General features: G+C 43.1%; 1 protein-coding gene and 2 pseudogenes across 1 annotated transcript; 2 read left to right on the top strand and 1 right to left on the bottom strand.

Moving 5' to 3' along the window:
* Positions 1-304,732: 304,732 nt before the first annotated feature.
* On the bottom strand, positions 304,733-1,087,553 carry LOC126474705 (phospholipid phosphatase 1-like). The gene is made up of 7 exons (XM_050102182.1): positions 1,087,236-1,087,553; positions 615,290-615,404; positions 335,260-335,414; positions 315,150-315,382; positions 311,880-312,000; positions 308,564-308,740; positions 304,733-305,665 (listed from the first exon to the last, which is right to left on the bottom strand). The coding sequence occupies exons 1-7, from the start codon at positions 1,087,551-1,087,553 to the stop codon at positions 305,459-305,461; spliced, it is 1,326 nt and encodes a 441-aa protein (XP_049958139.1). The 3' UTR covers positions 304,733-305,458.
* LOC126476192 (5S ribosomal RNA) lies at positions 410,570-410,687 on the top strand (annotated as a pseudogene).
* A 14,696-nt stretch (positions 1,087,554-1,102,249) lies between the features above and the next one.
* Positions 1,102,250-1,102,367, top strand: LOC126476087 (5S ribosomal RNA; annotated as a pseudogene).
* The last annotated feature ends 51,066 nt before the right edge of the window (positions 1,102,368-1,153,433 follow it).

Genomic DNA, 1,153,433 nt, shown 5'->3' with positions numbered 1-1,153,433 from the left:
AGTTCTACGGCTACGAGGCACATTATTCAGTGCACGATGAAAGTGGATGCGGTGTGGCGATTCTCACCAGGGAAGGAATAGGACTGGAGGATGTCCTGTCTCTCCCTTCGGCACGTGGCATAGCGATCACTGTCGACGGCGTTCGTTTCATCAATTTATACGCGCCATCTGGCTCCACGAAACGAAGAGAACGGGCGACCTTTTACACCGAAGAGATAGCACCGTTGTTCGCTGGACGCTATGACAACTATATAGTGGGCGGCGACTTTAATTGTGTCGTCGACAAAAAGGACCAAGTACCTCATTATGTGCCATGCATGGAACTGCGTGCGTTGATTACCGAAATGGCGCTTCTGGATACCTGGGAACTGCAGCATGGCGACAGACCGGGTTATACGTTTGTCACGGGACACTCGGCGAATAGACTTGATAGAGTGTACGTGACAAGAGCTCTACGGACGATGATACTGGATGCCGAAATCTGGCCAGCGGCTTTTACGGATCGTATGGCGTACGTCTGTACGATTTCACCAACGCGTCAGAAGATATGGTGGAGTAAGGGTCACTGGAAAATGAATTGTGCACTTTTACGTGACACTGAATGTCGCCGGTCGATAGAGGCGGCCTGGGAGACCTGCGTTCGCCGCCAACGAGCATTCACCTCGGTTCTCCAGTGGTGGATCAAATGCGCAAAACCAACGTTACGGAGAACGTTGATACGATACGGGCAGGACACATCGCAGTGGAACCGCACGATGGCTGATTTTTATTTTACAGCCCTGAGGGAGCTGATGACCCAACAACCATCGCCGGAAAGGCACACGGCCATGCGTAGGATAAAAGCCAAGTTATTACAGCTGACGAGACTAAGACTGGAAGCTATAATGGTCCGGGCGAGATTGGCGGAGACAGTTGCTGCCGAAACCCCCTCCATGCACCACGTAGTACGTGAACGCCAACGACGACGCAGGACATTGATCAGGGAACTCATCTCTGAAACTGGCCAGCAAGTTGTGAACCAGCGTGATATCCCGTATGTGTTTACTGACTATTTCCGCCAGTTATATGGACCTTTGCAAGTGAATCACGAGACACTACATGACGTCATCTCGGAAATGCCAGATAGAGGACCACCACTGGATGCAGAGACTTTCATCACAGCGATAACAGAGGACGAGCTGACGGATGCAATTGCCAGGGGGGCTCCGAACAAGTCCCCAGGACAGGACGGCTTCCCAATTGAATTTTACCGCGCCTTTGCATACCTCATGGGACGGACCTGGATTCTGATGTACAACGAACTCCTGTTACCGCAGACTGAGATACCTGCCGAATTCACGGAGGGTATCATCATCCCAATACCCAAACCACGCGGTGGCAGAAGGCCAGGAGATTATAAACCACTCACTCTCTTGAACTGCGACTATAAGATTTTCGTGCGCATCCTTTGGGCTCGCCTGCGGTCTTCAATTTCTGATAGACTCCTCATAGATCAAACTTGCCTCGGTGGTAAGAGTAACGTACATACGGCGCTCGGTGACTACCGAGATATCATCGCATTAGCAGCGGCATGCCGAGTGCGTGGGGCACTCGTCGCTATTGACTTCGATCATGCGTTCGACAGAGTGGATCACACCTTTTTGCATGCGGTGATGGGCAGATTGGGAATCCCTCAGGCCTTCATTCTAGTGATCATGCGACTGTTACACGGCGTGCGATCAAAGGTCGCGGTGAATAGGCGGGGCATTGACTACATTGTTATTTCAAGGTCAGTTCGTCAAGGTTGCCCCCTTTCGATATTTTTGTATGCAATGGCTGTGGAACCCTGTCTATATGGTCTCCGAAGACCTTTTATTGCCGCGCTTATGCTGACGATGTGATGCTGGTGGCACGGACAGGCGAAGAAGTACGTACGGCGTTGGCATGGATACAGCGATACGGGATGGCAGCTTAATCTACAGAAATCACGCTGCATGAATGTTGGACGAGGGTTACAACCGGGGGAGGAAGGCCCGCTCATGTTAGTTAAGACCATAAAATGTCTAGGTATTACGTTCCACACGGATGTGCAGCGGACAGCAGCGGATAACTACCGACGCATATTGGAGCTGATGCGGACAATGGTGCTGTTACAGAAATTAAGAGCGTTGGATATGATTCAGAGGGTGACCTATGTTAACGTATACCTAGCACCGAGACTCACTCACGTAGCGCATGTCCTGCCTTTAACACGCACAATGGCATCACGGATACAAGCAACTTTCGGAACCTACGTGGGTGTGGGACACCTGTTTAAGATCCAATACACAACGCTTACGCTACCACCTGGAGAGGGTGGACTTCGGGTAGTGAACGTATATGAAAAGGCACGGGCGTTTTTCGTCAGTACGATTTTCCGACAGTGGCGCGGTCAATTTCGCAATATCTCGGGTGCGTTGGCCGATGTACTAGCGCCCACTTCAATGCTGCCCCCAGTCAGTGTGGGCCATATTGCACTGAAGCTGTCACATTCAGGTTTTTTTTTTTTTTTTTTTTTTTTTTTTTTTTTTTTTTTTTTTTTTTTTTTTTTTTTTTTGAGCTTAGCTATGTCATAGATTCCTTCCCAACAACACGACTACCGACGACGCGAGATGTATACCAACTCTTACAGCGCCGGTGCCCCAGGAATACCCTGGAAAAGAAGTACCCAGACAAGAACTGGCGACAGATATGGCGGGTTATACGGAACGTTTACCTCCCAATGTCGGTACGCTCAACATGGTATGTGGTGGTAAATAGGAAGTTCACAACGAATCAACGGCGGCACGCGATTCATTTGGCAGACACTCCACTATGTTTAGGCTGCGCAACAGTGGACACTGATGAACATCGTTTAGCATGTAGTGGGACGGCTCCAGTGTGGCACTTGGCACAACAGATATTGGCGTTCCTGTTACGCTCCGCCCCCCACACAATTTCATCAGACACACTATTTTTCCCCCAAGAATCTTATTTTCCGGTCCAAAAAAACAATGCAGTGACATGGGTACGGGGAATGGTGGTGGGCTACGTGTATAACGAATCGGAAAAGGACAAAATTGATTTTTGGCATTTTCTCCTGGATGGACACACGAAGCTGCAACAGCATAAGAAATATGGGCAAGACTTCGCTAATTACTTGCGACTTACATTTACCGACCCGCCGGCCAGATGGGGTGTGACGGGTGAGAGATGAGATAGACGAAGAAGCCGAGATAGACATCGATCACACTTACGGACCCTTAGTTAATTTCGAGAAGACAACCCAGTCTTACACCAACGTCTGGAGAACGAGTCGATAGATGGCTCTCTTGCTCTATCGAACGTCGGGTCGTGAGCAGGTGTCGCCCCCGACACGAATTTCATTTCATTGCTACAGGAGCATGTTTCTTTTGTATTTGTACTATCCGCAATGTCTTCATGTTTTTCATTTGGGCATTTTCAGTTTTATTCATTTCCCTAATAAATTAATTTTCTAATTAGCCACTATTTGTCAACATATGGACATTGTAGACACTATTTATGCGGTAGTACAACAAAATGTATGTCAGCAAAGGTGGTAAGCCTGACATTGAAAAAAAATAATAGATGGATAAAAAAAAGACGGTAGAGCACTTGCCCGCGAAAGGCAAAGGTCCTGGGAAAAAAAAATGGTAAGTATCGTGCACCATACGTGAGAAGTCGCGAGTTCGTATACATTTACTGCTAAAGTTTTTAAAACTGAATTCTGCTGTCTGCTTAAGTTACCAATCTAATGGAACTTTGAACATAATTCCCTTCACTTCTCAACCCGAAATTGTCGCATGTGGAAAAAGGGCTAACTTCTGTGACATTTTGTTCTTTTCAGGTTTAATAGACAGCCAGGCAGCAGATGCATCTCGAAACTTTTGTATTATCAATAAACTGCATGTGCATCGTCAGACTGCTATAGAAAAAAAAAGAATGAAAGAAAAAAAGGAGAAAATAAAAAAGCGGTAGCACACGTTATTTCTGTATATGATGTCTGAGGATCGAGACCAGCTGCAGTAAAACATTTTTATAGCCTCTTCTCTCTGAATGGTGAAGACGTGATTTAATGGTAACGCAGATTCAATCTATTTCACTTTCTGACACACCGATAATTTTATCCAGTAAGCATTTTGCGGCAGATTTCTCGCAGACTGTCCTCCTCTGGACGCTGTATGCGGTAAAGCTCCGGCATCTACTTGCTGGCTACCGTCAGCGGCCGTGGCGACAGCAGTGGAGCTGCACTCCCCCGTTCTTTATCGAAAGCGCCTGCTGCCGCTCATCGCTTTTGATAATTTAAAACGCTTTATTATTATTAAATGTTGCTCCACAGAAAATTTCTACGATTTCCACTCACGCTCGAAAGCAACGGAGATTACTGTATTACATTAATCGGCAAGAGCTGAGTATGGCCCGAAATAAATTTTATAGACTGGGACGAAATTAAACCAACACACTACATTCGATGAACTTATAAATGCTTCATACCTCGCTTCTTTTTCTTCCAAACTCAATTATTTGTGCAACTTTTGTCCAATATTCGTATGTTTTCGTCAAGGCAGAGTGAGCGTCTGTGGTGCAAAGTGTATTACAGTTTCTGTTTCATTCCTTGTGGTAAGTCTATGCGATAAACTGTGTCACTTACCTTGCAATGCACGCTCTGTAGCAGTGCTGGAATACTGCATATTTCGAGTTCGATGTATGGATTCATGAAGTTTTTTAACGTTGATCGGAAGTGATAGTTAAGGTCATCAGATTTAAACCAGAAAAAATTATCGTTTTTGATGTTTCAGAGAATGGAAAGGAATTGCTAACGCCGGTGTCAGAACAACTCTACAGCTAAAAGCTATTGCAAAAATTTAGAGGAGAGGAAGTACATTAATCGACTTGTTCACTTCATAAACAACCTCCTGACATGTTAGACCTATATGACGAACGAAGCTCAAATTCGCATCGTTTCCGAAACTAGTTTACAGTGAAGCACCTTGGCATTTGCAAAATAGACATCCGTGATATTAACATAATTTACTAAGTAGAAATTGCACGAAGATTTGTGTGTAAAGGCATTCCTCAGATTTCGTGTAAGGAATTTTTACTAGCAGTTTGCAACTCCATTAATTAAAATGGAATATTAAAAAGTCATGTTCAGCGGCTTTCTCCGAGATTGGAACTGCCATCTCATATAGCACTATCACCGCAACGCATACGGGAACCACTGGGCTAACGACACACTCGCGGCAACACGCGGACTAAAGTCTTTGCGATATTGCCTGAGCCTCAAAGCTCAACATTAAACACACAAAAGAGTGTTACTTATGTGAAGAACGCTGTTGTTGGAGTCCAGAAATTAAATATCCTTTCTAAGTGTCTCATCTTACAATGGGTTATATAGTATGGGTCTTCGATGTGAAAAACGAACGCCATGTGAATTTAGCGAGGTAATATCGGGCTACACCCGGAAGTAAATGCACTATCAAAGTGTTGACAAATATTTGCTACGACGCTGCCTATTCTCAGGTCTCTTACGAGGCAGCTCTTCAGCGAAATGCTTGTCGTGATTGTCCGGCACGGTTCTTCAGAGGGAAGACGTGCGCGCACGTTTGGCTTTTATGCGGCGTTCTCTGATGCATGTCGTAACATTCAGTACTCCCACCTTTCATAGCCACTCTTCATGTGCATCGATACCAAATAGGGATGCGAAAACTCTTGCGAGTGAGAAAATAACAATAATAATAGTAATAAGATCGAGCAAATAATGAGTGAAGTTTATTGCAATGCAGAACTAGAATGGCTGCGAAAATAAAAATCTATAAAAATAGGTTGATCGTTGAGTTGGCACAATGCAAATATCTTCTTAGCATTTTATTACTGAATTTAGTTCTGGATGTTTGCAGAGAAAATGGAAAATTCGGTACTTCTCGCTAGAGTAATATAATGTGAACCAGCAACTACGCTTTCCCTAGAACACGACTCAAGCACGTTCCCAAGTAGCTACCAAGGCATTGCTGGATTCAGACCCTGACATTGCTCTGATGATGGTCAATGCAGATAGTTCCGATTATGAAATAAAAAACTTATTGCAGGTTAGTTCCTAGGATCGTAATATTACATTTGCGATTTAGATGGCACATGAACTTGACGACTATCCAGATTACTCGTCAATGTAAAAAGACAAAATTATGGGAATTGAGCATTGTTCCACGGCACCAATGCTGAAAGAGAGTGAATGACCACATTCGTGCCCAACACTTTCAAAAGGTTTGCCAAGTACCAAAGGCAGTAGCAATATGAAGAAAGCATTGGACAGATCAAAAAGGCCTCACTGCTATCCACAGCCTGTTTCTTTCAGCCCTAGTGGTGCTGCGCTGCCAGACGCCAACCCGATAGCACATTACACCATTGAATTCTACGAATGCATTGTGTACTTATACTGATCAGCTTCAGTGAAATTTGTTATAGACCAATAGAATATCAGGTGTTATTATGGATAATAGTCCAACATATCGGCCGGCCGGTGTTGCCGAGCGGTTATAGGCGCTACAGTCTGGAACCGCGCGACCGCTACGGTCGCAGGTTCGAACCCTGCCTCGGGCATGGATGTGTGTGATGTCCTTAGGTTAGTTAGGTTTAAGTAGTTCTAAGTTCTAGGGGACTGATGACCTCAGATGTTAAGTCCCATAGTGCTCAGAGCCAGCCAATATTCCCACGTCTGTGACTCGTATCGTGGTTAAAGCCCATTTATTACCACTGTTCATGCTTGCCGACTACTACCAACATCATCAAATAACAGCAGGAAATGAGAGAAATACTTTCGGAGTATACACCTTGATATTTGAATTAATTTTCGGATGTAGCAGATTTCTTTTTCAATAAAGCTATTGTTTCTATTTCCAGGCAACATTTCATATCCTTCTTACTTCTGCTGCAGAAGTTATTTTGCTGTCCACATGGGAAACCATGCCTACGACTACCATCGTCTCATTTCCTCTGATTAGCCTTACTTAATTTTACTACTGCTCATTACCCTTTTATTGAAGGCTATACACCAAGGAAAGAGAAATAACATCTACATGTAATGTTTACCGCGACGCAATCAAGAAGTTGTGCTTATAAAAGCACTAAGAACAGCTGAACGAACCTTTCAATTTGCAGCACACTCCAGACCGAATGAAAGTAAATAATATTAAGAGGAGAAAGTTGACCATAACGAGGGTGAGGAGGGTTTGATGTAGTGCCGTGAAGTTAGACCAGTTTCCGTCGCATTTAGTTCCTGATAGACCAAAATGTGATCTTGACACAAAAGCATCAGTGTAATCATATGGGAGCTATTTCCAACGTGTAATTGATAGAATACCTGGTCACGTTAGGTAGCGTTTCGCTTGTGGCCATCACTAATTTTAATTTCAGTTCCGTTCCTTGATGACGCACTGAAATGTTTTCGAACTTTTCTCATTGATTCCTACCTTAGAGATTTCCTAAAGCGTTACATCGTGTGTTAGTCACACCGTAAAGTTAGACAACCATAAAGCTCTGACTTGATGCAGAGCATCAAATCATTTGAGCATCGATACGAAAATACAAAATACCACTTCTGAAGAAGGGCCTGCTGGCAGCAAGTCCTGGAATACAACACTGTGGGCAGTAACAATGCCCATGTTTTATGTCACAAGATGCACAAGTGATTTATGCTTTTCGAAAAACTCGTTTCATGAATGCTTTCGAGTCTGGTAACGTATGGGAAGGGTGATTTGTGATGATAAAAAGTTGGGTAACACAGATTTCACTAGTTTCGGTGGATTTGAGAATGGGAGTCAGTTTTTGGGTAGTCGAGTAATGTGATGATGGTCAAGACCGACTGCTATTTCTACATCACAGAGGCTGCCGCAGCTTTCCTGTTTCGTCAACACAAACACCACGTGAGTGGGCACACTGCTCTTCACGTCACATGCTGCGAGGGACCGTGTCAAGTATGGAGTACCGGCAAGAACAGTTAGACGCTGGTGGAAACAATACCAGCAAAGGGGCTATAACGGGTGGAAAAGAGGAAGTGGCCAAGGGACCATGCTCAATTCCATTAATATTGTCTTTTTATATTGACGAGTAATGTGGATAGTCTTCACATCGCAAATTTAATATTACGATCCTAGGAACTAACCTGCAATAGGTTTGGTATTTCATAATCGGAACTATCGACATTAACCATCATCAGAGCAATGTCAGGGAACAGAATTCAGCAATGCCTTGGTAGCTACTTGGGGACCCGCCTCAGTCGTGGTCTAAGGAAAGCGTAGTTGCTGGTTCACATTATATTACTCTAGCGAGAATTACCGAATTTTCCTTTTTCTCTGAAACATCCAGAACTAAATTCGGTAATAAAATGCTAAGAAGATATTTGCATTGTGCCAACTCAACGATCAACCTATTTTTATAGATTTTTATTTTCACAGCCATTCTCGTTCTGCATTGCAATAAACTTTACTCATTATTTGCTTGTTCTTATTACTATTATTATTGTCATTCTCTCACTCGCAAGAGTTTTCACATCCCTATTTGGTATCGATGCACATGAAGAGTGGCTATGAAAGATGGGAATACTGAATGTTACGTTATGCAGAATACACTCCTTTACTTCGGCACCTCGTGATCAACGCTACAGGAGAAGTGAGATACATAAAGTTCACAATGGGAGGACAGATACGCTGGCACAACTCTGCAACTACTCCTGTTGATTTAACACAGTGTTGCCAGATAAACTGGTGCTGCGGGATCGAAAATGTAGTACGGACTTTGCCACAGTAGCAGAGAGCTGCTAATTTCAGACCATGACCGTTGATCACACTTGGGTCAGCTGCTGGTTAGAGCGTTGCAACTGTAAATGGAAGATTTTGTTTGATAGTTTTGTGCTGATGCTGTCTGAATAAATTATGCCAATGTATAAAAAACGGTTTAGTTTTTAGACCTAACCCTCGAGGGTGAGGGAAGGGGGAGGCAGAGTGGTCTGCTTCATGAATTCCAAGCAAAAAAACACAAAAAAACAACCAGGAAGGGTTCAAATGACTACTTTCTTGCAGAGACATGCATTTGGAATCTACTGATCGTTTAGGGGCCAAACAAGAGGGTAACATTATGGAAACAATGATCAGGCTACTTAGTATATAAGAGAGCATACAGATTTCAAGGAGGATACCTATGAAGACGCAGACTTCCTCGTTATCCATATGTGCGGCATATCTTTCGTGTTAACGAAAGTAATATCCCGCTTTACCTCTTCTTAAATCTCAGATGAAAAGAATACCATGAGGAATCGAATATTCGTTGACTATGTCTCTTTCTGCTTCCATCCCTACCAACATATTTCTTCATTCTCGTGGTAATCGTGATATTCTACATGTATGCTGCAAAAGATTGCCCGTGAACACATTCGAGATCGAGGTGCAAAGCGTTTGATATCTTACATTATATTCAAATCAAATAAGTTTCCGATGTATTTTTACTTCGTCTGTAGTTTGAGATAATTACGAAACGTTACGGAAAATTATTTTACATGCTTTATGCTGAATGAGAAACACTCAATCATCCGCTTTGATTTCAAAAATGGTCCAAATGGCTCTGAGCACTATGGGACTTATCTTAGATCATCAGTCTCCTAGAACTTAGAACTACTTAAACCTAACTAACCTAAGGACATCACACAAATCCATGCCCGAGGCAGGATTCGAACCTGCGACCGTAGCAGTCCCGCGGTTCCGGACTGCAGCGCCTAGAACCGCACGTCCACCTCGGCCGGCGATTTGATTTCCTACACTGAAATGATATAATGTCGGTTGTCAACAGCCTTCTCCCACGCCCGTAGCTGAAACTTGTATCATTATGGATTTATGATAATTGAATGCCTCAAATGTATACATAGCCCACAAGGCGACTTCAGAAACTATTAGGAGAGAACACCGCATAAAAACCAAACGTGCGCGCGCCTCTCCCCTCTGAAGAACCGTATCAGACAATCACGACAAGCATTTCGCTGGAGAGCTGCCTCGCAAGAGAACTGAGATTAGGCAGCGTCGTAGCAAATATTTGTCAACATTGTGATAGTGCATTTACTTCCGGATGAAGCCCGGTATTACCTCGCTAAATTCACTTGGCATTCGTTTTTCACATTGAAGACTCATACGAGATCATCCACTGTAAGATGAGACACTTAGAAAGGATATTTAATTTCTGGACTCCAAGAACGGCGTTCTTCACATAAGTAACACCTATAGCGTTTTGAGGCTCAGGCAACATCGCAATGACTATAGTCCGCCTGCTACGGGCAGTGTGTCGTTAGCTCAGTCGTTCCCTTATGCGTTGCGGTGATAGTGCTATATGAGATGGTGTTTCAATCTCGGTGAAAGCCGCTGAATACAACCTTTTTATATTCCAATTTAATTAATGGAGTTGCTAGTAAAAATTCCTTATACGAAATCTGAGGAATTCCTTTACACACAAATCTTCGTGCAATTTCGAATTAGTAAATTATGTTAATATCACGGATGTCTACTTTGCAAATTCCAAGATGCTTCACTGTAAACTAGTTACGATACGAATTTGAGCTTCGTTTGTCGTATAGGTCTAACATATCAGGAGGTTGTTTATGAAGTGAACATGTTGATTAATATACTTCCTCTCCTCTAAATTTTTGCAATAGCTTTTAACTGTAGAGTTTTTCTGACACCGGCGTTAGCAGTTCTTTTCCGTTCTCTGAAACCTCAAAAACGATAACTTTTTCTGGTTTAAATCTTATGACCTTAACTATCACTTTCGTCCGAGTCTATAAAATTAATTTCAGGCCATACTCAGCTCTTGCCGATTAATGCAATACAGTAATCTCCGTTGCTTTCGAGCGACAATGGAAAGCGTAGAAATTGTCTGTGGAGCAACATTTAATAATAAAGCGTTTTAAATTGTCAAAAGCGATGAGCGGTAGCAGGCGCTTTCGATAAAGAACGAGGGAGTGCAGCGCCATTGCTGTCGCCATGGCCGCTGCCAGTAGCCAGCAAGTAGATGCCGGAGCTTTACCGCATACATCGTCCAGAGGAGGACAGTCTGCGAGAAATCTGCCGCAAAATGCTTACTGGATAAAATTATCGGTGTGTCAGAAAGTGAAATAGATTGAATCTGCGTTACCATTAAATCACGTCTTCACCATTCAGAGAGAAGAGGCAATAAAAATGTTTTACTGTAGCTGGTCTCGATCCTCAGACATCATATACGGAAATAACGTGTGCTACCGCTAGACCAAGGGCGTAAACAGACTACGTTTTCTCTAACATCGGACAAGACTTCCTCCAGGAAGTGCCGCAGTCTACAGTGTTGCCAGATTGTGCAGAAAGCTGGACTTAGAGAATTAGCGAGTTGGTCAGTTTATTTGTCCCACGTCGCGATCGGCGCGGACTTAGCCTCTGAAGCGGCCGGTCGCCGGTCGAGTTTTATGTCAAAGAGTGTACTTCCAGTACACTGATGAGCAAGAACACTACAGTCATCTGCTTAATAGACTGTTGGTCTATCTTTGGGAAGAAACACAGCAGTGTTCTTGTGTAGCATAGATTGCACAAGTCCTTGATAGGTTTCCAAAGATATGTAACACCAGATATCTACACACATGCCACGTAGATCATGTAGAGGATGGTTGTAATTATACTTTGCTACTTCTTTAGGTCTCCATGAAAAACGAGTGATAGTGAGACAATGAAAGTTTGTGTAAACATCTGCAAGGGCCTGCAGAAGAGAAATAACGAATTAACCATTAAAAGAAACATATGTTTATTTCCACATGAGAAGCTAACGTTTGTCAATTGCGCACGGTGTTTACATTCCAGGTAACAAACATGTGTCAACGTGTACGACTATATGCATCCACGACAGCCCGGAACCTCATAAGAGATACCATTTCACGACTGTTCGCAGCGTTTTTCAAAAGGTAAACGATGGAGTGCTCACCTGTTGTGACGCAGCTCGTGCACTGCTCGAAGATCGTGGTTTGCATCCTACATTGTCAATCATGTCAACAGTAACGGCTTCGACAACCTGTGGCAAAATGGGCCGTCGGTCTCTCCCAGAAGCAATTCCCAGATCACCAGTTAATTCGAACTTCAGAATCATGTTTTTCAAACCCGGCGCAGAAAGAGGACCTCTCCGTATTCCTTTAAGGGGACATTGTACGTGAAATTCGTTGAAATTTGACATTTTCGGTTTTCTACTCCATAATGTACTTTGGACTTTCCTGAACATTTTGTTGTATAACACATTAAAATCAGACAATTGTGAGACCTTCAAATAATATTCTGAATGTCGACGTGTGACTGTCAAATTTCGCGGCTACGCATATACTGCCACAGTTGAGCAGTGATACCTTGGGAACTACACAGTCTAGAAGGCTGTGAATTGCTTTTTTTTGAGCCTATTGCTACGACTCAGAAGTTGTCATTACGAATAAACCGAAAAACCAAGCTTGGTAACACAACACTGTCTGATGGAAAGACAACCAAATCTGCTGGAAGACTAACGGACAAAGTAATTGATTAATTACAGGAATATTATGGGAAGGCCATTAGCGATAACTGTGACAGTTTAGAGAAGATGAAAAGAGCTGTGTGGAGCAGTTTCTTTGATCGAATATCAACCGATGAAAAGTCATGTCATGCTTTGTGTCCACCTACACCAAACACTTGGTGTAAATATAAGCGAGCTGAATTTTCTGACATCCTGCATGAATTTACACATAAAAATTCGTTTCCTTTGGCAGTAATGATGGCAATCAAAGCTATTTACAGAGATTTGGCAAATCCTGAGCTACTAAAGAGCTGTTTACATGGAAAGATCCAGAATGTGAATCAGTCCTTCATTAATGTTGTGTGGTGCCGTGTGCCTAAAGATGTATTTGTTGGCCTTATGACTCTAAAGTTAGCAGTTTCTGATGCTCTAATAACTTTTAATGGTGGTAACTATGAAAGACTTAAGTTATTGATAAGATTTGGGCAGAACACAGCTAAAGGACTGCGGGAACTGCATGACCTTCGTGTATGTGAAGCAGAGTTAGCTGCTCAGCAAATGACGAAAGAAGCAAGAAAGAAAAGGAGGAGGCAAGCACTGTGCTGTTGTGACACTGAAGAAGACACAGACTGTGGGTCAGGGCAATTCTAGTGCATAAAAGACGCAGAAATGTAAGTCTGTATAAGAATTTGTAATAAAAAAGTTTTAAGCCTCAATATCTCTAAACTACATTTTTTTGCAATAAATGACCCGTTTTCTAAGAAAGTACTGATGATAGAGACATGAAACTTTCCAAGCGTGCCAAGTGTGAGATTCACCACGTATGGAACTAGAATAATTGAAATATCCTGAGTTGTTTTGTTTTTATGTTCATTTATTTACAAAATTCTATCAAAAAATTGAGCGTTTGAAAAAAAAGGATAACATGCCCCACAATACAATTTTAGTAATAATTCTAGTTCAGTGTATCTAGAAAGGTGCACTCAATAATTGTTGAAAATTGTAAGTTGGTGTCTTAAAAAGTTTCCAAGATAATGGGTCACAAAATTCGGTAATTTAATATTGGCGGCATAGGACATACAGTGTCCCAGACCCGCCAGGGTAGCCGAGAGCGCTAACGCGCTGCTTCCTGGACTCGGGTAGGCGCGCCGGCCCCGGATCGAATCCACCTGGTGGATTAACGACGACGGTCGGTGTGCTGGCCATCCCGGATGTGGTTTTTAGGCGGTTTTCCACATTCTACTATGTGAATACCGAGCTGGTCCCCACGTCCTGCCTCAGTTACACGACTCGCAGACATTTGACAGGCGTTCACACTATTTCATGATTTACACTAGACGCAGACAGCTGGGGTACATTAATTCCGTCCCGTGGGGTATGGGGCGGCGGCAGGAATGGCATCCAGCCACCCCTTAAAATTAACCATGCCAAATCCGTACTTAACCCTTCCGACGCTGCGCACAATGCGGGATAAAGGCAGCAGCGAAAGAAAGAAAGAAAGAAAGGACATACAGTGCCTCCTTAATACAGGGCCAGCCACGGTGTGCCAGACTTCACGTGTGCAACGTGTTCGGGCTTCGTGCAGGCCGAGGCCCAGTCTGTCACTTGGCTTCGCTCGGTCCTTCTCGGAAGTGCCCGGAACAGCGGGCCATTTTATGTAGCATTGTAGTGCGGCATTTTGCGGTCGGCACAGCTCTCTGGAGTTCGGCAGAATCGTGGTGTCAGCGCTGTTTACCCTTCGGTATTTGTTCGTGGTATGAAGGACGTCACAGGTCCAGTGGCTGTTTCCACAAAAACAGGCGGTCTAGCGATCTATCGTCACAATCGTTTAAAATGGACAAGAGTGAGAGTAGGGAGGGATGAGAATTCTCAACTCGAGTAACAGACAAATAGTGTTATTTGCTATGAAACGACATTATCGTATCACGCAGAAAGAATTTAAAGTTTTATATGACGATAAAAGAGCAAAAAATAACAACGATCGAAAGACAGGATTCATTGTTCTGTACATCGGGCAGCACTCTGTGCTAAATTTCCAGGCATGGAGCACTTAAAGAAATTGGTGGTACGAGTAGTAAAATATCTGAAGTCGCACTCGTAATTCCATTTTCAGTTGCAACAATTTTCAGTGGAAATGAACGAAGAGTATGGAGACTTCATATATTACTACAAAATGTGTTGATTAAGCCAGGGGTATGCCTAGAACTATTTTCCCATTTAAATCGCGCTGTTGTTGAATTCAGACTTCCCATTTTAAGTGCACTTGGCTGCACACTGCCCACAGTAAAACATTGCAAGATAACTACTTTCCGATTTGATGGGGATGCGTTTAAAAAGAAAATCGCGTTGTAGGAGGGACACATTCTGACGAAGACAATCCGGTTCCCTAAGCTCACTGACATTAAAGAAGGCGTGAGGTTTGAAGAATTCATTGTGGCCTTGCAAGAATTACAAAGATAGTTTTATAAATGTTTCGAGGACACTGTAGATCTTATATCTGTTTTCGAGTTGTTTTTGAGATCGTTTGTCATTTCAGCCGGAAGTGTCGCTTTCCAAGTCCAAATGTAAATGACTGACCTGCAAGGTAATACCGGTTTTAATTAGAAATCTTTTTACGTTAAAAGTGTCCAGGACGCCTATATTGCTCTTCTCGGGTAGATTTTCCTAGTCTCCATAATGAGGTTGCAAAAGTGCTACAATATTTCGATCGACATATTTGTGTGAAAAACCTTTTTTTCAGTTGTGAACTAAATAAGTCTCAATTAAGTGGCAACTTGAATGTGAAACCTGTGACATCGTCTGCGTCTGTCCGTAGTTTGCACCAGATAAAAATTATGTCTTCAGCGCGAAAAAAAATAACTAATTAGTACTGAAAACTTGTTTTGCTTGTGATGTTGTTGAGAAATGTGAAATATAAAACCAAGTCACATGCAATAGTCCATACTTCCGCTTAAATTCGGTGCTTTCGCTGTTTTCCGCTCTTCCTCCTCCTCGTGCTCAGATAGCAGGGCGCGGCGGTGGGCCGGCCGCAGTGGTCGAGCGGTTCTAGGCGCTTCAGTTGGAACCGTGCGACGGCTACAGATGTTAAGTGCTCAGAGCCATGACACTAGCGTGGCGGTGGGGAAATTTGAAGCGATGGTGAACACTTTGGCACTCAGACCTGGACTGAACCCATAAGCCAAAATCTTGGCCACCTCTGCTTTAATGCATCGATGCTTGCGAACAGCAGCACCAGCACTGTTATTGTTGTGTTGGTAAAAATGGCTTTACGAATAATGCCCTCCTAACCTATTCCACAGCCATTAGACTGTCTGCAACTGTAATGCACGCTCATGCTTGTGTTTCAACCCTCTGTCGTTGTACCTGACCGTCGCCTAATGGCAAGTCATGACACTAACACTGCCAACAATGCAAATCCTGCAGGACACCATCTGAATATCATTGTTGTAAAGTTTGGGACCTGTACGGTAAATGATTTTCCGTCGACACTGGCTCAAGTAGCAAAAGTTCAGTTATAGCTGCTCTGTAATTTACGTACTTGTGGTTCATGGGAGCAGAGCTGGCTTGCGATAGCATTCTAGATGTGTTCCATTGGCCAGCAGCTGTGGCCGAGTGGTTCTAGGCGCTTCAGTCCGGAACTGCGCTGTGCTACGGTCGCAGGTTCGAATCCTGCCTCGGGCATGGATGAGTGTGATGTCCTTAGGTTAGTTAGGTTTAAATAGTTCTAAGTCCAGGTGATTTATGACCTCAGATGTTAAGTCCCATTGTGCTCAGAGCCTTTTGAACCATTTATGTTCCATTGGTTTCAGATCTGTCGACTCTGGTGGTCAAGACATCTCGTGAGTTCACTGTTATGTCCTTCAATGCACTGTAGCATAATGCTGGTCTTGAACACGTACAGTTACCCTGCTAGAAGATGCCATCGCCATTGCCTGAATGGATGCAGATGGCCAGCATAGAGGTGTAAACACAGTGTTAAACGGTTTAATTGCAATGTACGTGGTTTCAAACGCTTTTATAACGGACAACATATATTCACGCTGGTGTGTAGAATATATTAGACTGGCGATATACCACCAGACTTTCTGAAAAACATCATCCACACAATTCCGAAGACTGCAAGAGGCGACATGTGCGAGAATTATGGCACAATCAGCTTAACAGTTCTTGCTTCCACGTTGCTGACACGGATAATATAGAGAAGAATGGAAAAGAAAACTGAAACTCTGTTAGATACTAGCGATTTGGCTTTAGAAAAGGTAAGGACATCAGAGAGGCAGTTCTGACGTCGCGGTTGATAATGGAAGTAAGACTGAAGAAAAGTCAAAACACGCTCGTAGGATCAGCCAAGCTGGAAAATCGTTAGGCAGCGTAAAATGGTGAAAGATATTAGAAATTATGAGAAAAATAGGAGTAGGTTATAGGAAAGGACAGATAACGTACATTCTGTACAAGAACGAAGAGAGAACAATAAGAGATGAAGACCAAGAATGAAGCGCTCCGATTACAAAGAGTTTAAGACAGGGATGTAGTCCTTCGCCTCTATTCTTCAATATATATATTGAAGAAGTAAAAGAAAGGTTCAAGAGTAAAAGAAAGGTTCAAGAGTGGAATTAAAATTCAGGGTGAAAGAATAACAGGGATAAGTTTCGCTTAAGAATTGCTATCCTCAGTGAAAGTGAAGAAGAATTACAGTGAAACTTCCTGGCAGATTAAAACTGTGTACCGGACCGAGTCTCGAACTCGAGATCGAGTCTCGGTCCGGCACACAGTTTTAATCTGCCAGAAAGTTTCATATCAGCGCACACTCCGCTGCACAGTGAAAATCTCATTCTGAAGAATTACAGTATCTATTGAACGGAATGAACAGTGTATTGAGTACAAAATATGGACTAAAAGTAAACAGAAGAATGACGAAAGTGATGAGAAGTATCAGAAATGTGAACAACAAGAAACTTAAGATCATAATTACTGATCACGAAATAGATGAGTTTATGGAGTTCTCCTACCTCAGCAGCAAAATAACCCATGACGGACAGAGCAAGGTTGGCTCTGAGCACTATGGGACTTAACTACTGTGGTCATCAGTCCCCTAGAACTTAGAACTACTTAAACCTAACTAACCTAAGGACATCACACACATCCATGCCCGAGGCAGGATTCGAACCTGCGACCGTAGTGGTCACGCGGTTCCAGACTGTAGCGCCTATAACCGCACGGCCACTCCGGCCGGCTGACAGAGCAAGGAGAACATAAAAAGCAGACTAGTACCGGTATTCCTGCATTCCTGACGAAGAGAAGCCTACTTGTATCAAACATAGTTCTTAATATGAGCGAAAATTTCTGAGAATGTGTGTTTGGAGCACAGCATTGAACAGCATTGAAACGTGGACTGCGGGAAAAGCGTAACAGATGATGATCGAAGCATCTGAAATGTTGTGCTACAGAATAATGTTGAAAATACGGTGGACAGATAAGGTAATAAATGAGGAGGTTATCCGAAGAATAATCGAGGAAAGGAATTTTGGAAAACACTGAGAAGAAGAAGCGACAGGATGATAGCTCATCTGTTAAGACTTCGTGGTATAACTTTCACGGTGCTAGAGGGAACTGCAGAGGACCAAAACTAGACGAAGACAGAGATTTGGATACGTCCAGCAAATAACTGAAGTAGGTTGGAAGTGCTACTCCGAGATGAAATGATTGGCATTCGTGGCGAGCTGCATCGACCAGTCAGGAGACTAATGACTAAAAATAAAGTAACAGATTTTATTTTTGTTGCTTAAATTGCTGCAGCTCGCAAGAGTAACAAAACATCCCTAAACGCAGAAACACTCGTTAGAGGAAGTTCAATAGCTATCAGGTGCAGGATGTAGGACGTTCGATCCAATAATGCGCTCAGTTACCTCGTTGTACAGTTATCTAAATCTGCTGATGAGTCTGCAGCCATCATAGTTACCAAACTATCTGCAATGATGTGACATCGTGACAGTGTATGGAATCAGTACGAGACACCAGCTGCGGATGGAAAACCAACAGGCAGATGTAAAGATTACGACAATATCAATCATTATGCACTCGTATCTCAACTGCGCTATCGTTTTAATCAATTTCAGGTATGTCCACATCTGTTAAACGTATTGTTTCGTCACAACTCTCGACAAGAAACAAACACTCGTAAATAGAACCTGAAAGGAGCAGTGTCGAGCTTATGAATTATACAGCGGCAAGTCCGTCGTGGTCTGAAGATGCATCTAAGTTGCTGACAGATCGCTGACCAAACCATGGTTTGGCTTTCCATCTATAACTGTCACACATGAAGACGTTGATGAAAATATTGCTAAAGAATTGTAGTGAAGAGTTTCATTGTTAGAATCTAAATACTGATGGGATGCCTTCCAGAAGGTACGACCTGATTATGATCCACTTACTCGTGATATGTTTGGAAGAGGCCCTCGACAACATGTGAGGTACCTGTTCTGCAGAAAATCCAGAAGTTATATTAACATGCTTTAATAGTGGATAGCTGCGCTCATGTTGCGTGCCCAATACTGTTAACTTCATGAAACCAATCTGGATCCAGTAATTTACCAGAGTATTTGTCCTTAAGAACAATAGAGCCATGTCCTCAATGCAATATTGGAATTAAAGAGAAATAAGAAACGTCATCTGTCACACTCACACTTCAGTCTCTGATGCTATGGGGTGCTGTAGCAATATGTTAGAACAGATTTTTTAAGTAATGGTACCTTTAGTCAAAGCAATTGTTTGTCCCAGTGTGCAACTGAGCCCGGCCGTGAAGGCCACCGTCCAACAGGATGAGACTTGACAGAAACTGGAAGAGGCTATAACACGAACAGAAGCAGACAATACCGTTCTGTTGGAAATATCTAAGCTTTTTACTATGTTTCGACTAACGTAGAGGCTATGCTGCAAAGAAAAAAAATATTTTCAGTAGAAGACTAGTAATTTATAAAAACTGGCTTGAAAATTTGAAATAGTTTACGTGCAAAACGATCTACGCAGTAGAAAACCTTTCGGTTCACGTTACGAGGGAGAAGCTGTTACAGCGAATCAGGGAAGTAAGTCAATGGACTATGTAGCAACAATAAGTAATTTGCTTCAGCTTGATTCCTAAATTATTGCGACAAATCTAGCGGACTTTCAGCTGGTGTTGCTTTCTTTTCGAAAAATTGTCTCTGTGTCGCTGATAATAACCTGTGCCCAGCCTACGGGTAGCGAGACCTGTGCCCTCTGGCATCCAGGATTTTAAAATCACCAGCGTCAGTTATCAGTTGCGGCATAATGCAGCTCCTCCGCTGATGGTCGAATTCACTAAAAAAAAAAAAAATACAATTCAGTCCGAACAGATACGAAGACCCTCCAGAAAATAGCTTTCTTTAGTCGGATCACACTCTACTGAATTGTCGGCTGTATACTGTGAACTGTGTCATGAACTTTGTGAACTTATTTGAAATATCAAGGGATCTCTCTGTTTATACTCTGAGGCAAATGACCGAGCGAGGTGGCGCAGTGGTTAGCACACTGGACTCGCATTCGGGAGGACGACGGTTCAATCCCGTCTCCAGCCATCCTGATTTAGGTTTTCCGTGATTTCCCTAAATCGCTTCAGGCAAACGCCGGGATGGTTCCTTTGAAAGGGCACGGCCGATTTCCTTCCCAATCCTTCCCTAACACGAGCATGTGCTCCGTCTCTAATGACCTCGTTGTCGACGGGACGTTAAACACTAACCACCACCACCACCATCTGAGGCAATGCTGTTATCCATGGTTTGCTGAAGCTATCTCTTCGATGCCATTTACATACATTTTTGGATTTACAATACTTACTTCACATAATAACTGTAAATGCTGAACTGAAATATATAAGGGGCAGTCAAACGAAAAAGACAGACGGAAAAAAAGTAAGCAAACTATATCATTTCCAAATTAATCGCCGTAACTAGTAATACAGTAGCCCACTGCGAGATAAGATGGTCATTGGCTCAGTTGAAAAATTTTTTCGGTTGCCTGCGGAATCACGATTGTACCCACCGTGCACTTCTTCCTCCGAAGCAAATCGACGGTCACATGTGTCTCTCTTCAGAGCTTCAAGAGTGCGGAAATCGCACGGGGAAAGATCTGGACTGTATGGAGGATGTATAATGGCTTCCCAGTGTAACTTATGCAACGTTCTCGAAACGACCTTAGCAATTTTTCCTCAAAACCCAAAAACACAGAAACTGGTGAAGTTGTCGCAGGGGTCTGGAGCGAAGTCTACGCTTCTGACTCATCCCAAAGGTTTCCATGGGCTTCAGGTCGGGACTCTGAGTAGGCTAGTCTAGTTCAGGAATGTTATTCTCGACAAATCACTGCCTAGCAGACGCTCCGAGCTGACATGCTGATACAAAGTCATCGTTTTCCAACTGTTCTCTAGCGTACACAGTACTCAATGCTGTAAAATATATTCGTATCCTTCGTATTTAGCGTTTTCTAAAGCACTATAATGACACAATAACTTAACTACGAGAAACACCCCCGTACCATAACGTCTCCTCTTCGGTACTCCACTGTTGCCACCATATATGGTGACAGGTGACGTTCTCCAGGCAGTCACCAAACCCACAGCCTTCCATCGGATTGTCGCAGGGTATAGCGTGATTCGTGACTCCAAATCACTGGTTTCCAATCATACAGCGTCCAGTGACGTTCCTCTTTGCACCGCCTCAAGCGCTGATTACAGAAACAGTGCCTTATAAACAGCTGCTCGAACAATCTTTTTAACTTCCTACGCTCAGTCACTGTGCAAACCGAATCACTGGTAGCACTTTGGATCTCACGAGTGATTCCTTCGGTTGATTTCAGGCGATTTTTCAAAAGCACCGTTCGGAATACTCGACATTGCCTGTCCGTCAGAACATGAGGTCTGCTTGGTTTCGGTTTAGCCTCTTCGCAATGAGATGACCAGCAGCTGACGTGGCCAGATATAGAAGGAGCGAATTGTCCCTGATACATTTGTTGCTGAGGTAACATCCAACGCTTAGTCCACGTTCGAAGCCACTGAGCCCTTCTGACCGATATATTTTGCTGTTGCAGCTTCTCTGCTGACAATACTCCCCGCCTACTTTTGTACTGGGGACTCCATCTTTCGTGACGCCCAGTGGTCAATTCAGCGTTACAAAGGGGTGTCCGGACACTTTCGATCGGGTAGTATGGCAGTATGCCATAGTACGGCGGATTGTAGCACTCACGGAACAGATGTTTATTTGCAGCCAGTGACAGGAAAATGAACAACAACTTGTGCATACACCAGAGAAACTGTGCATGATATCTACAACGACTTCCGCATTTAGGCAGCAAAAGATCTCGCAGGAAAAACCCAGAAAATTCTGATCCTACGCAATATCGCATTCCTGTTCGGCAGCTTCCATCTACCCACAGGTGAACAACTGTGAACATTCTAAGCAACCCACTCAAAAGTAAAGCTTTGTCAATCACCACAGAGATGAAGATACATAACACCATCATCTGCCCAGTAATACTGTAAGGTAACGGAAAGGTGGATGCTTACCAAGAAAGAGAAAAACTTAAAGTTTTCGAAATAAAAGTGATGAGAAAAATATAGGGACCCCTGTAGGAGAATGACATCTGAACGTTTCGAAAGCTCACTGAAATTTATCAGTTAGTGAAGCAATACACTATCGTTCAGCAATTAATAAGTAGGGGACTGCAATGGGCTAGGCATGCGGCTAGAATGCAAACCAACAGAATTCTTAATAAGGCATTTCAGGGCACTCTCCAGCTACAAGACAACTGGGCCGACCTCGCACACTGTGGAAAGGTGACGTAAAGAAGCACGTCGCAGCATTAGGAATCCCCGAATGTAGGAGAGAAACAGCGAGAGAGAGAACAAGATGGAAGCGGATCGCTGATGCAGCGCGTGGTCTATAGGGCTTGTGATCGCTGAAAAGAGAGAAAGTATGTAACATTAGCGAGCGAGATAAGAATTGGTCAGTCTCCTATGTTAGCAGAGACACAATCTTTCACCCGCCACAGCCAACGTCAAAACTTCCTCCCCGAGAAACTTTGACGCTCCGTTCGATTCTGTTCCGTTCCGTTGACAGTCTGTGTGAAGGCTATCCTCTGAAATGCATTGCGGGATGTTTTGATAGTCCGTTATTTTGTGTTTGAAACGACCCACATATGGTAAAGTGTAATGTACCCCCTCCACGCACTTTATAATACTTAATATAAATGTAGGTGCGAGCGCAAGTGAATGGGAAGGTAAAGAAGAAGAAGGTGAAATGATGGGTGAAAGAAATGCATAAGGAGAGAGGGTAATGGACACGGGGAGTAGAAAGTAATAGAGTGAGGAAAAACAGAACAGGTAGTGGAAGAGAAGCACGCGTATGCTTGCTGAGGATCAAAGTCCACAAGTGGAATATGCATTTCGGCCATCTGAGGAGCGGAGTGTGCTGACGGGTGTAATTTTAATGCCCGTTTGCCGAGTCTCTTTGTTCCTCATGCGAGTCTGAGAGCGGACTCTACAGAAAAATTCACTCCTGTAAGGTGGCTTGGGACACGCTTCCGTGGCCGTCTCAAGCAAAAACACGTGTGTAATGTTTAGGTCACACAAACGCTAAGGACACGTTCTCTGCGTCCCTTATATTGTCGTCATACAGTTACACTGAGTAAGAGTAGTATGGTTTCAAACTTTAACATTGAGTCACACAAGTGTGAAACCTGCCTATGTGCAAACCTGTAAATCTGGCCACCTACTTATCACTTCAGATAATCCATCTCTTATCTCCTACCAAACTTTTTCATTTCACTTGTGATCCCTCCAGTTCTAAGAACCGCTTTGCTTATTGACCTGTTGTTTCCATCTGAAGCTGGTGGAGTAGTAAACCAGCATTTTATTTTCCAGTGCTGGGAAACACTCAAATTCTTGTAATATGGTTAAATGCTAAGAAAACGGATTGTAGCGTTTTCAGTACAGGAGACTATTTGGAGCCACCGACGGCCAAAACTAACAGTAACTTGTGCATATACCAGAGGAACTGTAAATGATATCTACAACAACCTCCGCATTAGGTATTAAAAGATCTCGCTGGAGAAACCCGGAAAATTCTAATCCTATGTAAAATCGTATTCCTATTGGGCAGCTTCCATTCATTCACTGGTGAACAAGTGTGGCGATGAATTGAAGCCTTCGATAGATAAATTTTAAAATATCGCAATAAGATAGTACAACTATACCACCGTTTGACTACCGCACAGAGTCTCACTGACAATATCAAAAAGAAATTTGAAACCGGCCGCTACCTTATAAAGATACCATATTGTGCCTATGATTGTAATGCCCTTGAAAGCATTGTGAAGTTTCGCCGATGAATGAATATTAACGTGAGCCGACTGCTTTTGGTGAAATATGCGGTAGTGATCAAACTTTCAAGCCCCAACAGTATATTAAAAGGGTATTTAACATAAGTTAAATCAAGTAATACTGCAAATGAAATCTTCGACTGTTCTACTACAACCTATCAGTGTTAATCACTCGTTATAAAAGTGACACGTGCAATGCTGATATAATTGTGACCTTCATTTTCTAACATCTAATGGATGAAAAATGATTCCTGAAAGCAAAGTCTAGAAGTATTGTCCTGAAGACAACTACTACTTGCTCTCATTTTCGTTGCTCGAAAATTACGTATAGACTGTGGAAATATGTTCCTGCTGAGGGCAGTTCAAGAAATATTTCAAATATGTTTCATGTGAACGTAATGCTTCTTTGAACAAACTTGTGGGAATGAACATCAAAGGTCACAGTATTTAAAAGTGACTTCGTGAGGAAAAAAATTCAGTAGAGTTGAATTTAAATTCAGTTATTATTCAGAAAGCAAACACAAAAACATTCATGACTAATACACACAAATAAAAACAGATCATGTGTCTGTATAATATCCCACATTTACGAAAGGAAGGAAAGTAATCCCATATTCATAATGATATCCATAATATTCTCTAATGACTGTGAAAGTAATGTGGTAAACGACTGGTATGCTCGGGTGATCCCTGGTTTTCTAAGAAAGACGCGAATAGAGCAAAGAGCTAACATTTCTCACATGAAAAACAACTGCAAAGCGCCTCCTGAAAAAGAACCTGAAAAATCACATTAACATATAATTACGACAGAGCAATGAGAGCAAGCAACCATCTCACCAATAATCCTTGACGATGTATCTTCGTAATCCCTACTATAGTATCACAAGACAAATGGCTCTACTATACAAGTCACAGATCGAAGTGGAAATCAAGATTGCTTTGTCTGCCCGCCCACGCAACCCTAGCGAACTCAAACGTCCACGCCAAACAATATGATTAGTCAGCGCAACTCAATGTTCAAACTACTCGGTAGAGACACGCTTTGCACCACCCAACCAAACATTAAGCTACTGTTAGCAGACGGAATAATATTGACTATAGAGCCTTTGAGTCACTCAAGAGCTTAGCAACTAGCATACTAAAGTCGTTTATAGCAGACGGCTTGCAATTTGAGACAATTTAAAGTGAGGAAGGCATGAATCTCCGAAAGAATTTTGCATAGTAAATCAGAATAACACAGGCACTGCAATATCTTCTTTATACGCAGACACCGGGTAAGAGACTTTCAAGTAAAATGTACGGGAATGTACATAATGGATGCACGAGTACAGGTTATATACGCATGGTTGACGAACAGGGAAGCTTAGGTCTGGCCGCGAGTCATGCACGGATAGCAAAATAGTAAGGCGACCGCCGCGCGGAGTGGTCGCAAGGTTTGAGGCGCATGTCACGGATTTCGCGGCCCCTCTAGCTGGAGGTTCGAGTCCTCTCTTCGGCACGGGTGTGTGTGCGTGTGTGTGCTAGTAGCATAAGTTACTTTAAGTATGGTTCAAACGGCTCTAAGCAATATGTGGCTTAACATCTGAGGTCATCAGTCCCCTAGACTTAGAACTACTTAAACCTAACTAACCTAAGGACTTCACACACATCCATGTCCGAGGCAGGATTCAAACCTGATACCATAGCAGCCGCGTGGTTCAGGACTGAAGCGCCTAGAACCGCTCGGCCGCTGCGGCCGGCTTACTTTAAGTAGTGTGTAAGTTCTACATCTACATCTACATTGATACTCCGCAAGCCACCCAACGGTGTGTGGCGGAGGGCACTTTACATGCCACAAGTTTAGGAACCGGTGACCTCAGCAGTTTGGTCCCTTAGGAATTCACACACATTTGAACAATTTTAAGGCGACCACTTCCGATAAGCTGGAAATCTGGGATCGAGTCCAGGTTAGGCACAAATTTACGTTGTCGTCATTTCATTCTACACCTGATGGTTGTCCATATTCGCAACTGTGAATACATTTAATGTACACCAATAATAAGCGCAGCTCACATTTTTCACACGCAAGTAGTGACGGAGGTGAAGAGATGAATTCGGTAATCTTAAATTTCAGAATGGCTCTGTACATCGTACTACACTTTCGACTGATATTAAACTGGCCTCCACACAGAATTTCGTCGTAAAGACAAAAAAAGAAAGACTCGCCACAGAGATATAATCCGAATGGAACGGAAATCAGTAGACGTGATGTACAAGCACAGACAGTCAAATAACATCAGTTTCACGGAAACTGAATGATTTATTCAAGAGAAAAGGCTTCATAAACCGAGCAAGCGAATACCGCGTTGGTCAGCCTCTCGCCCTTACGTAAATCGTTACTGGGCTCGTCATTGATGATAGAGTTGTTGGACGCTCTCCAGAGGAATATCGTGCCAAATTCTGTCCAATTAGCACGTTAGACCGTCAAAATCCCGATCTGCTCGAAGAGTCTAGTCCGTAGTGCTAGCCGGCCGTGGTGGCCGAGCGGTTCTAGGCGCTACAGTCCGGAACTCGCGACTGCTAAGGTCGCAGGTTCGAATCCTGCCTCGGGCATGGATGTGTGTGATGTTCTTAGGTTAGTTAGGTTTAAGTAGTTCCAAGTTCTAGGGGACTGACGACCTCAGATGATAAGTCCCATAGTGCTCAGAGCCATTTGAACCATTTTGAACCATAATGCTCCAAACGTTCTCAACTGGGAAGAGATCGGGCGACCTCGTTGGTCAAGGTACCGTTTTGTAAGCACGGAGACAAGCAGTAGAAACGGTCGCAGCGTGAGGGCGTACATTATCTTGCTGAAATATACCCCGAGGATGGCTTGCAGTAAAGGGGAACAAAACGTGGCGTAGAATATCGCCGACGTACCGCTGTGCCGTAAGTGTGCCGCCAGGGCTCCTGTTATGAAAAGAAATGTCACGCCGGACCATCCCAACTGGTTGTCGAGCAGTATGGAGGGCGACAGTCAGGTTGGTATACCACCATTATCCGGGGCGTCCCCATTCACGTCTTCGGCATGGAATCTCATTGATTGGAGTAGAAATATCTTCGGTGATGAGTCGCTCTACGAAATGGTCCCCGATGACCAGCGAAAACGTGTCTGGAGACGCCCCATACAGCGGTGGGTTATCAATCTGATAGTCGCTCGCCATACAGCCCGCAACCGGCAGTGATGGTCTGAGGTGCCATTTCTTTTCCTCTTGTTGTTGCCCTTCATGACACCCCTTCATGGGCTTACATTTCAGCGAGATAGTGCCCGCCCGCAGGGGGCGGAGCTTTCTACTGCTCGTTTTCGCGCTTGTCAAACCCTACCTACATTGGCCCGTGAGATCGGCGGATGTCTCTCCAGTTGAGAACGTTTCTAGCATTGTGAGCAAGGCCCTCCAACCAACTCGGAATTATGACGTTCTAACGGGCCAATGAGGACGCCCAACAACACTGTCAATCAGTGTCACGCCGACTAAATGTTTGCATTAGGGCCAGACGTTGATCAATGCGTTATTGACTTGCTCAGTTTGTGAAGCTCTTTCTCTTGAATAAATCATCGAATATTTTTGAAACTATAATCATTTGTTTGTCTCTACGGGTAGATCACATCTACCGATTTCCGTCCCAGTCTGGTGATTCCTTCGTGGCGTCGTGCATTTTATTTTTATTTTTTATTTTTTTTGTATTAGAGTGTATACAATGGACATTTGTAACTTTTTGCTGACAGTAGGTGGTATGTTCTCGTGGGTGGTGAATAATCATGAGAAGATGAGAGAAAGAAGGAGAGGAGATTAGGATAAAGCCTTATAGACGAAGAGGTCTTTTGAATCGGAAAAACACGCTACCATAGAGCTGATGCGAAAAGCAACCAGTCTGACGTTAGTGTTAATGGATTTAGTGACACCACGAAAAATGTAACTCCAGAGCGCTGCACAGAGATTCGAGTGTCGGTTCTTCCGAGTGCGAGTCCAATGCCGAAACCAATACGTCAGCTCGCGCTGTATATCCTCATACGTCCTCTCTTAACCTCTATGTAAATTAGCGTTTGGTTTGACACGAGGAGATGCCCTGCAATGTTGATTTCTCATAGCGTGGTTTTGTACGTGTGAATTTCGTTATTGTGTAGCAGTAGCGAAGTCGAAAACGACTTATGCAAAATGTCCACTTAGGTGCCATAATGAACTGCAGCTCGCCTTAAAAAGATACAAGATATGTGCGTAAGTAGGAGGAAAAACACAGTAGCTTTTAATCACAGCATCAGTTCTCTTAATAGAAGAAGTACACGTGTTACAACAAAGTGGGTCGCGTTTCGTCACGTCTGGTGAGCGAGAAAGTGTTATCAAGGTGCGCGAGAAACTCCTGTGGCACACTGTGTAATATAGTCAGGGCGGATCACAAAGACGTTTACTGCTAAAAATCCGAGAGCGTACGGTCAAAGAAGAGTATGTTGATAGATATGTTGCTTCTTCCCACGTACTTCTCACGAAATGACAAGGACGAGAAAACAAAGAAATTAGAATCCGTACGGAGGCTTACCGTAACTTTTGTGAATGCAACAGAGGAGCTGAATTGCACTGGTGTGAGAGTACCCTTCGCCACACATCGTGAGGTGCCTCGTGGTTTTTGAATGTAGTAGAAGAGTTAGATCGTTTCACAACGATATAAAGGGGGATGATCGTTTCACAACAATATAAAGGGGGATGAACTTATAAACTAATTTGTAATCAGTATAAACTGACGGCACCTGTCTGTTCCGACGAATTGTTGCATAGCTTCAAAGAAGGTCGTTTATAAGATACTTCTGTCACGTAGTTCTGAGAGCTGCTCGAATGTTTTCGGGTCCCGATCGGTTCTAATTGCAGCAGAATAACGAAATAATTCAGATGCGTGCTACTGGATTTCTAATGAGTAGTTTCAGCGGAAGCCAAAATGGAGCTGCTCAGATATCTTTCAGGAAATCTCTAAAAGAGAAACAACATTTTTAGCGAAACTTGCGGGTAAATTTATAGGACCTATATTTGAGACAAACTTTAGACAGATACTGTTGCCTACACAGTGTATTCCGTAGAAAATAAGGGAAGACAAAATATAGTTCCTACTACAGACAATCTTCCTTTTTTTCTAAGCTGAATTCGCGAATGGAACATAAACAGAGTGTTCGGAAATCACCGTTACAAACTTCTAGGACTTGTAGAGGGGAGTGAGTACATAATGTCTGAAATAGGAACCCATGTCCGGAAACGTACCATTTCCGTATTACGACGGTTTCAGTTCAGATGTTTAACTCATCCACTTCTGCTTGAACAGTTGAGTTAGGCGTGACCCAGTAAAATTATTAGGTAATATCTCGAAAGGAAACGTAACGAAACATCCATTTATGACTTAAGCACATCCGTTTGTGTTAACACTTAACATTACGTGTTTACATTATTGTAAAACAAAATAGAATCCAGCATACTGTTGGACCAGAACAGTACTGATGCATGACAACAGCGGCTCGATATGGCGACCACTAACTTTGTTACAGACACTGTGGAAGTACCTACGAAGCAAGTTCTGCTAAATACATTCCATCCCACCTGGTGTGTCTTCGGTTTCTAGTGCAGTGGCCAGAACTCGTGCCAACGGATATTGCTCTGTCTCTACAAGAGTCATGTAAATTATACTTTGTGTACGACTCCACAAAAGTAGTGGTCGTCATCCTGTCTACCCTATGGCATACCAGGACACACGACTTTGAGACTTTTTTCTTTCCCTCAGCAGATGTGGACGCGTTACACATCTGAGCTGAAACCGACGTAGAACGGAAACGGTACGTTCCGAACATGAGTTTCTATTCAAAATACTAGCCGTAGAAATTTGTAACGTGAATTCCTGAGCACCCGGCATAGGGAAGTGAGAGTGTTGTGAAATCCATTTTCCAAGCAAAGTGCAGGAGCTTACGGAATATTCAAGCACAAAGAAGATAATGTATGAAAAGGTGGGACAGACTGTAGCCTTCTTAGGAACAGGAATCGGTTGGTCGTATAAAATGCCATATGAGTAAAGCGTCACTGCAGGTTCTGACAGGAATTTCGCTGACTTCAGCATACCTGAAATTGATGACATCAGCATCAACTTCTCCCAGAATGAAATTATTGCTGGAGTTCCCTGCCGCGCGGGATTAGCCGAGCGGTCTGGGGCGCTGCAGTCATGGACTGTGCGGCTGGTCCCGGCGGAGGTTCGAGTCCTCTCTCGGGCTTGGGTGTGTGTGTTTGTCCTTAGGATAGTTTAGGTTATGTACTGTGTAAGCTTAGGGACTGATGACCTTAGCAGTTAAGTTCCATAAGATTTCACACACATCTGAACATTTTTTGAAGTTCCCTCCCCTGTAACAATGAAATTACTACTGGAATTCCCTCCACGGGCTCCAGTGCACCAGTGGTATGCTAGCTCGGCCCCTCCACCGTTAGAGCAGTTTTAATTTTTATAGTTCCATTACGTGATCGCCATCACTTACGATCTGTAAGGTCGTCCTGTATGAAGCGCCACCAGCAGCAGAAGCGATCGGCCAAGCAGAAGCAGTCTGACGATAAATATTTGTCCATTCTTTTTTTTAATAACAATATGGTTATTATTAGCAAAAACCCACCAATGTGCTTGCGCACGTCACAGCACTCTAGCACGGAGCTAACGTTATACTGCTTCCATAGAGAACTATTACATGTGTATTTTACAGACACGCTGACCTGCTGTAATAAATTAATAACGTGTATACTTAGGTGGTTGTTGTTCTTGTTAAGCCGGCCGGAGTGGCCGAGCGGTTATAGGCGCTACAGTCTGGAACCGCGCGACCGCTACGGTCGCAGGTTCGAATCCTGCCTCGGGCATGGATGTGTGTGATGTCCTTAGGTTAGTTAGGTTTAAGTAGTTCTAAGTTCTAGGGGTCTGATGACCTCAGCAGTTAAGTCCCATAGTGCTCATTAGGTTTAAGTAGTTCTAAGTTCTAGGGGACTGATGACCTCAGCAGTTAAGTCCCATAGTGCTCAGAGCCATTTGAACCATTTTGTCCTTGTTATAGACGGTGACATACAAGTTTCTGAGGACATCTGCCCGACCTGTCGGACCTGTTGTCATTCTCTACGTCGTAGCACAGCCACATCAGCAACAGTCTGCAGCCCAAAGAGCCTCTACTCCAGTATTGACAGAACTGCTGGATCAGGACGCGAAGGCCTGAGCCGCAGCAGCTGCCTTCTATGTCGAGTTTATTTGCACCACCAAGCAATCGGGAGGAATATAGCATGATAGTGAGAGGATATTACTATAACTACATTAAACGTATTAGCAATTGCTAATAACGAAACCATTAGCTGTAGAACAGAAAGACGAGAACGTAAATTTGTGCCGGATCGGGACTCTAACCCCGATTTCCCGCTTACTGCGAGCGGTTGCCTTACCATTTGGCTATCCGTACACGACTCACGGCTTGACCAAAACTTCACGTGTCGTCAACCATGCGTCTGCATCCTGTACTCTTATATTCATTATGTATATTCTCGCACAGAGGAGATATTTTACTTGAAAGTCGCTTGCCCCGCGGATAAATGCGATATTGCAGTGCCTGCATTATAGTAAATTACGATGCATTTTCCTTTAGACATGCATGCATATCCAAAGGAACTTTGCATAGTAATCAGAAAAACACGGGCACTGCAATATCATATTACTGTGTCTGTTGTCGGGCGCATTTCCTCTGATGTTTCGGCAGGTATTTGCAATTTCTTATTTTCAGTGTGCAGCTGAAGTGAGCCCAAACAATTATTGCTCATTGCGTATTTCATCCAACGCGCCTTGCGTCGACCTAACGTGTCGGTTTATTTCCCGTTACAAAGCAAATGATTTTTAAACCGGAATTTTATACTCCCTTTCGAAGAGCGGCCCTAAATTTGTGAAGCGCAATATTAGTTTTATCGATATGAATTAACAGGACAGTAAAACACGAAGAATAACCAATACTCCAGCCACGACTCAAAAGTACGCTGCTGCAGGGCGGCAGCAGTAGGCGTGGGCCAGCACTGTGCTGCCGCTGCTGGAGTATTGGTTATTCTTCGTGTTTTACTGTCCTGTTAATTCATATCGATAAAACTAATATTGCGCTACACAAATTTAGGGCCGCTCTTCGAAAGGGAGTATAAAATTCTGGTTTAAAAATCATTTGCTTTGTAACGGGAAATAAACCGACACGTTAGGTCGACGCAAGGCGCGTTGGATGAAATACGCAATGAACAGTATCTGCAGCTGCACATGAAAAAAAAAATAAGAAATTGCAAATATCTGCACGAACACCAGAGAAAATACGCCTGACGACTCTCAGGAGAGACAGCCGTTAAATATATGTATGCTGTTGTTGTTGTTGTGGTCTTCAGTCCTGAGACTGGTTTGATGCAGCTCTCCATGCTACTCTATCCTACGCAAGCTTCTTCATCTCCCAGTCCCTACTGCAACCTACATCCTTCTGAATCTGCTTAGTGCATTCATTTCTTGGTCTCCCTCTACGATTTTTACCCTCCACGCTGCCCTCCAATACTAAATTGGTTATCCCTCGATGTCTCAGAACATGGCCTACCAACCGATCCCTTCTTCTAGTCAAGTTGTGCCACAACCTCCTCTTCTCGCCAATTCTATTCAATACCTCCTCATTAGTTATGTGATCTACCCATCTAATCTTCAGCATTCTTCTGTAGCACCACATTTCGAAAGCTTCTATTCTCTTCTTGTCCAAACTATTTATCGTCCATGTTTCACTTCCATACATGGCTACACTCCATACAAATACTTTCAGAAACGACTTTCTGGCACTTAAATCAATACTCGATGTTAACAAATTTTTCTTCTTCAGAAACGCTTTCCTTGCCATTGCCAGTCTACATTGTATATCCTCTCTACTTCGACCATCATCAGTTATTTTGCTCCCCAAATAGCAAAACTCTTTTACTACTTTAAGTGTCTCATTTCCTAATCTAATTCCCTCAACATCACCCGACTTAATTCGACTACATTCCATGATCCTCGTTTTGCTTTTGTTGATGTTCATCTTATACCCTCCTTTCAGGACACTCTCCATTCCGTTCAGCTGCTCTTCTAAGTACTTTGCTGTCTCTTACAGAATTATAATGTCATCGGCGAACCTCAAAGTTTTTATTTCTTCTCCATGGATTTTAATACCTACTCCGAACATTTCTTTTGTTTCCTTTATTGCTTGCTCAATATACAGATTGAATAACATCGGGGGGAGGCTACAACCCTGCCTCACTCCCTTCCCAACCACTGCTTCCCTTTCATACCCCTCGACTCTTATAACTGCCATCTGCTTTCTGCACAAATTGTTAATAGCCTTTCGCTCCCTGTATTTTACCCGTGCCACCTTCAGAATTTGAAAGAGAGTATTCCAATCAACATTGTCAAAAGCTTTCTCTAAGTCTACAAATGCTAGAAACGTAGGTTTGCCTTTCCTTAATCTTTCTTCTAAGGTAAGCCGTAGGGTCAGTATTTCCTCACATGTTCCAATATTTCTGCGGAATCCAAGCTGATCTTCCCCAAGGTCGGCTTATATCAGTTTTTCCATTCGACTACGAATAATTCGCGTTAGTATTTTGCAGCGGTGACTTATTAAACTGATAGTTCGGTAATTTTCACATCTGTCAACACCTGCTTTCTTTGGGATTGGAATTATTATATTCTTCTTGAAGTCTGAGGGTATTTCGCCTGTCTCATACATCTTGTCTCATATATGTATATATTTCTTAAATATTCCTTTTTTTTATTTTTCAAGCCTATGAATCAATAAGAGATCACGCACGCACGCGCGCACACACACACACACACACACACACACACACACACACACACTTCGCGCAACTGCGGCGTAACACCAGCGTTATGCCGGCTTAAGCACCACATTTACACTACACATATACAGGACATAAATCATACGAATATGACGGTAAGATTCTTTGACAGTATAAAATAGTGACCTCATAGCATTGTCTGCAAAGTGTTAGTTAGATGGTGCCAAGTCTGGAAATTTATAAAACTGGCAGCATGACAAACCTGGAAATTGGTAAAAATTTGGTGGGACACATTAAAATGCATATGTAACAGCAAAAAATAAAAAAAGAAAGGAAATTGAGCACTTTATGCTGATATATGTCTATCTGTCTACTGCGTAAATGCATCAATTCTTGTAAAGAAAGACGCACGCAATGTAAATAATTAACTGCCTGACGTTAAATGTAGATCTTCGCTCAAGCAGCACCCGATCAAGAGCTAATTAGTCACAATGTATCCTGCACTCAAAAGTGTCCGAGTTATTTATCAGTCATGAGCTGTTGCTCTCAGCCAGTGGCGATTTGTTCTCAGTTCTAGGTCTGTGCTCTGTGGTGGGAGGATTAGGGCGTGTGTATTGAGATCGAAACCTGTATTCCGAGGAAACGCGTCTTGCGTTGTCTTCCGTGCGCATCTAAGTTTAATATTTGACTGAATTTTCACTTCTGCAGGTCTCAGTCTGTCTCTATACACGTGCGTTTCTACCGTGTCCGTGACTGCTGGAAGTATTGACTATACTACTTGTCGAGATGTTGAACTTACGAATTTACGTTCATAGGAAAGGTAGCACCACTGAAATAACATCACTTATGGTATTGTACTAATATAAAGTTTCTTTGTCGTTATTGCCGGAGTCAGAATAGTTTATTAAAGCTGTATGCAGACAGAACATAGTTAATAATAATAATGATAATAATAATAATAATAATAATAATAGATAAATGCAGACTTTGCAGACAACAACAAATAGAAACAGTAGATCACATCACAAGCGGATGTACAATACTAGCAAATACAGAATACACCAGAAGGCATGACAATGTAGCAAAAATAATACATCAACAACCTACCATACAACATAAACTAATAAAACAACACGTTCCCACATACAAGTATGCAGCACAAAATGTACTGGAGAATGATGAATACAAATTATACTGGAACAGAACCATTATAACAGATAAAGCAACACCACATAACAAACCTGACATCATACTCACCAATAAAAAGAAGAAATTAACACAACAAATCGAAATATCCATACCCAATACAACAAATATACAGAAGAAATCAGGTGAAAAAATTGAAAAATACATTCTACTGGCTGAGGAAGTCAAGGACATGTGGCGTCAAGATAAAGTTGACATTATACGAATTATACTATCAACTACAGGAGTCATACCACACAATATCCACCAGTACATCAACGCAATACAGCTACATCCAAACGTATATATACAACTACAGAAATCTGTAATTATTGATACATGTTCAATTACCCGAAAGTTCCTAAATGCAATGTAACATATACCGTACTGTTAAAAGGAAGTCACGCTTGATCAAGATCCGCGTCACTTTCCATTTTTAACCAGACATAACGTCTGAGATAGGAAAGAGATAATAATAATTATTCGTTGGATGATTTATCTGTAGCCTGTAGCCAAACTGCAGAGCATAGCTTACCTTGCCAGCAGTCTCCTAAGCGCATTTTACCATCCGAACAAGCTGCATCATCAACGCCTGCACTTTCTCCATAAACATTCTTAAAAGCTACAGCGCTTCCTTCAAATTGGGACGTATTTTCACACTATTGGCGAACTTCAGAATCCAAAGTAACAGCGAAGACTTACCCCTTTCCTGAAACACACAGAGTGAACCCAAATGCTGACAATTTTCGTAGTTTGTTCTGAGTATTTTTATATTAGTGATCTGTGGTCTCCACTGGCTTATTACAGAGTAATTTGCATTTCGTTTTATTTCTCACCTACGTTTATTTTTGTGTCTCTATTACACTGATATATCTGCTCAACAGCGCAAATGTCGATTGTATGCACAATGTGTCTTGTCTGTGTCTTTATTCACAAACACAATATGATCTGTGTGTACAGTCATGTGTAAATGTGGTTGAATTGGAAAGATTTCCTCATTTGGATTGTATGACTATTGTCAAGCGCAACCAGCAGTAAAAAGTAACGTAATACACGAAAAAGTAAGTGCAAAAAAGTGGTATAATTAGCAACCTGGTGTTAAGATAATACGATTTGGGGCACTGCCTCTGTTATAAAGAAAGACAAACTTCTACTACCCGCCAAAAAGTCCATGCATTGCCTGTAAGCACGACCACCGCCCAGCTTTTGCATCCTCACGCAATAAAGCGATACCTACAGCAAAAAAATGTTCCGTGTGTCTACTGGGTGATTCGTCCTGTGGATTCTGCACTACCCCGGATGACCATTGTTGGTGAATGTGGCGGCGACATAGGGAAAATCTAATGACTTATCGATTATGTCCCATAAATGTTCTCTGGGAGGCATGAAGGACGATCATGGTGGCTAAATCATTCACTCGAATTGTCCAGAATGTTCTTCAACCCAGTCGTGAACAATTGTGACATTATGGTCCAGTGAGACGATTTACTGTCACCCATAAAAATTCCATCGTTATCTGGGAACATGAAGTCCACGAATGGCTGCAAATGGTCTCCACATACCCGAGCATCATCATTACCAGTCAATGATCAATTCAGTTGGACCAGAAGACGCAGTCCATTCCATGTAAACACAGGCCACGCCATCATAGAGCCACCACCAGCTTGCACAGTGTCTTTTTGACGACTTGGGTCCATGGCTTCGTGAGATGTGCGCCACACTCGAACCCTATCATCAGCTCTAGCCAACTGAAATTGGAACTCACCTGACCAGACCACAGTTTCGCAGTCGTCTAGGGTCCAATCGCTATGGGCACTGAAAGGTGGCTACACTGAGCCACAGCGCCAGAGAGTTTTGTTTCGCCGCCTCCACTGGCAGTGATTATTGAGAAGTAGCGGAGTGGAGTGCTTGTTGAGAACTCGTGGTAGTAGGGAGTGCTTGCTGAGATGTCGTAGTGAAGAGTGCTTGTCGAGATGTGGCAGTAGGGAGTTCTTGTTGAGATGTGGTAGTAGCGAGTCGGTGTGGAGATATTGTAATGTTTAGAGTGCTTTTCATCAATATAAATGAAGGTAACAAATTACTTTTCTTTTTTTTCTCATTATCTCAATGTTTTAAATAATGCGTCATTACAGATTCAGTCAACAAAGCATCTGGTTTGTGTTCTTGTATTAGAGTATAATTCTGGTTTTCTTGCGCAATTATAGTATTTCTAATTTTTTTTTATCACGTCAGTATAAATGGTATTTGAAACTTCTTGTCTTGTTGAAGAAGAACTGTGCCAGATGTGTACGTTAAGTCATACTTCCACACACAGAACAGTTATATTTGTGCTTTGGTTTCGTAGGTTTTATAGTTGCTGGGGACTTAATTAATTAATTGTGTTAACGAAAATTTTCATTTCATTCTTTGTTGTTGTTCTATGCAGTCAGATTGCGTATAATACTAGTCAGGGCCAACCGTTTACGAGACAGCGTAGCCGAACAGACAGCTACTAAATCAAAAAAAAAAATTAAAATTATTTGCATTATATTTAATTAAGGCCCCATGCACGTGGCGACCCTGCCAGGATCGTCCCCAGGAATTCCTCTGATTGTAAAAATAGTAGACAGTAGTATTGTTGTAGTAATTTGTTGTTTAGTAATTGTAGTCAATATTGCATGTGTAGATTTGGTAATTGTCATTCTTCTAATGGTATTTCAGAATTTAATTTTATTGTCTTGTATACGTGTTTGACAATTTAGGGCAATTATTTCAATTGTTCGATTAATCGTGTTTGAGGGAACATTTCGTGTAAATGGTATTGTTGGAGATAAAGAGTCATTGTGTGTAATTTTCGTACAGTGACGAGTTTTGTATGTTTTGTAAATGATTACGCGATCGATGAAAAAGGCCAAAATGATGGATAGTCAGAATGACGAAATTGTTGACATGGCGAACTCGCCAACACAGGAGAACAGTGTGATGAATAATGAAGTGGAAAACAATGTAATAAGTCGGGGAAATAGTCCGGAACCATTTCAAAATTTTTCTCAATCAGAAAATTCACAGAATACGAGATTAACGATAGAAGATTCTGGAATAGTATCGAACACAGATAGCTTTACAGCTATGACGAAGGAAACTGGTTTTGCGGGAAATGTTAGGGGCGAAAAGAATTTCGAACAAGTTAATATGGAGCAGCTGATGAGTGCAATATTAAATTTGGGATCACAGTTACAATCTGAATTAAAAACATATAGGGAAACAATGGAAACACGGTTAGACTCACTGGGATCACAAATTGGAACAATTAAAACAGAGATGAAAGCAATGACAACACGGTTAGACTCACGAATAGGGACATGTTTCAAAAACATGAAAGATGAATCAGACAAAGAAATTAGAGAAGAAGTACAACCGATTTTGAATTCTCACAATAATAGATTAATTGCAGTAGAGATTAGACAAGAGGAAGAGGACCGAGAACAGGAAGAAAAAGATCGCGTGATAGTACAAAAATTTTCAGAGTTAAATTTGCAATGTGCACACGATAAGGAAGAAATACTTGAGAGAATCGAGGAGTCCATATCAAATGAAAGATTAAATAACCTAACACAGCAATATGAACAGTTAACTACCAAATGTGTCAATACTGAAACCCGAGTCGCGACACTTACGGAAGACGTAAATAAACAGAAAGAACAAATAGGTGATTTATGTGCGGCTATTAAAGCCCTCAGGGGATTCACTACTCTAAGTGAATATGTGCCGTAGCGTGCATAGGGCCCCGAGCTGTAGTGGTGCTATTTCCCTTTTAGTTTTCGGCACCGCTGCCTACTCTTTTACTATTCTTTGCATCTGTCAAAACAACTCTTCGACTATCAATCTATCTAGAGAGTAAGTAAACAATAACCGGATATGACTATTTTACCCAAAAGTGATTTCGGAAATTACCGTTTGGACTTTCTGTATCTTCAGTAGCATTCATTTGTAGTTTAAACGAAATTTTACCTGTTTATCTTCGTAACAATATTACTTCATATGTTGACGATATTCTTATTGCTAAACGTTCTTGGAGTGAGCACAACAAAATTTTGGATTCATTATTACGTATCTTTGCAAGAGTTGGCATTACAGTGAACTTGGAAAAATCTGAATTTGGTCGTTCTCAGGTGAAATTTCTCGGTCACATTATTTCTACGGAAGGTATTCTTCCTGATCCAGAAAAACTTGACGCTATTCGTAATTATGCTGTTCCTACCACAAAACGTGATGTTCGTAGTTTCCTTGGTGTCTGTAATTTTCTTAGACGCTTTGTTAAATTGGACGATTTGGCCACACCTCGTTTATGTGAACTATCTGGAAAGAACTCTAATTGGTGTTGGGATGAGGAAGCTCAATCAGAATTTGAACAACTTCATGATGCTTTAGTTGCTGCTCCACTTCTTTCACATCCGGATTTATCTAAAGATTTTTGTTTGGCGACGGACTCATCATACAAAGGCCTAGGCGCACATTTATTTCAAGAGATAGAAGAAAACGGCGTTGTAGTACAGAAAACTATTGCATTTGGAAGTCGTGTTCTCTCTAAATCAGAAAAGAATTATTCGATTACGGAACTTGAAGCCTTGGCTGTTGTTTGGGCTTTCACAAAATTTCGCACATTTTTGTATGGCAGACACACTAAGGTTTACACCGATCATCGAGCTCTGGAATTTCTTATGTCGACAAAATTAACTCATGGAAGATTGTCACGATGGGCGCTGTATCTACAGGAATTTGATTTTAGTATTGTTTACATACAGGGTTCTTCAAATATTGTTGCTGATGCTTTATCACGTGCACCTATGGGTTTGAAACAAAGTGCTGAAGAGGACTGCAAGGAAAACAATTATTGTTTGATGTATATTCAAGGTGTTGCGTTTGAGAACTTTATTTCGTCTTCGCTCCAGGACATCGCTAAGGAGCAAAATAAGGATCCAATCTGGAAGGACATTAAGGAGAAGTGGAGAAGAAAGGAAAGCGTAGCGATTAGACAGCATTATTTAGTTCGCAATGACATTCTTTTTAAACGAAAATCGGTCGACAACTCTGTTTGGTTAGTTTGTATTCCTGATGAGTGGGTTAATAAGCTGATTTGGTATACGCATTTCAGTTATGCACACTTTGGTCCCAGAAAATGCTTTCATAAATTACGGGAAAATTGCTACTTCAGTAATATGGAAAAACGTATTCGATCTGTTCTGGCCAAATGCAAATTATGTCAAAAGGCTAAGCCGCCAACAATTTCTCACAGAGCACCATTGTTTCCTGTCATTCCAGCGAAATTAAAGGACATGGATGCAGTCGATTTGTTCGGTCCAGTGGTTCGTTCTACTAATGGTTTTGCGTACATTTTCGTAGCAGTGGAATTGACATCAAAATATGTGTGTTTTACACCGTTACGCAAAGCAACAGATCGTTCAGTATCTAATGCTTTCATTAACCATTTTCTTAAAGAAGTTGGTCATGTTGATAAGGTTATATCAGATAATGGATCACAGTTTCGTTCTAAAATTTGGCTTCGTACTCTACAGCGTCGTAAAATTAAACCAATTTTCATTTCACTTTTTCACCCTCTATCTAACGCTTCAGAGAGATGGATCAAGGAAATCAATAAATTGTGTCGTCTTTATTGTCATCAGAATCACAGAACGTGGGATCAGTATCTTCATATTTTTCAAAACATTCTGAATGAACTTCCCAATGACTCAACTTCTTTACCGCCAATACTGATATTAAAAAACAAAGCACTGACAAATCGCATATCTGAAATCATTCCTTTTCCGCCTTCACCGAAACTGCGGCATTCTGAAGTTGTCAACCTGGCTCTACAAAAAATTGCATCTGCGGCTGCTAGAAGAGAGAAATCAGCTAAACTTCCTGGTCGTCTAAAAATCTTGTCAGTTGGTCAGAAGGTGTTAATTAAGTCCCACCGTTTGTCTCACAAAGGAAAAGGCTTGTGTCGCAAATTTTTTCTGCTTTATAACGGTCCAAATGGAATTCGCAAAATTATTCATGATAACACTGTTGAAGTAGAAACTCTTAAATCACGACGCTCTAAGGGAATATATCATATATCAAACGTTAAAATTTTTGTGGAATGACATACTTTCGAGAAACCAACAGTTATACGTAAACATGCAGAGAATACAAGGATACCGTGCTGTGTTTTGGCGGCGGCATATACTCAAAGCAACAGTCAAGTCTGCGCGCCGCACAAGGCAGTCGTTGACCGCAAACAATTGCTTCCTACGTCACGCGCCTACAGCTGATCGAGCGCTCAGTGTGAATGCACTGACAGCCGTAAACAAATACACAGTCTAATTTCTCCGACTAAATTCAGTATAAAGCTATAGTGACTTGATGAATTATGTTATTATTTTTCAGGATACGGTTGTATAAAATATTTAAGAACTTCAGGTAAATTCTGTGTGTCTCCGACGTTAAGAGGACTTGCTATCGAGAAAATTTCAGAAAGAACGTAATTTCCAAGAAGAAACTAATAAACTAAAAAGGTAACTATTAATTGAGTTTATTTTTTCAGGTAACATATTTCCACTTAGGGACGTACTTTAGACGTAATTTGCTGCTCGCAATTACGTGATTCATACTTTGTGCTAATTTCATGTTCTATGAATTTACTTGTGAAGCGACGTGCTTGCGTACAATTGCTGATTTTTGTCAATGTTTTATTAATGAACAGGGTTGTTATTTGTATATATTATGCATCGCTTGGCTGCACTGCTTTTTCACTGATGTCATATTTTTTAATTATGTGCCTGCTGTGCTTATTTATTTAAATTATAATTGTCACCTGATTAATTGTGCTGACTGTGATTATGTATGTATGTTACACTTTGTGATTTATCTGCTTGCGCCTTCATGTTTACTTATTAAGATGACATATGAACATTTATTTGCTTATGCTGATATGATGCTAATGACCTGTTTAGTACGTAAGATATATGTTTGCTGCTATGCGTATGGATTGCATATTTATACATTTCTGTTTGTTGTCATAACTACTCTTTAATTTGGTATATAGAAATGCTGATATACTGTGTACAAACATAAGAGTTTAGGTCACACTATGGTATTAATTATAGATTGTTCGCTTGGCAGAGCCTCGTTGTAAGAATTGTGCTGCATCCACTTGTTGACATTCTGTTCTCTACTGGTATATTTACTCGCTATTGCATGTTTTGCTTACGCTCAGTGCCTTATATTTTTAAGATAAGACAATGAACTGCTATAATTCGACGTAAACGACATTAGTACAAGAAACTTCATAGAAGTCACATGAGCTGGAGGATTTATGGAAGCTGTATAAATTTATGCTAATAGGAAGGAAGCTAACGACATGACATACCAAAACTAGGTTTAGACCATTGACAGTTATTACACTGCATTTGTCGTGAGCAATTGAAATAGGAAGTGACACTTGACACAAGAAATACTCCACATGTTTGCTTCTGTTTGCATTAATTCTTGAAGTGGTGTACACACTGTGAAATATTATGATCATTCACACACCGTAATCGTACTTAATTACTGAGAGTTATTCGAACTAAGTCTGTTAGAGGTCATGTATGCATTTCTTTTATTTAATGATGGACAAGGTAACCAAAATCCATCTTATAATTTATAATGAGTAGAAGATTTGGGTCAGATGGATTACACAGAGGTTGTGTGTTGACAGTGTGTCTTCGGATTGTATGGGATGATGAGGTTTGCATTAGGATTTTATCTGTACTTGTTCGAGGAGACTGACTAGAGGAAAGAGTTGTTATGGAAGTGAAATGATATTGGCGATAAGGTTTATATGTGTCGACGTATTGAAGAGGTATTATTGAGGTATTGAGATTATATGAAGTTGATGATTATTGGAGTTTTTGTGGACAAGAGGTAAGGTAAATGATATTGATGATAAGATTTATATGTATCGACGTAAGAGGTATTATTGAAGTATTGAGATTATGTGATGCTGATGTTTATTGGAGTTTTGGTGGATAAGAGGTAAAGTAAGTGAGGTGCATATTTTTTTTGTTGGTCTATATGGAACAAGGAGGATGAAGATAGCAGACTAGAACACTCAAGTAGAAGGAAGATTGTCTACACACACTTTGTTAAATCAATAAGCAGTACATATTTTTTTTTTTTTTTTTTTTTTTTTTTTTTTTGGAGAGAGGAAGTAATTGCATATCTCAGCTCACTGACAGTTGTTCAGCAACTGTACATTTTGATCTGGCTTGGCAAACATTGGTCTTGACATGATGACTATGACGTTGACTTAACTATTATTGACTGTTATACATTGCTGGCACTACTACTTGATACACCTGATGAACATCAAATTTTGACAGAATTGCATTTACACAGTTAACACTATTCAATTACACAGTAGCACTAATGTGGACGAAAGATGAGTGAGTGTGTTTTGTGTGTTTTCCTTTCCTAATCCCAAATAATTGATCCCAACCTATCTCCTAGATATTATCTTACTTGTTTGTTGTGGCTTGCACTGACACCCATAAACATTATAGGTTTACTGATATTTGAGTATTTGTAATAGTTAATATGACAATTATCTGATATCATTTGTGTGTTTATTAGAATTTGTATGTTTAGTGTAAGAGCATTGAGAATAATTTTCTAAAAGCATTTGTATGTGCATTCAAACTATTGTTCATGCCTGAACTGTCTGATTAGTGATGGTGAATATTATGAACTGTTACCTGCACTTGTTGAACATTGCTGGGTGCCACTGATGGACAGCTTGTACTGAAATGATGTCACTTGTTGGTGTCTGCACCTGCTCCACATTACTGGGTGCCACTGATGGACTGTTTTTTACTGAAATAATGTGACTTGTTGCTGTGTGTACCTGCTCAACATTACTGGGTGTCACTGATAGACTGCTTGTATTGAAATAATGTCACTTGTTGGTGTCTGCACCTGCTCAACATTACTGGGTGCCACTGATGGACTGCTTCTACTGAAATGATGTCACTTGTTGGTGTCTGCACCTGTTCAACAATGATGGGTGCCACTAATGGAACTGTTTCTGCTGAGTGATGTCACTTGTTGCTGTCTGAACCTGTTCAACATTACTGGGTGCCACTGATGAACTGTTTCTACTGAAATAATGTCACTTGTTGCTGTCTGCACCTGCTCAACATTGCTGGGTGCCACTGATGGACTGCTTGTACTGAAATAATGTCACTTGTTGGTTTCTGCACCTGTTCAACATTGCTGGGTGCCACTGATGGACTGCTTCTACTGTAATGATGTTGCTTCTTGCTGTCTGCACCTGTTCAACATTACTGGGTGCCACTGATGGAACTGCTTTTATTAAAATGATGTCACTTGCTGGTGTTTGCACCTGTTGACCATTGCTGGGTGCTGCTGCTGGAACTATCAACTATTTGTTTTTTTTTTAATAATTAAAAGTATTTTATGTGAACATTTGTATAAACTGATTTTTTGTGTATTGTGTAAACTATTATGTAAAGTCACATGTATGAAAGAATTTGTATTGCTTATTGTATTTCATATATTAGGTTATTGAAAGGTCAGTGCAAAGCCAAAATTTTATCTAATTATGTGATATTTACGTATTAATATTATCTCTTATTTTTATCTGTATTTTTTTTTGACGAATTTGGTGGTATTTTCACCACCAATGCTGGCAAAAATACCATCAAATTCTAGCCCATGGAGGAAGGGCATATGAAAGGTGGCTACACTGAGCCACAGCGCCAGAGAGTTTTGTTTCGCCGCCTCCACTGGCAGTGATTATTGAGAAGTAGCGGAGTGGAGTGCTTGTTGAGAACTCGTGGTAGTAGGGAGTGCTTGCTGAGATGTCGTAGTGAAGAGTGCTTGTCGAGATGTGGCAGTAGGGAGTTCTTGTTGAGATGTGGTAGTAGCGAGTCGGTGTGGAGATATTGTAATGTTTAGAGTGCTTTTCATCAATATAAATGAAGGTAACAAACTACTTTTCTTTTTTTCTCATTATCTCAATGTTTTAAATAATGCGTCATTACAGGTTCAGTCAACAAAGCATCTGGCTTGTGTTCTTGTATTAGAGTATAATTCTGGTTTTCTTGCGCAATTATAGTATTTCTAATTTTTTTTTATCACGTCAGTACAAATGGTATTTGAAACTTCTTGTCTTGTTGAAGAAGAACCGTGCCAGATGGGTACGTTGAGTCATACTTCCACACACAGAACAGTTATATTTGTGCTTTGGTTTCGTAGGTTTTATAGTTGCTGGGGACTTAATTAATTAATTGTGTTAACGAAAATTTTCATTTCATTCTTTGTTGTTGTTCTATGCAGTCAGATTGCGTAATAATACTAGTCAGGGCCAACCGTTTACGAGACAGCGTAGCCGAACAGACAGCTACTAAATAAAAAAAAAAATTAAAACTATTTGCATTATATTTAATTAAGCCCCCATGCAGCACAAGCGTAAGAGAGGTACTGAAGCGATGTCGTGCTGTTAGCAAAGTCACTCGCATCGGTCGTCTGCTGCCATAGCCCACTATCGCCAGATTTCGCCGCTCTGTCCTAACGGATACGTTTGTCCACATTGATGTCAGCAGTTACTTCACGCATTATTGCTTGTCTGTCAGTATTTACAACTCTACGCAAAGGCTGCTGCTCTAGGTCATTAGAGGAAGGCCGTCGGCCATGGAGTTGTCCGTGGTGAGAGGTAATGCCTGAAATTTGGTATTCTCGACACACTCTTGACACTGTGGATTTCGGAATATTCAATTCCCTAAGGATTTTCGAAACAGAATGTCCCATGCGCCTAACCCCAACTATCACTTCGCATTCAGAGTCTGTTAATTCACGTCGTGCCGCCATAACCACGTCGAAAACTTTTCACATGAATTACGTGAGTACAATTGATAGCTTGTAACGATGACACGGACCACTTTAAACGGCAATCGATGCTAACGTTAAACCTCCGCCAGGAAATTTTGAGAAAGTTGTGACCGTGAGATAACCTAATGGGAACAGAACAATCAGACTTGAATTCGTTTCCGAAACACTCCAGCAGAGTGTAACTAACAGTAAACAGGTGGGTCAGGGACCGACAAACAAATGGCCAATGAAATAGCAAACAGTAACATATGCCTCTCAACAACACGTACTCTAAATGAACTAGATGCAGCAGTTTATAGAACTAATCACCAACACACATGAAACTAATAGCAATACTAAACAGAGAAGAGCATGAAATGATTCTGACTTAATTAAGGGTGTCTATTAATGATCACACTCTATAATCTCATTGATTACTACAGCGTCTCTACGCCTGCGCATTAACCAACTGCAATAGTATAGACAACACAGTAAATATTTCTTTTTTAAGCTCAGTTTGAAGCAATTAAACAGAATTCAAATCTAACTACATTGGCTCTCAAGGAGACTTTGCTTTGCTTCATTAACTAACTAGCCTAGTACATGAGGGCCCTTAAACTTTTATGGTTTGAAAAATCATGTTCATTAACAAAACTACACAAGTATGTATGAGAAATGATAAGCATTCTCATCAATAATTATTAATTAAGTAAAACACAACAAACTGTAACTCTTTAAATAACAAATACGCTTCGATAAGCAGTCTTTTAACCTACTCAAAATATGGTTGGCTGTGCAAATGCCAACACAACATTAAATTCAAGTTCAAACACTTTCTCATGAAATGAACACTGATAGTACTTTGTAATTGTGATAGAAGTGCATAAATGCAACAGTTAATAATCTTTTTCACTTCAAATCAACATTATTGTTCTTTTAACCAACAACTTCACTATTTTCAGGCACATTTTCAAGTAAAGCAAATTATTTAAGAAATGACTGCAGGTTCATTTAAAAATGCATTGGAAGTGGAGTATTTCTCAAACTATAAAACTGAACTTTAAACATTAGAACTCCACACATTAGAAAGCAATCAGAACTATTTTTACCGCTGCCGAATAAGTCTTTCCATAATAAATAAGGACACTCGGAATTAAATTCGCTAGGATAGGATTCCTGTCCAGGTTTGTGATTTGGGATAATCACGGATATAAGATAGAGTTTTTAGCAACATCATGATTATCATTAAAATCAACCAAATTTCACAAATACCTGGTCCATTTACAGACTGCCAAATATAAACAATTTAGTGGAAGGCTGATGGCACTGGTGGCGTAATCTGCAGTGGCTGTTCACATGGCGGCGATGCAGTCATGGTAGTACTGTTGGTCTCGCCCTGTTACAGATCTTCTTGGCGTCGGAATTACATTTTTACAGGGCCAAATACCATGCCATGATAATAGTATCATCAATTGCAGCATCCAAGGCCCATTCATACTGCTATTAAGCTCCCCTGGCCTCAAAACTTCAAGAATATGAGCCGTGATGATCCGCTACTGCTAGCGAGATGTTTACCACAGCACTGCTCAGCCCAGACTCCTTACCCATCTTAAAGGACGAGCTGCCACTCGCGCGCCAACCACACCTTTTCCACTCAGCCAGGCTACCTCCGTAGCTGCAGGGCTTCCCCAAATCTTTTACATTCAATCCTACGTTCCCTAACTATGGACCAATTTATTTACAGTACATTATGTAACAATCATTCCAGTAGTTATTTAAATCCACAAGCACAGTTTACAAAGTTCACACAACTGAAACATGAATACACAGCCAAAGAATTTCTATGACAGATACAACACTCTACATAAGCAACACTACAAATTGACATAGAAATATCGATACAGACACAAAATACGTCGAACATAGGTGCTAAAGCTCTGCCAATGTACTGCCCTTTTATACATTGTGTGCGCGATACTATCGCTATCTGTATATGAGCATATCACTATCACATGACTTTGTCATCTCAGTGTACATCCACTGTCTACGAATTACAATATGTTTGCGAGCGATCTGTCATGACAAGTATTTTGATGTATCGAGAGTACGAAAACACAGATAACTTCTTTTATTTATTGAGATTTCCTCAAGGAACTTATAAAGGCACATTTGCATGCCGAGCGTGAGTTTCTGCGGAAACGCGAAATACTAATTAAATAAATAATCAGTGACAAATAAATAAAGCCTATGGCACACAACTGCAGCGCTGTGTCGCTGATAAAACAAAAGCACAATTACGTTACTCTTATGTTTGATTAAGAAAGAGAGAGCTCTGGTTGAAGTGGTGCGAGAAGCACGTATTTTATTTTATTGTCTGGCACACCGCCATATTTCATGTTATAGAAGAATACTGCGAGTTGCAACCACACTAGGCACTCGATTCTGTAAAGAATTTATATTTATAAAAGTAAGTAGGATTATGAACTGTAGGCTTATTCATTGAATATATCTGATTTAACTAACTGTGTAACTTTTTTATGTTTAGTAGACAATCACCTCTGTACGACGTATTGGCATGGGTGGCAAATTATTGTAATATTGAGATTTAGATTATGAGTCCGCACCTACCGCAGCAGTCTTTGGAAACGATTTAATTACGAAGTCCGATTATTCAGTTTTATTTCACGGTCAACTACGAGTAACATTGCCTTTACGAAAAAGCCATTGTCAAGCGTCTGATACCGAATAATTAAACGTTCACGTTCCAGATAAGCAAATGCAATTGCAATCACAATCACCATCATACAGATAGAATAATCAATATCAAAATAACAATATATATTTTTATTTATTTATTTTATTTATTTTATATTGGCGACTGCGTGTCGGACTTGTTATTTTGTCATTTGATACATTGTTCTCTTTGTTTCATGTAAAAAATCAACTTTCTGGACCTGGACGTCAATGTATGAGAGATAACAAAATCTGAAGATATTTTCCAATTCTGAAATTTTGCGGGAAGACGCAATGAAACTTCCAGCAAAATAAGGTAAGACGCAGCATCTTTGCATTAGCAGGCTTGACCAGACGTATAATTCAGTGTATTAGCTTTTCAGTAAATTCTCTAGTGTTTCTTTTCCGCATAACAGTTTCAGTGATAAATTTCATTCTCAGTACTTTTCCCTAAACAATAACGTATGCAACAATACCAATACACGAGTGTACAATATGGCCGACTTCTGTACGATATCATGTAACATAGCCAGCAGCCATTACCAATAATCTCAAATTCAGTTTATATTTTTAAATTAACAGACAGCCATTGTTGCTACGAGCGATTCATGCTCAACTACATTTTATTTTAAAATCAGTGTCAAAAATTTTCTTGAAACATATATCACGTGTGGCATGGTTATAACTAGAAAACAATACGCAAAAATGGAACAGCAAGGACGTACTATTCAGACGCAATCCGACTCGGACGTGAGACAAGTGTTAGAAAATGACTTTACGACAGCAACCGGTAGTGACGATTCATCAAACATTGACGCAAGTGTTGACGAAAATTTTGACAATAGGCCGTCCACTACAAAAATTTCAAAATCTCAATCAGAGCCCATGTTAATGCATGACGTCACGTCTAATGACGCGGCGGGGGCAGAGACCTTGCAAACGGTAAACATTGCCGACATGTTACAAATGCTAGTGAAACAAAACGCAGAAAATATGGCAACCATAAGGAAACAGAACGCCGAAAACATGGCAACCTTAAAGGCACAATTAGAGACACAAAATGAACAGTTAAAAACACAAAATGACGAAATCAAATCTGATCTCATAACAATCAAGATAGGTAATGACACTTTGTGTAAACGTGTGGAACTTATAGACGCCACACTGACCAAACAGATGACCGAACTCAGTACTAAATTTTCCCAGCTTAATACGAGACAAGAAAAGACTACAACTGACGTAGCACTTTTACAGACACAAGTAAAAAACCTTAATGTCACGTGTGAAGTTCTTACTGAACAAATTCAAACATATCCTTCAGTACATGACAACCTTGAAAAACGAATTACTGACGTACAGAATAAATTTGACAATGTTGAACAACACCTGACTGACATCTTACAATCAGATGCCACAGCTCATTTTCAAAATATTAATAAAGAATTTCATGATTGGGTTGAGAACAAAGACAAACATTTTGATAGATGCTTACGGGAAAATTTACCAACAATTGTGCACGACTCCGTAGCGCAATACATTACTAATAACAAACAGCTGATCAGTGACGCAGTACAATCCGTCGCTGCACCCATGAGACAATTCACCGATCAACTACAGTCTGAATGTAACGAAAATATCAGTCAAAATGTACAGTTCAGAAACCAATATACATTCGAGTATGATACACACATTCCGCACACGACAAATACACAAGAACAAAACACACCACGACTACAACACATACCACGATGTGGAAACACAAACACAAGCTATTATCATGGTAAACCACAGCAACATTATCGTAATTACTCGCCAGCTGAACATACCAGTAATTACAGTGGAATAAATCCATATCACAATGCGAAGGAAGATGAAAGCTTAATGAAACACAGGCAATTTCAGATTTTTGTCCCAGAAAAACGAACCATTCATCCGGTGATTTTTCTTAAATCTTTTAGTAACGCATTTCCACGCACTTGGAGTGACCGGAAAAAGATTTCATATATTGTCGGTTACATCCAAGGCGATGCAGCTGTCTGGGCATACAGTCAAGCTGACGTATGTACCACGTACAGTGAGTTTGAGCGTGCTTTTCTGAACAAATTCTGGTCGCAATCCGTCCAGGAGCGACTCAGAAGACAAATTTTAGAACCTGAAACTTTTAACAGTAAAAATGGTAACTTACGCAGATATTTTGAAAAATACTTGAACATGGGACATTTTTTAGACGAACCAGTCGCAACGCGTGATATACTCCGTGCGTTGAAGGCCAAATTGCCTTTCAACATTAAAGAAAAACTCCTACATATCCCGGATGACGATTCAGATTATTTTTTAACAGCTTTAGATTCGGTTGACATGTTACTTGAAGATCAGCGCTTCGCGCGGCAAAACAGCAGCCACAATGTTTACACTAGTGGTATGCAAAACATGCAGGCTTGCCAACTCAATTCTGGCGCGCCCACAGTTGGATACGCGGTACAGCAAAAACAGCAAACTCACATGCCGTCTCAGTACGGAAATCAAAATCAACACGCGTATTCCAATACAAACAATAGTTACAACAGTAATAACATTTCATGCGGCAATCCATACAAGAGGCACCGCGGTAATAACTACAACGGTAACAACGGATACAAAGGTAATAACAAAAACACAAACAGAAATAGAAATAATAATAACTACGAGCCAAGACAGCATCAAGGTTGGACTCGTAACGATCAGTACTTTTATTCAAACTCTGCTTTACCACAGCAGCCACCAGGTCAAAATTGGAGCATACCTTACGACCGACAGGTAAGTTATAATGCGCAACAGCAACAACAACCGCAAAAGTTTGGAGATCATAATAGGCAATATCCGAATGTGAATATAATAGAAATGACACCTGATGCACAACCTCAATCTGTGTCAGTACCTAGTACAAATGCTAATCCAACAAACTAGAAACAGTCACTACTTTGCCCCAGGTCGTGGCTGAAGAATTCTTGGGGGGCGACTTCAATGTTAATCAGTTATTTGACACCACACTTGAACAACAGAATAATGATATGCCGAGTAATTCTAAACAAAAACTACCTGTTTTATTTATAAGATACAACCACAATAACAATATATCAGATGAACTTTTACAAGACAGTACACAATGTCGTTTAAACACAAATGAAATTGTTTTAGCATCTACTACTGGTGTAGTAGGTGGGATTCCAACTACTATTATCCTAGATACAGGTGCAGCTGTGAGCGTTTTGTCTTTTAATTTCTATAAAAAGATGTGTGAATTGGAACCTGTGCCTGAGTTTCCTGCCCAAAACTGTAAAATAACTACTGCACTAGGTAATAAGTCATGTAGGGTTACGAAGCAAGTTTTTGTAAACGTTAAAATAGGTAATGGAACCGTACAATGGCCATTCCTGGTTGTACAAAACCTTGTGACAAATTGCATATTAGGAATAGATATTATGAGCGAGAAGGACTGCATTATAGACTTCTCCAAAGGTAAATGTATTTTAAATGATAAAGGCAGTGTAATTATTATTGATTTGGACAGGAGAACTCTAAAGCATGACAAACACTGTACAGGGTACAAGGTTCAGTTAGTACTTGACAAAGACATTCAAGACATGCAAACACACTCATCTGACACAGAGATAATGGACTTGAAAACATTGCTTGATCATAAGATAAGTGAAGCTACAGCTCTCAGTGTACATGAATGTATAAAACTACCGGAAGTGTTATCCAAATATTTACAAGTTTTTACCAAACGATTAGGTGTTATCAACAAGTATGTGTACAAGATTGAAGTTAAGCCTCACAAGATCTTCTACCATAAGACATATAACGTACCGTTATCTCAACGGCCTGCTGTGTGGCAAGAATTAAAACAAATGTTAGACTGGAAGGTCATCTCACCTTATTGTAGTCCTCTACTTGTTGTCAAAAAATCAAATGGAAGCATTAGGTTAGTGTTAGACGCACGAGCTATTAATGAAATAATTTTACCGGTTCACACAAAACCTGAAAATTTAGAAGAGCAATTACAGAAATTTCTAGATGCAAAATATTTTTCCACAATAGATCTCGCTAATTCGTTTTGGCAGGTGGGTATCACTCCTGATTCTCGGAAATATACTGCATTTATGTTCGGGGGGCGAACCTATCAGTTTTGTGTTCTACCCTTCGGACTGAATGTCAGCTCTGGGGTATTCATTACAGCCCTGGATACCGTGCTTGGCGACGATTTAGTTGAGACAGTCACACACTATGTAGATGATATACTGATAGCCACACAATCTTGGAATGAACACGTTGACACTCTTCAAAGAATTTTAGAAAAATTTGCACAAGCTGGAGTCACAGCCAACCTAAGAAAATCAAAATTTGGTTGCAGTGAGATAAAGTATTTAGGACATATCATTAATTCACAGGGCATACGTCCGGATCCCAGTAAATTAGATGCTATCAGAAACTTTCCTAGCCCTCGAACTAAAAAGCAGTTAAAACCATTCCTTGGGCTATGTTCATTTTTCAGACGTTTTTTGCCACAACCACTTTTGAACAGTAAACATCTGCTAAATCTACTCAGAAAGAATCAAGTTTGGATCTGGTCGGAACAGTGCCAGAATGACTTTAATACAATTAAACATGCTTTAGTGAATGCTAACATATTGAGCCATCCAGATTTCAATTTAGATTTTTGTATGACTTGTGACGCTTCACGTACTGGCTTGGGCTGTTGCTTATTTCAAGTTGTAAAGAATAAAGAGGAGGAACAGATAAGAATTATTGGGTTTGCGAGTCGCACTCTAACTGAATGTGAGCGTACATACTCCACTGCTGAGTTAGAAACACTTTCCATAGTATGGGCATTCAAGAAATTCAATTATTATTTATTTGGAAAACATACGGTAATTTACACCGATCACCAGGCCCTGACATTTTTGTTAACTTGTAAACTTGTACATCCTAGACTATCACGATGGGCAGTTACACTTCAGAACTACTCTTTTGAAATTAAGTACATAAGAGGTAAGGACAACACCATTGCAGACACATTGTCTAGACTTCCACAAGGTATGAATGATACCAACAGTGACTTAGAAAACATAAATGACTACAGGATTCTCTTAATGCAAGACAAGCAGTATCACCAATATTATACTGATATGTGCAGAAACATGGCTAAATTACAAAAATCTGATCCTCACTGGTATAAGATAATAACATTACTGGTAGAAAAACACAATCATCCTTTGACTAGGTATTACAAGTTACACAATGATGTGTTATTTTATCGCCGACATCCAAATGCTACTAACTGGTGTGTATGCATTCCCAAAGAGTCTGAACGTAATCTAATTTGGCACACACACTTAGTTTGGGGTCATTATGGGACGAAAAAGTGTTTGGCAAAGCTCAGCACATACTGTTATTTTAGCAATATGAGAAGAAAAATTTACAGGGAACTAAAAACATGTGTCATATGTCAAAAATCAAAACCTCAGAATTTATCCACAAAAACAGATTTACATTCTATTTTACCTAGTAAACCCCTGGAAATTCTGTGTACTGACATCAGTGGACCGCATCCAGCAAGCTCTGGAGGCGTCAAATATATCTTAGCTTTTTACGATATATTTTCTAAACATGTAAAACTTTATGCTTTAAAATGCGCCACTGCAAATGCTATAATACGAAGATTCTCAAGTGATTACCTGACGCACGTGGGAAAACCTAAAGCAATTCTATCAGATAATGCAGCATACTACTCTGGGTACAAATGGAGAAATTTCTTGAAGGACAGTAACATCAAAAGTATATTTATTTCGAGGTTTAGTCCACAATGTAACGCGACTGAGAGACTTTTCCGAGAATTAAATCGATTCATGAGGACCTATATTTCATCAAAACATACTAATTGGGTGTCCTACCTAAGTCTTTTCGAAGACGTACACAATAACTTAAATATTTACGATACGAATTACACACCTAACGAGATCATGTTCAATTGCAAACAGAACGATCAGTGGACAGAACCATTACCTAAGTTGTCAGACAAGGAAATCACACCTGAACAGAAAATAAAAGAAGTATTGACTACATTGACACATCACGCACAAATACGAAACAAACATCACAGAAACATAATAAAATGAAAACAAAAATTCGAGGTAGGAATGCTTGTACTACTTCGTACTCATCATAAATCTGTAGCACTCAAACGACGCAACGCTAAGTGGCGTCTGCTATATGAAGGACCTTATATAATTGTTAACATACCGCATGCTGGTGCGTATCTGTTACAACATCCTAGAACTAACAAAATTATTGGGCTATACGCACACCGAGATCTTAGAGCATTTCATGCTGAATAATGTCAAGGTCATACCCATCAAAATATTGCTAAGCAACTCGAAAAACTCTGTTGTTACAACACAGATAATAAGTAGTATAGAAATTTTCATTTCAGCAGTTCCAGTGACGCAGTTGAAGACAGAAGAACTCTTCTTTCAGCGCGCGCCTCCACCTGAAAGACGGAATATTAAAGTAAAATTTATGATTACGTAGCAGTGGATGACATATTAATTTTTCACGGAACATTTGTTACTGAAGGTACCACTGACTTGGTGTGACACCTGACGAACTGACAGACGTCATCTGTGAAGCGATCTTTTACTTTGAGAAATAGATTAGACACACATCTCTCTACACGAAAAGCATCTATCAGTAGTCAAGGCCACACAGACACTCTACACACACGCACAAAACGCGAGGAATCGGACATTTTCTCTCTCTTACTATTTTGAATATTTATTGAGTAGTGAAAACGCCTGGTCTTGCCTACTGATGTAATGAATGTTGTGTCTAACCTATCTTAATTTCAGATGACATCACAAAAAACATCGATAATATCCCAGCAAAACCGCTAAAGAGGATGTAAATATCTGCAATTCATGTAATCAAATATGACACAATGTAATAACCTATAGCGATGTAATGATGATGTAAACATGTTTATGTGCAACTATATTATGTTTGTGCTAAGAAAATATGTGACGTGTGTATGTATAATTACTTATTTTTTTAAACTGATGTATAGTGCAACTGTTACTATGTAAAAAATTTGAACAAAACGAGTGCCAAAAAGACATTGCATAGTGAACCACTGTTCACGGACATTAACGAACATTACTAACTCTGCAACTACGCGGAAACCTATGTGAAAGAAACTGTTAATGCCATTCATTATGCAGTGTATCAATGTAAACGCGATGAACGATTTCCTTGATTAATAACTACGAACATTTAGGTGAGCTATATTCAGCAAAAAAAAAAAAAAAACAACTGAAAATGTGAAGTGCATAATTCGTGCATCGTCTAGTGACATTACTACAGTACCTAAGTTCAAGATGTTAACTGGATTAAATGGACACAAAGTGCCTGTCCAGAAAACAACACGACGGGTGGAAGAATTTTGGTTGGAACTTCAGGGAATGAAATGTTCTCGAAATGTGACGGACACTCTTACCTGGACTGTCCAAGGATCGATGCCAGCTATGTGCCGTCCGAGGTTCTGCAGCCAAGCTTCCACGGAATGTAAAAAACGAACTGCACGTGGACCAATTACTCGACGGGTCACGTCTGATCTGTAATAAGCAATGCTTTTAGTCACAACGAACTGCATCACTATGACTATAATGGAAATGAGAAATGGACACGCTTATGTATTAATCACGTTGTTATACAACGATGTTACTGTGATCAAAAAACTTTACCACGACGATACTAACCTGTAAAAAATTATTGTGCAGCGGATGAATATGAACTGTAATAACGACACGATGTGTATAGGTCAACGCACCTGAAAAATACGGACATTTTTCTTTGAAGTATTTCAAAACAATACTATGTAACTAAGAACATTCAACAACCTAAGTTGTATTGTGTTATAACAAATATTGTAAATTTAAAACTAAGTTACCTGTCATAGAATGTAGTCTTCATATGTAATCTTGGTTGAATATTTTCTTTGTGCAACGACTGAAAAACGCGCGCACACGAACAATATGAACTGCAATACTGTGCCGCGTGATCTAACTGTACGATATAATGGCAGTCCCGCAGTTACACAGACGCTTCTGCGCATGCGCGCACTCTATCTGCCAACATAAGAACTTTTACGGCGCACCCGCGTCATTCAAATTTTGTATATAATGTATATAATGTGTAATGTAAGTCATGTAAATAGTTGTAGATAACTTAGATTTTCTTGTGCCTTTAGGTGAATTGCTCGCCTGCAGGTGTGTCCTTTCGCCTCGCAATTCAGGGGGCAATATAAAGGCACATTTGCATGCCGAGCGTGAGTTTCCGCGGAAACGCGAAATACTAATTAAATAAATAATCAGTGACAAATAAATAAAGCCTATGGCACACAACTGCAGCGCTGTGTCGCTGATAAAACAAAAGCACAATTACGTTACTCTTATGTTTGATTAAGACAGAGAGAGCTCTGGTTGAAGTGGTGCGAGAAGCACGTATTTTATTTTATTGTCTGGCACACCGCCATATTTCATGTTATAGAAGAATACTGCGAGTTGCAACCACACTAGGCACTCGATTCTGTAAAGAATTTATATTTATAAAAGTAAGTAGGATTATGAACTGTAGGCTTATTCATTGAATATATCTGATTTAACTAACTGTGTAACTTTTTTATGTTTAGTAGACAATCACCTCTGTACGATGTATTGGCATGGCTGGCAAATTATTGTAATATTGAGATTTAGATTATGAGTCCGCACCTACCGCAGCAGTCTTTGGAAACGATTTAATTACGAAGTCCGATTATTCAGTTTTATTTCACGGTCAACTACGAGTAACATTGCCTTTACGAAAAAGCCATTGTCAAGCGTCTGATACCGAATAATTAAACGTCCACGTTCCAGATAAGCAAATGCAATTGCAATCACAATCACCATCATACAGATAGAATAATTAACATATTTAAAAAATAACAACAATATTTAGTGGAAGGCTGATGGCACTGGTGGCGTAATCTGCAGTGGCTGTTCACATGGCGGCGATGCAGTCATGGTAGTACTGTTGGTCTCGCCCTGGTACAGATCTTCTTGGCGTCGGAATTACATTTTTACAGGACCAAATACCATGCCATGATAATAGTATCATCAATTGCAGCATCCAAGGCCCATTCATACTGCTATTAAGCTCCCCTGGCCTCAAAACTTCAAGAATATGAGCCGTGATGATCCGCTACTGCTAGCGAGATGTTAACCACAGCACTGCTCGGCCCAGACTCCTTACCCATCTTAAAGGACGAGCTGCCACTCGCGCGCCAACCACACCTTTTCCACTCAGCCAGGCTACCTCCGTAGCTGCAGGGCTTCCCCAAATCTTTTACATTCAATCCTACGTTCTCTAACTATGGACCAATTTATTTACAGTACATTATGTAACAATCATTCCAGTAGTTATTTAAATCCACAAGCACAGTTTACAAAGTTCACACAACTGAAACATGAATACACAGCCAAAGAATTTCTATGACAGATACAACACTCTACATAAGCAACACTACAAATTGACATAGAAATATCGATACAGACACAAAATACGTCGAACATAGGTGTTAAAGCTCTGCCAATGTACTGCCCTTTTATACATTGTGTGCGCGATACTATCGCTATCTGTATATGAGCATATCACTATCACATGACTTTGTCATCTCAGTGTACATCCACTGTCTACGAATTACAATATGTTTGCGAGCGATCTGTCATGACAAGTATTTTGATGTATCGAGAGTACGAAAACACAGATAACTTCTTTTATTTATTGAGATTTCCTCAAGGAACTGGACAGTCGATTCGATTTTTCGCGAAATAGGACTTAATGAAGTTAGAATTATCTAGAGTGATTTACGGTTGTCTAGAAAGAAGAGATCATGTACATAGTTATTTAAAAAGAAAATTATTTCACTTGCCAAAGTAGGATTTCGTCATAAAGAACAAAAAAAGGGCACGTTCACTCTCCAGTCTGTATGATCACAGTTATGAAATTGTCCTTTCGTAGGCTAACCCCGCAGAACTTTCTAATAGATGTTGTACAGGAGAAATTTGGCTGCCAGTCTGTGGAAGTGATACACATTTCGTCATTCAGTGCTGAATTTCGGATTCGTCGAGTCTCTTCGAAGACTGCTTCGTAATGCTCTAAGTCATTATGTTACGCATGTGAGAGCATTGCTTTTATCCCGTGTGAAATTATTAAATTTGTTTAGCTTTTTTATTCACTTGGCGCACCACGGGCACTGAAAATTGCATTGCTCGCTATTGTTCGTATGAAGCGCTGGATGTGCTGACGGCGCGGGGCATTCACTATTGTTCAACAATTTTCAATTACTGTTGATTCATATCTGACAGTGCACGACACACACACACACACACACACACACACACACACAAGAGGAATAATGCATCCAGGAAAATTACTGTATTTGCGCTACTAAAGGGTTATTGTAGATGCCTGTAGCGTATGAACTGTATGAAACGTTATATTATATCAAACAAACCTAACATAACTTTATACGTAAAAGAAGTTCAGTAGAGAACAAGCATCGTCTCAGCGCACGCACATTTCATTTTTTTCTTCGTTGGGTGCATTTGGCCGATGTAGCTGAGCGTACTGACATAAGAAACAGGAGTTAGCTGTTGCTCTGCTACTATTTCTCGGTAATCGGGTAAGAAACGTTTTTCATAGCATCAGAAGTAACTTACACACCTCGTAATTTAAATAGTTTTAACCAAACAATCACTGCAGTTTAATTTATTGCATTACATTCTAAGTGTACATGGTATTGCTCCGTTGTGGACATGCTAGCAGCTGTCTGTCTGTCTCTCTATCTTGTGGTAGAATCTAATGACACATTTGTAAACTAGTAAACTGTCGGACGAGAGTGCTAAGCGCTGCATTGATTTCTTCAGAAGTGCCCGTAACCGGATAACGACAGTACAAGGGAGCAAAAGCATTTGAAGTAATGGGAATATGAGCATACAATCCTATTCGGTAGAGGACTTTTCTCTATTTCCTGTAGCGACAACAGACGAAACTGCGATTCAGATTATCGAGTATGACAGCACGACTAGAGATAGTAAAGCAGCAGAGGAAACTTGTACAGAAATCGTAGGGCTCAGTACTGCAGGCAATCAAATGTACACACTCGTTTCTGACATTTTTTTCTCTGCTACAACTGTCGTCAGTTGGCAAAAGGGAGCAGAAAACCCAAAAATCGGAAATCCTCTTCGTATCACTTGTGAAAGCAGAAGCAGAAGAGTAAGGAAATCGGGAGTGAGAGAAAGAAAAGAATATTTTAGAGTAGAAAAACCTCATTCTGCAAAAACGAAAACGCTCGTAGCTTCTCAGACAAACTGCAAAGCATTTGCCCAGGGCGCGGATGTAATTTTGATGGTGACTGGATACAGATTGATGTTGTTGTGGTCTTCAGTCCTGAGACTAGTTTGATGCAGCTCTCCATGCTACCCTATCCTGTGAAAAATTTCTTCATCTCCCAATACCTACTGCAACCTACATCCTTCTGAATCTGCTTAGTGTATTCATCTCTTGGTCTCCCTCTACGATTTTTACCCTCCACGCTGCCCTCCAATACTAAATTTGTGATCCCTTGATGCCTCAGAACATGTCCTACCAACCGATCCCTTCTTCTCGTCAAGTTGTGCCACAAACTCCTCTTCTCGCCAATTCTATTCAATACCTCCTCGTTAGTTATGTGATCTACCCATCTAATCTTCAGCATTCTTCTGTAGCACCACATTTCGAAAGCTTCTATTCTCTTCCTGTCCAAACCATTTATCGTCCATGTTTCACTTCCATACATGGCTACACTCCGTACAAATACTTTCAGAAACGACTCCCTGGCACTTAAATCTATACTCGATGTTAACAAATTTCTCTTCTTCAGAAACGCTTTCCTTGCCATTGTCAGTCTACATTTTATATCCTCTCTACTTCGACCATCATCAGTTATTTTGCTCCTCAAATAGCAAAACTCTTTTACTACTTTAAGTGTCTCATTTCCTAACCTAATTCCCTCAGCATCACCCGACTTAATTCGACTACATTCCATTATCCTTGTTTTGCTTTTGTTGATGTTCATCTTATATCCTCCTTTCAAGACACTCTCAATTCCGTTCAACTGCTCTTCCAAGTCCTTTGCTGTCTCTGACAGAATTACAATGTCATCGGCGAACCTCAAAGTTTTTATTTCTTCTCCATGGATTTTAACACCTACTCCGAATTTTTCTTTTGTTTCCTTTACTGCTTGCTCAATATACAGATTGAATAACATCGGGGAGAGGCTACAACCCTGTCTCACTCCCTTCCCAACCACTGCTTCCCTTTCATGCCCCTCGACTCTTATAACTGCCATCTGGTTTCTGTACAAATTGTAAATAGACTTTCGCTCCCTGCATTTTACCCTTGTCACCTTTAGAATTTGGAAGAGAGTATTCCAGTCAACATTGTCAAAAGCTTTCTCTAAGTCTACAAATGCTAGAAACGTAGGTTTGCCTTTCCTTAATCTTTCTTCTAAGATAAGTCGTAGGGTCAGTATTGCCTCACGTGTTCCAATATTTCTACGGAATCCAAACTGATCTTCCCCGAGGTCCGCTTCTACCAGTTTTTCCATTCGTCTGTAAAGAATTCGTGTTAATATTTTGCAGCGGTGACTTATTAAACTGATAGTTCGGTAAATTTCACATCTGTCAACACCTGCTTTCTTTGGGATTGGAATTATTATATTCTTCTTGAAGTCTGAGGGTATTTCGCCTGTCTCATACATCTTGCTCACCAGATGGTAGAGTTTTGTCAGGACTGGCTCTCCCAAGGCCGTCAGTAGTTCTAATGGAATGTTGTCTACTCCCGGTGCCTTATTTCGGCTCAGGTCTTTCAATGCTCTGTCAAACTCTTCACGCAGTATCGCATCTCCCATTTCATCTTCATTTACATTCTCTTCCATTTCTATAATATTGTCCTCAAGTACTTCGCCCTTGTATAGACCCTCTATATACTCCTTCCACCTTTCTGCTTTCCCTTCTTTGGTTAGAACTGGTTTTCTATCTGAGCTCTTGATATTCATACAAGTGGTTCTCTTTTCTCCAAAGGTCTCTTTAATTTTCCTGTAGGCAGTATCTATCTTACCCCTAGTGAGATAAGCCTCTACATCCTTACATTTGTCCTCTAGCCATTCCTGCTTAGTCATTTTGCACTTCCTGTCGATCTCATTTTTGAGACGTTTGTATTCCTTTTTGCCTGCTTCATTTACTGCATTTTTATATTTTCTCCTTTCATCAATTAAATTCAATATCTCTCCTGTTACCCAAGGATTTCTACTAGCCCTCGTCTATTTACCTACATGATCCTCTGCTGCCTTCACTACTTCATCCCTCAGAGCTACCCATTCTTCTTCTACTGTACTTCTTTCCCCCACTAGTGTCAATTGTTCCCTTATGCTCTCCCTGAAACTCTGTACAACCTCTGGTTTAGTCAGCTTATCCAGGTCCCATCTCCTTAAATTCCCACCTTTTTGCAGTTTCTTCAATTTTAATCCGCAGTTCATAACCAATAGATTGTGGTCAGAGTCCACATCTGCCCCTGGAAATGTCTTACAATTTAAAACCTGGTTCCTAAATCTCTGTCTTACCATTACATAATCTATCTGATACCTTTTAGTATCTCCGGGATTCTTCCATGTATACAACCTTCTTTTATGATTCTTGAACCAAGTGTTAGCTATGATTAAGTTATGCTCTGTGCAAAATTCTACCGGACGGCTTCCTCTTTCATTTCTTAGCCCCAATCCATATTCACCTACTATGTTTCCTTCTCTCCCTTTTCCTACACTCGAATTCCAGTCACCCATGACTACTAAATTTTCGTCTCCCTTCACTATCTCAATAATTTTTTTTATCTCATCATACATTTCATCAATTTCATCATCTGCAGAGCTAGTTGGCATATAAACTTGTACTACTGTAGTAGGCGTGGGCTTCGTGTCTATCTTGACCACAATAATGCGTTCACTATGTTGCTTGTAGTAGCTTACCCGCACGCCTATTTTTTTATTCATTATTATACCTACTCCTGCATTACCTCTATTCGATTTTGTATTTATAACCCTGTATTCACCTGACCAAAAGTCTTGTTCCGCCTGCCACCGTACTTCACTAATTCCCACTATATCTAACTTTAACCTATCCATTTCCCTTTTTAAATTTTCTAACCTACCTGCCCGATTAAGGGATCTGACACTCCACGCTCCGATCCGTAGAACGCCAGTTTTCTTTCTCCTGATAACAACGTCCTCTTGAGTAGTCCCAGCCCGGAGATCCGAATGGGGGACTATTTTACCTCCGGAATATTTTACCCACGAGGATGCCATCATCATTTAACCATACAGTAAAGCTGCATGCCCTCGGGAAAAATTACCACTGTCGTTTCCCCTTGCTTTCAGCCGTTCGCAGTACCAGCACAGCAAGGTCGTTTTGGTTATTGTTACAAAGCCAGATCAGTCAATCATCCAGACTGTTGCCCTTGCAACTACTGAAAAGGCTGCTGCCCCTCTTCAGGAACCACACGTTTGTGTGGCCTCTCAACAGATACCCCTCCGTTGTGGTTGCACCTAAGGTACGGCCATCTGTATCGCTGAGGCACGCAAGCCTCCCCACCAATGGCAAGGTCCATGGTTCATGGGGGAGAACAGCGTGATAAGTGTTTACAATACCGGCATATGGACTCTACCGATTGTGTAGAAGTAGGACGTTACCTCTGTGACCACTGCTGAAGAATTTCACTTGCGAACTCGTGCCTCACTGAACGCAGTTGATGCTTTTGTACTCTCACTTTCTTTGCATTTGTCTTAAGAGTAAATATACATATCTTTTTGCAATTGGTAATATCTATAAGCGTAAATGAGAGATAGGTGTATCAATAGACACTTTACGATAAAATATTAAACAGTTATCCGGATGTTGGCCTTAAATGTGTACACTTCACCGAACCTCCTTTTTATGTGTTTTTAAGGAAAGCCCGTTTTGGATTTTGTAAGTTCCGTTTATTTAAAAAAGACTCATTCTTTTGATGGTGATATGCATTTACACTTCTGTATTATACTTGTGGGTAGGGAGATTGGGGATCTTCGTGACAAACTTTAAGGATCGTTACTTTACGAATATGAGATAATTTCTTTTTTAAGGAACATTCTTTTTAAGTCTTCGCTTACGAGAAATGCACATACACTACCCTCCATAAGTTTGGAAACACCTTGTAATTATAGACAATGGCAAGGAATTACAGTATAAAAATGCATTTTGTTGTTTTCCAAATGTTTATTAAGCTCAGATAATACACGGTAAGATGCAACAATTAAATTTTCGATTCCTCAAAATAGCCACCCTTTGCTTTGATCACTACTTTGCACACTCTCGGCATGCGCTGCGTCAGTTTTGCCAAGGTTTCAGTTGGAATTAATCTCCATTTTTGCTGCAGGGCCTCCCACAATTGTGATCCACTCATGATTTCCCATTTTTGGATGCTCCTGTCCAATTCATCCCATAGCAGCTCGAATGGGTTACAATCAGGAGACTGGGGCAGCCATTCCATGTTTTTCAATATTTTACGAACCTCTAGAGACTTCACATAGTTCTGACACAAGCGAGACGTATGTTTCGGGTCGTTGTCTTGCTGCAAGACACACCCTTTCCCAATCAGATCCAAACCAGATGTCTTAGCATGTCACTGGAGAATGGCATAATAATCCTTTTGGTTCATTTTTCCATCTATTTTCGCCAAATCTCCGGCTTTATTCCCTCCAAAAGATCCCCATACCATCACAGAACCCTCTTCATGCTTTACAGTTCGAATTACGCACTGAATATTCAGAAGTGCATGGGGTAAACGGCGTACAAATTGACGGCGTTTACTTCCAAACCTTTCGAACTTGGATTCATCAGTGAATAATACTCTTTCCCAATCCCCCGCTGCCCAATGATGGTGTGTCTTAGCCCACTGAAGCCTTTTCTTCTTGTTAACAGGGCGCATCAGTGGTTTCCTTGTTGCTACATAACCTAGGAGGTTGTTGTCTGCCAGGTGTCGTCTCACTGTTGATTCACTCACCGGTGTATCACTTGTTGCGTTTAATTCAGCAGTCAATTCACGGACAGTTTTTAAGCTGTTACGTTTACTGGTCACTACCAAATACTTTTCCTGGCGTTCTGATACGTATTTTCTTGGGTGCTCCTGAGTGAGGACGATCTCCGTTTCACGATGCCGGTGTATGGTTTTGACAATTCCGCTGGTGGAAATCATCAGTTTCTTTGCTATTTGTCGGACACTATTGCATTCTTAGTGCAAAGTGATTCATAAGGAATCTGGCACTTTGGGGCCATTTTCAATTACAATTTATGCAAACGCAACTACAAGTGAACAGGAATGTAAACAACGCACCTATACATAGCCATGCGGTCTACTCGCCCAACCTGGCGTGTTTAGTAGAAATGCTTTGACAGGTAACGTCGGTTTACATAAAACGGAGCAATACTAGTATGTTCCAATATGTATGTATATGTACAATAATTAAGTGTGCAATACTGTAGTGTCATTATTAACCGTTATTTGAGCTTGCTATTCCGTATTCTAACCAATAACTCACATAATCACTTCCATCTTGCTCCGTTGTCATACGCAGTATGGTGTTTCCAAACTTATGGAGGGCAGTGTACGTCATACGTAATATTCTGATATTCAATAAATGTACGTAAAAGGTGCTCAGTCAGTCTGTCCTGCGTTTCATGCATGTCTTGACCGTCCTAGTGCGTTAAGTATGGTGGAAAAATCTTTTTCTCTAGTAACGCACCATTAATTCGGAAGTCAGCTCAGACAGGATAGCAATTGAGTAATGTACTTTAGGTTATCCTCATTGTGGCGGTTGGTTTGAACTTCTTTACTATGAAGTGGTCCTTTTGTATGTGTATGCCCTTGCCTTCACCTGACGTTTGACATGGCTTACCCAAGCAGTTGTTAGGGAAACTTCAGTTTAACGTAGAGTCCGAACCGTGGTACAACTCGACACTGTTCGCATTAACAAATCATTGTCGGAGGTGAAACAAACGGCAATTGACAATAAAAAGGAAAAAAGAAAAGAAAAACAAGTAAAAGAAAAGAAAAGAAAAGAAAACAAAACAAAACAAATCCGAGGACCGAAACCTGTACCTGTAAATATGTAATTTTAGAGAACATTTCTCGCGGGAAAAAACAGCGGTCTGGTTAAAGTACTTTAAAAACAGATTAAAAACAGTGTCGAATGCAATAAAATATTTCTCTCCTGTCGGAGAGGGGCCATCTTCAGGCCATTTACACCACGGTGGTAGGCAGTGACCGGTGCAAGTGCTGCGACTCCTCGGACGTCCTGCTCTGTTCGCCATCGCTGCCTACCATCATGACATAAATGGTCTGCAGATGGTCACATTCTGACCGAAACCGGTAACCATTGCAAATAAATGTTTATTGCAAACATGGCGAGGGGTTCTACTGCTTGTTTTCGTGCTTGTCAAACCGATCCTTGGCAGCAAGGTCGCTGAATTTCTCTACAGTTGAGAACTTGTAGAGCTTTATTGGTAGGGCCCTCCAGTCAACTCGGGATTTTGACGATCTAACGCGCCTGTTGGGCAGAATTTGGCACGCTATCACTACAACTCTGTCAATGTGCCAAACCTAATGCTTCAAATGGCTCTGGGCACTATGGGACTTAACTTCTAAGGTCATCGGTCCCCTAGAACTTAGAACTATTTAAACCTAACTAAGGACATCACACACATCCATACCCGAGGCAGGATTCGAACCTGCGACCGTAGCGGTCGCGCGGTTCCAGTCTGTAGCGGCTAGAACCGCGCGACAAGCCTAATAAGCGTTTTTATAACAGCCAGAGGCGGACCAACGCGTTATTACCTTGCTCAATTTGTGTAGCTGTTTCTCTCTCTCTCTCTCTCTCTCGCTCTCTCTCTTTCTTTTTTTATTGATTTAACCTTAATGATTTCCTTTGTCTTAGAGCGTACATTACGAGGGTATCACTGCGCACCAAGAATGACACATTGTGAAAAGAGAGCAGATGCAATTCTGTTGCGATATGCATAACAGAGATAGTGAAATGGCGAGGAAACTGGAAATGTGCTCGAAAGTTGAAGTACGCGGGACAGTACGATTCTTGGAGCAAGACAATTAAATTTCATACATATTCACCCTGAAATTATGGCATTACTTGGACCAAATGCCATGTCGCGTCCATCTATAGCGGAATGGTGCAAAAAAATTGACCAAAGCCGTGCAAACGTTGGTAATGCTGATCGGGAAGGAAGGTCGTTGACATCAAGCACGGACGATAATTTTCAAGTAATCGGGGAACTGATTCTTACGTACCGGAGATGTTCCAACATTGATGACGTTCGCACAGTGAGTCTCGAATGGCTCTGTGACCTTGCAATGGATTTCTGTTGTCGAGGAACTGAATGATTTGTAGAAAATTCCGACCGTTATTTACAGAGACTTGATGACTATGTTGGTAAACTGTGTCATTTATATGACTTACTTCAAAGACTGCTGCAGCTTTCAATAGAAGTTGCTGTGCATGCTATAATAATGTGAAGAATATAAAGTCCCCCGTACTGACGCAAGTAAATGAATTTCGCTGCTTGACAAGTACAGTAGGGCACGAAAGTCCTGAATCACCTCCCTTTTTTTGTCATGATGTGTATTTATACTCCATATGCGTTTTCTTTCTTTTCCGATAACCGACCAAGTACCTACAGTATGGAAGAAGTTGTTCTGACAAGTACATGGACTCATGAACATACCCACACCGGGAAAACCATAAGAGATGTTCAACGGTATTTTGCGACACGTTATCATAAAGAAGCACCATCAAATCAAAAGTGACGGCGGTGAAAATAAAAACTCTTCAGAAGCGGATCCATTATAGATGGAAAGACCATCAACACGACAACAAACATATGCAGCAGTGACGGATTCCGCGACCAGACCTCCTGAACTTGGAATTCCAAAACCGAAAATGCTGAAACACAGGAAAAAAAGATCTGAAATTAAAATCTTTTAGGCCGACATTTCTAAAAAAATTGAGTGATGAGGACATTCGGCGAATGAATGAAGCTTGCTGAAGATTATTCGATGTGTCTGTGACGTTCCTACAGCTGAGAAAAGTTTTCTTCTGAGAAGAATATGCAGTGTATCGATATGTTGGAATAGTGGGTTTTTTCTGGAGCAACAAAAACCCTCGTTATTATGAAGAGTAAGAGAATAATCGTCCACATGTTATGATCTGGGCTACAACGTCCAGTAGGCACCTCATAAGACCGTATTTCTTTGACGATGCATTGAATCAACATTCTTACTTGCAAATGTTGTGTGAGTTTTTCACTCCAGGGCTCCAGAAACTGAACGTTCTTGGTGATATCTGGCTTCAGTAATGTGGAGCATCTGTCCACTGTGCTCTCCGTGTTCGAGGATTCTTGGATTAAGTGCTACCCCAGAGGTGGATAGGGAGAGGATCACTGCACCTGCCAGCGCCGATAGAGTGGCCTCCGATGAGTCTAGATCTGACATCAAGCGACAATCCTCTAATTAAGCAGCATGTCGTGAAACAACGATACCGGACAACTAACGAAGTGAGGGAAGCTGTTGGGAAGACATTCAAGGACATCACACTGTTTATGCTTCGGAAAACTTCACACAGGACCTGGCGACGTATCATTTTGTGCGGCGAAAATGATGGTGCCCATAGTGATCACTAAACAAGCTGCAGCGTAAAGTATCAACATTTGTTACACATATGCTGTGACATGTTCGTAATAAACACGCATCATGGCCAAAAAAGAGGGGGAAGGGGGAGGGGGGTTGACAGGCCTTCTGGACCACGCGCAATAACAGGACAATAGAAATACAGTAGATATTAAAAGAAGAACTGCGAAACCAAATAAACTTTCCAAAAGAGGTAATGGAAACAAATAAATTCATCAAGATGCTTGTTTGGAGAATTTTCAGCTATGATTGTGGAGGAAACAGAAAGAGAAAAAAAATTAAAAACGATATACATGTGGATATGGGGAACAGCTCGGGCTGAAAGAAAAACGAACCGAAAAATACTACAAGGAATTAAAGAGAAAAGAGCTTCAATTACCATGATGTAGAGAATAGATGCAAAATGTACTGAACACCTAAGTCGATTTCACAGGGTTATAAAGGAAACATCTTAGAAGGTAAAATCCTGAGCAAAAAACCAAGTAGTTGGCCCAGAACGTCTGCATTTACGAAATGTTATCAGTGGAATTATCTAGAGGAATTCTAACCGCCGGCCAGGGTGGCCGAGCGGTTCTAGGCGCTACAGTCTGGAACCACGCGACCGCTACGGTCGCAGGTTCGAGTCCTGCCTCGGGCATGGATGTATGTGATGTCCTTAGGTTAGTTAGGTTTAAGTAGTTCTAAGTTCTAGGGGAGTTATGACCTCAGATGTTAAGTCCCATAGTGCTCAGAGCCATTTGAACCATTTTTGAATTCTAACCAATTAGTAAAACCTGGGAGAGACAGAAGGATGACAATATCAAAAAGGCATTGCTCACTGATGATGATGATGATGGTGATGATGATGGACAGATCAATGCTATACAGAAATTATAGAAAGAAAATTTTTCTTAGATTTAAAGAACAGCTACTTTGATGTGCATGATTCGCTCCGTGCAGGAAGGAGATCAGGCTCGGATGATGACCTTCTTAAGACTTTAATCCATAACAGTGGAAATCAGTGAGGACGAGAAGTATCAGATGTGATGTAAATGTGAGCGCTGCACGATATTTGCAATCCATGGACGAGGTGTGTGCGCCTCTTCCGTCGCCATGAAAATTACAGATGCACAAGGAATGTTAAAAGAACAAAAAGTACTTATTTAATCAGCAAAGTACCGTAGTGACATTTCTGGCTGCTGTAATTGCGGCTTGTCCTGCTGTATATTCAACGCGATGCTCGGCAGTGCAAAAACGAGAGAGGTCGCGGTGAGGACACGCATCGGCGAATAGTTCTGAGCAGAAAGGGTAACGCCTTCGTATGAAAGCTGCACGAGGTACTTTGCATTCAGAAGCGAAGGCCTGACTTTTAGCAGAAGGCGCGCACTTGCAGAAGAAGGTTACAATGCAGTTTGCAAGTTCTCTATAATGCAGGTCCTCCACGAAAGTTTCATTGTGTTTGCCATCTTCCGACCTGAATGTTTAATTCGGAATAGCTTCTTCGTCCAAGGAAAGATGTGAGAGAGATGTTGTAGCGAGGAACTGTCTGGAAAAAAGAGAGCTGCTGAATAGTATGCCGGCGGCTTTCGATGAAACTAAGACGAAATGTTCATTAAAAAAAAGTAAAATAGAACTCGTCCAGTTCAAAAGAAATGAAACCTCTAACAAGAGCGTTCTGTGGTAGTAACAGGTATGAATTATTCATCTTGTACCAGAAAATACTTATTCAAAGATGAAAGCAGAGGAGGATACACTATTTACATGGACTGTTAAGGCAGGGTAATGTACGTTGTAACTTCATTGCCCAAGAAAAACAGCTGTTTATATTTAATTTAGTTTGGTTTAATTTAATTAATAAAATTCCGTTGGACCACGTGATTCAAAGCTACTTCGTCATGAAACGTGTAATTATATAATTCATAGGAAATTGATAATAAAATTTAAGAACCGAAACGATGACTTAGATACTTCTATAATACTATATAAGACAAATGGTAGTTCCATGTCGTTGCCAAAAATCTCAAAAAGTTCTTAAGCGATTTACTTCAGATGCTTATTTAATACTCATTTTAATACTCGTAAACGTTCAGACGCGTATAGGTTAAATATTTTAATATATACAGTACATAGCTGTACACAGAATATAAAGCGGAAAATTTGTTAGCAAAAATCCTGAAAAGTGGTTGTCCAATTTACTTCCAGTTTTTACGCGATGCTCTAACAAATATTCACACTTACAAGGATATATATTTTTAAGCAACAATTTGCAGTTTTTCTATTAAAGATAACTGTGAGGGAAAAAAGTGCTGCACTGTGAAAATGAGCAATTTCGTTAACCTCTTCACAGTCATTTTTAACTGCGATAGCAGGACATTTAAACCATTAGACAAATTTACATTAAGAATGAAGAAAATGGACGTGCACCTTCCACACGGAGCACTTTCATATCTCACCACTGACTTCTAGTATCAGCCGCACGCAATTGACGTCAACAAGTGTATGGGCCTGAAGATAACGTTGTTACAACGTTGAAACTGGTTGCCAAAATAAAATCGACACCTTAAATACAGCTGGAGGAATTTCTTCATTTTTAATAGAAACGTATATCAGCTGACGTCCCACTGTCCTCCATTTCAACTATGGGTGTACGAACATAGACATATGGTTTCTCTCAAATATACTCTTTTTACTTGTATTTACTTTTTTTAAAAAGAGTTGTATACATAACAACGTGCAATTTTGTTTTCTTCCTCGCATTTGGTCTTAAAAGAAAACAGGAAATAGCTTCTATGGCTTATTGGCTTATGATTGGAATACAACTACGTAATGTGAATCAACTGAAACATTTTAATTCTACCCATTCGCGGATTACAACTATAGAAAATACTGTCACTGAAGCTCCTATCCTCACAGATCCAGCAGCTCCACAGATCTCTCGTACCTCGCATACCAACGATACCAATCACTTTCCCATTCATTTTATGCGAATTCAACTACTTATCAAGGAATCGTTTGTAGTAACAGTAAACAAGGATTAATGTCATAAAGATGGTGGAATAGGTGATGAAGAGAAATGTGGAGAGAAAATGGACATTAGAGAAGTGGGGAGGAGAAGGTGGGCAGAGAGAATAGGTGGAGGAAATGGCGAAAATAGGGAGAGGATGTAATGGATATAGAGAGGGGGAAGGGGGAGGCGATGGACAGAGAGACGGGTGAGGAGATGGACAGAGAAACGCGACAGAAGGAGGTTAGGACGTATATCCAATCCACAGACACATTTAGAAATCACGAAGCATTGCCGGGTACGGTAGTTTTGTATAAAAGCAACGTGAGATTCAGCGCTCGTGATCGCACTTGTAATAGAATGTTTTTACAATTCCTGTTACAATTTTCAATGAGTGGTAGAAGGGACTTTCGACAAGGAAACCACGTCCCGAAACGTACCGTTTGGATGTAAAATCAATTTGATCATTTGGTAACTCTCAAATATCCCTCATAACAGAACGCACGCAGCGGAAGCAATGATCTCTGACCAGTGTGCTGTACAGGAGGAAATGGCATGGGCAATGTTTCGAGTACTTGTCGTTGGGTTCCCTTCTACGTAATGGTGGACGTACTCTTCAAAGCCTAGAGTGCGGCGCCTCCGTGGAGCAGCAAAGCCAACCCTCCTAGTTGCGAACCTACTAATTTCTAGCAACCGTTGTTGTGGTCCGACGAAAACTGTAGGTGATGGACTGAGGCCATACGGAAAAATTCTCGCTACGTGCATTGTGCAGATCCACCATTACGTACCATACCGTGTAGTGCTAGATTTTAGAGGAATCCGATCTTCTAAGTTTCTTTACATCCAAACGGTCGTTTTTCGATCATCAAAAAATTTTGTCTTGTAAGTTCCCTTTGCAATCCCCAGATGCTGATAATAATAATTGTAAAACACCCTGCACAACGCAATTGCCTTTGTAATGACCAGGAATATTTTTTATTCAATCATTTCTTCTTTAGCGTTTCGACCACTGGTCATCTTCTAAGGACTGTTCAACAACAATGACAAAGTTTCAGGGAACAGTGATACAGGTAAGTCATGTTAACATTCGCAAATTCTAACAAACCGTGAACCCGAATCGATGCAAAGTACCTCGTCGCAATTACCGATACCGACTATACGCACAAATTGAAACAACATCAAGAAAGCGTGTTTGTACGCCAGAAAACACTGTTGAAACTTGACTGCAGAAATGAGTGTGACATAAAAATAAATGGTAAACATTGAGTACTTCCTTGATATACACACTTACCATACAGTTCAAACGTTTACGTCATACGTCACAACCAATCAGTTATGCAATATACATTAATATAAAACAATAAAAAACTAATACAACAGCTATAATGCTCTACAACTTCAAGTCCATAGACCTTTTTTGTCATTTCATGAGTTCTGTAAGGCAGAGTTTTTTTTTTTTTTTACACTATGGGACTTAACATCTGAGGTCATCAGTCCCCTAGAACTTAGAACTACTTAAGCCTAACTAACCTAAGGACAGCACATACATACATCCCCGAGGCAGGATTCAAACCTGCGACCGTAGCGGTCGCGCGGTTCCAGACTGAAGCACCTAGAACTGCTTGGCCACATCGGCCGGCCAAGGCAGAGTTACATTGGTGATTACGTAACAGGCTAAACACGAGAAGACTGTTTGATATCCCTGGCTTTGCACCATCATTTCAATTATAATAAAACTAAAACCACTGCATACTACAGAACTACACTACTGGCCATTAAAATTGCTACACCAAGAAGAAATGCAGATGATAAACGGGTATTCATTGGACAAATATATTATATTAGAACTGACATGTGATTACATTTTCACGCAATTTGGGTGCACAGATCCTGAGAAATCAGTACCTAGAAGAACCACCTCTGGCCGCAATAACAGCCTTGATTCCATATTCAGCTAACAGTCATTGGATGTCGACCAACGCGAGCAGAAATGTCGCTATACGATAAACCGCAATCGCGATAGGCTACGATCCGACCTTTATCAAAGTCGGAAACGTGATGGTATGCATTTCTCCTCCTTATACGAGGCTTGACAAAAACGTTTCACCAGGCAACGTCGGTCAACTGCTGTTTGTGTATGAGAAATGGGTTGGAAACTTTCCTGATCTCAGCACGTTGTAGGTGTCGCCACCGGTGCCAACCTTGTGTGAATGCTCTGAAACGCTAGTCATTTACATATCACAGCGTCTTCTTCCTGTCGGTTAAATTCCGCGTCTGTAGTACGTCATCTTCGTGGTGTAGCAATTTTAATGGCCAGTAGTGTAGTCACGGACCGTGCGTTAACACAGAATAAAATACAGCGAAACCACTAATATACCAACTATGATCCTAGGCAGCTTAAGGCTGTAAATCCGACGTGTTGTCGCATGAATTGTATAACGGAAGAACCTCACTCACAATTTCACTATCATAACACGATCAGGTGGATTGATCTCATAATTGCTTTCGTACAATAGTACCAGTCCGAAGCAGTTGCAAATTGTGAGAGCTGTGTCTGAAGATACGATAAATTAACAAATGAGAGATCATAGAAATCTTACTATATTCCACACACATTACTCTATTTGCTAAATAATTTACATTAGAGTACGCATCATTCACAATTACACTTATCTGCAAATGGAACCTGTTTTGTATCACCAACCACGTTTAGGTGCTGATCATTGATATCATTTTGTTTTAAAGCAAAGGATCCAGAACAGCATTTTAGTCTCATCCGGACACACCATATTTGTTTGTCATTAATTTGTAGCCTATACGCTCTTTAGCAGTTTACTATGGCATAGGCAAAGGTCCAGTAGCACCGAACGCGCACCAGGATTTGTGGACCGTGCCTATGAAAGCGTGTGCCGCAGTTCTCTCAAATGTCCATAAATATTCAAGTATATGATAATGAGCCTACGTTCTTGCATTTGTGAGTGTTTGGGTAATAAGTCACATTATTGCATGTTGCATAGCTCATGTTTACTCATTGCTGTTATACCTCATTGTGATGGAGATTACATTAAAGTATTCTTCAGTGTCTGTATTGTTGCGAGTTGGCAACGTGTGTGAAAAGAAATAAGGAAAAGTAGAGGTCTGTGTCCCGTCGACATTGAAGTCATTAGTGACGCTAACATTGTACATGACGGACAAATATCAGGTGTAAGGGAGGACAGATTATGAATAAAAAAAACATTTTTTGTTACGGACCTAGTCTTTCCAACCTGACGTTTACGAATTACGCGAGCGGTAAAAAGGCACATTGGCCGCGGTACACAAGGCACTGTAGCTACCTTTTAGTTATTCTGCTTCTAAAACCTTTCAGTGCTATGTACTAGTAACTGTTTACCTGTGAGATCTACACTTGCGATGGGCTACAAATTTTCGCGCTCACTGGCATACCACGGCAGTGGAGGAGACACTCGTCGCATCAGTCAACACCAATTCCTAACACAAGACATCCAAAACACAGCACGGTTATAGAGGCCTACGAGGAACAGTGCTCTTCACCCTAAGCATGTTAGTCATGTAAGACGTAATGAGAGTTGGCAATGGTGCATTGATATTCATACATTCCGAACGCATTGTCGATATATCGGCAATACTGATAAATTTTCCAATTTCTCATCACCTTCGTCATCATCATCATCTTCTTCTTCTTCTTCTTCTTCTTCTTCTTCTTCTTCGGTACCACAGCCTTAGATGTGCCTTGCCCCTTCACGTACCTCCATAGATTTTCGTTTGTCTGTTTTTTTTCTTTCAACTTCGGATCTCCTTCTTGGTGAGGTCAGCAAATTCATTGTCCAGTCAATACATTGTTGATCTTGGTCGGCGCTTCTTTTTGGCCGGAATACAATCTTCTTTCATTAATCTTTTGGGCATCCTGTCATTTCCATCCTCTTCATACAACTTAAGCAGCGCATTCTCTGAGGTTTAATAAATTTTATTACATCTTTTCCTCGTACAGGCTGTTGTATTTAATGAGTGTATCTTACACTTCAGCCCTCTGTCCCTCTCACAGGCCCATGAATTTTTGGCACGTTTTTTCTTTTCTCTTTTTATATCCGCCTCTGCCATCGTTCACAAGCCTGATCCACATGTAATAACTGGTCGTATATGGGAATAGTATACTCTTAACCTCGTTGTTCCTACAATCAGAGAATTCTTCGTTATCTATAAGTTGGTGTAATGGGCTCTAATTCCTACTTGAATTTTTCTCTAATGTATTTTCTCGTATTACTGTCTGTAGTTAGGAAGCAAATTCCTAATACACCGGTCTTCAATAATTCTGTTTTCGGCATACATTTATTGGATGCTGATCATAACAAGTCACTTGTGTTTCAGAAATCCTACCAAATAAACTCAACAAAACAAAGTCCATGAATTATTACGGATATTGCATTGATAGATACTACCTCAGGTCATTTATATCGTAATTACTTAATTTTAATTAATTCTTCTTCAGTTATTGGCAGTCTGTGGTTTATAGAGGGTGGTCGGAAACACACAAAAATTTTCTAAGGGTGTTGCAGGGGAGGTTGTGATGACAAAGAATTGTTATCTTTTTGTCTAAATGCAGCCCACTGAGTCCCTAATTGCCTGAAGCCAGTTGTCAGTCTCCCTCCATCTACTTCGCATGTAAATTACAGTCGGTGAGGTACGTTTGAATCACTGGCTTACAGCTGGTAACGTGTCGTATTGCATCATTGATTCATTTGTGAGTGCTGTGTAAAATGCCAGGATAGCTTAGTTCAACATCCACATCAACAGAGTCACACATCCCGGCATCGCAACAGCATGAGTTAGTGCGGAGAAATTCAGAATTTAACCCAGGACTTTGGCGAAGAGTCTGGCGACGGAGAAATGTAGACGTCCACCGCCACCCGTCCTCCTATGGCCTGCCAAATACTAGTGCTGAACATTTTAGCATCACCAGTGTAAGAAACGTCTACATCCAGGATGAGCCCCAGCTCGAAAGCGTGTATTATTGCCGTCGCCTATGGTGGCGCCTACATTTAAAACTTTTAATTACAAACGAATCTAATCCAGACGGAACTGAAAAGTTCTCTGCTCACTTCATATTGTTAACATTTTGACAAATTCAATTTTGTCAAATTTTGAGGGACCTCAGAGATTTTAGTGCCATTTGTCGTTGGATTCACCCGTATTTTTCTGCATGTTCTCCTCTTTCATCAGTCATTGATTAATTCCAAGTTTTACTTATTTCTTTTGATATGGCATGCAGCTGGCGAAAAGGTTTGTATGGAGCCCACAGTCTTGGACCAAAAGACTTCCTACGCAAACATGTAGGCTTTCATTTCGCTCACGCCGCGAAATTTAAAAAACGAAATAAAAATCATGAAATTCTGTAATAGCTCGTAACGCGTTCAAACATGTAACGTGTCGATTCAACTCTGGGACTTGCTCTTTAAGGAATTTGTTCCGTGGGAACGGTGCGAAATATGTTGAGGCTACCACCTCTAGCTAACATATTTCAGTGATTAACATTGCAAGACCACAAGATAATCTAAGTGCGAGGTAAGCCATTGCAGATGTGAAATGCTGGTACATTAATAACCGGTGTAGCCGCCAGAAAGCTGAATGCAAGCATGCAAACGTGTATGCATTGTGTTGTACATGTGCCGGATTTAGTTTGTGGGATGGAGTTCCACGCTTGTTGAACATGCTCGGTCAATACAGGGACGATTAATGCTGTATGTCGATGACGCTGGAGTTGTCCTCCGATGATGTCCAATATGTGCTCTGTTGGAGACGGATCTGGTAATCGAGCAGGTCCAGGCAAAATGTAGACACTGTGGAGAGCATGTTGGGTTGGTTTAAAAGAGGGGGTTTGGGGCGGGAGGGGGGGGGGGGGAGGGTACCAAACTCGAGGTCATCCGTCCTTGTTCCCAGTAAAATAATTACTCAAGGGAAAGAAAAAAAGTAGATGTTCAGTGCAATAACAGGAGTAGGAAGAACCAGAAGAACAACAGAAAGACAACTAACACTACTACGGACAAAAAAGGAAAAGAAAACACAGAGGGAAGCTGGAAAGAGGTAGAAGGCGTAAAGACAAGAGAGCAGATGACCGTGCCTGGTCGACCACGAGAATAAAAATGGAAAGCCAGCCACTCTGTGACACATTAAAACCTCCACCCTAAAAGCATTAGAGTGGAAAACACAAAGAGACAAAGGAGATGCGCTAAAACTTATATAGAATTATAAAACCCACCGTCACGTATAAAACATAAAACTAAATTAGCCGATGAGGCGTAGTCAGCTAAAATTAATGGCAACGAGTCCGGTAACTGAAGAATCCTTCGTAGGGCAGCCAAACAAGGAGAGCTCACCAAGACATGGACCTCTGTCAGCCGGGCGCCGCACCGACACTGAGGTGGGTCATCACGGTGCAGGAGGTAGCTTTGTGTCTCCCATGCGTGGCAAAGCGGAACCGGAAGAGAACCACAAAGTCTCTGCGAGGGGCCCGCATGGAGAACTGCCACACATTCGTAGTCTCCTTAATGGTACGCAGTTTGTTTTGCTTGCTGAGGTTATGCCACTGCCCAAAGTTCAAAAATGGTTCAAATTGCTCTGAGCACTATGGGACTTAACTCCTGAGGTCATCAGTCCCTAGAACTTAGAACTATTTAAACCTAACTAACCTAAGGACATCACAAACATCCATGCCCGAGGCAGGTTTCGAACCTGGGACCGTAGAGGTCGCGCGGTTCCAGACTGTAGCGCCTAGAATCGCCACTGCCCAAAGCCGCAAAACCTTGCGGCGTAGTACTAAACGCAGGTCAGTTGCAGAGAAGCCGATCTCCATAAGCAGTTTTCGCGTACCCTGTTTGGCCAGCCTGTCGGCAAGTTCGTTGTTTGGGATTCCGACGTGACCTGGAATCCAGACAAACACCACTGAACGACTGGACCGTTCCAGGGCATAGATGGACTCTTGGATGGTCGCTACTAAAGGATTACAAGGGTAGCACTGGTCGATAGCTAGTAGGCTGCTCAAGGAATCAGTACACAGAAGAAGCGACTTCCCAGGGCATGAACGGATGTGCTCAGGAGCGGACCAGCTCGGCAGTGAAAACACTGCAGCCAGCGGGCAAGAAATGCTGTTCAATAAGTCCTCCATGGACATACGTGAAGCCGACGTCAGCATCAGCCATCGAGCCATCGGTATAAACCACTTCGTGGCCTCGGTACATCCCAAGAATCGAGAGGAAGTGGCAGCGGAGAGCCACGGGGTTAAGTAAGTCCTTAGGTCCATGAGAAAGGTCCAGGCGAAGCCGCGGCCTACGTGTACACCACGGAGGTGTACATGAATAGACCTCAAATATAGGTGGTAAAGGCAAGGACTCGAGTTCGCAAAGAAGGGATCGGACACGAACTGCAATTGGATGCCCAGACTTGGTCCGATGCGGTAGATGAACCGCCGTGGGTGAGAAAAGGAGACGGTGATTCGGATGCGCGGGAGAACTACGAACGTGGGCAACTTAACTGGCCAGCAGCTGTGCACGCCTAACCTGCAATGGAGGGACTCCATCCTCCACAAGCACGCTCGTCACTGAACTCGTCCTAAAACCTCCTGTCGCCAAGCGAACGCCACAGTGGTGCACTGCGTCGAGTAAATGCAATGCTGAGGGCGCCGCCGAACCATAAACCAGCCTCCCGTAGTCAAGGCGGGATTCAACAAGAGCTTTGTAGAGCTGCAGCAGTGTAGAGAGATCTGCACCCCAGTTGGTGTTGCTCAGGCAGCAGAGGGCACTGAGGTGCTCCCAGCACTTCCGCTTAAGCTGACGAAGGTGAGCACTACAGTGAGTGGATCGTCATTAAGGTAAAGTTCTGATTCCGGATGAACGGTACGACGCCGATAGAAGTGCATAACACACGAGGTTGTCGCCGAAAACTGGAAGCTGTGGGCTAGAGCCCATACCTGCGCCTTTTGGATGGCTCCTTGTAGGCGCCGCTCAACAACACCATTACTGGTGAAGCAGTACGAAATGCAGAAGTCATCTGCATAAAGAGAAGGTGAGACGGACGGCTCTACAGCTGCTGCTAGATCGTTAATAGCCACTAAGAATAGAGATACACTCAATATAGAGGAGAACCCATTCTCCTGGATATGGGGGAAACTAAGGGAGGCACCAACTTGGACACGGAAACTACGAACCGACAGGAAATTTTGGATAAAAACCGGGAGCGGGCCTCGGAGACCACACTCGTATAATGTGGCAAGGATATGATGTCGCCAGGTCGTGTCATACGCTTTTCGTAAATCAAAAAAGACGACAATCAGGTGTTGGAGTCTGGAAAAGGCTGTTCGGATGGCAGACTCGAGGGACACAAGATTATCGGTGGTAGAGCGACCCTGGCGGAAGCCGCCCGGACATGGAGCCAGTAGGCCACGTGACTCCAGGACCCAACCCAACTGCCGACGCACCATGCATTCCACAAGCTTACAAAGAACGTTAGTAAGACTGATGGGCCGATAGCTATCCACATCAAGTGGGTTTTTACCGGGTTTGAGCACCGGAATGACGGTGCTGCGATGGAAAGACGCCATCGCACCAAATCCGGTTGAATATGACGAGGAGCCGTCGCTTGTAGTCAGATGAGAGATGTTTAATCATCTGACTGTGGATCCGAGCTGGCCCAGGAGCTGTGTCAGGGCAGTGTGCAAGGGCACTGAGGAGCTCCCACTCTGTAAATGGGGCGTTATAGGATTCACTGTGGCATGTAGTGAACGAGAAAACTTTCCCTTAGAGCCGTTTGAGAGTGCGAAAGGCTGGGGGGGGGGGGGGGGGTAATTCTCCAACGCAGAGACTCAAGCATAGTGCTTAGCAAAATGCTCGGCAATCGCGTTTGCGTCGGCAGATAACACGCCATTTACGTTAACACTGCGAACGCCTGTTGGGGTCTAGTATCCGAAAACACGTTTGGTCTTTGCCCAGACTTCGGACGATGACGTTTGGCACCCAATGTTAGAGACATATCTCTCCCCAACACTCCTGATTCTGTCGTTTGATAAGTTGGCGGACGCGGACATGGAGCCCTTTAAAGGCTATGAGGTGCTTCAGGGAAGGGTGCCGCTTATGCCGCTGTAGAGCTCGCCGACGTTCCTTTATTGCTTCAGCCACTGCCAGCGACCACTAAGGAACTACCTTTCGCCGTGGGCAACCTAAAGAGCGAGAGATCGTGTTTTCTGCCACAGAAACGATTGTTGTAGTCACCTGCTCAAGCATCACATCGATGTTACCGTGTGAGGGAGCAGAGGTGGAAGTTTCCCAGTCCGCCTTGTTCAAAGCCTGTCTGAGCAAGCGACCGTGGGCCTGACGCTGGGGCAGTGACAGGAAGGTGGAGAAGTGGTCACTACTACACAGGTCGTCATGTGCTCTCCAGTGGATAAATGGGAGAAGTCCTGGGCTGAAAATTGATAAATCAGTGGCCGAGTAACTATCATGAGCCACACTGAAATGTGTGACGGCCCCAATAAATAAGAGGCAGAGGTCGAACTGAGACAGTAAAGTTTCAACATCTCTGCCTCGGTCAGTAAGCACGGTGCCATCCTACAAGGGGTTATGGGCGTTAAAATCTCCAAAAAGTACGAAAGGTTTAGGGAGCTGATCAATCAGTGCAGTTAATACATTCAGCAATTTCTAGACTACTGCAGATACTATCTAAAACTTAGAGAAGATGTTTTCTTAAGATATTTTGCATTTATTGCGTATGTGTCTCACTTATCATCAGCGATGTACGGGACAAAGTGTGTACTGCGTGGACCACGTAAGGAACCTATAACCTCCACCGCCTTAACGCAACAAATTGGAAAAAGTAGTTACTGGTAATTTATATAATCAGTATTAGAGTCTTACAAAATTGTGGTAATAGTAATGATCTTTGAAAATAATTCAGTTTCGTGACTAAAACGGAACCTAGTAGTTTAGTTAATACCCTCTAAGAAAATTTCGTTTTTCCTCTCAGGTGGTAATCAATTTCGTTTTTCCCCTCAGGTGCTAATTACCCCCAGGCTGGGAACCGCTATAGACTCTTCGTTTTTTCGGAAGATACAATATTACAAGAACCATTACCACTACATGTTGAGACATTTCTTGGAATCACAACTTCAGCAAGAAGGGTTTGTTGACTATTGTGTTCCAGCAGTTGGAGCAAGCCCCCATTTTGTTGTAGAAATGGAGTGCCTAAAACGAAGATTCGCCAACAGGCGATAGGCAAAGTTTCAGAAAGAATGTGGCCATCGCGTTTGCTTGAATTTGATACTCTCGGATTTCTGCGCTTGGGAGCACATGGAGGCAACGGCGTATATAACAATGCTAAGGGACCTCCAGGATCCAGGAACTCGAGTCCGAGATACAGCGTCGCTGTTTCAGAAGGTATGTTTCAGAATGTGCGATTGGGTAAATGCTTCGAAATGGACGGGGGCAATGTTGAAGTGCGATCAAAGTTGTACTTAAATTGAGAGTAAACATACGTGCACATTATGCAACTGAATCAATTTTTTTTAAAATGGATCGAGACTTTATATCCACTCTGCCTTATTCTTAACTGTAGACAAGACTGAAACAAACAAATAGGGTCAAAATCGTAGATTGCCAGCTGCTTTTGTTTGGATTCTCGGTTTATAAATACACTCCTGGAAATGGAAAAAAGAACACATTGACACCGGTGTGTCAGACCCACCATACTTGCTCCGGACACTGCGAGAGGGCTGTACAAGCAATGATCACACGCACGGCACAGCGGACACACCAGGAACCGCGGTGTTGGCCGTCGAATGGCGCTAGCTGCGCAGCATTTGTGCACCGCCGCCGTCAGTGTCAGCCAGTTTGCCGTGGCATACGGAGCTCCATCGCAGTCTTTAACACTGGTAGCATGCCGCGACAGCGTGGACGTGAACCGTATGTGCAGTTGACGGACTTTGAGCGAGGGCGTATAGTGGGCATGCGGGAGGCCGGGTGGACGTACCGCCGAATTGCTCAACACGTGGGGCATGAGGTCTCCACAGTACATCGATGTTGTCGCCAGTGGTCGGCGGAAGGTGCACGTGCCCGTCGACCTGGGACCGGACCGCAGCGACGCACGGATGCACGCCAAGACCGTAGGATCCTACGCAGTGCCGTAGGGGACCGCACCGCCACTTCCCAGCAAATTAGGGACACTGTTGCTTCTGGGGTATCGGCGAGGACCAGTTGCAACGGCCCCCATGAAGCTGGGCTACGGTCCCGCACACCGTTAGGCCGTCTTCCACTCACGCCCCAACATCGTGCAGTCCGCCTCCAGTGGTGTCGCGACAGGCGTGAATGGAGGGACGAATGGAGACGTGTCGTCTTCAGCGATGAGAGTCGCTTCTGCCTTGGTGCCAATGATGGTCGTATGCGTGTTTGGCGCCGTGCAGGTGAGCGCCACAATCAGGACTGCATACGACCGAGGCACACAGGGCCAACACCCGGCATCATGGTGTGGGGAGCGATCTCCTATACTGGCCGTTCACCACTGGTGATCGTCGAGGGGACACTGAATAGTGCACGGTACATCCAAACCGTCATCGAACCCATCGTTCTACCATTCCTAGACCGGCAAGGGAACTTGCTGTTCCAACAGGACAATGCACGTCCGCATGTATCCCGTACCACCCAACGTGCTCTAGAAGGTGTAAGTCAACTACCCTGGCCAGCAAGATCTCCGGATCTGTCCCCCATTGAGCATGTTTGGGACTGGATGAAGCGTCGTCTCACGCGGTCTGCACGTCCAGCACGAACGCTGGTCCAACTGAGGCGCCAGGTGGAAATGGCATGGCAAGCCGTTCCACAGGACTACATCCAGCATCTCTACGATCGTCTCCATGGGAGAATAGCAGCCTGCATTGCTGCGAAAGGTGGATATACACTGTACTAGTGCCGACATTGTGCATGCTCTGTTGCCTGTGTCTATGTGCCTGTGGTTCTGTCAGTGTGATCATGTGATGTATCTGACCCCAGGAATGTGTCAATAAAGTTTCCCCTTCCTGGGACAATGAATTCACGGTGTTCTTATTTCAATTTCCAGGAGTGTATATGAAGTCAGTTTGTACGAGTAATACAATACGTCTGACATATGAAACTGATAACTAACTTTTTCACATTAAATATAAAACTTATAAAATTCTGATGCATGCCATTCATCAGCTTTGGTGAAGGTAAATGTTGTTTCTCACATCCATACCCTCTTGCAGTCTATGTTGATGAAGTAATTAATGTTACAGTATGACTATAATAATTAATTCAGTATTTATTTGTAACGCACTCTTTTAATTGCATTCGACTGCTTGTAACGATGTAATTAGGCACCATACATTTCCTGGAATAGTAAAATCACTCTGATCTTTAATGTAATCAAAACGATGCAGTACGCTCGATGCAAATTATCACGCATGAAGTGCAATGGATACGTTTTACGACGAGGTTCCCTACAAGGCCTATGATGTCACTATGAACAATATACCTTTCTGCCTTCGGGTAACTGTTGGTAAAACTTGGCGTGTACACAAAAATGACAACTGAGCGTATATCGCATCCTACATTCACTAAGCTATATCCACTGGACACAACTGTGCAGTGTGTGTGATACTTTCTTTTAAAGAAGTGCGAGTAGGACTCGGCTCTAAGCATTCAATAAAAATTTAATTTTATATATATATATATATATATATATATATATATATATATATATATATAGTTCATCCGTATGTTCTGATGAGTTAGTTTGCGAGAATCGAAATATGTGACGTAACACGCGGTATCTTTTGATTGCATTGACTTAGAAGATTTATTTTTTACACCACAAAGAGAAAGTAGACCTTGCGTATTAGACATACATCACAACTTGATACCCCTGCCCGTTACTGAGAAAAAGCGGTCTTAACAGACGGACGGGCAACAAAGTGATCCTTTAAGGGTTCCGTTTTTATCGACTGAGATACTGAACCATATAAAACATAAAATTGCCATACAAATTTACACCAACTGTGAACTAAGTTGTAGGCAGTTGTAATTTAACCGAAATATTACATAAATTTAGGTTATGACACGTCCCAGTCTGTGGCAGTGTGCCAGTTATCGACCTTGTACATGCAATAGATCTATCCTGCATTAAAGTCCGCACTTAAATGGAATTTTTATAGCAATATGGTTCTTGATTCGTGGAAATAAGTAATTTCACTGTGTAAGAAAGCACTGACATCACTTATGTAGAGTGCTCAAGGATGCAAGCTGACGAAATTTCAGTCATCTTTTTGATGTTATCGCTCATTTGAATTTAAGTGCTAGTTAGGAAAAATTGGTGAGACATACCGCCTTAGATAAGATACCTTTGATTAGTTTTGTTTTACCCATACATGTTTCAGCACTTTCTGTGTGATATCTTCAGCGTCTTTTATTTGTTATTCTTTCTGAAAGCTGTTATTTAATATTTTGTAGAGGCTATATTAATTTCGCCTTGAATCTGTTTACATATACAAAGGAACGATAGTTAGCGGCTAAATATTACTTGTACAAGTATTAAATGTTGTGCATTTATGCTACGATGAAAATCAAGCCTAGGATACTAATTTTTTTAAAAGGTAGTTTACGTTCAATTACATACTTCACATTAAACTATCAGTTATTAATGTTACTAGTTTTATATACACATCAAAAAAAGTTTTGCATCACCCCGATTCCCAGAACTTCTGAAGTTAGACGTTGACTGTGGTTATTGTATCGCAGACACAGTCTCTCTGACTCTTCAAGATGTCACTAAACCCGCCCAAATATGTAAACAACCATGCATGAGCAGGGTCTATTAGACGGAGGGGGTCAGACAGCCGATCGGTTCCAAACACTTCATCAGGAAGGAAGCACACAGTTCGTTTTGTCTGTAGGTCAACCATGCCTACACGGTCAGTATCGCGGTTCGATCACATCCGCATTGTTACTTTGTGCCAGGAAGGGGTTTCAACAAGGGAAGTGTCCAGGCGTCCCGGATTGAACCAAAGCGATGTTGTTCGAACATGGAGGAGATACGGAGAGACAGGAACTGTCGATGACATGCCTCGCTCAGGCCGCTCAAGGGCTACAACTGCAGTGGATGACCGCTACCTACGGATTAAGGCTCGGAGGAACCCTGACAGCAACGCCACAATGTTGAATAACGCTTTTCGTGCAAGCACAGGACGTCGTGTTACCATTCAAACTATGCGCAATAGGCTGCATGATGTGCAACTTCACTCCCGACGTCCATGGCGAGGTCCATCTTTGCAACCACGACACCATGCAGCGCGGTACAGATGGGCCCAACAATATGCCGAATGGACCACTCAGGATTGGCATCACGTTCTCTTCACCGATGAGTGTCGCATATGCCTTCTACCAGACAATCATGGGAGACGTGTTTGGAGGCAACCCGATAGGGCTGAACGCCTTAGAAACACTGTTCAGCGAGTGCAGCAAGGTTGAGGTTCCCTGCTGTTTTGGGGTGGCATTATGTTGGGCCTACGTACGCCGCTGGAGGTCATGGAAGGTGTCGTGACGGCTGTACGATACGTGAATGCCGTCCTCCGACCGATAATGCAACCATATCGGCAGCATTTTGGCGAGGCATTCGTCTTCATGGACGACAATTGGCGCCCCCATCGTGCAGATCTTGTGAACGACTTCCTTTAGGATAACGGCATCGCTCGACTAGAGTGGCCAGTATGCTCTCCAGACATGAACCCTATCCAACATGTCTGGGATGGATTCAAAAGGACTGTCTAAGGACGACGTGACCACCAACCACTCTGAGGGATTTACGCCGAATCGCCGTTGAGGAGTGGGACAATCTGGACCAACAGCGCCTTGATGAACTTGTGGATAGTATGCCACGACGAATAAAGGCTATTCATCAATGCAAGAAGACGTGCTGCTGGGTATTAGAGGTACCGGCATTTAAAGCAATCTGGACCACCACCTCTGAAGGTCTTGCTGTATGGTGATACAACATGCAACGTGTGGTTTTCATGAGAAATAAAAATGGTGGAAATGATATTTATGTTGATCTCTATTCCATTTTTCTGTACAGGTTCCGGAACTCTCGGAACCGAGGTGATGCAAAACTTTTTTTGATGTGTGTATTTACGACGCATAGCTTGCCAGCCCTATACAGCAATATTTTTCTGTTTTTCTGTTTGTCGTCCATATAAGAGTGAAAATCGCTTTTTTTTTCCCTCTTAACTTTGTGACGACCGATCCAAAGAACGATGAAGGTACCACCACCGACCCTATTGGGTATAGGAGGCTGGAAGAAACAGAAACCTTTGTTAATCACAAAACAATAGTATGCCCTTATAACATAATAACTGTCCTAAAAGGAACCTCGCTTCCGTCCTACCACACAGCACAAAGTAGCAAAAAAGATAAAGTAGAGCCGCCTCCTGCACCTTTCAACATTTCAAAAAATTAAAAGAAACATTCCATTGCTTGCTTTGCAACTGTTAGTTCTTCCTGGGTCGCACACTCGTGTAGTTTTCCTTAGATGATCGCTATACTTGGTCAGTTCTACAAGTGACAGCACCGCCACTCATCTTTGTGCACCCGGCACACCCTAACTTCCTAGCGGGACCGCAAAAACCTTTCCTAGGAAATTTGCATACCAGCCCTTGTACTTTCGTAGGCGTAACAGTTCTGTATGTCCGTCTTGCAAGTATTGCCAGTAATCCAGTACTTTCATATGTTTATCTCTATATATGCAATGGACCGGCATTCCTGTGATTCACGCCACTGCGTACGTCTTATGACAAGGAAAATAAGTATCCTCTGGAAAAAATACAATGTCTGAGGAGATTACTGTACATACAGAGAGCCACACGAACTCTGCTCTTCCTTGCCAGAGTCCAGACAGCCAACGCCTCGCCGCAGACGAACCGGTGGTCGTCCGTAACCACTATGCCGCATTGTTGACACATGGACAAGTACTCCAAAATATGTATTCCGTACTTTTGTCATTCGTTGGGTATTTCCGGTCCACTACAATGTACGATGTTGACCTGACTGTTGTAGGCAGGTGAGGATGGCGTAACGTGCGCCGCACCACTTGCCAATTAACGGCAGGATGTTTCCATTCCACCTTGTTCCGGGCGATCTGTCGAAGCAGAGATAGTAAACGTCCTTCGACGTCGGCTGTCAGGACGTCGATAACGCTCCCGAACGTAATTATGTTCAATGACGGACGAGCGCATGTACGTTAACGGGGGCGATATGTAGCCGACGACCAGCCTGAGTGGCCGGGCGGTTCTAGGCGCTACAGTCTGGAACCGCGCGACCGCTACGGTCGAAGGTTCGAATTCTGCCTCGGGCATGGATGTGTGTAATGTCCTTAGGTTAGTTAGGTTTAAGTAGTTTTAAGTTCTAGGTGACTGATGACCTCAGAAGTTAAGTCCCATAGTGCTCAGAGCCATTTGAACCATATCCGACACTGACCAGGGAAAGATGCGATGTTGGTACTAGTTCTTCGATGACAGTCCCCGTAATGGAGTGATTCCTGTTGTGCCATCATTTTTGCGTAGTATTAGTATACATGGCACGCACTTTCTTGTGGGCGTTGGCAAAACCAACCCTCCATTTTGGCGCTGGGAGGGTAAGTGTGTAGTACTGTACGTTAAAGATCTGTCCGAAGCTTACATAGTACCCAAAAATTGCCAGAATGATGAAATGTCTCTGTGAAGTCGTTTCATAAGACGCTTGTCGAATTCGGTACAACCTAATCATTTTACTACCTGATTTTAGCTCAATTCATGAACTCTTCCAGAAAGACTGAGTACTCAAATGAAGCCTATTGATTATATTAAATATTATATGTGTGTTTTAATGTGGGTTTCGGTTTTGTTTTGTGGGAATCGCTGAATTGCTCATCGTCTGCTTCTCGTTCAAAGGAGAGTACAGGATGACCAACTTAGGTTTCCAATACCTGAACAGAGAGGTTTACCCATCTTAGTCGAGGGCTGTGTCGAAGACACCTCTGGTAGCTTCCGCTGCACGAGGAGCTAGGTAATCTGGAAAGAGAAAGGGGCACTCTTCGGTGAACGCTTGGTGAGTACGGATCGTAGCTCTAAACGGCGGTTTCAGGTGATAGGAATCAGGTTGAGTTAGGACTTCGTTATGTTTAACCGGTGAAATACTTAAGAACTTTAGCTTATCTGAAGCGTGTGAAGCAAGTTATTTTTTTTAATGATTTTTACTCTTATATTTTATGGAAATTGCTTTTGTCTTTGTGTGTCGATTTTGTGCCACGTGTTTGGTAATCAATTACCCTTCTGGTTCACCACGGCACCGCAATAGGCTTTATTTTAACAGTTTGCTTGTTTAATGAGCTACAATTTCTGCAAGAATATCTGTTCTTTCGTGCGCTTTCTACAAAGCAGCACAACAGTTTGAGTCAGAATGCACCACGTGCTGTAGTTCGGCCGTTTGCAAGCAGCAGACGCAGTTAGCATGTTAAATAATTATCGCACAGCCTTGTGTATTGGTTAAACCTCTGTCCAGAATAGAGCATGCGTAGAATCGTAATGCAAATCTCACTTAGATATTTTTATGGTACTAATGCAAACGAGATGATAGTATAATTGTCTCTCACCCCCGTCTTCTGTGTTTCTTCTAGCTGTAGTTAAATTGTGCTCTGTTTCATTCTCACGTAATTCTTACTTAAATATTTCGAGACAGGCACCAGTTATATGTAGTTAGGATGTGCAACCAAATATTTAGTTACAATAAATAATTTACGTGAAAGATAAATTCATTGGTGTCAATCTTACCCCCTTACTCTGATTTCATTCCTGAATTAATCATGTTGCTTCATGCACGACATGGAGTGCTATTTGTCTGGCTGCTTAAAGAAATTTGCGTACTTGTAATTAAATTATTAAAGTAATTAAACTAATAATTTTCCAGCTCCGTTTTTTCTAAATGCTTAGAAAGGGCTTGGGCTGGTGGCGACCCTGAATTTCTATCATTATTTGTGTGAGAGAAGCAGCTAGAAATGAGAGATAACGTATATGGCTCGATGAGCAACGTCGTAAACATAGTAATACGTTACAATCCTCATAGCCATCTTGCGCGTGATGGAGAGGTGTGTCAGGTGACACATCATGGAAGCGAGATAAAGGCTGATGAGTGACGCTGCAGCATATCCATCGACCGTTGGTGGTTTAGTCGTACAGACGTGCGAACTCTGAGCAACAACCGTCGGTAGTTGTCTGAAGCCTTTCCTGCGGTCTTCTTACGAAAGGTGATGCCCAAACATCGGAGAGTTTGCACCACAGGTAAAGCTCCTTCCGTTCCTAGTTCTAGTCCACGCCCCACATGCAAGAATCGTGATTTTCGGAAGTTGACCTCGCTGCCAGCTGCCATCCCATACCTCTGTAGCCAGTCCAGTACTGAGCGAGTCTCCCCCTCATTCCGGACGAGGAACACAACGACATCTGCGTGTGCTCTACATTTCAATGACAGATGCTCCAGAGAGAACCCAGTAAGTCGACGGCAGAGGCCAGCGAGGCACGGTTCGAAGGCGGTTGCATGTAGAAGGATCGACAAGGGGCAACCCTGTCTGACACGTCTTCAGATCTTAAAATACTCTGCTCTCCCCCCGCTGACCGAGCGAGGTGGCGCAGTGGTTAGCACACTGGACTCGCATTCGGAAGGACGACGGTTCAATCCCGCGTCCGGCCATCCTGATTTAGGTTTTCCGTGATTTCCCTAAATCGCTCCAGGCAAATGCCGGGATGATTCCTCTGAAAGGGCACGGCCGACTTCCTTCCCTGTCCTTCCCTAATCCGATGAGACCGATGACCTCGCTGTTTGGTCTCTTTCCCCAAACTCAACCAACCATCTCCCTCCGCTGATCACTATCGCTGATCTGCCGCATTGCAACAGCCGCAACACTGCAGCGCTCAGCAGTGGCGAGACACCCACCCTGTACACATGATCCACCAGATCAAAGGCATGATCAAAATCTATAGCAACCAATCCCCCCCGGAGGCGGCGTGCTGCCGCGAGGGTGACGACGTCACTATAGTCTCCCAAGGCAGTGTGGATATTACTGATGCCGACAAGACACGTTAGATCGGCATGTAGACTACTGGCCATTAAAATGCTACACCACGAAGATGACGTGCTACAGACGCGAAATTTAACCCACAGGAAGAAGATGCTGTGATATGCAAATGATTAGCTTTTCAGAGCTATCACGGTTGGCGCCGGTGGCGACACCTACAACGTGCTAACATCACGAAAGTTTCCAAGCCATTTCTCATATAAAAACAGCAGTTGACCGGCGTTGCCCAGTGAAACGTTGTTGTGATGCCTCGTGTAAGGACAAGAAATGCGTACCATCGTGTTTCCGACTTTGATAAAGGTCGGATTGTAACCTATCGCGATTGCGGTTTATCGTATCGAGACACTGCTGCTCGCGTTGGTCGAGATCCAATGACTGTTAGCAGAATATAGAATCGGTGGATTCCGGAGGGTAATACGGAACACCGTGCTGGACCCCAACGGCCTCGTGTCACTAGCAGTCGAGACGACAGACATCTTATCTGCATGGCTGTAACAGATAGTGTAGCCTCGTCTCGATCCCTGAGTCAATAGATGGGGACGTTTGCAAGACAACAACCATCTGCACGAACAGTTCGACGACGTTTGCAGCAGCATGGCCTATCAGCTCGGAGACCATGGCAGCAGTTACCCTTGACGCTGCATCACAGACAGGAGCGCCTGCGATGATGTGCTCAACAACGAACCTGGGTGCACGAATGGCAAAACGTCATTTTTTCGGATGAATACAGGTTCTGTTTACAGCATCATGACGGTCGCATCCGTGTTTGGCGTCATCGTGGTGAACGCACATTGGAAGCGTGTATTCGTCATCGCCATACTGGCGTATCACCGGGCGTGATGGTATGGGGTGCCGTTGGTTACACGTCTCGGTCACTTCTTGTTCGCATTGACGGCACTTTGAACAGTGGACGTTACATTTCAGTTGTGTTACGACCCGTGGCTCTACCCTTCATTCGATCCCTGCGAAACCCTACATTTTAGCAGGATAATGCACGACCGCATGTTGCAGGTTCTGTACGGGCCTTTCTGGATACAGAAAATGTTCGACTGCTGTCCTAGCCAGCACATACTCCAGATCTCTCACCAATTGAAAACGTATGGTCAATGGTGGCCGAGCAACTGGCTCGTCACAATACGCCAGTCGCTACTCTTGATGAACTGTGGTATCGTGCTGAAGTTGCATGGGCAGCTGTACCTGTACACGCTATCCAAGCTCTGTTTGACTCAATGCCCATGCGTATCAAGGCCGTTATTACGGCCAGAGTTGGTTCTTCTGGGTACTGATTCTCAGGAACTATGCACCCAAATTGCGTGAAAACGTAATCATATGTCAGTTCTAGTAAAATATATTTGTCCAACGAATACCCGTTTATCGTCCGTATTTCTCCTTGGTGTAGCACTTTTAATGGCCAGTAGTGTATTCGATCAGCCAACGAGGTTTTGCTACGACTGCCCAGTATGCGCGTAAAGATCTTGTAGTCACTATTAAGGAAGGTTAAGGGCGATGATCACATGGTCGTTTGCCGCGACGTGACTTGAGTTGCGGGATCACAAGCCCTTCTGTGAATTCAAAGAGAACAGGGACTTCTTGCTGCTTCAAATGGTTCAAATGGCTCTGAGCACTATGGGACTTAACTTCTAAGGTCATCAGTCCCCTTGAGAGGCACCCACATGCCTAGCTCATACTGTGGCATCAAGCAGTCAGGCCTGCAAGATGAGTGGTCTGCCAAGCAAGTGGATTCATTCTTATTTATCGAGTAACATGAACTCTAGTACTCACACTTAAGTTACAAGTTATCCTCCTATATGATTAATACGCAACGGAAACACGCATCTGACTATCAGTAATTTACAGAACTCTGACTGTACACTACGCACTGGCAATACCACATTTTCTTTCTTTTTTTTTTTTATTTAACGGCTTTTGTCAACACGTGGCCACCGCACTGAATATGAATGGCGCACACATTATAAATTCGGGACATTATGACAACATACAATTCGAAGGAAAAGTCCATCAATCTTTTTCTTTTCACTATCTTATTTATTCCGATAAGTTCTCTAACCTAAACACACAAATTCTATAACCTACAACAATAACATATGAGAAATTCCGCCCAGTGGGCATGGCTTTACATTGGTGAATCTCTATATTATGCTCTCGTAATTATTTAACGCTACAGTGCACTTTCTGGATAGGATGGTGGATCTTTTATTATTTCTCACACTTCGACTCTCACAATCATCATCACGAAACTATCCTCCAGACCGAGCAGTACAGAAGGAACAAGTATAACCCACTAATCTTTTGAAACTACCTTGCTACTCTCCCATGCAAACCACACATACCCAAATTACATGACATACACCACACTACGACATGAAATACAAAACACTAAATAGTCACAACATTATCACTTTCAGCTTTCCCACTTCAATTAGTATTTATCCCAGTTTCACACGACACTGCCCCACTTTGTAATTCTACTTTCCTACTATGAACTCTGGAGATATTTGCACGTCTTCCTGTGCGATGCAAGCCAAGTGGCGTTGCTGGATAGACGGCCGACTCACCTTGCTTCTCTCTCAGAGTTTGAATCTAGCGTCACACGGAATCATATCACGCAAAGTAATATTAAGAACATATTCATCACACACGCGAGTCCTCAACTGATACCATGGACGAGTACTTCTCTTTATCCTTTGTCTCATACACAGATTGGGACTCACACAGTACTCACCACGTGGAAGTACTCTTCTCTAATTTCAAGTCCTGCACACGCCATTTCTTAAATATTTCAACTTATGGTACACACGCTATTTCTTAAATATTTCAACTTATTGTACACATGCTAGTAATTCAGCTTAACTTAAGCACACGGAAGTATTTCAACTAATTGCTACACGTGGTTTCATTGTGACCGTTGGTCACTTCTGAAGATTACTACAATCCCATTAATATTACCTGCCTGACATTTAATTCTCCCCACAAAAGTTCCTGAAATAGAGAAATTATTATTTCAAACTACTCTTAAATATTCTACATGCATACCATGTCTCCACTCTTTTGTTATTACGGAGCACAACTAAAACAGGTCTTAACAGCACAAGATCCAGCGGCAGAGTGCTGAAACATGGCCGTTCTTTAGGTTCTCTCACACCTCTGTCGAGGTGGGGGAAGACCATGCTACCGTATTGGTCAGCCACATTTCAGGCGCTCAAAGCTCAGGTAAATTTCATGTCTTTGGTCCCACCAAAGGTGGCCAAAGGATCATCTCAAAGATGATCATATACTCACATTCACCATCTGCGGTTAGCAGACGACCATACATTCATTCATTTCACAGATCTCACCAAACTGGATGTAGGGATTTATTTTGTGGGAGTGCACATGTGATCAATTAAATAAATAAATTGTCATTCTTTCCCTCACTGGTAACCGGCTTCGCTGTATTAATTGAAATAGAGTTAGTTTTACAAAAAAAAATGTGTTGTTCTGACAAAAATAATGAAGTATGTTGTACCTATTTTCAATGTCGGGCAGTACTGTACCCTTTCACCCTAGAACTTAGAAGTACTTAAACCTAACTAACCTAAGGACATCACACATGTCCACGCCCGAGGCAGGATTCGAACCTGCGACCGTAGCGGTCGCACGGTTCCAGACTGTAGCGCCTTTAACCGCTTGGCCACCCCGGCCGGCCTTCTTGCTGCAAGAACTCATTAAACATGATAACCACATCGGTGTCGTGATGGTCACAAAACCACGGTGAATCAATGACGGCCTGGGGACTTGTTGGAGGCACCTCGTGTAATCACTTCCTCCAGCTCCTCGCACGTAATTTCAGCTAACATTCCGGTTCTCCGTTCGCACGCGTCGCATCTGTGGAATGGTCCAGGACGGTCCCCAGCTCCCTCTGGGCCTCCCCATCACTCGCATGGAATCTGCTAAAATGATCCGTAAAACCCTGTGCTATGTCCCTTTGTCTTTAAAATCAACGCCCATAGCCGCTGAATTCTTCTTCTACTTTCCTGTATCACATACCGGATAGAGGAAAATTCGTTGGAAATTTCGACATTTTTGGTAAGAGGGGACCTAACTGCTGAGGTTATCGGTCCCTAAGCTTACGCACTACTTAATCTAAGGTAAACTAATTTACGATAAGTACAACACACTCACCCATGCCTGAGGGAGGACTCGAACCTCCGACGGGGGGGAGCCTCGCGGACCGTGACAAGGCGCCCAAGACCGCGCGGCTATCCCACTCGGCGAAATTTCGTTGCGTAGGCAGTCCGGCGACCTCGCGCGTATCATCGTACCCGCCATCCTTAGCGTCGCAAGTTGTATCGGCTTCGCCTTGACTCGGTGGACGGCTGTCTGACGTTCTGGCGTAGGTGGCTGGGCGAACAGTCCCCGCAGGACCGTAAAGTAAAAGTCAGAGGTCGTGCACTGCCCTCGAGAAACCTCCTTCGCATATCCTATTAACGTCCTCCGTAAAGCTGGCTTCGCGTATTCGATCCACCACTGTAGGACAGAACCATAAGAGTTTATTCGACGGAGGCAGCCATGCCACGCGTCCTCCACAATGCATCCGCATTCTGCATCACGCACGTGAGATGGCAGAATTTTGAGAGCGGACGTTCTGGACGTGTGTCCATCAGAGAGAGTAAATTTGTAAGACTGGATGTCATGGACTGATATATATATTATGAGTTTTGAACACTATTAAGGTAAATACATTGTTAGTTCTCTATCAAAATCTTTCATTTGCTAAGTGTGCCTATCAGTATTTAGTGCCTTCAGTAGTTAGAATCTTTTATTTAGCTGGCAGTATTGGCGCTCGCTGTATTGCAGTAGTTCGAGTAACGAAGATTTTTGTGAGGTAAGTGATTCATGAAAGGTATAGGTTATTGTTAGTAAGGGCCATTCTTTTGTAGGAAGTTTTGAAAGTCAGATAGCGTTGCGCTAAAAATATTGTGTGTCAGTTTAGTGTTGATCAGAATAAGTAAAGAGAGTAATGTCTGAGTACGTTCAGTTTTACTCAATGGCTCGTGAAAAATGTATATCCCGGTTCGTTCCGATACTTCAGATCCCATGTATGGACTAATTTCATCTCGTTGACCAGCTACCGAAGTTCTTGGCTAGGAGGATAGTTAGGTTATTGGTCCTTCTTGTCGAGCACACAATTAAAATCTCCGCCGAGTATGTAAGCATCTTATCGTCCCTGGAACAACGGCGTAACTTCACGGACATAAAAATCTGCGCGTTCCGTTCTCTTATCAGAGCAATACTCCACTTAGTCTGCACATGTCCCTTCCTTGAGCAGTATCGCAGTGCCAACGTCTGTCTCGTCACACGGGGAACATTAAATATCATAACCGCAAGTCCAAGGGGGAAGCAAACGAACTTCCTGTAACAGCGCTATGTCTATGTCTGCAACCCTTAACATGTCACTGAGTGAGCATCTTGATTTTTACAGGAGTCCCTACCCTATTCGATAAACTTTTTGCATGGCTGTCAACGTAGATAGTGCACCTTACGGTCGCTAATACTTCCTTATGTAGGCTGCTTTCTTTCTACCGCGTACACTCTTCCGGTCTTACGCCAGGAGAGTCTGTGGTTACAGCTCCTCCAGCATCATCTGTTCCCCACTGGGGTAGGTCTTGTGGCCAGTCCTCCAGAGTTCCATCGCTTTCGAGCGTTGCAGGCGCCATAGCCTCCCCAGTATCCTGTTGCCGTCGATCGAACGCCTCCGTGTCTCTGGAGCATCGTCATGGGGAGGTCGTGTCGCCATCCCGCTGGTCACCCCTGCATCCACGCTAGGCAGTTCTTATGTATCCATAATCGTCTCCTCTGCACCCGCAAATACCTCAACATTGCCTGCTGGATCTGGCTGCCGAGCGGCTCTAGGCGCTACAGTCTGGAACCGCGCGACCGCTACGGTCGCAGGTTCGAATCCTGCCTCGGGCATGGATGTGCGTGATGTCCTTAGGTCAGCTAGGTTTAATTAGCTCCAAGTTCTAGGGGACTGATGACCTCAGATGTTAAGTCCCATAGTGCTCGGAGCCATTTGAGCCATGTTTTTGGATCTGGCTGGTCGTTCTCCATCGTGAGGCGGTGCTTCTTCCGGAGCTTTGTTGATCGCTGTTTTCGTTGCCGAGCATCGGAATCAGAGGTCATTATGTTGTTTCAATGTTCGTAGCGGACTAAGGGATCGTGCGCCGTCGAATTATCAACGTCCTTAAGTGCCGTATCCGAAGGGGCTGCAAGCGGTACCGGAGAAGGGTGTCCTGTGACTACTGTATGTGGTCTAGTGTCACATCATCCTTCCATGGTTCGCCTCTCTCTGTACGTTCCGGTACGTTTCTATCCCGCGTCCTACGTCAGGGCGTAATGCCGTGAGTTAGGTTATTGGGAACATCGCTGGATGCGGTATGACCGGTGGACCCCATGGCAGTTGTAACAACCTTCTTTGATTACACTCAGAACGTACGTGTAGTACGTTCCCACACCCAGAGCATGTTCGTGGTTGTCCGTCATACATTACACTCGCCATACTACCAGCGATGTACAGGTATTGTGGAGCATTTTTCGTAGTTCGATCCGTATTTGTCTGACGCCATGTACGTTTTTAAACTAGCACACGGAATAGAACCGTTTCATAAGGACGCAAAGCGTCAGTCAGCAGTTCTACTGGAACTTCGAATGGAAGCTCAAAGACGCGGATCGTTCATGGTCCCATGTCGGCGTGTTCAACTATAACCACTCCAGCAATCCCGTCCGAACGACAGAAACGAAGTCCTTGTCAGCGTTAGTAACAGTTCGTCACTTGCCGCTTCATTAATGAGCTTGACGTAGATAATGCTGCTGATTATGCATAAGTGTATTCCCACTACAACGTCAGATTCGATTTTAACATCGTCCTTCGGTCGAACATATTCGTTAAGAAAACTAAATTTCAGTGTCGACCTGCCCAACGAGAAGGCCATGATTCGTTCAATGTACTACCGCGGCACACCGCTACACTCTGGGCGTAAACTCCTCTAGCGCCGACGTGCGTCAAGGACGTAAACACCGTCCGGGTCGCTGCGCCTCTGAATGCTGACTGAGTGACCTACCCAAGCACGATTCACGACTCGTCCTCATAGCTTCTTTTTTGCTTCCGTCAGAACCAGTTGGAAGGTAGGCGACGAAATAATGGCGCTGCATTATTCTTTACCACTTTAGTGTTGTTATGGAGCCTGTTATTGTACGTAAGGCGTGTGAACAGTGTCAAATGCTGAGTGATCACTGAAGGACACAGAGACACTAACGTATTCGGAACTCGTACGACAGCGTTACCAGCAGCTGACGGAGTTCGAAAGGGGACTCAATGTAGGTTTCCATTTGGCCGGCTAGTCGAATCGTGCAATATCCAAATTTGTGGGACATTCAGATGCTACAGCGGCCCAATGTCAGACTGCACGGGAACCAAGAACATCGCAACCCTTTCACATCTACACTTTCCATCCGAGAACAAGTAATGGACTCCCAGCAACAATGTGGCATCCGGCATTCTGCACCGTTGCTTAGAGTTTAGAAGCAGCCAGACTAGGGAACTGCTGTCCATGCGTCGATTACCATTACTACTAGACCCCTTAGGAACATGGCTGCCAAGGAGGGGAAGGAATCCAGTGCGCACGCCGTGTGCATATCGGGAGGAGTCATTCCGGATGTGGAAAAGTTGCTACCGGATGACATTAAGAGTACAGGGTGCAGCCAACTACAGGTGGTGGCTCATGTCGGTACCAATGACGTGTGTCGCTTTGGGTAGGAGGAGATTCTCTCTGGTTTCGGGCGGCTGGCGGAAATGGTAAAGACTGCCAATCTTGCTTGCGAGATTAAGGCGGAGCTCACCATCTGCAACATCGTTGACAGATCCGACTGTGGTCCTTTGGTGCAGAGCCAAGTGCAGGGTCTGAATAAGAGCTTCAGGCGGTTCTGTGACCATGTTGGCTGCAGATTCCTTGAATTGTGCCGTCGGGTGGTGGGTTTCCGGGTGCCGCTAAATAGATCTGGGGTTCACTACACACAGGAAGCGGCTACACGGGTAGCGGGGGCTGTGTGGAAGGGACTGGGTGGTTTTTTTAGGTTAGAGGGTCTCAGGAAACCACAGAAAGGGCGTCCGTCTAAAAGGGGGCAGGTAAAACACAGTAAGGTAGTTATAGAAACGATCGGTATTGTAGTTGTAAATTTTCGTAGCTGTGTTGGGAAAGAACCAGAGCTCCAAGTCCTAATAGAAAGCACTGAAGCTCAAATAGTAATAGGTAAGGAAAGCTGGCTAAAGCCGGAAATAAGTTCAGCCGAAATTTTTTTGAACAACCTAACAGTGTTCTGAAAGGATAGATTAAACACAGTTGGTGGTTGTGTATTTATTGCTGTCAGAAGTAATTTACCTTGTAGTGAAATTGAAGTAGATAGTTCCTGCGGAATAGTATGTGTAGAGGTTATACTTGATAATCGGACTAAACTATTAATTGGATCGTTTTACCGACCCCTCCTCCTCCCCCCCTCCCCCGACTCAGAAGATATAGTTGTTGAACAGTTCAAAGAAAACCTGAGTCTCATTTCAAATAGGTTCCCCACTGATACAATTATAGTCGGTGGTGTCTTCAATCTACCCTCGATATGCTGGAAAAAGTATGCGTTTAAAGCCAGAGGCAGGCATAAAACGTCATCCGAAATTGTACTGAATGCTTTCTCTGAAAATTATTTTGAACAATTAGTTCATGAGCCCACTCGAAGCGTCAATGGTTGCGAAAGCATATTTGACCTCTTAGCAACAAATAATCCTGGACTAATAGGGAGTATCATACGGTTACAGGGATTAGCGACCACAAGGCAGTTGCTTCTAGGCTGAATACCGTAACACCGACAACCATCAAAGAGAAACGTAGAGTACATCTATTTAAAAAAAGCTGAAAACATGCTCTTAACGCCTTTTTAACAGACCGTCTCCACTCCTTCCGATGTGATCATGTAACCGTAGGAAAGATGTGGAATGCTTTCAGAGAGGTAGTATCGACGGCAATTAAGAGATATATACCACAAAAATTAGTAAGTGATGGTACTGATCCCCCATGGTACACAAAACGGGTCAGATCGCTGTTACAGAAGCAGCGAAAAAAGAATGTCAAATTTAAAAGAAGGCAAAATCCCGAACATTGGCAAAGTTTTGCAGAAGTTCGAAATATAGCGCATACTTCAATGCGAGATGCTTTTAATAATTTCCACAACGAAACTCTGTCTCGTAATCTGGCAGAAAACGCAAAGAGATTCTGGTCATACATAAAGCACATCAGTGGCAAGGCGCAATCACTACCTTAACTGCGCGATAACAACGGTGAAGCCACTGATGACAGTGCCACTAAAGCAGAGTTATTAAACACAGTTTCTCGAAACTTCTTCACCAAAGAAGACGAAGTAAATATTCCTAAATTCTAATAAATAACAACTGCCAAGACGAGAAACATAGGAGTAGATACCCTCTGTGTACCAAATCAGCTTAAGTCACTTAATAAAGGCAAGGCCTCCGGTCTAGATTGTGTACCAGTCAGGTTCCTTTCAGAGTATGCTGATGCAATAGCTCTATTTCGCAGTTATATACAACCGCCCGCTCACAGAAGGTTTCGTACCTACAGACTGGAAAATTGCGCAAGTCACACCAATGCCCGAAAAGGGAAGTAGGAGTAATCCGTTGAATTACAGGCCTATATACTATGGTCGATTTGCAGTATGGTTTTGGAACATATACTGTGTTCGAATATTAAGAATTACCCCCAAAAAAAAATGATTTATTGACACATAGTCAGCAAGGATTCAGAAAACATCGTTCCCGTGAAACACAACTAGCTCTTTATATTCGTGAAGTAATGAGTGCTATCGACAGGGGATGTCAAATTGATTCCATATTTCCAGAAGGCTTTAGACACCGTTTCTCACAAGCGTCTTCTAACCAAACTGCGTGCCTATGGAATATCGCCTCAGTTGTGCGACTGGATTTGTGATTTCCTGTCAGAAAGGTCACAGTTCGTAGTAGAAGACGGAAAGTCATCGATTAAAACAAAAGTAATATACGGCGTTCCCCAAAGAACTATTATATGTCCTCTATTGTTCCTGATCTGTATTAACGACATAGGAAAAAATCTGAGTAGGCCTATTAGGTTGTTTGCAGTTGATGCTGTCATTTACCATCTTGTAAAGCCATCAGATGACCAAAACGAATTGCAAAATGATTTAGATTAGATATCTGTATGGTGCGAAAAGTGGTAGTTGGCCCAAAATAAAGAAAAGTGTGAAGATATTGATATGAGTACTAAAAGAAATCCGCTAAATTTCGATTACGCGATAAGTCACACAAATCTTAAGGCCGTAAATTCAACTAAATACTTAGGAATTACAATCACAAATAACCTAAATTGGAACGATAACATAGATAATGTTGTGGGTAGAGCAAACCAAAGACTGCGATTCATCGGCAGAACACTCAGAAGGTGCAACAGGTCTACTAAAGAGACTGCTTACACTACGCTTGTCCGCCCTATTCTGGTGTATTGCTGTGCGATGTGGGATCCGCATCAGGTGGGACTGACGGATGACATCGAAAAAGTTCAAAGAAGGGTGGCTCGGTTTGCATTATCGCGAAATAGGGGAGATAGTGCCACAGACGTGATACGTTAATTGAAGTGACAACCATGAAAACAAAGGCGTTTTTCGTTGCGGCGGGATCTTCTCATGAAATTTCGATCACCAGTTTTCTCCTCCGATTGCGAAAACATTCTCTTGGCATCCACCTACGTAGGGAGAAATAATCATCATAATAAAATATGAGAAATCAGGGCTCGCACAGAAAAATTTAAGTGCTCGTTTTTCCCGCGCGTCGTTCGAGAGTGGGACGGTAGAGACACTGCTTGAAGGCGCTTCATTGAACCCTCTGCCAGGCACGTCATTATGAATAGCACAGTAATAACGTAGCTGTAGACGTAGAACAGAAACTACTGCGGTAGGACTAGTGCGTTAACTAGTGGCCATGGACTGCTGATGAATGACGTCGCATTGTGTTCAGCGATGAATCGAGGTTCCGCACTACCCCAGATGATCATCGTCGGCGGATAGGGTGGCGATCTGAGGAAAGATCCCAGTCTTCCAACGTTCCGGAGAGGCACAGACGTATTACTACAGGCGTCATGGTTTGGTGAGCCGTCGGGAACGACTTCAGGTGCCCGCTAGTAGTGATTGAGAGAACTCTTCCGCCACAAGGGTACGCTACGGACACCCTGCGTCCTCATGTGTTACCTCTCATGCGACCGTATCGTGGTACCTATTTTCCACGGGACAGTGCTCGTTCACACCTGGCACATATCTCTACCAACCGACTTGGTGGTGTTGTGTTATCCCCGTTGCCAGCAAATAAATTGGTTCAAATGGCTTTGAGCACTATGGGACTTAACATCTGTGGTCATCAGTCCCCTAGAACTTAGAACTACTTAAACCTAACTAACCTAAGGACATCACACACGTCCATGCCCGAGGCAAGTTTCGAACCTGCGACCGTAGCGGTCACGCGGTTCCAGACTGAAGCGCCTAGAACCGCACGGCCACCCCGGCCGGCGTTGCCAGCAAGATCCCCATATCTGTCCCTGATAGAACATGTGTGGAATCACCTAGTATATCAACTCCTTCCCAGTGGCAGTATCCAGGATACCAAGATCCATGTACAACAGTTGGGGCCACCTTGCCTCGGGAGAGGATAAAACGGCTTACGACTGCCTTTCCGACCAAATCAGGGCAGGAACCCTGGCCAGTCAGACTGTGCCATATGTGGGGGCTCATACTGTCAACTTCTTTGTTAATTTGACTCAATTTAGTAATCACTGAAATATCCTCACATACCTTCTCAACCAGTGAAGTTTCGTTTCATTCCCTCCTCCCTTGTGGGTGCTTCACTTCTTTTATCGCGCAGTGTACATTGCCTCCAACGTCAAGGGTCCCGTACCTATGGTACGGAACAGGTTTTGTCGGCGAGTGCCTTGCAAATATGGAATGTCATACGTCACAGTTATGTAGACCATTTAACGTGGCTGTTTCAGATGGGAGGTAAGGTGTTTCCCCCTAGGGTTGCTTTGGATACCGGTAGTGGTCGGGCCTGCAATCAACTCGATTAGGCACTGACGCCTTCAGCAAGCAGTTACTAAAGCCATTACCGAATGCGTTTTCACCTCCATTTGACTTTATGTTGTGCGTTGCTAGCTGTTTTCCTGTTTTGAAATGAATCAAGGGGGGATTTGTAGGTCCATGTCACAGTTCGGGTACGACTCAACACCCCACGGAGGATTTGAGATCGCTATCACTGTGTGTCAGTTTTGCTTTCGCAGGAGCAGAAATCGCAGGCTGCCAGCTTGTACCCTACAACGCCGCATCTCCCCGCTGCGGTGAAAGTTATTGTTCGTTTACGCTCACGGCCGACTGCCACGTTAAAGTGTCCACATTAATAGTCAGCTCCCATTCAAAAGAATCAATTTCGCACATACGACTCATAGTTATGTTAATTTGCATTTGGTACCTGGAAGGAACTTGGATGAAAGCTTTAGGAGATAAACAGAAGAGATTGACATAAAAGTTTTCTGAGTATGATATAATATAAAGAAACCCATACTGGAGAAGCCAACGTTTCGGCCACTCTTACAGTGGCCTTCTTCTGGGTATACAGTAGATCCAGAAGGAGGCCACTGTAAGCGTGGCCGAAACGTTGGCTTCTCCAATAAACATTTTTTTTTTTTCGTTAACGTAATGACGCGGTACGATACTCTGAAAACTTTTGTGTCAGCTGATTCTATGCAGTTGTATTAGGATTTTGCTTGTTTACGAATAACAGTACTGCTCCGATGTCGCTATTATTTTTCATATGGAAAGAAAGAATAGCCGGCGCTGAGTTTCTGTTTTAATAAATTATGATGTGGCGGCAATGCATAATGGCTTCCTAGTACACCAACGTGAAATAGTCACGAAAAACTTTGAATTTGAATCTATGAAAAGGCAAACTAATAGCATATGTTGAAAAATTTTTATAGACGAAATTCTGCAGTTTTAATTTTTTAGTGATGATGATGATGAGGTCCCATACTCAGAGGAGAGTAGGGGACGATGCGGGAGACCCGCACCGCTGACTAGGCAAGGTCCTAGCGGAGGTGGTTTGCCATGGCTTTCTCCGACGGTAATGGGGATGAATGATGATGATGATGATGATGAAGACGACAACAACAACAACACCCAGTCATCTCGAGGCAGGGATAATCCCTTACCGCGCCGGGGACCGAACCAGTGACCCCGTGCGCGGGAAGCGAGAACGCTACCGCAAGACCACGAGCTGCGGTCCAATTTTTTAGTGTCGTCTTTTTAATCTTTGTGCCTCCTTAGCGGAAGTAAAATATTAATCGCACACGAATCACCCCACGTCAGCTGTAGTAATGGTATAGTTTCTTATAGTGGTAACTTTGAAATAAGGGTAATAGCTTGGAGATCTATTTAGACAGGATAAATGGCTCAGAATGATACATAAAAATCTGATCTACAGGTGAAAATTTCACGAGACTTGTATTCATTGTATACACTGAGTGCCAGCACACAACCACATTCACTTAGCACTTAAAGCATACTTATGTGGCCACGCCCTACTATAATATAATAACTTTTTATTACAGTGTGTATCAATACTTTTCAACACATTAAGCGCCTCTTACTAGTATGATATCCATAGTTAGACCTTTTTGAATTGACTTCTATTCCATTTTTGTATTTCTATTTTTGCATCTGTAGAAGCAATAATTATTGATCATTATAAACGCGAAAAATAACATACATTCTCAGTTTGATGTTGGCAGCACGTGCAGCAGGGGCACGCCTGTAGCTGTGTAAGTTTGTCTGATACTCAGTAATTTAGTTTAGTTCCTGTTTCACACTCATTTCCGCAAGGAAGTGTATTAAACCTGTGTATTTTATTTGATGACCGGTGTTTACTAACTTAACTAAGTTTTTATGCCTTAACTTTAGTGCATATCTTTGTGAGGCGACCACCACGAGAAGAGCCAAGTCCATTTAAATCTCGTATTAGTACACAGCGCATAGTTTAAATTGGTGCTTTAGAGATAGCATATTTATTTCCTGCTGTAGCTTTGTGCAAGCAGATTTTCTAGCAAGAAGTAACCGTTGATACACTCTTTTCCAGCAGAGATATTTATGTTGTAAGAGCTAGAGGATCTTGCTATCTTAGACTGTAGTGAGAACGCTGCACAGCAGATCTTTGTTTGTTTATCCTCGTTTATATTTTACGTATATTCCAACGCCAGTAGCGCCACAGTTGGATAATATTCTGTTTTGCGAGACTCTTTTTGTATTTCCTCAGTTAGTTCTCAAGGCTTTATTTGTATTTTTGAGATCTTATTCAGTTTTTCTTTGCACAGCACGATACTTCTAGGGACTGTGCTTGTGAGCGCAGACAAGGAGAATCGGCTTCTGTTCGTAAACAGCTTAAGGCCGGGTTGGCCATGGTCGACAGGATTCTGGCTGCTGCTCAAAGCTGTGGCAACATCAGGGCGCTGCACACGAGTCCTTCGACACCCTTTGTGCTATTGGAACTCCCTGATGATCAGGTTAACATCGCATATTTCTATACACAGCATCTGACACTCTTTCACTCGAGAGGGAGTAGAAGACGGTGGTGGGTTCCCTTGTCGCTGGGTAAAAGCAGAAAGAGAGTGGGGGTCTCATGGCTGGCTCTTTACGCCTTAGCAACAGTTTTAAGGTGTCACAGAGTGTTTAAAATACTTATGAGCCAACACGAGACATCTCTCCTGTGGGGCCAGCGGCCGATTTCCCTGCGCAGTCCGTACAAATGCAGAGAGCGGGTTAGTTGAGTAATGGAGCCCCTCAGTGAAACAGCATGCATGGCAGTAAATAATACCAGTGTACACTCTTTACGTTTGCGGGGTGGGGAGGGGGGAGAGGGGGGTGCCTCGTCTGTGACGTGGGGGTTGCCCTGCCGATGGCTATCGAGAGCACTGGTGCAAATGACTGCAAATAGTGGCACATGTAGGCACGAATCACGCCTGCCGCTTGGGTTCTAAGTCCATCCTCGGCTCCTTTCGGGGGATGAGCGATTTGTTGAAGGTAACTAGCATCACACGTCGGGTGCAGGATGACAATCTGTAGCACCAGGCTCAGGTTCGCGCTCACCTTGACCTCAGCTCGCTCCCAAAGGAGGTTACCCCCGGTTCGGTATACCACTCCCGTTTTGTCGAACTTCGTTCGAAGTTCATTAATATGACCTTCATTTATGCAGATGGCTCTAAGACCAATGATGGGGTCGGGTGCTCTTTTATTGTCGGGGCACAAAGTTTCAAATACCGGCTCCATGGCCATTATTCGGTCTTCACAGCTGAGGTCTTTGCTCTCTACCAGGCTGTTCTTTACATCTGCCGCCACCGACATTCTGCTTATGTCATCTGCTCAGATTCCCTGAGCGCCATCCAGAGCCTCAGTGATCCGTATCCGGTTCACCCTTTCGTGCACCGGATCCAACGCTCTCTTCAGCAGCTGGTGGACGACGGTTTCCGGTTAGCTTTATGTGGGTTCCTGGCCATGTCGGTATCCCTGGGAAAGAAACTGCAGATGCCGCGGCCAAGGCTGCGGTCCTCCAGCCTCGGACAGCTTCTTGTTGTGTCCCTTCATCAAATTGTTGCAGGGTCATTTGTCGGCGCATTTTATCGCTGTGGCATGCCGATTGGGCTGCACTTAAGGACAACAAGCTTCGGGCCTTGAAACCTCTTCCCGCGGCTTGCACGTCCTCCTCACGCCCCTCTCGGCGGGAGGAGGTAGTTTTGGCCCGGTTACGAATTGGACACTGCCGGTTCAGCCATCGCCATCTGCTGACGGGTGCGCCGGCGCCGTTCTGCTCACGTGGGCAATTGCTGACGGTCCGCCACATTTTAACGTCCTGTCCGGATTTTACTACACTGCGTCTTGATCTTGCCCTGCCATGTACTCTGGATGCCATTTTAGCGGATGACCCAGGAGCAGCTGCTCGCGTTCTTCGTTTTATCAACTTGACCAACCTGTCTAAGGACATTTGATTATGCTGTTTTTTTAATCCTATGCCTGTCGATCTTTTATCGTGTTTTCCCTTTTAGTTGCTATTTTAAACTTGTGCCTCGCGGTGCATTCCTAACTTAGTCTGGGCGCTAATGACCGATGAAGTTGTGCGCCCTAAAAGCACAAAAAAAACCTAGGATATATCAGTCATAGTCCTCTGATTTGGAGCAGAGTTGAAAGTGTGAACCAGGGACTCAGACGACTCTCTGACTGTATCTGACGCGAATTTATCAACCTTTGCACCCGTATGGAGAATTGTAGGGTACCCCTTAATAGTTCCTTCGTGCATTACGCGCGGGAAGCGGCTACTAGAGTGGCAGACTGCGTGTGGCGTGCACATGGTGGTTAACATGACATCAGTAAACTGCAGTAGTTTTCAAGGACAAATCTGAGATTTCGTATCGTTTATTTAGATTATAATGTCCATCGAAATGATAGGTTAGTCGCTAGTAGTGGCGGCATGGTTCAAATTGCTCTGAGAACTATGGGACTTAATATCTGAGGTCATCAGTCCCCTAGACTTAGAACTACTTAAACCTAACTAACCTAAGGACATCACACACATCCATGCCCGAGGCAGGATTCGAACCTGCGACCGTAGCGGTCGCGCGGTTCCAGTTCGTAGCGCCTAGAACCGCTCGGCCATCCCGGCCGGCTAAACTTACTTGTTGATCGAGATTTGTGAAATATTTTGCTTTGCAAGGTCACAAAAATCATTTCCAGGAATGTACTTTACCTTTAGTCTACCAGGCCGTACCATAAAGTATAAACGGAAAATATTATCTAATATTCGTATTTCACAAAGCAAAAATACGGATTTTTACATCACTGCCAAGACACTAGGATCGTTATTGTCATTGCCTGCTTCGATACTGTACCATGGACAATACACGAACTGTATTCTGCTGTTCTGTGATGTGCAGTACACTATGCTCAGTCCAGACAAATTCCCACTGTGTGGACCAAGTCTACCATTACAATATTCTACCCGTATCCGTATTATCAGTGAGAAATACAATTAGTTTATTTTACGTTAATAATTTCGACATACTGTAAGAACTTATTAATGCATTCGGTTTGATTTTTGTGTAAAAGAAGACTAACAACTTTTTCACGTTACAAGTCAGTTCCATACATCAAAATGCACAATTTCGTAATACACCTCTCTGGGCGAGCAGTAGCGGAGACAATATGACAGTATAGAGACAGAGTCGCAGACAAATTTCCATTGGGAGCGCATCATTATAACTGTAGCCAGCACGGGAACTATACAATGCAGTACCAGTGTGAGATTTTTGTATTGGAAGAGGGACGCGCTTTATTTTAAGCCATATAATGCTAAACTATTGGTAATACAATTTCTCGCTGTTTGGCAGACGTAATTACAGTTGAAATGTTTATATGAACACATGGTTTGTGGACAATGACATTGCCAACAATTACAGTTTCAACGATAACGGAAGTGCTGTTAATGCATGACAACCAAACTGATGAGCAAGAGTACCATTCAGGAGAACCGCCTTGTGTAGAGTAGAGTTCTGTATATACAGGGAAAGTATGACCTTTTCCCGACGCTTGCGTCGTCTGCAGTATGCAACAGTTTGAAGTTGGGTCATGTTACGCTTTCGGCCATATTGGTCCCTTCCGTTAAAAGTATGTCTTCGGAGCGTTATGGATTTTCAGAAGTTTCCACTAAAATGATACCACTCAGTGCTGTGCTTTCGGCTACACTTTTCGAAGCAGGCCGCGGTGCTTACGTCAGAGCACGTGACACTGCAGGTCTTAACGAGTGCCAGCAGCAGTCTCCGGCGGGGAGCGAGTGAGTTTAATAACTCTTGACTGTGCGTTAAATGCAAGCAACCTCTCGGCAGCACGCAACAAACTTACGACCTTCAGCCTTTTTTTCAGTTGCATGTTGATTTACCGCGGGCCCTGCACGGAGCAAAGCGACTAGTGTGACGTCACAAGTTCGTCTGGGGCCCGTATTTCTCGTGAGCCCCAGGCGAGTTGATGGCTGCTCACGGATGGCCGTAGCCCATGCGGCAACTTTGGAAAAGCTTGCTTTGTAAGACTCCTGCTGAAGGGAGAGACACACAAGGTATTTTTTATGTGTTACAGTAAGTCATCTTACGATTTAAGAGTCGTTGACAAGTAAATTATCTAAAACAGAATCGCAGAGTTTTAACTTGAGCAAATTTGTGATAAAAGTCGCTGCTTAGTGATGTGACGCTAATTGTTTCATTTTGTTTAGTGTTTAATACTGAATTCTTGAATTCTAGTGAATGTTTTTCTCATTTGCTTCCTATCGTGTAGTACGTCGTTATAGCGAATATATAAAAGATATGGAAATGTATGTGGAATATTAGTGTCATTCCCCTTAACGCTTGACAGTTAACAGTAGCTAACAGCTGTTTCTATGGTAGACTACACAATTTCAAAAGCAAATACTAGGTAAAACCAAGTTTATTATAAATTTTTGCACAAAGTTGAAAGCCTAAATATAGTGAGCTGTACTTTTGTATCAATTACACTGTATTGCATATAGCCATGAGTGTGCTGTTTGCCGTCAGGCAAACATTGCTTCATGTTTGGGTAATACATCTGCATGAAGAATATCGTTCATTGCCCATCCATTACCCCTAAGACATTTCCGTTTTGCGCAATACTCTACTTCACTAAAAATTCATTGGCAAACTCAGCATTACTATATACATAGTGTTGTGACTTGGCGAGACAGCCAAGCCACTATGAGGTAGCCGAAAGGCACGCGTTTAAGCTCACGCAGGCTGGCGTGAGGTCTGAAACAGTTAAAGGAGTTGAGTCTAGTAAAAAAAGTACGTAGCTTCTGGAATACTTAACTTTAATCCATAATTGGTGAACATCGGTCTGACGGTACATGCATCACAAGATAAATAGCAAATGATAATGGCACCTTGCTAGGTCGTAGCAAATGACGTAGCTGAAAGCTATGCTAACTATCGTCTCGGCAAATGAGAGCGTAATTTGTCAGTGAACCATCGCTAGCAAAGTCGGCTGTACAACTGGGGCGAGTGCTAGGAAGTCTCTCTAGACCTGCCGTGTGGCGGCGCTCGGTCTGCAATCACAGATAGTGGCGACACGCGTGTCCGACGTATACTACCGGACCGCGGCCGATTTAAAGGCTACCACCTAGCAAGTGTGGTGTCTGGCGGTGACACCACACATAGTATATTATATACTGTGATTATGCCATCGTAATAAACGAGGGCTTTGAAAGCAGTGTAATGAGAAACCTTTCAGGAGAAAAACTATTGATTTGATCTCTTAAATAAACCTTGTCGCTGGATGAGCATGGTTTTCCTACTAATAAATTGTTAGTTTTAGCTAATTTACATTTTCTCTTATTTTGGCAACATAACTGCCTCAGAATTCCGGTGTTTGTCGAGCAGCTTTGATTTTTCCTTAGGAAATCGATGTTTTCTGACCTAAGATTCGTTACCTCTTGCTGCTGTTGTACGTCAGGACTCGAGATGACCAAGTTAAAGTTACTTACGATAAAACTAGGTATTTGAACTCGCTGCTGTACCAGGAACTTCAAAGTCTATCGCTGACGCTGTTAATAAATGGCAGCAGTACAAAAATTGGGGTTTATCCTGGTCACAGAGCAGATTTTTCGACACGTTTCGCTTACATTTCTTTGTTGCTGGGGATTCTACAAATTTTGGAAATTTGTGGTAAGGTCTTATGGTACCAAACTGCATAGATCATCGGTGCCTAAGCTTACACACTATTTAATCAGATTTAAACTAACTTACGGCACACACACACTCATGCCCGAGGCAGGACTCGACCCTCCAAAGGGGGAAGCCGCGCGGACCGTGACAAGACGCCTTAGACGGCTCCGCTACCCTGCGTGGAGGGATTTTAGACGTTGAGTTTGAAGTTAGCACTCTGGCTTTGCAAGTCATGACGTAGGAATACTCGCTTCTTGTACAGAAACACGGTGAAATACACTGTAGCAATCAGTGTATGAGCAACAGCGCGAAGGGCTTAAATGGGCGACACCAGCATGCTGGTCATTCTTTCCCGATACATGCATAATGACGGTAGAAGTATAAATGTGTTAAGAGAGTAATGATACAACTATGGCGAGACTGTAAGGGTATAATAGTGGTAATGGCGTGAAGGTAGAAAAGTGGTATAAGTGTAGAGGTATAAATGTGGTAAAGGTATAAAAGTGTAAATGTATAAACCTGGTAAAAGAGTGAAGGCACGAGCATGTTAAGAAGTAAAAGTATAAAGGTGGTAAAGACGTAAAGGTATAAACGAGGTAAAGGTGTAAAGATAATATAGAGTACATACACAACCCCATACCCCTGTGCTCCGTATATCACATAGCACAGAGATTGGCATGTGTGCAGGAATACCGTCTTTTGATTCTGAAAGAATGACAAAAAAATTCGCGTAGACTGATGTGTCACAATACACAATGTAACATGCCGCGTCGTAGTATGAATCGATCACAAACCACCGAACGTGATGCATTCTGTTTACTAACAAGGCACTTTCTAGGCATGTCTGATAAGTATTTTCGTATGAAAAATGTATATACGGGATTAAATAGAGGCCGGTAGTATGTTTCCCATTGTGTCTCTCTATGTGAACGATGCACGAACTTACTGCCTGCCATGTTCATCTGTGTGACCACCAACAGCACCCTGTTGACGACCTAAACTTCATAAAAGATATCAGCATTTCATAGATCCCAAATTGTGTCAGAATACTTTGAAGAAGACTTGAAGGACAAGCTTGGTCACCCTCCAGGAACACCTGACTTGACTCCCACTGAGCACATTGGAACGCCACCAAGATGTGAGGACTTTCTAACCAGCTCCAAGAAGCCTAAGCCAGTTATGTGTAGCGACTGGACGTTCTTGGATCAGAATGGCTCCCGACACATTCCATGTCTCATTGACCCGATGCCACAACTCATCTATTGTCAGCCCGAAGAACGGGGCTACACTGTACTAGATGTCTCTCTCTCAACTGCAGATTCAGTACAGATATAAAGTAAGAGAGTCAATCACGCCTTAATGAGAAAGGTGCCAGATTCTGTGGCTGCAGCGCCTATATTGCCCCAAATATCAAATGAACTTGTTTCTTATCTGATAACCACTTCCAGGCAGGAAGACGTTTGTTAGATTTTTATTTTGTTACACTGCGATTCGCAGACTAATAACAAGAAATTTTTGGCATAATCACAAGATCTGTTTGTAGTGTGCTTCTGAGAGAAGGGATGGACGGGGGGTGGGGTTGACAGTGACAGTGAAGGAAGCTCAAGTCTCTCTGGACAATGTCGCCAAGGCAGGCATGCTAACCAATCATTACATTATGCCTGAAAGGAAGGACATGTGCTCACCGCGCATTTTTGGAAGTTACGACAGTAATACTACACTGTAGGAGACAGCCTAAGAACACTGACAAGATCAACAACGCATCAGAAGATGTAGCTTCCACATACCATAGAAACTAAGCATTACTTAAGAACTGAATGCTTTTTGGCAGTGGTTTGTTTCTTTCAGCACGGGCATTACACAACAGCATATGAAGACACTGAACCGGCCGGTGTGGCCGAGCGGTTCTAGGCGCTTCAGTCTGGAACCGAGCGACCACTACGGTCGCAGGTTCGAATCCTGTTTCGGGCACGGATGTGTGTGATGTCCTTAGGTTAGTTAGATTTAAGTAGTTCTAAGTTCTAGGGGACTGATGGCCTCAAATGTTAAGTTCCATAGTGCTCAGAGCCATTTGAAACATTTGAAGACACTGATAAACAATTCAGTGGATGAGATGAAGAATTCGAGTCGGCTTGCCAGATTTAGGATCACGCTCCAAGACCTATATGGGATATGACAACCGACTAGAGCACTTCGATGCATTGCCTGATGTGACACATCAAAATATGCCTGAAGGTCACTCAAGACTGATTCTGAGCACAGTAAACAAGGAAGGATCATTGCTGGAACACGCCTGGCTCAGCCCACGGGACGCAGCCATTCCATTGTCGCCAGTAGAGTCAGTTTGACCTTCTCCAGGGCAGAGTATGGACATCATGCCACACCTAACCCCTGTTAAAGAACAATCGAAACCTAGGAATGACATGCACTAAGGCGATTACAGGAATATTCTGTCTCTCTCAAAAGAATAATTAATACTCAAGAGACATAATAAATACAATGGACCCGCCAGGTTACCCGAGAGCGCTAATGCGCTGCTTCCTGGACTGGGGTAGACGCGCCGGCCCCGGATCGAATCCGCCCGGCGGATTAACGACGAGGGCCGGTGTGCAGGCCAGCCTGGATGTGGTTTTTAGGTAGTTTTCCACATCCCCCTTGGTGAATACCGGGCTGATCTTCAAGTCCCGCCTCAGTTACATGACTCGCAGACATTTGAAACACTTTCGCAGTATTTCATGGTTTACTCTAGATGCAGACAGCTGGGGTACACTGATTCCGTCCCAGGGGGTACGGGATGGCGGCAGGAAGGGCATCTGGCCACCCCTTCCCATTAACCTTGCCAAATCCGAATGTGACCACGCCGACCCTGCGAAAACTGCAAAAGAAGAAGAAGACTCAATGAATACAATGGGCACATTATTGTTTTCTCTTGAACTTTTGTCTTCGGTAGAAAGAAGTTAGCTGTTTGAGAATGAGTTCCACAAATGGTAACTGTAAACGATGGTCAAACGCTATATCAGTTTAGATGAAGTAAAAGTAATTATCAATATAGTTTAATTAAATCCTGCATTTGGCTCACACACAATACTTTTATCTAGTATTGGTTGCAAAAGTTATACTCACGTATAAATTTTTATAATTAATACAAATGACCTTCTCATGTTAGATTGTAAAATTAATCGACTGGCACATAACTTAACTTTTAGAAAGGTGATGATAGCAACAATACCTTTGCAGCAAGTGTACGCGAATGCAGAAGAAATAAGTTTGTAGTTTAGGGTCCCAATGAGAGAATTTTTTAGCGATCCATCAACAGCGTGGAAAAAGATGAGACAAGGAATTGGCTGGAGCCTCTCTAATACACTATCCCGTCATTCGTTTGATGTGACTCCAACTTCACACGAAAAGGCAAGTGAGCGTGATTGGACGTATATTTCAATCCCACTGCTTGAAAATTAAAATCTGCTGTCTTAGCCACTACTCCATCACGCTTAGTATAGCTACTTGAGCTGGCCTGATCACTGTTAATTATTTGTGCTAATGCGGGAAACGAAGAAGAAGAAGGAACTATGAAGAACACAGTCTACAAACATATACCACGAGAAGAGCAGATGAAACTGTAAAGTCTGCCAGAGATTTAGAGTCGAACGTTTTGTAGAGAAACCTCATGGAAATGGCTTCGAGCGAAGATTGGAGGAATTTATCGACTTGCTGCTAGGGCTTTAGCCGGTTTAGACCGTACAAATGTGCTATCCAGATAATCTGCTAACTTAAATGCGCAGTGCTGAAAGAAAAGCTGTTACTTAAATATTGGAAATCCTTATTCCAAATGCACCGTAAAATCTTTCTGATACCTCCATCGTGTAATTCTGTCAACGAGTCCGTATAAACATTAGTAGTGATGTAATGCGTTCGGAGGCGTATCCCTTTTTCGTCGATTCATATGCGGACGGAATAGAAGAGGTAGCCGTTAATATGCCTCTTTTTGGTCTGTACAGCGAACTACACACACACACACACACACACACACACACACACACACACACACACACATACAAACAAACAAACGTCTCCCGCTACGTTTTTCGCCTATATTTGAAGGCTACTGTAGTAGGGATTTTGATAGGGTTTTCACTAATAGACAAACTTATTCACGAGGAAGGTTTGCGTATGTAGCTTATTACCACTACGCCAAACAAGTCGTTCGGGCGCAGGTACTTCGTTAGTGCTACCTGTGCGATGCACGCCGCTTCGCTGGTATACGTATAAAGATTACACAGCACTGAGAGGCATAGTACTGCTTTTGTAAATGCACAGAAATGGTAGAAAATTTAAACTTATTGGAAAACCTTGATTTGCTTATCAGACAATGGAAACTCCATGTAGAAATATCAAAAGTGTAGGAAAAGACAGGTTGCTACTTACCTTAAAGACGACACGCTGAGTTGCAGACAGGCACAATTAAAAGATACTTACATAAATGTCAGTTCCGGCCCAAGATGCTGGATTTGGAGGTCATGTGTGTATGATGTGTGCTTGCTTGTGTGTATAAATGCTCTGTGTCTCTCTTACTGATGAAGGCTGTGGCCAAAAGCTGTATGTAAGTGTCTTTTAATTGTGCCTGTCTGCAAATTAACGCGTCTTCTTTACGGTAAGTAACAATCTGTCTTTCCCTACATTTTTGATTTGCTTATTTTGGTGATGGTGTTGTTTACTCATACGAAAGTGCAACTTCAAATATTTCCTACAGTTACATCACTCCGAACGAGCAGGAATAGATTTAAAACTCAGTTTACGCTGTTGGACGCGTTGTTTACAGTGAGAACAATTCAAATCATCGTAATTAAAGACCTGTCCGAAGCTTAGTTGGACAAAGAATATGTTTTCTACTGTTTCCAGCTTATGGGAAATGTCCGGGATATTGTCTGAAGCGAATGTCAAAAACAGTGAAAAATCAACTTTTCCCTGAATGCAAGATTATTGAGCTAACACCCACATCACCTTGTTCAATTTATTTGCAGTGTTGTAAATGAAGAGCAATCAGTTTGGTGATTTAAAAGAAACACGTATAAAAACAGTCAGCTGAAAAAGTAACACCTGTAGCTAAACTCCAGAGGAAAATTACATCCAATGGAACGCAGCCACTGCTATCCCATTACAAACACACCAAAAAGTTGGACAATCTTGTGGGGAAACACAAGACAAGCAAGTATACGGAATACTCTCTTAAAGAACTCCCAACCAACTCTGGTATGACTGACTGCTGATTGCCAACAGTATTATTTAGTCAGGTTGTACGTTCCATGGATCATAACCGAGACAACTGATCATGTTGTGGAACGTGCCACTAGGTTTACGAATAAAATAAACTTTCTCTGTGGAAACATGGCATTTATATAACTGTGTTTTTTTAGCTGTCAACAAAACTTGCTAAAAGTAAACAAATCATACGCATATTGTCTATTAACAAATTCATCTACGGAAAAAAATGTGTTGCCATAAAGAAATGGTTTCAATTTGTTTTTTAACTGTTCAGTATCTGCCACCACCTTCAATTCACAAGAAGGTGATGAAGTAGTTTCATAGCAGCATATTTTGCTCCTTTTGCTCTGCATATGTAAGCTTGAGTTCTGGATAGTGGCGGCTGTTTTTGTTGCTATTGTTGTACCTGTGGATGGTAATATTATTCTCAAACGGTGCCTGGTTCTTCACTACAAACTTCCGTAAGAGAGTAGATGTATTCTAAAGATGTAGTTATTATCCCTAATCTTTTTAAAATGTTATCCGCATGAAGTTAGGTGACGGACACAAGGTGGTGTGCTAGTAGTGCCTTTCTGTGCAGTGAATACTTCGTGCGTAAGTGGGGAACTGACCCACTAAATTATTCCATTTTACATAAATGAATGAAAGCATACAAATTAAACTAATTTTCTAATACTTCTATCCAAAATCATCAATTACACTTACAGAATATGCTGCTAAACGCGAGCTTTTGAGAAGATCTACAATATGTCATATCCAAGTCAAGTTTGATCAGTATGCACATCCAGCAATTCTGAATAATAAGTTACATTTTCTTTCACTCATGCTGTTCTTGTCGAGTACTGCGAGACAGCTTTGCATTAATCTAATAATTTACCCTCTAAATTCTCATTCCAATGCTGTTAATCTACATCAGAAAATACTCTTGCTACCTGGAAAAGACCTCAAAATCGAATTAAATTCAGTCAGCAAAAGACATTTAATACGTTTCAGTCTGCAACAATCCTAGTACTCTATTTCTAGATACAGAAGTGTCGAATGGACTGTCAGTCATTACCTCAGAAAGTGAAAACCCTGTACATACAATAAACAGCGTTGGCTACGGATTTTCCCTCTCCCTCCTATAGTGAGGAAGCAATCTATGTCTTTGTTGCTTCGTGGAAACCAATAGACGTTTCCTGGATCATTTTTATTACGGAATTATTTTATTAACTTCAACAAGTACTATAATGAAATTTTTCACAAAACTTTATCAGTAACGTGCTTGTAGTATTTCCAAACCTATATTCATGTTGTCTGATTTCAATTACGTTGCTCATAGCGCACACTTCTTGGAAGCGAATGGGCTAATTGGACTGAAGGAAATCAAAAGGCGCTGAATAATTAGCATACACTGGACTAACAAATCGGTTTCATTAAGTTCCGAAGACGACAGGTCTTTCATGAGAGATTAGTTTATCATTAAAAAATGAGAGAGAGAGAAGGAGGGAGGGAGGAGATAAAGGAAAAGCAGAAGCTTTCAACACGCGGAATTGTTGAAGTCGCTAAGAACAGTACACTTTATAATATTTCTGGCTTTGCAGCTATTATATTCAGGTACAAGAAGCTCTTCTTAGAGCAGTTGAGAAGGCAGCAGTGGCAAGATGACGTAATGTTGTGTGAGGTATCGATGACAGATGGCTTTTTCGGTACGGGTATCGTGACAAAGACCGCCAAAATTGTGGTCCTAAACTCCACGATTGGCTGCTGTATTCGGAAGTTGCGTGCCAAAATGATAATTTTCTTCATTAATGTTAGAAAAACGAAACAGCTTATTTACTAGCAATTCATATTAACGCGCCTCTCAATACAGTGCTATTATCCCATTATTTCACAAGAATTAATAACTAGCAGAATAGTAAACAAAAAGGCAGACGAAGCACTTCGGTGATTTTCGGATCGCCCCCAACTTGAATGGCGGGCGAAGTTGTTCGGCTGTAAGATCAGAGTTAGTTCGGCAGTCTCGGAGGACGGACATGTTGTCTGCCCCGGTGTCAGTTAAGACTTAATGTGCAATGTCTGGTTTGTGAATATAACTGGCTCGGCAGTCTCGGAGGACAAATTTGTTGTCTACCGCGGTAGGCATCAGGTTGAGACTTTGTTAGCAATGTATGGTCATATGGACATGTAGTTGAGAACAGTGTGATAGTAATTACGGAAATACGCAGTTCATTGTTGTTACAGGATGCAAATTATTTGTGACTCTAAAGTGGCATGTAGTTGTGCAGTTTCTCGTGTTCTGCCAATAAAAAGCTAGTGGCGTCGCACTAAAACAAACTAATTGGGAATTTAATTATTCACATAATATCAGTTCCGCGCTCAGAGTTTCTTGCAGCTTCAAGATAAACGGATTCACGACCTATGTGATGTTTTCTGCGCAGGGGACAACAACTGTAGAAGACTGCAGGTTGGTGAAGATTTATTAGAACTCAGGCATTCCACTCAAGGGGGTGGAAGCAAATAGGCACTTCGCGTGTACTGCAATCTTAGTAGAAATGAGATCAGTGACACGTCATCTGTGGTGACACAGAGGAGGTATGAAGGAGAGAAATTTGCGAGAGAAAGAGCTGATAATACGCGCGCATATATCACACTCCCACTCCCTCCGTTACTGTCTTTTTCAGCTTGCCGTAACATGCACAGTAACGAAAAAGAAAATCGCAACACCAAGAAGGAATTGTGCGACATAAACTAAAGCTGGTAGGCCTGTTTCTACGTCTGAAAGATAACGTCTGTTCAGATTTAGCGCCAGTCCCATAAGATTGGCGCTAGCAGCGTCGCTATGAGGCTATAAATCGGGTTTGCTTTAACTACCCGCAGTAACAGTCGTGAGCGTTAGTTACCTTTGGGATTGGACGTGGTAGTCTGAAGTTAGTCAAGAAGGACTTCAAGGTGACCAGCACATCTCTGAGTTTGAACGAGGACGTGTAATAGGGCTATTTTTTTATTTTTTTAGAGAAGTTGGATGTTCTTCATCTACACCTACGTCTACATCTACGTGATTTCTCTGCAACTCACAATAAAGTGCCTGGCAGAGGGTTCCTTCTGCGATAATTCAGAAAGGCTTAGCTGGAATGTAGCCACTGTACACGACTGCTGGCAGTGGTGATCACAAGAATGTACGGTCGCAAGAAGGCCGGACACCGGCACTTCCGAGAGGGAAGACCATCATGTACGATGTATGTCTCTGGCACATCGTACTGCACCTGCAGCAGTAATTTGAGCAGCAGTTGGCACTACAAGGACACAACGAACAATACAAACCGATTACTTCATGGACAGCTGCGAGACAGACGACCTGTAGCGCGCATTCCACTGACCCTAAACCACCACCATTTCCGACTTCAGTGTCAAGCGAGAGCTCATTGGAGAACAGGATGGACGTGTATTGTGTTTTCTATTAATTCTGGTTCTGTCTCGTTGCCAGCGATGGCCGTGCGTTGGTTAGGAGGAGGCCGGTTGAGGGCCTGCAACCAACGTGTCTGTGTACTATACATACTGGACCTACACCTGGAGTTATAGTGTCGGATGTGAATTCGTAAGACAGCAGGACACTTCCGTGATTATCCCACGCACCCTGACTGAAAATTTGTCAGTCAGTCTGGTGATTCAACCGGTTATGCTGCCATTCATAAATAGAAATCCAGGGGGTGTTTTCCAACAGGATAACGCTCTCCCACATACCGCTGTTTTAACCCAACAAGCTACAGACTGTCGACCTGTTGCCTTGCCCCACTCGATGACCAGATGTATCTTCAGTCGAAGATATATGGGTCATCATCGGACGACTGTTTCATCGTCATCTACAACCAGCATTAACCGTCCCCGTATTGACCGACCAAGTGCAACAGGTATGGAACCTCGTCGCACAAACAGACAGCCGGCATGTGTACAACACAATGCATCTAGATTCGCACGCTTACATTCAACATTCTGTCGGTTACTCCAGTTATTACTGTACCAGCATTTCACATTTCCAGTGGCTTATCTCGCGCTTGCATTAACCTGTGATCTTGCAATGTTAATCACTTTAGTAGATTACGTACACAAATGTATTCCCAAAATTGCATTACTCTACATTAATTATTTTTTGAAGCTGTGATATGTCTCTTCGTCAGTGTAAATAGTTCAGGATTCGTTCAGGTCAGTGTGACCAGTCATAGGTGGTTCCATTAGCTGTCAGAAATGTGCCAACAACAGAAGTGCCACTGATGACAATGGAGAATGCAATTACCACAACTTTGAACTCCAAGTATCGGTCACGCTTTCTTATAAGCAATTACGAGCGCCTGCTGAGAATTTTGTTACAAATTGGCCACATTTTGCAAATGAAAGAGCCTACAAATTCATCAGAGGTGTTGACTGTCTGTTAACTATGTAGATATGGACTCCGTCTTCAGGCCACGAGTGGCCTACTGGGACCATCCGACCGCCGTGTCATCCTCGATGGACGATGCGGATAGGAGGGGCGTAGGCTTAGCACACCGCTCCCCTGGTCGCAAGATGGTATTCTTGACCGAAGCCGCTACTATTCGGTCGAGTAGCTCCTCAATTGGCATTACGAGGCTGAGTACACCCCGAAAAATGGCAACAGCGCATGGCGGCCTGGATGGTCATCCATCCAAGTGCCGACCACGCCCGACAGCACTTAACTTCGGTGATCTCACGGGAACCAGTATATCCACTGCGGCAAGGCCGTTGCCATGTATATATTGGTATAATGTTATTAATAGCGAACAGTAAGCGAAGTTTAATATTAAAACGAGGGAGACCGACTTCGGAAGCTCTGGCTGAAAGCCCATCCATGATTGGCCATACAGAATCACGTTGTCCTCCGTCAAGTATGAGGGTACATTCTCGCAGGGATAGTCCTTTTCTTCGGTGATTGAAAACGTCTGGTATAAGAACAAGACTAGTAGTGTTACAGGTTCTAGGTACTGCATTTAGCTTACAAGACAGAAGTTGTTGGTAGTGTTCTTGGCGTTAACGGCAACAAGTCAGACAAGCAAAATATTAATTTGTAATGTTAATGCTTGTGTAAGATCGCCACTGGCATACACGCAGAACAAGAAAATGTTGATTTGTAAAGCTAATGGCTATAATTCTTTTCTGACTGAAGCCATTAGTTTTGTATGATAGCACATGAATAACAAATCTAAATCTTCTGGAAAAATACCACTCGTATTGTTGTTGTTGTTGTTGTTGTTGCTATTACTTTTGTTTCTATCTTCAATCAGAGCGCTGCTATGACGCAACTCTTCACGCGTATCTGTCCTGTGCAAGCCTCTTCATCTCAGCGTAACTACTGAAACCTACACCCATTTGTATGTCTTAATGTATCCAAGCCTCGGTTTCCTTCTGTTATTATTGCGCTCTACACCTCACTTCATTAACAAATTTTCGATTCCTTTATGCCTGAGGGTCTTTCCTAACCATCAGTTATTTCTTTTAGTTAAGTTGTTCTACGAGGGCTGTCCAGAAAGTAAGTTACGATCGGTCGCGAAATGGAAATGACTATGAAAATCCGATAAAGCTTTGCAAAGATGTGTTGGGCAGTGTCTCTAGTATGACTCTAGGTAGAATTATGTCGCTCTTTTCATTCCTGAGCTCTTAGTGAGCGCGTAAAGATGTTATAGAAAATAGTGTCTCCCGCCAAGTACGAGGGCCTGGTGAGAATTTTCCCCTGAAGCTATGCAACCAACATTACATAACGGTCGTGCGGTTTCTTCTTCAAGACAATTCTCAGCCTCATTCTGCAGGGGCAATGAAGATGTTCCTGCATCGTTTCAATTAGAAATGTTTGGTTACCCACAATACAGCCCGTTATTGTCTCCCACTGAGTTTCATCTCTGCTCAAACGAACCGCTGGCTATGAAGACAACATTTTGGCACAGACAACGAGCTTTAGGCCAGCGTAGAGAATTGGCGGAAAGCACTGGCGGCTGCCTTCTATGATGAGGGTATTGGAAAGTTGGTACAACGCTACGACGAATGTCTGAGTCAGAACGGCGACTACGTAGAGAAGTAGCTGAAAGGTGTAGCTAACTGCTACAAATGAAACATTTCTGATTTTCACTGTGATTTTCATTTCGCGATCAATCGTAACTTACTTTATGGACAGCCCTCGTATAAATTTCTTTGTTGTCGTATTTCGTTCAGTGCCTCTTTATTAGTTATCTGATCTACCAGTCTATCAATCAGATTCTGTAGCACCACATTTCACTGCCGCTGTCAGGCTACACCAGTAGTGTTGGGTTGTTGGTGTAGTGTATAGCATTTTGGGTTTGCATGCAGGAGGTCAAGGGTTCGATTCTGTGGCGAGGTTTATTTGTTTTTTATTTGCTAAATGTAGTCTGCGTAGTACGGTATCTGGCATCTTAATGGCCATACAGCGATTACAATAGGTCTTCTACAAAACATTTGCAGTTACATACTACAAACGCACAAATGTTAAGTACAATCGTTTTCATTGGTCATCATTTAAAGAAGTTTTTTGCACGTCGTTGACGCGTATTGTTTCGCGCCACAGCGTCTACTAGATTCCAAATCTGTTTTCTGTGTCCCCTCCCCCAATGGTACCATCGATTGATACCAACTATTATTCTAGCCACGTTCAGGTCCATTACATTTCGTTAGGGCCTTAGGTCAGCAGTAGGGCTAGTAAGGCCCTTTGCAAATAATTTCGAAGGAACCATTGGGGGGGGGGGGGGGAGGGAGGGGTATACAGAAAACAGGTTTGCAATCTAATAGATGAGGTGGCGCGAAACAATACTCGTCCAATATACGCAAAAGGCTTCTTTAAAAGAAGACAAATGAAAACGATTGTACTTACATTTCTGTGTTTGTAGTATGTAAGTGCAAATGTTTTGTAGATGACCCACTGTAATCGCTGTATGGCGACTGAGATGCCACATTTCGTACCACGCAGACTACTTTCAGAAAAAAAAAAGCTTCGATCCAGAATCGAACAAAAAAAAAGCCTCGATCCAGAATCGAACCCTCATCCTCCTGCATGTTAACCCAAAATACCATCCACTGCACCATCAGCACAGCACTGCACCATCAGCACAGCACTGCACTATCTTCATGGAAAGGCAGTTACCGTATATGCGATTACAGCGTTGCCAGATTTGCAATCTTTAACGCCCATTTAAGGTCCGAAATACGCACAGGATGAAATTTTTGTGAGAGACATTTTTTTTATTGCCAGTACGTGACGACTCACGCTGCTAAGTCCGAGTGCGCGAATTTCTCTTCACCCTGTATGTTAAATTTCAACTCCCATAAACGGGTGGCAAGCCATGGGCTCCATTCTGCAACAGCTGGGGCAGGAGCAGCAGGAGGAGTAGTTCTCGTTAAAAAACCTTGGATACCTGGTGCGAATCACAGCACCTTGTACGGACCCCCAGCCAGAGAAACAATGAAAACCTCCAACGGAAGCTATGGCGGAAAACGAGTCTCTTGGAATGCCACGGTTGCCGGTCGAGTCATCCTCTACCTTGGGGCTAATAAAGAGAGAAGCTGCTGCACTGTAGCTAATGGGTTTGGTTTTCCAAAGGCTAAAGGAAGAAAACCTTGATTAGAGCTCACACGTCGTCCAGCAGAAGTTGGACGTAGGGCTGACTGTCAGCTCCGTAAAATAACATCTGTTGCCAAACTTCAGCAAAGCAAAGTCGGATTAATTAATGAATATGGGGTTGGCACAGAAATGATTGACGGTAACTGACAAATGAGTCGGGGCAGAAAAAAGGAAACCTACAGCCTAAGTCGGATTTATACCGGGTGATTCAAAAAGAAAAAACAGATTTCAGTTGTTTATTGCAGACGAACTTGAAAAGAAAGAAGCACGTTGCGCTTGTTACTGGATAGAAGAAGCTTCAAAGTTTTGACAGAGCTCCGCGATAGTTTGCTTGTAACAACATCACAAGAGAAATTATTCTGTGTGTTGTAATTTGAGGGAATCCAGTACACTCTTCAAGTGCAACGTGCGTACCGCCGTCGATTCAGCTAGAAGCCGCCTCTGTACAACCAGATTTATGACTGTCATACAGAATTCTTGGAAGTTAGTCGCGTATGCAGAGTGAACAGCACTGGTCGACCATGTACGTCTCATGTAAATATCGAGCCTAACCTAGGTGCGTTCACTCGAGGCCCTCGGAAGTCCATAAGACGAACTGACCAGGAACAGTTGCCAGAGTTTATAAAAAGCACAAATGAAGTGTTGCCGGCCGCTGTGGCCGAGCGGTTCTAGGCGTTTCAGTCTGGAACTGCGCTGCTCCTACGGTCGCAGGTTCGAATCCTGTCTCGGGCATGGATGCGTGTGATGTCCTTAGGTTAATTAGGTTTAAGTAGTTCTAAGTCTAGGGGACTGATGACCTCAGATGTTAAGTCCCATAACGCTCAGAGCCATTTGAACCATTTGAACAAATAAAGTTTATGGTTAATGGTAGAGTACGAATTTCGTGGGACTTTCCTAAATGTTTGAAAACACACAGTAAATTACGATAAACACAAGTCTTGATACAATTAACGAAAGATTATGCGAGAACGACAGAAACACTACAGTGTAGAACTTCGAATCGCACATGTCTGGAACACACAGTCTCCCACAAAAGAGAATTCTGTTTATACAAGTATTTAAAGGTGCGAAATCCACAGGTTTTTTACTTACTTGAATTTGTAACTTTCTGCACTAGGGTCAGTTTACCACAGTCAAAATCGCTAAAATTATTGGGCACCAACAAATCACGTATTCAGCATGGGGTGACTAACAATGCACGTCAGTGAGTTTTATGTGATCATTCCACTTCAGTTCGGTCTACATGGCTACTGTTTCCAGTGATATGTCACCAATGATACAACTGAACAGGAATGGATAACTTCTCCCATTTATAAGCGAAACGTTATGTCTTTGCGTTCAGTGCCAACTGCCAGTCCATGAACCAGTCATCGATCCCTTTCTACTCACTAGTCATCTCGTGTTGCAACCCACCTACAGACAACCGAGTCAGTCAACCATATCGACAACATCATTTAAATTACAATGGCCCGCAGCTCGTGGTCGTGCGGTAGCGTTCTCGCTTCCCACGCCAGGGTTCCCAGGTTCGATTCCCGGCGGGGTCAGGGATTTTCTCTGCCTCGTGATGGCTGGGTGTTGTGTGATGTCCTTAGGTTAGTTAGGTTTAAGTAGTTCTAAGTTCTAGGGGAATGATGACCATAGATGTTAAGTCCCATAGTGCTCAGAGCCATTTTTTTAAATTACAATGTAAACAGCAGCGGCAATATAACAATCGCTTACGGTACCCAGAAAATAGTTTTACATTTGTCGATTTCGTCGCTTTAAAAATATTTACTTGACCCAGCTACACTCTCATCATGTTGTTGTTGTCGTCATCATCGTCGTCGTCTTCGTCTTCTTCTTCCTCTTGTTCAGGGCGAAGATTGGTTTAGTTCAGCTCTTGATATTTGTACAATCTTCATCTCTGCACAACTACTGCAACATATATCCATTTGAAAACCTACTTTTTTTAAGCATACCACCCGCAGATGAAATAGGAAAAGGAGGATATTGGTACGCATGAGACAGCATGTGTACCTAATATGTTCCAAATCGCCGTGGATAAAAAGGGATTTTCCGGTGTCCATATCTAAGTTGTCCTCATTATCAATTCATCATCATCATCAGTGGAAGGGAACGGGAAACCACCACTGCAATCAATTCCCTAGATGCTCATGCGATGGACCTCTCTGACGAGGCTTCCCCCATGACAATATCTGCCGTAAGGCAGAACACAAAAGAACATATCTAAGGTTCTATTGGTGATATAAAGGTGCTATAGATAGCCCTTGGGCTAAGTACGATTTGGAAATCTAACAGATGGACCTTCTTAATGTCAATATCTCACAGTATGGGTCAAAGTGCGAATATTTCACACTTCCTCTTTCTTAGGCAAATGGTGTAAATCGGTCGGCCTTTTTTTTTTTTGTAGGCTTGATGTGACTTATGAACGCCCCATTAGTTCATGGGCGGTTCCTCGGAAAACCACAAGGAAAGAGTTTTTCTAACAATATTTTCGCCCTCGCCAGATGACCAAAACCAAGCCGAAGATTCCAAGACGGCTATCCATAGTAAATGGCTACAATTTTTACGATATATTCCTAAGATCTTGATCTCGAACAACCTTTAAAATTTTCTTGATATCTTTACCCATTTTCAAGATACGAAGGTTCAAAGTTCTACACATAAAATCCGGTATGAGCTGGACTCTAACTAATAAATAATCGCAGCAAATTGCTCAAATTTTAACGGTGTATTCTCTAAGCATTTATCTAGAACAGCCATCTTCCAGTTACCCAAATTCTTTATTCTTGTTTTTGGGGTACGAAAATCCAGCCTCGGATTCCGAGTCAGCTATACACAGCAAATGGCTGTAATTTTTTTCGATGTATTCCTAAGATACCTATCTTTAACAACTTTTAAAAATTTCATCATATTTTTATCCTTTCCGAGTTACAGACGTTCAAACTTACCCCACCTCTACACGTAAAATCCGGTCTGAGGCGAAAATGTAGCACGATCAGATATGCTGTAAAGTGTCTCCGTTATCATGTTAAAACTCCATGTTGTAATACAGAAGCACTTTATTTATTTATTTATTTATTTATTTTTGTGCGTAAAATCCGATCCGAGATGTAAAATTAGTTTTGTGTTGTTTCAATTTAACATAAATGAATTATCTACTATTTACTGATAAATACATTTCTTTCCATATGAGTTACATGTACTGCTGCAACAGGCAAAAGAAGGGTTCAAAATGGTTCAAATGGCTCTAAGTACTATGGGACTTAACATATGAAGTCATCAGTCCCCTACACTTAGAACTACTTAAACCTAACTAACGTAAGGACATTACAAACATCCATGCCAGAGGCAGGATTCGAACCTGCGACCGTAGCAGCAGCGCGGTTCCTGACTGAAATGTCTAGAGCCGCTCGTCCACAGCGGCCGGCGAAAAGAAAGGAACCAGCGGAAAAGTACTCCAACCTTAGCACAGAAAATTCGAATATGTTCCTGTTTATTTAAAACACTCTGACTAAAAAGTGGGGTATCAGCTGTTTCATTTAAAAAATTTCAGCTACTTTAAAAAATTTCCCAAAAATTTTTGATACGTGAACATATTCGAGCTATTTTTGTGCTGACAGAGAAGAGAGTGGCAGTGGCTAAGAGACAAAAATTGGAAAAAGCTTGAAGATACGTAGTAGACAGTGGTTGTGTTACAGAAAGAGAGAATGAGACAGTCGCAGTATGAGAGAAAGGGAGGGACACAGTGGTAGTGGAACATAGTCGACCGTGACTGAACAGTACTAAGATAAAAGTGAAGGAGATAGTGCCAGGGGGAGGAATAAAGAGAAAGAGAAAGTGGAAGTGGGTGAGAGCCAGTGATAATGAGAGACAGAGTATATGAGAATGACAGTGAGGAAGAGAGAGCTAGTGACAACGAGGAGAGAAAGCAGCAGTATGAGATATTGTCAATAGGAGATATTAACAGTAGGAGAGAGCAAGATGGAGACAGTAACAGTGAGAGAAGAATTAGTAGCAGGACAGGACGAAGTGTACTGTCGCTGTGAGACAGGAGACAATGACAGAGAGACACAAGGAGACAATAACTATGAGTTAGGCTGAATGAGCGAATGAGGATGGGCAAGTCGGGTTGGATGGATATGAGCGACTTACAGCGAGGGACTAGAGGGTGTGAGCGAGTTGCAGTTAGCAGAGGCTGTGGGAATTTGAGATGAGTTGCATGTTAAAAAAAGCTCGAATATGTTCGCTTACCATTTTTTTCTGGAAAATTAAACATGCTGAGGACGGTAGAATGACGGCAGCTGGTACCCCACTTTTCAGTCAGACTCTCAAATAAACGGACATATTCGCATGTTTTGTGCTCCGATAGAAGCAATTTTCCGCTGGTTATTCTAACACAGCATTTTCCCTTCGGCATCCACCAGGTATTGAGATAACCGATCGCGGAATAGAAAAGCAACTACAATCGTTTAGTAATAGAATGACGCCAAGACCAGATGAGGTTTCTATAAGATTCTACAGAGATTGTGCTAAAGAACTTGCTCCCCTTCTAGAAGTAGTCTATCGTAAATCGCTTGAGCGACGAAGGGTACCAAGCGATTGGAAGAAAGCGGACGCCATACCCGCTTTTAAGAAGAGCCGCAGGACAGATGCACACAGTTATAGACCTCTTTCGTCAACATCAATCTGTTGTAGGATTATGGAACATGTTTTATACACAGGAATTATGACGTTATTGGAAAAGGAAAACTTCGTCTCTAAAAATCAAGATGGATTCCGCATACAGAGATCCCATGAAACCCAGCTCGCTCTGTTCCTCCATGAGATCCATGGAGGAGCAGGAGATTAGTGTTTAACGTCCCGTCGACAAAGATGGAGCACAAGCTCGGATTAGGGAAGGATAGGGAAGGAAATAAGCTGTGCCCTTTCGAAGGAACCACCCCAGCATTTTCCTGAAGCGATTTAGGGAAATCACGGAAAACCTAAATCAGGAAGGCCGGACGCGGGGTTGAACCGTCGTCCTCCCGAATGCGAGTCCAGTGTGCTAACCACTGCGCCACTTTGCTCTGTGATGAGATCCACATCTCCGTAGACAATGGAGTTCATGTTGATGCCGTGTTCCTTGACTTCAGGAACGCATTTGACACCGACCTGCACTGCCGTTTGGAAATGGAAATGAAGTCCCATGCTTCTTGACAAAGCGTACGGGAACGATGCGGGAGACCCGCACCGCCGTACTAGGCAAGGTCCTAATGGAGGTGGTTTGCCGTTGCCTTCCTCCGACCGTAATGGGAATGAATGGTGATGATGAAGACGACACAACCAGACAAAATGGTTAAAATGGCTCTGAGCACTATGGGACTTAACTTCTGAGGTCATCAGTCCCCTAGAACTTAGAACTACTTAAACCTATCTAACCTAAGGACATCACACACGTCCGTGCCCGAGGCAGGATTCGAACCTGCGACCGTAGAGGTCGCGCGGTTCCAGACTGTAGCGCCTAGGACCGCTCGGCCACTTCGGCCGGCACAGACAGACAGAATTCAACAAGTCGCTCTTAACAGAACCAAGTCGACAGATGTAAAGGAAGTGGGAGAGGACCGTTACTGTTTACGATATCTATAAAAGGCCTAATAGAAAGCGTCGAATGTTCTTTAAGGCTGCTCGCAGATAACGTCCTTGCCTGTAACAAATTAGCGAAGCTAGAACGTATTATCGCTTTGCAGAATGACCCCCAGAAAATTGATGAATGGTGCAGGTTCTGGCAGTTGAGTCAGAACGTAAATAAATGTAACATATCAAAAAAATGTAACACATTGCGCATACATAGGAAAAGAAATTCACTACCTTCAAGCTATACTGTTGATGACAAACCGCTGGAGTCAGTATCTGCCATAAAACATCTAGGAATAGCTATCCAGAGTGACCTCAAGTGGAATGACCACATAAAACAAAGAGCGGTAAAAGCAGATGCCAGACTCAGATTCATAGGAAGAGTCTTAAGGAAATTGCAACTCACCCACGAAGGAGGTGACTTATAAGGCGCTCGTTCGACCAGTTCTTGAGCATTGTTCATCTGTCTGGGATCCCTACTAGATAGGACTGATAGAGGAGATAGAGAAGACCCAACGAAGAGTCGCCAGATTCGTCAGGGGATCGTTTAGTCTGTACGAGAGCGTTACGCAGACGTTCAACAAAATTCATTGGCAGATTTTACAAGAGAGGCGATGTGTACCACGGAGAGATTTACTATTGAAATTTCGAGAGAGCATTTCTGGGAATAGTCGGACTACATATTACTTCCCCCCGCATACGTCCCGCGTAAAGATCTTGAGGAGAAAATTCAAGAAATTAGAGCCAATAGAGAGGCTTACCGACAATTATTATTACCGTGCGCTATTTGCGAGTGGAAAAGGGTAGGAGGGCTCAGTTGGTGGTACAAAAAGTACGCTCCGCCACACACCACTAGGTGGCTTGCTGAGTATGATGTAGAGGCAGATAGATGTAGATACTGTTGCAGCTAATTACTGATGGAAAATGGCTCAAATGGCTCTGAGCACTATGGAACCTAACTGCTGAGGTCATCAGTCCCCTAGAACTTAGAACTACTTAAACCTAACTAACCTAAGGACATCACACACGTCCATGCCCGAGGCAGGATTCGAACCTGCGACCGTAGCGGTCGCTCGGCTCCAGACTGTAGCGCCTAGAACAGCACGGCCACTCCGGCCGGCAGTAATATAAGGCTTCAGATATATTTTGTGTTTTATATCCCTACCCACTGTATATCTTTCATATGCTGTAGATATCTCATATGTTGTGTATCTTTGCAAAAAAAAAAAAAAAAAAAAAAAATTACAAGCTAATAGGTAACCGTAAGTTAAAAAATATTGCGTAAAGACTGTACATCATGGTTTTCGCACTTCTATTCACTGCACAGTTCAAGCTGCCAACCACAAAAATAATGACAGGCATTACAGCAAGATATCTTGGTTTGTCGACTAAAATCTAACGTTGCAATAAACTGGTGCTTATCTTACTTGAACAGAACTGTGGCTATGTCTTACCGCGACACCGCTAAAATGCGCTCAATATCGACAGCCCTTCATTATATATTATTCTAACACAGATCCAAAATCATTTATGTTCTTCCATGTGTGCATTGCCCTATCTAGCCACTACGGTAGAATGTACAGTCCGCATGTGCATAAAGCTTTGCCAGCGCCCGAAATTTACGTATCAGATAAGTAAAGATCCCACTACCAGGCCACTGGATACCTACACAACGCAAATAATTAGTACCATTTAAAGCTGACCGATGTTTCACTGTTACTGCCTGACACATTGTACTATTACAATGACACTAAATAAATAATACGCAACGAAAATAACAAATGCACACGAATAATTACCACATTTGTTTGCTGAGAACGAACAGGCACTTTTTAAACAATGTGTTGACCAAGAAAGAGCATGGTCAACATTTTTAAGCAAGAATAGTGATTTATGTTTTTCTTGGTTTATTGCGCACGTCGCGATCAAACGATATTTGTGACTCGACTGAGGTAACTGTAAGTTACCTTCACGTATTAATAAACTGGCAACAGAGGCCCAAATTAGCTGATCGTGTTAATCAGCACAGGCTAATTAAAGGAAAAATGGACATCATCCATTTCATAAAGGCAGTGAATCCCAGATCTGTATACTAATTACCACGATTACCAAAAAGTACTGTTGCACTTTTACGAAGTATTTGCAGAAGGATATAGAAAGCTACAGAAAACATGCTAAGCTCTCCAACATTTGCGTTACAGGTAATATCATACTTTAGAGATTAAAATGTCAAAAAGTTGACTTAATTTCCCTATTTTCACCGCTACTGTCTTATTGTATCATATTCTGTGATAAGTCGCCACTGAAAACAAAATTGTTTTTTGTACAGAAGCGTATAACAAGGATAACATACGGAGTCCATTGAAGAACCTCTTCTAAACAGGTGGGCGTTGTGACAACAGCCTCACAATACGTTGAAATTTGTTTCAGCAACCAGCTCAGTTTGAAAACAGTAAAATTCACAAATGTAACATAAATCGGAGAGATAACTTGGGCTACCCTTCACTCAGCCGCAGTATAGCACGAAAAGAAATGAAGTATTCAACCATAAAAATCTTTGACCATCTTACCAGTGATATAAGACATTTAATCCACATTCATATTAATATTATGAATGCGAAAGTAACTCTGTCTGTTACTTTTCTCGACTAAACCACTGAACCGATCTGGGTGAAATTCGGTATGTAATTAGTTTGAACGCAAAGGGAGCGCATAAGATACTTTAGAAAGTATGTATTGATTTAAAGAATATAACGCGAAATAATTACTCTTTGAAAAAGCTAATTATTCTTTGACTTCCGAACTATAGCATATTTGTGAATATGCCTTTATTGTTTGATATGTTCTTCATAGTACGATTCGACGTAATGAATGCAATGCTTATACTGTCATCAACGTGTTTAGACTGTACTTTCACAGTAATATCAGTCACAAGTCCGTCGTATTTTAGCCGCAGAGAATCGTGCGCCTCTTATAGCTTGCGAGACGTTTGGAGACTCACAACAATCACGTCCTTTAAATTCTGTACGACAAACAGAGAGACTTCGTGCTTGTACACGTAGAACGTGGGAGGCTTTTAGTGAGGCTGCATTTGATTATGATATTCAAGGTCAGTCGCGGGTAGCAGGCAGAAGCATGAGGACGGCTGACGTTATTCCAAGTTCATTTCATTTTACTAATATGCGAATGCAGGTTCTGGTAACAGCTAGTAGGAAATAAAATTAACTTCAAATAGAAGTAAGCATGTTTCTAGGTAGTTCACTGATAAAGTTTACTAAAGTTGTATAATTTTAGAACATACTCGTTTCACATCCTGGCTGGAGATGGCAATTATGACCGACGGACTTTATTCCACGTTGTAAAATTAGTGCTACACCGAACTACGAATTATTCATTTTATTTTTTCAGCAGTTAAATGCTATTTATTAATTTTAGCAAGTGCATATTTTGCTTTAATACCGTCACCATCACTAATCGTAGCAAAACTACTGATAAACATCAACAGCTCGTGTCGTTTGGTTAGCGTTGCTGACCCTTGATCACAGAGTTCCAGATTTAGATCCCCAGGAGGGTCGGATTTTCTCCTCTGGGGACTGGATGCTTCTGCCATTCTTGTCATTTTATCATTATCGACGCGCAAGTCGTCTAAATAGCGGTAAATAAAATGACTTGCACCAAGCGACCGAACATCCTGAATGCGATCTCCTGGCCAATAAAGCCATGTACGTTTTTCATTTCATTTTACTAATATGCGAGCGCAGCTGCTGTTAACAGCTAGTAGGAAATAAAATTAACTTCAAATAGAAGTAAGCATGACCCTGTGTAGTTCACTGATAAAGTTTACTAAAGTTGTATAATTTTGACCGACGAACCATGCAAATAACTAAACTGAACTGACTTGCAATGTAGCCTACACAAATCCTAGTGGTTTTGATAGGAGAATATAAACCCGAAAAGAAAAAAAAAAATCACAATTTTTATAGCTGAAGTCCGTTACTCACGTTCGGCCAGAAGAATGATGATAGTGCGGAGTGTGGGCGGTTGCGGACGCTGTGTTGCGCTGCAGAACAGTGGCGGCCCGTCAGAGCCGTTGCCTCGCGACGGCGGCTGTGGGCCGGAGCGCGTGCTGCGCGGCGCGGCGTGGCCACGTGGTCGGCTGCTGCGGCTGGCGACGCAGGCGCTGGCGTCCCGGCGCGGACTGAGCTCGCGCCCGTGGCTGCGGCGGCACGGCCTGCGTCGGCACCACGTGACGTCACGACGCGACTCGCCACGACGCCGCGTTACGCTACGCTAGTGGCCGCTGCCCATCCATCACTCAGACGCAGTTCGTTCTCCTTTGTAGTGCGGAGATGGCCAGCTACTGAAGGCGATCATCCCCCTAACATATCTCGAGTCCAACGAGGAGAGCACGGCAAGTGCCATTACTCGATTTCCCAGAAACTTTGCTCGGCAGAAGAGGAGCCAACACAATCAAATAAGTGTCTCCTCGTATCCGCAGATATTAGATCGTTTCTGAGAAAACATCGTAATTTAGATGCCTTTTAGCCAAAAGAAGATTATTACATGGATATTTCTTATGAAGTTAGGGGATACAAGAGGGTTATATCAACTGTAAAATCGCAACTTGATTTCCAAAGAAGTATCATACATTTACTATACGTATACACTGAAGAAACTGGTACATCTGCCTAATATCGCGGTCTAGTGAAGCAGGGGATACAACCCGTCGGCTTTGACCAATGACGTCATACATTAGTCATAGATAGTAATGTCTTCAGTTCGAGGCATAGATAATAAAACAGTTCCGTGTTCCGGATAAGCGCTATCATTGTACATTAAAATAATTGAATGTGAATCTAAAAGGGATCGCTTGGTATTCCTTAAATTATTCATCGTGTGATTTAATTAAATTAATTGGTTGTTTCTTATTCAAACGGTACTTAATTTTATTCGTAATGATATTGAGGTAATTTGGAGTATTAGTTTGTTATTGTAGAACAATTTTTACTGTCTTATTTTCGTTTGTAGGAATGGATTTGTCTGTTGCAATGAATCTTGACGGCTTAAGACAAGTATGTGCGAAGACATGTTGACCACAATTTGTTTCTTGCAAATGTGTGGTCTTATTGCTGAATACGTCCGATGTCGTGAGTGTGGCGTACATATGCGCCTCACCAGTGTATCTCGTCGCCGTACTCACGACTTATTCGTATGGCGCTGCAGCAAAGATCGGTTGTGGCGGTCCATTAGACGAGGGAGCAAAGATCGGTTGTGGCGGTCCATAAGACGAGGGACGTGGTTCGAAAACTCTAAGCTCGAAATTGCTACTGGCCCCTATATATATGAAGTACAGTTTTTCTCTCTTGCATTCCTTTGTTTCTGAACATTCTTCTCAGCTCTTTCATCTTTGTAATACATGCTCTCCGGCCAATTCTGACGTCATTGGTCAAAGCCGACGGGTTGTATCCCCTGCTAAACTACACTCTAATATCGTGTAGGGCCCCCGCGAGCACGCAGAAATGCCGCAACACGACGTGGCATCAACTCGACTAATGTCTGAAGTGGTGCTGAAGCAAATTGACACCATGAATCCTGCAGGGCTGTCCATAAATCTGTGTTGTAGTAGTCTTCAGTCCAGAGACTGGTTTCATGAAGCTCTCCATGCTACTCTATCCTGTGCAAGCTTCTTCATCTCTCAGTAACTACTGCAACCTACATCCTTCTGAATCTGCTTAGTGTATTCATCTCTTGGTCTCCCCCTACGATTTTTACCCTCCACGCTGCCCTCCAATACTAAATTGGTGATCCCTCGATGTCTCAGAACATGTCCTACCAACCGATCCCTTCTTCTAGTCAAGTTGTGCCACAAGCTCCTCTTCTCCCCAATTCTATTCAATACCTCATTAGTTATGTGATCTACCCATCTAATCTTCAGCATGCTTCTGTATCACCACATTTCGAAAGCTTCTATTCTATTCTTGTCTAAACTATTTATCGTCCATGTTTCACTTCCATACATGGCTACACTCCATACAAATACTTTCAGAAACGACTTCCTGACACTTTAATCTATACTCGATGTTAACAAATTTCTCTTCTTTAGAAACGCTTTCCTTGCCATTGCCAGTCTACATTTTATATCCTCTCTACTTCGACCATCATCAGTTATTTTGCTCCCCAAACAGCAAAACTCCTTTACTACTTTAAGTGTCTCATTTTCTAATCTAATTCCTTCAGCATCACCCGATTTAATTCGACTACATTCCATTATCCTCGTTTTGCTTTTCTTGACGTTCATCTTATATCCTCCTTTCATGACACTGTTCATTCCGTTCAACTGCTGTTCCAGGTCCTTTGCTGTCTCTGACAGAATCTGTAAGAATACGAAAGAGTGGATATCTCTTCTGAACAGCACGTTGCAAGGCATCCCAGGTATGCTCAACAGTGTTCATGTCTGGGGAGTTTGGTGGCCAGCAGAAGAGTTTAACTCAGAAGAGAGTTCCTCGAGCCATTCTGTTGCAATTCGGGACTTGTGGGGTGTCGCATTGTCCTGTTGGAATTTCCCAACTCTCTCGGAATGCACAATGGACATGAATGGATGCGGGTGATTAGACAGGATGCTTATGTACGTGTCACCTGTCAGAGTCGTATCTAGACGTACCAGGAGTCCCATATCACTCCAACTGCACACGACCCACATCATTACAGAGCCATCCAACAGCTTGAACAGTCCCTTGCTGACATACAGGGTCCATGGATTCATGAGGTTGTCTCCTCATCCGTACGCGTCCATCCTTTCGATACAATTTGAAACGAGACTAGTCCGACCAGGCAACATGTTTCCAGTCATCAGCAGTCCTGAGCCGGTGTTGATGGGCCCAGGCGAGACGTAAAGCTTTGTGTCGTCCAGTCATCAAGGATACACGAGTGGGCCTTCGCCTGCGAAAGGCCATATCGATTACGTTTCGTTGAGTTGCTCGCACGCGGACACTTGTTGATGGCCCAGCATCGAAATGAGCAGCATTTTGCGGAAGGGTTGCACTTTTGTCACGTTGAACGATTCTCTTCAGTCGTCGTCGGTCCCGTTCTTGCAGGATCTTTTTCCGGCCGCAGAGATATCGGAGAACTGATCTTTTACCGGATTCCTGATATTCACGGTCGTACGGAAAAATCCCCATTCATCGGTACCTCGGAGATGCTGTGTCCCATCGCTCATGCGCCGACTGTAACTGCGCGTTCAAACTCATTTAAATCTTGATAACCTGCCATTGTACAAGCAATGACCAGTCTAACAACTGCGCCGGAGACTTGGCTTAAATAGGCGTTGCCGATCGTAGAGCCGTATTCTACCTCTTTTCATATCTCTGTATTTGAATACGCATGCCTGTACCAGTGTCTTTGACGCTTCAGTGCATTCACTGTAAAATTACAACTGGGTTTCAACATGAGTATGATACATTTACTATATTATACATGTGTATACGAAATTTTCAGAGGTTACAATCTTCTTAAGTTCTCATATTTCATTCTAGTATTCGTTTTCATATTTTACTCTTATGACTACTCTTCAGGAAGATTTGGTGCATTATTTTGCATGGTACTGATCGTAAAAACATTCTAAACATGGGAATTCCGAACCCCAGGAGCATCGAGCGAAGGCAGCTTTGCCACAGTGACTTTTCTTCGTATGAATCTCAGCCGAGGAAGGAACTTCGTCTCCATTGCTGAAAATTTCACTCGTTCGCCATTACTTCGCGGCAAACCTCTCACAACGGCTCTTTTTACCGAAAACCGGAGATTGCAGTTGATTATGAATCAAGATGCACTACAGGAATTTCACTGAAAACACTTTCAAATAATTTTTTCATTCATTTATTGATTTTATGTTTTAAATTTGTTCCCCAGATATAAAACTAGTCGGTGAATAATGACAACATTATTTCAATATACACTGAAAAACATTCGTGTAGTAACCTTTTATGGACATGGGTAGATAAATGAGAAACAGAAATAAAAGTAATAATGGGACTTCGAACACGGGGCGCAGAAGTGTGGAGCTGGGACGCCAGCAGCTGTGTCGCCACTGCGACTGAACAGGTTACCCGCTAAAGACATATAGAATACCTCGAAAATTCTGACTGTCGTTTTCTCAGAAGCTGACGACTATCTAACGATAAGCCGAGACACGTGTTCGCTTATTTTGGCTTTTCTCCCACTAAGCGAAATTTCTGGAAAATAGGGTTATGGCTCTCGGCGTGTTCTCCCTGTAAGGCCCACAGCACACACAAATGATGGCGGGGCGCGAACCTGTGGCTGTGTCTTCGCCAGAGCCGTATCGAGACGGTGGCGAGCTACATGGGGTGGACGAAAATATGGAAACACGAAAAGACCCATCATGCCTAATACAGTGCAGCAGAAACTGTTGGCATTCAAAACCGTTTCCAGTCGTCTCGGAATGGATAAATACAGGCCTGTATGGTTTTTAAAGAAATGTAGTATCATAATTCTTGCAAAATAACAGCAAGTTGAGGTAAGGATGGTGGAAGCGAGTACCAGTCTGGCACCATTCTCTCCAAAGTGGACCACAAAGGCTCAATACTATTGAGATCTGGTGACTGTCGTGGCCAGAAGAGACGTGAATATAAATCTTTGTGCTCACAAAACGCGGCCTGCGAGGTGTGTGAAGTGTGTCCATGTCGCCTTGGAACTTCGCATCACGATTGGGGAACAACCATTGCACCTGATCAGCCGAGATGATCACATAATCGTTGGGAGTATCGCCACCTTGCTGAGTAACCATGGGGCCCATGCAGTACCACGATATGGCAGCCTAAATCATCACCGAGCCCCCGCCATGTTTTATTCTTGAAACGTAGACATGGCCAGAAGCTGGAAACAGTCTGAAACAATACTCATCCGACCAAATGGCTGACTTTCTTCCATTACTCCACAGCGCAGGTTTTATTGCTTCGACACGACGATTTCTTGCCACTGGCGTTTACATCACTGATGAACATTTCTGGACCTCCAGCTCGCCGTGCGCCGTGTAATTCCCTGCCTATGGTGCTACCTTCGTGTTGTTTTGTGGCTAACTGTGCTTACGAATGCAACATTCAGTTGTTCAGTGACGTTTGCAGCTGTCTTACACTTACTTTCCGTCACAATCCTATTCAGTGACCGTCTGTCATGATCACTCAGCACACACTTCCGCCCGCGTTGTTACTTCGCAGATGATTTTTGTCCGCTTTCTCTGAATGTAGTATAAATTTACGATATGGTGTCTCCTGGAACACCATACACTTGGGCTCCTTTGTTTAGAGAGCACCCACCATACGAGCACCATAGCTATGACATAATGCATTCACCATACGAGCACCAACAACTTGCTAACGTTCGAATTCACATAGCTATGGCATAATGCATTCACAACTACACGGAACACTGTTCCGACCACAACTACACGGAATACTGTTCCGAACACGGCTGACACTTGCAACATATTGAGCACGTTCCACAGCGGCCGTTCATGTTAAAATACAACAGCACAAGGTGCAGACTTGGCTAGTATCTGTATTTATGTTCAAGCATGCATTTCTCGCGGTGTTTCCGTACTTTTGTCCAATCCCTGTAGGCCCTCGCGTCTCACCGAGCAGCGAAGTGACAGAGGGGAAGGGCCAAACAAGACCGAAATAAAAAGAGTGACTGTTAACTAGGTGAGGTGTTTGAGTTCTCCTATCCCTCGTGTTCCTACCAATGACTACAACCGAACAGAGGTTAAGGAGGGTCCTTCGCATCCATTTCACGTATTCGTAATTAAGTTATTGTCGAATAACTCTTTACCTCTGTCTACCTGTACGCAGTGGCAGCAGTACTCAAGTAAACAAAATGAGACTTTTGTTATCCAATTATTACCTGCGTTTTTTATATACCAGTATTTTCTTTTATCCTGAACCTGTGATTAAACCCAGAATTGTGTGATATGAATGTGAATACTCGCGGGTGGCGGACATTGGTTGCCTGTTAGTACAGTTTCCCCAACTTGGGGATGTAAGCAGAAAAGCAGAGATGTTCACTGCGTCGATAGGACAGGTTATTTCGTCAAGGATGTACAGTTAAGTTGGCTAGAGTGCGTGCTTCTCTGGTCAGTTGCCCTCTCCACAAGTTTCACTGACCCCACTAGCCACGAGCTGTTCACCGACATTCTTCTCTCACGGCGCGACGAGGTAAAAAAAGTACTGGAATGTTTTATAAGTGAGTTACTGTTTTGTTTAACAATTTCACGTTCGGTTTTTAGACATTAGTCGGGAACTTAGCAGTCATTTCAGATGCAGCCTCAGGTCTGCGTGAATAACAGTAACTTTTTCGCAATGCACTTTGTGTATAGGCTGAACTGCTAAGACATATCTTTGCTTAAAGTGTCATAAAGTAAATCCACTGTCAATGCATCAAGTAAACTCTAGGTGCGTTTTTGCGCTCAATGCAGTACTGAATTCCATAATTTTTCGCAATTTATGGAACTTTGAAACTTGTGCCTTTCTTCAGTCTCATATTTACGAGGGCAGTTCAATAAGTAATGCAACACATTTTTTTCTGAAACAGGGGTTGTTTTATTCAGCATTGAAATACACCAGGTTATTCCCCAATCTTTTAGCTACACAACACTATTTTTCAACGTAATCTCCATTCAGTGCTACGGCCTTACGCCACCTTGAAATAAGGGCCTGTATGCCTGCACGGTACCATTCCACTGGTCGATGTCGGAGCCAGCGTCGTACTGCATCGATAACTTCTTCATCATCCGCGTAGTGCCTCCCACGGATTGCGTCCTTCATTGGGCCAAAGATATGGAAATCCGACGGTGCGAGATCGGGGCTGTAGGGTGCATGAGGAAGAACAGTCCACTGAAGTTTTGTGAGCTCCTCTCGGGTGCGAAGACTTGTGTGAGGTCTTACGTTGTCATGAAGAAGGAGAAGCTCGTTCAGATTTTTGTGCCTACGAACACGCTGAAGTCGTTTCTTCAATTTCTGAATAGTAGTACAATACACTTCAGAGTTGATCGTTTGACCATGGGGAAGGACATCGAACAGAATAACCCCTTCAGCGTCCCAGAAGACTGTAACCATGACTTTACCGGCTGAGGGTATGGCTTTAAACTTTTTCTTGGTAGGGGAGTGGGTGTGGCGCCAATCCATTGATTGCCGTTTTGTTTCAGGTTCGAAGTGATGAACCCATGTTTCATCGCCTGTAACAATCTTTGACAAGAAATTGTCACCCTCAGCCACATGACGAGCAAGCAATTCCGCACAGATGGTTCGCCTTTGCTCTTTATGGTGCTCGGTTAGACAACGAGGGACCCAGCGGGAACAAACCTTCGAATATCCCAACTGGTGAACAATTGTGACAGCACTACCAACAGAGATGTCAAGTTGAGCACTGAGTTGTTTTTGGTGATTCGTCGATCATCTCGAACGAGTGTGTTCGCACGCTCCGCCATTGCAGGAGTCACAGCTGTGCACGGCCGGCCCGCACGCGGGAGATCAGACAGTCTTGCTTGACCTTGCGGCGATGATGACACACGCTTTGGCCAACGACTCACCATGCTTTTGTCCACTGCCAGATCACCGTAGACATTCTGCAAGCGCCTATGAATATCTGAGATGCCCTGGTTTTCCGCCAAAAGAAACTCGATCACTGCCCGTTGTTTGCAACGCACATCCGTTACAGACGCCATTCTAACAGCTCCGTACAGCGCTGCCACCTGTCGGAAGTCAATGAAACTATACGAGACGAAGCGGGAATGTTTGAAAATATTCCACAAGAACTAATGTCTAAAAACCGAACGTGAAATTGTTAAACAAAACAGTAACTCAATTATAAAACATTCCAGTACTTTTTTTCAACCAAAATTGGCCGAGAAAAAAAAATGTGTTGCATTACTTATTGAACTGCCCTCGTACATGAGTAGTACTAAAGATCGTGTCTTGTGTTCTTAGATCAGTAATAATTTCTTCTGTCTTTCGCGGCTGTCCACTAAACACGTGTATGTCCCATTTAAACTAATTTGGAGAAACAGACCGTCTTCCCCCCCCCCCCCCCCCCCCCCTCCGTTATCGCATCTACATCAGCGTGTTTCTTAGGTTGCCTCCACATTCATATCTCATTGGTGAACAAACAAAACTCAATTTTTCAAGCCGAATGTGTACTTATAAGTGGACAACTTTTGTTCATTTACTTTACTTTACAAATTAATTTAATTTTTCGCGGTTTCGCATCCGTCCAGGATCGAAACTCCACCTCACTGACGAGTACGCAGTATAGTTTTGCAGCTTTTGTCACTAGTGGGGGATATCGTTTGCTACCTTCATTTATGTAATGAACTAAATTAGTATGTGTGCCCCATATATTATCATGTGCGTAAACCAAAATTTTTAAATGCCATACGGTACTATAAGCATTCAATTCAAAGAGGATGTAACGTCTGTGTATTTAAATATATTTGCTTTTTTTGTATCACGCGTGGGAACCATTCTAGCTGTCTAAATGTATGTGTTCCCTGTTTGGTTAGATCAGTTTATATTTCTTAATACATCTGTGTGTAAATTTCAAGAAACTTAAGTTCTGATTCACGAATGTTGCCCAGATCCTTATTCAAAACATTAACATAATGCGTTATTATTTCCTCAAAGTCAAAACGTTATACACACTTTCCCCATTGTTTGACTGTAATGGACATTCAAGTCGTTAGCAGTTGCTAAAATCTTCAAGTAACAGGCATCATTCCCAATAGGTATCCTTAGCGTTTTAGTTGTCTAATCCAGGCAGGCTACATTATTCCAATTTAAGACACAAGCAGACATAACGTTTCACATGTACCATATTCCCAGGATCATTTTTCAGAGTTTACACCTATCAAGTAATGTTTCAACGTTTATCGTTCACTGTGGGCCGAGAGTCCCCCATATCTGAATCACACAACTGCAACCTGCACAGCTCGCTCATTTTCAGCAATGGAGTGCAGGATACGACCAACAGAGACAAAAGAACAACTAAAACAGCAACAAGTTCTACGACCCTTCTCAGAGAAACTGAGTATCAATTTGTGTGCCTTTTAGGGATGTGGTATGACGTATTAATGAAACTGGACTCTACAAAAATGTTTGCGATTCTTTATACGTTTAAAAGAGTTTAGCTGCAAAAACGGTCAGAAAAATGAAGAGCTTGGCTGGAGATATAGCCAGGCAGGTGGCACACATGGTCAGTACCGAGAAACTGCTTGAGCTGGAGTACTTCAAAGCATTTTATAGAATAATAAGTTAAATGGAAAACAACTGTGACATATATCACTCCATGTCGTCTGGTTAATTTCCTATCAGGAAATGCCTTAAGTGGAAGTTCTGTATCTTGAATAATTTCGGTGTCCAGTATAGCAGACATATTGACACAGAGACACAGCACAGATAGTTAACGAAAGGGATGCTCTCATGTTACAGGTGACAGATTTAATTAAGAGCATGACACGACTTCCCGTATGGATATTTTGAAGTTTCTTCGCAGTGTGTGCTAAGATATGCTATCCAAACATCTAAAAAGATATGAGAATGTTTATGACAATGCCAGTGACAACAACATCTTTCGAACGCAGTTTCAGCCATTAAACATGACAAAAAGCTACTGACAATTGAGTATACATGAAAGCACAATGTGGAATTAGGTTATCTTTTCTATAAAATACGACACAGCTGCTAAACTTGTAAACTTGACATCAATGGCATAATCAACGAGTTTGCTTCGCACAAAGCAAGGAAATCCAAGCTAAAATTATAAAAAAACTATAATCCCTGGAAAGGAACAATTTATCGGTTCTTAATTACAGGTCTTTTTCTTTTATTTCTAGTTAATAATTTTATGGACTTTTAACAACCTGTGAATAGCGAACAAAAATGTTTTTTATTATATATTAAAAGCAATGTAAAGTAATTAGTGTAAATAATAATATTTAGATTTTGTTTTATTTTCATTCTTTTAGAAACCTTATCCAATTTATAATTTATTTACAACAATGATACATTTAATTTCCTGCGTGCAATCAAAATAGTTCCTTTAGGTAATGATTTTCATTTCTGTTAAACCTACTCAAAATAATGAATTTTGCAACATTTGCAGAGGGAGAGGGAGGGGCACAGCAACCGCAGTTCTGCCAGGGGTGCAGGATCACCTAAGAACGGCTCTGGCCGTGGCGGCGACGTGGTGCTGCTTCGGGCAACCGCCGTGTTAACAAGTGGAACGACGCACGCAGAGATGGCGGGTCCACAGCACGTCCTTTCGTCCTCTGCGCCTCTAGTGGTGATTCGAATCAATGCGTGGCGGAGACGTCCAAGTGATGAGCTACTATTTCCATTCTTTGGTCAAATGCTGAACCGCAAGATTTGACGGATAATGACACTAAACCTCATGATAGCTACCACTTGAGAGAGTTTGTAAGTTTCAGACCTAGCTGAAGGCATAAAACAAGAATCATTTCTTATCACAAAGATTTTACTTCAGTGCTTGGCATCACTGAAGAACCTAAACCATCATCTGAATCATCGTTACTAATAAAATTTTATACATGTGAGTCTTAAATTAATGCAATAGCTATTGTGAAATGAAATGAGAGGTCATTTGAGGAAGTATGGGGAGAGACAATCTTTAATAAATCTTGGTGATTACATTTGTGGCATTACCGTGTTGAGGTGTTGTGAATGTTCTGTTACAAATCGGCAAAATGCCGTGAAGCACCTATGTACCTAGAATAATAAGACAAACTATCGATGGATTGCAACACAAGTGTGCATTACCTGTTATAGTGCTTACTTTTCATGTTATCATATTAAATACGCATTGTGCTCACTATCGTCCTCTTAAAAACCTGCTGTTGAGTATTCTTCACACGTTTGTAGGCAGAACCCGTGAGACTAAATTCATTACACGTATCCAAAGCGAGTGCGCCTCATCTGTCACGGAACAGAAATGAACCTTACACGTTACACTTGGTAATGGAATTGATTATGTTGTATTGAGGCGCTCTGGTTGCAGAACTTGTCCAAAATACTGCTACATAATGCTCGTCTATGGATTGCGTGGCAATATTCACCTTCTCCTCTACCCACCAGGTTAGCCGAGAGCGCTAATGCGCTGATTCCTGCACTTAAGTAGGCGCGCAGCCCGCCGCCCAGCATACTAACGACGAGGATGGATGTGGTTTTTAGGCGGTTTTCCCCGTCCCACTAGGTGAATAACGGGCTGGTACCCGCTCGCAGACATTTGAAACATGTTCGCACTATTTCATGGATTACACATTGGACGCAGGAGGCTGGGGTATACTGATTCCGTCCCGGAGGAGGGAGGGGCGGGGAGGTGTACGAGGTGGTGGGTGGCGGCAGGAAGGGCACCCGGCCACCACTTCAATTAACCACGCCAAATCCGATCCTAACCGTGCCGACCCTGCGGAAACTGCTGCAGGATAAGGCATAAGCGAAAGAAGAAGAAAAAGAAGATTCCATATCTCCTCTATCACAAACATATTATCATCTGCAAATACTAACAACACAGTTCAAAAAAAAAATCCCTAATACACTCCTGGAAATTGAAATAAGAACACCGTGAATTCATTGTCCCAGGAAGGGGAAACTTTATTGACACATTCCTGGGGTCAGATACATCACATGATCACACTGACAGAACCACAGGCACATAGACACAGGCAACAGAGCATGCACAATGTCGGCACTAGTACAGTGTATATCCACCTTTCGCAGCAATGCAGGCTGCTATTCTCCCATGGAGACGATCGTAGAGATGCTGGATGTAGTCCTGTGGAACGGCTTGCCATGCCATTTCCACCTGGCGCCTCAGTTGGACCAGCGTTCGTGCTGGACGTGCAGACCGCGTGAGACGACGCTTCATCCAGTCCCAAACATGCTCAACGGGGGATAGATCCGGAGATCTTGCTGGCCAGGGTAGTTGACTTACACCTTCTAGAGCACGTTGGGTGGCACGGGATACATGCGGACGTGCATTGTCCTGTTGGAACAGCAAGTTCCCTTGCCGGTCTAGGAATGGTAGAACGATGGGTTCGATGACGGTGTGGATGTACCGTGCACTATTCAGTGTCCCCTCGACGATCACCAGTGGTGTACGGCCAGTGTAGGAGATCGCTCCCCACACCATGATGCCGGGTGTTGGCCCTGTGTGCCTCGGTCGTATGCAGTCCTGATTGTGGCGCTCACCTGCACGGCGCCAAACACGCATACGACCATCATTGGCACCAAGGCAGAAGCGACTCTCATCGCTGAAGACGACACGTCTCCATTCGTCCCTCCATTCACGCCTGTCGCGACACCACTGGAGGCGGGCTGCACGATGTTGGGGCGTGAGCAGAAGACGGCCTAACGGTGTGCGGGACCGTAGCCCAGCTTCATGGAGACGGTTGCGAATGGTCCTCGCCGATACCCCAGGAGCAACAGTGTCCCTAATTTGCTGGGAAGTGGCGGTGCGGTCCCCTATGGCACTGCGTAGGATCCTACGGTCTTGGCGTGCATCCGTGCGTCGCTGCGGTCCGGTCCCAGGTCGACGGGCACGTGCACCTTCCGCCGACCACTGGCGACAACATCGATGTACTGTGGAGACCTCACGCCCCACGTGTTGAGCAATTCGGCGGTACGTCCACCCGGCCTCCCGCATGCCCACTATACGCCCTCGCTCAAAGTCCGTCAACTGCACATACGGTTCACGACCACGCTGTCGCGGCATGCTACCAGTGTTAAAGACTGCGATGGAGCTCCGTATGCCACGGCAAACTGGCTGACACTGACGGCGGCGGTGCACAAATGCTGCGCAGCTAGCGCCATTCGACGGCCAACACCGCGGTTCCTGGTGTGTCCGCTGTGCCGTGCGTGTGATCATTGCTTGTACAGCCCTCTCGCAGTGTCCGGAGCAAGTATGGTGGGTCTGACACACCGGTGTCAATGTGTTCTTTTTTCCATTTCCAGGAGTGTATATAGGCGCTAATACATGGCTGCTATACTTTTTATGTGTTTACTGTCCAATCCATCATGACAGTTAGGCAGGTTACACAGTCCATAGAAATTGCTGGATATTTTATCTCGTTTGGCGGCAGTCGTTGCTTTTCTCTGCATTATGTCCTTCAGTTTGTCTAACACAACACAGAAACACTTTTCAGGCATCCTGTAAATATTCTGGAAATTGTCGGAATACCTATTTAGTATGCTATGTTTATTCTCCTTTTCCATCTATAATGGAAGCATCTAATGTGTCTTTCACTGGTGAACATGTACGAGTTGCAAACTATCGAGGCTTCATTTTGAGGGTGTGGTCTAAAGGGCATGTTTGCCAGTATTCTGTAGCACGACCGTTTCAATTCGCCTGCCAGCGCCACGCCAATCTGCTTTGCCCAGTACGTCCTGTCCGAGCCACGTCTCCCCCCCCCCCCCGCCCCACCAACACCACCCCCCTCTCCCCACCACACCTCACAGACATGGACGCCACGCCGTTTCCATGTGTCCTGCGCCTCGGGGCCCTCCGCACACGGAGTAACGCAAGTGAAACTCACTGATGGCGTGAGCTGACTACTGGTGGCTTGTGAATCACTTCCTACGTAGCAGTTGAACAGAACTCCACAGGCGGCACAATTGTAGACTGACTCACGAGTACATCGTTCACTTTGCGTTGCCAGCCAGTTTCCAGCAACGTGGGGTACACCTTTGTCAAGCGGTGTGGGTTGCCTCATCTTCTCGAACACAGCTCCAGATGATATTATTTTGACAACAAACAAACAGGTTTTCAGCAGTAGCTTTGTACAGTATTCTTTGCTGTTGCAGGAGTGGTTTGGCATAGAAAGCATAGTGTGCAGTGGAAAAAGAAGTTCAAAAGTAAGGCACGAGGTATACTGCACGTATACGGTATCGACGCTGTCGTAGTCGACCGCACATGGCTCACCGCACGCATCGTCGTGGAAAACGCAGGGCTTGATTTCGGCCGGAGCGGCCGGAGCGGCTGGAGCGGTCTTCCGTACCTCCCAGGGAAATTTTTGTGAATTCACTCGAACAAGTCGGCCTGGAGACTTTAAGTAGTACGCGCGTATTAAATCTCCACTGCGGCCGCACAAATGAGCGTGACAATGATTCATGTATTACAGAGCGTGCGTGTTCAGATGTGTTGCTGATTTGTAGTAATGAATACGAACTTAGAACAGCCCAATTGTAATGCAACTCAGTGAGTTGCATCTAATTCCGTGTCCCCATGTCACATCGCTTTTTTTCTCGTAGCTGTTCTGGAAGTCGGAATTGTACGCAACCATCTAGGAATATCTTCTTCGTCAATAATCGCTAAATACTTTTTTATTCAATACTGGACCATAAGCGTCCGCAGAAATTTCTCCAGAGAGGAACGGGAAAAGGGTCTAAAATTGCCATTTTTATATAAATTACTTGATCGGTTCTGAGATGTGTCACGCCACAAAAAGCAAATTTTGTAGATGACACAAAATTTTGCTATATTCCAGAGAATTTATGGTTATGTACCCAATATTTATATCTGGAACAGGTAGATTTCTTTGATACGTAAAAGGTAAGAATGACTCACGATTATTTTCAAATTAAACCTTTTTGTATTATTAAAGTAATTATTGGTGTGACACATTTTTCAGGTTGACGATCTAAAATTAAATCTTTCTACGATTACATTTCACATTTTTCCAACGAAACGATCAAGAGACTGGAAAATAAAGCAGCAAAAATTTTTGAGAAGATATTTTTATTCACACACCAGTAATGTTTATTGATACTGGATATCAAAAGTCTGAAGTAGGAAATAATCAGAAATGAGAATATTGTTCGTTACAGACAAGAGAAGCAGTCATGAAGAGTCTTTGGCTAATTTCCCTCTAAAGTGATAATGCAGAAAACAGATTGTAATATATAGCGGAGTGGAAACGGTGTGCACATGGCATTCTGTGGAACCAAACAAAGCTCCGAGAAGCACTGTATTTAGTTGTGGCAGATTATGTTAAGAAGAGTGTGACGGGGGATTTGATACCACAACAGTTCAGAGTTCAAAAACACTCCGTAGCCAACTTGGCAACCTTACTTCGAAGAAAGTGGTAAAGGAAATCGGCACAGCACGCAAGAGCAGATTTTTTTCCCCCTTCTTTTGATCGGCTAACAACGGCGTGCTCTTTGTTATAGAAAGTAGAGCGACTTACAAACGAATGAAACCAGTGCACCACAAACGAATGAAACCAGTGCACCACAATCGAATGGCTGGTGTTCAATTTTCTAGAGAAAATAGCACTGTCCCACTGCGATCACCCACGTAATGCTACAACTGGGTAAATGAGCGTTTTTATGGAATCACGGGAATTACTTCTAGAAGTGAATGAGAAATCTGTAATGAATAAAAACTCTGCACTCCAGATTCTGGTAGGTGGCGGGGGAGCTCAAATGCCCCCTTGCTCCCTCCTCCTCACATTGCGGAAGCATATGCACTGGACACACGTTCGCCGAGCAGTAACACTGCAACTGTCTGAGTGCTGCGGCTGGCAGCTGTTGCCGGCCGCGGTGGCCGTGCAGTTCTGGCGCTGCAGTCCGGAACCGCGGGACTGCTACGGTCGCAGGTTCGAATCCTGCCTCGGGCATGGGTGTGTGTGATGTCCTTAGGTTAGTTAGGTTTAAGTAGTTCTAAGTTCTAGGGGACTTATGACCTAAGATGTTGAGTTCCATAGTGCTCAGAGCCATTTGAACCATTTCTTTTGGCAGCTGTTGAAAACATGATGCAGTACTCACGGTAACAACCAGCTTATGCCGGTATGTGACACTGCTACAGGGACAAGCAGTAGTACCTACCGTTTATATGAAATCTTGTAGTTTTTTCGTTTTGATTAGAAGAAATTATGTTTCAGAAACGTCAATTTCGGAACAGTATTTTGTAAAAAATTATTTCTCACTGCATATTTTATCACAAGGTTTCATTAATCGAAAACTGTGATTTTTTACAGATAGTGGATGAGGGAGGTGAGGGGAAGGTTGTATGATTGAATAGGTGTGCTGCAGAGAATTTTGAGAATTAAGGACTGAGTCATTAAATGCACAGCGCAACACAATTAAAGGATTTCTTTTCGAAACCCCTTAATTGCCTCCCATTGAGGAGGGTTAGGCAACACCTTCGACACCCCTTGGATGGGGTCTACCTGTCTTTAAATGCTAGAGCAGCAAAGCTGAATGTGTGTCTAAGTTTTCCGGCAGGTACATTTTTCCAGCCGATCCTTCGATGTTCTATCCAAGCACACATTAATGTTGCAACCCCCCTCCCTCCCTCCTTACATCCTCCAGTGATCACGCCTCAGGACAGCGCCGAACAGAAGGACTGAAAAAGTATAAACACTCTTTGATGCTTCGGATCATGTTCAGATTTCGTCGAATAGTTTTGAAAGGTCCCTAGCGTCTCGGCCCTGTAAACCGGAGAAAAATTGTGGTCGCACAACACTCCAAAGACGTCAGATCACATACAATGGGGCTGCAGCCTCAGGATGTCCTTACAGTAGGGTTGAAACGCCCAGTTGTGAGAGCAGTGTCAGATGCTGTCGAGAACGTCGACCTGCTGCACATCGCGCTGCGAACTTGCCGTATGCGACTGCGGTGCCTTTGCACAATTCGGCTGTACCGCACTGCATACAGCCTTCTGGTGGCTGTCTAGCCACAAGCTGGCTGCTAGAAAACACTCCACGTCCGTGGCCAGTAAACATAAGCATATTTACCGACCGACTTACGGAAAGCACCGCACAACACCGTGGCGCCAGTATCGCTCCAGGCGGCGCCACAACCACGGACCTAATTCCTACGCTGGTCACGTGCCGCCTGGAAACTTTTCGTGTATGCTTCCGCTAGGTCTGTGCTTAACCAGCCGCCCGGCACATAGCCAGCCAGTCGTTTCGCGAATTCCACAACGGTCGTTATGCGAGAAGCTAAACGAGCACCATCACTATTAGGAGTGAAGGACTTCGCTAGCTGCCCGTTCCCGAGTCGTCTCGACGACGCCCCCGGGTGGTCGGTGCCTCTCACCGCCCAGAGTCCTGCGAGTGTGGCTCCTTACATTCCGCGAACTGCTACATCGTCATCATACGGTGGTCGCTCTCACCACGACCTTGTTGAGCGCCGAATGCCGTACTTCCTTACAGTGCTCCGCTGTCACCGGAATTTTTTTTTTCTTTTCTTAACATCGGAGGTCGTTAGTCCCTTACAACTTAGAACTACGTAAACCTTGCTAACCTAAGGACATCACACACAGCCATGCGCGAGGCAGGTATCGAACCTACGACCGTAGCGGTCGCGCGTTTCCAAACTGAAGCGCCTAGAACTGCTCGGCCATATCAGCCGGCTCACCGGATGTCGTCATCGCTTACTAGCGATCACTGCGTCGTGGGACTTAGCTCGTACGAACGCTGTGAGACAATCCTACCTCAGTGATCGACTCAAGTTTCTGACTGAACCTTCTTACTGGTGGACACAGTGGACCATTTTCTCGTTGTTTAGAAGCGACGCTTTATTTCTTCTCATCAGAAAGTATTTTTTTTTATTTCCTATCACTCCCATGTTTACTGACTTGAACAGTTGTTCATCGTTGTTTGTGGCACAGCAGTAAGTGTTGTCCCCTGGTGGTCTCAGACATAAAAGGACTATCATATTTTACCGCGAAATGTGTGGAGAAGAATCTCCCCAAGGGAAAAGTTAGTTCGCTGACGCCCTTTATGCCACCCGTCGATTCTGAGCAGCGGTGTGTCTGAAACGTACTTCTCGGCCACCCATAAAAAAAAAGGAAACAGCGTGAGTTCAAGATTGAATGTGATAATTCCGCCATCCGTCGCAAAGGGGTCAAGGAAGGGGTGAAATGCATGTAAGAGGAGCGGGTGACAAACTTCTCGTCGTCTGATACGCTTATAATGGTGCTGGGCAGAACGGTGAGGGTAGTGTAATTTGGTGCAAATGTGGCATTAACCCATCTTACATTTTTATTTTTTTTTTCCGCGTGTTGCTGTTTGAAGCGTTTCTGAGGCCGAGTGTGACTTTCCAGGACGCCGCGTCTTCCCATTCCCACCATTTCTGAGGAACTCTGCAGTTACCTTAGAGCCAGATTTCAAACTGCTTCGGAATGGGAGACAGTTGCAGGGCTTCAAAAAAGTGATCCTTTAATTCTGTTGGGCAGTGTAGCCCACCAGCGCGCTGGTGCCACTCTTGCGCTCTCCAGAGTTTGGTGTCTCCCAATGGGTGCAGCCAAATATACTACCACACGACCCCGTCATCGTTTCGAGTCACTACAAGCAAATGAAACTCCCCACGCATCTTTCTAAGTCGCCATACATAAGTCTCCGGCCCAGATATCGGAAAACTTACTGTGAGACGATAGATCTCTAGCTAGCTTGACCTGCTAATCTGATAATAGCCAGCACATGATTGAAAACTGGACTCCAGCCAGTGATCGACAGTGCTATCAAACAAAGAATTTGGAAATCACGTCCGAAGATAACAAAGTTATCTATTTATCTTATTCAATTGTAAACACTGTAAATAGTATAAATAAAAATGATTATGTTTAACATATGTTGAAGCGTCTGTGCCATCACGTTCACCTCCAGATATATCACTGAACATCAGTGTCTCATTTCTAAACTGCTTGGCCGGAACGCAATTCTTCAACAACCATACAACTTCCCCCGCCCGTATAAAAAAAAACATAACTTTCAATTTTTTGAAAACTCAAGATAAAACTCACAATGAGAACTTTTTTAAAACATACTCTTCTGAAATCGAGGTTCGTGAAATAGTTTCCTAAGAAAGCAATGAAACCACAAGAAGTAAAATAAAAAAATCCCTGTACCAGTGTCCCTTTCCTCCCTAGTTCTGCTCGGTAAATTCGACAGTAGTTGGTCTTCATGACATGTTTTCAACTGCAACATCCAAACGTTGCATTTTAGCTATCACTTTTCAGTGTCCTCAAATGTTTTGGTATCTTATCCTGTTATTTCTACATGTCTGTCAGCTGCATTTTAGCCGCTTGGTGAACGTGTGTCCAGTGCATCGGTATCTCCGGGGTGGGGTGGGGTGGCAAGATATGGAACCTTGGAACACGCTATTTATTCATTACACAATTATCTCATTTTTAGTGATGATTTTCAGCTACTCTGAATAATAATAATGAATTAGGGGTACGTCTGCGTTCTTGCAAGTACACAAACTGGTGTTTTTATTTAACACCCAAACATGTTTCACCACAGTTGCATCCTCAGTTGGTTTTTATTTTTCTGAAATAAATACATACTTGCAGAATACCTTTAGTTTAAGAAATATGTTACATTGGACCTTGTTATTTGAATTACATGCAGGCATCACCTTTTATTTTAGTGTGTGTACGTACGTGCTGACGATTACTGTTTAAGATTTGGAGATCTGTTTCTATGCCACTGTAGGGGTGGTTGTTTTTAATGAGGCGCTCTTCACAAATGTGGAACGTGTTCTATTACTTTTCAGTGTCCTCAAATGTTTTGGTATCTTATTCTGTTTTTTCTACATGTCTGTCCGCTGCATTTTAGCCGCTTGGTGAACGTGTGTCCAGTGCATAGGCATCTCTGGGGTTTGCTGGTATATACCTGCTTTGTTGAATTTATCTGTGGTGGTGTTAGGTGTTTTTAATCTATTCTGCAGTGTATTGTTTGTTTCATACACCAAATATATATCTAGTTTTCTCATAACGCTTCCAATTTTATGTGTTACTTTGTTATGAAATCTCTTAGTGTGCTACGTTTTCTTGTGTTTTCTGTTGTGTGGTTGTTCTTGGTGTGTTGCTTTGATACTGTAGTATAAAAGTGTGACTTATATTTTCATTTTATGGTTTGGTTTGTCGATAATATTTGTTTTTGAACCATTTTGTGTGCCAGTCTATCTGATTTTTTGGATTTGTATGAAACTGTCTGTGTCGATTGGAATTCTGTTCAGCCTGTGTAGGAAGTGTCAGAGGCTGACCTGCTTAGGGACTGCCGGGTGGTTTGCCCTGTTGTGAATAAATATACTGGTTGAAGTCAATGTTCTGGATATTGAGAACCAGTGTTCCTGTTTTTTGTTTCCTATTATTACGGGTAAGGCGTTCTAGGGTGAAGCGTATTTTTGGGTGAGCAGTATTAAAGTCGCTGCGTAACTGTAATATCTGGTCACGTGTTTCTTCTATAAAGCAGATTATTTCTCAAACATAGGGGTACCAATATGTTGCTTTTTACTATTCTGATTTTATTATTTCCTCAGAGATTTTGTTTTCGAGGTGAATAAGGAGGAAGCTGGCCAGGAGACCCCATGGGTATTCCATCCTGATGAATGTAGAATTCATATTTAAATCTGAAATAATTTTGTCTTGTGATTACTTTACAAATAGTTAACACCTTTTGTCTGTGTCTGTGCAATAATGTTTATCTGTCCTAACTGTCTTTCTGTTTTTTGTCTTTAGGTGATATGTGGGAGTATAAAGATGTTATCTTGAGTTAGAGTATTGGGTATGCAAATATTTTTGATTTTGTTGATTAGGTCGTGGGTGTTTCCTGAGTTTCTTTTGTTTTTCTAAGTGTTATGTGTCTGGCTAACTGATATACTGGTGTGTTTGTAAAATCTATCACAGGTCTAATCGGAATATTGGTCTTCTAAATCTTTGGTAAACTTCTGCGTAAAGGCGCCTAGAGGTTCCTTTGAGTTGTTCTTTTTATTTGATTTTGTGAGTGTGTAGTTATGCTTTTCAGAAATTTTTGTAAGTCTCTTTGGAATCTTTAGGTCGGGTCACTTTTTAGTTTCGTTATTTGGTTCTCTGTTATGAAATTTAGTGTTTCCTCGGCATAGTCACTTTCATACAGAAGTTCTTCACACTTATAATAGACAATCACATTAAACAATCTGCAATACTTCATGACATTACTGAGCAAGTGAAATCGCATGGAGAAACAAAAACAGAAAAGAAGCTCAAGAAACAAGATTAGAAACTAAAGGAACTGTTGGACACAAACCCACACATAAGAACAGACATTAGTACGTAAAACATACCTTCCATGAAAGAGTTGCTAATTCCAACGTTCTCAACTTGAAGAAGAAGTAGAAGAAGTACTCCAAAACGCACCCAAACACAATCTAAACACACGTCTTACGAAGAAAAATAGACAGCATCATAACAGAAAGTGAATATCTAATAAAACTGGACGAAAGGAAAGTTATATGAAATTTCAGTGCATTCAAACATCTTCCTTAAATCACCTCAAAGCAATATCCTTAAAAAATAATAAAACCACAACAGTACAACATATGATTTTACCGTTGTGTTGATCAGATAATCTGCTGGTTAGATGAAACACATGACTGGACACTAGAGTTACAGAGACAATGATACTGCTCACCCAAAAATATACTTCACCATTGAAACTGAAATAGACCAAAAAATTTATTTCCTAGACATCAAAATAGAAAACAAAATCCACAAACACAGTTTCTCAATATACAGAAAACTTACATTAACCACCACAGTTAATCACAATATGGCAAAGCATCCAGCAACCCACAAGCAGGCCAGCATCAGATACCTCTTACAAAGACTGAACAGAATTCCAATGGGTAAAAATAGCTACACAGAGGAAGTAAACATAATCACACATATTACCACAGAAAACGGTTACAGAATAAACGCTGTTCACAAACTAAACCATAAAATAGAAACAACTGCCACCAGACAATCACACAACATTATTAAAACACTATACACCAGCAACCACCACACAACGCAAAACACACGAGGCACACAAGATGAAGAAACCAGTAAACAAGAGAATACGGCACACTCTGACATTCGACAACACAATAACGTAGAAAATAGAAAACATTAGGAGAAAACAAGGTACACATGTGGTATATAAAACAAATAACACACTGCAATGAAGACTGCACTCAAAAAAAAAAAGAGAGAGAGGAAGACGCACCACGAAGGAAACATCCGAATGGAACGGCAATTTGTATATGTGATGTGCGTGTACAGACAAGCAAAAGATTGCAATACCAGAAAAAATGGTTGATTTACTCAGGGGACAAAGCTTCACAGTTTGAGCAAGTCAGTAGCACGTTGGTCCACCTTTCGCTCTTAAGCAAGCAGCTTTCCGGCTTGGCATTGATTGATAGAGTTGTTCGATGTCCTCCTGAGGGATATCGTGCCAAACTGTGTCCAATTGGCACGTAAGACAGTCAATATCCCGAACTGGTTGGCGGCCTCTGTCCATAATATTGCAAAGGTTCTCAATTGGGCCTGGATCCGACGACCTTGCTGGTCAGTGTAGGATTTGGTAAGCACAAAGACAAGCTGTAGAGATTCCTGCCCTGTGCGGATGTGCGTTATCTTGGTTAAACGTTAGCCCAGAATGGCATCCCACGAAGACCACCGAAACGGGTCGTAGAATATCGTCGACACAATGCTGTGCTGTAAGGGTGCCGTGGATGACAAGCAAAGCGGTCATGCTACGAGAAAGAAATGGTAACACAGACCATCACTCCTAGTTGGCGGGCCGTATGGTGGGTTACAGTCAGACTGGTATTCTACATGTCTTCGCTGGCCATCGAGGCTCATCTAGAAGCGTGACTCATTATTGGAAGCAATTCTACTCCAGTCGATGAGATCTCAGACCGAATAGATGTCCTTAGACGCCCGGGACAACAGTGGTATACAAGCCTGACCGACTGTCGGTCCCGCAACCAGGAGTGATAGCCAACAAGCCATTTCTTTTCATAACGGGACCCCTTTCGTTACAAACCGTAGAGCTCCTATAGCACAGCGGTTCGTGTACGATATTATACGACCCGTTTTTTGCCTTCATGGCAAGTCATCTTCAGCTAACATTACAGCAAAAAAATGGTTCAAATGGCTCTGAGCACTATCGGACTTAACATCTGAGGTCATCAGTCCCCTAGAACTTAGAACTACTTAAACCTATCTAACCTAAGGACATCACACACATCCATGCCCGAGGCAGGATTCGAACCTGCGACCGTAGGAGCAGCGCGTTTCCAGACTGAAGCGCCTAGAACCGCTCGGCCACAACGGCCGGCTAACATTTCAGCAAGATATGGCCGCCTGCACATGATGAGATTTTCTACTGCTTGTCTCTGTGCTTGCCAACCCCAACATACGCCAGTAAAATCGCCGAATCTCTTCCCAGCTGAGAACATTTGAAGCATTAGGGACAAGCCCCCCTACCATTTCGAGATTTTAATGATCTAATACGCTAGTTGGACCAAGAGTGCAAAAATACCCAACACCACCACAGATAAATTCAACAAAACAGCCATTTACCAGAAAACCTGCAAAGACTGTGATTCATTGTGCATCGGATAGACATGTAGAAATTTCAGGGTAAGATCTCAGGAACATTTAAGAGAACTAAAAAGTGACAACACGCATCCCTCATTTACAGACATCATTAAAAACAACGATCACCCCAGTGGCATAGAAATAGACCCCCAAACCCTATAGCACAGAAATTCACACACACAAATGGTTTCAAATGGCTCTGAGCACTATGGGACTTAACATCTGAGATCATCAGTCCCCTAGACCAGAGCTACTTAAACCTAACTAACCTAAGAACATCACACACGTCCATGCCCGAGGCAGGATTCGAACCTGCGACCGTAGGAGCAGCGCGGTTCCGGACTGAAGCGCCTAGAACCGCTCGGTCACAACGGCCGGCCGGCTCACACACACACACACACACACACACACACACACACACACACACACGCGCGCGCGCGCGCGCGCGCGAGTTTCTATTCATCACCGAATCCTCTCACACTCCTAGAAGTAATTCCTTTGATTCTGAAAAACCTCCCATTTACCCAGTGGTAGCATTATGTGGGTGATCCTAGTGAGATAAAGCTATGGCTGTTACCATCCTCTCTTTATAAAATGTAACAGCAGACATTCGATTAAGCAGCACTGGGTTCATTCAAATGTAAGTCGCTCTATGTTCCATCACAGTAAGCAAGCTGTTGTTCGCGGATCAAAAGGCGGCGGGAAAAAATTCTGCTCGTGTGTGGCGTCCCAACTTTCTCTATTACCTTCTTCGAAGCGTTATGGTTCTTAAGTTGGCTACGAGGCGTTTCTGAACTGTTGGGGAATCAAATTTTCTGTCGTAGTCTTCCTAACATAATCAACAGTAGCTAAATACAGCGCTTCCTGGAGCATTGTTTGGTTTCACAGAATCATTTGTGCATACGATGTGCACACCGCTATGCATTAAAATTTGTTCTCTGTCAATATTATGAGAAGGATAGGTCTGAATTAGACACACACACACACACGCACACACGCACACACACACACACACACACACACACACACACACACACACACACACACACGTTATGTCTAGCTGCCATGGCCAAAATGCCAGACACAGTGATACACTGTATATATGAGGACGGGTGCAGGGGCGCGCAAGCGCGTGCTCGTTCGTTGTCTAACTCTGAAGAAAGCTTACCTTTTAAGCAGTCTCTTTGTTCCGCCTGTCTGCGGCTCAGCATCTCCGCCATAGGGTGAGTAGCGCCCTATCCTTTTCATAATACCGTCATTAAGCCATCCTGGATTTTCCATTGTTTTAAATTTTCTCTCTGCACTATCACTTTCGAGGAAAAGTAGTCAGAGGCTCTTTATGAGTGGTTATGTTTGTTAGTGACAAACAGTAGTCACTTCTGATTATTTCCTACTTCGTACTTGTCACATTCAATATCCACACACATTACTGATGAATGAATAAAAGCATCTCTTCATAATATTTTGCTGCTGTATGTTCTAGTTTCATCGTAGTTTCGTTGAATATACGTCAAATACAATCCTAAAGGGACATAATTTTAGATCGACAACTTAAGAAATGTCGCATTCATAATTATTTCAATAATACAAAAAGGTTTACGTTGAAGGTCATCATGAGTCATGTTTAACTTTTAGATTAGATTAGATTAGATTTACTTTCATTCCAATTGATCCGTAGTGAGGAGGTCCTCCAGGATGTGGAACATGTCAGAAAAACAACAATACATGACAAATATTTAAACTAAAACAAATAAGCTAATGTACCATTCCACAGGTCCCAAGTGGAATGATCGTCATTTTTTAATGAACACTAAGAGTCATTTTACAAATACTATTGCACTGAATTTAAAATAAAAAAGTTTTTTATTTATTTATAAGGTAAGAAACATGTAATACAACTACTGTAATACTTATTTACAATGAACACATTACTGCACTGAAATGGTGCAGAAGTTAGATTATACTTACACACACACACACACACACACACACACACACACACACACAAATTTTCAGTGAACACATTACTGCACTGATATTGTGCAGAAGATATGTTGTACTTATATACAAATCAGTTGGTTTTCCTCAGAAATTCATCAATGGAGTAGAAGGAGTTGGCCACCAATAAATCATTTAGGCTTCTCTTAAACTGAATTTCATTGGTTGTTAAGCTTTTTATGGCTGCTGGCAAGTTATTGAAAATGTGTGTTCCTGAATAATGCACACCTTTTTGTACAAGACTAAGTGACTTTAAATCCTTGTGAAGATTATTCTTATTTCTAGTATTGATTCCATGAATTGAGATATTGGTTTGAAAAAGTGATATATTTTTAATGACAAATTTCATTAAGGAATAAATATATTGGGAAGCTGTAGTTAGTATCCCTAGTTCCCTAAACAGGCTTCTGCAGGATGTTCTTGAGTTCACACCACATATAATTCTTACTGCACGTTTTTGTGCCCGGAAAACTTTAGCTTGGCTTGATGAATTACCCCAGAAAATAATCCCATATGACATTATGGAATGAAAGTAAGCATAGTATGCCAGCTTTTTCATTTTTATATCCCCTATGTCTGACAAAATTCGCATTGCAAACAGAGATTTGTTAAGACGCTTCAGCAGTTCTGTGGTGTGCTCCTCCCAGTTGAATTTATTATCAAGCTGTAATCCCAAGAATTTAACACCGTCCACTTCTTCTATCTTCTTGTCATCATATGTTAGACATATACTCTTGGGACACCCCTTACAAAGCACAAATATAACTATTGAGTGGATAAGCATCAATTCTCTGGGATATAGAAAATTAGCTTGTGTCAACTACAAAATATGGTTCTTGTGGCATGACGCATTTCAAAAGTGACCGAGTGATTTATACCAAAAATTGCAATTTCAGAGTCATGCCCGCTCCTTCTCTGGTAACATTTCTGCGGACGCCTATGGTTCAGTATTAAATAATAATTGATTTAGCGATGAATGAAGATGAAGATATTCCTAGCCCGTTGGGGTTGAGTACAATTCCAACTTTCCGAAAAGTATGAAAGAAAAAAAAAGGAACACTATGTGACATGGGACACGGAGTTAGACATTTAATAAATACTTTAAATGTCATTTACCATCTACTCACTGAGTTGTATCAGAACTGAATAGATATAAGTTAATAACCATTACTACAAGTAAGCAACACATTTGAACACAAACGTCGCTGTGATACGTCAGCAATTGTTAGTTCACTGCAGCCGGCGCAGCCGCATATTTTACGAGTAGTTAAGTTGCGTCTTAATACATGCGTACTATTTAAATGTTCGGAACCAACTTGTTCCAGTGAGTTCTCGAAAATTTCCCTGGGAGATGCCGGAACGCTGTTCGGCCGAAATTAAGCCCTGCTGTAAATCGATTGTTTAATAACAAAGCTACTTCAGTGGAAACAAATATATAAGAAAAAGTGTGCTTTACCTGGAGAATTATTTCGTGTGACTCGTAACGCTAATGTCGCTTTGTAAAATTACATTATGGTGTACAAACGAATGGCGGAAAGCGACAGAGAAGTCACAGATCTCCGATAACTGTAAACACAATGGTGCTGCCATACAAATGATTCTGCAAAAAGCAATGAATTTCGAATCTGTCTATCTGCAGCTCCTTGCTTGCTACAAACAGCCTGCAGTTTATGTTTCTCTGGCTGTACGGATGAACCCAGAATTTTCTTCATTTTCTCATTCATGTGTAATAATTATAAAACTACCATATCTTTCTTTGAGCTTGAATCTGCACTCTACTTCTGAAGTGTAACATAAAAATGCTCAGGTGCAACAAACAATACTCCTCCTCCATGTTGGTAAAATTAACCGCATTTTTCCATTTCAGAGTTGCGCCGTATTCGCAACTGCGTTGCCAGCCAGTCAGCAACCGGGCACGATCTATATCGCCATTCCGTTCCGTGTGTAGCGTTTCTTGAATTTAATGGGTTTGAAATGATTTGGTTTAATGAACAACTGTCCCAACCCCCAGTCCTGAGCGCTTCACAGACATAGTTCAGGCATAGATAGACGGTCCATTAAACAGGGGCCTAACACACAAAATTCCCGATAATGTATAATGGATAATTAATTGAAAATCATTTAGTGATCAAAATGTTATCTGACTCCACAGAACGTACAATTTCTACCATTATAAAGCTGAAAAGTCAAAGAGTAAATAGCTCAGTCTCAGAACACTAAACGCTCCTTCTTAGCACATTTCAGGTGTCAAATGAAGGTTAATTCGTAATAAATTCAAACTAAGTCCATCTCACAGTCATACACATACTGTCAACTTGCAAAATTCAAACATCAGATTGCTGAACAAGCAATCTGAACTGTATTCTGAAAAATATTTGTACGCTTAATGCGTCTTTTAGCTCCCTAGACATTTTTTTAGCTAGATTCAGTTAACAACACCAATCAGATACTCTGGCCTTGCGCATCCGATAGCCTTAAGTCAGTCAGATACGGATATATTAATAAGACTGACGTGAAACTTCCTGGCAGATTAAAACTGTGTGTCGGACCGAGACTCGAACTCGGGACCTTTGCCTTTCGCGGGCAAGTGCTCTACCAACTGAGCTACTCAAGCACGACTCACGCCCCGTCCTCACAGCTTTACTTCTGCCAGTACCTCGTCTCCTACCTTCCAAACTTTACATAAGCTCTCCTGCGAAACTTGCAGAACTAGCACTCCTCACAGAAAGGATATTGCGGAGACATGGCTTAGCCACAGCCTGGGGGATGTTTCCAGAATGAGATTTTCACTCTGCAGCGGAGTGTGCGCTGATATGAAACTTTCTGGCAGATTAAAACTGTGTGCCGGACCGAGACTCGAACTTGGGACCTTTGCCTTTCGCGGGCAAGTGCTCTACCAACTGAGCTACCCAAGCACGTCTCACGCCCCGTCCTCACAGCTTTACTTCTGCCAGTACCTCGTCTCCTACCTTCCAAAGGTCCCGAGTTCGAGTCTCGGTCCGGCACACAGTTTTAATATGCCAGGAAGTTTCATATCAGCGCACACTCCGCTGCAGAGTGAAAATCTCATTCTGAAAGACTGACGTGTTACAATGTTTTTCAAGTCTTCATTAATCAGCAATGGCCTCTGGAAGATCTTTGCCTGTAGGATCATTGTCAGGTTGCCGTCACCGCTCACGCTATCTACGAGCAGGTACTACGTTCACTGGCGATTCGAATTACTATAAACTTACAAGACTGAACACTATACGATACAGACAAACTCTGCAGACAATGAAGACATATTACACATTATTCTTTGAATGAATAACTTGTCTTGCGGCTGGTGCTTAGGCACATAGGTTATATTTAGGTACGCATAAAACCATTGCGAGGCGCGGCCAGAGGAGTGTTCTACTCAGAATCTCGGGGGCTTTCGGCACGACCTTGACTGAGGCACTGTGTGTGTGGTACTGGGAGTTTTCCCTGCAGATACTACAATTCGTCACAGAGCAGCTGTCTACTGGCTGAAGAGGGAAGACGCGACGAAATAAGAGAAATAACTGGACAAGACGTAACCGACAAAAGGAAATTAAACAAGTGGACAATTGGTACAAGGCCGACAGAATGGGACACAAGGGAAGACGAGCCTACTCTTTCTTCCCCAGTATTCGAGAGCGAATGAATCTGAAGTATACAAATCCAACATGCGGCGTGGTGCACTCTCTCACGGGCCACAGTCCTTATCCTGTGCATCTCCCCAGGTTTGGCCTAAAACATACTCACATTTGCACCTGTGACGAGAATGGCACACCTGAACACATAGTACTCTCAGGGAACCAGGTCGTAGGACAGTTAATACCCAGACAAGATGAATGGAACTTTACAAACATCGCAGACGAAGTATCGCGAGCCCTACAAGCGGCATACAAACACGAGAGACCATTCACTAGAACAAGACCTGCTCCACATCTGACAGATCAGCAACACATAGTAAATGACGCAGATACAAACACTGAACCGGATGCTATATCACACACAGGAAGTGAAGACGAGATAAACATGGTAAAAGTAAGTTAAGGTTCTCCAACACTGTCTGAAAATGTATCTCTCTATGTAGTTGGTTGTTATACCATTTCATAGCATGTAACAGTATCTGAATAGGTGACATTTCTTCTTCTTTCACATCAGTTCTGACTGGCTCGAAGTTTTAGTGAGCCCTTGCATCTGATACAGCTGACTATGACATTTTAAGCCAACTCCTAATCTCCACTGTTACCTTAAGTTTGGAATCTAATTAATCAATATATATGTCAAAACGACATATGTAACAGATGTAACCGTACACTTAGGAGGTATAAAAGGAAGAACTGTCACATCATATCTAAGTCAAATTGCCATTTCATTGTAATTTAAAATACGTCCACAACCTATTATGTATCTCATTTATCATCATTATCTAAGTTAGCAACACGTGTAAACAAAATTGTGTATATACATTTCTACTTCTTAGATATTTTTTATCCTTTTGTAAAATCATAAAAAATCTACTAGTAATGAAATCGAATCTTTATGACATAACATGTGAAACCTACTAAATAAGAACAAACAGCAGGTCTTTACTTGAGAAATAAATAAACGAAAAGAAATAAATTATTCGAATTACTGCACGGCGGCCCTTAATTTACCATAATAGTTTTATGAAACAAATTAATAGGATTATCTCCCACTTGTAGCTCTAATTCCATCGCTCATCAAATGGTTTTCCATCATCGCTCTACTCTTATCGCTTAAAGTCGTATGGCATGAGTGGCTGGGAGGCCCCGAAGGGCAGTTCAGCCGCCTGATTGCGAAGACACAAAGGACTTATAGACATCGGCTGCGAGAGAACATTGATTTAAATCTAAGGAAAAGCTGAAAATTTGTGCAGGACCGGGATCCGAACCCGGGTCTCATGTCCGAAAGAACAGGCGAGAACGGGCAGTGATCTCTTCAATGTGAATGCACACCAGACTCGAAGTCTTAGTGCAATCGGCGGAATGACACGAGTAATGAGGATAATGAGCCAGTGGCACTACGTTAGTAGTGTGCGGATAAGTTGAGAATTTGGGTCTGACAGGAGGCGTGCTAGGATGTTCTGTGCAGTTGCGATGCTCGCTGTGTCCAGATAATTTAGGGGTCAAAGGGTCTGCCTAATAAGCGGGAGACCCGCGTTCGAATCCTGGTCCAACACAAATATCAGCTTTCCCCACTGATATACAACAGTGCCCACTCGCAGCCAATGTCTGTAATTGCTTTATGTCTTAATTCAGAGTGGCTGCTGGATCAATATGGTGTCTGCTCTTTCGGACATGGCCAAATGGACAGACACCACATTTATAACGAATTGTAAAGGTTTTCCCTATTCTTCGCGCCTGCAGGCACCTTTCCTTATCGAAGTATGTGAGCTGTGTGCGTAAATGTAGCTGTTAAGTGTTTGTGACTGTGGTTGTGTATGTATGGCTCAAATGGCTCTAAGCTCTATGGGACTTAACATCTGAGGTCATCAGTCCCCTAGACGTAGAACTACTTAAACCTAACGATATCACACACATCCATGCCCGAAGCAGGATTCGAACCTGCGATCGTAGCAGGAGCGCGGTTCAGGACTGAAGCGCCTAGAACCGCTCGGCCACATCGGCCGGTGTATATGTGTAGTGTAGTGTCCTGTTCGTGTTGGAAATGTGAGAGGAGGGAGAGGGTGAAACCCGATGCCGGCACACAGCCTTCTGCTCTCGAAAAGCACCAAGAGGACGCTGAGCTTAATGTCCCCATCCGGCGGACGTACCACCCTAACTTGCTCCCACTTCGCGAGACATTGCGGAGAGGTTTGAAATTTAATCCAGGGCATTGGCGCACGGACTGATAAGAAAATTTACCCCGTTACGTCCCCTCCCCTTGCCGGCCAAATACTGGCACTAAAAACTACATCTCTCCACCTGGATTCGAACCGGCTTATTTCCGAATAGAGCGGCACCGCACAGGCGTGCATCAACGAACTTGGCTGCTGACACAGGTAGACTTGTCATGTTAAAGGGCAAATAAAAAGGTGCAAGTGCGGTCGATATAGTCAGACTGTCCCACGTTCCTCATTTAGAGTCGTTCCGTTTGCGGACGGTCTCGCTTCCTTTCACTTTGCCGCCGGCCAGATGCATATCTTTCTAGTTGTATCTGCTCAAGCCAGTAAACACCGATTCTTCAAATAACCAAACAACCACGCATAAATCAGCTTCAAAAGTCTGATTACGAATGACTTAAAGCATTAAATAGTTGCTTTAAGAGTATAAGCGAGATAAAGTTTAGAAAAAGCTTGAAATTATGCTTAAGGTTTGTTAGAAGTCTGTAAGTGCTCTCATTACGAAACATTGGATGAATATAAAGAGTGTAAATTGAGCGGCATTTTACGCAAAATCTTTTTTTTTCACACAGCTGAATGTTTACGACGTCATATTTCCTAAACTATGTGTCGTACAATGATATGATTTTGTTGGCACATTCTGTGATGTTTGTAGAGACTGTATGCAGACTGGAATGAGATTTTCACTCTGCAGCGCAGTGTGCGCTGATGTGAAACTTCCTGGCAGATTAAAACTGTGTGCCGGACCGAGACTCAAGCACTTGCCCGCGAAAGGCAAAGGTCCCGAGGCGAGTCTCAGGCCGGCACACAGTTTCAGTCTGCCAGGAAGTTTTGTATGCAGACTGTGTTGCGATTAGTCAATAGTAAAGAAATAATAAACTGAAACGTCATGGGTGATGTTGAACTTTCACTGCGTGCCATTTCAAGCAAAAGCTTGTTTTTCATGCACCTAAATGTTCATGACGTCATGTCTCCTAAACTATGAGTCGTACAGCGATACCATTTTTCATATACGTTCAGCGATATATGTAGGTATAGTGTATTACGAACAGAGTTATTAGTAAAGAAGTAATAATTTAAAATATGTCTGATGCTGCCATTTTACAGCATGAACACCGGAAATGTGGTTAGCGATAACTTGTTTCGTTCATCTTTTATGGGTAGTGTTACCGAGAAGAAGTTTCATAAAGGTTTGAAATTATGTATAAAGTTTGTGAAAGCCGCTAAGTGCTCTTGTTCTCAGATTATGAATGAATTAATTCCAGGTATCTCCATGCCATCAGTTACGTTGGCTTGAGACAAACACACAGTTTCTATCTGTAATCCCTGTCCTATTAGGTTAAACTCTGAACATAAGATTATACCTCTTCATGAGTAGGTTTTGAAACCAGTTAAAAGTTTTAAATTTGGTCAGTAACTGCATGTCGTTAGATAGGCAACCTCCAAATGGATTGTGTACCGTGCTGCAGGTTCCGGGGTAGTCATTTCAAAGGAAACTCCACATCGCAGCCCCCTCACGCTTATTGGTAAGATAGCCCAGTGGATAACCCATCAAAATCTGCAGACAAATCAAGCATGAAAACAGGAAAAAGATGTATTGAGCCGAAAAAGAATCAAAATAGAAACAATGAACGGTCCAAGAATCGAGCGGAATCGAAGGACAACGGCGTCGTGGTGAAGTGGTCACCGTGTTGGACTGCCACGTGAACGAGCCATGTTCAAAATCCCTTATGTAAATTATTTTCATTTATTTATTTTCTCACAACATTATGAACTGTCAGTCCCGTCATTGAAATGTTTTTTCTTTTTTTGTAGTCTTGCCAGTTGTCATACTATACATTGGTTATAGAATATGAGTCATGTGGTAAGAATACGTTACCGTCGCAAGTAAATGTGATGAATAGTGAGAGCACGTGAGATATCACATAGACCTGTCACAGAAATGAAAATAACAGATAAACAGCTGTGAACTATGTTACAACAAAGGAATTGAAGAGTCAAGACTTCAAAAACGGAACGCAACTTCAGAAACGTTAGAAAGAAACATATGTTTCGACAGATCACAGAGAAACTTTGTGATTGTGAAACTGTTGCGCTCATTTTTTGCAGCTTATGTGACAAACTATTATGCTTTTTCCATTTTCTTGGAAGTGATCACATTCACATTCATACGAACGCCTATAGTGGGCACGGAGGCATATCTCACCCACTCACCAGTCGCACAAGTTAGGTGCATCGATAGGAGATTCCTATCACGTGACACACGTACAGTCACTAATGCCGTGTATGACATGCCAGACGTATTTTTCAGCGGAGGATTCGGTTAAATTTTCGTCTTGTAATCAAACGTTTGCGGTTCCCACTCGAAAGCCACTTCGTCTCGGCTGCTAAGAGAGTAATTGTGCAGAATCAACTTTCACTATAGATCCCTTCCTTACACCTCGCTTATGCAAACAGACGTTATACCACTACACAGATACAAATTTGAATGCAGCGGGAAAAGAAGGAAATAAAAAAATAATCGGTATGAGGGAGCTTTGAACACGGCTCGCCCGGTTGGCAGTCAAACTCTGTAACCGCTTTTTTATCTCATTTCGTTTGTTATTGCTCGTTCCATTTGTTCGCAGCGCCCGCCTCATGACACCTGCTTAATTTCGTTGTGATCCGTTCACTCAGTTTTTTTTTTTAATTACCGAGGGCAGCTAACAAACGGAGTGTGCACTGATACCAAACTTCCTGGCAGATTAAAACTGTGTGCTGGACCGAGACTCGAACTCAGGAAGTCAACCTTGACATCGTTACTCTCAGACGCTCCTTCATGTTGCACTCCTGTGCTTCGACCGTTCACTGCTCCTATTTTGGTTTTTTTCGCAGTTCAGTACACCTTCTTCCTGTTTTCGTACTTCATCTGTGTTCAGTTTTTTCACCGGCTGTCCACTGGGCCCTCTTCCCACAAAAGCTGAGATGGGTGGGGCGGGGTGGGGTGGGGAGGAAGAGGGGGGCGGTGCGATGGAGAGTTTCCTTGTTAGCATTGTAGATGGCTCGTATTTCACGTGCCTGAGCTCTTGTAGCAGTATTCAGTGCGAAGACAACTTCGATGCAGCTCTCCACGATAATCTATATTGTGCAAATCTTTTCATGTCAGCGTTACCACTGCACCCTTTAAACCTACTTACTGCATTCAAACCTTGCTCTCCCTTTACAATTCCCGTTCCCCCGCCCCCCCCCCCCCCCCCTACACACACACTTACCACCATTATCATGTTAATTACTTCTTGATGCTTGCATATGTGTTTTGTCAAAGTATCTCTTCTTTTAATCAAGTCCTGCCACAAACGTCACAAACTCCTGTACTGCCTGATTTGATTCAGTAACTCATCATTGGTTATTCTATCTTCCCATCTTATCTTTAACATTCTTCTGAATGATTTCAAAAACTTCTGTGCTCTTCTTCTCTGTTCTGTTTATCGTACAGAGAGGATAAATACACGTAAGCAAGTTAATCACGATGTGGACTTGATTTTTTATGGTTAACAACATCGTTGAAGAAACAATATGGAAGTACGAACAGCTCCTGGCTTTTCATCTTAAAGCACGCGAGGAGGACAGATATATCCTCGATCTTTATTCTTGTATTTACTTTCTTTAATGAAAGTAATTAATCATTGATTCAGGTAAGGAGTACAATTAAGCTGAAGTTTCTCTTTTTTTCCTGGCCAATTTTCTCCAATGAACCGTCATTTTTGTTCAGCTCGAAGCGGCCTTTTGCTTTATGAAAACCAAGTTATTTCCGCAGCTTGTTAGTGCTGCAGTCCATGTGGGTGTCGGCAACTTTTCTTGTACCGGAAGCTCATTCTTACAGATGGCTGACAGTGACCAAATCTACCTTAACTCTCTGTCAGGAAGCTCTCATCAGTGTCGCGTATGAGATTTCGTACTGCCTGGATATACAATGGGATGACAAGTCATCGCACAGCGATATGCACATTTACAGGTGGCGGTAGTATCGCGAGCACAATGTATAAAAGGCATTGCATTAGCGAAGCTGTCATTTGTACCTAGGTGATTCATGTGTAAGGATGTATGGCGTGATTATAGCCGCATGACGGGAATTAACACACTTTTAATATCGAATAGTAGTTGGAGCTAGACGCATGGGGCATTCCATTCCATTTCGGAAATCATTCGAGAATTCAATATTTCAAAATCCACAATGTCAAAAGTGTCCCCAGAATACCAGGTCTCAGGCATTACCTCTCACCACGGACACGGCCTTCACTTAACGACGGAGAGCAGCGGCGTTTGTGTAGAATTGTCGGTGCTAACAGACAACCGACATTGCGTGAAATAACAACAGTCATCAATGCAGGAAGTATGAGAACGTATCCGTTCAGCTAGTCCCGCGAAATTTGGCGTTAATGGACTATGGTAGCAAATGAAGCTAACAGCACATCGCCTGCAGAGGATCTCCTGAGCTCATGACTATATCAGTTGTACCTTAAACGACTGGAAAACTGTGTCCGGGTCAGGTGAGTCCCGATAAGTTGGTACGAGATGATGGTAGAGTTCGAGTGTTGCGCAGACCCGACGTAGCCATGGACACAAGTTGTCAACAAATCACTGTGCTACTTGGAGATCATTTTCAACTATTCATGGACTTCATGTTCCCAAACAACGATGGAATTTTTATGGATGACAACGCGCCTTGTCATCGGGATACAGTTCTTCGCTATTAGTCAGAAGAACATTCTGGTCAATTCGAGCAAATCATTTGACCATGCCGATCGCCCGAAATGGGACGTAATCGAGAGTTCAACTCGTGCACAAAATCTGCACTGGCAACACTTCCGCTGTTACCGACGGTTATAGAGACAGCGTGGTTGAACAATTCTGCAGGGGGATTCCAACGACTTGTTGAGTCCATGCCACGTCGATTTGCTGCACTGCGCCGGTCAAAAGGAGGTGCGAGTCGATAGTAGGAGGTACCGCTGACTTTTGTTAACTCACTGCATTCTTTACGGTGAGAGAAGAACCCTCACAGTTGATGTGAGCTTCGCGCGACTCGTACATAATAACCTCACCCGCACTCGCATAAATGGTACATTAGAGGAGGGGGTAAGGGTTTTGGTGGGGATTGTGTTTTGAACGGCCGCTGCGCGCACGGGATGTGCAATTCAATAGCAGAAGCCTATTGTACAAATACATATCCCACATAACTTGTGCGTTACAGCCATTGAATCTGCATATGATCATGTTAACAGGTTATATTAGTATGACTAATAATTCGACAAATACAGATGTTCAAAGCCAATTATTTCTCACTACAATAACGGAAAGCAAACAGTTTGATAAAAAGAAACAACCAAAGAAATACAAACCAGACCACGCCCAGCCGGATGGAAATCATCCAATACAAAGAAGGGATGAAAATGTAGCGTAGTGGACAACGTTGCTCATTACGACACGGATAGTGTAAAATAAACAACATGTTCCACATGGAAATTGTCGCCGGCCGGGGTGGCCGAGCGGTTCTAGGCGCTTCAGTCTGGAACCGCGCAACCGCTACGGTCGCAGGTTCGAATCTTGCCTCGGGCATGGATGTGTGTGATGTCCTTAGGTTAGTTAGGTTTAAGTAGTTTTAGGGGACTGATGACCTCAGAAGTTAAGTCCCATAGTGCTCAGAGCCATTTTATTTGGAAATTGTCTGTCCCACAACAACATGTTGGTCAATATCGCCTAAATATAATTTTTTTTCTCCTTCTCCTCGATCTTTCCTGAAGTAATAAGCACTTCGGAAGTAATTATAGCTATTTTCTACTTCCACCTTAGTTTTCTTTATTGTGCGATTGCAACAGTTGGCATTGCTCGCAAACTTCTCAAACACATTTTAATAAGATTTGTTTGTTTCTCCTTTGTGTCTTCCAACATTAATTTAATGGTACAGCGTGTAATCTCACACGCCTGATTTCGAAGAATTTTCCTTGTACTTGCAGAATTCTCCAGATACGTAGGTCAGCAGGCGACAGTGAATTGAGATGCACTCGCCCAGCGCTCAGGACGAGAATATACGCTGATCAGACAGAAAATTATGACCACCTAGCTAATAGCTGGTATGTCCGCCTTTGGCACGGATAACAGCGGGGAAGCGTAGTGGCATGGAAGCAATGAGGCCTTGGTAGGTCGCTGGAGGGAGTTGGCGCCCCACCTGCACATTCAAGTCACCTAAATTCCGTAAATTCTGAGGAGGGTGGAGATGATCTCAGATGCCACGTTCAATCACATCCCAGATGTGTTCGATCTGGTTCAGATCTGGTGACCTGGGGGGAGGGGGGGGGGGGTGAGGGTCAGCATATCAATTGGAACTCCCTACTGTGTTTCTCCAACCACCCCTTCACACTCCTAGACTTGTGACATGGTGCATTATCTTATTGGAAAATGCCACTGCCACCGGGAAACACGATCGTCATGAAGGGGTGTACGTGGTCCGCAACCAGTTTGTGCTACTCCTTGGTCGTTGTAGTACCTAGCACGAGCTCCACTGGACCCATCGATTCCCATGTGAATGTTCCCCAGAGTGTAATGGAGCAGCTCCCAGCTTGTCTCCGTCTCGTAATACAGGTGTCAAGGAGCTGTTCCCCTGGAAGACGACGCATTCGCCCCTTCCCATCGGCATGATGAAGAAGGTATTGGGATTCATCAGACCATGCAACGTTCTGCCTCTGTGTCAGTGGTCACATGCTCATTTCGTTCGTAGTTGCCGATATCGTGATGTTAACATTGGCACTTACGTAGGTTGTCGGCTGCGGAGGCCCATCGTTATGAGTGGTCGGTGCACTGTGTGTTCATACACAACTGTACTCTGCCCAGCATTAAAGTCTGGTGTTACTTCCGCCACAGTTCGCCGCCTGTCCTGTTTTATCAGTCTGCCCAGCCTACGACGTTCGACATCCGTAATGAGGGATGGCCGCCCAACCCCACTACGTCTGGACGTGATTGCACCTCGGTTTCGCCACGTATTCAAGACACTCACCACAGCAGTCCTCGAACACCCGACAAGTCGTGCAGTTTCCGAAACGCTCGTGCCAAGACTCGGCGCCATAACAATCTGCCCTCGGTCAGACTCAGATAGAGGCGCGTCTTCCCCATTCTACGCACGGACAGCACGCTCACTAATATTACATGCAACGTGCGTGTTTGACTAGCAGTCATTCCCTTCCAGGTGCCGCTGCTATCGCCTGGACGAGTTTATACCGACAGTAGGTCGGTGGCCATAATGTTCTGGCTGATCGGTTTACGTTTCTCTACACAGACCAATTGTTTTTGATCGAGCCATACTGACAGTAGCCTTTTGAAACCTCTACTTGAAACCTGGGAACAGTGGCAGAACAGTTGGCTACTATCCAGTCCACAAAATGACCAACAGGAACGGAGAGCTCCTTATAGGTCTTTGTGACAAATATGACATGGTCCTCAAGTCAAATGCTTTCAAGCATCTACCTAGCAAGTCCAAGACCGGGAAGAGCACAAATCCCTTGTTATGTAATTTGTAGATGCAACATGTGGCTACAGACAAGAGGTACCACAGGAAGATGCAGAATGTCAGGGTACTGAGAGGAGCAAACCTAGACTCTGACCAATACCTCTCCCTGCAAAGATCAACCTACAACCACTGACAAGATCACCTAACATTACAAAGAGCTCTAACACACCAAAATTAAACATCCTACAACTGAATGATGAGTCCACGCTAAGGAAAACACACAAAAGACAAGGGTGGCCCAGATTGCAAAAAGCTCTGCCAGACACCTCACAAGAAACCATCCTTGCCTCTTCCAACAAAAGCGAGCATCTTTGGTGGACCATAGAATGAAAGCAGGCTCTGAAGGAAATGCGTAGAGTATGAGTGAAGTGGATCCAGAGTAAGAATTACCACAGCTACGAGGCCTTTTTAACATAAAGAAAAATGAATACTATCTGCAGTACCAAGAGAAACTACACAGCATCCTTCATACAACAGGCATAGGAGGACTTCAAGGAGAACAACTCACAAGACCTCTATAGGGTAATCAAGATGCAGACCATGCTGTATATAGGCCCCATTCTGCGGCTTCGGAGACCTAACGGGAAGCTTCAATTACACAATAAATACTGCACTATTACCCTTGAAAGCTAGTTCCAAAAGCTCCTCAATTCAGAGAAATGTAAAGAGAGACTTACCTTCCATTATTGTAGGAATCCAGACTTTATAACAACAAGCAGACTGGGGAGAAATAGAGGAGATAATCAAGAGCCTAAAGAACAAGGCCTCTGGAGATGATAGCATAGAGCTCATCGACTCGCTTCTGATGAGTCTGTCGGTTGCCATAGGTGGTCGTCCGAGCTCATTCTTCTATGGACTTCAGTTGGAGGCATGTTTCCTGCGGTTAGACACTCGATTATAGCACACTGTTTCTCACGCACCGACGTAAGTTACGTTACAACTACCATATTGCACGTTACAATTCGAAGCCCTCTAGCTGCAGAGCGTTGTAACTCGCGTCAGCGAAACTTAGAAGTAGACAGATTAATATGCAAGGCATGTAATACTTCAACCGATATTGAGAGCAGCATAAACAATTCGGAGGATATTACTTTCCAGCACGCGCTCGTGAACGGAGGACTTGGCGATAGATATCAGCTCTGCCAAGCTGGAGAGAATCTACGAAACCTGCAACAGCACTTACATCCCCAAATACATTTGCAAGAACTATAAACTGAAACATTACAACTCAGTAGTAAGGCTCTCCATATTATACACCTCTGAATGTCTTAATGAACAGGGAGGGTCCACTCAGGAAACTAGAACTAAAAGAACGGAAAATTCTAAGGCTAATGTTGGGGTCAATAAGAGAAGACGATACCACCTATATAATCAGACCCAACAGTGAGCTGTACCATCTCCAAGAAGACATAATCACATGTATGAGGAAAAGGTGACCAGCCTTCTGCAGACATTTGAACCATATGAACCCCTACAGACTCACGAACAGGTTCTTCACCACAACAGATAGAAGGAAACACTCCAAGAATAAATGGATCACCACAGTTAAATCAAACCTGGAGCAACATGAAATTTCACGATGAACCTCAAAGGACTAGTCCAAATTCCAACAAATTACTCTAAAGGGGTTTTCCCAGTATCCTTTACCAGCAAAAAGAACACACGAACTAGCAGACTAAAGTGTACAGGGAAGAAGCTCCCTCACAACGAGATAATGAAAACTTCCATGGTAAGAAAAAACCCGTGTAAAGAGTCAAAACGGGCGCCGTGGTCCTGATAAGACCCAAATGAAAAGACAAAGAAGACTGCTGCTGAACAATGATCCGTGACAGAAAGGCAAAATGAAACGCAAGAGAGACAAATGTTTTGTTTAATGGCTTAAATGGACAACAAGTAACAGGTAATACATATGGAAGGCCAAGCTATGAATGACAAATTAACTGATCGGTTCAAATGGCTCTAAGCACTATGAAACTTAACATCTGAGGCCATCAGTCCATTAGACTTAGAACTACTTAAACCTAACTAACCGCCGGCCGGAGTGGCCGAGCGGTTAAAGGCGCTACAGTCTGGAACCGCACGACCGCTACAGTCGCAGGTTCGAATCCTGCCTCGGGCATGGATGTGTGTGATGTCCTTAGGTTAGTTAGGTTTAAGTAGTTCTAAGTTCTAGGGGACTTATGACCACAGCAGTTGAGTCCCATAGTGCTCAGAGCCATTTTTTTGAACCTAACTAACCTAAGGACATAACACACATCCATGCCTGAGGCAGGATTCAAACCTGCGACCGTAGCAGCAGTGCGGGTCCAGACTGAAGCGCCTAGAACCGCTTGGTCGCAGCGGCCGGCAACTGATCGGTAATAATGTAATTTGCATAGAAATTTTATGATTGTATAAGAAGGATATAAATGTATATACAGGGTGGTCCATTGATAGTGACCGGGCCAAATGTCTCACGAAATAAACATCAAACGAAAAAACTACAAAGAACGAAACTCGTCTAGCTTGAAGGGGGAAACCAGATGGGGCTATGGTTGGGCCGCTAGATGGCGCTGCCGTAGGTCAAACGGATATCAACTGCGTTTTTTTTTTTTTTTTAATAGGAACCCCCATTTTTATTACATATTCGTATAGTACGTAAAGAAATATGAATGTTTCAGTTGGTCCACTTTTTTCGCTTTGTAATAGAGGCGATGTAATTGTCACAAACGTATAAGTACGTGGTGTCACGTAACATTCCGCCAGTGCGGACGGTATTTGCCTCGTGACACATTACCCGTGTTAAAATGGACCGTTTACCAATTGCGGAAAAGGTCGATATCGTGTTGATGTATGGCTATTCTGATCAAAATGCCCAACGGGCGTGTGCTATGTATGCTGCTCGGTATCATGGATGACATCATCCAAGTGTCCGGACCGTTCACCGTATAGTTACGTTATTTAAGGAAACAGGAAGTGTTCAGCCACTTGTGAAACGTCAACCACGGCCTGCAACAAATGATGATGCCCAAGTAGGTGTTTTAGCTGCTGTCGCGGCTAATCCGCACATCAGTAGCAGACAAATTGCGCGAGAATCGGGAATCTCAAAAACGTCGTGTTGAGAATGCTACATCAACATCGATTGCACCCGTACCATACTTCTATGCACCAGGAATTGCATGGCGACGACTTTTAACGTCGTGTACAGTTCTGCCACTGGGAACAAGAGAAATACAGGGACGATGACAGATTTTTTGCACGCGTTCTATTTAGCGACGAAGTGCCATTCACCAACAGCGGTAACGTAAACCGGCATAATATGCACTATTGGACAACGGAAAAAAAATGGCTCTGAGCACTATGGGACTTAACATCTATGGTCATCAGTCCCCTAGAACATAGAACTACTTAAACGTAACTAACCTAAGGACATCACACAACACCCAGTCATCACGAGGCAGAGAAAATCCCTGACCCCGACGGGAATCGAACCCAAGAACCTGGGCGCGGGAGGCGAGAACGCTACCGCACGACCACGAGCTGTGGACGGCAACGGAAAATCCACGATGGCTGCGACAAGTGGAACATCATCGACCTTGGCGGGTTAATGTATGGTGCGGCATTGTGGGAGGAAAGATAAATAGCCCCCATTTTATCGATGGCAATCTAAATGGTGCAATGTATGCTGATTTCCTACGTATTGTCCTAGCGATGTTACTACAAGATGTTTCACTGCATGACAGGATGGCGATGTACTTCCAACATGATGGATGTCCGGCACATACCTCGCGTGCGGTTGAAGCGGTATTGAATAGCATATTTCATGACAGGTGGATTGGTCGTCGAAGCACCATACCATGGCCCGCACGTTCACCGGATGCGACGTCCCCGGATTTCTTTCTGTGGGGAAAGTTGAAGGATATTTGCTATCGCGATCCACCGACAACGCCTGCGCATTGTCAATGCATGTGCGAACATTACGGAAGGCGAACTACTCGCTCTTGAGAGTAATGTCGCTACACGTATTGCCAAATGCATTACGGTTGACGGACATCATTTTGAACATTTATTGCATTAATGTGGTATTTACAGGTAATCACACTGTAACAGCATGCGTTCTCAGAAATGATAAGTTCAGAAAGGTACATGTATCACATTGGAACAACCGAAATAAAATGTTCAAACGTACCTACGTTCTGTATTTTAATTTAAAAAACCTACCCGTTACCAACTGTTCGTCTAAAATTGTAAGCAATGTTTGTGACTATTACAGCGCCATCTATCACAAAGCGAATAAAGTGGTCCAACTAAAACATTAATATTTCTTTACGTACTACACGAATATGTAAAAAAAAATGGGGGTTCCTATTTTAAAAAACGCAGTTGATATCTGTTTGACCTATGGTAGGCCATCTAGCGGAGCAACCATAGCGCCATCTGGTTTCCCCCTTCAAGCTAAACAAGTTTCGTTTTTTGTCGTTTTTTCGTTTGACCCTTATTTCGTGAGATATTTGGCCCGGTCACGATTAATGGACCACCCAGTATATCAGGGACACAGATGGCAAAAGTAACCTTTGGGCCACAGTTTAGTTACTGCAGTACGGAATGTAGATGTAGATTCTATTCTTGTGTGGACCATTAGCGTCCGGGTCGTAGCTGGCCACTAGGGTGTAGTAGGTACTATCATTATATAATTGGGGCTATGAGGTGCTGTGGAATAGCACTCTTGACCTGGTGATATTTTAAATGCTACGAATGGTAAAGGTTTATAAACTGCATCATACAGATCCAATTCCACGTACAATTGTGGAATTTTATGCCGCACTGGGTAACTCATAAGTTATCCGGTATGATGTCGCCTTCTGGTCTTATAAGCAGTTGATTAACATTATATGAAGAATGAATTGCTTAACTTGAATCGACGTGCAGTTGGATTAACAATAGATAAACCCAATAAGCTGAGATAAGACTTAGGGAATGAATTGGTCATGTATCTACCCATGCTATACGTACGTACATATAATGTTTATGGGTCTTACTCCACCCACCAAATCTACACCGTCGTCCGTTCCACCTCTGGACAGAAATCTAAATGTTGCTATCTAGTGTCAATTATACTAACATAATCAGTTTCATATGTGATAATTTAATATTAAATGGACAGTTCTCGCATTTCCGTTTGTGTCGGAAAGTAACCGATTTTGTGACATTTTACCAGTTCCTAACCAGTAGCGAATTATTTAGTTTCGCCTATGTGCTTTGGTAGTTTAGTTTTTTAATCCCTGCGTATTAACAAATCTTATTCATCAAAGTTCCTGCATTTTAGTCTACAGTACGGAAGTCGTTTGCATGTCTGTGCAATGTAGTTGTCGAATGTCTTTAGTATGGGTGGGGACTGTGATTGCTGCGTGGGGATGCGAGCGGTGTTGGTGACACTCTACTCTCAGCTCCAGGTTGTGTTGTCTTCGCTTATACAACTTGAGAATTTAGTGGATGGACATCTCTGTTATGGCCCGCTGTTGGGATCCAATAGACGTCCAACACAACTCACGAGTCCACTGATCGGTCTGCACCACTGGTTAGCCCAGTTACTGCTCGCGTTAACGTTGACCCCTCACCAGTGGTTGAATGGGAGGTCACTAAGGGGCGTGGCAGGCTGCGAAATATTTCTCAGGGGCCCAACGTAACGCCTTCCCGGTTAGTCTGACAAACAGGTTCTAGGTGCTATCTGTGTCTGACAATGTCCCTCAACCAAATGCAACCGTTTGTCCTGTTTCAGAGGAAACCTCTCAACGTCCAACATCCTGACTTAGGGTGGGATGGAGCTCCAATGTTAGGCGCATTATGGGGCCACTTAGGGACAAGGTTGCCAAGGAGGGGAAGAAAGCTAATGTGCACTCCTTGTGCATACCTGGTAGGATCATTCCGGAGACGGAAAAGCACAGGATGCAGCCAACTGCTAGTGGTGGCTCATATCGGTACCACTGATGTGTGTCGCTTTTATCGGAAGAGATTCTCTCTGGTTTCGAGCGGCTATCAGAAGTGGTAAAGACTGCCACTCTCGCTTGCGAGATAAAAGAGAGCTCATCAGTTGCAGCAGAGTCGATAGGACGTATTGCGAACCTCTGGCACAGAGACTAGTGGAGAGCGTGAATCAGAAGCTCAGGTGATTCCGCGATCGTGTAGGCTGCAGATTCCTCGACTTGCGCCATAGGGTGATAGGATTTCGGGTTCCGTTAAATGGTCCGCTACACACAAGAGGCGTCTACACGGGTAGCGGGGGCTGTGTGGCGTGGATTGGGCAAGTTTTTAAATGAGAAGGGTTTCAGTTTCAACACGAGAAGAACGTAGATCTAGTAACCAACGGTGTGACAGTTGTAACTTGTCGTAGCTGTGATAGGAAAATACGAGAGCTCCAAGCGCTAATAGAGAGCACTGATGCTCAAATAGTTATAGGCACTGAAAGATAGCTAAAGCTAGTGACTAATTCAGCTGAAATTTTTGTGAAGGACCTAACGGTGTTGAGAAAGAATAAGCTAAATACAGTTAGCGGTGGTGGGTTTGTTACTGTTAGAAGTAGTTTCTCGTGTAGCGAAATTGAAGTAGTCCCTGTGACTTACTAGGGGTAGAGGTCATTCTTGGCAACCGGAACAAAATAACAATTGGATCCTTTTACCTACCTCTCAACTCAGATGATACAATTGCTGAAAGATTCAAAGAAAACTTCAGCCTAATTCAAACACATACCTGACTCACACAGTTACAATTGTGTTGACTTCTATTTATCCTCTGAATATTGGCGGAAATACGTTTAAATCCGGAATTGTGCTAAACCCATTCTTTGAAAATTATTTGGAGCAATTAGTTCATGAGCCCATTTGAATAGTAAACTGTTGTGAAAACACACTTTACCTCTTAGCAACAAAGAGTCCTAAGCTAGTAAAGAGTATTAAAACGTATAAAGGGATTAAAGAACACAGAGTTGTCGTAGTGTGATTGAATACCGTAACTCCTAAATCCATCAAAAAAAGAAAAATATATCAAAAGAGCAGATAAAAATTCACTTGACGCCTTCCTGAGAGACAATCTCCATTCCTTCCAAATTAACAATTAAGTGTAGACCAGATGTGGCTTGAATTCAAAGAAACAGTATCGACAGTAACTGAGATATTTATGCCAAATAAAATAAAAAAAGACGGAGCTGATCCCCCATGGTACATAAAGCAGGTCAAAAGATCGTAGCAAAAACAACGAAAGAAGTATGCCAAATTTAAGTGAACGAGAAACCCCCTAGATTGGCGATGTTTTACAGAAGTTCTGAATTTAGCGCGGACTTAAATGCAAGATGCTTATAATAGTTTCCACAATAACACTTTATCTTGAAACCTGGCAGAAAATCCAAAGACAGTCCGGTCGTATGTAAATTATGCTGGCAGCAAGACACAATCAATGCCTTCTCTGTGCGATTGCAATGGAAATACTATGGATGGCAGTGCTGCTAAAGCAGAGTTACTAAACACAGCCTTCAGCAATTCCTTCGCCAAAGAAGACGAAGTAAATATTTCAGAATGCGTGTCAAGAACAGCTGCCTACATGTGTAATTTAGAAGTAGATATTCTCGGAGTAGTAAAACAACTTAAATCACTTACTAAAAGCAAGTCCTCCAGTCAAGATTGTACGATAATCCGGTACCCTTCAGAGTATGCTGATGCAATAGGTCCATACTTAACAATCACATACAACAGCTCGCTCGACGAAAGACCCGTACCCAAAGACTGGAAATTTGCACATATCACACCAATATTCAAGAAAGGCAATAGGACTAATCCACTAAATTACAAGCCCATATCATTAACTTCGATATGCAGCAGGATTTTGGAACGTATATTGTGTTCGAACATTATGAATTACCTCTAAGATAACGTTTTATTGACACATAGTCAACACGGATTTAGAGTACATCGTTCTTGTGAAACACAACTAGCTCTTTGCTGACACGAAGTGTTGAGTGCTACTGACAAATGATTTCGAACTGATTCCGTATTTCTATATTTCCAGAAGGCTACTGACACCGTACCTCACAAGCGGTTTGTAATCAAATTTTGTGTTTATGGACTATAGCATCAGTTATGCGACTGGATTCCTGATTTCCTGTCAGAGAGGCCACAGTTCGTAGTAATAGACGGAAAGTCATCAAATAAATCAGAAGTGATTTCTGGCGTTTCCCAGAGTAGTGTTATAGGCCCTCTGTTATTCCTTGTCTACATGAACAATTTAGGAGACAAACTGACCAGACATCTTAGGTTGTTTGCAGAAGAGGCTGTCGTTTGTCGTCTAGTAGAGTCATCGGAAGATCAAAAAAATTGCAAGACGATTTATGTAAAATAGCTGTATGGTGTGAAAATTGGCAATTGACCCTAAATAGTGCAAAGTGTGAGGTCATCCACATGATTGCTAAAAGGAATCCGTTCAGCTTCAGTTACACGATAAATCAACCTATTCTATAGGCCGTAAAGTCAACTAAATACCTAGGAATTACAGTTACGAACAACTTAAATTGGAAAGAACACACAGAAAATGTTGTGGGGAATGCGAACCAAAAACTGCATTTTATTGGTAGAATACTTAGAAAATGCAACAGATGTGCTAGAGAGACTGCCTACACTACGTTTATCCGTCATCCCTAGGAGTACTGCTGCGCGGTGCGGGATCCTTACCAGATAGGATTGACGCAAGAGATCGAGAAAGTTCAAAGAAAGGCAGCACGTTTTGCATTATCGAGAAATAGGGGAGAGCGTGTCACGGACATGATACAGGATTTTGCATGGACATCATTAAAAGAAAGGCGATTCTCTTTGAGGCGGAATCTTCTAACGAAATTTCAATCACCAACTTTTTCCTCCGAATGCGAAAATATTTTGCTGACGTCAACCCACATAAGGAGAAACGATCGTCATAATAAAATACGGGAAATCAGAGCTCTCACAGGAAGATACAGGTGTTTGTTTTTTCCATGTGCTGTTCGAGAGTGGAATACCAGAGAATTATTGTGAAGGTGGTTCGATGAATGCCCTGCCAGGCACTTAAGTGTGATTTGCGGAGTAACCACGTAGATGTAGCTGTAGGTGTGGTACACGAAGTAGTGCGTTAGTGCGAAGTAACTTGTCGCTAGATGATGATGATGCTTAACCTGGCTAACAGAACGCAATACCTGTAACGTAATGTTTCTTCAAACTGGAACAAATAAAGCATGATCAGAAAGAATTAATTGTTCCTCGTCGATGTAAAAGGTAATATTACGTATAAAATAAGTGAATTTATATCCATGCCAGTTACACATATGTAGAGGCATGATTTTTAGACACTAATGATAAACGCGGCAGAAGATATTTTGAGGCGATTTTTCGATGTTTTTAAGAATAATATGTTTCCAGTTAAGAAAATAATGATCTTATTTCTGCAAATTAAAGCAATAGGGCAGCTTTAAAGCGAAATTTACTTATTTCGTAATAAACGTGATATTACGCCGACATTTGTGGAGAACAACGAAGTGAAGCTTTGTTCGAAGGTTACATGTATGAAGAGAAAGGGAAGGGGGAACAAATATTCCTCAACAGGACAGAAATAACTCTTGTTTTCACCGAGTGAGGTTCAAAAATGGCTCTGAGGTCATCAGTCCCGTAGAACTTAGAACTACTTAAACCTAACTAACCTAAGGACATCACACACATCCATGCCCGAGGCAGGATTCGAACCTGCGACCGTAGCAGTCGCGCGGTTCCGGACTGCGCGCCTAGAACCGCTATCCGAGCGAGGTGATGCAGTGGTTAGCACACTGGACTCGCAATCGGGAGGACGACGGTTCAATCCCCAGTGGCGCCTTGCGCATCGAGCGAGCAGGTCGTAGTTAACTTCCGCCTTTGTCGCAGCGCCGCTTGTGTCGAAGCTACTCAGTCTTGTTGGTTTATCGGCCGGAGTCACATCGTAGTTGCGTAGCGGCGTTTGTTGTCGTTTTTCTCTTGGCAGCGGTGTTTTCTGCCCGCGCCATGGTGTCTGGCGAGTCTCCTAAGTCTGTTCCTCGTCGAGGTACTGTTCGTTTCAGTTTTGGCAAGAGTACGCGTCGTGTTCCACCCGGCTCTTTAGAAGTTCACGATTGGCTGGCTGATGTTATCCGTGTTACGCCTGATCAGGTAGATACTGCTTACTTTGATTCTGATTTGTATGTGTTCTTTGTGAACTTTTATGATGCCGTTCGGGTCGAACGGCTTCTCTCTCGGGTTGGTTCTAAAGTGTTGTTTCACATCGAGATGGTTCCGTCAGTCAAGTCCTCCTTGAAAATGCGGCAATCGAGTATACTCAGGTTAGAGTTTATAACCTTCCTCCTCAAGTGGACTATTCATTTCTTAAAACAAGCGTTGCTTCCGTTTCGAGTAATACGACATGTCCGATGGGAACGCTGGTTAGCACAACATCGCTTGCAGTGTTATAATTGTATCCGGACTATGGACGTTTCCGTTAAAAAGAATATTCCTTCCCACGTAACTGTTTGTGGTTATCGGATTCATGTTACGTATGCAGGGCAAGAGGGAACATGTTTTCTCTGTAACGAAAGCGGTCATCTCAGATCCGATCGTCCGCGCCGTACTACTGTTCTGACGTCGTCTTATCAAAAACGTCTTCCTTTAACATTGTAAGTAGGCTGTTTATGTCTTCTCTATGTAAGTAGGCTGTTTATGTTTTCTCTATGTAAGTAGGCTGTTTATGTTTTCTCTATGTAAGTAGGCTGTTTATGTTTTCTTATTGGCAACGTTACGTAGCGCTCAATATAAAAAAATCACTGGCTGTGCTGTGTGCAGTCTGTGGCTAGTTTGCATTGTTGTCTGCCATTGTAGTGTTGGGCAGCGGCAGCTGGATGTGAACAGCGCGTAGCGTTGCGCAGTTGGAGGTGAGCCGCCAGCAGTGGTGGATGTGGGGAGAGAGATGGCGGAGTTTTGTAATTTTTCATGAACTGCTTTATTTATATATGATGATATCAAGGTAAATACATTGTTTGTTCTCTATTAATATCTTTCATTTGCTAACTATCCCTATCAGTAGTTAGTGCCTTCAGTAGTTTGAATCTTTTATTTAGCTGGCAGTAGTGGCGCTCGCTGTATTGCAGTAGCTTGAGCAGCGAAGATTTTTGTGAGGTAAGTGATTTGTGAAAGGTATAGTTTAATGTTAGTAAGGGCCATTCTTTTGTAAGGAATTTTGAAAGTCAGATTGCGTTGCGCTAACAAAATATTGTGTGTCAGGTTAAGCACAGTCTATGTATAATTGTTCAAAGGGGACGTTTCAACATTAGCAACATAGTGTCTTCGTAGTCTACTGACAGTCAATCTCCAGCATTAAGCGATGTTGGCGCAACATTACCCCCTACTACTCGAGAATTTCCACCGTTACCGGCGCGTCCCAGTGCGGCCTCTGTCCATGTGAGGACGACGGCTCCAGCAGCGCAATCAAACGCCGGCGGACGGAGGCCGATACAGATTTCGAGAGCGCCCCTCTCCAGTCTCGTTCTTCTGATACAGCGTTGACAGAGGGTGCACCTTCTGGCGATAATGAGTTAACCGGTCGGGGTGCCCGAGCGGTTCTAGGCGCTATAGTCGGGAAGCGCTTGACCGCTACGGTCACAGGTTCGAATCCTGTATCGGGCATGGATATGTGTGATGTCCTTAGGTTAGTTAGGTTTAGGTAGTTCTAAGTTCTAGGGGACTGATGACCTCAGAAGTTAAGTCCCGTAGTGCTCAGAGTCATTTGAACCATTTTGCTCAGAGCCATTTTTGGTAATGAGTTGGCTACTGGCGTTAATTGTGATTCCAGTGTTACCAGAGATGATGTAGCTGCTTCTGTTGATGGTGAAATGTGTGTTTTATCTGCGTCCCCCACTTCACCTGAAGACGCGACGGTTCCCGTGAGTTCAGATGTTCCCGCAGAGACGTTGCCTGCTGGCCAGTCTTTACAGTGTCCCAGTGAAATACCAACCCTCCTCCACTCTGAGACGGTGGGGCAACGGGATTCTACGGGTTCTCTTCCTGATGATCAGGTGATGCAATCCGAGGCCGGCACTTCATTACCTGTGTCTTCTGTACCTGATGCTGCTGTAAGTCGTTTTGAGTTCAAATGGTTCAAATGGCTCTGAGCACTATGGGACTTAACATCTGAGGTCATCAGTCCCCTAGAACTTAGAACTACTTAAACCTAACTAACCTAAGGACACCACACACATGCATGCCCGAGGCAGGATTCGAACCTGCGGCCATAGCGGTCGCGCGGTTCCAGACTGAAGCGCCTAGAACCGCTCGGCCACTGCGGCAGGCCCGTTTTGAGTTGTGCTCCCCAATTTCCGATGAGTGCAGTGGAGATGGCTCCTCTATCAAATCGGAGCTTGACGTGCTCCCAACCCTTCCACGTCAAGAATGTATGTTTTCACGGAGTGGTGTGAAACAGCGTTTTTAACCTGCACGTGCAATGGCGCGTCGTAAAAACAAAAACGAGGATTCCTCGGCTTCCGGTGGGGGAGGATTAGAATAATACCATCTTTCCACCGCCTCCGGACGTTGAGGAGAGAAGGGCGGGATGAGTGCTTTTTCCTTGGTGTTCTTTCATTGACCTTACATGTGCTAGCGGATGCACGCATATACATTTCTCACCCTCAATGTTAATAGGATATGTTCCCAATTACGGCTTGCTACGTTACGCCAGTTTATGGATACTCTATGTTTTTCAATGTCGCGCCTTAAAATTCTACCGGTATGGCTTTGCTTATCGAGATGGAATCCCGCTGATAGAAACGCTAGATGATGGTCGCGGTATAGGCTGTAGTTTTTATGACACCTTAATTCTTCTTTACGCTCCATCTGAATCCAGTCGTTCATCCGACCGCACGCAGTTTTATAAGGAAGAAGTTGTTTCTTTACTCCGACGGAACACACGCCAGGCTCTGTTGGGGGCCGATTTTAACTGCGTCTTACGTCGTGTAGATCAGACCCCCAATTATACATATCGTCGTGAACTCAATGATATAGTGACGTCTTTGCCTCTCCGAGATGCTTTGGTTTGCAGATCCTACATTGCTGCGGTTTACGTTTTTTTCAGCTACTCCAAGTAGCCGACTGGACCGCTTTTATTTATCTGCCGCCATAAGTAGTCAGCTTCTATCGATTGATGTAATTCCTGCCAGTTTCACTGATCACTGTGCTGTTTCAGTGACTTTTAACCACATCCCGCAGTGGGTCAATCTTTCGCGCCCCTTATGGAAGCTAAAAAACTTACATCTCACGGACCCCTCTCTGGAAGGCATCATCGCAGACCTATGACGGCGGACAATCCAGTCCCTGGTGCGTTATCCCTTAATTTTAGAATGGTGTGTTACCTTTGCTAAACCTCGGATTCGAAATACACTCAAGCATTTTAGCGCTGAAAAAGCGGCCGCAATAAGACGAACTAGGGAATTTTATTATGCCGTCCTTCGCGATCATCACGATAATGTTCGTGATGCCCCTTGAGAGTCGTAGACGTCCACCGTGTGAAGGCAAAACTTCTACAACTCAAACGTAGGCAAATGAATTATGTTCGATTGCGTTACAAGCCTCGTTCAATCGTACAGGATGAGTTGGCCTCTCTCTATCATCTTCTTCGGCTTCACAAGTAATCTCAAAGGACGTGTCTTACTACCATTCGTTCTCTAAATGGGCGTGAGTGATCCTCCCAATCTGATATCATGCGTGAACTTTACCAGTACTTTTCCTAACTTTATACTGAAGTGGATTCAGTCGATCCACCGTCTCTTGATTTTACCTCCCTCCTTGATAGTGTTGTTACGCCAGCTCTCCACGAAGAGTTTTTCTCTGTATTCCATCGCAATGATATACGTGATATCGTGGCTCGTTCTCCCTCCCACAAATCGCCTGGCTTCGATGGCCTTCCCAAAGAATTTTATATTCGATTTTGTCCCCTGATAGGAGATACTATAACTTCTATGATGAATGAAGTATTCCACGGAGGCCTTCTCCCGCCCAGCTTTAAGGTTGCTAAAATTGTCCTAATCCTCAAAAAACAGGGACGTTTGTGTGTGGATCGGGTCCACCCGATAACCCTCTTCAATCATGATTATAAAATAGTGGTGCGAGTGGTAAATAGCAGACTATCGGTCTTGTTGGCTACCATCATCGCAAGCCATCAAAGTTGTCTTCCGGGTCGTACTCTCCTGACTCCTGTTGCTGAATGTCGTGATCTCATTTCGATTGCTTCCATCATTCCCGTGCCAAGCGCTTTGCTTTTCATTAATTTTCACCAAGCGTTCGGCCGCGTTAATCGTGGATTTCTTATGCGAGTGACTGTTGCTTTTAACGATGCTGCACGACGGCTGTTTAGCTCTCTAATTACAGGTATTCGGGCGTCCATTGACGTAAATGGCCGTCTTACTTCCCCCATCGCGGTGAGTCAGGGAGTCCTTCAAGGGAGTCCATTATCTATGTCACTCTACGTTCTGTTTCTGGAACCCTTATTGCGGTCTATAGCTGCTCGTTTGGGTGGCTGGTCGCTGTTGGGAGAAAGGTTTACCGTTCGTGCATATGCTGATGACGGTATGGTTCTTCTCCGTACCCATGATGATATACCACTGCTGAAGGAAGTTTTGGATGCTTTTTGTCGTCTTACGGAAGCGCGGGTTAGTGACCAGAAATGTCGCTCACTCAGTTTGCGAGGATTTTGACGCTGTTGAAATTCCATGGGCTTTGAAGGTCACCCGACGTCAATCATTAGTTGTTATCATTGACAGTTGTCCGCTAAAGATCCCTACGATCAACTGGGAGTCTGTCAAGGATATGATTCACTGAGCAATCATCGAACACGAGCGTCGCTCTCTCTCAGTTCTTCATAAGGTCCGGGCCATGGAAACATATGTGCTAAGTAAGGCTTATTTTATTGCACAAATCTTTCCACTTCCTGCGATGATGTACCGCAAGCTGCAAAGTTTAACTGGCAGGCTTATCTGGCGCAACTCTATTTTTGGCGTGTGTTATGGGGTAACGGAGCGCTCCCGTCTGCTGGGAGGTTTGGGCCTCCCTGACACACGTGTTAAGGCTTCTGCCTTATTCATCCGTCGCACCGTTTTAACATGTCTACGCGCCCTCCAGTCACTTACAGCTCGCCTTCATGACTGTATACGACCGGCGAGTTTAACACTTCCAGTAGATAGTGGTAGCATTAGTTATAAACTAAGGCACGTTAAGGAATTTTTTCTTGAAGTCAGTTATCTAGGAGTAAATATCCTTTCCCAAACGAGTCTCTCCCTAAAAATTCTGTTATGCCGCTGGCCAGTTCCTCACAGTATTCCTTCTGTGGAATCCCTGTCACCAGAAACGAATTGGAAGATTGTTTGGTCTAATGTTAGCCTCCCGATTTTCCCGATGGAAGTGGCGTCCTCGTGGTACCAAGTTGTTCATGATATTGTACCTACCAACGTGCGACTTTTTCGTATTTTCCTCAGTGTGACGTATCGCTGCAATCGTTGCCATGAAACTGATACATTATATCATCGGCTGATCTCCTGCAGTCATGGTCATTGGAGATGGCTTCGCTGACAACTGGCTTTTCTTCTCAGGACGTCGGAGGCGGCTATCTCGGGGGAGATTCTCTTGCATCCCGATTCAACCTTCTTTCTCCAATCGAAGAACACTGCCATCATCCGACTTGTTGGACATTATGTCCACTACGTGATGGTGAGTGGATATGACGCAGATCCGAGTGATTTTTCCCAATATATGGCCACAGCCCATTGGACGTGGCTCAGGATGCCATGTTATCGAGAGATTTTTTCTAATATGCTGCGTCTTGCTTTTCATCGACAAGGAGTTGGATGAGTTGAAATCCCCCCCCCCTTTTTTTGTGTGGGCGCTCTTGTTTGGATTTAAACGTTACTCGATGTAAAAGTGATGGAGGACAAAAGGTGTGTGCACGTTAAAATTAACGCCATATTCCTTTATATATGTTTTTCTGATTTAACCCTTTTGTTTTTGTTGAAATGACTTCATTTGTTTTATTTTTAATTGATTAAAAGGTATAGAAAAGAAAAAAACGGCGTAATGGAATGTGAATCAAATGCCAGCTCATGATTTGTTGGTTCAAATCACTCTAGCGTCGTTTTTTTTCCTCGTTCAATTAAAAAAAGTGGCTAACGAAAAAAAAAAATGCCGCGTCCGGCCATCCTGATTTAGGCTTTCCGTGATTTCCCTAAATCGCTTCAGGCAAATTCCGGGATGGTTACTTTGAAAGGGCACAGCCGACTTCCTTCCCCATCCTCCCCGAATCCGATGAGACCGATGACATCGCATTGCAGTTTGGTCTCCTCCCCCGAATCAATCCAATCCCTCTTATTTTCATAATTTCAGAAAATCTCTTTAGGGTATAACGCCAAAGAGTGAAAGGTTAAGGATGGCCGGGGACAATAAGTAACTCGGCACAAATATTGCTGACTAAATCCGGGCTTCTTACGAAACGAAATGTTTGTAATCTTGTTCACAGGATGGCTGAAAATCCCAGCTCAGTCTGTCTTCTCATGCTACAGTGCTAATATTCTTGGAAATCTCTAATGACGTCTTACACACTTAGAAACTAACCTCTCGTCTGACGAAGACAGTCGTAAGACGCAGTGGCAATTTCTCCAGATATGTTGACGACGATATTTTGAATTATCGCTATACTGAGTGACTGAAACGCAGTTCAGGTACCTGTGAACATAAGAATACATTAGAATTCGTTTTCTACACACGAACTTTGCGGTACTGTATGGCTACTTGCGTATTAATTACACTGTTAATATTTTCACAATTGTTTCTTTAATACAAAATTAAAGCCAGCGGAAGAACAAATTTAAAACATACTTACTAATGACAGTTTTCTTGAGAAGAAATTTTCTGTGTCGACAAGTGTAATTTTTTCATAACGTGATAAATCGCAGAAATCGCAGGAGTCACAGAAATCGCAAAAATCACAGGAGTCACAGAAATCACAGAAGTCGCAGAAGTCACAGCAGTCGCAGCAGTCTTATTGGTAGAATGGATTCGTTAACTGCGATTCTTAACTGCGACAAATCACAGTTAAGAATGACAGATACTGAAAAGTAGCATTCATAGAAATCACTGATGTCGGAAAAACGCAGTTTGGCCCATCACTAGTCAGTACTATGTGGGAGCTATAAGTCGGCGCGCGGGCTCCTTAGTTCTGATCGGGAGCAGTCGGCAACAGTTGGGAAACTTCTGCCGTAGTGACTATCAGATGTTCGTTGCCAATTGTGCAGCGTACCACTAGCCGTTTTTCTCTGCAATGTCGTCTACTTTGTAGCTGAGCTCTAATATTACAGCTTCCAATATGACAGTTGTGGTTAATACCCCACATGTCTACAGATTTTTGCAATGTTACCACAGCAGAACTCATCTGTATAAGTGTAATGAAATGAAAACAATATTATTGAGTCATATGAATGCCCCACTTTTGTTCTGAGACAGTTCAAGACTCTGGAGAAAAATTTTACGCCTGATATTCTACATGGCAACTGCACACACAACAACTTTTTGTGCTATTTTTTCGAAAAAAGTGATGATGCTATTGCTAGCGCATTGCAGGGATACCTTCTACTCCAGTTCAAAAAAGGAAGCCGATTATCAGAAGCCCGTGGCAGCTCAAAACATACGTTTCTGTTGCCTGTACTGCATACTTACAGTACATGAAGGCGGAGTTAGTTTCCCTTCGCATCCCACCTCCTTCGCAGCATAACCTATCCGCAACCCCTGCTCACCAAATGCCATGTTACATTTCGCGAGTAGTAGCGAAGATGGATCGTTCGACAAGTGTTACCATGCGCATCAGAGCTAAACAGTTTGCGAGTGAAAGTTTATAGGTTTCGGTAAGCAATATTTGAAAATTTTATAATGTTCGTATCGAGTGGGATAAAAAAAGGTGCTGTCTCAAAACATTGCTTTAAAAGTAATTATCATTTAGAACATAAATTAAGCATTTCCACATCGAAAAGGCAGCAAAAACAGATTTGTCGTTAGGTAAACAAAAGAAAGCTAGAACTGAAAAGACAGAATTTATTCATGAAACAAGGACATATTACTCAAAGCCAACATCCCACTGTAGAAGGTAGACGACCTTGCAGTCCGGGAATGGCTTCAAATGCAAATACCACGTATGTACTGTCGATCAATAAAACGTCACTGATAGTAAAACTATGATTTTCAATACCTCTTTCTGATATTTCTATTTCTTTATTCTATTGGATAGGGTCTGGAGACCTTCCCACAGCCAAACAACTAAGGGAACAATACATACCACGTTATGCAAACGAAATACTAGCAAGAATAAAAGTCCTTAGCAGGGAAATCGGACTTGCCTCGAATCTGCGACGATGCTATTGACTCTTCAGGCCGCTGTGTGTTCGCAGTCTTGATCAAGACTCAAGATCCAGTATCTCAACAAGAAATATGTTTGGTAGAATGTGCGTTTCTAGATGCTGGGAACAGCAGAACGTATTCTCAAACATGCTTTTCAAATAATCCTGAGAATGTAAACTATTTAGTAACTGATTCTGACCTGTATGTCTTAATACGTTGTTAACTATAGAAGGGAATTACGGGACAACATTTGATCCACATTACTTGCTGACCTCATAAATTCAGCTTGTTCGGTGATGTCTTGCAAAGGAATCTGAAAGAGCTTAACGCCATTGTGTTATAAACGAACAACTGTTTTCGTATGTCAATGAAAATGAAACACTCGTTCAGTTCATATCCAAAAGGAAACTTCCCAGATGTTTCAACTTCATTGTATCCCGAGCTTATGTTGAATAGTTGAGGAAGTTGCTTCAAGCCACCTGCTACATATATACAAATTCAGATATCCTCCACTCATTTTCCAAAGAATTGTTATTACAATTGTGTTCCCGTGTCAAACTGGTTGGCAGAAATGGAAGATGCCAGATTTTGCAACATGGTAAAATCCCAAGCAGCATTTTTTTTTTAAATTGTAAGTTTATTGCAGACTTCGTTTTGGAATTATCTGTATTTGGTTTCAAAAATAACAGAACTGGAGAATAGGATGCATGTAATTGCTTCTAGTCATGTTGGCGACATTTGAGATTATAGAGGGATTTAGTGACTCGTTCAAAAGAGATGCGGTTGTGCTCTTGCAAAATGTTAGTATTTTAAATGTAAACAAAATTGAAAAGCAGATGTTCCCAAGTGACGTTAACATGTTGTTTGGAATTCTGGACGATTTATTTCGTCTATCTAATGTAATTCAATGAAACTATACCAACATTTCGGTAATACGTGAATAAACACAAAAATTATCTTCTTTAAACTGTTAAAGTAGTATGGGTCCAAAAGAAGTGAAAATTACTTGTTCGACTCATCATTCAAGAAACATACAGTGGTTGATTACTTACCGTACCAAACAGAAAATTATTTTAACTGTGTTGATTGAAGAGTATTGTAGAGAACTGAAAATAGTATGAGACTGATGATTTTCGGCAATCTGACAGTTCGGTCAGAGTTTATTCCAGAGATAGTCTTTATGACTGACAATGTTCATTGAAGTTAATATTATAACCAGGACAGTTGAAAGTGCTTTTGCTTAAGATAGGAGTTTTTGGACGTTCAAATGTGCTAACTGCTTATCAAAAAATTTAAAAAATTTAGTGGCTTACATCTTGGGTAACAGAAATCTGAACACGGTCAGGACAAATTAATGAAAATTGATCTTCTACTATTTTTATACGTCGGAACCAGCTGCTGTAGCTTCGCATCAACAGATTACCCCTTCGCATCTTAACCAGCGACCAAGAAAGACCTGGGTGAGTGTTTTTCTTTCCACTTGCGAGTTGTCACTCGGGAACCTATAGCACTGGTACCACATACATCTGCGTATTTCAAGTGGTACCTCCTGTAGGAGACTTAGTATCACTTCGGTAAGAAACTGTGATCTTTAACCCGTTAAGATCTCTTCAGTGAAGTAAGGACCAGTCACACAGTGGAATGTCAACGTTTAGTAAGAGATTTTTGGAGACTGTCACTGAAGTTCAATTTTCCTCAGCCAACACAGATTCTCAGCGGCCCAATAACGCATATTTCTTACATTCGGCTTTCCATGATTTGTAAAGGTTCCCTTATCGATAAAGAGAAGTCATTGAAAAAAGAACCTACTGTTTTGATGTCGCCTCAGAACCGACTGACAGAATGGCGAGCGTTTTCTGCAACGCCCCTTGTTAATCTGCGCCACACGAAACGGATGGAAGCTGTTTTCACGCAAACAGCGATCAACGCTGGGCTGACGTATTCCAGAGACACTTGCAGACTCCCTGGAGCTAATATGTGGTTTAGGAACAACAGTTGCCAGAACATTAACTTGTTTCGCTCTGCTCGCTACAGACTTGCTCCTTACCCCCTGCATGGAATTCCACTTCCCTTCCAATAACAATTTTTTTGCACATTTATTGAATTGTCATTCTCGTTGAACACGGTCTTACGGAATACCATTTCGCGTGCAGCTCAACTTTTCCTTCATGGAGTTCCTTCTGCGTACTCCACAAAGAAGTAGCGTACCTAGATTGTCTAGGTTTGTGAAAGACATTTATTTTTTAGAACTAATCAACACTCGACACACGTGAATGGCGCAGACATTTCCTCTGTGTCTTTTTATATCGGTATCGCGGTGGTGCAACACTGTTTCCTCGTTATCTCATGTGACGTATTTTCCTACTAAATGAAGTCATGAACTTCCGCATTAGACAGCAACCGGTTTCATGTTCAAAACAGATTAATTTTAAGCTCTAAACCTGTCGTTATTCCCAAACTAGTAAATGATGTTGAAGAATGAAAAGGCTTTGAATTCTCAATATGAGTAGCAGAAATCATTATAAGGGGTAGTTAAAATGTTCAAATGTTTGTGAATTCCTAAGGGACCAAACTGCTAAGGTCATCGGTCCCTAGACTAATTAAACTAACTTAAACTAACTAATGGTAAGAGCAATACAACACCCATGCCCAAGGAAGGGCTCTAACCTCCGGCGGGAGGGGCCGCGCAATATGTGACATGGTGCCCTCGATCGCGCGGCCACTCCGCCCGGCTAAGGGGCAGTCAACCGGAAACGAGAGACATGGAAAAAAGTGAGTAAATGTTTATTATTTCAAAGGTAATCGCCATAACTGTTAATACATTTATCCCACTGTGAGGTAAAGGTGGTCAATACCTTCGTGGAAAAATGTTGCGGTTGCCTACGAAACCATGATTGTACCCAGGCATGCACCTCTTCGTCCGATGCATATCGGATGGAGTATGTGTAAGGACTTCCCAGCGAAGTTTCTGTAGCGTACTCCAAACAACCTTGGCAACGTGCTAGGCGGGTATTACTCTGCAACGGAATGATGCTGTCCGTCAATATTCCTGGGTGTTAGGACTACGTCTTAGAAGTTTCGCTAGGAAGCCCTTACATATCCTCAATACAGTTTCGATCTCTCGCCGTTATGGTTTCCATATATTTGAAGTCCTGAAGAAAGACATTTATGTCCGTCGATTTGTTTCGGACGATGAGATGTTTGACTGGGTACAATCATGGTTTCGTAGCTAACAGCAAACATTTTTCCACGAAGACATTGACTGTCTTTCTCACAATGTGGTAAATGTATTGACAGCTACGACAACTGCTTTTGAAATAATAAACAATATGCCTACTTTTTTCAGTCTGTCTCGTTTTCATTTCACTGCCCCTTATATACACTGAAGCGCCAAAGAAACTGGTAAAGGCATGCTTAATCAAATACAGAGATATGCAAACAGGCAGAATGCGGCGCCTCGGTCGACAACGCCTGTTTAAGACAAGTGTTTGGCGTAGTTGTTAGATCGCTTGCTGCTGCTACAATGGCAGGTTATCAAGATTTAAGAGTGTTTGAACGTGGTGTTACAGTCGATGCACGAGCAATGGGATACAGCATCTCCGAGGTAGCGATGAAGTGGGGATTTTGCAGTACGACCCTTTCAAAAGTGTATTGTGAATAACAGGAATCCGGGGAAACATCATATCTCCGACGTCTTTGCGGCCGGAAAAAGATCTTGCAAGAACGGGACCAACTACGACTGAAGAGAATCTTCAACCTGCCAGAAGTGCAATAATTCCGCAAATTGCTGCGGATTTCAATGCTGGGCCCTCAGTGAATGTTAGCGTGCGAACCATTCAACGAAACATCACCGATATGGGCTTTCAGAGCCGAAGGCCCACTCGTGTACTCTTGATGACTGCACGACACAAAGTTTTACACCTCGTCTGGGCCCGTCAATACCGACATTGTACTGTTGATGACCGGAAACATGTTGCCTGGTCAGACGAGTCTCGTTTCAAATTGTTTCGAGCGGATGGACGTGTACAAGGTATGGAGTCGACCTCATGAATACATGGACACTGCATGTCAGCAGGTGACTGTTCAAGCAGGTAGAGGCTCTTGTAATGATGTGGAGAGTGTGCAGTTGGAGTGATATGGGACCCCTGATACGTCTAGATACGACTCTGATAGGTGGCGTGTACGTAAGCATCCTGTTAGATCACCTGCATTCATTCATATCCATTGCGCATCCCGACGACTTGGACAACTCCAGCAGGACAATGCGACACCCCACACGTCCAGAATTGCTACAGATTGGCTCCAGAAACACTCTTTTGAGTTTAAACATTTCCGCTGGCCAACAAACTCCCCAGACATGAACATTATTGAGCATATCTGGGATGCCTCGCAACGTGCTGTTCAGAAGAGATCTCCACCCCCTCGTATTCTTAAGGATTTATGCAGGATTCATGGTGTCAGTTCTCTCCAGCACTACTTCAGACACTAGGCCAGTCCATGCCACGTCGTGTTGCAGACTTCCGCGTGCTCGCAGGAGTCCTACACGGTATTAGGCAGGTATACCAGGTTCTTTGGCTCTTCAGTGTAGTTCTTACTGAATAACATCTATGGTATTAACATACTTACGAAAACAGATATCTTTCTCAGGATTCATTCGGGTCAAAATATAACTACGATATCCTGAATGGTTCAGGAAATGTCTGATGTGAACACTAAGCTGAATCGTCGTCTGTCAAACTTCACCAGTCTCTAGTTGTAAAGCGCAAGGAATTGTTTAATCCAAATTCGTAACGGATGTCTTAAAATGTATTACGAACTGTACAAATTCTCATATGCGTTTTGTGAAAAAATATCGATGTTTGGCAACTTTAAGTTCACAGTTATTGAACAGTAACTGCTCCTTGTCGTTCCTTGCACAGTTGGAAAATGTGGGCCAGAAGCAAGCGATACGGTATGCGACGTATATGCGAATGGATGATGGCAGTTGCAGAGGAAGAGACTCGCAGTCTGGCGAGCGTGTTATCTGCGAAGTGCATTAGCGAGGCGGCAGCAGCACGGCCACCACTGGGGCGGCATTAGAAGCGGGACACACTCCGCCCTGTGAGTAAGCCCGGAGCGACAGTCCACCAACACGTCCTGCTCGTCGAGGCGGGATTCCGGCCCGCGCATAAGATAGCGGGCTTTAACTGCAAAAGCGGCGGGACAACGGAAACGGGAAACCAGGCCGGGGGTGGGGGGTGGGAGGTGGGAGTGGTGGCGGTGGGGGGGGGGGGGGGGGGAAGAGAAGAAGCCACTGCTCTCTACTTGCTGGACGATGTGTGCCAGACGCTGCATAGCTGCAGTTCCCCCATTCTCAAAGCAACGGATGCGGAAGACTTTGCATACTTCAAAAGACGCAAACATTCGTGGAGGCCTGATAATGCACTACCTCAGGGATCAGTTTGGTGTCTTGGTTATTCAAGCCATCACTATCTAAACAGTTATTCCCAAAACACGAAAATTAATAAAGCTGAAACAAAAATTTTTGTTATGAATAGACAGAACGCCTTGCTCAAAGCTCACTTAACAATGAGTGACTGGAGACAGTAATTCCTTCGACCCTAGAGAGTAAAAGTACATCATGTGGAAGATCAAGGAATGATATTACAACCCGAATCTACCAGACAAAGCCTGCTTTTAACAAGTGACGAAACCTTTACACGTCTAACTGCATAGAGAAAAACACTGATATAAAGAAGACTCAACACCGAGACGGTGTTGCGCGATATGCACGAAAGTTGTTAGGTGTGTTTCTACATCTGAAAGTTGATGTCAATCAAAATTTCGTGCCAGTCGCATAAAAGTGGCGCTACCAGCGTCACTATGAGGATGTAAATCAGGTTTACTTTAAATACACGCTGTAATTGTCTTGAGCGATAGCAACCTTTCAGATTAGACGTGTTTACTTGATGCTAGAATGCCATAAGGTGGCAAAGGCAACATTAACATCACCTCACCGAGTTTGAACGAGCTGGTGTAATAGAGCTACCAGAAGCTGGATGTCGCTTCTGCGATACTGCAGGAAGACTTGGCAGAAATGTAGCTGCTGTACTTGACTGCCGGCAGCAAAGGCTGCGAGGATATACGGACGAAGGAAGACGGGCTGGATGGCCACATGGCCCTACTGACAGGAAAGGCCGTCGTGATCAGCATATGGCTTTGGCAAGAAGATGGGCTCTGGATGGCCACATGGCACTAATGAGAGGGAAGACCGTCGTGTTCAGGATACGGCTCTCACAAGAAGACCGGCTCTGGATTGACACATGGCACTACTGAGAGAAAAAATCGTCATGTTCAGCGTATGGCTCTTGAAAGAAGACAGGCTCTGGGTTGCCACATGGCACTACTGAGAGGAAAGATCGTCGTTTTTGGCGTATGGCTCTTGCAAGAAGACGGTCTCTGGATGGCCAAATGGCACTACTGAGAGGAAAGACCATCATGTTCGGCGTATAGCTCTCGCAGGAAGACCGGCTCTGGATGGCCACATGGCACGACTGAGAGGAAAGACTGCCATGTTGGGAGTATGGCTCTTGCAAGAAGACGGGCTCTGGATGGCCACATGGCACTACTGACAGGAAAGACCATCATGTTCAGTGTATGGCTCTCACAAGAAGAACGGCTCTGCATGGCCGCATGGCATGACTGAGAGGAAAGACCGTAGAGTTGGGAGTATGGCTCTTGCAAGAATGGCTCCATGGCACTACTGATATGAAAGAGTGTTGTGTTTGGCGCATGGTTCTCGCAAGAAGACGGGCTCTTGATCGCCACATGTCACTACTGAGAGGAAAGACCCTCATGTTCGGCGTATGGCTCTCTCAAGAAGATTTGCTCTGGATGGCCATATGGCACTACGGAGAGAAAAGACCGTCGTGTTCGGCGTATGGCTCTCGTGCTTCGTAGTGCATTTGCAGCAGCAATTCGAGCAGCAGTTCACACTACAGTGACACACCTAAAACAAACCGGTTCCTTCATAGAGACCTCCGAGCCAGAGGCTCTGTAGCGTGCATTCCATTACCCCAAACCACCGCCATTTGTGACTCAGTGGTGTCAAGCGATAGCTTACAGGCGGGAACGATGTAGGTCTGTTGTGTCTTCTGATGCAAGATGGTTGTGCCTCGGCCCCAGTGATGGTCGTATGTTGATTGGAAGGAGGCCAGTTGAGGGCCCACAACCAGCTTGTCTGCGTGTTTAACACTCTGGACCTATACCTAGGGTTATGGCATCAGGAGAGATTTCGTATGACTGCAGGAGCACTCTCTTTATCACGCCACGCACCCTGAGAGAAAATTTGTACAACAGTCTGGTGATTCGACCTGTTCTGCTGCCATTCACGATTAGTATTCCAAGGGGTGTTTTCCAACAAAATAACGCTCGCCCACATACCGCTGTTGTAACGCAACATGCTCTACATAGGGTCGAGATGTTGCCTTGGCCGGCTTGATCACCAGGTCTGTCTCCAGTCGAGCCTATATGGGACATCATCGGACGTCAACTTCAGTGTCAACGACAACCATTGTTAACCGTCCCTCAACTGACCGACCTAATGCAACTGACTTGAAACTCCACCCCACAAACTGACGTCTGGCATCTGTACGACAGATTGTATGCAAATTTTCATGCTTGCGCTCACTATTCTGGCGGTTACATCGGTTATGAGTGTACCAGAATGTCACATTTTCAATGACTTACTTCGTGCTTATATTAACCTGTGATCTTGCAACGTTAATCACTTAAATATCTTACCTAGACAAATGTATTCCTGAAATTTCGTTTCTGTACATTAATTATTTTTTGCTACTGCGATTTTTTTCCATTAGTGTATCTCAGGAAAGATCCCACAAAGACGTTTGTTTGGAGTGTGCTGCTAAGTCACGTCCTCCATAAACAGCCCTTTTCAATCCATCCCAGGCATGTTCGATAGGGTTCATGTCTGGAGAGCATGCTGGCCACTCTAGTTGGGCGATGTCGTTATCCTGAATGAAGTCATTCACAAGATGTGCATTACGGGAGCGAGAATTGTCGTCCATGAAGACGAATGCCTTGCCAATATGTTACCGATATGGTTGCACTATCAGTCGATGGGTGACATTCACATACCGTAGAGCCGTTACGGCACCTTCCATGATCACCAGCGGCGTACGTCGGCCCCACGCAATGTCACCCCATAACAGCAGGGAACCTTCACCTTGCAGCATTCGCTGGACAGTGTGTTTATGGCGTCCAGCTTGACCGCGTTGCCTCCAATTGTCTGGCTGAAGGCATATGCGACACTCATCAGTGAAAAGAACGTGATTCCAATACTGAGCGGTGCATTTGGCGTGTTGTTGGGCCCATCTGTACCACGCTGCATGGCATCGTGGTTGCAAAAATGGATCTCGCCAGGGACGTCGGGAGTGAAGTTGCGCATCATGCAGCCTATTGCGCACAGTTTGAGTCGTAACACGACGTCCTGTGACTGCACGAAAAGCATTATTCAACGTGGTGGCGTTGCTGTCAGGGTTCCTCCGAGCCATAATCCGTAGGTAGCGGTCAACCACTACAGTAGTACCCGTTGGGCGGCCTGAGCGAGGCACGTCACGGTTCCTGTCTCATGTATCTCCTCCATGTCCGAACAACATCGCTTTGGTTCACTCTGAGTCGCCTGGCCACTTCGCATGTTGAGAGGCCTTCCTGGCACAAAATGACAATGCGGACGTGATCGAACCGCGGTATTGACCGTCTAGGCATGTTTGAACTACAGAAAACATGAGCCGTGCATCATCTTCCTGCTGGAATGACTGGAACTGACCCCCTCCGTCTAATAGTCGCTGGTTATGCATAGTTGTTTACATCTTTGGGCGGGTTTAGTATCTCTGAACAGACAAAGGGACCGTGTCTGCGATACAATATCCACATTCACATCTATGTTCAGCAGATCTGGGAACGGGGGTGATGCAGACTTTTTTTAATGTCTGTATTTAAACAAATGATTTTCTATCCTGTGTTCACTGTTATTGTCCTATGTGTACGTACAAATGGTTCGGTACACTTCCTTTTCCATGTTCCGCCTCTTGCAGGCAATGGAAGCCTCCTATTCCACAAGTGATAAATAGTGGACATGAGTTTCTGCTACGGTTTAACAAAAGGAAGTCACCTCGAGCCCATGTTCTCAGTTTTAAAGATATCCACGTCACAGAGTACCATGTTGTTAGTCATTGGCCCTTTTTTCCAGCGTCTTAGAGACACACGTTCTCTATTACACCAAAAAATTAAACATTAGAAGTCCTCGATCGGTCCACATGCCTAAGGTGAAGGAGTGTTATTATATTTAGTTGATGGAAAAGTGCAGTACAACGCAACTCGAACCACAAGACCGACTGCAAACTATTTAATGCTCAGACTGATACTTTCGTAGGATACCGCGATACAGAAAAGTTTCGCCGAACAACAATGCAACGACTAAGCTGATATCCACAACCAAAGGTCTTTCATCCTTCATATAAATAAATGTTAACATCGCACAAAGTATGCGTTTCCAAACCATGTTTATTTGATATATTTTTCTTGTCAGGGTGAGTACTACCCCCTATTAAAGTAATCTACACTTTTAACACCTTGTATAGGCGACCTTGTTTATTGTTGTTAACGATATATTATACACATATTTTTATGTGATTGTATATAGTACATTACATACGTTACAACTTGAATTAATTATATCTGAATGGGTTGCTATTTATTGAAACTTCATTCGTCATGGAAACTTCATCTTAACTATTTAATTATTGTAATCTTTGTACAAGCAGATCATTCCCTGAGGGGGAATACTATTATTTTTCGAACGTGTTCTTCAACAGTAGTACACACTTGAATATTTTAATAAAAGACTGCTCCTATCTGTTGTTAATTCAGGAAGGAGTTGTGAAGAAATTTTGAACTAGTCCAGCCATTAAGCAATGTTGTGAGGGACCAATATTGTCTACTCACAATTATTTTATTTTATTTCATGTTAACAAGCTATGGTTTTCCCTCCCTGCTCACATGACTTACATTTGATACGCAAGTATTCTCTATTTTCTTTCATGAACTTTGTATTCGAGTCGGCTAAACAATAAGATACATTATGGTGGCGCCTGTATCGGAAAAAAATTGTAACTACACGAAACACCTCAGAGGGCTGAGTGTAACCACTGGCCAACAGATGGTAGTATGTTTATACTAATGTAACCTAGTCAAACAACGAAGACTTTAAAAACAATAAACTGTGATAAAAGAATAATACTCCTTTGGTGGATATATATCTGTGACGTAAAAAAAGGACTTCATATAAAATAATGGAAAAATTGCTGGCTTTGCTGTTTGTTTATACAAGAGAAAGCATTGAAGTAAAACATTTTTGCCTTATATTTGCTTCTATCATTTAATGTTATCTAAGGAAATGTTGGTATTTGATTATATTAATTGTGTTTTGGTAGCGACAAACATAAAAGGCGCAGCTGAACGGCATTTTTTTTAATTCAAGCATCCTTCTGCTACATAACGTTTCTTATACTATCTGCGAGTCAAACGTAGTAAGCTGAGTTGAATTTACGTTTCTGCAGTTTATTGCAGACATAATTTGAATAGAGATAAAAATTAAGTAAGATAACTGAAAATTTTATCAGAACAATGCACAGCCTTTTTATTTTCATCGGCTTTACTAACTTAAAGATAAAAGAAACGAGCCTTAGACCATATTGATGTTAGAAGAATACGCAGTAATAGAAAAAAGATAATTCTATTAGCAACACGTTTCAGTTCGTGTAGCTACATAAAGGCAGTCACAGAAACGTAAATGGAGCTGATATTCAGTATACATTTTTATTGTACTATCACACATATGACCGTCTGACCAGGATTCGGGGTTCAAAAACAAAACAGAAGACTTCTGTATTGCAGAATTATTAAATTTTTTACTGCCAGTGAACGACAGTAGATGACAAGTTCTATAATACTAAATCGGCACTGCCATTTTCTAGTGTTCAAAAAGGGATTCACAAACACTGGCAACAACGGCAGGACTTGCAGTCTTAAGATATCTATTTTTTATATTAACATTGCTAGAAATAAAAATTTCCACTGAGTTTGCTCACTAGTAATAGCTTAGGTACAGACTGAAGCTGTAGGTAACAGGTATAAAAGTCATACATAGTGGATGATACTTCCCTTATTTATGTTTTGCTATTTTTGTGATTGGCTTTAGAGGATTGAAGAGTGGATAGAATGTTGTACTGTGCGTTGGTTATATGAAACAATGGACAGTAGAATTGGATTTGTCTTGTATCCTAGAAGTGTGTTTAGTAGACGAAGGAGGGTACTGGTTTACTTATATTTTGTGTGGTTTACTGGTGTATTAATTTTGCAGATTTGTCAAAGTGGCTGAGGAGGAGGCTGCGTAAACACTTTTGACTAGATTTATAGCCAATCAACATAAAGAGAAACACGAGGAAACAGAAATTAGAAATAAGGATAGCAAAGACTTAAACCAGTTCGAAAGTTTCTTGGTAGAGGAATGCATCATTCACATTCGCTTGATTGGACGATACTAGTCTTACCGTTCCTATTAGTGTTTATTGCAAAACCGTCTAATGGTGTTTACATGTAAATGGCACGTTAGATGGATACACCGTATTCGGCGAATATTTACTATTTGGACGATATACGAGAGAGAATTGTCAGAGCATATGCTTCGATAATTTCTGATGTATAAGGAATACCAGTCAATCCATTATTAGAAGATTGCAGTACTGCATTGATACCAATGGTCATCACTTCAAACACCTTCTGTAAATGGACGTTCATGCCACCTCTTTGACCTTCGTTGACCTTCAAAGACCTCACACATCATTGGATTCGTCTCAATAGACGCCATCAGAATATAAATACCAAACGATACCATCCCATTTTCAAAAAAAAAAAAAAAAAAAAGTTCACCTTCATATCTCTGAAGCCAACCCACCTAGCAACAAAAAACCAACGTTATATTATGGCCCCCGTTGTCCGATGCAACATTTGTCCCACAAATTTTTCAGCTCCTATCATACTTTCGGAGATATTCTTGGTGGCAATAGTTAGTTACTCACCCTGTGTATGTTTCGTCTCTTGTGCAAGGCATCATCAATTGTCTATAGAGATATTTTGAGATGAAATCCGTAATGATTAGTAGCAGCTCATTTAAATTTCCTAATTACTGATCACAAGGTTGGTTTTTTACGCTTACGTGCATTTTATGTTAGCCTCGTCTATCTATGTGTTCTTCTGTGCGTACTAGTTGCAAATAGTGTTTCCAATTGATATGCCACATTTAAAAAGCTCATTCCATTGAGGTGACAAAAGTCATGGGATAGCGATATGCACATGTATAGATGGCGACAGTATCGCTTGCACGAGGTATCATTGGGCAGTGCATTGGCGAAGCTGTCATTCGTACTCAGGTGATACATGTGAAAAGTTTTCCGACGTCATTATGGTCGCACGACGGAATTAACAGACTTTTAGTGCGAAGTGGTAGCTGGAACTAGACGCGTGGGACATTTCATTTCGGAAATAGTTAGGGAATTCAGTATTCCGAAATCCACCGCGTCAAAGTGTGCCGAGAATACCAAATTTCAGGCATTACCTCTCACCCCGGACAACGCAGTGGCCAACGGCATTCACTTAATCTCCAAGAGCAGCGGCGTTCGGTAGAGTTGTTACTTCTAAGAAACTTCAGCATTGCATGAAATCACCGCAGAAATCAATGTGGGACCCACTACGAACGTATCCGTTCAGGCAGTGCGGTGAAATTAGGTGTTAATGGGCTATGGCAGCAGACGACCGACGCGACTGCCTTTGCTAACAGCACACCATCGCCCGCAGCGCCTGTCCTGGGCTCATGACCGTATTGGTTGGACACTAGACAAATGAAAAACCGAAGGCTGATTAGGTGAGTCCCAATTTCAGTTGGGGAGAGCTGATGGTAGGGTTCGAGTGTGACGCAGACCTCACGAAGGCACGGACCCAGGTTGTCAGCAAGACATTTTGCAAGCTGGTGGTGGCTCCTTAATGGTGTAGACTGTGTTTACGTGGAATGGACTGGGTCCAACTGAACTGATCATTGAAAATGGTTATGCTCGGCTAGTTGGAGGTCATTTACAGCCATTTTTGTAGATGACCATGTGCCATGTCATCATGCCGCAACTGTTAGCGATTAGTTTGAAGAACATTCTGGACAATTCGAGCGAGTGATTTAGCCACCCAAACCACCCCACGTGATTCGCATTGAACATTTATGGGACATAATCTGGGGACCAGTTCGTGTACAAAATTCTGCACTGCCAACACATTTGTAATTGTGGGAGGTTGCAGAGACGGCATAGTTCAATACTTCTGCAGGGAACTTCCAACGACTTGTTAAGTCCACGGTATGTCGAGTTGCAGTACTGCGTCGGGCAGAAGGTGGTCTGACACGATATTAAGAGCTGTCCAATGACTGTTTTCACCTCAGTGTACAATCCAGCACACTGCCGATCGCCTTGCTCGCATACTGTAGGGGTAACTGAGAAATCATGGGTGTTACGTTATAGGTTATGTGCAGTGAAATTTTTAAAGACATGTACTTCGTGCGTCTGGTACATATAGAAGAACACATGGCAATATGATAAGACAGAAAAATGAATGTAAGTGTAAAAAATGCAGCCGTATATTTACAAATAGTAAGACAATTTAAATGAGCTGCCAGAAATCGCTATAGATCTTCTATCAAAATATCATGCTTAAATAAATTTCTTTATATTGTTCACCACTGATGATGCCTAGCAGTAAGAGGCGAAAGCCGGCCGCGGTGGCCGAGCGGTTCTAGGCGCTTCAGTCCGGAACCGCACGACTGCTACGGTAGCAGGTTCGGATCCTGCCTCGGGCGTGGATTGTGTGATGTCCTTAGGTTAGTTAGGTTTAAGTAGTTTTAAGTTCTAGGGGACTGATGACCTCAGATGTTAAGTCCCATAGTGCTCAGAGCCAAAGTAACAGGCAACATATTTTTGCTAGCCACAATTATATTATATTTAGTTGCAAAAGACGGAATTTTCCTTGAACTGTTTAGTAACGAACCGGGCTTCTCATGGCATCGTATTTGCGTGCCTCACCAACTACCTAATTACAATTCGAACTACACTACAGTCCAAACAGTTTTTACTCTAAGACACAATCGAAGTAACATAAATATTCCCAGGTCATTAGAGGCAGAAGACAAGCTGGGAATGGAAAAAGCTGGAGACGAAAATCAGTCTTGTCCGTTCCATTAAAATTACCCCAACATTCGTCTTGAGCCTTTAGAGCGTTTTAAAAGTCTGTGATGAAACAGGTACTTGAATACCGCTTTTCTATTGTGCCACTTCACTCGCTTGATGTTGATTATGAATGTAGCGGTATGCCTAGAGTATCATGTTGCACAGCAAAAAATGCTGTCACTCAGTATCGACTTCTCTTGTACGTCACATTGCCAGCTAGCTGTCATATAGGCAAACACAATCACTTAATAGATAACACCTTATATGTCATGCGCCTATAAATTTTGAGAATTATTTCGTGATACGGCAACCTGCGATATTTGAATCTAAGGGTTGATGTATGTTCGTACGTATAGATGACACTGAATACACCAGCACTAAAGGCGGCGAATATGGTAGTGAAAGCGTTTGGGGAGGTATCATCTACGGATCCGAGACTATTCACTGATGAATGCAAACTGATGACCACCTGCTTAATACCGTGTTGGGCCACATTTGGAAAGCAGTGCAGCATCCATTCAGCGTGGCATGCGTTCGACAAGTTCTTGGTAGGTTTCCAGATGTATCTGGCACTAGTCACGCAATTCCCCTAAATTACGGGCGTATGGTTTGTGAGAGCGGAGCATTGCAGGTGTGTTCCATTAGGTTCAGGTCATGCGAATTTGGTGGCCAAGGTGTCAACTTGAGTTCACTTCAGCCCTCCTCAAACCACTGCAGCACGATTCTGGCCTTGTGACGAAGATAGTTACCCTGCTGTAAAATGTCGGGATCAAGTATGAAGTATGAAAGGATGGAGGTAGTTAGCAGTAAGGTTCACGTAGTGCACACCCGCCGTGGTGCCTTCGGTTGCTACCACACGTCCCACGGAAGTACAGATGAGAGTGCCCCATAGCATAATAATGCCCCCATCGACCTTCGTCCTTGGGACGGTACATGTTTCTAGGAGCCGTTCGCCTGGATGCCTGTGTGTCCAGACACCACCATCGACCTGGTGTAAGAAACGTGATCCACCCGACAGGGCGACACATTTCGATTGATCCACCGGCCGATCTCTATGATCATTAGCCAACGGCAATCGCAACTGACGATATCGTTGGGTCAACTTGAGAACGCGTAGCAATCGTCTGTTGAGGAGCTCCATTTTCATCAACGTTAGCAGCAAAAGAACTGCTGAGCCCGATGAAACACGGACTGTCTGTTAAGCTACGGAGCGTGGCTTATATCTTCGTTTTCACAGTGATACGAAACTGTGCTCTACTTGTCAGACGTGACTATTGACATAGTTCCTCTTGCGTTGGTGACCTCTGTTTTAGGCCTCTCGAATGGCTAGCTGTCTCGCTCCGCCTGGCGCGTAGGCAGACCCGCGCAACCAGCGTTGCTAGAGGGAAGGCTAGCTTGCAGTGGAGTTATGACCAAGTGATTCACGTTCAAAACACTTAAGCTAAGTTTATATGCATGAATTTACTCCATCGTTCCACTAACTTTCTATAACTCTTCCTTAGATCGTTCTTTAACGTGTCTGTATCTATGCATCCTTTAGATTCTTTTCATTATATCACGTTACTTTGGCAGACTTTTCTGTCTCTCCTTGTTTCATACGCTTATTTGTACGGTGACTCGATCGAAATACAAGGTATTCATTTAGTAGGAGATCGACGCTTCCTTTCCTCTACGTGTGACTTGCGTCAGTTCTTAAACTTTACGATCTACAGCGACGCAATGCCTATCAAAGGGCTCGTCCACCCACTTTCACAATAATTCTCTATTATTCCAGTCTCGTACATCGCGTGGAAAAAACGAACACGTATATCTTTCGGTGCGATCTCTGATTTTGCTTTATTTTATTATGTTGATCGATTCTCCCTATGTAGGTCGACGTCAACAAAATATTTTCGGGTTCGGAGGAGAAAGTTGGTGGTTGAAATTTCGTGAGAAGATTTCGCCGCAAAGAAAAACGCCATTGTTTTAGTTATGTCCACTCCGAATCCTGTATCATTTCGGTGACACTCTCTCCCCTATTTCACGATAATACAAAAAATGCTGCCCTTCTCTGAACTCTCTCGATGTACTCCGCCAATCCTATCTGATACGGATCTCACACCGCGCAGCAGTATTCTAAAAGAGGATGGACAAGCGTAGTGTAGACAGTCTCTTTAGTAGATCTGTTGCATTTTCTAAGTATCCTGGCAATAAAACGCAGTCTTTGGTTAGCCTTCCCCAGAACATTTTCTATGTGTTCCGTCCAAGTGAAGATCTTCGTAATTGTAATTCCTAGGTATTTAGTTGAATTTACGGCCTTTAGATTTGACTGATTTATCGTGTAACCGAAGTTTAACGGATTTCTTTTAGCACTCATGTGGATGACCTCACAGTATTCGTTATTTACGATCAATTGCCAATTTTCGCACCATACAGGATCTTTTCTAAATCGTTTTGCAATTTGTTTTCATCTTCTGATGATTTTACTAGTCGATAAACGATAAACGACAGTATCATCTGCGAACAACCTAAGACGGCTGCTCATTTCGTCTCTTAAATCGTTTATATAAATGTTGAATAGCAAAGGTCCTATAACACTACCTATGGGAACGCCAGAAATCACTTCTGTTTTATTCAATAACTTTGCGTCTGTTACTACGAAGTGTGACCTATGAAGTCACATAACTGACACGATACTACATAAGCACGCAATTTCACTACAAGCCGCATGTGGTCGTACAGTGTCAAAAGCCTTCTGGATATCTAGAAATACGGAATCAATTTGAAATCCATTGTCAGTAGCACTCAACACTTCGTGTGAGTAAAGAGCTAGTTGTGTTTCACAAGAACGATATTTTCTAACACCGTGTTGACTGTGTGTCAATAGACCGTTTTCTTCGAGGTAATTCACAATGTTCGAACACAATATACATTCCAAAATCCTGCTGCTTATCAATGTTAACGAATGGGCCTGCAATTTAGTGGATTACTCATACAACCTTTCTTGAATATTGGTGTGAACTGTGCAATTTTCCAGTTTTTGGATACGGATCTTTCGTCGAGCGAACGGTGTTATATGATTGTTAAGAATGGAGCTATTTCATTAGCATACTCTGAAAGGATCCTAAATTGTATACAGTCTGGACCGAAAGACTTGCTCTTGCTTTTGTTAAGTGATTTAAGTTGCGTCACTATCCCAAAGATATCTACTTCTACGTTACTCATGTTAACAGCTATTCTTGATTCGAATTCTGGAGTAATTACTTCGTCTTCTTTGATGAAGGAATTTCGGAAGGCCGTGTTCAGTATCTATGTTTTGTCAGCATTGTCGTCGATGGTATTTCCATTGCTATCGCGCAGAGAAGGCACTGATTGTGTCTTGCCGCTAACATACTTCACATACGACCAGAATCTTTTTGGATTTTCTGGCAGGTTTTGAAACAAAGTTTCGCTGTGGAAACTATTACAAGTATCTCGCAATGAATTCCGCGCTAAATTTCGAGCTTCTGTAAAACATCACCAGTCTTGTAGACTTTGCGTCTTTTTAAATTTGGCATGTCTTTTTCGTTATTTCTGCAACAGTATTCTGACCCATTGTGTGTACCAAGGAGGATCTGCTCCGCCGTTTGTTAATTTATTTGGTATAAATTTCTCAATTGCTGCCGATACTGTTTCTTTGAACTCAAGCCACATCTTGTCCACACTTACATTGCTAATGTGAAAGGAGTGGAGATAATCTCTCAGGAAGGCGTCAAGTGAATTTTTATCTATTTTTTAATAGGTGTATTTTCCGTTTATTTTTAGAGGATTTGGGGGTTAAAATATTCAATCTCGCTACGGCAACCCTGTGTTCACTAATCCTTGTACTCGTTTTGATGCTCGTTATTAGCTCCGGATTACATATTTGTTGCCAAGAGGTCAAGTTGTTTTCACAACCATTTACTATTCGCGTGGGCTCATGAACTAATTACACCAAATAATTTTCGGAGTATGCGTTTAGCTTAATTTTGGATAATGTTTTATGCGTACCTCCGGAATTAAACATGTATTTTCGCCAAATATCGAGTGTTAATTAAAGTTACCACCAACTATAATTGTATGATTCGGGTATATGTTTGAAGTGAAACAAGTTTTCTTTGAACCTTTCAGCAGTTGTACCATCTGAAGTGGGAAGTCGGTAAAAGGATCCAATCATTATTTTATTCTGGTTGCCAAGAATGGCCTCTGCCCATACTAACTCACAGGAACTTTCTACTCAGTTTTACAACAAGATAAACTACTTCCAACAGCAGCAAAAACGCCACCGCCAACTCTGTTTACCCTATCCTTTCGGAACACCGTTAGGTTCTTATCTCCAGCTTTAGCCAGTTTTAAGTGCCTATAACGATTTTAGCATCAGTGGTTTCTATTGGCGCTTGGAGCTCTGGTACTTTCTCAACACAGCTACGACAATTTGCAACTGTTAAACCGATGGTACCCACGTTCAAAGGAAAGAATAGATTTCAGTTCTTTATTACAGACTAACAACAAGACACAGAAATACATTATGCATCTCACCGGTCAGGGGAAGGTTCATAACTTTGACACAGTAGCGCTGTTGTTTGTTTGTAGCAACGTGGCAACTGCATCACAAGAGAAATCATTAGTCTGTTGAAATTCGCGCGAAGTCAACCCGTTGTTAAAGTGCAACGTGCATTCCGCCGTCGATTCAACAAGAAGCTGCCTCTGCACGAGCACATTTATGACTGACATACAAAGTTCTTCGAAGATGGTTGCATATGAGTATCCGAGATGCGTTCACATGGAACCCTTAGAAGTTCACAAGACGAACAGTAAATGAACTTCAACTTCCTTAAACAACGGCACGACGTATTCTGAAAAGGAGCTGGTATATGAAGCCCTACAAGTTGCAGTTATTGTAGCAGTTTGCGTCCAGGCGATCATAGTAATTCATAGCATTTCAGTTCTCCAGGGTATGACAGAAGACACTTTTTCCGAACAATTCGTCTTTTCGAAAGAATCGACGTTTCATCTATCGGGTAAAGTATACCCCCATTATGTAAAAATTTGGGAGTCACAAAATCCTGGTGTCGTCGTCAAACATGAAAGAGACTCACCGAAACTCAATGTTTTTGCGCCGTTTATGCTCACAAAGTTATGGACTTTTCTTTTTTTGCGGATAAAACTAAGACAGGAATGTCATACCTCGAAACGCTACAAAATTGGTTCTTTCCTCAACTTCAAAAAGATTATAATGAATTCATTTTTATGCGCGTTAGCGCCCCGCCTCATCTTCAGCTTGAGGTCTTGCGTAATCTTAACAACACCATCCCACAACGTTGGACTGGAAGAGGTAGACAACAGGATCTTGTTCATTGCTTTCGGCCTCCCAGGTCACCTCGCCATTTTTTTTTTTTTTCGTGGGGCTACATAAAAGACAGAGTCTTTGTCCCATTTATAGCAGCTACTCTTCAAGAGCCGAGGAATCGAATTGTTGAAACTATCGATTCAATAAAGAGGGGCCTATTCATTCGTGAATGGAATGAAATGACTACTGTTTCGATGTTTCTCGAGCAACGCATGCTGCCCATGTTGAGTGTATGTTATAGTGTCTGTCGAACACGAAACATTGGACCTCCCTCTACCCAGTGACATGCGCTATGTGTTTCTATCTATCATAGTTTGTCTGGTGGTACACAGCTACTGCTTGAGTTTGTCTAGGAGGAAGAGGAATAGGCCCAAATAAGAGCTGAACCTCATTCATGGCCTAAGTATTTATTTAACTTTTGTGATTAAAGGATCAATCAAACCCATTAAGAAAAATTTCTTGTACGTTTTCAACTATTAATTTGAAAAACACGTTAAAGACAACAACAACAACTAATCTCAAGAGAATTTCATAAATATATACTTCCCCAACATGTGCTGGAGTATTTACTTTGCACTCAAGTAAAATACACTCCTGGAAATTGAAATAAGAACACCGTGAATTCATTGTCCCAGGAAGGGGAAACTTTATTGACACATTCCTGGGGTCAGATACATCACATGATCACACTGACAGAACCACAGGCACATAGACACAGGCAACAGAGCATGCACAATGTCGGCACTAGTACAGTGTATATCCACCTTTCGCAGCAATGCAGGCTGCTATTCTCCCATGGAGACGATCGTAGAGATGCTGGATGTAGTCCTGTGGAACGGCTTGCCATGCCATTTCCACCTGGCGCCTCAGTTGGACCTGCGTTCGTGCTGGACGTGCAGACCGCGTGAGACGACGCTTCATCCAGTCCCAAACATGCTCAATGGGGGACAGATCCGGAGATCTTGCTGGCCAGGGTAGTTGACTTACACCTTCTAGAGCACGTTGGGTGGCACGGGATACATGCGGATGTGCATTGTCCTGTTGGAACAGCAAGTTCCCTTGCCGGTCTAGGAATGGTAGAAAGATGGGTTCGATGACGGTTTGGATGTACCGTGCGCTATTCAGTGTCCCCTCGACGATCACCAGTGGTGTACGGCCAGTGTAGGAGATCGCTCCCCACACCATGATGCCGGGTGTTGGCCCTGTGTGCTTCGGTCGTATGCAGTCCTGATTGTGGCGCTCACCTGCACGGCGCCAAACACGCATACGACCATCATTGGCACCAAGGCAGAAGCGACTCTCATCGCTGAAGACGACACGTCTCCATTCGTCCCTCCATTCACGCCTGTCGCGACACCACTGGAGGCGGGCTGCACGATGTTGGGGCGTGAGCGGAAGACGGCCCAACGGTGTGCGGGACCGTAGCCCAGCTTCATGGAGACGGTTGCGAATGGTCCTCGCCGATACCCCAGGAGCAACAGTGTCCCTAATTTGCTGGGAAGTGGCGGTGCGGTCCCCTACGGCACTGCGTAGGACCCTACGGTCTTGGCGTGCATCCGTGCGTCGCTGCGGTCCGGTCCCAGGTCGACGGGCACGTGCACCTTCCGCCGACCACTGGCGACAACATCGATGTACTGTGGAGACCTCACGCCCCACGTGTTGAGCAATTCGGCGGTACGTCCACCCGGCCTCCCGCATGCCCACTATACGCCCTCGCTCAAAGTCCGTCAACTGCACATACGGTTCACGTCCACGCTGTCGCGGCATGCTACCAGTGTTAAAGACTGCGATGGAGCTCCGTATGCCACGGCAAACAGGCTGACACTGACGGCGGCGGTGCACAAATGGTGCGCAGCTAGCGCCATTCGACGGCCAACACCGCGGTTCCTGGTGTGTCCGCTGTGCAGTGCGTGTGATCATTGCTTGTACAGCCCTCTCGCAGTGTCCGGAGCAAGTATGGTGTGTCTGACACACCGGTGTCAATGTGTTCTTTTTTCCATTTCCAGGAGTGTATTAATACATGGTCACATTACCCCACATTACACTGTTAAAAACACAGGAAACGCAAAATTTTGTATATTGTTATGGAAATACCTATGTTCAAAGACAACAAATAAGCTTTGCACTTAACTATCACAGTTATGGAAGCCGATATTTTTAACAACGCACGTCGCAGAAGCATGAAAATTTGTTGCAGTTCTTTGAGAGTTAATTGCTTGTCACTAAGCTTCAGTTCCTATAATCAGATATCATGTAATTATTAGGGCACCAGAAATGTTTAGTATAAGCTTATGCGACATACGAACGATGCAAAAATTTAATGCAGTATCTACGCTTCAGCACGACATCTATAACAAGGATAATTTGTGTGGCAGGAAATTTAACAGTTTCCCTACTCGTATTTTTTGACAGGCAGTTTACTGATGTACAGTTTGCTTGGTATCACTGAATCTTCCACAACACCGCTCACCAAAGAAATGAAAACTTACTAAAACAATGATCTTAAAATTTTACTAAAACAATTATCTTAAAATTTATATCCAGTTCCCCAAAAATGACACACACACACATTTCAAAAATACATAATTAAAAAAAAGTAAAGAACAAGACAGGTACAACATTACGTCAAGCACATCAGGATCCAACCGACTGCACCCAGGTACTTACTCAACGAAGGTCAGTTAGGGACAACTCCCGAATAATCGAGACAACTCTGTGCATGGCACTAGTAGCTGCTAGTACTACCTGGCAAGAAAAAGGATCTTTAAGTTCAACAAACAATGAAATCGTAAATTATATTTAATCTCTCAGTCATGAAACCAAACACAATATGGCTAAGAGCGTAATTACACACTCACAAACCAATAAAGGGGCAGAAACCATTAATAGCAAAAACCAATCGTGCCTTATTACTGAACACACACCAAAATCTCAACAAAGAGATAAGGAGATTTGCCCGTCAACCGCAATCCAGTTTGTAAACAACGCCCGATGGCGCAACTGTAGCAAGGGGCTGCTACGCGGGACTGAAACTCAGCAAGATTTGAATGGATGCGCACGGTTGGCAAACGAACTTCGGTTGAGTTAGCAGACAGTACCTTAAATACCAAGCAATTGGCACGAATCCTTTTCTCCCAGAATTAACAAATTAGCTAGCATGCATGAAAGCTATTTGCAGCAATAAATGAGGTAACTTAAACCAAAGGGCACGAAGCTATCATATACAAGAAGGTAAAAACACAGTATATCTTAATCACGGAAAGTCCCAAATTCACTGGTGGTACAATAAGCAGTCGGTACAAACACGTGCAGGCCTCTTGAACTAGCATTCAACGTACCCACGACCGGGGCTATAGCAAACAGGAAGACTGAGTCACTATTTTTAGAGCTCTAATAGCCGTGAAGGCGAATACGGCGCATAAGCAGATGGCGACACACTAGGGGACACAATAACAAGGAACACTTTGCGAGCCTCAAGCTGTCCTCAAGCTCACTCAACAGAAGTAAGGTACCTCACTATAGTTCTAAGACGCCACAATTCCATCTTAACCAAGGCGCCACAACGACGGACTTCAGCTGTAGGAATAACTTCGGTCACCTCGTGTCCTCCAGAGCCGCCAGGATCAAAACTTATTCTCGGTCACATCGTCCCAGGGGGAATAATGAAGTCCAGTTGTCCGATAGAGAAATCGAACGAAATCTTTTCCTTCTTCTGAACAGCCTTATACATTGCAGAAAGCTGAAACGTCATAGGTATATTCGTTACTCGATGCATTCGCGGACTGTGCTGAAAAAAATCATGGTTCCAGGTGAAAATATGCCTCTGTAACCAGTCAGAATGTGAAATTATCTGTTTTGAAATCAGTATGCTGTTTTCCGGTTGGCGACGCGTTTTGATTTCTTTTGTGAAGTGACTGTTTGTATAAAGGGTTAAGAAGTTTGAAGTTTTTCGTATGAAACGCAATGGAAGGATAGTGTGCTGCTGGTAAAGTTGTTTTATCAAAACGGGGGCTTTAACGGCGCTGCATTGCGGGAATTCGCTGCTGCGAAGAGACCCCATATCAATAAACGAGCTAAAGAATATGATCAAGAGATCTAAAGAAACAGGAGAAATAGGTGGTCCAACAGGGAGAGAGAGGTGGCCCATTCCCATGGCAGTTGAAGATGCCGTAGCTACAATATAGCGGACCGAGTAAAAGATCCTCAAATTCTGCAGCCAGTGCTCGAGCTGTATCACGGCAATTGTTTCCCCCCTGTTCAACAGTTCAAAAGCTTTTATGTAGCAGTTTACACTGGTATCCCTACAAGATTCAGAATGTGCACCATATGAAACCCCAGAATAGGCTATAATGCTGTGACTTTGCTCTTCGTTTTTTTATACACTTGGAAATGGATGACATGTGACCGGAAAATAACTTAATAAATCACTGTTTCATAATTTTCTCGCAGTTTCATCTGCGCAGCATCTCGGCCAGGTGGTGGTGGTGGTTAGTGTTTAACGTCCCGTCGACAACGAGGTCATTAGAGACGGAGCTCATGCTCGGGTTAGGGAAGGATTGGGAAGGAAATCGGCCGTGCCCTTTCAAAGGAACCATCCCGGCATTTGCCTGAAGCGATTTAGGGAAATCACGGAAAACCTAAATCAGGATGGCTGGAGACGGGATTGAACCGTAGTCCTTCCGAATGCGAGTCCAGTGAGCTAACCACTGCGCCATCTCGCTCGGTTCGGCCAGGTGGGATTGTGTATAATCCGCTGTGTTTTGGCAAAAGATTCAAATTTTAACACATCAACAAGAAAAATGTGCAAGTTTTACTCAAAATCTGTGACACTTCACTGAAAGCGGTGAGTGGTTAACAAGCCAGGCGAAAATAAATCGCTGCATTTTCGGCTGGAATTCTTTTCGGATACGGTACTAGCCGAAGCAGAGATGACAGATCCTTCTCAATGCCCAACATGAAGGTGCGGGCGTGGAGGGGCCACTTAATATTTACAAGAAGTGTGAGAGTAGGCTTCAGTTTAGAACAGCATTTCTCCTCCAGCGCTGGACATCTCCCCTACAGCATCTGCCCGCAGCCCCCACCACTACCACTCTCCCCAAACGTGCCCTGACGTCCGCGCATCTACCGCCAACGGTATCCTGTGACATGGCCAGCGTATTTGACATAAATAATTCTTACTTACCCTGTCTACATACATTAAATTTTCATAAACATTAATTACTGACAAAATTTATTAACACATTTGTTTGCAAAAAATGGTTATAAACTTGAGAAATCAAGTAGCGAAAAAATAGGCGAAGCACTGGGTTGTAGAATCTTGGAGTTGAGAGCAAATTTAGTAGTGCATGGTAGCAGCGTATGCGACTATGTCTTGTGCATGGGTGTGAACTTTTGTGGGCAATCGCAGAACCCAGCGGGCGGCGAGGTATGTCGCGCAAAAAATGTAGTGCGAGATGCTGAGGACTGTTCCATGACAGATTTTTACACTTTCCACTATCGCCTTGACGCTGATACGGTCTTCTTCGAGCACTAGGTCCTTCACTTCTCTTGAGAAATCTGGTTCTTCACAGACATTCGGTTGCCACTTCGTCATTCGGACTTGCGTGACCACTCTGTAAGCGTTTACGCCACCTAGCCATTGTGTTACATGATGGTGCATTGTTATCGTACTCTTCCACCAACTAAGTATGAACTGTTGCAACGTTGTACCCCTTGAAATCCAGAAAACGAATTATCGCACGATACATCACATTATAAAAGAGCTACACCAGACTCCAACCTCGCTGTCTCCCACGGATTGGGGCTGGCTACGTTAACGTAATGGCAGGTAGCACTTGTGCAAAGATGTGGTGGTTACATGAAGAAATGTTTCCTTTATTTAAAAACATGCGGTTGGAATTTTCTATGGAAACTGAACTCAGCAACTGCTTTGGTAAATGGTTCGACAAACGGTTAACTTCTGCCCTTGTCCACTTCTAAAAAATAAAATAAAACATCTTGCTGTTGCTGACGCTCAGTGGAAATCTTGAAATTTCACTGGGGCGGTGTTAGAAATCTCGGCAAAACTTGGCTAGACATTTAACGGCGGTCAGAATTCATTACCGCCATCGGTGGATGACTTAGAGCTTTTGCAAATCCAGAGAGAGGTTAGAATTTTAGTAAGGACACTATTCCTTCTGCCTCCAAGACCGATGGTCTTGCTGCAGCCTCTTGGGCCACACACACAAAGATGCTAACTTCCACACTGTTCACCGCCACACACGGACGGCGCACACAAAGTCACGAGTACTGGAATTTATTTTGTGCGATTCGAGCAGCAATGATTTTCCGTGGTATAATTTAAGGGGCGCGGTTTTTCTTAACTTTGCGGAGTTAGTCGTTGCGGTAATTGATGACCGCAGTTAGTTCTGTGATTTGCAAGATGTACGTAGCATCTTTGAACGGTGTTATCTCTTTCGAGTTCACTTTTCATTAGTGCTTTCTGATATACTTTTCGCTTGAACATTGGCTATATTCATTACGCGGTCCCAAAATTAAAATTGGTACCAAGATCGGAACTAAATGTTATTGTTTCTTTAACTTCGTATTTATTGTCATCTGGTTGAAGCTTTTTCCAGTGAAACGCACATTAAGGGAAATAAATAGCATTTTTTATAAGTGTGCATTTTCGTTCGATAGTTAGATGCCTCTCTTAACTAATCTGAGGTGTCGTGTGGTGGTTGATCTGTGTATTTCATGCATGACTATTAACTTTTAAAGGTGGACTTACCGCTGTTAAATTCATATTTACTAAGACGTTGTCCATGCTGCAACTTGTTTTATTACCTTTTAAAAGTAAATTCGCATGACTGCATAGCGAGCAACACTCCGTTTGCCGATCACGAGCACTTTAATTGTTCCATCTCAGTGGTATGCACAACCACAACCCCACTACACTATCTCGCATGGGGATTACGAGATACTCGTTACTTCTACATTGAGTTCTATGACGATTTCTTCTTGTCGCCTTCCACAGTCATGAGTCAGTAGCCTGTGTCACAAAATATACAGGGAGTTTGTAAATTCCCGTTACAGACTTCTACTACTTATAGAGAGGAGTGAGTGCATAATATTTTGAAAACGAACCCAAGCCTGGAAACGTCATCCAACGACGGTACAGAACGTCAAAGTGGTGGGTGCCAGCACTTGTAAATGTATGTATATACAGGATGACTGCGTGATGACGTTACAAACTTTCAAAGGTGATGGAAAAGGAGCTGATGTTTACTAGACATTTTTCCTTCTTTGGTCCATACTACCACCTCTGAAATTTCCTACCCTACCATCTTAGCAACAACAGTATCAGTAAATGTATTCCACTGTCAGAGGTATCAGAACGATTTTAGCTGTAACTTTCGACTCGTTCGTTTCTGTTACAGGGACCTTACCTCAAACTGATACACTTGTCCTTCGCCATCACCATAGAAAGATTGTAGTATCATCACGGAATCACCCTATAATATACAGGGTGGTTTGAATTTTCCATTACAAACTTCTAGGACACGTAGAGGGTAGTGAGTACATAACATTTTGAATAGGAACCCATGTCCGGAAACGTATCGTTTCCGTTCTACGACAGTTTCAATGCAGATGATTATCTCATCCACACCCATGTGAGGAATGTACTTAGGCGTTACCCAGTGCAATTGTTGCAATCCATTTCAAAAGAATACTGACTCGTTCCGTTATTACTTACGCATTTGCACTACAACTTATACCTTATGGTTTACATTAGTCGACAACAAGAAGAACTCAGCATCTACGGCACCAGCCGCAACGTACCGATGCATTACAACAGCGGCTCGATGTGGCGACCACCAACGTTGTTACACACATTGTACCTCCGAAGCATGCCCTGGTACACTCCCTCCATCCCACCTGGTGTCTCTTCAATGTCTCGTGCAGTGGTCAGAACTCGTGCCAGCAGATCTTCCTCTGTCTCTACAGGTGTCTCATGAATTAGGCTCTTCATACGACCCCACAAGAAGTCCATAGGGATTAAATCCGGCGCTCGTGGCGGCCACGAGGTTGGACCACCACGGCTTATCCATCTTTCACCATACCGTCTGTTGAGATGTCTCCTGACAGCCAGTGAAAAGTGAGGTGGTGCTCCATCGTGCTGAAACCACATTTCCTGACGGACATTCAATGGCACAGCTTCCAAGAACGGAACCATTACGTGTCGTATGAAGACTAAGTATGGGGGACTCGTGAGCTTTGATGGAAGGAGGTATGATCCAATCGCATGACCGTCCAGAATACCTGCCCACACGTTAATTCCAAACCTGTCTTGAAATCCCTGAACATGCGTGGCATGAGGGTTTTCGTCCGCGCAGACATGGCTACTTCGAGCTTTCAGAACACAATCCCTTGTGAACCTACATTCATCTGTGAAGAGAACTCGACGTGGAAACAGGGGCACGTCGATGCAACGGTGCAGGAATCATGTGCAGAAGCGACGCGTTGTGGAATGTCTGCTGGACCGATAGCGTGTACTCTTTGTAAGTGGCACGGATGTAATTGTTGCTCATGCAGGACGGCCGGCCGGTGTGGCCGAACGGTTCTAGGCGCTTCAGTCTGGATCCTCGCGACCGCTACGGACGCAGGTTCGAATCCTGCCTCAGTCATGGATGTGTGTGATGTCCTTAGTTAGGTTTAAGTATTTCTAAGTTCTAGGGGACTGATGACCTCAGATGTTAAGTCCCATAGTGCTCAGGGCCATTTGAACCATGCAGGACGTCCAAGGCGGTACTGTGACTAACAGCCATTGCACGCGTAATTTGTTAGCGAACTCGTTGACGGGCCATCTTCAATGCGACGCAGTACACCTTCGTCAAATTCGGGAGTGCGGCGTCGCCGTGGAGCACCACAGTCCTGCCTCCTCACGGTGAAGGTACCCGTTCCTCGTAGCCGTTGTGAAACTTGGGCAGCCCGCATCTCGTGGTCGTGCGGTAGCGTTCTCGCTTTCCACGCCCGGGTTCCCGGGTTCGATTCCCGGCGGAGTCAGAGATTTTCTCTGCCTCGTGATGGCTGGGTGTTGTGTGCTGTCCTTAGGTTAGTTAGGTTTAAGTAGTTCTAAGTTCTAGGGGACTTATGACCACAGCAGTTGAGTCCCATAGTGCTCAGAGCCATTTGAACCATTTTTTTGTAACTTGGGCAAACAGTTTGTGCGATGGAGTGTGACGGTGTGGGAAACGTTCGTGATACAGCCGACTAGCAGCTCTTCCGTTACCTCCAGCTTCGCCATACGCAATGAGAATGTCTGTGTATTCCGCAAACGTGTACTGCACCACGTCTCCTCTATCCGTGATGCACAGGTACTGACTCGGTCTCACAGCAAAGCGGATAATAAGTGACATCTGGGGTTCGTTTGACGTAGTACACGTCATCGTGTCTACCCCGTCGCATACCAGGACAGGGAACTCTGAGACGTTTCTCTTGCCCTAAGCAGACGTTGACGAGGTACACATCTGAATTGAAACTTTCGTAGAATACAATTCCGGACATGGGTTCCTATTCAAAATGTTCTGTATTCACTACCCTCTACATGTCCTAGAAGCTTGTAACGGGAATTTCCGACCACCCTGTATAAATACGTTTATAGGGGCTGGCTCCTATACTCTGACGCTCCGCAGCATCGTTCGATGGCGCTTCTACACTTAGGTTGTTATTTAAAATATAATATACTCACTCTCCTCTGAAAGCACTGGAAGCTTGCAACAGGAATTTTCGAACCCCCTGTATTTCGCGTTTGTATCGATTGCATACAAAAGTGGCTCGATTCGTCCTTCAAACTTCACGTTAGCCATAGTGGCTCTTGACAAACCAAAAAGGTTCATAACCTGAAAATTTTCCAGCATGTTTCAAACACACGTGGAGACCGTTTTGCCCAGCCCTCATAAAGAAAGTGTACGTAGTTATTCGATTAATAATAATTCCAGCAGAAGGAAAATGACAAATCTGATAACCGCAGTCGCGGGTCGATTACATAAATACACACTGAGACAAAAAAAGAGGCCTCATGACAGAATTATTCGAACGGAACGGAAATCGATAGATGTGATGTACATGTACAGACAAACAAATGATAACAATCTCAGAAAAAATGGATGATTTATCCAAGAGAAACAGTTTCAGAAATCGAGCAAAACAATAATGCGTTGATCCACCTCTGGCCCTTATACAAGCAGTTATTCCGCTTGGCATTGGTTGATAGAATTGTTGGATGTCCTGTTCGATGAGATTTCGGGATTGCAGCCGGATCACAGTGACTTCTTGCCACGATATTTCGGCTGGCAATCGTCCAGCCATCTTCAGGTGAGTGTCCGTCACTGGACACTGTAAGTTCCCGGAGTCAACTTTATAGTAAAAAATTGGCGAGAAAACGCATGTGCATTGGTCTCCGTCACAGGAGCGTCCTCTATCTATTGTTGGATGTCCTCCTGAGAGACATTGTGCCAGATTCTGTCCAAGTATCGCGTTAGATGGTCAAAAACCCGAGATGGTTGGAGGGTCCTGCCCAGAATGCTACAAATGTTCTCAGTTGGGGAGAGACCCGGCGGCCTTGCTGGCAAAGGCAGGGCTTAGCAAGCACGAAGACAAGCAGTCGAAACTCTCGCCGTGTGTGGGCGAGCATTATCTTGCTGTAAACACTCAGAATGGCTTACCAGGAAGACCAACAAAACGGGGCGTAGAATATCGTCGACGTGACGCTGTGCTGCAGGGGAGCTGCGGATGAGAACCAAACGGGTCCTAATGTGAAAGGAAATAGCAGACCAGGCAATCGCTGCTGGTTGTGGCCGTATGGCGGGCGACAGTTAGGTTGGTAGTACCCCACTGTTGTCCGGGCCTTTTCCAGACAAGTTTTCGGCCTGGAATCTCATTGACCGGAGTAGAATTGTCTTCAGTGATGAGTCCCGCCTCGAACTGAGACCCGATGACCAACGGAGACGTGTCTGGAGACGTTCCAGACACCTGTGGAACACGAACCTGACTGTCACCCGCTATACATAAAGCACACACACCCGTCATACATAAAGCACACCACTGGCAAGACGCAATCAATACTTTCACTGCGCGATAACAACGGTGAAGTCATTGATGACAGAGCCACTAAAGCAGAGTTATTAAACACGGTTTTCAGAAAGAAACCAAAGAAGACGAAGTAAATATTCCCGAATTCCAATCAAGAACAACTGCCAAAATGAGAAACATAGAAGTATATATCCTCGGTGTAACAAAGCAGCTTAAATCACTTAATAAAGGCAAGGCCTCCGGTCCAGATTGTATACCAGTCAGGTTCCTCTCAGAGTATGCTGATAAAATACGTAGCTCCATATTTAGCAGTTATATACAACCACTTGCTCTCAGAAAGATCCGTACCTAAAGACTGGAAAATTGCTCAAGGTACACCAATACACGAACAGAGAAGTAGGAGTAATCCGCTGAATTATAGCCTATATCACTAACGTCGATTTGCAGTAGGGTTTTGGAACATATACTGTATTCGAACATTATGAAGTGCCTCGAAGAAAACGATTTATTCACACATAGTCAGCACGGATTCAGAAAATATAGTTCTTGTGAAACACAACTAGCTCTTTATAGTTATGAAGTAATAAGTGATATCGACAAGGGATGTCAAATTGATTCCATATTTTTAGATTTCCAGAAGGCTTTCGACACTGTTCCTCACAAGCGTCTTCTAACTAAACTTTGTGCCTACGGAATATCGCCTCAGTTGCGCCACTGGATTAGTTATTTCCTGTGAGAAAGGTCACAGTACGTACTAATAGACGGAAAGTCATCGAGTAAAACAGAAGTAATATCCGGCGATCCCCAAGGAAGTGTTATAGGCCCTCTATTGTTCCTTATCTATATTAACGACATAGGCGACAATCTTAGTAGCCGTCTTAGATTGTTTGCAGATGATACTGTCATTTATCGTCTTGTAAAGTCATCATATGATCAAAACGACTTGCAAAATGATTTAGAGAAGATATCTGTATAGTACGAATGTATGGTATGAATAAAGAAAAGTGTCAAGTTGTTCACATGAGTACTAAAAGAAATAGTACTAAAAGAAATCAGCTAAATTTCGATTACGCGATAAGTCACACAAATCTGAAAGCTGTAAATTCAGCTAAATACATAGGGATTACAATTACAAACAACCTAAATTGGAACGATAACATAGATAATGTTGTGGGTAGAGCAAACCAAAGACTGCGATTCATTGGCAGAACACTTACAACGTGCAACAGGTCTACTAAGGAGACTGCTTACGCCACGCTTGTCCGCCCTATTCTGGAGTATTGCTGTGCGGTGTGGGATCCGCAGCAGGTGGGACTGACGGATGACATAGAAAAAGTACAAAGAAGGGCAGCTCGTTTCGTATTATCGCGAAATAGGGGAGATAGTGTCACAGACATGATACGTGGAGTGGCGATCATTAGAACAAAGGCTTTTTTCGTGCAACGGGATCTTCTCACGAAATTTCAATCGCCAGCTTTTTCCTCCGATTGCGAAAACATTGCGTTGGCACCCACCTACATAGGAAGAAATGATCATCACGGTAAACTAAGAGAAATCAGGGCTCGCACAGAAAAATTTAAGTGCTCGTTTTTCCCGCGTGCCGTTCGAGAGTGGAACGGTAGAGAGACAGCTTGAAGGTCGCTCACTGAACCCTCTGCCACGCACTTTATTGTGAATAGCAGAGTAATCATATAGATGGAGATGCGTGCCAGCCAGGAGCGATGGTCGGGCGTGCCATTTCATAGCAGGACCCCTGTGGTTGTTATCCGGGGCACCCTTACGGCACAGCAGTACGTCGTCGATATTCTACGCCCCACTTTGTTGACCTTAATAGCAAGTCATCCTGAGCTTACGTTGCAGGAAGGTAATGCCCTCACAAACACGGCGAGAGAATCTGCTGCTTGTCTCCATGCTTGCTAAACCCTCCAATTGCCAGGAAGGTCGCCGGATCTCTTCCCAGTTGGAAACGTTTCAGCAGTCTCTTTCAACCATCTCGGGATTTTGAAGATCTAAGGCGCCCTTTGGACATAATGTGCCACATTATCGCTCAGCAGCACAATCATCAGTCAATGCCGAGCTGAGACACTGCTTGCATAAGGGCGAGATGTGGACCAAAGCGTCATTGACTTCTTCGATTTGTGAACTTTTTCCTCTTGACTAAATCATCCAGTTTTTCTGAAATTGCCGGCCGGTGTGGCCGTGCGGTTCTAGGCTCTTCAATCTGGAACCGCGTAACCGCTACGGTCGCAGGTTCGAATTCTGTCTCGGGCATGGATGTGTGTGATGTCCTTAGGTTAGTTACGTTTAAGTAGTTTTAAGTTCTAGGGGACTGATGACCAAAGATGTTAAGTCCCATAGTGCTCAGAGCCATTTGAACCATTTTTCTGAAATTGTAATAATTTGTTTGCAACGATTTCCGTCACTTTCGGGTAATTCCTTCGTGGTGTGTCTTTTTTATTCTTTGTCTTAGAGTGTATTTAAAAAGTCACAAAATTTCATGTGAAAATTTCTAGTAAAATATCAATTTTTGTTACTACTCTAGACGCGCTGATGTTTTGTAGACATACAGGACAATCGGATAGTGAAGTAATTTTAATGTCCGCCAGTTACACTGTATAAAAAAGTCACAAGATGGCGTATATCGTTAAAGAAAGAAGCAGTTGCATTCTCGTTGGCTTTGCAGTCATGCTGCCGCGCAGTGAGACCTTTTCCGCAGCGGTTGGCGACTGGCGCGCAGCGCCAATGAGTCCCCTCCACCCCCACCCCCACTACACCTAAATAGCCGTAGGAGTGCTCAGCGCAGGCTGTCCAGTAAACCTGGTTGCAGCAACTACATTTTACTGATTTAGACACTTTACTGTGTCTCCACCATGGCAACTTGGTTTGTTCTGCTAGCTGGCTGCACGTCACACACTGATGCTGCTTGGGTAATAATTGCCATGCCTGCCGCACTTTGCGTTCGAATCTCGTATCTTTCATGGTCAATAAGATCTCGCATCTTAGTCTCAAGGTGGTTCCCCACGTTTTAGTACTTAGGACTCTCTAGCGCTGGACGAACACTTACTTCACCATTGATAAGTTTTATCTTGTAATTTCCATGGAAGACTGACAATGCAACGAGTAATCCGGTATAGTAAATTGGTGTAGATCCATGCTGTAAAGCCTATCTTGCATTCTGTTGTGTTTTACACTGAAGCGACAAAGAAACTGGTATAGCCATGCGTATTCAAATACAGGGATATGTAAACAGGCAGAATATGGCGCTGCAGTCCGCAAAGCCTATATAAGACGACAAGTGTCTGGCGAAGTTGTTAGTTCGGTTACTGCTGCTACAATAGCAGGCTATCAAAATTTAATGGAGTCTAAACATAGTGTTATAATCGGCGCTCGAGCGATAAGAGACAGCATCTCGAGGTAGCGATAAAGTGGAGATTTTTCCATGCGACATTTCACGAGTGTACCGTGAATGTTGTATACATGGAAGAACCCTGGAGATACTAAAAGGTATCAGATAGATTATATAATGATAAGACAGAGATTTAGGATCCAGGTTTTAAATTGTAAGACATTTCCAGGGGCTGATGTGGACTCTGACCACAGTCTATTGGTTATGAACTGTAGATTAAAATTGAAGAAACTGCAAAAAGGTGGGAATTTAAGGAGATGGGACTTGGATAAACTGAAAGAACCAGAGGTTGTACAGAGTTTCAGGGAGAGCATAAGGGAACAAATGGCAGGAATGGGGGAAAGAAATACAGTAGAAGAAGAATGGGTAGCTTTGAGGGATGAAGTAGTGAAGGCAGCAGAGGATCATGTAGGTAAAAAGACGAGGGCTAGTAGAAATCCTTGGATAACAGAAGAAATATTGAATTTAATTGATGAAAGGAGAAAATATAAAAATGCAGTAAATGAAGCAGGCAAAAAAGGAATACAAACGTCTCAAAAATGAGATCGACAGGAAGTGCAAAATGGCTAAGCAGGGATGGCTAGAGGATAAATATAAGGATGTAGAGGCTTATCTCACTAGGGGTAAGATAGATACTGCCTACAGGAAAATTAAAGAGACCTTTGGAGAAAAGAGAACCACTTGTATGAATATCAAGAGCTCAGATGGAAACCCAGTTCTAAGCAAAGAAGGGAAAGCAGAAAGGTGGAAGGAGTATATAGAGGGTCTATACAAGGACGATGTACTTGAGGACAATATTATGGAAATGGAAGAGGATGTAGATGAAGATGAAATGGGAGGTATGATACTGCGTGAAGAGTTTGACAGAGCACTGAAATGTCCATTATAATTATCCGGGCTGTTATGCCGTGGTCGGTTGACGAATTCTGTGTCGATTCCCAACGTTTCGTCTCCGACTGCGGGAGACATCTTCAAGGGGGTCCGTAGCTCAATGGAAGGTCCAACACACCCACTGGCTCGCCACTGACTGCCGCTAAATCCCGTGTCCGCGCGCTCCCACGCCGCGGCGTGACGTCACGTGATTTGAAAACGTCAGTGCAATTGGCCGCTGTCCGTCGCCGTCGATCGCCGTTGCCATCACCCAGTAGTGGGCGGGTGATACACATCTTCTTTAACACCGGCATCCATATGCCGTTTAATTTCACACCCTCCTCCTTACGGTTGAAATTATTCGGGTGTTTAGCGATTTCGATTGCCTCCCTGTAGAGCCTTTCGTAATATCCGCTTGTGGCCGCTAGTACTTGCGTCTCCTCGAAACGAATATTGTGGTTCCCTGGCTGGAAAGCATACTCCGCAACAGCTGATCGTTCCGTTTCTCCTCTTCTGCAATTTCCCTTATGCTCTTCCAAACGTTTAGAAACAGTTCTTTTAGTGGTACCCACATAAACATCACCACAGCTGCATGGGATCCTATACACTCCAGCTTTTTCCAGTGGTTTGCGAGCGTCCTTGGCAGGCTTGAGGTATTCCTGTATCTTCGTCGTGGGCTTGTAAATTACGGTAATATTCCGCTTCGTCAAGATCCTCCCTATTCTTTCCGTTACATTCTTAACAAACGGCAGGAAAACCTTAGATTTTGCAGTAGCCTGTACGTCAGTATGATTTCTGCGTGGGTGCCTCAACGCACGTTTTATTTCGGCGGACGAATATCCGTTCTTCATTAGTGCATTGTGGAGATGTTCCATCTCAGCGTCGAGCAACTCAGGTTCACAAATATTTCTAGCTCTGTCCGCTAACGTCTTGATAACACCCCGCTTCTGTTGTGGGTAGTGGTTCGAAACCCGGTGCAAATAACGGTCCGTGTGCGTGGGTTTGCGGTATACTGAGTGGCCCAAACTACCATTTTCGTTTCTAAAAACAAGCACATCGAGGAAATGTAACTTGCCGACTACCTCCTACTCCATTGTAAACTGAATTCTCGAGTTTATACTGTTCAGATGGTCGTGGAACCGGCTTAGTTCCTCCCTACCATGTCTCCACAGCACAAACGTGTCATCTGCGTATCGGAACCATACATTTGGTTTTTTGCTGGCAGTAGCTAAAGCCTGTTCTTCGAATTTCTCCATAAAGAAGTTTGCAATTACGGGACTTAGGGGGCTTCCCATAGCCACGCCATCCGTTTGCTCATAAAACTGTTCATTCCACTTGAAGTATGTGGTCGTCAAACAACACTTAAAGAGTTCTGAAATATCAGCAGAAAAAATTCGATCCAGCTGTCCCAATACATCATTAAGTGGAACCATGGTAAACAGCGATACCACATCGAAGCTGACCAATATGTCCTCCGGCTGGACCACTATGCCATTCAATCTGCTGATGAAATGTGCCGAATTCTTTATATAAGAGTCCCAACGGCCCACATGTGGTTTTAGCAGCGTAGTCAAAAACTTGGCTAACGAGTAGGTGGGCGAACCAATGGCACTTAGTATCGGTCTTAACGGCACATTTTCTTTATGAATTTTGGGCAATCCATAAAGCCTCGGTGGTAGCGCAACCGAATTGCAGAGACCTTTCTGTACACTCTCTTCAATGGAGGACTTTTTTATTAACCGTGACACAGTTCTGAGAACGCTGTTAGTGGGGTCCTTATTCAGCTTCCTATATGCTTGCGGATCCAGTAGATCAGTAATTTTACTCCGATAGTCGGCCACATCCATAACCACCGTTGCGCTTCCTTTGTCAGCTGGGAGAACCAAAATACTATCGTCGTCATTCAGGAGTTTTAAAGCTCTTCTAACACCGACAGTTATATTACTTTTCGGCGGTTTCGCATTGGCTAATATTCTTACTGTTTCTATACGGATTTCTTCAGCTGTTACAGAATCCACACTGCGAATTACCGCTTCTACACTGGCTATAATTTCTTCCGTGGGCACAAAACGCGGACTAACAGCAAAATTTCCTCCCTTGGCAAGCACAGATGTCTCATCGTCAGATAACGAACGTTTGGACAAATTGATAACGGTCCAGGAAACGTCTAGATGCCGAACAGTCTGATTAGGTAGCAAATTATCAAACTTCTTCTTCTGTCTACTAGACGTTGTCAACATACGCTTCCCCATGGTATCATGCTGTAGTCTATCAATTTTATCCCAGTCACCGCCACACAGTTTATAACCGATCGTAATATGGAGAGACATTAACTTACAGTTTGTGCTTGCCAAGTCCCGTCGGGTCTGCTGAATGCGCTCTCGTAGTAAGGCCTCCTCAGTCCGTTTGAAAATGCGTTGTGCCTTCCCCGAATAGAACAGTCGCTTTATCTTCTGCACTCTCTTCTTCTGGAGTCCTTCCAGGCGTCGCACTTCTCTTGACATCTCCTCCCCGTAGAGGCGTCTGATACTAAAATGTAGACTTTCACGGCCGGAAATGTCATGTCCATTATAATTACCCGGGCTGTTATGCCGTGGTCGGTTGACGAATTCTGTGTCGATTACCAACGTGGACACGGACCGTTATTTGCACCGGGTTTCGAACCACCACCCACAACAGAAGCGGGGTGTTATCAAGACGTTAGCGGACAGAACTAGAAATATTTGTGAACCTGAGTTGCTCGACGCTGAGATGGAACATCTCCACAATGCACTAATGAAGAACGGATATTCGTCCGCCGAAATAAAACGTGCGTTGAGGCACCCACGCAGAAATCATACTGACGTACAGGCTACTGCAAAATCTAAGGTTTTCCTGCCGTTTGTTAAGAATGTAACGGAAAGAATAGGGAGGATCTTGACGAAGCGGAATATTACCGTAATTTACAAGCCCACGACGAAGATACAGGAATACCTCAAGCCTGCCAAGGACGCTCGCAAACCACTGGAAAAAGCTGGAGTGTATAGGATCCCATGCAGCTGTGGTGATGTTTATGTGGGTACCACTAAAAGAACTGTTTCTAAACGTTTGGAAGAGCATAAGGGAAATTGCAGAAGAGGAGAAACGGAACGATCAGCTGTTGCGGAGTATGCTTTCCAGCCGGGGAACCACAATATTCGTTTCGAGGAGACGCAAGTACTAGCGGCCACAAGCGGATATTACGAAAGGCTCTACAGGGAGGCAATCGAAATCGCTAAACACCCGAATAATTTCAACCGTAAGGAGGAGGGTGTGAAATTAAACGGCATATGGATGCCGGTGTTAAAGAAGATGTGTACCACCCGCCCACTACTGGGTGATGGCAACGGCGATCGACGGCGACGGACAGCGGCCAATTGCATTGACGTTTTCAAATCACGTGACGTCACGCCGCGGCGTGGGAGCGCGCGGACACGGGATTTAGCGGCAGTCAGTAGCGAGCCAGTGGGTGTGTTGGACCTTCCATTGAGCTACGGACCCCCTTGAAGATGTCTCCCGCAGTCGGAGACGAAACGTTGGGAATCGACACAGAATTCGTCAACCGACCACGGCATAACAGCCCGGATAATTATAATGGACATGATATTTCCGGCCGTGAAAGTCTACATTTTAGTATTAGAGCATTGAAAGACCTGAGTCGAAACAAGGCCCCGGGGGTAGATAACATTCCATTAGAACTACAGACGGCCTTGGGAGAGCCAGTCCTGACAAAACTCTACCATCTGGTGAGCAAGATGTATGAGACAGGGTAAATACCCTCAGACTTCAAGAAGAGTATAATAATCCCAATCCCAAAGAAAGCAGGTGTTGACAGATGTGAAAATTACCGAACTATCAGTTTAATAAGTCACGGCTGCAAAATACTAACGCGAATTCTTTACAGACGAATGGAAAAACTAGTAGAAGCCGACCTTGGGGAAGATCTGTTTGGATTCCGTAGAAATATTGGAACACATGAGGCAATACTGACCCTACGACTTATCTTAGAAGCTAGATTAAGGAAAGGCAAACCCACGTTTCTAGCATTTGTAGACTTAGAGAAAGCTTTTGACAATGTTGACTGGAATACTCTCTTTCAAATTCTGAAGGTGGCAGGGGTAAAATATAGGGAGCGAAAGGCTATTTGCAATTTGTATAGAAACCAAATGGCAGTTATAAGAGTTGAGGGGCATGAAAGGGAAGCAGTGGTTGGGGAGGGAGTGAGACAGGGTTGTAGCCTCTCCTCGATGTTATTCAATCTGCATATTGAGCAAGCAGTGAAGGAAACAAATCAAAAATTCGGAGTAGGTATTAAAATCCATGGAGAAGAAATAAAAACTTTGAGGTTCGCCGATGACATTGTAATTCTGTCAGAGACAGCAAAGGACTTGGAAGAGCAGTTGAACGGAATGGATGGTGTCTTGAAGGGAGGATATAAGATGAACATCAACAAAAGCAAAACGAGGATAATGGAATGTAGTCGAATTAAGTCGGGTGATGTTGAGGTAATTAGACTAGGAAATGAGACACTTAAAGTAGTAAAGGAGTTTTGCTATTTGGGGAGCAAAATAACTGATGATGGTCGAAGTAGAGAGGATATAAAATGTAGATTGGCAATGGGAAGGAAAGCGTTTCTGAAGAAGAGAAATTTGTTAACATCGAGTATTGATTTAAGTGTTAGGAAGTCGTTTCTGAAAGTATTTGTATGGAAGTGAAACATGGACGATAAATAGTTTGGACAAGAAGAGAATAGAAGCTTTCGAAATGTGGTGCTACAGAAGAATGCTGAAGTTTTGTTGGGTAGATGACGAATACACGCTTCCAATGTGTGTTCAGCGCGATGTCGCCAAACACGGATGCGACCATCATGATGATATAAACAGAACCCGGATTCGTCCGAAAAAATGACGTTTTGCCATTCGTGCACCCAGGTTCGTCGTTGAGTGCACTATCGCAGGCGCTCCTGTCTCTGATGCAGCGTCAAGGGTAACCGCAGCAATGGCCTCCGAGCTGATAGTCTATGCTGCTGAAAACGTCGTCGAACTGTTCGTGCAGATGGTTTTTGTCATGCAAAAGTCCCCATCTGTTGACTCAGGGATCGAGACGTGGCTGCACGATCCGTTACAGTCATGCGGATAAGATGCCTGTCATCTCGATTGCTAGTGATATGAGGCCGTTGTGATCCAGCACGGCGTTCCGTATTACCCTCCTGAACCCACCGATTCCATATTCTGCTAACAGTCATTGGATCTCGACCAACGCGAGCAGCAATGTCGCGATACGATAAACCGCAATCGCGATAGGCTACAATCCAACGTTTATCAATGTCGGAAACGTGATGGTACGCATTTGTCCTCCTTACACGAGGCATCACAACAACGTTTCACCAGGCAACGCTGGTCAACTGCTGTTTGTGTATGAGAAATCGGTTGGAAACTTTCCTCATGTCACCACGTTGTAGGTGTCGCCACCGGCCCCAACCTTGTGTGAATGCTCTGAAAAGCTAATCATTTGCATATCACAGCATCTTCTTCCTGGTGGTTAAATTTCGCGTCTGTAGCACGTCATCTTCGTGGTGTAACAATTTTAATGGCCAGTAGTGTAATATGGGTCTTACTACACTACTGTTTGGAAAAGGTGAAACACCAAGAGCGAGGTATGTGATTACAGTGAAATTTATTCCACTGATTAGGGACCTGACACTACACAAATGTTTAGAATTACGCACCTGTACAAGCACTTTGACTGTGAAGATTCAGTACGGAGTAGCGCCACCACGTGCTGCAATCATAGTCGTTAAACGTCGTGGCATGGAATCAAAGAGAGCTGGTATATACTGCTGGGGAATACTTTGCCACGCGATCTGTAGGCGCGTCTACAAAGCATCAACTGTGGCTACAGGAGGACCTGAACGAACAAGTTGCCAAGTAACCGTGGCCAAGATATGCTCGACGGGAAACATGTGGGTCGAGCAGGCAAGCCAGGATGTAGTTGTATTCGTCGTTCTTCGAAGAAGGCTTGCACAGTCCCCACCATATACGGCTGGGTGTTGCCCTCTTGAAATACGGCGTGTGCAACGGCCTGTAAGAGGGTGTAATCCCCCCCCCCCTCCTTCCTAATTTCAATTATTGTCTACAGTAAGCATAGCCTCTTATGAAAAATTTGAGAGGAGCGAAGATTGCAATAAACTTTCTAGTTTACTTAGCTTTTCGTGTAGAATTGGCTCCAGTTCTTCTTGTCTAGGGGTCTGATTCTTGAAGTTGAAATTCTCACATTTTTGTTGTTACGTTAATATATTTTGTCAGATTTTAGTATATCATAAAATCTTTTGATTTTTCACATTAACAAAGCTGAAATTATATTGATCGCTCAAAATACAAAAATACGTCCTATCACATCAGAGGCATGCTTGCGTATTGAACCAGGGAGCTAGAAACGACGGAGAGGCTTCGTCCTGCCGTAGCCCTCAGTGGTCCTGAACCCCAAAACAGGCTACAGCAGTTCACCCACCTCACCGCTGCTCCACGCCGAACCCAGGGTTATTGTGCCGTTTGGCCCCTAGTGGACCCCCACCGGGAACGTCTCATACCAGACGAGAGTAACCCCAGTGTTTGCATGGTAGAGTAATTAAGGTGAACGCGTACGTGGAGACAGTGTTTGCGCAGCAATCGCCGACATAGTGTAACTGAGGAGGAATATGGGGAACCAGCCCGCATTCGCCGAGGCAGATGGAAAATCGCCTTAAAAACCATCCACAGGCTGGCCGGCGCACCAGACCTCGACACTAATCCGCCGGGCTTCCCGCTCGGGAAGCAGTGCGTTAGACCGCACGGCTATCCGGGTGGGCGAGGAATGCTTCCTACTACTTCACTCAGCGGAAATAACAATATTCCAGAGTGTTTACAATTTTTCTTGACAAATGAATTTCTATTAGTTTCATAAATGAATCCAGAAATAAACATAATGAACAGTACTAGATTGTGTAATTTGTAAGCGTGCCAAATAATTCGTAATTTCAAATATTTCTAAAAAAAAATAACTTAAACTGTACATCCAGAGCTAGTACTTTATTTATTTATTGTTCAGCTAATTCAATCTATACAAGATGTAGCCTCTTTAAGTTATTAAATACATTTTAAGAGGTTTTTCCATGCATCTCTGTCCGCTGCTGTCTTCTGCCAGTTGAAACCCGCACCTTTCCTGACTTCCTTATCGCAGCGATCAAATGGTCTCCCTGGTAGTCTTCGTTTTTCTCTGGGACTCCACTCTAAAACTGATTTTGTATTTTCCATCCTTCGTTCTTGCAGTATGTCCTGCCCACTGCCATTTTAGAGTCTTAACCCGTTCTATAATATCTTTTACCCCTGTTGCTGCTCGAATGTCTTCACTTTTCTGTCGATCTTTCTTAGTGAGACCTAACATTGACCTTCCCATAGCTCTCTGAGCAGTTCTAAGTTTCCTTTTGAAAAATGCATTTAAAGTCCAAGTTTCACACCCATACGTTAAAACCGGTAGGGCACACTTATCAAAAACTTATCAAAAACTTATCGATTGTAAAATCGAAAATAAAGTAATTCCTTTTCATAAATTTTAGCTTGAAATATAACGTATTGTGGATAAAATTATATGAAAGTTTTCAGAAAAGCAGCTGAGATAATAATGACCTGTCCAAAATTCGAAAAATAATACTGGTGTCGACAACTACTGTTGAGGAAAAGTATTGCTAGAGGAGGATGTCCCGTTACAAGGAGCAGTTCCTGGGGCTGTAAATTCTCCTCGATGTCGTGGTAGCTGTTCAAATAGCATTTAAGACGTAGGAGGAGAGATCGTGTGTTATAGGCAATGGCACCTCAAACCATCGCACTTGGCGTTCGTCTGCTACGCCACTCAACAATAGTGTGCCCGAGTACGTTCACTACAGCGGCATTGAACGTGTATTCGGCCAACGCTGGAGGACAAGTTGAAGTGAGACTCGCCCGGAAACACAACGTTTAGCCACTCAGCGCGGCAGTGTTGGCGTCACGTGCCAGTTGCAGAGTTGCAGCCTGCGGCGTTGCTGGATTCTGGTCAATGGCAGCCGACGCAATGGCAAGCGTGCCACCAGTCTAGCCTGCAGAAGACGGCGTCGAACCATCGACGCAGACATGTCCACACCCGTTACAGTGCTCCAACGTCATGCCAACACTGGGGGCGAAGCTGTTCTGCCCGTTACGGCCAAGCGGACAAGATAGTAGTCATCTCGCGCCGTGGTCGCATTGTGTCATCCAGTACCCTGTCGGCGTTGCGTATGGCTCTCTTCTCTTCACTGGTTACACATGCGGCTCACTGTTGAAGCAGCTTGCTCTGTTCGAGCCGCAATGTCATGGAACAACAGACTCGCCTCCCGGAGACCAGTCATTCTGCCCCATTCAACCGCACTCACACGCCGATATTCCACCCTGTGATGTCTGCGAGCGGCGAGTTATAGCGGCAGTAGGTTACACATTTCCACTTCATGTGACGGCTTCGCACTGACTAAGCGTTGCGTAACACTGACGTGTCCGGCCACACAAAAGAGGGCGCTGCTGGGCCTACGTGCAGGACACCTATGTGCCATTTAAATTATTTGTTGCAGTTACGCTGCTCTACACGTCCTCTTATCGTGGCGTATCGCAAACCACCGCTTCTGAGTGTTTCACTTTTTGCGAACAGTAGTGTACTCATAGCGGAATCTGAACCACTATTTAGCTTGGATTCCTTCGTACAATGTGTTGCTGAAGGAGGATGAAATATATCAAGAGATACGAGGGGACTTCAAAAAGTAAATTACACATTGTCATGACAGCCCAGGTAGCTTTTATTAACTGCTGCACTGCACTTCAAAGCGACACAGATACGTGACACTATTTTCAGCATACTCGCTAAGTTTTTTGAATAAAACAGTCTACTGCCACTGAATCTCGGTTTGCAAGTTCCAAGTTTTGATCTGATGATGGCAGTAGCCAAAATGGAATAAGAAATAAAGTAATACCGGTTGTAATGGATATAAGTGCAGATATTTTTATAAGTGGTGCCTTAACATGTACAAACATCAGCGTGTTGGAGTTTTTTCTCTATGTCGAACAGTCTTCCCAAACAAAAAAAATGGTTCAAATGGCTCTGAGCACTATGGGACTTAATATCTGAGGTCATCAGTCCCCTAGACTTAGAACTACTTAAACCTAACTAACCTAGAGACATCACACACATCCATGCCCGAGGCAGGATTGTAACCTGCGACCGTAGCGGTCGCGCGGTTCCAGACTGAAGCGCCTAGAACCACTCGGCCACACCGGCCGGCTTCCCACAAACAGATCACAAACTTTACGACCTGATGTTTTCCTGCATAGTCGTATCTGCGCCTCTACATGGACTATGTCTGTCAGTATAGAGTAACAGTTTTATGTGCAAGTGTCCACACTTCAACATCTGACCTACTGGCTAAGGAAAAATAAACATTAATGGCTTGCTATTGCCACTTGTACTTGCAAGTACTAACCAACCTAAAAACGTACGACTTCTAGTAGCTATAGTTATTAGTCTGTAGATGACGTAAATACTGATGTAATGTTCAGTACACCATGCTCAATGACCAGCAGAAATATCTGCAATTATACCTGTTACACCCTGTATGCCGGCCGTTGTGGCCGAGCGGTTCTAGGCGCTTCTGTCCGGAACCACGTGGCTGCTACGGTCGTAGGTTCGAATCCTGCCTCGGCCATGGATGTGTGTGATGTCCTTAGGTTAGTTAGGTTTAAGTAGTTCTAAGTCTAGGGGACTGATGACCTCAGATGTTAAGTCCCATAGTGCTCAGAGCCATTTGAACCATTTGAGCATCCTGTATATTAGTCGAGTTATACGGTTTCACTCACAAAATATTCACAGTGATCGCAGACTTCTACATGAAATGTACACTGAAGGACCAAAGAAACTGATATACCTGCCTAATATCGTGTAGGGCCCCCGAGCACGCAGAAGTGCCGCAACCCGCCCTGGCATGGACTCGAATAATTTCTGAAGTAGTGCTGGAAGGAACTGACACAATGAATCCTGCAGGACTACCCATAAATCCGTATGAGTACAGGGGGGGGGGGGGGGGGGGGGGGTTGGAGATCTCTTCTAAACAGCACGTTGCAAGGCATCCAGGATATGCTCAATAATTTTCGTGTGTGGGGAGTTTGGTGGCCAGCGGAAGTGTTTGAACTCAGAAGAGTGTTCCTGGAGCCACTCTGTAGCAATTCTGGACGTGTGGGCTATTGCATTGTCCTGCTGGAATTGCCCAAGTCTGTCGGAAGGCACAATGGACATGAGTGGATGCATGTGATCAGACAGGATGCATACCTACATGACACCTACCAGAGCCGTATCTAGACGTATCAGGGGTCCCGTATCGCCCCAATTGCACACGCTCCACACCATTACAGAGTCTCCACCAGCTTCAACAGTCCGCTGCTGACATGCAGAGTCCATGGACTCATGAGGTTGTCTCCATACCCGTACACGTCCATCCGCTGGATACAATTTGAAACGAGGCTCGTCCGACCAGGCAACATGTTTCCAGTCGTCAACAGTTCAATGCCGGTGCTTACGGGCCCAGGCGAGGCGCAAAGCTTTGTTTCGTGCAGTCATCAAGGGTACACGAGTGGGCCTTCGGCTCCAAAGGCTCATATAGATGATGTTTCGTTGAATGGTTCGCACCCTGACACGTGTTGATGGTCCAGCATTGAAATCTGCAGCACTTTGCGGAAGGGTTGCACTTCAGTCACGCTGAACGATTCTCTTTGGCTGTCGTTGGTCCCATTCTTGCAGGATGTTTTTCCAGCCGCACCGATGTCGGAGATTTGATGTTTTACCGGATTCCTGATATTCACGGTTGTTGTTGTTGTGGTCTTCAGTCCTGAGACTGGTTTGATGCAGCTCTCCATGCTACTCTATCCTGTGCAAGCTTCTTCATCTTCCAGTACCTACTGCAACCTACACCCTTCTCAATCTGCTTGGTGTATTCATCTCTTGGTCTCCCTCTCCCGGCGTGATGGTATGGGGTGCCGTTGGTTACACGACTCGGTCACCTCTTGTTCCCATTGACGGCACTTTGAACAGTGGACGTTACATTTCAGATGTGTTACGACCCGTGGCTCTACCCTTCATTCGATCCCTGCGAAACCCTACATTTCAGCAGGATAATGCACGACCGCATGTTTCAGGTCCTGTACGGGCCTTTCTGGATACAGAAAATATTCGACTGCTGCCCTGGCCAGCACATTCTCCAGATCTCTCACCAGTTGAAAACGTCTGGTCAATGGTGGCCGAACAACTGGCTAGTCACAATACGCCAGTTACAACTCTTGGTGAACTGTGGTATCGTGTTGAAGCTGCATGGGCAGCTGTACCTGTACGCGCCATCCAAGCTCTGTTTGACTCAATGACCAGGAGTATCAAGGCCGTTATTACAGGCAGAGGTGGTTGTTCTGGGTACTGATTTCTCAGGATCTATGCACGCAAATTGCGTGAAAAAGTAATCACATGTCAGTTCTAGTATAATATATTTTTCGAATTAATACCCGTTTATCATCTGCATTTCTTCTTGGTGTGGCTATTTTAATGGCCAGTAAAGTATAACAGAGTGAGCCAGTCATAACATCACCTTCAGATAAGGACACAGTACCTCCGACATGAGCATGGCTAGTAAAGGACCGCGACAGTCTCGCGGCTGATTACTGCTTTACTTTGCATAGGAACGATGTGCTGCAGCGAAACGCGGCGTGGGAGCAGGATGGCGCCAGGGGCGTCAGACACGATGTCCGCCGTGTAAGGCAGAGCGTGCGCCGCCTCGCAGATTCTAATAAAGGCTGACAGCTGTGAGGCTCCTCAGGAGCCGCCCGGGGCGCTGTCGCTGGGCGGACCGTGCAGATTAAAACGATAAACAAGGCGTGCCCAGGTGCAGGCGCCGCCCGCGCTAATCTCGTGCCGTGAGGCCGACACCTCGCTATGGTGGGTGCTCATCCCGCCTACAGAAACCTCTCCTCACCGGCCAGATCGAGAACGACGAGACCCCAGCCAGCGTCCTAGCATTCCAGCCGGACTGCAATATCTGGTCTTCCCCGGCCGTCTTTTACGTTTAGGGTAGGAGTATCTGCGACCACACTGAGGAGGCCCTAGGTGTAGAACAGCGCTGCTCACGAAGCGGTTGTTCCGGAGACGGAGGTAAGTGCGATTTCAGTTGTAGTCTCCGACGGCAGCAGCAAGTGAAAGGACTTAGCGTTGGAGTGAGGCGTTTGGAAATTCTTCAGTGAACTTGCTTATAAATACAGAGGGGTCCAAAAAAATGTATCCACTGTTTAAAAGTCCATAACTTGCAAGCTAATTGACGGAGTTGTCTCATTTTTGGTGAAAGTGTAGCTTAAAGTCCAACTTAAAGATATCACTGGAGGTGTTCGAAATGGTCACGATTAACATCCACACGCAAACGATGCCGCCGAACTGCAGCGCGAACTACTGACTGCAACATGTTCAGTTGGATATTTGCACATGAATGTACGATGGATTCTCGAAGTTCGTCCAATGTGCGTGGCTGTTGTCGATAAACGATGTCCTTTAGTGTTCCCCACAGGTAAAAGTCCAGAGGAGTTAGGTCTGGGGAACCTGGTGGATACTCCACAGCACCTCTTCGGCTTCAAATTTGTCTCGAATGCGATGAATCGTCAAACGTGTCTCTGTTTGATACTCATTTCGCCATTGCCGTTGAACCTCATTAATGTTTTCGTACTTAAAATACCACTTCAAAACTGACTTCCTTTCATAGAATGTAAGCCTTGCGCCAGCCATGTTTACTCGAGTAACTAGGTGCAACTAAGAATAAAACACTGACTATCTGGGGACTGTCATCTGACAAAACAAAACAACACAATACAACGCATGTGTGGCGATTGCCGGAACTACGAACTATTACACTGCCAAAGCTGAGATAACTCCGTGAATCAGTTTGCCAGTTATGGACTTTTAAACAATGGATACATTTTTTGAACCCCTCTGTATATTCCGAGATATTCATTTGCATGCAAATATCCTCTGCTGTAGATGAACTTCAACAATGAACAGAATAATCGTTAAGTTCAGTACATCCGTTTCTTTCATTCCCCCTTGAAACATTAGTTCAGAATGCTATACTAGAGCACTATACTGCTCAAAAGAATTAGGGGAATATGACTTTGGGCGTCTGTCGTGCTCCACTGAGCAATTCACAAATTAAGCTCACAACAAAATGTAATTACATCTGCCATCGTTTGCACAAAAGAACTGAAATGTGCGATAGGTGTCGGAAACGAAGTGGAAACAGTCATTCATTCCATCGTCCTAGATGCTTTTCATTGGACTTTGAGAGCTTCAGTGACCTCCGTGAACGTTTATCACTGCCTGACAGCTACAGAGGTCACCCTATGGTATCCGTTGCCAATTTTCTTGGAGAGTCTGTGTTGGAACAGGACGACGAACGCGTCTATCAAGCATGTCCCACTTACGCACGATGGGTGTATGGGTGTTATGTAGGGACTCGCCGGCCAGAGTGGCAAAGCGGTTCTAGGAGCTACAGTTTGGAACCGCGCGACCGCTACGGTCGCAGGTTCGAATCCTGCCTCGGGCATGGAGGTGCGTGATGTCTTTAGGTTAGTTAGGTTTAAGTAGTTCTAGGACTGATGACCTCAGCAGTTCAGTCCCATAGTACTCAGAGCCATTTGACCCATTTTTTTTTCATTTTTGTAGGGACTCACTGCCGGCCATTCCATTGTCCAGGCTTCGAACGATATCCCCGTCGCATAGGCCCTGGCTTTGGATGGAATTCGGTGCCACCACCATATGCAGCCACCACACGGTCCAACAGGACCTGGTCGATGTACTGCCTGGCGGTAAGGCGACCATGGACAGCGTCAATATCGTTATGGCCGTCAACACTGAAGCCTCCTCACAACAAGATCTTGGAATTCTGTCGGCTTCCTGGAGAACATTTGGTAGATACCGCTCACCACGAGTCTCTACACACGAACACGGCCGTCATCATGCCTCAGAGAATGTCTGGCGTCGTCTGTGGACAAAACATTCCGCCAGTGGCGAAGTTCCCAGTTGACGTCGGAATGGCAGAACTGAAGGCGAGATTCAAGATGTTGTTGTGTGAAGCGGAGTCCTCGAACAGGAGTCTGGGTTATAAGACCCTTTCACGTAACCTGTTCCTTACAGTCAGATCGCACACAGCGTCTCCAGTGGCCCTAGTGAGATCGTCTTGCAGCGCTCTGGCGGTACCCGTACGACACCACAACACAGAGAGGGCCAAATATAGGTGTGGCTGCAATGCGTCGGCGATCTCGTCCAACTCGATTTGTGTGCTGATCTGTCTTTCTGTAGCGTGTCCGCAGTCTAGGGATGACAGTTGAAGAGACATTATCATCTGCATCAACACGGCTGAAATTCCATCCTTTTTGGATCAAACAGACCGCCCTTGCAAACTGCACTGCATTAAGATATCACATTGATATGCTTGGTTGAATACAACGTCCACGAATGACAACCGCCATCTGTGTACCACTCTAGAAAACACTGGGACAGCGGTACTCACTTCCTTCTGAGCGGTCACCTGTTTCTGTAATGCGTAACGGAGACAATAGATGGTAAATGATTTTAGTTGTTGCCTTCATTGAAAGCGAAAATCTCAAGCGATATGATAATACGTGATGTGAGGAAAGTAAGTGGGAAGAAAATCTTTCATCAATCATTGAGTGAAAATCTGTTACATATTCTCGTCGACTAAGAGCTTCCAAGCCGCTACTCATCTTCGAGCTCCAGGAAAAGAATTTCGTGGATAACAGATGCGATCGAGGTGGGGGCACAGAACACTGTCTGCCCGCAGCTTACCCATAACTATTTTCTAGGTCTGTTAAAACATTTCTTCCATAACAAATTTCTTCACAAATGCTGTGTACTTCTGGAGAACCTTCCCTAGAGCTCCGTATCTTCCATTCATATTCTCTGTTACTCATTTGCTGTACTTTTTCCAAATCAAACTATGATATTTCACAGTATTACCCCTAGCTATTTACATCACACTCCAGATTTTTACCTCTTATCTTGTATCTACAGCTGCACTCTTCAGACCATCGTGAAGTGCACGGCAGAGAGTACATATCATTGTACCAATTATTAGGGTTTTTTCTCATTCCATTCAAATGTGGAGCACAGAAAGAATGCTCATATAAATGACTCCCTGTGTGCTTTTATTACGCTAATCATGTCCTCACAATCAGTATGGGAGTGAGATGTATGGGGTTGAGTCATCATGTAAAGCCAGTTCTTGAAACTTTGTGAGTATGATTTATTGAGCTAGTTTATGTCTATCTTCAAGTGTCTGCCAGTTCAGTTTCCTCATCATCTCTGTGACACTCTCCCATGGACCACACACACTTGTGATCATTTGTGCTGCCCTTCTCTGTATACATTCAATGTCCCCTGTTAATCCTATTTGGTAAGCGTCCACAGATTTGGGCAAAATTCTAGCGTGGGTTACGCTGTTTCGTATACAGTGTCCTTTGTACACTAACTGTATTTTCCTAGCATTCTATCAATAAACCAAAGTCTGCTACTTGCTTTGTACATGACTTACTCTATGTGATCATTCCATTTCAGTTCTCTATAAGTATTCCACCGAGGTACTTGTATGAGTTGTCCAATTCCAACTATGACTCATGGACATTATATCGCAGGAAACTACTTTTTTTCATTTTGTGAAGTGTACAGTTTTACATTTCTGAATGTTTAAAGCAAGTTGCCAATCTGTGCACAACTTCAAAATCCTGTCAAGACTTGAGTGAATATTCATGCAGTACTTCATTACAGATAAATGTATTGTTTCCAAAAAGTCTGAGGCCCATAATGTCATTAATACTGAACATGATCAGCAAGGGTCTCAACATATTTCTCTTGGGCATCCCAAACTTACATCTACATCTACCAATGACTCTTCATCCAAAATAACTTGCTGCATCCTCCCTACCAAAAATCCTCAGTCCAGTCACAAATTTCACTTGATATCCTATATGATAGTACTTTTGATAATAAGTGTAGTTGTGGTATTGAGTCAGATGCTTCCCAATACCAAGAAATACTGCATCTACCCGACTGCCTTGATCCAAAGCTTTCAGTGTGATGTATGAGAAAAAAGGCAAGTTGGTTTTCACATGACCAATGTTTAGGAATCCATGCTGGCTGGCATTGAGGAGATCATCCTACTCATGATATCTCGTTATATTTGAGTTCAGGATATGTTTTAAGAGTCTACAACAAATCAATACTAATTATTGTAAATGGGTGTGATGTGTTTTCTTCCACCAAATGGGCATGTTTTCTGATATCTATGACAGATTGTAGTTAAAAAAATTGTTTAACTCAGCTGCAAATTCAATATATAATCTAATAGAGATTCCATGGGCCCTGGAGCTTTGTTCAGTTTTAATTATTTCAGACATTTCCCAACACCACTGACACAAACACACATTTCATTCATCTTTCAGTGGTGTGAGGGATAACTGGGGCAAATGTCCTGGATTTTCCTTTGTAAAGGAACATTTGAAAGTGCAGTTAATCATTTCTGCTTTTGCTTTCTACACTCAGTTTCAGTTCCTGTATCATCCATGAGTGACTGGATTCTAACTTTGGTGTCATTAACAGTCTTTACATATGACCACAATTTCTTTGATTTTTGTGAAAGATCATTTTACAGCTTCCTGCTACAGTAATCATTGAGGGTTTCATGCATTTCTCTCTGGACAGCTTAATGTGTTTCACTCAGCATCTCTCTATCTATAGCCCTGCTGCAATTATGAGAGCAATTGACTGAAGTGCACTGTGCAGTGTGGTGCAAGGTGATATCTTTACCTTGCTGGTGGCTTTTGTCTTCTGTGTTTGTAATGTGCTTATGTTACCAGTGCCCCTTTCAAAATATATTTTCTGAATAAATTATGGTTATATATTACAGTATACCATTTCATCATTTGAAGTTATGGTAACACCACAAAAGGGCTCCTACATTGGTGACTTGTAGATTATTTCATGCAGAATATTTACAAACAGAGTCAACAGTTTAATCATCATATACAGTGGATACTCCTCTGAAGACACTTTCTACTGCATCAGAAACCAACAATACTTTGCTCTGTACTCCAACCAACACAAGTCCAAACACATATGTGCAATCACATTCTCACTCAAATTCAGCTGATCAAGATGTTTCTTCTTCGGCAAGCTTGCTAATGTGAAAATCCCACCATTCTGGTCAACAAGCTGTAAACTGAGGTTTCTTCACCTACAAGCAATTTTTCACAAACACTAAGTGCAGAGTGATTTTTTTTTGTTCTTTTTTTTTTGTTTTGTTTTTAGGGCGCAAAACTGCTATGGTCATTAGCGCCCGGTCCGTGACTTAGGAAACAGTAAAAAACCGAAATTGAAAACCAGCAGCAATGGGAACGAAAGTCATAAAATTGGAGAAACTAAAAGCAGAAGGAAGGCTTAAAAATCCACTACAGAAAGGGATTGGTTGTCCCCAAAAAAAGCTTCAAATGACTGACGTCATTTCACTGGCACTAATAAACTTGAGAACACGGTCGGCTGAGCGCGTGTCATCTGCTAAAATCGACGATATATCAGGCGATAGCTGTAGACGGGAGCGTAACAGATTAAAATAGGGGCACTCAATTAAAAGGTGTCTTACCGTCCACAGCTGAGAGCAGTGGGGACAGAGTGGGGGAGGATCGCTGCTTAAAAGATGTCGATGGCTAAAAAGACACTGCCCTATCCGGAGTCTAGTTAAAATTACCTCCTCCCGACGACGCGTTCGGGAGGAAGAGGTCCAAGCACAAGGAAGAGCTTTCACGTCCCGCAATTTATTATGGGTAAGTGTCGACCAATGCGTGTGCCATAAATGAACAACACGTCGACATAAAACGCTCCGTAGATCGGCGAAGGGAATCGATTGAATAGCTGGCCGAGGAAGAGAGACTGCAGCCTTGGCTGCAATATCGGCCGCCTCATTTCCACAGATACCAACGTGTCCCGGGAGCCAGAGGAACGCCACGGAGACGCCCCCCAGGTGGAGCAAGTGCAGACAGTCCTGAATCCGGTGGACCAGAGGGTGCACAGGATAAAGAGCTTGGAGACTGAGGAGAGAGCTGAGAGAATCTCAGTAGATAACGTACTGTATCCGCTGGAGAACAGCGTAAAGCTCCGCAGTATAAACCGAGCACTGGTCGGGAAGCCGAAAGTGATTTGGGGTGTCGCCAACAATATAGGCACTCCCTACACCTAACGATGTTTTCGAGCCGTCGGTGTAAATAAATGTGGCGTCCGTCATTTGTGCACATAGAGCAGCAAATGCCCGACGATAAACAAGTGAAGGGGTACCATCCTTGGGAAATCGACAAAGGTCACGGAGCAGGCAGATCCGGGGACGGAGCCAAGGCGGTGCTGTACCCCAAGTTGTCAAGAAGGTTTTAGGAAATCGGAAGGAAAGAGAATGGAGCAGTTGACGGAAGCGGACTCCCGGTGGTAGTAGGGAGGAGGGGCGGCCTGCATACCCGACATCAAAGGAGGCGTCGAAAAAAAGGTTATGGGCTGGATTAGCAGGCATGGAAGACTGATGGCTAGCATAACGACTCAGAAGGACTGCTCGCCGATTGGACAGCGGAGGTTCAGCAGTCTCAGCATAAAGGCTTTCCACAGGGCTGGTGTAAAAAGCTCCAGACACTAAACGTAATCCACGGTGGTGGATAGAGTCGAGACGCCGAAGAATAGACGGCCGAGCAGAGGAGTAGACTATGCTTCCATAGTCCAATTTCGAACGCACTTAGGCGCGATAGAGGCGGAGAAGGACCACTCGGTCCGCCCCCCAGGAGGTACCATTCAGGACACGGAGGGTGTTAAGGGATCGCAGACAGTGAGCCGAAAGATAGGAAACGTGGGAGGACCAGCACAGTTTTCTGTCAAACATAAGACCCAAGAATTTAGCGACGTTAGAAAACGGAAGGTTGACAGGACCTAGATGTAAGGAGGGCGGAAGAAACTCCTTACGTCGCCAAAAATTAACACAAACGGTCTTACTGGGAGAAAAACGGAAGCCGGTTTCGATGCTCCAAGAGTGGAGGCGATTGAGACATCCTTGAAGACGTCGTTCAAGAAGGCTGGTTCGTTGAGAGCTGTAGTAGATCGCAAAATCGTCCACAAAGAGGGAGCCCGAGACATCAGGAAGGAGACAATCCATAATTGGATTGATGGCAATGGCAAACAGTACAACACTCAGCACGGAGCCCTGGGGTACCCCGTTTTCTTGGGAGAAAGTACGGGAGAGAGTAGTGTTCACCCGCACCCTAAATGTGCGCTCTGCCATAAATTCGCGAAGAAAAAGGGGCAGCCGACCTCGAAAGCCCCAAGAGAACAGTGTGCGGAGGATGCCTGTAATCCAACAGGTATCGTATGCTCTCTCCAGATCAAAAAATATTGCTTCTGTTTGGCGTTTCCGGAGAAAATTGTTCATGATATAAGTGAAGAGAGCAACAAGATGGTCAACTGCAGAACGATGCTTTCGGAATCCGCATCGCGCAGGTGTTAAAAGACTGCGGGATTCCAGCCACCACGCTAAACGGTAATTCACCATACGCTCCAAAACCTTACAGACACTACTCGTGAGAGAAATGGGGCGATAGCTAGAGGGGAGATGTTTGTCCTTTCCAGGTTTCGGAACAGGAACGACGATAGCTTCCCGCCATCGTCTGGGAAAAGTACTGTCGGTCCAAATTCGATTGTAAAATCGAAGGAGGTAACGCAGACTATGGGTTGATAAATGCAGCAACATTTGGACGTGGATACCATCCGGTCCTGGGGCGGAGGAGCGAGAAGAAGAGAGTGCATGTTGGAGTTTCCGCATGGAGAAAACAGTATTGTAGCTTTCGCGATTTTGAGAGGAGAAAACAAGAGGTCGCACTTCCGCTGCACGTTTCTTCGGGAGAAACGCTGGCAGGTAATTTGAAGAGCTCGAAATCTCAGCAAAGTGCTGACCCAACGAGTTAGAAATTGCGACGGGGTCCACTAATGTGTCATGCGCGACAGTGAGCCCAGAGACTGGGGAGAAACTAGGCGCGCCTGAGAACCGTCGAAGCCGACTCCAAACTTCCGAGGAGGGAGTGAAGGTGTTAAATGAGCTAATAAAGAATTTCCAGCTTGCCTTCTTCCTATCGCGGATGACACGCGCTCGGAACTGCTTATAGCGGATACAGTTGGCCAAAGTAGGATGGTGGCGGAAAACGCGGAGAGCACGTCGCCGCTCACGTATTGCATCACGGCATGCCTCGTTCCACCAAGGAACTGGGGGGCGCCGGGGCAATTCGGAGGTGTGTGGTATTGAATGTTCCGCAGCTGTAAGAATAACGTCGGTAATATGTGTGACCTCATCGTCGACGCTGGGAAAGTGACGGTCATCGAATGTCGATAGAGACGAAAAAAGTGTCCAATCAGCTTGGGCAAACTTCCAGTGTCGCGGGCGCATGTAGGGCAGTTGAGGCTGCAGTCTAAGGACACATGGAAAGTGGTCACTCGAGTGTGTATCATCAAGGGCGAACCATTCGAAGCGCCGAGCTAGCGGAACAGTACCGACCGCAATTTGTCGTGGAGGCAGACAAAAATGTAGGGACCCCAGTGTTGAGGCAAACTAGATCTGCTTGGTGGAAGACGTCTAGCAATAGTGAACCACGTGGACAAGGATGTGGAGATCTCCAAAGCGGGTGGTGGGCATTGAAGTCCCCAACCAGCAAATATGGGGGTGGAAGCTGACCAAGAAGATGAAGGAGATCAGCTCGTGCCACTGGTGTGGACGATGGAATGTATACAGTACAAAGAGAGAACGTGTATCCTGAAAGGGAAAGACGGATGGCGACAGCTTGGAAGGAAGTGTTTAAATGGATTGGGTGATAATGGAGAGTTTCATGGAGAAGAATCATGAGTCCTCCATGTGCAGGAGTGCCTACAACAGAGGGGAGATCATATTGGACGGACTGGAAATGAGGGAGAACAAAGCAGTCATGGGGACGCAGCTTTGTTTCCTGAAGACAGAAGATGACCGGCGAGTAGGATCGTAAGAGGATCGACAATTCATCCCGATTGGCTCGAATACCGCGGATATTTCAGTGGATAATGGACATAGGGTGAACAGAAAATGGAGGAATGTGACCAAGGTCGCTGTCAACTCAACGACTGCTCAGAGCTTGCGACCGACAGCATGGAATGGCATTCAGCCGAAGGCAAAAGATCCTGATCCATAGGTTGGTCAGGAGCAGCTCCTGCCACCAGCGATCGGCCGGTTGATCGGCCGCCAGCAGTGCGCCTCGGCAACACAGAAGACGGCCAAGGGCGATTTCCGCCAGGTGGTGCTGTAGATGGGACACGCCTTGGCGGAGAAGGAGAGGAACTGGGTTTCTTTGTAGCCTTCTTGGAAGTATGATGTTTAGAGGAAGGAGGAACCGATGGTTGGGAAGTTGCGGTACGTAAAAACTCTTCACGAGTATGCTCTGTTTTCGAAGTCTTGGTGTCTGACTTTTGGGCTCGAGATTTAGCAGAACTTGACGAAGGGTGAGCCAGAGAGTGGGCAGGCGAAAGTGGTGATGTGGAACAGGCGATCTTTGCGCTGGCCGATCTGACGACCATGGCACTAAAGGTGAGGTCGCAAGTCTGCGTGGCCGCCTCCTTTGTTTGGCCAAGGAGAAGCAAGGACAGTGCTGTATTTTCCTGTCTGAGGCACGGTGGGCTGTCGACTGGAGAATAATTTTCGAGCAGCAAAGGTCGACACCTTTTCCTTTACTCTAATTTCCTGGATGAGCTTTTCGTCCTTAAAACCGGGACAATCTCGAGAGGAAGCAGCGTGGTCCCCCATACAGTTGATGCAGCGAGGGGATGGAGGTGGACAAGTACCCTCATGGGCATCCTTGCCACACGTAACACATTTGGCCGGATTGGAACAGGACTGGCTGGTGTGATTGAACCGCTGACACCGATAGCAACGCGTAGGGTTTGGGACGTAAGGGCGAACGGAAATTATCTCATAGCCTGCTTTGATTTTCGATGGGAGTTGAACTTTGTCAAATGTCAAGAAGACAGTGCGGGTTGGAATGATGTTCGTGTCAACCCTTTTCATAACCCTATGAACAGCCGTTACGCCCTGGTCAGACAGGTAGTGCTGAATTTCTTCGTCAGACAATCCATCGAGGGAGCGTGTATAAACGATTCCACGCGAAGAATTTAAAGTACGGTGCGGTTCCACCCGGACAGGGAAGGTGTGTAGTAGTGAGGTATCCAGCAATTTTTGTGCCTGGAGGGCACTGACTGTTTCTAACAACAGGGTGCCATTCCGTAATCTGGAACAAGACTTTACAGGACCTGCAATTGCGTCGACACCTTTCTGAATAATGAAAGGGTTGACCGTGGAGAAGTCGTGACCTTCGTCAGACCAAGAAACAACAAGGAACTGTGGCAACGATGGAAGAACTGTCTGTGGCTGAGACTCCGTGAACTTACGCTTGTGAGCAGACATAGTGGAAGGTGAGGAAATCATTGCGGAAGAATCCCCCATGATTACCGGCGTCTCCGATGGCGCGCTCCTCCCTTGTAGGGGCCCTCTCTGAGGGCACTCCCGCCTCAGGTGATTGTTCACACCTCAGGTCACACCTCCCGACAAACGGACGGAGGGACCAATCGGCACTTTCGGAAGGCATCAGCTCAGGTAATCACCCCTCCCTGGGCCTGGCCATCACCAGGGGGTACGTACGTGTCCTACCTGTCTACCCAGGGCGGGGAATTACGCGTTACCCCGTCACCAGCTACGCATGGAAGTGCGTGGGTCGGCCTTCAGACACACACAGGGAGGAAAAAAGAGAAAGGGAAAGGAAAGAAGAGGGGTCTCAATCGCCGCAGCGGAGAAAAGGGCAAAGAGAAGAGGGAAGGAAAAGAGAAGGACAGAGGAAGGACGAAGACTTGCAAGTATAGAAAGCAAGGAATTTGTAACAGTTTCAAGCGTCCGTCTCCGGACGTAGGCACAAACCATACTCCCAGAGGGGGAGAAAGGGAAGGAAAGAGCCAGGGGTGAGGGGGGGGGGGGGCGAAGATGGGGGACGGGGAAGGATGCGGAAAGGGAGGGTATGCAGCCCGGAAAGGAAGGAGGGCCACATTAGCTCGGGGTCCCATGCTCGCTACGCACGTGTCCACAAAAGAGTTGTGGACCCCCTGGGGGGGCATAGTGATTTTGACAGATAAGTGCAAGAAAACATTGAGGATGTGCTAAATGACTAGTCACACACTTCTATGAAACACACATTGATTGAACTTTATTTGTTGCCTCAGCGTGAATGTTTGAAAAACTTCGTGCAACCGAAACCTTCTTAAGATTTAAGGGAACTGCACTTGTTTGCACATAAAGATCTCCTAAAGGAAACTGCATTACATCTCACATGGGTTAACAAACTCCCAACCAAATTATGCCCCGTGTTGGTGGCAGATACTAATCTACCTTTGGTAAAACTTGCAAAGGAGGCTGACATTATGGCTAGCTACTAAGAAGATGATTTCAGTGATGAGGTTTCTCCATTTTCTGGGTGTGACTAGCTTTGAACCACGCATGCCACCTCAGCCAGTGCTACCAATGCCAGTTCATACGACTTCTCACCTAGGTCTGCACCTGCCAAAAAAATCTCTTGTGTATAGAGAACTGAACTCTAATGACAATACAAATGCTGCACAAAAGATGCTACTTGATATTGGATCAACAAAAAGTTTTGACAGAAAGCTACAGAACATGCAGTACCACACAATGTTGCTAGTGGGAACTTCAATAAGAACACAGACATTCACCATGTACAGTGCTTCAACGCTGCAGTAGCAGCTCAGACAGTGCAACAGGTTGTTAGTTAAAGACAGAAACACAGGATGCAATGTTTTAGTTGACTAAGGATCTGAGATTAGCGTTTTTTCATGGCATCTGTGATCTGAGCTGATATCAGCTACTTACCATTCCTTGACAGCAGCAAACAATGCACACATCAATTCCTATGGTGCATGAGAGATCTCATTACACCTTTTTGCTGATTTGCCAGAGGCTGTACCACTTGCAGACATCATGGCTGTACTCATTGTCAAGCTGCTTGTCAGCATCTGGTTTCCTCATCATGGAATTTCTCTTATAACCACCATGGGCTGCAGGCAACAGTTTGAGGGTTCTCTGTTCAATGAGCTATGTAACCTTTGTGGTAGTCATCACATTTATACCACAAGCTATCACATGGCCAGTAACAGTAGGATGGAGTTCATGCACCGCTCCCTGAAATCTATTCTCATGTGGCACAAAGATGCTTGGATCAATTAATTGCTGTGAGCTCAGCTAGGGCTATGGACGGCCATAAAGGATGATTTGTCTTTATCATGAATGCAACTGGTATTTGGCAAACAGCTGTGTGTTCCCGGTGACTCTACCATGTTAACACTCCATACAACTCAGCCATCTTGTGACCACACAGGATCTTCAGCCACATAACCGACAACACCACAGACAATGTCATCCTTTCATTTTCAAAGAATTGAAAACAGATTGGTTGTGTAATGACACTCTACATCTGCCTCTTACTCCTCCATATTCCACCCACCCCCACAAGTGACATCAAAAGGAACAAATGTCTTCATCATCTGCAAAGGCAGCATGTACAAAATGTATCCATTGAGTGACTTAACGTCTGCTTTCCTTGACAGTTTGACAATTCTCTGGGTTGGCACGAGCATGACACCAACAAGCAGCAGTTATGCTCCTCTTCACTCTAAATCCTGCAATACCTGGGTGGGATCTGTCATACTTTCTGCTCTCCTGCCCCCTCTCCCCCCCTTCCCCCCCAATACTCCTCCTGTAATGACTTGCACAGGCAGACTGATCACATGCAAGCACCCGGATGTTCCCAGAATGCCAGGATATCATGCAGACAGACAGTGTCAGGACACTGTCACTTAGCTGAATGAAATTCCTGTAAAAATTTCTACATTCTCTGTTGGTTGCCCCCTTTCTTCTTTCCTTGACTGATTCTGAAATGGGCCAGTGATGTACCTGCTCCAGCAGCCTGCCAAGGGGATGTGTTTGTCACCATCCCAAAGTCATCAGTGAGGACAGAAGAAAGTTGAGGCACAACGTACAACTTTCCAAGGGCTGGTGGGTGGGGAGGGGTGCAAAGTGATATCTTCAAATTTCTTGTGTTTTGTGTCTTTATGTTTTTATTATGCTTATGATACTGGTGTCTCTTTCAAAGTGTATTTTCTGAATAAATTATGGCTACGTTTATCATGGTTGTGAAAGGGAAGGATTGATTAAGAAATGAGTGAGACAGGTTTGTAGCCTATCCCCAATGTTACTCAATCTGTGCATTAAGCAAGCAAGAAAAAAAGCACAGAAAAATGTGGAGTAATAATTTAAGTTCAGGGACAAGAAATGAAAACTTTGAGGTTTGCTGATGACATTGTAATTCTGTCAAAGACAGCAAGGAATGTGGAACAGCAGTTGAATGGTATCGATAGTGTCTTGAAAGGAAGATATGAGATGAATTCAGCAAAAGGAAAACAAGGATAATGGAATGTAGTCGAATTAAATCAGGTGGTGCTTAGGGATAGATCTGTGCATTAGGAAGTTTATGTGGAGTCTGGAATGGAAGTGAAACGTTATCATAAACAGTTCGGACAAGAAGAGAATAGAAGCTTTAGAAATATGATGTTACAGAAGAATGCTGAAGATTTGATGGGTAGATCTTGCAACTAATGTGGAGATACTTGATAGAATTGGGGAGAAAAGAAATTTATGGCAGCACCTAAGTAGAAGAAGGGATCAGTTGGTAGCACACATTCTGAGACCTCAATGGATCACCAGTTTAGTGTTGGAGGGAATTATGGGGGTAAAAATTGTAGAGGGAGACCAATAGACGAATACAGTAAGCAGATTCAGTAGAATGTAGGTTGCAATAGTTATTCAGAGACGAAGAGGCTTGCACAGGATTGAACAGCATGGAGAGCTGCATCAAATCAGTCTATGGACTGAAGACCACAGCAACAACAATGAAAATTGAAATCAGAATGTTTGTTTTATTAGCTTTGCAAGCCAGACACTATCAGAATGTGAACATGCTTACTCAGCTACAGAACTGGAAACATTAGCAATAGTCTGGGCATTTAAAAAGTTTAATTATTACATTTGTGCAAAAAGAATTAAAGTTTACTGCAATCATCAAGTGTTAATCTTTGTGCAAAAAGAATTAAAGTTTACTGTAATCATCAAGTGTTAATCTTACTGTTGTCTTGCAAATTACTTCACCCACTCTTAGTGCACTGTTTCCACAAGAATACTGTTATATTTCCAGTAAGGTAACATTTTGGCCAATGCATTATTATGATTACCACAGGGAGTACCAGAATACACAGAACTTAATGAGAAATCTAATGATCACAGTGTCACTCTCATGAAAGTTAACAATTGCAGACAATGCTACCTAGATATATGCAAAAACATGGCAGAACTATGGAATGCTAAGCCGCTCTGCTACAAGGTTAAAACTTTGCTTGCACTAAATCTATCAGATAAGATAAAACAGCAGTAAACATCACAAAGTAAGTTCTGTTTTACAGGCATGATCCAAGATTTGATGTGTGCTGTGATTGTGTACCAACTTCATGCTAGAATACATTAATCTGGAATACCCTTAATTTGTGGAGCCACTATGGTGCATCCATGTGCACTAAGATCACCCTATACAGCTACTTTCTGAACATGAGGAGACGTATCCTGCTACTCTTGAAAATATGCCAAGTATATCAAAAAGTTAAACTCACAAACAAGTGTTGTCATACAGAACTACACCCATAAAAACATCAAAACTGCTGGAAACCATAATTGCTGTTGCAGGCAACGCCATCAAATAGAGATAGGGTTAAATATGTGAGCACAGTGTACGATGTTTTTGTCAAGTATGTTAAGTTACATGCTACACAGTCCACTGCAGGAGGATTCATCATTAAAAGAATAATAAACAGTTACATTCCAACAGTTGCCAAACCTACTACTCTGCTATCAGATAATACTACAAACCTTACATGCCACAAATGGAAAACATTTTTACATAAAAATAACATTAAACAAATACTTATATGACACCTTCATCTACAAGGAAATCTGACCAGATGTATTTTTTTGAGAATTCAGTCAGTTCATTAGAACTTATGCATATGGTAATCAATCCAATAGGGTAGAATATTTAGGTCTCTGAGCAGGGTTGAATGATTTGCCACTACACAACACACAAATTACACCAGCAGAACTTATAAGTAGTATGAAGGAGAGCAATGAATGGATTGATCCTCTTCCTCAAATATGCAGAGACTCATGTTGATGGTAGAAAAGATGAGAAGAGCTCTAATTTCACTTACTGAACAAGCACCTCCAAGGAAGAATTATATTATAACAGAATATTACAATGACAACAGAAGTACCAGGTATGAAAACATATTTTGCTGAAAACTCACCCAGTGTCATCACTTATATGAGAGAAAAACTGCAAACAGCTGTTATACACAGGTCCATATAAGATTGTGATTATTATGCATGCAGGGAGTTATCTTCTGTCACACCCCATAATCAAACAGATTAAGGGGTTGTATGTCAATCACAATCTGAAGAAATACTTTCACATGTAAAAAGGAATTTATCTTTATTGAATTAATGTTTAGTACTTAGTTCAACTATTAGTTATGAGTGAATTTGGATTAACGAGTGCCGATGGTAAAAGAATTGATGATATTTGAGAAAAGATTTGTATCAACTAAGAAAACACTTAAGATGTTTTTGCGAGCAGTAGTTAAATGTTCTAGGAGAAAGTTTATGGTAGTGAAGGGTAAATGAACAAAACTCCTACTGCTAGACTAAACACATAGAGTGCACTATTTGCTAGGCATTGCTCTGCCTGGAGTATTAAACATATTAGAAGATGTATGTAAGTAGTAGTTGTAGGCTGATTTGACCAGACACACTGTAGTGTTACATTACATATGCTACTTGATTAGTACACAGTATTTTTGACAATGAGAAAGTGTGAATGAAACACTCTCGGTTTTCCAGCCACATCAATTTGATTTTATTCATGTATGCCGTCGTGAAAGACTCCAAGGACACAATGAGAAAGTGTTCCAGACACTGAGTACATCCTATTTCATTTTTTGTTACCACAAGTAGTTGTAATAAATCATTTAGATATATTACTGTCTAAGACTTTGTAAATATTAGTCTTAAGTAAAGCAAGCAAGCAAGTCTTGTATGAGTGCAATTTCCTGGCTTCTTGCAATTTTGAACATTCCTCAGCTTTGAGCCTCAATTTTCTTTGGACTTTCATTACCCTATCCATGTCCCATGCATTAACTTGACCTGACACTCTATGTGATGGTTAGACTTGTCACTCTACAACTATACAATGTTAGTCTAACCTGTCAATAATGTGTTCCTAATATGAAGTAAGCACACATGCTGGTCAGGTCTGAATCATAACTGATATGAGAAAATGATAGAGAGTTTCCTTCATTGCAGTGTATGGCAATAATTTTTACACCATAAGATGGGATAAATGTCTTGTAAATATGTTAACAAGGAATATTATGTTAAAGGCACTTGGATTCTGTGGGGAAGGAAATGGTGTAGACTATCATTTTTCTTTTAGTGTTCAACCCTGAGGTTGGTTTGCAGCAGAGCGCCATTCCTCTCTTCTCTCTGCCTTCCTCTTCATTTCCATGTATGTGTTACATCCAACATCATTCATGATCTGTTGCATGTATGATATCCTTTGTCGCCCCCACTGATTCCTTCCCTCAATAGCTCCTTCTGCTATTGTTCCAATGATGTTGTTGTGTCATAAGATGTGCCCTACAAGTTTTTCTCTTCTTGTTTGGATGTGCCTCCTCAGAGATCTGGTTTCCTGTACTCTTCTAAGAACCTCTTCATTTGTTACTTTGTCTCTCCAGCTGATCTTCATCATCCTTCTATAATACCACATCTCCAGGGCCTCTAGCTGTCTTCTCTCTTCTCTTCCAATTGTCCGAGTTTCACATCCGTATGGGGCCACACTCCAAACGAAACCTTTCATGATACGTTTCCTTATTTTCAGACTGATGTTGTTGGTGGTGAGTAAGTTCCTTCTCCGATTAAATGCAATTTTGGCCTTTTGTATTCTGCTCGTAATTTCTTTCCGGTTTCTACCATCCCTTGTGATTTTGCTTCCCAGGTAAGTAAATTCTTCTATCACTTCCAACTCCTCTCTTCCAATTCTCATTCTCAGAGGTTCATATTCTGCTCCTGTACTGCATCATCACTTAAGTCTTTTTCTTGTTTATTCTCATTCCATACTGATTACACAGAATTTTTTCCATTGTTCTGAGGACTTCCTCTAAATCTTCTTTTGCCTCCGTCACTATAGCGATATCATCTGCATAATGTAGCATGTCTTTTTTGCCCATTAATTTTGATCCCCACCTCAGTAGTTTCTCGAACTTGGTCTACAGCTTCCTGGATGTAAGCATTGAATATAAGAGGAGAGAGAGCACATCATTGTCTTACCCCTTTTCTAATATTTGCTTCTTGTTCCTGGTGACAGTTCCCAATCACTTCCACCTCGTTCTTATAGAAACTGAGTATCACACGGATGTCTTTGCACTTTATTCCACTTTTCCTCAGCACTCTGAACATCTCTTGCCAGATAACGTTATCAAATGCCTTTTCCAAGTCTACAAAAGCAATATAAGTTGGTTTATTTTTCTGTAATTGCTTTTTGATAACAAGTCTCAGTGCCAGAATCGCCTTTCTTGTTCCCAATCCCCTTCTGAAACCAAACTGATCTTCACTCAGCATATCCTCCACCTTCTCTTCAATTATCTTCAGAGCTATTTTTATGAGAATTTTTTATGCATGTGATATTAGGCTTAGAGTTCAGTACTGTTCACATTTTGTAGCTGCTGCCTTCTATGGTATAGGAACAATGATACATTTCTGGAACTCTGTCGGTATCTCTCCTGCATTATTGATGGAACTAATAAGTTTAAGCAGCATCATTTTCGTGCTGCCATCAGCATTCTTTATTAGTTCTGCAGATATGTCATCAATACCCATTGCTTTGTTGTCCCGTAGTTCTTTTAGAGCTCTGTCAAATTCTTCTTGCGGAATGTCATCTCCCTTGTCATCTTCGTCTACTTGCTCTTCTCTTCCTATTACTTCCTCCGAAAGAGGTGCTCTGGCATACAACTCCTCTGTGTATTCTTTCCATCCCTTCATCCTGTCTTCACCAAACATCATAGCTCAATAATATCTGCTGTAATCCATTTCCTCTTATTTTCGGGTTCAGTTCTTCCATCTATCTTTTTGCTACTTTGTATATACGAGATTTAATTTGATCCCAGTCTTCATTTACTCCATCATGTTGAAAATTTTTAGCTAGGTTGTCTGTTTCACGAGCATAGTGCTTTGCCAGTCCCTCAGTTTTCAGTTTTTCTAGTTCACATTTAAGTTTTACTGGCTTCTTCTTCAAACACTTGAATCTCAGTGAACTTTTCATCAGGACCAGGTTATGATCACTGCCTATGTCTGCAGATGGATAACTCCTGCAATCTTTTATCTGGTTCCTAAAAAGGGCTTTCACTGGGATGTAATCAATCTGTTGTCTCCTCAGGTTTCCAGGGGCCTTCCATGTGTATCTTCTTCATTTGTGATGTTGGAAAAGTGTGTTTGCAACAACTAATTGGTGCCTCGAGCAGAACTCAATTAGTCAATCTCCTCTTTCATTTCTTCTTCCAAGTCCATATTTGTCAACAAATCCTTCCTCCGGTTCTTCACCCACAATCACGTTCCAGTCCTCCATGGCAATCAGGTTTTCAACTCCCTTAACATTTCTCATTGCATTACTTATTTCTTCATATATTTCATCAATGACTGCATCTTCTTCTTTGGGTGTTGGCATGTATATTTGTATTATCACAGTGTCCTTTGGTTTAGTTTCAAGTTTGACTAGTATTATTCGAGAGCTATATTGCACATATCCCTTGACACATGAGCCATAGTTTTTCCTCAAAATTATTCCAACTCCTTCCATTCCTGGTCTATCTTTGTCAGTTCCAGTGTGAATGACTCTGTATTCTCCAGACCAGAAATCACCTGGTTGGGGCCATCTCATCTCCTATATGCCTAGGATATTGATTTCCAGTCGTTCCATTTCAAGTTTTACGTTTTCTAGCTTCCTACACTGAAGCAGTGTTCTCACATTCCTAGTGGCTATGTTAAAATTGGGATTCTTTTCCTTCACATTGTCTGTATATTTTGCAGTCCCCACCCGGAGATCCGACTGGGGGCTATTTTATCTCCGGAAAATTTTACAGAAGATACTAACTTGGTTTACTGCTGATACTTGGAATAACCACAGTTCTTTAATGTGGTAGTTTCCTGTTGCCTTCCACATCCTATGCTGTTGACCATCAGCTGGTTCTTCCACCTTTGGAAATGATTTCTCTTTTCCAGGGCAAAAGGGTGCCCTGTCCAACAAATGCTGTTGTGATGACCGGTCATCCCTCTGTCCCTTTCTATGCTAGCCATCACATGAAGTGACGTTGCCCACTATCTACCTCGTGGAGGTGTAGATCAGGAGTTTCCCTTCATCGGGTCTAGACTATAAATTGTTAAAACATTGGACTATGATGTTATGAGCTCAGTTTCTAGGAAACAAGATTCTTATGACTGTAAATAAGTGACATGATAAGACAGTGATGAACACTACAAAGGTAATGGTGGCATGGTCAAAGCATGTTGCAGTGGACTTCAAAATAAACCAAAAGATTGCCAGCACATGCTTGTAATGGGATGTGATACTCGCCAGTGACACACTCATCAATGGGTCATCTGCTGCTGGTGTGATACAAATTTATGACAGTGCTAACCAGTGTGAAATGTGACTTCTGCTTGCTAGGTACACAGAGACTCACACTGAAGGATCCACTGTTATGACGTGAAGGAGTTGGCAACCCCAAATGTGCCTGACCATTGCTGAGCATAGTGCTCACCTGTAATGTCACTGTGGACGTTTGGTGCACCAACATTGTTAATTGGGAAATCATGTTTTGAAAACTAAAAGGACTTGCTGACAGAGACACTAAAGATGTGCATGTTATACACATCAAATAAAGTAATGACTATAGTTCAAGCACTCATTCATCATGAGCTTTAGTAACTGTATTTGTATTTTGTATATTTATTGGTCCTGTGAATCATACACTGTATAGGGGTACATAATGATATAGGACAAGTCAAATGTTATGTAAACAAAAGTGACACTTCAAAAATGAGGAATATAAAAGAATCTTCTTGAAATCCCCTCCCCCCACCTCCTCCCCCCCCCCCTCCCCCAAATAAAAGCTAAATTCATTCCATGTACCAATTAATGTTATTATTGTGTTTGACATAAGGAAAAAAAACTGTTTTTTGTAAGCTAATGAAATATTCCGTCAATGTAATTTGTGTAAGTTTTCCCCTGCATAGTATTCATCCAGTTGTACGAGCGTCTCATGTGATCCAACTACATAATGCTATATAAGGCAGAAATGAGAGACAAGAAACTCTGGATAAAATATCATGCCCATTCTTCAATGATGAAATCTCTTGCCCAAAATCTAATCATTCAACTGAGTCCAGTCTCAAATGACAACACCAACTCAAACAAATCCCCAGCCTGTCACATCTGATCATATTGCTACAGCCTTCAACATTCAATCACAGCACAACCAACATGAACTGTTCCACCTCAATTCTGTAAACAATAAATGAAATTTGTACTGTGTAACCTCTGTAACCACTGATGTAATGATACAACATTTATAAGAACATTAAAAATTAATTAACTTTACTTAAATCACAATTTGTTTCAAAAAGTGTAATTCTCCAAACATTACTTGTTTAAACTATCTGGAGCATACTGAATTCAAGTCATTAAAGCAAATGCTAGGCACACGATGTGTTACAGATGGAAACATTAAAGCAGGGGTGTGCAACATTTTAGCTTATCTGGGCTATGGAAGAAAACGAGTGTTTCTGGACCACACATAATACACTTTACACTAACAATACCCACTGAGAAAATAAAATTATCATAGCTTTACATAAACTTTATTGGGGCTGCATGTGGGCTGTGAGCTGTGGGCTGTGGGTTGGAAACCTCTGCACTAAACTATTTGTAATGACTGTCTTCAGAGCAATTATTCACCAAAACTGTTGTATTATTTATAACAGTTGTTTTGGACTTTTCAAATTAATGCAAGAACCAAGTACAATATAGTGTAACTTCTGTGTAATGAAATGTGATAGTGAACTGCTATTATGACCTATGTGTACCATGTTATGTGAAAGTAAACCTAAAAAATTATAACTTAATGGTTGCCCCAATATTGTTACCAATAATATCACCACTATTTGAGGGGGCAATGTAAGTAAGTTTATGGTCAGTTTAAGGATGGTCGTTGTAACATAGATGGGAAGATGAAAGAATGTACGAAAAAAGACAGTGTTATCATTCCAGGTGGGGCGAATGATGTCACAAGGAAATTTGAGGATTTCAAATGTGCCCTAACTGATTCTCTTCAAAAGACAGTCCACACAAAAGTAATCTTGTGCACAATTCCATACAGATATGATGTGCAAAAATTGAACAACAGAATCTATGCTACAAAGAAATTTTCAATGAGCACTGCGAAAAATTATGAGCATGTAATGGTAATGGATGTCAATTCATTTCTCAGCGGAAGTGGTTATACAAAGCATGGACTTCACTTACAAATGGAAGGCAAAGAGAAATTATGTAGACATTTACAGCTAGTAATAAGAGACCAGTGTGCAAATACCAGCTCTGATGCACATATAGTATGAAAACCTTTCAATAAAGATGTAAGTGAAAACACAATAAAAATCGACAACAAAAATGGACTTACAACTCAACAGTGATGAAAGAAAAATGAGGAGCCACAAGAAAAAACCATACAATGCCATCATCACTCAAAGAAGATGCAGCAAAATAAAACTATCAAAGACCAAACCAGGGTGTGATACCAGCAACAGCACCTCGTCCAAAAATAGCAACTCAACTAAGTTCCACAACCAAAGAAGTTCAAGATACAACAACAAGAAATGTGCAACTTCATTCTGAATCAGCATTGTTGAAGGCTGTGACAAGATCTTCACACGACAACGCAGACCTCCAGCCAACAATCAGGATTTTCTGTGGGCAGGAACAACAACAGCTCCCAGATAGCAGCTCACCAAAATACAACAGATGCAGAAAGCAAACTCCATAAACATGCATTAGAGTAGAACTTGGTGAGTAGTGGCCCAAAACTTTATCTACAGTCTAAAGTGCATAAAAAAGCCATCTGTCCCCAAAGAAAACAGACACTAGTACCTCTTAAAATATTACACCATAATGTGCAGTCAATGTTCAATAAATTATTAGAAATAGATCTATTCCTGAAAACTAATTTACAATTAGATATTCTCTGTAATTCTGAGCATTGGCTAACAAAAGATAAAATTGAAAAGAAGCGCTGGTTGGAGAATATAATCTAGCTAGTTTCTCTTGTCAAAATGAAAGTGAAGGAAGTAGTAAAGCTATATATGTTAAAAGGAATGTGAAGTACAAACTTCTCACAAAGCATATTAATATGCTGATAGAAAAAGATTTTGAATTTTCTTTAATTGAGCTTGACAGACTTTGATGTACTAATACTGAATGTGTATAGATCTCCCACTGGAAATATCCAGACATTCAGTCACTTGCTTGAAGCGCTACTAAATAAACTTTATGCACTCAATAAAATATTGCTAATATGTGGAGATTTTAATATCAACTTCCTTAAACCTGGAAAAAAAAGATGAATTGCTAAATATTACTAATTCATTCCATCTATCCCCAACTGTTGGTACCCCAACCAGAATCACTGAAAACTCGAAATCATGTCTCAACCAGATCTTTATAAACATAGGAAAAGATAGACTGCTATTCACCCTAAAGAAGACATGCCAAGTTGCAGACAGGCTTGATTAAAAGACACACGCACATAGCTTTTGGCCACAGCTTCATCAGTAAAGACACACACACACACATACACACACGCACACACACACACACACACACACACACACACACACACACACACACACACACACACACACACACACAAGCAAGCACACCTTATGCACACATGACTACTAACTTCGGCCCGAGATACTGGTGTTGATGTCATATGTGCGTGAAGTGTGCTTTCTAGTGAGTGTGTGTGAATGTTGCATGTGTGTGTGTGTGTCTTTCGTTACTGACAAAGGCCATGGCTGAAAGCTATGTGTGAAAGTCTTTTAATCATGCCTGTCTGCAACTTGATGTTCTTCTTTATGGTAAGTAGCAATTTGTCTTTTCCTACATTGTTGATATTCATACCTGGAGTTTCCATTGTTCATATTTATAAATGTAGAATTCAACTGAAATCATTAATACAGGTTATAGTAACCATGAAGCCCAGATGCTAGCAGTGAATTTAAACTGCTAAAAGCAATGTCCTAAAAAAACTATAGTGCAAAGGCAGGTTATTGATGAAAACATAACACTTTTAATTATCTTCTAAGGACTGAGAAATGGTCAAAGATATATGAAGCAAATGATGTTAATATCAAGTTTAATTCCTTTCATAAAACATTTCTTCACTGTTTCAATAGTGCATTTCCATTAAAGTCAAGGAGAATTGGAAATGGAAGCACAAATTAATAGATAACAAAAGGGATAAAAATCTCTAGCCAAAAAAGCACTACCTGAAGAACTAGATGAAACACAATGATGTTGATGACAAGTTTAGAACATATTGTAAGTCTCACTGTACTTTTTACAAAAAAAGTAATTCAGCAAGCAAAAAAGGTATATAATGATAAATTAATAGCAGAATCTAAAAATAAAATAAAAGGCACTTGGAAAGTTCTGAAAAATGAAACCAACAATGAGTACCATGCTACAAACAAAACTTTGGAACTGAATCTAAATGATGAGTTGACACCAGAACCAGAAAAAATTGTAAATGTTTTTAATGACTATTTCAGTACAGTAGCTGACAATCTAATAAAGAAGAAATGCTACAGAGTCCACACTTAACACCCAGTGCATGTGGAAACCAGAAAAGCATCAATGTTTCTCCACAAAACCTCAAACACTAAAGTGCTCACAGTCATAAAAAGAGTAAAAAATAACTACTCCAGTGGCAGTGGCAACTTACCAAACTTTATTGTAAAGAATTGTGGGAAATACATTGTAGAACCATTAACATTTATAATTAATGCATCTTTTAGTAATGAACTTTTCCCTGAGCACCTAAATGTGGCTGAAGTTACCCCACTCTACACAAAGGGACCAGAAAATGATGTAGCCAATTACAGGCCAGAAGCACAACTCAGCACATTTTCAAAAATATTTGAGAAATTGTTTTACACCAGATTAGAAAATTTTATTAACAGATTCTCTTTAATATTGGAGCACTAGCATGCATTTAGAAAGCTAAAAGAATAAGCACAGCAGTGCATGGATATCTCAACACAACTTTAAAATCATTAGCTAATAAAGAAATCAATTATGGTATTTTTTGAGATTTGTCTAAAGCTTTTGATGTTATTGATCACACCATACTTTGTAGAAAGTTAGCTAATAAGGGTGTGAGAGGAACTCCAAACTAGAATCATATCTGTCAAGTAGAGTGCAAAAAGTTGAAATGAAACTTGAAAAAAAGAATACTAATGTTCATCAGTATACTGTGCACTCCTCTGAGAAAATGCATTAGATATGGTGCACTATAAGGCCGACCCTGGGACCCATACTTTTTCTGCTGTTTATTAGTGAAACAAACATGAAGCTTACTTCAGGGTATACTGCACTATTTGCAGATGACACAAGTATTCTGGTAACAGGCACAGACAAAGCTGAGCATTATCAAAAGATTAAACCACTTGTTCATCACTAAGTGAATGGTTCAATGACAATATTCTCATCATGAATGTGCAAAAAAAACCTGCATAAGTTTCAGGCTCTCATCTCAGAAACAAGAAATCTCTGACTTGCTCCTAAACAACCAAGAACTCTCCAGTATGATCTCCATTAAGTTTCTTGATATATGGCTTGAAGAAAATCTTAAATGGAACACTTATGTCAACTATATCTCAAACAAACTGTTAACTGTGTGATATTCTAAGATTACTCAGCAAACCAGTCACAAAATTAGTCCCTACACAAGCAAATATATTGTTCTTACTTTCACTCCATATTACAATAAGGGATCGTATTCTGGGGGAACTCACTTTGCAGCAGAAATATCTTTAAAATGCAAAAAAAGGCAATACATGTAATATGCAATCTGAAATATAATGAATCAGGCAGGCAACACTTGTTTACATTTATAGTATTATAATCATTTGTTAAAACCTACCTATTAAGCAAAGACAGCCCATTAACATTAAATGAACACATTCACAGCTATAAAAGAAGACAGCAGTCTGTCCTACATTCGATTCAGTCCATAAAAACTTGTTTTCAAAAAATTCTCCTACATGTTGGGATACAGATGTATAATAGCTTACCAAGTTAAAGAAAATACAAAAATACCAAAAGTTTTCACATACAAATTTAAAAAAATTCTTTTGGAGCAAAACGTTTACACAGTAAGTGGTTTTTTTGAAGATGGTAATAAATGTTAACTTATTTCATAATAATTGGTCACTTAAGCCTGGTTACAGTGCATGTTTCCTTCAAATATGAACAAGCAATATTAAACAAACTTTCATGACACAATTGAAACTGTAAATATATAATTGTAAAACTTACTTGTAAAAATGTATTCTGACCTTTTCAGTATCATACGTGCAAATTGTACACTATTAAGATTATTTGGAACAATAAAACAAAAGACAATACAATTTCAGTGTGAAAGTGAACCTAAGTTGATGCTACCAAATTAAAGCAGAAATCACTGATGTGAATTATGCCATTCCTTTGTAAATAAGAGAGGCATGATTCATCTTCTATCCTTTGTCACTTCCTTTCTGGTTCTCACTTTTTCAGATGCTTACCATGTAAGCTGGTGCTGCTGCTCGCAATGTGTTTTCAGTTGCCTGAGACTGTGTGTGTTGCATTTCTGCTAGCATTAATGATATGAAATATCAAGCCTTGGTGCAGGGATCCCTTCTTTTCTGGATTTTTGTAAGTAACATTAAATACTGCTCCCCAAATCCAAAAGAAATTTTATATGCTGACCTGCAAGCATATTGATTTTGACCAGTTAGAAATGTTGTGAGACTTAATAACAAATAAAACAGTTCAGTATGTCAATGAAAGCTACTTCAGTGTCACAACCAAAAAACAGCAGTAACAGATTTAATTCCAAAAGACAAAATTTGAAATACAGCTGTATATTGGAACTGGTATTGCACTAAAGATACTATGTAAAACTACTGGGAAAAACAGTACAAAATACACTTCTATGGGATATGACTGTCACTCTGGCAAGCAAACTGGCTGAAAATACAGAGCGAGTTGAAAAGGACTTTACAAGTTTGGGGTGATATAGAAATTTCTTGAGACATCTAGCAGAAATGGTAGATGTGTCATTTTGTAGCAAACAATATTTTGGCTTGATGTGACTATCCTTTGTAATGTGGCAAACATCCCAACAATGATTAATTTCTTCCCATGTTTATTGCAGCAGATCAGGCATAACTTGGTGCAACTGTCAATGTAGATTTGATTTTTCAGGTTGACTAAATTGTTTGGTAGGGGGGGGGGGGGGGGGGGAGGGGGAAGAGAGATGGCTATGCAGTTGGCCTTTCATGGTTGGTCTACTGACCTGGGAAGCAATTATTGAGGAAACCTCGAACTTCTGTGAGGAAATGAGGTGGTACACCATCTTTCTGTTAGTGAACCATTTCATGTTAGTCATCTTCATTGATCTGGGAATTAAAAAGTTTTCAAGCATAACCAAAACCCACAGTGAGCAAGCTCCACACTAGTGAACGAAGTCATTTTATTTGTGCACTATGTTGGCACTCCTGGTAGAAGAATGGAATACTGATGCACTACTTGAATCAAACTTGAGGTTGTTTCCTACAAAATGGCACTTCTACAAATTCTGTAAGTTTCTATATCATTCCAAAGTTGTAAAGTCTTTTTGACTCTCATTTGCAATAAATATATTTAACAAATACTGTGATCATACCCATGTACAAAGGACTGCTTATCACACACTGAGAGGGTGGGGGGGGGGGGGGGGGTGGAGGTGATTAGAGTTGAATGTCCTGTTTATAAAGCAAGGTTATTACAGATGGAGCAGAAACTCAGATTACAGAATTATGCGGAAGGAAATTGGGCATGCCCTTTTCAAAGGAGTGATTTAGGGAAATCATGGAGAACCTAAATCTGGATGGCCAGTCAGGGATTTGAATACAATTTACTGATGCCATCCAATATAAATTATGGAACAGCAGTATGTGTTGCTGCAACATAAGCAAACCTTTACAATCTTTTAAAGTTAGAGGAAAAGGGTAAAAGATAAAATTAAAACTCATGCTGCAATTTATTCTATAAAGCAGGTATATTAACCATTATAAAAATGTATATTTTTATTTGATTATGCTGGCTCATACACATAAACAAATTGTAAGCCCTGTCCTTGACAAACACAACACTAGAAACAAAGATCAATTTCATCTTATAAGCCACAGAACTGCATTGTAATTTTAAGAAAAAGAAAGAAACCTTTCCGTGTGCAGGGCTGAGATTTCCCAATGCATTTCCAAGTTCCCACACCTCTCCCCACTCCAAAATTTAAAACCAGACTAAAAAGAATACTAAATGGCAACTCATACTACTCACTAGATGAGTATCTCAGCTATACACAGAATAAAAAAGTTATGTAGGCTTCATGGATGTATTCCAGTATTACTGAATGCAGGGTGTCTGTAATTGAAATTCTAGTTTCAAAATGCTGTAGATAGAAAGCCACTGCTCATAATGACGTCAAATTTGAACAGCACATTATTTGCACAAGGGAAAAGGTCATGGAACAAAAGTTATTGAATGAAAGTTTTTACCAATAGATGGTGCTGTAAACATCGAAACATGAAAGGGGTTGGCTATAGATGACAGATGAATTGCAATATGATGCCTGTGGCTCATGTTGCACATTACACCATCTGTACTGTTCAGTTTGTGTGACTGCACAAACTTGGCAGTCAACAGTTTTGGCATTGCTTGTTAGGTAAGCCCCTCCACCACAGCAAGGTTGTACCAACTTGTATGGGAAAAATCAGTTTTTAATTGTCTTGAAGCCAAAAACTGCATAAAAAACAAAATGACATCAGTTTCAAATCATCATACGACTGGCATAGGATATGACCAATACAGTGTCCACTATTTTCTGCCTCAAGTTTAAACTGAGAAATAGCATGTTCCATAACAGACTGTAATGTCTTGGGGGTCACATTCTACATCTACATCTACATTGATACTCCGCAAGCCACCCAACGGTGTGTGGCGGAGGGCACTTTACGAGCCACTGTCATTACCTCCCTTTCCTGTTCCAGTCGCGTATTTTTTTTTTTTTTTTTTTTTGGTAGGGTTTAAGGGCGCTCAACTGCTGAGGTCATTAGCGCCCAGTCACTGGTGTTAGAGCACAAGGAACCTGCTAAAACTCAAGGGGATGGGGGGACATCAAAAGGACCTGACAAAGATGCAGATGAAATAAGTAAAAAGGTTAAATGTCTTTGGTCAAGCCAGTTAAAGTTATAAAACGCAGAAGACGAGCAGCTGCTCGAGCGTCATCAGCTAAAACATCCGGTAAGGTAGATGGCAGGGACAGGACAACACGAAATTGACTAAAACGGGGACACGACAATAAAACATGGCGCACCGTTAATGCCTGACCACAAGGGCACTGCGGGGCTGGGTCACCAGAGAGCAGGTAGCGGTGGCTAAACCGGCAATGCCCAATCCGCAACCTGGTCAGAAGGACCTCCTCGCGCCGAGATGGGCGGGAGGAAGTTGTCCAAGCAGTTGGGAGCGGTTTTACTGCCTGGAGCTTGTTTCCTTGGAGGGATGACCAAGCATCCCACCACAAGGACACAAGCCTCTTACATACATCCCCACAAACGTCCGATGACGGGACACAATGGGAGGCTGGCCGAGGCTGGAGGACTGCAGCCTTGGCTGCAGCATCCGCAGCCTCATTCCCAGGCACTCCTACATGTCCGGGGACCCACAGAAAGCTGACAGAACCGCCATTATCAGCGAAAGAATGGAGGGACTGCTGTATTCGTTGAATCAAGGGATGGACCGGATAGGGAGCCCCAAGGCTCTGAAGAGCACTGAGTGAGTCAGTGCAGAGTACATACGATGAATGGCGGTGGCGGCGGGCATACTGAATGGCCTGATGGAGAGCAAAAAGCTCGGCCGTAAAGCTGGAACATTGGTCAAGGAGCCGGTATTTAAACGTGGCGGTCCCGACGACAAAGGCACAGCCGACACCATCGTCAGTTTTGGAGCCATCGGTGTAAATAAAGGTGTGACCAGCAAGTCGAGCACGAAGTTCCACAAACCGTGAGCAATACACTGCAGCCGGAGTACCCTCCTTCGGGAGTGAGCTGAGGTCGAGATAAATACGAACCGGAGCCTGGAGCCAAGGTGGTGTCGGGCTCTCACCCTCTCTGAAGGTGGTAGGGAGGGCAAAATCCAATTGTCGAAGCAGGCGACGGAAGCGGACTCCGGGGGGCAGCAGGGCAGACACATACAACCCGTACTGACGGTCGAGAGAATCGGCGAAGAAGGACTTGTAAGAGGGGTGTTCGGGCATAGACAACAGCCGGCAGGCATACCGACACAGCAGTATGTCGCGCCGGTAGGTCAATGGTAACTCGGCAGCTTCAGCGTAAAGACTCTCGACAGGACTAGTGTAGAAGGCTCCGGTCGCAAGACGTATCCCCCGATGGTGGATGGAGTTGAGCCGGCGTAAGAGGGATGGCCGAGCGGACGAGTAGACGAAGCTCCCATAATCCAGCTTCGATCGGACTATGGACCGATACAAGCGAAGCAGGACAGTGTGATCCGCTCCCCAAGATGAACCGCTAAGAACTCTGAGGACATTAAGGGAACGTGTACAACGGGCCGCCAAATAAGAGACATGTGGAGACCAACACAGTTTCCGGTCCAACGTGAGCCCTAGAAACTTAGTTGTGTCCACGAATGGGAGAACAACGGGACCGAGATGTAAGGATGGCGGAAGGAACGCTTTATATCGCCAAAAGTTGATACAAACCGTCTTCTCTTCAGAGAACCGGAAGCCATTTGCCACGCTCCATGAGTAGAGGCTGTCTAGACAACGCTGGAGGCAGCGCTCCAGGAGGCATGTTCTCTGGGCACTGCAGTAGATCGCGAAGTCATCGACAAAGAGAGAGCCTGAGACATTAGGTGGAATGCAATCCATAATTGGATTGATCGCGATGGCAAAAAGGGCTACGCTCAAGACGGAGCCCTGAGGCACTCCGTTCTCCTGGAGGAAGACGTCGGACAATACGGAACCCACACGTACCCTAAACTTTCGATCCGTTAAAAAGGAATCAATAAAAAGGGGCAGACGACCGCGTAGGCCCCACTTGTGCATAGTGCGGAGGATACCTCCTCTCCAACAGGTATCATAAGCCTTCTCCAAGTCGAAGAACACGGCTACCGTTTGGCGCCTTCGCAAAAAGTTGTTCATGATGAATGTCGACAAGGTCACAAGGTGGTCAACAGCGGAGCGGCGGCGACGAAAGCCGCATTGGACATTAGTAAGTAGTCGTCGAGATTCAAGAATCCAAACTAACCGAGCATTAACCATGCGCTCCATCACCTTACAGACACAGCTTGTAAGAGAAATGGGGCGGTAACTAGAAGGAAGGTGTCTATCCTTCCCGGGTTTGGGTATAGGAACAACAACGGCGTCACGCCAACGCATGGGGACCTGACCTTCGGTCCAGACGCGATTGTAGGTACGAAGGAGGAAGCTTTTGCCCGCCGGAGAAAGGTGTGCCAGCATCTGAACGTGAATGGCATCTGGCCCCGGAGCAGAGGACCGGGACAGTGCAAGCGCACGTTCGAGTTCCCGCATAGTAAAGGGGGCATTGTAAGTCTCCAGATTCAGAGAGTGGAAGGAAGGTCGCCGAGCCTCGTCTGCCTCTTTCCTGGGAAGGAAGGCAGGATGGTAATGGGCGGAGCTTGAAACCTCCGCGAAAAAGCGGCCAAAGGCGTTGGAGACAGCCACAGGATCAACAAGGACCTCATTACCTGAGGTCAGGCCAGGTACTGAGGAGTGGGCCTTAATGCCCGACAGCCGGCGCAGGCTACCCCAAACAACGGAAGAGGGAGTAAAACTGGTAAAGGAGCTCGTGAAAGAGGCCCAGCAAGCTTTTTTGCTGTCTTTGATGACTCTACGGCATTGCGCTCGGAGTCGTTTGTATTCAATACAATTCGCCAACGTAGGATGGCGGCGAAAGGTGCGTAAAGCACGTCGTCGAGCACGGATAGCGTCCCTACAAGCCTCGTTCCACCAGGGGACGGAAACGCGACGTGAAGAAGAAGTAGTACGAGGTATGGAACGTTCGGCAGCATTGATAATAACAGCCGTGAGGTATTCGACCTGACTGTCACAACTGGAAAAATCGCGGTCCGGAAAGGTCGCCAGGGAGGAGTAAAGTCCCCAGTCAGCTTGCAGTATGTTCCAGCGCGAAGGACGTGGGGATGGGGTGTGGTGCAGGAGACGAACGACACAGGGGAAGTGGTCGCTCGAATAGGTGTCAGAAAAGACATACCACTCGAACCGACGGGCAAGAGTGGTAGAACAGATCGAGAGGTCCAAGTGGGAGTAGGTATGAGTAGAGTCCGAGAGGAAAGTCGGGGCGCCGGTATTGAGGCAGACAAGATTGAGATGGTTGAAGACATCCGCCAAGAGTGAGCCTCTTTGACAGGATGCAGGAGAGCCCCAAAGGGGATGATGGGCATTGAAGTCGCCAAACAATAAGAACGGCGGGGGAAGCTGATCGATCAGGTGCATCATGTCAGCCCGACTAACAGCAGATGACGGTGGAGTGTAGACGGTACAAACTGAAAAAGTAAAAGCAGAAAGAGTAATGCGGATAGCTATGCTTGGAGTGGGGTGGTCAATGGGATGGGATGGTAATAGACATCGTCCCGAACGAGCAACATGACCCCACCATGAGCTGGGATACCGTCCACAGGGGCGAGGTCATACCGCTCCGAGGTATAGTGGGAAAAGGCAATACGGTCAGTCGGGCGCAACTTGGTTTCCTGGAGACCAAGGACGAGCGGACAGTGCAGGCGGAGGAGCAGTTGTAATTCCTCCTGATTAGATCGAATACCTCTTATGTTCCAATGAAACAACGCCATTGCTAGTCAAAAAGTTGGGGGAACGAGACGGGGAAGAGCTGGTCACCTCGATGGCCGCGGAGGGCCAGGTTGCGAGGCAACAACGCTACAACTGACGGCAGGCGGATCCGGTTCCATCGACTCGTCGCCAGCTGCGGCCGCTGTCCCTGATTGTGTAGGAGGGGCCGCATCATTTGCCGACAAAAGGCCGGCGGAACGCCTGGCAGCAGAGCGTCCCGGCGAAACTGAGGACGGCCGGGAGCAGCGACTCACGGATGAAGTGTCAGATGAAACGCGCCGGGGTGGAGAGGGGGATAGAGATTTCTTCTTGGAGGCCTTCTTGGAAGGCCGAGGAGGCACAGGGATGGTGGGCTGGACCCGAAGAAGATCCTCACACGCGGGGTCCGTTTTGGAACGCCGGACCTCGGAAGCTGGGGTCCGGAACGTTTCCCCGATGGACGCCTGAGAAGAGGATCGCTTCTCAGGTGGCGTGGGGGGAGGAGGAGGAGGAAGGGTGGCCCCTGGGGCAGGGGGGATGGGGGCCGCGGGGGAGGAGGAGTTGGAAGGGAGGGATTTGGGAGGCGGAGGCAGAGCCCCCTGACGGGCAGAGGAGGCGGAGGGGGGACAGGATAGAGGTGAGGATACAGCGGAAGGAGTGGACACAACTGAGGCAAACGAAGTGGCCAGTGACACGGGATGAAGGCGGTCATACTTCTTCCTGGCCTCAGAATAAGAGAGCCGATCCAAAGTTTTGATTTCTTGTATCTTTTTCTCCTTCTGATAGGCGGGGCAGTCTGGGGACCTAGGCGAGTGGACGCCAGGACAATTAGGGCACCGAGGTGGTGGGGTGCAAGTATGTTCCTCACGAAGAGGACGTCCACAGTCGCCACAAAGGGGCTCAGCCTCACACCGGGACGACATGTGCCCAAAGCGCAAACACCTAAAACAGCGCATAGGAGGCGGGACGTAAGGTCGCACGTCGCACCGGTAGCACATCACCTTTACCTTCTCTGGGAGAACGTCCCCCTTGAAGGCGAGGATAAAGGCCCCGGTGTCGATGCGACGGTCTTTGGGGCCGCGCTGGACTCGCCGGACGAAATGCACGCCGCGGCGCTCCAGGTTGGCCCTGAGCTCCTCATCAGATTGTAGCAGGAGGTCACGATGAAAAATAACCCCCTGCGTCCTATTTAGTGCCAGATGTGGGACAATGGAGACTGGGATGTCCCCTAGGCGGTCGCACGCCTGGAGTGCCGCCGATTGTGTGGCAGAGGTGGTCTTGATAAGAACGGACCCTGATCGCATCTTGCTGAGAGCCTCGATTTCCCCGAAGACGTCCTCAATGTGTTGAACAAAGAACATGGGCTTGGAGGTGGCGAACGTCCCCCCATCTGTTCGAGAACAGACCAAATAGCGGGGGAAGTACTTCGCCCCAAGCCGGCGGGCCTGTCCCTCCTCCCATGGAGTGGCCACGGGGGAAAGGGCAGGAGAACCAGAACTAGAAACGGTACCTTTTCTTTTGGAAGACTCGGCCGCAGAGCGACCTGATACGTGTTGACGTTTCATGTGCGAAACGTCCGCCCCGATACCACCCACTCCAACCAGGGGCTCTCCCCACGGGCGCCACCCAGCCGCAGCAAGGGCCACCTGGCAGGATGACCATTGCCGGGAGTCCTGATGCCCCAAGGAGACGGGCATCTACTCCTTGGCCAACGTGGGGAGGGTGCAGCTCAGGTATCGGCAGTACGATCCCTGTGTTGTCAGGGGGCTACAACCTAGAGGGTACATGACGACCCCACCACAACGGGCTGGCTACCGTGCTGGATTTCTGGTGCCATGGAAAGTCCATCATGATCGCTGGTGCAGATGGAGATGCACTATGGGCGTAACTTGTACAACCCATCAGGCGTTTAGGCCCAATTTGAGGAATAATGGGTATGGTGACAACGCCGGTGCAATGCTGAGTGCCAAGGTCTTAGTGCACTTAGGACCAGTGGTACACCATGTAAGGTGTCCTTCCCCAAAAGGCTCGTACTTCTGTAGAATTTTGAAAAATGGAGGTCAAACCCCAAGGGGGACCATCACATTAAGGCCAAAACATTTGAGACTCCTTTTAGTCGCCTCTTATGACAGGCAGGAATACCGCGGGCCTATTCTTGCCCCCGAACCCGCAGGGGGAGCAGTCGCGTATGGTTCGCGGGAAGAACGACTGTCTGAAAGCCTCCGTGCGCGCTCTAATCTCTCTAATTTTACATTCGTGATCTCCTCGGGAGGTATAAGTAGGGGGAAGCAATATATTCGATACCTCATCCAGAAACGCACCCTGTCGAAACCTGGCGAGCAAGCTACACTGCGATGCAGAGCGCCTCTCTTGCAGAGTCTGCCACTTGAGTTTATTAAACATCTCCGTAACGCTATCACAGTTACCAAATAACCCAGTGATGAAACGCGCCGCTCTTCTTTGGATCTTCTCTATCTCCTCCGTCAACCCGACCTGGTACGGATCCCACACTGATGAGCAATACTCAAGTATAGGTCGAACGAGTGTTTTGTAAGCCACCTCCTTTGTTGATGGACTACATTTTCTAAGGACTCTCCCAATGAATCTCAACCTGGTACCCGCCTTACCAACAATTAATTTTATATGATCATTCCACTTCAAATCGTTCCGTACGCATACTCCCAGATATTTTACAGAAGTAACTGCTACCAGTGTTTGTTCCGCTATCATATAATCATACAATAAAGGATCCTTCTTTCTATGTATTCGCAATTCCTTACATTTGTCTATGTTGAGGGTCAGTTGCCACTCCCTGCACCAAGTGCCTATCCGCTGCATATCTTCCTGTATTTCGCTACAATTTTCTAATGCAGCAACTTCTCTGTATACTACAGCATCATCCGCGAAAAGCCGCATGGAACTTCCGACACTATCTACTAAGTCATTTATATATATTGTGAAAAGCAATGGTCCCATAACACTCCCCTGTGGCACGCCAGAGGTTACTTTAACATCTGTAGACGTCTCTCCATTGATAACAACATGCTGTGTTCTGTTTGCTAAAAACTCTTCAATCCAGCCACACAGCTGGTCTGATATTCCGTAGGCTCTTACTTTGTTTATCAGGCGACAGTGCGGAACTGCATCGAACGCCTTCCGGAAGTCAAGAAAAATAGCATCTACCTGGGAGCCTGTATCTAATATTTTCTGGGTCTCATGAACAAATAAGGCGAGTTGGGTCTCACACGATCGCTGTTTCCGGAATCCATGTTGATTCCTACATAGTAGATTCTGGGTTTCCAGAAATGACATGATAAGCGAGCAAAAAACATGTTCTAAAATTCTACAAGAGATCGACGTAAGAGATATAGGTCTATAGTTTTGCGCATCTGCTCGACGACCCTTCTTGAAGACTGGGACTATCTGTGCTCTTTTCCAATCATTTGGAACCCTCCGTTCCTCTAGAGACTTGCAGTACACGGCTGTTAGAAGGGGGGCAAGTTCTTTCGCGTACTCTGTGTAGAATCGAATTGGTATCCCGTCAGGTCCAGTTGACTTTCCTCTATTGAGTGATTCCAGATGCTTTTCTATTCCTTGGACACTTATTTCGATGTCAGCCATTTTTTCGTTTGTGCGAGGATTTAGAGAAGGAACTCCAGTGCGGTCTTCCTCTGTGAAACAGCTTTGGAAAAAGGTGTTTAGTATTTCAGCTTTACGCGTGTCATCCTCTGTTTCCATGCCATCATCATCCCGTAGTGTCTGGATATGCTGTTTCGAGCCTCTTACTGATTTAACGTAAGACCAGAACTTCCTAGGATTTTCTGTCAAGTCGATACATAGAATTTTACTTTCGAATTCACTGAACGCTTCACTGATAGCCCTCCTTACGCTAACTTTGACATAGTTTAGCTTCTGTTTGTCTGAGAGGTTTTGGCTGCGTTTAAACTTGGAGTGAAGCTCTCTTTGCTTTCGCAGTAGTTTCCTAACTTTGTTGTTGTACCACGGTGGGTTTTTCCCGTCCCTCACAGTTTTACTCGGCATGTACCTGTCTAAAACGCATTTTACGATTGCCTTGAACTTTTTCCATAAACACTCAACATTGTCAGTGTCGGAACAGAAATTTTCGTTTTGATCTGTTAGGTAGTCTGAAATCTGCCTGCTATTACTCTTGCTAAACAGATAAAACTTCCTCCCTTTTTTTATATTCCTATTAACTTCCATATTCATGGATGCTGCAACGGCCTTATGATCACTGATTCCCTGTTCTGCACTTAAAGAGTCGAAAAGTTCGGGTCTGTTTGTTATCAGTAGGTCCAAGATGTTATCTCCACGAGTCGGTTCTCTGTTTAATTGCTCGAGGTAATTTTCGGATAGTGCACTCAGTATAATGTCACTCAATGCTCTGTCCCTACCACCTGTCCTAAACATCTGAGTGTCCCAGTCTATATCTGGTAAATTGAAATCTCCACCTAAGACTATAACATGCTGAGAAAATTTATGTGAAATGTATTCCAAATTTTCTCTCAGTTGTTCTGCCACTAATGCTGCTGAGTCGGGAGGTCGGTAAAAGGAGCCAATTATTAACCTAGTTCGGTTGTTTAGTGTAACCTCCACCCATAATAATTCACAGGAACTATCCACTTCTACTTCACTACAGGATAAACTACTACTAACAGCGACGAACACTCCACCACTGGTTGCATGCAATCTATCCTTTCTAAACACCGTCTGTACCTTTGTAAAAATTTCGGCAGAGTTTATCTCTGGCTTAAGCCAGCTTTCTGTACCTATAATGATTTCAGCTTCGGTGCTTTCTATCAGCGCTTGAAGTTCTGGTACTTTATCAACGCAGCTTCGACAGTTGACAATTACAATACCGATTGCTACTTGGTGCAGCATGTGTTGCACAATTAGTGCCTTCAGTTCAGCTATATATTTAATTGGAGTAGTGGAAAGTGCATCTTTTAGATAACCCACAGCCAGAAGTCATGCAGATTAAGTTCAGGTGATCTGCACAGTCAAGCTGTAGAGAACTGATGGCTGATAATTCTAGCATTGCCAAAAAGCCTTCAAAGCAGCTGCTACAATGGCTATCTAATGTGTGGAGGAGCTCCATCTTCCACAAAAATAATCCTACCCACACATCCATAGCATTGATATGCAAAAAGACTCTCGTAGCATTTACTAGGGGTGGTACAGGTAACAGATCTCACAGGACTCATCTCCTTGATGAAATATGGCCCTATGATAAATTATGCTGTCAACCCACATTTTTTGTTACCCATTTCTGCAATCCTATGCTCCATGGTCATTCACTGTCCACTTCCACGTGAGCAAGAAATTCCAGAGTCAACATTTGTCTTACTGGTAGGTCAGCAGGAGGCAATTCCTGAAAATGGATGATTTCATTTGGGTGGAAGTTCAGGACATTTCACAGGATTTTATGCACTATGTCCACAGACATGTCCAATGTTCATACAGTTCGCCATGAACTGCATGTTTGCACTTCATTGTCCGATGCTTATTGCAATGTTGTGGCCATATCTTTGGCAGACATTAGATCAACAGCTTTCCTGCCCCTGCTACTTACCTTTCTAAATTTTGTAATCTTTTCTCCAAACACATATTAACATCAGAACAATACCTTTATTCATACCTTTGAGTTTCAGTAGCTTCTGGAGGACTACTGGCATGCAGTCACCATTCTTGTAAAAGCCCCAGAGCTGTGTGCCATGAATCTGTTATTAGTGTGCATATTCTGATACTAACAGTGCCACTTGTTGGTCAGTTTCCCCCCCCCCCCCCCTCCCTCCCTCATGACACTTCTCCTGTGCCAGTAACACACTGTTTAAATTTGAGATCATTCTGAGCAGTGATTCTCTTTCTACAGTGTTCTGAAATTGGAACTTAAATTATGGATACTTTGTATAAGAACTCAGCATTCAGTTAGTCACTTCTTAAATAAACAATCTAAAATAAGTCTTACTTACTAAGATGAAGTGTTTTCTACCTTCCAATCAAGCCTTGCCTATAAGAAAATTATTTGTAAACCTATCTTTTCATATCAGAGTTTGTTATAAAATGTATGTAAAAGAATTATGAACTGATGAATTCAGGAGAATAACTATTATTATTATTATTATTATTATTATTATTATTGATACTTTACATGTCCATATATTTACTGATTGGGAAGAAACAATGGCATAGTAAACATTGCTGTGAATTATTTTTCTTTTTTTTCCAGGGAGTTTGTCGCTAAGCTGCAAACCCATGTGAAATGAGCCCTTTTTGCACGGTGCAGTATTGGTGTGAGTTATGTGAAAGTTTATGTTCAGTTTTGTTTTGCCCTTGGCAACATCACAGTCTTTTGCAGCCTTTTTTTTTCTTTGCCATTTAGATTAGATTAGATTAGATTAGATTAATACTAGTTCCATGGATCATGAATACGATATTTCGTAATGATGTGGAACGAGTCGAATTTTCTAATACATGACATAATTAGGTTAATTTAACAACATACTTAAGTTAATATAACAACTTTATTTTTTTGTGTTTTTTTGTGTTTTTTGTTTTTCTTTTTTTTTCTTTTTTAAATTTTTTTTCTTAATTTATATCTAAAAATTCCTTTATGGAGTAGAAGGAGTTGTCATTCAGAAATTCTTTTAATTTCTTCTTAAATACTTGTTGGTTATCTGTCAGACTTTTGATACTATTTGGTAAGTGACCAAAGACTTTAGTGGCAGTACAATTCACCCCTTTCTGTGCCAAAGTTAGATTTAATCTTGAATAGTGAAGATCATCCTTTCTCCTAGTATTGTAGTTATACACACTGCTATTACTTTTGAATTGGGTTTGGTTGTTAATAACAAATTTCATAAGAGAGTATATATACTGAGAAGCTACTGTGAATATCCCTAGATCGTTAAATAAATGTCTGCAGGATGATCTTGGGTGGACTCCAGCTATTATTCTGATTACATGCTTTTGTACAATAAATACTTTATTCCTCAGTGACGAATTCCCCCAAAATATGATGCCATATGAAAGCAATGAGTGAAAATAGGCGTAGTAAGCTAATTTACTAAGATGTTTATCACCAAAATTTGCAATGACCCTTATTGCATAAGTAGCTGAACTCAAACGTTTCAGCAGATCATCAATGTGTTTCTTCCAATTTAATCTCTCATCAATGGACACACCTAAAAATTTGGAATATTCTACCTTAGCTATATGCTTCTGATTAAGGTCTATATTTATTAATGGCGTCATACCATTCACTGTACAGAACTGTATGTACTGTGTCTTATCAAAATTCAGTGAGAATCCGTTTACAAGGAACCACTTAGTAATTTTCTGAAAGACAATATTGACAATTTCATCAGTTAATTCTTGTTTGTCAGGTGTGATTACTATACTTGTATCATCAGCAAAGAGAACTAACTTTGCCTCTTCATGAATATAGAATGGCAAGTCATTAATATATAATAAGAACAACAAAGGACCCAAGACTGACCCTTGTGGAACCCCATGCTTGATAGTTCCCCAGTTTGAGGAATGTGCTGATCTTTGCATGTTACGAGAACTACTTATTTCAACTTTCTGCACTCTTCCAGTTAGGTACGAATTAAACCATTTGTGCACTGTCCCACTCATGCCACAATACTTGAGCTTGTCTAGCAGAATTTTCATGATTTACACGATCAAAAGCCTTTGAGAGATCACAAAAAATCCCAATGGGTGGTGTTCGGTTATTCAGATCATTCAAAATTTGACTGGTGAAAGCATTATATTTTTCTGTTGAAAAACCTTTCTGGAAACCAAACTGACATTTTGTTGGTACTTCATTTTTGCAGATATGTGAAGCTACTCTTGAATACATTTACTTGAAAGAATAGAAATGTTTCTCTAACATAAAAGTGTGAAAGTAGGGTTGCATTGTTCCCTTATTTTTCTTCCATTTACTACTGTAATGACTTCTTGTACATTGTAATAATACTAAGTGATACTGGAGAGTTTCTTTGGAATATAAAACCATAAATTATTTGGTAATAAATACAAGCCTAGTAGCATTGATAATTGTTCCCACATTAGTGCTAAATTTCAGAGATCTTAAGAGATACCTCTACAAAGTTAATTCATTTTAGGTCTCCTTGCAGTCACATATCTACACATATTTTTATTGCTCATTCTTAATTGAAACAACAGCAGGTTAGCAGGTTTATGTGAATCCTTATTTTGATGAGTGCAAAAATTTGTTTTGGCAGTCTTATTGTTTTTTTTATGATTTACTGGTTCTCATATGCCCAACTACTGACTGACAATGTGAAAAAGTTTACAAATTGCTCAAACTCCTCATCATTTTCAGTATTAAGTAGAGCTGTTGTATCACCAGCAAATGGTATAATTTTCTGACAAGAGAATCCACATTTAGTATCATATTATTCATACACTACTTGCCATTAAAACTGCAAAACCAGGAAGTATAGCAATTAATGAAATCTTACTTATTGTAGCTAAACAGTATACTAGCAAGAATACACGATTAAATTTCTAGGAAAATTGGGGATGTACAGATTGCAGCAACAATAACTCTGACCCAGTTGGACAATGAGTGGAACTGAGCTTGGATGACAGACAGATATGAGTACTTCATTCCCTAATGCTTTAGCTCTGCACCAGAGTTCATTAATTGTAGTTGCTGGTGAGTGGTGGTGTACTAGTCTCTCAACCCATGACCAGAAGTTTTCAGTGGATGAGAGATCTGGAGAGTGTGAAGTATGTCAGATCAACATACACGAAATGTCGCCCTGTGATACCCTTTTGAAAAACGATGTCACAGAGAGCTCTAATATAGGGCACAGCAACTGGCCTTAACACATCAAAAACATAATGGCTGCTCTCCAAATCACTAATCACATGAATCAGAGATGAGCATTTTGTGCACTCAATCACATCCCATACCATCATTCTTGATCCTGGGCCCATACGATGATGATATATACAGTCTAGAAATATGGGGTTGTCCTCAGTGTCTTGATCCACAGACCTGTCTATCATGATGGTGCATGCAGATCTGGGACTTCTCTGAAAAGAAGATGTTGTGCCACTCCTGTGACTAATGATGTCATTGGATGTCTCTTGCTGCTGCCACATCAAAGAAAGCCACAACAATGATCACCATGCTGACAATTTACACTGATTTATATGTTGTCACACTAACTGAAAAGAAGCCCATTTTCTGTGTCAAGATACATGATTTTGGTGTACAATCCTGTACAGCCAAGTAAACTGTGTCTCTGTCCTCTCAGACACTAGTCATGTGTGTCTATAGAGATCCTGCATAGTGTTGAATATAGCCTTCCTGAACCCATCAGTTTCATATTCATATGAGCAATCCTACCATCAATATAGTGGAATGATGAGTTGCAGTCTTGATAGTCCACACTACTGATCGTGAACATTCAAATGATATTTCTGAATGAGAAAGCTGCTGCATAATCATTCCTTAAATACAGAATATAGACAGCAGTCTTCCACCTCCTGTGTGCAGTTTCGCGGAAATGATAATAATCTGCATGTAGCATACCCCATGCCAATTTGAATTTTTTTTACACTTCCTTCATGGTGTTTCACTTTTAATGGCCACCAGCGTATACAGCAGGAATGGAAGGTGTCTCATAACTGATCCCTAGTAGCACCTCGTTTTTGGCTAGACCCTCACTTGATAATGTTTCAGTGCTTACTTTGATCAGTGTAACTCACCAATATCAATTTTTTCTGATTACTAAAGAATGAATTCATCCACATATTGGAGAGGATCAATATACCATAAGTGTAATCAAAATGGATTCTTTGGGTTTTGTGTAGTTTTTGGTTGAATGACAGTTGAACAAACACGTAAGTTGAGATAGGTCCAGAGATGATGAACTAGTAACACTCTCCTAAGGAGTTATTTTTTTAATGGCACTGAAGTTGTAGTAACTATGTCTGACCTTGCAATTAAATGTTTCGGCAGTTCCAGTGGCAGTGGGTGTAATTCTAATATGCCACACACAGTTGGAACATTTTTGTAGCATTAAGGATATAAATGTGATGTGTATATCACAGCATTGGCTAACAAGAAACCAAGACGATAGTTTCATCCCTCAAGGATATGGCGTAGTGGAGGTAATGTGTAGAAAACAAAGAAAAAAGTGGTTGTGCTGTAATTTACATCAAGAGTAGTTTAAAATTTTAGTTCTTTAATACTGGTTGAAGAAAACATAATTGTTACCCAATATAGGTCTCCAAATGCTGGTATAAATGTATTTTTCATTCAGTTTGAATTATCAGTTATGAAACAGTTTAAGTTTAAAACAAACATTGTTGTCTGTGAGGATTTTAATATTGAAATGGAAGATCCAGAGCAACATGATTTCAGAATGTTTTGTAATATATTAAGATCTTTAAATTTGCATTGCCCAGACAAGTGTCCTACATGTAATAATGCATGTCTAGATAATATTATTGTTAATTTACATAGAGAAGAATATGTGATCAGCCTGCCCAGAGGTGATTTTCCAGATTATAATCCATTGCTTTCGTCATTTTATCATAAGCAACCACCTTATTCCAATGAATTTATTGTGGGATGAGTAACAGACCACAGAGATTTATTGACAAGCGAAAGAACACAAATTGGTACTTAGTACACAAGAGTAAAATAGGAAAAGCTGGAAATGAAAATTATTTTCATAATTTTTTAAAATATGGAGACATATAGCATTCTTCTTCCCTTATCTATAAAAGTTAGCTCTATAGGTAAATATAAAAATAACAAAGTTAACTGGTGTATAAAGAATGGGCATAAGTTAGATAAAAAACATTATCTACTGCACTGAATATACAGGGTGGTCGGAAATAGCCTGAAAAGCTAGGGGAGATACTGCTGGGAGGTAGTTGTTAAGAAAAAATTAAAAATCTATACGTTGCACCATTTCTGAGTTATTTAGCACTGAAGTTCGCCAGTCAGGTCATTGAGCATGCAAATACAAGCTGCTCGCCAGAGACAGTGTTGCTAAATTTGTTCTTCATTCGGCTTCCTCAGACCAAACAAATGTAGCTTTTGCTCTACTAGCAATTTTACCACTTCCAAAAATTGCACTTTTTTAACTGGTAATAAGCTTTTGCACAAATGGTAACTCACGGCCCCACATATGTCTGTGCATTATCCTATTTTAGCACATGCAAGTGCGTGAATTTGCATGCATAGTGACCAGATTGTCTAATTTCAATCATAAATAATTTGGAAATAGTGCAACATACCAAATTTTTTCTTAACAATTATTTCTCAGCACAACCTCCCCTGCAACATCCTTACATGCTTTTCAGACTCTTTCTAACTATCCTGCACAAAACTGAGGATAATTGAGGGACTGAGCAGAGGAATGTGGTTTGCAGTGCTTACCTTAGAAGTAAAAAGCTGTCTATCAGTTTTCATCTTTCATTGAATGGAATGTGCAGATCTCCATTTAATATATGCGGATTCTGCTTGTGATATGTGTTATCATCATCTGGCCACCAACTGCACAGAAGTGAGCAGTGAGTAACTGCATGTGCACAACTAACAATGCACAAGTGTGATTAATGCCTTTAGCAGTTTCAGTTCTTCTACCACTTGTTTCAGGATCATCATCAGAATCCTGAGAAATCAGCAGTTGTTAAGAACAGCCTCAGAAACAAACAAATTTCTACATACAGGGATTCTGTTATTAAAGAGTGGGTAGAAATAAGAACATATGAGGACGACTTCAACTGGGACAATGTACATAATCTTAATGGTGCATGGAACCAAGCTCTAAATGCTGAGAACCAGCAGAGAAATTTGTCACAATGTTTACACTCCCATGTAAGTGGTGGTGCCACTACTGCAGGTGTTGATGCTATGTGTGGGAACATGACATAATTGCCAACCAATCAAAAGCCATCCTGACCTGTATAAGACCACTACAGCAGCAGCCATGCTGCAAGTTTCTCCTGACAAAGACAAGAGTGGTAATCATCAAAAGCACAAAGTTTGACTCTCTATTAACACGGCAATAAATTAGAGGACATTTTATACAAGAGTGTTGTCACAAAAAAACTTTGTTCTTATAATTTGCCCTATTGGAACATTCACTCCTCCATACACTGAGGTGATAAAAGTCATGAGGTGGCAATATTCACATATACAGATGGTGGTAGTATCGTAAGCACAAGGTAAAAAAGGCCAATGCATTGGTGGAGCTGTCACTTGTACTCACATGATTCAGGTGAAAGGTTTTCGATGTGATTATGGCTGCATTACAGAAATTAACAGACTTTGAGCACAGAAGGGTAGTTGGCACTAGATGCATGGGACATTCCATTTTGGAACCTGTAAAGAAATTCAATTTTCCGAAATCCACAGTGTCAAGAGTGCACCAAGAATACCAAATTACAGGCATTACTTTTCACCACGGACAATGTAGTGGCCAATGGCCTTCACTTCATGACCAGGAGCAGCAGCATTTGCATAGAGTTGTCACTGCTAACTGAGAAGCAGCACTGTGTGAAATAACCTCAGAAATCAATGCGGAAAGTATGACAAATGTATCTGTTAATAAAATATGGCTAAATTCAGTGTTAATGGGCTGTAGCAGCAGATGAATGATGTGGGTGCCTTTGCTAACAGCATAACATGCCTGTAGCACCTCTCCTGGACTCGTGACCAAATCAGTTGGACCCTAGATGACTGGAAAACTATGACCTGGCCATATGAGTCCCACTTTCAGTTGGTAAGTTCACATGTGGCACAGACCCCATGAAGTCATGAACACAAATTGTCAACAAGGCATTGTGTTCCATAATGGTGTGTACTGTCCTCTGGTCAAACTGAACTGATCATTCAGTAGAAATGATAATGTTGGTTATGTTTGACTACTCGGAGATCATTTGCAGCCATTCATGGACTTCATGTTCCCAAACAACAATGAAACCTTCATGGATGACAATGTGCTATGTCACTGGGCCACTATTGTTCACAATATGTTTGAAGAACATTGTGACAATAAAAGAGAATGGTTGGCCACCCACATCACCCACATTAAACCCACCGAACATTTATGGGACATAATAGAAATATCAGTTTGTTTGCAAAATCCTCCACTGGTCCAGCAGATGTGAATATTCAGAGAGTTTTAAAGTGAAAATAATAAATATCAGTTATTAGCGATACCTGTATCATGAGAGAACAGTAGAACTAAACTTAAAGAGCTCAAAATATAAATTATACCCAGGTGTGAGTATGAAATAATTCTCTCTCTCATGTTAAAATGCACAGGTCAGTTAAACAGATCATCATAAATACAACTATGGCCTAAAGATAATTATAGCTTCAATAATAAAAGATTAAACTGATAGGGACCCAATAAATGCATGGAGTGTATTTTACAACAGACATTTTTAAAAGAATATTAAAGAGTTCTCATCTCTGGATGCTGATATGGCGTGAAACAATACTTACAGCCAAACTTTTAGATTTAAGTAGGAATCACACATAGTCTCTCTCATTAAAACCTATTTATTTATAACTATTTAAGTCCCATGCACCCTCACACCACCACCTACTCCAGTCCTGTAACCCGGAAGGTGTACACGATCAAAGGCAGAGCCACATGTGAAAGCACCCACGTGATTTACCAACTGACCTGCCTACACTGTGAAGCTTTCTATGTGGGAATGACCAGCAACAAACTGTCCATTTGCATGAATGGACACAGGCAGACAGTGTTTGTTGGTAGTGAGGATCACCCTGTGGCTAAACATGCCTTGGTGCACGGCCAGCACATCTTGGCACAGTGTTACACCATCCGGGTTAGCTGGATACTTCCCACTAACACCAACCTGTCAGAACTCCGGAGATGGGAACTTGCCCTTCAGCATATCCTCTCTTCTCATTACCCACCAGGCCTCAACCTCTGCTAATCTCAAGTTGCCGCCGCTCATACCTCACCTGTCATTCAACAACATCTTTGCCTCTGTACTTCCACCTCGACTGACATCTCTGCCCAAACTCTTTGCCTTTACAAATGTCTGCTTGTGTCTGTGTACGTGCGGATGGATATGTGTGTGTGTGCGCGCGCGAGTGTATACCTGTCCTTTTTTCCGCTCCCGTGATTGGAATGACTCCTTACCCTCTCCCTTAAAACCCACATCCTTTCGTCTTTCCCTCTTTCTTGATGAAGCAACCGTTGGTTGCAAAAGCTTGAATTTTGTATGTATGTTTGTGTTTTGTTTGTGTGTCTATCAACATGCCAGCGCTTTAGTTTGGTAAGTTACATCATCTTTGTTTTTAGATATATTTTTCCCACGTGGAATGTTTCCGTCTATTATATTCATAACTATTTAAGTAACTTAGACATGGAACAGACCAAAATTTACCTATTTGTATTTAAACCTGTACTTTTGTATTTGTAGCTGATACATTAAGTGTACAAATACTTACAATGTAAACTGTTGAAGGACACTCGAATAAATCAGTATTCACAGTGGTTTCTTAACTAATGATTCTCACCTGTATATGTCCAAGAACTGTGGACACACATTTACTACGTAGTGCAGCTTGCTTCTCTGCAGTTATAGACTGCTGTAAATTTTGCCTAGTAAGAAATAATATCTATTTCTTGCAGCTGACTACTGCCACATTTATTATTATATTGCAACTTATATTTCAGGATATTATTGCAAACTTACTCGTCCGAATTATCTGTGAAAGGTTGTATGACAACTGTTTGACAACATGCTAATTTCCTCAGGTGTTCATCTGTGTTCCAGGCAGTATATTAATATTTCATGGATTTCTTTCCACAGTATATTGTAACAATATGCAAAAAGTCCATTTATAGAATATTAAATTAATTTACATTTAAATGTAGCTGCTTCCTAACGATTTACAGGTGGGTTCACATAACTAACTAATTCATTCATTCATTCCTGTAAATCTCATCATGAAGGAGAACCTTCAGGAGATGTAGAACAAGTTAAGTTATATATTAACAGACAGAACTGACCACTGAAAGCTACTTCTGTAAAATATAGCAATAAAAAGTTATGAATAACACTAATCTACTCATACCAATAACTACAGGAATTGTTTCTAAATTACGTTATATACATTTATCTTTTCACAAAATACTATTGAAAAAATTTAGAGGAAAAACCTGCTTTGAAATGAAGATAGTGCCCCCCTCTTCCATTCCTTAACTAGTAAGAGTTAGTTATTTGCATTTAATTGTGGCTTTTCACTTTGACATGGAACAAGTTAGTTTATAGCTATAGTGCACTTTCTCAGCGAAAAATATGACAACATTCTGAGCAAATATCATACAAAGCCGTTATGAAACTTTACACAGATCACTATCAGCTGTCCATATGCAACCAAAGTCAAGTTATGTTCAATACAAACATAAAAGATTTGCAGAATTCACATCCCTGAGTCCAAATATTCTGATAAACTATAGAGAGAGTGGTCAATGAAGTATTCTTTTACAATGATTTTCAAAATCTGGGAATTCTCAATGTCCTGCCTGATGTCTATGGACAATCTGTTGTAGACTTTTTGTGAAAAGTATAAAACTGTATTCTCAACCATAGATAGGAATCCATAGCCAAAAATCATTTTCCCTAGTGTTATGTTTATGAATTGCACACTTCAGTGATGACTGGCTATTAAATTCCATTAATTCTTCCTAACAGCATCTCAAAAAAGGGCAAAAGTAGAGCACTGAAAGCAGACCTATTAAACTAACAACAGACAGGCATTGCATATTCTACCAACAAACATATTATTTGTACTTTTTTTAATGTTTTTGAAGGCACCAATCTTTGTACATTCTCAGTTATTTGTCGAATGTATTCCAATCTCTGTCTTCCACTACAGCTTTTACCCTCTACAGTTCCCTCTACTACAGTGGAAGTTACTTCTCAGTATCTTAACACATGCCCTGTCATTCTGTCTCTGTGTCTTGTCAACGCTTTCCATATGTTCTTTTTTGCCAAATTCTGTGCAGAACCTCCTCATTCTTTATCTTATCAGTTCACCTAGTTTTCAACATTCTTCTGTTTTGTTTTGTTTTGTTTTAGGGCACAAAAACAATTAGGGTCATACACGCCCATGTCAGAAGACAAAAAGAGGAATTAAAAATGACTACAGATTAATCCCAATCAACAGAAGAGAAGACAGGTAAAAACAGGGATGTGGATAAAGGACTATAAAATATGCCATAGAGAAATGGAGGTCCTGAACTAAAGATTAAATATCCTTCATCAAATTACTATGATGCATAAAAAGTAAAACACGGTCAACAGCCTGCGTGTCGTTCACTAAAACAGCTGGTAACTCAGATGGCAAACACAAATGAGAACATACGTGATTAAACAAAAAGGGCATTCCATCAGAAAATTGTGAATCATCAAAGGTTGAGGACAATGAGCACAAATTGGTGGGGGAGTACCACTTAACAAATGGTGATGGCTTAAGAGACAGTGCCCGACATCCAACCTCACTAAAATGATCTCCTCATAGTGAGAGGGTCAAGAGGAGGTTGTCCAAGCTGCTCGGAAAGGCTTAGTAGCCCATAGTTTGTTCCCATGGTGGGAGAACCAGTGGTGATGCCAAAGTAACACCACCTGCTGACAGATGGCAACACAGAGATCATAGGAGGGAATGTAAGAACTAGTAGGCTGAGGTACGAGGATTGCAGCCTCATCAGCAGCCTCATTTCCTGTCAGACCAACATGACCAGGAACCCACATAAACATCACAGTGGCTCCATCAAGAGTGACCAAGTGACAGCATTCCTGGACCCGTTGCACTAAAGGATGGATGGTGTACAGCACACAGAGGCTTTGAAGGACACTGAGAGAGTCAGAGCAGATGGTGCAATTGAAAAGCTTGTGTCATCAAGTGTACTGTCTGGCCTGATATAGTGTGAAGAGCTCTGCTGTAAATACTAAGCAGTAATGAAGGCACACCCGACACCTCAATGTACACAAAAGTACTATTGCGAAGTTCCGTGAGAAGGTTGTGAAACTGAAGGTGATAGAGTGAGGCTGGAGTAGTGCCTTAAGAAGTGAGTGAAGGGCAAGGTGAACATGGGCTGCTGCACAAAGCCAAGGTGATGAAGGGTTCACACCCATTGGGAAAGTGGTAGGTAGTGTGAAGTTAAGCTGCCGGAGCAAGAGCTGAAAGCGAACTCCAGGAGGTAACAGAGAAAAGGGATGTGCCCCATACTGGTGATCAAAGGAGTCATCAAAGAAGGAGACATAGGATGGGAGTCCATGAATGGCAGACAAATGGCATGCATATCTGTTGAGGAGAAAGTCACAGCAGTAGGACAGAGGTAGTTCGGCAGCTTCCGCACACAGACTCTCAACCAGTCTAGTGTAAAAGGTGCCAGTGGCCCAACAGAAGGCTTGTATTGAGATGTCATAAGAGGGATTGGTGTGCAGGTGCATAAATGAAACACACATAGTCTAGTTTTGAACGGATAAGGAACCAGTACAAATGGAGGAGGATGGTTTGATCTGCTTCCCAGGAAGTACCACTGAGGACATGTAGGACACTGAGGGACCACATATAGTGGGCTGCCACGTAAGACATATGGAAGGACCAAGAGAGTTTCCTACTGAACATGAGCCCCAGAAATTTTGTAGTTTCAGTGAACAGAAGGGCAACAGGCCCAAGATGTAAAGACAGTGGAAGAATCCAATTACACCACCAGAAATTCAAACAAACAGTTTTTTCAGTGGAAACTCAAAAGCCATTGTCAATGCTTCATAAGTAAAGATGACTGAGAAATTGCTAAAGACACTGCTCATTGAGAAAGGTCTGTGGAGAACTACAATAGATGGCAAAATTGTCAATGAAAAGGGAACCGGAGATGCCAGGCAGGAGACAGGCCATTATAGGGTTAATGGCAACGACAGCAAAGAGGAAGACACTCAGGATGGAACCCTTAGGTGCGCTGTTTTCCTGTATGAAGGTGCCTGAAAAGGCGAAATCCACACATTCCTTGAAAACTTGATCTTTTAAAAACGCAGATGGATGCGGCCATGGAAGCCCCAGTTGTAGAGAGTATGGAGGATACCAGCCCTCCAGCAGATGCTGTAGACTTCTCCAAATCGAAAAATATGGCCATAATCTGGGATTTCCACAGAAAACTATTCATGACAAGATGGTCAACTGCAAAACGGTGTGCTCAAAATCCACACTGTGTAATGGTTAGCAAATAATTAGACTTGAGCCACCATACCAGCTGGGTATTGTGACATTTGCCTGCTTTATTATCTCATTGCTAGTCCTCGATGATGTACATCATTGCTATACTGGCTGAAAAATGGGGGTATGGAAGTTTAACACTAACTACTGTAAATGATGTAGCCGACAGTTCCATAGTTGTGTTTAACAGTTCTTTACTTTCACTCTTCACAACCCCCCAATATTACACAATTAATATGGCCAGTTCACTATTGGTTAACCTTTAATAAACCTCATTCATAGTTTTCAGGCAAACATCAGCCTACTGCTGCAATAGTTTACTGTTGATTATCTGTGAGCAGTAAAACCCTAACCACACAGTTCTTGTAGAATAATATGGTACATATTGAACAAACACTGACATTGTTTTAACACATGGCCTATTTGTCTTACACTTATTTCACAGTTAAGTTGATGCATTGTTGTTGTTCTAACTAACATATGTTTCGCGTCTGAAACTTGGCCTTGGACTGACTGCCTCAGTACCAAAAATCAAGAGTTAAGCTGAATTATTTGTTTCAATGATGAAATTAACAGATATAGTTACACAAACAATACTTTTGACAAACCTGGTAATTACTTTGGAATTAATTAAGGGCTGGCTTTTCTAACATATATTTGAATAGAGCCAAATAAGTACTTTAAGAATAGTAGTGGTTGTTCCTCCAAATGTTTATAATTAGTACAGAATTTATATTTGTTTGTAAGTCAACAACAGAAATTAAGTTACAAAACGATTACTGATTTCGCCCTATAACAAAAGATATTAACTAAGAATAGTCAATATAAATCAGGAAATTAATTACATACACAAAACTCAGCACAAAATTAGATCTGATGCTATATTCTTTAAAACTGAGGGCCATCATTTTTCTTTCATGAAAATGCAGATTATACTTATGTATGTTATTGGTAATTACTAAAAAAATGAATTTAAGGAGTCAGATGGCAAAACAGGAAGTAAAAAGATCCCAGCTCACTTTGTCACAGCATGAATCACACATCCCATCACCTTGTGAACTTGGCTTGTGAGAGAAATGGGGTAGCAGCTAGAATGAAAGTATTTGTCCTTACCAGGCTTAGACATAGTTTAACAGTGGCATTACACCAGCTTCTGAGAAATGTCCCCTCTGCCCAGATGCAGTTGTACGTATGAAGGAGAAAGTGCTTGCCCACAAGAGAAAGGTGCTGCAACATGTGAATGTGAACATCATCTGATCCTGAGGCAGAGAACTGAGATGAAGTGAGAGCATATCTAGCTCCCTCATAGTAAAGATGGCATTGTAGAATTCACTACTCTGAGAAAATAAGGGTATTGCCCAAACCTCCTCTGCTCATTTCCATTAGAGGAAGGCGGGGTGATAGTGATAGGAGCTCGAAATCTCCACAAAATGGTGGCCCAAGATGTTGTAGATAGCAATAGGATCCACTATGACACTATCTGCTACTGTCAGGCTGGAAATTGGGATATGAACCTTGGATATGAACCTTGATTCCAGAGAGCCACCAGAGGTGGGCCCACATGACAAAGAGAGAGTGGAACTGGTAAAATAACTAGTAAATGAAATCCAGCTAGATTTCTTGCTATCCCAAAGAATACATGACACTGTACATATAACTGTTTATAATGAATGTGAAAGGCATCACGGCACACCTCAGTCCACCAACAGACTGGGACACGGTATGGGAAAAAAGAAGTGTGAGGAATGGAATGTTCTGCAGTGGTAAGGATAATGTTTGTAGGATATTCTACCTGGTGATAGCAACTGGTGAAATGTTGTTCGTCAAAGGTTGCCAGAGAGGAGTATAGCCTTCAGTCAGCCTTAGGAAACTGCCATCGAGGGGGAGATGGGGTGGGGGAGGGGTAAGGACACATAGGTGGGGTAGGAGCCAGCAATCGGATGGCGCATGGGAAAAGTTTGCTCAAGTATGTGTCAGAGAGAATGGACCACTCAAGATGTTGGGCAGTGCAGAAGGAGAGGTCCAAATGGGAGTAGGTCAGAGTGAAGTCTGAAAGCCACATTCTTCTATAGCATCACATCACAAGTGCTTTGATTCCCATCTATTCCAGTTTTCCCACCAAATGCACATTCTCAGAAATTTCTTCCTCAAATTAAGGCATAGGTTTTCTTGCTTCACCTGTCATTGGTGATTTTGTTACCAAAGTAGCAGAATTCCTTAAGTTCATCTACTTTGTGACCACGAATTTTTATGTTAAGTTTCTCGTGATATTCATTATTTTCAATCCCTAGCCTGTACTCCTTAAATTGTTCATGCCATTCAGCAGGTCCTGCAATTATTCTTCCTCGCCTTCACTGGGGTTAGCAATGTCATCAGCAAATCTTATCATTGATATCCTTTCATCCTGAATTTTAGTCCCACTCTTGAGCCTGTCTTACATTTCTGTAACTGCTCCTTTAGTGTACAGACAGAACAGATAGACTGCATCTCTGTCTTGCGCCATTTTTTTTATCTGAACACTTCATTCTAGTTCTTACACTCTTGTTGTTTTCTTTTGATTCTAGTATACATATAATATTGGGCATCTCTTCCTATACCTTACTCCTATTTTCTCAGAATTTAAAACATCTTGCACCATTTTAAACTGTCAAACACTTTTTGTAGGTTGACAAATACTACAGTTGTGCCTCAAATTTTCATAAGTCGTGCTTCCATAATCTAGTGGAACCTCACAACTGCTTCTATTGTGCCTTTACCTTTCTGAAAGGAAGCAGATAGTCATCTAACTTATCTCTGTTTTTTCCCATTCTTCTGTATAATATTCTTGTCAGCAAGTTCTGTGAAAAAGACATTAAGCTCATTGTGTGATAGTAATCACACTTATCTGCCTTGCTATCTTCAGGACTATGTGGATAATATTTTTTTGAAAGTCTGATGGTATGTCACTAGACTCATACATTCTACACACGAATTTCAATAGATGTTTGGTTGCCAGATCCCCCAATGATTTTAGAAATTTTTAAGGCATATTATCTGTAATTTTCACCTTATTTTATCACAAGTCTTCCAAAGGCCTTTTAAGTTCTGGCTAATAATGAATTCCCTACGTCCTCCATGTCAACTCCCATTTCTTCTTCTATCATGTCATCAGAAAAGTTGTCACCTTCATAGAGGTCTTCAAGTATTCTTTTCATCCGTCTGCTCTCTCCCACCTGTGTTTAACAGTGGAATCCCCATCACGTTCTTAACATTGACACCCTCAGAGGTTGTTTCAATGTTCCTGTAGCCGGAGTCCTCCTGATGACCTTCGTTTTTCAATTTCTTTGCATTTTTCCTGCAGCCATTTCACATTGGCTTCCCTTCACTTCTTATTTCATCCATTCCTAAGTGATTTATACTGCTGTACTCCTGCCTTTCTTCAAATCTTTTTGTACTTCTTTTATCAACCAACAGAAGTATTTCTGCTACCGAATTTTTATTAGTAGTTACCGTCCTTGTACCTATGCTTGTCTGCCAAGTTTATGAGACTGCCCTTCTCAGAGATATCCATTTCACATCAACTGAACTGCTTACTGTACTATTCATTATTGCAGTATCTACAGCCTCAAGAACTTCAAACATATCTCATCATTCATCAGTATCTCAGTAGCACACTTCTCTCCACACTGATTCTTCTGGAGGATTTTCTTAAACTTCAGTCTCCTCTTCATCATTAGTAAACTGTGATCTGAGTAAATAACTGCTCCTGGGTATGCCTTACAATACAATATTAGATTTTGGAATCTCTGTATAGCTTTGGTGTAATACACTTGGAGTATTTCTGTATCTCCAGATCTTTTCCGAATATACCACCGCCTCTTGTGATTTCTGAACAAAGTATTCACTATTGCTAACTGAAAGTTATTGCAGAACTCAGTTGCTCTTCCTTACTTCTAATCCCTACTACCACACCCATATTATCCCATAACTCTGACTTCTATTTCTTCCACTACTACTGTGTTCCAGTTCTCTATGACTGTTAAATTATCATCTCCCTCTATTTATTTCAAACAATATCCCACATGGGCAAGAATAATATCTTCAGTACATCACAGTTTGGATCTCAAAAGAGTTGCTCAGCTATGATTGCTACATTTTGTAAAATAAAAAGAAGCAGTGTTGATTCATTATTTGTCTATAACAATATTTTAAGACTAAAAGCTGTATAATGTCACACACAAAATTACATAGCCATTCCATATATTTAATGGGGAGCACAAAATATTAATGGTGTGGAATTACACATCTAAAGAACACAAAAAGTACATATTTATCAACTTTGAGGATTAGTCAATTAGACTCAGACCAAGTCTAATTGTTTTTCTTTGAACTTTCGGCATTCTGAACAGTACATGCCTTCATAGTTCAACATCATCTGGATTCTACCTTTAATAAATATGTTGAACATCTATTTGTATCACACCAGTTATTTTTCACAAATCGAAAAATTTGCTCCACAAAGGCACTGACGTCATGGCTACTGAATAAATATCCTATCATCTTGTAAATATTTGGTACACCTTGCTCAGGAACTGAAGAAAAGAATTTAAATCATTTTTCATCGTAATCAGTAGGAGAACAGATTATATGCATTTATTTGCATGTTGCATATGCATTTACATATTTGGCTCCTTTTCACTGATCTTTGCATTTTTTAACTAAAAACTAGTGACAATATATATTTTTTCTCTATGTTTATAATATTTTAACAATTTAGATGGGCAGTCTCTAGTTGATCTAGTTTTGACATCTCACGGATTGACTGCGACCTGCAAATGCGTGCTAGTCCCGAGCCCCGGTTAATCCCCTCCACTTTATACCATTCGCATCAGCAACAGTTAACCTGCACAAACTTTCAGTCGCATGTCCATTGTTTCAGTTTAGCTTTCTGTTTTCTTGTACACAGTTGAACATGTTTACAACATGTAGTGTATAATGTGTTGCGCACCATGCCACCCAAAAAAAGAAATGTTGTTTCATGGATAGCTGACAATCCTGGAAAATTTACATACGACAGAATATTTTTATATTGTCGAGTTTGTAAGAAAAACGTTTCAGGGAAAAAAAAAGTTTTAAATAGACCGGCATGTCAAGACAAGTCTTCATATCCCAGGAATGCAGAAGAAAGGATCATGATAACAACTTCTGTCAACAGCAAGTTGCAGTAACAAGGATTTGTCCAAAGGTAACCAGAAAAAGTCGGTTTAACCCGGCCAGAGGTTGCGCTCCTCATGCTAATGGGCGCGGTCGCACCCGGTCCCACAGACCTGAGAGTCATTTTAGCTGTTTAATGTTGTATATTTAGCTGACCTAAGTCATGTCATATGTTTACCATCGTACTAGAATACAATAAAATGAAACTTAATATAATAATATGTATAATACATGTATTTACAAATTATATTTATAAAGAAATGTCATAGGAAATATATGCTAATAAACAATGTTTATAAATGAGAAACAAATTTTAATAGTATGCTTTACATTTGAACAATCTTTACTTATTATTTCATACATTGGTATTTTGTTTTCATATCAATATTACTCGAACAAATGTAACATCTTTTCCTGCCTTGGTTCGATCTCTTAGAACTGGTTCCACTCGATGGTTGTTGATACAATATTGCAAGTAAGTTGTCAATCGATGATCTCAGTTGCCTGCGAAGATTTTGCATGTACTTCCTCCGTTTCACCTGCTCAGCAACAAGACCAAAAACAAGTTCTTTCAAAAAGGTACGCCTTTTTTCAGAAGATTATATTTTTGCAAACTTACACTACCATTGCATTAATTCCACTAACATTCACTGGCCTTTTGGCAACTGTTTCACTTTAAATCACAGTATCATGATGCATACTATATAAGAGGATAACTTTTTTTTTTTTTTTTTTTTTTTTTGCCTGATATGCAATAAGAGTTTTTGTGTCATCAATCAAGAATTGGGTGCAATACAAATTTTGTTTATTTGCAATTCCAGGCGGCAATTCTTTTTTATTTTTTCTTACCGTCCCAACCATTGTCAACCTATTATTCAACAATTTTTCAGCCAGTGAAAAGCTACTGAACCAGTTGTCCAGAGTAATATTTCTGCCGATATTGTGCATAGGCTTCGTCAGACACATCACCACATCATATGGAGACATGCCAGTCGAGAAGGGTCCAGGCGGTTGTTTTCCAGAATAAATTTCCAAACTGAGGGTATAAAAGGTCCATGCACCGGTAAGACCAAAAATCTTTACGTCGTACCTGGTGGGTTTTGAAGGTATATATTGCTTGAAAGGGCACTTTCTTCTGAAGGCCTCAAGCCTTTTGTCAGTTGCAGCTTATTCCCCAATAGTATAGCACTTTTGGAAATTACCAGCTACTCGTTCAAAAAGTTCTCTAATTGGAGTTAGTTTATCACCTTTTTCTCTCTTTTTACAAGTCCGTTTATCATCAAATCATAAATTTTGTAATAAAAATCTAAACCTCTGCACGCTCATCACTGCTCTGGTAAACTCCTCACCGGTTGTATCATTAGCCCATATTTCCTCAAGGTTTGTACGATTCAGTTTTTTCAAACGAAGCATATATATTACACCCACTAATTATTTCAGATGCTGCTCCCTATATGATCAAAGCAGGAAAAGCCCTCCAAGTATTTTATCCCAATTTAATTTCTGTGACATGCATTTCTCATGGAGTACATTTCCTTGATGAGGAAGTATGTTCCATGTTTGTGAATGTAAATAAACTGATTTGATCCATAAAGAAAGTGTTTCTAAAAGCTCCTGCTCGCATCATGACCTACAAAGAAAAACTACCAAATGTGCCTTTACATCCTGAACCAGTGATAATTCATTGGGTTATGTGGGTCAAAACTGTGTTGTTTTATAAATTGAGGTCATTAGAGGGGTAGTAAATTACTTCAATAGTGCAGAGGCTTTGGCAGTTTGCCAGTGTAAGGAAGCTTTTCGTGATTCTGGCATTAAAAAAGACATTGCAGTGATTAGTACTCATTTTTCCGAAAGACCTGCAAGTATTACAGCTTGAAACTCAAGGTTTGGCATTGAATGAAACTATTCGGGTAATGAATAAAATTATTTTAGTGAACTCCTCATTAGCGGAGGTTTTCCCAAGAAAACTTAAAGAAAAGTTTGAAAACAGTTTAAACAATAACTCAGGCTTTGAACCCTTGTGCCAAATTGATTGTTTTATTAATGGTATGGGTGAACTTTTACCAGAAACAGTAAGTGCCAACATAGCACACAAATTCAAATATTGCCCAGTTACCTTCTCTGCTTGTAAAAATTTTTTGAGTAATCGAAGACACAATCTTCCTACCGAACATTCGAAACAGTACTTGGGTGTTTATGTTTACAATAGTAGAAAAATGTAAAATAAATTGTAAAGGATGCTTTGGTCCAATAGTATTAACTAAAAGTTAATGCTGTTCAAAAAAGTTCATGATTGCGTGTTGCTTTTTAAATAAAATATTCGGAGTTTTTGAGGGTGCCCCTCTGCATACAATGTATCTCAAAGTTGGTCCTGTACATATTGATTGTTTCACTGCAACTCACTCGCATTGCATCCACTTGTTATCAACAACAATAGCAAAAAAGGAACAATTCTTGAAACATGGCATGCATCCCCAATTTGCAAATAATCCCAGAAAGGCCACCTTCCTAACCTCTACGACAAAGTATTCACAAAATGATATCAGTGTTCTAAATGTACTGATTTTTCGTGTGGCCTGCACTCTTCCTCATGACTGATATGCACAGGCTCGACTTTGAGATACAATGCATGCAGTAACTACCATGTTTTTTTTATTGTTTGATTGTGCATATTTCAAAACTTTTCGTGCATTTTAAGCATTTTTCGTGCATATTTACATGCATGTTTTAAGATTTTTATGATGGATATAATCTGGTCTCTAGTAATCAATGTCTTTGTTAACACTGCTGCTAATGTAATCTTCATAACAGCGTCTGTATAAATATTTTCACTTTTATAAAATAATTCTACAGCCTTTTCAAAATCCTGGCACTCAATCCCTTTCTGCAGAGAAAATCTTACAAGGGATGTATAGAGGCTGTCACCTGTCATATCTTACCTTTTCTGCAGATACTGAAGCATACTGTTATAAAAGCTCTCAGGGTCTTCAGTTACCTTCTTCTCTTTCATTCTACCTTCTTCTAGTCCATTCAGGGATTCTTTTGCTCTGCTGCCAAAGAAGTTGTCTTTCCTTCTTTGCTTGATTTTAGAACTGAGAAGTCTCATTTGTTTGTATGTCTCAAGTATACTTAAGATCATACCTTTCTAGCAAAATTCAAATGGCTCTGAGCACTATGGGACTTAACATCTGAGGTCATCAGTCCCCTAGAACTTAGATCTACTTAAACCTAACTAACCTAAGGACATCACACACATCCATGCCCAAGGCAGGATTCGAACCTGTGACCGTAGACCTTTCTAGCACTTGTAATAGTATTGGGTTTCGGATGCTGTGTATATAAAATATTTGTCATAAAAGGGAAGAACAGCCATCGAGCTGTAGTTGGTAAAACGTTATGCAACACAACAAATGTTAGGAAAAGAAATATTTTTGCAATGTGCGTCCGAACAAAGATGCGAGTCCAACATTAACTGCATCAAATAAACACTATGACCTGCCGAGCGTAGATACGCAAATAATTGCTGCAGCGCTCGATCCTAATAAGATACTAAACAAATGAACTATAAAAAATTTTGTCTTTTGTTATGAATAGTTCTAGAGACTTGGTTACCTTTTACTGTTTCGATACTGATGTGTTAAGAAGTGCAGTAAAGCATCACAACAAGTTTTATATAGTATTTGTGTACCAGCAAAAAAAAAAATTTCGAACGAATGCTTTGATTAACAGTGTGATACTATGAAATATTCATGCGAATGCAAGGACAATTAATTTTGAGCAAATATTGGACATACAAGAAAGGACATTGTCATAGCATGGAATGTGCATAAGAAGTGCATAATGTAAGTTTTATATTCCATGGTTATTTGTTCATGCTTAGTGGTATGGATTATTTCAGCATATACTGATGTGTTATAATGAAATCCCTTCTTCTATTCTTTTCTATGAGTAAGCTCAGTTTTTTTCTGTTGCATGCAAACTATGTTACACGGCAGCTCTTTACAGTGGTATCTTGGTTGTTTTTGGGAGGCTACTAACATATTCAATTGCAGATTTGATAACCATTACCATAGCCCACTTTCCTTCATCCATTTCCCTTTCAATATTCAGTTAGGTCCCTTAGGCATTTGTATCGAAAAATCATATTGCATGAAGGCCATCCGGGTTAAATGTGAGGTTCAAACCACCTTCGCATAATCAAACACTATTCCTCCTGGACACCATCAAGAACCAATGCAATGCAGTTTACAAAATCTGCGCTCTCCCTCTCTCCCTCTCTCCCTCTCTCTCTCTCTCTCTCTCTCTCTCTCTCTCTCTCTCTCTCTCTCTCTCTCTCTCCAACCTGCACCAAACTTGGTAAATAAATTATCATGACTGCAAGATCTAGTATAATTACTATCGTGATACGACATTACATACAACTTATAAAAATATATTAAAAAAAAAAAATTACACACACACACACACACACACACACACACACACACACTACTTCCTCTGGGTTATCTTCCATGAAAACATTAGATAGTAATTTTGGACATTCGGGAACACACGAAAAGTAAATTTTAAATGCTTCCCAGTTCTGAAATGGTCTAGAAATGGCTATTTCTGTCCATCCGAAATTTATGGACTCAAAGAATGTGTTTCTCTTCTTCTGACTGAGACAGAAATGATTATATATCTCTGGCACTATGTTTTCAACATTAATCTGTCAATTGTAAACTTAATTATGTTACATACATCATTAGAACAATTGAGCGTTCACTAAGCTAGGGTTGTTATTTCTTAGCAACTAATACATGGAATGCCTTTCTCCAGTGTTCCCATTGGCACTGACAGTGCAGTACTATGACACATAATTCCCACGCAAATTGTGTTTTTCCACATTCTCCAGTACCACATCAATAACTATCATAGATGTTTTCTCAGCACATTCAGTAAAATCTAGAAGTTTATTCTGCACTCCCTTTCAAATAGCAAAGTATCGGACACAAAATATGAACATTTTTTGCTTCCTGTATTTTGATGTATCAGTTGCCAACGAAAAACAATGTTACAGTCTTTTCTGGATACCTTAAAATAGACACCAAGCCATTAACACATTTAGAAGCAAGAACATTCTTCACAATCATTTCCATGTTAGTGTGTCCACGTGAATTTTCGGAAGCAATTGCAGGACCACTAAAAATATGGGACAAGTTTTTTCAGCAGTCCACACTTTAATAACTTAGATCATATTTCATTGCACGATACACTAAACCAAGTTCACACATAGTGCTTTTATTGAACTCTTCTTTCCTGTCTAAGTTAACAAAACAGCTCAGTAGTTTATTTGATTGTCCAGAATTACCCTTTACCTTAAGTTGACATCCTTTTTATTGTGAATGTTGGCTCAGATCAGTCAATCCACGATTCAAAATACTAATACACTTCCTAAGCACAGAACAAAATATTTGGCTCTTGTCTGGCTCTGGGTTAACCCAAGAAAATGTATCTTCCCATTACTTGAGATATATTTGGTTATGTTTGCCTTGAGATCTAAACTTCTTTGTGGAGAAGTCTTTGATAGATCTTCTTGGCCCTCAAATATTTTTAACTTGAACCTAAGTTTCTAGCAAAGACTGACAGACTAAGAACATACTCCGAACCATGCTTGAATCATACTTGAGCTGCTGGAGAAAGTAATCAAATTACTGTCATTGGTTGTTGCTTTGGTTTGGAAGCTCACTCATTGCCAACATTCATGAAATTCAACATAACCATAGAAACTGCAACAAAGTCATTTTGGAAGAAGGTAAGTTTGAAGATTATTTTTATTCCATAACTAAAATTTGTAGTAGACTTAAATATGAAATAGAGAATTATTCACCCTGAGTAAAAAATATATGATGGAAGAAAATTTGGGTGCAAAAATGGAAGAATACATGATGGAAGAATACAAGAGTGGCTGATCAGAATCAGATCATCATTGATAACATTAAGACAAATACTGAAGACTGTGAAGCAGAAGTTCTGCAAACAGCAGTCACTGATCATAATGGGTTGTTGTTTTGCATGTACAAAAACAGGAGTTCAAAAATATAAATGCATCAAGACAAGAGAGAAGTCAAGGTTATAAATCTAGAAAACATGAGCACTTTTAAAATAACACAGAGGAAAGAAGACTGGATAGAAGCACTTCAAGAACACAATACAAATGAGAAGTGTGACGCATTTCTTAACACACTAATGCATTATTTTCATGCAGTCTTCTTCAGAATTACCTGTCAAGAAAAGCATGTTCACAGTAGGTAATGGATTACTAAAGAAATAATTGAACTCAGGATTAGAGTGAGAGGTCTCGAACATGGAACATGGAGAGACAAACTGTATCAGAATAAGTACAGGCAGTCAATAAGAGAACCAAAAGTAAGTTCAATGAAAAGAGCCATAGCAAATTCAAATCATAAAAGTAAAACAGCATGGAACATAATCACCACTGACAAATTAAGTCAATGAGAAGTGAGAACAATATAGCTTCAGATGGGACAGAAATTGCTAGTATGCTCAACAACAGTTGCTGTGCAAAATTTAAAAGGAGATGAAATCATCACAGGTCAAAGCATGCAAGAACACTTGGGAACCAACCCACTTGATGATTCTGGAACCAGTAACAACAAAAACACAACTCACAAAAGTAATTCAGAAAATAAAGTGAAAGAAGCCTGCAGAAGGTGATAAAATATGAAATTATTTAATGAAGCATATGAATGAAGAAATAACTGAACCACTTTTGGATATACCAGACTGCTCATCCAGATGAAGATTATTTCCATAAAAATTAAAAAGTAAATGTAGTAGTACCAATATATACAAAAGCCAACAAACATGACCTGAATAACTACAGACTAGCATCTTTAATCTATGGGTTCTCAAAAATATTAGATATGTTCATATACAGTAGGATGACCACATTCCTACAGAAACATAAAGCTGTATGTGACAACAGAATCTGGATGCAGATGTGAAATCAGGGATATTAAGTACCGTACACCGAACAGATCTGTACTTGGCCAGTTTGTGTTCACCCTACTTGTAAACAAATTCAAAGCCAGCGAGACAGATTAAAAAATGTATACCAATGACATGATAGCGAATGTAGAAGAAAACCTGTAAACATTGGAAAGAGGGGTGGTTGTGTCATTAAATAATGCAGCACAACGGTTCGTACAGAATGACTCAACCACGGATCTAAAAAAGACAATGTTCATGGCATTCACAAATAGAGAAAATAAAGCTCGTACAGATATATTCATAGCTGAAACAAAATCGAAAGAAAGTATCTCTATGAAATTTTTGGGATCTACAGTCAAAAATAATCTCCAATGGAGACAACATATAGACAATATCTCTCGCAAATTAAGCACCATAATATTTAGTATGGAACAGCTTGGCATTATGCTAGTAAGCAACTCCTATGTACAGTGTAACATTCCCTATTTGAAGCATACTTACAGTATAGAATTACTGTTTATGGAAACTCCAGTAGAAATAATATAAAAAGAATTTTTGTATAAGAAATAAGGCTATTAGAACAATTTTGAATAGAAACAAACAAACTCATCCAGAACTGCCTGCTGTAATCTGCAAATATTGTCTTTCCCATCCATGCACATATACAAATCAATACTTTCATTAATCACAGGGAATACATTCCAAGAAAAAGTGCAGACGTTCATTCATACACAAGAAAGGCTATCTGAGACATATTCCTCACAGATTGAGAACTGCTCAAAAAGGTCCTCGACACCCAAATGCCCAACTGGTAAAGCATCTTCCTAAGAGGCTATAGGACAGTGAGTGAAAGGACACTCCAGAAATGACATTCCAGTAACTTCCAAATGATTAGTTACAGAATTTTTGTAGTGTAGAGGAGTATATGCATAAAGAATGAGGAATGCTGTTATTATTTATCTTTAGGTATGTATGTATGTATGTCCTGTAACCAACTGAAAATATTAAAGTATGTGCATGTAAATAGTTCCTTGTTTTATACTGTAATATGACAATAAATTACGTTGACCTGTCCTATATTACAAGTACACATACTGTACACACGTTCAACTGAGAATTCCATTTACCTATTCACTCATCAAATTTTACAAGCATTAAATAAAAAACAGTACCAGCTGGTGCTTTCTCTGACCTATATGAGGCATTTGTAAACGACAATACCTTTTTAGATAAACTGAGATTTTGTGCAGTTAAACAATGGAAAGTCCAGGGTGGAATATCAACAATATTAAGAAAAGGATAGCCTGCTTCACACCATAGAGATGATACACTTTCTGCAGTCATGTATGCATGAGGTGTGCTTGCGAGTGTGAATGTGCGTGTGTGTTTACTTTTCTTTTTTGAAGGCTTTGACCAAAAGATAAATGTGAGTTGTAGTTGTGCCTGTCTCCAACTCAATATGTCATCTTTAAGGTCAGTTGCAATTTATCCTTTTCTCAATATTGTTTTATGGAATTGCTGATATAGCCAATCAATGGATAAAGTCATATCTAACTAAAAGAATGCAGAAAGTTATACTTAGTAATTAAACCAATGTAATCAGGAGAGATTCTTAGAATAAACTAAGAAAATTTAACGTAAAAATCTGGACCTTCAAATCTACCGAGTTTTGTTACATCTTCATCAGTTAATGTCTTTGATAAAGTTAATATCTTTGCTTCAAATGTTATCTTCTTCCTTGGGAACATTGGACAGGAAGTTGTGTGGAGGCAAGCCATGTATGTGTTGTGCTAAAAAGTAGACAATGAAGCTGGAACTAATAGCTTACGGAAAGTGAATGAATGTTTGATTTTGTTATTCTGATGTTTGAAGAGTTAAAAGAAAGATATTTTTCTGATTTGATAGTGTTACATCAGATTTTCATAAACCTAGCATCAGTGGGTGTTCTTTGTACAAAGAAGACCAGCAGCATTATCATACCTTTATAATAAGACAATGAAGCCAACTTCAAGACAATCTGCTAAATATTTAGTAAAATGAATATACCCTTCAATGCAAATCCATCCAGGATAATGACAAATGTCCATTCCATGGACAAGTCATTGTGTAACCAGTACTGAATCAGTAACTGCTTCCACAAAGCTCAACTTTATGTCCACTATTGTTCCTCAGATATGTAACAGGCATTCTGTCTAATATACAAGAAGTAGAATTAGTTCTTTTTCCAGATGACGTTAGTATTATAATCAATCCAAACATACATACAGCAACAGAAAAATAGTAAACAATGCTCTTGAAGTATTAACCAATGGTTTTCTGTGAATGATCTCACTCTCAAATTCAAAATGACAACATATTCATTTCTGCACATCTAGAGATAGTGCACCAATAATAAGTGCAGCAAATGGTAAGGACATAATAAATAGGGTGGCAACATTTTTAGGTGTCCATATTAATGAGAATTTGAACCAGAAAAAGCACATTTTAGAAGTTCTAAAATAACTTGGTTCATCACATCTGCACTTAGAACCATTGTAAGTCTTTGGAAGATACAAATCGTGACGTTGACATATTTTCATTCAGCAATGTCACAAAGAATAATGCTCTTGTGTAACTCATCAGAAAGTCTTCATTGCTCAAAAATATACTGTAAGAATAATGTGCAACTGTCACCAACAACCTTATTGTAGACATTTGTTTAAAGATTTAGGCATATTGACTACTGCTTCACAGTATATTTATTCCCTCATTACAGTTGTCCCTTTGGAACTGCAGTTGATCATTTACAACCATGATGTACACAAAAATAATACCAGAAGAGAAAAGTACATTCATTACTTCATATTATGATTGTTTTTAGCACTAAACAATTGCACAATGCAGCAACCAAAATTTTTGGTCAGTTACCCAGTGATACAAAATGTCTGACAGAAAGTAAAATTTCAAAACAAATTGAAGAAGTGTCTTCTTGACAACTTCCATTATTTCATAGAAAAATCTTTATTTTTTTTAATCTGTAAAAGGTAATAAAATAATTTGTTCTGCATCATTGTAATTTATCATACGAATGACCCATTGAACATGAAACTAACAAATATACTGAATTATCCACTCAATACCCTCATACATTTCCTTTCTCTCTTCATTTTCTGTTTGTGAAATTGGCATGTATAATTGAACTACTGTTGTTAGCTTTTGCTTGCTGTCAGTGTTCACAGTAGCTCACTTTCTGCTCTACCTTCCTACCCACAACGAATCCTACGCCCATTGTACCATTTTTGTTACTGTTGCTATTGCTAGTACCCTACATTCATCTGATCAGAAATCCCTGTCTTTCTATTTGACTTCACTGATTCCAACTATAGCTAGACTGAGCCTTTCCATTTCCTTTTTCAGATGTTCTTTTTCCCTACCACGTTCAAACTTCTAACGTTCCACACTTGTAGCAGGTTATCCTTTCATTGGTTATTCAATCTGCGTCTCGTAGTTTCTCCCCCTTACTAGTCCCCTCTCAAAGACCTGAATGGAGGACCAATCCAGAATCTTTTGCCACTGGAGAAATCACTGTGGCACTTTCAATTACTGGCCACATGTCATGTGGTTATACACTATGTGGCTTTAATGAAGCCATTTCCATTGGTTTCTGTATCTGCGTGCCATTGATCTGAGTCAATTCATCCGCCTCTTACAGGCAGTTTCCCACTCCAAGGACACGAGGTTGACTTGAAATTCTGTCTATTCTTCCACTCTCTTTGACAAGGCCATTGACTTTTTCAAAATTTAAGCAATGGACAGGTTTAAACCCAGGCCCCAGTAAGTTTTGATTACTAGTCAAAGATGCAATTCCTGCACTATATTATCCAATTAGCATCACCAAATCATGTATTAGAGAGATCAGAGTGCCTTTAAAAGACAATGGATTTCTGTAGAAACTGAGAAAAAAGTCGCTTCATCTTGATAAGTCAGGGGCCTAAGTCAACCATGCCTAGGTGTAGTAAGTAAAATTAATTTTCCATGTACCTACAATTTCATTATAAAATGCACATGTATGTGACACTTACAATAAAATAATCAGAAACTGAGCGGAAGAGGTTAACTGACCTAAATTCTTAGGAGGATAAATGAAATATGTCTGCAGTAAATAAATTCTATAGAATTTACATTACATATATAATAATCACTATTTACTGTATTCTGTATTATTATTATTATTATTATTACTTGTAAATATAACACTTCATCTTGTCGATTGAAGAAGTAATCAGTTCACAGTGTTTTGTATTTTATTGTAGCAAGAAATGGTCTGTGGTAAATTCTTCACAGGCTTATTATTCAGAAAGATTTACATTATTCACAATAAAGAACATATGTCAGTCTCAAAATATATTAGTGTTATGGAATGTACTATAAATCACATTCTTGATGCTTGAAGAGTTACAGCTTTTTTTAGCACTGTCCCACCAGAAGAATTTACAAAAAATATTTACAAAGCTCTTTAGTTAACAGTAACTTTCAAGTTTTTCTGTAAAACTAGGCATTAATATTTTTTGCAATATCTCATATGCGGTATTTTGCATATATTAGCTGATACAAAATCACAAGAACAAGGCACAGTATCTACATAGTATACGTGACAGTACACTTTATCTTGTAGATATTAATACCTTAATCTGAGGCACTTTTTAGATTCCACTTAAGCTTCTTCATATGCATAACTGTCAAATAGGAATCCTGTTATACTTATACTGAAACACTATCATTCTCTCACATTTCCTTAGAAATTGTGCTGCTGGTAGTGGAGTTATGGATTCACTGAAAGTAAAATTACATACAGTTCATCAAGAAATGATATCCACTATCACTCAACACTATCACACCAATCTTTTCAGAAATTTCAACTCTTACAATATCAATGTTCACACTTACACTCGTCATCCAAAAAATAATTCCCACTGTATTGCGACATTTGGCCTTCTTTGTACACTTCAAGAAAATACCTAAAGAACACTGTTAGCAAAGTTGTCCACAATTATCTTCAGCTAAGAGCTGCTTCTCTTAATTCCCTCTCTTCAGGTGTCAGAGCAGCAGAGTAACTTGATGTGGATGACAGAAGTCTTCGCACTGACTGGTGCCTATTGTTTGAAATATGTCCATTTTCTCGTACTACATTGTCCAGTTTGCTTGCTTTTGTGTAGGTCGTGGTAATCTTCTTGGTTGATGAAAACTGGTCTGATGTTTTTACCTGTGAAGTTAATGTACTACTTTAATATAATGTAAAATTTCATAGTGATAAATTAGACAAGGAAAAGATTAAAATTTATATTTTGAGGAAGTAGTCATTGAAATTCTGTGTCTACACTGGCACATCAAGAGAAGAACTCTCAAATATTTGAAACAACTCAAAATATTTGTTACTACAAATATCTAACTGTAAATAACGATCTGTAGACTATCATTATTGGTAGTAAGTTACTTATGAAGATCCCTTCTTGCCTATTACACTTACAAAGATATCAGATTGGGCTTTCACATAATTAACAGGACAACCTCTACTTTGTATAACTTTGCATGTAAATACTCATATAATTCGTAATAGCTGCCAGTATCATAGAACTCTCATTAAGCTGTTAATATCTGTGAATGGTTTTTTTATATCTTTTGATTTGGAAAATTTAAATGAAACATGTTATAATATAAATGTGAGGAAGTTGATGACTCTTGGACTTTTGGTGTAGGAATACAATAAGTGAGTACAACAGCTGACCTCTCAACTTCTGATAATGATGCTGTAAAGACAAACATTTGTTTAATCAAGAGACCGATACTACACAACACAGAATTAAGGACATAGTCATTCACAATCATGTCACTTTGTAAAATATTTAGGGGTCATACTACAGTGTGATAACTGGGACAATCCTGTCAAATCACTATTAGGGGAATCAAATAGAAAAATCAGATTACTGCAGCTGGAAGGCACTGTTCTCATGAAACCTCACTATACATTCACCATCCTCCCAAGAAGTTCCCAGAAATGTTTTATTCCTGGCATATAAGCAATGCCAGTGCAGAAACGATGGTGGCAGCTTGAACTAAAACTGTAAGCATGAGATGTGCACTGGACCAGCCAGTTATGAAAAGGCAGTGTTGTGTGTTGGACTTGTGGTCACATTGTGTCAATGTTGTAGTGTAACAGAGTAACATCTGTATATCAAGAGTTGAAAATGTTTTCCAGACTCTTTTGAGGAAGAGAAAAGTGTGTGTGGAGTTCGTCCCATACAACGTGACCGCCAAACAAAAATGATGTGTGCACCTGCTGCAACTTGATTGTAATGCAAAACAGAAAACATCATCATGTCTGTTGATACCTTGTGTTATCAACACAAAACTATCACAAAACAAAAAGGTGCAGAAATTCATGTGAGGCGTCACAACTTTGATGACATAACCAACGTTCATGCCAATGTGATGCACAAGATGAACAAAATTCCAAAGAATGATTTTTCTGATGGCAGCTTCACATGGTTTTATGAATGTTCTGTACATTGTACTCAAAGAGGGGGGCAGGTGGGGAGAGGGAGAGTGGGAGGGGTGGGGCGATGTGTGAGTACCTCAGTCACCTGAAGCATTAAAGCCATCATCTTAACTTTTTTCATTAATCCTGTCTCAAAGCATTTTGTACTGATGGTGTACATACTTTGCTAGCCATGGTACAGTGCACTGTGGGGGGAGGGGGGGGGGGAGAAATTGTACCAGTATTATCTGTTTTCATTACTATTCCATTCATATTGTTGCAGAAGCAGCTCAGTAGCGCAGTCACTGTGCTGTAGTGGTTATGATACTAGACTGTTGCATGGAGGGTCATGAGTTCAAAACTTACCTGAACTGTAAAATTTTAATTTCTATTTTCGGTACGAGTACATTCTAGAAGTATCCACAAATGTCAAGAATCATTGTACTGGAATGTTCTGTAACTGTATATATACCATATGTGTTCTGGCCGGAGGCAGTTCACTCCGTGCTCTTGTATGTGCAAATGCTGAATAAACCTTTTTTAAGTGACATTAGTGTTCGTCATTCATCTAATTACACCTTCTTCTACCTGACAATATATTGTGGGAGGAAAAAGTAATGTCTTTATGCCTCTTTTCATGCTCTGTTTTTTCTTATGTTATTCTCATCATACCTACACAAGATATACAATAGTGGCAGCATACTGTTCATTGTCTTCTTCAGATACAGATTCTGTAAATTTTCCTAACAGGGATTCACATCAACTACATTATCATCAACTACATTATCATCAACTACATTACCATCAACTACATTACCATCAACTATATCATCAAATATTTCTGTTACACTTTTATGTGTCAAACCAGTGTGTAATGATCCTAGCAACCCATTCCTGGATTTGTTTGATATCTTGTCATGCCCCATTAATAAGGGCTCCAAACAATGGAACAAACTCTGTAACTCGTTGCACTGAGATATTTGGGTAAATATAGAGAACCAGTATTCGAGGAAGACTATGCAAATATTCAGCTATCCCCATCATTGCATAGGGATGCTGAGAAGAAGATAAGAGACATAAAGGTTTTGACAGAGAAATAAGGTCCGTCAGTTTTCCCCATTCTCAATACACGACTAGCATAGGACAAAAAATCACATATATCGGTACAAAGTTCCCTGTCATACTCTGTACAGTGGCCTACAGAGTATAATTTTAGCTTTAGATGTAGATGTAGGTTTTCACAATTCAGTACTTGAGGTGAAAGGAAGGAAGGAAGGAAGAAAGGAAATGTAAAATCTAGCAACTAACATTCTAACATTCACTTGATGATCTTAAGAGTAATCTAGATCGCTCGTTCATCAGCTGTGCTTCAAGAAATTGTTTTCATACTTATATGTTTATTTATAAAAATCTAATTATATTTTACATGTGACATTAAACATAAAAAATTTGTGTGGTGAAAAACTTGGAGCACACTTCAATGCTGATCATCTCCGTTTTGCAGCTGAGTGCCTATGAAGCACTGCACTATTTTAAATAGATTTTAACAGTTCATTACATTAGATACTACTTTACTGCAAATTACGTAAAACTTTCAGTGACAAACGATGCACAATAAGTACTTACAGTAAATACTGCTAGGCCAAAACCCAACACAAAACCACCCAGCACATCCCACCAGTGGTGCCTGTGGTCTGTTATGCGGGTGAGGGAGCACAGGAGAGCCCATGTGAGACACAGACACTGCAGCCAGGGCACCAGCAGGTACGTGATATCTCCTGGCACACGGCACTGCACGAACCACTGTTGGCCGTCATGAAGAATGTCCATAAGTATTACGTTGCATTCTGATCAGTTTTACACATAACTAATAGTGATATAGTCTACGATCTATAACTTCTTCTACATGTATCAAACAATGGAAAATCCAGGATGGAATGTAACAACATTAGAGAAGGAAAGTTGCTACTCACCATATAGCAGAGATGCTGAGTCATGATAGGCACAACAAAAAGATTCACACAATTATAGCTTTTGGCCATTAAGGCCTTTGTCAGCATGGGAGATTTGTTTTTGTGCCTTCTTTCCAGTCTCCCACCGCCTTCCAAAGTCCCACAGTCTGGCCACAGAAGAGCATTCCCCTCATAACTCAGTACCATCCAGGAATGGAGCAATTGAACTACATTCTCCGCTAGAGTTTCAATTACCTCTCGTCGTGCCCTGAAATGGGAAATGTCCTCCCATCTAGATCCTAGACCGGTCCCATACATCCTCCCACCACCACCTACTCCAGTCCAGTCACTGACATCACCTATCCCATCAAAGGCAGGGCTACCTGTGAAACCAGTAATATGGTCTATAAGCTCAGCTGCAACCACTGTGCTGCATTCTATGTAGGCATGACAACCAACAAGCTGCCTGTCCACATGAATGGCTATCGACAAACTGTGGCCAAGAAACAAGTGGACCACCCTGTTGCTGAACACGCTGCCGAACATGATATCCTTCATTTTAATGACTGCTTCACAGCCTGTGCCATGTGGATCCTTCCCACCAACACCAGCTTTTCTGAATTGCGCAGGTGGGAATTTTCCCTGCAAGACATCCTATGTTCCCATAACCCTCCTGGTCTGAAGCTTCATTAGTCATTGTCCTCATCCATCCAGCCGTCTCCCTGTTCCCATTCCAGCATCACACAGCTGTCATTTCACCACCACACCCATTCTTTTAATTTCTTTTTACTTCTCTCCTTTCTGCTACTTACCCCTCCACCTCCCCACCTTCTCTCCTGCCCTCCGTTTAAATTGCAGCACTTCACTGTCCATCACCCCCACCATACTATCCCTCCCTCTCCCCACCCCTGCCTCCTCCTTACCCCCACCCAGTTGTCACCCCCACATGCACAGGTGCTGCTGCCCGCAGTGTGGTGGTTTCTGTTGTCTGAGACTGTAGATGTGTGTGGAAGTTGCATTTTGGTTTTGTGTGTGTGTGTGTGTGTGTGTGTGTGTGTGTGTGTGTGTGTGTGTGTGTGTGTGTGTGCGTGTGTGTGTGAGAGAGAGAGAGAGAGAGAGAGAGAGAGAGAGAGAGAGAGAGAGAGAGAGAGAATTGCTGACAAAGGCCTTAAAGGCCAAAAGCTACAATTGTGTGACTCTTTGTTGCATCTATCACGACTCAGCATCTCCGCTATATGGTGAGTGGCAACTTTCCTTCTCTAATATTATTTTGTCTACGTATACATGCATACTCTGCAAATCACTGTGAAGCATGGTATCATTATTAAGTTTTGTTCCTGCTCCAATTCCATTTGGAGAACAGGAAGAATAGCTGCTTAAATAACTCTGTGCATGCCATAACTAGTCTAATTTTGTCTCCATAGGCAATACAGGAGTCATGAATAGAAGCATGAAGAATATCTCTAGGTTCTCCACTTAATACTGGCTCTTGCAGCTTTGTAAGTAGGCTTTTGGGGGATAACTAATTCAGGCTTCCAACATTTCTGTGATGCTTGAATCAAACAAACTTGTGACCATTAGTGCCACCATTCTTTGCTTTAGTCCATTTTAGTATGCATCTCGCAGATTTTAGTAGTATCCTGGGCTGTGTTCCATGATTGTTTCTTAAGAAATCACCTTTGTAGACTAACTACATTTTCCCAGTATCTGCCACTTGTCTTACCTAAACTGAGCCTATATTACATTCCATTTAATATTCCTAGAAACTGTTGCACTAAGGTATTTATATGAGTTGGCTGATTCCAGTTGTGAATCACTGGCATTTTAGTTATAGGATACTACTATTCTCTATTTTGTGACATACTTGTGAATCAAGTGGCTGGTCTTTGCAATATTTTAACACTTTCAAAGATCTGACTGAATATGTCTGCAACTTTTTTTACACAGTCCTTGATTATACATAAATGAATCATCTGCAAAATATCTGAGGTTACCATTAATATCAGCTGCAAGCTCATTAATATACAAGACCAACAGCAAGTCTCCCAGCATACTTCCCTGGCAGACACCTGAAATTACTTCTACTTCTGCCAATGATCGCCCATCCAAGATAACTTTCCTCATCCAATATACCAAGAAATATTTGGAAGTCAAAAATACTGCATCCATCCAAGAAATAAACAACATGTGGTTTGCATAATCAGTATCTACATAGCTATACTCCTTAACTAGACGTTTTACACTCAAACTGGGCAGAAGCGTCAATGAAAGACCTATCAGTCTGTCAATGTATTTAAGTGAATGTGACAATGTTCTGATGAACACCTAAGTATCAATAGCACGTGAAATGTTATTCCAGATGCATTATCATAATAGTATGAGAAGATGTAGATGAAAAACTGATTTTGGAAGTTTTAGTAATTGATCCCACATTAATCCTTCAGCTAAAAGTTATTGGCTAGCTGAAAGGAGGTGGGGGCATGGGGTGTCTGTCTTAATGATCCAACTACAGGAGCATCATGTAAATTATGTATGAAAATTTACAACAAGAGAGAAGATTTGCTGCTAGATAAGGAAAGTGGAGAATTATAGATACCAAAGTTCTTCACCACCAATACCACCACCACATTGCATCTATACTCTTAGTTCTTTTCACCTTTTTGCCACATTAGTTAGGCAGTATAGTTAAAACTACATGAAAATTCTACCACACGAGAATAATGAAGACAGCCCCTTTAGCGTTAGAGTGAGCATACAGATTTCCTACAACCCACCTGAAAGATTTGGTTAACATAAACTTGGAACAATATCATATTTTACTCCAGTATGACACATTTCTAAAGTGGCTATCATGAAAAAGAAACTCAATATTGATTCATTGTTTCTAGTTCACAGAATATCTGTTTTGTCTTGTACAGCCATCTGAATGTCCCAGGTGCAATTATTAATTTCAGCAAGGTATTTTAATGACATTTATTGTGACAACTCACCATTGTAAAAACTGATGCAAACACTGATAATGAAGCATGACCTGAGGGGAAGGATTTTGTTGAGTCTCGTACATACCAGTTCCCAACATCCTTATTGGTACATGTGAAATTATTCACATATCTGAAACGAAAAGACAAGTGTTGCACACATTTAAGAGCTCTCACTCATTTTAAGAATGATGCAGCACCTAACTGCAACAATAAATGACTCAGTTACAGATTTACTTAGGCATGAAAAAATACAATAAAACTAGTAAAGAAAAGTAAAACAAGGAAAAACTGAACTGGGGATGAATAATGCTGTTGTGTTTTAATAGGAATCTACTGTTCATTTCTCAGGTTTTCTCAGCAATGATAAATGTTTACATCAGTGTATGAAGGTGCACTGCAAAGTAATACCTCCAATTTTTTAATGTGAAAAACCTTAAACCTTTTTAAACAAAACAAACTTTATTAACATTCAACATCTTTATTCTTCATGTCTACATATTTATTTCTCAACATAGTCACCGAGGTGACAAACATTTCTCTCAACAAGAGACCAGTTTGTTGAATGTTTGATTTCCCTAGGGTTTTCTTTACTTCTGGAAACAGATGAAAATTGAATGCGACCAACTTGGGACGGTATGGAGGATGATCAATGTCAGTGAATCCGACACATCTGATTGTTGCAAATGTCGCAGTGCTCATGTGTGGTCTGGAATTGTCATACTGAGAGAGAAGGTGCTCCATGTGTGTATGAATTCTTCAAATTCTGAACTCCTGCTGTTTCTCATAAACCACTGTAATTCATTCCACACTGCCATGTTACAGACTACAATTTGTAGCCATCTAGCTGCAGATGGCTGCAAATATGTGGATCTGAAGAATAAAGATCTCAAATTTCAGAATTTTTTTTATTGGAAGCATTACTTTCCAGCACACCATCGTGTGAGTGGCTGCGATGTTTGGATCCTTACATGTTTCAACACTACTTTAGTTCATGGCAGTGGTTCAAGCACATTTTATTGGAGTATGATCTATTTTTCACTTTCCTCGTAAAACGTAATATACACAGAAATAATCTGAAAAAACTATTACCATAATACATCATACAAGAATGCAAAATGAATGTGAAAAATTTATCTTTTTTCCACATGTTTCAAAATAGTGGGATGAAAAATGAGATCACCTATAGGAAATAAAGCTTGAAAGGTATAGAAAATAGTTTTAGAAAAACACTCTTACATTATTGTTGAATATTTATACATCTGCTAATAACATAGAATAAACAAATAAAACTAAACAACATAAGATCCAAGAAAAAAGGATATGTCCTAGATTTTACACATCAGCACCACCAAAGCACTCCTACAAGAACAATTTACTAATTAATAAACATATATTTCTGTTACAATGTCTGAGCCAATAAATATTCCTTTTTAATAATGTTTTTAAGAGATTATGTAACATTACACCGTATTCTGATTTTTTATCATTCTTTATACCTACTTACAGTATTTTAAAATTGCAACTGAAACAATAATATGCCAGCAGGGGCAGAATTAACATTAATGATTTCAAAACATTCCTCTTTAATTTTGAAAAATGCACTAACATCCTGCCAACAGTGTATGTAAAGCTGTCTGCAATATTTGCTGTCTGAAATTATCTTCCCAAGAATCCTTCATTTCAAAACACTTGAAACTCTTGTTTCAAATGAGAGAAACTGTCATATCCTTGAGTATCAAGCAGATGGATACCAGATAAAGGTGTGCCTTCAGCCAAAATCTCCAAAGGAAACATGGTCAACAACACCACATTGTCCTTCAAAGAAAGATGTCATTGCTTATTTCATTGCTTACAATGAATACATAATGACATTGGTTTAGAGGATCAAAGATTAGTTAATGATGAATGTCACAGCAGTAATTTATATACCCTCAAGTTATCCATGACATCAGGAAAAACAACCAAAAGTTTCACATGATTTTCCCACCATACCAATGGCATCTGTCACACTGCATGTGAAACAACTAATCACTAGATAGAGGGAAACATCAAATTAATGTCTCATTTACCACATTCATCTGAATCATCATCTACAGACTTCTTTTTGTTCCCTTATGTCAAACAAAATGCATGGACTGTGCTTCTGATCACCCCAAGTAGCAGCTGAATCTCTCTAAAACAGTGTTTTTAAGATGTCAACACCAGAGTGGAACATTTTTTCCAGAATTGATTCAAATGCACGCAAAAGTATATAAAAGATATGTTGGATATTTTTAAAAACAATAAAACAATTTAAACTGAAAAATATTGTTTTTGCATAATTGTTAGGATGGTAAAATATGGGTGTGTAGATTTTTCGTGCCTCATAAGTTGTGTGTGACCAAACATTTTACAGTTAAAATCACAATTAATTGACAACATTCAGTACTGTGGCAAAGCCTACATGGCTGGGATACTTCAAGACGACAGTTCTGCCGAAATGCTTTGCACCAATTTTGCTGGTTACTACACTGACAGAAATGGAAAGCATTTATCATGAAGCACCATGCTCACCTTTGTGGAGATGTTCATCACATGATAGGTATTAAATGATCAAAGTTTCATTCCACTCTTAACTGATGCCCATTGTCAACATCAGCATGACGTCTTTCTTCTCTGGCAAGAATAGACTTTAGTGCTCATTGTGACACAGAAGCTAACAGCCTCCAAATGCCATCTTAAGGAATTTCTTGCCACGGCTAACACACACGATGTGTCAGTTCACGAAGACTGATGGCTGGAGGTGTGTTTTAAAGTATACATTCTCCTATTGCATCCCACATGGGTTTCATGGGTGATGCAGATGACCAGGTACAGCATTTCAGGGTCCATACATGCCTTCTGGCATTTGTAGTGTGAAATGAATTGCAAAGTCTTGTATTATCCTATTGGAATATGTCACTGGTACCCCAGAAAAAAAAAGTTGAGTCCATATTGTCACCACTCCTCCTAGTCACGGTACAACAGCTAACTGTAGGTGCGATCTGTCAAAAAGATGGTGATAAGCTCCACTTGCACTTGTTTTGGTTAGTTACTGTATACTTATCATTCTTCATATGTAGGAATGACTTTTTCCTGTACTGAAATGAGGCTTGTATAAGAATGAAATTTTAAACAACATATCCCACAGGAACAGCAATCCTGGAGTTTGGAAATGTTTGATCAAGGTGTCTGTGGTGTAAAATTTTCCATTTACATTTCCGTGGTTGTAATTTTAAAATAATGTGTGTTGTGACTCACCCGTCACAGTTTGGTGGCTGCGTGGGCCGGCAGGTGTCTAGGAAGTGCGGCCTGGGCTCCCCCACAAGCACCTTGCCCACCTCGGTGGTGAGGAAGACGATGGCGAGCCCCAGCAGGAAGTCGCGGTACCAGCGCGACGCCTCCCACAGGCCCTGCATGCAGCACTGCTTCTTCGTCTTGGGCACGTCATACTCGTTTAGGAATGCCACGCACAGCGTCTCCACCACCCAGATCTGGTCCAAAACAAACCAACAAGATGAAAGTTCTGTTAGACAGACCACTATCCGCTATCCGGCATTTGGTGTCTATATAGCAAGGTATGCATCAATGCGGTGTCTAGTAAATATGCAATTATACTGTTACTGCAACTCTGAGACGAATGTGTCTCAGGTAATTTTATAAAATAAGGCAACACCATCTTTGAGTGATTAAGGGACCTGCTTCTATTAAAGGAAATGTAAAGTCATTACATAAAGTATATTTCAGATAAGGTTTTTGCGTCCTTAAGTTACCCAATAGTACGGAAAAAGTATGTTTATTTAGATGGATAGATGTAAGAAACCCTACACTTTCTGTGGATGTTCGAACATAGTTTGTTTAGTTATCTTCCAGGGAGTTACTGCAATAAGTTACAGTTTTTTAAACAGAATATTATGTTGTTCTATCAGGTAGCTGTTGTATTGTGTACAAATGAATTCAAAACATTTATATAAATTTAATTTGGGCCTCTAGAAACGTTCGGAGTTTTTGAGATGGGTGCTACATGCTGTACATATTTGGCTGTGTTCGGATGGTGCTCTTGCGTCGGAATGTTCATTTTAAGGAAGATGTCCAAAGAAGTGTCCATTTTCCTGAATGCGCAGCTTGATGTGCCATCTTAATGACCTGGTGGCGAGATGTAAATTTAGTGACATCATGGAGCGGTAAGCTTCCTCTACACGCTGTTTGAAAGAACGTTCAGTTATGTTAGACTGTGCAACGTATCTTTACAGTTCCGTATACAAGGCAGGTCGGAATACACGAACAGACGATGTTCGGTCAGCCATGGGCACTGACGGGAATAAACAAGACAAACACATCCACCGAGTACTATGACATGTTGCTGATGCTCAGCGAATGCCTACGCGACAATATAGCAGCCTAGGCTTATACCGTGAACAGGCGCGGCTTGTAATTAGAGGCTCTGGGGCGAAGCCACCCCAAAATTTATAATAAAATAAATATCTCTGTAACGTATTAAGGATTGTAAGTAATCAGAACGCATTTCGCATATTCCCATACGGATGTAAAGAACATCGGTTAACGTTTTTGGAACTGCTGATATGTGATATCAAGTGATGTTTTTCGAACAGGTAGCAGCTAGTCATAATGCCACAGCATGCTGCGCCTTGAAATGCCGCTTAGCTCTATGTAGCATAGGTATGGGGGCGTGTCGGAGGCTATGGTGTTTCGGCGTAAAGCTATCCTACCAATCTGCGCACAATTTTCAAGTTCCACTGCTTACATCAAAAGATAATGAACAGAGCCGCTGAAACTTTGCTAACGAATCTTTGTCTCTGTATTATGCTTTCATGCGTCATTAATCGACGTTTAGTATTATTATTTTGATAGTGTTTTAGACAGCTTTTTTGGCTATTCTAATTCTAACCACCGTTGGAATAAGTTTGCAGATGTCTCGCCAGAATGCAATAGAGTACAGTACCATATCACCAACTCTCACTCCCTCTCTCCACCCCTCTCTTTGTTTCTCTCTCTCATATTTATTTATTTATTTATTTCTACAATGGTTTACATCAGTTTACAGCTTGAACATTTAGCTATTTTTCGACATAATCACCACTTCTGTCGATTCATTTTTGTAGACGCTGAGGCAGTTTTTGCATGCCCATGTCATACCAGCTCACCGCCATGCTGTTCGTCGTCGGAGCTGAATTGCTTTCCGGCCAAACGTTCTTTTAACCTAGGGAACAGATGATAGTCACTGGGCGCCAAGTCAGGACTATGGAGTGGGTGGGTGATTATGTTCCACTGGAACTGTTGCAGGAGAGCAACGATTTGCCCAGCGATGTGTGGGCGAGCGTTGTCAATGGAGAATGCGTACGCCCTTGCTCAGCATTCCTCTTCTCCGGTACTGAATTGCCCGTTTGATTTTTTTCAGAGTCTCACAGTACCGGTCAGCGTTAATTGTGGTCCCAGTGGGCATGAAGTCTGCCAACAATACCCCTTTCCGACCCCAAAAAACGGTTGTCATGACTTTACCGGCAGACTGTGTTTGTTTGAATATACGCGGCTTTGGCGAAGAAAGATGCCGCCACTGGCGTGATTGTTGCTTGGTCTCAGGTGTAAAGTGGTATGCACAGGTTAAGAAATGCGCGGGAAGCATCAACTCGTTGCCGCATGTGGTCCTCAGTCAGCATACATGGCACCCATCTTGCGTACACCTTCCGGTAGTTCAGTGTTTCCGTTAAAATTCTGAGAGCGGTGCTTCGGGAAACTTCAGGAACCAACATGCAGTGATCATCCAGGTGATCCGCTGATCTTCACGCATGCTTTGCTCAACCTTCAACACTGTCTCCTCAGAAATTGACGGTCTCCCGCTCCTTTGTTCGTCGTGAATTTCGGTCCGACCAGCTGCAAACTCTCTACACCACTTGCGAACATTTTTGACATCCATGCACGACTCACCATACACTTCCGTCAATTGGCGATGGAGTTCAATCGGCGCAGTGCCCTTTGTGTTCAAAAACCGAATAACTGCGCGCAATTCGCACTTGGCGGTAACATCCAGCACTCTTCGTAACAGTATGACCAACTGCCACACAAACAGAACTCTGTACTTATATAAAAAAAAAAAAAAAAAAAAAAAAAAATAGGAGACCTTACTTTTGGGATTATCCTCGCATATATAGCGAGAGTTTCACGAATGATTAGAGGAAAAAGCGCGCGAAATATACCTCATGTGCCAAATATGTCCCGTTACTGTAGTTTCCTTGCTTGCTGACTGCGGGTAAAGTGCGTTATTGGATCAAATGGCTCTGAGCACTATGGGACTTGACAGCTATGGTCATCAGTCCCCTAGAACTTAGAACTACTTAAACCTAACTAACCTAAGGACATCACACAACACCCAGTCATCACGAGGCAGAGAAAATCCCTGACCCCGCCGGGAATCGAACCCGGGAACCCGGGCGTGGGAAGCGAGAACGCTACCGCACGACCACGAGCTGCGGACAAAGTGCGTTATTAGCAAGTTTCTTTTTGTGAGTGTATTATACATGAGTTTAGAGAGTTTTACTTTCTTGTGAGTAACAGCAGCATACGACGAGTACGAAAGTAGTACAATATAAATTCAGTGTGCAGTACATCAGAAAAAGTTTGGGACATGCCGTTAGGATGAATGTGAAGGAACTTGAGGCGCCCAGACCCACCAGTGTAAACCCAAGCAACAGTTATACACTCAATTTTAACCGAGCAATGTACAATCCAGCTAAATAGTTGTGTGCGCTTCGTCACTTAAAGTGCATATTTCTGTAATACACAATTATAAATACGACAAATACGATGTGCAAATTATCACGGCGGTCAGCCAATCATAGGACAACATCCGTGACGTCAAGGAAACACCACTGCTTCGTCACGTGAACTCATAAACGCCGCGGTTTGGGCGCACTAAACACTAAACATCTGAGGTTTAGGAATAAAAATACCAAAAATATAAAGCACACAGCGAAGTTACCATACACTGCATTAAAGATCTCCGTAAAATGTGTCATTTATTACAGAGCGGTCTAAGGCGCTGCAGTCATGGACTGTGCGGCTGGTCCCGGCGGAAGTTCGAGTCCTTCCTCGGGCATGGGTGCGTGTGTTTAGGATAATTTAGTTTAAGTAGTGTGTAAGCTTAGGGACTGATGACCTTAGCAGTTAAGTCCCATAAGATTTCACACACATTTGAACATTTTTGTCCTTTATTACGGTTTGTTGTGGTAAACCGTCGGGAAATGTGACGCTGGAGGATCAATAAGCTACTTGTAGATTGTGTCTTGGAGTTAGCTTTTGATGTCGCTTACTGATTGACTATAAAACGGATAGAAGATACCATATGTTTGGCCAGAGTGTGATATAGCCGCCGCCCCCCCCCCCCCCCTTCTGAAATCTTGGTTGTTGTAACAGATTGATCTGTAGCGTGGCTCAAGGTCTAGATCAGTTCCGATCGATAAATGTCTTAGCCTTCCCCAGTATGGAAGTGCTTTCAGGAAAATGGGCACTCATTTGAATACCTCATTTAAATGAAAATTCAGTCACCACGACATCCAGCTGAACACAGACAATATGTACAGCAACCTGCACTCACTCCTAATTTTCTAAGTAAAACTGACAGAACTTATGTTTGAACTGATCTGTATACAGTTGGTTTAAATACACTCCTGGAAATTGAAATAAGAACACCGTGAATTCATTGTCCCAGGAAGGGGAAACTTTATTGACACATTCCTGGGGTCAGATACATCACATGATCACACTGACAGAACCACAGGCACATAGACACAGGCAACAGAGCATGCACAATGTCGGCACTAGTACAGTGTATATCCACCTTTCGCAGCAATGCAGGCTGCTATTCTCCCATGGAGACGATCGTAGAGATGCTGGATGTAGTCCTGTGGAACGGCTTGCCATGCCTTTTCCACCTGGCGCCTCAGTTGGACCAGCGTTCGTGCTGGACGTGCAGACCGCGTGAGACGACGCTTCATCCAGTCCCAAACATGCTCAATGGGGGACAGATCCGGAGATCTTGCTGGCCAGGATAGTTGACTTACACCTTCTAGAGCACGTTGGCTGGCACGGGATACATGCGGACGTGCATTGTCCTGTTGGAACAGCAAGTTCCCTTGCCGGTCTAGGAATGGTAGAATGATGGGTTCGACGACGGTTTGGATGTACCGTGCACTATTCAGTGTCCCCTCGACGATCACCAGTGGTGTACGGCCAGTGTAGGAGATCGCTCCCCACACCATGATGCCGGGTGTTGGCCCTGTGTGCCTCGGTCGTATGCAGTCCTGATTGTGGCGCTCACCTGCACGGCGCCAAACACGCATACGACCATCATTGGCACCAAGGCAGAAGCGACTCTCATCGCTGAAGACGACACGTCTCCATTCGTCCCTCCATTCACGCCTGTCGCGACACCACTGGAGGCGGGCTGCACGATGTTGGGGCGTGAGCGGAAGACGGCCTAACGGTGTGCGGGACCGTAGCCCAGCTTCATGGAGACGGTTGCGAATGGTCCTCGCCGATACCCCAGAAGCAACAGTGTCCCTAATTTGCTGGGAAGTGGCGGTGCGGTCCCCTACGACACTGCGTAGGATCCTACGGTCTTGGCGTGCATCCGTGCGTCGCTGCGGTCCGGTCCCAGGTCGACGGGCACGTGCACCTTCCGCCGACCACTGGCGACAACATCGATGTACTGTGGAGACCTCACGCCCCACGTGTTGAGCAATTCGGCGGTACGTCCACCCGGCCTCCCGCATGCCCACTATACGCCCTCGCTCAAAGTCCGTCAACTGCACATACGGTTCACGTCCACGCTGTCGCGGCATGCTACCAGTGTTAAAGACTGCGATGGAGCTCCGTATGCCACGGCAAACTGGCTGACACTGACGGCGGCGGTGCACAAATGCTGCGCAGCTAGCGCCATTCGACGGCCAACACCGCGGTTCCTGGTGTGTCCGCTGTGCCGTGCGTGTGATCATTGCTTGTACAGCCCTCTCGCAGTGTCCGGAGCAAGTATGGTGGGTCTGACACACCGGTGTCAATGTGTTCTTTTTTCCATTTCCAGGAGTGTACATCAGCTATATCATAGAAAAAAAATACGCCGTATTTTTGAAAAATTCCAAGTCGTCGCTGTAATTCTGGAAAAGTAAATACCTGAACTATGGACATAAATCCGCAAGAAGAGTAGCATTTCTTATGTATTATTTTGAAAGTTACAGACAAAAACGTAAAATATGCCGTATAGATTTCGGGAGTTTCTTCCAACAGTAGTCGGGTGCAATTTCTATGGTGTTTCGGTAGATATGTGCAATTTCATTTTGAGTCGCGATCCTACAAAGTCACTACATAAACCAGTCTCTTATTACTGCCGCTCGGCGTCTGCTCCACAGTATGGCTATATAAGCACATCAAGAATAAATGGCCTTGATTGGATTGCACATAAACTATCATTAAAATTACATATACTGTACACTGTGTTTATGCGGCGTCGTGTGTCCGCGCAACATTCAAAGAGCTCATAATTACATCACACAAAATGAGATAAAAAAATAATATTCTGCCATTATCCAGTAACATACAGTATGTAATGCTTAGAGCCCTTACACTAACTGATTACGTTACGGGTCTAACCACTTTGAGTTGTTCATTCTGACTATTTCGGTCGAATGACACGAAAATGTGAGAGATACAAGGTCTTAGCAACAATTCCCGTTCGACTCAAAAATCGATAGCCCTTCAACATTTGAAATTTATGCTCCACACAACTTCGCATACGTTCGTGAAAGATCGGGTGACTTTGCAATCCCCGTTTATTACCAAAAACCCAGATATTTTGATATCACTGACTCATGGTGGCACCTTAATAAATTAATTAAGATCCTTTCCCTAAGAAATTCATCAAGCTTCCGAGATATCCAGTGAAGTCACGACCGGAATGCAGATGATCCTGACGTACAATACAGATTACATGGCTGTTGCAATGAATATGAGCTACGAAAAACGAATAAAAAAAAACTTCAATTCCACGGAAACTAATTCAGTTTATTGGACTCAATTTGATCTCGCTAAGTCCGTTTCTCCCATTAAATAGCATCCCCAGCTAGGTAATGACTCCACGAGCTGATACAGGCCTCTTCGTGCTAATCACACGGCGCTTACTAAGCCATACGCTTGCTCAAGTTTTCTGAAACGGAAAGAGTTCATCATTCAACAGCCGTGACCAGGAAACGCACCTACATATTTTTATAAATTTTCCGTACTGGAAGAATATTTTGTGAATCACAGTATATCGTCCTTGTCCAAACATCGAAATCAAACTTCGAGCTCCAAGCATCTCAACGAAATTGTTTAAAAGATTCAGGCCTTTCAGTCAGCATCAAGAGCAGAGTGTAGGTATTTTCATACGTCATTTCCTGCTCCCGTTAATAGGACTTGAGATGTAACTGATTCAACAAGGAAATAATAAATTGTTAGACACAGAGTTACACAGACCCCGGCAGGTGCGAGATAGAAAACATTGTTTTTCTGATGTATTGTGTGTCATCAACAATATTATAATAATATAGATCGATTGTTTAGAAACGCATATGGTTAAAGTGGACATCAATTGTGCAGAGCAAATATGTTGTATGCCTATCTAAAACACGATACAAATTATTGAAAAAAAAAAACAAGGGAAATTGTTAAAAGTCCAGTACGAATCTAAATACATGCAAAAGTAATGTAAAGCGCGACAGTATCTCAGGTCTGTCTATATTGGTCATTGTCTTCGCCACTGGCTGTCTGTTTACAGTTGTCAGATTTGACTAAATTATTTTTGTCTTAATGGCAAGAATTGTAATTAAAATGAATATTGTACTACATCTATTTTGGAACTTCTCTATCGAGCTGGTACATAAAATCACACAACCTTTTTTTTTTTTTTTTTTCCTTAAGCCCTCGGGACTGGGGTCTTCTGGACCAGGTAACCCTTTCGTTCTATCAATAACCTGTGTGTGAAATCTTATGGTACTTAACTGCTAAGGTCATCAGTCCCTAAGCTTCACTACTTAACGTAAATTATCCTAAGGACAAACACACACACCCATGCCCGAGGGAGGACTCTAACCTCCGCCGGGAACAGCCGCACAGTAAATGACTGCAGCGCCTTAGACCGCAATAACCTGTATTTAATGTTTATTGCTTCGTCTTACGTTCCGTGTGATCCTTGAAAATTCAGTTGACTTTCTTTAGACAAAACGTTATTTGGTGCAAATAAAATTAATAATTTTCTTCATTAATTTTGTAATCCTACTCGTCCAATGCATTACAGGGGTCTTTCAGACCCCTTGGTAAACATGCCATCTTTCTAATGGTTTACTTTTCTTTTGTCTCAATGGCAAGCTATGTTGGCAAGATTACTTATAACAGTTAACACTTCGCCACTGTTACAGTCATTATTGAATATTCAGAAGTACTGTGGACGCTGCAGTCGAGTATTCTTTTGATAGTAAGTGTTTATCGTTACGCTAAAGTTGTTTCGTTGAGCATAGGTTCAGCTTCATAAACAAAATAATTTTGCAAGGTAGGCTACGTTCATTATTTACTTACAGCTTGAATTCCATACTATCTGTTAGAAGTAAAAGCTCATCGTCTGAAGTCACAGCAAGTGATAAAAATTTTGAATCAACGATTTTTGAATGGCTTGAAGATGAAGCTCTCTTTGATAAAGAAGATGACAGTAGTCCAGTGACTGTCTCCAGGAGAATAAATGTGTCTTCTAGGGCTCCTAGTAAGAAAGTAGTGAAAAATCAAATAAAAAATTACAGAAATGCTGATTTCTTTATCGCACATGAAGGAACTAAGTGGAGCAAAACAGCACAACTGTTCCTTTATTTGAAGAACTACTGCAGGACAAGACAACAGCAGTGAGAACTTTGACTCAGACAGACAGGAAATTTCACCACAAATGAAAGCTTCCAAGTCGAGGGAAGTTGTATCATCAGTTGGTTTCAAAGACAATTTATGTGCCCAAAAAGAACGAAAGTGTCATACTGTTAAGTTCTTTGTACCACACTGCGACAGGAGATGGAGGACATAAAAAGAAACCAGTGTTCATTTTATTCTCTAACAAAATTAAATAAGGAGTTGTTCCTCTTGACCAGACGGCACGTAGATACACATACAGTAAGACAGTCAAGGAGACAGCCATTCGTCATATGGACAAACATTATGGATGTAGCAGCCATAAATGCCCTGTGTCAAATTTCACAGGAACGCCCCAATTACCAGGAAAGAAGATCCGACAAAAGAAGAATTTTACTCAAGAAATTAGGGCATGAAATAATATATTATCATATGGAGTCCAGAGTTAACAACCGACGCCTTCAGACGAATGTTCTACAAGCCATGGCACGTTGTGGAGTTACTCGCTAACGGCCTAATATTGTGGAAACTGGAAGATCACCAAAAACCAAAAAGATGTTTCATGTGCCCACATCGACAAGACAGACAAAATGGTCAAATATGCAGTAAATGCTGCACAAACATTAGCAAAGAACATAACGTAATTATTTGCAAAGAGTGTCTCTTTCAATGAACAGAGATCTTCTGGTACTCCCAGTAAAATTAAAAGAAATTAAAAAGCAATTTATGACAACGCTTGTATACTAAAATAAAGGTGACACTAACGTAACAGATATTATGTCATCATTCTGTTATCGTGTGACCGAATTTTAACGAATTCCTTTTAGCACTCATGTGGATGACCTCACACTTTTCGTTATTTAGGGTCAACTGCCAATTTTCGCACCATTCAGATATTTTTTCTAAATCGTTTTGCAATTTGTTTTGATCTTCTGATGACTTTATTAGTCGATAAACGACACCGTCATCTGCAAACAACCTAAGACGGCTGCTCAGATTGTCTCCCAAATCGTTTACGTAGATAAGGAACAGCAAAGGGCCTATAACACTACCTTGGGGAACGCCAGAAATCACTTCTGTTTTACTCGATGAACCATATCCCATTATTTATTATGTGCACGGGACCGCCATCAATCGCCGTGATTTCCGTGTAATTTATTGCCTTTGAATAAAAGTGTCATTTCCGTTCGTCTCACTGCCTACTTCTTTCACTTGCCTTCTGGACTATACCGTAGCCGTTCTTTCTATGTGTGGCCCAAGTTTCATCGAGCTGTGTTACTTTGCAGCGACATATCATGCGAAAGTTACTTTCGTCCATAAGTTCTTCATACCAGCGTATTGTATACCCCGTATATGAATTCCGCATTTGCATACTCGTGGGACAACTCTCAGCTTGGCGCCACAAGCGGCCACTTATCTTGATTGAGCTTTAAACCCGTCCTGCCTATATGACAGATGCTGTAGACGACAACCTCAAGCCCACTATCGCACTACATTACTTTGTCCCCCCTGTACCTAACAGGCACACAAAATTCCTTTCTCAAAAGCAATGCTGGCAACGACAAACAAATCGACAGTTTTCGTTTCCGTAGGGCGTAGTATGAAGCACATAGTGAGGACGATTTGTTATGGCTGACTCAGGTTGCATATCTTCAAAAACAGAATTGCAAATATCTACGAAGCAGCAGAGGAAATTCGCCTTATGGCTTAGCAGTACACGCCAGGTTTGTTATAAAAGTTCTGTACAAGTCCTTACTGATATTACTGTATGTTGCAAGTGTAATGTGTTGAAAAACAATAATACAAGCATGGAGTGTTTAAAGGGGAATATTCTTACGATTTAGATTGCTAACATGAATTAAAGGAAGAATACTCCTCTCATAAGCGCGACGGGCATATAATAGGAATTTCTATGTAGTGAGCATTCAGAGGAGCAAAACGGAATTTTATGTTGCTACCATACACTTCCTCCAAAGTCACGGTATAAAATTTGGCCGCATACGCCGAGCAGAAATTGAATTCGTTACATCGCTTGTAAGGACATATTCCGTTCAGAAGTATCATGGAATTTGTACGCGCAGCTGATACGCATCGTAACAGTCTGCATTCAGTATCTGGAATCGACTGCTTTTCAAGCTTTAAAGAAAAAAGGCACGGATATTTCGAGGGTTTGCACTAAATGTCATAGCTTACATTATACGTTTTTTGTTACACAAAAGAAGGGATAGGCTCCGTTATTTTTTATAATCTGTGCTGCACTTTATCGTACTACCGAGTCTTTGCTTTAATAAATTAATGCTGCAGAGGCGTTGGGAGTTCTCTTCCTGTGACGCCAAAGTGAAACTGACTCGGAAGTCTTCGAATTTGGACGAAAAACAATATCTTTACGTTTAGTTTAACCTTAACAAAACCAAAATATTAATCACACAATCATTTCTTCACGCCATATGTATTAATAACACAGTTTACTATTGTAAACTTTTTTTAAGCAAAGATAGTGGTGGTTGTTCTGAAGCAATGTCAAGCTGTCATACATAAACCGTATCAGCAGGAGACGATTGCTCGAAATGTTTGTACTATCAACAGATTGACTGACAGCACAGTACTGAATTTATCAAAAACTTGTGTCATAAATATGTACATGACCATGTAGTCGCATAAAGAAGCCCTACGGTATTAACTCTTTACTACATCGTATCGCGATGTCTTTCAACACACAAAGTGCTTCTTACTGCTACGATAACCGTAACTGGATATTTTTAGTACTCATCTTTGTAAAGTAACTTTTCGTTCTCTTACCTCTTTCGATTTACATCCGTAGCAGCAACAATTACCATTGCTGAAATGAAATGAAATGTCGTACGGCTAGGACCTCCCGCCGGGTAGACCGGTCGTCTTTTGAGCTGACGCCACTTCGGTGACTTGTGCATCGATGGGGATGAGATGATGATGGGGAACGACACAACACCCAGTCCCTGAGCGGAGAAACTCTCCAACCCAGCCGGGAATCGAACCCGGATCCCTTGGCATGACAGTCCGTCACACTGACCACTCAGCTGTCGGGGCGGACACCACTGCTGTTATACACTTAATTCCAGGTTGACGTTTGCGAAACGCACACAACGCTGTGCTCACTCCGTAGACATAAGCTTATTATATATTGAGTATTAAATATTACTTAGATATTAAGTATTATACTCGCTACGGTACATTACACTGTTCCACAGAAAATATGGGTACAATGTAATCAAGCGATAGTTCGCAATTCCAGCCCGCAACGGGTCGTCACAAACTGTAGAACATACGTAACAATCATCCATGTAGCCTGGGTCAAGTTAATCCGTGGAACAGCAACCCATAACGAAGTCCAGTAAACAGTCGTGACTCCAAAGTACTGTGTAAGCAAGGTAAATAACGGGCGGTTATAACTAAAGTGCAGAAAATCACAGAGGTCCAATGTGGGCTGTAATTATCTTACGGCAGCGAAACTTCGTGGGCATTGTAATGCGTCAATGAGGATCCGATTTACGTTGGGAAAAAATTAGCTCCAATTTTGGCCACCAGGAGCAAAACTGGCGCTGGGAATGCTAGAAAGACGAACAGAAATGTTTCCATGTGTAACGGATTAGTAACAGGAGAATAGAAGGTTAAACAAGTGAGAAAGGCATAAAACGTTATCAACAGTTGCTCGCAGCGTTCCGGTGGAATCTGGTCCCTGTATTCTATCTTTCAGAACAGGTAGAGACCGAACGTGTCACTGGTAAACTCGTTCTGTTAGATGTTCCCGAAGGTCAAAAGTCACATAGATTCAAATCAGATGATCCTGCATGCCATGCATCTGGAAGACGTCGGCAGGTATCACAATCGTGGAAGGTTGCATTCAAAAAATCTTTCACTGGGCGAGCGACATCAGGTTTTGCCCCATCTTGCATGAAAACAGTGGTTTCCTCACAGTTGCGTTCTTCCAGAGCAGGAATCATGTGCTGTACAAGGTGGTGTCGATAACGTGCAGACGTCATGGTACACTTGACAGGCCCTCTGGGTTTATTCTCTTCAAAGACGAACTAACCAAGATTAAAGATGCTTCTGAATCAACACCGCACATTCACATACGGCGAGTGCATTGGCACTTCGTGCAGAACACGCGGTTTGACAGTACCACAAATTCGGCAGTTCTGTATATTCACTGCACCCTGTAGTGTAAAATGTGCCGCGTCACTCCTTAGAGTATTATTTGGCGGCCACATGTAATCTAACTTCGATCCGTGCCAGAAACCGAAGCGGAAATTCAGAACATGGCTGCGCATCATAAGGTCTCAGTTGCTGCACCGTCTGGATCTTGTAATATAGACAGAAAAACTTTGTGCTGTTGACCATGGGATGGACAATTCTCAAGACATTGCAAGACCACTAGCACTAGCTGGGACGCAAGCGGAATGGTCAGTTACAGCAATGGCAACCTCGTCAGTAACTTCCACTGGGATAAGACACCTTCCTCTTCCAGGTGCCACACCTACTTCCCTCATTTTGTCGAATTTTATCACCACCATTTTTAAACGATTTAATGATCGCCCCTCTCTTCAGACCTCTCAGTCGGCGATACTCACTCAATGCTGCACTTTAATCGTTCCTGTTCACATAAAACAGTTTCACCAACAGCGCACCGTCTTTCTGCTTGATAGGCATACTGTTCATTCACGTTATTGTTTGTCAAATGACAGCGTGGATGTCATACAGTCATACGAACAGTGTATAGCGCCATATTTGCAAAATGGTTCAAATGGCTCTGAGCACTATGCGACTTAACTTCTGAGGTCATCAATCGCCTAGAACTTAGAACTAATTAAACCTAACTAAACTAAGGACATCACACACATCCATGCCCGAGGCAGGATTCGAGCCTGCGACCGTAGCGGTCGCTCGGCTCCAAACTGTAGCGCCTAGAAACGCACGGCCACTCCGGCCGGCGCGCCATATTTCCACCTGGTGGCCAAAATTGGAACTAATTTCAAATGTTCAGACGTGTGTGTGAATTCCTAAGGGACCAAACTGCTGAGGTCATCGGTCCCTAGACTTACACACTACTTAAACTACCTGAGGCTAAGAACGACACACACAGACACACAGACACACACACACACACACACACACACACACACACACACACGAGGGAGGACTAATCTCCGGCGGAGGGCCGCGGAATCCGTGACATGGCGCCTCAAACCACGCGGCCACTCCGCGCAGCGAACTAATGTTTTCCAGCCTAAATCGGTTCCGCTTTGACATCTGCAAACCTACCAAGTTTGGCTGCATCTTATAATTACAGTCTACACTGCACCTCTGTGAGTAGCCGCACATTAATGATAACCACGCGGTACTTTAGCACAGCATGATGCGATGTGTCTTGCACCGGCCCGGTGTCACGGTTTGATCTCCAGCTCGGCGTCAGCGGCGAGGCCCAGTGGCTATAGAGTCAATGCGGACGTGCTGAAAGTGCGGTGTCGTGGCTGGTGGGAGGCACCGAGACCATGCAGTTTGTTTACAAAAGTGTACCGATTTTGAGTGAAAAGCTAAATACCGTGGACTACCGAATAGCAGCTGCATGTTTCAAAATCCCAAACTTTGACTAGCTGTGTGCTAGCACCATTAAAACTTTGGCGTTGACTGCGTGTACAGCTGTGAACAGCACACACAAGTAATAGGAAGCTTCTAGCACTTCGAGATTTTTTTTTTTTTACTTTATTTAATCTATGGTCTTTTATTGAACGAGCCAGTGCGAAACGATATTTGTGTTTCCGTTGACTACATGAAGCGAATTTCGAGTAGCAATCCCTGTTGCTAACTACTGCGCGAAAGCCCACATAATTTGAAATTCTCGTTATTTCGTATACGATTAAAAAATGGTTATTGCTCCGAGGTGATTATTAGGACGCGTCAGCTTTGAGTAATGTGAGGATCAGACTATGTGACACGGGACAGATCGGCTGAAATCGTTTCTTCAAGCTACATGCTGAAGTTAATAATGAATGTTCCTTCATATAACAAAAAAACCAATTATCGAAGTGCACAGATAATATTCTGAACCAAAACGCTACACTACTCTTAGATGAAATATGGAATAATGTTTATGCTGAGGTTAACGAATACACATTGCGACATATCAGTTTCATTTAGCGAATATTTCGATGATTAAGTACAAATGACAAAATTTTCCTACAGCGTGCGAACACATTGATTCTACCCTGTATTCACACATGTTGACAACTACTGTACTACATACCTTAATTTCAATACATGCACTCAACATACACTCCTGGAAATGGAAAAAAGAACACATTGACACCGGTGTGTCAGACCCACCATACTTGCTCCGGACACTGCGAGAGGGCTGTACAAGCAATGATCACACGCACGGCACAGCGGACACACCAGGAACCATGGTGTTGGCCGTCGAATGGCGCTAGCTGCGCAGCATTTGTGCACCGCCGCCGTCAGTGTCAGCCAGTTTGCCGTGGCATACGGAGCTCCATCGCAGTCTTTAACACTGGTAGCATGCCGCGACAGCGTGGACGTGAACCGTATGTGCAGTTGACAGACTTTGAGCGAGGGCATATAGTGGGCATGCGGGAGGCCGGGTGGACGTACCGCCGAATTGCTCAACACGTGGGGCGTGAGGTCTCCACAGTACATCGATGTTGTCGCCAGTGGTCGGCGGAAGGTGCACGTGCCCGTCGACCTGGGACCGGACCGCAGCGACGCACGGATGCACGCCAAGACCGTAGGATCCTACGCAGTGCCGTAGGGGACCGCACCGCCACTTCCCAGCAAATTAGGGACACTGTTGCTCCTGGGGTATCGGCGAGGACCATTCGCAACCGTCTCCATGAAGCTGGACTACGGTCCCGCACACCGTTAGGCCGTCTTCCGCTCACGCCCCAACATCGTGCAGCCCGCCTCCAGTGGTGTCGCGACAGGCGTGAATGGAGGGACGAATGGAGACGTGTCGTCTTCAGCGATGAGAGTCGCTTCTGCCTTGGTGCCAATGATGGTCGTATGCGTGTTTGGCGCCGTGCAGGTGAGCGCCACAATCAGGACTGCATACGACCGAGGCACACAGGGCCAACACCCGGCATCATGGTGTGGGGAGCGATCTCCTACACTGGCCGTATACCACTGGTGATCGTCGAGGGGACACTGAATAGTGCACGGTACATCCAAACCGTCATCGAACCCATCGTTCTACCATTCCTAGACCGGCAAAGGAACTTGCTGTTCCAACAGGACAATGCACGTCTGCATGTATCCCGTGCCACCCAACGTGCTCTAGAAGGTGTAAGTCAGCTACCCTGGCCAGCAAGATCTCCGGATCTGTCCCCCATTGAGCATGTTTGGGACTGGATGAAGCGTCGTCTCACGCGGTCTGCACGTCCACCACGAACGCTGGTCCAACTGAGGCGCCAGGTGGAAATGGCATGGCAAGCCGTTCCACAGGACTACATCCAGCATCTCTACGATCGTCTCCATGGGAGAATAGCAGCCTGCATTGCTGCGAAAGGTGGATATACACTGTACTAGTGCCGACATTGTGCATGCTCTGTTGCCTGTGTCTATGTGCCTGTGGTTCTGTCAGTGTGATCATGTGATGTATCTGACCCCAGGAATGTGTCAATAAAGTTTCCCCTTCCTGGGACAATGAATTCACGGTGTTCTAATTTCAATTTCCAGGAGTGTATAAATGGGTTATACAAGTAATTAAACTTTCGCTACCTGAGAGGGCTCCCATGAAAACGTGTGATCGTAGGACACAAACTTTGCGAAAACATGTATAAGGACATACGGAGGAGAGAGAACGAACAGCCCACAGGAAGAACCACATTTTAATTTCCACATGAGAGTAACATGTGTTAATTGTGTACCATGTTTACGTTCCAGGCTCACTCAGTGTACTCACGACAGCCTGGAATCGCATTTCACAACTGTTCGCAGCACTTTTCCGACGGTGGACTATGGAATGTTCAGCTACTGTAGCACGACTCGTACCCTGCTTCAAGATCGCAGATCGCGTCCAGCATTCTCAGCCACGTGAAAGGGGGCTGTCCTATTTACCATGACGATTTTCAGGGTGTTTCGGGCATAAATGCGAATGAAGCTGTGAATTTGATAAACGTACTCAATCTCTGTAATATCGATATAATCAAATTAGTTGTAAGACTGTGTTTGAGACCACAGATGTTCGTCAGAGTAAATCAGATAATATGTTTTGAGGAAAGTTATTGAGCAAATAAGATTATGTTAGTGGAAGAATGTGAAAACCAGCCTTTAAGGTAGTCCATTTACAACATTACGTGTGGTTGAAGTTTGCTGCAGAAATTTTACAGTGCAGCATATCGTCCTGTCTTATACTTGAAACAAGTGTCAAGGAAGGTAATTGTACACAGGACTTATCAATAAATATTTTTGCCAACTTTATGAAAAGGTGTATTGTCGTCTTGGGTTAATTAAGCATAGTTAAACTTGGAATCTTTCTTCTCATTTATCAGTTGTTAAAATCAGTTCTCTATTTTCATTTCCTTTCAAGATTGTTTGCACACTCGCATTGCACATCGTGAGTTATTCAAATTGGTAAGATGCCTTCTTGCATTGCACAGCGCAAGTGCGGCAAATGAAATTTGATTTTTAGCAGTCACATGTTATTCGTAACAGCGACAAGTTGCAGAGCAGACGAGCGTTCCGTGCGCACAGGTAGGCCAATAAGTTGAATTATCGTCAAAGTTGACGTCCACCTTTCTCTGCCTCGTGATGACTGGGTGTTGTGTGCTGTCCTTAGGTTAGTTAGGTTTAAGTAGTTTTAAGTTCTAGGGGACTGATGACCATAGATGTTAAGTCCCATAGTGCTCAGAGCCATTTGAACCATTTTTTTGACGTCCACCGTAATGCCCAGTGATTGTACTCTGACAATGTGTTTGTGAAAATAATACACCAGATCAGTTCACTTCAGAAGCGTAATACCACTCAGACTTCAGTCAAGTGCTATCTTGTGAATTTTCAAGCAATTCTATCGGAAGTTAGATGCATTAATTTTTATGTTCATTGGCTCTGTAATTACAATAACAGTTCATATACAGTGATTGTTTGCAAGACTAAGGATAAAGATTAGCTATATCCAGGTTCAACATTTTGTTTAGTAGTCAGATGGCACATGTAAATTTCATTGAAAACGGATTGCTTTCTCGCAGGCAAATTGTTTGATGTACAGGTTATTATGGATTTCAAGTCTTGCTGTATTTACTGCCTCACATACACAGTTAGACCGCAATAGACCGGTGACGCTGTATTGTAACATATCACCCCGGACTACAAGTCCAATTAAAAACAAAATGCTGTATTGTAACATATCACCCCGGACTACAAGTCCATTTAAACAAAAAAAAAAAAAAAAAAAAAAAATGCTGTATTGTAACATATCACCCCGGACTACAAGTCCATTAAAAAATTAAAAATAAAAACAACAAATTTGAAGTTCTAATAAGCTTTACGTGGACAAGTTGACTAAAGTACTATCTGAAAGCATAAGAATCTTCCATGTAGCATGAGTGACATCAATAATTTGTGGCGCAATTTTCAGTCGGTGTCTCCCAGGAGCAATTCCCAAATCGCCATTAATTCGAACTTATTAATCATGTTCTTCAACCTCGGTACGGAAAGAGAACCTCTCCGTATTCTTTTAACGCGTCGATATTCGCGAAGGGCAGCACCACTTTTGCTGTTTTTTATAACACAGCTTGACGAGTAAAGCCCTACTCACCTGTCCCAGAGACCCATATCGACTGTCGGCAGTTACAATGTGATTCAATCCTACGTCGTCGTACTAGTACCGGCGCCTAACGGCTAGTCACGACACTAACTGCAGCGCCGAGTCTAAACATCATTCCTGTTGTGTACCCATATGGTAAATAGTTTTCCGTTTGCAAAGGCTGAATTAGCGAAAGTTTAATTGTAACTACCCTGTATAAAACTATAATTACTCACAACCATGGCCAGGTTCCACGTTCGAGACTCGTTTGATCATATTGTTTTAATTTAACGGGAAGCTCCAGAACAGCTCACACTCATTATGTATCCTCTAACTTGTGGTCTAACGTTCCATACTCAGATTTCCATCTGTTAATTTACAATAGTACTTAAACTACAACATCACTCGTAATCGCTGCAATCTTTGTGAAGTCGAGAATTTATATTCGTCCACCTCTTAATTTTCTATTATTCATTGGATTACACATAACGTACTGGATCACTGATTTATCTGCGCTTATTGATTCTCCACCGTTGAAAAACTACTTTCGTATTACCCTCATCTCTTCCCAGCATTTGGCTTCAGCTACGTCTTGCCAGTTACAATTTTCTATTTTTTCCCTTGAGCTTTCCAATGAACCTTTACTTGTAATGTCCTTTTGTCTTATGTTCATCGAAGTTTCCCCACCGTGGTTCTACTTTTACTTCTTTCGAGTCCGTTTTATTGTCTGCTCCACGTGCCATAACCTGTGTCTGGACCATGATTGTCGCAGGAATAAAATAGTTTATTTTAAAATCACTTGTTGACATTTATTTTGCGACTCATAACCCTCCACTGACATTGCAATAGGACCCTCCCGCTGCTCTTATAATTTAGCCTCCCATTCCACAATATCTAAGTTCTCGGTATCAGTTCTGGAAGAGTTTCAATACTTTTCCTTGTTCTGTAACCCGCTATTCTTCAGTTATTCCTTCTCTCATCACTTCGTTTATTTTGTTTTTTCCATTCCCCATTCTTCTGTGACTCTTCCTTTTATTTCACACTACAGTGCTTCTGAATTCTGTATGTGTAATAGTAACAGACGATAGTAACTGTCAAGACACATTCTTATCATAAATTAATTGTACCTTAAAATTCTGTTCGACATTCTCTCCCGGTTTGATTCGGGTTTGGCCGTCGCAAGGTTTATCATCTAGCGCGAACCACTTGACAGCCATTTAAATAGGCGACAACAAAAATGTGGATTTATTGTTCTCGGTTCATCATGTACAGTACAGTATAGTATAGCATAGTATAGGTCATGCCTTCTTCCTTTACATCTTTAGTTTTAATTCGTACTTTATCTATGGATGACTGCTATTCAGTTCTCTTTTGCAAGTTTTGCAAGAGGTATCAGGGTTATTCCTCCATAGCTCTGCGTATTCTTTCTCGCCAGTTTTCTGAGTAAGTTTCCTGCATCTCTGAGCAATTTTAAGTATTCTACTCTGTAAGCAATACATAGATGATCCAATTTCTGATTATTTCTGTGCGTTGCGGTTGTACCACCTACAGTCCAACCATTGTCCATAATGCAACTCCTACGGGCCATTAAGACAAGTAATAAACAAAAAATTGCGTTAATACGTCAGTGAAGCTACTTACAAAGATGAGAGGCAAGAAGAATGTTCCCAGAAGAAGTGTGGTAATGCCTATGGTGTCGCCCCTGAACTTGAACGAAATTTTTGGGTCACCACAGTAATACCCTGTCTTCGCACTGGGAATAACTCCAGACTCTATCAAGGCGAGAAGAACAGCAACTGAAACAGACGAAGGAGGAATATAAAGATCAACAGGAGAAATCTCAATTAATAAAACAAGTTGAATTACATATCAAAGTACTGTGTAAGCGTGCACGTGAAACAGAATTTTGTCAATTACAAAAAATGCATATGCATTACCTCATTAGACATCACCGGATACCAAAGCGTTGGTTAAGGCTATTAAAGTTTACGTTAGCAATCCTTAGATTATATAAAGTAAAAGACTATTTACAGGTCGATAATTTTCAGTACAGAGCACTTTAATAGCAATAAAATTCAGTTGTGTAGAGTCTCAACGAGGGAGTGTCAGGTATAGGATAGGGGTTATGTTAAAATCTGTGGCCCCTTAAAACTGTTTGGATTAGCCATATTTCATGTCGGACAAACACGCCGCTTCTAAAATGCCCATACCCAATAAATGTAGTTTATATACCGCCTCGCACAAATGTGAAGTACCCCATACGCATACATGGTCGGACGTCAATGTAACTTCGTACACGTACACACCGTCGACGGGGATATAAACGATTACAGATGCAATTCTCTGTGATAGAACAGCCCCTAGGGTACACCGTGTTCAGTGGTGTTACCAGGCCTGGTAAGGTATACAGGATTTGGGGGGGGGGGGGGGAGAACAGTACCATATGGTGAATGATTACTGTGTAGGACAAGGAGATGCTGCATGCTCTTCTGAGACAGCATTATCAACACCTGGCAGGATTTGAAACGGGCGTCATTGTGGGTTTTCAATTTACCGTCTGCTCGAATCGTGCCATGCGCATATTTCTAGGACATTCGGATGTGACTGTGGCCCGATGTTGGACTGTATGGAAACTTAAGGTCATGCATATTCGTTGTCCAGGTTCCGGCTTACCACATTGGCCCATCACAAAACAGGATGGTTGTACTGTGCACAAAGCACACAGCAACCTCCTCCTATGTGCGCCTGCTATCCGTGAACAAGTAATGGGCTACCTGCAACATTCTGTATCATATTGCATCATTGTTCAGACACTAACTGCAGCCGGACTAGTGAATTACCTCCCATTCGTAGGATGCCGTTAATATCACAACACAGAAGGCTGTTGTTGGAGTGGTGCCTTGGCTGGGAAGCATCTACTGCTGATAAATGGCGTCGCGCTGTGTTCAGTGATGAATCGCGGTTCTGCACTACCCCGTATGTTCATCAATGGTATGGTGGAGACCCGGTGAGAAGTCTCATTCTTGCAATGTTTCAGAGGTGTGCTCCGATGTTACTTCTGACGTCATAGTGTGGGGAGCCATTGCGTATGACTTCATCTCATGTCTGGTAGTGATCGAAGGAACCCTTATGGTACAGTGGTACGTCACAGACATCCTCATCCTCATGTAATACTTCGCATATAACAGTATGGTACTACCATTTTTCGACAGGACAATGCTCCTGTAACATGGCACGTGTCCCTATGAACTGTCTGCGTGATGTTGAGATACTCCCGTGACTAGCAAGATTTACATACACTACTGGTCATTAAAATTAGCTACACCAAGAAGAAATGCAGATGATGAACGTGTATTCATTGGACAAATATATTATACTAGAAATGACATGTGATTACATTTTCACGCAATCTGGGTGCATAGATCCTGAGAAATCAGTACCCAGAACAACCACCTCGGGCCGTAATAACAGCCTTGAACGCCTGGTCATTGAGTCAAAAAGAGCTTGGATGGCGTGTACAGGTACAGCTGCCCATGCAGCTTCAACACGACACACAGTTCACAAAGAGTAGTGACTGGCGTATTGTGACGAGCCAGTTGCTCGGTCACCATTGACCAGACGTTTTCAATTGGTGAGAGATCTGGAGAAGGTGCTGGCCAGGGCAGCAGTCGAACATTTTCTGTATCCAGAAAGGCCTGTACAGGATTATCCTGCTGAAATGTACAGTTTCGCAGGGATCGAATGAAGGGTAGAGCCACGGGTCGCAACACATCTGAAATGTAACGTCCATTGTTCAAAGTGCCTTCAATGTGAACAAGAGGTGATCAAGACGTGTAACCAATGGCACCCCATACCATCACGCCGGGTGATACGCCAGTATGGCGATGACGAATACACGCTTCCAATGTGGGCTCACCGCGATGTCGCCAAACACGGATGAGACCATCATGATGCCGTAAACAGAACCTGGATTCATCCGAAAAAATGACGTTTTGCCGTTCGTGCACCCAGGTTCGTCGTTGAGTACACCATCGCAGGCGCTCCTGTCTGTGATATAGCGTCAAGGGTAACCGCAGCCATGGTCTCCAAGCTGATAGCCCATGCTGCTGCAAACGTCGTCGAACTGTTCGTGCAGATGGTTGTTGTCATGCAAATGTCCCCATCTGTTGACTCAGGGATCGAGACGTGGCTGCACGATCCGTTACAGTCAAGCGGATAAGATGCCTGTCATCTCGACTGCTAGTGATATGAGGCCGTTGGTATCCAGCACGGCGTTCTGTATTACCCTCTTGAACCCACTGATTCCACATTCTGCTAACAGTCATTGGATCTCGACCAACGCGAGCAGCAATGTCGCGATACGATAAAGCGCAATCGCGATAGGCTACAATCCGACCTTTAACAAAGTCTGAAACGTGATGGTACGCATTTCTCCTCCTTACACGAGGTATCACAACAACGTTTCACCAGGCAACGCCGGTCAACTGTTGTTTGTGTATGAGAAATCGGTTGGAAATTTTCCTCATGTCAGCACGTTGTAGGTGTCGCCACCGGCGCCAACCTTGTGTGAATGCTCTCAAAAGCCAATCATTTGCATATCACAGCATCGTCTTCCTGTCGGTTAAATTTCGCGTCTGTAGCACGTCATCTTCGTGGTGCAGCAATTTTAGTGGCCAGTAGTGTATCTGTTCCCAGACCAGCTCGGGCGTCAAACCAAACGGGGTAGCGCAGTGGCTACCAAACTGGACTAGCATTCGAGAGGACGACGATCCAAATCCGCGTCTGGCTGATATGTTTTCCGTGATTTCTCTAAATCGCTTAAGGCAAATGCCTTCGAAAGGGCACGACCGCTTTCCTTCTCCATTCTTCCGTAACCACAGCTCCGTCTCTAACGACCTCTTTGTCGACGGCACATCAGTCTCCTCCTCGGGCGTCAGCTCTGTCCCAGTGCCCGTATCCGGGATATCAAGGGCCAGTTGCAACAGCTATAGGCCACTTTTCCTCAGGAGAGGATACAACGGCTTTATGACACCATTCCCAACCGAATCAGAGCATGCATCCGGACCAGTATGTTGCAACATCATACTGATAAGTGGGTTCATATACCCAAGTTCTTTCAAACTGTAGCTCGACTTTGTAATCAGTGAAATAACATCACATATCTTCTCAGCTCGTGAAGTTTCATTTCGTTTCCTTCTCCCCTTCCGTGTGTTTTTCTTTCTTTGTCAGGGAGTGAAAATGGACCCTCTGGGGTTTGGGACTGATTTACTCTGAAGTGTGAAGTGAGAGCCCCACTTGAACGAAACTGAGCAAGACAAGGTAATTACAGATGGAGCTCGAGCTCCACAAAATGCGGCAGTGAACTTTTCATAATGTATATTTCGACTTTTGCCTAAAGTGATATAGGGAAACCTGAACCAGGGCTTGCTCTCAATCCTCTAATTCCTCCACGCCGACCAAGTGACCAGTTCATTGTAAAGGAGAAAAATTTGCACTTCAGCTAGACAGACAACATTGTCGCGACCCACAGAAAGACTTCACGTCTCTAAGCATTCTGAAATGCCTGAACTTTGTTTCACGAGACGTGGAACGTAAACTTCTGCAGTCATTCGCTCTGCCACACCCCCACTATTAGAGATGTTACTGAAAATATCGTCCGTTTGCATTAATGTACAACTGACATCTGCGAACTGATAACTGTTTATCACGCTCAAAACAACCAGGCGCTTCACGAATAATGGCTGCGGCTTCAGCCAAATGGGCAATCAGCTCTTCTGGGATGTATCAGCGTCTTGTACACCAAACGCTTCATTCCCCAGCCCCCCCCCCCCACCCCCCTCCCCCCAAAAAAATGGAATCCATAGGTGCACAGCAGCTTCTCTAAAACAACATTCATTACCTAGAGCTTGACCACCGTGTCTGACATCGCTAGCATTAAAACCTTCATGGACCCCAAGCAGAGAAACGGAGCACCTGTGCCTTTTGCCACATAACAAAGTGTTTCTTTTTGCCTTATCTAAATACTTCGAAATCGTTTATGCGTAGTGTTTTTGGAATTATATATTTAATACATTACGCTAAATGAATTCTCTAGTAATTGCACGCTTTGTCGCATACCCAGTAGACCCGCTGATCCCTTCTTCTTGACATTAAGGTGAACAGCCGGCCGGTGTGGCCGAGGGGTTCGACGCGCTTCAGTCTGGAACCGCGTGACCGCTACGGGCGCAGGTTCAAATCCTGCCTCGGGCATAGATGTGTGTGATGGTTCAAATGGCTCTGAGCACTATGGGACTTAACTTATGAGGTCATCAGTCCCCTAGAACTTAGAACTACTTAAACCTAACTAACCTAAGGACATCACACACATCCATGCCCGAGGCAGGATTCGAACCTGCGACCGTAGCGGTCGCGCGGTTTCAGACTGTAGCGCCTAGAACCGTTCGGCCACCCCGGCCGGCTGTGTGTGATGTCTTTAGGTTAGTTAGGCTTAAGTAGTTCTAAGTTCTAGGGGACTGATGACCTCAGATATTAAGCCCTATAGTGCTCAGACACATTTGAACCATTAAGGTGAACAGATGATCTCACATCGCAATGATTTTTTAAATAACCTAGAGATTCTGCATGTAGAAGCTGCATATTCGACAATGAACACGTTCTCTAGCTCTGTCACATTATGTAAGGCAGTAACTTAGAAGGTCGCTTCACCACAAGAAGCCGGGGCCCCCCCATCGACAATCTGTATCACTCTGCTAGTACGTGGCATTCGCTGAGTCTGAGCGCTTCATAAATAAAGTTTAACGTTCGCTCAGCATTATCATCACATAAATCCTTTTCAACGTCTAGTTTATTTGAGTTAAGCAATTATCACTGCCTAAGTACAAAACGTGGAATCAAGATTCCATAATTATTCGAAGGACAGAGCTTTTGAAGTAAAACTGGCAGTAGTTATAGCGCTTTATCGGCCATCACATTTCGTGTGAATATGTGCGCAGTAAAAACAGTGCACGTAGTACAGGTAGACTAAACTGTTACAAAGTTCTAATTACAGCGAGATAATAGGTTGAAAAAACCTGTGAACTACTTAATCGGTTCCACGTAAGCCACTACGTATGCCGGAACCAACACATTAGTGCATTACTATAGCAACTTTTTAACTGTTTTTGTAGCTAAAAGACCTGATGTAGGACAACAAACGAAGGTGGAGAAATTTTCTCCACAATATATTCCACTCTTGCATCAACAGACAGTTCACATATAAAAACAGAACCACGTTCAAACAACTTACGGGAAGGTAGACAGGTGAAGTCTTCGGCAACCGCCAATATTTCGACGGGTGTTCACACTGTTAACACGCACGTTATCAGGTGAGTGATGAAAATAACGAGGTGGCACGTAAGTCGATGGCCTACCAACATAATTTGTCGTATTCTGCGAAAATTTATTGTAAGATTTGTTTTTCGACCACCATCTTATATCAGTGCTCTTTTAGGGTCTTCGGAAGAGGAACTTTATTTGCGTACCTAACTCCTTGCAGTCGTGGCATGCCATACGTTGGTCAGACCATTAAGACCGTCGAGGACCAATGCATTAAGCATAAGCATCACAGGCGCATACGCCAGTCGAGCAAATCTGCTATTGCAGAACATTGCCTTGGCACCGGTCATCGTATGGAATATAGCACGGAGATTCAGACACAAATTTTCCAAAATATGTCCCGTTTGCACAATACACGAAATGGTGCCAATACAACAGAATAAGATACGACAACATAACAATAGATCCATATCTATAAGGTAACACAGGCGAAAATATCTGTCAATGATTTTCTACAACCTCTCTGACCAAAGTATATAATAGAGTCAATACAATATTGGAAAATTTTTCGTCATCCTAGGTTTTCGAGAGTGGATAGCTAACAGTTAATCATCTGTCCACCAGCATGTAATATAAGCGGCGAGCAAATTTTTTTGAATGGGAAGAGAAACGGAAACGATTGTGGGTGATATATCGTGGATATTATACTACAATGCGAGGACGTTACAGAGCTACAGAAATCATTTCAGGATGGACGAGCAAACATTTCGCTTTGAGCCAATGAAAGAGCCCATCATAACTGCAAAGGAGATACCCATTTAAGAAATACTAGGAGGGTAAAAATCGTAGAGCGAGACCAAGAGATGAATACACTAAGCAGATTCAGAAGGATGTAGGTTGCAGTAGGTATTGGGAGATGAAGAAGCTTGCGCAGGATAGAGTAGCGTGGAGAGCTGCATCAAACCAGTCTCAGGACTGAAGACCATAACAACAACAACATTTCTGCTAAAGACCGTCTCACTGTTACGGTAAGACTTTAAGCGATAGATGAAATTTTATTTCAAATAAAAGCACAGCCTACGCAGAAAAAGACTTCTTTCAAGAATTTTACACCGTCTATAAACCTATCCATAAAAGAAACTCTTGTTATTTGTCACATATAGATGCATTCAGCCATTTCAGTTATTCCTAACTTCGCGGACCAGTACCTGCTTAAACGCCGCTGATCGATGCAGCTAGTTTCTTATATGCTTTTAACCGTTTGTAGCGGCTTTCTTATCCGCATTGTTTGGATAATGCAGCGTTTCATTCTCTCCATATTGCTAAATGGTCAGGGATGTAACAATCTGTGGCGATGTGAAATGGGACGATCACATAGAATCAGTTATGGGTATAGCAAGTGGGCTGGCTTCGGTTCACACTACGGATACTGGGAAAGTACAGTCTAGAAAGGAGATTGCATGCAAAATATTAGTGCGATCCACCAGGTGTGTGAAATCCATATCAAACAGGAGTATTAGGAAAGGGCAGCACGAACGGTCACAGTTTTGCTTAACCCTCGGGAGAGCGTCATCGTTTTAGGCAATCATTTTTCCAGCGCTCCATAGGTGAATGGAATGGAATAAAGTCCTAATAAATGGTACCAGTGGAGGGAAACCTCTGTGATGTACTTCATAGTGTTTGCAGAGAACATAGACGAACTAACACACAGTACTACGGAAAGCTTCCTCTGCCACGCAGTTCACAATGGTCTGCAGAGTACGGTAAATCTTGATGTCGTTCTAGAAACAGAAGCAAAAGTAGTAGTATTTCATCTGCTCTTAGAAGCACCATATATGTAATGGCTACTTTTTAGAGACAAGATAGGACCATGCTCCAACTTCATCAAATATTTTTATAACAACAATATCTTTTACGAAAGTACCCATCTAATACTGTCAGATATTTACAAAAGGGCTTTTATAAAAGTGATGTTAATATGTTCCAGCGTAATACGCGACTAAGCTGGACGGAGGTCTGCCAGTAGTAGCTTGCGCGGCGGTGCTTGGCGGGCCAGTGTTAATTGCTTCAGTGGGAGTGGAATACCCTCCAAGACAGAAGACCCTGACCGTGCGGAGACAGACTGCGAGACGGAGTTCTGGAGGCTGTCTGTCGCAGTGACAGTGACACGAATTGCATTATTGCACGTTGATGCATGTACCAGTATTAGTGGAGGGAATTTTTAATATTTCATCTAAGAAAGTGTGTCGGGTGCTATGCTCGTACATTGTGCTCCTATGTTTCCCGCGATTGGTGGACTACGAGATCTAACACGCAAATAAAGCGTTTTCGGATCCATGTCCCTATAAGATATCTTCCTCTTTACGTGAAGACTCAGTACTAAAACTCTCGAGGTGCCTTTTTGCTACGCCGTGTATATTTGAAGCCTATGTTCGTTTCCCATACGGCAGTTACTACAGCTAATAATATTTTGTTTAAAAATTATTGTGCCTAGTTTGTTGAAAGATTAGCTGTCTGTTCGATGTAATATTATAAGTCGTTGACTAGCCAACTTACCAAAGCTAAAATAAAACTAGAGAACTCCGTCCTGAACGTACGTGCCTGCGTGTGTAGTGCCAACAGTAAAATTCGGAGGCAGTGATGTTATGGTGTGGTCGTCTTTTCATGGAGTGAGCTTGCACCCCTTGTTGTTTTGGGTGGCACTATCACAGCACAGGCCTACATTGATGTTTTAAGCACCTTCTTGCTTCCCACTGTTGAAGAGCAATTCGGGGATGGCGCTTGCATCTTTCAACACGATCGAGTACCTGTTCATAATCCACGGCCTGTGGCGGAGTGGTTACACAATAACATCCCTGTAATGGACTGCCTGCACAGAGCCCTGACCTGAATCCTATAGAACACTTTTGGGATGTTTTGAACACCGTGCCAGGCCTCACCGACCGACATCGATAGCTCTCCTCAGTACAGCACTCCGTGAAGAATGGACTGCCATTCCCCAAGAAACCTTCCAGCACCTGATTGAACGTATACCTGCAAGAGTGGAAGCTGTCATCAAGGCTAATGGTGGGCCAACACTATACTGAATTCCAGCATTACCGATGGAGGACGCCGCGAACTTTGAAGTCATTTTCAGCCAGGTGTCCGAATACTTTCGATCACATAGTGTACCTCCGAATACTTCACCAGATAATTAACTACAATGTTATCGCAAACTCGCAGCAAATCTGTAAGAGACCATGAACCGACAAGTGTTGAATGTCTGAGACTGGAGGTCTCATCGTGTCTCATACGGGCCGTGAACCGAGCAGTGAAGTCAGTAAGTAAAGATGTTACCAGACCGAAGGTTAGTTTGAATACTGCAGTGCTTTAGGTTCATGGTCCTATAGAAGGTGTCATGCCCTTCCTTCCTCCGAGCCAGTTTTAGGGGAACCTACAGTTTAACATGAACTCCGAATTATGGTGTAACTCGCCATTTGACACATTGAGACATCATTAGCCGAGGGGAAAGAAGCGAGAGCTGTCAAAAAGTCCTAGGATCGACTGCCGATCTATATGCAGACTGGCCACATAGCAATGCATACGATGTAGAAACAATATAACAACAAAAGAATTGCTTAAAAAGCTATTTGAGTTCCAAATACCTTGTGGTCTCCTACACACAACGAGGGAAAGCACCTCGTCAGCGTAAGTATACCTGCGACTCGAGCTATCTTTTCATGACTTTTTGTCAGGGCGTTGTAAGTACAGGGTGATCGAAAAGTCAGTATAAATTTGAAAACTGAATAAATCACGGAATAATGTATATATAGAGGTACAAATTGACACACATGCTTGGAATGACATGGGGTTTTATTAGAACCAAAAAAAAATACAAAAGTTCGAAAAATGTCCGACAGATGGCGCTTCATCTGATCAGAATAGCAATAATTAGCATAACAAAGTAAGACAAAGCCAAGATTATGTTCTTTACAGGAAATGCTCAATATGTCCACCATCATTCCTCAACAATAGCTGTAGTCGTGGAATAATGTTGTGAACAGCACTGTAAAGCATGTCCGGAGTTATGGTGAGGCATTGGCGTCGGATGTTGTCTTTCAGCATCCCTAGAGATGTCGATCGATCACGATACACTTGCGACCTCAGGTAACCCCTAAGTCAATAATCGCACGGACTGAGGTCTGGGGACCTGGGAGGTCAAGCATGAAGAAAGTGGTGGCTGAGCACACGATCACCACCAAACGACGCGCGCAAGAGATCTTTCACTCGTCTAGCAATATGGGGTGGTCCCAATAAAACCCCATGTCATTCCAAGCATGTATGTCAATTTTTACCTCTCTATCTACATTATTCCATGGTTTATTAAGTTTTCAAATTTATACTGAGTTTTTGATCACCCGGTATATTAATGGCCTCGTGGATAACGTTTGAAGTCCGATGAGGCTCTTTGCAGATAAACTTTGTATGTAAAACAGCTTCAACGTTAGTGAATTGTAGCGAAATGCAGGAAGACTTGCAGAGGTCAATGTTTGGTGCGTGGATTGGCAGTTGACCCTAGAAGAGTAATCAATATACAGACGAGGGGGGATGGGGAGCAGGGGGGAGGGGAGCTGCGGGGTACTGCTGTAAATGTAGAACATCAGTACTGTAGATGGGCATTCCTTGGCAAATTTGTGAGAGCTTCTGATTACTTCGTTTCTAATTCATTAGCCCAGTGCATCAAATGCCAGCCGTGGTGTAATGCTTATCCACTTGTACGTGTACCACTTTAGAGACTGAGAGGTTAATAATTCAGACGTGAGTGGAACAAGCCGCAGCCGTACTGCTTGCTTCAGTCTGGGAACCATCCAACAGGCGCTTATCTTAACAGGACTCCGGTTGGTCACATATCCTGATAACGCGGTCGCGATATGCCCATCAAAAAGGTGTCGTACCTCATGCGGCAGACACAGTGTACTACAGCAGAGATAACGTGTCTGTCAAGGTCTCCTGTTTTTATCTCAAGGCTATCGCGCACCAACAAATTACATATGAAAAGTGTCCTTTTGTGATGAGGGAACGATCACAGTGTAAATACAGAATACAATAATAACAGAAAGACAAGAAAACTAAATTCCTCAGGCATGAAAATCACAATTCATCCCAATATTACAATAGAGACTCCTTACAGAACAAAAGGGGCGAAGGAATATATTGGTAAAAGAGTTTACAGACAACTACCAATATTATGTCACAGTTATGTAGCATGTCAGAATCAAATAGACTGAATTATGCGTCTAAACTCTACTATAATATATGACTAATAATTACAAATCCATGTCTGGAGTATCGACACTCATGAAAGGAAAGCTGAGGAATTATGATCTGCCTGTTCCATTTGAATTTTATATTATACTACAAAAGACCCAATTTCTCAATATTTACAAGATGATAAAAAACGAAAACAAAGTCATGCAATATATGGCTTTGGAACAATTTACTTACTCTAGGGCCAGCGGAAACCAGTTTTCTGGAGAATTCTCCATATTTACAGATAAAAGCGTTGTTATAACATAGGCACTGAAGTTTGATTAAACAATTCCTGCAGCAAGGATATTGATGCTTATAAGACCCAGTCTGTGGCGAAAGCTTTTAAGCCAGCCACAAACTCGAACAAAGAGAAGAACTTCTATTACAAGAATAGTTGAGAAGCTTATAGAATAAAATTTTCTTCCATTATGGCGTATGTTTTTAAGGGTAAATTAAAACGAAGGAAAATCTAACTTGCGTAGCTCACAGAGATTTCACTTCTATCATTATGGATTTTGACAGTCAAGCTAACACATAGGACCACCTGGCCGCAACGTTAACACTGTATTCCAGAAAGATATAAACGAATTCCAATACGCCACATCAAAAGAAAGTCTGCCATAATCACACACACCAGTGATGGAAAACACAAATTTTAGCACAAATGCAGACCTTAAGGCACTGCACACTTAAAAGATCTTTGAACGCTGCGCCGAACAACAACAAAGCAGTTTACGAATACACTGCTGACATAAATCATGGGATGCCACCATGCATTTATTAGACAGAAAAATCATGGGTCGCACAACATTGTTGGCTGGGAGACTGATCACTTTTGTTTTGCCGTGTATGTGCGTGAGTGTATCTGGTTAGAGGGGAACAATGTTAAGATTCATTCTGGGTGGGTGGTGTTAAAAGCTCGGGTCCTGCAGAGGCAGAATGCCAAGAATAAAATAAAAAATAATCTACATGCAAAGTATGTTTGATCCTGAGGTATCATAATATCCTGAAGTAAGTGTTATCTCGTTACTTTACAGCGTCACTAGCCATGTTTTCTTGCGACAAAGAATAACACAGAACATACGTGTCCTTATTGATAGGAATATTCATGGCTCGCTAGGAAAGACTTATCTGTCACTACGATTTCTTAATCACTGTTTCGTCGATTATGCAACAGGTGACGAAAATGCGCTTACAGATCAAAAGCAGGTCTGTGCAATATCGATCACGTTACCGGCAGGAAAATTGAAATTTGAATCAGTAAATATGATTAACGACGCACGATAATTTAGACTTTTCTGTAAAGTAGAAAATAAATCAGGAGATAACATTTTCTTCTATCAACGCCAACAACAGTAACGCCACAAGCACTCATGTTGCATACAGGATACCGTTACAGTTGAGGCATTTAACACGTAGGCCGCGCATGTGACGTCAGCCAGAAAGGCTTCCTTACGGCAGGCTGTTAGCAGTTAGCCACACGATTAGATAATGACGAGAAGGAAGCGGGGTTAGGGTTTAATGTCACATAGCCCACAAAATCCTGACTTCGAGCTCCGACTGGACGAGAATGAACAAGGGAATCAACAGTGGGCTTCCAAATTGAACGATATTAGCTTTTTCATTATACGGACGACACTGAATTATTATTATTATTTCTTTCTTGTCTCAGACGTTATGTCTGGTTAAAAATGGAAGGTGAAGCGGACCTTGATCAAGCGTCACTTCCTTTTAACTGTATGGTATATGTTACATTGCATTTAAGAACTTTCGGGTAATTGAACAAGTGTCAATAATTACAGACTTCTGTAGTTGTATATATAAGTTTGGATGTAGCTGTATTGCATTGATGTACTGGTGGATATTGTGTGGTATGACTCCTGTAGTTGATAGAATAATTGGTATGATGTCAACTTTATCCTGATGCCACATGTCTTTGACTTCCTCAGCCAGTTGGATGTATTTTTCAATTTTTTCTCCTGTTTTCTTTTGTATATTTGTTGTATTGGGTATGGATATTTCGATTAGCTGTGTTAATTTCTTCTTTTTTATTGGTGAGTATGATGTCAGGTTTGTTATGTGGTGTTGTTTTATCTGTTATAATGGTTCTGTTCCAGTATAATTTGTATTCATCGTTCTCCAGTACATTTTGTGGTGCATACTTGTATGTGGGAACATATTGTTTTATAAGTTTATGTTGTAAGGCAACATGTTGATGTATTATATTTGCTACATTGTCATGTCTTCTGGGGTATTCTGTATTTGCTAGTATTGTACATCCGCTTATGATGTGATCTACTGTTTCTATTTGTTGTTTGCAAAGTCTGCATTTATCTGTTGTGGTATTGGGATCTTTAATAATATGCTTGCTGTAATATCTGGTGTTTATTGTTTGATCCTGTATTGCAATCATGAATCCTTCCGTCTCACTGTATATATTGCCTTTTCTTAGCCATGTGTTGGATGCGTCTTGATCGATGTGTGGCTGTGTTAGATGATACGGGTGTTTGCCATGTAGTGTTTTCTTTTTCCAATTTACTTTCTTCGTATCTGTAGATGTTATGTGATCTAAAGTGTTGTAGAAGTGGTTATGAAATTGCAGTGGTGTAGCCGACGTATTTATATGAGTGACTGCGTTGTGTATTTTGCTAGTTTCTGCTCGTTCTATAAAGAATTTTCTTAAATTGTCTACCTGTCCATAATGTAGGTTTTTTATGTCGATAAATCCCCTTCCTCCTTCCTTTCTGCTTAATGTGAATCTTTCAGTTGCTGAATGTATGTGATGTATTCTATATTTGTGGCATTGTGATCATGTAAGGGTATTGAGTGCTTCTAGGTCTGTGTTACTCCATTTCACTACTCCAAATGGGTAGGTCAATATTGGTATAGCATAGGTATTTATAGCTTTTGTCTTGTTTCTTGCTGTCAATTCTGTTTTCAGTATTTTTGTTAGTCTTTGTCTATATTTTTCTTTTAGTTCTCCTTTAATATTTGTATTATCTATTCCTATTTTTTGTCTGTATCCTAGATATTTATAGGCATCTGTTTTTTCCATCGCTTCTATGCAGTCGCTGTGGTTATCCAATATGTAATCTTCTTGTTTAGTGTGTTTTCCCTAGACTATGCTATTTTTCTTACATTTGTCTGTTCCAAAAGCCATATTTATATCGTTGCTGAATACTTCTGTTATCTTTAGTAATTGGTTGAGTTGTTGATTTGTTGCTGCCAGTAGTTTTAGATCATCCATGTATAGCAGATGTGTGATTTTGTGTGGGTATGTTCCAGTAATATTGTATCCATAATCTGTATTATTAGCATGTTGGATAGTGGGTTCAGAGCAAGGCAGAACCAGAAAGGACTTAATGAGTCTCCTTGGTATATTCCACGCTTAATCTGTATTGGCTGTGATGTGATATTATTTGAATTTGTTTGGATATTAAGTGTGGTTTTCCAATTTTTCATTACTATGTTTAGGAACTGTGTCAATTTAGGATCTACTTTGTATATTTCCAATATTTGTAGTAACCATGAGTGGGGTACACTATCAAAAGCTTTTTGGTAATCAATGTATGCGTAGTGTAGCGACCTTTGTTTAGTTTTAGCTTGATATGTCACCTCTGCATCTATTATCAGTTGCTCTTTACATCCTCGTGCTCCTTTGCAACACCCTTTTTGTTCTTCATTTATAATTTTGTTCTGTGTTGTATGTGTCATTAATTTCTGTGTAATGACTGAAGTTAATATTTTGTATAATGTTGGTAGGCATGTTATGGGGCGATATTTAGCTGGGTTTGCTGTGTCTGCTTGATCTTTAGTTTTCAGATAAGTTATTCCATGTGTAAGTGTATCAGGGAATGTGTATGGGTCTGCAATGTAACTGTTAAATAATTTAGTTAGATGTGAATGTGTTGAGGTGAATTTCTTTAGCCAGAAATTTGCTATTTCATCTTTTCCAGGGGCTTTCCAATTGTGAGTAGAATTAATTGCTTGGGTGACTTCATATTGCAAAATTATCACTATTGCTTGGGTGACTTCATATTGTAAAATTATCACTTCAGGCATTTGTGGTATCATCTTCTATGTATCTGTTTCTGCTTGTATCCACCGTGCATGCCTGTTATGTTGTACCAGGTTTGACCATATGTTGCTCCAGAAGTGTTCCATGTCTGTTATGTTCGGTGGATTGTCTATTTTAATGTGTGTGTTATCTATTGTCTGGTAAAATTGCTTTTGGTTTGCGTTGAATGTTTGGTTTTGTTTCCTTCTATTTTCACTTTTTTTGTATCTTCTAAGTCGTTTGGCCAATGCTTGTAATTTCTGCTTCTTTTCATCTAATTGCTCTATCACTTCTTGTTGTGAGATTTTACCTAACCTTTTTCGTTTTTTTTCTGACATTTCATTTCTTATAAATTGTGTTAGCTGTCCGATGTCTTTTCTCAGTTTTTCTATTCTGATCTGTAGCCTGTGTTGCCATGCTGGTTTTGTGGGTTTCTTCTGTGTGTTGGTTGGTTCTGATCTCTGCCTAGTGTGTATATTTAGTGTAGTGAGTGCTCCGATATAAACCAGTAGTTGTAACTCTTACATAGTTGTGTTTTCATTTATTTTGTTGTGTATGATTGTGTTGATAGTTTTTATTGTTGTTTCGACTTATGGGTTATTTGGCGGTCTTTGCAAGAATGGTCTAACGTCTGTATTTGTGTCTTTGTATTCTATATATGTCAGCTGAAATGTGTGTCACTTCGTGTTCTACTTGTGCTCGTTCTGGTGGCTGTCTTAAGATTTCGTTTTCCTCTGACTGTTTAATTGATGCGTGTTGTTCTTTGTTTGTTTGCTCTGGGATGTTTGAGTCCATTACTGTGTTTTCTTCTTCTAATTGCACATTATTTTGTTCCAGTATTTGTTGTACTTGTTGTTTGATGTTTTCTAATTCTGACTGGGGTATCTTGTTATTTTTAATTATTACACGGATCTGATCAGCTAGTCGTTGTTCTGTTAAAAATTTTAATTCTGGGTATCTGGTAATAAATGTTGCGTATACTTTTGATCTGTATCCAGTTGTGTTGGTTCCTAGGTTTGTTGCTTGGTAATAACAGAACATGAGGTGTCGATTAACTTCATCTGACCATCTCATCCTCTGTCTTTGTTTTCTTTCTAGGGTGGTTGCAGGACACTTCTATTTGGATTTGAATCATTTTCCAGTTGGCTAGCAGTGTCGTTACCATTGTGGGCGGGCATAGGGTTCAAGCGTCGTCCCCGACCATGACGGCGCTTGTCCGAGGCTTCTTTAGTTCTGTTCTGAACCAACTAATCACACTAAAAGGGGGGTTAGCCCTATTAGTGGTTTGTTCTTTTCGTCACCTTTTACGACTGGCAGAACATACCGGAGGCCTATTCTTTTCCCGGGCCTTTATTATTATTATTATTATTATTATTATTATTATTATTTCTGAAGGAACGGACACTATTGACGATCTATTATGTACGAAATTACTTCGAAATTAATTCCTTGACTGTGAAGTCGTTGACATCAGCGTACTAGTTCTGATCTACTACCCAACAGTGACATATGGGAATTTGGGCCGGACCAGGATTCGAACCCGGATTTACGGCTAATTGCGAGGTCTCTCTTTAACCACTTTGGCTTTCCGTCCACGCTCCCCAGACCATCCCAAACCTCCACACATCACACTGTCTACATTCTGATATCGTAGTCCACTACATAGCACTATGTAGCAACATTACTTGGATTCCTGGAACAGTGAGAATGAGACAATGGAATCTAAGTAATGTTGGGAGCACTAAATGATTACAGCGGACCACAATACAAGGATTCACCTGCCCTTACCGATATGTTTTATGCAACCCACAACGCCTTTAAACATCACTTATCAAATTTTCATATTTTCTCACTCACTCACTACATGCAAGCTATTAGTTCTACACAAAAAAAATTAACTGGACATTTTTGTACGAAATTTAGTTACTTTTTGTACTGTGATACGTTTTCGCTGGAGGCGTCGGTTTCAGAGTTACTGATGAAAAACGCATGTGAGGGTCACTTTTCTACGTTAACAGTTCGTAAACTACGGCCTCTAGCAAAATGTATCCCAGTAAAAAATTTAAGTGCATTAAATCTCCTACAAAAAGGTCATGGTTTTTTCTGTAGGACTAATAGTTTACGCGTAGTGAGCGAGGGAGTATGAAAATCTCGTGCTTGGTATTTGAAGGCGTTGTGGGCTGCATAAAACCCATTGGTAGGGGTAGCTGACTCACTCTGTGTGTCTTAACATACACAGGGTGCGGCGCTTAAATCTGGACAAATTTCAATTTGAATTTCGCACCATATCTTAGTTCCGCCGGAGGTCGCAATCGGCTTTCTTGAAAGCCATAGGCATCTAGTAAACAGTCAGAACCTCAAAATGGCCGAGACGTTACGGACGAATGCGGAGTACAACTGAGAACCGCGATTATCGAAAGTCTTCGCGCTGGGCGTTCGCCCTCTGAAATAATTCGATTCTTTGGGTACCCGAGATCACCTGTTTACGATATTGTGGCCAATAATAATGCTTCGGAGAAGTCTGAGGAAGGTTCCGCTAAACCGGCGAAAAAAGCTCATTCGAGGAGACGCATCGCATGTCACGAACTGCGGCAGTTGTCGAAAAGACTCAGGCGCTGATTTCGCAGGACCTAGGGCAATCGCTAAGGAAACTGTAGTCAGTATTGAATGTTAACGAGCGAAAAATGAGTCTGATGGCAGAGGAGGCCCTCATACCAGCCATTTAGTCCAAAACCGTCTCTCGGATAACGTAGGCGTGTTCTGGTCAAAGGAATTTAATATCGCATCTCTACGCACCGCTATCGAAACAGTATTCGTGAATATGGACAGCGCTGTTTTAAAGAGTTTGAGTTGGTCATTGCGGATGCAGTGGGTTACATCTAGCAACGTTACGCTTGAAAGATACCATTATTTACATGTAAAAAGATCTTCATTTTCATTAGTATTTTTTTAACAAATCTGCTTTTTTTAAAAGTTCCATTTGTTCGGATTTAAGAGCCGCATCTTGTATCAGCGGTGTAATGCCACATGACTGGATGGTACCAGTTTTACACCATCTACTACGTTCCAAAGCACTTGGTGTCCTCTTTTAAGCGAATGACTGGTATTTTGCCTGGTGAGTTACAAGAAACAAGGAATCAAGATTGAGATTAAACGTCCCATAGGCAACTAAATCCTTAAAGACTGAGCACTAGCTCCGACTGGATGAGGATGAACCAATAAATCTATAGTGGCCTTCCCAAAAGATTGGATATTCACCTTATCAGAAACGTCTGGATGGCTGGGTATTATCATAACCGCTCCTCTCGAACTGATTTCTGGCGCTCCTACCCGTTCAGATAACACAGGAACAAAAACAAATGTATCTTGTTGTGGTAGGGAATTATGACAGTTGAAATGGCTGTGATCCATGTGGCAACAACGGAATCATCGGCTTAAAGTAGGAAAGATATTCGCTTGTGAGCGCAGGTGAGATTCCACAGAACAAAAACACAACCAATGGAATACTACTACGTCGTAATACACGTAAAACACTTTTAAAAATTCGAACTGTGACAATTCAGCGAGAAATCTCTTAAATCACACTAACGATTCACAACAATGAGTGCTCATATACTCGCATATTTTAAATAAACCCTATATAGTTTTCAGGATGTGGAAAATAATTGCATTAACGAAGGGACGTTCTACAAAGTAAGGAGTAGCATGTCTTCAGAAGCCTAACGCTTCAGTTTCTCGTCACGTAAACACTAGGATTTAAAGTAATTTATCAGCTGCAATAGGTCACGGTTCTGGTTAAATCTAAGTACGTATATTAATCACGACTTTCGCTCCCTGAACCAGAGACATTCATCAATTCTACGTTGTACGCTTTCTGCGAGTACACACTGTAGTACCTTGCACCACAGTATGCGAAGTTCGCGAAAGAAAAAATTTAATTACCGACGTTCTTCACTATCGCCGTATTGGAACAGACATTTGGGTCCCTGTTACCATCCCGAACGAATTTTCTGTTTTCTGTGGCAAACAAAGCATAATTGAGTATTAGGCGCGAAATACTTGCGAACATATTCATGTCGAAACAAATCTATAGCATACCACCCGTTCATTAACAGACTAATAAAGTATCGTGATATGTATTCACATTTGCCATTGTGGACAACCACCAGCTATATTGGAATGACAATGAAAATTTGTGCTGGGCAGGGACTCGAACCCAGATTTCCCGCTAATCGCGAGCGGTAGCCTTACCATTAGGTATCCGAGTACGAATCACGGCCAGACCCAAATTTCCATACGTCGTCAACCATGTGTCTACAATCTGCACTCGTACATTCATTAACTACATTCCCTTACAGGCGAGTCATTTTACTTGAAAGTCGCATGCCCAATGACGGCGGATAAATACGATATTTCAGTGCCTGTTTTCTTCACAAGTACGATGCAAAGTTCTTTCGGACATGCGTGCAATGAGTGTGGATCGGATTCCAGTAGTTTTAGCAAATGACTACAGCCGCCAGACGATCTATCACCAAGGTATCAAAAGCGCCATTCATTCAGGTAATGCACAATTCAACAGTGTCAATGGAGTGTTCGATAATCAACTAACATGCAACTATGAAACTTCCTGGCAGATTAAAACTGTGTGCCCGACCGAGACTCGAACTCGGGACCTTTGCCTTTCGCGGGCAAGTGCTCTACCAACTGAGCTACCGAAGCACGACTCACGCCCGGCACTCACAGCTTTACTTCTGCCAGTACCTCGTCTCCTACCTTCCAAACTTTACAGAAGCTCTCCTGCGAACCTTGCAGAACTAGCACTCCTGAAAGAAAGGATATTGCGGAGACATGGCTTAGCCACAGCCTGGGGGATGTTTCCAGAATGAGACTTTCACTCTGCAGCGGAGTGTGCGCTGATATGAAACTTCCTGGCAGATTAAAACTGTGTGCCCGACCGAGACTCGAACTCGGGACCTTTGCCTTTCGCGGGCAAGTGCTCTACCAACTGAGCTACCGAAGCACGACTCACGCCCGGTAGTTCTGCAAGGTTCGCAGGAGAGCTTCTGTAAAGTTTGGAAGGTAGGAGACGAGGTACTGGCAGAAGTAAAGCTGTGAGTACCGGGCGTGAGTCGTGCTTCGGTAGCTCAGTTGGTAGAGCACTTGCCCGCGAAAGGCAAAGGTCCCGAGTTCGAGTCTCGGTCGGGCACACAGTTTTAATCTGCCAGGAAGTTTCATATCAGCGCACACTCCGCTGCAGAGTGAAATTCTCATTCTGGGAACATGCAACTACACTGAGGCATCGTTCATAAAAATAAATTGCAAGGATATACAGATAACATCACTTACCTAATGTAACCCTAAAGTTAAACTTTAGACTCGTGTAACTATCTTTCTTACAATCATTAAAATAGAAACAACCTTTAACTGTTGCAACGATCATTAAGTTTACAGAGGGTGCAATTATTTAAGTGATTGGTGGAAGGCGTATCAGTCCACGAGATCTAAAGCCTTTCTTGTAACACGGAAGAGAAGATTCCACACGGTTAGCGCTTTACGCTCAGAGATGAATATTGGATATTCTTTAAAATAAAACCGAGAACACAGGATTTCTGTCGAATTAAAGTGGTGATATTACATCCGGTTATCAGCCGTGCCGCAACTCCACATTGATGCGAAGTGCAGTATCTGAAGATGAGCAGTAAAACTGTTGAAACGCTGTTTCTCAGATGATAACCAGAAACGATTTGATCAGAACATTAAATTATTTTCTAAACGGAAGTAGTCTATAAGAAAAAGTAAATGATTAACATAACGCAGACAGTTTTTAGCGCTGAGAACCTGGCGTTAAGAACCCGTGCTCCAGCTCTTCTACAACTCTGGGTTAAAGATAGACGGCCTCCCTCAGCATCTCACGTTGCCATTTTTTTGGGGCATCGTCGCTCCGTGCATAGCGGGATTCAGTTATAGTCAGAGAGAAGACTTTTATACCAGAATTTTCGTGACATTGGGGTAGGATGTGTTTGCGTTCCATTGTTAGTGAGCAGACATTGTGATAACGTAGGCAACTCTGTTCAATCTCTAATCTGTCTGCCGCGCCATATGGCAAGATTGTTCCGTCTTATGGGTAAATTAAATTCCGCACCCCTTTTCGACGCTTCGAACACCGTCTGAAGCAGAAGGGGTCCAACACGCGGCCTAAAGCAAGTATCAATGCGGCACACGAGCTGAAGGAAAAAAATAAAAATAAATAAATAAAATAAATCGCCCGTGCAACTTGAGCCAGCAGTCTCGTTCTTATAACCAGCCAGACCGACCTGTTATCTTACCGTTACTTCAGTTGCAACTGAGAAATTAAAGAGTTAGAGACGTATAATGAAATTAATTTATGCAAACATAAAGAAATTATGTGTTATTTCTGTTCGATTGTGATAAAGAACCTTTTCATCGTAGGTGTGACCATTACAAGTCAGCAGAAGTCAGACTTTTCTTGCTCACAGATTATTATTAGTGATAAGTACACCATGTGCAGCCCTAAAATACTCGTGTTCTTCCAGTGTGGCCCAGGTAAGCTGACTCTGTTGGGCACCTTGGTCTAAAGCTAAGACAGAGTAAGAGAACTAGCACAATTAGGTCAAATAAGAGTAAGAATAGACGTTGTTGTTCCAGCGAAGGTTAAGTATGAGTCGGCGTTTCAAACTAATATCTACAATATAAGAGCAACGTAATGTTGAAAGGAAATTAAAAATATAGTGTATTCATTTTCACTAACGCTGTACGCGCAGTTTTTGTCATTTACGGCCGGCCGGAATGGCCGTGCGGTTCTAGGCGCTGCACTCTGGAGCCGAGCGACCGCTACGATCGCAGGTTCGAATCCTGCCTCGGGCATGGATGTGTGTGTGCAGTCGTTAGGTTTAATTAGTTCTAAGTTCTAGGCGACTGATGACCTCAGAAGTTAAGTCGCATAGTGCTCAGAGCCATTTTGTCATTTACGTGACAACATATGGAGGAACAACTGTAAAAGGCTATTTTGATTTCTGATTACAAACTCTTTATCCTGTTCTCACGAAGCAGTTGGCGGTCTGTCGAAAACAACTAGTAACCGACAATTTTCAACGAAATAAGTGTGATGAAAGATGTCACTCACTGTTTAGAAGTTGTATTTATCGAAATAAAAGACGGAAACTGAAAGGAAAATCGATAAAACGGTTCTTTCATTTGTTATAGAAGAGATGCAACAGTAACTCTCCTTGTGAAGCTCTAACAAATTAATTCTTCATTCACGAAAGACACCCAAGCACTGACTAGTGACAAACCGAAAGAACATAAAGACAATAACTTTGTTGTCGAAACATTTCTTCCGTCTTTTAAGATCTACATCTATATGGATACTCTGCAAATCACATTTAAGTATATATATATATATAAAAATTCAACCAACACTGAAGACTTATGACTAGCTCAGGGACAAAAAATTTAAGCTCATCTGCAATGACTTGTGGAAACGAAAGGAGAACCTACAACACTATTGGGAGAGTGATAGTAAGGTTGGTTCGTCTTAAATATAAATCCATCATTCATTCAGTTCATTGAGCGTGTATAGTTTGCGTAAATTATTAGACGCCACTTTCGTTCGCCGACAGTCTTTGAACCGAAGACGAGGACGTTAGACACTAGAAAAGGCTTAACAGGGAACTAGGTGTCTCCTTTTCAAAGGAGCTATGCCGGTAATCGTCACCGTGGACTAAGGGAAACTACGGAAAACCTAAATCTGCGTCGGCACGGGGATTTGAATTGCCCTCTTCTCGACTGCTCACACAGTGTCTTCTCTTCACCACTGCGCCATCTCACTCGGCAAACATTTTTTTCAATTCTAACGAAATATCTGCCATGCTGCTGTGGACTCATTTTGCGTAACGCGCAGTATCATGGAGGGGGGGGGGGCGGGGGGAGGAGGAAGGGAGGGGGTACTTCATGCCCACACTAAAAAAACTGAAAAAATATAAAATCTATTAACTGTTGTTAAAAAAAATTCTTTTTAAAAACGTACAGATATGTCAGAAGTGTCCTGAAAATGAAAATAATCAACACCCAATAACGTGTACTACCAATGGGTGGTCACTTTACACCCACTAAGAAACTTTAAAAATGAAAATTTTGTCAGTTGTTGTTGACTGTCACTCACAACATACTTTTTGAAGAGATATTGATATGTATTAAGGTCCTGAACCTGATATTCACTGGAGAAACTTACATTTAAACTTTTGGGATCTGGTAGAAGACTTTATTAAAGACAGTGCTTTTTTCAGAATTTTAAAATATAAGGTAACTTACTAGATTACAATATTTTCAAAAGTTGGGCACATAATACAACCCCCGCCCCAGGTATTGCGAGGGGTGAGTATTATGGCAGTATTATGCAACGATTAATTTCTTTTTGTCGGTGTTCCTCGCAAGACGATGAATAGCTGTAGTACTCACTATCAATTCGCCGACTGGAATATGGCAATTCCCGTCGTAAGAGTACACAGTCGAGTTAACTTTCTGGTACTCTTGCAGTTTTACTATTTTTTTTATTTTTTAGCATATGCGGATCTATTGCCTATTCGCCGATAGCGAATCATTCCTATTACGAGCAATGAATTCAAAAACTAATTACACAAAAGCTTCGAGAAAAAAGTACAGCTGCATTACAGTGAACGGCCGCGGAATATACTTTCAAGCAACTTCTTTGTAAACCCAACACCTTCGAGCAGACTTTTCTGCATATTATGACAAATCAAAAAAAAGACAATCAATACCAATCCAGGTTTGACACACCGAAAGCAGTACGCGAGAAGTGATATTAGGAGTAGTCTGCGAAATCAAGCCACAAACGCACAAACCTGTGCTAAAGAATGTACAGCAAATTAAAGCAGCCAAAAAGAGTTATGTAATAACAGTGGTGATAACGCCAACTATCTTCCACCGCTGTATCAGATAATGACAGTGTCACGCAGATAGCATAATATCTACAGCATTTGTTCCAAATGCATTAAGTTCGTCATCAATCATCATCTATTTGTAAATAAACTCTTTCAAAGTACAGAATAAAGCAACACTACAGTCCGAAAGTGCAAGACAAGCGTGGGCCGTACATTTGGTTGGTTGATTGATTGATTTGGGGGAGGGGAGCGAAACAGCGAGGTCATCCATCCCATCGGATTCCTTTCAAAGGAACCATCCCGGCATTTGTCTGAAGTGATTTAGAGAATCACGGAAAATATAAATCATGATGGCCAGACGCGGGATAGAAAAGTCGTCTTCCCGAATGCGAGTCCAGTGTGCTAGGCATTGCGCCACCTCGCTCGGTGGATTGCAGTCAATTAACTTACGAAATTGGGTTTTTATGTTTGAATGTGTGGTCTCAATTTCAATGTGGTACCAACTCTACCACCGAGCGAGATGGCGCAGTGGTTAGCACATTGGACTCGCATTCGGGAGGACGACGGTTTTCCGTGATTTCCCTAAATAGTTCCAGGCAAACGCCGGGATGGTTCCTTTGAAGGGGCACGACCGACTTCCTTCCCCGTCCTTCCCTAATCCGATAGGACCGATGACCTCGCTGTCTGGTCTCCGCCCCCAAACAACCCAACCCAACTGCGTTCCACCATAAGGGTACACGTTCCACAGTTACTTTATATTACGTGTCGTTCAGCGAAGCTTTGAAACCTATAGCCGCGAAATCTCGGAGGTACAGGCTCGTAAACGACTGTGTACATACAGGAAACTCCGACACATATGTTTGACGTTCGTGATTCCGCAGTCTTCGCAGAGTAAGCGTCAGGCGCTCCTGACCTTGGCAATATCTAAACAGTTTATGTTTTCCAAACACTAACAGGCGACTGCGGGGCTCGTGTGTTCCTTATACATGGGAGTCTCCTGGGAACCTGCCTCCGTCGCAGGGACAACAGTCGTATTGTGTAGTTATTTGCTTTTCAGGAAACCACCACTTGCAGCCACAGAATTACAGAAAAGCTCAGGTTACCTACATTCGTTCTTCGAAAGAATTACGAATATGGAACTTATCATGACCGTTGGCTGAGAAATATTGCGTCCTCCGCACGTTGAATTACAGGGGTTGGACAAAAATATGACAATCATGTGAAAAGTGCATGCTTGAACGTAAATGCAGATGTTTATAGAATGAGATTTTCACTCTGCAGCGAAGTGTGCGCTGATATGAAACTTCCTGGGAGATTAAAACTGTGTGCCGGACCGAGACTCGAACTCGGGACCGTTGCCTTTCGCGGGAAAGTGCTCTGCCAACTGAGCTACCCAAGCACGACTCACCGCGAAAGGCAAAGGTCACGAGTTCGAGTCTCGGTCCGGCACACAGTTTTAATCTGCCATGAAGTTTCATAAATGCAGATGCTAGCCAAGCTTATTAGTGGCGCTGTTGTAATATGCTCATGAACGGCACCTGCGCAATGTCATCGATACGTTTCACGTGTCAGTCGTGGTCGGAACAGCGTTCTGTGTTGTAAGTGCATTATGTCGTAGTAAAGCGAATTCGTACGGGGGCAAATTGTTGAGGCTCGTATGGTGGTGCTTCCGTGACAAGAGAGTAGAAGTGTTTGGTGTTTCAAGAGGCATCGTATGGAAGATTTATATCACATACAAGGAAAGCGGAAAACATCATCGACAAAGTCACAACGTGGACGAAAGCGTGTGTTAAGTGATCGTAACAGACGGCCGTTGTGGAGGATTGTGGCGATAAATAAGGGAATGGCATCTGCATAAGTCACTGCGCAACTGAATGTAGCTGAAATGGCTCTAAGTACTATGGGACTTGACATCTGAAGCCATCAGTACCCTAGACTTAGAACTACTTAAACCTAACTAATCTAAGGACATCACACACATTCATGCCCGGGGCAGGATTCGAACCTGAAACCGTAGCAGCAGCGCGATTCCAGACTGACGCGCCTAGAACCGCTCGGCCACAGCGGCCGGCTTTGAATGTAGCATTGGCGAAACCTGTCGGAGCCAAAACAACACGAAGAGAGCTCTCTATAAGCACGGAGCTGCAATTTCAAAACCACTCATCAGTGATGCATATCCCCATAGCAGAAAAAACGCGGGCCCGAAGCTATAGAACGTGGAATATCGAGCAATGGAAGGATGTCTTTTGGTCGCTTGAGTTATTACCTACTGTTTCCAGCTTCTGGCCAAGTCTGTCTCGAAAGAGGGAAACAAGGCGGGGGCTCTGTGATGATATTGGCAGCCATATCGTGGTATTCCATGGGTATTCTGCGACGTCGCATTACTGCGAAGGATTGTGTGACCATTTTGGATGATCAGATCCGTCCCATAGCTCAGTGTTTGTTCCTCAATGGTGATGCTGTGTTCCAAGACGACAGAGCCCCTGTTCAGACAGCTCGCATCGTCTAGTACTGGTATTGCGAATACTAGGATGAATTTTCCTGTCTCCACCAGCCAGCAGATCTCTATACTGTTGAGCCTTTGTGGGCTAGTCTGGAGAGAAGGGTGTGTGATTGCTCTCCACCTCCACCACCGTTACACGATCTTGGTACTACTTTGCAGATAGAATGGTATATGATTCCCTTGAAAACCTTACAGGGGCTGTATTTACCCTTCCCAAGAGGAATGGAAACTCGCTTCAATGCCAACATGTTTTTTGCACCTTATTAGGTATGGTAATGTTGACTGGAATACTCTTTAAAATTCTGTAGGCTATTTACAATTTGAACAGAAACCAGATGGCAGTTATAAGAGTCGAGGGGCATGAAAGGGAAGCAGTGGTTGGGAAGGGAGTGAGACAGGGCTGTAGCCTCTCCCCGATGCTATTTAATCTGTATATTTAACAAGCAGTTAAGGGAAAAAAAAAGAAAAATTTGGAGTAGGAATTAATATCCATGGAGAAGAAATAAAAACTTTGAGGTTTGCCGATGACATTGTAAAAATGTCAGAGACAGCAAAGGATTTGGAAGAGCAGTTGAACGGAATGGACAGTGTCTTGAAAGGAGGATATGAGATGAACATCAACAAAAACAAAACGAGGATAATGGAATGTAGTCGAATTAAGTCGGGTGATGCTGAGGGAATCAGATTAGGAAATGATACACGTAAAGTAGTAGAGGAGTTTTGCCATTTGGGGATAAAATAACTGATGATGGTCGAAGTAGAGAGGATATAAAATGTAGACTGGCAATGGCAAGGAAAGTGTTTCTGAAGAAGAGAAATTTGTTAACATCGAGTATAGATTTAAGTGTCAGGAGGTCTTTTCTGAAAGTACTTGCATGGAGTGTAGCTACTATGGCAGTGAAACATGGACGACAAACAGTTTAGACAAGAAGAGAATGGAGGCTTTCGAAATGTGGCGCTACGGAAGAATGCTGAAGATTAGATGGATAGATCACTTAACTAGTGAGGAGGTACTGAATATAATTGAGTAGAAGGGGAATTTGTGGCACAATTTGACTAGAAGAAGGGATCGGTTGGTAGGAAATGTTCTGAGGCCTCAAGGAATCACCAGTTTCGTACTGGAGGTTAGCGTGGAGGGTAAAAATCGTAGAGAATAAAGAAGAGATGAATACACTAAGCAGATTTAGAAGGATGTAGGTTGCAGTAGGTACTTGGAGATGAAGTTTGCATAGGATAGAGTAGCATGGGGTGCTGCATCAAAAAAGTCTCTGGACTGAAGACCACCACCACCACCACCAACAGGTATGGTAATGAGTTGTATTTTTGGTGTTTCCATATTTTTGTCAACCCCCAACACATGAACGATAAGTAATGCTTAAAATCAATATTGGCGCTGCTTGCGTTTGAAGATGCTCCCTCAGTACTTCAAGTGTACATATGTATAATCAGGCACGTCGAATTATGCCTTCAATATAAATCTGAGCCAAGTCATAAAAAAACAGTAATTTTTATAGCGAACTAACTATAAGACAGAGCATTTCTTCGAGAGGTGGAAGAATTAGCTTCTTAAATAAAAACTCAAGATGGGAGAGGACATTGACGATACTGCTACGACTCGTCCACTTAGGCAGTCATAGAATATCCAGCAAAGGATGAGAGAAAACGATGTTCAGGGTACAAAAAGTGTCATTTGGAGTAAAATTGCAGTTTTAATGTACTGTATTTGTCATTCACAATACATCTTTTGAATCCTTTTTCCATGTTGTAGACAGGTGTTTGAAAGGGAGTGTCTGCTGTTCACGGAGTTTTTCTGGACGCGGAGCTTTCGTTCCCGACTGCCTCCGGTTGAACACAATACATGTGATCTTCAAAAGCGCCTACTTCGTAAGACAGGTATCTATAGTTTCCTCGTTAGTCTGATGTACCTGCAGACAAAAAAATACCGGAAATTTTTATGTGTGCATATATTTCTGGGGTATTATAAGAGCGCGGAAGTATTCAAATCGCTTGTCATCTTTTGAACGTATGGATCCAGAATGTCCAAATCCATTATGCTCAGATCTGTGTAAACTAGATCGATATTTTGTAGAACATGTTACATTTTGTTCTCCAAGAGAATGAAACTGCCAAACTGGTGGTGAGGTCTGTTGCTCATGATTGAAATTAAACTAACAGGAATAGTTGGTTTTGGCTTGGAAAGAAGAAAAAATAAACTAGCAAAGCAAACAAAGAAACATATTTTAACTCCTCCCAAATAATGAAAGATTTACCTGAGCGAGCAGTTATATTAATAAAGAGAACAATATTTTCCTCTTCTCCGCTCTTGGAAAAACTGCCACACGTGTTTGTAATCATGCAGTACTCTGTGTTACTTCAAGACATAACAAGATAAATACGTCCTCTCTGGAAGAGTATTGTGCTCCTTCTACGTCACTATAGAATCTGAAATTCAACTTAAACTGTATAAAACCTCTTCCGCTGTATTTCGTCACAGACCGTCGCCTCCTTTTCCGCGTGGCCTCCTACAGTAGTTCTGCATGCAACCGGAGTTAAGAAACTGTGACTTACTCGACCATTAACCGCATCCGGTGACCAGCTCTAGGCCAGAACAAACAACACGGCCTACCTGGATAACAATGCTTTTGTTTTTTCTTCCTTAGTATTCCTAGACCCTAAAGCGGAAGATAATTACCCTTAGATGCGACGAGGAGGATTAAGCTTATTAGTTTCATGTTCGGCAGACTTCTGCGTACAGAATAGATTGAAATTTTTTTCTTTAAAATGCTGTAAATTGACATACAATTTTATCGTCATGACGAGTAAAGGGCACTCTAAAAATTAATTACGTTAGCAACTATTAAAACTGTGTGCACTGCCTCCGCCAGTTCCTTCCGATTCCATCTCCAGCTGCCCTAAATACAGATTTGACATGCAACCTTCACTCATTTCAGATATAAAACTGACAGCAGTAAAACTGTGAAAACGTTTGTGTTACAATAAATTGGAAAATTCCTCTAAATTGACTTCGTTCATACATACCGATAATTTCGATGATTCTTATAATTTTGTGATAATTATGTTAATTTGTCCACTAATGACCTGTCCAAATTAATAGTGTATTTTACGTTGCTGAAAAATGGCACGCACTGTGCCACGGCTACATAAATGCAAGATGTCTCCACAGAGCAAATTTTACGCTGTTTTTGGTTCGCGAACTTGAGTGTTTTATGTTTCACGCATGTCATAGTTTTTTGTAGGCCGAATGAGGCAAATGATGATGTCAGCACTGTAAAGAACTGTGCTTCCGAGGGAAACAGAGCCAACCGTCCAATCAGGATAAATTTGCAAATAGGATAGTAAGTAGAAACATTTACAGACAAAACTCTCTTCTCTCAAGAAAGAGTTACGGAAGAATTGAGACTCCGTGGAATAAGGTAGCTCTGAGTGACTGCAAAGGACCATTGTCCTTTCATCCTACACATCTCATGGGCCAGGTAGTTAACACGTGAAAATATTAAAACATAGCTTGAAAATTCCGGAAAAATACAATAGTGTCATTCTAGACATGTTTCCACAAGTGCTGCAAATATTTTCGTTAGTAGAAATCATGTTTTAAGACACTGCTATATTTTTGTCACAAAATTGTTTTGAAAAGGTAATTTCTTTAAAAGTTTCGATTTTGTACGGCGTCTTCCAAACACATTGCTTTTTTTCTAATAAATCTAGATGAGAGCACTAACATAAGTAAACAAACTTATAGGTAAGTTGCTTCTGCTCGTGGTGGTGTAGGAGGAGGAAGAGCGATTTGCGCCTCCTTAAGCCTTCCTTTTTTTACAGTAGAAATTAGAATACCATATGTATCTCGCTAGACATCCAAGACACGAAAGGGTGAAAGGAGAGAGTGCGGTGTTGCAAAAAATACGTTATCACACTTAGCAAGGCAGTGTGAGAAGCTCTCCCTCGCCGGAAGCTACCGATTTCCGTAACGAGCCAAAACGGTAGCTTCCTAATGCAAAATCCGTTTATAATTTGCTTGTATGGACCCGGGTACTTACCAATAAGCAGTTTCTTCCGCGTCTTCATTCTAAGCGTCGCACACGCATACGCCCGGCCGCTGCCGTCCTCGGCGCTAACTGTCAAGAACGAAGCGACAGCTGAAAGCGGAAGGAGGACGCTGATTGGTCTACCCGTCTGACGTCACATCACATGACTCGCGTCTCTCTCCGGCCATGAGTCACGTCGGGAAGAGTTGGAGGTAGGTTACGATTCGCCAGTCTGCCACAGCTGTTGCTTGTGTGCGGACGCTCGGACGTGGTACAATCTCATTTCGATAAGTAGTTGCCCACATACATCAACCATTTCTTTATATCCGCTGCTCCGTTGTTCTCATAATGTGCAAACAAATGTGTACGCCATCAGTAAAATAGGTTGTTTGAAGTATTTTACTAGTACTTTAAATGTGGTCTGTGAATACAGCGATTCACAGGTAATGGGGAAAATATGAAACACTTTTTTCGTTTCCAGAACGAGATTTTCACTCTGCAGCGGAGTGTGCGCTGAAATGAAATTTCCTGGCAGATTAAAACTGTGTCCCCGACCGAGACTCGAACTCGGGACCTTTGCCTTTCGCGGGCAAGTGCTGTACTATCTGAGCTACCGAAGCACGACTCACGCCCGGTACTCACAGCTTTACGTCTGCCAGTATCTCGTCTCCTACCTTCCACGAAAGGCAAAGGTCCCGAGTTCGAGTCTCGGTCGGGCACACAGTTTTAATCTGCCAGGAAGTTTTACGTTATTTATTATGTTGTCATCGAGAGTAAAACATATGATGCTGGCAACAGTTCATTATTTTCACTAGATTTTAAAACCTAAATATTGTCGAACACGTGTTTGGTTCATATACAATATGGCTTTAAGAAATAAAATCACCGTTAATGGAGTTTTGACTAAGTGCGGCTCCAATTTTGCACATTCTTATCAAATGATCCACTCTAAAATGTGTGAGATAAAGCTCTAGAAGTGTTTAAGACATAACTCTTCTTTCTTAACATACTAACAAGGGAACCCTCCATACTGTAAATCACGGATTTTGATGCGCTTCAAATATGCTGTAGAGGCACTTACCCTGAGTACCTGGCTATCCGGTTTTTTAGCAACGGGCCTTGGTTTTTGAGAAAATTGATTTTGAAGTCCATTGCGCGCTTTGTATACCCGTAACATTACATATATTCCGAGCAAGTCAGCGTAGCGCAGCGGTCAAGGTTCACGGCTACCGTGTTCGAATCCTGCTCGCGGAGTAGATTTGCAGCGTACGGCAATTGTGATTTCGCCCTTTGATTCTTCGTTCAACTCCTCTACTTGTGGATCTTCTTCTGGCTGCACTACTGTAGAAACACTTCGTTCTTCCATTTCACAGAATTTTTCTAACACATTGCACTAGAGACGCTTTGCGAACAACTGACGCTGTAGTTAGATGCGAAGGTAAAGGAATGCAACTCGCATCCTCACTGGCCGCAACTAGGAGCTGGGGTTCCCGTTAACGGCTAACGATTCACGGGAGAGGGGACGATTATGGGCGGAGATCGATTTCAGGTAATACAAGAACCGACCGTTGTACGAACATCTGGAACTCCAACTGCGATCCACTAAAGGGAATAATATTTGCAAAAATTAATAAATGAAAATATCTTTATAATTTCGCACACCTTACACTGTTTGTTGATATTCTTTGAAATAAAACTGAAAAATTCGCCACCGTCATTCCGTGAGCCGGAGCGAGTTGGTTTGGGTATTAACCCGGAACACTGGCGCATAGGTTTTTGTCCAGGGATTCTAAGTCTACTACTTTTTCCAATCAGAACAGCAGAGTTTCTTCGACTGCCAAGATTTGGGCCTGCTGCTCCTGGTTCGAACGCCTCCGCAATAGCGAGCGTCAGTGATCTCTTCTTAGGAGAAGAGTCTTAAAATTGATGACTGGAACAAAATAAATAACTCAGTGGCTCTTACTGGCAACTCATCGCGACATTGCCTGCCGAACTATACTCGGGCTTTGCGTCATCAGCGGCACAATGGCTTTAGGTAAACAGCAGCAGTGTTTTCCCAGGGATTAGATCCTTCTGTGTTTGCAAGGCGCGTCGTGCCCACTGAAGAGGTAGCGCCGAGAGAAAACACTTGTCATTGTCCTCCCGCTCGAGTCTGGTTTGTCGCTAACCATCTGTTCTCTAAAAGCACAATGGACGTGGCACGTACAACCATATTCGCAGGTTCAGCTCTAGCATAGGCGTATTATTACTTTTTTTCATTTGAAAGAAAAAGTACCGCCACTTGTCGTACAAGCCTATTGAAAGTGAAGAAATACCGGGCAAGGATACTGCACGAAAGCGACTATAGCAGTATATACGTAAGAGAACACCACCAAAGGATGGAGGCAGTCTAAAGTGAAGCATGCAGCATTGTGGCGTGATCTTTGGCAGTTTCCTACGTCGTGATTGCAACGGTGGGACGTCGTCAATATTGGCTACATTTGAATCTAATATATAAAAATGGAGAAGTATGAGTTAAATAACCCTCTAGAATTAATAACGCAGAATTTTAAAAAATGTCACTAGCTTTGTAAGTGGTACAACTTACGTTGTGGTGCAAGGGGTGCGTTTGTTTCTGAAAGCTGCATCAAGTGAAATCGCCTACCTAACTATGATGTTTCTCCACTTGTTCACCGAAGCGAGACGGCATCCACGTCGGGCATTGCCACTGAATGCACGCAACCCTCCTCCTTAGTGGGGATCTTCCTTGTATGCTGCACTGTAAGAAACTTCCGAGCATGATGTATTTTGTAATAAGGGCGATAAGAACTTGTTTACTGACTGCTCATTTTTTTCCGATATAGAGGCTTTTAAATTCCACGTTCACTCAATCTCTCGCCCAGTCGTTAAGCCGTCCTCAAATGCGTCGTGGGAGCGCTCTATAATCGTGGGCCATGTAATCAGCAGTCGCCTATTCCTACTGCCATTATTGCCAGTAGATGAATCCTGATGATGCCGCTGCTTCCTTAGTCAAGCAGCTCCTCATAAGCATCACGAGGCTTAGTGGCCCACGTTCAGGACTTGCCTAATCCCCCCGCTGCCCCCCCCCCCCCCCATTCACACACTCACACACACACACACACACACACACACACACACACACACACACACACACACACACAAAAGAGAAGCACACCCTGAGGCACCGGGAATCGAACCCTGCTTCTGCACCATAGTCAGCGTCTCTTACCATTGGGCAGGATCCAGGAAGAATTGTAATGTTTTTCCACCGTTTTAAGAGCGCTTTGCATCCACCGACGCCTCCAAAATACTCTTCAGCATTTTTGGCAAGGATATTAGATTATTGCTAATATAGTTATCGCAAAATTAGAGAAACTAGTACAGAAATTTCACCTTTAAGTAAAACAGTGCTCACTGTTTTTCCTTTCACACAACTATTTCATACGTATCCATATCCCGAAACAAAATCTGTTTGTGTCGTGCTCCAGATACATTCAGATGCCGTTTGAGTGATACTTAGTGATCTTAGGTAGGACGCTTTGGAAGAAAGGAGGACGTTTTTCTCTCTAAAAACCAAAATCATCAGCCTGTTGCATGATGTCAGCACCACGTTGGAAAAATTTCTCTTGTAACTACCTTCAAAAAACAAATTTACGTTTTGGGATACTGTAATCAAATTTTACTTCATAAATTTTCGACGATAGCATAATTGCTCTTTTTTGATCTCAGTGTCACACGCAGTATATGAACAAAAGAGAATGGCCAGCTCCTTTTCCTCATTTTATAGTTACGACCATGAACTGTGGAGACCAAGCGACGCACACAAATACTTGTGTTTCAGATTTTCAGTATTATTAAGGTTGAAGCCATACAGATTAGGCAATATAGCCGTTTTAAGTAACATTCTGCGGTTAGCGTTAAGCCACTGTTCAAAACCTTCTTACGCAATTATTTATCAATTGGCGGAACAACAAAAATATGGGACATTCTTAAGAGCGTTTCACACTATTATCCCTCCCGTCAACAGCGAGACGGAACATAAGCTCGGATTAGGAAGGATGGGGAAGTAAATCGAACGTATCCTTTGAAAGGAACCATCCCAGTATTTACCTGAAACGATTTAGGAAAATCAGAAAACCTAAATCAGGATTGTCGGACGCAGGTTTGAACCGTCGTCCTCCCGAATGCGAGTCCAGCGTGCTGACCGCTGCGCCACCAAGCTCGGTTAACTCACGTACTTCGGCATTCTAACATGAAATGTTGTGGTAGTAATACAACCACAACTTTACGAATGGAAACGTTCACAGCAGAGGAGTTCTATGATCATTATGCAAGAGTGCAGCATATTCTGATCCCGCAAATACTCATCCTCTGAAATGTTCATCATCAAATTTTTCCTCAGCAAATGGGACCACTCCCCAACGACAGCACCCACGAAAACACTTGACAAAGTTCCCCTCGTCAGCCCGAACTCTTCCGCCCGACTATCCTTTGCGAAAACCTGTCCCTGTCCCTTTATCCACGACCAGCCTTCGACGTAGCCTTGAATGGAAGGATTGCATCCTCACTCTCCATTTACTACCTCGCTTTATGCCTTTTCAGTTTTCGCCACTAGGGTTGCATTGATGATGATGATGATGATGACGACAGAGATTAAATACAGGTGGCAGCACCTGGCCTACTCCTCTGTAATAGCACCAACGGAAGGGGTTGCCAGTACCTATTTAGGGATACTGACACTGAAAACAAGAATATGTGCAAGAATCTAATTTCAGGTAAACTTCAACCTTCACTGAGTAAATATGGTGTACTTTTCCGTAGTGCCAGCCGAGTTAACCAAACAGCATAAACACGCAGCTTGTCAAGCTTTCAGCTTGTCAAGTAATGCCGTGCTGTAATAGTTTCTCCTTTTTCTCTAGCACCGTCTGGTGAACTTTAAGCAATGTTATCGTCAGCGGTTGCAGTTTGTGGCCAACCGAATGTTCGTCGTCACCCAATTTGATATGACCGCACCGCTTAAACTATACTGCCCAAAATTTCACAGTAGAAAATGATGGTAGGAAGTCCCCGTGCACGGCGTTTAACTCGCGTCAAATTTGCGCAGGCGTATTGCCTTTCAAAAACAAAACTAATGGCAGCTCGATACTCGATTCTGCCCATTTTCATGAAAACACTCATCGATTCACTAAAACGACTCTCAAACAACAACTGTGCGTCCAAAATGTATGAAATTGATGAATGTCTTGCTAAGCATGCGCAAACAAATTCCTTAACTTTTGTTGACATATGCTGCTATCTCTGTTGAGCAGAGGTGGGCAACCCGCCGGCCACATGCGGACCATTGTAAGCTTCAATAAGGCGCAAGAAGAGAGCATCTATCACAATAAAAAAAGTTCATAAAATGCCGTTTATGTATAGTTATGATAAACTGAATATTTTCAGCTTGAAACTCCCGCCACACTGCTCTTCTCCCATTGGTCCATCCCGTCTTTTTTTTCCTTTTGCTGCGGTTATTATTAGTGTCAAGTACAATATTTGTGGCCCAAAAATGGTCATCTTCCAACGTGGCCCAGGCAGACTACACTCGTTTTGTTATGAGTCATATCGGAAGGCCATCGAAGCGGGTAGGGCCTCTCGCAATCAACTGAAAAATAAGCTGCGATGAGACACATAAAGTAGTAAAGGAGTTTTGCTATTTGGGGAGCAAAATAACTGACGATGGTCGAAGTAAAGGGGATATAAAATGTAGTCTGGCAATGGCAAGGAAAGCGCTTCTGAAGAAGAGAAATTTGTTAACATAGAGTATAGATTAAAGTGTCAGGAAGTCGTTTCTGGAAGTATTTGTATGGAGTGTAGCCATGTATGGAAACGAAACATGGATGATAAATAGTTTGGACAAGAAGAGAATAGAATCTTTCGAAATGTGGTGCTAGAGAAGAATGCTGAAAATTAGATGGGTAGATCACATAACTAATGAGGAGGTATTGAATACAAGTGGGGAGAAGAGGAGTTTGTGGCACATCTTGACTAGAAGAAGGTATCGGTTGGTAGGACATGTTCTGAGGCATCAAGGTATCACAAATTGAGCGTTGGAGGGCAGCGTGGAGGGTAAAAATCGTAGAGGCAGACCAAGAGATGAATACACTAAGCAGATTGGGAAGAATGTAGGTTGCAGTACGTATTGGGAGATGAAGAAGCTTGCACAGGATAGAGTAGCATGGAGAGCTGCATCAAACCAGTCTCAGGACTGAAGACCACAACAACAACAAATGTAGCTTATAATTTCTTGAATTTTTGGAACTTAGTTTCCATGCAGCTTTACTCTGTATAAGTTAGCTGTGAAATTTAGAAATTGGCATATGAAGAAATTTAAACGTTTCTAATAAACGTGTTGGAGGGGGTTGAGTCATGGCCTTCATGAAGCCGCCGTTGAATCCGCTCATGTTGCGCATCCGATTGTAAGTCAATGCTTTGCTCGACGTTTACTACAGTTTATTTTGTAATAATTCTGTTATGAATGTTCACTGTATGGGGCAGCAGACGGCAAGCAGAAATTTGCGAAAAAGGAAGACCAGTAAACGAGAACCATTCGGTGATCTCTTCGTTATTTAGCTGTTGCACAGCCATCTATCGGCTGCTCGCCGAAACTGAATCGTGTTGCTCAAGGCTGCCGCCAGATGACTCGACTGCATGGGGACGCCTCCAGCGTGTAGACGAAAGAGCGTCTGTTTTCGTAGCTCTCCGTATATTGTATCCCATTCAGTGTTAATGCTGAATAAATAAACCACATTTCTAACAAATTAAAACTGCTAGATTGTTTGGCTTTGCAGCCAATAGTATCGGACATTTCCGGGAACGCTGTCGATAGTTAAAATTTTACGCTTACATACTGACAATATATTCGTTTACACTATTACCCAGCGAGGGGCAGCTGTCCACCACCGTTCCACCCCATTAAAAAAAACATCTTCGCAAATCTAACTCTCATCCTGCCCAGAGAGACTCATCAATTCAGCAGGGCGGGTTCGAGAGCATATTTCCAAACAAGCGACTAATAATTTGGCGACGCTCCCCTTCTTTTCCTTCGTACGTTATCACCCGCATAAATTTACACTACTATGTTACGTACTGTACACAATCTTGCACTTGGCCAGGGGCGCCCTACACATTGACATGGAGCCTCTCTGAACTTCGTGCTCCAAGCTGCTACTACCAATTGTTGTACACCAGCTATAGAAATCTTACAGCTGTAACAGCTCTGGTACACCTTTCAGCTTGTCGCCCCAAGTGGCGGTTGGTGTCGCTTGGGCCTCAAACGGTCTCCATCAGTTTGAAGAAAGGCATCATATGAAATGAACGTTGCATAATAGAGGAAAGTATCTAGAGTCATTTGTAGTGAAATCTCAAAATTATTTTTCAGTCGCTGCGAGGCGACTTTTGCCGCCATGCCCACCCCCTTCCCCCTTCTACTACATATGTCCTGGGTATATGCTTTTTCAACACAACAATTTAAATGATTCCCTATCCAAAATACGCGTTTCACTTTCATAAGTAATCTATACTGTGTTATCAGATATCGGAAATCTGTTTATGATAACACAGAAGTAAAAGTTTTTTTACGGGAGGCTACGTTGTTGCAAATTCTCCTTTTAATGTTTTGTTTCTGCCGTAGTACTGTTGTGGACACACCTATCTCTTAAGCTCCGCACTCGCTCACGTGATAGTTCTCGTCTTGTAGGGAATAGTATAAGGGGTAATCAAATGAAAAAAAGCAAGTGAACTGTTTATTACTTCAAAAGTAATCGCCATGACTATTAATACATTTGTCCCTCTGTGAGACAAGACGGCCAATGCCTTCATGGGAAAATGATTGCGGTTGCCTACAGAATCATGACTGTATGCAGGAGTGTACTACTTCGTCCGAAACCAATCGACGGCCACGAATGATTTAATGTAGCGTATGAAGACATTTAGCCTGTTGTTCAGATTAGTGCGATGTTGCCGAAACTTTTACTTACGGTGCTTGTTTTGCGTTCAAATGTTTGCTATATTGTTCTCAGTTTCCTCGTTCAAATTTCCAGTATTCGTTGTAAAATTAACTTTAATTTTTCCTATTGTCTTCGTTTCCTTCTAAATTAGGACTCCGAATTGCGTTTCTGTGTGATATAATGTCATGCTATCGCTAATACGGGATGACTAAGCGTATCTGAAGTAACTTCCCATGTCCCATACACACGTTTCACTGGCGCGACTAGAAAACGGTTAAGTCGAAATTTCGATACTGCGCCGTAATTCCATAGTTCAGTTGTAATTTTAAAAAATATTTTGTCGATGTTTAATTAATATCTGAATTGTTTTACTACAAACAGAACCCGCGACAAATAAATTTCATAATTTGTCAATTTCCAACGTCCCCATCAAACACACTTTTCCAATTGTAGCTGCGTTATTTTCATATTTGTAGTAAGTAGCATCTGGTGCTGAGATAACATTCTCGTTTAATTTCCTTACCGAAAGTGAAAACAAATGAAAAATCTAAATCAAATTAGTATCAGCAGCAGTTGGAAAAGGAATTGTGAAGACATATGTAAAAATTTTATATTGGTGAGGGTGAAAGAATTTTGAGAAAAATTTTTATCACCTTCAGTGTCCAAACAAACGAACGTGAGAATTAATTTAACAAAACATAAGGAAATAAATTAAATATACGTATATTAGTTGTTCTGTAAGTTTCACTGAAAGATATTCTGTGGTATTTGCCAAAACAACCGCGATGTTCTCGACTCATCACGGTTAAAATAACTTTTTCTGTACATTTGGATTTAAAAATGTTGGTTTCATTACATGTTTTACTGATATTTGATCATTTAGTGCATTAGACCACTACGTCTATTTGTTGTTTCTGTTCGAGTATTTTATTAACTTATTATGGAGTGCATACTTTAAAAATGTATATTTATGAACTAAAAGTACTAAAAGATGATTACTGCATAAAAACAGTAGCAATTATACCTCGCTGTACGTTAAACTGTAGGTTCTCCTACAACTGATTAAGCCTTTTCATGGGTAGGAGAAAGGAGAGGGACGCTTTTCATCAGGATTATGCCTAACAAAAGAACTGGTGCTCGAAACAACCTTCGGATTGAGAATAGCTGGATCTTTTCACGTAGAAATTATTTAACTTTCAATAATGCCCTCTTTCCTAGTAAACTGACTAATACTGTAAAAATAATCCGTGGATAATTACACTACCACTGCTACTAATACTACTACTACTGCTAATTCAAACGAAACTGTAATCAATAACATAACAAAAATAGAATCTTCCGCTCCTGTTCATATGGATTACAGTGTGAATTTGAAGTTATCAGGGATCTAACCTTTCCAGAAACCAGTCTGCGGTTCTAAGGATCAAAGGACTTAAAGGGAGGCAGTAGTTTAGAAGGGAGTGAGACATGTTTGTAACCTATCTCTCTATGTTATTCTGTCTCTGAAGCTAAGGAGAAATTTGGGAAGGGAAGGAAAGTCCAGGTAGAAGAAACAAAAACTTTCATATTCGCCGATGACAGTTATTCTGTCAGAGACGGAAACAGTTGGAGGATCATTTGAATGGCATGTACAGTGTCTGGAAAAAGAGATCGTAAGGCGAACACCAATAAAAGTAAAGCAAACAAATGTAATACAGTGTAGTGTAATTAAATTGGGCGATATTGAGGGAATGAAGACTAGGAAATGTGGCACACAAATTAGTCGACAAGTTTTGCTGCCTGGGGAAAAAACAACGACGGAAGTAAAAACTCAGACTACCGATATCCAGATATGCTTACTTGAAAATGAAATACGTTAACATCTGTTATAAATTTAATTGTTAGGAAGTCATTCTGAGGGTATTTTTCTGCAGTGTAGCGTTTTATGGAAAAGACACGTGGACTCTGAACAGTAAACATAAGAAGAGAATAGAAGTATTGGTGGTGTGTGTGTGTGTGTGTGTGTGTGTGTGTGTGTGTGTGAGAGAGAGAGAGAGAGAGAGAGAGAGAGAGAGAGAGAGGGGGTGGGTAGGGGCGGGGAGGGGAGGAGTGGGGTGACAAAAACTGCAGAGGGGGACCAATGCTTGACATGACTAAGTAGTTTCAAATGTTCGCAGGGTGCAGTAGTTGTACAGATGTGAGAAGACTCGCACAAAATAGAGCAGCGTGGAGCGCTCCATCAAACCTGTCTTCATCAATACTCGTGCAAGCATTGCGACACATCACAGTGTTAAGGTGCATTTACACGAACAATATTTTACGTCGATATTTGTTCGAAATAGCGTTGCCGTCAGCACTGATATAATGTGGCAGCAACACACACCAATTTTGCGCCTTGGCCGGACAATATTGCTGATGTTGCAGACTGCCGAAGGTTATTGCAGACATATTACCGAGGGGTTGCCAGTATTGACCACCAAGGTTGGAGAATATTTCGTACTAAAGGGCACTATGTAACTCAGTCCTCGTCTGTAAGTGGTTCCCTGTCGCTTTCACCTTTGTTTTCTGCTTCTCTCATCGACAGCGCTGCACTGACGAGAAGATCTTACAGTTTCGGGAATTCAGTTCAGGATGAGACGTCGCAGGTTAGCAGTAAACCTCAAAGATGTCCTCCCATAAAAGTTGAAAGCGCACTAGCCAGAAGATTGTACAGAAAAATGGCTCTAACTTCCGCACAGCGAAATGGCAGCGTCTGTAGCTGATTCGTTTGACATGTCGGCGATCCAAGTTCTGTCCTATCTTCGGATATCTTCTCATTTTTTTAAGTATTTCAAAAAATCATAACAACCTGCAAGTAATGTTAATGACCTAAAATGTTATCAGTTACATCATAAACAAAATTAACATAAAATGTGAATTACAGTTTACGGTGCATCATCAACCATCAGTGTCACTTTTTAATGAAATGCTCCGGTATGCGTGGTGTGCTTCCAGATTTCTGATGAAATACATTTTTACAAGAATGTTAATGGAGTATATTTTCCAATAGATCTCTAAAAAAAATGTCGTTCATGTAAACAATAGTCCTCCATAAACTGGGCAAGATGTCAAAATATTCTTTTTTGGTTTCGATGTTTCTACGATAATTATCATTCTGGCACTAGTCTGTAAAATACGAAATTGACAAAAAACGGCGATATTGTAAACTTTTCATATAAATAACACTCTACCTGAAATTTTGTTACAGTGGTTATTAAAGCTTTGATTTACCTCCATTAAAAATGCAGTTGAAATTAGTCTACTTTTTAAAAAGAAAATATTAATTGGAATTCTCTTTTTGATATTAATTAGTTGTAACAGTCATTTCATAAGTAAAATTCTTTATGATTTAATTTCGCTTTTGTTCGGAAGTTTGCATTCGTAAATTTGGCAATCTGTTTTGTTAGCTGATTCTTATTGTGAATCTATTGTGTCTAGCAGTGGCGAAGTGGACAAACGACAGAACTTTGAATTTTATAAATGCAATTCATGAACGGCCATAGCTGTGGGGCGTCGAAATTAATGTATACAAAGATCGCATTCTGAAAAATAACGTTTGGCAAGTCGTTGCTGATGAGCTCTGAATCACGACTGAGTCTGTTGTGAGGTTTATCACGTGTGCTTCCGTGTACTGATGAACAGAAAGAAAATATAAGAAACTGTATGCTCGTTTCAAACTTACCTTAATGAAATCCTTCAGCCCTACTACCCAAGCGTCGCATACTTCCGGTACCAAGAGGCTCATTGATGAGTAGTGCACTTTAAAGATGTATGTTAGAGTTCTGTACGACCCACCGGTAACTAAAAACTGAAGAGTGATCCCCAATCGGGTTGTTATTGGTATATTCGTACGCTCTCTCAGATTTATATTGGTTTTAGCAATTATCGGACCAATTGCTTGTACGAGATATTCGATATCGTGTCTGGACATCATGGTAAAATACCGGAAGAAGGTATGTAGCCAGCATCACTTCACGAGTTAAATTTTCTGAAACATTCCGCTTACTTAAAAAAGAATGCATCCACAAAGTAGAGTTCTCCTTTTTTTTCTAGCTTTATTCCTTGTGTGCTGTAAAAGCAGTAGAATCGCATGCACTGCTATTAGTTCGCGTCCGTCCATTTTGCGGCAGTAGTGTGCCCCCGCGTAAGCGCTTCTGGCCCTGAAATGTACTGCCACAAACATTGCCGGGAAATAGCGGCCGGTACTGTTGCGGTGCATGTGGCCGCAATTCGTGTGGCCCCAATATTGTTGGACAACATTGTCGGGATATACTGTCGGCAATGTGACATTTTTATGTCCCCTGTAAACGTAACTTTAGAAACTGTTGCGACTGAATGAAGCGCAAGTGCCCACTATTGTGTGCCAGAGCTCGGCTGGTTATCGCGTTGACGCTGCAGGGCGTTGAGCGGTGGGCGTGAGAGGCACGCGAGGGTTTCCCACGGTGCCGCGAATTGGCAAACCGTGGCCCGGAGGGGGCCGCGACAGCCGGGAAGCGCCATTACCACCGCCTGCATTCAAGGGCGCTCCAGGGCCATCCAGCCGCCACGTGCCACACAGACAGTGCTGGCCGCACCTCGATCGTGACCAGCCTCTGCAACAATAACCACCACAAGTTTTAGGTCGTTAGCCTCTCAATCTGCTCGAAAGATGAAAGGCTGGTCCTTTTTTCCGTTCCTAAGTCGATAAAAATCAAACCCTCATAGGGTCACTTTTCTGCCTACCTGTATGTCTGTATGTCTGTCCAACTGTCGAGACCCCTTTTTCTCAAGAATGGGTAGAGATATCAATTTGAAATTTATGTCAAAGACGGTCCCTTGTCGGTGTACACAATTTAACATTCTAAGCCTATACAGTCAAAAGTTACGGCCATGTATGTCACATAGTTTGATTCCCACGAACTCACTAATCAAAATTTGTAGATAAACTATCTATATACATATCGAGCCTGGTGGTCTATCACTTAAGCGCGTGCCTGGAAACCGAGAGCGTGCGGAATTTAATCTCGGTCGGACCACAGATGTTTGTCTTAACCTAGTCCTCACCCCTCAAAGATGTGAGGGGTAGCCAGAACAATAGGTGGTTCGGATTTCACGTTAAACTACAGGTCCCCATTCTCTGTATGGTTGCTAGTCGTGTGACTAGGGCCTCCCGTCGGGTAGACCGTTCGCCGGGCCGGCCGCGGTGGTCTCGCGGTTCTGGGCGCGCAGTCCGGAACCGCGCGACTGCTACGGTCGCAGGTTCGAATCCTGCCTCGGGCATGGATGTGTGTGATGTCCTTAGGTTAGTTAGGTTTAAGTAGTTCTAAGTTCTAGGGGACTGATGACCACAGCTGTTAAGTCCCATAGTGCTCAGAGCCATTTGAACCGTTCGCCGGGTGCAAGTCTTTCGATTTGACACCACTTCGGCAACTTGCGCGTCGATGGGGATGAAATAATGATGATTAGGACAACACAACACCCAGTCTTTGAGCGGAGAAAATCTCCGACCCAGCCGGGAATCGAACCCGGGCCCTTAGAATTGACATTCTGTCGCGATAACCATTCAGCTACCGTGGGCGGACCTTCAGATGTTGAACTGAGGTAGGTTAGGGACAAGCAAGTCGCCGAAGTGGCGTCCAATACAAAGACTTGCACCAGACCGTTGAACCACACGAAATTATTGTTCTTATCTACATACATAATTAAGTTTGTACGGAAGCCTTAGAGCGCAAGATCCATTCGCACTCGCCCCTATTTTTTTTAACTGTCATTCTCCCACTCGATGTCGACAGGACATTAAAGAATCCATTTCAGGATTTGCCCGACGTTGTTTAGGGAAACCGCAGGCAACTCAGTCTTTTGAAATGTAAGTCCAGTGCATGCGAACTGTTGAGCATCCTCTTTCTCCTCTCTCAGCCTTTTTTTTTTGTCCGTGGGGGAGGCAGGGGGAGGGGGGGAAGGGGGACCAGGCGACTGACAGTTCATTTAATTAAAATTCCTATCCAACCACGTAAATTTAGTTTCTGTCGTAAGCCGAATTCCTGGATGTTTCTCTCGACTTTTGTTCCTATAGTCCTCTTCAAATGTGAGGTTCCTGTCTTTAATTACCTCACTGTTTAAGAATGCTATACTGTACCCTTCCTTCCTTTTTACAGCAAGCAAAATTTCAATGCAGCAGTGAACACCAAACTAGCACTATTTCTACAGTGCATTACATGCCAACAAGAAAACGCCCAACCTCATTACGGTCACAGTGACCATCTCTTTTTACAGTTTACGAGGAAACTATTTGTTGATTTATTCTACCTGTCTGAAAGGTAGGTCGCCAAGTGGGGGTGCATGGTCCCATGTGCCGACTGCATTAATTCCATCCCGTCACCTGTAGAGGATTATATTTCAGTTAATAGTAGCATCGTAAAATTCGGATTTCATCGTGCTAGTCATACCTCAATCGATTAATTATACCATGCATGTCCTCCTAGCCCATAAAATTGTCAACGGCGTGGCAATGTTTTGTCCACCACGGCATACAGGCTGAGGTGCTTCACATTTTCACTTCTAATAACTTCTGGCTCAGATACGCTTGTAATCTCTTTTCTCCTAGACCAGGGGCTCAAAAACAAAAGCAAACGCGATTTTGCAATTTCATCTATCATTGAGGTACAGGCGTTACATCAAAATAAAATGAATTGTACAATTTTCTGCACCAGACCACCGAATCTGTATAATGGTATATATTGATATAGCTTTTTCGTTGATCTGAAAAACTATGGAGTGAAAATACTTTTAATATCTGCTATTTGAATGGCACGCTTTCCAGAAATTTGCTCTATTGCACCTCTCAATCGATACTGATGTAAATATTACGTGTCGCTTGCCCTGCGGCCGCTTCGGTTTGCGTGAACAGTGCCGTAAACTCCAAGGCGGCGTAACATCAGCCGGAGACAACAGCATAGAAATGCACATATCTAATGTCTTCTTCTTGTCAGACTTACAGAAAAGCTGTGTCACTGAATTTGTCTCCCAAAAATCTGCTATTCTAGCCCAAGATATATCACAGTTGTAATTTTTTTAAAAGTTGAAGCCTGTTTCTCTATGTTCCATGATGGACATAAATAACACTGACAATGAGCAGACAGGCCATTCCATCAGAACCACCTGATGATGGCGGAAAGGTTATTCGCCGAAATATCGTGGGTCTTCAACGATCGCATCCGGCTGGACACCCGAGAGCCTTGGAAACAACACATACGCCGGGAAAGCCTCCCATCACCTACTGTTTCTCGATAATCAAGTTGCAAAGTTCATGAGCCCCTGGTTACTACTCATCCCGATGAAACAAGTTACAAATACATTTAACGAAACGAAAGTTATTTGAAGTAAAGATCTTAGCACAGCACAGCGGGTGCACAGTCTGATGAGGCAGGGATGCTGGTCAACTCGGCCGCTTGGCAGGTGTGCCGTGGGAGCGCCAGGCTGCGCCGCGGTCCTAATTGCTCTATCTCGGTCACGCCCGCCCGCCGCAGCTTGCCCTAATGCCCTCTGTTCCTGGACGTCCCTGCAGCGCTTACCACTGCCCATCTATGCTCAAGCGCGTGTTAATGGCAGTAGTCTCAATGTTTCCATGTAGCGTACTAGTGATTTTCCTCACTGTTGAGAGCCAGTGAAGCCTTACGTAACTAATCGTGTGCGCCTAGCGCGATAGCGACGCATTTTCGAACTTGTATAAGTGCGTGCCAAGTGGTCAGCGCAGTCGTCGCACGTGAGAACAAGAACTGTGTGAACTCAGTAAAAGCATTCACGAGATACACTTGTTGTGGCAATTACTCCCAAGCGAAGCAAAGCGAAACAAAATGTCAACAGAGGAAGTGAACTGCCCATTGCGTGAATAAGTTTTAGATCCAAACTGGTATTCTTAAACGAGCTTTCAGCTAAGGATACAGAATAAGCATGACGACGTTAGAGGTCGTACGGAAAGTAGGGTGCGGGGGAGCATGTTTTGTATCTCCACGCCGAACGGTGCAGATTTTAATACCTGTATGGCTCAAATACAAGGACATTACTTGAACTGAAGTGTAATGTTCGCCTACCAAATAAGTTGTCAACTAAAGTATTCAAACATTTTCATTAACTTTTCTGCATGTTTTCCTAAGAGAAAGAAAGGGAAAGAGAAGCAGAAGGATGGTGATTAGGATCGATGAGGTAACGGCGACGTAACACATCTAGAATTCCCTCAGAACTCGTTTCTAAACGTGATCAACCTTTTTGTAAATACATCCATTTATGGTGGCAGTACACAACAGTGCCAGCCAGCCACGGCAGCCTAGTGTTACCGAGCTGAGAAAGTCTTTAAAAAGTAGCCAGTAGGATCACTCACCCTTCTTCACTTTTGTCTGTATTCTAGAGCAGGAAATTCCTAAGTGTCTTCGCATACCTTTGTACTGGACTACATATTGTGCTACCACGAGCACTTGATTTTATAGGAGTACCATTTGCAAAATAAGACAAGAATGTCTAGAAGCTGAGAGACGACTATTACCAAAGAAAAGAAAGTTAATTCGAGTTAACAAAACAGATACAGTTAACGCGAAGAAGCGGTGTTACTCGGTCTTCGAGATAGTAATAATAGTAGTTTGAAATATCGTAAGGAAAGCCCTAATAACACAGAAGATGTCTGCTATCGATGGAGTGCTTTTACGCTTTGAAGATGAAAAGATGTTATTAGTGCTACGGAAACAGTCGACGAAGTTGTTAAAAAATGTTAAGACTTTTTATATTGAGTGTTACCTTGTATATCGCTGTCAGATTAGTTCATCAGTTTCAGGCGTCAATCCCCTGTTTCTTATATGCATATTCTCTCCTCCTCTGCAAAAGGAGAGTGAAGACGGATTTCAATGTTCCACCTACACCTCTCTTTTTCACGTGCAGTAATTTCTTGTAGCATACAGCCCATATCTCACTCCAGAGCAAAACCCTAGACAGCGTTGCTCTCATTGCCAGGTACATACACGTTTGACCAACCTGCTGCGTGTAGATTTGTTTGCTTAAGCGAATCACTTGATATATGTTTCGTACGTCTTACTGTAAGGAATAATACGATGCTACTCTGTGCTATTTAAAGGTGTCCCGCCATATTACCAAGTAGGCGTATCTGCGTATCCAGACTTGACACAAAATGTGTCAGTTCACTTCGTTAGTCCTGTCATTCACAGTGACAATTCGTAAGAACCTTTTTTTAGTTTCTCATGATTGTGCAATATTGATAAGTTATGAAACGAAATGTGATACTCAACCATAAATGTGTATGAACCTTTTACATGAACAATAATTCACTCCTCAAAGTCTACAGGGTGTTCAGTGATTGCATCAGGCAGACTTTTTCTTATACCGGTGCGCAGACGAACAGCAGTTTCCTGCTCTCGTAGCGAACACTGTGGGTACGTCAGACACTATATTGTAATTTTTCTAGGTATGTGATAGGTAACACCAAGAGGACGCTGTAATATACGAACAATGGGACAGCCACCTGCTTTCTTTGAATGTTTTTCACTTCCTTCTTCGTCTTGTCAGAACACATGGTAGCCATTCCATAATGCTGGAGAGGTTTCACGTTGACTGCTCAAATTCATTTAATTATTTTTTTCGTGATTCTTTTGAGAACATCCTGTGTATAGCCATTTTCGCTAATGAGGTGTAGTTTCTACCTGGACACGTTTGCAGTCAGAATATTCGTCTGACTGAGCTGACAACCTTCACCAGTGAATTATACTGCATCTGCATCGATCAGAAAATTGCTAACGATGTATCATAAATCGGCAGCTCTTTATTGGACCATTTTTATTCAATGACCCCATCAACGGGGGATACTACCTCAATCAATTTCTAGAAAATTTCGTGACCTAACTCAAGGACCACATGAGAGTCAACAAACAGAATTGTCCAAACGACTGATGTTTATTCCACTTTTAGACCTATTATTTGCTGATACTGGTAGATATGGTATATCTCCGGATCTTATCCTGTTGGATTTATACCAATGTAGTTCACTATAGAAACAAGTATACGAAACTTTTTGTGTGGTTTTTGGCCACTCAGCCATATAGTGTTTTTGTAATCTCTGACACCTTTTATTCTGTACTTATCACACAAATTATATTTTCATTTCATTAGTTTAATCATCTTATATGAACTTTGAGACGGACATATCTTTTCAATTATATTCTAAATTTATACGCAGGACGTACACAGTACTGGCACATTGATGACAAACTTATGCACGACGCAGAACTCGAAACAGTGCCCTCCAATTGGCGAGGGAGTGCAACTATTCCGAAACCACGTATCTTAGCTATTCCAATGCAGACACAGACACCCACTACTCAGAAAATAACAAACAGAAAATGTTCGGCGTTGTTAAGGGTCGTGCACAGACACCCCTTAAGAACGCAATTTAGAGCAAAGTGCACTGCCTTACGTACCATTTCAATTTTTTTTTACATGTCACACTTCTGGCGTTCATTTACACTGACATACGCTAGGACAATCTGGGTTAATGCAGCTCCAACACATGTGCGTTGCCTGCTTGTCATACAGAACGCAGTTCTACGAATCATAAGTAATGCCTCACGATACACATGCACTGCGGACATACACAATCAATTACTCTTCGACAGCAACGGAATTCACAACGTGACTGTACACGAACTCGAGACACTAACAACTCCTTCATCCACAACTTTGGAACTACAACCATAACCAAAGGTGAGGCCCAAAAATACTTATCGTTCGGGATTTTTAATCACATATGGCAAGCTTAAACTAGGCGCACAGACCACGCATTGTCGCCGAGCCACTGTATTATGGCAAAAATGCCTGGCGCTGCCACTGTAGGTCTTATAACCCACAAACTGACAACAACAAGAAGCCGAACATGCATTACCCACCCGACATCCTACAATGAGGGGCAATTGTTATGATCAAATTGACCTCTTTGATGGCGACTTTGGCATGTTATAGATACGCTGACGCCGGAGATGACCCATAAGACAAACACTACCGGAAAGAAATTAGTACTCCTGGAAATATGACGTCGATTTCGATGACGGCATAAGCCACCTGGGGGATGCTAGATGTACTGATAATGGTCTCAGCGTCGTTCCCCAACAGATAGTGTAGTGGCACAGCTACAATACTGGCCATTAAAATTGCTACACCACGAAGATGACGTGATACAGACGCGAAATTTAACCGACAGGAAGAAGATGCTGTGATATGCAAATGATCACCTGTTCAGAGCATTCACACAAGATTGGCGCCGGTGTCGACACCTACAACTTGCTGACATCAGGAAAGTTTCCAACCAATTTCTCATACACAAACAGCAGTTGACCGGCGTTGCCTGGTGAAACGTCATTGTGATGCCTCGTGTAAGGAGGAGAAATGCGTATCATGACGTTTTCGAGTTTGATAAAGGTTTGATGTAGCCTATCGTGATTGCGGTTTGTCGTATTGCGACATTGCTGTTCGCGTTGGTCGAGATCCAATGACTATTAGCAGAATATGGAATCTGTGGCTTCAGGAAGGTAATACGGAACGCCGTGCTGGATCCCAACGGCCTCGTATCACTAGCAGTCGAGATGACAGGCATCTTATCCGCATGGCTGTAACGGATCGTGCAACCACGTCTCGATCCCTGAGTCAACAGATGGGGACGTTTGCAAGACAACAACCATCTGCACGAACAGTTCGACGACGTTTGCAGCAGCATGGACTATCAGCTCGGAGACCATGGCTGCGGTTACCCTTGACGCTGCATCACAGACAGGAGCGCCTGCGATGGTGTACTCAACGACGAACCTGGGTGCACGAATGGCAAAACGTCATTTTTTCGGATAAATCCAGGTTCTGTTTACAGCATCATGATGGTCGCATCCGTGTTTGCCGACATGGCGGTGAACGCACATTGGAAGCGTGTTTTCGTCATCGCCATACTGGCGTGTCACCCGGCGTGGTGGTGTGGGGTGTCATTGGTTACACGTCTCGGTCACCTCTTGTTCGAATTGACGGCACTTTGAAAAGTGGACGTTACATTTCAGATGTGTTACGACCCGTGGCTCTACCCTTCATTCGATCCCTGCGAAACCCTGCATTTCAGCAGGATAATGCACGACGGCATGTTGCAGGTCCTGTACGGGCTATAAAGGCACATTTGCATGCCGAGCGTGAGTTTCCTCGGAAACGCGAGATATTAATTAAATAAATAATCAGTGACAAATAAATAAAGCCTATGGCACACAACTGCAGCGCTGTGTCGCTGATAAAACAAAAGCACAATTACGTTACTCGTATGTTGGATTAAAAAAAGGAGAGCTCTGGTTGAAGTGGTGCGAGAAGCACGTATTTTAGTTTATTGTCTGGCACACCGCCATATTTCATGTTATAGAAGAATACTGCGAGTTGCAACCACACTAGGCACTCGATTCTGTAAAGAATTATATTTATAAAAGTAAGTAGAATTGTCAACTGTAGGCTTATTCATTGAATATATCTGATTTAACTAACTGTGTAATTTTTTTGTTTAGTAGACAATCACCTCTGTACGACGTTTTGGCATGGCTGACAAATTATTGTAATATTGAGATTTAGTTTATGAGTCCGCACCTACCGCAGCAGTCTTTGGAAACGATTTAATTACGAAGTCCGATTATTTCAGTTTTATTTCACGGTCAACTACGAGTAACATTGCCTTTACGAAAAAGCCATTGTCAAGCGTCTGATACCGAATAATTAAAACCTGACGACTCATAGGAGAGACAATCATACAGATAAAATAATTAATATTTTATTTTATTTAATTTATTTTTATTAATTTTATAGGGCCTTTCTGGATACAGAAAATGTTCGAGTGCTGTCCTGGCCAGCACATTCTCCAGATCTCTCACCAATTCAAAATGTCTCGTCAATGGTGGCCGAGCAACTGGCTCGTCACTATACACCAGTCACTACTCTTTTGAACTGTGGTATCGTGTTGAAACTTCATGGGCAGCTGTACCTGTACACGCCACCCAAGCTCTGTCTGACTCAATGCCCAGGCGTATCATGGCCGTTATTACGATCAGAGGTGGTTGTTCTGGGTACCGATTTCTCAGGATCTATGCACCCAAATTGCGTGAAAATGTAATCACATGTCAGTTCTAGTATAATATATTCGTCCAATGAATACCCGTTTATCATCTGCATTTCTTCTTAGTGTAGCAATTTTAATGGTCAGTACTGTATCAGTGTGTCACCTGTGTCAACCTGTTAATAGGGAATGCTCACAGCCGGAAAGCTCAGTGTGGTGCAAACGTGTAAATCGAGCGGGCAACCATGCCACAGAGATGCACTCTGCTACCTGCAGCTAACTGAGCGAATCCGAAGCGGGTCAAATTGTGCCCTTCCGAGTGGCGGGATGGTTCCTTCGGAGAACTGCTTCACAAATTGGACGTGCTGCGTCAGTTGTGTAACGATGCTGCTCTCAGTGGTCACTTGAACATTCTGACAACCGTAGGTTGTGGACGTACTCGCAGCACAGACGCCTGCCAGGATGGTCATTATTGTAAGAGCAACAGTGGCAGTGAACTGCTGACTTCTAAAAGGACGCTCTAATTTTTTTCCGGCAACGTAGTTGGTGCCCAGCAACAATGATAACCTGGCCACTGTGAGCATTTCCTCAGCCGGCCGAAGTGGCCGTGCGGTTAAAGGCGCTGCAGTCTGGAACCGCAAGACCGCTACGGTCGCAGGTTCGAATCCTGCCTCGGGCATGGGTGTTTGTGATGTCCTTAGGTTAGTTAGGTTTAACTAGTTCTAAGTTCTAGGGGACTAATGACCTCAGCAGTTGAGTCCCATAGTGCTCAGAGCCATTTGAACCATTTTTTTAGCATTTCCTCATCACCATGCATGAACTATCGCTGCTAGAAGCATAAATACGCCCGTAGCCGTACTACCCGTCCAGACTTTCTACACGGTGCCTGCCATCACGCTTTCCTGATCTTCCTTTCACCGACATATACCTGCTATTCTGCAATCATTTTTCTATGTTCTAGATGAGGCAGTATTAGTGGGTGATCGCACCCAGACGTACGGACATCACACTCGCGCCTCTCATGACTCCTCGATAGAAATACTAACCCTTTTGCAAAGGTGACTGTAGAACTTTTTGTGATGGCCGCCATGCAAGTGCGTACGCGCACGAACACCATTAAATAATAATTACAATTCACGCTGTACATGGACGCTTATAAAATTGGGGCAGGGAGGAACGGAGGGTTCTACTAACTTTTTTAGACAATCTTTCCATTTTCATTAATGACATTTCCCTTTTCTTCTCAATCTGGAGATTTGTTAGCAACATACCTCGTCCCCCTTTCTCAGCTCTCTTCTGCAGTCTCTTCAGTTCGCATTACATTTGTACTTGACTGGCGTACGGAAGCCTTGGCCTCCCTCGTGCGTTCTGTCCCGGAATTTTTTCTTCCACCATCTGCTCTGCGATAGGACAATGTCTGTACATGTGCCCACCGCTCCCAGCGGGTGAGACACTGGAATCACCTTCTGAGAAGTGGGGTTCAATGCCCAATCAGTCCACCCAGGTTTAGATTTTCCGTGGTTCCACTTCCACATGCTTAATTTTATCCAGGCTTGTCCATTAGGCAAAAATTTTTCTTCTTTGCTCCAACGGTCTCTCCTACCTTGACAGCCCCCCTCCGCCCCTCCTTCCCCCCCCCCCCCGACCACACACCGGCAATATGACCTGTTTTATAGAACGCTCCTGTACTCTTCATTCAGTCTCTCCAAGGGTCTTTACTATCTTTCTCCAACACCAAGCATCAAATGCTTGCAAACGTTTTTGTTCTGCTCCCTCTTCTACTCATATAGCTGAACCAGAGAGGTCAACTTTTCAAACTAAACTATTGAAACAATAGTTTCCTGTTGTTTAACGTAATACTGTTTAACGTTGGTAGTTTCTTCCTCTCACTGAATACTGTTTCAGCGTGTGCAATTCTCAATTCTCGATTTAATTAACTAGCAGTTTCTAGGATGCTCTTTTATTCTGCCACGTAGATACATAAACCTGGTGACTATTTTCATGTTTTCCCCGCCCAGATTTAAGTTTGTTGAACTGACACTTTGCTACCATGGTTTCAATTTTGTACTTGTTTATTACGTATTATGTGTTTCTGAAATGGAACACATTTTCCCTATGTATTATTACTCCCACAAAATAAAGACTTTTACATTAACCCTCCTCCCCTCCATGACCTACACAAGTTATGAAAGAGTAAAGTGAAATGTGGATGACAAATGGTCAGGTTAAGCTGCGGAGAATACTGAAGATTAAATGGATACATCGGATAACTAACGTTGTCGTGAATCGAATTATGGAGAAAAGAAATTTAAAGAGCAACTTGGCTAAGACAAGTGGTCTTTTGATACGACATTGATTTTTTCCTCTTTTTTTGTTTTCGAATCGTGTCCATTCAGTCAACTCAGTAATGATGGACGATAAGATAACGTATTGGAGGCGACTTTCTTGTCAGTTACGACGGTACGAGTGTAAGAACAACACAACGCCCAGTCCAGGAGCAGAGAAAATCTCCGACCCGGACGAGAGTCGAACCTGGGTCTCCATGGTTAGCATCTATCACGCTGACAGAGCATCTAACGAGGCAAATGAGGGCATTTTGAGACATTATAGAATTGTCAATACGGTAACTAAAGAAAGTGTGGTGGTGGGGGGATGAGAGGGAACTGAGGAATTGTAGAGCGAGACCAAGACTTGCATACAATAAACAGGCTCAAACGGATGTAGGGTGAAGCAGTTAGGCAGAGATTCAGACGACTGCAGAAGATAGACGAGCATGAAAATTGCATCAAACAAATATTCAAGCTGACGACGACGACGACGACGACGACGACGACGACGACCACCACCACCAACAACAACAACAACAACAACAACACCGCCACCGCAGCAATAACAACACAATAGTAGCAGCAGCGGCTCAGTTTACTCCATCTTCATCTTAAATGTTGAGCACGAAGGGAGAAAGGCTGTTCACATCTACACTGATAATAAAATAGAACAAACTGAAAGCTACACATGTTTAAGGAACAATTATACATGGGGAAAACAATAATACGCTTAGATTCGCAGACAACGTGAGACAATTAGCAGAATCCAAACACTGCCTTCAAAAGGCCAATGAAGCACTACATCTACGTGATTACTCTGCTATTCACAATAAAGTGCCTGGCAGAGGGTTTAATGAACCACCTTCAAGCTGTCTCTCTACCGCTCCACTCTCGAACTGCGCGCGGGAAAAACGAGCACTTACATTTTTGTGTGCGAGCCCTGATTTCTCTTATTTTATCGTGATGATCATTTCTCCCTACGTAGATGGGTGCCAACCGAATGTCTTAATGATTGCCACCCCAATTCACGTATCATGTCTGTGGCACTACCTCCCATATTTCGCGATAGTACAAAACGAACTGCCCTTCTTCGAACTTTTTCGATGTCATCCATCAGTCCCACCTGATGCGGATCCCACACCGCACACCAATACTTCAGAATCGGGCGAACAAGCGTGGTATAAGCAGTCTCTTTGGTAGTCCTGTTGCACCCTCTAAGTTTTCAGCCAATGAATCGCAGTCTTTGGTTTGCTCTACCCACAACATTATCTATGTGATCGTTCCAATTTAGGTTATTTGTAATTGTAATCCGTAAGTATTTAGTTGAATTTACAGCCTCCAGATTTGTGTGACTTGTCGCGTAATCGAAATTTAGCTGATTTCTTTTAGTACTCATGTGAATAGCTTCACACTTTTCCTTATTCGGGGTCAATTGTCACTTTTCGCACCATACAGATATCTTATCTAAATCATTTTTCAAGTCGTTTTGATCATCTGATGACTTTACACGACGATAAATGACTGCGTCATCTGCAAACAATCTAAGACGGCTACTCAGATTGTCTCCTATGTCGTTAATATAGATCAGGAACAATAGAAGGCCTATAACACTTCCTTGGGGAACACCGGATATTACTTCTGTTTTACTCGATTACTTTTCGTCTACTACTACGAACTGTGACCTTTCTGATAGGAAATCACGAATCCAGTCGCACAACTGAGGCGATACTCCGTAGGCACGCAGTTTGGTTAGAAGACGCTTGTGAGGAACGGTGTCGAAAGCCTTCTGGAAATCTAAAAATATGGAATCAATTTGACATTCCCTATCGATAGCACTTATTACTTCATGAGTATAAAGAGCTAGTTGTGTTTCACAAGAACGATATTTTCTGAAACCGTGCTGACTATAAAATGGGGCAGGTGCTTGACTCGCCTGGAGGGGAGGCTGTTCGTAAGAGACTGGCCATCAAATAAGGAGAAAAAGAAGTGCATTGGGAGTCCATGGGCTCACGTTACCCAAGGTCGAGGAGGCCGGCTGACCACTAGCGGCTATCTTAATTGCCGGCGCTTTAACTGAAAGGCGTTGCCGACCGTAAATTTGTGGAGGAGCCTTTGTCCGGATGGGGCCGCCTCAGTCGTAACAAACTTGCCGGCCCAACTAGGGGCAGTAAATCCCGCGCTCCAGCCCACAGGGCATTCCCTCACGGCGCTAGGCCAGCAGGCATGCGGCCTGCCCGAATACTAATGCACGGCGGCCGGCGTAACATGCCGTGCTGTACTCACAGTTCAGAGCACGCTACCAGGACAACGCCACAATAGGAAGATTGGTACCCATTGGACGCCCTGTGTAGCCGAGCGGTTCTAAGCGCTTCAGTCTGGAACCGCGCGACCGGTACGGTCGCAGGTTCGAATCCTGCCTCGGGCATGGATGTGTGTGATATCCTTAGGTTAGTTAGGTTTAAGCAGTTCTAAGTTCTAGGGGACTGATGACCATAGATGTTAAGTCCCATAGTGCTCAGAGCCATTTGAACCATTTGATACCCATTGCAATAGAGCTTGTCACAGAGGACACGCTTAGAAGGCAGTGGACAATTCAAACTTAAGAACTTGGTAGCAGATAAAAATGTGTACCGGACCGATATTCGAACCCAGGTCCTTGCTTGCCTTTCGCGGGCTATGTCATTACCAACTGAGCTATTCTGCCTAACTTCCTAATTTCGCAGAACAGCCGTAGTTAACAACGTTTATAATCTCCCCCCTCCTTCCTAATTTCAGCTGTCATCCACAATATGCAAAACCTTTTATGAAAAATTTGAGTCGAGCGAAGGTTACAAACTTTCTGGCTTACTTAACTTTTCGTCTAGAGTTGGCTCCAGTTCTTCTTGTCTAGGGGTCTGATTCTTGAAGCTCAAATTATCACATTTTAGGCCCTCATTGTTGAATTCACCAAAATAAATTTGAAGTTTGTTGTCGCAGAACTTTTGTTGTTACGTTAATATATTTTGTCACATTTTAGTATATCATAGACTTGAATTTTCACGTTAACAAAGCCGAAATTACATTGTTCGCCCAAAGTACAAAAATATGTCCGATCGCATCATAGGCATGGTTACCACTCCTTCATTCTGCGGTAATAACAGTATTCCAAAGGGTTTACAAATTCTTGACAAATGAATTTCTATTAATTTCGATTATTTCATAAATGAATCCAGAAATAAACATAGTAAACAGTACTAGATTGCGTAATTAATAACAAATTTTAAGTGTACCAAATAATTCGTAGTTTCAAAAGTTTCTTTAAAAAAAATCATTTTAACAGTACATTCAAAGATAGTACTTACCGATCGTAGCATCGAAAATAAAGGAATTCCTTTTCATAAATTTTAGCTTGAAGTATAACACATCATGTACAAAATTATACGAAAGTTTTCAGGAAAGCAACTGAGATAGTATTAACCTGCCCAAAATTCGAAAAATAATACTAGTACCGACAACTACTGTTGAAGAAAAGTAACATTATAGGACGATGTCCCTTTACACGTTATAGCCCACGGTTTATGGACATAGTGCCATGCCGTTGACCTATTCTGCGCAGGATATTGTGGCCGATGCGCAATGACCAATTTTCGTCCGTAGCACTGGGCGAGTTCATTCGCTTTTTCGGAAAGGGAGGCCGACATTACCTTCTCTCGGCCGGTCGGCTTCTCTCTGGAATGACGCAATCGAGACGCACGCCCTGTAGTGTTTCTCAAACGATTTTAAAGAAACTGCTCGGTAAAAAAATTCATTTTTGCATTACTAATAGCTTTATATGTTAACTTCATGCTGACGTACCCATCATTTCGTTAATCGTCATAGTTATTGTGATATTTGGGTTTAGTAAGACACTGCACGAAATTTGAAAAAGTTTGCAAAGAAAAATAAGGGTCACTATAATTTTGCATTTGGTACATATTACATAAACGCGCTGCAGCATATGAAATTTAGCCAACATATTGAATTTTTCTTTGGAATTGGATACAGATCTCTATCTGTCACCAATCTCGAATAAATTGGTCTGATGTAGCAAACTCATCTGCGATAGCGCGCGCCAACGACAAAGCCAGAATGAAATATCCACAGCATTACTCATATTTCATAAATGGTTTGAGATATCGATATGAGATTTTGGCAAATGACAGCATGCAAAGAGGACAGCATTTTGCCTTATGGTTATTATGCAAAACTTCATTATGTACGGTGTTATTCTACTAACTACAAACGTTTTTGTTGAAAGAATAAAATTTTTAAGGGCCACCGACAACTGGTTAAACGAGAATTACTTTGCGTTTTGTAACAGCGTAAGTGAATACATATGGTTAGTTTTGTATCGAGGATGTACTGTTTCATTAGCTATTGACCTTACTTTCCTTCAGTTCCTTAAACTTAACAAGTCATTTTTTTAGAATTCTCCCACAACTGCGTCTGCACGACATATTAGTGGAGTGACATTGTGTAAATTCCGCTGAGTTTTGGCGAAAGGAGCAAATTTTAACATGGCAGAAAGGGAAATGTACGTTTTACTCAAAATTCGCCACTCGTGTCGCTTTTCTGAAATTTGCAAATGGTTAACAAACCAGGCGAATATAAATCGCTGCTTTTGTTGTACATTCAGCGGAATTCTTTCTAGACTTAACTGTAGCAGGGGTGACAGGCCTTATTGAATGGTCACCATGCAAGTGTGGGCGTGGAGAGGCTCCATTTAATATTTACAAAAACATGTAAGTGCGACCTTCAGTTTAGAAAGGCAATTCCCCTCCAGCTCTCGGTATTTCCCCTACTGCTCCCGCCGGCAACTCCTACCACTTTCGCTCTCCCCAAGGCGTGCCCTGCCGTTTGCGCATCTACCGGCCACATTACTCTGCGCGCACTCTACTACCGTGACGTCACACGCACGGGTTGCCTACTTGGGGGGCCAGGCTGCGGCGGTTGCTTTGTCAGCGCGTGCACTCACTCTCGCAACATACAGTGGTTGGACAAAAATATGGAAACACTGTACGAAATACATGCTTGAATATAAATGCAGATGCTAGCCTCGCCTGAATTTTGCACTGTCGTATCTGACCATAAATGGCACCTGTGCAATGTCCTCAGTACACTGCAAGTGTCAGTCGTTCTGTGTAGTTGTGAGGGCATTATGTCGGAACTAAGTGACTTCGAACATAAGCGAATTGTTGGTCCTCGCACAGTGGGTGCTTCCGTAACCAAGGGAATCGAAGTATTTGGTGTTTCAAGAGGTACGGTATTGAATGTAAACCGCAAACAGGGAAAGCGAAAAAACATTATCCGCTAGGTCACGATGCCGACGGAAGTGTGTGTTGAGTCAACGTGAAAACTGGCTTTTAACAGGACTGTTACGAGAAATGAAGATACGACGGTTGGAAAAGTCACTGAAGAACTTTATGTTGCGCTAAGGGAGCTCCAGAAGGTGGAAATTGCCGGGCGAGCTGGATCTCCAGAACCACTCATCAGTGATGCAAATTAACGTAAAAAGGGAAACGTGGCGCCGAAGCCATAAAACCTAGACTATGGAGCGATGGAAGAAAGTCATTTGGTCGGATGAGTCTTGTTTCACAGTGTTTCCATTTCTGGCCGAATTTACGTTCCAAGAGTGAAACATGGCGGTGGTTTGGCGATGATTCGGGCACCGTATCTTAATGTTCCATGGGTCTCACGGTTATTCTGCAAGGTCGCATTACTGCCAAGGATTATTCGATCATTTTGGATGATCAGGTTCATCCCATAGAACAAGCTCTATTCTCCAATGGTGATAGTATGTTCCAATTAGGGCCGTTAATAAAATATCGAGATACTGATATTTACCCTATATATTGATATGGCAATATCGAGTGCCAGTATTTTTATTTATATATTTTATTTTTTTCGGAATTTTCGGTAAATATTTGAAACTGTTCTTTTGAAATTGCAGAAGAACGTAATTGTACTTGCACTGTATGAACGAGTTACTTCTTTTTGAGCTTTCGTCACGTCCAGTCTTTCTCTTTGACTGTGTGAAGTCAGTATAGGTGGCACAAATTAGTAGTCCGATTGCACAGGGGGAGGGGGAAATGCTGACGTAATCGGCGCACGGCGCCACCAACAGAAACTGCAACATTTAACTTCACCACGCAATTTGGACGCTACGACTGCTACGTCGTTGGCGTTTGCAAAAATGAAAACACCGGGAAGTCGACGTGAAGGATTCCAAACAAACCCCGTATGTGACAAAATGGACCTAGCGGACACCTTTTATTGTGTCATTTAAATGCAGTTACCACTGTGTCTGGGCCCGGTAGTTGAGTGGTCACCGTGACAGAATGTCAATCCTAAGGGCCCGGGTTCGATTCCCGGCTGGGTAGGAGATTTTCTCCGCTCAGGGACTGGGGGTTGTGCTGTCTAAATCATCATCATTTCATCACCATCGACATGCAAGTCGCTGAAGTGGCGTCAAATCGAAAGTCTCTCCTGAAAAAACCTTACAAGCTTTTCAGTCTGTTCCTGACCACCTTGCACATTACTATCTGAATCGTTCACCCCGTCAGCCGATCACAGTTTCAGGATGGAACCCATTGCCTTCAGGGGCAACAAAGATTCGATTTTCAATATTTCATTTGATTACTGACTTAAAAAAATTAAAATTTTATCATTCTACTCAAGTAGTAAAGTTAGAAACTAGGTGTGCCTTGAGTAATAGTAAACTCACTGCGCGTAAATTACCCAAACTACATTCAGACAGTGATTAAGAATGAGGGCACTTAGCGACTTGCAACAAATTTTACACATAGTGCCAAACCTTTCTGAAATTTTTTCTCGCTGATACCCCAGCAAAATAATGAAAGGAAAAAGTTTACCACTTACTATATTTTCGCAGTTTCTGCAGGATCAGACATGACTCTCTAATTTATTACTTCTTTGTTACTAGCTCTATTCGGAACAAATGTTGTTAATACAATCTACATATAGCACTGAATGCAATTGCGAAATTATATTATTGTATGACTTGTAGTTCAGGAGATATGACGTAATAAACTTTGAGATGTGAGAAAAAAATGGATGTTGGAAGACATTTTATGCATGATAGTTCGATGCCTCAAAGAACTAGGGATGGAGACAATACTGGTCGAAAGATATTTGATTAATCGTAACAATGTACGCACGGAAATCCTATGACGAGTAATACGGAGTTGCGGATACCGCGCTAAGACACGTATGAAGCTGTACTGCAACAACTGAAGCCTATACTACAAAATAACCGATTTAATCTATAATGAAGCATGTATGTGGCAGTTGCAGGTGTATGGTTCACGAGATCCAACTCATTTTCCAGCGTAATCTGATGAAGACACAAATGAATTAATGACATTAGCTGCTAATGGGCACTGATTTAAATCAATGGGGTAAGTTGAAAATTTGTGCCGGACGAGGATTCGTACCCGGGTCTCCTAGTATGCGGATGCGGTGACCACTGCGCCATACGGACACAGTCGTCATCGCAACTGCACCGAGTAGCATAGCACACCTCCTGTCAGACCCCAACTCTCAACTTATCCACACGCTACAGATGTAGTGCTCCTTACCAATTATCCTAATTACTCGCGGTATGTCACCGATTATCTTAACAGTTAGAGCCTGGTGTGCATCTGCACTGAAATGATAAATTGGTCGTCCTCACCTTACATATACCATGGAATAAAGGTGTGAGGAAAACTATTTAGGAAATGTAAGTATTTCTTGAACGGTGCAGATTTAATTGGTCATCCTGAAAGAAAATAATGTTCAACATCATTGTACTAGGAATATGTCTTCCTTCCTTGCCCCATTTGACAACTCTTTCCATCCTTACCGCAGTTTGGTTCTTTAAAATGCTATACGAAACAGCAACAGAAACATCAAAAACAGGACTAGAGAATGGTTATGTAATTCTCATTAGTTGTAGTAGTAGTAGTAGTAGTAGTAGAAGAAGAAGGTTCAGAAATAATGCATTCCATGTTCAGATTCATCAGACTCCGCCGTTTACCGTCATTCGACGTAACAGCGCGACGGAGGAGGGCTACGGCAATTCGCAACAGTCTGTATCTTTTGTCTTGACGGTCAGCATTCCTTTCGTCGCCGATAAACAACTTCGCAGAACATTTGTTTTGGTCTGAAGACAGCAGACCTTAAACACAAACATTGCTAGTGTTTGTATGCTGAAATATAAGCAAACTAACATACGTCAGCTCACTTTTTGCACACGCTTCTGACGAGCAAGTGACGTAACAAATTCAAAGCTAAATACAGGAGACGCTGTACTTGAGTTCAAGTGGCTGAGTTCGAGCATACACAAAGACAAATCGCTGGTCCCTTATGGCCTTCATACATAAACTTCGCAAAGCAGCTGTTACAGGATTCTACGTACCTTTGTGCGTGCTCTGATGGAGCAAATATTCACCAGAAAAAAAACACATATGCCACATCTATATTACTAAACGGTTAAAACGATCAGCAAGAACCCAGTTGCAGGTAACCTCTCTAATGGCTTCCAGGAGCATCTGTACTTCATATAATTATTGGCCGAATTTAAAAGTTTGTGTGCGTGTGCGTGTGTGTGTGTGTGTGTGTGTGTGTGCGTGAGGCAGCGCAACTCAGAGCCCGCAAACTACACTGGTTTTTTTAATGCAGTATTTGAGAATGAAAGCACTTAGTGATATCCTGAAAAATTATGTGTGAGATGGATTCTATAAAGAATCGGCTGGAGGATTCTTTAAAGAATCGGCTCGAGGGATCACTGGTGTATGACTCACTTAATAAACTATCGAAGTTAACCAACACTACCGCGAGCTGCAGTGAATGAAAGTGTCTTCCTAAAGGTGTCCGCACAGAACTGCTATGTTTCATTAACAGGTCTTACGATCTGCCGGATTGTTTCCATCAAAGCTTAATATCCTGTGGTAGTGGAAGATTTACAAGAAATGTCTAAAATGTTTAATGCATGTTATCCAACAAGAAAACAGCAGATACTAAGAAAATACCTTATTCCCCTTCAATCACCAAGTTTCTCCTCCGAATGCGAAAATATCTTGTTGACGCCGACCTACATAGTGAGTAACGATCATCATAATAAAGTAAGAGAAATCAGAGCTCGCACGGAAAGATATACACTCCTGGAAATTGAAATAAGAACTCCGTGAATTCATTGTCCCAGGAAGGGGAAACTTTATTGACACATTCCTGGGGTCAGATACATCACATGATCACACTGACAGAACCACAGGATAATAGACACAGGCAACAGAGCATGCACAATGTCAGCACTAGTACAGTGTATATCCACCTTTCGCAGCAATGCAGGCTGCTATTCTCCCATGGAGACGATCGTAGAGATGCTGGATGTAGTCCTGTGGAGCGGCTTGCCATGCCATGCCATTTCCACCTGGCGCCTCAGTTGGACCAGCGTACGTGCTGGACGTGCAGACCGCGTGAGACGACGCTTCATCCAGTCCCAAACATGCTCAATGGGGGACTGATCCGGAGATCTTGCTGGCCAGGGTAGTTGACTTACACCTTCTAGAGCACGTTGGGTGGCACGGGATACATGCGGACGTGCATTGTCCTGTTGGAACAGCAAGTTCCCTTGCCGGTCTAGGAATGGTAGAACGATGGGTTCGATGACGGTTTGGATGTACCGTGCACTATTCAGTGTCCCCTCGACGATCACCAGTGGTGTACGGCCAGTGTAGGAGATCGCTCCCCACACCATGATGCCGGGTGTTGCCCCTGTGTGCCTCGGTCGTATGCAGTCCTGATTGTGGCGCTCACCTGCACGGCGCCAAACACGCATACGACCATCATTGGCACCAAGGCAGAAGCGACTCTCATCGCTGAAGACGACACGTCTCCATTCGTCCCTCCATTCACGCCTGTCGCGACACCACTGGAGGCGGGCTGCACGATGTTGGGGCGTGAGCGGAAGACGGCCTAACGGTGTGCGGAACCGTAGCCCAGCTTCATGGAGACGGTTGCGAATGGTCCTCGCCGATACCCCAGGGGCAACAGTGTCCCTAATTTGCTGGGAAGTGGCGGTGCGGTCCCCTACGGCACTGCGTAGGATCCTACGGTCTTGGCGTGCATCCGTGCGTCGCTGCGGTCCGGTCCCAGGTCGATGGGCACGTGCACCTTCCGCCGACCACTGGCGACAACATCGATGTACTGTGGAGACCTCGCGCCCCACGTGTTGAGCAATTCGGCTGTACGTCCACCCGGCCTCCCGCATGCCCACTATACGCCCTCGCTCAAAGTCCGTCAACTGCACATACGGTTCACGTCCACGCTGTCGCGGCATGCTACCAGTGTTAAAGACTGCGATGGAGCTCCGTATGCCACGGCAAACTGGCTGACACTGACGGCGGCGGTGCACAAATGCTGCGCAGCTAGCGCCATTCGACGGCCAACACCGCGGTTCCTGGTGTGTCCGCTGTGCCGTGCGTGTGATCATTGCTTGTACAGCCCTCTCGCAGTGTCCGGAGCAAGTATGGTGGGTCTGACACACCGGTGTCAATGTGTTCTTTTTTCCATTTCCAGGAGTGTAGATGTTCGTTTTTTTTGCACGCGCTATTCGGTAGTGGAATTACAGAATTAATGTGTAGGTGGTCTGCCACGCACTTAAGTGTGATTCGTAGAGTAGCCATGTAGATGTAGATGTTGAAAGTAATTTCTATTGCTCGTATTCACGACACAATTTAGCAACTGTACAAGTCATTATTTGGGGGGTAAAGAAAAGGACTGATGTCACACGCATTTGGACGCTTACCGAAATGCGCGTCAGGTAACGGTGCACTGCTGCGATCGTAAAGTTTGTCGACTGTATTCTCTGTGCAACTGGTAGCTCCAGGCCTTATCATCCGCCATGATAAATATGAAATGTAACATAAATGTGTCACATGTCCCACTGAACTCTTCGGCATTGTCTTCTGCGTTGTCTTCAGATTGAAATTCAATTTGTATTACTCAAATAGGGAACAAATCTTACGCTTGCTCAGATTTTGGTGAATGAAGGCCATAACATGGCCCTCATTCGTCCGACGTCAATCTCTGAGACATACACTGATTTTTTTGGCAGGCTCTGTGACATTTGTTCCTTCTCGTGGTGGTGATGACCAGGTAATTGGTTTATTACCAAAGGCTTCCTTTTCGTCCTCAATACGTTTTAACCAAACTTAAATTCATTTTATATTAATGGGTTTTCTTCCATACACTTTTACCGACATAATATTTGCTTTGTTGGTTTTTATCACAATTTAAATTAAATTTTACATTTATTCGTTACCTGATTGCGATATGGTAGGAGTCTTCAGCCTTATGATGTCTGGCTGGTCGCAATAGACAAATACACTCCAGCTTGATTTGTTCGATATTTCTCTCCGTGTGTAGGTCAACACAGGCAGGCTATCAGACAAGAGACAGTTGCTCCTATTACTTATGTTACAAAATTATGGGGACCTGATGGTAGTGCATTGCTTTGCTGGATTATACGTCAGCTTCTGAATTGAAAGAAGAATATGACCTTGGATCATATAACTTACTGTTGGGGACATGTGTTATTAGTCGCATTCTAGATCAAGAATGATATGCGATGCACATCATGTCGTCATGTCTGTGATTCTTTCAGCCCGATGCTCCAAAATGTGCGCAGATACTTCAACAGCACAGTTCGCATGTACCCGTTCTTGTAATTTAAGACAAGCGAGAATTTTTCGAAAAATGTAATTTCTCTTCAACACGGATTCTATTGGAGGTATTCCTGCGTTTAATGTAAACTGAGGCGCCCACAGTTCATGTTCATCTCCACACCATATTAAAGCTTTACGAAAGGCTAAAAATGGGGTTGATGGCATCGGGCATCGCGATTGCCGTTCATCCACTTGCTATCACTATACTATCTTGGCGGAATCATCAGTACTGCCCCAGACAGCTTAAGTGTTTTCGGTGAGTAAAGTTTTTGTCCCTTGCCCTCGTTAAGAGCGTTGTACAGGGTTTGTCTGATGGTGGAACTAAACTTCTAGGCCTATTTCTCTGACAAGGTAGCTTCCCTTAGCCAAAATACACCCTGTTTCAGAGCGCCGGAAACTCGTACCGCGCAGGGTTACGCCATTCGCCTTCGAGGACATGGAAGTAAGATTTGCTGCCTGACCCGGCAGTGGCATTTTTCATCGTTTTTGTGTCCTAATGGCAGGAAGAGAAATGTAGATTGCAGGAAAAATTTAATATATTTAATGTGAATGAAGAAATAGTGTAGTATAAGAACAAATGGAAAGAGCATTCAAGAAAACTGCAACAAACCTGAACACCAGACTCACTTCTGAAGTATAAACCAAAACCGAGGTGAAGGCCGTTCGGTCAGCCGACGGAAAGATGTCCATGACAAAAATGACCAACGTGAAGTTTCAGGTGCTAAAGTAAAAAACTTCCTTCTGCACTGCATACCAACAAGAAAACACGATAACACCAGGACCCAAAAATGATCCGAAAACGAACTAAATTTTGTGATGCTAGTCTTCCACATGCGTCAATAATTGAATTTGCACGGCAAACGATATCGCATCTCATAGTACTTCAGAATCTTCCGCAAATAACTAGCAGTGAACCATGGATTTCAGTCGAAACAATCCAGCAGATAATAACTCATACATACATACATACATACATACATACACGGATTTACTCAATTTCGAGGTGAAGGTTTTACTTACATTTATTCCAAATTCAGCGATTCGTCTTTCAATGGCAACGATTTAGTGATACGTGTTTAAAAGTTTCATCATTTCGTAGCATCACTATTTGTCATAGTTACAAGGTATCAGATTCTTGTATTCCTTACAGTTTCTTTCTGTTTCTTTCAACTTTTACACTAAATTGTGAACTGTGTGTTAAGAGAGATACCTGAAGAACAGTCTACAACTAAAATACCTATAACAAGGACGAAACCGGAGTTGCATAACATTGACTTCCATTATACTCTCACGTTCATGGTTTCTCTGGTTTTCCCTTGGAAGATTCCATTCTCAGTCAGAATATTGGCCAACGTAAAGCTGGTCTACATAGTTGTATTCTCAATCTGCCGAGCCACGGACAGCTGGAGATCATCGACTGCTCCATATGGAGCATCGTTAGTAGCAGAGGCAACACTGCTATTACGTTTCTGAAACGGGCGCACAATCGTTTCTTCCGTTACATACGGATCACATGTGAGAGACAGGTGGTTCAAATTTGCTAAGTGAAAGAAATTCAGCAATGTGTGCGGGGTTTTCGTTTTGTAATTAGCTCATGGCACTTCTCCTAGCTTCTTAGTAAGTGGAAATGTAGGCCCCTCTAAGCGGTGTTGATTGAAGCGAAGATGAAAACTTGATACTGTAATGATCAGTTATGTTATCCAGTGACATCATCTATCGCGGTTTGACAACACAATTTCACATTTAAGAATGTAAAGGATACAACTGTTAATATTTTATTGATACTCGTATTTTGCGTATCTTAAATGGCCATCAGGAACTGACTAAATGAACATCTTTGACACTATTCAATTTTCTCCAGAAGATGGCCTTTTTAGGTAAACGATATTCGAAAAATAATTGCTAGTAGAACATTCTGCATCTACAATCACAATGCTTAGGAAATATTTTCTGCAACAAACTTCTATACACAATCCGTCCAGCGATTGTGTTAATGTAGATTGTAGAGTAAAGTTTACAGAGCCTAATTTTTTTTAATTACTAAGCTCCGTTTCAATTGTTTTGTACATAAGTGCCGGCAGTTTTCTACTGCAAAGGCATAAATTTTGTGTTACACTGTAATATTTAATACTACTCCTACATCCAGTGTGGATGGAATTCGTATGAAATATAGCTACGCGTTAGCTGCAAATTCTATTTACATATCCTCGTTTATTAATCAACCTAATGTTCACACACACGTTCCTATTTTAATTGACTCAAATCATTTCTCTTTGGTTTTTTCGCTCATAAGAAAGTGTCATTTACTTTGGAGTTTCTTCCATGCTTTTAAAAAACGTGGCCACGTTAATGAAGTAAAACAAAATTGTCGCACGAAGATGATGATGCTACCCTTTGAAATATGTCATCTAAATAATTGTTTACTTAGCTGGTTTGTATATTCTCATTAGATACGTACGTTTTTATTTCTTATAATTTCCTTTAGTACTGTGTGATTTACATTTGACTTACATACTTTATTGGGACATGATTCTGTTTTGGTTTTCTCAGCTTGGATCTTTCCTCTGCGTTAAGTTCCAAGGATACTCAGTTATTTATCGTAGTGAGTATATTATTCTCTTTGACCAATAGCATCGCGAGCTGCAGGAAGAAGTAGAATTGCATCTCTGGACGAAACAATAGCTTTTGTGCGCAGATCGTTCGAGCGCAGTCGATCGCCTGAGTTCGTAGCAGTTGTGAGCGGGTGTTACAATGTGTACAGGTCCGATATTATTCTTGCTGTTACATGACTGAGAACAGATTTCATGATTGAGAATTAGGATAGTAAGTTAATGGCCCAATACAGGATCACGACGGCTGTGACCACAAGTTTATTTAAACGTTATACCATAATAATTGTGCAAATCTTACATTTATACAAAACATATATTTGATTGCCTGTTGTAAATTCTAATCTCATTAATGTAGTTTGCCTTCGCTGTCTGGCTATCTTTAGTTATAATAGATTCCCAGTCTCGAAAAGTGAAGTGCTTGTTGGCAGACCTTACATGGGTCAATAAATTAAAAACTGTCACACTCAGTTGGAGAGAAACTTGGGTTCAACGAAAAAGGTGAATAGAGAACAAACTTAAGAAGTAAATAATCCTAATAAACATAGATCCGGAAATCAATGGTTTCCCCGATATGATGTATTACGGTTCAAAAAAAGGTTCAAATGGCTATGAGCACTATGGTACTTGACTTCTGAGGTCATCAGTCGCCTAGAACTTAGAACTACTTAAACCTAACTAAACTAAGAACATTACACACATCGATGCCCGAGGCAGGATTCGAACCTGTGACCGTACCAGCAGAACGGTTCCGGACTGAAGCGCCTAGAACCGCTAGACCACAGCGGCCGGTTCTACTTGTTCGTTTTGATTCTACCTATAACGGTCCAACACCTTGTATACACCGGGAGGACTTGATGTAACATTGATCTCTTTCCGCTTTTTAGTTATCGGCCTCCCGATCCACTTGTTAACATTTCGTCTGCGTACAGTACGAATTGTCACGAATATGCGATGTCGCCCGCGAATAAGTCGGAGTTAGTTGCAAGCTAGACACAACAGTCTGCACGCCAGCCTACGGGACGCGACCATCTTTGACCGGCGCTGCGAAACGCGCACAGCGGGTGAAGGGGTTGCATTGTTGCACCGTGGGAAACGGACAGTGCTTGACGTGATTTGGTAACGCAGCGGGGACAGCGCGGCACGCATGACGTGTCCCATTTTTGTATCTGCGCTGTACTGTATTTATAGTAACGAGCTTACCACTGGCTGGGGGAGGTGGCATTGTGGTGGCCACAGCTGCCGCCGTGGGGCATCAGGAGCTCCCTACGTGGGCCCGGCGAGCACATTGTAGGCCTCAGCACGCACGCACACACAACCCCCCCCCCCCCCACCCCTCCCTAACACCACGTCATCACCCTCCTGTAGCCGAAGGACGTGCCACTCGATAAAACAGGACACGATCTCTCTGTCGGTGAAAAAAAAAAAGGATACCCCGACATGGGGGAAACAATGGAGCACACCCCTCAGCGGTTCCGTATTTATGTGCCTCGATTTGGAAAAACAATGGCGCGTTTTTAGGAGATGCCAGGCGTTGCTCACTTCCTCTTTGAGTGTCCTTAGCGACTCCGGACGACGCGGGACGACTGTACGTTTGAATGTATTTTCTAGCTCGCTCTTAGTTCTAATGGTTGGCGAAGCTACTGACACCAAAGTTACAGGTTCTATTCCCAGTGGCATACTCTAATTTTTCATGCAAAGAAACGTCTGGAAGTGTGTCCACCCAGTCTCTTGAGTCTAAAAGAAGCTGTTAGATTAAGTAAGTAGCGAAGTATGCACACAAACTGCGGAATTAACTTCGAATAGAAAGGCTCGCACCCGGCTCTAAGCCACAAGATGTTGGGCTTCTTTCTATCTTTCTAACTAATTTATTCCTTACAGAGCTCGAGAAAAATCAAGTTCTCGTCTTAACAGCACCACCCGATATCAGACTGAAAAAAAGACAGCCTTCTGACTGCTTTGAAGCGACCCACTACGAATTCCTCTTCTGTGCCAACCTTTTCGAGTAGCAATTGCAACCTACCTCCTAAATTATTTGCTGAATGTATTCCAATCTATGTCTTGCTCTGTAGGGTTTATCCTCTACAGTTCCATCTAGTAACATGTGATTTATTTCCTGATGTTAAAGAGTGAGATTAAAATGCAAGGTGAAAGGATATAAATGATAACATTGCAGTGAAAGTGAGAAAGATTTACAGCATGTGTTGAATGGGACGAACAGTTAGTTTAATGAGTACAGAATATGGATTGAGGGTCAATCGAAGAAAGACGAAAGTAATCAGATGCAGCAGAAAGGATAACAGTGAGAAATGTAACATCAGAATAGGTGATCACTAAGTAATCCATGAAGGACGGAGCAAGGAGGACATCAAACGCGGACTAGTATTGGCGAAAAGGGCATTCCTGGCCAAGAGAAGTCTACTAGTATTAAACGTAGGCCTTAATTTGAGGAAGACATTTCTTGAGAATGTAATTTTGGAAGCCAGATGTTCTACCATCCTGTCCCTTCTTCCTAGTTTCCTCGCCGATTCTACGGAGAACCTCATCATTCCTTACCTTATCGGTTCACCTAATTTTCAACATTCTTCTGTAACACCATATCTCAACTGCTTCTGTTCTTTTCTGTTTCGATTGTCCCACAGTCCATATTTCACTGCCAAGTAATGCTGTCTTCCAAAATTACATTATCAGATTTTTTTCCTCAAATTAAGACCTATGTTTGATAGTAGTAGACTTTCCTTGGCAAGGAATGCCCCTTTTGTCAGTGCTAGTCTTCTCTTGATGTCCATTTTGCTCTGTCCATCATCGATTATTTTGCTGCTTAGGTAGCAGAATTCCCAACTATTTCTACTTCATGATCACCAATTCCGATTTCAAATTCCTCACTGTTCTCATTCCTGCTACTTCTGGCTACTTTCGTCTTTCTTCGATTTACTCTCAATCCATATTCTGTACTCATTAGACTCTTCAGTCCATGTAACACTTCCTGTAATTCTTTTTCACTTTCACTGAAGTGGCAATGTTATCAGCGAATGTTATCATTTATATCCCACTCTGTAACCTATTTATTTACGTCTTTGCTTCTCCGTTATACAGACTGATACACGTGTAGATAGCTATCCGCCAAATCCGAAAGGAGAAAAGTCAACACTGATAATAGGCACACACTTCATGAGCATGAACCTATTGCTCAACGTCTTCGCTGCAGGAAAGCTTTATTTCAAGTACTGCTCCCCTAATGAACTCAAACGCAGAAGAGAGGCTGCAATGCTGGCAGGATAGAACTGAACGTGGTCGAATACCACCAAAAGATGAGCTACTCTCTTGAAAGCAGCCTGATCACTTAGAGGGCTTCGTTTGAGAATTGGCCGAAGTAAACCTGCCATTCTAAAATAGGGACTCTGCGATAACCTAGTTGCGTTCTTTGCATGTAGTACTAAGCAGACTCTAGGCGCTACAGTCTGGAACCGCGCGACCGCAGCGGTCGCAGGTTCGAATCCTGCCTCGGGCATGGATGTGTGTCATGTCGTTAGGTTTAAGTAGTTCTAAGTCTAGGGGACTGATGACCTCAGATGTTAAGTCCCATAGTGCTCAGAGCCATTTGAACCATTTGAACTAAACAGACGATGTGCCACTTCGTCGCTACACTTCATTTAAATGTCATACAGTGGTTGTCATACACACGCTAAGAAGTAGTAGCTCCCGCCGATACCAAAATGTATACGCTTTCGAAGTTTCTAATAGCAGTAAATTTGCATCAGCTATCCCGGCCTTCGTTACTATCGCTTCAAGGAAGCCATTCTGAGAATCTAGCGCCACCTAGGTTGTTCGTTTGGCTTGAATGAATTATCAGGTCATCACTCATTTGCACAATCACCACTGCCATCAACAAGTAGAGCTGACGGGTATGGCGTTCCAGTGGTGACAAGCATGAGCGGAGGCACGGTTCCGTCTGTGAAAGCCTCTGGGCTGAGTATGCAGTACAAGCTTGCCAGCCCTTTACACCTCACTGTTCTGAAATGCCGTATAGCATTATTGGCTTCCATCGGTCGCGTAGTGCACGTCTCTTTATTTGACGCCATTTTGGCGATGTGGACGTCGATGGCGATGATGAAGGCAACACAACATCCAGTCCTCGAGCGGATAAAATCTCCGATCCGGCCGGGAATCGAACCCAGACCCCCTGAATGGCAGTCAGGCGCGCTGACCTCACAGCTAAGGAGGCGGACGTTTTCTGTTTTCTACGAAGCCTTGGGTGAAACAATTTTCTTCCTCCAAAGCGGCATGCAAATGTGCAAGCCTGGAGAGAGACGAAGCCAACTCCACCCAGCCGGTTCGAGTTACGCGTAGGCTGCGTAGTTCATTGCGCCAGCGCAGGAGCGGCGAGGGCATTGCCATCCGGTCCAGGCCGGACGTCACATCCGCTCAGATGTCACTTTCCTTATCTGTCGCCGGTCGATTGCTGACGTTTCATCTGCACCGTGCTGAACGGGCTGCGGAGACAGGTTCTCTCGCGACGTTTGTGCGCCGAGGCACTTCCCACTTCGCTGTATTTGCTTCTAATCGGTCACGTTTCGACGGCCGACTCGCAAGTGTCACGGACCAATTTACCTGAGAACGTAGTCTTTCATGAAGGCACTGTTACATAAAACATTCACGGACTTCTTGCAGCCTCAGTTCAGGGCAAAATTTCAAGCTTTCGACGATTACCTCCATCGTCTTCGGCAGGAGCAACTGGCTGTCAAAACTGCTGCTGTGGTAACCTTATATAGCCCATATATGGCTTCTGATTGGTCAAAACTAAAGTTTTGTCCCAGGTTCCTACATACTGGGATTCCACTTCAACCGTGACAGCGGATATAACCTGCAAGCGAGCTCTAGATGCAGAGAAGAGACAGACACTCGTAGCATTGTTTACACTACTATGGAAGCGGTGGCGCCACTAGCACAGACGTTGACACCATCTGCGACAGCATTACGTAATTACCGACCAATCAGAAGCGATATATGACTGTGAGGCCCCCACAGTAGCAGTTTTGACAGTCAGTTGCTCATGACACAGGCGATGTAGGCAATCGTCAAAGGCTTCAGTTTTTACCCTGTATCGACGCGGGAAGAAGTCCCGGAATGTTTTGTACACCAGTTTACCTCATTTCACTTTACTGAACTCTGCTAACTTAAAACGCTCTTCTGTAAAATATAATGTAACAGCAGAAATAAATAGTATGCGTATCAAACATTTAGAGATGGTTCCGGGCACATTATGATTTTTCGCAGAGGCTGCCTTTTCAGCAAGGGACGAAATCCATGAGAAGATCGTCTCCATGGTCTATTGATTAGTGTTATTAGACAGTAATGAGGAGGTCCCAGGTTAGATTCCTGATAGTTATCTCAAATTTTTCTATGGACCACACAGCCTTCGGAGGCCAAACAGGGAAATGATTGGATGAATAAGCACCGGTACTGAGACACCGGCCGCCTATGCGGACTTAAATCGAAAGATTTGCAACGGGCTTTATATACCCGAAGAGACACTAACTAATTTCAGGGTCTGAGAAGAAACGATCTGATATATAGCGCGTCCGGAAACAATCTGAAAACCTTGTAAGGGTGACTTAAGATCGGTCGTGCTCGGAAAGGACTTCAGAAAAAATTCTGATACTTTGCGCCATTTCCGAGTTGATTAGCGTCGAAGGTAGCCAATCAGGCCGTTGCACGCGCAAATTCAAGCGGCTCGTCAGAGACGGTGTCACCAAACGTGCTCTTCATTTTGTTTCCTGAAATCAAACAAGTGAGCGATACAAAAATTTGACATGGGACGGTAGTAAAAATCGAACTCGAGCCAAAGTCTGGGTAGTTTCGTGGGCTATCATACATGTTATGAGAACAACTGGCACTAACTGCATCAGGCGGGCCGCGTGAATTTGTGCGCCCAACGGCCTGATGGGCTAACTTAAGTACTAATTAGCTCGGAAACGGTACAACGTACCAAATTTTTTCTTAACAATTATTTATCAGCACAATCTATGCTGCAATGCCCTTAAGAGCTTTTCAGACTGTTTCTGACCGCACTGTATATTGCTGTAGTTCTATGAGATGTCGACATTTAGTTGGACTATAAGAACACTACCTGTCTTTACCACATTCTATTGTGGTCAAGACAAATAGTGTTATTAGAATACATGTCTGGTACTGTGTGTGAGGACTTATCCTCGTTCCGTATTCCTTGGAAAGGACGATGATATACAGGAAGTTAGTTTGTCCATCATAAACGACGTTTTTTTTCTAAAGGCCGCTGCTGTATCAATAAAGACGTATATAATAAAGTTTTTGCACCAATTGTTTTTCTTTTTCCTCCAGGCGCAGAGAATTATTTGCTTTCACTTGTGCTGTAGGAAATAATTCTTGAATACAATGTCTGTGTGTTATTCTGCTTCTGTATCTCTGCACTCTTCTTTTTACTTTCTCGCTTCGTTCCGAAACGCGAAAAATATCAGCATCTAATTTCGAAAATATTACGTTGCTCTCAACGATTGTATGTAATTTGTCGTTTGGCGGATGAGCTCTTGGGGTGGAAAGGATGTGGAAAGGGACGCGGCAAGTCCGTTTCAAGCCAACAAGCGAGTGGCCGGGTAACCGAGATCCAGACAGCGTGGTGTCCAGACATGCGTGCTACTACTGCTGCCGGCTGCGTAGCGGCGCGGCCGGAGGTGTGCGCGGCACGCCCACACCTTGCTTCCGGTCACAAGCGGTCGTCGCTAGGCGGCGCGCCATCCACAGTCCGCACTCCATCTCGATTATTCTGTCAACTACTGTTAACTATTCTAGAAGGAAATATTCTTTGCATTCACTGTCTGCTAATTCCCGTCGATAAAACTTGTAGCTTTAAGTTTTTCAGTGTTATTTTCACCTTCTTATTGGTCAACTGGGATAACTACCAATTCCAGATGATCAGATTACTGTGTGTTTCACTTTTGTCCATTACTTCGTGCTCTCCCTATGTTCTCTTCTATTTTCTTATGTCCATGTTGTTCCTTTCGGCCTTGCCGCAGTGGTAACACCGGTTCCCGTCAGATCACCGAAGTTAAGCGCTGCCGGACTGGGCTAGCACTTGGATGGGTGACCATCCGGTCTGCCGAGCGCTGTTAGCAAACGGGGTGCACTCAGCCCTTGTGAGGCAAACTGGGGAGCTACTGTTTGAGTAGTAGTGGCTCCGGTGTCGTAAACTGACATACGGCCGGGAGAGCGGTGTGCTGACCACATGCCCTTCCATACCCGTATTCGGTGACGCCTGTGGGCTGAGGGTGACACGGCGGCCGATCGGTACCGTTGGGCCTTCCAAGTCGTGTTCGGATGGAGTTTAGTTTATGTTGTTCCTTAATTCTTAATTTCTGTTTTTAAAGCCTTCTAAATTTAGTATTTAATTTTCCCGATTCTTTGATATTGTTTCTCTCTAGTTCTTTTCTTACTTCTCCAGTCCACGCTATTGTTGACTTCCTTTTTTCAGAAATACAGTGATGTTTGTTTCGTTAGACTGTTCTCATTTACTCGGCAGAGGTGCCCAAAGAGGATTATTTCTCTTACTTTCTGGCCGGCTGGTGAGACCGAGCGGTTCTAAGCACTTCCGTCTGGACCCACGCGACCGCTATGGTCGCAGGTTCGAATCCTGCCTCGGGCATGGATGTGTGTCATGTCGTTAGGTTTAAGTAGTTCTAAGTTCTAGGGGACTCATGACCTCAGATGTTAAGTCCCATGGTCCTCAGAGCCAATTGAACCATTTTGTTACCTTCTGCATATTTTAGCAGTATTTCTCACTCTCCAACCACCTGTAGCTTGTGTTACATCCATTATTTTTGTAAAAATCCTTCTATCAAGGGTTTCTATGCTGTCCTACGTAACTTTTTCTTAAGTATGCTTTGGGCATCATGCATTTAGTCAGAGATCAACAAGGAGTCAAAATCCAATAATTCAGGGAGTTACATTTTATTGTGCATGTATAGGATACAGCACATAAAATATAAGCCTACCCAGATTATGACATATTCTGATGAATCTGATATATTTGCAGTGTATACACGAGAATGACACTTCAAAACCCTCACAAATTCCCGAACGGGACTCTTAAACCGCGAAACACTACACCTTGATGACGGAGGCAAGCAAAGCGCCAAGTTCACTGTATCATTCATACAATGTTCCGGAGTAAGAATGGCACTAACTCGTCACAGAGCGTAATAATAACAACTTATATTGCTTCGTCTACTTCTTCTTCTTATGCTTGAGGCTGATGAATCTCATTTCTTCTTCACGAATTGTTCAACCATTTCGTTAGTCTTCCTAATGTAAAATATATAAGCTAATGTTAATTTGGGAAGCCATATGTTGTTTCTAATCTGTTACTAACATTTAATGTCAAAGTAGTACGTTTTAAATCCTTTCGGAGTCACCCACCGTTTCTCGTATGACATTCGCAAACATTATCACGTGTTGCGGTAGCCAAACATTGTTTTTTCCTTTTCTCATGTGCTCAGTTCTTTTCAGAAATTGCGTTTCAGCAATTTGTATTTCAGGCATCCCAAGATGTAGAAACCAATTTTTATAAAATTTTATTCTTATTCTTATTTCCCCGTCAGGTCTTACATTTTAGTGAGTCATGGGTGATCCCGAAAAAAAAAATTTCAAACTGAAAATGTACATTTGTTTTACAAATATTGTAATAACAATGGGAACAAACTTTGACATGGACACCTTATGTAAAATTACAGAATTCGGTTTAAATATATGTGATTAGTTTATGTCGAACTTGGTCGTACCAACAGCTTCCACTATACTTTAACATCGGGTATGTTTCAAGGAATCGTAATAGGACCGCCATCGTTTTCTGAAAACAGAAAATATCAAAATATGGTGTCAGCAGCGCTATCAGATTGTTCGCTGAGGATGGTATTGTCTATAGGAAGATTTCGTCTTTCGACGATCGTAACAAAATGCAGAACAACTTTGACAGAATTTCCACTTGGTGCAATGAATGGTGGCTCTATTTAAATGTGGATAAACACAATATAATGCCAAGGAGAAAGAGGGAAGCAGGCACATCTGATTTAAGGGTAAGTAGTTTCCATGCAGTAATACTACGAAAGGACACTAAACGGAAAGAACAAGTGAAATCAATGGTGAAAGGATGAGTGACAGATTGTTTTTTTTTTTTTTTCCTCTCTCCTTCTAGTGTTCTTGGAGTGAGCGGTGCGGCTGTAAAGGAAACGCGGGTAAGACTAGCCAAATTACTTCTAGAATGCCTACTCCAGTGTTCCAATTCCTTATCAATCAAGAAAAACAGGCATCGAACGACTTCAGAGACGCGTTGCTGGGATTGTAACACATCGGTTTCGCAGATCCAGAAGTTAACAGTAATGTTCGGGAAGCTTCAATGGAATTTTTTGGAGGAATAACGACTTTGTTCCCGGGAAGTCCTGCTGGGCAAATTCAGACCACTGGTTTTAGGGGGAGACTGCCTGCATCGTGCATCTCCTATAGACATCACGAGGAAAATATGAGAGATAGAAGAAAGTACACAGGCACAAAAAGTTATTTTTCTCTTGCTCCATGAGCGAATAGAATAGGACAGAAAATCTCTCTAATGCTGGTACGAAGTACTCTTCATCAAACATAGTGTGCGTTGTATTACATGTTGAGACAAATGGTACTGCTAACACCATTCTATGCGACCTTGTCGAGGCCTGAGAAATCGTGGAATTCGATACGCAGGTGACCGTCTCGAGTGACGGTAAGGGCGGTGTGGGACAGAGAGGGGCTGGAGGTGGGGGTGGGATGAAGGGCAAAGGAGGAGAATGCAGGCTGAAAAAAATCCATCTCCTGCTAGGGCGCGGCGGTGGTGCACAGTTTCTGTTCACCAAATTGTCATATGTTCTGGGTAGAATCGAAATTCTCTCGTGGGATGTGCATGCGATATTTTTCAGACAGTCCGCTGGACTGTGATCTCACATAACGGCATGAACGAACGCCGCAGTATAATGTGCAGTCAGCACTGTGACACTTCTATACTATGCAAGAACACTGAACGTAACAAAGAACACTGCACTCTTAACTAATCTAAGGTAACCGGTCGTGTCTAAGACCAAGACTGCACTGCAGTTACGTGGTTGAACGAGCAGACGCATATCTCGCTTCTTCCAGTATAGTACAACATCGATCACATATGTGAGCATCTTAAATAACCACTTGTTTGATTAACATCGCCTTTTCAATTACCACGTCATTTAGTTAGTTAACCTATAATACCGCGATTCTTTAAAAAATCGAAATCTCGCGTATAAAACAGCTTCAAAATCTGATTACTATACTAATGAGTTAATGTGCTAACTGCCGGGTGGCTATCATTAAAGTACAGTGTGGGCTGTAATTATCGTACGGCAGCGAAACTTGGTATATACGCTAATGCGTTAATGTGGAACAGACTTACGCTGGACAAAATTAGTTTCAGTTTTGGCCATCAGGTGCAAATTTAGCGAAGTGAATTTAAGAAAGATGTATACAAATGTTTCCGTATGTAATGGGTTAAGAATGGGACGTAGGTAGAGAAAGTAAAACTAGCAAGAAAGGCATAGTGTTAAGTTCATTAGTAACAGCTGTTTCCACAGCTTGTTCAATATGAGCATAGGAGGCGTCGACGAGATGCTGCATCCGCAAAACAGCGTGATCAGCAGTTGCTCGCAGCACTTCCTGTGGATCTCTACGCTTGCATGACCTGTCGCAGTCAGCAAGACATCCGCTACTGCTCTTACTACCCGACCTAACTATCGCCCCTTGGCGCTTGGCTTGCCACTTTTTTCCCCTCTGCCCTTCAAACCGCTACCTTTCGTTCGACTTTCGACCCAATCTATCTCCAGATGAGCGTGTGTTAAGGGTTAACCTTAACCAGACGTACGCAAACATCGCAGTACCCACAACCTGCGACACCTCACTTTAGTGAAAACTAACCCTTTATGCAGAGATGGCAGTAGACCTTTTGAGTTGGCCATCATGCCGGTGTCGGCGTGGAGAGGCTCCACCTCTTGACGAAAAAAAATGTTAACTCTCAGCTACGTGTTCCTGTTTATAGCCTTCAGACAGGGTAGAGATCGAACGTGTCCCTGGTAAACGCGTTATTTGAAGTATCCCAGAGCCAAAAATCACGGTTTCCGATCAGGTGATCTCCCAGGCCATGCATCTGGAAAACATCTGGAGAAAAAACATTCATGGATTGTTGCATTAAGCAGATCTCTCACTGGGTGAGCGACATTGCATAAAAACGGTGGTTTCCACACTGTTGCGTTCTTACACATGATGTACAAGGAGGTTACGATAACGTGCAGACGTCACGATACCCCCTACAGGCCGTCTGGTTGCATTTTCTTCAAAGAAGAACGGACTGAGAATAAAGGTGCTTGTAAACCCAACCCACACAGTCACATACGGAGAGTGCAGTGGCTCTTCGTGCGCAACACACGCTTTAGCAGTGCCCCAAATTCGGCAGTTTTGTATATTCACTGCGCCCTGTAGTGTAATATGTGCTGCGTCACTCCACAGAACATAGCCAGGCCACATGTCATTAACTTCGATCCGTGCCAGAATTCGTAGGGAAAATTCAGAACGTTGCTGTAGACCTTGAGGTTTCGGCTGCTGCAAAACAGATCGTAAGACTTTCCCTAATGTTGAACATGAGACGTGACAGTTCTCGTGGCACTGCACGAGCACTAGCACTACTAGGGTGACGTACTGCATGATCAGTTACAGCAACAGCAACCTCGCCAATAGCTTCCAACGGGATGGGATGCGTTCCTCATCTAGGTGCCACCACCCAAGCTCAGTATGTTTTCGGAAGTCACTATTATTATTTTCTTTAAAGTATTTAATGACATCAGGCCTCTCCTCAGACTTTTCAGCCGGCGATACTCTCTCAGAGCAGCACTGTATTTGCTGCCATTCACAACAAACAATTTCACTAACAGCACAGTCTATTTCCTCGATAGCCATACTGTTCACTCACGTTATGGATTGCACAGTGTATGAATTGACAATATTTACGTATAAAATCACTGGTGGTAGTAATTCCTCGTGAATGTCTGCCGTGAAGAGTAAGTAAAGGTGTTCTCGACCTGAATACAGCAGTGCTTTATTAGGTATCGTCCTGTTGGACAGAGTATGCTCTTGCTTTACTCTCGTCTTTTAACTGCCTACCTCTCACCAATTATAGGAACTCCTAACCACGAGATAACTTGGAACTTTTCACTTACACAAATCATACCCAGAAGTGAAAGGAACAGTGAGTTACATAAAAACGTCATAGTACTGACCGGGGAATGAACTCGGAACCTGCGAATTTGTAGTCTTAACGATTATTGATTGACCACTAAGCTGTATAGGTCCGAATCTAAATTAGATGAATGTGTGGTGTTTGTATAACAGTGTGACATCAACGTGTTTGTATAACAGTGTGACATCAACGCGGTCAGAACAATGTGTACAGCGCTTGATTTGCACCCGCGGCAACTGGAACTATTTTTTTCCCCAACATAAATCGGTTCCGCATTAACGCATTAGTGTATCTACGAAGTTTCACAGCGTAAGATAATTACAGCCTACAAAGGTCTTCCGTGAGTAGCTACTCTTTAATCATAACCACAGACTACTGGACGTTAAGCACACATGAGAGAAAAAGTTTAGAAAAGGTCTGAAACTACGCTTTCCGTTTGTTGGGAGTCGCTAAGTGCTCTCATTATGAAACACTGGATGAATATGGTCTGAGTAATCAGCACTCCATTTTAAGCAAAAGCTAGTTTCTCAGTCAGCTCAATGTTTACGACATCATCTTTCTTACCTATCTGTCGTAGAATGATAATTTTGCAGGTATAGTCAGTGATATATGGAGATACTGTCTGCAAACAGTGTTGCGAATAGAGTCGGTAGCAAAGAAATAATAAATTAAAACGTCATACCTGATGCGCCATCCGGGAGACAGTGTTACCGCAACTGCACGGACTATCTCTGCTCGCCTCACGGCCGACCCACACTCCCATCGTGCACCACCTGTCTGCAGCCCCTGTCCATTTCCCCCATATTCGCTCTTCTGAGATTCCTACGGGAGGTCGGACGTATCTGTTCATCCGCACTGAAGAAGGTGGATTCATTGCCCAGTTACGCGTATCAGATTATAGAAATGTGTGGTGTCTGTTCTTTCCGACATGGCGCAATGGTTATCGCACCTCTCTAGTAAGCTGGAGATCCCAGTTTCGAATCCCGGTCCGGTACATATTTTCACTAGTCGCCCCCGATTCTGCGTAATGTCCCAATGCAGCTGACAACAGTGACCCCTTCCCCCTTTTCCCTTTTCCCTTTCCCTTTCCCCTTTCCCTTCCTTTTTCATTATTGCCCTTAATGGCAGACATTCACGAGGAATTACTACCACCATTCATTTCGTAAGTAAATATTGTCAATTCATACACCGTGCTAGGAGATGTGCCGTTCCCATGAAGCGTAACGCTACACGTGCCGGTCAGCATCTAGCCGTACCACGTATAGGCAGTTTTAGGCACAGGGCTAGCTAATTTGAAATGCTGTAAGCAGCAGAAAGCAACTAAGTTTAGAGACGCTACTGCTATCACAGACTGAGGACGTAGGGCCTAAGTAGAATGAAAAAATGAGATTGGCGCAGGATAGACAGAAGAAAGGTCAAGAATGGAACTACGAAACGTAGTACACAAGAATACTGTGATTCTACTACTCTTTAACATTATCAACAGTTACTCAGAATTCACATTCTCCCTACTTGTGCCCGGTATACGAGACGACGCTTTCTGCACTCAGCTTGTTGCTTTGTTCTTTCCAGGCCACTCCATTATAAAGCAACTCCTGTCTTAGAGTGAGAAGCTCTCACAGCGCTAGGTGCATTCTGCCGTTGTAGACAGCGCTAGAGCGTAGCTAATTGCCTTCACGGGTTCAGTGGCATTTCCGGGATGCGGGCAGCGTCCTTTCACGTTCTCAGTTGCTGCACACAACAAGGCGATATCTCCATTAAAACTTGAGTAATTGGTTTACATACAACAGTAAGGTGCTTCACTGCAAGAAAACGAAATGAACTTCGTAAACAGTAGGCCTACTCAGCCAATGGACGGACACATGGACCCATAGTTCATCGCAGCAACGCTAGGGGGTCCCAAGCATGTGACAGTTTTAGACCACAACCGTTACATACTTAATTTTACGACTCCAAGTTCACTTTTATCATTTAAATAACTTATTTGTAAACACAATGCCAGGTATGTAAAATAGAAGTCATTCTTGGAAATGAGTACTGTCATAAGAAGTTTTAAGTCATTGTTTTTAACGGTTTCATGTAGTATGTACGGAAAAAGCCGTGACTATCCTGTCACCTGGCTGCTGAAACACAGGAAGAGTTAAGCGAAAAGCAAAGGAAGTTTAAAGATTCACGCCTTGTAAATGATCAAGTCGTTAGAAACGGGAACAAGCTCAGAATGGACATGAATGAGAGAAAAAAATGACAGTTTTCTTTCAAGAGTTTGTCCCAGCAACCGCCTTTGTTGGTTTTGGGAAGTCAGTGTCTTAACAACTGCTCATATTGTTTAAAATATACAGCATTCGAGGTACGATATGTAACTAAGCGCATCAAACTTAATTTTGAAGTTCAGTAAATTTTTTCAAGACTTGGGAACAGCAGTGATTGTTTCTGAAGACTTTTATTTATTTTTGTTTTTAATTAAAATGGTGGTCACAATCTCGCTAGTCGAAGAGTAAGTTCTGTTTTCTGTCATCCGACTTATACGTACGGGATAACTAATATTTGAACCGAAGCATAAAATTATGAAAGCCATTTCCGTTTTCAATGAGTCGATAAATAGACCTCGTCGAGGCATCAGATATACTAGAATCTTCCCTGTTCTATCAGAGAGACGAGGAGCCTCCATATAGTTCTTAAGCAGAAAAAAATAAAGCAAGCGGTTATATTCGCGAAGTACTCTATATTGTTATTTACCAAAGACCAGAAGGAAATTACATACCTGGAACTGTAATGTAAATATGCTCTAACTGCCTACGAATACGTCAAATGTCAACTGGTGTTTTATTCGGTAAGCTCTGAAACACGGCGACAGACTCTTTTTTTATTATTTTTTTTATTTATTTTTTTATTTTTTTATTTTTTTTTTTACTACTTGGTGGTTCATGGTGTGGGTTCCTGTAGTCATGTCCTAGTTCATGAACCACGGGCAACGTATGAGTGGACAAGTAAGTGGCCCCGACAGTCGGGATACCAGTTACTTTGGAATAAGGCTGGACATCTCGGACATATTCTGAGTCGTGGTCACCTTTGTGCTCATGCGGCAAAGACTACCAAATCCACCGGTTAGTCCCTCAACCGTTAGGGGTAAAACTCAATGGGACTCGGGGCAAGTAAGGCTAGCAACCTGCTTCCCTGGTACTTTAAATATGATGCTGGCAACAATCAGAGCAAAATGCCTCGGACCTTTGGAGGTGACGGAGTCCCACCTCTAACTGACAAACCAGGAACTCCTAAGATACGACTTGGCAAACAAATGGTAATGAGATGGGCAGCTATTAATATCAATGGGGGCTACTCTGGGAAGAAGGTAGAGCTGGTAGAGGCTGCAAGTAAGATGGGGCTGGACGTTTTAGCTGTTAGTGACATTCGGGTAAGGGGCGAGAAAGAAGAGGAAGTGGGAGAATACAAGGTCTACCTGTCAGGAGTCAAAGCAGGAATAGCACAATCGGGTGTAGGGCTTTACATCAGGAAAGAAATGGAACCCAGCATAGTTGCAATAAGGTATGTAAACGAACGACTGATGTGGATAGATTTGACAGTGTCTAGCAAGAAAATTAGGACTGTGTCAGTATATTCGTATTGTGAAGGGACAGATGAAGATAAGATGGATAGTTTTTATGAGGCACTCAGTGATGTAGTTGTTAGAGTAAAGGACAAGGACAGTGTTCTGCTCATGGGTGATTTTAATGCCAGGATTGGAAATCGAACAGAAGGGTATGAAAAGGTTATGGGTAAATTTGGAGAGGATATGGAGGCCAACAGGAACGGGAAACAACTCTTTGATTTCTGTGCCAGTATGGGCTTAGTAATCACAAACTCCTTTTTTAAACATAAGAACATTCACCGGTATACTTGGGAAGGCAGGGGAACCAGATCTGTCATTGACTATATAATAACAGATCAGGAACTCAGGAAGGCTGTGAGGGACACACGTGTATTCAGGGGATTCTTTGATGACACTGATCATTATTTAATCTGCAGTGAAATTGGGATTGTGAGGCCGAAAGTGCAGGTCAGGTCAGGTCCATATGTAGGAGGATAACAGTGGAGAAACTTCAGGATAAAGAAATCAGGCACGAGTACATAACAGCGATCTCAGAAAGGTACCAGTTAGTTGAATGTAGTCAATTACAGTCATTGGAAAAGGAATGGACAAGGTACAGGGACACAGTACTAGAAGTGGCTAAAGAATGTCTTGGAACAGTAGAGTGTAAAAGTAGGATGAAGCAAACAGCTTGGTGGAATGACACAGTCAAGGCAGCCTGTAAAAGGAAGAAGAAGGCGTATCAAAAATGGCTACACACTAGAACTCAGGTAGACAGAGAAAGTTATGTTGAAGAAAGAAACAAAGCCAAACAGATAATTGCAGCATCCAAGAAGAAATCTTGGGAAGACTTTGGAAACAGGTTGGAGACTATGGGTCAAGCTGCTGGAAAACCATTCTGAAGTGTAATTAGCAGTCTTCGAAAGGGAGGTAAGAAGGAAATGACAAGTATTTTGGACAGGTCAGGAAAACTGCTGGTGAATCCTGTGGATGCCTAGGGCAGATGGAGGGAATATTTTGAAGAGTTGCTCAATGTAGGTGAAAATACGATCAGTAATGTTTCACATTTCGAGGTAGAATTGGATAGGAATGATGATGGAAGTAGGATCACATTTGAGGAAGTGGAGAAAATGGTCAATAGATTGCAGTGCAATAAAGCAGCTGGGGTGGATGAAATTAAGTCGGAACTCATCAAATACAGTGGAATGTCAGGTCTTAAATGGCTACACATGAAAATTGAAATGGCCTGGGAGACGGGACAGGTTCCATCAGACTGGACAAAAGCAGTAATCACACCAATCTTTAAACACGGAAACAGAAAACATTGTAAAAACTACAGAGGCATCTCTTTAATCAGCGTTGTGGGTAAAATCTTCTCAGGTATTGTTGAAAGGAAAGTGCGAGTATTAGTTGAGGACCAATTGGATGAAAATCAGTGTGGGTTTAGGCCTCTTAGAGGTTGTCAGGACCAGATCTTTAGCTTACGGAAAATACTGGAGAAGTGTTATGAGTGGAACAGGGAATTGTATCTATGCTTTATAGATCTAGAAAAGGCATATGACCGGGTTCCTAGGAGGAAGTTATTGTCTGTTCTACGAGATTATGGAATAGGAGGCAAACTTTTGCAAGCAATTAAAGGTCTTTACATGGATAGTCACGCAGCAGTTAGAGTTGACGGTAAATCGAGTTCATGGTTCAGAGTAGTTTCAGGAGTAAGACAAGGCTGCAACCTGTCTCCACTGTTGTTCATATTATTTATGGATCGTATGTTGAAAACAATAGACTGGCTGGGTGAGATTAAGATATGTGAACACAAAATAAGCAGTCTTGCATATGCGGATGACTTAGTTGTGATGGGAGATTCGATTGAAAGTTTGCAAAGTAATATTTCAGAGCTAGATCAGAAATGTAAGGACTATGGTATGAAGATTAGCATCTCCAAAACGAAAGTAATGTCAGTGGGAAAGAAATATAAACGGATTGAGTGCCAAATAGGAGGAACAAAGTTAGAACAGGTGGACGGTTTCAAGTACTTAGGATGCATATTCTCACAGGATGGCAACATAGTGAAAGAACCGGAAGCGAGGTGTAGCAAAGCTAATGCAGTGAGCGCTCAGCTACGATCTACTCTCTTCTGCAAGAAGGAAGTCAGTACCAAGACTAAGTTATCTGTGCACCGTTCAATCTTTCGACCAACTTTGTTGTATGGGAGCGAAAGCTGGGTGGATTCAGGATACCTTATCAATAAGGTTGAGGGTACGGATATGAAAGTAGCTAGGATGACTGCAGGTACTAGTAGATGGGAACAATGGCAGGAGGGTGTCCACAATGAGGAAATCAAAGAAAAACTTGGAATGAACTCTATAGATGTAGCAGTCAGGGCGAACAGGCTTAGATGGTGGGGTCATGTTACACGCATGGGGGAAGCAAGGTTACCCAAGAGACTCATGGGTTCAGCAGTAGGGGTAGGAGGAGTCGGGGCAGACCAAGGAGAAGGTACCTGGATTCGGTTAAGAATGATTTTGAAGTAATAGGTTTAACATCGGAAGAGGCACTAATGTTAGCCCTGAATAGGGGATCATGGAGGAATTTTATAAGGGGGCTATGCTCAAGACTGAACGCTGAAAGACATAATCAGTCTTAAATGATGATGATGATGACTACTTTCTTGGGTGGTCTTGTGCGGCCACTAACTGGCGCTGTAATTCATCGCAGGTACGGTGAGTTGTGTTGGGAACAGTGTGCTAAGGCGATTTCTATTGTGGCGTCATTAGATTATGGCTTCCTCTTCATGAAATAAACCGTTGTTGGGTTGAAAGCTAAACCGGCTAGTTACGAATCATTACCGTAGAGAACAGCAAGCTTATATGCTCCAGCATCCTTGTTTCGACAAAAATAAACAAACCAGTATTTGTAACGCCACCTCCCTGAAATTTCACAATCTGAACATTCCACTCTCATCTGCGACATCTCGTCATTCCACATACGGCTTTCTTACATTGTGTTGGTGTCTGCCAGAATAGTAATTCGTAAACGAGGACAAATAATAATGAGAGAGATGGCGGTGTCATATTTGAATGTAATTCCCATGGTCATTCTGAGTCATCACGTTCTGTCGGTTCCTTAGTCATTCTAGTGCAGAGCCACCGACGATTATATAATGCATCACACATGATGTCAACATTTATCGTGGTAAAAGAGTGCACAGCTAAAGATTATGTAAATGTTCAAATGTGTGTTAATTCCTAAGGGACCAAACCGCTGAGGTGGTCGGTCTCTTAGACTTACACACTGCTTAAACTAACTTAAGCTAAGAACAATACACGCACCCATGCCCGAGGGAGGACTCGAACCTCCGGCGGAAGGGGCCGCGTAATCCGTGACATGGCGCCTCTAACCACGGGCCACTCGGCGCGGCGATTTTGTAGATCTGACATGCTTTAGCGGTACTCAAGTACTGGTAGAGGAAGTATTTTTAAGCAATATCTTTGGTAGAGACAATGCAGTTTGTCAGTCAATGAATTTAAGCTAATCATTTGCTTTATCCACCACTCAATTGATATGATCGTGTTACACCATTCGTCACTGTGACATACTTGGGTGGGGGAGAACTACTCGTCTAGAACGTAATTACGGATTAATGTATTCCCACTGCGTGCAGTTCCCAACATTAGAGAGAGAGAGAGAGAGAGAGAGAGAGAGAGAGAGAGAGAGAACTACGCCTATTCCTTTAGCTTCTTTTTGCTTTTCAGATCATACATCGGCAATCTATCTTCTGATTTGTGAAAAGCCTTTAGTTGGAATTAATATCTTCCAAGTTATTTATATGAGATTCTCAGGTTTGTGAACTTGCCATCGTGTGTCGCTGACAACTGTCTGATAAAATGAGCTCTACGATTTAAAAATCGTAACGTTTAAGCGTCTCAACATTTCTCTGTGTAGGTTATAGTGAAGTAGTAAGGCGCAAACGATCGATGTCTTCCTTCACACTTAATGGCTGTTGCACGTCAGATTACGTACACTGTTGTACGTGAGTGACTGGCCTGTTTGTAGTGTACAGTTCTATTTGTACATTTCAGAACTTACACATTGATTGAATCGTGTATTTTATGTTATAATTTTGGATCTGGGTTGGCATGACAAATTCTTTGTAAATCTGTCTAAGCTCTTTGAAAGTATTGGTTTTATTGCTATATGTAAAACTTCTAATAGCCGATTATGGGGTAAGAATATTTTTTCTCGATTTTCACCATTTATGTCAGTAACATTCGGTACTGGCTTTTCTTTAAGAAGCTTGACAATGGATGCATGTCTTACACGTACTTTGCCTCTTTGTTGTAAAGATAGAGGATAAAATAACACTTTAAATGGAACTTTATGGAATTTATAGTTTAGTTTTTCGTACGGCCTTCAGAAGATGATCTCAACTGTATCTGCCTGTCTTCGTGCGAAAACATTTTGTTGTAAAAGCTGTGACAACTCAACCAATTTGGCGCGTTTGTATAATGGACCGATGCGAGAATCTGTCAAATTAGCGAAAAAATATAAAGGAGCGGATATCATAGGAAGCTTCGGTGGGAAACAATGGGATAAAATACATCTGTCAACAACTGTTCCCTTGAAGACAGATATAGGTGTCGTTTATTTGTTAAATTTAAAATTAGCCCTTGGACACTCACTCTCCTCCCCTTTCCCCCTTTCTCTCTCTCTCTCTCTCTCTCTCTCTCTCTCTCTCTCTCTCTCTCTCTCTCTCTCTCACACACACACACACACACACACACACACACACACACACACACACACACACACATCCGAGGCTTCGTCTACAGCAACGCTCCGAAGTCATAAGCCAGTTATGATAGATGATAGACTTCCATGCACCATTAAGTTTGCAGCCGCTGTTCCGCTTGAAGTTATTGATAAACGACAGTGCGCCTATAACCTCAGTTGTGAATAAAAGCAACAGGGAAATCTGTTACGTTGTTTCGCTTTAAACATGGGCGGCGACACCACTAGCGTCCCTCCATGGCAAACATCACTTACGACCTCTGGTAGCATCATGGGCCAATTATTCATTCAAAAAGTGTCCCCCTCCCCAACATTTTTGCACTCCTTCTCACGCTCTCTATGCGTATCCCACTTCGTCACACGGATCCCAATCACTTCGATAGTGCTACACATACAATTCAGTAGAAGCGCAAAACCCCATTCACCCCTGCCCTCAAATCTCTCCACTCTGGGCTGCTGTAATGCCAGTATCAAAGACATCTTCCCTATCGCCCACTTCCATACCGCCATACCATATTCGAAGGGAAAACAGACTCCCTCTCTCCAAATAAGAACTCCGTGCTGACATCTACCCGTCCTGCCAGATACAGCCCTGCCCCTACGCCCTACCTAAGATCTAGGTTCTGATGCCTCATCCACTTTCGTGACCACCATAACGCCAACGTCACTCCTCCGTGTTCCAGCTTCCACCTATGGGTCAAACACTTCTCTCCATCTCATCCCACTCCCAAATATAACAATCCATCCATGAGCCCTTCATTCTGTCCTGCTCTGTCCCTTGCCTTACAGTACTTACTTCTGGAATTCCTGTGAGCAATATCTTCATCTACATCACCGATATGTGCTTTTACAGCAAAACTATAAGCAAACCTATTTTATCGTAATTTAATCTTACTACTGATTACTTCTCAATACTATTAAAGAGCATTTACTTTCTCCCCTTCCCCATTATTGAGTAGGGGATGCGAGTAATTAACAAGTCACAGCAGTCAGTTGCTGTGAACGAAAATGATGATGAAGCTATCATCCGAAGCTCAAGTTTTTACTCTAATCTGATGGGGCAGGAACACTGAGGTCGTTTTAGCCAAAGACGTCGCCACAAGAACCTTCTTTCCGAGCAACGATCCTATTGCAATTCCAGTTATGAACGACTGACGTTACTTCCGTGAAAGTCCGTGGGCGGTTGCTTCACTGGAATACGTGCCGAATGCGGTACCACTTTTCGCGCGGCGCGTTTAGTCGCGGAATGTTGGGCTTTTAAACGAGGCTGTCCCGTTAGTTGATGGACGCACCCCGCACAGTAGCGCCTGCACAGTGGGGCGGCTCGGCGATCAAAAGGCGTCGTTAAAGGTGGAATGGGGCGTGGGGGCGGCGGACCCACCGCCACAAAGGAGCCACGGCGGCGCACACCTGCGCGCCATTCAGGCCGCCTGCTTTTGAGGTCTCCTGGCGTTGCGCGTAAAGCGGAGGGGCACTCCCACGCACCGAGGGACTGCGTAGGAAACGTGGAGCAGGGGACGCGCAGGTGGCCCTCTGGGTCCAACGTGCGACCCAGCCGCGCTCTTCGCTGTCGCAGGCGCACCAGCCAGTGAGCATACATTCTTGTATGGTCCGCGCAGGATACGGTAGCCGACGCGCAGTGACCAGTTTTCGTCCACTGCGCTGCACGAGTTCATTCGTTTGTTCGAAAGGGGAGGCCGATTAGTGTTCTCCAACGTTCGGCCGGTCAGCGATGACAGAATCGAGGCGCACGCACTGCAATCTTTCTCCAACGATTTTACAGAGACTATTTGGAAAAAAAATTTCATTTTTGCTTTACTTGTAACTTTATATGTCAGTTTCATGATGATGTGCCCATCATTTCGTTAATGACCATAGTTATTGTGATATTTACGTGGAAATAAGGCACTGCGCGAAATTCGGAAAAGTTTGCAATGAAAAATAGAGGTCGGTATGATTTTGCGTTCGGTACATATTACATGTGTTGTTGCGTATGAAATTTAGCGAACATATTGAATTTTTCATTAGACTCGGGTGGAGGTATCTGTCACCAAACTCTAGAAAACTAATCAGACGTAGCACATCCATTTGCGATTGCGCCGCGCCAGCGATAAGGCCATTGTGAAATATCCACATTCCTCATATTTCTTAAACGGTTACAGATATCGAAATTAGATTTTGGCAAATGATAGCACACAAGAGGAGAGTATTTTGCCATATCGTTACTATGTAAAATTTCATAATCTACCGTGTTATTCCACTAACTACAGACTTTTTCGATGAAAGAATGTAAGTTTTAAGGGCCGTCGATAGGTGGTGAAATGAGAAATGCTACAAATTTTGGAACAACGTAAATGAAGACATTACACGTTTTTTGCACCGAGGATGTGCTTCCTCATGAACTATTGACCTTACTTTTCCTCAGTTCCTCACTTAATAAACTTACTAAGACAGTGTTTCAGAATTCTCTCGCAGTTCTGTCTGCACAACATATTACTCAGGTGAGACTGTGTAAACTCCACTGTGTTTTGGCAAAAGAAGCAAATTTTAACCTGGCACCTAGAGAAATGTGTAGGTTTTACTCAAAATTCGCCACTCATGACGCTTCTCTGAAAGATACAAATGGCCAGGCCAGGTGAAAATAAATCGCTGCATTTTCGGCGGAACTCGTTTTAGATACTACCCAAATCAGAGGTGACAGTAGATATTTCTGAATGATCAGCATACAAGTGTGGGTGTGGAGGGGACCCACTTAATGTTTACAAAGAAAGTGAGCCAGGCTCGCCGTTTCCCCTACTACGCCTGCCCGTAACCAAACCACTACTGCTCTCCTTGCCGGCCGGAGTGGCCGAGCGGTTCTAGGCGCTACAGTCTGGAACCGCGCGACCGCCACGTCGCAGGTTCGAATCATGCCCCGGGCATGGATGTGTGTGATGTCCTTAGGTTAGTTAGGTTTAAGTAGTTCTAAGTTCTAGGGGACTGATGACCTCAGAAGTTAAGTCCCATAGTGCTCAGAGCCATTTGAACCATTTTTGAACTGCTCTCCTCACGCGTGCTCTGCCGTCAAAGCATCTACCGGCCACGGCATCCTGCGCGGACTATAAAAGGGGTCCCAATCATCTCGAAAATATAAAGTTACGGAATTAATACTTTGTTTGTTTTCCTCGAATAACAAGACAGATACTGAGCTTAACTGACGAGAGAAGAAAATATCTTCATATTTATACCAAGGATCTTCGGACTGACAATCATACAAGCCTCACAGAAATCATAGTAAATCACTTTCAAAGCTCATTTCGATTTCACAAAAAAGCAATTGGCTCTTACTGAATTACAAAGATATGTGAAATTTGGCAAATATTACTAAGTAATGTTGCTGAAAATCATTCGTTCTCTCGTATTGACATCCGGTTTATGTATGGTCCGTAGCTATTTTTTCGAACAATGCCAATCTAGCGGCGTACGAGCTTGGCGAAATTTTGCGTTCAGAGGAGACAGACACAATAGTTCAAGTCTCCACTTGTGGAAGGTTCGGGGCGAGAGCCCCATTACCACCACCTACGCAAAAATACCTTTGACATCTTCATTGAAGGTTTACGCTAATTAGCCTGTTTCTATGCCCACTGTTTCTCTGGTCTCTCAGGGTCCCACTTGGCACCAGCTCGATATGTCGATATTTTCAAAAGGAAGCGACGTTAAATATATGGTAATCCTCCAGCGTTCCTACAGTCCCTTACTTTATTCAGCACACTACACTCTTAGTTCCGTCTACACTAACGGAAAATAATCGCAACAACCAAAAATAATGAATATAGGCTAATTAAACTTTGGAAATATATTTGTCTAGATAACGTATTTAAGTGACTGACGTTTCAAGATCACAGGTTTATGTAAGCGCCAGATAAGCCATTGCAAATGTAAAATGCTGGTAAATTACATTAATAATCAGTGTAGCCCGATGGTTAAAAAATGGTTCAAATGGCTCTGAGCACTATGGGACATCACTTCTGAGGTCACCAGTCCCCTAGAACTTAGAACTGCTTAAACCTAACTAACCTAAGGACATCACAGACATCCATGCCCGAGGCAGGATTCGAACCTGCGACCGTAGCGGTCGCACATTTCAAGTCTGAAGCGCCTAGAACCGCTCGGCCACGCAGGCCGGCTCCCGATGGTTACTCTGCAAGCTCGCATTACTGCCAAGGATTACGTGACGATTTTGGCTGATCAGTTTCATTCGATGGAACAATGTCTCTTCCCCGGTGGTGATGCTGTGTTCCTAGACGACTGAGCCCCTAGCCACAAAACTAGCATCATCCAGGACTGGTTTTGTGAGCACGAGGATGGACATCGCATCTCACCTGGTCGCCAATCAGCAGATCTCAATAGTACTGATCTTCGTGGTTTACTTTGGAGAGTAGGGTGCGTGGTCGCTATCCACCTCCACCATCGTTACCTGAACTTGCCATTATTTTGCAGAAAGAATGGCGCAAGATTCCCTTTAAAACCATACAGGACTCTACTTATCCATTCCGAGACGTCTGGAAGCCGTTTTAAATGCCAACGGTTTACCTACAGCACATTAGGGAAGGTAATGTGCTGTGTTTTTGTAGTTTCCGCATGTTTGTACACGTCCTATATATTAATTATACGTTTTCCTTCTATTGCTCTAAAGAATCATTTCAGTAGACTCCATCATAAACGCTTTCCTCTTCGCATATGTCCATGTTTCGTTTCAACACAGCAGGATCGGAATCAATATTCTGTTGTGAAATTTGGTTCTTATTCGTTTGTCCCGCAGGGCTTTTTGTAGTGTACTATACATCTATCTTATTCAACTAGGTTTTTTCCCTAATGAAGTCATTATCTCTACTGAAATTGAAATACATCCTAAATATTTGTAATGTGGCACTTTTTTATTTATTTATTTACACATCAAGTTCCGTAGGACCAAATTGAGGAGCAAATCTCCAAGGTCATGGAACGTGTCAGTACATGAACTTACAACATAAAAGTAACAACAGATAAAAATAAATGTTGATGAACCTCAAAAAAGTCAGACCATAAGTTTAAGTAAACGCTATCAGCAATACAATAAGAATCAGCTTAATTTTTCAAGGAACTCCTCGACATAATAGAAGGAGTGACCCATGAGGAAACTCTTCGATTTCGATTTGAAAGCGCATGGATTACTGCTAAGATTTTTGAATTCGAGTGGCAGCTTACCGAAAATGGATGCAGCAGTATGCTGCACACCTTTTTGCACAAGAGTTAAGGAAGTCCGATCCAAATGCAGGTTTGATTACTGCCAAGTATTAACCGAGTGAAAGCTGCTTATTCTTGGGAATAAACTAATATTTTTAACATGAAACGACAATAAGGAATATACGTATTGAGAGGCCAATGTCAAAATACCCAGACTCGTGAACAGAGGTCGACAAGAGGTTCGTGAACTCACACCACTTATTGCCCGAACCGCCCGTTTCTGAGCCAAAAATATCCTTGTAGAATGGGAAGAGTTGCCCCAAAATATAATACCATACGACATAAGTGAATGAAAATAAGCAAAGTAGACTTATTTACGTGTCGAAGTATCACTCACTTTTGATACCTCGAATAGTAAAAATGACAGTATTAAGTCTCTGAACAAGATCCTGAATGTGGGCTTTCCACGACATCTTACTACCTGTATGTATCTGAACACCTAGAAATTTGAACTGTTCAGTTTCACGAATCATATGCCCGTTCTGAGAGATTAAAACGTCAGGTTTTGTTGAATTGTGTGTTAAAAATTGTAAAATCTGAGTCTTACTGTGATTTAACGTTAGTTTATTTTCTACAAGCCATGAACTGAGGTCATGTACTGCCCTATTTGTTGCACAGCCGGCCGTTGTGGCCGAGCGGTTCTAGGCGCTTCAGTCTGGAACCGCGCGACCGTTACGGTCGCAGGTTCGAATCCTGCCTCGGACATGGATGTGTGTGATGTCCTTAGGTTAGTTAGGTTTTAGTAGTTCTAAGTTCTAGGGGACCGATGACCTCAGATGTTAAATCCCATAGTGCTCAGAGCCATTTGAACCATTTTGAATGTTGCACACAACATCCGTTACTACCAAGCTAGTGTCATCAGCAAACAGAAATATTTTAGAGTTACCCATAATACTAGAGTGCATATCATTTATATAAATAAGCCATGGTTGTTGGTTGTTTTTGGGGAAGGAGACCAGACAGCGAGGTCATCGGTCTCATCGGATTAGGGAAGGACGGGGAAGGAAGTCGGCCATGCCCTTTGAAAGGAACCATCCCGGCATTTGCCTGGAGCGATTTAGGGAAATCATGGAAAACCTAAATCAGGATGGCCGGACGCGGGATTGAACCGTCGTCCTCCCGAATGCGAGTCCATATAAATAAGCATACGGTCTTCCAACAAACCAGTATTTTTCTTAGTATAGCCGTAACCATTGGCGGTCAGTAACTGATAAATAAAAAATATTCGTACGCCGTGAACATCAATTTTTTTGATCACCTTGTCATCTATTAGGAATGTCCCAATTTCGAAGAGAAAAAGCTTGGTTCAACTGGATTACGGGAACGCGGACATCTACTAATCTATAGGCTTGTTCGACAAAGATACATCAGGGAGAGGCTGGCCTAATTAACTCGGGTTAAGTGATTTATAGCGTGTAGAACTAAAATGATCAGTCAGATCAGAGTTTGAAACTTCGTGTAACCTGATATGAATCCGCGCACGTTATGTGGATTAGTGGGAGAGGAGAAGCGGGGTGGAAAAGGGAGGGAAGGGCAACGGAGTGGAGTTGTGTGCGTGCACGTAGGTCGTGAGCGAACGGAACATTGGAATACTGAAAGAGCCGCAGACAACTTGTGTCGCGCGTGACGGACGCGCTATGCTAACAGCCTCCAAAGACTAATGGTGACGCCCCTGCAGCAGCGGCAGTCAGAGGAGACAACGGCGGTAATTGGGCTTGATTTGTGCCGGGGTTGCCGCTTGTGGGACATTAAGCGGCGCCTGCGGGGCGTAGCCAGAGACTGCTGCTGGCGCGACAATCACTTTCCCTGGCGTGGCGGCGCACACAGCCGTAGAATCCTGTACGCTTGGACGTACAGCTATGCCAAACGCATCATGCTCTTTGTTTCACTAAATATCACAACTTCGTGAAGACTTAACGGTAGTTACTTTCGATGTCTCATCACAACACCTATTTTTTTGTCGTCAGTCTCCTGACTGGTTTGATGCGGCCCGCCATCAATTCCTCTCCTTTCCCAACCTTTTCATTTCAGAGTACTACTAGCAACCTACGCCCTCAGTTATTTGATGAACGTATTCAAATCTCTGTATTCCTCTACAGTTTTTACCCTCTGCAGTTTTTACGTTATTCACTAATGTCTTACAAAATGTCCTATCATCCTGTTCCTTGTTGCTGTCAGTGTTTTTCATATATTCCTTTCCTCGCCGATTCTGCGCAGAACCTATTCATTCCTTACCTTATCAGGCCACGCAATTTTCAAAATTATTCTGTAGCACCATGTCCCTAATGCTTCGTTTCTCTTCTGTCCTGATTTTCCCACAGTCCACGTTTCACTAACACACAATGCTGTGCTCCAAATGTACATTCCTCTAGCAACAGTTTATAATTCAGTATGGTTTGTATACACATGTTCTGCTTTAAGCTTATCTGCATTGTAATGCTTATATGGGATTACTGATAACAGTAAATAAAATAATACATGCGCCACAATGTATTATTATTATTATTATTATTATTATTATCATCATTATTATTAGTAGTAGTTTTGGATAATTAATCCTCTGCCTTTTGGCAAAATATCATATCATGAACAGCAGCAATCGTTCTACATTAACTGTTGTGTAAAGGCCCTCATCTAGACTTTACAAACCATTACGGTCTCCTGCTACATTGTTCTTCCTTATTTTTCTAATACCATCCGTCCAACTTCCATTAGATCTGAGTTTCGAACCTTTTTTCTATCTTTCTTCTATCATCTAGAGAAGCAAGTTGGAGGGAATCAAAGAGCAAAGAGGGATAGGCGAGAAACATGATGAGCAAGTGGAGGGGGAGAAAGCAGATGAGCAAGGTTGGACGTTAAATCACAGGAGAAAGGGGAGGGAGAAATCGCAGGATCGTGTGTGTGTGTGTGTGTGTGTGTGTGTGTGTGTGTGTGCGCGTGAAATTCTAAGGGACCAAACTGCTGAGGTCATTAATCCCTAGACTTACACACTTCTTAAACTAACTTACGCTAAGTTACACTAAATACAGCACACTCACCCATGCCTGAGGGAAGACTCGAACCTCCGGAGGACGGGGCCGCGCAATACATGACAGGGCGCCTCAAACCTCGCGGCCTGGAGCATGTGGGGGGGGGGGGGGGGGGGATGGGGAGAGGATAGAAACCAGAGGTGCAGGTGGCTGGGGTGTAGAAACTGCATTAGTAATTGAGGGGGTAGGGGAAGAAACCATTGAAGCAAATGATGGGGGAAAAACCACTGAATCTAGTGGTGGGGGGCAAGAAACTATTGAAGCAAATGGTGGGGGAAGAAACCACGGAAGAAAGCACTGGAGCAAATGTGGAGGAGAGGAGAAACCACAAGAGCAAATGTGGAGGAGAGGAGAAACCACAAGAGCAAATGTGGAGGAGAGAAGAAACCACTGGAGCAAGTGGAGGGGAGAAGAAACCACTGGAGCAAGTGGAGGGGAGAAAAAACCACTGGAGCAAGTGGAGGGGAGAAAAAACCACTGGAGCAAGTGGTAAGGAGAGAAGAAACCATTGGAGCAAGTGGTAAGGGGAGAAGAAACCACTGGAGGAAGTGGTAAGGGGAGAAGAAACCATTTGAGCACGTAGTGAGGGGAAGAACTGGAGCTAGTGGCGGGGGGGAAAAACCGCTGTAACAAGTGGTGGGAGAAAGAAATCACTGAAGCAAGTAGAGTGGAGAACAAAACCACTGGAGCAAATGGAGGGAAGAAGAAACCACTGGAACAAGTGGAGGGGAGAAAGCACCAGAGGGGCAAGTAGAGGAGGAGTGACCAATGAGCAAAAGTAGAGAAACCACAAGGACAAGAGCAGAGAAACCAGAGCACTAAAGGGCAGGGAGAAGAAACCCGAGAAGCAAGTGGCGTGGGAAAAGAAACCGCAGGAGCAATAGGTGGCTGGCAGAGCGCGGAAACAAAGAAGTGCAGAGGAAGAATGATTAGAATTTATTCTCCAGGATCAAGCCAAAAGCTAAGTGTGTTTAGGTTCGAAAATGTAATCTGCTGTGATTTTGTTGAATGCAAGCTCACAATGTTAAATTGAAGTGATTTAGGGTAACCATAGGATACAAACTAGAGAGGAGGATGTTAAGTTGAGCCCTTTTCCTCCGAGAACGAGACTCACGTTATCCACTTTACCACATAAATAGGTTAATGCTATGGACGAGCTTTCTGGCGTCTCATGACACTTGATGGCATCTTACAAATATGCTTCCTCACATATCTTTAAAATGCTATCTTCCATTGATAACACCAAATAACTAACATGTTTAACAACAGAAAATCACACTCCTTTTTGCCGGCCGATGTGGCCGAGCGGTTCTAGGCACTACAGTCTGGAACCGCGCGACCGCTACGGTCGCAGGTTCGAATCCTGCCTCGGGCATGGATGTGTGTGATGTCCTTAGGTTAGTTAGGTTTAAGTAGTTCTAAGTTCTAGAGGACTGGTGACCTCAGAAGTTAAGTCCCATAGTGCTCAGAGCCATTTGAACTAACACTCCTTTTTCGGACAACTAGTAGCATCGGCACTACAAGAGGAGGTTGCCGGAGTCACATAGATGGAAAGCAACTGCAGTGCGTGCCGAGGAACAGAGTCTGGAGCAGGTGGTGCTAAGCACTGTAAATACCTTCCCAGTCTGACAGCACGGAGAGAGTTTTATGGCTCGCTTCCTTTTATTGTTCTCACCAGCCGTTGAGAAAACGGCCGTTCACAGGGTTACGAGTCTGCCCTCCGTTTTATATCTCTGTCTACGCTCAAACTGACAATGAGGATTTCGAATGTCTGTAGTGTTATCCGGTAGACGCGTTAGAACCCGCGCTATTATGCGAGGTTCATGGCCCATGAAACCTTCTACATACATTCCTATTGTGTTCTTTTACTTTGGTCCCAGCTATATTTCCCTAAAACTGGCCACAGCAGAAAATTATATTTCTTGCACTCCTCTCATAATACATGCATTTTAAGTAGGCTAACAGACAGATGGATGACAAATACTTCTCATGACTTACAACCATTTTATGGTACTATAGCGTCAAGTGTTTTTAAAAATAACAGACCTCAGAAAAGATGCTTTCGTAGTGAAAGTGATATTAGTTTAGTTCATTAGTCATTCATCGTTGTGTTTTCTGTGGAAAACTGTATACTGCTCAAAGTAAGTTGGCGACCATACAAGTTAACCCTTCATCTGGCTCTAGAAGACGTTAAGAAAGTCCCAAACAAATACTGCAATACATCTCACGTAGGAGATGTGTAACCGTGGAACAGCTAACACCTCCAGGTGTCAGACACTCAGATCGGTCCCAAACGTTGTATGTCGATAGAGAATCAACCAAAGCTCCGATTTAGTTCGTATTATGAGCTGTCGTTCAGCAGAGTGGGCGCAAACTTTAATTAAAAATAACACCAGAACTATAGAGCACATCAAAAGCATAAGTGTGAGCAACCAACACATGTTGCTTCCGTAGGAAAGTTGATAGTGCCTTCGATCCTCCTACCAAGACTCCCGAGTTCAAACCCCAATGATGACAATCTTTAACTGTATTATGCGTGGAAGTTTTATATGGGACAACGTGTTTCTGACATGTAAACGGCTGTTTGGAGTTTACAGCTATGTTCTCTTGGCAGTCTGCTTTTGCTCAGTTTCTTTGAAAGGAGTAAACCTATAGAGTATATCTGCAGTTTGACAGAATATACAGTCAGAAAAGAAAAATAAAGAGATAATTGCATCACACGTGCGGAAGTAATAGTAATAATAATAATTAATAATAAACAAAATAATAAGATCAATAATAAGTACATAACGTTCAACTAACGAAGCGAAAGCAGACTGCCAAAAGAACATTGCTACAAACTCCGTGAAACCCTTTTACAAGTCAGGAAAATGTTATCCCCTATAACAATTTCATGCGTTAACAGTTAAAACAAATAGTCACTGGTAGGATTTAAATGCGGCACGTTTGGTACGACGACCTAACGTGCTACCATTTAACCCACGCGAGATCTACTGTTCTGCCACTCACAGATACCCATCTCCTGTGCTCCGTGGCTCTGGTGATACTTTTAATTGCCGTTTACTTTATCCACATATAACGTTTGGTACTGATCTGAGTGTCTGACATCTGGAGGTGTGTGTGGCAGTATGGCAAGGCTACTACACTCCTGGAAATGGAAAGAAGAACACATTGACACCGGTGTGTCAGACCCACCATACTTGCTCCGGACACTGCAAGAGGGCTGTACAAGCAATGATCACACGCACGGCACAGCGGACACACCAGAAACCGCGGTGTTGGCCGTCGAATGGCGCTAGCTGCGCAGCATTTGTGCACCGCCGCCGTCAGTGTCAGCCAGTTTGCCGTGGCATACGGAGCTGCATCGCAGTCTTTAACACTGGTAGCATGCCGCGACAGCGTGGACGTGAACCGTATGTGCAATTGACGGACTTTGAGCGAGGGCGTATAGTGGGCATGCGGGAGGCCGGGTGGACGTACCGCCGAATTGCTCAACACGTGGGGCGTGAGGTCTCCACAGTACATCGATGTTGTCGCCAGTGGTCGGCGGAAGGTGCACGTGCCCGTCGACCTGGGACCGGACCGCAGCGACGCACGGATGCACGCCAAGACCGTAGCATCCTACGCAGTGCCGTAGGGAACCGCACCGCCACTTCCCAGCATATTAGGGACACTGTTGCTCCCGGAGTATCGGCGAGGACCATTCGCAACCGTCTCCATGAAGCTGGACTACGGTCCCGCACACCGTTAGGCCGTCTTCCGCTCACGCCCCAACATCGTGCAGCCCGCCTCCAGTGGTGTCGCGACAGGCGTGAATGGAGGGACGAATGGAGACGTGTCGTCTTCAGCGATGAGAGTCGCTTCTGCCTTGGTGCCAATGATGGTCGTATGCGTGTTTGGCGCCGTGCAGGTGAGCGCCACAATCAGGACTGCATACGACCGAGGCACACAGGGCCAACACCCGGCATCATGGTGTGGGGAGCGATCTCCTGCACTGGCCGTACACCACTGGTGATCGTCGAGGGGACACTGAATAGTGCACGGTACATCCAAACCGTCATCGAACCCATCGTTCTACCATTCCTAGACCGGCAAGGGAACTTGCTGTTCCAACAGGACAATGCACGTCCGCATGTATCCCGTGCCACCCAACGTGCTCTAGAAGGTGTACGTCAACTACCCTGGCCAGCAAGATCTCCGGATCTGTCCCCCATTGAGCATGTTTGGGACTGGATGAAGTGTCGTCTCACGCGGTCTGCACGTCCAGCACGAACGCTGGTCCAACTGAGGCGCCAGGTGGAAATGGCATGGCAAGCTGTTCCACAGGACTACATCCAGCAGCTCTACGATCGTCTCCATGGGAGAATAGTAGCCTGCATTGCTGCGAAAGGTGGATATACACTGTACTAGTGCCGACATTGTGCATGCTCTGTTGCCTGTGTCTATGTGCCTGTGGTTCTGTCAGTGTGATCATGTGATGTATCTGACCCCAGGAATGTGTCAATAAAGTTTCCCCTTCCTGGGACAATGAATTCACGGTGTTCTTATTTCAATTTCCAGGAGTGTACATTGGCGATAACGCTGTGTGGCTCGTGATCAAGTCAAGTAGGCAACAGAGCATCAAATTAGCCAACAACAGACGAATGAGGATATTGAGCCGCTTGTGGAAGAGCGATACGACTTCCTGGCTGCCATACAGTGGGTCTCTCGAGAACATGCCGGGTATGCTCAATACAACTTAAGCCCTCCGAAAACGCATGGCTCTGACATCTGGTAGGTTTCACCTCTGCACTGTAGCAGGTCACGTACTAGCTTTTGAGGGGACAGGCATCTTCAATGGACAGCAATGAACGACCAGTGACACCGCCTTATGGCAGAACAAATCGATGAGGACATCTTCTCCATCCAGTAGAGTCAGAAAATGATTTTAGAAGATACGGAAATGCTTTTGTCAGATGCTGTTTATTCTTGTTCACGTTGCAACGTCCCGTCTAGTTAAATCCGGGCTCACCAGACCGTGCGATTTTTGTCGCTTGACTTAACAGCACATGCGTATGTTTCGTTTAAACAGAACCGTGAGTCGCCCAACAGTTCCTTTACATAGTGCTAACGTCATTTATATAACGTCATTTATATAATTTAAAACATGTTTTAGGAGTTGCTGTAACTCTACTCTTCAATGAAACAGAAAGATGTCCAATTTAATTTCATTAAATTACGCAGAAGGTATTAATATGTATTGAAAGCCCTTTGTTTCTGTTTGTATTCCGAAGTAGCATGTATAAGATAGCTGGTGCCCTTGTGTGATATTATAGCGAACGTCGTCCGTGAGAACTAATAACCACTGTAGCGCTACGTCTCAAATACTGGAATACTAACTTGGGACCATATTTCTGCACGATAACGCTCCAACACTTATTGGACAAAGTGTTGAAACTTTCCTCGCTATGCATAAGAGCTGTGTCATCCCTGGCTAGGTTCCTGGACTGAGAAGTTGTCGACGAGAAATACACTGAAACGCCACAGAAACTGGTACAGGCATGCGTAATCAAATACAGAGATACGTAAACAGGCAGAATACGGCGCTGCGGTCGGCAACGCCTATATAAGACAACAAGTGTCTGACGCAGTTCTTAGATGGGTTACTGCTGCAAAAAAGGAGGTTATCAAAATTTAAATGAGTTTGAACGTGGTGTTACAGTCGGCGCACGAACGATGGGACACCGCATCTCCGAGGTAGCGATGAAGTGGGGATTTTCCACGTACGATCATTTCACGAGTGTACCCTGAATATCAGGAATCCGGTAAAACAAATTCTCCGCTGCGAGTAGAAAAAGATCGTCCAAGAACGACGACTGAAGAGAATCGTTAAACGTGACAGAAGTGCAACCCTTTCACAAATTGCTACAGATTTCCATGATGGCCATCAACAGGTGTCAACGTGCGAACCATTCAACGAAACAACATGGATATGGCTTTTGGAGCCGAAAGCCCACTCCTGTACCCTTGATGACTGCATGACACAAAGCTTTACCCCTCGCCTGGTCCCATCAACACCGACATTGGACTGTTGACGACTGGAAACATGTTGCCTGGTCAGACAAGTCTCGTATCAAATTGAGGTTCAAATGGCTCTGAGCACTATGGGACTTAACATCTGAGGTCATCAGTCTCCTAGAACTTAGAACTACTAAAACCTAACTAAACTAAGGACATCACACACATCCATGCCCGAGGCAGGATTCGAACCTGCGACCGTAGCAGTCGCACGGTTCCAGACTAAAGTCCCTAGAACCGCTCGGCCACTGCGGCTGGCCGTATCAAATTGTATAGAGCGGATGGACGTGTACGGGTATGGAGACAACTTCATGAACCCATGAGCCCTGCATATTAGCAGGGGACTGCTCAATCTAGTGGAGCTCTGTAATGGTGTGGGGTGTGTGCAGTTGGAGTGATATGGGACCTCTGAAACCCGCATCCATTCATGTCCATTGTGCATTGCGACGAACTTGGGCAATTCCAGCAGCACAATGCGAGACCCCACACGTCCAGAATTGCTACAGAGTGGCTCCAGGAACACTCTTCTGAGTTTAAATACTACCGCTGGTGACCAAAGCCCACAGACAAGAACATTATTGAGCATATCTGGGATGACTTGCAGCGTGCTGTTCAAAAGAGATCTCCATCCTCTCGTACTCTTACGGATTTATGGACAGCCCCGCAGGATTCATGGTGTCAGTTCCCTCCAGCATTACTTCAGACATTAGTGAGTCCATGCCACGTCGTTTTGCGGCACTTCTGCGTGCTCGCGGGGGCTCTACTCGATATTAGGCAGGTGTGCCAGCTCCTTTGGCTCTTCAGTGTATAAAATAACATCTTCAAATGGGCTGCGTACTTGGTTCAAAATAATGTGGCCAGATAAGCTTCGGAAACATCAAACTCATCTTCAAATTTAAACTGAATAAAAACCGCTGTCATCCATCCGAAGCTCGATTCGAAAAGAAGACGTAGAGTTTAACGCGAAGCGCGGTCGTAGAGTGAAACTTCCTTTCTGACGTACATCATTATTTGGGATGTAGGATACTAATTAAGTTCCAGAGAAAAACATAGGTCCATCTGGAGATCAAATCACGTATCTTGAACATTTTTTTCCTGTCTTAACCCTATAGACGCGTTTCACTTTCATTGACAAAGCATCACTGGTGATTCTGTGAGTATTGCATACATTATAAAGCTTTTCCTTTTTTTTATTCTTATATGTTATGAACTGTTTTTGCTTAGGAATGTGGTACGTAAGTAAACTGTACACTACACTGATTAGCAAAAGCTATTCTCTAAAGCGAGTGAAAATGAGGAAACATTGTTATGTACTGTAATGTGTGCCATACGATGCTTTGGCAATAAAAGCGAAATGCGAGTGATGTAACACTCTGGAAAAAAAAAAAAAAAATATGTAACAGCTGCTGTGGAACATGTCCACACAAACAAACGTATTATAAACCTTTAAATTTGTGAAATGAAACGTCGCCACAGACGCACAAACTTTTTAAAAAGGTATGTGGAAGCCTAGAGTAGCTACACAAAGTGCGTGCTTCGTTGCAGTACTGTAGCATTAGCATCACAGTTGTCAGCTAAGCCGTCCTCTCACAGGACGTAGAAATGCACGTGGACGTCATAGCGCATAATTATTCGATCATCTACACTGCGGAGCGTGAACTCAAGAATCTGGCACGGCAAATTTTTGCCTCGTGGAGAGGGAGCCGCCATATTGTATGGCGCTAAGCATCGTGTTTGGTGGGCTTGCTTTCTCATAGAGTACGTTGTACGAATGCAAGCTGTTTCAGAGCATCAGTAAATTGAGGATCTTTCGAGAACGCCTCGTTTTAGCTACGATTTATTATAGTAAAATGATAGCAAGCTACATATCGGTAGGGAAAGATTTTCTGTAGTTGATGTTTTCAATGTTATAACTTGTGTGCTACGAAAGTATACCGTCCTAATCATACGTTCCGATGATCTATTAAAAGCACTTCTCTTTGATACAGTTTGCATATTAAATATCAAATAATGACATGACATTTGTAGATATAATCTTTACGTAGTGTATGTATGCCGTATACGGAGCCCAAGATACGAAGTCAGGGCTGTGACGTAGTTGACAGCGTCGTGAGTTGTGTGCAGTTTACGGAGTGATAGCGTGACAGTGTCTACCTATGTTCAAAATTTTTTTCATATTTTGTTTTCTAAAAGATTCTGGGTCTTTCTTATTCATTTAATAGAAGAATTATCTCGAATTCGACGTTATTTATTAGAAACAATGTATTTGCCGCCATGTTGATGGAATTGCCAAAGACTGGAATGTTTCCCTAGTGGTTAGAAATCTTAACGTGACTGGTACTCTATATCAGAAAATAAAACAGACTGCGTACTGGAAGTTTTTGCTATTATGAAACTTCCTGTACAATGTATATATACCTATCACTGGGTTTATGGACTGGCTCATGTTTGCATCTTGCTAGTGAAAATCTATTTCAGTAATGGTGAGCAGCTTCTATTCGAAAGACATTACGAAACGAATCTCAATCTTGGATTCTACGTGATTAAGTGCGTTATTTGAGAATGATGTTTGTCAATGCAACATCGAGAATAAGGATGTTATGCTTGCGGAAACTGACATTAGACACTATACTTTAACTATATTCAACTTAAAACCGAAATTTTTTTGAGAATTCAATTAACTTAACGAATGTCTTCTACTAGTATATACCTCAGATCGTTATATAGCATTACGTAGTGTTCCACTACCAGCAATTCAATCGCTGTTCATGACATGACACCGACGAGTCCATAGTCTTCTTCGCGATTTTATTTGCTTTTGTATGTCCATCCTTTTGACAGGAGGTCTTTGGGACGATGGCTGTTTACTATTGTGAGAAAAAGAAACACCTACAGCCGTCCTTACGATTTTATTTATTTTGTTTGGTGTCAATTGGCAGTTGAGGGTTATAGTGCTGACGCCGAAGTTCTCAGTCTGCGTAACCAGCTATGCTGGCCACTGATGCGATATATGTATATAGGGATAGTGTCAACTCCTTCCGCATCAACTACAACCCGAAGATGGCGCATTGGAGGACCGAAACTAGTAACAACAAAATAAAATCACAAGGACGGCTGTAGTGTTTCATTTTCTCACAGTTGTTTTTTTTTTTTTTTTGCTGATCCTCGACAATCGTGAACAGAGCTAACACAGCTGTTGTAACCGCGTCCTTTTTGGTTTTTTGGTAAGGAAACTGTGTGGTTTTCGTATAAAATAAAACAGACAACGGCCGCTGGTGAGTGCAAATCACGTCAAGCAGCTCGTCCCATGTGTCGTCGGCGCCGTCTCTCGAGAGGTCGGATGTCCTGTCCGCATCAGTGTCAACTTTAGCTGCCTCGTCGCATGGGAGGACAGCTTTACGCATCACCACTAGACAATTACGGCACAACCTCAACGCTTGTTAGATAGTTCCCCACGAAGGAACTTTTTGTCTAATAACAGATAGGTTGACCAGATGCAATTGTTTAAAAAGGACAAACAGCTTCAAAAAGGAGGACAAAGGAAGAAAAAAGAGGACACATCAAACGGGTCAACTGCAGATGAGGATACCACCCGTCAGCTTTGTACAAGTCACGTGACTGCCGGGAATTACCGGTAAAACTAGTAGTTGATTGTTACTGATGGTCAGGTGGTGGTTAACTGAGCAATATAAAACAAATTAAAAACATTGATTGTGGTGACAGTGTGGCGTCAATTGTTTTGTTATGTCAACAACACGGAATTGTTTACAAAGCGAAAAACCATTCACCTCCATTCATTCAACGCACCGCTACCAACATCTACAATTCAAGCAGCAGCTGACGACATGTAAACTGCACTTTAACCTCCTGAATACAAATAAATTGAATGACTATGAAACAATGAAATGAAACCATGACAGTTAATCTGTCGAGTTATTTCTTACCTTTATTGGCCACTCACTAAGACGTACGTTCCAGCTCCACATATCTTACATTCTGCTTCAAATTCATTTCCCCTTTCTTGAAAGCTGGATATTTGCAGGAAAGGACATCAGAAAATATTTTACGTGACTCACTCGATTAAAAATTAACTCACAAATCACACGTGCACTACAGGAAGCCAAGCCAATACAAAGCGAAGATACGAAACGAAAATTTTAAATAATCGATATTTGCATTCGCTTATAGATCGATCAAAGATAACATCGACGATCCCGGTGCCACCTACTAACCTTCGTGCGTGTTTATCACGAAGACTGTGCCAATAGTTAAAGTATTTAAGAAAAGAGCAATAGAACGGGACGAATTGTAAATGTAACTGTATTACGCTCTGCTTTGCGAAAAAGCCGGACACTGTAAAAATCCGCCCGGACCCCGGACAAAGAGCTAAAAGGAGGACATGTCCGGATTAATCCGGACTTCTGGTCACCCTAATAACAGATAACTTGCGGTAGGAACGCGGAGTGATACATGGGTGTTGCGAATCCCGAAGTCCGCGGTGCCGCAAACGACAGGGCGGCCATTGACGCGACGCGGGCGGGCTGCAGGCGCCATTCATAAGCGGCGCGGCTTACGGGTGCGTGTGGCATGGGGCACGCGGCCGCAAAAACAGACGGTGCTGACGTCACGGGCGAGTCAACAGCGGCCGCCAGCACACAGCGGCGCGGAGCAGATGCTCGCTGACCGCGACCGCGAACCGGCGCACGCCCGGCGGAAGCAGCGCGGAAGCCAGCGGACGACTGATATAGTTGCGTCTGTCGAAAGGTCACCAGCCGCAGTTACGGACCGAGTGCACCCAGCAGAAATATGCAGGGTTCCTGTGTAAATAATGAGGAGGGAGCGGCCGCTATCACAGCCTGATGCCGTACTCAGGAGGGACGGATCTCTCACCGTGAAACACGGCAAACGTTGTATTCATTGTGGTTGTTGCACGCTCAGAAACGAGCTGGTACATCACAAGGAACTTGCTCCTCAACGTGATCTGCGTCCGCAGTGTTCTCCGGCGGTACTTGACGGGCGGCTGTCGGGGTCGAAAAGTTGCTAGCCGAACAAATAAAGAATGACAGAAATTTCATAATACCAATTTATTCTTCAATAAAATGCCCGCGTACACCAATACACTTGCGGGCATGCTCAGATAACTTCTGCAAACCATTCAAATAAAAGGTCTACGATTTAGAGTCCAACAAAGCGTTCACAACGTCAATCACTGCATCATCATTGTCAATTCGGCGTCCTTTAAAGTCTTTTTTTTTAGGTTTGGGGAAAGAAAAAAGTCTGGTGGAGCCAAATCTGGCGGACGACGTAACAATTCGAACCCGCAGTGACGCAGTTTCTAGTGTTGCGGGGTCTTTGTGCGCCGGTGCGCTGTCCTGATGCAAAAGAACTCCCCGCGCCTTTTTTTAATCTCTTCTCTCAAAAGGCGCAGAGGGTGCAGTAGTATGATGTTTTGATAGTTACGCCCATTTGCAAGTAATCTATCATAATTACCCCTTCTGTATCCCAGAAGACCGATGCCGTCATCTTACCAGCTGATTTTTGCACCGGGAATTGTCTTGGGGTAGAGGATGAAGGATGTTTCCGTTGTTATGACTATTGTTTTGCCTCAGGATCAAAGTGGTGAACCCACGTTTCGTACTTTGTCAAATACCTTGCAGGAAAGCCGTCTTCATCCGCTTCAAATTGGCGGACGATTTCTTCAGAGCATTGCACACGCTCCCGTCTCTGATCTGCATTCAAGTCTTTCGAGACCAACCGAGATGAAACGTTCCGCATTCCCAAGATATCCACAAAATTGTCATGAGCTCGCCCATGAGAGATTCCAAATGTGGTTTCAAAGTGCTGCAACGTTGTTCGACAATTCTGCAAAATCGTATCGTGAACTGCAGTCACTGTATCATCAGTGGCAACGGAGACAGGCTTTTCCCTCCTTGACGCATCTTCCACACTCCTTCTTCCACGTTTGAAGTCGGACACCCAGTTTTTCACTGCTGCATAAGACGGAGCACTGCCCTTAAGTGTATTCCGCATGTGGTCCGCAATTTCCCTGGGCGCCATTCCCTTCAAATGAAGTTATTCAATCACAGCACGGTTCTTGATTCTCTCGATATTCGCCATTTTGCTTATACTACGGTATAAAACGCATCCTCGAGGCAAAACTAACGAAGCCGGAGCCGTGAAATTTGACTTTCATACCCGCAAAGGGTCACCATAAAAGTAGTTTCAAATGGTTCAATGGCTCTAAGCACTATGCGACTTAACATCAGAGGTCATCAGCCCCCTATAAAAGTAGGTGGTGGTGTTTGTGCGGGGCATTACGGTAACTATCTCGGGCTAGAAACTTTTCAACCGCCGCTCGTGTATTTGACTTTCACAAATACGCGAGAAAGTGCCTCAGCTCGGCAATGGGTTTTCTTAATGCCAGTGGTATCTGTTCAGTTGGACATGTTCGACAGAACACACGACACTCGCGATGAAGCAGCTGGGACATGTACATGAATATTTTGAGGTGAAAGGAATCGATAGGAAATGGGACGGGAAAGAGATACGAAGGGAATAATGACTTCCACAATGCGGCAATGCGAGGGCGAAGGCTGAAAATTTGTATGGGACCGGAACGCTAACCCAGATGCTCCGCTTCTCTAGAACGGTTGCTTTAACAACCTCGGCCCTCCTGACACACTTTCCGTCAAACCCAAATTCCCAACTTCTCGCTTGCGACACCTTCTCGAAGGAGTTCGGACGTTGGTTGTGCATCCGCACTGAAACAAACAGCCGTCGCTCCGATGTAATTATAGACGTGAGGGGTGTTGGGAATTCTGATCTGATGTCAGGATGGACATGCGCTTAGGGCAACCAAACTACAGAAGCGGAGCAGCCGGGTTCGATTCCCGACCCAGCATAAATTTTCAGCTCTCGCCATTGCATTGCCGCAATGTCCTGGGCATCTCGAAGTCATTATTTCCTTCCTTCCTCTTTGCCCTCTCTTTTGCTCTCCATTCCTTCCACCTTAAAATGTTCACGAATGTGTCTACTGTTGTAACTGTTTCAACACTTTACAAGTACTGTTCCTCTTTCACTGCGTCTATTAAAAGGCAAATTTGCTTCCGCGTCCAAGTGCTAGCCTGTTGTTCGTCTGTAGTAAACGCTGCACTGAAATACTAAGGAATCAAACTGCTTCCAATCACAACAGTGATTTATGTTTCTAAACAATGTATTTCGAGCCCTCGGGGCTCATCTTCAGATGCCTGGTCAATTTACATCGTTTTTGAATTTAGTAGGTTACTGCTGGTCTATTTCCAGTCGTGGTTACACAGTTTTCAAGCTTTGTATGAGTAGACATCTTTACATGCGTACTTACTGAATGCCCGGGGAACGCCCGGGTATGTATTTATTCTAATCTTGTATTAGTCCATCTCCTCCTTCTCCCCCTCTCTTTCCATTTCCTTCGCCCCCTGAATGTCGATCTCCTCCACCACATCTCTATCCACCACCTCCACCCCGCCTCCCACGCACTTTTTGTCCATCTCCTCCTCCCCTCTTTCTATCCACCACCTCTTTCCATTGCCGGCAGCGGTGGCCGAGCGGTTCTAAGCGCTTCAATCCCGAACTGCGCGACTGCTACGGTCGCAGGATCGAATCCTGCCTCAAGCATGGATGTGTGTGATGTCCTTAGGTTAGTTAGGTTTAAGTAGTTCTAAGTTCTAGGGGACTGATGATCTCAGAAGTTAAGTCCCATAGTGCTCAGAGCCATTTGAACCTCTTTCCATTTCTGTCTCCAAGTTACCACTCTCATCCCAAGAGGAGACTGTTGGTTCTTAACCCTCCTTTCCAGATCGTAACTAATATATGCACCAAATTTGGTTGAAATTATTTCCGGAGTTTAAAACCAACTTTCTGCCCGAGGCTTTGCCCATGTGTGCATATGTAAACTGCATTTCACATATTATATTTAACATATTTCACACGTACCTCTTGCGAATTTCGCCCTGGAGTTTCATTTTCTCGCAGTTCAATGTTTATGACGTCATATCCCCTGAACTATGTGCTGTAGAGTAATGTAATTTTGCACGTACATCCAGTGGTATATGTGGTTACTGTTTGCGAAATGTGTTGCCAACAGAGTTAGTAGTAAATAAGTAATAAATTAAAACGCCAAACGTGATGCCGTATTTTTCACGTATCTCAGTGTTTGACGTCATCTCTCCTGAATTATGTGTCGAGAATGATATATTTTTGTAGGTACATTCAGCGACATACGTGGATACTGTCTTCGAAATGTGTCGTGAATTGAGCAAGTAGTAAAGAAATAATAAATTAAAACGTCCACGCTTCATGCGGCAGTTTTACTGCATGAACATCGAAAACGCAGTAACCGATAAACTCTTTTCCTTTCATCATTTTGTGGAGGTTGTCAAAGAGAAAAGGTTTTAAATTATATGTTTAGTTTTTTGCAAGCCACTAAGTGCTCTTATTCTCAAATACTGGTTGCCAAATTTGTGAGTATTCCAGCGTCATGGGCAACATTGCTTTTTCAACCCCACCCTCACTCCTTTGATGGGCAGGTGGTTCTTACGACACAGCGATTCTTTCCAGACAGTACGTGATATGCGTAACGAGTTTGGCAGAAATTGGACCAGTGGTTTAGCAGGAAATGTGGGACATACATACATACATATATAAATTTTCATAATATGTATGGATACACATTTTACGTATCGCCGCAAATTTGTAATCAACATCCAACTCAGTCACAAGACTAGGAGAGGAAAACACACTATTCACAGCAACAGCCAACAGCAAAGGCTGTCACAAAATTTCGTTCAACCTAAACACCTGCGTCTCATCATGAGCTTGTAGCAGCTTGGGAACTAGTTAATGGTATGAAAAATAAATTTTATGAAACATTCAAAAACAGTGACTAGCTGCGTATTATACCCAAATAAATCGCCAATATAAATCACAGTTGGAGTTCGCCATCCACAGTGGATATAGTTAATTGACTTTATTATTTTAACAACCATCACCACCACTACTTGCACGACCGCATCATTGCAATCCGAGAGAGAGGTGTTGAAGTGCACAGCAGACATACATAAAGGCCAACTGGCTCCGTGGAATGCGCAACGTGGGGCTCTGTCTGCCTGGCAGCGGCAGGGGAAAGATGGGATCACTGGAAAGTGGTCACTGTCACAAAGATCATCATGGAGTGACCAATGTAGGAAAGCCACGAGAGCAGGGGACGAGATCGTGACATCGATAGCAGAAGAGGTGCTGTGAGTGGCACTGAACTGGATAGGGGAATCGTCGCTGAGGAGGCACAAGTCAAAGGCTGTAATAAGTTGGTCAATTAGAAGACTCCTACCCATCGAAGTGGCACTCACCCACAAGGGGTTGTGGGTATTGAAGTCGCTGAGGAGGACGTAAAGAGGCGGGAGTTTATCTACGAAGGTAGGCAGTTCAACGTAAGGAAGTGGCCTACTTAAAGGGAGATACACATTGCTAATGGTGACTGCTGCTGGTACCGCTATTGCTTCCAGGTTGATATGAATGGGGGTCCAATCAATAATGGCATTTGTGAAACCAAGGTTCAGACCCCTCTAGATGGTGTCACAGAATGCCTGATAACCACGAAACATTGGAGAGAGGTCATCACGGAAGTGTGTTTCACTGGATTAGAGTGTAGCGAGAGTCCAAATTAGTCAAAGAAGCCAATGGAAGGTCATGTCATCGGTCAGTGGTTGTCATCGACAAAAATGGCGTGACATCCATAAAAAAGAAGTCAGACGCAGGTTGTGAGGGAGGAGATAGCACTTCTGGGACCACAGTAGGTGCGTTGTCGTGGGACTTACGTTTCTTCTTCTCTTTTGGAGGAAGCAGAGAGCAGAGCACAGAGGTAGAAAAGGCATCTGCAATATCCGGGACTGAAAGAGAGCGAGCAGCCTTGGGGCATAACAGATGGGGTGTCTTGTGTCCAAGTTGTGATAGTAGGCTTCTGGCTTGAGAAACGACGGGGGGGGGGGGGGGGGGGGAGAGAGAGAGAGAGAGAGAGAGAGAGAGAGAGAGAGAGAGAGAGAGAGAGAGAGAGGTCCCAGGGGGGAGCCCCACCATCGGTGGATGCCGAAGAACGGGGGGCACCTCCTCGGTCGTGGAAGGGGTGTGGCATCTGGAGGAGAAGGCACGGGAGCTGCAGAGGAGGGGGAGGGAGATGAGGCTGGTGTAAGGAGGAAGAGGGGGAAGGATGTAACAGAGGCAAAAGTTGAAGAAAGTGACACTGGGTGGAGTCTGTCACATTTTTGGGAGCCTCAGCATAAAATACGCGATCCAGGGACTTGTACTCTTGGATCTTCTTATCTTTCTTGTAGGCTGGGCAGTCTGGCGAGCATGGAGAGTGGCGGTTATAACAATTTATACACACAGATGGTGGAACACAGCGGCTTCCCTTATGAAGTGGAGTCTGCAGTCATCACACAGATGGTCCACCATATAATGGGAAGACATATGCCCAAAACACAAACACTGGAAACACCTCATGGGTGGTGGGATGTACAGCTTCACATCGTATTGGTAACACATGACCTTGACCTTCTCTGGGAGGGTATCTCCCTCGAAAATCAGATTAAGGGCGCCAGTGTTGGTGCGACTGTCTTTATGACCGTTCTGCACATGTCAAACAGAGTGAACGCCGCGTCGCTAGAAATTATTCCAGAGTTCCTTATCAGTTTGCAGGATGAGGTCCCAATGAAAAGTCACTCCGTGGAGCATATTCAGTGACTGGTGATAGGTAATAGACACCGGGACGTCGTCAAGACGATCACAACCACGAAGAGCTGCAAATTGGGTAGCAGAAGAAGCTTTGATCAACAAGAGTCCGACTGCATCTTGCCAAGAGACTCCACTTCCCAAAACATGTCCTTAAAATTCTCCACAAAAAACAATGGCTTTGTGGCATTGAATGGGTTCCCAGGTACCGGGGAAAGTGTTTCATCCCAAGAAGGTGAGTCTGGGTCTCCTCCCAGGGTGTAGCCAGGGAAGGGAAGGTTGCAGGATCATATGAAGTAGCGTTCAATGACCATTTACCACTTGGAAAAAAGGCCTTTGGGAAAAGGCCAGATTTTTGCTGCTTGATACGCTTCATGTGCCAAGCATCCACCCTGACACAACCCACTCTGATCAGGGGTCCTCTCAATGAGCGCCACCTCGCCACAGCAAGGGCCATCTGGCATGGTGGTCATTGCTGGGAGTTCCGATGCTCCACGATAAACAACCACTCCTTGGCATACATGGGGAGGCAACGGCTCAAGTGTCAGCAGTGCGATTCCTGTGTTGTCAGGGGACTGAGCTGTATGGGTACATAACAGCCCCACCACATCGACTGGTTATATGTGCTGGAAACCTAGCGGGACAGAGGGGGGCTATGGTGGGGAAGGAAGGTGGGAGAGGAATCTATGCCGTAGACACTGGGAAGGAAGTTCTTCCCCAAATGGCCGGCCGAGGTGGCCAAGCGGTTCTAGGCGCTACAGTCTGGAATCGCGCCACCGCTACGGTCGCAGGTTCGAATCCTGCCTCGGGCATGGATGTGTGATGTCCTTAGGTTAGTTAGGTTTAATTAGTTCTAAGTTCTAGGGGACTGATGACCTCAGAAGTTAAGTCCCATAGTGCTCAGAGCCATTTTTTTCCCCAAATGACTAAAACTGAAATCAGAAAATTTTGAAGTGGAGGTCAAACCCTAAGGGGGGACCAAAACGCCATAAAAGATGAAAGACCAGGCGAGATGAATTGTAAGGAATACAGGGAACCAGGTAGATAGTCAGATCGACATAAATCAGAACACCAAGAAAGAGGAAGGTGGGGAAACGGGGAAGAAGCGATGATGGGGAGGAAGTGAGGGACACGGTGAAGGAAATAGAGTCAGGGAAGGAAGAATGGGCTGCAATAGCTCGGGGCCCTGTGTGTGCCATGTATGAACTCCCACAAGAACCGTGAGCCCCTTCATGTGCCACACAGTTGACAGTGTACGTGCGTGGTTCGAAGGGTACCAGGATGAGTTTACCATATTCCCATGGTCACCAAACTTATCTGACTGAAGCCCAGTCGAAAGTACTGGGACCACCTGGATTGGACAGTTCGCACAATGGACCCTCAACCGAGAAATTTAGCGCAGCTGGCCAAACGTTGGAGTTGACACAGTTCTACATCCCTTTCTTTACGTATCGCAGTGATCTGTACTGCCAAGGATGGTTTTTCAGGCTTTTGACAGGTGGTCACATTGATGTGACTGAAAAGTGTATAAATGACGATGGTTTGGGTTATTAGTTTCCTTGGGCAGTAAGACTTAATGCTCATGAAATATGCATTTAGTGAAGTGAATGCGCTCAGTCAGGAATTCCACCTCTGCAGTTACGCAGACGAACTCGTGGCACCAAGTGCGTCAAGAGAACTGGCGAGACAACTATATCAACGAGTAATGAAATGGGCGTGAGTGGGCTGCAAGACCTTGCGTCTGGTGAGAGCAACATTTAAACGGCCAGTGGCTCTGCTTGCTCGCCCTCGGTTGCAGCCCTGAGTCATGCGCTGCTCTCCCAAGAAGGCGTCGCCGTGTGACACCTCCGCGCCCGTGTTTAGAGGCGGCAGTCTGCGCCCGCACACCCCAGCTGCACTCCGAAGCTGCAAGACCAGCCCGCAGTAATCCCGTCGGACGGCGTGGGATGCTCGGGCCAGCAGGCAACAGCGTCGGTAGGTTCTCCAGCAATCGCGGATCTTTCTTGCATACACTGATGAATATACGTTGCACACATAGCGCCTTAGTAATTATTTCCCTCAACTTTGGGCGTACCGCAAGGGATTATTTTAGGCCCATTACTTTTAACATAGTACAGACGGACCCCGTCACACGCGGATTCGTTACCCTGTTTTCACATATGCACGATTTTAGTGTTAAGTACAGAGCTGCCATTTGTTTACAGTACGCGAAAGCACTAATGCATTAGCGCAACTCAACGCCCATCTTCTATCGTGATCGTCGTGACGTGAATCGTCAGTTCTGATCAGTGGAGCTGTGAAGCTGCAGTTGACAGGTCTGTATTTAAAATATCGTATACAAGGAAGGAATCTGTGCCTGTCTAGGGAAAGACGCGTGTACAAAAGTCTCACTCATTAGAAACGAAGCTAGAACATCTGGATTGCTAGGTGAAAGGCGAGCGTATTGTTGACATTCATCCGGCTTTGAAATCCATTGTGAGAACTATTCGTAGCAATGCGGAATCATTTCGGAAACCGGCTCAATCTTCAACTGGTGTAAGAGTGCCTAGAGTGGCCAGATCTCGCCTGGAAGCGATAGGAAGACTGGAAAAAATGCTAAGCCGTTTGGCAAAGAACCACAACCAACAGCACGTGCCTCTATCTGGAGCTGCTATTCAATTTACAGCCAAGAGCTTTCACGCAAATTTAACGAAGGAAGAGGAAAATCCAGCACCGCTTTCGATCAAATCTGGTTGGTTTGCTCGGTTCAAGCAGCGGTTTGGCTTTCACAACTTTAAACTGACATGAGAGCCAGCTGCAGCAGAAAAGTTGTCACCGAGGATTTTAAAAAGATGTTTAATGAAACTGACAGAAAAAGGCTATATTGCGTAGCAGGTTTTCGACTTTGATGAAACAAACTTATTCGGAAACGAATGACTAGACGCAAGTTCATTTCTACTGAAGAAAAAACACCATCTGGCTTTAAGTACCAAGGACTAACACACTCTTCTTTTCGGAGGAAATATTGCAAGGGGTTATAAATTAAAGCCCCTTATTATCTACAACACAAAATCCTAGGACACTAAAGGGTTTCAACAGGAGCAGCCTTGGATGGAGTAAAAAAGGTTGGATGACTTCTACTATTTTCAGTGACTATTTTGTTATGGAACTGAATAGAGAACTGAAAGCCTACTGTAAGAAAGAAAAAATTCCCAGCCACACAACTTTCATTACTGATTCAAGTCAAAACACTGAAGTCCGTTTCCGCCACCGAACACTACATCTATACTGCCACCCATGGATTTGGGAGTTATTTCTACATTTAAGGTATTATCTGCATAAAACTTTCTCAAATCTCATAGAAGAAAGTGGAAATTACCGTCAAGAGTTTTTGGCGACTGTTTAAATTAATGTAGCGAGTGGTGATATTAAAGACGCTTGGACTGATATCACTCCAAAATGCGTGAATGGTGTGGAGGAGTCTGTGACCCGGTGCTGAAACAGACGAAGATGAAGTGATGTCACCACTGCAACGAGAGAAACTGCGGACATGGCACGGCATGCTGCATTCACTGACGTCTACGAAGAGAATGTCTGTGGCCCTCTAAACTCTCCTTCTGAGAATCTGAGCAAAGAAAATTTGCATGCAACGAAATGCGTTAAGGAAACTGAATTGCTTACAGGACCATCAGATTCTTTCGATGTAGATGGTCCAGAGGCAATTCAGGTTGTAGATGGATTGAATGATTTGGTTTTCGCTCATTACTGTATGAATCAGCTTCATATTTTTAAGTGTATTACTTTTGCATTAAAATGGATTTCAGAAAGGCGATAATGGTTATTTTTGGTAAAAGTACTAAGAACCTCTGCTACTGTAAACTCAATATGTAAATAAATGAGCCTACCGGTGTGGCCGTGCGGTTCTAGGCGCGTCAGTCTGTAACTGCGTGACCGCTACGGTCGCAGGTTCGAATCCTGCCTCGGGCATGGATGTGTGTGATGTCCTTAGGTTAGTTAGGTTTAAGTAGTTCTAAGTTCTAGGGGCCTGATGACCACAGATGTTGAGTCCCATGGTGCTCAGAGCCATTTTGTAAATAAATGAGAACATAACCCCATATTTTACATATAAAATTACTCTCAATTTACGCGAATTCGGTATGCGTGGTGGTTCCACGGACGTGACTATCGCGTATAACGAGGTTTACCTGTATATAAATTACCTACTGGATGACGTCGTAGTTCAATGAAGCTTTCCGCAGAGGATGCTGTTGTACACAGAGGAGTCGTAACGCTAGCAAATTGTAGTAAAATGCAAGAAGATAGTCGACTCTTGGTGCAGGGATTGGCAAATGACCCTCAAAATAAACAAGTTTGAAGGATTACGCATAAATAGGGGAAATATCTATTAGTATATGATTACACGAGTATAGTAGAACCACTGGAAGTATTCAAATTCATAAAATATCTACTAGAATGCGTCTGGAACTTTTTAAAGTCTAATGAGTATATAAACTAATTGCAGGTAAGGCAGAAGCCAGACATAGTCACTGGAAGTATCCTCAGAAAACGTAGTCCACCCGGAAAGGTGATACGTTGCAATAACCTCGTTCGACCAGTGCTTGAATATTAATCGTCGTGAATACTTGGGGTGAAAGGAATGAAAAGAAAATGGCGTGGGAAAGAGATAGGAAGGAAAGAATGACTTCGAGCCACACGGAGCATTGCGACAATGCAGCGGCGAGAGTTGAAGATTTGTATCAGACCGGGACTCTAACCCGAACGCTGCGCTTTTCTAGAAAGGTTGTAAGGGGTTCACCACCCTGCTGGAGCAAATGTAATCTCGATGTATTGCTCACTTGCTAGGACAACAATTCACAGGCGCTGCCTGAGACATAAAATATCTTTGCCCCTGTTAAAAGAGAGCTGCAATAAAGTCGCAGGTCAGAGCACACTCTGCCACAGTTGCAATCGCTCACTGCTACAGTGTAGTTGTAATCTGTCGCTGGTATAGCGCAGTTTATAGTTAGCAGTTGTTAATGTCACAGTGCAAAACAAATTGTAAAATTTTATCATATGGAATTGAATAATAATTGAGATCAGCCGCAGAGCTAAATGATACCATGGAATGAGATGACGATCAACAAATGAATAATTGTTAATATAATGAAAAATTAACAGTGTAATTAAGTCAACCATCTATTTTATTATTTTTATTGGCATGCGCATAGGTAAGTCACTTGCCTCAGATGTTAATAAGAATTTGTTTCAATCTTTTCTTTTGTGATTCGTCAGCATCAGTTGACCCAGATTTGTAATATATTAAATTTTCCCGTGTAATGGATTGTAGATCTTTATCGATAACGTAAAAAAATTTCAGAATATAATTGTTTCTACCAGGCAACTATAAAAGTATAATTTCCTCTTAAGTCATTGTCAGTCCCGAACTAGTCATTTATCTAAATTAAAAATATTCCAGAATTTTTGTCAGATCATAGTCATGTGCTCCTTAGTAATCAGACGACCAGCTGTCAGCTGTGTCACTAAGAAAAGTCAGTTTTCTAGTAATTCAGATCTCAGACAAATGTTATCCAGTATCAGTAGATAGGCCAGCATTGCACTAAGCTGCGCCATTAACGAGCAGATATTTAGACAGCGTTATCCGGCGACACCATCACGAGGTAAGAATTTTTCAGTTTGTTTCTCACGAACAGATTCAGATTGATTTCACAGGGCAATGGCGTAGCGCTGTTTATGTCAAAATTTATCAGGTTTTCAGGAGTTAAGATTTATCAGTTTTCGTACGTCAGAATTTAATTATCCAAATTTTTTTTTTCTGTTCGGAAAGGTTACACATTGCTATTTTTTTTTTATTTATACTGGAAGGTTACAGGGTTGCCTTAACCGCTTCGACCATCCGGACACGCTTACCGTAAGACCCAAATTCCCAACTTACCGCTCGCCGCACCGCAAAGACCCCCGCCCATTAACCCTCTACTCGCAGGTTTTTGATTCCCGTAGGAGTTCGGCCGTTGGCTGTCACTCTTTCGTCAAACAGCCGTTGTGCCCACAGAATTGTAGATGTGAGTGGTATCTGTTCTGTCACAGTCTAGTATCCGTACCATACAGAGTTGACAGAGGAAACAGGTAAGACCCAAATAAGAGCAGCGCGTTTCGGTACAGGATCATTTCGTAAGTGCGAAAGCGTTACGAAGATGCTCAGGTAACTGCAGTGGCAGATGCTACAAGAGAGGCGTTCTGTACCAGGCGTGCTTTACTGTTTATGTTCCGAGAGCGTATGTTGCTGAAAAAGTTAACCAACATATTGCTTCCTACTGCGTACATCTCGCTAAAAGACCATGAGAGTAAAATTATAGAGACTGTAGCTCACAGGAAGGCTTAGCAGCAATCGTTCTTCCCGCGAACCACTCGCGACTGGAACGGAAAAAGGGAGGGAGTCATGGTGATACACAAATTACCCTCTTGCAGAATACAGATGTAGGAGCAGACAGTGTTATCGCTGTCTACGCCAAGGATGAAGCTAGTGAAATACTATCAGGTTTTGTTAAGCGGCGAGTTTGTTGTAAGCGCTTTACACGACCTCAAGCGTCGCTTAGCATTGGCTTCAGAAATGTGTGGCTCATGAGGAGCTCCTCGATCATTGTACCCCATTATTTTTTTAACTCCCTACACACAGACACTGTGTTAGCAGGACTGGTGGTTGCACTTTGGAACTCACGAATGATTTCTTCCAGTGGTTTCGTGCGACTCTTACAACCACCTTCTGCAGTGCTCGATGGTATCTGTGCTTCAGTACAGGAGATCAGCCTGGTCTTGTTTTAACGGTGCTGGTTCCTTCGCGTTTCCACCTCACAGTAACATCTCCAGCAGTCGATTTAGGTAGCTTTAGAATGACTGAAATCTCCCTGATGACCATGTCTCTCGGATGCCACCCAATAACTAGTTCACGTTCGAAGTCACTGAGCTCTTCTAGCCGACCAATTCTCCTCCTACTGCTTCTCTATTGAAAACTCAATACTCCTTGTCTCCTATTATACCACTGAGTCAACCTCTAGTGACGTGTAGCGGACAATTCCGCTTTGCATAGTGGTGGCCAGATACTTTCGATCCGACAGTATATCAAACTAACTCTGGAAAAAGTGAGAGTTCTTAGTAATTATGATGCCGTTGTGTTAGTGTAAAATAAAGGTGGAGATATTTTTACATAACGGATGTAAAACGTTCGTCTAAGAATGGGTTGACGAATTTGTGGGTCCATAACAGAATGTGGGAGCCGCTTTCTCAGCGAATAAGTGGTGGAACCTGTGAACTGGGATTCAAGACGTGTAATGACGATTTGAGAAAAAGTACAGTCAATGAAGGTAGCTTTTTACCAGTCGTGGTATCTTTGTACCACGTACCACTTACCACTTTTGTTTCAAATGGCTGCTGCTCCACCTACTTGCATTATTTTGTACTAAAAGTAACAGTTTTATTATGTCTGTAATTTCTAGTTGGTGTTTCAGTTGTCGTTATAACTTCCTACAAGTTCTTAGGCTTGTGATTATCCTTTAATTGGGTTGGCTCAGGAGAGTGTTTCTGTCGACAGGGATTTAAGTTTAACAATGCCAGGTCGAAACAAATATTTTGACATTCCGAAGTATATCTGCAGCACTGAATTAACACTTTTTTTACTACTTCTTAACACCTGATTTCTTTTTTAAGGCCTAGTCCAAAGTTATCCTGAATGAAAGCCTAATTTTGTACCAGCATTAAAACTGAAATTTTAGTCTAATGGCCGGCCGGAGTGGCCGAGCGGTTAAAGGCGCTACAGTCTGGAACCGCACGACCGCTACGGTCGCAGGTTCGAATCCTGCCTCGGGCATGGATGTGTGTGATGTCCTTAGGTTAGTTAGGTTTAAGTAGTTCTAAGTTCTAGGGGACTGATGACCTCAGAAGTTAAGTCCCATAGTGCTCAGAGGCATTTGAACCATTTGAATTTAGTCTAATGGAGCATAGTTAGTATACTTTTTCAGTTTCCGAAGCATTCAGTAACTACAGATGTAAAATGTTACGACGGTTGTTAGGAAAGTGAGGTCCGATGGGATACGAACCCACAATGTGGGAGTGTGTTAATTCCGTCGATAGTGTCCCGTCGCTCTTTTCAGTTCTGAGCGCACAGAGAGTACGTAAAGGTGCTCAGAACAATAGTGTCTCCTGCCAAGTATAAGGGCCTGGTGTGAGATTTCGCCTGATGTTATGCAGTCCACATAATATAACTGTCATACGTTTCATTTTGCTTGACAATTCTCGGCCGCACTCTGAAGGGACATTGAAGATGTTCCTGCAGCGTTTTCGATGTGAAGTGTTTGATCACCCACAACAGAGCCCGTAACTAGCTCAGAGTTTCATCTCTGCTCACATGAACAACGTTCTGCCACAGACAATGAGTTGTAGATCAGCGTAGAGAACTGGCAGGAAGCACAGGCGGCTTTCTTATATGACGAGGGTATTGGAAAGTTGGTGCAGCGCTACGAAAAACGTCTAAATCGGAGCGGCGACTATGTACAGAAGTAGCTGGAATGTGTAGCTAACTGTTGCAAATAAAACATTTTTGATTTTCACACTGGTTTCCATTTTGCGACCGATCGGACCTTACATGCCGAACAGATCACGTACAATGTCTGTTGCGGTGTGCAACCTATCTCGTGTCCAGTATTTTCAGAAAATACTGAAAAGTGGTACAGCGACTGAACGTTATTGGGTAACGGTCTTGGGCCGTCGAGTTGAAGCAGAGTCGACCGATATCGGCCCGCGACAAAATGGTCTTGAATCACGACGAAGCATCTTTCAGTCATTTGGCATTGCATTGGCAATAATGCTCCACATGTGCTTTAGAACAGTTCAGAAATCAGCTTTGGCCATTTTGTAGTATTACCTACCTTCAGAAAAATGTGCAAAAACAAACAACAAATTTACACCGAACAGAATGGAGTTTACGCAGAGATGGAATTATTTTCCTGAGAAAATAATCTGCTGTCGGACGCGAACAGTTTTGTTAAGATTAATGATTATTTTGCGAAAGTTTTAATACTGGAAAAAATTACTATGTTTTTACCATACAGTACTGATAGCCACAGTTCCGTCCTCAGTCTCACACTTTCATCGTTATTATGTTATTTGTCTGTGGTACCGGCCATTGTCTGACTGCCAGACCTTGGAGCCGCTATTTCTCATTCAGTCAGCTCCTTAGCTGGCTGAGTGCACTACGTTACAGTGCTCCCACCGGGGAAGAATCCCTAGCACTACCGGGAATTAAAATCCGGGTCCTCTGCATAGCAGCCAGACACACCGACCACTCAGCTACGAAAGCGGACTTAACGACGATGTTAGCAAACTCTTAAATCCACTGCCTTGCAATGCCTGAGTTTGTTACTTGTAGTAGCGAATCGCTTGTGGTAACAAGATCTTTGCACCACTTTCTACTTCTCCCTGTTTTTACACTACAAAAGAGCTCGCTCCCTATTCATTATGACCTCAATAGACCCAAGTAAAAGAAATGGCCCGACTAGGATCAAAATCTGTATAATCAGGTGGAGAAAGAAAGCAATGTGTAGCTTTAAGCAGAAGAACGCCTGTCGTTAGAGCGGTCAGGTGGTCGTCGGGAGAAGTAAACTATGGAGTAAAAACAAATTTGAAGTCATTTCTCCCAAGGAGATGAAATTATAAAACTAGAATTACACACGTGAACGTACAAACGAAAAAAACGAAATATGCAAAGAAAGCATTGCCGAAGAGATAATTATCATCCATTTTTCTTCGTCAACCTTTCTCCATCCATTGCTGGACAAAGAGTTCATTTTTTTAAACTATGGCCATATTCCTCACACTGATATACAGTAATTTTTTCGTGTAGAGAAGACATTTAAGGTATTAAGAAGGGACAACTCTGAATTCGTCCGAACAGGAGTGAAATTCTCCATGAAGTTTACAGCACTGCTTACTTGCGTCCCTCGTATTCGACTTTTTATTTCCACTGCTGTATTTCAATCTATCTAGTGGAAACGGAAGTCACGTATATAATACGTTGTGCAATCGTGCAAGATACAGTCCTGAGGCTGGACGCCTGATAAACGCAACTATTCGAGCGCGGTATATTTCCCGGCGTAGATCATGAAGGGATAGTTCCGGAAATCGATTCGCACTTTGCTGCATCCATCAACGCGTTTCCAAGTCGAACGCTCGTTCGTCACGCCCGAGGATACGACTTCACCTTGCAGAGTGGCCATTCGTTACGGACGATTTTACAAGCGGAATTCCTCACTCGTTTCGTGGACGCAGAAAAGAGTTATCCTTGTTTTTTATGGCAGACAGAACTGCGCTACAAGCTCCAGCTCGACTTAAACACCCCGTGATTACGGTCATCGGAGGACTTCGCTAACAGAAGGAAGGGAGATTAGAGTCCATAATGGGGTCACTAGAGATAGAGCAAAATCCTGAATGGCGAAAGATGGGGAAGGAAATCGGCAATGCTCACTGAAAGGAACCACCATCCAGGCATTCGCATCACGCGATTTACCGAATTCACTGAAAACTATATCTGGATGTGCACTGTGGGTGGAGGGGGTAGGATGGGGGCGGGGTAGAGGGCAGGAGGGATTTGAACCGCCATCCTTCCGAATAAAACTTAGGTGTCTTCTCACTGCGACATACCGCGTGGATTATGATAACGTATTGCGGGAGGTATAATAAATTCGAAACGAGAGAGAGAGAGAGAAAGAGAGAGAGAGAGAGAGAGAGAGAGAGAGAGAGAGAGAGAGAGAGAAAGAGAGAGAGAGAGAGAGGAATACAAGAAAAGACAGAAGAAAATTAAGTCACAGCTGCTACATGCGCGACTCACTAATTTTAGAAATATCGGATGTCACTCAGTAACGGTATTGCAAGACGCTATCTTATGAGAATTGCTAAAAGAAATGGCCATTGGCTATTTTTGTGTTTGTCTATCTGACCAGTTTCCTGAAACCATGATTTTACGCACAAATTTCTCACGTTACAATTCAGTTAAATGACAACTAGTATAGCTATTACACAGACCTGCTCGTATAGCTTACAGCGAGCCGAACGACACCTGGATCGAATCCGTATGCTGGATGAACGATCGTATGTTGTCCGTCCAGAAAGTTCTGGGACATATTTGATTCCTGGCGTACAAGGAATGTCGGCGCAGTAACTACGGTAGCTGCTTGAACTAACAACTGTAAGCAAAAGAGGTGCATTCGACTAGTCAGTTGTGAGCAGTTAGTGTTTAGTGGACGAGCGACCTGGTAGTCATCGTCGTGTAACAAATCGCAGTGGAGCAATATCTCTGCGTTAATTGATCAAGACATTCTCCAGAACGTTTTGGAGAAGGGAAAGGTGTGTGTGGTTCGTATCCCACATCATGGCTCCTACACAAAAACAATGAAGCGTGGACGCTTGCCGCGACGTGATTGAAATACAACATACCTACCATTCTCTTCTGGAAAAAATCACGGGTAATTAGATCTGGACTTCGTGTTAGCAATACGAACATATCACAAAACGACGAAGTGCAGAAATTCACATCAAGGGTCAACGCTATGACGATGTAACCGACATTCAAACCAGTGTGACGCATGAGTTGAACAACATACCAAGAAAAACTTTTTTGAGTGGGGAGATTATGTAGAACACATGAAGCCTTAAAACCACCATCTTAACTTTTCTCTATTTTTATTATTCCAGCCTCTTAAATTTTTGTACTGACGGGGTAGATCTGGACAAGGACATCGACCAATCCGAGTGTGGTTTTTAGAGTTTCCAGCAATAGCCTACGCAAATGGCAGGCTGATCTCCAATCTCTCCCCCAGGAAATACGACACACAAACTGTTCTGTACCTGATTGTATTTTAACGAGGCTGAGGCAGCTCACAGATGACGCATATGACTTTCTTCCGTAGATTAAATGACAATTGTGGTGGTACAAACGGAATCCAGCCACAAGGATAAAAATGAGTTAATTGCCTAGTCATAAAATACACCGACGGAAAACATCACAAAACCAAATAATAATTAATGTAGCGTAATGAAATTTCGGAAACACGTTCCTCTAGGTAGCACATTTAAGTGATTAATGCTGAAAGACCACTAGTTAATATAAGCGAGAGATAAGCCATTGCAAATGTGAAATGAAGGCACTCTTCCATTAATAACCGGTGTAACCACCAGAATGTTAAATTCGGTGAATGCAGCGACGGTTAATGCTGGTCGTGGTTGAAGCTGCAGTTATCGTCCGATGATGTCCCATATGTGCTCGATTCGAGACAGATCTCGTGATCGAGCATGTCAAGGCAACATGTGGACACTCCTCAAGGCAACATGTCGACACTCCGTAGAGCGTGTTGGGTTATAACAGCAGTATGTAGGCAAGCATGTTGCAAAACATCTCCTGGAATGCCTTTCACGAATGGTAGCGGCAACACCGTTCGAATCACCAGATTGACGTACATATTTGCAGTCAGAGTGCGTGGGATAGCAATGACAGTTCTCCACATACCAAATCGCACTCGAGACCATAACTTCAGGTGTAGGTCCAGTGTGTGTAGCACGCAGGTAGGCTGTTGCAGGCCCTCAACTGACCTCCTCGTAACCAACATGGCCATTACTGGCTCCGAGGCAGAACCAGCTTTAACCAGGAAACAGCATACCTACACCCTGCCTCCGATGGGCTCAAGCTTGACACCGGAAATAGCAGTGGTTTGATGTCAGTGGAATGTATGCTACAGGGCGTCTGGCTCTGAGCTGCCCTTGAAGTAACCGATATGTAACAGTTCGTTGTGTCACTCTGGTGCCAAATGTTGCTCAGATTGCTGCTGCAGTTACAGTACGGTGTGCCAGTTCCATACGCAGAACAACATGGTCTTCCCTCTCGGTAATGCCTCGTGGCTGTCCGGAGCCTGGTCTTCTTGCGACCGTATATTCTCATGACCAACACTGCCAGACATCATGTACGGTGGCTACATGCCTGCCGGGTTTGTATGCAGTATCGCTGAAGGAACATCCAGCTTCACGTCACCATATTACACGCCCTCGTTCGAACTCAGTAAGCTGTTGATAATGACATCTTTGTCGCCTTCAAGGCATTCTTGAGTAACATGAAATCACGAAGTCCAATCTCAAAGGTAGCTAAAGCTCACGACCGTTACAGCGTGTATTTAAAGCAAACCTGATTTACATCCTACAAGCGCCACTTGTGTAACTGGTGCGAAATTAGACGTCATCTTTCCGATGTAGAGCCACGCTTACCAACTTTCGTTTATGTCGCACAACAACTCCTTGGTGTAGCGACTTTTTTCCAAATGGTTCAAATGGCTCTGGGCACTATGGGACTTAACATCTGAGGTCATCAGTCCCCTAGAACTTAGAACTACTTAAACCGAACTAACCTAAGGACATCACACACATCCATGCCCGAGGCAGGATTCGAACCTGCGACCGTAGCAGTCGCGCGATTCCGGACTGAAGATTTTTTTTCCGTTAGTGTAAAAGGTATCCCGTGACAAGAAAGACGGGTGACTGTTACCATAAATAGTAATAGAAATTTTAGGAAATAATATAATAAAAACGGGGAAAAGTAAATAATCAAGACTGGGGAGTCAACAAAAAAAAGAGAGAGAAATGTGAGGAGACCGTTACTTTAGAGGCTATGGTATACAGGAAGAGCTGGGAGGCAGTGGAGAGTAAAGGACGTTTGAGTGTCAAGGAGAAGTGTTATTGTCGTTTCAGCAAACAAATGAATAGCCGTCTTCTGAAGCAAAATTTATCAGTCAATTCTATGCTAAAGTAATAGATTATTCCACAGTAGAGTTCCCGCTAAGGAAAAGGATTTACCAGAAGTTGCCAGGTCATGGAGTGGAACGAAAATAGGTTTGCTCTGATGACAACGATTATCTCTCCTATCTTGTTCAGATATTAATGCCAAGGAGAGATTGCACCCCCTGATCACGTGGAAAAGCAGTGTGTACGGAAATGTATGTTATTATCCGCACACAATCGGTGTAATTGTGTATAAAATGGCGAAATATGATAGGAAAGCACGAAACGTCATATACCTATCTTAAACAGGCGTTCATTAGCAGTTCCAGGTTCTATGACGTGTCCTGAGTAGGTCTTTTCAGGACGACATTTTAATCAGTAATTAAAAGTAAAAGTTGTACATTTTTCAAGTGAGAACGAAAAGGGGCTCTCATATTTTTGAGCTGTGTGGAGAAATGATAACATGTTAAAAGTTGTAATTTCGTTCAACCCAGTTTCGGTTTTCATACAACGTCAATTTTTACATCTACGTAAATACTCCGAATGTCACCACACAGTGCTTAGCGTAGGGTACTATGAACCACAGCTGGTCATCCCCTTTCTGTTCCACCCGCAAATGGAATGAGGGGAAAATGAAGCTCCCCTGCTATGTTCCTATGCGATATGAACCTTTGAGGCATTATACTATTTCTGCAGCCATATCACAGCTGTTATTACTGTAAACTTCAATCTATTCCTCTTGTTTTCCTCGTCTGTATCCCGCATCTTCACGGTCGGCATGTTAATTATTGGATATGGTAATGTTAGCGGTAAAGGGTGGCGGGGCGTCTTTCCTGCTGCCACCCCTTCCTTCAGGGACAGAATTTGCGTACGCCATCTGCCTGCGACTAGCGTTAACCCCTGTGAAAGTTTGCGAACGTTTTCTAAATGGTTGATAATCACGTAACTGATACATGACGTGGGCAATAGCCCTGTATTCACCTAGTCGGATGTGGAAAACCGCCTGAAAACCACGTACAGGCTGGCCGGCATACCGGCCCTCGTTAATCGAGAAGAGAAAGGCGTTTTCCCGGATCCCGGGTCCGCAGCTCGTGGTCGTGCGGTAGCGTTCTCGCTTCCCACGCCCGGGTTCCCGGGTTCGATTCCCGGCGGGGTCAGGGATTTTCTCTGCCTCGTGATGACTGGGTGTTGTGTGATGTCCTTAGGTTAGTTAGGTTTAAGTAGTTCTAAGTTCTAGGGGACTGATGACCATAGATGTTAAGTCCCACAGTGCTCAGAGCCATTTGAACCATTTTTGAACCGGATCCCGGAAGCGGCGTGCTAACGCGCGCCGCCATCCGGACGAGTACTGTAATCTACGTCAATAGTTCCTTGAATATAAGCTAAGGAAGAGAAATTTAAGGCTGAGACCTACATATGGGAGATATTCCCAAAATATCGGTCGAAAGTGCGTCAAATTGCCGGACAGAACTGAATGTGGTTTTCGATGGTATCGAGAAAGACCAGTTGTAAAAATGCAATCATTGAAAGACTTTAAATTATTGGTAATGTCTATGATCTGCAGTTTTTCGAAAAATGTAATAAGGACGTGACCGAGATTTGTTGCTGGACTATGTAGCTAACTGCAGAAACCGTACGAACAGTCTGGAATGAGAGTGTCTATATCAATATGAAATACGATCCTTTTGTGCTGGGTAAGCGAGAACGGTGGACTTAAGACACAAAGGAGCGGCAGCGCGTCGCTTTGCTGTGATATGTTTGTTGTGGAGGGAGCGGCAGCGGAGATGGCGCGGAACCCTGACCTAAGCCTTGGCAGCGCTGACGCAACGGGACGATGCCCCCGCGCCGTGCCACCAATGCGCTGATTGGCTGATTTAGGGCGGCCTGTCCCGTACACACGCGGCTGTGCGACAGCTGGACTTCAGATGTCGTCCATTGCCGAGAGCTCCTGAAGCTAAGCCAGCCTGCGGAAGGTCACTCAGTCCGCGTCTCCAGGCCAGTCCGTTTGTCGTTCGGAGAGGCTTCTCTCTTTCCGTAACAGGTCCAGGCAACCGTTTAGTCAACAACGTGTCTTCCAAGTACAACTAACGAATCGTTTCAGCTCTCTAGGTTGTATCAAATTCACGTGTCTTCCCCTTTGTGGACATAGGTAGTTGCGTGGAACCAGTAGTTCTGTGTCTCTCAGAATGCGTGTCGAAGTTAAGCTGTTTTGTAGTGACAGAAGAGCCCTAGTTTGCGTAGACGGAAATGTAGGGAGAAGAGCCCAGGTGTTTCGGAGCAGAGGAAGGAAGGAAGGAAGGAAGGAAGGAAGATAAGGATCATTAGGGACTGAGCGCAAGCTCATATTGGCCCACCATGCTGAAAGAAATCGTCCCTGTCTTTTCCAAAGAAAGAGTTCCGGTATTGTCATGATTTACGGAACCCACAACTTAAATGCGGTTGGTTAGACTGGGGTTCTACAGAACTAGTCTTCCTGACAATGTGATAAAGAAATGGTTTGCACGAGCTCCTAATCTCGTCTGTCGTTTTTGAACGATGCGAGATTAGGGTTTAGTGCCCCGTCCACGACGTAGTCATTAGAGACAGATCACCACTTGGATACAGCGGGAAAGTAAATCAGATTGTCCTTCTGAAACAGGCATCTTAGCATTCGAGTTAACTTGTTCAGAGTAACCAGGAAAACCAAAACTGGAATGGACGACTAATGATTCGAACACCACTCCTTTCGAATGCGAGTCCTGAGAGTTGATCATTGAGTACCCTTGCTCGTTTTCTTCCGTTGTATGATTTTCCCCGTACGCAAATGGAAGACATGACATTTCATTTCATTTATTACTTATCTTTTGATTAAAATATTTCCGGCGAAATACAGCACAGAGAAATTTCCTCTTATTCACTAACCTGAAATGAGATATCTGCTTGCTACTGAGATCAAATGGACAAAATTTTGAAAATGCTCGCCAGCAGTAGACGGAAATTGTCGTCTTTTCAAATTCCATATCAAATGACATTTTCACTTCCATCAAAGGTAGCATGTGAAATAGTAAACTTCTACAGTAAACGAGATTATAAAATTTCGATATACGTATTTCCATTTACCTCGAGAAGTTACACCTTACATTTAAGCTTCATTCTCTCCCTTCTCCCTCGTGGTCAATAACTGCACAAACAGGACACAAACTCCACACGTCGTCATCACAATCATCCACACTCAACAGATAGACTAAGACAACGGACGATATGCGCGAAAAACAACTTTCCAACAAAGCAACTGGATCTACATCTACGTATATATGCCATAAACCACATTACAGTGTGTGGCAGAGGGTATTTCATGCACTGTTGTGACATCTCCTCTTTCTGTCCTAACAGCGAAAACCAAAATACTGGCTGTTTTCCAAATTTTGACAGTAAACCAAGCTGTGATGCAGGACTGGAGTTGGATGATCACCTCTGTGACGCTTTCACATTTCTCTTGTTTTGATGTTCTCTATTTTCTCTATCAGTTTTATGTAATAAGGGCCCCAGGCAATGAGCAATGCTGTAGTATCGGTCGAATGGCAGTTCTGTAAACTACCTACTCCATGGATTGCCTTCACTTGCTGAGGATTCTTTCAATGAATATCAGTCTGGCTTATGCCTTTCCTACGATTAACTTTACGTGATCATTCCGCTTTAAATCGCTATGTCTGCATTCTGTCAGATACTTTGTGTATGCGACTGTTTCCTGTGACTGTTCCCCAACACATTTATCAAATAATAACGGGTTTCCGTCTATTTATGCGCAGTATGTTACGTTTGTTTATGCTGAGGGTGAATTGCCAATAGCTGCACCAAATGTCCATTCCCTGCAGGTCTTCCTGCACTGCACTAAAGTCTTTCAGCATTGCGACTTGTGTTCGTACAACAGCATCATATGTGAACAGCCTCATGCACTTTCTGTCGATGTTCACTAGGCCGTTTATATACACTCTAAGAAAATCAAGACATGTACCAGGAAGGATTTATTCAAATTGGTGACAAACATTCGACCGATACTACAGCATTGCTCATTGCCTGGGGCCCTTATTACATAAAATTGATAGAGAAAATAGAGAACATCAAAACAAGAGAAATGTGAAAGCGTCACAGAGGTGATCATCCAACTCCAGTCTTGCATCACAGCTTGGTTTACTGTCAAAATTTGGAAAACAGCCAGTATTTTGGTTTTCATACAGGTACCAAAGGAAAAAATGCAAAATTGTAAACTTTAGCTTCCGATGAATGAATGTGTGACGCTGCAGTGCAATACAACCGCGGCTGGCAAGGATAGTAAACAGGGGACATGTTGATACCAGGGCATAAAGTCTCTGCGAATTTCATTCTGCGTACTCAGTTGGACAGTAACTGTGCTTCTCAGACAGTCTTGTGAGCATTAAACGCAAATGTCAGCATTTGAGAGGGGACATGTAGTTGGGCTCAAAGAAGCTGGTTGGAATAATCGGCGAATCGTTGGACATTTGAATAGGAGCGATACCATTACTCAACGATGTTGAAATTAATGGGTATACCATGGCGAAACACAGCATCAAGAAAGAAGAGGTCGACTTAGAGAGACAACAGAATATGAGGACCGAACAATTGTCAGAGAGGCATTCGGAGCCCTGGATTCATCGTCATCATCGATCCGACGTGCATCTGGTGCTTCAGTGACCACAAGGTCCATTAATAGATTCAAAGAAATGGGACTGAGCTCGCGGCGCCCCTTGTGCCGACTGCCATTGGCCTCTGCACACCAACAAGCCCGTTTGTAGGGGTGGCGGGAACATTCGCAGTGGAATCTCACTGACTCGAGCAGAATTATTGTCTTCAGTGAAGAATCTGGCTTCGAACTGAGCCCCGATGACCACTGAAGACGTGTCTGGATACGCCCTGGGGAGTGGTGGGACATCTACTAGACTGTGGTCCACCATACGACCCGACAACCAAGAGCGATGGTCTTGAGTGCCATTTCATCTCACAGCAGTACCACTTCGGTTATCATTCGTGGCATACTTACAGGGGTATGTCCACAATATTCTACGCCTCATTTTGTTACCCTTAATAACAAGCCATCTTGGGTTTACATTTCAGCAAGATAACGAGAGTTTATATTGCTTGTCTTCGTGCTTGCCAGACTCTACCTTGGCCAGCAAGCTCGCTTGGCCAGGTCCTCCAACCATCTCGGGACTTCGACAATCTAAAGCGCCAGTTGGAGAGAATATGGAACGGTATCCCTCAGAGGACATCCAGCAATGCTATCAAACAATGCCAAGCCAAATAACGCTTGCATAATGGCCAGGTGTGGACCAACGCGTTATTGACTTGCTCAATTTGCGAAGCTCTTAATCTTAAATAAATCATCCAATTTTTTTTGAAATTGTAACATTTGTTTGTCTATAAATGTACATCGAATGTACCGATTTCTATTTTATTCGAGTAATTCCTCAGTGGTGCGTCTTCTTTTGACTTGGAGGGTGTATTCTGGTCAATGAAGGACCTTTAAAATTCCCTTGTAGGTAAGCCCAAAGATGCTTTTATGTTAGGAGATATCTCTACGTTAAGAACCTACTAACTAGGATCTTCCGCGGAATGTCATATGACTAATTTTAACGGTAGAAGGCAAACTTCGTCGTAAAACAAGGGCTGTTTCAGAGAAACAGTCAGCCATGTGGGAAAGAAGATATATGAACGGGTTTTTCCAGGCAGACGCAGTGAGTCAGCACCCGTAAACAACCAGCTGTCACTCGCCAGATAGTGTAAGCCGTTGGACTTTCGAGTGGCACTTGTGAGCATGAGCATGTTTCGCTTATATCTTGTTATTGCGCCGCTTCCGTCGCAGGCTAGGAGATAAAATGTGCGCACTTAAGACAATGAGTTCAAAAGCGTGGCACCGTTATCGGTAAAGTTTCCGACAGCTCACTGCCCTCCTGAAGCTGCGCATTGTTGAGGTTCGTCTGCCCTTTCCATCGGCAATTTCGAATAAAAATATTTTGAGGGCACCGTCATTGTAAAGCACTAGCGACTTTTCGGCCATCTTTGCAGCGGTCCTCTTCATTGATTATCAATTACCATTAGGACCAATATTTAGTTGCCTGAGTGCACACGTGTGTCTACGAAGGTGCAGATAGCCTCGCGTACTTTTCACTGTATATGCTGGTATTAACGTTTCGTCAAAGGAGGCTGATATTACATCCGGCGTTTCGTGGGGAGGGAATATTTTTCTTAATTTATGGCCAATTTTGAGTTTGATGTCCTGCAATCTATGTTAATGCCATAAACTCAGTCACTTGAAAATGGCATAAAAGGCCGAATCTTGGGTTGTAAATAAATAAACAAAAATAGTCAAATGGCGGTGTGTTCATTTAAAAATTATTGAACGACAGCTGCTCAGCAACATCAAAAGGAGTAGTATAGTTGCGTGGTACATGAAGTTTAAACAGACTGGCAGTGTGTTGGATCTTCCGCGTTCAGGACAGACTTCGGTCAGTGAACAAAGTGTCGGAGCTGTCAACAGGCGTTCTTACGATACCATTCCAGATCTACTCTAAGCGCATCTCGTGGATTAGGGATTCGTAGGACTACCGTGTGAAGAACTCTACAAAACAGATAGTATCTGCTTGCCTGTAAGTTCCAGATATGACACGCATTACAAGCAGATGTGTAACTTGCCGAGCAGCTTTTGCGACTGAGATGTTGGCAGGAATCGGCACCAGCAATGAGTATCTTCAACGAATTTGTTTTTTAGATGAGGCTACTTTCCACATATGAGGTAAAATTAACGACCACAATGTGAGGATTTGGGATTCGGAAGGTCCACACGTTGCCTTAGGTCACGTTAGGGATTCCCAGAAAATCAATGTGTGGTGTGGTTTAATGCACAACGGAGTCATTGGGCCTTTCTTTTTTGTTGAGAAATCAGTAACAGCTAATATCTATCTGGACATGCTAGAACAATTTGTGGAACCGCAACTGAGGGCTTGCAGGCTGATGTGATTTGCCAACAAGATGGTGCACCACCGCATTGGGGACTGCATGTTAGAAATTTTGTTGATGTAACATTTCCTAAGAGGCGGATTGGGCGTGATGGTCCCACTGCCTGTCCTGCAAGATCACCAGGCATAATGTCTTTAGATTTTCTTTTTGTGAGGGAACGTGAAGGACAGGGTGTACGCTACACTAGTATCTGATCTGGATGCATTAGAAGTATAACAAATGCTGTTGCCAGTGTTAGACAAGGAATGTTGTCAAACATATTGCGCGAACTCCAATATCTATTAGACATTCTTCGAGTAACGGACGGCGCACATATTGAAGTTGATTTACATCGTAACAAAAACTTGGGATTCAATATTCCATTGGTCACAAACCACAAATTTGTAAGTTCTATAGTATTTGCAAAACACGTATTGGAAGTTGTACAGTGACGTCAGGCTCATTCGGATTTCGTTTCAAGCGAGTAAGGAAACATTTGAAAGCAACTGGACTTTCATACACGGTTCCCTTTCCTGTACAGATGCTCTGCTCTACCTAACAATCTCCCAACAAATGTAATTTTTTCGTTTTGCCTTCCTTAGTACTGATTTTATATGTTTGTTCCATTTCAAATGCTCTTTATCATTCCCCCCAATTATTGCAATGATGTGACCTCCTGAGCCACCAGCTCGAAGGTACGTGGACCAGAACTAAACACTTCAGAATAAACAATGTCGTCCATCGACAGAGTACTGCCAAAAGTCAGACGGGATAGGTCCTTACTGTCCTGCGTAAATCTTGAAACTATGCAAACAGACGATGTTTCTACTAGGACCGAGCGAGGTGGCGCAGTGGTTAGCACACTGGACTCGCATTCGGGAGGACGATGGTTCAATCCCGTCTCCGGCCATCCTGATTTAGGTTTTCCGTGATTTCCCTAAATCCTTTCAGGCAAATGCCGGGATGGTTCCTTTCAAAAGGCACGGCCGATTTCCTTCCCCGTCCTTTCCTAACCCGAGCTTGCGCTCCGTCTCTAATGACCTCGTTGTCGACGGGACGTTAAACACTAACCTCCCGCTCCTCCTCCTTCTACTAGGAAGCGCCGCGCGGGATTATCCGAGCGGTCTTGGGCGCTGCAGTCATGGACTGTGCGGCTGGTCCCGGCGGAGGTTCGAGTCCTCCCTTGGGCATGGGTGTGTGTGTGTGTGTGTGTGAGTGTGAGTGTGTGTCCGTAGGATAATTTAGGTTAAGTAGTGTGTAAGCTTACGGACTGATGACCTTAGCAGTTAAGTCCCATAAGATTTCACCCACATTAGAACATTTTTTACTAGTAAGCATTTCGAAGAGCAGATTAAATTATTTCTCTCCCCCTTGTTTCTCTGCTTACAACTGACAACGAGACTAAGCACTGTAGTATCTGTGGATAGCGCATGCAACTCGTTATTAACTGACAAAAAAACACAAGCTTATACTTATATGGATATGGTGTCTGTTCTTTCGGACATGAACGACCCTCGCAGTGTTGCTGGGAAGTGTAAGGGCAAATTTCGTCTGCCAAAAAAGTTATTCCCCATGATGTGATCCATCAACCCTAGTCATTCCTTGCAGAATCTTTGAAACACCCTGTGTGTGTGTGTGTGTGTGTGTGTGTGTGTGTGTGTGTGTGTGTGTGTGTGTGTGTGTGTGTGGTTTTTTCTCTGCATCTAACGGTCTTCTCGCAAACACATCACACAATTTACTATCTGACTTTTTCTGCACGATTGTAAATACACCACTAATTGAACTGCGCCTGTCAGTATTGGCTAACCATTTTGCGTCCAAGCATTCACACATTAACACCTGACCTGCTATACAGGGGAAAATAAGCATTAATGGCTTCGTCTTGACACGTGTACTTTGAGGTATTTAACCAACCTAAAAAGTACAACTTCTAATAACTATAATTATTACTCTGCAAACGAAGCAAATACTGATGTAATATTGTTAAGTAAGCTGTCCCTGTCACCAATAAAAGCGTCTGGACTTATAGCCCCATGTTATTCAGTACGCTGTTCTCAGTCACCAATAAAAATCTCTGATCTTACAGGCCAAATAAATCCTGGTGGCAAACGAGCGAGGTGGTACAGTGGTAAGGACACTTGACTCGTATTCGGGAGGTTGGCGATTGGCGAGCAAATCCCCATTCTATTAGCCAGCATTAGGTTACCCGTGATTTACCTTACTCGCTAAAGCCTACTTGGTACGTATGAAAAGCCATAACCGGTATCCTTTCCTAATTCGTGCTTGTGTTGTGTCTCCAATGGCATCGTCGTTGATGGGGTTTCAAACCATAATTATCCTTACTTTTATCTTAGGTACTTTTCTTTTCCTGCAGGCGGAAGAAATCATCATTCATCCAATACGGAAAGAAGAGCCAGTGCTATATCACTCTAGTTAAAACAGACTGTTTGCCAGTTGAAATTAAAACCTCTGCAGTAACGAATAACACAGGACATAGTGAGCGAAACATTTTTCCTTTTATACCTGAAAAAATTTCGTGACTACCACGTACCCCCCTCCGTCGATAATCCCCCGCCCGCCACGGGTATAACTTCCTTCGGCTTGGGAATAACTGCTTTACTGTAATAAGAGGAGATATAAGCTTTTCACTGAATAAGACATTTACGTGCTCGGGAGCAAAAATTTAGTATATGTGAACTGAGAGAAGCCTGCACCCGAATATACGCCTACGCGGGTAAATACCACGGTGATAAAGTAAGAAAACACGAACACATTGTAATATAAAATCCTGCAGCGTCATCTCTGTGGTGGGCAGCGTTACGTATGTGATACACGGCCCGAGGCTCTCGACCCAGGGTCACGGCGCATTGTGTGCTGACGGCTGAGGGCCCGGCGCGCCCCCCACGGTCATTACGCCTACTTAAAAATACACGGCGTCCCGTTGTGGCAGCCGACACCCCGCCGCGCGCAGCCTTATTGATGGGCCCATCTTCCGGCTCCTGAGCGCGCCTAGCCGGCCGCCTATCGAAACATCAACGTCCTCCGAGAGGCTGCCGCCCTCCCCCTCGAGTGCTTTGGCCTCGCCGCGTACTGGAGGGCGTCGTTCTCCCGCAAGTACTCTCAGAGACCAACAAAGGAGTGCGTGGCCGAGTGTGCGGCTAACGGCGTCACAGTATCTGCAGCCGGACGCAATGCACCTTACGAACTTGCTGCATCCACAAAGTTTGAATTATCACCTCGACAGAATCAAGCCGAGACCATGATTCTTGGTGATGGTTTGATTCTTTTCTACATATTCGTCCATCAGTGCGACACATTTTTCCCAAGATAGTAGGCTGGTTAGAGATCTTCGTTATAGAAGTGTATATTTTTTATAATCCATTAAATTTCGGGCATGCAGCCGCGCATATAAAATTTCCTCCACTGATATTTCGGCCGCGTATCGTCCGGCCATCCTCAGATGCAACAAATGCAACAGCGGAAACTTAAAACAGCTGTTGTATTTGTAGATTTAACCGCTGCATACGATACTGTGTGGAGGCATGGTCTTCTTAGCAACATACTTGAGATTATCCCTTGCCAGACCTTGTACAAATTACTAAGTGATATGCTCAGCAATAGAACCCTTGAAGTTCATCTAGAAGGAAAGAAGAGTCGAACCATTGTTTCAAACAACGGCTTACCCCAAGGTTCTGTATTGGCACCATTACTTTTCAATGTGTACATAAGCGACATACCAACAACAAATGCGCGGAAGTTCTGTTACGCAGATGACATGGCACTGGCTGTGCAACATGAAAGTTTTGAACAGTGTGAAAACTCCCTTAACCAAATCCTCGGAGTAATGGGTAAATACTTCAGATCTTGGAGATTAATTCCTAACCCAATAAAGTCAGAAGTTACAGTGTTTCACTTAAACAACCAACAGGCAACCTGATCCCTTGACGTTACCTTTGCTGGTAGAAAGTTAAAGTATAACCCAAACCCAAAATATCTTGGTATTAAATTGGATAGATCGCTGACATTCAAACCATACCTAATAGATACTCCTACTAAGATACGTACAAGAAATAATATTATTCAAAAGCTCGCCAATACTAGCTGGGGAGCTGATGTACATACTCTGAAGATTTCTTCTGCAGCGCTGGTATACTCTGTTGCGGAATATTGCAGCCCTGTTTGGCTTTACAGCAGCCACACGTCTAAAGTGGATACTCAGCTAAACAATATCATGAGAACCATAACTGGGACCATTAAATCCACCCCGCTACCTTGGCTTCCTGTTCTCTGCAGTATAGCTCCACCACATCTTAGGCGGCAATCCGCCTCAGTTAATGAATGGCGTAAAATCTCCTCCAATACCAACCTTCCAATCCATCAGGACATTGCCCCAAATCTTTCCCGACTAAGATATAGAAGACCACCATAGAGAACAGCTCAAAACCTTATGGCTAAGTCTTACGATGCTATGGATTCATGGAAAAATGAATGGTCTCAGAGTGGACTATCCAAGAACTGCAATGAAATATCACCTGGTGGAAACCTACCTGGTACAGACCTGCCAAGAAGAACTTGGGTTGTACTAAACAGACTCAGAACTGGTCATGGCAGAAGCGGCGAAATGCTCTGTAGATGGGGCATACCGAGATTCACCACAGTGCGATTGTGGACATCCAGAGCAAACGATCTAGCACATCATTCAGGAATGTCCTAAACGTGCGTTTAAAGGATCCATTCGAGAACTTTATGCAGCCTCCCCTGCAGCCGTCGAATGGATGGAAAACCTAGACATAGAACTTTAAAGAGACTCTATAGATTCCATATATGTGATTTCTGAATGACCTTATAGCAACAATTTCTATATGATAAATTTATCTTATTTATGACAAGATACCTTATTGTAACAACCTGTGTATGCCTACTTTATCCTTAATTGAATGTCCATAAGACGAGACATTATTTACGTGTTATAATGTATGTTGATTTTATCTTTATCTGTCTGTATTTAAACATAAAACCATTTGTACTTGAAAACCACATACGCTAAATAAATAATCCTCAGAGTGAGTCACAGGACTGACGACAAGATGCCAAACGCGGCCTTATATGTACCACCAGGCGGTACTGTGCATGCTGGTCATAGATGCTGGTCGGCGGCAGAGACATACGCTTACACATGCGCCGCCTGTGGCGAAGGCGTACAGACATTCGATTCGATTATCGATGTATGATCGGCGGAGATGACACGATGACGACTTCACTGCAGTTTAATTACTCCAAGAGTCGGATTCCATGCTTTGTCCAAATTAAACCCATATTCATTACGTCGCGAGAAGTTGAAAATGCACATATATTTTTTCTGTTCAGGAAAAGTTCTACCATGAAAATCACCTCGCTGTCATTTTGTAGACCCCTTCCATACAATGATGTCTTCGCCAGAGGAAAGAGGGAGAACTGTAATCCAATAAAAGCGCCAGCTACACTTTTTTTTTATTTTAACTGTCACGACAGGTTTCAGACACCAATATCCAAACCTCCAGATATCAGACACTCAGATCGGCACCAAACGTTGTATATCGATAGAGTACCAACCAAAACACCGATTTAGTTCGTGCTATGTGCTGTCGTTCAATAGAACATGCGTAAACGATAATTAAAAGTAACACTTGATCGACGGAGGACAGAAGGAGACTGAAATATGGAGATCTCGCCTGGGTGAGTTGATAGAACGTGAGATCATCGTAGCAAAGGTCCTCCGTCCAAATCCCACCGATGACAAATGTATTTTAATTGTTCACACGCCAAACTGTTATATGGGAGAACATTTTCCTGACATGTAAAAGGACTTTTCGGAGTTGGTAGAAATGTTGCTGTGGCAGTTTGCTTTCGCTTCTTTAGTTGAAAATAGCAAACCTGTAGAGCTCATTTGGATACATAGGTGTGATGTTCTGTCGGACATGTGCGACAGAACAGGCACCATTCGTAATGAAGCAGCTAGTGCATTTGTAGTTTCAGAGAATTAACATAAACAATAGGAATAGGAGAATAAAAAACAATTGCATCACACGTGCGGAAGTGTTATTAGTCCCATAACACTTTCACTCATAATATACTAAAAAAGTTGTCAACATAGGGGTTTGAACCCAGGACCCTTCACACGACGGTCATATGTTCTACCAACTTCCCCACGAAAGCTATGCGTATTAACTACTCACAGTTAAGATTTACCTGTGCTCCGTAGTTCCGGTGTTACTTTTAATTAAAATTCACATCAGTTCTGCTGGACGAGAGTGTGTGCCTGACACCTAGAGGTTTGGGTGTAAGCAATATTGACAAACGAATTACAATCGTACAAGTTGTATGAAAAATACAATAACAGACATCGTCAAAGAACAAAGAGAGAAAATAGTGTTGCATAAAAACTCGTCTACACTTTCAGAAAATAATATACAGGGTATCCCAGAAGGAATGTTTAGTATTCAGAGACATGACAGGAACGATCATTCTAAGCCAAAAATTCTACTAAACGTGGGCTCCTGGATGCATGGCTTAAAAGGTATGAGCACTTGTTCATTTTCGCGACAGTGAAATACCTCTTCTACTGAAGCAGTGCTCATAGCTTTTGAGGTATTCATTTTTGAGTCCATGTTTAGTGGACTTTTTGCAACGAATGATCGTTCTTGTCATATCCCGGAGTATTCATTACTCCTTGGACGCCATGTATATAACTGGAACTTAAGTATCTAACATTGTGGGAGTGCATACACAAGCTGATGAGACATTAGAAATGATGGTATTTAGGTAAGCAATGGTATTCACAGATACAGCCGGTAGATGGCAGGGAAGGTCGACAGGGCGAAGTTTTATGAAAATAAATGCAAGGAAACACCTCCACGAACCATGGCTGAATGTTGTACGTATCTTTTTAAGGCGGAGTCTTTCGGATTCCACTGATGTACGGATTGAGTGTAAGGTTGTTACCCGCCTTTGCATGGATTATATCTCGCAGTATTTTCCCCATCAGTACAAGTATTCCGTTTCTCCTGTCTATAAATGACTTGAACTATTCGTTCAGCTTCATACTGCCAACAAACATTAAGCTTAGATATGCGATCTACTTGACATACTAGACAGATATGTCGCTCACACTGTCATCGAATCATGTCTGATTTTCTGAAGTTTACGTAGATTATCTTCCATTTATTTTTATTTAATGCGAAATGTTTTTAGTACACGAATTGTAAATATGACTCAATCATTCCTAATTTCCTTACAGTGTACAACCAGGAGATTTCTTTATGATGCATTGATAATTCTTCGATCAAACAGACTACGTCGTCCATTAGACAACAATTCCCAGACGTACCATACACCCGTCTAAAATCTATGAAGTTAGCACCCGCCGTTTCGCTTCGATCCATGATCGTCGTATAAGGTGGACCAAAATTCACAAAGGGGTTTAACTGGGCATAACTCCATTCATCACGACTTTCCACTGATATTTCATAAACGAAGACTAAGGACGGAAGGATTGTTTACACCCGAGAGTATAATGTACAATAGAAAGGAGAAAAGAGTAAATAAAAAGTTATTTACAGTTATAACCATTTAGTGATTTAGGGCCCAAAGTGTATTTGTTTAGGGTGGAGCCTGCCACATGGTTACTATTAAGTTTTTTCTGACGGGTGGAAGCCTTTCTTTCTCGAGTTTCATCGTCGTATTTGATTACGTGGGCGAGAAAAGATTTTTTATATTGACTGAATCGGTAAGTATTCTTCAGATTAGAAGCGAATTTCTCGAACGAGTATTTACGTAGAGTAACAGGATGCTCCAGCGCGAGTCGTTGACCGTCGAGAGAAAGAAGAAAACTTATTTCCATGCACGGCGGTATTGAAAGTCAGTGGCAATAAATCCTTTTGACTGACAGCCGTATCTCTGATACCAAAAGTGCTGAACATGAACGTGAACCTTGCCAATATACATTTTCTCGTGTTTTTGTATTCTGAACACAAGAAGCGTCATGATTGTTATTCAAATCGTCACCGTCAACATATTTCTGCGTTATCTTCTAAACGTCCGATCACTGCTGACTCTATTCGAAGTCAATATTTGGTAACGCAGTCCGCTGTGACCTGCTACTTAACAGTCGTGAAATGAGGAAAAAATAAGGCAGGCGCATTGAGTATGACCGTTTAGCGCCTGAGTTTCAAGGAATAATTTGATAATTCACTTTTAACGCTATGTTTCATATCTTTGTGTGTACAGTTTCTCGTACGATAATCTAACATATGTTACGCATACCTTACGCACCTTTATTTCCTGATAATACTTGTATGAATTCTCGTCAACATTAAGGTCTGCTGTGAAGATGGACTTAGGCTCGGAAAAAGTTGCGCAAAAGTTTTCTTTCACCAGACGAAATTTCTATTTCAGAGTTTGTCTCACTCTTGAAATAATGATGTTGTAGGTCCATATTTAAAAGAATCTGATCAAATCTGTTTCGACTTGGTCGTTGCCGCTACGAAGTGCATTTTGTTGCGATGTAGCAAAACGATATTGTATCATTCTGAGAACGTAATTAATACCAACGGTCGCACACTGAACAAAAGCCTGAATTCGCACTTTTAGCGATTCGAATCCTCGTTCATTCATTCTTATTCAGTTATTCTATTTTAATGAATGTAGAATAATGTTGGTCTAATTTCTTGTTCATTTTTCGTGAGTAGAGTTAGATTTACAACGACCTTACCTTCGACGTAACGCTGCACATTACGAAGCTCGCCACATACTTCTTAATGTATAGTGGACTTGGAAATCTTGATAGTTTTTATCCTGACAACCTTTACAGATTTTATGAGGCTGGTTATTTGTATATGAATGAATCAATGTTTGTTTGTAACATGGGACACTGAGAAATAAACAATTGAGAAAATACAGATTAACTGCAGTTTTAAGATCACCGTTAATCCTTACAATCATGGTTTCACCAGAGTCTTATTTACAAATGCAAACACACAAACGTTAATCTGCATTTACAGGAATATAGGTAAGAATTAGTCGTTTGATGGTAAGGTGTCAGACAACAGATCCACAGATTCGGGGTTCATTCCCATGCAGGTCCTAGAAATTATTCCATTACTTATCTTCGTTTTACTTCTGGTAATGATGATACGATACCCAGTTACAAATCGACTGTAAGTGCAGACTCAGATGTTGGTTCCCCGGTAACTGGCCGGTAATTCAGTCGTGAGATCTGAGGAACACAAGGACACATCGGTAGTACTAGCGGAAGGTACCTATCAAGGCACTCAAACTAAGGTTGAATGAAAAAAGATTATGATTTAACGACACGTCGATGAAGAGATCATTAGAGCCGGAGCACAAGCTCGGATTGGACATGGATGGGGAGGAAATCTGACATGCCCTCCCAATCAAAAGGATTTTCCGTGAGTGAAATCATTAAAAAGCTAAATCTGGTCGTTCTGACAGGGATTTGAACAGCTGAGTTCCCGAATACGAATCAAGACTCTTAACACAGCACCACTTCGCCCGGTCCTTTACGTCGAGGGCAGCTTTCTATCTTGTTTTAGCCGATTTTAGCATAAAACAAGTGTTTCCGCCCAACGTGAATGTTCCTAGACGCTTTGTGTCCAGTGTTACTACGACCAACAACGGTTACAGAAATATATCCTTCCCAAGCTACAAGAATTAATGACTGTAACAAACCGCCGATGGGATAAGGATATAAAATCTAGACTGGAAATAGCAAGAAATCATTTCTGAAAGAGAGACATTTGTTTACAGCAAATACTAATTTAAATGTTAGGAAATCTTTTCGGAATGTCTGTCTCGAGTGTAACGTTGCATGAAAGTGAAACGCCGACGATAAGCAGTTCAGGCAAGAAGAGAATAGAAGCTTATGGAACGTGGTGCTACAGAAGAATGGCGAAGATTAGTTGGTTATGTGAGCTGATATGAAACTTCCTCCCAGATGAAACGTTTTGCCTATCACGGGAAACTGATCCACAAACTGAGCGACCCAAGCACGACTCACGACCCGTCCTCAATGCTTTACTTCCGCCAGTACATCTCTGATCTTCCAAACTACACGGACGTTCTCCCAGAAGTATACTTTCTTCCTTTCTTCCAGGAGTGCCAGTTCCGCAAGTTTCAAAATACAGCATATTATTAGTGGTAATAAGTACATCGTTTTGGAGCAAAATCCATATTACAGTATGCAATAATACATGTCATCCTAAGGTGGTATCTGAAGTGAATTTCGCTGCATACTGCTTCAGCCCGAATACCACGGATAAAAAATATGCTGCATTGAAAGTGGAATATTTCCGAAAGAAAGGAAGGAAGGAAGGAAGGAAGGAATACTATGGTTTAAGGTCCCGTCGACGACGAGATCTACATCTACATCCATACTCCGCAAGCCACCTGACGGTGTGTGGCGGAGGGTACCCTGAGTACCTCCATCGGTTCTCCCTTCTATTCCAGTCTCGTATTCTTTGTGGAAAGAAAGATTGTCGGTATGCTTCTGTGTGGGCTCTAATCTCTCTCATTTTATCCTCATGGTCTCTTCGCGAGATATACGTAGGAGGGAGCAATATACTGCTTGACTCTTCGGTGAAGGTATGTTCTCGAAACTTTAACAAAAGCCCGTACCGAGCTACTGAGCGTCTCTCCTGCAGAGTCTTCCACTGGAGTTTATCTATCATCTCCGTAACGCTTTCGCGATTACTAAATGATCCTGTAACGAAGCGCGCTGCTCTCCGTTGGATCTTCTCTCTCTCTTCTATCAACCCTGTCTGGTACGGATCCCACACTACTGAGCAGTATTCAAGCAGTGGGCGAACAAGTGTACTGTAACCTACTTCCTTTGTTTTCGGATTGCATTTCCTTAGGATTCTTCCAATGAATCTCAGTCTGGCATCTGCTTTACCGACGATCAACTTTATATGATCATTCCATTTTAAATCACTCCTAATGCGTTCTCCCAGATAATTTATGGAATTAACTGCTTCCTGTTGATGACCTGCTATTTTGTAGCTAAATGATAAGGGATCTATCTTTCTATGTATTCGCAGCACATTACACTTGTCTACATTGAGATTCAATTGCCATTCCCTGCACCAAGCGTCAATTCGCTGCAGATCCTCCTGCATTTCAGTACAATTTTCCATTGTTACAACCTCTCGATACACCACAGCATCATCTGTAAAACGCCTCAGTGAACTTCCGATGTCATCCACCAGGTCATTTATGTATATTGTGAATAGCAACGGTCCTATGACACGCCCCCGCGGCACACCTGAAATCACTCTTACTTCGGAAGACTTCTCTCCATTGAGAATGACATGCTGCGTTCTGTTATTTAGGAACTCCTCAATCCAATCACACAATTGGTCTGATAGTCCATATGCTCTTACTTTGTTCATTAAACGACTGTGGGGAACTGTATCGAACGCCTTGCGGAAGTCAAGAAACACGCACCTACCTGTGAACCCGTGTCTATGGCCCTCTGAGTCTCGTGGACGAATAGCGCGAGCTGGGTTTCACAAGATCGTCTTTTTCGAAACCCATGCTGATTTCTACAGAGTAGATTTCTAGTCTCCAGAAAAGTCATTATACTCGAACACAATACGTGTTCCATAATTCTACAACTGATAGACGTTAGAGATATAGGTCTATAGTTCTGCACATCTCTGTTCGACGTCCCTTCTTGTAAACGGGGATGACCTGTGCCCTTTTCCAATCCTTTGGAACGCTACGCTCTTCTAGAGACCTACGGTACACCGCTGCAAGAAGGGGGGCAAGTTCCTTCGCGTACTCTGTGTAAAATCGAACTGGTATCCCATCAGGTCCAGCGCCCTTTCCTCTTTTGAGCGATTTTAATTGTTTCTCTATCCCTCTGTCGTCTATTTCGATATCTACCATTTTGTCATCTGTGCGACAATCTAGAGAAGGAACTACAGTGCAGTCTTGCTCTGTGAAACAGCTTTGGAAAAACATTTAGTATTTCGGCCTTTAGTCTGTCATCCTCTGTTTCAGTACCATTTTGGTCACAGAGTGTCTGGAGATTTTGTTTTGATCCACCTACCGCTTTGACATAAGACCAAAATTTCTTAGGGTTTTCTGCCAAGTCAGTACACAAAACTTTACTTTCGAATTCATTGAACGCCTCTCGCATAGCCCTCCTCACACTACATTTCGCTTCGCGTAATTTTTGTTTGTCTGCAGGGCTTTGGTTATGTTTATGTTTGCTGTGAAGTTCCCTTTGCTTCCGCAGCAGTTTCCTAACTCGGTTGTTGTACCACGGTGGCTCTTTTTCATCTCTTACGATCTTACTTGGCACATACTCATGTAACGCAGATTGTACGATGGTTTTGAACTTTGTCCACTGATCCTCAACACTATCTGTACTTGAGACAAAACTTCTGTGTTGATCCGTCAGGTACTCTGTAATCTGCTTTTTGTCACTTTTGCTAAACAGAAAAATCTTCCTACCTTTCTTAATATTTCTATTTACGGCTGAAATCATCGATGCAGTAACCGCTTTATGATCGCTGATTCCCTGTTCTGCATTAACTGTTTCAAATAGTTCGGGTCTGTTTGTCACCAGAAGGCCTAATATGTTATCATCAGGAAAGGAGCAAGAAACGAGTAAGGAAGGATGTGAACGTAAAGGGCCCGTGCTCTTTGTAGAGGAACATTCTCGGCATTTCGCCCAAATTATTTAGGAAACACAGAAAACTTGGTCTGGAGTGCCAAATAGGTGTTTGAGCCCCTGCAGACCCCAGGTGGAGACCAGTGTGTTAACTATTGCGCCACCTCGTTCAGTGACATTTGTTGTTTCGTAACTTAAGATCTCTTTCTCATCCGGCAGTTCTCACACCAAACATCCGCCGCGTGAAAGCCACCTGGCACACGGAAGGAGGTACACAATATTTCCGACACTGCTGAAGAACACATCCTGTTGTTGTCACTCTCCAGTGTCCGGTTGTCGTGGAATTCGCTCCACTTCCTTTCCCGTCGGCCTGCGAATTTTTCTTTGCTCGCTGTGCATAGCCGGCAGCAGGTAAGCCAGTCTGAACCTCATGTACAGCTTCCGCAATATACGAACTACCTACAAACTTTTCCCTTTTCGTTTACGTAATGTTTTGAATGGAAGTGATGACGTAAGCAACAATTCGCACGTTTAGTTCTATTGGATAGTAGTTGTGTTTGAAGTTAAAATTTATTATTTATAAAGTAAGTAGTTAACACAGTAAACTTATTCAGGAGAAGTTTGTTTAAATGTCCCTGACACCATCTTATTTTAAGTTTTCCGAGGTTTACATAAATAGTGGTAGCCAAATGCCGGAATGGAATCCTAAAAAGGTGGCAGCTGCTTTGTTCCAAGCGCTTGCTAAAGCTGACACACATAGCTAACGCATGTTCAGTAGTTGGATGTAATTTAAGTTGAAACCTCTGACAGGCGTGGATACGGCTTGCTTAAATGCAGCCACCAAATAATCTGTTAACCATACAGGGCAAATTTTCGAATTCGTTAGAGTTGCCTGTGTGCTTTCGGTTTCTTACCGGATCGCGGCACAAACAACCTGTTAACAGTTTTAACTATAAATGCGAACATTTTTGGTTAGGCTTTACCGTGACTTATTGACATTAAATGAAACAAGTTTATTGTTACCAGTCACTGTTTATCTGTCTCCACGACGCGTTTCAAGGGGTTTAAACCTCCATCATCAGGTGGATTTACGTTTGTTTGTATGACATGTGCCTGTGTGTTGTGTTACGATTTTTGGGAAGAACTTGTGGCACTGTCTAGTGGGAGAAACAAAACACTATTTCAGAACATGGTTTTGGGTTTCTTTTGACAAAAAACTAAACTTATATCCAGCGGTGAAAATAAAGTAAGTAAAATAGAGTACATGTATAAATGTGATGTGTTACGACAGTAAAAGGAACCTGTGACCACTGGAGGTACTCTATTTTACTTATTTTATTTTTACCGTTAGATATAAGTTTAGTTTCTTGTCAAAAGAAACCCAAAACTATGTTCTGAAATATTGTTTTGTTTCTCCCACTAGACAGTGCCACAAGTTCATCCAAAAATCGTAGCACAACACTCACAAATGTCATACAAACAAATGTAAATCCACCTGATGGAGGTTTAAACCTTTGAAACGCGTCGTGGAGATAAATAAACAGTGACTGTTAACAGTAAACTTCTTGTTTCACTTAACATTTTTATTAACAGAGTATCGTTCTTGGCGAGGACGGAGATAAATTACATATATATTTATGTGGAACAACAGAAGTTCGTCGTCACAAGCACCCGTTGTTCGTGGACGGTTAATATTAATGAATTCCGGTAACATGGGAGAGAGAGAGACGGGGTGGGTGGGGTAGGGGAAGGGGGGGGGGGGGGGGGAAGAGGCTGCGGTGACCAAGCGTGCCGATGTTCGTGGACCATCGATCAAACCATTCACACAGTTCTGGAGCGGCAGTATGGTGCATTGTCTTTCTGAAGACACGGTCGCCTGCAGGATGCTGTAAATGAAGAAACGCACGTAAATGACCGGGTAGGAGACTTCAGCGTCATTCTTAAGTACAGCTGACGTATTAGGAGGCCCCACACGAGAATACCTCAATTAACTACCCGAATGTTGCCTTGTTATTATGAATAATACACCATTTAATGTGGTTTTCGACTTACTCTTAAACTTCTAAAAAGAACAATAGCGCTATTAGCCTCAAAGAATTGATTGGAATCACGGGAGTCCTTTAGCTCAATGGCCGCATAAGGATTTGAACCTCGCTCCTCTAGAATGAGAGACCATTGCATTAAGAACTAACCTCACTCGGTAGCGTATGTTAGTAAGCTCTTCGCGGAGGCGTTTATTTGATTCAGTTTATTGGTTTTCGGCTTACAAGGCCATCATCATGCAGTAACTTTCATTATCTGATGATAGTTCTGTAAGCCGAAAACTGGTTTACTAAGCCAACTGAGAAGGTCGCTGGAATTGGGTTCTAATCCTCGACGACGTAAGATAGTCTGAGTACGCTATTTGTTGTATTTTTGAATGCACCACAAGCTGGTAACAAGTACAGGGGTGGACAAAAATATGGACACCCCGCGAGAAATGCTTGCTTAAACATAAATGCAAATGCCAGCCAAGCGTGCAGTGTGCAACGTTATATTTGTCCAAGAACGGCACCTTTGCAGTATCCTTAACATGTTACAAGTGTCTCCGTACTCCGTGCAGTTCTGAGTGCACTATGTAGGAGCTAAGTTAACTCGAACATGGGCAGATTGTTGGTGCTCATATGGTGGATGTTTCCTTAACCGAGCGAGCTGAAGCGTTTGGTGTTTTCAGGGGCACCACAACGAAGATTTATACCGCATGCAGGGAAAACGGACTACGATCATCTGCTAAGTCACAACGCAGATGAAAGTGCGTGTTGAGTGAACGTGACGGACGGTCATTGAAGAGGATTGTGACGAAAAAATAACAGGACTGTAGCTGAAAAGGTGAATGCAGAACAGAATGTCGCACTCACGAACCCTATCAGAACCAAAACAATACGCAGGCAATTCCATAAGAAGGGAATTGCAGCAGAGCTTGAATTCGAAAAGGAGTTATCAGTGATGTAGATGCCCGCAACCGGAAAACGTGTTGTAGAAGTCATAAAACCTGGACTATGGAGCAATGGAAGGAAGTCATTGGGTAAAATTAGAGTGTTTCACACAGTTGGCAACTTTCGGTCGAGTGTACGTCGGACGAGTGAAACATGGAATGTGTTTGCTAATGATTTGGACAGCCATATCGTTGTAACCCATGGGCTCCATGGTTACCCTGCAAGGTCGCATTACTGCCAAGGTGTACGTGACCATTTTAGCCGATCAGATCCATCCCGTGGTACAATATTTGCTCCCCAATAGTGACGCTGTTTTCCAAGAAGACAGGGCCCCTGTTCACAAAACTCGCATCGTCCAGGACTGGTTCTGTGAGCACGAAGATGAACTGTCGCATCGCCCCTGGCCACGACAGTCACCAGAGTTCAGTATTATTGAGCCTCTGTGGCTTACTTTGGAGAGAAGGGTGTGTGATCGCTATCTACTTCCGCCGCCGTTACTTGAGCGTGCCACTGTTTTGCGGGAAGAATGGGATAAGATTCCCTTGAAAACCATACAGACCTGTATTTGTCCATTACGAGGCGACTGGAGGCATTTTTGAATGCCAACGGTGTAGGAAACCGACTTAGGTATGGCAAGGTACCGTGTTTTTGGTGTTTCTATGTTTTTGTCCACCCCTGTAATTCCATATTTGCCGTTGGTAGCCGCGGTCTGCTATATAAATGGTTTCGACTGGTTGTATTTATGTTATTGTTTTCAGGGAACATACACACATCAAAAAAAGTTTTGCATCACCTCGGTACCAACAGTTCCGGGACCTGTACAGAAAACTGGAATAGAGATCAACAAAATGTCATTTGCGCCCTTATTATTTCTCATGAAAACCACACATTGCATGTTGTACCACCATCCACTGAGAGCTTAAGAGGTGCTGATCCAAACTGCTATAAACATCGGTACCTCTAATACCCACTAGCACGTCCTCTTGCACTGATGCATGCCTGTATTCGTCGTGGCATACTATACAAAAGTTCATCAAGGCACTGATGGTCCAGATTGTCCCACTCCTCGACGGCGATTCGGCGTAGATCCCTCAGAGTGGTTGGTGGGTCACATTGCTCATAAACAGCCCTTTTCAATCTATCCCAGGCATGTTCGATAGGGTTCATGTCTGGAGAACATGCTGGCCACTCTAGTCGAGCGATGTCGTTATCCTGATGTTCACGACGGGGACGCGAATTGTCGTCCACGAAGATGAACAGATGAACACCTCGCTATCGGTCGGAGGATAGCACATTCACGTATCGTACAGCCGTTACGGCGCCTTCCATGACCACCAGCTACGTACGTCGGCCCCACATAATGCCACACCAAAACAGCAGGGAACCTCCACCTTACTGCTCTCGCTGGACAGTGTGTCTAAGGAGTTTAGCCTGACCGGGTTGCCTCCAAACACGTCTCCTATGATTGTCTGGTTGAAGACATATGCGGCACTCATTCGTGAAGAGAACGTGATGCCAATCCTGAGCGGTCCATTCGGCATGTTGCTGGGCCCATCTGTACAACGCTGCATGGTGTCTTGGTTGCAAAAATGGACCTCACCGTGGACGTCGGGAGTGAAGTTGCGCATTATGCAGCCTATTGCGCACAAATTGAGTCGTAACACGACGGCCTGTGGCTGCAGGAAAAGCATTATTCAACATGGTGGCTTTGCTGTCAGGGTTACTCCGTAGGTAACGATCATCCACTGCAATAGCAGCTCTAAGACAGCCTGAGCGAAGCAGGTCATCGACAGTTCCTGTCTCTCTGTATCTCCTCCATGTCCGAACAACATAGCTTTGGTTCACTTCGAGACGCCTGGACACTTCTCTTGGTGCGAGCCCTTCCTGGCACAAAGTAACAATGCGGACGCGATCGAACCGCGGTATTGACCGTCTAGGCATGGTTGAACTACAGACAACACGAGCCGTGTACCTCCTTCCTGGTGGAATGACTGGAACTGGTCGGCTGTCGGGCCCTCTCCGTTTAATAGGCGCTGCTCATACTCGGTTGTTTACATCTTTGGGCGGGTTTAGTGACATTTCTGAACAGTCAAAGGGACTGCGTCTGTGATACAATATTCACAATCAACGTCTATCTTCAGAAGTTCTGGAAACTGGGGTGACGCAAAACCTTTTTTTGATGTGTGTACAACAGCCAAAAACTCAAAACTGGTTGAATTAGTGCATAGAATATCTACATTTCTGAGCTTTTCATTTATTAAGAGCCAATATGTCTTCAGGTGTATTGCATAGGAGGTGTTACAGAGTGACAATCAGGGGAAAAAGGTCAGGAATGGAAGTGATACAGGATTACTACTTCTCCTGCGACATTTTCTCCTGTCTCTCCATCTCCTCTCCCCTCCCCTCCCACCACCTGGCGAAAGTGAACATCTCCAATGCTGTCAACCCCGCCGGTAACCAAGCGCCGCAGTAACTGGAATGACGTAAGACTAACTGGAGCCCTAGACGTCAGAAATCTATAGCGCGTAACATTGGTAATACATGTGGCTGGCTCTGTAATTTACAGGCTGATGCTCCTCGTGCTGTCAGCCAGCCATCGCATCACAGCGGCTGCAGGCAGTTAGCATTCCAGCCGCAAACAAGCGTGCTTACGGCAGCCATCAGGGGTCGTTATGGCGGGCAGCCACTGCCGCAGCCGTGCCCGGCTAGGAGCGGAGCGTGCTGAGGTCCGCGGCGAGTGGGCAGGAAGCGGGCCGGGACCGCCGGGTCGCGACCTCCGCCCACGACACAGCCGCACACGCTTCCTAGTCAACACGGCTACGTCCACCGCCACGCTGTGCCGTACCCGAACAAAGGCGAATACAGAGACGCTTCCAAGGTTATTCTACGACGGACGTTGAATAAAAAAAGCTTCACATCTTTTTTCTCTGACAGTTTCAGTTGAAGAAAATGCCAAATTTGTTGGATATCTTGGAAAATTTCCGCTTCAACCTCTATAGTTTCATTAAGTTCCCGTAGGTGTCGGCGCTATTTGCAGTCTGCGTTCCAAGCAGATAGCTGTCATTGAGTTTCTTTTCGTGGAAAATAAGATCTTCGAAGATAATCAGAGGCAGAAACCTGGCAGTGAACGAAAGTACGGTGAGTAGTTGGGCGAGGCGTCTGTCATCATCGCAGTAAGGTCGCGCGAATGCTTTCATGTTCCGCGTGCTGGCCGGCCGCACACAGCTGTGACTCCTGCAGTGCTGGAACGTGTGGACACACTCATTCGAAATGATCGACGGGTCACAATCAAACATCTCGCTGCGGAACTGGACGTCCCTGTTCTTTGTACTGACACACTCCTCCACAAGTTGGGGTACTCAAAGACTGTGCCCGTTGGGTTCCACACCACCTATAAAACCATAAAGTCATCATATATATATATATATATATGACTTTTGAGCATTATTAAGGTAAATACATTGTTTTCTCTCCATCAAAATCTTTCATTTGCTAACTAAGCCTATCAGTAGTTAGTGCCTTCAGTAGTTAGAATCTTTTATTCAGCTGGCGGTATTGGAACACGCTGTATTGCAGTAGTTTGAGTAACGAAGATTTTTGTGAGGTAAGTGATTCATGAAAGGTATAGGTTATTGTTAGTCAGGGCCATTCTTTTGTAGCGATTATTTAAAGTCAGATTGCGTTGCGCTGAAAATAGTGTGTCAGTTTAAGCACAGTCATTTATAATTTTTTTAAGGGGACGTTTCAACCTCTCCTCCGAAGAAAAACTTCAGAGCCACAGCCTCAGCCGGAAAGTTATGGCGACGGTCTTCTGGAAGTCTCAATGGACTTCATATCTTCCCTCATGATGCAACGATCAAACCTGAAGTTTACTGTATTACCCTCATGAAACTGAAGAAACGACTTCAGCGTGTTCGTCGACACAAAAATGAAAAAGAACTACTACTTCTCCATGACAACGCGAGGCATCACAGAGAGGAGCTCACGAAACTTCATTGGACTGTTCTTCCCCACGAGACCCACAGTCTGGTTCTGGCACGTTCACATTTCCGTCTATTTGTCCCACTAAAGGATGCATTCGGTGGGAAGCAGTACGTGGATGAAGGGGAGGTTATCGATGCAGCATGATGCCGGCTCCAACGTCGACCAGTAGAGTACTAGTGTTGTGGACTGGCAAGACAGCCAATCCACTATGACAGGAAGCCGAAAGGCACGCGTTTAAACTCACGCAGGCTGGCGTGAGGTCTGGAACAGGACAAGGAATTTATAGTAGCAAAGAACGTACGTATCTTCTGGAATACTTAACTTTAATCCATAATTGGTGAACATCGCTCTTGACGGTACAGGTTTTACAGCATCAATAGTAACTGGTAATGGCGCCTTGCTAGGTCGTAGCAAATGACGTAGCTGAAGGCTAAGCTAACTATCGTCTCGGCAAATGAGAGCGTAATTTGTCAGTGAACCATCGCTAGCAAAGTCGGCTGTACAACTGGGGAGAGTGCTAGGATGTCTCTCTAGACCTGCCGTGTGGCGGCGCTCGGTCTGCAATCACTGATAGTGGCGACACGCGGGTCCGACGTATACTAACGGACCGCGGCCGATTTAAAGGCTACCACCTAGCAAGTGTGGTGTCTGGCGGTGACACCACAACTAGGATGCGGGAATACCGGCCCTCCCAGTAAGATGGCGTTAAGGCCGTCGCATTAAATGGAGATTACATTGAAAAACAGGGTTTTGTAGCCAAAAGACTGAGGAATAATACAGTGTACTGGAATCATAAATAAAGCTAAGTTGCTTTCACGAAGAACGTGTTGCGTTTTTTATCACCAACCGGACAGCATGGTCACCCCAGTTCACTTGCAGGTTGCCCATCTAATGGCCTCCAAGGGACAAAAATTTGATTTTATGTATTTCATACCACTTTGACCGAATTTAAGAATTTAAAATACTGCCATATCTACACATAACGAGATATACCATTACGTAAAAGTTTAACACAGTAAGACAAGTTTTACAGTAAGTGTATTTCCAGTTGCGAATATGGACAACAATCAGCTGTATAATGGAATGACGACTATGAAAATTTGTACCGGACAAGGACTCGAACCCCGATTTCCCGCTACCGTGAGCGGCCACCTCCAGAAAGCGGCATCACTTTTGCCTCTATGCTGTTCATTTTTGGAACACAACCTACGGCCAGCTTAGAGACAGAAGTGATGACACATTCTGCAGGACCTGACCATCATTTTGGAGGACAATGATGCTCAACCACATGCAGTGCAAGCTGTTACTGATTTGTTTGACTGATGGGGCTGCTAAGTGCTATACCACCTACTGCACTCCCCTGACTTAGGCCTCGTGAGTTCAGCTCGGTTTCTAAACTAAACACTTCACGGCGTTCGCTTCAGAACTGCTACAAATTCGTCGGGAAATAGACTGCACCGCTCTAACTGTTAACACAACTGGCACTGCGAAGAGTATACTACGACTTCCACATCGCTGGCAACGGGTTATACACAATGCTGGTGACTACTTTGAAGGTCAGTAAAACTTTGAAACACTTATCTATTTTGCACGAGCTGTAAATGAAAAGTTGCCACTATTAAAATTCCAAACCTCGTATATCCCTGTACTGAGAAAACATTTTACTTGAAAGTCGCTTGCCCGGTGTCGGCAAATAAAAACGATATTCAGTGTCTGTGTCATTCCGAATTACGATCCAACTGCGAATACATTTCGTGTATCTAATAACGCCAGTAATCGGTGCAGTGTATGTGCCATCATGCCTTGAAGTAGCGTAACTAATGTTGCACTAATTACCCAGACTGTTGTATAACGTCTGCAAATAATTGTCTGCAAATGCATATGCAAGTGGTGGACAAAAATACTGGAACGCCAAAAACACAACATTTTACCATCCCTAATACGGTGTAAGAAAACCGTTAGCATCCATAACGGCTTCCAGTCGTCTCGGAATGGATAAATATGCTATGGTTTTCAAAGGAATCTTACAGCCTACCATTCTTTCTGCAAATTAGTGGCAAGATCAGATAACGATGATGGAGACGGATAGCTATCTCGCCCCCTTCTCTCCAACGCAGGCCACAAACGCTCACTAATACTGCTATCTGGTGCCTGTGGTGACCAGGCCAGATCCGACAGTTCAGCCTCGTGCTCACAAAAACCAGTCCTGGACGATGCAAGCTGTGTGACCAGTGGACCCATCGTCTTGGAACACAGCATCACTACTGAGGAACAAATATTGTACCATGGGGTGGAGCTGATCACCTAAAATGGTAAATAATCTTTGGCAGTAGTGCGATCTTGCAGAGTACCAATGGGGCCAATGGAATACCACGATATGGCTGCCAAAATCATCACAGATGGTTCAAATGGCTCTGAGCACTATGGGACTTAACATCTGAGGCCCTCAGTCCCCTAGACCTTAGAACTACTTAAACCTAACTAACCTAAGAACATCACATACATCCATGCCCGAGGCAGGATTCTAACCTGCGACCGTAGCAGCCGTGCTCTTCCAGACTGAAGCGCCTAGAACCGCTCGGCCACAGCGGCCGGCAAAATAATCACAGTACCCCCGCCAAGTTTCGCTCTTGGGACGTAAACCCGGCCAGAAGCTGGAAGCAGTGTGCAACAAGACTCATCTGACCAAATTATTTTTTTCCCTGCTCCATAGCCAAGGTTTCATGGCTTTGGCGCCACGTCCTCCTTTTTACGGGGATTTGCGGCACTAACGAGTCGAATTGGAATTCAAGCTCAGCCTGCAATTCTCTGGTTATGGAGCCCCGTGTTGTTCCGGTGCCGGCAGGGTACGGGAGTGCGACATTCAGTTCTGCCGCGACTTTTGCAGTTGTCGTCCCCTTATTTTTCCGTTATAGTTATCTTCGTTGACCGTCTGTCACGATAACTCAACACACACTTCCGTCCGTGTTGTGACTTAGCGGATGATGTACTTCCTCTTTTCCTTTATGCGGTATAAATCTTCGATAAGATGCCTCTTGAAAAATGTAACACTTCGGATCCCTTGATTACGAAAGCACCCACCATACACAGAAATCTGTTTTGACTACGACTGATACTTTCAACGTAATGAGGACATTGCAAAGTGCTGTTCGTGGTCAAATACAACAGCTCAACATACAGGTTGGCTAGCATCTGCATTTGTGTTCAAGCATGTACTTCTCGAGGTGTTTTTGCCCAACCCCTGTATATTGATCCAATATTCGATCATGACAGCACTTAGCGACTTTCAACGAAGGGGTCATCTGAAAGTTTTTCTTGCTGATATCCCCCACAAAATAATGGAAAGTAAATGTTTATTGCTGACTACATTTTCACTTTCCATGCGGTAAAACTTCATCGAATACGATTGGTGTTTTAAGGTTGAATAAAAAGTACGCTGTTTTTCCTTCTACCGATTTTTTGTTTATTTCGAGCTAGTTTTCCGCTTATTAGGCCACCTTCAGGAAACAACTGACTAGCGTCTGGAAGGGACACTGGTTCTTGGGTAATCACACCTTATAGTCAGTCGAAGATACAAGTACTTGGATAGCGTGCTGTGCATCAAACTTGTTTTTTAATGTTCAAAAATGGTTCAAATGGCTCTGAGCACTATGGGACTTAACATCTGAGGTCATCAGCCCCCTAGACTTAGAACTACTTAAACCTAACTAACCTAACGACAGCACACACATCTATGCCCGTGGCAGGATTCGAACTTGCGACCGTGTGTGCGCGTGTGTGTCTGGTCCTTTCCTGACGCCAGTCAGTTGTTTCCCGAAGATGGCCTAATAATCAGAAAACTAGCTCGAAATAAACAAAAATCAATAGAAAGGAAACAGTGTACCTGTTACTCAACCTTAAATACGGAATTGTTTTACCAAGAAGTAACGGAAGAATCCATAAATAAAAAACTGACGTTTTAATTAATCACTTCTTTACTACTATTTGCTACATATTTTGCAGACATTGTTCACGTATACAACTGACTGTACATGCAATGTTATATGATTATGTGACACGCAATTCAGGAGATACTAAGTCATAAATATTGAAATACGTGAGAAAATTACTGGTCTTAAAACAGAGCACAAATTACTCAGACTACACTCATCCAATGCTCATCCAGTGTATGATACTGAGAATACTTAGCTTAAAATTATTTTTAGTCCGATGCAAGTCGCTGTTTTAAAGAATCGGTTTTATTTATTTTTAAAATTTTCCTTTTCCTTCTGGGAGGAAGAGGGGGGGGGGGGGGAGATAAGGGTGTTATTAGTTTCCGTCTAATGTCTCAAAATGCCTGCGCGAAATTTTTCTTCTGTCCACCTAGATCTAGATATAGGTCTTATGTGATTTCCCTAAGAATCTTAAGGCAAATTTCAGGTCATTCGTTTGGAAAGGACACGAGCAATTTCCTTCCTTATCCTTGCCCCATCTCAACTTGCTTTCCGTCACTAATGACATCCACATGAAGGGAATTTACCTGGTGATCATCTTGCCTTTCTTACATTCAATTAAGATGTGGAAAATATGCGGAACAACGGCATTCGATAGTAGACGAAATTAGGATATTGTCGTGTATTCAGGCAATGTGGAATACAGTGAGCCGCGCGGGATTAGCCGAGCGGTCTGGTGCTGCACTCACGGACTGTGCGGCTGGTCCCGGCGGAGGTTCGAGTCCTCCCTCGGGCATGGGTGTGTAGGTTGGCCTTAGGATAATTTAGGTTAAGTAGTGTGTAAGCTTAGGGACTGATGACCTTAGCAGTTAAGCCCTGTAAGATTTCACACACATTTGAATACAGTGATTTATCATCAGTCGAGCGCTGTTCGGACGGGTGAGGCACGTGAACTATTTGGAAACGTTTCCGCGGTGCTCTGTACAGAGTCCAGTTCGTCTACAGACATCATGAGACTTACGGCGCAGAGAAATTGTTCTCGCAGTTCGACAAAATTTTTGTAGATGAGTTTACAAAAATTTGCAATAATTATTGAAAATTTGTACTAACAATTAAAACTATGCAACTTACTAAGTAAAAGAGTAGTAGGTCGTTACGTCTTGTTCGAATTTTGGCTATGGATACAGTTGATTCTGTTTTTATTTTGTGAAGTCCAAGATGGCGCGACGGACAATATCGAGTATCTGATATTTCTTTACTGTACAGGTGCTGAGAACGAAGTTCACATCTGCGACCTCTGAAAACCGATGAATGAATTTTATTTTGTATATTACTGGTAAGTAATCCGTTTAACACTGAGACCAATTTGAATTATATTTTATGTACATTAATATGTTTTTCCCCCCAAATTATTTGATATCTTTATTTTTACCACTATATTCCGTAACTCCCGACTACTGCATATTAACCCTCAAGTGCAACTTCTTTTTAAAACATCACTTCGGTGGTAAGTATTTTTAAATTTTATCGAGAGATATACAAAATAATTGAAGTTTATGATAAAGTGCGTTTTCTCAGATCTGAGAATGAGTTCAGTTTTCAGATACGACTGCAGAACTATATGGTATTTCTCAACACCCGAACTTAATCTGTAACTTATCGAATTCTGTTGGTGATCGTTTTGCACCCTATGACGCCTCATACCACCGTGCGTGGTGCTGGGCAGACAGGACCATGACGAACGCAATCTGGCGACGTTCGTTCTCCTCGGAGACTCCACAAACGGATACATGCATAGAGATGCTGTAAGCAGATCCGCGACTAGTCTGAAAAGACGACGTGATTCCACTCTCGTCGAATTCCGAAACGCGCCGGTAGACGTTTCCCCCATCTCAAAAGAGGCGTCATACGAACTTACCACAAACAATCAATAATCAACCGCGATTTTCCGGTGAATAACCTGCTGTGTAATTTTTGCTTGAATACAGAAGCGGTTGCTCTGTAATGATTATAGTTTAGATTTGCAGGGGTGTAGCCACTTCACGACAATCTTGCGTTTCTTTCGTGATATCTTCACGGCGCTACAATTTTCATGGCCAGCAGTGTACACTGGGTGACTCAGCTGCCCTTACCGCTGTCGTTTTATGCAACGTGCAATGTTATAACTGACCTTAAAAACCAATGCAAGATTTTCATGTTCTCTTGGTCGCAACGTGAAAACCTTTAGGCCTACAGAAAAAATGAACAGGACCTTACTGCAGGAAATTTACTATAGTTAAACTTTTTACTGGGATATGTTTTCGCTGGTGGTCATAGTATTCAAGAAAAACGTACAAAACGGAGCTTCAATCGAACCCCCACGGCCACCCCAACATTCGTCCCTCACCAGTCAGGATTTCTAGTACGTTGCTCGTGGAACTCCCTCGTACTGCTGTATAAAAATTTCCAACTAGATGAAGTATTCCCTATTTTCGACATTTCTTTACCTCCATTAGCCGGCCGGAGTGGCCGTGCGGTTCTGGGCGCTACAGTCTGGAGCCGAGTGACCGCTACGGTCGAAGGTTCGAATCCTGTCTCGGGCATGGATGTGTGGGATGTCCTTAGGTTAGTTAGGTTTAATTAGTTTTAAGTTCTAGGCGACTGATGACCTCAGACGTTAAGACGCATAGTGCTCAGAGCCATTTGAACCATTTATCTCCATTAGTTGTGCTATTACGCCACTAACATAGTCTGCAATTTCGTTAACATTATTAATTTAAACGTGCCTGTGAGGGTAATGAGCGAAAGACGACTTTTGTAAACGTTACGCTAAAACTAATTGCGTTGAATGTTCGATCTTAGTTTAAGCCTTACAAGCACAGTAGTTTTGTAGTCACTAGGCCTGGCGAATAACACGGCGTAATTGTTTGTTTCTTGCTGTTAACATTCACAATACTGTTAGGTAAAATTTACACAGACATCAGTATTACAGTCTGCAAGTGCTCAACTAGGACAGTCGCGTAGTAGGCCAGCCAGTGAAGACCAAAATAAAGGTCGAATGTGGAAAACAATTCGTGTAGTCGCAAACTTTTGTATGTTGTGGGAGGGAGTGGCATGTCCAACATACCAGAAATCCTGACCGGTGAGGTCTGAGTGTGTTAGTGGTCGTGAATTTGAAGGTAGTTTTTGCACGTTTTTCCTTGAACAACTCGAAAACTACGGCCTCTAGAGAAAACGTACCCAAATACAAAATTTAGCTAGATTAAATTGCTACAAAAACGTCCTGTTAATTTTTTCTGTAGGACTATTGGTTTGCGCGTAGCGAGTGAGAAAATCTCGCGCATGGTTTTTGAAGGGTAGTTATAACATAGTGGGTCGCATAAATCGACAGCGGCCTGTACATTAAATGCGATGTATCCACCACTGTGCCCTTGTCAGCCTGCGATGTATGGGAGCTACGCGAGAGGAGACACGACAGAAGCTTGAGGCACGCCCTCGGACAGATGAAATATGGAGTCGTTATTGTTAATGCTGACACAAGGAACGATGTAATGTATGTGACGCCTGGGATGCCTGGGATGTGAATAGGTGATTGAAGGTCACACATGGTTCCGGTCTGCTGAGATGACTACACAGGATCTACGGTGGAATAAATCCTGGACAGGCTTGTTTTCGTCGTCACAAAGTCACGTTCTAAGAGTTTTGCGCCAGCAGTGTATTGTGTCGGATTTCAGGTAAAATAACTAAGTATGGTAACACTGGTTTTAATCCTTCAAACAAGAGGCAACGCATAACGTGCTTGTTCTTCTTCAAACCACCGAAGATTGACTTCCTCCTCCGTTCGAATCTCTGTTATTTGTCACAAAATTGCACTGCTTTCAAATAATTGGACGATATAAAAAGGCTGTTTTGGAAAAACACCCACCCACACCCACACCCACACACACTCAAAGTCTAGCACATGATCGCGCCACCAGCTCAAAGTCAAGAGTTAAGAAGTTTCAACATTAATTCGACGTACCATTTAAGAATAAATTATGTTATTGTTGTTGTTTTTGTACTAGTTAGGTATGGGTGTGAATAGTGGTATTGCTTTTTGATTGGTATTTGAGCGTCAATTTTAACACCATACTGCTCCTAACACATCGATCCGGAGGTGGCAGAAATCGTTCTGTGTTACATAGTGAATCTAATTTCAGGGCGAAAGATGTACATTTGGGTTCAAATGTAAGTGAAGATACAGTTGACAGGATCTGTCAATGTTTTTACAAAGAGAGCCCAGAAATCAGCATGTCAGCAGCTAGATATCTACAGAAACAGGGTATACCTTACGGAACTGCAGAGGAACCTGTACAAAACGCAGCCAAAAATGGCCAACGTTCGCCCGCTGGGAAGTGGGTCCTAGTTTTAGCGTAGTGGGTGTGCTTTGCGTTGCTGGACCTAGACAATCGCGCAAACTAAGGAAGCAGGAAAGTTCTGAATCGACAACAAGCTACGCTGCTTTATTCTGTGGAGAGTCTTAGTGAAGTTGTACCACCTTCGTCTGAGAGGAACCATACTTCTGTGGCTACTACCAGCGCATTTAAATTCACTCATCCACACTTCCTAGTAATTATTCAAGGACAGACTGGGAAAAGAAAGGGGCTGCTAATGAAACGTACTCTGTTTCCAGTTACTTAATCAGACAATAGGAAATCCTCTGTGAGACTTTTTAATAAGCTAGCAGGACGCGATAATTAAAAAATAAAAAAATAAAAGCAGGCCACAACAGAGTACAGGCACAGCATACACAACTTAATAGCTCCCCTTTCCTAAACTTCACATAATCCTCTCAATTTTTCATTACTTCCCGCACTGCCTCTTCCTTCATATTTTCTCATTCTCCTGTCTTCATTGAGTTCTTTTATTTTATTGAAATTGTCTATGTAATCCATATAGTCTGTAGATGGTATCTGTTCTCTCGGACAGAAGGAACAGATAATGTCCGAAAGAACAGATACCGTCTTCACATAGATAAGGCTTACCGGCCAATGATCTTCTTCAGTGCGGATGCACTCACATTGCTCAACATTATCGGAATCGGTAGATTGACTGCCGCGAGTTATGAGTGTAGTGGGCAGGGACACTACAAATGTAGTGTGTGGACAGAAAGTTGGAAATGTGGGTCTCGTGGGGAGCGTGCCAGAGATAAGTCCCTGCAGTCACACTATCCTCTGTGTCCTCGATGGCTCAGTCGGATAGAGCGTCTGCCGTGTAAGCAGGAGATCCCGGGTTAGACTCCCAGTCGTGGCACACATTTTCAACTGTCCACGTTGATATTTATCAACACCTGTAAGCAGCTAATGGTGAGGATTGCATTGTAATTTTATACTTCGTGAGCTGCACGATCACCAATGGTACCTATTCTTTCGGACATCTTCATATAGACGATAATGAGGTCGGAGTGGCGGCGAGGTGTGTGCGGCGGGGGTGGGTGGCGGCTGGCCGGTCCCCGGGACGCAGCGGGCCGCGCCTCAACGAGGACCATTCTCGGCAGCGTGCTAAGTAATCTCCGCTCCAAGGCCGCCAAGGAAGCGCCGCGGCAAAAAAAGCGAGGCGCGTGTCGCCGGTTCACACGCAGCCACCACGCATCGCCGTGCTGGAGCGCGGGGGCGTGTGCGTGCACGAGGCGGCAGGGCCAGCCCACGAACCGCAACATCCAGACACGCTGAGAAGTCCACGCACGTTACTAAAAGAGATAGTCATCAAGTTTTAATTATAAACTCCAAAATATAAAGTTAGTAATTATGTTTGTTTACGGGTACATGTCTTCAGTCCTCTTATACGTACCACAGTACTGTAGCACGTCGCTAGAGGAGTCAAAAGGAAATGGTGCACCCCACTGGCTGCTTGATTGGTTGGTTGTTGGAGTTAAAGGGCCGGCCGAGGTGGCCGAGCGTATCTAGGCGCTACAGTCTGGACCCGCCCGACCGCTACGGTCGCAAGTTCGAATCATGCCTCGGGCATGGATGTTTGTGATATCCTTAGGTTAGAAAGGTTTGAGTAGTTCTAAGTTGTAGGGGACTGATGACCTCAGAAGTTAAGTCCCATAGTGCTCAGAGCCATTTGAACCATTTGGAGTTAAAGGAACCAAACTGAAAGGTCGTCAGTCCCTTTATCCTATATGTATTGAACCAGGGATAATCCTCGGAAGAAGGATACAAAATGAAAATCCTGGAAAGCCAGATTGTAAGTAAGATACAATAAGACAGAGATAACATCAAGGAGAAGTAATAAGGGAGTGAGAGGGCGTAAGGTGGGGGAGCTGCTCTGGCCAGAATGCAGTTTAGGTCCCCAGAATACGGCATACGGTGGGAGAGACACCCTCTGTATACCACCATTGTCACCTAACCAACCGACTACTACTACAAGAAAACGAACAGCACAGATAAGGTGATAAAATTCTAGGAAAGATGTTGTTGTTGTTGTTGTGGTCTTCAGTCCTGAGACTGGTTTGATGCAGCTCTCCATGCTACTCTATCCTGTGCAAGCCTCTTCATCTCCCAGTACTTACTGCAACCTACATCCTTCTGAATCTGCTTCGTGTATTCATCTCTTGGTCTCCCTCTACGATTTTTACCCTCCACGCTGCCCTCCAATACTAAATTGGCGATCCCTTGATGCCTCAGAACATGCCCTACCAACCGGTCCCTTCTTCTTGTCAAGTTGTGCCACAAACTCCTCTTCTCCCCAATTCTATTCAATACCTCCTCATTAGTTATATGATCTACCCATCTAATCTTCATCATTCTTCTGTAGCATCACATTTCGAAAGCTTCTATTCTCTTCTTGTCCAACCTATTTATCGTCCATGTTTCACTTCCATACATGGCTACAATCCATACAAATACTTTCAGAAACGACTTCCTGATACTTAAATCTATACTCGATGTTAACAAATTTCTCTTCTTCAGAAACGCTTTCCTTGCCATTGTCAGTCTACATTTTATACCCTCTCTACTACGACCATCATCAGTTATTTTGCTCCCCAAATAGCAAAACTCCTTTACTACTTTGTCTCATTTCCTAATCTAATTCCCTCAGCATCACCCGACTTAATTCGACCACATTCCATTATCCTCGTTTTTCTTTTGTTGATGTTCATCTCATATCCTCCTTTCAAGACACTGTCCATTCCGTTCAGCTGCTCTTCCAAGTCCTTTGCTGTCTCTGACAGAATTACAATGTCATCGGCGAACCTCAAAATTTTTATTTCTTCTCCATTGATTTCAATACCTACTCCGAATTTTTCTTTTGTTTCCTTTACTGCTTGCTCAATATACAGATCGAACAACATCGGGGAGAGGCTACAACCCTGTCTCACTCCCTTCCCAACCACTGCTTCCCTTTCATGCCCCTCGACTCTTATACCTGCTTTCTGTAGGAAAGATAAAACATTAAAAACTAAAAACATGAAAGAACAAGAAGAATAAAAAGGTGGGAAGGGTAGGAGTCAGGCAAGACTGCTGAGGATGGGACTCCTGGGCCAGAGCAGGCGAGGGGTGCCCCTCCACCACCTCTGGCGGTCAGTGAGGCCAAAGTACCCTATCTCTGGTGAAATGTAAAACCAAGTCAGCCGCTTTGGCGTCGTCCACTAGCACCAGAGATCGTGTGTCAGGAGGATTAAGAGATCGCCGAAAAGCAATCAGATTTGGGCAGTCTAGTAGGATGTGAGCCACCGCCAGAGAGACACCACATAGGCAGTAAGGTTGATCCTCGCGTCGGATAATGTGGTGTGCGTCAGCCGAGTGCGGCCATTGAATATCAGAGAAAGGACACTGCGTTTCCTGCGAGAAGCGCGACAGAAGACTGCCACGTGGTGGTGGTCTTCTTTATTGTCCTCAGTTTGGGAAGTCAGGGCGAACCATTCCGAGTTCCAGGCATCTAAAAATGCACACCACTGCTAAAGCGGAGTATCGTGCGGTAATTCGTTTTCTTTATTTGAATGGAAAAAAGCTGCAGCCATCCGTGGTGATTTGGTGGAAGTGTTGGGCAACAATGCACCATTATATGGTACAGTGGTTAGGTGGCGCAGACGCCTCCACAATGGTCAAACAAATTTGAATGACGAATGACGAAGAGGGGGACCATCTCTGCGACAAGATGTGAAGGCCATGCTGCTCGAGGACCGGGCTGTTCCACTCGCAGATAGAGCGAGGAAAAAACTACTGTCTAGATGCCTCCGTATGAGCCCTAATTTCTGGTATTTTATCTTTAAGGTCCTTATGCGCAGTGTATGTTGGCGACAGTAGAATTGTTTGGCAGTCAGCTTCAAATGCCGGTTCTCCAAATTTTCTCAGTAGTGTCGCCTTCCCTCCAGGGATTCCCATTTGAGTTCGCAAAGGATCTCCATAACACTTGCATGTTGTTCGAACTCACAAGTAACAAACCTAGCAGCCCGCCTCAGAACTGCTTCGCTGTCTTCCTTAAATACGATCTGGTATGATCCCCAAACACTCGAGCAGTACTCAAGAATAGGTCGCACCAGCGTCCTATATGCGGTCTCCTTTATAGGTGAACCATTCTTTCCTAAAATTCTTGAAGTCGACCATTCGCCTTCCCTGCCACAGTTCTCACATGCTCGTTCCATTTCATATCGCTTTTGAACATTACGCCCAGATATTTAAACGACATGACTGTGTCAAGCAGGACACTAGTAATACAGTATCCCAACATTGCAAGTTTGTTCCTCCTACTGATCCGCTTTCTCCTGATATGGATGTGTTACAATTTTCACAGTTGCTGTTCCGTTCTTTTGATGTAGTTGTGTCTAATATCAGACCTGGCTGTCCGATAAAACTAAAAAGAAGGTAATTACGTGCCAGACTACAAAGTCAGATGTCTGTTTAATTCGCGCTCTATTTTGGCGTTTTTATATCACTATTTTATCTCCGGCACTGTTTTTTATGCAAAAATTGCTAAGTTGCGCTGTGGTTCATAGTCCACAATAACCTGTAGGGCCCAGTAATTGGCTGAGTGAGTCAGTCCGCAGGTCAGCGCAAGGCAAGAGCGTACCAATTCCAACAGGACAATCCGTAGAATAGTACTGCACTGTTCATACCACCTTTGAGGTGGTCATTCAGTTAACTTATTTCTTTGCTTGAATAAAAGTCAGTGTCTTTTTCCTACTCAGTTATTTTACTTATTAGTGAATACCTCTTACATTACGGAGAGGAAGCTGATAAGTCTATATTTCATCTTTCTCCTTTCTTATTGTTATCAGAAGTTTCCAATAACGTGGCGCGTGGATTACATTCGTTACCAAAAATTAAAGTACAAAACTGAAGTCGTCATCAACCCTAAATGTGGTCGAACAAAAAATGTTGTAGAAATAGTAATAGCAGAGTTAGTATCACCCCATTTACATCAGCTCTGAGAACTGGCTCACTCTGCTAGTTATCGGGGGACTTCAGTTTAACGTGGAATCCGAACCACGGTACAAAACTGACTTGAGTGGCTAAGCGAAGACATGTACATAGCGTAAAGTCCTTGATGACCAGGCTGTGTCCCAATTTCTGGGATTAGGTTCTAAATTTCTCTGCAGTCTGTCACGCAGAAAGCATTGAAAGCAAGCGCCGTACGGCATTGTTGGCTGGGAAATATCGAGAGTTAGGTTCAGCTGCCTAATCGAATAGCGCTTTCTTCCTCCACGCACAGTGACCACCTGTCCTCATGGTGTGAGAAATGTATCTCTTGAGTGTAGGAGACTAATGGGTGAGAGTATTTTGTTGCTTTGAACAGGATCAGGCATTCAAATAGGAATATTAAGAAAATGGTACATACTGGAGAGTTTATCATATTTATTTTTTATATGAATCCAGACAACGTCCTTGGCTTCGCACACATCGTCGGAGTCTAACGGCGAATCCGACGACGACGTTGCATAGCATCTCTAACGGAACGTTGTTTATTTCTTAGCGAATTAGCTTTTTCAAATTCATCTGTTCTGTGACTCTTGAATGATTTTCCTGGAAAACTTTTGGCTTGAGGCAATCACCAAAGACATCTGGAGCTGATAAATCTGGTGAAATGGGAGGCCAAGGAATACCGCCATTTCTGCTGACGAGACGACAACGAAATGCGAGCCTAAGTAAATCCATTGACGCTGGAGCAGTATGACTTTGTCGCACCGTCCTGCTGGAAGCGTGTTTCTTCACCTGGATCACAGGCATCGAGTTCACGCAGAGAAAGCGTTACCGACACGCCACCGTGTTCACCCCGAAAAAAGTGAGGTCAGTTTATTGTCCGAGATGATACTGAGCACCAAAGTTACCTTCTTGAATGGAGAGATGTTTCATGGAGACGATGCAGGTTTTCATGAGACCAATATCGAAAGTTCTGCTTGTTAAGAAAACCGGTAAGGTGACAATATGTTTCGTCTGTTGCGTCTAGGGTGGTCACAACAGTAATTCGTAGACTAGGAAGTAGGAGACAGACCTGGATAGCTGGGCACACTACAGAACATAAATAGACAGTGCTATAATTGAATAATGAAACACATTTACATATTTTGAGAATCAGTTCATGTTGAACATACCAAGTATTTCAAGTTGTTTGGTTGTTTGGGGGAAGAGACAAACTGCGAGGTCATCGGTCTCATTGGATTAGGGAAGGATGGGGAAGGAAACCGGCCGTGCCCTTTCAAAGGAACCATCCCGGCATTTGCCTGGAGCGATTTAGGGAAATCACGGAAAACCTAAATCAGATGGCCGGACGCGGGATTGAACCGTCGTCCTCCCGAATAGCATTTCAAGTCTCTGAATGTCTTATCAGCTCAACAGAAAGCTATCTTTCTAGCTGCGCTGGTTCTCACAGACCTAACTATGACGTCGGCAACCGCTGTACCGTGCAGTTTAACTGCCGAACTGAGGAGACTATCTGCACTGACAAACTAGCTCCCGATCACTGTCGTCGGCGTCCTTTATGCCAGCGCCGAAGAGGGCGTTCGTGTCGAGTGTCTTCCCAGAGAGAGGTGGTGCGGCGTTTGATTTGCGTGTACTGCCATACTGGCGCCACACCTCTGGGTCCGCAGACACTGACGGTCGTCTTGGCGGGCTTTTGACGGCCAGCTCATTCATTGTGAACATTCACCATTTTCTCCAATAACATACAACGTAAGTTGGCAAAGGCGCATGCGGCTATTGTAATACTGAGGTTGGAGGGCTTGCACAACCTGCATTCGGTATGGATGGTGGTGGAGATCATTCTTCAAAATCCTTCCCATATCTGTTGCTGAGACCAAGATCTGCGCTGTGCCATCTAGCTGATTTTTGCGGACTTTCAGAAAAGCACACAACCAATATTCTCTTGGTCTCAATGTTTTCTCGTTGCGATTCATAGTGTACTCCCGGGTGTTCTGCCGCGATGTTGTTTCCATTTTATGCACGATATTTCGACGACCAACGCAGTCGTCTTCTTCAGAATGGTTGGCAGCGAGTACACATAACAGCAAAACTCTCAGCGCCTGAATGAGACGGTTGGTCGGTCGTAGAAATATTGTGCATAAAATGGAACCCAAATCCCGGCACAACATTCGGAAGTACACTGTTAATATTCTCTTGGGCCTGGCTATTTTTACACCATCACCTATTTTTTCTGTGGTTTTACCAGTAGCTTCAAAGTTTCTCACCCAAAGGTCGACACCGTTGAAAAAAAATGGGTAGGGAAGTCGTGGGGGTAAATTACACTCCCAGCGGAAAGCGTGTTGAGCTTCAACGAAACTACAGGCACAAGGTCAACTCGCTCACTCCCATAACTCACCCACCACGGCCGCCAACCAGCCCTCAAATATTACCGTTTGGCTGCCTGCCCATTTGTGATGAAAGAAGGAAGGGGACGGGACCCACAGAAGGCTTGTACTATACAATGAAGACGCCTGAGAGCAGAGTAGATGAATCATAAATGAGCAGTGACGAAAAGCAGTGATCGGAGTTGTCTGTATCGCTACGGGACTCAGCTCCAGGCTTAGCTGTGGGGCCCCGTCATGGGGAAGTCATTAGAGGTGCGTTAACTTAACGCTGTTTTTGACGTAATGTCGTAACCGATAGTGTAGCCATTTGTTAGTCACTATCTTTACTGTTACTACAGTCAACTCGCCTTGGATGTGTGTGTTAGGTTAACAACAGCCAATCACATTTGAAAAATTATTGAATATGTCGTTGACACTGTAGGCATGAGTCTCGCAGACCGAGTCATACCTACATGAGAGCGATTAACACACAGAGTAGAATACTGTGGACCTTTCCCGTCTAGCATATTTCTCCGATGTACACCAAGGAGAACACCCTTTTAAAATCCAGTTCATTTTTTGAAACTTTGGGTTGAGTGATAAGACAATCAGAATAGTTGGAACATTTAAGATAGTGGACGGACGTTATAAAATTAACCCAACTATCTAAATATATAAAATTGCAACCAGTCACTTAAAAAAAAATAGGTATTTATTTCGTGAACCGGTTTTTGAACCTTTTAAGGCTCATCTTCAGATGGTATTCCAGCAGTTACATAGCTATTTCAAGCATAGTGCTGGATGGTGGATCGCGACAGTATGGGCGGGCTTTGTTGTTAGTATCCATCTATCTTTTTCCGTTGAGATGGCCATTTGGTACCACACCACTCAGTTTTACACAATATGTATTCATATACACTGTGATAACGAAACTTTTGCCAGCATCCGGCAGAAATGTATAGCACCTGCTGGATGCTGGCAGAGGTTTCGTTGTCACAGTGAATATGCAAACATGTTGTGTAAAACTGAGTGACGTGGTACCAACTGGCCATAACAATGGAAGCAGACTGATGGATACTAGCAACAAAATATGGTTCAAATGGCTCTGAGCACTATGGGACTTAACAGCTGTGGTCATCAGTCCCCTAGAACTTAGAACTACTTAAACCGAACTAACCTAAGGACATCACACACAGCTATGCCCGAGGCAGGATTCGAACCTGCGACCGTAGGAGTCGCGCGGTTCCTGACTGAGCGCCTAGAACCGCTAGACCACCGCGGCCGGCCTAGCAACAAAAGCCGCCCATACTGTCGCAAGCCAGCACCCAACATTATGCTTGAAATAGCTATTTAACTTCTGGAAAACCAGCTGAAGATGAGCCTGAAAATGTTCTAAAACCGGTTCATGGAGTGAAGTGATTATTTGCAGTTTTATGTGTTTACATTGAATAAACAGTCACGGATTATAAAACAGCTATAATGGATAAGCTTACCCTGGCCATATTTTACAGGTTGAAAGCCATATAAAAGTTACGTAATATAAACAAAAATTATTTCAGCTGCTGTCTCTCGACATGAAGGTAGCTGTGCCGCCCAACACGACTAGGTGTATTAATCTTTTATATTACATTGGAGTTTTTCGGATACATGAGATGCATGATTGCGGCCAAATGATCTCGAGAGGACCTTTCATAGTGGCCAGCGTTGGATATCCTCTACAAGCATGTCAGTACAGGCAATCCTTACTACTATGTAACTTTTCATGGATTTTTTACCCGACACCAGCGAAGACAATGAAACATTCATCATATTCTCAGAAGTTCTGCGCTACAACTTTATGAATGTTAAGTCACATGCTAGGCCAGATGACGACGATGAATGCTGCCTGGCAACGTTCGTTCTCCTCTACGTCTCCACTCAAGAATGTGTGCATGGTTACGTTATACACACAAAAGAAACTCTTTTTAAAAGACGACGCGGTGTCACTTTTACACTGATAAGCCAAAATATTGTGACAACCTGCTTAATATCATATTTGTCCAGCCGGACGGTGTGGCCGAGCGGTTCTAGGCGCTTAAGTCTGGAGCCGCGCGACCGCTACGGTCGCAGGTTCGAATCATGCCTCGGGCATGGATGTGTGTTATGTCCTTAGGTTAGTTAGGTTTAATTAGTTCTAAGTTGTAGGCGACTGATGACCTCAGAAGTTAAGTCGCATAGTGCTCAGAGCCACTTGAAACATTTTTAAGCGTATTTGTCCGTCTTTGGAACGAAATACATCACCGAATCTGCGTTGTCAGGGATCCGACAGTTTACTGGTAGGCTTGTGGAGGTATGCGGCATTAGAATGTGTACGCACAGTTTATGTAATTCCCGTAAATAACGGGCCGCTAATTTGCGTACGCGGTGATGGCGCCCGGTAGCAACCCAGATGGGCACCATAGGATTTACATCAGGTTTAGTCGCCGAGACATCAACGTGAGTTCACTATAGTGCTCCTCAAACCGATGTAGCACGTTTCTGGCACCGAGACGTCGCTATCGGGGAAGACATCAAGCATGAACGGATGCAGGTGGTTCGCAGCTGTCAGCGTGTCTGTCATTACTAACAAAGGTCCCATGCAGGTGCAGGAGAATGTCTCCCACAGCATAATGCTGCTCCTAAGAGCCTCCGTCCATGGTGCAATGCACGTTTCGAGCCGCTATTTAACGCGATGAGGGCGTTTGTGGAGAAGACCAGCGACCTAGTACAGCAAAAATGTGATTCACACGAAAAGCCGACATGATTCCATTGATCAACAGTCAAATTCTTATGGTCCCGTGCTCACTGCAATGGTAATTAACGATATCGCTATGTGAACATGTGAACACATGCGGAGCTCGACGTTGAACAATGTGCGATGAACGGTGTACTCTGAAGCACTTGTGCATGCACCAGCATGGTACTCTTTCGGCAGAGATGCCATAGATCACCATCTATCCTACTTTACAGAGCAAACTAGCCTCCGAAACCTACGTTCTGTGAAGAGTCGTGGACGTCCAACCAACCATAGTTTCACTGACCTACCTCGTTCCGTAGACCTTCACGGGAGTAGCACGTGAACATTCGACTAGCTTCGCCGTTTTCGTGATACTTATTCACAGGCTCTTTGTAATAATAATCTGCCCTTTGTCACAGTCCCTTATCTCAATTGATTTTCCCGTTTGCAGACCATTTCTTCGCTAGCGTACGTTGGTTACCGCGTCTCATGCCCGCAACGCCACCAGGTGGCATCCAACGTCCCGGTGGGCAGTGCTCATATTGTTTTGGCTGATCAGTATACGCCCAGTGTTGTTGTGCGCACCATTGCCGGGGCGTCCGTCTGCTGCCGCTCACTGCAAGACTGTAACAATGGTCGCCATGCTGACGGTCTGTGGTGCTTCAGACGTCGTCGCACTCGGGCGCTAGTCGCGTGGGAAAATAGAGATCCAGCATGGGTTTCAGTATGGCCCTTCAATTCCGTATTCGCAGAACAATAGCGGGATCCCGACCAAGGCGAGTAGTAGAATCGCCCAACGATAAACCGGAGTCTCGATCCAGCCGCTGTCCAGAGAAGTCACAAAAGATTGTGGAATGAAACAAAATCCAACGAGCAAGCACTAAAGAAGAAGAAGAAAAAAGGAGGAATGGAAGGAATGCATCAGGGAGTGGTGCGGGCCCTTGAAGGCAGCTGTGTGGTAAGACAGGTGACCATTAGACCTGCGTCTGCCTTACGAGCTGTTGACGCTTGAGAGCCCGGGGCGCAAAGACGCGCCGCTCCCCCCACCAAACCGTGGACTGCGGCCGGCGATCAGACCGGTAGGTAGATGGGGAACTTGTCAGCCGCGCCGCGGCCTCCCAACCTGCAGGTATGCGGCCAGGCGCCTCCACTGTTCCACACACCTAATCTCGGGGGAAGGCGTGACGCATTTTCCTGCCCTGACCAGGCGCGCTCTCCGGCTTCTCTCATCGTTCTACCGGAAACGGCACAAGATCTTCCCTAGTTATTTATTATAGTATAGAAGAAATTCCGTTGTAGCCATTAACGTTACTGAATATTTCCAAATGCTGTCGACTAGTCCTGTGCATAGAAGGATAACATGTGCAATGTTCTCACGTGGACAGACAATTCAGACGTAACGCTCTCACGGAATGTCTAGGCAGATTTATGATTGGCTCTGGGCACAGCTGAATTACACAACACAATACGTTTACTGGACGGCGAATGTACAACAACAACGAACGAAAGTCGGGTTACGTCTAGTGATGCACAATATGACCTCTAATGTCCTCAATATACAAAACGCGTTATTGGGCAGGATCAGCAGCAGCGGCAGCAGCAGCAGCAGCAGATTGTTCAGGGACGATGCTGTAGTCTACAGGAGCGTATAGTGGTTGGATTATCATAGGGAACTGCAGAAGACTGACAAAATTATCATTCTTTAGATGTTGACAAATGAAAGAATGCCTACAACACGAAAAAAGAACCCAATAGTACGCGATTACAAGATTAGTGGGCAACACCTTCAGCATGTGACGTATATACTGGTAATACTAAGAAGTGTTGGTTTGGGTCTAGGAAAGTGCAGTCTGTATAGGAAATTGCAGAGAAGGCTTTAGTAGGACCAATTTTAGAATGTGGTTCCATTGTTTGAAGTCTTTATCAAGCACGCATAACAGCCGGAGACAACAGATATTGAAAGAATTCAAACGTGCTGCCAGGATCATTTTACCAGAAATACTTGGGAGACTTAAATTGAGAATCCTCACAAGAAAGGCAACGTATTTCTCCTGACACCTTGCTCGGTAAATTTAGAGAACCTGTATTCGAAGAAGATTGTGCGACCGTTATGCTGCCATCTACGTACACTATCTCATCAAACGTATCCAGACACGTATTAGTGGACATTAATATGGGGCGTCTCCACCATTCGCTGTTATGACGGCTTCGTTTGCTGAATGTGGAAAAATGGCAGTACATTCTTCAAAAGCCGGAACCGGAGAAGGGAGTGATGTTGGTCACTGGAGTCTGCAGCGAAACTGACATTCCGACTCACACCGTAGGAGTTCCAGTCGGGTCAGGTCGAGACACTAGGAGGCCATTCCGTTTCAGGAATGATATTTTCCACAAACCATTGCCTCACAAATGCTGGTTTAAGAAAAGGAGCGTGATTCATCACTCCATATCACTCGTGTCCAGTCATCAACTGTCCAGCATTGTCGCTTTTTACCCCACCTCAATCTTTGCTTACCACTGGCTACAGATATGCGTGGCTCATGAAGAGCTGCTAGACCATTGTACTACATTACTTTTAATTTCCTGACACAGTCATTGTGCTACCTCGACTGCTAGTAGCTTTTTGGAACTCACGAATGATTTCTTTCACTGATTTCTTACGATTTTTTTACAGAAACTATCAGCAATGCTCGATGCTCCCTGCCCGTCAGTTCATGACGTCTGCCTAGTCTTAATTCAGCTGTGTCCGTTTGTTCGCGTTTCCACTTCACAGTCACGTCACCAACAGGCGAGTTGGGCAGATTTAGAAGGATTGGAATGTCTCTGTTGAATCTCTTCTCAGATAATACCCAATAACTACTCCACGCTCGAAGTCAGTGAGCTCTCCTGATCGAACGATTCTACTGTTGTTGCTTCTTTACTGACACAAAACACTCCCCGTCTCTTTTATACTGGCAGGTCTGCCTCTCCTAACATCTAGTGGTCAGTTCGGCATTACATAGGAGTGCCCTGATACTTTTCATCAGATAGTGTTTCCCTCGCTTTGCGATCATGAGAATAAGGTGAAAGTAGTGAGGCCGCGTATAGACGCAAATAGAAGTCACTTTTCTCTCGCTCAGTATACGAATGCAATAGGACAGGAAATGTGTAATATTAGTACGGAGTTACTTGCGAAGTATAAGCACTGATGTACGAGGGTCGTTCAATAAGTAATGCCTCACATTTTTTTAAGAAAGCCATTAATATACATAGACAAACTTCCTTGTTGGTGCTTCACATCTGATGTTTGTTCTGTCCGCCGGTGAAGTTTGGAACCGTTGTGGCAGATGGCAGAGCCGTAGTACAGCGTTAAAATGGCGTCTACATACGAGTCACGGTACAAGCAGTGTGCTGTTATTGAATTCGTGTACACAGAAAAAGAAACCGTGGTGAACATCCATAAACGTTTTTGTGCAGTGTATGGCGATGCTGTAGTTGATACGAGTGCAGTTGGGCGATGGCTAAAGGAAGGTACAGCCTCAGGAAATGCAGAAACAGAGCTCCATGATCAGCCGCCCTCGGGATTTCCTGTCACAGCCACTGCTCTAGACATGCTGAATCGTGCGGATGCCATTATTCATGCCAACCGACGCTTCGTAACTCGACAATTGGTTCCACAGTTGCCGGGCAGCATTGGAAGTTCGTCTGCAATGATCAAGACTCTCTCAAATTCAAAGAGGTGCTCACACTGGGTTCCAAGAATGCTCACAGCGGACCACAAGATTCACAGAAAGGCCATTTCATCTGATCATTAGGAGGTACGAAAGCTGAGTGGACCACTTTGCGCCGGAAATAAAAAGGCAGTCCATGGAGTGGCATTATCCTCATTCACCACAAAAGAAGAATCTCTAGACTACTCCCTCTGTCGGAAAAGACATGGTGACAGTCTTCTGGCATCTGTGGCGTCATTCTCGTGGGTGTGATGCCACCAGGGTCAACCATCAATTCAGTGGTATGCGTGAAGACTTTGAATAAACCCAAGAACCGTTTCCGACATGTTCGTTCGGACAAGACTCCAGCAGAATTCTTGCTCCAACACGATAATGCACGACTACACACTAGAATGAGAACCCGGGAAGACATCACCAAACTGGGCACGACATCATTGCCTCATTCACGCAACAGTCCAGACCTGGCACCCTTGGACTTCCATCTCCTTGGGCTGCTTAAAGATTCTCTACGGGGAACACACTTTGAAGATGACGAGAGTGTTTTTACTAGCAGGGAATACATGCTCTTTCACAACGTTGGCGTACGTCCATAGAAAGCGATGGAGACTACGTAAAAAAATAGGACACGGACAAGACATGCTGATGTACAGTGTCACAAAATTGTGATTCTTAACAATAACTATGTCCTGAGAAAAAAAATGTGGCGCGTTACTTATTGAACGACCCTTGTAGGTGTGGAACGTCCACCGTGGCCTTGTTGGAAACAAGTACAAGGAATGAAGGCGATTAGTTCGATGTCACATCGGCGTAGAGCGCATTTGGAGAAGGATGGAGAATAAAAGCGATCGTAACTGTTCGAAGATATCGCACTTGCATTTGCCTCTCATGAATTATGGTAATCACGAGACTCTAAATTAGATTGCAGGACAAGAATTTTAACCCGCTTTCTCTGGAAGGTGAGCCCAGTACCTTAACTGGTGCGTAACCTCACACGGACTTCATGCGCCTTGTACACCAAGGATTTTCTTTGTCTGCTTGGCGCCGTCATGCTTCGATTACATGGCGCGCACCGTTCGATTCTTGTCCATGTTGGATCTGGTTTTTGTTTCGGTCGCTGGATAACCTTCTTGAAACTACAGCGTTGCCTTTCCTCAAGCGGAGGAATATCGTTTTTCTCAGTGAGAGAAGCGGAGCAGTGGTTAGCACAATGGGCGCACATTCAGGACAAACGTGATTCAGATCCACATCCGGCCATCAGGTTATCTTCGGTTTGTTGCATCGATCGAAACGGAAGTCGGGATGCTTCCCTTGAAAAAGGCACGTCCGGTTCCCTTCTCTATTCGCACTGAATCCCAGCTAGAGCTTCGTCTATGATGACCTAGTAGTCAGTGGGATTTTTTTAACACTTAATTTTATTTATGGGTCTACTACCCAGCTATTTGGCCAGCAGTAAAATTACGCACTTATATGTCTCACTCACAGTATTTCGTCGGCACCCAAAGTCAGCTAGGCTCTCAATTGTGATCCGTTGGCAATATAGTGTAAACGACTTTAGTAACAGATTTTTGACTCTAAAACCGGCTACACTACTGACTAACAATCATAACATTCTCGCTTTCTGGATTTCACCGCCACCATTCCCCGCATGGTGCAACGCGACCGCACAAACAAGCTACAGCTACATTTATACTCTTCAAGCCAACTTTACGGTGTGTAGTGGAGGACAATTTCCTGTTCCGAAGACGAGTGGTGCGTAGGAAAAACCATATTGGTAATTCGCTGTTTCCCGAATCTCTGTAATTTTAATTTCAAGGTCTTTTAGCGAGATGCCTTTAAGCCAAAGAATTAACAAAAAAAATGGTTCAAATGGCTCTGAGCACTATGGGACTTAACATCTATTGTCATCAGTCCCCTAGAACTTAGAACTACTTAAGCCTAACTAACCTAAGGACATCACACAACACCCAGTCATCACGAGGCAGAGAAAAAGAATTAACAGCTCTACCAAAATTTACCTTGCGACTTAAACTAACAATGGGAAATATGGGGAATATGTTAATTTTTATGCAGTTTCATTTTTCTGTTAAGTCCTTAAACGTGGTGTACTCAAAATCTGACTGACGTGTGCGCAGGGTGAGGTATTTTTAATTTGCTGTGTGTGAAACTATCTACGAGGAGCGTTCAGAAGTAATTCAACACTTTTTTTTCCTTCAAGTCGGTTGTTTTTAGTCGTGATTCCAATACACCATATTATTCCCCTCTCTTTCGGATACAAAATTCTAGTTTTCAACGTAATCTCCGTTCAATGTGACAGCCTTAAGCCATCTTGCTGCGAGAGCCTGTATGCCCGCATGGTAGCACTCTTCTGATGGACGTTAGAGCCGACGTGGATCCTTCATTGGGCCAAACAGATGGAAGTCGGAAGGTGCGAAATCCAATCTGTAGGCTGGATGACGAAGAACAGTCCAACAGAGTTTTGTGAGCTCCTCTCGGGTGTGCAGACTTGTATGAGACCTTGCGCTGTCATAGAAAAGGAGAAGTTCGTTTGAATTTTTATGGTGACGAACACGCTGAAGCCGTTTCTTCAGTTTACTGAGGATAGCACAGTACTTTTCAGAGTTCACCGTTGCACCATGAGGGAGGAAATCAAACAGAATAACCCTGTCAGTGTTGTAACACGCCCGGGAGTACGAGTGGGTGGGGTACTTTAAACTGACTTCTCGTTTCGTGACGGTGCGCCCTGTCCACACCACGTACCTGATAATCCCGCGGCGGTCTTATTGTCCTGCTCCACACTGCTGTTGGCTTGCCTGAAATTTTCTATCGAAATATGCAAGCGGGTTTAGGGGAGCCACTCAACGTTAAAACACAACACTGTCCTATGCCTGGTATGAACATCTATGTTCAGAGACAATATGGAACCACAGGTTGCACTGTTTACACTCTAGATCGTAAATGTTTATCCCAATTAACAATCTTGATGATAAACAGTCCAAAATGTTATTCGGACGAGCGTACGCGTAACCCACACGACGCGGGTGATTGTTGATAATGCGGAAACGCGATGATCGAACGCACGTCCTCACGCTCGCTACAAGACACTGGCACTTGACTGCACTCTTTTATGGTAACTAATTTCTACTGATTCACATCAGTTTATTCTGGGAGACCGAACACGGCGCGGTTGATTGATACTGTACGACACGCAACGAGAGGATACACAAATACGTTATCGGCGGCACTGCTCATTTTTAATTACACCTAGACGCACTTTCCTCTGAATTACTTCCATATTTCATCACTTTACTGTAATAGCACTTGTAGCAACACTTCAACCTGAATACTAACAATGCTTTTACATGCAGAGCTACACACTACACAACGTAACAGTCTCGTGTCCCGTGCTCGACTCACTATAGACGCGGCTGCCCGCAAAGATACTCCACAACTAAGCCAGCGATATGACAATACGCTTACAGTGTCACAAAAGACTGTCGCCACGACTTTACCTGCTGAGGATGCGACTTTGAACTTTTTCTTCGGAGGAGAGATGGTGTGGCGCCAATCCATGGATTGTCGTTTTGTTTCTGGTTCGAAGTGACGAACCAATCATCGTCTGGGAAGATGGTCGATAAAAAGGTGTCTTAATCAGTCTCGTAACGCGCGATCATTTCCGCACAGGTGGTCCATCGTTGCTATTTACGGTATTCTGTTATGCTCTGAGGAACACAGCGGGCAGACACCTTTGAGCACCCCAACTGGTGGACTAGTGTGTCAGCACTACCAATAGATACGTCCAGTTGAGCTGTGAGTTGTGTGATTGCGATCCGTCGATCACCTCGAATGAGAGTGACTGCACGTTCCAACAGTGCAGGAATCTCAGCTGTGTGCGGCCGGGACATCGAACAGGTTTGCGCGACCTTGCTACGCATCGTCCAACGACTCACCGCGCTTTTGTTCACTGCCAGGTCTCCGTAGATATTCTGCAAGCGCCTAAGAATATCTGCGATGCTCTGGTTTTCCGACAAAAGGAACTCAATGACAGCTCCTTCCTCGGGATACACCACCTTTACAGGCGCCATTTTGAAGACACGTAATGCGCCGCTACCTAAGGGAACTTTATGGAACTATACGAGCTGAAGCGGGAATATTCCACGATGTACCACAGAAAATTACGCATTTTTTCAAGAGAAATTGGCCGAGAGCAAAAATGTGTTGCATTACTGATTGAACGCCCCTCGTATATGACGAAATTACCTATTTTTGTGTTTTTTGATGGTTGCAACCGAGACTGCCTTTATTCAAACAATATCATAACCGCTACTGCACCAGACAGCCAATGATGGAATCGGTTGAATATTAATTTTGTCCCACATGCTGATTTATTGTCAGCTTGCAATTGTGTCTATGTACATGGTATATGCTTATGGATTTTACACTGCCTACCGTTAAAATTTCAACACCAGCAAAGACAGCAAATAATGAGTACACTGGGAACAAAACGTGATTAAATTTGTAGGAGATGTGTGTGTCCACAGGACACGAAATTTAGTTCATAGACCTGTCAACTCTAGCAGCAACAACGCCTCAAACCGAGGTAGGCACCGAATCGAGCTTTGCTTGGATGACAGTTCCAGACAAGCCATTGAATGCGCCTTCAACTCTGTGCCCGAGTTCATCAATCGCCGTAGCGGCGAAGCGATGGCGTAGTTGGTGTGCCAGTCTGTCGGCAAAGTATGGCCAGAAGTTTTCAGTGGGATGAGAGATAAGGAGAATTAGTTGTTTACCGAACAGTTGGACACTCTACAAAAAATGGTTCAAATGCCTCTGAGCACTATGGGACTTAACATCTGAGGTCATCAGTCCCCTAGAACTTAGAACTACTTAAACCTAACTAACGTAAGGACATCACACACACCCATGGCCGAGGCAGGATTCGAACCTGTGACCGCAGCGGTCGCGCGGTTCCAGACTGAAGCGCCTAGAACCGCGCGGCCACTGGACACACTATGTATCGTGATAGTTTAAGAGAGCACGGGCGATATGCGGTCTCTCGTTATTTTATAGAAAGACAACGACACGGATAGCTCAAAGGCAGGGGTCAGTCACCGGCCTTAACACTACGAAAATGTAATGGCTGGTGCCCAGACTATCAGATGTACGAGCCAGAGGTGATCGTGTTGCATTCCATACCATCAGACCAGGCGCTGGACCCTGATGACCATGACGATTGCCTCCAATGAAAAGACGACGTGGTCTCATGCTTCTGTTCAGTGCTGCCATTGGTCAGACCACTGTCAGCCTGCTCTCTCTACTGCCGCGTCAAAGCAGTCCGTAACAAGGATCATTGTAGTAACAATGTCCATATATCTACGCACTGTCCGTGTTGGTACTTAAGTTACTCCAACAGGCAATTTCCGGAATCGATATGTCTGTCCTATAGGGAGCTAGTTACGTGGGCCCAGTGAGATCTTCTATGGTGTTGGGAATAGCTCTCCTGTTCCAATCTATTCATATTCGCATAAATGTCGTTGGATCCTCAGCAAAGGGAACAGAGATACCGCAGGACGATGAACTGCAGTTTCGATACGCCACGGAACTGTTACTGTCTTAATTGCCTTCAAAAGTGGTTTCTGAATGAGAAATCCGCTGGTTAATCTTTGCTGTGAGTTTATTTATCGATCATTATCTTTATATTTCTAGTTCACTGTTTCTATTGGAGTTTACATTGACCTTTGTCATTTCGAGATAGTGAGTGGAGCTGTGGACGCTAGAACATTGTATGTGAAGTGGAAAAATCGGAACATTTGTGACATATTCTTCTGCTTCAGGTCAATAGAGGGATGACAGCAGCGGAGACAGCCAGAAACATTTGCGCCGTGTATGGGGATAATGTCACTGGACAGACCACGGAAAGAAAATTTTATGGACGACCGTTTTGGTTTTAGTGACCCTCTACGTTCTGGAAGACCTTCGGGTTTGATGAAGATTGTTTAAACGCATTAATCCACGATGATCCACGTCAGTGTACTCGAAGACTGCCAAATGTAGTGAACTATTCTACCATCGTGCGACATTTGCATGCAGTGGGGAAGGTTCAGAAATCGGGTCGTGTATTATTCTGCTGAAATGTAGGATTTCTCGGGGATCGAATGAAGGGTAGAGTCACGGGTCGTAACACATCTGAAATGTAACGTCCACTGTTCAACGTGCCGTCAATGCGAACAGGAGCTAACCGAGACGTGTAACCAATGGCACCCCATACCATCACGCCGGGTGATACGCCAGTATGGCGATGACGAATACACGCTTCCAATGTGCTTTCACCGCGATGTCGCCAAACACGGATGCGATCGCACGCTCCAAGCCAGAATCAGAAAAATGAGCAGGTGGCCATATGTGCATCTCTGCTTGCTCGTCATCAACTGGCTCGTGAACAGCACCGACCATTCCTATCTTGTATCGTTAGTGGCGGCAAGAAGAACGTCTTTATGCTATCATAAGGAAAAAAAGGAATGGTTGAGCCCAAACAGAGCAGCTATTCCCTGTACAAACACTCGCACGCATCTACAAAAGATAACGGTATGCATCTGGTGGAACAGCGACGGTTTGGTGTGCTACGAACTGCTTCCTCGAGCTGTAACCATCACTGCTGACATTTATTGTCAACAACGGTGACATCTTGCAGACGCCATCCAAGACTGCTTGAAGTGGTGCTAGTCCACGACACCACCCGCCCGCATTCTACTAGACTGACGACAAACAGTATGCAGGGATTGGCTTCGGAGGTCATTCCGCAATCACCTTATTCACCTCATTTTGTGCCTTCATACACTACTGGTCATTAAAACTGCTACACCAAGAAGTGCAGATGAAAAACGGGTATTTATTGGACAAATATATTATACTAGAACTGACATGCGATTACATTTTCACGCAATTTGGGTGCATAGTTCCTGAGAAATCAGTACCCAGAACAACCACCTCTGGTCGTAATAACGGCCATGATACGCCTGGGCATTGAGTCCAACAGAGCTTGGATGGCGTGTACAGGTACAGCTGCCCATGCATGTTCAACACAATACCACAGTTCATGAAGAGTAGTGACTGGCGTATTGTGCCGAGCCAGTTGCTCGGCCACCATTGACCAGACGTTTTCAATTGGTGAGATATGTGCTGGCCAGGCCTGCAGTCGAACATTTTCTGTATCCAGAAAGGGCACGTACAGGACATGCTACATGCGGTCGTGTATTATTCTGCTGAAATGTAGAGTTTCTCGGGGATCGAATGAAGGGTAGAGTCACGGGTCGTAACACATCTGAAATGTAACGTCCACTGTTCAACGTGCCGTCAATGCGAACAAGAGCTAACCGAGACGTGTAACCAATGGCACCCCATACCATCACGCCGGGTGATACGCCAGTATGGCGATGACGAATACACGCTTCCAATGTGCTTTCACCGCGATGTCGCCAAACACGGATGCGATCATCATGATGCTGTAAACAGAGCCTGGATTCATCCGAAAAAATAGAGTTTTGCCATTCGTGCACCCAGGTTCGTCGTTGAGTACACCATTGCAGGCGCTCCTGTCTGTGATGCAGCGTCAAGGGTAACCGCAGCCATGGTCTCCGAGCTGATAGTCAATGCTACTGCAAACGTCATCGAAATGTTCGTGCAGATGGTTGTTGTCTTGCAAACGTTCCCATCTGTTGACTTAGGGATCGAGACGTGGTTGCACGATCCGTTACAGCCATGTGGATAAGATGCCTGTCATCTCGACTGCTACTGATACGAGGCCGTTGGGATCCAGCACGGCGTTCCGTATTACCCTCCTCAACCCATAGATTCCATATTCTGCTAAGTCATTGGATTTCGACCAACGTGAGCAGCAATGTCGCGATACGATGGACCGCAATGGCGATAGGCTACAATCCGACCTTTATCAAAGTCGGAAACGTGGTGGTACGCATTTCTCGTCCTTACAGGAGGCACCACAAACGTTTCACCAGGCAACATCGGTCAACTGCTGTTTGTGTATGAGAAATCGGTTGGAAACTTTCCTCATGTCAGCACGTTGTAGGTGTCGCCACCGGCGCCAAGGTTGTGTGAATGCTCTGTAAAGCTAATCATTTGCATATCACAGCATCTTCTTGCTGTTGGTTAAATTTCGCGTCTGTAGCACGTCATCTTCGTGATGTAGCAATTTTAATTGCCAGTAGTGTATTTTCACCTTCTCCGCTCTCTGTTGAACAACCTTCAAGGAACTTCCCTCCCGGATGAACATCGCTCGACGTGTTGTTCGCCTCAAAAACCACTTGGTTTCTACAGTTGCGGATTCGAAAAGATACCCCAGCGTTGGTACACTGTTGTAAATAGTGAAGGAGAATATATTATTGATGACTTAAGTCTCTGCTGTGTTTATTAAACTTACTGAAAAACACTACCAACTTATGTACCAACCTAATTAAAAGGATGTAGATGGAATTACTACTACCTACTTGTACTCAAAGGTTAACATTTGCCTATCCAAGCATGTGGTAAGTATCGTTCGACAAAATCTGGCATTTCTTGGACTCCAACTTCATGATGTTGCGCTTTTAATGGCCAGAAGTGTATTTTTGATGGTACGTGCGATATGTAGGTCACGAGTATGACCACATATGCGACCTTACTTGATAATGACAATTCGATTGACCTGTAGTGGCGAAGCATTTTGTGTGAGACCATTGATACTGCTGGTCTAGTATTTCTTTCCGCCGTACTCAATAATTTTATACTAGTCTTTTGACTTTTAGATTGTTTATGTAAGATACAAGTATAAAAATGATTTGGCGTCGTAGCATCACGTTCAGAAAATGTCTCCAAATCTCTAACCGTTCACGAAATATTTGCTACTGCCAAACAAAGTACGTATGTTTCACTCGCTGCTCGTTTCTCAAGATCGCCCAGCGTTCCCTTATGGAGAATGTCACGAAATCTGCTCAGCGCTTTAGAAGGACAAAAAGGGGAGAGTATTTCCTTCGGGATAACCGGTTAGTTCGCGAGTGGCGAAGGCAAGAAGTGGCGTACAGCTTTAAGCAAAGTGGTACTTCGGCGAGGCAGCCGGAAGCGCTGGGACATGGCGCGTCGGCTGCTTCAGAGGGAGGACAGTGTTCCAGCAGGACACGGGGTAAAAAACACTGAGCGGTCAGCCGAACAACTCGGGAGCCGTCAAGAGTCAGTACAAGGCATGGCCTTGTACGGAGTCATCGCCGTTTATAGCCGGGGACGCAGCAACCCGTTCCGCGATATACGCTTAACGGTAGCCGAGCCAAAACGAGCAAAACGGGAATGGGCCGGGATGCGCCTGGGTCCTCGCCGTCAACTTATGTGCACAAGCTGAGGTTGTCGTGTCGCTAAATGTACGTCTGCTGTACCCAGGACAAACATAGGTAGCAATTGTGGGGGGTGGTGGAGGGAGGGGGAGCATTCGGACAATGTTAATACGTTCGTACCATCTCCCACCACATATACTGCGACTGACAACAACGGAGTCACTCTCGTACAATGCAGACATTTGTCCTTCCGTGTAAATTGACGCTGATGACCTAATAATGCGGGGGTTGGAACTTTAATAGAAGCAACTATTTATTTACAGCGGTACAAAATAGATACGTGTTTCAAAGTTTTACTGACCTTCAAAGTAGTCACCAGCATTTTGTATAACCCGTTGCCAGCGATGTGGAAATCGCAGCATTCCTCTCAGCAGTTCCAGTTGTGTTGACAGTTCGAGCGGCCCGGTCTATTGCCCGGCGAATTTGTAGCACTTCTGAAGCGAATGCCGTGTAGTGTTTCCTTCAGTTTAGAAATCGAGTTGAACTTACGAGGGCTTAAGTCAGGGGAGTGCAGTAGGTGGTATAGCACTTAGCAGCCCCATCAGTCAAACAAATCAGTAACAGCTTGCACTGTACGTGCTTGAGCATTGTCCTACAAAATGATGGTCAGGTCCTGTAGAAAGTGTCATCACTTCTGTTTCTAAGGTGGTCGCAGGTTGTGTTCCAAAAATGAACAACAGAGACAGAAGTGATGACAGTTTCTGCAGGACCTGACCATCATTTTGTAGGACAATGCTCAAGCACGTACAGTGCATGCTGTTACTGCTTCGTTTGACTAATGAGGCTGCTAAGTGCTACACCACCTACTCCACTCCACTCACTTAAGCCCTCGTAAATTTGATTTCTAAACTGAAGGAAACACTTCACGGCATTCGCTTCAGAACTGCTACAAATTCGTCGGGCAATAGACCGCGCCGTTCGAACTGTCAACACAACTGGCACTGCTAAGAGTATACTACGACTTGCACATCGCTGGCAACGGGTTATACACAATGCTGGTGACTACTCTGAAGGTCAGTAAAACTTTGAAACACGTATCTATTTTGTACGCGCTGTAAATAAATAGTTGCCACCATTTAAGTTCCAACCCACGTATATTTCAAATGCTTAATTATTTCTTAATTATCGATTAACAGGAGCAAAGCTATAAAAGGTATTCTGCGTCACGCGCCCACATTCGATATTTCATAAGAGCTACGAGATAGTGAATGCATTCGATGTATTGAAAAAAAAAAAATGTTTTAGGCAAGCTAAAGTACGTGGAGGGCGCTGTTATATTTTGGGTGGTTGATATTTAATACCAAAATACGGTAGCAACGGTTTTACAGTGAATCTATACTCTAGCGGCATGTCAATGTTACAAGGAAATAATTTACCAAAAATAGCTTGTAAATCTTCGAAATGAGAAGTCGAAGAATACCGAAGTGATGGAAACAATGCATACATGATCCACACTGACTGCTATTCTTCGAGTACTCGTTCCATTTAACATACTCTCACGGAATTTTTTTTATAGATTTCAGACAAAATATTAAAAAAATAAAAATAGAAGTACACTCGTATTCAGAAAAAAGAATACCTCGGACGACAAGAGATAGGATGTTCGTATTCACAGGAAAAAAATTACTAGCGTTTTACTACCTCTATTTAGCATGTGTCCTGTTGTCTACTACACACAGGTTCCGGCATGGGCCCAGATTTGTGCCATGCGTGATGGCATCAACACGTGTAAGGTGCGAATGACGTCCTGTGGGAAAGCCATCCATGCCACATTCACCTGGTTCCAAAGTTCATCTGTGATGGTTGGCAATGAGTAACAGCACTGCTCTCGTCATTTCAACATACCTCCACACGTTTTCAGTTGGCGACGAGTCTGGTGAGCCAGAGCAAAAGGCTGACATCCTGTGACACCAAAAGGCACGCGTTCCTGCAACATGTTGTCGTGCATTGTCTTGCTGAAAATGGCGTCTGGGGTGTCCAGCAGAAAGGGTATGGCTATGGGTTGCAGGATTTCATTCACGTAGGTCACACAGGTCGCAATGCTTTGGACACGCACCAAATGTGATTCGTGGTTTTACCACCCCCCTCCCCACCCACCCACCAACTCATAAGGCCTTGAATTGGCGTTGTGTGTCTTGCACGAATGCAGTCACTGAGATGCCGCTCGCTCCCCCTGTCTGCGGCGAACCAATATGCGGCCATCATTTTTAAACAAACAATCTGGATTCGTCCGAAAACAGTATCTGATGCCATTCCTGTCCACAGTGATGTCGGTCCATACACCACTGCCGTCTAGCATGTTTCTGCACATTCGTCAAATGTAGCGGGAAAGTGGACGATGAACACGTAACCCATGCCGTAATAAACTGCGGCGGATTGTCACGCCTGATAGTGTACGATGCGTTACATGTTCCTTTGTTGTGCCAGAGACGAGGAGGATGCAGATCTGTCCTGTGATGCTATTCAGACGAGGTGTCGATCTTCTTGGGGGTGGTTTGGGTGGTGCGACCTGACCCATCTCCTCGTGTTCTACGGCCTTCCGTGAAAAATTCTGCACACACACGTTCCACTGCCGATACCCTTCGTCTCACACCAGCAGCAATTTCCTGGATGGATGCATCACATTATCTTATGCCAATAATGCGCCCTATTTCAACCTCACGGCTTGGACGGTACGGTTCGCGCATACGTCTGAGGGACACGTCTGCTCAAGTCACACTGATCCATTACCTTCGGCTTATAGCGACAACGGGAGCAGCAGGCACATTTCACCGGTAGGTGGTGTCGCACCGCGATATGGTTCAAGTGCTACATGGTTCAAATGCTAATCATTTCTGCAGAACATACTAATGTACATGTCCTGTGAATATGAACGTCGTATCTATAGCCGTTCAAGGTGTTCTGTTTTTCTGAACATGAGTGTACGTTGCATCTATATCGCTGAGGATAAAACAGAAGGATTTAGGTTGATGCCTCCAAGACGATGAGATCATAAAGGGAACACAAGTTTGGAATGAGTAAAGATGATGTTGCCCTTTCTAAAAGACGAATCCTGGAAACCAGGAAAAATATAAATCTTCGTGGATAGATTCCCGAATGAGAATCCATTGTCTTTCTATTGCGTCACCTAGTCTCTCTGAAGGAAAAAAAAGCATTCATCATGCAGCGTAATATTCCCTTTTGTAAATTGTTTGCCAAAAATGTTGTTTCATTATCTTCAATTGTTTATGAAATATTAGATGTGTACAGGTTCCATGGATCGCGCTATATATTATCTGATTAAAAACATCTGGAAAACCATTAGTGACATTAATATGGGTGTGTCCACCCTTCGTCACCATGACGGCCACTACTCTGCTGGGGACACTTTCAATAAGGAGCCTGAACATCAGTGGAGGAATGACGGCCCATTCTTCCTCAAGGGCCGAAACCTGAACAGGTAGTGGTGTTGGATGCTGGAGTCTGGAGCTAAGATGACGGTCTAACTCATCCCAGAGGTACTTGACTGGGTCCAGGTAGGGACTCTGGGCAGGATAGTGGATTTCAAGAATATTGTCGTCCACAAATCATTGCCTCACAGATGTTGCTTTATGAAAGGTGCGTTGTCATGCTGATACAATCATCGCCTCCGAAGAGTTCCTCACCTCCATGCATTACACAGTGCTGTAAAATATGTTTGTATCCTTCCGTACTTAGGTTTTTTTAAGCGCTATTAGGGGACGACTCTCTGACCACAAAAAACCCGTACCGGAAGACCACCTCCTCCGTACCTCACTGTAGGCACCACACATGATGGCATTCGGCGAGCCCAAGCCCTTCCATTGGATTGCCACAGGGTACAGCGTGATTCATCACTCAAATTCACACGTTTCCTATCATCCACTATCCAGATACGTCGCTGTTTACACCAGTTCAAGCGTGGCTTAGCACTGACTTATGAGGTGCTGCTTGATCATTGCACTCATTCTTTTAACTCCCTATGCACGATCATTACGCTAGGTGGACTGCTGGAAGCGGTTTGGAACTCACGAGTCATTCCATCATCCGCTTTCATGCGATTTTTTTTACAACTACTCTCCGCTATGCTCGACGGTTCCTGCCCGTCACTACATGAGTTCTGCCTGCTCTTGGTTCAGCTGTGGTTCCTTCACGTTTGCACTTCACAGTCACATCGCAAACAGTCTAATTGGTGAGCTGTAGAAGGGTTTAAATGTTCCTTATAGACTTTTACCCTTGGTGACGCCCAGTGACTAGTCCACGATCGAGATCACTGACCGCTCCTGACTAACTCATTCTACGGTTACGGCTTCTCTTCTGACAACACGATATTCCCCGCCCCCCTTTTATATTGGCGGGTTCCTCTCTTGTGACATCTAGTCGTCAGTTCCGCATTACACAGGGCTTCCCGTTTACTTTTGATCAGATAGTGTACATATTAACCAATATGTGTGACTGTCACAGTGGCGATCCGACCACACTTTCCGTCTTCAGTGGGGACAACTAGTATTATCACCGGAATCTCCTCAGAATAACTTAGGGAAGAAATATTGTGGTTTAGTTTAGCAACGACAAAGTGGTCATTGGAGACGGAGCTCAATCACGCACTGGCCAAGGATTCGTCGGTAATTCTGCCGTGATCTTCTCAAAGCAACTGTCAAATGATGACAACTGAGAAATTACTTTTAAAAGCTTCATATTCCGAAAAACACCACTGGTAGGTAGGTGAGGAACTTGTTGCCCAGTGGCCACACAGCCCCGCAGTTCTGCCTGTCACTGACGTCCCAGATAAAGGATGAAGGAATGGCCGATTGGAACGCCAATATATTATAGTGCAATATTTTGACTTAAGTCCTATGGCTGTGCAACTATGTCACTAGTTATATAATAAGATCTGCATTTGTACTCCACAAGATATCTTACTGTTTGTCGCAAAGGATACTTCTGGTATCACCTGGCACCACTGTCATTCCCCTCTTGTAGATCCTTTCGCGAACGGGAAAAACGACTGTCGGGAATCCTCCGTACGAGCTCTAAATTCTTTATTTCCTCATCATCCTAAGTATATGGCAGGGCATAACTGTCGGCCGACTCGTCTTGGATCGTAAACTCCCAAAATCTGCGTGATGCAAAACGTCTCTCTTGTAGCGTCTACTACTAGGATTTTATCATCATCTCTATGACGCTTTCGCGTTTACTGACCATATCCATGACAAAAAAGGCGGCCCTTATTTTTATCTTCTCTATTTTCTGTCTAGTAAGGGTCCCTAGTGACGAGCAATACTGAGGAATCAAGACACAAAGGAATTAGAGACATTCGCTCCGAACGGGCAGAAACAATAACGAGTCTTTCTGCCTATTTATGCGCAATAAGTTAATTTTATTTTGATGATCAACTACTGTTCCTTAACACAAAGCGTCGATTCTATGAAGGTTTTTCCGTACATCGCTATAGTTTCTCCCCTGACGCAACTTCTGAACACCAAGATCGGGGATTTCTGAAGCTACCAACTACATCATCTGTATATAAGGTGATTCTTATTAACGTTTGAAAATCCTCGAAGCGACATAGATGACGCTGAGACAAGTAATTTAAGACACATTGGGTCGCAAATGTCGGCCAATACCCCCAAAATGGAAGAAATGTTGAACATGTGACATCAGCAGATTACGCACCTCGTCGCACTCGTGCAGCTGTTGGACTTGAGGGTGAGGAATGACGGAGCGACACAATACTTGTATTCGTGCAACGGTGCAAATTTCGACCACCTTTTGTAAATGATCTCTTTTAAACATAGAAGTTACAGAATTATTGTCCTTACTGCAACTAAGTGCAAGCTGTAGCTGTTCTTATTTTGTGTTTCTTTCCTTCTGTCCCTTCTTTTTTTGTTTACAGTCGTTACATAGTGAAGTAAAAAATTTGGAAATTTGTGGCAAGGCCGTACGGGACCAAACTACTGAGATCATCGGCCTCTAAGCTTACACACTACTTAATCTAACTTACGGTAAGGACGACACACACACACACACACACACACACACACACACACACACACACACACATGCCCGAGGGAGGACTCGAACCTCCGACAGGGCAGCCGCACGGACCGTGACAAGACGCCTCACACCGGGCGGCTACCCCGCGAGGCAATAAAATAAAAGTACGTCATTTACAGGTAACGACGCAGTTCGGAAGCTTATACTTATTTACTTGCGACGCAATACGATAGTTTTTGCTGTACTATACTTTGCAATAAACCAACGGAGACCACGGGACCGGTAAATAAAATAATAAATCTTACCTCAAAGTAAATACATAACTGTCTAACGCAACGGAAAACGTAATGTCTGCCAGACGCAAGATTCGAACCCCGGGCTCACGCGCTTAAATCGCGCAAGTGGGCTCAGAGCCGTACTGACGGAAATACTTGACTTGGGTTGTGCTGACCATGTGCGACAGACCTAAAGGCTCCACCGCTGCACGTGCCGAGAAGTATGTCATGTGGTGACGTACCATGTTCAACATTTATCTTCCACTTTTGTGGTATTTCCCGATATTTGCGGCCCCATTTGTCTCACGTTGAATTACTTGTCTCAGCGTCATCTCTGTCGCTTTGGACGTTTTTAAACGTTAATAAGAACCACCCCGTATATTGGAAACAGTAAGAGCTCTATAATATTCCTGTATGATACCCCAGACATCTGACGATACAGGCTGGTGCTAACGACGTGCTCAGTTGTATGTGTTGGAACACACACGAAAGCTGTCGATCTTTTTTAAGCAATTTTACTATTGTGGTATTAAATGTATTAAACACGCCCTTCTTTAAGTATGGTTGCGAAAAATTCTGAACTATGCTTTTAGAGTGGAAGGAGTATTTTGATACGCTAATAGCATTTTTTGTTTTTTTCGTTCAGAAGTAGAGACGAATATGTTTCTCCTACGAGAGGAGCAGTTCATGGGGAGAACACGAGGGCGACGATCACACTTCGTTAATTCCTTTAAGGTTTTTTTGTTTAGCCTTTGTAAGTTAGGCCGGTATTACACTATCAAATTTCTTTGTCAAACATTTAATCAAAGATGTGATCAAATATTCCGTCAAATATATTTGACAAAGATCTTTGACGTAGCGCTAGAAGGGGCATTACACCGTCATCATATTTTTCGTCAAAGTTCAAGATGGCTGACAACAACAACTTGTTACTAACCGCAGAAATTGCATGTACCACAATTACACTATGTGCTCATGCAGAAGAGAAGCGGGGGAAAAATGTAAACATACCTGGGTGAAGCCGTGGGTTTTACGACGACACGATAAAAGCATTTAACAAAACTTGTTACATGAGCTTTAGTGGAGGACGTCGAGTCGTACATCAATAACTTAAGAATAGATGAGCATACATTTCTGTATGTGCTCAATGAAGTGTATCCTCGTATTACAAAGCACAATATTCACGTAACAACTGCTACATCTGCGGAAGACAGGCTCACTGTAACACTCCTATTCCTTTCCAGAATGAGATTTTCACTCTACAGCGGAGTGTGCGCTGATATGAAACTTCCTGGCAGATTAAAACTGTGTGCCGGACCGAGACTCGAACTCGGGACCTTTGCCTTTCGCGGGCACGTGCTCTACCGACTGAGCTACCCAAGCACGACTCACGCCCCGTCCTCACAGCTTTACTTCTGCCAGTACCTCGTCTCCTACCTTCCAAACTTAACAGAAGCTTTCCTGCGAACCTGCAGCGAGGCCCTAGATTTGATCAAATGTTGGACGACATTTGACAATGTTCCCTATTACACCGTCAAATATCTTTGACAAAGATATTTGGCAAAGATATTTGACAAAGAAATTTGATAGTGTAATACTGGCCTTACAAGCACGGTGCCGGAAGTACGACGATCAGTGCGACCGGTGGCAGCGATTCGGGTCTGTTGGTGGTGTGCACGTGCTGCGAGCTGCGGCTACGAGCGACTTGATGCCTTGTTTAGACTGCAATGCGCAGCTGCTGGCACCACAACGTGATCACGGTTGGAGGCGCCCGCTTCACATGACATCAACATTGCCGCACCAGATGTCAGAGTCCAGTGCGCATGCGTTTCTAACAGTACCCCAGTTACTCACAGATACAGTCCTGCTGGTTTAAATATGGACGACAGTGATAACCGTTATCAAGTGCAGGCTGATGCTGCGCAAGAGAATAGGCCTACCGGGGACAAACACTTCTCTCCCATCTACGACCAGCATTAACTCAAACGACTGTTTCGAGACACTGATCTGCCTTCCTAATCCAATTTTTTGCTTGTTTCTACTAAGACATTGCAGATTCGTTCCAGGAATATTCGTTCGATTGTCCCAGGTTTGTTCCTTCATCCAGCTTTTCGAACGGATCTTGGGCTGCTCCTGTGACGACCTCTGCAGGGTCTTGTAAAACCTTAGGGCCAAAATTGTGCAGATGGTAGACCAGCCTAAAATGAGTGCTTTGAGGTAAGAAACTAATGATCACAAACAAATTTTTTAGCTTTGCTGACTAACTTTCACCTAAGAGGTGTATTTCCGAACACTAAAACGCAGTTAATCTGTTGTACAATATTATGAAACACATTTTATCGTAACGGGGAACGAAAATCTTTCACCATTGATACCGCAAACAGAGATCTTAAGCAATTCAACCCGCTCTGTATGTCCATGAAAGCCAAAGCGCTGTAGACATCGGCACCCGCGGTAATTCCGCGTTCCTTGACTTACGGAAGACATTTTATACAGTCTCGCATTTCGTTTAGTGAACTAAGTACGAGCTTACCGAGTATCGGACAAGATTTTTGAATGGATATGGGACAGACAGAACTCAACATGTCCTCGGCGGAACAAAATCAACAGAGGTAAAGCCGGCCGCGGTGGTCTAGCGGTTCTAGGCGCTCAGTCCGGAGCCGCGCGACTGCTACGGTCGCAGGTTCGAATCCTGCCTCGGGCATGGATGTGTGTGATGTCCTTAGGTTAGTTAGGTTTAAGTAGTTCTAAGTTCTAGGGGACTGATGACCTCAGCAGTTGAGTCCCATAATGCTCAGAGCCATTTGAGCCATTCGAGCCAACAGAGATAAAACTTATTTCAGGAGTACCACAAGAAGCCCGCCCGGTTAGCCGTGCGTCCTAAAGCATGCCTTTCCGGATTGGGAGAGAGCGTCTGATCCTCGGCAGTAATCCGCTGGGAGGACGTGTGTGGAGGTCCGGTGAGTCGGCCAGTCTGTGGATGGTTTTTAGGCGGTTTTCCATCTGCCTCGGCAAATGCGGGCTGGTTCCCCTTATTCCGCCTCAGTTACACTACGTCAGCGATTGCTGTGCAAACAAATATTCCACGTACGCGTACACTACCATTACTCTGCCACGCAAACATAGGGGTTACACTTGTCTGGTGTGAGAAGTTCCCTGCGGGGGTGGGGATCCACCGGGGGCCAAACCGCACAACAACCCTGAAAGAGTGGTTCGTTGTGGGCGGCGTAGGGGTGAAGTGGACTGCGGTAGTCGTCGTGGGGTTGTGGACCACTGAGGCTGCGGCGGGGACGGAGCCTCTCCGTCGTTTCTAGGCCCCCCGTTAACATACAATACAATGTAATTCCACAAGAAAGTGAGAAATAGCCGTTACTGTTTACAATATTTATACGCAGTCTAGTCATGTTAATGTGACCACCGCTACTATTCGAGGTCAACGAGGAGTAACAACTCACAGACGGCAGCTGGCACCACAAGCAGTGGAGGGTGTAGAAAACATGTCAGGGATGTGGAAACCACTGCAGTCGTTGTCGTAATGCGGAAACACAGCGATTTATCTAACGTCCAAAAGGGCAGTATCAATGGCTTCCAGGGAAAGAGTGGGAGCATTTCCGAAATGACTAATCCTGTTAACAGTCCGCGTGGTTAAATTGTAATGTGCATAGAAAAATGACCAAAATCGGCGCCGAGGAAACTGTGGTGCACCACGGGTCATAGATGACATGGGTGAACGATGACTGCGGATATGTGTACGGGTGAACAGACGTGCAACTGCTGAGCAAATAACCAACCACATGAACCAAGGGGCTACCAGAGCGTATCCTCAACGACCGTTTGGCCGTGCGGGGTAGCCGCGCAGTCTAAGGCATCCTGTCACGGTCCGCGTCGGAGGTTCGAGTCCTTCCTAGGGCATGGGAGTGTGCATTGTCCTTAGCGTAAGTTAGTTTAAGTTAGATTAAGTAGTGCGTAAGCTTAGGGACCAATGACCTCAGCAGTTTGGTCCCATAAGACCTTACCACAAATTTGCAATTTCAACGACCGTTGAGCAAATGTTGCTGCATACCATCTTTCACAGCAGGCGCCTACTTCATGCACTCAGGCTGACTGCTTTTCGTCAGCGACGAAGGCTGGAATTTGCACACCAACATCGGAACTAGACGTCCATGAGTGGTCACAGCTGGGCTTTTCAGATGAATCAAGTTTTATAATCCATCGGACAGAAAGCAAATACCCTGCAATAATCTTAGGAAGAGTCGAGGTCAAAGGAAGGAGCGTTATGATCTGGAGAATATTTTCGTCATATCTCATCATTCTGAAAGACACGATGGAGCAACACAAGTATGCATCTATCCTTGTGGACCATGACCACCATTACACCCAGTTTATTTTCCTCGGCACAATGGCATCTACTAGCACCATCATGCGACGCGTTACACAGTTCGCAGTGTACGTAGGTGTTTGGAAGGACATCAGGATGAGTTTACCGCACTTCCTGGCAACTAAACTCCCCAATCCAGAATCTGAGACCACCTCGATCGAGCTGCACATACCATGGGTTCTCAACCGAGGAACCTAGCGCAGCTGGCCATAGGACTGTGGTCAGTATGGCGCCAGATCCCTGTCGGTACCTTCTAGAACCTTGCTGACACACTTCCTGTACGTCTCGCAGCGGTACGCGCTGCAACAGGTGGCTATTCAGGCTTTTGACAGGTGGTCACATTAATGTGAGTGGAGGGTGTGAATGGTCCAGTGGTTAACTTCGGAAGTTTCATGAGAGTATTCGCAGAAAATGTTGTCTATAGGGAGGTAGCAACGCCAGAAGACAGTTGGGGAAGATCTGCAGAAGGTCGATGATTTGCGTAGCAACGGATAGCAGACCCCGAACGAAAATAAATGTAACGTATTGCTCATAAATAGGCGAAGAAATCAATTACTTTTCGATTACACTATGGCGACAAATCATTGGAAATGGTAACTACCAAAAAATGCCTCGGAGTTCCCATCTGAAGTGGCAAAATTGGAATGACGGTGTAAACCAAACTGTACGAAAAGTAGATACCACGATGAGATTAAATTGAAGAATTTTAAAGAAAAGTAATTCGTTCGCGACAGAAGTGGCTAAAGGAACATTTGTTCGGCCGATTCTTGCTTCTTGCTCGTCAATTTGGGACCCTTGCCAGGTTGGTCTCGTAGAAGATAGGGAAGGTTCGACACAGTTGGGCACGTTTCGTGACGGGATCATATGGTCGACGCGAGAATGTTAGAGATCCTCGGCAAACTCTGTTGTACAGACGTCTACTATTGAAATTCCGATACAGCACGTTCCGGGAAGAGTCGGGTAACATATTACTTCCACTCATGCACATCTCATGAAATGGCCACAACAAGAAAATGAGGGAAATTAAAGCTCATACGGAGATTTACTGACAAGCAATGGAACATAGAAGGGTGGGGTGACGGGGCAGGGAGAGAGAGAAAGAGAGAGAGAGAGAGAGAGAGAGAGAGAGAGAGAGAGAGAGAGAGACCACAATCGCCATCAGCAGTCACACAATAAGATGTCTTGCAGAGTATAGATATAGATGAAATCTTAGCATACGATACGAAGAGAGTAGTACACGTAAGAATAAGTTTTAGGACACGTGAGATCGCGATTAATAATAACTCGGGTGACGCAGGATAGCGCTCTGACAGATGAGAAACACATGGCCTGTCCCACTAATGCGTACTGTAATGGAAAGTACCGCGAGGACGGTCTACGAACCGCCGACAGTTTTGAAAGTGTTTACGAACAGAAGAGATTGTGACGGCGGTTTGTGCCGCTGTGCGTTACTCAACTGGCTGCGTTTTCCCAAATCCAGCAGCCCGCGGTGCAGGACCAGAGCACGAGATTTATAGTGTTTACAGTGAGCAAGGCGGGACTAAAGACAAGTCTACGGCGGTCGCGCCGCCGCCTGCTGTGACAAACGGGGCGCCGGCCTTATGATGTACTGCATGGAGGTCCGACAGCGGGGTCCCAGAGTCAGCGTACTCTGCATCTGAAGAGACAGCGCCACCGTTACGAAGTGGTGGCGCTCTAAGGAACACTGGTGACAAGCATGTTTATTACTGTTTCCATCCAACTTACGTTCGGTGAAAGAAGCGTTGTATGGTACCCTTGCCGTTCAACGGCCTAAATTAAGAAGTCTCTCTATTCCTCTCCATCTACATCTGCATCTGCAGTCTGCAAATCACTGATAAGGATGGCAGAGGACGCTTCACACTGAACTACATATTGGGGTTTCTTCCCGTTGCATTCTGCTGTGGAGCGCCGGAAGTGTGACTATGTTTTGCCTCTGGCCGGCCTTTGCGGCCGAGCGGTTTTAGGCGCTTCAGTCTGGAACCGCGCGACCGCTACGGTCGCAGGTTCGAATCCTGCCTGGGGCAGGGATGCGTGTTATGTCCTTAGGTTAGTTAGGTTTAAGTAGTTCTAAGTTCTAGGGGCTGATGACCTCAGATGTTAAGTCCCATAGTGCTCAGAGCCACTTGAACCATTTGTGAATAATGTGATCTTATCTCCGAGGTCGCTAATGGAGTGATACGCAGGAGACGGCAGTATATTCCCTGTTTCCTCACTAAATCCTGATTCCTGAGGGCTTGTAATCAAGTTTTCGTGGGATAATTGTAATTTTCTTCAAGCGTCTGCAATTACAGGTTTTCCAGCACCTCCGTGATGGTTCCCCGTGGGTCACACAGACCTATGACAATTTATCGTGCGCCCTTTCCCGTTGGTTCTGTTCACTACAGGGTCCAAATTTTTCTTAGGGACACTTAACAGTCTATTGCAAGCTTCAACTAAGCACAGAGACAACGCTGTTCCGGCGAAATTTTGTACTACAGCAAATATATGTAAGTTCATACAATCGACAGACCGGCAACGACAGGGAAGCCGCACACACGAAAACGCAAACAAAACCCACACGACTTTCTACCCCTGACGGCCGTTTTATGATGAAACTGATCGCTCTCGTGGTGACCTTGACCAAAAGGCAAAATCCGACTTCACTTTCCACGTGACAATACAGAAAATGAGAGAAGACGGAAAAGAAAGGAAACAATTACAGCTGTGTCTCGTGGGGTGAGTCACCAGACGAAAGTAGTTTTAACTGCCTTGCAGACCACAGGAGCCGATTACTGCCGCCCGAGCTCCCTGTTATTATCCAGTAACGCGAGGCATAAGCGTGGTTGGCTCCTGCTTTTACTGCTCCACCGCAGTGACAGCGAGGAAACTGAGTCCCACTTTTATTACTCACCAGGTTACCATTAAAAGGAACACAGACAACAGAAGCTAGAAACGCAGAGACTACATTTACTGCTTATCCAGTTCCGTGCGTGTACCTGTTGTCAGTGTTAACCAAGATCACATAATAAAGTGATATGCTGCTTAAGTACGTTTGGCAAGTATTAACGCTGCCTTATTTGTTACGGTTCTCTCCCTCCCTTTGAGTGTCCCTCGGAGATCAGAGTCTGAAACTGCAACACATTATCCGCTAAGAATTCCCCCTGTTGGCCTGTTTCGTAATGCAATGGAATGTATTCATTGTACTTAAAGAAATAAATTAGTTGCCTAGCCAGAAAGGGGTAAGAATATTTACAGGGGAAATTACTGCCAGACTTACGCCTTATGACGGAGTACAACTTTTCTTCCAATTTTTTCCGTACATTTTTTCTGATTTTATCATCAAGCATGAGAAAAGACGCGACTGAAATTAGGGAGAAACGCAATCCTGATGTAGGTGCTCCGTGGTTTCCCTATTGCACTTCATGTGATTTGAGGGATGGTTCCATCAATAAGGCTTCCTTATCCTTGGCGAGCTAAGTTTTTCTCACTCTCTAGTGACTTCGACAATGTGTAGACAAGTTCTGTTCTTTCTCACTTATGTTACTATCTTCAGAAAGTATTTTTGAAAGTGAAATGTTCATGTTATTAATGTTGTTGTTGTTGTGGCCTTCAGTCCAAAGACTGGTTTGAATCAGCTCTCCCTGCTACTCTATCCTGTGCAAGCCTCATCTACGAGTAACTACCGCAACCTACATCCTTTTGAACCTGCTTACTGTATTCATATCTTGGTTTCCCTCTTCAATTTTTATCCCCCCACCATACCCTCCAATACTGCATTGGTGATCCATAGACGTATTAGTATATTCATAATAACTTTCTTACTGCGAGTAATGAGAAACGTAAGTGTAACTATATGAAAAGTTTAACTTAGAGAAACCATGTACTTCCTCCAAACAAAAAATGTTTTTTCAGTATTTTGCTAGATTAATTTTGCGTGAAAGAGCGTACGAAAATTTTACAGCGTGCAGAAGTAATTGAAAAAATAGGTGAAACGGGGTACTGTTCTCTTCCTGAATCGAGAGCTGAGCACCACATTGTTTTACAAGACATGTATGAAACGACTTAGCCAGTTGTAGGAATACCTACTCTGACCTGTGACTGTTTTTACATATTTCGCATATAAATAATGACTGATGTGAAAGAAGCAGTAAGTGACAGAAAAAAAGTCTAGGACCTACCGTAGATCAAACTCGAGATCATTCGATTTATAGTTGGCACCCATATTGTTTTTGTTCCGTCAAATACATTTACAAGCAGTTAACGATTTCTGACAAGCCCTCATACAGTTAACCAACACAACACGAAGGTCATAAAAATACATAAAATAATTAACAGAAATTACGCAGACGAGTATAATTCAGCAGAGCTGGATGACATTTTCCCTAATAAAATGTTCAAATCTGTCAAGAGTACATGTATCCAACCATTGCTTATACGTTTCGCCCTGGTTCGATTTCCATCATAGTTTTACCTTATCCCTGTCATTTTGATGCATTATTGAAATTCTTAATGTTATTTTTTCCAATAATTTCTTTATAGTACTCTGCTTCAATATAGATATTTACATTCCTCTGTTCTAGCCGGTTCTCTTATGTTTAACATGATTTACAAAATTATTGCGCAGTTGCATAACTACATAATTATTCTGATTTGGGAATTAAATCACTTCCGAGCAATCAGTTCCGCCGCAGTTTTTTATGTCTCGTCGTTTCATCTGAAGAAGGCTGCCTGGTCGTCATTCGAATCCATACAGCTTTATTGCACTTGAAATTAAAGCGATAAATTAGCATATAAACTAATCCGCGTTTGACATACAATATGATTCCACTGAGTCTCCTTGGATGCGGTCTGTCGTTGCCTATTGAACCCCGACGTTCTATGTATGAATTTTTCATTATCGCTCCTTCTGAAGAGGTTCCATATCCTATCAGTAGTCAATCAAAACCTGACGTATGCTCTTACAAAGACTTCCCTAGGTTGTCCTAATGTAATGTCATTTATTTAACAAGTTACTTGTTTTCAAATAATTATCCTTTATTTTAATAATAATAAGTTTTTTTACAGCTGTTGCTATTTCTAGTATTTCAGTAGTCAGTGCTGTTGATATTCCCTATTTCCGCTTGTGGACTTTGGGCTTCCATGAAGTCTTTAACTTCTGTACTCCAATTCTGTCAGACAATTTAGTGTTTATGGTGGGTAGAGGAACATTATGAACAAAATCTTTTGATTTACCACCTCGATGTCATCGTCTGGCGATGTTCTGCTAGCGTCCATCGACCGCGGTTTTTTTCTGTCCAGCATGCACAGATTGCACAAACAAAACAGTGTCACAAACACAATGCGATCCGTTTCGGTACGTGATAGCTATTATCTGCTGTTTATGGCTCACATTACAACTGCTCAAAATGCAGGGCAATTCTTTTATCTGTCCAGATCACACCACACAATCTTTGTTTGCGTTACGACAGTTGCCCCATGTTTCGGAAAGCAGTATGAAACTGCTTCGATCATCAGCAGAGTCGCATGCCACTCACAACGAATACCTCGTTTTTTGAGTAAACTGGAAGTGTATATTGTCAAATACGGTACATTTTTGACAATATGCGACAGGAAAGAAACTGAAAATCGCTTTTCTAGGACCTCCGCCGAACTGTATGGCTTGGTGACTACAGAGCGACTTACGCAATAATTAGCGTGGCTAACAGAGGATACGGAATCTTGTTTGAAGGAATTTTTGCAGAAAGACAATAAATGTTCACAACTTGGGAAAGTTTTCTGATGATTATGACTATTATTTTATGAAAAAGAATGGGGTGTACAGAGAAAGAGAGAGAAAACGAGGGAGGGAGGGGGCAAAGTGTTACGGCGTAAAGTCAAGCGCCGGCACGGCAGTCGGGTACGATAGAGAAGAGATGGCTATGAGAAGACATCAGCCAGTAGCGCGCTGTCCGACCCCTCTCCAGGACGACAACGCGACAACAGCGGCCCCTATGTGAAGAGGACATAAGCGCCGAGCCCGACTGGCGACAACCCAGTACCATAGTAGCTTCAAGACTACTCACATCGCTCGTACTATCTATGTAGCACAGATTTGTGATTGTCTGTGCAGAAGAAGTTTCATTATTTCGTATGTCGCCCTTTGCTTGCGACACATCTGTGTAATTGCGAAGTTAAGTATCGTAGCTTTTCATTTTGTGATAAGACTCATCAATACGATTTGTTTGAATTGTTTGTCTAGCGAACCGAGTACGCAGGAGTCCTACACTCCACATATTTGACGACGAGCATGGAGACATAATATTTGACGACTAGGCTGTATTTAACACATAATGAAGGAGATTTGGGGAGAGGAAGAAGAGACAAAAAGAGAGAAGATTTGGAAAAACACAACATTTTGTGTATCATTTGTATTTACATATAGCCTACACTGAATCAGAAGTGAGAGTGCCCTGCAATCTCTCAAAGTAATTCGTGCGGTTGTGCGAACCGCTGTGCTAAGATAGCTTAGTGACTAATGCAAATGCCTAGTTAGCAGGAGAGCCGGGTTAGATTCCCGTTCTTGGTGCAAATTTTCACTTGCTGCTTCAGTGTATTTGCATATTAATTAAAACCTGTTATATTAATGTGGCGGTGAAAGAAATCTATACTAATAGAGGTACATTGTTACACTGCAGAAGATGCCTGTGTTGAAACTGTTGTGACTACATTGTTTGCATGTGTCTGACACATCGTTGGCAGATTCAGGCAATCTGTTGGAAGAAAATCAGATAGTGATAACGAAAGTGCGGATCGTGGATGTGGAGCTGTGTGGGAATGTGGGTTAGAAAAGTAATTCTCAAGTGAACTTTCCAGCAGGTTCGAGGTAAGGGAAAAGGATGTGCCCATCATTCATCACAACCTTCTACAGTCTTTCCAACCAGAATCATATTGTGGGTCTGTAGATATTACAATATTCTACAGAAAAAGGCACAGAAATACGTTATATCTTTGTTTACTTGACTGCTACTGGTTTTGGAGTGAAATTCTTTGTTTTAAAGTGCTGTCTTTATTCTGGCGTCATCACTGGTCAAAGACCAGACGAATGATCTTTGACTCACCCATCACAAGGAGCAACTACATCACAGAAGACTTTTGCCCCAGGTGCTGCAATGTCGCTGCATCCAAGTGCAGTAGCCTTAAGCCTGTCCACTGTGGCCTATAGTGGCCATAGTAGTTTTCCCTGCCCATTCCAAACTGCCTTTGCTTATGGTGAATACGGAGACGTTTCCACACTGGACCACGCCCACATATCCCTTGTATGTATGTTGAACTGTGTAAGTGATACATCTCTCTTCACCTGACTACCGATGAGACAATAAACTGTGTCCTACTTACTTGTCTGTCTGCCTCATTTATTTCCTTCCTTCCCCCGTATTTACGTAGTAGTCAGGTGTTGCGTTTACTAGATGATAGTAATTATTCTCAGTCAGTTCCGTGTGTTCATTTCGACGTGTTTTGTATTGGTGTAATAGTCTGAATCTTAACACGGTGAAGGAAGAATATCTGGGAGTTCAAAAAATGGTTCAAATGGCTCTGAGCACTATGGGACTTAACATCTGAGGTCATCAGTCCCCTAGAACTTAGAACTACTTAAACCTAACTAACCTAAGGACTTCACACACATCCATGCCCGAGGCAGGATTCGAACCTGCGACCGTAGCAGCAGCGCGGTTCCGGACTGAAGCGCCTAGAACCGCTCGGTCACAACGGCCGGCTATCTGGGAGTCACCAAGACATCACAATGGTATTAAGCACCGAAAAATTTAACTTTGCTTTTACTATGCAGGTTGCACCCAAATTTTAATATAACGTCTATTATGTAAAGATGTATCAGTACCAAAGTTCTAAAGCGCACAACTTAATTGGTTTCTGAGTTTTGAATTTTTAATATGATTTTTAATGGTACTCTTGAGAAGCAATTTTTGGTACTCAGACCTCAATTTTCACATTCCACTTTTTTTTAGAAAATTCACAAGACCATTCTGCGCATTCGTTTAATGACATTTTAATTTACTTTCAGTATTTTTTTCAAATTCCAAACTTAAATTTTCTTTAATTATCGGTTTATAAATGTGGTAAAATAGACAAACTTCCTATAATATTAATGCATAGAAGCATGCAAATGTCTCAACATTACTTCCTGCAAAAATTTCATTGAGTTTGGTTAATACCCAGGATAAAATAGTGGGCATTGAACTTTGATAAACATATGAGGAAAGGAATTCTAAAATTTTATTTAAAACACCCAAGCCCATTAAAATTCACCGGCGCCTTGCGTTTCCCCTTCCTACTCTGTAAGGCCGCTTCTTGTAATTTCAAGATAGGGTAACATTTTTCTTGAATTTTTCCTTCTCCAGGCAGCGTCTTGTGGACTGCATCGTTCACCTCTGGACAAGATCTGCTGTGGGGATGATAAAGGATTGGTGGGAAGCCTGCTCTCTTCAGTTTTCAAACATCGCATATATAACTCAGAAACAGCTTCTACAAGACCCAGAAGTATCTTCTTTTTTGACACCAAAATTTCTTTGGAACACTTGAACTAAATGATACTGTGCAAAGTTTCATTTGCATTTTGTGTCTTGGTGTCAGAGCATCTTGCCTGCAGCGCATGAGGTGCTATTCGCTGATAGACAGGTACTATCTTGACTACATCATCTGTACTGAGAGGATTGTGATATTTTCTATGTGAGGACCTGGCACTTCATCTAGTACTTATAATGCGGATACAGCCAGATTGTTTTGACATCTAAGAGTAAACACTCCAAAGACGTGAGCTAGCCATATACTCCTACTACAACCTGCATGTGTCAACACGTGCATCTTATTTTATGTTGAAATACCCGTTTTCTTTCTGCAATTGTATGTTTTCTCAGAGGAGGAATTCTCCTTATAAATAAATATTGTTTTTCTGCGCTAGAGATTTGCATTTCAATATCATATGCCTCTAAGAGGAAAGATACACTTATGCCATACAGGAAATCTTACATTACTCACAACTACGCATTTTTTTACTTTCAACTAACATATAAGAAGGAAAGGCGAGTGGGGAGGGGGGTTTGAGAAAAGAGATAAAATATATCATCACGCAGTGCGTCTTCATTTTATCATTATCACGTGAAAATCATGCGAAGATACCTACAGCTATCTGACCGCCAACAGCTCCATTATCGTTGTCAACAAATGGTGTGATTGATACTGTGATTACAAACACTGAAAGCTTGCGTTCTTGCAATTAGACTTATGCAGTTCCTTGTGCCTCTAACCAAGCCACTTCGATGCTCAGCGCTGTAAGGGGCGATCGGTCACAGTCCTGTAACTTCAAGAACTCGCGTTGTGACCACCACTACTCGACTGACCGCGAACAGACTTTGTCGACTATCCGAAATGCGTCACTGACTGTAAACGTCTGTCTTTTCCTGTTGGAACAACCAGACGCTCCAGACGATTACAAACTACTCGTCGTGCATTAGCGTTATAAATGAAATGAAATGAGCGTGTGGCGTTGTTGGCCAGGAGGCCCCATCCGGGGATGTTCGGCCGCCGAGTGCAAGTCTTATAAATTTTGTATAGATGGAAAATGATTCGTTTGCAATTAATAACGAAATAGTTTTGAGATTTCATGATAGTGACAAATGGCTCTTGGTTCATTAGCTCTAGTCAATATCCAAATTAATAGTCTGTCTAGCGGTGTAGTTGGCAAAAATAATTTCTGTTTGGGAGGGGAGGGAGGGGGGAAGAACAGCCGGTTTCTGCCTGGCACTGGGTACCCTTATTGGTAATGGAAGTTTTCAGCATTTGTTGGAAGTTTCTGACTTCAAAACTTCGCAAGCATTTCCTTCATTAGCAACTCAAAATCAATGGGTATTCAGACATACAGCGATATGGACTTTTTTTCTTTGTTTTGTGTGAGAAATCCGCCTCCAACAGTTGTAAAAATATGACAGACTGCAAAGACGAAACAGACAAGAGGAAAGAAGCAAACAGGTAGGGTATTTCTGTAATGAAGGCACAGATATTCAGTAATGATGGAGAAGCCCTAAGGTAGCAAATTAAGATCGTATTCTGAGCTGCAACTGCACTGTTAGTTTGTTGATATTTTTGAAAAGCGTCATTGGACTGAAATGGTATATTAGAAGTAGAGAGTAAGGCACTAAAACAGAGTTGCTAAATTATAAGTCTTATTTCTGGAAATAAAAACGTATAAATATTTAAAATTCTAAATAGAGAGCCATTTTTATTCCCGTGAGGAGATTCAAATGGTTCAAATGGCTCTGAGCACTATGGGACTTAACATCTGAGGTCATCAGTCCCCTAGAACTTAGAATTACTTAAACCTAACTAACCTAAGGACATCACACACATCCATACCCGAGGCAGGATTCGAACCTGCGACCGTAGCAGTCGCGCGGTTCCGGACTACAGCGCCTAGAACCGCATGGACACCGCGGCCGGATCCCGTGACGAGAAAGTAGGCGCATGAATCCGTCCATTGCTTCTCTTTTCAGACTGATGATTATCAAAGAGTGTATCGAAAGTATGTTTCAAAGTGTGGTCGTTCGTAGATGGGTACCATGTGAGCATACTGCGCTAGTGAACTTATGTTTGATAACACTTATTTTGCGTGGAGAGGGACGTAGGTAGTTTGGATCACACTAGCTGTGCAAAGAATAAAGGAGACAATGTAAATTATTGTGAATAACCACCAGTTTAATTTACTTACCGAAGGTGCTCAATATGACAATCAACTTCGATATTTTTGTGTATCGCCTGATGATGTCTTGCCAAATCCTTGAGAAGATTCCCCGCCTATCACGAATGAGTCCAGCTGTTACTTCTATTCGTGCCACAAGATCTTGTGAGGACTCCATGTGTGTCTCGTACAACTGGGTTTTCATATACCCTCGGATCCAATGGCGTCAGGTCCGATGAGTCTCCACGCCTATCTGTTGGCAAAGTTGTCATTCATGTGGCCACGTACCTCATTGTCGAAGTGCGTTCGGGAGCCATCCTGCTGCCTGCAGTTTGCATTGTCTCCTTTACTCCTTGCCTAGCTTGTGTGGTCCAAACTGCCTACGTCCTCCTCCACATTTCACAGATGGTAGCATGCAAACGAAGTGTTATCGAACGTAAGTTTATTAGCACAATATGCTCACATGGTGTACCCATTACTTGAAACATACTTTTTGATGAAATGAAATGTCACGTGGCTAGGGCCTCCCGTCGGGTAGACCGTATAGTACAAGTATTTTGAGTTGGTGCAACTTCGGCGACTTGCGCGTCGATGGGGATGAGATGATCATCATCATCATCATCATCATCATCATCATCATCATCATCATCATCATCATGATAACACACAGTCCCTCAGCGGAGAAATCCGGGCCCCTTTGCATGACATTCCGTCGCTCTGATCACTCAGCTACCGAGGCGGACATACTTACACCCTGCATACAGGGTGAAAAGTATTTAAACCGACAAACTCTGGGAGGTTGCAGGGGACATCAAAACAAGTATTTTTCCCTAATGTCATTTTTTCCTATAAGGATTATTTAAACCGGTGGAGGGCGTATTACGCTCTTCAGTTGTTAGAGGCCGTATTACGATCTTCAGTTGTTAGAGGGCCTATTACGCTCTTCAGTTGTAGGCAACTGCTGTCCACCAATGTAGTAATGCATTGTCTCTGTTTACTAACAGAGCGATACACCTGGAGTGAGTACACTGATATGGCTGGTGCGAACTGCGTAGCGCACCACAACGGACGAGCTGCACAGCGGTTTATCAACAACAACATCTTAATCGCCGTATCCCGGATCATACGACCTTTGCTGCTGTCGTATGATTGGTACGTCTGTTTGAGACCGGGTCATTTAGCAGATTACCTGTACAGGGACACCGTCGCACGGTAAGAACGCTGAATTTGAGGAAGCTGTCTTGCAGCATGTGGAGCGGGATCTTTCAACCAGCACTCGTGCAATTGCACGTAACATGGGGACGAATCAGACGAATGTAAGAACAGTACTTCGACAGCAGTTGTTACGTCTATTTCACTTACAGTGTGTCCACAACCTGGAACCAGTTGAATGTCCACCCAGAGCACAGTTCGTCTACCGGTTTAAATACTCCTCATAGGGAAAAAAAATGTCATTAGGGAAAAATATTTGTTTTGATGTCCCCTACAACCTCCCAGAGTTTGTCGGTTTAAATATTTTTCCCCCTGTATTACTGAACAGCTAAGCCGGGGCATGATCCCAGCTACACGGTACCTATCTACCAGCTTCCAAAGGCAACAAAAATTTGACTATCGATGTTTCACACAGTAATATCTTATTTTAAAAATTTCAAATGCTGACACAATACACTAATTTAGCGCTATAATCATATGTTAAGCCTTTAACGCAGTAAATCATATATTACACTTACAAAAATTATGAAAGGAAAGAAGTTTATTGTTTAATATATGTTCGCTGTTTATGTGGTAAAACCGCAGAATCAGGCATGTCGTTTTAATTTATTACTTCTTTACTAATAACTCAATTCGCAACACATTTTGCACACAGTAGTCTCGTACACCACTGAATGTATCTGCAAAATTATGTGATGCATAGTTCCGGAGTTTGATACATGTGAGTTCGTAAGCTCACAGAACGCAGCATGTCATTCTCAACGGAGAGAAGTCTTCCGAAATAAGAGTGATTTCAGGTGTGCCGCAGGGGAGTGTCGTAGGACCGTTGCTATTCACAATATACATAAATGACCTTGTGGATGACATCGGAAGTTCACTGAGGCTTTTTGCGGATGATGCTGTGGTATATCGAGAGGTTGTAACAATGGAAAATTGTACTGAAATGCAGGAGGATCTGCAGCGAATTGACGCATGGTGCAGGGAATGGCAATTGAATCTCAATGTAGACAAGTGTAATGTGATGCTAATACATGGAAAGAAATATCCCTTATCATTTAGCTACAATATAGCAGGTCAGCAACTGAAAGCAGTTAATTCCATAAATTATCTGGGGGTACGCATTAGGAGTGATTTAAAATGGAATGATCATATAAAGCTGATCGTCGGTAAAGCAGATGCCAGACTGAGATTCATTGGAAGAATCCTAAGGAAATGCAATCCGAAAACAAAGGAAGTAGGTTACAGTACGCTTGTTCGCCCACTACTTGAATGCTGCTTAGCATTGTGGGGTCCGTACCAGATAGGGTTGATAGACGAGATAGAGAAGATCCAACGGAGAGCAGCGCGCTTCGTTACAGGATCATTTAGTAATCGCGAAAGCGTTACGGAGATGATAGATAAACTCCAGTGGAAGACACTGTTGGAGAGACGCTCGGTAGCTCGGTACGGGCTTTTGTTGAAGTTTCGAGAACATACCTTCACCGAGGAGTCAAGCAGTATATTGCTCCCTCCTACGTATATCTCGCGAAGAGACAATGAGGATAACATCGGAGAGACTAGAGCCCACACAGAGTCATACCGACAATCCTTCTTTCCACGTACAATACGAGACTGGAATAGAAAGGAGAAACGATAGAGGTACTCAAGGTACCCTCCGCCATACACCGTCATGTGGCTTGCGGAGTATGGATGTAGATGTAGATTTAGATTTCTTAAAGAATTGGGGCGGGGTTTTACTGGTTCTTTACCGGATCTACACAACAGCACTGGAAAAAATAAAATAAAAAAAGGCGAAGAAGTAGATGGACCACGAACATATCGACGGCACCGTCCCAAAAGGTTGAAGTGGATTTGGGCGAACAACGAAAAACCGAAAACAGCTAGGCGGGATGGGCATTCGAACTGCGTTCCTACTCCACACAGGCTATCTCAACGCCCTCACGCGTTCTGTCTGCAGCCACCCTCCGTACTACCAGCACCGCCTCCGCTGCTTTGTGTGCACTTCGCGGTCAGGCGCAGGGCTCGTGATCACATGTAAGAAACCGTGATGACGGCAGGACGCGATGACTGTTGATGCCTCGGAGCCAAAATTGCAATCCGAGTACGTCAGCTCTTGCGACGGTGCGCGCCCAATGTTTACACTACAGAAAACAAGCATGACGCGCGCCGTTCGTATTCATCGCGTAAGGCGATCGCACTCCGAGCGAGGTGGCGCCGGGACAAACCCACTGCACTCGCGTTCCAGACAAGCGAAGGGAGGTTTCAGCTTCCTAACCATCCAGTTTTCTTCAGTAATATCTCCAGTGCCGGAGTAGTTTTCCCAATATCACTGTACACTGTTCCCCAGTCAGTGTTCAACTGGGCTGCTGCTAACCTCAGTGATTTCGACATCACAGGACATTTAGTTCTAATTCTCCTTCCTGAAAATGTAATTCTGCTATTTCTTTTCATTCTCAGATACATTAGATGATTAACAGAAACAGAGACGAGCGATATGCGTCTCTGTCTTCTTTATTTTCACATCACAGCTAACAGGATGGTATGTCTCATCATTATGTTTAGTGGAGATCTTCTGCATCTTCATCTTGTAGCCCCCCTTAATAGATTATTAAGGTATATGTGATAATCGACAGAAATTGCTTCATTCGACATGCCGTCAGGTCATTATTAAAACACTTACCGCATTCAATTCCACAACTCTCACAAACAAATATATCGCTTATTGTGGTGTCTGAATCTGTCAACGGCTGCCGTGTGCTTTTTGTGACGATATGTGTACGCTAGAAAGTTACTCAGCCCGATTTTTCCATTACACAACGGCCATTACATACAGTTTTCTACTCTGTATCCAATCTTCATAATAGATTGTCACCCCAAATAGCATAAAAAAAAAGGTTCAAACGGCTCTGAGCACTATGCGACTTAACTTCTGAGGTCATCAGTCGCCTAGAACTTAGAACTAATTAAACCTAACTAACCTAAGGACATCACACACATCCATGCCCGAGGCAGGATTCGAACCTGCGACCGTAGCGGTCGCGCGGTTCCAGACTGTAGCGCGTAGAACCGCTCGGCCACCCTGACCGCCAATAGCATTTCCTTGAGTCCATACACCTAGGGACTCTACTACCTTTGTTAAGTATTGAACTGTTTAATACCCTCAAATGCCTGGTTGTGCTTCACATGACACAAGAAGCAGTATCGAAATACATTGACACTGAGTGGTGCAAAAAATAAGCGAGGCTGCCGCTTATTTGGGTATTTATGAAATGCGGTTAGTTAGTAGAGGTTGCCTTTATAGTAGAGGCGATCTGAGTTCATACACGTCCGCATTCCTTCGTTTCACTGCGGTAAACATATCTGCAGCTCGTTTTATGTCAGATTACGCAGGATTTCCGCCATCTCTGCCTTCGGGGTATTCACCTGAAGTGAACCGCTAGTAAACTGCCGCTAGAAAGCTTGTCACAGAATAAGGACACAGCTGAATGCCTGATATCAGACGCACACTAACAACAAGACAAAGTTCCTTGATTTGACATTTCTCCACTAATTGTACGTCCGTCACCGTCTGAGGTTCACATTGTTTTGTGGGTGTACTGATCTCTAAGTCTGCGTCGACGGCCTCGGCAAAGATACACAGGTTCTCGTCCGGTTACCAAAGTTAAGCAACGTAGGGTGCGGCTAGTGCTTGGATGAATGACCACGTGTGAACGCCAGATGCTCTTGGTTCAGTAACGCGGAAGTGGCTTCCACTTGAAAGACTTGTACCAGGCCGTTGAGCCACATGTAATTATTATTATTATCATCATCATCATCATCTTCGAGGCTGTCATCTCAAATAATGCTTCTAACTTGGCCGCGTGGGGTAGCCGCGCGGTCTCGGGCAAAGTACGGATCTTAGGCGTTAGCATCAGAAGCACAATGAAGGAAAAAACAGCACTGAGTTCGACTTAAGTGCGGTACCAAAATTGTTTCTCATGAGAGCAGTGCGCAAAACCTCTTGTCTTGAAAAGGAGAAAAACTTTTCATTTGTTCCATAAGACACGGATTAATAAAGATCCGACTACGAAGCAGAAAACTATGAATGCTATGTGTATCAAAGCCGTTAAACAAAATACAGGGTGTTTAAAAAAATTGGTCTGATCTCACAAGACTATATGTTCCACATGAATGAAGATAGAAATTTGGGGTGATTTTTAAATTTCGCACAGAACTACAAATGATTTATTTTCAAAAGAACCGTTCGATTTTTCAGAAAGTAACTTCTGCATGTGTGTACATGTAACCTCAGCGTACTTTTTATAATTGCATTTAGGATGAATTTTTTTTTTTCATTTACATTTCATAAATGTTCAATGTGCCCTCCACCGGACGCACTACTAACAACCTGACGATATTCCAACTAGTCGCGTATTTCTGCGAGATGTCTGAAGTTAATAGCCGGCCGGTGTGGCCGAGCGGTTCTAGGCGCTACAGTCTGGAACCGCGCGACCGCTACGGTCGCAGGTTCGAATCCTGCCTCGGGCATGGATGTGTGTGATATCCTTAGGTTAGTTAGGTTTAAGTAGTTCTAAGTTATAGGGGACTGATTACCTCAGGGGTTAAGTCCCCCATTGCTCAGAGCCATTTGGACCATTTTTTGAAGTTAATATATTCACTGTGCCACAGTTAAAAGTTAATTAAACACGTCGAAATGGTGTACGCAAAACGCCTTTTTATTGTTGTGATGTCGCCATTTCGAGTCTACGCCCATTTGGTACCGGAGGAGCTACCTACGGTCATCTAGAAGACGACTTTTGACAATCATATGAAAGAGCACTTATAACTAGCGCGATCGTTAACTTACAGTTTCGACGCGTAGCTTGTAATTTACTTCATATTTGTCTCCAGGCATGTAGAAGATATTGTCCTGTGACATTGGACGATTTTTTTTTTAATACCAACGAGTAAATGTATAAAGAAAATATTTATCGACTCCGCTAACGACAGTAATTGGCCACTTCTGTAGAGATATGTAGGTATAAATGGGTCACCTCAAAATCAGTTTCAGCTAATTAGCAGTGATCTATTAAAAAAAATTCTTGACACTGCCGCACAGAAGCCTTTATCCGATGTCTTCACATATAATTTTAAACATCGTCTCAAAATCTCTTAGCACACTTCGCTTACACAAACAAGATGGCCACTTGCGAAAGCAGCGTTGAGAGCCATTTAAAACCTCAGCACCTGCTGCCATTCGCACTGTGGAATTCGTAACCAAGGCCCTTTTACTTAGCCGCACAAAAAGAGAGAGAGAGAGAGAGAGAGAGAGAGAGAGAGAGAGAGAGAGAGAGAGAGACTGAGAATAACAGTGACTAGCTCAACAGTGAGCGACGTTCTGCAGTGACCGGACGCCGCATTCGGGCTTCAGAGCAGCTGGGTTTTAAATGATTTAAGGTGTCTCATGGCATCCTTAAATCGTATGGGGGCTACTGAAACAACTGCTGTTACATTTGGGAAGCAGAGCTCTTAAAATTTTATCACAGAGGGGAGGATGTGAATGATCCTTCTACCCTTGTCCAGTTAATCTTTATATTTGTGACGTATATATGTAAGCTGAATCGCCGAATAAAAATTTGTACGAAGGCCGGGATTCGAACTTGGGTCTGCTTCAACCACAGGTGCTGCTCCTATGAAGATGCGCTAACCACTACACACCCTGGCACAGTGGTTTTGCCCAACTGTACGGTTTACTCTAACACGCCTCCCTCCTCAGTCCAAATTCCCATTCATGCCTCAGCCCACACGGTATTCCCCTTAAACTCGAACACCACCCTCTAGAACCATACAGTTTAATTTGCATTAAAACACCAACGCCTGGGTTTCAGGCAGGATCCCCGGTTCGTTCGTTGCGAAGGTCTTATTGCAATACAATTAGGGGAGCCTCTGCAAGGCTGTTCGGGTTTAGGGGCAATACCAACAACGCTGAGGTGTGAATATGAATTTGGATTGAGCATGGAGGCGTACAAGCGTAGTCTGTGCAATTCTGCAAAGCCACTGTGTCAGGGTGGCGTAGTGGTTAGTGCATCTGCGGTGTGAGCAGGAGACCCGGGTTCAAATCCTGACCTTGGTACAAATTTTCATTCGTTGCTTCAGTCGGCATATATAGGGTGTTACAAGATGGTACGGCCAAACTTTCAGGAAACATTCCTCACACACAAATAAAGAAAAGATGTTACGTGGACATGTGTACGGAAACGCTTAATTTCCATGTTAGAGCTCATTTTAGTTTCTTCAGTATGTACTGTACTTCCTCGATTCACCGCCAGTTGGCCCAATTGAAGGAAGGTAATGTTGACTTCGGTGCTTGTGTCGACATGCGACTCATTGCTCTACAGTACTAGCATCAAGCACATCAGTACGTAGCATCAACAGGTTAGTGTTCATCACGAACGTGGTTTTGCAGTCAGTGCAATGTTTACAAATGCGGACTTGGCAGATGCCCATTTGATGTATGGATTAGCACGGGGCAATAGCCGTGGCGCGGTACATTTGTATCGAGACAGATTTCCAGAACGAAGGTGTCCCGACAGGAAGACGTTCGAAGCAATTGATCGGCGTCTTAGGGAGCACGGAACATTCCACCCTACGACTCGCGACTGGGGAAGACCTAGAATGACGAGGACTCCTACAATGGAAGAGGCAATTCTTCGTGCAGTTGACGATAACCCTAATATCAGCGCCAGAGAAGTAGTTGCTGTACAAGGTAACGTTGACCACGTCACTGTATGGAGAGTGCTACGGGAGAACCAGTTGTTTCCGTACCATGTACAGCGTGTGCAGGCACTATCAGCAGCTGATTGGCCTCCACGGGTACACTTCTGCGAATGGTTCATCCAACAATGTGTCAATCCTCATTTCAGTGCAAATGTTCTCTTTACGGATGAGGCTTCATTCCAACGTGATCAAATTGTAAATTTTCGCAATCAACATGTGTGCGCTGACGAGAATCCGCACGCATTTATGCAATCACGTCATCAACACAGATTATCTGTGAACGTTTGGGCAGGTATTGTTGGTGATGTCTTGATTGGGCCCCATGTTCTTCCACCTACACTCAATGGAGCACGTTATCATGATTTCATACGGGATACTCTACCTGTGCTGCTAGAACATGTGCCTTTACAAGTACGACATAACATGTGGTTCATGCACGGTGGAGCTCCTGCACATTTCAGTCGAAGTGTTCGTACGCTTCTCAACAACAGATTCGGTGACCGATGGATTGGTAGAGGCGGACCAATTCCATGGCCTCCACGCTCTCCTGACCTCAACCCTCTTGACTTTCATTTATGGGGGCATTTGAAAGCTCTTGTCTACGCAACCCCGGTACCAAATGTAGAGACTCTTCGTGCTCGTATTGTGGATGGCTGTGATACAATACGCCATTCTCCAGGGCTGCATCAGCGCATCAGGGATTCCATGCGACGGAGGTTGGATGCATGTATCCTCGCTAACGGAGGACATTTTGAACATTTCCTGTAACAAAGTGTTTGAAGTCACGCTGGTACATCCTGTTGCTGTGTGTTTTCATTCCATGATTAATGTGATTTGAAGAGAAGCAATAAAATGAGCTCCAACATGGAAAGTAAGCGTTTCCGGACACATGTCCACATAACATATTTTCTTTCTTTGTGTGTGAGGAATGTTTCCTGAAAGTTTGGCCGTACCTTTTTGTAACACCCCCAGTGCATTTGAGAGGGAACAACGTTACAACATTCTGAGAAGATGGATGTTTACGGCAACAATGCACCATTATACGTCGCAGTTGCAAGGTGGCGCAGATGCTTCCAGTGCGGTCAAACGAAGAACAAACTAGCAGACTCTCCGTCCAGGACAGCGCAAGAGAAGTGTAGGTCTTGATGTTCGCAGAACAGCGAATCACATTCGAGACGTTAGTGGGAAAATTGAAAGTCATTCATTCGTTTTCAACATCTTGCAACACATTTTAAACATAACAGAGGTCACCGCCCACTGGGCTCTGCGACTGTCCACATTCATTCAGATATCCCGCCGAATCGGAGCGGGAGCGGCAAGGCCGCATCTGTATCAGGCCAATTCAGATAGCTCGTTTAGCCACCTAATCGTCAAGGACGAGTTTCGGATGTATCAGTACGACACCGAGACAAGGAACGAAGAATGCAGTAGGAAGTTTTTTTTTTTTTTCTTCTGACCGACTTGGTGCGGCTCGCCCCGAATTCCTCTCCTGTGCCAACCTTTTCATCTCCGAGTAGCACTTGCAACGCACATCCTGATTATTTTCTGGATGTATTCCAATCTCTGTCTTCCTCTACAGTTTTATACCACATATTCCTTTCCTCGCCGATTCTGAGAATAATCACCTCATTCCTTACCTTATCAATGTTCTTCTGTAGCACCACATCTCAAATGCTTAGATTCTCTTCCGTTCCGGTTTTCCCACAGTCCATACTTCACTATCATACAATACTGTGCTCCAAACGTACATACTCAGAAATTTGTTCCTGAAATTAAGGCATATATTTCATACCAGAAGACTTGTGTTGCCCAAGAATGCCCTTTTTGACAGTGCTACTCTGCTTTTTACGTCCTACTTGCTCCCCTGCCTAGGTAGCAGAATTTCTTAACTTCTTCTACTTTGTGATTACCAATTATGATGTAAAGTTTCTCACTGTTCTCGTTTCTGCTACCTCTCATTACTTTAGTCTTCCTTCATTTTAATCTCAGTCTATTTTTTCTGCTCATTAGACTGTTCATTCCATTCAACACATAGTGTAATTCTTCTTCACATTCACTGAACATAGCTATGTCACCTGTGAATCTTATCATTGATATCCTTTCTACTTGAATTTTAATCCCACTGTTGAAACTTTTTGAATTTGTCGCTGCCAAAAAAGGACAACCCATCCATCATCGGACATGGTGATACTGCGTATTTTTTAGATTACCATGGTGTGGCGCTAAGAAATGTGTACTACTGTAATCTCCTTAGGAGGTAACAGGAAACTCTGAAGATGAAGCATCATGGGATAGTATCCAAGGGGGTAGTTTTGCTCCTAGTCTTACCTCCACAGGCATTTCTAGAATGACGACGAGGTGTTTTGCGAAGTGGAACGTTTCCTAAACAGTGGCATTGCGGACATCATTCATCGTTTGGAAAAACGTGTCGATTCTTTTCGGGGTGGTAGACAGAACTTTGTGACTAATCACTATATGAAATGCTACCGCTCATTACAGCTGCTACATAGTATGACAGAGAGGTAACAACGTATTTCAGGTTATTTTTTCCGTAGTGGACAGCGACACGAACAAAGGGTAGCTAATTTCCTTACCTCTTGGACGTGCTTCTTTAGGTTCTCGTTCGTCTCTACGCTCCACCTTATTAGCACCTTTCTCTTCTTGAGGATTTACACCGCCAACGGGACAGGTTTACACCCTTACTGCTCTCCTCTCGAGGCCAGACACGTTTTTACAGCATCTGTTATGGCCTCATCGGTATTTCCAGTTGTTGTAGGGTATGATTTGAAAACCTGACGCCTTTAAAGTTAACGAGTCTTCTGCCTGACTCTCCCCAGTACGAGGACCGTTTCCTCGTGAACACAGTCGTTGACAAGCGACGTGTAAGACGCAAATTACATCAGCCATAAATAAATCGATACCATAGAGTGAAATTTTCAAATCTTGAGTTGCATACTGACGGTCTCACACTAGCTCGGACCGCGAACGTGCTTTATAAATTAAAAGCCTTTACCTATAGTTTCTGCGGAAAATGGCCCGCCGGCCGCTGTAGCCCAGCGGTTCTAGGCGCTTTAGTCCGGAACCGCGCTGCTGCTACAGTCACAGGTTCGAATCCTGCCTAGGGCATGGATGTGTGTGCTGTCCTTTGGTTAGTTAGGTTTAAGCAGTTCTAATTCTATATGTTAAGTACCGTAGTGCTTAAAGCCATTTGAACCATTTTTTTTAAAATGGCGCCTCCAACATGTGTGTGCATTTGCCGACTCCGTGTTTCAGGATATATTTACGTAATATTTTCGTAGGACGTCACAATCATTCATGTGGAATGATGAATAAGCGGAAATTGAGAAGGGAGACCTGGTCCGCTAACGGCACAGTCTAAAGATGTATGCGAAAACAAGAGGATTTGAAAGTTACCTATTACCTTCTAAGGAGATTGCAGTAGTAGCGCCACACACTGACTGAATTCCTGTCATGAGCCCCTCTTCAGTGTCGCATAGAAATATTTCCACATGAAGGCACATGGAAACTGTGGAGGTAAGATTAGGTCACGAAACAGGACTGCTCATGGTTAACGACTACGCGTTGATCAGATTTGCCCACCTGATAATACTGGCAACTACTCGTTCATCTGTTGGACGACTGATCACTATCTTAACTCGATACATTTGCCCTTTTATATTGCTGTGTCCGGCGAGAAACACGGAAAACAACCTACATAGTAGATCGCCGAGTTGCTTCGTTTTCGGGTGCAGCTGAGTTAAGGCTAGACTTCACAGCGAGCGCCACACAGCCTGAACTATTTTGTGCCTCCGCAATACGTCACGCAAGTAGTTCCTAAGTGGACATCCATCCCCTAAAAGAGGATATAAGCAGACACACGGCTCCATTCAGCAGTCGCCCTGATGTGGCGGCACAGATGACCAGATGTCACGCAACTCAGACCGCAGGACGCTTGCAGAGACAGATTTATGAGCACCAAACTGACACGACACGTTCAGCACTCTCAACACTCAGGCGATTCTTGTCACAAAGTGGCTGTTCAGAGCTATAGCAGACATCACACGTGATCGCCAACTCACGTGGAAACACCACACCGACGACCACATGAAGTAAGTTATTACTGTCCTGGGAGACATTTACCGACTGTCTAATGAGGGCTCTGCCCCCTTTGGAGACTGCAGACTGAGGATCTTCCTAGCGATGACGCTATCAATTATGGACTACGCCTGTCCTGTGTGGGTAACTGCAGCTGCAACTGGTACTCATGAAGCGCTTCGGAGCATACACCACGCTCCCAGCAATTTCCCAGCTTGCTATCTTCACCAAGCTGAAGGAGAGAAACAAGTGTTCTAGAAATCTAAGGAGCATGTAGAACGTTTGTATAGTAAGTCGTGACACTCAGCAAATGCTTTCATACAGCGCTTAGGTCAGCTTAGTGAGAAGACACACCGTTCCAAGCGGCCCGTGGCTCTACTGGAAATGTAGTAGGTCCACATCACATCAGATACTAGCCATTAAAGTATGCTACAAGAGAAGACACGCTAATCACTAGAAGTTCTAATATAACACCCACCACCAGGCCTTGCAGGTAACACCTGCGGGTAAAGCACTGCACCTAACAACTCAACAGAAACTACCCAGAAGCCAAAGAAGGTCACTCAGCAGCCAGTATCAACAGTGTTGCACAGTATCAACAGTCAAGACAGCATCAGGACCACCAAGAAGAGCCATGCTGGACGTTCTACAACTGATCGTAGTTATCGTTCACTAGACTGAGCTCTAGACCAGAGTGGAAGACTTGTCAGTGCATGTAAGCTGTACACTAGTGCCACGTGCCACGCAACGTCTTCATACTAAATCCAAGTATTGTAATATTTCTAATAATAAATTATTGTAAATTCTCGCTAACCTGTGTTGGCAATAGTTTTGTCGTAGCTACTGCTGTGCGAGGCTGCAAACGCGCTGCGCGCAACGAAGCCGCCTCAGTAACAGCACCTACTTTCGGCGGTAAGGGGTTCTCTTCCCACCACATATTTGCGTTTGACGTCAAATGTATTTGATAAAAACAACACGTATTATCCTAGAAAGTTTGTAACACCACGGCCAACACAGAAATGCGATCGCGTCCTCTTCCTCTTCAATAAAAATAAATACAATATTCAGTTCCTATCAAAGTTTTCGGGGTTTTCCTTGCTTGTACGGTGAGTGCCAAAACTGGTAATCCCAAATATTCTCGCGATGGAATCTTTCTGCCTCTCTCTTAGGTCTCTGGGATTCGGCTGGAAACAATCGAGCTCTACAACGTGCCAGACTTCCAACAGCCCGTTCCACACTTAAGTTTAAGAAATGGAAGGTAAGAAATTTTATAATACGTACGGCTGTGTGGAGCATGTGGTGTTTTAGAACTGGATCCTTATACACTGTTTTGTACAACGCAAGTAACTGTGCCTTGTTTTATTTCATTTCTTCGGTCTACATCTACATCGATACTGCGCAAGCCATAGTAAGGTGCGTGGTGGAGTGTACCCTATAACACTACTTGCCATTCCCCCTCGTGTTCCACTCGCAAATAGAGAGAGGAAAAAACGACTGTCTGTACGCCTCCGTATGAGCCCTAATTTCTCGTATCTTACCTTCGTGATCCTTACGCTCGATGTATGTTGGTGGGAGCAGAATCGTTCAGCAGTCAGCTTCAAATGACCGTTCTCTAAATTTTCACATTAATGTTTCCCGAAAAGAACGCCGCCCTACCTCCAGGGATTCCCATTTGAGTTCCCGAAGCATCTCCATAACACTTGTGTTCGAACCTACCGGTAACAAATCTAGCAGCCCTCCTCTGAATTCCTTCTATGTCTTCCTTCAATCCGACCTCGTACGGATCCCAAACACTCGAGTAGTGCTCAAGAATAGGTCGCACCAGCGTCCTATAAGCGGTCTCCTTTACAAGAGAACAACTCGTCCCTAAAATTCTCCCAATAAACCAAAGTTCACCACTTGCCTTCCCTACCACAGTTTTCACAATCTCGTTCCATTGCATATCGCTTTGCAACGGTATGTCTAGATATTTAAACGACTTGACTAGGTGAAGCTGGACACTAGTAATGCTGTATCCGAACATTACAAGTTTGTTCTTCCCACTCATCCGCATTAACTTACATTTTTCCACATTTAGGGCTAGCTGCCATTCAGCACATAAACTGGAAATTTTGTCTAAGTAGTCATCTGTCTTCCTACAGTCACTCAACTTCGACTCCTTACCGTACACCACGGCGTCATCAGCAAACAACCGCAGATTGCTGCCCACCCTGTCCGCCAAGTGTATGCAGAGAACAACAACAGCGGTCCTATCACACTTCCCTGGGGCGCTCCTGACGATAGCCTTGTCTCCGATGAACACTCGCCGTCGAGGACAACATACTGCGTTCTATTATTTAAGAAGCTTCGAGCTAATCACATATCTGTCAACTTATTCCGTATGCTCGTACCTTCGTTAACAGCTTTAATGGGGCACTATGTGAAATGCTTTCCGGAAATCTAGAAATATGGAATCAGCCTGTTGCCCTTCATCCATAGTTCGCAGTATATCATGTGAGAAAAGGGCAAGCTGAGTTTCCCAAGAGTGATGCTCTCTAAAACCATGCTGATTCGTGGACATAAGCTTCTTAGCCTCAGGAAAGTGTATTGTATTCGAACTGAGAATGTGTCCAAGGATTTTGCAGCAAACAGAAGTTACGGATATTAGTCTGTAAGTTTGTTGATGCGGAAATGGATTTTTCAACGTGTACTTTATGATGCCACCCTTAACTTTTGTTGTTGTTGTTGTTGTTGCTGTGGTGGTGTCACTAAATGGCTTGGCGCAGCTCTTTCAATTGGACGTCTCTTGGGTGACTTGTGTGTACCTAACTTACCCCACCTATTCAACCGCGAAAAGGGGACCTACAGTTAAATATTTCATTTCTGGCGAATCTCCAATCCATTAAGAGATGAATGTTAGGTGAGGTGATCCACATGAGTTCCAAAACAAATCCGTTGGAATTCGATTACTCGATAAATAGTACAATTCTCAAGGCTGTCAATTCAACTAAGTACCTGGGTGATAAAATTACGAACAACTTCAGTTGGAAAGACCACATAGATAATATTGTGGGGAAGGCGAGCCAAAGGTTGCGTTTCATTGGCAGGACACTTACAAGATGCAACAAGTCCACTAAAGAGACAGCTTACACTACACTCGTTCGCCCTCTGTTAGAATATTGCTGCGCGGTGTGGGATCCTTACCAGGTGGGATTGACGGAGGACATCGAAAGGGTGCAAAAAATGGCACCTCGTTTTGTATTATCACGTAATAGAGGAGAGAGTGTGGCAGATATGATACGCGAGTTGGGATGGAAGTCATTAAAGCAAAGACGTTTTTCGTCGCGGCGAGATCTATTTACGAAATTTCAGTCACCAACTTTCTCTTCCGAATGCGAAAATCTTTTGTTGAGCCCAAGCTACATAGGTAGGAATGATCATCAAAATAAAATAAGAGAAATCAGAGCTCGAACAGAAAGGTTTAGGTGTTCGTTTTTCCCGCGCGCTGTTCGGGAGTGGAATGGTAGAGAGATAGTATGATTGTGGTTCGATGATCCCTCTGCCAAGCACTTAAATGTGAATTGCAGAGGAATCATGTAGATGTAGATGTAAAAGGCAAACTCAAAAGCCCACGGTCTGACCGGGATTCGAACCCGCAATCTTTCGGGTTCCAGACACGCGCTATACCGCTACAGCACCGCATACAGGGAAAGCTGAGAAACATGTTCCGCTGAACCACGTAGACGAAAGTGTGTGCTGAGTGATCGTGACGGATGACCATTGAAGAGGATTGTGACGAAGAATAAATGACAGCTGCAGAAGTCGCTGCAGAACTGAGTGTCGCGCTCGCGAACACTGTAAGCACCAAAACGACACGAAGGGAGCTCCATAAGCTGCGAGTTGCAGGGTGAGCTGGAATTCCAAAACCACTCGTCAGTGATGCAAATGACCTTAACAGGAAAATGTGATGTCCAAGCAATAAAACCTGGTACAGTGGAAGAACGTCATTTGGTCGGATTAGTGTTTTTTCACACTGTTTCCAACTTCTGGCCGTGTTTACGTCCCAAGACGTAAACATTGCGGGGGTTCGGTGGTGATTCGGGCAGCCATACTGTGGTATCCCATGGTTTCTCTGAAAAGTCGCAATGGTGTCAAGGGTTTTGGGTCAAAATGGTTCAAATGGCTCTGAGCACTTTGGGACTTAACTGCTGTGGTCATCAGTCCCCTAGAACTTAGAACTACTTAAACTTAACTAACCTAAGGACATCACACACACCCATGCCCGAGGCAGGATTCGAACCTGCGACCATAGTCAAGGATTTTGGCTTACAATCACACGGTTCCCCAATGGTGACGCTGTGTTCCTAGTCTGGTCCCCGTTCACATAGCTTGCATCATCCAGTCTGGTTTTGTGAGCACGAGGATGAATTCTCGAATCTTCCCTGGCCATCAGACACTGGATCTCAATATTGCTCAGCCTTTGTGATCTATTTTGGAGAGAAGGGTGAGTGTTCGCTCTGCACTTGCATCGTCGTTTCCTGAACTTGCCACTATTTAACAGGAAGAATGGTACAACACTCCCTTGAAAAGAGTACAAGACCTGCAGTTACCCATTCCAAGACGACTCGGTGCTGTTTTGAGAGCCAATGGCTTTCTTAAATCGTACTGGATAGTGTAATATGTTGTTTATTTGGTATTTTCGCGAGACAGCCAGTTTTAAGAGGCTATTAGGTATGGAGAAGCCGTCCCGTGTACACTGCAGACTGCGCGCGCGGCGGTAACCCACAGCTGAGATGGGGCGGCGCGGTGCCGTGGGAGAGTCGCGAGATTGGATAAGTGGCGCCCAGCCACATCTGGCTCCCCCGTCGCTTCATTGATGTCGAGCCACTGCTGTGGATCGAAACAAACCAGAGCACCGACATTATGCAAAATATTTCATCTCTAATCTCGTCTCAGACATAGCATTCAACTCCTTCAAGACTTATACCCTTGGAACACTGGACTACTAAAAATCTGATTTTCATCTTGTGTCTCCATATAGGTTAGAAAGTTATTCACGACCAGTGCATTGTATTAGTGCTAACCTGTTGCTCCGAGATCTGGCGTTTGAATGAGAAGCTCAGAACATCAGTTTAATAGCAAGTGCTGAACGGTGCTGGAATTCTGGTGATTGTAAACAATGAACAGTGATTAATTTTCTCACCAATTCGCAGTAATAATAATTTCGTGTGGCTCAATGACGGAGTGCAAGTCTTCCCAATTGGACGCTACTTAGATGACTTGCATGTTCCCATCCAATGTAGCCCATCTTAACCAGGAATCCGCAGCACCTGTTGTCTCTCGCTAATCTTTACATCAGTGAGAGGTGAAGGCTCAATTAGAGGCAAACGAAAAATCTCTATGGCGTCTTCGTTTCCAGGCACGTGCCGTACCGCTAGGCCACCAAGCCGGGCTACAACAAGCAATGAAACCTGCCACGTGAATATTAAAAACAATACCACTCACTGAGCGCAAGCTGGTACCCAGCATCAAGTAACAAAAATAAATATGTTACTTCTTAAAGCCCCGGCTGAAGGTGAACATGAAAAGGCTGGAAAACCAGTTTATAAAAACAAATATTTCGCAAATGTCTGATCGCACTTGTTTGAATTTATATTCAGGTAATACAGTCACGTATTCTACAATACCCATAATGGATAAAGTTTATCCTGAAAATATTAGTGTACGTAACATGGATTGTTTCGGAGTTTTAAGTGATGTGATGGTCCATGTTCGGCCAAGTTTATACGTATGTAGAAGCTATGAACTCCCACGAATTGTCAGCATCATCACAACTTGGGTCAGCTTACATTGCAAATAAGATGATATACTATCCTATAATGCTCTTCAAACAATAATCGTTTCCTATCGAGTAACCTCCTGTTTTTCCACGTCTGTTTGATAACCTTATTTTATATGCCTGCAGACATTAATATAATCTCTTGTCTGACTGCAGCGCCGAAAACAGTTACAAAAAAAAAATTAAATTCTAACGCAGATGCCTAAATGAGATTCTGAATACGATAGGATGTCCTTGCAGTTCTACGTGGCGTGTTTTTTAAGTACCGTTTTGAAATTAAAAGAAGACGTTCTAAGATATCTCAATTATTTTATTTTTACGTGAAAGCCTGTACCTTAATCTACTTTTCTACATAATTTCCGTCAATATTGATGCACTTGTCATAAAGTTGTACCAGTTTTTGAATACCCTCCTCACAGAAGTCTGCCGCCTGACTTGTTAACCACTGCATCACCACTGTTTTGACTTCGTCATCGTCTTGAAGACGCTGACCACCCAGGTGTTTCTTCAAGATGAAACATGGGTGGCCTACGTCACACAAGAATCAAAGCAACAGTCCATGGAATGGCGGCATTCAAATTCACCCAGAAACGTGAAGTTTAAGCAAACAATTTCTGCTCGGAAAATCATGTGTACATTTTTTTGGGACAGCAAACGAGTATTGCTTGTGGAATTTCTGCCTCGTAATGAGACAATCAATGCAGCAGCTTACTGTAAGACAGTGCACAATCTGCGCCGTTCAGGTCAGAACAAAAGACGTGGCAAGTTGAGCAAGGGCATCGTTTTGCTGCAAAGACAATGCCCGTCCGCATGTGGCGAATCAGACCAAAGATCTCATCACATCTTTTCGATGGGAAACTCGAAATCATCCTCCATACAGCCCCGATCTTGCTCCCAGTGACTACCATCTGGTCCTGCACTTGAAGAAACACCTGGGCGGTCAGCGTCCTCATGACGAAATCAAAACAGTGGTGATGCAGTGGTTAACAAGTCAGGCGGCAGACTTCTATAAAGAGGGTATTCAAAAACCGGTACAACGTTATGACAAGTGCCTCAATATTGACGGAAATTATGTAGAAAAGTAGATTAAAGTACAGGATTTCATGTAAAAATAAAATTATTGAGATATCTTAGCACGTCATTTTTTAAGTTCAAAACGGTACTTACTTAAAAAAACAAGCCTCGTACATTATATAAGAAATTTCCTGGTTGCCTTTCAACGTATAATCTCTGCACACCGTCGATGAGAATTCCACCCACTTCGTTTATAATTCATCCAGGACAAACCAATGGTTTACAGGCGTGCGTCTGATTACAGATGAGCATTCTAGGCACAGTATAGACCAACCCACGTACACAGTAACTTATTGCTTCCGCCCAAGTTTACTGCTTCCTCTGCAACACTCAGCTCTTTGTCCTGTGCGTATTTAAATAATTCACGCGGATTCCAATGAACTTTCCCACGCGCATATATTTTAATACAAGTTGCGTGTAAACTATCCAGTAAATGAGCCGACATCTCAATATCAAAAACGTATGTGCCCGAGCAGGGACATGTCGACCGGTGCCATGTAGAGCGCCGACACACAATGCTGCAGCAAGTAAATCTGTTGTGGCGAACCAAATGTTGTGTGCCTCAAGTCTCCTGACGTAGTGATATGGCGCAAGGCATGTTGTTGTTGTTGTTGTTGTTGTTGTGGTCTTCAGTCCTGAGACTGGTTTGACGCAGCTCTCCATGCTACTCTATCCTGTGCAAGCTTCTTCATCTCCCAGTACCTACTGCAGCCTACATCCTTCTGAATCTGCTTAGTGTATTCATCTCTTGGTCTCCCTCTACGACTTTTACCCTCCACGCTGCTCTCCAATACTAAATTGGTGATCCCTTGATGCCTCAGAACATGTCCTACCAACCGATCCCTTCTTCTGGTCAAATTGTGCCACAAACTCCTCTTCTCCCCAATTCTGTTCAATACCTCCTCATTAGTTATGTGATCTACCCATCTAATTTTCAACATTCTTCTGTAGCACCACATTTCGAAAGCTTTTATTCTCTTCTTATATAAACTCTTTATCGTCCATGTTTCACTTCCATACATGGCTACACTCCATACAAATACTGTCAGAAACGACTTCCTGACACTTAGATCTATACTCGATGTTAAATTTCTCTTCTTCAGAAACGCTTTCCTTGCCATTGCCAGTCTACATTTTATATCCTCTCTGCTTCGACCATCATCAGTTATTTTGCTCCCCAAATAGCAAAACTCCTTTACTACTTTGCGTGTCTCATTTCCTAATGTAATTCCCTCAGCATCACCCGACATTCCATTATCCTTGTTTTGCTTTTGTTGATGTTCATCTTATATCCTCCTTTCAAGACACTGTCCATTCCGTTCAACTGCTCTTCCAAGTCCTTTGCTGTCTCTGACAGAATTACAATGTCATCGGCGAACCTCAAAATTTTTATTTCTTCTCCATTGATTTTAATACCTACTCTGAACTTTTCTTTTGTTTCCTTTACTGTTTGCTCAATATACAGATTGAATAGCATCGGGGAGAGGGTACAACCCTGTCTCACTCCCTTCCTAACCGCTGCTTCCCTTTCATGCCCCTCGACTCTTATAACTGCCATCTGGTTTCTGTACAAATTGTAAATAGCCTTTCGCTCCCTGTATTTTACCCCTGCCACCTTCAGAATTTGAAAGAGAGTATTCCAGTCAACATTGTCAATAGCTTTCTCTAAGTCTACAATGCGCAAGGCATAAACATAGCGGTTTTTTTTTTTTAAATTAAGAGGAAGTTACGGTATCAGAAGCATGCAATGTTGAGACAGAATCTGCGAGCAGGAAATGTGTTCACATATGGTGCAAAAGCTGTAACACCGAAAGGAAACACTTGTTGATGCATCACGTTCAGCGTGACAGGAAGCGTAGCAACAGACCTCGATAAAAAGCGACAGATGGCGGTGCAAAATCTGCGACTGTCTCAGACAGAGTCGTGGAAAATCGGGGATTAGCAAGGAGAGTGTTTAACCATCGTTCACAGGTATGAAATCCATATTGTAATTAAATCCACCAATGCTGCATTTTTTATATTTTCATAAATTTGTTGAGCCTGCAGAACAGCATGCACAAGAAATTAATGGAATGTATGTCCTCAATTTGTGACATACACAAACGCCGGCCTCTGTGGCAGAGCGGTTCTAGGCGCGGAGCCGCGCTGCTGCTACGGTCAGGTCACAGGTTCGATTCCTGGCGCGGGCATGGGTGTTGCGTGATGTTCTTAGGTTAGTTAGGTTTAAGTAGTTCTAAGTCTAGGGGACTGATGACATCAGATGTTAATTAAGTCCCATAATGCTTAGAGCCATTTTGAACACACACAACCCCCCCCCCCCCCCCACACACACACACACTTTCACTAACGACGTGAGACGGGGCTCCACCTTTTCGGGAAAAGGGTCATCGCATGGGATGTAACCATGTGTGACCAGTAAAGTTCCGGAGTATGGCAGCCATCTGCAACAGCCGCAGTGCATACTTGAGTATATCACGTTAGGACGAAAATCCAGAGATATAGAACTATTATACTTATATCGAATTGAGAAGAACCCTTCGCTGAAAGTTTCCAGTAACTTCAGAAACGTCGCCAAAGCTTTATTTATTACGTATCAGTTGGTGGCCACGTCGGCCGTGGTGGCCGAGCGGTTCTAGGCGGTTCAGTCCGGAACCGCGCGACCGCTACGATCGCAGATTCGAATCCTGCCTCAGTCATGGATGCGTGTGATGCCCTTAGGTTAGTTAGGTTTAAGTAGTTCTAAGTTCTAGGGGACTGATGACGTCAGATGTTAAGTCCCATAGTGCTCAGAGCCATTTGAACCAATTTGGTGGCTGCGCTCGTCGGCTGGTGCTGGCCGCTATTGTGGACGTCAGCGCCGGTATTCCCGTTTCAACTGGAAGGGTACTATTCTCCAGTCTGGAGATAACGGGCCCGCCTTCCCTTCATCCATCTAAAGGTGGTGGTCGGACTCGACCCTGCTGTTTTCAAAGGCGAGGGATTCCCACTTGAGAGCCGGTGTTTCTTAATACCTTTTAAGAAACAAACTACTCAGAGGGTTGCCAGGAAGCAGCACCTTACAGCAAGTGCTACAAGTGTTAGTAGGAAACGGGGAATATGACAAAAGTCTCCCTGCAGAACGTTCTACTACTTTCGGGCTTCCCCTGGACAACAGCGACAACCGGCTAATTCTCTCAAACCAGATGCGCCACAATCAATAGAGCCATTTCAAACAATCGCTAGAAGCATTTCAAATGCCTCGCAAGGAATCTAAAGGGTCGTATCAGAAATACTTTCGACAGTCAGCTTTGTGAACATAGAAGGTCCATCTTGAAAAGAACAACTGCTACACGAGTTATGTCGATCAAAAACATATGACGTACTCTGCGTGCAAGAAACGCATAGGGGCATCTGTCTGGAACGATCAAACGTTCTACAGACTCAAAAAGACCACACGCGCATTATCGGAATGCAGTCTGCACCAAACTTGACCTCCAAGAACCATATGCGACACGGACGAGAATAATACCGAGAGCATCACGGTTGAGCTTAGGGATTACACATTGGTTCCAGTGTATGTGTCTCCAAATGAGAAGTTCAGCTTTAAGTCACTAGGAAACCTAGATAAAAAAAGAGTACCTTCATCAAAGGTGACTGGGCAGAATCATGTCGATTGTCACTTATTCGCGGCAATACACTACCTGCGTTTTTCAAAAGCGGAAAATGGCTCCGTGGATACAACGCTGACCTTTTCGTGAGTGAGAAAGCAGCACAGCATTGTTCCAAATCAGTCTGCCCACCTCTTCTGAACACACAGCACCGACTAATAACGTGCCAAATGCTACCAGCTATCTGACCACAAAAGGTGCAGATCAGAAGGAGATGCAATTTAGGGAGGCTAACTAAGGCAGATTTCGTGGGCTGTTAGGTAAGAAAATTCAGACCACCAACCTGAATCGATCGCTTCATGGACATCGACAGAACTTGCTCTAGATTGTGGATTCCTACCGAACACCGATCCAATTTTATAAAAGGTTTTGCTCGTGAGACAGCAGTGTTCCTGGGCACGTAATGTGAAAGAGATTCCTATTGAGAAGAAACTCTTGCACAGGTAACCCTCATTATATCCTCAATATCCGAAGCAAAGAAGAAAGAATGGGTCAAGGTAATGGAAGAAAGAAATATGGTTTGAAGCAGCTAGAAGGCATCTTAACCATCTAACCAGCGCCATCACGAAAAGACCAGCACACGCAAATGTCAAATCAGATTAAATTGCATATCGGCTGCCCAAAATGAGAGACCGTTAGATATACGCGATACTAGCTAGCTGGAGACACCCTAGCTGTAGTTAATGTTAGATAACTTGGCGAGGTGTCATACAGGACAATAAATTCAATTTGTTCCAGTGGTGTTTTTGTGCGTGATGTTCTTCCTCATCACATAAGACAGTCATCGAGTTTTCTGTATGGAGGAGATATTACGCAGCTCAAAAGCATTAGGAGAAAATGTGTATCAACGTCCGGTATGTTAAATCTGTTTTGATACAGGGGGCACCTAAGGTGTTACTGTGTAGCCTGAGATCTTCGCTTTCAATGTATGGAACAACTAGGCATTCGCCATCTATCGGCTGTTCCGCTGTTTTATGCATTTGAATGTCGGCTGACACCTCAGAAGGAAGTGAGTACCGGTGTCCCAGTGTTCTCTAGTAAGATACGCAGCTGGCCGTTGTCATCGGTCGATGCTGTATGCAACCAAGCGCATGCAGTGCGATATGTTAATGCAGAGCAAGTTGCAACGGCAGTCTGTTTGATCCAAGAAGGGTGGACTACTTTCTGTCGTGCTGCTGCAGATGCCAATGTCTCCCCATCTGTCATCCATAGGTTGTGGATACGCTGCAGGAAGACAGATCAGTACACAAGGCGAGTTGGACAGGGTCACTGGCGCATTGCAGCGCCATGTGGAGACGGATATCTGCCAGAAAAACCACTTAAGAGTACAACGAATAAAGAATCAATAATTTCACTCGTAAAATCACTAAATATACACTATACATACGTTTGAATTATTACGTACGCCTTTATATACTCATAATTAAAGACATTGCTTTCGAATTTTTTCCTGTCTTAAGCGTACGTTGTACGTAATCCGTCTGAAAAACCTATACATTCATAAACTTTCTCTTAAGCTCTGGTTTTTCAAATGTTTCGTATCTTATGTATGTACCTATAGTACTCTTGGAAAATTCAAGTCAAAATATTGCTACGTTAAATTTATCATTATTTAAAATTTTTAATCTCTCTGTTCCTAAGTAGAACATTTAATAAAGGCTACTCGCCTGAGGTTTTCATAACGTCTCATATTCTCTTAATTCGCTCATCTGTTCGACATCTCGTCAAAGTTTCTAAGTTGATGTCGGAAAATTAAACTAAACTGCCGATGTTACCTGCCTGTCATTTCTATTTTATGTCTTAATTTGATTCAGGTTCGTTTTTTCAACATCCATCTGCAACTCTTTTTTCTCGGGCATAATTCAATTACACAAGCCACATACGCTTCCAGTAGTAAAATAACTTATCACTCAGTGTTTGAGACCTGTGACAGAAGTTGAAATTACCTCGCAGTATTTGTAATAGGAACATATTTTTATTGTAACATTCCTGACTTCCTCCTCAAAGCGTCGATACTAAGCTGGTGGAGCAAATCACTTCTGAACATTAAGCTATATGAATAATAATTTAGTCTTCGTTAAACCCAGCAAGATTTATTATTGATATTTTCTTAGATAGTTGTTACAAACATGCGTATTTCGCCCAATTACCAAGAAATAATTTCTCATCAAATTTTTATTGTTTGTTTCACCAGAGACTACCTTAAGTCTGAATCATCCGCTTCTCTGGATAGATATTTTGCAGATGGCTAACTGATCAAACCTAGCTGTCAACAATACGAAAAATACTACTAAATGATAATAATAATAATCAATAAATCAACTGCTGCCGCTGAGGAAGGAGTGTATGAGACGTAATGGAATCGTGGTCTATTGGTTTTGACCTGGACCCCTGTGGCCTTTCGGAACTGCTCATTTTCAGATCCAAAAAAAAAATTGTTCAAATGGCTCTGAGCACTATGGGACTTAACATCTGTGGTCATCAGTCCCCTAGAACTTAGAACTACTTAAACCTAACTAACCTAAGGACATCACACACATCCATGCCCGAAGCAGGATTCGAACCTGCGACCGTAGCCGTCACGCGGTTCCAGACTGAAGCGCCTTTAACCGCACGGCCACACCGGCCGGCCCTTCAGATCCAACTTTTTTAAAGTTTCAGACATGGTTTCACTTCCGTTAATGGCTAATGTAGAAGGGAATTACCTCGTCAATAAGTACTTCAGATATCACATTAAACGAGAAGTTCCTAAGTAATTTATTTTCTAACTTAACTCTCAAATCGGAGAAACTTATACCGTCTCCAGTATCACCATGCAACCAAAACGTGCAACATTAACCATTAACTTGCTGAGTGCTTCGTATACGCATCAGAATTTGTGAGCATTTTTATCAAAGAGCGAGTAACGGATTTACACAAAGTCTTACGCATACAGACAGGGATTGATATCAGCCTCTGATAGAGTGACGCTAGACGAATGGGCTTTAACGGACAGTGGCGAGGCGCGTGTCCGAAGCCCATCGGGAACAGACGTCCGTGTTAATGCGCTTAACGCGTTGGCTAGTCTCACCATCTCCGATAAGGCGGCACAAAAAGCTGTGCCTTCTCCTCCCCCCCCCCCCCCCCCTCCCACCACACCACCACAGCTCCAGAGGCCAGCCATCGAGAACACAACGTTCCGGTTCCTGAGAGCTAAGCTGTAAGCTTGGAGAAACGATGCCCCTTGAGCTTCTTCTCTCTCTCTCTCTCTCTCTCTCTCTCTCTCTCTCTCTTCGCTATGTCTCTCGAAACCAATTTCCATTCAGTAGGCACCCCAGCGTGACCGAATCCCGACGGAGTGCCGAGGAGTATGCCGGAGGAGCGCAGAGATAAATATAACACGGCAGGTAGTGGATACGATTGGCAGTGCTCTCTGACATCGAGGACAACGTAGCTGAATGCAGAGAAGCGGCAGCTTCAGCATTCACACAATCAACGCTTGGCCGCGCGGGGTAGTCGCGCGGTCTTAGGCGTCTTGTCACGGTCCGCGCGGCTCCCCTCGTCGGAGGTTCAAGTCCTCCCTCGGGCATGGGTGTGTGTGTGTTGTCCTTACCGTAAGTCAGGTTAAGTTAGATTAATTAGTGAGTAAGCCTAGGGACCTATGACATCAGCAGTTTGGTCCCATAGTCCTTACCACAAATTTCCTATTTCCAACCCTTGTCACTACGAACAGAAGTAGACACACAATTTAAATTATGGTCGACCACTGAAATAAACGAATATATACGCTAGCGATTCATTACACTATCAGCGGACGATCAATCGAACGAGCATGTATACAAACCTCGCGATTATAATTGAAGTACAGCTACTCAGATTCCCAGTGTAGACTGTAGTTGTCGTATGGCAGCGAAACTTTGTAGATCTTATAGTGCGTCAATGCTAAACCGATTTACAATGGAAAAACAATTAGTTCCCATTTTGGCTACCAGGTGCAAATATGGCGCTGTGAATGCAAGGAAGACGTATAGAAATGTTTCCTTGTATAATGGATTAGGAATGGGACGTGGGCAGAAAATGTGAAACAAATTACAAAGGCATACTGTTGATATTGTTAACCGCCGCTTGTGCAGTTTGCTCCATATGAGCATCGAAGACATGAACGACAGCCAATACAGTGTCAGATTTGCACCTGGTAGCTAAAATTCGAACTAATTTTTTTCCAGCGTAAATCGGTTCTGCAGTCATTGCATTACAATATCTACTAAGTTTCGCTGCCGTACGATAATTACAGCTCACACTGTACCTCTGCTAGTAGCTGCAGTTTAATTATTACCTCCCGGTACGTTACAGGCACTGGAAAGCCATAAATGGATCATTGGGGACGATATAGTGACATGAGGTGATATCAGTGGAACACTTACACATATGCCGAATATGGAATGTAATGGATGTCCTCGTCCAGCACATATTTTCGGTTCTCTTTGCACATTCATTACATTGCAGGTTCGTCCACTTAGCACTGATATTTCATATCATTGCGTCTTCACTGACTTCATTTCCATAGCACATTTCAGTGCATTTCGTTCATTTCATACATGTTCCTTGTGACAGGGTAAGACCACGGCACTCCACCGACTCCGTTGCCGCAGAACCACCCCACCGTGCCCCGGGGAAAATACTCTGGCCCAACGTGCCACGCACCCGACGCAATAACCTCTTGTGGCAATGTTTAAACAGCGAAGGTGGAAACGTCCGTGACTCCGGCCTGGAGATCTGATCATACACTGAGGTGTCAAAAGTCATGGGATAGCGATAAGCACATGTACAGATGGCTATGGTCTCGCATACGTAAAGTATAAAAGGGCAGGGCATTGGCAGAGCTCTCATTTGTACTCGGATGATTCGTGGGAGAAGTTCTTCGACGTGATTATGGCCGCACACGGGAATTACGACTTTGGACGCGAACTGGTACTTGGAGCTAGACTCATGGAAAATTCAGTTTCGGAAATCGCTAGAGAATTAAATATTCCTAGATCCACAATGTCAAGAGAGTGCCGAGAATATCAAATTTAGGCATTTCCCATTACCACGGACAACACAGTGGCCGACGACTTTCACTTAACGACCGAGAGCAGCGACGTTTGTGTACAGTTGTCAGTGCTGACAGACAAGAAACACTGCGTGAGATAACCACAGAAATCAATGTGGGACGTACGACGAACGTATCCGTTAGGAGACTGCGGCGAAATTTTGCGTTAATGGGCTGTGCCAGCAGACGACCGACGGAGTGCCATTTGTAGCAGCACGACATCGCTTTCATCGCCTCTCCTGGGTTCCTGGTCATATCAATTGGACCCTAGACGGAAAACCGTGGCCTGGTCGGATGAGTCCAGATTGAACTTGGTGACAGCTGATGGCAGAGTTCGAGAATGGCGCAGACCCCACGAATCATGGGCCCAAGTTGTCAACAAGACAGCGTGCAAGCTGATGGAGGCTCTATAATGGTGTGGGCTGTGTTCACATAAAATGGACTGGGTCCTGTGGTCCAATTGAACCGAACATTGTGTGGAAATCATTATGTTCCTTAACTTGGAGAATATTTGCAGCGGCCGAGCGGTTCTAGGGGCTTCAGTCCGGAACCGCGCGACCGCTACGGCCGCAGGTTCGAATCCTGCCTCGGGCATGGATGTGTGTGATGTCCTTAGGTTACTTAGGTTTAAGTAGTTGTAAGTTCTAGGGGATTGATGACCTCAGTTGTTAAGTCCCATAGTGCTCAGAGCCATTTGAACCATTTGAACTATTTGCAGCCATTCATGAACTTCATGTCCCCAAACAACGATGGAATTGTATGGGGACAAGGCCCCATGTCACCGGGCCATAATTGTTCACGATTGGTTATAAGAGCATTCTGGACCATTCGAGCAAATGATTTGGCCGCCCACATCGCCCGAAACGAATCTCATCGAACATATGTGGGACATATTTGAGAGGTCAGTTCGAGCACAAAATTCTGCACTGGCAACACTTTCACAATTATGGTCGGCTGTAGAGACAACACGGCTCAATATTTCTGTGTTGTACTTCGAACGACTTGTTGAGTCTATGCTACATCGCGTTGCTGCACTACATCGGGCAAATGGAGGCCCGACATGATTTTAGGATGTATCCCATGACTTTTGTCACATCACTGTATAGGCAATGGTTAAGGCGATTGCTCGCAGAAAGCAAGAAATCCGTCTTCGATTCCCCGTTTCGCATAGATTTCCCATCGCCACTACATGTTCTTTATATACAGTGTGTTTAATGAAAAGTGTCACATTTCTACAAGAGATAATATTGGTCATAACTAGAAGAAAAATTCCTATAATGATATGTCCGGAAACCAATCCTTGTTTGGATACGGGCCATTTTACTTGTGATGAGTAAAGTGTAGGTTTCGTTGGTTCAGGCAGGATTCACAAGAGATGGCACAGCAAATTCCTCAATACAACGATTGTGCAGATAGTCAACTATAACTGCACGTTGTATAAAATTAATACACAGTTTTAGAACACAACTTGGACAACACATTATAGATTGACAAGGCAACAAGTCGTGTAAGGAAAGCACTGAGTGAATGAAATGTTACGCGGGCCTGTGCCTTTGGCTCATGCATCTCTCAACGAACAACCTGGTATTTGTTGACATTATTAATAAGTCATGGAAAGTATTCAATATAACTTGTTCTACAGTACTAATCAGTGTTCTGGTGCGGTTCAGCTACTTTCAAAAGACTCTCACATCCGACCACTGGATTGGACAACTAGCACCGCAAACTATTACTACACCGACTCCAACCGGTTTATACATAGCTGGAAAGAATTAGGGGAACCTGATAGAGGGCGTCTACCACACTCAGATGAGCTATAATTGAGGGGTGGGTGTGCTACCAAATTATACCTTTATCTTTTACAGATTAAGAACATAACAAAACATTACACCCAATTCATTTCCATAACAAGAACGGAAATGACTGAGCGAGAGCTTCGGACAGTGATGGACTGTGCGGCTGGTCCCGATGCGAACCCTAGATATGCGAACCCTAGATACGTACACACAATGACACATTATTCTTGATACATTTCCTCCGTTTTTAAGTCGCTGTGGTAAATCACATTCTGAAAACGAATATTTCGTTCCGTAATAATGTTTCCACCTGCCATACGTCACACATGTAATTACTGAAAGCAGAACTATTATTTAATATTCTAAGGGCCAGTTTCACGAGATTTTAAGTAAAATTGACAAAATATGTAGTTGTGTTACAGTTTCTAGATTTCAAAAATACACGTAGCATCGCGTATAATACAGCAAAACAGAGGAAAATCTCACACTCTGGTATTGTTAATCTGTCAAAAATAATGCAAAAAATACGAAATTTCTCGGTGGTTCGGAGCCCCCGTCAAGCAGTAAGTTCGCCTAGAATGAGTGGGTAAGTCAATATAAATGCCTGAAAAATGTAAGGGCATACAGCTTCCGATAGGACCATTCCTAAAAGCACTGATGTACTGAAGCCAATGAAAAACAGCTTCACTTGCAACGGGAGTGGAAATAGTTAGTTTCCGTACTTTAGGCCTAATATATTTGTACCACGTAAGGATTGGAAATTAGAGGTCATACATTTTTTGGGTCACAAGCCATGTAACTGGTTTGATGCGGCCCACCACGGCTTCCTCCCGAGTGCCGACCGCTTCACCTCAGAGTAGCACTTAACATTCAGCGTTCTCAGTTACCTGTTGAATTTATTCCAGTCTCTGCCTTGCCCTACAGTTTTTGCCCCTACAGCTCCCTCTAGTACCTGATGTCTTAATACATACTGAGCGAGGCGGCGCAGTGGTTAGCACACTGAACTCTCATTCGAGAGGACGACACTTCACACATGCACCCGGCCATACTGCTTTAGGTTTTACGGGATTTCCCTAAATTTCTCCAGGCAAATTTCGGGATGGTTCTCTTGACAGGGCACGGCCGATTTCCTTCCCCAGCCTTCTATAATCAAGAGCTTGTGCTCCGTCTGTAATAACCTTAGTGTCAATTGGGCGCTGAACCCTAATTTGCCTTCCTTCCTTCCTTCCTTCCTTCCTTCTTCTTAACACATGTCCTGTAATTCTATTCCTCCTTCTTGTCCATGTTTTCCACATACTTCTGTTGTCACCTATTCTATGGAGAGCCTTCTCATTTCTTAACTTTTTCAGTCACTGCATATAAAAACTTCACTACATTTCTAAAACCATTGCTGTGTCATGCACTCCTGCTTATTTCCACGCTGAACGGAAACGATGCGTTTCGGTTGTACACTGACGTGTTATAAAACTTAAATAGGCATTTTGTATGGCATTAATATAGTCAGGTATATATTTTGTGCAGTACATTTTTCGTTTTCGATTCTAATAGAAAATTGGCGAAATGAATACCCGGAAAATGACGCGTTTGTGAGGTTGTTGCCTTATAAAATGTGCGCCGCAGTGACACACCCTGAAGCCTCTTGACATGTAGCATTAACACATTTTACGCGTTCTGAATGACTCTTATACTCACAGTATAAGTAAACTAGGCTGTGTACGCAGCGCATGTTCGAAATCTAGATTTCCGTCGCATGTAAAGTACGCGATGGAATGGGTGTGAATATATCAACTGGCAAATAAAGTTTGTGCTGGGACTTACATATGAAAGTGGTTGGTCTCCATCTCGCGCGTTGCAGAACTCTTTCGCAAGGGCCTAACAGCTGCGCTTTCCTTCGGCCAATGAAATGTCCATTTGATGTCACCAGCAAATGGAATACATTAAAGTGCTGAACCAATAAAAATCGTGGAATGTAAATCCGATTTCGGAACGGCAGGTATAAAATCTGTAGCAGGAATTTATTGTGGCTTAAGTCAAATGACGCAGTGGAAATTCTGGTTTTAAACGTCCTGATTTGGTAACATTTTGCTTGAGAAACACGTTGGAAACTTGTAGTATGTCATGACAACTTTGTCACCGACTAAGCAATAACTTTGAAAAAAATGTTTGTCTCAATGAAAACTGTTCTTAGCTGATTAGTCTACGATTAATTTTACGATTGAAAAAACTGTTTCTGCAAGTTGTGAGTGGACAATTGCAAGTGTAGAGTTCGACGGTATGGCGTCGCCTTTGAAAACGCGTGGTTCGCTGCAGGCATTGCCCCACTAGTACAGCTTATAAAAAAGGCTGTCTGACATTTATGTAAGATGGTCATGTTACAGCGCATTATGCATTTTTAAAGTATTTGGCTGGAAATTTCATTTTTGTAATAAGTATTTTCCAGCGAAAGGCGGATAATGAGTTAATTTAAAAAAAAAGTAGGGGAATGTTTTCAGAATGAATCTTTCACCCAGCAGCGGAGAATGCGATGTTCTGAAACTTCCCGATAAATAAAGACAGTTAGGAAACTTTAAAACGACGTACGAAATTTGCACCATAGGTTGTGCCAAGCAACTTCTGTGCGGCATCATTTTTTGCAGAAATGCTAGACCAACAATATACCCATCAGAGCTTCTGTGACTTCTCGAAAGTAGGACAAGTATTGACACAACTGAAGCTTTAATGCAAGTTGTGGGCTATAATCGGATAGATCAGAGGGTAAGGCATTACCTTGTGGAAGCCACGGTCCAACTTACCGTCTCGGTCCAAATATCAGTCTGGATCTACCATTAAATACTTTTACTTTAAAAGTAATCTACCTCGACGATAATATGAAATGTTCCTTCCTGTCTGTCGCCTCGGGGATTCCGGTAGCGTCTGACGAAGACTGCGGCCAGAATCCACGCGCTCTTGGCAATTTGTGGAGCGCTAGACAAATTGTGCAACTCAACGTTCCGCAGACGGAAACGTTTGTTGACGGACCCAGGTTATTTCTCCGCATTGCTACACATACACCACCGAGCTAAATAAGGGTCACTTTGACCCGCGAGATATGGTTGACAGGAATATGGAAATCTGTTTAGACTTCAGCGACCCTAAGTCATCAAGGTCTGTTATAAATGGATCATCAGCCATGTTGGAGAAGTATTGGGAAGGAAATCGACGGTAGCGAGATTGGAGAGGCCATCAAGGGATTTGCGGGACATTGGGATATTCCTACACTACACAGAAGTCTTAGACAAGTAGTCACAAATATTTGTTTCTGTCAACATACCACCGTAGATCAATAGAATTCATTAAGAGCAGACCTTCGAATGTTTAGTGTATATCACAATGACAGATAGTGCAGAGTGATAAATAGACGGTATAATTGTGTCAGTAGTTCAATTAGGAAGAGATGGAAAACAAAACCATTATCTACATAACAGCACCATGTGGATATTTATTTAATTTCCTTGTTTTAGATAACCTCCGTCGATATTTTGGACAGACAATCGTATTACACAAAATTCTCTATTACACGTTGCTACTGATGTTGCTGTGAAGTATTTAACTCTCCTGCAGGATGATGATGGGTGAATAACACTGGCAGGCTCGGAGGCGCCATCTGGTTTGTGACTCACCGTGTCGTGTCATGTGAGACAGCATATAGTTTCGTAAACCGAGGGGGCGACATTCCATATATACAGAGATTATGTACTGCTGTGTGACTGATGATACATGCATTGAGGGCACCCTCAATATCTCACAAACTTTTCAAGGTATCTAAACAAGATTTTCGACAAATTGTATTAGGCAAAAGGGTACGAGAATTTTTCTGCGCTATTAATACTCATGATCGGTATATCCATCGTTGAAATGAAGCAAATTTGATTTTTAAAATGAAACGAGGTATCCTGAAAAGCCATATTTCCTTCGAGGCTATAATTGCCTAGAACACAGTTTATTTCAGCCACCATGGTCCAGTTTCGGCTACATATCCATTTTCAAGTCAACATTAGGGGTCTGAATAAACACTTTGCTATGTAAATGTAGTTTCACGGATATAACGTCATTTTTCAAAAAAATTCAAGTTACTTCAGAAACAAACGTCAAAATTAAACATGAAACGACTTAGTTCATTCAGTGACATTCAAGGGGTCATTGAAAGAGGGATAACATGATGAAACGTTTGTTAATGTTTGCAGGAAAATTTCCCATAAAATTGGTAAATAAACTAATATATATATATATATATATCATCCTAAGCAGCCTCCCTAGCTTATCATACCATAAACAGAGACGTAAGGGCGACTGGCGAAATGCAATCCAGCACTGACTGAACATTTACCACATTTCCTAGCTACGTTTGCGAAAATTTTGATGTAGAGCATTAACATGTATTCGTCATTGTATTACTATTTTTAAGAACTGTCGAATTCCATTTTAAAAAGTCACGGTTACTTCAATACTTCCGTAAAGCCACGTGTAATGCTTATACCGCAATTTACTCGTTCCCTTTTCCTGCCAAGTCTGGTCAAAAATATTTGTTCGGCATACTTGACCGCTTTTGAAATATTAGCCGTGTGCACATTACGTTGCGCACCCCGAGTATTATTCATATGCTCCTCAGTAACTGAATAACAAAAACCTACGCAGTAGTGCGCAGCACCAAAAATAGTCCTGGTATAGACTCCTCCTTGAGCCACTAAACTTGAGAGAGACATCCTAATCTGCAATCGAGCAACTACCGCCGACAAGCGTCAGAGATTGTTTTGAACTGGCTTCGAGAGGCAGATTTCTCGCTTGATGGTGTTCCAGATGTAATTAATTGGACAGGAATTTTTGGCTGTCTATTGGGGTGAGGGTGCTGATGAGGGTGAAGGTGGAGTGAGCAGAGACTCGCTAAAACCATGTCCAAGAACACTGCTCAAAGTCCCGTAACAATTCATATGCGATGGAGTCGTACATTGTCACAACTACGGAATGATGACGTGTTTAGGCATTAGGTTCCTGTATCGATCGCCGGTGAAAGTTGACAGTAAATTAATATATGGGGCCGTTATATCCAAGGTATACGACACTCACACAATATCACAACCACTTGCCTGAGCAATGGCACGATAGCAAGCAGGATGCGTAGCTCCATGTGGTTTTCTACGTACAATAATCATAGCACCGGCGTGTACCAACATGCACTGCGACTTCCTTTCTATGGGCGTACACTGGCGTCCAATCGCTACAAATCTCTGTGCCTTGCGACATCTTTTGAGCAGCGGTAAATGTCTTTCAGCATCGAATGAGCAAGTGGTTTGCTGCAGTGTGTCTCACCTGACTGGTCTTAGAAACACAACAGTCGATGGAGATCCACATCATTAAGAAAGTAGGAATACTGGGGTTTAACTATCAGTCACCGGAGATGATCTCAGATTGTAGGAAGGATGGGAAACGAAATAGACCGTATCCTTTTCAAAGAAACCATTCCGGCAATGTATTGAACCAATAGCGGAATCCATGACAAAGCTAAGTGTGGATGGTTGAAAGGGGATTTGAACCGTCGTCCTCCTGATACGAGCCCAGTGTCGCGGATGTGGTTTTCCTTGACTGAAGGTACTGGCGGTACACCGCTGATGAGCGTTCATATGTAAAGCGAAGTGCAGGCGTGACGTCGGAAACAGTTTCCGATATGTCAGGCACCCACGATCTGGCGGTGATCAAAGGAGCTGATATCTTGGATATTGTCCATCGTGCACTTAACTGTTACACGGACGGCCGTTACATGTTTTGACGACATCCCATTCACGAAACAGGCTGAACCATTTTATTCGCCTTGGCAACAGGAGCACTCTGTCCGTCATGGCGTATGTCTCAAGTGTATTTGAGTGTATCATGAAATAGCTTCTGTTACTTTCAATTTTTCGGTATAGTTTGTATAAATTTCAGTCGTACTCAGATAGTTTCAATTCAAATTTTTCAAGACTCGTCTGAGCAGCTTTGTCTGTCATCATTCTAAGACTTCAAAGGCGTAGATGTAGGTCGAGGCGGTGTTAGTTTTTCTGTTTTGAACGCCTTTTTCTCTGTGAACTGCCACTAGTTTTGGAAGTAGGGCAATATCGCGACCACGCTCGGGAGAACTTGAAATTGGAATTCCAGTGATCGGGTTCCAAAAAATGGTTCAAATGGTTCTGAGCACTATGGGACTTAACATCTGAGGTCATCAGTCCCCTAGAACTTAGAACTACTGAAACCTAACTAACCTAAGGACAACATACACATTCATGCCCGAGGCAGGATTCGAACCTGCGACCGTGGCGGATCGGGTCCCAGTTTAGACTTCTCGCTGATGGGAAGGTACTGAGAGTACGTTATTTCAATGCCTGTGTTATTCCGAATTACGATGCAATGTTCCTTCGGACACACACGCAAGCCGGTCAGTGTGGCCGAGTGGTTCTAGGCGCTTCAGTCTGGAACCGCGCGACCGCAACGGTCGCAGGTTCGGATACTGCCTCGGGCATGGATGTGTGTGATGTCCTTAGGTTAGTTAGGTTTAGGTAGTTCTAAGTTCTAGGGGACTGATGACCTCAGCAGTTAAGTCCCATGTGCTCTGAGCCATTTTGAACACACCCGGGCAAGCAATTTCCAAGTAAAGTTCTCCCCTGTCCGAGAATATACATAATGGGTGTACGAATACAGGTTGTAGACGCATGGTTGACGACATGTGGAAGTTTGGGTCTGCTCTTGGGTCGTGCTCGGATAGCCAAATGGTAAGGCGACCGCTCGCGATAAGCGGGAAATTCGCGTTCGAGTTCCCGTTCGGCATACATTTTCACTGTCGTCATTCCATTATACAGCAGAAGGTTGTCCATATTCGCAACTGCGAAAACATTTAATGTATTACTGAGAGCAGTCTGGCGGCGTCGAAGTGTGTGGTTTTTTTTTTCTTTTTCAGAATGACGTTTCGATAAACAATAATACGAGTAAATGTTAGCTGGCACTGCTGACAGTCAGAAAGGCAGTTAGCGTAGAGTAAAGAGAGGGACAAGCAAAATTTTTTGATTTGTTTATAAGTAATACCAGATGAATTTGGCTAAGAAGAGTGTTGAGTAAGTAAATTACTTTAAGAGCGAAAATTATAATAGTGGTTGCGCCACAACTGATTTATGCAGACGTTCGCTTCGATGATCTGTTTTCTTAAAATTTAAGCTAGGCTATAGGACTTTTGCCTGAATGTAGGAGTCTTCATAACGGTTACATGAAAGTTTATGTTCAGAGTATATTATCAGGAACTTGTCAGAATAGACAGAAGAAGTGTTGTTTAGGTGTGTGAAAGCTGCTTCGTGAGCTAAAGCACGGCACGTAACCAGTAAATACTCTGTGAACCGACGTCATCTGGAAGAAGAGGAAGAGCAGTTATAAAGTTCCACCCTTTTCAAGATCGTTTGTTGGATAAAAGTCTCTTCAGACCGGAGGCAGACGACAGCGTGGAGAAGGGTTTGCTGCGCGACCGCAGGGTCAAAGACACGGCCGGTAGCCGACGCGAGTCACGCCCGCGCAGGGCCGCGTCGAGTTGACGACGCTGCATATAGAGCGGCCACGGCGACAGAGGGTGTGTGTGTGTGTGTGTGTGTGTGTGTGTGTGTGTACACAGCACCCACGTGCGTTAAGTCGCTGCATCCACTCTGCAGCCGTGCTTGCAGTGCAGAGCTCTAGCTTGTGTATATGGAAATCGCTGGCCGACTAAGGCCGCGTTTTGTTTATCCACCTGCCTGAATAAGTGTAGCCCGACCAAGTGATGCATATTGTATATGCCTACAGTTGAGTGCAGAACTGTTTTGTATTGTGGTGCGCTTCGCAGGGTAACAGATGGAGCTATTTGCGCACAGTGGTCGCGCCACGAAATGTCATCAGCTGTGTGTGTGTGTGTATGGGGGGGGGGGGGGGAGGGGTACAAGCACGGAAGGAGGAATGTGGCCTGTGCGCATGCGTAAGACGAGTAGCGAAGTCCTTGAGGGAAACATCAGCCGTCTCCATGTCACCGTGGTACGCGGGCCAGTATTGATACAGTCCTGGCTGTAGCCTCACTGCCAACGCACATGGGACAAAATTGTAGGAAAATGAAAATCCGATTCTAAGTTAATATTTTACAGTTGTTAATGTTCTTCACTATGCAGAAAGAATTCAAGATAATGAGAAACGAAGAAGCAATGAGATCACTGCTCCTCACAAAGTTGCAAAACTTTCGTTGATCTTCTGTGCCCCTAGAACACTTGGTTCGGCCTTTACCGTCTTGGTGACAGTGCTCAAGTGCCTTTCTGATAATTCAGCTATTGTCGCTTCAGCTTATTAAGAACTACAATGCGCGACTCTTCCTTAAGGGAGGCTTTTCCTTTTTTTACTAGCTTTCGGGACATGCCCATCCAGCAGTCTCAATATATGAATGCTCGAATGTCAGTTATGACTATACGAGGAGGACAACATAACACCCAGTCCCCGAGCAAAGAAAACCTCCAACCCCACCAGGAATCTAACCAGAGCCCCTTCGGTTAGCAATCCTCCGTTTTGACCGTCTAGCTACCGAACTGGACAAGGCAGGGTGTTACTGCACATAGTATTTCTTTTAAATTTAATTCTTGATAGAATTTCCTCTCCCCCCTCCCACCGTGTTGATCATTACTCATTAGTCATAGGTTAAAATTGTGTTCGGGGCCTGAATTTCAATATCTTTACACAGCTTGATAATTGCTAAGGAACAGCTGACACTTGCTAAGGAACAACTCCCAATAGGCACGGAACAACTGACAGTTGCTACGGAGCACCCGCCCAATGATAGTAAAAGGAAATGTAAAGGGCGGGACCTCAGCGAAGTGTGTACTCGAACGCTTTGAATGCATTCAACAGTTCATCCAGTACGGTGTTTGACGAAAGTGTGGTATCTATAGCTACGATGCCACGGCGTAATTTAAGTTGGCACTAGTACGAGAGACCGACGACAGCGACCTCTAGCAGGCGCTGTTGAGATTGACGAGCTCCGCTGCAGATTCAGCCCAGTTGATCTAGAGCAGACGGCCGGGACACTTCGCACCTCATTGCAAAGTTATGTACTCTTGCTAGAGTAAAGGTGATTTAAATTCATACTGCAGTACCGACGTGTATTACCTTTACCTGCTCCTACTCACTTCCTTCATTCGGCCAACCTTTCAGTTTCCAGCAGCAGACCCGCACGCGGCCTTCCAGGCAGGATACAAAAGAAAGGGTTGTTGAACTGATTAGTGCGACACTCCGTATGGTACGACAACATATCTGCAACAAATCATTTGCTTGCCTACGATCGTGGACGAGCAGCTGGACGGCTTGAAGCTGGTCAAAGTGTCACTATTGTGGCTACAGTAACAAGTGTGTCCGAATGTGTCATCTCGCGACTAAAAAAAGGCTGCTGATGGAATAAATGCTACGCGAAAGAATGCTGGAAGTCGTAGACGGACCAACACACCGTGAGAGGATCGATATGTAGCCCTAGTGGCGAAAAGGAACAGACATCTCATCTCAGTCTTAAGCAGATAGCTGCAGGCCTTACAACTGCTACCGGTACACATGCCTCTGCCAGAACAAGTTTGTGGGGATTAAATCAGGCTGCGTTGTTTGCTATGAAGCCTATAAAATGCATCCCACTTCAACCACGCGATTGTCGAGAAATAGTTCTTTGGTGCAGGGAGGATCTTTTCTGGGGGGCAGCAACAATGGTCCAGAGTGATTTTCTCCGACGAATCCCGCTTCACTGTGGTAAGTGATTCTGGCCGCCAGTTGGTGTGAAGAGTGACGTGAAAACGTTATAAACCACAAAATGTTCATGAACATCATCGGTATGTCCCAGGCGTTATGGTGTAGGCAAGCATGATGCACAGTGGCCGAACACCGCTGCATGACTTCACGCGAGGTCCTGTTACAGCACAGCGGTATTGCCGGGAGCTTATTATGAATCATGTCTGTCTGTTTAGGGCTGCGGTAGGTTCCGACTTCCTGTTTATGGACGACAATATTCGCCCGCACAGGTTCAAATGGCTCTGAGCACTATCGGACTGAACTGCTGAGGTCATTAGTCCCCTAGAACTTAGAACTACTTAAACCTAACTAACCTAAGGACATCACACAACACCCAGTAATCACGAGGCAGAGAAAATCCCTGACCCCGCCGTGGGGAAGGAGACCAGACAGCGAAGTCATCGGTCTCATCGTGTTAGGGAAGGAAGTCGGCTATGCCTTTTCAAAGGAACCATCCCAGCATTTGCCTGGAGCGATTTAGGGAAATCACTGAAAGCCTAAATCAGGATGGCCGGTCGCGGGATTGAACCGTCGTCCTCCCGAATGCGAGTCCAGCGTCTAACCACTGCGCCCCCTCGCTCGGTTTGAAACTGCTATTGAGATAGAAGCGGGACAATATCTCAACGGTTCGGTAGACAGCGTGAATGACAGGCGCAAAATGTGCATTAGTGACCGAGGAGGGCATATTTCTTACTGAGTGTCCGATATCGATCTTGATGTTGGGAGACTGACATATGTCAAACATGAACGTTATTTACGTCTGTTAACCTGCTTTCCCTTGTGGTGACATGTCTACCATTTTTCGTTGTAAATGTAAAACCCCACTTGTATTAAGTATGTACTATGTTTTATATCGCCCATCATTGCCTGGAGTTATTCCTACCCAACAGTTTCTATGTTCTTAGCAACTGTCGAGCAGTCTATCATCTAGAAGCTGTTTCAAAGAGGTTATCTCATTCTCCTACAATCCGCCTTAGCAGCTCTTGGCTAAGGCAGTAATGGCAGACTATGTGGATGTCATCGGCAGCACGAGATAATTCCTGGCATCCAGCGAGAGCAAAGAGCATCCCATCCCACCTATCTCATCAACAGACATTCGCGCGGTACGTCTGGAAATTAGTCTCGCCGGCAATACATGTGAGAGACACCACCCAAAAGTTAAACCATTATGCTAATTAAGATACATCTTCATTTATCGGACGACAATGCGCTACCGCATCGAAATGGGCAGATGGGGGAGCTCTTGGAACGACAGGATATTCGGCGAACGGTCTGGCCTATCCGTACCCCTGACTTAAATCCAGTGGAGTAGCATGTGATACGTTGGGAAGACGTACTGCAGCACGTCCATATTCACCAACAATCATCCAGCAACTGTAAACTGCGCTAATGCAGGAATGGAACGCCTTACCGCAAGAACTCTTTATCAAACTTGTAACCAGTATGAGAGCACGCTGCAAAACACGCATTTAGGTTCGTTGCGATCGCACATCCTGTTAAGAATCCTCTCCTGCTTTTTGTAGTGCCTAGGGACCCATCATGAATCGCGGTGGCTTCAGAGTAATTATTATATTTGAATGAAAGTGTCATTCCTGTTCGCCTCATTATCTATTTCGTAGTTACCTTCTGTATTACTCTTATATTTTGTGCATATTGTCCAAGATTCATCTTTTTTTTTTTTTTTTTTTTTTTTTTTTTTACTTGGCAAGTAGCACATCATGCTGTGACTTCCGCTCTGAAGGTTTGCACATCAATGTAGTACACTCCAATCCCTCCCCCCATCCACCCAACGATTTCGACAAAAATCGCTGAGTGGCACAATGTGGACTGATATACGCCACTCCCCCCACTGTATTCACATCTAGAAAGGATGCTACGCCCATCATCTCCACACTTTGATCTGGCCCTGTTGTTCGGGCACTGACGGCTGACTAAGCAACTCCATTAGACGCTAGCCACTCTCATAGGAGACAGCTCTTCTGTGTGTCATCACGTTCCCGTCGCATACGTCTCTCCTTTGAAAGGATAAGCCGCACATTTTTTTGTTTCTCGGTCACGGCCGCGGTCACTCGATATTTTTCACCGGAGGACAAGAAAGGAAATAAGAAGAGGACCCGAAATCCCAGAATCCGGTTCTTCTGGAAGCCGCTTATTAGGGAAGGATTGTCTACTCCACCCTCCAGAGTTATTGCCCCACGTGATGAGATTAAGGATACCTGCGAACGGAACACAGAAAAAAATAATAATAATCCATGAAGCTAAGGTCGGTATCGGAGTGTAGTGGATCGGAGGTAATGCCAAATTACGTCCCTCCTCCGACCGTAGAGTCACGCTCATCTGCTTCACCTGTTGAATATTCGGCAGCAATCAGCTGAACGTTCTGACTCGCACTAGAGGTATGAGTTAGCATCTATATCCAGATTGGAATTCTCGTATCGTTGCCAAGAACGTAGCAGGGGTACGACATAATACAGTTTCTTCCTGCTCCATTAGCAGACAGATCATGACAACAAAGTTTACAATATATAATCTGTACTACGTAAGCCACCATACAGTGTATGGAGGAAGATTCATTTTGTACTAGGTACATTGGATCACTTTTTTCGCTTTGTGATAGATGGCGATGTAACAGTCACAAACGTATAAGTACGTGGAATCACGTAACATTCCGCCAGTGCGGACGGTATATGCTTCGTGATACATTACACGTGTTAAAATGGACCGTTTACCAATTGCGGAAAAGTTCGATATCGTGTTGATGTATGGCTATTGTGATCAAAATACCCAACGGGCGTGTGCTATGTATGCTGCTCAGTATCCTGGACGACATCCGGACCGTTCGCCGGATAGTTCCGTTATTTAAGGAAACTAATCCGCACATCAGTGGCAGAAAAACTGCGCGAGAATCGAGAATCTCAAAAACGTCGGTGTTGAGAATGCTACATCAACATCGATTGCACCCGTACCATATTTCTATGCACCAGGAATTGCATGGCGACGACTTTCAACTTCGTGTACAGTTCTGCCACTGGGCACAAGAGAAATTAAAGGACGATGACAGATTTTCTGGACGCGTTCTATTGACCAACGAAGCGTCATTCACCAACAGCGGTAACGTAAACCGGCATAATATGCACTATTGGGCAACGGAAAATCCACGATGGCTGCGACAAGTGGAACATCAGCGACCTTGGCGGGTTAATATATGGTGCGGCATTATGGGAGGAAAGATAATTGGCCCCCATTTTATCGATGGCAATCTAAATGGTGCAATGTATGCTGATTTCCTACGTAATGTTCTACCGATGTTACTACAAGATGTTTCACTGCATGACAGAATGGCGATGTACTTCCAACATGATGGATGTCCGACACATAGCTCGCGTGCGGTTGAAGCGGTATTGAATAGCATATTTCATGACAGGTTGAAACACGTATGTAACGCAGCAGCGATGGCGAGGCATTGTAGCATCTGTGACCAGAGTATGCGCTTGACCGCGCGAGTGTTGCGAGCGGTTCTCAGTCAGTAGTCGTTGCTCAGTCTGTTAGTAGCTGTAGGCCAGTGCAGTATAGTTAGTCTTTGCGAGTTATTGTCGCTAAGTAGCAGCCCAGTGCGGTTGTGTGATGTAGGCGGTCGGCAACAATGGTCAAGATGAGGAATAAGGTATAATGTTAATTAATACAATCATTAGATAATGAAAAATTTTATTTATTGTAATTATTCTCCAACAAGTCTCCCAATAATAATTTTTTTATTTCAAAAGCATTTTCTCAAAAGTTTAATTTTTTTGAACTAAAGATCTCGTTGCACTTCCCATTTCATTCCACTTCTTTTGAAGAAAAAATTTCACTAGAATCACAAAAAAAAAGAGAATATTATTATTTGCAATGCAGTTCCTCCGAGCGGTGCGCAACAACAAGAGCAGATATGTGACATCTATTTATTCTGAGGTAAGACTTTAATTCTGATTGTTTTACACAGGGCCAAAGACCAATATTTCGGTTTAATTGAAATTTCTTGTCACTGAATGGACTTTAATTTTGAAGGATTTATATTTGAGTCAGATTGCGAATTTCACGTTTTGGTTGCCATTGTCAGTACATTTGATTGTGGGCAGGTTACGCATAGAGCCATGTCCAATCAGCATTTCTAATTAGTATCGTCCTTTTTTTCTTTAAAAATTTTGTGGGGAGGTTACACTTGGCTCCCATTTCTATTGAGTATTGTCTTTTCTTATAAAATTTGCGGTGGGGAGGTTACACTTGGCGACCCTGCCAGGATCGTATTTCGTTGAGAGTCTTTTGAGCGACAGTCAGATATCTGCTCTTATTTGCTTAGATATAATTAGGATTTAGCGCAACGCTTTTAATAATATTGTGGCTTTCTCTCTACAGGTCAACGGCAATTTGCTGCTTTGTTGTATTTGTGTGTTGCTTTTGCATTGTGCTTATTTGTTTTGTGAAAAATTTTGACTATTGTAAAAATGCCGCGAAAGACTGTGAATAGTGTATCGCGAAGTATTGTGAATGAAAGTACCGACTTAAACAACGTGACCGATAGTAATTGTGATACGCAACGTAAAGATGATAATCCTGCGTTCACTAACAATCAGTGCATTATAACCACTAGTGATGACTTTTATATTAATGATGAACAAGCGAACTCAATTGTCTCGTCTGTTAATTTGATGACGATTGATGACGCAGAACGCTCTATTGTAATGAGCGCTGCAGAGCTTAACACACCCGATTTGGAAAACCCAAGTGACGAACAGACAAATTTGTCTAATGAAAGTGGTCAGTGTACCGAAAATACGACGGACTCGAGTGAGAAACCTTTTTGTAAATTACAGAATGACCAAATGGTCACACAAAACGCGACAATGGCAAATACACCGTCAAACAGTACAGAGAATAGAGCAGGTAATGCTACTGAGGCTGAAATTATAGCATTATTGCTACAAATGATTAAAAAACTTGATGAACAGCACAAAGAATTTGTAAAAATGAACAAAGAATTTTCTGAAAGTCTTAAACAGCAGAACGAAAAACACGACAACGTTAACGAACAGAACAAACAAGTTAGGGAAGAGATTACAGCTGTTACCGTTCAATGTCAGGACAATAAAGAACAATTACATGCGGATACTAAGGCTTGTGCTAATAACAGTAATGAAAAAGTTGGCACTGTTGCACAAGAATCAAGTAGCACACGTGTAGACACAACAAAATCACAGATACACGAAATTAATGCAGTCACCGAACAATGCCCTAAAAACGCAGTACAGATTCGCAACGAAGTTAATTTAGAGTCACTGGAAGTTTCACACACTCCGAATACGGAAGTCAATAATAAAAGTGAACGACAGAACAACCAAAATGTCGAAAGTTTTGAAGTAACAGAATTAAAAACTATTTCAGTCACCAATATGCCACAACAGACGCCACTTTATGAACATGTGTCAGACTCACGCAGCGTGTATAATGTGAGCAATTTACAGAGACTACGAGACGTAAAATCCGAAAAATCACGCGACTTAAAATCTGAAAAGCTATGTAACTTGAAATCCGAAATGGCACAGACGAACAGGTTCACACACAAACCCGAACGTGTTTTCAAATTCAATGACGAGAACGTAGATTACGAGCAATTTTTATCTGCATTAAAATGTAAAGAATTTAATAATGACAGCGTACAGGTACACGCTTTGCACTGTATACGACAATTTATCTTTGTACATTCACCGCTATTACCTGTAATGGAGAAACTAGCTTTGAACCTGAAGCGACAAATTGTTATTGTATTTTCATCAGCATTGCCTGTAATGAGGAAACTAGAATTAACATGGATACAACTATTTGCTTTTGAATTTTTACCGCTATTGCGTGCAACGCAAAAGCTAAAATTTATTTGCAGTGCGTAAATGACCTCAGGGGATTCATTACGCTTTAATGAATATGTGCTGTAGCGAGCATAGGGCCCCGAGCTGTAGTAGTGCTATTTCATCTTTAGTTTTCTGCACTGCTGCCTTCTCTTCTACTATCCTTTATATCTATCCAAACTGCTCTTTAACTATTGCTCTTTGTAGTATTAAGAAACATGTAATGAATACCCGATGTGACAAACTTTTACCGAATGTGACAATTTTCAGTAGGCACTCCCGTAATGACAACTACCGCCGTAATTTTAATAACAGATAAAATCGTAATCATCAGTATGTATAAAATTTTGAGCAGTCGGAACCATATTTTTGTAACAATAGATGTTTTTCACCACAATAGCATGAAAGTCAGCCGCTTAGCATACCTAACCAACAATGCAGTCTACAAGGTTAACCAAACTTTAATGTTTCGCCGCGTGCATGTATAGTCTCAGCGCCAACAAATAGTAACGCATGGCAGCAAAGAAATAACTACGTACAGACAACACTCTATTTCAATTCCTATCGCAATACACCGTATAGGAATGATTATTAGGACATACGTAAAAAGAATGATGAGCACAATTTTCAGCGTACATTTAATAACAGTCGATCTTATGAGCAGCAACAACATCAGCAACAACAAATAATCATGAATGGAACAGACAATAGGTGTCATCCATAGCGTAACACGTCAGTAATAAATAACAGAACAGTTCATATAGTGGATATGCCACAACATTCTCCCGTAAATAATAACACGTACGATAAATTTTAACCAGATAGAGCACAGATTGCATATTACAGTAACGCAAACATTACTTTTGACACGCAGAATTTTGCTCACGAGAATGTTATTTGAAACATGCTCTGTTGAATGCTCCACTGTTATCGCACCCCGATCTTACTAGAAATTTTTCCATTGCTACCGACAGTTCCAACACCGCTTTAGGCGTACACATTTTCCAGGAAATAGAAGAAGATGGTTCTACAGTAATCAAAAACATCGCATTTGCAAGCCGCATTTTGTCACCTGCTGAGCGAAATTATTCTGTTACAGAACTTGAAACATTATGTGTTGTATGGGCTTTCACGAGATTTAGGCACTTTCTTTACGGCAGACATACCACTGTGTACACAGACCACAGAGCGATACAATTTTTACTTTCAGCTAAATTTACTCACGATAGATTAAGCAGATGGAAACTTTATTTGCAAGAATTTAATTTTACGATTGTTCACATTCCCGGCACGCAAAATGTTATAGCAGACGCACTATCGCGTTCTCTCAGCAACAATCAGCAAGACGTAGCAACCCACTTCTGCAAAGCAAATTTCAGTGTCATGTACATTCAGCAAGTTGCATTTGAAAATTTTATTTCATCATCATTACAGGACATAGCACAAGAACAAAATAAAGACAACGTGTGGAAAGAAATTAAACACCTTTGGCAGGATAGGAAAAATGTTACGATTAGGAACCACTACACTGTACGCAATGACATTCTGTTTCGCCGCTCTCATCCTGACAGCAACATTTGGTTATTATGCATTCCTGACGAACTGGTTAACAAATTAATTTGGTACACTCATTTAAGTTATGCACATTACGGAGCAAGAAAATGTTTTCTTATACTGAGACAGAACTGTTATTTTGCCAACATGGAGAAACGTATACGACGAGTTTTAGCGTCTTGTAAAATTTGCCAGAAAGCTAAATCAGACACCACTTCACATATTCCTCCTTTATATCCCATTATACCTGTTAAATTAAGACACATGGCTGCAGTAGACATTTTTGGTCCGATTCCCAGAACTAACAGAGGTTTTTGCTACATATTTGTCGCTGTTGAGCTCACTTCAAAATTTGTTACTTTCACTCCGTTACGCAAAGCTACTGCTAAAACTGTTTCGAAAGCATTTGTAAAACATTTTCTGTCTCATGTAGGGCATGTAATGAAAGTAATTTCCGACAATGGATCACAATTTCGTAGTAGTATATGGACACGCATGTTACGAGCTAGAAACATTTCTCCGATTTATATATCCAAATACCACGCTTCTTCGAACCCCTGTGAAAGATTAATGAAAGAAATTGGTAAGCTGTGCCGAATATACTGCCACAAAAGACATATTGATTGGGATACACACATACTCTCATTCCAAGATGTAATTAATTCCATTCCAAATGAATCCACTATGCTATCTCCGACTGTTATACTGAAAAACGTTGAACCACCGAACAAAATTAAAGAATTAATAGACTTCCCCAAAAATCGTCGCCTACGACACCACGAAATAATTGACATTGCGCTGAACAACATCAAACGTGCCGCAGAGCGCCGGAGAAGACAGCAAAAACAGGTTTGTACACGCCGCGACTTTCACGTTGGACAGAAGATATTAGTACGTACACACTATTTATCCAGCAAATTAAAAGGTAAGTGCAGTAAATTTGAACTTCTATATGCAGGTCCGTATCGGATTCGCAGTATCCCTCACCCCAATGTTGTACACGTCGAAACTTTGAGAACCAGAAAATCGAAAGGCAATCACCATATCTCAAACATTAAACCGTTTATTGAGTGAAACCACTGTATGATTCAACACACTATGATGCCATTTACTAATGCAATTATTTCACGTGACTAATTACTGATGATTATCGTATTTTTTTCTTGGCAAGTGCCCGGCAAGGTAAGGTTAGCAGGTCGCTTTTCTTGTCGTCACACATCAGACCATGCATATTTTTCCAGATGAATTTACACATTTACGACTATTTCTGCAATTATATTTATGTGACTAATTATTGATGATTATCGTATTTTTTTCTTGGCAAGTGCCCGGCAAGGTAAGGTTAGCAGGTCGCTTTTCTTGTCGTTACACATCAGACCGTGCATATTTTTCCAGATGAATTTACACATTTACGACTATTTCAGCAATTATATTTATGTGACTACTTATTGATGATTATCGTGTTTTTTCTTGGCAAGTGCCCGGCAAGGTAAGGTTAGCAGATCGCTTTTCTTGTCGTTACACATCAGACCGTGCACATTTTCCATTTTTTTGTGTATATGACTGTACTCCAGTTTTGTTTGTATGCACTATGAAATAGTTAAGATATAACACACACCAGTCGACTTTGACATTTTTTTTGCCTTATGACATCTCAACATCGTGACTGTTTCACATTTTTTTGCTACTGCATTGTATTATTCTGTGTACATTTTTTGCATCTGAACACTGTCAATGTTTTTGACATATTACGTTTTCTGTCATGTTATGCTGTATGGTTAATTGTGTCACCATAAACCAGTCATTATTTAGTGGGTATAGGATTTAAATGCAAGACATTAATCTTTGTTCATCAATTTCAGAAAGGAGTGATGATTCTAAGAAATAAATTTAACATAAATGGGAATTTCACCTACGGAATAAACGAAAGGAAATGCAATAACTTTATGAGGAAGAGTAAAGGGATCAGGATTAACAAGCATTAACAAGACTATACTATACTCATCACAGAATAGCAGTCTTAACTAATTTTTTCTTTCAGATTACAAGGTGATTGATGCAGGCTGTCAGACTGAACTACACATCTTAGTTTTAGTGATGAAATATACTAGAGATAAGGAATAGTTATGTAATGAGTAATGAAGTGATTTTTTGCAGATGATAATGAATACTGATGAATAATGATGAAGGATATGCTGTTATGAATAATGAAGTTTTTCTTTACAGGTGATGATAATAATGAAGTTATGATAATGTGGATAATGAAGTGATTGATAATGAAGTTTTCTTTACAGATGAGGATAATGTTGAAGTTATGTATTTATGCTACGTAGTTATTTAAGTATTTGTTGCAGTTTGCTTTGACAGCAGGTGTTACATTGCATAGTAGGATGACGGAAAGTTTTGGAAAGGACAGCTATGGAACACATTTTATACACATTTCACTACTTGTTAATTCGACGTTCACTACTTTTCAGCATAGTGTGCGTTTCTTCTTTCAGGTCAATAATCCGTTTTTGTATTTTTTCCAGGAGAAGTTTTTCATGACACTTACTAAACCTGTTACTTATTATACCTGTTCTAGTACTTGCATTTTTATATTTTTACACATTTGTGTCTATCGTTTATAAATGTGATCACATGTACTGCCTTGTTACATAATCTTGCTACAGCTGACTCATGACGAATGACGTTACCTATCCTCATTTGCAGCAATAGGTCAAAAGCAAAAAGTATTATGCCTCAGCAATTAATTATCGATCCCAACGCAATGCATTGCTACCAAAAAAAAAATGTATTAGCAGTCCCACATAATGTCACTAGTTTATGATAATTCTGAATAATACTGATCAACTCTGAATAGCATGTCACTCGAGTAATGACCTCTTAATGAGACTATATTCAAAATAATGCTTTGTCACTAGCTAATAACTGCCACTGTTTATTGTAATGCCTGTGATTACTAATGATTTGACTGTAATTAACTGATTTTTAATAATGACTTTGTAATGATCTGAATAATACTGAATGATGAACCATGTTTTATTCTATTCAATACTTGATGGCCACTGAGTGCCAATCATTAATGTCACTCCACGAATTGTGATTAATTATGCCATTGATTAGCTCTTGTTTCCAATGTTGATACTTTGTAACCAGAAAAGAATGTGACTGTTTAATAATGCTTTGTAATTAGAAGAAGGCTAATAATTCTTAGTATATTGAAATGACAAATGATTAATTAATTAACTGTAATTAGACAAATGATTAATTAACGACAAATGATTAATTAACTGTAATTAGACAAATGATTAATTAACGACCAATGATTAATTAACTGTAATTATACAAATGATTAATTAACTGTAATTAGACAAATGATTAATTAAAGACAAATGATTAATTAACTGTAATTAGGAGAAGGTTAATGATTCTTGATTATACTCTGTAACTGAAAAGAATGCGATTATTTCATACCATTTTGTAACCAGGAAAAGAAGGCTACTGATTCTATGTAAAACAATTAATGAACATTTTTCTGTAATACTACATACTTGGTACAGAAATGTTCAATAACTGGGCTATGAATGCCACGAACTATCAATGAAGACTGTAATTGTCAATATTATGTGACTTGATGTCCTTCACCTCATAAGCTGACTACCCTGAATTACTGCAATGTCCATTTGTCCTGTTTATCCCAGTGATCATGGAGCACTATATTTGGTTTTGCACTAATTCTACGTTGGTGTGCCTTGTAAGAGTGTGGTGTTGACACGACATGCTGTCCACCACCATGAGCGATGAAGACATTATTATGGTCCCACTGTTTGGTGTACCTAATGTACTGCCAAAATGAAAACATGGAACATTACTACGACAGTTCAGTGTCTTGGCTACACTGATAAATTCTGATGGGAAAAGAACTTCAAGTTGTGTCACTTGGTGTTGTACTACTGTGGAAAGATATGGACTTTCAGAGCAGCTGTGTGCAATCTAAAGTGCTACAACCATGATGCAATCCTTCCCTTTCCTATCCTGATTCTTGTCACATAAAGAAAAATTTTTTTGGTAACATCATTTATGTTCATAGGTTATACATTTTTCGATTCGATAAACTCCAGTGTGAGTACACTTATGTCACTGGTCGACATGATGTTTGCCATTAATTGTTGTGAAAATACTAAAGACATTTTTCAGTGCATGTGCACTTTGGACATGAATTTTTTTTTTTTTTGCCATTATGTTTATTTGTTGTGAAAATGCTAAAGACATTTTTCAGTTCATGTACACTTGTCAACATAATATTTTTTGCCAGTCTGTTTATTTGTTCTGAATATGCTAAAGAATTTTTTCAGTGCCTGTGCACTTTGTTATCTGTCAAATAATTTGTATATACTTTTCTGATTTGCTACTATGTTTTGTACTCACATTTTGTCTTTGTCTGATATATTTTGTACTTAGTGCGTGTGCACAACATTTACTTTATGTACTACATCTAATTATTCTTGCCAGTCTGTTTATTTGTTCTGAACATGCTAAGGAATTTTTTCAGTGCCTGTGCACTTTATCTGTCAAATAATTTGTATATACTGTTTTCTGATTTGCTACTATGTTTAGTATCCACATTTTGTCCTTGTCTGATATATTTTGTACTTAGTGCGTGTGCACAACATTTAAATATTCTGTAAGTTGTAGGATTTTGTTTATTAAAGAAAAATTTTGCCGCGCTTGGCAAGTCCAAATGACTCACCATCGCTGCCAAATTTTTGCCCCCCGAGTGGAGGGTTATGAAACACGTATGTAACGCAGCAGCGATGGCGAGGCATTGTAGCATCTGTGACCAGAGTATGCGCTTGACCGCGCGAGTGTTGCGAGCGGTTCTCAGTCAGTAGTCGTTGCTCAGTCTGTTAGTAGCTGTAGGCCAGTGCAGTATAGTTAGTCTTTGCGAGTTATTGTCGCTAAGTAGCAGCCCAGTGCGGTTGTGTGATGTAGGCGGTCGGCAACAATGGTCAAGATGAGGAATAAGGTATAATGTTAATTAATACAATCATTAGATAATGAAAAATTTTATTTATTGTAATTATTCTCCAACAAGTCTCCCAATAATAATTTTTTTATTTCAAAAGCATTTTCTCAAAAGTTTAATTTTTTTGAACTAAAGATCTCGTTGCACTTCCCATTTCATTCCACTTCTTTTGAAGAAAAAATTTCACTAGAATCACAAAAAAAAAGAGAATATTATTATTTGCAATGCAGTTCCTCCGAGCGGTGCGCAACAACAAGAGCAGATATGTGACATCTATTTATTCTGAGGTAAGACTTTAATTCTGATTGTTTTACACAGGGCCAAAGACCAATATTTCGGTTTAATTGAAATTTCTTGTCACTGAATGGACTTTAATTTTGAAGGATTTATATTTGAGTCAGATTGCGAATTTCACGTTTTGGTTGCCATTGTCAGTACATTTGATTGTGGGCAGGTTACGCATAGAGCCATGTCCAATCAGCATTTCTAATTAGTATCGTCCTTTTTTTCTTTAAAAATTTTGTGGGGAGGTTACACTTGGCTCCCATTTCTATTGAGTATTGTCTTTTCTTATAAAATTTGCGGTGGGGAGGTTACAAGGTGGATTGGTCGTCGAAACACCGTACCATGGCCCGCACGTTCACCGGATCTGACGTCCCCGTATTTCTTTCTGTGGTGATAGTTGAAGGATATTTGCTATCGTGATCCGCCGACAATGCCTGAAAACATGCGTCAGCTGCATTGAGGTTGACGGACATCATTTTGAGCATTTATTGCATTAATGTGGTATTTATAGGTAGTCACGCTGTAACAGCATTGGTTCTCAGAAATAATAAGTTCACAAAGGTACATGTATCACATTGGAACAACCGAAATAAACTGTTCAAACGTACCTACGTTCTGTATTTTAATTTAAAAAACCGACCTGTTACCAACTGTTCGTCTAAATCTGTGAGCCATATGTTTCTTACTATTACAGCGCCATCTATCACAAAGCGAAAAAAGTGGTCCAACTAAAACATTCATATTTCTTTAAGTAATACACGAATATGTAATAAAAATGGGGGTTCCTATTTAAAAAAACGCAATTGATATCCGTTTGACCTATGGCAGCGCCATCTAGCGGGCCAACCATAGCGCCATCTGGTTTCCCCCTTCAAGTTAGACAAGTTTCGTTCTTTGTAGTTTTTTCATATGACGCTTACTTCATGAGATATTTCGCCCGGTCACGACCAATGGACCACCTTGTATAGTGTCTGGAACTGCGCTGCGGACACTGTGGATAAATGGCAGCGCATTCTTCGTCAAGAGCGGAAATCAGAAAAGGCGGTGATGTTCGACGCTCGGGTTTGGAGCGAAGTCGACGTTCTACTTTATTCCAAAGGCATTCCATTGGCTTCAGGTCGGAGCTCTGGGAAACCAGTTCATTTCAGAAATTTTATGGTCACCAAGCCATTGCCTCACTGATGCAGCTTTATGACATGATCACAGGTGGACGGCCATGCTTGTAATAGAGCATGTTGAAAAGTAATGCGGCCCCATGTCGCAAAACTTGTCAAAACATACTTGGAAACATTGAAATGTGAAGTCTTACCCCACCTGCCCTATTCTCCAATTAAAGCTCCCTCAGACTACCACCTTTTTCGATCAATAGCACATGGCCTGGCTGACCTTCACTTCCGGTCGTATGAACAAGTGCGTAATAAGATCGATTCATTGACCACCTCAAAAGACGCCCAGTTCTTCCGGCGCAGGATTCGTTTGCTGACCGCAAGATGGGAGAAAATAGTGGCTAGCGATGGCTAATACTTTTAATCTTAGAATTTTTGAGAGCCTTCCCCAATAAAGCCTCGAACTTCGAAAAAAAATGGCGAAAGCAAAGTTCTAAACCTGTTATTTGTCTATTAAATGTTCAATTTCATACAATTATTTCTTTTTTTTCTCTGAAGAAAACTTACGGAATGTGGTTATTAATGGATAACTGCACAATATAAACTAATGAAGCGTGTCAGGACAGATCACGCTTCAGCAGGAACTCTTGTGTGAGGGGTTAGTGTGAATAAATCGGAGAGCAGTACTGTCCAGAGTTTCCAGACGGGTAACGCCGTTCATGGCATGTCCCCCCTGGCTTTGCGTTCATAAAAGGTGTATGGAGCGGAAAAAGCTGCCGGGGCGACTTGGGGGACGGGGGGGGGGGGGGGGGGGGAAGGGGCTAGCGAGATTTCAATGATTCACTTGTGGGGAGAGATTACACGTAGGTGTGATATTTTTTCTGTACTAATCGATAGATACACGAGGTTTTGAACTGTTCCAGGCTCTGTTCCCGCGAGATGCTCACAAAGCGCCACTGACTAACGCCAGGAGATGCGAGTCAAACGTACGAGGTACGCTAAAGAAGAAGAAAACGGACATTGTCTTCTGCGGAAGAAGGAAATACTATTGGTGAATACAAGGCAATTGTACTGGCACCGACAAGATCAGCAAAGCTCTGTATCCATCTTCCAGTGAAAACCTCAGAACGTAATTATGGACCTTCAAACACGGACAAAGCGATTGTGTAAGATTGCTTGTGTACTTTGTAAACTTAATTCCATATTCTACGAAGTTCGTTCATTCCCATCTCATCAGTACTACCTTCAACCGACAGGCTACTTTTTACCTCCACAAAAGCAGGGTAATGCATAGTCCGTATCACATTTAATTTGTGACCTGAGGCGTGCTCTGGCCAACTGACGTGGTCACTGTACTAAAACAATGAACTCGCATTCGGGAGGGCGGCGGTTTAAATCCCCGTCCGGTCATCCTGGTACAGGATTTCCGCGGTTCCCAAAATGGCTTACTTTCGATTGCCGGGATGGTTGCTTTGAGAAGAACAGAGCCGATTTCTTTACTTACTCTTCCCCACCACAGCTTGCGTTCCATCTTTAACGACACAATCGACGAGACGTCAGACCCTCATCTTCCATTCTTCTAATCTGTGGCAACGTCCACGAACTCATTTTGTTGAGCGCTTTGGCATATTAGTATCCAGAGGACATTCACCAAAGATTCATTCATAAGATAACCGTTGTTGCTCGGGTTGAGAATGTCATTTCAAAAGCATTTGACCTCGCATAGGCCAAAATTCAGGATTTATATGCATAGATACAGAAGTGGATCCGAGCTGTTTTGGATGTCAGAGTTGGTCGTTCTCCGTATTTGGTGGGTGTTCATGTTACGCTGCTGGCCATTAAAATTGCAAGACCATGAAAACAGAATGCAGCAAATGTCAAATTGGCGTGATGCGTGCTGCATACTTAGGTACGCAAATGACTAGTATTTTACTACAAGTGCTCAAAGTGCCAGGTGGCTATAATTAAAGTACAGCTATTTACAGAAATCCAGTGAGCGCCGTAATTATCGTATGGCAGCGAACCTTGGTAGATATTCTAATACATTAACGCGGAACCGATTTACGCTGAAAAAAGAAATTGTTGCAATTTTGGGCACCAGGTGCACCGTGAACGAAAAAAAGATGCATAGAAATGTTGCCGTATGTAAAAGCTTAGGAACGGAACGTGGTAGAAAAGGTCGAACAAGTGAAAAAGGCATAATGTTGATTTTATTATTAACCCCGCCACTTACACAGTCTGCGCCAGATTTGCAGCTGGTGGCTAAAATTGGAACTAATTAGTTTTTTCCAGGGTAAATCGGTTCCCCGTTAACGCATTAGCGTATCTACCGATTGCCGCTGTCAGAACACATTGGACCTCCATGAGTAGTGCACTTTAATTATAACCACCCAGCAGGTAGAATATAGAATGTAGGTACATTCTGTATACAAGGCACGATTGCACTTCCAGTTTCATTTATAAATCGCAGTTTAATATACAGTTTTTTTTTTTTCGTGGGTAGATCTTGTTATGCCTAATCTAAGAATCAGAAATTTCTACTAGCACATGTTTGAATCCGACAGTGGCAAGACCGTGGCCTATCGAGAATGCGGTTTACTGTTCTGCGAGGTCTGAATAGATGGGTTCAGGAGGCCATCCCATACACAGCACAGACTCTCAGCTGCTCCACACGACTACCGCCCAAGACGGAATGTATTGTTCGCCCTCCTTGAAAGATTCGACAGCCACACCAGGTACCTTAAGTCAGCAACTGGGGTTGTTTGCAGCAAGAACAGTAAGGAAGGAGGAAGGAAGATTAGAGTCTATAGTCTCGTCGATAGCACGGTCATTAGAGACCGAGTACAAGCTCGGTTAACTGAAAGGTCGGCGAATAAAAAAAGGCGCGCCCTTTTCAAAGGAACAAATGGCGGCATTTGCCTGAGACTATTTTAGGGAAATCACGGAAAATCTAAATCTGGATGGCCGAACGGAATTTCAGCCGAGCCGCGCGGGATTAGCCGAGCGGTCTTAGGCGCTGCAGTCACGGACTGTGCGGCTGGTCCCGGCGGAGGTTCGAGTCCTCCCTCGGGCATGGGTGTGTGTGTTTGTCCTTAGGATAATTTAGGTTAAGTAGTGTGTAAGCTTAGGGACTGATGACCTTAGCAGTTAAGTCCCATAAGATTTCACACACATTTGAACAATTTCAGCCGTCGTTTTCCCGAATACGAGTCCAGAGTGCTAACAACTGCGCCATCTCGCTTGGTAGGAAGAAAAGTATCCAAACCGACAGTCCGTCCGCCTCCGGTAGCTAAATGGTCAGCGTGACGGCTTGTCAATTCTCTGTGCCCGGGTTCGATTCCCGGCTGGGTCGGGGAATTTTCTTCGCCCAGAGACTGGGTGTTGTGCTGTCCTCATCATCATCCTATCATCTTCATCGACTGCAGGTCGCTGAAGTGGCCTCACATTGAAAGACCGGTACCTGGTGAACGGTCTGCCCGACGGGGAGCCCTAGCCATACGATTAAATTAAATTTTTTTAAAAAAATTAAAAAAACCGACAGTCTGGCGACCTTTGGAGCACCGTGGATGTCTACACGAGCAACATTTTGGCAGCTTCCCTTGTCACGGCATCAGAGAGAGGCACGCTGACAGTGCTACGTGTAACAACACTGCAGACAGTAGTAGCACCACGCCATCTTTCCAGACGAGTTCCGACTGCATAGGATTACCTTTGACGTTTACCTGTGTGGAGGCTGCCGTAACGAACGTGGCAAGATTGCATTCGTCATCATATTACCCCAGGATGTGATGGTATGGATTGCCATGAAGTACGCAACATTAACTATTCTAGTTAGTATAGAAAGTAATTTTGAGACGAGGCGTCACATTTTTCCGGTGTTTAGGCCAATGGCTGGCATTTCGAGGTCGCCAGCAACAAGATAACGCAAAGCCGCCTGTGCTGTCCTGATCTGTCTTGATACCGAAGGTGTTGACAAGAGAATGGCACGCCAGCCAACAGCCTTATGTCGTTGAATACTCCAGCTGCAGTCAAATCAGCGATGTTAAGCAACGTCGGGTAAAGGCTCGGGTGCGGCACGCTCTGTTTGGAGCTTTGCCTTTCCGGCAAAGGGGTGGAGGGGTTGGTGGCGTAAAGTTCCTGTTCAACAGTCTTCACGCCAATGTACTGCATTAAATTCCAAGCCTGCTAGCAGTGTTTCGCGGATTGAGGACGTGTGACTGATAACGACGACCCGTCCGTCGGATGGGGACATTAAGCTCGGCGATCCCCTTCGGTGTTACTCGAGGGGAGTAAGCTATGGGCTGGCACCACGTTTCGTGCTCTCCCTTCTATCATCATACGACGTAAACATGACATCACAGAACACACACAAGCATTACAGTCACCTAAGCGTGTCAGACATACTTTGCAAACTACTCTTACACTTCGCAAATAGGAAAGAGCTTCTCAGGCAGCTGAACCTGCCTCTTTGAGTCCCCTAGCTAACGATACCATACGACTTTACTTTTTACTGGCACTCCATCACGCGCCAGCCGTTACAGCTGAAGAGGCCTTGACTGAGTGGAAGCAGCATGGAATGACGTATCCGTTCAAGTTGATTTCCAGCCGAGTTAAGTGCACTGTTGCTGAGAGAGTTGGCAGCTGTGTGTACTGAATTTCGCGCCCTGTTTGTTCCGGAAATTGAAATTTGTGGTAAGCTTCTATGGGACGAAACTGCTGTCATCGGTCCCTAGCCCTACACAGTACCGCGCGAACCGTGACAAGACGCCTACCCCGCGCGGCTGTTTATTCCGAAATCACTCCACAATTTTCATCTTTTATTCTTTCTACTATACTGCAGACGCAAAATAAGTAAAACTTCTTTATTCAAAGGTTTCAATGACATTAGCCCGATTTTTTCATTGAAATGAATCAATGGTGATAGGTAAAAATTTGTGCCGGGCCGGGACTCGAATCACGATCTCCGCTCATCGCAAACGGTCGCCTTAGTAGACGGGGCCATCCGAGGACCCGTACCATCCGACACAAATTCCCAACCTGTTGCACGCTACTGACGTAGCGTCATATACCTACGAAAGACTTACTCGCAATTCCTGATTCCCGTAAGAGACCGCACATGGTTTGCATCTGCACTGAAAGAAAAGAATATAATCAGCTAAAAGTTGCAGCGCAAATGGAAAATGCTATTGATGTGTGGTTTTCACAGAATCAAAAAAAAATGGCTCTGAGCACTATGCGACTTAACTTCTGAGGTCATCAGTCGCCTAGAACTTAAAACTAATTAAACCTAACTAACCTAAGGACATCACACACATCCATGCCCGAGGCAGGATTCGAACCTGCGACAGGAGCGGTCGCTCGGCTCCAGACTGTAGCGCCTAGTACCGCACGGCCACTAAGGCCGGCTTTCACAGAATCTATTGGCAGTCAGGGGCGCGTATTAACAGCCAATAACCGGATTGCAATAATACTTAGGAAGTGTATTTTCTACGCAAACATACAGATTTTTAAAAGGAACAATGCATATTGACACTGACAAACTAAAAGTAGGGTAAATTAGAATGTTAATGGTGTTTGTTGTAGGAATCCAATGCAAGTCTTTTATTAGATATCGTATTTTGAAAAGTTTCCACACTGACACTTGTTTGTGCCATTCAAACTGCGTAACTGCTAGATACGTTGCTGTTATGTTTACTTGCAGTGTCCTTCTGTGCCCCTTGAGGGCATCACGACTTACTAGTCAGTTAGTGTGTGACTGTCCAGGCAACTAGTCGTGAGCGGACGATGGGATTTACCTACGCAGAAAAAGCATGGTGTATGGAGAGCGTAGGAAGAACGCAGTTCGCACTTGTGCGGTGTTTGCGGCAAGATATCCCAATAGAAGTCAACCATCTCGGCAATTATTCATCAACCTTTTCAGCCGTTACCTGGAAGTGATAGTGTAACACCTAGACAACGTAACAGAAGGAAACAAGTGACATCAGAAGTGGAGGAAATTAATGTTTTTGCTGTTGTTGCAGTTGACGCGCACGTTAGCTCCCGCACAATAGCACGAGGAAGTGGCATGAGGCAGGGAAGTGCCCTACGCATTCTCCATCGACTTAGGCTCCATACCTATCACATCTCTCTCCATCAAGAGCTGCATGGAAGTGATTATAAGAACCTTGCTAAATTCTGTACATGGACATTAAGACAGGATACTCCAGATTTATCCGGTATTTTGTTTAGTGATGAGGCCACATTTACAAATCAGGGACAAGTAAACAGCCGAAACACGCAATTGGACAGAGGTCGCGCACGGCTGCTGAGATTGTACCTATACCCGTCGATTCCATGTTCGTACGACATTCCTGACATTCCAACCGATGCCAGCATCAGTATCGCGGAATAAGGACACCACAGTCTAGATATCCTACGATTCTCTAGCTGCTGAGTGCGCACACATGCTGGTAATACAAGCTCTCCGCAAACAACCAATACACAGTGCATAACCGATTTCCGAATAAAAAGCCCGTTGCGTAGTCTTCTTTAGTCAGCGATGACACGTTTAAGTATGCCATATACTTCATGCCATTTCGATGCCAATTAAGATGTTTGTCGTCACCGCACCCCGTTAGCTTGTTCAGGTGAAACGTCAGCGTCCAAAGAGCGTAAACGGATGGTGTGTGATAGTGAACCATCAGCCCACAGGCTTGTTTTTCATAGACGGAGCACTGAACGCGCACAAGTAAGGCAGCCTCTTAACAGACAACCTTCCGCGGCTGATAGGAGACGTTCCTCTGCAGACTAGGAGGAACCTATGGTACCAACACAATGGCTGTCCAGCATGTAGTGCACCAAGTACTACAGCATCTCTTCACGAATTGTCTCCAAATCGTTGGATTGGACGCAGACGACCTGCACCTCGGCCGGCCCATTGCCCGAATTTGACGCCTGGAGACTTTTTGTTGATGGGAAAGACACCGTCTACTGGGACGTATCAACTACACCCGATGACATACAGCAACACATTATTGCAGCCTGTTTGGACATCTCCGCTAAAATTCTAGGACGTGTGCAGTAGTTATTCCATATCACACTGGAAGCGTGTAAGGCCGCTTCCGATGGTCATTATGAACACGACATGTGATGGCCAATTGTATCGTTCGATTTCCAGAATCCAGACAACTAGTGTATGCATTCGTGTTGTTCTTTAGCGTGAGCTACCACAGGTATAGTACAAGTGTCGGAAACTTTTCAAAATACGATATCTCGTAAACGACTCTTACTAGACTCCTGCAACAAACACAACTGACATTCTAATTTATCCTACTTTTAGTTTGTTAATGTCAATAGGCATTGTTCCATCTAAAAAAGTGTATGTTTCCACAAAAAATACACTTTCTATGTGTTATTACAATCTGTTGACTGGATAACAACACGAACCCATGACTTCCAATCCATTCTGTGAAAACTGCTCCTCAATAACACTTTCCATTTCCGCAATATCTGCGGTGAAAATTTTAGATGGTTTATCCTGTATATATTTTACATTGAAGAGCAAAGAAACTGATACACGTGCCTAATATCGTGTAGGGCTCCCGAGAGCACGCAGAAGTGCCTCAATACGATGTGGCATGGACTCGAGGGGAGGGAATGGACACCATGACTCCTGCAGGGCTGTCCATAAATTCGTAAGAGTACGAGCGGTGGAGATCTTTCCTGAGCAGCACGTTGCAAGGCATCCCAGATATGGTCAGTAACGTTCATGTCTGGGCAGTCTGGTGGCCAGTGGAAGTGTTTAAACTGAGAAGAATGTTCCTGGAGTCACTCTGTAGCAATTCTGGAAGTGTGTCGGAGTGACAATAGAAATGGATGGATGTAGGTGATCAGACAGGAAGCTTACGTACGTACCACCTGTCAGAGTCGTATCTACACGTATCAGGGGTCTCATATCACTCAAGCTGCACACGTCCCACACCATTACAGAGTCTCCACCAGCTTGAAAAGTCCCCTGGTGACATACAGGGTCCATGAATTCATGAGGTTGTCTCCATACTCGTACACGTCCATCCGCTCGACACAATTTGAAACGAGACTCGTCCGACCAGGCAACATGTTTCCAGTCATCAACAGTTGACGTGCCCAGGCGAGACGTAAAACTTTGTATCGTGCAGTCATCAAGGGTACACTAGTGGGCCTTCTTGCCCGAAAGCCCATATTGATGATATTTCGTTGAATGGTTCGCACGCTGACACTTTATGACCCAGCATTGAAATCTGCAGCAAATTGCGGAAAGTTTGCACATCTGTCAAGCTGAACAATTCTCTTTAGTCGTCGTTGGTCCCGTTCTTACTGGATCTTTTTCCGGCCGCAGCGATGTCAAGGATTTGATATTTTAACGGATTCCTGATATTCACGGTACACTCGTGAAATGGTCCTACCGGAAAATTCCCACTTGATCGCTACCCCGGAGATGCTGTATCCCATCGCTCGTGCGCCGACTATAACACCACGTTCAGACTCATTTAAATCTTGATAATCTGCCATTGACTGGAATACTCTCTTTCAAATTCTGAAGGTAGCAGGGGTAAACTACAGGGAGCGAAAGGCTATTTACAATTTGTACAGAAAGCACATGGCAGTTATAAGAGTCGAGGGACATGAAAGGGAAGCAGTGGTTGGGAAGGGAGTGAGACAGGGTTGTAGTCTCTCCCAGATGTTATTCAATCTGTATATTTAGCAAGCAGTAAAGGAAGCAAAAGATAAATTCGGAGTAGGTATTAAAATCCATGGAGAAGAAATAAAAACTTTAAGGTTCGACGATGACATTGTAATTCTGTCAGAGACAGCAAAGAACTTGGAAGAGCAGCTGAACGGAATGGATAGTGTCTTGAAGGGAGGATATAAGATGAACATCAACAAAAGCAAAACGAGGATAATGGAATGTAGTCGAATTAAGTCGGGTGATGCTGAGGGAATTAGATTAGGAAATGAGACACTTAAAGTAGTAAAGGAGTTTTGCTATTAAGGGAGCAAAATAACTGATGATGGTCGAAGTAGAGAGGATATAAAGTGTAGACTGGCAATGGCAAGGAAAGCGTTTCTGAAGAAGAGAAATTTGTTAACATCGAGTATAGATTTAAGTGTCAGGAAGTCGCTTCTGAAAGTATTTGTACAGAATGTAGCCATGTATGAAAGTGAAACATGGACGATAAATAGTTTAGACAAGAATAGAATAGAAGCTTTCGAAATGTGGTGCTACAGAAGAATGCTGAAGATTAGATGGGTAGATCACATAACTAATGAGGAGGTATTGAATAGGATTGGGGAGAAGAGAAGTTTGTGGCACAACTTGACCAGAAGAAGGGATCGGTTGGTAGGACATGTTCTGAGGCATCAAGGGATCACCAATTTAGTATTGGAGGGCAGCGTGGAGGGTAAAAACCGTAGAGGGAGACCAAGAGATGAATACACTAAGCAGATTCAGAGAGATGTAGGCTGCAGTAAGTACTGGGAGATGAAGAAGCTTGCACAGGATAGAGTAGCATGGAGAGCTACATCAAACCAGTCTCAGGACTGAAGACCACAACAACAACAACAACAACAACAGCAACAACAACCTGCCATTGTAGCAGCAATAACCAATCTAAGAACTGCGCCAGACACTTGTTGTCTTATATAGGCGTTATCGACAGCAGCGCCGTATTCCGCCTGTTTACATATCTCTGTATTTGAATACGCATGCTTATATGAGTTTCTTGGGCGCGTCATGTATATCAAAATGACTGTTTGCCATCCTTCCTGGTGTTGCAGAGATGACGGTCAGTAGTGTATTCCTCCTGTATTGAAAGCGGTCAGTTGACACGGATAAATAAGCGAGACTCTAAAGGCGTCTAAACTCCCGTAAACAACACGCGTGCGCGGTGGTCACAGGGCGGCGTTTTGAAGTTGTAAATTTGCATTCCTGCAGGCCGGCCGGGCCGGCGACCTGGCGGTGAGAGGCTGGCTCGGCGGCTGCGAGCTGTCAGCGCGCGGGCCGCGGTGTTTGTAGGCAGGTGCCCGCCTGGGCCGTGGCCTTTGTACGGGGCGAGTCTGCTCTTCCGGCCGCGAGAGATCTGCTCCAGACGCTCGGCCCGGCGTGCCAGCAGGGCGAGCCTTCGCTCATCTGGCCGCGCCGCGCTGTGTTGTTACTGATAACAGCTGCGCCAGCGCCACGCGCTGCGCGAGCGGGTTTGTTTTTGCTGCCCTCTTCCGTATTGCCGACGCCCCGCCACGAAACAAAGGCCCCAGCCGGCACACTGCCTCAAGAGCCTCTCCTCCCGATGACAGCAGCCTGCTGAAAGCTTCCACCGACACACCACTGCTGCTTGAGCAAAAGAACTGCTGCTGCCTTTACGCTCCGGTGCGAACACGGTCGGCGTGGCTGCAAAGTTTCGTTGCATGAAACAACAAGTTTTTGAAGAATGCTTAGAGTTTCCAAATTCGCATAGTAATAAATGTCTGTAAGAACGTAAGTCTGAGACGTTCAACAGCAACTGCCTACGTTTTTTTCTGTTTTCGAGGGGCGTTTGAAAAATTCGTGCAAAAATGAAAACTACTTACGTATTTGGGGTAAATCTTTTTTATTTTTTCGACGTAGTCTCCTTTTAGACTTATACACTTCGTCCAACGCTGTTCTAATAATAGGAATTGTCGAAGTCTGCAAAATCGCTATTAGCTGCTGCAATTACCTCCTCGTTTGAATAAAACCTTTGTCCCGCCAACCATTCCTTCAAATTGGGGAACAAATAGTAGTCCGAGAAAGCCAAGTCTGGAGAATAGGGGGGGGGGGGGGGGATGTGAAACGAGTTGGAATCTTATTTCCATTAATTTTGCGACCACAACTGCTGAGGTGTGTGCTGGTGCATTGTTGTGATGGAAAAGGACTTCTTTGCGGTCCACTCGCCGGTGTTTTTCTTGCAGCTCGGTTTTCAAACGATCCAAGAAGGATGAATAATATGCACTTGTAATAGTTTTACCCTTTTCCAGGGAGTCGATGAGGACTATCCCTTGCGAATACCAGAAGACAGTCGCCATAACCTTTCCGGCCGAAGGAATGGTCTTCGCCTTTTTGGTGCACATTCTCCCTTGGTAACCCATTAGTTAGATTGTTCTTTGGTCTCAGGAGTATAGTAATGTATCCATGTGTTGTGTCTAGACAAGACAGCCTAGGCACAATGAGAGGAAGCCGAAAGGCACGAGCTAAGCCAAAGCAGGGTGCGTGAGGTCTGAAACAGGATACGTAATGAATACTATAAAGAAAAGTACGTAGCTTCTGGAATACTTAACTTTAATCCATCCTTTTGGTACATCTGGAGATTGTGGCGATACAAGTGAGACTCTTTAGATACATGCAATGTTACTAATGGCGCCTTGCTAGGTCGTAGCCATTGACTTAGCTGAAGGCTATTCTAACTATCTGCTCTGCAAATGAGCGAGGCTTCGTCAGTGTGCATCGCTAGCTACGTCGTCCGTACAACTGGGGCGAGTACTAGTCCGTATCTCGAGACCTGCCTTTTGGTGGCGCTCGGTCTGCGATCCCTGACACTGGCGACACGCGGGTCCAATATGTACTAATGGACCGCGGCCGATTTAAAACTACCACCTAGCAAGTGTGGTGTCTGGCGGTGACACCACACCATGTTTCATCCACAGTGAAGAAACGACGCTTAAAGTCCTGCGGATTCTTCCTGAACAGCTGCAAACCATCTTTGCAATACTTCACACGATTCCGTTTTTGGTCAAGTGTGAGCAATCCCGGAACCCATCTTGCGGAGAGCTTTCTCATGTCCAAATGGTTCAATCCTCTGAGCACTATGGGACTTAACTTCTGAGGTCATCAGTCCCCTAGAACTTAGAACTACTTAAACCTAACTAACCTAAGGACATCACACACATCCATGCCCGAGGCAGGATTCGAACCTGCGACCGTAGCAGGCGCGCGGTTCCGGACTGCAGCGCCTAGAACCGCGTGGCCACCGCGGTCGGCCAGGTCCAAATGTTTATACAAAATATTATGTACCCGTTCATTCGAGATGCCCACAGCACTAGCAATCTCGTGCACCTCTGTCATCGACCACCCCACCACCATATCATGGATTTTATCAATGATTTCTGGAGTCGTAATCTCGACAGGGCGTCCAGAACGTTCAGCATCACTTGTGCCCACATGTCCACTCCGAAAATTTTGAAACCGCTTATAAACTGTCCTAATCGAAGGTGCAGAGTCAGCGTAATGTTTATCAAGCTTCTCTTTACTCTCCTAAGGCGTTTTGCCTTTCATAAAGTAATGTTTAATCACCACAAGAAATTCTTTTTCGTCCATTTTTTGACAATCACTCGACTTCCTTGATTTACACGAATGCCAAACACAAAGAAATAGACCAGTATGTCTGAAACTTGGTGTGCGTTCTTTCCAAACATGCCACTAATTAAACATGACCTCAATACGCGCCGGTGGTGCCGCCTCTCGCCGGCTTGAGTGGCCGAGCGGTTCTAGGCGCTACAGTCTGGAGCCGCGCGACCGCTACGGTCGCAGGTTCGAATCCTGCCTCAGGCATGGATGTGTGTGATGTCCTTAGGGTAGTTAGGTTTAAGTAGTTCTAAGTTCTAGGGCACTGATAACCTCAGCAGTTAAGTCCCATAGTGCTCAGAGCCATTTGCACGGACTTTTCAAACGCCCCTCGTATGTGTACAAAGAAGAGACCGCGCTTACAAAAGGAGTTAGACAAGGATGTCCACCATCTCAACATTTACTTAATGTGTTAATTGAGAAAGCTATTCAGATCGTGAAGAAGAAGACACAAGGGAATAAAAGTCAATGGTGAAAGGATTCACAACATCAGATTTTCCATTCTTCAGTACTGCTCGAGTGTTTGCGATCCCCACCAGGCGCACTGAGGGTAAACATCGAAGCAATTCAGAGGCAGATGCCAGATTTGTTACCCCTAGGTTCGATCATCACCCGACGGAGATGCTTCGTAAAATTAAGTGGGAATCCCTGGAGGCAAGACGACGTTCTTTTTCGCGAAACACTATTGAAAAAATTTAAGTTAACCCTCATCTGCAGCTGATGCAGAAACGTTATGTTGCAGTCGACGTACATTTCACGTAAGGACTTCTAGAATAAGATAAGAGAAATTAGGGATCGTACGGAGAGATACAGACAGACGTTTTTCCCTCGCTCTGTTTGCGAGTGGAACACTAAAGTAAATGACTAGTAATGGCACAAGGTACGCTCCGCCACGCACCATATGGTGGCTTGAGGGGTACAAATGCGGATGTAGGGGATATCGTAATAGTTGCAGACTCCGAAAAAGAAATGGATAGAATGCTGCAAGCTCCAACATACACTTTTAAACTATGGAAACTCAACGTGAACAGGAAAACTACAATAACGGAGGTGCGAAAAAAATAGGGAAGGAATTAACACCAATACAAAAATTGATGACGTCAGAACTGATAGGTGAAACAATTTTGTTATCTCGGTAGTAAACTCATAGAGAACAATGAATGCTTAATGGAAGTGAATAGAAGGGTTGAATTAGCAACACACGCATTAATGACAAAGACAAACATTTTAACCAGCAAACATACAAATGTAGATATCAGAAAATGTTTTACAAAAGCGTTTCAATGGGCCACACTGCTCTGTGGAACAAAGTTGAGCTCTGTGTAAATTTGAAAGAAACGGACTTGAAGCTGCTGAAATGTGAATAAGGCGGAAAATGACAAGAACGAGCTAGAAGGAGATTTTTAAAGGAAATGGAAAACAGAAAAATTGAGTTTATTGGACGTTTCATTCGAGACAGAAAGAAGACAAAGTGCTGGGGAAGAAAGGGAGAGGATGGCCTAGGAAGAAGTATTTGAAAGACATCGAAAAGAGGATGGGATGTGAATTAAGTAGAACTGAGACGACAGTCAGTGACAGAACAGAGGCTGCGTCGACAAGGCGTTAGTATTTAGAATTTGTATGTGTATAATATGTAATTTACTAACGTCATCTTCAGAAATCCATATGACGGTCCAATCTATGGACATGAAATAGTGCACACAAGGAAGACATTACAGATATTTATCGTGTTGCGAGATACATACATTTGTCTGACAAACCGGCAGTTTTGTGAGGAAAGGAAAGAAGCAAAATGAGGTTTAGGCCCTGTCGATAACGATATCATTAAGGACGGAGCACAAGCTCGGATTAGCGAACGATGCGAAAGGAAATCGGAGGTGTCCCTTTCAAAGGAACCATTCCGGCATTTGCCTATAACGATTTACGAGAATAGTAGAAAACCTAAATCTGTATTGCCTGGTGGGGGGTTTGCATAGCCGTCCTCCCGAATCCTAGCCCACTGTGTAAACCACAGAGCCAAATCGTTCGGTGACGGAGTTATGAAGCATGTTTCTTTTTTCTAGTTACTACGAAAAGCTATTCTGAAGTCGACACACGTACGTCTATGACACAACATGTGAAACACATGTTAGTAACAAAAACAGACGAACACCGCAAAATTCCGTTTGATCGCATGACAATGAATCTTTCTCGCTGCCCGCCATCCACCGTGTTTGCTGCACGGATAACTACCGCTGGCGGTTCTGTTGAGTTATTCCGCACGATGCTCTACATCTGCCTCTGTATTGAACGGTCTACCGTTTTATGTGCGGCGGTGGCTACATAATTCACCAGGTTATTTTTCCCCCCCTTTTCGATGGTTCGCGTCTAATTCTGTAGGCGTGTAGACTTTTCAGATCTACGCATTTAGTCATAAGACACTTCTGTCTACGTGCTCGTTAGAACTTTTAGTTCTATTACCCGTTTTATAAACAGTGTCCTCTCCGCGCAACCTGACAAACTGCTTGCATTATGAACTTGCACTGGCGAAGGTTCTATCCTCATTGGAGACCGATGTTTACGAAGAATAACAACGCAACAATGATAGCTACTCAATAAATCTGTTCATTGGTGCTGTATACAGCGATTCGGTCAAGAAAGCACGAAAATAACACCTGTATATACTTCAAGCACGCAAGAAGATATGGTGACTGAGTCGGAGTGTCTCTCGTCTTGCAAAGAAGACACGAAATGTTCGTTTTCTTCAAATGGATCGAGAGGTGAACAATAAGGTTAATGAAAAGTGCAGCGCCGTGTGAAAGATGTTCATGACTTTTCCGTCACATGACAGCTTAAAATATTCAGAAAAAGTACCAGCAATAAAGTTAAAAGTCATAAGAAATTACAACAGTCCAGAGCACACTAGTCTTACGGCGAGGGAAGCGGAGACTGTTGTCGATCGCGTTATGTAGAAAGGAATGGCCTTTCACTCTAAATTTAGAGTAATATGGGAGAACAGATCCAAGAAATTTATCGATCGTGTTTCATCTCCGTGACTGTGGAATGAATTACTGGAAGAAATACAACAACCAGCCGCTTTAGACAACCTTTATTTATGTCAAGATGTGTTTCGGTTTTCCAACGATCTTTAGTTGTTCTAACCAGCACGGTGGTTTTGAAAATATGAAGGTGTTACGCCAATTAAAGATTGAAGAAAACCCGATAAGGTTCTCAGCAAAAATGTAACTATATACGGGCCGGCCGAAGTGGCCGTGCGGTTAAAGGCGCTGCAGTCTGGAACCGCAGGACCGCTACGGTCGCAGGTTCGAATCCTGCCTCGGGCATGGATGTTTGTGATGTCCTTAGGTTAGTTAGGTTTAACTAGTTCTAAGTTCTAGGGGACTAATGACCTCAGCAGTTGAGTCCCATAGTGCTCAGAGCCATTTGAACCATTTCGTAACTATATACGAGGGGGTTTCAAATAGCAAGTTACACGTTATTATGACAAGCCAAGTGACGCTTACTGAATGCTGCACTACTCGTCAAAATGACACAGACACAGGACACTACGTATTATTCAACATTGACACGAAGTCTCTGTAAACAATGATTGGAGCGTTCTACCAATCTTTCACCTCCCTGACGATAGAAATCCGTTCCTTGGTGACGGAGCCATTCGAGAACCGCTGTGAGATCCTCCTCATCGTTGGAAAATCTCTTTCAACTTTCCGAAAAGATTGAAATTGCATGGTGGAAGATGAGAGCGTCCCTATCAGTACAACCCACATCTGTATGGCCTTGGTGAAACTGTTGCCAGCATTTCACTATGGTTGGATGCGGCATTGCATCCGGTCCGTATATCGCCTCAACTTCACAGTGAATGTATGTGCAATTTAGACATTTTGTCTACAAGAATTGTACTGTCACGCGATTTCACAGCTGGTGTAACTTTCCAATTGCCTCGCCATTTCCCTAGCACTCTGAGAAGCACGTGTTATCCGTACCACAGCAGAACTGTGTCTGCAGAAAATTCGGAGCGTGTATTCTTCTCTGACAATGCGCCATTCTTGACGTGCAAAGATCGTAGCGTGGGACAACATGTGTAACTTACTCTCCGAATCCCTACGTAAAGTTTAAGATGTGTAATAACCTAAGGTATTTATCTACACATACAGGTTTTCCAAAAGAAGCGAAGCAAAGAAATTTGCATTATTTTCACTTTCTGCTCTCCCATTCTCTTAAATCTTTCCTCTCTTGCCTAACTAGAACTTGTCACGTTGAAATGAGATGAAATGTCGTGTGACAGGTAGACCTGATCGCCTGCAAGTCTTTTGAGGTGACGCCACTTCAGCGACTTGCGCGTCGAGGAGGATGAAATGACGATGATGAAGACGATAAAAAAAACCCAGTCCCTGAGCGGAGAAAATCTCCATCTCAGCCGGGAATCGAACCCGGAACCCCGGCATGACAAGCCGGCGCGCTGTCCACTTCCCTTTTTTTCTTTTTTTTTTGCATTTTGTTCGTTGTGTTTGGTCGTAACGCACGTCACATGACATCCGTTGAAGTTCGTTGTTGATCCTTTCACTCAGTTTTTGCATTACAGAGAGCAGCCAGCGCTCTGACCGAGGTACCGCGAGGTACAGCGCCGGCATTATTATTATTATTATTATTATTACTATTATTATTGTTCGGGGCGGGTGTTCTATGACAGCTCCTTAAGTTCATCGTTGATCCGTTCACTCAGTTTTTTTTATTACCGAGGGCCGGTAACCCTCTGACCGAACACGCTGAGCTACCGTGCTGACACTCAGCTACGGTGGTGGACAACTTGTCTTGTTGATAGGCCGCAGTAATAATGTACTCTCAATATGCGCCGCAAGATGAAAACCCAAGGCAACGCAAGCGATATATTATGTTAACGAAAACATTCAAATAAGCGATTCTTTAGCTACAGATGGGCCTCCTTAGAGGGTACCTGTAACGTAGTTCTTTTCCTTCATTAGACATGCACCAAAGATTTTTACTACATCTGCACCATTCAAGCGGGGATTTAACCAATGTGTAGTATTTTCTCAGAGACTCTAAAACAAATGGCGAATGAAAGATTGTATGACGTATTCATATAGAGATACTAACGGTTTTTAGAAACGTCCGGAGAATAGTGCGTTCGTGATCTGATTAGATCCTTGCGTATATAAGGGGTGTCAAGCGCACATCTATTCGGTTATTACTACTAAATCTGTACTGTCCACATGCGGATCGCAAAGGATACTGTTCCTCCTATCGTGTAGCTTCTTTCTTTGAACTGTAAGGTCACAAGTGATAAGAGTTAGACCGACTGAATGCGGAAAACTTCATGCTCCTTCATGTTTATAGTATCCACAACTGTCTGAGTAGTAGTAACTGTGGTAACTGTTACAAAGCGACTGACAGCGTATTATTGACAGCAATGACTAGCTTAAGTTCATAAACGTCCAGGATGTCTTGAAATCGCTGTTGTACACACCACTGTTGTCACGGTTTACCATCTACTTCCATCGAAAGGCGATAGTGGGGCACCGAAGGTTGGAATTATCAATGCCTTTATCAAAAATCATTTGATACGAATGTCATGCAAATATTTAAAATTGCATAGTAACAAGATAAAATCTCATCCGCTGTTCCATCTCGCATCCAATCAGACACATAATAGATGTACGCAACACTGTCATTGTGCGTCTCTGTCTGCGATAATGTTTCATCTCGTAGTATTATTTCTGTAATCAGGAAAACTAGTAATAATAATACATAATTACTAACCTAATCTATGTTGACTAATTTGTGTTGTGAAGTCAGGATACGGAACGGTATCACAAAATATGTTAACGCGCGCGTCGTTATTTTCTCTGCGGCTGCCGTTGTCAAGCCTGCAACAAGCTTATCCGGGAACGCCCGCTACAGCAGCGCTTCATTGTTTGTTTGTGTGCCTTCATAATTGTGTCATGAATGAGTTACGATAAACGGTCATTACATGCGACTTAATATTTCACATATCTTCTGCTACTCGTGCTGTAAATACCACATACGAGCCGTTACAGGATTTAAGGTTATTCCTGTTAGTAGAATGTTCCTGCATTACTATTATAACAAAGAAGTACGTGAAATGTAAAAGAAATATAACATAACCAACAAAATTTTTCCTTCTGTTTGTTCAAATGGTTCAAATGGCTCTGAGCACTATGGGACTTAACTTCTGAGGTCATCAGTCCCCTAGAACTTAGAACTACTTAAACCTAACTAACCTAAGGACATCACACACATCCATGCCCGAGCAAGGATTCGAACCTGTGACCGGAGCGGTCGCGCGGCTGCAGACTGTAGCGCCTAGAACTGCTCGGCCACACCAGCAGGCGTTTTATTATGTTTTCCGTCCTCATTTCGGCACTTCACATGTATTTTTCAGTTGACATACACTAAAATTGCAATTTTTGGACTTGCGTCGCTTTTCTTGTTGCGGTGCGATATACACAGCTGGTGCGTCATAATCTCCATAGTGACATCGCGATATAGTTGCATTATGGGTTTAAAACAGATGCATACAGTTATTAAATTATTGATAGACTTCAACTAAAGCTATTCAGGAAGCACGAGACACGGATGGATCACAGAAGTGCAGAACAGTTGCTTTTACGTCATTTCGTACGTATGGCACTGCACACGACGTTATCACAGCTAGCAGCTTACTTGGCAGTAGATGTTCGTGCGTCGTAATTATAAACAGCGGTAGGCGATAATGTCCAAACACTTTCCATAAAGCCAACGTAACATCTTTTCCATGAGATCTGACTGCATTTCCTCGTCTTTTAAACGAATAGTAAACAACTCGGTAAGAAACATTACGAGATATATCGACAGCCCGAAGGAACATCCGTAATAGAACAGTGTTTACTATTACGCACTTGAAATTACCGTAGGCAAAACGATAGATGTAAGGGACGAAGAAAAAAAAACTTACGGGGTGACAGCAGAACTGCGGACTTCAAGTCTTGTAAACAATATGCTGCCGGAACCCGGTGGCACGTGGATACGTACCGGTAGCGGAAATCGCGCGACAGGCTGCGCCGCAGCGGTACTCACCGACGGCGAAGATGGAGAAGTCGAGCATGTACTTCCAGGCGGGTCTACGCGCCGCCATGCGTGCGCTGTCGCCGGCTGCGGCGGACTCGAGCGAGCGGCGGCTGCTGCACCGGCCCTGCGGACACAAGCGTGCGTCACTCAGTGCGCGTGCGCGGACCGCCGCTGGCTGCGCCGCCCCCTCCGCTAGCGCCCTCCGCCCCCAGTGGCTGCCGCCGCCACAGGCCGCGCCGCCTCCGACGCCGCTGCGTGGCCATCGCTGGCACTCGTCCACAGATACCCCAAGTTCGGATGAAAGCTATTCGTACGACGGAAGCAGTGTAAAATGAAATTACCGTATGGCGTATTTGGGGTTGTCTGACCGCCTGGTGCAGGCCTTTCTATTTGATACTTGGGCGTAGAATAGAAGCAGTGAAGAATACGATACGATGTCTCAGCTCTGACCAGTGACCTGCTCGTATAGCGAAACGCGCAGCGCGCTAGCTTGCGAGACAAGGAGGTGGGTCTGACCGACATCGAATCATCCGTGCGGTGGATTAGCTATCGTTGGTTGGTACACAGGCCAACCAGTGTATGACGCTGGGCTAGTACCTAAAAATCCACCTAAGAGAATACGACACACAAACAGTTAAAATGCGCCGTTTCCATGAGTGCCACTCTAATTGTGGTGTGCGTACTGTAAGACCTTCGGTACACACACCATCAGAATATTTGACTTGTCGCTCTAACGAAGTAGGCGAGTGTCAGCAATATGTCGTGGTCTTATCGTGGCGTGTTCATCTTCTGCTGTTAGGTCAGACGATAGAAATGCCACTTGCACGCTTAGAGTAGCAGATTGACAATGACCAACTTTAAACAGGACTTGATTAATGTTCACACACATTTATTAAAATAATAAAAAGCATAGACATTACGTAACTTGACTCTGGATGCTGTTTACAATTGACAATCTGAAGTTCCTTTGGTCTTGGTATGTTAATCTTATTCTCACATATCTCTGATACTTGACAAAATGTCTATTCATTTATCCTCATGGTTATGTACAGGAATATGGTAATCTTATTAGGCGCAGACTGAAACTTGACTATAGACTGGTACAGGCAAATGTAGAACTAGTACAGACTGGTGCAGACTGACTAATTGGAGGTCTGTACACTCGTTATAATGCCTCGCGCGTTCAGGTATCACTGCGCGAGTGTGATCTGCGAGGAGAAAAGGTTCTACGTTAGCAGCGATTTCATTGGCTGCGTTACATATTAATACGCGGATCGGCGGAAGCAGAATTTGGTCCCTCTATAAGGCAGCGCCATCTCGTAGTGCGGAGTCGGACGAGCGCTGCGCCTGCGCTGTTGTGCTTAGCGGGGCGCGCTCTAGTGGGAAAGTTGTGTACGCGCTGACTACGCGGAACTATGTACACAACACTAATCATTTTCTTCTCGCGAAGGTGAGTGGCATCGAAACGTCGCGGAATACTAAGGCAGCCACTCCGATGGAAATCTGAGAAAATTTTATCAGCAGTACTGTCGGGAAGGTTTACATTCACTCAGAACGAAGTACACGAGCCACAGACAGATGCACATGAATCTTCCCTGCCCCCTCCCCCCCCCCCCCCCACATCTCCAGACCCCCGCATCACCCACCCCCAATCCACTGGCCTCAGAAAGAGCATCCGGCGACAAACTTAATAATAAAATGAAATTTACCAAATCGTGAAGAGACGGACCCCATACAGGACGAGATGAACGTTAGGGAAAAGAAAAAACCTCAGGTTTGACCAATGACACCTGTCCTATACACCGAATAGCCAAAGAAACTGGTGCACCTGCCTAATATAGTGTAGGGCCTCCGCGAGCACACAGATGTGCTGCAACACGACGTGGCATGGACTCAATGTCTGAACTAGTGCTGGAGGGAACTGAATGGTTCAAATGGCTCTGAGCACTATGGGACTTAACTTCTAAGGTCATCAGTCCCCTAGAACTTAGAACTACTTAAACCTAACTAACCTAAGGACATCACACACATCCATGCCCGAGGCAGGATTCGAACCTGCGATCGTAGCGGTCGTGCGGTTCCAGACTGTAGTGCCTAGAACGGCTCGGCCTCCCCGGCCGACGAGTGAACTGACATCATGAAGCCTGCAGGGCTGTCCATAAATCCGAAAGAGTACGAGAGGTTTGGAGATGGCTTCTGAACAGCTTGTTGCAAGGCATCCCAGATATGCTCAATAATGTTTATGTCTGGGGAGTTTGCTGGCCAGCGGAAGTGTCTAAACTCAGAAGAGCGTACCTAGAGCCAGTCTGTAGGAATTCTGGACGTGTTAGATATCGCATTGTCTGGCTGGAATTGCCCAAATCCGTCGGAATGCACAATGGACATGAATGGATGCAGATGATAAGACAGGATTATTACGTACGTGTCACCTGTCAAAGTCGTATCTAGACCGTCAGGGGTCCCGTATCACTCTAACCGCACACGTCCCACACCATTACAGAGCCTCCACCGGCTTTAACAGTCCCCTGCTGACATGCAGGGTCCATTGGATTCATGAGGTTGTGCTTACCCGTACACGTCCATCCACTCGATATAATATAAAACGAGACTCGTCCGACGTCGCAACATGTTTCCAGTCATCAGCAGTCCAGTGTCGGTGTTGACGGGCCCAGGCGAGCCGTAATGCTTTGTGTCGTGTAGTCTTCAAGTGTTCGCGTGTGGGCCTTCGGCTCCGAAAGCCCATATCAGTGACGTTTCGTTGAATGGTTCGCACGCTGACACTTGTTGAGGGCCCAACACTGAAATCTGCAGCAATTCGCGGAAGTGTTGCACTTCTGTCACGTTCAAGGATTCTCTTCAGTCTTCGTTGGTCCCGTTCTTGCAGGATCTTTTTCCGGCCGCAGCGATGTCGGCACCGTATTCTGCCAGTTTACATATCTCTGTATTTGAATACGCATGCCTATACCAGTTTCTTTGACGCTTCAGCGTATATTACTTCTCAAGTCAACATCCGTTGCTCTCAAGACATACTATTCGTATGTGCCGCCCGGCTGCTTCTTTATAGCGTCACCTATTCCAGTTTGACTTTTACGTTGGCTACACCAACACTTCAATAATCGTACAGCTTGTCTTTGAGTCTGTTCTAACTATTCCACTGACACTATTTGGTAAGGGCTCCTTATTGACGAACGCTACTCGAAAATAGGTCGAACTAGGTTTTGTAAGCGACTTTTTATGTCTGTGGCTTATAATTTCTAGAAGACGCACGTAGGAGAAAGGTGCATAACACATGAAGTGTAATACAGGGCAGTAAACAGTTCCGATACTACTTCTAGACTGCTTTAAACACAAAAAAGTGATTGTTAAGGCAGAGGTAGAACAGTACGGTGTTTTGACGCCATTCGAGAACACACACACACACACACACACACACACACACACAGAGAGAGAGAGAGAGAGAGAGAGAGAGAGAGAGAGAGAGAGAGAGAGCGTGTCCCCGAAATGTTGTGACAAACTTGAGGATTGTAGAGGGCGTACTAACGAGCAAATCGAGGATAACTTTGTCCATCGACGCTACAGGGTGTCGAAGCCACTGGCGCCAGCGCCTTCCATTAGGCCACCCCTTCGACAGCAAACGTGACTTGTGCGCTGACGGACCATGGGTGGAACGTCTCACGACAATGTTAGTTATGCAGTAATTGTGAATGACTTCCACGATCGCCAGTGGAGATGATAGGGCTGGTTGCTGCGTAGCAAGATCTCGTCTCCTATGAATGCGATGCTCTGTTGCCTCGGTGGATGACAGTTACGAACACGAGTTTCTATTCACAGTTTATTTTTCTTCTGGAACACTCTAAAATCGCCATTGTTTTTCCCTATACAGGAGAAAAATAAAATGTATATGGAAACCAGTGCGTCAAACCGTCATCGACCGAGGCAAAATACCATCACATTCATAGGAGACAAGACCTTCTACACAGTAGCTAGCTCCACCTTCCCCTCTGGCGATCATCGCAATCACTCGTGACCACTGAACCACAAACAACGTTGCGCCTAGAGAGAGGCCGCCGGCCGGTGTGGCCGCGCGGTTCTAGGCGCTTCAGTCTGGAACCGCGTGGCCGCTACGGTCACAGGTTCGAATCCTGCCTCGGGCATGGATGTGTGTGATGTCCTTAGGTTAGTTAGGTTTAAGTAGTTCTAAGTTCTAGGGGACTGATGACCACAGATATTGAGTCCCGTAGTGCTCAGAGCCGTTTGAACCAAGTGACAGGCCTCAGCGGCTGTAACTTCGTCGCACTGTAGCGTTGTTGATGACGTTTCCGGACGCGGGTTCCTGTCCTTGATTTGTTTCTCAAGACATCCCCTACAATCCCTAGAAGTTTGTCGCAACATTTCTGGGACACCCTGTACACAGGGTTTTCTAAAACTTCCCTTACAAACTTCCAGGTCTTATAGAAAGGACTGGGTAGATAACATTTTGAACTGGAACCCATATCCGGATATCAGAACCTATTAATGTCACTAAAGGTTTGCGACAAGGTTGCAGTATGTCACCCATCTTGTTCAATTGATATGCAGAAGTGGATCTCAGAAATTGGAAGAGCAGCTGCAGGGGAATGGGTATAACTGTCAACGATGTAGAGATGTTTTCCATTAAGTTTTGCTGACAATCAAGCTATTATAGCACAAGATGATACGACGATTATATCAGGAACACAACATATGGGTACTACAAATGAGTCTATCAAAAAGAGAGTATCTGGTGGTGAATAGTGATGTTAATTTGAAGTACACATCAGTGACAAAGCAGTTATGAGACAGGTAGAGAAATTTAAATATCTCGGGGCACATACTGATAAAAATGGATTGGGCCATACAGAAGTAAAATATAGAATACAGCAAAGCAGAATAGTGTTAGGGTGTATGCATTCTTCTTGGTGGGATAAGAGTATTTCAAACAACAATAAGAAAAGATTAAGTACGATAATGGTTGAATCAGTGCTATGCTATGGATCAGAACAATGGATCTTAAATGCGGATCTCAAAAGAAGACTGATAGCTGTGGAAATGGATCATTTGCGTAGGAGTGTCAGAATATCAAGAATCGAAAGGAAAACTAATGATGAAGTAAGACCTAGAATGAAGACATATAATACATTGATAGATAGAATTGAAAGAAAATTACACTACTGACCATTAAAATTGCTACACCAAGAAGAAATGCAGATGATAAACGGGTATTCATTGGACAAATATGTTATACTAGAACTGACATGTGATTACATTTTCACGCAGTTTGGGTGCATAGATCCTGAGAAATCAGTACCCAGAACAACCACCTCTGGCCGTAATAACGGCCTTGATACGCCTGGGCATTGAGACAAACAGAGCTTGGATGGTGTGCACAGGTACAGCTGCCCATGCAGCTTCAACACGATACCACAGTTCATCAAGAGTAGTGACTGGCGTATAGTGACGAGCCAGTTGCTCGGCCACCATTGACCAGACTTTTCAATTGGTGAGAGATCTGGAGAATATGCTGGCCAGGGCAGCAGTCGAACGTCTTCTGTATCCAGAAAGGCCCGTACAGGACCTTCAACATGCGGTCGTGCATTATCCTACTGAAATGTAGGGTTTCGCAGGGATAGAATGAAGGGGAGAGCCGCGGGTCGTAACACGTCTGAAATGTAACGTCCACTGTTCAAAGTGCCGTCAATGCGAACAAGAGGTGACCGAGACGTGTAACCAATGGCACCCCATACCATCACGCCGGATGATACGCCAGTATGGCGATGACGAATACACGCTTCCAATCTGCGTTCACCGCGATGTTGCCAAACACGGATGCGACCATCATGATGCTGTAAACAGATCCTGGATTCATCCGAAAAAATGACGTTGTGCCATTCGTGCACCCAGGTTCGTCGTTGAGTACACCATCGCAGGCGCTCCTGTCTGTGATGCAGCGTCAAGGGTAACCGCAGACATGGTCTCCGACCTGATAGTCCATGCTGCTGCAAACGTCGTCGAACTGTTCGTGCAGATGGTTGTGTTCTTGCAAACGTTCCCATCTGTTGACTCAGGGATCGAGACGTGGCTGCACGATCCGTTACAGCCATGTGGATAAGATGCCTGTCATCTCGACTGCTAGTGATACGAGGCCGTTGGGATCCAGCACGACGTTCCGTATTACCCTCCTGAACCCACCGATTCCATATTCTGTTAACAGTCATTGCATCTCGACCAACGCGAGCAGCAATGTCGCTATACAATAAACCGCAATCGCGATAGGCTACAGTCCGACCTTTATCAAAGTCTTAAACGCGATGGTACGCATTTCTCGTCCTTACACGAGGCACCACAAACGTTTCACCAGGCAACACCGGTCAACTGCTGTTTGTGTATGAGAAATCGGTTGGAAACTTTCCTCATATCAGCACGTTGTAGGTGTCGCCACCGGCGCCAAACTTGTGTGAATGCTCTGAAAAGCTAATCATTTGCATATCACAGCATCTTCTTGCTGTTGGTAAAATTTCGCATCTGTAGCACGTCAACTTCGTGGTGTAGCAATTTTAATGGCCAGTAGTGTATTGAAATGGTACGGGCATATGATGAGATTGCCAGATCATCGACGGCCAAAGAAGGTTTATGAATGTACACCACCCGGCACAGGTAAGCGCGGAAGACCACGACGTTCTTGGACAGAGCACACAAATGCAGTAATGGAACATCGCAGCATCGACAAGGAAGATCCGCTGGATAAAGAGGCTTGGTGGAGGATAACAGGAATAGAACAAGATGTTGTTATTAATTAATCTTTGTATTGATCAATCCTGTTATAATAATAATAAATCCATATCCGGAAACGTACCGCTTCCGTGCTACAACGATCTGAAAACAGGTTGGTAATTTACTTGGTGTGCCCCAGTACATCAGTTGTTTTACAGTTACGCACATTGATAAGCAAAGAAACAAAAAGGAAACTTAATCAGTTTTCACACACACTGTAGTCTACAGTTAAACTGTTAACATTTTAATCCACTATAAGTAAGTCTCGATGAGGCAACCACCAATTTCAATGCACATATTATACACTGAAGCGCCAAAGAAACTGGTACAGGCATGCGTGACAGAAGTGCAATCCTTCCGCAAATTGCCGCAGATTTCAATGCTGGGCCATAAACAAGTATCAGCGTGCGAACCTTTCAACGAAACACCATCGATATGGGCTTTCGGAACCGAAGGCCCACTCGTGTACTCTTGATGACTGCGCCATACAAGCTTTACGCCTCGCCTGAGCCCGTCAGCACCGACATTGGACTGTTGATGAATGAAAACATGTAGCCTGGTCGGACGAGTCTCGTTTCAAATTGTGTCGAGCGGATGGACGTTTACAGGTATGAAGACTCCATGGAACCTCCATGTTCAAGCTGGTGGATGCTATGTAATGGTGTGGGGCGTGTGCGGTTGGAGTGATGTGGGACCCCTGATACATGTACGAGATACGACTCTGACAGGTGACACGTACGTAATCATCCTGTCTGATCACTTGCATTCATTCATGTCCATTGTGCATTCTGACGGACATCGGCAATTCCAGCTAGACAATGCGGCATCCGACACGTCCAGAATTGCTACAGAGTGGCTCCAGGAACTGAGTTGAAACACTTCTGCCGGCCACCAGACTACCCAGAACCTTATTAAGCATGTCTGGGAGACCTTGCAACGTGCTGTTCCGAAGAGATCTCCACCCTCTCGTACTCTTACCGATTTATGGACAGCCCTGCAGGATTCATGGTGTCAGTTCCCTCCACCACTACTTCAGACATTACTAGGGTCCTTACTACGTCATGTTGCGGCACTGCTGCTTGCTCACACGGGTTCTATACAATATTAGGCAGTTGTAACAGTTTCCTTGGCTCTTGAGTGTACCTACGCAATCACACATCGTGCAGTACGGCCTCTTGCAATTCAGATGTATGGTGTTTGCCTGAAGCACCACTGTCACTCCTGTTGAAAGATAAGGTGCCCCTTTCTCGAAGCCGTTGCGTAATTGTAGCGGAGTCGGACGTTGTGGAGAAAGATCTTCATCCAGGCGACGACCAGCTCTTCCATTACTGTTAACTTCGCCATACAGAACGATTATATCGGTGTATTCTGAAAATGTGTACTCAACGATGTCGCTTTAACACCATAGAAGTCTGAATGAGGCTTGAACCAGATCAGAGAGGTAGAAAAGGCATCAAATGACATCAGCCGATCCGACGTAAGCACCCCTCCCCCTCTCCCATGACTACCCTGCTGCATACCTACTAGCAAATATATTTCCAAACGGCTGTCGGACATGAGTTCTAATTAAAAATATTGTCCACTCAGTCCTCCTCTACAAGTCGTAGAAGTTTGTAAGAGGGTTAGAGACCATGTGTAAGGGGCGGTCAAAAGAAAACGAGACAGATCGAAAAAAGTATGCAAACTGTTTATTATTTCAAAAGCAATCGCCATAATTGTTAATACATTTATGCCACTGTGAGACAAGATGGTCAATGCCTTCATGGAAAAATGTTTGCGGTTGCCTCCTATGCACCTTTTCGTTCGAAGCAAATCGACGGCCATGAATTGGAAATCACATTAGGAGAGGTGCGACTATATGGAGGACTACTGTAAGGGCTTCCCAGCGAGACTTCTGCAGTGTAGTCGCAAGAAACCTGGCAATATACATAGGATGACTATATTCTCTCAAACTGTTCCTCTCTGCCCTCTGCGCACTTAGAACCAACTCAAAAATAGTTCTTAGTGTTAAATATAGTCTGTCTAGTATGCATTCTCCTTTTTAAACCTCCATTGTCTCTATACATGGGTATATTCTCTCAACTAATTCTTTTGTTGACACACAAAATTTTTTACATTGCTTATAATAATAATAATAATAATTATTATTATTATTATTATGTTGAGACACGACTTTTTAATCAGTTACAAGTAACTTCAAAAAATGTTAAAACACGACATATTATATAAATAGAGTAAGTACAAAGCAAATATTAGATAAATAAATACCGAAAAGATCTGTTACTAATTTTCCGATGGCAAAGTCACAGTACAATGTTCTCGTCTCCATAGCCTAGGTCGCCCTGGTGGGCATGCTCAATGGCGCTCGCTTAGAAGGTAATCGGTTTGATTCTTGAGGTTAGGAAATACTTTCCTTGCCAATGTTTAGCCGGCAAGGTGAGTTGATGAGATGGGGACGTAACGTTTCTGATCACCAGACAGCCTGTTAGTGCGGTGGGATACACTTCAAAAATTCGCCACAGTGTCTGATGGAATGAACGCGTGTGACATTGTTGCTTCTGATCCGTCTGTCGGATAATGGCATTAAGTTAAGTGGTACTCTTGCTCTTAGACGAGAGGAATAGTCTATGTGCCAGCACCGAGTACTATCCTTTTTCACCCATCGCACCAGTATCAACGTTTATGTATTGTTTGAAGACGTATTGGGTTATGTGCCTATAGCTAATCATATAATACACTATATGATCAAAACCATCCTGACACCCCCAAAAACATACATTAGGTGCATTGTGCTGCCACCTACTGCCAGGTACTCCGTATCAGCGACTCAGTAGTCATTATACATTGTGAGGGAGCAGAATGGGACGCTACGCGGAACTCACGGACTTCCAACGTGGTCAGATGATTTGGTGTCACTTGTGTCATACGTCTGTACACGAGATTTCCACACTCCTAAACATCCCTAGGTCCACTTTTTCCGATGTGATAGTGAAGTGGAAACGTGAAGGGACACATACAGCACAAAAGCGTACAGCCCGACCTCGTCTGTTGACTGACAGAGAACGCCGACAGTTGAAGAGGGTCGTATTGTGTAACAGGCAGACATCTATCCAAACCATCACACAGAAATACCAAACTGCATCAGGATCCACTGGGGCACTATGAAAGTTAGGTGGGAGGTGGGAGAACTTGGATTTCATGGTCGAGCGGCTGCTCATAAACCATATATCACGCCGGTAAATGCCAAACGACACCTCGATTGGTGTAAGAAGTGTAAACATTGGACGATAGAACAGTGGAAAAACGTTGTGTGGAGTGCCGAATCACGGCACACAACGTGGCGATCCGATGGCAGGGTGTGGGTACGGCGAATGCCTGGTAAACATCATCTGTGTAGTGCCAACAGTAAAATTCGGAGGCTGTGGTGTTATGGTGTGGCAGCCCGCCCGGCTAGCAGCGCGGTCTAATGCGCTGCTTCCCGAGCGGGAAGGCTTGCCGGTCCCCGGCACGAATCCGCCTGGCGGATTAGTGGCGAGGTCCGGTGGGCCGGTCAGCCTATGGATGGTTTTTAACGTGGTTTTCTATCTGCCTCGGCGAATGCGGGCTGGTTTCCCTTATTCCGCCTTAGTTACACTATGTCGGCGATTGCTGCGCAAACACTGTCTCCAGGTACGCATACACCATAATTACCAGTTCAATACACAATACACACAAAGTGGTGTGGTCGAGTTTATCATGGAGGGGCTTGCACCCCTTGTTGTTTTGCGTGGCACTATCACAGCACAGACCTACATTGATGTTTTAAGCACCATCTTGCTTGCCACTGTTGAAGAGCAATTCGGGGATGGCGATTGCATCTTTCAACACGATCGAGCACCCGTTCATAATGCATGGCCTGTGGCGGGGTGGTTACACGACAATAACATCCCCGTAATGGAATGGCCTGCACAGAGTCCTAACCTGAATCCTATAGAACACCTTTGGGATGCCTTGGAACGCCGACTTCGCGCCAGGCCTCACCGACGGACATCGATACCGTTCCTCTGTGCAGCACTCCGTGAAGAATGGTCTGCCATTCCCCAAGAAACCCTCCAGCACCTGATTGTACGTATGCTGAAGAATGGTCTGCCATTCCCCAAGAAACCTTCCAGCACCTGATTGTACGTATGCTTGCGAGAGTGGAAGCTGTCATCAAGGCTGAGAGTGGGCCAACATCATATTGAATTCCAGCATTACTGATGGAGGACGCCACGAACTTGTACATCATTTTCAGCCAGGTGTCCGGATACTTTTGATCACGTAGTGTATATACATTACACTGATTGTGGCCTATATAATTTTATGGGTGTTGTTCTTATGTGGGATGTCATATTAAATATAGTAATTTTTTATTGTACAGAGAAATTCAGAATTAATGTAGCGATTATAAAAGTTTATAATCATTAATGCATGGCGATACATGGATAAGAATTACGGAAAACGTAAAAAAGAGTTCAGATTTTATTCTGCGTAGACGAACAACATTAAGCAATAATCCAATTCACGCCATACATTCTGAATCGTATGTGGAGCTAAAGACACAAACGCATTTTTAATTCTGAAACTGTTTCCGGCAGAAGGGTTACATAAACAAGGCCTTTCACACGTCCTCATAACCAAAAATCCATGGGAGATACAGGTAGCCTAGACTAGAACACAGCGTCGTTATGTCCAGTACGACAGATGCGACGGTTTGGACACGTTTACTTAAGAGCGAACTTCCATACCCCAATGAGGGGGTTCTCCATTTTGCTGAAAGACGTAATCGGTGGAATATATATGAAGCTGTGGCATCGGTCTTTGTTCAAGCATGACAAGGAAAATGTTCGTTGAAACACTTAGCTCAATGAAGAAAAATGGAGCGTACATTCCTTGTGCTGACGTGGCACAGAGCGCATTAACTGTCGGCGAGAGTCTCCCACATGTTCAGTTACACACGGAGCCTCTCCCCCATATCAAAATGGAGTTTTGCGCCGGTTAACCTTACCTCATCGCTAAAAATGAGATGTTCCTCCATGATTTCCAGTATTGCCATAGCATAGTTCGTACGTTTTCTGTTTTCTTGTTTCAATTCCTGTAAAATCTGCGCCAACTTCACATTCACTGTATTTGTACAACGATCTAAATTCTGAACTTTCCTGTGCAGTCTCTGTAATTCTTATGAATCTATCGCTATGCACCAAATAGTTGTAGCTGTTTGTAATTGCTTTACTCATTTTCAGTTGCCTTGTATAACTGAAGAATAAGTACAAAGGAGTATCATAATGAAAATCATAGTTAAATCAAGTAGAAATGACTGAACATAACAGGTCAATCCAATATAAAAACTGAAAGTCCAGATTAATTATCATCATTGACAACACAAACATTACCCCCAACACAAGCTTATCAGAGTCTTTGCCTACACACAGCTACACATCTAAACTAGCAACCAGTTAAGTGACTTGCATCTGAAAATGGGACAAAAATGGTTCAAATGGCTCTGAGCACTATGGGACTTAACATCTGAGGTCATCAGTCCCCTAGAACTTAGAACTACTTAAACCTAACTAACCTAAGGACATCACACACATTCATGACCGAGGCAGGATTCGAACCTGCGACCGTAGCGGTTTCGCGGTTCCAGACTGAAGCGCCTAGAACTGCTCGGCCACTCCGTCCGGCAAAATGAGAAACATTGGAAGTAAAGTACCTAAAGCGTAACCACAAAATAATAACTGCAACTAAACAGTTGTAGTTTCGAATATATGTATTATCCCCCACAAAATGTAAACGTTCCCAGTTTTCATAACATGTTCGAGATATCGAAACGCGAATTGCGGCAAAATGAATGTACATAATGGTATTGGTTAATGTAAAATCAGTAAGCCTCAGTTATTTAAAGAATCGAGCTTCAATGCTTAAAAGAGCTTCAAACTTCTGATTACTTTAAAAATCATTTAATGTGTTAAATATTTGTCGTTAAGTATGTGAGCGCGGTTAAGTTCCAAAGCGTTGAAATTATGTGTGGAGTTTATTGGAAGTCACTAAGGGTTCTCATTAAGAAACACTGGATACCGGTAGTCGGGGTAATTTGCTTTCCGTTTCAAGCAAAAACTAGTTTTTCACGCTTCTCAGTGTTTACAACGTCATATCTCCTGAACTATGTTCCGTACAATGTATATGTGGACACGGTCTGCAAAATGTGTTGCGAGCAGAGTTAGTAATAAAGAAGCAATAAATTGAAACATCATACCTGATGCTGAAGTTTTACTGCATGAACAGAGAAAATGTAAAAGTAAGCAATGAAGCTGCTTTCCTCTGATAATTTTGTGCGAAGTTTTAGCGAAAAAAAGGTTTGAAATTATGTGTAAAGCTTCTTGGAAGGCGCCAAGTGCTCTCATTTTCAAATGCTGGATGAATATAGTCAGAGTAATTTGAGCGTAGTGAGCTATGCGGCCTCACGACATGTACACAATTCCTACCTGTTTTACTTGTGTTAAGCCTTTAACATAAGTTTATAGCTCTTAATGAGTAGATTATGACAGCATTTTTAATTTTTCAAATTCGGTCAATAATTATACGAAATGTTAGGAACCAAATTTTTGTTTTGTCCCTGGTGGACGTTATACACTCCTGGAAATGGAAAAAAGAACACATTGACACCGATGTGTCAGACCCACCATACTTGCTCCGGACACTGCGAGAGGGCTGTACAAGCAATGATCACACGCACGGCACAGCGGACACACCAGGAACCGCGGTGTTGGCCGTCGAATGACGCTAGCTGCGCAGCATTTGTGCACCGCCGCCGTCAGTGTCAGCCGGTTTGCCGTGGCATACGGAGCTCCATCGCAGTCTTTAACACTGGTAGCATGCCGCGACAGCGTGGACGTGAACCGTACGTACAGTTGACGGACTTTGAGCGAGGGCGTATAGTGGACATGCGGGAGGCCGGGTGGACGTACCGCCGAATTGCTCAACACGTGGGGCGTGAGGTCTCCACAGTACATAGATGTTGTCGCCAGTGGTCGGCGGAAGGTGCACGTGCCCGTCGACCTGGGACCGGACCGCAGCGACGCACGGATGCACGCCAACACCGTAGGATCCTACGCAGTGCCGTAGGGGACCGCACCGCCACTTCCCAGCAAATTAGGGACACTGTTGCTCCTGGGGTATCGGCGAGGACCATTCGCAACCGTCTCCATGAAGCTGGGCTACGGTCCCGCACACCGTTAGGCCGTCTTCCGCTCACGGCCCAACATCGTGCAGCCCGCCTCCAGTGGTGTCGCGACAGGCGTGAATGGAGGGACGAATGGAGACGTGTCGTCTTCAGCGATGAGAGTCGCTTCTGCCTTGGTGCCAATGATGGCCGTATGCGTGTTTGGCGCCGTGCAGGTGAGCGCCACAATCAGGACTGCATACGACCGAGGCACACAGGGCCAACACCCGGCATCATGGTGTGGGGAGCGATCTCCTACACTGGCCGTACTCCACTGGTGATCGTCGAGGGGACACTGAATAGTGCACGGTACATCCAAACCGTCATCGAACCCATCGTTCTACCATTCCTAGAACGGCAAGGGAACTTGCTGTTCCAACAGGACAATGCACGTCCGCATGTATCCCGTGCCACCCAACGTGCTCTAGAAGGTGTAAGTCAACTACCCTGGCCAGCAAGATCTCCGGATCTGTCCCCCATTGAGCATGTTTGGGACTGGATGAAGCGTCGTCTCACGCGGTCTGCACGTCCAGCACGAAAGCTGGTCCAACTGAGGCGCCAGGTGGAAATGGCATGGCAAGCCGTTCCACAGGACTACATCCAGCATCTCTACGATCGTCTCCATGGGAGAATAGCAGCCTGCAATGCTGCGAAAGGTGGATATACACTGTACTAGTGCCGACATTGTGCATGCTCTGTTGCCTGTGTCTATGTGCCTGTGGTTCTGTCAGTGTGATCATGTGATGTATCTGACCCCAGGAATGTGTCAATAAAGTTTCCCCTTCCTGGGACAATGAATTCACGGTGTTCTTATTTCAATTTCCAGGAGTGTATATTGCAACCTGGCAGTGGAACCGGGTGATCATGACCGAATTAGCTATTTCTTAATACTGATCTTAATTATGTTAACTTGTTTACCAAGCGAGATACAGCAAAAACGTGTTTTCGTTATAAAGTGGAATGGGGTATTTCGTTATAATGATTTGTAAGGTCTGGAAAATATGAGAACAGCATTATGGAAACTACACTCTAAGACAATAAACGACGCACAACGAAGGAATTATCCGAATGGGACTTCAATCGGTAGACGTGATGTACATGTACAGAAAAACAAATTATAATTTCAGAAAAATTGGATGATATATTCTAGAGAAAGAGTTCAACAAACTGAGCGAGTGAATAGCGCGTTGGACCACCTCTGCCCCTTATGAAAGCAGTTATTCGGCTTGGCATTGATTGATAGAGTTGTTGGGTGTCATAAGGGATATCGTGCCAAATTCTGTCCAACTGGAGCGTCACATCACCAAAATCCCGAGATAGTTGGAGGGCCCTGTCCATAATGCTCCAAATGTTCTCCACTGGAGAGAGAGGTGACGACCTTGCCGACTAAGATAGGATTTGGCAAGCAAGAAGAAACACACGCCATGTGCGGACGGGCATTATCTTGCTGAAATGTAAGCCCATGATAACTTACCATGAAGGGCAACAGAACTGTGCGTAGAAAATCGTTCTGCTGTAAGGGTGTCGCGGATGACAACAAAAAGCATCCTGATATGAAAAGAAATTGCACCCCAGATCATCACTCCTGATTATCGGGCCGAAAAGCGGCCGACAGTCAGTGTGGTATCCGAACGCTGTCCGGGACGTCTCCAAACATGTCTTCGGGGGTAGAATCTCATCGGCTGGAGTAAAATTGTCTTCAGTAATGAGTCCCGCTTCGAACTGAGCCCCGATGACGTGTTTGGAGATGTCCTGGACAGCGGTGGGATTACGTACCTGACTGTCGCCAGCCTTGCGCTCCGACAGCCAGGAGTGATGGTCTGGGGTGACATTTCATTTCATAGAAGGACCCCGCTGGTTGTCATCTGCGGCACACTTACGGCACAGCGGTACGCCGATGATATTCTATGCAGCGTTTTGTTGGCCTTCGCTGCAAGCCATCCTGGTCTGACGTTTTAGCGAGATAATGCTAGTTCACACACGGCAAGAGTTTCTACTTCGTATCTTCTTGCTTGCCAAACCGTATCTCTCCCGAAATGAGAACGTTTGGTGCATTTTGGGCAGGACCCTCCAACCGCTCAGGATTTTTGCAGATCTAACGCGTCAATTGAACAGAATTCTGGACGTTACGCCTCAGGAGGACATTCAACAACTCTAACATTCAATGCCAAGGCGAATAACAGCTTGCATAAGGACCTGAGGTGGAACAAAACGTTATTGGCTTGCTCAATGTGTGAAGCTCCTTATCTTGGATAAATCATCCAGTTTTTCTGAAACTGAAACCATTTGTTTCTATGTACATTTACATCACATACACTGGCCGCTGTGATCGAGCGGTTCTAGGCGCTTCAGTCCGGAACCACGGGGCTGCTACGGTCGCAGGTTTGAATCCTGTCTCGGGCAGGGATGTGTGTGATGTCCTTAGGTTAGTTAGGTTTAAGTAGTTCTAGGTATAGGGGACTGATGACCTCAGATGTTAAGTCCCATAGTGCTTAGAGCCATTTGAACCATTTTTTAACATGACATACATATCATCTTCCGATTTTTCTTTCCATTCAGGTATTTCTTTCGTGGTGCGCTTTTTTTCCCCAGAGTGTCTTGCAGACAAACATCGTCGAGAAAGGATGGAAGTCTGCTGTTACGTCAGCGAGTGGTGGACAACATATGAGGTAAGCAGGGAATTCTACGAAGACTCCTTAAGCTAAGTCACAGATGATTCTTACAGATTTACGTAAATCAAAACAGGTGGCAGAAGGAAACAATAGTCAGCCGCAGACGGAAGTGTTACGTCTCACGAAATTTAATTGATTGCATAAAATAAAGTCAACATAACATTTCTATTTTTTTGGATATTCTATTAATGTCTAGTATCTCAAGATATAAAAATTGTATCTCGAAAAATTTTGTGAATCATTTTTCTTTCGACGAAGAATTACAATTTAAAGTGCCCTTCTGAAATCTAAACGGAAGAGTCAAAGTGGCAGAAAAGAGGAGAATCAGCAGATGGTTTCATTTTGTGTAGTTTCCACTGTCGCAGGGCGTTCTGTATCACTGTAAGGTAATTTTCGATTCTGGAAACAGGAGACGATCGTTTTCCTCCATGTGTGCTAGTGTTTACATTTTTCCCGTCTATTATGGACACAGATTTCTTTCTCCTGCAGGTAAACATGTCGAGAAGGCATTGCTTGGCTGGTGCGTCGCTTTAAATACCGTGCGTGATGCAGTCGTTCCACGGGGGAACTGGGGTGAGCGGAAGTAGGACGGGTCGCTAATGAGACACAGCTGGCTGGTCCACCCAGTTCTCCGCCCTTCCGGCCGGCGAGAACCCAACGTGCCGGCATAACGTGATTACCACCTCATTCGCTTCTGTCGCTCAGCGTCGGAGGCAGATGTAGGTATTACCGTAAGTGTCTAGGAGACTTCCGTAATACAGCGCTGATGTGGCCTTCTTACGATAATGTAATTCGAGCCGTAGAGGCCTTATGGACTTTTGAGCTGACTTATTTCTCCGCAAGCGCAAATTTTTATGTCCAGAATATGAAATATTCTCATTGCTTGTTGATCGAGGATTCGAACTAGATTCTTGCCTTTCAGGACCAATGCTCTCACTAGCTCAACTACCCGAGAAAATCTTAAGATATGACTCATTTTTCCGTATGCCATTATCTCTCTTCCACTTTCAAACTCCACAGAGGGTCTACATCGTATTTCCTTGATAAACGATGTTCAAAAGGCCATATGAAGGTTCTATAAAGGTTGAAGCAGAACATCAGCCGGCCGGGGTGGCCGAGCGGCTCTAGGCGCTACAGTCTGGAACCGCGCGACCGCTACGGTCGCAGGTTCGGATACTGCCTCGGGCATGGATGTGTGTGATGTCCTTAGGTTAGTTAGGTTTAAGTGGTTCTAAGTTCTAGGGGACTGATGACCTCAGACGTTAAGTAAATGAGTAAATAATATTTTGAATAGGAACCCGTGTCCGGAAATTTACCGTTCTCGTTCTACGACGGTTTCAGGTCAGATGTTTCACTCGTTCACTCCTGCTTGAGAAATTTAATTAGTCCTGACGCAGTACAGTTCCTTTGTATTGGGGGTAAAAGTTTGAAAGGAAACATAACGATACATCCATTATCACTTAAGCACATTTGTCTGTATTAACACTTAAACATTACGTGTGTATATAATTCCAAACAAAAAAGGACCCAGCATACTGTACCTACAGAAAAGTGTTGATGCGTTACAACAGCGGGTCAATGTGGCGATCAGCAACGTTGTTACAGACATTGTACCTATGAAGCATGTTACGGTACACAGTCTCCATCCGACCTGCTGTCATTTCAATTTCTTGTGCAGCGACCAGAACTCGTTCCAGCAGATCTTCCTCAGTTCCTCCAGGAGTCTCGTAAATTAAGCTTTGCGTACGCTAAGTGACAACAGGTGATCGTTTGACGTAGTACACGCCATCCAGTCTACCCTATTGTACACCAGTACAAGCAACTCAAGACTTATCTTCCCCTCAACAGACGTGGACGCGTTACACATCCGAACTGAAACCGCCATAGAACGGAAATGGTACGTTTCCAGACATGGGTTCCTATTCGAAATATTATGTACTCAAATGGCTCTGAGCACTATGGGACTCAACTTCTGAGGTCATTAGGCCCCTAGAACTTAGAACTAGTTAAACCTAACTAACCTAAGGACATCACAAACATCCACGCCCGAGGCAGGATTCGAACCTGCGACCGTAGCGGTCTTGCGGTTCCAGACTGTAGCGCCTTTAACCGCACGGCCACTTCGGCCGGCATATTATGTACTCCTACCCCTCTACAAGTCCTAGAAGTCTGTAACGGGAATTTCTGAACACCGTATGTAAGACGCAAATCAGAAGAAAATAAATTCCAAATGTGGAAATCTACCCTTATTTAAGTTAGGTAAATTTTCACCAAGATAAAACAGGGCAAGGGCATCAGAACACGAGCAGCAGACATGGATTAAATATTTGCCCGTCAGGTTCCTTCTTAAAAAATGTAATGAAGTAATCGACACACACACATAAACAGACAGATGCTACACATGTACGTGCAATCTCAGTGAGATACCGTCTCTACAATTCGATAAATAACTAAAGAGACGTCCAGGAGTATGACTAGCTGTTAAACCAAGTAATACTTCCCAATCAGCACACTGTACACCAATTTCCTGACACAATTTTTTTTTTATCTTGCCAAGTAATTCTTCTTCTTCCTCGTTCTCACTCACGTAATATTACACTGCTCATACGTACACTACAGAGGTCACAAGTCGCAGACATACATTTCACATTTCATGGAGACACACAGGAGTAAGACAAAGGCGAACCATTTCGACTAGCGACTTTTTGAAGACAGTAAGGCAGAATATATACGTTGTAGCAAAGATACGTTGTAGTACACGACTTACGCAACACTCACAACTACATAGTATTTTGAATTACTAACGATACAAGTTGTTGCGAGGCCACAGACAACACTGTGGAACAAGCGGTGGAGACACCGCTGACGGCAAAGAGGGCGATGGCGAACCCGACGATGTACCGGCATTTCATGGTAGTTACGATTAGAAAGTTTCTCCATTGTGTAAAACTTCGCCACCGTCTGTTTCCCAGGAGATTCTACATCGGTGAGTGCCCGGTTGTTGCGTCTGTAGAATACTGGGTGCAGCGCAGGTGCGGGTTGTGCACCGGTAACAATTATGTGACACGCACGTTTATAAGATGCTAAGAATCGCTGAACAATTCTTCTGGTCAACGAGACTTCCAGGAGTCCTCAAGCGTCAGGTCTCAGCAAAATGTGTTCTCTCTCTTGTGTCGCACTTTCCTGGGATTCGACCGAGAACGCTGAAAGAAAAATGGGGGCTTCGTAAGTAATATAAATCGTTTCTCCGCGTTACAACAGATAGTGGGAATCACCACCACAGTACATCATCAGTGTGTCGAATTAAAGTTCGTAACACTCGCGCCGACAAGGAAAGTTCGCTGTAAACTGCGAATGTTAGGTAAAGTTGAGTAACTTCTCAAGCCAGCAGCAAGTCTCCCATGAGGTACGTCACGGGTTGTAAGTTGGATAATCTGCTTCCAAGGAGCTCAATTACACTTCAAGTGCCAGGAATCACGAGACAGCTGAGGGAAATAATCTAATAGCGCTACCGTGGTGTGAAACCTGTGTCCACTGTAGAGCCACATTATTATGAAAAGATACTACGGTATCCAAGAGCAGAAGAATTCCTGCGAGGGGTGAGGTGGGGAGCGAGAAGCCAGTCATTCATCCAGCTGCCTCCCTCCTCGCGGCTCCGCATGGTGTGTGTCAATGACCGTCAGAAAAATACCACCCTAGTAGCAGCCTTCATTTCCAGGCTTGTTGTGGTTCTTTGATCGCCATTTATGGATTCTCAGTTTCTTTTATTTGTTATGTGCTCCTCAAATGAAATGTACATGCATACACCAGATGAATAATGGAAGCAAGAAACAGACGAGGAAAACTAACGATAACTTAGTATAATGGAACGTGGACACTGACGAAGAAACGCATTTTAGTAATTGCGTACAAATTGCCAGAATTAAGAAATTATTAATACATCTGTTTCTGATATCGTCTACACAGCGAACAATGAGAAAAAACATTATTAGCACCAGCTTAATTCGGTGGTCGTCCACTTTTGGAGCGCAATACAGCAGCGATTCTGCATGGCACGTATTCGACAGGCAATTGGCTGGTTTCCGGAGGTACAGGGACTGAACAAAAACATGGAAACACCATGAGAAATACATGCTTGAACATAAATGGCGATTCTAGGCAGACTGCAAGTTGTGCTGCTGTATTTGACTAAAAACAGCGCCTGTGAAATGTCCTCAATACGCTGCTAGTGTCAGAGGTAGACCTAACAGTATTCTGTGTAGTTGTGAGTGCAGTATATCGGAGCAAAATGACTCAGAAGATGTGCAAATTATTCGTGCTCTTATGGGGCATGCTCCCGTTGTCTAGGGGTAGCGTCTTTACTTAGTAATCAAATGTCCTCGGTCCCGGGTTTGAACCCCGCCACTGTTTAAATTTGGAATAAAAATCATCAGCAATGGTGGCCTAAAACTTCTCGCATAACAAGTCACCCTCTTTCTGCCAACGCCCTTGTCAAAGAGGGCGGAGGAGCCAGCAGAGCTTCAGGGTACCCTGTTGCCCTTGGGATGGAAAACTGTCCCTTAAGGCGGAAGAATCAGCAATGATCAACGGCACAAGAATGCAAAACCAATAGAAACTACGGCATTAACGACACATAATGTGTATCCACAGGACATGTGGCCTGTAACTGAGAAGGTGTAAAGATGAACTCTCCATTGAAAAAAGATGCTGGACTAGTCCGCCATAAGGATTGCCAGAGGGAGGTGACCATGAGAAAAAGATTGAATAAACAACGAAACGATCACGTTCTTTGAGTCGGCGCGTGGAATGTTAGAACTTTGAGCGTGGTAGGGACTTTAGAAAACCTGAAAACGGAAACACTAAGACTCAGTCTATATACAGGGTGTTTCAAAAATGACCGGTATATTTGAAACGGCAATAAAAACTAAACGAGCAGCGATAGAAATACACCGTTTGTTGCAATATGCTTGGGACAACAGTACATTTTCAGGCGGACAAACTTTCGAAATTACAGTAGTTACAATTTTCAACAACAGATGGCGCTGCAAGTGATGTGAAAGATATAGAAGACAACGCAGTCTGTGGGTGCGCCATTCTGTACGTCGTCTTTCTGCTGTAAGCGTGTGCTGTTCACAACGTGCAAGTGTGCTGTAGACAACATGGTTTATTCCTTAGAACAGAGGATTTTTCTGGTGTTGGAATTCCACCACCTAGAACACAGTGTTGTTGCAACAAGACGAAGTTTTCAACGGAGGTTTAATGTAACCAAAGGACCGAAAAGCGATACAATAAAGGATCTGTTTGAAAAATTTCAACGGACTGGGAACGTGACGGATGAACGTGCTGGAAAGGTAGGGCGACCGCGTACGGCAACCACAGAGGGCAACGCGCAGCTAGTGCAGCAGGTGATCCAACAGCGGCCTCGGGTTTCTGTTCGCCGTGTTGCAGCTGCGGTCCAAATGACGCCAACGTCCACGTATCGTCTCATGCGCCAGAGTTTACACCTCTATCCATACAAAATTCAAACGCGGCAATCCCTCAGCGCCGCTACCATTGCTGCATGAGAGACATTCGCTAACGATATAGTGCACAGGATTGATGACGGCGATATGCATGTGGGCAGCATTTTGTTTACTGACGAAGCTAATTTTTACCTGGACGGCTTCGTCAATAAACAGAACTGGCGCATATGGGGAACCGAAAAGCCCCATGTCGCAGTCCCATCGTCCCTGCATCCTCAAAAAGTACTGGTCTGGGCCGCCATTTCTTCCAAAGGAATCATTGGCCCATTTTTCAGATCCGAAACGATTACTGCATCACGCTATCTGGACATTCTTCGTGAATTTGTGGCGGTACAAACTGCCTTAGACGACACTGCGAACACCTCGTGGTTTATGCAAGATGGTGCCCGGCCACGTCGCACGGCCGACGTCTTTAATTTCCTGAATGAATATTTCGATGATCGTGTGATTGCTTTGGGCTATCCGAAACATACAGGAGGCGGCGTGGATTGGCCTCCCTATTCGCCAGACATGAACCCCTGTGACTTCTTTCTGTGGGGACACTTGAAAGACCAGGTGTACCGCCAGAATCCAGAAACAATTGAACAGCTGCAGCAGTACATCTCATCTGCATGTGAAGCCATTCCGCCAGACACGTTGTCAAAGGTTTCGGGTAATTTCATTCAGAGACTACGCCATATTATTGCTACGCATGGTGGATATGTGGAAAATATCGTACTATAGAGTTTCCCAGACCGCAGCGCCATCTGTTGTTGAAAATTGTAACTACTGTAATTTCGAAAGTTTGTCTGCCTGAAAATGTACTGTTGTCCCAAGCATATTGCAACAAACGGTGTATTTCTATCGCTGCTCGTTTAGTTTTTATTGCCGTTTCAAATATACCGGTCATTTTTGAAACACCCTGTATATTGTGGGGCAATCTGAGCACTGTGGGACTTAACATCTGTGGTCATCAGTCCTCCAGAACTTAGAACTACTTAAACCTAACTAACCTAAGGACATCACACACATCCATGCCCGAGACAGGATTCGAACCTGCGACCGTAGCGGTCACGCACTTCCAGACTGAAGCGCCTAGAACCGCACGGCCACACCGGCCGGCAGTCTATATATAGTGGAGGTCAGTGAAGTGAAATGGAAAGAAGATAAGGACTTCTGGTCAGATGAGGAAAGGGTAATATCAACAGCAGCAGAAAATGGTATAACTGGAGGAAGATAAGATAGTGTATAAGCTGCTGCGAACAGTTCAGTGATAGTGTTGCTCTCATCAGAATCGACAGCCAACCAACAATAGTCCAGGTATACATGCCGATGTTGCAAGCAGAAGACGAGGATATAGAGAAAGTAGATGATGATACTGAACGGGTTATTCACTACGGTAAGGGAGATTAAAATCTAAGTGTCACGGGGGATTGGAATGCCGTTGTAGGGGAACAAGTAGTAGACAGGGTTATGGGGGAAAACAGGATTGGTAGAAGGAATGAGAGAGGAGAAAGACTAATTGAGTTCGGCAATAAATTTCAGCTACTAATAGCGAATACTGTATTCAAGAATCACAAGAGGAGGAGATATACTTGCAAAAGGCCGGGAGATACGGGAAGATTTCAATTAGACTACATCATGATCAGGCAGAATCCCGAAATCAGATATTGGATTATAAGGTGTACCAGGAGCAGAAATAGACTCAGATCACATTTTTGTAACGATGAAGAGTAGGCTGAAGTTTAAGAAAATAGTCAGGAAGAATCGTTGCGCAAAAAAAATGGCATACAGAAGCACTGAGGAATGAAGAGATGGGCTTGAAGTTCTCTGAGGCTGTAGATACTGCGCCGGCCGAAGTGGCCGTGCGGTTCTAGGCGCTACAGTCTGGAACCGAGCGACCGCTACGGTCGCAGGTTCGAATCCTGCCTCGGGCATGGATGTGTGTGATGTCCTTAGGTTAGTTAGGTATAATTAGTTCTAAGTTCTAGGTGATTGATGACCTCAGAAGTTAAGTCGCATAGTGCTCAGAGCCACTTGTAGATACTGCGATAATGAATAGCTTAGTATGCAGTTCAGTTGAAGAGGAATAGACATATCTGAAAAGGGCAATCACAGAAGATGGAAAGAGAAACTTAGGTGCCAGGAACGCAATTGCGAAGAAACCATGGGTAACAAAAGAATACTGCAGTTGATGAACAAAAGACGGATGTATAAAAGTGTTCAAGAATATTCAGGAATAAGGAAGTACAAGTGAAGTAAGTAATGAAATGAACTGGAAGTGCAGGGAAGCTAAGGTGAAATGGCCGCATGAACGATGTGAAGAAATAGAAAAATAAATGATTCTCGGAAGAACTGACTCAGCAGAAGGGATGGATAATATTCCATCAGTATTTCTAAAATCGTTGGGTGAAGTGGTAACAAAATGACTATTCATGTTGGTATGCAGTATGTACGAGACTGGCGATATACCATCAGACTTTCGGGAAAACATCATCCGCACAGTTCCAAAGATTTGAAGAGCCGAAAAGTGCGAGAACTGTGGGACAATCAGCTTAACAGCTCATGCACCCAAGTTGCGACAAGAATAATAAAGAATAATGTACGCAAGAATGGAAAAGAAAATTGAGGACGTGTGAGATGATGATGAGTTTGGCTTTAGGAAAGATAAAGACAGAGAGGCGATTCTGAAGTTGCGGTTGATAATGGAAATCAGAGTGAAGAAAAATCAAGACACGTTCATAGGATTTGTCGACCTGGAAAAAGCGTTCGACAATGTAAAATGGTGCAAGATATTCGAAATCCTGAGAAAAATAGGGATAAGCTACAGGCGAAGACGGGTAATATACAATATGTACAAGAACCAAGAGGGAACAACAAGACTGCAAGACAAAAAAAGAGGTGCTCGAATTAAAAATGGTGTAAGACGGAGACGTAGTCTTTCGCCCCTACTGTTCAATTTATACATCGAAGAAGCAATGACGGAAATAAAAGAAAGGGTCAAGAGTGGCATTAAAATTCAAGATGAAGGGATATAAATGACAAGATTTGCTGATGACATTGCTATCCTCACTGAAAGTGAAGAAGAATTAGAGACTCTGTTGAATGGAACGAACAGGCTAACGAGACAGACTTGAGACAGAGAGTAAATCGAAGTAAGACGAAAGTAATGAGAAGTAGCAGAAACGAAAAAAGCGATGAGCTTAATATCGAAATTGATGATCACGGAGTAGATGAAAAAAGGAATTTTGCTACCTAGGCAGCAAAATAATCCATGATGGACGGCGCAAGGAGGATTTAAAAAGCAGACTAACACAGGCAAAAAGTAGACTAACACAGGAAAAAAGGACATTCCAGGCTAAGAGAAGTCTGCTAGTATCAAACATAGGCCTTAATTTGAAGACATTTTTGGGAATATACGTTTCGTGGTAGCGAAATATAGACTTTGGGGAAACCGGAACAGAAAGGAGTCGAGGCACTTGAGATGTGGTGTTACAGAAGAATGTTCAAAATTGAGTGTTTATAAGATAGGGAATGAGGAGGTTCTCCGCAGAGTCGGCAAGGAAAGGAATAAATGGAAAAACCTGCCAAGAAGAAGGGATAGGATGATAGGACAGATTTTAAGACATCAGGGAATATCTTACATGGTTGTAGAGGGAGCTACATAGGATAAAAACTATAGAGGCAGACAGAGCTTGGAATACATTCAGCAAATAATTGAGAATGTAAGGTGCAATTGCTACTCTGAGATGAAAAAGTAGGAATTCGTGGCGGGCCCCATAAAACGAGTCAGACCATTGATGACGAAAAAAAAAAGAAAAGCGAAACAAATGGTGGGTGCTTCCGTAACCAAAGCAGCCCAAGTGTTTGATGTCTCAAGAAACGAAAAAAAAACACCATCCACTAAGTCAAAACGCAGATAAAAGTATGTGTGTGTGATCGTGACAGACGATCACTGAAGAGGATTGTGACGAAAAACAAGGGAACCACAACTGCAGAAGTCACTACAGAACTGCATGTAGCACTCGCGAACTCTGTCAACACCAAAACAACACGAAGGCAGCTCCATAAGCTGCGAATTGTGGAAGAAAGTCTTTGGCCTGAGGAGCTCTGTTTCACATTGTTTCCAATTTGTGGCGGAATTTATGTCCAAGATTCAAACAAGGCTGAGTTTCGATGATGATGTGGGTAGCCATATCGTGCTACTCCATGGACCCCACGGTTACTCTGTGAGGTTGCATTACTGCCAAGTTTTATGTCTTCATTTTGGCTGATCAGGTTCATCCCTCGGTACAATGTTTGTTCGTGAATGGCGATGCTGTGTTCCAAGACAACAGACGACTGTTCACACAGCTCGCATCGTCGAGGACTGGTTTGGTGACTTCGAGGATGAATAGTAGCATCTCTCCTGGCCACGCTAGTCACCATATTTCAGTGTTATGGAGCCTCTGTGGTTTATTTTGGGGAGGGGTGCTTGATCGCTATCCACTTCCTTCATCGCTACTTGAATTTGCCGCTATTTTGCGGGCAGAATAGTGTAAGACTCCACTGAAAACTATACATAGCTTGTATTTACCCATTCCGACATAACTAGAAGCTATTTTGAATGTCTACTGGTTTTCTAGATCGTATTAGGCATGGTGGTATGTTGCGTTTCCGCGCCGGTGGTTAATGGGAGCCAAGCTGGCACCCGATAGCCTGCCAGATGAACTGTGTCGGGTTCAGATCAGGTGAATTTGGTGCCGAAATAATCAACGTGAATTGACTATCATGTTCCTCAAAACACTACAGCACAAGTATGGCCTTTTGGCATGGACAGTTATTCAGCTGAATGTTGTCATCGACGTTCACGTAGTCCACAGCTGACATGATGCGTGGCGCCATGGAACCCCGTGTGAATGTCCCCTACAGCATTGTACAGGCCCCACCGGCCTGTGTCCGTCGCGCGGTACTTGTTTCGAGCAGCCGTTCCCCTGGATGACAGCATCTCTGAATACATCGACTTTGTGCAACAAGAAGCGTGGTTCCTCCGACCATGCGACACGTTTCCCTTGATCCAGGGTCCAATCTCGGCGTTCCCGTTTCCAGTTCACGATGTCGTTGGGTGAACATGGGATCACACAGAGGTCGTCTGCTGCGGAAGCCCGTGTTCAACAATGAGCGCTGCTTGATGTACTCCGAAACACTTGTGGCCGCAGCAGCATTGCTATTTCTATTTCCCGCCCGTATCGTCCCCAGAATGATTCCTCACTTTTCTTTACGTCTTTTCAGCCAATATCCCAGTAGCCTGAGAGTGGGGCAGAGTGGTTTCCTAATTGTGATTACTTAGCTTCCACACCGCATCACGTGTCCGCAACTTCACCAGGGTGCATGCAATCTCACGATGGGCAGCATCGATAAAGTTTTGGCTCATCAATGTAAACTGAAAATTTGATCGAGGCTATTTTGGAAGTATCAGTATGCTGTAGATATGACACGCTTTAATATACACTCCTGGAAATGGAAAAAAGAACACATTGACACCGGTGTGTCAGACCCACCATACTTGCTCCGGACACTGCGAGAGGGCTGTACAAGCAATGATCACACGCACGGCACAGCGGACACACCAGGAACCGCGGTGTTGGCCGTCGAATGGCGCTAGCTGCGCAGCATTTGTGCACCGCCGCCGTCAGTGTCAGCCAGTTTGCCGTGGCATACGGAGCTCCATCGCAGTCTTTAACACTGGTAGCATGCCGCGACAGCGTGGACGTGAACCGTATGTGCAGTTGACGGACTTTGAGCGAGGGCGCATAGTGGGCATGCGGGAGGCCGGGTGGACGTACCGCCGAATTGCTCAACACGTGGGGCGTGAGGTCTCCACAGTACATCGATGTTGTCGCCAGTGGTCGGCGGAAGGTGCACGTGCCCGTCGACCTGGGACCGGACCGCAGCGACGCACGGATGCACGCCAAGACCGTAGGATCCTACGCAGTGCCGTAGGGGACCGCACCGCCACTTCCCAGCAAATTAGGGACACTGTTGCTCCTGGGGTATCGGCGAGGACCATTCGCAACCGTCTCCAGGAAGCTGGGCTACGGTCCCGCACACCGTTAGGCCGTCTTCCGCTCACGCCCCAACATCGTGCAGCCCGCGTCCAGTGGTGTCGCGCCAGGCGTGAATGGAGGGACGAATGGAGACGTGTCGTCTTCAGCGATGAGAGTCGCTTCTGCCTTGGTGCCAATGATGGTCGTATGCGTGTTTGGCGCCGTGCAGGTGAGCGCCACAATCAGGACTGCATACGACCGAGGCACACAGGGCCAACACCCGGCATCATGGTGTGGGGAGCGATCTCCTACACTGGCCGTACACCACTGGTGATCGTCGAGGGGACACTGAATAGTGCACGGTACATCCAAACCGTCATCGAACCCATCGTTCTACCATTCCTAGACCGGCAAGGGAACTTGCTGTTCCAACAGGACAATGCACGTCCGCATGTATCCCGTGCCACCCAACGTGCTCTAGAAGGTGTAAGTCAACTACCCTGGCCAGCAAGATCTCCGGATCTGTCCCCCATTGAGCATGTTTGGGACTGGATGAAGCGTCGTCTCACGCGGTCTGCACGTCCAACACGAACGCTGGTCCAACTGAGGCGCCAGGTGGAAATGGCATGGCAAGCCGTTCCACAGGACTACATCCAGCATCTCTACGATCGTCTCCATGGGAGAACAGCAGCCTGCATTGCTGCGAAAGGTGGATGTACACTGTACTAGTGCCGACATTGTGCATGCTCTGTTGCCTGTGTCTATGTGCCTGTGGTTCTGTCAGTGTGATCATGTGATGTATCTGACCCCAGGAATGTGTCAATAAAGTTTCCCCTTCCTGGAACAATGAATTCACGGTGTTCTTATTTCAATTTCCAGGAGTGTATTTCCTTCGGTCGAATCTCCTTAAATCTGCCACAGTTTCAATACCGCTAAAAGTGAATTCATGAAACCTTTTCTGGAATGCTGTGTGCTGTTCTGTCTGGAGCACGTAACCCGCTCGCAGCCTCAATATTGTCGGCTCATTCTTCTTGGCTGCGGACTATGCGTGCGCTGTGAGTACTATCACCGTTGGAGGGTGGTACGGGACAACGCAACGTCGCTGCCCTATGGTTGAATTTAGTGCCTCACCAGCAGAGTTAGACCGCGAAATACGGGTGATGCTGTATTGTACCGTATCAGAATAAAAAAGCATGTGCTGCAATAGCAAGCGGCTCATTTCACAAGAAGTAGATATGAGACGACCAAATCAAGTGTATATTAATTATGTTAGCTGCAGTTATTTGTGAAAAAGGAGCAAGCGGCTCCATAAGAAGTAGACATAAAAGGCGACCGATGTCATGTCTACATTAATTTTGTTAGCCGCTGTTATTTCTAAAAAAGATGTGTTATAAAAATGGAAGATCGTCGGTTTTCAGACCGAGGGGGCAATATGTGTGGAAAGCCGAATTTCACCTCCTCATGCGCAAACGTGCTGAAAGCATATCCGGAGTGGAGTAACGATGCCATTCTCAATAACTGTAGAAACAGCGATACTTCATATTCCACTGACAAGGGCGGAGACTGACTAAGCGTATCCTTCAAACGGACAACGTCAGCCTGGAAAGGCGAGATACGGAATATCTACAGAAAGGTAAAAGATATTTGGAAAGACCCAGGAAACTCTGGAATCATAGACTAAAATCGAGTCACAGGCCAAATGAATGACGTAAACAATAACATCCAACGAAACTCGACACAGAATCAAAAAAATGGTTCAAATGGCTCTAAGCACTATGCGACTTAACTTCTGAGGTCATCAGTCCCCTAGAACTTAGAAATAATTAAACCTAACTAGCCTAAGGACATCACACACATCCATGCCCGAGGCAGGATTCGAACCTGCGACCGTAGCGGTCGCTCGGCTCCAGACTGTAGCGCCTAGAACCGCACGGCCACTCCGGCCGACGACACAGAATCATCCTGAGACAAAGATAGACGACAACCATCTGCTAACAGAGAGAAACGTAGCGTTGTCAATTCCACCAAACGTTAAAACTTAGCTGTGTTGAAAAATTCGCTAATTTTTCTCAACTGAAGTAGCAACTTCTGGGTAACAATGTGCAGATAGATGGAGTAGAACGACAATATTCTCTCCGTGATGAACAAATAATAAAGTAGGTAGGCTAAGAGTAATTATTAGAATACTGCGAAATCGTGTTACGTTTGCAGCAGAGGTTACCCACAAAACACTCCTTCGATCCCTATCTGGAATGCTGTCTGTGGGATTCACATCGGTCAGACTCAAAATGGACACCTCACGTTCACGAAGAAAGGCAGCGCGAACCCTTTACGGGCTTTCTTAATTCGCAGCTGACACGTTAGTAAATACACATGACATATCTTTTTTCTAATTATGGTATTCGTCTCCTTCTTAATGTTCCTGTACGGATCGTGAAGATAAAAAACACAAAAACAGACACAGCAACATTCTTAGTGTGCTTCGTCCTTGAACTGAATGTGAAGAAACCTAAAAATAAGCTCATAGAGGTTCGCAAAGGGGTGGGGGAGAAGGGTGCCAAGGGAAGAGGCAGTACCACCCTTTCGGAATCTGCGGTGTAGACTTTTTATTCATTTATTTATTTCTAGAAATGGCTGTCTGTTACTCTAGAAACAGCAGATGTAGAATTGCTGAACGTGAAGCGAATACTATGTATTTAGTAGTCGCTACACAACAACTTATGTTAATTGGCTGGTGACACAGTTCAAGGGAAATGATGCTGTCTCCTTGGACTGCTCTGCAGTCAATGTGTAACTGAACACTGTCAAGGTAGTCGCCAGTCTTCCCTCTGCTGCTAGCTTATACAGCCCTTATCAAGCTGGAGGCACAGAGAGTAACTCGCTATGCTGGAGGAAAGGAAGGGTTCAGCACCAAGAGGTTGACACTCTTTTCGTCCCATTTAGCGATACGCACCCTCCATACAGTCCCAACTTCTCTCCATGCGATTTTCTTATTTTTGGAGCCTTGAAGAAAGATATTCGTGACCGGCGATTTGCTTCGGACGAAGAGGTGCACGCCTGGGTACAATCATTGTTCCGTAGGCAATCACAGACATTTTTCCATGAAGGCACTGACCGTTTTGTCTCAGAGTAGGATAAATGTATTAACAGTCATAGCGATTATTTCTGAAAAACCAAACAGTTTACTTACTTTTTTCCATCTGTCTCGTTTGCATTTGACTGCCCCTTACAAATGTACAATCCAATTGGACTGTTTAACGTGTTTAGTTGGAAAGGTGAAGCAGGTCTTGGTTTAGTCATAAGATGTTAAGAGGTCGTTCTACAAGATAATTTGAAGATAATTTACGGAGGTTTTCGCATTCCTCTAGTTGAATGGTGAGCATTTGCTCAAACAATTTAAAAGAATGTAGCTTCCAAAACACATTTGCTTTAGCTTTATATCAGTCGATATGAAAAAATAGTTCAAGGAATCCATCAACACGATCAGACGTGAAGCATTGCAAGCAAAGTGTTTTAGATGGTATCAAAATTAAATACGGATTTTTTTAAGTTTATTTACTGAATTACACTTAGAAGAGTATTGCTCAACAGCATCTTTTATCAGTTATTTTTTTAATATTCAACATGAATTTCTCTGTTCTGTTCTTTTTTTCTCCAATTTTGGATTTTCAGTGTAAACCTAGTATTATTGGTACATGAACAGAATAATTTTGTTAATGTTTCTACCTTTTTCAAAACTCATTGAATTATTTAAAAAATATGGCGTTCATAATTTTATTAATGAAACAAAAGATGCACTTTTTACACGCTACTTAATCTGATTACTTGTTGGGTATCAAAGTAACCCACCTTCCAAAAAAATTGAGTGGACACCTATCACTCCTTTGAGATACAAAACTTTTACGTATTCCCTTCAACATCAAGTTCTCGGGATACTACACTGAATTAGCTATGCTAATAATGGCAGTTTTAGATCTTGCCACCTCCTGGATAAATACCTGCGGCCACCCACGAATAAGGTACAATATAGAGTCTCCTCTTCCACGTACTATACAGCGATCTGCATAGTCAATGTAGATGTACGTGGAGTCATACATGCAGAACATATAGCAGTAACTGTACTTTCAGTTTGACGTGACAGTTTCCTGAAATATGGTAGTCAGTTTTAATCTATTTAAAAATACAGCCGTGTTCTCTTTCATCACTGCTTACATATTATTTCCACGATCTGAATGACTTCCTACTTTGGTTTATCTGCCTCTTTATGTTGCACATATCAGCGAAGCAGCACTCAACTTTTATTTCTATTAGTGTCCTGAAGTGGAAGAAACACTGTTCCAAATCGCTTCAACATAACTTTTTCTTGAGGGTTCTAGAAAGTGGACCAGGAAATCAAAATAAATTACGAATGATAACCTTTCAAGTGTGCTAGAAACAACGCAGTTTTACCTTTATAAGCACTCGCCGAATATTCTCCGCCACAATCCTTCTGGTCGTCCTGACCCTGTTGGATCCATTGTGTTGCGGATGCTTCCGCTGTGTGTTCGAAACATTTGCATTAAGTGCTGAAGAACACACGACCACACGCAACAAATGCGTAGAAGGGCGTTAGCGTTCCCAGTAGTACGGGCGCCATCCATACAAATACGTCTTAACGAGATGGCGCGACGAGAATATGGAACACAGGACTGATCAAACAGCAGGATTGTAATTCGGCACATTGTGTTACAGTACACAAGGGATCAAGTCAGGCAACACTGGAGATACATGAATACCAAGGAGAAAAAGGAAGGTGATTTCCGGAACTGTTTGAGTTATTGTTTGCTTCCTACACTATAAGCAGAAGAACCGAAGCAAGAAATTAGTCAGCATATATGCCTATACTTAGCAATTCATCGCAGAGGATATGGTACCTATATTGATATTTTCAACAAGCGAAGTGGCGCTGTTGTTAGTACATTGGATCGGCATTTGCGAGTACGGCGTTTTAAATCCTTGTCCAGCAATCCAAATTTAGGATTTATGTCTTTTCCTGTAATCGCTTAAGGGAGGGTAGGACGTCAAACGGGCCAACTTGGAGCAGGAGAGGCACCACAGAACATTTTAATTTCCACTGTCTATACTTTTACAAATAAATTCATAAAACTTTGAAAGCATGATCAGAAAGGATTCAGGATTCATACTCATAGCAGTGGAAGCTCAAAAACGTAACAAAATAAATTTTTTACATGTGAAATTTCATTATTTTTCACTTACTACTGGCTGCATTTGTTGCTATAGGTACACTTTTCTTCCTAAGTAAGAGAGATTCTTCGATAAATTTTGCACAACATACAAACTATAGTAACATGTGTATGAAACTCTAGAGTTTATTTAATTTATGAAAAAATGAATAAACTGTTACATTTTAAACTTCATGTTTAGAAAAGACTCAAATTTTATAGTTAATTATCTCAATTTTACCACATTTTTTAATAGATTTGGAAAATTCTGGAGTTTCATACACCTGTAAGTACTGCTTGTACGCTGTGCAAAATTCATTGAAGAATCTCTCTTACTTACGAAGAAAAGTGTACCTACAGAAACAAATGCAGCCAGTAGTAAGTGAAAAAATGATGAAATTTCACACGTAAGAAAAGCTATTTTGCTACGTTTTTGAACTTACACTGCTATGAGTGTGAGTTCTCAATCCTTCCTGGTCATGCTGACAAAGTTTTGTGAATTTATTTGTAAAAGTATAGACAGTGGAAATTAAAATGTCCTGTGGTGCCTCTCCTGCTCCAAGTCGGCCCATTTGACGTCCTACCCCCCTTAAGGCAAATGCCAGGATAATTCCTTTGTAGAAGACACGACTGATTTCCTTTCGTTCTTTTGAAATCGAGCTTGTGCTCCGTGTCTGATCACCTCGTCGCCAAGACGTTAAACCTTAATATTCTCGCCTTCGGCATTTCCCCTTACCTATCCTGTTTTATTTGCGAAAGGAGAGCAGGATGAATGAGCGTCTTAATTTTCTTGACCTCTAATTTTATCGGTTCGCTGGTATCAATCACACATATATGGTTTGATAAAAAAGAAATAGCGATTTTTAAAAAATTTTGCGGGTTGTACCCTTCTAATTCACACATTTGGTTGTTGTTATGTTGGTGTAATCGTTTGTAACGTACATTTTCGATTGCCGAAAGACTACTCTTGTTTTGGAACGCTCAGTAATAGTGGAAAAACGGAACATATTATTTACATTAAATTACGTTTTTTTTTTTTTTAGAAAACTGTTTGAGGGTATCTTCTAGGAACGACTCAAGCGTTTACAAATGGTACAAATGCATCCAAGAGGACCGTGAGTACTTTGAAAATGACGAGCACTCTGGACATCGCTGCACACCATCAATCAGACTACAACATTGGAAGAAAAAATTTGGAAATTCGTGGTAAGTTCCTATGGCACCAAACTGCTGAGATCATCGGCCCCTAGGCTTACACATTACTTAATCTAACTTAAACTAACTTACGCTAAGGACCAAACACACATCCATGCCCGAGGGGGGACTCGAACCTCCGACGGGGGAGCCGCGCGAACTGCGGCAAGGCGCGTCTGTTCGCGCGGCTACCCCGCGCGGCGCATTGGAAGAGTGAAGAAATTTACTTTTAATAGTCAGCGAATCGTTGCTGATGCTGGCGTAAGGTTTGCCTCCGTGTTTTGGGCATGAAGTGTGTGGCAGCTAATTATGTTCCGGAATTGTTGAAATTCGACCAAAACCAAAGTCCAATCCGTATAGCTCAAGAGTTGGTGAATGGCATTTAAGACGATCCAGAGGTGCTCGCGTGTTTTAGCTACTGATAAAACATGAGCTTATAGGTACAACGTCGAAACTATCGCCTAGTCATCCGAACAGGAAGCTTCTTGAAGAGCCTTGAGTGAATAAAGGGCGACTAATTTGAATCCTAAGGTTCTGCACACTTACACACAAAGTACTACACAGCTCCCACTGCAGGTAAAAAGCTTGCTCTCTTAAGTGACACACCACACCCACGTGCAAAATGGATCATACACAGAAAGACTTACTCTCGCAGAGGTCGTCAACGGCTTGCTGTCTCTCCTCAGTCCAGACTGCAGAGTGAGCGAGTAAAGATGCCTAGAAAGTAGTGTCTCCCGCCATGTGTGGATGGCTGCCGGAAGACTTCGCTTGATTGCATGCAATACCACATAACATAACCATCATGCTTTTCCTTCTTCATGACAGTTGTCGGCCGCACACTGCAGGGGTATGAGGACGCTCCTGCAACGTTTTCGATGGGAAGTATTTGGTCATCGACGATACAACCCAGATTTGGCTCCCTCTGATGTTTATCTCGGTCAGATGGCCCGCTGAGCCTGAAGATAACACTTCCTGGCGGATTAAAACTGTGTGCCCGACCGAGACTCGAACTCGGGACCTTTGCCTTTCGCGGGCAAGTGCTCTACCATCTGAGCTACCGAAGCACCACTCACGCCCGGTCCTCACAGCTTCACTTCTGCTGTGAGGACCGGGCGTGAGTGGTGCTTCGGTAGCTCAGATGGTAGAGCACTTGCCCGCGAAAGGCAAAGGTCCCGAGTTCGAGTCTCGGTCGGGCACACAGTTATAATCCGACAGGAAGTTTCAAATCAGCGCACACTCCGCTGCAGAGTGAAAATCTCATTCTGAAGATAACATTTTGGCACACACAACGAGCTACAGTCCAGCGTACAAAATTGATGGAAACCACACGAGGCTGCCTTCTATGACGAGGTTATTGGAAGCTGCTCCAACGCTACGGCAGATGGCTACGTCGGAGCGGCAACTATGTAAAGAAATAGCTGGAAGGTGATGCTAACTATTGCAAATGAAAGAGTTTTAATTTTCACTGCGGTTTCCATTTCGTGACCGATCGTTCCTTACTTTCCGAATAGCCAACGTAAGTCGTCGTCTTTATCGCAAAAAAATGAATCCTAGGGATGCTCATTTAGTGTTATATCTGTTGCAGTTTGATAAACCAAACTGTTCTCGACTATTCATCATCTGGGTTTGCAGCTCTTGTATTTTTCGTGTTTGCAGTTAAAATTGTTGGATGTAAGGTCCGCCAGTTATGCAAAACAGCGTTTTTTCAAAGTTTCCAAACATGTTTCAGTACCTCTGTGCCATCATCGGTGGGTTTCTGTTTTATTTAAATGTAAAGATTAAATATAAAAGAAACCCACTGAAGATGGCACAGAGGTGCTGAAACATGTTTGGGAACTTAGAAAAAACGGTGTTTTGCATAACTGGCGAACCTTACATCCAACAATGTTCTCGATTATATTTTTCAGTAATAGATATACATTTTTAATGCTCCTAACGAATTGGGATGCGTATTTTGACATTATAATATAGAAAAGGTGAGTTTTTAACCACTGTAGCCTATGTAGAAGAATACACCACTTCCCACATAGTTTGCATCTGTAAAGGAGAATACAAAACTCTTGTGCAGCCTATTCTTGCGCACTACTCAACTGCATAAGGTGGCGTGAAGCCAGATTCGCAACAAGTCGGTTCACTGTGTTAGAGAGGTAGTGAGGAGTGCTAGGTGGGAAACTTTGGAAGAAAGACCGTGTTCTATATGGAAAGCAGTGATGGGCAAATTTGAACAACCAACACTTGAGACAGGCTGTAAAACCATACTACTGCATGTATCGTATATCTTACGTAGGAACCGTAAGGGCAAGATAAGAGAAATTAGGGCGCGTCTGGAGGTATACAAACAATCTCTTCCCCGTGCTGCATTAGAGAGACACGAACAGAAAAGGGAGTGATACACAGCCATGTTCAGAAAAAAACAAAACACCTTGCACGACTAGAGATAGGACATTCATATTCACAGGCTATGTACATTAGAATATTCTGCAGAAATGGTTAGCGTTTGAATCATGGCAGTCCTCTGTTTCGATATCGCGGCGCAACACCACCTACGGGTAAAATGTGCCTGCGGCTCTCGTTGTCGAAGGTAATGGATAAGTGTGACTTCAGCAGACGTGAAGGATGCCTCGTAGACGTATGCGCGACCCGTACCGTCAAATCAGTGAGTTTGAAAGAAGACGCATTGTTGGCATAAGAGAATCTGATACATCCTTCCAGAAAACTGTTGCTCGTGTGGGACGAAGTGTTTCGGCAGTGCAAAGTGTCTGTGAAGATCGACATTTCATACGAATGACATTGCAGGACAGATGTGCTTCCTCCTCGGCTCTGATGCGAGAGTAGAACAGTGTTCAAATGGCTCTGAGCACTATGGGACTTAACATCTGAGGTCATCAGTCCCCTAGAACTTAGAACTACTTAAACCTAACTAACCTAAGGACATCACACACATCCATGCCCGAGGCAGGATTCGAACCTGCGGCCGTAACGGTCGCGCGGTTCCAGACTGAAGCGCCTAGAACCGCTCGGCCACAACGGCCGGCGTAGAACAGTGTAACACATCGTACACTCTCAGGGCTGACAATTCGTCGTCGTTTGTTACAGCATAGGTTAGTGCGCGTCGTTCACTTCTCCGTCTACGTTTAACGAACATGCAGAAACATGCTAGACGGCAATAATGTATGGAACTGGGAATAGGAATGACACCAGACAGTGTTTTCGGACGAATCCAAGTTCTCTTTGTTTGAAAATGATAGCCGCATTTTTCTTTTCCGCAGAGAGGGGGAATGGCATCACAGTGATCGCACTCGCACAAGACATACAGCGCTAACGTAAGGCCTTATGGCGTGAGGTGCTATTGGATACAACCACAAATCATGATTGATGTGTGTCCAGGGCACTGTGACCAGTGTGACCTACGTGGCTGGGATCCTGCGACCCGTAGCAATTCCCTTTCTTGCACAACACCCCAGATGCCATTTTACAGCAAGACAATGCACGACCTCATGTTGCTGTGCGAACATGTGCCTTCTTGGTGTCACAGGATCACCAGACTTGTCGTAAATCGAAAATGTGTGGGATGTGATGAAACGACGGGTGCAGCGCTGTGACCCAATGCCAATCCCCTCAGATGAACTTGGGAAACACGTGGCTACAGCATGGATGGCTATATCACAGGACGCCATTGCGCCTTATGCGCGTCGATGCCATCACACATGGAACAAGTTATCAGAGCCATGGGGGATCCCGTGCCTACTAGGCAACAGGACACAAGCAGAACCGAGTTGACTGAAATGCTAATCATTTCTACAGAACGTACTAATGTACATGTCTTGTGAATATGAACGTCCGATCTCTATTCGTTCTACGTGCTCTGTCTTTTTCTGAAAATTAATGTATTTATGCACGGAGCACTTTCTGCCTTCCATTCTGCATCGACTTACGACATGTATTCATCTCGATGTAGAAAACAGCGATTAAAATTTAGGCTTTATGTATTATTATCAAGCTTGTACACCAAGTCGAATGCCACATTGGATACATTTCAGTAACACTGTACCATACTTATGCAGCAAATCCGTGTCAAATACAAAGACTAATTCTAAGTTCTCAATATTTATACTTGGCTATATTAGGTTGCAACAATCAGATGTCAAACTTGAAGTGCCTTACGAAGGTGGCGTATTTTGTTCTACGGTGCGACTTTCAATATGTCCATCGAGGTCTGTGTTTACCACGACGTCCCTGGGTAACTTAAAGTAAATGTCGGTACACTGGCGACTTTCTTCCCCAAGTCGGGCTTAACCTCAGTCTTAAATGACCCCGTCGTCGACTGGACATTAAATCCTAATTTTCCGTTCTTTCAGCGGCGTCTTCTGAGTTCGGGCTACAATACAACCCCCACATCACTCAGTGTAAATAGGGTTTTTCTCACTGTCCTTTTCCTTTACATATTTTCTCTTTTGAGAGCTTGTGACCGATTCTACCATAGTATAATATTAATGTATTCATTTTATTTACTCACACTTTATCTGTTTTCTGGCTGTAATTGGACAAATTCTAGAAGCCGCAATTTGGCATTGCACTGCGATAATGAAGAGAACTTCAGAAAGTATTTCTCATACATGGTTGCGACAGATGGAGGGAAACAAAAGCTAAAACGACCGTGCGCAATGAAAGCTTGTTGCGGCAATAATCCTTACATATAAAATTAAAAGCAAAAGCCAAAACACATTTTCTAATAGGAAAAGAATCCTCTTACAAAGAGAGATTTGGATTTTCAGGTAGAAGTTGTTAGTAACACACCGAGCATGAAACAGTGACATAGCTATACGCGAGCTTCCTATGTGTTGAAGACAGCAGTGTCGTTGCATAGGCAATTGAAGTGCTGTTAATTGCCGGTAGTTAAAATAGTCAGTTACTGTACATTGATCCCATTCTCCAGCAGAAGGGAGTCTTTTCCACAATGTTTGCAGTTATAACTGAATCAGCCCTTCTGCCACAATTAAGATGCTTTCCATCCAGACTTCCACAGTACTACGTTATAGGCCGGCCGGAGTGGCCGAGCGATTCTAGGCGCTTCAGTTCGGAACCGCGCTGCTGCTACGGTCGCAGGTTCGAATCCTGCCTCGGACTTGGATGTGTGTGATGTCCTTAGATTAGTTAGGTTTAAGTAGTTCTAAGTCTAGAGGACTGATGACCTCAGATGTTAAGTCCCATAGTGCTTAGAGCCATTTGAACAATTTAAACTACGTTATAGTTTCGCTAACGAAACGCAGTGAGAGAGCTGTAAATGGATCCGTCTCTCACCTGCGAATTCTTTTTACACCGAACAGTAGCAATCTCTGCAACAGGTACCTCTTGCAAGCTATTCGTATCGGCCGTCGAAATGCGTCAGTGATACCTAACATCCGTGAGAAAGCTCTAAAGATTATCTGGCGCTATATAATCAACAGCAATCTTATCTTCATCAAAATTGCCTTTCTGAAGTATTCGTGAAGTAGTATCTAAGTACTCAACAAATTTCCCGTCCACGTGTTATAGTAAATACCGCGATTTTGGGCATTAAATCACGGAATGCAGTTGTACGAGATCGAGCCTTAGGTTGTTTGCCACTAGTTTTTTACCATCTTCTCCATATTTACTAAGGATAATTTGTGGGTCAGTAGTCGATAAAGTATATTTTTGGAAATTGCATCATCACATTATAAGTGTCCAGTCAAGATACATTAATTGCATGTACATTGTTTTTACAACCATGTTTTGATGGACAAGTTGAGTTTTAATTTTACAACAACTTGCGTGAAATTCACTGGAAAAATGTAGGTAATTATCGGAAAGTATTTCTTACAACTGCTTTCACTCTTTCGAACAATTAATTGGTATCCTTCTTCGTCTAATCTCAGGTGAAAAATTTAAGTAGACCTGTGGTGTCACCGCTAGGTGGTAGCCTTTAAATCGGCCGCGGTCCGTTAGTATACGTCGGACCCGCGTGTCGCCACTATCAGTGATTGAAGACCGAGCGCCGTCATACGGCAGGTCTAGAGAGACTTCCTAGCACTCGCCCCAGTTGTACAGCCGACTTTGCTAGCGATGGTTCACTGACAAAATACGCTCTCATTTGCCGAGATGATAGTTAGCATAGCCTTCAGCTACGTCATTTGCTACGACCTAGCAAGGCGCCATTATCAGTTGCTATTGATATTGTACATAATGTACAGACAAGAGCTACGTTCAACATTAATGGATTAAAGTTAAGTATTGCACCATCTGCGTCCGTTTTTCTAAGTTCTAATTCCTTGTCCTGTTCCAGACCTCACGCCAGCCTGCGTGAGCTTAAACGCGTGCCTTTCGGCTTCATTTATACGGGTTGGCTCTCCTGCCAGCCCACAACAAGACCTAAGGCTGAAAACCTGAATCCAAAGCCGGCAGATGGAGTTTTATTTCAGAAATTCGTCGGACATCAGACAAAATAACGGTTCATTGTTACTAAATGCGCTAACCTAGGAGTTACCGCCCCGGCACGCGAGCAGGAAAAATTTTGACTTATGACACGTATTTTGCTACAGCGGTTTTCAAATGGCTCTGAGCACTATGGGACTTAACATCTGAGGTCATCAGTCCCCTAGAACTTAGAGCTACTTAAACCTAACTAACCTAAGGACATCACACACATCCATGCCCGAGGCAGGATTCGAACCTGCGACCGTAGCGGTCGCGCGGTTTCAGACTGAAGCGCCTAGAACCGCTCGGCCACACCGGCCGGCTACAGCGGTTTTCATAATAAAATTCTAATCAATATTTAGTTATACTGCATGAAGTCTGGCAAACGGCTGCTCAGAATAGCTCGCGTTAATCCATTGTTCTGAAGGATAGTTTTGTTTTGAAACGGACTGTAGTACGATAATTCACGATGGCAGCGAACAGAAATCTTATCTTTAGGAAAGATATCTTCATCCAGAGGGTTAGTCTGAACATCATTCAGAAAGTTGGTTTGAACTCCACAGTTCTTCCACTAAGCATGGTGACGACGTGTCTTTTACTTCCTCAGATCTTAAAGTTAACAGGAAGTTACAGAAAAACCTACAGTTTAATGTGGACTCCGAACTAGCAATTACTTTTAAAGATTGATATTTCGTAGTACGTATTTTCACTGCCATCATGAAAAAAGTTCTTTTGGTGTGACTAATCTTCATAAACAGAAATGTAAAGCCGTTCAGCTGCATACCAGTAACATACTGTTACTGTATAATCCATTCACCTGTTTTTTTTATTCGTATTTAATACACATCATCGATCCCGATATTGTGCAGGTTCATCTTCAGACGTATTTCAGACAAATGAAACACTGAAGTTCACAAAGATATCCAGAAAGTAACAGCACTGAAAGTCAGTAATGCTGCCTACTGTAGCATAAATATGTCAGTTCTTGAGTGCAGCAATATGAAGTAACCTAAGTTTCATGCCTGCCCAACGAAAACTAAGTTCGTTAGTTTTACTTAGATTTCATTCGGCAGTATCTTAATCACTGCACAATGTCCCTCCAAACTTGCTGTCTCCCCATCAAGCATAATCCCTCAGGGGTTTCATAATTACACCGACTCATTTAACAAGGGAACTGCTCCAAGTACTTGGTTAATGGGACGGGAAAACCATTTTCAGCTAGATAAATTTCCTTTGAGCACTGCATATTTTATGTCTACTTAGTATTCCTTAGGTTTACAACAAAAATGGAAGATCGATGCGATAAAGCTTAGATTTTTCTGTCATCTGCACTCAGATGATTCATGTGAAAAGGTTTCCGACGTGATTATAGCCGCACGACGTGAATTAACAGACTTTGAACGTGGAATGGTACTTGGAGATAGGCGCATGGGACATTGCATTTCGGAAATCGATAAGAAATTTAGTACTCTGCGATCTACAGTGTCAAGATAGTGCCGAGAATACCAAATTTCAGGCATTACCTCTCACCATGAACAGTGCAGTGGCCGATGGCCTCCACTTAACGACCGACAGTAGCGGCGTTTGCATACAGTTGTCAGTGCTAACAACTAGCAACACTGGTAGCAGTTACTTCTGTAAAATATCTGGGAGTATGCGTGCGGAACGATTTGAAGTGGAATGATCATATAAAATTAATTGTTGGTAAGGCGGGTGCCAGGTTGAGATTCATTGGGAGAGTGCTTAGAAAATGTAGTCCATCAACAAAGGAGGTGGCTTACAAAACACTCGTTCGACCTATACTTGAGTATCGCTCATCAGTGTGGGATCCGTACCAGATCGGGTTGACGGAGGAGATAGAGAAGATCCAAAGAAGAGCGGCGCGTTTCGTCACAGGGTTATTTGGTAACCGTGATAGAGTTACGGAGTTTAACAAACTCAAGTGGCAGACTCTGCAAGAGAGGCGCTCTGCATCGCGGTGTAGCTTGCTCGCCAGGTTTCGAGAGGGTGCGTTTCTGGATGAGGTATCGAATATATTGCTTCCCCCTACTTATACCTCCCGAGGAAATCACGAATGTAAAATTAGAGAGATTGGAGCGCGCACGGAGGCTTTCAGACAGTCGTTCTTCCCGCGAACCATACGCGACTGGAACAGGAAAGGGAGGTAAGACAGTGGCACGTAAAGTGCCCTCCGCCACACACCGTTGGTTGGCTTGCGGAGTATGAATGTAGATGTAGATGTAGATGCGTGAAATAACCGCAGAAATAAAAGTGGGACGTACGACGAACGTATTCATTAAGATAGTGGAGTGAAATTTGGCGTTATTTGGCTATGGCAGCAGGCGCCAGTGTCTTTGCTAACAGCTCATCGCCTGCATCGCCTCTCCTGGACTTGTGACCATATCGGTTGGCTCCTAGACGACTGGAAAACCGTCAGATGAGTCCCGATTTCAGTTGGTAAGAGTTGATGGTACGGTTCGAGAGTGGCGTAGACTCCACAAAGCCACGGACCAGATTGTCAACCAGGCACTGTGCAAGCTGATGGTTCTCCATAATGGTGTGAGCTGTGTTTACATTGAGTGTACTAGGTCATCTGGGCGTTCAGCTACTTGGAGATCATTTGCAGCCATTTACGGACGCCATGTTCCCAAACAACGACGTAATTTTTATGGATGTCAATGCGCCACGTCACCGAGCCACAGTTATTCGCGATTGGTTTGAAGAACATTCTGGACAGTTCCAGCGAATGATTTGGTCACCCAGATCGCCCGACATGAATTCCATGGAACATGTATGGGACATAAGCGAGAGGTCAGTTTGTGCACAAAATCCTGAACCGGCAACACTTTCGAAATTTTGAACGGCTATAGAAGCAACGTGGCTCGATACTCTTATTTCTGCAGGGGACTTCCAAAGACCTGTTGAGTCCAATCCACGTAGAGTTCCTGCGCTACACCGGGCAAAAGGAGGTCCGACACGATATTGGGAAGTTTCCCGTGACTTTTGTCACATCAGTGTTTGATGGTTGGGTTCTTTGTAGAATACCTTTCTACTGTTTACGTGATTCCTCACAGTAGCTTACAATCTATCGCTGCGCTGCAATATTCATATCAATTTCCCGTCTGAAATCTCTTGTTTATCGAAACCTTTTGTAACCAGTAGTATGAAAGGCAGTGGTTTTTGTCGTGAGTAACTTTCATACTTCAGGCAACTATGCACCGTGCTTAAGTCACTTTTAGAGTCACAGGTGATCAGTCACCGGCCGTCCCTGTCGGCGAAAGCGGCACACCTTTACCAAACAGGAAAGAGCACAGATCTCTTGTAGCAACGCCAGAGATTTGGCTAATGCTTGCGAATCAGACTGCTGGGCACGCATAGTACGGTTGATCGACTCATGCAGTTTGAAGAACAAACGCATTTTTCTCTCGTCTTTCGCCCTGGGCAGCACACCGCTGCAGAAGTGTTTCACACTCTTGCCTTGTGTGTTTGATAGGGGCGCATTCGACCATTCAACGAAATCGTGAGGTTACAGCAAGTAGTGAGCATTCGGGTTGTATTCACATGACAAGAAACAATGAGGGTGTTGAAGTTCTGTAAAATGGCGTCCTTTTCGCGTTGCATTTTACATTTCGACTTTACCGTGCATGATGTCGTGCTCTGGTTACCCGCCAGGTAAGCCGAGAGCGCTAATGCGCTGCTTCCTGGACTCTGGTAGACCTTCCGGCCCCGGATCGAATCCGCCCCACGGATTAACAACGTGGGCCGGTGTGTCAGCCAGATTGGATGTGGTTTTTAGGCGGTTTTCCACATCATCCTAGGTGAACACCGGGCTGGTTCCCAAATCCCGCCTCAGTTACACTACTCGCAGACATTTGAAACACGTTCGCACCCTTTCATGGTTTACACCAGACGGAGACAGCTGGGGTACACTGATTCCGTCACGGGAGGTATGGGGTGGCGGCAGAAAGGGCATCCGGCCACCCCTTTAAATTAACAATGCCAAATCACATTGTAACAATGCCGACCCTGCGAAAATTGCAGGACAAGGCACAAGTAAAATAAGAAAAGAAGAAGAATGTCGTGATTTGGTACTCGCTTTCGACTGAATCAGAACACGTCGTGGTCAGTATCCATATCTGAGTTAACTATCTGTAAATTCAGGTGACTTACAGATTCTGTCACTTGCAAGGCTATTTAATGACATTTTGCAAATTTATATTCACGTACTTTAATGCCATTATGTTCAGAGGGAATGTTAAATGTCCTAATTCGAGGTTTGTGCTTACCCATAGTGATTGCCTTTCGTATCAGATTTGTTTACCCTTCATGCTAGAATTTTCATGTATTTGGGCTTCGCAAATTCATTATATTAAACTTTTCCTTTGTTCAAAAATTCAACCTCGGGTACCCTTCCTCCATATCTGAATACTTAATAATTGTTTCACAAAGAACGTGTTCCATTCGCTTGTATTGCAATTTGCTAAGGTCTATGCTACATAGTCTTACCGATCCTATATTTATCTTTCGTAACAACTTTTCAGCAATACAGATAAGGCGATGCTAATGCAGTTCTACGAGCTACACGGCGGCAGAGAGGGAAACGTCGTGAATTAATGCATCCATTGTACAGGTTCCCTATTTTCAGGTTATTAGTTAGTGTACGCAACAGATGACAAACACATCACTCCTGCACAAACTGAACCTATCAAGGCTCGAGTTTACTACACTTTGAGGAAGTTCAAAACTCAATTCTGTTACTTCCGTGTATGGTTCAAATGGCTCTGAGCACTATGGGACTTAACTTCTGAGGTCATCAGTCCCCTAGAACTTGGAACTACTTAAACCTAACTAACCTAAGGACATCACACAAATCCATGCCCGAGGCAGCATTCGAACCTGCGACCGTAGCGATCGCGCGGTTCCAGACTGTAGCGGCTAGAACCGCTCGGCCACCACGGGCGGCTTACTTCCGTGTAATTCAGCGGTATTCAACATCTTGCAATATATTTCGGGGCAGAAATCGGGTTCATAATCTTGCATGAACACTCACGTACAATTTGAAAAGTAATGGCAGACATGCAACTAAACGAACTACATAATGAATTACTTAGTGGCTCGTCCCATAAACACGTAGCTTTAGCTTAATGTCTCAAACGTAATGTGTGGGTGAAGAAACTGAAGCCGTTTCGACTTTATCGAGCGTGACTGTCTCAAGAAATATGTAAAGGTTTATTTTATTTTATTTTTTTTTAAATTTCCGCTACCAGTCACAAACTTTGTCAACTATTGTGTTATTTATTTAGCAACATGTTTCGAGGTAAAACTCATCTTCAGGCTAAATGTCATTAAAAAAAACAACTTTAAAATAACGCCATACTGATGTTACATAGTCTTTTCGAAAATGCTGTGGTCATCTTTAGAATAAGGCCACGGAAGAAGAAAAGAGATGACCACAGTATTTACGAAAACACTGTAACATCAGTATGGCCTTATTTTAAAGTTGTTTTTGTAATGTGAAGGCTTCTTTTTTTTTATTACTCTCTCTCTCACTCACTCTCTCTCCGTTCCTTTCCCTCTTTTCATCAGATCCATAGAAGAATCTGAGCTAAAGCTATTGGTCCATGGGACGAGCCACTAAGTAACTGATTATGCAGTTCCCTTACTGGGGGTTCACGCAAGCTAATATTTACGGTGGCATCACAATGTTTCTGTAGCTCACAAAAACAGACTGGGCGAACATAAAACCAATTAATATCGATGGCAGGCAATTCTGTTAAATTTTGCAGGTGAAGCAAAAACAGTTTCTTAGAAAATAATATAAAGAGATACAAAAAGTTTCCACACGTGTAACTGTATGGTATAAGACTAGTTATTGGCAGATTACAGAAATCCACGCGCTTTCAAACATCTCTTTGATTATGAAGTTACTGGTTACTGGAATTTCGAGTTCTGACAGACAGATTAAGTTAAGAGGTTTTTATTGCCTACTGTCGATATGTAAAATGATCAGATTATAAAGATTGAATGAAGTTGTATCATCTAAGAGAAGTTTGTTTGTCGCAAAATGCACGAAAAGTTTCACTGGTGAAGCAAGGAAAGATGGGTAGTAACTTCGGAAGCACCGCACTTTCTCTGGGTTTGTCCTGCAGTGCTTATCTTTTCCTTGCGCACGACATTCCCTAATACCTCTGCCGACATGGCGTAAGGCTGCCTGTTCAGGTCACAGGCGGTTTCCAAATGTTTTTCCTACAAACAAAGAAAAATCTGAAACTTCCCGGCAGATTAAAACTGTGTGCCGGACCGAGTCTCGAACTCGGGACCTTTGCTTTTCGCGGGCAAGTGCTCTACTAACTGAGGTCCCGAGTTCGAGTCTCGGTCCGGCACACAGTTTTAATCTGCCGGGAAGTTTCATATCAGCGCACACTCCACAGCAGAGTGAAAATCTCATTCTGGAAAGAAAAATCTTCTAAAAAAATTGTTAACTAACCTGTCCGCCAAGCAAAAATGCAAAGGGTATTTTCATCTGCAAATTATCTGCACTTTCTGCAGTCGTTTCCGTATGTCACCATTGTTCCGGATAGGCAAAACAAAACTGGCCCAGAACATATTTCACATACATTAAGACAGACAACCCAAATAACATCATACGCACCTGAGGAAGATGACGTAAGTTCGTTGCTATCTTAAGGAGCGCGTAATTTCACCGGGCAAATTTTACTTTGCCCATCCTGTAAATATAGGGTATCCCAAGAAAGAATGATCAATATTCTGGGACACGATTGGAAGATCATACTATGGGAAAAAAACCTAGGAAATTTGGGCTCTAAAATGCACACCTTATGAGCTATAAGCACTACTTCATCTTCGCTATTGTGAAAAATCTCTCTCCTACTGAACAAGTGCTCATAGATCTTAAGGTATAAATTTTAAGGCCCTTGTATAGCGGACTTTTTTCCTTCGAATGATCGTCCTGTCATATTCCTGAATGCTGACTCTTCATCGTGGGACAGCCTGTATAGGTACTAACAGAATGAGAACATACGTAGCGGTTCTAGGCACTACAGTCTGGAACCGCGCGACCGCTACGGTCGCAGGTTCAAATCCTGCCTCGGGCATGGATGTGTGTGATGTCCTTAGTTAGGTTTAAGTAGTTCTAAGTTCTAGGGGACTGATGACCTCAGATGTTAAGTCCCATAGTGCTCAGAGCCACTTGAACCATTTTAGAACATACGTAAACTACACTCCTGGAAATGGAAAAAAGAACACATTGACACCGGTGTGTGAGACCCACCATACTTGCTCCGGACACTGCGAGAGGGCTGTACAAGCAATGATCACACGCACGGCACAGCGGACACACCAGGAACCGCGGTGTTGGCCGTCGAATGGCGCTACCTGCGCAGCATTTGTGCACCGCCGCCGTCAGTGTCAGCCAGTTTGCCGTGGCATACGGAGCTCCATCGCAGTCTTTAACACTGGTAGCATGCCGCGACAGCGTGGACGTGAACCGTATGTGCAGTTGACGGACTTTGAGCGAGGGCGTATAGTGGGCATGCGGGAGGCCGGGTGGACGTACCGCCGAATTGCTTAACACGTGGGGGGTGAGGTCTCCACAGTACATCGTTGTTGTCGCCAGTGGTCGGCGGAAGGTGCACGTGCCCGTCGACCTGGGACCGGACCGCAGCGACGCACGGATGCACGCCAAGACCGTAGGATCCTACGCAGTGCCGTAGGGGACCGCACCGCCACTTCCCAGCAAATTAGGGACACTGTTGCTCCTGGGGTATCGGCGAGGACCATTCGCAACCGTCTCCATGAAGCTGGGCTACGGTCCCGCACACCGTTAGGCCGTCTTCCGCTCACGCCCCAACATCGTGCAGCCCGCCTCCAGTGGTGTCGCGACAGGCGTGAATGGAGGGACGAATGGAGACGTGCCGTCTTCAGCGATGAGAGTCGCTTCTGCCTTGGTGCCAATGATGGTCGTATGCGTGTTTGGCGCCGTGCAGGTGAGCGCCACAATCAGGACTGCATACGACCGAGGCACACAGGGCCAACACCCGGCATCATGGTGTGGGGAGCGATCTCCTACACTGGCCGTACACCACTGGTGATCGTCGAGGGGACACTGAATAGTGCACGGTACATCCAAACCGTCATCGAACCCATCGTTCTACCATTCCTAGACCGGCAAGGGAACTTGCTGTTCCAACAGGACAATGCACGTCCGCATGTATCCCGTGCCACCCAACGTGCTCTAGAAGGTGTAAGTCAACTACCCTGGCCAGCAAGATCTCCGGATCTGTCCCCCATTGAGCATGTTTGGGACTGGATGAAGCGTCGTCTCACGCGGTCTGCACGTCCAGCACGAACGCTGGTCCAACTGAGGCGCCAGGTGGAAATGGCATGGCCAGCCGTTCCACAGGACTACATCCAGCATCTCTACGATCGTCTCCATGGGAGAATAGCAGCCTGCATTGCTGCGAAAGGTGGATATACACTGTACTAGTGCCGACATTGTGCATGCTCTGTTGCCTGTGTCTGTGTGCCTGTGGTTCTGTCAGTGTGATCATGTGATGTATCTGACCCCAGGAATGTGTCAATAAAGTTTCCCCTTCCTGGGACAATGAATTCACGGTGTTCTTATTTCAATTTCCAGGAGTGTATGAATTACCTGCGAGCTTCACTAAGCACGACTTTCTAATTACGCAGAAACTAGGGATCGTTGCAAATTTAATTTCACTTCCGTCATCTTTTATCTCACGAGAGAGCGGTTAGAGGAGGACAGTACTCGAGTACGACTTTCCAAACACGCACAGCTGTATTGGAACGTACGTTACTCTAACAACAAACGGACGAGAGCAACAAGTGAAACGTGGAGCTCAGTCCCACACGTGCGACATTAGGACGAGTAACGAGCAACAAACAGACACGGTAACACACAGACGGGGGCCGCGAGCAGACGCTGAGGCGCCAGCCGGCTGAGCACGTACCATCTGGCGATGTCTCGCTGGTGTCGGCCGCGGCTGTGTACTGACGTCCCGGCGGTCTCCGCACGCAGATAGCGGAATTAGGTATGTGTAGCGGCCGCACACTTTATCGGCTTCGCAAGGACACCAGAGCCACGACAAACTGTATCTCTCCAGTTGTCGCGGTGCACTAAACTGTCAAATCCCTCTCTTGTCTGTGGACTCTTCGGAGTGATCAGCAGTTAGAACTGACGTAAACATTTCTTGCTTACTGCGTTGTTATAATCTTTAAATCCTTTGCGTCACTAGCACAATCGGTTATCGACGTGTGAAGTTCTGGAGCTGATGTGTGTTGTGACAGATGCCACGTGCATATCGAGTATTGGATAATAAGCGACTCGTAGCCCAGCACTGTCAGAGCCAAAGGTGACCGAACATTCAGTGTGTTTGTGGCGCCCTCTCTTACGTCTTTCCCTGACAAATGGACTAGCGACATTCGTAACTTCTGTTAGTCGTCTCAGCACCTCATGTTATAAAGAGAGATTACAGTTCAACTTCCCGTCGATAACGAGGTCGTTACAAAGGGCAAGCCCGTATATGGAAAGGAAATCGGCCGGGTCCTTTTCAAAGGAATCATCCCCGTATTTTCATTAAGCGTTTTCGGGAAACAATGTTAAACGTGAATGTGGATGCCCGACATGAATTTGAATCGCCGTCTTCGCGAAGGTTTGTTTAGGGGGGACCGAATATTACGTTTGAATTCCACTTCCAAGTGTGATAAAAATAATAATTAACAAAAGCTTGCACGGGCCCACGCCCCATTGTTGTTCTGTTTTTCCTCATGTTATTTATTTCTGCGGTGTCTTCTTCCAGTTTTATGCAGTCACAGTGTGGAGAATATTTCGATGTTTATCTAATCTATTACTTCTACAAAAGTATATGCAAGGAAAAACTCAAAATCCTAACTAACATTTACATCTTTCTGATAGGGAAACCATGCCCCAAGACAACATTTGTTTCCACAACTACTGACGAAGCTGCAGAGTATTATGCTTGTTTAGTTTTCAATTGTGCTAATCTTGACTGTCTACCAATTCTAAGGAGCCTAGGATTTGATCCAAGAGCATACACACTGTCGATATTCAAGGTAATCGATAACATACTGATGCAGCTGATATTATTGTCTCTAATTTGAAAATCAGGTTAACCTAAGAGGACAAGCAAAAACAAGACTGCTTGAGTATGAAGAGGAGAGCGCATATGGTTTGCACTAATTCACCCAGATAAGGAAAGGCCAAATACATACACCGTCAAATCTTTGATTCAGGTTTCCCGCAACTTACATATTGGCAAATATATGTCAGTTTTCCTGAAAAACCATTGACATTATAAGTGTAGATTTGGCATGCATTTAGTCAATACTATAATGAAATATTCAGCGGAAGGTATTTTCATTTACTACAATAGTAAGGTAATTATGTAAGAAAAGAGCCCTAAGATTTGCTACATTTTTAATTGATTTTTGGAGAATTGTTCCACAGACATTTGTAATAATGCTGTATCAAATTTTGTACAAAAATACATTTTTTTCGTTCGGACAGATTTCTCAAAAAAGGAACATCTGTGCTCTTCTTGTTGAAAAAAATTAAAATGTTTATAATTAAAAAGTGTAATTTCGATAAGCATGAAAACGTATGTGTGTAAGCATACAACATTCCTTAACGACTGTGCCAAATTTAGCTACATTACCTTGAAAACTTTGTACTTTATACGGCTTTTGTTTTACGGAGTATTACAACTTCGCATACGTCTTCCCTTAAAGGCAAGGACATTTTTAGAAACCTGAATGTAAGGCTCTTTAAGCTAGACGAAAATTGTTTAGCGAAACCCTACTTACGAAATTTTGAGAATCAGTAGTAAACGAAAAATTTAGATATATTCTTCAATTCTTGGAGTATGGCGTTTGCAGGGATTGTGGAGACAGTATTAGAATAATTACAGAATTCCGGGAGGCATTTAAGCAGACATTCTTAGGATTTATCGACCTATCGACATGAAAATCATTAGAGAGGGAGCACAAGTTCGATTGTGACAAGGATGGGGAATGAAATCGGCCGTGCCCTTCCAAAGGAACCATTCCGGCGTTTGCCCGGTGCAACTGAAGGCAATCTCGGAAGACCTAAATCAGGATGGCCGGACACTAATTTGAACCGTCATCCCACCGAATATAAGTCCAGTGTGCTAACAATTGCGCCACCTTACCCGCTGATCGGAAAGTCGAGAAACCCTCACATATAGTATTACGCTAAATATCCTATGCATTTTTCACAGTGGTCTGCAGAGTATGTATGTGTATGTAGATGGATGAGACTCCCTTGTGTCAAGCATTGTTCCGTCTTGCTTAGCATCTCATGTTGGTTGGACGAAACTCGCACCCAGTTCGTACCCAGATAACATGATAATGGGTTGCGCATGTGGGGTGCATGCTGGGACTTCACAGCCACACACATTATAGTATTTACTTCTATTCGAGATATCTTTTCGTCCACAACGAAGATCTTGGGTAGGTCGCACGGTGTTTACCTCCAAAGCACTGGACTACGCAGTATCTCGTAAAAGGGGAATAGTCGTAACTTGCAGGGTGAATGTGAGGAAGAGGTGATCAATCTCAGTGACGAATCGCCAAACGCGGTGACAGAAGTTTCGCCAGTGCGACTACCGTGAGTCCCTTGGGTACTGCCTGAGGACCTAGGAACAAACTGGGCTCGATACGGGGTAGATCTGGCCTCTTCGAACATAGGGTCAACACTGACTGTATAGATATTTTGTCAGAAGAGTGTCCGTGTAGTTCTCTGCGGGCAATGGTCGGTAATATCGCTGCTGGCTAGCGCCTTAAGGAGATTCTTCTCGGAGGATTTTTATGAGCCAGTTTACTACTGGATGCTAGAGCTAGCGGTAGTATCACCACACGTTATACCAACATACTGACTGACCACTGACTAGGAGAAACACTTTCTGACAAGAGGAATTTTCCAAAATATACGTTACATTCTGCTGCTTAGTGTGGGCTGTTTTGAATCTTACTCACAGACTGAAACTGTGTTCCACCCCAGGACTCGAACCTAGAAGTTCGCATTTCGCAAGCAGTTCTTTTATCCACTGAGCCACCCGGGCACGGGTCACGATTCGCCCTCACTGCTTCGATTGTGCCAGGGTATTTCTCACACTTCCCAAACGTCTCAGAAGTTCTGCTTATCTTGTTGGACTAACAAATCTGGAAGAGAGGATACTACGGGGAGAGTTAACTGGCTAAGTGATGGTGCGACAGCAGGTAGTGGATCTTGCGTGTACATTTCAGTCGATAACAGATTAAAAATACTGTGTTCGAGTCTCCGTTCACCACACAGTTTCGGTTTCCCAGGAAAATTTCCTAGGGAAGATTATCGCCAGTGCCTCGATTGATTTGAAAAGAAGTCTTCACAGGCAGTTACTTCTAAACAATATTTTTTGAGCTTAAAACATAAGTAAGATATTTGTGTAATTGCATTTCCTTAGGAGTCTTCCAATGAATCTGGCATCTTCTTTACCGACGATTAATTTTATATGGTCATTCCATTTCAAATCACTCCTAATGCCTACTCCCAGATAATTTTTGGGATAAACTGCTTCCAGTTGCTGACCTGCTATATTGTAGCTAAATGATAAAGGATCTTTCTTTCTATGTATTCGCAGCACATTACACTTGTCAACATTGAGATTCAATTGCCATTGCTTGCACCATGCGTCAATTCGTTGCAGATCCTCCTGCATTTCAGTACAATTTTCCATTGTTACAACCTCTCGATATACTACAGCATTATCCGCAAAAAGCCTCAGTGAACTTCCGATGTTATCCACAAGGTCATTTATATATATTGTGAATAGCAACGGTCCTACGACACTCCCCTGCGGCACACCTGAAATCACTCTTACTTCGGAAGACTTCTCTGCATTGAGAATGACATGCTCCGTTCTGTTATCTACGAACTCTTCAATCCAATCACACAATTTGTCTGATAGCCCATATGCTCTTACTTTGTTCATTAAACGACTGTGGGGAACTGTATCAAACGCCTTGCGGAAGTGAAGAAACACGGCATCTACCTGGGAACCCGTGTCTATGGCCCTCTAAGTCTCGTGGACGAATAGCGCGAGCTGGGTTTCACACGATCGGCTTTTTCGAAACCCATGCTGATTCCTACAAAGTAGATTTCTGGTCTCCAGAAAATCCATTATTCTCGAACATAATACGTGTTCCAAAATTCTACAACTGATCGGCGTTAGACATATAGGTCTATAGTTCTGCACATCTGTACGACGTCCCTTCTTGAAAACGGGGATGACCTGTGCCCTTTTGTAATCTTCTACTTGAAGCACTTCGGAGACTTGCACGTTGACGAAGTTAAGATGAAATGAGTAAGACAACCCAAACAGCCGTTTCCAGAGCGAAGAAAATAGCCGATCCAGTCAGGAAAGGAATCCGAGAGTTCGTGATGTAGAGACGCTAACCACTATAAGCACGAGCTGCCGACATTATTCCATTCGAAGTGGCCGTTACTTTCTCTCTCAACAGCGCATGTGCTATTTCAATTTCAAGAGAATTCAATGTCCTTATCAATGGGTTGTCCATAATATCATTTGTATTTACGATTATTTAGATGAAGCTGGCTATACAGGGTAGCTTATAGGCGTGGAACCACCCTACTAAAACAAAAAGAGGTGGATGAACAGAAATTTTTAGTGAAGTAGTATAAGATGGGGGAGGAGGAAAACCTATGTAGCAATTTGAAAAATGTCATATTACCGCCTTGAGCTGCTGAAAATATACTTTATTTATGCAACAAGTTTCAGTAGCCTGATCATCAAAAGGTTCTTATATACCAAATAAAATAATACACAAGTAACATTGCACGTTTATACTATCACGAATCTGTTAACCGATGTAAATATGAACGGCAACCTGCATGTAATGGAAAGTCACATACTCACATAACACTATTCACAGGACCATGTTAGGTGAAATATGAAATCGTTATCGTCAGGTGATGAATCCATGAATAACACACTGCATAATATTAACAATAGTAATATAATAATAATAATAGTACGCTGAACAACATGTGATAAGCTGGACCATTCCTTGCAAAGTCCAGATTTTACATCTGATCGAGGGCACTCGATATTGTTGAGTTCCGTGTGCAGAATGGGAGATATGCAAGCTGGACGAAAACCATAGTTTTCTCTTTCACGTATTGTTTATGGATGAAGCTACAAGGGTTGGACGAAAATATGGAAACACCACAAGAAATGCATGTTTGAACGTAAATACAGATGCTGACCTGCGCAATGTCACAGTGACAGTCGTGGGCAGAATAGTGTTCTGTGCAGTTGTGAGTGCATTATGTCGGAGGTAAGTGAATTCTAACGTGGGCAAATTGTTGCTGCTCGTACTGTGAATGCTTCCGAAACCAAGGTAGACGAAGTGTTTGGTGTTTCAAGGAGCCCCGTATCGAAGACTTACACCGCATACAGGGAAAGAGGAAAAACGTTATCCGTTGAGTTACAACGCGGACGAAAGAGTGTATTGACTGATAGTAACAGAGGCTCATTTAAGGGGATTGTGACGAGAAAGAAAGACTATAGCTGCAAAAGTCGCTGCAGAACTGAATGTCGCACTCGCGAATCCTGGCAACACCAATGCTACAAGAAAGAAAATTCAATAAACAGCGAACAGCAGGGCGTGCTGGAATTCCACTGCCACTCATCAGTGATGCAAATGCCCGTAACAGGAAAACGTGGTGTCAAATCCATAAAACCTTGAATTTGGAGCAATTCAAGAAAGTCGCTTGGTCGGATGAGTGAGAAAGTCGTTTAGTTGGATGAGTGCTTCCACGTTCTGGCCGAGTTTACGTCCCGAGAATAAAACATGGCGGAGGTTCGTGTATGCTCTGGGCAGCCATATCGTGAGCCCCATGGTTACTCTGAACTTCATTAGACTTCTATTTGTTGGGGCATGTGAAAGCAATCTCACATGCGCTGAAGATTAGGTACCTCACGGAGGGGATTGTTGATGACTGAGCTTGCACGTCGGTACATTTATTGGTTAAAAATGGTAATGAATGGGTGCATCAGCTAACAATCACATTACAATGTGCTGGACAACACGATGAGCACGTCCTGTAGCCTTTGTGTATTATCTCCAGCGTTTTCCTTGTTCTGTACGAAATGTGACACACTAAAGAATGAGTAAAAGCTATATACAAATGAAAGAAGCCATTGTTTCTCTCGTGTAACTGACATGTCACACGACCTCTTTCCATTTCAATATTACGGCTGGTGATATAACGGCTAGTAAAATAGCGTACTCTTCAACCTCAAACTACTTGACTTTAAATTTTTGTTTACCTTTCCGTGTTTCTTTTAGAAGAGCTGTGCCATACCTACGGACAGCCCTGTATTTTGTAGTATGAGATCCTATAAGCCGCTCTTTCATTATGTTTAAAAAAGATAGTTACAATGGCCGCCTTAAATTTTAGTTATGAATATTTTCCATTCTGTAAATGATGGGCCTTTTACTAGCAATTATCACGCGCAGGCGGCTGACGTTTATATAACCTTACAAGGTCTCACGTTATCGAGACGTCATATTCAATGTCTTTGGCTACATAACTTTCGTTCTGATTAGATAAAGGTATCATGAGTAGTTGGCGGCTTCTTCACTAAGCCGACATGACAACTAAATGCAATGAACTGAATCAACAACGAAAAAAGAAATCTTGTATGCTTTACTCGGTGACGAAATAATTATAGCAGATGTCAAAACACCCATACACGTTCAATTCATGAATTTTCAACGTGACAATCGTCGAAGAATATCTTAATGGCACTAATATCCTACATTTTGAGCGCATCAAATTCAAACAACAAAAAACATCTCAGCGAGTTCAGGTTCTCTGTTGAGCAATCGTAAAAATCTTTTTTTCAGTAGAGCTATTTAGGCAGAGACTTCGGTAAATATGAAAAAAAACTGTAATCGTAATTTTTTTTCCATTTCGCCGAATAATTATTAATTTTGTAATTAGATCAAAGCAAATCTAATCAGGGTTGCACGTAGTACAACGAGTAAAAGTAGTCAAAACTGAAAGGGACGCCATCAACTAGGAAGTGTACCAATTTTGCTTTTTGTCATCAGTCTTTACGGCTATAGAGATTTAGCAAATCGCAGTTATACGTACAACATCTGAAAAAGTACAAAACCTCTAATTTACCTGATGGATTGCTTTAACACCGTAGAGCTTTACTATGAATGACCGCTATTTGTTGTGGTATATTCATGCTTTCCTCCTACCTGAGAATTAATTTTTAATTTATAGTTTCGTGTACAATCCCAAGCAAAGTGGCAACTTGACATTTACCGCATATAAAAAGCACTGTTGAACGTGAAAGTCACGTTTAGCACCAGAAAAAAAAAACCTGGGAGACAACTTGGGAAAGGGAAACAGGGAAACGGACAACACGTTGGTCCAGTCCAAACGGAGTACAAGACCTACAACTTCTGCAGATCTATTTCTACAGTATTTTGATGATATTCCTTTGACAGCAAGCGTATGCGACGTATCGTCGCCTCTCGCAGTGCTGCCTGCTGTTCTCCTCTCATCAATAATGTTTCATAATGATGACGGTCGGGATGAGGAACCTAATAAGGCGTCTTCTCTACTGCTGAAGAACATCCGTTACCAGAAACAACGCACATATATTCAATTACGGTTGACTATTCTACATACAGATCGATTAGCAAAACAAAGTCAAACTGTCAAACATCGACAGCATTTTGCATACCAAAGACAAGCGTTAAAACATGTCTGTGTTAGGTGGTCGATTAGTAGCTTCCGAACAACAGCATTACGGTGTTTCAGATTTTATTTTTATAACCTCCTTACGTAGAAAATACTGACTTAGCAACTATTTAAATACAAATGTTCTGTTAATGTGAAACTCTCACATCTTCCTCGCTATCTGCGGCTGGTTGGTTTGTTGATTTGGGGGAGGGGCCCAAACATCGAGGTCATCGGTCCCAGCGGATTAGGGAAGGATGGGGAAGGAAGTCGGCCGTGCCCTTTCAAAGGAACCATCCCGGCATTTGCCTGAAGAGATTTAGGAAAATCCCGGAAAACCGAAATCAGGATGGCCAGACATTGGTTTAAACCGTCGTCCTCCCGAATGCGAGTCCGGTGAGCTAACCACTGCGCCACCTCGCTCGTTTCGATCTGTGGCATGGATCGTAAGTGAAACGTAGAAAAGTGCTGCTCAGATGGCAGCAGTGTTTTCGTATGGTTACCCAAGACCATTCGATCTTTCTCCGCTACATTAGTTGGTCACATTATACATTTTCGTCTGCAGACAGAACGGAGGAACTATTTGCTCGCGTTTTAAGTGCGTTACAAAAAGAATTTATTGAACTATCACTCTACTCCGCGTGATGGATTGAGGAGGGTTCATTGCATCCGTCCACACTTCACCTTTATGACGGAGTTAATTCTTCTGGGACATTTTCCGTGAGGAAGCCCATTCCTCCCCAAGAGCCGAGTTGTGGACAGCTGACATCGATGTTTCGATTCCATAGAGTGCTGTCATTAAACTCCACGTTAGGGAGGAAATATCTGATCCTCGAATTCATCTGAGATTTGAGCGCAATATGGAAATGTGTTGAGTGGACGTCAGCAGTATAAAATGGGTGAAACAGTTCAGAGATGGGAACGTGGAATCCGAGATGAACCTCGCAACTGTAGATACCAAACTGTATCACGACATGGAACAAGGCTCTGAGCACTATGCGACTTAACTTCGCTCGGTTCCAGACTGTAGCGCCTAGAACCGTACGGCCACTCCGGCCGGCGGAACAAGGAAGTATTTGACGACTTCATCAAAGAGGACAGACATGTCACTGTGAATGAAATCGCAACAACAATTTAACAATGATGATTACGTTTTAACGCCCCGTCGGAAACGATGTCCTCAGAGACAGAACACAAGCTCGATTGTTTCAAGACTGGGGAAGGAAATAGCCCGTGCCCTTTCCAAGGAGCCATCCCAGCATTTGCCTGCAATGATTTAGGGAAACCACGGGAAATCCTCACTCAGGTGACAAAAGTAATTGGATAGCGATATGCACACATACAGATGGCGGTAGTATCGCATCACAAGGTATAAAACGGTAGTGGATTGGCGGAGTTGTCATTCGTACTCAGGTGATTCATATGGAAAGGTTTTCGGCGTGATTATGGCCGCATGACGAGAATTAACAGACTTTCAGCGCGGAAAGGTAGTTGGAGCAGGACGCATGGAATATTCTGTTTCGGAAGTTGTTAGCGTATTCAATATTCCGAGATCCACAGAGTCAAGAATGTGCCGAGAACACCACATTTCAGGCATTACCTCTCACCACCGACAATGCCGTGGCCGACGGCCTTCACTTAACGTTTCCGAAGCGTTGTCGGTGCTAACAGATAAGCAACACTGTGCGAAATAACGGCATGAATCACTGTTGGACATATCCATTGGGAGAGTGGGCGAAATTTGCGTTAATGGGCTATGGCAGCAGGCTAACGATGCGAGAGTCTTTGCAAACAGCACGACATCGCCTCAGCGCCTCTCCTGGGCTCGTGACTGTATCGGTTGGACCCTAGATGACTGGAAAACCGTGGCCTGGTCGGATGCATCCCAGTTTCAGTGGTAAGAGCTAATGGTAGGTTTCGAGTGCGGCGCAGAACCCACGAAGTTACGGACCCGGATTGTCAACAAGGCACTATGCAGCCTGGACGTGGCTCCATAACGGTGTGGGCTACGGTTACATTGTTCGCGATTGGTTTGAAGAACATTCTGGACAATTCGAGCTACTCAGATGGCCCGACATGAATTCCATCGAACATTTACGAGATACAGAGATCATTTCGTGTACACACTCCTGCACCGACGACACTTCAGCAATTAAGGTCGGCTACACAGACAGCATAGCTCAATACTTCTGCAGGAGACTTAGAGTTGATGCACTACGCCGGGTAAAAGGAGGTTAGACACGATATTGGGAGGTATCCGAAGACTTCTGTCACCTCAGTGTAAATCAGGATGGTCGGACGCGAATCTGCACCGTCGTCCTCCCGAATGCGAGTCAAGTTGCTAACTACTGTGTCAAGTCGCTCGGCAAGACACAACAAAAATTGCAGTAGGACATGGTGCAGTGCAAGAAGCGACTTAAAGCCTGCGTCATTGAAAAGGAAAGCAAGAACAGTTCGATCTTCTGGGAAGCGTCTTCTTGCATGTAATGTGTTGCATTTTGATTTTTTTTACTTTAACCTGAGCACGTCACAAATGCTGTCCCCTACATCCAGATGCACATTTCGGTCGAAAAGTCTTCCCCAACATTCCCTATTGTCTGGACTTAGCACCTTCCCAGTGCCAGCTTTTTGGTTATGTGAAAATGCAGTTGCGATGCCAAGACTACGAAACGCTGGATACAACCAGAAAGTGGTGTCAGTGTCTTCGGGCAGCCGGAACGAAGATATGCCCCAAGGGAACTTTCAGAATTGCAATACCGTCGAAAAATGTGTAAAAAGAAATAGAGACTATGTTGAAAAGTAAGAGAGAAGTCTGTAGATTAAGAAGATATACATGGAGTTTTTGCCAATCAGTCTATCTCATTTTAGACTAGTGCTTTGATTGAAGAGAAGCGCCCAAAGATGTAAATAACCATGCGTGACCAGCGACTATTAGACGGAGGGGGTCCGACAGCCGATCAGTTCCAGTCAGTCCACCAGGAAGGAGGCACACGGCTTGTGTTGTCTGTAGTTAACCATGCCTAGACGGTCAATACCGCGGTTCGATCGCGTCCGCATTGTTACTTTGTGCCAGGAAGGGCTCTCAACAAGGGAAGTGTCCAGGCGTCTCGGAGTGAACCAAAGTGATGATGATCGGGCATGGATGTCGATGACATGCCTGGCTCAGGCCGTCCAAGGGCTACTACTGCAGTGGATGACCGCTACCTACGGATTATTGCTCGGAGGAACCCTGACAGCAACGCCACCATGTTGAATAATGCTTTTCGTGCAGCCACAGGACGTCGTCTTACGATTCCACTGTGCGCAATAGACTGCATGATACGCAACTTCACTCCCGACGTCCATGGCGAGGTCCATCTTTGCAACCACGACACCATGCAGCGCGGTACAGAAGGGCCCAACAACATGCCGAATGAACCGCTCAGGATTGGCATCACGTTCTCTTCACCGATAAGTGTCGCATATGCCTTCAACCAGACAATCGTCGGAGACGTGATTGGAGGCAACTCGGTCAGACTGAACGCCTTAGACACACTGTCCAGTGAGTGTAGCAAGGTGGAGGTTCCCTGCTGTTTGGGGGTGGCATTATGTGGGGCCGACGTACGCCGCTGGTGGTCATGGAAGGCGCCGTAACGGCTGTGCGACATGTGAATGCCATCCTCTGACCGATAGTGCAACCATATCGGCAGTATACTGGTGAAGAATTCGTCTTCATGGACGACAATTCGCGCCCCCCATTGTGCACGTCTTGTGAATGACTTCCTTCAGGATAACGAAATCGCTCGACTAGAGTGGCCATCATGTTCTCCAGACATGAACCCTATCGAACATGCCTGTGATAGATTGAAAAGGGCTGTTTATAGACGACGTGGCCCACCAACCACTCTGAGGGATCTACGCCGAATCGCCATTGAGGAGAGGGACAATCTGGACCAACAGTGCCTTGATGAACTTGTGGATAGTATGCCACGACGAATACAGGCATGTACAATGCAAGAGGACGTGCTACTGGGTATTAGAGGCACCGGTGTGTACAGTAATCTGGACCACCACCTCTGAAGGTCTCGCTGTGTGGTGTACAACATGCAATGTGTGGTTTCCATGAGCAATAAAAAGGGCGGACATGATATTTATGTTGATCTCTATTCTAATGTTCTCTACAGGTTCTGGAACTCTCGGAACCGAGGTGATACAAACTTCTTTTGGTGTGTGTATACCCGGTGAGTCAGGAGGGGTGATAGGAGGCTTTGAGGGGTGATAGTATTAGTGATTATGAACAAAAAACTTCATATGGACGTATGCCCTACTCCGAATGGTTCAGAGACAGAACACGTTTAATATCACTTTTGTACGTTTTTCTTGAATAATTCGAAAACCGCACCCTCCAGCGAAAACGTGTCGCAGTACAAAAGTAAACTATATTAAACTTCACACAAAAAAGGTCCTATTCATTTTTTTCTCTATAACTAATGGTATGCGCGATGAGACCGCGAGAATGTAGAAAAACTCGCTCGACGTTCGTGCGCTTCAGCTTACGTAGTTTTTGTAGGCCAATTTGAGGTAGTTACCCGACTTGATATAACCCAAGTGTCCCGTATGAAACTGTTCGTCTCAACTTGCTCTATACTACTGTGGTAAATTGTAAACAGTGACAATGTTTGGCATTACAGAACATAAATAACAATGAATATTAAATGCGTTCTATCTGGGAAACCATTTAAAGTAGGGCATAAGTCCATATGAAGCTTTTTATTCAGTATCACTAATACTGTCACCCCTCAAAGCATGTACCTTTCCTCCTGACTCACCCTGTGTATATAATAGAACGAGAGAATCGAGAATATAGGGTGTCCCATTTATCTTGATCGCCCTAAATAACTGTTAGTCCAGAAGCAAATTACAAAATGTTTCAAGCAAACGTTCCTTAGCTGTCAGGGGGACATCAATCAGTATGATTACCTTCGTTGTCGCTTTGTTTTTTACAAAGATATGAACAGCGGTATGACTTATTTAAATGGCACCCTGTATTTTTTATTCGGTAATTAATTTCCTCTCCTAGAGACCAATTCAAAAATGTACCACAGTGTACCATTCACTGAAACACAACGTTATTAATAACATAACACAACATTGACGTTTTTACTCTCCCAGCGCTTAGTGCAAGTACTCGGGGTAATGGAACACATCAACGTGCTGACGTTGACATAGGACAAATGTAAACGTAAGTAGAATGCACACCCGTCATTCCGTCAACCATTATCAGTTGAAGAGTTGTGTGAGTAGAATGTACACCAACGAAAACAAGGTAAAAATGCTTCTCATCTATGGGGAATGTAAGTTAGCAGAACAGTAATTGCAATACTGTTTTCTTATGTACGGGTACATTTAGTACAGTAGTTTAGTCCCTTTAAATACTGTTGTGTAGAGTAGGCATACAGTAAAGGTTGTCCTTCCTACAAACAGCATCGACATAACGTTTCTTTTATTATTATTACTGTTGTTGTTGTTGTGTTGAAGGTAGGCGAAATGCTACGCAGGCAGCGGAACTGTACAGAGAGCAATATTCTGACAAGAACCCACCTTCCCGATGATGTTTTCTCGTCTTGTTGCGACGCTTCAGGAAACGGGAAGTTTCAACCCACGACAACGCACTCGTAGTAGCACTCGCACAGACGAATCTGCTGAAGTAACTGTTCTCGCTTCCGTTGCTATGAATCCACATGTGAGCACACGACAGCTTCAACACGAGATTGGCATTCCTAAAACCAGGGTACATCGTATTCCTAACACTTCACTGGTTCCGTCCTTACCATGTACACCTACATTAAGAATTGCATGGGAATGATTTCCAGAATCGTGTACAGTTCTGCACAGCAGCAAATCCTCGCCAACCCGAACTTCTTCTCCAACGTTATATTTACCGATAATTGTTCCTTCTAAAACAAAGGACAGGTGAATACGAGTAACATGCATTATTGGTCCAGCGACAACCCACGATGGCTTAGACAGGTGGAACATCAGCGTCAATGTAGAGTTAACGTCTGGTACGGGATGCTTGGTCCTAGAATTATTGTCCCTTATTTCATCAATGATATTCTAAATGGCACAGTAAATGCCAACTTCCTCAGACGAATTCTTCCTCCTCTTCTGGGTGAAGTGCCGCTAAGAACCAGAATGATTGTGTGGTGTCAACACGATGGATGTCCAGCACATAATGCCTTGCGTGCACGTCGTGTTCGGAACCGAAGGTATCCTACTTGATGGATTGGTCGAGGAGGAACAGTTACTTACCCTGCTAGGTCTCCTAATTTGAATCCTCTGACTTTTTTTCTCTACGGATGCATTAAAGACGTTGTCTACCGCGATATTCCAACAACTCCAGAGGACACGCACGAACGTATCGTGCTTGCTTGTAACTCTCTTCAGCAGGCAACACTAGAAGCAGTAAACAATTCTTTCATTCAACGAGTGCACCAGTGTATCGGTGTCCCGGGTCACAACTTTGAGCATCTTTGAATGTTCTACTCCTGGGAAATGGTACAGGAGAGTCGAAGTCAATTTTGTGTTATGTTTTTACTTGGTTTTCATTTGTTTTCTAACAACTGAAGCAAGTGGACGAGTTTGTGATCTCGGATTCAAAGTCAATGTTGTGTTATGTAATTAATAACGTACACTGTGATACACTTTTGAATAGATATTTGGAGAGGAAATTAATTACCGAATAAAAAATACAGAGTGCCATTTAAAAGAGTCATACCGCTGTACATATCTTTGTAAAAAACAAAGCTACAACGAAGGCAATCATACTGGTTGATGTCCTCCTGACGGTTAAAGAACATTTGCTTGAAACATTTTGTAATTTGCATCTGGACAAACAGCTATTTAGGGTGATCAAGATAAATGGGACACCCTGTATATACCCTCAGTGCACGATTCCTACTCGCATTTCGCCAGTTTTTCCCATCTGTCTCGTTTCCATTTGGCTGCCCATTACAGGTGTTGCCCGTGTCGAAAGGCGAAAGAGCCTGTAGCGTGTGGTATCGAGGAATGCGCCGTGACGACAGAACAGTAGCAGCGAAGAGACGATGGATGTTGCGTTGTGTAACATGAAACCGGCGGGCACGCCGCAGAGGCGCACGTGGCCGCATCTTTTTGTCCAGTCGGGCGTCAGAGCTGACGTGAAGGATGCAGCCCGCAAGGGACGCGGCCGAGGAGTCTCGGACATCAAAAACCAATCTGTGTCTGATTAACATTCAACGGAGCGGCTGTTAGCCGGCCTGGAGGGAAAGCCGGACAGCCGGCTCTAGAGCCCTAATTAGACGCCGGCACGGCGGGTCGTCATCCGTCATCTCGCCACGGGCTGCCGCCTGCACATGCGCACAGCGAGCACCAATCCCGGCCGCCCGTCGACGGTGACAAACGACAAGCGTGCCTTTTTTTTTGGGAGGGGCAGATACACCGGAGAAACCAGTCAGACCTCCTGAACCCATTTGAGAGTTGGTGTCGTCCGGAGACGCCGATGTTACCGTCAACAGCTAGTTAGCAGCTCACCTCTACTTCCCAAATGCTATTATTTTTGGGTAACAACATTCCGGAAGCGATACGTCGACAGCAGAGCATCGTGTGAATGTGGGACGCGGAGCGTGGGAAATATGGAGGTATCTGATACGCCCCGTACTGTCAACTGCAGAAAACAAAGGCATTTTTTACTAGTTGTGTGTACCCATGTCCCGGAAGATTACATCAAGATGAATCTGATGATAGCCAAGGCGTGTACTCAGTACCGTTACGACCCACAGCGTGTTTCACAATTCTTTTCACAGGTTTCCAGTTTTTGTAAAGGGGACGTAATAGACAATGATTGATTTACCGTAGTCGCACAAACTGAGAACAGTGCTGTCAGTCCGTGGTTTTTTTAAGAAGAAAGTTACAGCGTTACCAATGGATCTCGGTCAGCTTGTCTTGGTGCAACGGTAAAATTGTTCTATCCCACAATTACGTCATTCCAATGACATCATTGGAGTGCACGTTGAAGATGTTGCGATGGCAGCCGATAGGTAACACAGCTACATGGATACTGATATTGGTGGTCGTATGATGGTCGATAAATATCGAAAGGTCGTATCAAGACTGACATCTTATTAGTGGCCGTAACAGGGCTATCGTTAGCCATGGCCTGAATCAGATTCCTCGAGGATATCGTCACTTACATTTTCGTCAGACTTCAAAAGTGCTGATAGAGACTGGCAGGTTCGCAACGATAGAAAAAGGGCTGCAAGTAACTGGTAGGTTCGCAACTATTAGGCTTCACAGTGGTGTTCCACGTACGCGCCACACTCTCGCTTTCAAGCGGATTTTCTTCGTCACATAGAAAAGAAACCGACGACGAGTACTCGAAATATTATCGACTCCATAGGCTCCTGTAGAGAAAATTGGCCAGAGATCATCTCCGCTCTGTGTGTACCATAAGTGTATCTTTTGAGTGTAGGTGACTGGTAGAGCAGTTTTAGGCGCGGGCAAGTGCTTTACCATCTGAGCTACCCAAGCACGACTCACGCCCTGTCCTCACAGCTTTACTTCTGCCAGTACCTTGGTAGAGCACTTGCCCGTGAAAGGCAAAGGTCCCAAGTTCGAGTCTCGGTCCGGCACACATTTTTAATCTGCCAGGAAGTTTCAGATCAATCCACCCTTCAGCCATATTCCCTAACTTAGATACTAAACACAAATCAAGAAGACATATTTACAAGGAATTTAAAATTTTATTAAAAGGTGATGTTAATGGGAGAATGTAGGAAATAATGCTGTAAACATGAATAGTTTAAAAATAGTGATAAAAATGTGGATAGACAGCACAGTTAAAAACACTTGAAAAACGCTAAACACTTTTAATAAATACTTGAAAAGCAATGAATGCGACGGAAGGGCCGCTGATCACTAACAACCGAGCGCTGTACACTTTCACTAAAATTGCGAAAGTATCTGCCCTCGGATGGTAGGAGATTGTTGATGGAAAGATGGTACGTAGGGAGATAGGAGAGTGGTGGTGATGAGGAGTGAGGACTGATAAGGTAGGTGGTGATGAGACAGGGGTTGCCATAGGAACGAGGAGAGAAAGGTAGCTGGTATTGGGATCTATAAATTTGATAGGAAAAGGGGGTGGGGTGCGACATGGAAAGGGAAAGGAAGGAGGTGTGGTAAGGGGAGAGGAGGGAGCCCTTTGGGCAGGGATTGGGGAATGGATAGGATGTGGTGGATTCAGAGTTGGTAGGATGGGTATATGTCGGGTCAGAATTCGTGGTCTGGGAGAAGAATGTGGTTGAAATTTCATTGCGAGAGGATGTGGAGGGTATGCAAGTGAAGGGTTGGTGGGATGTGTAGGTAGAGAAGCAGCAGTCTTCTCAAGTACTGCTGAAGATAGTTAAGTACTGCTGAAGATAGTTAAGTACTGCTGAAGATAGTTAAGTACTGCTGAAGATAGTTAAGTACTGCTGAAGATAGTTAAGTACTGCTGAAGATAGTTAAGTACTGCTGAAGATAGTTAAGTACTGCTGAAGATAGTTAAGTACTGCTGAAGATAGTTAAGTACTGCTGAAGATAGTTAAGTACTGCTGAGGATAGTTAAGTACTGCTGAGGATAGTTAAGTACTGCTGAGGATAGTTAAGTACTGCTGAGGATAGTTAAGTACTGCTGAAGATAGTTAAGTACTGCTGAAGATAGTTAAGTACTGCTGAAGATAGTTAAGTACTGCTGAAGATAGTTAAGTACTGCTGAAGATAGTTAAGTACTGCTGAAGATAGTTAAGTACTGCTGAAGATAGTTAAGTACTGCTGAAGATAGTTAAGTACTGCTGAAGATAGTTAAGTACTGCTGAAGATAGTTAAGTACTGCTGAGGATAGTTAAGTACTGCTGAGGATAGTTAAGTACTGCTGAGGATAGTTAAGTACTGCTGAGGATAGTTAAGTACTGCTGAGGATAGTTAAGTACTGCTGAGGATAGTTAAGTACTGCTGAGGATAGTTAAATACTGCTGAGGACAGTTAAATACTGCTGAGGACAGTTAGGTACTGCTGAGGACAGTTAGGTACTGCTGAGGACAGTTAGGTACGGCTGAGGACAGTTAGGTACGGCTGAGGACAGTTAGGTACGGCTGAGGACAGTTAGGTACGGCTGAGGACAGTTAGGTACTGCTGAGGACAGTTAGGTAATGCTGAGGACAGTTAGGTACTGCTGAGGACAGTTAGGTACTGCTGAGGACAGTTAGGTACTGCTGAGGACAGTTAGGTACTGCTGAGGACAGTTAAGTGCTGCTGAGGACAGTTAAGTGCTGCTGAGGACAGTTAAGTGCTGCTGAGGACAGTTAAGTGCTGCTGAGGACAGTTAAGTGCTGCTGAGGACAGTTAAGTGCTGCTGAGGACAGTTAAGTGCTGCTGAGGACAGTTAAGTGCTGCTGAGGACAGTTAAGTGCTGCTGAGGACAGTTAAGTGCTGCTGAGGACAGTTAAGTGCTGCTGAGGACAGTTAAGTGCTGCTGAGGACAGTTAAGTGCTGCTGAGGACAGTTAAGTGCTGCTGAGGACAGTTAAGTGCTGCTGAGGACAGTTAAGTGCTGCTGAGGACAGTTAAGTGCTGCTGAGGACAGTTAAGTGCTGCTGAGGACAGTTAAGTGCTGCTGAGGACAGTTAAGTGCTGCTGAGGATAGTTAAGTGCTGCTGAGGACAGTTAAGTGCTGCTGAGGACAGTTAAGTGCTGCTGAGGATAGTTGGCTCTTCTTTCAATTATGAAGCTCTCATTCTCTTGGTGAAGTCTAATGTAAGCCGTAACACTGATGCACAGGCTGACCCGAAAGTCCGTTAACAATTGAAAATGCATTAATTCACGGAATAATGTTGGTAGACAGGTAAAACCCGACACCCATGTCTGAAATAACGTGGTATTTATTGAAACGTAAAAAGAGTGCAAAAAGCAGCCACAGATGGTGCTGGACAGCAACATGTCAGTGACACAGAATGAGAATCGCGTATAAAACCATCTGTAGTGAGAGAGGAATTCATATGAACTAGTAATTGCGGCTTTTAAACTTTATCAGAAAAGGCATTGTTAGTGAAGCTTTTCAACCAGAACGAAGGATCCGTTACCACAGCATTACGATCCTATCGGCAAAAGAAGGTATTCGAATGGGCAAAAGTCGTGTGTCAACTGTCACTGAGAAGAAAATGATCACGAAGTTTGAAGCCACGGGTTGTTTAGGCGATCGGTCCCGGAGTTGGTGACCAAACGCAAGGGCTACTGCTGCTCGGACTTTCAGGAAGAAATGAAGACTTCAGGGGGTTCATATCCGCATGACGGAGTCAGCACTCTAGTCGCACGTCGTACCGGCGTTCCACGTACTAGTCTTTGGAGATCAATACGACGTATCCTCCAATGCTATCCACAGAAAATCGAGCGTCACCATGAACTGTTAGCCACTGATTTTGTGACACAGAGAGCATCTGCGGTGTGGGCACTTCAGAATATGCGATAAAGTGACGACTAGTTGTCTAGCGTGCTGTGAACCGAGGATCTGTCAATACACACAACTGTCGCATTTGGGATACCGAAAATGCTAGAACTGTCGTAGAAACCATATTGAATGACTAGAAAGTCACGGTGTGATCTGGATTTACCACATCAGTCGTGATCGTACCCATTTTCTTCGAGGAAATGCGGAGAACTGGGTTTTCAGACTCTCATCGTGACGGGCTCGATGTACGCCGATATGTTGCAGTATAGTATGATCTGCAGCCTGGCTGATAAAGACCTTCTGAAATGTACGACTTTCATGCAAAGTGGTGCTCCACTACATATTGTGACACGCTTGAAAGATTTCTTCCGCACATCGTTTGTTGAGGATCGCGTACTGAGCCGCATTTCTCTCATGCTTGGTCTGCGAGGTCCCAAGACCACAATCCGAGTGATTATTGGTTGTGAAGTTACCTAAAGTCGCCTGTCTACCACGATCGTCCGACTTCATTAAGGAAGTGGAAGACAACATACGACGCTATTTCTCACCATACCTTCTGATACGTTGTACAGTCCTGTTCACATCATTGCCCTTCGACTGCAGGTATTGTTGATGAATGACGGTCGATATGTTGACCATTTCTTACAAAGAACATCATCTTTGCTACAAATCAACTGTTATACTAATTATTGCTTTTGCACAATATGAATCACCATCTGTTGGTCATTTTGTGAACATTTTTCGGTTTAAATAAAACCCTATGTCATTTTAAGCATGTGTGTCAATTTTTACCTCTCTATCTATATTGTTCCGTGAATTAGTGTGTTTTCATGTGTTAATGTATAGCAACACAGGATGAACGAATGCTGTGCTTTTTTTAATAGCTGATAGTGTCGCTTTTGTAGATACGGAGTCAAAGGGGTTTTCAAAACATTTGAATCACAGACAAAACGGTCAATACTACTCGTTCTTCGGGTCAAAATTTCGTTTAAGATTTGCAAGGGTTCCACTGTGCTCTATCCACTTCTGGAACCACCTGTTTCCTTTGATTAAACTCCAGGTTTCCTTCTGTGCGGTTGGTAATGATTATAGTGAATATCTTTACAGTTTGTAAATGAGATTTGTGTGTTTCGGCAGACACAGATTTTGTAGAAAATTAATCTACGATTTCCAAACAAAGTTGTAGTTCTTACTTATAACTTCTTTTCTGAATATCGTTCAGGACTTACAAGTGCTCAACTTATAAATACAGATTTTTTTTCAAATCACCAGTAAACTTTTAAATATACCGCAAAAGATCAAATGATTTAGTAACTTGGGTGTTTAATATGAAGTAAGCTACAAAAGATGAAATGGGGAATCCGTTAAGCCGCCTTTCTTTTCGAAAACGCTGTAAAACTGCGGCGTGGATACTACTGTTTTCTTTTAGTTTGTTACTAAACAATTGAAGATACAGTAAAAGTCCATATGTGCTTTATTGCAGCATGTTTTCTTACGAAGAAGCAATATATTGTCAAATCTGATTGGGTATGACTTATAGCTGTAAAATCTCAAAAAAGTTAAAACGTTGGAAATTTCCTCTAGTGACTTAAACGGCTGCCATCTCGAAATGATACAAATTTCAGAACAGAAATAAGCATAAACTTTCCCAAAAAATATTGTGCAAAATACTAGCTCATTTGGTTCACTAATTTGTGTATGATAGAATGACGTGTTTGAGCAAGGAGTAAAGGAAACAAAAGAAAAATTTGCAGTAGGAGTTAAAATCCATGGAGCACAAATAAAAACTTTGAGGTTTGCCGATGACATTGTAATTCTGTCAGACAGCAAAGGAGCTGGAAGAGCAGTTGAACGGAATGGACAGAGTCTTGAGAGGAGGATCTAAGATGGACATCAACAAAAGGAAAACGACGATAATGGAATGTAGTCGAATTAAATCAGTTGATGCTGAGGGAAACTTAAAGTAGTAGATGAGTTTTGCTATTTGGTAAGTAAAATAGCCGATGATGGTCGAAGTAGAGAGGATATAAAATGTAGACTGGTAATGGCAAGGAAAGCGTTTCTGAAGAAGAGAAGTTTGTTAACATCGAGTATAGATTTAAGTGTCAGGAAGTATTTTCTGAAAGTATTTGTATGGAGTGTAGCCATGTATGGAAGTGAAACATGGACGATAAATAGTTTAGACAAGAAGAGAATAGAAGCTTTCGAAATGTGCTGCCACAGAAGCATGCTGAAGATTAGATGGGTAGAACGCATAACTAATGAGGAGGTACTGAAAAGTATTGGGGAGAAGAGGAATTTGTGGCACAATTTGACTAGAAGAAGGGATCGGTTGGTAGGATATGTTCTGAGGCATCAAGGGATCACCAATTTAGTATTGGAGGGCAGCGTGGAGGGTAAAAATCGTAGAGGGTGACCAAGAAATGAATACACTAAGCAGATTCAGAAGGATGTCGGTTGCAGTAGGTACTGAGAGATGAAGCTTGCACAGGATAGAGTAGCATGGAGAGCTCCATCAGACCAGTCTCTGGACTGTAGACCACAACCACAACAACAGAACGACGTGTGGACGGATACAAAATGGCTCTGAGCACTATGGGACTCAACTGCTGAGGTCATTAGTCCCCTAGAACTTAGAACTAGTTAAACCTAACTAACCTAAGGAGATCACAAACATCCATGCTCGAGGCAGGATTCGAACCTGCGACCGTAGCGGTCTTGCGGTTCCAGACTGCAGCGCCTTTAACCGCACGGCCACTTCGGCCGGCGGACGGATACAATTTCAGTTCTATGGATAGGTAACGTCATATTAGGGAGAAAGCTGACGCAGAATAGTGTTCTTCCGGTGGCAGAAGACTGCATTCTGAAGTCAGATATTGACCTCTCGAGCACTATATATTAGCTGGAAGCTGAATAACCGGAGCGGTTCCCCGTTTCTCCATCAGGGGTGGTACGCGTGGCAGAGTGTATGCCGAGAGGCTGCGTATTCCATCGTTTTGTGGGCACGTGCGTTCATTAGGCCGACTCCATATACAATCAAGTCATTAGGGGACATGGCGCTCAAGGTTATTTCCATAATTACGGAGCGGGCCAGTTACTACGGAATTACACGTTTAGAGGCAGCACGCGTGACTTGAATGGGGAATGTTCCCTCCATTGTCGGCACCAGAGGGTCAGGACACATCTCTCATAGCTCGGAGCGACAATCGATAGCCGCCGAGGTCATGCAGCATTCACATACGTGACTGGGATGTTGGATCGGAAGTAATTCATGAGGTACTGCTTTGTCGTATAACTTCATCAGCTAGCTCCGTCGGCATTCTTACAAGCGGTAATGAATCTTGAACGTCTACAATTGAATAAAAACGCATTTAAAATTACGATGAAGTGCCTTTTCTCTGTGATCAATAGCCATCGGTTACTATTTCTTTAACATATTGTTAAGGGATACTTTGTTCATCTCTTTTTACTGATGGTGCTCAGTTCACATGATCGTTTTCGTAAATATACAGTTTCATTTTCAGATGTCTTACAAGCAAAACACACGACAAAAGTGCATACAATCTTACTGCAATGCACCAGCATACAAAAAGACACATGAAATATGTAGCCAAAATGTAAAAATAATAATTATTTATTACAGTTTTAAGAAAGCAGATCAAAGTATTATTCTGTTGGTCTGTCAGCGATGACATAGCCACAACTTAAGTCTCTCATCGAAACACATACAAAAAGTTATCATCATCTGATTAAAGTCTGCATAATAACGGTCATTGGTACCAGTCATGAAAGTAAAACGAGATTGTGTGGCTAAAACAGTGGTGTGAAATGTACAATCAAACCTCGGAAGTATCCTGATTTATCTGTCGTCCATCTGTATACAACAACGCCATGTTGTGATGTGAAGGCATGGACCGCCTGCAATGAACAGTTATTATGTTGTATCATTCGGTACCTGTATCTAGTAATATTTGTAGTCACTCGGCTTATTTTCTTCTTTATTTATATCGAAATCGACCATGCGAATTAGGTACCATCAGCAAAACAGCAGAATGGATTATCCAATGAAGTCGTATGACGCTGTTGGCTGGGAGACCCCAAGGGGCAGATTAAGCTGCCTAGTGGGAAGGATTTGGTTGGTTGGTTTGTTGGTTGGTTGTTGGAATTAAAGGAACCAAACTGCCACGTCATCAGTCCCTTCAGCCTATATATATATTGAACAGGAATACCCTTCAGAAGCACAATACGAAAGGCAAATCCTGGGAAGCCCGATTGTGAGCAAGATATAATAAGAAGGAGAGAAAATAAAGGAGACGTAGGAGGGGAGTGAGAGGGGTAAGGTGGGCGAGCTGCACTGCCAGAATGCAGCTGGAGGTCCCTGGAGCATGGTATGCGCTGGGAGATGCACCCTCTGCATCCCATCAGCACCACCTCAGCGTCCGTTTCCCAAGAAAAGGAACAACACAGACAAGACAATAAAAATTTAGCAAAGATAAAATATTAAAAACGGCAATCATGAAATAACAAGGAGAACAAAAAGGTGGGAAAGTAGGGGCCAAACCAGACCTCTGAGCAATGGCATTCATGGGACTCGTCAGGCAGTCAAAGAAGCCAAGGTGTCCCAACTCACAGACACGAGAAGAAACCATCTTCATAGGTGAAATTAAAACCGGGTCAGGTGCTTTGGAATCGTCCACTAGCAACAGAGGTAGCGTGTTAGCAAGTTTAACATATTGCCACAAAGCATGCGAATTTGGGCAGTTTAGTAGAATGTGAGCCACCATCAGGGGGCACTTCCATGGCAGTAAGGTAGGTCCTCAGGTCGGAGAATGTGACTGTCGGTCCGTGAAGTGCGACCAATGCATAGCCGATAAAGGACAGTGGATTTCTTCTGAGAAATATGAAGGGAACACTTCCACGTGGTTGTCACCTCCTTTATTGCACTTAGTTTGTTTGGGAAGTCCGGGGCGAACCATTTCGAGTACAGACATCCAACAATTGATAACGGAGGTCTAGTTCTGGGACCCCATTTCCAGAATGGCATCCTGGCAGCCAACGTTGCCAAGCAGACGGCATTTTCATCCCAAGAGATCCCAACATTTCCAGGTGTCCAAACAAAGACGACTGGCTGTCCCATCTAATGGAGGTCAGAAAGAAGGTAGTCGTGACCAATGAGCGACGAGGGTAGCACTGGTTTGTAGCCTGCAGGCTCCTCAGAGAGTCGCTGCAGATTAGAAGCATCCTGCCAGCAAGAGCGAGCATGGCTAAAGGGTCGTTTTGCCCGCCCAGTTAGCCGCGTGGTCTAACGCGCTGCTTCCCAAGTTGGTAGGCGTGCCGGTCCCCAGCACGAATCCGCCAGGTAAATTAGTGAGGTCTGGTTTGCAAGCCAGCCTGTGGATGGTTTTTAAGCCGGTTTTTCATCTACCTTGGTGAATGCGGGCTGGTTCCCCTTATTCTGTCTCAGTTACACTGTGTCAGTGATTGCTGCGCAAAGACCGTTTCCACGTATGCATACACCATAATTATTCTACCACGCAATCATTTGGGTCTATACTCGTCTGGTACGAGACGTTTCCAGGCTGATCCACTGGGGGCCGAACCGCACGATAACCCTGGGTTTGGTGTGGGGTGGCGGTGGGGTGGGTGGGCTGCTGTGGCCTTTTGTGGGGTTGTGAACCACTGAGGGCTATGGCGAGACGAAGCCTTTCCTTCGTTTCTAGGTCCCCAGTTTAATACATACATACATACATACATACATACACACAAAGGCTCATTTGTTGGCCACCAGTTTTCCAGTGAAGACACTGGATCCCTTCAACAAGGAGAGTAATTCACTGCACCTTATATGTGTATGCAAAACCAGTTCATCCATCGACCATTGAGCTGTCAGTGTATACCGCTTCTGATATGGGAAAGGCATCGAGGACAGCCAGGAACTGGTGGCGAAACACCATAGGGGCAACTGAATCTTTCTGTCCAAAGAATAAATCGAGCCAGAGCCGAGAGTACATGCCCCGGGGGCATAACTGATTGCTGCTTGACAAGAGGCGACAGTGGGGGAAGTAGGTAATTTAGAGCAGAGACACTGCAGTTGAAAAGTCGATCTGCAATTGTGACCTCAGTTCCAGGTCTCTGCTGTGGGACCTCCCTACCAGAAAAAAGGTCACAGGAGTTTGGATGTTTAGGGGGACTGTGAACATGTATTATATAATTGGGTAGCTCTTGTTGTACCTGACCTGTAGAGGAGAGACCTCAGCCTCCATGAATAGGCTGATGACAGGGCTAGTTCTAAAGGCTCATGTTGTAAGTCAGACCCCACAGTGGTGTGTCGGGTCCAGTGATGCAATGTTGAAGGTGATGCTGAACCATATGCTAGGACTCCAATAATTAAGACGTGACAGGATCAGGGCTTTGGAAAGCTGCAGAAGGGGAGTTTGGCCTTCACCCCAGCTGGTGTTACTGAGGCAGCGAAGTGTATTTAGGGTTTAGCCAGCACGTTTGCTTTAGTTAGCTAAGAGAGGGAAGCCACATCAGCCAGGCATGAAATACCAGTTCCTAAAAGCGATAATTCTCCACTACATTGAGTAATTGGTCACAGAGGTAAAGTTCTGGTTTGGATGAACAGTCCAAAGGCGACAGAAATACTTGATGCGAGTCTTGGCAGTGGAAAATTGAAAGCCATCGGTGAGGGCTCATGACTACAGCTTTCAAATGGCGCCCTGCAGTCGGCGTTCAGCAACACTCAAACTAGAGGAGCAATAGTAAAAGCAAAAATCGTCAGCATACAACGAAGGTGATCCCAAAGATCCCACAGCTGCTGTAAGACCATTGACAGCCACTAAAAAGAGAGGGAGACATAATACAGAGCCCTGCAGGACATCATTCTCTTTGATATTGGGGGGCGGGGGGGGGGGGGGGGTACTGTGGAAAGCACCAACTCTAATGTGGGAAGTACAGTGCGACAAGAAATTCTGGTCAAAAATTTGAAGTGGGCCCCAGCGACCCAACTCATGTAATGTAGCGAAGATGTGTTGTTGCCATGTGATGTCATAAGCCTTTTGTAGGTCAAAGAAGACAGCAATATGATGTTGATATCAGTCAAATGCTGTCCAATGGCACAGTTCAGGCAAACCAAATTATCAGCAGTGGAACAGCCTTGCGAAAACCGCTCTGGGACAGAGGAAGTAGGCCCCAGGACTCATGGTGAGAACATAGCGATTGGTTCACCATGCGTTCAAGCAACTTGCATAAAACACTGGTGAGACTAATTGGGCAATGCTGTCCATCTCTAGGGGAGACCCCGGTACAGAGCCATTTAAAGGCAATGAGGTGCTCGATTGATTAATGCCACTTATGGCTTTGGAGAGCCTGCCTATGATCTCCACTGGCCTTGACGATTGTTGAACAACCTTACAACAAGGGGATCACAAAGAATAGGGAATCGCTAAGTTGGCTACCAATAGAATGCCTGTTTCTGCATTCTGGACAGTGTCATCAGTGCCTCCATTTAGCAGAGAGTTCAGAACGACAGTGGAGGTGAAAGAATCCCAATCGGCATTGTGGAGAGCCCATCTAGGTGGATGGCCAGGTGAGTGATACTGATGGAGGTGCAGGACTATTTGGAAATGGTCACTACCACACAGGTCATCGTGGACTTTCCAGTGGATGCATGGAAGAAGACCAGGGCTGCAAATTGAAAGATCAATGGCTGAGTAAGTTCCATGTGCCACACTGAAGTGCGTGGAGGCATCAGTGTTGAGGAGACACAGATTGAGACCTAACTGTGAGTTTTTGATGCCTTTACCATGGAGAGTGATCGTGGTTCCATTCCTCAAAGGGTTGTGGGCATTGAAGTTGACCATGATTAGGAAAGGTGGAGGGAGGTGAGAAACCAATGCAGACAATACATTCTGAGGCACTCCACCACTGGGAAGGAGATAAACATTACAGCTGATAAAATCCTGAAATGTCCTTACCTGAATAGTCACAGCCTCCAAAGTTGTATCAAAAGGCCCAAACTTGCTATATACAGAGTCCAGAACATACGTGTAACCTCCACCTGACACCATATCAAAATCAGCACGGTTCTTAAAATATCTCCAGTAGTCACAAAGGGTAGGGTCCACATTTCAGGAAATCAGATTTCCTGGAGGGCAATGCAGAAAGCAGGGTAGGAGGTTAAGAGATGTAGTTCAGCAAGGCAGTGGAAAAAACTACCACAATCCCACTGGAGAAACGTGATGTTGGTATAATGTGAGGGTGTGAAGGGACCAAGGAGACAGCTTATGTCCCAGGGTCCCCTGCTGCTACTGGTTGGAGGGTATGGTATCAAGACACATAGGTTATGAGACACATCTAAAGCTTCAGGGGCCACTGGGATTGCTGCTGCAGCCACAGAAGCAGAACATGTGGGATGCGGTGATGTGTGGACCACTGGAATTCCCTTCATATTGGAAGACTTCTTTTGTTCTTTTTTTCTTTAGGGGATTTGGATTACTTGCAGGGCTTTCCTGAATGGTTTCAGGGACTGAAGAAGATCATGAAGCCCTGCAACCATCAGCCTGTGACTCCTTCAGCCACTGGCTGGTGTCCAATTATGGATGGACTGACAGAAATCTTGGAGGGGACTGTCGCAGGGACCCTTTCCCGGTGTGAGAAGCTGGACAAGGATGATGTGTCTCCATTTGGGGGATGGGGATCGGCGTCCCCAGTGGGAGGGGGTCATTGCTCCCAAAGTGGGTGTTGGGGAAGCAGCAGGACGAGAGCCACCAACTATTGTGGGGGGGGGGGGGGGGGGAGGCGGCAAAGTCGAGTGGCCCTGTGGCTTTGAGGGCCTGCTGTATGCTGTAGGATGCATAATGGAGGAAAGTACCATAGGCAGAGAGAGTGACATCATCATAGCTGTAGCGTATGATATTGTCATGCATGCAGAACATGGACACTCATGCTTTTCCTTGGCATCTTGGTGTGTCAGTCCGTCCGGAGTCTTATATTCTTGTAATTTTTTCTCTCTCTGAAAGACAGTGCAGTTTAGTGAAGAAGGAGAATGGTGTTCTCCACAGCTGATATAAATGGGGTGAGGAGCAGAAGGAATGTTCATGTGCAACGCTGGTCCACAACGCCTGCAGAATGAGCTGGCATTGCAGTGAAGGGCGACACGCGCAATAAACAAGCATCTTCAGTATATACAATTCCTAATACAAGTGAAGCAATACAGTTGACGCGTCAATTCAGGCCGCTAGTCTTGAAGCTTCTCTTCGAACTGGGCAGCTGCCAGTCTGACGGGGTGCTTATGATCTCTTCGCATAGAGGACGCTGCTGTCGTGTTGTCATCCTGGAGAGGGGTCGGTCAGCGTGCAATTGGCTGATGTCTTGTCACAGTCCTCTCTGCCCTGTCGTTTCCGACGGGCGTGTCGGCGCTTTACTTTACACCATAACAGTTATGACCAACAGATTCTCAAATCACGAATCAAGTATTACTTGGCAAAAAGTGTAATAGTATAGTATACGCACTTGACAAAGGCAACATGTGGAAATAGTACTTTGTTTTCAGTGTGTCTGCATTGCAGTAGTACAATGTTAAAAGCCAGTGATCACATTAGTCAGTTCTCTGTCAGGAGATGTTTTTTCACTCTACTTTGTTTTAACCCCGTCACTGAAATTCCACATTTGCACTTCGATGACGAATAAGTGAAGAACGTGCAACAACAAAGGAACTTCTATTTTGGGAAACATAGTGTTGTAAGTATTGTAAACAGTGTGTCCCACCTAATTCTGTGACATCATATATTTCTGAAATGAAACAAAATGTGAAAAATGCAAAAATTCAATTGGCCGGGGATGAACTTATGACAGGGGCCCACACTGTAGACAGTAATGCATAATCCGTAATGGTCAACGAACACCACTTGCAGCACAAAGTTAGTTTTTTTTAAATAGCACATTTATGTTTTTTCTACAGAATGTTTGACGTTTAGATCAGTAAAACCAAGTCTGGCATCACTAATTGTGCCTTTAGTTTTCATTTTTGTAGAAAAACATACGTGTGCCAGACCTAACTTCGTGTTGAAAGTGGTGTTCGTTGACCATTATAGATGGTGCATTCCTGTCCATTGTGTAAGCCTTTAATATTGATGCATCCCTCGCCAACTGCATTTTTCACATTTTTTTTCGGAAATATATGAGGTATTACCCTGTATTATCATATATTGGGTGTATCATAATTGATGGCGCAAACGCATGTCTTTGGAAGCATGCATCACTAGAAGCAAAAATGTCAAGTAAACGAGGGCTCTATAGAGCATACCTTAGGAGCTATGAGCGCTTCTTCGCTACTGTGAAATACATATCTTCTACTGAACAGTGATCGTTGCTGTTAATGTATGCATTTCAGAGCCTATATTTACTAGACTTCTTAGCGCCTAGTATCATGTAGTTTCAGCTGTATGCATTGATGCCGTTAATAATGGTACACCATCTACTGTTTCTGTCCAGTAACGCCCAATTTATGACTCTCGTGAATCTGCTAGTCATAACTGTTAGACGGTATTGTTTCTTCAGGGTTTTGGGCTTGTATATTTTTTAGATTCGATAATATTCAAACATCGATTTCACACAAAGGCGGTGTTGTACACATAACTGACCATGACACATCTCGGTATTTTAAAATCAGTTTTATTCACTTTTAGGTGATTTAGCAGGGGTATTTCCCTTGTTAGAGGGACAGAAGCGAGAAAGGGCCTTCTAAATGTAGATACCAGCGACGGCACTTCTCGTGCACTTCAGTGAATGGTCGGGCGAGCCATCACACCCTGATAATATGGCTCTGAGCACTACGGGACTTAACTGCTGAGGTCATCAGTCCCCTAGAACTTAGGACTAATTAAACCTAACTAACCTAAGGACATCACACACATCCATGCCCGAGCCAGGATTGGAACCTGCGACCGTAGCGGTCGCGCGGTTCCAGACTGTAGCACCTAGAACCGCTCGGCCACTCCGGCCGGCCCTGATAATACGTCATGATTTTAATGTACAGTACCTTATATCAAGTCAATAGTGCTTATAGTTTATCTCAGATCGAGCCAAACTAGATTATAGAATCTAATATACTGAAAAGAAATTTATCTGCAGAGGAAGAAGATCAACTGCCGCAACGAGCGGAAAGAATAAGAATGCGTTATCTCTCATTTAAGCCACAGGAGTTCTTGGGCGAACTATTTGCTGCAACAACATAACCCACTGTGATTCTTCACTTTTTCATGTACGAAGAAATCTCGGAAGAGCAGTAGACATATTCAATACTTCCACAACATTAGAGTTGCTGGTACGCTGACAGAACCAGGAAGACGTTCGCAGCGGTTATTATGACACTCTGTGGATCGGCCTGGGACAAGCATAAGATACCAATAATCGGTGTATGAAACAGAACTGATATTTGAAGAGGGTTGATAGAAAAGTTAAGGGCAAGTGGGAGATTTTTCATTACTACCTTACCCGGCCTAGTATAGGCTGATAATCTATCATAGCTAGACTTTGTGGTATGAAAATTAGAATGTTACAGGTATATTGACAAAACATGTTAAAGAAATGGTCAGTGTCTATTTATAACGTGATGACTGACTACACAAATAATACTACAGTAGCTAGTAAACAGAGTAAGGGTGTGATGTACTACTACCTGGAAGAAATTTAGTATCTGCTATTGTACAAGACTCAATCTGAGATCACTGGGCGTATAAACATAAAACAGAGATAAACTTGGTACGTGCCCACCAATTTAGGCTCTTGGTCGCATGAAATTCCTGACCCCAATTTACGAGAATCCCAGATGCTGCCCCCCCCCCCTCTCTACCCCCCCCCCCCCCCCCCCCTCGCCCCTGCCACACGGGGTCGTGCGCGTGTTCTGTAAGCGAAGCACACGGTTGAGAAAACATGTTATGGGGCAGTGCAGAACTAAAACTTTATGAAAAGTCAACAAACTGGTTGTTGACACCATTTGCAACTAACGTCACTTCAAAGTCTGTATTCAACTACGACGCAGATATTCTGATAAACGTAAACGGAGCTGAGTTTTATGACTTTCGTTTTACCTTGTTATTGCTTGTCATAGATACTAGTACTGAACAACCTGAAACAAAGAAGTACATTTTGTGGGGAAAATGGTTGATGACGCCAATTATGGTTCATGTAACATTTGGTTAAGTGCTGACCTAATAGAATAATTTATCTTAAAGATAATCTTTGCTGCGATATTAGCGCGAGTTATACTTTTAAGTACTGGGTAATATAGCAAGATAAACCTGTCAACAACATCCAACTGACCGTTACAAACACTTCATTCGGCTAACACCTCTTGCAGCATGAAGCAATTTTTTATATTATATCTTCATTACTGATTTTAGAACAAACTGTCGTATGCGTAAATATGTGCAATTTATCATATTTCGGATATGTTTAATGCAACCTCTTCACATGCAGTTCATTGAATATGAAGACAAATATCTGACATTCTTTTCCAGTATCCAATTTAGAATGTACTATTGTTTCTTCGATAGATGTGCGTTGTTACAACTAATGTTGAATAGCGATTCACAGATGTACTGAAGCGAATATTTTCTTTTCTAGGTTATTGTATTATATAAATTTAAGACACAGAGCAAAAAATCAGGTCATATAATGAATAAGTACAAACAAAAAGAAACCCAACTTTATAACTTAAGATTAAATTGTACCACGAAAATCCATCATAGTTTACAGATTACATTACACAAAATTATTATTTACTCCATTTAAGTCTTTAACATTAACACATGCGTTTTGGCTTCATAAATGATAGGCGTTAACAGCCTCGAAACTGAATGCTCTAAACTCAAACGGACCAATTCATAAAAGACCTATCCTTACTTTCAGACGATTGCCGTCCACCACACTCCTTTTGTGAGTGACCAGATACACTGAAACGCCAAAGAAACTACTGCGGTCGGCAACGCCTATACAAGACAACACGTGTCTGGTACAGTTCTTAGATGGGTTGCTGATGCTACAGGGGGAGGTTATCAAGATTTAAATGAGTTTGAACGTGGTGTTATAGTCAGAACACGAGCGATGGGACCCAGCATCTCTGAGGTAACGATGAAGTGGGGCTTTTCCGTACAACCATTTCACGAGTGTATCGCGAATAACGGCAATCCGGTAAAACATCACATCTCCGACATCGCTGTAGCCGGAAAAAGATCGTGCAAGAACGGGAAATTTATTTGGAAATTTGTGGTAAGGTTTTATGGGACCAAACTGCTAAGGTCATCAGTCCATAAGCTTACACACTACTTAACCTAAATTATCCTAAGGACAAACACACACACACCCATGCCCGAGGGAGGACTCGAACCTCCGCCGGGACCAGCGGCACTGTCCATGACTGCAGCGCCTGAGACCGCTCGGCTAATCCGGCGCGGCAATTGTGTACCCTTGATGACGCATGACACACAGCTTTACGTCTCGTCTGAGCCCGTCAATACCGACAATGGACTGTTGATGGCTGGAAACATATTGTTTGGTTGGACGAGACTGTTTTCAAACTGTATCGAGCGGATGGACGTGTACAGGTATGGAGACAACCTCATGAATCCACGGACCCTGCATGTCAGCAGGGGACTGTTCAAGTCGGTGGAGGCTCTGTAATGGTATCTGACGTGTGCAGTTGGAGTGATATGGGACCCCTGATAAGAACCTGACAGGTGACACGTACGTAGGCATCCTGCCAGATAACTTGTATCCATTTATGCCCATTGTGCATTCCGACGGGCCTGGGCAGTTCCAGCACGACAATGTGACACCCCACACGTCCAGAATTGCTACAGAGTGGCTCCAGGAACACTTCCGCTGGCCATCAAATTCCCCAGGCATGAACAATATTGAGCATATCTTGGATGCATTGCTACGTGCTGTTCAGAGGAGATCTTCACCCCCTCGAACTCTTACGGATTTATGGACAGCCCTGCAGGATTCATCATGTCAGTTCCACCAGCACTACCTCAGACATTAGTCGAGTTAATGGTTCAAATGGCTCTGAGCACTATGGGACTTAACATCTGAGGTCATCAGTCCCCTAGAACTTAGAACTACTTAAACCTAACTAACCTAAGGACATCACACACATCCATGCCCGAGGCAGGATTCGAACCTGCGACTGTAGCAGTCACGCGGCTCCGGACTGAAGCGCCTAGAACCGCTTGGCCACCGCGGCCGTCCGGTACTCGAACCTACAAAAATTGCTGTAAAGGGCAGCCAAAGTGGACTGAAGATTAGTGTTTAACCACTGGTCGATCATGAAGTCACTGGCGACCACAAGCTCAGAATGGACGAGGACGAGGAAATACGAGTAGATTGGCCGTGATACTTCCAAAGTAACCACCCGTCACTTACCTTAATAGATTTAAGGAAAACATGTAAAATCTAAATCTGTATCTGGATAGCCTACATACTGAACCCCTCAGCATTCAAGTCAAATGTCTTAACCACCACGTCACCTTGTTAAGTTTATAGAGAGGAAAGATGCGGCCGGTTTTCATCTGCAGCCTTCTCGATTCACCATCAACCGCTAAAATGCCATCTACAAACAAACAACAAAACAAAAATTAGAAATAGGACGGCTGTTTTCATGCTGGCTTTTCCCTATTTTCGGTTTGTAGTAGAATGGAAATAAGAATAACGTACTTTGAAACAGCGTATTTTTACGTACATTTGACGCATCGGACAGCTGAAAACAGTGGGCCCGGTCAGAGCTTCAACTAGGATCCTAAGCTTTTCCCGCAAAAGGCAATAACCATCGTTAGAATCCCTGTCAAAAAATGGTTCAAATGGCTCTGAGTACTATGAGACTTAGCATCTGAGGTCATCAGTCCCCTAGACTTAGAACTACTTAAACCTAACTAACCTAAGGACATCACACACATCCATGCCCGAGGCAGGATTCGAACCTGCGACCGTAGCTGTCGCGCGGTTCCAGACTGAAGCGCCTAGAACCGCTTGGCCACTCCGGCCGGCTGAATCCCCGTCGGGACTGAGCCCACTTCAGAGCCCTTTACTTGAACAGACGGGGATAATTCAGCACGTAATTTAAAAATTCATGCTGATCCACTGAAGCGTTAGGGTGGGAGGAAAGGAAGGAAGATTAGTGCTTACGAGGACACACTTACGGAAGGAAAGAGGGGAGGAGTTTTGTGTTTACCGTCCAGTCAATATCTAGGTCACTAGAGATGGAGCACAAGCTCGGATTAGGGAAGGATGGAGAAGGAAAGCGTCCAGATACTTTCGAACACATAGTGTATGTACACGAATAATAGGAACATAAACCACACAAGCATATTTTGTAGAGGAAGTAGCCTACTCAGAATTTTGCCAGTGAATATTATTCATTAGATCGTTCTATCGCACATCTCTTTGAATGGCCGCTGTCATCTACCTGACGATTGTTAAAAGTTCCCGTGCTTGCAAATACGCTGTTCTAAAGCTGTTTTCACATTTCCTGCGCCAAGGTGCATGGTGTTTATGTAATACTAATTACTTAAATATAGGCAGTGGCCAATCGTTTTTCGTGAAGACGTACCTCAAGTGTAGTATAATGAAATAAAACAAATTAAACTAGTTGTCGGACGGGGTAAAAATGAACTAAACTGTAAAATCTCAATTGTAAATTTCAGGAATACCCTATGGGGTGTCCGTTTGTCTTTGCAATGGATAAATTCGGAAGCTCCGCGAGGCTGTTCACACACAATGGTTTTCGTCTACAGGAAGGTAGCACCGCTAGAGAACGGTAGCGAAATGCAGGAAGACCTGTGGGAGAATACGACTGGTTCAAAGACATGCGGTTGAAACTTTATGCAAATAAATATAAAATGTTACCAATCAGTAAGCGAAAATACCTGATACTGTCAGGCACACATCGGCTATACATCACCGGAAATAGTAACCACCACAAAATACCTAGGAATATCCATCTGGAGCGACCTGAAGTTAAATGACCTCTTAGCTTTCGAAAATGCAGACGTTAGATTTATAGCCACTGAAGAATTTTAAGGAAATTTAATTCATCCACGCAACAAGGGTCACAAAATGCGAAGCTAAAGTCGTATGCCATGAATGGCAGAGAGACCCTAAAGGGCAGGTTCGGCTGTGGGCTCCGAGCTTAACGTCCCTATCCGACAGACGATCACCCACAATATGAGACACTGCGAAGAGGTTTGGAATTTTATCCAGGACATTGGTACAAAGACTGGTGGCTCGTTCGGCCAATTCTTGAGTACCGATATCAAGCGTGTAATGCGAATTACTTGCGGTGTTAATTTAAGAAAGTCTCGCAGAAGCCTACGCTAGGAACTGCTTGTGCTAAGAACAGTTTCTCAGTGTATTTAATCCTTAATGAGATATGTTGTAAATAATATATCTCTTTTTCAAAAGAACAGCTGAATTCACAGATTCAGTGTTAGCAACAAAAGTAATTTACTTGAAGATTCATTGTCATTTACTTTGAACCACAAATGTGTGCATTATTCAGGAATATAAGAAACACCTTACAATAACATGCTTGCTAACAACCATAAAATGCAGTTACTAATGAAGCTCAGTTTAAAAGGAGTTTGAAATATTTATTGGAGGCCAACTCTTTCTGTTCCAATGGTGAATTTATTAGCATAATCTGTAGAACAATCGGTTGTACTAGTAAATTTGCCAATGGAGTAGAAGAAGTTGAACACCAACAAATCGTTCATACGCCTCTTAAACCGAACTTTATTAATAACTAAACATTTTTTCGATGATAGCCAGTATTGGAAATGTGTATTTATTATATTCCTGAATAATGCACACATTTGTGGATCGTAGTAAGTGACGCTGAATCTTTATGTAGATTACTTTTGTTGCCAACACTGAATCTGTGAACTCAGCAGTTCGTTTGAAAAGTAAATTTGTTATTTGCGACTTATTCACTTATTCATTGTACACTCTGTTGTATAGTGTTTGATTTTAGTGCTTCAATTTGGGCATAAGCTACGTAAATAAATAAATTTACGGCACATCTCATTAAGGATTAAATGTACTGAGAAGCAGTACTTACTATAGGAAGTTCCTAAAATAGGCCCCTGCAGGAGTTTCTTAAGGTAACACCACAAATAATTCATATTACATGCTTTTGGACTCAGAAAATTTTAGCTTGACTTAGTGAGCTATTGCAAAAACACTTTCCTGTATGACATACTTAATTAAAGTAAGCGAAGCATACAGGCTTACTTTTGTTTGTGTCGCCTGTGTTCGGAAACATCCGCATTGCAACTAAATACTTGTTTAAGTTCTTCACTAGTTCAGTGATATACTCCTTCCGGTTGAATTTATTATCTAGTTATAATCCCAACAGTTTAACATTGTCAGCCTCTGCTACCTGCCTGTCGTAATATTTTAGACATTATATATATAGTGTTACGTAAACTGCACATCTTCAGTTGATTAATGTGATGATTTAATGTTTGATTTTATGTGCCTATAACAGACTAAGAATTATGACACGCACCTCAGTGTATTGTACATTTATATGTTTTGTGAAAATTTTATTATTACTTTTCACATGAAAGTATGTTTAAGATTTTTTGAGTTATTCCACGTCCATGAGGACCTATCACTTAGAGTGTAGGGAAGACATATTAGCATATCTCCATATTTTATGGCATGATCTACAATACTCACGCTTTCCTCACACTCGATCTATAAAACAAAAGTATAATTAATCTTATCTGGAAAGGAAGGCAATGGTTTAAAGTCCCGTCGAGAACGAGAACGTTTCACGCGGGGCAGAAGTTCAAAAGGACAAAGATCTCACCCGTTCAAAAAGGATTTTCACAGAGTTCGCCTTAATTTATGTAGAAAAACACGAGAACCTGAATCAACAGAAGGAAATTCGCGATCCGAGTCCAGCGCCTTAAGCACCATCGTACTCGCTTTCTCTTTTAATGTTGATGTTTAATGTGTTTCTTCAATTTTAGTTCATAATCAGTTAAATGAGATTTTAAACGATACGATTCGTGATAAGGACAGTCGACCCGTAACAGTTAAGAATATGGCAGATAGTAGATGATGATGATGATGATTCGTAATCGGCGGATGATGTGCCTCTCCCACTTGTTTTGCCACCAGCTCAATCTATGTATGCGAATCATCATTTTTGTTTTAGAATGAAATTGTGATCTTTTCTTCCCTTCTTTGAAGCTAGAGAAAACGTTAGTATCCTCGAAATGACGCTTCTGCTGTTGAAACGACGGTGTCGTGGAACCTTCCAAGTTGTGACAAGCAGCGCAGTTTATCACAGTGCTTACTGCGCTGAGATGGAAAACGCAATGCGGCTGGTGTGTTGTGAGTGCCGAGAAGCCAGCGTGTCCGCAGCCAGACGCAGCGGGCGGCCGGGTCCCCTCCGCTGGCTGCCATCTGGCCCTCTGCCCTGCGCGCTGTTCAGCGGTCCGTGTGTGACGCCCCAAGGCGGCGCGCAGCAGCCGTAATGTCGCACCGCCCTACCCTGCCCATCCCTGCTCTGCTCTGCCGCAGTTCCTGCTGTCCTTGTCTCTCTGGCGCCGCTGTCTAGCTCATGCCTAACGACACATACACTGAAGCGCCAAAGAAACTGGTGTAGGTATGTGCATTCAAATACAGAGATATGTAAACAAACAGATACGGCGCTCCGGTCGGTAACGCCTATATAAGACAACTACTGTCTGGCGCAGTTGTTAAATCGGTTACTGCGGCTACAATGGCACGTCATCAAGATTTAAGAGAGTTTGAAAGCTGTCTTATAATCGGCGCACAAGCGATGGGACGCAGCACCTCCAGGTAACGATGAAGTGGGGATTTTCCAATACGACCATTTCACGAGTGTACCGTGAATACCAGATATCCGGTAAAACATCAGATCTCCGATATCGCTGCGGTCGGAAAAAGATCCAGCAAGAACGGGACCAACAACGACTGAAGAGTATCGTTCCACATGACAGAAATACAACCCTTCCGCAAATTTCTGCAGGTTCCAAAACTGGGCCAACAACAAGTGTCAGCGTGCGAACCATTCAACGAAACATCATCGATATGGGCTTTCGGAGCCGAAGGCCCACTCGTGTACACTTGACGCACGACACAAAGCTATACGCCTCGTCTGGGCCCGTCAACACCGACATTAGACTGTTGATGACCGAAAACATGTTGCTGGACGTCTCGTTTCAAATTGTATCCAGCAGATGGAAATATACGGGTATGGAGACAACCTCATGAATCCATGGACGCTTCATGATAGCCGGGGACTGTTCAAGCTGGTGGAGGCTCTGTAATGGTGTGGGGCGTGTGCAGTTGGAGTGATATGGGACCCCTGTTACGTCTAGATACGACTCTGACAAATGACACGTACGTAAGTATCCTGTCTGATCACCTGCATCCATTCATGTCCATTGTGCATTCCGACGAACTTGAGTAATTCCAGTAGGACAATGCAACACCCCACATGTCCAGAATTGCTACAGAGTGGCTCCAGGAACACACTTCCGAGTTCAACACTCCCGCTGGCCACCAAACTCCCGAGATATGCACATTATTGAGCATATCTGGTATGCCTTGCAACGTGCTGTTCAGAAGGGATCTCCAACCCCTCGTACTCTTACGGATTTATGGACAGCCCTTTAGTATTCGTGGTGTCAAATCTCTCCAGCGCTACTTCATGTTATTTGACTGTGTGGTATGGTTTCATAAGCTCTGTCATTCTCTGTCGGTTTTTCTTCAAGGAAAAGACACGTGAAACGACAGACGTACAGCGACATCTGCAGATTATATGGACCTCCTTGTGCGACACGTGATTCCAGCTGTGCAAGAACGCAACTGTGTCCACATCACTATTTTCATGTAAGATGGAGCAACGAGACATGTCGTTTGTCACGTGAGATATTTGTTTCGAGAAACTTTCCATAACGACTGCAGAGTCTCTAGACAAGTTAAAAATATATGGCCTTCCAGACCTCCTCATATAAATCCATGTGACTTCTGGTTGTGGGGATACCTGAAAGATCGTGTCGATCAGGGATGAATCCGGACTCTTCTTGATCTGAAGGATAGCATCCGACGACATATCGCTGTAATTATACCGAATGTGCTGCGAGGAACTGTCGACCGTGCCGCGTTATGAACGCAGCGTGTTGCTAAGTCAGGAGACCACACTGAACATATGTTGTGACTTGTGACCATATCCTACTAAAGGACCCAGAACCACCCTTATGTGGTTGATCGCTCCTTCCATTTTCCTGCACCCTCACCACATTCTGACTGCTTACAGCGCTACATTTTCAACTGGTGACAAAAAGTGGAACTATTTTCTTCAGCATACTCCGCGAGCGCACCGATTAATGAACATACCTACTCTGTTAGAGCGTTTTGCAATTTATACAGCCTGCAATGCAGCACTCGAAACACAGTCTGTTTAATTATAACCACCTGGTATAACATTCTGGGTTCTATTGATCAAAAATAATTGAACCAATCACTTATCTTCAAAGATTGCTACAGTAGCAAACGTATTTCGAATGTCTAGTAAGACAAAACGCACCTGCTCTTGCGCAGCTACCGTTTGTAAGATATAATATTCGAAGTAAGCAGGTTGTATTTCATATAACTGCTGTTTTTCTAAATTCGCGCTGGTTTGCTTAAACCTTCGACAGTTATGAAATCGAATATTAAAAAAATATAGATCTAGTTCAAATGTTGCGAAGGTCACTTTTGGTCTAGGGGAGTTCCAAAAATGGGTGATACCTGCGCACACGTAATTGCAAACTTGACGAGCATGCGCGATGGAATCCAAGCATGCACAAATACCCTTCGCCTTCAAACTGTCCAAACAAGGTTGTACAGGCGTCGGTTTGTGCTTAGAATACGCGTATCTACAGTGAAGACTATCTGCTTTGTTCGGCCGGCTTTTCCTTTGTGATGCAGAGAAACAATAGAAAAAATAATGAAAGAAGAATTGTGATATGTGTGGTGGAGACGGGTTAATGGAATGGGAATGACATTCTCACACTAAGTTACTTAGTCGTAAAGATGTGTTCATATAATTAGTATTATTTGAAGGTAAATAGGGGAACATATTTTAACCTCGTATTATACACAAAAAAGCAGGACACAGTCACGGGAGAAACAGCACACAAAAGACTAACAGCAATACTGCGATTTCTCTCATGCTGAAAGGGCTATGAAAACTTCAGATACGCATATATAACCTACGCATCAGTCATACGCAAGTGTTGACTTCCTGCCACGAATTAATAAACACGTTCGATTTTTTCCCTCTTGTCGTTGGTTTCGGAGAATGCATCTTTTTAATAGTGACATGCTAGTCTATGATTGTTTTGTATTTTGTTAAATGTATAACACATGCAACATTCTCCTTTACTTTGCCATGATAGGCTTTCAATTTAATTCTTTTGATACAAGGCCATCTCTCGTATACTCGAGTAAACTTTTCGTTTTGGGACTGATTTGCCTCGTGGCGCCATACATAATAAATTAGCAGAATTTCCTTAGCAATTACCAAGATTGCCTCATGAGTGACGATTGCTTGTACAAGCATTCACGCTCAAGCATCCATGCTGCCTCTATAGCCATCCATAATTGCAAAAGTGTTACTGGTGCAGGATTTTGTGCTCGAACTGACGTCTCCATCAGATCTCATAAATATTCGATAGGATTCATGTCTCGCGATCTGGGTGGCCAAATCATTCGCTCGAATTGTTCAGAACGTCTTTCAAACCAATCGCGAACAACTGTGGCCCCGTGGCATGGCGCAAGCTCATCCACAAAATTCCATCGTTATTTGGGCACATGAAGTCCATGAATGACTAAAATGGTCGCCAAGTAGCCGAACATCCAGAAGGCCCAGTTCATTCCATGCAAACACAGTTGACATCGTTAAGGAGGAACAAAAGATTGCAAAGTGCGTTGTTGACAACTTGCATCAATGGCTGCGTGGGGTCTGCGCCACACTCGAACCCTACCATCGGCACTAACCAACTGAAACTGGGACTGATCTGATCAGGCTACGGTTTTCCATTCGTTTAAGAGTCCAAGTCATATAGTGACAAGCCCAGGAGAGGCGCTGCAGGCGATATCGTGCTGTTAGCAAAGGCTCTCGTGTCGATCGTCTGGTACCATAGCCCATTGACGCTAAATTTCGCCACACTGACCAAGCAGACACGTTCGTCGTACATCTCACATTGATTTCTGCGAATATTTCACGCACTGTTGCTTGTCTGTTAGCACTGACAACTTTACGCAAACACCGTTCTCCGTCGATAAGTGAAGGCCTTTGGCTACTGCTTTGTCCTTGGTGAGAGGTAATGCATGCAATGTTGTATTCTCAGCACACACTTCAACAATGTGGATCTCGGAATATTGAATTCCTGTACGATTTCCGAGATGGAATATCCCATGCGGCAAGCTCCAGCTACCATTCCGCGATCGAAGTCTGTTAATTTCCGTCGTGTGGCGTTAATCACGTCGGAAACCTTTTCTCACCAATCACTTGAGTACAAATGACAGCTGTGCCGCTGGCCGGAGCGGCCGAACGGTTCTAGGTGCTATAGTCTGGAACCGCGCGACCGTTACGGTCGCAGGTTCGATTCCTGCCTCGGGCATGGGTGTGTGTGATGCCCTTAGGTTAGTCAGGTTTACGTAGTTCTAATTTCTAGGGGATTGATGACCTCAGAAGTTAAGTCCCATAGTGCTCAGAGCCATTTGAGCCATTTTTGACAGCTGTGCCAATGCACTGCCCTTTTATACCTTGTGTACGCTATGCTACCGCCATCTGTAGATGTGTATATCGCTATCCGATAAGTTTCGCCGCTTCAGTGTACTCTGAAGATCCAAAGAAACTGGTACACCTACCTAAGTACGCAGAACTGCCGCACCACGACGTGGCATGGACTCCACTTGTATCTGAAGTAGTGCTGGAGTACAGCGGATGTTGCTGCACAGAATGTGACAGAGCAGAACCCCACACGCGACAGATCCGTGTATTCACGGCGCTGTGCAGACTAAAATGTGCCTCGCCCGTCCGAAGAATATTCCCCGGCCACATGTCATTCATTTCCATGCGAGCAAAAAGAAAACAACGTTGTAGCGTATCTTGGGGCTTCACATTCTGAATCTTGTAGGAGTGTAAGTGTAAAATGCGCCGCAAGATTTTCGTGACACATCTCCAGCACTGGCTGCAGAATTTGAGGCATCTTCTATACTGTCGGCTATAGCTACAGCAATTTCAGCAACAACTGCCACGGGAATGGGCCGCCTCCCTCTCCCTGTTGCCCCAACCAATTCGTCTGGTTTTTCAAATTTTTTCATCGTATTCTTTAGCCCATTTATTGAAATGGGGTCTCCCTGCAGTTGTTTCTGTAGCGATATCCCAGCAATGTGCGCTGTCATTGCTGCCGCTCTGATGAAACATTACCAGCAGTGCACGGCCTTTCTTCTCAATATCCATTGCTTTCCATACGGAAAAACTTCAGCCTCCTTCACCCTTTACATCCACAGGCACTTCACAAAAGAAATCAACACGCGTCGACAAGCAACGAACAGCATATTGACGTCAAAACAGGAAGCATTTCACATTCAACGCTATATTCTCACCTGGTGGCAGCAAGTGAAACTATTATTCTTTCAGCAAACTCCGCGAGCGCACCGATTAATGGGCGTATCTCCTGCAGTCGTATACAGACCGCACCGCAGCCCTCGGAACGCCGTCACCTTAATGATATACATCTGGTACTACAGGTCGAACGCTCAACAATATAAGAAGTAACATCGGGTTTGACCCAAGAAAACGTTATAGGATCTCTGTTGTCCTCAGCACACTTAACAGTTTACCAGATAGGGTCATCAGCACTATCAGATATTTCACTGACGATATCGCTATCTACAGTAAGGAACCGCAGAAAAACTTGGATAAAATTTCCACTTGGTGTAATAAATGATACCTTTGTTTGCATGTGGTGGACAGACGCAAGTTAATGACTGTAACACAGAAGAAGGATCCGATAGCATCTTATGAGCGAACATTTTGAGCACGTCACATCATTTCAATATTTAAGGGTAATACCAAAAAGAAACATGAATTGTTGCGAACACCAAAAATCATTTGTAGGAAAGAGCAGTGGAAGACTTCGATCTGTTGGGAGGATTCTGGGAAAGTGTAATGGACCTGTACACGAAATTGCATACAAGAAGCTGGTGTGACCGATTTTGCTCCAGTATTTGGAGTATTTATCAAGTAGGCATGACAACAAACATCGAAGAAACTCAGGGACGCAGCTAGGATCCTAGCAAGTAGGTACAATCCACATGGAATTGTTCTAAAGATGGTCGGATAACTTAAATGGTATCTTTGAAAGAAAATCCAAGTCGTTCTCGCGAAACCCTGTTTGTCGAATTTAGAGAGGCTGCCTTCGAGGAGGACAGAGCAAAAATTCTGATTCCACCCTCGTATTTCTCGCATGGAGGTAATGATATTTAGGTAAGAGAGATTATCTATTTTTATTTTATTTATTGATTTAAACGTCTAGAGAAAAAAGTGAAACATTCAGAAGGGGAAACATGAAAGTACATTAAACTTCACGTTTTGAGAGGGTATGTGAAGTTATTTTAGTAATAACAAAATCGAGTTAAATTTGCAACGAAGTGGCCGCATGAACTCACTTTTCAGTATGTCATCGTACTATCCTGACATGCCTGCATGCACCGATTCGATTGGGAAAGGCATCACTGAGTCGTTGTTTCGTCTGCTGAGACAAGCTGCCCCACAACTGTCGTAACTAGTCCTGTTGCAACTGGGACGGTATTGACGCCCATGGTGGTCTCATACCCCCTACTGGGAACAGATGTGCGGATCTTGCTGGCCAAGTGACTATCTGAACATTACGCGGACAGTTTGTAGATACACGTGTCATGTGGGGACGAGCATAATCCTGGTAAAAAATGGCAGCAAGATAGTCCCATGAGAGGTAACACATGATGTTCGTGAGGTGAAGTTGAGCGCTTAAAGTTCCATCAGTGGCTATCAGCCATGACCTGAAGTCATAGCCGACGGCTTCCCACATAATGACGCCAGAAGTCACACTGTTGCGCCTCTCCAAGATATTAGAGGAATAAGACCTATTTCCAGGTCGCTCCCATACTCTCCGACGACGGTCATCCAGGGTTGTGTAAAACCGTAATTTATCACTGAACACATTGTGAGATCATTAATCAGCAGACCTTGCTTCCCGATCACAGCATCACTCGAAACGCAGCCTTATGTGTTGTAATGTTAATGGCAACCTACGCATGAGACGGTAATTCTCTAGTCCAGCTGCTGCCAGTCTCCGGCCAGTGGTGCGAGATGTCACAGAATGTTGCAGGCAGCTCATCACCTGTTCTCGGATGGCAGGCACAGATGTAAAGGGGTTACGATTGCTTGGTGCACAATGTGCGGCAGTCCTCCCCTGAGGCGACCAGAAGAGGTCGACCGGAACCTTGACGATGTTTCCGTGCAGTTCAACACTGGTCCACTGTGATACCTGAATGCCCCACAAATCTGGATTTTGCGTGAATCTACCAGCCGGCCAAATGAAAACCCACAACGAGGTCCCTTTCAATCTACTTTAGGCACTGATAATAATGTCTCAATTGCGTACGTGGCACCTTCCTGTCCTTGACAGTGACCACTGAACATCTGGCGCTGTTCGCACCAGGCCTGGAAACAACACAGATAACGAAAAACACTAGTCCACTCTGGTTGCTGTTCTACATCTCACACAGAATTGCTTCTCTAATCATTCACGTACCCATCGATAGTGTGTCGTGTACGAAATTACGCTGACACCGGACCATGTCTTCCGTGTGCTTCACTTTTTTGTCAGGCCATGTAGGTAACCTGGCAATAATCAGGGTTACAAGCCACACTATTACATCTAACAACGCATAACACATTTTGAATTACATTAAGATTGTCCCGTTAGAAGTTACATATAATGCACAAGACTATACAACATCTACATTTACATCTACGTGACTACTCTGCAACGCCGGCCGGGGTAGCCGAGTGGTTCTACGCGCTACGGTCTGGAACCACGCGACCGCTACGGTTGCAGGTTCGAATCCTACCTCGGGCATGGATGTGTGTGATGTCCTAAGGTTAGTCAGGTTTAAGTAGTTCTAAGTTCTAGGGGACTGATGACCTCAGAAGTTAAGTCCCATAGTGCTCAGAGACATTTGAACCATGCTCTGCAACTGACATTTAAGAGCCTGGCAGAGAGCTCTTCGAGCTATCTTCAGGCTATTTCGCTACCGTTCCACTCTCTAAAAGCACGTGGGAAAAACCAACACTTACATCTTCAATACGAGCTCTGATTTCTATTACTTTATTTTGATCATTATTTCTCCCTAGGTAGGTTGACGACAATAAAATATTTTCACACTGAGAGGACAAAGTTGGCGATTGAAAATTCGTGAAAAGACCTTGCCGCAGCGAAAAACGCCTTTGTTTTAATGACTTCTATCCCAGCTCGCTCACAATATCCGTGACACTCTCCCCCCTATTTCGCGATAATACAAAACGAGCTGCCCTTCTTTGAATACCGCATTTTTCTAGAAAAAGAAACAAAACAAACCGAATCTGGACTGTGGCCACAAATGAAGCGTATCATACTCTTGAAAGGTATCAGATGCTTCTTCTCGTGCCTGTCTATGACATTTGATTCACTCATCTTCCTGTCTATGCTTTAATCCATATATTCTCCCAATCGTTTACGACCCATTTCTGTAACTTCTCCTTACTGCCGATCTTTCGCTCTGCTTTTGCTGTAAATAGCTATTAGAACTCTCATGCTTCATGATTGGCGAATTAACTGAATGCAATGGAAAAATCGCAAAAGTAATTCCACTGGCGTAGTCCTGCAAGCTACCACGAGACTGAGGACTACTCTCACCTGCATTCTGCACAAGGCTCTATCTGGTCATATCTGCTGGAGCTTATGCTCCCAAGTGCGGCTATAAACAGAACTATGGCTTAAAAAAATGGTTAAAATGGCTCTGAGCACTATGGGACTTAACTTCTAAGGTGATCAGTCACCTAGAACTTAGACGTACTTAAACCTAACTAACCTAAGGACATCACACACACCCATGCCCGAGGCAGGATTCGAACCTGCGACCGTAGCGGTCACGCGGTTCCAGACTGAAGCGCCTAGAACCGCTCGGCCACGTCGGTCTGCTATGGCTTCATTGTATAAATGCAATACATTGTCAGGAAGCTTGAAATTCACAAAGGCTCCTGTGACGACCATATTCACAATTTTGGAAGACGACTGAAGTGGGCTCTTTGAGTAAATTTGTTCAGGTAGTAATAGAAAAGTCTACTAGTATCGATAGAAGGTCTTAATTTGAGAAAAAAAGTTCGTGAGTTTGTACGTTGGAGCACAGCACTGTATGGAAATGAATCATGGAGCAGAAAAAAAAGAGAGAATCGAAGGCGAAAACTGAGTACACGGACGATGAGAAATGTAGATGTCCTCCCTAGGATCGCGAGGAAAAGAATATGGGTAAAACACAGAATATGGGTAAAACACTAAATAAAAGAAGGGCCAGGATGATAGGACCTTTACTAAGATATCAGAATGATTTCCACAGCAGTAGGGAGGACAGCAAAGGATAAAAATTGTAGGGGAAGACAGAGAGTGTAATATATTCTATAAATAATCTGGACCTTGGTTGGAAGTGCTGCTCTGTGAAGAGATTGGCAGAGGAAAGCAAATTGTTTCAATCCAGTCAGGAAAGTGATGATTCGACAAAACAAAGAAAAAAGCGAATCCCAACGTACGTGGATACATTACATCCAAATTATGAAGACGGAACACGATGGCGTCCGGTAGAGAAGCAAAAAAGAGCCTGGCCTCTTTGGAGGGCCTGGAAGTACATCGGAGGACCCTTGGTTGCGAGCAACGACCACGCCCTGCCCATCGTATAATGGCGACAGTGAAACGGACCCGTCTCTGCGGGCAGTGTTACAAATTGATTTAAAGTGCTGTTTCCGGCCGTAATGAGCCCAGGTACAAAGGGTCACATATCAGCTGCTACAGCGTCAGCCCACTGCCGCTCTTTCTGCCGCTTACTTCGAATAATGGAAGCCACGTGGGGGGTAGACTGCAAGGGCGTAGGCCTGTTCAAGTTGTTTATCGTTACTGCTGTAGGAATAAAAGCTGCCTATATTAAACTGCCAGTGGTGAAGCCATATAGCGCAGCTGCAACGAAACATAAGATATCCTCCTTTGAAACGACGGCAACTGAGCCGACACACAGACGCGAGTTGAGGCCGGTCTGCTCGTAAGTACGAGCAGCTCTGACAAAAATAGGCGATAACTCGGCACCAGCGCAAAATAAATGATTATATACATCTAACAATTTGAACTAAACTTCGCACCGGGTACTGATACAATATTCTATCTGAAAAAAATTATCTTTGAGGGTGGAGTATCTCTAGGTGCAGGGTTGGCATTGGGTTGGGAGAGTTGGTACTACATTTTCACCTATACTCTGAAGGCCACTGAAGTGCACGGTAGAGGATACTTCTCACCGTGCCAAAAATTAAGTTTACTTTTCGTTCCTTATGCATATGGGGCACAGAAGGGTGACTGTTTAATAAGTGCGCGCTGTAATTAGTCCAATATTTTGCTCGCGGGTTCTGCGGGCCGATATTTACGGGGTCGCAATACTCTTAGATTCGCCGCTTGATAATGCTTCTTCAAACAATGTAAGTAGGCTTTCGTGTGACTGTTGAAATGAAATGATCGTATGGCATTGAGGACTGAGATTCCCCCACGTGGGGAAGTTCGGCCGCCAAGTTGCAAGTCCATTCAGCTGAAGCCACATTGGGGGGCTTGCGTGACGATGATGAATTGAGAAGAGGACAACAAGACAATCAGTCCCCGAGCGGAGAATATCTCCGAACCTGCTGGGAATCTAACCCAGGCCCGCTGCATGGCAGCCAGAAGCGCTGATCACTCAGCTAATGAGGCCGACTGCGTGATAGTGGACCTCCATCTTAAAGCGTCTGCCAGTTCACGTTTGCAGCGTATTTGTGACGTTTTCTTACGAGTAGGACCATGCATTGTTCATTAAAATGTGGTCCTCAGCAGGTAGGACGGATAGAAGGGATACAGAAGTTCCAATGAAGACCGGCGCGTTTCGTCAGGGCATCGTTCAGTCCGTGCGAGAGCGTTACCGAGGTTCTCAACAAACTCCATTTGTAGACGTTACAAAAGAGGCGTTGTGCATCACGGAGAGGTTTACTATTGACATTTTGAGAGAGCACTTTCCGGGAAGAGCCGTCAACATATTACTTCTTTCCACATACATCTCGCGTGATGACCACGACGAAAAAATTCGAGAAATTAGAGCCAATACAGTCATTCTACCAATGCACCATTCAACAGGACAGGGGGGATCAGTTAGTGGTAGCAGAAGTACCGTCCGCCATACTCCATGACGTGACTTGCGGAATATGATGTCGATGTAGATGTGTGACCATTCGTAGTGACCTTCACTGGATACGTTCAGTATACCGTGTTAGTTGTAACTAGTATGGGCCCACATGTTTGAGCAATATTCTAGGATACGTCGCAAATTAGTTTGTAAGCAATCTCTTTTTTATACTACCTGCATTTTTCGCAGTTCCATCCAGGTATTTGTAAGAGCTGACCAATACCGACTGTGACTCATTCATATTCTGGTCATACGAAAATACATGTTTTCGTTTTGTAAATTTTATAATTTTACATTTCTGATCGTTTAAAACATGTTGCCAATCTTCGCAGCAGTTTGACGCCTTATCTATTTATGATTTACTATTTGGGCAGCTTTTTTTTCAGACAGTAGGCCACTATAAGATGTGTGCAACGTCTGCGAAAAGTGTGGAGTTACTACTAATATTGTCAGTTAGGCCGTTACTGTTCAATATGAACAGGAAGGGTCCCAACGCGGCACCCCTGAAGTTACTTCTACATCTGTCGATGACTCTCCATCAAAGACGAAGTGCTGAGTGCTTCTTACTAAAAATTCTCAATCTGGTCACCTATTTCGCAATCCAGATAGAGTTCCATGCTCGAGACCAGGTTAGGGATGGGAAAAACCGACCAGAATAAACCGATATCGGCGTTTTAGTTCTGAATATCTAGTATCTTTTGGTATTTGTTTGGTCCCATTTATAACATTTGTTTTTTATTTTTTACTAATAACGGAGTGAGAAACTGAAATATACATTAACCACAACAGCAGTGCTAAAATGTTTCGCTTTTAAATAAGCCTTTTTTAAAAGAAGTAATTTTTACTTGTAAAATGTGCATTGGTTTGAAATATTGCTTTATTATGGGAAACGGGAAAAGCGATCAGTGCTATTTTAATAACAATGCCGACATAAACGAGCAACAAACATATGCATGAGAATTAGCACAGTGATGCTGAGACAATGACCCTGTTACCGTGTGTCGCGGCTTTAAGGTACGCTTGTACGTGCAGTTGCCAAGACTTGCCCCAACCTGATCTATAAAGTAGTTTTTTCGCTGTCGTCGCCGGCTATCCGTTGTGTTGTAGATTGGCACCAACACTAGTGTGGAAATGTTTTTACGAAGTGGCGTAGCAGTGAGGTTCAATGCTTCATTTGCTTTAAAAGAACAAAGATATGTCTGCCACTTGTATGAAGGAAATTATAGAAACAGTAATAAATTAAAACCTTACCAATTCATTCTTGGTATACAATGAAAATAGAAAGTAGCTTATCTGCTTCCTGTGTCTATATAATATGCCTTTATCCACTTGCAGCCCTTGTAAACGGACAACTTAACATGAAAAAGAGAGTTCTTCAAACTCAGTTTTCGCCCTTTAGCAATGACAATTATGGTATGATCCCCTATTACCTGATTTTTTAGCAGAGTTTCAAAAATTTAGAATCAGTATGAGAATACTGGTATTTTTTCAGTATTCAACCGCTTATCACTTTTCTAAAAAAGCAGCAAACGCTGGAGGGGCCAAGTTTTTTTTTATTTGACTATTTAATATTTTGACTCTATACATCTTGGGAATTGAGATAATCAAACTTCTTCAATTTTATTCAATTTTTTACCTTTATTACAGGAAACAAGAGGAACAAAAAAACTAAAATCGGTTATTTCAGAAATCGCTTATTTTCAGCGATTTTAACGGTAGATGTAATCGAAAACAGTCATTTCGGCGATAACCGCCATCCCCAGATCCAGGTCCAAGAGGTGTTGATGTAGCGGCAGAATATGAGCGGCGGTCGAAAAGTTTCTCGCCAGAGATAATTACCGTAACGTCTCACACAAACACCACCACTTACTTTTATGGTGACCCTTTGTGGATATGCAAGTCAAATTTTGCGATTCCAGCTTCCTTAGTTTCGCCGCTAGGATGCGTTGTATACCGTAGTGTAAGCAAAATGGCGAATATCGAGAGGGTGCTTTGATTGAACATCTTCATTTGAAAGGAATGACGCCCAAGGAAATTGGGGACGACACGCGGAATACACTTAAGGACAGTGCTCCATCTTATGCAACAGTGAAAAACTGAATGTCCGACTTCAAACGTGGAAGAACGAGTGTGGAAGATGCGCCAAGGAGTGGAAGGTTTGTGACCGTTGCCACTGATGAAACAGTGACTGCAATTCACGATACGATTTTGTAGGATCATCGAACAACGTTGCAACTCATTGAAACCACAACTGGTATCTCTCATGGGCGTGCTCATGACATTTCATCTCGGTGGGTTACGAAAGAGTTGAATGCAGATCAGAAATGGAAGGATGTGCAGTGTTGTGAAGAAATCGTCCGCCAATTTGAAGCGGATGAAGACTGCTTTCCTTCAAGGTACGTAACAATGGACGAAACGTGGGTTCACCACTTTGATCCCTACCCAAAAAAAAATCCGGGTGCAAAAATCAGTCGGTCAGGTGATGGCATCGGTCTTCTGGGATGGAGAAGGGGTAATTGTGGTGGATTACTTGCAAAAGGGCGTAACTGTCAATGCATCATCCTATTGCACCCTCCTGCGTCGTTTGTAGAAGAGAGAAAGAAAAAAAGGCGCGGAAAATTGGCGCGCGGAGTTCTTTTGCACCAGGACGAAGCACCGGCGCACAAAGCTCTTGCAACACTGCAAACTCTGCATTAACTGCGGGTTCGAATTGTTACGTCATCCGCCACATCCTCCAGATTCGGCTTCAGACTTTTTTCTTTTCGCAGACCTAAAAAAAATACCTCAAAGGACTACGATTTGACAATGATGGAGTTATTGATGCTGTGAACGCTTGGTTGTACTCGAAATCGAATACCTTTTATTAGAATGGTTTGCAGTAGTTATCTGAGCGTGCCCAAAGTGTATTAATGTACACAGGTATTATATTGAAATATAAATTGGTATTATGAAATTTCCTCATTCTTTATTTGTTAGGCTAGATAAACTTTTCGACTCGCCTCCCCTCCTAAGAAGGCAGTTGCAATCTGTTACGATTTCCTTCCACATTCAATTTGTAATTGTTAGACGTACAACTTGTGCAGTAAGGTGTTTGTATGCACACCAGACGCCAATAAAAGTTAAAATAATCCCGGCTGGTGCAATGGGTGTTCGCCACTAGTCTGCTAGGCACCAGCCTGGAGCAGCGACGAGTGCAGTGTCTGCAGAAAGCAAAACACGCAAAGCGCGCGGGGCGTCCGGGAAGGGCGGCTGCCGCTGCGGCTGCGGCAATTCCAGCCCTGTGTGCGCTCACCGTGTCGCGGCCCCATATGGCGCCGGAAAAAACACCGCGGGAGGCAAACCGAGAACACTGTGCAACTGCGCCACGCACCAAACACACATCTCTCACAGACCACATCTTGACAAAATTTCACAGACCATTCTGTCCTTACGCTTGCTTCAGTCTTGCTCCCGACACTTTCAAAGGCGAGATACCGTCTACCTCCAGACCAATGGAGACTGTGGAAACACGGTGGTCCATGACAAGTCCAGAGCCAAGGAGGCCGATGGCGTTGATGTACGACTGATAGTACCGCGAGTCTAATATAGCAGTTCAAAGATATGTAAAAAAATATATAAACCAAATGCGAGTAGGACTCGTGCACTGAAGGCTCCGTACAAACTTAACTATATACGTATATACAGGAGATAGGCAAAATAACGTGAACCCCTGTACTTACTTGAGAATGGTTTATTAATAAGGGGTTGGACCCCCATTTGCCCGTAGTACAGCTGCGATCCTTCTTGGAATACTACATATAATGATTGTATAGTCTCCAGTGGAATGTTATGCCGCTCGTCAACCAGAACCTCGTTTAACTCCTGTAGTGACGAAGGAGACGGAAATCTGCTCCGGAGTCTGAACTCCAATACCTCCCAAAAGGGTTCTATAATGTTCAAGTTTGGGGACTATGCTGGCCAGGGAAGACGCTGCAGTTCAGTTGCTTGCTCCTCAAATCACGATTGTACTGTCTTAGATGTGTGAATGGGTGAATTGTCCTGAAGTATGGCATCATTGTTGGGGAACGACATTTGAATCATGGGGTGCACCTGATCACCTAATAATTGGCTGCAAACGGCCTTTGAGATTAATGATGGGACCATGATATGGCTGCTCACACCATCACATTTCCACGTCCATGCTTAACCTTTGGAATTAAGCAATCAGGATTCTAGGCCCGATGTTGGAATTAATGAAAACGTGGACTCGTCAGACCATATGACGTGTTTCCACTTATCAGCTGTCCAGGATTTATGCTCCTGACACCATGTTTTACGCTTCTTTCTGTTCGTTGTCGTCACTAATGCTTTCGGTATAGCAACTCGTCCATGAATATTAGCTTTATGGAGTTTTCGGCGAACAGTGTCGATAGATACGGGGTCTCGAAGACGACTATTGAGCTCTGCAGTCACTTTAGACGCCGTAGTTTTGTGATGTTTTGACACAATTCGCGTTAGTGTACGACGACCTCTGTCATTTAGTTTTGATTTGCGTCCACTATTACGTTAACACAATGGTGTCTTTCCATGTTTTGTGAAGGCTGCCACGACTGTTGAAAGAGTTGCTCTTGAAACATTCAATGAGATGGCTGTCTTGGTTACTGGTGCTCCAGCTAATCGGGCCGCCACAATCTGTCCTCTTTGGAACTCAGTTAGGTCTTTCATTTCACGTCGACCTTGGCCTTTGAAGCCAAATATGAAGTGTGCGCTACCCGTAAACAACCTGCGCTGATGGCTAATCCGTACTGATCACGCACAGTCTAGCACGACACGTGCCTTACCTCCGTTGTTGACTGTCAAACACAACCATCCCATTACTACCACTGTTCACATTATTTTGCCTATCCCCCGTATATACAGTTCATCGATTCTGGGAATCGATGAGCTCAACGATTTTTTGCTTGTTATCGAAATCGAAACTGGCAAGACATTGCTCTCGGGAATTCCAAAACAGTATCAAAAACTCTACAGTAGTTCCTCAGACTAGCCCGGACATACAAAAAGAAGCGAAAAGGGGACTTGAGTTTATATGTGTAGAGAGAGAAGATGTAATAAACCTTTTTTATTTACTTACTAAAACATGACTGAAACTTACATTTTATGTTTGCATCCAGTAATGTTCGTCTATTATGCTTATGACGGATGATGAATGCAGTATATGTTCAAATGGTAAAATGTTCCAGTGAAAAAGAGATCTAAAAAGACACACAAACAAAAGGATAACAAAATGACCAAAAAATGTTTTTCGTGTCATATAATTACAAAGCAGCAATTTTCGGATTTTTTCCTTTAGTTGCACTGTAGAGCCTTGGATCTTTCCAAGTTTCTTGATTCCAAGTGAACGGGAGGAGTGAGTTCTCGAGTATCAAAATGAGTGACATAATGGCCGTATTTTTGACTGAAGTGACTTAGAATCTTTTATTTTTTACACCGCCAAGGAACAACAGACCTTAATATGTGACATAATTTTGAACTTGATACTTCTACCCATTTCTGAGAAAAAATTTTGTTAACAGACGAACAGACAGACAGACAGACAGATAGACAGACAAACGGACAAAAAAGCGATCCTATACGTTTGGTTGGTTGGTTGATTTGGGAAAGGGGACCAAACAGCGAGGTCATCGGCCCCATCGGGTTAGGGAATGATGGGAAAGGAAGCCGGCCGTGCCCTTTTCAAAGAAACTAGCCCGGCATTTGCCTGAAGCTACTTGGGTAAATCACGGAAAACCTAAATCAGGATGGCTGGGCACGGGTTTGAACCGTCGTCCTCCCGAAAGCGAGTCTATTGTGCTAACCACTGCGCTACCTCGCTCAGTCGATTCTATACGGGTTCCGTTTTTACAGATTGAGGCTCGGAACCCGAAAAACAGGTTGATAGGCAGAAATTTAAAGTCTAGCAGTATGAGATGAGACAGGAAGAAAACCTATGGGACTACGTTAGCAATAAGGTACCACTCTGGTGTCTGTCATTTGAGCAAAGCTTTATTCATTCTCAAGTTTTGACTGGTATTTTTTCCTTACAGGTGACATCAAAGCTGCCGGCCGGTGTGGCCGTGCGGTTAAAGGCGCTTCAGTCTGGAACCGCGTGACCGCTACGGTCGCAGGTTCGAATCCTGCCTCGGGCATGGATGTGTGTGATGTCCTTAGGTTAGTTAGGTTTAATTAGTTCTAAGTTCTAGGCGACTGATGACCTCAGAAGTTGAGTCGCATAGTGCTCAGAGCCATTTGAACCATTTGACATCAAAGCTGATGCCGTTAACACAAGCCGAACGCATTGAGATCGTCTTGGTATCAGAAGAGATGAGAACGCACGTTATTGCAGAGTATTTCAACCAGCCCCACCCAGACAGACCGCTCGTTACCTACAGTGCAGTGGCCAAACTTGTAAAAATCCGTGAAACTGACTCTGTTGCAGAGAAACCGAAAGGTGGACGACTGAAAACGGTTACGGATTTAAAACTATCAACCACTGTTATGGCAGGAAACTGAGACCAGCTGAACATAAATACTGACAGTTTACCCCGCTCATAAATGACACTTAAATTTAAATATCTCACAGACCAAGATCCAGATCTTCGGGTTCAGTTTGCAGAATGCGTGATACTGAAGCTGCACGAAAGCCGTCGTATACTCTACAGCGCACATCCCCCTACGGCGCCTTGTTTACGGATGAAGTTAAAAATCCGTGTGAAGAAAGAGGCAAATAAATAGAATCAAACATACTGGCCAGTTGTCAACCCTCACCGGATATATTTATCGAAGGCAGCTGGCGCATTGAAAGTGATCGTTTGAAGAAGAATGTGTTCTCGTATTGTTGGGCCCTTCTTCATTCAGGGTACTCTGAGAGCAGCCCGTTATCTGCAATTGTTAGATAAAGACTTGCAACCATTCCTGCTGCCTCAAGACGGGACACTCCCAACTTCCTTTCAGCGGAATGGTGCCCCCCCCTCCTCCCCCTCTTGTTGTTTCGGACTAGCTGTCCGGGCATACCTGCAAATCCATTTTCCATTGAGATGGATAGATCGTAGCGGTCCGTCGGAGTGGCACCACATTCTCTGAATTAAAGTCTATTAGATTTCTATCTGTGGCGACTTGTGAAGGTAGTTGAGTATGCAGTGAAGAACAGAGGCTTTACAAACCTCAGGAAATGGATTGTTGGCATCCACTTGTGCTCGAACGTCGGTACATGTCGGGTTAAAGTCCATAAGGAATGGGAGAAGCAGACAATGGCAATATTGCAACGTCCTGCACAACATGTCGAACATACTGTGTAATCTTTATGTGCGATCGCCAACATTTTTACGGTCTGTACAAAATGTAACACAAGTCAAGAATGAATAAAGCTATGTTCAAATGAACATGTTTTTGTCGTGTAATTCTGTACCTGTTTGATATGTCAGACGACTACCCCCCCCCCCCCCCTTTCGATTTGGAAATTACGTGTGGCAATCAAGATGGCGACTTCCAAAATGGCCGCCATATTGGTAATACAGTTTCGCTCTCTCATAGCTCACACTACTTGACTTACACTTTCTGCTTGTGGTCGTGTTTTGTTCAGCACCTATAGAAAACACACTATATCCCAGTACGAATGCAGGAAACTTCTGTTACCACACTCACCCAATCCAAGTACAGTAGCGCACACAATTTCAGGTACAAGCAACGTCTACATTGATGGGCGAAAGTCGCCGAGTAAAGCCTCGTGAACGGCTACGACGTGATGCAACACGTAATTGGAATTTAGCGGTACGTTTGAGGAAACTGTTAGTCAGTACATTCTCTGGTAATGTGATAGAAGGGCTAGGGTTAGTTACTTCACTTGACTGTATGGTGCTGCACTGGTTGTCTGGAAACCAATGACAGTGGATTGGCCCATCCTTGCCATACTTTAGTTTTAGGAAAGGTACGTTAGTAGCAGGATTACATCAGGGGTAGACTTCAGCTTGTATCTAGCTTTGCATCTTCGTCAGTATAAGAATCGCTTTGCACTATTTATAGAGGGCGTCCCAAACACTTAGCGTCAAAATTATACGGGTGGTGTAGAGAATCCTAGAGTATTGTTGAGTGTTTCGAATTCTTTTCAAGTAGGTTTCACAACAGATATCGAACGAATTCAGAGCCCCAATCCTAACATCGTAACACATCGGTGTAATTCATACGAAACTTGTTTAAATGGGAATTCTTGAAACAAAGACGACGTAGTTGTCATTTGTCATGAAACCCGATTGGTAAACTTAGAGAACCTCTATTCGAAGAAGACTGTGCACAACCATTATACTGCCGCTATATAACAGCTTGCGTAAATATCATAAGAACATGATATGAGATATTCCGGCATGTACAGAGGCAAACGGACAGTGATTTTTCACTCGCTCAGGCCGCAAATGGAGTAGGAAAGAAAATCGATATTACTAATTCGAAGTACCTTCTGTCTTGTACTCTACTGCGGTTTCCGGAGTATACCGTATGAAGAAAAACAATGCCGTACTTGGCGGTCGGCATGATATTCCTCATTCTAGTTCCAGACAAAAGTGTATGAAGCAAAACCTATTCCTGTCTATAAGTTTAATACAGATGCCGTTTAAAGAACGAGGCTCTGGCAATGCGGTTAACTGTGTGCAGTGTATCCACGAACAAGTAGCATGAACTGTGCGTCTTGCCAGAGCGGTCCCATTAGCTCAGTGAGAGGGTGAGCCCGTGGTGTAGTGAATTGTCGCGAATTCTAAATTTATTGCATGTTCGTTCAGCGGGTTAGCTATTCTCTGTAATAAAAAAAAAAAAAACCTTAGTGAACGGATCAACGATGAACCTGAACGGGTGTCATCGGTCGTCCGCCCCAAACAAATTCAACGAACAATATAGAACAAAATGAGATTTAAAAAAAAAAAAGTGAGACGAGGCAATGCCGTGGGGAATGAATATGCAGACTCGTCGATGTTCGAGTCGCATTCATCCTGAACAATTTCTTCAATTAAAGTATGAAACTGTATCCAATTTACTCCTCCACAATGCGGTATCTTGCGTATTTCTTTCTGTTACTGTTACCTTTCCTTAAACATTAATACATAACATGAACTTCTTGCTGACGTAAACGACGACTTTGTTTCGTCCGTGAGACAAACAAAGCCAACAGAAAATAATAGTGGATATAGTAACATCGTCTGTATCCAATGAAGTACAAAAAAACACAATAGGCAGGCTACACTAGATTGCATATTACGCTACGTACAATAATTGCATACTGTTCGTTTGACGTCTAGATTTATCTTCGCAGAGCCGGTACGTACACGTATGAGCAATAGCCACTTTAGAGAAGGTGTTCGAAGCCACCACCTTGCATTTGCAAACACTTCGTTCCCCGTTGGATCATACTTTGTTGGACTCTATGCAACACACCTGCATCCGCCACTGCCGAAGCGGCATGCACGCGAGCTATTGGATGATGTACATACATGGTGGGGTACTATAAACATGTCTTATACATACGTTCCTTTAAGTGCTCCCACAAATAAAAATCCGTCGAACCTGGATGCCAGAATATTGCACCTCCAAGACCAATCTACTTCCCTGGAAACTCTTCATTCAAATAGCTACGCACATTCATTCCAAAGTCTCACGGTGCATAGTCGTGCTGGCGTCGAACAAGTGGAACGTTCTTTAATGCGTCAGGCAAAGAATTGCCAAGAAACGTACGATAGGTAAGGGCCCAAAAGCACTTCTTCCACGATATCAGCCCACAAGTTTATGCCAAAGCGTGCCTAAAGTCACTTTCACGGGTGACATATGGATTGTATTCCGACTCATAATGTGGAGGTTGAAAATGCCTAACTGGATTCGTCAGGTCGTATCATGTTGTTTATAAAATGTTCGTTATTTTCCACTAGGTGCAAAAGCCATTCACAAAACTGTACCCGTCGAATGCGGTCTTCTGTCCGTTGGCATTGAGTTAACGTGTAATGATATGGATACAGTTCTTCATCGCGTAACATTTCAATAATCAGTCTTTGAGATGTCTCTAAATACCTTGCAACATCATGAGTACTTCGCCGAGGTGATTGGTGAACGGTTGAAGAATCGCTTCCTCTGTTTTGTGGAGTTCGTCTAGTCTCTGGACGACCTCTGTTCATTACTTTTACCGGTTTCCCGGAGGCGTTGCTGCAGGCGACGAAAAATATTCTCATCGGGATGGCGGCTTTGAGGGTACCGTGCAGCTTGGTTATCGGATGCACCCTGCACCAAAAGCATATCAATGTATTCATCGTTTGTGTACTCCACCGGGAAGCCACCCTATACGAACTTCACAGGACCAGCTATGGCTGTGCGCTGTCCACTGTCATGTGATACGTTGTTGCTTACAGACGACGAGAACTACAGACCGGACATCTAAAGAATAAAAAAAGAAACCTGAAGAGATTCAAACCATAGCTCTATGGTGGACGTACGTTGGATGTCCTAACAGTCTACTCAGCGAGCTACGACGGCTGATAACGGTAGTGCAGCGCGAATACGAACCTCTGTACATTCCGATGCGCTACACGATGTGTGAGTATTCCCAGCTCCTCGGTTTCATACATGTGTTTTAAAAATGTACCCTATCTGATTTTGCTATATAAACTTTCGGCGTGAAACGGGATGATCAATCTCGTGCCGCCTTCTATGTGAGGTATTTTTTTCTCTACCCTGTATACATAGATTGGTTTACAGTATTCTGAGATCAGGAAATAATTGCCGAACATACAGTTTTTATTGACATTAAACATCTCATACCTTATAGCAAACAACTTAAACTGAAGAAAATTTTTGCTCATAGCTGGACTGAGCCGGAGCATTCATAGACAGAAATAAAGTCTGGGCTTGAAATCATTTGGCCGCATTGCCGTTGCTCATGATATGGGTGTAGTTGATGCTCCAATGATATCCTCCAGATTTCCTATCCCCGGCAGCATGTTTTTTTTTTTTTTCAATTTAGAATCCGAAACATTTCTCCATTAGTTTATTCAAATTTCAGGGTGCTGTTTCCTCCTGCACCAAACATTAAAGGCGTGTTTTCAGGTTCCTGTAACGAGTAATTCTCCTCTTCAACAACCATCAAATGGTTCAAATGGCTCTGATCACTATGGGACTCAACTGCTGAGGTCATTAGTCCCCTAGAACTTAGAACTAGTTAAACCTAACTAACCTAAGGACATCACAAACATCCATGCCCGAGGCAGGATTCGAACCTGCGACCGTAGCGGTCTTGCGGTTCCAGACTGCAGCGCCTTTAACCGCACGGCCACTTCGGCCGGCCGACAACCATCATGTGCTGTATGCAGTAGTATTATGAAACATGCTTTATGCTTACACATTATGAAGTTTTTGGAGACGTGAATCTCCTCTATAAAAATGAGCACGGATTCCACGAACAGAGATACTGCGAAAATCAGCTCACTCTCTTCGTGCACGAGACCCAGAGCGCCGTAGACGAAGGCGCGTAAGTTCACGCGGTGTTCGCTGACTTCCGCATGGCGTTCGATACAGTCGTCCGGTGAACACAATACAAACTTACCGAGTATCGGATCAGATTTGTTACCGGATTCAAAAATTCCTTGCAGCAAGAACTCAACACACCATTCTTCGCGGAACAAAATTGACAGATGTGTCACTAGTTTCCGGAGTACCGCAAAGAAATGTAACAGGCATTTATTGTTTAGAGCGTTTGTAAATGATCTAGCGGATAACGTCGGTAGCTCTAGGAGGGGTATTTGGCTCATGATGAAGGTAGCAACGTGAAAAGACTATAGAAAACTGGAAGAAGACATGCAGAGGATCAGTGATGTGTGCAGTGAATAGCTGTCATGTATTGCGCGTTGAGAGGCGAGGAAATCCACTACTGTTAGATTACGCTATTGTCGGCAAATCAGCGGGAAAAGTAACTACCATAAAACGCCCAGGACAACGGAAAACAGTAACTACCGTAAAATACCAAGGAGTAATAATCGAGAGCGACCCGAAGTGAAACTACTGCATTCAGTGGAAGAATGTTAAGGGAATGCATTTACCTACCAAAGAAGTGCGTTCCAAACACTTTATCAACCGATTCTTGAGCGTTGCTATCAGTGTAGGACTCTTCCCAGGTTGGGTTGAGAGAAGAAATCGAGAAGATCCAAAGAAGAGCAGCACGTTTCGTCATCGGATCGTGTAGGCTACTTGCGCGAGGGCGTTACGGAGATGCTAAAGAAAATACTGTTTCAGATGCTACAGGAGGGGCTTTGTGCATCACGTAGAGCTTTAATGTCTAAATTCCTAAATTTCCGAGCGGGTACATTCCGGCCAGAGCCGGCCAAAGTATTACTTCCTGCCACATGCGGCTCACCAATGACCATATCGCGAAGGTAGGAGAAATTAGAGCTCACACAGAGCTTTATCGACAGTCGCTCTATTCCACGCTCCATTCGCGATGAGAAAAAGAAAGGGGTGCAGTGATAGGGCTACCAGAAGTACTCTCCAACACATACCGTAAAGTGAGTCGCGGAGTATACACGTAAATGATGCAAATGTAGTTAAATCCACCGGGGATACAACACAGACAGTAATAAACTGCCTTTCATTACTGCGTCACTAATTTCGATGGTGACAATGGACTAGCCTCGTTGAACACACCGTTCCCGTCAGATCACCGAATTTAAGCAACGAACGCCGTAACCGCTACTTGATTGGGTGACCGCCCGAGGGCGTCACACGCCATTGGCAATTTTCCCTTAGCTTTTCCGTCAAAGCGGAGGAGCGGTGGTGGCGCAAAATTCCTTATCACCAGACTTTGTGCAGCGTCTTGGATTAAATTCCAATCCTCTCCGCAGTTTCTCATACTGATGGTGATCAGTCCGTTGGATGATGAAGTTAAGCTCGGAGGCGCCCTTGGTGCTATTCGAGAGGAACAGGCTATATCCCGGCATCGAGTTTCACCGTCTTCCTTCTTTCATCGTCATACAACGTAAAAGTGACACCACACTACATACACACCCGTTCCAGTCATATGCACTTATCAGGCACACTTAAACAAACAGATATCACACTTCGGAAAGCCGTCAGTGTGTGCAAAACATGGACGAAATTTTTCCAATTAGGCGGCTGAAGTTGCTCCTCGGGGTCTCCAGCCAATCATGTCGTACGACTATACTTTTTTACTCCGATGGCGCAGGAAGTTATTTGTTGTGAAACAAAAGTAGTTTATACACTCGTGCCTCATCGTTTTACTCATCCAAGACCCCGTACCGCCAGATATATTCTTTTCCAGCTTTGTATCCTCTTTCGAAACAATCATTTTAGAGTCCTGTTATGTATATCTGTGTTTATGTGACCCTAGCATCGCATCTGAATCCGCAGAGAGCTAAAAAAGCCAAAAAATTAATTTAATAAACAAATCATTATTGTAAAGTGACTATATTGTTTAGTTTACCTCTCTGTAAGTGCTATTTTACAGTAGCGTTCATTCATGTACATACGCTCGTCAGTCTGGTTGACAACGTATGCAGAAACAGGGAGATAAACATGTAACACGCGTTCCCGTCGTTAAAGAGCCCTGCAGGTCCGTCACAGGTTCTTACGTCAGCTTAAAACATCCGTCCTCTCACCTAGTGAAAGAAATCCAGAATCCTAAGAATGCACGTTCCACAGTTTACGAGACGCAATCCGTCATATTGACTTTTACGCCCGGCAGACTCTGCATGTTTGAGAGACACTTGTCGGCCGGGAAAACGTGACTGCGCTACGACGCGCGTGACGGAATCTGAGAGAAGGCGAGAGGTGGCCAGTGCACTCTCGTAGGCCTCGCTTGTTGGCCGTGGCCCACTGGCCCCCACGAGGGCTGTTGGTAAGCTAATAAGAGAGAAGTATATTGCTGGTACTGATTGGCCTACCGACTGAAACAAACAAGTTCATCCCCGAAAACGACCGAATCCGTATGGAAAGCTAACGAGGACTCGATGGAAATTCGATAGAGCCGATATCTAGCTGAAATGAGAGGGTAGGTGGGGGGAACAAGTTTTCCTTTCTCTACGCTAACCGTCTACTGCGACGCAAAAGTGGGCACACTATACCGAGAGTGGAACAAGTTTGTTTCCAAACAAGACACAAGGCGCGTATCATTAACTGTAATTCTTGTCGGGTTCGGTGTTCTAGTGGTAGGGCGAGTGCCTAGAAATCTAGGATTCGTCAGAAACGACACGTGGTACGGTTCCCATGCAAGACGCCTTCTGCCTTTAATCCACTGCTGTGGAGGTATTTTTCAGTGCAACACGGGTTCAGAGATAAATGTGGGTTAGAAATCAATCGAAAAGCAATTACTCTGCAACGAACCATGATAGACCGCAGGTTACTCATACCAAAATACACTCGTAAAATATACTGTAAGACAAAAACTACGACGCGCCACGAAGCAATTATCCGAATGGTACTGAATTCGTTAGATGTGAAGTATATGAATAGACAAACAAATGATTACAGTTTCAGAAAAATTGGATGATTTATTCAAGAGAAAGAGCTTCTCAAACTGAACAAGCCAGTAAAGCGTTGGTCCACCTCTGGTCCTTAATGCAAGCGGTTATTCGGCTTGGCACTTACTGATACAGTTGTTTGATGTCCTCCTAGGGAGATCGTGCCAAGTTTTGTCCAATTGCTGTCGGTTGGATATTCAAAATTGCGAGATGTTTGGAGGATTCTGCGCATAATGCCTCGAGAGTTCTTAACTGGTGAGTGATCATGAGAGCTAGATGGCCGAGGTAGCATGAAGACAAGCAGTGTGAACTGTCGTCCTTTGCGAGCAGGCATTATCTTGTTGAAATGTAAGACCAGAATCGCCGGCCGCGGTGGTCTAGCGATTCTAGGCGCTCAGTCCGGAACCGCGCGACTGCTACGGTCGCAGGTTCGAATCCTGCCTCGGGCATGGATGTGTGTGATGTCCTTAGGTTAGTTAGGTTTAAGTAGTTCTAAGTTCTAGGGGACTGATGACCTCAGATGTTAAGTCCCATAGTGCTCAGAGCCATTTGAACCATTTTTTAAGACCAGAATCGCTTGCCATGAAGGGCGACAAAACTAGGCGTAGAATATCGTCGATCTACCTGAAATGGGACTACGTCCCCATCCCTATCTGAAATTCCTTCCTCATGTCAACATTCTTTGAAGAGGTCAATTTAAATCGAATTTTTAACTTTCTGTACTTTATACTTTTATGTCTATACCCAGTTCGAGTAGTAAACTGCTCTTTCAAATATGAGTACAAATGAGTTTACTATCCCTCATTAAATTTCACATTGATATGTTACCCGATTTATATTAGCAACTAAGATGAGTAAGCCGTTTGTTAATAATCCATCTTCGAAATTTTGTGATATGAACTGTGCAGTCATGTTGCACCACATATTCCTGAAAATTTACTTCTCCCCTATTTCTGAAAAGCTACGATGAGTATTCATTATGATTATTTAAAATTAAAACTCTACTTGACAGCTATCCAAAATACCCTTAACAATATTTTTAAAAAATGGTTCAAATGGCTCTGAGCACTATGGGACTTAACATCTATGGTCATCAGTCCCCTAGAACTTAGAACTACTTAAACCTAACTAACCTAAGGACAGCACACAACATCCAGTCATCACGAGGCAGAGAAAATCCCTGACCCCGCCGGGAATCGAACCCGGGAACCCGGGCGTGGGAAGCGAGAACGCTACCGCACGACCACGAGCTGCGGACACCAATATTTAAATCAAAGTGATTTGTTTATAATTAACAAAAATGAAATTTAAATTGTTCTATTGTAAAACTCGTTGACATTTATATGAAATTAAGTAAACTTTTTCAAATTGAATATCAGATCATGTAGGGTAACATGTGGCCCCTTACTGATGTAAGTAACGAAACGCATCTAATGACTGTAAATCTTACATTTAACAATGAATTCGATTGTTTAGTTTTATATAAGAGGAAGTGACGCACGAGTCACGCAGGCAATAGGCAATAAGAAAAAGGCATATAAAAGAGAGATAGTGAGAGGCAGTGAGTCAGTGAATCTGCATTATTGCCTGCGTGCGACTCTTTCGGAGGCTGTCAGACAAGAAATGTATGTATCATAAATGTACGTCCAAATCGGTCACAATACAAAGCAAGAAAAGTGATACACTCCGTGTTTTATTTAAAAATCAGTACATCAGCAACGTCGAACGCTGGGACTTTCTGAACCAACAACCCCCGAGGATATCAAAGTTGAGTATCTTATCATATGGAGTAGCTCAGTTATTATGGAAACTTTCATTAACTGTGATTGAAAGTTTGTAGTTGCCACTCGTTATCGTACTTGTGAACGGTGGAAGCCTAAACTATTAAGTTGCACCGATGGTATGATTGAGAATTCACTATTCACTGTCCAATTATAGATAGAACTACAGAAACTGTGTATTTTATTCTCACTCACCGTCAGTGGTAATGAAAATGCTTCCCTCCCCTCACACGTTTAAGGGTGGCATTTTATACCGCTGTGCTGTAAGGGTGCCGCGGATGACAACCAAAGGGGTTCTGCTATGAAAAGAAATGGCGACCCTGCTTGTCGAGCCGTACGGCGGGCAACAGTTAACTTTGTATCCCACCGTTGTCCAAGACGTCTCCAGACACATCTTCGTAGATCAAATGGCTCCAAGCAGTAAGGGACTTAAACATCTGAGATCATCGGGCACCTAGACTTAGAACTCCTTACGCCTAACTAACCTAAGGGCATGACACACATCCATGACCGAGGCAGGATTCGAACCTGCGACCGTAGCAGCAGCGCAGTTCCGGACTGAAGCACCTAGAACCGCTCGGCCACATAGGCCGGCTCTTCGTAGATCATCGGGGCTCAATTCTACTCCAGTCACTCTATTCCAGGCAGCAGTCATCTTGCATGGAAGCTGTACCACATGTCGTTTCTGACGAATCTTAGGTTCCCAGGCAAGCGCTGTACCGCTGTAACGCCAGGTCCGACACCTATTCCAGTTATAAATTGTTTGTATGTCTTCAAGCAGCGTAATTCACGGTGTGAAAATTATCCAGACTATACTGACTCACTATATGGTAATGAAAGCACTTGGCAACATCCAAAAAAACTTTACACATAATTTCCAATCTTTAAAAAACTTGCTGTAGCTGACACCACCACGTGCTTACTACATTTTCGCTGTTCATGTAATGAACTGCAACATCGGGCACGACGTTTTAACGTATTACTTCTTCACTGCTATAAATAATTGTATTCGCAGCGCGTTTGCAGACAGTATCCACGTATACGACTGAACATACCTGCAAAATTATGTTATTGTACGACATATAGTTAGTGAGATATGATATTCTATAAACGTGAGTACTATTCTTTAAAGAATCGGGGGTGTGGATATATTAGACTTCGGCCGGCCGGCCGGCCGGCCGGCCGGCCGCAGTGGACGAGTGGTTCTAGGAGCTACAGTCTGGAACCGCGCGACCGCTACGATCGCAGGTTCGAATCCTGCCTCGGGCATGGATGTGTGTGATGTTCTTAGGCTAGTTAGGTTTAAGTAGTTCTAAGTTCTAGGGGACTGATGACCTCAGAAGTTAAGTCCCGCCGCGCGGGATTAGCCGAGCGGTCTCACGCGCTGCAGTCATGGACTGTGCAGCTGATACCGGCGCAGGTTCGAGTCCTCCCTCGGGCATGGGTGTGTGTGTTTGTCCTTAGGAGGATTTAGGTTGAGTAATGTGTAAGCTTAGGGACTGATGACCTTAGCAGTTAAGTCCCATAAGATTTCACACACATTTGAACATTTTTGAGTTAAGTCCCATAGTGCTCAGAGCCATATTAGACTGAATAACTTACGAAATTTTGTCGGTGGAGTTAGGGTTCACTCTTTTTAGGGACCGAGCAAGGTGGCGCAGTTCAAATGTGTGTGAAATCTTATGGGACCACTGCTAAGGTCATCAGTCCCTAAACTTACACACTACTTAACCTAAATTATCCTAAGGACACACACACACCCATGCCCGAGGAAGGACTCGAACCTCTGCCTGGACCAGCCGCACAGTCCATGACTGCAGCGCCTGAGACCGATCGGCTAATGCCGCGCGGCTGTGGCGCAGTGGTAAGGTACTGTGCTCGTCTCAAAGGGGACTGCAGTTCAAAACCCTGTCCAGTCCGTCAGATTTACTTTTTCCGTGATTTCCCTAAATCGGTTAAGGCACATACCGAAAAAAAAGAAGGGCATGTCTGATTTCCTCCCCCATTCCGAGCTTGCGTTCCTCTTCTACTGACTTCGTCGCCTGCCTCTGTGGCCGAGCGGTTTTAGGCGCTTCAGTCCGGAACCTAGTTGCTGCTACGGTCACAGGTTCGAATCCTGCCTCGGGCATGGCTGTGTGTGATGTCTTTAGGTTAGTTAGGTTTAAGTAGTTCTAAGTCTAGAGGACTGATGACCTCAGATGTTAAGTCCCATAGTGCTTAGATCCACTTGAATTTAATGACTTCGTCATCGACGGGACCTTAATAAATAAAGCAAATGAATAACATTATAAGACGCATTTCGCAAATAAAAAATGGAAACAGTCTTCCTCACGTGTTGCGGTCAAGCCGACCATGTTCGGGCTCCCGATACAGCACCGCCCATGACAACAAAGCCCTCGGTCCCGCATCTCGCTTCGTATTCGTAGGCGGCCTTCAGCGGGACGCGCGGCGCCTGTGCGGCAGTGCGCAGTGTCAGAGCCGCATACATCAGGCGAGCTGCCAAAAGTCGCGGGCGTGACCTCACATCCACGTCCGCGACGATCGCACGCAAAAGTTTGAAGGTGACGCCATTAGACGAGCATCCGTATTACAAACTCAGGCCCCGACGGCATCTCGGATGGCACCGCGACTATTGAAGCAGCGTTTGAATGGCGATGCGGGTGGCTTGCGAACTGAAGGCGCTCGGCGGAATCCTTAACCATTTCTCTAACTTCATAAAAATATAAAAAAACTGACATATAGCTTTGTAAATATGAGATCAGAAGACCGTTCATTAAAATGCTAAATTTTATTTTAACTATTTAAAACCAAAATTTGCTACTGAAAAACAATCATCCACGAAATTTACGGAAACTTGATTCAGTGCAAAGTGGCAAGTTGCTCCAGGTGTTTCTATACGACGTGCGTTCAAAAGGAACTGGAATTTTGTAATTTTACGTGTTGTATTAGCCAGATTGGTGAGATTTTCTCGTCGTTGTGTTGGTATCCATGTTAGCCATATCGGAAATTTAGTCTGTTGTCAGCTGTCAAAAATGTTGCACGTATTTCGGTAGTATTGGCAACTGATTATTTTGTATGAAATGGGTCGGAAAATTTGAATCAGGGTTTACTATAAGAACAGGATAAAGTGCAGTAAAGTTTTAGAAATGTTCTCTTGGTGAGTCTGCCATAAGAAAAAGCTTAGTATAAACATTTTTCGGTAATAACTACTATGGCAAAAAAATTATGCCTAAAACATTTAAAGTCTGTTGGGTACAGGGGCAAACACACAGAGCTGCAAACTAAACTCTGTGTCTTTGCGAAGCTTCGAAGTTTTAGTTTGTGTGATCCAGCAGAAGCATGTATTGTGTGTCTGCGAGTGTTTCTACAGAATCTCAGCATATATATATATAGGGCAGATACGACGAAAATAACTGTAGGTAATCGCAAAATATAATCGCGAAATTTTTCTGGAAACAAATCACGTTTCTAGAAAAAATTATTTGTTAACTCGCCAACTAACGTCACAATAAAGCCATTTCGTTGCAGATGTCAAGTTATAGAATAATGAAAAGATGGTGTTACAGTTGCTACCTGTCCAGATAATAAGGTGAAAGTTACAATAGATTTGAAACGTATTAGGCCTAATTTAGTGTTACAATACTTATTACTTGGATTTCAGAGACTGAAATAAAAATATCCACTGATTATTATATAAAGATTGTAAAACATGTCTGATCAAAAAATGTCAATGACTGCCAATAAAATTCTTCAGGGTATGTGACCGCATTGTCAGTGTATAAAATTCTCTCACAGTCGGTCACTGTTACAGATGGCTTTCCTGAGGGTATTTCACAAAACACCCTGAGAAAGGCCTTTTTAACAGTACCCGAAACATCGGGGAATTTCATATACTGACAACACCGTCACATACCCCAAAGAATTTTATTGATAGTGACAACGCCCGCGCTAGTCTACACTTACAAGGCTAATAGTTGTCTGCATAATAGGTGAATCTGAATTTCCAAAAACAAATAACGATGTCTGTATTTTTGTTCCGAAAAGGGAAAGGAATCCACAACTTTGACAAATCGTACATCCTCAGCTGATGCTTCATTTTTTTTTTCTCGGAGAGCTTCGCAGTCTCCCTTTCAGTTAAAAAGTTGAGAGGCTATCAAACAACTGCCTCCGCACTCGAAAAATCGATTGAACTTGATAGCCTTGATTTTCTTTACTCAGCTTCCAGAAAACATGGAAGCATCAACAATCAGTAAGTCACTTATGAAGCAAAAACTTCGATGCCACCATTCCATTTGTGACAATGCCAACCGACTGAATGCTGGTCTCATACTTGATCGACCCTCCCGCCGGAGGTTCGAGTCCTCCTTCGGGCATGGGTGTGTGTGTGTGTGTGTGTGTGTGTGTGTGTGTGTGTGTGTGTGTGTGTGTGTGTGTGTGGTCCTTATCATAAGTTAGTTTAATTAGTGTGTAAGTCTAAGGACCGATGACCTCAGCAGTTTGGTCCCTTAGGAATTCACACACATTTGAACACACTTGATCGAAATTATCAACGCCTTCCTTTTTATTACATGTATTAAGTAACTGTCCAGTACGCTTTTGAAAAATTTCGGTATTTTATTTTTTCCTCTTTCATTTTCCTCCCTCATTTGCTCAATATTTTCGCTTTTTGATTTGAAATTAATTTTATCCACCATTTGTCGCTCTAGGCGGCCGCCTCGTCTTACATAAGGGTAAAAAAGGCACTGGTTACTGCCATTTGGGTAAATTCCTAACAACATGTAGACAATGCAGTACTGTGCACAGGGAACTCGGATTTTTTTCTGGTGAGAGAGCCCTTGTAGGAAGAGCTGACATGCTTACCAAGCGGGGCAATGAGGCTGTCAGCATTTGTAGCGCCTCTTGACAGGTGAAGAGCGCTAGCGAGATTGCTTGTGAAGGCCGCCGGACCAGCTGCAGTCCTCTGGCGCCCGCTGTCTACCGGACACGGAAGACACGTAGCAGACCCGTGCTGTGCTTTATCTGCCTCTCAGGAGCTGACTAACACTATTCTCAGCTGTCAGCTGCAACCTAATCCGCTGCACTCGCCTCCGTCTTCGTCTCGTCGTGCCCCACAAAAACCCTACTGCTCTTCTTTATGTTTTCTTATTTCACCCCTTTCTGCCCCGTCTAGCTTTGAAGGCGCATCAGTTAATGGTATCACAAAAGCCAGAGTTACCAATGAAATACCTTTATTCAGCACCAGATTAATCACACTGCTCCAGTCACAGTACTGGGAAAGTTGGAACGAATGGGAACAGGAGGGAACTTAGTGGATTCATGTGACGCCGCGCATACAGTGATCTTTGTTTTGGAAGTCGACAGCTACATGATGTTTTTATTTTGTTTATTCATCTTTCGTTCTCTGCGACTAATTTCGGCTACGCAGTCCCAATTTCAAGCAATCTGGGTACAGGAAGGTTTAAAGTTTTATGTTCGCACAGATGCTATACTATATACTCAACATTGAGCACTGTGCGTTGCTCGAGAAACATCGAACGGTAGTCCATTTCATTCCACACACGAATGAACAGGTCCCCGTTTACTGAATCGACAGCTTCAACAATTCGATTTCTTAGCTGTTGAGAGTAGCTGCCATCGGCGGAACAGAGACTGTGTCTTTTATGTAGCCCCAAATAAAAAAATCGCGAAGTGTAAAGTCTGATGATCTGCGAGGCCAAAAGCAATACTCAAGATTTTGTCGTCCACCTCTTCCACTCCAACGTTGAGGAATGGTGTTAAGATGTAACGTCCCCTTTCAACAATTATAAATGGCTGTGCTTAAACTGACACACAATATTTTGTTAGCGCAACGCAATCTGACTTTCAAAATTCCCTACAAAAGAATGGCCCTGACTAACATTAAACTATACCTTCCACAAATCACTTACCTCACAAAAATCTTCGCTGCCCAAGCTACTGCAATACAGCGAGCGCCACTACTGCCAGCTAAATAAAAGATTCAAACTATGGAAGGCACTAACTACTGATAGGGATAGTTAGCAAATGAAAGATATTAATAGAGAACAAACAATGTATTTACCTTGATATTATCATATATAAATATAGCAGTTCATGACAAATTTCAAAACTCCGCCATCTCTCTCCCCACATCCACCACTGCTGGCGGCTCACCTCCAACTGCGCAACGCTACGCGCTGTTCACAGCCAGCTGCCGCTGCCCAACACTACAATGGCAGACAACAATGCAAACTAGCCACAGACTGCACACAGCACAGCCAGTGATTTTCATATTGAGCGCTACGTAACGTTGCCAATAAGAAAACATAAACAGCCTACTTACATAGAGAAAACATAAACAGCCTACTTACATAGAGAAAACATAAACAGCCTACTTACATAGCCCCCATGCTCCCCACAAAAAATTTTACAAAATTTTTTTTGGGCAGTGGCCAATAATGATTTGATAAAATTTTTCATAATTACAATAACAAAGAAATCAAATGCACACACTTATTGATACAATGTTGGTCAAAAGCTAAAATTTTCTCACAGTTTATAAAGACAGTCCTGATCATTCATTACGGTAACCACAGGTTTTTTTTCACAAAGTCTCATTAGTAAAAGAAATTGCACACAGAAGTAGTGGATTTCCATGCAGTCTTGAAGAAGTAGTGTTGTCCTTCCAACGGAAAGACAGTGCTGGCTCTTGACATGCTGACAGGTAATGGGCCACAATGGAGCAAACCCACAGCAGAGTCATTCGAAGTTTTGAAGAGTATTGGTAGGTAAGTCATCACAGAGCGGACCCACTGTAGTCCTGGTAGAGAATATGGTATTGGTGGGCCACCAGAGGTGCAGACCCACTGCAGTCCTTGTAGAAATAATGGTATTGATGGATCATCAAAGATGTAGACCCACTGTAGTCCTTGAAGAGATGGCCAGCAGCCATCTGTTGTGACTGTGCAGGTGCACAATCACCATTGAAGAGTCTTGCGGATAATATAGCAAGTCCATAAACCACCACTTGTGCACTCACAAAGTTTTTGAAATTGTCCTTAGAACCAGCAATGCTGTTATCCAGTCCCTTGCTGAGTTATTAACACACGTGCAAACACTAACAGTCCCTACTTCTCACATATTGTCCACATACTATGACCAACAGAAACGTGTGCAGTGAAATGTAACTAACAAGTTAATAATGTCATGAACTGGTGACAATTACAATTTTATAACATAAGAATACAATTACAAAGGTACAAAATACATCATTAAAAACATAATAATACAGATAACATTTGTAGTACAGGCTTTACAAAAGAATAGAAATAAACATATACATCAGTGTTACAAAAATAGTGACATAAGTACATACATAAAATAATGAGAATAGTTTTCGAAACATTAATTTCACACATGAACACTGAAACAGAACAGAATTGTAAACAACTTTACAAAGAAAATAACATATTATTAATGCAACTTATATTTGAGGATAACAGTATTCCTCCTCATAGTGAATATAGCTTAGTATTAGAAGAGAAAAAAATTCTATGAAACAGTACACAGAGACAGGAAGAAAACAAATACTCAAGGGTACACAAACACATAGTGGGATAACACCAATAGGAAAGGACAGGGTTCGTTTTCAGTGTAACATTTGGTACTGCAGTCCATCCCAAAACTTCATATATCTTTCCTCTTATTTCATCCTTTGTTTCCACCAAAAAAAATTCTAACTAAGCATGCTTTCTGTGTTTATATGTTCACACATTTCTTACCTCATTTTTATTTTCCATTATCTTACCTCATCATTTATTTCCAAGAAAATCCTATCTAAACCTGTTTTCTCAATGCATTTCTTCCAAATCATCGCAACTCATTCTCTTAGAGGCTACCCCCTCTTAAGCTAACTTAAATCTACTGAGCTCAGATGCTAAACTAAGGAACGAGGCAATGCAGCATCACATAACAAATCAACACAAACAGCAACGAGAAAAAAAAATGGAAATTTGCAAAGCAAGCTACAGTAAATCTAAATTAACAAGTAATGCAACATTACAACTAATATGAGCCAATGCGCAGTAAACAAAAAATTAAATCTGGCTTAGCAGAGTAACACAAATTAAAATTCAGTAACACGATGCCTGGCAAACAGCAGTAACTTATACCTAAACATGACATAGCGCAAGCAGAAAAAATATTACACTAAACATAACAATGCAGATAAGGGAAATGTATAATCACATCTTAATGTCTAAGTAATTAAAGTGGTGCACCACAAGAAGTTATTCTACCAAAAAGTTACCAATTACTTGAAAAGAAAATTATGAATGCAGTTACTAGTTCCTTCTTATTGTTCTTTCCTTTCCAAGTGCTCCTTTTTTAAAGAATGTGGATCATAAAACAATTATTTAATAGATCTGTTGACAGAAAGTGTTCACATTAGCAAATGCATTTCATTTTATAAAAGCAATGCTGCAACACAGCTGGAAACCAGATATCAAATGAAATAAGCAATTACGCAAACCAAAGCATAAAAATTTCATTCAATAGTCATGTGGCATTTCGTAAGTCAGTAGCTCTCAACTCTCATAGAAAGACACTTGTCATTATCAGGTTTGCAGATGTACGAATATTTCCCATCAATTCATAAGCATTTCAGCAATTAGCACAAAGTGCGAGTAATCATATGTTTTCAAGTAACGAGGGTGTCGCATTAGCGATGAAAGGCACACCCTAATGGCTTGTTCTCCAGGTGTTCTCCTGTGCTCTGAAAGGCACGCGCTAATGGCTTTTTCTCCAGGCGTCTGACACAGCTGGGTGCCCACGACGCATTATGTGTAGGTGGTCCGTTAACTTTCTTACGGAAATATTTACGACAGCAGTTTCCGCTACAGAGACAGTCGCATATAAAAATATTTCACAGGTCAAGAATTTGCGTTACAAATCTGTAGAAACAAAATCCCATGAATATAACAGTGTCCAAAAAATGTTCAGTGGCATTGTGATACATTCACACATGATTCACACATGTCATAACTCTTAAAGTACGATTCTTGGTTTCCAACATCCTTTTTCACAAGTCAAGAGTCCCTACCCACTATTCATTACTCCTTACCTTATTACACATATACGTATCCATCGACACTCGTCAATATTTCGTCATTATAAATATGAAGCATAATCAAATAACTCATATAGCCTCAGCCTATTAATCGTAAACATACCTCAGCAGCATAATACACATCGTCGTCGTAAAAATAACATCATAACACCTCAGTCAAATCTCAAAATCGTCGTAACTTCCTCCAATAATTTCAAAACGTAAAAAAAATTCTCTGCTCATTTCAATAGTGTCATCTACCTCAAACGTACTTTAAAATCATGCTCCCTTACCAAATATATCATTCAAATCTCTCATAGTATCACAATGGTTCCGAAAAAATATGAACAGTTTACAAAGTACAGACAAAATACAGTTTCATAAGTGTGAAGTTATCCAACTGTGTAATTGCGTAAACATGTGTCACTGATGCAGTAAAATAAATGTTTGTCTCTCTCAGTTAAATGATCAGATAGCTGTGTAAATTGTGTGTTAGAGAAATATGGTACCGATGTGTAAAGTTGTATAAGCAAATACCATATTAGCTAGGGTTCCTTGTGGTTGCCACACACATGGTACACAAAGTAAGCATGTACCCCCCTGAGGATAAATGTAATTATACCCCCAGGTGTTACAAATTACCGCAATGGAATGAAATGTATCACGGAAAACTTTCTTTGTAATTAAAAAAATCTTTAAAAATAAGTGTTTTAAGTATAAGATTAATCACTCAAATGCGTGTACTGTAGCGCTAAACTGTGCATCTTGTCGCAACATAATCTTTGTGGAAGTGTCGTAGTTATCGTCCTCCAAAAGCTAAGTTCTGCAGAAGTCAATGTACTTACCACATGATAAACAAAAGTGAAATGCTTTGCGTATAGATGTCGTAGTTATTATGCTTATTGGCGTGATGAAGAACGTACTGTACAGTAATGTAATGTTGTGCCACGAAAAAGGCTGTCTCATTGTTGCTATACCACAAAAGTTACTACTAAAACATGTTTTTCTTCCTAGAAGAATTCAGAAAACTGTGCAGATATAAAACAGATACACTGCAAAAGCAACATTGTGAATTGTCACTCATTAGTAGCGTCGTGATAACATCGTGTAGCTGTCACATAAACTAACCACTGTGTCCTCTGGTATCTCACAGAAAGTACTTTAAACCCAGAATGTATTTTCAAGTAAACCAAAAGTTGCATTAAAATCTCATTAGCAGTACCAGTATGTGTCCTAAGTACGTAAGCCTGATAGTCGTTATGTAATCGTGCAACTAACAAGCAAGAATGTACAATTAACAACACAGTGTCGTCTGTTCATTATAACAATGCATTCGTAATTTCTGTGTAAATAAGTTCTCTTGGTTCTTGACTGGATATTTAACTTCAAACATTGTTGTATGTTAACAGATTCTAAGTCTGACAATGCATATTAGAAATGTGAAGTGAAAGATTTTATGACAAAGACTAAGTTAAAAAGCAGATTATCTTTCAATAAATGGTTTTACATGTGAAATGTGGTGTAAACCTTTACTCTTCCTAGTACGCAGAGTTTCAACTTCAACGCAATTATCATGTGGTATACGTCGGATTCTGTAAGGTCCATTGTAAACTAGAAAGAATTTGTGACTCAAGTGTTTCTTCTTATGTGACAATGAATGAGCTTTAATGAGAACTTTCTGACCAATATACAATTTCTTTGCATTTGCTTTACCGTGTAGTTTTCTCCTTTTGTCTGCTGCAGATTTTATATTTTTAAGAGCCAAATCAATTATGTCTTTGTGTCGAAGTTTACGTGTATTTGGGAAAGGTACAAGCTCTCTGATTCTGTTCGGTGGTTCTTCATTCTTTAGTACAAGAGTAGGTGGTAAAGCAGTGGAATCATGAGGCATTTCATTCAGCACATTTTGAAATAAGTGTAAATATCTGTCCCAATGCTGATGCTTTCTGTGACAATAAAGTCTGCAAAGCTTATTGATTTCTTTCATAATACGTTCAGACGGGTTACAATGTGGTGAGTACAATGAAATAAAAACAGGTTTGATTTTATGGTTGCGAAGCATGCGTGACCAAACAGCAGATCTGAATTGCGGTCCGTTATCTGAAATGACTTTACTAACGTGTCCAACTTCACGTAAGAAATTTTTAACAAAGGCGTTGGATACAGATCGTCCAGTGGCTTTACGTAACGGAGTGAAAGAAACAAATTTTGAAGTAAGTTCAACAGCGACTAGAACGTACGAAAATCCATTAGACGTTCTGACAAGCGGTCCCAAGAGATCAACAGCAGCAAATTCTTTTAATTTATAAGGAATGATAGGAAACAACGGAGCACGATGTGAGACAGTAGATGGTTTCGCCTTTTGACAAAGTTTACAAATAGACAAGACTCTTCGAATTCTTTTTTCCATATTGTTAAAATAACAAGTCGTTCGAAGAATATGATAACATTTTCGTGGACCAAAATGTGCGTAGCTGAAATGAATGTACCAAATGAGCTTATTAACAAAATCGTCAGGAATGCAAAGTACCCATAGCTTGTCATCAACAGTGCAGCGTTTGAACAGTATGTTGTTTCTAACCAGATAATAATGCCGAATCTGTGTGTGCGTCTTTTCATGCCATTTGCTCTTGATGTCTTTCCAAATCGGATCTTTATCTTGTTCATGAGCAATGTCCTTTAAAGATGTGGTGATGAAGTTTTCAAAGGCGACTTTCTGAATGTAAAGAATACTGAAATTTTTCTCGAGGTTGCCTTCTGTGGTACTTTTCTCAAGCCCAGCCGGTGCGCGTGACAGTGCGTCCGCAACAATGTTCTCCTTGCCGGGAATGTAGACTATTGTGAAGCGGAATTCTTGCAGAAACAATGCCCAACGCTTTAACCTGTCATGATTTAATTTTGAAGACATAAGAAATTGTAATGCACGATGATCACTGTATACTTTTACGTGCTTACCAGAAAGAAAGAAACGGAATTTGTTAAATGCCCAAACGATTGCTAAAGCTTCTAATTCAGTAACGGAATAATTTTTTTCAGATTTTGTTAGCACTCGGCTAGCAAAAGCAATGGTTTTCTGAACAGTAATGTCATTTTCTATGGCTTCTTGAAATAAATGAGCACCAAGACCGACTTTAGAAGAATCCGTGCTAAGGCAGAAATCTTGTGACAGATCAGGATGAGCTAGTATTGGCGCGTGAAGTAACGCTTCTTTCAAAGAATTGAATTCCAACTGTGCTTGTTCGTCCCAGTTCCAAATAATATTTTTTCCAGTGAGAGAACAAAGTTTTGGTGTAACTAGAATTTGCATATTCAGAAAACGACGGTAAAAATTTACGAGACCTAGAAAACTGCGGACTTGTCTTTTTGTGGATGGAACTGGAATGGCTCTGGTTGCTTCTAACTTTTCAGGATCCGGCTGAATGCCTTCAGAAGAAATAATATGTCCCAAAAACCTCACCTTTGACCTACTGAATTCAGACTTTTCCAAGTTAACTGTAATTCCAGATTCTGCAAAAATACGTAACAAACTGTTGAGGATGCGATTATGTAGTTCCCATGAAGCTTCTGCTATTAGAATATCGTCCACATATAAGGTGATGTGACGTTTTAAGAACTCAGGTAATATGGAATTTAGCCCGCGAATGAATGCTGCTGAAGAAATGTTCAAACCAAAGGGAAGTTTCCGAAACTGATAACAAACGCCGAAACAAAGGAAAGCTGTGTATTTTCTACATTCTGGATGAAGTTCGATCTGATAAAAGCTGGATCTGAGATCAATGGAAGACAACACTTTTACACCATTAAAATTTTGAAGAAGTTCTTCCAACGTTTGCGGCCTGTCTGTTTCAGGAATAATGATCGTATTGATTTGTCTCGAATCTAAGACAAGCCTGATCGATCCATTTTTCTTCTCAACAACATGTAATGGATTGTTGTATGAGCTTACTGCAGGCTCAATAATGCCCTCGTCGAGCATAGATTGTATTTCTGTTCTAACACGGTCCCTATAATGTGCTGGAATTACATATGGTCTAACACAAAATTTAGTATGCTCACGAACACGAAATTGGTATTGAAATCCCTTGATTGTTCCTGTTTTGTGAGTAAAAACTGTGGAATGTGATTGTAAAATCTCAAAAAGGTCCTGCCTATCAGTGTCATTACAATTCTCAATTGTTTGAATTTTATTCTGAATTAACTTATTAGTGTCAAATGCGCCGTCGATATCATCCCTGTCAGTACTTGCAGAATGATTGTTAGCGTCAAGTTCCGTCGAAAATTCCGAACTGTTGTCTAACAGGAGGTAAAGCCGATTAATTTTTTCGTCATGGTTTGAGAGCCAATCTTCAAATTTCAAAGCTATTGACTTACCTTCTTTTTCTAAACTTATTTCAGCATCGTGAAAGCTTAAGGTTGCTTTGTATTCATTCAAAAAGTCTACTCCCAGTATAATTTCCGTCGACAATAATGGAACAATAAGAAAGTTCATAGAGAAGCTGTGGCTTTGACAAAAGAATTCTAGGTTGGTTTGTTGGCGTACATCTACACTTTTTCCAAAGATTGCACCTTGTAATTTAATCTTACGTAACGGAAGTGTGGGACAATCGTTCGATTTGTTGCATTTGCTAAAGGCTGTTTCACTAATTACTGAAATGGGACTGCCAGAGTCAAGTACTGCCGTAAATTTTACATCATTTACTGTAATGTGAATCACAGGATATGCAATGTTGTTATGTTTTATGTCGTGTTCCTGGAGTAAGATGTCCCTAATGTCTTCCATTTTTACGTAATTACTAGCTACGGCAGCTGCGTCGTCAGTTTCATAAGTATGTTTTGTGGCTGCCAGCGGTGTGAGTCATTGCCTATTGTCTCTTTGTTGGCGCGCGTCGTTATTGGGGTTTGGAGACCTAACTTCTACAAATTCACCGTGACGAGAGGGCCCTGCTCTGTTTGAATCCCGCCAGTTCTGATGCAATTCAGGTCTGTCGTTACGATCACATCGTCTGTCGTCATGTTGGTAGTTCCTGTAGTTTCTTTCTTGTCGGTTAAGTGGTGGAGAATTTCTCCCTGAATCGTAACTGCGCGCTGGACCGTTGCGTCTCAAGTTATTCTGTCTCCCGTAATAATAATTGTTTTGGTTCCCATATTGTCTGTTTCTCTGATTGTCTCTGTGATAGTCATTACCGCGGAGAGGTGATCTTTCCCTGTAATTATTACTACTCTGCCAACGGTTGTCATACGGGTGGTGTCTGTTTTGGTCACGATTTGTGTTGTGAGAATAGCCTTGTCGCGTCCAGTTATTATTTCTTTCATCGCGGAATTGCGACGGATGTGATCTGTAATTGTTGTGCTCCTGCGTTCCGCGATTGTCAGTGTCAATTTCCAGTTCTTGTAACAGTCCCTGAAATGCTTCAATGTCGTCTTTGCAACGTCCTGCCAAAATAATATGTCGTAAATGTTCAGGCAGTTTGATTAAGCAAATGCGGATGAGTTCTGAGGGGCTGTATGGGTTTGAAAGATACTGATTCTTATGCAACATGTCTTCAAAATATTTCACAAGACTGGAAAATTCAGATTGTTCGAAACGTTTCATCATTATGATGCTATGTTTTACACGATCTTGTGTGGCTTGAGACCAATATGCTGAGAGGAAGGCATGGTAAAACTCTCCTTCACTGTGGCAATCGTGAATTACCGATCGCATTCTTACAGCTGGTTCATTCTCCAAGTAGCCACACATAAATTCTAATCTGTGCTCTAATGACCAGTTGGGAGGAAAACAATGAGAGAATTGATGGAGCCATGCTTGTGGATGAATGTCGTTGCCAGAATTCTTAAATGTTTTGAATTTACGTGTAGTCATGAACAGCTTACAGTCAAAATCATCGTGTCGGCGAGTAGCATCTCGGTCATAGTTACGTCGTGTCGGCGGTTCCATCTCAAAATTCGGTGTACCTTGCCAATTTCTTTCATAATTACCGAAATGCCCTGTGTTATTATTTTGTGGCTTTTGCGTATTTCTAAGTTCCTCTTCCCGTGTTGGAGCGCGAGTGTCTTCTGAAATACGTAATTCTTGTATTACCTGTGTCAGCTGATCTTGTACTTCCCGGATTTCTCTTTGGTGTTGCGTATCAATTTGATTCAGATTTTGTTTCAGTTTCCTAATTTGTTCGCTCTGTTCTGTGTCATTAAAGACTACCGGTTTTGCGTCATTCAGATTATCATCTACCTTCGTAGATAAATTATTTAGCTGATCCGAAAGTTCAACTACTTTCTCTGATAATGAACACATTTCCTCAGTGTGTTTTTCTGAACCAAGCTTCAGAGTGTCCATTTGTGTTGAAATCGAATCTACTGTGTCCTTTAAGTTTTCCTGAGTTTTTGCAAGTTGCGTAACCGAATCGGTAGATGCAACTGAGTCAAATTTAGCTTGCAAGGTCTCATGATTTTCATGAACAATAGTTTGCAGTTCTTTTATGGCTGCTTCGTGATTCCGTAATGCATTTTCATGCCGCGAAAAAATAGATTGAAAATGCTCACAAATTTGAGTTTTTACGTCATTACAGACTTTTTGACATTTCGATTCAATGTTATGTAACTCAGTAGTTATATCTTCACGTGTTTGTTCAAGAGTTTGTTCCAATGAGTCTAACTTTTTAAGATTTTGTTCCACTGTGTCTAACTTTTGCTGTGTTTGTCTCTGATTTTGTTCCATTGTGTCTAACTTTTGAAGCTTTTGCTGTGTTTGTCCCATTTGTTGTATTAATTGTAATAACAATGCATTGGTGTCTGAAACATGTTCCTCAGTGCTTTTCGGCAGTGAATGTACACCGGAAACATTCACATTTTGACAAGCGGAAAATGTGTCTTGACTCATTTGAGAAAACGGTGAGGACGCAAAACCTGAATCTACAGTGTTTGCAAAATTGTGTCCTATCATTTCGGATTCCTGAGGCGAGCTGTTGCCGACCGATCGATCGATAATGCTTCCCTGTTCACTACCTGTTTCACTGCCTACGCCATTGTTTGACGCCCGCTCCATTTCCCTATGCACAGTTACCAAATTACTACTTTGAATATTAGTTAATTCATTACATGGTGGGGCCAACACACTGCTTTCGTCTTCACTGTCATTTCTCAGTTTACTTTGGAGCCGAGTGTTACGTTTTTCACACGCCATTATTGTCACAATATTTCACACGATAACACAGAAAAGCACAATTTGAAGAGCAAAGATAGGGGAATACATTAACATAGCACTGAAAATAATATCTAGCTAATTACCAGCGCAGCTGCGAAATACTTGGTGCAAATCTACATGCATGCCACAACTGTTTTACAGTACAACAATGAAAGACTGCAACTACAAAGGAGATGCTCTCTACAATTACGCGCTAGCAATAAACAAAAGCTACACTAAATACACAAACTACAAGAAAAAATCAGAAGATTCCAGTGAGGTATCCTAGGCTAAGGGTCGACATATGAAACGTCCCCTTTCAACAATTTATACATGGCTGTGCTTAAACTGACACACAATATTTTGTTAGCGCAACGCAATCTGACTTTCAAAATTCCCTACAAAAGAATGGCCCTGACTAACATTAAACTATACCTTCCACAAATCACTTACCTCACAAAAATCTTCGCTGCCCAAGCTACTGCAATACAGCGAGCGCCACTACTGCCAGCTAAATAAAAGATTCAAACTATGGAAGGCACTAACTACTGATAGGGATAGTTAGCAAATGAAAGATATTAATAGAGAACAAACAATGTATTTACCTTGATATTATCATATATAAATATAGCAGTTCATGACAAATTTCAAAACTCCGCCATCTCTCTCCCCACATCCACCACTGCTGGCGGCTCACCTCCAACTGCGCAACGCTACGCGCTGTTCACAGCCAGCTGCCGCTGCCCAACACTACAATGGCAGACAACAATGCAAACTAGCAACAGACTGCACACAGCACAGCCAGTGATTTTCATATTGAGCGCTACGTAACGTTGCCAATAAGAAAACATAAACAGCCTACTTACATAGAGAAAACATAAACAGCCTACTTACATAGAGAAAACATAAACAGCCTACTTACAAAGATAACGGCTCACCTCAAGGTGAAAGTGAGGTGGGCGCTGTTCTGAATAAAAATGAAATCATTGGAATCTTTATCAAGTTGAGGAAACGCGCAGCATGTCCAGATGTGACATTCCTGTCACAGTTTCCTCCACAACAAAAGAAAGAGCCACAAACTTCAAGAACAGAAACGGCACAAAACACATTCAGTTACGGTGAGTCATGTTCGACGGCGACGCCATGATTTTGTGACGCCCACATCCATACATAACGGCAGTTTACTTTACCCTATAGATGCAACGTGGATTTGGCCGAAAAGAAGAGTCGTTTGGAAAACGTGTCCTTTGCCATGTCCTGGAGAACTGAAATGTAAACTTCGTACCTTCTGTTACGGTCGCCGAGACGCAACTGCTGTATTAACCGCAACTTTTAAGCCATCGAAAGCATGCGTCGCTTCAGAACGCGTAACAACGTTGTTTGAGTACGTTGAAGTTCCCGGCCTGACCGCCTTGTGGACTTCCGAGGGCTCCGTGTCTCTCGGATACGCTCGACTATTCATCAGACGTGCCTGACCGATCAGTCTCTTCTTTTGCACATACATCCAGCTTCTAAGAATTTTGTATGCCAGTCATAAATATGCTAGTGAAGAAGCAATTCTTGCCGAATCTACGGCGGAATGCACGTTGCACTTGAACAACGGATTGACTTCGCGCAAATTCCAACACACAAAATGATTTGTCTTGTGGTGTAGTCACACAGCTGTGTCAAAACTCTGAACTTTCCTCCGTCCAGCGACATGCGCAATGTGTTTATATCTTTTATAGTGAAAAATCTGTTCTTTCTTTTTGAATGGGCCGGTCATTGCTGGTTACGGACCAGCCAGTAAAATCAGTGGAGAAGATCATGCCAAATATATATGAAAGACATCTTTTCCTGAATTTAATTTTGTTATTCTCTCGCAAAAATTTAAAAGATATGAGAAATGGCTTTTTTTACTACAGTTCTACTAGTTAAAATAATGTATCTCTGACTTGTATTATTTACATAACTAGAAATGTAAATGTTCGTTTTTTAAAGAACGTGTATCTCCGAAATTTCTTGACCAATCCCTTTGAAATTTTGTCACAACATTTGTAAGAGGTATGCGCTGCCTGCGATATAGAATCGCTGACCAGAGAGCAGTGTTGACTGCAGTACGAACTGTGTAACTGTAGCAGTTAGTTGTTGCTAGTCGCTAGTCTGAGGTTGTTTGCGCTTGTCTGCAGTCTGCTCTGGTCGGGAATCTGGAGATGGAGTATTATTGTATAAGGTAAAGAAGCAGCGTCGCGCATATCTACTAATGTATCTGAACTGTCATCCAAATGTTTTAAAAATGTCCTAATAATAATTTTGGTAATATAAAGTAATTTTTCTTAAAAAAGCATTCATTTAAAAAAAATCAGTTGCTTCCTTTCACAAATCACAAATGTATAGGCCAGCATTGCACGGAGCTGTGCTGAAAATTTTTTTTAGGTAAGAGCAGATATATTCGCCGTTTTTATTGAGGTAAGAATTTTTGCTTTTTATTCAGAATGATCTTAGAGGGCCACGACGCAGCACTGCTGTGGTCCAAATTTTACCAGATTACTGAATTTATTTTTTTATTATGAGGTTTAGGAATTTTTTTTTGTTTCGTGCTTACATTAAATGAGAAAAGAATTTTGTGGGTTCATTAAATGTGAATGCATTTGTGCACGGAGATTATAAATGGGAATAATGTACCCAAAAAATTCTTTTCTCATTTAATGTAAGCACGACACAAAAAAAATTCCTAAACCGCATAATAAAAAAAAAATTCAGTAACCTGGTAAAATTTGGACGACAGCAGTGCTGCGTCGTGGCCCTCTAATATCATTCTGAATAAAAAGCAAAAATTCTTACCTCAATAAAAACGGCGAATATATCTGCTCTTACCTAAAAAAAAATTTTGGCACAGCTCCGTGCAATGCTGGCCTACACATTTGTGATTTGTGAAAGGAAGCAACTGATTTTTTTTTAAATGAACGCTTTTTTTTAAAAAAAAAAATTACTTTATATTACCAAAATTATTATTAGGACATTTTTAAAACATTTGGATGACAGTTCAGATACATTACTAGATATGCACAACGCTGCTTCTTTACCTTATACAATAATACTCCATCTCCAGATTCCCGACCAGAGCAGACTGCAGACAAGCGCAGACAACCTCAGACTAGCGACTAGCAACAACTAACTGCTACAGTTACACAGTTCGTACTGCAGTCAACACTGCTCTCTGGTCAGCGATTCTATATCGCAGGCAACGCATACCTCTTACACATTGCATTCTACTACAGGCGTCTCTTACGTTCTTATATGCGCGCGCGCGCACCCGTGTGCGTGCGTGACAACGTTGCCCTATTATTAAATTTATAAAAAATTGTATATTAGATTATTAGATGTATGTATATAGATGTATGTATACAGATGTATATAGATGTTGATTTAGATGTAGCCATACAGTGTGGCTAAAGATCATTTTATGGCAATGCCCTCGATCTCTTTCCGAAATACATATTTAAATTCTTACTGTGTGTCATTGTATCCATTACAGCTGCGAAAAAGCCATTATTCGGTTCGTATTTTTTCCGACAGATGTTTCTCTAAATAATTTGTGATTGAGTATCGTAGTTGTACCTCGAAATGTTTCTTTGTAAGATGCAATATATACTTTTAATCAAAACTGAGCTTTCTTTAAATTTCTAAAACCTTGGTCAAGGGTATTTGATGTAGCAGCCATACCGTTCACGTCGTCTGATGTCACAGGTCAACGCCCGTAACCTATTCTGCAATTCCCATTTTTTTCACCATTATTAATGCAAATATATGTAAGTTGATGGAAGCGTATTCCGTCTTGGCAACTAAATGAAAGGCAGTTTGTTTTTGCCATATGCGGAAATAGCCATTCTTCATCTGGAGTATACTAACCGAGTAGATAGATCTCCAGGTCAACACACATGGATTCACATAATCAGAAATCGTAAGTAAAACCAAATGATAATTTAATCTAACGAAACTTGTGTGGCAAAAGTTGTTGTCAACCTGAAAAATAAGGGAACAACAACAGAAAACGTAATATAGTAACATTTTCGAATTATTATATAATCCATTTATTACACGCGTAAAACAAACACCGAGCGAGGTGGCACATCGTACTCGTATTTGGGAGGACGACGGTTCGAACCCGCGTTCTACCATCCTGATTTAGGTTTCCCTTGATTTCCCTAGATCGCTCCCGGCAAATGCCTGGATGGTCCATCCTTTCCTAATCCGATGGAGATGAGATCGATGACCTCAGTGTATGGTTCCCTCCCCCCAAATCAATCAACCAACCAATTACACTGAAGCACCAAAGAAACTGGTATACGCATGCGTATTCAGATACAGAGATATGTAAACACGAAGAATACAGCGTTGCGATTGGCAGTGCCGACACGACAAGTGTCGGGCGCAGTTGTTAGATCGCTTACTGCTATTACAATGGCAGGTTATCAAGATTTAAGTGAGTTTCAACGTGGCGTTATAGTTGGCGCACGAGCGATGGGACTCACTATCTCCGAGGTTGCGATGAAATGGGGACTTTCCCGAGCGAGCATTTCACGAGTGTACCGTGAATATCAAACATCACATCTGGAACATCGCTGCGACGAAAAAAAGACACTGCAAGAACGGACCAACGTCGACTGAGGGGAATCGTTCAACGTGACAGAATTGCAATGCTTCCGTAAATTGCTGCATATTTCAGTGCTAGACCACTAATAAGTGTCAGCGTGCGAACCACTCAAATAAACATCACCGACATGGGCTCTCGGAACCGAAGGCTCACTCGTGTACCCTTGATGACTGCACGACACAAAGTTTTACGCCTCGCCTGGGCCCGTCAACACCGCCATTGGACTGTTGGTGAATGCACTCATGTTACCTGGTCGGACGGGCCTCGTTTGAAATTGTGTCGAGCGGATGGACTGTACGGGTATGGAGACAATCGCATGAACCCATGGATCTTGCGTGTCAGCAGGGGACTGTTCACGCTGGTGGAGGCTCTGTAATGGTGTGGGGCATGTGCAGTTGGAGTGATATGGGACTCCTGATACGTCTAGATACGACTGCGACAAGTGACACGTACATAAGCATCCTGTCTGATCAGCTGCATCCATTCACGTCCATTGTGCATTCCGACGGACTTGGGCAATTCCAGCAGGACAATGCGACACCCCACACGCCCAGAATTGCCACCAACTCCCCAAACATGAACATAATTGAGCATATCTGGGATGCCTTGCAACGTGCTGTTCTGAAGAGATTTCCGTCCTTCGTACTCTGGACAGCCCTGCAAGTTTCATGGTGTCAGTTCCCTTCAGCACTACTTCAGACATAATTCAAGTCCTTGCCATGTCGTGTTACGGCGCCACTGAGTGCTCGTGGGGGCCCTACATGATATTAGGCATGTGTACCAATTTCTTCGTTTCTTCGGTGTAAAACGAACATGTAATAATGGGCACTGAATATATCACAAATAAAAGAAGTGAAACGCATATGGCTAAAAGCAAGCTGACTTTCATTTACTTGTAAAACCGGAATACATCTCCATGAATTTTGAAGCAGCCAAGTAAAGACGCAAAACGGGTAAAATGGCGGTATTTAAACAGGCTAAAACGACCGTCAGCTCAGTGATAGGGCTGCATAGAATTTAAAAAGCTAATCACTTCCACTGGTGGCAGCTGTTACCAAAAGACTATTGAAACTCACGTCGCAGTGCGCCTTAAACACCACTGTTGTCAAACTTATTTTACCCACTGCAACTACGCCCAGTGAGAGAGCTATAAATCGGCGACAATGCAGAGCGTCTTTGAATCTGCTACAAAACAAGGAAGTTAGAATCTAGTCTCTTTGCTACAAACGATATGAGCGATGATCTGATTGTTGCGTTGCCGTACATACCGAAACCGTCGTGTTTCTCTGTCCATCGCTGTTGTGGATAGAAACGGCGACTCCTCGTCTACCGGGAGTACGTGCGTCTATTAGATCCCTGGATCCCGGATTTCGGCCATAAACGATAAAAAGTAAATAACGCTGAGTAATAACCATCACGCACCAACTTCTACACAACAACAACTTCTACTTAATTGACACAGAGAAAACAGAACTAATTGTATGTCAAGGAGTACAAACACGAATCAGAGATGATGTTAACATGGAACACATTTTTATACCAGGGTAGGAATAATAATTATTCTTTGGTAAATGCCACAACCGTGAAATCACAGCTGTTATACTAGTAAGATGAGCTTTATGCATTAATTGGTAACAGCATATTGTGTAATGAATGAATAAGATAGTACAAGCAACGTACGTGATTGTATGGCTTCGTATGTATGACGGAAATGGTGAAGTAATTCGGTATTGTGGGAGTGTGCTACCAGTCAATCCGTTGAGTGCACACACGTTTCGCACAATCTTAACCTACTGATAAGATTTATGTATGACATTCTGGGTTATTTATTTCGTACTAATCAGTTATCCGAATCATTGTCTTTATTTTACAGTAGTCATAAAATACCTATGAAGTGGTGAACGGCTACGTGCGATTAATATTTTAGTTTCCCTAAGGATGAACAAAGATTAAACAGAATGCATCAGAAAGTAAGAATGAAGAACTTTAGTCGTAGCTCCAAGTTTGAAGTTATTCGGGACATTTTCACTTTGGCGAACTAAGATGTCATTTCTCAGTGTTAATGCCAGCTCAATATAATTTATTGAACAGAGCATACAATCAAATACTGTACGAAATCTAAAAAATGACAATGGCTGTCACTTCTATTCTTGTATAAAAAAAGCAGCGTCATCTGAACTGCAACACTTGTCTCAAGTATGCCATATCCCGTTGATTTTATCTCTAGAAAACGTTACGTCATATTAGTCCCAGATATTGGAATCCTGCTTTCAAAATGCCTTTGAAACGAGCGGCTATGATTTTGTTCGTAGCTTTAGCTCAGCAGCTGCAGAGTATTCTTTGTGGTGACAACTGACTGTCTTTGTTGAAAGAACATTCACAACCAATAAAGCGCTTCAAACCTACCACTGCACCATAAACCTGTGACTTTTGGAGTCAAGGCGGATAATGTAATCAAAAAAATTCCGGACACGTTTGAGTGGACATTAATACACCCTTCGCCTTTATGGCGGCTTGAACTCTGCTGGGAACACTTTCATTGAGGTGTCTGAATGTCTGTGAAGAAATGGTAGCCCATTCTTCCTCAAGAGCTGTAACCGGAGAAGGTAATGATGCTGGACGCTGGGACGTGGAGGGAAGGCGACGTTTCTTAATTCATCCCAAAGGTGTTCCATTGGGTTCAGGTCGGAATTCTGGACAGGCCAGTCCATTTCAGGAACGTTATGTCCACAAACCATTGCGTCATAGATGCTGCTTCGTGGCAAGCTGCATTGTCGTGCCGATATAAACAGTCACCATCTCCGAACTGTTCCTGTAGTGTACGCAGTATGCAATGCTGTAAAATGTGTTCTCACACTTCCACAACAGCGTTATTTCAAGCGCATTAAGGGGATCACAACCTAACCATGAGAAACGCCCCTATTAAATACCACCACCTCCTCCGTACTTCACTGCTGGCACTACACACGGTGATAAGAAAATTTCTACAGCCATTCGACAAGCCCAAACCTTTCACCGGATTGCTGCAGGTTGTAGCGTGATTCATCAATCTAAATCAATCGTTTCCAGTCATCCACTGCCCAGTGGCGTCGGTGTTTACATCGATTGAAGCACCTCAGCATTGACTAAAGCAATCTGCAGCTAGTAAGGAACTGCTTAACGAAATCGACTTGAGCAGCTCGAGAAGAGCTGAAATGTCCCTGATAGATTTGCTACTCAGGTGACGTCCAATGATTAGTCCACGTTAGAACTCACTAAACTTTAGGTGATCCACTCTGCCGCTACTGCTTCTATTGGCAACACAATACTCCCGCCTCCTCTTATGTGCGGGCCCGTCTCTAGTGGTATCTAGTGGACAATTCCGCATTACCTAGGGCTGTTCGGATACTTCTGATCATATAGTGTACGTTCGGGACAAAAATTTTGCTGTGTACGTTTGAATGCCGACTCCAGAATATTATTATTCTACGCTTGATCCGCTATACTTCCATTGTGGAATAATAAGTATGATTGGGATTTAGGGTCCCATCGACACCGAGATCGTTAGTGACGCAGCACAAGATGATATTGGGAAAAAATCGGCAATGTCCTTTTCAACGCAACTACACCAATAATCGATATAGAGAAACAAAAGCAAACCTAAATCGAAATATTTAGATGGAGATTTAAACCGTCCTCCTTCAAATACGAGTCCAATCTCTCAGACAGTTTGAGTGCCGTTCAGGCAGCGAAGAAATCGAAGATCACGGCTTGCAATATCCGAACAAGCATACTTCGTCAGTCGTCGAAACACGAATTACGTTCAAAAATGCAATCGTCAAAGCGGTTGTACACGAGAAAATATCAAAATACCATGGAACTGTGCGACATATAGCTGGCAGGCGTGTTTCTGCATCTGAAAGATGACATCCATTCAGATTTCGCGCCAGTCGTGTAAGAATGCTACTAGCAACGCCACTGTGAGGTATAAAAACACGTTTGCTCTAAATAGAAGCTGTAAGTGTCATGATCATTAGTTAAGTTTGAGACTGGACGTGGTCAGTTGATGTTAGTCAAGAATGCCTTCAAGGGACAAAGACGCCATTCTCAATACCTCACGGACTTTGAATGAGGTCGTGTAATAGGGCTACGAAAAGCTGGATGCTCCTTCTGCGATATTGCAGAAAGACTTTGAAGGAATGTACCCAAGAAGACGGGGCTCCGGACGGCCACGTGGCACTACCGAAAAGAAAAATCATCGTGTTCTGTGTATGGTTCTGGTGCACCGTACATCATCTGCAGCAGGAATTCGAGCAGCAGTTGGCACCACAACGACACAACGAACTATTACAAAGCGATTGCTTCAAGGACAACTTCGAGAAAGACATCCTGTAGTGTGCATTCCACTGACCCCAAACCACCGCCATTTCCGACTTCAGCAGTGCCAAGCGAGATCTCACTGGAGGGCAGGGTGGAGATCTGTTGTGTTTTCTGCTGAAAGCTGGTTCTGCCTCAGTGCCAGTGATGGCCGTTTGTTGGTTAGGAGGAGGCTAGTTGAGGGCCTGCAACCAATCTGACTGTGAGTTAGACAAACTGGACCTACTGGTCTGGTTTGCCATTTTATATGACAGGACGAACACTCTCGGTTATCCCACGCACACTGACTGAAAATCTGTACGCCAGTCTGGTGATTCTACCTGTTGTGTTCCCATTTGAAGGGCTTATTTCAATAGTGGTACAAGTCCATTTTTGGTCATTGTGAGTAACAGGGCCCTAAAGGTAAATAAGCGCTGAAAAATCTGCAGTTGAGATATCAGAAATATCCAAGCATATGGCTTCTTGCTAGAGGTGAACCTTTGTTTCTGTTTGTTTGGATCATTAATTTCAAAATCATTATAGACAGAAAAGTGGAGGTAATGGACTTGTACCACTATTGAAATAAGCCCTGCATTTGTGAACAGCATTCCAGGGGATGTTTTCCAACAGGATAACGCTTGCCCACATACCGCTGTTTTAACCCAATGTGCTCTGCAGAGTGTCGACGTGTTGCCTTACCCCCCCCCCCCCCTCAATCGTCAGATGTGTCTCCAATCGAGCACATGCGGGGCATCATCGCACGACAACTCCAGCGCCATCCACAACCAGCATTAACCGTCGCTGTATTGACCGACCAACTGCAAAAGGCGTGGATCTCTATCCCTTAAACTGAGATCCGGCCCCTGTACAACGCAATACATGCACGTTTGCTTGCTTGTAATCAACATTCTGACGGTTACACCGGCTATAAATATGCCAGCATTTCTCATTTGCAATGGCTTATCCCCTGCTTACGTTAACGGGTGATGTTTTAATGTCAATCACTTAAATTTGTTACCAAGACAAATCTATCCCCGAAATTTCATTACGCTACTTCAATCATTTCTTGGTGCTGTGATTATTTTTCAACAGTGTATACCTCCTGCCGGCCGGAGTGGCCGTGCGGTTCTAGGCGCTACAGTCTGGAACCGCGTGACCGCTACGGTCGCAGGTTCGAATCCTGCCTCGGGCATGGATGTGTGTGATGTCCTTAGTTTAGTTAGGTTTAAGTAGTTCTAAGTTCTAGGGGGACTGATGACCACAGCAGTTAAGTCCCATAGTGCTCAGAGCCATTTGAACCATTTAGCCATTTGTATACCTCCCACTGCTGAATGGGTGCACTGTTAATCATTTAAATTTGGTACCTTGACAAATGTATTCCTGAAATTCCATGAATCATTTTGTGGTGCTGCGATTTTTTTCCAACAGTATATACCCACCACTGCTGACTGGATGCAGTCGGCTGTAACGGACGTACATGCAGGAGCTCCGGATCACTTTAAGAGGTATCGTCATGCAGGCCTGGTGACGTGTGACTGTCCACTTGTGCCTCGTTTCCACCGCCTCTGCTCTGGCGCCTGAGGCCAGATGTTTCATTCAGCGCAATCAGCGCCTCCAGGCAAGTGTTCATCTCCTGACTCATCTTGGCAACGACACTGTCCTTTAATGCCATTTATTGGCAGTCTGGGCTTAGCATCTGGTAATTTAAAATGAGCTACCGACTACTTTTTAAGAACATTAAACCACAAAATTGAAACAGTTGTTCATAAACTTATTTTTCTTTATACAGCTCTGCAAATGAGTGAAGAAACAAGCACATAAACCTAGAATAACAACCACTAATAACAACCACTACCACGGAAATTAGAGACAGGGAAACAAAGGAACAGGAAAAAAATCAAAATAGAGTACATTAAAACATACTTATCTGTAAAAAAGAAAAATTGCTTAAGACAAAGATTCTACTTCAAGTATGACCTCCATATCGAGGATGTGGACAACTGAACATTACCCTGAGATCACAAATGTCATTGGATACCTTCTAATAACGTGTCGGTTCTCCTTTTGCCCGGCGTTGTGTAGCATCTCCACGTGGCATGGACTTAACAAGTCAATGGAAGTCACCTGCCGAAATACTGAGCTGCCTCAGTAGCCACCCATAATTGCGAAAGTGTTGCCGTTGCAGATTTTGTGCACGAATTAACCTCTCGACAGATAGATGTCGTGTGACTAGGGTCTCCCGTCGGGTAAACCGCTCGCAGGTGCAAGTCTTTCGATTTAATGCTACTTCGGCTACTTGCGCGTCGATGGGGATGAAATGAAGAGGATTAGGACAACACAACACCCAGTCCCTGGGTGGAGAAAATCTCCGACCCAGCCGGGAATCGAACCCGGGCCCTTAGGACTGACATTCTGTCGCGCTGACCACTCAGCTACCGGGGGCGGACCTCTCGATTATGTCCCATAAATATGGGATTCATGCCGGGCGATCTGGGTGGCCAAATCAAAAATGGTTCAAATGGCTCTGAGCACTATGGGACTTAACTGCTGTTGTCATCAGTCCTCTAGAACTTAGAACTACTTAAACCTAACTAACCTAAGGACATCACACACATCCATGCCCGAGGTAGGATTCGAACCTGCGACCGTATCGGTCACGCGGTTCCAGACTCTAGCGCCTAGAACCGCACGGCCACTCCGGCCGGCAGTGGCCAAATCATTTCCTCGAATTGTCCAGAACGCTCTTCAAACTAACTGCGAACAATTATGGTCCAATGACATGGCGCACTGTCATCCATAAGAACTCTATCAGTGTTTGGGAAAATGAAGTCAATGAATGGCTGCACATGGTCAATGATCGGTTCAGGTGGACCAGAGTACTTAGTCCATTCCATGTAAACTCAGCCCACACCATTATGGAACCACCACCAACTTCCGCAGCGCCATGTTGAGAACTTGGGCCCACGGTTCCTTGAGGTCTGCACCAGACTACAAACCTACTATCAGCTCTTACCAAGTGAAATTGGGACTCGTCTGACACGGCCACGGTTTTTCAGTCGTTCATGGTCCAACTGATATGGTCACTAGCTCGGAAGAGGCGCTGCAGGCGATGTCGTGTTGTTAGTAAAGGCACTCGCTTCAGTTGCCTGCTGCCATAGCCTGTTAAAGCCAACTCTGGCTTCACTGTCCAAACGAAGACGTTTGTCGTACGTACCTCATTGATTTCTGGCGTTATTTCACGCAGCGTTGCTTGTCTGTTGGCCCTGGCAACTCCGCGCAAACGCCGCTGCTCTCGGTCGTTAAGTGAAGACCGACGGCTACTACGTTGTCCGTAGTGAGAGGTAACGCCTGGTATTTGGTATTTTCGGCACACTCTTGATACTGTTGATCTCAGAATATTGAATACCCTGACGATTTCCGAAATGGAACGCCCATGCGTCTAGCTCCAACTACTGTTCCTCATTTAAAGTCTGTTAATTCTGGTCGTGCGGCCATAGTCACGTCGGACACCTTTTCACGTGAAGCACCTGAGTACAGATGACAGCTCTGCCAATGCACTCCCCTTTTACGCCTTGTGTACGGGATGCTAACGCCTCTGTATAAGTGCATATGGCTGTCCCATGACTTTTGTACTTCAGTGTTTTTCGAGCAACAAAATTTCGCTTACAGAGAATGTGAGCTGTTAACTCACCAATCAACGTCACAATTACTTCATTGTAGACGTTCTTGCAGATCCTAAAATTCCAGAAGATACAGTAATAGTCACAACAGAAATAAAATGTTAATTGGGCCCGATTTTCATTCTTCAAATTATTGCTTAAAACATGTTTGCATTTTACAGAACTGAATAAAAGTACCCAATGATGCGGCACAAATGAGCCGAAGTAGGTTTGGGCGTTAAACGGAACAGCGCTTTGCGTAACAGGTGGACGTGAATTCGCAAAATAAGTGATAACGTCGCAAAAGTTCTTTAGCTTTGCTTACGCCCTTGTCGCTAAGTGGAATCAATAATATCGAGTTCCGGCGGGATGGTAACACGCGACATTCCAGCGCTGAGGCATTTCTCCGGCTAAGTCCCTCCCTTTACCAAGAATGGGTCCATTGTGTCGAGATGACGGAAGAGGTCGAGGCCCGCTGACGTTCCTGAATTAAAATTTCCGGTGCAAAGATCTTTTGCCATGTGCAGTCTGTCACGCAGCGTCTGCTTCACATGCCGTGATATCCTTCATACCATATAATGAGGGATGCTATTGTACAGTATTGTCTAGTTGGATTTATTCAGACAAACGAAAAAAAAATGGTTCAAATGGCTCTAAGCACTATGGGACTCAACATCTGAGGTCATCAGTCCCCTAGACTTAGAACTACTTAAACCTAACTAACCTAAAGACATCACACACATCCATGCCCGAGGCAGGATTCGAACCTGGGACCGTAGCAGCAGCGCGGTTCCGGACTGAAGCGCCTAGATCCGATAGGTCACCACGGCCGGCCCGAAAAAAAAAAAATGAAAGTTACAAATTTTTACTTTTAACTTTTGTCCCCGTCGTTTCCGGACCAGGACTCCTTATCTCAAATTGATACATTTGATCTCCGTCTTCCTTTTAAGTTTGTATCATCATCACCGAAAGACACTGTACATCACAAATTGGTACCCACTCGAAACAACAAGAACTTGAGAATGTTGTCGTCTTCTCACAACGGTGAGTAGAAGATCTATCTAGAGACATGGACGGTGTTTTTATTGGAAAGGCCAATACGCGGAGATTGGTTCTATGAGCTTGAATATGGGATAACCCGTTTTCCTAGTCCTGCAAAATTACCAGAAATAAGAATTATCGTGCTTTTAACATACTGTTACTGTCCTCCGGGATATCTCAAATAAATAGACACACTTTTTTGTTATGAATGGCATTGAATCCCATTGACCACCATTCAAAGTTTACAGGCACCTACTCTGGACTTTTCCGCAAGCTAGACGCTTGCTGACATTATTTTGTACAAACCTTGAACATGAGTTCATTGACTTTCACCGTGGCCAGGTGACTGTGTACCATCAGTCAAACAATCTGTTGCAGATCATTTCAGCGCCGTGAACGTATCTAGGCTAATTGTTTCCATGGAGGAAATGGAAACGAAATGAGACGTACAAAGCTAAAAGTAAAACGATCTACCATACATTTAGCCCTCCACAAACAGTCGAGTTGTACTGTAAAGCCGGCCGCGGTGGCCGTGCGGTTCTAGGCGCTTCAGTCCGGAACCGCGGGACTGCTACGGTCGCAGGTTCGATTCCTGCCTCGGGCATGGATGTGTGCGATGTCCTTCGGTTAGTTCTAAGTTCTAGGGGACTGATGACCTAAGATCTTAAGTCCCATAGTGCTCAGAGCCATTTGAACCTTTTTTTTACTGTAAAACTTGTGTCATGTAATCGCCAATATCCCAGCACCATGCTCAGCGAAGAACTCCATCATAAAACATTAGCTATTTCTACCAATGTCACTGTTCGGCGCGATTTTCATTTCTTTATTTTTTGCTGGAGTACGTGTAGGTCTGCTGTCTAGATAATAAAGTAGAAAGTTATTTTGCACTGCTCATAATAAATGTTATTCTTTAATTATATTTAGCACTTATTTTCAGAAAAATAACATTTTGCAGTTACTTTCCTAATTATTACGATTACACTACTTACTAAATAAATTTTTCTGCATTCTACCTAAGTACTCGGCCCTTTCTTTTGCTTGTATCCTAGTTACACACGTCTGCATGTGTTGACAATAATATTACTGCCTTCTGCGTAGCATGTTTAAAATTCACACGAAAGTACTTAAAAATTGAGTTACGCACGCCGTCCTACGCTAATAACGTTGCGCAACTGGAGTGGCGCATTATCAGAAGAGAGTACATGTTCCAGGTTTCCTGTAGAGACAGTTCCCTGCGGTACGGATAAGAGGCGCATACAGTGTAGAACTGAAATAGCGCGGCAAACTGGAAAGTACACCAAAGGTAAGGTAAGCAGGACAGTATGATTCTTGTAGGCAAAACTTTTGAATTGTACATAGATTCAGTGTGGAATTCTGGAGGTATATGGTACCAAATGTAATGTAGCGCCTGGCCAAAGTGAAATGGTGTCAATAATTTGACCAAAGTCGCACAGACGAGGCTAAAGTTGATAGGGAAGAAAGGTATCGAGCACAGACGATAATGTGTAAGCCGTCGGGAAACTGATTCGCAGCAATCGCAGATTTTCCAACGATGAGGACACTCACAGGCGGATTCTCGAATGGTTCCGTGACCAAGGGGCGAATTTCAGCCGTCGAGGAACAGAACGAATGGTAGTCTCGTTACAGAGTGTTAGTGCCTACATTGCAAACTGCTGTAATTTATCTCTGTGACTTTGAAGTGTAGTGCAAGATTCAATAGAAGCAACCTGGCCTGCTTTAATAAGGAGTAACTTACGTTTCAAAGTCCCCTCGTAGCTGCATTGCAGTTCAAAGTAAATACCGTACCGGCAGGTTTGCTGCATCCAGCACTAGCGTAATGTTCCTAGAATGCTGAAGACCTTGACCAACCTGAAGAATCCAAATTTCTTACTTTCTAGATTTCCTTAAACATTTCCACAGTTGTACAATGATTTTAGACGTGTTTTTCGTTCTCGCATCCACACTTTGTGCTGCCATCAGCGGCATGCTTTCTTAGGCTCTGAAGCTGCCTCCGTGACTCAAGAAAGAACTCACACTACACCACAGTGAGGTTTCAGTCTTCTTCTTTCATCCTTCGGTCTCTGTAGCCTAGAACCCACAGAAACTTTAACTTCTACTACTCTTCAACGCTCATCACCCCACTCAATGCATCTGAGCTTATATCTATGCCTCTTTCTGCGCATCACCTTCTTCACCTACTCTGTCCATCTCGTCCTCCTCCCCCGCTGTCCATCTCCTCCTTCCCCTTCTCTGCCCAATGTCCCCCCCCTCCTCTGTCCATCTGCACCTACCCCTCTCTCTGACAGTGAATCTTGTTTACTGTTATTGGAAGTTCAGATTCCGTATTGATGTTCTAATAATATGCCGATTAGCCATGAATACAACTTTACCTTTTTCTGTGAAAATCGACAACGAGGAAGAAAACAAAGCAGCTCATTGTTTTACGAGGTGTGGCTAGAAAAAAACCGGACTAGTACTGGTGAAACAATAAAACGAACGCAATAAGGCTGAAAGTCGCGTGGCCTGTCACATGACTCTCGCTCCGCCTACTGCTCGAGTTTCATCCACCTCCTGCACTCAGTCTGCCCGTGGCGTCTGTTTTAAGTAGTTAACATTTTCCGACGCACAGACAAAACGTTGAGTGTACAGAAAGAACAGCGTGTTAACATCAAATTTTGTTTCAAACTAGGAAAATCTGCAAGTGAAACGTTTGTAATGTTACAACAAGTGTACGGCGATGATTGTTTATCGCGAACACAAGTGTTTGAGTGGTTTAAACGATTTAAAGATGGCCGCGAAGACACCAGTGATGACACTCGCACTGGCAGACCATTGTCAGCAAAAACTGATGCAAACATTGAAAAAATCGGTAAACTTGTTCGACAAGATCGCCGTTTAACAATCAGAGCAGTGTCTGAGTTAACAGGAGTTGACAAGGAAAGTGTTAGGCAGATTCTTCATGAAAGTTTCAACATGAACAAAGTGTGTTCAAAAATGGTTCCAAAGTGTCTCACAATTGAACAGAAGAACGCCGAAGAATGATTTGTTCTGACATCCTGGAAAACATTGAAAGTGATCCCACCTTCTTACAAAATGTTATTACTTGCGATGAATCGTGGTTTTTTACTTACGATCCCGAAACTAAACGCCAATCGATGTATTGGAAAACTCCTGGTTCTCCACGACAAAAAAAAAAGCACGAATGTCAAAATCGAAATTCAAGGCAATGATGATTGTTTTTTTTTGACATCAAAGGGATTGTGCACATTGATTGGGTACCAGAGGGACAAACAGTGAATCAGCATTACTACATTAGCGTCCTGGCTACCCTACGTGAGCGAGTACGGAGAAAACGGAACGATTTGTGGAGAAAAAAGTCATGGATCCTTCACCAAGACAATGCCCCAGCTCACAGTGTGTTGTCAGTGAAGACGTTTTTGGCAAAACACAACATTCCCATCTTAGATCATCCACCCTACTCACCTGATTTGGCCCCCTGTGACTTTTTTCTTTTCTCTAAAGTCAAGTCAGCTTTGAAAGGAACTAGATTTGAGACTGTTGAAGCAGTAAAAGAAAAAGCGACGGAAGTAATGTATGGACTTACCGAAAATGATCTGCAGCATTGCTATGAACAGTGGAAAATTCGTATGGAGCGGTGTAGAGACCGAGGAGGAGAGTACATTGAAGGAGATAACATGAAATTGTAAATAAATGTTTTTTCCAGCATCAGTCCGGTTTTTTTCTAGCCGCTCCTCGTATATACAAGTTTTGTTACAACCCCAAATATTCACAGCAAAGCACAGCACAGTGTTTTCTTTCTCGCAGTAGTTTTTTGCAGAAAACCTGTCGTTGTTACAAAGATATGTAAAACTAGTGTAACTAATTTAACGTTAGCATAATTTTGACTAGAGAGGGAGAGCCAGGGGGGGGGGGGCGTGGGGAGGGAGGGAGAGGAAACGGAAATATTGGCTGTGCCGCAGTCTTCTAGAGAGAAATCAGTGCAACGATTATGACAGCACATTTATTATGCACGATTTTTAGCACTCCATTATCTGACTTTGAAGTGCAGTGCAGCATTCAATGGAAGTTCTCTACGAAGTTTATTAGAGTATGCCGTACAAATCTGAAGGAAATAGGTCAATAACTTTTGAGATCTTTGGTAACAACGTTTTCCCCCTTATACATATTTAAGTATTATTTATATTAAGGCATATAAATATCTAAGCTCTCCATAAGATCGTTCTAGGCGCTCAGTCCGGAACCGCGCGACTGCTACGGTCGCAGGTTCGAATCCTGCCTCGGGCATGGATGTGAGTGATGTCCTTAGGTTAGTTAGGTTTAAGTAGTTCTAAGTTCTAGGGGACTGATGACCATAGATGTTAAGTCCCATAGTGCTCAGAGCCATTTGAACCATTTTTTCTCCATAAGATCAGTGGAGTATCATGTAAAAATTTCGAGTAAATCAGCCAAGAACTTTTCGAGGTTTTTGGTAAGAATGTTTCCCCATGATATATTACATAGATATTTATATAGCCTACGTCTCTCTGCAGGTTCCATCTTGGGTCCGTTGCTTTTTCTTGTGTATATTAATGATCTCCTGTCTGTTACGTTGCCAGATGCTAAGTTTGTTTTGTTTGCAGAAGATACAAACACTGCAATAAGTAGCAGGTCATGTACAGATTTAGAAATGGCTGCTAATCCAATTTTCACTTCCGTTAATAAATGGTTTAAAGCTAATTCACTGCCTTTAAATTTTGGAAAGACCAACTATATGCAGTTCAGAGCCTATAAGAGATTTCTTCCAGCATGTCTATAACATATGAAGACATGCAAATCAAAGAGGTTGACAGTCTTAAATTCCTGGGATTGCATCTCGATAATAAATTCAGTTGGTAAGGGCGCACCACAGAACTGCTGAAGTGCCTAAACAAGTCTGTATTTGCAGTGAGAATGATGTCAGATGTAGGAGATAAAAATATGAAAAACTTGCATACTTCGGTTACTTCCATTCTACTGTGTCATATGGAATCACATTCCGGGCTATCTCACCAAACTGAGCAGAAGTTCTTAGCGAGCAAAAGCGTGTAATAAGAATCATTTCTTGTGTAAAATCAAAGACATCATGTAGAAGCCTGTTCAATGAACTTTGTATTCAAACCACTGCTTCTCAGTATATTTATTCCTTAATGAAATTGTTACAAGTAATATATCTCTATTTCCAAGTATTATATCTCTATTTCCATCCAATAGCTCGATGCATAATATCAATACTAGGAATAAGAAGAATCTACATAAAGACCCAAAACCGCTTACCTTGGTCCAAATAGAGGTTCAGTATTCAGGAATACACATTTTCAATAAATTACTAGCAACAGTTAAAAATGTGGTTTCAGGTGAACCACAGTTTAAACAGATATTGAAAGATTTTTTGATAAGCAACACCTTCTACTCTATAGATGAATATCTTAACAGGCATTGTTACACCAGGTTACGTAAAAAAGTCTGTTAAGATTTCAGTTTTGACAGCACCTGGTCAAAACAGTCAAGATTAGGTACTTTGTGATGATAAATTCATTAAAAGTGAATAACTATATTTCGCCGGCCGGTGTGGCCGAGCGGTTCTAGGCGCTACAGTCTGGAACCGCGCGACCTCTACGGTCGCAGGTTCGAATCCTGCCTCGGGCATGGATGTGTGTGAAGTCCTTAGGTTAGTTAGGTTTAAGTAGTTCTAAGTTCTAGGGGACTTATGACCTCAGCAGTTGAGTCCCATAGTGCTCAGAGCCATTTGAACCATAACTATGTTTCATTCTGACAGTGTATTAACTGTAAATATTATCAGTTCTAGTTTCCCTTAATGTATTCGCTTATTTTATCCATCTCCTGACAAATGGGTATTATGTTCATATGTTTTATGTTGTACTTTCTGAAATGTTCCACATCCACGAGAATCATCTCATTTTTGGGTCTGTGGAACGAAACCTGAATCTAATCTAAGCCAAACACTTCTCACTTATATATTACATTTATATGTTATATATACTAAAATATATATAGCTTATGTTCATTAGAGTATCGTGTAAAAATTTGACATAAATCACTCAAGTGCCTTTCGAGAATTTTGGTGGTAACGTTCAACAACGACTTGTCTTTATATAGTAGCATAGATTATTTGTTGTGGAGATTCGACGCGATGTGTGTAAACTCAGTTATATGTGTCACACTGTTGTAGGTGAATATGTCCAACAACGAGTTTCGCTTAAAACTAATAATAGTCGACGTTCATAGTTTCAATCTTTTCTATCGCTAAAACATACCTGGCTGCATTCCTAAAGTAGGTTTAACAAACCAATACATCATGCAGAAGATCAGACTTTATTTTTCCTTCATACATAGTGAAACAGTTGAGATTTGTAAACATCATAATGCTTCATAATTACGCCTCTCACCTGTCTGTAACTGCAAGAACAGCCACTCCAAAGGTATTTGTCCACCAACACGACACAGCTTAAGCAAGATTAAAGTTTCGTGTTGAATTACGTTCAAAAGCATTTTGTTCTCATTGAAGCAACTGATAGCAAGTGTTTTGAGATACGCCGGATCGCGGGATCAGTGTGGACATTATTTAAGACGTCAACCAATGAAGACTGAAAACTGTCCATCACCAGTAGCAAACGTTAACATAATTTTGACTAGAGAGGGAGAGGGAGAGAGGGAGAGGGAGAGGGAGAGAGAGAGAGAGAGAGAGAGAGAGAGAGAGAGAGAGGGGGGGAGGGAGGGAGGGAGGGAGGGAGGGAGGGAGATGAAACTGAAATATTGGCTGCACCCCAGTCTTCTGGAGAGAAATCAGTACAACGATAATGACAGCACACTTATTATGCAGAAGGATTTGTAGCACTCCATAACGTATCTGTATAAAGTTTAGACGCGTTCAATCTGAATATAACACTTACTTCTGTTTGGTACACTTTATAGGACGTTCCTGTAAGACACATAATTTGTGACCAAACGTGTTCTCTATATGGTACTTTTTTCTGTCTCTAAAAATTATTGCATCATGATATTAAGTTTTCTCTTGACTCCATCTACCACTCCAGAAATGTCAAGAATTTTAAACCATGTATCTTGCTTGAAGCTTAAGAATTTGTATTTTCAAGTTTTGGTATTCCACAAACACTCAAAACATTGTATGAGTCAGTTAATTATATTAAGAAATAATTATGCTTTTTACAGTTGACTACCTCCACTGCAGAAAACATTATCAGCTGAGGCATGTTGATGTTTGCCGCTCCTTTTCCTTTTAAGCCTACCGGTTCCAATGAAAGCACGCAACACAAGTCAACATTCAGTTTTTGCTGACAAAACAAGAGGTAACTACACAAACAGTGAGAATAACTGTTAGTAAACGGGCAACAACAACACAAAATATGTCACGTGTTCGTATGAAAGATACATACCTTACTAATGCACTTTTCTCGTCGTGCGTGAAGTGGATTTAATTACGCGAGTCCACTTTCTGCAACAGCCCTCGTCAGAATAATAACCACATAACCCGGATCACTGTTTCCCCGAATAAAAGCCCTGCTTTCTCTCACGCTGTCAACTTTACTAGAAAATTAACCTCTGTGATTTTGGACGAGTGTTCACAACAGGGGTACTTGACGGAAGTGTGATTTTGTTCTCCATGTATGCAAACGATATGTGATATAACAATAGCAGCACTCTGTTGCTGATGACGCTTAATCTCACATAACGTGTGTCTCTCGATTCCTTGGGATACGCTGGGAGACCCTTGCTCAGTAATCAGCCAGTAAAAATCTGTTTTTCTCAGTCCGTAATTCGACTGTAAAGATTTTGTCATGTTGATTACACTAATATGTAGTACTTCAACATGTGTATTCATCACTGACAAGATTTCATTGGCTGATACCCCACATCTCACTATCACATTCTTATCATCTCACTTTCGGAATGCATACTGCAACATGTTTTCATTACCTCGTAATAGCCAGCCTGGCGCCCAGTTCAATGGCTTACCCGAAAGTTTTGAGCATAAAAAACTTATCTCATTGGTGTACTACTGGGAGCTTTATTCGTATCGCCATATCAGTAGTACCAGCACACGCCCTGATGAACTACTTTAGAAAATTTTGTTTTTCAATTTCGTAACAGTTACTCCTACGTGCCAGCAAAGCGTAAAAAATGTATTATAAACAAAATTTTTGCGTGCAACAGTCATTAACTTTTAGTCTGAATGAAGCTGCTAAGAAGGGGTACGCCAGCCGTTCATGTTTTATCAGTCGCTTGTGAATTACCTAAAATGAAGGACTAAGAGATTATAGCTCAGTCCCCTCCCGGTTTTGAGGTAATCATTCGTAACGTCCATGATGCGAAAACGACTCAGAATTGATGGAATTGATAGATAATTGAAAACTGAACATTTCTCATCGCCATATATAAGAGTCACAAACTTTATATTTCCCGAGAATTTGAAAAAAGAAAATTTTGCGGCAGAATGTTCATACAAGTATCTGAAACCGTAAAAAAAACTTCTTTTTCTCGTTGTTCAACTCTCACTTCACATTTGCACTTTCTTTGGCTTTGCGTAAGATCAGAGACCCATTCTGCATTTTTTCGTTTTGTGGTAGGTTCGTGTTGGTAACATCACGTTTTGAGACCCGTGGTAATTTTTTCCAGATAAGGTCAGCATTTTTTTCACTTCAGTCAAGGTGTGTATAATGCAAACTTTGCACACATTTTTCTCTACTTCATTCTTCGAAACATTCTCGAGAATACATGACATGCATTCCCACTTTAGAATACGAAAAAGCATCAGCTGTATAAAGGAACGGCGACAATGAAAATTTGTGCCAGACCGGGACTCGAACCCGGATTTCCCACTTCACGCGAGTGGTCGCTTCAAGCGCTTTTTTTTAATGCACGACGATGACTTTTGGTTTTTCTTTTGTTTTATTTTTGAAATGTGATGTGGTAAAAAAATTACAGTTGGACGCTAAACAGGCGACCACGAGCCTAGAATGCACGACGATTACCACTTTTTTTTTATAGCCAGCTATCCTAGCCACTTTTTTTTAACAAAAATGAAAAAAAGGAAAAGATTTTGGAAGGTTTGTTTTTCTGCTTTTTTTATTTTTATTTTATTTTATTTTATTTTTATACAAATGGATAAAAGGAAGGCCGTTCCTCTTTGGCTACATAAACAGACTAACAGGAAGTCGTCCCGTTACGACAAAGGATGCTCCATGCTATAGCCCGCTGCGAATTTTTCGATGACTGTAGTCTCGTTGCCGTGTTGTTTCCGTTGTTTGTTCAATCTCATTAAAAAAGGAACTGGGAAGAGGTGCTATGGTTATCTTCTCATGTCAAAAATGGCTCTGAGCACTATGGGACTCAACTGCTGAGGTCATTAGTCCCCTAGAACTTAGAACTAGTTAAACCTAACTAACCTAAGGACATGACACACATCCATGCCCGAGGCAGGATTCGAACCTGCGACCGTAGCGGTCTCGCGGTTCCAGACTGCAGCGCCAGAACCGCGCGGCCACTTCGGCCGGCTCTTCTCATGTCATCGATAATCCAGCTGCGAGGCGGATTATGGAATGCGCTCCAAAGAAAATTAGAAAAATATTGCCTATATTTAGGGTTCTTGACGATCGCACAATGTCGTTCGTTGAGGTAATACCAAAAATCGGGTACTGTCTTTTCGCCATTACCGAATAGGTAGTGAACAGCGTGGCCGCTGATCCACGTCACAGAGTTCGTTTTTGTTCTTGGGAAATACGTCTCATCGGGGAAAAGAAGTGATCGGGTAGTTATCCTTTCGGGAGTCGTGCGTGTGAGAAAAGCCAGTATCTGACGCACCAAATACCAAACGTCCTTTGCCGACCTGCATTCGAAACGATGTTCATCCGTGTCAGTCACTTGGCATGTGGCACACAAGGGTGAATCAGCGAAGTGGATGTGATGTAGGCGGGACTGGCACAACTGTTTCACATTAACAGTGACGTACCATGCAGATTGCATGTCAGTATCAAGGGTGGTGGCATTCACTGCCTGCCAACAGCGCGCCACTTTGTAGTGGGGTGTTAGCTTTCAATCACATTCGGCGTCCTGTTCATTTGCATGGCAGCATATATCGCCCTCTTCATCATCAAGCGTGTGGGTAGTAGTGCGGTGCGGATGTAGCTTAATTCAAGGAAGAATTGACTAATGTAGAAGAAAGGTGCTGGGATGTCCGATATCAGCACAGGGGGTGTGAGTGAGATTGGTCGTAAGGCTTCCAGTAAGAGACTTGCGAGGCACGTCGGACTTCGTCGCCACAGTTGCGGGTGACAGCTGACGAGCAGGGCCTTCGCTTTGTTCTGAACATGACAAAGGCCTAAACCCCCTCTGCTCCTCGGGAGGGTTAGAGACTCGTAACGAATCTTAAATAACATGCCCGTATTAACGAAGGATCGCGCTTTGGCTATCCGAGCACGACACACGGCCAGATGTCGTCGGTCCTGCGTCACAGCCTGCTATTCGAACACACCTTATGCAATTCCCTTACACGGGAGGATATTTTCCACTGGAACTCGCTGCATGGTATCCGCGGATCAATACGATATTACAAAGTACAGTGTCTGTGTTGTTAAGAGGAACGATACGACGTTCCTTCGGACATACAAGCATGTCCAAAGGAACGTTGCAACGTTCTTCTTAACAACAGAGGCACTGCCATATCATATTCTAGAGAACGTCTTGAACACTTCGTTTAGAGATATTGAGTTCATACCTCAATAGCGATTTGTGGCAGAAAAACTATGACACACTACGACCCCACATGCACTACTTAACAATTCCTGCTCACAACAGACTGGTCTAATGGCCATCTGCTCTTTGCAGTTGTTTGTTCAAGCTGCCATCGTAGTTACTGTGCAGACGTCGTTTATACGCCAGGAATCAAATCAGTCTGGGAAAAGCCGGCCGAAGTGGCCGTGCGGTTAAAGGCGCTGCAGTCTAGAACCGCAAGACCGCTACGGTCGCAGGTTCGAATCCTGCCTCGGGCATGGATGTTTGTGATGTCCTTAGGTTAGTTAGGTTTAACTAGTTCTAAGTTCTAGGGGACTAATGACCTCAGCAGTTGAGTCCCATAGTGCTCCGAGCCATTTGAACCATTTTTGAGTCTGGGAAAAACAATGGACGGACGGTCCTATAAGGTTAATGCCGTCCAAGGGAAACGGTGACGACTGAGTGACCAAGGCAACAAGCTGGGAAGTGGAGGATCTTTGTTAAATTACTACCTGTATTCTGTAAATTTTTTCATATGTATTTTTATCTGTACCTAAACTGGTGGTAATTATAAGGTTAAGAAAGTAAAGATATCAGCAAGGAAGAGTGACAAGGTAGGTAAATAAATTTCTCTAGTAACTTGGATTAGTGAAGAATTAAATTGTTAACAAACAGTTTTTTATGTTGGTGAGCAACAGTTACACAACATTTTTTTAAAGGAACACTCCGCCATTTGACATTTTTTTTATTAATTTAAGCACAGCCCAGGGTTCGGCTTTGAGAACATGTCCCGCAATATATGTTAAAGACGTAAATAAAATCAATACTTGAAACTGGCATAAAAGGCCGAAACCTGGGTTGTACTTAAATAAACAATAAAAAAGTCAAATAGCTGAGTGTTCCTTTAAAAAAAAAGTCTTAATCATCGTTGTATGAAAATATATCCGACAAGGATGTTTCGAATTCGTCACAGCCGTAAAATAATATTGGGACAACAATAATTTTATAAAATTTCATGTTTGCGTAAACATAGACTTTCCAAACCAGGGGCAGACTCCTCTATGTCTTAATTTAGGATAAATATCTGTAGTGTTCGAAAAATGTCATAATTACCGCCCTGAGCTACTAATAATCTTTATTTAAACAAACGGATCGACATCATCAACTTAGAAGACTAAAGAGTGAAAATGTTATATTGTTACAAAACCATCGTAAATTTTACTACTCCACACTTTATTCAAAGGAATAATAATTTACATTTTACGCACTTGTTAATTTAAAAAAAAAATGTTCAAATTTGTGTGAAATCTTATGGGACTTAACTGCTAAGGTCATCAGTCCCTAAGCTTACACACAACTTAACCTAAAGTATCCTAAGCACACACACACACACACACACACACACACACACACACACCCATGCCCGAGGGAGGACTCGAACCTTCGCTGGGACCAGTCGCACAGTCTATGACTGCAGCGCCATAAACCGCTATTTTCTTTTTTTTTTTCTCTCATTTTATTCGTTTCAGTTCGTTGCCTCTGCTCGGGGCGGACATCGCAAGACATCCGTTTCAGTTCGTCATTGATCCTTCCACTCAGTTTTTTTATTACAGAGGGCAGCTAACCCTCTGACCGAACACGCTGATCTACCGTGCCGACGTGTTCGGCTAATCCCGCGCGGCTTGTTAATTCAAATCATGAAGTCCCTAACGGTACACTATATACAAAATAAGTACTCAATGTCCGGTTTGACACCCTACACTGACGATATCAGATTGGCGAAACTGTGAATTGGTGCCAACTGCAATCGTAAGTTTTACGAGGGTTTAATAGTCCAGGGTTAAAAGTACGTGCAGCATCATATTAGGTGATTATAAACCACTGACATCACATAATGAAACCATGAATTTGTTATCGTTGTCACACCATGGGATTATTATCTGACGTCATTGATTTTATATCTAATTATAGAGACACGTCAAAGCTTTACTACAGTACGCAGATGCAACTGCAAGTAGGTTGTAGTAGCTACGCAGAGATGAATGGACTTGCACAGGATAGAGCAATGTGGAGAGCTGCATGAAACGAGACTTCGAACTAAAAGCAGGTGTGGAGCCAACGCGTGAAAAGGAGGAGCAGAGAGGGGGTTGGGGGGAGGGTTGTGGGACCCATGATCCCCAACCCCACACTCCCATGAACAAGCATCTATATTTTTAGACGAGTGTTTCCAGATTTGCGAATAAAGTTGCGTGAAAACCACAGAGTTTCGAAAATGGCAAGGAACTGGCGAATTATCCACTAAGAAATAATAGTTCCCACTCTTCCTATCATTCACGGTCGCTCTGCCTTTCTCTCTCTCTCTCTCTCTCTCAAGCGTGCGCGCGCGTGCGTGTGTGTGTGTGTGTGTGTGTGTGTGTGTGTGTGTGTGTGTGTGTAAAAATCATTTAAGCGATCGCTACGTTTGTTCCGCTCTGCAGCGACAACGAGGCAGTAACAACCCCTCTCGTGTCCCTGACAAGACTCTCAGGCCCTGCTTCACGCGGACGGCAATGAGACAAAGCGCTTCCAGTGTTGTAAACAGAGCGCCTGTCCAGCCTGTAGCTGCGCGCATCTCCACCAGATGGCAGCAGTTCTGTCGGGCGGCGTGCTGAGAGACACCCCGCTGTGTTGGAGGGGCATTCCTAACCTAACAGCAGCCAAGTGTTCTCTCTATGTAAATAGGCCCCCACCTCCTCTCTTGTTAGAGGCCGGCGGTTTATTTGTTAACCCTGCCGTCCCATATCTGGGGCATTAATCTCGGGGACACGTGACCCAATGAAAGCAAACAGCCATCGACAAGTGGGAGATGCGAGCCCCAGCTGCCGCGAGCGGAGAGCAGTATCAAAGTCGGCCAGCTGTGGTGCTTCGTCACGCTGTGGTCTCCAGAACGGGGCTAGCCCAGCCACAATTTCTCTGAACTGCTCAGCGAAACAAAGTACAGATCAAATCGCATTAATTTTACTGTGGTTACCGGTTACGATTGCACAGTAGCCATGATGAGCCCAGTTTTTAAAATACGTAGCACGTAATGGGTCATAACCACAACAAGAGATGACATAGTATTCTCAACAAGGAACCATAGTAAAACAAACTTAGTAACAGGCCCAAATAACTTCAAGTTCAGATGAGGTGTTACAGCAAGTTTACCTAACTAACCTAAGGACATCACACACATCCATGCCCGAGGTAGGATTTTAACCTGCGACCGAAGCAGCAGCACGGTTCCGGACTGAAGCGCCTAGAACCACACGGCTACAGCGGCCGGCTACGGCACGTTGAAAAAGAGACGGAGTGTGATACATACGTGCGTATTACCAACCCTTTCTCTCGCAAATTTCTCTCCTTCATACCTCCTCTGTGTTAACACAGATGACGTGTCACTGGCCTCCTTTGTACTAAGATTGCAGTACAAACGAGGTGCCTGTTTGTTGCCACCGCCCTGAGTGGAATGCATAAGTTCTAATAAAAGTTCACCAACCTGCAGTCTTCTATAGATGTTGTCCTCTGGGCAGAAAACAGCACGTAGGTCGTGAATCCTTTATCTTGAGGCTGCAATAAACTCTTAGCGAGGAACTGATATTTTATAAATAATTAAATTTCCAAATAGTTTGTTTATACGGGAAGCCACTCGCTTTTTATTAGCAGAATACGAGAAATTGCACAATTATATTCCACTTTATGAATCGCAAATAATCTACAATCATAATTTCATAAGAACATACCAATGAACTGCGTATTTGCGTAATTACTATCAAATTGTTCTCACTTACATGTCCACATAACCAGAAATTGCTAATAAAGTCTTAATTGACATTGACCACGGCAGACAACATGTCTGTCCTCCGAGTCTACCGAACCAGCTCTGGTGTTACAGCCGAACCACTTCGCCCGCCATCCAAGTTACGCGCTATCTCCGAAGTGCTTCGTCTGCCTTTTGTTTAGCAGTTATTATTCTGCTGATTATTAATACTTATGAAATAATGGAATGATAGCACGTTATTGAGAGGTGCTTAAATATAAAATGCATGTAAATACGCTGTTTAGTTTTTCTAATGTTAATAACAGAAGATTGTCGTTTTGGCGCGCAACTACCGAACGCAGCAGCCAATCGCGGAGAAGTTCCACAATGTAGACCGTCTTTCTCCCGACACACGTTCGGAATAAACCATTTGTCATCGGCACCTCACACCACATTACGTCGTCTTCCCACTGCTGCCTTCTCGACTGCTTTAAGAAGGGCTTCTTGTAGCCGAATGAGATGGGTGTCAAGCCAGAAATATTACAGGATCAGTGGACGGCGCCGCTGTGTCACTGCTTTCATTTATTCCTTCTTTCATTAGCGTCAATACCTTCTATAGTTCAATTCTTTTATCTTGGCGGCTCACGCATGCCCGCCCAGACGCGGGAGATTGCTGTGTTGCCAGTTGCACGCGCCAAGAGAAGCAGCGCCATGGTACAGTATAGTTCGCAAACTTACGTTTGGGGTGGGGGGTGGGGGGCGCAGTTTATGAAGTAAAGCCACCACGGCCGCATTAACCCTTTCGCTGCTTCAGAGACGTGCTTCACGCATTCCATGCTGTGCGCGATTTTGTCATCACTGCACTGCTCGCCTGTGCAGACACATGGTGTTCCGACTGCTTTGGCACACTTATCATTCGATTTCACATGCACATCATCTTGACTGATACCTTCCCCCCATAAATGACTTAATTTTGTTTCAATGTTCAACGCAGTTATCGTGCAGTATTAAATGTAGTAAATCACTGCACGAAATTTTGAAGAGTTTGCAGAGGTGAAAGTGCACAGAGTATACTTTCCGTATGGTCGATTTTAGTTGCCACTAGAAATTTCAAAAAATTACATTCAAACGAATAAAAATCATGAAGTAAGACAGTTCGATATTGATTTTTAAATAAAGAAAATATTAGGTACCGAACAAGATTTGAACTCTGAGCCTTTTGCTTAACTGCCAAATACCTTCCCCATTACGCTAACGTAACTCGTCGTTTACCTGCATTCCTGCACTACTTTAAAGAGTCACGCTAAACACCGACAAACACTGTTGGTATGACTATGAATTACTCACGTTTCGTCGAAGTACAATAGGAAATAAACAATTACCGCTGTTCTTTACAGCGAAAAAGCGGTTAGTGAGAATGAATTTCCTTGCTATCGCATGAATTAGGAGGCTTATTGCTTGTTTGGTTTAATTAATTAATAGAATATGAAGCAGTTGGTATAAAGAATACTTTTTCCAAACTATCTTTTGTAGAAAGTCTGCTATCAAGACATTGCTTTTGTTCAATTGCTTTATTTATGACTGAACGTTTCTAAAACTGAAGACACTCGTCCGTGCTCTGCACTGCAGTCGAGCTCTGGCAACGTCGTTCTCTGTTCATTGGCTGACTGTCTTGTGACGTCAGATGCGCAGAACGAACCTGCCTGAACTCGGCCGCCGTCTTAAATGAAGCGCACTTTTTTTTTTTTTTTTTTTTTTTGTTGTAAGTACATGCTCCGCTACTATACTCAACCTTTGCCAAATTCTGTTTTATTTAACTTTAGTGACTCTAAGCCCTTAACTCTCGCCGCAGTCTTCAGTCGCGTGCGCGGCCTGTCTGCGGATTGTGTAAACTTTATTCTGTGAGTGATCGTATTGTAACTATTTGTGTATCATATTTGCCGAGGCAGGAAGTGGGGATTATCCCAAAATTTCCCTAAACGAGCGTCGGAAACCGCCTAGAAACAACACTCAGCTGGCCGGAGCACCAGCCACAGCATTGATCCTCTAAGTGAATTCGATCCTAGTCTTGCCCACCTCCCTGTCTTGGAAGCTAGCAGGCTGCGCGTTAAGCCGTCGGCACAAGTTCGTGCATTCCAACTTGAGCATAAGAAATGCAACGTTCTTGGTGCAGTTTGTTATAATTAAATGTCAGTTGATAATTTATCTAAGCTTGAGGCTTTCAGGAGACTGTAAAATAAAAAGTATGGTCCTACAACACTCATGGTCAGTGCAGTGCAATGAGTAGATTCGCAGAATTGTGAGGTGTCGGGTGCTGTATTGCTGGCTTGCGTCTCACTGCCTGCAAAACGTTTTTATGCTAGCCTTCGCGTTTTCTAATAAGTTCTGACACTTTTTTTTATTAGTTTCGATGTTAAGTAGATGTAAGTATGCTCTTTCTGAAGAGCGATTTGTTCTATTAGCTTAATCTGTAAGACAGCTTTCACTATTTGCTGTAAGATATTTTGCACTTTCTTGTTTTGCGTTTTGTATTTCACATATTGACAAGATTCTGGTGCTGAATATGAACAGTAATCAAATAAGACTGATCTTAGAATTTTACTAAAAACTGAGAATGATGAATAATTTTTATCTTTCGATAACTACGGTAAATTTTTATCGCACTATTTGTAATGGAACTTTCATAAGCTGATGTCCGTATAGATATTGAGTGGACATGATCCTTTCCTTTTCGCCTTACAACATTCCATGGATATTGAAGTTTTTATTTATGTACACTACAGACAGAACAACATTTCTACTATATGGACAAGGGAACAAATTTGCATTTTAATAGAGCTAACTTAGGAATTCTACGCCCATAATTTTTGTAAACAGTGTGATATGCGAGCCAGATGCACCGTATGCCGACGGCTTTACGCTATACTCGTGCTATAGTAATGTCGGCGGAAGTTGATTCCTGATATCTGGCATCCCTGTTGCTAGATTTCAGTTACGAAGAGCTAACGGCTGCAGGCGAAAACAATAGCCATCTGTTGATCTCCGGCAACAATAAGGCCTTGCTATTGAGACGTTTATAAATTATTGCATCATGACTGGTTGTGGTAGGTGCGCGAAGCTGCTGCGCGCACCCCATTGCAAGTGTCAAGAGATCATCTTACAGCGACTCGACTGCAGCAGGTCTACTTGATAATTTATTGAGTTTATTTACTACGATTTCTTGCTGCGAATAATATATCATATGCTGCTGGTGTGATGACTCATTTTGTGTTGTGTATTTCAGAAACTGGTTTTATGATGATTATTATTTAACCAGTACTTTTAACCAGAAGAGAGGCTGTGGCACGTTATTTAGTACTTCCCGCCATATTTTGTAAGCGCATTCCGCGATTGTTTTGAAAACGGGAGAATTCATGTGTGATCTTGTAAGATAAGCAATTGCCGAATTCATTTTCCAGACCATGCCTGCCGTTTACGATGCGTACAACTGCACGCACAGAAGCATAAAACTAGGAATGTTTTTTGTTTCAAGAGAGTACTGCTTAAAAGTATTAACTGTTAGTGGTTTTGTAGATTTGTCTTATACACCAGCACAGAAAGAAGTCGTCATTTGTTCTGTTTTCCGTCGTTTCTTAGTTTGTGTGGTGTCACCGCCAGACACCGCACTTGCTAGGTGGTAGCCTTTAAATAGGCCGCGGTCCGGTAGTATACGTCGGACCCGCGTGTCGCCACTATCAGTGATTGCAGACCGAGCGCCGCCACACGGCAGGTCTAGAGAGACTTCCTAGCACGCGCCCCAGTTGTACAGCCGACTTTGCTAGCGATGGTTCATTGACAAATTACGCTCGCAATTGCCGAGACGATAGTTAGCATAGCCTTCAGCTACGTCATTTGCTACGACCTAGCAAGGCGCCATTATCAATTGCTATTTATCTTGTGATGCATGTACCGTCAGACCGATGTTCACCAATTATGGATTAAAGTTAAGTATTCCAGAAGCTACGTACTATTTTTGCTACTATAAAGACCTTGTCCTGTTCCAGACCTCACGCCATCCTGCGTGAGCTTAAACGCGTGCCCTTCGGCCTCCCGTCCTAGTGGATTGGCTGTCTTGCCAGTCCACAAAAGTTTGACTTGTTTTTCTCTTGTTCTTTGGGTTAGAATCAGCTTTTGTAGCACAAATATCGTGATGTGAAACTATCCTTCGCTGTTACTTACGATTTCCAGCATTGTTAGCCCATGTGTGTGGACCTGGAGTTGCGTTCATTAGTCTCCATGCTCCAGTTGGCCGATTTCCGGTGTTCTTTCACACACATTGCATACATCAATTGCACTTTACATTTTGTGTTCAACATTTGTGTGTTTTCGGTGTGTAGTGTCGCCAACTGTCGCTGTTGCAAATTGTAAAGTGCAGGTGATGTATGCGTTGTGCTGAATCAAATGTGGGTGAAAGGACGCAGGAAATCGGGCAAATGGAGCATGGAGACTAATGAACACTTCTCGAGGACCACATAAATAGGCTAACAGCTCTGAAAATAGTGACACCGAACGATAGTTTCACATCACGAAATTTTTGCTACAAAAGTTGATTCTAACCTAAACAACAAAAGAAAAAGAAAACAAAATGTCACACACACTTATTAACATATTGTAACTAACACACAATATATTTATTATATGTATAAAAGGAAACATGTATTACAGGCCACAGAAGATGCTTCACAAATAAAAGAAGCGAAACTCTTATGGTAATAAACAAACTGCTTTCAATTAATTGCATAGACGAAATACATCTCCACGAACAGAAAGAAGTTTTGCGTATTTAATTTTGAGTGCATCTGTGAGTTAATTTTTCACCCTAGTTTTCCACTGCAGAACAAGCTGTTCACGAACGAATGGGTTCTGCGATGACAAAATTGGCTTCCCCCAGAACATACTCGTGTTTCGCACGCCAGCAAGAAAAGTGACAGGTCGAAATATGACATCTTTAGTGTGCCACTGAAAAGTACGTCTTGTGAAGTACCCCAACGTGCATAAAAGATATGATGAAATTTTCTGCCAACAATTCTTACTTTAAATTTATGGAAGCTTATACTGTATCAACATAAGTTTTACAGAATTAATTATTTAATTAGAGTTGTCTCAAGTATTGCATTTTTGAGCTGTGTCGTTGTTCTTGTCGGGGCTGGATTTGTTCTCCACATTTTGAAGTCCGTTTATGTACGAAGTGAAAGGGCAACTGTATAACAACGATGTGTCTAGTATTTTCGATTTTCCGAGTCATCTGCAAAACTTCCCTTACTGACTATCACTTATCAACCCCTCTTTGTTTTGTACAGTGGTCGAGGATTGTCGAGGTGTTGCCTCTCTATGGTATTCTGTCTTTCTGAGACTGATGCTTTTCATTTATAAAAAGTGCAGTCGCTAATTCATTCATTTATTCATTCCAGTTCTAGCACGACGGCAAGGATTCATCGTTCACAACAAGTTTTGCGCTGCCCTCATAACCCACGTAGTTAGTGTTTTCTGTTCAGTAAGACCTTTCTCAACGACCTTTAGACCACAGGAAATCTGTACTGCGTAATAGAGGCAAAGCTAAATCTGCATTCTCAATGCGGTTCAGTAACGTGCGTTGCGTCTCCAATCGTGAACGGAGCAACGCGGTATATGTAAACTGTTCCTTCTGTGCCGCGAGGGGTAGCCGCACGGTCTAGGGTGTCTTGTCACGGTCCTTGCGGCTCCCCCGTCGGAGGTTCGAATCCTCCCTCGGTCATGGGTGTGTGTGAGTTGTCCATAGCCTAAATTAGTTTAAGGTAGATTAAGTAGTGTGTAGGCTTAGGGACCGATGACATCGGCAGCTTGGTCCCATAAGACCTTACCACAAATTTCCTAATTTTTTTTTTTTTGGTTCCTTCTGTCAACATGCCTCGAGCTCGGCGAATCACTTTGCTGCAATAGGCGTAATCAGCACTTGAGCTTGCTCAACGGATTGGCGAACACCACAGAGACGTCGTTACAACATGCAAAACTCTGAAGATCTCCCTCGTGGTCGCCCGCAATGAACAACACCTGCTGGTGACCGCTTCCTACAAATTGTAGTTAGTAGGTACCTCGAGGAGAATGCAACATAACTGGGGACTACCTTTCTGCAGGCAACTGGAAGGGCTGTCGACGTGGACAGTACATCCATGACTAACGACTTTACGCAGTTGAAGATGTAGGATTAAGCTGGTGAGCTGCCTTTTACGGATGGCATTCCCACACAGTCCCTTCTCAGGCATCATGACGCGAGAGGCAATTAGTTGCAACCTGAGGCCACATTTGGCGTTTCTGTAGGACAGAGCAACCATTGCCCGCTACATTGCAGAGCCTTTTATCCCAGTGCTATTGCCATTTCCTCAACAGGAAGGTGATGTGCTATTTCAACTGGACAGTTCACGTCCACATACGGTCGCAGCGATGCAACGTGCTCTGTGTGGTGTACAACTGACCTGCCCAGCACCATTACCAGATCTCTCGCCTACCGAACACGTATGGGACACGAAGAAGCGGAAATTTACTCGTTCTCCAGGCCCTGCAAGCACCAATGCCAAAATGCATCAAAAGGCGAAATATTGTTAGGACAGTCCTTCGCAGGATGCCATTTAGCAAAATGGCTCTGAGCACTAAGGGACTTAACATCTGAGGTCATCAGTCCCCTAGAACTTACAATTACTTACACCTAACTAACCTAAGGACATCACACACATCCATGCCCGAGGCAGGATTCGAACCTGCGACGTAGCGGTCGCGCGGTTCCAGTCTGTAGCGCTTAGAACGGCTGGGGCCACTCCGGCCGACCGCCATTTAGCACCCTTTATGATCGTTTGCATGCGAGAGTACACGCCTGCCCTGCCACCAGGGGGGGAGGGTAGGGGAGGGGAGATTCTGTACTCGTGCAACTGTTTGGTTAAGATTTACGGTAACATGTGTGTTTCATTTGGTATGAATTTGTTATCATATACTCTTACAATTATGAGCAATCTGTCATCTCACTTGGCAATAAAATGAACTTGTCCTTGAAGGTGGTGCACCTTTATCCAGCAGTGTATTTCTTCAATGATTGGTAAATACGCCCAGCGCCAAGCTACTTGAAGGAATGTTAAGTGGGTACCTGGAATGAAACCTGGAATACTGGAGTCCGGTTCTCTTCACAGTCGAGTACAAGATCTGCATGACGCCCGGCGAGAGATTACATTCCGCTGCACGTCGCAGGCTGTGGTTCGGGACATCGACAGATCATATCTCCATACAGACATCCAGGTTTGGATTTCCCGTGATTCCCCTATTCGCTTAAGGCAACTGTTGGGATGATTGCCTTGAAGAGGACTATTTGAATGACGTGCTGGAGACCAGTATGATATATGTACACTACCTGATAAAAAATATAAGGGTACTTATTAGTGGACATAAGTATCACCTGCTCAATACTTCACTGTTGGCACTACACATGATGGTAGGTATCATTCTCCAGGCATTTGCCAATCTCGGACCCTTCCACAGGAATGTCACTGGGTATAGCTATTCATCACTCCAAATCACTGATTTCCAGTCATCCATAGCCCAGTGGCGTCGCTCTTTACACACCTCAAGTGTCGCTTAGCATTAACTACAGAAACATGTGGCTTATACAGAGCTGCTTGACCATTGTGCCCAATTCTTTTAAACTCCCTACGCACATTAATTGTGCTAGTTGGTCAGCTGGTAGTTCATGCAACTTTTTGCAACTGCGCTTCGCAATGCTCGACGGTTCCTGTCCGTCAGTTGCTGGTGTCTCCCTTGTCTTTGTTTAGTTGTGGTTGTTCCTTTGCGTTTCCAATTCACAAACACATCATCAACAGCCAACTACGGGGGAGGGGGGGGGGGGGGGAGGAGGGCTTCAGAAGGACTGAAATGTATCTGATAGGTTTGTCACTCAGGTGATATCCCATGACTAGTTCACTTTCGAAATCATTGAGCTCTCTTGACCCATCCATTCTACTGTTCCTGTTTTTCTACTGACAACGCAACACTCCCGCTTCCCTTTACAGTGGCCAGTGCGCCTCCCGTGATATTCAGTGCTTAGTTCCGCATTACATTGGGCTGTGCGCGTACTTTTGATCAGATAATATATCTTGTAAGCAAAGGCTATTCCTTTTTGACGTTTCTCGAAGTGCGGAGCTTTATACTTCTTTGCTCATCTTTCCGTCCGACTAATACATTCTCAACGTATAACTCGATATTTGTAATTTTGTTGTACACTTCACTGTAAGTAACCAAATTATTGGTGGAAAATCCGAGATTACAACTAATATCGTCCACAAAGTCATCTGACCAGTCAGCGTTTCTGACTGCCATGTGGAAGGACCTGGGTGCAATCCCCGGTACAGCCAGGAATTTTTCCATTGTTGGAGGACAGGAAAGAGGTGACAGCCTCGTGAAGCAACTTTAATGAGAAGTAGCGCTTCCAACGTCTGGAACGCCGAGAACTACTGGGAGAGCGGTGTGTTGACCCCATGCCCCGCCATGCTGCATCCAATTGACGCCATATAGCACGTGATTACAGGGGCATGCCATGGTCCTGTGAGTCTGATCGGGCGATTACTTGTTTTTCATTAACTGTAATAGTTTCATTACACTTTTTTGCGGTGTACGAGAAATTAAGTCTGTTACATAAGTAAGTTCTGTCGCAAACTCTTGCAAGTAAGAGACTTATCTTCCGAATGCTCCCGCTTAAGCGCCTTAAGCATCTCCTTGGAGCTACAGTGATCTTCGCGCCTTTTAAAGTTTAACGACCCGGCTGTGACGAGGTTAGTACAGACGGAGCCCACTCTCGAGCTGGGAAAGGATAGGGCAGGATATCCGCCGTCTTCTTAGGAAGTAGCTATACCGCTGTTGACATTAACCGATTTAGGGAAACCACGCAAAACCTCAATCTGTATAGTCGGGCGATGTATCGAACCTCAATCTTCCTGAATCCGTGTCCAGTAAGCGGATATTTACAGATTTTTTCGGAAGCACTAAACAGTTTAGTCACAGTATTGGAACTTTCGCGTCCATACGGCCCGCAAGCAGAAGCATCGGCGCTAGGAAAAGCGACTGCAGCACACTTGGGTGGCTACGGCTAGGACGGCAGCGCCTAATGGAAAGCAAACAGGCGGTCCTGGAGAGCTGCAAACAGGAAGGGCGCGCCGGGCCGCATGGCTAATCACCCGCGCGCTCGCACTTGTTTGCCGAGACCATTCTGCGACGCCGTCTGCCGGCGAGTGCAGCCCAGGCGCAACGAGTCTCTAGCGGCGTTCGTGAGCCCTCTCCGAGGATCAACGCATCAAGTAATACGCTCTAAACCTCCCATTAAGGGCCCCAGGGGAAGGAGTGAGCCTGCATGCATCATTGCCCTTGTTACTGTTAATCCTAAGTGTTATCCTACATCTTGTACGAAGCGTTATACAGCCACAATCAACAGATCCTTCTTAAACAGTAAAGATTATAAAACAAGCTGACGGCCGCCAGGTCATTAGATGTCTAGTTCAATTGTAAAAAATGTATTTGAGGGGCAGTCATAAAGTTTTAGTTGTCATCTCGGAGACAAGATACCGGTGCTGAATCACAGGGTGTTTCACAATGTTTTGATGGTTTAAAATTTGAAAACCACATGAACGAACTGCGAAATGAAGCTGAACTTTTTACACAAGGTACATCACCTATTCAAGTTTGCTTACGAAACACTACATCGAACAAATAACGACCATTCGCGGCTATACGATACTCGCGGCGTTTGACCCAGTTTCTGAACACATCTTTCATAACTGCTGATACATTTCTAGAAATTTCATTGTCAGTTTTTTTTAACTATTGCAAGCTTCTCGGCCGGTCGTTTGGACACGTATTCGTACCGAACTATGAGGGCTTGCCTGTAAACTGCTATCCTCGCGTTCGATGTTCTCGGGAGTTCGGTTTTCCAAGAGCCGACTGACTTTCGATTCGATGCACTGGCAGTTGCACGCAAATTCCTTACCCAGTTCGATATTGTTCCAGAATAGGAATTGGATATCCCGCACCTGGGTCTTGAAATGCTTACGAAAGGCGCGTTGTACGCGCACGTCAGATACGCCGTAGCGAAAACAGCACTCCAATGTGAACGCATGATATTGCTTCGACCAGTGCGACATGATTACTGACCTGTACATGCGATGAAACGTGACCCTACACACCACTACTAGATGGTACTAGCGTCGTAATATGTTGTTTTCAGCGAGAATTCTTCAAATATGAAACCATCAAAATATTATGAAACACCCTGAATTTTGATGTATCTCTTCAGGCTTTCCCGGCGATCTAATGACATCTTGGGTTGTCGGGTGTTCTGCCGGATATCACTGTCCCCTGTGGTTGCCAACATGTTTATGGAGAGTTTTGAGGAGAGGGCATTGGAGACAGCCACATTTAAACCCACATGCTTCTTTAGGTATGTGGATGACACCTTCGTGATCTGGCCACTTGGGATGGACAGGCTCAATGAGTTTCTTGAACTCATGCCACCCTAATATCAAGTTCACCATGGAACTGGAGAAGAATGGCCAGCTGCCATTTCTGGATGTACTAGTCCAGAGGAAAGCAGATGGATCAACTGGCCACAGTGTGTACCGAAAACCAACACACACTGACTTATATCTGCAGGCCAGCAGCTGTCACCACCCTGCACAGAAGAATGGGGTTCTGAAGACTTTGGTCCACAGAGCACGTGCCCTGTCAGACCGAGAGAATCTACCTATAGAGATAGAACGTCTCAAAACAGTTTTCTCCAAGAATGGATACACGGACAGACAAATTGAGAGGGCACTCCAACCAGCCACTATACCACAGGTTCCTGAAGAAGACCAAGCTGAAGCAAAGGAGGAGGCATATCTGCCCTATGCTGGCTCTATTTCTGCCAGAATCAGTAGGATCCTCCGTAAACACAATATCAAGCGTGTTTTCTGTCCATCCAACAAGATCGGGGGACTGCTGGGGAGTGTCAAAGACGACCTGGGGTTACGAAAACCAGGGATTTACAATATACCTTGTCAATGTGACATGTCCTACATTGGCCAGACGACAAGAACTGTGGAGATCAGGTGCAAAGAATATCAGAGGCACACTAGACTAAGACAGGTGACTAAGTCAGCTATAGCTGAACACTGTCTAGAACTAGATCACGCCATGAAGTATGAGGATACCAAGATTCTAGCACAAACACCCAGATTTTGGGACAGTGTTATAAGAGAATCGATAGAAATAAAAATGGCTGACGATCTTATGAACCGCGACACAGGGTACCAGCTAAGCAGAGCCTGGGATCCGGCTCTGGAATTGTTAAAGGAGCAACGGAGCCAGCTGCAACACTACACAAACAGAAGAACCAGAGACAAGGAGATGGAAAACGAGCCCCTGTCGGACTGCCAGGCGCACCAGACCGAAGATGGAACACCCAGAAGTGGGACTGGTGGGCGCGGACCGCAGAGGGAACATCCAGAGCCGCAGCGGACAAAAAACGGAGCGGCAACGCTCCAACAGGTCGTGGTGAGCGGGCGCGGACCGCAGGCGGAACGCTTGGTACCCCAGACCGTAGATGAAACCCCCAGGAGCGGGTCTGGTGGGCGCGGACCGCAGAGGGAACACCTAGAACCACAGCGGACGGAAAACGGAGCAGCAACGCTCCAGCAGGTCGCAGGGAATGGGCGCGGACCACAGAGGAAGCGCCTGCAGCCGTTGGTGGAGGGGGAAGGCCATAGGCATAAATACTGGAACAGGTCCACTCGAGGAGTACTTGTCGAAATGCATCTGCTTGTTCTGCTTTGTCGAACCGACAACAGACAAAGCAGAACAAGCAGATGCATTTCGACAAGTACTGCAGCAAGTTTACTCCTTCCCACAAGACGCAAAATTTGACGACAACTTCAGACAACACGCCGAGCAACAGCTGACTATAATCCTAAACACCCCAACGACAGCAACAGAAGACGAAAACACGCTGACAGCAGAGATCACTAACGCAGAAATAATTAATGCCGTATACTCAGGACGTAACACAGCTCCAGAACAAAATGACATAAGACGTATACACCTTCAGAAAGCCCCAGCCCACCTCCTGACACCCATCCTCTACCTCATCTACAACTATTGTCTCACATATGAAACGCTACCCGCCACTTTGAAGACTAGCAAAACAATAATGATACCAAAACCTGACAAACCAAGGACTGACCCAAGATCTTACAGACCAATATCTCTACTCGACGTCGTAGGGAAAACTTACGAAAGGATACTAACTGACCGCATAAAAACGTATGTAGAACGCAACGACATCCTCTCTCTGACACAATCAGGCTTCCGACAAAATCACTCCACTAACGACCCGTTAATCAGACTGACCAACGGAATAACACAAGGCTTCAACAGAGGACACTGCACGCTTGCAGTCTTCTTAGACATAGAGCGTGCCTTCGACAAGCTCTGGCATACAGGACTGCTCTACAAGCTGAGCAAATTGGGCCTCCCGACCAAGGTTATACGGCTAATACGGACGTACATCACAAATAGGAAGTGCAAGGTACATGTCGGCGGAGCCTACTCCCAAGAATTCACACCCCAAGCAGGAGTGCCACAAGGAGGTATCCTATCCCCGCTGCTGTACGCGCTTTACACGGCTGACGTACCAACGACAACAACCCCCAAAGAAACGGTAGGACTGTATGCTGACGACACCGCCTACTGGCGCACAGACTTGAAGACGACAACCATACAACAAAAAACACAGACCTACCTACAAAGATTAGAAAACTGGATGACGACATGGAGAATCCGACCAAACCCAACCAAAACCCAAATGGTTTTATTTAGACACAGACACCTGACGAAAAAACGACAACAAAACACAAATGACATACAACTGACGCTGTGGGACACACCACTAAGACTTAACGACACTGCCAGGTACCTAGGAGTGTACCTAGACAAGTACTTAAACTGGAAGACACACCTCACTTACCTGCTAAACAAGATGAGGAAAAGACAACGCCTAATCAGACAAGTACAAGGACGATTCCATGGATGTGACGACCACACGGCGATACACACCTACCAGACGTACATCAGACCAGTGATAGAATATGCAGCAGCCCCCTTAGGAGGCTTGCACAAACCGGTAGCCGAACAACTTTACTCGACCGAAAGACGACTTTAACGCAGCATCTGTAGACTGCCAAGGCTCACGCCCAGTGACGACGTATATGACATCACAGGCGTGGAGCCGCTACAAAACAGACTGACCAAACTCAGAGCGAACTACGGTAGACACATATTAACGAAACGCCCAGACATGGAAGACATTTTGACAACAAGACCGCGAGTGAACAGACGACCAAAATTTAAGTATACTCAACCAGCGCGTACAGTAGCACAAAACACCAGCCAAGAATACCCAGACCTCGCCCCCACCATGGAACCACTAACACAAGGCATCCAACTTCCCCCACACCTGACCCAAAGACACAGAAACTGACCCCAGAATATACACACACGCACACACACAAAACATACGCAAGAACTGTAGACCTAAGCTACATCTAAAAAGTAGCATAGAAATAACAAATTAAACATTAAAAGTAGCATACACACCAAAACTACGGTACTACTATCGTATGCTACAACCTCCATACACACTAAAGTACTCAAAGAAAACAAAGAGAATAATCATAACGGAAAATACTGTATAATTTATAAACAAACACTATATCACAACATGACTTAAAATCTTTAATACTTTAATCTCAACGTCTAACCTCATTTTATGTAATATTTTTGTACCTATTTAATATCCTTGTACCTACTTTATATTTTGTTTATATTTTGTTTATATTTTGTTTTATTTTGTATTATTGTATTATTTTATATTTATGCATCTTTATATATACTATATCTTTGTATACTCAATATGATCAAATGCACTTTTGCAAGAAATATTGAACTAATAAATAAATGAATGTACGAGTTATGTACAGCAAATGGCTGAAAAGTGCAATGCAAGCCCTCAAACAGCCCGCCCATCCCCATCAGGGGTGCAAAAAAAAAACACTCGAGGAGCAGTCTCAGGTCGCACCTGATGAAGGTTACGAGCTACGTGACCGAAATATCGTGCAAGTACGACGCTGATATCCGGCAGAACACCCGACAACCCAAGATGTCACCCTGTATTTTGTTTATTTGCAGGTACATGTCTGCACTCGGGTACTCATTTAAGTCCCCGCATCGCTATAATACCGTAACACACCGCTAGAGAAGCCAGAACAAACTGGCGCAGTCCATTGGTAAACTGAAGTATCGTGCGTCAGTTCCTTTTTTTTTGCATTTTATGGGGAGCGACTCTGCCACAATCCATGCCACCGAGCGAGGTGGCGCAGTGGTTAGCACACTGGACTTGCATTTGGGAGGGCGACGGTTCAAACCCGCGTTACACGTTGACATCTAGATATTAATCCATTCAGTGAATTTTCTGATGCATTTTCTATGAAAACTTGAGAAAGTTAAGACGTGAGAAGGGCCCTTGTCGTGTTCCAACGCTGTATTTCGTTGTTCCTCGGTTCTAGATTAGTCACGTTCTACACCTATAGTGACAACTGAAAATTTGTGCCACATCGCGACCCAACCCACGTTACCTTCTTATCGCGACCAATAGACTTAACCATTAGGCCTTATGAGTTCCCCTCCAGGCCTGATTCACACATCGATTGTCACTCGGGTTTCCAGCTATGATTTTCAAACACTACTAAGAGAGTTTCTCCGATGTGGGAATGAAACTACTGGGGGCCAGATTCCCGGATTTTGTCTGTGCTCAGAAGATGAGCTTGCATGTAGAACACACACTCATGACGATTTGGATTTGATTTGCCCTAACAACAATTTGAATACTACGAGACACTACAAATGCCGGGGAGCCATCCCGACCCATTGGCACAAACTGCATCCTTTTGCTCATCTGCTGCACTATGAAAGCAACTGAACCTTCAGCAAGACGACGGATCACCCCAAAGCTCCCGAATTGTATTAGAAGAATACCGCACCGACGTAAGTGTTTCCTCAGGTCAGCTGAGATCAGTACTATTGAGCATATCTGTGATATCTACATGGCTTGCGCATAGCTCCGAACAATCTCTGTGTGCTGAGGGCAGAGGTTGTTCAGACATGGATTTATATCTATCCTCAATTCTTTCAGTGTCTTTTGGTGCCAATGCCACGATACGCTTTCGCCGTTATCGAGGTGAAATTTTATACTATGGATGATTAGGTAGGTGTGTTTGTGTCAATGGCTCAACAGTGTAGCCTCTATAGAACCGAAATTGTAACAGCTTATTCGAAACCCATATCCATACCCAAACCGACGAACACGCACCCCAGAACTGACCCTCACAGTACTCCGGTCGAAATTTGATACTGTCAGCCCTAGGATGCTTTCGAGTTTTTGAGTAAGTGAGTGTTATCGAAAAAAAATGCTTTTACTCTAGCTATTTTTGGCAGTTCCTACGTCGTTTGTTAGCGGCGTGTTCTTACCAAGAAGAGAAAATTAAGAATGAAGCAAAGACATTTTGGCACAAAAAGATCCACGGTTATTACGTTTTCTGTGTAAAATGTGTTAATTCCAAATTGCCTTGTGCACCTATCGTTGTCATGCCTCCCAAAACAAAAAAAGAATACTGATGCAAATGAAATGGAACAGTACTATGGGAGATAATATGAAATATTAATTTTATTATTGGTTTATTTTATTTTAAAAATTTGTTTTACCATGTTCCTTCAAAGTTTTAAGTTCAGTTTACCCAGAAAGTCTGTTTGAACTTGATACAGCAAACTTTTCTACACTCGTATATGTCACACAACTAACATACTAACGCCAGCTGTTCTTGAGGGAGGCTTCAAGCGTTAAGTACCATTAACAGAAATTAGATGGAAAAATAGCGAAATTCGATACGAATGTGACCAGAGACATGAAGCTTTTTGGATATGGCACAACGTGAGAGTGCATGGTCCTTTTGAAGAACTGCCAAACACGTTGCGCTTGAGGTGTTTCGTATGTATTAAACTTGATGCCAATCGATTTATTCGTCTTGCTGCTTCCAGATGGTAACAGGTTCACGTCAGGAATGATTCATTAGACGAGCAGCCACTGGTATGCAAATTACTGCCAGTGTCGCAGCCAGAGTGTCAGCTGGACCTGTATACTGGAAAACAGACTGTGAGCAACAATGATCAGTCACCAACCCTTTTATCACACTTCATCAGTATACAACCTGCTTCCGATGGCAGTGCTACTGACTTAGCTGATGAGATGAATAGCGCAAAACTGTGTTTCGTGTTGACAGCACCGCCTTGACTTTAGCGATGGTGATTTGCTAGTGCGGCTTTTACGATGAAAGCAGAAACAAGCGCAGTACATCAGGGAACGGTATACAGGACCACCTACGGGCATTATGGCCCCGCTAAGAGTTGACGGCCTGGTCCAGTGCATGGTTCTAATTCGTCTTGCAAATAAGTTTATACAGGTTGCCGCAAGGTGAAAGGCCCATTCTCGAAGTAAGTAAGGAACACTAGGTTTTAACGTCCCGTCGACGTTGAGGCCATTATAGACTGAGCACAAGCTCGCATTAAGATAGATTGGAGAAGGCAATTGGCTATGTCCTTTCATAGGAACTATCCCGAAGTTTGCCGTAAGCGACTTAGGGAAATGACGGGAAATCTGATCCTGAAGCTTGTCGCGGATTTGAATAGTCATCCTCCCGAATGCTAGTCCAGTGCGTTATCCACTCCGCTACATCGTTCAGTCGATTCATTATCGAACATTTTGTACGAAGTGAGGTAAATTTGATTCAATTCCAACTTTTAGCAAGTGACTTCAGGAAAAGTGGTCACAGATGCGAATTATCTTTTTAACGTATTAACTTGTCAACTTCTGTCCAGCTCGACAGAGGCGAAACTCACGCAGTGATTGAGGAATTATGTTAACTTTTTATATCTAGATCGTAAAATGTTGGAATCACCAGGCATAGTCATATCTTTAACTTAATTTTTATTCTTCATTCGCACAATCATAAGTATTAATATTCAAGAGTCACTTGTCAAATCTACTATTAAATTATTACTAAAGTGGTACTACGAACGTGACAAAAAAAAATTAACTGTTTTCTGACAGTGAAACATTCGACACAGACGAGACGCGTTACCCTACGCAGTGGGCAACCGCGAGTGGTCCTCACATCTGCTGACAATACCCAGCAGTTATCTGTTTAAAGTGTTTATCACAGGTGACATATGTTAACTGCTAGGTCCGACAAATTGAAATCATATTAAGTGGTGCCACCAAAAATTGTCGATTTCAAAGTATCTGTGATCGAACCTGTTACCACTACCGTGTGATTTCACATCTGTTTATAGTTGCTGCGGATCTCAAAACAAATACACATTTTATCTGGATCCAACAATGTTTCCATTGACATGCTAGATGTCTTAATGCGTATCTGTGCTGCTCAGATCCTCACAGTGTGCGTCATAACATTACCTTACAGTCGTTTAGCTGGTAGGTCTTACCTTTTCTTTACTTTAAAGTTGGACATACTGCGAAGTGCAGAGCCTGGAAATCCGTAGAGGTTTCTGGACACCCGCTTACCTGAAACAAAACAGACAGTCCAATTTCAGGTATCACATGCAACATGCCGTGGACATAAATACAGCTTGGTTGCTCCGAAAATGTGTGCAGCAACAGATGTATACAAAAATAACATGGATCAAAATGTCAGTATGATACTCAGATAAAGAACAGACACACCTCCATCCTGAGCAAGGCTTTAGTAGAGGTGTTACGAAGTGACAGGTGCGTATCTGTGTCTTAAGGAGAATTGTGATGAGTGTATATACAGTGCTTTGATTGTGTTCAAATAGCTCTGAGCACTATGCGACTTAACTTCTGAGGTCATCAGTCGCCTAGAACTTAGAACTAATTAAACCTAACTAACCTAAGGATATCACACACATCCATGCCCGAGGCAGGATTCGAACCTGCGACCGTAGCGGACGCTCGGTTCCAGACTGTAGCGCCCAGAACCGCACGGCCACTCTGGCCGGCTTTGATTGTGTTGTTAATGGTGGAAGAAAGAGAGAGGGAGGAACCGGTGTCGGAACGCAGCCTGCTCCTGGCTAATAGCACTAACTTTTAAGCGGATTTCCGTCAGTCCAAGAGAGAATGCGGTGTTTGGAAAGCAATACAGGACAGTAAAGCAAAGCCTGGAATCTATCAACTTTACGCCTTCATCTCCTTTATCAACAAAATACTGTGGATGAAACTTTTTTCCACTAGCATGATTCGAACCGGTTACATTCGAATCGAGAACCACTCAAGGAGATGATGAGTCACCAGTAATCTTGTAACTTCTATCTACATCTACATCTACGGCTACGTGATTACTGCACTATTCACAATAAAGTGCCTGGCAAAGGGTTCAATGAGTCACCTTCAAGCTGTCTCTCTACCGTTCCACTCTCGAACAACTCGCGGGAAAACGAGCACTTAAATTTTTCTGTGCGTGCCCTGATTTATCGGAGGGAAAAACTGGTGATTGAAATTTCATGAGAAGATCCCGTCGTAACGAGAAACGCCTTTGTCTTAATGATTGCCACTCCAATTCACGTGTCATGTCTGTGACACTATCTCCCCTACTTCGCTATAATACAAAACGAGCTGCCCTTCATTGTACTTTTTCGATATCATCCGTCAGTCCCACCTGATACGAATCCCACACCGCACAGCAATACTCCAGAATAGGGCGGACAATCGTGGTGTAACCAGTCTCTTTAGTAGACTTGTTGCACCTTCTAAGTTCTGCCAATGAATCGCAGTCTTACGTTTGCTCTACCCGTAATATTATCTACTTCATTGTTTCAATAATGATGGAAGACGGCGGGAACATCAGCTGATAAGGATTTAATGAAGGAAAAATAAATATTTGTATACATGGCAGAGGGAAACAATGTAATAATAAGATCAGGGGACATCGAGTGAAGCAAAAGTCTTCCGTATGCCATAGGCCAGAAATGCAGTTTGTAGTGGTACAGTCATAAAACGACAACCAATCTGCGACCTGCATTTAAATCAACTTAACACAGATAATATCTATCTGTGCGGTCCTGCCCACTCGTCGCTTATGCGATGCCTATAGAATGCTGCGTTCTTGGAATGTTATATAGAGGATTGACAATACTTAATTTGGAAGTAACAATGTCGCAAGTGATGGGCGACATGCAAACATAAATCCCAGTCCTTTGCTATATACAATGTTCATGCAAGTTTGACACAGTTTGTGGATCACTAACAACTGTTATCGTAGCGTTCTCTGCTAGGCCTGTCCGTACGCTGTCCTAAACCTTTCCGAATACTGAGCGGCTGAGGTTGGCAGGAGCCGCGCTTATATTCTCCTCTTGTAGAGGCCGCTCCTGTCGTGGTGCGATCCTAATCAGGGCACCATTGGCCGACGTCGTTTCACCGCCTTCTCTTCTCTTGCGTTCTTCATCTTCGTTCCGGCGCTTGTGGTCACGCCACAACATCTATTATGGTAAACAATACAGTAACTGATTAAATTAGCTTTAGTTAATGGATTTAGTTAAAACGTCATTGCTAGGTAAACTTCAAATTCCTATTCAAGGCTGGTTACTCTGGATGCTAAACTATTAAGTCAGCTATGCTACAAGTACTGTAGTATCATTAATTTATTAAAATAGTAAGGCGTATTGCAGAAGTAGGATTGCAGTAAGATAGTCAGTGTATGGTACTTTAAGGTGTAATGTTACTAATACCGAAATGTAACGGTTACAAGTTTTAATTTTTGCTGAAGTACAGAGAGCATGAATGAACTTTTATTCTAACACGTACAGTAGATCAGTAAGTGTGAACTAAGACAATGGTGAAAAGTATGCACTTTTTTTTAAATCACATTTTTAATAGGAAATGCTCGAAATCTCTGCCTCCAATATTGTTACAAGGTTCACGTCGTCGAAGAAATGATTGATAGTGAAACGCCTCCTTAGAAAAATTATAAATGACTGTGCTTAAACTGACACACAATATTTTTAGCGCAACGCAATCTGACTTTCAAAAATCCCTACAAAAGAATGGCACTGACTAACAATAACCTATACCTTTCATGAATCACTTACCTCACAAAAATCTTCGTTACTCAAACTACTGCAATACAGCGAGCGCCACTACTGTCAGCTGAATAAAAGATTCTAACTACTGAAGGCACTAACTACTGATAGGCATAGTTAGCTAATGAAAGATTTTGATAGAGAACAAACAATGTATTTACTTAATAATATTCAAAAGTCATCATAAATATATCAGTTCATGATATCCAGTCTTACAAATTAACTCTTTCTGATGGACACACGTCCAGATCGTCCGCTATCAAAATTCTGTCATCTCTCCCCCCTCATCCACCCCTGCTGGCGGCTCACCTCCAACTGCGCAAGGCTACGCCCTGTTAGCAGCCAACTGCCCAACACTACAATAGCAGCTATTTCAACAATGCCCACCAATCACAGACTGCACACAGCACAGCCAGTGATTTTCATACAGAGCGCTAGGTGACGTTACCAACATAAAAACCTAAACAGCCTACTTACAATAGGACGACACAGCGTTTTTTGAAATTAAAAACACGGTCGCTTACCGGACTGACTTTCGTGCGCTCTTCGCTTATTGCCTGTCGTTTCATTGCTGTAGCTGCAAAATTGTCCATGGGCGACTTCCGATCACCTGGAAAATGTTACTCTATTCGACGTCCCCTGCCCTGCTCTCACCTTATAATCAGCTTGTTTTTCTCCACCCTCTATTCCTATTTTAATATCCCCGCCAACCGGACATCGAGATGGATGCAGATAAGCTGGCGTGGGAGTCGCAGCAGATTAGCGCAGAACGCTGTCACAGGGGGTGCACGCCAATCGTGGCAAGGGCAGCGCCACTGACCCAGGTGTTTACTCGCCCGCGGTAGTAGGCCGGGTCCGGCAGTTTCTACTCTCACATTAATGTGGTTTCGTTCAGAGATGGCGGTGCGACACCAAACTCGGCAACCCACGTCGATGCCACAGACGTTAAGCGTGGTCTCGCTGCCATCCGCAACGACGAATGGGAGAGGCTGAAGAGGACACGCCCATTCTCTCAGCACAGTAGTGTCCTCCAACAGATTCAATATACAACCGAGCATAAAAGAGCTCTGTCCCAGTTGGTGATGTCGGCTGAAGCAGTCAACTTCATCGAAGCCGGCCGCGGTGGTCGTGCGGTTCTGGCGCTGCAGTCTGGAACCGCGCGACCGCTACGGTAGCAGGTTCGAATCCTGCCTCGGGCATGGATGTGTGTGATGTCCTTAGGTTAGTTAGGTTTAAGTAGTTCTGAGTTCTAGGGGACTGATGACCTAAGATATTATGTCCCATAGCGCTCAGAGCCATTTGAACCATTTTGAACTTCATCGAATAGATTAAGATGTTATTAAAGTGTGAGGTGGAAACGTACTATTGTAAACTTCGCACGTTGTTCTTGAAAAGAAAGGTTTGTTAATTAGTGCATCAAGTGATACTTTAATAGTTAATGATAGTTGTACATTATCAAGCACTCTTGGGGCATTGTATGAAGCTAAGTAAATAAATTTTTAATTAATCGAATAGCCGGCCGAAGTGGCCGTGCGGTTAAAGGCGCTGCAGTCTGGAACCGTAAGACCGCTACGGTCGCAGGTTCGAATCCTGCCTCGGGCATGGATGTTTGTGATGTCCTTAGGTTAGTTAGGTTTAACTAGTTCTAAGTTCTAGGGGACTAATGACCTCAGCAGTTGAGTCCCATAGTGCTCAGAGCCATTTGAACCAATTAATCGAATAATAAAGAGAACTAATTTTTATATGCTGCAGTTCATATCACCCATCTGCCAGAGATGTCAAGGAACCCGCAGTTATGACCAGACGACTGTAGTTTCGTCTGGTCAAAGCAATTAACAGTTCTCGGACCTGGCTCTCGGTTTGTGTCGTGGTCTGTGTTCTGCGTGACTTGTTGTTCCGTCGTTCACACTGATTCAAAAAATGGTTCAAATGGCTCCGAGCACTATGGGACTCAACTGATGAGGTCATCAGTCCCCTAGAACTTATAACTACTTAAACCTAACTAACCTAAGGACATCACACACATCCATGCCCGAGGCAGGATTCGAACCTGCGACCGTATCGGTCGCGCGGTTCCAGACTGTAGCGCCTAGAACCGAGTTGTTCTGTCGTCCACACTGGTCACATTGCGTTTCCTCGTCGCCCGTCTCTACGCAGTGTTCCGATTCTCTGCTCCCCCGGTAAATTGACTCGCACGTTGAATTTCGTTCCCTCTTCCCGGGTTCAGCTCCCCGGCTTTGCAGTCGAACCACCGCCACGTACAGTTTGCATTTGAGGCGACAGTGACGCTTCACGGCGTTGTCACGACCCGTGCAGATACAAAACCTATCTTTGCTTTTAGTTCTACTAATTAATTGTATTTATTGATGTCAGTTTAAATGTCGTGTGGGGAGTTATGGCACAGTGACTGTTCTGTCACTATCATACGATGACATAGATTGTGTACTTAGATTGATTCCTGCATCTTGTACCCTGGCTGAAGTTGGAGCTGTTTTACTCCGATATCTCTAGTATGTAACGATGACATCAGTAAGTGCAGCTGAGTGGAAAATAGAAAAAGGAAAATCTGGGAATATAAAAATACACTTCTCGAAAAAAAAAAATATTGCAACAGCAAGGACTTATCCGACATAAATGAAAGTTGGTAGTTGTGTTTATACACATGAAAGAAGATATCTGTTCACATTTCGTGCCAGTCGCATTAAGAGCGGTGCTAGTAGCGCCACTATAAGGATGTAAATCAAGTTTGCTTTTAACGCACGCTCCGAGCGGTCTAAGGCGCTGCAGTCATGGACTGTGCGGCTGGTCCCGGCGGAGGTTCGAGTCCTCCCTCGGGCATGGCTGTGTGTGTTTTTTGTCCTTAGGATAATTTAGGTTAAGTAGTGTGTAAGCTTAGGGACTGATGACCTTAGCAGTTAAGTCCCATAAGATTTCACACACATTTGAACATTTTTGAAACACACGCTGTGATGGTCGTGAGTGTTAGTTCCCTGACACCGGATGTGGTGAGTTGATATTAGTCTAGAACAACTTTAAGGAGACAAAGACGCATCTGTCAGCACCTCACTGATTTTGAATGGAGTCGTGTAATAGGACTACGAGAAGCTGGATTTTCATTCTACGATATTTCAGAATGACTCGGCAGGAATGCAGCCACTGTACATGAATGCTGGCAGTGGTGATCACGAGAATGTACGGCCGCAAGGAGACCGGGCTTCGGACGGTCACGTGACGCAACGGAGAGGGAAGACCATCGTGTTCAGTGTATGGCTCTGGCAGCTGCAGCTGATATTTGAGCAGCAGTTGCCAGCACAGTGACACAACGAACTGTTACAAATCGGTTACTTCAAGGACAGCTCAGAGTCGTACGCCCTATAGCATGCATTACGCTGAACCCAAACCAGCGCGATTTGCGGACTTCAGTGGTGTCAAGCGACAGCTCATTGGATGGCAGGGTGGAGGTCTGTTGTGTTTTCTGATGAAAGATGGTTCTGCCCCGGTGCCAGTGATGGCCGTGTGTTGGTTAGGAGGATGCCAGCTGACGGACTGCAACTAACCTGTCTGCGCCCTAGACACGCTGGACCTACACCAGGAGTTGTGGTCTGCAGTGCGATTTCTGTCTAACGATTCAACATGTTGTGCTCCCATTCATGAACACCGTCCCAGGGTGTGCTCTCCAATTGGACAACGCTCGCCCACATACCACCTTTGTAACCCAACATGCCCTACAGGATGTCGACTTGCTGCCTTGGCCTCCTCGATCACCAAATCTGTCTCCAGTCGGAGACAACTCCGGCGTCATCTACAAACAGCGTTAACTATCCCTGTCCAAGCTCTACAGGCCTGGAACTCCATCCCACAAACTGAAATCCGACACCTGTGGAACACAATGCATACGCGTTTGCATGCTTGCATTCAACATTCTGGAGGTTTACACTGGTTATTAATGGAGCAGAATTTTACATTTTCAATGGCTTTTATCATGTGCACATTAATTTGTGATGTTTCAATCTGAATCACTGAAATATGTTACCTAGACATGTGTATTCCCGAAATTTGATTACTCTACATGTATTTTTTTTGTGTTGCGGCTTTTTTTCAGTGAGTGCATTTATTTTTCCTCTTTGAGGCCACAGCTAAGTTCCGTACGTAGTGATCTATCGAGATATGTACTGAAGTCATGAACTTTCTTCGCCTCTCAAGGGAATGGTCAATCTCGACCTGTAGAAAATTTGCACGATATGTTATACAGTCCAGCGAAATATGTCTACATTTTAGTTGTCAAAATGCACTGAATTATACATTTAATGTTAGAAAGAGCCAATATCGCAGAATTCCATTTTGTTGGAAAGGCGGTTATACTCTTTGGAGCTGGGGAACAAATATAATGTTATCTTACAAGTGCAGTTTAGTTTATAGCAAATCTCTCCATAGAGTCGCGTAAATACCATAGACTGAGGACATGTGACGCTGTTGATAGTGATCTGCCTGTCAGATTAGCTCGGTTAACCCTATGGTGCTATCAAGTGGTGACGACTTCCGTTCTCCCTCGTCGTCGTCGTTGTCGTCATCGTCTCTATTGTCATCATCATCATCATCATCATCATCATCATCATCATCATCATCGAGAAAGGAAGTGGTTTAATTCCCGTCGACAGCGAGGTTATTGAAATTCGACTAAGAGCTCGGGCTGGGAAAGAAATAGGAGAGAAAATGGCTTTCTCTGTAATCGATATAGAGGAAGCAAGGTAAACTTACATGCGTATGATCGGACGGGGATTTGAGTCACACTCCTCCCGACTACGAGTCCAATGGCTTAAACACTGTGCCTTCTCATTCTGTTTCTTAGTTCGACTCGTAGAACCCAACCTCAGGGAAGTTCAGTCTGGATTACGGAGAAATGTAGGAACACAAGAGATATACTGATCCTGTGAATTATCTTAGAAGATAGCTTGAAGGAAAGTAAACTTGCGTTTATAGTATTTGTAGATTTAGACAAAATTTTTGACGATTTTGACTGGAATAGACTTTGAATTTCCAAAGGAAGCACCGATAACAAATCCAGGAAATGAAATGCCACGTACAATTTGTACATAAAGAAGACGGCATTAATAACAGTCGGAGGATATGACAAGGAAGCGAGACAGGGTTGTAGATGATTCCGGATGTTACTCAATCTGTATACTTGAGCAAGCAGTAAAGAAAACGTGGGGTGAATTTGGAAAGGGAATTAAGGTTAAAGGAGAGGAAATTAAAACCCTGAGCTTTGCCGATGACATTGTAATTCTGTCAGAGATGACAAAGAAGTTGGACGAGCAGTAAAGGAAGCTATGAGACGAACATCAACATAGGCAAAACAAGTGCAATACTACATGTGGTGTCGTTCGCCACAGACATCATACCGGGCGTGTCGCTTCCTATTTCATAGGTTGGTGCCAGACGCTACGAGTTTTGCCGCCAGAGCAGCAACCGGCGGCCCCCCAATCGACGGGCCGGCCGGAGTGGCCGAGCGGTTCTAGGCGCTACAGTCTAGAACCGCGCGACCGCTACGGTCGCAGGTTCGAATCCTGCCTCGGGCATGGATGTGTGTGGTGTCCTTAGGTTAGTTAGGTTTAAGTAGTTCTAAGTTCTAGGGGACTGATGACCTCAGAAGTTAAGTCCCATAGTGCTCAGAGCCATTTGAACCATTTTGGAACCCAATCGACGGCCGGTGCCGGCAGCGCGGCGATCCAAGTGTGTAATGGGGATGGGTAACCTAGATATAAATATCGATATTCGATATAATCGATCGGCATGCTGTCCTATATCGACAGCGACGACTAATCGAACGAAAGATGTTGATATTTCGATATACAGGTGCCTCAACAATAGTACATAGACACTGCTGCATTGACCTTATTTTCTCCACTGTCTCCACTGTCTGCAACTACAGCTGTGATCTTATCACGAGGTGTTTTGAACTATTCACAAATATTTTTTAGAACACAAGAAATATGGCCTGTGTTATGCCATTCTGTAAGTTGAAAAAGTTCCAAAGAAACTGAGCTTATCTCATCCCTATCAGAAACCACATTATGGGTAGTGATGACACCCATAAAACTTTGTTTGATATCTCGTAGTCCATACATCAGCAATTAATGTTACTGTTGTTAGCTTACTTAATTCTTCCTGAAACTGCTAACGAAGCATTTCGTAAGAAACTTTTTTTCGTGACCATCATCTGTAGCAAGCATAGAAATATTCATTTTGTAAATAAAACATGCCTTTTACTTGCTGCAACGTATTTTATTTATTCCAGAGGCGTTTCGCCATTTTGCTTTAACGCATCTTCAGTGGAATCTAGAATGCTACAGTTTTGTTTTGATATGCCGTACTTGTAGAACACAAAATAGTTATTCACTCGTTTTTTAACTAAGTAAGTGATCACTTACAGTTATTTGAATTTTTGGTTGGGAACTGCGTTTCCTCCAGCATGTAGATGAGAGGAAATGTAGATGTCAACCAAAAACTGTAAGTGATCACTTATTTACTTAAAAAACAAGTCATTAACTGTTTTAAATTCAAAAAAATCGCATATCAAAACAAAACTATATCATTCTAAATTCCAGTGATGATGCCTTAAAGTAAAAAATCGAAATGCATCTGGAGAAAATACACTACTCTGCAACAAGAAAAAGGCGGTTTTTATTTATAAAATGAATCATTTCCTATTTGTCTTGTACAACTTTTCTAAGAGTAATGAAACCTTCGTTCTCCACAGTATAAAATACACACAATCTCTGCAAATATGAAATAAATCCGCTTTATTTATTTTTCATCTTCGTTTCCTCCTTCTACAAACAAAGCAGCATTCTTTAAAGCATTGGCGGTACCTCCTTCTGCACAGTCTGAATAAGCAGCTGATGAAGTCGAAGCAAGTACTGGACTGGAAGTGGAATTAAGAGATTTACTTGCTATAGAAACACTATCGGTCTTTCACTTTAACTCGGTGTTTCTGAACGGGTCCGTAGCCGTCCGTTTCTGATGAAAAGCTTTCGGATACTGGGTTTTATGGTGTTACCTGTAGTTTGGAGTGCCTTTCCGTAATAATTGCACTTTACACATCTATCGTTTGATTCAAATACTTCCACACACTACTTTTAAGAGTTTCTTTTTTTGTTTCGCACACTGCAAAATCACTACTATAAACACGTGAAGCGAAGTTTCGAGGATTGCATTTCAAACATTTCTACCAACCTTACTTTCTAGCAAGGTGAGGTTACGAAAATACACACTGACAACAGTCAGAATTTCTCTAAGAAGCATGTAAGTAGCCTGTTTGTATGTTGGCAACGCTATAGACAGTGTTAATATCGCTGACAGCGCTCTGCGCCCTCGGCAAAAGGTTCTGTGGTTGGACGGACTAGCAGCTAGCGAGTGGATTGAAAAGTGTGTGGATATGTTTTTTCTTAGTGGAGACTGTGTTGGTAGGACAAGCAATGTACAGTGAGATGAAATTTCTTATAAGAAAATATGCAAGGAAATGTATGATAATGGATGTATGGTTGATAATGTTTGGGCAGTGGAATTATTGACAACTATACAATTTTTGGAACTGGACGTCAATTGATTTTTTTAAATACATTGTTCGCTCTTCAACAAAAACCTTTCTTTCGCTAACTATATGCATCCTAGTAGTTAGAGCCTACAGTAGAATCTCTTTATTTAGCTATCCGTTGGTGCTAGTAGCTGTAATTGCTGTAGTTCGTGTTATGAAGATTTTCTGTGAGGTAAGTGGCTTATGTCCGCAGCTCATGGTCTCGCGGTAGCGTTCTCGCTTCCCGAGCACGGGGTCCCGGGTTCGATTCCCGGCGAGGTCAGGGATTTTTCCTGCCTCGAGATGACTGGGTGTTTTGTGTCGTCTTCATCATCATTATTCATCCCCATTACGGTCGGAGGAAGGCAATGGCAAACCACCTCCACTAGGACCTTGCCTAGTAAGGCGGCGTGGGTCTCCCGCGTAGCTCCCCTACGATCTGTAAAGGAGTATGGGACTCATCATCAAGTGACTTATTGAAAAGGATGGGGTTTCCACTTTCGGGATTCGTGATTGAAATGAGTTTAGGCAATTAACAGAGTTGGGGGCAGTACCATATTTCTTTAATTTCATATTTTTTGGATTTGTATTATTGTTAGGATTTCTTGCAATTCAGGGCCATTCTTTTGTGTTAATTATTGGTAGTCATGGTTTCAATGTACAGCAGTCAGACTGCGTTGGGCTTGTTCATTGTGAGTAATAAATGAATAGGTTACGTTCGAGTTGTCTTTATCAGGGAAAATTGTGTAGGTCAGTGTTAAATAAAAAAAAATAAAAAAAAAATTAAAGACTCAGTTTCAACTTCAATGCAAAAAGAACAGCAAATAGAGATCTCGCGTTTTAAATATTTCAATATTAAAAAGAAAGTAGTGTTGTGTTCTCTCTGTTATGAGTCAGATGATGATGATGATGATGATGATGATGATGATGATGATATCCGATTACGTCGCCACAAAATATTGACGTTACTGATATGTCAGTTCAATTAATGTCGATTAATAATATCGCGTAACTGAAATCGAAATATCGTTATTTCGGTATATCGCTGTTTGTCCTCTCAACCCTATTGTGTAAGAGGCAGCAGCTGTCTATCATCAGCCCCCTTCAATCCAGTGTCTACTAAGCATGGGAGTACTCAGCCTCTCTCTCGGTGATTATTGCATTACTGATCTGGCTACGGACCTGGAACTCTCTGGACTCTGTTTTGATCTGCCAGCATTGTGTGCAGCACCTCTTGAGCTGAGTAAACGATATCACGCTGTAACAGCATGCGTTCTTAGAAATGATGAGTTCACAAAGGTACATGTATCACATTGGAACAACCGAAATAAAATGTTCAAACGTACCTACGTTCTGTATTTTAAATTAAAAAACCTACCTCTTACAACTGTTCGTCTAAAATTGTGAGCCATATGTTTGTGGCTGTTACAGCGCCATATATCCACAAAGCGAAAAAGTGGTCCAACTAAAACATTCATATTTCTTTACGTACTACACGAATACGTAATAAAGAATGGGGTTCCTATTTTAAAAAAAAACTCAGTTGATATCCGTTTGACGTATGGCAGCGCCATCTAGCGTGCCAACCATAGCTCCATCTGGTTTCCCCCTTCAAGCTAGATGAGTTTCGTTCTTTGTAGTTTTTTAGTTTAACGCTTATTTCGTGGGATATTTGGCCCGGTCACGATTAATGGACCACAATGTATATGAACAGTGTCTGTTCTTTCGAACATGCATATCCTAAAGACAAATCACCAGCCGTACATAACTGAGTACAGTGCACTGTCAGCCGCAACCTCACTATGCCCTACTGATGATCGTTTGAACTCGTCCTGTTCTTCCCATCACCATGTGACGAAATGCTTCACGTGTTATTGTTGCCTTAACACAGGATAACAGTAACTCACTTATACCAAGCGACCGATGAACTCTGAGGATCCCTGACCCGACGGGTGTGGCTACACCAAAGTTCACCGCTAGAAGAATGAAACACGTGTTTCACAACGAAAATTCCTGCAGGATACCTCTCTTCAAGTCAGCCTCTCTCTCACGGAAGCGCAGGGAAAGGAACACGCCTACGCACCTAACAATCTTCCCAAAGTGCTCAGCTTGACCTTCCCGTGGCGAACAGTGGGAAAGCGGGCACGCAGCCCCACGGGTCACGCACCGCTTCTGGGAGGAGGCAGCGCGACTGGTTTGGGTGCCGCCCGCGCCGTAAAGAAAGCCACTTATCTGACCGGCTGTGACAGCCACTTTTACTCCTCGGCATGTGGTAACGAGGGACAGAGATGCGCCGCTAAGCAGGAGCGGCTCTCCGCGTTTTGACAGCAGCTGCTGTGGGCCGCGGTCGTTAGCTCCCCGCCTGGCGTTTACGAGTTGGGACACTTTTTGCGCCCGCTTTACTCCTGGCCTTGACTCACTGTGCACGGCCACCAAAGGCCGAAGTCGAACCAACTCTCTCTTTAGGCCGCGAACGCAATGCGGTTGACACATTAGCATCTAATTACTCTACTAATCACACGCGTCTTATCTAGACAGCAACCATATGCAGTAAGATAACCACTTGGAAGTCTCTTGGTAATAGTGTAGTTGTTACTTTTCTGACAGGACAGTATGTGTGAAGTTATGTAATAGACTGCTATGCAGGCTCATATCAGAAGACACATTGTGTAGGACCCTACAGTTCTAGCAGTAGCTTTTAGTAATTGCTGGTGTGCCAGACCTTTGGAGGAAACCCAACACTGATCAAATTTATGCATTTGGGAATAGTTTACATGAAGGAAAACCAGATAATAGTATACTGCACAGTCTCCAGGCAGCGAATCGTTTCCAGTCAGTAAAGCAAAGACATGAGTGGAGCAGTCTTCAGCTGCGATATTAATATGAAATGTTTAGACTATCTCAGTTGACTTGCTTAGGTATAAATGAAGAGACTTGGACAAATGTTTCTTTTTTTTAGGTTTCCGTACCACAATCGGTAAAAACGGAACCGTTATAGCTTCACTTTATTGTCCGCCCGTCTGTCTGTCTATCTGCCTGTCTGTCCGACTGTTAAAAAACCCTTTCTGTCAGCAACAGGTACACGAATCGAATTGAAATTTATATCACACACTGAGGTCCACAGTCCCTTAGCGGTGTAAAAAACTGAAGCTCCTAAGTCAATGCTACAATAGATTTGGCCGTTTATGTCACAGATTTTGATACTTGAAACTAACTCATTAAAACCTACAGCATACTTCCGATTGACGTAAAATCATGAAATTTGGCAAGAAGCAAGGCTTCAAGTACAAGTAAAGGAAAAAAAAAAAATCAGAAAATCGTTCATTTGTAAGAAAATAATTCTTTTGATATCTGTAGTTCGTCGTCGAAATTTAAACATTCTCGAAAGTCCTGGAATTTCTGGGACAGACATCCTGCCAGTATCAATGTTGACAACAGGCAAAAATTGTAGAGATTTTCGATTTCCGGAAAGGATGAACTGTTTGTATACATAATTAAGTTTGTACGGAATCCTCAGTCCACGAATCCTACTCAGACTTCGCCAATTTTTTTTCTTCTTAACTCCAGGTAACTGTTCTCGCCCCAGGTTGTGTATTAACATTATGACGAAATGAATCATTCACAAGAGGAGGAAGACCATCATTATTCTCGGAATCACTTTAAAACACTGTCACAGCAGCGTAATCATCGCCAAAAACTTCCGAAAGTATTTCTGATTCCTTTATTTCCTTCCATTTTCTGAGTAGAGCCACCTCTAAAATCAGGAGGAACTTAAAGATGAAAACAGGAACTAATTGTGTAAGTAGGCTGTTTAGGTTTTTATGTTGGTAACACCACGTAGCGCTCTGTATGAAAATCACTGACTGTGCTTTTTGCAGTCTGTGGCTGGTTTGCATTGTTGGAATATTCGCTATTGTAGTGTTGGGCTGTAGGATGTGAACAGCGCGTAGCGTTGGCAGTTGGAGGTGAGCCGCCAGCAGTGGTGGATTTGGGAGAGAGATGGCGGAGTTTTTGAGAGCGGACGATCTGGACGTGTGCCCGTCAGAAAAATGAAATTTGTGAGACTGGATGTCATGAACTTTATATATATATAATGACTTTTGAATGCTATTAAGGTAAATACATTGTTTACTCTCCATCAAAATCTTTCATTTGCTTAACTATGCCTATCAGTAGTTAATGCCTTCCATTGGTAGAATCCTTTATTTAGTTGGCAGTATTGGCGCTCGCTATATTAACGAAGATTTTTGTGAGGTAAGTGTTTCCTGAAAGGTATAGGTTATTGTTAGTAAGGGCCATTCTTTTGTAGGGATTATTGAAAGTCAGATTGCGTTGCGCTAAAAAAAAAAAAAAAAAAATATTTTGTGTCAGTTTAGTCTTGATCGGAATAAGTAAAGAGACAAATGTCTGAGTACGTTCAGTTTTACTCAGCTGTTTGAAACCAAAGAACGTAGAGGTTTTCCAGCACCGTCATTTATAATTTTTGTAAGGGGATGTTTCAATTGAAATATCAAAACCTAATTAGAATGCTAAATAGGTAAAAAGTACGTGAAGGCAATCAAGTTTGACACATTGACAATAAGTGTAAACACCTAAATAGAAAAAGTAGTAAAAATATATCACAGCAGATGGCATCTACAGACATCTCTCGAGATCCGCACGTAACGTGTGGCGCGCGAAACATGAGTAAACCTGGGATACGTCCGCGATGTGTTATTGTAGTGCATAGGCTGCAGTGGTTCAAATGGCTCTGAGCGCTATGGGACTTAACTTCTGAGGTCATCAGTCCCCTAGACTTAGAACTACTTAAACCTAACTAACCTAAGGACATCACACACATCCATGTCCGAGGCAGGACTCGAACCTGAGACCGTAGCGGTCGCGCGGCTCCAGACTGTAGCGCCTAGAACCGCTCGGCCATCCCGGCCGGCCATAGGTTGCCGCTCGACGTATTACTGCAGTGCTTTCTCACCAATCGTAGCAGGAAGTCCAATGCCAAATGATGTAATGATTTCTCAGCAGACGAGTGTCATCAAACATCTGCTCTCTGTAAGCGACTACACGGCATACAGCGGTGGGTGCTTCATGCATTTTTCTCACTTCCCCGTTTTCCTATTCCAACCGCGAATGATGCACGAAAAGAATTACCGTTGGTAAGCCTCTGCGTGAACTTGGCCCCTCTAACTATACCATCATGTTCTTATTACGAGATATGTGTAGGAATAGAGCAGTGTGGTGTTTGAACCTCTGAGCAACGTACACTCACGGAGTTTTTACAGTCAATCACCCAGTCACACACAACGCCTTCTTTATAGCGTCTGCCAAACCCTGTGCCAAGCTTTGATCCTCTACAGGTCTTTCTGCAATTCACTACAGTTTGATAGCATTGAGAGTTCTCTACATAAACTGCTCGACAATTGCTAAGGAACGACTATCACTTGCTAAGGAACAGCTGCCAATTGCTATGGAATACCCGACCACTGCTACTGAAGGGAAATATAGAGAGCGGAACGTGTGAACTGTAGCGAAGCTTGTGCACGAACGCTCTGTGTGCATCCGATAGTTCATGCAGAATGGTATTTGACGAAAGTTTCTGTGGAAGCTGTTAGTGCGACATTCCGTGTGGTATGCCAACATATCTGCAAGACATTATTTAGTGCCTACAATGATAGACGAGCAGTTGGACGGTTCGGAGCGGGTAAAAGCGTCACTATTGTGGCCATAGTAATGGATGCGCCCAAAGGTGTAATCTCGCATTTAAAAAGGTCACCGAGGGTGGAAATGCTATGTGAAAACATGCTGATGATCGGATGGACCACCACACCGCCAAGAGGATCGATACATAACCCTGGTGGCGAAAGAGAACAGACATCTCACTCCTAGGCGGATTACTGCAGACCTTCCAACCGCTACCGGTACATGTGTCTCTGCCAGAACCATTTCGCGTCGATTACATAAGACTGATTTGTGTGCTTGCAAGATTGTTAAATATATCCCACTTCAACGACGGTCAGCAACAGTGGTCCAGGGTGATGTTCTCCGACAAGTCCCGCTTGACTGAGGCAAGTGGTTCTGACCACCAGTTAGTGTGGAGAGAGAGGGGGGAACATGTTACACACCACAGAATATACACGAACGTCTTCAGTATGACCGAGCCGTTACGGTGAGGGGAGGCATGATACGCAGTGACCGAACGCCGCTGCATATCTTTGCACGACGTACCGTTACAGCACAGTGGTATTCCAGGGAGATTATCCTGGATCGTGTCTGTCTGTTTAGGGATGCGACAGGTCCTGCCTTTCTGTCTGTGAATGACGAAGCCCGCCCACACAGGACCACTGAGGTGGACAGACTGCAAAGTGAAGATACCGAATGCTATGAGGTGCGCATGTCATCTTAGCTGTTAGATAATTGTTAACTTCTTACTTTCAAATACAGATATGCACATATCAGAGCAAGCCATGTTGATCCGCGATCTTTGGTTGAGTGGTTACTCGCTTTTCGGAGGACGACGGCTCAAACCCGCGTGCGGCCATCTTGATTTAGATTTCCCATGATGTCCCTAAACCGCTTAAGGCAAATGCCAGCATGTTTCCTTCGAAAGGGCACAGCCGCTTTCCTTCTTTAGCCTTCACTTATCTGAACTTGTGCTCTGTCACTAATGACCACGTTGTCGGCGGGACATTAACTACCAATCTCCCCCTACTCCTCGTGGACCTGTGGTTACGCGGTCTCTACCAGAAGGCATTCACAGAGGCAGTACTGTTATTAGTCAAGGTGTGCTGGGAATCAGACGTGGATCTGAAAGTCGTGAGGGATAGGCAGCTTTTGGTGAAGTAATATTGATAGCTGCTTTGTGTAAGTTTTTATGTGAAGATATTTATATGACTGCATTGCTGAAAGCAACTCTCACACAAAAAGCATGTGTTACACATGCAATACGATACATTTTTGACCAGTTGTGACATAAATGCTTTTCTACAGTTTATGTGCTGTTATTATTAATAAGTTGTCTCCAAACACTAACAGTTTCGTCTTTTTGTCATCCCAATACATTTCACGAGGCCACGTGAAAAATATGCAGGTAGACAGGTAGATTCACCACGAACATATAACATGATGCAATACATTATAGTGGCTGTCATGGGATAGGGAAAACCACATGTACAGATAGCCGTATTATCACGTACATAAGGTATAAAAAGGAAGCGCATTTGGGGAGTCTTCATTTGTACTCAGGTGAGTCATGAGAAAAGGTTTCCGGCGTGGTTATGGCCGCACGACGGGAATTAACAGACTTTGAACGCGAAATGACAGTTGGAATTAGACGCATAGAACACTCCCTTTCGGAAATCGTTAGAGAATTCAATATACCGAGATCCACAGTGTCGAGAGCGTGACGACAATACCAAATTTCAGGCATTACATCTGACCACGGACAACGCAGCGGCCGACGGCCTTCACTTAACGACAGAGAGCCAACGGCGTTAGCGTAGAGGCGTCAGTGCTAACAGACAAGCAACACTGCATTAAATAACTGTAGAAATCAATGTGGGATGTACGACGAACGTAATCCTTAGGACAATGCAGCGAAATTTGGCGTTAATGGGCTATGGCAGCAGACGACCGACGCAAGTGCCATTACTAACAGCACGACATCGCCTGCAGCGCCTCCCCTAGGCTAGTGACCGTATCGGTTGAACCCTAGACGACTGGTAAACTGTCGCCTGGTCGGATGAGTACCGATTTCAGTTGGTTTGATGGCAGGGTTCGGGTATGGGTGGCACGGACTCCACGAAGCCATGGACCAAAGTTGTCAAGAAGGCACTGTACAAGCTGGTGGTGGCCCAATGACGGTGTGTGCTGTGTTTACATGGAATGCGCTGGGTCATCTGGTTCAACTGAATCGATCATTGACTGCAAATGGTCTCCAAGTAGCGGAACATAACCATATTTAGCCACTGATGGACTTCATATCTCCAAACAACGATGGAATTTTTGTGGATGACAGTGCACCATGTCCCCAGGCCATAATTTTTTGTGACTGGCTTGAAGAACATTCTTAACCATTCGAGCGAATGATCTGGCCGCCCAGATCGCCCGACATGAACGCTGTGGAACATTTATGGGACATAATCAAGAAGACAGTTACTGCAAGAAATCCTGCACCGGGAACACTTTCGCAATTATGAATGGCTATATCTGCATCTACATCTACATCCATACTCCGCAAGCGACCTGACGGTGTGTGGCGGAGGGTACTTTGAGTACGTCTATCGGTTCTCCCTACCTTCCAGCTTCGCAGGAGGGCTTCTGTAAAGTTTGGAAGGTAGGAGATGAGATACTGGCAGAAGTAAAGCTGTGAGGACGGGGCGTGAGTTGTGCTTGGGTAGCTCAGATGGTAGAGCACTTGCCCTCGAAAGGCAAAGATCCCGAGTTTGAGTCTCGGTCCGGCACACAGTTTTAATCTGCCAGGAAGTTTCAAGAAACAGTTTGTGCCCACTGACTTCACACGATTTCCTATTATTATTTCTTTACTTTCTCAGACGTTAAGTCTGGTTAAAGATGGGAAGTGACGCGGACCTTGATCAAGCGTCACTTCCTTTTAACTGTACGGTATATGTTATATTGCATTTAGGAACTTTCGGGTAATTGAACATGTATCAATAATTACGGATTTCTGTAATTGTATATATAAGTTTGGATGTAGCTGTATTGTATTGATGTACTGGTGGATATTGTGTGGTATGACTCCTGTAGTTGATAGTATAATTGGTATAATGTCAACTTTATCCTGATGCCACATGTCCTTGACTTCCTCAGCCAGTTGGATGTATTTTTCAATTTTTTCTCCTGTTTTCTTTTGTATATTTGTTGTATTGGGTATGGATATTTCGATTAGTTGTGTTAATTTCTTCTTTATATTGGTGAGTATGATGTCAGGTTTGTTATGTGGTGTTGTTTTATCTGTTATAATGGTTCTGTTCCAGTATAATTTGTATTCATCATTCTCCAGTACATTTTGTGGTGCATACTTGTATGTGGGAACGTGTTGTTTTATAAGTTTATGTTGTAAGGCAAGCTGTTGATGTATTATTTTTGCTACATTGTCATGTCTTCTGGGGTATTCTGTATTTGCTAGTATTGTACATCCGCTTGTGATGTGATCTACTGTTTCTATTTGTTGTTTGCAAAGTCTGCATTTATCTGTTGTGGTATTATTATTATTATTATTATTATTATTTTCTTTCCTTTCTCAGACGTTATGTCTGGTTAAAAATGGAAAGTGACGCGGACCTTGGTCAAGCGTGACTTCCTTTTAACTGTACGGTATGTGTTACATTGCATTTAGGAACTTTCGGGTAGTTATTATTATTATTATTGTTATTATTATTATTACAGAAGTGTAGACTGCTAGCGTCTACTTGAGATAAGATTTCCTCAAGCACCATACTTCTTTCGTCTTTTCACAATGCATTTTCTGTCTTTCTTCCAACCAAGTTGTTCGTGTCTTGAGTTTCTTGACGTCATGACTCACTTTACAGTTGAGTACTTCGTGAATAAATGTTTGGATATCTGAGTCTGTTATGTAGTATCCGGCAGGACGTTTCTGACTTTGGTGATCCACTGCATGTTCTTAATGCTTTCTGTGTACTCCAAGATGTGTTCAGTTTGTAGGGTGTATGGAAGTCGACGTTTTTTAATCTCGTGTACTATGTTAGATATCTGTTCGCTTTCTTGTCTTCACGACAATCTATAGATTTCTTCGATCTTACTGGGGCCTAGGATTTTTCCGATTATTCTTTTCTTTAGTTCCTTCATATTTTCTAGTGTACCTTTCCGATCCATGACCAACATTTCTGATGCATACTAGATTTATGGCTCGATGACAGTGCTGTAATATTTCACTTTTACATTACGAGACAGGCATAATTTATTGTAGTTGTTACCAGACTACAAGAATGCTCTTGTCATATTTCCATTTCTTTGTTCGTGAGATTCTTTTTCTATTCCTTTTACCTGTATCGTGTCCCCAATGTATTTGAATTTGCGAATTCTCTTGATCTCACCGTACATTGCCGTGATATTTTTTAGTACATCTTTATGGTTTGACATGTGTTCTGTTCCGACCTTTTCAGCCTCTCCTTTCAGGACCTCTATTTTCTTTACCGCTGTTTATGGGTTATCTGTGAGTATTGCCAAGACATTAGCGACGCCAGACAGTCCTCTGTTTTGCCATCGTAATGTGACTGATTTATGAAGTTCTTGTATCTTCAATTGTTTTTCCCATTCCCTGACAAGCTTGTTTAATGGTATATTGAATAACAATGGTGAAATACCATCTCCCAATTTCACTCCTGTTCTTATCTCGAAGAGCTCTGATAACCCTCTATAAGTTTAATTTTGGATTTGATACCTGTTAGTTCTGATAATGTTCATTGTTTCTCGTCCAAGTCCCTCTCTTCCATTTCTTCGATCAGTGATGATCTATCTATAGAGTTATACGCCTTTTTCAAATTTAAAAAGATGCACACGGTCTCTCTGCTGCTCATCACTTGGTAAATTGAGTATCTTAAATATTTTCAACATTTCGCGGCCCTGTCAGCAACTGTACAAATATTAATTTCAATAACCACCAGCCTCAGTTACACCGTTTACCTAGAACTTACCTAGGTTTCAGTCGGGATAACCCAACCTTCTTCAGAATAAAAGTAACTATCATTTGTCCATAGTGGACATCGTCAAGCTAAAACTACAAATCCATAAATTCTCGTCAGCTTGTAAAAACTTATCTGAAACCGCCTCGGCCCCACTTCGCGACCGCGATGCGGCAGCCACGAGTGCTGTACTGGAACTCAGAGATGTTATTAACAAAGATAGAAGGCTAGTGCTTCACTATTAATTCCTTTCTCACTCCCAATCTATGCACACGCTACATGCCGTACAGACATTGTTTCATAACGTAACATTACACACATTATCAGCTGATGTCAACCATAGCGACGATGTTTGGTTTTATTTTGTGCGCCGCAGCTTCTCATTTGCCAGCCTGAAAAACTAAGTCAGCTTCCCTTTATAATGAGTGATATGTCAAGTTCAGAAAGAAGATACACTCTTATTATTATACGAGTACTTTGCATAGCTTTAGGAATAAGGATTTCGAGTAAAGAAAAGAAGAAGGAAAAATAGTGTGGAAGTGTTACGTGAAATGATAGACGCTGTATTAGCGTTATTTTGGTAGCCTTGTCGGACTCTGACTAGTCCAAGCAGTCTGTGATGGCATTATGTTACATTTGCAAAAATTATTACTTGAAAACAAAAAATATGAGCGTATGTGAAATTCAATTTTAAATAGAGTTTCTGTTTCATGAAACTTGAGCCAAGATGGAGAACATGGCCAATAAAATTCGCAAAGTTGTAAAAAACAGTTTTTGTTAAATAAGTAAAATACTATAGTTCCGACCGAAAATTATTAAAAAAGAAAGTAGTATGCCTCGAAAAGAACTGTCGATTTTTTTTAAAAAAAAAATATCATTGATTTGTTACGTTTCGAGGTATATCGAGAAATTTGTTAAAAACCTCGTTAACTTTATGTTCTCAAACTTGCAGTTTACTCGAAGTTTAGTCCACGATAAGTCAGAGAGAGACGTATCTGAAAAATTAAAAATATTAATTGTTTTTCGAGATAGATTTTTTTTAAAAAAAAGCTCTCACGATAACAGGCTAGATTAACTCAGTGGAAGGCCCTCCGGTGACTTATATATGTGTGGTGCCTATTTCTTCACAAAAAATTGTACAACGTGCTATAAGATAATTTTTAAACGATTTTGTTCACTGTAAGATTCAAAAAATGATTTCGAAAAACTTGCAGTTTTATTGGGCGTGTTTTCTCACTATACCAATTTTTATTTTACGAAAAAACTTTTAAAGAAAGTAATTGCTGACATTATTACACGAATTGAAAAAAAAAATTGCTATGAACTTTTGGAGCCTTGATAACAGTGTTAAAAAACAAAGATTTGGTGGAGGCAATTATGTAATAATTTACAGCGATGGGCTCTATGGAGATTAATATTCAATACTTATATTTTCACGAAAAAAATGCTAGGATACAGTTTTTAGAGCGGACACGCGCGCCGGTTCCTCGCACTCCGCCGCCCCCTTCAGTTGACGTTCTCCGCGCTTGCACGCTTCACTTTATTACTAAACCAGCTTTTACCAGCGATTTTGTCCGCCTGGATCACCAACTCACATGAATTTTGAAAAATCCTGAAGCTTATTATCGGTGAGAAAAACGGGTACAAAAAAGTGAAGGTGAAGCTGTCAAAAGGGTGTACGGTAAGGAACTGATGTGTTTGTAAGCACCGATACAGATGTTTGAAGTACGAAATATCAATAGACATGGATAGGGGAAAGGCCTAGTGTTGTACTTCAAGAAACTGCGAAAATTAAAGAAACTATGCTTACAAACCTATAAATTCTTTATAGCTGCGCCGTTTTGACCTGTTTGCCTTCAGGTTTTTATATTCGTTTTTCTCATAGACAATATGCTTCAGTATTTTTTGAAATTCATGCTGGTTCGAGATCCACGAGGACGATGTCGCGGGGAAGGTATTATACTACTCAACAAACTTATCAACGATTCATACGCTGAAGCGCCAAAGAAACTGGTATAGGCATGTGTATTCAAATACAGAGACATGTTAAAAGGGAGAATACGACGCTGCCGTCGGCAACGCCTATATAACAAGCATCTGGCGCAGTTGTTAGATCGGATACTGCTGCTACAATGGCAAGTTATCAAGATTTAAGTGAATTTTAAGGGGGTGTTATAGACGGCGCACTTGTGATGGGACACAGCATCTCCGAGGTAGCGATGATGTGGGGATTTTCCTGTACGACGATTTCAAATGGCTCTGAGCACTATTGGACTCAACTGCTGAGGTCATTAGTCCCCGAGAACTTAGAACTAGTTAAACCTAACTAACCTAAGGACATCACAAACATCCATGCCCGAGGCAGGATTCGAACCTGCGACCGTAGCGGTCTTGCGGTTCCAGACTGCAGCGCCTTTAACCGCACGGCCACTTCGGCCGGCCTGTACGACGATTTCACAAGGGTACTGTGAATAACAGGAATCCGGTAAAACATTAAATCTCCGACATCGCTGCGACAGGAAAAAGATCTTGCAAGAACGGAACCAACGACGACTGAAGAATATCGTTCAACGTGACAGAAGTGCAACCCTTCCGCAAATTGCTGCAGATTTCAATGATGGGCCACCAACAAGTGTTAGCGTGGGAACCATTCCACGGAACATCATCGATATGTGTACCCTTGATGACAGCACGCCAAGAAGCTTTACGCCTCACCTGGGCCCGTCAACACCGACATTAGACTGTTGATGACTGGAAGCATGTTGCCTAGTCGGACGAGTCTCGTTTCAAATTGTATCGAGCGGATGGACTTGCACGGGTATGGAAACAACCTCACGAATCCATGGACCCTGCATGTCAGCAGGGGACTGTTCAAGCTGGTGGAGGCTCTGTAATGGTGTTGGACGTGTGCAGTTGGAGAGATATGGGACCCCTGATACTTCTAGATACGACTCTGAGACGTGACGCGTACATAAGGATCGTGTCTGATCACCTGCATCCATTCATATCTATCGTGCATTCCGACGGACGGGGGCAGCTCCAGTAGGACAATGCGACACCCTACACATCCAGAATTGCTACAGAGTGGCTCCAGGAACACTTTCCTAAGTTTAAACACTTCCGGTGGCCACCGAACTCCCCAGACATGAACATTATTCAGCATATCTGGGATGCTTTGCAATGTGATGTTCACAAGAGATCTTCACCTCCTTGTACTATTACAAATTTATGGACATCCCTGAAGGATTAATGGTATAAGTTCCATTCAGCACTACTTCAGACATTAGTCGATTCCATACGACGTCGTGTTGCGGCACTTGGGCGTGCTCGCGGGGGCCCTACACGATATTATGCAGGTGTACCAGCTTCTTTGGCTCTTCAGTGTAGTTACACCAACTGAAGTATAAATTCAAGCATTAAAGAAGTTAAACTAAAGGCACCACTAATACGAAGTCATGGCAATTGTATCATTTCACTTATATTGATAAGGGACGATGGAAATCTCTGAAGAGATGTACGAATGTGATTTTTAGTGGTAACTCGTCGAATTTTTCGACGATAATAGTTACACCGATTCAAGAATGAATTCAGGAATGTCTATGGATAAGGGGATTAAACTGTTAACATTAATATTATTACGATAAAACGTTAAAAATATTACTTTTTACGGATTCAAACATTTCTATCCTCGTTTATTTAGCTTAGCTTTATAAAACTTCCGCTGTCCCGATTTTTTTCTTCCAATATAATGAAATAATCCTTACATAAAAAATGAGTCTATCCACATAACAAAAATTTTGCCAGTTTTACTCATTTTCATGGGAAACTCACGCTCGACCAAAAATTTCACCATGGCAAGAGTGTTTGCATAAAAAAGCATCTAAAAAGGTTCCTAAGATAGTTTCCCCGTATATCCTATACATTTTCAATTTACCTTTACCGACCCAGTTCAAGAAAACAGTCAATATGTATGGATAACTCGGCTTGTATGCGGTTGTATCAAGATGGAACATGTACCATATTTTAAGTTAGATCTGCAACAATACAACTGTGAAAACTGTATACAATTTCGTGCAGTAGTTTTTGCGTGATGCGTCATGTGGACGGACGGACAGACAGATAGACAGACACACACACACAAAGAAACAAAAATTCCAAAAAAAAATGTTTTGCTTTCTGTTGCTGTTATAAAGATCCCTCATATCAAGTTTTCGTAAATATCTCCTATGTATGGACATTGGCCAGTTACAATTTTATCATACATATAGATATAGATGTATAGATTGCTATTGCTAAGAATCAATTAAACATATTCTAGTATTATTTTCATGAAAATATAAGTATTCAGTATCAACTTCCATCAAGCGCATCGCTGTAAAATGTTAATTGCGTCCACTGGATTTTTTAAAAGTTATTTCACTCCAGAAGGTCACTCTTTTTTAACTATTGAGAAAATGTCAGCAATTTTTCTCTTTGTAAAGAAAACAAGCCTAAAATCAGTACTGTACGGCCATCCGCTGAGAAGATCTAGCTAACCATCGAAAAGCCTTTTTTTCAAAAGATCGGTGCATCTCGAAAAATAATTAATATATTATAATTTTTCAAACAGTTTCTCTTTTGACTTGCCGCAGGCTATATTTACAGTAAATATCAATTATGGAAAAGTGCATGTCAACGAGATTTTTAAGGTGAATTTTAACGAGATATTTTGCGATTTTTTCGTTGTATCTCGGAACGTAGCAAGTCAATCGATACTTTTAAAGACGCATTCGATAGATCTTTGTAAGCCATACACCACTTTTATTTGAGACACCTAAAAGCCAAGGGGTGCTCCGTGGCGTTGCCGCAGTGATAAGACCGGTTACCGTCAGATTACCGACGTTAAGCATTCATTCACTGTTGGGCTTCGCTAGTATATGGATGGGTGGGCGTCTGGGTCTGCCGAGCGCTGTTGCACTCAGCCCCGGCGAGGCCAATTGATGAGCTACTTGACTGAGAAGTAGCGACTCCGATCATGATAACTCACAACGGCCGGGAGAGTGGTGTGCTGATCACATGCCCCTCCATATCTGTGTCCAGTGACGCCTATCGTCTGAGGATGACACGGCGGTCGGCCATTACAGTTGGGCATTCCGAGGCGTTTTCGGACGGAGCGAGAGAGTAGTCAAGGGATTTAAGTAACAAAATATTAGTTCTGAGTAAATGATGTTCAAAGTTGAGACATTCCAAAAAATCCCATTAACAACTTAAAGGAAAAATAATTATTTGCATACAGGGTTATTACAAATGATTGAAGCGATTTCACAGCTCTACAATAACTATATTATTTGAGATATTTTCACAATGCTTTGCACACACATACAAAAACTCAAAAAGTTCTTTTAGGCATTCACAAATGTCTGATATGTGCCCCTTTAGTGATTCGGCAGACATCAAGCCGATAATCAGGTTCCTCCCACACTCGGCGCAGCATGTCCCCATCAATGAGTTCGAAAGCATCGTTGATACGAGCTCGCAGTTCTGGCACGTTTCTTGGTAGAGGAGGTTTAAACACTGAATCTTTCACATAACCCCACAGAAAGAAATCGCATGGGGTTAAGTCGGGAAAGCGTGGAGGCCATGACATGAATTGCTGATCATGATCTCCATCACGACCGATCCATCGGTTTTCCAATCTCCTGTTTAAGAAATGCCGAACATCATGATGGAAGTGCGGTGGAGCACCATCCTGTTGAAAGATGAAGTCGGCGCTGTCGGTCTCCAGTTGTGGCATGAGCCAATTTTTTCAGCATGTCCCGATACACGTGTCCTGTAACGTTGTTTTCGCAAAAGAAAAAGGGGCCGTAAACTTTAAACCGTGAGATTGCACAAAACACGTTAACTTTTGGTGAATTGCGAATTTGCTGCACGAATGCGTGAGGATTCTCTACCGCCCAGATTCGCACATTGTGTCTGTTCACTTCACCATTAAGAAAAAAATGTTGCTTCATCACTGAAAACAAGTTTCGCACTGAACGCATCCTCTTCCATGAGCTATTGCAACCGCGCCGAAAATTCAAAGCGTTTGACTTTGTCATCGGGTGTCAGGGCTTGTAGCAATTGTAAACGGTAAGGCTTCTGCTTTAGCCTTTTCCGTAAGATTTTCCAAACCGTCGGCTGTGGTACGTTTAGCTCCCTGCTTGCTTTATTCGTCGACTTCCGCGGGCTACGCGTGAAACTCGCCCGCACGCGTTCAACCGTTTCTTCGCTCACTGCAGGCCGACCCGTTGATTTCCCCTTACAGAGGCATCCAGAAGCTTTAAACTGCGCATACCATCGCCGAATGGAGTTAGCAGTTGGTGGATCTTCGTTGAACTTCGTCCTGAAGTGTCGTTGCACTGTTATGACTGACTGATGTGAGTGCATTTCAAGCACGACATACACTTTCTCGGCTCCTGTCGCCATTTTGTCTCACTGCGCTCTCGAGCGATCTGGCGGCAGAAACCTGAAGTGCGGCTTCAGCCGAACAAAACTTTATGAGTTTTTCTACGTATCTGTAGTGTGTCGTGACCATATGTCAATGAATGGAGCGACAGTGAATTTATGAAATCGCTTCAGTCATTTGTAATAGCCCTGTACTTGTGAAGCTTTATTGCGTATATTATACAGAACAATTAATGCTGAGTTTTGGCAGTCAGCAATTTTTTTATTGCTAATTAAAAATCATGGATCACAGTGACATTAATAGAAACGCTTTAATGGCAGGCAGTAACTTAATACTTGAGATGAACATGACTATGAATCCACTCAGAGTCTGTTTCCAGCATCCTGTCATGTTTATTTTCTGAATAAACTTCCTCAGGATTCTGATTAAATGGCTTCAGTCTTCTTGCAGCTGTATGGTGTGGAAGTTTCTGGTAAAATTCGTGATGTATTGGTGGCACAAATGGAAGCAGAGTCTGTAGGGCTCTCAGATATTTTAACTTACGTTTTTCATTATTTAGACACTGATATTTCTGCCACAACAATGTACTTTATTGTTATTAACATTTTGTCAATCTTCCAGCTCTTCATTGAAGGCTTCTTTGTAAAAGAATATGAAGAGTGACTTCTTTTGAAAATATAACCATCGCATTTTTCTCAAGCCTTTCACTGAGTACTTGAGACATTCATTGAGTCCACTTAGTGTGATGAAATCATTGTCATTCATCTGAATTTCCTGCTGGGCTTCGAAATAAGCAATGCCCTTTCATCAGATACAAAACTCCAAGGATATTTCCTGTAAACCTTCTCAATAATTCCAAACTGTTGGTCGCATTCCATACAGGAGCGACAAGAAATCAGGAATTTGTGATATCTACGGCTTCAGTGTGTGTACTCTAGGTGATGTAATACCAGAACTTTACAATGAATTAGTTTTATTTTGACCACTAGCGTTGTCACTAAAAGCTGTGATGTGTTTAACTGATGTGAGCAATCTACTCGCATAGTGTAAAAGACAGGAGACAATTTCTTGGCATCCACGAGCAGCTTGACTCAGCGAGGAAAACAAAGAGCTGTTTGCTGTTTGCAGTCACTTGGAAGTCAAGAGATACAGATGCACTTGTACATGTTGACTTCGAAAGAAAATATGAGATTGTCTTAGCAGTTTTCTTTTCAGCCACTAGATGTCAGCTCCAGACTGCTTGTTAATTGTATCTTTTGTTGTCTTAGAAGTTTTCTTTTCAGCCACTAGATGTCAGCACCAGACTGGTTGTTACTTGTATCTTATATGTCTGCTTTTACTACTGAAATCTTCATTTACCTTCAGAATTAAAAATTTTTAACTTATAGACCTAAGCTCCTAAGTGTCTCATTTAATATTTTAGATAGGAGCTATTTATTTAAGATAAACAGTTTCTTACAATTTTACGGAATATTGTTTTTTTTTTATTGAATCGAGTTCCATGAAACAAATTCTACTTGGAATCTAATTTTCTATACGCTCTCCGTTTTTGCAGTCACTTCTTGATAATACTTGGACTAGACATGATCGAGATGGACGCAGCAGCGTGTCCGTCCAGAGCTGGTTGGCTTCATGGCTGCACCGCGGGCAGCATGAACTACGCGTCGGTCAGCAAGACCCTCTAACGGCGTTAGGATAGGTGGAGAGTGGGCTCGCTTCCCTCGTGCAGTAGTGTTGATATTTCCAAAGCTTTCCGATCGCCGACGTTAATTTGCACAAAGTCACTTGCCTGTTGTTGGTTTTTCCTTTCGGTATCCTACTGTGGCTTTGTGCGCAGTTGACGATTCTTGGTCTCCACGTTTTGGATTACTCTCGGTTTCTCCTTTCGGATTTTGTGTGCGGATTATGGTGTCGACCACTCGTTCTTTCGGTCGCACGCCGTTTTCTCAGAAACCGACTCGTGCCGCTTCCACGCACCTTGGTATTGTGTTACTAAAGACATTATTTATTTGTGTTACAAACCCGTTCCCTGTGTTGTCTAAGAACTGCTTCACTATGTAGAATGTATTGCTTACTACAAGTAATCGCCTGATTATGGATGTGGAAGTCCATATTACGGACAGCCTAGCGTGTAAGTGAAGCGCGAGTATTGTTCAACGGTGCTGAAAGTTCCAAAACAATTCATTAGGATATCTACAGTTGGCGGAGACTGGAGGAGGACTAATTCATTTTATAATACATGTAGTAGATCTGAAATACACACAGAATGCTACCCTTATCAACACAGTGCGTAACAAATTATTGGTGAATACAATGCTAAGGCACACAAGCTCGGATAATTAAACCTGACCTTATATAAAATAACGCCGGCCGGGATGCCCGAGCGGTTCCAGGTGCTACAGTCTGGAACCGCGCGACCGCTACGGTCGCAGGTTCGAATCCTGCCTCGGTCATGGATGTGTGTAATGTCCTTAGGTTAGTTAGGTTTAAGTAGTTCTAAGTTCTAGGGAACTGATGACCTTAGAAGTTAAGTCCCATAGTGCTCAGGGCCATTTGAACCATTTGATATAAAATAGGACCACATAATGGTAAGAATAACGTAAATGTTCATTACGTACGTACAAAGGCATTGAAACAGTTTCGTGCAGTTAACTGTGGCCAACTACGTGTTTTTTGCAGTAAAGTTTGTGAAACTTACTCAAATAATACTTTCTAATAATATTTTCAATAATTAATCCAAAATGAATTTTTTTGCTTCTCGTGTCAGTCTGACTTTATTAACAGCAGTCCAGAAACTAAAAATGGGTAAATGATGCTAGCATTGTTTCTACATAGGTATGGCAACCGTCTTTTATAAATTTAACTTTAGATTACTAAACCCTCGTAAAATTTACCAAACTGTATTTTCAGCAGTGAATATTGCTTTTATTATGTTATCATTGCACTTCAACAAAAGTGTTTACATAAAATTTAACAATTTCCTATTTGTTTATCTGCAATGATCCAGGAGTAATTATTGGTGACAGTGAGCTTGAGACCTCCTTAATTAACTCCAGTGATTCATCTGTTTACAATATATAACTTGGCTGTACAGCACGATCGCCCTGAAGCAACTGTTGAATTGAAGCTGTGAGCGTGAGGCGTGAATTGTGTTTGTGTAGTCCAGCTCATAAGAGCATTTCCAGCAGTAGGCCAGGTGGTGGGTTCGAGTCGCTGTCTGACACAGAGTTTTAATCTCCCAAGAAATCCAAAACAGCGCACATTCCTCTGCAGAATCAATGATTCGTTATAGAGCAAAGATGGTGAAGATGCAAAAGTAAAGTGATGATTTAACATGACAGTATTTGTAGTGAATTGTAACGTACGTGACGTAAGAGCGATGAAGACACAGCTTCCAGTCAACATATGATCAGAAGAGGGATCTGCGATTCTATTTGGGTGTAATCATTTACTAACGAACGAGAAATGAAATGCAGTACGTAACTGTGTGAAAGAAAATGGTGGAGAATGTAATTTCGTACATTTGCTTCGCAACTAATCAGATGTTTGCTTTTAATGCGTGGTAATGAATTCACAGAACACGTTCTTAAGCTAGAATGACGTCGTAAAAGTGGTGAGAGACGTTTACTTCAAGAGAAAGACGTGTGGAAATATTTATGGAGTGATTAATACGTAACGGTGCGTTTTATGCATGCAAGAGTCCAAGCCATGAGCCGATGACAGTATTTAATGGTGAAGTGCCGTCAACAAGTCTGGGTGGTAAGGCTATCGGCATAACCGGTTACCTAAATCAAAAAATAAATGAAAAAGCGTTTGCCATACTTGTGCGCTTGGGTGACCACGCCTCGATATTGGTCGTGGGAGTCAGATTTCAAAAACATAGTGGGTGGCTTAAAGAGATGTTTGCGCATGACTCAACGGTACTGAATTAACTGCTTCATACTGGACGACCTAAAGCTACAGTTTCTATCTTTTAACGTCGTACAGAGCTATATAGGAGTGCATCAACATCGAGGAACAACACTGTCGGGAACAAACGCAAGTTATAGTTAAAAAGCAGTTATTTTCAATACGGTCGTAAGTAATATCGATCACTGAATTTTTTAAGCCCAAAATAAATGAATTTCTTTTGCATTTCAGTACTGAAAGTTAATCACACCGTCCCGACATAGGACCCTCAGCTTCGTATTAGGTTTTCTATTTTCGTCATTATGTTTTATCCTCTCTTCATGTTGTTTCTATTTATTTTTCCCTCCAACGATTGCCTCTTTATTGAATTCTGTGCCCTTCGGACTCAATCTAATACCCCGTCCTTGAAAGTGTTTCTTTCTGTCGCTGCCAGGTCATTGATTTTATTTCTTTCTGGGTTTCCTTGATGCAAGACATTATACGAGGGTTGCCCACAAAGTAATACACCACATTTTTTTCTTCAACAATTCTTTATTGAACATAATGGGAATTGTACACACGAAAGAATGGCGTTTTATCTACACACCCGACATTTCCACGTAATCTCCACCCCGTACTATGGCCTTCCTCCAGCGCGAAACAAGGGCGTGCATACCCTGTCGGTACCAATCCTTGTCCTGGTGGTGGAGCCAGTGCTTCGCTGCGTGAACTTCCTTTGCTGATTGACTGATGCATCGCCAACTGCCGAGTCGTAATGCGTCTATACTCGCGAATGACAACGTCAGCTCGCTGCAACATGTCAGGTGCAACTGCCGTGGATGGCCTCTCCGACCGCTGCAGATCGTGGAGCTCCGCCGAACCGCCTTCTGATGACCTCAGCCTCCGTGCTCAGCGACTAACTGTACTTCTGTCCACAGCAGATGCTCCATAGACTTCGCACAAGCGTTTGTGAATATTCCCCACAGTTTCTTTCTCTGCAGTGAGAAATTCAATGACGGCACGTTTCTTGTAACGTACATCACCTACAGACCCCATTTTGAAACTGTCCTGCAGCTACGCTATCTGCCGGAAGTGACGGAAACTTTCGCGCTCACTTAGGAGGCTTCAAATAATACCTACGTAACGTTTCGCATTCGTAGCATTGTTTTCGGCTGAGAAAAAAAAAAAAAAAATGCGGTGCATTACTTTCTGGGCAACCCTGTTAGATTCCTCTTTGCAAGATATCTGAATCCAGCATATTTTGCATAATGTATACCGATATTACTTCATTTCCTCGTCTCTAATCTGTCATACCTATCAATCATTAACGACATTAATTCGCAAATATTGTTAGTTTTACCTCGTACCACTTTCGCATTGCTGCCATAAATTAGTTGTGCTTGATGGCCTTCACTACGACCACACATGCGTTCCGTCCTACTGATTCTTTAACGTAACGCAGACTTTTTTTATATTTCTTCTTTCACGATGTCTCTCAGCCACAGCAGGTTCTAGGTATCGTCTATGTACGTTCTGTTGTAGGGGCATATCTTTTTTTAATTTTCCAAGATTTTGTGTCTTCTGTGTAATATTACAACGGCCCTGCCGGTTCCCGTGAGATCACTGAAGTTAAGAGCTGTGGGGCGCGGTCGGCACTTGGAAGGATGACCATCCAGGCAGCCATGCGCTGTTGCCATTTTTCAGGGTGCACTCTGCCTCGTGATGCCAATTGAGGAACTACTCGACCGAATAGTAGCGGCTTCCGTCAAGAATACCATCATAACGACCGGGAGAGCGTCGTGCTGACCACACGCTCCTCCTATCCCCATCCTCAACTGAGGATGACACGGCGGTCGGATGGTCTCGGTAGGTCACTCGTGGCCTGAAGACTGAGTGTGTGTATCTTTTACAAAGCGCACTTATAAGAACTTATAAGAAACGTAGGGCATGAAAAGGAAGTAGTAATTCAGATGGGAGGAAGATAGGGTTGTAGCTTCTCCCCGACATTATTCGATCAGTATACTGTGGAGGAGGAGGAAGAGATTAGTGTTTAACGTCCCGTCGACAACGAGGTCTTTAGAGACAGAGCGCAAGCTGGTATTAGGGAAGGATGGGGAAGGAAACCGTTAGGAAAATCACGGAAAACCTAAATCTGGATGGCTGGACCCGGGTTTGAACCGTCGTCCTCCCGAATGCGAGTCAATGTGCTAACCAGTGACCGTCTCGCTCGGACGATCAGTATAGTGGGGAAACAGTGAGGCAAACCAAGGAGGAATTTGGAAACAGAATTAAAGTTAACGGAGAAGAAACAAAACCTTTAATGTTTGCCGACGACAATGTAGTTCTGTCACAGATGAAAAAGGATTTGGAACTGATAATGTCTTGATAATGGAATGTAGTCTAGTTAAATCAGGTATTGCTGATAAAATTAGATTAGGAAGTGAGAGACTAAAAGCAGCATAGCTCTTCGGGCAGCAGAATAACTGAAGATGGCCGAAAAGAGTGGATATGAAATACAGACTCTCAACAGCAAGAAAAGGATTCTGAAAAAGAGAAACTGGTCAACGTCGAACATAAATTTAAAGGTAAGGAACTTTTTTCTGAAGGAATTTACACTGACGTGAAAAAAATCGTGCGATAGCTATGTGTACACATACAGATGGCAGTACCATCGCGCACACACGGTATACAAGGGCAGTGTGTTGGCGGAACTGTCATTTGTACTCAGGTGATTCATGAGAAAAGCTTTCCAACGTGATTATGGGCGCACGATGGAAATTCAGAGTATATTAATGTGGAATGGTAGTTGCAACTAGACGAATGGGACATTTCATTTCGTAAACCGTGATGGAATCCAATATTCCGAGATCCACAATGTCAAGAGTGTGCCGAAAATACCACGTTTCAGGCATTATCTATCACCACGGACAACTCAATGGCCGACGGCCTTCAATTACTGATCGAGAGCAGCGGCGGTTGTGTAGAGTTGTCAGTGCTAAAAGGTAAGCAACACTGCGTGCAGAAACCAATGTGGGACGTACGATGAACGTATCCGTTAGGACAGTGTGGCGAAATTTGGCGTTATAGGCTGTGGCAGCAGACAACCGACGTGAAAGCCTTTGGCAACAGCGCGACATCGCCTGCAGCGCCTCTCTTGGTCTCGTCACCGTATCGTTTGGATCCGAGACGACTGAAAAACCGTGCCCTATTCAGACGATTCCTGATTTGAGTTGGTAAGAGCTGATGGTAGGGTTCGAGCACGGTGCAGACCCCACGGAGCCATGGGCCCAGATTGTCAACAAGGCACTGTGCAAGCAGACGGTGGTTCCACAGTCGTCTGGGCTGTGTTTGCATGGAATGGACTGAGTCCTATTGATATTTAGCTACTTGGAGATCATTTGCAACAATTCCTAGACGTCATGTTCCCAAACAACGATGGAACCTTCGTGGAAGACAATGTACCATATCATCAGGCCACAAGAGTTCACGATTTGTTTGGAGAACGTTTTGGACAGTTCGAACATATGGTTTGGCCATCGAGACCGCCCCGACATGAATCCCATTGAACATCTGTGGGACAAAATCGGCAGGTCCGTTTGTGTACAAAATCTTCCTTCGGCAACATTTTTGCCATTATGGACGTCTATAGAGGCAGCGTGGCTCAGTGTTTCTGCAGGGGACTTCCGACGACTCGTTGAGTCGACGCCACGTCGAGTTACTGCACACCTCCGGGCAGAAGGAGATCAGACACGATATTAGGAGGTGTCCCGTGACTTGTCACCTCAGTGTACGTGCAGTGTCGCCTTGCACTGAAGTGAAACGCGGACGAGAAACAGCGGAGATAAAGAGAGAATAGGACGTTTGTAATGGTGTGTTATAGAAGGACACTGACGGCTAGAGGGCTAAATACTTCATATGGAGGTACTAGATCGAGCTGGGGAAAAAAGAAATTTGTGGCACAGATTGACTGAAAGATTGGATCGATTTGTAGGACTCGTCCTGGTGCCTCAAGGAATCGTCAACTTGGTAACGGAAGGAAGTGTTGGGGGTCAGCACTGTACAGGGAGACCAAGGTTCGAGTACGGTAAGCAGGTGCAAATGGTTGTAGGTCGCGGTAGTTATGTAGAGATGAGCATACTCGCACAGAATAGAGTAGCGTGGAGAGCTGCATCAAACTAGCCTTCGGACTGACAACTAAAACCAACAACAACAACAACAACAACAACAACAACATTATGAGCAATGATTTGTTATCTATTATTTCTAAAAGAGGTATATGAGTTAATTTAAACTTACAGATCTCATTATTCTACCCTTCCATCCTCACAACATTCATCAGTGGTAACATTTCATATAATTTCTTACCAAATATCGGGTTTCCTGAAATGAATATACTTTTTAGCCTACGAATATCACATTTATTGGAATCACAGTTCAAACCACCCTGAACTATTGATATGCTGTCGCTCTGTTTAACCATCATCACAGTTCTCTTTTAGTTCTTGGATAAGCGACATCGTTAGCTCGTAGTTTACAAAATGATGAGTAAGCTTCTATTTTAGTTCTGAAGCGACATGCATTCCTTTAGCTTCCGCGCTTGTATTCCGAAACGAATTACTTTCCTTAATTTACATTTTTAACATGTGTTTTTCACTCGCAATTATCAGTCTTCATTAAAACGTCACTTATTACAATACTTCACGAAAGCTTCGACCAACTTTTTTTCCTGTTCAGCATACTTGATACACTGAAACTTCGCAATAGCCGATCACACTTGACTGCTCATTAACTAAAGCGCATAGCCGAAAGCGCTCAACAGTGCCCTGTTGAAAAACGACATACAACACAAGCAAGAACTTTCAGAAGAGTACAGACACTTAATACGTAAATCTACCTACGAAAGACTGTATTACTGCCAGATACTACACGCTTAGAATCTCTCAACATTAATAACGTTTCCCCGATGTAAATCACCTTGCAGTCACTCAGTAAGATTCCTCCCCGCACAAGGACCCGTCGTCGCCAAATTAGTTTCCAGCGATTCCAAGGTTTGGGCCGGTTACTATTTTCCTTTCAGACGAACCACGACAAGAATAGTCATGGAAACCCAAACCGGGTTCTTCCATTATAAAAGTACTCGTCTTTGCACTGCCGGACGTCAGGCGCATAGACCAATTGCTTTGAGTTTCGGGTACATATTTTATCAAGATATTGCAGCTCTTGCGGCAGTCTGAAGCTTCCAGGCCAATAGTTTTGCTGTTGGATTTTGCCGCGCAGCCCTCCCACGACTTCTGTGATCAACCTGCATGTGGATTTGCAGTCGCTATTCTCCAGCATGTTCTGTCTCCAACTAGTCCCTTAGGCTCGATGTAACTGTTTATCAGTTGAGTGATGTGCTTCAGCCTAAGTCGTTCTCTGCTATTCTTTCCTTCCACTGTTCGTTCCAAAACTGTCTTTACCATTCCTTCATATCTTAGTACATTGACAAACGCAGCTCCAAAGTATAATAATTGCAGAGTAATGAAGTTTTGGGAATAAATTTGTCTCGGTAACATATTTCAATGATTAACATTACAAGATTGCAGGTTATTGTAAGCGCGAGATAAGCCAGTGCAAATGTGAAAGGATGGTACTCTTACTTTAATATCCAGTGTAACCGCCAGATTGTTGAATGCAAGGATACAAACGGGCATGAATTGCGTTGTACATGTGCCAGATGTGAGTTTGTGGGATGGAATTCACATGCCTGTTGCACTTGGTCGATCAATTAAAGGACGTTTAATGTTCGTTTTTGGTGAGGCTGGAGTTGTCGTCCAATGATACCCTGTATGTGCTCGATTGGAGACGGATCTGAGGATTGAGCAGGCTAAGGCAACGTATCGATACTCAGTAGAGCGTGTTGGGTGCGGTACCCTGTTAGAAAACAACCCCTGGAATGCTATTCATGAATCACTGCACAATAGGTCGAATCACAAGAATGACGTACAATTTTGCAGTTAGGATGTCTGGGATAACCACGACAGTGATCCTGCTGTCATACGAAATCGCATTCCAGACCGTAACTCCATGTGTAGGTCCAGTGTGTCTAGCAGGCAGACAGGCTGGTTGCAGGCCCTCAACTGACCTCCTCCTAACCCACACACGGCCGTCACCGGCACTGAGGCAGAACCAGCTTTCATCAAAAAACTCAACAGATCCTACACCCTACAGTCCACTGAGCTCTCGCTTGACCCTACTGAAGTCGCAAATGGCGGTGGTTTGAGGTCAGGGCGTCTGGCTCTGAGATGTCCTTGAAGTAACAGATTTGTGTCACCGAGCTGGCAATTGCTGCTTAAATGGCTGCTGCAGATGCAGTACGATGCGCCAGGCCATACGCCGAACGCTATTGCCTTCAGTCTCGGTAGGGCCACGTGGCTGTCCGGAGACCAGTCTTCTTGCGACCGTACAGTCTCGCGGCTACCGCTGCCAGCAATCATGTACAGTGGCTACATTCCTGCAAATTCTTTCTGCAGTATTGCAGAAGGCACATCCCAGCTTCTCGTAGCCCTATTACACGACCTCGATTAAACTCAGCGAGGTGTTGATAATGGCGTCTTTGTCGCCTTAAAGGCATTCTTGATCGACATCACCTCGCCGCGTCCGATCCCAAAGGTAACTAACGCTCACGACCGTTACATTGTGTTTAAAAGCAGACCTGACTTGCAGCCTCACAGTGGCACTACTAGGGCCGCTCTTATGCGACTGGCGCGAAATCTGAATAGACAGCATCTCTCACATGTAGAAACACACCTACCAACTTCCTTTTATGTCGCACAACTCCTTGTTGTTGCAGTTGTTTTCCGTCAGTACATATTGCTTAAAAATATAGTTGGAATCAACCATTTCGAACATTTCGAAACCCATATATTTCTCATTGTTGTTAAAGTGCTCCGCACGTCTATTTTTGCCCCCAATAGTACGACACCACCTCCGTCGGTAACTCCGTTCTCCGATAGCAGCCTGACTCAAAAGCTTCAGTTCTCATCTTCTTTCTTCCTTCTATCGTATAATTTTCTCTTCCATCTACTGGCACCAGCATTATGTGTCGTACAAAGCACTTGACTGCAATCCTCGTTAAGTTAATTCTAATGCTTTTTTTAAAAACGAAAAAAGCAAAAGAAAGCTTTCTCGTCTTATTAAAAGGGAAACAAGTTTGTAGTTAAGCACAGATATAGGTCCTACTGTGGGATGGTTTCTCTTGGTCGCCCGTGTACTGTGTCTCAGAACCGTGGCGAAAGGCTTGGAACAACGTTGTTTTTCAACACTGCTGCGACTACAGTGTGTATTTACCTGCTTCTATGTTTTCGTGGATTTTGTACCGTAAAACAGGATGAAATTGGAATCTTTGAGGAATTTCGTTCGAAAACAATATACCCTGCTAAGAGAGAAAGAGCATATGCTACTAAGGCTATGTGGGTCTACCCTGTTCCTTTCCGTTATCTCTGAATCGCATATTTACTCGAAGTTAAGATACTCCTTTCTTACGCGCGACACCGATTTGCGGAAGAATCTTGATAGTAATTTCCGCTCTTGCCCTCCTTTTCTCTTACCACTTTCGTCTTTTCTTGATTACGTTTAACGTTTTGATCATGCAATCGATTGTAACCTTACTGAACGAGGCTGAAGTTGTTTATAAAACAGCCGAAAAGCTACATGACGACAAACGAGCAGGTCTTGAAACTCCCATATAAGAACCAACCCGTTTGTTTTCCTTACAAACGTGAAGTACTATCTCACAAAATGTCAGGGATTCAGGGACAATCGTTGGAGCTGTTGGAAAGTGAATAACACCTCTTTCAGTAAGGTTATAAAAATTCATTTTTTATTTTCCACGGGTGAAAAATAACTCTCTTCCCTGCATGGCCAAGCAATGTGCTTGTAACATAAGATGTGTGTGTGTGTTTACTACTACTGCATTTCATAAAAATGTGTTGTACAAGAAACTTCTCCTCTTGATATTTTATTTCGTGTTACAAATTATGATATTTCGTACTACCATACATACTGTCTAAATTGGCACAAATAAAAGACGATGGGTTTTTATTTAATAGCTCGTTGTCGCAAACTAAGAGTTATCGGGTATGAAAAATGATCAAAAACTTAAGCGAACTCGTCCTCGGTGATGAAACTTCCGTACGGCTAACTTGCTACAGGGAACCTGAGGAAAACTCACATAAAGTTCTGTTGGGAATTAAGTTATAGAAAACACCTGCAATTCCTTTTTGCCTTGTGTAGGTGGAGTCAGCCCAAACAAATAACGTTCATCAAGTCTTTCATGCAAAGAAAAGAGTCGGTTTGTTTCCCGTTGCAAACAAAATGATTCTTAAATCGGAATTTTATGTGACCATCCGATCGAACGGTCCCAGATTTGTCTAGTGAAATTTTCCTTTTATTCAACGTATTAACAGGTACAGTACAAACTCAAAGAATAACCAATGGTGACAACACCGCCCTGGCCCGCGCTGATTGCTACAGCCAAGCAAAAGTCGCCGCTGAACTGTTGTTTATTCTTCGCGTTTTACTGTCCCTGTTCATGTATATCTAAAAAATGAATATCGGACTTGACTAATTTCGGAGCGCTCTGTCTAATGGGCAAGTAAAATCTCGATTTAAAAATAATTATGGTAGTAACCGGAAACAAACCGATGCTTTCTGTTAACATTGGGCGTCGCATGAAAGACATGACAAGCAGGAATTGTTTATTTGTTTGGGCTGATGCCAATGCAGAGAAAATGCGTCTGGTCTCTCTTAGGAAACACACCTTATGAATGTGTGATATTTCGTAGTAGAAGACCCAAAGAAATTGATACACCTGCCCAATATAGTGTAGGGCTCCCGCGAACACGTAGAAGTGCTGCAACAAAACGTGGCATGGACTCATCTAATGTCTGAAGTAGTGCTGGAGGGAACTGACACTATGAATCCTGCAGGGCAGTCCATGAATCCGTAAGAATACGACGGCGTGGAGATCTCTTCTGAACAGAACACTGCAAGGCATCACAGATATGTTTAATAATGTTCATTTCTTGGGAGTCTGGTGGCCAGCGGAAGTGTTTAAATTCATATGAGTCTTCCTGGAGCCACTCTGTAGGAATTCTGGGGAGTCGCATTGTCCTGCTGGAATTGCCCAAGTTAGTCGGAATGCGCAATGAATATGAATCGGCGCAGGTGATCAGATACGATGCTTACGTGCGTATCACCTGTCAGAGTTGTACGTAGACGTATCAGGGGTCCCGTACCACTCCAACTGCACACGCCTCAAACCATTACAGAGCCTCCACTAACTTGAATAGTCCCCTGCTGACATGCAGGCTCCATGGATTCATGAGGTTGTCTCTATACCCGTACACGTCCATCCATTCAATAAAATCTGAAACGAGACTTGTCCGACCAAGCAACATGTTTCCAATCATCTGCAGCTCAGTGTAGTTTCGTTGAATGGTTCGCACGCTGACACTTGTTGATGGCCCATCATTGAAATCTGCAGCAATTTGCGGAAGTGTTGCACTTCTGTCACGTTGAACGATTCTCTTCAGTCGTCGCTGATTCTGTTCTTGGAGGATCTCTTTCCGGCCGCAGCGATGTCTGAGTTTAATGGTTTATGCGATTCCTGATATTCATGGTACACTCGTGAAATGGTCGTAAGGGAAAAAATCGCCTCTTCGTCGCTGACCTCTGAGATGCTGTGTTCTTTTGCTCGTGCGTGGACTATAACACCAGGTTCAAACTCACTTAAATCCTGATAACCAGACATTGTAGCAGCAGTAACCGATCTAACATTTGCGCCAGACATTTGTCTTATTCAGGCGTTGCCGACCGCAGCGCCGTATTCTGCCTGTTTACATACTTGTGTGTTTGAATACACATGCCTATACCAGTTTCTTTGGGGCTTCCGTGTATATGAGGGAGAGATTTCGAAAGCCAGTAACGCCCTGTTCTTAAAAGTTAGCCGGAAGTCTACAGGAGATGGTGTGTTGCTTTTCTCGCTACGATGGGAGACAAGGGCGTGTTCCGACTGCTCGCTCCGGAACGTTTCATTTCAAAGGGCATCAGATAATGAGCTGGGTAGGCATTGTGATGAACATTAGTAAAACAGTCCATACATTTCAGTATCCGATAGCTCCGGGCTGATAAATCTTAATCGGATTTCTTCTCATAGTAACCTAATTGTGTAGAGGCACTGTTATTCAAAACGCAGTTTCGTGACAATAAGGCAGACGCGAAAGGCACGTGGTGGGAAACACAATGGAATTCTCCGCTGCTTTCTTGACACAATAAGATTAAAATCGTTTCATTTCCTCACTTTTCTTCCATGTTCATTTAATTTATTTCCAGATGTTATACTCCAAAAACGAAATATTAACACTTTCTTGAGATCCAGTTAAGTCACAATCTGAAGTCTCCTCCACCAACAAAATTGTGGACTAATATTAATTTACATTAATTTCTTCTTGCTTGCTATTTTTCGTTTCGACCTATGACTTGCTGACAGACTCGACGGGTTTATGACATGCATATTGCAACAACTACCGTTTGTTCCAAAGTCCCCAGCCATATGAATAATTACTTTTAGGATGCCCAATTACTAACATTTACGAAACACATCCAATACAAATTTATTTGCATGCATTACCTCAACAGATATTTCGCATCTCAGACTACCGTATTTTAAAATGGCCAAACACATTCAATGCCCCAAAATGCGGAGCCACATTGCAGATTCGCTGTAATAGGCACACACTAGAAAAGCAAACACAGGTGAGGGGTCTAAGGTGAAATGATTGCTCCTGAAAGAGCGTCAGCGACTGATTGCTCATCAGAAATCGCCATATCTAGCTGTGGATCGAATACTGCCTGCCTTTCTCAACTAACCAATCTGAACGTGGATAATATGTGAAACTGTATTTCAACGTACAGTAGCTCTTTGACAGTATGTATTAAGCTGGCGCACTCTGTAGATGTTGTATTGCACCTACTTAAGAAATTTTCTCATTTGATATTAAATACTACAAATATAGTCAAAGAGACGTATTGTTTAAACAAACAGCAAAGCAAGCTCGTTAAAAAATAAAAAAAACGACAGCGAGTTCATCTTCAGTAACACCACAGCTATCCATATTTCCGAATTGACGTTAAAGGACATAGTTACAGTGTCATATGCTATGGTGTGCTTACTTACGAAACAAAACTATCGATGTGACAGTGTCATTATGTGCATGAGTACTTCATATTGAGTGACATGGCTTCAGGGAAAAATTTCTACTAAGGTCTGATACGAAGGAGGAGGTACGTCTTTGCATTTCACTGAAATATTGCTGTGTTTCTGAATTAATTATGTCCGTTATCTACTCACCTGAAGGCATCTTAAAGATTTTCATTTGCTTCACGACGAGGTTTTCGGTACCCCGGTCAAGTACTTTCACGTGATTTCCTTCCGATCACGATGCAACGGTCCTCGCTTCGCGTGCAGGAGAATTCTAATGTTGACAGTAGATCTGCACACACTGGAAGTGTCTTATGTTTCGACGAAATATTCTTTTTTATGTTTTTATATCTTGGTTGGGATTCTCAAAGAAAAGATGACCATAGCTGCGAAAATAGGAAAATATTGACTTTTTTACGTTTCTATATTATTTTGTCTCTCAGTCATCCCAAAAGCTACAGGGACGGTAGTCAGACTACACGAATGACCACGTGATCTTAAGAAGCAAACACTGGCTTATCAGTGCTAGTGAGTAAATCTTCTACACGGGGAAAATTATCCGGTAACCACTGGTATCAGCAAAACTCGTAGTCACTTAAGTTGACATGGATAGCAAAGAAACCGTTGTGCCATGAATTGGCGTGGCTTTGAAAGTAGACCCAAAAATAAACAGACAGCAATTCACGGCCAGTTGAACTCACTATGGCTCAATTATACATGCTATAATCTTCATTTCTCAGTATCGCGGTAATGGAGCCAAATGCACACAGTTTGCCTGTAATGGAAATGTCGTGTGACTTGGGCCTCCCTTCGCGTAGACCGTTCGCCGGGTGCAAGTCTTTTGATTTGACGCCACTTCGGCGACTTGCGCGTCGATGGGGATGAAATGATAATGATTAGGTCAACGCAACACCCAGTCACTGAGCGGAGAAAATCTCTGACCAAGCCGGGAATCTAACACGGGCCCTGAGGATTGACATTCTGTCGAGCTGAGCACTTTTTTTTTCTTTTTGTAGACGAGGGCTGGAATGTGGTAAAAAAATACAGTTAGACGCGAACACGCGATTATAAGTTTAGAATTCGCGCCGATTACCACCTCGAGCAAAGCATATTCCAAACGTCACGTGAACTATAAACTTATAAAAATATGTATACAGTGCGCGACATTCTATCTCAGCAGGCAGTAGGATGACAAGCATACGCGGTCCAGTCACATTAATGTGACCATCTGTCAAAAGCCTCAAAAACACACCTTTTGCAGTCAAGGACGTTCTAGAGGGTACCGGCAGGGATATGGAGTCATGCCTACTCCAGTGCATGGCCAGCTGCGCTAGATTTCATGGCTGAGGATCCGTGGCGCAGCGAGCGCAGAGCAGCACGCGGCACGGGGCGCCGGCCTTCACGAGATCCCAACACGGCCCGCCGTCCCGCCTACACGGCTGCACAACTCCTCCAGCACCTGGCGCACGTGTCCCGCCGATGCAGTCCCGCCCACGAGTACGTCGCGCTGCACATGCTGAGACCTTGCAAGCCATATCGCAAAACAAGTCACTCGTTACTTTCCACTGTCTGATATCCCATGTTACGCTTGGAGGAGGTCTGTGCTAACGAGGGCTAGTAAGCGAAATCAATTCTCCTGCACATAGCATGTGTATTTTTTTTTTCTTTTTAAAGCACTTTGTGGTGATGTAGCTCGGTTGCTACAAATGCTGCTGAAAGAAGTCACTGCACTAAGATGTACCTAAATCCATACTGGGTGGTTATAATTAAACTACACTACCGGCCATTAAAATAGCTACAGCACGAAGATGACGTGCTACAGACGTGAAATTTAACTGACAGGAAGAAGATGCTGTGATATGCAAATGATTAGCTTTTCAAAGCATTCACACAAGGTTGGCGCCGGTGGCGACACCTACAACGTGCTGACATGAGGAAAGTTTCCAATCGATTTCTCATACACAAACAACAATTGACCGGCGTTGCCTGCTGAAACGTTGTTGTGATGCCTCGTGTAAGGAGGAGAAATGCGTACCATCACATTTCCGACTTTGATAAAGGTCGGATTGTAGCCTATCGCGATTGTGGTTTATCGTATCGCGACATTGCTGCTCGCGTTGGTCGAGATCCAATGACTGTTAGCAGAATATGGAATCGGTGGGTTCAGGAGGGTAATACGGAACGCCGTGCTGGATCCCAACGACCTCTTATCCACTAGCAGTCGAGATGACAGGCATCTTATCCGCACGGCTGTAACGGATCGTGCAGACACGTCTCGATCCCTGAGTCAACAGATGCGGACGTTTGCAAGACAACAACCATCTGCACGAATAGTTCGACGACGTTTGCAGCAGCATGGACTATCAGCTCGGAAACCATTGCTACGGTCATCCTTGACGCTGCATCACAGACATGAGCACCTGCGATGGTGTACTCAATGACGAACGTGGGTGCACGAATGGCAAAACGTCATTTTTTCGGATGCATCCAGGTTCTGTTTACAGCATCATCATGATCGCATCCGTGTTTGGCGACATCGCGGTGAACGCACATTGGAAGCGTGTATTAGTCATCGCCATACTGGCCTATCACCCGCTGTGATGGTATGGGGTGCCATTGGTTACACGTCTCGGTCACCTCTTGTTCACATTGATGGGACTTTGAACAGTGGACGTTACATTTCAGATGTGTTATCACCCCTGGCTCTACCCTTCATTCGATCCCTGCGAAACCCTACATTTCAGCAGGATAATGCACGACGGCATGTTGTAGGTCCTGTACGTGCCTTTCTGGATACAGAAAATCTTCGACTGCTGCCCTGGCCAGCACATTCTCCAGATCTCTCACCAACTGAAAACGTCTGGTCAATGGTGGCTGAACAACTGGCTCCTCACAATACGCCAGTCAACTGTGGTATAGTGTTGAAGCTGCATGGGCAGCTGTACCTGTACACGCCATCCAAGCTCTGTTTGACTCAATGCCCAGTCGTATCAAGGCCGTTATTACGGCCAGAGGTGGTTCTTCTGGGTACTGATTTCTCAGGATCTATGCACCCAAATTGCGTGAAAATGTAATCACATGTCAGTTCTAGTATATTTGTCCAATGAATACCCGTTTATCATCTGCATTTCTTCTTGGTGTAGCAATTTTAATGGCCAGTAGTGTAGTTACCGTACGAGTTCCAAACTTGGTAGCATTAATGTCCAGAGTATGGTGTTCCAGTTTCAACTATCGCCACCAGGTGCTGTGATCAGTCATCGCAATTCATAGTCTCACACCTGACTAGTCGCAGTGCACTTGTTGACGTGTCGACATGAGCTTGGACAAAAGGAGCAGGGCATTATTGGTGAAGCTCTATTATGAAAACAACAGTAACGCTGCAGCTGCACTTCGAGAATATCGCCGGCTGAAAGGTTTACGGAAGCGTCTTCTTTCTCCACCTGCTGTGCAGAGCATGGTGAAGAAGTTCGAATCAACTGGAGAACTGGGCGTCACTCCCGGAAGAGGCCGACGACCGGTTGTGTGGTGTCGATAGCTACGATGCCGCAACGTAGATGCGCTCTGCTAGGTTGGCACTAGGACACAGACACCGACGACAGCGCCCTCTAGACGGCGCTGTGCAGCTCTACGAGCGCCGCTCCGGATTCAGCCAAATTTGATTCCGAGTAGACGACCAAGTAACATTGTTTCTATTTCATAGTGGGCGAGCCACTACAGATTTTGCCTGTGTAACTGTTTGTGAGCTTTGAGACATCCTGCTTCGCACTTACGTGCTCCTCAGTGCAAAGTTATGTATTCACATTCTTCCTATAGTAAAGGTGATCTAAATTTACACGCAGTACCGAGAGATTTTCACTTTTTCCTGCTCCTACTCACTTCCTACATTCGGCCTACCCTTCAGTTTACAGGAGCTTACCCACGCGCCGCCTTCCAGGCGGGATACAAAAGGTTGCACCACAGGTGGTTGGCGGAATAGCTGTCGCTATGGCAGACAACGCCGCGGGCAGTTCCCGATCGTCAGGCAGTGTGCGTGCTGTCACGACAGTTGAACCATCCTCAAATGGTATCCGTAAAGATCCATATGGTACAGCAGCTTGAACCACAGGACGCACAACAACGTGTTCACTTCGCTCTCCAATTTCTCGCAAGGATTGAAATTGACCAGGGCTGGTCGTCGACCATCCTATGGACAGACGAAGCTCATTTTTCTCTGACGGGTGAGTTGCACACTTAGAATTGGCGAGTGTGGGGATCTTCACGTTCAGTCACTGTGCATGAAGTTCCTCTGCATAGTGAACATGTCATGGTGTGGTGTGACTTCACGGCTACGTTCATCATTGGCTCATTCTTCTTCGAAAGGGTTGGCGCTCGAGGACCAAAACGTGCAGTGTGATGCAGTGTGACTGGCCAGCGCTACTGCGATATGCTTCGCAGCACGTCATACCCGCCCTACAGAAGAGAGATGCATTGAACTCGTTTTCATCTAAGATGGGGCTCGAACGCACGTCGCTCGTGAAGTTCACTTGCTTCTTCGAAACACATTTGGAAACGATCGAATTATCAGCCGATTGTTTCCAAATGCTTGGCCAACACGATCACCTGATCTGTAATTTCTGGTTGTGGGGCTACCTGAAAGACACGGTTTACCAGGGGAACATTCATACATGTGCTGATCTGAAGCGCAGCATATCAAGAGAGGTAGCCAGCATACCTACGGCCATGCCTCGTTCTGCTATGCAGAATGCAATCCTGCGCTTTCAGACTCTTCTGGACACTGATGGGCGCCATATGGAGCCCCTTTTGTAGCAGTAATGATACCGGTATATAATGGTATGATGTATCGTAGCAGCACATTAAAAGTGTTTCAATTGAATTGATCCTGCATTATTTCTCTTCCCCCATGTCACTGGAATTAATGCTACCAAGTTTGGGCCTCATGCGGTAATTAGTTTCCGAGTTATAACGTGTGAAATAGGGAAAGTTTAACTGTAACCAGCCGGTATGTTAGGTGAAGAAAAAATCTTACGTTCATTCCTGTAGTCTTTATTTGGATTATTATTGTTCCTACATTATGCATTTCTTCTGAATATAACATGACATCTTTGCCATTGAGATATAACTAAAGCAGCCGATCGTTGTGGCCGAGCGGTTCTAGGCGCTTCAGTCTGGAACAGCGCGACCGCTACGGTTGCAATTTCGAATCCTGCCTCGGGCATGGATGTGTGTGATGTCCTAAGGTTAGTTAGGTTTAAGTAGTTCTAAGTTCTAGGGGACTGATGACCTCAGATGTTAAGTCCCATAGTGCTCAGAGCCATTTGAACCATATAACTAACGCAACGATATACATCGCATGACAAAAAATGTGAAGCGCACAGACGACATGCTCGGATGGAAATGTAACTTCGTATACGTACACACCAGCAGCATATACGTTAATGATTACAGTTGCTGTTGTCTGTGATAAGTGGAACTGCTACCAGAGGGTATTAGTGTTGTTGCTGCTGCTTAGAGTAGTTACCAGGCGTGGTAGTGAATATAATGAGCGTAATCAGCGCCTGATGTTGATAGAACACTATGAAGGAGGCTAATATGTAGCAAGAATGAGAAACGATGTTGTCACACCGATGATAACCAGGGTACCAAATGGCATTTTCCAGCGGGGTAATGTAAGTAACCACACTGCAGTTCATAACACAAATACCACGAGGAGTGTGCGGATCCTTGAAAGACCTGCCCGGGCCCTTGTTTGCCACCCATAAACCAAGTCTGGGATGCGATGGGAAGACGTGCACTTTTATATCAGCCTCCACCTGGCAGTCTTCATCAACTGACACAGCCTGTGTCTCACGCGTGGCAAGAAATTCCTCAAGATTACATTCGGAGGCTGCTTTCTTTCATGTCACGCTTCATGTTGATGTTGATTGAGGACTACAGTCTTGAATGAAATGAAAGTTTCGTCATTTGGCTGCGTCCATCGTCACATGCTGTACGCAGCTTATAACCACAGAGGGCGTCACTAGCCAGGCAGTCTACAGCTTGTTGCCACATAGTTCAGACCATTTGTCTCATACAGGGCGCACGTAACACGAACCTTACTATGCTTCCGTCACACATAGTGCGCTCCATCAGACAGAGAAGGCACCGATACAAACCACTACTGGCCTCATCCGCAAAACAGATGACAGATGGACATCCTTCCTCTGTTTGTGGATAAAGTCCGACGCACAGCTTCACTCGGGCATTTGTCGAGTAGTTCCAGTTGCCGAACAGTTACGTACTGTTCCGGTATTTACAATCTAGCAACGAGTGATCACCGGACAGTAAACACCGCGGCTGGTCCCGGCGGAGGTTCGAGTCCTCCCTCGGGCATGGGTGTGTGTGTTTGTCCTTAGGATAATTTAGGTTAAGTGGTGTGTAAGCTTAGGGACTGATGACCTTAGCAGTTAAGCCCCATAAGATTTCACACACTTTTTTTTAGTAAACATCGAGTGTCAACGTGTTTAATTTCCACACAGCCTGAACTAACAGACTGCAAACGGACAGTAGACCATGACTGAACATCTGTTGGTTTAGATAGTCATCATACACTGAGTTAAGAACTTTTATTCCAATGCCACGCATCTTCATCAAACTAAGATGGGTATTAACAAATGACTTACTTATTTCACATTGTGTCGCCTACGTTATTTCTGTTAGAGTATTAACTGCCCTGTGACGAGTCTTGCTGCAAGCATGCAAACACGGCACCTTCAGCAGAGCAACTACTTTTCCATGGCACAGGTTTCGCTTCCTGCTACCTTCATGCTGCTCCCCAAACTAATTTGGTGGTCACAACACATTTAATACCCGTTATGTGATGAACGTTTCTACAGAGTTCGATGTTTATCGGAAAGGCGCTTTATGGAGTAACGCTTCCTCTTTTCCATCAGTATAGACTCAATGTGAGCAATGATTTACATTCTAACATATGCTATATAGAGGACACACTAAATTCATGTCTAAGTACTTCAAGAGCTACATTCTAATCTATTCAAATGGAGCATACGGTAATGATTCATTAAATATGTGCGCTTATCCCTGAGACGGAAACCTAACATATTACTCCGCCTTAAAAGGCAATAACGCTACTGCGATACTAAGGACTTCGGCTGTTTACGGCAATTTATAGTCTGTGCATAGACATCTGATACTGTTTATTTCCGTTCACATAGGTCGCAGAAGCTCTGCCATGACGAAATGCTGCTGTTTCGCAGCCAGAAGGACATCAATCACATTGCTAATGAGGTGAAACTAGTGTTCTGGTACGTCGGTGCACGCAGGAAAAGTTGAATTATTCCCCTGTGTGTATCGAACTGCGAGTATCTAAATTCAGATGTTAAAAGTTTTCAGCATATTTGTAGCGTCTCTTTCACTTACCCCAATTGCATGACCGAATTACGAGTTGAACGATGGGTCTTCATGCTATTTTGACCTCTTACGGGAGCAGTTCGTATGGACCGCTAATACCGAAACAGTATACAGGAGTGTGTTGCACGTGATGTTTCTAAACGCTCTTCTTCGCAGATTCGGTACACACCTCGAGATGTCTTCCAATGACTGTATCGAGAGGCACTTCAATGATGCAGTTGTGGAGAACTGTCAGCTTCTTACACTTTGTTGCCCAATATCATACATCCACCTTTAGATGAGCTGTCAATCGGCACAAAGCGTAACAGTCTTACAGATGGTTTTAGATGTTAGATACCCCATAGCAGTCTTAGTCTTGTAAGAAGCATCATTGTCAAAACAGATCTACGAGTACCGCTACCTGTATCTAGTGGTGTTTTTTATTTTATGAAGATGATCTTCGCTGTCGCACAAACACAAACACACACACACAAACACACACACACACACACACACACAGTTCTCCGCGCATCTGAAGAAACTTCGGCATGTTTGAATTTTATTTTCACATATCTTCATCGATGCCTCATAATACTATCGTCAAATATCCATAGATAACTATCGGAGCTATCTGGGATGGTATGAAACGCTTACGTAAATCCAGTTGTCGAAAACGACAAATTCAAAATTTAAGTTCTTTAGAGGAATATAGAATAGCTCGACTGCAAAATGTTCGTCCGACAGATTCGTGAGTGTTATTCGTCAGTTTGAGACTACTTAAATTGGCAAATGAGATAGAGTGAGAGTGCCACAGAAGTTCTGAAACAAGAGCAATTGAATGTATTACGGAAAGGTGGTGGCACATCACAGAAAGACTTACTGTTAACATGCGCAGAGCTGCACATTCCGAAGCAAATCAACAACCGCAAAGTGTTTAAGGAACTCGGGGATAGACTTTACGTAACTATATATTTTACATACAGAGGACCATTAGTTATCGAAAATACACTTCATTTTTAAAACTTCGTGTATGAATTAGAATTCTGAGGTTTTCGCACTGTTCTGAGAGTGAATAAACGACTAGTGTAGACAAATTGCATTTCATTAAGTTATGATTGAATGTCTTTACAACAATTGCTTGATCACTGTATTCTCAGCCGCATTACATGTTTGTTGTCACAACAGTAGATGTCCACAACCATCTAGCCTGGGATCGTGTTTTATGTAGTGCAATACGTCGCTGAGTGAGGTAAACATCTCGGATCTGGTGGTAATTGCAATTAGATAAAAATAATGTGGCCTGGCCACGTAACAGATCGTAGTCGCCCAGTCCAAATTTCCCCTAAGTCAACAGCTGTGCTCGCATATCATTCCGAAGTGTATTGAGACTTCGTCATGCTGGAGCCACGGGTTGATTCACATATCAAACGGTTATGTGTTGACAGGATACGAAAGTGTGATAGGCATAACCTAATAGTACGCTTTTCGAGTTAACAGTGCTAGCGGAAGTACAAGTCCTGGAAGATGATTTACCAACCACTGTAGCCCAAATACTCACAAAAAAAGTGTTGCTGAGATCTGACAGCATATTGGGTGTCGAATATACCTGTTACAATTGTTAAAATAAACCGAATGAGGTGGAACAGTTGCTAACATATGGGACTCGAATTCTGGAGGACCATCCGCTCTTCCATGGTTTCCTGTAATCACCAGAGAGATGCTGTATTCGTTTCTTGAAGGAAAAAAAACCACGGGACTCATTCTTTTTGCATCCTTTCGCTAATTTAAGCTTATACTTCGTTCTGATCTCAAATTATGATATTTCTTTCTTCATTAAAGTAGTCGCTTTTGCGAAGTACATCGCAGATGTGAATGAAATGAATGTGTATGTATGTGTGTGTGTGTGTGTGTGTGTGTGTGTGTGTGTGTAGGACAGTGGAGATGAGGATGAGGACAGCGTCTTTAGCAAAAACAAGGAAGAATAGAGTTTAGCGTCTCGTCCACGAGAGGGTCAATGGGCGATGGAGGTGACAGATTTATTTGGGTGCATTACACGTGCTTTTAAGCGCCGAGGTCATTAGAGTCGGAGCACAAGTTCGGAAAAGGGAATGATGCGAAAAGAAATCGGCTGTGCTGTTTCAACGAACCATCCCGCCATTCGCCTTAAGAGATTTAGGGAAACTCCTGAAAATCAAAATCTGTATTCCCAAGCAATTCTCGTGAATGAAAGTCCGGTGTCTTCCCACTGCGCAACCTCGCTAAGTAGCATCTATAGCATTTAGATGAAAAAACTCGCCCCACAAATTCCACAAGAGACGCAAAACTGAGTGCTCCCAGTGTTTGTATTCCTACAATGCCGACTAACGTTTACGAGATCTGTGCGTACGGCGCAAGTGACAGGCTGTAGGTGCATTACCAAACCTCTTTATCACGGCATCCGGCTTTCTCACATCACGCCTTCTACTGTAAACATCCCCAGGATGAAGACTGTTTCTCGAAGGCGTCGATAAAGTGCAACAAAGATATTGTCAAGTAGATTTCTCCACCGATGTCCCTCGCCCCACTGTAACTCATGGTGTGACGAACTTCACACGTAGACTTCAACAAATCTTAAGACACGCTAAATGCTTGCAAGTAGGCCAACTACTAAATATAAATTGGCTACGATACTGTGAGCAATGCGCTTCTCAGTCATGCGTTAACGAATGAATGACTAGTTCAAATTAACATGTTCCTCAACTGAAAATTATACATTGTGTGTAGCCTCCACGTTTGTCAGTGACGTCCTGAACAACCTCTATATTGGTTACTGCGACACAAAACTCGCGCAGATACCATGATGAGAATATTAGAGACATTTGTGACTTCCTGGCGGGTTAAAACTGTTTTCCGAAGCGGTTCTCGAATCTGGGAGCCTCGCCTTCCGCAGGCAAGTGCTATACTGGCTAGAGAAATTCCTTTCGGGAGTTCATACGCACTTGCTTTCCTGCAGCCAGTGAGTCGACTTATACACTCCATACTGTTGGACCTCGAGTTAAATGTGGAATTCGAATCGCGGTACGACTTGAATTGATCCTAAGATTCTTTAGTGTCTGTTTAACGTGACGTTCATCTCTGCTTTATGTATGTTAAACGCATGAAATTATGCTACGTTTCGGATTTCACATTATGGTACATGAGACGAACCAAGTCGAGTATCCAATCTCATCTGCTATGTTTTTCGGCCATCAAAGATTTTCTAAATTTCTTTCTAAACTATGTTAATGACAATATAATTAGTACGTAGTACCCAGTGAGCGCATAGTAATTTCAGATTCATAAATAAACTTAGTCTCATTGAATTTCAATGTACATTGCGTACTACCTGGTAATATAGTTGCAGTAATCTAATTAGTTAACTCAGAAATTTTGTTAACTATAAAATATTTTTATTTCAAAAGGTTCATACAGTACGACTACATCATTAGTAGGATGGAGGTAACAGCTAGACTACCCGTGGTCTAGGGGTAGCGTCTTCGATTAATAATCAAATCGTCTTTAGTCCCGGGTTCGAATACCGCCGCTGCTTAAATTTTGATTAGTAATCAGCATTGGCGGCCGAAGTCATAAGAAGTCACTCTCATTCTGCCAACGACGGCGGAGGAGCGGACAGAGGTTCAGGGCACTGTCTTGTCCTAGGGGTGGGGAAACTGCCCTAAAGGCGGAAGAATCAGCAATGATCAATGGTATGAGGATGCAGAAGGCAATGGAAACCACGTCATTAAAGACACGTAACGTGTATCCATAGGACAGGTGACCTGTAATTGAAGAAGTGTCATGATGATCACTCCATTGCCAAAAGATTCCGGAATACTCCCCCATTCGGATCTCCGAGAGGGGACTGTCAAGGAGGAGGTTACCATGAGGAAAAGATTGAATAATCAACGGAAGGATAACGTTCTAAGAGTCGGGGCGTGGAGTGTCAGAAGCTTGAACGTGGTAGAGAAACTAGAAAATCTGAAAAGGGAAATGCAAAGGCTCAATCTAGATACAGTAGGGGTCAGTGAAATGAAGTGGAAAGAAGACGAGGATTTCTGGTCAGATGAGTGTAGGGTAATATTAACAGCAGCAGAAAATGGTACAACAGGAGTAGGATTCGTTATTAATAGAAAGGTAGAGCAGAGGATGTGTTACTGTGAACAGTTCAGTGACAGGGTTGTTCTTATCAGAATCGACAGCAGGTTAGCCGTGCGGCACTTGTTAACACAACGTGAGTTGGTTCAAATGGCTCTGAGCACTATGGGACTTAACATCTATGGTCATCGGTCTCCCAGAACTTAGAACTACTTAAACCTAACTAACCTAAGGACATAACACAACACCCAGTCATTACGAGGCAGAGAAAATCCCTGACCCCGCCGGGAATCGAACCCGGAGCCCGGGTGTGGGAAGCGAGAACGCTACCGCACGACCACGAGCTGCGGACACACAACGTGAGTATGAGTGATCTATCATAAATATCACATACATAGTACAATCTCTACCACCACAACCACCAGCATCATTGCAATGATTATTTGACAACACTCATGTAGTATGCGTAATATGCTTATTATAATGATTAGTATACTGTCATTATCATCATTATCATTATCTCCTTCTCATAAACGATTCGTATTGTAAAGGGTGTCTGGTTAAATGTAATACAGGTTCTAAATGGCTTAGCCTTTCCAGATGAAATAAATAGATCAATAAACAAGCACTCTTTCTCCCCACTCACTTTAGTATTCCTTCATTAGTGATCTGACGTACCCACTTAATTTTCAGTAAATTTCTATAACACCATCTTTCAAAACCTTCCATTCTCTTCTTGGCTGTATTGTTTGTGGGCCACGATACACTTTCATATAACGCAAACTCCATAAAATGCTTTCAAAAAAAGACTTCCTAACATTTATATTTATATTTGATGTCAAAAGATTTGACTTTTCCAGAAAATATTTTCTTACCACAGGAATTCTGCATTGATTCTTATAGCTGCTGCCTGGATTCTCTTACATGTTTGAACCTTATTACTCCTGAGCAGAGATTTTACGAACGGAAGGTTTATATTGGTGATAAATGAATTTCTCTGGGCTACAATGAGGTTCAAATACCGATATAAAAAATCGGTGCGATTTATAGAAATTTTAGATGCTTAGAGCGAATAATGCTGGTGTTGTAGAATAACAGAAATATTTGCAGTACTCAGGAAACTCAATATCAGACGTCTAAAAATTATGGAAACAATGTGAACGTACAGGTCGTTGCTGAATGTAGCCCAAGTGCTACATCGAAACAAATTATTGCTGTATTATTACGATGAAATAAACGATCACACATTATCGTCCAAAATTACTAACAACTTACAGGAATTGCCTTCATTTCTCGAAGGCTTGCTGAGATGGCGATAAACAGATTTCTTTACGCAGATGCTGCTATGTACTGGGAACACACACAAATGAAAACAAGTAATGCACCGAAAGCACATGGTTTAAGGTACACTGAGGTGACAAAAGTCACGGGATACGTCATAATATCGAGTCGGACCTTCTTTTGCCCAATATAGTGCAGCAACTCGATGTGGCATGAACTCAACAAGTAATTGGAAGTCCCCTGCAGAAATATTCGGCCACGCTGCTGCTACAGCCGTCCGTAATTGCGAATGTTTTTCCAGTGCAAAATTTCGTGCACGAACTGACCTCTCGATTATGTTCCATAAATGTTTGATGGGTGGACAAATCATTCGCCCGAACTGTCCAGAATGTTCGTCAAACCGATCATGAACAACTATGGCCCTGTGACATGGCTCATTGCCATCCATAAAAATCCCTTCGTTGTTTGCGAACATGAGGTCTATGAATGGCTGCAAATGGTCTCCTACTAGCCGACAATAAACCTTTCCATTCAATGATCGGGTCAATTGGACCAGAGGAAACAGTCCATTTCCTGTAAACACAGCCCACACCATTAAAGAGCCACCATCAGCTTGCAGAGTGCCTTGTTGACAATTTGGATCCATGGCTTCGTGGGGTCTGCGCCACACTCGAACCCTACCATCAGCTCTTACAATAAAATCGGGACTCATATGACCAGGCAAAGGTTTTCCTATCTAGGTTCCAACCGATATGGTCTCGAGTCCAGCAGAGGCGCTGCAGGCAATATCGTGCTTTTAGCAAAGGCCCTGGCGTAGATCGTCTGCTGCCGTATCCTATTAACGCCGAATTTCGCCGGACTGTCTTAACGGATGCGGTCGTCGTACGTCCCACATCGATTTTTGAGGTTATTTAACGCTGTGTTGCTTATCCGTTTTGCGCTGACAACTCTACGCAGACGCCGCTGTTCTTGGTCGTTAAGTGAAGGCCGTTGGCCACTGCGTTTTCCGTGGTGAGGGGCAATGCCGGATATTTGGTATTCTCGTGACTCTCTTCACACTGTGGATCTCGGAATCCTGAATTCCCTAATGATCTCCGAAACTTAACGCGTTTATTTACCGACTGTCATTTGTAGTTCAGTGTTGCCGTTCTGAGTTTACGTATTGTCATTTTGTCATTTGGAGGTAGTGATTAGAGCTTTGGACGTTGCAAAGGGGAGTGGCAATTGGAAAAATCTGAACAGTTCGGATATATCCTTCTGTTTGAGATTAATAGAGGGGTGACATCAGCAGAGGCAGCCCTGCCTTGTATAGGGATAATGGCACTGGACAGAGCACGGCAAGAAAATGGTTTTCTCGTTTTAAGGAGGATCGTTTTGACATTTGTGACTCTCCAAGTTCCGGAAGAGCTTCGGCGTTTGATGAAGATCATTTAAAAGCATAATCCACAATGATCCCTATCAAGACAGAGTACTCGAGAACTGGTAAATGTGATGAACTGTGATCATTCCACCATCGTGCGACATTTGCATGCAATGGAGAAGGTTCAAAAATTGGACGTTTGGGTACCGTACGCTCTAAGGTTCAAATGGCTCTGAGCACTATGGGACTTAACTTCAGAGGTCATCAGTCCCCCAGAACTTAGAGCTACTTAAACCTAACTAACCTAAGGACATCACACACATCTACGCCCAAGGCAGGATTCGAACCTGCGACCGTAGCGGTCGCGCGGGTCCAGACTGTAGCGCCTAGAACCGCTCGGCCACCACGGCCGGCGTATGCTGTAAACCAAAATCAAAAAATTCTGCGGGTGGACATATGAAGGGGTTTATGGAGTAATGGTGTAAGTCAGTTTTGCTCATTTTGAGAAAGTGAACTTTTGTGAAACATTGTATATAAAAATCAGGAAAGTCTAATTGAAGAACGTAGTGAGTCTGATAAGGGATAGTATTAATGCTGGAGCATAAATTGAGTGTATTAATATTAATGTAATCAGCGTAATTATTATAAATTCCATCAACTTCATTTTGGTTCAACAATTCACTTCAAATTAAAAATACTCGGGCACAGTTAAGTGTAGTAATATTGATATTATCATAATTGTGTATAAACTGCGTGAATTTCGATTTGAATTATCACAGATATACGTCTTAATCATCTTTGTCGTCAAAAGTTTCTTTCAGAGAATGAAACAACACATGGTGAACAGGAGTGTTGTATAGTAACAGTCTAACATGTCGTCCTCCTCTAAGTTATTGTCTAATCGTATTTCACCGTATAGCGGCTCCTGTTATATACCGTTGAGCTGAACTGAACGTCCTTTCTTTCCTTTTTGTATGCCCAAAGCGAAAAACTCCATTCAGCATTCAAAGTTGTAATGTGTCTTCGGAGGTTCACATCTTTTATATTGTAACTACTAAATTTGGAGGCAAGATACTGGACACTTTAATTCATTAGTTTTGCGGCTAACTACTGCCTTGTCCAAAGCTACTCTCAATACAGATTCTTCTTGCTTTATCTGCACTACTGCAATTGGCTTCTTTCTTCGTGACTGAGCAATAGTTTTCCCTTTTGCCTGCAATTTCAAAGAGCCAGAATCAGCATCATTTGGCAGATACGAGTTCCCACGTGTCATAAAAATATAGTCAAGAACATCCACTTTAAGTAGTGCATCTGTCACTAGTTTCAAACAGAAGAGTGCCATTTTAAAATTTCTATTTTTTCCAGTGAAGGCGTGACTGCACATTATTTTGTTTTTCCTTGTACTAGCCATTTCTTTTATGCGTTGCACTACGCATGATGGAATTTACTGAGATTCTCTGGAAGCTACAGTTCTTTTTCCATTTGTAGAAGAAAGCATAGTCAGTTCTGAGGGCGTGACTCAGTGATCATAACATTATAAAAAGCATTATTAATAGGCTACTGAACATCTTAACTTTGGAAAAGTCAGGGCTTTCTCAAATCAAATATAAAAGCATAAAAATATTTGGAGTTGGATTTTGATAATTTCTCTTGCACTTTCATCGAATTTTGTGCAGATTCAGCCCTCCTTAAATGTAACTAATGTTGCACTTCTAATCGTTTTTTGTTTTCACCTTCAGCAACTGATATCCGCATCTGATACTTACCACACGCTGTGCACGTATATCTTCTTGGCGGATGAAAACTTAGACTGAAATCGCGATTGAAAATATTTCCATACAAAGCCTCTGACACTGCTTTAACGTTATCTTCAACACATTCTTCTTTATATAAATTGTACATATCTCTGATGTTCAATTCAGGACTCAAGTAATGTTTGTTAGTGCCTTCTGCTCGAGAATAATGTGAATAATGACATGGAAAACTTCTAACGTGGGAATGAATACGACTGACTGTACCTTCTGGAGGGTTTATGACCACTTCGTAAATCACTATCAAGTTCCTGTTCTCTCTTTGCTTTTTGTATACACAGTCATCCTGCTATCGTAAATTCGAAAAAGTCTCAGAAAATACTTTTTACTGACTTCAGCTGAACAATTTTGAACATGTAAATAGTATTTATTAAAAGTCTTTGGAGGTTGAGATCCTGTTCGTGGTCTTCATGCTGCAGTCGATTATCAACTGATTAGTCCACATAGGTAGGCATTTTCAGAATTAAAGGATCCCATTCTTCCAAAAACTATAAAAAAAACTCCTTTCCTTCCTTCTTCAGTTATTTTTGAAGCAAACTGCAGTCTACAGCGGCAGTCATCTTATTAAGATATTTCAACAGGAACTTTACAGTTTCTGATACTGTATGCTTCACCTTATTCATTTCCAGTTTCATCTCCTGTTTTCTATCTTCTCCCTGTCGTTTTCTTCCGCGTTGGTGCTTTCGTTCATCTTCTTCATTAGACTCACTTTTGGATGGATGAAATTCTGAAGCAAAATAGGGAATTTCTCCCTTTTTGTTCATGATTTTTTCTAAGACTTTCTGACTTACTTATATTACCACAAACATAAGATCATACAAACACTAGAAACAGTTGCCAAATAATCAAGCGAACACTTTCGACAACATTAAAATAAAACTTCTCTGAAAACAGTCTAGACGATGTCATCTTACAAAACTCACCTGAAAACAGTTTTGATTATGTTAAAATAAAACAGACTTGTCTGCAAACAAATAATAATAATAATAATAATAATAATAATAAAGAAAGGAAAAGTTACCGGTGGTGCACCAAAAAACCTAATTTTGTTTCATGGCATCGCGGTGCAAGTCAGATTTACTTCACTTTATCATAACATGTATCACACAAACCATTTCACAATAGAATTTGTGGTGCCGTATGTGGTGCTAATGTGCATACAGTGACATACACGGCTATGCCATCCCAAAGAGTGCAGTTTCTACTGCATAACATAGTACTTAACTCGTATTCCACAGAATCATTATGCCATAGTCTGCCTCGATAGCCGAGTTGTCAGCGCGACGGAATGCCATGCTAAGCGGCCCGGGTTCGATTCCCGGATGGGTCGGAGATGTTGTCCGCTCAGGTACCGGGTGTTGTGTTGTCTTCAACTTCATCATCTCATATCCACGGACGCGCAAGTCGCCAAAGTAGCGTCAAATCTAAAGACTTTCACCATGCGAGCGGTCTACCGACTGGAGGCCCAAGCCACACATTTCATTTCATTATGCCACAAACCCCTTCATATGTGATGAACTGTTATCATTCTGCCATCGTGCGACATTTACATATAAACATCTGCACGCATTGGGGAAGGTTAAAAAATCAGATGTAGGAGTACCCCATGCTCAAAGCCAAAAATCACAAAAATCAGCCATATGTGCATCTCTGCTCGTCATCAATTAGCTCGTGAACAACACCCACTTTTCCTAACCTGTATCGTTAGCGGTGACGAAAAATGGTGTCTTCATGGTAACGTAAGGAAAAGAAAGAAGTGGTCGAGCCCAAACAAAGGAGCATCTCCCCGTACGAAGAGCTGCGCGCATCCAGAAAAAATATTGGTTTTACATGTGGTGGAACAGCGACGGCGAGGCGCACTACGATTGCTTCCCCGAGGTGTAACCATCACTGCTGACATTTAGTGTCAACAACTGAGGAGTCTTGCTGACGCAGTTCGAGAACAACGACCAGGAAGACAGCGCTAGACTGACCGAAAGTACTACATTACTGGCCATTAAATTTGCTACACCAAGAAGAAATGCAGATGATAAACGGGTATTCATTGGACAAATATATTACACTAGAACTGACATGTGATTACATTTTTCACGCAATTTGGGTGCATAGATCCTGAGAAATCAGTACCCAGAACAACCACCTCTGGCCGTAATAACGGCCATGATACGCCTGGGCATTGAGTCAAACAGAGCTTGGGTGGTGTGAACAGGTACAGCTGCCCATGCAGCTTCAACACGATACCACACGTGTAACCAATGGCACCCCATACCATCACGCCGGGTGATACGCCAGTATGGCGATGACGAATACACGCTTCCACTGTGCGTTCACCGCGATGTCGCCAGACACGGATGCGACCATCGTGATGCTGTAAACATAACCTCGATTCATCCGAAAAAATGACGTTTTGCCGTTCGTGCACCCAGGTTCGTCGTTGAGTACACCATCGCAGGCGCTCCAGTCTGTGATGCAACGTCAAGGGTAACCGCAGCCATGGTCTCCCAGCTGATAGTCTACGCTGCTGCAAACGTCGTCGAACTGTTCGTGCAGATGGTTGTTGTCTTGCAAACGTCCCCATCTGTTGACTCAGGGATCGAGATGTGGCTGCACGATCCGTTACAGCCGTGTGGATAAGGTGCCTGTCATCTCGACTGCTAGTGATACGAGGCCGTTGGAATCCAGCACGGCGTTCCGTATTACCCTCCTGAACCCACCGATTCCATATTCTGCTAACAGTCATTGGATCTCGACCAACGCAAGCAGCAATGTCGCGATACGATAAACCGCAATCGCTATAGGCTACAATCCGACCTTTATCAAAGTCGGAAACGTGATGGTACGCATTTCTCCTCCTTACACGAGGCATCACAACAACGTTTCACCAGGCAACGACGGTCAGCTGCTCTTTGTGTATGAGAAATCGGCTGGAAACGTTCCTCATGTCAGCACTTTGTAGGTGTCGCCACCGGCGCCAACCTTGTGTGAATGCTCTGAAAAGCTAATGATTTGCATATCACAGCATCTTCTTCCTGTCGGTTAAATTTCGCGTCTGTAGCACGTCACCTTTGTGGTGTAGCAATTTTAATGGCCAGTAGTGAATATAGGAGTTGGGTTGGGAAGTCATTCGGGACCCAACTTGTTTAGCTGCTCTTGCGCCCTCAGATTTTCACCTTTTCGCTCTCTGTCGAAAAACCAAGGAACTCCCTTTCCGGATGAAAATGCGCTTCGAACATGATTAGAACTTCGCCTCAGAACGAAGAGATTTATACAGTCCCTGAATCTAAAAGTTACCTCATCGTTGGCAGCCTGTTGTAAATAGTGAAGGAGAGTATATTATTGATGACTTAAGTTTCTATTATGTGTATCTGTTGTGTTAATTAAACTTATGAAAAGACGTTACGAACTTATGTACCAACCTAATACCACAGTTCCTTTATAATCAGGGAAGCCTATAGTTTTGGTTGTGTCTCCGCCCCGTGGCCGAGGTGCTGTACAGAGACCGGAGCCGCCCACGTGGGCACGTGCCCTGCCGGAAGCCTCGCCGCCCACACGTGCCCACGCACCACGCAACACGGTGCTCCGCGCCTTCCGGAGGCTATCGGCCGCGTTATTCACGCCCAAGGTCCCAACGAGAGTGTTACGGGCCATAAATAACTACGCTTTACTGTGCATCTGCTTAAGCTCTAAAGAGAAGTACTTTTTTTATTATTATAATTTTATCCTTCTCTAGCAAGATGTTCTAACGCCTACTCCTTCCGTCCTCGGTCGCCTTTCCTTTTATTTGCTTTGTAGAGCGCTGTTGCAGTAAGTCTCCACCTGCCAGCTGCCCTTTCTCCATTGGTTGCACAGGGTGGGTACAGTATGACGTAAAACCTCTCGTATTTTGTGAATGGTGCAAGAAATCGAAACGATGTTTTCGGCAAATGATACTGGAAGGTTATAATTTAAGTGCAGCTACTCACGGAGGTCCAGTCTGGGCTGTAATTATCGTATGACAGCGAAACTTGGTAGATATTCCAATGCGTTAATGCGGCATTTACACTGACAAAAAGTTACTTCCAATTTTGGTCACAAGGAACAAATCTGGTGCTGTAAATGCAAGAAAGGCGTATACAAATGTTTCCATACGTAATGAATGAGGGACGGGACCTGTCTATGAAAGGTCAAACAAGTTAGAAAAGAACAATGTTGATTTTATTATTAACGGCCGCTGATGTAATTTATTCAATATGAGCGCTAGATACGTGCACATACGTCGCATCCGTAAAACGGCATGATCAGTAGTTGTTCGCAGCAGTTCCGATGGAATATGAGCGACATGTTCCTGTATACTGTCCTCCAGATCAGGTAGAAATCGAATGTGACCCTCGTAAACGCGTTCTTTTATGCACTGAAGAGCCAAAGAAACTGATATAGGCATGCGTATTCAAATACAGAAATATGTAAACAGACAGAATACGGCGCTGCGGTCAACAACCCCTATATAAGACAGTAAGTGTCTGGCGCAGTTGTTAGGTCAGGTACTGCTGCTATAATGGCAGGTGATCAAGATTTAAATAGGTTTCAACGTGGTATTATAGTCGCGTGAGCGATGGGACACGGCATCTCCGAGATAGCGATATAGTGGGGATCTTCCCGTACGACAATTTCACGCGTGTACCGTGAATATCAGGAATCCGGTAAAACATCAGATTTCCGACATCGCTGTGGCAGAATAAAGATCCAGCAAGAACGGGATCAACGACCACTGAGGAGAATCGTTTAGTGTGACAGAATCGCAACCCTTCCTTAAATTACTGCAGATTTCAATACTGGGCCATCAACAAGTAACAACGTGCGAACCATTCAACGAAGGCCCACTCGTGCACCCTTGATGATTACACGACACAAAGCTTTACGCCTCACCTGGGACCGTCAACACCGAGATTTCACTGTTGATGACTGGAAACATGTTACCTGGTCGGTATTTCACTGTTGATGACTGGAAACATGTTACCTGGTCGGACGATTCTCGTTTCAAATTGTATCGAGCAGATGAACGTGTACGGGTATGGAGACAATCTCGTGAATCCATGGACCGTGCATGTCAGCAGGGAACTGTTCAAGCTAGTGGCGGCTCTGTAATGGTTTGGGGCGTAAGCAGTTACAGTGATATGGGATCCCTGACATGTCTAGATACGACTGACAGGTGATAGGTACATAAGCATCCTATCTGATCACCTGCATCCATTCACGTCCATTGTGCATCTCACCGACTTGGGCAATTCCAGCAGGACAATGAGACACCACACACGTCCAGAACTGTTACAGAGTGGCTCCAGGAACACACTTCTGAGTTTAAACACTTCCGCTGGCCACCAGGCCCTCGAGACATGAACAGTATTGAGCATATCTGAGATGCCTTGCAACGTGCTCTTCAGAACAGATCTCCACCCCCTCGTACTCTTACGAATTTATGGACAGCCCTGCTGGATTCATGTCGTCAGGTCCCTCCAGCACTACTTCAGGCATTAGTCGAGTCCATGCCGCGTCCTGTTGCGGCACTTCTTCGTGCTCGCGGGGGCCCTCCACGATATTAGGCAGGTGTACCAGTTTCTTTGGCTCTTCAGTGTATATCTCCAGAGCCAAAAATCACATGGGTTCAGATCAGATGATCTTGCAAGCCATGCATCTGGACAACCTCTGAAGATAACACGTCCGTGAAAGGATGCATTAAGTAGATCTTAAAAGGAGGTCTCGATGACAGGCAGCCATCGTGGTACACCTGGCAGGCGCTCGGGTGTATTCTATTATACACGGTGCAGTTTCTATACGTTTTTCTTCCATTCACAGCGTCAGATTTGCTCCTGGTGACCAAAATCGGTGCCTCATAAACGCATTAGCGTATCTGCCAAGTTTTGCTGTCGTACGATAATTACAGCCCACACTCGTCCTCTGTGAGTAGCTGCACTTCAATTATAACCACCCGCTATTGCGGAAAAAGGCCACATAATTTTGTTGTATGGTTGGTGCCCTGAATCCTTGTACTAACCGAGGTACTGAAATAATTATGTGGTTCCCGTTTTTAATGGTACGATTAAGTCTTTTAACGACATTCTAAAACTCTTGAAAAGACGAGTTCAGTGCAATAAAGCTCGCTAAAGTTGGCGCTGAAACTTCGCGCAACCGTATCCACGGAAAGTGCTAAAATTGTACTGCAGGGCAGCCGGGAAAGGTTGTTACGGTGAAATCTTCCCCAAGTGGGTCTGTCATGACAGGCTCCGTTGTTATTTGCAGGAATGATAGGTCTGTGTTACTGGAGTAAAATGTCATTCCTCTTGGTCCTGGGGTTATACGACACAAGCAGTGTGTCAGCTATAATATTAGTAAATGGAATTGCGTCCTAACTTCTACGTGTCAGAAAGACTTAGAAAACCTATTCCAAACATGTGCATGTAATTATTTTAAATGAGCAGCTTTTTGGAAACGAGCAGGCAGTCTGAGCCTCGTATCTGTGTCCCATTTGGTGTGTTTACAACACAATAGCAGGCCCCGGCAGCCTGGTCTTTAAATTTTAACTCAATTCTCGAACGCCTGGCCGCCGACATAGCCAAGTAGTTAGGATCTACCTCACTACACATCATCAAATATTGGCTAAGACCACAAAGTACAAAGCAAAGTACGCAAATTTCTTCAAAAAAAAAATTCAGGTAAACATTTCAGCGACCATATGTACTACTGACCATTAAAATTGCTACACCACGAAGATGACGTGCTACGGGCGCGAAATTTAACTGACAGGAAGAAGATGCTGCGATATGCAAATCATTAGCTTTTCAGAGCATTCACACAAGGTTGGCGCCGGTGGCGACACCTACTGCAACGTGTTGACATGAGGAAAGTTTCCACCCGATTTCTCATACACAAACAGCAGTTGACCGGCGTTGCCTGGTGAAACCTTGTTGTGATGCCTTGTGTAAGGAGTAGAAATGCTTACCATCACGTTTCCGACTTTGATAAAGGTCGGATTGTAGCCTATCGCGATTGCGGCTTATCGTATCGCGACACTGCTGCTCGCGTTGCTCGAGATACAATGGCTGTTAGAAGAATATGGAATCGGTGGATTCAGGAGGGTAATACGGAACGCCGTGCTGGACCCCAACGGCCACGTATCACTAGCAGTCGAGATGACAGGCATCTTATCCGCCTGGCTGTAACAGATCGTGCAGCCACGTCTCGATGCCTGAGTCAACAGGTGGGGACGTTTGCAAGACAACAACCATCTGCACGAACAGTTCGACGACATTTGCAGCAGCATAGACTATCAGCTCGGAGACCATGGCTGCGGTTGCCCTTGACTCTGCATCACAGACAGGAGCGGCTGCGATGGTGTACTCAACGACGAATCTGGGTGCACGAACGGCAAAACGTTATTTTTTTCGGATGAATTTCAGGTTCTGTTTACAGCATCATGATGATCGCATCCGTGTTTGGCGACATCACGGTGAACGCATATTGGAAGCGTGTAGTCGTCATCGCCATACTGGCGTATCACCCGGCGTGATGGTATGGGGTGCCACTGGTTACACGTCTCGGCCACCTCCTGTTCGCATTGACGGCACTTTGTACAGTGGCCGTTACATTTCAGATGTGTTACGACCCGTGGCTCTACCCTTCATTCGATCCCTGCGAAAGCCTACATTTCAGCAGGATAATGCTCGACCGCGTGTTGTAGGTCTTGTACGGGCCTTTCTGGATACAGGAAATGTTTGACTGCTGCCCTGGCCAGCACATCCTCCAGATCTCTCGCCAACTGAAAACATCTGGTCAATGGTGGCCGAGCAACTGGCTCGTCACAATACGCGAGTTACTACTCTTGATAAACTGCGGTACCGTGTTGAAGCTGCATGGGCAGCTGTACCTATACACGCCATCCAAGCTCTGTTTGTCTCAATGCCCAGGCGTATCAAGGCCGTTATTACGGCCAGAGGTGGTTGTTCTGAGTACTGGTTTCTCAGGATCTATGCACCCAAATTGCGTGAAAATGTAATCACATGTCAGTTCTAGTATAATATATTTGTCCAGTGAATACCCGTTTACCATCTGTATTTCTTCTTGGTGTAGCAATTTTAATGGCCAGTAGTGAAGAACGTACTATGACGAAGTACAGAAGCTCGACCAAAATGAAGCAGTCACTGAAACATTCCTGGTCCGACCGGGATTCGATCCCCCGACTTCTCCGCTAGACAACAGAACCTGCATAATTATTTGTAGTGTTTCACAAAGATTACAAAAAGACGGTATATATAAAGTGGCTTCGGAAAAATACTCGCACATTTGCAACTTAGTTTACAGACTTCTTTTGTTAATTTGCTTACACCTGTTTAAACAAGAGTCTTGAAAACTTCAATTTATGATGGTCATCATAACCTAGTTCCTATAGCGCACTGTCAAAGTCATATTCTACCGTACAGGCCGCAGTTTGTTGTCTATTCTCTCCAAAGGTGCGAAACAATATTTTCGTTCAATAAACGAATTATTTTCTGGTATCTTCTAATGAGCAAGCTTCACAGATTTTAGTAGGCCTACAACATAGTTTTCATATCACGCTTGTCACGATTTTAACCCAGAATTTCGATTTTCTACAGATTCAAGCGAATAAAAAGTATAGCGAATCTATGTAATTGAAATAAGACGGGTGTTACAGGAATGAACCTCGGTACTTACAGGCAGAAATTCAGGAGGTAGTTACGCCTAAGCCGAGAACAACGAGATGGGAAGCAGGAGAACAAATAAAAATACATTTTTATCTTTCATAACGGAAACAAAGCGATCATATCTCGACAAAACGTGGGACCAACGCAATGTGTGCACACGCAGTGTGGTAACGTGCCCACGCGACGCACTTGCCCCACAGGTCGGCGTCAATGTTTTCCAATGAAAGGGGGGGGCGGGAAGGGGGGGGGGGAACGGCGGGGGATGACACTTCAAACTGTTCTACCTGCAACATTTGTGACACAGATTTGTTTCTGTTCTGTTTATCAGTGTTCAGATTGTGTGAAAGTTGCTTCGAACTGACCAGTGTTCTACGGTAGGACGTTCCTCTAAAGAGTAAACTGTCACGATTACGCCGGTCTGAGTGGCCGAGCGGTTCTAGACGCTACAGTCTGGTACCGCGTAGGCGCTACAGTCTGGAACCGCGTGACCGCTACGGTCGCAGGTTCGAATCCTGCCTCGGGCATGGGTGTGTGTGTGTGTGTGTGTGTGTGTGTGTGTGTGATGTCCTTAGGTTAGTTAGGTTTAAGTAGTTCTAAGTTCTAGGGGACTGATGACCTTAGCAGTTAAGTCCCATAGTGCTCATAGCCATTTGAACCATTTTGTCACGATTACTGATATGGCATACTCACGAAGTCTGCAGAATTCGCAGTATTCTGTCCGTCAGACGAGAGCGTAGCCATGATTTGATCTGCAAGGACGAGGGGATTCGTATTAAGAAGGTGGAAGTGATTGTTAATTATAATAAAACAATCATATAGCCGGTTTCGGGGCGTTATTGTCTTGAAATATGTGAACGCCCAAGGACGAAACAGTTTTCAGATTGCAGGACAAATGCGTTCACTTTAACTAGTAGTCAGTATCCATTACATGTTCCGACTTCCTTCAAACTTACAGAGAACTGATGCCTCTGCAGACGCGATGGAGCTGTATGCGAATTTGGATCCCGAAGATTATTAGCATCTGTTCTGTCCTGCTGATCGCTGGGTACCCCGTTGCTGCCAGAAAATATAACTTGTTCTCGTTTTGCTGAACTTTGTCAGAGGTGAGTGTGGCGTGTGGAAATTGCTAACTTCGTCTCCTTCAAAGCCGCCACGCGAAGGAGAAAGGAGCTTTTTCTCTCATCGTTGCCCACATCCTAAGAAATGGCTACTGTGTTTTGTTCTTTGAGCGAAGCGGCTCAGTTTAAAGATGGTCTTCAGAGACAATGAACTCCTGAATATTTCGCATAAACCGAAACCTTAGAACAATCAGACAGTACCATGAAATGACCGACCTGTCAATAACAATAATGGCACTACATGTCCTACTGCGCCACCATGTTGTTTGTCCGAAAGGATGCAAAAATCCAAACCATATTCACTCTCCGTCGAAAGACTTGCGACTTCTGTCTGTTGCCGGTTAGAGAGCAGAGAGCTGAGGGTAAAATGAGAAAATATTACTTGCGAATCGACAGTTATAGTATACTGTTTGCAATTTCTATACAATACCGCCGTCAATATCGTTTTATTTGCTGCACCACTCCTACAATGACTGTCTTTGTATTCTTTACTATTTATTTACTGCGCTCTTAGCTGTCTTTATGCCAAGAAGAATCATATCGGTTTTTAATTAATCACTGAGCTGACTTATGTTTTATTACAGGTTGTTCTATTGCTTTTGTTCTCCTCACTCTGTTGTTGGAGATAGAATCTACATTGTTTAATACGATGGATAAATTGAATAAAATATTGTTGTTGTGTTGGCAGAAGAGCCAACACCGGGTTACTAGAGGAGGCTGAAATGCACGCGTTTTAGCTTACGCAGGCTGGCGTGAGGAGGGAAGGACTATACTGACGTGAGGTCTGGAACATGACAAGGAATTAGAATTCAGAAAGCGGACGTAATTAGTTTGATACTTAACTTTAATCCATTAATGATGAACGTCGCTCTTGACGGTACATGATTCACAATATTATCTGTTCAGAATACATTCATAGTTACTGAATATGGCGCCTTGCTAGGTCGTAGCAAATGACGTAGCTGAAGGCTATGTTAAACTGTCGTCTCTGCAAATGAGAGCGTATGTAGTCAGTGAACCATCGCTAGCAAAAGTCGGCTGTACAACTGGGCGAGTGCTAGGAAGTCTCTCTAGACTAGACCTGCCGTGTGGCGGCGCTCGGTCTGCAATCACTGATAGTGGCGACACGCGTTTCCGACGTATACTAACGGACCGCGGCCGATTTAAAGGTTACCACCTAGCAAGTGTGGTGTCTGGCGGTGACACCACAATTGTAGTGCTCTAAACTGTGTCTTGGTTTTGTACGGTTACAGCGAAGCAGTTGTGCAAACAGTGCAATTATGATATAGGACTCTGCTGAATTCATCACTGTCAGAATCAGTTGAACGACTGTTTCTCAGTGGAAACTCTTTACTCCTTATAAACTCAATTTTCACGTAAAAATAGTTGGTTCTATTGTACCACAACAATAATTTTCGGCTAAAATATAAAATTGTTTTCAATTAGCTGTCTTCTTTCAGACCAATCGTTTTACTTGTAGAGACACGAATATTTTTAGTCAACGAGTCATGTACAATTAATTAATCTCAGGCGGAGACGGAGAAACGGGCATTACCTATATTTACTCTGACAGTTGCAGATATTTTATAGATTATGCCTAACATTCCTAAATTTATGAAATTTATTGTAAGGCAGAACCACTTCTTAATCGCAGTTGGATAATAGGTTGATACACTTGCTGTTGACGGTTTTTGAAAACAATCTTTTGAAACTATTGAGCCATCTCAGTAAAACTTCTGCTGTCCAAAAACCTCAAATAGGACGTTGATGAAATTGACCAAAAATGTCAATTTTCGATTAATTTTTTATTTGTTAGTACAACTCATGGACAATAAGTTCTCTAAGTTTCTATGTTGAAATCGCATCCGGGGTGCCTGAAAATTAGTTAAAGGTGTGACGCGGCCTCCCTGCCACGCCAGCCTCAGAGGGATAACAACCCCTACATCCACATGGAGAGGCTTCCAAATTGTATCCTGGGTCTTGTCACGCCCACTTACAGGTTTCTGGCCGATCCTGCACTTCTCAAAAAGTGTGCTCATGGCAAAACCCAAAATCCAAATGAGTCTCTAAATTCACTCATTTGGAAACGAGGCATTAAAATACATCTGCATCTGCTACAGTTGTCAGAATTGCAAATTATGATGCAGTTATTTAATGTTGGGAACGTCGGGAGGATGAAGGTATTAGAAAGAATGGGCTTCAAGATAGGGAATTTTACTCAAGACATCCTGAGAAAAATAAATTTACAGCGCGTCTCTGCAGCTGAAAGGTCAGTTGAGGACCTGGTAAAGGAAAGAAGACAGACAACAAGAAACCAGAAGAGAAGCCTTGAAGGGAAAGACGACCCAGAGTACAAATGTGGTGCCTTCTGAAGAAGAGACATGAGGAAAAAGTTAGGTTGAACTTTAAATTGCGTCTCCTGAAAAGTTTGTTTTTTAAAGTTTATGTACCTTTTCCTCAGATTCTATGAATGCTAGAATTATGAAATTTTGTACACATATTTCTGTAAAACTAATAAACGTTGTCTGAAGAGCAAATTTTGAAATTCTGTTTGCAAGCTGAGATATCGGGCAAAGTGTTTGGAATTTTGCATGAATTTAAAATTGTACATGTGGAATTATAATTTAAAAATTATGAAAATTCTCCTATTTGACCTATTCCAAAAATCTCATGAGAGAAGCTTACAACATATAAAGAGACGAAACAGAGAAATTTTTGCAGAAATCTCTTGAATACTTTCTGAGAAAAAGGAACATACATTATTTTTTTAAAATAAAACTTCAAATTTCATTTTAAAAAAGTTGAATACATATATAATCAAAGTAATTTTTTATGTAAATGTGTTACTTTCATGTAAAGCGTGGTACAAAATTTCATTGCCACATCTCTAAAACTGTGGATTTGGTGCAATTTTGAAATAGTGTGTGTTTTTGATCAACGTCCCCCCTTAACAAAAAAGACAATGTTTCATTGACATTGATTAATTAAAACACCAATAAGAATACATAGAAATCTTTGTAAAAATACTGCCTCGACAAAATCTCATTCCAGGTACATATTTTGTCAATTTTGAAATACATTTGTGTCTGTAGGGTTTCACTCCTTCTATCCACATGTCACCACATTTTGATAAACATATTATAAACTTGATCTGCATGCAAAGGGAACCAGTGCTCTATGAGGAACACCAGTTCCTATTATTATACGCTGAATCGTGCAGAAAAATGGTTCTTACCTTGATTTGTAATTACATAGATATAGACAGGGACAGTTAATGTCTCTCACCCCAAATATAGCCACAACGAGTAATACGCCGAGGTGCGGTTTTCGTTAACTTATTGTGTATAATGTGGTGCAGTTGTCTGACGTCCGCAACTAATTTATTATGTTTATAGCTGTCGAATTATGATATCGAATTTTTTCCAGTTGAAATATACTTTTTTTTTCCTTTGGCATTGGAACGAGCCTACCTAAAACACTTCATCGACATAACGAGTGTGGAGCTTGATTAAATAGTAACAAGATACCATTGCCGCAACCACTTTCCCACTATCTGGAGAAGAGGTGCCACAAACGTCTGCCCTCCTTTACCAAACGGAAGCAGACACGTAACTTAGCTACGTTTTGTTTGTTTACCTGGCGCTCGCAAGGGAAACTGTCCATCTCACCCCTCTCAGATTTAGCGGTGAAGTGGCCCAGTGGATATACCATCAAAAACTGAACACACATCAACCATGAAAACAGGAAGAAGGTGCACTGAACTGTGAAAAAAGAAGCAAAATAGAAACAGCGAACGGTCCAAGTTCAAGATATGTAACATCGAGCGCACTGCAAGAATCACTGCGTCGTGGCTGTGTGGTTCCGGTGTTAAACTGTAAAGCTCCGTGTTCTAATGTCCCTCGTGTCCCCCCTCCCCCCTTTTTTTAAAGCAGATAATTCTGAACTTTCCGTCCGGTCACTGACGTTTCTATTCTCCTTCTGTAGTCTTGAGAACTGTCATACTATGCACTGGTTACAGAATATGAGTCGTATGGTAAGATTATGTTACCGACACAAGCAAATGTGATGAATAGTGAGAGCACGCGAGATGCCGCACAGAGCGCTCACAGAAATGAAAACAACAAATGAAATGGTGTGAACTATGTTATAAGAAAGGAATTCGACAGTCAGAACTTCCGAAACGGAACACAAGAGTCATGACATGTGGTACTTGTATAGAACAAATAGGAGGAACGTAAGTGACTTCGTAGGCTTTCCCGGTGTAGTAAATCTTTAAAGTCTCTTAGGGTTTGCTGCCGGATCCTAAAATCAACTCGATTCAATATTTCGGCGATCCAAGTGTTCCCCATCTTCAAGAGAAAGCTGCTTCTGCTGATAAGTCCCCCCTCATCAGCGGCGATCCAACTGGTCGCCACCTTCACGAAGACGCTACTTCTGCTGATGAGTCCCGCTGAGAACTGCGGGATTCATCAGCGGGACTCAACAGAAGCAGCGTTCTCGTGAAGGTGACGACCAGTTGGATCGCCGAAATGTTGAATCGAGTTGATTTTATGATCCGGCAGCAAACCCGAATTGACATTCAAGGTCGTACGTACGTCTGGAGGTTCCTAGCTTACACCTCGCTACTGCAAACGGACGTTACACCACGACACAGACACAACTTGGAATACAGCGAACAGACACGTTATGACCGGACGGACAGTTTACAGTTTTGTGAAAAAAAGATGTGGGGCACGATGAAGATTTGAACAAGGATCTCCCTCTTCGTAGCCCAATACCGTAACCACACAACAACGATCTACTGGCCATTCAAATGCGGACAATGTTGCACATCTTGAGCTTGGACCGTTCACTGTTTCTATTTTGCTTCTTTTTTCACAGTTCAGTACAGCTTCTTCCTGCTTTCATGCTTGGGCTGTGTTCAATTTTTGACGGGCTATCCATTAGGCCATCTTAACACAACATCTGAGGGAGGTGTGAAGGGGAGTTTCCCTTGTTAGAAGCAGATGCGACGATGCTCTGCTGTTGTAGCGGCCAGGCAACCGGCTCATGAAGCTATTCACACTTTTACAGTTGCCACGGTTTTAGTTGATGGCGCATATCGGGATCCGTTAGAACAGTTGTGCGCTTATATGCTGGAATGTATCGTGATAGCGGTAAGTCCTCGTGATGTGTCTGACAGACATTTTAAAATATCTGGATGTGAGAGAAATGTAACTAACATTTTAGCAGCGGAAGGCTATTTACAATTTGTACAGAAACCAGTTATAAGAGTCGAGGGGCATGTAAGGTTCAAAATGGTTCAAATGGCTCTGAGCACTATGGGACTCAACTGCTGAGGTCATTAGTCCCCTAGAACTCAGAACTACTTAAACCTAACTAACCTAAGGACATCACAAACATCCATGCCCGAGGCAGGATTCGAACCCGCGACCGTAGCGGTCTGGCGGTTACAGACTGCAGCGCCTTTAACCGCACTGCCACTTCGGCCGGCGGCATGTAAGGGAAGCGGTGGTTAGGAAGGGAGTCAGACAGAGCTGTAGCCTATCCCCAATGTCATTCAGTCTGTATATTGAGCAAGCAGTAGAGGAAACAAAAGAAAAATTCGGAGTAGGTATTAAAATCCATGGAGAAGAAATAAAAACTTTAAGGTTCGCCGATGACATTGTAATTCTATCAGAGACAGCAAAGGACCTGGAAGAGCAGTTGAACGGAATGGACAGTGTCTTGAAAGGAGGATATAAGATGAATATCAACAAAAGCAAAACGAGGATAATGGAATGTAGTCGAATTACTTCGGGTGATGCTGAGGGAATCAGATTAGGAAATGAGACACTTAAAGTAGTAGATGAGTTTTGCTATTTGGGGAGCAAAAAACTGATGCTCGAAGTAGAGGGGATGTAAAATGTAGACTGGCAATGGCAAGGAAAGCGTTTCTGAAGAAGAGACATTTCTTAACATCGAGTATAGATTTAAGTGTCAGGAAGTCGTTTTGAAAGTATTTGTATAGAGTGTAGCCATGTATGGAAGTGAAACATGGACGATAAATTGTTTGGACAAGGAGAGAATAGAATCTTTCAAAACGTGGTGCTACAGAAGAATGTTGAAGATTAGATGGGTAGATCACGTAACTGATGAGGAGGTATTGAATAGAATTGGAAAGAAGAGAAATTTGTGGCACAACTTGACTAGAAGAAGGGATAGGTTGGTAGGACATGTTCTGAGGCATCAAGGAATTACCAGTTTAGTATTGGAGTGCAGCGTGGAGGGTAAAAATCGTAGTGGGAGACCAAGAGATGAATACACTAAGCAAATTCAGGAAGATGTAGGTTGCAGTACGTACTGGGAGATGAAGCAGCTGGCACAGGATAGAGTAGCATGGAGAGCTGCATCAAACCAGTCTCTGGACTGAAGGCCATAACAACAACAAGCACACAATCTAAACATCACTATGGGGCAGCTTCAACGTCCGACTGAGCTGAGCTAAACGACTAGTCTGCGAGTAGCAACTTCCAGCGTATTTCATCCTTTCCGTCAACGGTTTCACGCCAGTGACTTTCAATATCGGTTACCGTTCCTCGAATGGAGTACAAATCGTCAGAGTGCACTCAGCCTTGGATTTAAAATTCTTCGTACACATTACTTTGCAAGTCATTTGTGAGCGCAGGAAATATGAATCGTTTGTGAAGGTCACAGTAAATAAGTTTACATTCTTTGTCAGTCTGAAGTATTCTTAGCCTGTCACTTTTTGTCAAAATCTTCCATCACTTGGACGGGTCTCACAAGGTTCCTCATTTCATTTGCATGTTATTCAGTTTGACATGCTGCAGCGTCTTATTACGAAAATGGTTTCTTCCAAATTTTGTTACTTTTCACCTTATTCACTTCAAATCTCCTTTTCTCCTCGGTAACCACTTCTTTTGTTTCTTAATCTTACTCCTAAATACCTATTGACAGGGCCGCTTCGAAAACATTTTTGCACACAAACGGAATATCATTTGCTGCTTCCTGATCCCCCTCCTCTATGGAAAGAACATGTCATTTGGCGCCCAAACCCATCTCCCTATCATTCACTTGTGTCAGTTTTCGCCCCTGTTACAATTTGTGTACAGATTGCATACTCAATACCTACGGCGTCCCCTCTCAGTTTCAAGTACCAAGCGGCCGCTTTTGTCTTACGGTTCTTAAACCGCCCCTCTGGCTGTAAGTGGTCAACATAGGGCAGGGTACAGTGGTAAGGTGGTCAGTCGTGTGGAACATTCAGAATCGCAGTGGCTGCGCTTCGCGCGCGTGGCGCACCGTTGCACTTACTGCTCCATCTGTCGACTAGCCGTCCGTCGCGTCTGCTTTCTGTTTGTTTACCCTCTCGGCTTTCCCGACACTCAGCGCCTGAGGAATGCACCGCCGAGCCGCTCTTAAATCACGTCACTTTAGACGATCTCCATATTATGCAGATGAGTACGGCGACTCGGACGCATTGTTCGCTTACGAGATTAGGAAACATTTGCCTTCGCGGGGCTTCATGTTGCATTTCCCGCATAAGTGAGCATCATCTATGATAATGTTGGAAAGTAGAGGCAACATACAGGCATTTGAATATAAGTTACAGTAAACGGGTCACGAAACAGGGGTATGTAAAACGTGAAGGCACATACTACCGATGAATTCACCCTCGGCAAACTATCGCCGGACGACGTAAACGTCAACAGCTGCTGAACTTCAAGGTAGCTGATCACCGAATTAATGAAGTAGAAAGAGGCAGAATAAGGCAACTGTTTGGTACCCATTTACCACGCAGCCTATAAACAAGAGTTGGAGACATTAGAAGCGCCACTTAAAAGTACAGCAGTCACACAGGAAACCCACGCACGCTGCACTGTTTGCAGAAGTGCAACATGTAATACCGACATTGTACAAGCTACTTTTCGTCGCTACCTCCCTCCGTTGTTTCAACCGAAATCATTCCCTCCTGCGTAAATGGAAGACCTCCGTAATTATTGAATACATCGTAATTATTGATTTGGGTCGAAAAGTTGTCATCGGGCGAGGTGCGCCGTTGTTTAGTCACTGTGCGTGGTTTTCGAAGCGGCTGGTTTCATTTCCTCATTTCACCATCCACATTTAAAAGTTCCATGATTTACCCGCCAGGGTAGCCCAGTGCGCTAATGCGCTGCTTCGTGGACTCGGGTAGGCGCGCCAGCACCGGATCGAATCCGCCCTGCGGGTTAATGACGAAGGCCTGCATGCTGCCCAGCCTGGATGTGGTTTTTAGGCGGTTTTCCACATCCCGCTAGGTGAATACCGGGCTGGTCACCACATTCCGCCTCAGTTACACGACTCGCAGATACCTGAAAATGTTCGCACTATTCCATGGCTTACACTAGTCGGAGACTGCTGGGGTACACTAATTCTGTCCTGGGGGGATGGGGTTTTGGGGTGGCGGCAGGAAGGGCGTCCGGCCACCCTCTGCAACTAACACTGCCACATCAACAGTAACACGGCCGACCCCGCGTGACGCGGGACAAAGACCCTAAGCAAGTAAACAAGCAAGAATTTAAAAGTTCCATGATTTCCCTAAATAATTTAAGGCTAGTACCAGGATGGTTGCGTTGAGAAGGACACGGCAAATTCGTCCCTTGTGCAATCTGATCTTGATCTGATGACAGAATGGGACGATATGTTCTGTATTGACACGTTTTTATAACAACAGAATTTGCACTTGAGTGTGGCATTTGTAATTATATTGATGGAAATCTTAGGATCGCTTTCTAGAGTGTTGGTTGCTAATTTGAGTCGAATGAAACATTGGCAGGCGTACTTTTATAGGCATATTCCAGTGAATTTCATTTAGCATATGAAAAGTGATGGTAGGCTGATGTTGCGAGACTCGCAGCTTTGGCTGCGCATCAGCAGCATCATTGGGGGGGGGGGGGGGATGTCGCCTGTTCGTGGACCGGGTTGCATCGCACCCTCGGCGCTAGCGGTGATGATTCTGGCTAACAGTAATCATGCGCTATCTGGCCAAGAGTATCTAGAGGCTTATGACGTGGGTGCGTCCACTCTTCACCTTAATGACACTGCTGGGGACACTTTCAGTGAAGTGTCAATGTGTGAATGTCCTCAATAATCTTTCTCAAGAATCAGAGAAGGTAATGATGTGGGAAGCTCGGGTCTGGAGCGAAGTCGAGGTTCTAACTCATGCCAAATGTGTTCCACTGGGTCCACTGGGTCCTGTCCATTTTGTAAATGGTATTGCCCACAAACCATTGCCTCATGAATGCATTACAACAGGGGATACTGTCATTCTCATAGAATCATCCTCTCTGAATCGTTCCTCTACTGTACACTATACACAACGCTGTAAAATATATTCACATCCTTTCGAATTTAGAGTTTTCTTGCGTTCGATGAGAGGAACGCTTACTAACCACGTAACTCGCCCATATACCATGTCACCACCTCCTCCTTACTTCGCTATTGGGACTACAGATAATGGCAAGTAACGTTCTCCATGCATTCGCCAAACCCAAACCCCTTCATCTAATTGCCACAAGGTATAGAGTAATTTATGACTCAATCACTCGCCTCCAGTCATCCATTGTGCGATGGCGTCACTCTTCACACCAATTCCACTGTCGCTTAGCGTTGACCGCAGAAATGTGTGGCTTATGAGGACCTACTCGACAGTTGTACCCCATTCTTTTCAACTCCCTACGCACAGTCATTGTGCTAGCTGGATTGCTAGCAGCACTTAGAAACTCCCGAGTGATTCCTCCTTCCGTTGATTTTATGCGATTTTTAGGGCTACCCGCCGCAACACTCTACGGTCTCTGTCCGTTAATATATGAGGTCTGCCTGGTCTTTGTTTATCTGTGGTTGTTTCTTCGTGCTTCCATTTAACAATCAGATCACGCATTATAGACTTGTGCATCTTTGAGAAAGTTTAAATGTCCCTGACAGATTTGTTACTTTGGCAACATTTGGTTGTAATGTCTCTTGCAGCAGTCTCTCCGCGATATTTTCAGAAATTTTATAAATTATATAACTCAGTACATATCTCGAAATATCTCTTATCTTACCGATTCCTAAACTTTAATATACGATGATTATCAAAGTAGTTTCAAGCCCTATTATTCCTTGGAGCGTCCATTTACTCCATGGAATAGCTTTTCTGCTATCTATGTTTTCTCTTATGAAAAGAAGGATTCAGATCTTGCCGATTATCCGTAAAAGAAGGAGGATGTATATGTATGTATTGTTGAGCTAGTCGTCATCTTGATGAGATTCTGTACGAGAAGGAATTTAATACATCAACTAAACTAAAGTAAGTGTGTTCGCGTATTATTTATGTGGTGTCACCGCCAGACACCACACTTGCTAGGTGGTAGCCTTTAAATCGGCCGCGGTCCGTTAGTATACGTCGGACCCGCGTGTCGCCAATATCAGTGATTGCAGACCGAGCGCCGCCACACGGCAGGTCTAGAGAGACTTCCTAGCACTCGCCCCAGTTGTACAACCGACTTTGCTAGCGATGGTTCACTGACAAAATACGCTCTCATTAGCCGAGACGATAGTTAGCATAGCCTTCAGCTACGTCATTTGGTACGACCTAGCAAGACGCCATTATCAGTTGCTATTGATCTTGTTAATCATGTACCTTCAGACCGACGTTCACCATTAATGGATTAAAGTTAAGTATTCCACCAGCTACGTCCGTTTTTTTTAAAGTCTAATTTCCTTGTCCTGTTCCAGACCTCACGCCAGCCTGCGTGAGCTAAAACGCGTGCCTTTCGGCTTCCTCTAATAGGGTGTTGGCTCTCCTGCCAACCCACAACAATATAACTGATTATTATTGACACTGTCTGCTTACTATGCTGTGTTGCACGGGATCAGTGGGGAACGTCTGATTTACTCTGAACGAACCTGCCGTTTTGTACGCTCAAGATGTCCAGCTCAAATAAATAGGCTAACACGGTCTTACCAGCAGATCTCCGGTCTTCCCCATGTGATCACCGAAAGTTAATAATTATTACAAATGTTTTCAGGAGATCGACTGACAATTTTCGTCGCACCGAGACTTCGAAATTGGTTCACTGCCTTATGGAATTTAAGTTAAGCTCAATTTAATCAGGATAGAACAGTATTGAACTGTGTGAATGTGATAAGCCTGCTTTGTGAATGAAAATTCCCTTAATATACGCATGTTTTTACTATCCTGATCAGTGAAGCTAAACAGGCCGGTGTGAGAGAGGTTTTTTAAATTTTTTAATTTTTTTGAATACCACAAAAAAAATTAAATGGTGACTAGTCCACGTTCGAAGTTACTGGGGTCTCTTGACCGAGCTACACTGCTGTCACTGCTTCTCTGCTGACAAACACAACATTTCCCACCTCCTTTCACAGTGGCGGGTCTGTCTCTCGTGATATATAGCGATCAATTATGCACTTCAGAGGTGGGTCCGGATAACTGCATATGTCATGACCAACGGTAACGCTAAACGGCCCTGCTCACTACGAAAAATCTTGTTTTGTGTTAACTTACTGGCTCTCTCTCTAGGGACGATTTCGCTAAGCGTCCTGACAGTACTAGCGTTACGTGATATTTGCAGCTGGCTGGGCTAAATAAAAAATCACTTTTTAAAGCATACTGCTTTGTTCCAGTTAAGTGGTCACATCCACAGGCTAGTGCTGCCCCAACGTAAAGACCCCAAGCAACATGTGTCTGGGCCCTTCACCCCTTGCGCTGCTTCCGCCACATTCCGAGACACAATGTAGTCCGTCCAAAATAACAAAGGTTTCTACAACTTCCCCACATTCTGGCATTCTAAAACTATTTTCTACGGTTAAATGTCGCTGTTCTTGAGCAAATATAACTATTTTATTTTAATTCTACGGAAAACTCTTGTAAGACATATGGCGTATGGATACACTAGTAAGCATACTGATTTCCTGCGAAAATAACCAACTTGTGGAAATAGTATCTTTGTATTATTTCACAGGGCCTCTATGATGTCTGCCACTGAGTATCGATGTTACTGCAATATTATACAATGTCATTCGCGATCTCCAGAAGGCTCTTTCCGATCCGTCGAAAAGCAGTATATAGGTAAATAAAAAGAGTTTGTGTTTCAGTTCAGCAGCTATAAACGCTGGAAATTACTTGCATACTTAAGAAATTTGGCCGCTTTGTCCTTTGTGTCTCTGCAATAGCTGCAATCGCTCTGAGAATACAGGGTCGTTACAATTAAACTTTCGTTTCTTGAGCCAGTGTAGACAGAAAACTATTTACTTTTTGGTCACCACACTGGATAGGAATGATGTTCAGACCGTGCGCTGCAATATGTAGTGTTAGCGTCATGACTTGCCGTTAGCTACTAGTACGGCGATGTAGGTTAATTGGTTGAGTAGGGATGATGAAGTCCCATACTCCGTGACAGAGCGTAGGGGAACGATGCGGCAGAACCGCACCATGGGGAGGGGACCAAACAACGGGGTCGTCGGTCCCATTGGATTAAGGAAGAATAAGGAAGGAAATCGGCCGCGACCTTTCAAAGGAACCATCCCGGCATTCGCCTGTAGTGATTTAGGGAAGTCACGGAAAACCTAAATCAGGATGGCCGGACTAGGGTTTGAACCGTCGACCTTCCGAATGCGGGCGACATAGGGGTTGAAACAAGAATCAATGTGCGTTACAGTTGCCGACAGTCAACATGGGTCTGGACTAGGTGAGCACGCCTTTACTCGTCAAGTTGTCCTATTAATGTTTAACACCAACAGCGCTGCTGCTCTCCTCTTCCAATAAAGGAATGCAGAGAGGTCCTCCTACCGCACCAGGTGCGAAGGACATGATTCCGAAGTTCGAATTAACTGGCGATTTGGGAATTGCTCCTGGGAGACGCCGAAGGACAATTGCGCCACAAGTTGTCGAAGTTACTATTGCAATGGCTGAGAATACTGGACGCAATGTGCGAGCTTCAAGCAGTGCACGAGCTGTGTTTTGATAGATGAACCTTCTAATATTCACCATTGTTTCAAGCAGCATTACAGCAATCACTAGTGCTGGATGCAGATGGTAGTGACATTGAGCAGCGTTTGTAACCTGGAACATAAATGTAGTATGCAATTAACAAATGCTGCCCTCTCACGTGGAAATTAAAATGTGTTCCTATCAATGGTCTATTCGACATTTCTCTTTCGTATGTCCTTACAAATGTTTCCAGAAAAGTTTCGTAGTCCTGCGAACACTCGTTTTTGACGAGGGCCCCTCTCAAGTAGCGAAAGTTCAGTTGTAACACACTGTATTTTTGGTTGCTTGTGTTGGTTACTTCAATCCGTGCAAGGACGGACACGCAGCTGCCACAAGATAGTCGTCTGGAATGGGGACGGGTGTTGGTGATGAACAAGTGACAGAATGGTCCTGGTTGACTGAAGGCAAGGTCCTCCAGAGAACAGGCCGCGGTCTTGCCTGCCTTTCTGCAGGTCCCTGTGTTCTGGTTCGCCCCCCACACCCACCGCCCTCTACCCGCTGCCGCAGCTCACGGTTCCCAGATTCCTGAGCGCGACCTCCCACCTCCCCAAGTGGGTGCCGATGGTAGGTAACGTCACAGACAAAGATATGTGGTAACGTCACAGACAAAGATATCCAGACAGGCAACCTCCGTAAGGGCCTGTTGACGCCGACAGGGGTGCGGGACGGGGGGGTTACAGCAGTTCTGTCAGACGACACGGGATGGCGCTGGGGTGCGAAAGTGCTCGGACAGCGGGCAGCAGGTAACTGCACACGAGGCCGTGGCAGTGGAAATCCCCACCACCACTTCCCCTCAAATGCCGGCACAGGACACCATCCAGTTCTGAGACATGTAGTCGCTACGGAAGGTTACGTTATCGCTGCCGAGTATTTTCTGGAAGTGTTTTTGGGAATCTGTGGTGCGTCATGTCAGGAAGAAATTGTGCGTATAAGGGGTGCGGATCCAACGGGAAAGACACGGCGATGAAATTCTTTTCTTTCCCTATGAAAGATGAGAAAAGGTCCCTTTAAACAAATTGTATTACTTTAGCTGTTGTTCCTTTGAGAATGAGTATCTGTCTTGTGCTAGAACTCCCTGGCAGATTAAAACTGTGTGCCATACCAACACTCTACACTACTAGGAAGTTTCGTTATCAGCTGCGGAGTGAGAATGCATTCTGTCTTGCACTACTCCAACAGATACACAACATTTACAATCTTAATACTAAATCGGTAGAAACGGAACCGTTGTAGTCTCACTTTATCGTCTGTCCGACCCTTAAAACGCGTTTTCTTGAGAATGGGTAGAGATAATTATTGGAAATTTATGTCACATAATACGGTATAAGGTCACTTCGTTATGAAAAAAAATTGAGCTTCTGCGTCAACGCAAGCAACAGATACGGCAATTTATGTAAAAGAAATTTATACGTCAAAGGTCACTCGTCACAACTTATAGGGTACCTCCTGTTGACCCAGAATCATAAAATTTGGTATGAAGCAAGGTTTCATAGAACAAGCAAAAGATAAAGTTCGAAAATTTTGAAATTATGTCACACGAAAAAAAATTTGTCATTTCTTGTTTGTCTGGCAGTCTTCAGTCTCCGTTTTCTAAAGATCGCGATAAGACATCGAGTCGAAATTTATGTACCGTGCGAAGGTGGTGCAAAATATTTGAACATCTAAGTCAACGCAATCAAAAGATACGGCTATTTATGTCACAAATTCTGTTACTCGCAAACTCACTCTTGAAAATCTATAACATACTTCCAGTTGACCTAGAATCGTGAACTCTGACAACAAGCAATGTTCCACACTTCAAGTGAAATGTAGTTACAAAGGTGCTGATGAATAACCACATATCTAGACACCGTAATTTCCAAGCACTTTCATCTGTTAATGTCTCAGTCTCATATAGTTAGCCAGATGCGATTTCGCCTTACTTATTCACCCTTACATTACAGGTGTCAAGAGTGGATTCTGCGCAGTGGAAACTTTTCATTGTTTGACTTGCAGCAGAGTCAGTTGCGTAATAAATTCCTTTGTGCTCTTCACTTCACTGACAGTTCTTTTATGAATGAGTTGAAAACAAAACTAGTATTTAACGCTGTGCCAAATCCAGAACCTCTGGAAGAGCCTGCGGACGCAGAAAACGAAGACGACAGTAGACAACACAGCGATTACGAAATGCACCAACAAGGAAGCTGTTCGCCACCTGCCCATGAGCCAGTCCACAGTTCGCCGGATACGTCGCTGCCAACAGATTTAACACCAAGAAAACGAAAGCTGACACAAAGAATTAATGAGCAAAAGTTAAAATTGGCAAAGCAGTGGAAAAAACTGTGGAGAATGCGTCATCTTGCCACGAAGAAGCCTGATGTAAAAGCTGTGGCAACAGAGGCTGTTAAGCATATGTCTCCAAAATGTGGAACATTATTTGGTATGCAGCTTCTACACAAGTACGTAACGTCCTCCGATGACGTCAAATACATTAACTAGCGTCAACTCTCTTAATAACTGAATTAAACAGTCGCATTTATTGTTTTCAGGCCTTTCACTCCTTGGACAGAAGCGGAGAGACGGCTGTCGTTGAGTTTATTTTATAAAAAGTCCTGCTGCATATGACCACTTAAGAAGAGAAGTTGGAATGAAACTACCTTCGAAAAAAATTATTCAGAAGTGGGTCAGTGAAATGGATATTATAGCGGGCACAGAAACTAAACTATTTGATCATCTTGTAGAAAAAGTGAGGACAATGGATGATAGTTGCCGAGATTGTGTATTGGTGTTCGACGAAATGAGTGTGAGGAAGTGTCTCAGCTACTGCGCTAAGTATGATGTCGTTGAGGGCTATGAAGATTCTGGTAGCCTCGGACGTATGTCTAAGGTGGCAACACAGGCTCTCATGTTCCTTGTTCGTGGGCTGCGTCAAAAATGGAAATTACCTGTTGCCTATTTTACGTCTTGTAAACAGACCAAATCTGATGTAATCAAACAGTTGTTGTTCGTTGTATTAGAGAAACTTTTTACTGTTGGTTTAAAGGTTCGTTGCATTGTTTGTGACCAAGGGTCCAATAACCGTTCATTAGTGCGTGATCTCAGTGTTACAACTGAAAAACCTTTCTTTCATTATCTAAACAATGTTTTATACGTCATGCACGATGTGTGTCATCTCCTGAAAAGCATTCGAAACCGTTTGCTGGAGAGCGATATACAAACTGATTCGAATGATGTTGTGTCTTGGCAAGACATTGTCAAAATGTATCAACTAGATAGGAAGGGCGGCAAGGCAAGAATGTGCTGCTCTCTCAGTCACAAGCACATCAATCCGAATAATTTTGAAAAAATGAGTGTTCGACTTGCAACACAAGTATTCAGTCATTCCGTCTCGGCCGCCGCTATTCTATCAGCGTATTCCACGTCGGAGCTTCAGAGCAAAACAGCGCTGAATACAGCTTCCTTTCTGGCAAGACTGAACAATTTGTTCGACGCAATGAATAGCAAGACACTCTATGATTCGAAACCATTCGCCTGTGCTCTAAGCACTCAAAAAAGTTGGTTAGAGGATTATCTACAGGACTCCCTGGATTGGTTAAAAACGTGGAGGGTCGTTAACCCTCCCCAAAAAAACTGAGATTCCTCCATGTTTTACAGGTCTTCAGCACACAATTCGTGCTTTGTTAACGCTGTCGAATGACTTGAAAAGCGATGGGTATGAGTTCTTCTTAACATCGTGGGTGAACCAAGATCCCATAGAAAATGTATTTTTAGTAATCCGGCAACGATCAGGTTTCAACAGGAATCCCAGCCGCCAGGAATTCCGCAGAAACTTGCAGTACATAGTGGTAGCATCACTAATGAAACCTGTTGATTCGGCGAACTGTGAACCCGATGAGGACCGTTCTGTGCTGGAAGGGAACGATTGTGTGACCTCTTCGGCAATTAACGTTAGCATGAATGGAGACAGCGGAAAACATGTTCCGAAAGAAGCTGCACATGACGCACCTGAGCTTGTGCACAGTGCTGAATTAGAGTTACAGAGTCAGCCAGCGTCTGTGGAGGACTGTGCAGTGCGCTACTTAGCAGGCTACCTGGCACATAAATTCATCAAAAAATTTAATTGTGACGTTTGTGTGTCGGAACTGCTTAAAGGCAACAAGACTCTGGAAAGTGCGGATGAACTCTATATATTTTATAAAGCTTATGAAACGTCCGCGGAAGACTTGGGCGAATTAAGAGCCCCTTCAGAAAATCTGACTGCCGTAGTTAGATCTAATTTAAAAGTGTTCAACGACGTGTTCAAAACTGTCCTTTACCAGTTTGGCGTAAACTGCAGCCTTGTGAACTCAATGTTGAAGGACACTGAACGTTTGTATCCTCAATGGCTTCAGCTTGATCCATGCTCAATGCATCGAAAGTATATCCTAGAAATGCTCTGATTGTAGCGTTTCCTGTACTATTAAAAATGTGTAATACTTAATAACGACTGAAGGATGCCAAGTTATAACTCATCTCATAGAAAATGTTAAGCAATAGAATGTATATGTCAAGGTGATCCATAATACGTAGTTATACATCTGTCATTACTAGAAAGACAATATGATAATTTCATTGCCGTAGGAAGCAGTAAGTCCCTGTGTAGGTAAGCTTCAATCGAACTCATATCTTATTACATCGCCCTTCAGCTTAGTAAATTAATGGTGGCTTAAGCGGAATACGGCCATGCGTGAACGTGAAAAATCGTCTCTTCTCGACAGTGACGTCACGCGGAAGCGCTAGCTGCCGAAAGCGTTGGGCCAAATTTTCTATGTAAGTATTGCTTGTTGCTGCCTACACAGATGCGGCTACGCTCTCTCGGTCTCACCCCTCTGTCACCCCACCTTGCTACCCTTGACGTCAGGGAGGCCGTTGCCGAAGCGCCTCTAGCGTGATCTCCCGAAACTAAGCAGGCGACACGCCTGACATCTACTGTCGTCTAACGGAACTACGAGCACACCCCCGGGACAGTGGTTTAGGAGGGGCTTCCTCTCTGTATATGTTACTCTGTGGTAACGTGTCGGCCGCGGGCCTGGAGGTGGGCTGGAAGTCGTCCCAGGCCGTGGCGGCAGATGCGCGCACGATAAGCCACCCGCCATCTCCTGGGTGGTCTGACCGCAGATAGGGAGCCAGATGCCGCTACCTCGATACCTCCCGCAAAGCCAGTTATCACGAACACAGATTCACTCGTTAAGATTGCTTAAAAGGTATCTGGGCGTTGCGCCGCAAATGGTGTAAAAATTGTGGAGCGTTTCAACGAGGCGGCAGCTTGTTATCTTCAGGTGCGACTGACGGGATAGGGATATTTGGCCTTTAGGTAGCAAAAGCTCCACTAGGCATTGGGCCCCTCAGACTTCTGAGAGTGTTGTACAGGGTGAAGGAGAATTCGCGCACTCTGACTTCGCAGCCCGATTCCTCACATACTGGCAATACCAAAATGTCTCAAACAAAATTTCATCCTGCGCTTAATTTCAGCGGTAAACGGACGTTAAAGGCTGGGAAGTTGGCAACACTCTGATTACATGTACGATAACTAAGACTATCAGCAGATAATACAGTGAAACTTCCTAGCAGATTAAAACTGTGTGCCGGACCGAGACTCGAACTCGGGACCTTTGCCATGTCTCCGCAATATCTTTTCTTTCAGGAGTGCTAGTTCTGCAGGGTTCGCAGGAGAGCTTCTGTAAAGTTTGGAAAGTAGGAGACGAGGTACTGGCAGAAGTAAAGCTGTGAGGGGGGGGGGGGGGGGGGGCGTGAGTGGTGCTTGGGTAGCTCAGTTGGTAGAGCACTTGCCCGCGAAAGGCGAAGGTCCGGCACACAGTTTTAATCTGCCGGAAAGTTTCATATCAGCGCACACTCCGCTGCAGAGTGAAAATCTCATTCTAGATACTACAGCGCTCTGCAGCTGGTGTAGTGGCTAGCGTTTTGGGTCAGCATGCAGGAGGTGGAGGGTTCGACGCTGGGTCGAGGCTTACTTGTTTTTATTTCCTAAAAGTAGTCTGCATGGTACGATACCTGGCGTCTTAATCGTCACACAATGATTACATTGTGTCTTCTACAAAAAGTTTGCAAAAATTGAAGTACAATCGGTTTCATTTGTCAGCGTTTAAAGGAGCTTTTTGCACGTCGTGGACGCGAATTTTTCGCGCCACTGCATCTACTAGATTCCAAACGTGCCTTCTGTGTACACTCCCCCAATGGTCCCGTTGAAATTATTTACAAAGCACCTTGCTAGCCCTACTGGTGACGTAAGACCTTAACGAATTGTAATGGATATGGACGTGGCAGGAATAATAGTTTGGATTAATCGATGAGACCTTTGGGGGAGGGAACAAAGAAAACAAGTTTGGAATCTAGGAGATGCAGGGGTGTGAAACAATTCGGCCTGTAAAAGACTTTTTTAAAAGCTGACCAATGAAAACGATTGTATTTCCATTTTTGTGTTCGCAGTACGTAACTGCAACTATTTTGTAGAGGACCCACTGTAACCGCTGTATAACGATTAAGATGCCAGATATCGTACGACACAGACTACTTTAAGCAAATAAAAAGAAATAAGCCTCGACCCAGGTTCGAACCGTCGACCTCCTGCATACTAACCCAACTGCAGAGCACTACTTCTATCCCCTTACAGAGGTACTTACCGTGTACACGTGATTACAGTGTTGCCAGATTGTCAATCTTTAACGTCCATTTACAGCCCAAAATATGCGCTGGACGAAATTTCGTAAGAGACATTTTTGTATTGCTCCTATGTGACGAATCGTGTTGCGAATTCCGAATGCGCGAATTTTTCTTCACCCTGTATATGCAGGGCATTCCACAATTCCTATTGAAGGCTTCTAGAAGGGGTTGTATAGTGGAATTTGTAGATAGTTTTGATCAGGTACGCATGTCCGGTTCAAATGGCTCTAAGCACTACGGGACTCAACATCTGAGGTCATCAGTCCCCTAGACTTAGAACTACTTAAAACTAACTAACCTAAGGACATAAAACCCATCCATGCCCGAGGCAGGATTCTAACCTGCGACCGTATTAGCCGCGTGGTTCCGGACTAAAGCACCTAGAACTACTCGACCACAGCGGCCGGCTGCATGTCAGGGGCTCTACCGTTTGGATATAAAACAAGTTTTAAGAAAAGATTATTTTCAAATCTCCGCTTCACAGTACAGCACTGGCAGAGCTGCTTAACGCATGTATCAAGGAAGTTTTTCGTTCGCTTCAGTCTATCGCATATCATTTTCATTCGACTACAACAACGGCTGCCAAGAACTGATACATTCTCTACTAAGAGGGTTGACTGTGGTGTTCCACAGAAGCGCACCAGTGTTTGTGGACCTTGTCTATGAAAGAATGTGTCGCAGATAACACCTCTTGCAACGAACTGCAGGTTCCCCTCGTAGAGCGGCTTCTGTAGAACACACATGTCAGAGCTCTTCATCTCCGTTGTATGGGTACCACGAAGCGGCACATCCGAAAGCGATCCGATCTTCAAACTTATTTTACATGTAAACGGTAAATCTCCGGACAGGGATGCCTTATCTGAACTTTATCTAATATGTCGCTTCTATAACTCCTAAAAAGTTGTAACAGAAATTTTTTCTGTACAGAAAAGTGATCCGTGTGGTAGCTTGTGTGTTGTGCCTCTCCTGTAAATGTGTTTGTCAGCGCCCAAATTTTCTTGTGAGAGTTACTTAAGCTGTTTTAAGAAAATGAACGTATGAGATTGTAGTGAGAAGAATTTGTTTCAGTATAAAACTCGGTGGAGTTCTATCTGATGATGTCATGATATGATGAAATGCTTAATATGGCTATTGAGAATATCACGGTCGTATTGACATAACATGAAAAATTTTGTTTTGAAGAGACTGCAGACTTTTAAGCAGGGGCGGTTTAGGCATTACATCTTTGACGCCCCTCTCTCTCCTTGCCATAGTCTTAACTTGCCTTTCTTTGGGCTCTTGGTAAGTTCTTTATGAATAACTCTAAATCTCGTGTTCATGGAAATGGGTTGTATGTTTCATTTAAAATAATATTACATAATCCTTTGTAGCAGACTTGAATTACTGCATGTTAATCCAGCGCAAAACGTGGAAGAAGACACGATTTCCATTAAAGGTAGTTCTTGTGATCTTTAACAGGTGTTAGTAAAAGCCAAAAGAAGTAGAGGTATTGTATTGTTCTACTTTTAATTAAAAAAAGTGCTGTCTATGAAACTGAGTGGAAAGAATGAAAATGTGAAAGTAAATTCTATTAAATTAATAATGGTGCTCTTTAATTCTATAATTTACAAAATATTTCACTTTCCAGTAAAAAAAGTGACAAAAATACAAAAAGTAACGTCTAATTTTGTATTTATTGTTAAATATAAGATACTGTTTCCTGCTTAAGCTCTACGCTGCATACGAGGGAAATTTGCCATGAATGTAGTTGGAAGCCGACCGCGGTGGCCACGCGGTTCTAGGCGCTGCAGTCCGGAACCGCGCGACTGTTACGGTCGCAGGTTCGAATCCTGCCTCGGGCATGGATGTGTGTTATGTCCTTAGGTTAGTTAGGTTTAAGTAGTTCTAAGTTCTAGGGGACTGATGACCTCAGATGTTAAGTCCCATAGTGCTCAGAGCCATTTGAACCATTTGTAGTTGAAAATTCATAAACATGGCCAAATATTTTATGTATGCAACGTAACAGAAAATGCAAGTATGTTTGTTGGCTGACTGGCAGATTTGGGGGAGGGGACAAAGCACCGAGGACAATATTTGATACTGCAGTCAGCGACTGCTCGTAGGCAAACATCCGAAACTCGTCTTGCAAACGGCTTTGGTTTTCACTGGAACGTTTTTGCTTCTATTATCATGTACCTCCACTCGATTCTATTTTCGCTACTAATTATTCTTCACCCTGGATACAAATTTCGATTTTGGGCTCCTCTGGCGACCCTCCCGTCATGACGCCAGAAGCGACCGCTTGTGTAGCGTCGGGCTTAAACCGGCCTCGTGCGCCAGATAGCTTTACGTCGTCCGATAGTTCCTCACTTTTTAACGAGCAAGTACAACTTATACAACAGGCTGCAACCTACGTTGACCGCGTTGGTTATATGCGATCGCCAAGTCAATCTCTTGTCAGTGGTGAGGCCAATGTATTTGAGATGCACCAAGTGAGCCGTACTGGTGATTTATAAGCTAGCTCGCTAGAAAAGGCACACGCGCCACAAGGACGAGAGACGCCTTACCGTCATCACAGGGGTCGTTACCCTCCAAAGCCCCAGGTAAGAGATAAGAGCTGACGAGCTCATGACTCCGCACGCGCGGCGCGCGATAAGACCGGTCGCAAGTCGCGGATCCAACCGTAGGCGTGCGGGCATATTGTTATCGACCAGCCTAGATGTCCTGGCTTCGAGCCCCAACTGGCATGTTTTCGTATTCGTTCCCCTCCGGCTGACGATCTCTTATCACCACCAAAGCTGGCTCTTATTCTTTAGAGAGCTGAACTCCTGTATTTCCCTGCCGCCGTTGGATAAGCAGCTGCAGCAGCAAGTCGTATACTCTTAGCTCACTTATTTCTTACATAGTTTAATCCTTAATTTCTTTGCGTGGTTTTGGTACTTGCATTGTTTAATTCATAAATTTCGGGCGTATTATAGTATTTGAGAGTGTAGCATCGCGTTTTAGTACCTGAATAGTGTAAAATCGCGTAGACTCCTTCCGCCCCCGAGCAGTGTGCAAGTAGCAGCATTACTGCGTCTATTAGGCAATCTTGTATTTTAATAACCGTTTAAATTTTGTGTCGAATTGTTTGTGCTCTCTGTAGATTAGTTCAGACGTTCTTTGCACAACAGTTTTTAGAATGGATAGGGACTGAAACTGCTGTGTTCGGATGCAGGCTGAGTTGGCATCCCTTCGCTCCCAGCTTCAGGCAGTGTTGGCTTCGGTCACACAGCTTGAGGCTGTTGCCAATGGGCATCACTGTGGGGGTCCGGATGGAGGTTTGTCGGGGACGGCCAGCTCGTCCCACGCATCCCCCTATCGGACTACGACTGTGGCTGCCCGGGATACTGCCCACATTGAGGCTGATCCCTCACCTGTGGTAGAGTGGGAGGTCGTCTCGAGGTGTGGCAGGGGGCGAAAGACATTCCGGAGGGCTGAACGGAAGGCATCTCCAGTTTGTCTGACGAACTGGTTTCAGGCTCTGTCCCAGGCTGATACTGATTTTCGGCCGGACATGGCTGCTTGTCCTCTTCCAGAGGTTGCCCCTCAGTCTGAAAGATCCGGGCGGTAGCAGAGGGTGGGCTTACTGGTAGTTGGGAGCTCCAACGTCAGGCGCGTATTGGGGCCCCTTAGGGATATGGCAGCAAGAGAGGGGAAGAAAACCAATGTGTACTCCGTGTGCATACCGGGGGGAGTCATTCCAGATGTGGAAAGGGTCCTTCCGGATGCCATGAAGGGTACAGGGTGCACCCATCTGCAGGTGGTCGCTCATGTCGGCACCAATGATGTGTGTCGCTATGGATCGGAGGAAATCCTCTCTGGCTTCCGGCGCCTATCTGATTTGGTGAAGACTGCCAGTCTCGCTAGCGGGATGAAAGCAGAGCTCACCATCTGCAGCATCGTCGACAGGACTGACTGGGGACCTTAGGTACACAGCCGAGTGGAGGGTCTGAATCAGAGGCTGAGACGGTTCTGCGACCGTGTGGGCTGCAGATTCCTCGACTTGCGCCATTGGGTGGTGGGGTTTCGGGTTCCGCTGGATAGGTCAGGAGTCCACTACACGCAGCAAGCGGCTACACGGGTAGCAGGGGTTGTGTGGCGTGGACTGGGCGGTTTTTTAGGTTAGATGGCCTCGGGTAAGTAGAGAAAGAGCTACAGCCTCAAAGGGTGCGGGGCAAAGTCAGGACATGCGGGGACCAAGCAGCAATCGGTATTGTAATTGTAAACTGTCGAAGCTGCATTGGTAAAGTACCGGAACTTCAAGCGCTGATAGAAAGCACCGAATCTGAAATCGTTATAGGTACAGAAAGCTGGCTGGAGCCAGAGATAAATTCTGCCGAAATTTTTACAAAGGCACAGACGGTGTTTAGAAAGGGTAGATTGCATGCAACCGGTGGTGGCGTGTTTGTCGCTGTTAATAGTAGTTTATCCCGTAGTGAAGTAGAAGTGGATAGTTCCTGTGAATAATTATGGGTGGAGGTTACACTCAACAACCGAGCTAGGTTAATAGTTGGCTCCTTTTACCGACCTCCCGACTCAGCAGCATTAGTGGCAGAACAACTGAGAGAAAATTTGGAATACATTTCACATAAATTTTCTCAGCATGTTATAGTCTTAGGTGGATATTTCAGTTTACCAGATGTAGACTGGGACACTCAGATGTTTAGGACGGGTGGTAGGGACAGAGCATCGAGTGACGTTATACTGAGTGCACTATCCGAAAATTACCTCGAGCAATTAAACAGAGAACCGACTCGTGGAGATAACATCTTGGACCTACTGATAGGAAGTTCTGGTCTTACGTTAAATCAGTAAGTGGCTCGAAACAGCATATCCAGACACTCCGGGATGATGATGGCATTGAAACAGAGGATGACACGCGTAAAGCTGAAATACTAAACACCTTTTTCCAAAGCTGTTTCACAGAGGAAGACCGCACTGCAGTTCCTTCTCTAAATCCTCGCACAAACGAAAAATGGCTGACATCGAAATAAGTGGCCAAGGAATAGAAAAGCAACTGGAATCACCCAACAGAGGAAAGTCCACTGGACCTGACGGGATACCAATTCGATTCTACACAGAGTACGCGAAAGAACTTGCCGCCCCCACCCCCCCTTCTAACAGCAGTGTACCGCAAGTGTCTAGAGGAACGGAAGGTTCCAAATAATTGGAAAAGAGCACAGGTAGTCCCAGTCTTCAAGAAGGGTCGTCGAGCAAATGCGCAAAACTATAGTCCTATAGCTCTGACGTCGATCTGTTGTAGAATTTTAGAACATGTTTTTTGCTCGCGTATCATGTCGTTTTTGGAAACCCAGGATCTACTCTGTATGAATCAACATGGATTCCGGAAACAGCGATCGTGAGAGACCCAACTCGCTTTATTTGTTCATGAGACCCAGGAAATATTAGATACAGGCTCCCAGGTAGATGCTATTTTTCTTGACTTCCGGAAGGCGTTCGATACAGTTCCGCACTGTCACCTGATAAACAAAGTAAGAGCCTACGGAATATCAGACCAGCTGTGTGGCTAGATTGAAGAGTTTTTAGCAAACAGAACACAGCATGTTGTTATCAATGGAGGGACGCTTACAGACGTTAAGGTAACCTCTGGCGTGCCACAGGGGAGTGTTATGGGACCATTGCTTTTCACAATATATATAAATGACCTAGTAGATAGTGTCGGAAGTTCCATGCGGCTTTTCGCGGATGATGCTGTAGTATACAGAGAAGTTGCAGCATTAGAAAATTGTAGGGAAATGCAGGAAGATCTGCAGCGGATAGGCACTTGGTGCAGGGAGTGGCAACTGACCCTTAACATAGACAAATGTAATGTATTGCGAATACATAGAAAGAAGGATCCTTTATTGTATGATTATATGCTAGCGGAACAAACACTGGTAGCAGTTACTTCTGTAAAATATCTGGGAGTATGCGTGCGGAACGATTTGAAGTGGAATGATCACATAAAATTAATTGTTGGTAAGGCGGGTACCAGGTTGAGATTCATTGGGAGAGTCCTTAGAAAATGTAGTCCATCAACAAAGGAGGTGGCTTACAAAACACTCGTTCGACCTATACTTGAGTATTGCTCATCCGTGTGGGATCCGTACCAGATCGGGTTGACGGAGGAGATAGAGAAGATCCAAAGAAGAGCGGCGCGTTTCGTCACAGGGTTATTTGGTAACCGTGATAGCATTACGGAGATCTTCAGCAAACTCAAGTGGCAGACTCTGCAACAGAGGCGCTCTGCATCGCGGTGTAGCTTGCTCGCCAGGTTTCGAGAGGGCGCGTTTCTGGATGAGGTATCGAATATATTGCTTCCCCCTACTTATACCTCCCGAGGAGATTACGAATGTAAAATTAGAGAGATTCGAGCGCGCACGGAGGCTTTCAGACAGTCGTTCTTCCCGCGAACCATACGCGACTGGAACAGAAAAGGGAGGTAATGACAGTGGCACATAAAGTGCCCTCCGGCACACACCGTTGGGTGGCTTGCGGAGTATAAATGTAGATGTAGATGTAATTAAGTCATTTGCTGTAAATTTTTGAGCGCTTCGTTATCGACGGAGACCCATTAAACCGAAACATCAATCGTCGTCTGTCGCACAGCCTGGAATCGATAGGACAGGTACACTGTTTATGTCTAGTAAGTGATCGACTTTACTTTCTTGCATACACATACATATACCGACAAACGAACACACACACACACACACACACACACACACACACACACACACACACACACACACATTAGCCCTCACTAAGCAACAAGGATACGATATCGACTGGTGTCTCTGGAAGAAGGACTTTTACTGCGCGGTGTGTGGGTTTCGTAGGTGAGTGCTCGTTTGGTTAGTAGCAACGAGTAGTCAGAACGAGTATGAGATAAAGGAAAGCACCGAAGTGTGGCGCAGTGAGAAGAAGGTGAAATCTTAATCGAATATATCTAATACTGTGATTACTGAAGTGATACAAATGTAAGCTAATGATGAATGAAGGTAATAAATAGAAGTGGAGTAAAAGGAAACATTAATAAAAGAATCCCGTGGAAAGTAACGTATTGAGAAGTTATGAGCGAAATGTGTTCAGGAAGACTGCCATAAATTTTCAAGATGCTGAGAGATGGTACTTGCACGAAACGTTATTACATTTTAGCTTCAGCCAGTTTTATGGCAAATATTCTAGCGTCGATATCCCAAATGAGCCTCGTATTGTAGCAACCACTACTGTAAGTGCGAGCTGAAAAATTATTAAATTACATTTTTTGTGTAATAAACAGTGATATTACTTCCAAGTACTACTTATTCATTAGGCACGAGGGCATGCCGAAAAGTAATCTCTACGAATTTTTTACGTGAAAACTCAAAGCCTTTTTAAATAAAAAGAAAACTTTATTAGCTGTCTACATCTTTATTCTTCATGTCTATACATTTATTTCTCAACACAGTCACCCTGACGATGAAGACGTTTTTCCCAACAAGAGGCAAGTCGTTCACTGTAGAATGTTTGACTCTGTTGACGGAGCCACAACCACGCCTCTGCTTGCATCGCTTCATCACTATCAAAATGAAGTCCTAGACGGTGTTCTTTAAGTTCCGTAACAGAAGAAAGTCTATGGGGCCAAGTCGAGACTGTATGGAGGATGATCGATGACAGTGAATCAAAGGCTGGACAAATTCGATTATAGCACGCAGTTTTTCACGCAGCGACATAAGTTACGTTACTCACCGCTATGTTACACACTCGGAGCCCTCTAGGGCAGAGGGCTGCAAATGTATGTATGTAGACATGAAGAATGAAAATGTAAAATGTTAGTGACGATAATTTTTTTAAAGAGCTTTAAGAGTTCCAAATAAAAAATTCGGAGGCATTAATTTTGAATATGCCTTTCATATCAAAAATCTTTATAATATCTCAAACTTCAACATAAGAATACCGCTAACCATATCAAAGATCGGAACAGTTACATGGGATTGTTCACAGGCACATAGAAAAAACTCGTAATCTTTTGTTCGCCCTTGTATAGGTTTTTCACCCAAACTAAAACATATTCCCTTGAACTTGATTAAATTTATGACAACTAAATAAACATTTTAAACACACTACATGATAAAAAAATGGGTAAAACCCAGAAGACATGGTCGGATGTCATTGTAACTTCGTACACGTACACACCACCGGAGGGTCTGTAAATGATCAGAGTAGCAGTGGTGTATTACAGATAGAACGGCTACCATAGAGCATTAGTGTTGTTCGCATTTAGCGTTTTTACCAAACTTGGCAGGATATATAAGGGACCTGAAGAGCGTCACATAGTGAGTAATCACTGTGACCGATGCGGTAATACCACGTACTCCTGTGAGACCGCGTTATCAGCGCCTGACAGGGTTTTACAAGAGGTCTCATTGCGGATCTCTCTCTAGCTGCTGGTCAAATCGTGCAGCATCCAGATTTGTGGGGTAATCAGATGAGACAATGGACTGATATTGGAATGCATAGCAATGTGACGGCAGGAATACTCGTAGTCGAGATTTCGGTCTACCACGTCTGACCTCCAGAAGGAGCATCGCCGTACTGTGCATCAAGCCCATCAAAACCCCATCACACGTGCGCCGGCCATCCGAGAAATGTGATGGACTCCTTGCAGTCATCCCACATTATTGATCGGAGAATAGCAGCACCTGGACAGGAGAATACCGTCCCATACGTAGGCTGCCGTTAACTCCCCACCATTATGGTTGATTTTGTAGCGATGCCGTGTCCGAGAAGTACTGACTGCTTATGACTGTTGTCACATGGAGTGTTTCGGTACGAGTCGCGGTTCTACACTTTCCCGAGTGATAATTGTCAGCGAGCATGGCGGCGACCTGAAGAAAGATCCCATTCCCCAATGTTTTGGATAGACACAGTGATATTATTCCTGATGTCATGTCACGACTGGCAGTCATTAACAGTACTCTGACGGCACAACAGTACGTAAAGGTTTCCCGCGTCCTCATATGTTACAGCTCATACAACAGAACAATGCTCGTCCGCACATGGAACGTGTCTCTAAGAACATCTGGGTGATGATGAAGCACTCGTGTGTCCATCAAGATTCACAGCTTGGTCCCCAATAGCACTTGCGTGGGGCCAACTGGAACGTCAACTCCCTCCCAGGGCCAGTACCCAAGATACGAAGGACTAGTTGTGGACCATCTTGCCTCAGGACAGTATGCAACGGTACGATGATATCCTTTCCAACGGGATCAGTGGCTGCATCCAGGCCACAGAGGGCGCAGCGTCATACTGATAAGTGGGCTCTTACTCCCACGTTCTTCGTAAATTTGACTCGATTTCGTGATCAGTGATATAATATCGAACATCCTCTGAACCAGTGAAGTTTCCCTCCTCTCCTAAGCGCTCCACTTTTTGGTCAGGCATGTACAAAGACATGGCGAGGCATGCTACACCTACTCTTCAGGTGTAGGGAAGACAGAGCTGGAGAAAAAGAGAAGAAAAAGCGTGTTAATCGTACAGAGAATCTCTGGAATGTGTTAGGGAAAAAAATCTGAAGCGCGGGTGTCAGGCGAGGAATCGAACGGCAATACGAGATTTCGGAGCATCACTTAGAGCACGGACAACATTGGATCACCATACACATTATTAAATGTTTTGCTACTTTAGTAGCGTCTTCCCTCGTTCGTTACTTATCAAAAATTTGTTTTCGATTCAGAATTTTTAAAATGACGTGCCTGGACATTGTTGTGTGTCATACGTGTTGCAGTTGAGCTTCACCTTAATCCGTAGCCCTTTCTACGTCTTATTCAGCAAATATTGTCTCGTGTATAGATTACAGGATTACAGTTAGCCTTTGGACATTAGAGTAGGTCGGTCTTCATAATTGAGAGATCATAAAGAATTTGTACTATTAACTGCAATGCCCAACTTAGAGCTGATACGCACTCGTCATGTAGTGTGTTGGACGAAAATAATTTTGATAATGTCAAGTTACAGCTTAGGATGATAAGTACACTACATGTGGAGCACTTATAGCAATTTTAGATTTAGCTGAAAGCTGTTGAGCTGATGCACATGGAATGCATGTATGTATTCAACTGTCATTCACAAAATTATATTTGCACCAGAGACTTTCCTCAGTCTCGCGAGAGACTTTTGTGTGGCGTAGCGTTAATAAATTACATACGAAATCCCTTCTCGTGAATCAGTGTATTTATAACTGAAAACCGTATCAAAGCCCCTATAATAGTTCCTGACATTAGCCTTCACATACAGAAAGAGAAACATTGCTGGTGACGAGAATTTAGTACAGTGTGTAGATTATGGAATATGAAATTTCAGACTCTTTAATTCTATGTTCAGTTATTTCTTTTCTTTCAGCGAATACATGTGGTTTCCTGTAAGCAGAGGCATTTGTGCCTAGTGGTCGCAGTTTGTTACTGTTTTCCCACATCACCCTTGCAAAATATTATTTCCGGTCATCCACACTTTTAAAGTGCCACGGATACCTACGATTTTAATAACAATAACAATAAAAATAAAATGTTTTAATAGAGTAATAATAATTATTTATTTACATCAGTACTTAGTATACTGCTTTAGTGTAACATCCAAGAAACTGGGTTTGTCCAAAAATTTTAGAACATGAGTCATGTAATTACTTGAAGAACTGTAACAGTAAATAACAGCTGTGGTGCTATAGAAGAATGCTGAAGATTAGATGGGAAGATCATATAACCAATGAGGAGGTATTGAATAGGATTGGGGAGAAGAGAAGTTTGTGGCACAACTTGACTAGACGAAGGGATCGGTTGGTAGGACATGTTCTGAGGCATCAAGGGATCACCAATTTAGTATTGGAGGGCAGCGTGGAGGGTAAAAATCGTAGAGGGAGACCAAGAGATGAATACACCAAGCAGGCTCAGAAGGATGTAGGTTGCAGTAGGTACTGGGAGACGAAGTTTGCACAGGATAGAGTACCATGGAGAGCTGCATCAAACCAGTCTCAGGACTGAAGACCACAACAACAACAGCTTTAGTAACAACATAATTTACACCATATAATATCACAGGAAGGGAAGAAAATCGAAGCATTTGAGATGTGGTTCTACAGACGAATGTTGAAAATTAGGTGGACTGATGAGGTTAAGAATGACGAGATTCTGCGCTGAATCGGAGAGGAAAGGAATATGAGGAAAACACTGACAAGAAGAAGGAACAGGATAGTAGGACGTCTGTTAAGGCATCAGGAAATGAGTTCCATGATACTACAGCGAGCTGTAGAGGGCAAAAGCTGTAGAGGAAGACAGAGATTGAAATACATCTAGCAAATAATTGAGGACGTAGGTTGCAAGATCCACATTGAGATGAAGACGTTGGCACAGGAGAGGAATTCGTGGCGGGCCGCATCAAACCAGTCAGAAGACAAAGAAATCGAAGTGCGCTCTCATCATTATCAGCATTTCACTTGACTCTGCGACTGTGAATACAGGTGTGAAGATTACTGCTATCTGAGCGCGTGAATGAGGGAGTGGAGTTTCTTCCTATCGTTTCCACATATGTTCGGAATGTCAGACTTTCTGTTGTTACCTTTTCTTAGGGAAGGGTCTTCCTCTTCCTTTGCTCAACTTCCTGTGGTTTGTCGGTTCTACCTGTGGACTCACAAATCATGTCAGTTTTGTTGTTGATTGTAGGTGCGGTCAGCTTGGGAATGTGTGCCTTTACTAGGCTATAATACTCCGGGTCATGTCTGAAGTTCATTCACGTGGACAGGCCCTGGCCGACCGGTGTGGCCGAGCGGTTCTAGGCCCTTCAGTCTGGAACCGCGCGACCGCTACGGTCGCAGGTTCGAACCCTGCCTCGGGCATGGATGTGTGTGATGTCCTTAGGTTAGTTAGGTTTAAGTAGCTCTAAGTTCTAGGGGACTGATGACCTCAGATGTTAAGTCCCATAGTGCTCAGAGCCAATTGAACCAATTGACAGACTCTGCACAAGAAATTTAAAAGTTGTGTGCTACATGTGTTGTATTATATTGTATTGTATGTTAACCGGGGACCTAGAAACGACGGAGACACTCCGTCCCCGCCGCAGCCGCAGTGGTCCACAACCCTACGACGACTACCGCAGTCCACTTCACCCCTTCGCCGCCCCACACCGAACCCAGGGTTATTTTTTTATGAAGGCATTATTCGTCTTCTCTCACAGTGGGATAAATGTCTTAACGGTTATGGCGATTACTTTTCAAATAATTAATGATTTACTTACTTCTTTCCACCTGTCTCGTTTTTATATGACTACCACTTACATTGAATGCTTCAGCTGCTCCTACCAATGGGCGCTATGCAACCCTTAACACCTTCAAAAACCACGTGCGAGATTCTCATATTCTCTCGTCCACTGGTTGCAAACTGTTAGTATTACAGAAAAAATGAGCAGAATCTTTTGTAGGAAATTTATTGCAGTTGAATTTTGTACTGGGATATGTTTCCGCTGAAGGACACGGTTTTCGAGTCATTCACGAAAAAAGCATTCAAATGTCACTTTTGTATGTTTTTCTTGAATAATGCGGAAACTATGGCCTCCAGCGAAAACGTATGTCAGTACAAAATTTAACTACATTAGATTTCCTAGAAAAAGACCATGTTCATTTTTTTCTGTAGGATTAGTGGTTCGCGCGTAGTTAGCAATAGAATATGAAATACTTGCATGTGGTATTTGAAGGTATAGTACATTGAATAAAACCCATAGGTAGGGGCAACTGAATCACACTGTACAAACGTTGCAAGTGAAATTTGTTTTTCAGAAGGGGACAGGAGCAGGGGGTGATGATTCCCTCTTGTATCCACACGTATCTGTATGGTTCCTTATATCACTGTAACAAATGGTTCAAATGGCTCTGAGCACTATGGGACTCAACATCTGAGGTCATCAGTCCCCTAGAACTTAGAACTAATTAAACCTAACTAACCTAAGGACATCACACACATCCATGCCCGAGGCAGGATTCGAACCTGCGACCGTAGCAGTCGCGCGGTTCCGGACTGAAGCGGCTAGAACCGCTCGTCCACCGGGGACGGCTCACTGTAGCAGTGTTAGCCAGCGGGAATGTGAAGTCCATGACAGTAAAACGTTTTGGCTATGTGATGGTTTCGTCATGTTGGTTATAAAGCTATTGTTTTAGGCATTGTTGTTTACATTGGCCAAAAAGTTGGCTTCATAAGCAACATTACGACGCGGTATCACAACTGGACGCGTTTTATTCAGAATGTGAAGTAGCTCCAAGCGCACAAAAATGTCATTATGTAGCATGGTAACAGCACAATACTTACTGATGTTACAAATACAAATAATTATACACATTCATTTGAATGATCGCAGTCACTTTTTCCTTCCTAATGGATCAGAGCTGATAGGTGCCTCCCGTGTGGACAACACGGCAGTTAATCAAAATCCGGTTGTCAACTGCACAGTCAAGCACAGCTCTAAGAGGGGCCTCGTCTGTGCCGCGCCTTTAGCAACACGGATACGAAAGGCTGCTAAGTGTTTGGCGAAACAGCCAATCACCCTGACAATGGGAGGCGGAGGAGCGAGTTAGCCAGGCGCTCTCTGCTTGTGTGCGCGAGTGCTTCGCAGCTGCCGATCCGTTCACAGTACACGCCGACGGCGACAAACAGCTACGCCCCTGGTCAACAATCGGCGTAAACATCGGACTTCCATGTGCGTCCGGACGTTTTACAAAAGGAAACATCTGCGACGTCGTGAGACTCGAGAAAGTTTTCGAGTACCACGTCGATGTTTCCCGCAGAGAAAGAAGAATGTACGATATTTTGATGCACACGTCACGTGCAATGACAGAGAATGATTTAATTTAATCAAACAAAGAAACAGGCTGGCTATAAACTGATAGAGAACAATGGATACTTGCAAGTGGTTGGCAAAATTATGTCACAGAGTTATGAATATGGATTATCGTTTCGTATAGCTTCAGATACTTTGAGAACTTTTTGATTCAATCCCCAGTAAATCTTTTCCGGCAGCCCCTGAGAAGCTAATCGCTGGTCCAACCTCTGTGAACATACTCAAGAGTAAATACGTCAACACTGCAGTATTCATTCCGTATTCATTGAACTTCATGTAATAGTGAAAAATAGAAAACTGAACAGAGTCAGGCAAGGAGATTCCACAATACCAAAGCAGTTCTCAAGGACTCTAGAGCAAGTTTTCGAGTCCTTAACTCGGAAAGCGAAGAAGGAATATTGATTATTAAAGGAACATATACTCAGCCCAGTCTCATTAATGTGACCATCGCCTACGTTCAACGTCAACGAACAACAATCACACACAGACGGCGTGTGGCAGCAGTAGCAGTGGAGGGTATACACACGACAACGACTACACTACATATATGTATAAAGGGTGGTATATTGAAATTTGTCTAGCTTGAAGGGGGAAACCAGATGGCGCTATGGTTGGCCCGCTAGATAGCGCTGCCATAGGTCAAACTGATATCAACTGCGTTTTTTTAAATAGGAACACCCATTTTTTATTACATATTCGTGTAGTACGTAAAGAAATATGAATGTTTTAGTTGGACCACTTTTTTAGCTTTGTGATAGATGGCGCTGTAATAGTCACAAACATATGGCTCACGATTTTAGACGAACAGTTGGTAACAGGTAGGTTTTTTAAATTAAAATGCAGAACGTAGGTACGTGTGAACATTTTATTTCGGTTTTTCCAATGTGATACATGTACCTTTGTGAACTTATTTCTGAGAACGTATGCTGTTACAGTGTGATTACCTGTAAATACCACATTAATGCAATAAATGCTCAAAATGATGTCCGTCAACCTCAATGCATTTGGCAATACGTGTAACGACATTCCTCTCAACAGCAAGCAGTTCGCCTTCCGTAATGTTCGCACATGCATTGACAATGCGCTAACGCATGTTGTCAGGCGTTGTCAGTGGATCACGATAGCAAATATCCTTCAACTTTCCCCACAGAAAGAAAGCCGGGGACGTCAGATCCGGTGAACGTGCGGGCCATGGTATGCTGCTTCGACGGCCATTCCACCTCATGAAATATGCTATTCAATACAGTTTCAACGGCACGTGAACTATGTGCCGGACATCCGCCATGTTGGATGTACATCGCCATTCTGTCATGCAGTGAAACATCTTGTAGTAACATCGGTAGAACATTACGTAGGAAATCAGCATACATTGCACCATTTATATTGCCACCGATAAAATGGGGGCCAATTATCCTTCCTCCCAAAATGCCGACGTTCTAAGTCGTCGCCATGCAATTCCTGGTGCATAGAAATATGGTACGGGTGCAATCGATGTTGATGTAGCATTCTCGACACCGATGTTTTCGAGATTCCCGATTCTCGCGCAATTTGTCTGCTACTGATGTGTGGATTAGCCGCGACAGCAGCTAAAACACCTACTTGGGCATCATTTGTTGCAGGTCGTGGTTGACGTTTCACATGCAGCTAAACACTTCCTGATTCCTTAAATAACGTAACTACCCGGCGAACGGTCCGGACACTTGTCGTCCAGGATACCGAGCAGCATACACAGGACACGCCCGTTGGGCATTTTGATCACAATAGCCACACATCAACACGATATCGACCTTTTCCGCAATTGGTAAACGGTCCATTTTAACACGTGTAATGTATCACGAAGTTTATACCTTCCGCACTGGCCGAATGTTACGTGATACCACTCACTTATACGTTTGTGACTATTACAGCGCCATCCATCACAAAGCTTTAGAAGTGGCCCAACTAAAACATTCATATTTCTTTACGTACTACACGAATATGTAATAAAACGCAGTTGATATCCGTTTTACATATCGCAGCTCCATCTAGCGGGGCAACCATAGCGCCATCTGGTTTTCCCCTTCAAGCTAGACGAGTTTCGTTCTTTGTAGTTTTCTCGTTTGATGCTTATTTCGTGAGATATTTGGCCCGGTCACTATCAATGGACCACCCTGTATATGCGTGTCTGGCGTACAGTCGTTACCATAATGCGGAAACGCAGCGATTTATCTGACGTTCAAAAGGGCATGACCACTGCTTTTTAGGCCAAGGGCTGAAGCATTTCCGAAACGGCCAAGTCGACAAACTGTTAACCATGGTTAAAGTATACCGTCCATGGCAATATGGTGTCATCCAGAGCCGGCACAGAGGCAACAGAGGTGCACCACAGGCCATTGATGACAAGGCTAAACGACGGCTGCGAAGATGTGTACGGGCGAACAGACGTGCAACAGTCGAGCAGTTGACCACCCAGATGAACCGAGGGGCTACCAATGTTGTCTCCTCAACGACTGTTCAGCGAACGATGCTGCGTATGCGCATCCGCAGCAGGTGTCCAGTTCATGCACCCACCCTGACTGCTGTTCATCGGCGACCAAGGTTGGAATTTGCACGCCAGTAGCGCAACTGGACGTCCACCGAGTGGCGATAGGTGGTATTTTCAGATGCATCAGGCTTTATGCTCCAGCGGGAGGACGGTCGTTAGCGCGCATGGCCCCCCAACAATCGTCCTAAGGGTTCAGCCCGGACGAGCGAGCGTTAGGGTCTGGGGAATGTTTCGGTGCATTCCCTGGGTGATATCGTCGTTATGGAAAGCACAATGGATCAACAAATGTATGCATCCGTGATTGGAGACCATGGCCACCCCTACATGCAATTCGTTTTTTCTCGGCACGATGGTGTCTACTAGCCAGGACAATGCAACGTGTCACACAGCTCGCAGTGTACGTTCGTAGCTCAAAGAGCACCAGGATGAGTTTACCGTACCCCCCTGGCCACCGAACTCCCCGGATTTAAACCCACCCTGGATCTTCAACCAAGAACTCTAGCGTAGCTGGTGGCGGTACTGGGGTCGGCATGGATCCACATCCCTGTCGGTACCTTCCAGAACCTCATTGGCTCTCTTCCTATGTGTCTACATCTACATGGATACTCTGTAAATCACATTTAAGTGCCTGGCAGAGGGTTCATCGAACCACTTTCACAATTCTCTATTACTCCAATCTCGGCCGGCCGCGGTGGTCTCGCGGTTCTAGGCGCGCAGTCCGGAACCGCGCGACTGCTACGGTCGCAGGTTCGAATCCTGCCTCGGGCATGGGTGTGTGTGATGTCCTTATGGTAGTTAGGTTTAACTAGTTCTAAGTTCTAGGGGACTGATGACCTAAGATGTTAAGTCCCAAGTGCTCAGAGCCATTTGAACCATTTTGAACTCCAATCTCGTATAGCGCGCGGAAAGAACGAACACCTATATCTTTCCGTACGACCTCTGATTTCCCTTATTTTATCGTGGTCATCATTCCTCCCTATGTAGGTCGGTGTCAACAAAATATTTTCGCATTCGGAGGAGAAAGTTGGTGATTGGAATTTCGTGAGAAGATTCCGTCGCAACGAAAAACGCCTTTCTTTCAACGATATCCAGCCCAGATCCTGTATCATTTCTGTGACACTCTCTCCCATATTTCGCGATAATACAAAACGTGCTGCCCTTCTTTGAACTTTTTCGATGTACTCCGTCAGTCCTATCTGGTAAGGATGCCAGACCGTGCAGCAGTATTCTAAAAGAGGACGGACAAGCGTAGTGTAGGCAGTCTCATTAGTAGGTCTGTTACATTTTCTAAGTGTCCTGCCAATAAAACGCAGTCTTTGGTTAGCCTTCCCCACAACATTTTCTGTGTGTTCCTGCCAATTTAAGTTGTTCGTAGTTGTAATAGCTAGGTATTTAGTTGAATTTATGTCTTATAGATTAGACTGATTTATCGTGTAACCGAAGGCTAACTAGTTCCTTTTAGTTCTCATGTAGATGACCTCATACTTTGCGTTATTTAGGGTCAACTGCCACTTTTCGCACCATTCAGATACATTTTCTAAAAAGTTTTGCAGATTTTTATCTTCTAATGGCTTTATTAGTCGATAAACGACAGCGTCATCTGCAAACAACCGAAGAAGGCTGCTCAGATTGTCTGCCAAATCGTTTATATATATAAGGAACAGCAAAGGGCCTATAACACTATCCTGGGGAACGCAAGGAATCACTTCTGTTTTACTCGATGACTTTCCGCCTGCTCTGCAAAAGAAGGTTATTCTGACTTTTCACAGGCGATAACATTAATTTGATTGGATTCTGTGTTAGTCACATCTGTTTTGCAGATAAAAATTGTACGGATTGCCCCAAGCGCAAATAATGTCCCTCAAATAATGGAGTAATGTAACAGGGCAAGTTTTGATGTAGACCAGAAAATCAAGTACAACATCACCATAATAATGTTCAATGGACAGCTCAAAAAGGAAATAGAACAAGTTAACATTAAAATTGCAGAACTTACAATGACATTACGCAGTGGATTTAAAGAGGTATGAAAATTCTTGATTTTTCGTAAAATGTACAGGGCAGCAAAGTACAACAAGAACTACACTCGAGCTTTGTGACTTTAATAAGAAAATAATTCTAAAAGGGAGGTAATGAGAGCGCTAAGACCTAAAACCAGTGACCATTGCTGCCGCGATTATAGGTAACGCAAGCGCACTGCGTATGTCATATGTCTCCTGACGAGCAGATGTATGGAAGTGCAGTTCGTTGCTGATGGGATGCAGAGTGCAACTGAACGCTACCCAGACTCACCGGAAGACTTGATATGCACGAGAGGGCACAACATTCGGGTGCCACTGGGGTCAACAACCTCCATTCGTACACGTTCATTATGTATATTCCTGTATGGGGGAGACATTTTAACTAGAAGTCGCTTGGCCTGTGTCGGCGGATAAATACGATAATGCAGTGCCTGAGTTGTATCTATGAACAACACAGACACTGCAATATCGTATATGTATATGAGGAAATACTAAAACAACGTCGTCCCGACTATTGGAAGGCTTTTTAGCGCGTGACGCCTACACGCATAGAGTGTACTCACGGCACGACGGGGAAATACGGTTGGTTGCATAGATTCCAGGCGTCAGCTGCCGCATAGCTCTACTGAGATTCGCTGTCGTTACACAGTTCGACCTCAAATCCCACTCTGTAAGAGGTTCAGAAGACTCTTCGCCGACTTCTTTGATATAAAAAACTCATGATCTCCAACGGTTGCTTAAAGAGTAATTCTTTAGATTTGCACCTCAGTTACCATTGTGACTAATGCTGCAGGAAACTTCAGTGATATTCTATTTGTAACTAATATTAGAGAATAATCGAACAAATTAATAGTTTAATTGTTTCGGAAGAAGAAAACAGTGATTTTTTTAAAATAATTTTATGAACATAGCACAGTCTAGACACGTATTTTATGACCAGCTGATGCCAAGTTATCATTCATTCCGTGTTTTACACCTGGAGATGGTCTTACTCTTCCAAAACCCGAATATTACCACTTGTTACAAATTTCACGCAACATATGCAGAGTTACTCAAGAGTAACTCTGGGCTTTCAAGAAAAGACTGCGCGGGAATCACAAGACATACAGAAAAATGACCAGATGCGAGTAAGACTCGCGCATTGAGGGTACCGTGCAAATTTAGTTATGAATGCAGACAGTTTACCCATTCCGGGAATCGAAGATATTGACGATTTTTGCCTGTTATTAACATTGATTTTGGCAAGACATTGGTCGCAGGGATTCCAAGACTTTTGAGGATGTTTTAACTTCAAGTTTGAAGTCGGATAACAAATGACCAAACAAACGTTTTCACGTGTGATATAATTACCAGTCAACAAGTTAGAATTTTTCGCTTTACATGTAATGTGGAACATTGCTTCTTGCCAAATTTCAGGATTCTAGGTCAATGGGAACTACCCTATAGGTTTCGATGAGTGATTTTAGACATTATTGTTGGTTGGAGTACAGCAATCGGTATAAAATGCTAAAAATCAATTAAAACAGTTTCGATAGCGTTTTCAGATTTTTTATTTGTTAGCAACCGGTTTCGATCCTTTTCTCAGATTATCTTCAAGCTTATCATAGCCATTATGGCTGCTGGTGGCGGCAGAGGGAGCGAGATCCGTAGAAGTACGGCCGTCACTGCAGTACTCATGAACTTCGCCGTTAATCGCTTGTTGCTGTTGGTCAGTCACGTAACTCCTTTTCAGTATAAATACGGTTCTTTTTATCGCTCACGTCTGCCCTAACAAAACAGTTTTTCCAAAGGTAAGACAGTCAACGAAAGAACGTGCTCAACGTAAACGCCACTTCTCGTAATCAATTTCTTCGCAATACTTCGTGTTCTTCCTTCATAGATAAGAATATTTATAAATAACATGAATCACCCCAAATCTCTTCTTCCAATTATTAGTCTTCATATGTGCACAGATCTCTCTTAGTGCCCACAACTATAGCTCCAACAATTTTCAGTGCTGTATGAAGTTTATCAATAGGATCATCTTCAATTAAATTAGTTTCATCCTTCATTGCACACTCCCCAAGAGCAAACACGATTCTGATGGCTGTTTTGTTGATTTGTAGGAGGGGACTAAAGAGCAAGGTCATCGGTCCCTTCGATTTAGGGAAGGTTGGGGAAAGAAGTCAGCGTACCCTTTCGAAGGAAACATCCCTGCATTTGCCTGAAGTGATTTAGGCGCGTGACGCCTACACGTACAGTGTTCTTGTATTAGAGTTTAATTCTGCTTTCCTTACGCAATTATAGTAATTGTAATTTTCTTTTATCACGTCAGTAAAATTGGTATTTAAAATTCTTGTCTTGTTGAAGAAGAACCGTGCCAGATGTGCGTTGAGTCATACCTCCACATACAGAACAGTTACATTTGTGCTTTGGTTTTGTAGGTTTTATAGTTGCTGGGGACTTAATTAATGAATTGTGTTAACGAAAATTTTCATTTCATTCTTTGTTGTTGTTCCTTGCAGTCAGATTGCGTAATAATTCTAGTCAGGGCCAACCGTTTACGAGACATAGCGTAATCGGACAGACAGCTACTAAAAATTAAAAATATTTTCAATCTTATTTAATTAAGCCCCCATGCAACATGCAAGATTACAATGAATCTGAAGAAAACAGTTTACGACCTGTGTGTTATAATATTCCTGACTCATCGTTGCGAGACCTGGACTCCGCTTGAATTCACCAAGGAAAAAGCCAGTCCTGAGACCTATGGAAAGGCTCACGCCAGACTTTTACCGTTACAGGTAGCTTGATTTAGGAGTGATACTGTCACAATGGCGTCTATGTAGTAGGAAGTGCAATCTTTTTTGTGGTATCATGAAACGCGGTCGCCTATTACAGTTCAGTTCCGCAGTGGAAAGCATCATAGAACGAAAAATTTAAAAACAGTGGCAACGGTGGCAAGAAGTCAAGAAGCCGTAGACCTGGAGTGAGTGACTACAGTATTGGTACCGTGTATGCGGCATTTCAAGGAAGTGTACGGAAATAGACAAGTTGTATATACAGAGAAACAGGCGTATTTCAGAGCACTGTAGTGAACATTTTGCACAAACAGCTGCCTTTAAATGCATACAAAATGCAACTCCTACAAGTTTTGCAGTCAGGTGACAGGTCCCGACCTGCTGATTTTGCTACGATACCTTAATAAAGGTCGTTTTTCCGAAGACGCGGCTTTTCGTATCTCCGAGAGAGTAGACTGGCCTAATTTCCGGGTCTGGGTGTTGTGAAAATTGGATAGAGCCAAGTCGGGACTGTATGGGGCATGATCGACAACAGTGAACCAAAGGCGTCGGACTGTACGGTAGGGAAGAGACAGGCCGCAACTTAATTTGTGGTGTCGCTTAACGCACGATCACTGAACCGTTATTTCCCACTCGGCCTACCATTAAAGCAATAGTTTACCTGGGCATATTGGAACTTTACGTTGCATCCGAGTTACTGGAACTTCAACGGTGAGTGGTGTTTCAACAGGATGAAGGACCACCAAACTAGGGTTATTTGATGGCCTGTTCTCTGATGCAACCTTTCCGGACACGGTCCAACATCCTGGCCGCCACGTTCACCAGACATAGTCCCTCTTCACTTTTTGTGGGGTTATGTTAAAGGATAATGTGTCCAGTTCACCAGTTTCTAATAACCAGTCTCTTACAGGAGGAATATGAAACGCTGTAGAGGAGGTGACGGAAGAGATGTTGCCAAATACACGGAGAGAAATTGAGTTTCGCTTAAACGTTCTACGGGCAACTAAAGGAGCACATGTGGAATCGTTTCCATAAAAAAATGCTATCGTTTAAGCTACCATTTTCAGCATAGCGGTATATAGTATAGTTTCTTGGAAATAAATTTTTGTAATCAGGGAAGGACTTTATGCTCATCTTGTGTGTTCTGTAACGCTCTTCAACATTCTGCAAACGGTACTTGGCTGTTCACATCGGCAGAATCTAAGTCTAGCAGCTTTTACTCTTACTGAAACCGTATCTTACAGAAACGAACACAGAAGCGGTCAAAAGACAGATACACCAATAGCTCCCAATATCAGTTAGATAGAAGTAGAAATTCTCAAGGGTAGCGAAATAACTTAAATTACTTATAGAAGGTACGTCTTCTGGTCCAGACAGTACCCCAATTAAGTTAAAGCAGAAAGTTCTCCTAAAAATGATTGGTTACTAAAACTGAATAACTGTGTCTGCTCAAGGCAGACCCACCTTTCTCTATTACATGAAAATCGGATGGGGCCAAGTTGGGACTGTATGGAGGATGATCGATGACAGTGAATCCAAGGCGTCGGATTGTTGCAGTTATCGCTGCGCTCGTGTATGGCCTGGCACATGTGGACAAATTCTTAGAATTCGGAACACGACGACATCACACCGTTTCTCACGCACAGATATAGTTACGTTACACATCGTCAAGTTACATGCTACAATTCGGAGTACTCTAGCGCCAGAGGACTGCAGATATGTAGGCATGAAGAAGAAAGATGTAGAACGTTAATAAAATTTGTTTTACTTAATAGGCTTTAAGAGTTTTTACATAAAAAATTCGAAGACATTACTTTTCAGAACGCTCTCGTAGTAACGTTTTGGAGTTCAGTGCAACTCCTTCTCAAACGTTAATGCAATACTGCAGTGAGTTGAATACAGAGATCTACCTTTCACAGTTACAGTTTTGCCATCTAAGCTAGTCACGAGTGTCTCACCGAAATCTAAAATTTGTCAATAACGGCACTCTCACGGTGTCTTTCCCCAGTGCAGTACTGTTCCTTTCTGGCACTAAGGTCAGTTCTACACAGAGCGCGTGATGCTAGTTCCCAATATTTTGACTGCAAATTCAGAATTTGTCACCGCATTGTTTCACCAAGGAAGATTGACCTTAACAAAATACCAGAAGAGGTCCTGTAGATCCAGAGTGAAACCCGCTCGCGTAATGAAACTAGGCATTATAGCATATTTACTGCTATTTTGCTACTGTCATTTATTCACATGTAGATTACCCACGTAACGCCAAAATTGTACCAAAACATGACTCATTTTGAATATTTTAATAGCAATTGCTCTGAGAACAATGCATTCATTTTACATCGATCCAAACTTTTTATACACTTTTCGCCGACAGAGAACATTTTCTGCTAATGTAAATTTGAATGAACTAGTAATTATATTCAGTATTTATTCACTATTCCGAATTTAAGGATTTGTATTATTCAAAAATTGGCTCTTGATTGGCAATTTATCACATTTTTCAGAACTCTATATTTCAACAAATGAATTTTAAGTAACACTACAACGTCTGTTTTTGTACATTTTGGAAACTGTTAGGAAAAATTATGATCTGTACACCAATATAATTAAAATTTGATTAACTTCACAATTTTCGTGCAAAAATGTTATCTGTACAACTAAAGTCAAAGTAATAGATTCTGTTTGCAATTATCGTTATATTAAAATAATCTGACTTAGAATATATAAATAATTAGTTCAGCAGACCACCCAGATAAACTGGTAAATAAAGTAAACATTTACATCAAAAATATAATATTGTTTTGCTCTCAAATGTGAAAGAGTATGAGTAAGATGTGTAGATGAACCGCTCATGCTAAGACGTGTAGATGTGCAGCTCAATGTATTCTGTATGACTGAATTGGTCACGATTGGCAGTATTTTATTGTTATTTCATGATGGACGGAATCAAGAACTGAAAACAAACTGTCTGCAGCAAGAACCACGATTTTTTTTATGAATTGGTATTGAACATCAAAGAGCCTTGCAAATATTTTTGGGAAGCAGTCATCTCCTATACAACAAGACAGGTATATTGGAACAGAATTTTATAATTTGTATTCAACTGCTCCATGCAGTAGGTGACTTGTAAGCATGAGAACGAAATTGCTGACATTTCTGTTACACACTGTGAGTTGGAATTGGGAGGATGCTAAATATCCAAATTAGTCTTCTTGGTATGCAAACGAAACACATAAAGCCGCAATTAGAGAGGGACCTGTTAGACACAGTGCAGTGTGGACCTGTCTCACGGGCGAAGACATTAAATCAGGTCGGGACTCTAAATCAGGATCACTGCTGCAGAATTCAGAAATCACGACAGAAGTCCCGGTCCACCACACATATTAATCACTTGCGGGTGTTGTGATTTCCCGAGGATATTTCCTTAAATAAGTTCCTTACATTCTGGGCAAACCAGCATTTACATCACGCAACGAACTTACTGCTGTTTCCATGACGACTGCCTTTTTTTTTTTTTTTTTTTTTTTCGTTGTATGCTCTGTCACGTTAGCTACTTTAACTGTAAGAATGCGGCTTTTATCACCCACGTTTTCAACAACAAACTGTTCTTCGAAAACAGAGGTGAGGTTAGCAAACGAATATGCCTAACATGTGACTCAGTTCTTCACAATCAACTGGCTATAATCACCTCAGTTTACTGTAAAACCTACCTCTTCTCGAAACACTCGTAAACTATGGGTTCACCACCTTCATTAAATGTTACGTTCTATTTACGATGGTTAATGGACAATATGTTATAAGATAGTGGAAAATGATTTTATACTTTTTGTATTCACTCCTTCCACTACACGGAAGAATAAACTTTATTGGCTTATATTATTCTGTGGAAGACTTAGTTCCCAAGAGCTAAAATTTTTATTACATCTACACCTAACATCTACATGACTACACTGCAGTTCACATTTAAGTGCTGGCAGAGGGTTCGTCGAACCGCCTTTGTTTTCCTGCTGTAACGCTCTCGAACAGCGTGCGGAAAAACGAACATTTTAATCTTTCCGTGCGAGCTCTATTTCTCTTATTTTATTACGACAATCATTTTAACTTCTGTACGTCGGAGCCAACAAAATATTTTCACACTGTGAGGTGATGAAAGTTAGTGACTGAAATTTCATGAGAAGATCCTGTTGGAACTGCCACCTCAAGTCGCGTATCATGTCCGCGACACTCTCCCCCTTATTTTGAGATAGAACAAAAAGATCTGCTCTTCCTTGAATGTTTTCGATGACCTCCGTCAATCAAAAAATGGTTGAAATGGTTCTGAGCACTATGCGACTTAACTGCTGAGGTCATCAGTCGCCTAGAACTGAGAACTAATTAAACCTAACTAACCTAAGGACATCACACACATCCGTGCCCTAGGCAGGATTCGAACCTGCGACCGTAGCGGTCGCTCGGTTCCAGACTGTAGCGCCTAGAACCGCACGGCCACTCCGGCCGGCCCTCCGTCAATCCTACTTGGTAAGGATCCCTTATCTCACAGCAATACTCCAGACGAGGGCGAAAAACCGTAGTGCAAGCAGTCTCTTTAGTTGACCTACTGCATTTTCTAAGTGTCTAAATTGCACTTTTTGGTTTGCTTTCCCCACAATTCGTTCTAATTTGAGCTATTCGTAACTGTAACCCCTAATTGCTTAGGACTGTGTGATCTATCGTGCAAAGGAAACTTAGCGGATTTCTCTTAGTACTCATACTTCTCATTGTTTGGAGTCAATTGTCGCTTTTCGCGCTGTACAAATAATTTGTCTAAATCATTTTGCAATTGGTCTCGATCATGTGATGTCTTTACAAGCTGGTAAATGAGAGCATCACCTGCAAACAATCTGAGACGACTGCTCAGATTGTCTCCTGAATCGGTTATGAATCACGTACAGCACAGGGCCTGTCACAGTTCCTTTGAGAACGCCAGATATTTCTGGTGTTTTGCTGTATGACTTCCCGTCAGTTACTACGAACTGTGACCTTTCTGACGTGAAATCACCAATCCTGTCGCACAACATAGACGATACACCACAGACAATTTGATTAGAAGCTGCTGGTGAGGAATGATATCACAAGCGTTTTGGAAATCTAGAAATACGGAATCAATTTGACATCCCCTGTCGATAGCACTCACTGCTTCATGAGAACAAAGAGATGGTTGTGTTTCACAAGAACTACATTTTCTGAATCTTTGCTGACAGTTTCTCAACACAGCGTTTTCTTCGAGGTACCATATTTCATAGTGTCTGAACACAGCATATGTTTCGAAATACAACTGCAAATCGACGTTAGTGGTATGAGTCTGTGATTCATCGGCTTTTGAGAATCGTGTTGTACTGCTGTAGGAAATTGGTGACAGGGCACCGACTTTCAGATTCTGTAAGTACGAAGAAAATAATAGAGAGAGAATCCGTAAAGTACCCTTCTAATATATTTTATTTGCAAACCAAATAAGGTTTTCCAGAAGGAGATCTACAACGATCACCAGAACTGCGACACAAGTACGTTTCTTCTTTTATTTTCAAGTTGGCCAGGTACAGTATTTCTCAGTCGTGTGCACGCAATCCAGCAGTACGAGCAATTTTAACTTGCTACATCGAGCACGTGTCTGAATTATAAAAACAGTGTCTGTTGGTCGGTAGCTCAGTGGTAGGACAACAAATTCGTTAAGTCTGGTGTTCAATACTCCATAGGCACACAATTTAATTAGAAGTCGCTTGTGAGGAACAATTAGAGATCCACTGTCGATAGCACTCATTAATTCGTAAGAATCCGTGTTGTTTATTTATCAATAAATCGTTTTCCTCGACGTAACTGTATTGTTCATTCTGCGAAGAAGTTATTAATTGCCAAACGAATAGCTAGTACGTAGGAAGATATTTATTGTGCGTGAATATACTTTCTCCAGCACTCTACATAAAGAGGATGACTGGACACATGTTTTCTGGGAGCTAATGGTATTGTGGTGTTTCCAGAACTATGTATGTCTCCTAATATCAGTGATCTACAAGATACCTGTTATGAGCCGTCGGAAATCTACTGCAAAACAGAGACAAAGGCGTTTTTAAAATATTCCTATACTTAAAGTATACTTGGGACTTCAGCGGCACCATAGGTCAGTGTTGTGTGAAAAAAATGTTCAGTCGGAAAGCAGACAGTCTAAGCACGGGTACTGAACGTCAGAAAATGAAAATCTTTCGTAACAGATATGTGGAAATTGAAATATAAATTACTGCATCTTCGTGTATGATTGCTACGTTGAGTGTAAGGAGACTACGGTATTTTCCTACGAAATATACCAAAATACTCAATAGCAAATACAGGTGTGGAAATCTGAATAAGGTACGTAGGTGGCAGGGATAATTACTTTAAGAGGACGTTCAGATAAGATAGAGACTAGCTTGCAGCGTACGTTCAATGGCCACGGCATAAAGCGACCTCGCATTTTTCCTGCTGTAACAAGAATTTTTAATGTGAACGATATTTCTTTCGTCGTCGTGGCAGTGGCAGTGGCAGTGACATGACAATGTTCTGAACAACACAAAGTTAACCTATCTTCTTTAAAAATTGGGGGTAGGACGTCAAACGGGCCGACTTGGAGCAGAAGAGGCACCACAGGACATTTTAATTTCCACTGTCTATACTTCTACAAATAAATTCATAAACCTGAAATTTCAGTTGAATGCTAAGGCTTCCCACCAACTGGAGCTGTAGAGAAGAGGCTACAGAACAAGCCAGTACCTGCCGCATACCACTGCTGCCAACTTATTGAGGTAACTGTTCAACTGTAATTCAAATAGTTCTAATCAATGTTAATATGAATATCAATAAACGACAGAAGCATAGAATTAGGTACACTGCATTAAAATTCGTTTAACTATTAAATATGATAATCACGAACTACCGTATTTCATTACAAATCAGCTGAGTATATCTTGATTCGTCAAAGTACTAAGACACCGCTGACGGAGAATAAGCATGTTATCTACTATTCGTTCTAGCACCAAATCGTATAAATACTGGGAGACGATTCTTGTTATATATTGACAGTAAATACTTGAAAATAGGGATAATGAGAAGTATGAAAAAGTCATAGTAATATAGTTTGTAAAAAAATATTGTCAATAATGATACCTCTAATGAAACACACTTTACAGTTGGTTCTCTACAATTTACTTTTGTTATTGTCTAACATTTAACATCCCATAGCATGTACATGTGACAGCAGTATTCGACGTTGTAAACCAAATACCACTTGGCAAAGAAAAGCCTGTCATGGTTTATACAAGTTTAAATTTGCAGCCGAGCTCTAATTTTTTTCTTTCAATATACTTTGGGAACTTCCGTAGTGGTCTTTGTCCGGTGGCGAAAGCGGATTTCGTTGCTCGCTGTTTGCACTCTAACCGACCAGTCTGTTTGCACGTTGAAAGAAGAGGGGTTTGGGTTGGGTCGTTTGGGGGAGGAGACCAGACAGCGAGGTCATCGGTCTCATCGGAGTAGGGAAGGACGAGGATTGAAGTCGGCCGTGCCCTTTCAAAGGAGCCATCCCAGCATTTTCCTGGAGCGATTTAGGGAAATCACAGGAAACCTAAATCAGTATGGCCGGATGCGTGATTGTACCGTCGTCTTCCCGAATGCGAGTCTAGTGTGCTACGAAATGATCACGACGAAAAAATAGGAGAAATAAGAGTTCATGCAGACACTTGTCAAGCACTGTTCCTCTTGTACACCATTCGCGGATGGAAAAGCAGAGGAGAAATCACAATGGTACCTGAATAATCCTACACCACACTCTGTATGGTAGTTTGCGGACTACAGGCGTAGATGTAGAAATATTTAAGAAATTAGAATGGACCTGGCGACGCCCTGGGAACAGGCGAAGCGGAAAATAACAGCAAGAACAATAAAAACAGAACTTAACAACGCACAGTAATAGGAAAGTTGGACTGAAACTCAGTCAACAGCACCGGCCACAAGGCCGCCGAAAAACGTGCAGGGAGCGGAACACCAGCTGAGGTGAAATGAAATGTCTAAAGCGAACAACGGGCAGTAAAAGGGAAACAAAGACGACTTTGTGATTAGCACACTGGACTCGCAATCCGGTGGACGGCGGTTAGAATTCCCGTCCAGTCTTATAGATTCAGGAAAGGGTGCGGTCAATTTCATTCTCCATTCTTCCTCAGTTTGGGCATGTGCTCCGTCTGTAATAGCCCTGTATTGACGGGACGTTAAGCTCTAATCTTTCTTTCACCCTCTGTTATAAGCCTCCATGTAAGGGAACCTCTGTTTCACAGCACGGAGCCTGTAGAGTCAGAGTCATGGTCAACAGATCTAACAGGACAAGAAATTAGTCACCGGCATAAGACGCCTCCCTAATGCAGTATACCTCCACCTCTTTCCTTGATAATGGCCTTAAGTCGGTGAGGAAGAGAGTGCACACGTTTGTTCAGGTATGCCGTTAGGAGGAGGAAGAGGAGGAGGAGGAAGAGAAGGAGATTAGTGTTTAACGCCCCGTTGACAACTAGGTCATTAGAGACGGAGCACAAGATTGGATTAGGAAAGGGTGGAGAAGGAAAGCAGCCGTGTCCTTTCGAAGGAACCATCCCGGCATTTTCTCTAGCGATTTAGAAAAAATCATTGAAGACCTAAATCAGGATGGGCGGACGCGGGCTTGAACTATCGTCCTCCAGAATGTGAGGCCAGCGTCCTAACCACTGTCACGTATGCCGCATCCGAGTGAAGCCTCTCGTTGATGATTAAATCCTGTGGAGCTACAAAACTACAGGGATGTTCCTGGCAGATTAAAACTGTGTACCGCATCTGGACTCCAGCCTGGGACCTTTGCCTCTTCACAGTGAAAATTCATTCTGGAAACAATACCCCAGGCTGTAGTTAAACCACGAACATCTTTTCTTCAAGGAGTGCTAATCCCACATGGCATATAGAAAACTTCTGTTTAGTTTGGGAGGTGGGATATGAGGCAATGGCGGAAATTAAGCTGCGAGGGTGGGCCGTGATTCGTGCCTGGATAGCTCAGCCGGTAGAGCACTTGCCCGTGAAAGGCGAAGGTCCTAGTTTCGAGTTCCTGTCCGGCGTACAGTTTTAATCTCTCAGGAAGTTTTAAATCAACGCACACTCCGCTGCAGCGTGAAAATTAATTCTACAAATAGAAGGATGTTGGTTGCTACCTCTTACCGACTATTCCAAATAATCGCAAACATTTTCTATGGAATCAAGGTCGGGAACGTATTCGCGGAACCTGTAAACAAAGCAGTTGCTTCACCTTGGAAGACAGGGGTGCCCACAGCATACTGATCACGAAGAGGTAGAAGAAAGGGAAACACTTGGTCACAGAGAGTGTTCAAATTCATGTTCACGTTAACTTTAATTTTCGTTGTCATTCCATTACACAGCTGGAAGTGGTTAATATTCGCAACTGATAATATATTACATGTCTTTCTTAAAAGCTGTAGTAGCCGCAGTGCCTGTTCTTTCGGATATGCATGCATCAATCTCGAAGGAACATTGATCTCGAAGGAACATTGCATCATGCTGCTTGACAACACAGGCACTACTATTCTATATGTATCGGCCGATACCGGGCCTGCGACTTACAAATGATATGTCTCCCCCGTATGGGATTAATATTAATGGGATTTACGAGTACAGGTACGACATCTACATACATATCTACATAGATACTCCGCAAGTCGCCGTACAGTGAGTGACAGAGAGTACGCCGCACCACTACTAGTCATTCCCTTCCTGTTCCACTCGCAAATAGAGCGAGAGGGAAACTACAATCCCCGTGCCTCCGTATGAGCCCTAACTTCTCGTATCTTATCTTCGTGGTCCTTATGCGCAATGTATGTTGGCAGCAGTAGAATCGTTTGGCATTCAGCTTCAAAAGTCGATTTTCTAAATTTTCTCAACAGTATTTCTCGAAAAGAACGTCGTCTTCCCTCCAGGGATTCCCATTTGAGTTCCTGAAGCAACTGGGTAACACTTGCGTGTTGTTCAAACCTTCCGGTACAAATCTAGCAGCCCGCCTCTAAATTGCTTCGATGTCTTCCTTCTATCCGACCTGTTTCGGATTCCAAACACTCGAGCAGTGCTCAAGAATAGATCGCATCAGCGTCCTACATGCGGTCTCCTTTACAGGTGAACCATTCTTTCCTAAACTTTTTCCAATAAGCCAAAGTCGACCATTAGCCTTCCCTATCAAAGTTGTGGGCACCCCCGTCTTCCAAGCTGAGGCAACTGCTTTGTTTACAGTTCCCACGAATACGTTCCTGACCTTGAGTCCGTAGAAAATGTTTGCGACTATTTGGAATAGCGGGTAGAAGGTAACAACCAACATCCCTCTATTTTTGGAATGAATTTTCACGCTGTGCGTTGATCTGAAGCTTCTTGAGAGATTAAAATTGTGCGCCAGACAGGAACTCGAGACTGGGATCTTTGCCTTGCACGGGCAAGTGCTCTACCGGCTGAGTTATCCAGGCACGAATCGCGGCTCACCCTCACAGCTTAATTTCCGCCATTGCCTCATATCCCGCCTCACAAACTTCACAGAAGTTTTCTGTTTGCCATGTGGGATTATCACTCCTTGAAGAAAAGATGTTCGTGGTTTAACTACAGCCTGAAGTATTGTTTCCAGAATGAATTTTCACTCTGAAGAGGCAAAGGACCCAGGCTCGTTCCATCTCATATTGCTCTGGAACTTTACGGCCAAATATTTAAACGACTTGACTGTGTCAAGTTGGACACTAGTGATACTGTATCCAAATGTTACAGGTTTGTTCTTCCTACTCATCCACATAAGCTTATATTTTTCGATATTTAGGGCTAGTACCATTCATCTTACCAACTGGAAGTTTTGTCTAAATAGTCTTTTATCTTTCTACAGTCACTCACGTCTACGTCTACGTCATTACTCCTCTATTCACAATAAAGTGCCTGGCAGAGGGTTCAATGAACAGCCTTCAAGCTATCTCGCTACCGTTCCGCTCTCGAACGGCGCGCGAGGAAAACGAGCACTTAAACTTTTTCTGTGCGAGCCCTGATTTCTCTTATTTTATCGTGATGATCGTTTCTCCCTAAGAAGGTGGGTGCCAACAGAATGTTTCCGCAATCGGAGGAGAAAACTGGTGATTGAAATTAACGAAAAGATCCCGTCGCAACGAAAAACGGCTTGTTTTAAAGATTGCCACTCCACGTACCATGTCTGTGACACTATCTCCCCTATTTCGCTGTAGTATGAAACGAACCGCCCTTCTTTGAACTTTTCCTATATCATCCGTCAGTCCCACCTGATGCGGATCCCAAACCACACAGCAATACTCCAGAATCGGACGGACAAGCGTGGTGTAAGCAGTCTCTCTAGTAGTCCTGTTGCACCTTCTAAGTGCTCTGCCGATGAATCGCAGTCTTTGGTTTCCTCGACCCACAACATTATCTGTGTGATCATTCCAATTTAGGTTATTTGTAATTGTAATCGTTAAGTATTTAGTTGACTTTACAACCTTTAGGTTTGTGTGATTAGCGCGTAATCGAAATTTAGCGGATTTCTTTTAGTAATCATGTGAATAGCTTCACACTTTTCTTCATTCAGGGTCAATAGCCACTTTTCACAACATACAGATATGTTATCTAAATCATTTTGCAAATTCGTTTTCGTCATCTGATGACTTTACAAGACGGTAAATAATCTATAGGGCTACTCAGATTGTCTCCTACGTCATTAATATAGATCGTAAACAATAGAGGGCCCATAACACTTCTTTGGGGAACGCCGGATATTACTTCTGTTTTACTCGAATTCTTTCCGTCTATTACTACGAACTGTGACCTTTCCGGCAGGAAATCCCGAATCCAGTCGCACAACTGAGGCGATATTCCATAGGCACGCAGTTTGGTTAGAAGACGCTTGTGAGGAAAGGTGTCGAAGGCGTTCTGGAAATCTAAAAATATGGAATGAATCTGTCGATAGCACTCATTACTTCATGAGTATAAAGAACTAGTTGTGTTTCACAAGACTATGTGTCAATATATCGTTTTCTTCTATGTAATTCATAATGTTCGTGCAAAGTATATGTTCCAAAACCCTACTGCAAATCTACGTTAGTGATATGGGCCTGTAATTCGGCGGATTAGTATTGGAGTAACTTGAGCAATTTTCTAGTCTTTAGGTACGGAACTTTCCTTCGACATCTTACCGTACGCACAGCATCACGAGCAAACAACCGCAGACTGTTGCCCACTCTGTCCGCCAAATCATTTATGCATATAGAGAACAACAGCGGTCCTATCTCACTTTCCTGGGGCACTCCTGACGATACCCTTGTCTCTGATGAATACTCGCCGTCGAGGACAACATACTGGGTTCTATTACTTAAGAAGTCTTCGAGCCACTCACATATGTGTGAACTTGTTCCATATGCTCGTACCTTCTTTAATAGCCTGCAATGGGGCACCGTGTCAAATGCTTTTCGGAAATCTAAAAATATGGAATCTGCCTGTTGCAGTATATCATGTGACAAAAGGGCAAGCTGAGTTTCGCACGAGCGATGCCTTCTAAAACCATGCTGACTCGTGGACGTAAACTTCTCAGTCTCAAGAACGTTTATTATATTCGAAATGAGAATATGTTCAAGGATCGTGTAGCAAACAGAAGTTAGGAATATTGGTCTGTAATTTTGCGGGTCTGTTCTTTTACCCTTTTATATACTGGAGTCACTTGCGTTTTTTCCAGTCGCTTGGTCTTTGTGATGAGCGAGAGATTCGGATAAATGCAAGCTAGGTAAAGGACCAATGCCACGGCGTACTCTTTCTAAAGTCGTACTGGGATTCCATCCGGACCTGGTAATATATTTGCTTTCAAATTTTTCATTGACAACGACATATGGAGTTCTGGGTCTGACCATGAGTTATGCTCGCATAGCTGAAGCCGTTAAAGCGACCGTCCGACGGCAAATCCGGTCCGGCACAAATTTTCATTGTCATTCCATTATACAGCCTGAGGTGTGTTATATTCGCAACCGCAAAATCGTACATCTCATCATGTCTTCCGTAGCAGTTGTGGTCGCCGCAGTGCCTGTTCCTTCGAACATGCGTGCAGCAGTAACTGCAATTTCGTTCGTAACTTGAATGAGTGGGCGAAGCCACAGTACGAGAAACACACCCAAAACATCACAGATTCACCTACACCCTGATGTGCGGGTTATATGCCTCATCGGACCTCCCACATTCTCGACGCCTTGCGTCATTTCAAAATAGAGAAAATCACAATCACAATTACAAATAACCTAAATTGGAACGATCACATAGTTAATATTGTGGGTAGAGCAAACCAAAGACTGCGATTCATTGGCAGAACACTTAGAAGGTGCAACAGGTCTACCAAAGAGACTGCTTACACTACGGTTGTCCGCCCTATTCTGGAGTATTGCTGTGTGGTGTGGGATTCACATCAGGTGGGACTGATGGATGGCATCGAAAAAGGCAGCTCGTTTTGTATTATCGCGAAGTAGGGGAGATAGTGTCACAGACATGATACGTGAATTGGAGTGGCAATCGTTAAAACAAAGGCGTTTTTCGTTGCGACTGGATCTTCTCATGAAATTTCAATCACCAGTTTTCTCCTCCGATTGCGAAAACATTGTTGGCACCCACCTACATAGGGAGAAATGATCATCAAGATAAAATAAGAGAAATCAGGACCCGCACGGAAAAATTTAAGTGCTCGTTTTTCCCGCGTGCCGTTCGAGAGTGTAACGGTAGAGAGAAAGCATGAAGGTGGTTCATTCAACCCTCTGCGAGGCACTTGATTGTGAATAGCAGAGTAATTACGTAGATGTAGATGTACTCTCATCCAACATACTGCCATCCAATTTCCTTGTTGTTTGGCCCATTGAAGACGTTTAGGCTTACGTTCAGCTGTGAGTAATGGTTTTTTGCGAGAAAGCTGACTCCAGATGTCCATTGTAAGCAGTTCCTTTCGTAGTGTTCTCTAGGGAAATGGTTGAGACGTGTCTGCATTCACTAAGAGCACTATTCCCGTTGGGTTTGAAACCGACTGTCACTGACAGCCTCCGCTTCCTGCCGGTTACAATCTTTTCACGACTACTATTCTTCCGCCGTGTCATATAACTGCTAGAAAAACATCATTCCTTGTAGACACGGAAGTTTGTCTGCGTTACTATATAACAAATGGGACAACTCCATTCACGGTGTGGCAGTGGGTACTTCCAAAAACGATAGCTGACTTCTGTCTGCTCTCCAAGGCGACTCATCTTACTGTGCTGACTCCATAAAACTGAATGGCACATGGACACCATTTCACCGGCGTGAATTACATGAGAGGTGGAGGGTAACATGGACTGGTTGGTGGCAGTTTTACGCCACCTGAGGCACTCCAAAGTGAGTGGTGTGCTCTTTTAAGGGGTCCTTCTATGAAAAGAAATGTTACCCCAGAGCATGAGCCTTGGTTGTTGGGCTGTAAGGCGGGCGGGCAACAGTCAGGGTGATATCTCACCATTGCCCGGGGCTTCTACTGACACGTCTTCGCTGATTATCGGGGCTCAGTTCAAAGCGGGATTGATCACTGAAGACGATTCTGCTCCAGTCAGTGAGATTCCAGGCCGAAGACGCGTGTGGAGACATGCCTTACGTGGACTTTGTACGATATCAACGGATGCACTACGCAGGGAAGACGGTCGTCTTCACTGATTATCTGCAGGGGATAAAACCATCGCGTTCATGGGAAACGTAGGTGTTGAAACTTCCAAATTCTTCGGAGTCGGACAGAGCGTGGTCTACCATAAATGCACTGTCTCTCCTGTATAGTTCGCGTATAATCTTCGCACAGCATTTGGTGGGTTATAATAAATGGGCGGAGTATAGCAGTTGGACCCAGAAATTCCAGTTTACGCAGCTGAACGTTGCATCGGCGTTTGCTTCCTAAAAATCGTGTATTCTGAGCAACATACGTTTATAGCTTACAAACCCGACAAATTTTGGAATGGGGTTATTTGTTTTGCAGCAACATTTTGTTCATGCGAATTGGGAGCGAAGCTCACATGTTTTTCTACTGTTTCGACAAAGTCAAGTTCATAACCGATGGAGCGCGAACTAAGTTTTGCGACAAGAGGAGCGGGAGTAAGAGGAAGGAATCGTCTGTTTTAACTAAATTACAGATTTAGGCACTCATTCTCTGAGACCACATAAAATATATATATATCTGGATGGCTGGATCATACAGAGTGCTTTAAGGCGCCTTAATCACCGACTTGTTACACTTACTCTGTAATTGGAATAATCTCTATCCTGGATCTTTCGTATTTTATTAGCTTTAACGTACGAACTATGAAGCAGAAATAGGCGCTCTAGTTCCGTGTTTGTCAAACAGGTCTAGAGAAACAACTGAAAATAACACTCACGCTGTCCGATACACCACACTGGTGCGTTGACCCCGTGCGTGTCTGACTCACACCGCTATCTAGAAAGCTAACGCTCTAAGTGTTCCATTAGCAGAGCAAATGGCGGCCATTAACTACGTCAGACATGAATTCTGATTAATCCTCCGTCGTACCTCTACTTTCATATTCGTCGATGCAGGGGCGACATATACAAAGTAATACAAAGGTCCAGATTCTTTTACATTCATCTGATTAATAAAAGATTTAGTAAGCACAGATCTACCATTATAATTTTTATTACGCAGTTCTTGTTGTCCCAGCAATCACTTTCGAGTTAATGGCCTTCTCGTTAGACACAGAATTCCTCTAATGTTATACTCTGTTCTTACTATTGACCTATTTTCTACAGATTTATTGAGAAAATTTCATCTGCTACAAACAACAGATGAAATTTTCTCATGAAATCTGTATGCTGCCATTACACTACTCGTAATCATAATATTTTTTTACCCTGTGCCTCCTACCAAGTTTTTGTGTTTTACAAACTTTTATTACGTTCACATGTTTGTAAGACTGTTTTGTAGTACCAAAATGTTGAAATTTATAACAGATCAATATCACGCATTCTTAAGAAATAAAGTTATGACGAGGGCTCCGCAATTATGGACTGCCTCTAGTACAATATTCGCCGTCCGATTTGTCTCAACCTGATGTCTGAGTATTTTCAGAATCGCAGATCTCGAATCCGTTTCTAAACAAAAGCGTTCTTCTTTAATAAATCAGTCTTATTTTTTTAATTGTCACATAGTTTCCTTTATTCTTTTTCAGTGTGATTGTAAATTAACATATATTAACAGTTTTATGATTGTTTAAAGGTTTCGCCCTGTGGCAGAGATACGAACTACGAACCTCGGGTCCTCGAGTGAGTTTGCTTCGTGGTTAGGACAATGGACTCCAGGAGGATGGCGGTTGAAATCCTGATCCGACTATCCAGATTTTGGTTTACAGTGATTTCCTTAAGTCGCTTACGGCAAATGCTGGGACAGAACCTTTATAGAGGTCATGGCTGACATCCCACCCCTGTTCCAAATTTGAGCTTTTGTTCTGTCTGTAATGACCTCGTCGTCGACGGTTCATTAAACCCTATGCTTTCTCCCCTTGGAGCCCGGAGCTCGAGACGTGGGAAACCGGTTTTGGAGTCATTGACACCAAAGTATTCGCTCGTCGAAGTTATTAGTGTCCAACTCGTTTTTCCTGGCTTCGATGCCCAACAGATGTGTTCCTATCAGTCCATTGATCTGTGGCCAATGAAGTCTTAGAACCGTGAGCTGATTGCCCGAGTCCGAATTGGTCAGTACGTTCTTTACACGTTTCTGAATCATTCTTACATAATTGAGCCAACAGGTTGAGGCGATCAAGGGGATATTTGTCTTCTATACTTCATACTCTGCCCCAAATGGTGAACAGTCCTCAGCAACGATAGATTTTCCTGTCTAATATAGTTTACGTGGCGGCTGTGTACGTTGCATTTCCTTTAATTGGGCGATACGTGTGAGCGATGTCCGACCTCCCATACTGGCAAGGAATCTCGTATACTTCTGGCCTACGCAGATTATTTTCAACGGAACCTAGCAACGTTTGCTCTTGACTTAGAGCACTTTTGATTCTGTGTTTCTTGGGAAAAAAAATGTGTCAGGCTTAGAGAAGCCTCCAATGTAAGGTGACAAGAGACCCATCCTAGCAGGGTTCTCTTTATCTTGTGGCTACTCATGATGTTTAATGAGCGTGTATCGACATACCCGGCGGATCTGCTCCTCATAATCCCCTTTCTGAACCAAGAGGCTAACAAGTAAGCTCTATGATGTTCTAACATAATGTAGGGGCGAGGACTATCAACTTAGATTATTAAATTTTATTTCTTACAGTCACAGTTGCAGTAAAAAACTTTCATTTGTATTGACTAGTTTTGGACTACATTGTTCATTCTCAAAACATAGCCTATGAACAATACCTAGCTGTTAACATATTTTTTTACATTTTTTCATTCCATAAATTAAAGCAACTCTCATTAGTGTAATTAACATTACACACGTTCAGTATGTCAAACACCTTTCAGCCGTCTAGTTTCCAAACTTATATTATTTGGCTACCAGTTTCGGAGATTTACTACGCCATCTTCAGGCTCCTGCAGGACGATTCCACCTCGGTTCTGGTCAAAGCAGGGACCAGCAATACTGGTATTAGTAGATTTCGACCACGGCCTATAGCCACTGTACGTGTTCTATTACACCTCAGTAAAGCGTTGCAGTTTTAATACTTCCTGAATTTGAACAATTTTAATGGTGCGTTAACTGTTCAGTAGATTGTATTATCTACCGTGAAATTTGTACGTGGACTGCTACTATTTGATTCAGTGGCTAGTTATCACTGTAGAAGAATGAAGCATCTAAGGCTTCGCAATGCGTAAGTCCGAAACTTGGCATTACAAATAAAAGTTTCGGTGATTAATCTGCTGCTGCACGCAAACCTTTTGCCAATCAGTACACGTTTTCAATTCGTGCTCTGCGTGAACGATAAGGTTATGTACACTCACAGCTTGCATGTCCAAAAGATTGAAGACTAGGGTTTCCTATCCCATGAGCGGTAAGGTCATTAGAGACAGGGCACAAGCTGATATGGTGGAAAGATCGGGCAGAAAATTAGCCGTGTCCTTTCAAACGACTCAACACAGCATTTGCGTTAAGCGATCTATGTAAATCCCGGAACATACACTACTGGCCATTAAAATGGCTACTTCAAGAAGAAATGCAGATGATAAACGGGTATTCATTGGACAAGTATATTATACTAGAACTGACATGTGATTACATTTTCACGCAATTTGGGTACATAGATCCTGAGAAATCAGTACCCAGAACAAACACCTCCGGCCGTAATAACGGCTTTTATACGCTTGGGCATTGAGTCAAACAGAGCTTGGATGGTGTGTACAGGTACAGCTGCCCATGCAGCTTCAACACGATACCACAGTTCATTAAGAGCCAGTTGCTCGGCCACCATTGACCAGACGTTTCCAGTTGGTGAGAGGACTGGAGAATGTGCTAGCCAGGGCAGCAGTTGAACGTTTTCTGTATCCAGAAAGGCCCGTACAGGACCTGTAACATTCGGTCGTGCATTATCCTGCTGAAATGTAGCGTTTCGCTGGGATCGAATGAAGGGTAGAGCCACGGGTCGTAACACATCTGAAATGTAACGTCCACTGTTCAAAGTGTCGTCAGTGCGAACAAGAGGTGACCGAGACGTGTAACCAATGGCACCCCATACCATCACGCCGGGTGATACGCCAGTATGGCGATGACGAATACACGCTTCCAATGTGCGTTCACCGCGATGTCGCCAAACACGGATGCGACCATCATCATGCTGTAAAAAGAAACTGGATTTATCCGAAAAATGACGTTTTGCCATTCGTGCACCCATGTTCGTCGTTGAGCACACCATCGCTGGCGCTCCTGTCTGTGATGCAGCGTCAAGGGAAACCGCAGCCATGGTCTCCGAGCTGATAGTCCATGCTGCTGCAAACGTCGTCGAACTGTTCGTGCAGATGGTTGTTGTCTTGCAAACGTCCCCATCTGTTGACTCAGGGATCGAGACGTGGCTGCACGATACGTTACAGCCATGCGGATAAGATGCCTGTCATCTCGACTGCTAGTGATACGAGGCCGTTGGGATCCAGCACGGCGTTCCGTATTACCCTCCTGAACCCAACGATTCCATATTCTGCTAACAGTCATTGGATCTCGAGCAACGCGAGCAGCAGTGTCGCGATACTATTAACCGCACTCGCGATAGGCTACAATCCGACCATTATCAAAGTCGGAAACGTGATGGTACGAATTTCTCCTCCTTAGACGAGGCATCACAACAATGTTTCACCAGGCAACGCCGACGCCGGTCAACTGCTGCTTGTGTATGAGAAATCGGTTGGAAACTTTCCTCATGTCAGCACGTTGTAGGTGTCGCCACCGGCGCCGACCTTGTGTGATTGCACTGATAAGCTAATCATTTGTATATCACAGCATCTAATTCCTGTCGGTTAAATTTCGCGTCTGCAGCACGTCATCTTCGTGGTGTAGCAATTTTAATGGCCAGTAGTGTATAATTCTGGTGGGCCAGATGGCAATTTGAATTTCCATCCTTCCGAACATGAGCTCGCTTTTCTACCTACAGCGCTGTCCTGCTTGATCATAAATGTCCACCTCACGCGGCACAGTATCCAGGCCCCTGAGACGGTTTTGTGTCTGAGTGGTAAAACTGGAGGCCGGCCCTCAATGCAGCAGAGAGCCAAGCACTCTTCAAAGCAGACAGTATTACAATCGGAAAGCACAGATAATTGTCTGGTGTCGCTCATGACGGAGGCCTAGTTTGGCAACAGCATGACGAAGAGCTGAAGTCCAACGCGATGGGAAAGCTGCACCATCTCAGGCTGCCGCTGAACCCGATGTCAACACCCCACAGGACCTTGAAACTGCTCTGCACGTGACACTGCTGCGCCCAGTTCTGGAATCTGGGGAAATGTTGCTGATAATCTTCTGGGTGGTCTATAGAGGATGCAGAATCGACCTCCTCCAAAAGAGTTGTAGCCAATCGGCCGCTGACATCTATGATAAACGTAGACGGCCGAAATATCTACAACCTGGGCATCACAGTGGAGCGCACAATGTCTCAAGGTGATCGCACCTGCAGTCGAGCTAAGCTCGTTCTTGCAACATGCTGACAGTTGGCTGTTTATCGACACTATGGAAAATCATCCAGATAAAGGCCTAGTCTGCATCATTCAACCCTCTGACGGAACCGCCCATCGGGCTAACCATCACGGAAGAACATGAGAATAGAATACATGTAATGACAGAAATCGAGATTACTACAGTTGCGTCTGCATCTAAATGGGACGAGCAACTGGCTAGTACGAATATTGTGGTGTTAACAGAAGCTCCGAAGCTACACCCGAGAATTGTTTAAGCAGTTATTAAATTGGAAAATCTTAAACAGCACAGTTTCATGACTTGGAAAACAACTCAGTTCTTACAGGTAACAACTATGCCTGAAAAGAGACATCATCCTGAAAATATGTTTATTGAAAATACTTTTATTTAAGTGTTTGGATATAAGACGATACTGAACTATTTAAGATATATTTCTTTTATTCTTGAACCATATAAAAACTTTACAAGTGATAGATGCGCCTGTTTTTCAGAACAGTTTATCAAAACGTGGTGTGACTCTCGGAATAATTTAAAGTGGTCATCTCTGATGTCACAGTTCGTTGAAACAAAAGAAAAATCAAGGCCGTGCCTGATAATGTTGGAAAAATTAATATTTGTTTCGTAAAACAGTTCTGTTTAGAGTATTCAGTGTACGGCCTGAGCGTACTACGCATCTAGAGGGTGTTCCAGGAGGTATGGTCAAAATCCAGGGATTTGTAGGAACGGTCAGTCGAAGCAAAAATGTCTAGTAAATATGGGCTCTAAAATGCATACCATAAGAACTACTAGCACTTCTTTATATTCGAAATTGTGAAAAAATATCTCTTCCCCTGCGCCCTCTTTGCCTTCCATATTTTGTGAGAAGTTAATATGAACCAGAACAAGAAAAAATCGTATGATAAGAAATGGCTCTAAAATGCATATATTAAGAGCTGCGAGCACTTGCTCAGTAGAATAGATGTGTTTCACAATAGCGAAGATGAAGAAGTGCTTTTAGTTCTCAAGGTGCGAATTTTAGAGCTCATTTTTACTAGGCCTTTTTGCTTGGAATTATTATTCATGTCATGTCCCTAAGTACTGACCATTCTCCCCTGGGACCCTTTACTGGTTAATTACAGGATTGTTGAACAATCACTGGAGGCAGTCGTACCCATTAAATGACTGTATGCGAACGGAGCGGTTTAAAGTGGAACAAGCACATGAAACTGACCGTAAGAAAGGTAGATCGCAGGCTGAGATTCACTGGTATAATCATGACTTGCCTGTAACATTGCCAGAAGAAACTGAGAAGGTCCAAAGAAGAGCAGCACGTTTCGTCGCAGCCCGTTCAGTAAGAACGAAATCTTCATGGAGATGCTCGTCCAGTTCCAATGATAGATGTCACAAGAAAGATAATGTGCATGGCGGGATGATTTATTGTTAAAACTCCGAGAGCGTATTTCCTGGAAGAGTCAATCAATATATTTATTCCTTCCAAATATATCTCACGAAAAGATTCCTAAGACAAAATGAGATTCACGTGACACGCAGTCTTAACTGTCATACTCCCTGCATATCATTTGCTACTGAAACAGGAGGGTTGGAAAGCAAAACTGGTACACGATAGGCATCCTACACCACACGTCCTAACGCAGCTTGCAGAGTATAAATTCACTCGCTTAAATACACTTTATAGACAATTCAAACAGAAACGTCATTTTGAATTATATGAGTGTTAGCAGCTCATGAATGCTTACCCTTCCTCTCACCTTCTGGGAGCCCAATACGCGCTCCTGAGGACGGCGGAAAGGCGTACAGTTCTTTGAATCTAATATATTTGCAATAACAGCCACGAATGCAGTAACAAAGCGTGCATCGACAACTTTCCCTATTTGGAAGTGTGTAAGATCCAACATAACAACAGGTCAACATCCCACCGCAAAGATTGCAGACGTGTTGGCGACTCAGCAAACTTCTAGGTATGATATAGCGAGGTCGAAAACAGAATACAATATTGGTAATCTGGACATAATTTAGAAAACGAGCTCCACATATGAGTTAATTCTACAATGATGTTCATATTACTTATTTCAAGGCCAAGATTAACTGGCAAATTTGCTGTGCAAATTCGTGTGAACACGTGTCAATACATGCAATCGTATGTAGTTCAACAGTGCAAAGAAAGTATATCGCAACATCTGCGTACCAGCACATACGACTTCTAGTTTTTGTTACACGTTCAGTGTGTATAAAACTGAGGTCGTTCCGTTCCGTTAGCGCGTCGTTGAGATTTAACGTCGCGTCGACGGCCTGATCGTAAGAAACTTAGGCGTACTTGGCTGGCATCATTCGACACGCTCGGTGACGTATTGGCACAGCTGCTTGACCCGCGAGCTCTTTACGTTTTGTACTCACACATCACACTTGCGGATAAAACCAGACGGCCACGTGACTGCCGTCTACCAAGACACACGCAGTATGAACGACGAAATGGCGCCAGAGCGCCGTTCCAAAGACTGCAAATGGAGTATCTTGCCGCACCATTTTGCACAGTGCCACGCAGACCTAGGAGCACGAAAGGAACAATACATTTACATGACTGTTCTCTAGTTCACAATTTAGTGCCTGGTAGAGGGTTCGTTATATCACCATCAAGCTGTTTCTCTAAGGTTCCAGTCTCCAACACCGCGCGAGGATAACAAACACTTCAATCTTTCCGAAGAGCTCTACTTTCTCTTATTTTATTACAATGATTATTTCTCCCTTTGTAGGTGAGCGCCAACAAATATAATCGCATTCGGAGGATATTGAAATTTCACGAAACGCAACAGAACAGGGCTTTGTTTTAATGACAGCCACTCCAACTCATGTATCTTTTCCGTGACACTCTCTCCACTTTCGTAAAAATACAAAACGAGCTGCTCTTCTTTGAACATTTTCGATGTCTTCCGGCAATCCTATCTGATGAGGATCCAACACCGCGCAGCAGTACTCCAGAAGAAGACGGACAAGCGTGGTGTGCACAATCTCTTTAGTAGACCTGTATCGCCTTCTAAGTGTTCTGCCAATAAAACGCAGTCTTTGGTTAGCTTTCCCCACAATATTATCTGTGTGATAGTTCCAGTTGAAGTCATTGGCTACGGTCGCAGGTTCGAATCATTCCTCGGGCATGGATGTGTGTGTGATGTCCTTAGGCTAGTTAGGTTTAAGTAGTTCTAAGTTCTAGGGGACTGATGACCTCAAATGTTAGGCCTAAGTCCCATAGTGCTCATTTGAACCATTTAAGTCGTTCGTCATTGTAATCCCTAACAATTTAGTTGAATTTACAGCCTTTAAATTTGGCGATTTATAGCGTAATCGACTCCTCTCAGTACTCATGTGGATGACATCACACTTTTCATTATTTTGAGTCCACTGCCACTTTTCCCAACAGACAAATATAAATCATTTTGCAATTAGTTTTGATCATCTGATGACTGTACAAGACGGTAAATAACAGCGTCATCTGCAAAGAATCTAAGAGGGCTGCTCAGATTGTCTCATATCGTTTATGTAGACCAGGAACAGCAAAGAGCCTATAACACTTCCTTGGAGAACGCCACATATTACTTCCGTTTTAATCGATGGCTTTCTGTCAATTACTACGAACTGTGACCTCTGTGACAGGAACTCATGAGTTCAGTCGCACATCTCCATAGGCATGCAATTTGATTAAAAGCTTGGGAAGAACGGTGTCGAAAGCCTTCTGGAAATCTAGAAATAGGGAATCAAGTTGATATCCCCTGTCGATAGCTCTCATTACTTTGAGTGAATAAAGAGCTAGTTGTGTTTCACAAGAACGACATTTTCTGATTCTTTGATTATTATGTGTCAATACATCATTTTCTTCGAGATATTTCATAACGTTGGAACTCAGTAAATGTTCCGAAATTCTACGGCAAATCAATGTTGCTGATACACGTCTGTAATTCAGCGGATTGTTCCTATTTCCCCTCTTGAGTATTGACGTGACCTTTGCATTTTTTCGTTCTTTAGGTACAGATCTTCGGTCGAGCAAGCAGTTGTATATGATTGCTAAGTATGGAGATATTATATCAGCATACCGTGAACGGAACCTAATTGGTGTACAGCCGGAACCGGAGGACTTGCCTTTATTAAATGACTTAAGCTGCTTTGCTACCCCGATGTATTCTGCTTCTAAGTTACTCATGTTGGCAGCCGTTCTCTATTCGAATTCTGAATTATTTAATTCGTCTTCTTTGATGAAGGATTTCGGAAAACCGTGTTTAGTACCTCCGTTTTAGTGGCACTGTCATCGGTAACATCATAATTACTATTGCTCGATGAAGGTATTTATTATAATTTTCCGCTTGGGTTTTTTACGTACCAGCAGAATATCTTTGGAGATTTCAGACAGAGTTTGGCTGTGGAAACTATTAAAAGCATCTCGCACTGAAGTAGGGGCTGATTTTCGAGCTTTAGTAAAACATCCCCAATCTTGGAGATGTAGCGTTCTTTTAAGTCTGGTGTGATTTTTTCGCTTCTTCTGCAACAGCGTTCTGACCTGATTTGTGTACCAAGGGGACTAGTATTACCTCTCAATAGTTTGTATATATACAGTATGTATGCAAATTGTTACATCTCTGTATTTGTATAAGTTGGCTGAAATGTGAATCATTCATATGGTAGTTCTAGGACACAACGCCTTTTTCTCTTTCTGAAGTGCATAATTCTACTTTTCTGTTTATTTAACGCAAGTACTCAATCTTTGTACCTCTTTGAAATCTTAATCACAACTCACAGAATGTGTCTGCAGCGTTTTTCAGGCAAGACTAAATTAGAGACAACCAATTCATCTATGGAAAGTCTGAGATTGCTACTAATATTATCTTCAAGGATCCCAATGCACTTCCCTGGGGCATACTTGAAATTACTTTTACATCTGTCGATAACTCTCCATCCAAGAAAACACGCTGCATCCTGCCTACCAAGAAATCCTCAAATTAGTCACAAATTTTTTGACTGCACCGTAGCCATCCATGCTTCAGTGGCGATGATTCAGTTTCAGTCATCGTTCTCCGCAACAAAACTTTGTGAAATTGACAAACTGGAACTTCTCCCACTTCCTCTTCGCTTCTTACTCTTACTCTCACTCTGTCTCTCTCTCTCTCTCTCTCTCTCTCTCTCTCTCTCTCTCTCTCTCTCTCTCTCTCCCCTCTCTCTCTCTATCCATCTACCTATCTGTTTATTTATCTATCTATCTTTCCCTCTCTGCAAACCGCCTTCCGACGTGACGTGCACTATTTTTTTAATAGTTTGCTTTTTAGTGTTTCTATTTAGCACCTCTGTACTCCTATTGTTAAAAGATCTAAGCGTAAAAGTACGGAGCAATATGACGCAATACCTAATCAGAATACTAGTATTGCTGAGGGCGATGAAATGATATTACCTTATTCACAAAATTCTGTAACAGTGTAACACATCTGTTAAAGACACGCCACTAGAGTCTAGTGCAGCCCGTTCTTGTGTACTGGAGTACTCGATTGAATGGGATGTTCATCAAGTTAACCAGAATGAAGTGTTTGAAATACGCTGAGAGGTATGAAACCGGTCGGTTAAGTCCGCGCGATCATGGTAATAGGAAGTACTCAGCGAACACAGAAAAAGACCGTCCTTCCGAAAAACGTTACAAGGAATTCTATGAAATTTATGAAATTACTATTAAACCTATACTACACAGATTGTTAAAAAGAAAGAGTTGTGCGACATAAACGGAAGTTGGAAGGCGTGTTTCTACATCTGAAAGGTGATTTCTATTCAAATTCCAGCCAGCCGTTTAAGTGTGGCGCTAGAAGCGCCACTATGAGGCTGCAAATCATATTTGCTTTGAATAAACGCTGTAACGGTTGTGAACGTTAGTTACTTTTGAGATTGGATGTGAGGAGTTGATGTTCTTCAAGAATGCGTTTAAGGTGACAAAGGCGCCACTGTCAACATCTCACTGAATTTGAACGAGGTTGTGTAGGGCTACGGGAAGTTGCTTTTTCCTTCTTCGATACTGCAGAAAGATTTTGCAGGAATGTAGCCACAGTACTCGTACATGATTGCTGGCGGCGGTGGTCAGAGGAACGTACAGTCGCAAGAAAACCGGGCTCCGGACAGCCACGTGGCACTACCGAGAGGGAACATCTTGTTCAGTGTCTTGCTCTGGCGCATCGTACTGCAGCTGCAATCTGAGCAGCAGTTGGTACCACAGTGACACAACGAACTGTTACAAACCGATCACTGTCAAGAACAGCTCCGAGCCAGACGCCCTGTAGCGTGCATTCCACTGACCCCAAACCAATGCCATTTGTGACCTCAGTGGTGTTAAGCGAGAGCACATTGGAGGGCAGGGTGGAGGTCTGTTGTGTTTTGTGATGGAAGGTGGTTCAGCCCAGGCGCCAGAGACGTCGTGTGTTGGTTAGCAGGAGAACTGGACCTACATCTGGAGTTATGGTTTGGGGTGCGATTTCGTATGATAGTAAGAGCACCCTCATTGCAAAATTGTACGCCAATCTGGTGATTCGGCCTGTTGCGCTGCCATTCATGAACATCGTTCCCGGGAGTATTTTCCAACAAGATACCGCTCGCCACATACCGCTGTTGTAACCCAATATGCTTTACTGGAAACGTTGCCTTGACCTGCTCGATCACCAGATGTCTCCAATCGAGCACATATAAGACATCATCGGACAACAACTCCAGCGTCACCAACAAACAGCATTAACCGTCCCTGTGTTGACCATCCAAGTTCAACAGGCATGGAACTTCATCCCACAAACTAGCATCCGGCTCCTCTACAACACAATGCAAGCACGTTCGCATGTTTGCATTCAACATTCTGGCAGTTACGTCGGTTATTAATGTACCAGCATTTCACATTTACAATGGCTTATTTCGCATTTACTTAACCTGTGAGCTTTCAATGCTAATCACTTAGCTTACATATGTTACCTTGACACATGTATTCCCGAAATTTAATTACTCTACATTAACTACTTTTTTGGTGCTGCGATTTTGCCGTCAGAGTATATATCATTTTCATTATCGTATGTTCGCTGAAGGTCGATAACATGATTATTGCACACAAGGAGGCAGGCAAAGATGCATCTTTCCTTGAAATCACAAATAGACCAAGAAAGGGAGACAATAACTATGGCCCGAAATACCGTTCGACGTACGCTGTACAGTGGTCTGCTCAGATGATACGTGACCGAAAATCCAGCTGTATAAACGCTAATCATTCCCGTTTTGTCGTTCTACTCGAGTACAGTGGACGGGCTCTGTAGACCCAGGCGGGCGCACAACTTTTGGGAAGCGCCAAATTTCAGTGGGAAATCTAGAAAACATTCAAGAAATTGCATTGTCTGCACGTTTGCATTGTTAGTGGTTTAACCTCCAGATTAGCATAATTAAAAATTGCCTTTTTGGGGTCACCCAAGCACCAGCTACGTAAGACGCTAGTGTTTAAGTAGAACGTAGAAAATAATTAGATATGTATTCAAGAAGTTCTACACGCATTGAAAATCATTTTTATTGTTTGTCCATTCTAAGCGTTTACTTTCATTTATATTCCAAAATATGTTCTGTTACTAAAATTAGTCGTAGTTCCGCTGAGCTTACTTAGTAAATATGATTCCCATGAAACATATTCGCAGGTGCGAATATGAACAACCACCAGCTTTACAAGGGGATGACTACAATGAAAATTTGTCGTGGACCGGGACTTGAACTCGGATTTCGCGCTTTATGGGAGTCGTCGCCTTAAGGACTTTGGCTATCCGTGCACGACTCACGGTCGCACCCAAACTCCCTTTTGTCCTCGTTCGTACATCACGACCTGTACTCGTACACACATTATGTAATTTCTGTACAGGGGAGGACATTTTAATTGATAGTGGCCGCCTGGTATGGGCGGATAAATACGATATTGCTGAGCCTGTATTGTTAGGAAGAACAACACCATTTTCCTCTTAATAACTCAGGCGCTGCAATCTCGTTGTTGTATGATTGTTATTATTACTGATAAGTGGTTAGAGCGACAATCAGTAATTCTCAAATGCACAGGTTCAAATTCACTTACGGTCATGATTATTTTCTTCACTCGAACCTAAAACTCCTTGATGTCAGTGATTGTATTTTCAACTCATGCTGTCAAGTCCTCCGCACACCAAGTAGTAAAAGGATCTAGCCACCAAGAGAACACAGGAGAACATCTAATTTACTTCCGGTAAAACTGAAACTTGTAGTTTCGCCTTCACACTGTTACTCCTGCCATAGACATTAAAAATGTACGGGTATGTCAACGCTGTTCTTTGACACAGAAGATGAAGGCTAGTTATTATTAATATTATTATTGTTGTTTCTCGACTGTATCTACTTCTCAAACTTCGTTAATCTGCAATTTTTCTGCTGTTTTTCTTTTTCATAACCAAACGAACTTCTGACGCACTATAATTTTAATATCGATCTAGAAACATAATGTGTTCAAATGGCTCTGAGCACTATGGGACTTAACATCTGATGTCATCAGTCCCCTAGAACTTACAACTACTTAAACCTAACTCACCTAAGGACATCACACACATCCATGCCAGAGGCAGGATTCGAACCTGCGATTGTAGCGGCCGCGCGGTTCCAGACTGAAGCGCCTAGAACCGCTCGGCTACACAGGCCGGCCTCAATGTGTTATACTGGACACAAGATAATATACTGTCAACATTGTCTGCCATTCTCCTTCGGATACTATTTACGTAGTGTTTATCACCATCATATATACCTTTTTCAAGAGAATTTTTATTTTTATTATTGCTACTAACCAAACTTATTTCATCAAATTTACTACGTTCCTCCAATGGTTTTTATACCTCCCAACTTTTGTGTGTCCATTGGCTCTTGTATAAGCACCTCTGGACACAAATTTCTTTGATAGGTTTTCGATGAATTGCGTGTCGTAAACTAGTTCTTCACTGCATTTGACTGACACTGGTTAAAATCAATAATAATAATTTAATAGCAAAAGAAGAATAAGATTCTTGTCTACGAGATAAACAGCATAATGCAGCATACGACAATTTAGAGTTATTTTGTTGGGGGTAGGAATAGGGGACAACAATGAGCGATGAAGGCGAAGGGAGAGGGGGGGGGGCGAACACGTTACTCTCCTAGGGAATGTTAATCTAAATTCCTGACCGAGCGAGGTGGCGTAGTGGTTAGCACACTGGACTCGCATTCGGGAGGACGACGGTTCAATCCCGCGTCCGGCCACCCTGATTTAGGTTTTTCGTGATTTCCCTAACTCGCTCCAGGCAAATGCTGGGATGGTTCCTTTGAAAGGGCACGGCCGACTTCCTCCCCCGTCCTTCCCTAGTCCGATGGGACCGATGACCTAGCTGTTTGGCATCTTCCCCCAAACAATCCAATCCTAAATTCCTGCAGCCGGCCCTGTGCCTCACTAATACTAAAGATCTCCAATGTTCGGAGCCAACGTTACAAGCGCCTGCACTTGAGGCGTGCCACGAAGTAATTCCTTTCCTTCCCGTCATATAAACTCCCCCATCCCCTACGGTACAAGCCTTGTCTCCAGCGACTCTGGTCCTCTTCCTCAAATTGCATTTAAGTGCTTCCCCATTTAAGAGTGGAGCGTTCTTAATGCGCGCGTGAGAGGTAAATAAATTACACGGGTTAAGTACCACGGGTGACTAATATGAGGAAACCGTACTACTAGCGTTGATTTGACCGGACGTAGACATTCATTGCGTCGTACGCATATGAGCTACCGATCAAGCTGAGGAGGAATCGGTATAACAGAACCACTGTGGTACGACGTAATGCCTATTAAAATTGCCACATTTTCCAAAGAAGCGAACACAACTACGACGCAAGATTTTTCACAGGTACATGATACAATGGGCGTTCAACAAGTAATGAACACATTTCTTTCTCGGCCAATTTCGATTGAAAAAATATAGAATTAGTTTTGGGACAACTGCAGTATTCCTGCTTACTATGGTTCCTATCGTTTTGCACAGCAGTGAAATGAAACAGTAAAGCAAAACCAATTTTCTAATCCACCGGTTAATGTCCGAATCACATCGATGTCTGGCACTGAGACGGTAGAACTGCCACCAGTATTGCAGTCCATTTGAAACACGTTTTTTTCCGGATATTTGGGAAATCTGATGCAATAGAATCTTATAGGGGAAAAACTGGTAAGTATTTTCTTTTGTTTTCTACTTCCACTTAATGGCCACCGTGTTATAAAGAGGCAAGAAACGAAGTAAGACGTTTTTGCCAAGATGCTCAAATAGAGCATCCAGTTTAGGCAGAGAGCACTTGACGTAACTGTTGATAAAAATCAGTCTCAGTGCGGTTTTTATTCAGGTTTTCAAACAGATGCAACACACCCTTGTTTGTTAACAGATGACGTAAATAACCGGTGTCTTACGTTTCATAGAAACACAAGGAACTAATACATTACAGTGATACGACATTATGCAGATAAGAACAGCAACACGCAAACATGCTACATCATTCATGGTGTATCCGCGTTGTGGTAATTCTATAGAATTGGGCTACAGATGTTTGAGATGTTATGCACTGTTGCCAGATTTCTGATGATATCACAATGGTATCATGCAATGTTGCGATATTTCAGTCCCTCCTACACCCATCTTTTTAATGTCAGAGTGTGAGATAGGCCAGTTGTCCTATGTATTCAATGGCAAGAAATTCAAAAATCCATGACAGTGGCCTTCTTTCATTTGTCCAAAACATAGAATTCAAAAATGGTTTAAATGGCTGTGAGCACTATGGGACACAACTTCTGAGGTCATCAGTCCCCTAGACCTTAGAACTACTTAAACCCAACTAACCTAAGGACATCACACACATCCACGCCCGAGGCGGGATTCGAACCTGCGACCGTAGCGGTCGCGCGGTTCGAGACTGAAGCGCCTTGAACCGCTCTACCACTCCGGCCGGCTATAGAATACAAGATGGCAGGTCTTAGGGCAGCCTGTATGGTGTCATAATCCAAGATGGCAGTTCTTACAACAGTTTCTATGACATCACATCTCACAACTCCTTCGCTAAAATCCAAGATCGTGGCAGTACAGAACACAGATGGCTACTCGTCCTACTTGGTTTTCCCCGACACTCTAGCATCAGAATGCAAGATGCTGGAGGTATAGAATGAAAGATGGCTGATTGTAGGACAGGCTGTGTGGTTGCCAGGCCACTTGTGCTAAGAGTCTAATTGCCCTGAGTGTAAAATGTTGGGAACTTCATAATTCTACGAAGATGTGCTGAAAAATAATGCCTTCGAATTTTTACGTCAAACCTCTTAAAGCTTTTAAATAAAGCAAATGTTATTAACATTTTACATCTTCATTCTTCATGTCTAGATATTCATTTCTCAACATAGTTACCCTGGCGATAAACATATTTCTCCTAATGAGAGATCAGTTTGTTGATACTGCCACTGCAGAATGTTTGACTTAGTAGACAGAGGCACAGGCTCACCTCTGCTTGCACTTCTTCGTCGCTATAGAAGGTAAGTGCTTGAAGGTGTTCTTTAAGTTTTGGAAACAGATGACAATCGAGTGTGGCCAAGTTGAGATCGTATGGAGGATGATCGATTACAGTGAACCCAAGGCGTCGGATTCTTGCAGATGTCGCTGGGCACAGAGCTTGTCTGATCTGGCATTATCATCCTGAAGGGGGGGGGGGGGGGTGCTCCACGTATGGACGGAATCCTGGAATTCGTGCTTTCAGTTTTCTGAGGGTCTCTTCCGCACTGACATAGTAACTACACGCGCAAACAAAGTTGACACTCAGCGCGGCGGCTGATGGGAGCGACCATAAAGGTATTTCCCGTTTACAGTCGCTCTCACCAGCCACCGCGTCGAGTGTCAGCTCTGTTTGCGCGAATTATGTCACACACCACTATCTTAAACGTTACAATTCAGAGTCCTTCTGCGGCAGAGTGTAGCAACTTGCTTCAGTGAAGTGAAAAATTCGGCCGAATAGTATGCAAGACGTGTGATCCTCAGATGGGAGAATGAAAAATTCGTAGGCGTTTGGCGTCTTCTCACGGTCCGCGCGATTCCCCCCGTCGGAGGTTCGAGTCTCCCCTCGGGCATGGGTGTGTGTGTTGTTTAGTTAGCTTAAATTAGGTTAAGTAGTGTGTAAGCTTAGGGACCGATGACCTCAGCAGTTTGGTCCCACAAGACCTTACCAGAAATTTCCAAATTTCTGAGACAAGACGGCCGCCCACCTCCTGGAACGGGAATCAGCCACCACCGGCTACCACGTTTCCCCACTGGGCTGCACCGTGCCGGAGAAGTAGCCAGCTAGGCACAACTGCATGCTGCCCAGCTGGCAGGCGACCGCAGAATGGTGAGTCAGCCTGACCAAGACAACGACATTGGAAGTTACGGCTAGCTGGAAGGCGTAGATGTGCAGCGGCCTGTCTTGCCAGGCGAGGCGTGGTGCGCAACCTTAAGCCGTTGGCACACGGGACCAGGTAGCTAACGTTGACTTGCACACGAACAGTATATCCAACGTTACGAGACACAGCGTCGTCAGCACACGGGACGATAGGTTAACGTAATTTTGCGCTCTCAGCGCTCTCCGGTGGCAGTTGTCGGCTTCATTCGGCTCGCAAACTGTACAGTTCTTCACCAAAATACACGTGCGTAGAATTTTCATGTTAGCTCTATTAAGGCGGACACTTTCTCCCTTGTCTACTTGCTAGTCATGTTGTACTGTGGGTCGTATACACACTCGGTGAACATGTAATAAGACAAGAAGGAAAGATACATGACCACCCAGAAGGCCATCAGCTTATAGAAGTTCATCAAATCAAACAAATTCATTATTAATTGAGAACATATTTGTATGGGCATGACAAGTATTTCAAGAAGCGTTTCTATTAATTTCATGACGAAATCCCAAAATTAAAAAATAGTAAATGCAAAGAACCTTTTTTATTATTTTTTTTTCTAACCCTCTGCCTACCCAATCTCTGTCCCATAGCGTTGTGCCTCTGCTATCTACACTAGGTTGAGCTAGTCTGGAACCGCAAGACCGCTACGGTCGCAGGTTCGAATCCTGCCTCGGGCATGGATGTTTGTGATGTCCTTAGGTTAGTTAGGTTTACCTAGTTCTGAGTTCTAGGGAACTAATGACCTCAGCAGTTGAGTCCCATAGTGCTCAGAGCCATTTTTGAACTAGGTTGAGCTACGCGATAAATGGCATTGTATCTTATGGTTCAAATGGCTCTGAGCACTATGGGACTTAGCTTCTGAGGTCATCAGTCCCCTAGAACTTAGAACTACTTAAACCTAAGGACATCACACACATCCATACCCGAGGCAGGATTCGAACCTGAGACGGGAGCGGTAACGTGGTTCCAGACTGTAGCGCCTAGAACCGCTCAGCCACCCTGACCGTCTGTATCTCATGTTGCAGTTATTTTTATAGGCTTTAATCGGCGCAGTGTTTTAAATTTACATTTAATTGTAACAAATCCTAACGAGAACGACAAGTTTGTCATGAATCTTCAATGTTCCATTGCCTTAAAACGTCTTACTCTCATAAAATGACGAGTTATAATGCGAAAATAACTAAACATGAAAATTCTTTAATCACCAGTACGACGTTACCGCCGTTTCATTGTAACAAATCGTGTCAACAACGATTCGTTCTTCAAGGTGTTGATGCTAAAGAAACAGCATACGTTCGCGTGTTGTGTGGTACAATGTGCAACCCACCAAATATGGGCATCTACTGAACACGTAAATACAATATGGCGTCTCGCTTTCTGTGAGGCTCAAGCTTTCTACTTGTGACGTAGGGAGCGCTCTTGTTTCCAATTGCTTCTACTATACATGATAACGTCGCTGAAATATCGCAGAATTTATTTTGCGTTTCACGTGACGAAATGGCTCCTCAACGTGAAACAGCAAAAAGTGACGTCACAAAACTCGGAGAGCGCCACGAGAAAGCCAACTCGTCCCTTGTGCCGACTGCTCTAGCGGCCGCCGTGGGAAGCGGGTGGCTACCGAACTCTGTACGCAGCGCGGCACAGTGGGCCTGCCCTGGGCATCCGTATTTGTTTAAGTAACGGGAGTTTCTCGTATCCTGTCCTATTACACACATCCAAACGTTTAAACAGTAAAGATGTGGATTTAATAACGGCCTCTTGAGTGCAAGTGATTTGGCAACCATGTAGTTTATCCTAAGGTCCGCCATCTTGGACTTTAAACATAGGGAGAACTGAGCTGTGTTTGCCATCTTGATTTTTTAATTTCTTGCCAATTTTATACTTAGCAAAATTGGCCTATGGTTGGTTGGTTGGTTTTTGGGGGAGGAGACCAGACAGCGAGGTCATCGGTCTCATCGGAGTAGGGGCGGATGGGGAAGGAAGTCGGCCGTGCTCTTTGAAAGGAACCATCCCGGCATTTGCCTGGAGCGGTTTAGGGAAATCACGGAAAACCTACATCAGGATGGCCGGACGCGGGATTGAACCGTCGTCCTCCCGAATGCGAGTCCAGTGAATTGGTCTATGTCCACTGTGACCTCAGAGGGGTGTGGGGAACAGGGGGTGAAATCTGAAAATGTTGCGTAATGCCATTGGAAATCCAGACTTCCCATGACGCCCACAGGCTACTATTTTTGATGATTGTGATTTTTTATATTGGACTACTGCTTTTCAGATAGACCAGGGATGACGTAGCATATGAGAAGGCTATTTACACCCTCTGCTAACAAGCAACTGTGTGTTCTATCACTGCCTAAGCTGGATACTGTGCTGTTCGAGTGTGTCGGCCACAGATCCTCATACTTATGCGGTGACCATGAAGTGTAACTGGAATACAAAAGAAAATACCCGCCGATTCTGACTGTATTACTTCGGATGTCCCATATATCTGAACTAAACTGTTTCAGAAAGCAACCCTACAATAATCGAATGACATTACATTCCGCTGTGTTTTCGTCAGTTCATCGCGAGTCTACGTGTATACCTTGATGAAGAACAAAAGGAGTAATGTACCACAACATAACTTATAATCCGGGAAATATGACTCTGTAAGTACTACATGTGTTAAAATACAGCACTGCAGCAAATGTTTAGCGATCTGCCAAAATAAGACTTAATTTATTACTCTTGTGTTTCTGATGTTCATTACTGCCTGTTATACAGTGCTGTTTATGCAGCAGATGTGTTTATGTAGTATCCAAATTTGTTAACTTTCAAATATTTTTCTGTGCCGTATTTATTGTAACTTCGCTTTTTAAGTTAAAATTAAAGAAAGTGAACAGTTTTATCTTTTTTTTTTTGAAATTATACATGAAAATCATTATTCCAAACTATTAAAAACAAATTTATATTACTCATAGTTTTAATTATATTGTTTCACTTTATTATTTTTAAGTCTATTGGCTGAAGAGCTGGATTTTGGAACCTGTAACAGCTCACCGTCCATGCATGTGGAGCAAGAAGGAAAAATCGTAATAAACTGCCAGTGATCTGCAACTACATAATTAAAAATACACTGCCGACCATGAAGATTGCAACATCATGAACGTGTTTGTAACAAACTTGAAACTGGCATGAAATGTATTATATTCTTGAGTATGCAAACTATTTTAATTTCAGTGCAACTATACAAAGATCGAGTAACACAATCTACATTCATTATTGAAGGAAAGATTATACGCAGGCGTTATCTCACTCAGAAATCTGCATCTGAATTTGGCTCTTTGCGAGAAGATAGCGTTATGCCTGGTGCAAGAAGAAGAAATGTCTAGCCGACCAGATAGCCGTGCGTGTTAAAGCGCCGCTTCTGGGATCGAATCCGCCCAGTGGATTAACGACGAGGATTGGTGTCCTGGCCAGGCTGGATTTGGTTTTTAGGCGGTTTCCCCCATATCACTACCTGAATACTGGGCTGGTACCCAAGCCCTCCTCAGTTACCCGTTTTGCAGACATTTCGAAAACTTTCGCCCACCGCACGCAGACGGTTGGGGTATATATGTTCCGTCCCAGGGGGTAAGGAAGGACATCCAGCAACCCCTCAGAATAACGATGTCAAATCCTCTAATGACCATGCCGACCCTGCGCCGATGCGAGACAAAGGCATAAGAAAAAGAAGAAAGAGAAGCTTATACCAGGACGTGTCGGAATTCGACAGAGGCAGAATCTTGGCCTGTAGAGAGAGTGGTTTATCGTTCCCCGATACTGCAGCTCGCGTTGGTTGCGATCCTCTAACATCATGCGGATACAGAATCAATGGATTCAGGAGGGCCGTACCAAACGCCACGAAGGATCTGTTCGGCATCAAGCGATGAGCGCTAGAGAAAACAGGACATACTGTTCGCTCGGTTGTGCAGAGTCGTACAGTAACACTTCGTAAGTTCAGCCATAAAATAAGCTTTTTGTAGCAGGACAGGTACGCACATGGACACAGCGAAGTCTGGGACACCACAGTCAGTACAGCATGGCCATCAATGTTGGGGCTTTCCCTAGCAACTGAGAGAGTCGACCTGACCGTGGTCCACCCAATGACAACACTGGGCAGAGGTGTCGTACCACGTCGTCTTTTCAACATCTGAGGTCATCAACCCCATAGAACTTAGAACTAACTAACTAACTAACCTAAGGACATCATACTCATCCATGCCCGAGGCAGGATTCGAACCTGCGACCGTAGCGGTCGCGCGGATCCGGACTGAAGTGCCTAGAACCGCTCGGTCACATCAGCCGGCTCGCGAAGCAGTTAATTTGAAGAGCAGGGGTTACTTTTCTTATGTGTTAAGGACTGTGGTTGTGCCGTATTTCCGAGGTCTCTGAGACATTATCTTTCCCGTGCTGTCCTGACCTGCACAATATAGAGGGTGTTCGACTGACTGTTGCCCTGACGAATACGTTCTCCAGGTCTCTCACCCACTAAACACAACGGGTGATAAGTTGCCCAAAGACCGTAACGCCAGCATTTGCCAGTCACTGCGATTGAAGATCTCTAGCACGGCGATGAAGCAGCATGGAAAGACTTCCCCTTATTTGTCATTAAAGCAAAGTTCCTCTCGGTGACCAATTGGGCTAGAATCCGCAGTTGCTGCCAGAGGTGGCAGCTTTCCGTACTAAATTTCACTCCTTGTATAACCCCATGTACCTGTATTCTCCCTATTATACTGTATACGCTTAATAAGTAAAATTTCGTAATTTGTTATACTTCCCGATGTTGCTGTTTTAATGGCCAGTAGTATATGTTAACCACTTATATGAAATAAATATTCACTTCTCTTTCAGAAGACAGTTAGCTATACGCTATCCAATAGCGCCGTGCTACACAATCACAAGAAGAAGCCTAAAATACGATGTTTATTCATTTTTTATCAGTCTTCTGGCACGTTTGATGCGGCTCGTCACGAATTCCTCTCCTGTGCAAACTACCTCATCTCAGAGTAGCACTTGCAACTTAACCGAGCGAGGTGGCGCAGTGGTTAGCACACTGGACTCGTATTCGGGAGGACGACGGTTCAATCCCGTCTCCAGCCATCCTGATTGAGGTTTTCCGTGATTTCCCTAAATGGTTTCAAGCAAATGCCGGGATGGTTCCTTTGAAAGGACACGGCCGATTTCCTTCCCAATCCTTCCCTACCCCGAGCTTGCGCTCCGTCTCTAATGACCTCGTTGTCGACAGGACGTTAAACACTAACCACCACCACCACTTGCAACTTACATTATCATCAGTTAATGCTGTATGTATTGTAATCTGTCTTCCCATACAGTTTTTACTCTCTGCAGCTCCCTCTAGTACCATGGAAGTTATTCCCTGATGTCTTAACACATGCCCTATCACCTGCTCCTTCTTCTTGTCAGTGCTTTCCATACATTCCTTTCCTCGCCGATTCTGCAGAGGATCTCCTTATTCTTTACCTTATCAGTCTACTTAATTTTCAACGTTCTTCCGTAGCACTGCAACTCAAATGCTTCGATTATCTTCCGATTCGGTTTTCCCACAGTCCATCTTTCACCACCACACAATGCTGTGCTCCAAACTTACATACCATAAATTTCTTCCTCAAATTAAGACTTACGTTTGGTATTAGTGGACTTCTCCCCAGGAATTCAATTCCATCCTCGAAATAGTGGCATCCAGCGCTGTTCAAACAACAGAAGCAAAATTGACTATAGGTCCAAATTAGTGACAGTGTGTGTTGTGCATCAGATTTCTCTTATAAGATATTATTTAAAATGGAAAGGAAAAGAAATTCACCCCAACCGGAGGAGAATGTTTCGTTCGCTAGACAGTCATTTCGCCGTAATATGCAGCTGCACATTTGTAATCCTTCCGCGTTCCCGTTTTGGAAGTAATTTCGTTTGTTTCTTCACATCGTACAGACTCGCAAAGATAAGTTCTTACCCTCTACAGTTCACGAATTGCGCAACACGACGGAACTGCAAACGAGAGTATCCACTATGAAGAGGTTATTATATTATTAATAGACATTTCGCAGTTTTATGCTCAGGGTGACGCGTCTTTTTATATTATGACTATTTTGATAATAACATACCGACAGCATTCAGTACCAAAATTTTGCTTTTCAACGTAAGTGCGATTTCACTGCAGAAGGATGTCCAGATGCTGACATGTTGCCTTCCCCTGCCGAATTTGGAGTACACAGAGCGTGTCACCATAATTTCTCTGGGATTAAGAAGTATTTTCCGTCACCTATTAAATTTACCTCTTGCAGCATGGCACGCCTCGAAACTAACCAACTAGTTTTTATAACAAATGGCAATTTTAGACTTTCTACCCCTGTCCTGTATAAATTTTTTCGGGCAGTTAAGCAAATAATATCTCATTGCTTTTCCGTTGTTGAATGAAGGTTATATCTATATGACTTCGTTTCCAACACGCTATTGTTGCAAAAATAACTGTTGTCTGTTTTATCTTCATCCCTACGTGAAGTACTGACGTAGTCACGCTATCAAAACTTGAATGTGCTCCTTGAAACTGAGTTTCAGTTCCTAAACGTGTAGTGCGTCAATAGAAAAGTAAAATATTTCGGCTGGAAATGGTAAATTATTATATTAGTAAACCGAAGAATTAGCTTGTGCCATCTATTGAGAGCCAGGCAGAAGCGAATCACTCCGGCCATCTCTGGATATCACAAGAAGTATCAAGGCAGGGCCATCTCTCGACGGTTGTGAGAACTACCACGCCGGAGGTACGGAGTAGGTAATTTGTAGTCTCCAGTCTCTTCGCGGGCTGCATTCCATGATCCTTGGTCTACTTCAGTGCGCACCCAACGTTAAACCATTGTTGCCGATCTGAGGAAAAAGTCACTAAATATGGTTTATCTGACAACAGAACAGGGACTGAAATTCATGTTGGCACTGGTGATTTTTTTGGGGTCGGCTTGGATATAATATGTGAAACTTGAAGCTCTTTCATTACCATAACTCCAAAATTATACTCTGTACTTCCACAACACTTTTGCAATACAGTAATGTAGAGAGACATAGGGAGAAAATATGTACACCAAGTACTTCTTACGCGATTGTGGGTTCTGTTGTGCGTGAGGGGAAAGAAAGAACTTGTTTTCCATTGTAACAGATGAGTAAGCCTTATTTCCGCGTAGTCCTGACGCTAGCACTCATCTTACATACCAACAACAATCAGTAAGAGCTTTGCTGAGTAAATGAACATGATTCCTTCCCGCATTGCACCACTTACGAAGCAAGAGCAACTTGCACTGTGAACTCCCTTGTTCTAATCTAAAGAACAAAACAAGTTGTAACAATGAGTCTCGCATGCCGTGTAGTGTTATACAGTTTGCTTCCAATTTTGAGTTACGTTCGTTTCGATGTTTGATTCCGTGTCCGTGTGCAAAAATTGTGCATTTCGCTGATGTTTCGCGATGGGACCTAATCCTAAATACGAACGATATTACAGACAGGTTTGGCAGTTCCATCCTCAGTTTAAAGAGTGGTTATGTTCTGTTCAAAATTACACAACAAAAGCCCAGTGTACTTTCTGCAAGTGCGAAATTAATACAAAATTAACTGACATTAAAAAGCATGTTAAAACTTACAAACGCAGTAAATTTTCCGATCCTTTCGAAAGTTCTCCCACAACGGAAGCTTCCGTTTCAAAAGGGAGACTAAAACAAATGCCAATAAATTATTGGAATCAGAAATCTGCATGTTCATAGCTGAACACAGTTCATTTCTTTAGTGTGATCGCGGAATTACGTAAAAGACAGTTTCCAGATACCAAATGTGCGAGAGAACTCCATTTACACAGAACTAAGTGCAGAGAAATGGTCGTAAGCGTGTTAGCTCCACACTTTTCGGAAACGCTGCGTCAAGATATTCGCGAAAATGGATTCAGCTTAATTTTAGATGAAGCAATAGATATATACGTTACAAAATTACTCAGCGTTTGTAGGCGCTATTTCAGTGCCTCAAGGCAAATAATAGTGTACACGTTCTTGGGTTTTGTGGAATAAGAAACTGGCACAGTGGAAGCCATTGTTAATCAATAAAAGCTTTGTTGAAATGCCTTAAACTTAACCCAGAAAACATGATTGGGGTCGGGGTTCACATTGCTCCCGTAAACACAGGAATAAACAAAGGTTCATATTCTGCTCCTGTACTGCATGGCATCACTTTAGTAGTCTTTTTCTTGTTTATTCTCGTTCCATACTGATTGCATAGAATTTTTTCCATTGTTCTGAGGACTTCCTCTAGATCTTTCGTCTCCGTGACTATAGCGATATCATCTGCACAACGTAGCATTGTTAAATCAAAATTGCGTAAAAGGATGAATATCGATACTCTGAACTCGATTCTTTCATTACGAAGTGCGCTAAAGCTCATAGGAAAGTGTTGTTATTCTAATCAACTATCTGATTCCGTGTCTAAGTTGATAGGTACGTCAAGTTTCACCAGTCTGCTTCTGACAGCGGAGCAGTTGGATCTAGTCAGTCATCTTCAAGAGTGGAGGAATATCGAAGGGACGATGAGGTATTTTTAAAAACACCTTATTTTAAGTAGTATCTTATTGTCATTATCAATTTTCTTTAAATATAATAATAAATTTTAAGCGAAATTTGATATTATATTTTTTCTATATTGTTTTAAATTTGGGGTATTTTGACTGAAAACGGCAACATTTTAAATGGCTTTTGGGAACCTTCAGTATCACCAAGTTGGCAACACTTCGCTAAACTGAATCTCCATCCGCTGTCCTACACACACATCGTCTCCGATTCCAATAGCTCATGATCTGGGAGAAACCGGCCATTAGTCGCAACGGTTCATTCAGAAACTCCTGTAATCTGCTGAAGAACTTGGTGTGAGCGTTCTATACTGCAAGGATCACAATGAATATCAACAAGCAGTTTACTAAAGTTAAATTATTCGTATCTTTTCCCGTTAACTGTTTCCACTATCAAAATCTTTCTTCATATGAAAACTGGAATTGTTCTGCCGGTCATTATTGTTAGTTCAAACAGCTGAAATGATTGTACAGCGGTGAAATTAGCTATTCTTTTGTACTCAAAATACATCAAATTTTATACCATTCGCTTAGCTTAGTATATTAAATTCTCTGTTTGCAGCACTCAGGAACAAAACGGGATCTATTAACAAACAGTGTTCAGGATTTCAGTGTCTAATCTTAGGGACGAAAGATCTCACGCAGATGATAGCTTTTTGTTATCGGACGTATTAACTCTTCGTAGATTATTTATGTGCCAGAATGAGACGGTAAGATCATGATATGTGACGCACGGTAGCTCATTCGTTCGGTGTGTTATAAGGGTTGTTGTAATTTGCTGGTGAGGTTTTAGGTCATGGATAGACTATGTATTACTAAAGTCTACGCATGTGTGTACTGGTAACAACTTTTTAACTCTTAATTATCCATAGAATATTTAGTTTCCCAACTGAAATATTCTCTATGCCATAGAAATTCGGTAATCGCTCTTTATAATTATGAACGGATGAAATTTCCTGGCAGATTGAAACTGTGCGCCAGACAGACTCGAACGCGGGACCTTTGCCACTCCCGGGCACGTATTCTACCAACTGAGCTACTCAAGCACGACTCACGACCCGTCCTCACGCCTTTACTTCCGCCAGTATCTCGTCTCCTACCTTCCAAACTTCACAGAAGCTCTCCTGCAAACCTTGCAAGACTAGCACCCCTGTAAGAAAGAATATTCAAAACTCTTGATTTGTAAATAACATTTTTTTCGAGTTATTAATGTCTTGTGTTTATAGGGGATGAGCAGGAATGTAGAAATACCAGAACACAACATATTACAATGCCTAATATGGCGTAGGAAAACCACTGGCATTCAAAACAACTTCCAGTCGTCTCGGAGTGGAGAAATACAGCTGTTGTATGGTTTTCAAGGGAATCTTATATCATTCTTCCTGCAAAACGGTGGCAAGTTCAGGTGACGACTATGAAGGTGGATAGCGATCACGTACCCTTCTCTCCAAAGTGGACCACAAGGGCTGCACAATATTGAGATCTGGTGACAGTGGTGGCCCGGGGAGATGCGACAATTCATCCTCGTGCTCACAGAAGTAGTTCCGGGCGTTGCAAGTTGTGTTAACATGGGCTATGTCGTCTTAGAACACAGAATCATCGTTGGGAAACACACATTGTACCATGGAATGGACTTGATCAGCCCAAATGTTCATGTAATCCTTGGCAGTAGTATGACGTTGCACAGTACGCACAACGATTTGGCTGCCCAAATCATACCGAATCCCCGCCTTATTTCACTCTATGGACCTAAACTAGGCCAAAATTTGGAAACAATGTGAATGAAGCCTCATACGACCAAATGTCTTTTTTCCATTGCTCCATGGTCAAGGTTCTATAGCTTCGGCACCACGTTTTCCTGGTATGGGCATATGCATCACCGAGTGGTTTTCGAATTCCAGCTCGCCCTGAATTCCCAGCTTAAGGAGTGCCCTGCGTGTTGCTTTGTGCTGACATGGTTTGCGACTTTAAAATTCAGTTCTGCTGTGACTTTTGCAGCTGTCGTCTTGGTGTTTTTCGTCACAACCACGCAAGACACACTTTTGTGAGCGTTGCGACTTAGCGGATGATGTTTTTCCACTTTCCACGTATGCGGTGTAACTCTTCGTTATGGTGTCTCTTGAAATACCAAACGCTTCGGCTTCCTTGGTTACAGAAGACCCACCATACGACCACCAACAACCTACTAACATTCGAATTCACTTAGCTCCGACATAACTGACTTACAACTTCACGGAACACTGTTCGGAGTTCTGACCACGACTCATAACAACGTATTGCGGACGTTTCACAAGTGTCGTTTCTGATCAAATACAAACATAAAAAAAACCTTTGCATCACCCTGGTTCCCAGAACTCCTGAAGACAGACGTTGACTGTGGATATTGTATCCAGACACAGTCCCTCTGAATGTTCAGAGATGTCACTAAAACCGCCCAAAAATGTAAACAACCAAGCATGAGCAGCGTCTATTAGACGGAGGGGGTCCAACAGCTGATCAGTTCCAGTCGTTCCACCAGGAAGGATGTACACGGCACTTGTTGACTGTAGTTCAACCATGCCTAGACGGTCAATACCGCCGTTCGATTGCGTCCGCGTAGTTACTTTGTGCCAGGAAGGGCTCTCAACAAAGGAAGTGTCCAGGCGTCTCGGAGCGAACTAAAGTGAAGTTGTTCGGACATGGAGGAGATACAGAGAGACGGAAACTGTCGATGACATGCCTCGCTCAGGCCGACCAAGGGCTACTACTGCAGTAGATGACCGCTACCTACGGATTATGGCTCGGAGGAACCGTGACAGCAACACCACTATGTTGAATAATGCTCATTGAGCAGCCACGGGACGTCGTGTTACGACTCAAACTGTGCACAACAGGCTGCATGATGCCCAACTTCACTCCCGACGTCCATGGTGAGGCCAATCTTCGCAACCACGACACCATGCAGCGCGGTACAGATTGGCCCAACAACATGCCCGAATGGACCGCTCAGGATTGGCATCACGTTCTCCTCACCGTTGACGTCGCGTATGCTTTCAACCATACAATCGTCGGAGACGTGTTTGGAGGCAATCCGGTCAAGCTGAACGCCTTAGACACACTGTCCAGCGAGTGCAGCAATGTGGAGGTTCCCTGATGTTTTGGGGTGGCATTATGTGGGCCGACGTACGCCGCTGGTGGTCACGGAAGGCGCCGTAACGGCTGTACGATACGAGAATGCCATCCTCTGACCGTTAGTGCAACCATATCGGCAGCATACTGGCGAGGCATTCGTCTTCGTGGACGACAATTCGCGCCCCGATCGTGCACATCGACATCGCTCGGCTAGAGTGGCCAGCATGTTCTCCAGACACGAACCTTACCCAACATGCCTGGGATAGATTGAAAAGGACTGTTTATGGACGACGTGACCCACCAACCATTCTGAGGGATCTACGCCGAATCGCTGTTCTGGACCAACAGTGGCTTGATGAACTTGTGAATAGTAAGCCAAGACAACTACAGATATGCGTCAACGCAAGAGGACGTGGTACTGGGTATTATTAGAGGTACCGGTGTGTACAGCAATCTGGATCACCACCTCTGAAGGTCTCGCTGTGTGGTGGTACAACATGCAATGTGTGGTTTTCATGAGCAATAAATAGGGCAGAAATTATATGTTGATCCATATTCCATGTTTTTACCAAAATGCTCGGTAACCTGACATGTGAAACCTCGCACTGTTACTCACACGTTACTCGCCGGAAACGGACTATTTAGTCACAAAATTTCACTTAAAGCAAACAATTTCGTATCACTTGCTTTCGGATCTCTTTCTAGGAAGTATCATCCAGTGTTTTCTGTTTCCGCTTTTCGTTCAGTTTTCTCCTTATGACAGTTGTTATTTTCCGAGATTCAATACATGGGTACAGTCAAACGTATATTGTTCTACAAACTTTAATAACAGATGGACGCATTTCAGTGCCTCAGTGTCCGTGATGCTGGGTTTTTCGACCGCTTGGTCTTCGTTCTCTTCCGAACACACTTGGTTCACTATATTCGCTTCACAAAGCCGATGAAATCCTATCCCTCACGGATGTTTTCGTTGCACTTTTTCACAACAGGAAGTTTGTAATCCAAACGAAAATATTCGTTGTACTTATAACAGAACAGTTGAGGTCTCTTTATTTTTCAAAAATCGTTGAACTACGCACGGATAATCTGCAAGCCGGAAATCGGGAGCCTGTTGCATCTACGTCTATATCTATTTGATTACTCTGCAATTCACAATTAAGTGCCTGGCAGAGGGTTCATCTAAGCGCCTTCAATCTATTTCTTTACCGTTCCATTCTCTAACAGCGCACGGAAAAACGAACACTATTTTTTCCGAGCAAGCTCTGATTTCTCTAATTTTATTAGATGATTATTTCTCCTTATGTAGGTGGGCGCCAACAAAATACTTATCTAATCAGAAGTAGCCGGACATCCCTACGTAACGCGGAACGGAATTGACCACTAGACGTCTCGAGACGTTGTCAGTACAGAAGCAGTAACTGCAGAATTGGTCTATAACGATAGCTCACTAACTTCGAACGGGGACTGGTCATTAGATGCACCTGACTAATGTATCAGGGACATTTCAGTCTGTCCAGGTCGACTGTTGATGATGCGATTGGGAAGTGGAAGCGGGAAGGACCTGCCGCAGCTAAACAAAGACCAAATAGACATCGTGTGAAAGAGCGAGGCCACTTAACAGTGGGTGACTATACTGTGTAGCGATTCGATGGAAGGATCTGTTTGGCGAAGGCCTGAAGAATGTCACCTCCCATCATGTGTAGTACCAATAGTGAAGTATGGAAGAGGTGGTGTGATGATATAGAAGTATTTTTCGTGCTTAAGATGCGGTCCCCTTATTGCGCCTAAGAAATCCCTAAATGCGGAAGGGTATGAAACCCTTCTGCAACATTGTCTAATGTGTAAAGCAGAAGAACAGTTCGGAGATTATTCGTACCAACATGACAATGTATGCTGTCATAAAGCAACATCTTTGAAGCAGTGGTTTGTGGACAATAATAACGTTGAAATAGACTGCACTGCCTAGACCCCGACCTGAACCAAATGGAACACATTTGGGATGAGATACGCTCTCTATTTCGCTACCTACCACAACGTCCAGAATCGCTACCTTCTCTGCTTTCGGCTCTTGAGGAAGAATGGGCTGCCGTTCCTCCACAGACGTCCAGAAAACCTCTCTGGGCCGGCCGCGGTGGTCTCGCGGTTCTAGGCGCGCAGTCTGGAACCGCGCGACTGCTACGGTCGCAGGTTCGAATCCTGCGTCGGGTATGGATGTGTGTGATGTCCTTAGGTTAGTTAGGTTTAAGTAGTTCTAAGTTCTAGGGGACTGATGACCACAGCTGTTAAGTCCCATAGTGCTCAGAGCCATTTGAACCATTTTGAACCAACCTCTCTGAAATTGTTCCCAGGAGAGCTGAAGTTTTCATAAAGGCGACGGGTCGACACACCCCATATTAATGTCCACTAATAGGTATCCGGATGCATTCGATCGGATAGTGAATGTCGTTCATTTACTGCTAGGTGACAAACTGAAGAGGTGTAACGCTAAAAAACGTTAATGTACGTTTGAAACTAGAGTCGTACCTACGAAATGTAATATTGAGTCCTGCCCGCGGTTCTAGGCGCTAGTCTGGAACCGCGCGACCGCTACGGTCGCAGGTTCGAATCCTGCCTCGGGCATGGATGTGTGTGACGTCCTTAGGTTAGTTAGGTTTAAGTAGTTCTAAGTTCTAGGGGACTGATGACCCCAGAAGTTAAGTCACATAGTGCTCAGAGCCATTTGAACACATCCCAAAAAAACAAATTTATTAATTATATATATATTATTATTATTACTATAGAAACGCGATCTACTGAAACAGGAAAATAAAATATTGTGATTGAGGCAGTATATTAATAACAAAATATTTCTATAGTATAAGTTACAGCCACGGACAGCCGCTGGCGAAACGTCCATATTGGTTGTGGAATACGTCAAGACTGCGTTAAATAATGGATTGGTGCATAAGATCGTAGCGTTTTTGTTTTTCATGTTGGTATTCTGGTTGCTATGGGTTTATTTATCGAGTGTCATTTTTTATTTGTAGTTCACTGTTGCTGTTTGAGTTTACATATTGTCATTTTGTCGTTTGGAGATAGTGGAGCTGTGGACGGTGGAAAATGGAGTGCCGAATGTAGAAATCGGAACATTTCCGACACATTCTTTTATTTGAGTTCAGTAGAGGCGTGACAGCAATGTAGGCACATTGCGCCGTGGATGGGTACAATGCTACCAGACAGAGCGCAGCAAGAAAATGATTTTCTCGTTTCAAGGCGGATAGTTTTCACATTAGTGACTCTCCACGTTCAGGAAGACCTTTGCAGTTTAATGATGATCGTTTAAAGGCCTTAGTCTACAATGATCCACGTCAGTGTACTCGAGAACTGAGAAATGTGATGAACTGTGATCATTCCACCATCGTTCAACATTTGGATGCAACGGGGAAGGTTCAAAAATCGCGTGTATGGGTACTGCACGCTCTAAGCCAAAATCACAAAAATCGGCAGCTGATCATATGTGCAAGTCTGCTTGCTCGTCATCAATTGGTTTCTGAACAACACCGACTTTTCCTACCCTGTATCGCTACTGCTGATGAGGAATGGTCTCTTTGTGCAAACACAAGGGAAATAAAAGAATGGTTGAGCACAAACAGCCACTCCCCGTACAAAGAACTGTGCGCATCCACAAAAGATAATGTTATGTGTGGCGTCACCGCCAGACACCACACTTGCTAGGTGGTAGCCTTTAAATCGGCCGCGGTCCGTTAGTATACGTCGGACCCGCGTGTCGCCACTGTCAGTGATTGCAGACCGAGCGCCGCCACACGGCAGGTCTAGAGAGACTTACTAGCACTCGCCCCAGTTGTACAGCAGACTTTGCTAGCGATGCTACACTGACAAATACGCTCTCATTTGCCGAGACGATAGTTAGCATAGCCTTCAGCTACGTCATTTGCTACGACCTAGCAAGGCGCCATTACCAGTTTATATTGAGATTATAATTCTGTATCATCAAGAGCGATGTTCTACAATTATGGATTAAAGTTAAGTATTACAGCAACTGCGTCCGTTTTTCTAAGTTCTCATTTCCTTGTAATGTTACACACCTCACGCCAGTTTGCGTGAGCTTGAGCGCGTGCCTTTCGGCTTCCTCTCGTGGTGACTTGCCTGTCTTGCCAAGTCACAACATTATGCATCTGGAAGAACACCGCCGGTGTGGTGCACTACGAATTGCTTCCCCAAGGTGTAACTACCAGTGTCAACAACTGAGGCGTCTTGCTGACACAGGCAAAGGGCAACGACCAGGAAGACTGCGTGAAGTGATGCTACTTCATGATATTGCCAGCCCGCATTCTGCCAGATTGACAAAGAACACCATACAGTAGTAATATAATTTGATAAAGTACCATCAATCTTGGCCCAAACATTCACTCTTTCGTTAGCATTAACACGTCTTCTGTTCCTAGTATACAATGAAAACGGTTTATCAGTATGTACAACACCTGTTCCATAGTTCCTATCACCTTGTACACCAATAGAAAAAGTGCGATAGGCTATAATGTCTCTGTCATAGTAAGATTCCAATCCTTGTAGTGCTTTATCACTACCTCGTACTACAGCAAGTGTTAACCATGAATTACCAGGAACAAGTTCAGTAGTGGTACATGAAAAATTAATCTTGCAGCCAACAAATGTGATTGGACCAGTCAGTAGCTCCTCTTGAGAAACATTATTAGGCACAAAACAAAGTATCCACTGTCTTGTACACTGGCAATCTGCTCCTCCTGTAGTATCTTCTGCGACGGTACGGCATGGCTGTGTGCTTCGTGCGGCTTCGTACAGCAATGACGATGACAGCGATTGTACTGGTAATGATGATGGCCGGCAAGAAATCTGTAGCAATAAAAACTGTAAGAACCCAAAACTGCAACCGAGGTTAAACTGATAATACCCTGCCAGCCCAAGATCTCATTTACAAGCTACTTTCACCAACAGCATACATTTAATCAAGAAGCGGTGTGAGACTGTGGTTATATTGCAAACATGCCATCGAAAGATGTACGGCACTACGCAGCAGCGGGCTCGCAGGCGCCGGCGGAAACACGGCGCCAGGCACGAGGCTCTGCTGTGATTGCCAGTTGTAGAGTAATAACGGCCTTGATACGCCTGGGCATTGAGTCAAACAGAGCTTGGATGGCGTGTACAGGTACAGCTGCCCATGCAGCTTCAACACGATACCACAGCTCATCAAGAGTACTGACTGGCGTATTGTGACGAGCCAGTTGCTCGGCCACCATTGACCAGACGTTTTCAGTTGGTGAGAGATCTGGAGAATGTGCTGGCCACGGCAGCAGTCGAACATTTTCTGTATCCAGAAAGGCCCGTACAGGACCTGCAACATGCGGTAGTGCATTACCTTGCTGAAATGTAGGGTTTCCCAGGGATCGAATGAAGGGTAAAGCCACTGGTCGTAACACATCTGAAATGTAACGTCCACGGTTCAAAGTGCCGTCAATGCGAACAAGAGGTGACCGAGACGTATAACCAATGGCACCCCATACCATCACGCCGGGTGATAGGCCAGTATGGCGATGACAAATACACGCTTCCAATGTACGTTCACCGCGATGTCGCCAAACACGGATGCGGTCATCATGATGCTGTAAACAGAACCTGGATTCATCCGAAAAAATGACGTATTGCCATTCGTGCACCCAGGGTCGTCGTTGAGTACACTATCGCAGGCGCTCCTGTCTGTGATGCAGCGTCAAGGGTAACCGCAGCCGTGGTCTCCGAGCTGATAGTCCATGCTGCTGCAAACGTCGTGTAACTGTTCGTGCAGATGGTTGTTGTCTTGCAAACGTCCCCATCTGTTGCCTTAGGGATCGAGACGTGGCTGCACGATCCGCTACAGCCATGGGGATAGAACGCCTGTCATCTTGACTGCTAGTGATACGACGCCGTTGGGATCCAGCACGGCGTTCCGTATTACCCTCCTGAACCCACCGATTCCATATTCTGCTAACAGTCATTTGATCTCGACAAACGCGAGCAGCAATGTCGCGATACGACAAACCGCAATCGCGGTAGGCTACAATCCGCCATTTATCAAAGTCGGAAACGTGATGGTACGCATTTCTCCTCCTTACACGAGGCATCACAACAACGTTTCACCAGGCAACGCCGGTCAACTGCTGTTTGTGTATGAGAAATCGGTTGGAAACTTTCCTCATGTCAGCACGTTGTAGGTGTCGCCACCGGCGCCATCCTTGTGTGATGCTCTGAAAAGCTAATCATTTGCATATCACAGCATCTTCCTGTCGGTTAAATTTCGCGACTGTAGCACGTCATCTTCGTGGTGTAGCAATTGTTCACTTTGTTAAGCATAGTATTGTCCAGACCAACTTTATGTGTAAAGATTACGTGAAGTTTTGCTCTGTCTTTTTGAATACGAACTTCATTTTAAACTCGTTGTCTTGGAATATCATTTCGTAGGAGTAGTTACTCTCCCCATCCCACTGTTTATCATTACGCATTGCCACATTGTACCATGTAGTAGACAACAGTGTGAGTATAGTTTGGAAATTTTATTTAGAAATAATCTAGCTTAGCACTGCCTGCTTGCTGTCTGATGTTGTGCTTTCGAGAAATCTGCAACAATGTTGTCAAGGCGCGAAGAAAGAGGAAATTTTGATTAGGGGCCAGATAATTGTTTTACTTCAGTTGCACATTTAATACAAAGACAAGTTGCATTCAGATCAGTTACATTTCAGTTCAGATTAGGTTCTGTTTAGTTAAACGTTAGCATACGAGCGAAAGTTGGATAAAAGTTTGTGGGGACATAGTTTGGTAATACGTAGACTTTTATAGAGTGGGAGGTAAATTAGGGTCTAAATTTCAAATGTTCAGATGTTCAAATGTGTGTGAGGTCTTATGGGACTTGACTGCTAAGGTCATCAGTCCCTAAGCTTACACACTAGTTAACCTAAATTATCCTACGGACACACACACACACACACACACACACACACACACACACACACACACACACACACACAGACACACACATGCCCGAGGGAGGACTCGAACCTCCGCCGGGACCAGCCGCACAGTCCATGACTGCAGCGCTTCAGACCGCTCGGCTAATCCCGACTAAATTTAATTTCAGACACAAACGAATTGGGGGGGGGGGGGGGAGGTTACACCTTGAAGCTATTTCCATCACAGTTCCCTGTCAGTTTGTCTCAGGCAAAGCAGCACTATTGTGTGTGTGTGTGTGTGTGTGTGTGTGTGTGTGTGTGTAAATTTTCCATTCAAACATTCATGGATCCGTCTTGCATCAAAACTGACGATATCAGACAGAATGCAGAAACTTGGGGACCAGTTCACCGTTCGCCTACACGAATGCGGGAAACCGCCTAAACAGCACACTGAGAGCGGTGTACCATCCCACGGTCGTTAATCTGTGGCGCGTGTTCGATCCGGATCAGACTCACCTCCATGTCTCCCACGGCTGCGCGTTACGCTATAGCTGTAGGAGCAGGTCCGATATAAAGAAACAATTAAGAATACTTAAAGTAAACAAGGCACCAGGTTCCGGCGAAATTGCAGTTACGTTTTACGTTGAATACGCCTCACAATCAGGTCCTTTCTAGCATAAAAATATCGAGAACGTCTTGCGCAGTACCGTGTGGCTGGAAAAAAAAGCAAGGCCTTCCTGTCTGCAAAAATGTTAAAAGATAAGATGTAAGAATGACAGATCATTATCGCTGACTTCTGTTTGTTGCAGGATCCCACAGTAACCTCTAAGCTCAAATATTATGACCAGAGACCGGAACTTTCTCAGCGTGTCTCTTCAAATGTGTTAAATCCATCTTCAGTTTGAACGTGAATATATATGATTGACATCTTTGTGATTGAAACGCCGTATTTTTATGTTGCCTTCTGCCTTTTTCATATGAACGCTTAACTGCCAAAATAAATGCCTTTGTCGTATTTTTGGTTTTATTTATGCCTTTGTTATTAAAAAAAGCCGAAATAAATGTCTTTTGTGGTCCTTTTTGGTTTTATTTATTGCTTTGTTATTAAAACAACAATGAGCGTCACCGCAAAAATAGGCAACAAGTGGTAAAGGATTTCATTATCACCTGTGTTTACTTGGCTTCCTATGAGATTACAAGTCCTTCAAAAGCATCAATGAGCACCGGAGCTTAAACGTGGTTTCATTATTGTTCTAAATTTCTATTTCTTTCACTTTTCATTGCGACTTTGTTGAGCAAGGTACATAGTAACATTCCGAAATGTGGTTTTTCTTTACGCAGAAACTTGTAAAATTAAATTAATACTTTCAGATCCGATGTATTTTCCACTGACAGTAAAACACTTCGGCACAAAATAATTGAGCAGTCAGTGAACTACGAAAAGAAATATTTCATTTCCGACCGGTCGACTGATCCTACGGGTCGCTTTATTGCCAATGTCATTTTTGGACGATTAGATCCTCAACGTGGTGAATCAATAAAAGCACTCTTGCTTACAACAGAGGGTTTGCCAAAAGTTAATAAGTCAACTCTCGCATAGTTATTTACCACTTCATTACAGTTACTGTGCCCTTAAGAATTTCAATACGACAGTTTATTTATTTTCATCTCAGTGTACCAAACGTAAAAACCGCTGGTGCTATTTCCAAACATGTTTCACATAACCAGCGTGGCACATGATTTCGACAGGCTGTTAGAAGAGATACAAAGCTAGTTCTCAGATGTTGACAAATTTCCAATATTAAAATCTTTCTCAAAGCCCCTTTAAGGATTCTGACATTTAAACACATTTCACCAGACATACCTCTGCTCCCTCAGCATACCATAACGATATGGGGGACATCGGTTTCAGCAGCAGCTTGCTACGCTTCAAATTTCCCGAGGTGGTCATCGCTCTAGAGAATGAAGCACTTCCAATTGTAACAGCAAAGAAATGTCTCCAGTCTTCTGAACTCTAGAAATTAATTAAATTTCATCGCAGCTGAGCTGCCACAAGTGATCTTCCAGCTTCAAGAAACAGGGCAGCCCTTGACGAAGTCAGTGAAAATTATGGCTGATGAAATGCAAAAATTGAAGATTGTGACAGGGAAATGGGGTTCATTAGTTAGGGAAAAGTGTAAAACCGTGTTTCCAAAAACCGTGTTCTTGAACTTAGAAACTTTTCAAAATTCCTACACGATGACAATTCTATTGCAGGAGAAACGGACCCCAAATAGTTCGATGTTTCAGATTTGGTCCAATTAACTCTATTCATATTCAGAGGGCATTTTTTTCAGATGAAGAAAATATTATCTGACAGGATACTCCAGAAAAAAAAGAAGCATTTGGTTGTCAAGTACACCCAATAAGCTGATAACGTATTAAAGTTCGTGAGCTTTCAAGAACCATTTTTATTTTTTTATGTCAAGTACAGTTTGCATTTTGTTTAAAACTTTGAAGTTACGGTAAAAATATAAAACACTATGTTAACATAGATGTATAGACTGCTGAATAGTGCAATCTAGTAAAAAATAGACAATGTGAGCACACTGGTTTGTGAGAACACTGGTTTGTCACACGTCGCTAATCGGCAATATATACATACATCGAAAAAAGTTTTGCATCATCCCGGTTCTCAGATCTCCTGAAGAGAAGCGTTGGCTGTGGATAGTGTATCACAGACACGGTCCTTTTGACTGTTGAGGGATGTCACTAAATCCGCCCAAAGATGTAAACAACCATGCACGCACAGCGCCTATTAGACGGAGGGAGTCCGACAGCCGATCAGTTCCAGTCATTCCACCAGGAAGAAGGTACACGGCTTTTGTCTGTAGTTCAACCATACCTACACGGTCAATACCGCGGTTCGATCGCGTCCGCATAGTTACTTTATGCCAGGAAGGGCTCACAACAAGGGAAGTGGCGATGACATGCCTCGCTCATGACGACCAAGGGCTACTACTGCAGTGAATGACCGCTACCTACGGATTATGGCTCGGAGGAACACTGACTGCAATCCCACCATGTTGAATAGTGCTTTCCGTGCAGCCACAGGACGTCGTGTTACGACTCAAACTGTGCACAATAGGCAGAATGATGCCCAACTTCACTCCCGACGTCCATGGTGAGGGCCATCTTCGCAACCACGACACCGTGCAGCGCGGTACAGATGGGCCCAACAACATGCCGAATGGACCGCTTAGGTTTGGCATCACGTCCTCTTCACCGATGATGTCGCGTATGCTTTCAACCATACAATCGTCGGAGACGTGTTTGGAGGCAACCCGGTCAAGCTGAACGCCTTAGACGCACTGTCCAGCGAGTGCAGCAACGTGGAGGTATCCAGATGTTTTGGGGTGGCATTATGTGGGACTGACGTACGCCGCTGGTGGTCATGGAAGGCGCCGCAACGGTTGCACGATACGTGAATGCCATCCTCTGACTGATAATGCAACCATATTGGCAGCATATTGGCGAGGCATTCGTCTTCGTGGACGACAATTCGGGCCCGATCGTTCACATCTTGTGAATGACTTCCTTCAGGATAACGACATCGCTCGAATAAAGGTTGCCAGCATGTTCTCCAGACATGAATCCTATCTAACATGCCAGGGATAGATTGCAAAGGGTTGGTTATGGACGACGTGACACACCAACCACTCTGAGGGATCTACGCCGAATCGCCGTTGAGGACTGGGACAATCGAACCGACAGTGCCTTGATGATCTTGTGGACAGTATGCCACGTCGAATACAGGCATGCATCAGTGCAAGAGGACGTGCTACTGTACATTAGATGTAACGGCGTGTACAGCAATCTGGACCACCTCCTCTGAAAGTCTCGCTGTATGGTGGTACAACATGCGGTGTGTGGTTTCCGTGAGCAATAAAAAGTGTGGAAATGATATTTATGTTGATCTCTATTCCAGTTTTCTGTACAGGTTTCGGAACTCTCGGAACCGAGGGGATACAAAACTTTTTTTGATCTGTGTATAACCATTTTAAGTTGTAGTCTCGGAAACTTTCTGAATGGGAAAACAGGACCTGTGAATTCTGACGTTTTAGCTCGTGTTTTTCCCACTTGTTGGAATGTGGCAAGAAAGGACAGCAGCACGCATTAAACGTTTGGTGGGCAATAGCGGAAATCCAGGAGGTTTCCCACCTGAAATCCCACGGGCAGTGAGAACGTGAGTAAATCGCTTTGTGTGGCTTTACGCCAGAGTACTTCTAAAGTACCTTTGAAAGCATTGCAATCACGTGAATTCCCGTGAGAATTACTCAAAATCCCACAGGTTTTCCTACAAGTGAATGCAGAGAAAGAACTACCACTATGTTTCCATAACAGTGGAAGCGAGCTGCATTTTCACGCCCAGACATCTTTCCATCAATCACAAGGCGAGGGCCACTACTCTGCCAACCTTCAATTCAGTAACTGGGAACACAACAAGCGGCGGAGGAGTGAACTCTGCAGGTTTTCCCTGCATGACGGAAGAGAGGGGACAATTTTCAGTTGTCACTGTGGCAAACTTCGCAATTTTCTGCTCTTCTACGGCAATTTTTTGGAGTATAGGAGAGTCGAGAGTCAGTCCGTAGCTCGCTTAGGGGCGAGTTCATGTTCCTCTTTAGCTGTTTTGGAGTAAGTGTCGAGTACAGCGTTTGCGTTATCTTTGCACTGCATAGCTGACAATTTGCGAGTCTGCTTTGCAACTTGTGATCGGTTTTTATCGATACTTCTCTACCGCCCTGGTATCAAGAGTCGATGATGTCCAGTTCATGCGCCGTTTATGAGTTCCCAGACTTTGGAAAGCGATTTGCACCTCAATTTACAGTCTTCCAAAAAGCATTCAGGTGCCTTCTGCACATATATAATGTTCCTGATTTTGAAGATAATCTTGCTGGTTACTAAAATAAAACGTTGACATTGTATGGATATTGGTATGAAGATATTTGATGAAAGTAACTGTATATTCATACAACTGATTGAGGGCAAATAAATTAGTACCTCAAATATAACTTTTCCTCGCTCCATCTTTTCCTCCAAAACGTTATGATGAGGCGATCTTTCTATTATATTAAAAATCGTCCAAGGATTCTGGCTCATTATGTCGCAATCTTACTGTGACGGTGCTTTCGATGTAACACAGGTTCCATTACGAGAAATACACTGAAGAGTCAAAGAAATTGGTACACCTGCCTAATATCGTGTAGGGCCCCTGCGAGCACGTGGAAGTGCCGCAACACGACGTGGCATGGACTCGACTAATATCCGAAGTAGTGCTGGAGGGAACTGACACCATGAATAGTGTAGGGCTGTCCATAAATCCGTGGAAGTATGGGGGCTGGAGATCTCTTCTGAACAGCACGTTGCAAGGCATTCCAGATATGCTCAATAATGTTCATGTCTGGGGAGCTTGGTGGCCGTCGGAAGTGTTTAAACTCAGAATAGTGTTCCTGGAGCCACTCTGTAGCAATTCTTGACGTGTGGTGCGTCGCATTGTCCTGCTGCAATTGCCCAAGTCCGTCAGAATGCACAATGGATATGAATGTATGCAGGTGATCAGATAGGACGCTTACGTACGTGTCACCTGTCAGAGTCGTATCTTGTATCAGAGGTCCCGTATCACTCCAACTGCACACGCCCGACACCGTTATAGAGCCTCTACCAGCTTGTGTCCCATCGCTCGTGCGTCGACTATAACATCACGTTCAAACTCTCGTAAATTTTGATAACGTCCCATTGTAGCACCAATAACCGATCTAACAACTGCGGCAGACACGTGTTGAGTTATCTAGGCGTTGCCGGCCGCAGCGCCGTATTCTGCCTGTTTACATATCTCTGTATTTGAATACGCTTCCTTATACCAGTTTCTTTGGCGTTTCAGTGTATATTTCTTTCTTAGCAGCGTGAATAATTATATTTGTAATAATCGTACGATTGTCTTGTATTCTATCAAAGCCCAAAATTGCTTGTTTGGTCATTTGTGTGTCGAGTTCGTGACAGTGGCAGGAAGCTTGCATGAACGAGTGCCGAACTTCAATCGACTCGCACACCACACGATACAAAACGTACGGAATAGACAGCGACATTTCAGCCTTTTATTGCCTTTTTTAGCAAATTATGATGCATTTTTGCCTGTCTGTTTCAATGATTTATAAAATCTAAAGTTCCGGTGTCTAATTATGCCACAGATAACAGTTGAGTAGTATGATTGGCGGTCGGCAACCCTGTAACAACTACCGTAGCAGCTGCAGTGCAGATTGCCAGCTACACCTTCGGGTTTTCGCCAGCAGTAACGTAGTAAACTGTAACGTCCCGCCCTCGTTTGTTAATGTATTTAAGGGATGATCAAAAAATTTCCGTTTGCGGAAGCTACTGCAGCGTATGTGCAACGTAGGGCAACTCCTGTGAGCGTATACAAGCATCGACATGTAGGCAAGGGATTAGTGTGACATTCGTGTCTTTCCTACGTGCGTGCGGTAAAAACGGAAAGGTGAACTACGTCTGCGTTATACGTCCAAACGAGACCAACGTGCTGCTGTTCTTTTCTTGGTTGAAAAAGTACAAAAAACGGTGGACATCCATCGAATAATGAAGAATGGATACGGGTCAGCCTGTCTGTGGAAAACCATCGTTGTGGAATGGTGTGCCAAGTTCTGTGCCGGTCGCGATGTGACGCCAGTCAGACGGGGAAGCTAGCCTCACCCATTACAGAGAAAAAGTGGGAGATACTCGAGCAGTAGTCCTATAATCCTGGTCTCTCGCCATGCGATTATCATACCTTCGGTCCCTTGAAAAAGGCCCTGAAGGGTCGACTATAACAGTCGTACGAGGACGTGTAGCGAATAGCTATGGGCTTCTTCACGCAGCAGAACAGGGTAATTTACCAAACGGCTACGTTCAACGTGGTGCGACGATTGCCTCAAAGTGAGGTTTCACCGCCAGACACCACACTTGCTAGGTGGTAGCCTTTAAATCGGCCGCGGTCCGTTAGTATACGTCGGACCCGCGTGTCGCCACTATCAGTGATTGCAGACCGAGCGCCGCCACACGGCAGGTCTAGTCTACAGAGACTCCCTAGCACTCGCCCCAGTTGTACAGCCGACTTTGCTAGCGATGGTTCATTGCCTACATTTGCAGAGACGACAGTTTAGCATAGCCTTCAGCTACGTCATTTGCTACGACCTAGCAAGGCGCCATATTCAGTTATTATAATTGCTTTGTGAATCATGTACCGTCAAGAGCGACGTTCATCATTAATGGATTAAAGTTAAGTATCAAACTAATTACGTCCGCTTTCTGAATTCTAATTCCTTGTAATGTTCCAGACGTCACAGCAGTAGAGTCCTTCCCTCCTCACGCCAGCCTGCGTGAGCTAAAACGCGTGCATTTCGGCCCCCACCAGTAACACGGTTCTGCCAACACAACACAAAGCTCACGTAGATTCTGCCCGATTGGCATACTGATTTTAGACTGTACAACCAACAAACGGAAACTTTTTGATCGCTTCTTATATATCGATTCCCGTGTCTTGCATTTCTCATTTTTCGAGTTTCAGCTCTCGAGATTCTCTCTCTTACCCCCCCCCCCCCCCCCGCCCCTCTCTCTCTCTCACCGCGTCTGTCATCCTCTCCGTCCCTATCACCTCCCCTCTGTCTCTCTCCCTCTCTCTCACCCTCTCATCGTCCCTCTCCCCCCCTCCCCCTCTCTCTTTCTGTCTTGGTTTTCAATTTTTCAGTATACCTTCTTGCTTCTATAACCGTAATTTACCTTACTGTACCTTTTCCCTGTCCCTTTCTGTTTATAAATTATATCATCCACTGGACAACCATACGCTGCAAAGAGGTGAGGAAGGCGGATGCCTACGCGGTGATGGGGCAGCAGATCAGCAGGTGAGTGACTCTCTCGCTGTCTGAAAGGGAAAAGATGTTAGGCGACAATTCATTCGTCTTCTCTGTGTCGTCACTGACGTGACGGCAGCGACAATCACTGTAACGCTTCGTTACGACCATGCGATAAAGTTCCACTCGCTAACTTATGACGTTTTATTCACTGAACTTTAATTGCGTCGCGTTAAAAGTGTGTCATATGCAACCTGTTAGAAGAAAAAGCGGTAGCGCAGTACTATTTCATATAAATTCACTTTGGTGCAAGTGATATGTCACACAAGTTGAGACTACTCTTTGGTGAAATAGCTGTTGCGGTTAAAGTTTGTGATAGGATAAAATTGTGTGCCATAAAAGTTGTACAATTAACGGGCTCAGTGTATGCTATGAGTAACATATGTGTTCACTTTGGTCTGGGAAACACAAGGAAAACATACTATAAATGTGCATACGGAATGTTTTGCGCAGACATGAATGCCATCGAATGTTTATGGGACATAATCGAGAGGTCATTTCGACCACAGAATCCTGCACTGGCAACGCTTCCGCAATTATAGACACCTATAAACGGAACATGGCTCAGTTATTTTGCAGGGAATTGGCATCGACTTGTTGAGTCTGTGATATGTTGAGTTGCTGCACTATACCGTGCAAAAGGAGGTCCGACACGGTATTAGGAGATATCGCAAGAATTTTTTCATCTCAGTGTATGTCACCCTGTTTGCGGGAAATTATGCCGATTGCTTGGTAGGTCGCTGGAGGGAATTGGCACCATATCTGCACTTACAAGTCACCCAACTCCCGTAAATTCCGGGGAGAGGGCGATGAGTTCTGACGCTACTTTCAATCACATCCCAGGTGTGTTCGATCGGGTTCAGATATGGCGAGTTGCGGGGCCAGCACATAGATTGGAACTCGCCACTGTGTTCCTCGAACCACTCCATCACACTTCTGGCCTTGTGACATGGCGCATTATGTTGTTGAAAAGTGCCACTGCCGTCGGGAAATATGGTCGTCATGAAGGGATGTACGTGGTCTGCAACCAGTGTACGATGCTCCTTGGCTGGCATGGTGCCTTACATGAGCTCCACTGGGACCATGGATGCCCACGTGAATGTTGCACCGAAAATAATCGAGCCGCCGCCAGCTTGTCTACGTCCCGCAGTACAGGTGTCACGGAGCTGTTCCCCTGAAAGGCGACGAAGTCGCGCCCTCCCATCGACATGATGAAGGTATGAAACGTGGCTACACTGAGCCACAGCGCCAGAGATCGCGCCAGAGAGTTTTGATCGGCCGCCTCCACTGGCAGTGATTATTGAGAAGTAGCGGAGTGCAGTGCTTGTCGAGAACTCGTAGTGGAGTGCTTGCTGAGATGTGGTAGTGAAAAGTTCTTGTCGAGATGTCGTAGTAGCGAGTGCTTGTTCCACGTTTTATGCAGTTATTTGATGGGCGAGATAGCAGATGTTGTTCTAATGGAGATGTTGTAATGATTAGAGTGCTTTTCGTCAATATATATGAAGGTAAAAGAAAAAAATTTTTCCTTTTCTTTTTATTATCTCAATGTCTTAAATAATGCGTCATTACAGGTTCAGTCAACAATGCAATTGGCTTGTGTTCTTGTATTAGAGTGAAATTCTGGTTTTGTTGCGCAGTTATAGTATTTCTATTTTTTTTAATTACTTCAGTGTAAATGGTATTTAAAATTTCTTGTCTTGTTGAAGAAGAACCGTGCCAGATGTGTACGTTGAATCACACTCCCACACACAGAACAATTACACTTGTGTTTTGGTTTCGTAGGTTTTATAGTTGCTGGGGACTTAATTAATTAATTAATTGTGTTAACGGAAATTTTATTTCATTCTTTGTTGTTATTCTATGCAGTCAGATTGCGTACAAATACTAGTCAGGGCCAACCGTTTACGAGACTTCGTAATCGAACATACAGCGACTAAAAAATTAAACGTATTTGCATCCTTTTTAATAATTAAGCCCCCATGCACGTGGCGACCGCTGCTTCGGATCGTCCCTTGGAATTCTTCTGATTGTAAAAATAGTAGACAATAGTATTGTTGTAGTAATTTGTAGTTTAGTAATTGTAGTCTATTTTGCATGTGTAGATTTGGTAATTGTCATTCTTCTAATGGTATTTCAGAATTTAATTTTGTTGTCTTGTATACGCGTTTGACAATTTAGTGCAATTATTTCAATTGTTCGTTAATCGTGTTTGAGGGAAACATTTCGTGTGAATGGTATTGTTGGAGATAAAGAGTCATTGTGTGTAATTTTCATATAGTGACGAGTTTTGTATGTTTTGTAAATGATTACGCGATCAATGAAAAAGGCGAAAATGATGGATAGTGAGAATGACGAAATTGTTAACATGGCGAACTCGCCAACACAGGAGAACAGTATGATGAATAATGAAGTTGAAAATAATTTAATAAGTCGGGAAAGTAGTCCGGAACCATTTCAAAATTTTTCACAATCAAAAAATTTGCAGAATACGAGATTAACGACAGAAGATTCTGGGATAGTATCGAACACAGATAGCTTTACTGCTATGATGAAGGAAGTTAGTTTTACGGGAAATGTTAGGGGCGAAAAGAATTTCGAACAATTCAATATGGAGCAGTTGATGAGTGCAATATTAAATTTGGGATCTGAATTAAAAACAGAGACAGGAACTATTAAAACTAAGATGGGAACAATGGAAACACGGTTAGACTCACAAATAGGAACAATTAAAACTGAGATGGGAACAATGGAAACACAGTTAGACTCACTTGGATCACAGTTAGGATCTGAATTAAAAACAGAGATAGGAACAATTAAAACTGAGATGGGAACAATGGAAACACGGTTAGACTCACGAATAGGGACATGTTTCAAAAATATGAAAGATGAATTAAAGAAAGAAATCAGAGAAGAAGTACAACCGATTTTGAAATCTCACAATAATAGATTAATTGCAGTAGAGAATAGACAAAGGGAACAGGATAGAGAACAGGAAGAAAGAGATCGCGTGATAGTACAGAAATTTTCAGAGTTAAATTTACAACGTGCACACGATAAGGAAGAAATATTTGAGAGAATCGAGGAATCCGTACCAAATGACAGATTAAATAACCTAACACAACAATATGAACAGTTAACTACCAAATGTGTCGATACTGAAATCCGAGTCGCGACACTTACGGAAGACGTAAATAAACAGAAAGAAAAAATAGGTGACTTATCGGAAAGAGTTGAGGAGATTTCAGATAAATTGACAAATCTTAGTTTACATGGGGACAGAGATTCAGATGATACAGCTCTATTGCCATTTGTAGAAACCGATGAGTACCAGAACATAAATAAACATGTCGAAAATCAGGGAAAATTTTTTATGAACGCGTCAAAAGGGAATTTGAGGCATTACGAAAGCAAGTCAAACAAATTGAAGGTGAAGTCGTAGGAAAAGATAGCAGAAGAAATTTAGAATCACAGACAGCAGAGGGGTTTGAAGAAAATAATTTGTTTCATTTACGGGATGCAACAAGAGAGCGCCAGGCGCGCGAACTTGACAATAATCGACATTCGGACTGGAACAGTTGCGGTAGGTCTTTGTCGCCACGAGGCGAAAACTTTGACTATAAGCACTTTTTGACTGTTCGGAAATTTAAGATCTTTCGCAATTCTAAGAATGACATACATCCATGTTCATGGTTAGATCAATTTATGTACGCACTTCCACCAAATTGGCCACTAAGTCACAAACTGGAATTTATGTGTGAATATTTAGAAAACGAACCGGCGACGCGCATGCGCGCACTTATTAGAGATTGTAATAATCTAAATGATTTTTATCATGCATTTCTATCGGCATGTTGGTCCGAAAACACGCAAGACAGAGTCAAACACAGTCTTATTATGCAGCGTAATTTTAAACAGTCAGAGTTCCGCACGCCACCAGAATACTTTGAAGACATGATTCGAAAGAATCAGTTCCTTTCCAGCCCTTATAGCCCGACTGAATTAATTCGCATTTGTTTAACTAAGCTGCCACAATCCGTAAGACAAATTGCCTTAGCCGGAAGATGTAAAGACGACATTAAGACTTAAGACTTTGCTACAAGAACTTGAGTATGATAACGACGACGGGACAGAACTTGTAATTTTTTCAGTAACGGTAATCATAATAGATTTTCAGAGAAAAGGGATAGTGATCGGAACGGACGTTATATGGGTCATTTTGAGAATAACAGACGAAACAGACAGGACAATAGATACCAGCCTTATGACAATAACAGACCTTCTAACAGAAATTACACAGACAATTATAATAACGGTAATTCGTACCGGAATGATCAATCATACGGAAACAATAATCGGTATCATCAAGACAGAAATTATTCTTCCAATAACAGAAATTCTTACTACAGAAATAACCAGGGTAGTAGGTCTAACAGTAATTTCAGAAGTGACAGTCGAAATTACACAAGAAGTAGTCGTTCAGATAGACAGGAAAATAGAGATTTTTATAACAGACACAACCAGGAATTTGCATCTAACAGACAGGAAGGACCTAATTGGCATCCTCCACGTGACAGAAATTCAGAGAGACAAGTGCAAATAGTAGAAATTGATCCGCGAAATGACGCGAATAATCAAAGACATGACGCAAGCAATCGACAATGACTTGTAGCTTCGGCTTCTGGCAGCAATATAGACGGTTCAGAAAGTAATGACACTACAACTTTACACTACGTACGCCTGGAAGACATGAGAGACATTTTGCTAGACGAAAAGGAAAATAATGTAGACGCATTTTTACATCATGTTATTGAAGTATGTGTGGGTAAGAATAAGTTCACTGCAGTTTTAGATTCTGGGAGCCCATTGAATGTCAGTGAATCAGTTTTTCGTATATGTGTAAGAACTATTGCTTGTCCTGTGTTACCTGTTTCTAAAACTACAATTCGAGGAGCGATTTCTGGAAAAAGTGTGGAAGTCAAACAACAGACCAACTTAAATTTCATTTGTCAAGGATACGAATTTTCTGCTAATTTTATTATTGTTCCATTACTCAGTACACAAATTATATTAGGTATGGAGTTTCTTAACACACATAAGGCAATTTTGAACTTTAAAGAAGGAAGTGTGAATTTGACTGTTGCCGGAATGCCGAAATGTTTGAAATTTTCGAGTGTTTAACTAGATGTGAATCAGATACAAAATGTTTAAGATTTCTTACTTCTGATGTTTTCGTTGAGCATTATGACGACAGTGTGTTTATTCATGACAATGACAATAGATACAGAGACGCGATGGATGATATAATTAATAGCGAAGAATTAATTAATGAAAAGGTTAAGAAAGCTGAAGTGTCAGATGACGTTGCAAGAGAAGAGCTGCACCACATTTTGACTTCACATGCTTCAGTATTTAGTCAGCACACAGGAACTATACAAGGCCTACAATATTTATTTAAAGTAAAAGAACACACACCATTTCGGGGGAAAACGTACGCTATTCCTTTGGCTTACAGAGACAAGGTTAAGAGTGAACTTCAATACATGATAGATCAAGGCATTATTGAGCCAGCAGTCAGTCCTTTTACCAGCCCATTACACGTTGTTCTTAAAAAGGATGGGTCAATTCGTTTGGTTCTGGATTCCAGACAGATAAATAATATCATCATTCCTGAAACTGACCGTCCACAAAATTTAGATGAACTTCTTCAACATTTCCATGGAATTAAAGTTTTATCCACGATTGATATGCGCGCAAGTTTTTGGCAAATAGAACTCCACCCTGATTGTAGAAAATATACTGCCTTTTTAGCCTTTGGTAACTGTTACCAGTTTCGGAAATTACCATTTGGACTTACTGTATCTTCAGCAGCATTCATTCGTAGTTTAAACGAAATCTTACCTGTTTATCTTCGTGACAATATTACTTCATATGTTGACGATATTCTTATTGCTAAACGTTCCTGGAGTGAGCATAACAAAATTTTGGATTCATTATTACGTATTCTTGCAAGAGTTGGCATTACAGTGAACTTGGAAAAATCTGAATTTGGTCGTTCTCAGGTGAAATTTCTTGGTCACATTATTTCTACAGAAGGTATTCTTCCTGATCCAGAGAAACTAGACGCTATTCGTAATTATGCTGTTCCTATTACAAAACGTGATGTTCGTAGTTTCCTTGGTGTCTGTAATTTTCTTAGACGCTTTGTTAGATTGGACAATTTGACCACACCTCGTTTATGTGAACTATCTGGAAAGAATTCTAATTGGTGTTGGGATGAGGAAGCTCAGTCAGAATTTGAACAACTTCGTGATGCTTTAGTTGCTGCTCCACTTCTTTCACATCCGGATTTATCTAAAGATTTTTGTTTGGCGACGGACTCATCATACAAAGGCCTAGGTGCACATTTATTTCAAGAGATAGAAGAAAACGGCGTTGTAGCACAGAAGACTATTGCATTTGGAAGTCGTGTTCGCTCTAAATCCGAAAAGAATTATTCGATTACGGAACTTGAAGCTTTAGCTGTTGTTTGGGCTTTTACAAAATTTCGCACATTTTTGTTTGGCAGACATACTAAGGTTTACACCGATCATCGAGCTCTGGAATTTCTTATGTCGACAAAATTAACTCATGGAAGATTGTCACGATGGGCGCTGTACCTACAGGAATTTGACTTTAGTATTGTTTACATACAGGGTTCTTCTAATATTGTTGCTGATGCTTTATGATGTGCACCTGTGGGTTTGAAACAAAGTGCTGAAGATGACTGCATAGAAAACAATTATTGTTTGATGTATATTCAAGGTGTTGCGTTCGAGAACTTTATTTCGTCTTCGCTCCAGGACATCGCTAAGGAGCAAAATAAGGATCCAATCTGGAAGGACATTAAGGAGAAGTGGAGGAAAAAGGAAAGCGTAGCGATTAGACAGCATTATTTAGTTCTCAATGACATTCTTTTTAAACGAAAATCGGTCGACAACTCTGTTTGGTTAGTTTGTATTCCTGATGAGTGGGTCAATAAATTGATTTGGTACACACATTTCAGTTATGCACACTTTGGTCCCAGAAAATGCTTTCATAAATTACGAGAAAATTGCTACTTCAGTAATATGGAAAAACGATTCGATCTGTTCTTGCCAAATGCAAATTATGTCAAAAGGCTAAGCCGCCAACTATTTCTCACAGAGCACTGTTGTTTCCTATCATTCCAGCGAAATTAAAGGACATGGCTGCAATCGATTTGTTCGGTGCAGTGGTTCGTTCTACTAATGGTTCTGCGTACATTTTCGTAGCAGTGGAACTGACATCAAAATATGTGTGTTTTACACCTTTACGCAAAGCAACAGCTCGTTCAGTATCTAATGCTTTCATTAAACATTTTCTTAAAGAAGTGGGTCATGTTGATAAGGTTATATCAGATAATGGATCACAGTTTCACTCTAAAATTTGGCTTCATACTCTACGGCGTCGTAAGATTAAACCAATCTTCATTTCACTTTTTCACCCTCAATCTAATGCTTCAGAGAGATGAATGAAGGAAATCAATAAATTGTGTCGACTTTATTGTCGTCAGAATCACAGAACTTGGGATCAGAATCTTCATATTTTTCAAAACATTCTGAATGAACTTCCTAATGACTCAACTTCTTTACCGCCTATACTGATATTAAAAAACAAAGCACCGACAAATCACATTTCTGAAATTGTTCCTTTTCCGCCTACACGGAAATTGCAGCATTCTGAAGTTGTCAACCTGGCTCTACAAAATATTGTGTTTGCGGCTGCTAGAAGAGAGAAATCAGCTAAACATCCTGGTAGTTCAAAAACTTTGTCAGTTGGTCAAAAGGTATTAATTAAGTCCCACCGTTTGTCTCACAAAGGAAAGGGATTGTGTCGCAAATTTTTTCTGCTTTATAACGGTCCATATAGGGTTCGCAAAATCATTCATGATAACACTGTTGAAGTAGAAACTCTTAAATCTCGACGCTCTAAGGGAATACATCATATATCTAACGTTAAAATTTTTGTGGAATGATATACTTTTGAAAAATTTTTGGGGAATGACATACTTTAGAGAAACTAGCAGCTACATGTAAACATGCAGAGAATACAAGGATACCGCGCTGTGTTTTGGCGGCGGCACATACTCAAAGCAACAGTCAAGTCTGCGCGCCGCACAAGGCAGTCGTTGACCGCAAACAATTACTTCCTACGTCACGCGCCTACAGCTGATCGGGCGCTCAGTGCGAATGCACTGACAGCCGTAAACAAATACACAGTCTAATTTCTCCGACTAAATTCAGTATAAAGTTATAGTGACTTGATGAATTATGTTATTAACTTTCGGTATTTTTCAGGATACGGTTGTATAAAATATTTAAGAACTTCAGGTAAATTCTGTATGTGTCCGACGTTAAGAGGACTTGCTATCGAGAAAATTTCAGGAAGAATGTAATTTCGAAGAAGAAACTAATAAACTAAAAAGATAACTATTAATTGAGTTTATTTTTCAGGTAACATATTTCCACTTTGGTACGTACTTTAGACGTAATTTGCTGCTCGCGATTACGTGATTCATACTTTGTACTAAATTTCATGTTCTATGAATTTACGTGTGAAGCGACGTGCTTGCGTACGTTAACTGATTTTGACAATGATTGATTAATGAACAGGGTTGTTATTTGTATATATTATGCATCGCTTGGCTGCTATGCTTTTTCACTGATGTCATATTTTTCTATTATGTGCCTGCTGTGCTTATTTATTTAAATTATAATTGTCACCTGATTAATTGTGCTGACTGAGGTTATGTATGTAAGTTATACTTTGTGATGTATCTGCTTGCGCCTTCATGTTTACTGATTAAGATGACATATGAACATTTATTTGCTTATGCTGATGTGATGCTAATGACCTGTTTATTGTGTAAGATATATATTTGCTGCTTCGCGTATGGATTGCATATTTACACATTTCTGTTTTGTTGTCATAACTACTCTTCAATTTAGAATATAGCAATGCTGATGTACAGTGTACGAACATAGAGTTTAGGTCACACTATGGTATTAATTATAGATTGTTTGCTTGGCAGAGCCTCGTTGTAGGAATTGTGCTGCATCCACTTGTTGACATTCTGTTCTCCACTGGTATATTTATTCGCTATTGCATGTTTGCTTACGCTCAGTGCCTTATATTTTAAGATAAGAAAATGAACTGCTATAATTCGAGGAACAACATTAATACAAGAAACTTGATAGAAGTCACATGAGCTGGAGGTTTTATGGAAGCTGTATAAATTTATGCTAATGGGAAGGAAGCTAACGACATGACATACCAACACTAGGTTTAGACCATTGACAGTTATTACACTGCAAATACTCCACATGTTTGCTTCTGCCATGATTCTTGAAGTGGTGTACACACTGTGAAATATTATGATCATTCACACTCCGTAATCGTACTTAATTACTGAGAGTTATTCGAACTAAAGTCTGTTAGAGGTCATGTATGCATTTCTTTTATTTAATGATCGACAAGGCAACCAAAATGTATTTTATGATTCATAATGAGTAGAAGATATGGGTCAGGTGGGCTACACAGAGGTTGTGTGTGGACATTGTGTCTTCGGATTGTATGGGATGATGAACTGAAGTTTGCACTAGGATTTTATCTGTACTTGTTCGAGGAGACTGACTAGAGGAAAGAGTTGTTACGGAAGTGAAATGATATTGGTAATAAGGTTTATATGTATCGAGGCATTGAAGAAGTATTATTGAGGTATTAAGATTATGTGATGCTAATGATTATTGGAGTTTTGGTGGATAAGAGGTAAAGTAAGTGAGGAGTATATTTTTTTTGTTGGTTTATATGGAACAAGGAGGATGAAGATGGCAGACTAGAACACTAAAGTGGAAGGAAGATTGTCTACACACACTTTGTTAAATCAATAAGCAGTACATACTTTTTTGGAGGGAGGAAGCATTTGCATATCTTGGCACACTGACAGTTGTTCAGCAACCGTACATTTTGATCTGGCTTGGCAAACATTGGTCTTGACATGATGACTATGACGTTGACTAATTATTATTGACTGTTATACACTGTGCCACTACTACTTGATGCACAAGTTGAACATCAAATCTTAGACAGAATTGTATTTACACAGTTAACACTACTCAATTACACAGTAGCACTAATGTGGACGAAAGATGAGAGTGTGTTTTGTGTGTTTTCCTTTCCCAATCCCAAAATGGTCCCAACCTATCTCCTAAATATTATTTTACTTGTTTGTTGTGGCTTGCACTGACACCCATAAATATTATAGGTTTACTGATATTTGTGCATTTGTAATAGTTAAGATGACAATTATCTGATATCATTTGTGTGTTTCTTATAATTTGTATGTTTAGTGTAATAGCATTGATAATAATTTTGTAAAAGCAATTGTGTGTGCATTCAAACTATTGTTCATGCCTGAACTGTCTGATTAGTGATGGTGAATATTATGGACTGTTACCTGCACTTCTTCAACTTAATTGGTGCCACTTAGAAATGTTTAATTTCTGCTGATGAACAGTGTGATTAGTGATAGTGAATATTATGGACTGCTGTCTGCACCTGTTCAACATTACTGGGTGCCACAGATGGAACAAATGTTTAATTTCTGCTGATGAGCTGTGTGATTAGGGATAGTGAATATTATGGACTGCTGTCTGCACCTGTTCAACATTACTGGGTGCCACAGATGGGACTGCTTCTACTGAAATGAAGTCACTTGTTGGTGTCTGCACCTGCTCAACATTACTGGGTGCCACTGATGGACTGTTTTTACTGAAATAATGTGACTTGTTGCTGTGTGTACCTGTTCAACATTGCTGGGTGCCACTGATGGAACTGCTTCTACTGAAATGTCACTTGTTGGTGTCTGCACCTGTTCAACATTGCTGGGTGCCACTGATGGACTGCTTTTACTGAGATAATGTCATTTGTTGGTGTCTGCACCTGTGCAACATTACTGGGTGTCACTAATGGAACTGCTCCTACTGACATAATGTCATTTGTTGGTGTCTGCACCTGTTCAACATTGCTGGGTACCACTAATGGAATTGCTTCAACTGAGAAGATGTCACTTGTTGGTGTCTGCACCTGCTCAACATTACTGGGTGCCACTGATGGACTGTTTTTACTGAAATAATGTGACTTGTTGCTGTGTGTACCTGTTCAACATTGCTGGGTGCCACAGATGGGACTGCTTCTACTGAAATGAAGTCACCTGCTGGTGTCTGCACCTGCTCAACATTACCAGGTGCCAATGATGGACTGCTTCTACTGACATAATGTCACTTGTTGGTGTCTGCACCTGTTCAACATTGCTGGGTGCTGCTGCTGGAACTGCTTTTACTAAAATGATGTCACTTGTTGGTGTTTGCACCTGTTGACTATTGCTGGGTGCTGCTGCTGGAACTATCAACTACTTGTTTTTTTTTTTTTTTTGGATAGTTAAAAGCATTTTATGTGAACATTTGTATAAACTGATTTTTTGTGTATTGTGTAAACTATTATGTAAAGTCACATGTATGAAAGAATTTGTATTGCTTACTATATTTCATATATTAGGTTATTGAAAGGTCAGTGCAAAGCCAAAATTTTATCTAGTTATGTGATATTTATGTATTAATTTTATCTTTTATTTTTTGTCTGTACTTTTTTTTGGACGAATTTGGTGGTATTTTCACCACCAATGCTGGCAAAAATACCATCAAATTCTAGCCCGTGGAGGAAGGGCATATGAAAGGTGGCTACACTGAGCCACAGCGCCAGAGATCGCGCCAGAGAGTTTTGATCGGCCGCCTCCACTGGCAGTGATTATTGAGAAGTAGCGGAGTGCAGTGCTTGTCGAGAACTCGTAGTGGAGTGCTTGCTGAGATGTGGTAGTGAAAAGTTCTTGTCGAGATGTCGTAGTAGTGAGTGCTTGTTCCATGTTTTATGCAGTTATTTGATGGGCGAGATAGCAGATGTTGTTCTAATGGAGATGTTGTAATGATTAGAGTGCTTTTCGTCAATATATATGAAGGTAAAAGAAAAAAATTTTTCCTTTTCTTTTTATTATCTCAATGTCTTAAATAATGCGTCATTACAGGTTCAGTCAACAATGCATCTGGCTTGTGTTCTTGTATTAGAGTGTAATTCTGGTTTTGTTGCGCAGTTATAGTATTTCTATTTTTTTTAATTACTTCAGTGTAAATGGTATTTAAAATTTCTTGTCTTGTTGAAGAAGAACCGTGCCAGATGTGTACGTTGAATCACACTCCCACACACAGAACAATTACACTTGTGTTTTGGTTTCGTAGGTTTTATAGTTGCTGGGGACTTAATTAATTAATTAATTGTGTTAACGGAAATTTTATTTCATTCTTTGTTGTTATTCTATGCAGTCAGATTGCGTACAAATACTAGTCAGGGCCAACCGTTTACGAGACTTCGTAATCGAACATACAGCGACTAAAAAATTAAACGTATTTGCATCCTTTTTAATAATTAAGCCCCCATGCAGGTATGGGGGTTCATCAGACCCTGCAAAGCTCTGCACTGCGCCAAATGTCCAGTGCCAATAATCATGAGCCTATTTCCATCGTAATTTCCAATGTCGCGGTGTTAACACTGCACATGAATGGGTTCCTCTTCTGCGGAGACCCATCCTTAGGAGTGTTCGGTGCACTGTATGTTCAGACACACTTGTAATCTGCCCAGCATTAAAATCTGATTTTAGTTCCGCCGCAGTTCGCCGCCTATCCTATTTTACCGGTCTGACATCTGTAATGAGGGACTGCCGCCCAGCACCACGACCTCTGGGTGTGGTTTCACCTTGGTTTCACAACGTGTTGAAGCTAGACACCACAGCACTCCTCGAACACTCGACAAGTCATGCAGTTGCCGAAATGCTCGTACCGAGCCTCCGGGCTATCACTGATACAACATGCACCGGGCATGTGTCTGACAAGCAGTCATTTATCACCAGGTGACGCTGCAATCGCCTGGACGGGTTTATATCGATAGTAGGTCGGTGGTCATAATGTTCTAACTGATCAGTGCACAATATACACACTACTGGCCATTAAAATTGCTAAACCAAGAAGAAATGCAGATGATAAACAGGTATTCATTGGACAAATATATTATACTAGAACTGACATGTGATTACATTATCACGCAATTTGGGTGCATAGATCCTGAGAAATCAGTACCCAGAACAACCACCTCTGGTCGTAATAACGGCACCTGATACGCTCGGGCATTGAGTCAAACAGACCTTGGATGGCGTGTACAGGTACAGCTGCCCATGAAGCTTCAACACGATACCACAGTTCATCAAGAGTAGTGACTGGCGTATTGTGACGAGCCAGTTGCTCGTCCACCGTTGACCAGACGTTTTCAATTGGTGAGAGATCTGGAGAATGTGCTGGCCTGGGCAGCAGTCGAACATTTTCTGTATCCAGAAAGGCCCGTAAGGACCTGCAACACACGGTCGTCCATTATCCCGCTGAAATGTAGGGTTACGCAGCGATGGAATGAAGGATAGAGCCACGGGTCGTAACACATCTTAAATGTAACGTCCTCTGTTCAAAGTGCCGTCAATGCGAACAAGAGGTGACCGAAACGTATAACAAATGGCACCCCATACCATCACGCCGGGTGATACGCCAGTATGGCGATCACGAATACTCTTCCAATGTGCGTTCACCGCGATGTCGCCAAATACGGATGCGACCATCATGATGCTGTAAACAGAACCTGGATTCATCCGAAAAAATGACGTTTTGCCATTCGTGCACCCAGGTTCGTCGTTGAGTACACCATCGCAGGCGCTCCTGTCTGTGATGCAGCGTCAAGGGTAACCGCAGCCATGGTCTCTGAGCTGATAGTCCATGCTGCTGCAAACGTCGTCGAACTGTTCGTGCAGGTGGTTGTTGTCTTGCAAACGTCCCCACCTGTTGACTCAGCGATCGAGACGTGGCTGCACGATCCGTTGCAGCCATGCGCAATAGATGCCTGTCATCTCGACTGCTAGTGATACGAGTCCGTTGGGATCCAGCACTGCGTTCCGTATTATTCTCCTGAACCCACCGATTCCATATTCTGCTAATAGTCATTGGATTTCGACCAACGCGTGCAGCAATGTCGCGATACGATAAACCGCAATCGTGATAGGCTACAATCCGACCTTTATCAAAGCCGGAAACGTGATGGTACGCATTTCTTCTTACACGAGGCATCACAACAACGTTTCACCAGGCAACGCCGGTCAACTGTTGTTTGTGTATGAGAAATTGGGTGGAAACTTTACTCATGTCAGCACGTTTTAGGTGTCGCCACTGGCGGCAATCTAGTGTGAATGCTCTGAAAAGCTAAATATTTGCATATCACAGCAACTTGTTTCTGTCGGTTAAATTTCGCGTCTGTAGCACGTCATCTTCGTGGTGTAGCAATTTTAATGGCCAGTAGCGTAGTTGAAAATATACATCACTTAGATTTCTTAGTTTGCCGTTCTACGCGAGTTCTCGGACGATAAGCTGTCTGTACTATACGAGTAGCGTCATGCTAGGTGCGTAGTAATTATCTCACTGCAAGTCTTCCGAGATCTGTGCCGGAGCTCGGTGTGCGGTGTCTTGAAAAGCTGGATGGTGGGTTACATTTGCATGCAGTGGCTCGAAGCGAAGACGGCCACCTCTGGTGGCATCCGCAGCCACTCCGAGCCTCGGATTGAGCGTGGCTCAGCGGTGGCGCGCTGGTAGCCAGTTTAACTATACGAGTATCTTCTTCCACCGTGATGTTAGCGGCGCGCCGTGAGCGCGTGCGACCGACAAAGACACCGTCGATACTGCGTAAGTCCTTCGCCGTCTCTGATTCAATAATAATGTCTTCGTCAGATCTCAAAATGCAACATGATGGCAGCAACCGAAGGCAGGAGACACGCGGCTGCACGCTAGCCGGAATGAATGAGACACACAGTTTGCCCGCTTCGGCGCAGCTGGTGTCCGACACGCTTCTGTTGCAAATTGGAAGCGCGCTCGGGTCAGTTACTCTGCAGTCTTTCTCAAACGATGTTACAAAAACTATTCTGTGAAAAATTTTGGTTTTTCGTGAATTATAGCTTCACATATCAGCTTCATTTGGGCTGACAATCTTTTCATTAAGAGTCATAGTCATTGTGATATGTCGGAATTACGTACTTCACATCACGAAATTCGAGTATTGTGCAGTGAAAAATAGGAGTCGCTACGAATTGCATTTGTTGATTACACTGAGAGGGTAAAAGTATGGCATACGACGCAGTAGTTTGCTGGACCTCCTTTTGCCTGACGTAGTGCAGCACCTCGACGTGGCATGGACTCAACAAGTCGTTGGAGGTCCCTTGCAGAAATATTGAGCCATGCTGCCTCTATAGCCTTCCATAATTCCGAATGTTTTGCCGATGCAAGATTTTGTGCACGAACTGACTATCGATTATATCCTATAAATGTACGATAGTATTCATTTCGGGCGATCTGGGCAGCCAAATCATTCCCTCGAATTGTCCACAACGTTCTTGAATCCAATCGCAAACAATCGTGACGCACTGACATGACGCATTGTCACCCATAAAATTTCCGTCATTGATTGGGAGCGTCAAGTCCATGAATGGCTGCAGACGATCTCCGAGTAGCCGAGCGCAACCATTTCAGGTCAATGATCGGTCCGGTTGGACCAGGGACCCCAGTCCATTCCACCCTTTTAAGGAATCACCACCAGCTAGCACAGAGCCTTGTTGACGACTTGGGTCCACGGCGTCGTGGGGTCTGCGCCACGTTCGAATCCTACCATCAGCTCTTACCAACTGAAATTGGGACTCATTCTGACCAGGCCACGGTTTTCCAGTCGTCTAGGATCCAACTGATGTGGTCACGAGCCCAGGAGAGGTGCTGCAGGTGATGTCGTGCTGTTAACAAAGGCACTACCGTCGGTCGTCTGTTGCCATAACCCATTAATGCTGCCACGGATACGTTCGTCGTACGTCCCACATTGATTTCTACGGTTATTTCACTGATTCTGTTAGCACGGAAACGCCGCTGCTCTCGGTCGTTAAGTAATGCCTGAAATCTTGTATTCGTGGCACACTCTTGACACTGTGGATCTCGGAATATTGAATTTCCTAAAGATTTCCGAAATGGAATGTTCCATGCGCCTAGCTCCAACTACCATTCCGCGTTCAACGTCTTAATTTCCGTCGTGTAACCATAGTCAGGTCGGGAATCTTTCACAAGAATCGCCTGAGTACAAATGACAGCTCCGCCAATGCACTGTCCTTTTATACCTTGTGTACGCTATACCACCGCCATCTGTATATGTGTATATCGCAATCGCTTGACTTTTGTCACCTCAGTTTATCAGACCATACACTGCTGCGTTTAAATGTAGTTTTTATTTTAACTTGATAGGAGGGACCTCATTTTGGATATACGTATCGTATATAACGTGTTCACTTCCACTCGCGCGCTAACTACACAGCTAGAGTGAAATATTTATAACAACCGTCATATCTCATACACAGGTCGAGATATCGAAACGACATTTTGGAGTATGGTAACATGCCAAGAAGAGGGTATTTTGCCATACGGTTAACATGACAAACTTTCTTGTCTACTGCGGTAGACGATTAACAACGGTCTTTTTGATGGAATAATGTAATTTTTAAGAGCCATCGACTGCTGGTGAAATGTCTGCTCACTGCGTCAACAGTGGTTCATAAGGGTCGGTATAACTTTGCGACACACACTGTCATTGCTTTTCGTGACGCAGTAGGGTAGACAGGTTGGGGAATCATCTTCTCTCTCTTCAGACCTGTAAAGACCTGTGCAGACCTGTAAAGGAGGAGCGCGTGACCAAAATCCGGTGACCTACCTCCACACGCGCTTCTGTCCTCCACCATATTACATCTCCGGGACACACTTTTTCCATTAGTACGGTTCTACTGGACTTAAAGGGACACATACACTTAATATTTGTTCTTAACCTACTTCATTTTACAGTAAACATTACTTTTATACCATCTAAACACTATTTTTAATAATATGCGATTTTTTCATCCTGTGCAATGGGGAAACTATAAGTCCTCGAGAAAAATAAATAGGATCTTGTTTTTTGTAGGGAACTTACTGTTTAATTTTGTAGTGGGAACAATTTTCACTAGAAGCCGCGGTTTTCGACTTGTCCAATAGAAACAACATCCTATTCATTTTTTCTCTAGGAATAATAGTTTCCGTATTGCAGAGAATGAAAAAATCGCCTATTATTAAAATTTTGTTTTGATGGAATAAAATTAATGTTTACGCCTCACATCTACGCTCACATCTCGCCGTTAGGGATACTCCCTCTTATCACTGTTCAAAAATTTGCGACGCCACGACTATCTTCCATCCACTTTACCTTCTTTCAGTCTTGGTTGAATGGGCTAAGTGGCTTTGCTGCACCTTCATTAGCGGCCTAACCAAAGTTCTGTGTGTGCTTGTACCGAGCGTGGTGGCGGAGTGGTTAGCACACTGGACTAGCATTCGGAAAGATGACGGTTCTATCCCGCGTCCGACCATCCAGATTTACGTTTTCCGTGATTTCCCTAAATCGATCCAGGCATATGCCGAGATGGTTTCTCTGAAAGGGTACTGCCGATTTACTTCCCCATCATTGACACAATCCGAGTTTGTGCTCCGTCTCTAATGGCCTCGATGTCGCCGGGATGTTAAACCCACTCTTCCATCCTTCCTTCTGTATGCACACGCAGGCGCATATAACTGAGCTGGACAGCACGGAGAGTTGGCACGCAGACTACCAGCTTTCTTTGTGTCCCCACGGATAATTCCCTGCACCGTTCGCCTCTTAGGTAACATACTATTTCCCTTTGTGAAGATCTATGAGCTGCTCCGTATTATTGCGACAGCATATCAAGTTGCCTATTGCATAGATCGGCTGAGAATCACTGTGATGATGAAATCTAGCAAGTAGCCTCAAGACGTAGCGTGGGAAGGTTAGCTAGACGGATTGCCTAACCGGTAGTAGTTCTGGAAGCAACGACTGTTGTGCTTGTGTTCACCAGTCACGAAGTTAAATCAGCTGCCCAGTGTGCGTATCGGTTGCTGTCTACACGCCAGGAGAAATCGCAACAGCTTGTAGTTCTGTCATCTGGATCTGGCGCTGCAACCTGAACTGCCAACCTTGCCCCATCTAGCACGCTAACAATGAGACGGATGATGTTTGTCGCTGAGACTTTGCTAATCGTGATGCGGATGCGCACAGCGCACTTGCCTCTTCCGCGCCCCTCGTTCCACTAACAGAGATCATCACAGGCGCAACCATAGTACGAAGCGAGGTTGAACGGAACAATGAAGGACTTGCGAGCAAGTCTGAAGGAACAGATACTGTTGATTATCCACAGCTCTACGAAATTTTTCGAAATTAATTCGCTGACAACTAATTCCTTGAGAGCATCTGTATTAGGTATAGACTGACTACCAAACAGAGACAGGAAAATTTGTGCCTCACCAGCACTCGAACCAAGATTTCCCGCTTATCGCGATCGGTCGCATGACTGCTTCAGCTATGTTAAAAATGAAGAAACTCCTCCAGCTATATTTAAGGTGTAGACTTTTTTTCGGCAACTAGTTTCAACGTTGTAACAACGTCATCTTCAGGCCCTATAACATATACCATACATACAACAACCAATGTGACATCATTAACCTATGAGTTATGTAAAAAAATACACTACTGGCCATTAAAATTGCTACACCACGAAGATGACATGTTACAGACGCGAAATTTAACCGACAGGTAGAAGATGCTGTGATATGCAGATGATTAGCTTTTCAGAGCATTCACACAAGGTTGGCGTCTTTGGCGACACCTACAACGTGCTGACATGAGTAAAGTTTCCAGCCGATTTCTCATACACAAACAGCAGTTGACCGGCGTTGCCTGCTGAAACGTTATTGTGATGCCTCGTGTAACGAGGAGAAATGAGTACCATCACGTTTCCGACTTTGATAATGATCGGATTGTAGCCAATCGCGATTGCGGTTTATCGTATCGCGACATTGCTGCTCGCATTGGTCGAAATCCAATGACTGTTAGCAGAATGTGGAATCGGTGGGTTCAGGAGGGTAATACGGAACGCCGTGCTGGATCCCAACGGCCTCGTATCACTAGCAGTCGAGATGATAGGAATCTTATGCGCATGGCTGTAACGGATCGTGCAGCCACGTCTCGATCCCTGAGTCAACAGATGGGGACGTTTGCAAGACAACAACCACCTGCACGAACAGTACGACGTTTGCAGCAGCATGGACTATCAGCTCTGAGACTATGGCTGCGGTTACCCTCGACGCTGCATCACAGACAGGAGCGCCTGCGATGGTGTACTCAAAGACGAACCTGGGTGCACGAGTGGCAAAACTTATTTTTTTCGGATGAATCCAGATTCTGTTTACAGCATCATGATGCTCGCATCCGTGTTTGGTGACATCGCGGTGAACGCATATTGGAAGCGTGTATTCGTCATCGCCATACTGGCGTATCACCCGGTGTGATGGTATGGGGTGCCATTGGTTACACGTCTTGGTCACCTCTTGTTCGCATTGACGGCACTTTGAACAGTGGACGTTACATTTAAGATGTGTTACGACCCGTGGCTCTACCCTTCATTCCATCCCTGCGAAACCCTACATTCCAGCAGGGTAATGCACGACCGCATGTTGCAAGTCCTGTACGGGCCTTTCTGGATACAGAAAATGTTCGACTGCTGCCCTGGCCAGCACATTCTCCAGATCTCTCACCAATTGAAAACGTCTGGTCAATGGTGGCGGAGCAACTGGCTCGTAACAATACGCCAGTCACTACTCTTGAACTGTGGTATCGTGTTGAAGCTGCATGGGCAGCTGTACCTGTACACGCCATCCAAGCTCTGTTTGACTCAATGACCAGGCTATCAAGGCCGTTATTACGGGCAGAGGTAGTTGTTCTGGGTATTGATTTCTCAGGATCATTGCACCCAAATTGCGTGAAAATATGATCACATGTCAGTTCTAGTATAATATATTTGTCCAAAGAATACCTGTTTATCATCTGCATTTCTTCTTGGTGTAGCAATTTTAATGGCCAATAGTGTATATTATAACCATATTACATAATGGACGAATTCAATAAAATTAATTACATTTTGGCCGTTTTCATTAAATGCAATCATTCTGGAAATTAATAATTTACGTGGTACGAATAAGTACAAATGAAATTATGTATACATGATTGTTTTTATTACAGATCATTGTGAAGTATTAAATGAAATGGGAGTATATATAAAAAACGCAGGTGACAAGCCGTTACGCTTACGGATAATTAACAGTGCTGTGGAGAATATACTCGTACATTGCTAATCAGACATATGTAGGGTAAGATCCATCATTAAAGAACAGTAAAAGGGGGGGGGAGGTAGAAATAGAGTTATGTTTGCATAACACTTCATTGTCATCATACTAAAGTGACAGTGAAGCAAGTTACTTAAACAATGTCAGTCATAACGTCGCAAAACGAATAATAAGAAACCGGAAAACGAATCTGGAACCTAATTAATAAAAGGTAGTCTGTGGTGTTAAAATGCGTACAAATCAATCTAAAACCTACTCATTCGACTAAAAATGTAAGTTAAAATGTCGCTGAAAAACTATTTCAACGTCTTTGTCTCTTCAACGGCAGTAATCTTGGTCATACGTAGTGTAATTCTAGTATGCTTACATGGTCAATAGAACGATCAAGTTCATAGCAATACTCCAAACGAAGTAACTAGGTATTGACAGTCGAAACAATTCGTCACACCTGTAAAATATTTGCTGTTCCTCTAATAAACACTTATCAGAACGAAGACACACAGCAAAGTATACAGCGTATAACACTTATTTTAAATGTGATCTAGTCAAAGGTTGATTAGGGTAATTACACTCAATGACATGCTTAATCACTACTTATTAGGACGGCGGAAAGTCTAACAACCAATATCACCAATACACCATGGGTCCTCATTCGTTTCGCTTATCCATATACATCAGTTCTTGTGTAAAATTAATAGTTAAAATATAAGCTATCCACTTATTACGAGAACAAGCATGAGTGGGAAGTAAAATTATTCTGAACACAAGGCCTCTTAAGTGATTAGGATGAAACTGACTCGTAACAGTGAAAGACGATGTGTCCAGTATGGAGTCTGACAAGGGAAAACGAATTCTCTATCGAATTGACCACATAGTGAACTCCATAGTAGGTATAACCGAGCACAAACACATGCAACACTACCTTATAATCAATACTAACGGACAAATCTCCATATAGAGGGGTGTCAATCCAAGTACGTGAATTCACATAATCTAGAGGCTAATCATCAACCACAATATGGGAAACCATGAGAATCTGTACGGATGATTGGCATCCGGTAGTCGTTACCACGCCGACGTCTCTCGCGATAACGCTTCATGTAATCAAAGGAATAACATCGGTCCTATTTACAGCACAATTTTTGTAAATATTTATACTACTGTTTATCTGCACTACCGACAAAATACTATTAACTTCAAAGTGAGTGGTTATTTCTTGTTCATACAGAAGTCAGTACTGCTCTGTACTGCACGCCAAAGAAAACGGAAAGTAGTATTTAGAACTGTATCGATGTCTATTGATCAAATAGTTTGAGACCCAAATACATAATCGTTGTTATCGTGCAATACTCGTGGAGTAGAACACATCGACACCATTCTTTCATCGTCAAACGCCGATTACACTTTTCGACATTACTAAATCAAGGTGAACATAATCTTATTTTCAGAGATGAACTCCGTTACTGTCACTCCCACTAGTGTATTATAACCATATACTAATCCTGTAGCTTCTACTAATAAGTAACCATAATATCAAATACAGCTCTATATGAAGACACAAATCGTTCTAGACGAAAGATATTCTTTACGATAAACACATCATGGCAGTACCATGACTAACATAATTAAACTTCATGTTAATGCCTACAGAGGGATAGGAGGCATAGAGATAAAGTCTATATTGAAAGTGATATTCCTACTTCGCTTAACCTAACGTTCCTTTACCACTCGTTGTATACTCTTGTAAACGCATTGTAATAGGGGAACTAAATATTTTAAAAAACGTTGACTCTGCACATTGGCGTATTGTTTCATACTTGTTATCACGCCAAAATCTATTATGCTATCACATTTTGTAATACGTCAGCATACGGTTATTTTGTTAATGTAATCCGGTAAAGTTCTGTAAACACGTCGTTTATATGTCTATGTTTATATCGAACATCAAACGCGTGAAATTCCAGCCTACAAAAAAGAAAAACAAGTCATTCCGAAAATGAGACAAAACCACATGGTGTACAGCAGAGAAGCGATGTTATTTACCGATACTACTTATGGGACGTCTAACGACGTTCGTAGTAACCGTCGAATGCGTTGTCAACAAGCCTTCTAGCAAGCTACGACGTTCTACGATGTGCCAGTAACGCGTGGTATGCGGATTATTACGATGTATGGGACGTCTAAATAGACAACATGTTACGGTTAACTCACCATACACTCGTTGACGTCAACTACGTGTGACTGATACTAGAAGTCAGTGGTGAGATATGGACGTGCTCCGTGTGGAAGGTGGGTAATAACTAGTATGAAGTTTAGATCGGTAGTTCAAAGATAGTAACCAAGAGCTTCATTGCCAAAGATGCGTCATCAAGGAGTAACCAACTTACACTATCCTGCCGAATACTGAGTGCATACGTATGAAAGTCATGCAAATGTAATGCAAACTACTCCGAAACATCTTCTAACTCTTATCGTACGTAATTCTTATAGTAACTTCATCAATGGCCGACGAACATTAAAAACCTCTCATACGCACAAAAGTGCAGTTGATAAATCTTTTTTTTTTTTTTTGAAAGGTTTTCGTATGGAATACTTGGTCATATGTCTGACTTCAATGCGTATATGCTGTATATCAAAGTAGTCTTCAAACTACATAAAGAAAATATAATGGTGTTACATATTTGTGCTTAAAAAAATAATAATGGCTCACAACTGTAGGTGTCCGTATGTTCAGATAAGCAAGCTATGTGTGTATATAATTACATCCACAAGTGTAAGATTTCCTGGTTGAATAATGTAACACAATGACAGTCATATAGGTAAAATAAATAAAATAAAACTATAACGTGGGTCATGTGGGTTCTTAGTTACATAAGAGATTCTGAAAAATATCGAAGAATGCCTTATTCTTTGATTCGACTTGATCAATTAGGAGGGTCAAGGGTTTTTTCTGTGACGCAATATAAATTTCTAGGGTTTCTACTAGGTCCATAGTCCCCCCTTTGTCTATAATACGCAGTATTTTAAAATTCTTGTCAATACTTGTGACATGGTGGTTCTCGGTTAGTAAGTGTTGTTTAAATGTTGAATGTTTTACAGTGTGAAGTGTTGTATGTTCTCGGTATCTTCCCTTAAAACTTCTTCATGTCTGGCCTATATATATGCATTCACAATCATCACAGGTAATGCTATAGACCCCAGATTTTTGGAGTGGCTCAGGTTGTTCAACCGAATGCGTCAGTAATCTAGAAAGCATGTATTTGTTTCTAAAACTTATATGAATGTCAATTTTGTTAAAGGATCGTGCAACGTTGTGAGATATTGGGACAATGAAGTCCATACTGGCGTAAAATACGTTTTTCTTGGTGTAACGTTCGAGGGTTATTTTCTTCATGTGACCGGAATTTTTTAAAATCTTGGAATAGACGTTGTCAACTACTTCGGGTCTGAAGCCATTAATATATGCAATGTCTTTAAGGATGTGTTTTTCATGTTCAATCTTTTCCAATCCCAAGGGAATTTTTACTATTCTGCTGATCGCGCTATACAAGAAGGACATCTTATATCTATCGTGGTGTGCAGAATTGTGTGAAATGATTGCATCTGTGGTAGTTGGTTTTCTATAAATGCCTGACATTGATCTGTAATAAAAACGATCATGTATATATAATTTCATTTGTACTTATTGGTACCACATAAATTAATTTCCAGAATGATTAATGAAAATGGCCAAAATGCAATTACGGTTTGTTGAATTCGTCCATTATGTAATATGGTTATAATATATTTGTTTACATAACAATTCGTAGATTACTGATGTCACGTTGGTTGTTGTATGTATGGTATATGTTATAGGGCCTGAAGACGTTGTTACAACGTTGAAACTAGTTGCCAAAATAAAATCGACACCTTAAATACAGCTGGAGGAATTTCTTCATTTTTAATACAAATTTATACCAGCTGGCATCCCACTGTCCTGTATTTCAGCTATGGATGTACGAAGACTTCAGCTATGCGTGCACGCTCACTATTGGGTAGTAGATCTATACCTAATACACCTGATGTCCGGCATTTCGCAGTCAGCTAATTAATTCTGAAGTATTTCGTAAAGCTGTGGATCGTCAACAATGTCCCCTTTCAGACAGGCGTGTAAGTATCACAAGCATAGGCGGGCACGCGACGACAACACTGGTCTCAATTCTATCGTTCTCCCTGTTTCGGGAACCCAAGTGAAGTTCCGAGCATTAGGTGATGAATTTAGTGGGCACATAAAAGGGTGCAGACAGTGTGATACGTGGAAGTTTGGGTCGGTCTGGGGAGCGTGTACAGATAGCCAAAGTTGTTAAGGAGACTGGTCGCTATAAGTGGGAAAATCGAGTCCGGGTCCGGCACAAATTTTCATATGTATCTATTAGCTAGTATATCTATACTTAATACAGGTGATGTCAGCGAATTAATTTCGAAGACAATTAAGGACCTCTCTTATCAATACTCTTGATTTGATCAACTTGGCCGGTGCTCACTAACTAATTTAAAAGGGTGTTTCCATATACGCTGACGGAAAAAAAATCGCAACACCAAGAAGGGGTTGAGAGACATAAACGAAAGTTTTTGGACGTGTTTTACATGTCAAAGATGATGTGGATTCAAATTTTGCGCCCGTCGCACAAGAGCGGCGCTAGTAACGCCACTATGAAAATGGTTGAAATGGCTCTGAGCACTATGGGACTTAACAGCTGAGGTCATCAGTCCCCTAGAACTTAGAACTAGTTAAACTAAGGACATAACACACACCCATGCCCAAGGCAGGATTCGAACCTGCTGCCGTAGCGGTCGCGCGGTTCCAGACTGAAGCGCCTAGAACCGCTCGGCCACTCCGGCCGGCGCCACTATGAAGATACAAATCAGGTCGTGAGCAGTAGTTACCTTTGAGACTGGACGCAGTGCGCTGATGTTATTAAAAATGTCTTTAAGCGACAAAGACGCCATTATCAATACCTCACTCAGCTTGAACGAGGTTGTGTAATACAGCTACGAGAAGCTGGGTGTTCCTTCTGTGATATTGCACAAAGACTTGGCAAGAATGTAGTCACTGTACATAATTGCTGGCAGCGGTGGTCACGAGAATGTAAGGTCACAAGAAGACCGGGTTCCGGACGACCACGTATCGAGACGAAATAGCGTCGCGTTCGGCGTATGGCTCTGGCGCATCGTACTGCAACTGAAGCAGCAATTTGAGCAGCTGTTGGCAGCACAGTGACAAAACGAACTGTTACAAATCGGTTACTTCAAGGACAGCTCCAACTAGACACTCTGCAGCATGCGTTCCACTGACCCTAAACCACCGCCATTTGCGATTTTAGTGGTGTCAGGTAAGAGATTATTGGAGGGCAGGCTGGAGATCTGTTGTGTTTTCTGCTGAAAGCTGGTTCTGCCTCAGTGCCAGTGATGGCCGTGTGTTGGTTAGGAGGAGGCCAGTTGGGGGCCTACAACGAACCTGTCTGCGTGCTAGGCACACTGGACCTACTACACCTGGAGTGTCTGGGGTGTGATTTCGTGTGACATCAGGAGCGCTCTCGTGGTTATCCCACACACGCTGACTGCCAATTTGTACGTTAATCTGCTGATGCGACATGTTGCGCTGCAATTCATGAACACGACTTCAGGGGGCGTTTTCCAACAGGATAACGCTGGCCCATCGTTGTTGTAACCAAACATCTCTAAGCATGGTCGACGTGTTGCCTTGAATCGAGCACATATGGGACATCATCGGACTTCAACTTCAGCGCCATGCGCAACCTGCAATAAACGTCCCTATATTGACCGACTAAGTGCAACAGGCATAGAACTCCAATTCCCAAACCGAAATCCGGCACCTGGACGACACAAAGCATGCATGTTTCCATATCTGCATTCGGCATTCCGGCGGTTACACTAATTATTAATGTGCCAGCATTTTACATTTGCAATGGCTTATCTCACACTTACATAAACTTGTGCGCTTGCAATGTTTATCATTTAATTATGTTACCTAGACAAATACAAGGTCATTTTTTCCACCGTGTACAAACTCTAAGTATTGATCGATGAGAGGATACGGAACAAAAAATGTCTAATGAACTTCTGTTCTGAAATGCATGGTTTCCATGCTAGAGATCATTTATTCAATCATACTTTGTTACGGAGACTACGGTCTAACACGCGCTGTTTCTTGCAGCCACAGTTACAGTTTGCATGGTTTCCTCCTAGAGCATGGTACTGTTCCTCATACGTCATGCCCTAGACCCAGCTCCTGCCATAGTAATTGGTACCGTTGTGTCCGTTTCACTTCTCTTGCTGACTCACCTAGTAGTGGATGTAATACAGCGTTGAACACAACGATTCCGTATTCGAATCGAGAGCTTGCTGAAATGGTCTTTACTTACGGAAAGGAAAATGACAACGGGGAGCGGGCAGCAAGACTGTATCAAAAGACCTATCCCCGCCGACAACAACTACAGCATTCAATATTTGCAACAGTGCTCCGCCGTTTGTCTGAGACAAAGTCGTTTCAGGAAGCAGGAAATCATGAAGGACGTGCCAGAAATAATCGGGTACCAGTCTTGGAGGAAAATTTGATTAAGTCTCTGGAAGGCGACCGACGTGCCAGTACCAGACAGTTGGTCCGCCAGTACAGGGTAAGACGGACGACCTTGTGGAACATTCTCCATGACAACTGTTAACTACCCTTATCACTTACAGCGTGTGGAGGACTTACTAGCGACAGACTTTCCACATCGGGAGCAGTTTTGTCACTGCTTTCTTCACCAGGCAACCTGGATTTGTGTTAACATGAAGCCACCTTTACGAGGAATGGTATCTTCAACTTTAATAAGTCATCTGTGGGATAGCATGCAGAATCCCCATTGTATGGTGACAGTGAATCAGCCGGAGTGTGTGGGCCGGGACAATTGGTGACCGTATTTTGGTATCAGTCTTTCTTCCACGACGCCTAACAGACCGGAACTATCGGCGTTTCTTGCGGGTGACTTTGCCTCCCTGCTGGAAGAAGTGCCATTGATGATTCGGAGGGTTAAGTGGCTGCTACATGATGGTGCCCCAGGCTACTTCACCGTTAACGTCCGGACGCATCTCAATCGTGTTTTCCCTTGTCGATGGATCGGACGAGGGCGTACAGTTGCATGACCCGCTCGTTCACCGGATCTTAACCTGTGCAATTTCTGGTTCCGTGATCACCTCAAAAGTATCGTGTATGCACAGCCCATTCCAGATGTGGAGACACTGGAGCAGCGTATTCATGATGCCTTTGACGCTGTTCGGATGGAGCGTGGCCGATGTGAAAGTAGGAAAGAGAACATGCTACGGAGCATACACGCATGCGTTGAGCCACATGGAAACAATTTTCAACAGATACTGTAACTGCGCTTGCATGGTACAGCGCGCATTAGACCGCAGTCTCTGTAACAAGATATGATTGAATAAATGGTCTCTAGCATGGCAACCATGCGTTTCCGTACATGAGTTCATTAGACCTTTTTTTTCCATGACCTCTCATCGAGCAATCCCTAGAGTTTCTACACCACAGAAAAAAATCGTCTGTGTATTCCCTAAATTTCATTACTCTGCATGAATTATTTTTAGTGTCGCGAGTTTTTCCGTCATTATATTTGTAACTACTGTGTGAGGGGTTTCCAATTCTGACATGCAGCAGATTACAAATGAGTCACGTGGAAACACAGGATTTCACAGAGAAACATTATTGGCCTTTTCTTACTACAAGTATTTACTATAAAGGCAGTATAATCACAATTAGTTGGTAGGGCACTTGCCCGCGAAAGGCAAAGGTCCCGAGTTCGAGTCTCGGTCCGGCACACAGTTTTAATCTGCCAGGAAGTTTCATATCAGCGCACACTCCGCTGCAGAGTGAAAATCTCATTCTGGAAACATCCCCCCGGCTGTGGCTAAGCCATGTCTCCGCAATATCCTTTCTTTCAGGAGTGCTAGCGCTGCAGGGTTCCCAGGAGAGCTTCTGTAAAGTTTGGAATGTAGGATGCGAGGTACTGGCAGAAGTAAAGCTGTGGGGACGGGGCGTGAGTCGCACTTGGGTAGCTCAGTTGGTAGAGCACTTGCCCACGAAAGGCAAATGTCCCGCGTTCGAGTCTCGGTCCGGCACACAGTTTTAATCTGCCAGGAAGTTTCATATCAGCGCACACTCCGCTGCAGAGTGAAAATCTCATTCTACAAAGATTCTTAGTTTCTCACATATTTTGAGACAAGAGTACATTAATGTTGTTGCTAAGAATAGTCGAAATATTGCTGTAAGGCACAGATCAGATTTTAGCAGATCCATCCACACGAAAAATTTGTGAGAGCAATATGCAGGCTGATTCGTGGTATTGTCACAAGCTTTCAGGATTGGTGGAGAAGCGTAACTGTTTCAATTTGAGGTAAGGAACCCTGGTCCGGACACGACGAGTGGAAAGCTATAAGAGAAAATCGTTCTGATACCTCTGACAATGGAATACATGTACCGGTACTGTTGTTGCTAAGATTAAACAGCAGGCAACTTTCAGAAGTGGTAGTATGGACCAAAACAAGAAAAAAAAATGTCCGGTAAAGATGGGTTCTAAAATTCATGGACAATTATTTAGTAGAAGAGACGTGTTTCACTGTTGTGAAGATGAAGAAGGGCTCATAGCTCTTAAGGTATGCATTTTAGAGCCCTTATTTAGTAGACTTTTTTTCGTGTTTTGGTAAATACGACCATCTCTGCCTACCCTACTTTCTTAGCAGCAACAATACCCTTACACTGTGGCCGAGCGGTTCTAGGCGCTACAATCTGGAACCGCGTGACCGCTACGATCGCAGGTTCGAATCCTGCCTCGGGCATGGATGTGTGTGATGTCCTTAGGTTAGTTAGGTTTAAGTAGTTCTAAGTTCTAGTGGACTGATGACCTTAGAAGTTAAGTCCCATAGTGCTGAGAGCCATTTGAATCATTTGAACTCTTACACTATCAGAAGTATCGGAACGTTTTTCGTTTATACTTTCGAATCGGTCGTTTCCGGACCAGTGTCGCTTAGTCACATTGATACTTTGCCCTTCTCCGTCATCCCTGAGAGTTTGTGACATCACCACAGAATCACCCAGTATAGTCACACACAGGCACGACACTTCAAACAGCAAGGTCTCGACACATGCGAGAAAAAGGCCACAGCTCAGAAGTCCATGTGACGTGCAAGATGTGTTAATGGAGTCACATTGGCACCAAATTTCACCACAATTCTGCCCAACGCACCGTGGACGTTCACACCATGGGAAGGTCATCACAGCCCCTCTTACACACATTTCACGCCTTCTTTTGACGCCTTTGCGATGGAGGTCAGAACAGCGAAGCCCAGCGTTGAAATCACGCTGTTTTCTTACGAGTGGCAGAGGAAAAGGTTTCAAACACACCGCCGCTCAGAATCGACAGGAAAAGCCCTCACGGGGTAGCATAAAGGGCGTCGACAGAACCGCCCATTTTCCTCGGACGTCGATTCCGACACATTCACCGTGCGATGAGCAACAGGAAGACGTAATTGACAACCTTTGACAGAACTAACATCCTCGGATGTTGCAACCAAGAATTTTGGGGAGCTGCATCCCAATTAAACGTGAACGCATCCGTTTGGAGTGCAGCGTGACCGCAGTTTTTGCTCTCGTGTACAGGTTGAAACCACTAGAGCCCGTTGAAAACCATTCGACGCAATTTGAACGTGATCCGGAGCAGGAAAGGATGATTATGCTTTTCCAGCCCTCCTGTTTTGCGTCCTCCTTTGTTGTGGTCACAGAAAGGTGCGACATTGGTAGAAGAGTGAATAAAACGGCAAAGGCTCCATCTCGGAAGGTCCATTTCTTCGAAACCCACGGCGTCACTCGCCCACCTCTACTGAGAATATTAAAAATGAACCTATGCATAGAGAACGTGTATAGCAGTCCGAGGCCCCTGCAGGTAGGCAACTCCTTGACATCTCTACGATTCCAGTTGTCTGCATGCAAGTGCCTCGTACTGCTTTACAGGTTGTCTGTATGCACGTTCATTTTTAAAATTCTCACTAATGGTGGACGGGTGCCGCCGAGGATTTTTCCAAACTGGGGGTCTGAGAGGGCCCCTTCGCCGCTTTATTCACGCATGTGTCGATGTCGCACCCATCAGTAATCACAACACAGGAGAACGCAAAACAGGAGGGCTGGGAAACCATAAACAACCTTTTCTTCTTCGGATCACGTTCAGATTTTGTCGGATAGTTTTGAACGGGCCCTGTGGGTTCCAACCTGTACGTGGGAGCTAAAATTGCAGTCGCGGTGCACTCCAAAAGGGGGGCGATCAGCTTTGATGGGGATGCAGTACCACAATGTCCGTGTAAAAGGGCTGAAACGTCCGAGGATTCAGCAGTGTCAAAGTTTGTCAAGAAGGTCTTCCTGTTGCTCATCACATTGCGAAATGTCGCTTTCGACCGCGAAATGTATGTAAATTAACGCAGAAGGGATAGGGGCGGTTTCACTGACGCCCTTTATGCCACCCCGTTAATCCTTTTCGTGTCGATTGTGAAAGGCGGTGTGTTTGGAATGTTTTCCTCGGCCACTCAAAAGAAAACCACATGATTTCAACGCTGGGTTTCGCGTCTCTGACCTCTCAACGTAGAGGCTTCAAAAGCAGGGATGAAAAGTGTGCAAGAGCGGCTGTGATGACCTTCCCACGGTCCACGGTGGCGTTGGGTAGAATTGTGGTGAAATTTGGTGCCAACGTGTTATCATTAGTCTACCTTACATCTCACATGAACTTCTGAGCCGTGGCCTTTTCTCGCATGTGAGAACCCCTAGCTGTTTGAAGCTTCGTCGAGCCCGAGGGTGACGTCACAGGGCGGTTTTGCACCATTACAGAGGAAGCTTGTACCCACCTTTGAGCGAAACTTTAAACCTATGTGTCGCCAGTGGGAGGCAATTACGAGGTTTCTAAAATGTTACCCTCCAGTTCTGTTGCGCAGTGTAACTGGCGTTTTGGGAATTGCTCCTGGGAGAGGCTGATGGCCAACTGCGCCAAAAACTGAAGAAATTACTGTTGCCACGGCTGAGAATTCTGGAAGCAATGTGCGATCTCCTAGCAATGCATGAGCTGTGTCACGACAGCTGAACATTCCATGGTACACCGCTCGAAAAGTGCTGCGAACAACTGTGAAATGGTATCTATAAGAACTCCACACGACTCACCAACTTTTGCCACGGGAAACGGACATTCGAGTAGGTTTTGCTCTTACGTTCCTTGGAAGGGTTGAAGTTGACGATATGTGGCCTTGTAACTCTTTGCGGGTTGATGAAGTACACATTACACTCACTGGAGTAGTGCATTAGGGAATCGTCACCGTCAACGAACGTTAATGAAGTTCCCTTGCATAGTGCACGCGTCACAGTATGGTGTGCATTCACAGTACAGTTCATGATTGGTCCATTTTTCTCTGAGGAACTCGTATCCAAAGGGCAAGGATATGCAGCGGGAACAACAGGTGTTACTGTGATCTGCTTCGCCAACATGTGATACTTGTTCTACGGAACACAGGTGCTTTTGACTCAACCGTTTTGAAGCACGACGTAGTTCTTCCTCATATTGCCCGTGAGGTCTCTCGGCTACTCCATAACACATTTGGAGAAAACCCAATCAATCGGCCGATCATTCTGTGTGGCCACCAACATCACTAGATTTGAACCCTTGTGATTTTTTGTCTGTAGGCTTGCCTGAAGATAGGGGTTATCATTGGTGCAGTAATACACGTTGGAGGTTAAAGATGAGTATAGCGAGAGAGGCACCCAACATCCCCACCTAAAACGTTTCGGGCAGCAGTAGAGAAACTTCTAGTGCGTTTCCAGTCTGTCGTGGACGCAGATATTCGTCACACTGAGCAACGTTTGTAACTTAGAACGTAAATATGGTTTTCAGTTGACAAATGTTACTTTCCCATGCGGAAATTAAAATGTGTTTCTTTCAATTGTTTAGTCGTTCCCAGAATGAGATTTTCACTCTGCAGCGGAGTGTGCGCTAATATGAAACTTCCTGGCAGATTAAAACTGTGTGCCGGACCGAGACTCGAACTCGGGACCTTTGCCTTTCGCGGGCAAGTGCTCTACCAACTGAGCTACCCAAGCACGACTCACGTCCCATCCTCACAGCTTTACTTCTGCCAGTACCTCGTCTCCTACATTCCAAACTTTACAGAAGCTCTCCTGCGAACCTTGCAGAAGTAGCACTCCTGAAAGAAAGGATATTGCGGAGACATGGCTTAGCCACAGCCTGGGGGATGTTTCCAGAATGAGATTTTTACTCTGCAGCGGAGTGTGCGCTGATATGAAACTTCCTGGCAAATTAAAACTGTGTGCCGGACCGAGACTCGAACTCAGGACCTTTGACTTTCGTGGGCAAGTGCTCTACCGACTGAGCTACCCAAGCACCTGCCCGCGAAAGGCAAAGGTCCCGAGTTCGAGTCTCGGTCCGGCACACAGTTTTAATCTGCCAGGAAGGTTTAGTCGTTATTTGTCTTTCGCACGACGATCAGCCACAGTCATAGCTGGTGAACGTAGAGCGTAGTCGGGTCGTAGCTTCACGGAAGGAGCACTCTCCACCTGTAAATTCTGACGTCCATCAACACCTCATTGCCTTGTAATGAAGGGGAGAAATGGACCTGACTTGAAGTCGATCCTCTAATGTCCCTGCCGCGCGGGATTAGCCGAGCGGTCTGACGCGGCCGGCCGATGTGGCCGTGCGGTTCTAGGCGCTTCAGTCTGGAACCGCGCGACCGCTACGGTCGCAGGTTCGAATCCTGCCTCGGGCATGGTTGTGTGTGATGTCCTTAGGTTAGTTAGGTTTAAGTAGTTCTAAGTTCTAGGGGACTGATGACCAAAGAAGTTAAGTCCCATAGTGCTCAGAGCCATTTGAATCAACCAGTAGAGAAAAGCTATCCTGAGATTTTTTATTGATATAACGGGTGTATTATTTCTTCTTTTTTTAATCTAATTTCGTAATGAAAATACGGTATTTGTTTCAGAAAGATTTATTAATTGTGTAGAGAGTAACTACGATCAATTTTGGCATGGTCTAAAACAGATGGTTCAAATGGTTCAAGTGGCTGTGAGCACTATGGGCTTAGGAAGTTAAGTATATAAATTAGTTTCATTGCTTGGGTCAATCACCATATTACACAATGCAATACTTACGAAAATCCGTAAATATATACAAAAAACAGCGAAATAACTGGGCCACCATAAGTAAATGCTCTTTGATAATCGTAACAGGAAATTGTGGCCACACAGATACTGTATTTTTCGTAGGTTACTGACAACTCTATGCCGATAGCAGTAATGGGTAGTCTGCGCCGTCATGGTACGCGTCACCTCGGCTTCCCCTCCCCCCCCCCCTACTCCCTCTCCCTACTCCCTTTCGCCTTCTCTCTCTCTCTCTCTCTCCCCCCCCCCTCTCTCTCTCTCTCTCTCTCTCTCTCTCTCTCTGTACGCGCCTGCCACGGCGTTGGCGTCACGGTGAAACCGCCGCCCAGGCGCAGCCTTGGCCAGTTCCGGTTCCGATGAAGGCAAGACGCTCCATGCGCTCACCGGCAGGTCGCGAATTGGCGCAACGGTTGACTGCAGCGTTCTCCGCCGAATGATCCGTTCGACCTGCGCGCAGCTGCAAAACCACAGACAAACGCTATTTTCTGCGCAGAGGAGGCTTCTGTGTCCTGGGCACGAATTAATGGCGCGTTATCGCGATGGAATGAGTATCCCCCTATCCCCCCATCCCGCCCCTTTGCTCTCTGCAACCTGTTAAACATCGGCGGTGGTCGCGTACCGTCAGTGCCTCGTGAAAGAAATGTCGAATTTGACTCCAACCTCGGCCTTTTGTGTGTTGTTACTCTGTATGTTCTGTGTACTATTAAGAATTCAAGCTTCTTTCGTGTGTTCGTTTACAATAACCGTGCCACTACATTTCAGCAAGACCGTTAAAACATTATATTTCTTACTTCGAAGAAGACAACGCCCAAGAAAATGAAGCCCACCGTCTACGCGTCACTTTCGCAGAATACCGACAGCAACAGACTTTCATTGACCTTAATTTGTCAGGCGTGTCACGCACTGTGAGTAACGGCCGCACGGCATAGCTCCCATAAGACTGTCCTTCCAGTCAGCGAACCTAACTCGAGTTACCCTAACATTCAACAGCTCAGAAACACAGCCAGCTGTTCTCTGATTCGCTGCGGTGCGCCTAGAAGCTGCTATAGTAATTCACCGTAGCCATAAATATCATTATTGCACTAATTTGCTAGTATTGACTTATCTGCCTGACATTAACACTTAGTTCAGCTGACATTAGTTATTTGCGACGTCAGCTTCGTACGTACACTTCCTTACAGCAAGTAAACGTTATGGTCATCCTTTCTCTAGCAACACAAAGGATATTAACGTACAAAATTCAAGTTGAAATAGTTACACTAATCTCTGGACGTGAGGGAACTAGTTTGTTAATTTCATGTTGTAATATGAAATATTCATGGCATCTAGGTTTGATGTGAAAGTGTCAAATGTTTTAATAACTGTTTATTTATGCCTGCTTTATTCATACATGATATCTGACAAATAGCAGATGTAGACGTGAACACTTAGAGTCTGTCTTTTTAGAATTTTCTGAAAACGTTCGACTATGCACCACATCTTCGACTAATAAACAACATAAGATAATACCGGTTATATACATGTATTTCAGATTGGTTGGGGATTTCTTTTTACTAATACAACCTACGTTGAAACGCCAAAGAAACTGGTGTAGGCATGCATATTCAAATTCAGAGATATGTAAACAGGCTGAATATGTCGCTGCGATCGGCAACGCCTATATAAGAGATAAGTGTCTGGCGCAGTTGTTAGATCGATTACTGCTACTACAGTGGCAGGTTATCAATATTTAAGTGAGTCTGAACGCGGTGTTACAGTCGACGCACGAGCGATGCGACACAGCATCTCCGAGGTATCGATGAAGTGGGGATTTTCCTGTACGACCATATCACGAGTGTATCGTGAATATCAGGAATCCGGTAAAATATCAAGTCTCCGACATCGCTGCGAACGGAAAAGATACTGCAAGAACGGGGCCAACGATGCCTGCAGAGAATCGTTGAACGTGACATTGCTGCAGATTTCGGTGCTGGGGGCATCAACAAGTGTCAGCGTGCGGACCATTCAACGAAACATCATCGGTATGGGCTTTCGGAGGTGAAGGCCCACTCGTGTACCCTTGATGACTGGACGACACAAAGCTTTACGCATCGCCTGGGCCCGTCAGCATCGATGTTGGACTGTTGATGACCGGAAACATGTTGTCTGGTCGGACGAGTGCACGGAAATGGAGACAACCTCATGAATCCATGTTCCCTGCATGTGAGCAGGAGACTGTTCAAGCTTGTGGAGGCTCTGTAACGGTGTGGAACGTGTGCAGTTGGAGTGATATAGTACCCCTGATACTTCCAGATACGACTCTGACAGGTCACACGTACGTAGGCACCCTGTCTGATCACCTGTACTCATTCATGTCTATTGTGCATTCCGACGAACTTGGGCAATTCCAGCAGGACAATGCGACACCCCACACGTCTAGAATTGCTACAGAGTAGCTGGAGGAAAACTCTTGTGAGTTTAACCACTTCCGCTGGCCACCAAACTCCCCAGACATGAACATTATTTAGCATATCTGTGATGCCTTGCAAAGCGCTGTTCAGAAGAGATCTCCACCCCCTCGTACTCTCACGAATTTATGGACAGCCCTACAGGATTCAAGGTGTCAATTCCCTCCATCATTACTTCAGACATTAGTCAAGTCCATCCACGTCGTGTTGCGGCACTTCTGCATGCTCGCAGGTTCGAACCCTGCCTCGGGCATGGATGTGTGTGATATCCTTAGGTTAGTTAGGTTTAAGTAGTTCTAAGTTCTAGGGGACTGATGACCTCAGATGTTAAGTCCCATAGTGCTCAGAGCCATTTGAACCATTTTTTGCATGCTCGCGAGGGCCCTGCAGTATATTAGGCAGGTGAACCAATTCCTTCGGCTCTTCAGTGTAGTACGTTATAGTGTATGGCGAATGTCTAACAGAAACGAAAATAACAACCTCTAATGTTATTTCATTATACATACAGTATGTGATGATAAGTATCTAGACACTCCGACGTAATGCAGAACTGACCATGTGATGTCTCAAGAAGCGGGTTTACCAATATAATAGGAGATGGGGCGTATTGTGTCGTCAGTAGAGATGCATTAACAGGAGAACGGATCGGTCGGAAGATCCCAGTGACTTCGAAAGTCAACTAGCCATTGGATGTCACCTGAGTAATAAAAGCATCATGGGACTCCAATCCTTCTAAACCTGTCCAAGTCGACTGTTGGTGCTGTGACTGTGAAATGTAAACACGAAGTAATAACCGCAGCTAAACCAAGACCATGCAGACCTCATGTACAGACCGGCAGAGACCGTCGAACATTGCGGAGTGTGGTTGTAAGAAATCACATGAAATCAGGGGAAGAAATAACTCCTGATTTACAAAGTGTTACCAGCAGTCCATCCAGCAGAATGACTGTGCATAAGGAGTTAGGAATAATGGGATACAATGCCCGAGCAGCTCCTCAAAAGCCATACATTTCTGGAGTCAAGGCTAAGCGGCGTAAAGAGCGACGCCACTGGGCAGTGGATGACTGGAAACGAATGATACGGAGTGATGACTCACGCTACGCTCTGGATCCAATGAAAGTGTTTCGGTTTGGCGAATGCCTGGAGAACGTTATCTTCCGTCATGCATAGCGTCAACAGCCGGAGGAGGTGGTGTTACGGTACGGGGGTGTTATCACGGTAGGGATGTGGTTCCCCGAGTACGCTCGATAAAACGCTAAATGTGGAAGGATACTAACACGTTTTTCCAGCATTGTGAACTAGGTACAGTAGAGGAACGGTTCGGAGACTATCATTGTTTGTATCACCATGACAATGCACCCTGTCTTCAGGTAACATCTGTGAAGCACTGGTTTGTGGACAACAACATTCCTCAAATGGACTGGCCTGCGCACAATCCCGACCTGAACTCAAAGGAACACATGCAGGATGAGTTCCAGATCCCAGCGTACAACATAACTACCTTCTCTGGCTTCGGCTCTTGGGCTGCCATTCCTCCATACACATTCAGAGACGACATTGGAAGTGTCCGAGACTGCAAGAGGAGTTCAAGCCGTCATAAAGGCGATGGGTGGGCACACCCAATACTGTTGTTGTTGTGGTCTTCAGTCCTGAGACTAGTTTGATGCAGCTCTCCATGTTACCCTATCCTGTGCAAGCTTCTTCATCTCCCAGTACTTACTGCAACCTACATCCTTCTGAATCTGCTTAGTGTATTCATCTCTTAGTCTCCCTCTATGATTTTTCCCCTCCATGCACCCCTCCAACGCTAAATTTGTGATCCCTTGATGCCTTAGAACATGTCCTGCCAACCGGTCCCTTGTTCTTGTCAATTTGTACCACAACCTCCTCTTCTACCCAATTCTATTCAATACCTCCTCATTAGTTAAGTGATCTACCCATCTAATCTTCAGCATTCTTCTGTGGCACCGCATTTCGAAAGCTTTTATTCTCTTCTTATCCAAACTTCCATACATGGCAACACTCCATACAAATACTTTCAGAAAAGACTTCCTGACACTTAAATCTATACTCGATGTTAACAAATTTCTCTTCTTCAGAAACGCTTTCCTTGCCATTGCCAGTCTACATTTTATATATTCTCTACTTCAACCATCATCAGTTATTTTGCTCCCCAAATAGCAAAACTCTTTTACTACTTTAAGTGTCTCATTTCCTAATCTAATTCTCTCAGCATCACACTACTTAATACGACTACATTCCATTATCCTCGTTTTGCTTTTGTTGATGTTCATCTTATATCCTCCTTTCAAGACACTGTCCATTCCGTTGAACTGCTCTTCCAAGTCCTTTCCAAGTCCCAATACTAACGTACCCTAATAGGAGTCCGTGTATTTTTGATCAGATAGTGTAGTGCAATAAAGGATTATGTGGTAGGCTCTGGAGCACTATCAGACTGATCGCTGACGATGCTGTTGCCTACAGGAAAGTATCACCACTGCACGATCGTAAATAAATCCACCAAGACGTAGTATAATGAATGGCAGCCCTCTTTAAATGTGGATAAATGTAAAGTAACGTGTGTAATAACGAGAAAGAAGCTGGTACTATCCAGTTACAAGATTTATAGTAAACAACAGGCGTACGCCACATCGTTTAAATATTTAGGGCTAATGGTAGGAGGCCAGGTGAAATGGGACGAATACATAAAATATGGAGCCACTGTGATGTTTATGTGGGTTCCTGGTCACGTCGGTCTGACGGGAAACGAGACCGCTGACGCTGCTGCCAAGGCTGCAGTTCTCGTACCTCGGCCCGCTATTTCTTCCCCTCTGATGATCTTCTTGTTGCCGTCTGTCAGCAAGTGGTGTCTCTTTGTCATTACCACTGGTCTTCCCTTCATGGAAACAAGCTCCAGGGGATTAAACTCTTCCAGAGGCTCGGACGACCTCCTCTCGGCACTCTCGCAGCAAGAAGATCATTTTAGCTAGGCTGCGTATCAGGCACTGTCTTTTTAGCCATCGCCATTTGTTAAGTGCTGCTCCCCCACCACTTCGTGCTCATTGCACTCAACCTTTGACGGTTCGCCATTTCCTGACGGAATGCGATTTTTTTGAGCATTTACGTTCTCATTTATGTTTGCCGTCTGAGTTATCGGCCGTTTTAGCGAACGACGCGCGGCCTGTCGACCGCGTTTTACTTTTTATCCGTCGTGGCAATATGGCGAAGCACATTTAATATTTAGTTCAGGTCCTCCGTTTCTCTATGGAGTATTTTATGGACCTCACTCCATGTCCCTGTTGGCCGGCCGCTGTGGTCGACGGTTCTAGGCGCCTCAGTCCGGAACCACGCAGCTGCTACGGTCGCAGGTTCGAATCCTGCCTCGGGCACGGATGTGTGTGATGTCCTTAGGTTAGTCAGGTTTAAGTAGTTCTAAGCCTAGGGGACTGATGACCTCAGATGTTAAGTCCCATAGTGCTTAGAGCCATTTGAACCAAGTCCCTGTTTTTAGCTTTCCTTCCGTCGATTGGGCTTAACGTGTCGTCGTTTTTAACTCATTTTACTTTGTCTTCGTGTTCACGGGTCTGACATGGGCGCGTATGACCCTAGTTGTTTTTGCAGCCTAAAACAAAAACAAAAAAATATGCAGTAGGTAAGGCGAACGGAAGACAGGTTTCTTAGAACAGGTCAAGGAAAATGAAATGCAGTTGTAAAGAAAATCACGTACAAGACATTAGGGCGGCCATTTCCAGAGAAGTGTTCCAGAGTTTGAAGTCCTTGCCAAGTAGACATGACAGCAGACGTAACAGCTATTCAGAGACGCGCTGCTATGATAAGGACGGTCCAGCACAAACGGAAGTGTAACGGAGACGCTCGGGAACTTCAGTTGGAATCTTTGGAAAACGGCGACCCTGTTCTCTCCGAGACATAACGACCTGACACGAGTTTGAACCTCATATCTCACAATGACTAGTCTAGCATCTTAACTACTACATCACCTTCTGTGGTAATAATTTCATGCAATTCTTACGAGAGTTACTATTTCGAATTCCATGCCGTCGGTATTTTCTGGTACTCATCTCCTTTCCCCCATTTTTCATTTTGTGTGGCGAAACTATAATGTAGGCTTAACTTCAAATAAGCACTAAAATACAGCCCAAACAGAAATTAATCTCTCATTATGCTGATTACAGGATTCGAGAGAAATAATCCGCGGAGACTGTAACAACACACAGAAGAGAAATATAACTCTGTTAGACCACTTGTCCACTCGTCATTACTATGTTCACCCCACGCTCAAGCAAGTTTTGATATACACTTTGATGATATTACGGATACAGAGATTACAAAAACGTTAGTGTTGAATTCCGCTGCAGAATGTATTGTACAGGTTTGTCACATACCCCACATTTATCCTATCTAGATAGAACAGTGAAGTTTTGCTACTGCCAGTTGCCTGTTAAACACTGGTTTGCTCAGCTCCTGATAACATGATGATACTGCACGTCTGTAAGTTGTCGCGAGACATCATCTTGCACCTTCGAGTTTTTCTTGTCCTTTGATCTTGACATTAGAAATTGTGATAGATGTTTTTTTCCAGTGATGGGTAAAACTTACCTGTCTTTCCAACTGACGGTCTTAACACAAGTCTTCATATGCATATTTCTGTTACACATTAACTTTTCAATATCTTCATTTTCCTTTTTCGATATTATAGAAAATAGAAACTTTGTTAGGAGTTACCCTAAAATACACTTCACGCAAATTCTTCAGTTACTTTTTCCCCTAAACTGGAATTTCTGTTTTTGGTGTAGAAGTCCTTTTCGGTAACACCTTAAATCGCATTAGCACTTTCCAACAAGCGAAACTTACATCTGAATTGCATAAAATGAAAATAAAAGTATAGAACAAGTAGTACAATAGCTTTCTTGCGTCCACATGAGTAACATTAGCGTTAACTTCGCGTCATGTAACTGAAAATGTGGAATGTCCTTTCCCAGTTTACGTTACTTACGGTCTTACATTTTTGCCATACTAAGCAGTTTTTCTTATTTCATGTGCATTTCAGGTATGGTGTAAGTCGTATGGTTTTATCTGACGTGAGTATAGTACTAAAAGGTACGATAGGCATTACCGAAAGCACACCGTGGGTTGGAGACAGCACTGCTAACTTTGTACCAGTTTCCAGTGCCATAAAGGATTACTGTTATTATTGTTCTTTGTCCGCGATCCTGCAGTACGGTGCATGCAAATCCGCGAGCAATTTGGCTAAAATAGTTCAAATGGCTCTGAGCACTATGGGACTTAACTTCTGAGGTCATCAGTCCCCTAGAACTTAGAACTACTTAAACCTAACATCCATGCCCGAGGCAGGATTCGAACCTGCGACCGTAGCAGTCGCGCGGTTCCAGACTGAAACGCCTAGAACCGCTCGGCCACTCCGGCCGGCGCGAGCAATTTGCTCGAAATGTTTGGTTCTTGGCAGCACCCAATCTCATTAGCCTCTTGAACTGCAGACTTTTTAAGGCTACCATCAACATTTCATATTTGTTAAGTATTGCAATAAGTGTAGTTGCGTACTTCCGACTGTGGCTTGACTGTTCCATTACACGTGACGGAAAGATATTGCGGCAGATGACAAGCTCGGATTAGACAATGATGAAAAAAAAAAAACAGCAGTTTCCTTTTCTAACGCACATTCGCCAAAATCAGTAACGGGAGCTACAGGAAACCGAAAGTGATAGGTCCTAAGGGGATTTGAACTCTGCTTATTTTAAATAGCAAGTCAATGTCTGAACACTCGCTTGACATCCATATCCTGTTCAAGTGACATTCTCACAGTACATGCACAAGCCACATTTGTGTGTTTTATTACCATTTTCAGCGTTTTCATTTCCAAACATCTTATTTCGTCTCGTTTTCACTAGTATGCAATTCCTTATATTCAACTTCGCGTCCCTACACCAGTATGAAACGGGTACCGAAAAATAAGTATTCGAGTCGAATGTCCTGTTCACGACGATATCATAAGAGACGAAACACATGATCGGGCTCTGCGAAGGGTGAGGAGGAAAATCAGCCAGGTCCTAATCGAAAGAATCACCCCATCAGTTGCCTTAAGCGATTTATGCAAACAACGAAGATTAAATGTAGGCGGCCGGATGGTGACTGAACCGTCGTCCTCCCGATTGCGAGTCAAGTGTGTTAACCCAATGCGCCATCTCGCACTGTGCAACAGTAAACGAGTCATGCCCAAACGGAACCGGGATAAATTGCACGGCAATTCCTGAATCTTGCATCCAAACTGACAATTTTGGTAGACGGAAAACGCAATCATAAGTCAAGCAGTGCCAGTGATCCATAGTCACCGAACTTACCGAGGTGAATGCTTCTTATTTTCAAATGAACGCTTTTTTATTTCATAAATAATGGCTGGACGCTTTTCGAAAGAAGCAAAGCAAGGTCAGAGCTTAATATTTCTTTGATATGTATTCATTAGAGAAGAAGAGTAATTCAATTAGGAAAACACCTGAGAGTCATCTACCATGGCAATATTAAAGGAACCAGGACAGATTTCGTCTGAAATGATTTAGGCAAACAATTTAAAACCTAAATGAGGTATCTCGATAGGTAGTTGTTTCCCACACCTTGCGAATAACAAGCCACTGCCCAAACCACTGTGCCATCTCATTCGATTAGTCGCCTCAAACACGTGGGAGATTAACGAGTACTCCAACGGGAAGTTCGTAATCACATAATGAGGAGTCTGGCAATGGACTGGTCAGGAAATTATGTCATATCCGGTCGTGAGTCACATTCTGAAAATTCTTCACACTTCAGGAATTCAACAACAGCAGACTGTTGTATACTACAGGCTTGCTATAGTACTAGGAGGCGTGCTTCTGAATCCGTGTCCGCGAAATGCCTCTATGAAATTTATACGTAAGGCAGATAGTACCTTGGTGTACTGTCCTCATTGTACTCTGCACCTAATGCCTGTTGCTGTTTGGCCGAGCGGTTCTAGGCGCTACAGTCTGGAACCGCGCGACCGCTACGGTCGCAGGTTCGAATCCTGCCTCAACATGGATGTGTCTGATGTCCTTAGATTAGTTAGGTTTAAGCAGTTCTAAGTTCTAGAGGACTGATGACCTCAGAAGTTAAGTCCCATAGTGCTCACAGCCATTTGAACCCGTTGCTGTTTACCAGACGTTGATGCGTGACATTGGTCAACAGCGACAGTTTTTCTTCTTTTTTTCTGAATCCAGAAATTACTATTATTGATCTGTTCTTCATTCCTCACCGGCAGAAGGACCAAGAGAGCATTATTATCCCTTATATTAGCTCGAGTTCAATACTTAATTCGTAGGTAACGAACGATACTAAAATTTTACCAATGAACGTCAAACGCAAACATTGTCTGAAACCTGCAGCCTTCTTTGAGTATGAGAGCCATTATGTTAAGTATTATTAAAACTGTTCTCTAGAGATCTTTACTTTTACGACGTTTTCATTAACAAGCTGATAGACAGTGCACTCTCTTAGGTAAATTCTATGCCTTGTTTATTTATTTAGTTAGTTCCAGCCCGAAAGAATTTTGCGTTGATGAATCTCCGCCATGGAATATATCATTATACATCGCTTGTCATTAAAATTACATCACCAGGGTAGCAATAACAGAATTTTAGGTGTTGCGCGTATATAGTAGGAAGAATACTTGACTAAATCTGAAGGTGACTTAGGGGGGTACAGACTGCGTAATTTTGTACATAGAGCTGCCACATCTGGCAGAAACAACGGTTTTAACCCAGCTGGCCATCAGTAGAAGTAATGACCAGTAAAGGTACGTAATTCCATGCTACTTCAAATCTGTGTCAAGGTTTATCAATCGTAGCAGCTGGCGATTGGTGGCATTCCAGTCTCTCGACAAAGCATGACGTGTCAGTCCAATGGGTGACTGGTCTGGATAACGTGCTGACCATGGTAACAGTGAAACATCTTCTCCGTCAAGGTAAGTGTGGAGAACACGGGCATGTTGCTGTCTTGCGTTATCTTGTTGAAAGATAACGACTCAGCGATATTGAAGATACGAGGGGCGTTCTATAAGTAATGCAACATTTTTTTTCTGAAAGCAGGTTGGTTTCATTCAGGATTTCAATACATCACACTATTTGTCAGTCTTTTAGCTACAAAACGCTGTTCTCAACGTAACCTCCATTCGAAGCGACAGCCTTACTCCACCTTATTGGGAGGGCCTCTATGCCCTCGTTGTAACACTTCTACATCTACATGATTACTCTGCAATTCGCATTTAAGTGCTTGGCAGAGGGTTCATCGAACCACAACCTTACTACCTCTCTACCATTCCACTCCCGAACAGCGCGCGGGAAAAACAAACACCTAAACCTTTCTGTTCGAGCTCTGATTTCTCTTATTTTATTTTGATGATCGTTCCTACCGATGTAGGTTGGGCTCAACAAAATATTTTCGCATTCGGAAGAGAAAGTTAGTGACTGAAATTTCGTAAATAGATCTCCCCGCGACAAAAAACGTCTTTGCTTTAATGACTTCCATCCCAACTCGCGTATCATATCTGCCACACTCTCTCCCCTATTACGTGATAATACAAAACGAGCTGCCCCTTTTTTGCACCCTTTCGATGTCCTCCGTCAATTCCACCTGGTAAGGATCCCACACCGCGCAGCAATATTCTAACAGAGGACGAACGAGTGTAGTGTAAGCTGTCTCTTTAGTGGACTTGTTGCATCTTCTAAGTGTCCTGCCAATGAAACGCAACCTTTGGCTCGCCTTCCCCACAATATTATCTATGTGGTTCAAAATGGTTCAAATGGCTCTGAGCACTATGGGACTTAACTACTGAGGTCATCAGTCCCCTAGAACTTAGAACTACTTAAACCTAACTAACCTAAGGACATCACACACATCCATGCCCGAGGCAGGATTCGAACCTGCGACCGTAGCGGTCACGCGGTTCCAAACTGACGCGCTTAGAACCGCACGGCCACACCGGCCGGCCTATCTATGTGGTGTTTCCAACTGAAGTTGTTCGTAATTTTAACACCCAGGTACTTAGTTGAATTGACAGCCTTAAGAATTGTACTATTTATCGAGTAATCGAATTCCAACGGATTTCTTTTGGAACTCATGTGGATCACCTCACACTTTTCGTTATTTAGCGTCAACTGCCACCTGCCACACCATACAGCAATCTTTTCTGAATCGCTTTACAACTGATACTGGTCTTCGGATGACCTTACTAGACGGTAAATTACAGCATCATCTCCGAACAACCTAAGAGAACTGCTCAGATTGTCACCCAGGTCATTTATATAGATCAGGAACAGCAGAGGTCCCAGGCCGCTTCCCTGAGGAAGACCTGATATCACTTCAATTTTACTCGATGATTTGCCGTCTATTACTACGAACTGTGACCTTCCTGACAGGAAATCACGAATCCAGTCGCACAACTGAGACGATACCCCATAGGCCCGCAGCTTGATTAGAAGTCGCTTGTGAGGAACGGTGTCAAAAGCTTTCCGGAAATCTAGAAATACGGAATCAACTTGAGATCCCCTATCGATAGCGGCTATTACTTCGTGCGAATAAAGAGCTAGCTGCGTTGCACAAGAACGATGTTTTCTGAAACCATGCTGATTACGTATCAACAGATCGTTCCCTTCGAGGTGATTCATAATGTTTGAATACAATATATGCTCCAAAACCCTACTGCAAACCGACGTCAATGATATAGGTCTGTAGTTCGATGGATTACTCCTACTACCCTTCTTAAACACTGGTGCGACCTGCGCAATTTTCCAATCTGTAAGTACAGATTTATCGGTGAGCGAGCGGTTGTATATGATTGCTAAATAGGGAGCTATTGTATCAGCGTAATCTGAAAGGAACCTAATCAGTATACAGTCTGGACCTGAAGACTTGCCCGTATCAAGCGATTTGAGTTGCTTCGCAACCCCTAAGGTATCTACTTCTATGAAACTCATGCTAGCAGCTGTTCGTGTTTCAAATTCTGGAATATTCCATTCGTCTTCCCTGGTGAAGGAATTTCGGAAAACTGCGTTCAATAACTCCGCTTTAGCGGCACAGTCGTCGGTAACAGTACCATCGGCACTGCGCAGCGGAGGTATTGACTGCGTCTTGCCGCATGTGTACTTTACATACGACCAGAATTTCTTCGGATTTTCTACCAAATTTCGAGACAATGTTTCGTTGTGGAACCTATTAAAGGCATCTCGCATTGAAGTCCGTCGACGGTCGACGTGGGAGCCAAAGTCTCGCTGCATCAATTGCCTCCCCAACATCCACGTACTGCTTTCCGATGAGTGCATCCTTCATTGGGCCAAACAGATAGAAGTGGGAAGGTGTGTGATTCGGAATGTAGGGAGGATGAAGAAAAATAGTCCAATGAAGTTTGTGAGCTTCTTTCGGGTGCATAGAGTTGTGTGAGGCCTTGCATTGTCATGGAAAAGGGGAAACTCGTTTCCATTTTTGTGGCGACGAACACGCTGAAGTCCTTTCTTCAATTTCCTGAGAGTAGCACAGTATATTTCAGAGTTTATCGTTGCACCGTGAGGGAGTGCATCAAACAGAATACCACCTTCAGAGTCACAGAAGATCGTCGCCACGACTTTACCGGCTGAGTGTGCAACTTTGAACTTTTTCATCGAAGGAGAGGTGGTGTGGCGCCATTCCAAGGGCTGCTTTTTTATTTTAGGTCCGAAGCGATAAACCCACGATTCATCGCCTTTGACGATGTTTGACATAAAATCAGCCTCTTAACCCGCAAGCAATTCCGCGCAGATAAACCTTCGTTGTTCTTTATGGTCTTCTGTTCGGTAGCGAGGAACCTAGCGGGTACACATTTTTAAGTGCCCCAACTGGTGGACGAGTGTGTCTGCACTACCAACAGAAATGTCCAGTTGCGCGGCAAGGTATTTGATTGTTATCCGTCGATCACCTCAAGTGAGTGTGTCCGCACGTTCCAACATTGCAGGAGTCACAGCTGTGTGGGACCGGCCTGAACGTGAGAGATCGGACAGTTTTGCGCGACCTTTTTGCGATTATGACAGACGCCTCGTTCAACGATTGACGGTGCTGTTGTTGACTACTAGGCCTCCGCAGACATTTTGCAACCGCCAATGCATATCTGCGGTGTTCTGGTTTTCCGCTAAGAGAAACTCACTGGCAGCTCTGCACTTGTAACGCACCTCCGTTTTGACGCCATTTTGAAGGCTACGTTTAGCGCCGCCACCTATCGGACCTTCATAAAACTAGAGCTTAAACAGGTATAGTCCACGTCCCACAACAAGTTCCGCATGTTTTCAATTGAAATTGGCTGAGAAATAAATTTGTGCCGCTTTACTTATTAAACGCTCCTGATTGCTCATAGGCACCTGCCTTAACACGACACGTGTTAACGCCTGCCGACCACATTACCGGCTATGTGAACCAGAAGTGATCGTATTATGTATCAGTTGGCGTCCCATATGATCACGGCAGGGGGTGTGTGACAATTCCACGTGGCCTCCACATATCATGCTGCTGTACGCAGAATCGAAACTCGTCTTAAAAGACGATGTGATGCCAGACCTGTCCCTGATTTATCGTTGGCGCACCTTTCTGCTGCCGCCTCAAGGGAGCATGCAACAATGGTTGTCGTACTGGCACTCTGCGGTGCTCCAGACGTCATCATACTCTCCGTGTGGATACTTTCCTTGCTGCGAACAACAAACGTCCTGACTCAACGTTTCTGACGAGGGTGTACGATCCAGCACGCCCCAGCGAGTTCTGAGCATGTCCTCTCGGGCGCTAGGTACGTAGAAATCCAGCATGGCGTTCAGTATGGCCCTCTTGATATAATCGAATCCATATTCGCATGAGAATCGTGGGATCGCGACCAAAGAGATCAGAAATATCGCCGAAAGATAAATCGCAATCTCGATAGCATACGATCCTGCCGCTGTCGAATTTCGTCACGTGCTTTTAGAAACTTCTCGTTCTTGCGCAAGCAATAATACGAGCTTCTCACAACCAACCAAAACTGAAATGCGACTTCTGGATGAGAAACCCGCTGCTTATTCTTTCTTTACACGCAGAATGTAGATGGTTTCAGTCTTACCCAATTTGTGCTGTTGCACTGAAATGCTGATCGTTTGCGTACCCAAGTATACTTCATACCATTTTGACATCAATTCCGTGCTGCCTTCATGCTGTGGCAGCTTTAATGGTCTGCAGTGTACAGTGAGGTGTGAAAAAGCCATGTGACAGCGATATGCCTGTATGCACGTAGCTGTAGTACTGCGAACACAAGTATAAAAGGGCAGTGCATTGGCGCAGCTGTAATTTGTACTCAGCTGCTTCATGTGAAAAGGTTTCCGTAGTGATTGTGGCAACTGGACGGGAATTAACAGGCTTTGAACGCGTATTTCTAGTTGAAGCTAGACGCGTAGGATATTCCACTTCGGAAATCATCGGCAATTCAGAACTCCGAGATCCACAGTGTCAAGAATGTGCCGAGAGTACCAAATTTAGGGTATTACCTCTCACCACGGATAACACAGCTGCCGACGGTCTTCACTTAACGACGGAGAGCATTAGCATTTGCATAGAGTTGTCAGTTTTAACAGACAAGCAAAACTGTGTGAAATGACCGCTGAAATCAGTACGGTACGTACGACGAAGGTATCCGTTAGGTCAGAGCGGCGAAATTTGGCGTTAACGAGCTATGGAAGCAGACGACCGACGAGATGCTTTTGCTAACGGCGAGACATCGCCTCCAGCGCCTCTCCTTGACTCGTGACCATATCGGCTGGACCCTAGACGACTGGAAAATCATAGCCTGGTCAGATGAGTTTCAGTTGGTAGGAGCTGGTGGTAGCGTTCGAGTAAGGTGCAGACCCCACGAAGCTATGGATCCAAGTTGTCAAGAAAGCGCTTTGCAAGCTAGTAGTGGCTTCATAATGGTGTGAACTTTGTTTACGTGGAACTGAACGGATGACTGACTGGAAATGGTTATGTTCGACTACTTGGATACCGTTTTCAGCTCTTCATGGACTTCATGTTCCCTGTCAACGAAGGAATTTTTCTGGATGATAATGCGCGATGCCACCGAGCCGCAGGTGTTTGCGATTGGTCAGAAGTACATCCTGGACAATTCGAGCGAATGATTTGGCCACCCGGATCGCCTGGCATGAATCACATCGAACATTTAAGGCACATAATCAAGAAGACTGTTCGCGGACAAAATCCTGCACCGGCAACACTTTTGCCATTATGGACGGCTATAAAGGCAGCATGGCTCAGTATTTCTGTAGAGGTCTTCCACCGACTTGTCGAGTCCACGCCACATCGAGTTGCTGCATTACGCCGGGGAAAAGGAGGTCCGACGCGATATTAGGAGGTATGCCATGACTTTTGTCACCTTAGTGTATATCCGCACCGTTAACGAAGAGAAAATAACAGAATTTGAAAACATTAATTGATATGAAAATAATAATATGGTAAATACTGAAATTCAGCCAGCCGGGGTGGCCGAGCGGTTCTAGGCGCTACAGTCTGGAACCGTGCGACCGTTACGGCCGCAGGTTCGAATCCTGCCTCGGGTATGAGTGTGTGTGATGTCCTTAGGTTAGTTAGGTTTAAGTAGTTCTAAGTTCTAGGGGACTGATGACCTCAGAAGTTAAGTCGCATAGTGCTCAGAGCCATTTGAACCATTTGAACTAAAATTCTACCTAGTTTTGTATTAAGGAGATACGAAAACTTAATGTTAATTTCTGAGCAATGGCTACAGATTCTGTCGTTGTTGCACACACCTTAAACACGATTCTGACGTTTCTAGTTTTGCCACTAACAATTTTAACCTACAGCATGGTGTGCAGAAGCGTAATAATCGTTGTTTGTATGTATAAGACCGTAAGAAACAGCGCGTGAATGAAAAGCGTGACACTAAAGTCACCAGAGAACTGAACTCTGTACCTCTTAGAAAACTGCTTACGTGCCTTCCATTGAGCGTTTGAAACGTGAAAATTACAGAAACATAGAGTTCAAATTAATTTATTAATGGAGCAAGTGATTTATGGGACGGTCTTCTAAAGCGAAAAGTCAACTACAAGGACTTTTAAGACTGCGCCTTCCAGAGCTAAGCGATTCTGATGAGACGACGTCGTTCAACAGCAGCACACTACTAAATGCCTCCGTTAGCCTGCGCCACAGCTACGTCATTAACGGTCTTTTGGAGGTTACAAACACCCACAGCGCAAAGCTGATGTCGCTGGTAGCTGTCATCAGTTTTTTTACAGTACCACATACACAGTGTTACAGGTTGAGAGCGGAGTACACTCTGATCAGGAAATATACTGTGAGCGTAGCCATACTGTCTGTAGAGAAATTCAGTAAGCGTTCGACGGTTACAAGTGATTATTTGCTACAGTCACAGTTGCTATAAGTGTTTACCCGTTTCGGGCATTATGTGCTAAAATAGTTCAAATGGCTCTGAGCACTATGGAACTTAACATCTGAGGTCATCAGTCCCCTAGAATTCAGAACTACTTAAACCTAACCAACCTAACGACATCACATACATCCATGCCCCAGGCAGGATTGGAACCTGCGACCGTAGCAGTCGCGCGGTTCCGGACTGAAGCACCTAGAACCGCTCTGCCACAGCGGCCGGCATTATGTGCTACCTAAGCATCATTTCAACTTGGTTTCAATGCAATACGTCAAGTTCGTTACTCTGTATAGTTGTCTCCTATTCACTGCTAAGCAGAAATCGCCGACCAGTAAATTGTTCACCCTCTAATAAGACATGTCTATTAGGATTAGATGATCGTCAGATTGTTAAGTTTTACCCTGGACTGCCAGTAACGACCAAAACCGGTCATCACCTATTTTTTTATATCGCAGCTGTAACTGCCACAAAACTCAGAAATCTGGTGTAGATCGTCTGCATTTTATAAAGTCTACTAGCGGGTACATATCTTGTCAACTTGCTTGTCTACGCCAATCGGCACAACTACTTCATCGATCCACGAAGAATGTAGTAACGTAATAGAACCTTTGTTTTCAATAGCTAGCTATGGAAATTTGTTTATTCACTAGTCCATTCAAATGCTGGGGAATATAGTTTTAGTTAAAAGTATCGTGACAGGCTCGTCTGCTATGCGGTACAACAACAAGGAAGTGCTCATCCAACTCCAGTAACAAACACTACAAGAGGGGAATTATGCATCACGCTTTGTTTTCCTGTTTAAATTCCGATAGCATATGTTCTTAGAAGATTCAGCCAATAGCTTTCTTCCTCATGCGTAAACCTGAAGACAAAATTAGAGAGATTCGAGCTCACACAGAGGCTTACCAATAGTTGTTGTTGCCACGCAGCATTCGTGATGGAACAAGAAAAGGGGACGGGGGATAATACAATGAGAAAGTAGACATCGTTGGTTGCCACCATACTATTTATTAGAATCGAACCATCTGAAACTGTTTCTGACGTCACTCTGCTGGTAACTGGCAAAGCTATCCAGAACTACCCGTCACTGTCCAGTGTCCACCTCATCTCAGACGGCTTCTTTTATTATAGTGACTTGTGATGTCATTTTCATAGCGTCAACTAAGTCCTACACTACTAGCCATTAAAATTGCTACACCACGAAGATGACGTGCTACAGACGCGAATTTAACCGACAGGAAGAAGATTCTGTGATATGCAAATGATTAGCTTTTCAGAGCATTCACACAAGGTTGGCGCCGGTGGCGACACCTACAACGTGCTGACATGAGGTAAGTTTCCAACCGATTTCTCATACACAAACAGCAGTTGACCGGCGTTGCCTGCTGAAACGTTGTTGTGACGCCTCGTGTAAGGAGGAGAAATGCGTACCATCACGTTTCCGACTTTGATAAAGGTCGGATTGTAGCCTATCGCGATTGCGGTTTACCGTATCGCGACATTGCTGCTCGCGTTGGTCGAAATCCAATGACTGATAGCAGAATATGGAATCGGTGGGTTCAGGAGGCTAATATGGAACGCCGTGCTGGATCCCAACGGCCTCGTATCACTAGCAGTCGAGATGACAGGCATCTTATCCGCACGGCTGTAATGGATCGTGCAGTCACGTCTCGATCCCTGAGTCAACAGATGGGGACGTTTGCAAGACAACCATCTGCACGAACAGTTCGACGATGTTTGCAGCAGCATGGACTGTCAGCTCGGAGACCGTGGCTGCGGTTACCCTTGACGCTGTATCATAGACTGGAGCGCCTGCGATGGTATACTCAAAGACGAACCTGGGTGCACGAATGTCAAGACGTCATTTTTTTGGATGAATCCAGGTTCTGTTTACAGCATCATGATGGTCTCATCCACGTTTGGCGACATCGCGGTGAACGCACATTGGAAGCGTGTATTAGTCATCGCCATACTGAGTATCACCCGGCGTGATGGTATGGGGTGCCATTGGTTACAAGTCTCGGTCACCTCTTGTTCCCATTGACGGCACTTTGAACAGTGGACGTTACATTTAAGATGTGTTACGACCCGTGGCTCTACCCTTCATTCGATCCCTGCGAAACCCTACATTTCAGCAGGATAATGCACGACCGCATGTTGCAGGTGCTGTACGGGCCTTTCTGGATACAGAAAATGTTCGACTGCTGCCCTGGCCAGCACATTCTCCAGATCTCTCACCAATTGAAAACGTCTGGTCAATGGTGGCCGAGCAACTGGCTCGTCACAATACGCCAGTCACTACTCATGATGAACTGTGATATCGTGTTGAAGCTGCATGGGCAGCTGTACCTGTACACGCCATCCAAGCTCTGTTTGACTCAATGCCCAGGCGTATCAAGGCCGTTATTATGGCCAGAGGTGGATGTTCTGGGTACTGATTTCTCAGGATCTATGCACCCAAATTGCGTGAAAATGTAATCACATGTCAATTCTAGTATAATATATTTGTCCAATGAATACCCGTTTATCATCTGCATTTCTTCTTGGTTTAGCAATTTTAATGGGCAGTAGTGTATATTAGAATTATGGAGTGTTTGGAATCAAACGGTCGTTTGTACAATTACCAGTGACACTGAAGGCCGATTTTCAGTACGATTCAGTTGATCAAAATAAAATTAGAGTCCCACACAGACTACCGCGTCTGTTAGCATGAAAATAATGTACATAACGTAATGTATTCTATGAGTCAAGCGACATGGGAACAGAAGGGCTAAAAACGGACAGACAGGTGGTGGGGATGTAGATGTAGAATGTTTCAGTCGCAAACACGCGATAAAAGTTGTGCATAAAAATGAAAGAGTTGTTTATCTTTAACCGTCATTCTTGCCATATGCATAGGTAGTACACTACTGGCTAGCACGATAGTACGTCACGGACATGCTGCGTCCTTACGTGTTACCTCTCATGTAACAAGGTAGTGGTCCCATTTTCCAACAGGACAATACTCGTCCACAGATGGCACGTGTCTCTAGAACTGTCGGTGTGATGTTGAGGTCCTTCCGTAACCAGCAAGATCCCCATACCCGTCTTCTATAGAAAATCTGTAGGACCAGCTCAGACGTCAATTCCGTCCTAGTGCCAGTAGCCATGATTAATAAAAGGTTTATTTAGTTTCAGATGACATCTCAAAACTACAACGAATCTGAAACTATCAGAAGACATAATATTCGCATCAGATATCGAGGACCAGTTACAACAGTTGTGGGCCAGCTTGCCTTACGAGACGATACAACGGCTTTGTGACAGTGTTCCCAACCGAATCAGAGGCTCAATGCCAGAGGGGATGAAACGTCATACCGATAAATGCAGCTCAGACTGCCAAGTTCTTTATAAATTTGACTCGATTTTGTAATCACAGAAACATCACATATTCTCTCAATCATCGAAGCTTGAATTCGTTTCCTCTTCTCCTACTGTGTGCTTCACTTTTTTTTCAGGAACTGATTTTTATACTTTTGTAGTGATTTCCGCTTTTGAACGTTTTTAGCCATTCTATCCCCATGTCACTCCAATTCAATTAACACTTTATACACTGGAGAGCCAAAGAAACTGGTACACCTGCCTAATATCGTCTAGGGCACCAACGAGCACGCCGAAGTGCCGCAACACGACGTGGCATGGACTCGGCTAATGTCTGATGTAGTGCAGGAAGGACTGACACCATGAATCTTGCAGGGCTGCCCATAAGTCCGTAAGATTACGAGGACGTGGAGATCTCTTCTGAACAGCACGTTGCAAGGCATTCCAGATTTGCTCAATAATGTTCATGTCAGGGGAGTTTGGTGGCCAGCGGAAGTGTTTAAAATCAGAACAGTGTTCCTGGAGCCACTCTGTAGCAATTCTGGACGTGTGGTGCGTCGCATTCTCCTGCTGGAAGTGCCTAAGTCCGTCGGAATTCACCATGGATATGAATGGATGTATGTGATCAGACAGAACGCTTACGTACTTGTCACCTCTCAGAGTCGTATCTGGAAGTATCAGGGATGTCATATCGCTCCAAATGCACACGCCCCACACCATTACAGAGCCTCCATCAGCTCGAACAGTCCCCTGCTGACATGCAGGGTCCATGGATTCATGAGGTTGTTTCCATACCCGGACACTTTCATCCGCTCGATACGATCTGAAACGAGACTCGTCCGACCAGGCAACATGTTTACAGTCATCAACAGTCAATGTCGGTGTTGACGGGCCCAGGCCAGGCGTAAAGCTTTGTGTCGTGCAGTCATCAAGGGTACACGAGTTTCAGTTGTCGTTGGTCCCGTTCTTCCTGGATGTTTTTCCGGCAGCGGCGATGTCGGAGATTTGATGTTTTACCGGATTCCTGATGTTCAGGTACAGTCGTGAAATGGTCGTACGGGAAAATCCCCACTTCATCACTATCTCGGAGATGCCGTGTCCCATCGTTCGTGCTCCGACTATAACACCAAGTTCAGACTCACTTAAATCTTGATAAACTGACATTGTAGCAGCAGTAACCGATCTCACAACTGTGCCAGACACGTTTTGTCTTATATAGGCGTTGCCGACCTCAGCGCCGTATTCTGCCTGTTTACACATCACCGTGTTTGATACGACTGCCGATACCAGTTTCTTTGGCGCTTCACTGTATTATAAACATAATTTTCATGCGAACAGACGCGGTAGTCTGTGAGGGATTCTATTTTGATCAAGTGAATCCTACTGAAAATCGGCCTTCAGTGTCATTGGTAATTGCACAAATGATCGTTTGGTCCGCAAGACTCTCCGTAATTCTAATAGAGGACTTGGTTCACGCCATGAGAATGACGTCGGAAGCTACTATAACAAAAGGAGCCGTCTCAGATGAAGTGGGTAGTTGCAGTTAGTTCTGGAGAGTGTTCAGTGAGTTAGGCCAGTTACCAGTCGAGTGACGGGAGAAACAGTTTCAGGTGATTCGAATCTAATAAATATTATAGTGGCAACACTGAGGCGGCACTATATTAAAGAGAAGTAATATGTTTTTGTTTTGTGCTTTTTGCGCGTATCTGGTCGTGTGACTGTACTGACCGCTTAAGGTTTCAATCTGATGAAAAGACTTCCAGCAAATGTGTCCCATAGCCTATAGTTCAAATGGTTCAAATGGCTCTGAGCACTATGGGACTTAACTTCTGGGGTCATCAGTCCCCTAGAACTAAGAACTACTTAAACCTAACTAACCTAAGGACATCACACACATCCATGCCCGAGGCAGGATTCGAACCTGCGACCGTAGCGGTCGCGCAGTTCCAGACTGTAGCGCCTAGAACCGCTCGGCCACTACGGCCGGCGTACCGCTCGGCCACCCCGCCCGGTCAGCCTGTAGTTCCACGAGACAATGCAGAGGGATTTGGTATGTAGCTTCACATACTTACAGACGGTCAGATACTCGGAAAATGTACCTCATTCTGTCTTCTTACTTTGGCGGCCAAATTTCTTCTACCATCAGCGGTAGTGTAGCTTAATGGAATGCGATACGGAGGCGAGTACAGCACGGTGTCACATCGCGCAGAAGTGAAAGTTACATTCTTGGCCCGAAGTAGAAAGTCAGCTACTACACAGCACGTCCTTGCAGACAAAGAAATATTTCTTGGTCTTCGAACGAAGTCGTACAGGATAGATGGAGGAAAATAAATGGTACTCCAGATGACAATTTCGTAATACAAACTGTGTGACGTCGGCGTACGATCCAGCACCCTGAGTAACTTTGCTGTCAAGAGCAATGTACTTCAGGCGAAAAGGCGTTCTTGGACTAAAGAAATACACTGGTCAGACACGTGCCATGTATTAAGTAATGGGTGCAAAGAAGAAGACAGGTACTGGCAGAAGCTGCTGGGGCTACTCGTAAGTCGTGGCTGGACAGGTCAGCTTTGCCCGACAAACGCAAAGTCCAGGTCCGGCACAAAGTTTTAATCTGTTAGGAAGGTTCATTAAGGAAAAAAGATTAGGAGAGAACGGAATTTCGACATACTGCGCATTCTCGCATTAAAATTTTTTCAGTACAATTTAAAATATGCCCAAGAATACGAGCGTGTTAACGTGCTCGTTCACTGCCGCTGGGAAGGTTGATACTGATGACGGAGTTCGAGGTCAATAACAGTCGCCCAGTAATACGCCACGGCAAACAGCTGCTTAGAAGCGGGACCAGCGTCGTTCCTTCTAAGACGATAGTACCCCTGGTACTGAGAGACTGCACGCACTCATTTTACAAAGTAGATCTCTTTTTAGGACAAAACAATTTCTCTAAGTTTTTTCCAGTTAACAGAGTCCATCCCCGTAGTGCGATTGTGATCTGTGGGTAAATTCCAGACTACAAATCAGAAGCTCTATAGGTCGATACCCAGTCGATTCTAGGACTTTTTCTGTCACTTATCGCTCCTTTCACAGCTACATATACGTACTTCGCAAGCCACGTACGATGCATGGTAGACGGAACTTTTTACCACTCCGAGTCATTCCCTTCCCTGTTCCATTCTCAAGTGAAGCAAGGGTAAAACGCCTGTCTATACGCCACCGTACGAGCCATAATTTTTCTTTTCTTCGTGGTTTTTACGCGAAACGTACGCTGGCGCTTGTAGAATCATTCTGCTGTCAGCCGCAAATGGCGGTTCTCTAAATTTTATCAATATTGTTTCGCGGAAAGAATGTTGTCTTCTCTCTGGCGATTCCCATTCCCGTTCATGGAACATCTCTGTGATACTTGCGTGTTGTTGGGATCTACCAGTAACAAATCTAGCAGACTCCTTTGATTTGCTTCGATGTCTTCCTTTAGTCAGATCTGGTGAGGAATCCAAACAATCGAGGAATAACCAAGAATGGGTCGCACAAGTGTTTTATGCACAATGTCCTTTATAAATTAACTACTCTGTCCCACAAATCGCCCAACGAACCGAAATCGACCATTCGGCTTTCCTACTACCGACATTACGTGCTGGTGACATGTCACATCACATTGCTGTGTTACGTCTACGTATGTCATCGACGCTACTGCGTCTAATAGCACATCACTAACACTGCATTCGGACATTATTGTACTATTTTTCCTAATTATCCGTATTAAGTTACATTTGATTATATTTACAGGGAGCTGCCATTCATCACACTATTAGAATTCCGTCTGAGCCATCCTGTGCGCGCCTGCAGTTACTCAACGACGACACCTGCCCGTATGCTACAGCCTTATCAACAAACAGTAGCTGATTGCTGCTCACGCTATCCATCTGGTCGTTTATGCATATAGGGAACAAGAGCAGTCCTATCACGCTTCCCTGGGCCACAGCCGGTGATACCCTACTCTGTGATGAACACCCGCTGCTCAGGGCAACGTACTTGATTCTATTACTCAGGAAGTCGTCGAGTCACTCACACATCTTGGAACACTTGCCGTATGCTCGGACCTTTGTAAACAGTATGCAGAGGGCACTGTGTCAAACGGTACCTTTGTCTATCATCTGTCAATGGAAAGAACAAGAAGTTGCACCGAGGATCGGAGTCCACGGTAAACTATCATTCCCTGTGTAAGTGGCTCGGTAAATCAGTTCAAGGTTGTTGGAAGGAAAAGGGATACCACTTCCAACAGGAAAATGCCCAGTAAAGCACTGTTGTGTTCAAAGCAACTTTCGGGTTGAACTTTATTTCCTTAGAAATAACTCATATGGGACGGTGGCAACCGTGTACAAATGACCTTCAAAATACAGACATGGGTCTCTTCTGCCTCCTATTACGTTCATGTGCCTATCATATACTGCGTTTGCGTACAGTCTGTGTTTGAAGATTAACGAATCCTAAAGGCTATATAGAAGCTCAAGTCGTCGAAGAAACAATGGCGCCTAACAGACGTTTATGACCAACATTTCAGGACTTATTAATGAGGTTTTATTTGGCAAGAGGTAAACATTTGTTTGAAATAATATACGTCAACACACGCATTTCTTACAGTCATATTTCTCAAAATAGTTCTCATATTGCCGTACGTTCTTCGCTTAGTGGAGATGTTGAATTTCAATGAGATGCTTCAAACAGATAAGAATAGAACAGTACGCACTTTCGCAAAGGCAGCATCTGGGCATCCTACACTATTTTCTTTGTGTCCGCTTTGCATTAGTCCAACATAAATAGCCATGGTGTTAAGATTATCCAAATCTTTGCCACGAACTGTTCCATTCCACTGTGTTTCAATCACTTAACTGAAACTCAATACCTACATTGCGATGAAGAATACAGGAAGAACATACGATAACACAGCATCTTCTATTTCGGAAATATGCCTTTTTAACTACTGCATCTGTTAACATGTATTGTTGAGCAAATTAAAAGCTTTCACATACTCTCGTTCTAGATCGAGTGTCTCTTTCTCAGACGTAATCATGCGGATATCAGATATTGTCAGGTACTTATGGTATAATACCTACAACTAGAAATTTGATACTATTATTCAGTGGCCTACACGAAATTAATGAACGGACACAGGAGGTCTTTCTGATAGGCGTTTTCTGGGTTAAGAATATCCTCTGCGACTGTGCAAGATACTACGAAATACTAAATCTTAGAACAGAGTGAAAAGAAGCAAACTAAACAAGTTGCGCAACTAATCCAACCTACATCTATTTAACTTACGTACTACAGACAAGTCTTGATTCCCTCAACAGCTTTTTACTCCATTCCGTCCCACACGTGCGCACACGCACACACACACACACACACACACACACACACACACACACACACAAAATATCCACGATTCCTTTTTGCCGCAGGACGACGTGTCCTGTTATCATTTTTTTACTCAAGTTGTGCCATAAATTTCTTTTCTTCTTTTCTCCTCAATTCGATACAGCACCCCCTCACTAGGCATCCAATCTACCTATCTAGTAGCCAGCAGTCTTCAGTAGCAACATATTTCAAAAGCTCCTATTCTCTTCTTTTTTCTGAACTGCTTGTAGTCCACGTTTCACTTTCCTACAAGACTACATTCCACACAAATATATTAAGAAAATACATTTAAAGATTTGCATTTACTAGTATCACCTGTAGTTGAAATTCGAACAACTGTTTCAAAATTTTTGCTAGGTGAGTGTTAACAGGCGTCAAGTAAGTTATGAAATGCATGTTTAATCATAAGTTGATTTATTGAATTTTTTTAGCTGGTTTCAGTCTTAGACCACCTCAACCAATATCTATCCAAAGGTAGAAACATAGGTAAATATAGTGCACAGAAATATGCTAAGAAATTATAAAGAGGTACAAAACGAGCGTAAATACCGACAAGGCTAAGAACAGTTCAAGTAACTACGTCTCTCACTTCATTGTTTGACAGTGGATACACCACATGTAACAAATTCCAGTAGAGTGAGCTACACACAGGACGTGTAGGGTGCGCTCACCAGTGACATCAGTTAACAGGACAGTACATACATTAATGAGAAGGCTAAAGATGTAAGTACTGTCACGGTGCAAACACTGAAGAATTGGACCAAGTCCTTCACTAAATCTCTTCATCATACGATACGACGTTTATCGATATTGAGTTAACTGCGGATTGCAGGAGACTAGATTATCGTTAGTGATCTGCTTTGGTAGAGTGGAAAACGAAGGTGACACAACAAATACATAAAAACATCTATCCCACAGGAAGAAGGTACAAACCTCTGCAATATCTAGATGCTAAACAGTCGCACACTTATTGCATAATAATCCATGAGGTGTGTAAGAAAACAAAATCAATGACAGCATAAATGTAATGTAGATGGTGTTCATAACACAAAATTGGTTAAAAATAAAGTTCTTGAAAATAGGTACAAGTTGTCAGCTGCCATTCATTTATACCCTATTTACAAGGAAACACCTGATATATTCATTTCATGAATCGATCAACTGTGAATATAAAGTTACGAAAGTCAAATCTTTAAAAATAATTAATTGGATCTCAGATAAAAAATATATCGTCTATCTTAAAGCGATACATTCCACGTAAAACCGTCTGAAATTTTAGCCTCAGAAATGACCATAACAAATGCTGCATTGTAGCTAGGAGTATTATTTAAATAATACTTTGATTTCTATTTAATTGTTCGTTCAGTTGAAGTGAATCCTTGATATAGTGCGTTAAAAATAAGTTTTGTGTTAACAGCGACAAATTATATTTTCCCCTATGAGAACACAATGTGAATGCCATTGTATCACGTAAAGAAGCCTCAGATGCAAATATTTTGCATCACAAAATCCGCACTTTAAGATCGTCAAACCACATTTACGACTCTCAAAATTATTTGGAACTACGTTCAGTGTACATTTAAATGTATCTCTCAAAACAACAAAAGAACTATCATTATCAACGACTACATTATTCTTGTTTCTTCGTCTATGCTAAGATTCTCCCTATCTCTTCGTCTTTCTGTTCTATTCGCTAGCTTTCTTCTTCGAGGCATAGTAGTATAAGAAGGGAAGTCGTAGCTACTCAGAAGAAGGAAACTGAAGATTATGAACTTACTTCATATTTTGTGGTAACGGCGTCAAATGAACACTAGGTTCGTTTCGTTTAGTCTTAAACAAGAATAAGCGATGAAACAATGCCAGTAAAAAACATCTGTGTTGCTCCCGAAGGCTTCGTTACTTTATAGCATATAGTATGTTTTCTATTGCTGACAACATCAACGATCTTGTAGCTGTGGCATTGTAGCTGCCTGGTAAGCACGTATTACTGCACATGAACTATTTGCAATATTTAACAACGAACGCTCCTAGAACGCGATTTCCCGAAACGTTGTTACTTTCGTGTGTCATTTCTATCATAGCACCTGATCGGTACGCGGATAGAAGTCGGTAGCAGTACGAGTCACAGAGGAAAACTTCTCTCTTGTATGTTCGTCTACTTCCTTTTATCTCTTTTAACGGCTACGTACACACGTGATTTTTTTGTGCACATCATTGGCGAAGTACCTTTCGAATTGTATGCGTATACCTAATATTAAAAATCGGTACTTCAGTTTTCGATGTTCATGTTATTATGATGAACCTATTGAATCTAAAACAGTCTTCGATCTTTTCTTTATTTGATGACCGGTTCCTATCAGTCAGATCATCGTCAGATTTGCCTGTCTCCTTAAACTAGCAAATAAAACTTGTAGCCAAGATTGGAGTGTCACAGGATATCAGAACGTGGTAATACTGTGATAAACGCAAACGACCCGTAATGTAGGGTCACCATGAGCATACTCTATTCTTCAGTGTGACCATGACACCCTTCCTTCATATTTATACTAGCGACCCGCCACAGTTGTGCACCGGTAGTCCGACAATTTGTCTAGCGTAGCAGTAACAAAGTATATACGCAAACCTTCTTTATGAATCAGTCTATTTATCGGTGTAAACCGTATCAAAATCTCTACAGTTGTTCCTGAGGTTACACTTTACATACAGATAGAAAATTGTGGCGGGGGGACTTTAATTTTATAATATGTTGAGATAGAGCCGATGTTAACGAAGTTCCCTTTTTCAAGAAATGCTTTTCTTGCATTTGTCAGCCTGTATTTTATATCGTTTCTTATTTGGTCATAGTCAGTTATTCGGTTCCTGAAATAGCAAATCTCATCTATTAATTTTAGTCTCTTTTCCCTAATTTAATTCCCTAGGCATCCATGATACGTGCCGACTACATTACATTACCTTTGTTTTACTTTTGCTGATATTTCTCTAACAGACTCTTTTCAAGACGCTAACCATTCCGTTCAACTGATCTTCCAAATGCTTTGCAGTCTCTGATATAATAGGTTTTCGTCAGCAAACCTCACAGTTTCAATTCTTCTACATGAATTATAACTTCCTTTCCAAATTATTCCTTGGTTTTCTTTACAGTTTGATCATTGTACTCGCACAGATTGAATAACAGGGGGTACAGGCAAAAAACCTGTCTCACTTCCTCCTCAACTACTGCTTCCGTTCCATGTGCATGTATCCGTAAGAGTACGAGGGGGTGGAGATCTCTTCTGAATAGCACGTTGCAAGGCATCTCAGATATATAACTGTAGTCTGGTTTCCGTACAAGTTGTAGACAATTTTTGTACCCTATATTTTATGCCTGCTGCCTTCACAATTTCAACGTGTTTAACAATAGAATTTGCTTTCTTTATGCTATCTTTTAATATGAGTCGTAAGGTCAGTATCGTAAGATCAGTACTGCCTTGCATGTTCCCACATTTCTCCACAACGAAACCTGATTTTCCCCGAGGTCGGCGTACACCATTATTCTATATAAAATTTGTGTCAGTATTGTGAAACTGTGATTAATGAAAGAGGTAGTTCAGTAATACTTACAGCTGTCAGGGCCTATCTTCTTTGGGATAGAAATTAACACATCCTTCTTGAAGTCTGAGAGTATTTCGCCTGTCCCATACATCTTGTATACCGGGAAGAACAGTATTTTCTGTTCCGCAAGAATCTCAATAATTCCGATGGAATGCTGCTTACTGCGGTTACTTTGTTTCGACGTAGGCCTTCAGTGCTCCATCAAATTCTTGTCGCAGTATTACACTGAAGAGCCACATGAACTGGTACACCTGCCTAATATCGTGTAGGACCCCCGCGATCACACAGGAATGCCGCAACACGACGTGGCATGGACTCGGCTAATGTCTGAGGTAGTGCTGGAGGGAAATGGCACCATGAATCCTGCACGGCTGTCCATAAATCCGTAAGATTACGAGGGGGTGGAGATCTCTTCTGAATAGCATGTTGCAAGGCATCACAGATATGTTCCATAATGTTCATGTCTGGGGAGATTGGTGGCCAGTGGAAGTGTTTAAACTCAGAGGAGTGTCCCTGGAACCACTCTGTAGAAATTCTGGACGTGTGGAGTGTCGCATTACCCTGCTAGAATTGCCAAAGTCCGTCGGAATGCACAATGGGCATGAAGGGATGCAGGTGATCAGACGGGATGTTTACGTACGGGTCACCTGTCAGAGTCGTATCTAGACGTATCAGGGGCCCCACATCACTCCAACTGCACACGCCCCACACAATTACAGAGCTTCCACAAGCTTGAAAAGTCCCTTGCTGAAATGCAGGGAACATGGATTCATGAGGTCGTCTCCTTACCCGTACACGTCCATCCGCTCGATACAATTTGAAACGAGACTCGTCCGACCAGACATGTTTCCAGTCATCAACAGCCAAATGTTGGTGTTGACGGGCCCAGGCGAAGCGTAAAGTTTTCTGTCGTACTGTCATCAAGGGTACACGAGTGGGCCTTCGACATCGAAAGCCCATTTCGATGGTGTTTCTTGAATAGTTCGCACGCTGACATTTGTTGATGGCCCAGTGTTGAAATCTGCAGAAATTTGAGGAAGGATTGGACTTCTGTCACGTTGAACGATTCTCATCAGTCGTCGTTGCTCCTGTTCTTGCAGGATCTTTTTCCGGGCGCACCGATGTCGGGGTTTTGATTTTTTACCGGATTCCTGATATTCACGGTACACTCATGAAATTGTCGTAGTGAAAATCCCCATTTCATCGCTACCTCGGAGATGCTGTGTCCCATCGCCCATGCGCCGACTATAACACGTCCAGAACTCACTTAAATTTTGATAACGTGCCGTTATAGCAGCAGGAACCGATCTAACAATTGTGCCAGACACTTGTTGTCTTACATAGGCGTTGCCAACTGCAGTGCCGTATTCTGCCTGTTTACACATCTCTGTATATACGCGTGCCTATACCAGTTTCTTTGGCGGTTCAGTGTATATCTCCCACCTGCTCTTTGATTATTTCCTCTTCCATTGTGTATTAGAGGATGAAGTATCCCGCCATAGCTTTGGCGGCTTTGAGCGCAATCTTGTTGAACGACAGCACGCGACTGTTGCGTCCACCTACCGCCACACCTTCAACGTGCACTCCAATGATGTCATTGCAATGATGCCATTGTAAGATAGAAAATTTTTTTCACCTACCCCAAGACAGTAAGACCGCTATCCACCGGTGACGCTGTACCACGACCAACCACAAATTTAAAAAAAAATCTATATTACTGTTACCGTGTCCGTTTCCCGTGTCTAGCCGTTCTACATATTCCTTTCAACTCGCAGCCGTCCCTTCTCTGCTTATTACTGAACTGCTGTCTGAGCTCCTAATATTCACACAGACGAATCTTCTTCCTCAAAAGGTTTCTTTAATTTTCCTATAGGTTCATATATCTTTCCCATGCCAAGCATACTTCTACAGATACTCATTTGTACTCCAGCCATTTCTGCTTTTCCATTTTGTACTTTCTGACAGTCTCATTTTGTAGATGTCTGTATTCGGTTTTGCGTGCTTCATTAGTGCATGTTGTGATTTCTTCTTCCGTCAGTTAAATTCAATACCTCGCGAGTTATCCAAAGCTATCTACTGGCCATTTCTTTTTGCATATTTTATCTTCTGCTGTCTATACCGTTCCATTCCTAGAAAGTTAATCATTCGTCGTCTATTTTTTTCCTTTCCCCTATTTCAGTCAATATTTACCTAACGCTGCTTAGCAACTGTGGACGACCACTGATCCTTTCTACACTCCTGGAAATGGAAAAAAGAACACATTGACACCGGTGTGTCAGACCCACCATACTTGCTCCGGACACTGCGAGAGGGCTGTACAAGCAATGATCACACGCACGGCACAGCGGACACACCAGGAACCGCGGTGTTGGCCGTCGAATGGCGCTAGCTGCGCAGCATTTGTGCACCGCCGCCGTCAGTGTCAGCCAGTTGCCGTGGCATACGGAGCTCCATCGCAGTCTTTAACACTGGTAGCATGCCGCGACAGCGTGGACGTGAACCGTATGTGCAGTTGACGGACTTTGAGCGAGGGCGTATAGTGGGCATGCGGGAGGCCGGGTGGACGTACCGCCGAATTGCTCAACACGTGGGGCGTGAGGTCTCCACAGTACATCGATGTTGTCGCCAGTGGTCGGCGGAAGGTGCACGTGCCCGTCGACCTGGGACCGGACCGCAGCGACGCACGGATGCACGCCAAGACCGTAGGATCCTACGCAGTGCCGTAGGGGACCGCACCGCCACTTCCCAGCAAATTAGGGACACTGTTGCTCCTGGGGTATCGGCGAGGACCATTCGCAACCGTCTCCATGAAGCTGGGCTACGGTCCCGCACACCGTTAGGCCGTCTTCCGCTCACGCCCCAACATCGTGCAGCCCGCCTCCAGTGGTGTCGCGACAGGCGTGAACGGAGGGACGAATGGAGACGTGTCGTCTTCAGCGATGAGAGTCGCTTCTGCCTTGGTGCCAATGATGGTCGTATGCGTGTTTGGCGCCGTGCAGGTGAGCGCCACAATAAGGACTGCATACGACCGAGGCACACAGGGCCAACACCCGGCATCATGGTGTGGGGAGCGATCTCCTACACTGGCCGTACACCACTGGTGATCGTCGAGGGGACACTGAATAGTGCACGGTACATCCAAACCGTCATCGAACCCATCATTCTACCATTCCTAGACCGGCAAGGGAACTTGCTGTTCCAACAGGACAATGCACGTCCGCATGTATCCCGTGCCACCCAACGTGCTCTAGAAGGTGTAAGTCAACTACCCTGGCCAGAAAGATCTCCGGATCTGTCCCCCATTGAGCATGTTTGGGACTGGATGAAGCGTCGTCTCACGCGGTCTGCACGTCCAGCACGAACGCTGGTCCAACTGAGGCGCCAGGTGGAAATGGCATGGCAAGCCGTTCCACAGGACTACATCCAGCATCTCTGCGATCGTCTCCATGGGAGAATAGCAGCCTCCATTGCTGCGAAAGGTGGATATACACTGTACTAGTGCCGACATTGTGCATGCTCTGTTGCCTGTGTCTATGTGCCTGTGGTTCTGTCAGTGTGATCATGTGATGTATCTGACCCCAGGAATCTGTCAATAAAGTTTCCCCTTCCTGGGACAATGAATTCACGGTGTTCTTTTTTCCATTTCCAGGAGTGTATTTAACCAGGTATTTCCTAACTTCCTGCAGTTTCATAATCAATAAGTTGCGGTCAGAGTCCACATCTGCCCCTGGAAATTATGAGCATTTTCAAATTTGCTTTACAAATCTCTATTCTATGATTATATTACAAACATAGAATCCTTTTGGTGTCTCCAGACCTCTTCCACGTATACAGTCTCTTACGATTCTTAACCTAAATATCAGCAATGATTAAATTGTGTTCTGTGCAAAATTCTAACAAGGGACTTACTCTTTCATTCCTTTCCTCATGTGAAAGAATTACTATTTTTTCTTCATTTCGTTTTCTTGCTATCGAATTCCAGTTTTCCATCGCAAATGTATGTCTCCCTTTTTATTTAATCAATTCTTTCAACTTCTGCAGGGCTAGTAGGCATTTAAGTTTCTGGTTCTGTGATGAGTGGTGGCTTTGTGTCAATCGTGGCCACTGCTTTGTGCTCCCTATACTGTTCGTAGTAGCTCACCCGAATTTATATCTCCTTATTCATTCTTACACAAATTTTGCATTACCCCCGATTTGATTTTGTGTATTTAATCCTGTACTCGTCTAACCAGAATACCTGCTCTTCCTACCGCCTCAACTTCACTAATTCTCGCTATATCTAACATCAATCTATTCATTTCTCTTTTTTGATACAGGGGAAAGTAATGAGAAGTAGCAGAAATGAGAACAATGAGAAACTTAGCGTCGGGAGATCACGAAGCATATGAAGTTAAGGAATTCTTCTACCTAGGCAGCAAAATAACGCATGAATAACGGAGCAAGGAGAACATATAAAGCATACTAGCACTGGCATAAAGGGCATTCCTAAACAAGACGAGTTACTAATAACAAACATAGGGCTTAGTTTGTGGAAGAAATTTCTGAGAATGCACGTTTGGAGCACTGCAGTGTATGATAGTTAGGATGGACTCTGGGAAAACCGGAACAAAGGCGAGTAGAAGCCTTTCAGATGTGGTGCTACAGAACGTTGAAAATTAGGTGGACTAATAAGATAAGGAATGAGCAAGATCTGCGCAGAATCGACCCTTTCCGGGAACCACATGTTCGTCTGGTCTCTCCGCAGATACGTCTCCTATGGTGAATTATTCTGGTATTGAAGCCGAAAGAATCTGATTTACCTGATTTCACCGATGAGGGAATGTTAACTGTGGTTGTCAGTTGTCAATTTATCTACTGCACCAAATATACACTACTGGCCATTAAAATTGCTACACTAAGAAGAAAAGCAGATGATAAACGGGTATTCATTGGACAAATATATTATACTAGAATCGACATGTGATTACATTTTCATGCGGTTTGGGTGCATAGATCCTGAGAAATCATTACCCAGAACCACGACATCTGGCCGTAATAACGGCCTTGATACACCTGGGCATTGAGTCAAACAGAGCTTGGATGGCCTGTACAGGTACAGCTGCCCATGCAGCTTCAACACGATAACATAGTTCATCAAGAGCAGTGACTGGCGTATTGTGACGAGCCAGTTGCTCGGCCACCATTGACCAGACGTTTTCAATTGGTGAGAGATCTGGAGAATGTGCTGGCCAGGGCAGCAGTCGAACATTTCCTTCATCCAGAAAGGCCCATACAGTACCTGCAACATGCGATCGTGCATTATGGTGCTGAAATGTAGGGTTTCGCAGGGATCGAATGAAGGGTAGAGCCACGGGTCGTAACACATCTGAAATATAACGTCCACTGTTCAAAGTGCCGTCGAAGCGAACAAGAGGTGCCCAAGACGTGTAACCAATGACACCCCATACCATCATGCCGGGTGATACGCCAGTATGGCGATGACGAATACACGCTTCCAATGTGCGTTCACTGCGATGTCGCCAAACACGGATGCGGCCATCATGATGCTGGAAACAGAACCTGGATTCATCCGAAAAAATGACGTTTTGCCATTCGTACACCCAGGTTCGTCGTTGAGTACACCATCGCAGGCGCTCCTGTCTGTGATGCAGCGTCAAGGGTAACCGCAGCCATGGTCTCCGAACTGATAGTCCATGCTGCTGCAAACGTCGTCGAACTGTTCGTACAGATGGTTGTTGTCTTGCAAACGTCCCGATCTGTTGAGCCAGGGATCGAGACGTGGCTGCACGATCCGTTACAGCCATTCGGATAAGATGTCTGTCATCTCGACTGCTAGTGATACGAGGCCGTTGGGATCCAGCACAGCATTCCGTATCACCCTCCTGAACCCACCGATTCCATATTCTGCTAACAGTCATTGGATCTCGACCAACGCGAACAGCAATGTCGCGATACGATAAACCGCAATCGCGATAGGCTACAATTCGTCCTTTATCAAAGTCGGAAACGTGATGGTACGCGTTTCTCCTCTTTACACAAGGCATCACAACGACGTTTCACCAGGCAACGCCGGTCAACTGCTGTTTGTGTATGAGAAATCGGTTGGAAACTTTCCTCATGTCATCACGTTGTAGGTGTCGCCACCGGTGCCAACCTCGTGTGAATGCTCTGAAAAGCTAATCATTTGCATATCACAGCATCTTCTTCCTGTCCGTGAAATTTCGCGTCTGTGGCACGTCATCTTCGTGGTGTAGCAATTTTAATGGCCAGTACTGTATTTTCTCCTTAGCTGTGAAATTTATCCCCAAGTAATCGACAAAAGCCCCGAGTTAAAATTATCTCAAGAAACCAGGGAAGGTGAAAGCATCGGCGGAGTTTGAATGAGAAACTGACAGGTACCAGCATCACAACCATGTCGCAACTAATGACCACTTTGAGCCTATTTCCACCACAAATATGTATTACAACTTTGCCTCACACCACTTGTTCCGAAAGCGCAAATGTTTCGCAGTAAACGTGTATAAGTTAGCAGCATAAAAACGTGAAAGTGAGTTCTGAATTTAGGGGAAAACAAGGAGAGGAGGAATAGCAAGCATTTGGAACTAGTGTATGGGAGGAATGTAATGATTGTGATGAAATATGAAATGATGTAGTTCTACATAGAATACGCAAAATCACCAATTGTTGAGTGATCTATATCGGAATGATCATCAGGGTACTGTGCAAAATGGTAATACAGTCAGTTCCGGCTAACTTAATACGTAGGAAGCTACACAGGCCCCAAAGTTTTAAAACAATGCACTATGAGTGCCGGGGTATTAGTGAGCTCCACGTAAGCGCATACTTCCTGCAAAAACAGTCCTGCGACACATACTTGACTCCTCGGTTACAATGTGCTGTCAGAGCAGTGGCATTGTGTTAAGTTACGTAAGGAGGCGACGTGAATCACCTTCGTGTCACACGACACAGCACCCAGCTTTTTATCGAGCAGTTCGCTGTTCCACTAGAGCAGTGGTTCCAACTTTTCCGAGACAAACGTGTCTGAACGGGAACAGTGAATACCGGTAACAAAGTTTAGTACCAAACTAAAATTTACAGTTAATAGCTCCTATTTTTAAAGTGATGAAAGATAATTAAAATTTACTTAATGTTAAATAAAATGTATTTTTTCAGGCTTTTATTAAACCAACAATTAATGAGCCAGTGAGACTTGCGGTACTTTATTCAGTTCCCTTTGTCTTCTTTGTTACCACAGTTGAAAATCTACTGCCACACGTGGTGTCGGTATTCTTAGAACTTTTTTCGATAATAATGAATACTCACCGCCAACTTTGTTGCGAGTTCTGTTTTATCAAATCTGTTTCCATTTTGTGTTGTCATCACTGAGTCCAAGAAAACGGTGCGGAAAGACTGCAAAATATCCCTCTACACCTGCCGTACCCTCATCATAAACATTTTTCAACTATCATAGTCCTGACATATGCTAACAGGTCAGATAACTTTTGGGTCCCTGTATTTGATCCCTGATACTTTCATAAATTCCAGTCAAAAATGTCAAAAGCTTTCTCTGAAACTTAAACATGGCTGCAAAACAGCAACTGTGTAAATCTGAAGAGGTTGAAAGCATCAGCCAGCCAGTTTGCAAAACGACGGCTTTTAGCCCTTGACCTAGGTTTCAACATTTCTAAAAATATCTTTTTCAGAATGAGTAGGCCCTAAAATGTAAATAACCAGTTACAAAATTATTTTTCCAAACATAACAAAATGTTAATAGAAAAATATTTGTGACATAAGCATATTCACTTGTTAAATCACATGGTGGTACATTACATTAGCTGAAGCCAAGAGGCTGTTATATATAAAATTGACTGAACAAGAATTATTCCAAACCATGGCTTTAGATAGCAGCCAGATTACATATATGGTACTTCAGTATGAACGCTCACTAGTAAATGCCCACAGGTAGAGGCTCTTGTCAACATAAAACTGTAACAGCGGTCATAGGATAAAATATTTCCATAAGTTACGTTTACATCATGCCAGAGACTAAGGCCAGCTGTTACGAATATACAGGCTCAAGCGCCCAGGAAAAATTGGGCTGCAGAGGCCACTAAATACATGCGGGTAAGAACTGCGCCTTGCTTGTGTTGAATAACTGAATTTCACATTAAAGCAAGCATGAGATTTCCTCTACCAGGCTGCTAAAAAGTAATAGATTTACGATTATACATTATTTATAAAATTACTAATACATCTGCTGACAGAGTAACACTGCACACAAATTCAGTGTGCAAAAGGTAGAATTCTGTTTACAAAACATTCCTGTTACAAATGCGTGGGGACAGAAGACCAATTCTCTCCCCCGAGTCCTTTTGCATTTCCCTGCTCTGCCTTTTCCCATTCCCTCTCGCGTCTGCCGTGCCCTGCCCCCCCCCCCCCCTCTTTATGAGTCCTCTCACTCCTTTTGTTCCCCCCTTTCGTTTTTCCTCTCCTCCCTCCTAGTCCCCCCCCCCTTCATCTGCCCAGCCCCCCCCCCCCTCTGCCCTCGGCTATGGTGTGTTATCTATGTGCGACATTTTAGTACAGTGTTTACAGTGAGTGTTCAGTGTTGTGTGTCTTCTACGAAGTGTTGCGAACGGACATCATACTGTCGCTGGGTGTGATTTTTATATTTCTTGCGAACAGAAACCAGACTGTCGCCATGTTTTTGAATTGTCTGTCTACTATGTTCCCTGTCTGCTTCCTGTGTATTTTTTAGCTTTGACACCCCTTTGCTTTGCCGGCCGGAGTGGCCGAGCGGTTCTAGGCACTACAGTCTGGAACCACGCCACCGCTACGGTCGCAGGTTCGAATCCTGCCTCGGGCATGGCTGTGTGTGGTGTCCTTAGGTTAGTTAGGTTTAAGTAGTTCTAAGTTCTAGAGGACTGATGACCACAGCAGTTAAGTCCCATAGTGCTCAGAGCCATTTGAACCCCTTTGCTTTATGTTTTAATTCTCCACAATTTCCCGCCGTTTTACAATTTCAGTCACCGTTTTATCGCCTGCTTTTATTGTTTCTTATCTTCTTTCTTACGTTTCAAAAAGTCTGTAGGGTGCTGCCAGCCCGCCCCCTTGGGGGGGGGGGGGGGGAGATCGAAATACGATAAAGGAAAAAAAAGAAGACCAAATCTCAAATCTGCACTCCCTCCTGCCTTGTCTTCCCTCTTCATCTCCCACCCCACCTGTCTCCTGCCTCTTGGTGCGCCCCCTGATGCTCCTACTCTTTTCATCCCGCACCCTCCCCTGCTGCACCTTGCTCTCCCCTCCTTTTCCATCCTCTCTGGCCTCTCCCTCGGAAGGTCCCACCTGGCAGTTTTATTCTTCATCGTGTGTGCTCCAATTGGGTTTTAAGTGTGTTGCTCTGGAGTGTTTTTCATACTGTGGTTGACTTTTAATCTGTGCGTGTGCCTTCAGTGTCTCCTTTGTGTTTTAAGAAATGTGTTTTTTATCTTTATGTCGACCTTTTTTAATTGTCCCCCATGAACGTCTCTATGTCTGTGTATTTTTACCTCCATTATCTCCCCTTACTGTGTTTTATGTCCCCCTTTTTTATTCTTATCTTAGTTGTCATATCACTCGCCTGAAGAGCGGCGGATTGTGCCGCTGACAGCCCTCCCCTGCCCATGTGGGGCAGGGGAATGAAATCACAATAAAGGAAAAAAAAGAAGCCCAAATATACGCTAAAACAACGACACTAAAAAGAAAAAAAGAAAAAACTTCCGCTTAACACTACGCAAGCTTAAGCAGCGATAAGGAAAATGGAAAAGCTGTGGGCACTATATACATGTGCATAAGCACTGCATCTTGCTGGTGTTATGTAGCATAATTTTACAATAAAGCAATATGACAATTCCAGAATGAGATTTTCACTCTGCAGCGGAGTGTGAGCTGATATGAAACTTCCTGGCAGATTAAAACTGTGTGCCCGACCAAGACTCGAACTCGGGACCTTTGCCTTTCGCGGGCAAGTGCTCTACCATCTGAGCTACCGAAGCACGACTCACGGCTGGTCCTCAAAGCTTTACTTCTGCCAGCTTTAATATGACAATTTCTTATAGAAGGCCACTAATAAATGCAATAATTTTAGAAGTATAAATAAAATATAAAATTACCTGTAAAGCATTTATGTAGCAAGGTTACACGACAATAACATTCCTGTAACAGACTGGCTTACACAGAGTCCTGACCTTAATCCTATAGAACACCCTTTGGATGTTTTGGAACGCCGACTTCGTGCCAGGCCTCAACGACCAACATAATTCCTCTCCTCAGTGCAGCACTCCGTGAAGAATGGGCTGCCATTCCCCAAGAAACCCTCCAGCACCTGATTGAGCGTATTCCTGCGATAGTGGAAGCTGTCATCAAGGCTAAGGGTGGGCCAATACTATATTGATTCCAGCACTACCGACGAAGGGCGCCACGGACTTGTAAGTCACTTTCAAACAGGTGTCCGGATACTTTTGATCACGTAGTGTATATCCGTTTTATGTTTCAAATTATTATTTTACGCTTTAAATTAACTTTTTTGTTTTTTAGTCTACCGTTTCACATACGTGTACTTAGTTATGATATGTAACTCATAATTATGATAGAAAACAATTAAATAATAATAATCTGTAAAGAAATGCATAAAACGTAACGTTTTTTACATCATGCACATAAAATGAACGAGTTCTCTTAACATAATATACACGATGGAGGAGACAATACGAAACAAAATTCAGCAGGATTTCAGACTTTCACGTGTAATTCTCTACATTTCCTACACTGTATCAGGCATATTTCAGTACATTATAAGCCTTGGCGAAGGGAACTGATTATTTACTAATGACTGCAGCTTGATTATATTGTTTCTCAAGTGGAGATTGACATCATAATCACTCAACAGTCTAGATATGGAAGTCTTCTCACAAAGCTATATACGTCGCACGGCTGTATCTGTGCCATCGAGCTCTTTGGGATCACCGGATGAACGAATTCCTTGTCCTCAGCTACGATGCTCTAAATGATTTTTTTAAACTCTGATAGCCGCAAGAGACTAACGATAATACAGATACTTCTCCCTCACTGGGAAAGAAAAATTTTTTAAATATATTTTGACCTAGTCAGACATTCGTTTCGCAGATTTCGATGCTGCCACAAGAACATTTGGCGCTTCAAAAAGAGATTCTCGGTCCATACGCACCATTAGTTTCTAAAACTATGAAAAGGCAGGTGTTCAGTGTGAAAAAAAAAATGTTTTGAGCGTCTTACCCGAGGACGCAGGCTGGCGTGAGGTCTGGAACAGGACAAGGAAATTAGAATTTAGAAAAACGGACGTAGCTGGTGGAATATTTAACTTTAATCCGCTAATGGTGAACGTCGGTCTTGACGGTACATGATTCACAATATCAATAGTAACTGATAATGGCGCCTTGCTAGGTCGTAGCAAATGACGTAGCTGAAGGCTATGCTGAACTATCGTCTCGGCAAATGAGAGCGTATTTTGTCAGTGAACCATAGCTAGCAAAGTCGGTTGTACAACTGGGGCGAGTGCTAGGAAGTCTCTCTAGACGTGCCGTGTGGCGGCGCTCGGTCTGCAATCACTAATAGTGGCGACACGCGGGTCCGACGTATACTAACGGACCGCGGCCGATTTAAAGGCTACCACCTAGCAAGTGTGGTGTGTGGCGGTGACACCACATAATCAAGCTGTAGTCATTGGTATTCTCTTCGTTAAGGCTTATCAATATACTGAAATATGCCTGATACGAGTAAGAATATTTAGAGGATCGCCCGTGACATTTTGAAATCCTGCTGAACTATGTTTTACATTGTTTTCTCCATCGTGTATATTACGTGAAGAAATTTCGTTCCTTTTATGTGCATGGTGCAAGAAATGCTATGTTTTAAGCGTTTCCTTAAAGATTACCATTATCGTTATTACTTTATATTTTAATAATGAGTTACTTATTATTTTCAATTAACAAAACTCACATATGCGAAGTGGTAAACTAAAAAAACAAACCATAACGTAAAATAACAATTTAAACTTAAAACAAATATAATTAAAATACATAATTAGAAAAGTATTGAATGTTTAGATATTTTAATTAAGTATATTGAAAATATTCTGATAACACATAGTGAACAGCTTATATCCAAAAATGGCATTCAGAAATCAGCTTTATTACACGGGGTGTGTGTGGCTTGAAATCTTGTTTATGTTGCAACAAAAGTTTTCATTTATCACAATTAATTATTGGTGGTGGCGTATTTTGAAAAATTTCAAACTATTACAAAAGTTGATTACATAGTTTTGAAAAACGTAAGTTACATATCAACTTTTATATGCAAAATATTTTTTATGTATCATCGTTTCGAAGATATTCCCTCTGAACCTAAAACGCCAAATTGCATTCCCGGGCGCGTTTTACCACTTATAGGGGGAACACTCATAGAAGCACTTCATGACGGGTTTGAAATCGACTGTCATTGGCCGGCCGCTGTGGCCGAGCGGTTCTGGCGCTTCAGTCTGGGACTGCACGACCGCTCTGGCCGCAGGTTCGAATCCTGCCTCGGGCATGGATGTATGTGATGTCCTTAGGTTAGTTAGGTTTAAGTAGTTCTAAGTTCTAGAGGACTGATGACCTCAGATGTTAAGTCGCGTAGTGCTCAGAGCCATTTGAACCATTTTTTACCATGTGCGATGTCTGCATGTGTGTTTTCGTGCCTCTCTTGTATCGTAGTCGTCTTTTTGAGGTTATACTGCAATCGGAAGCAAGTCCGTCCGACAGGCCTTGGAAGGCCCAACGGTACTGACCGACCGCTGCGTCATCCTCGCTAATGACGTCATCGGACGCGGATATAGAGGTTTGTCAGTTTTCGTGACCTGGAGCTGGTAATATTCGGTCAAGTAGCTCATCACGAATCTGTGTGCAATCTGCTCAAGAAATCATGGCGGCCCGGAGGGTCACCCATTCAAGTGCCAACCATGCCCGACGGTGCTTAACTTCGGTGATCTGAAGGGGATCTGTGTATTCACCGCCACACGGCCGTTGACGCAGTCTGAAAACGGACGAAATAAATGTTGGTTTTCGTTACGTTTTGATGTTAGAAACAGCATTTTTATCTGTTTACTTACAGGTAACCTACCTCTTCCGTTACGCAGAATGCCACACACATGCAAATCATCAACCACACTGTTTGTTTTTTGAAACCGTACTGTCATAATATCTTTGTAAAATATTTTGTTTTCAAAAACAAACAATGTGACTGATGATTTGCACATGAGTTTATTCTGCATGGTGGAAGAGACACAGTATACGTAAGCAGACAGGCAAAAATACTATTTCTAACTTTAGCAAATAAGAAACATCCCAGACTTCCTGATTGGAGTATAACCTCAAAAAGACGACCACAGTACAAGAGAGGCGAAAAAACAGACATGCAAGAATCATACACAATACTCATGTAAATTCTCAAAAATGGTTCAAATGGCTCTGAGCACTATGGGACTTAACATCTGTGGTCATCAGTCCCCTAGAACTTAGAACTATTTAAACCTAACTAACCTAAGGACGTCACACACATCCATGCCCGAGGCAGGATTCGAAGCTGCGACCGTAGCAGTCGCGCGGTTCCGGACTGAGCGCCTAGAACCGCTAGACCACTGCGGCCGGCAAGTAAATTCTCGAAATGCGTTGTGTTTAGCATAAAAAATTACGTAACTGCTGTAGCGATTCGTTATTTAAATTACTCTGTTCTGAACACTAAACAGGGATATATAGTCGATATGAAAATTGCTTTTAGTTATAGCATTTTGGGATTCACAGGTCTACCCACATTCACTCTTATTACTACCCTCAAATACATGTGCAGAGTGAATCTACTGGCACATGAGTGTAAGAATCCCAAGATCCCAGAAGAGACTTCTGCAAGAATTTCAGTTTACAGTTTTACGTAACATTCTCAGTAGATTAAATGTGCTGTAGAATAAATACACATTAGACCTCAATTACATTTTCCCACGAGATGATGCCACATGACAGAATTCAGTGAAAGTATGTACAGTAGGCTAAACTGAACTGAATTTACTGGTACTGCGATCTTTACTGTAAATGGAAGGGAGCCAGTGTTTACCGTTTCTTCAAGCATTCCACCAGAGAAGATGATAGTTCAAATGCATAAGAGGACAAAAGGAAAACGACGGTGATCTTGTTTTAAGGAACCAGCCTGTTTTTTTACCTGAAGTGTTTCAGAGATATTACAGAAACCCATTCTAATGCTGCCACCACTGTGTCCCCTCACTCTACCTACTTTACAGTGAAACACAGGGGAATGAAAGCGAGCACTCTGTATTTCCCCAGACACCAGGGAAGAACGGACATCAACGTGTTTTCTATCACTTCAACTATAAACTAGATTAAGACTATGCTTGATTGCCCTCCTTAAATAAAACAGCTGGGATAGTGCTGTGTGCCAGGACAGTAGAAATGAACATATCAAAGCCGTAAATGACTGAACAGCATTTCATGTACGGAGTTCCCGAAATTAACGCAACAGAAGTCCAATCGACGGTTTCCAGAAAATATGATATTCAAACGATTGAATAAGCGAGTGTGAGACAGAGAGACGTTAAAAATCAGGGTGATTCACAGATTCAACAATTTAGAACCCCAAATTTTCGTCTCGAAAGACGGATTTCGAGCACCTTGAATATAATGCAGGTACAAGAAGAATAGCGCCAACGGCCTTACCGCAGTGGCAACACCGGTTCCCGTCAGATCACCGAAGTTAAACGCTTTCAGGCCGAGCTAGCACTTGGATGGATGACCACCCTGTCTGCCGAGTGCTGTTGACTACCAGGGTGCACTCAACCCTTGTGAGGCAAACTGAGGAGCTACTTGATTGAGAAGTAGCGCCTCCGGTCTCGTAAACTGACATACAGCCGGGAGAGCGGTGTGCTGACCACATACCCTTCCACATTACCCTCCCATATCCGCATCCAATGACGCCTGTGGGCTGAGGATGACACGGCGGCCGGTCGGTAGCGTTGGGCATTCATGGCCTGTTCGGACGGAGTTTAGTTTTACAAGAGGAATAGCATTAACGAATAAAACAACACAAAGAACGTCGTTAAAAACATTTACCGTAACTGCTATTATACCTGTATCAGTTTTATTTAGTACTGTCTCTGACGAAGAAAGACATATTTCCAAGAGCGAAGTTATGTTCTTCGTTTCTGCAAATGTCTATCGTGTATTTGAACTTTAACGTCAAGTTCTTATTTTCCGGTAATACTAACTGACAAGACTTGAAATCTTCGAATGCACATTCTACTTATGACTGAGCTGAAGAAACTCATTTATCTCTCTTGTAATGGAAAGTTATAAAATTATGAATACCTCCGAAATTGTTTCAGGCATACAGCACAAAAATTCACAGCGAATGGTACGCGGGAAATGAGTTTATTAATTCACAGGTTGGTGTGTGATTTAAGAAGACTACTACTGCCTTGTTGCTTGTCGTATCGCTCCAGTGGGAACACAAGTGTCGCACTGACGAGTGTGACGTCGCGCGACGCTTATTACAATGTGTCGCGTCGTTTATCTTGTCACCTCCGTTCGAACCGCGCCTTAAGCGATCACGGAGATGGAATTTAATTAACGTAACTCGTCATGTGCACCTCCGCAAGCCAGTTGAGCAGGCTTTGACTTCACTGTGTGCTTGAGGCCAATAATAACGGATAAAACAAAACAAAGAACGTCTCAAAAAATTTAGGACGACAAATATTTTACCTGTGTGGGTTTTACACTGAAGAGCCACTGGTACACCTCCCTAATTTCGTGTAGGGCCGCCGCGAGCACACAGAAGTGCCGCAACACGACGTGGCATGGACTCGACTAATGTCTGAAGTAGCGCTGAAGAGAATTGACACCATGAATCCTTCAGGGCTGTCCATAAATCCGTAAGGGTACGAGGGGGTGGAGGTATCTTATGAACAGCACGTTGCAAGGCATCTCACATATGCCCAATAATGTTCATGTCTGACGAGTTTGCGGGCCAGCGGAAGTGGTTAAACTCAGACGAGTGTTGCTGGAGACACTCTGTAGCAATTTTGGACGTGTGGGGTGTCGCATTTCCCTACTAGAATTACCCAAATCCGTCGTGATGCACAATGGACATGAATGGATGCAGGTGATTAGGCACGATGCTTACGTACGTGTCACCTGTCAGCGTCGAATCTAGACATATCAGGGGTCCCATATCACTCCAACTGCACACGTCCCACACCATTACAGAGCCTCCATCAGCTTGAACAGTCCCCTGCTGACATGCAGGGTCCGTGGATTCATGAGATTGTCTCCATACCCGTACACGTCCATCCGCTCGATACAATTTGAAACGAGACTCGTCTGACCAGGCAACATGTTTCTAGTGATCAACAGTCCAATGTCGGTGCAGACGGGCCCAGGCGTACAATGTACAGCACTTAATTAATAGAGTACAGTATTTATGGGGTTTATTCATAATTTTGCTGTTAAGCAGTTTACGTTTAGGTGCATACGAATGCTTCCTGTATCCACATTATTAGTAGTTTCCGATATTTACTGATAACAAAACAACATGGCAACGCTACTTAAATCTGTAACGCAGTGATTTACGTAAGCACAGATAGTGTACGTGGTCAGGCCACAGCAACATCCCAGAACAGTCCCTGTAGCAAAGGTAGACATAGAAATAACATTAATTATATAATTTCGGTCTCATATTTGGGCTCCTGAAAAAATTTCGAGTAATTTGATACTGAACTCAAAACGGTCATTTGGTTAGTTAAAAGTCGCCAAATTTAATTAGCTTTTTTATAATATCGAGTTAATTTTCCGAGGCCAGCAGACACCGTCGATGTCTTGTCTATGCAGAGGACCATCGGTTGGAGAGGACAGGGTAATTTTAACATTCCATTAAGTTTCTTGGCCATTATTTCAAAGTTAAGTTGAAGCCATGAGGTGGCGGAGTCATAATTACATCCATCGATCTGAGAATTCGCGCCGACCGTAGTGACCGAGCGGTTCTAGGCGTTTCAGTTTGGAACCGCGCGACCGCTAGTTCTAAGTTCTAGGGGACTGATGACCATAGAAGTTAAGTCTCATAGTGCTCAGAGCCATTTGAACCATTTGAGAATTTGCGCCCAAACAAATGTCCCATCCTGGGTGTCAACAGGACGGTGCAAACCCCCCAGGCCGAGTCTGTGGGAACGGCACCACCTCCGGTCCGTGCTATGTTGGTTACGGGAAACTATTTGTTAATCGCGGACACACTCGACTGTGTGGCACCCGAGGTTACAAATAGCGCAGAGAGCCTCTCTTCTGCCCCATTCGATTGCAGTTCCTGAACGAGGCCACATCGCGAGAGGCATAGTGCGGCAATTACCGCCATTTTGCTGCCAGTGTTACCTTCCTACTCTTTGGGAGCTGTCTTGTGTTCAGCCATCCACAGCATGATAAGAACGCCTGTCACGCAGAGTCTGTCACAGGAGTCGACTGAGCATCTCCGTGATGATTTCGTGGTTGCTAATGGAACCCGTAACGAAACGCGCTGTTCTTCGTCGGAACTTTCCAGCGCAGTCCTAAAGCATCGACTGCGCACTGACCAGCGCAGCGCCGCGAAACGGCATCAAGAAGGCACTGACCCGCGCGTCAACGGAAAGAGCGGGCAGCGCCACACCTCCAAGAAGACGAGAGTTCAGCGCCCCCTGTCAACGCTGACTCCACAACCCACCCATCGCTGGTTGGCCCCAGTTCCGTCGCAGACTTCGAGAGCATCTGACTAATAACAAGACGATACTTAGCCTGCGTTCTGCGAGTAGTTGTAGAGGAAAGTAATCACATGTAAGAGGCACAGGAAACCACTTCATATCGAGAATTTAGGTTTCTTTCCTGTTTAGAAATAAAGTGTTTTATTAATTTGAATGTGTATGTACAGATCATTTTGGATTCCGACCGCCGGCCATCGCAATCTCCTTCCTTGTTTGCGTCGGTGCTGACTCCCGCAGTAGCCGACACAATATTCCCCATCCGCGATTTGTTCTTCTTGATTTGCATACAGATGTGTTTACACCTGTGTGATTTTCCACACGCACTAGGTGCAAGCAGCTGTTGCACGTAGGAAGAGGCAGGGAGGCGCATGCATCGGCGCAAAGTCGCGCATGCCTCTGATTTTTGCGCACGAGGGTGTAGGAGTCTCTCCACCCGCCAGGGTAGCCAGCCGAGAGCGCTAACGCGCTGCTTCCTGGTCTCTGGTAGGCGAGCCAGTCCCGGATCGAATCCGCCCGGCGGATTGACGACGAGAGCCGGTGTGCCGGCCAGCCTGGGTGTGGTTTTTAGGCGGTTTTCCACATCCCGCTAGGTGAATACCGGGCTGGTCCCCACGTTCCGCCTCAGTTACACAGCTCGCAGACATCTGAACACATTCACACTATTTCATAGATTCCACTAGACACAGACAGTTGGGGTACACTAATTCCGTCCTGGGGGGTACGGGGTGGCGGCAGGAAGGACATCTGGCCACCCCTTAAAACTTGTTGTTGTTGTTGTGGTCTTCAGTCCAGAGACTGGTTTGGTGCAGCTCTCCATGCTACTCTATCCTGTGCAAGCTTCTTCATCTCCCAGTAACTACTGCAACCTACATCCTTCTGAATCTGTTTAGTGTATTCATCTCTTGGTCTCCCTCTACGATTTTTACCCTCCACACTTCCCTCCAGTACTAAATTGGTTATACCTTGATGTCTCAGAATATGCACTACCAATCGATCCCCTCTTCTAGTCAAGTTGTGCCACAAACTCCTCTTCTTAAAACTTAACATGCCAAATCAGGTTAACCATGGCCGACCCTGCGTAATCGCGGGACAAGGCGCAAGCGATAGAAGTAGGGTGCATGAGTCTCTCCATAGTATACTCCGTTCACAATAAGAATAAACCTGATGTAAGCAAACACAGACGCGATGGCTTGTCAGCAGCCGTAGCTCTCGTACACTGGTGTTGTTCCGCTCTCGGAAGTAGGTCCAACTTATGTATTAGATACCTTATTACTATGCCACTGTAAATGAAACTTTAAGACATTCTGATGTATTAACAGCCATCAAAGTTTTTCTTAATCCTACTTTAACTACGAAATTTTTATTTCAAAAATCGTGTACAGTCACAATTTCTGTAAGCGCTACTCCTGCTCTGATTGTCTCGCTGTTCATATGTAACGCGAAAATGGATGACACTGCTTCCTGCTTCGTTGTGAAACGCGCGCGCGGAACACCGTTACTGTGTAGAAACACGTTGTTTCTAAATGGTTTTCGCAACATTACAGAGAAAAATCAGCTTTGACGTTTTTAAAGAAACATTATGTAATAAATCTGAGGAATGGTATCTCGGATATATTCGTGGCGTGACCGGTAGCGTCGTAGATTGATAATGCGTCGGTGGTTCGCGAGGCTCACAACCCGATATGATTTACAATTTTTTTGTTCGGCTTGACTACCGAAATCATTTAAATATGAAATTTATCAAATATGTGTTAATTATCTCATACTTAACCATCATTTTTTCAAGAAAAATCCAAGTCTTCTAGTTTCTAATTACAAACCACACGCCGAATTCTTGTTTTCATTGTAAATATACATTCTTAATGATCGATTTGTTATAAAAACTGTTAAAGGTTCTGAAGTTAAGAAAACATTACAGAATTAAATTTTTTGGAGAAAAAAGAAAAGTCAAATACTCTTTGTTTGAGTATGCCCATTGATTTATAGGAAAGATGTGGTCTCACACGAGCCCGAGTCATACGCGTCGTAGAAAAACGGGAAACAATAATTTCCACGGTGTGGAGCACACTGTACAAATGATGCATTTTCACAGTTGTGACCTTAACACTGCAATCTGAATCCAATAGAATTGATCTGGAGCCAAGTTAAGGGATTTGTCGCGAGAAATAACACGACATTTAAGCTGCCAAACTAACTGGAACTAATGCAATGAGCTTCGTGAGACATCACTGCCAGACGACAGTGAGATGCAGCACAGCACGTCATAAAAGGGGAGGAGGAAATGTGAACTTTTTGGTGACTTGTGATTCTATTGCTGGTCCCCGCTTTATCAACGCAGCAGTACTGAAATGTACCGCATTCCTCCGAGTCCGATATGAAGTTCCGAGATTACCAGACGACTGACTGTCAAACCTTCAGTGGCTCCAATATTTAACTACATGGTGAAATCCCAGCAGTGCGCTCTTACGCCGTACATAACGCAATTAAGGCATGTTCTTGTGAGTTTAGTACAATTCTAAGTTACTTGTGTAACCAGTCAATTATAACTGGGACATTTCCTGACTGGCTAAAATATGCAGATGTCAAGCCTCTATTCAAGAAAGGGGATAAAGAGATACCATCAACCTACATACCGATTTCACTTTTGCCAGCATTCTCAAAAATTTTAGAAAAAGTAATGCACAGGCATCTGCTCAACCATCTGACCACAAATAACATATTATCAAGAACACAGTTTGGATTTCTGAAGGGTTCTGATATCGAGAAGGCTATTTACATCTACAGTGAAAATGTACTTAATTCATTAAATAACAGATTACAAGCAGCAGGTATTTTCTGTGATTTGACAAAGGCATTTGATTGTGTGAACCACAACATCCTTTTAAATAAATTATAACTCTATGGTGTCATGGGCAGTGCTGCAAAATGGTTCGAGTCATACCTCGCTAGCAGGAAACAAAGGGTGTCAGTGCAAGGGACTAGTGAATTAAGTCATCAGTCACCATCAGAATGGGAAGAAAATACATGTGGTGTCCCACAAGGATCCATCTCAGGGCCATTGATTTTTCTTGTGTATATTAATGATCTCTCATCAGTTACACTGCCAGAAGCAGAATTCGTTTTGTTTGCAGATGACACAAGTATTGCAATAAATACTATGTCAAGTGTAGTTCTAGAAAGATCTGCTAATAATATTTTCATGGATATTAATAAATGGTTTAAAGCCAACTCACTGACATTAAACTTCGAAAAGACTCATTATATGCAATTCAGAACCTGTAAGAGGTTCCACCCAGCATATGCATAAAGTATGAAGAAGAGCAGATAGAAGAGGTTGACCGTCTTAAATTCCTAGCATTACAACTTGATAATAAATTCAGTTGGGAGAAGCACACCACAGAACTCACCACAGAACTGCAGAAACAAATCTGAATTTGCAATTCGAGTGTTAGCAGACATAGGCGACATAAAAATGAAAATGCTTGCATACTTTGCCTACTTTCATTCCATAATGTCATATGGTATAATATTTTGGGGTAACTCTTCAAGTCAAACAAAAGTTTTCAGAGTCCAAAAGCGTGTAACACGTATTATTTGTGGAGTAAATTCACGGGCGTCCTGTAGAAACCTCTTTAAAGAACTGGGTATACTAACTACTGCTTCTCAGTATATTTACTCCTTAATGAAATTTGTCCTAAATAATATATCTCTTTTTCCAACAAACAGCTCAGTTCATACATACAATACCACCAACAAAAATGATCTGCACAAGGACTTAAAAGCACTTATTTTAGTTCAGAAAGGGGTCCACTAATCAGGAACACTCATCTTCAATAATTTGCCAGAAAACATAAATAATTTAGTTACAAATAAAGATCAGTTTAAAAGGAGCCAGAAAGACTTACTAGTGGCCAACTCCTTCTACTCCATTGACGAATTTTTTAAAAGAAACAAATGATGTATTGTATATACTCATACTATTAGTATTGTTATTTCAGCTTAAAAAATCATGTACTGTATATACTCATACTATTAGTATCGTTATTTCAGCTTAAAAAAATTTGACAATGTTCCACATCCACGAGGATCTCCTCAGCACGGATCTATGGAACGAAAAACTAATCTAATCTAATCTGCAGAAAATTACCCTCGTTAAAGCCAGGAATTTTCATCGCCCTCCTTCTTAATTACAATACTATGTTAGCTAAGATCGAGAGTATGCCATGTTTTCCATCAGCTCACCTAAGAAGCGTATCGCCTGAGTTTTACCATTATTTCCTTATGTTCAAAAATTATATGACATTCAAGGTTATATTGTTCACTACTCGTCTCTTTTCACGTCTTTACCACACCTGTTCACATCACTGCAGGTTAGCTGGACCAGGTGGCTGGCCAGTGATTTCCGAGTGAAATGCGACGGTAAGCTGTTGTCCCGTGTTATCGCTGATTCGATGTACGCGTAACGCACAGCACAAAACGTATCCTCATTATCGTACTTGACTGTAGTCGAGAAAGCTTGGCTTCTGTTCCACGTGAACCGAAATCCAATGAGGTTCCAGCAAACGCGGAAGAACACATAATGTGATGTTTACATGAGGTTTATTCTTACGATGAATGACGTACAGACGGGGAGCAAGCACAGCCGCACGGAGACTAGCTGCAAGACGCACACGGGTATAAACGCAACTTCTGGGTGAGCGCCGCAACTTCGATGATTGCGACTGTGCTATCGCGACATTTACAGCGCGAGTTACCGGCACTGCAAATCCACATGACGTAGCGTGGCAAGTTTTATCGTCCGACTCCTGATTTCTGGGGTAGTATTCTTTACCCGTGGCTGGCCTCTTGCATCGTCCTGTATCAGTTTGATTTACTTTCTGCACTCTCTCTAGTGATCGGAGTTTACTCTGTTACTGTATCCATTTGCGGGTCTTTTGGTAACTTCTGACTTGTCTTACAGCAAGTCAGCTGCCCGCCAAGAGGTTATTAATTGTGAGAGATGCCTTAAGGAAGATTTGTAACAAGGCTCCCCCGCAGATGTGAGTTAATTCTGAGCAGAAGATTTCATTACCAGCATCTACTAACTTTCATAGGCCTGAAGCTTCCGTGCTGTCCCTCTCTGTTTAGTTAATTCACAATTAGGTAAGTTACCCTGTAGTAGGAGACGAAATTCGACGCCTTTGACAGAAGATCAACAGGTGAGAGTGTTCCGTTAAGGAACGATTAACGTTACGACACTTACTCCATTTTTTTCCTTGTCTGCGAATAATAGATGTGTTACAGAGCCCAGAGCCACGTGGTATTTTCAGTTACACGTAGAACAGCGTACAGCGAAATAATTTTTGAAATTTCACGAAAAATAGCTCTGGGAGAATTGTTACTGGCTAGCTTTTTTTTAACTGACACATCTATATCTATATATGGCAACCCCTTTACAGTGTGTGGCGGAGGGTACTTTGGCTACCACTGTCATGTTCCCCTTTTCCTGTTCCAGTCGCGAATGGTTCGCCGGAAGAACGATTGCCGGTAAGTCTCCGTGCGAGACAGCATGGCTCTGAGCACTATGGGACTGCGACCGTAGCGGTTGCGCGGTTCCAGACTGAAGCGCCTAGAACCGCTCGGCCACTCCGGCCGGCGAGACAGCATCTCCGTTGTTTTACCTTCATGGTCTTTTCGCGAAATGTACGGAGAAGGAAGCAACATTTTAATTGACTCTACAGGGAACGTACGCTCTCGGAAATTTAACCATAAACCTCAACGTAATGGGTCTGCCAGTTGAGCTGACTGAGCATCTCGATGAAGTTTCGTGCTTACTAAGTGAACCGTAACAAAACGTGCCGCGCTTCTTTGCATCTTCTCTACTTTCTCTATGAATCCTATCTGGTATCGATCCCATTCTCACGAGTGATACTGAAATGTTGGTCGAACAACGGTTTTGTAAGCTACCTCCTTCGTGCGTGGACTACATTCCCCGAGGATTCTTCCAGTGAATCTCGGTGTGGCATCTGCCGTACCAGCGATAAGTTTTATGTGGTGATTTCAGTTTGAGTAAGTCCGTACACACACTCCCAATATTAATGGGTGGAACTGCTTCCACTGATTCTTGCGTACGTTACATTTGTTTATGTCAAGGGTCCATTGTCATTTATCAAGTGACGATCCTCTGCATACGGTATGGCGAGGAACAGTGCGAGCTCCGCTGGCGTTTTGCCAAGTTGACAGTATCGCCCAAGGAAACTTCGTTTCCAGAATGAGATTTTCAAAATGGTTCAAATGGCTATGAGCAATATGAGGCTTAACATCTGAGGTCATCAGTCCCCTAGAACTTAGAACTAATTAAACCTAATTAACCTAAGGACATCACACACACGCATGCCCGAGGCAGGATTCGAACCTGCGACCGTAGCGATCGCGCGGTTCCAGGCTGAAGCGCCTAGGACCACTCGGCCACACCGGCCGGCTGAGATTTTCACTCTGCGGAGGAGTGTGCGCTGATATGAAACTTCCTGGCAGATTAAAACTGTGTGCCGGACCGAGACTCGAACTCGGGACCTTTACCTTTAGCGGGCAAGTGCTCTACCATCTGCTTGGGTAGCTCAGATGGTAGAACACTTGCCCGTGAAAGCTCGTTTGTTACATTTCGACTGTCTGCTTTGCGAAACCAATAGTCTTTCCAGGAAGGCGTTGTGCACTTACGTGGATCTCCATATCACGCTATACAACACAGCTCCATGATATACAGGTAGGCTAAGAATTGTGTGGGTCAATAACACTAGCACGCGGTGAAAAGCAACGTCGCCGCTTGTACCCGGGTGGCAGGTGGCAGTAGACACCGTTATCTTATATCTGTGTGTTTGTGTGTATGCTCACTCATCTGGTGGCTCAACTCATTCACAGCTGTCAGGGCTCAAGAACTTGTTTTTTCCTAACTGTAACTCCCTTCAGGTAGAGCAGCTGACAGAATTTCTGTCACACTGTCAAATGGTTCAAATGGCTCCGAGCACTATGGGACTTAACATCTGAGGTCATCAGTCCCCTAGAACTTAGAACTACTTAAACCCAACCAACCTAAGAACATCACACACATCCATGCCTGAGGCAGCATTCGAACCTACGACCGTAGCGGTCGCGCGGTCCCAGACTGAAGCGCCTAGAACCGCTCGGCCACACCGGCCGGCCGTCACACTGTCCAACTCTAAGCATCGCACTAAAGGCTCGCATTAGATGAATATTCTAAACAGATGGCGCCGATGAATCGCACGGTAGCGATTAACAGTCCTTTGAGTTTTAGTGTACTGTGAGGTACAGCAGGCACCGTGAAATAGAGAAGTTCTCCTATTCTTTCTTCTTATGAAATCATATGATTCTGTCGAAAAAATACGAAATTAAAATAACGTAAGTCAGTCACTCTATTCTCCGAGACAGCAAGCCATTTTTCTCAAAACACGGAGATAAAATACGTCTACGTCGCACTGTGTTGCAGAAACAGCCAGGAACATCAAAAGATCGTTGTAATCTGAGGCAATAAGAGAACTACATACTAACAATTCTGGTCCAATGATGCAAACGTCACTAGATAAGGTAGCAGCTAAGCGTCAAAAATCACACAGATAACACACACACACACACACACACACACACACACACACACACACACACACGTGCGTTATATAAGTAGGAAAATCTGGGGTAGAATAGGGTATGGGGATGAAACCGGGAACCGTCATATTTCTCGTTACGAATTGGTAACAATTTTTTTCCCGTTAGACCATGAATACAGCCAGCAACTTCAGCACCACCACGAGGTTTGGTAGTGTCAGACGCGTTGTTGTTAAACAAAATAATTTGCTAGATTTTTGTGGTTGTATATCTTAATCTGCAATATTTTGTTCTCATAAGGAATTTACACCGTCGTATTACGATTTCAAACTAATAATACAATGAATATTTATGAACATATGCCGTGTTAAACAATTCTTCAGCATCTTTCTTATGCAGAAGTAATTTTACAGGCAGGGTACAGTTGGGGTGAAACTGGGTAGAAGCAATAGGGTAAAACCGGAACTATCTGATATTAGCCTGTGGCTTCGTTACATAGCTTATATGTGTGACGCAAGACGTATATGCTTTTAACGGTAAGCTACTTGCGTGTACGTGTTTTAATAACTACAGTTTAGGAATCACATATTGAATTCAAAATTATCTTACCTCAATTTTTAGATTATTTTGTCACTAATAAAATGATTAATTATCCCTTATTTAAGAGGTACATTTTCTTTTGAGATGAGACCATTAAGCGCTTGATACGGTTAGGAAATTAAGACATAGCTTCATAGTCGTCTGGGAAGAGTGGCAGCACAGTACCAAACAGTTCAGTTGCTAGGACTTGCATGCACCAGAACAGCAAACAATGTAAAATAGCCTATCTGGGTTCAAAAAGCTTAATGCGATTCCATTTGGCGAAGAGAAAATTTCACCATTAGATACAACAGATTCCCAGAACACAACAGAGTCAGTTACCTCTTCATCTCCATATCCTGGTCCGTCGGCTGATGCGCAAACAGCCTTCATTCAGGGTATCACCGAAGAGTTTACAGGTAGTTCCTCATTACGAGAGAGCATCATCAACCAGGTAAAGAGGAAAATGCGCAGTCTCCCTACAAAAATGAACTCAATGCAACAAAAGCGTTTTCCCAACTGGTTAAAAAAACTGAAGGACTCCGGGTCTAGACCATAAGAAAGAGTCATAAGAGTCTGAAGACGTGTGAGGCAAACAGCACGTCTGAAGGCAAGAATGAAACACCTTGTGTTGTTTGCAAAGAGACCTACTCGTCAACAAGAAAATCAAATGATTTGGTGAAGTATCTGAAGTGTGAGAAGTTGGCTCTTGAGGATCGTATAGGGTGGACGGAAGATGAATTGCATGAGTATCGGTGTGTCCCATGCCTCAGACGGAAAGTATAACAGTGCCAGTTTGTGCCGCACAGAATACCTGCTCTCACCCCAAAATAGGGGTAAACCATATACTGCACAGTATTGAGTTATAGTAAATATAATTTAAACCATCAAAAATAAGTCCTCATATTTCATATATGTTGTCCACCCCTTGTTTATCTTTCACTGAAATAAATTTGAAGTCCCAACAATGAAAATTATAGTTGTTATAAAGCTTTTTCCTTAGGTACTCGATTATAACCAACTTTCCCTACTACTGTTGAAGATGTGGACTGGAAGGCTAACGACACAATTTTGACTAGAGAGATAGTTATCAAGTAATACACAATGAAACGTTTTGGCAAATTAAAAGTTCGCGCTAGGGCAGGATCCGTACACAGAACGTAGAATTTCACGGAAAATGGTCTACTGCCGTTTACCCAGCCATGACTCACGGCCCACACTCAAAGTTGCACTCCTTCCAGAATCCCTCTCCGCAGTGTGATTTGCCCAATTTGCTACAACAACTTAAAAGTGACTAATAAAATTGTTGTGTTCACTATACAGCTTTGTACAATATATATCTAAGGTAAATACAGAGGGTGACAGAAAATGTATACATATTTCAAGAAAATAACAAGTTCCACGCATATGATAATACTAAATTGATGCAAACATCAGTGTGGATGAATATTAAGCCGTCCAGTCCCGCTTACTAAAGTTGCTCGAAATGATCACAACCACTTGAGAAACGTCCATCAGATTGTTCACTGAGGTTGTTCATACACTGAAGCGCCAAAGAAACTGGTGCAGACATGCGTATTCAAATACAGAGATATGTGAACAGTCAGAACACGGCGTTGCAGTCGACAATGCCTATATGAGACAACAAGTGTCTGGCGCAGTTGTCAGGTCGGTTAGTATTGTTACAATGGCAGGTTATCAAGATTTAAGTGAGTCTGTACGTGGTGTTATAGTCGGAACACGAGCGATGGGACACAACATCTCCGAGGTAGCGATGAAGTGAGGATTTTCCCGTACGACCATTTTTCGAGTGTACCGTCAATATCAAGAATCCGGTAAAACATCAAACCCCCGACATCGCTACGGCCGGAACAGGATCATGAAACAACGGGACCAACGACGACTGAAGAGAATCAACATGACATAAGTGCAACCCTTCCACAAATTGCTGCAGATTTCAGTGCGTGGCCATCAACAAGTGTCTGCGTGCGAACCATTCAACGAAACATAATCGATATGGGCTTTCGGAGGTGAAGGCCCACCCGTGTACCCTTGATGACTGCAAGACGCAAAGCTTTACGCCTTGCCTGGGGTCGTCGACTCCGACATTGAACTGTTGATGACTGGAAACATGTTGCCTGGTCGAACGAGTTTCGTTTCAAATTGTATGGAACAGATGGACGTGTACGGGTATGGAGACAACCTCATGAACCCATGGACCCCGCACGTCAGCAGGGGGTTGTTCAAGCTGGTGGAGGCTGTGTAATGTTGTGGGGCGTGCGCAGTTGGAGTGATATGGGACCCCTCATGCGTTTAGATACGACTCTGATAGGTCACACACATACAGCCATGTCCATTGTGTATTCCGATGGACTTGGACACTTACAGCAGGACAATGCGACACCCCACACGTCCAGAATTGCTTTAGAGTGGCTCCAGGAACGCTCCTCTGAGTTTAAACAGTTCCGCTGGCCACCAAACTCCACAGATATGAACATTATTGAGCATATCTGGGATTCCTTGTGCAACGTGCTGTTCATAAGTGACCTCCACTTCCTCGTACTCTTACGGATTTATGGACAGCCCTGCAGGATTAATAGTGTCAGTTCCCTCCAGCTGTACTTCAGACATTAGTCGAGTCCATGCCACGTCATGTTGCGGCACTTCTGCGTGCTTGCAGGAGCCTTACAAGATATTAGGCAGGTGTACCAGTTTCTTTGGCTCTTGAGTGTAGGAACTCAATTTATTGCCCAATGTTATGGCTACGTAGCTTCATTTCTGTGGTAGGCAACGTCCTGTATGCCACCTGTTAGAGAGAAGTGAAGGGGTGCTAGTGTTGCAGAATGTGGGGGAAGCTTATTTATATGTCCTCATTAAACGCAGTGTCCGAGGAGGTTTTTATCGAGGTAGTACTAATAAACGTAAATTGAAGTCCAAGAAGGTAAAGAGAAAGCAGTTATAACGGTAAAACCTAAGTAAGTTGAAGCTATCATAAATTAAGACTGCCTTAAAAAAATAAAAATAAAAAAACATAACAATAGAAATAATGCTGCTTAGAGGAGCTACTGATGTGGAAAATCAATGGAATAGCCTTAAAAATGTGTAGTTAATACAATATGAAATGTACTAGATTTTAAAAAGGTAGAAAAGACCAGCCTTTAACAACAGATACGCTACTGGGACAGTTCTGAAATGCGAAAACTTTGAAACTGCAGAGCAACAGTGTACACCGCATGAGAAAAAAATGAAGTACCCAAAAAAAATTGTCGGATTTCAATCAAACTTCGTAAACGTACTGGTCATAAGCGGCTATGCAATTGATTAAAAGTTGCAATTTCCTGTTTCTTGTAGAACGGTCACCAGAATGCATGAGTGTTGTTCATGTTTATTGTTGTACTAGGCCTGGTAGAGTAGCAAAAGAGCGTGAACAACGTCAGATGTTAAGTGATCGCTGTGAAGGACGAGGAGACGCTGCATACTCATGTGAGACAGCGTTATCATCACTTGACAGATTTTAAAGGGGTCTAATTGTGGGTCTCCATTAGGCCGGTTCGTCGAGTCGTGCAATATCCAGATTTGTGGTGCATTCGGATGTGACAGCAGCCTGATGTTGAAGGAAGAAAGATTAGGGTTTAACGTCCCGTCGACATCGTGGTCATTAGAAAATGGTTCAGATGGCTCTGAGCACTATGGGACTTAACATCTGAGGTCATCAGTCCCCTAGACTTAGAATTACTTAAACCTAACCAACCTAAGGACATCACACACATCCATGCCCGAGGCAGGATTGGAACCTGCGACCGTAGCAGCAGCGCGGTTCCGGACTGAAGCGCCTAGAACCTCTCGGCCACAACTGCCAGTGAGGTCATTAGAGAGGGAGCATTAAGCCAGAATGTTTTCAGGGTGGGGAAGGAAACATACCGTGCCCTTTCAAAGGAACCATCCCGGCGTAAGGCTGGAGCGATTTCGGGAAAACACGGTAAATCTAAATCTGGATGACCGGACGCGGATTTGAACTGATCGTTCTCCCGAATGCGAGTCAGTCTGCTAGCTCGATGTTGGACTGCAAGGGAGCGTGAGGACAGGCATACTCATCGTCTGGGTTGCAGTCGACTATGTCTGATTGCCACAAGGGAGAACCGCCATGTCGTGCACCAAGCACAATTTAACCGCTTCACGTCTGCGCCTGCTATCCGAGAACTAGAAATGGACAGCCTGCAATATTCTGTGTCATCCCGCAACACTGGTTGGAGACTAGCAGCAGCTGGACGAGGGAATTACCTGCCCGGATAGCCGTGCGTGGCTAAGGCGCCGGCTTCCGTGATGGAGAGGCGCACCAACACCAGCTGCAAACCGCCAGGCAGATCAATGACGAGGCCGGTGTGCCGGCCAGCCTGTACGTAGATTTTAGACGGTTTCCCACATACTACTAGGTGAATATTGGGCCGGTATCCACGCCCCGCCTCGCATACACGTTACACAAATATTTAGAAAACTTTCTCAAACTTGGCAGGCCTAGGTGGCCGAGCGGTTCTAGGCGCTACAGTCTGGAACAGCGCGACCGCTACGGTCGCAGGTTCGAATCCTGCCTCGGGTATGGCTGTGTGTGATGTCCTTATGCTAGTTAGGTTTAAGTAGTTCTAAGTTCTAGGGGACTGATGACCTCAGCAGTTAAGTCCCATAGCACTCAGAGCCATTTCAACCATTTTTTCTCAAACTTGCATACTGGATTTACTCTAGGCGCAGCTGCTGCACATAGAGTATTAATTATTTTAAGCAGAACGCAATGACCCGAGTTAAGAAAGGTATCTGAGTGGTGGCAGCAAAAAATAAGAGGAAAAATTGAAAAAAAATACTTGAAGAAATTAGCCCAATTGAAAATAAAGACAAGTACAAGAAGATAAGAGCGATTACAAATGAATCTCTAAATTTCAAAAGACTACGCAACCACTCAGAAGGAGCAAATAAACAAGTATTGCTGAAATACTAGCAGAACACTTGTGCGCACCAGGCTGAAAGGCGATGGGAGAAACGCAATTATTACGGCGCCTGAGAGCAACAGAGCGGATGAAAGGGTAAATTATCGTACACTCTGGTACCACGTGCATACAGATATTCACACGAGCAGTTCATAGAAGAAGAAAAGTAAAAACACAGCAGAGGAGTACTATTTGGCTTTAGGAGAAACAGGGCAGTCGAGAAGCAATTTCAGCACTGCAGCTAGTAACAGAGGGCACATATTGGAAAAAGAATGAAACGTACATTGCACTGGTATATCTGTAGGTGACTTTTGATCACCTCAAATGAATAAAAAGTTCTTCCTTTTAGTCAGGGTGGTCTCAACTTATTTGTGTCACTCAGGCCGTCGGCACTGACGAAATGCTGCAAGAGGCCAAGATCACAATAGGTGTACGACTTCTGTTTTACTCATGGATTTCATTTGTCTGTTGAAGAGACAATGAAGGAAGTAAAGAACTATCCTGATGCTGAAATGGTTTGTCAGAAAATAAGTATGATATCGTTCGCTAATGACACAGCCGTGGTCGCCGAAAGTGAACAAGTATTAAGTGGACGGTTTATAAGTTGGCCACGATATATAAATAAAGAAAAAGAAAGCTACAGCAATAGTTTGCACATCAGGTGGATATGGGATGCATCCAGATGTTAAAGTAAATCAAGAGACTACTGAAGAGGGGGATAAACTGCTATCTCAGAAGTAGAAAAGAAGAAAAATTCAGGTAGGATACATCTCGGAAACGGCGAGGCTGGTCGCCTATTCACGAGCTACTGTCCTGAGCAGCTATGGAAAGTGGTCTGGACGACGGTGAAAACACGATAGGCAACGCCTTATCACAGAACGTGGAAGTTGTAAGGTACCCCTTCTGATCAAGCCACATGTAATTTCCTTACTTTCCAGTTTGACATTTTTTTGTCACGCCTCGCCTACAAGTATCATTTAGTATTCAGCGAGTAAAGCGGTATTGCAGAATCCACACAGTCAGGGGTAAGATTTCAGTTCCCACGTTGGCTGAAGGAGCCGGTGGACCATACGGCACTGATAGTGGACTGTGGTTTGAGGCGCTGTGGCTAAATATGAAAAAGCAGCGAGGTACGTAGGGAAAGCACAATTATTCTGGTGCGAAGCAAGTATTCTTACTTAATAAATATTTGCTAATAAAAGTTATTTTCCAATACAGATATTAGGAGACGGCTCAGGTCGTAAGTACCTTTTTACAACAATGTGACAACGCCAGATATCGGTCATCTTAATAAATAAAGGAGTTATGTTCAAGCTAACGAAAATGTACGAACGGCTACGAAACACAACGAATGTAAGTACGAGGTACAAGCTGCGCGCCATAGTCGCCAGTCGCCGACAGGTTGTCTTTCTATCTAGTTCTGTCGTAAGACCATCCTCTCAGGAAATTGTTAGTTTTCAGTTAATCAGTATTAACTGTGTCCATATTATCAGTTTATGGTATTAAGTAAATAAATACATCATAATGGCATCCCTTATGAACGTTATTCCGAATAACATGGCATCCCGCTTCCATCACTTAGAATCACAGGAAGTAAAATTGCACTTTACAGGGAACCAGACGGCGCTGATACTTTTTCTGTGAGGGACGTAAACTTCGAGAGCTTCTCGACAAAACAGGTGGGAAGAATCGTACACGACGACTCACTAAGATAGTCCAAGGACGGATTGACTTCCTCTCCACAAAACTCGAATGGAAAAGCACGGCCGGTCATACTGCACGCCTCTTAAACCATCATCTACAGGCTCACTAGCTAAACTGAGATATTTCTGGTGGTTTAGCACAACTGGGGGTTCTTGCAAGGTCTGAGGCTTGTTTCGCTCTGTATACGAGGATAGGTGGCGATCTGTGCAAGATATGACGAAAGAGTACAATGCTGGTGCACTCAAAAGTGTTTCGTAGCACACCGTTCAGTGCCGACTGTTGAACACGGGGCCTCGCAGCATATCAACCAAGGATATAGTCAGCTACGGTTGTAGTAGGCACAGGATCATCAGGACTGGACCGTGGAACAATGGAAACGTGTCGTCTGATCGCACTAATCACGTTTCTAATCTGGCCCGGATGGAACACACCTGCAACGCTACTGAGCGCTAGCTACGCGCGCACAATCTACTAGCCCGTAATTTATGGGAATTGGTGACCTGTGCGTCGACATGTAATGCTACATACCGCCGGAAACCTACCAAAGACTTGTCGAATCCATGCCACACAGAACTGCTGCTGCACTGCGTTCCAAAGTTGGACCAAAAAGCATTAAGCATGGGGTCCAAATGTTTTCGCCCATCGTTGCGTGTTTGGTGCACATGTTTATAGGCATGTAGAACATGAACAATGGGGAAGACAGAAATGGAACAATTAGGAGCTTTTCAAATGTGACATTGTAGATCGGATGGTCTTACCGAGTAAGACCATCATGTAAACAGTCAACGATAAAAAGTTTCTAATAAAGAACTTAATTAATCAGAGAAAGGGAACTGTTGGACGCGTTCAAAACTACAGTTAAGGAGGGATGTACACAAAATTGATAAAAAATGTTGTTCTTTTTTTCTTTTTTTCTACGAGGTAGTTCTGTAGCATGTTAGAAATTTTGTCTACAGTTCGAGCTACAAATGTTGTAAAAGCCATCTTATTTCAGACGAATAGTGCCTCGTCCCCTTTTGTAAAGGCTCTGTCCTTTTTTGCCATATTTTAATATTTCCAGACATCAAAAAAGATATCTGTAGAGTGTAGAAGGGTGTGAGCGAATTTACTATGCGATTTATCAAAGAAACGCAGGCATGGTGGAACAAAAACTCGAACGAAAGCTTAAACAACCTCATTTAGATGAGACGCCGAAAGACAACATTTTGCCCGTCTAATATTGTCAAAATTAACTCATATGATGCTTGTCTCGCGTTCGAGAACTGGAAGAATCAGGAACTTATGAAACTAGGAGTTGATGCACGTTGCTTTACTGAAAACCTGTTGAAGAATATTGATGATGGGCGCATTGCTAATTCTGAAATGTCAGTGAAGGATATTGCCACAAGGCCACGCCGAAACGATCAGACTAGAAGAAAAGAGCTACATGAAGACCAAAAAGACCAAATGTATGGATATGGCCAACATTAATGTTTGTTTCTGGCATAAATGCTAATAAAATCTTTTTTCTGAATTTCCTGCAGCTTTCATTTTTCAGAGAATAAGGATCATTTTCTTCTGAGCCATTGCAGATAAAAAGATGAAATATCCTACAGACTTTTTATGTACGATAATACAACTTCCTGCGGTACAATTTTTTCAAAGCGTATTACTCTCAAATTTATTTAAATTTTTGTGAAGCAAAATTTGCTATGTAAATTTTTAAAAAAATGTTGCGAGGGTTCTAAGACTGATATTACAAAACTGGTACACAGATTTGTTTATCTAATTACTAAGAACAATGTACCACATTTTGAAAGAGTTAAGTATAGTAACCTTTGAGAAAATGTTCCTCATGTGACTGAATGTGTTCTTAAAGTGCCCAGCTCAAAGAAAAATGACAACAATGCAAAATTTGATTCAATTATGTCTCGAACATTAAAAGTGGCAGTTGCTTATAAGTACCCGTGTATTCTCATACGTCCCTCCCCCGCCCCCCCCCCCCCCACCCACTCCCCCCGTTAAAGAGGTGGTGGAAGGAAAGAATCGCAGGGGGAGCCTTATAGATGAATATACAGGGTATTAAAAGAAAGTATTCCACGTTATGAGAGGTTCTGAAATGCATACCTTAAGAGCTGTGGTAATTGCTCATTTTCGCTACGGATAGTTTTTGTAACACGCCATATGATGTGGACCGTTGATCATGTAGGATGCAGCATTTATACCGATAGATTAGGTTGGTGCATGAGTTCGTTGCGTTTTTCCATAAGTTTAATAAACACAACAGAAACATATAACACAGACTTTAGTCATCAACAATATATTCTGCTTCACTATTTACAACTCTGCCAAAGCTGGATTAACTTTTCGATTCTGCGATTGTAGAAATTACGTGGTTTTGAGGGGAAGAACTTGTGGAGCCATGTTCGGAGCGCATTTTCATCCGGAAAGGAAGTTCCTTTAAGGTTGCTCGATAGGGAGCACAAAAGGTAAAAATCTGAGAGCGCAAGATCAGGTGAATAAGGTCGGTGCGGAATGACTTCCCAACCCAACTCCTATATAACGTTTTTTGTCAATGCAGCACAACGTGGGCGGGCGTTAACTTTGAGTAGCGTCACTTCAATAAGTCTCCCTGGTCGTTGTTCTTGGACTGCGTCTGCAAGACGAGACGCATCAGTAGTTGACAATAAATGTCAGCAGTGACGGCTACCCCTCGCGGAAGCAATTCGTCGTGCACCACACCGTCGCTGTTCCAGCAGACGCATAACGTCACCTTTTGCGGATGGGCGCACGGACAGTTGCTGCGTTGCTTCAGCTTAACCATTTCTTTCGTTTCCATACGTTAGCATAAAGAAACCATTCCTCACCAGTAACGATACGGGATAGGAATGATAGGTGTTGTTCCGGAACAAATTGATGACGAGCAAGCTGAGATGCAAATATGGTCACCCGCTGATTTTTGTGATTTTGGCTTAGAGCATGTGGTACCCACACACCTGATTTTTGAACCTTCCCCGTTGCGTGCAAACGTTTGCATGCAAATGTCGGGCACGATGGTAGAATGGTCACAGTTCATCACATTTCGCAGTTCTCAAGTACACTGACGTGGAACATTGTGGATTAATGCGTTTAAACGATCTGCATCAAACTCTGAAGGTCTTCCTGCTGGACGCGAAGAGTCACTAATGTCAAAACGATTCTCCTTAATTCGAGAAAACCATGTTCTTGCCGTGCTGTGTTCAACTGCATTATCCCCATATAAGGCGCAAATGTTTCCGACTGCCTCCGCTGCTACCACCCCGCACTGAACTGAAGCAGAAGAACATGTCGGAAATGTTCCAAATCCTCCAGGTGGCACTCCATTTTCGGCGCCCACCGCTTCACTCACTATCTCAAAATAACAACATGTAAAACTCAAATACTGTAGCAACAGTCAAATACAAATAAAAAATGTCACTCGATAAATGAACCTATAGCAACCTGAATATCAACATGCAAAACAAAAACGTTACGAACTTATTAAAAAAATAAAATGCACCCGCCTAATAACTGCACTCTTTCCACCTTGTTGAACGCTTTATTTATTTAACCTGACAAAATTAGGACCACGAGGCCCCTTTTTTCATCTAATCTCACATTCTATATGTTTTGCATTATATTCATTAGTATGAGCGCAAGTTATACCTAGTATACAACACTGTAAAACATTTAGTAATTAACAACTGCGGAAAGAAAAAAAAGGACAGTTTCCAGTCGTTCATGTGTACAGTAATAGGTTACACGGGGTAGTCTCACACTATGGGAGCTAGCAGCAGCAATGGATACAAGAAAAGTAGGGGAAGAGAGGGAGAAGGAGAATATGATGAAACAGAGTATTATGAAGACAGGGGAAAAGGCTGTTTGCGAAATGAAAAGAACAAGAAGCGTAAATGACAGACTGAGAGAGATTTGCTTTAGTGTTTGGCACAGGGAAAACTGGCTATGCGCGTTAATGCAGGGGGGGGGGGGGGGCGCACGAAAACCAGCCCCGAGTAGACTGCTCGCCAGTTACGCCCGAAATGTCACCCGCCGCGAGCAGATACAACAACAAATAGATAATCACGTAATAATGAGATAGTAAAGAAATAACAAGCAACAGCTACGAAACAATTGATGACGACTCGCGGGCGACAGTGAGCAGTCTAGTACTCGGAGCCGGTTTTTCGTGCGCTAACTTGTGTTTGGTGAAGCGTTATGAGTTTGTCAGGGGGAACTGTTTCAGCTTCTTAAAACCAATAAGGCATTTAACTATGTGCAGAGCGCAGAACAGCTTGTTCCAGAGGCGGACGGCAGAAACAGAGAAGGAGTCTGCGAATGTTTTTGTTTCATGAATGGCCACAGTTGGGGTACAAACACCTGCTCCTCGATGGGATGTATGAAACACAGTGAATGAAGAGGATACAGAGATGGCTAGGAAGTGGACTGGAGAACTGCGTCAAATCAGACCAATCTTAGGAATGCTGACGAACGACATATTCGTACGTCTCGATGGCAATCTTGTGAGTCATCATTCTACTGAAAATAAGTTTGTTTGTTGCCTTATATTCTACGAATAATAGCAAGGCTGGTGTGCTCAGTATGCCTAACACTTTTAGTCTCTTAATGTTTCTCGAAAACAGAACGGAGCAATTAGAGCTCCATACACACGGTAACATCTATTTCCACAAAACCACGTGTATTGCCTGCTGACCAGTGCGCACAAGGCATGCCTGCCTTTCTGTTCAACAACAACCTGTATTCCTCGGAAAAGGCCAATTTTCCCCATGAATTTTCTGCCTATTGCGTACTGTTACCTAACTGCTTACTGGATCGTCTTCATTAAATACGGGCAAAAGCCATGGGATATATGCTTTAAACACTCTCGTCTTGACAGTGCTCCATCCTCTGGTTCCACCAACCTTACTCTTAAAAGAAAATTGTTAGATTTATCCAGTGAGCTTGTAAAATGTTCCAACGCTAGGCTTAGAAATTACAACTTGTACAAGCTATCCCAGAGCTCTTGTACACCCCACAAAATACTACCAGTTTCAAAATTAGCAAGGAAATGCTAATTTATTACTCACTTGTTGAGTAATTTTTATCGACTATCGGCATTGAGCCTTCATCATCATTTCATCCTCCTCCGGCGCGCAGGTCGCCCAATGCGGCGTCGAATGTAATAAGACCTGCACCAAGGCGGCCGGACCTGCCCCGCAAGGGGCCTCCCGGCCAATGACGCCAAACGCTCATTTCCATTTTTTCGACCTTTTAAAAACTGCATTCTATTGTTGGAGTGACCAAACTGAGGACTGTTAATACCACGTGTAGAAAAGTGTTGTGTCGACTTTTTATAGATGTCGAACGTGTGATATCTCCCGGCGTTTTACTAGTACTACTGCATTGAAGACGCCTGTGTTCATCTGTCGAATGGTTCCGATAACAGCGGCAGAAAGGACTTGCACAGAAGGAAAACGATGTCCTCGCATAGGCGGTTTCAACTTCGAGAGTAGTTCGAACCCTGCAGGAATCATATCCGGACGGTTGGGAGCGTGACGCAAGTTGTGTGCAGCTTTTCGGTTACATCAGTTCCGTTGTGCGGCTGAGCGTCGCACGGAGAATAAGTGGTCCAGTACTGGGTAACTGAGACGTGATTTTACGTATTTCCTAGGCGATATTTCATTATGACATAATAATAAATTACCGTGTCACTTGTTTTACGTGGAACTTATCTGTCATGGAAATATGTGGATGACAGTACGTTAGGTATCGTGATGTAATTCACTGACTGAGCTCGTCAAGTTTCTTCAGTAAAAACTCAACAAAAAAAAGGCTTGATCGTCAATGTTGAAGCATTGTTTCAGCAACATTCAATGTACACACTTTCCGCTTCCGTTCAGCCGTGAGGTCTTCATTGCACACAAAGTTTTCTTCCATCACATAATTTGTCAGGACTCCGGATTTGGTGGGCCTCAGGTGTCCTCATTTGTAGCACAACGAACTTCTTCAAGAGCTTATACACTACAGTTTCGCACATTGTTTATTTGTAGATTGTTTTAGGCCTTCTTGATCTTGTATCTTCACTTATGCTCGTACGATGATTAAGAAGAGAAATAGACCGACGAGAAACTGTTTTACCATGCACTGTCCGCTGTTAATTCACCTCAAACTTCACTCAAAGCACAGTGTATTTCTGTCAGGGTTTCGTCACAAAGCTTGATTTGTAGAATTCTTGGATGTCCGCCTTGGTCACATCGTAGGTTCTCCACGACAGTTCGGCAAACAAACTCGTTGCCACCTTCAGCTCTATTCCGGTCGGCTTCGTAATATACGTTGGCTGTTACCCCATCAAATTTCGTCCACGTGAAGGTACTTGATAAGCGATATGATGTTTTCCAACTTGTAGAATTGACTGGTTTCCGTCCAAGTCAAGTGGTAAGTTCTTCAAGTTCTAATCATCTTGATGTTGAAGCTCTTTTGTCTGTGTTTGCTTTAACAATAAGATATGTTTTTGAGTGGTATCTACCTTTAGCAAAACACGATTTTGATTTTTGTGCCAGACATGTTTCACTGCAGTTGCAGCATCATCAGTGGGATTTTTTCATTGTTATAGCTGTTAAACATAAGGAATGTTCTTTACTGTCTAAATGCATACAAATATTAGTTTGTAAATCGTAATTACAGGTTTTTGAGGAGCACATACAATTGTGTATTCACACCCTCTTACCACATATTATGGTTTCTCTGCTGTATTACGTTTATATACTGTTTGTTTTTCTTTACAGTTTGTCACCTGCAACTATATACAACTTAACGTACGCAAAATATTTACGCAAAAATTACGATTTCCAAACTGTTATCATTTGACTAATCCCACTCGCACTTCCAAGCAGGCTTGTAGTGACGTGTAGATTGTATCTTGCCGCTGCTAAAACTGTTAGTTGCATTTCTTTCATTCGCAGCAGTTCTTTTTCTTTGGCGTGTGTAACTCATCACACTTCCATTCTCTTGAAATATTTTTATAGTCTTTGCGAAGACATATCACGAGGGCTTGGCACTCCTGGCGTACCTTTCAGCATAACATCGCGACATTCGCGTGAACGAGAACCAAATCTACTTTTTCCGCTGTCGTGTGCGTTTTGAACAGGTTCACAAGCATGCTGTCTGATAGCCACAACAGTAGAGCGCAATCTGATGGGCCTTATGTGTACACGTAAATACACGAACGGTAGCCGAGCTACGTATTTGCTTACATTTGGTGCAGGGCAAACGTTCGTAGGAACTTTTCCCCTGCCAGAGGGGCAGTGATTAGCAGCGCTGTTATCTCGTTAGTATTTGAAGTTCCACACATGTTATGCCGCTGAAGTCCTCTTTGAAGGTTATTTCCGTGTCACAGAAATAAGTACACTGGTGGAAAAAAGTGCAACACTCTCAATGACAAGGTTATTTTATTAACAAGTGATATGACAGGTAGTTCATCATTTTAGGAGTATACGATAACAAATTCAGACACAGTAACGGGTGTCAAAACAGTCGCATCAATATACAGTGTACCCTCCTCTTACGTCAACGCAGGCGTGTATTGTCGCATGCAAATTATGATAAAAGCGCCGAACAGTATCCTGCGATAGATTGTCCCAAGCACCGTTCGCCTTTTGTTGCAAATCGACGCCGGCCGCTGTGGCCGAGCGGTTCTAGGCGCTTCAGTCCGGAACCGCGCTGCTGCTACGTCGCAGGTTCGAATCCTGCCCCGGGCATGGATGTGTGTGATGTCCTTAGGTTAGTCACGTTTAAGTAGTTCTGAGTCTAGGGGACTGATGATCTCAGATGTTAAGTCCCATAGTGCTCAGAGCCATTTGAATGTGCAAATCGGCGATGGATATTGCGGGCTTTGGAGAATGAGTAAATTCCCGCTCCATCATATCTCATACGTGTCCATTTGCCGAGAGATTTGGTGATCTTGCTGACCGAGGCAGTTGACTTACATCACGAAGAGGACGTTGTGTCGCAGCAGACGTATGTGGACGTGCGTTATCCTGCTGAAAGAGCACTTCACCCTTGTGTTGCAGAAATGGCAATGGCACAGGTATAACAATGTACAATGTAGAGGGTGCTGGTTAGTTTTTCCTGCAGGTATGCCAAATGCGAGCGCGAAATGCAACTGATGGCCCCACACACTATGAAGCGGTGGACAGGGCGTGTGTGTCGTGGACGAATGTACTCTGGAACAGACAGCTCACCAGGTCTACGCCTATAGGTGGAACCTACGCTCATCACTGATGGCAACAGAGCTCCATTCCACACTCCACTTGACTCTTTCACGACACCAGAGTAGCCAAGCTTGGTGGTGTCATGGTGTCAATTGGAGCCTGCCAGAGGCAGACGTGATCTTAGTCTACTGCAAGCAGACGGTTCCAAATGGACCCTGTTGACACAGCAGCTGCAACTTCTGCCCGGATATCGTCCCTGGATGAAATCTGGTCAGCCATCGCAGCTCGCATATTGCGTCGATCTTGAAGCCCGCATATATAATATTACACGGACCCCTAGAACCTCGTCTACAGGTGTGGGAATGTTCCAGAGACCATTGCTGAAAGCAGCAACACACCGTTGATACACAGTGCCCAACATGTGCAGCAGTCCGTCGATACGTCCGCCATCTTTCAGAAGGCCCACAATGACACCTCATTCAGACGGTTGAAGCTTTTCAGTTGGAGTATGTACTCGTTGGTGGAGCATGGTCATCCCTAGAATGAACGTTGCACAGACTGTTCACCTCTAAACACGGTGCAGTTACTGCCTGCAGAAGAGAAACAGAGGGTGCACAGGTAGGCCTCCTGAGCGCCATCTGATAGCAGATGAGCGTGACAAATGAATCACTAAGACTACAACCCCACAGTAAGCACATGTTGCACCCAGGGGCAATGAACATAGTGCTTGATAGCGTTGTATTTTCTTCCGGGAACCGAGCGAGGTGGCGCAGTGGTTAGCACACTGGACTCGCATTCGGGAGGACGACGGTTCAATCCCGTCTCCGGCCATCCTGATTTAGGTTTTCCGTGATTTCCCTAAATCGTTTCAGGCAAATGCCGGGATGGTTCCTTTGAAAGGGCACGGCCGATTTCCTTCCCAATCCTTCCCTAACCCGAGCTTGCGCTCCGTCTCTAATGACCTCGTTGTCGACGGGACGTTAAACGCTAACTACCACCATCTTCCGGGAGAGTATATTGTTCTCATACTGCTAAGTTCTTCGTAAATTGCACGCGATTTTGTAATCACTGAAATAACATCACACACACTCTCAACCCCTGAAGTTTCATTTCGTTTCCTCCTCTCCTACTGGGTGCTCCACTGTTTTCATCTGTCAATGTAATTCGCGGCTTGCTGTAAACATTCCTGTAGCCCGGCTTAACTTCCTCGAAGAGCAGAAATGTGAGCACTGACGCAGAGGACGAACCCATTATCAAGCACTCAAATAATTTTTTAGTCCTCTAGCTTTCTCTGATTGATTGTAAGAGTGAAGGAGAAAATTTCTCAACCTGTCAGTGTTTTGCAAGCCAAAAATGTATGTATTTCTCGACGTAGTCCGGGTGACCAAGAGGCCCTGAAGAGCACCACTGCAAAGATTGTCGAAACATGTTTTAACAGTGGTTTTAATCTCAAAATAAAGTGGCTTAATGCCCAAAAGGTTTTTCTTCAATTTGACATTGGCTGTGGAAGTCTTCGCACATACATGAAAAGATATCGGCGACGAACACGTTACATTTTATAGTAAAAGAACGATTAATTTAGCAGTTGTCGCTTAATATGAAGCCAGAGTTATGAGTGTAATTTTTATCAATGGAAGTGAGCGACTGAATTAAGAGCTTAATTATGCTCATCAAATAGTTAGAATGCAAGTACAGCATATACATCAAATTATAAATGGGTCTGAAATGGCAGCAAAGAGTGTATAGAAAAATTGTAGCAATGTCAAAATATCTACTAACAATGTCGTCCATTTACGAAGAAAGCTGCAGTTAAGTATCCCTTCAAAAATTCATTCAAGATGGAAAAGAGGAATAGAAAAATAAGCTATATGTGGAAGAGCACATAACGGCAGTAGAAACATCGACCGACAACCTGGTCAGGCAAACTTGTCGTCCCATGGTTTCGGTGGAAGACATTATTCTGGGTGTGTATTCTGACTCTCGTAATCAGTGAACTCAGAATATTACTTGTGTGTAGGTACTCAATATAAACTTCAGCCGTCGTGGGACGTAACTGTAGGTTCACCATGAGAGTCCTCCAACGAGCCAAGCCTGGTGGAAGGAAGAAAGATAAGAGTTTAACGTCCCGTCGTCAGCGAGGTCATAAGAGACGGAGCACAAGTTCGGAATAGGAAAGGATGGGGAAGGAAATCGACTGTGACCTTTCAACAAAATAGCCTTAGGCTATTTAAGGAAATCATGGAAAACCTAAATTCGGATAGCCAGACGGGGATTCGAACCGTCGTCCATCCTAACGCGCGTCCAGCGTGTTAACCACCGCGCCATCCTGCTAAACAAGCCTGGTAGATGCGTGGTGAGGATGAACCCTCTTGTTGTGTTGTATTAATATCTCGGTGCTGAGCAAATAAACACGAAAAAACGAAGTTGACTGTATTTCTCGCAGGTCTCTGAAAAACAAGTTAACAGTCCGCTGCGACCGGAGAGAGCGGAATGTGTGCGTGAGGTGTGCTTTCTTTTGTGAATGTATTTATGGAAAAAATGGCTCTGAGCACTATGGGACTTAACTTCTGAGGTCATCAGTCCCCTAGAACTTAGAACTACTTAAACCTAAGGACATCACACACATCCATGCCCGAGGCAGGATTCGAACCTGCGACCGTAGCGGTCGCGCGGTTCCAGACTGTAGCGCCTAGAACTGCTCGGCCATCCCGGCCGGCAATGTATTTATGTTTTCTTTTCTTTTCTGATGAAGACTTTGGTCGAAAGTTCAGTATGTAACAATGTTTTCGTTGTGCCTGTCTGCAACTCAATAAATCGTCAATTTAATTATACCACAAACACTGTTTTTCTCGTATGTCACTTTTCCTCTGTCATTGAACGTCATTCTGAGCAGTGATTCTCTTTCTACACCATTTTAAAACTAGAACTTTAATTATGTGTATCAAATTATAAATACGTCTTTTGGGTGTAAAACTACAAGCGTAATGAGTTAGACACGTATTTGCGTCGAGAAGAGGAAGAAAAACAAATCCGTACTGTTCGTATACAGCATCAGTATCATGCTGTTTGACAGACTCAAGTCGATTAAATATCGGTGCGTAAAGTTGCAAAGTGATGTGGAATGGAATGTCCATATAATGATTGTAGTAGAGAAGACGAATGGTCGACTTCCTTTTATTGAGAGAATTTTAGGAAAATGTGCTTCATCTGTGAAGAAGACCATATATAGGACACTAGTACGATCCATTCTCAAGCACTGCTCGGGTGTTTGGGATCCCCACTAGGTCGTATTAAAGGAAGTAATCGAAGCAATTCAGAGGCGGGTTGCTAGATTTCTACCGAGCGAGGTGGCGATGTGGTTGGCACACTGGACTCGAATTCGGGAGGACGACGGTACAAAGCAGGGTCCAGCCATTCAGATTTAAGTTTTCCATGATTTCGCTAAAACGCTTTTCCGTCATTTCCCTAAAACGCTCCATGAAAATGCCGGGATGGTTCCTTTGAAAGGGCACGGCCGATTTCCTTCACCGTCCTTCACACAATTCGAGCTTGTGTTCCGTCTCTAATGACCTCGATGTCGACGGGGCGTTAAACCAAACCTTTCCTCCTTCCCTTGCTAGAGTTATTAACGGTAGGTTCGAAAAACATGCATGTATTACGAAGATGCTTCGATAACTCAAATGGGAATCGTTGGAGGAAATGCGACGTTCTTTTGGAGGAAAAGACGGAAGGAGTGGCCGAGCGGTTCTAGGCGCTACAGTCTGGAACTGCGCGACCGCTACCGTCACAGGCTCTAATCCTGCCTCGGACATGGATGTGTGTGATGTCCTTAGGTTATTTAGGTGTAAGTAGTTCGAAGTTTTACCATTTGACGCTGAGTGCCGGACACTTCTACTGCCACCAGCGTACATTAGGCGTAAGAATCACGAAGATAAGATACGGGAAACTAGGGCTTGTGCGGAGGCATTTACGCAGTCGTTTCTCCCTCACTGTGTTTGCGAGCAGAACACGGAAGGAAATGACTAGTAGTGGCACAGAATACTCTCTGACAGTAGTGTACGGTGGCCTGCGCAGTATGTATGCAGATGTAGAGTTCTTGTGCAGTGTTTTTTATTGAATTGTGTCGTTATCGATAGTTACCAAGGAGTAACCATGCAGAGCGAAAGAGAGTGGAATGGCCAGATAAAACTAATAGTAGAAAAAGCAGATGCCGAGCTGAGATTCATTGGGAGAAAAAAAAAGTTCAAATGTCGGTGAAGTCTTATGGGACTTAACTGCTAAGGTCATCAGTCCCTAATCTTACACACTACTTAACCTAAATTATCCTAAGGATCAACACACACACCCATGCCCGAGGGAGGACTCGAACTTCCGCCGGGACCAGCCGCACAGTCCATGACTGCAGCGCCTAAGACCGCTCGGCCAATCCCGCGCGGCCATTGGGAGAATCTTAAGGAAATGTAATTCATCCAGGAAAGAAGTGGTTTACAATACCCTTGTAAGGCCGATTCTTCAGCAATGTTCAGCGGTATGGGACCCTTGCAACGTTGAATTAATAGAAGAGATTGAGAAGATCCAATGAAGAGTGACACGTTTCCTCAGGAGATCATTTAACAGAGGGAACGTTACTGGCCGTGCGCTATTTGGGAGGCGTTGTGCTTCACAAAGAGGTTTCATACCGACAACTCACGTTCCAAGAAGAGTCGGGAAACATTTTTACTTCCCCCCACACGCAGTTCGCCAAATGACAAGGAAAAAATCAGATTAACTAGAGCTTATCAGAGGTTTATAGACAGTCGCCCTTCTCAAGCACTGCTGTGTAGACGTAGGTCCAGATCACGGTCATAATAACAACTCCCTCACCGGAAGACCACTTCAATGATTTGTATTTCATATTTATTGATTTTCCAATTTTTCAAGAAATTGCCGATGAATAGAGCAGCAGAAAAAGTAGACGCAGACATCATGCCGATACTAGTGATAAAATATCTGAATCTCTCCTTTAGCTCACCTACAAGTGTACTTATATTGTTTTAAAATTTTGGATCTACTACCAGTGAATACAGCAAAAGCAGAATGCCCATTCTCAAACTTTCGTCACCTGAAGACTTGGCTTAGGGGCTTAGCTTAGAGGAGAACACGACCTAACGAGCTTGCTGTATTGCATTTCTATTGGGATATTGTCACAGTTATTACTACGCATTAAATGAAAACCTTATGGCCGCGCGGTTAGAGGCGCCGTGTCACTGACTGCGCAGCCCCTCCCGCCGGATGTTCGAGTCCTCCCTCGGGCATGGGTGTGTGTGTGTTGTTCTTAGGATAGGTTAGTTTAAGTTAGTTTAAGTAGTGTGTATGTCTAGGGACCGATGACCTCTGCAGTTTGGTCCCTTAAGAACTCACACACATTTGAACATTTTGAAAACCTTAAAAGTTCAATAATATTCCTAACCGTTGTACTCTCGATATGCCAGTTGGGAGCAGTTATCCTTTTATTTCGACAAATGATAGACAGTTGGCAGCCTGTTGTTGCATCACAGGAAAGGAAGCTATCAGAACAAAGAAGGCTGTCCCATTGTCTATTTGCACCGCGTCGGAGCAGCGATCTGTGTAGTGAAGCTGTTACATCTATTGAAATGCATCGCAGAATACAAACGCAGCAAGATGATTCGTGTGTGTCCATGCAGCAAGCATACGAGTCCATGTCACGTCGTGTTGCGGCACTTCTGTGTGCTCGCAGGGGCCCTACACGATATTAGGCAGGTGTACTGGTTTCTTTGGTTCTTCAGTGTATTTCCATGCATGCAGTTTTGAACAAAATTCCTTACGAAGCATTACAATAGCTCAGTGTAAATGATATTTGCCGTAAAAATGTAATCTCTGCGTACTTTTTTTTTCATTTACTTTAAGGGATACAAAAACGTTGGTTGATTTAGTTACCCTTGAAAAGGCATCATACAGTTGTTCGTGAGTAAAGACGGGATTTGCTTAACACAATTCTGATCTTTGAAGCGTTTGTCCCTACGATTTGTTAATAGTGATCGCAAATGCAATTTCAGTAGTTAACTATCTTCCTGTCAATTGAAAAGAATGTTTGGATCAGATGGTGTTTAAGTTCATTCGTGGTGTTGCAGCAGTTTTCCCAGTATATTTCAGCCGAGAATTAATTGTGAATTCATTGAGTTTTGTTCTTATAAGTACGTTACGCGGTAGTAGCAATAAGGGAATCACAATTCAAGGCGACAATGTCGTTTCGGAAAGTATATTCGTTGATGAAAGTCAGCTTGTACGACGGGCGGAGATAATGAACTAACGCAGTGGTCACAGTTATCATCTATGAGAATGCTGGGTACACAGTATCCATTTAATAAGTACTTTAAAACAAATAGAATGGTATTTGTAATAAGATAATAGGAAAAGGCAAATCTCTTATTCGTGATTAATAAGTTAGCTTCGTAAAATATTAGTATGAAGCTGAGCACCCATGACTCAATTTTGTCTATGATAGTTAATAGTCTCTTTTATGTAAAAATTTTCTACAAATAGTAAATTTTACCGCGGAATCAGTATGTAATGTCAGAAGCCGGTTAAAAAAACCTCTCTAACGATATCTCATTCATCCCTGTACGATTAGTATGTGTTGAGAAAAAGGAATGTTGACTCAAAAAATTATGTTATTTGCCACTTCGTTCACCAGTTGCCATTTGTCTTTGACTCTAACAATGTTACTTACTGCACCAATGTCTGTTATTTTACTCTGCAAGTATTCGTAGGCGGGGAACTCTAGTATGATATGGTCTGGTGTACCAATGTCGCCACATGCACACGTATTTGTCGGACATTTCTCTATATTATATAAATATTCTAGGTACGGTCCATGGCCTGTCAGACAGCGGATCACGCCTCTAGATGGATTTACATGCCTTTTAAACACCCTCTGCTCAATATTTGGAAATATACCATACACTTTGCGACCTGTTGTAGTGCTATCCCATCTCTTTGCCACTCAAGCGCTTTCCATCTATTCTGATGTTTAATTCTTTGCCCATAATATGTCTCGCCTTGGGAAGGTTCCCTTTATGAAGTCAGTAGAGAGTGTGGTGTCACCGCCAGACACCACACTTGCTAGGTGGTAGCCTTTAAATCGGCCGCGGTCCGTTAGTATACGTCGGACCCGCGTGTCGCCACTGTCAGTGATTGCAGACCGAGCGCCGCCACACGGCAGGTCTAGAGAGACTTCCTAGCACTCGCCCCAGTTGTACAGCCGACTTTGCTAGCGATGGTTCACTGACAAATTACGCTCTCATTTGCCGAGACGATAGTTAGCATAGCCTTCAGCTACGTCATTTGCTACGACCTAGCAAGGCGCCATTGTCAATTCCTATTTATCTTGTGATGCATGTACCGTCAGACCGATGTTCACCCATTTATGGATTAAAGTTAAGTATTCCAACAGCTACGAACTTTATTTGCTAGACTCAAATCCTTTAACTGTTCCAGACCTCACGTCAGCCTGCGTGAGCTTAAACGCGTGCCTTTCGGCTTCACCTCCTAGTGGCTTGGCTGCCTTGCCAAGTCACAACAGAGAGAGCCTCTGTACCTTACAGTAATATCTGTTGGGCACATGCCTAGTATGACAGTAATATCTGTTGGGCACATGCCTAGTATGACTAATAGTCCCTCCACCGGTGTTGTCCTAAAGGCTCGCCGGCCGAAGTGGCCGTGCGGTTAAAGGCGCTGCAGTCTGGAGCCGCAAGACCGCTACGGTCGCAGGTTCGAATCCTGCCTCGGGCATGGATGTTTGTGATGTCGTTAGGTTAGTTAGGTTTAACTAGTTCTAAGTTCTAGGGGACTAATGACCTCAGCAGTTGAGTCCCATAGTGCTCAGAGCCATTTTTTTCCTAAAGGCTCTTCTGTGAGTCTCAACAGCACACACTTACGTGTACGCCATTGGATTGAACGAATGTACAGTGAGAAGGCTGATTACGGGTGTTATTCTAATCCGAAGGAATTTATCGCCGTGGATAAAATTATGAGAAAAACTGCTTAATCTTCAAATCATTTATAACTACAGTTACATATAACTTTCTGTAGCTACGAGAAAATAAGACGCACGCTACATGACAGGTGTCGAAATTTTAAGTAATAACGCATAGATAAATGTATGCACAATCATTCAGCTTTGCTGGCACTATATTCATACTGCATGTCTGCAGGTTCCTGTAACGAATGGTCCCTCACTTTCGGTAACGAGGCATAAACTGCAAACAGTGGGAAATATAGCGTGGACGCATCACACACGATCGAGTATTATTTTCCAAGTAACACTACCGGCGTAAATGCGACATGTAGTAGTTTTTCATGAATCATTAGCAATTCACCAAGATGTGCCATGCACGCATGGCTCATTCAAGACTTAATAACACCGAAAATAATCACTTCCGACCACTGTTTTCTTACGTCAGAATATTCCATTTGGCATCCTCTTCAGTCACAACGTTTACGTGATCTCCCAAACTCAATTCTCCATTCACCGATATCTTAACTCCGCTTGTGACCTGTCATGTACACACTTCAATTTTGATTCTGCAAAGGCAGTTCTGGGTCCCGGACCTCAACTTCCACAATTTGCTTTCAGCTCAATGCAGACACTCTACTAAATTTGTTTCGCTAATGGGTTATCAGGTTGCTTCTTGCTTTTAAAAATCTTGTTTAATGTGGACTAAGTGATTTGGTGTGGAGTGGAGGAAATGTAATAGTATTAGGCTTACCGGAAAGTTATTAACTGACAACACAATTTTTTTTTCTTTATGGGGCAGAACGAGGTCCATTAACACTGATATTTTCCGATAAGCTAAACAGAACTGCTTGGCAACAACCCTGTATTTTGAGTAGCAGGTTAATTTGTTTATTGGTACACCGACTCACGCATTGAATGGCAAAAGTTCTATGTATCACACAGTCAATGGTCGGGGACAAAATATTCGTTAATTCTATGCGTATGATCAAGAATCTGTGTACTCACTAGGAAGTGTTCCTAGTCATTCCAAATCTCGAAAATCTCTGAGTGTAATAATATTCGAGCAGTTGTCGCTTCGCACTTTTCCCAAAACGAAAGTATTCTAGGTGGGTGTAACAAAACGGTTTCTCATTCATTAACTGCCGTAAATAAGGTTTTGAAACATGTTTCTCTTGATGAACGCCTCTTACGTCGTCCTCATGAGTTCACTGATATTAATAATAAAATCATACTCTCTCTTTATTAAAAAAAATTACAGAAAGTACTGATAACACTTCGTCGTGTCAACAAAATGGAAGTGCTTGGTTTACAGGCACCATTCAAGTAAAACAATTGACGCTCGGAAAAACGGTATTTGATCGGGTTAGCGAAACAAGCCCTCGCCTTACATATAAACAATATAGCGAGATGCGGTTTCCGAAATCGGTTTCCGTCTTCCGCAAGTTGTGCTGCGTGCGAACGTGACCTTGCGCGGATCTAAGAATGATACCATACGGGTTATGAGACCCCACCTGCCGAAACAATATTTTACTAGAAGTGTTTATATTTTTACATATATTAACATCCAAATATTTCAATTAACCTTCGCAGAAAAAAGCAGCTTGAAAACTAGGAGTGTAGAAAATAGCAAAAAATTCTAAAAAATTGGAAACAGGACACATTTCAGTTTCTTTCCCGAGGTCTAGTTCATGTGAACTGGTTTGTGGCCTGACTTTCTGTAGAAACATTTCAGACAAGAAAAGATGCCCACTGGCAGACTAACCATACCTGCAGACAACACAAAGCCGGCACGGTTCATGAGTCACAGGTGGAACCGGAAAACCATAAGAAGTTGACTAAGATACGAGAGAAGGGGAAAAACGTTCGACTAGGAAAATAATAACAGTGAAAGGTGGCTACACTGAGCCACAGCGCCAGAGATTGCGCCAAAGAGTTTTATTCCGCCGCCTCCACTGGCAGTTCTTGTCGAGAAGTCGTGGTGGAGTGTGCTTGTCGAGATGTGGCAGTAGTCAGTGCTTGTTGAGAAGTAGTAGTGAGTCGGTGTTGAGATGTTGTAGTAGGGAGTGCTTGTTCCATGTTTTATGCAGTTGTTTGATGGGCTAGACAGCAGATGTTGTTTGAATGGAGATATTGTAATGATCAGAGTGCTTTTCGTCAATATATATGAAGGTACAAAAATTCCCTTTTCTTTTTATTATTTCAATGTCTTAAATAATGCGTCATTACAGGTTCAGTCAACAAAGCATCTGGCTCGTGTTCTTGTATTAGAGTGTAATTCTGGTTTTCTTGCGCAATTATAGTATTTCTATTTTTTTTTAATTACTTCAGTATAAATGGTATTTAAAATTTCTTGTCTTATTGAAGAAGAACCGTGCCAGATGTGTACGTTGAATCACACTTCCACACACAGAACAGTTACACTTGTGCTTTGGTTTCGTACGTTTTATAGTTGCTGGGGACTTAATTAATTAATTGTGTTAACGGAAATTTTCTTTCATTCTTTGTTGTTATTCTATGCAGTCAGATTGCGTACTAAAACTAGTCAGGGCCAACCGTTTACGAGACTCCGTAATCGGACAGACAGCTACTAAAAATTAAAATTATTTGCATTAAATATAATTAACCCCCATGCACGTGGCGACCGCTGCTTCGGATCGTCCCTTGGAATTCTTCTGAGTGTAAAAATAGCAGACAGTAGTATTGTTGTAGTAATTTGTAGTTTAGTGATTGTAGTCTATTTTGCATGTGTAGATTTGGTAATTGTTACTCTTCTAATGGTATTTTTTTTTTTTTTTGCAGAATTTAATTTTTGTTGTCTTGTCTACGAGTTTGACAATTTAGTGCAATTATTTCAATTGTTCGTTAATCGTGTTTGAAGGAAACATTTCGTGTGAATGGAATTGTTGGAGATAAAGAGTCATTGTGTGTAATTTTCGTACAGTGACGAGTTTTGTATGTTTTGTAAATGATTACGTGATCGATGAAACTGGCAAAAATGATGAATAGTCAGAATAACGAAATTGTTGACATGGCGAACTCACCAACACAGGAGAACAGGATGATGAATAATGAAGTTGAAAACAATTTAATAAGTAGGGAAAATAGTCCGGAAACAGTTCAAAATTTTTCACAATCGAAAAATTTTCAGATTACATGGTTAACGACAGAAGAAATGGAGCAGTTGATGGGCGCTACACTAAATTTGGGATCTCAGTTAGAATCACTACTAGGAACAATTAAAACCAAATTAAAAACAGTGGGATCACAGTTAAGATCTGAATTAAAAACAGTGGGATCACAGTTACGATCTGAAATTAAAACTGATATGGGAACAATGGTAACACGGTTAGACTCACTGGGAGCACAAATAGGAACAAGTAAAACCGAGATGGAAACAATGGAAACACAGTTAGGCTCACGAACAGGGACATGTTTCAAAAACATGAAAGATGAATCAAAGAAAGAAATTAGAGAAGAAGTACAACCGATTTTGAATGCTCACAATAATAGTTTAACTGCAATAGAAATCAGACAAAAGGAACAGGATAGAGAACAGGAGGAAAGAGATCGCGTGATAGTACAGAAATTTTCAGAGTTAAATTTACAACGTGCACACGATAAGGAAGAAATATTTGAGAGAATCGAGCAATCCGTACCAAATGACAGAATAAATAACCTAACACAACAATATGAACAGTTAACTACCAAATGTGTTAATACTGAAACCCGAGTCGCGACACTTACGGAAGACGTAAATAAACAGAAAGAACAAATAGGTGATTTATCGGAAAGAGTTGAGGAGATTTCAGATAAATTGACAAGTCTTAGTTTAAATGGGGACAGAGAATCAGATGAGACAGCTCCATTGCCATTTGCAGAAACCGAAGAGTACCAGAACATAAATAAGCATGTTCCAAATCAGGGAAAATTTAATGAACGCGTTAAAAGGTAATTTGAGGCATTACAAAAGCAAGTCAAACAAATTGTAGGCGAAATCGTAGGAAAAGACAGCAAAAGAAATTTAGACTCACAGATAGCAGAGGGGTTTGAAGAAAATAATTTATTTCATTTACGGGATGCAACAAGAGAGCGCCAGGCGCGTGAACTTGACAATAATCGACATTCGGACTGGGACAGACGAGGTAGGTCTTTGTCGCCACGAGGAGAAAACTTTGACTATAAACACTTTTTGACTGTTCGGAAATTTAAGATCTTTCGCAATTCTAAGAATGACATACATCCATGTTCATGGATAGATCAATTTATGTACGCACTTCCACGAAACTGGCCACTAAGTCACAAACTGGAATTTATGTGCGGCTATTAAGGTCCTCAGGGGATTCACTACACTAAGTGAATATGTGCCGTAGCGTGCATAGGGCCCCGAGCTGTAGTGGTGCTATTTCCCTTTTAGTTTTCTGCACCGCTGCCTACTCTTTTACTATTCTTTGCATCTGTCAAAACAACTCTTCGACTATCAATCTATCTAGAGAATCGGTAAAGAATAACCGGATATGACTATTTTACCCAAAAGTGATTTTGGAAATTACCATTTGGACTTACTGTATCTTCAGCAGCATTAATTCGTAGTTTAAACGAAATTTTACCTGTTCATCTTCGTGACAATGGTACTTCACATGTTGACGATATTCTTATTGCTAAACGTTCTTGGAGTGAGCACAACAAAATTTTGGATTCATTATTACGTATTTTTGCAAGAGTTGGCATTACAGTGAACTTGGAAAAATCTGAATTTGGTCGTTCTCAGGGAAATTTCTCGGTCACATTATTTCTACAGAAGGTATTCTTCCTGATCCAGAGAAACTAGATGCTATTTGTAATTATGCTGTTCCTACCACAAAACGTGATGTTCGTAGTTTCCTTGGTGTCTGTAACTTTCTTAGACGCTTTGTTAGATTGGACAATTTGGCCACACCTCGTTTATGTGAACTATCTGGAAAGAATTCTAATTGGTGTTGGGATAAGGAGGCTCAGTCAGAATTTGAACAACTTCGTGATGCTTTAGTTGCTGCTCCACTTCTTTCACATCCGGATTTATTTAAAGATTTTTGTTTGGCGACGGACTCATCATACAAAGGCCTAGGTGCACATTTATTTCAAGAGATAGAAGAAAACGGCGTTGTAGTACAAAAGACTATTGCATTTGGAAGTCGTGTTCTTTCTAAATCAGAAAAGAATTATTCGATTACGGAACTTGAAGCTTTGGCTGTTGTTTGGGCTTTCACAAAATTTCGCACATTTTTGTTTGGCAGACATACTAAGGTTTATACCGATCATCGAGCTCTGGAATTTCTTATGTCAACAAAATTAACTCATGGCAGATTGTCACGATGGGCGTTGTACCTACAGGAATTTGATTTTAGTATTGTTTACGTACAGGGATCTTCAAATATTGTTGCTGATGCTTTATCACGTGCACCTATGGGTTTGAAACAAAGTGCTGAGGAGGACTGCAAAGAAAACAATTATTGTTTGATGTATATTCAAGGTGTTGCGTTTGAGAATTTTATTTCGTCTTCGCTCCAGGACATCGCTAAGGAGCAAAATAAGGATCCAATCTGGAAGGACATTAAGGAGAAGTGGAGGAGAAAGGAAAGCGTAGCGATTAGACAGCATTATTTAGTTCGCAATGATATTCTTTTTAAACGAAAATCGGTCGACAACTCTGTTTGGTTAGTTTGTATTCCTGATGAGTGGGTTAATAAATTGATTTGGTACACACATTTCAGTTATGCACACTTTGGTCCCAGAAAATGCTTTCATAAATTACGAGAAAATTGCTACTTCAGTAATATGGAAAAACGTATTCGATCTGTTCTTGCCAAATGCAAATTATGTCAAAAGGCTAAGCCGCCAACTATTTCTCACAGAGCACCGTTGTTTCCTATCATTCCAGCGAAATTAAAGGACATGGCTGCAGTCGATTTGTTTGGTCCAGTGGTTCGTTCTACTAATGGTTTTGCGTACATTTTCGTAGCAGTGGAATTGACATCAAAATATGTGTGTTTTACACCTTAACGCAAAGCAACAGCTCGTTCAGTATCTAATGCTTTCATCAAACATTTTCTTAAAGAAGTCGGTCATGTTGATAAGGTTATATCAGATAATGGATCACAGTTTCGCTCTAAAATTTGGCTTCGTACTCTAATGCGTCGTAAAATTAAACCAATTTTCATTTCACTTTTTTACCCTCAATCTAAGGCTTCTGAGAGATGGATGAAGGAAATCAATAAATTGTGTCGACTTTATTATCATCAGAATCACAAAACATGGGATCAGTACCTTCATATTTTTCAAAACATTCTGAATGAACTCCCTAATGATTCAACTTCTTTACCGCCGATATTGATATTAAAAAATAAAGCACCGACAAATCGCATTTCTGAAATCGTTCCTTTTCCACCTACACGGAAACTGCGGCATTCTGAAGTTGTGAACCTGGCTCTGCAAAATATTGCATCTGCGGCTGCTAGAAGAGAGAAATCAGCTAAACGTCCTGGTCGTTTAAAAATCTTGTCAGTTGGTCAGAAGGTGTTAAGTCTCATCGTTTGTCTCACAAAGGAAAAGGCTTGTGTCGCAAATTTTTTCTGCTTTATAACGGTCCATATAGAGTTCGCAAAATTATTCATGATAACACTGTTGAAGTAGAAACTCTTAAATCTCGGCGCTCTAAGGGAATACATCATATATCAAACGTTAAAATTTTTGTGGAATGACATACTTTTGAGACATCAACAGTTACATGTAAACATGCAGAGAATATAAGGATACCGCGCCGCGTTCCGGCGGCGGCACATACTCAAAGCAACAGTCAAGTCTGCGCGCCGCACAAGGCAGTCGTTGACCGCAAACAATTACTTCCTACGTCACGCGCCTACAGCTGATCGAGCGCTCAGTGCGGATGCACTGACAGCCGTAAACAAATACACAGTCTAATTTCTCTGATTAAATTCGGTATAAAGCCATAGTGACTTGGTAAATTATGTTATTAACGTTCAGTATTTTTCAGGATACGGTTGTATAAAATATTTAAGAACTTCAGGTAAATTCTGTGTGTGTCCGACGTTAAGAGGACTTGCTATCGAGAAATTTTCAGGAAGAATGTCATTTCGAAGAAGAAAGTAATAAACTAAAAAGGTAACTATTAATTGAGTTTATTTTTCAGGTAATATATTTCCACTTAGGTACGTACTTTAGACGTAATTTGCTGCTCGCGATTACGTGATTTATACTTTGAGTTAACTGATTTTGACAATGGTTGATTAATGAACAGGGTTGTTAATTATGTACATTATGCATCGCTTGGCTGCTATGCTTTTTCACTGATGTCATATTTTTTAATTATGTGCCTGCTGTGCTTATTTATTTGAATTATAATTGTCACCTGATTAATTGTGGTAATATGGTTATGTATGTAAGTTATACTTTGTGATTTATCTGCTTGCGCCTTAATGTTTATTTATTAAGATTACATATGAATATTCACTTGCTTATGCTGTGATGCTAATGACCTGTTTATTATGTAAGATATATATTTGCTGCTTTGCGTATGGATTGCATATATACACATTTCTGTTTTGTTGTCATAACTACTCTTTAATTTGGTATGAGGTGTACGAACATGGAGTTTAGGTCACACTATGGTATTAATTATAGATTGTTTGCTTGGCAGAGCCTCGTTGTAGGAATTGTGCTGCATCCACTTGTTGACATTCTGTTCTCTACTGGTATATTTACTCGCTATTGCATGTTTTGCTTACGCTCAGTGCCTTATATTTTTAAGAAAAGAAAATGAACTGCTATAATTCGACGAACGACATTAGTACAAGAAACTTCATAGAAGTCACATGAGCTGGAGGTTTTATGGAAGCTGTATAAATTTATGCTAATAGGAAGGAAGCTAACGACATGACATACCAACACTAGGGTTAGACCACTGACAGTTATTACACTGCATTCTTCGTGAGCAATTGAAACAGGAAGTGACACTTGACACAAGAAATACTCCACATGTATGTTTCTGATTTGCCATGATTCTTGAAGTGGTGTACACACTGTGAAATATTACGATTTATTCACTCAAAGTCTTATGTGATCTTTCATACTACGTACTCGTACTTACTTACTGAGAGTTGTTCGAACTAAAGGCTGTTAGAGGTCATGTAGGCATTTCTTTTATTTAATGATGGACAAGGTAACCAAAATGTATTTTATGATTCATAATGAGTAGAAGATTTGGGTCAGATGGATTACACAGAGGTTGTGTGTGGACACTGTGTCTTCGGATTGCATGGGATGATGAATTGAAGTTTGCACTAGAATTTTATCTGTGCTTGTTCGAGGAGACTGACTAGAGGAAAGAGTTGTAATGGAAGTGAAATGATATTGGCGATAAGGTTTATATGTGTCGACGTATTGAAGAGGTATTATTGAGGTATTGAGATTGTGTGAAGTTGATGATTATTGGAGTTTTGGTGGACAAGAGGTAAGGTAATTGATATTGATGATAAGTTTTATATGTATCGACGTAAGAGGTATTATTGAAGTATTAAGATTATGTGATGCTGATGATTATTGGAGTTTTGATGGATAAGAGGCAAAGTTAAGTGAGGAGCATATTTTTTTTGTTGGTTTATATGGAACTAGGAGGATGAAGATGGCAGACTAGAACACTAAAGTGGAAGGAAGATTGTCTACACACACTTTGTTAAATCAATAAGCAGTACATACTTTTTTTTTGGAGAGAGGAAGTAATTGCATATCTTGGCACACTGACAGTTGTTCAGCAACCGTACATTTTGATCTGGCTTGGCAAACATTGGTCTTGACATGATGACTATGACGTTGACTAACTATTATTGACTGTTATACATTGCTGCCACTACTACTTGATACACATGATGAACATCAAATTTTGACAGAATTGTATTCACACAGTTAACACTATTCAATTACACAGTAGCACTAATGTGGACGAAAGATGAGTGAGTGTGTTTTGTGTGTTTTCACTTCCTAATCCCAGATAATTGGTACCAACCTATTTCCTAAATATTATTTTACTTGTTTGTTGTGGCTTGCACTGACACCCAAAAATATTATAGGTTTACTGATATTTGTAATATTTAATATGACAATTATCTGATATCATTTGTCTGTTTATTATAATTTGTATGTTTAGTGTAAGTGCATTGATAATAATTTTGTAAAAGCAATTGTGTGTGCATTCAAACTGTTGTTCACACCTGCACCTGTTCAACATTGATGTGTGCCACTTGGAAATGTTTAATTTCTGCTGATAAACTCTGATGAACAGTGTGATTAGTGATAGTGATTATGGACTGCTGTCTGCACCTGTTCAACATTACTGGGTGTCACTAGTGGAACTGCTTATACTGAAATGATGTCACTTGTTGCTGTCTGCACCTGCTCAACATTGCTGGGTGCCACTGATGGAACTGTTTCTACTGAAATAATGTCCCTTGTTGGTGTCTGCACCTGTTCAATATTGCTGGGTGCCACTAATGGAACTGCTTCTGCTGAATGATGTCACTTGTTGGTGTCTGCACCTGTTCAACATTTCTGGGTGTCACTAATGGAACTGCTTCTACTGACATAATGTCATTTGTTGGTGTCTGCACCTGTTCAACATTGCTGGGTGCAACTGATGGAACTGCTTCTATTGAAATGATGTCACTTGTTGGTGTCTGCACCTGTTCAACATTGCTGGGTGCCACTGATGGAACTGCTTCTACTAAAATGATGTCACTTGTTGGTATTTGCACCTGTTGACCATTGCTAGGTGCTACTGCTGGAACTATCAACTACTTGTTTTTTTGAATCATTGAAAGCATTTTATGTGAACATTTGTATAAACTGATTTTTTGTGTATTGTGTAAACTATTATGTCAAGTCACATGTATGAAAGAATTTGTATTGCTTACTGTATTTTATATATTAGGTTATTGAAAGGTCAGTGCAAAGCCAAAATTTTATCTAATTATGTGATATTTACGTATTAATATTATCTTTTATTTTTGTCTGTATTTTTGTGGACGAATTTGGTGGTATTTTCACCACCAATGCTGGCAAAAATGCCATCAAATTCTGGCCCGTGGAGGAAGGGCATGTGAAAGGTGGCTACACTGAGCCACGGCGTCAGAGATTGCGCCAAAGAGTTTTATTCCGCCGCCTCCACTGGCAGTTCTTGTCGAGAAGTCGTGGTGGAGTGTGCTTGTCGAGATGTGGCAGTAGTCAGTGCTTGTTGAGAAGTAGTAGTGAGTCGGTGTTGAGATGTTGTAGTAGGGAGTGCTTGTTCCATGTTTTATGCAGTTGTTTGATGGGCTAGACAGCAGATGTTGTTTGAGTGGAGATATTGTAATGATCAGAGTGCTTTTCGTCAATATATATGAAGGTACAAAAATTCCCTTTTCTTTTTATTATTTCAGTGTCTTAAATAATGCGTCATTACAGGTTCAGTCAACAAAGCATCTGGCTCGTGTTCTTGTATTAGAGTGTAATTCTGGTTTTCTTGCGCAATTATAGTATTTCTATTTTTTTTAATTACTTCAGTATAAATGGTATTTAAAATTTCTTGTCTTATTGAAGAAGAACCGTGCCAGATGTGTACGTTGAATCACACTTCCACACACAGAACAGTTACACTTGTGCTTTGGTTTCGTACGTTTTATAGTTGCTGGGGACTTAATTAATTAATTGTGTTAACGGAAATTTTCTTTCATTCTTTGTTGTTATTCTATGCAGTCAGATTGCGTACTAAAACTAGTCAGGGCCAACCGTTTACGAGACTTCGTAATCGGACAGACAGCTACTAAAAATTAAAAAACTATTTGCATTGCATTCATTAATATTTAATTAAGCCCCCATGCAACAGAATGACTAACTTTCCTGAACGTAGGCGAACACTATTGAAAGAAAGAGTATTCCGCCTGGTTGCATGTTGGTAGAGCCAGAAACTGCACACTTGTGTTCATAATCTTAGTTTTAAGTAAAATTCTGATATGGCGAGCGCACATGCCAATTTCATACTGTATAAATTATGTTGTCAAACTTGTGAAAGTTTGTTTCTATTATGGTTCTTAAATCATTTGCATGATACAGGTATTTCTCAAATCTTTGCACGAATGTTATTCAGGTGATGTGTTTCTATGAACTGCAGTTTCTTGACAATTATGCTAAATCGATGAACTAATCACTGTTGTAGAAGACAAGTCGAAAAAAGGCCCAGGAAGTAGACGACATTCCTTCAGAAATATTGATAGCCTTGGGAGAGCCCAAAACTCTTCCATCTAGTGCGCAAGATGTATGGGACAGGCGAAATGCCTTCAGACGTCAAGAAGAATGTAATAATACGAGTAACAAAGGATGCACCTGCTGACAGTTGAACATTATCAAACTGTCAGTTTAATAAGTTAGGGTTGCAAAATTCTAACACGAATTCTTTACAGAAGAACGGAAAAACTGGTAGAAGCAGACCTCGGGGAAGATCAGTTTGGATTCCGGAGAAATATTGGAACACGCGAGACAATACTGACCGACGACTTATCTTAGAAGATAGTTTAAGCAAAGGCAAACCTATGCTTATAGCTTTTGTTGGAGAAAGCTTATCACAGTGTTGGCCGGGACACTCTCTTTGAAGTTCTGAAGGTGGCAGGGCTAAAATACAGGGAGCGAAAGGCTATTTACAATTTGTACAGAAACCAGGCAGCAGTTATAAGAATCGAGGGGCATGAAAAGGAAGCAGTGGGTGAGAGGGGAGTGAGACAGGGTTGTAGTCTACCCCGATGTTATTCAATCTGTACACTGAGCAAGTGGTGAAGCAAACCAAAGAAAAATTTGGTGAAGGAATTAAAGTCCAGCAGCCGCGTGGTTCCGGACTGAAGCACCTAGAACCGCTCGGCCACCACGGCCGGCCACAGGGGAGGGGGGGGGGAGGGAGAGGTGGCGGCAGGAGGGGGGGGGAGGGACAAACCGTGGTATCTGCCCCTGACGGCAATTTCAGAGGGCGCCAAATTCATATTCTTGAAGGAAAAACACCTGGTTGCACAAACCGACTAGCATCCAGTGTAAGTTGGTCTATCCATTATTCATACGATTTTGGCCATTATTCATTCGATTTTGGTACGCACGCAATTGGTTTCTGAACATTTTTGAATGCATGCATAGTGTACTTGACGTCTCTGCCAGGGGAATACCCGTCACATCTAGAAATAAAAACCTTTCCCGCAGACAAAAGGGGACTGGCTATACGAGCTTTGCCGAATAAACCCGAAAGGGTGAATGTCAATCGCTGTTTGTTTATGTGGGTGATTGGGTGTGCGAATGATCAGCGTTGTTATAATTATCAGCGAAATCCATAGATTCAGACTACCAGAGTCGAAATAAATGACTAACAGGAATATCAGGTAAGAAAGATTACATAGAATTTTCTCGGTGAATCCAAGAGAAAGAAATTTGGACAGGAAATTTTGCCAAAACTCTTCGCTACTAGGGACCAGTTGTACAGTCCCCGGTTAGCAGTCGCTTAAGTTCTATTCTCGGAATTCCGCGAAAATGCGTTTTACAAACACACAATGATGCCTAACCGGCGAAAATACGCGGGATAAGCCGGCCGGAGTGGCCGTGCGGTTCTGGGCGCTGCAGTCTGGAGCCGGGCGACCGCTACGGTCGCAGGTTCGAATCCTGCCTCGGGCATGGATGTGTGTGATGTCCTTAGGTTAGTTAGGTTTAATTAGTTCTAAGTTCTAGGCGACTGATGACCTGAGAAGTTAAGTCGCATAGTGCTCAGAGCCATTTGAACCATTTTACGCGGGATAACTGAACTGCGTTTCTGACAGGGTTAGTGAAGTTATCCGGTGAATAGGTTTTGTCACTGGGAGGAATAATTACAGAATTAGTGATGACAAGATTGCTTGCTAGAACGAGGAAGCAGAGGGAAAGGGGACATCACACAAATTATTTGGAAGAATATGAAGATTCCAAATTTATACAAAAATTTCGCGCTTCAATTTTTCGGTATCGTGATTGAGAAACTGGAGCATATGAATGAAATGTAAAACTATTTCCTAATATAAAAATGTCTGCTTCTAGTAGGCCTAACAGGAATTTCATTTTGGTACTTCGTGAATCATATTCTGTCATATTGTTTATATAAACAAGGTAGATAAAAATGATCATGTGTACCGAAACGGTCTCGCTTATTTGGCGTGTTTTACAATCGCAGCAATATCAGAAAGGCCTACTTCGTTTTTTCTAGCAGACAGTGACAAAATAGACGTAATTATATCGAGAAACCACACCAATCTTGGGTACTATTCGTATTAACAGCTTTTTGAGTATTAGGCAACATTTCGATTTTTCATGTAGCAAAACGTTGGACGAATTTTGATGAGGTAACAGATTCTTTCGCAGAAAGGAAGATTAGAGAGAAAAAAATGCTGGGACCTAAGAATTGAAGAAATGTGTACCGACTTGCTTGTCTCTTGTCTTTACTGTTTTATGTTTCCTATATTTAATTTTATGTCACCCAGAATAGAAAGTTGTTAGCTAATAGGCAATAAAGAGCGCAAATTTTCTGAAGGTTCATATTCTCCCAGCCACAAATAATTCCACTCAGTATTAATTGCGAGTTTTTTTAAGGAGTGTAGGATGTCAGACCGGCCGACTGATGCAGGAGAGGCACCACAGGAGATATTAATTTACACTGTCCTGAATATAGGTTCGATGGCTTCCATTACAAAATACACACGCTTGAATCCCACACAGTGAAATACAGTGAATGCGATAGAAGAATGCTGTGCTACAAAATGAAAATATTTTTGAAAAATCAATTTTTTGAAAATTTTTGACGACCTTTTCAAACGCTTGTCCTGTCACGTTTTCGCCCTGGTTCGGAAATATCGTAGACCTGAGACTGCCCTGGATACGGTATTGTTTTGAATTCAAAGTTTTGGGACGGCCTGTGTAACTGTCGCCTGCGGGCGAAAGCGATGTCAGGGCTCGGCGCGCAGTGTCGCGCCTGTTTTGTTTCGCATGCTGGCACGCGGAATGAGCGCAGTAGAGTAACTCTCTCTCTGGCTGCACAGCTGGCGCGCGCGTCGTGAAGCAGCAACAGCTGTTCCGTTACCTGAAGGACGTCAGTCGAGCCGTACGGAGAGCCGGCCTCCTCGGCGGGGCGCGACACGGTGAACACTCGCTGCAGCCTCATGGCGGCGCTGCGGACAGGTGTTGACTGGGGACCGGCTCCGGCACAGACTGACTGTGCCACCTGTAGCGTGCCGGGCTGCGCTGGCTCCGTGTTGTGGCGCGGACGCGGCCGTGCGTGACTCAACGCGGAACTGCGCGCGGCGCACCGCCACACAGCCTGCAGAACTCGCCGACCACGTGGTGCGCCTCCCACCGGCGCCCCCGAGTCTGCACTGCCCACCCCTGAAGCCCTCCTCATACGGCAAGTGAAAGCAAACGTGGAGCTGAACGAATTTTGTGACGTCACAACGTTGTCATGGAATGGCTAAGGCCGGTATTACAACAGTCTAACATAACAGTCGCGACACTCACAGCTATAAAAGTTGTTACCATTTGACAGATGGAGCGACACTAGCGCGAGTAGGGTGAACATCAGACGCGTCGTAAGCATAATGCTTGTTTTGCATCCATTTCCTACGTAATTTACGAAATATTTGAGCTATTTTCTTACCTCCAAGGGTTTGTGTAGTATCAGAAGGCATCTATGTTTCTAAAAATGATTGTAAAATAAGCGCACGTAAGGACAAAAACCACGAATCGAGTGGTAAGCTACAACACATTCGTGAAGAAACACTTGTGACGTTGGAGAGAATTGCACCTTACCTCGTTGATATCAAAAGAATATAAACACACAGCTTCACATGTAAGAAGCACAGACATGTACTTTTACATGCAAAAGCGATCGACAGCCCATTTATCGTTCTGTAGGCCTACTGTGTTTGTCATTGTCGCCTGTTGCCACAAGTACGACATTCATCTCTATATTATTCTAAGTGGGACAAGCAACTGCCAAATAGTGGGTGAAATATGTTGAAAACATTATAATGAGCTGATTACATTACATTTCACGCAACACCAAATATTTGAGTAATTTTCAAACAATCTGTCAGTGAACAAGGTGCTAACAAAATAATGTCATCACACGAAGGAAGCAAGGAAAATTAAGTGACTAACAACAGAAGTGAATGAAATACATACCAAACATTACGCTTTTGTAAGACACGAATAACTGCACTTAATCTAACCACTTCATCGTCAAAGCAGGTCTGTGTTGACGATTCACACGAAGTGTGGCAGTGATACATGGAGAGCTGAACTGGCTGCTTCTGTGTCATAGGACGGTTTTACAGCTTTAGATGGATTGACGAATCTTTGTGGCAGTTTCTTTTTCATTGTAAGTTGAGGTGGCTTATTTGGGATGTCAAACAGTGTGGGTACTGCATTCCACACGAGTTTATATTGTCTGCGTTCATGAACTGGTTTTGTTCGAAATGTAGCGAACAAAACCTAATATTATTATACAGGTAAACTGGGTCTTTATTCATAACGTCTTCTCATCTGCTATTAATTAGCCATTTTCTGCCCCTAAAACGAAACATTAATCATTAATACACATGTAGTTTGCTAGTGAATCCTGACGATACAGTTTAGTTACAAGATGTCCGCCCCAGTAGCTGAGTGGTCAGCGTGACGGATTGCCGTCCTCTGGGCCCGGGTTCGATTCCCGGCTGGGTCGGAGATTTTCTCCGCTCAGGGACTGGGTGTTGTGTTGTGTTCATCATCATTTCATCCCCATCCGGCGTGCAGGTCGCCCAATGTGGCGCCGAATGTAATAAGACCTGCGATATGGCGGCCGGACCTGCCCCGCGAGGGGCCTCCCGGCCAATGACGCCAAACGCTCATTTCCATTCATTTCCAGTAACAAGATGGTATATACCTTTCAGGATCCTTAGGAAACCTAAAAAAAGATAGCTGTGGCGTCTTCTTCCTGTTGTTGCTGCAATTTATTGCGCTGCAAACGCTCCGGCTTGTAGAAAACCATAGCAGAAATCAAAATAAACAACCACTATTCGCTTTCACGATCGCGCCGAACTCACAGTTTAAATTACTGGCCGCTTGGGGCGCTGCTGGCGGGGTAGGCAACAAAATCGAGGGAAGTGTCGCGACTGCAATGTTAGACTGTGGTATTACACTATCATATTTCCTTGACAAAGATTTGATCAAAGAAATGACCAAATATCTTTGACGTGGCGCTAAAAAGGGGCATTACACTGTCATCATTTTTCCGTCAAAGTTCAAGATGGCTGACAAAAACAACTTGTTATTATGCGCAGCAATCGCATGTACCACAATTGTACTGTGTACGCATTTGGAAGAGAAGCGAAGGAAAAACAGGAAACGTACTTGGGTGAAGGTGTAGGTTTCACGACGTGACGATAAAAGAATTCAACAAAATTTGATACGTGAGCTTAAAATGGAGGACGTCAATTCGTACATATATCACTTAAGAATGGATGAGCATACGTCTCAGTATTTGCTTAGTCAAGTGTCCCCTATTATCACAAAGCGCAAAACTCACTTAAGATCAGTCACATCTGCAGAAGACAGGCTCACAGTAACATTCTGATTTCTTGCTACAGGAGAGAGTTACTCTAGCTAACAGTACAGCACGCGAATACCACAGTGCATATTAACTAAAATAATAACTGAAACATGTGGAGCAATTTATAAAACACTGAAGGACCAATATCTGAAGGTAAATAAATGTTCAAAACACTTTATATGTGCATTAAGACTCTAACTTGCAGTACAGCACTAGAATACCACAGTGCACATTAACTAAAATAATATCTGAAACGTGTGAAGCAATTTATAAAGCACTAGAGGACCAATATCTGAAGGGAAACACATGTTCAATACACCTTATGTGCATTAAGAACTATTTTTATTGTAGATCAAAGTATTAATTACATTTTGTATCCCACATCTACAAACTTAATAGAAATGTATGAAGCTGATGAGGCATTCTGAGTACAGAAATAGATTAAGATAGATTCAGAAGACTGGAGAGCTCACAATATATATGTGTGTGTTCTTCTCCTGCATACCAGCTTGCTGGAAGCTTACCTGGATGTGCCCAGAGGTGGATGGTTGTGGCTGTGGAACTGTCGCTTGCAGCAAATCACACCTGTCCATCTCAATAAACGATTTTAACCCTACATAGTGCCCATTGCGAATACTTTAACACGCACATTTTCCATCTCCCGCAGTTCAGCTGCGATGTGGGTGGCAAAGGCACTAAACCGATCTTCCCGGGCAGGCTGGGTCTGAGTTTTGCTCATATCAAAAAGTGGTTCAAATGGCTCTGAGCACTATGGGACTTAACATCTGTGGTCGTCAGTCCCCAAGAACTTAGAACTACTTAAACCTAACTAAGCTAAGGACATCACAAACATCCATGTCCGAGGCAGGATTCGAACCTGCGACTGTAGCAGTCGCACGGTTTGCTCATATCAGCCACAGCCTTCAACGTTTTGGTGGCCTCCACAAGAACGTCTGTCGTCATTTTTCTTCTCTTTGTGGGAGGTCGGTCATAATGCTGGGACTGTTGCTGTGGCTCACTGAAGGCGACATCAGTCTCATCTTGAGACGAATACTGAGTCCGTACTTCATGCTACAAATATAGAAATGAAAGCCATTAGTTACAGACTATCTCACACATACATAAATTTTATTTACAGGTACCCACAACCAGAGAAGAGCGGAAGCAAATTGCAAATGATTTCGAGGAGAAGTGGAACTATCATTACACTGTAGGAGCAATGGACAGAAAGCATATTCGCATTAAATGCCCACAAGACAGTGGATCTCACATTTTCATTTATAAATCCTTTAACAGCATAATTTTATTTGCCATGATAGATGCTACCTACAAATTCTTGTATGTTGATGCACGAACTAATGGGCTCGTTGGTAATGCTGGAGTGTTCTCAAAAAGCAAACTTCTATTCTGAACATTCCTGAAGGCAAAAAGCTTTGGAACACAAACATTACAACTCCAGTGGTTGTACTGGCAGATGAAGCTGTGCCCCTTAAAGGGAATCAGTAAGGAAGAAAAGGTTTTCAATTACAGACTGTCACGAGGAAGAAGATTAGTGGAAAGCAGTTTTGGCATTCTTGCCAGTCGCTCCAGGATTTTTCCTACCACCATTAATCCGCCTACAGAGACAGTTACTACAATTACACTGGCTGCCTGGTCACTACGTAACTTGTTAACTGAGAGAATAAAACTCGTGTACACTCGTCTGGAAACAGTGTCTTCGGCAGTAGGAAACTGAACTTATCTTGAGCCTCAGAGCACTGAGGATCTACAACGAATGGAACCAATAGTTTGCCAAGCTGCTTCTGGACGTTCAGTACATGGGACAGCAGTTAGAGAATGGTTTAAAACATTTTACAACCGGTGCTGGGAAAGTACATTTCGTAATGTACAATGCAAACAAGTGCCTACCTCAAAAATTTCTTCCACGTTATTGCAAGTACCTGCAGTGAACAAATTTATGTAAATCATTTCTATGTCATGTAAACATTACTTCCATAAATAAAATGAAATAAGTAAGTCGATACGTACTTTTACTTTCTCGTGAGAGTACCTTGAACGGCGCCATTAATTTTCTTTTTTATGTCGTCAGCCGTGCACTCGGGCAGTATCTCACGGCTAATGACCTCCGCAATTTTTTGTAGCTCTCCAGCCTTCTTAATCTATTTTTGAACTCAGGGTGCCTCGCGTTGTAAAGCGCCATCAACTTCATACATTTCTATTCATTTTGCAGTTGACGACACACACCAATTAAACTTCGCAGCCATGTTTACAAACACACTATTGGCGACAGAATGCTGCAGCGATGCTAGCGCTCCAAGTGGTAACATTTCACGTTGCAGTCAATAGAAAACAATCTACTTTTATGATCAAATATACAACGAGGCCCTAGATTTGATCATATGATATTTGATGTTGTAATAAGGAGCTTCGTCAAATTTCGCCCGTCGTCAAGTAATTGACTACGGGCGAGATTTTACGAAGTTCCCTATTACACCATCAAATTTCTTTGACATAAACATTTGACATATCAACTTTGACAAAGAAATACGATAGTGTAGTACGGCCTAAGACACCTATAACGTGAGCTGAATTGTCCACCATGTTTTCTCCAAAATGTAGGATATTCATCCTTTCTTACATATGAGTCACCATTCGGTTGGTGATTTCTAATTAAATGAATTGAAGGATTCGTCATAATATGAGTGGTCGCTCGGCTGTGAACTGCACTAACTATTTGCAAAAATGGTTTTCGCATGTTTAGATTTCCAGGAGACTTCGAATGAAGAAAAAGATAGGCCTAAATTGCAGGAGAGACAACTGGGAACCAGGACCTGGTGCTCATCTGCATATTGTAAATATACGTTGCATTTCTCCCCCGAGTCGAAAACTGTACTCAAGCAGCTCGTCTCAAATTTTTTTGTCATGAGATATTTTCGCAGTAGGCAAAGTGGAGAGGAATATTTGTGATGTATTTTTACGTCGTTATCGTAAACATACATATGCAAATTGAATAATTCATAATCCACTACTTATATAGATAATTGATAATTAAGATATTTTTCTACCGGATTGGTTTTTGTGAGGGAACCTGCACATAACATTCAAAGAATAAAGATTTACTACAACTTAAGAAGCAACAAACCTATCCTGAAGTACACAAAATGAATGCTGGTTAAATAATAGGTGAAACTATTAGTAAAAATTTGTTTCATCCTAACATGAAACTATGCCGCCCTCCCCCCTTGTACAACAACAAAGCTGCATTTCTTAAAGTACCTACCAATGATTAAAAAATAAACACCGCTCTTACAAGTGTCTTGCCGAAAAACTAATAAAAAGGAATGGGTTGTTACTGCATAATACCCATATTTGAAGTCATTGGTACCGACTACTTAACTCATTACATTTAATATTTACAAACTACCACGCAAGTTCCGAACCTACATTAATATTGGTGCTTAATATTACATTTCAACCTTTCTGTTTTATGAAAAGATTATTTTAAATATTTCTATACATAATAATTACTCTTCGGTACACTTCATACATGCAATATCTGATATTTTAAAAGTTATCCACCTAAGCCGGCCGGTGCTGCCGAGCGGTTCTAGGCGCTTCCGTCTGGAACCGCGCGAACGCTCCGGTCGCAGGCTCGAATCCTGCCTCGGACATGGATGTGTGTGATGTCCTTAGGTTAGTTAGGTTTAAGTAGTTCTAAGTTCTAGGGGACTGATGACCTCAGATGTTAAGTCCCATAGTGCTCAGAGCCATTTGAACCATTTTATCCACCTAAAATGTAAACATAGCCGAATCCTTAGAGTTTTGGAAAACATGGCGGATGATTCAGCCCATTATATACGATAAAGAGCTAAAGAAACTGGTACATCTGCCTAATATCGTGTAGGCCCCCGCGAACACGCAGAAGCGCTGCATCACGACGTGGCATGGATTCAACTAATCTCTGAAGTAGTGCTGGAGGAATTGGCACCATGAATCCTGCAGGGCTGTCCATAAATCCGTAAGAGTACGAGAGGGTGGAGATCTCTTCTGAATAGCACGTTGCAAAGCATTCCAGATATGCTGAATAATGTTCATGACTGGGGAGGTTGGAGGCCAGCGGAAGTGTTTAAATTCAGAAGAGTGTTCCTGGAGCCACTCTGGGCATCTGGGTTATCGCATTGTCTAACTGGAATTGCCCAATTCCGTCGGAACACACAATGGTCATGGGATGCAGTTGTTCAGACAGGATGCTTACGTATGTGTCATCCGTCAGAGTCGTATCTAGACGTATCAGGGGTCCCATATCACTCCAGCTGCACACGCCCCACACCATTACAGACCCTCCACCAGTTTGAACAGTCACCTGCTAACATGCAGGGTCCATGAATTCATGGAGTTTTCTCCGTACCTGTACACGTCATCCGCTCTATACAACTTGAAACGCGACTCGTCCGACCAGGCAACACGTTTCCAATTATCAACAGTCCAATCTCGGTGTTGACGGTCTCAGGTGACGCATAAAGGTTTGTGTCGTACTGTCATCAAGGGCACGCGAGTGAGTCTTCGGCTCCAAAAGCCCACAGCGATGATGTTTCGTTGAATGGTTCGCATGCTGATACTTGCTGATGGCCCAGCATTGCAATGTGCAGCAAATTGCGAAAGGGTTGCACTTCTGTCAAGATGAAAGATTTTCTTCAGTCATCGGTAGTTCCGTTCTTGCAGGATCCTTTTCCGGCCGCAGCGATGTCGGAGATTTGATGTTTTATCGGATTTCTTATATTCACGGTACACTCGTGAAATGGTCGTACGGGAAAATCCCAACTTCATCGCTACCTCGGAGATGCTGTGCCCCATTGCTCGTGGGTCTACTATTACACCACGTTCAAACTCACTTAAATCTTGGTAACCCGCCACTGTAGTAGCAGTAGCCGATCTAACAACTGCGCCAGACAGTTGCTGTCTTATATAGGCGTACGGTATTCTGCCTGTTTACATATCTCTGTATTTGAATACGCATGCCTATACCAGGTTCTTTGGTGATTCAGAAAGGCTCTGGAAGATAGGAAAAATAAAGCCGAAGTTTTAAATTTCGCATTTAAGATGTCGTTCACGCAAGAGAATCGTACAGACAAACCGCACCAACGCACAGACTGCTGAATGGAGGACATAGTAATAAACATCGCTGGTGGGGAAAAACAACTGAAAGAGTTGAAAGCAAATAAATCGCCAGGTCCTGATAGAATGGCAGTTCGGTTTGACGAATAGTACTCCACAATATTGGCTCTTTATATAGATTGCATTTATCGCGAATCTCTCACCAAGAGCAAAGTTCCAAGCGACAGGAAAAGAAGCGCAGGTGACCCCTCTACGTAAGAAAGGTAAAAGAACGGACACGAAAATTTGCAGACCAACATCCGTAACGTCAGTTTGGTATAGATCCTTTGAACATATTCTCAGATCGAATATCATAGATATCCATGAGAGGGAAAAGCTTCTGTCCTCAGACCAGCACCGCTTTAGAAAGCATCGGTCATGCGAAACTCAGTTTCCCCTTTTCTCACCTCCTGCGAACTATGGATGAATGGCAACATGCGGATTCCATACTCCTAGATTCCCATAAGGCATTTGAATGGTGTCACACTGACGACTGTCAGCGGGGGTACAAGTGTACGGAATAGGTTCCCAGGTATGTTGAGTGGCTCTAAGACTTCTTAAGTAACAGAACCCAGTATATTATCTTCGACGTAGATGATCTGGCGGACAGGGTAAGCAGCAGTCTGCTTCTTTTCGCTGACGATGCTGTGGTGTATGGGAATGTGTCGTCGTTGAGTGACTAGGAGTATACAAGATGACTTAGGCAAGATTTGTAATTGGCGTGATGAATTGCAGCAGAGCAATATGATATGGAATGAGCATGTAAGGATTGTAGTAGGGAAAGGTGAATGGTCGACTTCAGTTTATTGGCAGAATTTTAGGAAAGTGTGGTTCATCTGTAAAGGAGACCGCATATAGGACGCTAGTGTGGCCCATCGTTTAGTACCGCTCGAGTGTTTTGGGTCTGCACCAGGTCGGATTATAGGAAGACATCACAGAAATTTAGAGGCGAGCTTCTAGATTTCTTACCGATACGTTCGAACAACGCACAAGTATTATGGAGATGCTTCAGGAACTCAAACTGGGATCACTGGAGAATAGAGCGATGTTCTTTTCGAGGAATTTAGAGAACCGGTATTTGAGGCTGAATGCAGAACGATTCTACTGTCACCGACGTACATTTCGCGAAAGGACCGTGAAGAGAAGTTCAGAAAGGTTAGGGCTCGTACGCGGGCATATAGACAGGCTCATTTTCCTTGCTCTATTTGCAAGTGGGACAGAAAAGGTTTTTTTTTATGGTTTTAGGGCGCAAAACTGCTACGGTCATTAGCGTCCGGTCTGTGACTTAGGAAAAGCTAAAAAAACAGAAAAGGAAATGACTAGTAGTGGTACGGAGTACTCTCCGCCACGCACTATACGGCGGCTTGCGCAGTATATATGTAGCTGTAGATGTAGAATCTCATGTTGCGAGGCATCCCCGAGCTTGACAGACAGAAACAGAAGCGTCAGATTTTTGCAGTGTGGTAAGTAGTTAACATAGAGTTAAATAAACGAGGAACCTTCTTAAATCGTTTACTACAGTACCTAGCCTACGCTGACGATGGGGCATTACTCGCACGAAACACTTCTGTGCTAGGCGAAGCCTATCAACAACTGGAGAAAGGCGCAAGAGAACTTGGCCTGACAATCAATGTCGAAAACAGCAAGTATATGGCAATGACCAACCAACAAAACCTGCCAAATCTCAGGATAGCCGACAGGGAGTTTGAAAGGGTGCGAGACTACAAGTACCTTGGGTCGACTATCACTGAGACAAATTACACTGAGGTGAAAGCCAGAATAGCAGCAGGTAATAGATGCTACTTTGCCGCATTACCCATGCTTAGGAGTTCACTTCTATCACGAAAATCCAAAATCCTCATTTACAAAACAGTTATAAGACCAGTTGTTATGTATGGTGCCGAAACGTGGACCACGACTGTAAATGAGGAAAGTATCCTTAGCTTTTGGAAGAGAAGGGTGCTACGTAAAATATATGGCCCAATATATGATCAAGAAGGTTGGCGCATTCGTACGAATGCAGAACTACTACACCTTTTTGAAGAACCTAACATTGTCACTACCATTAAAATAAGAAGACTGTGGTGGGCAGGTCACGTGGTCAGAATGGAAGAAGACAGAGCATGTAAGAGGATTTTTGAAGGCAAGGCTGGAGGCAGACGGCGGAGGGGACGCCCCAGAAAGAGATGGGTGAATGGAGTTGAAGAAGACATGAAAAAGCTGGGTGTCTGAGGATGGAGACGGAAAGCCATGGATCGGATTGAATGGCAGGGTATTGTGATGCAGGCCAAGGGCCTTCAAGGGCTGTAGAGCCGAGGAGTAAGTAAGTAAGTAACATGGACAATTAGATGCAAAATAGTTATCCGGCACAATCACATCTTAGGATATGCCGTACTGAATAAATCGTTCTTACTTGAAGCCCGTTTTAGGGGCTTTTAAACTATAACTCACATGCTATGAATATGTTCTGTTTCAAAGCATCGGCTCACTGAAGATTTCTCGAAAACGCATTGTTTTTGGTACATGTTATAATAAAGTGGCGGGGGACATGAGCATCTGCACAAATTTATCCAGTAGGTGGCACACTCTGCGAGGGGTCTTCAATAAGTAATGCACACTTTTTTCCTGTAAGCAAGTTGGTTTCATTCAGGATTCCAATAGACCAAATTATTGCCCACTCTGTTGGCTACAAAATCCTATTTGTCAACGTAATCTCCGTTCATTGTGACGGCCTTACGCCACCTTACTGGGAAGGCCAGTACGCCCGCGTCGCACCACTCTACTGGTCGACGTCGGAGCCAACGTCATAATGCTTCAATAACCTCCCTATCATCCACGTACTGCTTCCCACGGAGTACTTAATTGAGCCAAACAGATGGAAGTCTTGTATGGTATGGCGAGGAGCCCAGCGGGTAGACATTTTTGAGTCCCCCAGCTGGTGAACCGGTGTATAACAATACCAACAGAGACGTCCAGTTGTGCAGCGAGGTGTTTGATGGGGTCACAGCTCTGTGCGGCAGGGCGGCACGCTGGAGATCAGACAGGTTTGCGCGACGTTGTTGCGATGATGAGACACCTCGCCCAACTACTCAACGTGCTTTTGTTCATTGCCAAGTCTCCGAAGATATTCTGCAAGCGCCTATGAATATCTGCGATGCTCTGGTTTCCTGCGAAGGAAAGTCAGTGACAGCTCTCTGCTTAGAACGGACCTCCGTTACAAACGTCATTTTGAAGGCTACGATAGCACAGCCATCTATCGGAACTTCGTGGAACTATAGGCGCTGAAGTGGGACTATTCCATGGATGTTCCACAACAAATTACGCAGTTTTCAACCGAAACTGGCCGAGAAAGAAACTGCGCTGCATTACTTATTGAACGCCCCTTGTAAAATTGTCATTTTCTATATAAACGTTTCAGTTAGTTTGAAAGTGTGCTGCGCCCTAAACTCTAATATTGGCAGGCAGTTTATGAAAGTATACCTCAAACGATTGCTAATTATCAACTTAGAACATTTACACTAGATTGTGTGTATTGGGTATTGAATTGCGGACCTAGAAACGATGGAGAGGCTTCGTCCTGCCGTAGCCTTCAGTGGTTCACAACCCCAAAACAGGCCACAGCAGTCCACCCACTCCACCGCCGCCCCACCCTGAGCCCAGGGTTATTGTGCGGTTCGGCCCCCAGTGGACTCCCCCCCCCCCCCTCCCCTTCCCGGGAACGTCTCATACCAGACGAATGTAACCCCAAATGTTTGAGTGGTCGGAGTAATTACGGTATGCGCGTTCGTGGAGAAAGTGTTTGCACAGCAATCGCCGACATAGTGTAACTGAGGCAGAAGAAGGAGAACCAGCCCGCTTTCGCCGAGGCAGATGGAAAACTGCCTTAAAAACCATCCACAGTCTTGCCGGCACACCGGCACATCCGCTGGGCGAATTCGTGCCGGGGACCGGCACGCCTTCCTGCTTGGGAAGCAGCGCGTTTGATATTATTAATATGAAAATGGGTGGTATCTTTTTTTATTCAACAAGCAAATTGGGCCTACATCATCATGTGATTACATACAGGGAAACCACTCAGTTATGAAGTATAGCAAAAAAAAACCACATAAAATATATCATATTGTATTAATGTTGCACTGAAAATGAATTAAAAAATATAAAATATAAAAATTCGGAGCGAATGAGAAAATCCTTTTGCATATCTACAAAAACAACCAACAAGAAAATGGCACTTCAATGCTCCACAAAGTGGAGAAAAAGGGAATAAACTTTAAAAAAACTTTTTAAACTTTGATCACAACTGCAACACTAGGTCCTTATGCGAAATGTATGTTGGCGGCAGCAGAATCTATCTGCTGTGAGCTTCAGATGCCAGTTCTCTAAATTTTCTCAATAGTGTTCCTCGAGAAAAACATCACCTTCGCTCCAAGGATTCCCACATGAGCTCCAGAAGCATCTGCGTAATAATTAGGATTTTTTTGGGACCTATTGGTAACAAATCTAGCACCCCGCCTCTGAATGGCTTCGATGTCTTCCTTTAATCCAAACTGGTTGCGGGTCCCAAACACTCGAGAGGTAAGAACGGGTCGTACTAGGTTCCATGTGCGGTCTCATTTACAGCTGAACCACACTTTCCTAGAATTCTCCCAATAAACCGAAGTCGACCATTCGCCTTCCCTACTACAATCCTTACATGCTCGTTCCATTTCATATCGCTTTGCAATGTTTGGCCTAGTCCATGTGACTCTGTCAATCAGCACACTAGTAATGCTACGTTCGAACATTACGGGTTTGTCTTTCCTACTCATCTGCATTAACTTAAATTCTTCTATATGTAGAGCTAGCTGTAGTTCATGACACCAACTAGAAATTTTGTCTGAGTCATCTTGCATCCTTCTACAGTCACTCAATGACATGTTCCTGTACACCGCACCGTCATCAGCAAACAGCCGCAGACAGAAAATAACACACTTCGCTGGGCCACTCTTGTCTCTGATGATGGGGTTAATTGCAATTGTTGCACCTCATAGAGTTTGAGAAGGTCCAAATTCCTGTGTGTGTGTGGGGGGGGGGGGGGGGGGGGAGGGGGAGGGGGGGGGAACGAATGTGGACAAACTTAGTAAAATGGAAGCATACCAGCAAAGAAAGCGGGGAAAGATGAAAAATGTTGTATAAGAAAATAAAACGTAAGGAAAACGAGAAAGGAGCGTTAAGGATGCCACGGGAAATTGTCACTGGTTGGCCACTATATGGGCGACCCAGTCACCCCGTGAACAAATTAAGACCCTCTCCCTAAAACCTTGGTAAAAACATTGGACAAGTTACAGAACTTTAAAACTTTAACCACATTCGTTTGAGTATTTCCTAAAAGAGATGGCAGATCCGCCGGCAAGTCAACCGCGGCCCGCTGGTCGGAAAATAAAACGCAATCCAATAAGACGTGGCGCACAGTGACCTGGACGCCACAAGCACCACACATTGGAGGATCCTCTCGCCCCTCGTTCCGTCTACGTGGCTGGAAGGAAGTACACCACACACGCGTTGTGGGCTTGACTAAACGGAGCTTATTGTCAGTCATTTCCAGCCACTCATCCTCCCACCGACGCATGACTCGTGAGCAACAGCGAGGTGAGTGCGTGCAGGGGGATGTCACACTGAAATACTTGTGGACCGAGACACGCCTCCTTGGCTGCGAGATCTGCCCTTTCATTCCCAGCAATGCCGATGTGCCCTGGAACCCGGCAGAAAGCCATCTCCTTCCCCATTCGTAGTTGGAGGAGAGCATCCTGGATGGTCTGGACTATTTTATCTGCTGGATAAGAACGTTGCACACATGATTCCCATGGCTCTGAGCACTATGGGACTTAACAGCGGAGGTCATCAGTCCCCTAGAACTTAGAATTACTTAAACCTAACTAACAGAAGGACATCACACACATCCATGCCCGAGGCAGGATTCGAACCTGCGACCGTAGCGGTCGTGCGGTTCCAGATTGAAGCGCCTACAACCGCTCGACCACTCCGGCCGGCTGAACTTTGCAATGAGTGAAGGGCACTTAGTGAATCGGAACAGACAAGAAATTTAGAACGGGAAGAGCGTCTCATCTGCTCCAGTGCCCGCAAAATCGCAGACAATCCCTGGAGAAGACATCTTTTCGACCTTGACTTTTCACACCTTATTGTATTTCTTCCATTTCAGAAAACGGTGTTATCTTTTTTCGGCTGTTTGGCTATCAAGATTACGTATAAATGTATATACCGAAACAATAGCAATGAAGTGTGCAGTTTGTCGAGTCCGTTGTACAACAAAGGGAGGGCGCGTCCTTATGCGAATTAGGGGGACAGATGTCGGGCACGTATCCTGTTACCATGTTTATGTTGTTCTGCGAGATGGCGTCGAAATCCGCGCATCAGGTGACCTGCAGGATAATGGCTGTATGAGGAGGGGACAGAGAAAAGACTGAAGACACTATTTCGGTACGGTTCGAAGGTTCGCATTCCTCTTGACCGCATAAAAGCGCCGAAATCGCCGCCACACCTAGGAATCGACACAATTTTCGTGAAATTCCCTCGAGTGCTCATTATTGCCCTCCCCCCTTGCGGATGCATGTGGCGGGAAATGATATAGGGTGAGTCAGGAGGAAAGGTACATGCTTTGAAATGTGATATATTAGTGATTCTGAACAACAAATTTCATAAGGGTGTTATCCCTATTCCGAATGGTTTCCGACATTGTGCACATTTAATATCACTTTTGTATGTCTTCCTCCCATAACGCGAAAACCACGCCCTCCAGCGAAAATGTCTCTCAGTACAAAATTGAACTACTTTAAATTTCCTACAAAAAAGTCCCATTCATCTTTTTTTTCTGAGACTGATAGTGGAGCCAAGGGAGCGTGAGAATATTGAAAATCTCGCGCTGCAGCTTACGTAAATTCTGTAGGCCAACTTGAGGTTGTTTCCCGACTGATGTTCCACAAATGTCCCGTGACAAATTTTCGTCTCGACTTCCTCTACAATGCTGTGGTACGTTGTAAACAGTGACAATGTTTCAATAATACAGAAAATAAGTAACAGTGTACATTAAATGCCTTCCATCTCTGAAAGCATTCGGAATGCGGAATACGTCCATGTGAAGTTTTTTTGGTTCAGAATCACCAATATCATCACCCCTCAAAGCATGTAACTTCCCTCTTAACTCAGTCTGTGTATCTGTGGTTAACAGATCTGTGTATTACAACATGCATGCTGCGAAAGTTCGTTGTTCCAAGGTACCGCCTCATTAGAGATTTATATTTAAAAAATTGCATCGCTTTTGATACGATTTGTTACAATAAAGTGTCAGGTAATGACATACTGGCAACGGCCTTGCCACAGTGGGTACACCGGTTCCCGTCAGATCACCAAAGTTAAGCGCTGTCGGGCGTGGCCGGCACCTGGATGGGTGACCATCCAGGCCACCATGCGCTGTTGTCATTTTTCGTGGTGCACTCAGCCTCGTGATGCCAATTGAGGAGCTACTCCATCGTATAGTAGCGGCTCCGGTCAAAGAAAACCATCACAACGACCGGGAGAGCGGTGTGCTGACCACACGTCCCTCCTGTGCGCATCATCAACTGAGGATGCCACGGCGGTCGAGTGGTCCCGATGGGCCACTTGTGGCCTGAAGACGGAGTGCTTTAATGGCATACTGACAGTTAAAGCCGTCAGGGCATCGTAAAAGTAAAGACACAGACTTACGTAATAGCATCTGTCAACCGTTGCTCAGCGAATAACAAAGCGGAATCTGAACTGGAAGGTTGTTGATTAGTGTACTCCTTTTCGAAAATGTTTCTTAAATTTTTATTCACTTTCATTTTTCCTAAAAGATTCCAAGACCTTTTTTAATTTAATAGAAGTATGTTCTGGAATATTCGATGTTTTTATAAATAAGAGTGCTCTCCATTCAGGAGTGAGTACTGTGAATCTTGTGAATATGCTAAGAAACATGGAACACTGCACTGCAAGATTGCTGTCTGATTCACTGGCTGATTCCCTCGCAGTTCAGCACAGTCAGTAATACAGACAGACCAAAACGACTAGCTCGTGGACAAGGGAGTAAGTGCGCGTTCTAAAACAGAGCTATTTTACGGGCGTCCTTTTTCGTAAACAAATTCTGTGGTTTGCGCACCAAACATAATCGACAGCAGTGGAGAGTGCTGCGATTGCAGATCACGATGAACAGTACGTTCCGTGTAGTGTACCTCCTCGTTTCTGAGCTTGCACCAACCGAGATAGAAACCATGTTTGGATTAATTTACATTGAGAAACGCGACCCGTGTGATGTCACCATTACTATTCACAAGTTTCACCAGAGGCTCAAAACTTGCCTTGTCTACGCCCAGTGGGCGTGTTCTCTTTTTATATTCTACAGTTAGACTACACTCCACCAGACAACTACATCCAAAAACTAAAAGAGAGAACATCTCGCATCATACCTACGAAGAAACCGGCACACCTGACCTTCATAGAATCTCCACGCAGGGTGACTCACGATTCCTGCGGCAAATTCCGAGAATAACAGGCCTCGCAATGAGTCGGTCTCTTCGCCTAAGTCTGTTTGAAAGGAACTGACTACCAGTGGTGGGTGCGTGTCATAATCTAGGGTCTAAATCACCACCAACCACGTCACGAATGAGTCGATAACGTCAATGATTGTGCCGAGTTTAGAGTTGCAGAATAATGAGTATGCTGAAGACCGCACATCCTCAGGAACAGAGGATAGTGACGCCGTCTGCTAACATTTGAAGTAAGCATATTCTTGCAGCAGCTCACTCATGTTATTGTAATGCGCTTTATGCTTTTGTGTCTTCTTAATCTTTATTTTTATTTTTTGCTTTGTTTTCGTGACACAATACAAATAACCTAACTTGGAACGATCGCATAGATAATATTGTGGGTAGAGCAAACCAAGGACTGTGATTCATTAGCAGAACACTTAGAAGGTGCAACAGGTCTACTAAAGAGACTGCTTACACCACGCTTGTCCGCCCTATTCTGGAATATTGCTGTGCGGTGTGGGATCCGCATCAGGTGGGACTGACGGATGACATTGAAAAAGTACAAAGAAGGGCAGCTCGTTTTGTATTATCGTGAAATAGGGGAGATAGTATCACAGACATGATACGTGAATTGGAGTGGCAATCATTAAAACAAAGGCGTATTTCATTGCGACGGTATCTCCTCATGAAATTTCAAGCACCAGTTTTCTCCTCCGATTGCGAAAACATTCTGTTGGCACCCACTTACATAGGCAGAAATTATCATTACGATAAAATAAGAGAAATCAGGACTCGCACGGAAAAATTTAAGTGCTCGTTTTGTGCCCTTCGAGAGTGGAACGGTAGAGTGACAGCTTGAAGGTGGTTCATTGAAACGTCTGCCAGGCACTTTATTGTGAATAGCAGAGTAATCACGTAGATGTAGATGTAGATTGCATAATAGCTTGATATCTTTCCTTCTACTGTTCTCCCACAAGAGGGACCAGCTATCTGAAAACAAAAAGTTATTCAATTTTTACAATAACCAGACAAAGACAAAGCCTACATTGTGCATAAATAATAATGTAAACAGATAAACATTTTTATGAAAACTGCATCAATAGTGAAAAAGGTCAGATCTATTGAACGAGAAAAATAATTTTCCGTGTTATTTGGCGGTTATAAGGAAAATATTATACGAAGGACGAAGTAAACAGGTGCTGTTTATTGTCTTCCAAATATTGTTTGATGTATCTCTATGCACATATTTTCTCGAGCAAATAAATATTGATGTTTTGAAATGTTTGGACGCGCAGCAGTGTGGAAAATTTACCATACGGTCTTCGTTAAGTCAATCCGCCATAAAGTGACTTCGTAGGCTTTCCCGGCGTAGTAAGATTTGAAAGTGTCTTCGGGTTTCCTGCATGATCCTAAAACCAACTTTATTCAATATTTCGGCGATCCAACTGTTCGCCATCTTCAGGGGAACGCTGCTGCTGCCGCTGCTGCTGCTTAGTCCCGCTGAAAACTGATACTAAGGGTGCAGATCGACATCCGTACCGTATACGCCGCGTGGGTCGCCCATCACAGCTGCTGCCCTCCAAGAGTGGGAGAGGTAGAAAACCGGCGGCAACTATATATCGCTCTCAGAGAGTATTTTCACTCTCGGACTGACCACATAGAAGAACGTTCTGTTTTGATGTGGACTAGTGCAGGGTTCCAGGTCCTGCTAATGGAAAGCCGTTGTCTGTGTTAATCAAGTTGTCTGACAACCTAATTTCGATTGGCTCTGTACAAAAACTGTCCCAAAAACAGGAAGTGTTGGCAACTATCACCGTCCCGTCAAACTGACGGCTGTTCGGCGATTTTTCTTTGGTAAATATCTGACCGGCCGCTGTCCCGTATCAACAGTGGATCAACAGAGATCTTGAATTAGATTTTCCATGGTATTCCTAAATCGCTTAAGGTGACTGCTGGGATGGTTCATCTGAAAGGCCAAGATCGATTTCCTTGACAATATGATCTTGTATTTAGTCTCTAATGACTTCATTGTCAACAGTGCTTCAAATTCTAATCTTCCTTTCTTATTCTTCTCTATCTATTATTCTCCACGCAACTCAACCTTGCACCTGCGTATTTAGATACCCGTCTTTTAATTGTTTGTTGCTGCGCAGGAAACATCTTTTATATCACATTTACGTGTTTACATGGCATACTAAAACTACTTATTCGTGGTATTGCTAAGAATGGGGCGCGTGAAGACATTGTCATTAATATCTGTATGTAGTTAAACAAAATTTGACTCAACAGCATTTAAATAATTTTCTTTTTATAGTAAAATGTGACAGCAGCATTAAAAATTAAATGTGTGTCATCATCAGCCGGCCGAGGTGGCCGAGCGGTTCTAGACGCTACTGTCTGGAACCGCGCGACCGCTACGGTCGCAGGTTCGAATACTGCCTCGGGCATGGATGTGTGTGATGTCCTTAGGTTAGTTAGGTTTAAGTAGTTCTAAGTTCTAGGGGACTGATGATCTCAGAAGTTAATTCCCATAGTGCTCAGAGCCATTTGAATTTTTTTGTCATCATCATCATCATCATCAGACATTTTATGTCCATTGACTTTCAAAATTTTCTATTCGAATGGCACAGAAAAAAATCTGCAGAGGGCGAGTGCAGCACAGAGATGAAAATAACCAACAAAAAAAAAAAAATGGTTCAAATGGCTCTGAGCACTATGGGACTCAACTGCTGAGGTCATTAGTCCCCTAGAACTTAGAACTAGTTAAACCTAACTAACCTAAGGACATCACAAGGACATCACAAACATCCATGCCCGAGGCAGGATTCGAACCTGCGACCGTAGCGGTCTTGCGGTTCCAGACTGCAGCGCAGTGCAGACCGCACGGCCACTTCGGCCGGCAAATAACCAACAACGTCAGCTGCTGTAGACGACTGTATCTCCAATGGACGCAGCATGAATTATGGCGGCACTAAGTTATTAAAACAGAACAACATATTGTGGGCTTGCGTTTCAAAATAATCTGTAGGTATCCGGCTACAGCATAAACTGATAAATAAAGACAGCAGTTTGCAGATAACAAAACTTTGGGGACGCAGCCTTAAGCGTACTCATCGCACAACGACATTCTGTTGTTGTTGTTGTGGTCTTCAGTCCTGAGACTGGTTTGATGCAGCTCTCCATGCTACTCTATCCTGTGCAAGCTTCTTCATCTCCCAGTACCTACCGCAACCTACATCCTTCTGAATCTGCTTAGTGTATTCATCTCTTGGTCTCCCTCTACGATTTTTACCCTCCACGCTACCCTCCAATACTAAATTGGTGATCCCTTGATGCCTCGGAACATGTCCTACCAACCGATCCCTTCTTCTAGTCAAGTTGTGCCACAAACTTCTCTTCTCCCCAATCCTATTCAATACCTCCTCATTAGTTATGTGATCTACCCATCTAATCTTCAGCATTCTTCTGTAGCACCACATTTCAAAAGCTTCTATTCTCTTCTTGTCCAAACTATTTATCGTCCATGTTTCACTTCCATACATGGCTACACTCCATACAAATACTTTCAAAAATGACTTCCTGACACTTAAATCTATACTCGATGTTAACAAATTTCTCTTCTTCAGAAACGCTTTCCTTGCCATTGCCAGTATACATTTTATATCCTTTCTACTTCGACCATCATGAGTTATTTTGCTCCCCAAATGGCAAAACTCCTTTACTACTTTAAGTGTCTCATTTCCTAATCTAATTCCCTCAGCATCACCCGACTTAATTCGACTACATTCCATTATCCTCGTTTTGCTTTTGTTGATGTTCATCTTATATCCTCCTTTCAAGACACTGTCCATTCCGCTGAACTGCTCTTCCAAGTCCTTTGCTGTCTCTGACAGAATTACAATGTCATCGGCGAACCTCAAAGTTTTTATTTCTTCTCCATTGATTTTAATACCTACTCCGAATTTTTCTTTTGTTTCCTTTACTGTTTGCTCAATATACAGATTGAATAACATCGGGGAGAGACTACAACCCTGTCTCACTCCCTTCCCAACCACTGCTTCCCTTTCATGCCCCTCAACTCTTACAAATGCCATCTGGTTTCTGTACAAATTGTAAATAGCCTTTCGCTCCCTGTATTTTATCCCTGCCACCTTCAGAATTTGAAAGAGAGTATTCCAGTCAACATTGTCAAATGCTTTCTCTAAGTCTACAAATGCTAGAAACGTAGGTTTGTCCTTCCTTAATCTAGCTTCTAAGATAAGTCGTAGGGTCAGTATTGCCTCACGTGTTCCAACATTTCTACGGAATCCAAACTGATCTTCCCCGAGGTCGGCTTCTACTAGTTTTTCCATTCGTCTGTAAAGAATTCGCGTTAGTATTTTGCAGCTGTGACTTATTAAACTGATAGTTCGGTAATTTTCACATCTGTCACATCTGCTTTCTTTGGGATTGGAATTATTATATTCTTCTTGAAGTCTGAGGGTATGTCGCCTGTTTCATACATCTTGCTCACCAGATGGTAGAGTTTTGTCAGGACTGGCTCTCCCAAGGCCGTCAGTAGTTCTAATGGAACGTTGTCTACTCCGGGGGCCTTGTTTCGACTCAGGTCTTTCAGTGCTCTGTCAAACTCTTCACGCAATATCATATCTCCCATTTCATCTTCATCTACATCCTCTTCCTTTTCCATAGTATTGTCCTCAAATGCATCGCCCTTGTATAGACCCTCTATATACTCCTTCCACCTTTCTGCTTTCCCTTCTTTGCTTAGAACTGGGTTTCCATCTGAGCTCTTGATGTTCACACAAGTCGTTCTCTTATCTCCAAAGGTCTCTTTAATTTTCCTGTTGGCAGTATCTATCTTACCCCTAGTGATACTCGCTTCTACATCCTTACATTTGTCCTCTAGCCATCCCTGCTTAGCAATTTTGCACTTCCTGCCGATCTCATTTTTGAGACGTTTGTATTCCTTTTTGCCTGCTTCATTTACTGCATTTTTATATTTTCTCCTTTCATCAATTAAATTCAATATATCTTCTGTTACCCAAGAATTTCTACTAGCCCTCGTCTTTTTACCTACTTGATCCTCTGCTGCCTTCACTACTTCATCCCTCAGAGCTACCCATTCTTCTTCTATTGTATTTCTTTCCCCCATTCCTGTCAATTGCTCCCTTATGCTCTCTCTGATACTCTGTACAATTTCTGGTTTAGTCAGTTTATCCAGATCCCATCTCCTTAAATTCCCACCTTTTTGCAGTCCACATCTGCTCCTGGAAATGTCTTACAATTTAAAACCTGGTTCCTAAATCTCTGTATTACCATTACATAATCTATCTGATACATTTTAGTATCTCCAGGATTCTTCCATGTATACAACCTTCTTTTATGATAATTGAACCAAGTGTTAGCTATGATTAAGTTATGCTCTGTGCAAAATTCTACCAGGCGGCTTCCTCTTTCATTTCTTAACCCCAATCCATATTCACCTACTACATTTCCTTCTCTCCCTTTTCCTACTACCGAATTCCAGTCACCCATGACTATTAAATTTTCGTCACCCTTCACTATTTGAATAATTTCTTTTATTTCATCATACATTTCTTCAATTTCTTCGTCATCTGCAGAGCTAGTTGGCATATAAACTTGTATTACTGTAGTAGGCGTGGACTTCGTATCTATCTTTGCCACAATAATGCGTTCACTATGCTGTTTGTAGTAGTTTACCCGCATTCCTATTTTCCTATTCATTATTAAACCTACTCCTGCATTACCCCTATTTGATTTTGTGTTTATAACCCTGTAGTCACCTGACCAGAAGTCTTGTTCCTCCTGCCACTGAACTTCACTAATTCCCACTATATCTAACTTTAACCTATCCATTTCCCTTTTTAAACTTTCTAACCTACCTGCCCGATTAAGGGATCTGACATTCCACGCTCCGATCCGTAGAACGCCAGTTTTCTTTCTCCTGATAACGACATCGTCTTAAGTAGTCCCCGCCCGGAGATCCGAATGGGGGACTATTTTACCTCCGGAATATTTTACCCAAGAGGACGCCATCATCATTTAACCATACAGTAAAGCTGCATGCCCTCGGGAAAAATTACGGCCGTAGTTTCCCCTTGCTTTCAGCCGTTCGCAGTACCAGCACAGCAAGGGTGTTTTGGTTAGTGTTACAAGGCCAGATCAGTCAATCATCCAGACTGTTGCCCTTGCAACTACTGAAAAGGCTGCTGCCCCTCTTCAGGAACCACATGTTTGTCTGGCCTCTCAACAGATACCCCTCCGTTGTGGTTGCACCTACGGTACGGCTATCTGTATCGCTGAGGCACGCAAGCCTCCCCACCAACGGCAAGGTCCATGGTTCATGGGGGGACATTCTGTGAAAAAAAATCCTCTCTGACCACGCAAACTGAAGAGCTAAGATCACACCTCGCAGAGGCGCATCAACAGCGTCCCGACTTCTGTGTTGGTACCACAGAGATTGAAGACTACATCCCGTGTCCCAGCCGTGCACTTCCCCCTTCACCTCGCCAGCAGGAGTGGTGGGGTTGTATAAGACAGTGCATACCGGCGACACAGAAATTACTGGACCACACCTTCAACAACTATTGAATGCCGCATTTAAATTACAAAGAACACCACAATACTGGAAAAACACTCAAGTTAAAATGCTACCGGAACCACAAAAAGGGAACCGAGGGTCGCAAACACCACGGGAGGGCGTTGCGGTCACGTGTGAGCTGGCATCGTCGGAGACTGTTTAGTTGGGCCGTTTATTACCCGGACCAGCTTGATGGTCGCACGTATATCTCATATTTCAGCGAGAGGTTCTGCCGAGCATGCTGAATGATGTTCCCACACCTCGCCGCATTCGATTTCAGCACAGAGGAGTCCCCGCGCATTTCAGCTGACAAGTGAAGGCACATTTGTAGGCAGCCTTTTGGTGTCGGTGGCACAGTCGCATGGCCAACACGACCACTCGATATGGCCCAATCTATTTTTTCCTGTGGGGGTATCTGAAGGGCATTGTGTATGAAACAGCCGTTACACCGCAGGAGGAGCTAGTGAGCAGTGTTGTTGTGGCAGCGGGATGTCTTCGAGGTACACCAAGTATTTGCGAGAGAGTGCGCCGTTGAATGCAGCGTCGATGTCAGATGTGTCTCGATGCATCTGGACAAAACTTTGAGCATCTCCTGTAATCGGCGTCCATTTGTAACCTGTGACTAAAGAACTGCAACGCTATTTAGTAGCCCCGGATGGCCTTTGCGGCCCCTGATACCTACGTGATTACTGATCCCTGCTGTATGATCGATGTACCACGTCAGTTTGTAAACTTTTTTTTTTTTAGTAATTCAGTAGACCATCAGCGTTCCTACCAGTTATCAAAAAACGTCTGACGCCGTCTTTACAAATAGAATACAAAAATTCACTGACAAACGAACATATTACCGGACGAGCAAGCTATAATCCGAAAAAGAAATAGAAGCACTGTCCATCTAATACTGCGGCTGGTCAGTAGCAGCGCTGAGGCAACTAACATTGGCAGTATAGCAGCTGCTACTACTACACACTGAAAGGGTCTTTCACAAGGTATGGCACAAAGGGCTACTCACCAAGGTAATAAAATACGAAATCCGAACAGAGATAATTAAACTGATTAGAAACATAATAACAGAAAGATACCTAAAAACAAAGGTAGGAAATTAATTCTCGGAAACCTGGACTATTGCGAGAGGCGATAATATCACCAGTGATATACAGTTTATACACAGCAGACATACCACAACCAACAGGATTAAACGAAGACATAGCTCTACATGCCGACAATACGGCTTTCTGATGACAGGCCGCGAGCACAGAACTATTATCGACAAAAACGAATAGAACTAATATCAGCAAAAACGAGCAGATGTATCGAGGCCCTCAAAGAATGGAAGTCAACGTGGAGGATACGCCCTAATCCAACAAAATCACAACTATTGATAATAAAGCACAGGCCCATTACGCAATACGGACAACAAAATCCAAATAACGCACAATCACACTCTGGGGGAAAAGAGTAGAGCCAACGACAACAGCAAAATACCTCGGGCTGGAAATCGACAACCTCTTAAACTGAGACAAAAACACTGCACAAAAAATTGGAGCAGCAAGTATAAAATTAACCAAAATCAGGCTATTCAGCACTGAAACGGAGGAGCTGCGATTCCTACTGTTCTCCACATTTACAAAATGATTGTTAGACCGGTACTGGAATACGCTGCGATTGCATGGTGCGACACAGAAACACAGTGCAATAAAATCAAATCCGCAGACCGGAGAATGCTGAGAACTATCTCAAAACTACCATATCAAACAATAGAACACTACACGTCAAATTAGCAACAGAATCCATAGAGTAAAGATTAATAAAGCAAATGACAGCATACGGAGGCAATACACTCACCACCTGCAACATCAAGCAACCTTTGCAGAAAATTGCATTTCATTCCAACAGACCAAGATATAAATACCCGTACTCACCACACATCACGGCCATGGCAACAGAAATGATACAGCCAGGCAAACACTCAGAAATGAGGTCAAGCACTGAAGACAAAGAATCACCAGAACATCTACAAATGCAACAAAACAGAAGAAAAGAATAACAAAGAAATGTTAACCAACTCCTGCTTCGGCTTTAAGGGTTTCCCTGAGCCGTGAAGCACATACTGGAGTTGTATGTATCCCACTCAGTAACAAAAAGAAAAACAACATAAAGTAAAAATAATGCTAAAATATCGGAAGAAAACCAAAAGACAAATTAGATCCCTTCCCAAAATACAAAATAAATGGTATCAAAACAGCAATACATAAGAGTAAGCCAATGGTCTGAAGGGACATTAAGATCTACATCCGGTGCGGTATGAAAAGAAAGAAATTGCTACAGATAATGGCAGATATTCGTAAGGATCAGACAGAAAACCACGCAATAAGACTTTAGGTAAAACACAACGTGTCAAAACTTCATCTTAAACTGGAAGTTGAGAGTCACCAGTACTGAAGCTCGGGTCGTCGTCTACACATTCTACATTTACGTGAGACACAACTTTCGGAAGACGAAAAACGAATTTCGGAAACCGCTTTTTGCTGTTGTGTGTGCAAGACCTAAGGCGGTTTTGGTAGAGTATTCAAATATCGGTTTTCCGTTCGTCAGTTGTTTTACACAAATGGCATCTGGAAATCAGCTTTTCCAGTTCCTGATTGTGTCACCGCAACGGCTGTTTCTCTCCATTTAAATATCGGAGGTGGTGAACTTCATGCTCAGTCCAATATCTCTGCTTCTCCGTCACTACACTAAAAGTCACTCCGTCCAGATTAGCCAAAATCTTTTAAAACATAAACGTAGCTTGGCAACCCAAGCACACGCTTCAAAACGATTGTGCTTTTACATGGGAACGGAACTCGACTGTGGTAGAGGAAATCTGACATCTAGAACTGCATTTCCAGAATTAGTTTTGGAGTGTTTAGTTGACTAGTCAGAAGCTGTAATGGGACATTGGTTTGTGGAATTGAGTTTTGGGAGCCCCGTGTAAACGTAGTGACAGTGACACAACTAGATATTGGGACTTTCCTGTGACAAACCCTTAGACTTGCAACACTTTAGAATAAATACTTAACGAAAAAAGAAAAAAAAACGATTGGCTAGTATAGCGAATACAAGGGAGGCCCAATAGATGCAGATCCCAAACAGCAGTTCACACACACAAAACCTGTGTACAAGACAACTGCTACAATATGGTACCCGTGGCCGAGGAGGAATGACGACAATAGAAGCAAACAACATGTACTCAGTGGAGACAAGACTGCTATGCATTTTCATGAGAATGAATAACAACACGCCCAGTGAGAAACTACGCGAGGCCTTGAAAATTACACCACTTAAAACACGATTAGTAAATCTGGGAGCAACACACCTACTCCCAAGCTCCCCGACTCCAACCAGAGTCCAGGCAGTGAGTACACATGACAGCAAAACTCGCAGCATCTTAAGAAAACGACTGGTCACCAAAATATTGTGTGTAAAATACAAATGACAATCCGGTTGTATAATTTTGGAAACACATCATTAGTCAATCATGCTTAGAAAACCTGAGAGATGACACAGTGTTGTTTATTTATTAAGACTGGTACCAATTGGAGCTAAAACACTAGCGGTTTAGTCTTCCGACTTTTACCGACTGAGAACTAGAAAGCCAATCATTAAATAAAAAGTACACAAAACCAAATTAACAGTCTTCGAATATGCATATGTGTCTCTTAGCTTCATCCAGGTTCACAGCTCCTTCCGCCCTTTCTGTTTGTGGCTGGATGCCCTTCCTGTTTATTAACATTGCCACAGTCTCTAACCTACATAGACTTAATTCTGTTTGTAACTGTGATTTAAGAAGACTGGCGGAAATAGAGAGTGTTACACCATGAAAGGACAAGTCCGATACTCTTCAAACTTAGTGTCGAAAACACTGTTTCGACTCTTGAAAACCATATTCATCGTCATCACCGATATCAGATGTTAAGGGGAGGGGAGGCGGGGAGGATGACCACGACATAACAGATATTAAATGATTACACTTTCATTTGCTTCTGAACTGATGCCCACTGTCAATATTTTTGTAAAGTGTAAATTCCAACTCCATGGGCACAAATATACCTGCCGCACCGTTGTGGCAGGGAAGCAAACATCCTCAGAACGTCATCCTGAGGAATTTCTTGCCATGTCTGAAATTCATACTGTGTCAGTTCATGAAACTTGGTGGTTGGAGGGTGGTATAAAAGTGTATGAATTCCCACACATGTTCTAATGATGAGAAATAGGGTTTGGATAGATTAGTCAAGTGTAAACTGCAGCCTGCGCTCAAACATTTTTGTCACATGTAGGAGATCACTGAGCTTGCCTTCAACAGTTACCTCACGCCATGATTGCAGCGGCTGGAGTGGTCTGGGTCTCAAGAATCGCTGCTTTCTGTGACCTTTCGCGAGGTCATCTACAGACACATTGGCTCCGATTTGACAACCACAGACAGAAGCGAGCCTCATCGCTGAGCGCCACAGAATGCCACTGGACGTCGCATTTGACATTGGCTCTACACCATGCAAGTCTCTGTTGTCTGCGATATTGCGTCAGCGGTAAACGACGCATGACAGCTGGAACTCCCAATCCAGCTTCCAGGACTCTGTTGCTGACGGTTCGTGGTGATATTCTATCTATAACATCTGCCAAAATTTCCCGTTTTGTCACCAGTCTCTTCGCAAGAGCCAGTCGAACAATTCTATGCTATTCTCGTGGTGCTGTCCTTGTTCCTACCCCGTGCCTGCTCCTCTTGGCGCACCGTTGTCCTGAGCACATCTTGTCACCACTCTGTCTCCAGTCACTGTACTGAAGCCAAGTGTCTGTCGGATCTGTCTGCATTATGCTCCCGTTCCCTCATGTCAATGATCTACCTTCTCAAAAAGACAGCTATAAGCGATACGTACACATTCTCTTGGCATGCTACGTAGCGATCTGCACCTGAAAATGTCTAGTACGCTAGAGGCCACACCATTCTTGGTCTGTAGGAATGGATGTTTTCTCATATGGCGTTTTTCTGTTATGAAAATACTGTAAATAATGGATGAAACTTTAATCAACATATCCCACAGGCAGTTAAAATAATGGAGTATCAGTTTGGTAGAATTCGATTAAGGTATTCATGGTGAAACACTTTCCGTGTCCGTTAATGTACTCTCTAAGCCAAAAAGAAAAACGACGTGACGCGAAGGAATTATCCGAATGGGACGGAAATCGGTAGATACATGTACAGACAAACAAATGAGTACAATTTCAGAAAAATTGAATGATTTATGTATTGGAGCAAGTCAATAACGCGTTGCTCCACCTCTGGCCGTTATGCAAGCAGTTGCTCAGCATTGACTGACAGTGTTGTTGCATGTCCTTCTGAGGAATATCGAGTCAGATTCTTTCCAACTGGCACGTTAGATCGCAAAAATCCCGAGATGGGTGGAGGGCCCTACCCATGCTGCACCAAACGTCCTCAGCTAGGGGAATCCAGCGACCTTGTCGGAAAGCACGAAAACAAACAGTAGAAACTCTCACCGTGTGAGAGCGGACATTATCTTTCAGAAACGTAAGCCCAGGACGGGTTGCCGTGAAGAGTAACAAAACGGGGTGAAGAATATCGTCCTCGCACCGCTATCCTATTAGGATCTTGCGGATGACAACTAAATGGCTCCTGATATGAAATTAAATGGCATCTGCAGACCATCACTCCTGGTTGTTGGGGCGCATGGAGGGCGACAGCCGGGTTGGTATCCCACAGTTGTCCAGGGCATTTCCAGTCGCTGAAGACAGCTGTACTCAAGCCAGTGTCATTCCAGGCCGTAGAGGTGTCTGGAGACGCCCCAGACTGTACTGCGATAACAGTCTGACTGTTGCCCACTGTATAGCCCGACAAACGGGAGTGATTGTCTGCGGTGCAACTTCTTCCCCTAGCAGGACCCCACTGGGTGTCATCCGCGGCATCCTTACAGCGCAGCAGGTCCGTCTACGACTTTGTTGCCCTTAATGGCAGGCCATCCTGACCTTCATTTCAGCAAGATAAATCGCGCCCACAACGGCGAAACTTTCTACTGCTTGTCATTGTGCTAGCCAAACCCAACGCTGGTCAGTAGGATCTCTTCCCAATTGAGAACATCTGGAGCATTTTGAGCAGAGCTCTCCAACCGTCTCGGGATTTTTACGATATAACAGAATTTGGCACGATACCCCTCAAGAGGGCCTCGAACATCTCTATTAATCAATGCCAACCGAGTAACTGCTTGATAAGGGCCAGAGGAGAACAAACACGTTATTTACTTGCTCAATATATTAAGCTCTTTCTCTCGAATAAATCAAGCAGTTTATCTGTAATTCTAATCCTTTGTCTGTATGATGTACATTACATCTAACTACTTTGGTCTCATTCTGACAATTCCTTCATTTTGCGTCGTCGGATTCTTTTTTTTCTTTTTTTTGCGTCTTGTGTTTACGATTATGCAGATGCCGCTACATCACCTCCTTTCATACCGGAAGAACTGCAACTGTGTTATGAATTCATATGATCGATTTAGATGTCCCGTAGTTCTTGCACAACCTGCATCAGCCCCAATCCTCTCAGACAATAACACTTGTATCTACATTTCCGACGGAGTATGAGATTAAGTGGATTAGTTTTCATATCTGGGTAGTAACATGTGTAAGGTTAATATCCGCACACCTAGTGTGGGGAAGAGGATATATGTACCTCATACAGCCTTTGGAAGACTATAGTTCCTTTGCTTGTCTGTATGATGTGCATTACATCGAACTATTTTGGCCCCATTCTGGCAATTCCTTCATTTTGAGTCGTCTTTTTTTTTACGTCTTGTGTTTATGATTATTCAGATGGCGCTACATCACCTGCTTTCACACTGGACGAACTACAACTGTGTTATGAATTCATATGATCGATTTAGATGTCCCGTAGTTCTTGCACGACCTGCATCAGCCCCAATCCTCTCAGACAATAACACTCGTATCCGCATTTCCGACGGAGTATGAGATTAAGTAGATTGGTTTTCATATCTGGGTAGTACCATGTGTAAGGTTAATACGCACACCCCTAGTGTGGGGAAGAGGATATGTGTACCTCATACAGCCTTTGGAAGACTATCGTGCGGCGTCTTCAGGAACAAAGATCTTAGAGTGCACTCAAATCTTGTGCTGTGTCAAGGTACTGTCTCTACTACTTTACTGTACAGTAGCGAAACCTGAACGCTATATCTTTGTGACGTCAACAAACATCAGCGCTTCCACCAACAAAATCTCCGAACAGTTTTGAGCATCAAGCGGGAGGACTATGTCATCAACACAGTAGTCCCAGAAAGATCGCATATCATATGCAGAGAAGGCACCTTAATCCTACGTCAGCTGAGATGATTTGCACACTTACTCCGTTTGAGTGAGACATGACTCCCTTTCAAACTCTCTGCTTCGAAGTGTACTGTAGTTAGAAACCACGTCGTGGTTCCAATGATGTGCTACAAAGACCATCTCAAACATACCACGAGGACGACCCATAATCGAAAATTGATTTGGTGCGACCACGATTGTTTAAAGATACAGAATGATCCGTAAAGAAAAACCAGCTACCAGTCACTGTTATCAAAAACAAATGGCACCGTTGACATTTTCGAATAATCCTGTTCATCGTCAGACAGCAGTTCATGTTTATTTTTTACATTAAATTATGCTGCACACAGGAAATCGAGTATTTTGGACTGTGACGGAACTTTCAGAGCTGTGTCTCCAAAATTCAGAAAAGTGTTCAATTGTGCATAATATTCCGCGGAATATAATGCTTTTCATAAACAGTCAACAATGTCGTAATAGTGACGCAGAATTCTCGATTGCAACGCTATCCAAAGCCTTTGCTACTACCGAAAACAGACGACACCTTGTATGCTCCATAATTCAAGAACTGCATACTATCTGTCGACTAAAGATAAACCTGTCTATTCGTAACCGGTAACGGCGCTTTTGTTTTTGATAAATGGAATTATTAACAGTAGATGGTCGCTGGTTTTCACTTTTTGAAAAGAGTTGAGATGGAACAAGGTCAGTCAGCAGACCTGAAAGAAACTAACAGAAAAACGTAAATATTGGTACGAATGTGTTTTTCTAGCTGTTAGTACATTTGGCATAAAGACTGCAAGTGACAGACAAGAAAGCTTCACAATACTCATCCACGCCCACCTCCAACCATCGAGGACGCTGAAAGTGAAAGTAAATTTCACCAAAAATTACGTTAAGCGCAATAAGATTGAAACCAGGTACATTCGGAATGATGCATGGCCGTCGACTAATCCTGGAGCGGAGAAGGTTGTGTAGGGTGTAGGGTGTGTAGCGGTGTATTCAAGTATGAGGATGTAGGAAAACCGCTTGGCCTACTGACTGGGACTAATTTCAGAAACCTGTGGGTTGTTGAATTTCAGTAACAAAATGAAAATGAAAGAGAAGGCCCGTTCGACTTGGAATACATGCAAAGTAAGGAAGGAGCATTAAGCTTGATAGTCCTGTTGGTGACTAAGCACAATTTCCCATTGAAGAAGGATGGGACATGAGATCGGCCGTAGTCTTTTTCAAATCATTCATCACGGCATTCCCCTGAAGTAATTTTGGGAAATCATGGAATACCGTGTGTTTTGTGAACTCAGAGCACAAATAGGTGACGCTCTCCAAATTGAACATACCGACTAGCTTGTCGAAGCTATACGACTGACTGCAATGAGGGAATTGTCTATCATGTTCCATGTTGGCTTCAGCACACTGCAATTAATACTGTAACTATTGGAACACTACTAAGTTTTCATAGTGCTGGTCTCTAATAGAAACCAAAAGAAGCCAGCAAGATATTTCGCCTCTTAAATAATCCACTCCCCCAAGCACAACCAGATTTCTTCACAAGTGGCGAACCTGAAATGTAAATAGTATGCACTGAAATTCGTGGATCTCCTTACCACATAAAACAAAATTTTTCGTTTTACCTTGCAGTTTTAGTAATTGATAATGAGAAATATGCTAATTATGAAACGCATGTTGGCAACATCTGAGATCGCGCAAAATTAAAAACGGCAGAATGGGTCGCAAAACATTATTCACGCGTGTATTGAATGACGACGAAACGGCATTTATAATCAAAAATAGCATTCAAAATAAGCTAACATCATTGTTCCGAGAGTTACTATTGTCGCGGCTCGTGGTCTTGCGGTAGCGTTCTCGCTTCCCGCGCACGGGGTCCCGGGTTCGATTCCCGGCGGGAATCTCTGCCTCGAGATGACTGGGTGTTGTGTGTCTTTCATCATCATTTCATCCTCATTCACTCGCAAGTCGCCGTAGTGGCGTTAAAGAACTTGTGGAACGGCGGCCGAACCGCCCCGCGAGGGGTCTCCCGACCACGAATGCCATACGCTCATTCATTCATTCATTCATTCATTGCCGACCGCTCTGCTACCAGCAACTAATAATATACTTTCGGGTCCCAATCACATTACCACCTGTGAATAAGAAAAATTTTGGCTCTACTGTATCATTATTGCAATTTTCACTGCCGTCGCTTTGCTCCCAGCAATTAAAGCTCTGCTATTTCCCTCGCCTAAACGATCACCTCAGAATATACAACACATTCTAAGGGAACGACGTAAAAAGTGGCCAATTATCGATGTAACCATCGTTTCTGCTTTATACCCTCAGATCACAATCTAATCAGCACCTCGATATATGTAGCTTGATCAAAGAGACATTCAGAAAGATGTGTCTGCCGTTATGATAATTTAACATTGTGCAAAAAATCATTACGAATTTGAGTATAAAAATGCAATGGATCTGATGACGATCTTTCTAATTTCCTATAAGCCCCTCATACATTCGTTGCTTCATAAGATTTTACTTTATCAGAGGCGCTTCGACTTAGGGCACTGAGTATTGTGTCACTGAATCCATATCCGAAACAAAATTATTTATTTAAAGATGGCCAATGACTACAAAGAGTCTACTAAGAGCTGACCGCAATGCTGTCAAATATGAAGGCACGATCTACTAGAGGAGCTTCGCTGGCTACAGAACGCGACAGCGCCGGTGGGCGCTAATGACCATTGAAGTTGTGCGCCCTAAAACCACAAAAAAAAAAAAAAAAAAAAAAGCGACAGCGCCGGGTGCTTTTACATACCAGTCTGATTACGACGGTCACGAGGTTTGATGCTGGGGCTGCTAGGGCTGAGATAGGCGCCAGGACTGCTGCAGGGATTCGCCTCATTCGCGCTTCCGTCAATTCACATCGAACCGTCACGCACTGCTTAGGCAGCAAAATTTGCCTAGCAACAACATCTCTGCGTCCAAAACAATGGCAGCATTCGCTGGCCTCTATGAGCGTGTTAGTTATCATCGCAGCTGAAGAGAATGTGGAGTCACCAGTCTTCAGTACGTTGAGGCATTTTATTTCGTAGAGAAAGTAGATGGGTACATCCCGTTTCACTTCCTAAAAGAAGCTCATACCGTATTTTATATGAAACTTATTTATTCGTATATACCTTTTATAGTTGATGCAGTTATCTGGAATGAATTAGAAGCTGAAAAAAGTTGCACAAGTATTCAGTCACGTCATGATAAGATTTCAGAGTGATGCAAAAGATAGGCAGCTTGCTTTAAACGTTCAGAAATGTAAAGTTGTGCAGTTCTCAAAGCACAGAAACGTATTGTCCTATGACTGCAACATGGATCAATGAATCGCAAATGGAATCATTCAAATCATACATTATACAGGTATAATAATTTGTGGGAAAATGAGATAAGTGAAACTGGAATAGAAAAACAACTGACGTCGCTCATTAGTGGAAAGGTGTTTGGACCAGGGGAGAAACCTGTGTGATTCTACACAGATTATGCGAAAGAACTTGCTCCACTTCTAGCAGTAGTTTATGGTGGGTCTCTGGGACAACGGAGATTACCAAGCGGAAAAAAAGCGGAGGTCATTCCTGTTTTCTAGAAGGATCGTCGAAATGGTGCATATAATTATGGGCCCGTATCGCTGAAATCAATCTACTGCAGAATTACGGAACATGTACGCATTATGATGCTTTTGGAGGACGAAAATCTTTTCTATAGAGACAAGTGTGCAGTAGACAAAGGCACCTAGGTTGATGCCATGTTCCTTGATTTCCTGAAGGCTTTCGAAGCCGTTCCGCACTTTGTCTAATGAATAAAATATGAGCTTACCGAGCATCGGACCGGATTTGCGACTGGACTCCAGAATTTCTATGAGACAGAACTCAGTACGTTATTCTTAAGGGAACGAAATCAACGGAGGTAAATACGTAGGGTGGCGCAAGAGATGTTGAACCATTTAAATTTATTTGGATATTATGACACACAACATTATGAACTACATAAACAAAGAATCACAAACTCATGGAGAATTGATGTCAATGAATAACACGTTCAATGTGGCTACCATTCTTCCACAGCTGTTCAAGGTTAACAGTCATATTCCGCAATACTTGCCAGAACTGATCTCCGTCGAGTGTATTGTCAACTTTCATTACGCGGATTCTGAGTTCCACTAGATCTCGACGACGCCGACGAAAGAGTTCTTCTTTTAAATATCCCCACAGAAAATATCGCAGGAGCTGATGTCGGGGCAGTGAGATGGCCGAATTTGAACACATTAAAGGTGCTGAGGAAAGCAATAAGACAACATTCTTTTACCAAAAGTTCCTTGAAGATAGTCGAGAACAACAATGGCGGATTCCATTCTGATTTTCATCACCCAGGCAAGCATGTAAGTCTCCTCACACATCCACATTTTTGTCGTATTTACTTCTGTTTTACATATTTTCCATCAATTTTCATAATTTTTCTAGGTTTTCCTTAATTTAATAGCATTTTCACATTACTCGAGTTCCAAACCACCACTCTCGACGACCTGTCACGTCAACAAAACGTCTCATCGCGTCGATCTCGTGATGTTATCAGTCGATGACACTGCAGCATGATTCTCAATTTTGGTATCAAAGCTAAACCACCCCCCTCCACTACTTTGAGAGTGCTACAAACATGTGGAGACATCGCGAACCCTGTAACACTGCCTACATCACATAACACAAATACTGTTTCTTAGTGAAAGAAATAGCTATCAACAGAGATGAGGTGCATAAACTTTGTTCCTTAGCCGAAACAATTTAGAAATTCAGTAATATTTTGCTATAATTACCCATCTCTCGCTGCATAGTCAGGTGTCACAAACCATTCTCGCATTCGTGGATACTGAGCAGAACACTAGAGGGCCTCTCTCCACATCTTGTAAATGCTCCTCTGTCTGTAACCAGCCCTTCCTGCAACATTGTCTCCGATTTAATTTGGAACTGACTAGAAAAAGGAGGGCACTATACATACTGCATTCGACGTCTCGTGAAGGAACGGAACGAGCTGAGTTCTGGGTAATCAGTAAATTTCGATATTTTGCTCCTGGAAAGAGCGTAACACCTGTTCGAAACTGGCACAAACGACAGACGTTAGTGGTACAGACTGTTATTCTCATTCCAATACTGTAAATGCCATTCTGCGAAGAGCGAAGACTGTTCCATACCAATCTTGCTCACATCAGCCATCCAAGTTCACACGATGCATTCTAAGGAAGTTAGCACTCCTTATTGGTGTATGGTTAGATTGAGCCTGATACACTACTGGCCATTAAAATTGCTACACCACGAAGATGACGTGCTACAGACGCGAAATTTAACCGACAGGATGAAGGTGCTGTGATATGCAAATGATTAGCTTTTCAGAGCATTCACACAAGGTTGGCGCCGGTGGTGACACCTACAACGTGCTGACATGAGGAAAGTTTCCAACCGATTTCTCATACACAAACAGCAGTTGACCGGCGTTGCCTGGTGAAACGTTGTTGTGATGCCTCGTGTAAGGAGGAGAAATGCGTACCACCACGTTTCCGACTTTGATAAAGGTCGGATTGTAGCCTATCGCGATTGCGGTTTATCGTATCGCGACATTGCTGCTCGCGTTGGTCGAAATCCAATGACTGTTAGCAGAATATGAAATCAGTGGGTTCCAGTAGGGTAATACGGAACGCCGTGCTGGATCCCGACGGCCTCGTATCACTAGCAGTCGAATTGACAGGCATCTTATCCGCATGGCTGTAACGGATCGTGCAGCCACATCTCGATTACTGAGTCAGCAGATGGGGACGTTTGCAAGACAACAACCATCTGCCCGAACAGTTCGACGATGTTTGCAGCAGAATGGACTATCAGCTCGGAGACCATGGCAGCGGTTACCCTTGACGCTGCATCACAGAGAGGAGTACCTGCGATGGTGTACACAACGACGAACCTGGGTGCACGAATGGCAAAACGTCACTTTTTCGGATGAATCCAGGTTCTGTTTACAGCATCATGATGGTCGCATCCGTGTTTCGCGATATCGCGACGAACGCACGTTGGAAGCGTGTATTTGTCATCGCCATACTGGCGTATCACCCGGCGTGATGGTATGGGGTGTCATTGTTTACACGTCTCGGTCATCTCTTGTTCGCATTGATGGCACTTTCAACAGTGGACGTTACATTCCAGATGTGTTACGACCCGTGGCTCTACCCTTCATTCGATCCCTGCGAAACCCTACATTTCAGCAGGATAATGCACGACCGCATGTTGCAGGTCCTGTACGGGCCTTTCTGGACACAGAAAATGTTCGACTGCTGCCCTGGCCAGCACATTCTCCAGATCTCTCACCAATTGAAAACGTCTGGTCAATATTGGCCGAGCAACTGGCTCGTCACAATACGCCAGTCACTACTCTTGAGGAACTGTGGTGTCGTGTTGAAGCTGCATGGGCAGCTGTACCTGTACACGCCATCCAAGCTCTGTTTGACTAAATGTCCAGGTGTATCAAGGCCGTTATTACGGCCAGATGTCGTGGTTCTGGGTAATGATTTCTCAGGATCTATGCACCCAAACTGCATGAAAATGTAATCACATGTTGGTTCTAGTATAATATATTTGTCCAATGAATACCTGTTTATCATCTGCATTTCTTCTTGGTGTAGCAATTTTAATGGCCAGTAGTGTACATTTGAGAGTACTGTGGCGATATAACAGACGGTTAACAAGATGAAGAAACGTACAGTTTATGTATGATGGAGCTCCAGACAGAAGGAGTATGAAACATTTTACGTAAATCACTTGGCTGTCAATTCTGTAGTATTGTTGTAATGTTTGGATTCCATACCAAGTAGGCTCTGGAAAGAGAGAAATGATCATAGAACGTAAACACACGCTCCTCAGGTTACTTGGCTCTGTACTTAAACATGCTATAATGTTAAAGCAATGTGGTTTCCGATATAGTAGTGGTGTGGAATGCAACACTGTTAATACAACAATGCAGGAAATAATTTCCAACACCTGACATACATTCACCCTACAAGTTTTCTATCTCACTCACTATGGTGAGAAACTTTAAGATGATAAGACTACTACATTCTACACTAAAGGAAAAAAAGTACATTCTTTGTGATACAAGCACTATATTGCTTTTTAGAGGCTATGACACTCAATGTCCACATCCGATTACCGTTCGGAAATTATGCTACGCTCGCGTCAGTCCTATAAAATGATCGTCAGGAATGGAAAAATGCATGAAAAAACGACATCTAATGAGGAAATACGCAAATGCATAGCAGCGGCGTTTGATGTGTGAAATTACACACCATGCTGTACTAACTGCATGAACAGAATAGACCTACATCTCTTCCTCACACATCTGTCAAGCAATTATATACACACGGATTTCAGAACCTCACAAACTTCTGTCACTGACTTACAATCACTGCGGTTATGAAAATGAAGACTCGATTTATGCCCAAGATGTGGCAGCGAAATGGAGTACTTCGCATACATCATCGTTCGTGTAGACGAGGATGCAGAAGTAGGTTTTCCGTCGGTTTGGTAGACATGATTCATCACACATGCCTTGGAAGTCCTCTGCTGATCGTGGTATAGGTGGTGGGAGGAGGTTTTTCTGTTAACGACAATGGATAGATACCGCTCTAAGTAACACACAGAAAATGCAGTTGCATATGAGTCGAACACAGGTTATCCCCACACAACTGATACAGCCTGAGAGAACAATAGAAAAAAATGGTTCAGTGTGCAATGAATTACCTACAACAACATCATCCTCTCTCTAGAATGCATCATCAGTCTACCATTAAATAATACCTCGTTACAACTCCTCTTAACCGGTTACTCCATCTACTTTCTAACATCCTTCAACGCAGATCCATGTCAATTTAGAGACAGGTGGTTCTCTTTTCTACGAAAGCATCCAAGATAGCAGTCAACTTGCATGTATTCCTATTACCCCAGTAGACGTACTGCAGAATTTTGTTAAAAACCATGCAGCAATTGTTCCCTAAGATACCTGTTAGCTGACATCGCACGGTTGTGGTTGTTAGAATGTACAGAAAATCGCATTGTATATATTAATTGTTACAGTTTAAAACACTTACACAGTCTTGTACAAGGCCAAACATGCGATCGAGTCGGTAGTTGTATGTTGCAGCCCCAAATTGGTAATACAATGCTCTTTAGCTAAGGAGAACGTAAAGTTTATCGTAGCCACATGTTTGATCACTTTATAAAAGTCTGTAAAGTGGTTTCTGAAAACTTTGGGTCACACCTGAGCATATGATCCTACATATATAATTTTATTACTCTACATTTGGTGGTCATCCATGTTGAACAATCTATTCCAGCCATCTTATCGCTGTCGACGAAACATTACTCTTTGCTTGATTCCCAGCGCTCCCATATCGACTTTTCCTCGTATTCCTCTTGCTGTCACAGACTCGTTTCCGTGTACAAGAATTTTCCTGCACCAAGCGCACATGTAAGCACGCTTTCATTCTCCCTCATTTTTCCCATATTTTGTCGTACTTTCCCTCAATTTATACGTATTTTCTATCAATTTTCGTAATTTTACTGATTTTATGTTACATGTGATCATGACCTCACTTCCAGGCGTGTATTCTAAAATTGCTTGTGAATGTAGTACAGTTGCAACACCTAGTGAAACTACGCTATTGTTCTGTGTGTGTGTGTGTGTGTGTGTGTGTGTGTTTGTGTGTTTGTGTGTTTGTGTGTATGTATCGGTTTTGCGTGGGGGCCCCGTGACCGCTGGTGAATCCACCTTCAGACACCGCCCCAGACACATCGCAGGTGGATTCACCTTACAACCCTATAATTGCTGTAGCGCATGGTGGATCTGCTTCTGAACTCTGTCTCAACCATAACTCATGGTGAATACACATTCGAACCCTCTACTGGCCATAACGCGTGGTGGATTCACCTCCGAACATTATCCTGGCCATAACGAACGGTGGATCCACTTTTGAACCCTATCCCAGCCGTATTGCATGCTGGATCACCCTTGGAACGCTATTCCTGACGTAACGCGTGGTGCATCCTCCTACGAGTTCTACCTCAGGTCCGTCCAAAACCTATCCTATGCCACTGAGGACCCCCACATGAAACCAATACACACACATAAGCATAAAAATAACAGTTGCGCTAGATGTTGGCAACTGTACTACAAGCAATTTTACAATACATGACCGCTGGCCGATGTGGCCGAGCGGTTCTAGGCGCTTCAGTCTGGAACCGTGCGACCGCTACGGCCGCAGGTTCGAATCCTGCCTCGGGCATGATTGTGTGTTATATCTTTAGGTTAGTTAGGTTTAAGTAGTTCTAAGTTGTAGGGGTCTGATGACCTCAGGTGTTTAGTCCCATAGTGCTCAGAGCCATTTGAACCATTTGAACCACATTGTGCAGCATTTCCTTAAGATTACTTAGTTTAGTTTACTTTATTAGAATTCTTTGCATCACTTATGTGATATAGGATTTGTGATAATACCATAGAGCATACGCTCAGTACAATTGTACATATTAATATAGTAAATATACACTGTAGAGCAAAAGAAGCTGGTACGCCTGTAGGGCCTCGCGAGCACGCAGAAGTGCCGCAACACGACGTGGCATGAACTTGACTAATATCTCAAGTAGTGCTGGAGGGAATTGGCACCATGAATCCTGCAGGGCTTTACATAAATCCGTAAGAATACGAGGCGGTGGAGATCTCTTCTGAACAGGATGTTGCAAGGCATCCCAGACATGCTCAATAATGTTGATGTCTGGGTAGTTTAGCGGCCAGCGGAAGTGTTTAAAACTCAGAAGATTGTTCCTGGAGATTTTCTCTGCTCAAGAACTGGGTGTTTGTGTCGTCTTCATCATCATAATTTCGTCCTCATCGACACGCAAATAACCGAAGTGGCGTCATCTCGAAAGACTTGCACCAAGCGATCAGGGCCACCCGCTGGGAGGCCCTCGCCACACGACATTTCATTTCATCCTCCCTATTAGATAATATCTTCACTGTTCAGGCCTAACCTCAAACCGAGCGAGGTGGCGCAGTGGTTAGCACACTGGACTCGCATTCGGGAGGACGACGGTTCAATCCCGTCTCCGGCCATCCTGATTTACGTTTTCCGTGATTTTCCTAAATCGCTTCAGGCAAATGCCGGGATGGTTCCTTTGAAAGGGCACGGCCGACTTCCTTCCCCATCCTTCCCTCATCCGAGCTTGCGCTCCGTCTCTAATGACCTCGTTGTCGACGGGACGTTAAACACTAATCTCCTCCTCCTCCTCCTAACCTCAAGCACCGGCACGAAGACGAAGAACGCAAGAGCAGAGAAGGCTGTGAGACGACGTCAGCCACTAGTTTGCTGACTAGGACCGCACCACTACAGGAGCGGCCTCTAGCTGAAGAGAACGTAAGCGCGGCTCCTGCCAGCTCGGCCGCAAAGGAGTAGACCGGCACTAGCATACCAGGGCAGTAGCACCAGCACAGCAAGAGCCGTCAGCTTAACTGTTATACTGAGACTTGTGCCTTATATCAGTTGCTTACATGCACTTGGTCTGTAGCGAAGGACATTGATTATTTGCATGTCGCCCATCGCTTGCGGCTACTCGTTGTAAATACAAAATTCAGTATTGTCTATCTGCTTTATTGTAATAAAAAACCATTAATGTGATTTGCTTGAATTGTTGTATAGCTATCCGAGAAAGCAGCATCCTCTAAGCACCCTATAAGAGTCGAGTGGGCAGGACCCCATATTCACAAATATGAAAAATGGTGTCACTGAGGCACTAAATGTGAACTTAGGTCTTTCAGATGACATCACACTCATATGTATAAATTCTTCAACACCCAAGGTGGTAAAATATAATAGGCAATATAAAAGGCACTTCTGCACAGAAAAAGTGAATATTTGTATGCAGGTGTTAGCAAAAGAAACCTAGGAAAATGTATTTGCGAAAACAGCAACGAATGAATCATTCAATGCACTTTCTAGTACTTTCATGTCCCTAAATGAGATGCGTTTTCCAAAGAAAGCTTACAAAAAGAAATGTCAGCCAAGGAACAACAGCCAGTGCATATCAGCTGCTACCAGAGTATCTAGGCAAACTAAAACATATCACTCAACTCAGAAAGGACAACAAAGATAAATACTTCGCAGACTAACTTAAGACAGGGTGACTTATTTTATAAAAAGCATTTAATTAGATCATCAGAATTTCTTTCATGTTTACTTTCAGCTTCCAAACTTGAGGGAAATATGGTTGGATGTCGTGCAGGTTTTTGAAATGATGTGGAATTCCCTACACTGGGGTCTTTGGACGCCAAACATGTGGTCTTACAGTGCCTACACAACAGTGGAAGCAGCTGTTTCAACTATAAGAAAAATGTCAGTCTTGTTTCTTTGGCTGTCGTCAACGCAAACTATTTCTTTCGATACTCAAATGTAGGTATTCTAGGCTGGACATCTGATGGTGCGGTATTTCTCCAAACGTCTTTATACTGAACATGGAAACTTAAACGTTCCGTGAAAGAGCCTCTTCCAGGAAGTACTAACTCAACACTATGTGCGTTCATTACACATGATGTCTTTTCGTTATCATCCTGCGTAATGTAACTATTGCCAAGTGAACTGCACTCTGGATCTCTGTGGCGTGTGTACAATTACAGACAGTCAAGAGCACGGTATCTAGTAGAGAATGCGTTTGTGATTTAGCATCTGTATGGGGAATTTTTAGAAAGTCAATGAATATGAGAACTGATACAGTCGAGTTTATTGTTCTCACATGTGTTTCCCTACACAACACCCTTCGAATATGTGCAGCTTCATCACATCTATACTATCCTCCTGGATACATTGATACCGGTAGTGAAAATACTTGAGAAGGAAGAGTAATATCATGGAAATGGAAAACAGATATTGGGAGTAACATAGGACTTATGAGTCTTCAAGGAACTTCACGAAACGCCAGATCTTTCCGAGAAAACTTTATGAATTACTTTACTTCTGATTACGGCCGTGTCACCTGGCAAGACAAATATGTGTACGGTAATTTTACTTGTAAATAAAACTAGTCTTTTACGCACTGCAGTACTTCTTTGACTACGATAAACTGGGACAAGTTTGCCACATTTTTTTCCCTTCAGTCTGGTTTCTTACCTAATAATGCAAAGAAAAACGTTTTTGAAACCATCCTAAAACATGAGTCTCAATCTCTGACTACATAACCCGTGGACAGATGATAACTTACTTACGTATTTATGTATAAAAAAATGGAAAACGCGTTTAGCAAGTTACCTGGAAAAGTTTGTAACTTTGCCAACTGTGTTAAAATCAATGGAAATCACAAAAAATTACGGAAAAATACGTTCAAAGCATTGAAAACCATTTACACATTAGTATTAAACACTTTAATGCAAAGATAGATATAAAGAAAGTGATACAGAAAGGTATACACAAAATTCAAAGTTAAAACAAAAGGTTAGCATTTTCACTAGAAAAGAAAAATTTGCCTCGGTTTTGACTGCAAGGATTATTAATTACGTACACAATGTCTTCTACATTCAGGGATGCTTCATATGGCACATCTGGGAAGTAAAAACTTTTACCCTTGTCTGTCTATCCCGTCTCGACTGGTAAATGATACAGACCTAGTAATAAAAGTAATTATAAAAGTTGTATGAAGATACGACACCTCGAACTCCCCGTCTCCGCAGAACTGAATAAGTTTGGCAACAAAATGTTCGACACTTTTTTGTCAGGAGTTTTACCACAACGAACATTCCAAGCCTTACATTTGTAAGATCCTGGGCCATTCTGGCATTAATTTCATTAAGTTCACGAATGGCTGAATTACGATCCTCTTCACAGCAAAAAGCGAGATCAATAGGATCAACTAATTCCTGACTACCAAGTTCTTCGGCAGGTTCTGCACCTTGTTCACAATCGGTGTCAGATGTGTCATGTAAAGAAAAAGCACAGTCAGATTCATCGCTGCTGTGATGGCTGTTCCTCTGAGTTTCCTTCCTTCTACAAATCCCCTCAATCTGTTTCGTTAAAGAGGTACTCGGAAGAGGTTGGTGCTTCATCAAGTGTGATTCATCAACAGCTTTTCCTGGTGTCACATCATTTCTCCTTTTCTCCTCGACAGTGTACTCTATTATTTGCGCGACAGGCTTGAAGGTAATTCATGAGCGAATCACTAATTCTTGTAGGTGTACCGTTACCATCGGCTCTCTCTGTATCTGGTATTCCAGGCTAAACGTCTTCGGGATTTTGTGGCACTGTCACGTATCTTGAACCCTGGTACAATGTTCGGTTTCATTTTCTCCCCTTCGTCCAAAGCAATGAGGACTTTTGCCAATAGTTTGGGAAATGCTCTTTTCTCGAGCGTCTTGGAGCTAGATGAGTTTCTCATCTTATGATCTGTCAGTACAGCTCTCCATTTTCTTTTACGGGGAACAAAGACTGAAAAATCCAGAGGTTGACACAGATGAGTGGATGCTGGGGGCAAGAACACAAAGCGAACGTCGTGAATTCTGCATGCATTGATAACTAATCATATGGCTACTAAGATTATCTCCTGTGGAACATTTGGGGCCAGATAGATTTCTTGCCTACAGCACAAGAACATGGAAAGACCACTTTTCAAAATGCAGAGTGTGAAAGCATCCACTTGCTGTATTACCGTATGTTGTTCCTTTCAGTCCTTGGGTTGGCGAGAGAAGATGTCTGCTGAAGGTTGTAAGAGAAAGGAAAAAGAACCGGTTGGCACATTCATTGAGAAGGGAGTGCTTGCTAGTATATGCTTTGGAAGGATTGGTTTGCGGGAGAAGACTGAAAGGAAGAAGGAGATACAAGATGATAGACGACATAAAGGGAAGAGGAAATTATGCAGACCTGAAGAGGATGGCACAAGACTGGACAGCTTGGAGAACCACCATGTGAAAACCTGCCTTTTGGAAGAACACTGATGATGATGATGATGATGATGATGATGATGATTCAGTCGTTCTAAAATTCATGTGTCCTATAACGGCTTTGAATGATAAACCACGAAAGGAGGAAGCGGTTTTCCTGATGCCGAAGCTGCAAACATTAAAGAAACACTTGCATTGGTAAAATTTATAACTCTTTCTGGATATTTGCATCACCTACCAAATGACATTGTTTTTACCCTGGATCATCAGTCAAATTTGTTTTGTCATAGTTTAATATGTGGGATGGAGGAATTCCTTCTAACGAGTCTTTCAAGTGAGTAAGGTATGCTTAAAGCTGTTCCAATGCTAGTTACTTTTAAATTGTGAAATCGGCTTTCTCATCGAAATTTCTCAAGAAATTTTACAAGATGAACTGTAGATCAAGGGCATCAAGAGGCGTTCCCCAATCTGCACACATGAGGACTTGTTTGAGAATCTCTTCTTCTTCTGCACTGCACTGTGCAGCCTGACGCCATGGTTTCTCTCTATGGAGACTCTTCACTTTGTTTTCAGTTGTTCTTTGAGGAATATTGAACTCTTTTGCTGCTTTTCCACTGGTCATTCGCTTATAGATCACTGGAGAGACAGTTAGCTGCAGCGTAGTGTCATCATAATTTTGATACCTGCGTGCTCCCAGTTTGGTTCTAATGAGCCTCGGCATTTTAACGTCCTATACAGAGACCTAAAAATGTTCGATTAAAAGAAAAAAACCGTGAAAGAGGTAAGAAAACGGCAAAATTCTAGGTTGGCAAAGTTGTCTCATTTTTACCAAGCTTCCTGATGTAACATTGCGAAGTTATGTTATTATATTAAATACACCATACAATTTTATTTCTGAAAGTGATTCTGAAAGGTAATTATATACTGTATTGAACAAAAGAAATAGTTTTCACTTAGGTTAGAACGAGTGTGCGGGACGAGACACTTCTGTAGACCACCAGAAAACGCGTGTCCCACAAGCTGGAAGGAAAAGCACTGTCAAAGACCAGGAAACAGTCAGTACATGTAAAATGCGTGACATCCGTCGTTCATTGTCGCGTTGTGCAGTGAGAGCACTGGCGAGTGGCGCCTCTATTCGATTCAAAAAGTGGCAAAGTTATTCTGCTTGGCAAAGTTGCCCCAGTTTACGTTAATTTGTTTTATTGTGAGAATAGACACGAGTATTTAAGCGAAACAGTACTGCTCCTACAATTACATTTCACTTATGAAAATTTGCTGCGCCATTCTCAGCATTTGATATACAAATTCTAATACTCCTGAAAGTCTCTGTAGATTTTAGTTACTACAAACATTTAACAAAAAAGGCGAATTTTAATGCACACAGATCTGTATCATCTCAGAGGCTACGATGAAATCCACGCAAGACTGACTTAAAGGGTAAGTTTATGCTGCAGACTCCGGCTGCGCTCACATGCATAATCGCTGATCGCGCGGGTGCAGCTACAACTGCAGATCAAATGCTGCATCTTGAACGTATCCGCTAATGGCAGGCTGAGTGAGGATCACCTGGCGCTTCTTATAAAGCTTACTGTGAGGAACAGCATTTGGTAGATTCAGAACTATTACAACAAACAGGCCAAGAATATACGAGAAAGTGTATTTTATTTCGTACCTCACAACACTTGAATTCATGGTGATAAATTATAAACGAGAGACTGCTTTACGTTAAGAAAAAATTAAAAATCACCAAATCAACAAGGTTGTAAAGTTTATCAGTTTTTTGAAGAACAGGAGGGAACAGTTTCTGTACTGTTTGGAGCTGCACCATAAATGGACTTGTTGGCGGGTGATGAAGTAACTCTGTTTGGGAACGCAAGGACACCACACGTTACATCTTGAGTTTCTGATTCCACTTTCAAATCGAAATGCACTTTCTGCTAGAGACTGGAGACAGATACATTCTCCAAAAGAAGTTAGGTGAAATTTTGGTTCACTGAACGCAGGAGGGTGCCTCGCCATTTGCATGGTCTACGTCGCCAGTTACTCTGCGTTTGCGTTTTACGCAACCCTGAGAATTTGTTGCTGTGTTTTTTCCTCATATATACCTTTCAGTAGAAACACTACAACTACCATTGTCCAACATTCGATGCCTGGTAGCTCCATTTCCTTGTTCTGCTTCCTCCATTACGATACTTCAGATGTAATTTACACTCAGTGGCAGGATCATCCATGGAGTCACCAGCCTTCTCGCTCTCGCCTCTATGCATACTCTACAATGAATAAATATATTAAAGCAACACTACGTATGCATCTTATAAGAACTCCAAAAATTTAAAATACGCAGTGATATGAAAATATTGGCGGTTGTTTAAACACACACAGCTATTCAAAGATATAATGTTATTTCCTTATACGTTTGTGAAGCGGCATCTCATTTCTGTGTGTGTGTGTGTGTGTGTGTGTGTGTGTGTGTGCGTGTGACACACACACACACACACACACACACACACACACAGAGAGAGAGAGAGAGAGAGAGAGAGAGAGAGAGAGAGAGAGAGAGAGAGATCGAGTTTTTCGTTTCTACCTAGCTTTCAAACTCTAGAGGAGAATGGTTGTTAAGTTAAATTTGATTTTGAAATGATGAGGGAGTTTCGACAATGGTGGCATTAGAAGCAATCATGTAGTTTTGAAATGATGAAAACTGACCTCTCTGTCCGATGTAATCGTGAAACTGTCTTTGCCAAGCCTTCGCTCTGCCCCAACGAGAATCAACGAACCGGCTCGTAGAGGAACCAGTACGGCTTTGGCACCCCAAGGGCTCCAGAACCACTTTTCTTCTTCGACATGTAGTCGTTATGTACGAAGGTTTGTTTTAACTTTTTCAGTGCTGCTTACGTTATATGTTATTTGCGAAAAACTATATACAGTTATTTCCCTTAATTTTGTCCTTATAATTGGAAGAATTGACGAAACACAAACCAGGAAAGTAACGATAATTCTCCACTAATTCCGTTTGTTTCTGTTTAGCCCAAGTAGTCGTTGTGCTAATGCCAACACGGGGCAAAAACTGAATCTTTCAATTGTCGATGGCAGTCAAAGAAACGAATAAACGGAGAGAACCGCGGGCATGACCACGACTGTTGCGCGTCTCTCCTGACTGAAGGGGAGATTCTTGCGTCTGCGCACGCATCAGAGGCATGCGCAACTGCGTACCGCCGCTGCGCCCCCTTGTCACTGCGTACAATGGCCGCATGCGCCTAGTGGGCTCGAAAAGTCACACCGATTGTTGTTGTTGTGGTCTTCAGTCCGAAGGATGTTTTTATGCAGCTCTCCATGCTGCTCTACCTTGTGCGAGCCTCTTCATCTCTCAATAACCACTGCAATCTACATATTTCTGAATCTGCTTACTGTATTCATCTCTTGGTCTCCCTCTACAATTTTTACCACCCGCACTTTCCTCCAGTACAAAATTGGTGATCCTTTGATGTCTCAGAGTCTGTCCTTTCAACCTATCCCTTCTTTTTGCCAAGTTGTGCCGTAAATTCCTTTCTCCCCAACTCTATTCAGTACCTCGTCATTAGCTACGTGATAGACCTACCTAATCTTCGGCATTCTACAGTAGCACCACATTTCGAAAGCTTCTATTCTCATGTTGTCTAAATTGTTTATTGTCCATGTTTCACTTCCATACATGGCTACACTCTGGACAAATATCCTCTCTACTCTGGCTCTCATCAGTTATTTTGCTGCCTAAATAACAAAACTCATCTACTACTTTAATTGCTTCATTTCCTAATCTGATTCCCTTAGCATCACATGATTTAATTCGACTACATTCCATTACTCTTGTTTTGCCTTTGCTGATGTTCATCTTATATCTTCCTTTCAAGACACTGTCCTTTCTGGTCGACTGCTGTTCCAAGTCCTTTGCTGCCTCTGACAGAATTACAATGTCGTTGGCAAACCTCAAAGTTTTTATTTCTTCTCGCTGAAATTTAATTTGTACTCCAAATTTTTCTTTGCTTTCCTTTAATGCTTATTCAATATACATATTAAATAACGTGGGGACAGGCTACAACCCTATCTCACTCCCTTCTCAACAACTGCTTTCCTTTCATGCACCTCGACTCCTATAGCTGCTGTCTGGTTTCTGTACAAGTTGTAAATACTGTTTCGCTCCCTGTATTTTACCCCTGCTACCTTCAGAATTTCAGTCAACATTGTCAAAAGCTTTCTCCATGTTCACAAATGCTATAAATGTAGGTTTTCCTTTCCTTAACCTGTCTTCTAAGAGAAGTCGTAGGGTCAGTATTGCATCATGTATTCCTATATTTCTCTGGAATGCACACTGATCTTCCCCATGGTCTGCTTCTGCCAGTTTTTTCATTCTTCTGTAGAGAATTCGTGTTAGTATTTTGCAACCATGACTTATTAAACTGATTGTTACGTAATTTTCACACCTGTCAGCAACTGTTTTCTTTGGAATTGAAATTACTACATTCTTCTTGAAGTCTGAGAGTGTTTTGCCTGTCTCACACATCCCGTGGATCAGATGAAGAGTATTGTCATGGCTGGCTCTCCCAAGCCTATTAGTAGTTCTGACGGAATATCGTCTTCTTCTGGGGTATTGTTTCGAGTTACATCTTTAAGAGCTTTGTCAAATTTTTCTTGCATTATCTTATCTCCTACCTCATCTTCATCTATGTCCACTTCCCTTTCTATAATTTTGCTTACAAGTACAAACATATACTCCTTCCAATTTTCAGCTTTCCCTTCTTTGCATAGGACTGGTTTACCACTTGAGCTCTAGATATTCATACAGTTGCTTTTCTTGCCAAAAGGCCTCTTTAATTTTCCTGTAGGTGGTATCTATGTTCCCCACGTGAAATATGTTTCTAAGTCCTTACATTTGTTCTCTAGCCATTATTGCTTAGCAATTCTGCACTTCCTGTCATTCTAATTTTTTAAACATTTGTATTCCTTTTCACCTGCTTCAGTTTTAAATTTTCTCCTTTCATGAATTAGATTTAATCTCTCTTGTGATATCCAAGGTATCCTGCTAGGCCTTCTCTTTTTACCTCTTTGATCCTCTGCAGCTTCCACTATTTCATCTCTTAAAGCTACCCATATGGCTTCTACTATATTCCTTTCCCCTGTTCTAGTCAACCATTGTATAATGATCTCTCTGAAGCTCCCAATAACCTCTGGTTCTTACAACTTATTCAGGTCACATCTCCTTAATTTCCTACCCTTTTCCAATTTCTTCAAGTTTATTCTACAATTCATAACCACTAAATTGTGGTCAGAATCCACATCTGCCCCTGGAAATGTCTTACAATTTAAAATCTAGTTTCTAAAACTCTGTCTAACCATTATATGATCAATCTCAAACCTTCAGGTGTCTCCAGGTCTGTTCCACGTATACAACTTTCTTTTATGGTTCTTAAACCAAATATTAAATTATGCACCGTGCAAAATTCTACCATGCAACTTCCTCTTTCATTCCTTTTGCCTAGTCCACATTCACCAACTAGTTTTCATTCTCTCCTTTTTCCTACAATTGAATTCCAATCCCCCATCATGATTAAATTTTTGGCTCCTTTAACTATTTGAATAATTCCTTTTATCTCTCATCTCTTCAATCTCCTCATCATCTACAGAGATAGCTGCATGTAAACTTGTACTTCTGTGGTAGGTGTGGGCTTGGTGTCTATCTTGGTTACAATAATGCATTCACTATGCTGTTCATAGTAGCTTACCTGCATTCCTATTTTCTTATTCATCATTAAACCTACTCCTGCACTATCTCTATTTGATTTTGTATTTATAACCCTGTATTCATCGAACCAGAATACCTGTTCCTCCTGCCATTGAACTTCACTAATTCCCACTATATCTAACTTCAACCTATCCATTTCCCTTTTTAAATTTTCTAATCTACCTGCTCGAATAAGAGATCTAACACTCCACACTCCAGTTCGTAGGATGCCAGTTTTGTTTCTGTTGATGATGACACCCTCCTAAGTAGTCCCCCCTTGGAGATCTGAATGGGGGACTATTTTACCTCTGGAATATTTTACCCAAGAGGATTCCATCGTCATTTAACCATACAGTAGAGCTGCATGTCCTCAGGCAAAATTATGGTTGCAGTTTCCTCTTGCTTTCAGCCATTTGCAGTATCAGCACAGTAAGGCCATTTTGATTGATGTTACAAGAACAGATCAGTCAATCATCCAGACTGTTGCCCCTGCAAGTACTAAAAGGCTGCAGCCCCTCTTCAGGAATGACATGTTTGTGTGGCCCCTTGACACATATCTTTCTGTTTAGTTGTACCTACAGTACGACTGTCTGTATCACTGATGGTAAGGTCCACGGCTCCTGGGGTTTAGTTTATGAGGGACAATTCCTTCTTTCAGTGATGTACTGAATATGTTGCATCAGATAGCACTTACATATTTATAAAAACATTTCAATGTTTTACTAGAAATGTGCGCACCAATGACTTTTTATTTTTTAATGACTTAATTATTATTTCAATCTCATTTAATGTAACAGGAGGTAGGAATATCTGTGAGTTTCTGTTGCTGGTAGCTTTCTATAAAAGAGCAATAGCTTTGTCCACAGATCTGTTACAGCCTTCCTTTTCCACTGCTGTCAAAACATGTTTGTTTAATATTTCTGAAACCATTTGAGGTTTCTTTATAATATTGTCATCTTGCATAATTTCAATCAGTGTCACGTCTCCTGTTTTTCTGCCAGTTTCTCTCCTTATCACAATGCAGATTGTTTTTGTTTTGTTTTATGACTTATCAGTTTCAGACTTTATGCACGTACTCATAGATTTAGGCCTTATTTATATTTTTATTTATCAACCAGAATATTACAATAGCAACAAGAGTTCACTTAGGCAGTGCTTTGAAAAATACATCAACAAGACTCAGTATTGGAGCAGCACTACAAACTTTACTGTAGCACCCAAAAGATTAGATTTGGGTGCTACAGTAAAGTTTGTAGTGCTGCTTCAATACCGAGTCTTGTCGATGTATTTTTCAAGGTACTGGCTAAGCGAACTCTTGTTGCTATTGTAATATTCCGGCTGATAAACTTCCTTTCACAATCATTCCTGTTTATTCTTAGACCAATATTTTGATAGAAAACGTTGCTCAAATTCCACACGTGTTACAATTTTCGCTGGCCTCTGCCACCCAAAGTGCAGCTTCACCAGTGAGTTTGGACACGATGAATTGCAACTTGTCCTGCTCTGACCAGGTATGTGGAAAAACACATTTAAACTGATTGATAAAAATTCTGGGATGAATGTTGTCCTTTTCTGATGAGAAAGTCGGAAACTGCCAGCTTTTAAAGATGCTGGTTTCCACTTTCAATCATGACATGCACCTTCTATGTACAAAGGGATCTTGTTCCTGCTCACAACATTCACAAGACATGTCAAGTATTATTCCATCACAGTTGGACTTACTTTCACTTTTCAGTTTGTTGACTGAATGATGATCAACAGTCAACATAGTATTTGATGACTTCTGGCCCAAATCGGACATTTTAACACTACTGGTTGGTTGCTCCTTCAATATTCCCTCCATATATATGTTTAATTTTTTTTTTAATTTTTAGTCACTCAGAAGCACCCTGCACCATACTGATCTTTTCCCAAGTTTTTTCTTCTTTTCTTCTTTCTGGACTCCTAAGTGGCCAACTGTGCTGTATACTCTACTTTATCAGTGTGAACCTTGTCTATCCGTTCAAGTTCTCTGATGCAGTTTGCTCCAAGATTAATTCCCATATGCTGTAGCACTTTCACCCTACCAATGTTGCCATCATTAAAAGCAATAACAGCATCACTGACCCCACACTTCAGTGTCTTCATCCCAACAAAAACATTTTTTGGTAAGCGAGTCCATATAAGATACTGAACGATTCATTGGGATTTTGAGTCTGACCATGCAGACATTTCTTCAGTAATTCAGGATTTGCCAGGTCTCTGTAAATAGGTTTTATGATATCCACAACTACTGCTGGGATGGAATGTTTATGGCTGTATGAACTGTTTGAGTGCTGAGCATTGCAGTAACTGCACTATGAATCAGGCCCAGGAGGGCAAAGGTGGTGTACTGGTTTTTCATCAGATGACAGTTGGGAAGAAGGTAGCCCATACTGCCTGCTCCACTTTCAGCAAATCCTCAGTATTATTTCTAATGGACATCCCATAATGTTGCTGTGGTTCATCAATCATTTTGTCTGTCAGCCTGCCTCTTATGGTTTTACCATCCGAAAGTTTCTTGTCTCTCAAACTTTGCTTCAACTTCCTGAACCTGCTGCCCATCCTCTTCTGGACATGGCCAACACATTCAAGTTTTGTGATAATCTTCTCACCATGAGGCTGAGCGGCTACTACACTGTTATATATTTTTTAGTCTCCATCACCTAAGAACTTAATGTAACACACTCCCCTTTCATTCACAGATCGACTAAAAATTTCAATAGCTGCAGAGGCCTCCATACCACCACTTGTTCCTTCATAGTTTCTGTCACAGATATGCCTTTCTTCATTTACACTTATAACAATGTTTGGTTAAAATCTGGAAATCTATTACCGTTCCAGTATCCACACTGGTCACCATAGCAACAGAATTCTTAGAACTGTAGCCGCACTTCTGCCAAGTGCCATCAAACGCTGCAAGTATGTCAGTCATACCATCATTTATTTCAACAGCTTTGTTTGCAGCATCCTTCATTGACTCACATAGCAACAGATTCCACAACAGCTTGAGTAAATCCTGCATTCTTGTCAATTCTACAAAGTGGGAGTGGCATATCCATCACGGCACGCATTGTTTCTGCTGCAGTGGGTCCTTTGCCAATAGCCCTCAATCCATAAAACCACCTAATGTTTACTTCAAATTAATTATCTTTACACTTACCAGAATTCCAAAATGAATGAGTATATTTACAACTAGCACAACTAATGATAAGTTTCCTGGCTAGTCCATTTGATACCTCACTGTCTTCATATAAACTAACTGGCCTTCCACATATTTTACAACACATACATTAACCTAACACCCTTGTTAGGATGTGTAAATCTACCTGAATATAACCGAACCTACCATTTACATCACTTTCGTTTTGAGAAAACTGTGTACCACAACGTTTTATTTTAATCTTCAAAGCACTGATGTGTGTTTCTCTAGATACAGTCAAGTTTGCCTGTATTTCATTGTCTGTAACTTCACACGCCGCATGTTGAACACAGTGTTTCCCTTCATTCGAAAATCTATTACCATGAAACTCATGTTTCTTAAAAAGACTTCATTTTGGCATTGTACTTTACTTTTTGAGAGATTTAGGTACATAATTCATAATTTAATCTTTATAACACTGCAATCCATAGACTTCTATATAAAAAAAAAATTACCGATTTTATTAGAACTTGATGTAAAGCGTGTAAAAATTTTAACATTTTCAACTGGTGTAGTTTATATTTAAAAAAATAAAATAAAATACTTCGCAAGAGATATACATATATATCATTTTATTTGGAAAATTGCAAATTTTATAATGAGATAAAAACCTGAAAATGCGAAAAAAAAAAAAAAAAAAATCCATTCTAACTCCCCTTAAGCATCTGCTTCTGTCTATTAATACATAGTAACTTCATTCATTCCACAATCTTGAGGGTTCTCCTTCTTGATGGAATGTATGTAACAAAATGAGTGAATCCATAGTCATTTCATTTAACCTGTACTAAACCGCTTCCATCTAAGTTTCATGCAGTATTTCGTTTCAGTTATCTTGCTTTCTGTATCTGAACTGACTACAAGCCTTCTTTGTTACATTACTACTGCTTCTTCATTATATCCTGTTGGCATATACATCTCATGAAGAGGTAATGAATTATAATCACACAGGGATAATGTATTCAATTTTATTTGCTTTTTGTGAACTGGGAAAAATTGGTACATAAGCCTCTCTTTTGTGTCTCAGCCTTTGGGTCATAGATGTTTCTTTTAGGGCTTCAGCTTTGCCTCACCACTTCTTTTCTCAATTTTGGTCAATCTTTATGTAACTACATCTACATCTACATCTACATTGATACTCCGCAAGCCACTCAACAGTGTGTGGCGGAGGGCACTTTACGTGCCACTGTCATTACCTCCCTTTCCTGTTCCAGTTGCGTATGGTTTGCGGGAAGAACGACTGTCTGAAAGCCTCCGTGCGCGCTCTAATCTCTCTAATTTTACATTCGTGATCTCCTTGGGAGGTATAAGTAGGGGGAAGCAATATATTCGATACCTCATCCAGAAACGCACCCTCTCGAAACCTGGCGAGCAAGCTACACCGCGATGCAGAGCGCCTCTCTTGCAGAGTCTGCCACTTGAGTTTATTAAACATCTCCGTAACGCTATCACGGTTACCAAATAACCCTGTGACGAAACGCGCCGCTCTTCTTTGGATCTTCTCTATCTCCTCCGTCAGACCGATCTGGTACGGATCCCACACTGATGAGCAATACTCAAGTATTGGTCGAACGAGTGTTTTGTAAGCCACCTCCTTTGTTGATGGACTACATTTTCTAAGCACTCTCCCAATGAATCTCAACCTGGTACCCGCCTTACCAACAATTAATTTTATATGATCATTCCACTTCAAATCGTTCCGCACGCATACTCCCAGATATTTTACAGAAGTAACTGCTACCAGTGTTTGTTCCGCTATCATATAATCATACAATAAAGGATCCTTCTTTCTATGCATTCGCAATACATTACATTTGTCTATGTTAAGGGTCAGTTGCCACTCCCTGCACCAAGTGCCTATCCGCTGCAGATCTTCCTGCATTTTGCTACAATTTTCTAATGCTGCAACTTCTCTGTATACTAAAGCATCATCCGCGAAAAGCCGCATGGAACTTCCGACACTATCTACTAGGTCATTTATATGTATTGTGAAAAGCAATGGTCCCATAACACTCCCCTGTGGCACGCCAGAGGTTACTTTAACGTCTGTAGACGTCTCTCCATTGATAACAACATGCTGTGTTCTGTTTGCTAAAAACTCTTCAATCCAGCCACACAGCTGGTCTGATATTCCGTAGGCTCTTACTTTGTTTATCAGGCGACAGTGTGGAACTGTATCGAACGCCTTCTGGAAGACAAGAAAAATAGCATCTACCTGGGAGCCTGTATCTAATATTTTCTGGGTCTCATGAACAAATAAAGCGAGTTGGGTCTCACACGATCGCTGTTTCCGGAATCCATGTTGATTCCTACATAGTAGATTCTGGGTTTCCAGAAATGACATGATACGCGAGCAAAAAACATGTTCTAAAATTCTACAAGAGATCGACGTCAGAGATATAGGTCTATAGTTTTGCGCATCTGCTCGATGACCCTTCTTGAAGACTGGGACTACCTGTGCTCTTTTCCAATCATTTGGAACCCTCTGTTCCTCTAGAGACTTGCGGTACACGGCTGTTAGAAGGGGGGCAAGTTCTTTCGCGTACTCTGTGTAGAATCGAATTGGTATCCCATCAGGTCCAGTGGACTTTCCTCTATTGAGTGATTCCAGTTGCTTTTCTATTCCTTGGACACTTATTTCGATGTCAGCCATTTTTTTGTTTGTGCGAGAATTTAGAGAAGGAACTGCAGTGCGGTCTTCCTCTGTGAAACAGCTTTGGAAAAAGGTGTTTAGTATTTCAGCTTTACGCGTGTCATCTTCTGTTTCAATGCCATCATCATCCCAGAGTGTCTGGATATGCTGTTTCGAGCCACCTACTGATTTAACGTAAGACCAGAACTTCCTAGGATTTTCTGTCAAGTCGGTACATAGAATTTTACTTTCGAATTCAATGAACGCTTCACGCATAGCCCTCCTTACGCTAACTTTGACATCGTTTAGCTTCTGTTTGTCTGAGAGGTTTTGGCTGCGTTTAAACTTGGAGTGGAGCTCTCTTTGCTTTCGCAGTAGTTTCCTAACTTTGTTGTTGTACCACGGTGGGGTTTTCCCGTCCCTCACAGTTTTATTCGGCATTTTACGATTGCCTTGAACTTTTTCCATAAACACTCAACATTGTCAGTGTCGGAACAGAAATTTTCGTTTTGATCTGTTAGGTAGTCTGAAATCTGCCTTCTATTACTCTTGCTAAACAGATAAACCTTCCTCCCTTTTTTTATATTACTATTAACTTCCATATTCAGGGATGCTGCAACGGCCTTATGATCACTGATTCCCTGTTCTGTACATACAGAGTCGAAAAGTTCGGGTCTGTTTGTTATCAGTAGGTCCAAGATGTTATCTCCACGAGTCGGTTCTCTGTTTAATTGCTCGAGGTAATTTTCGGATAGTGCACTCAGTATAATGTCACTCGATGCTCTGTCCCTACCACCCGTCCTAAACATCTGAGTGTCCCAGTCTATATCTGGTAAATTGAAATCTCCACCTAAGACTATAACATGCTGAGAAAATTTATGTGAAATGTATTCCAAATTTTCTCTCAGTTGTTCTGCCACTAATGCTGCTGAGTCGGGAGGTCGGTAAAAGGAGCCAATTATTAACCTAGTTCGGTTGTTTAGTGTAACTTCCACCCATAATAATTCACAGGAACTATCCACTTCTACTTCACTACAGGATAAACTACTACTAACAGCGACGAACACTCCACCACCGGTTGCATGCAATCTGTCCTTTCTAAACACCATCTGTACCTTTGTAAAAATTTCGGTGTTTTGCTTTCTTTCTGATTAAGATGTTCCATAAGGAAAGGTTCCATGAAAGTATGCAACAGTTAATCTCAGAACTAAGGTCCACTGCACAGTGACTTCTAGCTCTGACTAGTTGTGTAAAGTGCAGCCATACAGTTGTTCAACTGGTTGACAGTGGCTAGAGGGAAACTTGGTCTGGCTGAATGTTGAAATCCATGGTGTGATGAGGTGAGGACTTGGAGAATAAAACTCATTGGAGTTTATTTATTTATACATTTAGCTAGCACCCATCACATTTGTGACACTGGACTTATCAAAGTACAAATCAGTATTAAGTGTTACCTATTTACATTCATGCACAAAATAAAGTCACATATAACTAGGTTAGATGCTTTCTTATCAACACATCTTCATGACTGTAGTAACATAAGTAGTTTTCTACTTAACTAGGCATAAGAAAATAAATTTTTGTACATACATATAGAGAAAATGGACATATTGCTGAGAAGTTACTGAAACGTCTTGGTCAATTTTACTAAAGTATAATAGTGAAATAGGCATAATAACATGTAGAATTTCATATCCACATACGAGGATTGTTTTTTAAGTAAGGGCCGTTTTTACTTTTTAAAAAAGATACAAATACTTTTGTAAAAAAACTTTTAGTTTCTGATTCTACACACTTTTACCTATTTTTCTATATAGTTGCCTTGTTTATTTAAGCACTTGTCATACCATACAACTAAGTTTTTAATTCCCTCTTCAAAGAATTCGGCCGCCTGCTCCGACAGCCAAGAGTTCACGGCCGCTTTCACTTCATCGTCGTCATTGGAGCGCTGCCCGCCAAGATGGTGTTTCAGGTACCGGAAAAGGTGAAAATCGCTAGGAGCAAGGTCGGGGCTGTATGGTGCATGGTCCAACACTTCCCAGCCAAAAGAATCAATCAAATCCTGAGTCTTTTGAGAGGTGTGAGGCCTAGCGTTATCGTGCAGGAGCAAAACTCCTTTTGTCAGTATGCCACGCCTTTTGTTTTGAATTGCTCTGCAGAGCTTCTTTAGAGTTGCACAGTAGGCATCTGAGTTGATTGTCGTTCCTCGTGGCATAAAGTCCACTAGCAAAACACCGCGCCGGTCCCAGAACACAGTTGCCATAATCTTGCGCTTTGACAGCGTCTGTTTGGCTTTGACTTTGACAGGTGAGGTTGTGTGTCACCATTCCATCGATCGTCGCTTGCTTTCGGGAGTGATATGGGATACCCATGTTTCATCTCCAGTGACAATTTGACTCAACATGTCATCCCCTTCTTCTTCATAACAAATCAAAAAGTCAAATGAAGTGGCAAATCTCTTCCCTTTGTGGTCCTCTGTGAGGAGTCTGGGTACCCACCGAGAACACAGTTTCTTAAAGTTTAGGTTTTCAGACACAATTTTGTACAAAACCTATCTTGAAACTTGTGGAAGTTCCAAAGAAAGAGTGGAAATTGTGAATCTTCTGTCCTCACGAATCTTTGTTTCGACTGCAGCCACCAAATCATCAGTGATCACAGAGGGCCGGCCTGAGCGTTCTTCATCATGGACGTTTCGACGGCCATTTTTAAACTCTCTAACCCATTGACGCACTTTACCTTCACTCATTACCTTCACTCATTCAAGCCATAAACTTCTGTTAACTGACGATGAATTTCTGCAGCTGATAGGCTTCTCGCGGTCAAAAAATGTATCACTGACCGTATCTCACACGCGGCGAGCGATTCAATAATCGTAAACATTATAAAGTAGCACAGCGATGCGTACTCGTCAGCTACAGAGCTGCAACTTGCATCAGTGTGAATGGGAAGGATGGCGGCAAGTGTCACGGTGGCTTGTTGCGGCGTCCGCGCGAACTACGGGACTATATGCGCGAACGGCCCTTACTTAAAAAACAACCCTCATATAACGCTCAACAAAAGTTTGGAATACTATAGTAAAATACAGTCTACAATACTAGAGGACTCACTGACCTAGGCATTTCATGCCAGTTAGAACCCATATACTGCATGGTGTTTACAACTGGCATGCTTTGCGGCCATTTCTTAGTCATGCTAACATACCACTGCGACAGTGGCACACCGCGAGCAGTCCAGTATCAACAACAACTTCATTCAGTTTGTGTTCAGCTCTGCAGTAACATGTAATGTAGAGGCATACAACACCTTGATAGTGTCAGGATAGCGACTTTACTTTCAGCAGATTATACACAGCAAGATGTTTTCGATTGGTTTCAAGTTACTCCAAGCGGTGTGCTTAAAGTGTGGAGAAAGTAAGGAAAATGGGAAATATGAACGATGGACCTCGCAATGATCGTGCTCGTACAACAACACCAATGCAGGATCACTTCCTCCAACTGTCAGTTAGCAGGCCCCCAACACCAGCTTCTAGAAATATTGGAAACGACATCTCCTGGACAACAGGGATTCATATCTCAGGCCAGATAATGCATAGAAGATTGCATCAGGGTGGTCGTCATTCCAGAAGACCAATGAGAACATCTGCACTGAACCAATGGAACCAAAGCAATTGAAGGACCTGAACTCTTGCACATCAACATTGGGCAGTTGCAGAATGGAGTAATATCATGTTTGCTGATAAGAGCAGGATTGGTCCGCGACCAGACACTAGACATGTTAGGTTTGGAGAAGTGCTACACAACACTAGGAATGCCAATACGTTCGGAAAGTTCATCCATTTTCAGGTGTAAGTGTAATGTTCTGGGTGGCAATACTAATCTACATCTACATATATGCTCTGCTAGCCACCAAGCAGTGTGTGGCAGAGGGCACAGTTTGCACCAGAGCAATATATCCCCCCCTCTGTTCCACTCGCGGATGGCACAAGGGAAAAACGACTGTCTGAATGCCTCAGCATGAGCTCTAATTTCCCTTATATTTGAATGGTGATCATTGTGTGATTTGAAAGTTGGTGGTAATAATAGATGCTCTACATCCTCGGGGAAGATCGGATTTCAGAATTTAGTGAGCAGCCCCTCCCGTTTAGCACGCTGTCTATCTGCAAGTGTGTCCCACATCAAACTTTCTATGAGATTTGTAATGCTCTCACGATGGCTAAATGTACCAGTCACAAATCTTGCCACTCTTCTTTGGACCTTCTCAATCTCTTGAATCAGACCCAACTGGTAAGGGTCCCATACAGATGAAGAGTGCTCTAAGACTGGGTGAACTAATGTATTGTAAGCTATTTCCTTTGTTGAAGGACTGTATCACTTCAGGATTCTACCAATAAACTGTAATCTAGAGTTCACCTTACCCGTTAATTGTGTAATCTGATCATTCCATTTGAGATCATTTTGAATAGTCACACCCAGATACTTGACGGATGTTACTGCTTGCAAAGACTGGGCATTTATTTTGTGCTTGTACATTACTGGGGATTTTTGCCTTGTTATATGCAGTAGGTTACTCTTACTAATATTGAGAGATAACTGACAGTCATTACACCACGCATTTATTTTCTGCAAATCCTCATTGATTTGTTCACAGCTTTCATGTGATACTACTTTCCTGTAGACTACAGCATCATTGACAAACAGTCTAATGCTACTGTCAATACCATCAACCAGATCGTTTATGTAAATCGTAAAAAGCAGCGTACCTATTATGCAGCCCTGGGGCACATCTGAAGTTAAACTTGTTTTTGTTAAAGTCACCCCATTCAGGATGACATACTGCTCCCTGTCTGTTAGAAAACTTTCTATCCAACCACATAAGTCATCAGATAGACCATACGTGCACACTTTTTGGAGCAAGCGACAGTGCGGAACTGAGTCGAATGCCTTTCGAAAGTTGAGGAATATGGCATCAGCTTGGGAGCCGGTGTCTAGAGCCTGTTGTATATCATGCACAAAGAGAGCCAGCTGTGTCTCGCATGACCGCTGTTTCCTAAAACCATTCTGGTTTCTGCAGATGAGCTTCTCAGATTCTAGGAAGGTCATTATGTCTGAACACAAAAATATTTTCCATGAGTCTACAATAAATCGATGTCAGTGAAATTGGCCGGTAATTATGTGCGTCTGATTTTCTACCCTTTTTATAGATTGCTATGACCTGGGCCTTCTTCCAGTCCCGTGGAATTTTCTGCTCTTCCAATGATCTCTGATGGATGATGGATAAAAATGGTGCTATATTTGTAGCATAGTCAACATATAATCTTACGGGGAGACCATCTAGGTCAGATGCCTTCCTGGCATCTAAGGATCTTAACTGTTTTACAATACCAGATACACTAAACACTATGTCAGCCATCCGTGCGTTTGTTTGATAATTGAAAGGGGAAATGGTGCTGCAGTCCCCTACCGTAAATGAGTTTTTGAAATCTAGGTTTAGAATTTTAGCCTTTTGTTTATCATCATCAGTTACATTAGCCGTACTGTCAGTAAGAGAAGGTATTGAATTATTTGTAGCATTCATAGATTTTACGTACGACCAACATTTTTTGGGGTTATTTTTAGAATCTGCAGATAAAATATTGCTTTCAAATTTGTTAAAAGACTCTTTCATTGTCCTTTCATTTTGCTTAATTTCTGTTTGTCAGTGGGGCAGTGACTACATTTAAAACAACTGTGAAAAACTCTCTACTTTCTCAGCAACTTCCTAATATGTTTGTTGTACTGAGGTGTATCTTTTCCCTCCCCTATATCTTTGCTAGGCACATTCTTCTCTAGAACATGGTGGACAATACCTTTAAATTCCAACCAAAGATGCTCAATATCTCTGTGTCCTGCAGTGAATGCTTGGAGCTGACTATGAAGATATTCATTAATGACACTTTTATTTGCTTTCCCAAACAAGAAAACTCTATGCTGTTTCTTTGATTTTTTTGCAACTTCCACTGGCATAGAAGCCACAACAACATTATGGTTGCTAATACCTTCTTCTAGATTAACTTCCTCAAAAAGATCAGGTCTGTTTGTCGCCAAGATATCTAATATGTTCCCATCTCGAGTTGGTTTCCTAACCAATTGCTCATGGTTGTATGTTGAGAGCGCTCCTAGAATAACTTCAGATGGATCTTTGCTTCTGCCCCCTGTGATAAATGTGTAATTTTCCCAGTCAATGGATGCGAGATTAAAGTCTCCACCTATAACTAATGGATAATTTGGATATTTACTTCCTATGTACTCAAGACTTTCCCTGAAACATTCTGCGACGTTTGTTGCGGATCCTGGTGGTCTATAAAAACATCCTAATACATGTCAGGTCCCACTAACTCCCATCTACAGCAATTTTACTGGTTCACAATACCTCCAAGATGTCCTACAAATGATTGTAAGGCCCTACAGATCTATAGTCAGTGACAACTTCATCTTAGTCAATGACAATGCCAGACCGCATTGTACTTTAGCAATGTCTTGGTATCTTCAAAGGTGCAACATCAACTGAATGCATTGGCCAGCACAGTCCACAGGCATGAATGCAACTGAGCAGCCATGGGATTGTTGAAAGTAGCCATTGCACAGTGTTGAATCTACCTTTTAATCTTCAGGACCTCACTGAAGTCACCATTGAGGAGTGGGATCTTATACCCCAAGATAAAAATGAAGGTCTCATCCAGAGCATGCTTTGCTGAGTGGAAGAACTCATCCATGTGTGAGGAGGACATACTACTAAAGACTGATAATAATCATTATAAAATATTTTCACTGCTTTTGTTTTTAAGATGTACACTTAGGAGAGATGCTGCTTTGTTTTGTAATGATTTTTTTGTAACTAACCAAAATCGTTTTTGTTTTCAGAAGTAATTGTGTTAACAAGTTACTGTAAAAACCTCAAAGGGTATACTATAAGAAGTCATTGTAGTAAACTCCGTGATGCACAAAACTTTTGTTGAGATGTGTATATGGCACAAAAGATAGGTACATAATGAGACACTTGAGTACATTAGGGAAAAGAATTTAGTTCTACATAGGAATACATTGATAATTACGATTTTTTTCTTTAGAGAGATGAGACCATTGGTCCCTATCAATGACGAACTAGCTAGTAACAGTACTGAAACTAAATTCCTAGGATGTTGGCTACAGAGCAATGTTAAATTGAATAAGCATATCAAATACCTTAATGTAGAACTGAGCAAGGCATGTTACCTTCCTTGTTCACTAAAATCATGCTGCAGTGAGAAAACAGTTATGAATGCCTACTTCCATTCTCACCTTAAATATGGAGTCATTTTCTGAGAAAACTCTAAACAGCTAATAGCACTTTCAATCCAAAAAACAGGGCCATTAGAATCATGTTTGGATGCAAAACTAGAGACTCTCGCAAACCTCTGTTTAAGATGTCTGATATTATTCCCTTAACATGTGTATACATTATGGGAACCCCTATATGCATTAAAATAATTGTAATAGGTAAGGATTGAAGACTGCAAAAAACTGTGATATACATGATCATTTTACAATAATAATAATAATAATAATAATTTACATATAAAACAAATCAACATATCTCTGTGCCTAAAGGTACTTTCCACATAGGAATTAAACTTTATAACAAAATTTCCAAAAACATAAAAGCTATTACTGAGGTTAAAAACCTTTGGACAATCTCTAAAGTCGTATTTACAGCATCATTGCTTTTACTGCATTGAAGAATATATAAATTTTTGAAGTGTGCTATACTAATACTTAATGCATATAGTGTTTTATTGTAATCCTTAAATAAGTATGCCTAGAAATCACTTTCAGAAGTGTACTTGTAACTTGACTTCTCCAATGTCTTATGCAAGAGATGCTTTGTAGACAACCGGACAAATAAATACAAAACAATACAAATACAAATACAGACTTGAGCACCATTCCAGATATTCATTAATACTGTAGAAGCTGTTGTTTATTGATGGATTTTTAGTTCTTTTTTTTAAATGTATTAATGGTTTTTTGATGTTATGTGGCAATGCACAGTAAAGGATTTTTGGTTTGCAAACTACATATCCTGATATATTGATTTTCTTTGTACATCCTTGTCATGGTCAACCCTATTCCTTGTTTGATAATTGTGGATCTCATGGTCAGTAAAATTCTTCTGGGTTTGTGACCACATTGTCAGAAACCAAGAAGAATTTTACTGGCTGTGTCAATGACCACAGAAGCCTATGTTTACACTTAATGTGGATCTCACTGTTCAATGCTGAAAACTCTGTGGCTCTTATTCAAGCCTATACTTCCAAATCTAAACATAGATGGTAGGGTCATAATTTTTAATTCCTTAAAAACACCTCTACATGGTTCTCTGTAAGCACCATCCTTTATTAACAGCTTTCTGTTGAAGTTGAAAAGACTGCTTTGCAAAAGAGATATTCCTCAGAATAATATGCCATACCTTAGCAGACTATACATGTAGGTCTAATAAGCACTTAACACTGTTTCATCATTGCAACAATCTTTAAGCATTCTTAATATGTAATAGCACTTGCTTAATTTTTTGTTAAACATTTGTGTTTGTTTTTTCCATGTTGGATGTTCATCCACCCATAGTCCTAAAAATTTTATGTGATTCTTTAGCTGAATTTGACTATTCCATAATGTAAACTTCACATTGGTCCTATTTTGTTTCTTATATGCTTGAAGTTAACCCATTCTGTTTTTTGTCATTAACAATCATACAGTTATCTTTAAACCATTTTCCATCACTTCTATTGTTTTATCAATTTTTGTTGCAACTCATAACCATTCTTTCCTTTCATAAAAAAGCTGGTATCATCAGCAAATAATATAGTATCAGCTATTGAAAATTGTTGTGGTATGTCATTAATAAAAACAAAGAACAACAAGGAGCCCAATACTGAGCCCTGGGGCACCCCATAATTAACCTTTTTATATTCAGACTAGTACACGTTACCATCCTGAAAAATTCGCACTCTTTGCTTCTTATTCGATAAATATGACTTGAACCACTCATAGGAAACACCTCAGACACCATAACTATATAGTTTAAAAAGTGATAGATTATGATATATACAGTCAAAAGCTTTGAAAAGTCCAAAAACAACCCACAAATTAGTTCACTGCCCTCAACAGCTCTGTAAACAAGTTTTAGGAAATTGAAGAGGGCTATCTGTGTTGATTTGCCTTTCCTGAAACCATTCTGTGTATTTATAAAGAACTTTGTTTTTGTTTAGGGAGTCTAGCAATCTATCATACATTATTCTTTCAGTTATTTTTGAAAATACAGATAATAATGATAATGGCCTAAAATGTCTAATTGTATTACTCCTCAGTTTACTCTGAAATCTCAGATACAATGTCAGTTGCCATGGCTGCTATGTACTCACAAAGTGGCCTAGTCTTAACACAGTGGTGATGACAGTCTTTCACTGTTCTTTCAACTCTCAGTGAAATCTATCAATGGCTCCCACAGGAGTACAGAGACCGCTGTTTTCTCTTAGTCCCCATGAACTGACTAATATTTGCTCCAGCTGCCAACCAGTTAGCAACTCTGTCAAATGCTAACTTCAGCTTCAACCTTAACTCCCCATCTGCAACTCCTGCTTGGTGTGTCCAAGCTGCAATTTTTGTTTGCTTTTCCTCTCACACCTCCCCCGCCATAGCAGTGATGTAACATGAAATGCTTCTCTCTTCTTCATTAGCTGCAAAGAAGTTATGTTGTACCTTCCACTTTTGGCTATGTCCAAGGGCTATATATAGATAGGAAGTGCTCTTTTTAGTATGGGCTATGGATGAAGTAACACTGCTTCTCAGTTCTTTCAGTGGTCATCAATGGTGTGATGGATTCTCGCCGTGAGCCTTCTCTCTCTGTCTCTCACCTCCCACACCCTCTGTATCACCAAGAATGCTAGCTTCAGCATTATTGTGTCGTAATAGTAGTTGGTTGTGATAATCTTTTTCACAGTAAACATTAATGCATTGACTTTCAGAGCCCACTGCCCCAGTAAAGATGTGGCCCTCCTCTGTTAGAGACTCTGTCTGTCTTTTATTGTGTGCAAATTGTCCAGCAGCCTGGGATCTCTGCACTGTCATGGCTTGACTAAAAAATGCTCCGTGGCTTAGCTTGTCTTGCTGCTCAGACACTTGTCTTTCATTTCTAGCTGTTACTATGTCTAAGAATTGGCTTTTTTCCTGTTGACTTGGCACTATGTTACAACATCCAAACTACAGCGTGCCATAGGTTTATCATTATCATCATCTGATCAGCACAATACAAAATAAATACTAACAACAAATAGAAAATACATTCCTTCTCCTACACACACATTCTCACATCAAAATGAAGTTTTCAGAAACTTCTTACAATAAAGTCGTGCTTTGCAAT

The sequence above is a fragment of the Schistocerca serialis genome, chromosome 4 (genome assembly GCF_023864345.2).
Source record: "Schistocerca serialis cubense isolate TAMUIC-IGC-003099 chromosome 4, iqSchSeri2.2, whole genome shotgun sequence".
Lineage (NCBI taxonomy): Eukaryota > Metazoa > Arthropoda > Insecta > Orthoptera > Acrididae > Schistocerca > Schistocerca serialis.
Note: the sequence above shows the minus strand (reverse complement) of the source record. Positions and strands in the feature narration are given on the sequence as shown.

Excerpts from the sequence above, each read along its gene's own strand:
- LOC126474705 (XM_050102182.1), bottom strand. The coding sequence starts at position 1,087,553 with ATGAGGAGGGCTTCAGGGGTGGGCAGTGCAGACTCGGGGGCGCCGGTG. Across the intron at positions 335,415-615,289 it reads CTTCTCCATCTTCGCCGTCG|TTGCTGTTCTTCTCGCCTTG; the intron begins GTGAGTACCGCT and ends CGTCTGTTTCAG. Across the intron at positions 308,741-311,879 it reads TTGCATCAGTTTTTACAATG|TGGTTCGTGCAGTGCCGTGT; the intron begins GTGAGTTGTCAC and ends GACGGCCAACAG.